The 1,148,413-nt window shown below is 44.0% G+C and overlaps 9 protein-coding genes and 1 pseudogene across 31 annotated transcripts; 5 read left to right on the forward strand and 5 right to left on the reverse strand.

The window, feature by feature from the left end:
• Nucleotides 1-9,093: 9,093 nt before the first annotated feature.
• HIP1R (huntingtin interacting protein 1 related) lies at nucleotides 9,094-252,684 on the reverse strand. The gene is made up of 32 exons (XM_033955047.1): nucleotides 252,452-252,684; nucleotides 149,912-149,975; nucleotides 148,856-148,998; nucleotides 145,094-145,150; nucleotides 144,571-144,651; nucleotides 144,371-144,447; nucleotides 141,483-141,544; nucleotides 140,069-140,209; nucleotides 135,479-135,536; nucleotides 135,286-135,361; nucleotides 134,507-134,644; nucleotides 115,486-115,547; nucleotides 115,328-115,400; nucleotides 113,262-113,445; nucleotides 112,643-112,731; nucleotides 107,619-107,735; nucleotides 104,375-104,476; nucleotides 102,933-103,127; nucleotides 101,152-101,299; nucleotides 92,723-92,809; nucleotides 91,783-91,890; nucleotides 89,440-89,576; nucleotides 83,435-83,545; nucleotides 82,596-82,654; nucleotides 80,864-80,894; nucleotides 80,693-80,755; nucleotides 79,198-79,298; nucleotides 77,726-77,831; nucleotides 46,353-46,476; nucleotides 15,897-15,958; nucleotides 13,832-14,032; nucleotides 9,094-11,725 (listed from the first exon to the last, which is right to left on the reverse strand). Exons 1-32 carry the CDS (start codon nucleotides 252,542-252,544, stop codon nucleotides 11,678-11,680), a joined length of 3,198 nt encoding a protein of 1,065 aa, XP_033810938.1. The 5' UTR covers nucleotides 252,545-252,684; the 3' UTR covers nucleotides 9,094-11,677.
• Nucleotides 163,560-168,082, forward strand: LOC117365099. 3 transcript variants are annotated; one of them, XM_033955048.1, is made up of 3 exons: nucleotides 163,560-163,711; nucleotides 165,874-165,960; nucleotides 166,376-168,082. In XM_033955048.1, the coding sequence occupies exon 3, from the start codon at nucleotides 166,842-166,844 to the stop codon at nucleotides 167,928-167,930; it is 1,089 nt and encodes a 362-aa protein (XP_033810939.1). In that variant the 5' UTR covers nucleotides 163,560-163,711; nucleotides 165,874-165,960; nucleotides 166,376-166,841; the 3' UTR covers nucleotides 167,931-168,082. The 3 variants fall into 3 exon arrangements, with proteins under 3 accessions (XP_033810939.1, XP_033810941.1, XP_033810940.1); XM_033955050.1 differs by having other exon boundaries at nucleotides 163,568-163,711; XM_033955049.1 differs by lacking the exons at nucleotides 163,560-163,711; nucleotides 165,874-165,960 and adding an exon at nucleotides 165,992-166,008.
• Nucleotides 252,685-257,413: 4,729 nt separating the features above from the next.
• On the reverse strand, nucleotides 257,414-352,799 carry CCDC62 (coiled-coil domain containing 62). 3 transcript variants are annotated; one of them, XM_033955727.1, is made up of 13 exons: nucleotides 352,700-352,799; nucleotides 352,141-352,300; nucleotides 344,220-344,412; nucleotides 335,454-335,620; nucleotides 331,964-332,065; nucleotides 329,685-329,856; nucleotides 286,838-286,939; nucleotides 284,632-284,720; nucleotides 283,621-283,721; nucleotides 265,308-265,476; nucleotides 263,914-264,045; nucleotides 262,588-262,671; nucleotides 257,414-259,143 (listed from the first exon to the last, which is right to left on the reverse strand). In XM_033955727.1, the coding sequence occupies exons 2-12, from the start codon at nucleotides 352,171-352,173 to the stop codon at nucleotides 262,594-262,596; spliced, it is 1,338 nt and encodes a 445-aa protein (XP_033811618.1). In that variant the 5' UTR covers nucleotides 352,174-352,300; nucleotides 352,700-352,799; the 3' UTR covers nucleotides 257,414-259,143; nucleotides 262,588-262,593. The 3 variants fall into 3 exon arrangements, with proteins under 3 accessions (XP_033811618.1, XP_033811619.1, XP_033811617.1); XM_033955728.1 differs by having other exon boundaries at nucleotides 352,638-352,727; XM_033955726.1 differs by having other exon boundaries at nucleotides 352,586-352,726.
• Nucleotides 352,800-367,450: 14,651 nt separating this feature from the next.
• Nucleotides 367,451-394,683, reverse strand: DENR (density regulated re-initiation and release factor). Its single transcript, XM_033955894.1, has 7 exons — nucleotides 394,302-394,683; nucleotides 387,909-387,928; nucleotides 386,932-387,016; nucleotides 381,716-381,799; nucleotides 376,429-376,545; nucleotides 368,793-368,932; nucleotides 367,451-367,744 (listed from the first exon to the last, which is right to left on the reverse strand). The coding sequence occupies exons 1-7, from the start codon at nucleotides 394,414-394,416 to the stop codon at nucleotides 367,700-367,702; spliced, it is 606 nt and encodes a 201-aa protein (XP_033811785.1). The 5' UTR covers nucleotides 394,417-394,683; the 3' UTR covers nucleotides 367,451-367,699.
• A 30,883-nt stretch (nucleotides 394,684-425,566) lies between these two features.
• LOC117364850 (hydroxycarboxylic acid receptor 1-like) lies at nucleotides 425,567-632,315 on the forward strand. 7 transcript variants are annotated; one of them, XM_033954533.1, is made up of 5 exons: nucleotides 425,567-426,727; nucleotides 427,569-427,728; nucleotides 531,276-531,355; nucleotides 594,605-594,717; nucleotides 631,605-632,315. In XM_033954533.1, the coding sequence occupies exon 1, from the start codon at nucleotides 425,576-425,578 to the stop codon at nucleotides 426,557-426,559; it is 984 nt and encodes a 327-aa protein (XP_033810424.1). In that variant the 5' UTR covers nucleotides 425,567-425,575; the 3' UTR covers nucleotides 426,560-426,727; nucleotides 427,569-427,728; nucleotides 531,276-531,355; nucleotides 594,605-594,717; nucleotides 631,605-632,315. The 7 variants fall into 7 exon arrangements, with proteins under 7 accessions (XP_033810424.1, XP_033810423.1, XP_033810422.1 ...); XM_033954532.1 differs by lacking the exon at nucleotides 594,605-594,717 and having other exon boundaries at nucleotides 531,276-531,359; XM_033954531.1 differs by lacking the exon at nucleotides 594,605-594,717.
• On the forward strand, nucleotides 506,404-508,720 carry LOC117365517 (annotated as a pseudogene).
• KNTC1 (kinetochore associated 1) lies at nucleotides 516,857-778,903 on the reverse strand. Of its 3 annotated transcripts, none has more exons than XM_033954525.1 (64): nucleotides 778,583-778,903; nucleotides 772,105-772,271; nucleotides 769,764-769,884; nucleotides 767,509-767,624; nucleotides 765,685-765,760; nucleotides 763,499-763,576; nucleotides 743,215-743,249; nucleotides 741,804-741,914; nucleotides 740,397-740,490; nucleotides 737,176-737,228; nucleotides 731,057-731,172; nucleotides 730,866-730,920; nucleotides 721,360-721,458; nucleotides 720,023-720,066; nucleotides 719,863-719,928; nucleotides 719,705-719,780; nucleotides 718,709-718,834; nucleotides 718,392-718,481; nucleotides 716,210-716,275; nucleotides 711,849-711,910; nucleotides 707,097-707,208; nucleotides 691,556-691,699; nucleotides 684,506-684,562; nucleotides 683,509-683,610; nucleotides 672,299-672,415; nucleotides 672,022-672,165; nucleotides 669,529-669,627; nucleotides 668,848-668,951; nucleotides 667,313-667,415; nucleotides 666,871-667,005; nucleotides 666,618-666,725; nucleotides 658,123-658,195; nucleotides 657,965-658,032; nucleotides 655,755-656,038; nucleotides 646,602-646,774; nucleotides 636,623-636,720; nucleotides 635,790-635,934; nucleotides 632,338-632,394; nucleotides 628,560-628,723; nucleotides 626,629-626,733; nucleotides 619,517-619,645; nucleotides 615,316-615,432; nucleotides 614,779-614,888; nucleotides 612,530-612,734; nucleotides 606,064-606,153; nucleotides 602,903-603,074; nucleotides 600,667-600,725; nucleotides 595,300-595,516; nucleotides 593,925-593,998; nucleotides 585,635-585,845; nucleotides 570,900-571,012; nucleotides 565,146-565,195; nucleotides 564,545-564,623; nucleotides 561,224-561,342; nucleotides 560,656-560,791; nucleotides 555,974-556,069; nucleotides 552,100-552,156; nucleotides 533,682-533,736; nucleotides 532,809-532,872; nucleotides 526,909-527,038; nucleotides 526,290-526,379; nucleotides 523,290-523,435; nucleotides 518,224-518,314; nucleotides 516,857-517,807 (listed from the first exon to the last, which is right to left on the reverse strand). In XM_033954525.1, exons 2-64 carry the CDS (start codon nucleotides 772,234-772,236, stop codon nucleotides 517,784-517,786), a joined length of 6,642 nt encoding a protein of 2,213 aa, XP_033810416.1. In that variant the 5' UTR covers nucleotides 772,237-772,271; nucleotides 778,583-778,903; the 3' UTR covers nucleotides 516,857-517,783. The 3 variants fall into 3 exon arrangements, with proteins under 3 accessions (XP_033810416.1, XP_033810417.1, XP_033810418.1); XM_033954526.1 differs by lacking the exon at nucleotides 778,583-778,903 and adding an exon at nucleotides 776,624-776,675; XM_033954527.1 differs by lacking the exons at nucleotides 707,097-707,208; nucleotides 711,849-711,910.
• A 23-nt stretch (nucleotides 778,904-778,926) lies between these two features.
• RSRC2 (arginine and serine rich coiled-coil 2) lies at nucleotides 778,927-964,153 on the forward strand. 3 transcript variants are annotated; one of them, XR_004540325.1, is made up of 11 exons: nucleotides 778,927-779,062; nucleotides 796,207-796,372; nucleotides 816,502-816,545; nucleotides 826,743-826,930; nucleotides 837,975-838,118; nucleotides 871,700-871,825; nucleotides 892,549-892,628; nucleotides 913,276-913,508; nucleotides 930,109-930,198; nucleotides 933,907-934,162; nucleotides 963,427-963,536. XR_004540325.1 is itself a non-coding variant. In XM_033954530.1 (10 exons), the coding sequence occupies exons 1-10, from the start codon at nucleotides 779,057-779,059 to the stop codon at nucleotides 963,604-963,606; spliced, it is 1,254 nt and encodes a 417-aa protein (XP_033810421.1). In that variant the 5' UTR covers nucleotides 778,928-779,056; the 3' UTR covers nucleotides 963,607-964,153. The 3 variants fall into 3 exon arrangements, 2 of the variants coding, with proteins under 2 accessions (XP_033810421.1, XP_033810419.1); XM_033954530.1 differs by lacking the exon at nucleotides 933,907-934,162 and having other exon boundaries at nucleotides 778,928-779,062; nucleotides 913,279-913,508; nucleotides 963,427-964,153; XM_033954528.1 differs by lacking the exon at nucleotides 933,907-934,162 and having other exon boundaries at nucleotides 778,929-779,062; nucleotides 963,427-964,153.
• A 22,869-nt stretch (nucleotides 964,154-987,022) lies between these two features.
• On the reverse strand, nucleotides 987,023-1,016,105 carry LOC117364716. Of its 4 annotated transcripts, none has more exons than XM_033954243.1 (5): nucleotides 1,015,969-1,016,105; nucleotides 1,004,285-1,004,468; nucleotides 1,001,503-1,001,632; nucleotides 998,439-998,572; nucleotides 987,023-987,903 (listed from the first exon to the last, which is right to left on the reverse strand). In XM_033954243.1, the coding sequence occupies exons 2-5, from the start codon at nucleotides 1,004,402-1,004,404 to the stop codon at nucleotides 987,049-987,051; spliced, it is 1,239 nt and encodes a 412-aa protein (XP_033810134.1). In that variant the 5' UTR covers nucleotides 1,004,405-1,004,468; nucleotides 1,015,969-1,016,105; the 3' UTR covers nucleotides 987,023-987,048. The 4 variants fall into 4 exon arrangements, with proteins under 4 accessions (XP_033810134.1, XP_033810136.1, XP_033810133.1 ...); XM_033954245.1 differs by having other exon boundaries at nucleotides 1,015,962-1,016,098; XM_033954242.1 differs by lacking the exon at nucleotides 1,015,969-1,016,105 and adding an exon at nucleotides 1,015,777-1,015,913.
• Nucleotides 1,015,880-1,099,729, forward strand: ZCCHC8 (zinc finger CCHC-type containing 8). 6 transcript variants are annotated; one of them, XM_033954236.1, is made up of 15 exons: nucleotides 1,015,880-1,016,210; nucleotides 1,025,526-1,025,568; nucleotides 1,026,469-1,026,543; nucleotides 1,030,438-1,030,543; nucleotides 1,038,609-1,038,686; nucleotides 1,058,361-1,058,464; nucleotides 1,059,269-1,059,337; nucleotides 1,059,424-1,059,484; nucleotides 1,078,768-1,078,910; nucleotides 1,087,032-1,087,180; nucleotides 1,087,266-1,087,292; nucleotides 1,088,644-1,088,768; nucleotides 1,095,459-1,095,545; nucleotides 1,096,617-1,096,734; nucleotides 1,098,214-1,099,729. In XM_033954236.1, exons 1-15 carry the CDS (start codon nucleotides 1,016,012-1,016,014, stop codon nucleotides 1,099,080-1,099,082), a joined length of 2,253 nt encoding a protein of 750 aa, XP_033810127.1. In that variant the 5' UTR covers nucleotides 1,015,880-1,016,011; the 3' UTR covers nucleotides 1,099,083-1,099,729. The 6 variants fall into 6 exon arrangements, with proteins under 6 accessions (XP_033810127.1, XP_033810129.1, XP_033810128.1 ...); XM_033954238.1 differs by having other exon boundaries at nucleotides 1,098,433-1,099,729; XM_033954240.1 differs by lacking the exon at nucleotides 1,025,526-1,025,568 and adding an exon at nucleotides 1,029,798-1,029,851 and having other exon boundaries at nucleotides 1,016,160-1,016,290.
• Nucleotides 1,099,730-1,148,413: the final 48,684 nt, after the last annotated feature.

The raw sequence follows: 1,148,413 nt of genomic DNA on the forward strand, positions 1-1,148,413 counted from the left end.
AGCGGGAGCGTAAGAACTTCGAGAACCAGTCAAGGACTGTGTTTATGCCTATCTCAGTGAGTTGGTAAATTAGAATATCATGATGGACGACATCAAAAGCTGCAGAGAGGTCGAATTGAAGAAGGATGGCGAACTTGTTGCGAGAATGGAGATATTGAACTTTTGAGATTAAGGAGGTCAGAAGGGATTCGGTGCTGAAATTGGGACGGAAGCCGTATTGGTAGGGTTGAAGAATGGTGAATTTCTCAAGGTAGGAAGATAGTTGAGTGGATATGATGGACTCTAGCATCTTGGTAAGAAGGGGAATGTTAGCTATTGGATGGTAGCTGGATGGTGTAGAGGGGTCAAGCTCAGGTTTTTTCAGTAGTGGGGTTAAGGAAATATGACCCATTTCTGGGGAGAAGAGTCCCGAATGGAGGGCGGAGTTTATGAGAATGGTAAGAGATGAGATGGACTGAGGGGGAGTGTTCTCATAGAGGTAGGAGGGGAAAGGATCCAAGGTACAGTTGCAGGGTTTCAATTTGAGGCAGAGATTATAGACCAGGGATTCGGAAACAAATTCGAAGGAAGACCAGGATCTGTCTGCTGGGATAGGGTAGGAGTATGTTGGGATAGGGTTGGGGTCAATTGGAATCAGAGATTTGTAGGAGATTGCAGGTGGGAAGGAGCGCCTCAAGGTGGAGACCTTATCGTTGAAGAACTTTGCTAGAGAATCGGCTGAGGGGGAGGAAGGAAGTATGGAGTCATTTTTGGAGGTTAAGGAACACCAGATGTTAAATAATGTGCTACTCTGATTGTTGGATTTGGAGATTTTGTCACCGTAGAAGTTTTTCCTTGCTTTTTTTAGAACAGTATTATAGATTTTAATGTTGACCCTCCAGGAGAGTCTGTCTGTAGGGGATTTAGATTTTTCCATTTTCGTTCCAGAGCACGGCATTTCTGTTTCAGTTCTCTGTGGTATGGGAGGTACCAAGGGGCCTTACGGGAGTAGGAAATGGTTTTAGTGGAGAGAGGGGCGAGGGAATGGAAGGTAGACTCGGAGAGGGCGACCCAATTTTGCCAGTTAGATTCTGGTTCTGCAGGTTTAGAGATGGGGAAAATTTGTCGAGAAAATTGATCCAGAACAGATTGCTCGAGATTTTTTTACGGAAGGTAATAGAATTTGAGGTGCGGGATGGGGGCCCGAGATGTGACATGAAAATGGGGAGACAGAAGGCCCCTAGATAGTGGTCGGACCAGGGGACAATTTCCCAGCGAATGTCGTCAGTTGAGGTTTTGTGAGTAGTAAGATCTAGAAAGCTGATGAGGTCTAGTGTGTGGCCTTTTTCGTGGGTTGGGGAGAGTGTGGGGGGGGAAGCCTAAAGCGGAGAGGAAGCTATTAAATTTGGATGTATCCTTGTTGGTGACATTGTCAAGGTGGAGATTGATGTCTCCGATGATAGTAATCTTTGAAATTTGAGGCAGGCATTTGTTATGGTTTCAAAGACAAGTTTGGAGGAATTGTTCCAAGGGGCAGGTGGGCGGTATAGAAGCAGGATACCCAGAGGATGAGGGTGGAATTCGTCATTGACTGAGGCTAACATGTATTCTAATGAAGAGTGGCTGCCCTTTTCAAGGAGTTGGACATCGAAGAATGATTTGAAAAGGAGGGCCAGGCCGCCTCCTCTTTGGTTGGTTCTGGGAGAGAAGAAGCCTTGGTAGTCGTGGGAACAGAGTTTGTTTTGAGTAAATTGGTCATCTTTTGTGATCCAAGATTCTGTGATGAATAGGAATCCGGGGTCAGAATCCTCGAGTAGGTCCTTCAAGATTTGTATCTTATTGCAAGCGGATCTGGCATTGCAATAGAGTGTTGGGACTGGGGTGAGAGAATGTGAGGCAAGGTTGGGAGGAGTGGAAGGGAGGACAGGTTTTAGAGAGGCATGGTTGACTTTGCGAGGGTTTTTGTAGGATGGGTGGTGTTTGGGGCGAATGAGCGTGAGAATTCTGAGGCCAGGGCAGATATTGCGAGCATTTGTAGAGTCGAGGAGGTTGGCAGATCATTTTACAGAACAGGAAAAGAGTTTAGCTAGATTTGCTCAATTCACATTCTTCTCCATCCTGGGAATTGTGTATACAGGTGAGATCTCCTAGACCTAGATCTCATGGCCTTGTCTTGTGATTTAAATCTTCCTAGCTTCTTCAGCAGACACAGGGAGCGGAGTGGCAGTCAAGAGGGGGTAGGAGCGTCGCTTCTTTCTCACTTCTGGTTTCTATTTTATAGGTGTTTTCCCCTGGTCGATGATTGGATGTATTTACCATCTCAAGCTTGCTTTCAGCGCTCAGTGATCAGAGAATCTCCTGATTGGCCGCGCCATCCATTCTATGCGGCTTTGAGTCTGTCAACGGGTGTACTGTGGAGATTCACGGTATCTCTGGTTTCTTTCCCAGGGTCCGATCAACATGGATATTCATCCCACTTTGGTAGTACAGCCTAGCTTTTGAAAAGTCATGGCTGACATATGAGGGTCATGCGAAGCCAGTTATTTCTTCTTTTCTCCAGGCAATACAGATGTTTGCACCTGTGACTTACGCTACTGTTTGGAAGCTTTTCCATTCTTGGGTACTTCTCTACATTTGGCACCCTTCCAGACTTCTCTGTTTTATATTCTTTCTTTCTTTTTTTTTTTTTTTTTAACACGAGCGTGTTGCTGATGGCTTAGCGTTCAATTCCCTTCACCTTCCAGTGGCAATCTTTGCTTGGTTCATGGGCTAGGTATCTCGCTGTTCGCTAACTTCTCAGCTTCATATAGTTTAGTTTCTAAAAGGAGTATGGTATATTCGTGCATCTCTTAAGATGCCCTGTCCAGAGTACACTCTTAAGGTTCTTCTTCGCAGTTTCCAGACGGCTCCGTTTGAACCTGTCTCTAATGAGGCTCTACCAGGATGTAGGGTTGAAGGCGGCGTTTCTTGGGGACATACCTTCAGCTCGCAGGTTGTCTGAGTTGCAGGCCTTGACCTGTAGGTATTCTTTTTTTGTGGATTACAAATTATGGGGTGTCAGTTCAGACAGTACCTGTTTCTTTCTAAGGTGATGTCATCCTTTCTTCTATCACAAAAAATTGCACCCTCCAAAATACAGGACAAGAGAATCACCTTTCCTTACAAAAAGGGAGAAAAGACCTCAGTGTCTAATAGGGGCTCTTTAAGCTTCCCATATAGACAGGCTAGTTTTAAACAGAATTTAATCCTAGCAGACACATCCTTGGTCAAAAAAACCTCCCAATTAGTGCGTGAACTTCTATTCTAATTTTCTTATAGTTTTATGTATTTTCTTATAGTTTTATATATTTTTTTACTTTTCTTCAAACAACAATTGTCAAAAAAAGAAGTCACTTATCTGAGTACTTTGATATTCAGGTGTGGTCCTGGAGTAAAGAAAGCAGGAAAAACTGCTCTATGGAAAAAAAGCTATCAATCAAACATTCTTCCAAAATATCCAACAGGGGCCCCTGTTTCGCAACAAGATGCTTCGTCAGGGATTTGCTGTAAAACATAAAAAACACATTGTAGAAAGTTTTCAAAAAACTTGAAAAACAAGCAAAAAAAGATAGCTATACCCACAGCGATCACACACCCGCTTCCACTCCTGTCATAAAAATGGCCCCTCAGCGTTCTTACTAAATAGGCACCTCACAGCGTCACCACGTCAAAATGTGATGATGTCATATTTATGCAAATCATGCAAAAAACGTGGTGACATCATATTACTGCAAATCTTATTGTTCTCATTGCAGACTATCAAAACCAGGCTTTCCAATCCACCCCACTATTCAAACCCATAGGGGTAAAAGTTTGCAAAGAAAATATCCAGCGTTGTTCCCTTTTCAATAAAATTTGTTTAAAATCACCACCCCGTGCAGACGGTGACACTCTCTCCAAAACCCAGCAGCGCAAATCTTCAAAAACATGTTTACAGTCCATACAGTGCTGTACCATAGGAGCCTCAAGCCTTTCTCGTGCAAGGCATATACGGGCACACAGGAAGGTGAAGGCCTCTGACTGAGCCAGATAGCTAGTGCTATCCCCTAGCTTACTGGGCATGTGGGGGACCCTACTCCTGGAGCTCCCTCCCTTTGAGGTCCAGAAAGCGAGGAAGCATGTAGGAGGCAAAAAAGAAAGAAATAATGGATGCATAGTCAGCAACATACATAGTCATGAAATCACCAAACAACAAAGGTAGGAAAAATGAACATAAGAATTGCTGCTGCTGGGTCAGACCAGTGGTCCATCGTGCCCAGCAGTCCGCTCATGCAGTGGCCGTCTGGTCAAAGACCTGCGCCCTGAGACTAGCTCTTCCTGCATACGTTCTAGTTTAGCAGGAACTTGTCTAACTTTGTCTTGAATCCCTGGAGGGTGTTTTCACCTATGACAGACTCTGGGAGAGTGTACCAGTTTTCTACCACTCTCTGGGTGAAGAAGAACTTCCTTATGTTTGTACGGAATCTATCCCTTTTCAATTTTAGAGAGTGCCTTCTCGTTCTCCCTACCTTGGAGAGGGTGAACATCCTGTCCTTATCTACTAAGTCTGTTCCCTTCAGTACCTTGAATGTTTCGATCATTTCCCCTCTCAATCTCCTCTGTTCGAGGGAGAAAAGGCCCAGTTTCTCTAGTCTTTCACTGTATGGCAACTCCTCCAGCCCCTTAATTATCTTAGTCGCCCTTCTCTGGACTCTTTTGAATAGTACCGTGTCCTTCATGATTTTATTTTAAATTTAGTGATCGAAATGTCAGTTTTGAGAATTTATATCTGCTGTCTATATTTTGTACTATATTTGTCTATTTTTCTATTGCTGTTACTGAAGTGACATTGTATATTTTAAAGTCATCTCTTTGAAGAAAAACCCCCAAACATAGATGATGATTAATATTTTCTCTGTGTACAGTGTGCTTTGTGGTTATCATTTATGTATTATGTTGTGTGTATAAAAAAATGAATGGAAGAAATTGCATTATAATTAGTACTATTATTATGGGGGTGGGGTCAGGGGTACTCAGTTGATATTTGTTAGGGGGTACTTGGCTTGAAGAAGTTGAGATATAGAGGATGTTATGCCTCTAAAACTATGAGAGGGTTTGAAGGAAGTTATACAAAGCCAGTTACTATCTTTGCAGGCATACATGAGGAAATCTCATTTGGAGCAAGAACACCAGCTATGTAACACCTTAACAGAAGCACAACTCAAGAAAAATCAGGCAGAAGTTTCTTCAAAACAGCAACAGTTGGGTAATCATATCTCTCAAGCGGTAACCATAGATGGCTCTCTTGCCAATGTGGAGAGCAAGATATGGAATGCCTTTATACTTTTTTTTTTTCTTCAAAACATTAGACACTCCTGACCAGATGCCCTCTGATGACTATTTAGATCACCTCCTTCATGGACTTAATTTGTCAAGATTGAAGAAAAATGATGCTATGACCTTAGCTCAGGGGTAGGGAACTCTGGTCCTCGAGAGCCGTATTCCAGTTGGGTTTTCAGGATTTCCCCCCAATGAATATTCAGGAGATTATGTGCATGCACTGCTTTCAATGCATAGTCATTGGGGAAATCCTGAAAACCCAACTAGACTATGGCTCTTGAGGACCAGAGTTCCCTACCCCTGCTTTAGATAAATCTATGCTAGTGGCAGAAACCTTGCAAGTCATTAAAGATCTTCCTTTAGAAAAGGCACCCGGAATGGACAGATAACACAAATTTTATTGATGCTTTAGTAAATATATGGCTCCGTCTGGACTGGAATCTTTAACTATACTCCTAGAGGCTAGCTGCAGTGTTCCTTAAGAACATAAGAATTGCTGCTGCTGGGTCAGATCAGTGGTCCATCATGCCCAGCAGTCCACTCACGCAGGAAATTGTCTAACTTTGTCTTGAATCTCTGGAGGGTGTTTTCCCCTATGACAGACTCCAGAAGAGCGTTCCAGTTTTCCACCTCTCTCTGGGTGAAGAACAATCCTTCGCAGTGTGCTTCATATAGGCCAATATCGTGCTAAGACATCACCTACAAGATCTTTACAAAAATAGTTGCAACCAGATTCCAGCAGGTGATACACTATTTAGTGAAAGATGATCAGAACTGAAACAGATGAGCCATCATCTGGTGGAGACAGAATACTGGAGAGCTGTTGTCTGCTATCCTTATATAGAACAGAATTATACTATAACTCTTCATCTCTGACTGCATCCACGATTGACAGATACAACATATCGTGTTGCCTCGAAAATAAGACCTACCCTCAAGATAAGCCCTAGCATGATGTTCAGGGTAGGTCTTAATATAAGCCCTACCCAAAAATAAGCCCTGGTTGCTGGCAACAGCACTCCCCCCCCCCCCCCCCCCACCGACACTTCCATCTCTCCCTCCCATTAGCACGCCATTGACTGTATACCTTTCAAATGGCAGTATTGGCAAAAATCGAATCAGACTGCTTCACAGCCTTCTCCCTCCCAGGTGTTCTGTGTTGCTGATCATTTAAGCCTCTATTTCATTCCACTATCCAATCTGGACATTCAGCTTGGTATGCAAAGCATTATAGTGCCATCCTTTGACCCTCTTTAAAAAAAAAAAAAAAAAAAAACCAACCTATGCTTAAAGATCTCAATTTTTTTTTAAATTTTCTCCTAGCATGTCTTTATTATACAGTTTCAATATTGTAAGCACTCTCTTAGACATTCCTTTTTTCTGATTTACAAAAGCTGGTCTCTCCCTTTCATGTCAGCTTATCATTCTGCCTGTCTTTAAGAAAAACTATTTTGGAGACTAATATAAGTCTTGTATTTGCTTGATGTTCATACTAGAGTGTTGAAAATTACAAATGTATTTTCACAGATTGAACAGGTTATTTGTCCTTTTTTTGGGAAGAATTAAAAAGGTCCATCAGTTTCTACAATTATTATTTCCTATTGGTTAAAAGAGAATCTCATCTATGTTCTCTCAAGTAAGCAGCCTCCCCAAAGGCTTAAGAGTTCATTCTACTAGAGCTGTAAAGAACTAATGGGCTTAACTATTCATGGTATTTTTAGACATTTGAAGGTCACCAGTATTTGCTAAGCTCTATAAATTGAATGTAGCCATGCGAGCAGAATGGGGCACAGGTGTCAAGATGGAAGGAATCCTGGCCCTGCTTGCACGGAATGCAGAGACAAAGAGGAGAGATTGTCTTTCCTGTTAATTTTCTTTGTCTAGATGTCTGAATTTTTTTGTACACTTCAATTTTGATACTACTAAATATATACAGCACTGTACATTAACACATTCAAGAGATGGTCCCTGCTCAGTAGAGCTTATAAGTTTAGACAGAGGGAGTTTAGCAGGGTACTTAGGGTGAGGGGGTTGTGAGTTAAATACAATCTGAAAGAGGTGAGCTTTTAGTCTGAATTTGAATAGGGCCAGGGATAGAGCTCGATGTCTGACTCAGGCAGTTTGTTCCAGGTGTATGGGGCAGCAAGTGCAGGGATGTGGCCTGGAACTAACAATAGAGGAGGAGGGTATAGATAAGAGATTTACCTCAGTTTCCACACAGGCATGGAGGGAGAGAGTAGGAGCAGATACAGTCATATGATAAAATTAGGACACCTCATGAAATATTCAGTTCTTTCTTAAGAAATGTTCACATTGATGTCAAAATTTTTTTTAATTTCTGGAAAAGAAAGTGATATTTAAAAAAAAACTTTATTCATTTTAAAAACCAACAAAAAGTGCAACATATCAAACAATTTACAAAATAAAACAGCACTTAATTAAAGAAAGCAATATAATTACAGGTAAACAACAAAAAGTTTCCTTGATTTACTCAAACACAAGATATCCACAAAAATGTGTATTCTAACTGAGGAATAAGTAGGACACCCTACATCCTTATAGCCAGCATTACCCCCTTTGGCTGAAATAACTGCAGTGAGATGCTTCTTGTAGCCATCTACCAGTCTCTGACATCAGGCTGAGGAACGTTTGACCCACTCCTCAATGCAGAATTCTTTCAGCTGTGAGATGTTTGAGGGGTTTCTTGAATGTACAGCCTATCACTCCATAGCATCTCAATGGGATTAAGATCAGGGCTTTGACTTGGCCACTCCAGGACTCTCCATTTCTTAGTTTTCAGCCAGTCCTTGGCGAATTTACTGGTATGTTTTGGATCATTGTAATGTTGCAGGGTCCAGTTCCACTTCAGTTTAATTTTCTTACAGATGGTCTCGCATGTTCCTCAAGCACCTGATACATGGTAGAATTCATGGTGGATTCTATGATGGTGAGTTGGCCAAGTCCTGCTGCAGCAAAGCATCCCCAAACCATGACACTTCTACCTCCATGCTTCACAGTTGATATGAGGTTCTTTTCCTGGAATTCTGCATTCGGTGTTGACTTTTCAGGTGTCTAAATAATTAAATTTTAGACTTATTTGTCCATAGAACACCTGGTGTTTGTCTACATTCTCTCTGGCAAACTTCAGTCTGGCCTTGATGTTTCTTCTAGAGAACAAAGGTGTCCAGCTTTTACATCTGCAAAGAAAATTAGCAGGCAAGAATTTCTCCATTTGTGATATTTTTCTGAAATCCTCAGGGTCATCTGGCTCATCTTTGACTCTTCACCAGTTTTTCACAGGCCCATTTTTTATATTACATTGGCTGTTGGCAAAATAAAAGAAACCCATCTAAATTTCTTAGTGTTTCTATATTATTCTTGCCAATCCTAAAGATAGGAAATAACTAATGGAAAGTAGATCTACCTATATTTCCCTTCTCATAGTTGGCAGGACTGCAGTATAGAAGTATTCCTATAGATAACCTGGTCTGAAGAGGGCATAAACCCAAGCCTGAAATATTTAGTCCAAAACTCCCACTGCTTCTTTACTGTATTCATGAAACCCCCCCCCCCAAAAAAAAAAAAAAAACCCAAAAACAAAATACTGATCATACAACCAACTGTGAAAAGAAATAGATGGATTATAATGTCTCTAGTATAATTTTTATAGGATGACTAATCTGTGCAAAGTATTCGAGGGCAGTGCAGCTTCAACATTTCACTTTATAAAATAAAATGTCTACACAACCAGAAAAGGAATCTTTATAATTTTTTTTATTACTCAATTGGAAAAAAAAAGGCACCATTTATAATTCTTTTACAAAAAGATGCAAAACCAAAAGCTTCCCTCTTCCTAGAATACAACCAACCAATTTCCATATTAAAAGATAATGACGCATCATGGCATGCTGAATTGACATTGGACCTGTTTTTAAATTTAAAAAAACTAAAACAAATGTTAATCTGAATAAAAACCAAAACAGCAATTTGTTTAAGCTTTAGCATTATGGGGACTGCCACAGTACACTATCCTTAATTCTATGCCTTTGCTGTTTTGTATAAAGGAGTACACATTTCATAGATGTACCTAGTCTCCCTTAAGATATGAACAATGTCTGTTCTGTCCTTAAAAAGAAAAATGGAGATCTATGTATGTTCAATATATTATATTCTCACAAAAGCTCATTTTTGCCTTCTCCATCTGTCCACTGTTGGGGGTTAAATTCATAGTTTGGTTATGTAGACTGCCTGCAGAACCCTTTCCAGCTTAGCCTAAGTATTGTCTCAGATCTGGAACCAAAATGTTTACAATTAAGATTTAATTTTCAAAAGATCAGATCCTAGTCAGTTGTCCTCACTATGGGGTCCTTTTACTAAGGCACAATGACAAATTAGTGTACATTAATTAAGTGCCATACAGCTCATAGGTATAGAATGGGCTGTCCAGAATTTAGCATGTGCTAAATGAGTTATTGCACCTAAGTAAAAAGATCCCTATGTAGTGAAAGGAGAATATTCAAAAGCCTCATCCTGGTCTGAAGGGCGCCTCAAGAGTACAACTGAGTTTTTATGTGTATGAAATTTTAAAAAAAGACCAATACTGTCTGTTTCTCTAGCAAGTCCTAGAGCCAAGAAGTTAAAAATCTAATAAAAATTTCCCATAAAGTTTGGCCCAGTGTTATGTTAGTGAACTATTTCATTTCATCTTGATTCAGTCTAGTCTCACAGGAAGGGAACAGCTCTTATGTTTTAGAACAGGAAAATAAATTCTTGTGCTGCATATAGCACAAGGGGTATATGAAATCAAAGTAATGAGGTGGCAGAGGTAGCCACTGAGGGAAGGTCACTCTAGACCTGTCCTTTTTCTAGATAGAGAGTAGTTTACTGGTTTACTTTAGAACATACAGAAAAAAAACAACTACCATATTTTTTGCTCTATAAGACGCACTTTTTTCCCACCCCAAAATTGGGTGCGTCTTATACAGCGAAGATACAAATTTTTATGACCCCCCCCCCCCTCCGGTACCTTTTAAAAACACTCTTATAGCCTGGTGGTCCAGAGTGATCAGCACGGACAGGAGCCAGCTTTCCACATTGCTGCCTGGTCCTGCCCTGCTTCCTGAATGACTGCCGTCAGTTCTCACGGGAGGATTTAGAAAGGTACTGGAGGCGACAGGGTGCAGAGCCTGACAAGGAGTGAGGGGGGCTGGGTGCAAAGCCTGGGTTCAGAATGGGTTTTTTTTTCTTGTTTTCCTCCTCTAAATCTAGGGTGCGTCTTATGGAGCGAAAAATACGGTAATTACTCTGATGTCTTAATGTAGCACAATGTGGAACATTTATGGTTGAGTTTACAATTTTTTAAAAAAAGGGACTAGGTAAGATACAAAAGGAGGCCTAGGTTAGTTTCTACACTCCGAGTTGAATAATTCTTCTTTCCAAACTGGCTTTTATATTTTCTGCAAATATCAGGAAAACAAATTCTGTAGTCTCACCACTTAAGATACTTAGTCAGTTTCATCAGGAGCTAAGCTGCCTAAACCTTAAAGGTTTATTTACCTGTGTACAACATTCTTTCTTTCCAGACTGAGTCCTAAGTGTTCACAGTGAAATGCCATTAGAAACACACATTGACTAGTGCTTATTCACAAGCTGACATTAAGAAAGAGAACATAAAACACTGCATATGACTGACATCTCACATTATCAATAAATGAAGCTTACAACTATGGATGCTTGTAAAAAGGTAGGTTACTGCCATCACCATATGAAACGTTACTCCAGAGCAGACAGTATTTCTATTTTTCTTAATAAAACAGCTGCTATGAGAGATATACAGCAGAATAGTTCATTTTTACATTAAAGCTGCCGAGTACAGATAAGTTACAGAATCAAATCCTTACAAATGTCCTGGTATTTATTCTACAGCTGTATACATATACAGTATATATATATATTTATTTATTTAACAAAAGATTTTCTCTCTTCAGTAGTCTGTCACCTAACTGCAAAATAAAACATTTCTTTTTTTTTTTGGGGGGGGGGGGAGAATAAGAGAACGTCAGGAAAAAGTGTTTAAAATGTCAATTATCTTCAGGAAATATGCCACAGTGAAGGACAAGGCAACTTGGAAGTGATCTTCTCTAGGGAACCAGAGCACTTTGACCACACGACAACGCCTCAGACCTTCTGTCATGGAAGTAGGTCACTCAGCACAGATCTGGCTCTCATGAGGAGCTCTAGGTGAAGTATGATGTACTACAAGGTACTGGCATGGGGTGGATTCAGACAGTGTATGCTGCTACTCCTCCTCAAGTGTCTGCAGACTCATCCTTTCACCATGCTAAAAGTCTACAAGGTGTGCCTGATACACGCCATCACCTTTATCGATCTGTGAATAAAAAAAGAGAAGCGAGTATTTAAGGAGGAACCCAAATATGAGAGCTTGTAAGGAAAAAATATGTCAGAGATGATAGTGAAGGGAACCAGTACAGGGTCTTTCATTTTCAAAATGTAGACACTGCTGACACACTTTCCCTCTGACCCTGGCTTTTAGAAGGTTATTGTGTTTACTGATTTTTATTCTCAACAACATTCTACAGGCACAATCCATATTGGCCCCTTCCCGCAGTACAATTCCCAATATCCACACATGAGAAATCAAATAGCACGTCATATGTCTGTCAACCAAAACAAATCAACCCTGGGGGTTTTCTAGAAAAACGTGACATCCTTCTCTGCACCAGTTAGCTCCCATTTCTGTTGCAACAAATACTGATGAACTCCCATGAGAACAAACTCCCAGCTCAAGATGAAAGCCTTCTGCATTAGAGACACAAAATAAAAGATTGCCAGCAATCTGAAACTGGTAATTGCTTGGCTGTACAGTCACGAGCTGAGGCTTGAATGCTGGCTCTGTCATCTTAGATCCATGACAAACATTGGCATTATCTGGTATGCAGATATCAAGATGTTACAAGATTATAGAACAGCCTCACGGCATGCTGAAACATCTGAACTGAATGCTTTCCACAAATTCAAGCTTATTTCCTAATGTTCTGGTAGGGTCAAAATATTAAAGATACTCTAAACCAGTGATTCCCAACCCTGTCCTGGAGGAACACCAGGCCAATCGGGTTTTCAGGCTAGCCCTAATGAATATGCATGAGAGAGATTTGCATATGATGGAAGTGATAGGCATGCAAATTTGCTTCATGCATATTCATTAGGGCTAGCCTGAAAACCCAATTGGCCTGGTGTTCCTCCAGGACAGGGTTGGGAACCACTGCTCTAAACCAATGTATCACAAACTGTGTGCCATGGCATGATTCTGGGTGTGCTGCGAGATGCTGCCAAGGAGAAAAGGCGCCAGCTGACAGCTTACAGGACATGCAGCGAGAGGAACATCCTGTAGGCAGTCAGCTGGCACCTCACCTACAGCACCCCCCACCGGTGTAGTAATTGCAGACTCAGGGTCCCATCTGGAGGACCTCCACGCATGTGTGGACGTCAATGTGATGACATCAGACATGTGCATGATGTCATCGCATCAACGTCTGTGGTTTTAAAAAGTTTGCAGGACACTGCCTTAAACACAAAGGAGCAGACTTATGGTTAGAGCAGTGAACTGAGAACCAGGGAATCCAGTGTTCAAGTTTCACTGCTGCTCCTCGTGATCTTGGGGAGTCACTTAACCTTCCATTGCTTCAGGTACAAACTTAGATTATAAGTCCTCAAGGAGCAGGAAAATACCTCTGAATCTCACTGTAACGCCTTGAGCTACAGATGAAAAAAGGGGCAAGTTGAATTTGATATCTCTTCCATTCTCCCTTTATTGGTTGAAATTGCAATCCTTAAGAACATAAGAAGAACATAAGAAGTTGCCTTCACTGGGTCAGACCAGAGGTCCATCGCGCCCAGCGGTCCGCTCCCGCGGCGGCCCATCAGGTCTGTGACCTGTTAAGTGGTTTCTGATCATTTCTATAACCTACCTCTAGTTCTATCTGTACCCCTCAATCCCCTTATCTTTTAGGAACCTATCCAAACCTTCCTTGAACCCCTGTAATGTGCTCTGGCCTATCACATCCTCCGGAAGCGCGTTCCATGTGTCCCCCACCCTCTGGGTAAAAAAGCCTTTTGCTCTCCCAAACAAAGTAAAATGAACAGGAGGTGGTTATCAGGCCCTACAGTGCAGTGCAGATAAGCTGAATTATGCAACCATTTTGATTTAAGGTAATCAGAGTCAAATATCCTGGTGAAATACAGAAAACAAAGAAATTGACAGCCTAACCAGGCTGCCGATCCACACCAACTATTCCAGAGGTGTCAAGCTGCAAATCTTGGAGGACCACAAACCAGTCAGGTTTTAATATACATGAAATGCGTGCATATTTATTAACAGTATCCTAAAAGCCTGACTGGTTTGTAGCATTCCACAATAAGCCACCTTTGAACTATTCAGTTCTGTCGCCTCTTCTTCTCCCCTGTGCAGCAATACCTTGGAGTCCTGCTTTGGTGGAACGATAGGCTTCTGAGCAAGCTGTGGCTTCTTCAAGATGCCAGCCCGTGGCAGAGGGGCTGGTTTCACTACCTCCTCCAGGTCTTCGTACACCCCAGCCAAAGCATAATGCTTCTTCCTCAGCTCTCCCAGGCGCATTCGTTCATTCTCAAGTTTATTCTCCAGCTCCAGCACCTTCACCTACAAACAAATATTCTGATTACCAATAGAAGGGACATCACCACCTTCTAAAGGAGCAAGTAGAGGGTGTCATGCCCACATAAGTGCCAGAGATGAACTACTTGGAAGTATAAAACTGAACTCTGAACAGGGAGAGGTGATCTTGAAATAATTTCTAATTTATTAGACGTTTAAAAACGCACACCTAGAGAGTGATGTAATGGTGCATTTCCTAGCCTTCTTTAGCAGACTTGGGTACGTAGGAAGACATACTAAAAAGTCTCTTGGTAGGATGTAGGCATGTGTTTTACTGGCTGAAGACATTTAACATTTTTCTCCTACCCGTTATGTACTCTCTGCTGCCCCCAGCAGTCCCAGTCCTGCTTGTGTTGTCTCCCCTTTTTGTTTTCACCTTTCCCACCCACCACTTCAACCTCTCACACCCATTTGTCCACTTCTGTCTTCCCTCCCTCCCTCTTACACCCACCCCCACCACTTTGTCCTTTATTTTGCAGCAGGGGGCCCACTTTTTTCTTCTTCTGCTGCTGGGGGCTGGGTACCCTGCAGAAGCCTGCAGAAAATTTTATTTATTCATTTAATTTGTTTTCTATCCCGTTCTCTGCAACAAGCTCCTTTTTAGTTCTGCCACCAGCAGGTTGTCACTAACAGAACACTGAAAATGGAGTTGTTGCAGGTTCTTTTTCATCTTTTTGGTGCCATGGCATTGGCTTCCTGTAGCACAAAAAGTCTTATATTCCTACATGCCTTCAGGTAGCAAGGCCTGACTTCCCCACTACCTTGATGACATTTGTTTCCAGCTCTTGTTCATGCATTTATCAATATGCAAGTACAAACAAATCTATTCATATGGACAAAACAGAAGAACCTCCTCAACAGGTGTTGCATGTAAGGCTGCCTCATTCAGCCGAGGTATGCTCACAAAGAAATCCTTTGGGCAAATCAGAACTACAAGGGTTTCACCTAGAATAAAAGCAAAGCAAACCAGCCATGATACAACATATCATTACCAGCAATTAAGAGCAGGCTAGAACCCAAATTCTGATTCTGCCCACTAACCACGAACAAGAGGAAGCCAACTCAGAGAAAAAGTTTCTCCGCCACAGTTTCATCTACCATCCAAGAATGAGATCCTCCCACACAAAACAATTTCCAGGCAATTTAAACCATTTTGGAAATGTTGAACAGAGTGCTGTAGTTGCTGGATGCTTGAAGTCTCTTGGTAGCCAGCCTGCTCTATAGGCTTGGCTGCAAACCAAATGAAACTAGAACTTTGCTTCTCTCTCTCAACATAGCTTTTACACTGGATTGCCAGGGAGAGAAACATGATGATAGTTGGCTTGTAAGAAATAAACAGCAATACCCTTATTGCTTCACATGTCGGGGGCTTTTGTAAATTTATACAGATATCCTATTACACTCCCCCCCAATTCTCATTCCTTTGGCTTACTCGTGAGAAATAATGGCAGCCATTCAGGAAGCGGCACAGGAACAGGCATGAGCGTGAAAAGCTCGCACTTGCCTTGTGCGCCGCTCTGCCGCAAGAGATGAGGACTCGGAGGGAGGGGCAGGTGTGCGGAAAGCTCCTGCCGATACAGCGCTGGACCGCTGGAATTTTAAAAAAAGGTACAGTGGGGGAGACCCTGCCTGCCTGCCACTAGGCCTGCCTGCCCTGTCCTGGCCTACCACTAGACCATCAGAGGGGGGGACAGGGTACAGGACAGGGAGGTGGGACAAGGTACACTATTTGGTTCAGAATTTTTTGCTTGGTTTTTCCTCCTCTATAGGTAGGTGCGTCTTATAGAGCAAAAAAGAAACAAACAGTGCCCAATTTACCAATCTGTGACTCAGTCAAGTGTGTAGGTACCTGTGTTTCCATTTCTTCTTTCTTTAGCTTAATTAATGACATCCCAGAGAAATCCATTGTATCTGAGGGAAAAACAAATACATGATTTATCAGATCCATATTAAAAAAAAAGTGTAAGTGTGTGTGTGTGGGACTGTGTAATTTTTAATCACAATGTTTTTCATGTTCTACAGTCCAAAAACTACAGGAACCTAAAGTGAGGTATGTGATTTCTGGGGTTAATTGCTCAGTATTGCTTATGCCTTTCAGCGCTATACAAATGATAAATTGTAGTAATAATTTTTATTTATGTGTTCCTTATTTTAAAGATAAATTCCATATCTGAGGCTGAAGTTTGGCAGGATTATACAGTGGATATCTTTATATCATATACTAGCTGATGGCCCGGCGTTGCACGGGTATTTAATTATAGCAATAACACTGTAAATGGATTCAAATAAAGATACTTTATAGTGGTGAATGAAATTATTTTTTAACCGCTTTATAAAAAGTACAATATTCAAATTATAATGTGAAATATTTGACAAAATGAATACAATACAACTAACACAAAACTTGATTATAAACAACATTTTTAGTTTCACCTCCAGGAGCAAGAACATATAAATTCTTGGGTGAACCCACCCTTGAGCAAGCAACATAGAGTTGTCCATGGGAAAAACAGGGGGATCTTAAATCCACTCCACAGTATGTAATAGTCTGTCCCTATGATTTGTTGATTGTGATAGAGAATGCAAGTCTCACTGGAATTTGCAATCTCGTAAACTGAAAAGGAAGATCTGTTGGAATAAGTGGCATCCAAAAGTTTCAGTATTGATTTAAACAACTCAATATGTGGAAACTCAGGTTGAAAAGAAACTCCATGCAGTTTTTTCCCGGTTCAGAATGGAACCTGTGTTCCTAGTTCAGCATATGTGAGTACTCATGCAATGTAATAACATTATGAACTGGGGTGCATGAAGGAAACAGTTACAAACACAGTTAGAACATACAAACTCTATATGTATGGTGTCCGTGGTAGAATAGAAACGATGTCCCTAGTGGTTATAGTGTCATAGAAAGTGTTTTATAGTTGGAATTACTGTGAGAATGGCAGCTTTTTACATTTTTTCCAATGACATGAATGGGTGAAATCTGATTTTATGTTTGTAGCTCCGCCCACGTGTGCAGGCGGGCCGCGAGACCCCCAGAACATATCACCCCAGGTAGTGAGGGATCTGCATACCAAGTTACGTTCAAATAGGTCAAGTCGTTTTTGAATTACTGTGAGAATGGCAGCTTTTTACATTTTTTCCATTGACATGAATGGGTGAAATGTGATTTTCTGTTTGTAGCTCTGCCCACGTGTGCAGGTGGGCCGCGTGACCCCCAGAACATATCACCCCAGGTAGTGAGGGATATGCATACCATGTTTCGTTCAAATCGGTCAAGCCGTTTTTGCGTGATCGCGGCACATACACACACACACACATACATACCTCCGATTTTATATATATAGATATACACACACACAAGACCATGTAGCTCTCACATACGTTATAACAGAAGTTCTTAAACTTGTGCTTGGGGTCCTGTAGGGTTGGAGGTCTGATAAGTTCTGATCCAGGGCAAAAGAACACAGGCAAGGTCAGCACACAGGTAGTTTTCTGAACCAGGCCAGGTCGGCACACTGATCTAGGCCCTGTGTACGGATCTAGGCCCTGAGTAAGAATTATAAGCCCCTGTGAAAGAATTATTAATTATTCCCATTCCTCTCCCTTCTTGCCATGCAGCCATTCTAAGTAAAGGAAAATGCTAGCATCTTGTCACAAGACCCTTGTCACATATTAACCTGACACAGGTTTACCCTTATCCCTTATATGGGCAACAATCAGACGAAAGCACGCCTTTATCGTGCACCTTCGGGAAGCGGCCGCAGAGAAGCCTTCCGACCGCCACAGACATCAGGAGAACCCCGGCATTTCTCCAAACCCAGCGAATCTCCCCTGAATCTCAAACAGTTTAAACTTTAAAGGACCATCTGTAACTGTCAGACGTATGTATACTATAACTGTTAACTGAATGTATAACTGTTAATCGCATGTGCTAATAGCATATGTTAATTGCTTTAATTAGTCGCATGGGTCAGTTGCATGAGTTAGTTGTATAAGTTATCCCAGGACAAGCAGGCATGATATTCTCACATGTGGGTGACGTCATCTACGGAGCCCCGGCGCGGACAGCTTTTCAAGCAAACTTGATTGAAGTTTCAAGTTTGCACACTGCACCACGCATGTGCATGCCTTCTTGCCCACTAGAGGGCGCATCCCACCTCGTGGTCCTCAGTTCAAATTTTTCCGCGGAGCAAGAAAGCCCTGTGGATCTGAGCTCCAGTGTTTTTGCCTTCTAGCTGCCGCGTTTAGTTTGTTTTTCCCTTCGAATTAGTTCGCGGTGCTGTTTTTCCTTTCGTTTCTTTTCAAAAAAAAAAAAAAAAAAAAGTCTTTCGTTTTTCGTCGGGCTCCGGGGGCTCCCGGAAGCCGTGGCCGCGGGACGTCGGTACGTTCCCGGCCTTCTTCTTTTTCTTCGTGGATGTCCCGTCCTGTTACGGGATTCAAAAAGTGCAGCCGGTGTGAGAGGTTGCTTTCCATCACTGACCCTCACCGGTGGTGCATTGTCTGTCTTGGGCCCGAACATCCGACAGACTCGTGTGATCGCTGTGCTACCTTCCAAAACAGGGCCCTCCGTCGCCGTAAGGCAAGAATGGCCGAATTGTTCGCCGTCGACGCGCCGCCTAAGGCCTCGACGTCGGCCTCGGCTTCGGCCCCGGCCTTGACCTCGGCCTCGGCGTCCTCGGGAGCCTCGGTCTCGCCTCGGCCCTCTTCCTCGAAGGCGTCGTCAGTGAAGCAAGCTTCGGGTAAGTCCTCTGTTCCATCCCCTTCAGCAAAGAAGCCATCCTCGAGTCAGGCCAAGGCGGGTGGGTCGACCCCGGCCCCGCATCGGACCTCGACTCCGCACACCCCGAGGGAATACTCGAGACCGAGGTCGCCCTCCAGGGAGTGTGCCCCGGACTCGGAACTCCCCACCTTCGTGGGGATTCCGGCCTTCCAGGATCTCCTCCGAGCTCTGATCTCATCGGAGCTGTCGGGAGCCCTGGAAGTGTTGCAGCGTGCTGCGGTTCCGGCGGCCTTGACCTCGGCCTGGGCGCCTTCGGTCTCGGAGGCCCCGGCCTCGGCTCCCTCGGGAGCCCCGGCCTCGGCGACCCCGGTCTCGGGTACTGTGGCCCCGTTCACCTCGGTCTCGGCCCCGCCCCGGACCTCGACCTCGGGGGAACCCCCTGAGCGGAGTGTAAGGCCCAAAGAAAAGTTGCGCAGAGTGCGCCGTCTTTCCTCCTCTTCCTCCGGGTCTTCCAGACACGCCTCGCCCTCGACGCGACCTCGGACGGGGCGTCGATCGAGGAAGTCTAAGCGGCCCCGAGGCTCGCCTCGGCGCGACCGTTCCTCGTCGTTCGGGGGCGAGGCGCTGCAGGTGTCGGAGTTGCGCCTCGACAACCCGAGGCTCCTCCGCTCACCCCATGGGAAGTCTTCCCGGGCCGCCTCGCCGGGGAAACGGGAGAGTGTCCCACGAACCCCGGGGTCCTCACCCAAGGGTTCTGCGAGGAGGATAACTTCCCCTTCCCCCTCGAGGGCCCTCGAGAGGGGATCCTGGGATTCGGGATCGGTTAGGGATCCTCATTATTCCCATGAGGCCTCCCCCCTCTCCTCGGTGGGGCGGTCGAGAACCCCCTCTCCGCAGGCTAGGCCGTCCTCATTTTCATCCTTCGTTCAGGACATGGCCCAAGCCCTGGGGATTGACCTGATGGTAGGCTCTCGGTATTCCAAAGAATTTTTGGAGGAACAGGACCTCCCCACTCTTCCTAGGGAGGTGCCTAGACTCCCTCTCAACAGTGTCCTTCTGCAAACCTGGCTGAAGAACTTGTCAAACCCCCTTACAGTCATGTCTGTGCCTTCAAAAATGGAATCGAAGTATAGGACGATTCCCCCTAAAGGGTTCGATAAGGCGCAGCTCTCACACCAGTCTCTTCTGGTGGAGTCTGCTCTTAAAAAATCACAGCCCTCACGGATTTCTGCGGCGGTTCCACCAGGCAGGGAGGGGCGGACCCTGGACAAGTTTGGCCGTCGCCTCTATTCAAATTCCCTGATGGCCACCAGGGTTCTAAATTACGCCTTCACCTTTTCCTCCTATTTGCGTGGTATGGTGAAGGACCTTCCTCAATATCGAAACTCGTTACCGGACTCCCAAAGAGCAGGATTCGACAAGTTTATGTCCAACCTGTCTCAATTGCGGTTGTACCTATTCCATGCAGTGTACGACACCTTTGAGCTGGTTTCGAGGGTGTCGGCCCTCGCGGTGGCCATGCGCCGCTTGGCCTGGCTTCGCACCCTCGACATGGACCCAAACCTGCAGGAACGCCTGGCAGACTTGCCTTGTGTGGGGTCCGAGTTATTCGACGAGTCATTGGATGCGGCGACCAAGCGCTTGTCGGAACAGGAACGCTCTCTAGCATCCCTGGTCCGCCCCAAACCTAGGCCCCCGCCGCAGAAACCCTTTCGGCCTCCGCCGCGCCGATACCCTCAGAAGTCGACCCCGGCTTTCTCGAGACCGCCTCCGAGACGTCCGTCTCAGCGAGGCAGAGGGGGACAACCCCAAGCCCCGGCGCAGGGCCCTTCTAAGCCAGCGCCTTCCTTTTGACGGGCTGAGCGGACGGGGCGGGTTCCCCTCCGCACTTTCACAGGAACCCCTTCCTATCGGGGGCCGTCTTCGGTCCTTCCGGGAGGCATGGACCGGGATTACCTCAGACGCTTGGGTGCTCCGGATCGTCTCCGAGGGCTACTCGCTCAACTTTGTGTCCTCGCCGCCGGACAGTCCCCCAAGTTTAGTCCCCTACAACCGTTCGCAGCTACCGACCCTTATAACCGAAGCCAAAGCCCTCTTGAAGCTTCGGGCGGTCGAGCCGGTCCCCAAGGACCAGTGGGGTACGGGATTTTACTCCCGCTACTTTTTGGTCCCAAAAAAGACCGGGGACCTGCGCCCCATACTGGACCTCAGGAAGCTCAACAAATTCCTGGCCCGGGAGAAGTTTCGAATGCTATCTCTCCCGGTTCTGTATCCCCTCTTGGAGGAAGGGGACTGGATGTGCTCCCTCGACCTGAAGGAAGCATACACCCATGTTCCGGTGCACCCCGCCTGTCGAAGATTCTTACGATTCCAGGTGGGGGACCTCCACCTCCAGTACAGGGTACTGCCCTTCGGCCTGGCCGCGTCCCCACGAGTATTCACGAAGTGCATGGTGGTGGTTGCAGCAGCCCTCAGGTCGCGTGGACTCCACGTGTTCCCTTACCTGGACGATTGGCTCATCAAAGCCCCGACCAGGGAGGGGGTTATCTCAGCGACCCGACAGTCTATTGCCTTCCTGCAAACTCTCGGGTTCGAGATAAACTTTCCAAAGTCTCAGTTGAGGCCGTCGCAGTCTCTTCAATTCATAGGTGCGGTGCTGGACACGGTGCGCCTACGCTCCTACCTGCCGACCCAGCGGTTGGAAGCCTTGGTACGGATGAGCCACCAGGTCTCTCAACTGTCGAAGGTGTCGGCCAAGCGCATGATGATGCTGCTGGGCCATATGGCCTCGACGGTACATGTCACGCCGTTTGCGAGGCTACATCTGAGGATCCCTCAGTGGACCCTCGCGTCCCAGTGGCGTCAGGAGTGCGACCCGGTGTCTCGCCTCATTTCGGTGACTCCGCCCTTGCGGAAATCGCTGCGTTGGTGGACAGACTCTTCAAATCTGTCCATGGGGCTATTGTTCCGCACTCCGCCTTTTCGCAAGGTCCTGACCACGGACTCCTCGGAGTACGCGTGGGGAGCCCACCTCGACGGTCTTCGCACGCAGGGCCTGTGGTCGGCAGAAGACCGGCAGTGTCATATCAACGTGCTAGAGCTGCGGGCCATCTTCCTAGCACTTCGAGCCTTCGTTCACATATTGCAGGACCAGGTGGTCCTCGTCCGCACGGACAATCAGGTGGCAATGTATTATGTGAACAAGCAGGGAGGAACGGGGTCATGGCCCCTCTGCTCCGAAGCTCTTCGCCTCTGGGAGTGGGCGGCCTCCCGGAACATCTTCCTCCGGGCGGTCTACATCCAAGGAGAACGGAATTGCCTGGCGGACAAACTGAGTCGACTTCTGCAACCGCACGAGTGGACTCTACACTCAGCAGTTCTACGCGAGGTTTTCGCTCGCTGGGGAACGCCACAGGTGGATCTGTTTGCCTCTCCGGAGACACACAAACTACCACTATATTGTTCTCGGATGTACTCGCAGGACCGTCTGGAAGCGGATGCCTTCCTACTCGACTGGGAAGGGAGGTTCCTGTATGCATTCCCTCCGTTCCCTCTGATCATGCGAACGTTGGTACACCTAAAATCGTCCACGGCCACGATGATTCTCATAGCACCTCGGTGGCCGCGTCAGCACTGGTTCTCCCTGCTGCTCCAGCTCAGTGCCAGGGAGCCTCTTCCCCTGCCTGTCTCTCCTTCTCTGCTATCTCAGAGTCAAGGATCCATGTTACATCCCAATCTGCAGTCATTGCACCTGACAGCCTGGTTTCTTGTTCCCTGACTCCTCCGGACCTGTCTCAATCGGTGAAGGAGGTGTTGGAAGCCTCCCGCAAGATCTCGACGAGGCTTTGCTATGCGCAGAAATGGACCAGGTTTTCCACCTGGTGTTCGTCTTTTCACCTGGATCCGGTATCAGTTCCGGTATCCTCGGTTTTAGAATATTTATTTCATTTGTCGCGCTCCGGCTTGAAAACCACTTCGGTGCGGGTTCATCTCAGTGCGATTTCTGCTTTCCACCAACCTCTGGAGGGACGCCCCCTGTCACTCCACCCCTTGGTGACACGCTTCATGAAAGGGCTACTCAGGGTTTGCCCCCCTCTTAAGCCTCCGTCTGTCGTGTGGAACCTGAATGTAGTTCTGGCTCAACTGATGAAACCCCCTTTTGAGCCACTCAACAAGTCCCTCTTGAAATTTCTGACTTGGAAGGTGGTGTTTCTGATTGCCCTCACCTCCGCCAGGCGGATTGGGGAGTTGCAAGCCTTGGTTGCGGACCCTCCTTTCACTGTCTTTCATCACGACAAGGTGGTTCTCCGCACCCATCCTAAGTTTTTACCTAAAGTTGTTTCTGACTTCCACATCAATCAGTCCATTGTCCTTCCTGTGTTCTTCCCGAAGCCCCACTCCCATCCTGGCGAGACGGCGCTTCACACGCTTGACTGTAAGAGGGCGTTGGCATATTATCTTCAACGCACCAGGTCTCATCGGAAGGTTCCTCAATTGTTTTTGTCCTTCGATCCCAATCGATTAGGGCATCCAGTTTCCAAGCGCACTCTGTCTAACTGGTTGGCCGCTTGCATTTCCTTTTGCTACGCTCAGGCTGGCCTTCCTCCCCCGGGTCGAGTCACGGGGCACAAGGTCCGAGCAATGGCAGCTTCGATAGCCTTTCTCCGATCCACTCCGATGGAGGAAATATGTAAGGCTGCCACTTGGTCTTCGGTTCATACATTCACCTCTCATTACTGTCTGGACACTCTATCCAGGAGTGACGGCCGGTTTGGCCAGTCAGTATTGCAAAATCTGTTTTCCTAAATTGCCATCCTCCCACCTGCCCTGTTTTGGTTAGCTTGGAGGTCACCCACATGTGAGAATATCATGCCTGCTTGTCCTGGGATAAAGCACAGTTACTTACCGTAACAGGTGTTATCCAGGGACAGCAGGCATATATTCTCACAACCCGCCCGCCTCCCCGGGGATGGCTTCCTTGCTAGGTATGGAACTGAGGACCACGAGGTGGGATGCGCCCTCTAGTGGGCGAGAAGGCATGCACATGCGTGGTGCAGTGTGCAAACTTGAAACTTCAATCAAGTTTGCTTGAAAAGCTGTCCGCGCCGGGGCTCCGTAGATGACGTCACCCACATGTGAGAATATATGCCTGCTGTCCCTGGATAACACCTGTTACGGTAAGTAACTGTGCTTTAGTCGCATGTGTAGCTATTAGATGCGTGTGCAATTACATAACTGTTAGTCGCATGTGTAACTGTTAGACGCATATGCAATTAGTTAATCGCATGGGCTAGTAGCATGTGTTAATTGCTTTAATTAGTCGCATGGGTCAGCTGCATGAGTTAGTTGTATAAGTTAGTCGTATGTGTAGCTATTAAATGCGTGTGCAATTATTAGCTGCTTGTACCAGGTCCCAGTGGCGTACCAAGGGGGGGGCGTGGGGGGCGGTCCGCCCCGGGTGCCAAGCCCTGAGGGGGTGCTCGCGGTCCGGTCCGGTTCCCCCCTCCCCCAGCGCCGGGTGTCGCGTCTGTAAACAGCCTGCAGCAAGATCGCAATGCCAGCGTTCTTTGCCTGCTTCGGCTGTTTCCTCTGCAACGGTCCCGCCCCCCCCCTCTGACGTCAGAGGAGGGGCAGGATCGCGGCGGAGGAAACAGCCAAAGCAAGCAAAGATCGTTGGCATCGTACGATCTTGCTGTAGATTGTTTCCCCAGGGAAGTGAAGCGGGGAGGCCGGGGGAATGAGCAGTGCTTCGTGGTGGTGGTGGTGGGGCCGAGCGGTCCTTCGAGGTAGTGGGGGGGGGGCAGCAGGCCTTCAGGGTGGGGCGGGAAGGCAGACCTTGTGAAGGGGGGGAGACAGGCCTTCAGGGGGACAGGCAGGCCTTTGGGGGGGGTGACAGGCCTTCAAGGGAGGGCACAGGCCTTCAAGGGGGGCACAGGCCTTCGAGGGGGGTGTAGGTCTTCGGGGGGGGGTGCAGGTCTTCAAGGGGGGCAGGCCTTCAGGGGGGGGCGGGAAGGCAGACCTTGTGAAGGGGGGGAGACAGGCCTTCAGGGGGACAGGCAGGCCTTTGGGGGGGGGTGACAGGCCTTCAAGGGAGGGCACAGGCCTTCAGGGGGGGGCAGGCCTTCAAGGGGAACAGGCAGGCAGGCCTTCAAGGGGGGGCAGGCCTTCGAGGGGGGTGTAGGCCTTTGGGGGGTGCAGGCCTTCGGGGGGGTGCAGGCCTTCAAGGGGGGAAAGGCCTTCAGGGGGTCAGGCATTCAAGGAGAACAGGCAGGCAGGCCTTCAAGGGGGGACAGGCCTTCGAGGGGGGTGTAGGCCTTTGGGGGGATGCAGGCCTTCGGGGGGGTGCAGGCCTTCAAGGGGGGGACAGGCCTTCGAGGGGGGCAGGCCTTCAAGGGGAGCAGGCAGGCAGGCCTTCAAGGGGGGGACAGGCCTTCAGGGGAGGGGGGGCCCTGGTGTAGAAGTACACGGAGGGAAGGGGGAGGGGTTCAAAGAGACGTGCATATGCCAGACTTTGGGTGGGAAGAAATAATGGGTCTGAAAATAGAGGAGAAAGAGAGAGAGAGGTGATGGACATGGGTTTTAGGGAGGGAAGGAACAGAAAGGGAGAGAAATTGGACACAAGGGATGGTGTGGAGGGGGAGAAAGAGATACTGATTAGGAGGGTAGTTGGGAAAAGAAAGGGAGAGATGGTGGACCCTGGGGTGGTGGGGAAGGAGGGAGAGCTGCTGAATGAAAGGGTAGTTAAGAAAAGGTGGATCTGTGGAGGGAGACAAAAAAAGGAAAGATGCCAGACATCCGGGGGAGGGAAGGGAAACGGAAGGGGAGGACAGAGATGGCAGATGGATGGTTAGCACGGAGAAAGAAGAAAGAAGGAGACCCTGGCAAGCAAGTTATCAGAAGACAACCAGAGCCTTGGACCAACAAGATTTGAAAAATAACCAGACAACAAAAAGGTAGAAAAACTAATTTTATTTTCTGTTTTGTGATTACAATATGTCAGATTTGAAATGTGTATCCTGCCAGAGCTGGTGTTAGACCGCAAACGTGAGCTAGGATTTAACAGAGAGAGGAAAAGTCCTTTTTGTTTCTTTATTTTATTTACACCACAGCACCAGTGTGGTTTGGGAGAAGCCAAAGGGGGGTGAAAAAGCTATAAAATAAACACACCAGGATGTTTGAAAAAAACACCCAATTGGGCAGGAAAATCGAATCGATAAACCAATTCAATAGACTGAATCGAATCGAATTTTTTTTTTCCTGAATCTGGCAGCACTAGTTTGCGCTACTGTCTTAGACTTTAGGACCTGGGATTGGGGAGAGATGGCATCCTCAGTACTTTATAATGCAAGTGAAATGAGGATTTGGTCAGATTTTTGAAGGGTCTGCACTCTGCAGAAGAAAAATATTGTATAGGCCGGGGACATGAGACAGCAGGAAATGGGAACTTTTCTTCCTTCTATTTTTGTGAATGGCAAGGCTGAGGATGTCAGAGAGTTCAGTTAAAATATGTGCTTTATAAGAAAATATAATAATGTGTTTTATAAAGTTTATAACATTGCTGGCCTACCCGGTGAGGTGTTCCTAGTGGTGGTGGTGGTGGCAGCGTGTCAATGTGTTGAGAGGAAGAGGTGATCTGGGAAATTCTGCTGAGCAAACTCCGGGCCCATTTCCACCCCCCAGTTAGTCCACTTCACTCAACTGGTTCACACACTGAGTGGGTCTTTGGGTGTTGTTCCTGGGTAGTTGTTTTGGGATCTCTTCCAGTGGTTTGTCAGTATCTCCTTCTGGTCCAAGGAAGGAAACTTTGTTAACCTTAGCACTGACCTACAGAATATGTTTGTAATAGCGCTGCTTGTGTGGCATTAGTCTATGTAGTGATCGAAAGAAAAAACCAGACCTTTGCATTTTTGCACCATATAGTGGGTGTATGAGGAGATTCACATTTCCTGCACAGCTAAGTCCGTGTGAAGTTACCTTGTGCTGTATTTGACATCTAGCAAAGTCTCTGTTTGGAAGGAAAGATCTCAGCTTAAAAATGAAGTGGCCAGAAGTTATGGTAAAAGCAGATAGCGTAGCTGGTTTTAAGAAAGGTTTGGACAAATTCCTGGAGGAAAAGTCCATGGTCTGTTATTAAGACATGGGGGAAACATCTGCTTGCCCTGGATCGGTAGCATGGAATGTTGCTACTCTTTGGGTTTTGACCAGGTACTAGTGACCTGGATTGGCTTCCATGAGAATGGGTTACTGGGCATGATGGACCATTGGTCTGACCCAGTTAGGCTATTCTTATGTTATGTTCTCATCTGTAGGGGCCTTTGTTTTCACTTCTTATTTTAATTTATTTTTTTTCTGAGAACTTATCAGTGTTTTTTATAATGGGAACAAAATTGGAAGAAAATTAATGTGTGTGGAATGGGGGGGGGGGATTAACTAATTTCTTCAGCTAAATAATTCAATCCACCTCAACCAGACATAGGAGAACTCACGCACCATTCACACACCCTCCAACCAAAAACGTCAAAAGAAAAAAACAGTTCGACAACCTCCTAGCCATTCGAGCTGCAACACTCGACCCCCAACTCTACAACCTATTGACCTCGACCACAAACTACAAAACCTTCAAAAAAGAAATAAAAACCCTTCTATTCAAAAAACACATAAAACCGAACTAACACAATCAGAACTGTCCCAAGCATCACCTGCAACTACTCCATATGTACTTCTGATGTCATGACAATTCAGACATAATTTATGTTATGTTATGGTATGTTTGGAATAATGGTTACATATATGAGGTTCAATAAAAGAAAATTTTCACTGCCTGTTTCTATTATTACATTACATTACATTAGGGATTTCTATTCCGCCATTACCTTGCGGTTCAAGGCGGATTACAAAAGGTTAATTAAAAAAGTAGAGTTACAATGATTAGCTAGAGAGGTAAGTTGTAGATCTTATAAACATTTAACGTGTTGTTGTGGGTGAGGTGGTTTGTAAAAGAATTAATAGGTGGTCGCAGTGGAGGTTCTTTTGTTATTATTAGTGCGGTAATGGGTAGGTCTAATGTCAGTTTTAGAGTTGCTAAGAGGTCGTGATGTTATTGCTGCTTCAGGAATTTCTTGAAAAGTATGGTTTTTATTTCCTTTCTGAACGTCCTATAGTCTGGGGTGGTCATCAGAAGGTTGGAGATCTGGTTGTCCAGTCTTGCGGCTCGAGTGGCTAGGAGGCCGTCGTGTAGTTTTGTTCTTTTGACTTCCTTGATTGGGGGGGGTATGAATGGGGAGTGCGTTTTTCTGTGTCTGGTAGTGGGTGCTTGGATGAGGCGATTGTTCAAGTATGATGGGCTGTCTCCGTGTAGGGTTTTAAATAATATGCAGTAGAATTTGAATTGGATTCTTTCTTGGATTGGAAGCCAATGTGAGTTGATGAAGGCTTCCGTGATGTGATCATGTTTTCTCAATGAATAGATGAGTCTCAAAGCTGTATTTTGGATTGTTTGGAGTTGTCTAATCGTCGTTGCAGGGCAAGGAAGGAAGAGGATGTTGCAGTAGTCCAATATACCTAGTATTAGGGATTGCACTATAAGTTGGAATTGTGTTCTTTCAAAGAATTTTCGGACTTGTCTCAGATTTCTCATGATTGCGAATGATTTCTGAATTGTTTTATTTATTTGCGGTTGCATAGTGCCGCGTCTGTCTATGGTCATGCCAAGCAGTTTTATGGTGGTTTGGATGGGGTATTTGATTGCGTTTATATCTAGGTTGATTGTGGTTTGGACCTTGTCATTTTCGAGAAGGATGAATTTGGTTTTGTCTTGGTTGAGTTTAAGTTTGTGGTTTTTCATCCAGGTTGTGACTGTTTCAAGTGTTTGGTGAAGTTTGTCTGTCATGGTAGGTTTAGAATGATCGTATGGGATGAGGATGGTGATGTCATCGGCATAACTATAGGTGGTTATGCCTAGATTGTCCAGATGTGTTCCTAGAGAAGCAGTGTAGAGGTTGAAGAGGGTAGGGGATAGGGGATATGACCATTTATTCATTTTCATGGTTATTACAAAAAATATTTTTTTACATGGGGGGGGTGTGTCAAAAAATTATGGGCCCCGGGTGCCACATACCCTAGGTACGCCACTACCAGGCCCTCTTAAGAACTACATCCACCAAGATCATCCGGCTAGGACTTCTCGAGATCTATATCCTCCTGGGTCATTTTAAAGAACCATTTCAACCCGCCTAACAGCCACCCAATCTAAATCAATAATCCTAGGGTCTTCCTAACAAACCATTTCATTCCCCTATCAACCTTACAAACCATAAAGCAAGAATTCTAGGGAAACAAATACAATCTCTGCATCAGGAAGAATCACTCTACCCTACAATCATGAATCTCCTGCCGATCTTATTGATCTACCTGATAAGCGGTAGCATCAAAGACGTTAACTCTCTTTTCCCACAATTGCAATCTATCCACTACCCAGCTCTATCCATCATGCACATCACTAACCCACAGGAAGACACAATAAATCATATTAATGTTATCTCAAATAAAAAAACACATCAGCGTACCCTTAAAAAAAGAACAAGAGAACTAAAAGCCATCAGAACCACCACCTCTACAGAAATTACCACATCCACTTCTATCCCCTGTGCATATCTTAATACCAAATCTGTTAGAAATAAGGCATTCCTAATTAATGACTGGATCATTAGCAAGCAAATATCCTGCCTTTTTCTAACCGAAACTTGGTTACTGTCTGAAGATGATCCAATAATAATTGATCTTCTACCAGAAAATTTCAAAATCCTTACGTTAAACCGCACAGGCAAAAAAGGAGGAGGACTATCAATTATTCTTAAAGAAGGATTCGAGTTCGAACTTCTGGATTCCAAAATGACCGACCACCTAGAAATCCTAGCCTGCAAAATCAATAACATCTAACTAGAAGAATCCTTATCCTGTACACTATTCTATGTCCCGCCAAAAAGCTGGCCCAAAGCCAAAGAAGATTTCTGCGAATTCGTCCTACACAATTCAATTGGCCCTAACTACAACATCATTGCAGGGGACATAAACATACACCTGGACGAAGAAAACAATACAGACACAAAAGAGCTTAAAAACTTTCTATCTCTACTCAACTACAACCTCCCCATACCCACACAAACTCACAAAAAAGGCCATCATTTAGATTTGGTTGCCATGTCCACAAAGGAAATCCTTGACCCAATCATCTCTCTGCCTGAAGGCACCTGGTGTCATGACATCTGGTCTGACCACTTCACTTATTATTTTAAATTAATCTGGTCACACTGAAAATCCAAAACATGTACGATAATGGAAAAAGAACATCACACAAGAGGTTATATTAATCCAGAAGAATACTGGTCACAATACAAACTGCAGACAGAGATAGAGGAAGGAGTAGATTTCTGGGACCACTGGATGACAACCAGCACATCCATTTTAGATAAAATTGCCCCTATACATAAAAGCAAAAGCAATGCAAACAAATACAACAAATGGTTCGACACCGAACTACTAAAAACGAAACAACTAACTAGGCGACTAGAAAGAATTTGGAAAAAAACGGAAGAACTGGCAGACTGCAACAAATGGAGAACCAACATAAAAACCTACAAACAACTGATAAAAGACAAACGTAAAGTGTTCTACTCCACCAAAATCAACCTATCCTGCAATGGTTCACAAGGAATCAACACAAAAGAGTTGTTCAACCTAATCACAAATCTATTTGACACCACTTGCTACACCATACCTGTGCACAACACGAAGCTACCCTCTGCGAAAGACCTAGCGCTACATTTTGATTCTAAAATTAAAAACCTAAGAAATAACTGTGTAAGAAATAACTGCGTGGACTTCCGGTGACGTCACGATCCAAGATGGAGGGTTAGGGACTTTGCTCTGACTCTCCCCTCTAGAGTGCATTACTTTCCCGTTGCGGGACGCTGAATTCAGAGTGCCCGAGGTCGGAAGAGTGTGGGGGAAGCCCGGGGCGCTTGAGGGATGCCGTCGAAAAAGCGAGTGGAGCCCGGCAGATCGTCGGAGCGTGGAGGTGAGCAGGGAGGCCTCCGCCACGTGCGCGGGACCTCGGGCTTGTACGCGCACGAGTCGGGAGACAGCGCGTCGGAAGATGAATCAGAGCGCGGTGCTTCCCCGAGGCTACGGCGAGCAGGGTCGGCGGCGGCTGTTACAAAAGCCGACCTGAAACTGTGGGCTACGGAAATTAAAGAGGAGGTGGCGGCTGTAAAAGGCAAAATAAAAGAGGCCATAAAAGAGATAAGGCAGGACTTTGCAGACTTGCTGGGCAGAGTGGAGGACACTGAAAAGCGCTTGGGAGAGCAAGAAGAATCGGTTCAGGGACTCACAACTCAGGTGAAGGCAGTCCAAAAAGATCTTCTAGACTGCTGTGCCCAAGTGGAGGACCTGGAAAATAGGTCCCGACGGAACAATGTTCGGATCCGGGGAGTTCCGGAAACAGCTGAGTATGGGGACGCTGCGGCTGTGGTGCAGGAGCTCAGCCGGTTCCTGCTGGCTGATGGTGGAGCCCCTGATAACACTTCTGGGGGCCTGAGAGTGGACAGGGCGCACCGAACCCTGGGTCCGAAGAATGGGGATTACCCGAGAGATATTATTGCCTACATCCACCATTTCCCTGATAAGGATCGTCTGGTGAAGAAAGCTAGAGACTTGGGCGTTATCACTTGGAAGAATTTGAAAGTGGAGATATTTCAGGATCTCTCGAGCATCACTTTGCAGAAAAGGAGGGAGTTTCGCCCGTTGCTGGAGGTGTTGAAGCAGAACAACTTGAGATATCGCTGGCTGTTCCCGTTTGGTCTATTGGTTACTTTTAATGGAGTGCATAAGCGGGTGACGACCGTGGCGGAGCTGCAGGCGTTGCTTCTGAAGGAGGGTCTGGTGAAAATGGGAGATTCTGTTCTGAGCAAAGTGACGGCGCAGAAGTTGGAGCGGTATCAGTGGAAAGCGGTGCCCCAGAGACGGAGAGGAAGGCAAAGCGCTCGACAGGACGGAGAAGCAGCCGAGCTGAGTGCAGCTGCGGCCCCGGACACCTGAGTGGCTGGCTGAGGGCGGTCGAGATTAACCGCTGCTGGGTCCTGGACCTTGATGCTGATATAGTGTTGACTCTGGGAGTGTGACTGGGCATGTATGGGTGAGGGTCTGGGGATTGCTTGGTGGGGGGTCATGGTGCGTATGAGGTGTGGATGTGGGGACGGGAGGTATCACAAAGGAGACATGGGGGGGTGGTGAAGTCACTTGAAGTCTTGGAGGGAGTGGGGAGAATGGGAGTGTGGGTTAGGTGGGGAGGGGGGTGGGGAGAGTTGGGGAGGAAGGGGGAGGAGGGAGGGAGGGAGGGACGGGGAGGGGGGGGACTGGGTTACGAAGAGAGAAGGTGGGGGGAGGTGCAGGGGTGATGGGTGTGATGTCTTTAGCTGGGGATGGGGGGGGATAATGTACTTAGATTGGGCAGTTTGAATGTTAAGGGGCTTAACATGCCACGTAAACGGCAACTGTTGTTGAAAGAAGTTAAGCGCCTACGTTTTGATATATGTTTTGTTCAAGAAACTCATTTTATAAAGGCTGGGGAAAAGCTTGTACAGTTTCGGGAGTATCCCGTGAGGGTTTGGGCTTCCAATAGGGTGGAGCGGAAAAAGGCGGGGGTGGGGATTTTGTTCTCCCACAAGTTGCGGGTGGTCCCAGATAGGGAATGGAGGGATGAAGGAGGGAGGTGGCTTATCTGGACTGGTACTGTTGATGGAACTCGGGTAACGTTGGTTAATTTGTATGCACCTAACTCTCAACAGGGTCCCTTTTTTGACCTCCTCCTGTCTAAGATCTTGTCGGTTAAGGTGGGGCCGGTGGTGGTGGTGGGGGATTTTAATTTGGTTCTTAACCCAGAATGGGACTCCACGGGCAAGGGGGGTGATAGACTTAAGAAGGATAGAAAATGTCTGGAGAGATTTCTGGAAGTCCTTAATGTGGAGGATGGGTGGCGGGTTCAACATTGGATGGGTCGGGACTACACTTTCTATTCCCCTGTACATGAGGTATACACTCGCATTGATATGGTATGTGTGGATAAAGGGTGGGGGGGTAAAGTGATAGATACCAAGATTGATACCATAGGATGGTCAGACCATGCCCCGCTCTGGGTGGATCTGAAATGGGGAGGACCTCGGGGGGGAGATACGTATTGGAGATTGAACGATGCCCTGCTGGGAGATCCGAAAATAGTGCAAAAGTTGGAAACGGGGATTTATGATTTCCTAGAGTTTAATAAGGTGGATCAGTTCTCCCCCATGACGATCTGGGAAAGTTTAAAAGGGGTGTTAAGGGGGGAATTGATCTCTATAGCAGCCTATAAGAAAAAGTCCCGGCAGCAGGAGGAACTGCAGCTCCGGGAGACGCTCCGCACTTTGGTGGATCAACATAAGAGGGGACAGGGGGGCCCGCAGTTGAGGCTTCGGCTTCAGGAAACCCGAATGGCCCTTGGGAAGTTGGAAGATGAGGTGATTAAGTTTAATCTTGAGAAGTTGAAGCTAAAATATTTTGAATCGGGAAATCGGGCTAGTAAGCTTTTGGCTCATAGGGTCAAATTGCAGCAGTCTAGGAGTAATATTTTGGCTATTAAGGAGCGAGATGGCAAGGTACTTACTGACGATGTAGGCATACAACGGCGGTTTCGGGAGTTTTACCAGGAGCTTTATACCCCAGAGCTTAAGGGCTCGGAGGTGGAGAGCCAAGCCTATTTGAGGGATCTGGGGTTGCCTACCCTATCTAGCTAGGATGCACTGGGGCTGGAGGGGGATATCACGGTGGAGGAGGTGTTACAAGTTATTAGACATTTGAAGCCGGGTAAGTCCCCCGGACTGGACGGGTTTACTGGGCTGTTCTATAAGAAACTTTCTCCCTTGGTTGCACCCTTATTAACTAGATTATTTAATTCCCTGAAAGAGGGAGAGCGCTTGCCTTTCTATATGCGCTTGGCAGGGATTACGATACTCCCTAAGCCAGGGAAAGATCTGTCTTTGTGTGGCAGCTATCGACCTATCTCTCTATTAGGAATTGATACTAAAATCCTGGCCCGCATTCTGGCCGATAGGATGGCGACCCATATGCCGGACCTGATCCACCCGGATCAGGTGGGGTTCATTGGGGGGCGTCAGGCGGCTGATGGTATTAGGCGGGTGCTGAACTTGGTGTGGGCGGCCCGTAGATCAGGGTCTCCTTGGGTGGCGGTTGCGGTGGATGCCGAAAAGGCGTTCGACCGGGTAGATTGGACGTTTATGGAGGCGGTGCTACGCCAGATGGGATTTGGGTCGCGTTTCATTTCTTGGATTCTTACGCTATACCATAACCCGATGGCTTGTGTCAAAGTTAATGGGGTCTATTCCAAGCCCTTTGAATTACATCGAGGGACGAGACAGGGGTGCCCGCTCTTTCCTCTGCTGTTTGCTTTGGTGATTGAGCCTCTGGCTCAAAGCATCCGTCTGTCTCGGCTTGTGAAGGGGGTGCAGGTGCAGGGGGGTGAACATAAACTGTCCCTTTTTGCGGATGATATCTTGGCCATAGTGGAGGGGTCGGAGAGGTCGCTGTTGGCTTTGCGGGATTTGATGCGAGATTATGGGCGGATTTCGGGCTTTAAAGCTAATTTGTCTAAGACGGAGATCTTGAATATTTCGGTACCAGCGGCGGAGGCTCTGGAACTGCAAAAGGGGGTACCCTTCCGTTGGGTGACGGGCCCTATTAAATACCTGGGGATATGGCTTGGGGTGGAGTGGGATACCCTGTTCCGCCTTAACTATCTCCCTTTGGGAGAGACATTGCGAAGGGATCTTGATAGATGGGACCCTCTGTACTTTTCCTGGATGGGCAGAATGGAGGTGGTACGTATGATGGTCCTGCCCAGATTTCTTTTTTTTTAATCAATAAATGTTTATTAAAAGTTTTGTAGTGTGAAAATATACAAACCAGAATATAAATGTCAGGGACAACAAATGTGAAGCAAGCACCTAATAAACACACCAATACACAGAATGCTCCTCCATCAGTACAAATATCAAAAATAGCTCCCAACAGTAGTAACAAGCCCCCAATATTTATCAGTAACCAGAACTCCACAGTACCCCCCCCCACCCCTCCAGCATCAGCACCCTTCAGGAGGGACCCCCTGTTGTTTCTTCAGGTACGTCCCCCTCAAGCACAATCCCCCCCCCCCCCCCCAGAAAGAAGCTCAATGTAAAGATTCGATTTTTTCTAATATTCGTGTCCAAGTCCGGGTGTAAGTATAAAAGTACCCATGACGTTTTGCAATAGACAGTTCCATTTGAGAAATAAACTGAAGCTTTAAAGTCCAATCCAAATGAGTAGGTGCCAGACCCTGTTTCCAATGAGCTGCAATCAAGCATTTAGCGGCCGCCAAACCCCAGCGCCGGAGCTTGGTTTGCCAGGAATATAGACTAACATTGTAAAGGCCTAATAAACATCCCTGAGGAGAAAAAGGCAATAAAATCTGTAACAAGTGTGATAAACATTCCACTACTTTCCTCCAAAAGGGCTTCAAAACTGGACAGTCCCACCATATATGCAAAAAGGTCCCCTTATCCAGCCCACATCTCCAACACAATGCAGAAACAGTGGGAAACATGCGCTGGAGACGGGCAGGCGTATAGTACCAGCGGAGGACTACTTTATAGGCATTTTCCTTAATAAGTGCACAAGAGGAGGCCTTGCCCACTTCCAGGTGAATTCTAGACCACTCCACATCAGAAAAAGTACAGTGCAAGTCCACCTCCCAAGCCCGCTGATAGAGAGCCGGAAAAGAAAAGGAGCCCCGTATATATTGGTAAAGAACAGAGATGGGTTTAGGCATGTTCCTAAGAGTGACCCACATGTGAGCAAAAGGGTCGAGAGATTGAATGGGCCCCCTATCCCACTTCTGAGAATTAAGAAAATGACGTATCTGAGAATAGGCCAGAAAATCTCCCTCGGGCAAGGCAGCACTAATCCGGAAGGTTTCAAAAGACACCAGGACCCCCTTCTGAAGCACATCGCGAAAGGTATATAACCCCAATCGTGCCCACCGCACAAAAACAGAGCTTTCCCCACCGGCCGGGAACATTGGCTCCTCCCGCATCGCACCAGGAATCGATGGGACTACCCCAGCCCCCCAGCGCCTTCTAGTAACACACCACATTTTCAAAAGATGTTCCAAAAACGGGTTCCCTGGAACAGCCAATTTCCTAATACCCATCGAGGAAGACCAAAGCCAATGTTTCAAACAGGGGCGTCCCACAAAATGCTGTTCCAGGCGCACCGCCAACTTAAAATCAGCGATCTCCCAATCTAATAAGAGCCGCAGCTGAGCAGCCCGGTAGTACCACAACAAATTTGGCACCGCACGCCCCCCTCTATCCCTGGCCGCCCACAAAGCAGCTCTAGAAATACGAGGAGGTTTCCCCTGCCAAATAAAACGAAAAAACAAACCATGTAACTGTTTCAGCACCAAATATGGGACTGCAACCGGCAGTGTTTGAAAGAGAAAGAGCAAACGGGGTAAGACATTCATTTTTAAAACTGCAATGCGGCCCCACCAAGACAACCAAAACCCATTCCAGCGTTGAATATCAGTTCGAACTTGGTGAATAATCCTTGCATAGTTAGCTGTATACAATTGGGATAAATCAGTAGGTATACGGATCCCCAGATAGCGAATAACCCCAGGTGCCCAGCGAAAAGGAAACCGATCAGCTAACCGACGTTGATCCTCCACCCCTAAGGTTACACTCAACAATTCAGATTTATCCATATTTACCGTAAATCCCGAAACCTGCCCGTACTCCAAAAAAAGATCAACTAAAATCGGTAGCGAGTCCTCCGGATCCCGGACATACAATAACACATCATCAGCAAAGAGTGCCAACCGATGTTCAATATCCCCCACCGTCACCCCCAATAAGTCACCATGTTCCCGAATACGAGTGGCCAAAGGTTCCATAGAGAGAGCAAACAACAGAGGAGACAAAGGGCAACCCTGTCGGGTGCCTCTCCCTATGGAAAAAAAGTCACTATAAACCCCATTAATACACACTGTGGCTCTTGGAGCAGCATAAAAGGCCTGCACCCAGGTCAAAAAGAAAGCTCCCAACCCCATCCGTGTCATCACCTGCCATAAAAATTCCCAATCAACCTGATCAAAAGCCTTCTCGGCATCAATCGCCAATAAGGCAACTTTAGCAGATGTCCTCTGTGCAGCCCACATAAGGTGTAACGTGCGTCTAATATTATCACAAACTTGTCGTTTTTGAACAAAACCAGATTGATCCAAATGCACCAAAGAAGGCAGTACCCGGCCCAGACGAAGAGCTAAAACTTTAGCTAGAATTTTTGCATCAGTATTCAGCAACGAAATCGGCCGATATGACCCACACCCCAGCGGATCTCTGTTAGGCTTAAGCAAGATCGAAATCCCGGCCTCCCCCATAGTGGAGGGCAACGGGGAACCTTCCCGCACCCCATTTGCAACCCGAACCAACAACGGAGCTAGAACCTCGCGAAATAGTTTATAAAACTGATTAGTATACCCATCCAGGCCGGGCGATTTCCCCAACTTCAAATTAGCAATGACTCCCATGACTTCTCCTAACTCAATAGGCTCATTAAGCAACTCCCTATCCTCGTCGGAAAGTCGAGGCAGCCGCAACTGCGAGAGGTACCTCTCAGTAGCCATGGGATCTCTACCCTGCGAAGTCCCATACAAATCAGAATAAAATTTAAGGAAAACCAACCTAATAGCCGAGTCAGTACGATGCATCATCCCCCCCGCATCTCGTATTGTCGTGATTGCCGCTCTCGCCTGTCTCAGTTTAATTAACCTAGCCAGACGAGACCCAGGTGTATTATTATACTCATAAACCGTTTGCCTCAAGCGGATCCTCAAAAACTCATACTCCTCCGTCTGTAGTAAAGAAAGCTCCGCCCGTACCTTAACAAGTTGCTCATATACTAAGGGGTCCTGGTGTCTCTGATGCAGCCTCCCTAACCGCTCCAATCGTTCATGAAGCGCCAATGAGCGCTGAGCCCGCCGACGCTTATAACGAGCACCCCATTTTATAAAAATACCCCGAACTACCACCTTCAGGGCATCCCATAAAATCGCGTCACTGACCGTATCATTATCATTATTCTTGAGGTACTGATCTACTGTCTCATTCACCTCCCGAACCACAACAGGATCCTTCAATAAAGACTCGTTAAGTCTCCAAAAACGGCGGCCCTCCCCGGCCCAATAACCCGCACAAGTTACCCACACCGGCGCGTGATCAGAGACTTGAATATCTCCAATTTCCGCCCGGCGAATCCCTCCCCACAAATTACGATGGACCCACAGCCCATCTACACGTGCATACGATCTATGTGCATGTGAATAGTGAGTGTAGGTACGCTGCGTGGGGTGCAACAACCTCCAGCAGTCTACCAAGCCCAGAGAAGAAAATAAAGACAGTAAAGCCCGTCTAGCAGCCTTAGACGGTGACCGAGTCCCACCCACAGAGTGATCCAAAATAACATCAGGTGTAACATTAAAATCCCCACCAAGATACACTGACCCCTGCACAAAACCAACCAGGTCTTCTTTAATAGACCCAAAATAACTGGCTTGTCCTGTATTGGGGCCATACAAATTGATAAGGGTGATGGTACGGCCCTGTATAGTAGCCACAAGAGCCAAACATCGCCCCGCACCATCACGATAAACTTGATCAACTACTAGCCCTAGTCCCTTTCGTATCAATATGGCCAAGCCCCCCACTTTCTTCCCTGGTGTCAACCCCTGGTGTGTCCAGATCTGGTCATAAGTGTTGGAGCGTAAAACCGCCACATCACGTGGCCTCAAATGAGTTTCCTGAAGTATACAAACATCCCATTGCATGCGTGCCAATTCCTTATACACAATACTACGCTTACCGGGACTATTAAGTCCATTAACATTCCACGAACCTACAGTAAGAAGCTTCTCATCTGCCCTTGCCCTCCCCTCCCCTCCCCTAACCCCCCCAATCCCCACCCCCCTCCCCCCACCCCTACGCTGCATCGAACCCTGTACATTAGGATTCGCCAGCTTACAGAAAGTGCAATCCTCTCCCAAAGGCATTTATGACCCCTCTCTAAAACATTGAAACAACCAAAGTGCAGATCCACACACATACTCAACGTGCCACTCTTTCTCCCCCCACCTGCACTCAACCCTCAAGCATTTCACCAACTCCCAAACCCCATTCAGACCAGCAAAAAACTCCCCGTGCCCCTCAAAGCCAAACAAGCAAGTAACAATACAACACAACATCACATCTTGTAATAAAGAACTGGGTGTTAAAGAAAGTCACACATCTTTGGGGGTGCCAGTATCCACCAGAGTCCCCAGCACAGCCAAGCCTACTCATAGAGGCTCCCCCGCAGCCAAAAGATCAAATCCGGCTCCGTAAAAGTAGTACAGTATCCGAACCCCAATCAGGTGTGGGGTTTTGCTGATTTCTTGCCAGAGCGCAATGCTGTAGTCCAAGATGCACTCTGCGCTGATGTGGATGCCACAGCTGGAGGCCGTTCTTCCTCCCGTTCGGTCCCACAGCCCAGGGCTCGCATCTCCGCCCAGGCCTCCGACACTGTGCTCACCCTCCGAGATGTCCCATTAACGGTCAGCCACATCCCAAAGGGAAAGAGCCAACGGTATTTATGGCCCCCAGAGCATAAGGCGTAGGTGACATCTTTAAACGCTCTGCGCTTCTGCAAGGTAGACCACGCCAGATCCTGGAATACTCCCACCGCCAAATCCTTCCACTGGAGTGTAGCTTGTCGTCGACCAGCCAATAAGATCCGCTCCTTCACCGTAAACTCCCCAAAGCAAGCAATGATATCACGGGTGCTCTGGGCTCGTGCAGCTCCCAGACTGCGGTGTGCACGCACCAGCACTATAGTATCAGGCAGGTCCGCTCCATCAGCTCTCAACAAATGCTCACAAAAGTCCCGTACCACTGCCTTGCAGTCCCTGTACTCCTCTGTTTCAGGGATGCCTTTAAAGCGCAGGTTGCAGCGCCTAGACCGATTCTCAAGGTCCTCAACTTGGGTTTGGAGGTCCCGGAGTTCGGACGACAGGCGGGCCGAGGTCTCAGAATTAGAGGTCACCACCGTGTGGAGGGTAGCCACGTGGTCTTCCGACGCTGATACTCGGGCTCCCAGCTCACCAACCTCTGACCGCAGCTCCGCAATCGCCGCCCGCACGTCCCCTCGCACCCCAACAATTTCCGCCTTCAGCTCTTTAAACCAGTCCGTGATGGACTTCTGGGGTGCATCACCAACCTCCCCCCGCTGATCGGGGATCCCCTCGTCCTCCGACTCCGATTGAGTCGCCGGTCCGGCCGCCATTTTCTTTTTCTCCCCCACGCTGCCTGCCCCCTCTGGTCCCGATTTCTCCGGCGGATCGCCAAAGAATTTAAATTTATCTAGGCGCTTTCGGGTCGCCATGAAAGAGGGGGTCCGGGCCGTCGTGTTCTGTGGCTAAAAAGACGCACTGTGGAAGCGCCAAGCACAAAAGTCGCAAAAGCCCGACGGAGCTTCTGCTTCACACTGCCATTCGGCAAGATGACGTCACTTCCTTCCCTGCCCAGATTTCTTTATCTCTTTCAAGTGCTTCCGGTTGAAGTCCCTAAAATCTGTTTTACTCGCTGGCATAGGTCTCTTTTGCACTTCATATGGAAGGGTAGGCGTCCTCGGGTGGCGAGATATGCCATGTTCAAATTTAAGGAGGAGGGAGGACTGGGGTTACCCAATTTGGAACTATACTACAGGGCGGCGCAGCTTAGGGCGGTTGTGGATTGGCATGCGGATCCAGCTAAATTGTGGGTTCAGGTGGAACAGGGTCTCTTGGGGGATCCTAGGGGCATACCGGCTTTGTCTTATCTACCGTGGGTGGGCTTGAGGGAGACGGATATTGCTTCTATTTCTAATCCTTTTACACGATGGACGCTACGGGTCTGGAAGGGGGCGTGTAGAAAATTGGTGGGTAGGATGCAGGGCCTACATTTTTTGCCTATTAGGTATGCAGAGGATTTCGTTCCGGGTAGGGAGGGTGGAGTCTTTTGTAGATGGGAGCGAGGTGGGCTGAGATGGTTTGGCCAACTGTTGGAGGGGGAGCGTATTCGTGGGTTTCCTGAGGTCCAAGCCTCTTTCCATTTGGAGCAGCGTGATATATTCCCCTATCTACAGGTGAAGGATTATGTTATGCGCATTAAAGCGGGGGACCCTACAGCATATAAGTGCTCGAGGTTTGAGTTAATGTTGGGGGACCCAGTGCGTCGGGGCTGCATTTCACAATTATATCGCTTACTGCTTGCCGACCCTGATCGGAAGACCTCATATATGCGGGCGTGGGAGGTAGACTTGGGGCTCACCTATACGAATGAGGAATGGGAACAAATAGCATTGCGAATCCATCATGTGGCGGTGGCCCCACAATTGGTAGAAAATGCTCTTAAGCTCCTTGTGAGATGGTATGTTACTCCTGTGGTGCTTGCAAAGATGAATACCTCATGTGCAGGGGAGTGCTGGAGAGGGTGTGGCCTGAGGGGTACATTCATTCATATGTGGTGGGAGTGTCCTCGTCTTGTGGACTATTGGACTCAGGTGTTCCGTTATGTGGGGTGCCTCTTGCAATGTCGATTACCATTTGGAGCGGAGGCGGCCTTGCTGGGGGTACTCCCAGGGACAGTGGAGGCTACGCAGGACAAGTTGGCTAGACTGGCTTTTACAGCTGCTAGACTTGTGCTGGCATCACTTTGGAAGAGCCCCACGATACCTACGGTAGCGATGATGCGAGTGAAATTAGGATGGGTCTGTGAGAAATTTCGGCTTTCGGCTCTACTTACCCGCCAAAGGCGACAGTTCGAGGACCTATGGGGAAGGTTCCTAGAGATGGAGGGAAAATCTGAGTAATTTGTATTACATGCTTAGATGGTGCATCTTCGATGGGGGTCCTCCATTGCCTCTTTAGCATATTAGGATTCTGTTATGTTACTTCTTCCTTTTTGATATTTCATGTGAGGGGGGGGGGGGGATCTAGATGATATCGGGAGATGGGTAATTTAGAGGGTCATGGGGGGGGGTACGTGGGGGGGGAGGGGAGGGGTGGGTTGGGAAGGGGACAGGTCGTGTGGGGTGGAGAGGGGTATTATAATGTATACACTGTATTCCAGAATGTGTGGTTTTGCCATAATGGTGTACCTGCTGTGCTTGTATCGCAGTGTTTAAATAAAGAGTTACAAAAAAAAAAAAAGAAATAACTGCGTAATAAAAATCCGTAGTGATCACCTAATAGCTAACTTACAAGACAATGAAATACCAACAAACATGACCTGGAGTTCCTTTCATGATTTAGAATGGAATAACTATACCAAACTATACAACAAATACTCTAAATCTCACTGCGTCCTGGACATGTGCCCCACGGAGATTATGAAAGCGGCGCCATTAGAATTTAAACTATCACTGCTACACTACCTAGCCCACAACCTAAGAAATGGGAATTTCCTCACTAACAACGGTCACATAATAATAACCCCAATCCCAAAAAACCGAAAAGAATCTTCAGCGCTAATAACCAACTACAGACCTATAGCATCTATCCCATTTATTGTAAAAATCATGGAGGGATTGGTTCACATCCAATTGATGGAATATCTTAATCAATTCTCTCTCCTGCATGAAACTCAATCCGGCTTTAGACCTTTATTCAGTACGGAGACGGCTATTGCTGCTATCTTAGACTATTTGCGCCTATTATTTAGCAAGGGCCACAATGCCTTGATCATGCAATTCGATATGAGCTCTGCATTCGATTTGGTAGACCATGGGAAAATGCTACAATGCCTAGACGCCATTGGAATCAGGGATGAGGTGTTGAACTAGTTTTGTGGCTTCCTTACATCCCGTACCTATCAGGTACGCTTCAACTATGATCACTCCGATACCTGGAGCAACTCATCCGGGGTGCCACAAGGGTCACCGCTTTCCCCATTGCTTTTCAATGTCTACATGTCCTCACTGGGTGTGCGACTAACTCAACTAGGGATAAAACTATTCAGTTACACAGATGATTTTACGATCATCATCCCATTCACTAACTCTATCTCGGAAACCATTCCCAAGGCATCCGATGCCTTAAACGAGATGGAACAATGGATGAACTTAATCCAGAAAAAACAAAATTCTTCGTTGCCTCTCCTCACCCGCTTGACAATAAAACCCCAGTATGCATCAATGAACTCAATTACCCTATTCAGCCCACCATGAAGATACTAGGGGTAACCCAGGATCAATGCCTAACCATGAAAGACCAGGTGGACTCCGTAATCAAAAAGGGTTTTTTCACTCTCTGGAAACTCAGATCCATTAAATCTTATTTCGATACGTCAGCATTCAGAATCCTAGTGCAATCCCTCGTACTACTGCAACATAGCCTATTTAGCAATCTCTCAAAAGAATATGCGACGTCTTCAAATAATGCAAAATGCTGCGGTCAGACTTATCTTCGGACTGAAGAAATTCGATCATGTGACACCTTACTACCGGCAGTTGCACTGGCTGCCGACGGAAGCACGTGTACAGTTTAAATTCGCCTGCCTCTGCTTCAAAGTATTATATGGACTAGCCTCCAAATACATAACAGACCTTTTCTCCTTTTCCACCAACAAACGTAAGAGAAGCACACATTCAAACTTCGTCTCCCCTCCAATCAGAGGTTGCAAACTGAAAAAACACCACGATCACCTTCTCTCACACCAAGCAGCCTTATGGGGTAAAGACCTAGATCAACTGCTTTAGCCCACTACCTACGAGGAATTTAGGAAGCGCCTAAAAACACACCTATTCCTGAAATACCTAAACAACTGACCTACTCTTCTCTCTCTCCCCTCTTAAGTCCGCCTAAAACTCCATGGCTCTATGATATATATAAATTGTTACTGGTATCATATCGTAACTTTTGCTGTATTTTTTGAATTGCACGGCCTTCCCCTAACAGGCCCACTTGGACATTTCTTCCAATCTGTATACCGTATACTCTCGCTCAACAAATTTATATATCTATAATTTTGCTTCCTTAATGTTTATGCACTCGGTATTTCCTCTGACTATCTACACATTGTAACTCGCTGAATGTCCACCACTCTTGATTGTAAACCGCCTAGAAGTCGCAAGATTGTGGCGGTATAGAAGAATAAAGTTATTATTATTTGCCTACGTGCAGGCCCTGAGCTTAAGGCTAATTAAGATAGCTTAAGGAGTATGCATTATAACCTTTGGACTGTCACATGCTTATCTTATTTGAACTGTACTTATTTGGAAAGGACATCAGCTGACAGTCCACGTGTTAATCAGGCCCTTGTCTAAGTGCTGAGTTGGAGGATGATCACGAAGCAAAAGCACGAGGTAAAGGGAGGGTGATCACGATGTATAAGCATGTACCTATCTTTGTATCCACCAATGTAAAAGCATGTACCTTTGTACCCACCAATCATGAGATGTGTAAACGAGGGAGTTACTATGATGTTATTAGCTTAGAAGCATAATAAAAAAGGACATCAGAGAAGGGGCGGGACCGCGATGGAGGAAACAGCTCCAAAGCGGTACTAAGATCGCTAGCACTGCGATCTTGTTTGCAGGCTGTTCCTGGAAGGTAAACAGGGCGGGGAGGCCAGGGGGGAAGCGGAAGGCCAGGGGGGTGGAAGACGAACACCGGGGGGGGGGGGGGAATGAGCACAGTCCTTCGGGGTGGGACAAGCAGGCAGGCCTTCAGGGCGGACAGGCAGGCAGGCCTTCAAAGGGGGGGAACAGGTCTTCAAGGGAGGGGACAGGCCTTTAGGGGGGACAGGCAGGCCTTCATGGGTGGGATAGGCCCTAAAGAGGGGGGACAAGCCTTCAAGGGGGGAGGCAGGCCTTCAAAGGGGGGACAGGTCTTCAAGGTGGGGACAGACAGGCCTTCAGGGGTAGGATAGGCCTTCAAGAGGGGGGGGGGACAAGCCTTCAAGGGGGGAGGCAGGCTTTTAAAGGGGGGACAGGCAGACCTTCAGGGGTGGGATGCAGACCTTTAAGGGGGGGGGGACAAGCCTTCAAGGGGGAAACAGGCCTTCAGGGATGGTGGCACAGGCCTTTAGGGGTGGGGTGCAGGCCTTCAGCGGGGGACACAGACCTTCAAGGGGGGACAGACCTTCAGGGGAGGGGGGCCATGGTATAGAAGTACATGGAGGGAGGGAAGGGGGGGTACAAAGAGATGTGCATATGCCGGACTTTGGGGAGGAAGAAATGGGTCTGAAAATAGAGGAGAGAGATGATGGACAATGGTATTTAGGGAGGGAAGGAACAGAAAGGGAGAGAAGTTGGACGCAAGGGATGGTGTGGAGGGGGGATAGAGATACTGGATAGGAGGGTAGTTGGGAAAAGAAAGGGAGAGATGGTGGACCCTGAGGTGGTGGGGAAGGAAGGAGAGATGCTGGATGAAAGGGTAGTTAAGAAAAGATGGATCTGTGGAGGGAGACGAAAAAAAGGGAAGATGCCAGACCTCCTGGGGAGGGAAGAGAAACGGAATGGAAGGACAGAGATGGAAGATGGATGGTTAGCAGGGAGAAAGAAGAAAGAAGGAAACCCTGGCAAGCAAGTTATCAGAAGACAACCAGAGCTTGAGACCAACAAAATTTGAATAATGATCAGACAACAAAAGGTAGAAAAACTAATTTTATTTTCTGTTTTGTGATTACAATATGTCAAATTTGAAACGTGTATCCTGCCAGAGCTGGTGTTAGACCGCAAACGTGAGCTAGGATTTAACAGAGAGGAAAAGTCTTTTTTGTTTGTTTATTTTGTTTACACCACAGTGCCAGTGTGGTTAGGAGAAGGCAAAGGGGGTGAAGAGGCTGTAAAATAAACCCCCCAGGATGTTTGAAAAAAATAAACAAACCCAAAACACCCAATTGGGCAGGAAACTCGAATCGAATCGAAAAACCAATTCAATAGGCTGAATCAAAATGAAATTTTTTTTCCTGAATCGGGCAGTACTAATCCTCACTAGCACGCCACTAACACTTTCAGAATGCAGGGGTTGGCTGTCTCTGATCTTGTCATGGACATCACAACATCAGCCAATCTGTGAGGTTTGAAAAAGTTCATGGTGACAGGCAGGGATGTGGGTGGCAGAACTTTGTTAAGGATTTCATCAAGGAACCTCCCTCTCCCCCTGCCCAGAAATAGGGCAAAAAGTCCTAATTAGATTGCCTTGAATGGGCTGTTTATTAGTATTTTCTATACTAACATTTATCTCAAGGCCATGAAAGGTCACTGACCTTTGGTAACATGTACAGACCAAAACTTCAAACCTGTCAAAAACAGAACTTTGCAGAGGTGGAAAGAAAATGCAAAAGTGTTGGCTCTTGACGCAACGTGATTCACATCGATGCCTGCGTATTTTCCCCAAAAAAGCATTCAAAATTCACAAGTTACCTCTCTCTTCAACCTGTTCTTGACCCGACTTTGTCGACGCTACGACATTTGCAGCCATCTCATTCACACCACGCGAACACTGTTGCAGCTTGCTCAAGTTCTGGCTGTTCTTATCTGCTTTCACCTGGAAAAAAATAGTAAGAGAGAAATGATGTTTTTCAAGGTCATCAGCGCCTAATAAAGGGAAAGAAATACAAATAAAAATATTCTCCTTTTCTTGCTTTACTCAAAAGCAAAAATGGAAAAAAGGGGCAAAGCAGAAGAATGGCACATACCAACAACTGAACAGCTGTAGCACCATACCAAGCTGGAGTTGTGCCAGGTGTGACATGCCCCCTGGTGCCCCCACCCTATATACTTTCAAATATTCATTGATATATGCAAAAATTCTTATAGTTTCAGAACAAGACTTCAGAAATGTCACTCAAGGCTCAGTTAACCTTTCATTGCCATGCCATGACACCCACCTCCTCACAAGTCATGTATTTAAAAAAAATAATTTTAATATGCCATATTTCCCCATATATAGGCCGCGGCCTACATATGGGTTTTGCAATCCACATAGTGGGTGCGGCTTCCTTATATGGGGCGGCCTATCTAATGACATCGTAGATAAACCGCCCCATTAGTAGATCTCCCGTACCTTTTAAAATAATGTAGCTCCCGCACTGGCCTCCTACCTCCTCCTAAGTCGAGAACAGCAGCACAGGAGAGGAGCTCTGGAGCTACTGCCTTTAATTCTCTTTTGTTTTTAACATTTTTATTATTAAGGGGGTAAATTAATGTATCATTCAAAAACATCATAAAATACAATGAAACGTTTCACAAACCATTTTTTAAGCATACGGTGTTTCCTTTATAATATTTATTGTGCATCCCCTCCTAGATATAAAGATTATTTCCTACTGTTTTAGGTCTTTGCAACATTTTGCCCCCCCCCTCAATCTAATATCAATCAGTCCTGGATCAAAGAATTTAATTAGAGTATTTTCCTTCCTGTTAGTATAAAGGTCCCATACTTTATGATATACATGTAGTTTCAGTATACTGGTCCTGATTGCAGTCAATTTAGACTTGTAGATCAGTGTTTCTCAATTTGGTCCTGGAATACCCCCTTGCCAGTCAGGTTTTCAGGATATCCACAATGAATAAGCATAAAACTGATTTGCATACACAGTCTCTAATATATTCAAATTTCTGTCATGTATATTCATTGTGGATATCCTGAAAACCTGACTGGCAAGGGGGTATTCCAGGACCGAATTGAGAAACACTGATCTACAAGTCTAAAATGACTGCTATCAGGACCAGCAAGGGGGCACCTCCAGGATTGAACTGAGAGACACTGTTGTAGATAGTCTAACACAGAGTAGTCACCACAAGCCATGCTACTGTGAAAACGAATGCTGGAAATTGCTGGAAATTTGTTCTCCCATCTTATGTCCTGGAAGTGGAACATTCCATCATAATTCGTGCTTAGACCACTGCAAGTCGCTACTCTCAGGCTTTCCGCTTAGCCATCTCTCTTCCCTCCAATCCGTCCAGAATTCAGCTGCACAACTCATATTCCGGGAGAGCCGCTTTACTCATATTACTCCTCTCCTAAAGTCACTTCATTGGCTTCCCATCCATTTCCGAATACAATTCAAACTCCTCTTACCTACAAATGCACTCATTCAGCTGCCTCTCACTATCTCTCTTCACTTATCTCCCCTTATGATCCCCCACATTAGCTCCACTCAGCTGGTAACTCCCTCCTATCTGTGCCCTTCTCTTCAACTGCCAACTGCCTTGCTGCTCCATATGCCTGGAACAAGCTGCCTGAATCCCTATGGCGGACTCCGTCTCTGGCAGTGTTCAAGGCCCATTTAAAAGCCCTTCTCTTTAAGAGTGCTTTTGACGCCTAACTCCTCTCACCTTGGGTTCTGCATCCCCTACCCTCTATGTCATGTCATGTCTGTCCAAGTTAAATTGTACGCTCTTCTGAGCAGGACCATCTATAAATGGATTGGCAGGCCATGAAGATGGAGGGTCTGTGCTTCCCTTCTGTGTCCAACAGAAAAGGTACTGAGGGGGGTGTTCTGGGGAGCATTCAGTGGAAGGAAAAAGTGGGCATCCCTCCTGCCTTTTTTTTTTTTTTGAGGGGGACCTCCCTCCTGCCAATTTTCTCTTGTGCAGTGTAGGGTGGGGGGGTCACCATAGCAGGAGGGAGTAGGCATTCCTCCTGCCATTCTCGCTGCCGAGCCAGGGAGGGTGTGTGTGTGCTTTTTTTCTTTTTTTTAATGGGACAGATATTGTGTTTGTGTAACATAGCATCTGTGCCCATAAAAAAAAGAAAAAAAAAAAAGTTTCCTGCTCCAAACAACTGAGTGGCACAGGAGGCTGCTTTCGAGGCTTCCCCTGTCTCTCAGCTGTTCGGGCTTTCCCAGCCATCAGTCGGATGGGAGAGACAGGGATTACAATGAACCTCCGCGTGAATCATTTGCATGCAAACCTTTAAGTGCATCAATAGCTCTTTTTGAATTGGCAAAAAAATTGGATCGGAGAGACCCACACAGTCTTTCCGATCCTCTTTAGTACATCTAGGCCCCAGTGTTTTCTACTGGGTTTCTGGAGTTCTATGCATTCTGCCCTTAAAGAGAAGGTCTTGTTTTTTATAATCTCCTCTCTCACGGTAATCTAACACCCCCTTCCCCCTTTCCAACCCCCCATTCAAGTTCTTAGAAGAGTTGTAGGTTGCACAGCTAGCATTAACCTAGCTCATTAGAAAGTATAATTCTATCAATCATAATTCTTTCAAAATTAAGTTTCTGGTCTTTGCTGAAACAGCCTGAAGATAAGGGTATTATTTTAAATTTAATGCAATACATGACAGGTAATTAGTGTTGTTCCCTCAGTAATGGTCCTACATGGTCAAATCTCTTGACCCATAATAGAGATGCACAGCAACTACATTGAATTAATTGAAGTCTCTTCAGTTGATGTCGAGGGCACCCTATAAGCAATGAGTTACAATAGTTGATCTCACTAATGATAAATGAGTGAAGCAAATTATTTGTGACTCTGGATTTTCTACAGGTAATAGAAGGAATGTTGGATGAATTTAGAGATATTATGGGAAAATGTCAATTTAGGGTTCCAAACACCTAGAAGCAAATCACACTCTGTACAGAAATGGGATGATCATCAATTTTGGGAACAAAACGGGGGACCAACTGTCTCAGAAATCCACAAAGCTCTAAATTTGGAGGGATTCAAGAACAGACCATGATCATCCAACCATCGTGTAATTTGTGTTAGCTTCCAATTCAGAGCCAGGAATACTTGGCTACTACTAGCTGAATGTCAACAGCATAAAAATATGCATGAAAGGGCTAAATCTCAAGGATGCTGAGCTCCAAAGCTTCAAAACCCAGGAGGAGAGCAGATGGCAACAATAAAAACAGCAGCAGCAGTACCATAAAACCTTTGCATATGTATGTCCAGTCTCAGCTATGTCACAAGGCTAGGATGGCAGCAGTAGAGAATGAGGAAACAACTGTAGTGGGGGAGAAACAAGTGTTGGGAGGACAGTGGAAAACAACTAACAACAGCACAGCTCCTGAAAAGAAAGGAACTATATACACTTCTCCTTCCATATTCGCGAGGGCTAGGGGCAGAGCCGGCCCACGAATATGGAAAAATCGCCGACTCTGACCCACCCCCGCCTCCCCTCCTGCGTCTCGGACCTCTCCCAGACCTTACCTCGTGGTCTAGCGGTGACGCGGGGCAGGAGCGATCATCCTACGCTCCTGCCTCGTGCAGAGCCATCATCAAAAATGGCTGCTGCGAGTTCCTGTGGTCTCAGGAGGCTACAACGGGAACTCACGGCAGCCATTTTTGATGATGACTCTGCACGGGGCAGGAGCGTAGGAAGATTGCTCCTGCCCCGCTTCACCACCAAGTAAGGTGTGGGGAGGTCTGGAATGAAGTGTTTCTGCCTTAAAAACCAAGGGGGAGGTCCGGGGCAAAAAAATCACAAATAACTGAATTTGCGGGTACTAAACCTGTGGATTCGGAGGGAGAAGTGTAAGTGGTTCCAGCACAGCTCGAAAAATCCCAGGTGCCAACTCACCACAGCAACTAGAAATTTGCTCCTGGTGCCTGGAATTTTCATGGAGCCGCTAGCTGAATATTTTTGTCAATAGTCTGCAGGTTGCCTGTTCTATTAAGCCTTTTTCTTTCCCTTGGACAAAAATGGGAAATCACATCCTTAGTAAATCAGGTCTTAAAAGAGCTGTGGGGGATTCCCTTCTCCCTTCCCCCAAACCCCAAAAGGGTCTTCAGCTTCAGTGGAGAGAATCCAATAGCCATAGCTAAACTTTGTTGAAAGTTAAAAAAAATAATAATACTGGGAAAAAGTTCTAAGCCAGGTACAGTTCTTTAAAAATCAAAGAAATCAAATTTCAAGCATAAGATAGCAGAAAAATTGTGCCTGAATTAAGACCACCTTGAATATTGCACTCAATTCTGGTTACCATATCTCAAAAAAGATATAGTGGAATTTGTGGTATAAAACTGGTACAAGTAAATCGATTTTTTTAAGCCATCAAAAGTTACAAAGACTAGGAGACATTCGAAGTTACAAGGAAATACTTTTAAAACCAATAGGAGGAAATATTTTTCCACTAAGTGAAGTTACAATCATGTTTAAAAATTAGGACACCCTATAAAATTATTCAGTTCTTTCTTAAGAAATGTTTACATATCAATGTCAAATCTTTTTTTTATTTATCTCTGGAAAAGAAAGTGGTGTAATTGCAGGTAAACAACAAAACCTTTCCTTGATTAACTCATGAAAAAAAAAAAAAGATAACCACAAAAATGTGTATTCTGAGGAAAAAATCAGGACACCCCCACATATCCTCCCAGTTTAAACTGGCTCAAATCACACACAGGTGTATCATATCAGGTGCACATGATTAGAACATTATTACTCAGCATTTTGAAGGAGGCTTGCCCTACTTAAACCTCAGGCATTTACAGCCTCTTTTACAAAACCATGCTAGCGGCTGCCGCAACGGCAACAGCCCCGAAGCCCTTTAAGTCTCTATGGGCCGTAGCTTTGTAAACGAGGCCATTAGTCTGGTGTGCTGCGGTGAGAGTGAACACCATGGTGAGATCAAAAGAGCTGTCTGAGGCCTTCAGAAAGAAGATTGTAGCAGCTTATAAGTCTGGTAAGGGATTTTAAAAGATCGCAAAATAATTTGAATTAGCTATTCTATGGTCTGGAAAATAGTGTCCAAGTGAAGGACTTTCCAAACAACTGCCAACATGCCCAGGTCTGGCTGTCCAAGAAAGATGACCCCTAGAGCAGACCGCAAGATGCTAAAAGAAGTCTCAAAAAACCCTAAAATGTCATCACAGGACCTACAGCAGGCTCTTGCTACTGTTGATGTGAAAGTTCATGCCTCTACAATCAGAAAGAGAATTTAGCTTGCATGGGAGGTGTGTAAGGAGGAAACCTTTGCTTTCTAAGAGAAACATCAAGGCCAGACTGAAGTTTGCCAGAGAGAATGTAGACAAACACCAGAAAAGCGGATATGTTTGGCGTACACCAAATACAGCATTCCAGGAAAAGAACCTCATACTAACTGTGAAGCATGGAGGTGGAAGTGTCATGGTTTGGGATTGCTATGCTGCAGTAGGTCCTGGCCCGCTCACCTTTATAGAATCCACCATGAATTCTACCGTGTATCAGAGGGTGCTTTAGGAACATGTGAGACCATCTGTAAGAAAATTAAAGCTGAAGCGGAACTGGACCTTGCAAAATGACAATGACCCAAAAGTAAACCCACCAAGGACTGGCTGAAAACCAAGAAACTGAGAGTGCTGGAATGGCTAAGTCAAAGCCCTGATCTTAATACCATTGAGATGCTCTGGGGTGATTTGAAACAGGCTGTACATTCAAGAAACCCCTCAAACATCTCACAGCTGAAAGAATTCTGCACTCAGGAGTGGGCCAAACTTTCCTCAGACCGATGTCAGAGACTGGTAGATGGCTACAAAAAGTGTCTCACTGCAGTTTTTTCAGCCAAAGGGGTTAACACTAGCTATTAGAGTGTAGGGGGTCCCAACTTATTCCTCAGTTAGAATACACATCTTTTGTTTCATGAGTAAATCAAGGAAAAGTTTTGTTGTTTACCTGCAATTATATCACTTTCTTTTCCAGAGATAAATAAAAAAAAGATTTAGACATTGATATGTGAACATTTCTTAAGAAAAAACTGAATATTTCATGGGGTGTCCTAATTTTTTCACATGACTGTAAGCTTTGAAACATGTTGCCAGAAGATGGGGTAGCAGCAGTTAACATAGATGGGTTTAAAAAAGGTTTGGATGTGTTCCTGTAGGAAAAGTCCAAAGAGAACATAAGAGTTGCCATACTGGGACAGACAAAGTCCATTAAGTGGCCAACCCAGGTCCCGAGTACCTAGCTAGATCCCAAGCAGTAAAACAGATTTTATACTGCTTATCTTAGGAATAAGCAGTGGGTTTTCCCAAGTCATCTTAATAATGGCTTATGGACTTCTCTTTAGAAAATTATCAAAACCTTTTTAAAATTCTGCTAAGCTAACCACTTTCACTACATTTTCCATCAATGAATTCCAGAGTTTAATTATCCGTTGAGTAAAGAAATATTTTTCGGTTTGTTTTAAATCTACTACTTAGTAGCTTCATTGCATGCTCCCTAGTCCTAGTATTTTTGAAAAGAGTAAACAAGCGATTCGTATCTTCCTTTCCACTCCACGAAATATTTTCTATCATATCACCCCTGAGCCGTCTCTTCTCCAGGCTGAAGAGCCCTAGCCGCTTTAGCCTTTCCTCATAGGGAAGTCATCCCAAACCTTTTATCATTTCCATTGCAATTCTCTGTACCTTTTCTAATTCCGCTATTGAATTCTAGATTGTACCACAAGTTTGAAATGATCCATAATAAAATATTTACATATGGCTCTTAAGGCTTTTCAATAAGAAAACCTTTCTAATCAACCAACTTCGCTGCTGATTGAACAACACTAGCTGCCGGTGGCTAGAAAAATTCAGTTAAAGATTCTTCTTCTAGCACATAAATCCTTTTACTTTGGATGCCCTTTATACCTATTTAGTCTTCTTAAATTATACCAACTGTTAAGGACATTGTGGTCTTTTGATACCAATTGTCTTGTTGTACCATCACCTAGGAAGTTATTCTTCTAGTTCTTGTGCTTTTTTTAGTTGTTAAAACTTATTTGTTGGATATGAAATAATAAATACAATCATAGAATATCACAGTACAACATATCTCACCCTTAGACGGCATAAATAGCAGAGTTCCCCCATAAATCAATCATTTGTTAAACAATAGGAGTCTAACAAATACCAAATTTTTCAAAAATTCTACTGAGGTAGAGGCACTTCTCGAGATTGGAACCGGGTGCTTATGGAACTTTTCCAAGGTCGGCATGACTTGGCTCAATGAAGTTTTGACTTGCCCAATGGGACAGTGTACTGTTCCACCGGGGTCAACGACAGAGCCTCCATCGATGTGACCTTTGGTGTCGTCAATGTGGAGGCCTTCGATGTCGACGTGAGCTCTCTCTCCAGGCTGACACCGAACAATTTGTGCTGCTGCAGAAGATGATTTTTAATAGTTCTTTCTTGTAAAGAGGAGCAGCGCTTACAGGTCTCGACACGGTGCTTGGGACCCAGACACTGGAGACACCAGCTATGTGGGTCTGTGAGGGATATGGCGCGAGCACAGCGACCACACTTCTTAAATCCCATCAATGGGTGTGAGATATGGATGGCAAGACTGCCAAATCGAAAACAATGGCTGAAGTGGTCGGAAGGCCCTGCCAGGCCAAAAACCCGAAGACAAGAAAATAAAATAAAAGATATATATATATATTTTTTAAAAAAATTTTTTTATGTATAATAAAAAGAAAAGAATAGAAAGAAAAAAATATTACCAGAATGTCAAAAAACTGCAAGAACGGGAAGGCAAAAAAAGATACAACAGCCGTTGATCGCAACTTCTTAGCTCTGCGGAAACTAAGAAACAGAGGGAACACGTTTCTGCCCATACGCCGAGAGGTTGGATAGGCTGGGGCTCTTCTCTCTGGAGAAGAGGAGGCTCAGGGGAGATATGATAGAGACCTTCAAGATCATGAGGGGCATAGAGAGGGTGGATAGGGACAGATTCTTCAGACTGAAAGGGACAGCGAATACGAGGGGGCATTCGGAGAAACTGAAGGGAGATAGGTTCAAAACAAATGCAAGGAAGTTTTTTTTCACCAAAGGGTCGTGGACACTTGGAATGCGCTACCGGAGGAAGTGATCAGGCAGAGTACGGTACAGGGATTCAAACAGGGATTGGACGGATTCCTGAGGGATAAAGGGATCGCGGGATACTGAGGGAGGAGCTGGGATGTAACACAAGTATAAAAAGCTAACCAAGTAATGAGTATAGAAACCAAACCAGGTCGTGCATGTGCAAGACCGGAAGGTTAGGACTTCGATAGGAAGACAGGACTTGACCAGTCTGGTCTTGATACAGACAGGTCGTGACCAGTCTGGGCCGCCGTGGGAGCGGACTGCCGGGCAGGATGGACCTATGGTCTGACCCGGCGGAGGCACTGCTTATGTTCTTATGTTCTTACGTGCCTACGTCAGGCAGGAAGGCACTCACACACACAGGCTATCGCAAACTTTCTAAAATCTTAAAGTGGTGATGTGAACATATGCTGCTTGCTTGTCCTGGGATAGATCCTTTTATTTTGGATGCCCTTTATACCTATTTAGTCTTCTTATATTATACCAACTGCTAAGGACATTGTGGTCTTTTGATATCAATCGTCTTGTTGTACAATCACCTAGGAAGTTATTTTTCTAGTTCTTCTGCTTTTTTTGTTGTTAAAGCATATTTATTGGATATGAAATAATAAATACTATCATAGAATATCACAGTACAATATATCTCACCCTTAGAAGGCATAACTAGCCGAGTTCCTCCATAAATCAGTCATTGGTTAAATAAGAGTCTAACAAATACCAAATATTTGAAAAATGCGGTAAGCGACAATGTTTTACTGCTGCAACCTCTTCATATTTCCGTACCAAACATATAGCATTCCACCAAGCACACTCAGGGGTCCTTTTACTAAGGCGCGTTGGTGCGTCTTAGTGCGCTAAATGATAACGCATCCATAGGATATAATGGACGTGTTTGCACACATTAGCATTTAGTGAGCGCTAATTTTTAGTGCACGTTTAGACGCACTAGCACGCCTTAGTACAAGGACCCCTTAGAGTTTAGAACTATTTTTCCAATTAGCTAAAATATGTTGAATTGCCATCCCCATTAACATATGAAATAACCTGGCCTCATACTTATTCAAAATATTAGAAAGGACCAGAGAATGCAAAATAATTTCATATGTAAGTGGAATATGAAAATGAAAGAGATCCTATTTCCTCCCAACTAACTGTCAAAATTGACAAAGGAACAATCAAACAACATATGCTAAATGTCCCAATATCAGTCTGACAAGACCAACAGGTTTTTGAATAGCTTAGAAACCTTATAAGGCACCCAAAGGGCCCTAAAGAGCCACATAAAATAAAGATTGAGTTGACGTAACATTAGAAATTTTTTCTGCCGGGACTGCGTCCACTTGGAGACATCAGGAAAAACGGCTACTTTACTACCAAAAAATTCAACATTCTTGGCTCTGTGAAGAATAGACAAAGAATTGCTTCTTTGTCTTGTAAAATTTCTAATGTTATGTCAATCTGTATTGAGTTTAGGAGCTACCTTTCAGCTGTGCTTTCCTTGTAAATGTTGTATTAACTATCAAGCCAATAGATATGTTTTCTATGAACCTGACCAATTACAATTTTTCCTGGAGGGCAAGGCTGCTTCTGTAGCCCCAGAGATGCCTACTGATATCACTGTCCAGACCGTTTAGTATTATATACAACTGAGTTTGCTCTGTATTTACAAGTATATTGTTACGTTTTCCTTTTTTCTTGAATTCAACTACCCTTGATAATGTTTGATTCTCTCTCCTTAGTTGTGGACTATTTTCATTGTACATTTATGAATATCATATGTATTATTTCCTTACTAGTCATTAATCCTGTTATATTAACGGGTTTTAGAATATGTCTGTCTGTCTTTCTTTCTTTCTGTCTCTCTCCCTCCCGCTGTCTGTCTTTCTAGCTGTCTCTCTCCCTGCCCCCTATGAAAATGCACAAATAATATCGCAATGCCTGGCATTGCCAGAGAGACTTCATACACAGACAATATTGTAAATTAGTTTTGTGTCATTACATTTCTCTTTTAAGTGATTGTCTTTATAGCAAAAAGAAATAAATGGAAAGAGAAAGGAGATCAATACAAAAAAATCGCTATACTCTGCATACTTTCACTTCTGTTAAGGTTCCTAAAGTATTTATAGCATACTATCTATAAAAATAAAATGCTAGGCGCGCATGCGCACTCTCGCCGCATGTTCCCTGAGATCTGATCTGTCGGGATGTGCCGGTGAGAGTGCACATGCACGCTTACTACACAGCCTACACCTTACCATGTCACAGAGGGAGTGAACGCGGAGTCCTGCCGTCTCCTGAGCCTCAAATGTAAGTCTCCTCCTTTGCCCGCATCCAGCCTCTGCCCCTCACCATGCTTCAGTCTGTCGCAGACCCCAGAACTTTTAGCGGCTCCTCTCACGAGCCGCACCTGCGTTGGAGAAGGCTTCCGACGCAGGCGGTGATCGTAAGAGGAGCCGCCATGGCACCTTAAAACTTAAAAATCAACCTTCAGACTCTGGAAAAACTCCTCCGAGGCAATTAGCCATTGAGCTCCACTCCAGCACCAGCAGAAGTTGAGTTTTTCAAAATTGTGAGACCGTGGGAAGGGAAGGGGGGAGGGTGCCAAGGAACTTGATAGCAGGCCTGAACGCAGGAAGGGAAAGGGGGGTAGGGTAAAGAACGTGCTGTGGCTGCTGCACAGAGAGGGGGGGGGACTAAGGAGAAATTAGGTTCTTACCTGCTAATTTACTTTCTTTTAGCTTCTCCAGACCAGTAGAGGTTAACTTTACGAATGGGTATATATCTAATCATGACCAGCAGGTGGAGACTGAAAACAAAACTTTGGGACAGTATATACTATCCTCCCTTCTCTATTTCCCTCAGTCTGCCGAATAGCCAAGCAGAACCAAGAACTGGAAAACAGGAAGAAAACAATACTCCGAACAGGAGTAACAAATAACATACCCAAATGCTGTTGGAAAATGCAGAGGAGAAATACCCGAAGGAAAATGTCCCCACAGCTCGCCAGCTAAGCCAGCCGAGCCACAGCCGCTGTTCTTTAATTCTCCCCGGCCCTAGAAAAATACTAGAACCCGCAGCAAAAAACAAAAACTGCCCGCGAAAACAGCCCCAACAACAACAACAACAACAGACAGGGTGGGGACCTCTACTGGTCTGGAGAAGCTAAAAGAAAGTAAATTAGCAGGTAAGAACCTAATTTCTCCTTCTTTAGCACTCTCCAGACCAGTAGAGGTTAACTTTACGAATGGGACGTACCAAAGCAGTCCCTCTCACGGGCGGGACCCCCGAAGGGCCGATACCAGAACACGCTCACCGAACACCGCGTCCCGACGCGCCTGAACATCTACCCGATAATGTCTAACAAAAGAATACAAGGGGGACCAAACCGCAGCCTTACAAATATCCACCGGAGGCACGAGCGACGACTCAGCCCAAGAAGCCGCCTGACCCCGAGTGGAATGAGCCTTGAGAAACTCCGGAACAGGCTGCTGTTTCAGAAGATAAGCGGAAGCAATCGTCTCCTTGATCCAGCGCGCAATAGTAGCCTTAGAAGCGCCAGCTCCCCGACGAGGACCAGCCAGGAGGACAAAGAGATGATCGGACTTCCGGAATTCCTGGGTCCGCTGCACATCAGAGCGAAGGACCCGACCGACATCCAACTTGCGCAGCTGCCGTTGCTCAGAAGAGCCCTCCCGACCACCCAAGACCGGGAGAACCACCGATTGATTGACATGAAAAGGAGAAACAACCTTCGGCAGAAAGGAAGGAACAGGCCGCAAGACGACCCGCTCCCTAGACAACTCCAAGAAGGGAGCCCTACAAGAGAAAGCCTGCAGCTCAGAAATACGCCTAGCAGAAGTAATGGCCACCAAAAAGACCGCCTTCAAAGTAAGGTCCTTCAAAGAACAGTCGTCCAAGGGCTCGAAAGGCGGGCGCACCAAAACAGAGAGAACCAGATTAAGATCCCAAGAGGGAACCGAGGGCCGTAGGGGAGGCCTAAGCAACTTGGCCGCCCGCAGAAACCGAATCACATCAGGAAGAGCCGATAAACGCTGACCTGACACCAACCCTCGAAAGGTCGACAGGGCCGCAAGATGAACCCGGAGAGAAGACCAAGCCAGGCCTCTATCCAGGCCATCCTGCAAGAACTCTAGAATGTTAGGCAGAGAAGCGCGAAAAGAGGTCACTCCCCGCGCCCGACACCATTCCTCAAAGAGACGCCAAACCCGCACATAAGCCCGAGAGGTAGAAAGCCTCCGGGACCCCAACAGTGTAGCGATCACCTTGTCTGAATATCCCTTCTTGCTAAGGCGACCCCTTTCAAGAGCCACGCCGTAAGACAGAAGAGAGACGGGTCGAACAAGGGAATGGGACCCTGCATCAGAAGGTCGTCCGAGAGAGGCAGAGGAAGAGGAACCGCCACCAGGTGCCTCACCAGATCCGCATACCACGGACGTCGAGGCCAATCCGGAGCCACCAGCACCACCAAACCCGGATGGTGAACAATGCGAAGAAGCACTCTGCCCACCAGCGGCCAAGGAGGGAACACATACAACAGCCCCTCCGTTGGCCACGGCTGGACCAGAGCATCCAGACCCTCGGCCAGCCCTTCCCTGCGACGACTGAAGAAGCGGGGCACTGTGGCGTTGCCACTCGTGGCCATCAGGTCCATCAGGGGCTGCCCCCAATCTTGCACTATCAACCGAAACGCTCCGGCGCCGAGAAACCACTCTCCTGGATCCAGGAAGTGACGACTGAGGAAGTCTGCCTGAACATTTTCTACCCCGGCTATATGAGAAGCCGAGAGGTCCAGAAGATGGGACTCCGCCCAAACCATGAGCCGAGCCGCCTCCTGCGCCACAGGAGTGCTCTTGGTGCCCCCCTGACGATTGACATAAGCCACCGCCGTGGCATTGTCCGACAGGACTCTGACCGACTTGCCCAGCAAAAGGGAGTGGAAAGCTAACAGCGCCAGCCTGACCGCTCTGGTCTCCAACCCGTTGATCGACCAGGAGGCCTCCTCCGCGGACCAGGTGCCCCGAGCTGAGTGGCCCATAAACTGAGCCCCCCAACCGAGGAGACTCGCATCCGTAAGGAGCACCGTCCACTGCGGGAGATCCAGACCCACCCCCTGAACCAGGTGAGGGGTCCGGAGCCACCAGCGCAGACTGCAGCGCGCCAAGCCTCGCAGGGGAACCGGAACATCCAAATCTTGCCTCCGGGGAGACCACCTCCGGAGCAGAGCATACTGAAGAGGACGCATGTGGGCCCGCGCCCACCTCACCACGTCCAGGGACGCCGCCATTGACCCCAGGACTTGGAGGAAATCTCGCGCCCGAGGACCCCGGGACGCCAAAAGCAGGCGAATCTGAGATTGCAATTTGCTCACCCGGGCCTCTGGAAGGAAGACCTTCCCCAAGGAGATGTCGAACATAACCCCAAGGCACTCCAGACGCTGAGCCGGGACCAACCGACTCTTGGAAAGGTTGACCACCCAGCCCAGCGACCGGAGAAACTCCACCACCCGAGCCGTAACCCGGGAGCTCTCCTGCAACGACTTTGCCCGAATCAACCAGTCGTCCAGGTAGGGGTGAACCAGGATGCCCACCGACCGCAAGGCTGCCGCGACGACCACCATTACCGTGGTGAACGTCCGAGGAGCCGTGGCCAGACCAAAGGGAAGCGCACAGAACTGAAAGTGCCGCCCCAAGATCGCAAAGCGAAGGAAGTGCTGATGAGAGGCCCGAATTGGAACCTGCAAGTAGGCCTCCGTCAGATCGAGAGACGAAAGAAACTCCCCCGGCTGAACCGCCAGAATGACCGACCGCAGCGTTTCCATGCGGAAAGACGGAATCTTGAGAGCTCTGTTGACCCCTTTCAAATCCAGGATGGGCCGAAAGGTCCCCTCCTTTATGGCCACCACAAAGTAAATGGAGTACCTGCCGGTGCCCCACTCCGTAGGGGACACCGGCACCACTGCCTCGAGATCTAGCAAACGCTGAAGGGTCTGACGAAAAGCCTGCGTCTTCCATGGAGTCTGACATGGAGAAGCGAGGAAAAGGTCCGGCAGAGAGCGGGTAAACTCCAGAGCGTAACCGTCCCGCACCACCTCAAGGACCCACTGATCGGACGCGATCTCGGCCCATTTGGGGAAAAATTTGCGCAGCCGGGCCCCCACCGGAACCAAAGGGGGCGCCGGCAAGGAGTCATTGCGCAGGACGGGAAGCGGGGGAACCGGCGGAGGGATTCCCTGCCCCCCGACGGGCCCCCCGAAAGGGCTGCATGCGCTGGAAGAACCGACCCCGGGAAAAACCCTGAGCCGGGAAAGAAGCAGCCCCACGCCCCGGGCGATACTTGCGAAATTCCCGCAAACGCCCCCGGGCAGCCCCACACCTAGACGCAGGGCGGGCACGGTCCTCAGGCAGACGGGGCACCTTCGAGTCCGTCAGAGTCTGAATCAACTCATCTAACTCCTCTCCAAACAAAAAGACCCCCTAAAGGGAACTTTAGTAAACTTAGCTTTGGACGCAGAATCCGCCGCCCAAGCGCGCAGCCACAAAATACGCCGCGCGGCCATGCCATAGACTTAGCCGAAATCCGCACCAAGTCATAAAGAGCATCTGAGAGGAACGAGGCAGCCATCGCAATCTTCGCTACCTCCTGATCCACTAGAGACCAGTCATCAGACTCCCGATCCAGGACACGCTCAGCCCACCGAAACACGGCGCGAGCGACTAGCTCCCCACAAACAGCCGCCTGGACCCCAAAGGCAGAGACATCAAAATCATACTTAAGAAGAGTCTCTAACGCACGCGTCTCCGAGACCCTAAGAGCAGAACCGTCCATAACAGGCACGGTATGCCGCTTAGGAAGTGCCGAGACCACCGCGTTCCCCATTGGCGAAATTAAGGTAGCCCTACCTCCCTCCGGGACGGGATACCCAAGAGCCAAGGCGCACACCAAACGAAACTGTGCCCATAGGCCACTGCGCCAACACAAAATCCCGCAAATCCTGACGCACAGGAAAAGAGCGGGAACCAGGACAGACCCCTTGAAGCAGAGGGGCCCCCATACGCGGGGTCTCCGGCGGCGCCACTGCAAAAATGCAGCACCAAGGAGACCTGCTACACAGGTCTAAAAGCTCATCCCTCGGAATAAAAAAGCGCACCACGGACGCATCTGCTCTGGAAGACGGGAAACCCGCCGCCCCGCTGCCAACAGGCGTCCCCTCTAGAGGATCCTGGAAGCCCGCCAAAGCAGCCAGGTCCTCAACCAGGCCAACACGCTCCTCCGCCCACCAATTCGCAATCCAAGCCCCCCCGCGGGCGCTTGGATGAGGGAGGAGGAAGAGGGGACGCCAAACGAAAAGAGGGAGGCAAAGCCATAGGGGGCGCGGAGGGAAACCCCCCCCGAAACCCCCCAGGCGCACGTGGGACCCCCAAAAGTCCGCACAAAGAAAGAAAATAAATTGGGGGCAAAAAACCCCTGGGGGTCCCCAGGGACTCCCTGCCCCAGCAGGGGTCCATGCTGAAACCTGCCCCTGTGTTCGCCATACAGGGGGAAGGTCACCTGAGGTTGCAGACAAAATGGAGGGGCCAGACAAAGAAAATGGCGAAGTTCCCGCCAAAAATGCTCCCTCCATAGCCTGAAGCGGCTGAGAAACCTGAATAGTCTCAGCCGCTAAAGCAGGCAAGCCGGCATCAGCTGTCAAAAAATCAGCTGAGAGGGAACCCTTCGGGGAATCCCTCCGTGGGCGGTTGTGGAAGACCGGGCTTCCCCACTGCTCCAAGCCGACTCGCGAGGCACCATCGGCGGGGAGCTCTGGGCGCCTGCAGCCGCTGCCGACGGAGCTCCACCACCTCACCGACCCAAACCGCCGAGTTCAGGCCGGCCGCGAGTGCCTCGCGGCTGGACTAAAATTGTGGCCTACTCCCCCGGAGAAGGGCACAATTGCTCCATACGCGACCTAGCTATAAAAAAGTGCTGGTTACATGAAAAAATACAGTAAAATACAGTTTTCTTAAAGGGAAACAACCCTTCAGACCAGCACTACCTCAGGATTTTTTTTTTTTTTTTTTACAGAACAGACTCCACAGGCTCTCGAAGCAATATGCCTTGCTTGACTTAGGGGGCAAGGCTTACTGCTGAGGCTCCTCTAAAAAAATGTGGGGAGGTGGAGGAAGTGGGGGGAGGGACCCCGCTCGTGACCCGCCGGGTTTGACACCCCCGAGGTCGGACGGACCCCCAAACAGGGCCCGACCAAGCTCCGTCCGGCCAAAAACAGGGACAATAAACCCCTAAACAAATTCCAACAGCCCTACCAAGAGAGATGGGTACAGATCACTCAACACCTGCTGGAGACTGAAAGAAGACTGAGGGAAATAGAGAAGGGAGGATAGTATATACTGTCCCAAAGTTTTGTTTTCAGTCTCCACCTGCTGGTCATGATTAGATATATACCCATTCGTAAAGTTAACCTCTACTGGTCTGGAGAGTGCTAAAGAAATGCTGTTTTTCACTGTAGATCCAATCAAATTTGTAATTCTGTGCCAAGTCTTGAACTGCTCTGGGAAAAAAAACAACAAAATAGCTTCTGGGTCTGTTTGCTGATGTTTTCACGAGCAGGAGTTGGTTTTGAAAACACCTGATGTGGTTCATGGAATGGGAAAGGGGGGGGGGAGGGGTTGCTGCTGGACAGGGAAGAGGTAAAAGTAAGCGAAAAGGGCTGCTAGCATCCATTAATGTAACTGGCTAAAAAACTAGTATTTCATAAAAGGCAAGTGAAATAATGTCTTAAGGACATTAAGCTCCACTACAGTTTCCAGTGAACACTGCACAAAAGCTTAGCTTGCAGTCTGACTCCAGCTGCAGCAACTGTTTCATTTCCGATTCATCTATAAATCGCTTGCAGTTATATAAAAATTTCACTTAGCGCTGCTTATATAGGGACATATTCTTTAAAGGATAAACATAATCCATCCATTAGGGAGCTGCTCCAGATAGGCTTCACTCCCCCCCCTCAAAGAGCGCAAAGAAAGTTGAAGCACACACGTGCCATGGAATGGGAGAGGAGGGAAAAGGAAAATCAACTAATACCGAGAGGAGAATTGATGAGATACAGAGCGAGCCTGGTCCACTCACAAATCAAGAGGCGCCATAAATCAGAAGAGCTGGCTTTATTGGGTGTATTTGTGAAGCCTCTCAGCTTCCCCATCCCTCTTCAAATAGTGTTGGAGCTATTAGTCACAGAAGGCCCAGTAGCAGTACATCCAGCATACCCAGTTTAATTAAAAAAAGCTTTTGAAATGCAAGGCCATCATTTTGCTGTAGTGTTAAGGAATGCCATCAAAACCAACGGCTTGGAGGTGTACCGGAAAGTGCAGCATCAAAGATACCGTCCACAGCTGGCGAGGTCATATGTCGGGGTGAAGAGTGCTCTGTGCTTGCACTTTGGCCGGTAGTGCCGAGGCGGGCAGGAAGGAGGAGACTGACGGTTGAGGCTCAGGAAGGCGATGGCAGGACTCCGCGTTCGCTCCCTCCGCCGCCTGTGGTAAATAGTCATTTATTACAGAGGAAAAGCATGTGCTGGTATTGTCTTGTAGCAATTCTAAAAGAGACTTTTATTAGGGCAGCCAAGGACATGCCAATCAGCTCGGCGACGCTGGGGCCCGATGCCTTGCGCGCTTTCGCTGCTCCCGCCGGCTTCTTAGCCCTTTTTGGCGTCTGCCCTCCGCCGACAGCCCTTCTCCCGGCAGCCGCCACTCCATGCGTCCTGTAGTCCTGGTGACGTAGTAAGCGCGCATGCGCACTCTTGCCGGCAAAGCGCGACAGAACAGGGATCAGGGAAGAGTGCGCATGCGCGCTTAGCGTTTTATTATTATAGATTGGATGTTATTTTTCCTTTTCAAAGGTGTTTTTCTTTGATATTAAATAAAGATAAATATATAAATAAAAAAAAAAAAAAGATTGAGTTACCAAAGTACTCAATCTTCTGCTTTCAGTTGCATGGCTCTGCCCTTATGGAACCAGCTTAAATCAGATTTACATCTGCACTAAAGACATGGCTGTTTAAAAAGCCTCATTTCTTTTAAAGTTTTATTGTCTATTCTTTATGTGTGCACTCTCTTTATTACATATCTTAGTGTTATTGGCTATATCCGTTGTGCTGTATTTTACTTCCCTTTCTTATGTACTTGTTTTTGTTTTTTTTAAGTATTGCTATTTATTCCAAGGTTATTGTGAACTGAATTGATGATTTTGTGAATTTGCAGTATACAAAATTGTACAAATAAATAAATTGGCACTTAAAACTCTTCTGCTCACATTAGTTTGCTGGATTTTTAAGGAAGGGTGAGGGGAGGGTTTGTACACTTGAAGAGAGGGTAAAATGAATTAAGAAGAATAGTGTTGGGAGGGAGGGTGGGTTATGGGTTTATATATATATACAATTGTTATTGTCTTGATGGATTTATCAAGTGTTGTTTTTGAGCCTATGTATGATTTTTCTTGTACACTTGTTGAATGATTAAAAAGGAATAAAGAATTATTAAAAAAAAAAAAAAAAAGTTTGCTGGATTTTTTATTTGGCACACAAGGAATAAGAGACCAGAATAAGAAAAAGCAGTTCTCTTTCTCTCTCTCTCCTCTTTTTTGCTATGTACACCATTTTGCTTTTATTGCTAAAAATAGTGGTATATTTAACTTAATAAAGTTAATGTTCATATGTCCATCAAAGCTGCTCATATAAATCGTTCTGAATTGACCTCATAGTCATTAGTTAGCGGCATAAAAGCTTTAAATAAACAATACACCATTACCATAAACCACATGTCTCTGCCTGAAAGTAAAATCCCTGAAGCTTTCTGCCACTCATGTGAAATGCCAATTCAGTAACAGATGCTAGTCGGGGCTTGGCATTTAAACATATTTCCCCTCATACTAAATGGGGCACACCCTTCCACAAATCAAACTCTCATGGAAAAATAAAAGCTGCTCATGGAAATGACCACAAGATGTCACTATTACTCCACTTACAAAGCCCTCATAACATTTAAATTTAGTTGAGAACTTTTCATTCTTAGTTCAGTTTGCTCTACATTCAGGTACAACAGGTGTTTTCCTGACCTCAAAATGGGTCATAGTTTAAATTTTATACTTGAGTTAATAGAGGGTGATATGACTTTCCTAATCTTACAAGGGATGTGAGAGATTAAAATCACGGCTTTTCTGGTTCTCAACCTGCTGCTATAACTACTGGGTTAATCCTTCACTAACCTTTCACTGCTCTTCAGAAAAAGGGTAAAAAGAACAAGGACATTAGGCAGCCACACACAGGAAGCATATGACTGTGCCAGCTTGAACCTGCTCCTCTAGTGCAGTGTTTCTCAACTCTGTCCTGGAGTACCCCCTTGCCAGTCCGGTTTTCAGGATATTCACAATGAATATGCATTAAAGAAATTAGCATATAATGCAGGCAGTGTATGCAAATCAAGTTTATGTATATTTGTTTTGGATATCTTTGAAAACCTGGCAAGTGGGTACTCCAGAACCGAGCTGAGAAACACTGCTCTAGTGCTCAGAAAAGTCCGGAAGACTTTTAGAGCAGTGGTCTTAAACTCAAACCCTTTGCAGGGCCACATTTTGGATTTGTAGGTACTTGGAGGGCTGCAGAAAAAATAGTTAATGTCTTATTAAAGAAATTACTAAAAAATTGGCTAAGACACCTTAGACCTGAGGAGGAAAGTCTGGTAAAACAATTATTCCATGGGAGAAAACAGGATTTAAAGTAGTGGACATCAGTATGAGCCCATCATGGATAACGTAAACCTCTGGCTCAGGCTAAATCTCAAAGGTGACCAGCACCAGACATCAGTCTAAATGAGAGTTGCCTCATACATCATATAGTCCATAACAAATTCATCACCTGTGAAAATAATAATACTCCCAAATGAAAAATTCCAGACTTAACACTCAGGAAAAAGGGGAATGAGAGCATACAGACAACATACATCCCCTAAAGACTAAACCAACACAAAAATAAATAATGTAAACTGTGTGGGGTGGGAATGAAAGAGAAAATTGGTAGAATAAATTAATAAATCACACATAATTCTAAGTTTTGATAAATAAATACATTAACATTTGTAAATTAATACATGATACATAATTATCAAATCTTGCTGAATAAATATCAAGTGTATAAAAAGTGTATAAAAAAGCCCTGAGATAATTATTTTACATACTAATAGAAAGTGCAAGTGCAGAAATTCCCATCTTAAACAAATTACCAAAGAACAAAAACAGAACCTAACTTGTCCACTACTTTAAATCCTGTTTTCTCCCATGGAATAATTGTTTTGCCAGACTTTCCTCCTCAGGTCTAAGGTGTTTTAGCCAATTTTTTAGTAGTATCTTTCTTAGGTTTATATTGGCTATATAAAAGGGTTTTTTAATTTTGTTATTAAAGAAATGACAGTTTTGCATGAGGTAAAACACTTTATAGTTTATAAATCTTTCCTTTTGGCTAAATCCTAATAATAATATTGTAATTTATAGCTAAAGAGACATATGATCAAGAAACTGTTTTATTTTTTATTTTACTTTTGTGATTATGATAAACATACCGAGGGCCTCAAAATAGTACATAGAAACATAGAAAGATGACGGCAGAAAAGGGCTATAGCCCATCAAAGTCTGCCCACTCTTCTGACCCACCCCATTAAAATGACCTATTTCCTTAACTCTACCCTCGTAGGGATCCCACGTGTATGTCCCATTTATTCTTAAAGTCAAGTACACTGGTGGCCTTGATCACCTGCATTGGAAGCTTGTTCCAGTGATCTACTACCCTTTCTGTGAAGAAATACTTCCTGGTGTCACCATTAAATTTCCCTCCTCTGAGTTTGAGCGGGTGCCCCCTTGTGACCGAGGGTCCTTTGGGAAAGAATATATCGTCTTCCACCTCGACATGTCCTGTGATGTATTTAAATGTCTCAATCATGTCCCCCCTTTCCCTGCATTTCTCTAGAGTGTAGAGCTGCAATTTGTTTAGTCTTTCTTCGTACGAGAGACCCTTAACCCTTTCAGGACCATAAGGATCGTAGGCCAATTTTTGTGGTTTTGACGACATTTTTATGGTAAAAAGGGCTTGCAGATGCCAAAAAATTGATTTTTTTGGTGAAATATCATTATTTTTATTTTAAAAAATCACACTTCTGGCTTATGGACAGTGTGGCAAGTGAATCTTCTCGTCAATCTAGCAACGACGCTAATGAATGAATGTCGGAACCAGTTTGTTTACATAAAGGCAGTATCATATGGAATCCGTACATATCAAATTTAGAACTGTAGACTATCCCAATCAAAATTTATAGGATTTTAAAGTTATGGGACAAATATGTCCCTTGGTCCTGAAAGGGTTAAGCCCGGAGATCATCCTAGTGGCCATCCGGGTCTAGTGGCCTGCCGGGCCGTGAGTTTGAGACCACTGCTTTTGGAGCATGTGCCAATCAATGTGCATCATCCTAGAGACTGTGACTGATTTCAAAGAAGCCTGGGATAGTCACGTGGGATCTCTTAGAGAGAGGAAGAGATAATGGTTACTGCGGATGGGCAGACTGGATGGGCCATTTGGCCTTTATTTGCCATCGTTACTATGTTTCTATAACCATAAAACTCTATGACCTCACAATGCCTTACCCTACTTTATAGGAAGAGGAGATGCAAATGTTAAGAGCCTTAGCCAATAGGAAGAGTAGGAGATAGTGGATGCTTGGGATGGGCAGACTAGATGGGCCATTTGTCCTTAATCTGCCATTATGTTTCTATAGGTAACTGTCAATCCTGTCAGTCTTTCCCATCTGCTCAACAAGCTAAAATGTTCTCTCTCTTCTCGGTTCAACCTAGTTACCATCCTGTTCCTCAAGGGGGATAAACAAAATAAAAACACAAAAAAGAGAAGGACAATGTAAAAAAGCTGCAGTTCATAAAATGCATGCAGTACTCAAAAAATATGGTCCTTGTCATTTGCTGCCTAGACCTACTGTGGAGACCTGCAGCAAGTATTCAGGGTTGTCTACATCCCTCTTAAAAGAAACTGCTGTCCAAATGCTGCAGGCTCCCAAACCAAGGTATTCCCATCCATTGCTGATGGCACTCACTGGCAGCTGCCTGACCTTCCAGCCTCCTCCACAATGCAATCTACTCTCAGCAACACTGCAACCAGCCCATCACAGAGCTGCAGAATAACCCTAAGGCAAGTGTTCTTTTCCTGCCGTGACCTGATGCGATATAATTTCGATAAAATACGTAAAACTGACTCAAGTACAGTACATTCTATCTGGAAAGAGCTGCAAGATTTTTAGAAGGAAACCTTTACTTTTTCATTGTGGGGCACCATCAGAAGAGCTGCAATCTCATGTACTCATCTCTTCCTCCTCACTGTAAACTTGTTGCTTTGCCTGTGACAGGCAAATGAATGTTGAGAATGAATGCCTGTGAGAATGAATGTTTTTAAATGCTTAGACCAATTATGTCATTCATAAAACATACATCTCCATTGCTTTCAGTCTTGTGAAAACCACCTAAGTAGTTCCCTGCAGTTCAGGAAGAGGAGGATCCAGTGACCCGTAGGGGAGCAGGCAGAACTGACAGAGTACTGTATTTTCCCGTATTATAATGTGCACATTATATGCAATTTTTTTTTTTTTAACAAACCGTGCACACATCCTGCACGCTATATGTGTGGGCATATTAATAATAATTTTATTCTTATATACCGTCAAAGCCATAATAGTTTGAGGCAGTTTACAATAAGAAATACTAGACAATCAGTGAAAAACAATACAAATCATCAGAAATAGATATAGGATAAAAAGTGAGATGGATATCCTGGACATACTGGCTGGCCTCACTTGTGTATGCTGGACACTACAGACATTTTTAACATATATTTTCTCACAGCCTAAACCAGCCTTCCTTACAAGCTAACCAGTTGGAACAGCCTGTACCTTGCTGTCTGTGAACACATGTATCCTTTGAAATGCTAACCCAGCTGGCCTTTGCTGCAAAGTTCTTGTCTCCATTCCCTGCTGGGAGGATATTTCTCCAAGGTTCTGTGGCTATTGTTCATTTGGGCTGAGCCGTTATCAGTGCTGTATGACATATGCAAGGCACCCTGAAAATCCATAAAACATTTATAACAAGCAACAACCCCTGCAGGATGAAGGGGAGAGGAGAGATGTGGGGGCCTGGTACCAAGACAGAAGCTATGAGAACCAGGCACAGCTGGGGTGCTGGAAGGTTACCCTTGCCAACTTTCTGCATAAGACTATCTACAAGGTCGCAATCAAGTCAATTCTGACGTTGGAGAGGACGTTCTGGGCCAGCCAATCGCTGCCTGGCTGGCCCAGAACGTCCTCTCCGTCTTCAGAATTGAGTCGGAAAGACTTCCTGTCGGCTTTAGTAGCTGCAGCATGAGCATGGCGGTAAGAGCAGGGGAAAAGGAAGGAGGCTTTTTTTTTTTTTTTTTTGAGCAGCAGGCTGGCTTTGGCTAGGGAGGGAGAAAGGTAGGTAGGCAGGCAGGATTCGGGGGTGGGGGTGGGACAAAGTGTGGAAGGCAGTGAGAGGGACATAGGAAGGAAGCACTAGGGGCACTAAAGACATGGGAAGGAGGCACTGGGGGCACTAAAGACAGAAAGGGGCACTAAAGACATGGGAAGGAGGCACTGGGGCACTAAAGACAGAAAGGGGCACTAAAGACATGGGAAGGAGGCACTGGGGGCACTAAAGACAGGAAGGGGCACTAAGGACATGGGAAGGAGGCACTGGGGCACTAAAGACATGGGAAGGGGGGAGGAAGTGACGTCAGCTCACAGGATGGCTGCTTAAACAGAGAGCTCCGTGGAGGCACGGGAGAATTATTAAAATTACAGCGTTCTGACCGAAGGAGATATATTCTGTATGCTATTGAGGTGCAACAGCGGAGATGGAGACACGTAAAAAGCTGGACAAATTTCGATTCCCTTTGCCTGAAGGGGAAAAATCGACAACCGCGGGCAGTAGCGGACTGCCGGGGTGTAATAAAAAAAAAATGGCGCCGGCGCACGTGGAATCGGACGAGGAAGAGATTACCATCGAGAGCGCACCAGTCGAAGCGATCACCCCCCAAGTATTGCAAGAGTGGTTTCGGGATCTTAAGCAGGAAATGGTGGGTGTTCGCCAGGATTTAAAAGCTGCAATGACGGAACTGCGGTCTGAGGTGGCCGAGTTGGGAGGTCGGGTGGGAGACACGGAAGATCGCGTTTCAGAGATGACACAAGACCTACTGAATATGCGAGCTGAACTGAATCAAATACCATCCTCCGTCCAGATGTTGCAATCTCAGGTGGAGGATTTGGAAAATAGATCACGCAGATGCAACTTGCGTTTTAAGGGCATTCCAGAGCTGGAGGAGTATAAGGATGGGGCTGCAGTGGTGAAAAAGATCTGTGCTGACTTACTCACTGAAGCACATGGCTCCCTGCCTGATCCAATAGTGCTTGTGAGGGCACACCGCAGTTTGGGTCCTGCACGAAACACAGGACCTAAGGATATTATTGCTTGCTTCCAGGACTTTGGGATTAAAGAAAGCATTCTACAAATAGCGAGGCGCAAGCAGGAATACCGCTGGAATAATATCTCAGTGGGCATCTTTCAAGACTTGGCCTGGTCCACTCTGCAAAAACGTCGGAACTTTCAACAGATAACACAATTGCTGCGAGCTGAGGGCCATCGCTACCGTTGGTTATTTCCCTTTGGAGTATGGATAACGATTGATGGCAAATCCAAACGTGTTGGTGATGTGGATGAGGCGTGGGCAGCCCTGAAGGAAATGGGGTGCAAAAATGTTCCTGAGGTTCCAGTGCCTGTATCTAAGAAGGCGGAGAAGCGACCTACTGGAGTTTGGTCCACTGTTGGACGTGCGGGGAAGCGGCATTTAAAGGATCAGACCTGATGGATTGAGGAGATTATTACCCATTTGTTCTTTGCTTCCTCCCCGTATTTCCTTAGGACGTTTGGTCCTAGTTTAGGGGAGTCTGGCATTTGCCAGGGGTTCTTTAGATTGATTTTGAAATGACTAATTTGATTCTGCATATTCAGAAAGAGGTTATGTATAGAATTTTGTATGAGTTTTCCATGACAAGAATTATTGTCTGTGGAATCCTTATTATTTTACTTATACTGTTACGAAGGTTGTTCATTGTAATGGGCATGTGTGGTTGTTGGGGTATGGATGAGTGACGCTAGTATAAAAGGGCTCAGTTGCCTCCTGTGGGGGGGAGACCTTACTTCTTCTCCTTGGCTGCCCAGACCTTGGGCATGTCAGGGTCATATAGACAGCAGGGGGGGAGGGAGGGGGGGAGTGGGGGTAGGGGGGGTTGGGGTAGGGGGGGTCACTTGAGGAATGATAGTTCTCTTGTCCTAGGCTCGTGGAATGTTAATGGATTAAATAATCCTGGAAAGCGTAGTATAGTTTTTCGTGAACTGCATAGGCTGAAGTGGGATATATGCTTGCTGCAAGAAACTCACTTAAGATCAAGGGACGAGCGGTTGCTGCACACTCAACATTATGATCAAGTGTGGACTCATAGGGCTCGAGGCACACAGAGGGTGGGGGGTCTAGCTGTTTTGGTTCGTAAGGGGATAGGGCTGGAGGTGGATGAGGTTTTCAAAGATAGGGAGGGACGCTGTTTAGCTATACGGGGTAAGATACAGGATAAAATGACTACTATTATTAATATATATGGGCCTAACACTGATCAATCACGTTATTATGCTGGTCTCACAGATGATTTGACTGCTTTCGCAAAGGGAGCGATTTTTTGTGGAGGGGATTTTAATGTGTGCCCAGACCTATCATTGGATCACTCCAAAGGGGGACGAGTGGTTCTCCGACGTCATAGTAAGGCCTTGCTTAGGTTTATGCATCTATTGGGATTGGTGGATTGTTGGAGATTACTACATGGTACTCAGAAGACTTATTCTCATTTCTCTAATGCTACTCAGACTTACACGAGAATAGATGGTATTTGGGTACATAGAAATCTTTGGGGCGGGATTCAAGAGGCGGAGATTGGTAACATTCAGATCTCCGATCACGCTCCTGTCTGGGTGGTATGCAAGGGGCTTAGGATACAATCAGGCAACAGGTTTTGGCGTTTAAATGAATCACTTTTAGGGGACCCTATTGTATTACAAGAAGTGCAGGATTCTATTGTAGACTATCTATATATAAATGACAATGGGGAAGTAAGGGATGGGACACTTTGGGATGCACTGAAAGCTGTTATTCGGGGTATTTTTGTTAAATGGGGGGCCCGTAAAAAACGGGACAAAGCTAAACGCTCTTTGGGATTAAGGGAGCAATTGGTGGATTTAGAAAAACAACATCAATTAGATCCTAGGCCTAGGGTGTATGAGGCCTTGAGTAAAGTTCGATTGGAATTACACCAAATGCAATTGGAGGATTTAGCTTTTAGGAAGACACAATTGAAACAGGCTATGTTTGAGAATGGAAATCGGTCTAGTGCTATGCTTGCCCGCTATTTGCGAGCTCGAAGGATGTCTGCTACTATTCAGAGTATTCGTGGACCTGATGGAGTTCGATATAGGACTGATAAGGATATTCATAACCAGTTTATTACATTTTTTGCAGAGTTGTATCGTGGGGACAACTTGAGTGAGGGATCTAAGATCTCAGATTTCCTAAATATGGTCCCTTTGCCAAAGCTATCGGATTTGGAACAAGAGAGGTTGGATCTCCCCATAACGGAAGGGGAGGTGTCTGGGGTCATACGGGGTTTGAAAGGAGGGAAATCACCGGGATTAGATGGGCTATCGAATGTGTTCTATAAGACCTTTAGAGAGCAGATTGTTTCCTTGTTGGTGAGGGTTGGTAATGGAGTGCGAGATGGGGGCTCTTTGCCATCTACTATGGGAGAAGCAGGGATCACAGTATTGTTGAAACCGGGAAGGGACCCAGAGCAGTGTGGAGCATATCGTCCCATCTCATTGTTAAATGTTGATGCTAAAATTTTGGCGAAGGTGTTGGCATTGAGATTGGGACGAGTGTTACCGGGACTTGTCCATGTTGATCAGGCTGGATTTATCCAGAAGCGTCAAGTGGGAGACAATATACGTAGAACTTTACATTTGATCTGGGAGGCACAGCAACAACATAGTAAAATGGTCCTATTATCCATAGACGCTGAAAAGGCCTTTGATCAGGTCAATTGGAACTTTTTGTGGGCAGTAATGGAACGGATGGGAATTGGGGGAATGTATGAAAAATGGATAAGGAATTTTTATTTGACACCGAGGGCTTGTATTAAAATTAATGGGCTTTATACAGATTTCTTCTCTATTACACGAGGGACCCGACAGGGTTGTCCACTCTCCCCTTTACTGTTTGCTTTGTATTTAGAACCTTTGGCTTGTTATATACGGGAATTGGGGGCAGTTAGAGGAATTCATATAGGAGATCGGGAACATAAATTGGCGCTATTTGCAGATGATATTCTTTTTTATGTGACGGATCCGGAGACTACTCTTCCTGGGTTGTTGGAGGTATTTGGGATATTCAGAGGTCTATCAGGTTTTACGATCAACATGGACAAGTCCGAATTTTTGAATATTTCTTTGGAGGAGGAGGAGGCGCAGAGGTTGGCAGCCATCTTTCCGGTGAGGCGGGTACTGGGGCATCTTAAGTATCTTGGTATTTTGATTCCATCTGATTTATCGTGCCTTTATGATCTCAATTACTCTAGGATAGTGCGTTTCGTGCGGAGAGACTTGCAAGCTTGGAAGGGTTTGTGGTTGTCCTGGTGGGGGCGTATAGCTGTTGTCAAAATGAATATCTTACCCCGTCTATTATTTTTATTCCAAACGCTGCCCATAGCGGTGCCGAGGGGACTTTTGAAGCTATTACATAAGGAATTTCGATATTTTATTTGGCAAGGGAAACATCCCAGGTTGAGTCAACAAGTACTTTGGTCTGCTAGGGAAGATGGGGGACGGGCAGTACCCAATTTGCACTGGTATTACGAGGCTGCACAACTCCGTTTTCTTTTGGATTGGAAGATCGCAGTGTTTAAACCTGGGGTTCAAATAGAACAAAGCTATGTTCCGCATTGTACACTGAATAATTGGCTGTGGATCTCTTCCTCGCTGCCGGAACGATTGCAGGGGCAAGGGAACCCGTTCTTTTGTCATTTAGTACGGATGTGGGGTTCTTTATTTCAAAGGGAAAAGAGTGGTAAGGGAGTCTCTACGTTGGCTCCTATTAAGGGGGAACCGCGGTTTGTGGCAGGATTGGAAAGGGGGGCATTTCGGAGGTGGGAATCTATGGGGATTCTTACATTTCGAGATGTACTAGTTGGGGGATGCTTACCTACTTTTGATGCATTGGTGACTAAGAAGCCTGGGTTAAGAGGCGAATTTTTTGCATACATGCAATTGAGACATTTTATGATCTCGGAAAGTTGGGATAAAGGGAATCCCCAGGGGACTGAATCTTTGGAAAACTTATGGCTTTTGTTGAGTAGAGTGCCGAGACCGATTTCCATTCTTTATAAGTTCTTGCGTGGTAGAGTGGTGATTTCCTTTCCTTTTAAACAACAGTGGGAACGGGACCTCCAGCTGCATCTTTCTGCAGATGATTGGTCACGTATTTGTTTAGAGGTACAGAAAGCATCTCATTGTATAGTGGTCCAAGAAAATGCTTATAAAATTTTAACACGCTGGTACTTCACACCTGCACGGTTACATATTATGTACCCTCAAGTTTCAGACTCTTGCTGGAGATGCGGTAAGAGCCCTGGATCTTTTATGCATATTTGGTGGGACTGTGGGGTGATTCAGAAATTTTGGGTTATTGTTACACGATCTTTGACATTGTGGACTCAGGATACATTGCAACTTTCACCTCAAGTTTGTCTGCTAGGGCTACATAATGTTAGAGAAGTTCCTTGGCAGACAAAATTGGTCAGAATGGGGTTGGCGGCGGCCAAATGTTTAATAGCATTATATTGGAAGAAGTTAGCTGCTCCACCAGAAGAGGAATGGGTAGAGAAATTGCGAAAACTTGCACAGATGGAATGTATAGCTGCTAAGCATTATGGTTATTATGACTTACAGAAGCGAACTTGGGACAAAATATTTCAACACATTTAATTATTTACTCAAGTGGGGTGGGAGGGTGGGATAGAGGGTGAAGGGTAGTGTGGTTCATTGGGAGTCTTTTTGAAGGAACAACGAAAGGACTTCCTCATGGTGTTTATTAGATGGGGGATACTATTGATTATAATTGGTTTACTTTATGTAGGGTGGCGGGATTGAGATACATTTATGTTTGGGAGTTTTTCTCCTTGTTTTTCCTTTTGTTTTATATATGCTCTGTTGAAAGATTGTAACATAACGACTTGGTTTACAAATGGTGTTTGTATTGTTTATCATTATTATAAAACTCTAATAAAAATTGATTAAAACAAAAAAAAAGACATGGGAAGGAAGCACTGGGGGCACTAAAGACAGGAAGGGGCACTAAGGACATGGGAAGGAGGCACTGGGGGCACTAAAGACAGGAAGGGGCACTAAGGACATGGGAAGGAGGCACTGGGGGCACTAAAGACAGGAAGGGGCACTAAGAACATGGGAAGGAGGCACCGGGGGCACTAAGGACATAGGAAGGAAAGAGGGAGGGAATAGAAAGGGACAATTCTTGGGCCTGAGTGCAGAAAGAAAGAAAGGATACACAGACAGAAGGAAATGCAACCAGAAACTCATAAAATCAATTACCAGACAGCAAAGGTAGGAAAAATGATTTTATTTTCAATTTAGTGATCAAAATGTGTCAGTTTTGAGAAGTTATATCTGCTGTCTATATTTTGCACTATATTTGTCTATTTTTCTATAGTTACTGAGGTGACCGAGCTTGCGGAGATGGGGCGGAAACAAGGTTTTAAAATTTTAGTCCTAGTAGTTTGCCGGTCCACAAAATAATTCTTTTATTTCTGCCAGTTCACGGGTATAAAAAGGTTGAAAAACACTGATGTAGAGTATGCCGGCTTTCTTTTTCACCCAGCCGCACGCGTTCAAAAAGCCATGCTTGCGCGGCTACTCGAGTTGATCAATCTTCTCCTTTCTTACAACTTCCTGTTACCGGTTGCATCAGAGGAGAATACTGAACAAATGAGCACCCGCACGTGCGGCTGGGCGAAAAAGAAAGCCGGCATACTCTACATCTAAGGTGAGAAGGCGGGAGAGAGATGGCGGAACACTGCTGTTTTTGTATCACTGCCTGCCTGCACTCACGTTCCAGATCCTCCTGCATTTTTAGGGTGCACAATTTACCTGATTCGAGCTATATGGGGACATGCCATTGCAAGGGAGGACAAGTCAATTGATTTATTTTATGTTCTGTTTTTTACTACAGGGCAGAGGCACTGAAACAGATTCTCAGTGCAGTAGTAGTAGTGGCAGGACTCTCTTCTGTCTTCATGGTGTTTCGCAGTACTGAGGCTTATATGGATGCTGCGGGGACGGTGACGGGGCGGTGAATGGGATGGCAGTGGCGGTGACGGGGCAGTGAAGGGAACAGCAGTGACGGGGCGGTGCAGAGGATGTTGGGCCGGGGACGGTGCAGTGACGGGGACAGATTTTTTTCCCGTGTCATTCTCTAAAACATATGAGGTGAACATATCTTCCAGAGGAGTAGCCTAGTGGTTAAAGCAGCTGCCTCAGCACCCTGAGGTTTTGAGTTTGATTCCCACTGCAGCTCCTTGTGACTCTGGGCAAGTCACTTAATACTTCATTATCTAAAATTTGTAAACCTCTTTAATTGTGTAAATCACAAAGAAAAAGCCCCAGTATCAAACACATCCCATGCTAGTTTCTTGGTCAGTTACTGTAAAAGGATGCATTTGAGAAGAGACCAAATTATGCCTCTGTCCTAGCACATATCTACAAGTGGATGATTTTACCTTTGAAGCGGCTACAAGCTGAGCCGTACTGGCAGCGATTTCATGGGACCCAACAATCAGTTCTTCATATTTGCCCGTGTGCAGCACCACTCTGTCTGCCGATTCCCTGAAGGAACAGTTCATCACATGTTTCAGAAAATCTGAATTATCCAGAAATGTCATAGCCCCTGGGTCTATCAGAACACTACACAGGTCTGCTTTTACTTCCTGAGGGTACGATTGGGGCCAAAGCTGGCATTCAACTGTTCAATTTCACTAAGCTTGGAAACAAAATTGGTGAATCTTCATGTTTCCACTGGTTCTGCTCTGCATCCATCTAATTTTCTGAAATTTTTGTCACTCATTATGAACCCTCCCTGTTACAATGCAGTTTACTTAAGTTTCAAGTTCAAGTTTATTAAAATTTGTTATCCCGCCTTTTCTGTGATCAAAGCGTCTTGACATAATAAAAATTGTAGGGTGCAGGGAACAAATAAACATCAGATACATTACATCATGGAAACATCAAGAGACAAACTTTCAAGACAAACATGACTAACCCTAACTAAACAAACAGGCACATGAGGAAAGGAAAGAACTACAGTCATTGATAGGAGAGAACAAAAATAGGGGAATACGAGCATACAAATGACTTAACCGGGGCATGGCAAAGTGGATGAGACACAGGACTCATACAGAATGGTCTAGCTCTTGTCACATCTCACCGTTAACAACCTTGTTTTGCTTTCTGAGCAATCATTTATATAAATTCCAATGGGCCATGTGTACGGCATTGTGTGCGCTTCAGGTAGCCAGAAATTCAGTGATCAGAACTCTGTTTAGGTTGGGGGAGACAAGAACACGTGACAGAATATTATGTGAGTTTGTACTGGAAGCCGATGGATAGGATTCGCTTTAAGTTATTAACAGTCTATAGGTGCTTGCACAATTTGGCTCCTAAACATCTTGTTGAGGGCATTCTGCCATGTGTTCCGTCTCGTCCACTTTGATCTGCAGAGCAATTAGAGCTGCAGATTCCATCTGTAAAAGAGCCGAGGTTAACAATGTCTAGGGATAGTATATTCCATTGTATAGGGCATAGGGAATGGAACAGTCTCCGAGTACATTCGTCGGCAACAGAACATACAGAATTTTAAAAGACTGCTTAAACGGCATTTTTTTTTTTTTTGCCAGATGAAATACAGGGTATGAGACTGTGCTGTTAATAAGGAAGAGATGATGATAGTAAGGTGCTGGTTACCTATATATTTTATTGTTTGTATTTTTGCATTGTGCTGTTAATAGTGTCTTGTATTGTTTGTGTATTTATTGTCGATTTTGTATGTGATTTTGTAACCTGCCCTGGGTAAGGGCGGGATATAAATAAACAAAACAAAACAAACTCCACACAGAATGAGAATGAAAACGTAAACAAATTTCATTTTTCAATGGTATCTTATCTTACAACACTTGCAAATGCTGTGGATACATACACAAGCTGTGTTGCACCCCATCCAACGGCTTTGGAGGCAGAGATCAATCCTTCTGTCCAGCGCGAGTTCTTCGCGTAAAATTCCTGTGTTGTGGCTGCCCCCTAAAATCAAAACAAAGGTTTACTTTGTTTATACATTAGAACGGAAAAAGAAATTGGCACTCTCTACAAGTTTGAAAACACACCAATCTGCTGAACCAGGACTTGAATGATACCTCTCTTCTCCCATCATATGCACTATAATCTCAAATTAAACATATTTATTTTTATTTACCCATTTGAATTTAGCTCAAGGCATGTTCAATTCAGACCCTCTCTCCCCTAAGGGCTTATAATCCAAGTTTGACCTTGAAGAAAGACGGGCAAAATGAATTACTGAAGGTCACAGGGAGTATGAGAGGGATTTGAACCCAGGCTTCTCTAGTTCTCAGCCTTCTACTCTAACAACTAAGCTACTCTTCCACTCTGTTACAGAGTATTTGGACTCTTTGGTGCATAAAATCATACGTATTTCAAGGGGATGAATATTAGCTTGTGATTAGAAACAGTGATATTCAGGAGTACATGAAAGCAGCAAAAGCCCTGACACATGTCCTTTGATCATCACAAGGGCTGGTAAAGGAACAGCTACATTTAGGGGTTACTTTCATTCTCAGCTTGCTGTGTTATTAAACTTTACTTTGAAAGGCTAATGTTTGCATAGTTAAATAGAGCCCAGGTCCCCTACTCATTCTTCACTGTGTGACCTACAGCAAAGTCCCAATCTTGCTATGTCCAACAAACAGGGCGGGCCACCAAGGCCATGAACTTGCCAATATTTTGCCCCACAGATCATTAGCAACTAGGGAGTTTTATGGTCCTAGATAAAAGTTAGAATGTTTGTTTCTCCACTCCTCTCAACCATCAAGATATTCTGCTGCCCTCTGCAGAGAATTATTTTCTGTTACTGCTGCTATGAGGGCAGGCTAAGGTTAGAAAGGAGATGGAGAGGACCAAGGGAGAGAAAAGGAGGAAGATTAGATAAGGATTCAAGCAGAGGCAGCAATAACCTGATCATGGTTCAGCTGGTTAAGCTAGGATTACCAGATTTTACTTGCATAAAATCCGGACCCATAGATCTGCCCCGTAACGCCCACACCACACTACATCCCAGCCTCGTCCCCCAGCCCTGCCCCTTCAGCCTGTTTTTGTCAGTGGTGAGGGCATTCACATGCGTGACATCACCCATTGTGTCCGTGCATATGCGGTTGCTCCTTCCCGACGTGATCTGAAGAGGAAGCTTTTCAAACCTGGACAAAGTGATGGGTTTTGAAAAGCTGTCTGGGTAAATCCAGACATCTGGTAACCCAAGGTTAAGCTGAAATAGCAGCAGCGATCTCAATGATGGGAAGTTATATACACTACAACTCAATAGTATTACAAAGAGGACACATCATGCAGGGATGCATGCCACATTACTGAACACAATGTGTTTTAGAAGTTGCCATCAAACTCACTCTTCCGCTCTCCACAATCTCCTTCTGCAAATCTGTAGAAGTTAGGACCAGAAGCCGAATGGCCTATGAAACCAAAAAAAAACCCAACACAGCAGTATTAGAGATTGGAAACAGTCCCCTCTAGGGCACTGCAAGATATGTACGTGGTAATTCTAAGAAGAAAATACTCACTTTCATCAGCTCTGTGCAGGACTGCAGAATCCTGTTAAGAGAGAATAGTTTTAAGGTTAGAAAGGGAAAATTGGTTTATTATTTTTCATCATGTACACATTAGAAAACATATCAATTCCTGGGAAATAAAAGAAAACTCTTGGGCACAAAAGAGAAGGTTGAGAAGTAAAAGTGCTTCTCTTTCAGTCTCTTGGCAGTGGCCTGTTATCTTTTCCTAAGCCCCAGTAGTGGAGGAGGTGGACAACTTCTGCTCATGTACTTCCTAGTCACCTCTACAACTTTTGCCCTGATGGTCAGCTAAGGTATGCCTTTTCTCTGCTACCTGTTGCCAAGCCCTGTCCCTACTTGTCTCTTCTCATTTCTCCCCTAACCTTACGGGTGGTCCCTGTGGATTTTTTGTCTCAGGGCAGTCACACTTCTGCTTCCATCTCAAACACAAGGGTCCATCTCTCCCAATAAAGGACCAGTATTTTTACCTGAAGCTATCCAGCCACATGCATGAATAATTAAGCATTTCATCTCTGGAACTTGGAATATCTTACTGTCTATTTTTTCAGCTCTGCCACAAAGCTTCTGTTTCTCATATCTTCACCTTCACCCCCAACTGCAATATTTAGAAACTGCTGACTGAGTACATCTACTATATTTTTTCAATAAAGTATATTTCAGAAAATATTTTGCTTATCTTTGATCTGAAGGATTACCTTTGAAAGCTAATCTAACCATGCTCTAGTTAGTCCAAAAAAAAAGGTATCACTGATACTTTTTGTTTTATTTCTTTTTATTTCTACATATTATCTTACAAAATTATAATTCCCATGTGTTGGTGTACTAAGGTTTAACTCTATGGAATGTATAGCCTATGTCCATTTAGAGAGTCCAGGATTGGGGCAGCACGTTATACGAGTCCAGAAGAGTCAGGCTGTTGAGAAGTAAGTGAATTCAGAAACATGTCCCAACACTGTTGCCAGTATGCCAAGGTGACCCACTATTGCAAGTGCTAAATGTGTTAACAGCCTTGTAAATCTATGTTGAGGTAAAGAAATGTCAAACTATTCAAAACATCTCATTACCTGGGGGGGGGGGGGTTGCTGCATAATAAAGCCAAAAATACCCAAGAGTGCACTTTACTCTCTGCCTCTTTTGCATATCTAATATTGTTCATTAAAGTTCACACCTTTTTTCTTTAAAAAATTTAAGTAAAAATGCATCTTAAAGGGGCAATGTCTTGTGCATACCGTGACAGTAATGAACCTCACTCTTAAGCCAAGGTATCTGGAGTATTTCTCAGTCTCTCAAATATGCTGCTAGTGCCTTAAGGATACCCTGGTGCAGAATCTAAAGGAAAGATAACAACTCTGTCTGTACTGCCCCAGACACCCCTCAAGAACATCCATCCCCTGGCCATCCCATCCTGCCTTATAAACTACTTCTGCAATAATCACCGATGAGATCTCTCGATATCCAAGGCATTTGAGTTTGAAAACGGTGGAGCAGTCTCTGACTAGAAAACTTGTTAGTTGGTCTATTTAGAGGCCTAGGGTGGACCCAAACACTCAGCTTGGTAAGAAAAGGCCAGGTGGAATAGATTATTAATGCCTGATGAAAACAAGAGCCCCTTCCTTGTAGACAGCACCACAGACTGAAGTAGTGGGATGTCCAGTGTTCTGGTCTACAAAATCATGAGTTGCATGCTGCAGTGCATGGAGCAGAAATACAGGACTTCACCAACCTCTCATTTACTTCCAGTTTCACCCCTGAGCTTCCTTGTCTGGCCTGGTTCATCATTTCCTGTTGATAAAACAACATTTTTCAAGCTGGTTCTGTCATTTTGACCCATTTTTTCATCTCTTCTTTTCATACAGCTGAGAAGGAATAAGAGTTAAAAATAGTCCTGATCTGAAAACGTACACACATGAATTTAAAAGGGGCCTGTTGTGGTGAAATGCGATGGCTGATATTTCATGTCATATTGACATTCTAATGAAATGTGATGGCTTAAGAAGGTATCACATCAGCTTACTAAATGATTCCAATTATAATGGCACCACTGGTCCTTTTATCCAACCTTACTTCTTTCTCAATTATTGACTTTTTGTACTCCATCGCTTTTGGTTCCACATAAAACAATCAGCTACTATAAGGATCAGATACTAAATGATCATCTTTACTTTACTATCAAGTTTTCATTTCAGAAGTTGTGAGCACAGACTGGTCAGCTGTGTCGCTCACCATGGAACTTGGGATTTTATAACTTAAGCACCCCCAGCTAACCTCCGGCCACATCTCCAACCACAAAACCCTAGCAAACTGGGAATAGAAATCAATTTAAACCTTAAAAAAATATTTCCCATGCCCTTTGCAGTGTTTCCAAGGAACAAATGATAAATAATAGCCACCAATTAAAAGTCATAGTTTCTTAAATTGTTCAAACATCATCAGGCTTCAGGACGACTTACATTACTTCACCTCTCCCATGTAGAAGATATTTTTGAGGGAAGAAACATGGAGAGGTACACTGGTACCCTAGGTACAGGCAAATCACTGAACTGAAACATTTTCTCAGCTCACCTCAATTCTGCGTACTGCATCCTCAATGGCTGCAGAAGTGGAAGCCATTTCCTTGTCAACCATATCACCAAGCTCTTCCTGCTTAATGTCCAAATTCTTGGGCCTCAGTTCCTAGCAAAAAGATTGTATTCAATCAGACTGGATTTATTCTCCCATAGATCATTTTTAACAGTGTAAACCACTCGGTGTACCTCACAATGGGCAGTATATCAAGCACTGAATAAACTTGAAACCTGACTCAAACACAACAGTAGAAGTCTTAAAAATGTTAGTTAACATTATGGTACATCATAAGCAGTGGAGTAGCCAATTTCTGATAGGCCTGAGCCTAAAGTGGGTGGGCGTCTCTCTCTCTTTCCCTCTTTTCTACCCCCCCAGGCCCATGCAGCCTCTCTTTTTCCCTCCCTTCCACACCCCCCCAGCCTGTGCAGCAACTTCAGATCGCTTGCAGTGGTTCCTACACTCTGCCAGCAGCTGATCTGGAAGCCTTCCCTCCGACACAAAACACAAACACATCAGACTTTTGGGTCAGCCACTGGCAGCATGTAGGAACTGGATATTTCAGATCTCAACTTCTCTGTCACCTCAGATCATGACCACCAGGACCCCTCAGGGAAATCAGGGAAGACACATGGCGCGGTTCCGATCCCGGTGTACCTCCTCAGAACAGCAGCAGCCTGCGCTCTACCCCTTTGCAGAAGAACCAGGAGAGAGATCCCGGTGTACCTCCTCGGAACCGCAGCAGCCTGCGCTCTACCCCTTTGCAGAAGAACCAGGAGAGAGATGGCTCCCGAACCTGTAGACCCGATTCAATCTGCAGGCTGTCCAGAGGGCTTACTGCAGTTTCAGGCTTACAGAGCACCCTCCAGAAGCAGACAAACTTTAAAATGTCTGCGATCTCCCGCCAAAGGATCACTCGCACAGAGTTGACCCGCAGCACGAGGGCAAACCCGAGGTACTGAAGAAAATAAAAGACTAGGAATTGAGAAATAAATTCACGAGCAGAAGAAAACTAGAAGTTCTCAGCTAGGCTGCAGAATCAAACTGAACTTCAAGGGGAGTGGCCACACAGGTGACCTCACAGCCCTGCTTCCCTCCAGCCCATTCAAGGGCTGCCAAAGACTGTGCAAGTGCGATTGGGCTTGTCTCTGCCCACCTCAGCATCCGGCTTCCATTCAGCCTATTGAGGGCCGCCGAAAGTTTTTCTCCTCAGCAACTCTCCACGGCAGAGGAAGGTGGAAGCTTCCTCCATCTTGTCCCTCCTTCCTCCGCCCGACGCAGCTTGAGCAGGAGGGATCGGCCCTGCCTCTGCTCACTTTTTGAGCCCTGCTTCCCTCCAACCCATCCAAGGGCTGCTGAAGACTGTGCAAGTGCAATCGGGCTTGTCTCTGCCCACCTCAGCGTCCGGCTTCTCTAAAGCCCATTGAGGGCCGCCGTTGGCTTCCAGACTGTGCAGTTTTCTCCTTATTTAAGTTTCTCCCTGGTTTAAATTCCTACATGAAAATTGTCAGTTGCTAAATTGTATTCATTGCTAAGGATCTTGCTTAGTGCTCACTTTATGAGCCCCTGCCTCCTTCCAGCCCATTCTCGGGCTGCCGAAGGCTTCCCGACTGTGCAGTTTCTCCTTGTTTAATTTCTCCTGGTCTAAGTTTCTCCTGTTTTAAGTTACTATGTGAAAACTGTTTAGTTGTTAAATTGCATTCACTGCTAAGGCTCTACCTCTGATTAGCTCTCACAAAAAAAAACCAAAACAAAAAAAACTGACGCTTAATTCCCCTTTCTTGTCTTACTTACTCAACTAGATACCATGTTGTCCATGATGATTTAAACCATCTCTCAGAGTTTAAATAAGTCCCTAGCACCCTCCCTGAGCTGACGATAAGCCTCTCCTCTGCTGGAGATTACTTACACGCGAACCAAATAGGTCCTGCCTCCCAGCCGCAAAGGCTTCCCTTAGCCTCACCATGAAGCTACCCCTCTGGCTCCTTCTTCTCCTACTCTGATCTTCTTTCAATACCTCCCTGTGCTTGAAACCTCCCTCTCCCAATCTACTTGACTCCTCAAATGTCAGTAATATCTGCCCCGGCCTCAGAATCCCCACGCTGATGCGCACCAGAAGTCACCCTTTCAAAAAAAAAAAAAAAAAAAAAAACCTCGAAAAGTCAACCATGCTTCTTTAAAGCCTCTGCCCCCTGCTAATCTTCCCAACCATGCCTCTGACTCCCTCACCCCAGTCCCGACACTTTATTGCAACGCCAGATCCGCATGCAACAAGATTCAAATTTTGATGGACCTTCTCGATGATTTTGACCCTGGATTCTTGTGCATCACAAAATCATGAATTGCTAAAGATGACCTATTTACACAAAACAAACTCTGCTCCCATGGTTACTAAGGCCTCTTCTCACCCAGATCTAATCGAAAAGGAGACGGCCTGGCACTCCTCTATAAATCTTTCTTTGATGTCCAGCTCTTTGAAAAGGGCAGCCACGCCTCACTAGAATATATGCTAGCCTCAGTCAACGATGAACTCCGCCTTCACCCACTGGGTATCTTGTTACTATACTGCCCATCTACCCCTTGGATCAATTCCTCCGATTTCGTCCTCGAGACCATAACAAACGCCTTCCTTAAATTTCAAAGATTACTGATCATTGGGGATATTAATCTCCACCTTGACGACATCACCAGCAAGGATGCGATTGAATTTAACAACTTCCTCACCTCTCTAAGTTCCTCCCCCCCTGCTTCCTCTCCAACCTATGAAAAGGGGAACACACTAGACTTCATCAGTTTCCTCAATCTTACCGCTTACAAAACTTCAGCCGATGACACTCGTTGGGAACACGTCCCTTGGTCTGACCACTTCTTAGGGGCTTTCTGTCTCCCCATTTTCATGTCGCATCTTGGGGCCCCATCCCATTCCTCCAATTCCATTACCTTCCACAAAAAAATTACGAGCGATCTGTTCTGGACCAAATTCCTCAATCATTTCTCCTCCGTTCCTAAGCTTGTAGATTCAGAAACCAATTGGCACAACTGGATCGCCCTCTCCGAATCCATCTACCACTCCCTTGCTCCACTATCCACTAAAACCATCTCCTACCCCCGTAAGGCCCCCTGTACCTTACACTTCACAGAGAACTGAAGCAGAAATGTTGAGCTTTGGAGCGCAAATGGAAAAAATCTAAATCCCCTACAGATAAGACAGACCTGGAGGGTCAATATTAAGCTCTACAATACAATATTAAAAAAAGCAAGGAAGAACTTCTACGGTGACAAGATCTCCAGATCCAACAACCAGAATAGTGCATTGTTTAACATATGGCGCTCCTTAACCTCTAAAAACGACTCCACCTTGCTCCCCTCTTCTCCATCAGCCGATGTTCTAGCAAAATTCTTCAATTAAAAGGTTACTACCTTAAGATGCTCCTTCCCGCCTGCAGTCTCCTACAACTCCCTGGTGCCCACCGATTCCAACCCTACCCTACCTGTCTCCAACCCTATCCCAGTCGAAAGATCCTGGACCGCCTTTGAGCTTGTATCCAAATCGCAGGTCTTTAAACTCTGCCTCAAACTGAAAACTTGCAACTGTACCTTGGACCCATTCCCCTCCTATCTATTTGAGAAAATTCCTCACAGGCCATCGCATCTCTTACCAAACTTATAAACTCTGCCCTACTATCGGGCCTATTCTCTTCTTAAATGGGACACATTGCTTTGACCCCACTACTGAAAAGAGCTGACCTAGACCCCTCCACACCATCCAGCTATCGTCCAATAGCAAATATCCCTCTCCTAACCAAGATGCTAGAGTCTATCATATCTACCCACTCTCATCCTACTTAGAAAGATTCTCTATTCTCCTACCTTACCAATATGGCTTTAGACCCAACTTCAGCACCGAATTCCTATTGGCCTCATTAATCTCTAAGGTTCAACAACTTCATTCTCGTAATAAGTTTGCTGTTCTTCTACAATTTGATCTTTCTGCAGCTTTTGACGTTGTCCATCATGATATTCTAGTTTTCCAACTCTCCGAGATAGGCATTAACTCCACAGTTCTAGACTGGTTCTCGAAATTCTTACGTTCCCGCTCTTACACCATTAACATGAATGGCACCTCATCCTCCCCCTGGAAACCGACATGTGGAGTCCCGCAAGGTTCACCTCTATCTCCTATTCGTTTCAACATCTATATGTCCTCTCTGAAACTCCTCCATCTATCCCCCCTAGAAACACTTTACACTTATGCTGATGACATCCTTGTCCTCCTTGAGATCGACTCGAACCTCACTAACCTCTCTGAGAACATATCCTCATGTATAACGAACCTCCAATCCAGGGCCCTCACCGTACAAATGAAACTGAACGAGTCCAAAACAAAAATACTTTGGCTCGGCCCAATATTAGACCAATTACCCACCTCAATCCCATTGTCCTCCGGCTCCACAATACAGCTTGAGTTCTCAAGCAAAGTTCTGGGCATCATCATGGACTCTTCACTATCCTTCAAAGACCACCTCAACTCCTTGGTAAAACAATGCTTTTTTAGCCTTCATATGCTGAGGAAAGCGAGATCCTGCTTCCATCAAAAACACTTTGCCGTCCTTGTACAATCCATCATCCTCTCCAGATTGGACTATTGCAACTCTATCTACTTAAGCCTAACTAAGAAAAGCCTCCATAGACTTCAGCAGATTCAGAATGCTGCAGCTAAGCTTATATTCGCAAAAAGTAAATTTGACCATGCTTCACCACTCCTGTCCAAGCTTCACTGGCTTCCAGTAATCTCCAGAGTCCACTTTAAATGTGCCTGCCTAACTTTCAAGATCCTACACGGCATCCTTCCTCCCGTTATTCCACTATCTTGGAATTTCTCAGATCCTAATTCTACCAGATCCTCCCAAAAATTAAAACTATCCTTCCCTTCTATAAAAGGTATATCCCATGCAGGTAAACTAGGGACATCCCTCCCCTTCAGAATCACTGAGCTCTGGAATAACCTTACATTCCCGCTCCGAAATTCAAGCTCCCTCCAACTTTTCCGTAAACATCTGAAAACATCTGAAACACTTCCCCCCCCTCTGGTACCCTAAACCCCTCTATACCTTCTTTACACTTAATCCTATAACCCTCCATTGGAGTTCCTTTCTATCCCAGCCCTGTAAACCATGCCGAGCTCTACGATTGTGGAAAAGGTGCGGTATACAAACCTAAGGTTTAGTTTAGAAGGGGTTGGTGTTATTTTTAAGCCAAGGCTGAAATGGATGCATTACCCAATAGTTCAGGCTCCAGAGGGATTGTATAAGAACTGCTGTTGGCAGCCTGTGGCTGTTGGGCGGGTGAACATGCCTGAGCCCGAACTCAGCGGGCCAGGTCCAACCAGACTCGCCCCATGGCTACAACCCTCGTTTTGACATCTGCTGGTATCTGATATTCCAAGACATAGTAATGAGGGAGCAAAACAGTAAGACATTTGAAAACAATTACTCTGTTTAAAAACGTCGTCTGAGGGCTAGAACACATATAGAAATCCCATGCTCAATGCAGACTCTGACCTCTAATGCACAGGGTGGTCAGTGAAATTGTGAAGGCTGTCTCAACACCCCTGGAAAAAGGAGTCTTCCCTGTTACACAACAGCAACGCCTAGTGACCAGACATGGGGATGCACATGCATCAGCCTATGTCACTGTGAAAGATCAGCTATGCATTGGGATATGGAATATGGATAGAAATGAAGTTCTTAACATTTGGTCATTAATACTACTCAATACAAATACAGTGCTCCCCCGGTCATTCGCGGTACCAGTTATTCGCAGTATTTTCTGACTGCAAATGACCTGGAATGGAACCCCCGCAAATATTGGGGGGAGTATTGTAGAGGGAATCTAGTCCTGCTCTAGCCATCATACAGCTTGTGGTGAGATCTAGCAAAAGTACAGCAAACAAATTCCTGTTTCCCTTGAGCACTGCACCATCACCGGGGCATCCTTTGCTCTACCTGGCCCAAATGAAGGATGCTCTCCAGGCTCTTCCTCACACCAGCTGGATTCGCGTGTTTCAGTGACTGGCGATCCTTCAGCTCATTCAGATAGTGCAGACTTTGATTCCCACAGTCTCGGCAGCTGTCTGTCAATCCTGAAAGATTTTATTCATTATTTAATTTACCCATTATACTAAAACCAAAAACACTTGGATTTTGGAAGTGCTAAATATTATGAACTCCTATGAAAGGGGCATTACTAGGGGATGTGCTACAAGAATAGGTCCATGGTCCAGTTCTTTTCAATATTTTTAAGTGATATTGTGGAAGGGCTTTCAGGAAAGGTTTACCTTTTTGTACTTAATACTAAAATTTGAAACAGGGACATTAAGATGTAGAATGTGATGGGAGGTATCATGAAACTTGAGGAAGGATCCAACATTTTATAATCTTTTAGTTTTATATTGTGCATATTGGAGTTTTGTTTTTTTTCATATTTTGTGAGAAATAAAAATTGGTACTGTTTACCTGAGAACCAAAAAGGGCCAGGAGAGATCTATTTTGTAGCCTAGAGGTTTTCATTATAGCAAAATATTTGTAAGGCTTATTTGAGGAATGAGGACCCTTCCCCCACTACACTGAAAGTACCAGCTTTGAAGAGAATTTATAACAGTGTAGCCTGGCTAGAGACAGAGTAAAATTCAGCACTGTGATAACATGGTAATTAATGATGGGATCCGTCATCTTTAAATACTTACAGACATTTCACTGACTTTTTCCCAGCTAAGACAAAGAGGTCAAAGAAACTATTTAACCAGGGAGAAGAAGGATTTTTCTTTGAGTAGGGAAGAACAGGTGCATGTTACAAGTCTGTTTTAAGTTTGTGAATTGCTCTACTCCCTCAGAATTTCTTCATATTCATAAGAAGCATTTATGTATTATTTACCCTGAGTTTTAAAGTATTCGGATATATTAAACCAAGGAAAGAAAAGGATAAATTAAAAAATTATTATTGGTGAAATTCTGAGTTTTTCTAAATTCTTGAAGGAGATGAACACTTTTTTATGACCATTAGCAGCATGGTCATATGAAAATATTCACATTTTTATATTGGTATCATCATATTTTGTATGTTATTTTTGTCACATGTTTGTCATATTTATAATATTTTAGATCTCTGAGGAAGACCATTTGACGAAACATGGGCCACATTGGTTCCTCGGTTTCAATAAACTGACTCCATATCCACTTGTAGCTGACTGCACTTCCTTTGGCTTATTAGCTATGATTCAGTGCTAAAAAAAGTCAGGATCATGTATTTGGGATGTAAAAACCCAAGGCAGATGTACAGTGAAGGGCTGAAGTTCTGTGCATAACAGAAGAGCAGGACGTGGGGGTGATTGTATCTGATGACCTTAAGGTGGCCAAACAGATATATGAGAGCAAACGTTAGAAGGGATGCTTGGGTGCAAAGCAAGAAGAATAGCCAGGAAGTAACAGTGCCTTTAAGACGACAGCCTTTCACACAGCAGCGCGGGACCAGGCAGGCGCGTGAGAAGCTTGCACCTGCCTTGTTCGCTGCTCTGCCTCTCGCTGCCGCAGCCGTCCAGCAAGGGAAGCTCTGGGAGTAGAAAAGGGTACCGGGGGGGGGGGGGGGTCAGGAGTACAAAAAAGCACGGGGGGCCCTGCCGGGATTAAAAAAAAAAAAAATATGCTAAGGGAGGGAGTACGTGGGGGAGGGAGAAAAAGAAAAAGTACAGGGGACCCTGCCAGGATTTTTAAAAAGTAAAAATAGTACACGGGGCAGGGGGGAGGGGAGGGAGTACAGAAGGGAGTACAAAAAGGTATGAAGGGCCCTGCAGGATTTTAAAAAGTAAAAAAGGTAGGGGGCTGCCCCTGTCTGCTTGCTACTAGGCCAGCCTGCCCTGTACCTACCTGCATGCCAGCCACTAGGCCAGCCTGCCTTGTGCCCTGTCCCTAACTGCCTGCCAGCCACTAGCCCTGCCTGCCCTGTCCCTGCCTGCTACTAGCCCTGCCTGCCCTGTGCCCTGAGCCTGCCTGCCAGCTACTAGCCCTGCCTGCCTGCCAGCCACTAGGCCTGCCTGCCCTGTCCCTATCTACCTGCCAGCTACTAGGCCTGCCTGCCCTTTGCCCTGTCCCTGCCTAACACTAGAGGGGGGACAGGGTACAGAGCCTGGAAAGGAGAATTTGGTTCAGCATGGGGTTTTTTTTCTTGTTTTCCTCCTCTAAATTTAGGGTGCGTCTTATGGTCAGATGCGTCTTATGGAGCGGATATTATGGTACTTTATTTTTTATTCTCTATGCAGTCAGAGGCCACATTAGGAAGCAGTCAATACTTACTGTCGGCGTGGTCTGTGGGTGCCATGTGGGAAGTGGCACTGCCATTCACGATGGTGTCAGCCGTCAGGTGTGCAAACTGTGCCAGTGATCCTACCAATCTTGCAGCATCTGTCAAGCCAATGAAAATAAAAAGTTGACAAGGCAGTAATGCAATGAAACTTCTAAGGATGAACGCTTTCAAGTCTGCCTCTTCTTCAGGTTAAAAAAACACAAACATTGAGAGACTTAGCTAAACATAGTAACATAGTAAATGACAGCAGATAAAGACCCAAGTGGTACATCCAGTCTGCGCAACCATACATGCTCCATAAATTATTTAGTTTAAATGGTCCTTTTACTTAGATATTTCTGGGTCAGAAACCCAGAGCCCTGTCCAGTAGTGTGCTTAGGTTCCATCTACTGGACTCTCCATCAAAGCTCACTCCAGCCCATCTTAACCATCCCAGCCATCGAAACCCTCCCCAGCCCGTCCTCAACTGAATGTTCATATACGGGACACAGGCCATGCAAGCCTGCCCCGTACTGGCCTTAGTTTCTTCAGTGTATATCCATTATTTTCTGATTAGAGATCCTTTGTTCATCACACACTTGTTTAAACTCTGTCACTGTTTTCTTTGCAATAAATAAAAATGTCTGGTTATCAAAAATCTTTACAAAGTTTTCCCTACAATGCACAAACATCCCACCATGTAGGAGATACGAGGCTTCAATCCTTCCCTCTCCTTTATTTCAGAAACTTTTGGAGTGGAAGGATATCACTCTCTTCACCACCCTCATACAGCTGCCTGAGAGCACATTTTATCTCAAATTATTTTGTAGTTTATTAATTCACTTTGCATACTTTTTAGAAACTAAAGCAGGTCAAATATCTCTGTTTATTACAAAAGTTAACTCACTCCCTTCACTACAGAGCAGTGTGTGCCTCTAAAAAGAGGCTTACCTGTCAGGTTCTGTGTGTACTGTGCATGTCCATTCTCCAGCAAGCTTATAGATTCTAGGGCTGACTGAGCTCTGCTAATGAGATAATCTGTGGAGAAAGCATAAGGATCAGGCAGCAGCATAAGAGACGAACATGCTGAGAGGTCACCACATGTTTCACATAGGGCAGAAGTGCACGCTTGGGCTTCAACAGCCACCTTTGCGTTTCTGTACACAAGCAAATTCAGAATATTGAACACTGTTGATGCACAGATGGCAAGCCCTTATGATAACCCTCTTATGGGAGTGTGCTTCTAGAAGGATCCTGCTCTGAGCAGTGTAGCTGCAAAAAGCAGCACTTCCTAACACAGTCCAGGGGGCACCTGTTGGAAACATTTCAGTACAAGAAATATAGAATTGGTCTTGCAGTCTTTGGCAGTGGCAAGTATGTATAATTACTTAGCTTCCTAGAATCTGCAGAGAGATGCAGGTAAATTACTATATTTTTACTAACCATTCCAATGTGAAAGCTCTCAATCTGCAAATAAACAGATCCATGAAGTTCATTACGGTCCCTAAATACTCTAATTGGGCACAGGCTGTTCTAAGCAGAAAGTGAGCTATTATTTCAGAAGGAAGTAGACTGTCTATTCAGTTCAGATGCAGACATGGTGATACTGAATCATATAAAAGAGTGGAAATGTTTGGCAAGTATGATTCATTCTAGATATTACCATTGTCCACATAAAGATTTGCCATATAAAAAGCACCCATCCTGAAACTGATGGAGATTTTTACCACCAAGTAAACATGTTTGTTGGGAAAGTGCAGATGATTTACCAATTGACTAAAAAAATGCTCTGAAAGCAACACAACAGACAAAGCCAATAGCGTTCAAGCAGTGGTTCATGAAGAAAGTAATCTTATCTACAATAAACCCACAAAATTTTGTCCCCAAATATATATGGAGAAACAACTTTTGGAGGAAACAAAGGTGGGAGAAGAGTTATGACAGAGACATTTAAACACCGTCATAGCTTATGTGAGATGAGAGTCTCTTTCAACTGAAAATAAGCCCTGGAATGAGGGTGCATAAGATGAAGACACGCTTCGGAGTAACCTAAGAGAACACTTTATAAAATGGGTGGTAAATACATGGAATGATCTCCTGGAAGAGGTGGTGGATAAAATCTATCTGAATTCAAGAAATCTTGGAACAAGTGCAAAGGACCTCTAAGGAAGAAGGTATTATGGCATGGGTAGCCACACTGGACAGGCCATGTGGTCTTTGTCTTCATTTTTCTACGTTTCTACAGCCATAATGAATATGCATTCATTATGTCTCAAATGAAGATCTCCTTAATGCATATTCACATCCTGAAATCCAGTGACTAAGATGTGCCTCCAGGACAGGGCTGGGGAAACGCCAAGAGCTTTTAGAAGATGTAATCAAATCTGTTACATTTTCTCCTTTTACATCTGTACTAAGAAAATACTTTTTTACAGAAAGGGTGGTAGATGCATGGAACAGTCTCCCAGAAGAGGTGGTGGAGATGGAGACTGTGTTTGAATTCAAAAGGGCCTGGGATAGGCACGTGGGATCTCTCAGAGAGTGAAAGAGATAATGATTACTGCAGATGGGCAGATTGGATGGGCTGTTTGGCATTTATCTGCCATCATGTTTCTATGTGTGTTTTGCAGATGCTGACATAGGAGAACTATGGACTCTGGATGTGATACACAAAATCCTATCACAGCAGGCTGGCAAGTGCATGGTCTCAAACTCCATCTCTATTTTTCAGGATGACCAAAACAGAACCAGCTATAAATCAGAGCTGCATGCATACAGATGAATATTTCTAAATATTCATAGCAAATAGCCTCCAAACAAGATCCCTTGAATGGTTTGCAGATACTGGATTTTGTCTTCCTTCCAAGTGTGGATTCTGGAAATATAATTTTGGTTTTGTTTTGTTTTTCTTTGTGGTGCTGTGTCAAAACCTTGGCAGCAGGATAAGGCCAGAAGCCTTACAGCCACAGAACCCGAAAGACACAACATAAATTAGCTGATGGGTTTTAGTGGTTTGGAGCAAAAGTAAATCTGCACCTGGCCCTGATGATACTACGCAAGTTTCAGAGCTACAATCTGGTTTCTACAAAATTCAGAGCTGAGCAAACTTCCAAACTTTCAGAGAGAGTTGTATATCCCTCTGAGCTACCCTGAAAAGTGGCACAAGTAAAAATCTCAAAGGCTGAATTTCTCCAAATATTTCAGCCTTGTTACACAGCTCAGGAATTTTGCAGACTAGAAGATCAGAAGACACCCATTGACAAAAGCAACAAAACAGCCTGAGACAAGACCTATAAATACTTTTTACAGATGTTCAGAAAAGCTAACTTCCTAATGCACTTCAGCATCAAGATACACAGGCACTACGATGATATCAGTTTTTAAAAGCCATATAACCTGCTGCTTGGCAGTGTGAAAATTGTTTCCGCCTTTCACCTAGCTAAAAGATGAGTGGGTATCAATAACCCATATGCTCTTAGCCAGGGTGTAATTAAGTGATGGCTTGGGAGGTGAAACATGTAAACCACACTTTTTGAATGAATATAGAAACTCAAAGGACCACATTTGTGAACATTACCTAACAATATGAGAGATCCAGAATTTGAAGGATTTAAAGATAGACTGGAGATATTATTATTTAAGGATGATAACTGATTCTTTTTTAACTATTGATGGCTGACTTAATTAATAAAGGGAGTATGGACCAAGATATAATGTCTTAAGGTTATTAAGAAAGATGGCATACTATACATGTATAAGACGACCCATATATGAAACTATATGTTTGGTATATGTTGACAATTGTCTGTTTTATTGTTGCAGAATGTAACACAGTAACATAGTAAATGACGACAGATAAAGACCTGTCTGCCCTGTAACTACATGAATTACAATTTCATGATTGAATTGTCCTTTTTTTTCTTCGTTTCTTCTGGGCCATAAACCTTAGTACGTAGTTCATCCAGTACTGTCCTTAGGTTTCAACTAATAGAGTTGCCTTTGAAGCTTACTCCAGTCTATCCAAACCATCTCCTTTGCAGGATTCAGACCAAAAATGCTTGCCATTCATATTCTAGTTAGAGATTGTTTGTGTTCATCCCACACTTTTTTGAATGTTTTATGAATTATGTATTTATAATATTACAGATAGTGCGGAAAACACATGTTAAAAGGAATAAGAAAGATAAACCACTCAAGACCCATCTATATCAACGATCCTACAAGCTTCGAAGTGATGCATTCATGAGTCAGCTACAGGTCCAAATGCTTCCTGAAAAAAGTACGTTTCTAACTTCAAACCGTTCCAAGACATTTCCCTGCATAACTCCATAGGGAGCAAGCCTCTGTTTAGTTGCAGGTTTTATTTGAAGAAAAAAGGGCTAATGCCAATGTTAACACTGGAGACACTTATCAAGCCGCGCTAGCGGGGTTAACGCGCGACGTTTCATCACGCATTAACCCCCGCGCTGGCCTAAAAACTACCGCCTGCTCAAGGGAGGCGGTAGCAGCTAGCGTGGCCGGTGGTTTAGCGTGCAGTATTAAGTGCGTTAAACCGCTAGCGCAGCTTGCTATAAGGAGCCCTAAGAGATGAGGCACTAAGCCCTTACCCAACTTTAAGTGGTACTACTATGAGAGGCTGTTGAAAAGTTCTCAGCTCAAGCAACAAAGCTCAGGCAGTCTCCATCGAGGGCTATACACTTAGCCCAGTAATTTTCCACTTTACGGAATGAAAAAAAAGTGAAAAATTGCTGGACTAAGTGTATAGCCCTCGATGGGGATTGCCCCAACTTTGTTGATTGGGCCGAGAAATACTCAGTGACTCCTTGTAGACAGCAGTTATGGATGGCAGTAGGGTTTTTTTTTTTTTTAGTAAGTCAGAGCAATACTGGTATAAATTAGAAAAATCGGTGGGTGCCGCTTTCGTTTTCTTAGGGCATCAGTATTCCGCTCAGGGTAGGGGGACATCATTGTTTAATTTAGGAGTGAATGTTATCTTGTATGCTGCTGTTTGTGTGGGTTAGGTCTATTCTATTTAACAATGGAGTTCTTTTTATTTGGGTTTTTTTTTATTTGATTGTATTTTGTAAACCGCTTGGACCAGTAAAATGAACGAGCAGTATAACAAGATTAATAAACCATAAAGGAGAACATAATTGGGTGCACCCGATGATTGCTCCTGCATTTTGGTTATAGGGGAGAGTGGAAAGCATGAGTAGCTTCTGACGAGGAAGGCACTGACATAGTGGACGCCTAGGCTGTCTATATCAATATTTTCTTGGATTCCATTGAGGCATTTTTTTCCCAGACTACCAAACATTTGTTATCTGCTCTGTTTGTGCATTATTTTATTTAGTATGATGCATGTAAACCAGCATACAAAAATATAGAACAAAACAAAAGCATGTAACTGTACATGTGGGAGAAGCACCTCAGTCGGGAGAGGAAATCAGAACTTCTTGTCAACAGGATGAGCTTAGAGAGTTTTTATAAATAGGTAAACAATTCTGCTGGTGTACCAGTCTAGCACAACATACTTTAGACTACCCATGCCAAGATGTATTTGTGCTAGATTCCAAAAGATGAACCTAAATGAGAAATAAGCCCTATCTTAGCAGGAAAACATATGGCTCTGATTAAGGAATGTCGGTGAACACACTCCCAACATTACTGCAATGGCCGACCTGTTTCACCGGATCATGCTTTCCACCAAGACAGACTAGACTGCTGGTCCCAGTTTTTCAGGGCAGTTTAAGATAGAGACAAACCAAATTTTGATGCTGAAATTTACCCCAAACCTGGATTTGGTCTGGTTTCAGGATGGGCCTAAAATGCAAGGTATTTTCAGCTGAAACTAAAATTGTGCATTGTCTCTGATATTGGTGCAACCTCCATTCCCTTCCTCTTCCCCTCCCCCCCTACTTGAATAGGAGTAGCTCCTTCCGGAGCTGCCCCCCACCTCACTGGACCCCCTTGTGAGACTACCTCCAGAGCATTGGAGTAGCAGTCTAATGGTTAGTGCCGTGGACTGAAATCCTGAGGAACTGGGTTTGATTTCCACTCCAGCACACTGTGATCCTGGCCAAGTCACTTAACCTTCCATTGCCCCAGGTACAAAATCAGAGAAACTACCTGTATATAATGTGTACAGTGCTGAATATTAGAGAATGACACGGGGACAAATTTGTCCCTGTCCCCGCAGGAACTCAATTTCCCCGTCCCTGTGAGTTTTGTCGCTGTCCCTGTCCCATTCCTGTAAACTCTGCCTTAACAGCACAAGCCTCGAACACTTATGATTTTAAAGTGTTTGAGGCTTGTGCAGATGAGGACGGAGCTTGCAGGAATGGGGCAAGGAGAGAAAAAAGAACTCACAGGGACGGGAAAATGAGTTCCCGCGGGGACGGGGAAAAAAATTTGTCCCCGTGTCATTCTCTACTGCATATATCTAGTAGCATATTGAAAAAAAGTCACAGTAATAGTAGGTCATAGCAGCCATGAGACTTTTGCTTTAAGCTGAATCAGCCATTTTGACATCTGAGCTGGCATGGGCAGGAGTGAGTGGCAATTGCTCCCATCCCGACTGCATCACTGGATCACCAATGCTTGTAAGGTGGGGAAGGGGGGAAAAGGAGGAAGAGGGTGCTGATCAGGGGCAGTTGGTTATAGTTCTGGCCAAAACCGAGCAATGACATCGCTCTCAGTCATCCTCTAGTTTAAGGAATTTATTTCAACCTAAATGCAGGACTGAAAGGAATGGTGCCAGTCTCACAGTTTTCGGAGATATTCTGCACAACAGGATACTGAAAAGTAATGCAGGATTCAAAGCTTTTACATTTCAAAAATTGATTTCTTTCAGGGACAATTCAAACCTTCCCAGAGAGCCTGGTAAAAGCATCAGGGTGGCTTAGCTTGCATAATTTGAGTGAATCCCAGAGGTGCACTACAATTCACTGAACAGCCAAAATCACACTACTTATTCCAATCTGGCTTGGGAGCAGCAGCAAGAATAGTGCTTGCAAAGCCTTTGTGTAGGGCTCACATCTTAAACATGGCTTGCAATTTTTTTAAAGAGTTTACTGGAACAGAGTCCCATTCATGTGAAGTTTCTCATCAGTAAATATAGCTTCAACTGAACCGATCTGGATGCAAACTTTCTACTGCTCTGTTTGATCTGTCCAATTATACTGAATGAGCTAAGGAATTTCTCTGTTGAATTACTGACATTAATTATCCCTAATAGAGGCATTCTGTTGAAACACTGCTTGTGTCAGGTCCTCTAATGCAGTGGTTCCCAACCCTGTCCTGGAGGACCACCAGGCCAATCAGGTTTTCAGGATAGCCTTAATGAATATGCATGGAGCAGATTTGCATGCCTGTCACTTCCATTATATGCAAATCTCTCTCATGCATATTCATTAGGGCTAACCTGAAAACCTGATTGGTCTGGTGGTCCTCCAGGACAGGGTTGGGAACCACTGCTTTAATGCATTCATTCTTGAGATCCTCTGCGCTTTTTTTTTTCTGTCGTGCAACATTCTTTGTGCATTTCATTCTCTCTCCTGTTTCCTGCAGTTCTTAATACAAGCTTTTGGTCTTACAATTAATTAAAAGTTATAGATTGTGCAAACAGTTTATGCTCTTATAAGCCCAGATATCCCCCCCCCCCACACCAATCAAAAATATGGGATTATGTTAATTGATCAGTATGAATCCTTTTGTCCTGGAACGCAGCTTCACTCTCTACTTTACAGACTAACAATGGATATAGAGAATGAGACGGGGAAAAAATTTGTCCCTGTCACCGCCCCGTCCCTGTGACCACATCCCCGCCCCGTCTCCGTGACTACTGTCCCCGTAGCATCCATACAAGCCTCAGTACTGCAATATTTAGTTTATTCCTTCCTTAAAAATCAAAGTTCTGGCTGCTGAACTAGAAAAAGAAATGTTCAGCTGGCAGGGCTTTGTTTATAAATTTTTATCAACACAACTAATATACTACTTCATCCTAAAAGAAAAAATAAAATAAAATAAAATAAATAGAAATAGAAATTTTTTTTCTACCTTTGTTGTCTGATTCCTGCTTTCCTCATCTTCACATTCAATTCCTTCCATCCACTGTCTGTCTTCTCTCTGCATCTTCCATTTGCTCTGCTACTGTGCCTCTCCCTTCACTCCCCCCCCAATTGGTCTGGCACCCATCTTCTTCCCTCCGCTCCCTCCATAGTCTGTCATCTGTCTTCTTCCCTTCTTCCCACTCTCTGTCTTCCACATTTCTCTTCAGTGTCTTCTCTCCACTCTGTCTGCCACATTTCCCTTCAGTGTTTGTTCCTCTCTACCCCCCTTCAGCGTCTGTCCCATTCCTTTCCACCATCTCGCCACCACCTTCAGCGTCTGTTCCTTTCTACCGCCCTTCAGCACCCCTCACACAGTCCGACCATCTCCGTCCCTCTTATCTTCGTGGTGCGTTACAACGTAATTTGTGCAAGCCGCCGGAGCCTGGGAGCTCGGTTCCCATCCCAGCCCCACAAACCATCTCGCTTCTGTGTTTCTATTTTCCCCTAATCTAATATCTCCTCCATGTATCTGGCATTGCCTCCCCCTTGTGTTCATATACCATCCCCATGTATGTCCCTTTTATGTCTCTGTCCCTATGCCCCCATGCACATAATTTCCCCTCTGTTTCTGTTACCTTCCTGTGTCCAGATTTCTCCTCTCTTCCTCTTCCCCATCTAGCTTCTTCCCTCTTTCTTCCCCCCCTGCTTCCAGCATCTGGCTCACCTGCCTGTCCTCCCCTTTCTTTCCTGTGTGGGTTTTATTTCTCTCCCTCTTCATCTCCTTGGCCCAGCATCTCTTTCCCTTTCACTCCCTCCTTCCTAGTGTGAGCCGGGAACACAGCCCCCTCCTGCCCGATCGCAGCGTTCCACCATCTCCCTCCACCTCACCTTAGGTGCCGATTTTAATTCTTCTTCTCCCAGCTGCACGTGCGGCTGCTTGAATTGTTGAAACTTCTCCTCTGACGCAACTGGAAACAGGAAGTTGCATCAGAGGAGAAGCATCAACAACTCGAGCAGGCGCTCGCACGGCTTATTGAAAGCGTGCGACTGGGATAAGAAGAATCAACGTCGGCACCTAAGGTGAGGTAGAGGGAAGGAGGGAGATGGCAGGACGCCATGATCGGGTGGGGATGCTGGACCACGCAATCCGTGATTGCTTCACTGCGGAGACAAGACCAGTCACTGCTCCATGGGGCGGTGAATGGCTTGTCCCTGTAGCAACTACTATTTTTTCTCTCCCCTTTTCGGCGGGTTACCGGCGGCTACCTGCGGATAACAACCACCGTGTCATTCTCTAAATGGATACAAAGATTCCTGTGCACATCTTACCTGGTGAACTGGTGCAGCGGATATGGAGAGGGTCATCCAGCTTTGCAAGTGCATCCTGAATGATGTTCTCTGCTTCCTTTACAGTTCCCTGAATGATACTGAATTGATCATCAATAAGTTTCTGCTGAAGGCTCTTCTCTTGGGCTTTCTGTATGTGAAAGAAAGAAGGTTCATATCTTCTTACCATATAAGCGCTCAGTTATCAAAGTATGTGGGTTTCGTCGAATACCAGGATCTTACAGTGTAGTCATATTCCCAATTTCACTGTTGCACAGGCAAATCAAAGGGCCTCCCAAAGCTGGTACTTAATTTCTCTCCCAAACCCTTGTCCTTTTGATATTTTAAACACTTGTTTAAAAATTGAGGCCTGATGGCCATTCAAGTGCTCTGTGATAAAGTTTGTTTGAAAAGTGTTGTCTCTGGCCCAATCTTTGAACTGCGCAGTGTGTCCGATGCAGCTTTCATGAAATTCTAGCTCTAATTGTTCAACAACTCTCAGGCTTTGCCTGGGCCTGAGTTTTTATTTTTTTTTTTTTTTTAATTCTTTATTCATTTTTGCATGTTACAACAAGTGTAGCAGTTAAACTCATATGAACTTAAAGATACACACTTGATTAACTCTCATATATGCATTAAGTATAACATTTCATTACCTGGGCCAGAGTTAATACGATGGAATCTTGGTTTATGAGCATAATTCGTTCCAGAAGCATGCTCGTAAACCAAGTTACTCGTATATCAAAGCGAGTTTCCCCATAGGAATGAATGGAAACTCGCTTTGATCTCTCCGAGATCTCGTTCTCTCCGAGAGAACGAGAGCCAGAAGGCTTTGAGCATGCGTAGATGCTCAAGGCCCAGCCCAGGCAAGAGGCGGGAGCATTCTTTCACTCGCACAAGCAGCAGATAGGGTAAGGAGCATGTTTAGGAGTTAGGGTGGGCGGATGTCGCTTCCAGGACGGGGGTGTGATGCGGTTCTCACGGGGGGGGGGGGGGGGGGAGTTGCGATGCCGGTTCGGAGGGTGCGATGCTGGTTAGAGCGGGGGAGGTGCTTGTGTATCGGAACATGCTCGGTTTGCGAGACAAAAGTTTGCTAAGTGTTTTGCTCGTCTTGCAAAACACTCGCAAATCGGGTTACTCGCAAACCGAGGTTCCACTATATTCTGTTTACAGTTCATAAAATAATTTCTTCCCCAACTTCTGCCTCCATAGTTTACAACAACCAAATAATAATAATAAAAAAACCACAACGAAAAACATTATTTGGGAGACAGATGAAGAGGTAGCCCAATAAATGGTAGGTCCTGCTAAGCATTACTACCTTGGACATTGGGAAGAGGGAAACAAAAATACAAACATAACCTTTGAATATCATGACACCTGCTGTTGATGTATTGCTTTAATATACCATTTAATGTTAGGATTTCAATGTTGAAGAGATCGATTACTCAGTGGCAGAGCTGTGATCTACCATATCTTCCACTCCTTGGACCATCTGGGGGGCTGGGGAATGCTGTTGAGAAATGCTCTCTCCGCACCCTGGGTCAGCAATGACATCTAATGATCAAACTCAAGGTGCATGCTTGAAGGGCTCTGGAAGAAGCCATGATTCCTGGATGAACTTGTATTACATGAGAAAGAAAAAGCATGTGGGCAAGCAGGCATGCACAAAGACTCAAGGCACTGTAGTCTAGCAGGGACTTATTCCAGTAGAGCTGAAGACGCAATAGGAAGAAACTGAAGCATGTACTTTAATGACAATTTGCCCATTCGTTATATGTTACCTTTTCTGAGAGCTGCTCCTGCAGACCCTTGATCTCCTGTGCATTCCTGTGTTTCTCTTGAGTAAGCAAGGCTTCTTTGTCCTCAATCATATTCTGAACAGATAAGAGCTCAGCCTCTTTTGCCATCATGGTCTTCCTCAGGGAATCCTGCTCAGTGTGGAGAGCTTCCATCTGGGAACTGAGCTGAGATCCAGCCTAAAACCAAACCATTGAAAATGTGGCATCTGCAAATCTCACCAATATGAAACCTTAGCCAGCCATGATACCACTGTTCTGGAAAAGTGTCATACAGCACAATTCTAAGATCAGCACTTAATTCCTGCTTATTCTCGAAGACTACAGTCAAATCCAGTTTTACTCAGTGATGTTTAATCACAGTTATATATAGCTTTTTAAACAGTAGTGGGGTGTCTATGCTCTACCATTGATTGCTGAATCTGATGTGCATGGTCTCCAATGTACATAATATTAATAGAATCAATTTATTCCAATAAAGAAGTTCAGTATGAGAGAACTATGGCCAGGATTCACTAAACCTCCAAACCGTGCACGATCCGTTTCCGTTTGCACGCCAGCATACGAATTCAGTAAAGGACTGCATGCAAATAGGGACGATCGTTAGCACACCCCCTACCCACAGCCAGAGCGATCCAAGCTCATGCGCACACCCTGACAGTAGTGACAGGAGAAGCAGCCTCCTGTCACTGCTGTCAGGTCTCAGCCCAGCCCAGATCTCTCTTGCCTGCTCCCAGACTCTCCTGCTCTCTGCCGCCGTTCCCTGCAGTGCAAGCCCGTGGTTTAAAAGCGGGCTGCGGGGTACGGCAGCAGAGAGCAAGAGAGTCTGGGAGCAGACAAGAGAGATCTCGGCTGGGCTGAGCCCTGACAGCAGTGACAGGAGGCTGCCTGATGCCCCCCCGGCCCCGATCTCTCCTACCTGCCCTGCTCCGCTGTGCCCCCCCCAGAGAAAAAAGCAGGAGGGATACCAACTCCCTCCTGCCATCAGCTTTAAAAAAAAAAAAAATATGCTGCTTGCATGTAACACACGCAAAATATCTGTGCCATGGAAAAAAATGAATTAAAAGAGACAGGCAGGCCTGTCAAAAAACCTGCAGACCTGTCGGTAACTCAGTTTCCGACAGGTCTGCAGCAGTCGGATTTGTCAGTAGTAAAACCCGACTCAAAATAGCCAAGCAATTGTTAGTGAATCAATCGCTTGGCTATTTTGCGTGGGGTTTTACTAATTTGCATGGGAGGATTGGGATCGGATCGCTATAGGCCTTAGTGAATAGTGTAGGAGGGAAATTTGGTCGCAAAGGGCTCACAAACTGATCAGTACACGATTGGTTTGCTTAGTACATGTAATATCAAGTACATGCCTCAAGATGTTAAGCTAATTGCTTACAATTGATACCCATTAAATATGAGGCTCTAGATTGACAAACCTGCTCAGACTGGCTCAAATTCTGCTGAATCTGCATGTATTCTTCCTTCTTGGCTTCGAGTGCTTGTTTCAGCTGCTCCATCTGAAAACTCTGATCTTCCAGCTATAACACCAAACAGCACATAATTAGAAAATCAAAGACCTGATTCTAGAGTGAGAACAAATTAGTAATAAAGACAACTTCACATTGATCGCAAAACAGAAAAATGTGATCACTAATAGCAGTGAAGCTAATTTTTGCAGCAAAATATTAAGATATCGTCTTGTTTCTCCAAAACCTAACAATGGTTGCCAAACTCAGCTGGAATCCCTTATACACCATGCTCAAGACTCTGATGTCATATAGAACATCTGCCACATAATCCACCCTCTCCAGCTCTAGCTGAGGGCAGATGTCCTCCTCTGCCTTAACTTGGTGTGGCAGACACATACCACAAACGAGGCTGCTGCTGCAGCTTTGATCTTCAAAGCCAGCTCTTCAAATTGCCTCTTAAGAACCACATTCACCTTGCGATCTTGTGCATCTTTTAATATCACTTCCCCCTCACTAGGGAGGAAGGTACATTTAGTTATGTGAGCCACCGTGGAATCCACCTTCAGCCTACTAAACAGCTGCTGAAACTTCAGAGCCATAGGACAGAGTTTAGAGATAATCTTTGCTACCTTTAGGGAGCCTTCTGGAGTCTCCCACTACTCAGTGACAAGCAAAGTGATATCCGAATGTGCAGGGAAAAAGGTAGTCTGAGCATTTGAGCCACTCATGACCGAGCACTATGGAGTGAATGGTTGCTGGGGCTCCAACTTTAACTCCCTGAGTGCATCCATAATAACATGTGGGACGGTAGCAGACTTAAAAAGCTGCAGAAATGACGGATCATCTCCCTCGTCAAGGGCAACTATCACCTCTTGACTCCTGGTCCCTCACAGGGTACCGGAATCCTCCAGGAAAGCAGCTGAGTCCCGGGACAGTAAAGGCATGGAGTCTGACCGCCAATCCTCTCAGTCATGATCCACTTGGTTACTTAGGCTGGGAGCCAGCTTTCTTTGTGGTGAAGAGGCCTCCAGAAGAGGGATCTCTCCCTGGCTCATTACCAGTGCACCTTCAGGTAGCGCAGCATGTCCCAAACTCTTCAAATAAACTTTTCACAGGAGATTCACAAACTCTGGGGTAAATCCTTGCACAGGTGGCCTCCATAGACCACTGCAGGATCTCAGTCTGGCTTCTCTTAGGCTCCATGTCCTCACACTTGCGTTTCATTCCTTTGCTGTTTGAAGTCTCTGGGAGAGATTTTCTTCCTACCACTTGGACTCCCTGCAGTTCTGCAGCCCTAGAGGACTCGCAGGGGCTAAGCCCAAGGCCTCTACAGCACATGCTATACAGACTTGCATGCCCTACAGACGCTCCACAGCCAGCCATCTAGCCCAAAACAGGTAGAACAATCTAAGGTGTCCATTCCAGTCCAGTCGATTTTGAGCCAAATCAAGGCATTTTGAAGCAGATGGAGGCTTCAGAAAAAAAGATCGTTTAAAATCCAAGATGGCCACCACCAGTGAATTTGCAGCTAAAACAGCCCATGGGGTTCTTCTGAAGTTTAAAAAAAAACTTTTTCCCTTTTGGTGGGAAAATTTGTGCTTCTGCTACAGGTATGAGAGGATGAATGCTGAAATTTAATTTGATTTGGGGCCCACTGACGTCTTTTATTACTTCATTATAATTGTCTTTTAGTTTTCTGTGGAAGTTCACATGCATCCAGGGTAGGGTGAGGGTATATTTTTGCTTTGATATGTTCTATGTTTATGGAAGGGAAAGGAAGGGATTAATTTTTATGTATTATTATTGATAGACTATAAGTGCTTACTGTGATGAACTGATGATTGTATTTATATTATTCTGCACTTTTTGTTGGCTTGAAAAATTAATAAAGTTTTATAAAATCTAAAAAAAACTCAGGAAAAGGGGTTTTGGAGAAGGGGGACCCTAGCTCTGGTCCTAGAAACCCTTAAAATTAACTTTATCAGATCCCCTGATTTTCCCCATAATGGGCTGTACTCACTGTGCTTTGTTGGTGCCTGCCTGTGTCAGCTTTGCTGTAGCTTGACTAAATGGGGAAGACTTTCTGCCTCAAATTCTTGTAGGAAACTGACCACAACTGGAGACCTTCGGGATGCCAGTTGGATAAACGCCAACTGAGGTCTCTATTTATTTATTTATTCATTCATTTGTTCGTTCAAATTTCTACTCTCACAAATCCTCGTGGTGTGACAGGAGGAGATTAAAATGCAGCCAGCTCCCAGAAAACCCAAAGGGATTCTCACAGGTGTCCTACAGCTTGCACTCAAGCCTCTGATAAATCAGAAGGCAAGCTGACTTCAAGGGAAACAGACCCAGAGCCTTGCAGAAGCACAAAGCAGGCTGGCTCAAGAGGTATACCTGGGGGTTGCCCTGTGAGCTGCAGCCCGCCTTTGTGGAGACTGCAGCCTCTCCCAGGCAGAGTAACCTGGAAAAAAAATGCCCCAAAATAATAAAGCCCAAACAGAGCAGATCAAAACACAACTTCTCAGATTGCTAGCAGATCAAAACACAACGTTTCAGTTTGCTTGCAGAAGGAAAAACTGAAGAGGGCACTATACTCCTCTGGTGACGAAGGAGGAGCTGAAAGATGTGATTGACACCCTTCTGCAAACAGTTCGCAATATGGATTGATCACTTAACATACAAGCTCCTGTGTTTATGTAACAAAATAATCTATTCTTCCCTCATATCTGCTACCTACTCTCCCCACCTCCATCATGCCAACAACAAACACTTTAGAATGAGAGCTCACCTCATCACCATCCCAGAGAGCTCTACTTCAACTCTAAAATTGAGAGGTTGGCTAACTTTTTAGATTTATTTTTTGGTTAATACAAAAAGAACATATTGAACATAATCCATACTGCTATAAATAAGGTAATTTCTAATTTAAATTTATATTGGGTTATTTGAATAAAAAAGGCTGCAGATAAAGCAGCTGTTTAATCTATAAAAAATGCACGATACTAATGCATAAGAGTGTCAACAAAATGCAATCTGCCACAGAAAGTGGAGATAAAAACATAAGGTGATTATTACTTAACAAATAGCATAAGATGATCATTACTTATATGCAATTATGTGTGCCCCTGGGCCCTCCAAGGGACATCAACTTTATCTGCAGCGCCAAGGAATATAGATTTCCACCACACAGTGAATCCTCCATCCTCACCTTCATTTCTGATTCACGTTTCACCTGATCCATTTGGAGTTCCAATTGCTCTTTAATGCGGGCCACTTCCTCCCGGTTTTGCTGGGTTACTGTTAGCTGCTTGGCAGTATCTGCATTCTGTGGCAGAAAGGAAAAAAAAACCCAAACAACCCCCAGAAAATCTTAATCAATTACAAAATAGGTGGTCCTTCACAGAGCAAATCAGGATAGAAGGTGTAAAATGTCATCTCAGATAAGAGCTCACAATTTAGTGAATGACATGGGAACAACGTTTGTCTCCATCCCTACCCAATAGGCTCCTTGTGAGCTCTGTCCCCATTTGCACAAGCCTCGAACAGTTATGATTTTTTATTTAAATCTTTTTATTAAACTATAAACTACAAATAGAACTTTCCTTTTCAATCTGACTTTGGTACAACCTTCCCAAAGATTCAGTTGCCAGTGTTTCTATATCATCTAGGAAAATAACTGGATTGTCTTTCAGACAGGTGTAGAAGAGAACAAACTGTGTAATGGATGAACAGGAAAACACATGTCTATTAAATGTTGGAAATGCTTCTTGATGCCAGCAACAATGGATAAATCTTTTGCAGTAACAGTAAGATGCTTGAGCAGATGGGCACATGATGGAAGGACGTTGCATGTGGTAGGAATCTGATCAGCAAACAAGACTCTCACTGTCACATAAAAGGCAGACAAGACACAAATTATGCCATTTAACAGTACAGTCAAACCTTGTTTTATGAGTGCCGCAGGTTGCGAGTGTTTTGCAAGACGAGCAAAACATTCTCACAAATCGTGACTCGCAAACTGAGCATTGACTCAATTTGCGAGTCCCCCCGCCCGCAAACCGGCATGCTCCCCACCCGCAAACGCCGCCCCCCGTAAACCAGCATCGCCCCCATCGCACAAACTGAATGTTTAACCCCAATGTGGCACCGGCACGCAGCACCAACCCACAGGAGGTGCCGGTGCCCGAAGATCATGCCTCTCCCCCAACTGGGCCATGAGCATCTGCACATGCTCAAGGCCTTCTGGCTCCCGCCTTTCTCTGAGATTCTCAGCGAGAACGAGAGCCAGAAGGCCTTGAGCATGCGCAAATGCTCAAGGCCCAGTCGGGGGAAAGGCACGATCTTCGGGCACTGGCACCCTCTGTGGGTTGGTGCTGCGTGCTGGTGCCACATTGGGGGTAAGCATTCAGTTTGGGTGGGCGGGGGATGCCGGTTCATGAGGGGGAGGCGATGCAGAAGCGCACCATCGGCTTCAGGGGTGGGGGGGTCTTTTGGGGATGTGATGGGGTGGAGCAGCGCCGGGGGGGGAGGGAAGGTGGAACCAATCAAGCGAGTTTCCCTTACTTCCTATGGGGAAACTCGCTTTGATATACGAGTATTTTGGTTTACGAGCATGCTTCTGGAACAAATAATGTTCGTAAACCAAGGTTCCACTGTAGTTCATTTAAATTCAAAAACAGCTTCTGCAGCTTTTTTAATCATTGAATTAAGTTGCCAGTTGTCTAAGATGTGCTAAGTTCTACATATTGATACTAGCATTTTATACAGTTAACACAGTAAATGACGGCAGAAAAAGACCCTCATGGTCCATCTAGTCTGCCCAACAAGGTGACCAAAGCCCCGCCCACCAACCTATGCAGGCTTGGACAAAACATATTCATATAGATTAATGCGATTTGGTACACATTATTTAATGTATGCCCCACCATCCTCAGTGAGGCCTATTTAGCTAACTGCAGACCTGAGGCAGCAGTCAAGAACCATCATCAAGGGAGGCAGGATTTAAACAAGGGCTTCCTGGTTCTTGGCTCAATGCGCTAATTAGAGAGTTGCGCGGGGACAGAAATCCCACCCGTCCTCGCCAAAGTCCCATCCGCCCCCACCCGTCCCCGTGAGGAATCCCACCCGTCCCCACCCATCCCCACGAGGAATCACTCCGTCCCCACCCGGAATCCCCCCGTCCCCACCCATCCCCACCCGTCCCCGTGAGGAATCCCTTCCGTCCCCACCCGTCCCCGTGAGGAATCCCCTCTGTCCCTACCTGTCCCTATAAACTACAGAAATAGTTATTTCATTTAACTATGCTACTGAATTAAAGGCTCTGGTAGAAACCCATTTACAAATAAGCAAAAAGACTAATAATTTGGAAATATTAATTGGGAAGAATACATACTTTGTAAACGGGTTTCTACCAGAACCTCTAATGTTTATAAATTTTTATCAACACAACTTTATCCTGAAGCAAAAAAAAAAAAAATAATAATTTTTTTCCTACCTTTATTGCCTGGTTTCTGCTTTCCTCATGTTCTCATTCAATTCCTTCCATCCACTGTCTCTCTTCTCTCTGCGTCTTCCATTTGCTCTGTTAATGTGCCTCTCCCTTTCTCCCCCCTTCCAAATTGATCCGGCGCCCATCTTCTTCCCTCCGCTCCCCCCATAGTCTGGCATCTCTGTCTTCTTCTCTGCCAGCGTCTTCTCCCCACTCTCTCTTCCCCATTTCAGCGTCCTTCTCCCCCCATCTTCCCCATGTTCTGTCAGCATCCTTCTCCCCCCTCTGTCTTCCACATGTGCTTTCAGTGTCCTTCTCCCCCCTGTCCTTCCCATGTCATTTCAGCGTCCTTCTCCCCCCCTGTTTTCCCCATGTCCTTTCAGTGTCCTTCTCCCCCCCGTCTTCCCCATGTCCTTTCAGCGTCCTTTCCCCCCCGTCTTTCCCATGTCCTTTCAGCGTCCTTCTCCCCCCTCAGTTTTACCTTATGCGCCTTTTCCTCTCCACTCCACCTTTCCTCCCTTTCTCCCTCCCTACCCCTTACCTTTGTGGTGCTTACCCACCTGACTGACAACAGAACAGGCCCGGTCCAACAAACCTCCCTGCCTTGTAGCCGCGAATCTAAATTACCTTCTTACAACAGCTGGAGTATTGAAGCTGCTGTAAGAAAGTAATTTAGATTCGCGGCTACAGGGCAGGGAGGTTTGACGGACCGGGCCTATTGTCGGTCGGTCGGGAGACCTGGTAGGCTGTGCTGCACCCGCCCCGGGACCGCCCCCCGCCTTGTACCAATGTCTTTTCCCTGCCTGCCCTGCCGCAGCACACAAACGGAAGTCTTCACGATGTCAGTGCTGACGTCGGAGGGAGGGAGGGCTTTGCTTAAGTCCTCCCTCCGACGTCAGCGCTGACATCAGGAAGACTTCCATTCGGCTGTGTGCGGCAGGGCTGAGGGCAGGTAGTAAGACGAGCCTCGTGGCTGAATACATCCAGCCCCGCAGGAACCCCGCGACCCTAGGGGGCATCCCCACAGGATCCCCGTGACCCAAAGGGGGAACCCACGGGATCCCCGCGGGATTCCCGTCGTTCCCATTCCCGTGCAGCTCTCTAGCGCTAATCACTAGGCTACTCCTCCATTTCCATCAAGTTAGAGAAGCCAGTTTAAGGCTGGTCTCAATCTTTCAGAGAATGACGCTAAGACAAAGTTTGTCCACATCCTGTTAACTGTAGATACCTGTCCCTGTGTCATTCTCTACTCACAATCTGCCTTTCAGGGTGAAAGAGAGGAAGGAGTCTAGTTTTAGGTAAAAAAAAAGATGGCAGCATATCACACAAATTATCAGCATACAAGAACGGAGAAGTAAACCCACTACTACCAAGAAATTAAGAGTCACAGATGAGGACAGGAAACCAATTCCTGGAAAACCCTCCTCTACCATATATCTCAGCCCTTGAGAAAAAAAAATCCAATCTTTTCTTTCATTTGGGTGACCATTCTACGATTTTATATTTAGTCCAACAAAGCCCATTAGAATTGCCACTAGTCCAGTGGTCCATCGTGCCCAGCAGTCCGCTCCCACGATAGCCCCCAGGTCAAAGTCCAGCGCCCTTGGTCAAAATATTGTGCTTCTTGTGTTAAGTTAATTTATATGTGTAGAAATAAAGGTCAAACAACTTATAGGCAATTTATTAGACCAACTCATCACATTTGTTGCACACTTTCAAGAGCTGAAACACTTGATATGTTCAAAGGTTAGTAACAGAAGTATTTATTTAGTCCAATAAATTGTCTTATCTATAACTGCACAGCTGTGGATTCAAAGCTATAATCTTAGAGTTGAGAACAGAACCAACCACCAGAGACAGATGTACTGTAATAAATATGGAAACATTTTGTTTACTGACAAGCAACAGAACATTGAAAACCATCTGTATAGAGATATTACACATCTCTTGCTGTAAACCTGCAGAGGCAGCTATGGAGAATGTCTTCATTCGTTTTATCCTTCCACTTAATTTCATAAAAACTATTCTCGCACATAAATTAACACCAGACCTTTAAATTCCGATTATCACAGAAGTTCATAAAACCAGGTTTCACAAGGAGGCAAAAAAATGGCACTTTCTTATTTTCACCAAGAAAACTTACACAAATACAGTATACACCTGTGAATTTGCGGTTCGCGGACTCAGTCTTTCGTGGTATTTTCCGACCGCCTCTTCCTGGTACTAAAGTCAAGCTACACCTATCAGGAGCTGCTTTGACACGCCAGATAGTGTGTCAAAGCAGTTCCTGATTGGTGTAGCCTGACTTTAGTTGCCGGAAAAGGCGGTCGGAAAATACTAAGAATGATCCCGCACCCGATTTTCAGCACCCACCGGCACCCCAGCTGCCCTCTCCTGCCTCCAATCCGCTCCTAAACCGCATTTGTGGTTTTTTGAAATTCACGGGTGTTCCTCGAATGGAACCCTCTCAAATTCCAGGGGAGTACTGTATTAGAAAACCAAGTGACATCAAAAATGCTATTTGTCAGGCCTGCCAGTCATCCTGTTTCAAGTTTAATAAAATTTGATTAACCACCTTACCAGAAATTCACCAAAAACCTGCTTATCTATCTCTTATTACCAGTAATTATTAGTGGTCTTACCTTTTCTCCACTGAACACAAAGTCCTTTTACTCTATCTAGATAAATAAATTATTATATTCTCTCTTTAAGCCACCTCTTCATTGGTACAAACCACTGCTCACCTTTCTTAGTAGCCCTGCATGGATGTTAACAAGCTCATTGTGTTTTTCTTTGAGTTTCATGTAGCGTGTTTCTGTTGACTGCGCTCTCTCTGTTAAGAGTTAAATTAAAAGTATACTTTTAGTGAAATTTTTTTTTTTTAATCCCTAAATTTTCTCTATATACACCTCCATTAGGTAAAAGTCAATCTCGCTAACAAGTTTAAATGAAAGTGCTAAACCTCTGCATTCATTGTATCTTCAGATTACAGACCAATAGCAATTGGCACATCATTCATGTATGCATAGAAAAGGCCCTCAAGGGCCACATGCAAGTAATGAATTTAAAGGCACTGCTTAGTTAAATGAGCTTGCTGTTGTGCCCAATTATTTTTTAAACTAGCCAATGTAAATGAAAACTAAGCAGGTCAGTGACACTCAATGACCATGCTAACTTGGGCCAATGATGCCAACCTAATTTGCACTTTGTAGTCAGCCACTGCCTCAATTCAGGATCATATATATCTGCAAGATACCGGAAATGTTCTGGGCACTGCCAAAGGCATTAAAATAAAAGCAATGAAAAGGCAGGTCATCATAATTAACTTATGCCAGTGGGCTTCTCTTGTTTTTTAAGGCCTACTTTCTGCTTCATTGCACAAGCCCAAGGCTTTGTCGCTGTCTAGCTGCATCTTCCTCAGTTTGTCCAGTTCATCTCTCAGCTGTTCGTTGTCCACCAAAGCCTTCTGCTTCTCTTTCCGCTGCTCCTCCAGCTCAGACTCTAGACTATTCACCTGTGACTTTAGCTGCGTGATGTATCTCTGAGCCTAAAGAACACAAACAAGGAACAATGAAAAGCATTGGAGGAGGACCACAATGTGCTTCAATTCATTTGTGTTTCTGTTAAGATATACGTCCACCCTTGGCATGCAGACAAAGCAAAATATTCATGGATACACAGAGTGGGATAAAGTATCCTCTAAGCTAGCAGTTTTGAATCCATGCTGGAGGGCATATCCAGTCAGTCAGGTTTTCACGAATGGAAGAGTAAGCGGCCTAGAGGTCAAAGCAATGGGCTTAGGACCAGAGAAGCCTGGGTTCAAACCCTAACAATGTTTCTAAACCCTCAAGTGGAAACTTAGGACTAGATTTTCTAACACACATTAACACATAATATGTAACATAGATCCCATAATTGGCAATGGCATTACTTACTAATAATGCACATAAATTGCATTAATGTGTGTTAATGTGGAACAACATGTTTCACACGTTAGCAGATCTAACCTTTAAGTTGTACATTCTGAGGCGGCAGGGAAATTACCTACCATACCTGCATGTTAACTTGCCTCGAATTACCAACAGAAAAATCATGAGCTAGAGCCAAACAAATAAAATTCCCACGATGAATATGCATGAGATCAATCTGCAAACACTGGATACAATGCATGCTGATCTCTCTCATGTATATTCATCATATATATTCTGAAAACCAGACTGGCTGGGTGTGCTCCAATGACTGGATTAAGATCAGACACTTAAAACAGACATTTCCATTCAGTTGTCCCCGTCCCCTCCCCCCACCCCAAAAAATAAATACCACCTCCAAAATACAGCATGTCAATGGAAAAAAAACCAAAAACCATTGAATGGGTCAGTATGTAAAGATCACAAAATATATCTAGTCTGTCCCAACTCCTCATTAGAAAACCTACATGATTCCTGGTTTCATCATCACATGCCTATTACTAAGGGCTCCTTTTACAAAGGTGCGTTAGGGCCTTAACGCTCGGAATAGTACGTGCTACAATGCCGCATGCGCTAGCCGCTACCGCCTCCTCTTGAGCAGGTGGTAGTTTTTTGGCTAGCGCGCACTAATCCGGTGCGTGCGCTAAAAATGCTAGCGCACCTTTGAAAAAGGAGCCCTAAGTGTCATCTATACTGATCCTCTTTCCTACTATTTCTTGAACTGTCATCCTTCTTTAATAATTTTCACTGCTTGTACTAATAATAATAATTTATTCTTGTATACCGCCAAACCATCAGTTCAAGGTGGTTTACAATAAGAAAAAAGCTGGACATACAGCGAATTACAATGTAAATATCAAATGTTTCTCAGAAAAACACAAATTGCCATTGGATCAAAATATTTCTCAAAGGCGGTTCAAAGTGAGAAGAGGCTGAACATACAATAAATAGCAATCATAAGTATCAGATATTTCTTAAAAAATAGAAAATGCAATTAAGTCAAATATTTTTCAAACAAATAAGTTTAAAAAATTTTTCGGAATAGATAAGATTGAGTTTGGGAAATAAGAACATTCCAATATGAATTCATTGCACTAACCTGAAAGGCCAAGGTTTTTCCTAAGAATCTCTTATTATGACATGCTTTTACTGATGGGAACATAAACCAACAAGATCTTATACTTATTAAAAAAAAACTCTCTCCGGTTCTGCATTCCCAGCAGCCCTCTGATTTCCAGCAGAGCTGATGTGAAAACAGCTCCCGTAGGTGGGACGTCATCAAGGTGTGCCAACGTTTAGCTAAGATGCCTATTATACTCCTATGGGTGTCTTAGCATTTAGCGCAATCTAATTAGCACGTGTTAAATCGGTTAGCACCCCTTGATGAATTCCCTCTTTAATGGTTCTACCAAGCATAACAAAAAATGCCCTGGATTATGCTTCATGCTATAGTTTAATTACCTCCATTTTTATCTTATCCAGTTCTGCCCGGAGTAATTCAATTTCTTTCTTCAGATTCTCAATTTGAAGATCCCTGGAAGTATAGAAGGAGTGACGCTCATTAAGCCTACTATAGGTTCTTCCATTAGGTTTCAGAATAAAAAACGAGTAGTTTGTACCTGTCATCTTTCATTACACCATTCGAAGGACCAAAGGCTTGCTCAAAGATGTCCTCCTCAACCTGAAAAAAGGGAAGAAAAGGAAAGAAAAGGAACTTTTGGGGGTTGGAAAATGAATCAGAGGACTGAAAAGCAATTTGGATTAATGAAAAAGATAAACACCTTTATTAAAAAAAAAAAAAATGCTTTCCACAAGTTATTCAAGCAGCCTCTATAAAGCCCATCTGTAAACCACATTTTTACTAGGTGGGAATTTATCAGATTGCAACCCAAAGATCCAATTAAGAAGACCAAGGGTAGGTGGGTTTAGAGCTGTGGTCTCAAACTCGCGGCCCAGGGGCCGCATGCAGCCCACCAGGTACTATTTTGAGGCCTTCGGTATGTTACCATTGTTCTGGAATGTTGCCCGCCTCACTGCTGTAACCTCACACAAGCGCTTTCCTGCATCTGTATGCGATTGCGAGGTGGACTTCAGACACAGGAAAGTGCTTGTGTGAGGTTACAGCAGTGAGGCAGTGCAGCTGGTGCATGTATATATAATCTCGTGAACTCTTGCGAAATTCGGCACCTCTCCTGGCAGTGACTGCTTGATGTAAGATGGTGGTTGTGTCCGTGTTGGAGGAGGTGAGAGCTTAAGGCGGTTGCAGAAGCGACCACAGGACACTTAAGGCACAAGACAGCTCTACAAAAAAGCCTAGAGCAGTGGTTCTCAACCCTGTCCTGGAGGACCACTAGGCCAATTGGGTTTTCAGGCTAGCCCTAATGAATATGCATGAGAGAGATTTGCATATAATGGAGGTGACAGGCATGCAAATCTGCTCCATGCATATTCATTAGGGCTATCCTGAAAACCCGATTGGCCTGGTGGTCCTCCAGGACAGGGTTGGGAACCACTGGCCTAGAGGACTACACCAAAATCTTGTCTCTTGCAGTTGATACTTTAGAATCTAAATCACAATTTTGCATGAGGTAAAACTCTTTATAGTTTATAAATCTTTCCTTAATTGCTTCTGATAATTTCAGCTATACAAAGCTGAAAGCAGTGCAACATGCAGAAAGTGAAAAACTATCTAAACTTCACTTTCTGCATGTTGCACTGCTTTCAGCTGTGTATAGCTGAAATTATCAGAAGCAATTAAGGAAAGATATATAAACTATAACGAGTTTTTACCTCATGCAAAGTTGTCATTTCTTTAATAAGACATTAACTATTTTTTTCTGCAGCCCTCCAAGTACCTACAAATCCAAAATGTGACCCTGCAAAGGGTTTGAGTTTGAGACCGCTGGTTTAGAGGGTCTGGACTGCAAGTTTGCTGCAGATCTACTCTGTAACACTTCTGGACATGTCCAGAAATCCTCTTCTATAATTCTGAAATCCTCTTCTGTAATCTGCCTTGAACTGCAATGTAATGGCGGAATAAAAATCACTAATGTAATGTAATATTTTCTGGTGATCCCTTTCTCATTCTCACTTGAAACTTGGCTCTAGTCTAGTAAAATACAAACCAAAGATCAAGTTATTGCCAATGCACTGAGGCACAACAGGAACTCTGCCTGAAATGGAGTCAAACAAATTTAAGAGCACACAAAATCTAAGTAGGACAAAAACAAGAAAATGCTATTAAACACCAAACCAAACCCTTATAAAGTAGGGAAAATTGTTTTTAGAAATAGCCCTTTTAAAAATAAGGAGTTGTGGGTGGGAAGAAATATGATCATGTTATACCTTATCTGATTCTGCTTCATTGGTTACAAGAATCAATTTTAAGTACCAAATATCCAGCGCTATGTAGATGGCTAGAAACAGTTCCTGGCCATCTAAATAGAACATAGCCAGCTAGCCACCAATATTCAGTGTAGCTAGCTCTCTCACACTGAACATCCTGGTCTCTGAATTGGCTGATGACTGGCTATGCTGCACGACATAGCCAGCCACAGTGGCCAAATACAACCATCTCAAAGGTTGGAATATCTTTGACCATTGAGATTTAGCTGGTTAGTCACTGAATTTGGCATAGCTGGCTATATTCCAGATGGCCAAAAATAGATGGAAATTCTATGCCGGTAGTCAAATATGGCACTGGCATTGAATTTCCGATATCGCCAGCGATCTCCTGCAGTCTAAATATGAGCCTGTAAGATTTTAACTTTATGTTTAAGGTGTATATGGCCTTAAGCTCAGCTATTTAAAGGATTTTGTGACAGTATATTCCTCTCAAAGAAATATCTGCTTAGTAAATGAAATGAAATTGATTAAACCTTTTAGATCAGGGTTGTCCAATGTCTGTCCTTGAGGGCTGTAATTTATTTGGGTTTTCATGATTTCCCCAATGAATTTGCATGAGATCTATTTGTTTGCACTGCTTCCATTGTATGCAAATAGATCTCATGCATATTCATTTGGAAAATCCTGGAAACCTGACCTGGTGAGGGCTGAGATTGGCTGTTCCTGTTCTAGATATATCTGTTGGATGACAAGTAAAGAAAGCAAAGTTGCTTACCTGTAACAGGTGTTCTCCATAGACAGCAGGGGAATGCAGCAATGCTTGATTGGTGAAGTCTCTGACTGAGCCAATGACATCAATACTCTCTCCCATAGCTATAGTAAGCTTTTGAGCTTACTGAGCATGTGCAGGATTGCCTACTCCTTGAGCCCCCCTCTCCTCCAACTGTCAGTTTATTCTCTAGCAAAAGAGATGAAAGGATGGCGGGCGGGCAAGTGTGGCTGCATTCCCCTGCTGTCTACAGAGAACATCTGTTACAGGTAAGCAACTTTGCTTTCTCCAGAGACAGGCAGGGGATATGCAGCCCCACTTGATTGGCGAGTCCCAAGCTGAAGAAGCATAAGGGAGGCAGAAACAGGTTATAATGCAAAGAGATTACGTAAAACTGATTGTCCAAAGCAAACATCTTGAGCCAAGCCTTGGTCTAAACAGTAATGCTTGGTAAAAGTATGTACAGATGACCAGGTAGCTGCTCTGCAAATGTCCTGGATTGGTATGAACCTCAAGTTTGCAATGGAAGTTGCTGCAGCAGGCAGGCTATGGGCCCCAACGGAATCAGGAGGCTGTAGATGAGTTCTTGTGTAGCAAAAATGTATGCAATGTGAGATCCAAGCTGAAAGTGCTCTCTTAGTTGCAGGATGACCACATGTGGGTGGATTGTAAGACACGAATAATTGAGAGGATTTCCTGAGATGAGAAGTAGCTTTGAAAGCAGTGCTCTTCTGCAATCCAAGGAATTAAGTTTTTCTTCTGCCTCAGAGACATGTGGAGATGGAAAAAATGAAGGCAAAGTGATGGTTTGGTTGAGATGGAAAAATCCAAAATCACTTTAGGTAAGAACTTCAGATGAGTTCGTAATTGTACCTTGTTAGGAAAAAATTGCAAGTACGGATAGTACATAACTAAGGCCTGAAGCTCACTTACTCTTCTGGCTGACATGAGTGCTACCAGGAAGACTGTCTTCCAGGAAAGAAAGGTGAGAGAGGCAGAACCTAGTGGCTAGAAGGGTTCGGACATCAATTGATCTAGCACTACATTGAGGTCCCACGCTGGAATAGGGGCTTTCAATGGAGGTCTAAGATTGTTGAGACCTCTCAGGAAACGTGCCATGAGAGGGTGTTGTGAGATTGGTTTACTGTTGATCAACGAATGGTATGCTGAAATTGCTGATAGACAGACTTCATTTAGTCTGACAGAAGTCTGACAGAGTTTGTCTTGAGCCCTGAATTAGACAAATGCAGGAGATATGTGAAGACATGGTTCAGCGGGTAATGGAGCGGTTGTAAACTATGATCCTGAGACCATACTGAAAAACGTTTCCATTTTGCTGCATATGATTTCTGCATAGTAGGTTGTCGTACTGCAAGAAAAACTGTTTTCACAGATTGGGAAAGCAGGAGATCCGTTAAGAGTGAGCTCTCAATTTCCATGCCATGAGACTCAGACTGCGGATATTGAGATGTAGCAGCTGGCCGTTGTGTTGAGACAGAAGAGATGGATGGTCACCCAAGGGTATTGGTGGTGCATCCAGTAGATCCAGAAGCAGTGGAAACCAGACTTGTCTGGGCCACTTGGGTGCAATGAGAATGAGATGTGCTTTGTCTGCTGAAACCTTCTGAAGCACTCTGGAGATGAGAGGGAATGGTGGGAACGCATAGAGCAGAATGCGATTCCATGCAATTGAAAAGGCATTCCTGGCTAGAACTCGTGGCGCTAGCCGCAAAGGGCAAAAGAGGGTGCACTGTGCATTGAATGGAGAAGCAAAGAGATCCACTTGAGGAGTCCCCCATTGATGGAAAATGGATGTAACTACTGCAGGATTGAGGGCCCATATGTGTGGGTCGAGTTTCCTGCTGAGAGAGTCTGCCAGGATATTTTGATCCCCTGGAATGTAGACTGCTCGAAGATCTATGCTGAGAGTCAGGGCATAGGACCAGAGACGATATGCTTCTCTGCATAGTTTGAGGGATCCGGAACCACTCTGTTTGTTTATTTAGAACATGGTCACTTGATTGTCGGTCTGAATGAGAATGTTCTTGTGACCTATCCAGTGTCGAAAAGCTTGAAGTGCATAGAACACTAATCTGAGTTCTAGATGATTGATGTAAAGGGACTGCTCGGATGGTATACACTGATCCTGCGTGCAAAGATTGTTGAGGTGTACTCTCTACCCCTGAGTGGAAGCATTGGTGGTGATGGTTATAGAAGGTGGTGGGAGCTGAAAAGGACATCCTGCCTGCAGAGAGATGGAATGAATCTACCACAGAAGGGAATCTGATGTTGGACGGCAGGGGATGTTGTGACAGTGGGTGTAGATGCTGGTTCCAGTGCAACTTGAGGTGCCATTGCAATGGACGCATGTGGAGTCTGGCATGAGGCACCAATGAAAATGAGGCTGCCATGTGGCCTAGAAGACATAATATGTCTCGAGTTGGTAAGAGAGTTGGCTGTCTGGCTTGGGTTGCCAATCGTTTGCATGATGTCTTTCTTAAAGCAGATAGGCCCTTGCAGCGGTGGTGTCTAGAAGTGCTCCGATTTAAGTTAGGGTATGCAATGGAGTGAGTTTGGACTTTTTGAAGTTGATGATGAAGCCCAGACTTTGCAAGGTATGTACTGTGGTTTGAATGGCTATTACTAGCTCATTCCAAGGACCATCTTCTTTTCACCAATCGTCCAGGTATGAAAATACTATATGATGTTGTGTTCTTAAATGTGCATTTCGTGAAGACTCGTGGGGCTGACGAGAGGCCGAACAGTAGGACCTTGTATTGGAAATGGCGATTGAGAAATTTGAACCTGAGGAATTTCCAATGGGAAGAATAAATGGGAACATGCGTTTAAGCATCCTTGAGATTTAGGGCAGCTAACCAATTGTGCTGATGAAGGAGAGGCAGAATCAGTGAAAGGGAGAGCATTCTGAACTTTTCCCTTTTGAGGCAGACATTGAGAGATCTGAGGACAAGTTTTGGATGAAGGCCCTGTGTCTTCTTGGGGATCAGGAAAAACTTTGAGTAGAACCCCTGATTGAGTTGAATGGTGGTACTTCTTCTATGGCATTGTTTCAGAGAAGTGAGATTTCTGTTGCCCACTGAGAGACATGTTGAGGAAGAACTGTGGATGGGGGTGGAGCTCTGGAAGGCATGGTATGGGAATGGAAATTTAGTCGATACCCTTGAAGCACAATATTGAGGACCCATTGGTCTGTTGTGATCTGCTGCCAAATTGAGTAAAAATGTGTTAGCCACTCCCCCCCTACTGGAAGATGGTCAAAAACTAGGAGCAAGCTTGAGTGTCAGGAGTTGAGCTGCTTACCGCCCCGAGGACATTGTCTAGGTGCATACTGAGATGACTGCAAAGGAGCTCTGGCATAAGGTGTAAATTGTCTCCTTGGATAATATTGCTGGAAGAACTATTGTAGTTATGTTCTTCTTTAGGGATAATTAGCAGAAGGGCGACAAAATTGGTGAGACTGATCTGAGGGAGTCGCCGAAAGCTCTCAGCAGGCTGAGGAATCCTCTTTCAGTTGAGAAATGGTGTTTTTCACTTTTGCGCCAAAAAGGCTGTCTCCCAAGCAAGGAGCATCCACCAGCCTATCATGATGGTCTTCCCTAAGATTTGATGTCTTCTGCCATGCAGTGCGTCTGGCAGCTATGGCCATAGTTGCTGCCCTAGTGATCATATCATAGGCGTCATAGTTTGTCTTGATTAGATGGTGTGCACCTTTCACATTTCTGAATCTCTTGCACTCTCCTTGTACGCAGAGTACACAGAGTACACAGTCCTCTAAACTGAGGTTTCTGCGCCCTTTTCATCTGGCCTGGCGCTGGTGGCGTGCAGTGCAAACCTGGTCTCCCACTGCTTCTCCTTTTTTACAACTGCAGGGCAACCCCAATTTCCTTCCGGGCCTTGGTCATTCTCCGTTCGTGGGTTGGGCTTCCCAGGGGGCTTCTCTTCTTTTCCATCTGATTGATCGGGAAACAGGGGTTTTTTCTACCTTTCTTCAACTTCAAGATCAGTGGACCATCCTTCGCCATCAATTTTTTGCTTACTTGCAAGCTCGTCATTATTTTCAGAGTATCCAATTACAGCATGGCACGGCGGGGCAGTGTGGCCCTCTTGATGAGCTTCTTCTTAGTGTGCCGGCTTCCCAGAGTTCCCTTTCTGTGTGGTATAGGGTGATTTGTTCCTCTGTCTCTTTGGGGCCCTTAAATTCTCTTCGGGACTTGTGAAATCGGGAACTTGCTGCGTCTTACACCCCTGATACCTTCGTGGAGCTCTTCCATACTTTATATGCTTTTGTGAAATCCGCAGCTTGGCAGGAGACCCAATTCAAGATCCTTCATAGGGCATATATTACTAGGGAAGGGGGTGTACGCATGGGTCTCTGGGACACCGTTCTGTGCTCTAAATGCAAACAGGCCCCTGGGACATTTCTGCATTCCTTTTTGGAGTGTCCGGAACTTACTCTGTGGAATTCTTCCTTTACACAGCTTCAATTGGTATTGCAGCGTGACCTGGAGTGGGATTACAAAACGCTGCTTCTTGATGATCAAACCCTGCTGGAAGCACAAGGCCTCACTTTACCTCAGCGCCATTTTATATAACTCAACCTCCTTATGGTTAAACAATACTGGACAAAGGCCGGGGCTATTTCCCTGGACTGCTGGCTTACTCAGATGTCTGAGCTAGCCCGGTTTGAGTTATGCTATCATGCACGACCCACCAGCTCTGAGGTCCGGGCCTACCTGCAGTTGCCTCTAGTCTCTTGCCTTGGGGAGGGGCGGTAGGGGGGGGTGTTTGTTTGGAGTGGATGTATGGTGTGAGCATGGTTGTGTGATTGGTTTGTGGTGGCTGGTGTGGGTGCTGTATCTTGTGTAGGTGTTTCTTCAGGATAGGTACTATGTTTTTATGACAAAAACTTTCTGGGGTCAAGTGGGGGAACTGGACTGTTCTAGTAGTTGATGTGTTTTGTAAGTGCGGATGGGAGATATCTGCCGCTCCATGTTGCTGATCTCTTGGACTGGGGAGCTGGTTGTGTTCTGTAGCCCCATCCATTTCTTGGTTATTCTAATAGTTTTTTTTGTCTTTTCTGTGCTGTCTCCTCCTTCTTTTGGTTCTGGTTTGGGTTTCTTATGGTATTTTTGGTTCATTAGTTTTTAGACTGAACATCATGTAACCTTTATGCCAGTATTCTGTTCTCTGCTGGTGCGGCTGCTTGTTCTGTATTGTTTTTGTACCCTTCCCAGCCGCTTGTATTTGTTTGCCTTTGTATTTCCCGGTTGCCTTTGTATTTCTTGTATGCGCTTTGTTACTTTGGTTGACCTCAATAAACATGATTAAAAAAAAAAAAAAGATGGTAAGTGGATTCTTGAAGAGCCACTTGTAAATTGGGAATGGACTCCGGTGAAGTTGATTCTAGAGAGCTGCACGGGAACGGGGACGACGGGAATCCCGCGGGACCCGCGGGCATCCTGCGGGTTCCCCCTTCTGGTCACGGGGATCCCGTGGGGACGCCCCCTAGGGTCACGGGAATCCCATGGGGACGCCCCCTAGGGTCACGGGAATCCCGTGGGGACGCCTCCGAGGGTCGCGGGGTTCCTGCGGGGTTGGATGTACTAAGTCGCACGGCTTTTCTCCCTACCTGCTCTGCTTGCAGCACAGAGCCGAACGGAAGTCTTCCCGACGTCAGCGCTGACGTCGGGAAGACTTCCGTTCGGCTCTGTGCTGCAGGCAGGGTAGTTAAGGAGGAGTAGCCTCGCGGCTCGAGTGGCTACCAAGGGAGGGGGGCGGTCCGCCCCGCCCGCAGCACAGCCGGCCAGGTCCCCTTACTTTTGTGGCGCTTTCCCGACCGACCGACAACAGCCCCGGTCTGACAAACCTCCCTGCCCTTAACCGCGAATCTAAATTACCTTCTTACTGCAGCTGTAAGAAGGAAATTTAGATTTGCGGTTAAGGGCAGGGAGGTTTGTCAGACCGGGGCTGTTGTCGATCGGTCGGTCGGGAAAGCGCCACAAAAGTAAGGGGACCTGGCCAGCTGTGCTGCACTCGGGGCGGGAGAGAAGGACGCTGAAAGGCCATGGGGAAGACCGGGGGGAGGGGGGGGAAGGACACTGAAAGCACTTGTGGAAAACAGAAGGGAGAGAAGGATGCTGAAAGGCCATGGGGAAGACGGGGGGAAGACACTGAAAGCATTTGTGGAAGACAGAAGGGGGAGAAGGACGCTGAAAGGACATGGGGAAGACAGGGGGAGAAGGACACTGAAAGGACATGGGGAAGATGGGGGGGGAGAAGGATGCTGAAAGGAAATGGGAAAGAGAGAGTGGGGAGAAGACGCTGGCAGGGAAGAAGACAGAGATGCCAGACTATGGAGGGAGCGGAGGGAAGAAGATAGGTGCCAGACCAATTTGGAAGGGGGGAGAAAGGGAGAGGCACAGTAATAGAGCAAATAGAAGACGCAGAAGGAAGAGAGACAGTGGATGGAAGGAACTGAATGAGAACATGAGGAAAGCAGAAACCAGGCAACAAAGGTAGGAAAAGAATTCTATTTCTTTTTTTTTTTTTTTTTGCTTCAGGATAAAGTAGTATATTAGTTGTGCTGATAAAAATTTATAAACAAAAGAGGCTCTGGTAGAAATCCGTTTACAAAGTATGTATTCTTCCCAATTAATATTTCCAAATTAATAAATTCTTTTTGCTTATTTGTAAATGGGTTTCTACCAGAGCCTTTAATTCAGTAGCATAATTAAATGAAATAACTATTTCTGAAGTTTATAGGGACAGGCGGGGACGGAGGGGATTCCTCACGGGGACGGGCAGGGACAGAGGGGATTCTTCACGGGGACGGGTGGGGACGGAGGGATTCCTCACGGGGACGGGTGGGATTCCTCACGGGGACGGGTGGGGACGGGTGAGACTTTGGTGGGGATGGGTGGGATTTCTGTCCCCGCGCAACTCTCTAGTTGATTCCTGCTGTTGTAGGACTGAGTCTGAAAATGCAAAATTTGGAGCTGGTGGGCCATAATTCTGGCAAGAGCAAAGCACCCTGGTAGACCATGTGGTCTGTTGAATCTAAGAGACAACAGTCCTTACCAGGAGCGGCATTAGTGATGGACCTGGATACCTTGCTCTTTTTAATGGCTGACTCTGAAACCATAGAATGGTGAGGAAGCTGAAGGGAATCGTATCCAGGTATCTTTTGTACTTTATATTTAATTTGAAGTCGCTTGGTTGCCGTGAATACTCACCATGGATTTTGCCAATTATTGAGCTGAAGATCCTGTAGGATTTGATGCACTAGCAAGGCAACAAAATCCTTTACTGGAGACTGGCAGGATTGAAGGATGGTTTGGAAATCCTTACTACCTGAGGGTGTTGTATCTGGAGTTAGACTGAGAAGCGAAGATAACCTTTTGTAAAAACTTTGGGTAAGAGTACTCCTCTGTGACAGCAGGCTGGTCAGGTTCCTCTAAGTCCTCATGCAAAGACTCCTGTTGGTCCGGCCATTCCCTGAGAGATGACAGCCCCTGGGTTGGAAAGGAACACATGGGAGTCCCAGAACTCCAATCTATAAAAGGGGGTATGTGTACCTCAGCTGGTGGGGGGGTAAAAGACACTGTTGAGGCTCCAAAACAGGGACTGGTTGTTGGAAAAGCCCCACACTCTCCTGCATAAACTTCTGAAAAATGGTGAAAATTCTGGCCATGGACTGAAAGGAATGAGTATCAGGAGAAGGAGCAGCTTGTACCAAAGGAGACAGGGCTAATCGCTTAGGAGGTACCTGTGACTGTGCCATGTCCAGCGAAGAAGTGCCCCGTTTGGATTTGGAAATCAGCTTCACCTGCCTTGGTCCAAATACTGTAGGCAAATCTGTGAGGAAAAGCAGGGGGGGAGGACCGCGAAGCCGCAGCTGGGACCGTGGGAATCCCCTTTGATGAACACACTGCTGTGAGGCTGTTCACTGAAGCCTTGTCAGTGGGACGTGTCAGAGCCGTTGCCGATGGTGGAGAGGGAGTGGATTGCTTCTGTACCGCCGGGAGTCCCTTCTTCCCTTTCTCTTTCTTAGTAAACGCCGCCGTGGCTGAACCTTTATGATTCGTCAGCTCTGGCGGGTTTACGCTACCCTTCCCTGCCAGAACTGAAGCGGGGCCCTGAGGGGAGGGAGCCGAAGAAGTCAGCTGCATTGTGGGTATTTTTTCTTTGCTGGCGTGCAGTGTTGTTGAAGGCACAGATACCCTGAAGAGTTTTCGCAATCCTAGCAACCGCAGTGTGAGAACGCAGTTTCCTAACCAGCTGTCACAGAACAAGGAAAAACTTGTTTTATTTTTTTACAGTGGTGAATTGGGGAAGAATAGTACTTGCGGTTTGAAGAAGTAAAGAAATCTTCGTGCCTGCAGAAATAGTGAGTGAATGTTCACTTGTACTGAAGTTTCTCTTCTTTTTTTTTTTTTGGGGGGGGGTTTGAAGAGGGAGAGAGAGAGCCATGACTGTTAAGGAGCAGGTCAGAAAAAAACTGACAGTTGGAGGGGAGGGGGCTCGAGGAGTAGGCAATCCTGCACATGCTCAGTAAGCTCAAAAGCTTACTATAGCTATGAGAGAGTATCAACATTATTGGCTCAGTCAGAGACTTCACCAGTCAAGTGGGGCTGTATATCCCCTGCCTGTCTCTGGAGAACAGAAATTACTGGATAGAAAGGCTGAACTAAAACTCTTCCACATTACACACCTTACACCTAGAATAGACTACCTGAGTCTGTAAATCAAGCTCAGTCTCTGGTAGTATTCAAATCTAGGCTCAAAGCCCACTTTTTCGAGATTGCTTTTAATTCCTAAATCCCACTTGTTTCTATAGCACCCATGCCTCTTTTATCATTCTCTCTCTGAGAAACTCCCTATCCCTTACTTGTCCTGTTTGTCTGCTTGATTATATTGTAAGCTCTAGGATGCTCTCTGGACTTAAGGATCTCCCATATGAAGAACGTCAGAGCAGGCTACGCCTATATTCTCTCGAAGAGCGCAGCGAAAGGGGGGACATGATAGAAACATTCAAATACATGACAGGCCGCATTGAGGTGGAGGAAGAAATCTTTTTTCTTACCGGTTCCACGGTGACAAGAGGGCATCCACTGAAGCTCAGAGGGGGGAGATTTCATGGGGATACCAGGAAATACTTCTTCACCGAAAGGGTAATTGATCAATGGAATGGTCTTCCGTGTCAGGTAGTCGAGGCCAGTAACACGCTTGACTTCAAGGGACGATGAGACAGACAGGTGGGATTGCTCAAGAGGAATACTTAATAGACGGATTCTCAAGGGAAGAAGGGAGGGTTCTTGAGTGGGCAGACTTGGTGGGCCGTCGGCCCTTTTCTGCTGTCATACTCTATGTTTATATGTTTCTATGTTTCTCTATTGAGCAGGGACTGTCCCTTGAATATTTAATGTCCAGCGCTGCATACATCTAGCAGCATTATAGAAATAAGTAGTAGCAATAGTTAAAAGGGAAAGGAGAAATTAGGTTCTTACCTGCTAATTTACTTTCTTTTAGCTTCTCCAGACCAGTAGAGGTTAACTTTACGAATGGGTATATATCTAATCATGACCAGCAGGTGGAGACTGAAAACAAAACTTTGGGACAGTATATCCTAGCCCCTCCTCTCTATTTCCCTCAGTCTGCCGAATAGCCAAGCAGAACCAAGAACTGGAAAACAACAGAGAGAAAAAACAATACTCCGAAAGGAGTAACAAATAACAAAACCCAAAATGCTGTTGGAAAATGCAGAGGAGAAATTCCCGAAGGAAGAATGTCCCCACAGCTCGCCAGCTAAGCCAGCCGAGCCACAGCCGCTGTTCTTCAATTCTCCCCGGCCCTAGAAAAATACTAGAACCCGCAGCAAAAAACCAAAAACTGCCCGCGCAACAGCCCCAACAACAACAACAACAGACAGGGTGGGGACCTCTACTGGTCTGGAGAAGCTAAAAGAAAGTAAATTAGCAGGTAAGAACCTAATTTCTCCTTCTTTAGCACTCTCCAGACCAGTAGAGGTTAACTTTACGAATGGGACGTACCAAAGCAGTCCCTCTCACGGGCGGGACCCCCGAAGGGCCGATACCAGTACACGCTCACCGAACACCGCGTCCCGACGCGCCTGCACATCAACCCGATAATGACGAACAAAGGAATGCAAGGAGGACCAAACCGCAGCCTTACAAATATCCACAGGAGGCACGAGCGACGACTCAGCCCAAGAAGCCGCCTGACCCCGAGTGGAATGAGCCTTGAGAAACTCCGGAACAGGCTGCTGTTTCAGAAGATAAGCGGAAGCAATCGTCTCCTTGATCCAGCGCGCAATAGTAGCCTTAGAAGCGCCAGCTCCCCGACGAGGACCCGCCAGGAGGACAAAGAGACGATCGGACTTCCGGAATTCCTGGGTCCGCTGCACATAAGAGCGAAGGACCCGACCGACATCCAACTTGCGCAGCTGCCGTTGCTCAGAAGAGCCCTCCCGACCACCCAAGACCGGGAGAACCACCGATTGATTGACATGAAAAGGAGAAACAACCTTAGGCAGAAAGGAAGGAACAGGCCGCAAGACGACCCGCTCCCTAGAAAACTCCAAGAAGGGAGTCCTACAAGAGAAAGCCTGCAGCTCAGAAACACGCCTAGCAGAAGTAATGGCCACCAAAAAGACCGCCTTCAAAGTAAGGTCCTTCAAAGAACAGTCGTCCAACGGCTCGAAAGGCGGACGCACCAATACAGAAAGCACCAGATTAAGATCCCAAGAGGGAACCGAGGGCCGTAGGGGAGGCCTAAGCAACTTGGCCGCCCGCAAAAACCTAATCACATCAGGAAGAGCCGATAAACGCTGACCTGACACCAACCCTCGAAAAGCCGACAGGGCCGCAAGATGAACCCGGAGAGAAGACCAAGCCAGGCCTCTATCCAGACCGTCCTGCAAGAACTCCAGAATGTTAGGCAGAGAAGCGCGAAAAGAGGTCACTCCCCGCGCCCGACACCATTCCTCAAAGAGACGCCAAACCCGCACATAAGCCCGAGAGGTAGAAAGCCTCCGGGACCCCAACAGTGTAGAGATCACCTTGTCGGAATATCCCTTCTTGCTAAGGCGACCCCTTTCAAGAGCCACGCCGTAAGACAGAAGGGAGACGGGTCGAACATGGGAATGGGACCCTGCATCAGCAGGTCGTCCGAGAGAGGCAGAGGAAGAGGACCCGCTACCAGGTGCCTCACCAGATCCGCATACCACGGACGGCGAGGCCAATCCGGCGCCACCAGCACCACCAAACCCGGATGGTAAACAATGCGAAGAAGCACTCTGCCCACCAGCGGCCAAGGAGGGAATACATACAACAGCCCCTCCGTTGGCCACTGCTGGACCAGAGCATCCAGACCCTCGGCCAGACCGTCCCTGCGACGACTGAAGAAGCGGGGCACTTTGGCGTTGCCACCCGTGGCCATCAGGTCCATCAGGGGCTGCCCCCAAGCCTGCACTATCAACTGAAACGCCTCGGCGCCGAGACACCACTCTCCTGGATCTAGGAAGTGACGACTGAGGAAGTCTGCCTGAACATTTTCTACTCCGGCTATGTGAGAGGCCGAGAGGTCCAGCAGATGGGATTCCGCCCAAACCATGAGCAGAGCCGCCTCCTGCGCCACCTGAGTGCTCTTGGTGCCCCCCTGACGATTGACATAAGCCACCGCCGTGGCATTGTCCGACAGCACTCTGACCGACTTGCCCCGCAACAGGGAGTGGAAAGCCAACAGCGCCAGACGGACCGCTCTGGTCTCCAACACGTTGATCGACCAGGCGGCCTCCTCCGCGGACCAGGTGCCCTGGGCTGAGTGACCCAAACACTGAGCCCCCCAACCCAGGAGACTCGCATCCGTCAGGAGCACCGTCCACTGCGGGAGATCCAGACCCACCCCCTGAACTAGGTGAGGGGTCTGGAGCCACCAACGCAGACTGCAGCGCGCCAAGCCTCGCAGGGGAACCGGAACATCCATCCCGTGCCTCTGGGGAGACCACCTCCGGAGCAGAGCATACTGGAGAGGACGCATGTGGGCCCGCGCCCACCTCACCACGTCCAGGGACGCCGCCATCGACCCCAAGACCTGGAGGAAATCTCGCGCCCGAGGACACCGGGACGCCAAAAGCAGGCGAATCTGAGATTGCAATTTGCTCACCCGGCCCTCTGGGAGGAAGACCTTCCCCAAGGAGGTGTCGAACAGCACCCCTAGGTACTCCAGACGCTGAGCCGGGACCAACCGACTCTTGGAAAGGTTGACCACCCAGCCCAGCGACCGGAGAAACTCCACCACCCGAGCAGTAACCCGGGAGCTTTCCTGCAACGACTTTGCCCGAATTAACCAGTCGTCCAGGTAGGGGTGTACCAGGATGCCCTCCGACCGCAAGGCTGCCGCGACGACCACCATCACCTTGGTGAACGTCCGAGGAGCCGTGGCCAGCCCAAAGGGAAGCGCACAGAACTGAAAGTGCCGACCCAAGATCGCAAAGCGCAGGAAACGCTGATGAGAGGCCCGAATGGGAACATGCAAGTAGGCCTCCGTCAGATCGAGAGAAGTGAGAAACTCCCCCGGCTGAACCGCCAGAATGACCGACCGCAGAGTTTCCATACGGAAAGAGGGAATCTTGAGAGCCCTGTTGACCCCTTTCAAATCGAGGATGGGCCGAAAAGTCCCCTCCTTCTTGGGCACCACAAAGTAAATGGAGTACCTGCCCGTGCCCCACTCCGGAGGGGGCACCGGAACAACTGCCCTGAGATCTAGCAAGCGCTGAAGGGTCTGGCGAAAAGCCTGCGTCTTCCCCGGAGTCTGACATGGAGAAGCGAGGAAAAAATCCGGTAGAGAGCGGGCGAACTCCAGGGCATAACCGTCCCGCACCACCTCCAGGACCCACTGATCGGACGTGATCTCGGCCCATTTGGGGAAAAATTCGCGCAGCCGGGCCCCCACCGGAACCAAAGGGGGCGCCGGCAAGGCGTCATTGTGCAGGACGGGAAGCGGGGGAACCGGCGGAGGGATTCCCTGCCCCCCGACGGGCCCCCCGAAAGGGCTGCATACGCTGGAAGAACCGACCCCGGGAAAATCCCGGAGACTGGAAAGAAGCAGCCCCACGCCCAGGGCGATACTTGCGAAAATCCCGCAAACGCCCCCGGGCCGCACCCCCCCGAGACGCCGGGCGGGCACGGTCCTCCGGCAGACGGGGAACTTTCGAGTCCGACAGAGTCTGAATCAACTTATCCAAATCCTCTCCAAACAAAAACGACCCCCGAAAGGGAAATTTAGTAAGCTTAGCTTTGGACGCAGCATCCGCCGCCCAAGCGCGCAGCCACAACACACGCCTTGCGGCCACGCCAAAAGCCATAGACTTAGCCGAGATCCGCACCAAGTCATAGAGAGCATCCGAGAGGAATGAGGCCGCCATCTCAATCTTCGCAACCTCCTGATCCACCAGAGACCAGTCGTCAGACTCTCGATCCAAGACCCGCTCCGCCCACCGAAACACGGCGCGAGCGACCAGTCCCCCACAAATAGCCGCCTGGACCCCAAAGCCAGAGACCTGAAAATTTTGCTTAAGGAGGCCCTCCAATTTGCGCTCCTCAGGATCTCGCAAGGCAGAACCGCCCTCAACAGGCACGGTATGCCGCTTGGAAATTGCCGAGACCACCGCATCCACGACCGGCGAAGCTAACGTAGCCCGATCCCCTTCAGGAATGGGATACAGGCGAGCCATGCTGCGCGCCAGCCGAAACGGCGTCTCCGGCGTTTTCCACTGCTCCAGGATAATATCCCGAATATCCTGATGCATAGGAAAAGAGCGGGAAACGGTACGGATCCCCCGCAACAGGGGGTCCCCCACACGCGGAGTCTCCGGCGGCGCGTCCTCAAAACGCAAAACCGAAGAAACCTGTTGAATAAGGTCAGGCAACTCATCTTTCTGAAAAAGACGCACCACAGACGCCTCGTCACTGGAGAACGGGAAATCCGACAACCCGCCGCCAGCTTCCGTCCCCTCCAGAGAGTCCTGGAATTCCTCAGAAGGGTCCAGGTCCTCCTCCAGACCGACCCGTTCCTCCGACCACAAATTCTCGTCCCACGACACCCGCGGACGCTTGGACAAGGGAGGCGGCGGAGGGGACGTCACGCCAGACGAAAGAGGCAAAGCCGCAGGAAGCGCGGAGGAAAAACCACCCCCCGAGACCCCCTGGGCGCAACCGGGACCCCCAGCCGCCTGAAAATAGGCTCTGCATAAAGAAAAGAAAAATTCAGGAGAAAACCCCCCCGAGGGTCCCAAGGGACTCCCTGCCACAGCAGGGGACCCAGCAGAACCTTGCCCCTGCATAGACAAAACAGGGGGAAGGTCACCTGAGGTGGAAGACAAAATGGAGGGGCCAGACAGAGAAGATGGCGTCTTTCCCGCCAAAACAGCTCCCTCCACAGCCTGCAGCGGCTGAGAGACCTGAAAAGTCTCAGCCGCTAAAACAGGCAAGCCGGCATCAGCTGTCAAAATATCAGCTGAGAGGGAATCCTCAAAAACCCGACCGTCGGCGGCTCGGGGAATCCCTCCGTGGGCGGACGGAGAAGACCGGGCTTCTCCTCCGTTCCCTGCCGACTCGCGAGGCACCATCGGCGGGGAGCTCTGGGCGCCTGCAGCCGCTGCCGACGGAGCTCCTCCACCGCACCGGCCTGAACACCGCTTGCACAGGCCGGCCGCGAGTGCCTCGCGTCTGGAGCACAATGAGCACTTTTTCCCTTTAGAAGTGCTCATTGCTCCATACGCGACCTAGCTGTAAAAAAGTGCCGGTTAGTTGAAAAAATACAGTAAAATACAGTTTTCTTAAAGGGATACAACCCTCCAGACCAGCACTACCTCAGGATTTTTTTTTTTTTTTTTTTACAGAACAGACTCCACAGGCTCTCAAAGCAATAGTCTTGCTTGATTTAGGGGGCAAGGCTTATTGCTGAGGCTCCTCTAAAAAAATGTGGGGAGGTGGAGGAAGTGGGGGGAGGGACCCCGCTCGTGACCCGCCGGGTTTGACACCCCCGAGGTCGGACGAACCCCCAAACAGAGTCCGTCCAAGCTCCGTCCGGCTAAAAACAGGGACAATAAACCCCTTAAACAAATTCCAACAGCCCTACCAAGGGAGATGGGTACAGATCACTCAACACCTGCTGGAGACTGAAAGAAGACTGAGGGAAATAGAGAGGAGGGGCTAGGATATACTGTCCCAAAGTTTTGTTTTCAGTCTCCACCTGCTGGTCATGATTAGATATATACCCATTCGTAAAGTTAACCTCTACTGGTCTGGAGAGTGCTAAAGAATTAAGAATTATTCATCGCCATTTAAAAACTTGATGTTTTACTAAATTAAATTGTAAGAACATGCTCTTTGATTGACCAGAAGTGATACAACAGCAACAATGTTATCAGTGGTACAGGATTATCTCCTTCAATGGGTGGTTGATTTTGTAGGAGAAATTGTAGTCTGTCTTCCAGATAACTTAAAATATGGTCCCAAGATGAAAAGGCCACCCATTGAGGAAGAAGATGATAATCCTGTATCACTCCTGGATCCATGGAAAGATGTTATTTTTTCTAGCCAAAAAGCAATTAGAAATGAGCTACATGTGGCTTTCCTATTAGAATACTGTCATCAACAAAGGATTCCACATGGTCTCAGGATTACAAAAGTACCAACTATGTTTCTGGATGACCAGGATTCTTTAGACAAATGGTGCACCATTACTTTAAAAATGTTCATTGGACTTAATGATATTACTCATAGAAACTGCTAAGGATAAAGCCAATGGAATTAGATTGAAATTAGAGGGTTCACACTACATGTTCATCCAGTTCCCATTGCCTTTCATTGTTCTGCATTATATGCATCACGTCACTGGATATACAAATTGTATTACTGACTTTTATTACATTGTGTCTATTAGATACTTTTATATATCCATATTTTTATGTATTTAAATAAACTTCTCCTGCATCATTCAGAGACGACTGTTCCACCCTGTTTGTTGTGGATTCTATACATAGATGGACAATAGACCAGGCTCCTACTTAGGTATGTAACTTACAGAACACTAATTTAGATGTGCCTATGCCACATTTACACTAGTTATGCCAGATCTTTGGCTGGTATAACTTCAGATGCCTAAACATTAGGCACATCGATGCCAAGTTAAGCTAGGCATTCCATTATGGAATCTGGATGCCTAGATGCCATTACAGAATAGGCCCTCACTGTGTAGCATTAGGGCCCCTAAATCAGGAGTGGAGTAGACTAGTGATTAGTGCAGTGGCCTGAGACCCTGGAGAACTGGGTTCAATTCCCACTGCAGCTCCTCGTGACTCTGGGCAAATCACTTAATACTCCATTGCCCTGGGTACAAAATAAGTACCTATATTTCAAGCCCCATCCCCTTTAAAACGACTAGCCCTCCCGTCCTGTCAGCAAGGATGGAACAAAACTCACCACCTGCTCCACTGGCTGGGCTGTACTAATCTCAATCAAATTCTCGGGCTCCTCATCTTCGGGTGCCTCACTGGGTATTACCACCACAGGTTTTACATGTTCTGCCAGCGCTGAGGCACGCATGAAATTAGGTGGGTTCTGAAAAGACAAAAATATATTTAAAAAACCCAAAACAAATTAGAAAAAGAAACACTTAAGGCTAGATGCACTAAAGCCAGTGATCGCCGCTAAACCTGTTTTCACAGCTTTAGCGGCGATCTCTTTTACTGACCCGATTCAAAATACCGCCCACTGCATTTTTTCCCCTCGAGCGCCCATTTAGCAAATTAGCTAAAACCCCATGCAAAATAGCCAAGAAACTGATGCACTAGCATCGCTTGGCTATTCCAAAGGAAAAAAAAAATGGTTTTAGTGATCGGAAAAAAACAACTGGCCAAGCAAGACCTGTTGATAACTGCGTTACCAATAGGTCTGCCGAGGGGTTTTTTTCTTTTTTTTTTTCCAATGGCAGAGATATTTTGCATATGTTACACATGCAAAATATCTGTCCCATTAAAAAAAAATCCCCCACCACCGATGACAGTTCTCTCCGACGAACCCGGAAGAGAGAAAATTGGCAAATCATTTGCATGCAAATTTGGTAGCGTATCGATCGCTGGTTCACAATCAGCTAGAGAATCGGCTAACAGCAATCCAGTCGGTATTACCGACTGACTAATTTAGTACATCTAGCCCTTAGTCTGAGCCAAGAGGATCTAGCATATAGGAGGAATTCTTACATCAGGCAGTCTCGGGATCTGAATAAGCCGTTTGAAGTACAGCATGTCAGACGCTCGCTTGAAGAAAGTTTTCAAACTGCAGGGGAGAGCAGGAAAATAAAACCATGTAAAGCAACCAGAATTTCTCCCTCCCCTATACATGTACTTACATATGCAGGATATTTGCAGGGAAGCAGTGTCTTGTGTATATTACCTGTGGAACTGTTCATGGAATCTGTCTCTGTGGCCCTGTAAGGTATCAGCTGGCAGACCTGCAGTAAAATAGATAAAATTAAGTGATATCAGAAGAAGGTTTATTTATCCACCAATTTCATTTATTTATTTTTTTATAAACTTTACAAGCATACAGCAGTAGCTTTAACCACATGCTTAACTTTTCAATACTTACGTTTCAATAAACTCAGGGAGGGGCACACAAAAACCAGCTCCAAAGAGGTTAGAGGCCAATTAGGTGCACGACACCCAGATACAAGTCAACAATTTTATTTAAAAAGAACAAACAAACTTATAGTTTCTATATGGGGGAAGGACAGTGTTAACACTCCATGTCACAGCACAAAGCAGCTTACGTTTTGGAAATAGAAAGCTTCCCTTGAACAAAACAGTACAGACAACTTAATATGAAATTCGTCAGCCTGTTGAAAAAGTTACTTTATTATTATTTTTTTTTGATGACCTACCTCTTTCTCTGTGAAGATATTTACAGAAAACACAGTCAAGCTTACTAAAGCAGATTTGAATCTGCAGAGTGCAAATATGGAAGGTGCCCATGGCTCAGTTGAATCTCTACCTTAAAGCTACAGACCCGCCAAGTTCACAACTGCTTTCAGTAAATTCTCTTAACTTTTTGTCCAGGTTTAAAATGTGTACTTCAAAAAGGATCTGAACCTAGCTACATGAGAAGCGTGAAAGCAGGTACATGGTGTGGAGGCAGAGGAACCAAATTTTCAAAACGATTGGGGTGCTAAACCCAATATAAATCACCTCACCCTGGAAATAGTCGAGGAGTTTGTTCAACATTGGGGTGCTCACCCACAAAGCTGGCTCCTATGAGCGGAGGGGTAGCCTGATGGTTAGTGCTATGACTTGAGAAAAAGCGGAACTGTGATCAATTCCTACCACAGCTCCTTGTGACTCTGGGCAAGTCATTTAACCCTCCATTGTCTGTATATAATATGTAAGTATACCTGTATATATGTAAGTATCTGTACATAATATATAAAGTGCTTTGATAGTAACCACAAAAAGATAGTATATCAAATCTCATTCCCTTTCTCTCATCTGTTCTAGACTAGAACATTTACGGTTACTCTAAAGAGCAGTAGTTGTCAAAGCTTTTTTTATAATAAACATTTTGCTCCTAACCCTAGAAATCAAATGGACCAGCAAGATATAAGAGCTATTATCTGCACCACTGACAATTTTCAAGTCAATTCAGGTTTTATGTGCAGCCTTGTCACAAATCTTTATATAAGTTCAGGTACGGGAATTCTTTATTTATAAGCATTCGTAGATAATGCTAACTGAAACAAGTTATGCATCATGGTTTACAAATCATAAATTGCATAATATAGCAATAAATCAATTTAGACTCACCCATAAAACCCCCTACTTCCAAAAAGGCTCATCTAAAAACCCTCTGAAATAAATAAGCCTTTAATGTCTTTCTGAAAGACATGCAAAGGTCCATTTTATGTAAAAATGTAGAGATCAGAATTCAGATGTCCAGGTTGGAACATGCTTAATTTCCACAGTACTTTTCAAAGGCCCTGACAAATTCAGTCTTTTACGAGGGTCATTTCATAAATAATGCACACTATTATTATTATTATTTTTTAATTTACATGTTTGTTTGTTTTTTTAAGTATTTCTTTACAATCCCTCAATATAGTCTCCCTGCTTTGCAATGACCGAGTCCCAACGTCCGGGAAGCTTCATTATTCCGTCTAAGACACCGTTTTTGTTCAGTTGCCGAATGGCTCGGGTACCAGTGGAAGAAAGCTTTCCAGAGATGCAAAACGATGTCCACGCATAGGTTGTTTCAGGTCGAAAACTGGTGGACTCATGTCCGGACTGTAGGGAGCATGAGGTAACACCTCCCAGCCGTATTTGCATAGTTTTTCTAATGATGAGTGGAGAGCTCCATTTTCCCCATGACCAAAAAAATTTTGACGAGCTCAATCAAAACGTCAAAAAAATGATGATTCTTGCTTATGATCATGAAGGCATCATCATCACAGACAAAGTTCCATGTAGAAGAAGTATCACAGCAGTGTATTATCATGATTTTTTGCAAAAAATGCACAGAAAAATGTACAAATCCCAACCTCGGTTTCTCTTGGCCAGGCCACTCATTCTTCACGACAACGCTCACCCTGCACATAGGAAATGTCATTGAAAAACTACACGAATACGGCTGGGAAGTATTACCTCATGCTCCCTACAATCCAGATACGAGTCCACCAGACCTCGACCTTTTTCCAAAAGTTGAAACAACCTATGCGTGAACATCGTTTTGCATCTCTGGAAGAACTTTCTTCCGCTGGTACCCGAGCAATTTGGCAACTGAACTAAAACGGTGTCTTGGATGAAATAATGAAGCTTCCCAGACGTTGGGACTTGGTCATTGCAAAGCAGGGGACTATATTGAAGGATTGTAAAGAAATACTTGAAAAAAAACCCAAAAAAACAACATGTAAATTTAAAAAAATAGTGTGCATTATTTATAAAATGACCCTCGTATAAAATACCCTTAAGCACATGCAGGATTGCACACATATTTGCTGGTACACAGAGGAAGGAACCATCATTTTACAACTACACACATGGGAAAATGAAGCAGCACAAACCAGTCAGTGTCCACATGGAAGCAGCAATTTCATTACTTCTACTGTATGTATTTAGTGGTACCGCTTCCATGGGCAGCTGATCAATTTTACAAACCTATACATGCTATCAATTAAGGGAGTCTTTTATTAAAGATCAGCACATTTAACAGAGTCATGTGGCAGATAACATGCACTAACCTTTAGTAAAAAGACCCTCCTATGTAATGCAATTTTTATTTCATTTTGAAGGTGGAAATAAATTAGAAATTAAAGATAATGATGTCTTTAATCTCTTCTATAAAGCTATGTTCAAAATATGCACTTAAAAAAAAAATTCTATACTTGCTTTTTAACAGATGTGAAGCCCAGTAAGAAATTTTTTCCCCATATATTATCTATTCATTTTTATAGCCCATCCTCCCCAGGAGCCCAGATCGGGTTACATACACAAGAGTTTTCAGGAACAGAAGTACGTACGCTACAGAGTCAATAACATGCTACAGGATCAAGACACAAAGCTTTAGAATCAATAACTTACAACTTAGAGAGAATGTGACTAAGAAACACATGCTTTGCAGAGTCTAAAAAAATGAAACCATAGAGTCACAAATGGGCATTAACATATCTGCAGTGAACAGTAGAAGAACTGGTTGGCAGGCTCAGGTGTTCTGAGGTAAGGTACATTGAAGCATGGTCTGTTAAAGTTTGAGACTAGAATTGATCTGGTCCATGTGTATATATGTGTATGCCCTTGTAAAATGGAGCAAAAATGAAACCCTAAAGTAAGGGAGGTAGAAAAATCACAAAACAAGCAAAAACCTCCCAAACCCCAAGAAAGGAAAATGGATAGGGGAAAGAGACAAAGACAAACAAAGAACTCAGCTAGCTTAAATATGAATTATTAAAACGGGAGAGCCCTCAGTCACACAGCCACCACTGGGAATTCCCAGGGGAAAGGCTGTCACGGGCTTACACCCAGAAGAGTGTTAACTGTGAAACATCCCCAGGCTCTCTCCGCGTGAATAAGTAAATAAAGTGCAACAAAACGTGCAGTGTGTGAAAAAATATATGCAATAAATCAAAAAAAACACACTCGGGTAACTAAGTTTGAGTTTGTCTCTGTCCCCTAACCAGGGGGCCAAAAGGAAAAACAAGTCATCATTTGCTAGCCAAGTTTCAACACGAGAATCTGAAGTACTTCAGATTCGTGTTTGAAGCCAGCCTAGCAAATGATGACACTTGTTTTTCCTTTTGGCCCCCTGGTTAGGGGACAGAGACAAACTCAAACTTAGTTACCCGAGTGTGTTTTTTTGATTTATTGCATATATTTTTTCACACACTGCACGTTTTGTTGCACTTTATTTACTTATTCACGCGGAGAGAGCCCGGGGATGTTTCACAGTTAACACTCTTCTGGGTGTAAGCCCGTGACAGCCTTTCCCCTGAGAATTCCCAGTGGTGGCTGTGTGACTGAGGGCTCTCCCGTTTTAATAATTCATATTTAAGTTAGCTGAGTTCTTTGTTTGTCTTTGTCTCTTTCCCCTATCCATTTTCCTTTCTTGGGGTTCGGGAGGTTTTTGCTTGTCTTGTAAAATGGAGAACATACAAGTAGCTTTTTGTTCTACCCAAGTTGCAAACCACACTCCTATCCCACCCCCTTGGTGTGGATCTCTACATCTGGTAAAGTAGCAGCTTCCTAAAATCACTAGTTACACATGTAAGCAATCTACCCATGTAAATGTTGCTATTTACCCACAGAAATGCTTCTAAAATAATTCTCTAGTCAGATTTACAAGTCAGTCCTAAAAGTAAGGTATTTCATGCTTTTACAATACATTTGCTGATACTTGAACATGGAAGAGTGCTATGATTGCTCAAGATGCTACAGAACAGACCATGGTATACCAGTGGCTACCACAACAGTGTGGGGGTTTTGTGGACGAGGTCCTACTTACATGAGTGGAGTTTGAACATCAGCTTGACGGTGTAGTGATACAAGTGGCTGCAGTCCTGGATCACCTGGATGAGAGGAGCCAGCTTGCACTGCCCAGCAGACATCTGAGACACTGCTATGGCTGTGTTGAGCTGCCTAGAAACTAGTCAGAAAGGGCTTCGGTTACTACCACATGGGCTAAAACTTTATATTCCTCACAGAACAGCTTAAAAGACTTACTATGGGTTGCCTACTCCAGGGAGCATAAAGAAACAGATGCTTACTTATACCCCTGGATCCTTGAGTGCTTTCCAGCTCAACATAAATCATTCTTATTGCATACAACACACAAACAAGTTTTCAGTCAAGACAGGGCATAAAGATGTCAGACACTATTTGTTAACAGAAGCCCTATGCAGCTGGGTAGAGATGATATCCTTCTGAGGCTATGTTTAAAGAATACAGCTCTTATGACTACAAAAACACACATTCTCAGCCAAAAGAAAAAAAATTATAAGTGCCAGAAAGAAAATTAGAAGCTTCAGACATTTCAATATTTTCCTCCAGACTATGAATATTTAATGTGCGAGTACAATAAGTCACTGAGGCTTCCAGTCACTGCAAAGAAAAACATCCACCATCAACAACCTTTGCATGGCATATCTTGCTGTTCTTTCTGCCTAAATTAGCTGGGTAATAAGTTTACAGACTTTTGAAACTCAAAGCCTTTGCTCATGAACATTAACCGGGTACAGTTTGACATTTTCCACAAGGAATAAACTAGATCAGCAGATATTTTGATCCCAGAACTGTGTTAACTTACATATATTTGGCTTGTCTAAAAACTAGACTTGGTTAATGGTATAGAACAGGGGTAGGCAATTCCAGTCCTCGTGAGCCGGAGCTAGGTCAGGTTTTCAGGATCTCCACAATAAATATGCATGAGATATATCTGCATCTCAAGGAGGCAGTGCATGCAAATCCATCTCATACATATTCATGGTGAATATCTTGAAAACCTGACCTGGCTCCGGCTCTCGAGGACCAGAATTGCCTACCCCTGGTACAGAAACTTGAATCTGGGATATCTAAATCAAAAAGCCAAGTAAAAGATTGTTGCTTTATGGCATCAGAATATCCCCTGGAATAATCCATCAATCGATACTTCATTGGCTGTGTACAAAGTCAACCAGGACTGTAAGCAAAATTAATCCTCAGCTCTTACTGACACACACAGAAAAAACTGTATACAAAGCATTTCTATCAGTCAGAAAACCATCCAACACTTTCTTCTCATAAAATTTTCAGGGATTTGTTTTGTTGCTAATGCTCGACTCAAACATTTTCTAGCTTTAAATAGCCTATTCTTCGCCCTGACACAGATGACATTTTCTGAGGCCTTAAGTTGAGAAACCATCTACCCACCCAAAACTTACCAGACTCAGAAAGTCTGAGCTCACAATCCATGTAATCAAACATTTCCACTGTCAGTTGAAATCTAAAAAGAAAACACAGATGCAAAGAAAAGTCAGATATGCAGCTAAGTCCACTGAACTGAGCACATGCACAAATAAAAGCTCAGTGAGCCAAGCATACCTGGGGTACGGGCAGGAGACTATTTGGCTTATCTTCAAATAAAACATTATATGAGTGCTCGGGCATGGAATAAGACATCTCCTATTGAGGCTGAAGAACAACTAGAAAAATTATGGGTGACTTTGCAGAAAGTGCCCAGGCCTATTTCAATTATATATCAATATTTAAGGGGGCGAGTAATACCAAATTTTGTTTTCCAACGCCATTGGGAGCAGGACTTGCATTGGACATTTACATTCAAAGAGTGGGATGCCATTTGTGCCGAGGTGGGTAGAGTAACCACCTGTGCATTGATACAGGAAAACACATACAAGGTGTTGAGCCACTGGTACTATACTCCGGAATGGCTGTATAAGATGTATATCCAGTTTTCGGACAGTTGCTGGCAATGTCACAGGGCAGTGGGCACCTTTATTCATATATGATGGGACTGTCCAGTGTTGGTTCCTTGCTGGACAGCAGTGGCTTGGTCTCTGTTGCAGATGCTGGGGGTTACTCCTCAAAGCTGTTTATTGGGGTTGTCTAATAATTGTGGGACCAGATGGCAAACCCGAATATTGAGAATGGGGCTGGCAGTGATCAGATATCTCATAGCAACATATCAGAAACAGTCCCTGGTGCCTGATTTGAGTGAATGGAGAGTGAAATTATCTCTGTTGGGGAAAATGGAACTATATGTGGCTAAACGCAGAGGTTACTATATGCAATCGGTACATACCTGGACTGTTCTTACTCAGAAATTGGCTATTTAGGTGGGAGGAGGGGGGATCTTGATCCTAATGTAACCTACATGCTTTTTTTTTGGGGGGGGAGGGGGGTATTGTTGTGTTGTTTCAGAAGATAATGTTGTTATTGCATTTTGATTAAATTTGGGCAATGGTTTTCAGAAGAGCCATATTGTTACCCATGTTGTGTTTTGGGCTGTTTATGTGTTTGAAAATCCAATAAAAACTTAAATATTAAAAAAAAGCTCAGTGAACCTACAGTATCTGCTGCTCATCCCTGACCACTGTTGTACGCCATCTTTTTAACACCCAGCTCTAAGGAACAAATAAACCCTTTGTGCCAGGAATTACCTAATCAAAACCACATGTAGCTTCTTTTCACCAATTGCTACTGATGCTTCTACAGTCTTTTGAAGAGGGTAGAATGCCCGATTCCACATGACTACTAAACACAGCAGTGCATAACAGATTTATTTAATCGCAAAAAAGATTATGACTCCAGAAAGATATACACTCATGGGTCAATTCTCATCAGGCCTGCAAGCGTGTAAAGAGTACCAACTACAGTGGTACCTCGGTTTACGAGTGCACCGGTTTGCGAGTGTTTTGCAAAACGAGCAAAACATTTGCAAAATCGGTGCCTCGGAAACCGAGCATGGCTCGATTTACGAGCATCCCCCCCCCCGCAATCCGGCACCCCCCCTGCGATCCGGCACCCCCCCTGCCTCGAACCGGTACCCCCCCGCCACGATTGGGCACCCCTGGCCGCTTCTTACCCTCATCTGGGCACTCTTGAAGTTCGGCCTCCTCGTTTGCTGGGCCTTGAGCATCTGAGCATGCTCAAGGCCTGCGAGTTCACGTTCTGAACGTGAACTCGCAGGCCTTGAGCATGCTCAGATGCTCAAGGCCCAGCAGACGAGGAGGCCGATCTTCAAGAGTGCCCAGATGAGGGTAAGAAGCGGCAGGGGGGGGTGCCCAATTGTGTCGGGGGGGATGTCGGATCGTGGCGGGGGGGGGGGGTGCCCAATCATGTCGGGGGGGGGAGGTCGGATCGTGGCGGGGGGGTGCCGGTTCGAGGCAGGGGGGTGCCTGATCGCAGGGGGGGGGCCTTCGAGGGGAGCAATGCTGGTTCTCGGGGGGGGGGGGGGGAATGCATCAAAGCGAGTTTCCATTATTTCCTATGGGGAAACTCGCTTTGATAAACGAGCATTTTGGATTACGAGCATGCTCCTTGAACGGATTATACTTGTAATCCAAGGTACTACTGTATAATAAATGTATCCAGTGTTTGGAGTCTTATTTGTAGTTGTTTTTAGTGCTTGTTTTGTCATTTGTTTTGTTACTTATGTGTGTGTCATGGGCCACCTAGAAATTGATTCATGGAAATAATTCGATTTTTTTTTTTTTTTAACAAAAAAAAATAAATAAATAAACAAACCTGACAAACCAAATATGTAACATATCACTGCTTACAATATAAAACAAAAAAGTTCTCTAACTTTTCCTTCCCCTCCCTCCTCTTAATTCCCCTACCCCATCACTTCTTAAGAAAGGTATACAGGCACTCGAAAATTGAATAGGCCATGGCCACATTCTTCACAGTAAGAGCCAATAAATAATTTTCAGCAAAATTCTTCTAAATCTATCTGGCCAAATTTAGGCCTGCAACCCCGAGCTTGTCTTAGAAATGTATCTAGAGGTGCTAAATGTTGCCACTCAGCAGCATAACATTTTCAGCCTGCAGTAACTAGTTGCCTAACTCCACAGCTAGGCAGCCAAATCCATTTGAAAATCTACACAGTAATGTTTAATATGCAGAGCCTCTTCTGGTTCCATTCACCCAATAAGACAGAAGTCAGAGAGAATAGGATACTGCAGATTTAGAACTTTCAAAACCAAATCTTGCATGCCATTTATGAGTAAGTTTGGTGCATGAATAACCCAGTGAGCAAGTACCAGAAATCATAAGTGCCAAGACAGGTGAAGTACCCCAGGAAACATACATGTCATTTACATCTGTGCCTGCAGCCTTCTCTAGTACATCATCTGATACTTCTAGGTTTGGTGGGAATTCAGGATGCTGGGGAGAGAGAAAGAACATTTATGCAAAAGAAGAAATAGCAACCCTACACCTTGGAATGGGTTTAATCATTAACCTTTCTGGTCTCAATGAAAGAGACAAAATTTAAAAAGCTGCTATTACCTTCAAATGAAAGCTTATTTTATGAAGTAACAGCTTTGCATAGATGTTCACCAGTTGTCCATATCTGTCATGTAAGTGACCCTAAAAATCAACAGTTAAAAATACATCAAAGCTATACCATGTTTTATTTACAGTCACCTAGACTAGAACAGGGAAAGCACATTGAGTAGCCTATGATAAAACACACCTGGTAAATTAAAGCCAGTGTAGAATAAAGATAAAAATGCAAACAAAGCTAAGTTGACCCAAGACAAAGATTTTACAAGCCAGGGGTGCATCTATCATAAAAACTGCAGGCTAGTGATTACCTGTCAATTTTTCTACCTAAAGTTTATGGTGTTTCTTGATATTTGCAGAAATGCTCCTTCCTGGTTCTTACCCTTCATTCCTGATCAGAGGTCTTGTTCCCATCCCCAACAGATAAAAAACAAACTAACCACTAGACCCAGTAGTGCTGATGAAGAAATAAATGCATTTCCAAACACAACTTTTTTTTTTTTTTTTTTAATAACTTAAACCTCACCCATAGGTCTCCTATTTCTCTTATGTTGCTTCTCTGCCGTTGACAGTCTTGAAGAACCTAGGATTGAAGGCAGATAACAGATCAGCATTTGGGAGCCTTTGTGATCTGTGGCAAGAATACAGGTGAGGTGGGAATCACCAGCTTCCATTTCTGTATCTGGCTCTTTTGTCAGCTCAGTGATGATTCCTTCACTCAGCTGAAGAGAAAGATGGTAATGATTCAGACTCAAGAAGAGTTCTGGCTGTCTATTTTTCAATACAAGTAGAAAAGGATATGCTTTCATATTCCATCAATTTACATAAAGTACTTTTAATCCAGCAGTTGTAATGGAAATAATTCTTTATACAAATGTAGATGTTCAGAATTGTGCTGGTAATCTGACAACCCCACAAATAGGAGTTACAAATATTTTTCAAACTTCATATACTGCTGCAAGGCTTGTGTTACCTTTGAAAACTGGTGCAGAGCACTGGATAAAATAAAAGTGTACTCATTTTCACTCAATATTGTTCAAGAAAAAAAAAAAAGTTACCCACAGAGATTTGCATCTTTTTCTGTGTGCATGTTATTATCTGACCAAAGCTTACGTAATCTTGTGTAAACACTACTCATATCATAGTGATCCTTGCTCAAACCCAGAAGGTCTCCAACTGGGGATACAGCAATCCAGTAACTACCAGTGTTCTAACATACAGAACACTGGAATGTTTAACCTCTTCGATAATATAAATGTTTCATAACTAAGAAATTAAGCATATATTAAAAAGAAGGAAAACTAAAACATAAATGTACGAAATCCCTAAAGTGTAAATTTATAAGGCTCAGCCTAGTTAAAAAATAAGTGAATTTAAAACATGCATTAAAGTCAAGTGTCTACTTGCAAAGATACAAAAGATCACATGTAAAAACAGAATACAGGTGGAGGGGTATACTTTATGAAGAGGGAACCAATGGTGCATTGGGTGTGGGCCTCAGGAATCAGTGTGAAGAGCACCAGAGAGTCAAAGAACTTATATCAATTTATTAAACAAATAGGACAAAATATTAAACAAATAGGATAAAATTTCAGATGTCACAATCTAAAAGGACTCAATTAATAGTTTGCAAAGTTGAGTCCTTTAAGATTTGTGACAAGGCTCCATGTCATATTCATCTGTTAACTGTAAGCAGGAGCCCAAAGAGAAACAGCCATCTATACTTGAGGGAATGCTGCTTCAACACTGCAAGAACTGGGCGGAACTCTCTCCTGCACTGCAAGGTGATAGACGAGAGATCCTGAAGACCTCCACCTTACAATTTTTCTACACAATTGTGCCTGCAGCACGGGCAGATTTCAAAAACTGCTCCCGCTCCCGGAAATTATGCATGCAGGCAATAATATCTTGAGGAGACTCTCCCCGCTGGGGGCCCAGAGCACGATGTGTCCGATCAATCTTAGGAACCATCAGCTGACCATGATCTCCATCCTCGGCCCCCTCCAAGCAGGTGGGCATATAAACTTTTCACTACCTGGTCTGCATCTTGATATTCTTCAGTATCCAGGACCCCTCTCAGCCGGATATTATTCCAGTGAGAGCAATTTTCTAAGTCCTCCACCCTAGTGATACACTCCAGAAAGTCCTTCTGTGTCTCAGTAGTCACAGCACGCAACGCCTGTACTTGCTCCTTTTGCTCTATTCTCTGTTCCGCCACCTCCACTCTCTGCACAATCTCCCCCAGATTTTGCCTGATGTCCCGGACAGCCTTCTTTATTTTTCTTTTGAAACCCGCCACTTCTTGTTTGATTTCTGCCACCCACTGCTGCAGGTCTCCTTTAGTAATAGTGGCAGACCATTTGGACGGGGATAAGCGCTGCGGCTCGTCTTGTCCAGATCCCTGCTCCGACTCACTTCCCCCCCTCCCTGAGTCCTGGGCCTCCATTTCTCCATTTTGGAACTCGCTCCTATGCGGTGCAGGACGCTGCCATCCACACCTTCCAGCAGCTGCTTAAAGGAAGCAGTCTTCTTTTTCAGTGGCATAACTTTACTCAGCCGCTCAACCGCAGTCAAGGACCCATAAATTACCCTAGGGGAAGTGAAAAGAGCACCAATTAAGGGGGTTTTGTGCTCGATCGGGTCAGAGCTCATGCTCTAACTGGCCATTCAGGTGGGTGACGTCACCGGAAGTCATCATATCCATCTGTAAAGCTCATTTGTATTTTATATATATGCCTCACAGTGAATCTATTTTTTGGGGGGGGGCCCAGCTTGGCCTGTTTATTTTTTAATAAATTAATGTATAGCTCTTTGATTGACCCTCTGGTGTCGATTTTTTGGGGAGGAAGAAAAAAATAAAAAAAATACCCCATAGTTTAGCCTTCCCCCCAGCGTCCCGGCCTTACCTCGAGAGACTACGGGAACTCACGGCAGCCATTTCCTATTGGCAATCTGCACGGGCAGGAGCGTAGGAAGATCGCTCTTGCTCTGAAAGCCCGCTAGACCACCAGGTAAGGCCGGGATGCCGGGGGGAAGGCGGGAAGGAGGCGGGGGTGGGTTAGAGCTGGACCAGAAGATAAGAACATAAGAAGTTGCCTCTGCTGGGCCAGACCCGAGGTCCATCGTGCCCAGCAGTCCGCACCCACGGCGGCCCATCAGGCCCATGACCTGTAATGTGATCCTTCTCTAATCCCTTTTATCCTTCTATCCATCTAGTATTAAAAAACCCCAGTTTGGAAACCATGATATACATACGACTAATAAATAATAATAATAACAGTTTATATACCGCAGGACCGTGAAGTTCTATGCGGTTTACAATGATTAAAAGATGGAACAACTTGAGTGGAATAAACAGAGTTAAGAGCTAGTGATTAACAGGTATTGATTAACAGTTATTTTGGAGTAAGAATTGTACAGGTCAGCTGCCTAAATACTTCAGGAACAGATTTGTTTTTAGGCGTTTCCTAAATTCCCCAGGCTTGAACAAATGATCTAGATCTTTACCCCATAATGCTGTCTGATGTGAGAAAAGGTGTTGATGATGTCTTTTAAGTTTACATCCTCTAACTGGAAGGGAAACAAAGTGCATTGATTGGAGGGGAAACAAAGTGCATGGGCTCTATTCTCATTCTGCGATGTATTATTTCTGATCACAGTGCCACTCCCGTGGGGTTTGCTGGTGGAAGGCACTGGTTGCAATATCTGTCATTGGCTCATGTTTTTAATTATTTATTGGGATAAAAGATTATGGACAATTCCTGGAGGAAAAGTACATAGTCTGTTATTAAGACATGGGGGAAGCCTCTGCTTACCCTGGATCGGTAGCATGGAATGTTGCTACTCTTTGGGTTTTGGCCAGGTACTAGTGACCTGGATTGGTCACCGTGAGAACGGGTTACTGGGCTTGATGGACCATTGGGTTGACCCAGTAAAGCTATTCTTATGCTCTTATGGGATTTATTAACTGCCTTTTCATGAAGAGATTCATCCAAAGCAGTTTACAGTGCATTGAATAGTAATCAGGTACTCGTAAGTATTTTTCCCTATCTGTCTCGGCAGGCTCACAAACTAACTGTGTGGTACCTGGGGCAATGAAGGGTTAAGTGACTTGCCTAGAGTCACAGGGAGCAGCCTAGGATCGAACTCGCAACCTCAGGGTGCTGAGGCAGCAGCTCTAACCACCATCTCCAGTTCTGCAATGCATTAAAAAAAAAAAAAAAAGGAAATTCTAGTATAAACACCTCTAAATTACTACAATTAGCACACATAAAAAGCAGCTTCTTACATTGGGATGTCCGTCTCTCAAGATCTTGTGCAGCACATGGCAGAACTTCCAGCTAAGGATAGAACTGCTGGGTAAAGGCAGACCAATCGCATAAGACCAGAAGGTGAAGGCCCCCTTCTCATGGTGAGTCCCCAGAATAATTCCTTCCCAAAAGTCAAGGGAAACTGGTCCACAAGGCAGATAAAATGCAAACTTCAGTTTTCATTTATACAAATTCTGAAGGAAATTTAAATATACTGGAACTCACAAACATGAATTCTGACATCTGGAAGAAAATATTAAACACATTGCTGCAGAGGTCTAATAAGTTAAGTTACGGTCTTGTCTCCTTATTTAACACAGCTCATGTTGAAAACAGAACTGGCTCAATCACTCTAGACTGATTAGGTTGCAGCACAGGGTGGCAGCTTCTAGGAGGTGGCAGAGATCTGCTGAAATCAAAGCAACTCAATGGGCCCATACAACCATCAGCATATTCTTTTACCTGCATTGAGAATGGACAGTTTTCAAACAGCTCATTTTAACCTGGGTAATTTTTTTTTTTTTTTTTTTATCATCCTCATTTACCAAATGTATAATTTGAAAGTATAGTGCTCTTAGAGGAGTAGCTTTTGGGTTATCATAATTATCATGACTTATTAAGTCTTAGGGGAAGGGAGGGTGGGCTAAGAGCCTAAAAATCCATTTGAGAAGATTTGAGAATGAAGGTTTTCTTAGATTAGAACAACTAATATACTCTTACACCAGCCCTGTGTGAACAGCTAAGTCACTCGCCTTCCAAAAATTAAACACAATGCAGTTTCCCCTCACACATTATTTGGCTACTATATTGTTTTGCAGTGACTACTGGTGGGGATTACATAACTGGTTTGATATCACAGTTTTGTTTTTAACTCACTCTTCCATTTATGTAATTCATTTCAGGACCCCAGTACAACTCTGCCCAAATCCATATTGTGTATAAGTTTTACTGTCCTAAAACCCAGCCAGCTTCTCACATGCATCTAACAAGAGGTGCCGATAACCATTCAGTACAGTATTTATTTGAAAGGATACTCCGTGCATGCTTCTCTTTCACTGGTGCTTCCTGAGTATTGATTGCTTTGCTGATGCTGATTGCCTGTAAGAGAGAGGAAAATGTGATATTAACATTACTGGCTGGGCTGCAGATCACAGATTCTATATATATATGGCTTCCTTCCTTCACTGATGAAACTCCCCTTATACTTCTGCCCTCATACATTTCCTGTTGTCACCACCACTCCCCTGAATCTGGCTAAACTTTCTCACCCCCAGTTTTTGGTTTATTTATCCTCCCATTCCATAAACAGCATTTCTTCCCATTCTTCTTCAGCCATGATGCAGGCACAGGTTGGTCATCCTCAACAAGCAACACTTAGAAAATCCCCAAGGAACAAAAGATAGGGTGGCATGTCCTCTCTCAACTACATTCTCCAGATCTGGCAACACCGAGTAAGAGAAACCTTTTCCTAATATTATACAGTCACAATTAAAAAAGTGAGGCAGGACTTATAACACAACCACACTTCTACAAATAATGCTGATATAGAAAAACTAAGGCTTACTCTTTTTATTTACATAATTTCCAAATAATGCTTAACACTAATACACCCTTTCCCATAAAAGCTCATACCCAAATTACTACCAGGGACAGTGGAAAATAGTAACTTGCCCAGTGGGGAATATGATATTTGAAACCTGTGCCTATTCTCTAGCCATTACTGTAAACCAGGGATGCCCACACTTTTTTGGCTTGCGAGCTACTTTTAAAATGACCAAGTCAAAATGATCTACTGACAATAAAAATGCTAACCATATATTTATTTATATACTAGTCTTTAAGCCCGTTATATTAACGGGTGCTTGAATAGATGTGTCTGTCTGTCTTTCTTTCTGTCTCTCTCCTTGGCCGATGTCTGTCTGTGTCTCTCCATGGCCCCCCTGTCTGTCTGTCTTTCTTTCTTTCTTTCTCACTCCTTGGCCGCTGGCTGTCTCTCTGGCCCCTGTCTGTTTGTCTTTCTTTCTGTCTCGCTCCCTGGCCCCCTGCCTATCTCTCTGGCTCCCCGAGCAAACCAAGATTGCTGCCTGCCCCCAGCACACCCCTCCCCCCAAAGCAGCCCCTTTTCTCTCTCCCCCTCCTCTTCCCTGTGCAGCAGTAGCAGCTGGATGCCTCGCAGCACCTCAAACGACACTCTCCTGCCGTTGCTCTCACCGCCGCAAATGGAACATGGCACAGAAGCACAAATCACGGCAGCAGGGATCACATCATTTCAACTGCACATGCACGGGTAAAGGTTTTATTATAGAGGATATACCGAGTGTACTTTATTTAAAATATATATGGTTTACCTTGCATATGTATGGCACAATACAATTCTGTGGCATTTGGCACTTGATTGACATACAGTACAGCCAGTCTGAGATCACATCTTTTGTAACTATTACAAAAGACAAGATCTCAGACTGGTTGTACTGTATGTCAATCAAGTGACAGTACAGCCAGTCTGAGATCACATCTTTTGTAACTATTACAAAAGACAAGATCTCAGACTGGTTGTACTGTATGTCAATCAAGTGCCAAATGCCACAGAGGGGATGGATGATAGGCTAATAGCTATTTTTTTTAATAACATGCGATCTACCCACACTATCCGTACTGTAATATATTCTAAGGCTCACGGTTCACTCGTTTTTACATTGCACGGTCTCCTGTGCGCGGTAGACTTTATTTTGAAAGGCTCCACGATTGATGCGTTGGACACCCCTGCTGTAAAACACTAGGACAATCCTTCAGAACTCTTAGCCAGTCCAGACTTCCTTTTACATTGTTTTAGGCATGAAAGATTAAACATGATACAAATATTTGTCTTTTATCAGTGTAAAACAAGGATTGGCACTAGGAGATAAAGCACTAAAAACCATCAAATCCACCTAGATCCTTGGTCTTCACTCCTAGTCCTTGAGGGCTGCCAATAGGCAGGTTTTTAGGATATCCTTGAAGAATCTGAATGAGAGATTTATATGCTTACTCGTGCGTATTTGTTAATATCCTGAAGACCTGACTTACTTGTGGCCCTGAAGCACTAAGAATGTAGACCAAGGACTAAGGCCCTGATTCTCTAAAAGTGCGTCCCGATTTTAGGCAGCTGTAGGCGTCCTACAGCTGTCTAATCAGCCAATCGGGATGCACGTTTTAAAAAAAAAAATGCTCCCCAGGCAGGCCGCCTATATTGAAGGCGAGGCCCGCAAGACACCTAGGCCCTGATTCTGTATAGGACGCCTGGGAGAGGCGTCCTATTCAGAATCGGCCTAAACTAAACCCCGATTCTGTAACCGGCGTCCATGTTACAGACGCGGGTTAGAGAATCGGGTTAGATTAGACACGGCCCGCTACACTTATCGCGGCAAGGGATCTCTCTGCCGCTATAAGTATAGCGGGCCGTGGCCCCCTGACCGATCACTGGCAGGAGGGTGCCCAAACCCTCCTGCCCGAAGACGCACCCCCCTCCCCGACACTACCGACCGCCCCCCCCCGACACTACCGATCGCCCCCCCCCCGACAATATCGATCGCTGGCAGGAGGGTGCCCAATCTTTCCTGCCCGAAGATGCACCCCCCCCCCGACACTACCGACCGCCCCCCCCCGACATTACCGATCCCCCCCCCGACAATATCGGTCGCTGGCAGGAGGGTGCCCAATCCCTCCTGCCCGTAGACGCACCCCCCCCCCCGGCGCTAACAACCCCCACTCCACCAAACCTGTTCTTACAGATGGGTCTTGCACGTCGAGCAAGCAGGCACGCCTCGTCGAAATGACTGGCCAATCAGGCCTTAGATTAAGTGGGGATGGGCGGACCCGCTATGCCTAAGGCCTGATTGGTCCAGGCTTCTAGAGCCTGGGCCAATCAGGCCTTAGGCTTCGGCGGGATGGGCTGGGAAGGGGCGGGCCCGCCTCATTTCGACGAGGCGTGCCTGCTTGCTCGACGTGCAAGACCCATCTGTAAGAACAGGTTTGGTGGAGTGGGGGTTGTTAGCGCCGGGGGGGGGTGCGTCTTCGGGCAGGAGGGATTGGGCACCCTCCTGCCAGCGACCGATATTGTCGGGGGGGGGGGCGATCGGTAGTGTCGGGGAGGGGGGTGCGTCTTCGGGCAGGAGGGTTTGGGCACCCTCCTGCCAGTGATCGGTCAGGGGCCACGGCCCGCTATACTTATAGCGGCAGAGAGATCCCTTGCCGCGATAAGTATAGCGGCCGCGTCTACTTACAATGTAGACCAGCATTTTGCTGGCCTACATTTTTAAGCTTCTCATCTACTAGGGAGACGCGTAGGGCCGCCTAGGTACAGCCTAAGGCCCGCCTAAGGCCCTTAGACGAGCTTAGGCATCTTGCGGGTCTCCCTAGGCTCCCGGAGGCGCCTTCAGGCCTGCCTGGGGAGCATTTTTTTTTTTAAAACGTGCATCCCGATTGGCTGATTAGACAGCTGTAGGACGTCTACAGCTGCCTAAAATCGGGACGCACTTTTAGAGAATCAGGGCCTAAGTGCTAAACTGGGGCCAGCTGGGATTGATGGCCCCCTTCCCCAATCACTTTACTTCCAGGGTCTCCTCCTCCTCCTCTCTCCATGAGTTCAGCATCTCTCCCCACTCCCTAGTCTAGTATCTCTTCTCCCTTCCCTGTAGATCCGGCACTTTTCCCACTCCTCTCTATTCCTACTCCCATAGTCCCCATGGCAGCCATTCAGCAGGGCTGGGCTGGAGCTCAAGAAGCTCGCTCCTGCGTGCCGGAGTGCTACTGGCCACCAGATTGGAGGGCGAGAAGGAGGGGTGCAGGGTGCGTAAAGTTTGCTCCTGCCCATACACCACTGGACCACCAGGGATGGGAGAAGAGGTATGCGAAGGGAGGGGGGTTAAAAAAAATTGTTACAATTGGCCGAGACAGGAGGGATCCCTTCTGTCCCAGCCTACCACTAGACCACCAGAGGCTGGGTTCAGAGCCTGCCAGGGAGGTGGGCTGGCTGCATAGCCTGGTAGGGCAGGGAGAAAAGGGGGCTGGGTGCAGAGCCTGGTAGGGAAGGGGACTGGGTTCAGAGCCTTGCAGGGCAGGGAAGGTAGGGGGCTGGGTGCAGAACCTGGCAGGGAGGGGGGCTGAGTGCAGAGCCTGGCAAGGGAGGGCGTGAAGGAGGGGACACTGGGTGCAGATCCTGACAGGGCATGGCACTTGAATATTAACCCCGTCTTATATTTGAGTCAACCATTCTTCCTCCTTTGGGGGGGGATGGGGGTCTCGACTTATATTCGGATCGACTTATATTCGAGTATATATGGTAAGTAAAATAACACGTATGAAATGAACTTGGAAACCATATTTATTTTAGCTGTGAGCCCAGCCTTACAATCAATATGCACAGGGCATGCACTCAAATATCACATCCTCTGAGAGTGAGGTTACAGAGAAGCAGTATTTTTGCACATAAGCTGATTTTATACATTAAAATGGAACTCAGTTTCTCAAAGCAAACTTTCTCTAGGAATTAAAGCATACAGAAGAAAGCCAAGGTAGGCACAGAAAGAAAATATCCATTAGAACAGTTGGTGATCTACAGCATTTAGAACAGATATACACTATTCCTCTTAAGACAGCATAAGTAAGGGCCTCTCCCTTGAGTAAATCACCAAGGTGATCAGATTACGGTAACTTCTCTGATTCACATGACTGACAAGAAAGCCAATTACACAGAGAAGCAGTCTCGGCCCAGGTAAGAATGCTAATTGAAGGGGTGGACAGACAACAGCTCAAAAATACAAAACTTAGGAGGAGGTAAGAGCTTGCAAGAAATCTCAGTACGCCTGTGCCCCATGAGTTATATTTGCCAACTCTAGGAACATCTTGGTTAGATTCCTGGAAGCTTAGTGTAAATAAAAGAAAGTTTAAGACTAAATGTGAAGTCAGAAGTTTCAGAGTAGAATGAACCTCGAGACAATAACATCACTAATAGCCTCCAAAGCAGCTAAACTGGATAGACAAATCACCACTCTGTTATCTTCGACTACAGACTACAAAGCCTTCAGGAGAGCCATTAAAACCATACTCTTCAAAAAACACAAACCTATCCAGCACAACCAATCCCAACCCAATATCCAACACTCTATTTACCCTTAGATCTCTCTAATACTCTTTTATCTACCAAACGTTATCTAAAACCCATAATTTCACCCTATTCTTATCTCCTAAAGACCTCCACTTCCCTTTGGTAACTCTTTACCCAATATATATTACCTTAAAAATTCTATGTCATCGCTTATTCTATTCCTTCAAATTTTGAATATAATTTTGTTTTAGTTTGGAAGTATTTCCACCTTGAACCGCAAGGTAATGGCGGAATAGAAATCACTAATGTAATGTAATGTAATCACAAAGAAAAATTATAGTTACTCATCTGCAGCAGGTGTTATCCAAGGACAGCAGGCAGAGATATTCTCATATGTGGGTGGCATCATCCATGAAGCCTGGCATGGACAGTGCAAAAATGTACCGTCACTTTAAAAGTCTCAAGACTGCCCTTACTGCACATGCATTAGTGCCTTCCTGACAGATGTTGGCTCGTGGGACCTTCAGTTCAGTAATAAAGATAAGAAGTCAACTAGGGGAGATGGGAGGGTTGTGAATATCTGTCTGCTGTCCTTGGATAACATCTGTTACAGATGAGTAACCATGCTATATCCAAGGACAAGCAGGCAATATATTCTCAAATGAGGAACTCCCTAGCTGCCAGGATCATGCCTCTTAGAAGAGGGTTATTGACAAATACTATGAGCCTGGCAAAATCAAAATGGTTAGAAGAAGTTGGCATCTAAGTAGAGAATAAATTCTGCAGAATTGTTTGGCCAAACCAACTATTCTGCTTGGAATGATTCTCCATACAATAATGGGATGTGAAGGTATAAATTGAGGACCAGGTGGCTGCTTTACAGATGTCCTCAATGGGAGTGTAACGTAGACAAGCTACTGAAGTTGTTATTACTGAACTTTGTGTGTGCAGTGACACAGCCCTCAAGTGTCAGTCCAGACCAAGCATAGCAAAAGGAGACAGAGTCCACTAGCCATGTAGAAATAGTTCTCTTGGTAACAGGTGCTCCAATTTTGTTTGGATCAAAAGACAGGAACAGTTGAGTAGAAGTTTTGGGGAGGCCAAACTTGGAGTATTGTGTTCAGTTTTGGAGGCTGCATCTGGCAAAGGATATAAAAAGACTTGAAGCGGTCCAGATGAAAACGACGAAAATGGTAAGAGGTTGAAGTTTCAAGTTTATTTAAAATTTGATTTGATCGCAATATTGTAATCCAATGTGATTTACAAATAAAAATAGGGTTGTATTAAAAGACACACATACTTTAACATTGTAACGATACATGAAACAGGAGGAAAACTAGTTGAACTACAATGCTTTGAGGAAAGAGAACTTATAGGGTTAGAACAGTAGAATAGGGAATTGTTACCCACTTAATTTTCATTTAAAGGATTTTAGCTCACTGAGGAATATTTGAATTCTATAGAGTTTGAGCTGCTCAATTGAAAGCATCCTTGAAGAGCTAGCTTTTTTAAAGACCTTTGAACTTATTAAGCAATTTTTCTTCCCTATGTATTGGAAGGGAATTCCAAGTTTGTGGTGCCATAATGGAGAAAATTGTGTATGAGAAGAGACTGGAAGATCAAAATATGTATACTCTGGAGGAGAGGGACAGAGGAGATATGATACAGACATTTAAATACTTGAAAGGCAATTAAAATAGAACCAAATATTTTCCAGTGAAGAAAAAATAGTAAAACTAGAGGGCATAATTTGAGATTATAGGGAGAAAGACTTAGGTGCAATGTTAGGAGATTCTTCTTCACGGAGAGGGTTTTAGATGCCTGTTATGTCCTCCCGAGGGAAGTGGTGGAGAGGAAAATGGTGATGGAATTCAAAAAGCGTTGAATAAAAATAATTAGAAAATGAAGGATGTAAATTAAAGAACTAAGGCCGATATTGGACAGACCTGCACGGTCTGTGTCCCATATATGGTGATTCGGTGTAGGGTGGGCTGGGGTGGGCAATGTGAACACCACTAATATGGAACATGAAGACGTTACTGGCCAGGCTTTTCGGTAGATATCCTGCAAACAATGGGATGGTTGGATAGACTGGAGTGAGCTTTGATGGCAACTTCAGCATTTGGAACCTAGGACAATACCAGACTTTAAAGTCTACAGTCCAGAAATATCCAAGAAGAAACAAGTTAATCTAATCATGTATTTTTTAATGGGTATAACTTATGGGCAGACTGGATGGATCGTTCAGGTCTTTATCTGTCATCATTTACTATGTTACCTCCAGACCCCTGCAATTGTAGGCATAAGCTCAAATCATGTCCCCATTGGACAATACCTGGCAATCCGTTGGGCTGTGAACATTGCTTCCACAGTATCCTCACCCAGATGAGGCCCAAAGGGTAAATGCCTCAACTAAAATATAAACATTCTTCCCCATCCCCCAATGGCAGTATGCAGTTTGGCCCATAATTGTTCTCTTGTTACAAGTACGAAGGGTTCTTCAAATATCAACAGGATGCACACTATAAACTTTCTCAGTCATGACCTTATTCTCTTAACTCAATGCTGTTTGTTGCCTATCCTCTCTTGAAAGGATTTCTGTTCATCACTATAAGTACTCCCCTATAAGTAATTTCTGTTCAGCACTATAAGTACTCCCCCAAAATTCACGGGGGTTCCGTTCCAGAAACCCCCCAAATTTAAAAAAACACACAAATGCGGTTTTTCGCCTGTCAAAAGGCAGGGGAGGCAGGAGAGGGCAGCTGGAGAGGCAGGAAAGGGCATCTGGAGTGCAGGCGGGTGAAGAAAATCACTCGCAGTCTGATCCCACCACCTTTTCCTGTAGTAAAGTCGGGCTACACCAATCAGGAGCCGCTTTGACTCGTAGCTCTCGGTTGGTGTAGCCCAACTTTACTACAGGAAGATGCGGTCGGAGCAGACCGCGAATGAGCGAGTCTGCGATTCATGAACTGTGAATTCACGGGGGAACACTGTAATCTTATATGCTCTATACATATGATTATGATAGTAAAATTTCTTCCCATAGGGAGACAAGATGGCGACGGGAGTGGATGTGTGAGTTAAAGCTCCCGCTCTAGCAGTAACATTTTACCTTTGGTAAAGTTTTCTTCAGTTTTTCTTTGATGCCTAAGAGGAGGGGATGGCAGAGGGTTATCCCTCTTCCCTTGGCCGCGACTTCAACTCCGCGTCAAGCTGCGATTACATCCTATGCAGCCCCGATGGCGTTGGGCGGATCCGCAGCTGAGCTCCAGGAGCAGCTCAGCCTGGACGGCGACGCGTCGCTGAGCCCTCTGGGACCTGACCCTCCTCCTCCCCCGAGCAGCGCAACGGAGTTGGGATTTCCTGCAGAGGGATTTCGGCAACAGCCGATCCAGGAGATAACGCCGTTGCAGGCTAACTCGGAGAGAAGAACGGAAGGAGGAGGAGGAGCACTGCAGGCAAGCGGTGGTGAGAGTGGGGGAGGTGAAACCCGGGAAGGAGAGCGGGAACCCGGGCTACCTCATCTCAAGCCGCTTGTGAAACCGGCGGTGGTTACACTGGATTCACTGTGGGGAGCAATTGAAAATCTTCAAACAGTATGTATTGGATTCATTTCCTTGATGGCTGAAGTTTCTACTAAAGTTAAAAAACTGGAAACTGTTTCTCATGATCAAGTAAAACAAATAGGAGATATTGAAAAATCTATAACCGAGATTAAATCCTTTAATAACCAGCATGCAAAGGATAAAGATTTTCTTCTTCGTAAAATTGAAAATCTGGAAAATCAAAATAGGAGTTTAAATTTGAGGATTTTAAATTTTCCTATGTCTAAATTTAAAACTCCTAGGGAATTATTTAAGGATTTCCTGGTTTCCATATTAAAAATTGTGGAAACGAATATACCACCTTTGCAAAAGATTTATTACCTAAAAAGGACAATAAAAGAGCCTGAAACAACTACTGAACAAGATTTAACAATTTTCTTGGAATCATCAAATATTGAAGTGTCCGGACGAGCTACACTGATAGTATCTCTGGTATTTCACCAGGACAAAGAAATGATTCTGAAATTGTATTATGGTCTAAAACAAGTTTCTTTTTTGGGAGAAAGAATATATATTTTTCCGGATGTTTCAAAATGGACTCAGACTAGAAGGAAAGAATTTCTTACATATCGGGGAAAAGTTTTATCATTAGGAGCTTCTTTTCAGTTAAGATTTCCTTGTAAATGTTTTGTTGTATTTCAAAATAATAGATATATTTTTTATGATTCACAGCAGTTACGTTTCTTTTTAGAAGGTAAAGGAGTTTCATTTGTGCCATAGTGATTTTCGGTATAACTCAAGTCTAGCATTATTATAACCATCAGTTGTCACTTAATTTCCTTTAAATATTTAATATGTGATCTTTCCTGGAAGAATTTCTTTTTCTTTGTCTCCTTCTTCTTTTATTGAGGACTATGTTAAAAAGTTTGGGTTTTTTTTCCTTTTTTGTTAATATATTGATCCAATAATGAAAGTTGATTTATTTCTGTATTATTTTTTTGAATTATTATATTTACTAAAAGAAAGATTGGATGTATTAATATCGTATATTGCCTGATAAGCACAATTGTTGTTTATTTGAAAAAATTTAAATAAAGAATTTAAAAAAAAAAATTTATTCCCATGTATCAACCCAAGCAGAAAGATGGTTTAGATATGAATGAACAAAAGAGAAAAGCATAAGAATTCCAGCACACAGCATGTTCAAGGCATGCCACTGAAGTTTGTGGTAGAGGTGAAATTCCAGAAATGTGTGTGGTTGATTAATCGGTTATCGTTCCAGGGTATTTGTCTTTTTCATCATCCCAACCATGGGAATGAACTCTCCAAACATCAAGCCATTTAGCCAGGAGTACAGGATGCACACCTTGAAGATGCTGCAAATGCTTGTGAAGTGGTCTGCAGGAAGGAAAGACCAGGCTTTGCGCAGGGTGGTGAGAGCTAAACATAGTTTTAATTAGAGAATGACACGGGGAAAAAATTTGTCCCCATCAACACCTCGTTCCCGCAACTACCGTCCCTGCGACCACTGTCCCCGCCCCATCCCCATCATCACTGTCCCCGCCCCGTCCCCGCGACTACTATTCCCGCAGCATCCATAAAAGCCTCAGTACTGCAATATTTAGCTTATTCCTTCCTTATAAATCAAAGTTCTGGCTGCTGAACTAGAGAAAGAGATGTTCAGCTGGCAGGGCTTTGTTTATAAATTTTTATAAACACAACTAATATACTACTTTATCCTAAAGAAAAAAAAATGAAAAAAGAAAATAAATAAATAGAATTTTTTTTTTCTACCTTTGTTGTCTGGTTTCTGCTTCCCTCATCTTCTCATTCAATTCCTTCCAGCCACTTTCTGTCTTCTTTCTGCATCTTCCATTTGCTCTGTTACTGTGCCTCTCCCTTCACCCCCCCCCCAATTGGTCTGGCACCCATCTTCTTCCCTCTGCTCCCCCAGTCTGGCATCTCTGTCTTCTTCCCTTCCAGCGTCTTCTCCCCACTCTCTGTTCCCCATTTCCCTTCAGCGTCTTCTACCCACTCTGTCTCCCCCATTTCCCTTCAGCGTCTTCTCCCTAACTCTGTCTTCCCCATTTCCCTTCAGCATCTTCTCCCCACTATCTGTTCCCCATTTCCTTTCAGCGTCTGTTCCTCTCCACTCCCCTTCAGCGTCTGCTCCTTTTCCTTTCCTCCACCACCCTTCCCTCTCGCCACCTCACCGCCCTTCGGCACCCCCCTCCCTCCTTCCTACCTACCCAAATCTAACTATCTATCTCCCTCCCCTTTACCTTTGTGGCGCGTTTTGAGCAACTTCTTCAAAGCTGTCAGAGCCTGCAAGCAGTAGCGTGTGTGTGTGGGCGGAAGCTTCTCTTCTGATGCAATCAGATGTTGCGTCAAGAGAAGCTTCCGCCCACATACGCACGCTACTGCTTGCAGGCTCCAATGGCTTTGTGAAGAAATTACTCAAAACGTGCTGCGAAAATAAGGGGGAGGGAGATAGATAGATTCGGGTAGGTAGAAAGGAGGGAGGGGGCTGCGCGCGATTGGTGACTGCGCGTGTTCCCTCCCTTAACTGCGGGGACAAGGCCATTCACCGCTCCACGGGGCGGTGGATGGCCTTGTTCCCGTACCCGCAGTGAGCACGCACTTTTTCCCCCCTCACCGTTTCAGCGGGTTACCCGCAGCTACCCGCGGGTAACAGCCACTTTGTCATTCTCTAGTTTTACTTTACACTAAGGATTCTGATCAATGCCAAAATGTGATGCTAAGACTATTATTTAGAAATTTTAGCTATATGTTGATACACTACACCTTGGAAATATTTAAGAACTTGGATAAAAAAGATTTAGTCCAACCCTGTAGTTCTCTGTTCCTTAACATCACCACCATGAAACATCAAGATGTCACAAGTCATTTGCTTCATTCCACCTCAGAGCTGAGCACCTCAATCAGGCTTTGGCTGGTCAGATTCACACCCATTCCACTCTGAGACCTCAAAAACTCTCAGAAAATGCAAAACTGTTGGAAAACTGGAGGAATATTGTTTCCCCAATTAAGGGGGTCCTTTTACTAAGTTGTGTTAATGTGGGCTTAGCATAGCAAAAATGGTGTTAACGCAGAATGGGCTCACTTGTCCTGCATTTCTTTAGGAATTTGTATACACCAGTTTCCCACAAACTTTCTCAAGCTGTGGCACGTGAGTGGGCGTCGCACATGTGCCACCACATGCGCAAAGGCCCTTCAGACGGCCCTGAGACACCAGTGGGGGGGGTGCCAACAGGGAAGAGGGCCAGAGAGGAGAGGCGTTGGCTGATTGCCTAAAGGATGTGTCTCTTGCGGCAAGAGGCACATCCTGTAGGCAATCAGCCAGCGCCTCTCCTCCCCCCCCCACCCGTGTGCCACGGCATACCTGAAATCTCAGGAGGCACACAGTCTGCGATACACTGGTGTACACTAAGCACGCAGTAATTTATTTTTTCAGAGGGCGTGTCAGGGGCAGAGAATGGATGGAGAGTTGGCATGGAAGCGGTAAATAGCGTATGCACATTAGAAAATGCTGACTAGCTACTCAGGGTTAAACAGGAGCCTTTATTGCCTCATAAATTGGCGCTGTAAGGGCTCCTCAGTCAAAATTATTATTTTTTTCTTAATAGCTAAACACTAATGGTGACATTAGCACATGGCCAAAAATGAAACACATACAAAAAAAAAGGGATTTTCATGTCCATACAAGAAATGGGCTTAGCACATGGGAAAAACCAACTATTTCTAAGTTCAGCTTAGTAAGGAAGCCTCTAAATGATTAAAACAAAAATTTCTTGCGAATCTTGTGAATGAAATCTGATCAAGATATAGAAGGGTTTTTTTTTCTTGTCTTATTTTTCTTGGAGTATAAACATGTATGTGTTAATTGTAAACTGCGCTGATTTGACCAAAGTTGATATTGTGCAATATATAAATTTTAATAAATACTCTGAATAATAATAATTTTATTTCTTATATACCGCCAAAGCCTTAGTAATTCGAGGTGGTTTACAATAAAGGGCTGGACAATCAGCAGATACAGATACAATTAATATATGTAAGCATGGAACAAGAACAATATAAGGGATCAAATGTAAGGTGAGCGGGAAGGAAGGTAAGAAAAAAAGAGATCTTAAGGGGCAAGGGTCGGGTAAGGGGTCTTAGGCTACAAATCGGTTAAATAGATTAGTTTTTAATAATTTTCTGAAGTTTAGGTAGGATGAGGAACGCAGATAATGTTGCTCAGCCAATTGTTTAGATGACCTGCTTGGAAGGCTAGAGTTCTGTTCAGGTATTTTTTTAGAGTTGGATGGCTGAAGAGATGAGCTCTGCGAGTGGGTCTGGATGGACAATCTAAGGTAAAATGGGGAACCAAGTATAAGGGGGCCGAACCAAGAATGGATTTGAAACAGAGACAGGCAAACTTGAACAGCACTCTTGCTTCCAGAGGCAACCAGAGGAGTTTTTGGTAGTAGGGAGTTGTGTTCCCATTTTTTTAGTCCAAAGATCAGTCGAATTGCAAAATTTTGGATGATACGTAGTCTTTTAATGTTTTTTTTGATGGATCCCAGGTAGATAATGTTGCAGTAGTCGAGTAAGCTCAGGATGGAGTATTGCACCAGTAAGCGGAATGAGGATGCATCAAAGTATTTTCTGATGGTGCTTAGTTTCCATAAGGCGGAGAAGCATTTTCTGACTAGTAAGTGTGATACGTATGGGATATATATGATATGAGAGTTGTTTTTAGTAACAATGGCTGTTTAAGAAACCATCTTCTACTAAAAGGATCCTAATACCAAATAACAACTTTCTTTTTTTAAAAGGGGAACTAGAGTTCAGAAAGATAACTTGCACCTGGCGAGCCAGATTTAGTCAAGACAGGATATGGATGATTCAATCGAGAGAAGGGGGGGGAAAGACAGGATGTGCATAAATGGTTAGTGAACTTGTTTGTGATATGTTCATGTTGGAGCACATACACAAAACCGGATCCTGACCATAATACTTTGAGTAAAAAAGTGCCTAACCGGATCCTGACCATAATCTGGGCATAAAAAGACAGGCAGAACTCAGTGGAATCGGGACTTCTCCACTGCTGAAGAGCCGTGTGATGCTGATATGAGATGAATGCGCTGCCTCCGATGTTTCGCTAGTCCCCCGATATCGGAGTGATGATGCAATATATGGTAATAAATTATTGATTCCTTACTGCATGATTTCATTATTATAAAATTGTATGAATAAACCTATATTATGCTTTCAGTCATCTGTGTATGCTATTAATTTTCCCAGTCAGGGAGCTGGTGAGGGGAAGGGAAAGTGGGATATAGCATTACCCTAAGAATAATAGCAGTACATTAATTGGCGTAGTCGGCAGGATCTCCCTAAATAAGACCGAACAATGTTCCGGCGAAAGGAGAAATCTAAAAAAGAACCTGCAGGGATACCAGGCTGGACCGGGGACCCGTATGAAATAATAGCGGCAGAAATGGCCAATCATGGATTGGCGGAATCATGGGATAAGGAATTAAGGGAATTTGAACCAAAGAATGTGGTACAAGTACTTGAAACAATCCCTGTGAAAACAGGTGAAGCAGTTACCCTGGCTCGAAGGAGTTGGGTGTTGGCCTCTGCATACCGTGGGGTGCACAAGCGGTTGCAGACGGCACTTAAACCAAAGAATGGTGTACAAGTACTTGAAACAATCCCTGTGAAAACAGGTGAAGCAGTTACCCTGGCTCGAAGGAGTTGGGTGTTGGCCTCTGTCTACCGTGGGGTGCACAAGCGGTTGCAGATGGCACTTAATGAGAAAGGGAGAGTAGAACAGAGTAAGTTAGAATTAGAGGGACGGTGTCTGGTGCTGGAATGTAATAGTAAATTATTAAAGGATAAACTGGAACATTATCAGGATGTAGCAGAAAGAGCAGCTGTAAAAGTGGCACAATATAAGTATAAAAAGAAGAGAAGGAGGGAAATTCCACAGTATGGAGATTTTCTTTGTCTGAGCTGCTGAGATATCTTTCAGAAATAGGTATCGATCTTTAAAATGTGCTTAAATATTAACATATGGTGGATTTAAAATGTAGTAACTTGCAATTACCTTGTTAGCAGCAGGAGGATTTTTAGAATGAAAACTTTACGAGCATACACAGGGAAATGTATGCTGTTTGGAGTTCCGATCAGCCGTGGGGAAAAGTTCTTGTTGTTTTTGATGTTGAAGAATAATTAAGGTATTTTAGTAGTTTAGGAGCTGTTTGTCTGAAAGTTCTGTACGAGAATGTAGCCTGAATTTTTCCCTTGTTTATAAGAATGTTGGAAGAACAGAACTGTAGGATCAGAAGGAATCAGGATGTGATATTAAACGAGATGGTTTAGGAAAGAAAAATAAAGGTTTAAAAAGTCTAGCTGGTTTCAAGGCTGGAAATTGAATGCAAAGTATGTTAGAATAAGGAATGTGATTTGAGACAAATAATTTTGTCAAGCCAGATAGTTACGTGTTCTGGCAGTCGTAAGAGTGCCTGCTGGTTTATACAGCACATTTGTTTGAAGGTAAGGTATGTGAAAGCCGGATCTCAGGCATGTTACAGTAAAAGAATACTTTTCTGAAAAGAAGAAAGATTTATTCTAGCAATAGATGCCATGCTTAAAAGAAATATTGTGTTTGTGACGGTGTGCAAAAGAAAAAAGTTTCCTTGCCTTTATCTCAGTGTTTCAAATTAGTTTTGAATATGACTTTTTGTGCCCCTGCATGGTTTATAAAGTATTTTTAAAAATATGCATTGCCCGAAATGTATGATTAGGGAGTAATTAAATTTAAATGCATTTTAAAATTAAATTGGGAAGTTTAAAATAAAAAGATTAACAAAAGTAGAGGTTAAGTACCTATACAATTAAAATAAATGTGAAACAAAAGGCTTGTTAACCTTGTTACCGGAAAAGAATAATTATAATAAACTTTTATGTAAGTGGATGAATTTGGAATTGAAATCTTGCTTACTTTTTACAAGTAAGCTCTTCAGGATAGGAACCTAATAAAGAATATGGATTGAGAATAATTCCCTGATGTTAGGAAAAAGACAGTCTAATTTTACCATGTAGAGAATGTGTCTGCCTGTTTAAATTTTCCTGTGGCCATATTTGGTGCCACAGGACCCTGAAATAAGTCTATTTAATCTGTGTGTTTTGTGTTTCAGGGAAAAAAAAAAAACCTTTTTTGAATCTTTTCAACAATTCAACACAGAGACTGTGACTCTGCGATACAAGAATTAGTCATGTTTGCAGAGGGGAAAACGTGCCATGTGTTTCTTTTCTTTGTTCTTTTATTAATGAACATGTGCTTTCCTTCCAGGATTTACACTACCAGCAGTACCACATTCCACCACTAGAGCTGTGGAGAACACAGAGAAAAATTCCGAAAGAACATTATGGGCAATTGGTAACCAGATCCAGTTATGCCTCAAAAGGAATAACTGTCTTGGGAGGGGTAATTGATGCTGACTATCAAGGGGAGGTTAGGGTAATACTAATTAACTTAGGTGCGGAGGATGTAATAATAGCACAGGGAGAAAGAATTGCACAACTGTTGCTAATTCCTATATATATAGCTCCGGTGAGAGAAACCACAGCCCCTACAGAATTGACGGTTAGGGGGGCAAAAGGGTTTGGATCCACAAATACTGTAAATGTTGGGGCCAAAATATGGATTAGCAACCGAAATGGTCCCCCCTCTCCCGCTGAAGTGATAGCAGTGACCGTACGCTATTGATAATGAGGCCCGGTGTAGAAAAATGGGAATATGTCCCACAGGAGAAATGTTACCTACGGGAGTAATACTGTGTTTAATTTTACAGGAAACCCTAATCGTCCTATGCGTATTCACAGTCCTTGGTATCGTATCTTTGGGTCACGTAGAAGGATGGACTCCGGCTAGGCGTCTGGTTTTGGATGACAATGCTCGATTTCAATGGGGATGGAGAAGTGCTACCAGCAGACGACAACAGGAAAAGTTTAGTTGTGAAAAAGGACAGAGATGTACAATAGCTAACATCACAACTAATGTGGACATATGGAAAGGCCCTCACAATGACAGAAGAGGGTATATCTTTTATGCCCTATATCAGAGTCAAGTAGTGGTAAAAAATTACCTTTCCTCCCTCTAGTCGATGTAGATATAGGAGAGCCTGGTATGATACTATTTTGGGAGGATTTGGAACTATTACCGGGACAATAAACAGTTATGATATAGAATCTTTAGCAAATAGGCTGCATAACGCTGGAAGTAAAATTAATGATGCTTTAACTATACAAGCTAATTGGATGCCTACTATTTGGTACCCAATGACACTAGCAGCTGGCGTGGATAATGATATGTTAGATCTTTTTAATGCTAGTAATTCTCTAACCTTCCTTGTAGATACTAATATTACTCACATAATCAATTGGACTATATGTTCTTTGCAAACATTACAGCAGCAACAACAGAAAAATGTCTTTCAAACACAACTTTTGACAGCAAATGAACAAGTGTGGAGGACCGTCTTTTCTGATGTAATCCGTGCAGGCCATTGGCTACAAATACCTAGTTCGGGGATAAGGTGTGAGAAAACCCTATGTCAGGGATATTTTACCATTTACAATGTAACCAAACAGAGTATAATGTGTAAATACATAGTGATGCCTTTACTAATTGGGTCAGCTCCTAATCAACACTTTTGGACCCCCACCTTTTATGGACAGGTGATAGATATGCATAATCGTACCCATGATTTAACTTTTTGTGATAACACTTTAAGTGGAAAAGTTTGTAAATTACAATCTGCTGTATATGAACCATGTTTATTGCAAAATACTGTAAACAAATGTGAATGGACTATTATGCCAATAACCTATAGGTATATGGTCGAAATAGCACCACAAGTAGTATGTGTAGTAACTGATCAACCAGTGATACCAGGAATGGCAGTGCCTTTTTCGGGATGTATTCATAACATTTCAGTATTGCACTGGGAAAATGACACATTCATATTAACATCCGATGTAGATAAGGATGTAGCTATCATTTGGAATAGCACTAAATGGGATGTTCCAAATTGGGATGTAAATTTGACCAGATTTAAGCAAATATTAACTCAATCAACCAAAATACAGAGTGCCATCCGATACCTAAATCAAAGTATTATGGCTCATCAGCTTACCACCACTATTGCAGCAGACTCGATAGTGACAATAGGGTCAGGAATAGCTGATGCTACTTCACATCATTGGTGGGATATATTTTTAGGATATTCACCTTCAGCCAAAACGACTCTGGATTGGATCATCCATCCTCTGTTAATAGTTGTTATTCTGGTAATAATTTTAATTGTTATGTGGCATATGGCATTTGTTGTAAACAACAAAAAGTGATGATGGTTACATACAACACTCATTGTTAAGGACCGAATGTGATACGTATGGGATATATATGATATGAGAGTTGTTTTTAGTAACAATGGCTGTTTAAGAAACCATCTTCTACTAAAAGGATCCTAATACCAAATAACAACTTTCTTTTTTTAAAAGGGGAACTAGAGTTCAGAAAGATAACTTGCACCTGGCGAGCCAGATTTAGTCAAGACAGGATATGGATGATTCAATCGAGAGAAGGGGGGGAAAGACAGGATGTGCATAAATGGTTAGTGAACTTGTTTGTGATATGTTCATGTTGGAGCACATACACAAAACCGGATCCTGACCATAATACTTTGAGTAAAAAAGTGCCTAACCGGATCCTGACCATAATCTGGGCATAAAAAGACAGGCAGAACTCAGTGGAATCGGGACTTCTCCACTGCTGAAGAGCCGTGTGATGCTGATATGAGATGAATGCGCTGCCTCCGATGTTTCGCTAGTCCCCCGATATCGGAGTGATGATGCAATATATGGTAATAAATTATTGATTCCTTACTGCATGATTTCATTATTATAAAATTGTATGAATAAACCTATATTATGCTTTCAGTCATCTGTGTATGCTATTAATTTTCCCAGTCAGGGAGCTGGTGAGGGGAAGGGAAAGTGGGATATAGCATTACCCTAAGAATAATAGCAGTACAGTAAGTCGGTGTGAGTTTCAAAGGTGAGGTTGCGGTCTAGCGTCACTCCTAGAATTTTTATGGAATCTGTGATGGGAAAGATTTAACCGTTCAAAGAGACTGATGAGTCTTTGATTTTGTTGTTTGGACTAGCCAGGAAGAATTTGGTTTTATCTGAGTTGAGTTTCAATTTGAAGTCGGACATCCATAGTTCGATTTGCTTAAGGATAGATGCCAGGTGACTTTTTGTCTCAGGAGTTACACTGGTTAGGGGAAAGACTATTGTAATGTCATCAGCGTAAATGTAGAATTTGATTTTCAGGCTTTGCAATAGGTTCCCTAGTGCATCCAGGTAGATGTTGAACAGAGTGGGGGACAGGGGAGAGCCCTGCGGGACTCCACAAGCGTTTACCCAGCTGAAGGAATGTGTATTGTCACAGTAAACTTGGTATGATCTTTTACTTAGGAAACCCTGGAACCATTTTAAAACATTGCTTGAGAGACCGATTGACTCCAAACAGTCTAAGACAGGGGTGCCCAATTCGTCGATCGCAATCGACCGGTAGATCGGGAAGGCAACATGAGTCGATCGCGGAGCCCATCCCATGATAGACTCGTGTTGCCGTCCCGATCTACCGGCTGATCAGCTGACAACGCCGGCCATCCAGTTTAGTCTGTTTTTTGTCATTTCGGTGGGGGGGAGGGGGCGGCGGTGGCAGCAGCCTGAAAAAGAAATCAGCCTGGCTGGGGTCGGTATCATGCTCCAGAGCTTCTACAGCCTTCCTATCTGGTCCTCTCCCTTCTATTTGCATCCGGCCACACCCCCTGCTCCGCAGCTCTCTTCGGCAACTCAGCAGCATCGATCGACGCAAGCTTCTGACGTCGAGGCCTACCCTCTGCAAGTCCCGCTTGTTTCAACTTCCTTTTTCTACAAAAGCGGGACTCGCAGAGGGAAGGCCTCGATGTCAGCAGCCTGCCTTGATCACCGTTGCTGAAGAGGGCCGCAGGGCAGGGTGTGTGGCTGGATGCAGGTGGAAGGGAGAGGGCCAGATGCAGGACTCATGGGTGAGGGAGGAGAAGAGAGAGGGGAGGGAAACAAAAGGAAATATTTCATACCGGGTTGGGCCGGAGTGGAGGGAGGGTGGAAAAATTCTGGCTACAAGAAAAGGGCAGAAAGCTAAAAATGGAGAGAGTGACACAAAGAAGAGAAAGGGTAAGCAGGACCTACTGAATAAGAATAGAGATACAGAGGGGACATGAAGAGGAGGTGAAATAGAGACATAGAAGTAATGCTGAAAATGGGGGGAGGGAGATAAAGACATTGAAAGGGCAAATGGTGAACATGGGGTAAAGACAAGGACAGAGACAAATGAAGATTCTGAAAAAGTGGTGAGATAGGGATATAGGTGAGATGGACACAAAGAAGGGTGATGCTGGAAAATAGGTGGAATGGTAATTCTGACAGACATAGAAGGGAAATGCTGGATCAAGGAGAGATGGGGCTCAGGCTGGATGGAATGGGGAGAAATGCCTTGTTGGCCCAGAACTTCCTCTCCTATGTCATAATTGACGTCGGGGAGCAGAATGCTGGTCAGCACAACGCTTTTGAAGGAGAGCATGGGGCGGCGGTGGCTTGGGGGCTGTTCCCTGATGGCGGCAAACCGAGTGGCTTGAGGGGGAGGGGAGGGAGAAGGAAAGAAAGGGGGCAGGCAGGAAGACAGAAAGAAGGGGGAACAGGGAGACAGAAAGAAAGGGAGGCAAGGAAACAGAAAGAAAAAGTTGGGGAAGAGAATGAGGTCTGGAGAAAAGGAAACATACAGGAGGCTGAAAGAAGGGAAGAAAGATTGGATGCACAGTCAGAAGAAGAAAGTGCAACCAGAGACTCATGAAATCACCAAACAACAAAGGTAGGAAAAATGATTTTATTTTCAGTTTAGTGATCAAAATGTGTCCTTTTTGAGAATTTATATCTGCTGTCTATATTTTGCACTATGGCTCCCTTTTACTAAACCACAATAGCGTTTTTTAGCGCAGGGAACCTATGAGCATTGAGAGCAGCGTGGGGCATTCAGCGCAACTCCCTGTGCTAAAAACTGCTAGTGTGGTTCAGTAAAAAGGGAGGGAGTATATTTGTCTATTTTTGTATGGTTGTTACTGAGGTGACATTGCATAGAGTCATCTGCCGTGACATCTTTGAAAAAACCCCGGAATATGAATGATAATTAATATTTTCTCTGCCTTTCAGTGTGCTTTGTGGGGTTTTTAAAAAAAAAATTTCATTATTGGTAGATCATTTTGACTTGGTAATTTTAAAAGTAGCTCGGAAGCCCAAAAAGTGTGGGCACCCCTGGTCTAAGAGGATGGTATGATCAACTAAGTCGAAGGCATTACTTAAGTTGAACTGAAGGACTAGTGCACTTGTGCCCTTGCTGAACAGGGAATGGAGGGAGTCTAGTAGAGAGGCAATAATAGTTTTGGTGCTATGACCGGGTCGGAACCCTGACTGGTTGTCATTTAGAATGTTAAATTTGTCCAGATAGGATACTAAGTCTTGGTTGACCAGACCTTCCATTAACTTTGCAAAGAAGGGGATGTTCGCAATGGGTCTGTAATTTGATGTTAGGTTGATGGGTTCTTTGGGGTTTTTTACAATCGGGGTGATTAGGATCTGGCCTAGGTCCTCAGGAAAAGTGCCCAATTGTAAAAGGGAAGAGAGCCAAGTATGTAACTTGGCTTTGAAGGTGACCAGGGAAACTTTCATTACGTTAGGTGGGCAACAGTCTAGTTTGCAGTGAGAATTGGCGTATTTTGAATAGAGCGAGCAGAATTGTTGCCAGGTTGGGATTGTAAAGTTGTTCCAGAGAAGATCCGCTCTAAGTTCGTCAAAGGGCTGAGCAACTGGGTAGTTCAGATGGTTAGCTGTGACGCCCAATAGGGAGGATCTCAGATTGGAGATTTTGCTGTTGAAAAACTCAGCTAGGGCATTGGCCGGTGGAGGGAATTCTGAGGTAGGACGGGTTAGGGTCTGAATGTCATAAAGGTTGTTGACTATTTTGAAAAGATTTTTGATGTCGGGGTAAGGGGAGCCGATTTTTAGTGCGTAGAAGTTAGTAGGTTTGGAAGTTATAAGTTTTTTGTATTCTTTTAATTTTGTTCTCCAATTTGTTCTCTCTTTACTGTCACCAGACAGTAAACTCTGACTGTCCGGCGAAACTAATAGATACTATGTTTGTTATTGCCCTCATGCATATTCTTAAAAACTGGAAATCAACATCCTTGTTGGACTATACCTTCTGGTGTTACTCATTAAGTCTTTATCGTAAATATGAACATTATGCTACTGAAAAACTTCATCTCTCCAGAACCTCCAGACTCTCCTTCTATACTTCCGTCGTAGTATCACCATGGTTATTTCTTGATAATTTTATACAGTCACAATTACATTCCTGACAACTATCTTTTCTTTTGCATATGTATTGTCATGATGTTAGTATGTACTTTTTCCCCATTTCTTTTCTCTTCTCCTTTTTGCTCTTCTCATATTTTCTTCCTGGTTCTCTTGTTGATGCAGTTCTACTTATGTTGCTGCCATCGTATGAGAAAACAGTTATTTGGTTCTAATTACAAATGGCAGCCTTGCTGTATTGATTTTATTCTGCTTTGTGTTTGTATTATAAAAGTTTTCAATAAAAATTTTGAACTAAAAAAAAAAAAAAAGAAATGGGGCAATAGCTAGCAATTTCTAGGCTTCACCATACAAACATGACCATGCATGAGAAGGGCAGAAGTTATAAAAAACAGAATGAGAAAACTGGAATTCAACATCAAGAAAAGAATTTCTACTGCTGTTTATTTATTACTTCCATAAGACACCACCAAGAGAATGACACCGTAACAGAATTCATCACCGTTCCATTCTCTTCCCCGTGGATAACCACGGAAAACCATCTCCATGTCATTCTTTAAGGAGAAAGGGTTGATTCAGAGTATGAATGGGCACAACCACTGACCCTCAAGCCTTGCATTGAAGAATGCTAGTGTAGAAGGACCAAGGTTGAGACAGATGACACAGGATTGTTATCCGCAGGGACAATATATACAAATTGTGACTTCCTGATTTGCAGGCTCTCTTTAAAGGTCAACTAGCAGCTCTGAAATGGGCTGTTTACTCCCGCAGTTCCCCAAGTCAGTTCTCTAGCCCCTCAACCAGAACTAGTTTCCAAGAGAGCTTAAAACATCCAAACAAACTTAGTTCAGGATATCCACTATGAATATTCATAAGAGATATGCATGCACTGCCTCCATTCAAATCTCTCTCATGCATATTTACTGGGGATATCCTGAAAGCCCAACTGGCTGGGGTGCCTTCTGGACCAAGTTTGGGAACCAGTGCCCTAGACCAGTGTTCTTCAACCGCTGGTCCGCAGACCAGTGCCGGTCCGCAAAAACTTCCTGCTGGTCCGTGAAGGATTAGTGTCCTCTGCAAGCGCTGAGGAAAAAAGGCAGCTTACCGTAAACGCTTCGCGGACTACTTAGGTGAAAACATCAGTGCAGTTGTCTGCTAACATTTCCAGGCAGCACTGGGGCTGCTAATGGGGAGTTCGTGTGAACCTGGCGTGGTGGCTGATGGGTAATTTTGGGTCAAAGGCGCACACCTCGAAAAGAAGGCACGCGAAGTGGGCACCATGTGGTGAGTCTGCCGACTGTACTGTTCGAAGACAGCTGCTGTGGGCGCACAGAAAGTTACCGCTGCTCTGGCTTACACTCTTTTCCCGGTCTTCCTTGGGCTGTCTGTGGAAGGAGCAGGAGATGTGACTTCCCAAGCTTTCAGGTAGGCTGAAGAGGAGAAGCGGATCTTTGTTACTCAATTGCACTTCTCAGGGCTGGAGACTCCTTGGACTGGTGAATGGACCGGTCTGGTGGCAGCACTGATTGGCAGTTATATATTATATTTAGTACTCGGGGTGGGAAGGATAGGGTTTTTTTTCTCTCTGTTCTTTTATTTCATAAAAAAACATTCTTCACGATTCTGTTTGAGGTTTGTCAAGCCTTCAGTGAGTCTTAGGACTACTATTTTAGTAATGAAAGACTAATGCAAAAGGTAAAAAAAAAAAAAAAAGTAGAAAACTTGTACTTTTTTTCTAACCCCAAAATGGACATCCGATCAAAACAACATTTAATTTTCTTGTGACCAATCAGTACTTAGATTTTATTCAAAATTTGCTGAATTTTACGCCATTTGTGGCATGTTTGGAAAATTGCTTTAAAAAAAAATTTATTTGTAGCCTCCTAATAGGAAAAGTTATACATTCTCATTTCCTATGGTAGTTTACTAGTGGCATTTGAGTCTACACCAGTGTTCTTCAACCGGCAGACCAGTGCTGATCCGCAAAATAATTCTTTTATTTCTGCTGGTCCATAGGTGCAAAAAAATTGAAGAACACTGTCCTAAACTAAAATTCAGTTAAGTATGGCTGATGAACGTTTGCTTTGGATACTCAGAAGATCAGATCATGAGTACCGGGCTTGTGAAAATCCCTACCCCAGTTCAGTTTTATTCAAGTAGGTTCCAGAGTACCCCCCTTTCCAGTCTGATTCCAGTGCATGAAAATCTCAGAGGCAGTGCATGAAAATCTCCCTTATGCAAGTTCACTGTAAATACCCAGACTGGCAAGGGGAAGGGGGTGTACGCTGGGACCTATTTGAGAAACACTGGTCTAGTTGCCCAAAGAATAATCCCTCCTCTTAAAAAAGAGACACCCTCATTAATTTATAAATTATTCTTTAGCACTAGGTCTTAGGAATTCCAATGAATCAATGGCACAAGGGACCAATGTATTAAAGGCAAAGCATGTTAAACAACCCCTGAATGGATCTCTTGTGTGTTCCTGTATGGGATAAATGAGGTCGGCGCACAGTAATGATTCTTGACAATCTCAAGTTATCATGCTATCTCTGAGCAAAACTTTAAAACTGGAGCATCTGTCTGACTGCTCAAAAGCATTTTTTCTAGTTTAGAAATGTCAGTTTCCTATTGTCATTCTTACTCTGCTGGACATCTTATGCATTGATTAAAATAATTAACATCCCTCTAATGGGGGGGGGGAGAGAAGAACAGCAACAAAAGGACTCTGTAATTCATCTCTTGAGAACTTCAACCAGATCTGGTTTGAAGGGAGTTTAAGATATTTGATGTAAAAGACCAGGTTAAGCTGCATCTCTTGGTACTTATTTGTATAGTTCTGTACTTTAATTCATTCAAACATACTTGATGAATATGCATTGTGCATCCCTGAAGATCTGATGGGCTCAGATTTGGAAGCATTGCTGTAAAAAATTTAAATCACAGCTATCTTCGTAGGGAGTCACTATGATTTGACAGTAAGGCGGTTCACTAATGTCGTGTCCTGAAAATATAGTCTAAAGTCCTAATGTATTTTTTTGTTTATATTTTATGGTACTGCATATTAATTGGGATGGGGGGAGATCACTTAATGGTTTGTATATATTATCTCAAATCCACATTCTGCAAGAAATGAAAGCACTTGTTTAATGTGGAGTTACATTATTACTCTAATAACGTTTATGAAAAGTAATAAATAGTGAAAGATAAAGTCTAACAAGGTTTTTTGGACTTATAATATTCATACCCCCAGTAGAGACACTGACTGGTTGAAAGTGTCTGGGTGTTTGAGGTCCTTTTTGTATTCTACCATTTTGAGGTTCACATCCTGTATTATTTCTTTGAAGTTCTTGTCTTCATTCTTGACCTGTTCTAGTTTTTCTTCTAATTTACTTGTAATGTTATCTGATTTTTGTTTTGAAGTTTCTATTAGTAAGATCATCAGGTCTAAAGAACATTTGGTGAGAATCCAAAAAATTCTGATCATCACTGAACATCGTTGGTCTTTTCATAATGCATAGGCCATGAGGGATCATTTGCCTCCTGAAATATTCTAACAAGAATGTATAATGGAAGTTCATCCTAATTATTTCTTTGTTAAGTGAGATGATATCTTTCCAATTCTCAAGGGGGGTGCTGTCAACTCGTCTTCTTCAATGGGTGGTACATCTTGTAATAAGTTTCTAAGATGATCCTCTGGGAAACTTAAAATATGGTCCCATGCTGAAAAGGTCATGGTGGGTCAACCAAAGAAGTACAACACAACAAAAAGCAAAAGAAGACCCAATATTCCACAGTGAAAGCAATTCAAACGATGAGAACAAAAAAAACTGTGGATGTAGATGTTCTGAAAAATGATTTATTAGTTACTCTTCACAATAAAAACATATAAATGCAAATATAAATATAGTCCACCCATAAATTGTCCTACTGGACCCTACAAGGTCTGTGTTTCGGTGAACATGCCTTCCTCATTGGTCCTAAAAGAAATGGATGTGTGATGATATGAATGAGAGATTCTGAAATGAATTATAGCATGAAAGTGACTGTGGTGCCAACCTTGTGCATGCTAATGAATGGCTAACCTTGATCGAGATGTGAAAGAAGTGCCAAATAAATGTATGCATGCTGTTTAAAGTGGCTAAAACAAAATCTGCAAAAGACATGGGAGGATGAAGGATATGAGGATATGGATAGATCCAAAGTCAGCCAATGACTCAAACAAACATAGTATTTGTTGCCATGATTGTCTCATTCCAATTGTTTTAAGCCTGGGGCCTTTTGTTGCCAAAATTGACTCATCTTAAAATTATTATTCATTGTTTAAAGTGTTTCTCATGAATGAATAGTTTTCATATTTTAGAAATTGTTTATGATGTGTTTATGTATTACTTTTTGGTCACATATGATTAGTTCAATGAGTGTATAGTTATTATACTTTTGAAATTGTTCATGAGCTTATTATGTGTTTATGTATTCCATTTCCTTATATATGATTTGTTTCCTGTATGACCTATTTTACCTACAGCTCAATCAAAAACAAAGAAAACTGCAGACAGCTGTACAAAGAAGAAGGCCAAATTTATTAAACCAAAATCTTGAATGCGGTTAATGTTACCACCTTGAACCAAACCAAAGGACTCGACACAGTCCGTGTTTCGGTAAACACACCTTCATCAAGGGTCCCAGGTGGATAAGGTATCAGATAAAACCGCAAACAAACAAAAAAAAACCCCAACTCAGCCTGTGTGCGAAAGCAGCAATACTAAGATGATCTCTTGGATACTCCGCCGTAACGAAAAAAGACACAAACACTGTTTTTAATCTACATTTTTATCTCTGATTCCTACACCAACCAATATGTAGATTGTTATTCTTAATATGTCTTAACTGCCATATCATGATAATCACCAGTGCTTGCTTTTAATATTTGTAGTGTGCACATTATGCACCATGGAATTCCGGTCTCTCATTTTTCATTGACTGACTTTAGATCTATCCATATCCTCATATCCTTCATCCTCCCATATCTTTTGCCGATTTGGCACTTTAAACAGCATGCATACATTTGACAACTCTTTCACATCTCAATCAAAGTTAGCCATTAATTTGCATGCACAAGGTTGGCACCACAGACACTTTCATGGTATAATTCATTTCAGAATCTCTCATTCATATCATCACACACCCATTTTTTTTTAGGATCCCTGAGGAAGGTGTGTTCACCGAAACACGGACCATGTAAGGTCCGGTAGGACAATTATGTGAAGACTATAAACTTGGATTTATATTTGTATTCATACGTTTTTATTGTGAAGAGTGACTAATAAATCATCTTTCAGCTACATCCACAGTTTTTTTTGTTCTCATTGCTTGGATTGCTTTCACTGTGGAATATTGAGTCTTTTGCTTTTTGTTGTCTTGCCCTAATAAAGAATGACACAGGGACAAATTTTTCCATCCCCGCAGGAACTTATTTTCCTGTCCCATCCCAGCAAGCTCTATCCTCATCTGCACAAGCCTCAAACACTTTAAAATCATAAGTATTTGAGGCTTGTGCAGTTAAGACTGTGCTTACAGAAATGGGGCAGGGACAGCGACAAAACCCACGTGGACGGGGAGAAATTTGTTCCTGTGTCATTCTCTAGTCCCTAATCAGGTGGGGTATTGGAAAGCTGTAGAGCAGTGGTCTCAAACTCAAACCCTTTCCAAGGCCACATTTTGGATGTGTAGGTACTTGGAGGGCCTCAGAAAATATAGTTAATGTCTTATTAAAGAAATTACAATTTTGCATGAGGTAAAACTCTTTATAGTTTATAAATCTTTCCTTTTGGCTAGGTTTTAATAATAATATTGTAATTTAGAGCTAAAGAGACATATAGAGACATATGATCAAGAAAGCACAGTTACTTACCGTAACAGGTGTTATCCAGGGACAGCAGGCAGCTATTCTCACATATGGGTGACGTCATCAACGGAGCCCGGATGCAGACACCTCACAAGCAGACTTGCTTAAAGAAACTTAAAGTTTCGAGGCACCCACACTGCGCATGCGTGAGTGCCTTCCCGCCCAGCATAGGGGGGGTCTCCTCAGTTCAGATATATATAGCAGAGAAGCCAACCAGGGGAGGTGGGTGGGTTGTGAGAATAGCTGCCTGCTGTACCTGGATAACACCTGTTACGGTAAGTAACTGTGCTTTATCCCAGGACAAGCAGGCAGCCTATTCTCACATATGGCTGACCTCCAAGCTAACCAGAATGGGATGGTGCGAGTGTTGGCAATTTAGAAGAATAAATTTTGAAATACTGTTTGGCAAAACTGTCCATCCCGTCTGGAGAAAGTGTCCAGACAATAGTGAGAAGTGAAGGTATGAACCGAAGACCAAGTAGTAGCTTTACAAATTTCCTCAATAGGTGTAGATCTAAGGAAAGCTACTGAAGCTGCCATAGCTCTAACCTTATGGGCTGTGACTTTACTGTGTTCAGAAGGAGAGTTGCAAACTTGCGTCCATTGAGATGCCAGGGTCCACTGAGGAATTCTGAGGTGAAGTCTGGCAAAAGGAGTCACATGTACTGTGGAGGCCATGTGACCCAGAAGTACCATTATGTGTCTTGCTGAGATGGAAAGGCAGGAAGACACTGTATGAAAGAGTTGAAGAAGACACATGGAACGCGCTTCCGGAGGCTGTGATAGGCCGGAGCACGTTACAAGGCTTCAAAGAAGGTTTGGATAGGTTCCTAGAGGATAAAGGAATTGAAGGGTACAGATAAGAGTAGCGGTAGGTTATAGGGATAGTCTGGGACCATTGCTCAGGCAATGGGCCTGATGGGCCGCCGCGGGAGCGGACCGCTGGGCGAGATGGACCTCTGGTCTGCCTCAGCGGAGGCAACTTCTTATGTTCTTAAGAGCTTCCAGATGTTGTTGTGGAAGGAATGCTCTGAGTTGGACAGTGTCCAGAACAGCTTCAATGAACTGTAGATTCTGTGAGGGCTGAAGTTGAGATTTGGGAAAGTTGATTTCGAATCCCAGACTTTGTAGGAACCAGGTAGTCTGTTGGGTCGCTACAATAACCCCTTCAGATGTGGAATCTTTGATGAGCCAGTCGTCTAGGTAGGGAAATACCTGAAGACCATGATTCTTTAGAGCTGCTGCTACTACTACCAGGCACTTGGTGAACACTCTGGGAGATGATGCCAGGCTGAAGGGTAGTACTCTGTATTGAAAATGCAGATTTCCCACCCGAAATCTGAGGTACTGACGGGAGGCCGGATGAATCGGGATATGAGTATAGGCCTCCTTGAGATCCAGAGAGCATAATCAGTCATTCTGCTCGAGAAGGGGGTAAAGGGATGCCAGGGACAACATTCGAAACTTTTCTTTGACCAGGAATTTGTTGAGAGCCCCGAAATCCAGAATAGGTCACAGATCGCCCATCTTCTTCGGAGCAAGGAAGTAACAGGAGTAAAACCCCCTGTTTTGCTGTTCCAAGGGAACTGGTTTGATGGTATGGAGACGAAGCAGAGCTTGAGCTTCATGAAGAAGAAGGGCGGTCTGGGATGGATTGGAAGGATACTCTCTTGGATGAAGCTCTGGTGGAATCTGAGAGAAATGAAGAGAGTATCCTTCCCTGATGATGGAAAGTACCCAGAGGTCGGATGTAATTATCGTCCATCGGTGGTAAAAATGATGGAGATGACCTCCTATGGGGGAAAATGAGACAGAGTCAGAACAGTGGAGGTTATGCTCTGTTTTAAACAGTCAAAAAGGCTGAGTAGCCTTAGGTGCAGCAGAAGGTTGAGGTTTCTGTTGTTTCTGAGGCTGCTGTTTCTTTAGAGGAGGTCGATTATATGGAGCCGTCCTCAGAGTAAAACGCCACTGATAGATAGGAGCAGGGCGTGCAGGTTTTGCAGGAGCTGGCTTTGGCTTGGGTCTGACAATAGAAGCAAAGGATTTTTCATTGTCAGACAATTTCTTTCATCTAAGAGGTCATTGCCCTCACAAGGTATATTAGTCAAGCGGTCTTGAAGATTAGGGTCCATGTCAATGGTACGAAGCCAAGCAAGACGACGCATAGCCACAGAACAAGCAGCTGCCCGGTCAGACAACTCGAAGGCATCGTAAGATGACTGCAGGAGATGTAATCTGAGTTGGGATAAAGAAGCCAGCACTTCTTGAAATTCAAAATGCTTTTGAGTATCCAGATAAGTCAAAAACTTTGGCACTAGCGAAATAAGGAATTCAAAATAAGTAATGAATTGAAAATTATAATTGAGGACTTTAGAGGACATCATGGCATTTTGATAGATGCGACGTCTGAATTTGTCCATAGTTTTCCCTTCCCTTCCAGGAGGAACAGTGGCATAAACCTTGGAAGGATGGGACCTCTTCAAGGAGGACTCAACAAGCAGGGATTGATGAGATAACTGTGAGTTGTCAAACTCTTTGCGATGCATAGTTTTATACCAAGAGTCCAATTTTCCTGGAATAGCTGGTATGGAAAAAGGTGTTTCCATGCATCGACCAAAAGTCTGATTCAAAAGCTTATGAAGTGGAAGCTTAAGAGACTGCCGGAGGTTGAGGGAGATGCATGACTTCTAGATACTCCTTAAAGTATTTGGAGCCAGTATCTAAGTGAAGATCCAAGTCCACAGCCATCTGACGAAGAAAAGATGAGAAAGATAGCTGATCTGCTAATGCTTTGCCTCGAAAAGGACTTGAGGACGTCGAAGCAGCCTGGGTTGAAGATGAAGCTTCGGCAGGAAAAAAGGCCTCAAAGGAATATGGTGACTTGGACGAGGCAATCAAAACCGGGACATCCTCGAGGTCTGGCATTGGAGACCTCGAACGAGGAGTCGGTTGTCTAGTTGAAGTTGGAGTAGATTGATGCTTAGTGGAGGAAGGTCTTTCTTTAGCAGAAGAACTATGCCTGGAAGGATGCCTCGATGAAGGCCTCGATTATCGATGAGAACTGTGCCTGGAAGCAGATCTTGAAGATCTCCGAGACTTCGCCTCGGAGATGAAAGCAGCCGATGGTATCAATGAATGTATTGGACTGGAGGCTGTAGATCGAAGCTCCAGAGGCTTAGTGGAGGAACCTCGATGTACTCCCAAAAACTCTGCTCCTTGTATAGAGTATTAGGATTCCTTCCGAGGCACTTGCAAAGAATCTACTCCTTGCTGCACGTGCACTGATGCCAGACCAGACACTCGCAGAGACTCTGATCCCTGCAAAGAGTGTGTAAGGTCAGCCTTAGGCAGTGGAAGCGGCTCGACCTTGCAGGAGACTGCTGAATGCCCAGGCTGGATGAGAGGAAGAAGCTTCGGTCCCATATTAGTAAGGAACTGAATGAATTGCTTCTCCAACGTGGTCTGGAAAGAAGCTGGCAAGGATGGATCTGCGTCTGAAACCGGACCACCTGCCTTGGCTGGAGGTTCCTTCGAGATAGTGTGAGTGTGCTTCGACTTGGAAGTCTTAGGCACCTTAATCACTACTGCTGGAACTAACTGCTGAGCTATCTGACCTGAGGAAACAGGGAAAGATACAGCAGATATCTTCGAAGAAAGAGCAAACGACGAAGGTCTGATGAGGCTCAAGGTGGAAGTAGTAGAAGCAGGAGGATCCTCGGTAGGAGTCGAGGCCGAGGCCTTCTTTGAAGTCGAGGGATCAGTAGAAGATTCCATCTCGATGAGCTTGTCCACCAAAATACAACGACGCTTGAAAGCTTGAGGCTGAAGCATAGCACAGTGCTTGCACGATCTAGGATGATATTTCGGCAGCGACGGTGTGGGTCCGTATGAGAGATCGCGCGCTGGCACTCGCTACACTTCTTGAAGCCCGTGACAGGCCGGGACATAGAAGTGAAAATAGTCGCCACAAGATCGAAGCTCTCAGGCTGCGGCCGAGCGGCCTGTCCCGGAAAACGGACGGAAGAGGAAAAAAATTTTTATTTTTTTTTTTAACTGAAAATAAAATAAATAAAAGAACAGCAATTCGTGAGGAAAAAAGTGACAAACCGCGGTTCAGAGAAGGCACAAGTAACGAAGTTAACGCAGAGAGTCAAAGACGGACTTCTCGGCTCCGCGGAAAATTGAGAACTGAGGAGACGCACCCTACGCTGGGCAGGAAGGCACTCACGCATGCGCGGTGCGGGCGACTCGAAACTTTGAGTTTCTTCAAGCAAGTCTGCTTGTGAGGCGTCCGTATCCGGGCTCCATCGATGACGTTACCCATATGTGAGAATAGGCTGCCTGCTTGTCCTGGGATAAACTGTTTAATTTTAATTTTGTGATTATGATAAACATACTGAGGGCCTCAAAATAGTACCTGGCCGGCCGTATGTGGCCCCTGGGCCACGAGTTTGAGACCACTGCTGTAGAGGGAAGGTTCACTGCACCAGTATGTAGTTCAACGAGGACACCTACTGGCCAGATTCAGGATATTGTGTTTTGGAGGGAGCCATGATTCATGGCATGTGGCCAAGGAATGTTACAGCAATGATAGGGTTATGTGAGAGGGGAGGGTCATGGTACTGTGGCTAGACAGGCTTTTGTTCTGAGCTGAAAATTCAAAAGCAGCAAGAGAAAATTGCTGGATCAAAGCACATTTTAGGGTCGTGTTCTTGAATATTATTTACTTATTGAATGCACTTGATTTACCACATCTAGCACAATGAAAAAATAAATTCAGGAAAGTCCATGCTCTTAATATACTGGTTGTTAAGTCTTTTGTTGAAATAGCAGGCCTTGGATTAATATACTGTACAGTAAGCAATGTTACTTACCGTAACAGTTGTTATCCAGGGACAGCAGGCAGCTATTCTCACTAGTGGGTGATGTCATCCGACAGAGCCCCGATACGGACGTCTCACAAGCATGTCTTGCTTGAAGAAACTTAGAAGTTTCGAGATGCCCGCACCACGCATGCGCCAGTGCCTTCCTGCCCGATGGTCCAGGCGTGTCTCCTCAGTTCAGGTAGCTAGCAGAGAAGCCAACCCAGGGGAGGTGGATGGGACGTGAGAATAGCTGCCTGCTGTCCCTGGATAACAACTTTTACGGTAAGTAACATTGCTTTATCCCAGGACAAGCAGGCAAGTATTCTCACTAGTGGGTGACCTCCAAGCTAACCTCAATGGGATGGTGGGAGAGTTGGCAACTTAGGAGAATAAATTTTGTAACACTGTTTGGCCAAACTGTCCATCCCTTCTGGAGAAAGTATCCAGACAATAATGAGAGGTGAATGTATGAACCGAGGACCAAGTGGCAGCCTTACAAATCTCCTCAATCGGTGTCGATCGGAGGAAGGCTACAGAGGCTGCCATCGCTCTGACCCTATGGCCTGTGACCTTACAGGGAAGGGGTAATCCAGCCTGGGCATAGCAGAAAGAGATACAAGCCGCCAACCAGTTGGAGATGGTGCGCTTCGAGACAGGGCGTCCCAACTTGTTTGGATCAAAGGAGACGAATAGTTGAGGAGCAGTTCTGTGTGATTTGGTACAATCCAGGTAGAAAGCCAAAGCACGTTTACAGTCCAGAGTGTGAAGAGCTGATTCTCCAGGATGAGAATGAGGCTTTGGGAAAAACAATGGAAGTACAATGGATTGGTTGAGATGAAATTCAGAAACCACTTTAGGCAGGAATTTAGGATGAGTGCGGAGGACCACCTTGTCATGATGGAATACTGTGAAAGGCGGGTCCGTCACCAAGGCCTGAAGCTCACTGACCCTGCGAGCAGAAGTGAGGGCCACTAGGAAAACCACTTTCCAAGTGAGAAACTTGAGAGGAGCCTTGTTGAGAGGCTCAAAAGGAGGTTTCATAAGCCGAGAAAGGACAACATTGAGATCCCAAACCACTGGAGGCGGTTTGAGAGGAGGATTGACATGAAAAAGTCCTTTCATAAATCTGGAAACCACAGGATGAGCAGAGAGAGGTTTCCCCTTTAGAGGCTGATGGAAAGCCGCAATCGCACTCAGGTGGACTCATATAGAGGTTGACTTGAGACCAGACTGAGACAGGTGTAGAAGATAGTCCAACACAGAGGATAGAGAGGCTCGCCGAGGCTCCGTAGAGTTGGAAATACATCATGAAGAAAATCTAGTCCATTTTTGGGAGTAGCATTGACGAGTAGCAGGCTTCCTGGAAGCCTCCAAGACATCCCTCACCGCCAGGAAAACTGGTGACGGGTTATGTTGAGAGGAACCAAGCTGTCAGGTGGAGAGAGTGCAGGTTGGGATGAAGCAGTGATCCTTGATGTTGAGTAAGCAGTGAAGGAACACTGGAAGAAGGACCGGCTCCCTGCTGCTGAGTTGAAGTAGAAGGGAGAACCAAGGTTGCCTGGGCCACCGAGGAGCTATCAGAATCATGGTGGCATGGTCGGACTTCAGCTTGACCAGAGTCTTTTGAACGAGAGGAAATGGAGGAAACGCATACAGAAAGCGATTCCCCCAATCCAGCAGGAAGGCATCCGCCTCGAGGCGATGAGGAGTGTAAATCCTGGAGCAAAACTGAGGCAGTTTGAAGTTGTGGGGAGCCGCAAAGAGGTCTATCTGAGGCGTCCCCCACTGTGCAAAGATCTGATGAAGGGGGTTGGAATGGAGAGTCAATTCGTGAGGCTGGAGTAGACGACTCAAGTTGTCTGCCAAGACATTGTCCTTCCCCTGAATGTAGACCGCCTTGAGGAAGGCATTGTGGCGAACCGCCCAATCCCAGACTTTGAGAGCTTCCTGGCAGAGGGAGGCCGAGCCCGTGCCCCCCTGCTTGTTGACATAATACATGGCGACCTGATTGTCTGTGCGAATGAGGACCACCATGTCGTGAAGCAGATGTTGAAACGCTTGAAGAGCATTGAAGATGGCTCTGAGCTCCAGATGATTGATTTGATGGAGTCGGTCCGCACTGGTCCAGAATCCCTGAGTGCGAAGACCATCCAGATGAGCTCCCCAGGCATAGGTCGAGGAATCGGTCGTGAGAACCTTCTGGTGGGAGGAGTGTGAAACAGCAAACCTCTGGATAGATTCGAAGAGGTCATCCACCAAAGTAGAGACTGCCGAAGAGCAGGAGTGATGAGGATGTGTCGAGACAATGGATCTGACACCTGAGTCCATTGAGATGCCAGGGTCCACTGCGGGATTCTTAGATGGAGTCTGGCAAACGGCGTCACATGAACTGTAGAGGCCATGTGCCCCAGGAGGACCATCATGTGTCTCGCTGAGATGGACTGGTGAGAAGACACAGACTGGCAGAGATGAAGAATAGCCTCCATGCGCTGAGGAGGAAGGAATGCTCTGAGACGGATGGTATCCAGGACCGCCCCGATGAAGGGGAGCGACTGGGTAGGCTGCAGATGAGATTTGGGAAAGTTGATCTCGAAGTCCAAACTCTGTAGGAAGGAGACAGTGGCCAGGGTCGCAGAGATGACCTCCGGGCCCGAGGGGGCCTTGATGAGCCAGTCGTCGAGGTAGGGAAAAACCTGAAGACCAATGCTCCGGAGTGCCTTGGCCACCACCACTAGGCACTTCGTGAAGACTCTGGGAGACGAGGATAGGCCGAAAGGAAGCACTCGATACTGCAGATGTAGATGTCCCACCCGAAATCTGAGATACTTGCGCGAGGCCGGATGAATGGGAATGTGAGTGTAGGCCTCCTTGAGATCCAGAGAGCACAACCAGTTGTTCTGCTCGAGGAGGGGATAAAGAGAAGCTAGGGTCAGCATGCGAAACCTCTCTTTGACCAAGAACTTGTTGAGGACCCTTAGGTTCAGAATGGGTCGCAGGTCGCCCATCTTCTTCGGAACAAGGAAGTACCGGGAGTAAAACCCCCGGTTGTGTTGGTCCACAGGGACCAGCTCGACGGCACGAAGCCGGAGCAAGGCCTGAGCTTCCTGAAGAAGAAGGGCGGTCTGAGTCAAGTTGGAAAGATACTCTCTTGGAGGGTGGTCCGGAGGGACCCGAAGGAATTGAAGAGAGTACCCTTCCCTGATGATAGTAAGGACCCAGAGGTCGGTTGTTATCGCCTCCCATCGATGACAAAAATGATGGAGCCGCCCCCCGATGGGAAAAACAGGGGGAGGCAGAACGAGACTGTTTATGCTCTCGAAGGGACAGTCAAAAAGGCTGAGGAGCCTTAGGGACAGTGGATGGCTGAGGCTTTTGCTGAGCTTTCTGAGGAGGCTGCCGCTTCGCAGGTTGCCTCGCAGGCGGCGCTTGCCTTGGTTGATAACGCCGTTGATATATTAAAGGCAGTCGAGAGGGTCGAGACTGCTGAGGCTTAGGCTTCGGCCGAAGAATGGACTGAAAGGACTTTTCATGATCAGACAGTTTCTTCGTGACGGTCTCAATGGATTCGTCAAAAAGATCTGCCCCAGCACACGGGACGTTCGCCAGGCGGTCCTGAAGATTCGGGTCCATGTCAATGGTCCGCAACCAGGCCAACCGGCGCATCGCCACAGAGCAGGCCGCCGCCCGGGCCGAGAGCTCGAAGGCATCATAGGAAGATTGCATCAACTGAAGTCGAAGCTGGGACAGCGAAGCAACCACTTCCTCAAACTCAAAACAAGCCTGGGATTCGATGTAGGGCGTAAACCTCCGAAGCACAGGAAGAAAAAATTCCAAATAGGTGGCAAAATGGAAATTTTAATTCAGAACTCGGGACGCCATCATAGAATTCTGATAGATGCGTCGTCCAAACTTATCCATGGTTCTGCCCTCGCAGCCTGGAGGCACCGAAGCATACACCTGGGCCAGATGGGACCGCTTGAGCGAGGATTCGACCAGGAGGGACTGATGTGAAAGCTGAGGTCCCTCGAAGCCCTTATGATGCACCGTGCGGTACCGAGCATCCAATTTCCCAGAGACCGCAGGGATAGAGTAAGGAGACTCAAAACACCTCATGAAGGTCTGGTCGAGGAGCTTGTGCAGCAGCAGGTGTAAGGACTCGGCTGGAGGACGAGGCAAATGCATGGTATCGAGGTACTCCTTGGAGTATCGAGAGCCAGAATCGAGGGTAATGTCCAGGTCATCCGCCATCTGCCTCAGGAACGAGGAAAAAGACAGTTGGTCCGCCAGCGCCGGCCTTCGAGAAGGGCTGGAAGAAGTTGAGGCCTCGGGCTCCCCCGAGGCCTAAGAACAACAGGGTGAGTAAAAAACTTCGGGGTCCTCGAACTCCGGTCCCGGAGGAGGAGACCCAGCCGAAGCAGAGTACCCCATACGAGGCAATTTCTTCTGAGGAGACGGTCGAGTGTCAAGAGGAATGCCTCGAAGAGTGCCTGGATCGATGCCCCTCACGATGTCTGGATAGGGATCGAGCCCGTCTGGTAGAATACTGATCCCCCGAAGCCTCCATAGAGCAGATGGGACTCGAAGCCGTAGATCGGAGAGGCGGAAGATTTGTCGCTTCCCCAGAAGCCACCCAGGCTTGATAGGGGGTTCGGAAGAACTCGTCCTGCTTCCGGCTATGTCCAGGACTGGGAGGCCTCGAAGGAGGACGCCACACCGACTCATGGGGAGGAGTAATAGGCTCCAAAGGAGGTAAGTCACTAAGGGAACCTTTCCTCGAGGGAATAGGCTCTAAGGGAGGCATGTCACTAAAGGAGGCCTTCCTCGAGGCACTAGGCTCCAAGGGGGGCATGGCACTACCCGAGGCCGACCTCGAGGCGCGGGACACTGACCGCCGCTCCTCCTCGCCGAGCAACAAGGTCGAGCGGCGCGGCCCGCCCCTCGGAATCGGAACTGGGAGGTCACCCTGGATCGAGGCAATCAGCCGGGATCCCATGGTGTTCATGAGTTCCACAAACTGAGCCTCCAGAAGAGACCGCAACGAAGCCGGTATGGAGGGATCCGCACCAAAAGGGGGCCCTTCCGCACGGTCTCCGCGCTCCTTCGGTGCCGAGTGCTTCTGCTTGCCAGCCTTCGGCACTTTGAGCACCACCAGTGGAACAGTAGGGGTCGGCGCCTGGTCCGAGGAGACGGAGGAAGGCACCGGCGCCGAGGTCGAAACCGGTGTGAACGATGCCGGCTTCAGAAGACTCGAGACAGCCGGGGAGGCCGAGGGCTTCGTAGATGGAGTCGAAGCACCAGTCGATGTCGAAGCTGTAGGATCCAACGCAGCTTCCATCTTGAACATGGACTCCCACAGAAGACAGCGACGCTTAAACGCTTGCGCTGTCAGAGTGGAGCAAGGCCGGCACGATTTCAGAAAGTGGTCCGGACCCAGACACTGGAGGCAGCGTCGATGCGGGTCCGTGAGCGAAATCACGCACTGGCACTTGCTACACTTTTTAAAACCGGTGATCGGCCGGGACATAGGCCGGAAAAGCTCCGCCGCAAGGTCGAAGGCGTGGGGCCCAAGCCACGCGGCCGACCCAGAGTCGGAAGAAAAAATTTTTTTTTTTTTTTTTTGAAAAAAGAAATCAAAGAAAGAAACAACACACGGCAAGAGTAAAAGGAACTCAATCCGCGGCGATGCAGAAGGCAAAAAATCGAATTCAATGGGCGCAGAAATGAAGTAAACTTCTCAGCTCCGCGGAAGAAAAAGAACTGAGGAGACACGCCCGGACCATCGGGCGGGAAGGCACTGGCGCATGCGCGGTGCGGGCATCTCGAAACTTCTAAGTTTCTTCAAGCAAGACATGCTTGTGAGACGTCCGTATCAGGGCTCTGTCGGATGACATCACCCACTAGTGAGAATACCTGCCTGCTTGTCCTGGGATAAAAACAAATATGAATTCCATAGCAAAAAGATTGATTACCAAAGAAACAGAACAGAATGGCAGTGTCTATCTAGTCAGCCCAGTTTGATTCCTGATTCAATGCCACAAGCTATCAGTTTATCTCCGTCTTTCCCTCTCACTTCATTACAACTCCATGCTTATCCTTTGAATTTTATCACTATTTTTTTCTCACCATGTGCACTGCAAGTCCATTCCACTGCTGGATGATCACCTGCACCAAATGACTCATATGAGGATGCATACAAATTAATAAATACAGTTCAACTGCCAAGTCACTCAGTTTTCAGTGCAAACACAAAACCCTAGAGATTTCCATACCTCATATCAAATACCGTATTTTCACGCATATAACGCGCGCGTTATACGCGTTTTTACCTACCGCGCATACCCCTCGCGCGTTATATGCGTGAGCGCGGTATACGAAAGTTTTCAAACATAGTTCCCACCCCGCCCGACGCCCGATTCACCCCCCCAGCAGGACCAGTCGCACCCCCACCCCGAACGACCACTCGCACGCGCTCCCACCCGCACCCGCATCCACGATCGGAGCAAGAGGGAGCCCAAGCCCTCTTGCCCGGCCGACTCCCCGACGTCCGATACATCCCCCCCCCCCCGGCAGGACCACTCGCACCCCCACCCCGAAGGACCGCCGACTTCCCGACAATATCGGGCCAGAAGGGAGCCCAAACCCTCCTGGCCACGGCGACCCCCTAACCCCCCCCCGCACTACATTACGGGCAGGAGGGATCCCAGGCCCTCCTGCCCTCGACGCAAACCCCCCTCCCCCCCCAACGACCGTCCCCCCCCCCAAGAACCTCCGACCGCCCCCCCAGCCGACCCGCGACCCCCCTGGCCGACCCCCACGACCCCCCCACCTTTGGAAGTTGGCCGGACAGACGGGAGCCAAACCCGCCTGTCCGGCAGGCAGCCAACGAAGGAATGAGGCCGGATTGGCCCATCCGTCCTAAAGCTCCGCCTACTGGTGGGGCCTAAGGCGCGTGGGCCAATCAGAATAGGCCCTGGAGCCTTAGGTCCCACCTGGGGGCGCGGCCTGAGGCACATGGGCCCAACCCGACCATGTGCCTCAGGCCGCGCCCCCAGGTGGGACCTAAGGCTCCAGGGCCTATTCTGATTGGCCCACGCGCCTTAGGCCCCACCAGTAGGCGGAGCTTTAGGACGGATGGGCCAATCCGGCCTCATTCCTTCGTTGGCTGCCTGCCGGACAGGCGGGTTTGGCTCCCGTCTGTCCGGCCAACTTCCAAAGGTACGGGGAAGGGGGGTGGGGGGGTCGTGGGGGTCGGCCAGGGGGGTCGCGGGTCGGCTGGGGGGGCGGTCGGAGGTTCTTGGGGGGGGGGACGGTCGTTGGGGGGGAGGGGGGTTTGCGTCGAGGGCAGGAGGGCCTGGGATCCCTCCTGCCCGTAATGTAGTGCGGGGTGGGGTTAGGGGGTCGCCGTGGCCAGGAGGGTTTGGGCTCCCTTCTGGCCCAACTACCAAAGGTACGGGGAAGGGGGGTGGGGGGGGTCGCCAGGGGGGGTCGCGGGTCGGCTGGGGGGGGCGGTCGGAGGTTCTTGGGGGGGGCGGTCGTTGGGGGGAGGGGGGTTTGCGTCGAGGGCAGGAGGGCCTGGGATCCCTCCTGCCCGTAATGTAGTGCGGGGTGGGGTTAGGGGGTCGCCGTGGCCAGGAGGATTTGGGCTCCCTCCTGGCCCGATATTGTTGGGGAGTCGGCGGTCCTTCGGGGGGAGGGATGTATCGGACGTCGGGGGGGGGCATCAGGCTTTCAGGATGGGGACAGACCTTCAAGGGGGGACAGTGCACGGAAGTCAGGGGGGGGTGAACGGAGAGTCGGGACAGCGCACGGAGAGGCGGGGCAGTGCACGGAAGTCAGGGGGGGGTGAACGGAGAGTCGGGACAGCGCACGGAAAGTCGGGGCAGTGCACGGAAGTCAGGGGGGGTGAACGGAGAGTCGGGACAGCGCACGGAGAGGCGGGGCAGTGCACGGAAGTCAGGGGGGTGAACGGAGAGTCGGGCAGCATGCGCGGTATAATCGTGAGCGCGTTATACCAAAGTTTTTGTGCTTATCATCGTGATTTCTGCGCGCTATACACGTGTGCGCGTTTTATACGGGTGCGTGTTATTTGCGTGAAAATACGGTAAGCCAACAGCACAGCAGTCAGTGGTTTTATCTGCTGACACTAATCCGATCATGGACATACTACAAGTCACAGAGCATCATGGGTAAAATGTACATTGAGCCCCACCTGTAGGCAACCCCCAGCAAGTCTTTCTTGCCACAGTCCTAGGCTCACAAATATTCCCTTTGCGGAAAATGCCAAAACTCTGAAGTCATCTGTTGACAATATCAATAGGTGCTAAGTATATCTCAGAAACAAAAGGGGGCACCATTCCAGTTCTCATCCAAAAAAAAAAAAAAAATGCACAGAAGAGTCCATTCATGCAGGAAGAAAACGCTCTCCCCTCCAACCCCCCTTTCTGTTTGCAATGAAAAAGGGTCATGTGTACACTAAGAAACAGGCAGTCTGTGAAATGTAACACAGCTGAATGCCATGCACATTATACCTTTCCAGAACACACCCAACCACGAACACAGAGCGGCTCTGTTACATGTCACAAGATACTAGGGATTTCAAAATATGCAAAGACCAAAGCAGGGGAAACAAATAGCTTTAAGTCTCAATACAGCTCCTTTATTATTTTCATGTATGGCAGATTTTTTATTTCTTTTACTTTTTATTCTTAGTATTTATAGACCACTTACAGTGGGTCGGGCCGGATTTCCTCTCCGACATCAGAATTGTCAACAGGGGGAAGGCTTATGAACCTGCGATGTGCAACACGCCTGGCCCTTCCCTTCCCGTAGTTGTGGTACCAGCGGGGCTGTAATTAAATGTAGTGGGTGAGTGGCGGCAGGGGGTGAGTGGGCAGGTGGGGAGCAGGCAGTCAGCCTGCATACCCCCAATGAGCGGCCCTCGTACCCCCTGGGGTACACGTACCGCACACTGAGAAACCCTGATGTCCACCACTGTTACTGATCATTGCTGGCAAGCATGTGGAGTGAAGGGCACCCTTCTTCATATTTGGTGGGAATATCCCATACTCCAAAATTTTTAGTATTTGCCTTGATCTTGGAGATCTTACATAAGATTATGCCAAAATCAATGGGGCATACTTTACTTCATATTAAACCAGTGGAGTTACCTGGGAAGCATATGCGGTCGGTGATCTCTATTCTACAGCAAGTCCATCTACTGTTGACAGCTCAGTGGAAGCAAGTGGAAATTCCCACACAAGACCATTTGGTACATGTTGTCTACATCCAATTGATGTATAAATTGACTACTTTGTGTCAGAATAGACTGGTAGCTCATTGGGAACCATATCTGAAGTGGAGAGAACATTAAGTTGTTATGGCTAATGATAAAATTATGTCTTACCTGATAATTTCCTTTTCCTTAGTCACAGCAGATGAATCCAGACACATGGGTTAAGTCTATCCACCAGCAGGCGGAGATAGAGAACCCCAAAACTATGATCCATTACCTCAGATGGCATGCTCCTTGATCCCCAGTATTGTCAATCCAAGCAGAAAAGGAGCAGATATGAATCTAACCCCCTCCTCAGCACTTCTTTACAAGCCAGGACTACCTAACCGTAAATTTGGTTCCCTGTATAATATCAACAGCGGACAAATGAAAAGGAACAAGTACAGATATCACCAGCAGGGCGGGGCTCTGGATTCATCTGCTGTGACTAAGGGAAAGAAAATCATCAGGTAAGACAATTTTACCTTCCTTGTCATTAGCAGATGAATCCAGATGCATGGGATATAGCAAATCAGTCCTCAGATAGGGTGGGCCAACGCTGCGGAAATGACTGACACTCCATAGGAGGAGACTGACCGTACCACCACATCCATTCGATAGTGCCTGACAAATGTATGAACTGATGCTAAGCAGCTGCTCAGCAAATTTCTTCCAAAGAAAAAAGAGTGAGACTCAGCCAAGGACGCTATAAGCGCCCTAGTAGAATGAGCTCACAGGGACAAGGGTGAAGGCTTTGCCATCAAAATATATGCTGCTGAAACGGCCTCCCTAAGCCTTCACACTACCATTGCCTTAGAGGCCATCGCACCTCTGGAAGGGCCACCGAACAGAACAAATAAGTGGTCTGATTGGTGGAACTCATTCATAACCTGTAGCACAGCAAGACTCGAACATCCAACAGGTGCAGCTGCCGAAATCTATCTGTAAAGGCCGGCAGGAACATAAGCTGATTCATTTGAAAGGCGAACATAATCTTAGACAAGAATGACGGAACATTACGGACAGCGACGCTGGTGTCAGAAAAACGCCGAAAAGGATTACGACAGGATAGGACCTGAAGCTCGGACACCCACCATACCAACACTAAGACTATCTTTTTGATGATTTTTTGCATTCAGTAATTTAGCGTATTGACAAATATTAGGTTTTGCGAGGACTTACACTTACAATGTCAACACAATGTGTGCTAAAACATTTTAATAAGCAGCATAGGGTGAAAGCAAAGGAGTATATAGATAGAAGAGATAGAGTAACAGAGGTTAGAAAATAAGAGACTAATTTGAAGAAAGTTGCACATGAGGTCACTCCCTATGTAGATTGGTTAATTCCTTTTATTCTCCCCTCTTTTTCCCCTTTATATTTCCTTTCTAGGTTCCCTTGACCAAGAGTTCTCTATTGCTTTCATCAGCCATCCTTGTTCAAGCATCAACATTTGCGTGATTAAGTCCCTCCGAAGCAGGTTGTATGCTGAGACACATTGGGCACTTGCTCTGGTTATGAACTTTGTTATATACAATATTAATCTACTTGCTGGAAACATTTCATATTTATAAAATCTGTGCAGAGAGGAAACTTGTTGTCCTTTCCAGACATCTTCATTTTGATCTTAAACATGTGACAGGATAATTAATTTATTGAGGAAAAATGGCTTTTCTTGAAGAAACAGGCAGTGAGTTACTGGTAATCTAGACTTGGTGTACACTCATGCACACCCTTTCTTGAGAACACAGAGTGCAATTTGAAAAGACATTTATGTGGAGTGTTCTCAACACTGATAGCTACCACCAAGTTATCCCTACAAAGACTGATGTTGAAATAAAGAATCCTGCTACTATGTATTTTTTAATAATCAGACAGAATAAGCATTTCAAAAATGAATACCTTTTTTCATCCTTTAATACTCCTTAAAGTGTGGCTCCTTTAAAGAAAAAAAGTTTCAATTCTATTTTATTTCGAAACATTAAGCCCTTGTCATGCCAAGAAAAAAAGGGTTCAAGTCTTCCCAACTAAATGTGAATAATAAATAGGTTACTGTAGTTTTTAAAGTATTATTGCACCTACCCTACCATAAAACTAATTTTCTCTGGCCACAGTGGCGACGAATTGCTCGGAAATCAAGGGGTTAAGACAGTGATGCAATCCATCCATCTTCAAGTCAATTATGATACGATTCTATTTGGTATGTCAATGAGAACAAAGAGCCAAATTTCATCAAACAAGAATAAGCTTTTATTGATTATGACAGGAGTCGCCACACATTTGTCCACAAATAATTACAGTTTTTGGTGGAAATCGTTGCGTCACATCTATAATATGGAGAGAACAATAGCCATACAAAAAGGGAATTATAAAAAATTTAAAGAGATATGGGGGCCATTGACAAATTATTTTAATGAATAGATACCATTTTTCCATTATAAGTACAATACAAGTGAAGGGGTGGGGGGGATTCTGAATTTTATTAAATGTTTGGATCAGTAGAAAAGAATATTTTATAGGACATATTTGATTGTATATGTTATGGTAGGGGTGGGAGGGAAGGAGTTAAATTTTATGTATTAATGTTAAATATGATAGAAATTCAAGTGATGTATTTAATTTCAATTGTCAATTATTGATACACTTGTAAGATGTAAAAATGAATAAAGATAAAAAATAAAAAATAGTGTGTTTGTTTTCTTTATGAAACCTCTTGAAGTAAGACAAGAGAAAAGGGAGGGGGAAGTTTGAGAAAGGACAATCTGTTCTAAGGGCTGTATGGAAACCAAACCTGCACAGTGTAAAACCAAAACTGCAAAAAATGTTCATTGCCTTAGAACAGCAGGACTATTTAAAATCTCTTTTATAGTAAACAAAGCGGCCACGATTATTTTCCTTAAATGAAAGCCAACCAGACTGAAGCTATAAAGTATCATCTTACTATACATTCTTTCTTGCTTATTCTTTTGGATTACAAAATGGTTTTTTAAAAACCCAAATAGAATACTGAAGGACAGAATAATTCACTCCTGAAATATCAAAAGCATTGTGGTTATTGTGCTCAAGGTGTATGAATGCAGGAGGCTCGTGTGGTCACTAGCACAGCTGTGACCTGCAACAAGGATAAGTGAATGAGAAATCATCCGCTGGCGTGTCTCAGAAACCCTCTGCCAGCAGCAGATGTATATAACCTCTGGATAACCGAGTAACCAAGATGCGATAGCACAGCTGATGATGTAAAACAGACTCACACAGCAGAGTGGTTCTCTATAGGAACTTGCCAGTCCTGTCTATCAGAAAACTTGCCCTACCATTTCCTGGTAGCATACAACTTGGACATTGCATAAAAGCTTGCTTTGATGTCACAGACCAAGACAATTTTGGCGGTACAAATGAACTGCCAGTGGCGATTCTGCTCATCCCCTCTGCTTACTGCAGGTTTCTACTGTATTTATTAAGCAAGCGATACACAGAAGATTTTAAAATACATGGGCTGATAGTCAAATGCACTTTACCCAATTATCAGCACCTACTAATCAGGTGTTGGCAAGAAGATTCAATGCGCTAATCAGATAGTACAGGTACTGCTAAACATGTCCGCTGACCTCCTCGACGTTTGCTGAAAAGTGCTGGGATGGTCTGTGGGCAGAGCCAGAGGTCAACAGTTAGCAGCCATCTCCAGAATACTAACCACAAAGTTTATCTAGCCATTAGTAGCCAACTTTTCAAAATGATTAGGGTATTAAAAGCAATAGAAACTAGACCTCCCTGGACACAAAGAGTTTGTTCAGTATTGGAGATGCTCAAGCACCCACAGAGTTGGCTGTTAGCAATCTGAATATTGCCATTAACTGGATAGCACTTCCAGGTTGGTACAGAAACCAAATATTTGGCAACAGCCAGTATCTAAAAACTGGCACTGAATAGCCGGTTTCATTTCAACAGACTAAACTAAACTAAACTAAAACTAAGCCTTAAGTTTATATACCGCATCATCTCCACGGACGTGGAGCTCGACACGGTTTACAAAGCTTAAAAATATAGGAAGAGAGGGGAGAAAGGGTTTACAAAAGCATATAAAAAGAGGGGATGTAAACAGGAGAAGAGATGTTATATGCTAGAGAAAAGCCAGGTTTTCAGTTGTTTTCGGAATAGTTGGAGGGAGCCCAGGTTCCGCAGCGGGACAGTGAGATCGTTCCAAAGGCCCGTGATTTTGGAGAGGAGGGATTTTCCCAGTTTACCTGCGTGGAGGATGCCGTGTAGAGAGGGGAAGGATAGTTTATGTCTGTGGGCAGACAGTATTTTGCTCAAACACTGACCTCTGTGGTTAAGTATTGGCCCCACTGTGTTTCAAAGAAACATTTATCACCATCTATATGTGGGGTTTCTGTACTGTATCAATTGTAAATATAATGAATTTGGGTACACTCAAGAGTTTGTTGCACAGACTACAACATAAATCACTGACCAGCATGAAACTATAAACCCAGTATGGTCATGTATTGCCTAGCCATGGGCTGCCTCATGGATAAACAGTCATCAGAACAAATACAAAAACATTAAAAACATTATTACCAGTAAATACTTAGATAATACAACCAAAGAATGAAATCATATAAATAGACTAAAGAACTGCCATGGTAGCAACAATGTCTCCTTCTATTGCAATTTATATATGGTACAATTTGAGAAACTCCTACTTCTGCTTATTCATCACTATGATTTCATTTTACACACAAAGGATAATCTGACAGCTATGTTTAGGCAAAAACTAGTCTTGTTGGTTTTAAAGAGCTGGAATCAAGACAGGCCAGTAATGCTGACCAAGGATCTTGGTTCTACTGGAATACACACACACAAAAAAAAATGGCCGTCACAAGAGTGACTTTTTCCTACAAAAGCTGAAAGCTGGAGAGTAGAACAGACACTTAGGGCCTGATATTGAAATATTGGGAGGCAGTCTCTCCCAAAGTCACTGGCATTGAACATGAGGGTTCGGTAGCTCACACTTAGCTGGCAAAGCTGATATTCATCGACATGGCCAGCTAAGCCACGTGTCTTAGTCAGCCAGCCAAAGAAAACAGGTTGTGACTGGCTTTGTTGAGCAACATAGGCGGTCACTGGGCTAGCTGGCAAGCCATATATTCAGCGAGAGTTAAGTCACTTATTTCCCACTGAATATCATCAGTTGAAGCCGGTCAAATGGGAATTAGCCAGCCGGAAAAGGCTCCCAGTCATCTAAGAAGTCCTGCTGAATATCGGGGATGGGGGGGTGGGTAGTTTTTGGGGATCTTGCCAGGTATTTGTGACATGGATTGGCTACAGCTGGAAATAGGATACTGGGCTTAATGGACCTTCAGTCTGTCCCAGTTTGGCAACACTTATGTAACAAGCTAGAGCCTCTTTTTATAGTGAATAACCATCAGGAAATTGCAGTGTGGTGTTGATTCACTCTTTTTTTTTATTCCTGGCTGTTTATCATTTACTGGTGACCTCGCACAGCAAAGTGTCATCGTCCTCCCCTTCAGCGCTGATACAGTACATTAAAATGCAGAGCAGCTGTTGATTTATTTTACCTGATTGCCAGATCATGTCCCTCGTTTCTTCTCATCGATGATAAATTATATTAAGTGCAATTGTCTCATACCCTAGCATTAACTTTATTATGTGCTTATTAGAAGCCACATGGCCCAAAGCCAACCCGATTGTCACCCTAGAAGCATTAGACTTGAGAGAGATGCTTTTTAAACAGCATGGTGAAAAGCCTGCCAGAAGCAAAGTTGTCTATTCCAGTTTGGGATCAGGGTAGAGACACCTCCACAGAAGCTACAAATCAAGAATACTGAGCCCTTAAAAAAAAGAGCCAAGTAAGAATACTAAAAAGGAGAACAATTTCAGACCAGTGAGCCTGATGTCAGTGTTGGGCAAAAAAGCAGAAATCATTATAAACAAAATTACAACACCTCAGTCATGGTTTGATGGGACAAAGCCAATATGGGATTTAGCCAAGGGAAATCTTGCCTCACCAATCTGCTACATTTTTTCTGAAGGCATGTATAAACATGGATAGAGGAGAGCCAGTTGATATTGTCAGATATAGATTTTTATAAAGTATGTCTTCTCATGAGAGACTCCAGAGTAAACTAAAAAGTCATGGGATAGTAAGCTATGACTTACTGTGGATTAGAGAATTACATTACATTACTGACTTCTATTCCGCCTGTACCTTGCAGTTCTAAGCGGATTACATCAAAAAGATAACTGGACATTTCCAGGAAGAGGATTACAATTAAAGGCGTTGGTGACTAATTCAATTTTGAGGAGAGGTTACAAAGTGGGAAAATGAGGGGAACGTCAGAAGGAGCTGGAAGTATACGAGAAGGTTGCATAGTGGATGCTGGTTATATTGTTGAGTCATAGAGGAATATTACAGATAGGGAGAGGGGGAGGGGAGGATAGTATGGGGGAAAAGAAGGAGGGTTATGACATCTGGATGAATTTTTTGAATAGTAGGGTTTTGATTTCTTTTCGGAAAGCTTTGAGGTCTGTTGTTGCTGTCAGCAGGTTGGTGATGGAGGGGTCCAATTTTGCTGCATGTGTTGCTAGTAGGTTGTCATACATCCTACTAGCAACACATGCAGCAAAATTGGACCCCCTCCATCACCAACCTGCTGACAGCAACAACAGACCTCAAAGCTTTCCGAAAAGAAATCAAAACCCTACTATTCAAAGAATGACACAGGGACACATTTTTCCCTGTTCCCCACGGGAATTCATTTTCCCATCGGGTTCTTTTCTTGTCCCTGCCCGGTTCCTGCAAGCTCTGTCCCCATCTGCACAAGCCTCAAACCCTTTAAAATCATAAGTGTTCGAGGCTTGTGTGGTTGAGGCAGAGATTACAGGAATGGGGCAGGGACAGTAACAAAACTCGCGGGGGACGGAGAAACTGAGTTCCTGTGGGGACGGGGAAAAAAATTGTCCCAGTGTCATTCTCAACTGTGGATCAATAATTGGTTAAAAAAATGTTTATTGTTTATATGCTGCCTTTACCCAAGGCAAGTGGCTCCAACCTTTATCACGTCAAAGACAGCAGCAAAAATATGAGGACCAGCAAGAGAGTATGTCTGCTAAGTGTTTGAAGGCCATAATGGAGGACTTCAGGGGCTGCTTGTCAGAGACCACTGCCCAAGACAGATTAAGAGAGTACACTTCTCCCTCTGTATTCGCTGTGATAGGGGATTAACAAAACTGCAAATACAGAAAAACCGCAAATAACTTTTTCATATGTTATTTGCTGTTTTCTATTAAAAACCATCGTGAATATGGTGAAACCGCGAATAACATGGTGGGCAACTGGCCTGTTCCTGAAGGAGAGGCAAAACACAGTGAAGAAAGTGCTGAGAATTGGCAATTTTCTCTGTAAACGTTTGGAATCAACGATTTTCTCTATGCAAGCTGATGTAATTTGGGGGGAGGAGCCAGCAAGATAAAAACCGTGAATAATCGAAACTGTGAATGCTGAAACCGCGAATACAGAGGGAGAAGTGTATATTAAAAACAAGAATAAAAACCAGTATCCAAATAAAACACAAGTACAGCTAAAGATACAACAACGAAGGCTCAAAGCCACCAGCCTATTCAAGAACTGTTCCATACGCTGAACAGATGACATTTTAACGCTCTCTCAAAAAACATTGAGGTATCTGAACGGCCACAATGCCATGGGTAAACAACTGCACTCCCTTGGCGCAGAATATAGAAAACACAATGGCGTTGGAGATCGAGACAGAAGGCAGGAAATCAGTTGAGGCAGGTATGGGTGATCGGCGGCAAACGAATAATTGTACTGCGCATGCGCACCATGATAGCACAAACCACAGACACATGGAAATTAAAGGGCGCATGCGCGCTAAGGGTTTTATTATGATAGATACAGGTACTTATTTTGCATCTGGGGCAATGGAGTATTACGTGACTTGCCTAGGGTCACAAGGAGCAGTGCTGAAATTCAAATCACACAACCTCAGGGTGCTGTAACAGCTCTACCACTAGGCCACTTCTCACCTCTGGATATCTGCAGTGAATGAGTTACATGAATTAGCATGCATTGCCTCAATACCATGCAACTCATGTATATTCATAGTGGATATCCTAAAAAAAAACTGATGGGACTAGGTATTCCCCAAGGACTGGGTTAGGAATGGGTTTTCTAGACATATATAGGTCGCAGAAAGTTGGACATGGATCCTCTATGTGTGCATAAACTAGTTGGTCAATAAGTGCTAACCACCAATTACTGGTGTTAATATGCCCTTAAATTAGGAGTTACCACACATCTGCCCTTCACCCTCTTCTATAACATGCACACCTAAATTTCATAGTGCACAACTCAAAAGGGGATATTGTCACGAGAAAGGTATAGACATATCAGGGGCTTGCCTAGAAATTAGGCACAAAGTTGTATACTACTTGGGAATTGCACCAGGTTTCAGCAAGCATAAGTCATTGAACCCAAGTTAGGCATGGGAATTCACGCTAAGCGCTATCCTATAAAGATTACTTACTGCCAAGTGACCTTTATAGAACTGGTGCTTAGTATAGATCTACCCATGTTGTTCACTCACATCCCAAGAAGCTGGAACTGAGGCAATGGAAAAATAGCTGGAAAGCGATGACCACAAATGCTCGCAGTCTAAGCAACAAAGTTCATGATCTGCAAGCCCTGATATTAGAGGCAGATCTAGATATTGTTGCTATCACAGAGACATGGTTCAGTGAATCAAATGGATGGGATGCAAACATACCGGGATATAATCTTTTTAGGAAGGACAGAGATGGTCATAAAGGTGGAGGAGTAGCTCTCTATGTAAAGATCAATATCCAAGCGACCGAAATGCAAGGGACCTGGAGAGAGGAAGAAGCGATATGGATTGCTCTGAAAAGAGAAGATGGAACTTCTATCTACGTGGGTGTAGTCTACAGACCTCCGACTCAATCGCAGCAAATTGATAAGGATCCGATTGTGGATATCCAAAAGTTTGGAAGGAAAGAGGAGGTTCTACTGTTGGGAGATTTCAACCTGCCGGATGCGGACTGGAATGTTCCGTCTGCGGAATCGGAAAGAAGTAGGGAGATTGTGGATGCCTTTCAAGAGGCTCTGCTCAGACAAATGGTGACGGAACCCACAAGGGAAAAAGCGATATTGGATCTGGTCCTCACAAATGGAGAGAGTATCTCTAATGTTCGAGTGGGTGCTCACCTGGGTAGTAGCGATCATCAAACGGTTTGGTTTGATATAACGGCTAAAGTGGAGAGCGGCCGCACGATACTTAAAGTCCTAGATTTCAAACGTACGGACTTTAATGCAATGGGAAAGTACCTGAAGAAAGAGCTGTTAGGATGGGAGGACATAAGAGAAGTGGAAAGACAGTGGTCTAAGCTGAAAGGAGCGATAAAAATGGCTACGGACCTTTATGTGAAGAAAATCAATAAAAACAAGAGAAAAAGGAAGCCGATATGGTTCTCCAACCTAGTGGCTGAGAAAATAAAGGCGAAAGAGTTGGCGTTCATGAAATATAAAAAAACCCAAGAAGAAGAGAGCAGAAAGGACTACAGGGTGAAACTGAAAGAAGCCAAGAGAGAAATACGTTTGGCGAAGGCACAGGCGGAAGAACAAATGGCTAAAAATGTAAAAAAGGGAGATAAAAATTTTTTCAGATATATTAGTGAAAGGAGGAAGATAAAAAATGGAATTGCTAGGCTAAAAGATGCTGGGAACAAATATGTGGAGAGTGATGAGGAGAAAGCAAATGTGCTAAACAAATACTTCTGTTCTGTGTTCACAGAAGAAAATCCTGGAGAAGGACCGAGATTGTCCGGCAAAGTTACACGAGAAAATGGAGTAGATTCTGCGCCGTTCACGGAGGAGGGTGTTTATGAGCAACTTGAAAAACTGAAGGTGGACAATGCGATGGGACCAGACGGGATCCATCCCAGAATACTAAGGGAACTCAGAGAGGTTCTGGCGAGTCCTATTAAAGACTTGTTCAACAAATCTCTGGAGACGGGAGTGATTCCTGGGGATTGGAGGAGAGCGGATGTGGTCCCTATTCATAAAAGTGGTCACAGAGATGAAGCAGGAAACTACAGGCCGGTGAGCCTCACTTCAGTTGTTGGAAAAATAATGGAAGTGTTGCTGAAAGAAAGGATAGTGTATTTCCTTGAATCTAATGGGTTACAGGATCCGAGGCAACATGGCTTTACAAAAGGTAAATCGTGCCAAACGAACCTGATTGAATTTTTTGATTGGGTGACCAGAGAGCTGGATCGAGGACATATGCTAGATGTAATTTACTTGGATTTCAGCAAAGCCTTTGATATAGTTCCTCATAGGAGGCTGTTGAACAAACTTGAAGGGCTGAAGTTAGGACCCAAAGTGGTGAACTGGGTCAGAAACTGGCTGTCGGACAGACGCCAGAGGGTGGTGGTTAATGGAAGTCGCTCGAAGGAAGGAAAGGTGACTAGTGGAGTCCCTCAGGGTTCGGTGCTGGGGCCAATCCTGTTCAATATGTATGTAAGTGACATTGCTGAAGGGTTAGAAGGAAAAGTGTGCCTTTTTGCAGATGATACCAAGATTTGTAACAGAGTAGACACCGAAGAGGGAGTGGAAAATATGAAAAAGGATCTGCAAAAGTTAGAGGAATGGTCTAATGCCTGGCAACTAAAATTCAATGCAAAGAAATGCAGAGTAATGCATTTGGGGATTAATAATAGGAAGGAACCGTATATGCTGGGAGGAGAGAAGCTTATATGCACGGACGGGGAGAGGGACCTTGGGGTGATAGTGTCCGAAGATCTAAAGGCGAAAAAACAGTGTGACAAGGCAGTGGCTGCTGCCAGAAGGATTCTGGGCTGTATAAAGAGAGGCGTAGTCAGTAGAAGGAAGAAGGTGTTGATGCCCCTGTACAGGTCATTGGTGAGGCCCCACTTGGAGTATTGTGTTCAGTTTTGGAGACCGTATCTGGCGAAAGACGTGAGAAGACTTGAGGCGGTCCAGAGGAGGGCGACGAAAATGATAGGAGGCTTGCGCCAGAAGACGTATGAGGAGAGACTGGAAGCCCTGAATATGTATACCCTAGAGGAAAGGAGAGACAGGGGAGATATGATTCAGACGTTCAAATACTTAAAGGGTATTAACGTAGAACAAAATCTTTTCCAGAGAAAGGAAAACGGTAAAACCAGAGGACATAATTTGAGGTTGAGGGGTGGTAGATTCAGGGGCAATGTTAGGAAATTCTACTTTACGGAGAGGGTGGTGGATGCCTGGAATGCGCTCCCGAGAGAGGTGGTGGAGAGTAAAACTGTGACTGAGTTCAAAGAAGCGTGGTATGAACACAGAAGATTTAGAATCAGAAAATAATATTAAAGATTGAACTAGGCCAGTTACTGGGCAGACTTGTACGGTCTGTGTCTGTGCATGGCCGTTTGGAGGAGGATGGGCAGGGGAGGGCTTCAATGGCTGGGAGGGTGTAGATGGGCTGGAGTAAGTCTTAACAGAGATTTCGGCAGTTGGAACCCAAGCACAGTACCGGGTAAAGCTTTGGATTCTCGCCCAGAAATAGCTAAGAAGAAAAAAAAAAAAAATTTAAATTGAATCAGGTTGGGCAAACTGGATGGACCATTCGGGTCTTTATCTGCCGTCATCTACTATGTTACTATGTAAGATGTAAACGAAGTTGAGATAAAGTAGCAATAACTTCTTGAAACTCAAAGTGCTTTTGAGAATCCAAATAGCTCATGCACTGTGGAAGTAGAGAAATAAGGAACTCAAAATAAGTAATAAAATGAAAATTATAATTAAGGACTTTAGAAGACATCGTGGCATTTTAATAGAGGCGACGTCCACATTTGTCCATAGTTTTCCCTTCTCTTCCAGGGGGTACGGTGGCATAGACCTTGGAAGGATGGGATCTCTTCAAAGAGGACTCAACAAGAAGGGATTGCGGTGTACAGTTTTATAGCGAGAATCCAATTTTCCTGGAACTGCTGGTAAGGAAAAAGGAGTCTCCATGCACCGACCAAAAGTCTGATTTAAAAGCTTATGAAGAGGAAGCTTAAGTGACTCATCCAGAGATTGAGAAGATGCATGACTTTGGAGATACACCTTGGAGTATTTGGAGCCAGTATCTAATTTAAGATCCAAGTCCACAGCCATCTGACGGAGAAAAAATGAAAAGAGTGTTGATCTGCCAGGGCTTTGCCTCAAGAAGGACTCGAGGACGTCGAGGCAGCCTGTGTCGAAGACGAAACTTCAGCATGTAAAAAGGCATCAGATGAATATGGTGACTTGGACGAGGCAATCGAATGTGGAATATCCTCGAGGTCTGGCATGGGAGACCTCGAATGAGGAGTATGTGGAGTAGAACGAGGCTTAGTGGAAGAGTCATGTCTGGAAGTATGGCTCGATGAAGGCCTCGAGCGATGATGAGAACTGTGTCTGGAAGCAGATCTCAAAGAGCGATGAGACCTCGTCGAAGAATGGAGAGAGGTAGAGGAACCTCGATGCACTCTCAAAGACTCTGCTCCTTGAATAGAGTGTGAGGAATCCTGTCGAGGCACATGCAAAAATTCTGCTCCTTGCTGAACGTGCTTAGATGCCAGATCAGACACTCGCAGAGACTCTGCTCCCTGCAAAGAGTGTGGAGGATCACACTGAGGCAAGGAAAGCAGCTCAACCTAGAGGGAGTCTGCTACATGCCCAGGCTGGATAAGAGGGAGAAGCTTCGGTCCCATGGACGTATGGAACTGAACGATGTGCTTCTCCAACAAGGTCTGGAAGGAAGCCGGCAAAAATGGATCCGTGTCTGAAACCGGTCCACTTGCCTTGCTGGAGGTTCCTTCGGGGTAGTGTGATTGTGCTTCGACTTGGTAGTCTTAGGCATTTTAATCACTACCCCTGGAACAGTCTGCTGAGCTATCTGACCTGAGGAAACAGGGGAAGATACAGCAGATGTCGATGAAGTAAGAGCCGCTGCAAAAGACGAAGGTCTGATGAGGCTCGAGGTGGAAGCAGTAAAGCTGGAGGACCATCGGCCGAAGTCGAAGCCAAAGTCGTCTTCGAAGTCGAGGCCGGGGTCACCTTGGAAGTCGAGGTCATCTTCGAAGTCGAGGGGTCAGAAGAATCCATTTCGAAAAGCTTGTCCACCAGGATACAACGACGCTTAAAAGCACGAGGCTGAAGCGTTTGGCAAGGAAGGCACGTTCTAGGATGATGCTTAGGCCCAAGGCACTTGAGGCAGCGACGGTGAGGGTTTGTAATAGAGATCGCGTGGTGACACTTGCTACACTTCTTGAAGCCCATAGCAGGCCAGGACATAGAAGTGAAAACAACCGCCGCAAGATCGAAGTCGGCAGGCCGCGGCCGAGTGGCCAGCTCCGAAAAACGGCTGGATGAAGAAAAATATATATATATATTTTTTAAATAAAATAAAGAAAGACAAAAACAGTGATTCGTGAAGAAAATAAACACAAGAGAAGGCACAAGTAACAAAGTTAACGCAGAGAGTCGAAGACGGACTTTTCGGCTCCGCGGAAAACTAAGAACTGAGGAGACGGGCCCTGCACTGGGCGGGAAGGCACTCACACATGTGCGGTGCGGGTGACTCGAAACTTCGAGTTTCTTCAAGCAACTCTGCTTGTGAGGCGTCCGCATCCGGGCTCCGTCGGATGACGTCACCCATATGTGAGAATACCTGCCTGCTTGTCCTGGGATAAACATTTCAATGGCCCCTCGAATAGTCCCAGTCTATGGAGGTCTCCACCGTTTTCTCAAGACTAGGAAGGGATTTGTTGTCATATGGTTAGCCTGGTACATTTCAGGAATGAATGCAACAGAGTTCTCTGTGCCCTATGACACCCCCTCCCAGTCCAGAGCCCCATAGAACATCCTCTCTCTCTAGTTATGTATGTTCTGTGAAGTGACTTGTATTGCGTTTCCTGGAGATCGATAGATTTAACCATGATGTAAAGAGTGGAAAAAAAGAGGTCAAGAACTGTGGGCATATAAATTCCAGTACTAGACCTACCAGCAACATTCCTCATGTGTGCTATACATTCATCTCCTACAAACAATCAGGTAAGCAGGAATCTAGTGAAGACTATCTGGCCAAGTCAAAAGCGGTCAAAACAGCAGTCAGAGAGGCCAAATTTCAAATGGAAGAGAATCTAGCGAAGAACATCAAAAAGGGCGATAAATCCTTCTTCAGGTATATTAGTGACAGAAACAGAAATACAGGTGGGATAGTACGCCTTAAGAAATCTGACGGGAACTATGTAGAATCGGACTATGATAAAGCCAAAATCTTAAATGAATACTTCTGCTCAGTCTTCACTTGCGAGGCGTTGGGATCCGGCCCTCAGCTGCAGACAAGGGAAAGCATGGAAGACCCATTTCGAAACTTCGTGTTTACGCCCAGCAGTGTCTACTATGAGCTATCAAGACTCAAAGTGAACAAAGCTCTGGGACCAGACAAACTACACCCCAGGGTGCTCAGGGAGTTGAGTGATGTCCTGGCAGAACCGTTATCCGCACTCTTCAATCTTTCCCTAAGTAATGGAAGAGTCCCATTGGACTGGAAAACGGCTAACGTCATCCCGCTCCACAAAAAGGGATGCAAGACGGAGGCTGCGAACTACAGACCGATGAGTCTAACATCGATAGTGAGCAAACTAATGGAAACTCTAATCAAATGTCAATTGTACACAATCCTGTCCGAGGAGTATCTACGAGATCCCCATCAACACGGATTTACAAAGGGAAGGTCCTGCCAATCCAATCTGATCAGCTTCTTTGACTGGGTAACAAGAAAGCTGGATACGGGGGAATCCCTAGACATAGTGACTTGGACTTCAGCAAAGCATTTGATAGCGTCCCACACCGCAGGTTATTGAACAAGATGAGTTCGATGGGATTAGGCGACACATTAACTGCATGGGTTAAGGACTGGCTTAGTGGTAGACTTCAAAGGGTGGTAGTAAACAGCACCCCCTCAGAAACAACGGAGGTGATCAACGGAGTGCCGCAGGGCTCGGTCTTGGGCCCGATCCTATTCAACATCTTCGTAAGTGACTTAGCTAAGGGTCTTCGAGGTAAAATTACGTTATTCGCCGATGACGCCAAACTATGCAAAATAGTGGGCGAGAGCACAACAGACAAAAGCACAGTGCCTGACAAAGGCTCAATATCCAACAGTATGACACATGATCTGCTCCTAGTGGAGTATTGGTCAAGGACCTGGCAACTAAGTTTCAATGCCCAAAAATGCAAGATCATGCACCTTGGCAGCAAAAATCCATGCATGCCTTACACCCTGAATGGTGAGACCCTAGCAATTACTGTAGCAGAACGAGACTTGGGGGTGATCATTAGTGAAGACATGAAGTCTGCCAATCAAGTGGAGAAAGCTTCATCCAAAGCTAGACAAATCATGGGTTGTATCCATAGGAGCTTCATCAGCCGTAAACCCGAGGTCATAATGCCTTTGTACAGATCCATGGTGAGACCCCATCTGGAATACTGTGTACAATTCTGGAGGCCACATTACCACAAAGATGTGCGGAGAGTTGAGTCGGTTCAGAGAATGGCCACCCGGATGGTCTCAGGACTCAAGGATCTCCCGTATGGGGAACGGCTGGATAAGTTGCATCTATATTCACTCGAGGAACGCAGAGAGAGGGGGGGACATGATTGAGACGTTCAAATATGTCACGGGCCGTATCCAGGTGGAGGAAGATATCTTTTTTCTAAAAGGTCCCATGGCAACAAGAGGGCATCCGTTGAAACTCAGGGGTGGGAAATTTCATGGTGACACCAGAAAATATTTCTTCACCGAAAGAGTGGTTGATCACTGGAATAGTCTTCCACTGGAGGTGATTGAGGCCAGCAGCGTGTCAGATTTTAAGAAAAAATGGGATTGGCACGTGGGATCTCTTCAAGGAGGGAGTTAGGGGGTGGGACATTGGTAGGGGCAGACTAGATGGGCCTTGGCCCTTTTCTGCCGTCAGTTTCTATGTTTCTATGTTACACTGGTTCATAGAATAGCAAATACAGACAACTTTAGCCAAGAATGAAGAAACATTAACACTTTGCAGACAAATTAATTTACTGAAGGTAACATTTTATTTATTTATTTTTTTTTATCTAGGGTCTTTCTGGGAGAGTTCTGAGCTATTCATTCAGTTGTGTCCAACCCTTGACAGGCCAGTCCTCGCCATGCTTCCCTGTTTTCCACCTCTTCTTTCAATTGCTTGATGTTCATTCTCATGTCATTCTTGATGGTATCCAGTCAAAGAGCCTTTGGTCTCCCCTGATTCCTTTTACCACTGACCATTCCAAGTAGCACCTCCTTTTCTAGTGAATTCACTCTCATCACATGTCCAAAATAAATCTGTTTCTGTCTGGTAATCTTGCCTTCCAGGAACAACTCTGGATTTATATGATCTGTCTGGGGGAGTCACGTGATGTGTTGAGCCGAGCAAGACGTGTTTGCTCGAGCTCCGGGGCCCTGGGGCCCTCCATGCCTTGCCTACCTTCGGATCTCCCATGTGAATCTGTGTTTCTCGATCATATGCTGCATGGATTGATACCTCCAGTCTGGTAGCCCTACCATGAGTAGAAAAGGAAACTGCGCTGTTAAGGATCGGGAGTTGAGAGCCTCGCGGGCTGAATTAAAGATGGCGGCGGCAGCAGCAGAGGCGGGTTCCGCGCTCCCCTTGTCGGCGGCACACATCAAGGCGTTGTCCGCCTCGGTGGTGAGGGCTTTGGACGCTCATTTCGATCAGCTCTCCACCCAGCTTACCGCGTTGGAATCCCTCCTAACCGACACCACCCGACGAACCGGGGAGCTGGAGACCCGCGTCGCGCACGTGGAGGAAGCCCACACAGCCTCTGCAGCGGACCTCACCTCTTTGAAGGCACTGCTTCGGCGCCAGGAGGACAAACTCTAGGTCTTGGAGAACCGCTCAAGACGCAATAATCTGCATCTGATCGGTCTGTCTGAGGCGGTTTCGGATTCTCGACTGCTTACCACCTTGGAGTCCTGGCTTCAGGCAGAGTTGCTCCCTGCTGGGATGGGGCCCCTACGGCTGGAGCGTGCTCACCACCTTGGCAGGCGGGCTGAGGATCATACCCGTGCTCGGGTCACTATTTTCAAAGTCCTCAACTCATCGCATAAAGCTGAACTTATGCGACACTATCGGAAGAAATGCAACACACTTACATACGAGGGGGCTCCAATTCGTTTGTTCCAGGACTATTCCCCTGCCTTACAGGAGCGGCGATGGCGGTTTTCCAGGGTTTGCTCTGCCTTGTTTGAGTGCAAACAGCGTTTCCAACTCTCTTATCCTGCACTATTGAGGATTTGGACGGCTACCAGGTGGAAGAGCTACACCTCGGCGGAGGACGTGCAGGCTTACTTGGATGCCCTTCCGGGAAAGTCTGGCCCTTCATCGGCCCCTTGAGGTTCAGGGCATCATTGTTGCTGTTCCCCTCTTGTAGTTGTTTTTTCACTATGGACTGTTGTTGAGGGGGGTCCTCTTTTGGATCCTGACTGTGCGTTGGTCTTTGGCCCTCCTGCCAAAAGGAGTTTTTCCTCTCCCCTGGTGTCTGGGGTGGAGCTGGATGGCAATGGTGTGCTTCAGTGGTCCTGGACATCTCTTGCCGCCATACTGGGCGTACCAGACCCTTGGAGGACTGGGGCTACCTGTGGACTCCATGAGCCCTCATTGCACTGCTTGTTTCCAGAAGTTCTGTTAGGGGTGTTTGTGGTATATTTGGGGGGTTTGATTGTGGCGGGGGGTTGCCTGTTTGGGTTTGTTTGCCTGGGAATGATTTTCTTGAGGGGGGCCCTGTCTGTTGGGGTGAGTGGGGTTCTGCGTCTCATTTTGGGCTGGCGCTGTTGGTCTTAGGCTGGGATAGACTGGTTGGCCCTTGTGTGTGTGGGATATTGTAGGGAGGGAGAGTGAGTGTATTAGTGTTCACTTCTGGCTGGGGTCTTTTGGTTGGATCTCCATGGAGGCATATTAGAGCCGTTGGGCCTTGGTCTCCACCTTTGTGTTGGGAGGTTGGGTGGGGGAGGGCGAGGGGTAGATGGTGAGTGGCGGCATTGGTGTGTGTGCGTGAGTGGGGTTTTTGATTTGCTAAGATCTTTGGGGTGAGCAGGGTGGGGGGAGACTGGGGGCCCTATTCACATCCTTGCGTGACTTCCTCTGCACTCCAAGTCTGCAGGCTGGGGTGTGCGTTTGTGGTTGGGTTTCTGGGGGTTTTGGGGGGCTGGGGGTGGGGGTGGTATTTGGGTTGGGTTTGTGGGGGTGGGGGGCCTCCTTCATTATGTATACTCTGTTTTTTCCATATTTGCATTACTCTTGTTTTCTCTTTCAGGTTTTCCTGCTGGTTTGGCTTTACTGCTCTGGGGGGTGGCTGGGCCCCTGGGGTAGTCTACATATTTTTCTTCTGTCTTTTCTGAGTTGCTCCTATCTTAATTTTCTGACCTGAGTACCCCTTTTAGACTTACCTCTTGAAATGTTGGGGGCATTACGTCACCGATAAAGCGGTCCAAAATATTAGCTGCTTTGCAGCGTTATCGCTCGGATATTGCTTGTTTACAGGAAACTCGTCTGACTGACGCGGAATATCTTAAGTTGGCCCGCTCCTGGGTGGGTGAGGTTTATTTTGCTTCCTCTCAAGGCCGCCATGGCGGCATTGCTGTGTTGGTCCGCAAATCTTCGCCTCTTGGAGTGCAGGTTCTTGATAAAGCTCTAGATGGTAGATCTTTGCTTTTGTGCCTCACCTTGGGTGCTCGATCTTATCTTTTACTTGTGGTCTACGGCCCTAACTCGGGAGAATTGGCTTTTTTGCGAAGGTTGCTTCAGCTTTGCTCTCGTATTTCTGGGGATCCACTTCTCATCTTGGGGGACTTTAATTTGGTATTGCGCTCTGACTTAGATAAGTCTGGAACCTCTCTTGCCTCTTTGGGGGCTAAGGGTCGCCTTCTTTCTGATTTTTGTGATACTCTTTCTGTGGTGGACCCTTGGCGACTTCTCCATCCTGAGGTTCGTGATTATACGCATCTTTCTCAGGCCCATGGTACCTGGTCCCGGATAGACCATATTTTTCTGTCTTCGACGTTGTTCCTTCAGTCCAGTCGGCCGAGATCAGTCCCCTGAATATTTTGGACCATACTCCAATTTGGGTAGATATTTTTCTGGATGCCATGTATCTTCGGACTCCATTTTGGAGGTTTCCATTCTATCTTGCTTATGACAAGGAATTTCAAACCTTTTTGCAGGCCCAATGAGAGGATTACTCTGCTCATAATGCTCCACACATGGATGATCCTATTTTGTTTTGGGAGGCGGGTAAGACAGTGATTCGGGGACATATTATTTCTTTTCTGAGTGCTCGCAACAAGCGTATTCACGGAGGAATCATTAATTTGGAACGGGCTTTACGAGTGGCTAAGTGGTCATTTCAATTGAATCCCTCGAGGGAGGCTCGAGAATGCTATTTGTCGTTACTTCATTCTCATTCCCAACGATGGATGGCTTTTCATAAACACCGTTTTCAACGTTTTGGCAACAAGCCTGGACGCCTCATGGCCCGCATGGTTAAGGTTGAGACTAGTAGGAAACCGATCTTATCTCTTCGGACCCAGAGTGGTGGGGTGGTGACCAATACGTCTGATATCTCCGGGGTTCTTTTTGACTTTTTTAGACGGTTATATGACGCTCCAGATGATGTCTCTTTGGAATTATTGACAGATTATCTTCAGTCTTCTGGACTTCCTCGCCTGCCAGAAGAAGTAGTATCTTCTCTTAATAGCCCATTTCGGGTGGCTGAATTGGAATCTGCAATCAAAGCTCTCCACTCTGATAGGGCCCCGGGTCCAGATGGCTTTTCGGGAGACTTTTACCGACTTCTTTCTTCCAATCTTTGAAGTCCTTTGTTGGCTTACTTTAATGCTGCTATAGCTCAAGGCTTTTTTCCGCGTTATGCTAACGAGGCCCTTATCTCTTTATTGTTGAAGCCTGGTAAGGAGGCTGACTCCCCGGAATCCTATCGTCCCATCTCCTTGATCAACGTGGATCTAAAGCTTTTTGCCCGTATGTTGGCTGATCGTCTTGCTCCGCATCTCTCTGCGCTTATTCATGAGGATCAAGTTGGGTTTGTCTGGGGACGTCAATCAGCTTGTAATGTTCATAAGGTTCTCTTTGCACTCGCCCATTGTCATTTTCATCAGATTCTGGCTCTATTTGTCAGTCTAGATGCTTCTAAGGCATTTGATAAGTGTCCATTGGTCTTTCTTGTTTCGTACCCTAGAACATGTTGGGTTGGGCGGTTTCTACCTTGATGCTATACGCTCTCTTTATTCGAACCCGAGGGCTTCGCTTCTAGTCAATGGGACCTGCACTGATTCTTTCTCCATCCTTCGCGGAACCCGGCAGGGCTGCACCCTTTCCCCCTTGCTGTTTCTTCTTTCTTTGGAATCTTTGCTGTGTACTCTTCGGGGGTTCACAGCAGTGCGGGGCCTTCATGTTGATGGGATTGAGTTAAAGGTTTTGGCATTTGCGGATGATATGTTTTTGATTCTCACTAGGCCTGAAGATTCTTTACCGACGGCATTGGACCTCATTTCTGAATTTGGCTTTTATTCTGGTCTGTCTCTTAATCTGGATAAGTCCTTGGCCTTACCTTTTCCATCTGAGTTACGTGCCAAGTGGAGGGGTATCTTTCCTCTTCGTTGGGCTGACTCTACTTTGAAATATTTGGGGGTCTTTATTCCTCAGGACTTGTCTAGTCTGTATCGCTTCAACGTGGAACCATTGTTCCAGGCCCTTCAGAATAAACTACAGTTATGGGGAACTCTTCCCTTTTCGCTCTTAGGTCAGGTACATCTTTATAACATGCTTATTGTCCCCTATTGGCTATACGTCTTTCAGGTCCTTCCTCTTTATTTGACCTCTCGAGATGAGAGACGACTGGAACGCTTGGTTCAGAGATTTCTTTGGACTGGGAAGCAGCCTCGTCTGCCTTATAAAAGGGCCGCAGCTCCGTGGTACAGGGGTGGATTGGGATTATTGAACCTTCGTTATTTGACTGTTGGTTGTGGCATGCGCCACATTAATGATCTTTTCAGAGGTAATTCAGCGTTCACTAACACTTCTTTGGAACTCTTCTGTTTTTGCTCTACTCACTTTAGTGCATATCTTCATTCTCTTCCTTCTCTAGTGCCTGAATCTCTCTCTGTGAAGATGCTCCACCGTCCCTTGCGGAAGGTTTGGTGCTGGGTCTGTAAATACCATGCTCTTTCTGCTTCTGTAACTCCCTTTCTGCCTATCTGCTTTAATAGCTCCTTCTTACCTGGGATAGATGGGCCGAGTTTTGCTCGGTGGGAAACAAGGGGAATTCACTATGTATTTCATTTGGTTGATGATGATGGCAAAATTAAGCCTTTTGCACAGTTGCAAGAGGAGTTTGGTATCCCCCCCACTGATTATTTTGCTTATATGCAAATTCACCATTACATTTCTTCTTTACTCTCTAGTTCTTTGCAAGCCTTTTGCCACGAGCTGCTGTCTACGGCTTTCACCATTGGCTCTCAACTTCCAGTCCCCCTTAAATTCCATCATCGCCATTTGAAGGATGAGTCCCTCTTGTTTGACCATTCCAAATTTCAGGATGCTTGGGTTTGTGACCTTGCTGTAGAATTGTCGGATGATGTGCTTTTGCAGGCTTTCCGTAGGTTGCCCGCCTTTTGAAAATATACCACCTTTTGGAAACAACACTATAAGTTGATTTTCCGTTTGTATTTCTCTCCAAAGAGGGCTTATTTATCCCGCCTTCGTGAAACTGCTACCTGTCTCTGATGCCATGCTCCGGAAGCGGGCTTGGGACACATGTTTTGGACTTGCCCTAATGTTCAAGCTTTTTGGAATGCTGTTTTTGTCTTTGTGGAGCGCATTTGGAAAATTACCATTTGCCGCACCCCTTTGTTATTGTTTGGAACTGTTCCTCACTATTTCCCTCGTGTTCGGGGAGCTGCTGTTTTCCTTAAATGAACTGTCCTAGTGGCCCTAAAATATTTTGCTGCAATGGCTTGAGGATGCTGCTCCAGATTACTCTCTTTGGCGATGTCGGATGATTACTCTCTTGATGTGGGAAAGGAGGGATGTGCTGGACCTTTCTTCTCTCCTAGGCCGTACCTTTCAACGCACTTGGGAACCATTTTGGACAACTATGACCCCGCTGGCTCGAAGCCACATGCTGAACTGTTGAATCCCTGTATTCTGTTTCCTTTTGTTGCACCTGGTTTGCTTGATTCCTTTTCTGTTTTTCTATGGGTGTGATGTACTTGGAAGGAGGACCCTGGGGGGGGATATTTTGGGAAGGGTTGAGTTGGGGTGGGGGGGTTTATTGGGGGGACGTGATCTGTGGGGGATGGGTTTTGTTATCTAAAATGCTGAGCTTGTTTGTACTTGGTTTGTTTCCTGTTTGATGTTTTTGTTGAGCTCAATAAACCATATGATCTGTCTGGATCAAGCATCCAGACAAGCAGAGGAAGTCTGATGTCAGCGAGATTCCTGTTCAGTATGCAATCGAAGTTAGTAACAGGTTCAACCTGCTCAGGCAGGAAGGAGGGAGCCCAGATGAATTGTGGGCAGAGATCACTGAAACTGCTCAAAAACATCTGCCATACAAGAAGCCAGTAAGTGGTAGGAACTGGTTAACTGAAACCACCCTCCAAATCGCTAATAAGAGGAGAGAGGCAAAGGCTAAGGGCAGGTTGAATGAGGCAAGGCAACTCAATGCTGATTTCCAAAGAGCAGCCAGAAAAGACAAGAACAACTTCCTGAATGCTCAATGAATGAACCTCAAAGAAGCCTATAAGAAGGGTCACACCAGTGTATTATTTGTCATGGTGAAAAAAGTGGAAAAAGTCTCTCTCGGCTCGTCAATCAACCATCAAAGACTGTGATGGGAATGAAATTAGTGACCAGCAGGACATCAAGCAGAGATGGAAAGAATACACAGAGGAATTATACATCAGCACCAGCACTGACTACCCTGAAGAGCTTGGGGGGTCAAGAGGAAGCAGAACCAGACCTATTGGAAAGTAAAGTGTTTTGGGCACTGAGGCAGCTGCCAAACAGCAAAGCACCTGGCATTGACGGAATCAGCTTCCATAAATATTTGCATAAGAATGGCATATTAGTTAGACTATCTTGCTAAGGGCAAAAGAAACATCAGCACTGGGTCAGCCTATGTTTAGTATTACGAGACATGACATTCATATAGGTATGAGTCACACTAACTGAGAAATTCTGCTTCCCAGGTCTTTCTTCCAGTGCCATCCTGTATTACATCAGCAAGGAGATCATAATTAAAAACAAACAAAAAAAATTTCCATAAGGTTCTTGCACAACATGAGGTGCATTTTATAGAGATTCTCACTGAAGGCCTGCTACAGAAAGGATTAAACATCAATGAACAGGAAGGTTTAATGAAACAGGACTTGACTGCAGGAACTGACTGCTCAGGTCTCTCTAACTTTCTTGTTTTGTGGCCACCACCATGGTCAATTTAAAAAGTGCACCAAAAATCTATAGGCAGAAATAAAATTTTCATAGAACAGGAGTTACACCAAACTTCCCTACAAACCACATAATAAAAAAGGAACTGAAAACCTCCAGTCTAACTGGTTAATTAAACAGTTCAGGAATTTTGCTAATTAAATGTAGACCAACGCTTCCCAAACTAACTAAATGGAGGTAACAAAAAACTTGCCTTTGGGGTCACGACCTAGGTGGGCTCTCTAAAGGTGCATCAGTATTCTGCACCTTGGGGCGGGGGAGGGGGGGTCATTAACAATTTTATTTGGTTGCAATCATGGGGTCACAGTCATAAAAAGATTAGAAAGCCCTGCTGTAGACCAATATCCAACAGTGCTAGTGTACCAGAGAAGAGAAATGGGAAGATATAAAGAATGCGGAAAAAATGTTTGTGTTTATTAGCTTCTTCTTATATTATGCTTCTGTACATAATCAATGTGATTTGACAGACTAAAATTATAGTTAGAAAAGAAATAAAATGCGTTCAAGGAAGCAATGAGAGAAAGGAGACAGAAAAAGATGGGGGGATAGACAGAGAGGGAAGGAATCATCATCATCACCAGGATCAAGCTTAATGACTGTCTCAGCTGCAAAACATGGCTGCTTTATATGAAAGGCAATGGACGTTTCCCCCCCCCCTCTCTTTTGGGGAACTACCCTGAACTGCCAGTTAAGGCTCAAGTGAATTCCAGGAAACTTTCTCCACAAGAAACACTTGCATTTCACTGGAGAGCAAGCTATAGACCTAGGGCAGGGGTAGGCAATTCCGGTCCTTGAGAACTAGAGCCAGGTCAGGTTTTCAGGATATCCACAAAGAATATGTACGAGATGGATTTGCATTCACTACCTCCTTGAGATGCAAATCTATCTCATGCATATTTATTGAGGATATCCTGAAAACCTGATCTGGCTCCGGCTCTGGAAGACTGGAATTGCCTATCCCTGACCTAGGGGGTCACGATGTAAGATTCAGTTTAATGGGTTACCCTCAGGACTAACATTCATTAAAAGTACAAATAGTGATGGATGCAAAGAATAGTCACCTAGCACAGTGTTTCTCAAGTCAGTCCTGGAGTACCCCCTTACCAGTCAGGTTTTCAAGATATCTACAATGAATAGGCATGAAAAAAATTTGCTTATAATGGAGGCAGTGTAAGCAAATCAAGTTTATGCAAATTTAATGTGGATATTCTATGTGGATATTCTGAAAACCTGACTAGCAAGGGGGTACTCCAGGACCGACTTGAGATACACTGACCTAGCAGATCAAGTAAATATGGTATCAGAATTCAAGAAAGCCTAGGAAAAGCACAGGAAGATCCTCAATGGGGAAAAGATACCAGGAAAGTCAAAGATCAAATGCAGTTTAAGAAAGCGCAACCAAAATTCAACTGCTTCAAAAGTTATTTTACAGATCTTGGATTTGCATATTTCATTTGGTAATTCTGCCTTTAGAGGAGATTTATTTTTTAAGTAATGGTATTATGCTACAGAGCATGTAACAAACATTGATGTATCTGTTAGCATGAGCAAAAATAATAACGAAAAAGCAGCACTTAAGGTCCTTGAACAAGTTCACATTAGCTCCAGTTTCCAGAATCAGCATTTCTTTGTAAGTGGTCAGAAAAACATTAAGCTTTTATATATATCCTTGTAAATCAATTTCTCATGAAGGTTACTGTTTATTAATGCATTTTAGCATGCATAGGTTTCATTTTATAGGCTTTTTAGAGATACTTACGGGGTTCATGACTCAAAAGGACTTATCTGATTATGAAAGAATGTTAAAAGGACCTATGGTTATTTTAAAAATGGCAAATTGCTGAACGTATTTAAATTAGACAGCCTGACCTGCAGGATATAAGAGGGAGAGATGGCTATTGGAAAATAAGTTACTCCGATACTTCAAAATGCTGCAAAGAGACCTATTAAAAGGGCAAGGCATTCCTTCCAAATTCTGTATTTTAAAAGACGACTCTTAAAATTTCATTCCACTAAAGGTTAATAGTAGATGAGACATATAGGACATAAAAATAAGGAAGCAATTAAGAAAATGCAAAAAAAATTACAGAAAAAAGTAGGGGTCCTTTTAACTAAGGATTAAGTGCATGCTAAGTGCCATGCATCCCATAGTTATACAATAAGCTACATGGCATTTAGCTTGTGCTAAATCTGTTAGTGCACCTTAGTAAAAGAACCCTTTAAACTAAAAGCATTAACACATACAATACCTGAAACTTAGCTTTGAAAACACAATGAATTCCACCCCCCTCCTAACCCCACCCAATAAGAAATGCCTTCCCTTTTGCTCTTTATTTAGATTTCTTTTATACCGCTTCTATTAATTGAAGTGTTTAAACTATAGTATGTTTTTATTTCTTCTCTTTGGGATTATTATGAGACTAGTGTTTTAGCCCATTACATTAACGGGTGCTAGAGACTCCTCTTCCTCCTGCCCTTGTTCTCTGTGTTAGGTGGTGATTTTTTTTTCCACTCAATTTGAATTCAAGATGGAGGATTGTACCGGGAGCCATCGCCGAGATCACCGCTAAAGCTACGGAAGAGCCTCCGCTTGTCTCTGTATAAAGTCCTTTTTTTTTTTTTCGTTGTAGGCATCCTCCCCCTCCCTTTCCCCTTCCCGTCCCACCTTTCGCTTTTTCAACCCCCTTGCATTTCCCTTTGCACGGTCTCCCTCGTGCTGTGATCGTGCTTCATCCGCTCCTTCTCCTGGCCTCACCGTTACTCCCGCACAGAGTGGGGGAGACCTGCAGCGGCGCTGAGTTAACTTCTCCCTTCCTTCCCTGCTTCCCTCCCATTTCATGCCTGCGCTATTCAAGCAGATCGGGCAGCCTTTCCCCACTTTCCCCCTTTCCCACCCCTCTTTCCTGTGCCTGCTCGGAGGGGAGGCTCTTTCCCAGGATCTCGCTGTCACAGGGGAAGGGAGCCGGCAAGACCCAGGGACCATTGTATGCGCACAAGCGCACTCCTGCCGGCCATGGACCTACAGATCACAGATCACGCAGGTAAGAGTGCATATGCGCGCTTAGCATTTTATTATAGTAGATTCCATTGACTAGGATCAATGATATTTCTTAAGAGAAAGACAGCCTCAAATGTTATTTCCCCCCAAAAAAACAAACAAACAAACAAAGAGCAGTTACATGATGACACAAGAGATGTGTATTCAACTCTTTATTTTCTGAATAAAGGAAAATTGACAATTTTATTGACAGAACACTTGCCTTTCACCACTGGTATCACCATTTCTAACAAGGTTTGGAGTAAAAAGTAAAAATAAAGAAAATCTGAAAACCGAAAGAGAAGCAAAGTAAAAAGCAGACTGCCTGTCTCAGCTCAGAGGAAGCCCAAAAAGCAGGAGACACAGTAGCCTTCTATATGGCCTTAAATTGTTGGTCCTGCCTCCAAACTCAGTTAACAATGCTTAGCAAAAGTCACAGGAAGGGCAGCAGTCATAGTGGATGTGTGCTGACCTGTACTGTACTTTATACAGGGGTAAACAGAGCTGCAAATATTTCAGCCTCCTGTCATTTGTTTAACCTTCAATGAGCACGTGTGTTTACTGAAAACCTTCAGGCCTCAATTCTAACCAACCTATTTTTGTACTCCAATCTCAGAACAAAGAAGGAAAACAAGTGCAAATTTTCAGACTTCTTATTGCGGACTTTGCTGTGTCCTTTATGTTGGTTTTCTACTGCACATTAGACAGATCAGATATTGAGAAGAGAGATAGGACATTGGCTTAGATATGATATGAAGTGCGGACCTAGGTTACAGTATGTTGTTCTGTGGCGTATTCTTGGCTGGCTCTTAAAGACATCTTTCATTACAGCTCTTTTACTACCTTTAAACTATTAATAATAATAATAATAATAAGCAAGAGAACTGAGACACGTCAGCGAAGACACAAAATACAGTAGAATTCAGTAGAATACAATACAGTGAAATACAATATGATGCAGTACAATGTAATATAATGTGAAATCATAGCATAAATTTACCAAACAAATAGGTTTTTATCGATTTTCTGAACTCAAGGTAAGATTGGGATTGGGCAATTAGAGGACACAGCCAAGAGTTCATTTTCCCTGCTTGAAAAGCCAGAAACCTCATACACTAGTGTGTCAAACTCATTTCAATGCATGGCCCAAAATGAGGTGCATATAGCACAGTTACTTACCGTAACAGGTGTTATCCAGGGACAGCAGGCATATATTCTCACATGTGGGTGACGTCATCTACGGAGCCCCAGCGCGGACAGCTTTTCAAGCAAACTTGCTAGAAGTTTCAAGTTTGCACACTGCACCACGCATGTGCATGCCTTCTCGCCCACTAGAGGGCGCATCCCACCTCGTGGTCCTCAGTTCCATAACTAGCAGAGAAGCCATCCCCGGGGAGGCGGGCGGGTTGTGAGAATATATGCCTGCTGTCCCTGGATAACACCTGTTACAGTAAGTAACTGTGCTTTATCCCAGGACAAGCAGGCATGATATTCTCACATGTGGGTGACCTCCAAGCCAACCAAAAAAGGGCAGGTGGGAGGATGGCAATTCAGGAAAACAGATTACGCAACACCGACTGGCCAAACCGGCCGTCACTCCTGGATAAAGTGTCCAGACAGTAATGAGAGGTGAACGTATGAACCGAAGACCAAGTGGCAGCTTTACATATTTCCTCCATAGGAGTGGATCGGAGGAAAGCCACCGAAGCTGCCATCGCTCGGACCTTATGCCCCGTGACTCGACCCGGGGGCGGAAGTCCGGCCTGAGAATAGCAAAAAGAAATGCAAGCAGCTAACCAGTTAGACAGAGTGCGCTTGGAAACAGGATGTCCTAATCGATTAGGATCAAAGGACAAAAACAATTGAGGAACCTTCCGATGAGACCTGGTGCGCTGAAGATAATATGCCAACGCCCTCTTACAGTCAAGCGTGTGAAGCGCCGTCTCGCCAGGATGGGAGTGGGGCTTCGGAAAGAACACAGGAAGGACAATGGACTGATTGAGGTGGAAATCAGAAACAACTTTAGGTAAAAACTTAGGATGGGTGCGGAGAACCACCTTGTCATGATGAAAGACAGTGAAAGGAGGGTCCGCAACCAAGGCTTGCAACTCCCCAATCCGCCTAGCGGAGGTGAGGGCAATCAGAAACATCACCTTCCAAGTCAGAAATTTCAAGAGAGACTTGTTGAGTGGCTCAAAAGGGGGTTTCATCAGTTGAGCTAAAACCACATTCAAATCCCACATGACTGAAGGAGGCTTAAGAGGGGGACAAACCCTGAGTAACCCTTTCATGAAGCGTGTCACCAAAGGATGGAGCGACAGGGGACACCCATCCAGATGTTGATGGAAAGCAGAAATAGCACTAAGATGAACCCGCACCGAAGTGGTTTTCAGGCCAGAGTGCGACAGATGAAATAAATAGTCCAAGACCGAGGACACCGGAACCAACACCGGATCCAGGTGAAAAGACGAACACCAGGTGGAAAACCTGGTCCATTTCTGCGAATAACAAAGCCTCGTCGAGAGCTTGCGTGAGGCTTCCAACACCTCCCTCACCGATTGAGACAGACCAGGCGAAATTAGGGAGCAAGAAACCAAGCTGTCAGGTGTAATGACTGAAGATTGGGATGTAACATGGATCCTTGACTCTGAGACAGCAGAGAAGGAAACACAGGCAGAAGAAGAGGCTCCCTGGCACTGAGCTGAAGCAGCAGGGAGAACCAGTGCTGACGCGGCCACCGAGGAGCAATGAGAATCATCGTGGCAGCGGACGATTTGAGATGTACTAACGTTCGCATGATCAGGGGAAAGGGAGGGAACGCATACAGGAACCTCCCTTCCCAATCGAGAAGAAAGGCATCGGCCTCCAGACGGTCCCGGGAGTACATCCGAGAACAATACAGGGGCAGTTTGCGGGTCTCCGGAGAGGCAAACAGATCCACCTGCGGCGTTCCCCAGCGAGCGAAAACCTCGCGCAGAACTCCGGAGTGTAGAGTCCACTCGTGCGGTTGCAGAAGTCGACTGAGTTTGTCCGCCAGACAGTTCAGTTCTCCCTGGATGTAGACCGCCCGAAGGAAGATGTTCCGGGAGACCGCCCACTCCCAAAGGCGAAGAGCCTCCGAGCAGAGGGGCCAAGAACCCGTGCCACCCTGCTTGTTCACATAGTACATCGCCACTTGATTGTCCGTGCGGACGAGGACAACCTGATTCTGCAATATGTGAACGAATGCTCGAAGTGCTAGAAAGATGGCCCGAAGTTCTAGCACGTTGATGTGACACCGACGGTCCTCGGCAGACCACAGGCCCTGCGTGCGAAGACCGTCGAGGTGGGCTCCCCACGCGTACTCCGAGGAGTCTGTGGTCAGAACCTTGCGAAAAGGAGGGGTGAGAAACAGTAAACCCTTGGACAGATTTGAAGAGTCTGTCCACCAACACAGCGATTTCCGCAAAAGCGGAGTCACCGCAACGAGGCGAGACGCCGGATCGTACTCTTGACGCCACTGGGAAGCGAGGGTCCACTGAGGAATCCTCAAGTGCAGCCTTGCAAACGGAGTGACGTGGACCGTCGATGCCATATGACCGAGCAGCATCATCATGCGCTGGGCAGACACCACCGACAGTTGAGAGACCTGACGGCCCATCCGCACCAAGGCTTCCAACCGCTGGGGCGGGAGATAGGAGCGCAGGCGCACCGTGTCCAGCACCGCGCCTATAAATTGAAGAGACTGAGCCGGGCACAACTGTGATTTTGGAAAGTTTATCTCGAACCCGAGGCTCTGCAGGACGGCAATAGACTGTCGGGTCGCTGAGATAACCCCCTCCCTGGTCGGGGCTTTGATGAGCCAATCGTCCAGGTAAGGGAACACATGAAGCCCACGAGACCTCAGGGCTGCCGCAACCACCACCATGCACTTTGTGAAGACTCGTGGGGACGCGGCCAGGCCGAAGGGCAGGACCCTGTACTGGAGGTGCAGGTCCCCCACCTGGAATCGTAAAAATCTTCGGAAGGCGGGATGCACCGGAACATGGGTGTATGCTTCCTTCAAGTCAAGGGAGCACATCCAGTCCCCTTCCTCCAAGAGAGGATATAAAACCGGGAGAGATAGCATTCGAAACTTCTCCCGGACCAGGAATTTGTTGAGCTTCCTGAGGTCCAGTATGGGGCGCAGGTCCCCGGTCTTTTTTGGGACCAAAAAGTAACGGGAGTAAAACCCCGTACCCCGCTGGTCCTTGGGGACCGGTTCGACCGCCCGAAGCACCAATAGGGCCCTGGCCTCGGCCAGAAGGGTCGGCAGCTGCGATCGGTTGCAAGAGGCTAGATTCGGGGGATTGTCCGGTGGCGAGGACACAAAGTTGAGCGAGTAGCCCTCGGAGACGGTCCGGAGCACCCAAGCGTCTGAGGTTATCTCGGTCCATGCCATCCGGAAGAACCGAAGACGCCCCCCGATAGGAAGGGGTTCCTGAGATTTCGCGGAGGGGAACCCGCCCCGTCCGCTCAGCCCGTCAAAAGGAAGGCGCGGGTTTAGAAGGACCCTGCGCCGGGGCTTGGGTTTGTCCCCCTCTGCCTCGCTGAGATGGACGCCTCGGAGGTGGCCTCGAAAAAGCCGGAGTCGATTTCTGAGGATATCGACGCGGCGGAGGACGGAAAGGTTTCTGCGGCGGGGGTCTAGGTTTGGGGCGGACCAGGGATGCTAACGAGCGCTCCTGCTCCGACAACCGCTTGGTCGCCACATCTAAGGACTCGTCAAATAACTCGGACCCCACACAAGGCAAGTCTGCAAGACGTTCCTGCAGGTTTGGGTCCATATCGAGGGTGCGAAGCCAGGCCAGGCGGCGCATGGCCACTGCGAACGCCGACACCCTCGAAACCAGCTCAAATGCGTCGTACACCGCATGAAATAGGTACAACCGCAATTGAGACAGGTTGGACATAAACTTATCAAATCCTGCTCTTAGGGAGTCCGGTAAGGAGTCTCGATATTGAGGAAGGTCCTTCACCATGCCACGCAAATAGGAGGAAAAGGTGAAGGCATAATTTAGAACCCTGGTGGCCATCAGGGAATTTGAATAGAGGCGACGGCCAAACTTATCCAGGGTCCGCCCCTCCCTGCCGGGTGGAACCGCCGCGGAAACCCGTGAGGGCTGTGATTTCTTTAGGGCAGACTCCACCAGAAGAGACTGGTGGGAGAGCTGCGCCTTTTCGAACCCTTTAGGGGGCACCGTCCTATACTTGGCTTCCATTTTAGAAGGCACCGACGTGACTGTAAGAGGGTTCGACAAATTCTTCAACCAGGTCTGCAGAAGGACTCTGTTGAGGGGGAGCCTAGGCACCTCTCTAGGAGGAGTGGGAAGGTCCTGCTCCTCCAAAAATTCTTTGGAATATTGTGAACCGACCATAAGGTCTAACCCCAGGGCTCGGGCCATGTCCTGAACAAAAGTTGAAAATGAGGACGGCCTGGCGGGGGGAGACGGGGTTCTCGACCTCCCCACCGAGGAGAGGGGAGAGGCCTCATGGGAATAATGCGGATCCCTGACCGTCCCCGAGTCCCAGGATCCTCTCTCCAAGGCCCTCGAGGGGGAAGGAGAAGTTCACCGCCTCGCAGAACCCTTGGGTGAGGACCATGTCCGGGGGACACTCTCCCACTTCCTCGGCGAGGCGGCACGGGAAGACTTCCCATGAGGTGATCGGAGGAGCCTCGGATTGTCGAGGCGCAACTCCGACACCTGAAGCGCCTCGCCCCCGAGCGGCGAGGAACGACCGTGCCTCCGAGGCGAGCCGCGCGGGCGCTTTGGCTTCCTCGATCGGCGCCCCGTCCGAGGTCGCGTCGAGGGCGAGGCGTCCCGGGAAGACCCCGAGGAAGAGGAGGAAATACGGCGCACTCTGCGCAACTTTTCCTTGGGCCGCACACTCCGCTCAGGCGGCCCCCCCGAGGTCGAGGTCGAGGGCAGGGCCGGGGCCGAGGTTAAGGGGGCCACAATACCCGAGACCGAGGCCACCGAGGCTGGGGCTCCCGAGGTCGAGGGAGCCGAGGCCGGGACCTCCGAGGGCGAGGGCTCCCCGGCCGAGGCCTGCGAGGTCGAGGCCGCCGGAACCGCAGCTCGCTGCAACACTTCCAGGGCCCCCGACAGCTCTGATGAAATGAGGGCTCGAAGGAGGTCCTGAAAGGCCGGGATCCCCACGAAGGTTGGGAGTTCCGGGTCCGGAGCACACTCCCTGGAGGGCGACCTCGGTCTCGAGTATTCCCTCGGGGTGTGCGAAGTCGAGGTCCGAGGCGGGGCCGGGGTCGACCCACCTGCCTTAGCCGGAGTAGAGGATGGCTTCTTTGCTGAAGGGGATGGAACAGAGGACTTACCCGAAGCCGGCTTTCCTGAGGACGCCTTCGAAGCCGAGGGCCGAGGCGAAGCCGAGGCCCCCGAGGACGCCGAGGCCGAGGTCAAGGCCGGGGCCGAGGCCGACGTCGAGGCCTTAGGCGGCGCGTCCACGGCAAACAATTCCGCCATTCTGGCCTTACGGCGACGGAGGGCTCTGTTTTGAAAAGTAGCGCAGCGATCACACGAAGCTGTCGGATGATCCGGCCCAAGACAAACAATGCACCACCGGTGAGGGTCAGTGATGGAAAGTAACCTCTCACACCGGCTGCACTTTTTGAATCCCGTAACAGGACGGGACATCAACGAAAAAGAAGGCCGGGAACGACCGACGTCCCGCGGCCACGGCTGCCGGGAGCCCCCGGAGCCTAACGAAAAGTAAAATTTTTTTTTTTTTTTTTTTTAACGAAAGAAACAAAAGAAAGGAGCACCGCGAATCGATCAAAATACAAAAACAACGAAACGCGGCAGCTAGAAAGGCAATACAACTGGAGCTCAAATCCACAGGGCTTTCTGGCTCCGCGGAAAAAATTGAACTGAGGACCACGAGGTGGGATGCGCCCTCTAGTGGGCGAGAAGGCATGCACATGCGTGGTGCAGTGTGCAAACTTGAAACTTCTAGCAAGTTTGCTTGAAAAGCTGTCCGCGCTGGGGCTCCGTAGATGACGTCACCCACATGTGAGAATATCATGCCTGCTTGTCCTGGGATAAAGGGAAGGATCAGAGGAACCAGATAGTTAAAATGAGAGAGAAAAAAAAAAAGAAGCCACATCGAACACCCAACCCTCCTAGATTTGCTTCCTGACCACTTTTTGACCACTATTTCTTCCAGGTCAACAGTGGTGGCAGTAGCAGCAACTTTTCTCAATAGATCTGTACTAGTGCTCCTTGCAACCCAGGGCCTACTGAAGTGACAATTCACCTGGCCAACTGCATTGTTCACACAGAAAAACCCACCCTGAATCTCCTCCAAAAATATTTCATGTGTCACCCTTCAATAGTTTTATTATATATATTTACTTTCACACATTAAAGACGTGGAAGATAATCAGTAATTGTTCAATAAATCAAACTTGAAGTCCACCAGGGTTATTTCCTACACCTAATGCACCTAAATAAGGCACATTGTAGGTATACCCTGTATATCATATATACTTCCATGGTATGTGTGAGGGTGTCTACATATAATAAATCAAATGTGAAGAGAATCAAGAAAAAAACAATCACTGAAACTAACTAAATATGTTCAATCAACAAGTTCATAAAATTTAAATAAGGATGGGCTTATCTCAAGAGCGTGAAGGCTGGTTGCCTGACAAGAGTACCCCATTTTGTTTCCTTCATCAGGAGCAATTGCAGACTCCCAAGATCCCTTTGTGGCTTTGACCTTCTACCATCTCCATAAGGCAGCTTAGATTTTTGTCGCATAACAGCGATTCTTAAGACCAGGATATCTGGGATATTTGCCCCAAGGTAAAACTACTTTAATTGGATTTTTTTAAAATGGTGATTATGTTCTAGTAGTTGGTAAGTAACCATAGGGACATTTATCCCCACAATTTGAAGGTAACAAATGGGTATTTTTGTTGGCAATAGAACAATTTTGGATATACTCCTTACAATCTTATCAACCATATGGCATGAATATCACAGCGGGTTTTTCTGTGTAAACTATTGGTATAACCTCCCCGAATATGCAATATTTAAATCAGGCTTGTTGAATTTAGACCAACTGCGGTCTGGACATGCTACCTGCTGCTGTGCTGTACAGCTTGAGCACAGAAATTATATGTGAGTTTTATTTGCAGCTGTGTCCCAGTGAAGGCACATTCCCTCTGCAAGGCACAGCTCAGGGTATTGATTCATAGTGTCTAAGGCTCCTTGGGAGATCACCCGAGACAGTGCCTTTTTTTGGCTAGCACCTTGTTTATGGAATGATTTTGTCTCTTTTGTAAAAGGAGAAGGTCTCCTTGAAAAAAAATCAGTGTTTAAAATGCATATTTTTTTTTCCTTTAGGTTTTTGATGGTGTGTAATAAGGTAGTATTAACAACACTGTAATATGACTGTGTGAGAGATATCCTTATTTCTTGATTTGTCTCTAGTGTTGATGACTGTAGGTCCGATTGTACGTCATTATGAAAACTGCTGTGACCTGTATAGCTAAGTGGTACAGCAAATTTATATTAAACATTTGGTCACTTCACCAAAAATCAAAGAGCTGTAACTGTCAGGATCCATCAGCTCCAACAATCTTCGGGAGACATATACCGAAAAAGGTCGAGGACTAGAGGGGATGTAGGACCTTGGCAGACAATGAATGGGTCATATGTGACACCGTTGAACTCTCTTACATCTGGTGTGAAGTCACATTGGTCTGCAGGATTACATTTCCCAAAGATATTTTTGGTTCCCTACTAACAATCTTTATGAATGTCAAAATTGTGTACCCAGCCATCTGAGCAAAGCCTGGAGTTAAGGTGACAATTAATATTTTAAGAATTGTGAATGCTTATAGAAGGTGCATAATTAGTAGCCAGGGTGACACAGTAAGTGACAAAGACCTGCAGTGTATCCAGTCTGCCCAATAAGGCAACCAGAGCTCCATTATTATGGCTGCAGCATGGTCACATTCAAATTCATAATTATCAATACAGTACATGATTAAACCAATCACCCAACAATTTTGCTAACATAGATAGATGGTTGGTAGAAGCTTTGATTAAACTTGCGTTAATTCATCTCAATTTTGTGTTCAATGTATGCTCAAATTTATTCCGACTTAACATACCATCTTTTAGTCAAGCCAATCAAAGTAGTTGACAAGTAACACAATGTACACAAAAAAGGAAAATAATTCTATCATGGTACAGGACAGCAAAAGAGTGAAGGGGAGAGAGAGATGCAGAGGAAGCAGCTACTCTAGAGCTCAGAAGCAGCCCTTAAAAGGCTGATCCCAAAGACAATCTGTAGACAGGCAGCAGGTATAGAACTACCCATACTGTGCTGGTTTAATTTGCTAAAGTTGCAGGGTATGCACTGGGGGCACACAGAGGGTTCCACCAAAATGTGTTCATTCTGGAGGTCACAGAAAAGCAGGAATCAGCCACCGATGTTTCTAGCTTACCCGCTTCAAGCTGAAATCAACACATGAAGTGTAATTTTTCAGAAATATGAAACAGCTACAGAATATGAATCTAGGCACCAAGCCAGACACATCAAACTCAGAAAGAAAAGAACAGGGATCAGAACATCAAAGGCAGCCTTGTCTGGCAGCAAAAGGAAAGACAGCACAATCTCAGTGAATCATATTATTTGATAGTACTAGCCAAAAAAAAGGGCGATTACTCCTAGCTGAATATATGAGCCCTTGATTACAATGTTCAATTAAAGAGCAGACCCATCTCCAGGCTGGTAGACAGTCGAGGTCTGCATGGGAACAGGGATCATGGGAATCCACCCCCCCCAGGTCCACAGGACTCTCATGGGGATCCCCCTCCCGAGGTCCATGGGACTCCAGGGTTCCCACGGAAATGCTGGCCTATCTTTGTTCCAATATTCTCAACATGTGGTTGACCACCAAGCTAACCAGAATGAGATGGTGAGAGTTTGGCAAATTAGGAGAATAAATGTTGTAAAACTGCCTGGCCAAAATGGCCATCCCGTTTGGAGAAAGTATCCAGACAATAATGAGAGGTGAATGTATGAACCGAGGACCAAGCAGCAGCCTTGCAGATTTCCTCAATAGGAGTTGATCTGAGGAAAGCTACAGACGCTGCAAACCGGATGCCCCAACTTATTGGGATCGAAGGAGAGAAAAAGTTGAGGAGCAGTTCTGTGAGATTGAGTGCGTTGCAAGTAGAAAGCCAAAGCACATTTACAGCCCAGAGTATGAAGAACAGTTTCTCCAGGATGAGAATGAGGCTTTGGGAAAAACATTGGAAGTACAATGGACTGATTAAGATGAAATTCTGAAACCACTTTAGGTAAGAATTTAGGATGAGTACAGAGGACCACCTTGTCATGATGGAATACTGTGAAAGGTGGATCTACCACTAAAGCTTGTAGCTCACTGGCCCGTCTAGCAGAGGTAAGCACAATGAGAAAAACTATTTTCCAAGTGAGATATTTAAGATGAGTCGAAGCCATTGGTTCAAAGGGAGGCTTCATCAATTGAGCAAGAACAACATTGAGATCCTAAACCACAGGAGGCAGCTTGAAAGGTGGTTTGACATTGAAAAGTTCTTTCATAAATCTGGACACCACAGGATGAGCAGCCAGGGGTTTCCCTTCGATAGGCTGATGAAAAGCAGCAATGGCACTGAGGTGGACTCAAATGGATGTGGATTTGAGGCCAGATTGAGATAAGTGCATCATGTAAAACATAACTGAAGACAAGGAGGTAGATTGCGGCTCCTTGTGATTAATGGTACACCAATCAGAGAATCTAGTCCATTTTTGGGTGTAACACTGCCTAGTGGCAAGCTTCCTGGAAGCCTCTAGAATGTCCTGTACAGAATGAGAAAACTGTAGAGCGGCAGTTAGGTTGAGAGGTACCAAGCTGTTAGGTGTAGAGACTGCAGGTTGGGATGAAGCAGAGACCCTCGACTCTGTGTAAGCAGAGAGGGAAATACTGGTAGAAGCAGAGGCTCCCTGGTGCTGAGTTGAAGTAGAAGGGAGTACCATGGTTGTCTGGGCCACCGAGGAGCTATCAACTGAGCAAAAACGTGATGTAGAGGCGAGGAATTGAGTGTCCATTCGATTGGTGGCAGTCTCGTTGAACAGTTCATTACCCTGACAGGGTAGATTGGCTAGGCGATCTTGAAGGTTAGGATCCATGTCCACAATCCATAACCAAGCCAGATGTCGCATTGCCACAGAAAAAGCAGTGACTCGAGATGAAATTTCAAATGCATCATAAGTCGCTTGGAGCATAAACAGACGTATTTGAGATAAAATATGGTGGAGCTGAAAGGTATTAACATAGAACAAAATCTTTTCCAGAGAAAGGAAAATGGTAAAAGCAGAGGGCATAATTTGAGGCTGAGAGGTGGGAGACTCAAGAGCAATGTAAGGAAATTCTTCTTTATGGAAAGGGTGGTGGATGCCTGGAATGCGCTCCCGAGAGAGGTGGTGGAGAGAAAAATGGTGACGGAGTTCAAAAAAGCATGGGATGAACACAGAGGATCTAGACTCAGAAAATAAGAGTAAATATTGAAGAACTAAGGCCAGTACTGGGCAGACTTACACGGTCTGTGTCTATATATGGCCATTTGGGGGAAGATGGGCTGGGGAGGGCTTCAATGGCTGGGAGGGTGTAGATTGGCTGGAGTGAGCTTTGACGGAGATTTCAGTAGTTGGAACCTAAGAACAGTACCGGGAGGAGCTTTAGATCCTTGCCCAGAAATAGCTATGGAGAAGAAGAAAAAAAAACCCCCAACAAATTTTTAGATTGAATCAGGTTGGGCAGACTAGATTGGCCATTTGGGTCTTTATCTGCCGTCATCTACTATGTTACTATGTTATTTCTTTTTCCAGTGCAATAGGTGAAATATTCTAGACAGATGGGCCATACAAAAGTTGTCCCCCAAATAGCTATGGCGGGTTGCTGCGCTGACCCTGAAAACAAGGACCCAAAGACAGAGTCCTATCTTGCTGCCATATTCATTGCTGTAAAACTTGGCAAACGTGTAAAGAGAAGACCACATTGCCGCTCTGCAAACCTCCTCATGGGAGATAGCTCAAGCTGCAACCCACGAAAAAACCATACTCATGGAAGAATGTGCCTTGACTGAAACAGGAGACTTTCCCAAAAAGAATGTAGGCCAACAAAATTGCTCTACAAATCCATCTGGAAATCATGGCCTTGGAAGAGGTAGTGCCACACCCAACTGAATGGGTCAGCACAAAAAAATGGCAGAGAAATGAGACTAATTAGTGACCGCTAGATAACACAGAAGAACTCTGCGCACATCCAGTTTCTTTAGCATTCAGATCATGTGTCCTGAAACCAGTAGGCTGAAAAGCAGGCAAACACACTTCCTGATTAACATGGCAAGCCGAAACCATCTTTGGCAGGAAGGAGGGAACTGTCCTAAGGGAAAACCTAGCCTCCGAAATACAGAGGAATGGTTCTCTACAAGACAGAGCCTGTAGTTCCGACACACATCTCGCTGAAGGAATGGCAACCAAAAAAGTGTTCTGGAGCATCAAGTCCAAGAGGTATGCATCTCGAAAGGGCTGAAAAGGAGCCTTGGTAAGGCTAGACAGCTCTAGGTAAAGGTCCCCAGAAGGGAAAGGGTGCTTAACCGACAGATAGACATGAAGAGTTCCCTTTTAGAAATCTAGTGATAGCAGGATGATATATCAACAAGGACCAATGCTCCTAGGATCTTAAACAAGAGAGCCCGGTCACCTGAAACCGAAAAGAAGCCACAGTGAAGCTTTTATCCAGCCCAGCCCAAAGAAAGGTGAGAATCAGCAATATCAAAGCTGAATAAGGGTCCACCTGGTCCTGAGTGCACCCATGTTGGACGGCCTATCACACCTTAGTGTAAGCCAAAACTATGGACGACTTCTTAAACTTGAGAAGAGATCAAGAACCATAGCAGAATATCCTGTGTGCTCAAGGCTGCGTGCTCAAAAGCCACGCCATAAGAGCAAAGTTATCCGGATCCTCCATGGACACTTGACTCAACAGGAGTCGGTCCAGATGGTTGCTCAGTCGAAGGCTGCAACTACTGCACAGACACATCAGATCTGTGTACCATAGTCCTTAAGGCTAATCTGGAATCACTGGAATGATACAGAACCGTCTTGACCCGGCTGAATATCAGCCAAGGAGGAGAGGCATACAAAAGAATCTCCTAAAGCTACGGCTACCCCAGAGCGTCGAGCCCCTCGCTTCTGGGCTCGGATCCTCGACTGAAGAAGCGATCCGCTTTCTTGTTTCTCGCTGTGGTCATGAGGTTGAAGCGGGACTGACTCCAGCACCTCACTATTGCTCAGAACGCTGCTGTGAACAGGGCTCACTTGCCCAGATTCAGAATCAGTCTGCAGAAGTCTACTTGAACATTGTCTACTCCTGCCAAATGCGCTGCCATCAGCACTAGGAGGTGACATTCCACCTAAAGAAAAAGAAGGTGGGCTTCCTGAGCCAGAGGAGTGCTCTTGGTCCCTCCCTGGCGACCGACTTAGGCTACTGCCTTCGCATTGCCAGAGAAGCCCCGACCGCTTGGCCCACCAGAGTCTTCTGCAATTGTATCAGAGCTAGCTGAATAGCTCTGAGCTCCAACCAGGTGATTGACCATTTTCACTGAGAAAGCATCCAACTCAATGTGTAATTAAACTCTGGATTTTGCTGCCCCAACCTTTTTTAAACCCTGTTAAGCTAAGTTTCTAAAAGAAAATTACAAGGCCATTATTAATATGGACTTATATACTGCTTATTCCTGGGATAAGCAATAGTTTTATTATTTTGGTATTCTGCCAGGTACTTGTAACCTGGACTAGATGCTGTTGGAAACAGGATACTGGGTTTGATTGACTTTTGGTCTGTTCCCAATATGGTGATGCCTATGTACTTAACATTTTCAGAATGACAAATATTTTTGTATGCAAACTTTCAACATTACTCAGATCCTTTAAGGCAGTGTATTTCAAACTGTGTGCCGAGACACACTAGTGTGTCTCCCGAGATTCCTATTGTGCCGCAGCACACTGAGGAGGAAGAGAGGTGCTTGCCAGCTGACTTCCCTATGCGGTATGGCGGCAGCGCTGCCCGATTCGCCAAAAGTCTGCATGTTTCCCCCTTCTCTCTAGCGTCCTCCAACCTCCCCCCGGCCTCCCGGTCTCACCTTTAAAGCTAATTACAGCAGACTGCAGAGGATCACTGAAAGGTAAAATGATTTTATTTTCAATAGTGATTGAAATGTGTCAGTTTTGAGAATTTATATCTGCTGTGTATATTGTGTGTATATGAAAAATGAATGGAAAAAATTGCATTACAATTAGTAAAGGGGACGGGATCTGGGGCAGAGCTTGGGTGGGCCTAGGAAGGTCTGTGGTTGGGATAATCAGTTGATATTTGTTAGACTTAGGGGGTACTTAGCTTGAAGTAGTTGAGAAACACTGCTGTAGGCAATCAGCTGGCACCAATGCCTCTTCTTCTCTCTGACCCTCTTCCCTGCTGGCACCCCCTACAGGCGTCTCAGGCTCATCTGGAGGGCCTCTGCATATGCATAGACATCAACGTGATGATGTCACACATACACGTGATGTCATCGACGTCCGCGCACTTCTGGGTGCCTCAAGCCGTGGCCACTACCTTTAGTGTGCCCCGGCTCGAGAAAGTTTGAGAGACACTACTTTAAGGCAATACTGCTAATGCAGAAATAATGCATTCATGCAATTTAGAGGCAAAAGACTGCAAAGAAGATGAGCACTAGACAAAAGAAGAATTATAGGACTCTGGTGGCTAACCTTGAAGCCATCAGAAAGGGTGATGAGTGAGTAGAGATAGGGAAAGGAGAGCTTGTCTGGAAGCTGTACATTTAATGGGCTACCTAAGTAGAGAGAATTCAGCAGGAAGCTACTAAATCATTGCTGGGTCTGCACCATAAGCTCCGTTACACGCAATTTGTGGTTAAAAAAGGGCACTGGATGCATGGCAGTAAAAGCAATATTGAGAAAGAGTTCATGAAAAACAAACTAAGATCTCTTAGTTGCTGGGAAGCAAGATTAAGGGTTACAGTACATCAGACAAGAAAAGGTACAAAGAAGTTTGACTCATCGCTCACTGATTTTGCAAATTTAAATACCCTTTAAAAATTGTCTCCATCACCTGTGGTAGCTACAAAATCTCTCTCCATATATTGAAAAGATGAGTCTGACCCCAATGGTTCATGCCACAATAACATCAAGACTGAACAAACCAAAAAGACTGCACCAGCTTCAAATAAATCAGAATGTTGCAGCATGACTGACAGAAGGTTGCAAGCATGTGACCACATCATATCGTTCTTGCAAAAACTGCACTGGCTACCAGTACCTTACAGGGCTAAATTTAACACTTGTCTTTGATTTTCAAGGTCCTCAGACAAAATGGGTCAGACTGCTTAAAGCAGGGGTGCCCACACTTTTTGGGCTTGCGAGCTACTTTTAAAATGACCAAGTCAAAATGATCTACCAACAATAAAATTTTTAAAAAACACAAAGCACACTGTATATAGAGAAAATGTGAATTTATATTCTATATTCTATGCAATGTCACCTCAGTAACAACTACACAAAAATAGACAAACATACCCCCTCCCTTTTTACTAAACCGCACTAGCGTTTTTTAGAGCAGGGAGCTGTGCTGAATGCCCCGCGCTGCTCTCAATGCTCATAGGCTCCCTGCACTAAAACCCGCTATTGCGGTTTAGTAAAAGGAGGCCATGCAGCACCTCCTTCTGAAATCCTGACCTGGGTGTTGTCAAGACAAAAGACCAGGACCGGGTGTGCCTGAATCGTAAGTGAAGGACGCTGATTTCTGCAGGATCAGCTGTATTGCTATGAACTATATAAGAACAGAACTCTGCCCCTAACATTAGAATCCTAGACGTCTAAAGGGACAGTCCTTTGGTTCACCCGCCTATCAATTGTAAGGGATTCCCAATTGTGAAGGAGGTCGTTGCATGGGGTCAAGGTGAAGCTATTTTATTCTTATATTTAATTCTTATATATGTATAATAAAGTGTTATTGTTTATGCTTTATATTGTCTGTGTGCTTTTCTGAGTGTCACTGATCATCCCATTTGACAGAAATAAGTGGCAGAACAAATTGGTACCAGAAGTGGGGTTGATCAATGTGGTCAGAAAAGCTAACTAGAAAACAAGGGGTTGAGGAGCAGGCTCCCAATCCCTCCATTCCGAATGGGAATGACAGTATAGGTAAATTAATGGCCACTGAGTGGTCTGTAGAAGCAGGATTAAGTGAATCCTGTACTTTTGGAAGTGGGGATCCACATGAATTATGTGCCTCCTTACAAAAGGTGAAAATCTCAAAAGGAGAAGAGCAAGAAGTAATTTCTAGACAAGGAAGGATGATTTTAGCAGCATGGAGGAAGTTGCATGAAGCTAAACATGAGTTACAATCGAAGTTAGGGGAGCTGGAAAAGAAAATGTGTGAGCAACAGAATGCCATCATAATGCTACAATGTCAAAATAAATTGTTAATGGATAAGGTGGACACCTATCAAAATGTAGCAGAAAAGGCAGCTGTGCGACGTGCACAATATAAATACAAAAAACAGAGGGGGAAAGTGAGTGCCAAAAAGGTTAGAACTTTGCTTTCCCATCCTCCGGATGATTGGGATCCAGACAAATGGGATGGGGATATTTGGGACTCCAATTCTAATACCAGTGAGGAGGATATATATATTGAAGGAAAGCAGGCAGAAAGTTTAGAAGCAGAGCCTGTGAGGAGACAAAGATTACAGGGAAGTCTACAAACAGGAGAAAATCTAACTAGAAATAATGTTATGGAGGATGTTACTCCACATGAAATCATGGATACGATGGCACGCTTTACACAGCAGCCTGGGGAACCACTAATACAATGGGTAATTCGGGTGCAGGAGATGGGCGCAGCAGGGATTATGTGGGATGCCACAGATGCCCCTAAATTTGTTCAAATTAGTCAAGAAGTAGCAGTACAAAATGCGTTACGGGAGGATCCTTATCCTGCAAAAAATGCCCAATGGTCTTTATTAAAGATAATTAGTAGGGGTGTCACGAAGCGATATCCACTTGAATCTGATTGGCCCTCAAATGATAAAATTTGGTATACATTAAAAGATGCTCAAATGAAAATTAAGGAGGAGACTATGAAGGTAGCCTTAGTAATAGGTCACACTGACATATATATGTCATTACCTTTTACTGTGTCCATGAGAAATAAAATTATTAAGTATGCTGCACCAGCATACAAACAGGTAATGATAACTTTGTTGATCAATCAAATAGACAGGACTATTTTGGAAGCCTTAGAAGCGGTCCGACAGTTAGGAGATTGGGGGGGACTGGGGACCTCAAAATACTTTTGATAAAAAGAGAAAAGGACAATCCAATTCAAACAGGGCTAATCGGGTGTCTCGGAGGAATATGTTTTTGAAATTAATAAAAGATGGTGTAGAGGGGGAAGAAATAGATGGGAAGAATACAAGGACATTAGGGGAAATGTACAAAAATAGAGGACTGGGAAAGAAATCTATGTCTCAAGCACAAATGAACAAAGGAGAGAGGGAGGATATTTTGGTGCCAACGGCTCCCCCTGAGGAAACTGCTTCCATTCTTTATCCTGATTTAAAAGGGTGGAAGTGTTGGGAGGATCAATAATGTGATTGCCGAGCCTCAGTGTTTGCCTGGACCAAATTAGAACAGCGTCCGCAGGTAGAGATAAATATTTAGTAGAAATCTGGGGAGCAAAAGGTACAAGCTGTAGTGGACACTGGGGTAGAGGAATATAAATATCAGGATTGGGGGGAAAATTATACAAGCAGGAAGAAAAAAAATTTTTTTTTTACAAATTTTAAACTTGGACAATTACCAATTTGGGAATATACTGTATTAATCTATGGGATTCCTTAAAATATAATAGGGCTAGATATCCAAAAAGGGTTAACATTACAGCTTTCCGATGGAATCTATAGTTTTGGTAAATTGCCAGACATTCCTATGAGATCAGTAGTGGTGGGGAAACCAATAGTAGTACCGATCTCCACAAAAATTGTAAACATGAACCAATGCATTTTTACTATTCCTAGAGTGGAGCAATGTCCAGAACAATTTGCATTCACTTGGCAAGGGATGCAATATACATATACCAGACTACCACAAAAATACTTACATAGTCCCACTTTCTATCACAAGATTACAGCAGAAAGTGGGCAAAAGGATGCCGAGAGGTGATAGAGAAAGTTAAACAGAAAATTGTAAACTTCCCTTCTCCCCAAAGTAAAAAACAGACTTGGGCCTTTTTTGATTCTGGAGGCAACATATTTCACATCTGGGGTAACATATGGGGTAGGTTGGACAATAAAAAAGTAGAAATATTGCTAAGTGACCTTTATAAAGTATAAAGTTTTGTTAGATAGTATAAGGAAGTTGCACTCCAAGTGATTTTACAAATGTGTCTTTTACCTCAAACACTAACATTGTGAACCACTGTACCTGCACGTAAACTTCTCTTGTATGTTTTATAGATGAAAAAGTCCCTGCTTGCATTCTCTTATAATTTTGTGACAGAGCTATGAAATTGAAGAAGATAGAAAGAAGACCAGCTTTCTATAGAGCAATTAACTTAAGTTTCTATCTCTCTTTCTTTTAGAAGCTTAGCATCCAGATATGGTCATGAGAACCACAATTTCACTGTGCTATATTTAAAATACTTCCAGCACTGTGACCTGATAGTGAGAATCCAATGGATACCAAATTTGTTTATGACTCTTTTGATTTATAGTGTGCTTATTTACAGATTAAATTCAACCTTGAATCATTGCCAATGGAAGAAAGCATGCCGGAGCTCTGTGTTTGTCTGTTTCTGTTATGTGTTGTCGTTTTAGCTTATGGGGTACCCCAACAATTCACATTGGCCATTTCCAGAGTTTAGTCCAAATGGTACCATATCCCTTTCCAAGAAAGATTCCCCCACATACAAGAAAATTTCTTATGAAAACCATGCTCACAATGATTTTATGCTATGGCTCATACAGCCCAATGATAATTTAGTTAGGGGTTATATTATAAGAGGACATCTGAAGAGAAAAAAATTAGAAAGCTTTATACCTGGTAAAATGGTGTTTATTGGTATTTGATATTTGCTAAATAAAATAAAAAATGGTCTCTCTTTATTTAACTTACCAGGTATAAACAGTGCAGTGCACATCTCTGACATAAGTTATTTTGGTATTACATTCTGTACGTGTGTCTCTCTTAAATCTTTGTCTCCTCACAGGCTCTGCTTCTAAACTTTCTGCCTGCTTTCCTTCAATATATATATCCTCCTCACTGGTATTAGAATGGTATTACATTCTGCATGGTCTCTCTTAAATGACATAATAATTATGTCCAGCACATAAAAAGGTGTATTTTCTGAATGTCCTACAGAATACCTTTAAGTGCATTAGTGTTGTTTCTCTTATCTCACACAAATACTACCTTACACACAAGTATTGTGTCAAATGTTATCACATTCTGTACGTGTGTATGGTCTCTCTTAAATGACATAATAATTATGTCCAGAACATAAAAAGGTGTATTTTCTGAATGTCCTACAGAATACCTTTAAGTGCATTAGTGTTGTTTCTCTCATCTCACACAAATACTACCTTACACACAAGTATTGTGTCACATGTTATCATCTTCTGTACATAAAGTGGTTTTTCTCCTTTTTCTCTTATCTTCTCTTTTACCACTAGGGGTGTTTATTGTAACTAAAGCATTGAAGCTAAACAGTCATGATGAAATATTTTCCTTGAAAAATCACGTACTGGGAAATGTTATTCCATATAGACTTTCATCCTTTTGTGATAAAATTGGTCAGCTCTGCTCTCTCATTCTGATGATTTGGCTAACATGCTGGGTTAAGAGAAAATTTCACCAGATCGAGAAGATGATGACACGCAACCAGACATACAGTGCCGTGCCATGATGCTATTATGTGGCACCGACTTGGGAATAGAAGTGAGCCTATATCCTGCCACTTCACATTAGGGCTGGTCTCTGGGGGTGGTGCACTTGACTCTTACGTGAGTGAAGGCATGTGAGTGGCATAGCAAGCCTATTGAAACTGGAGCATAGCCAGACCCTAACCAAAGCTGCTAAGAAAAACGGGATACCAGATAACTGCAGTGATCGATGGTGAATATGAAGCTACCCTAATGTATGTAAGCCATGAGTAAGAGCACAAATATAATATTAATAAGATTATTAATTTCCATGATTCCCTATACGTGATACTTTCAAGTAAAATGCCTAATTAGCAAGAAATATTAGGGAATGCAAGAATACCAGGTTTAGAATATAAGGAAATAATTTATGAATGGAAAATTAATTTTTTCATTTTACCTAAATGTAGAATCTGAGGTATAGTAAATACTATTGTTTCTGAAATACTGGCTGGCAAACAAGCATATTTTGGCTCCAGAGTAGCAGATGTATTTAGATGGGAAGGTGAATGGGTGCCAAATGCTGTATCTCATTGATTTAAAACCACATCACATTCTGTACCCTTAGATAGAAAATGGTGTACTTTTGAAATGAAACAATGTGTCCTTTTACGGTGATGCCTTTAACATTGGGACCCCAATTAGGGTTTCCCCTTTATCATGGGCAACAAATGGATGAACAAAATAAAACAAACGTGTCATTCTATGAACTATGTTCTTTACAATTTTTGCCAATGAACCATTCCACCGCAAGGTTATACATTTATACAGGAAATATCACATAAAAATGTCTTTGTTGCTAGCAGTACTGTTAAACTTGTGATTCATGCTATTCAAGCTCCCTTTTCAGTATGTGTATATCAAATATAAATATTAATTTTTCTTTTGCCGATGTATTTTATTGCCATCTATAAAGAAAGCCATGCAAAATATAGCAATCCTAAATAAAGCAAATCAGCAATGTACTTGCATTCTGTGACAGATCACATTGAAGCTACCACTGCACACCCTTGGTGGAATGCTTTTACTAGAGGGAGGGCTACGGCACAAAAGATGTTTCTTCATTCTTTAATCTATATTTGTTTAGCTATCCTTATGTTAACATTTCTTAATTGTGGGTTTACCTATTGTGTATACAAACGGACACTCTCTCCCTTTATTCGGAGGACTTCTTAATTGGGAGGTGCAGACTTGAGTATCCAGGGGTGGAATGTTATACCCAGGGAATAAATGAACTCAGCATAATATGTGACATGTCTCCTCAAGTCTGCTTATCTAACCTCCTTGACCTAAGTGTTGCCAAAACAACATCAAAGGAACTGGCCAGGGGGATGACTGAAACCCAGCATACTGACATGAATCCACAAGTCTGCTTATCTAGCATTCTGACCTCCTTGACCTAGGTGTTGCCAGGACAACATCAAGGGAACTGTGAAACCAGATGGGAAGCCGGTTTTATGCAGCACCTCCTTCTGACATCCTGACCTGGGTGTTGTCAAGACAAAAGACCAGGACCGGGTGTGCCTGAATCGTAAGTGAAGGACGCTGATTTCTGCAGGATCAGCTGTATTGCTATGAACTATATAAGAACAGAACTCTGCCCCTAACAATAGAATCCTAGACGTCTAAAGGGACAGTCCTTTGGTCCACCCGCCTATCAATTGTAAGGGATTCCCAATTGTGAAGGAGGTCGTTGCATGGGGTCAAGGTGAAGCTATTTTATTCTTATATTTAATTCTTATATATGTATAATAAAGTGTTATTGTTTATGCTTTATATTGTCTGTGTGCTTTTCTGAGTGTCACTGATCATCCCATTTGACAGAAATAAGTGGCAGAACAAGACGGCAGATATAAATTCTCAAAACGGACACATTTTGATCACTAAATTGAAAATAAAATCATTTTCCTACCTTTGTTGTCTGGTGATTTCATGAGTCTCTGGTTGCACTTTCTTCTTCTGACTGTGCATCCAATATTTCTTCCCTTGCTGTATGCTTCCAGACCCCATTCCCTCCGCCAACTTTTTCTTCCCCTCTCCCTGCCCCACCTTTCTTTCTGTCTCCCTGCCCCCTTTTCTTTCTTTCTTTCTGTCTCCCTGTCCCCCCTTTCTTTCTATCTCCCTGCCTGCCACCTTTCTTTCTTTCTCCCTGCCCACCCCCAAGCCAATGCCGCTGCCATTAGGGAACAGGCCTCCAAACCACCGCCGCCACAAACTCTCCCTGCTTCCCGAGGCAGAAGCGTCGGGCCGACCAGCATTCCTCTCCCCGACGTCAATTCTGATGTCAGAGAGGAAGTTCTAGGCCAGCCAGGCAGTGATTGTCATTGGCTGGCCCGGAACGTCCTCTCCGACGTCAGAATTGACATTGGGAGGGGAAGGTTGGTCGGCTCGGTGCTTCTGCGTCGGGTAGCAGGTAGGACGTGAAGGCAATGCGTTTGACTCACGTTGCCTTTGTGATCTACTGATCGATCGCGATCGACCTTTTGGGCACCCCTGGCTTAAAGAATAAATTAGCTCTTTGCACACCTGAGACCTCTAAGGTTCTCATCAAAAAAATTTTAAAAATTGCACAATGTGATACTCGTCAACAAGCCTTCTCAGCAGCAGTCTCCATACTCAGGAACTTACTCCCAGAGGAGTTACACCAAACTCGAGACTATATTTCAGGAAGCAGATGAAAAAGCACAGTTACTTACCGTAACAGGTGTTATCCAGGGACAGCAGGCAGATATTCTTAACGTATGGGTGACGTCACCGACGGAGCCCCGGTACGGACCTTTTTAACTAGAAAGTTCTAGTTGGCCGCACCGCGCATGCGCGGGTGCCTTCCCGCCCGACGGAGGAGTGCGTGGTCTCCAGTTAAGATAAGCCAGCTAAGAAGCCAACCCGGGGAGGTGGGTGGGTCGTAAGAATATCTGCCTGCTGTCCCTGGATAACACCTGTTACGGTAAGTAACTGTGCTTTATCCCAGGACAAGCAGGCAGCATATTCTTAACGTATGGGTGACCTCCAAGCTAACAGAGAGGGAGGGGGGATGGTTGGCCATTAGGAAAATAAATTTTGTAACACAGATTGGCCGAAGTGTCCATCCCGTCTGGAGAAGTATCCAGACAGTAGTGAGTAGTGAACGTGTGAACTGAAGACCAAGTGGCCGCCTTGCAGATTTCCTCAATAGGTGTGGAACGGAGGAAAGCCACAGAAGCAGCCATAGCTCTGACCCTATGGGCCGTGACAGGTCCTTCCAGGGACAGGCCGGCCCGAGCATAACAGAACGCAATACAGGCAGCAAGCCAATTGGACAGCGTTCGTTTAGAGACAGGACGACCCAGACGGTTGGGATCGAAGGTCAGAAAAAGTTGAGGAGAGGAACGGTGGGCCCTGGTACGGTCAAGGTAGTAAGCAAGGGCACGTTTACAATCCAGTGTGTGTAACGCCTGTTCTCCAGGATGAGAATGGGTTTTTGGGAAGAAGACAGGCAATACAATCGATTGGTTGAGGTGAAAAGCTGAAACCACCTTAGGAAGGAATTTAGGATGGGTACGCAGAACCACCTTGTCATGGTGAAAAACTGTGAATGGTGGATCGGCGACCAGTGCATGCAGTTCACTGACCCTCCTGGCAGAGGTGATGGCAATGAGGAAAAGCACCTTCCATGTGAGAAGTTTGAGCGAAGTAGTAGCAAGAGGCTCAAAGGGAGGTTTCATGAGGGCTGACAAAACCACATTTAGGTCCCAGACAACAGGAGGAGGCTGTAGAGGTGGTTTGATGTTGAAGAGGCCTCTCATGAAGCGGGAAACCAGAGGGTGAGCCGTGAGAGGTTTTCCGAGGATAGGCTCATGAAAAGCAGTTATGGCACTGAGGTGGACTCTGATTGAGGTAGACTTGAGACCAGCATCGGACAGAGAGAGCAGATAGTCCAGAATGGTCTCTACCGCCAATGAGGTGGGATTGTGATGATGCAAGAGGCACCAAGAGGAAAACCGGGTCCACTTCTGATGGTAACATTGGAGCGTGGAGGGTTTCCTGGAGGCATCCAAAATGCGACGGACAGGCTGAGACAGGGTATCTGGAGAGGTCAGCCCGAGAGAAACCAAGCAGTCAGGTGGAGGGAAGACAGATTGGGGTGCAGTAGAGACTGATGCTGCTGTGTAAGCAGAGTAGAAACACAGGAAGAGGAATGGGCTCCCTGGAGCTGAGCTGGAGCAGGAGGGAGAACCAGTGCTGTCGGGGCCACCGGGGGGCGATGAGAATCATGGTGGCCCTGTCCTTGCGGAGCTTGAACAAGGTCCGCAACATCAGAGGGAGTGGAGGAAAGGCATAGAGGAACCGATCCGTCCAGTCGAGTAGGAATGCATCTGGGGTCAGACGATGCGGAGAGAAGAGTCTGGAACAGAACTGGGGCAGCTGATGGTTGTGAGGAGCTGCAAATAGGTCCACTTGCGGGGTGCCCCAGCGAGCAAAGATGGAGTGGAGAGTAGGAGGGTCCAGGGTCCACTCGTGAGGTTGCAGGATGCGGCTGAGCTGGTCGGCCAGGGAGTTCTGTTCGCCCTGGATATAGACAGCCTTGAGGGAAAGATTGTGGGCTGTGGCTCAGGTCCAGATTCGGAGGGCCTCCTGACAAAGGGGACGAGATCCGGTGCCGCCTTGCTTGTTGATGTAGTACATGGCGACTTGGTTGTCCGTGCACAGGAGAAGAACCTGAGGGTAGAGGAGATGCTGGAAAGCCTTGAGAGCATAAAACATGGCTCTGAGCTCCAGAAAGTTGATGTGATGTTGACGCTCCTGAGGGGTCCAAAGTCCCTGGGTGCGGAGATCGCCCAAGTGGGCCCCCCATGCATAGGGGGAAGCATCCGTGGTTATGACCATGGAATGAGGAGGCGGATGGAAGAGAAGTCCCCTGGAGAGATTTGAGGAGTTCAACCACCATTGAAGAGATTGCTGAAGAGACGATGTCACAGAGATGGGATGAGAAAGAAGATTCGTGGTCTGTGACCATTGGTTGGCAAGGGTCCATTGAGGTATCCTGAGGTGGAGTCGTGCCAGAGGAGTCACATGGACTGTTGAGGCCATGTGGCCTAGAAGGACCATCATCTGGCGAGCAGGGATGGATGGATGAAGGAGCACCTGCCGACAAAGGTGAAGTAGAGTCCGGTGCCGGTCGGCAGGAAGGAACGCCCTCATCTGATTGGTATCGAGAACTGCTCTGATGAACTGCAGGCGCTGCGTAGGAAGCAGATGCGACTTGGGATAATTGATCTCGAACCCCAAGAGATGGAGGAAAGAGATGGTTTGATGAGTGGCTTGCAGCACAAGCGGAGATGTAGTCGCTTTCACCAACCAATCGTCCAAGTATGGGAACACTTGTAGGTTGTGGGACCTGAGAAAAGCCGCTACCACAATCAGGCACTTGGTGAACACCCTGGGTGATGATGCGAGACCAAAGGGCAGCACCTTGTACTGATAGTGGTGATTTTGTATCTGGAATCGGAGGTAGCGACGCGAAGCCTGATGGATTGGAATGTGAGTGTAGGCCTCCTTGAGGTCCAGGGAACATAGCCAGTCGTGTTGAGATAGAAGAGGATAAAGCGTGGCCAGGGAGAGCATTCTGAACTTTTCTTTGACCAAACACTTGTTGAGGTTCCTGAGGTCTAAGATGGGACGAAGATCTCCCGTTTTCTTGGGTACCAGGAAGTAGCGGGAGTAAAATCCCTGACCCCTTTGGTCTGGAGGAACTTCTTCGATGGCATTGAGGAGGAGGAGGGATTGGACCTCCCTGAGGAGGAGTGGAGTTTGGGAGGAGTGAGAAGCAGACTCCACGGGAGGATGGTCGAGAGGGAGAGTCTGGAACCTTAGTGAGTATCCGTGACGGATGATGTTGAGAACCCACAGGTCTGATGTGATGGCCTCCCAGCGTTGGAGAAAAATGGTGAGGCGGCCTCCGATCGGTTGAGGAAGAGGCAACGATGGTTGGAGACTGGCTATGCCCTGGAGAAAGGAGTCAAAAGGGCTGAGGAGGTTTTGTCTGAGGCGGAGGCTTGGTCGCCTGGTGAGACTGAGAACGAGCCTGAGTGTGTTGTTGTTGTTGACGAGGCCGGCGGGATTGCTGGTGAGGAGGATTCAGCGGCCTGGCAGAGAATCGACGTTGATAAGAGGACTGAGGCCTGTATGGTCGTGCAGGTGGAGTTTTCTTTTTGGGCTTAATGAGGGTGTCCCATCCAGTGCTTCCTCTAAGCGGGCGGGTGGTGTGAGCAAAATTTTTTCCCCGTGCGCTAAAAATATCGGGCGCCAGCGCCAACTCGCCCGATTCTCCTCTCGCCGCGGCCTGCCATCTCCGTACGCCGTGCGCTGTGACGTGACATTGTGCGCTGCGAGGCAATATTTTGTGCGCCAGCGCACGCCAGCGCAGCTTAGAGGGAACACTGGTCCCATCTGGTCTCATGAGCCGAAAGTTTTTGTGTTGTGGTATCAAGAGACTCCCCAAAAAGTTCGTCACCAAGACAGGGCGCGTTGGCGAGACGGTCCTGGTGGTTCACATCAAGGTCAGACACCCTCAGCCAGGCTAGGCGTCGCATGGCCACAGCCAGTGCGGAGGCTCGTGAAGTAAGCTCGAAGGAATCGTAAATCGAGCGCACCATAAATTTTCTGAGCTGAAGGAGGTTGGAAATCTGCTGTTGGAAGAGCGGGACCTTACGCTCAGGTACATATTTTTCTAGAGCAGAAAGTTGTTGGACCAGGTGTTTCATATAAAATGAAAAATGAAAGGTGTAATTGTTGGCTCTGTTAGCCAGCATGGCATTCTGGTACAGGCGCTTTCCAAATTTGTCCATTGTTTTTCCCTCTCTGCCAGGAGGGGTGGAGGCATAAACGCTGGAGCCCTGAGATTTTTTGAGAGTGGACTCCACAAGGAGGCTCTCATGGGGCAATTGGGGTTTGTCAAATCCCGGAATAGGGATGACCCGGTATAAACTGTCCAGTTTTTTAGGGGCACCTGGAACAGTAAGTGGAGTCTCCAAATTTTTATAAAATGTTTCCCGGAGGATATCATGTACAGGAAGTTTAAGAAACTCCTTGGGAGGTTGGTCGAAGTCCAAAGCTTCTAAAAAGGCCTGGGACTTCTTAGAGTCGGACTCAAGGGGGATGGAGAGAGCCGCGGACATCTCCCGAAGGAACTTCGTGAAGGAGGATTGCTCGGGCTTAGAAGTGGTTTCAGCCATGGAGGGTTCCTCATCTGTAGAAGAGGCATCCTCCTCGGTACCGAGTGGGGATTGTTCCCATAGGTCTGGGTCCCTGATAGCCGGCTCAGTATGGCGGGTTTTAGAAAGGGACTTGCCAGATCGCATGGACACGGTGCCGGGGGATGAAGACCGGCGTCGATCCCTGTCCCTGGAGGAATGGTGCCGATCCCGATCCCGAGACGACCGGCGTCGATCTGGGGCCTGGGAAGGGTCCTCTGCCGAGCAAGTCTGAAGTGCAGGCTGAGCAGATAAGACCGGCATGGATGTGTTCAACGGTACCGAGGGAGTGGATACCGGTGGAGCGGTGCGAAGCTCGGGCTGGACCGGTACCGGAAGGAGCGGTGCCAGTAAGGCTGGAAGGAGCTGTTGGAGTTGCTTCTGTAGCTGCTCCTGAAGCTTGTCCTGGAGGATGGCCGAGATTCGGTCCTCCAATGGGGGCACCGGTACCGCTTTAGATTTCTTCGGTACCATAGGTGCTGCTCGACGCTCCGGCGATGAGGAGGCCGATGACGAGGCACTCACCGTGATCGGAGCGGAGCGTTTACGGGATCGGCGGGACGTCGGAAGGACCGGGGTCACCGCTGTAGCTGGAGGTCGCTCAAGGGAAGTGGAAGGCTTCTTAGCCGGCTTACCTGGCGCTATCGACCCCGAAGGAGGATCAGGCGGTGTCGATGTGGTCGGTGCCGATTTAGGCGGTGACGTCGGGGCCTGATCCATGGTAGAACCGGTACCGAAAAGAATATTTTGCTGTATTTGCCGGTTCTTAAGAGTGCGTTTCTTGAGAGTAGCACAGCGGGTGCAGGTGTCAGCCCGATGCTCTGGACCCAAACACTGAAGGCACCAGTTGTGTGGAGTTAGAGAGATCGGGCGTGCACACCGCTGGCACTTCTTGAAGCCCGGCTGAGGGGGCATGAAGGGAAACACGGCCTCCGCGAAATCAAACCCGGAGGCTTGGATGATTACAACAGGCCCCGCCGGGGCCGGCTGCAAAAATAAAGAAAAAGACACGAAAAAGAATTTTTTTTTTTTTTTTTTGAAGAATGAAGTCGAGAGACAAAAATAGAACCAAAAGTGGATCAAAAATCGCGAGCGGGAAGGCAAAATGAGAGTTTTCAATGGCCGTTGAAAAGCACATGCGTCTTCTTCGCTCCGCGGAAACGAAGAAACTGGAGACCACGCACTCCTCCGTTGGGCGGGAAGGCACCCGCGCATGCGCGGTGCGGCCAACTAGAACTTTCTAGTTAAAAAGGTCCGTACTGGGGCTCCGTCGGTGACGTCACCCATACGTTAAGAATATGCTGCCTGCTTGTCCTGGGATAAAGTCTGTTACCTTTAATACACATGATAACTGGCTATACACTTTCTGTGCAACTGGAGTAGCTTGCTGTACACCCTGTATCATAGGCCAATTCCTCATATCTTGTTTAACTCTACACCAGTGTCTCGCAAACTTTGCGAAGCTGCAGCACACTAAACTGGTGGCCACGGATTGAGGGCATCTGGAAGTGCGTGGATGTTGACGCGATGTCATGTGCATGTGTGACATCATCATGTCAACATCTACGCATGTGCAAAGACCCTCCAGATAGGGCCCTGACCCGGCAGTGTGTGTGTGTGTGTGTGGGGGGGGGGTGTTGGAAGAGGCGCTGGCACCGGCTGACTGCCTACAGGACGTGCCTCTCGCCACAAGAGGCATGTCCTGTAGACGGTCAGCTGTCGCTAGTAAGTGATCCTTTACTTAAGACATTTTGTCCTGTATAGTACCCCTCTAACTATACCCTTCAATCCCCTTTTCCTTCAGGAACTTATCCAACCCCTTTTTGAAACCCAAAATCGTACTCTGCTCTACCACCTCCTCTGGAAGCGCATTCCAGGCATCCACCACCCTCTGAGTGAAGAAGAACTTCCTAGCATTTATTCTGAATCTGTCTCCCTTCAATTTTCTTGAGTGCACTCTTGTTCTTGTTTCCCCCACCAGTCTGAACAATCTGTCCCTCTCTACATTCTCTATACCCTTTATGATCTTGTAGGCTTCTATCATGTCCCCTCTAAGTCTCCGTTTTTCCAGGGAAAAGAGCCCCAGTTTCTCCAGCCTCTCAGCATATGGCACGATTTCCCATGCCCTTCCACCTCCTCCAGTGTATCTTTTTGAATCCCTGATGGTTCAGCAGTGTACCAGGCAGGAGCGAGCTTTCCACTCTCCTATCCCGTGCTGAGCCCCTCCCTGAATGGCCGCTTTGAGTTCTTGCGGCCCAGCGATATACCGGGCATGAGAGTGCTTTACTTGCTCCTGCCTAGCGCTGAGCTGCTCACTGAATGGTTGCTCCGAGTTCTCATGAGTCCCGCGAGAACTTGGAGCAGCCATTCAGCAAGCATCTCAGCACCAGGCAGGAGCAAGTAAAGCTCTCTCATGCCCAATACAGACCACCAGGGATTCAAAAAGGTACGCGGAGGGAGGTAAAAAAAATTGGCAGAGTTGACCGGGACAGGAGAGATCCCTCCTTTTCCAGCCCACCATTCCCAGTGGAGGCCTACAGGAAACCAGGAGAGAGGGGAGACAGGTATAGGGCAGAGATGGGGAACAGGGTGAAGAGCCTGGCAGGGAGGGAGGGGGGCTAGGTGCGGAGCCTGGCAGGGAAGAGAGTGGGGCAGGGCACACACCTCGTCTCACAACATTTTTTCCTCCTTTTTTTGGGTGGAAAAAGGGTATCTCTTCTTACACTCGGATCGACTTATATTCGAGGATATACGGTATTTCTGTTCTTATGACTGTTCCACAGTACTGTTAAATGTGTGTAATTCTGATATTGTTTTGTGTTAGTCCTATTAACAGGTTTCAATTTGCCATTTCCAAGTTTACCTCATTTATTGTACTTGTTTATATTTGGTCATTTTACGATTGTTCTGCTATTAACAAAATTTACTGTATACAGTATACTCTCATATAAACGGATCCAAATATAAACCGAGGTATCCTTTTTCCCTCCAAAAAGGGGGAAAAAAGGTTGACGAATATAAACTGAGGTTAGAAATTTGGGTTATCATGGTGAGCCAATCTATAACACACTTAAACCTCAAGAAGCTATATGCAGTTCAACACCAGAGAAAGAGAAACAGCACTTGAAAACAGTGCAAATTTACAGTAAAACTGCATTTTCTGTTCATGAAATTAAAAACATTATTTTTTCTACCTTTGTTATCTGGCCATTTTATTCATGTTTATCCCAGTTTCTGCTTTCTTCTGTCTTTTCTTTCCAGGGTCTGCAGTCTATCTGCCTCTTCTCTCTTTCCTGTCTTCACTTCCTCTCCTACATCCATTTATGACTTTAACCTTTTCCTTTCAGTTTTCCTCCATTTATTTTTCTGCATCAACATCTGCTTCTCCAGTTTGGTTTTTTTTTTGCTAACTCTTCCCTTTCTCCCCCTTCCCAGCATCTTCTCCTTCTCCCCTTTATTATTCTCTTGCCCCCTCCATCCAGCATATCCTCTTCCCTCTTTCCTCCAACACCTCATATCTCTCTCGCTCCCCTCCATCTACATCCAAGATCTCTCCCCATCACCTTTTACCCTTTATTTCTTTCAACAGAGTTGTGAGTCAGGAGCAGGCCTGACATGTGAGGCAGGCAGCTGATTTTTCCAGGCGGCGGCTATAGCAGTTCTCCATGCTGTTTGCTGGCTGCCTGGAGGGAGTGATGAGTCAGTGGTGCCTTCGGTCCTGTCTCAGACCCGCTAAACTGGCAGACAATAACGAAGCCAGACACCGCAGGGGCCTTCCCTCTTGCTACATCACTATAGGCTCTGCCGGTCTTGATCTCGCCTCTCAAAAACAGGAAGTAACTTCAGAGGGGGGCGGGATCGAGACCGGCAGAGCCTATAACAATTTAGCAAGAGGGAAATCCCCCATGGCATCTGGCTTCATTACTGTATTGCCAGCCAATTTAGCAGGGCCAAAACAGGACTGATGGCAGGACTGTTCACAATCCGATGTACCGCTGACTCCTCACTACCCCATCCTCCTGGCAGCTGGCAAACAGCATGGAGAGCTGCTATCGGGAGGAATCAGCTGCCTGCCTTGCATGTTGGGCCTACCTCTGAACCGCAACTCCATTCCCCACAGCCTGGTAGGCTTAAATTTGAATATTTTTTTAAACTACGGTAGTAAACTCAAATATAAACCAAGACCCCCATTTTTAGGACATTTTTTGGTCCCAAAATCTTGGTTTATATTCGAGTGAGTATATATGGTACGTTAAACTGTACCTGTGGTACACCACCTTGGGTGAATCTCTTCATAAAGACAGTTAATATAATAGATAAATAAAATTTTAAAAAAGACAGATCAGGTGGGTCACTTTTGGTTTCCATTTTATGACGCTCCTATTTGTGGTTAAAAGGAAATAAGGAGCACTGGGTACTATCAAATTTAGTTTAAGACCCATTACTTTATTATCAAACCTAAAGAGAAATTCCTTCAGACACCACTGTTTGCTTTCAAACCTTCCTGCTAAAAATAAAATGTCTCTATTAAACCCACTGCCCAAAGAAAATTGAATTTGCATCTAGGGATCTGGAATAGAAACATAAGGCACAAAAAAAAGCACTCAGCATCCCAAACTACCTGTTGTTCATGAAAACATAAGAGACAAAATGAAACTGGATTTACAGCCAGCCCTGCCACTGGGCATCCACCACTCTAGCCACTAGCTTAAAGAACTGCGAGTGCTCCATAGGACCATGCTGAAACACTGCTTCATCTCCTCCCTCCCTTGACAAATTTTCTCTTGAAGTGCGAGGGGGGGGGGGGGTGATGTTATAGCACTTCAGCGTAGGCCTGTGCTTACAGCGCCCTAGTAGTATTCAATCTTAAACTTGGCCAGAGCCAGGAGAGAAGAGAGAGAAAGAGAGGGGGAAGAAGAGACACTAAATTATGGAGGGGAGGGATAATGGTCCACCTATGGTCACCAGTCCTAGGGCATCTCATAGCCTTGACCAAATGTTCAATCTGATATGATTTGTACCTAAACTACAGAATTAGCAGGCTGGAATTGTCCTAGATTTGGTGAGCGAAATGATCTCATAGATTAACTGGAGAAAGCTATTGCCCATATACGAACACAACGTTAAAACCTCTCTCACAAAACTTAAATTGTAATATTAAGGCACAGGTGGCATTCGGAGGAACAGAAGGGCACATTAGCAGATAAGATCGAGAAAAGGAAAGTCTATCATTCAGCCCGATGGGAAGAGTGGCGCTCTATCCTCATATACCCAGTGAAAGATCCTCGGTCGACCGACATCAAAGTGAGACACTGAACTGACGAATGCCGACCATAACAGCAAGCGACTGCGGGGAAAAACCAAAATCGCACACAAACTGTTGATAAAATCATTAAACCGCCTCTCTACTTGTTACTTCGTCTGTCATATTACAGAGTTTGCTTTCATTCTGATCAATGAGACCCAGCAATAATTTCTGCAACAGACAGGAAAATGCTAAACCCCCAAAGCGAGCGATTGCTGTTTTATGTACTTTCACTAGTTTTATCTATTTACATCCATAACTTCTTCCCACAAACAAGTGCGATATTCTTCCTAATGATATGAAGACACGACTACAACGGCACAGAATGTTTTTATTTTACACTTTATCTATTCGATAAAGGACAGGGAATATTGGGGGGGGGGGGGGGATAAACATCTCCTGGATGCGAAATGGGTTTTATACAGAGAAGACAAAAACAAACACAAACTGTGGATACAGATGCTCTGGAGATAATTTATTAAACACTGACATATAAAAACATGAAAATTCTATTTAAAAAAGGTACAATGACAAAAAATACAGTGATAAAAATCCAACCGGACCCTACACGGTCCCTGTCTTTATCATTGTACTTTTTAAATTGAATTTTCATGTTTTTATATGTCAGTGTTTAATAAATTATCTCCAGAACATCTGTATCCACAGTTTTTTGTTTTCATCGGTGGATTGTTTTCACTGTGGATTATTGGGTCTCCCCATTTTTCTTTTTTTTACAGAGAAGAACAGTGATCAGATAAACCCAAATTTTATTCTAGCTTTTTCATCATACTCGCCTTGATCTTTCACAACTTAACTACTTGCTCTTGCCTGGCGACCCGGGCTGATTGCCTCAACCAACTAATCTCCAGCCTGGCGCTGCCAAATTACACTCTGCCAGCTGTTTTGTTGTTTTACTACAGGACGGACACAGACGTCGCATTTCCCTTCGACACTAATAAGAGAGCAACCTATTAGTACCACCCGAGAGACAGGTTCACGAACCCAAGCTGGAAACGCTTTTTTATTCCCAGAAGCTGAATGACCGAATACGTGCAAACAGAATTAATTTAAGAAATTCCGAACGGAACCAGAGAACAGACAGGTTCTTTACCTGGTTCCTGTCAAACTGCTCCCGGTCCGCTTCCAGCCCGTGGCCGGCGCGCCGACTCAGCACTCGGGCTGGCACGTTCTTGATCGTGTTCATGTTGCCGGGACTCGCTATGGGGACCTGCCGCGCGCCACCACCGGAGAAGTCGATTCGGCTCGCCTCTGAGCATGCCGGGAAAAAACTCTAGCGGCGCGCGCTCCCAACACAGCTGCTCGCAGCGAACGGCCCTGACCTGCGCGTGCGCCGCCTTCCGCGCAGGCTCCCTTCGATTCCTGGGCGCTTCCTTAGAGCGGTGTAAATGTATATGAAAAAGAATGTTTTGGTTCTGTGTGCAGAGGGGCTAGTGCCATAAGGAAGGTCACGGTGTCAAGCAAGAATACGTGTAAATAAACGGTGCAGGTAGTCACTATAGGGCAGGCAAATAGTTATGAATGAACTATAGAGGTTGGGAACTATGTTTTGTCTCTGATTTACTGTATTATGTATGTTCTCTTGTGAACCGCCAAGAACTTTAGATTGCATGGTATGAAAATAAATAAAGGGTTCTTGGTAGACTATGTGAGGCGGATCATTTTTATCAAAATTCTTTTTAATGATGAATCAAATGTGCAAAAACAGTTCAGCACTCATAAGTGCACAAATCCAACAATACATGGTGCACAAGTGGGTCATATATACATAGTAACATAGTAGATGACGGCAGATAAAGACCCAAATGGTCCATCCAGTCTGCCCAACTTGATTCAATTTAAATTTTTTCTTCTTAGCTATTTCTGGGCAAGAATCCAAAGCTTTACCTGGTACTGTGCTTGGGTTCCAACTGCCGAAATCTCTGTTAAGACTTACTCCAGCCCATCCACATCCTCCCAGCCATTGAAGCCCTCCCCAGCCCATCCTCCACCAAACGGCCATATACAGACACAAACCGTGCAAGTCTGCCCAGTACTGGCCTTAGTTCAATATTTAATATTATTTTCTGATTCTAAATCCTCTGTGTTCATCCCACGCTTCTTTGAACTCAGTCACAGTTTTACTCTCCACCACCTCTCTCGGGAACACATTCCAAGCATCCACTACCTTCTCCGTAAAGTAGAATTTCCTAACATTGCCTTTGAATCTACCACCCCTCAACCTCAAATTATGTCCTCTGGTTTTACCATTTTCCTTTCTCTGGAAAAGATTTTGTTGTACGTTAATACCCTTCAAGTATTTGAACGTCTGAATCATATCTCCCCTGTCTCTCCTTTCCTCTAGTCTAGAGTATACATATTCAGGGCTTCCAGTCTCTCCTCATATGTCTTCCTGTAACCATAAGCAGCAAAACTTATTTTTTTTGTGTGGTGGTGGTGGGGGGGCCCAAAAGCTCTGCCCTAGGCCCGCCTCAGACCTGCCCAAGCTCCTCCCCAGACCTTACCCCCATAATAATAGTATGATACTAATTGTAAACACCATTTCTTCCTTTCATTTTTCATATACACACAATATAAAGTATTAATAATACACAATGGTAACCACAAAATTAAACTACACAAAATGCATTCTTTTTCCCTTCCCCACCACTGTACAGTATTTCTTCTCTCCTCCACCCCCATGTGCAATGGCTTCCTGCAAAGGGAGTGGGGAGAGAGAGAGGGATCCTCTACTGCAGGGGTGTCCAATGTCGGTCCTCGAGGGCCGCAATCCAGTCGGGGTTTCAAGATTTCCCCAATGAATATGCATTGAAAGCAGTGCATGCACATAGATCTCATGCATATTCATTGGGGAAATCCTGAAAACCCGACTGGATTGCAGCCCTCGAGGACCGACATTGGACACCCCTGCTCTACTGCCACATCCAATATTTCTCTCTCTCTTATCCCCCAGACTGTGTGCAGCATCTTTCGCCCCTGCTCACCAGCCCCATGTCCATTTCTGCTACCACCCCTCTCCAGCTCTTCCTCCAATCCCTCCACCACCATGTCCAACATTTCTCCCTCTTGCATCCATTTCCATCTGTCCCACTGTTTCTGCTCCACCACCACATCCAACATTTCTTATCTCTCTCTACCTCATGCCTCTCCCATCACCATGTCCAATAAGTCTCTTTCTTCCTTTCCCCATGTACACCATCTTTCCCTCTCACACTCATGCTTAACACAGTTCTCCCTTTCTATTCCCTCCCCCACCTCAGCATATTTCCCCCATCCTATGTCCCAAGTTCTTGCCCTCTCCCAAGAGTGCGTACCTGTGTTCTGGCTGGCTCTAAAACATCCACTAGGTCTCCTCCACATTCTTTCCAGCTGCACTTCTTTTTTCATAAAGCCACAGGCAGCAGCAGAGTATGGCCAGAGGTCTTAGTGTGCTCCCCAGTATGACATCTCTCACCTCTCTCAGTCCCGTCCATATTGCCTCTGCCTTTTCCTAGCCGTCTTCTCTTCCATCTCTGCTTTCCCCAAGTTGTCCATCTCTCCCTCCCCTCACCCTTCTGTCCCCTCCCCAAATCTCTCTCCCTCGCCCCATCTTGCCCCCTCCACATCCATTTCTCCCTTTCCCCCCTCTGCCTTCCCTCATGTCCATCTCTCCCTTTCTTACTTCCTCTGTCCATCTCTCCCTCCCCCTTTTGTCCCCTCCCTGAATCTCCATCTCCCCATCTTGACCCCTCCACATCAATTTCTCCCTTCCCCCCATGCCTTCTCTCATGTCCATCTCTCCCTCTCTTACTTCCTCTGTCCATATCTCTCCCCTCCCCCAGTCCCATATGCTCCTCCTTTCTACACCTACCTATTGGCCAGCATGCCTGCTAGTCGGCACTCTGTAATTCACCCCTGCCAGCATCTACTCCTCCCATGTTTAACTTCATAGAAAATCGCTGCGCCGCACTAACCTCGGCATCTTCTCTCCACTGCAGCCAGCCCTAGTGGAAACAGGAAGTTATCAGAGAGGGCGGGCTGCATTGGAGAGAAGACGCCGAGGCCAACGGTGCAGCGCTTTTCTAAGAAGTTAAATGCGGCGGGCAGATGAGCAGGAGGGAGGAGGTGGAGAAGTAGGGCGGCAGGGGCACGTTAGAAAGGCACGCTGGACAGTAGCAAGCTCGCAAGAAAGGGGTCCCCCCCCCCCCACACTGGATCACCTACAGGAGGGGAAATTTTTAGGAAGGCCATGGCCGCTGTGCAACCCCCATTCCGACGCCTATGCCTGTAACCCTCCATAATTACTGCCTAGGTTCCTACCCCTTTCCCCTAAAGATACAAATGGCCAGGGTGACAGTGCTCTTAGACACCCCAGCTATATAACAGCAATGGATATCTGTAAATCCATTCAGTATTCAATTTTGTGCTCTCAGTGAAAGAGTTTGTATATAGTTATCCCACACCTGTAAAAACGTTTTTTACAGCAACCATACACCCATAATGCAAAAACTCCAAAATGTGTAGAAGAGACGCATGCAGGGGAACTACCATCTAAGCAGAACACCAGTCCTCAAAGAGGTGCCAAATGAGCACATAAGAACATAATAACCACCTTACTGGATCAGACCAAATAGTCCACCTAGCCCAGTATCCCGTCTTCACGGAGGCCAATCGAAATCACAAGCTCAAGACCACTTTATCTGAATATCCTTTCTTGTAGGTCTTCCCTTTCAAGAGCCAAGACAAAAGGGACCCAGATCAAGCATGGGAATGGAACCTTGAGTCAGATCATTTGAGAGGGGCAGAGGAAGGGGATCTGCCATAAGTAGACAAACCAGATCCCCGTACAATGAGCATCTGGGTCAATCCAGAGCCACCAGGATCACGTGGACTGTGTGACATGCAATGTGAAGAACTCTGCCCACCAACAGCAGAAAGACATACAGCAAGCCATTCGTAGGCCAATCCTGCACAAGCACATCCAGCCCCTCGGCTTGACAATCTTTGCGTCAACTGAAGAACCTCTCTGCCTTGGAGTTGAAATGTGTGACCATGAGATCCATCATTGGCCAACCCCATGACCGAACTATCAAATCGAAGGCTCAGTGATACCACTCGCCAGGATCCAGCACATGACTGAGGAAATCAGCCAGGACATTGTCCACCCCTGCTATATGGGAAGCCGCAATGTCTAGAAGGTACCCTCCCCCATTCCATGAGAAGTGTTTCCCCCTGCACTAACAGATGACTCTCATATGAATATTCATTGTAGATATCCTGAAAACCTGCCTTGCTGGGATTTTCCCCAGGACAGGTTTAGAAACCCTTGAATTAAGTCTAGGCTCCGACTGTGTCACTTTGAGATATTCACTTTCTTCATGCTGAGCCACTCCATTGTTCCTTTTGTTTTGTGGTTGGGATTGTCCTGCTGAAAGGCTAGTTGTCTCCCTAGGTTCAAAGAAGGCCAACTGGTTTTTCCATATTTCCCTCACTTTTCACAAGCCTCATAGTCCCCACTGCTTCAAAACATCCCTTTAGCAGAAGATGCCACCATCATGCTTTATTGAAATTTGGCTTTCATTAAAAGAAACCTATAAACAAACACTGAAAAGCTATAAGTGAACTCTGCAAAAATAGGTGGCTTGTATGGAAATATCTAACAGTCATTGTGGCAGGGGCCTAAATGATCTTCAAATGTATTCTTTGTACTACTGAAGCAGTACAAACTACAATTAGCATGAGCTAAACTGCCTTATCAGTAGATTGTCTGTGTGAACTTTAGTACTAGAAAAAAAAATTAATACAGCTGTTTATATAAAGGTGCAACAAATGGAAGTTCATATCCAGTTTAGGACTGCAATCTTACTTCTCTTGCAAATATGTGTTAACTCATACATTTCTTTTTTTTTCACTATTTTCAAACCTATGGATCATTGCTTATAGCAAGGGTGGGGGAAGGTATTGATATCTACAGCAAACATAAAAACACCAATAATTCACACAAGACATATAATAAGAGACTGAAATGTGCAATGACCATGTTTTATGGTTTACTGGTGCTTAATATGCCACATTTTCTAATGTGGGTCAATGTGGGTTTATATTTCTCTTTTTTTCAGGTACTCTAAAGTATTTTCCCTATCTGTCCCGGAGGGCTCACAATCTAGATATGGTACCTAGGACAACAGAGGGTTAGGTGACTTGCCCAAGGTCACAAGGAGCGATGCTGGGATTGAATTTGCAATCTCAGGATGCTAAGGCAGCAGTTCTAACCACTAGGTCACACCTCCACTTGGTATTGATCATACTGTTTAAAAAAGTTTTTCAAATGTCTTATATTAATACAGGTATGAAACAGGAATTAGATTTTTTTTTTTTTACATGTATTTTATTTACAAAATTATTTTTTCACAGAAATTCAAATTTGAGACAGCATAGGATAACATAAAAAGCTATAATGCCAAAAGAAAGGAAATGAAGCATAATGGGGTAAACCGATTATGGTTGCATCAGGGCTCTAAGAAAGCATGGGGAGGCTAACACTATGAAGGATTTTGAGCTTGACTGGGACACATATGAGAAAAGAGCTGATGCGCTAGATGAAATATATGGACAAGAGGGGAATTGGTTTAGGGCTACAACTGGCAATTTTATATAAACATCTACAACTGGGCAGACTGGATGGGCCCAGTTGCTGACATTTACCCCCTCCTTTACAAAACCGCACTAGCGCTTTTAATGCCGGCCGCCACAGTAACAGCTTGGATGCTCATAGGAATTCTATGAACATCAGAGCTGTTAATGTGGCAGCCAGCGCTAAAAATGCTAGCACGGCTTTGTAAAGGAGGGAGTTAGTAAATTGGTGAATTGAATACACTCCCATTAGAAAATTCTTGGGTTACAGTAAAATTCATTTGTTTATCTTTAAGTGAGCAACCCCAATAATATTTTTGCTAATAAGTAGTATTCCTGTTAATTTCAAGCTTATATATATATATTAGACATAGTATTTTAAAATCAATATTCCTAATATTAAACTTTGTTAAAGAAAAGTGCACAGCTGTTTAATGAACACTTCATCTCTGGGGTGGTAGTTGGGTTGCTGATTCACAGTTCATAATCTTTTGTCTCATTTTTGTGATAGATATAGCCTGACTTCAGCAGCCAGAGATTAATTATTCTTTTACATTTGTAGGCAGTAGCTTAGTAAGGAAAGGGGGGGTGGAGCAAACCAGGCACTGTCTTGATGGCGCTGACAGTACCTCTCCTTCCCATCCCTTCGGCGACTGGGGGTGTGTGTCTCTTTAGTGCACCCCCCCCATACCTGTTTGAGTCTTGTAGTCTTCACTGGCAGTGAGCAACATCGGTCTCAGCCCTCCCACTGATGTCACTTCCTGTATGCAGGACTAGAAGTGACATCAGAGGGAAGTCTCAGCCAATGCAAGCAGCAGATAAGAGACCCTGCTCGCTGCCAGTGAAAACTAGAAAAGATGATGAGATATGGTGGGGGATCGGGGTGGGGGGGTGGGAGAGCATGAATCTAAGAAACTTGTACACATGCTGCCGGAGAGGGGCACATTGCCACAGGCGCAAACTTCCCTCACTATGCCATTGTTTGCAGGGCTTGGTTAACATGCAGCCATATGATCTGTCTGGCACAAGGGTAAAATAATACAGCAGAGGTATCATACAGAAAACAAACCCCAGTATTTTTTTAAGATTGTAGCTTATAAGTAACAGCACTCCAATTTTCAGGTCATGTGTTTTGCAATCGTGTGTTTCATGTCTTGATCACATACTAGTAACCTATTAAATGGAAAAATAAAAGGCCAAGATTACTACCATCTCAGTGTTATTAAAGGACTATTTTAAAATCATTTTTACTAAGTTCAGCATTCTCCCAGCCAGAACAGGAAGAGCAGCACTGCTTTTTGCATATTAAAGGATGTGAAGGTTAAATAACATTTCCATCATTTTTACTGCTTTGGATGCAATAACCAAGTCCCATTATGGACATCAGCAAAGATTCTATCTGTTAAGATTCTTTCCTAACCAGAGAGTTAAAGCTACAAACACAGTTATGGTATTGCACTAAGACAACATGCCACTGCTTTCTAAACTGGAATTAAAGAGCAGAGGCATTAATTCCAGGGTTCATGAACAAAATCAATCTTCCTTATTTTAATTGCAAGGGGGGCTGGCCACTTAGATAGTTGCAGTCATGCATTGTTACTGTTTCAGTAGTCATGTGTTTTCAGAGTAGGGACGAAACAAGATTAATGCCTGCCTATAAACCTTACTGTATTTATTTATTTCTAAAATTTCTTAACTGCCTATAACTAAGTGGTTTACAATTTAAAACATTCACAATGGTTCAGAGGATAATATACATAACAATACTTTCAATACAATAATTCAGAAGACAACAAACAATACTTTCAATAGACTACGTTTAACTCACTAAAAATTGCAAAAAAAAACCTACAATAAAATAAGGTTAATGCCTATAAGGTTAAATACCTGCCTATAAACCTTACTATATCATTCTGGTCATTTGCAGTTTGCCATCTTTTTCATGTCCCTCCTTCTGAGACTTTAGACATGTGGTTCCCATATCTGTCCTGGGTACCTCAGCCAATCAGAATCAGAATTTCAGGCTATCTGCAAAACACATGCATGACAAAAATGTGCATGCAAAACTAACTATTTACTGCAGATAGCATGAAAACTTCCCCCACTATCCCACATTCTAAATTGCATTGTTTTGTCTCCCCAAAACAACTACCTTGCCGAGAGCTACCCTTGTTCTCACTGCTCCCCCCCAAGACAGCTGCCCTTGCCAACACTGCCTTCCCTGGAGAGCTGCCTTGCCGCTGTTGCCACTTGCCTCCACCTGCAGCTGCCTCTGCCACCACCTGACATGGTCAACTATACTCTCCCCATCCTCTCTCTCCTCCCTCCCACTCCTCCATGGTCTGGTTCGGTCAGGTCTCTCTCTTCCCTTTTACAGCTGCCGGCAGTGCTAACAGTTAAAGCAGAACATTGCCTACACGCTAGGCAGCTTCAGTCCCTGCTACACCAGAATGGGAAGTTACATCAGCTGTTCTAGTGTACCAGGGACTAAAGAGATTGTGAGAGACTGCCTAGGTTGCAGGCAGTGCTCTGCTTTTATCTGACCAGGGAGAGGGGGAGAGAGAGAGGGGGGAGAGAGAGAGAGAGAGATCCAATCATGGGGGGAGAGAAATGGAAAGATATCTGACCGGAGGTGGAGGGAGAGGAGCATAGGAAGATTTGCTGGGAGAAAAAGGTGCAGACGGGGGTGAGGTAGGTTGATGTTTGAGATGGCCAGATTCTGGAAATAGGGATGAAAAAAACAAGGGATATGGTGACAGAGGAGGAAAGGAGAGAAATAATGAGCACAGAGTGGTAGGGAGAGAGAGGGGAGGAAAGAAAGATGATGGTGACCAATGTGCCCATGAATAGCAAGGAAAAGAAGAGATGGAAACTAGACATTTGAAAACAAGGAAGAAAATGGAAGAAAGGTTGATCATGAAAGATAGAAATAGAGAGGAAGAGGAGAAAAGAAGAAAGATGAATATACAGCACAGAGAAGCAAAACCAAAAATGTGGAATTAGATGATTAGAAAGATAAAATCACAGACAACAAAGGTAAGATTATTCTATTTTTAGTTTGTTAAGAGGAGTAACTCTATTTTAACTGACTTCATTGTTTATAACTTCTGTTTAAATGACTTCCGGTCAGCTAACTCTGTTTAACTGACTTCCTTACTTCCACGACTTCTTCATTTGTAACTTTGTTTAACTGATGTGAACTGCCTAGAACTCTTTGGGTATGGCGGTATACAAAATAAAAGTTATTATTATTATTATAATGGGATTTGATATACTGCCTTTCTATGGGACAATTGAATTGAAATGTGTCAGTTTTGAGAATTTACGTCTGATATGTATATATTGCACTAAAAGGGAGGAAATGCGAGGGGGCACTTTATGCGATTACTCATGTGATTAAAAATGTTAATCAATGTACAGCCCTAATAGAAAGATATCAGTAAAATAATAATTACAAAATATAATACCAATGATACAATATGTTTCTTAAACAAGCCTCATCGTTTCAAATGCAGTGCTAATACATTTTAAAGTCACTAGGTCCCTTTCAGTGTTAAAAAATTGCTCCCAAAGCAGTACAGGCCACAGAGGTTCTTAAACCTGTCATGGAGAACCCCCAGCTAGTTGGGTTTTCAAACTATATATCCCTAATGAATAAGCATGAGGCAGATTTGCATGCTTGTCACCTCTATTATATGCAAATCTCTCTTATACATATTCATTAGGGATATCTTGAAAACCCAACTGGCTGGGGTTCTCCCAGGACAGGTATAAGAACCAGTGGCACAGGGCATTACCATGTGTAAGGTCCTTCATTCTAAACCTGGAAGTTGTCAATGCTAAGGTCAATGAGGGAATAATATGAAAGAAGCATTCACAGTCACAGGGTGTCATGAGAGTGACCACCAGTGGCCATACTCAGGATTCTGAAAGGAGCCCTGGTGCATGGCCCTAGCCTAGATGTCATCACTGCAATAACTAAACTAGGCATGCATTGTTTGTTTGTTTGTTTGTTTTTGGAGGAGTACTAAGGATAGGAACAGGGGGAAAAACTCTAGGTAGTTATGAATGGAGGCTCAGTGTCAGATCTCAGTCCTGGGTTCAAATAAGCTGAAAGTACAAAAAGGAGGAAGGGGGACAATATACAACTTTTTCCATTCAAAGTGGTGTGCATATTTTAGATAGGTACTTATTTTGTACCTGGAGCAATGAAGTCTTACATGACTTGCACAGAGTCACAAGAAGCTGCAGGGAGAATCAAATTCATAACCTCAGGGTGCTGAGGCAGCTGTTCTAACCACTAGGCTACTCCTCCACTCAAAAAGTAACAGGAAGAAAAAAAAACCCCAAGTGTATTTTTAATGAGAAAAAATGCTAGGGACAAAAGCTGAACAAAATCTGGCAAATAAGAAAAATTTTCAATTAAAATAAAGACCATTAATAGTGATATTCTCAAATCACTTTGTTCTAAAATGACAAAAAGCTGTATATTTTGGTACGAAATGGAACACAGCTACTAGGTAGATTTTACATAGATTCATATCTTAAATGATAAATATTATAAACATATCCTAAACTGTGACTGAGAAAAGAAAGAGTGCTCAACAGATGACATACGTCAGTTCACAATGAAACCGCTAAAGGTCTGGTCTCGTCCTTTCTAACATCTGGCAGCTCTATTTTATTAGAAGCTTCTGGTGTCTATGACATAAACAGAAGAAAAAGAAAAATAACTACACAATTGTCACAATAAAAATATACAATGGCTGTGACTAAAGTCAGACTAAATTACTATTTGTTCACAGACTGAAGAAAATCCATATATTCTGTGATTTTAAATTTTGTCCCATTAGTTCTGGCAGTGATGAAATCCCAAAGTCCTGCTCTAGGAAAGAAAATGCTCTTAGGTGGCCCAGTTCAGTAGCACCTTTATGTTTATTTCTACTTACTGTCTATAAAAATAAAAAAGTGTGATTCTGAAGATTTAAAGACACAAACTTCTTCCTTTACTAGGACTGTCAGAGATGTCAATTATTGAACATTCCAGGGAGTTAAGTACTAGATAAGTTAAGAAGCCCATCAATTTATTCTTGAGACAAGGACAAAACAGTAACAGAGATCTGATTAGCAGCTTTGCTCCAGAAAGCATTTCAACATGTTCCTCCATTACATTACATAGTACAAACATGTGGGATCTCTCGGAGTGAGAAAGAGACAATGGTTACTGCGGGTGGGCAGACTAGATGGGCCATTTGGCCTTTATCTGCTATCATGTTTCTATAACCATAAAGCTCTATGACCTCACAATGCAAGTGTTAAGAGCCTTAGCCAATAGGAAAGAGGAGGAGATAGTGGATGCTGCAGATAGGCAGACTAGATGGGCCATTTGGCTTTTATCTGCCATCATGTTTCTATTCTGGAAGAACCAACAAGTTGTCTGAAGCAGAAATACGAGGAGGAGCGCTGCAGCACTCCTACTCATAGATATTAGCACTTGCTGCATTATTTGTAGCTTTCAAGTATCAACAGCAGCTTGTCAGATTGTTTCTTTGATTGAAGCAGAAATATGACAGAGATGCCAGTAGCACCTTTACAGATTGATTTATTGAAGCATAAGGCATTGAGAATAAGTGGATTTGTTCTCAAAAACTCATGCTTCAATACAACATTTAATCATATAATCATAAATTTTGTCCAGTTTCACTCAAGCAAGGCTTGAGTTAAAGGTTTAAGTTGAGGGAGTACAAGCTGTCATTTGTACAAAAAATGGGAGTGAAGATTATGTTGAACTAAGTAGAACATTTAATCCATGATCTTATGGGTTAAGAATGGTGTCAAACTGAATTATGAGATGTAGTCAGCCAAGTTATCTGTCTGGCAAACTTTTCTAAAGATTCACGATCCTGGATATTTAGATCATAAAGTGTATGAATAATTAAGTACCATTCTATCACCGCTGCCACCGGAACTTCCCCCAGAACCAATGGGCAGTAAGGTGCTAAGCTCCAGGTCAGAAACCATCTGTCGAGACTCAGCCAGCAAACGCTGCAACTTGACTGTTGGTGAACAGGTTTCCTGGGACATTGGAAGGAAAAGAAAGAAAAATTTCATCTTACTCTTACAATGGGCCAAATGAGTAAATTTGATGAAAATAAACACACAGTTTCCTAGATAAAAATCTCTCTTTAAATTTGGATCTTTCAGAACAGATTCGCTACTACCATTCTAATTTCTGCTGAAGTCAGGCTCATTCTTTTCCAAATATTTATCATCATCATTGAAAGACCATTATTTATCACTGGTTTACCTCTTATTAAAAGGGGAAAGGGGGTTTTAGACTTAGCGCATACCTTCCTTAAGTAGTAGCATTCAGGTAACAAGAGATATTCTTGTGCTGTATACATCTGAGAATCCCTATGTTTATCAGGTCACTTTATTCACAAGGTACCTAGTACTTGTATTATCCTGTGCTGAAGAACTCTTAAGCTTAGCACATTCATACCTATAGTGTCACTTTAAGCTTCAAAGAAGCTTCATGATTGTCCACACCAAAAATGTGCGAGTGCCTGCCCAACGTCGGCTTGTGGTACCTCCGTTCTTCTTTCTCCGTGGAGCGAAGAAGTTCTACTTGGACTTAGTCCAAGCGTTTTTTCTGCCTTCCCAGTGCGTTTGCTCTTTAAAACCCGTCGGGTTTACTTTATTTTCTCTAAATACTTTTACAAAACAAGGTTGACCTTCGTTACGTTTTTTTTTTTCTTTTTGCCTCAGTTCGGCCTACCAAGTTTAACAAGAAATTTAATGTTTGTTTGTTACTCTACTTCAAGCACCTACATTCTCGTAACAGCACACAACTCAGCAAGACCGCTACATATTGTCAAAAACACAGCTATGAGAGACACCGATGTACCAAGGTTATGAAACCTTACAGAGTTGTTTGTACATTGCTGCCAACATAATCGCTTGGAAACATGCTTACAAGCAAAATATTATTTTAAAAAACTACTCCCAAACCAAAAAAAAGTCTATATAGATATGAAAGACTCATTAAAATATATTCTAATCAGTTGGAAATCCTGAATTATGATCTACAGGATTATTATTATTTTTTTTATTTTTATTCTTTATTCATTTTATAACTTACATCAAATGCACATTAAGTATCAAACAATTATAATACAACATCACTTGAAAAATCTTCAACATCATACACCAGGATTATGTTACAGGATTATTTTTAAGTAAACATCCTACCGAGATAAATTTAGGCACATGTCAAACATGAAACAAATTACAGTCTGTATATAACACAGATATTTTTGGTTGCACAGAATACTCACTTGGCTAGTGGCAGTCTTGAAGTCTCTGTGTGTGGACTGCATCAGTGGACAAACATTCAGGTCCAAAGAGAAATCTGTACTGTCTTCCTGTTCCTTTTTCTTTTGTAAAGATGAGTTACAACACAAGGGAGCACCTAAACTAAGAGAAGCCAGGTCTAAAGAGTCTGCACTAAAACAAAATCAAAGAAAATACATTAAAAACTGTGAAAAACAATATTTCAAAACGCTTTTCTAATTCATTTTAACTTTTCACCACCTCGCTTCTCACATCATGAGGTAAGAGGTACTTTATTTTCCTGAATTGGTTATTGGAATTATGCTGTTAAATTATCTATGCACTCCCCATGTTAAGCCACCGTCTAAACAACATTTCATTTCCTTTTATTTATTTATTTTTTGTTTCAATACACTTTTAATTAATTTTTTCTGCAAGACAGAACCTACAACTCTGGTCAACTTGCAAAGTTCACCAACATAGTCCAACAGTACATATATTGATATCCTAATTTGTCTTATAAAACTTCTTCCACCACCTTCCCTCTTATTTTTTTACTTACTTATGTAAAACATAGGGCTCCTTTTACAAAAGTGCGCCAGCGGTTTTAGCACACGCACCGGATTAGCACGCGCTAGCCGAAAATCTACTGCCTGCTCAAAAGGAGGCGGTAGCGGCTAGTGCGTGGGGCAATTTAGCGTGCGCTATTCCGCGTGTTAAGGCCCTAGCGCGCCTTTGTAAAAGGAGCCCATAGTTTCAATACTTTTTAGGTGTCAGGTCAAAAGCACGCCGGGACAAAGGCGTGCCCAGACAATTGAGCGCAGCGCGCACCGCCGCTCCGCTCTAAATTACTGTTTTTAGTGCTCCGACGGGGGGGGGGGGCGTGGGTAGACTTCGCGCCGCGTTGTGGGGGCGTTGTGGGGGGTTGTAACCTCCCACATTTTACTGAAAACTTCACTTTTTCCCTGTTTTTAGGGAAAAAGTTCAGTTTACAGTAAAATGTGGAGGGTTACAACCCCCCAAACCCCCCATAACGCCAGCGCAATGTCTATTAAGTAAACTGTGGGGGTTCCCCAACTAAACCCCCCGTCGGAGCACCTAAAAACTGTAATTTAGAGCGGTGCGCGCTGCGCTCAATTGTCGGCGTGCGCTTTTGTCTTTCGCGCCGTTGTCTATGAACCACTTTTTATGTGCTGAAGGTTCTGATGCCTATTTTTAGCCCAGTTCAATAAAACTGAGATGATTCTCAGATGGTAAATTGTTTGTCTTGCACTTTGAGGGGAGGGTAATGGGGTAGTATGTGACCCCTTTCTCTTATAACTTTTTATGATTAGACAGACTAAATCAAACTTTGTAGGGAGTTATATCTGACTTTTCAAAGTTTATAACTTATTGGGGGATAGGAGAATAAATGCATGATTTGACTTAGTGCAAGCTAAACAGCAGAACTGTGCATTTTATTCTAACACTCATTATATTGAAGTAGCATAGGCTACAAATAAGGAGATACAAAGAACACAAAACATTTCAGTATTAAGTAAATCGAGTAACACAGTTGTAACTGAACATTGCAAGCTGTGTTATTTCATGAAAAATAAAGCCAGCTCAAAGCTGGCATTAAATTTTTCCTGCCTAGTGCCAATTGACTTAAGCTTCAATTTTATTATAAGCAACCACAGATTTAGTGGCTCAGAAACTCAGTCGATACAGGAGGCAGCAAAGTTAGCACCTTTTGAAAAGAAGTACATTGGAGGAGTTTGGACCCAGGCTATGTAGAATGTCAAACTTTCTACTTGTTTTATCTTTCAATAACTCAAAGAAAGTTTTCATGTTTGTTTTTGTATTAGATGCTTCTGTACAGGATTTGTTTTTTTTCTTGTTTTTTATATACTAAATCATTTTAAATACAAAATAAAAATTAAATAATTTAAAAATAAATTGGTCAACTATTCTAGATATTTTTAAAATAAATCTGTCCCATATGTGGAATTTAATAACCACATATAGGTAACAGACTTTTAAAATATTACTTATGTAACCCCCCAACTTGGTGATGGAATCTAAGTGGCTGCGTAGTCACAGCCCAGGAAAGTGGGACGAAAGGGCACACAAATAATTTATTTGTTCAGGACCAGAGCTGGGCTCAGGAATATCCTGGCAAGCACAACACTAGATTTAAAGCTCTATGAATAACAGTCCACACCAGTTGTCAACTTGAACCAAACTTTACTTTTGTTCCAATTGATGAAACCAAGAATTTCACTAACAGCTCCTCTAGAAGTGGCCAACTTATGTACATCAGTCCTCTGCTTCTTCTCTCCAATACAAAAATATATGTTATAAAGCAGATTATTCTTTCCTCTTTAAAGATATTATAATTCTGTTTCAGTATCTTGATGGAATAATAGTAGCTAGCAAGATGACAGTCCAGAATAGTCAGGCATTTACATTTTGCAACCTGTTTTTGGCTTACTGGAAAAGGTAAATGAAATTCCCCTCTGCCCAAGACATAACCAGTCCCTTAGCTGGTACAGGGCTGTAGCCTAAATGGTAAACATGGTTCCAACTTATCTTTCTCTCTCTCTCACTCCTTCACATGGATTTATTGGGATGCAGTGGTTCCCAGACCACCACACACTGCCAATCAGCTTTCTAAGTTTTTCTGGCACATATTCTGCTGTCAGAGGATCCGTCCAATAGTGCACCCAATGACGCTTTCATCTGCCTGACTTCCAGATTAATGTGCTAAGGACCCCTGAGGAAGGCATTTTATTGCCGAAACACTGACTGTGTAGGGTCTGTTGATCCTCTCTACATATAGTACAATGTTTATGTTTTATCACTGTTGACATCTGTCTGATTTTTATAATATGTATTATTGACTTATTTTGCTACACCAATACACTCCTGTAAGTCCAGAACCTGCATCCACTTTTTTTTTTTTGCTTCATTCATTGATTTTTGTGGTACCAAGGTCCTATGCTGTGGGTAGTAGGACCGCTACTAGGGCATAGACCACCCCACAGTATCTTTTGTTTATCAGTCGGAAACAAAAGTTCACCAAAAGGCTAATTTGGATGTTCTATGATTGCTTAAAAAATGGAACAAAATGCTTATTGGCTGGAAACCTATATTAGAAAAATGCTGTATAGAAATAGGTCCTTAGGCACAAAACCCAAAACTTGGAACAGCAGGAATAAATTCATACAGCTACTCTACCAAATTTCTCCCAATGTTACACTAAGAATTAGAATTTGGACTGCATTCAAGCGATTTAGCATTCCTATTTACTGCTCACAAGTATTTATGCTATCATTTTAGGATGAACAGTATACCTGGGCCAACAAGGAAAACCCAAATCAAGAGGGCATTTTTTTTAAAAAAATATTAAAAACCAAACCAGGCAGAAGGAAAAACAAAAAAAAAAGACAATACAGAACACAAGGTAGATAGCTGACTTTTCCCTGATCCTATGTGTTTTGCCAATAAACCATCTCTCTACTAAATCAACAAGTAAATCAACAATTTTAAGATAATCTATTGCTCGTTGTCTTAGAAGAGATAAAAACATAAGAACTGCAATACTGGGACAGACCAAAGATCCATCAAGCCCAGTATCCTGTTTCCAACAGTGGCCAACCCAGGTCACAAGTAAATGGCAAGATTCCAAAGAGTTTTAAATCTACTACCATGTTTCCCCAAAAATAAGACCTAGCCCGAAAATAAGCCCTAGTTGAAGCACTAGATTCGCCAGCAGCAGCGCTTCCCCTGCTCCCCCCCACCAGCAGCCGAACCCCCGCTGACCCTTCCATCTCTCCCTCCCATCCAAACCCTGCCGACTGCAATACCAATATACCTTCTTCCAAACGGCAGCGTCAGCAGCAATCTAAACAGGCTGCTTCGTGGCCTTCTCCCGCCGGGGCATTCCTCTGCTCATCACTGATGATGTCATCAGCAATGCGGCACAGAATGCCCCGGCAGGAGAAGGCCATGAAGCAGCCTGTTTAAATTGCTGCCGACGCTGCCGTTTGGAAGGTATATCGGTCGGCGGGGTTCGGACGGGAGGGAAAGATGGAGGGTCAGTGAGGGTTCGGCTGCGCAGCAGGGGGGGAGGATTGGAGGGATAGAAAGATGCTGCAAGGGGGGATGGGAGGGAGGGATAGAAGCTGTGCAAGGGTGCTGCTGCACAAGGGATGGGAGGGGTAGAAAGATATTGTGCAAAGGTTCTGCTGCACGGGGGGATGGGTGGGAAGGATAGAAAGATGCTGTAGAGGGAAGGCATAAGGGGATGGGGGGGGAGGAAAGATGCTGCACATGTGGGGGAGAGAAAGGAAAGATGAAGAATTGGGGTGGAGGAGAGGAAGGGAAAGATGATTATTGTACATGAAAACATAAGACCTAGGGCGTTTTTTGGGCCCAAAATTAATATAAGACAGTGTCTTATTTTCGAGGAAACATGGTACTTAATAGCTTCATCGTCCTAGTATTTTTGGAAAGAGTAAACAAGCGATTCACAGCTACCCTTTTCCATTCCATACTCAGTATTTTATAGACCTTTATCATATCTCCCTTATGCTGTCTCTTCTCCAAGCTGAAGAGCCCTAACTGCTTTAGCATTTCCTCATAGGGAAGTCATCTCATCTTTTAATATTTTTGTCACCCTTCTCTGTACCTTTTCTAATTCTGCTATATCTGTTTTTCCAGATATGGCGACCAGAACTGCACACAGCATTTGAGTTGTGGCTGCACCACAGAGTAAACCAAAGGAATTAAAACATTTTCATCTTTGGTTTCCATTCCTTTCCCGATAATTCCTAACATTCTATTTGCTTTCTTAGTTGCTGCATACTGAACCTAGTGTTTCATCATATCCTCAACAATGACACCTAGAACTTTTTCCTGGGAACTGACTCCTAACGTGGAACCCTGAATCACATAGCTGTAGTTCGGGTTCCTCTTTCCTACATGCATCACTTTGCACTTGCAATTTTTCACAATCCTCTTGCAATTTGACAACTTTATGTCATCAGCAAATTTAGGGAAAGAGAAAGGGAATTGGGATATGTATAGCGCCTATTTGAGGCTTTGGTATTTCAAAATGATGGGCACTGGAGTATTAAGTGACTTGCCCAGGGTCACAAGGAGCAGCACTTGGATTTGATCTCATAACCTCTGGGTGCAAAGGCATCAGCTCTACCAGTGAGCCACACCTTCCCTCACTAGATATTCTCTAGACCTTTGATATGTTAAGGTCCCAGCACAGACCCCTGAGGAACCCCACTATTTACCTTTCACCATTGAGAATACTGACCATTTAACCCTACTCTCTGTTTTATACCTTTTAACCAGTTCCTAATCCATAATAGGACATAGGATGGAGTGGCCTAGTGGTTAGAGCTATACCCTGAGGCTGTGGGTTTAAGCCCAGCGTTGCTCCTTGTGACTCTGGGCAAATTACTTAATCCTCCATTACCCCAGGTATGCTAGTTAAGATTGTGAGCCCACCGGGACAGATGGAAAAAAAATGCTTGAGTACCTAAATGTAAAATTGTTTGGACAACCTCCATTAATAAACTTGAACATTACTTCCTATCCCATGACTTTCTAATTTTTTCAGGAGTCTTTCATAAGGTACTTTATCAAATGCCTTTTGAAAACCCAAATACATAATATCGACCAGCTCACCTTCATCCACGTTTATTCACCCCTTCAAATAAATGTAGTAGATTGATAAGGCAAGATCTCCCTTGACTAAAACTATGATGGCTTTAACTCATTAATCCGTGCTTATGTATATGCTCTGTCATTTTGTTCTTTATAATAGTCTATCATTTTGCCCAGAACCAACGACAGACTCACTGATCTATAATTTCCTAGATCACCTCTGGAACCCATTTAAAAATTAGCAGTAAAGCACCTCACCAGCTAATCTCATTCAGTTCTGTGAAAGCAATAAGAGCTAAGCTCCTAAATTTCTTGAACATTCAACAAACTTACTTTGCTTTCATTTAACATACATTTTGGACAGCTCAGATTCCATTAAGTTGTTCTCCGGTCTGTTTCTTTTCTCGCAAAATAAATTGTTGCCAATATATGCAAGTCTTCTCATAACCCACCTCTAAAATGTCACATTTGCATCCTCTATCTCCAATAGATTTAATTTTCTCTCTTATTTCGACTTCATTAGAAGAAATAGCTTTTGAGCTATCTGTAAAGGCTTGAGTTATGCTAAGCTGACCATCACTAATAAGTATCTGCACATAATGGTTTAAACATGTACCCATCTCTCTCTGAAAAATAGTTAACTAAGCAAAATAAGCTTCTGTATTGATTTTATTTTAGAAATATAGAATAATAATAATGGCAAGGCAGGCAGATTTATATTTTTGGATAAAAGTACACACAGCATTTTTATCATTTTTAACACAGATTAATCCTTTCGTAATATACATTAGAATATCGATTAATAGAATAGCGGCTGGCTCATGGTGAATTATACATTGCTTTAATTTCAGTTTATGGATGACCTTTAAATATGAGAGCCTTGTAAGTCAGTGCAATCTTTAGAATAACCAAAGACATGGGGCAGTGTTTCTCAACTCGGGCCTGGAGTACCCTCTTGCCAGTTAGGTTTCAGAATATCCACAGTGAATATACATGAAAGAAATTTGCATATAATGGAGGCAGTATATGCAAATCAAGTTTATGCATATTCATTGTGGATACCCTGAAAACCTGACTGGCAAAGGGGTACTCCAGGACAGAATTGAGAAAAAAGTAGGGGGGGGGTTGATGAAGACGGCTATTGCGAGCCTAACTGCGCTTACCACAGGGAATATGTACGTCTTACTGGCTGCACAATGCAGAGATGAATTAAGTAGTTAGTTAACTCATGAGGTACACATGGCCACACACTACATTAAAATGAATAGTAATGGAAGAATGAGTTGGGATAAGAATATAAGAATTGCCGCTGCTGGGTCAGACTAGTGTTCCATCGTGCCAAGCAGTCTACTCCTACAGTGGCCCCTAGGTCAAAGACCAGTGCCCTAACTGAGACCAGCCCTACCTTGGTATGTTCCAGTTCAGCAGGAACTTGTCTTTGTCTTGAATCCCTGGAGGGTGTTTTCCCCTATGACAGCCTCCGGAAGAGCGTTCCAGTTTTCCACCACTCTCTGGGTGAAAAAGAACTTCCTTACGTTTATACGCAATCTATGAATAAAGGGGAGAGGTTTTTGGGGGATGACAGGATGGCCATGATTGTTTCTGTAGGGGTTGTAATGGGTGTACAGATATGGGGGATCAGACTTAGATGATTGATAATGTTGCGTCTCTGGCTACTAGAGATGAGTACTTCCTTGGTGCCTTGGGGTAATGGGGGGACAGGGAGGGGGGATTGTATCAGGGGTGGTGATTTTGCAAACTGGAAATGGCAGGGATTACTTTAGTCTCACATAATATCCGGGGGTTCAACTCTCTCCACGTACCACACTATTTAAAGAATTGGTCCGGATTCAGGCATCCATCTGCTTTGTGCAGGAAACCTATCTGCTTTGGGTGCATGAACACTATGTCTAAGACTCACGATACCCTTTCTGCTTACTGGGCATTGAGGGTGGAATCCTCTAAAAAGGGTGGGGTTGACATCCTTTTTGCTAAAAAATTAGGGGTAGAGGTACAGAGGGTAGTGCGCTATCCCCAGGGATGGCATCTCCTATTGGTGGTCACACTCAATGGTGACAAATATACCATTGTAAACATGTATGTGTCCAATGAAAATCAAGAAGAATTTTTAAGGTCCATGGGTCCTATTATTTGTCAGCAGCAGAAGGGTTCTCTTATTATGGGAGAGGATTTCAACTGACTATGTCGCCAAGCATTGATAATTTGGAGAGTAGAATTCTATATGTTCGGCTTAATAGGAGAGCCCTTTGGGATTTTTTTTAAGACTCTTAATGTAGTTGATGGGCGGAGGTGGCTTTATCCTGGAGCTCGGGACTACACCCACTTTTAAGAACATAAGAACATCATCAGTTCATGGTTCCTACTCCAGGATAGATTACCATATATACTGAAATATAAACCGGGATTTTTGGGCCAAAAAATTGGCCCATAAATGGGGGCCCCAGTTTATATTCAGGCTAGAACACCCCCCTCCCAGAATTATTGCAGGCTGCTGCCAAGCTCTGCACCCTGTCCCCCTCCTTGCCCTGTCCTTGTACCTCCTCTGCCAATCCCTGGTGGTTCAGAGGTGCAATGGGCGGAGCGAGCTTTCCACACTCCTGCCCCGCTGCTAATCTGGTCGGTGGTGGCTGCCGCAAGATTGGGTTTCTTCAGCCGCTGTGCAGCACCGCTCCTGCTCGGCGCTGAGCGGCTTCTTGACTGCTCGCCGGCACCCAAATCTGATGAGGATTCCCCTCTGCATCACCCAGAGCACTTTATGCGACGCCAGACACCTCAACCATTCGGAGGGAGCACAATGAATACTTTTTCAATTTCTTTGAAGTGCTCATTGTGAACCACTAGGGAGGAAAACCAAAGTGCCAGATAGCAATAAAAAGCAATTAAAGGCTTCTTTTCAGACCAACACTGCCCCAGGGCTGCTTTTTTCTTTTGTAAAGGGAAAAAAGCTTTACCAAACAAAAGAACAGATACCACTGTCTCTCAAAGCTGTGGTCTTTGCCTTCGGGCAAGGCGTACAGCTGAGGCACCTCTAATAAAAAAATTGAGGAGGTGTGGGTAAGGACTCAAGCCACTGGAGTGTGGCACCCCCGAGGTCAGACAGACCTCCAAAAGGGTCCCCAAGCTCTGTCCAGACAGAAAAAGGGACAATAAAAAGGACATTAATCAGATCCAATAGGTCCTAATTAACAAGAGGAAAGACTGCACAGGCTTACCACCTCCACCTGCTGGAGACTGTAGATGGGACTGCACAGCCCACTTTTACTAGAGAATGGCATGGTGACTGTTACCCGTGCCTAATCTGCTAAAACGGGAAGAAGAAAAAATGGTTGCTGCGGGTATGGGGACAAAGCCATTCACCACCCCGTGGAGCGATAAATGACTTGTCCCCACAGCTAAGTATTTTGCATGCATTGCCTCACATCACCCCTCACGATTGCATGATCCAGCAGTCCCCTCTCTCTGTCCCAATCGCCACAGTCCGGGCATCTCCCTCCCTTCTCCTCACCTTCGCTGGCGATTTTCATTATTATATCTCCAAGCAGCACGAGCATTTTCACAAGTCGCAAATGGGATTGGGAGGAAGGGGCTGCTGGACCACGCGAAGGGTGCTGAAGGGAAGTGGAGAGAGAGGGGGAGGGGAAGGGAGGAACAGACGCTGAAGGGAAATGGGGAGGGGAGGGAGGAGCAGACACTGCCTGTTAGTGGGTAGGCGAGAGAGAGGAGAAGACGCTGAAGGAAAGTGGGGATGGGAGAGAGTGGAACAGACACTGAAGGGAAGTGGGGAGGAGAGAGGGGAGCGCTTACTGGATGGAAGGAGGGGATAAAGAAAAAAGGGCACATGCTGGAATGGGAGACAGATACCAGATCTGAGGGGAGGAAAGGAGGAGAGATGCTAAAAACCACCTGGGGGAGGGGAGGGAAGAAGACAGAGATGTCAGACTATGGGGGGAGCAGAGGGAAGAAGACGGGTGCCAGACCAATTGGGGGGTGATTGAGGGAGAGATGGAAGGGAGAGGCAGACAGTTTCTGGTAGAGGCATACAAATGGAGCAGATGCCATATGGAAGAGGCAGAGAGAAGACAGACAATGGATGGAAGGAACAGAATGATGAGAAAATAAGGACAACAAAGGTAGAAAAATATTTCTATTTCGTGGTTTTTTTTTTAAAGTAGTATTGTAGTTGGGTTGATAAATATTTATAAACAAAGCTCTGCCAGCTGAAGATCTCTTCCTCTAGTTTAGCAGCCAGAACTTTGATTTATAAAATGACAATTGTACAGAATATTATTTCTTTTTATACTTTAATAAAATTATTCGAGGTTTGTGCAGATGTGATCAGATGGTTTGCGAGGACGGGGCAGAGACGGGGACAAATTATTTCCCCATATCATTCTCCAACTTGTACTACTGCCAAAAATCCTCATGTTCTCAGTCTCCACCTGCTGGTAGAGGAGCGTAAACCCATCTTTCTGTGCTGGTCTGGAGGGACGATAAAGGCGGCCATTTTTCTCAATGGAGGAGAGTAAATGGTGGCGTGCCGCAGGGATCTGTACTAGGACCAGTGCTATTTATTTATAAATGATCTTGAAACTGGAACAAAGAGTGAGGTGATTAAATTTGCTAATGACACTAAACATGTTTACAATTGTTAAAACACATGCAGATTGTGAAAAATTGCAGGCAGACCTTAGGAAATTGGAAGACTGTGCATCCAAAAGGCAGATGAAATTTAATGTGAACAAATGCAAAGTGATGTCCATTGGGAAGAATAACCCAAAAGCAATGTTACTTACCGTAACAGTTGTTATCCAGGGACAGCAGGCAGCTATTCTCACTAGTGGGTGATGTCATCCGACAGAGCCCCGATACGGACATCTTGCAAGCATGTCTTGCTTGAAGAAACTCAGAAGTTTCGAGATGCCCGCACCGCGCATGCGCCAGTGCCTTCCCGCCCGATGGTCCGGGCGCGTCTCCTCAGTTCAGGTAGCTAGCAGAGAAGCCAACCCAGGGGAGGTGGGTGGGACGTGAGAATAGCTGCCTGCTGTCCCTGGATAACAACTGTTACGGTAAGTAACATTGCTTTATCCCAGGACAAGCAGGCAGGTATTCTCACTAGTGGGTGACCTCCAAGCTAACCTCAATGGGATGGAGGGAGAGTTGGCAACTTAGGAGAACAAATTTTGTAACACAGTTTGGCCAAACTGCTCATCCCGTCTGGAGAAAGTATCCAGACAATAATGAGAGGTGAATGTATGAACCGAGGACCAAGTGGCAGCCTTACAAATCTCCTCAATCGGTGTCGATTGGAGGAAGGCTACAGAGGCTGCCATCGCTCTGACCCTATGGCCTGTGACCTTACAGGGAAGGGGTAATCCAGCCTGGGCATAGCAGAAAGAGATACAAGCCGCCAACCAGTTGGAGATGGTGTGCTTCGAGACAGGGCGTCCCAACTTGTTTGGATCAAAGGAGACGAAAAGTTGAGGAGCAGTTCTGTGTGGTTTGGTGCGATCCAAGTAGAAAGCCAAAGCACGTTTACAGTCCAGAGTGTGAAGAGCTGATTCTCCAGGATGAGAATGAGGCTTTGGAAAGAACACTGGAAGCACAATGGATTGGTTGAGGTGAAATTCAGAGACCACTTTAGGCAGGAATTTCGGGTGAGTGCGGAGGACCACCTTGTCATGATGGAATACTGTGAAAGGTGGGTCCGCCACCAAGGCCTGAAGCTCACTGACCCTGTGAGCAGATGTGAGGGCCACCAGAAAAACCACTTTCCAAGTGAGAAACTTTAGTGGAGCCTTGCTCAGAGGCTTAAAAGGAGGTTTCATAAGCTGAGAAAGGACAACATTTAGATCCCAAACCACTGGAGGCGGTTTGAGAGGAGGATTGACATGAAAAAGTCCTTTCATAAATCTGGAAACCACAGGATGAGAAGAGAGAGGTTTCCCTTGTAGAGGCTGATGGAAAGCCGCAATAGCACTCAGGTGGACTCATATAGATGTCGACTTGAGACCAGACTGAGACAGATGTAAAAGATAGTCCAAAACAGAGGATAGGGAGGCTCGCTGAGGCTCCTTAGAATTGGAAATACACCATGAAGAAAATCTAGTCCATTTTTGGGAGTAGCATTGACGAGTAGCAGGCTTCCTGGAAGCCTCCAAGACATCCCTCACCACCTGGGAAAACTGGTGCGGAGTTACGTTGAGAGGAACCAAGCTGTCAGGTGGAGAGACTGCAGGTTGGGATGAAGCAGAGACCCCTGATGCTGAGTAAGCAGTGAAGGAAACACTGGAAGTAGGTACGGTTCCCTGCTGCTGAGTTGAAGTAGAAGGGCCACCGAGGAGCTATCAGAATCATGGTGGCATGTTCGGACTTCAGCTTGACCAGAGTCTTTTGAATGAGAGGGAATGGCGGAAACGCATACAGAAAGCGATTCCCCCAATCCAGCAGAAAAGCATCTGCCTCAAGGCGATGAGGAGCGTAGATCCTGGAGCAAAACTGAGGCAGCTTGAAATTGTGGGGAGCCGCAAAGAGGTCTATCTGAGGCGTTCACCACTGAGCAAAGACCAGATGAAGGGGCTTGGAATGGAGTGTCCATTCGTGAGGCTGGAGAAGACGACTCAGTTTGTCCGCCAAGACATTGTCCCTCCCCTGAATGTAGACAGCTTTGAGGAAGGCGTTGTGGCGAACCGCCCAATCCCAGACTCTGAGAGCTTCCTGGCAGAGGGAGGCCGAGCCCGTGCCTCCCTGCTTGTTGACATAATACATGGCGACCTGATTGTCGGTACGAATGAGGACCACCATGTCGTGAAGCAGATGTTGAAAAGCTTGAAGAGCATTGAAGATGGCTCTGAGCTCCAGAAGATTGATTTGATGGAGTCGGTCCGCACAGGTCCAGAATCCCTGAGTGCGAAGCCCATCCAGATGCGCTCCCCAGGCATAGGTCGAGGAATCGGTTGTGAGAACCTTCTGGTGGGGAGGAGAATGAAACAGCAAACCTCTGGATAGATTCGAAGAGGTCATCCACCAGAGTAGAGACTGCCGAAGAGCAGGAGTGACTGTGATGTGTCGAGTCAACGGATCCGACACCTGAGTCCACTGAGATGCCAGGGTCCACTGAGGAATTCTGAGGTGGAGTCTGGCAAACGGCGTCACATGAACTGTAGAGGCCATGTGGCCCAGGAGAACCATCATGTGTCTCGCTGAGATGGTCTGGCGAGAAGACACAGATTGGCAGAGATGAAGGAGAGCATCCATGCACTGAGGAGGAAGGAATGCTCTGAGATGTACAATATCCAGGACAGCCCCGATGAAGGGAAGAGACTGGGTCGGCTGTAGATGAGACTTGGGAAAGTTGATCTCGAATCCCAAACTCTGCAGGAACAGAATCATTGACAGGGTCGCTGAGATGACCCCTGAGGCCGAGGGAGCCTTGATCAGCCAGTCGTCGAGGTAGGGGAATACCTGAAGACCTTGGTTCCGGAGGGCCGCAGCCACCACCACCAGACATTTGGTGAAGACTCTGGGGGACAAAGACAGGCCGAATGGAAGCACTCGATACTGCAGATGGAGATGTCCCACCCGAAATCTGAGGAACTTGCAAGAGGCCGGATGAATGGGAATATGAGTGTAGGCCTCCTTGAGATCCAGAGAGCATAATCAGTCATTCTGCTCGAGGACGGGGTAGAGAGAAGCAAGTGTCAGCATGCGAAACCTCTCTTTGACTAGGAATTTGTTGAGGACCCTGAGGTCCAAAATGGGTCACAGGTCGCCCGTCTTCTTCGGAACAAAGAAGTACCGGGAGTAAAACCCCTGGTTCAGTTGGTCCGTCGGGACCGGCTCTACGGCACGAAGCCGGAGCAAAGCCTGAGCTTCCTGAAGAAGAAGGGCGGTCTGAGTCAAGTTGGAAGGATACTCTCTTGGAGGGTGGTCCGGAGGGACCCGATGGAAATGAAGAGAGTATCCTTCCTTGATGATAGTAAGGACCCAGAGGTTGGTTGTTATGGCCTCCCAGCGATGATAAAAATGATGGAGGCGCCCTCCGATGGGAAAAACAGGGGGAGGCAGAACGAGGTCGGTTATGCCCTCGACGAGATAGTCAAAAAGGCTGAGTGGTCTTAGGGACAGCAGGTGACTGAGACTTAGGCTGACCCTTCTGGGGAGGCTGTCGCTTCGCCGGTTGCCTCGCAGGTGGAGTTTGCCTCGACTGATAACGCCGCTGATAAATCAACGGCGGGCGAGAAGGTCGAGACTGCTGAGGCTTAGGCTTCGGCCGAAGGATAGATTGGAAGGACTTTTCGTGGTCAGACAACTTCTTCGTGACAGTCTTGATGGATTCGTCAAAAAGATCCGCCCCAGCACACGGGACGTTCGCCAGGCGGTCCTGAAGATTCGGGTCCATATCAATGGTCCGCAACCAGGCCAACCGGCGCATCGCCACCAAGCAGGCCGCCGCTCGGGCTGAGAGCTCGAACGCATCATAGGCAGATTGCATTAACTGAAGCCGAAGTTGGGACAGCGAAGCAACCACTTCCTCAAACTCAAACCTAGCCTGGGACTCGATGTAGGGTGTGAACTTCCGAAGCACAGGTAGAAAAAATTCCAAGTAGGCTGCAAAGTGGAAATTGTAATTCAGGACTCGAGACGTCATCATCGAATTCTGATAGATGCGTCGACCAAACTTATCCATGGTTCTGCCCTCGCGGACCGGAGGCACTGAAGCATAGACCTGGCCAGGATGAGACCGCTTGAGCGAGGATTCGACCAGGAGGGACTGGTGAGAAAGCTGAGGACCCTCGAAGCCTTTATGATGCACCGTGCGGTACTGCGCATCCAATTTGCCAGGGACCGCAGGGATAGAGTAAGGAGACTCAAAGCATTGCATGAAGGTCTGGTCGAGGAGCTTGTGCAGGGGAAGCCGCAAGGACTCTGCAGGAGGACGGGGCAAGTGCATGGTATCGAGGTACTCCTTGGAATATCGAGACCCAGCATCGAGAGTAATGTCCATGTCATCTGCCATCTGCCATCTGCCTGAGGAACGATGAAAAGGACAGTTGGTCCGCCGTCGCCGGTCTGCGAGACGGACTAGAAGAAGAAGAGGCTTCAGGCTCCAGAGAGGCCTGCGAGCAACAGGACGAGTAGAAAACCTCGGGGTCCTTGAACTCCGGGCCCGGAGGAGGAGACCCAGTCGAAGCAGCATACCCCAACCGAGGCAATTTCTTCTGAGGCGAGACGGTCGAGTGCCGAGAGGAATGCTTCGAAGAATGTCTGGATCGATGCCCTTCTCGATGCCTGGAAGGGGATCGAGCCCGTCTGTGAGAAACTGTGTCAGACGCCTCCAAGGAGCAGATCGGACTCGATGCCATCGATCGCAGAGGCGGAAGAGTCGGCGCCTCCCCCGACGACACCCAGGCTTGATAGGTGGTTCGGAAGAACTCGTCCTGCTTCCTGCTATGCCCAGGACTGGGTGGCCCCGAAGGTGGACGCCACACTGAGTCATGGGGCGGAGTAATCGGTTCCAAGGGAGGCAGGTCACTAAACGAGGCTTTCCTCGAGGGGATGGGCTCCAAGGGAGGCATATCACTAAGGGAGGCCCTCCTCGAGGGAATCGGTTCCAAAGGAGGCACAGCACTAACGGAGGACCTCCTCGAGGACTCGGACACCACTCGCCACTCCTCCTCGCCGAGCAACGAGGTCGTGCGGCGAGGAGGAGGAGGAGGGGGCGGTCCGCCCCTCGAAGCCGAAGCTGGGAGGTCACCCTGGATGGTGGCAATCAGCCGAGGCCCCATGGTCTGCATGAGCTCCACAAACTGAGCCTCCAGAAGGGACCGCAACGAAGCCGATATGGAGGGATCCGCACCAAAAGGGGGCCCTTCCGCACGGTCTCCGCGCTCCTTCAGTGCTGCGTGCTTCTGCTTGCCAGTCTTCGGCACCTTGAGCACCACCGGTGGAACTGTCGGGGTCGATACCTGCTCCGAGGAGACGGAGGAAGGCACCGGCGCCGAAGCCGGGGCCGAAACCGGTGTGAACGATGCCGGTTTCAGGAGGCCCGAAGCAGCCGGGGAGGCAGAGGGCTTCGCGGAAGGAGTCGAAGCACCCGTCGATGTCGATGTCGAAGCTGCAGGATCCGATGAAGCTTCCATCTTGAACATGGACTCCCACAGCAGACAGCGGCGCTTAAACGCTCTCGCCGTCAGAGTGGAGCAAGGCCGGCACGATTTCGGGAAGTGATCCGGTCCCAGACACTGTAAGCAGCATCGATGAGGGTCCGTGAGCGAAATCGCGCGCTGGCACTTGCTACACTTTTTAAAACCGGTAATCGGCCGGGACATAGGCCGGAAAAGCTCCGCCACAAGGTCGAAGGCGCGGGGGCCCCAGCCACGCGGCCGACCCGGTATCGGAAGGAAAAATTTTTTTTTTTTTTTTTTTAAAGAAATCAAAGAAAGAAATAAATGCACAGGAGAGCCAAAAGAACTCAACCCGCGGCAAAATAGAAGGCAAAAAAGAGATTCAATGGGCGCAAATTGAAGATAGACTTCTCAGCTCCGCGGAAGAAAAAGAAATGAGGAGACGCGCCCGGACCATCGGGCGGGAAGGCACTGGCGCATGCGCGGTGCGGGCATCTCAAAACTTCTGAGTTTCTTCAAGCAAGACATGCTTGCAAGATGTCCGTATCGGGGCTCTGTCGGATGACATCACCCACTAGTGAGAATACCTGCCTGCTTGTCCTGGGATAATCATAGTTACCAGATGCTAGGTTCCACCTTGGGGGTTAGCACCCAAGAAAAAGATCTGGGTGTCATTGTAGACAATAGGATGAACCCTCCGTCCAATGTGTAGCCAAAAAAGCAAACAAGATGCTAGGAATTATTTAAAAAGATAAGGTTAACAAGACTAAGAATGTAATAATGCATCTGTATCACTTTATGGTGTGACCTCACCTGGAGTATTGCTTTCAGTTCTGGTCTCCTTATCTCAAGAAAGATATAGCAGAACTAGAAAAGGTTCAAAGAAAAGCGACCAAGATGATAAAGGGGATGGAACTCCTCTTGTATGAAAGACAAAAAGTTAGGGCTCTTTGGCTTAGAAAAGAGATGGCTGTGGAGACATATGATTGAAGTCTACAAAATCCAGAGTGATGTAGATCCGGTACAAGTGGATTGATTTTTTACTCCGTCAAAAATTACAAAGACTAGAGGACATTCGAAGTTACAAGAAAATACTTTTAAAATCAATAGGAGAAAATATTTTTTCACTCAGAGAATAGTTAAGCTCTGGAACATGTTGACAGAGGTTGTGGTAAGAGCGGTTAACGTAGCTGGTTTTAAAAAAGGTTTAGACAATTTCCTGGAGGAAATGTCCAAAGTCTGCTATTGAGGCAGACATGGGGGAAGCCACTGCTTGCCCTGGATCGGTATCACAGAATGTTGCTACTATTGGGTTTTTGACAGGTACTAGAGACCTGGATTAGCCATCATGAGGACAGGCTACTGAGCTAGATTGACCACTGGTCTGACCCAGTAAGCTATTCTTATGTTCTTATGTACGTGGTAGCTGGAAATGGAGGGAAGTCAAAGAAATCTGGTAGCCTTTGTGTAAGCTGCTGCACTGTCTAAATTGTTGGAACAAAAGAAGAGCACATGAAACTCTGGGGGAGTGGGGGGGAGGGAGACAGAACAATCATCACTTGCACTGGGCAGCAAAAAATGGTAACACTGGCCCTGGTGCTACTGATACAAGTTTAAGGGCCATTGTCTCAGCTTAAGGGTCAGTGTTTCATCTGAACATTAAAAAAAGGAATATAAAACTAAGAGCTTTTGAGTGAGGGTGAGGGGGTGTCTTTCTACAAGAGGCAGAGGGAATCTGGGATCTGCCTATTCCCTTGACACAGTTGCCAGTACATTTGAGGAATAAGGTGAAGAGAGGGAGGGGCACAGTAACACTTGCATGTGTTAGACATTGTTTCATTTCTGATTCTGGTCCTTAGGTAGCTCCCTAACCAGTCCAGTTTCCGGATACTTACAAGAAATAGGCATGAGAGATTTGCATACATACATATTGCGAGTACCTTGAAAACTTGCCTGGCTAGGAGGTATTCCAGGATGTTTGAGAAACACAGGTCTAATGGGCAGGGCCACCTCACTGCCGCAGTACAACCCTATTAGGCCTGCCCACTGCCCAACAAGCACAATGAAGAAATCTTTGTAGTTCTTGTGTACAGACTGTGCTTAACTAGCTAGAATGGCACTGTGAAGTGAACAGCATCTCTGCTCTTTTCTGTAGTGCTATGTAAAGAACATAGACTGGCAATGCTCTTTGCATATAACATATCAGTTAACTTAGCACAGGGGTAGGCAATTCCAGTCCTCGAGAGCCAAAGGCAGGTCAGGTTTTCAGGATATCCACAATGAATATGTATGAGATGGATTTGCATGCACTTCCTCCTTGAGATGCAAATCTATCTCATGCATATTTATCGTGGCTATCCTGAAAACCTGACCTGGCTCCAGCTCTCGAGGACCGGAATTGCCTACTCCCAACTTAGCACATAAGAGAGCTGTCCATCAATCATCCTTATGTTACCCACTAAATATAGCAGCAGTATATTAGATTCTCTTACAATATCTAACAACTCACCTGAGGTCTTGCAATGCTCTTTCATGTTTGTGAATTAATTCCTGGGAACTCTCCAAGTTAAGATGGAGAAACTGCATGTCATGCTGCTGTTTTACATATATCTATTTGGGGATATTAAAAAAGAAATATTAAATTATGACAGTTTGATTTTTATGTACAAGTTCTATTGGCATTTTTGTTTCAATAAAACAGATCCACAATAAAGCTGTAGATAAAACATGAAGTTTTTTGGATTCGTTTTTTTATGTTTATGTTTTATTAACATTTGATATACCACTTAAGCATATTACAGATCTAAGCGGTTTACAATAAAATACAGGTACTTAGAACTTCCCTATCTGTCCCGAAGGCTTACAATCTAGCTAAAGCACCTGAGTAAACAATTATTAAAATAGAAAAGATATAACAAAATTCCAAGAATTGTGAGGGAAAGGTACAATTCAAATAATAAAAAAAAGAATAAAGATTAAAGAATTAAAAAGAATAAAATTAAAATATACAAATAAGTTTAAGAGATTGGAGATTTTTTTTTTGTTTTGTTTTCCTTGAATAAAGACTTTGTTTACTGTGGATATCCTAGAAAGCAGTAATAAAAGACACAACAGACAAGCATGAGAGATTTTTAAGTAAAAAGCTGCTAATGTTGCCTAGAGTGAGTGAGGTTAGCAGCCACAGCTGTGAAAGCTGGGTGACCTAGTCTGAAGATCATGTTCTCAGTCATTTAAGATGCCCAGGTTCAATATTACACTGCAATAGCTTTTGGATATGAACATTAGGATTATGTTGTACAGCAAGGCATACACTAAACGCTATGTACCAGTGGCAGAATATTACTGCCATGGAAAATATTTTCATGTCACTAAATGCAAGTGCCATAAAATCCATTAGTTGATTCCACTGCAATTTTATCATTTTATGTTTATGTTCAATGCAGTTCTCTATCAATTTTTAGAATCTATTTCTCTTTTTTGTCATATACTTGAAGAACAAACATAAAAAGACATAACATACCTTCCGCAAAGCATGCAATTCTGCATCTGTGCGATCTTGCTTGGATTTTGCCAATTCAAGTAATTGATCTTTTCGCTTCTCACTTTCAACTTGTAAAGGATGATGAAATGTTAAATGTCTCAACAGGAATAGATAAATAGATACAGATATAAATGCTCACACAATGCATTTGGGAATGGGAAACATACAAGGACAGACACATTGCAAATGCTGTCAAATAGGAGCAGGTGTGCCAAACAGGCCACAGGAACCGAATGAACCACAGAGTGGGAACCAGAGAGAAAGCGGGCGCTGTCTTGGTGAGGGCACTGGCACCTCTCTGTCCATTTCATGCTCATGCCCCCCACCCCCAATATCTTTTTAATCTTCACCAGCACGAGTACCTTCTCCAGCCTGCTGCTTGTGCCAGCCTGGCTCCTCTCTGAAATCACTTCCTGGTCATAGGGCCAGGAAGTAATGTCAGAGGGAAAGCCAATGCTACGGGGAAAAGGGAGGATGCGAGTGTGGTGTGGGGGGTGGGAAGGAGCAGGAGGTTAGAGAGGAGGGCATGAGGGGCATCGCCACCCCTGGTGCCTCCTATCCTTACTATGCCACTGCATGTGGAGATAAAGGAGAGATAAATGGTACCTTGGTGGGGGAGGGGCATAGGAGGGAGACGAATTAAGAGATGAAAATATGCGCTGGAGTTGGTGGGGGGAGGGGGAGGAGGAAAGAATGTGTGCCTAGGTTATCCTGAGCTGGGCAGGAAACAAGAATGCCAAGGCCTGTGTGTAATTAAGCCTTTATTTTGGGAACATCTAAGTACTTGTAGAAGACAGGATGCTGTGTTTCATGGGCCTTGATCTGACTCAGCATGGCTTATTTTATGTTCTTAAGTAATAAGATGTCATAAAATATTCATCTGTTTAAATAAAAAAAAAGTTCAGGCAGAAAGTTAAAATTATACACAACATACCACTGCATTTACACACTACTAAAAAGTCATCCTGTGAGCATAAAATGTGTGGAGCTACAGGCATGTCCTTAAACTAGGACATCTGGCTGTGAATTAAATTTGTTAGTTTGCTCCAAATTTCTAGGAATAGAAAATCAAATTGTCTTTTCTCTGTTCAGGGTATCATCAAATATGAAGAAATCCTGAGCTATACTACTACTGAGCCCCCTACTTATTGGAAATGGAGAAATCATGTCCATCAGCTCCTTGTTTAGAAGGCATTGGAGGCTCGTAAGTTTCCCAAACGTAGCAAACATTTTCTATTGGTCTGAAATGGCTATATTGAACCCCCAAGGGGAGAAGTCTTATTTTAAAGGACTTAAAATCAAAATTACATTGGTCCCCATTAGTTGATTTTCTCTGGTGTATAATTCTTTGCCTTCATCTTCTCCTCATGTTTGTCTTTAATAACCAGCAACAAGAACAGCACCCACAGTTCCACAGAAAAAAGGGACAACTCAAAACAAAAAGAAAGCACTGTGGAATTGATGTTCTTGATGTGAAACTTTATTGATGCAAAAGATAAAACCTAATAAAGGGCTAAAATACAATAAAAGCAATTGTCTCAAACCAAGCGATGCAAATGATGTAGAATCATTAAACCAGTCATTACGTGATGCAGACTTTAATAATCACCTGAAGGCATAAGAATTCAGAAGGTGACAATTCATTAATGGTGTTTCCTTGAGAGGTTTAGGGGGGTGGAAGCATTACTGTTCGCAGTTGTAATGGACTATTTTTGATAATGGTTTGTTCAATTTCATGATATAAAAACTTAATAAAATTGTTTCAAAGTAAAATTGTGAACATGTTTTAATATTCACAAAGTTTCTATTTGTGTTGTGTTTGTTTCCTGACTAGATAGACATGAGACTATAAACTCTGGAGCAGGGGTTGTCAAGCACTGTGTAAAATAGTAAAAGTAGAAATTAATCTATCAAGAAATTTTGTTATTCAGACAGATGCTGTGTTTGATGTAAAATTTATGTTTTTAGGGAAGATCTGAATATGGCCAGGGAAGCAAAATGACACGCCAACTTAGGAAGGCTGTTCCAAGGATATATTCAGCACAGCAGGGGAAGGTGCAGAAGTCCTTATAAACCCATTATCTTTTCACTGCAGGTGTTAGTAAGGGGCTCAGAAGAGCAAGTGAATTCATGAATACAGGATCACGGAAGGTTAGGGGAAGAGGGACGTGTCATTAACATTTACCCGATAGTTCCAGCTCTCTCTGAATACAGCTGTTTTCTTGTTTCAGACGTATAATTTCTTCACGTTGCTCATTATTTTCTACAGTCTTCTGGCTGAGCTCATCTGTTACAGCAACGACAATAAATACAGAGGATCAGTGTCATATATACCAAGAATATCAAAATATGCAGCTCTTGAAGAAAATTAAAAAACAAACAAAAAGCTGTAGACTAACCAAAAAACACAATGGGTTTAGGATTTTTATTTTTCAGATTCCAGCACTCCACATCTACTTGGACCTTTTTTTTTAATGAGCTAAATAAAAATATGTACAAAACCAGCATAAAGAATCTGTAGCACCGAGTTCCAGGATAACTACGTCAGTCTGAACAACTACTTCCACCTGTATGAGATCTACATGGCACCTGTCACAAGGAACAGTTAACAGTGCTGTTACAAAGTATTTGAAGATAAGAGGCATTACCACAATAAAATCCATCTTTAACAACATGGAGTATATTCAAATAAGATGGTAGTATTTATTATGATAAAGAAGCTTACAAACAAGCTGTCATACTATGAAGGTGGAAGAAGTGAGATAATAGTCTACCAAGAGGGTAATAGATGGGTGGAATGATTTACAGGCAGCAGCAGAAACCAAACAGTTTAAAAAAATGAAAGCATTTTGGTGAATAAAAGAATGTAGTGCTATATTTAAGATGATTGCTGCTGATCCTTTAGGGAGGTGGTTACATGAGCCTGGGAAATATTACACTGGCGCTTTTCCAATGTATATGCACCTAATTTGAACCAATTTGAATTTTTAAAATCTCTACAACCATTGTTGCTACCACTGGCTGCTTCTAATTAATTAATTCTGTTATAAATCCTTTAATGGATAAAAAAAAACCTAGCAGAATTATGAAATCATTAGGATTAGAGATTTTGGTACAAAATTGTGATTTGAAAGATATATGGCGAATATTTCATTTTAATGATCGGGAATTTTCTTTTTGCTCCCATGTCCATAAATCTTTTTCCAGAATAGACTATATATTTGTTTCAGATACATTAGTTCAACAAGTAACACAAGCCTCCATAGATCCAATTATTTTGTCTGATCATGGAGGGATGTGGATTAAAGTTAAAATAAGTGATTAAGATAATAGTAGACCTGTATGGAGATTTGATAATACATTGCTTGCAGAACCAAATTTCATTGAGGAAATTCAGTTAAAAATAAATGATTATTTTCAAATTAATAATACGGAAGATATCTCCATGGAAACTCTTTGGAATGCTTTTAAGGCAACCATGAGAGGCCAAATTATTTCTTTTTCGGCATATATTAAAAAACAAATTAAAAAAACAATTTTCCAGTTTGGAACAAGACATTAGGATTTTAGAATCAAAATTGATTGATAAATGGGAATATTCTACACTACAGGACCTCTTAAAAGCTAAAGGGAAATATAATGAGATTTCTTCTAAACTGATAAGAAAAGATTTATTTTCTCAACAGGCATTGTATTATGGAAATTCAAATAAGGCAGGAAGATTATTAGCAAACTATCTAAAAGCAAAAAAACCAAAACCAAAAATAGTTGCGGTAAAAGATGAAAAAGGGAATACTCATACTCAAATTGGTCCTATTCTAAAACAATTTTTAAAGTTTTATAAAGTTCTATATTCTTCTGAGCCTTATTTAGATAAAGAAAAGGATGGATTAGAATTTTTAAATTCAATTAAGGGACCAAAAATTCCTGAACATATAAAAGAAAGTTTAGAAAAGCCAATATCACTAAAAGAATAGCAAACAGCATTGAAGTCCCTTAGAGTTGGATCCGCTCCAGGTGGAGATGGTTTCACGGTAGAGTTTTATATATCTTTTCAAATTACCTTATTACCATATTTGTTAAATTTATATCAGACTCAGCTTACTAAAGGTTGCATTACAGGTACTATGGCAGAATCATTAATTATAGTTTTGCCAAAGCCAAATAAAGATCCCACATTGGTTTCAAACTACAGGCCTATTTCTTTAATTAATGTAGATGGAAAACTTTTAGCTAAAACTTTGGCTATACGCTTGGCTAAAGCTCTCCCCTCTATTATTAGTATGCATCAAACAGGATTTGTTGTTCAGAGACATTCTTCTAATAACACCAGGTTGGTTTTACATATGTTAAATTTGTCAAAATCCATAAACGATCCAGCCTTTCTAGATCCTTGGATGCAGAGAAGGCCTTTGATCAAGTGGAATGGATCTTCATGTATCAAGCCTTGGAGTGGTTTGGTATAGAGTCAGGATTTATACAAATGATTCAAACATTGTATAGCTCCCCTGTTGCTAGATTATATATTAATAATAATTTCTCAGAGTGTTTTAGTCTGCAAAGAGGGGTTAGACAAGGTTGTCCCTTGTCTCCTTTGCTTTTTGGTATTGTATTAGAACCCTTGTTATTAGCTTTTCAGCAAGCGAAGGAGATACAGGGTATTCCTTATTCAGATCGGGAATATAAAGTCTCTGCTTATGATATTTTGCTTTATTTGAGAAATCCTGAAACAACCATACCATGCTTGCTTGAACTGATAGAGAAATTTGGAAAATTTTCAGGATATAAAATAAAATGGAGCAAATCAGAAGTTCTTCCACTTAATGTCCATTGTACAAAAGGTTCATTTGATTCATTTCCCTTTCTATGGAAAGAGGATGGAATAAAGTACTTAGGCATTTGGATAAAAAATACTCTGAAAGAAACAATGAAGATAAATGAAAAATCTTTATTACAGAAGGTAATGGAAATGTGTGAGCAATGGAATCCTTTATATCTGTTTTGGTGGGGAAGAGTCCAAACTATTAAAATGATGATTATAACAATTTTAAAAAGATTTGGGGGCCATTGACAAATTATTGCAATGATTAGACACCATTATCTACTGAAAGAACTCTCTTACATAGGGAGGAGGGTATAAAGTTATATTAAAGGTTTGATCAATAGATAAGAATACAATATTTATATGACTTTTTGATTATAATATTTGTGGGAAGGATGGGTAAGGAGGGTATAAATTTAAGGTTTTAAGATGATGCTAGAAGAAATACAGTGATGTTTACAAGGTTTAAATGATGTAATATTGTGTTCTTGATGTAAGATGGAAAAAAGAATAAAGAATTTGAAAAAATAAAAAAAAAAAAGATGATTTCCCCTGTAGTTTGTTATCAAATGGGTATGATACCAATTTTTTTTCAGGGGTCCTTCTATAAAAAGTTAATTTTATTCTTACAAAATTTATTTGGCTGGGCAAAAAGGCTAGAATTGCTTTAGTATCTTTACAAAAACCGATTACAGAGGGTAAATTTTCCAAACTTTTATAGGTATCATCAAGCCTATATTATGCGCCAGGGTATGTATTGGATCCTCCCAGAGCCCATTGACAATATCCCAGATTGGTTATGGTTGGAATGGCGACTCCTCTATGATTGTGCCATGTTCTCAGTATCAAAATGCCTAGATTATATAAAGACAATAAAATATTAGTAGATACTTGGAAAACATTAAGATATGTGAGTAATATAACACTTATTCCAATTCACAAATCAAACTATATGGCTGAACTCCAACATTCAAATTGGCGGATTTAAGGTCATCTGGAAGCATTGGATGATTGCAGGAATACGTGTATTAAAAGACATTATTTCCAATGGTAAACTGCTTGAGTTTTCACAGTTGCAACATAAATAAGGCCTTAATAAATCACAAAGTTTTAGATGGATGCAACTGAAGCAGGCCATTCAAGTGGGGTTCCCTGAATGGAAAAAATCTAAATAATCAATATAGTTTGGAGTTCTTATGCTTTCATGTGGATTTCCTAGGACACCAGGCCGCTCAGTGGTACAAATTAATATCTGGATTTATGGATAAAAAACCAAAGACTGGTCTTAGAGACATTGGAGCATTGAGATTAAGCATCAAATTACTGCGTCTCAATGGCCACAAATTTGGTCTTGGAGGATGAGATGTACAATGTCTGCATCTATGAGACAAACATGGTTTTTTCTGTTGCGTAGAGCATTCTGGACCCCTGTTCGTTTACAAAAATTAGATTTCTCTAAGTCTGATAGATGTTGGCATTGTCATCTTGAGGCAGGGACTTTAGATCATTTATTGCTCTATTGCCCATTTATTATGGATTTTTAGAAATCAATTTGGAGCCAAATTAATAGTTTATTAGAAAATCATGTGGCATTATTGTATGATTTGGCATGTCTATGAGGGTTAAGAGCCAAATTTCTTCCAAAAATAATAAACTCTTACTTATTTTAACAGGAGTTGCCATACAACAAATAACATGCAATTGGAAAAATATGAATAGATTAAACTACAGTTTTTGGTGGAATTCAGTGTGTCATATTTATAAAATGGAAAGAACATTAGCTATTCAGAAAGGAAATTTTAATAACTTTTAAGATGTTTGGGGGCCATTAACAAATTATTGCAATGAATAAGTATTATTTTCCCTGATTTGTACAAATGTAAGAATGGGGTGGGAGGAGGGGGGATTTTATTATATGGTATAAGCGTTATGAGATGTTGAAAGGATGGGAGGGAAAGGGATAATTCTATTTAATATGAATAATTGTAGAATTTCAAATGATATATTTAAGTTAAAATGGTTGATACCTTTTAATGCACTTAATGTAAGTTAAAAAAATAAATAAAGAATTACAAAAAAAATAAAAAATAAATAAAAGCATGCTTTTTAAATTAATTTGTTTTATACTCAGCCTCAAACAAGTACACCAGGTGAACTGCACAGGAGTCGCAAGTAATCCTTGCCAGTATTAGGCCTGGAGAAGAGCCACCAGTCAGTCAGCAGGGGTTGGCACATTGCGGCAGCCACCTTCCCTACCTCACTAGGACTGAGGAACATCCAGGCCCAATAAATCTCATCCAGTATAGAATACCAAGTAACAGATGGAAGGAAGACTCAATTGGTCTTGCTTGCCCTACAAGTTATTCTGATCTACACTGCCGAGGATCTGTCCTTACAAAAGTAATTTGCTTTCTTTCTCACCATTCTCTACTATCCTGTATACGTAAACCAGAGTCTCTCAAACTGTGTGCCACGGAACAGTGGTGTACTCCAAGGAGATTCTAGGTGCACCACAAGAAATTCCAGAATTTTACTTTATTTTAAGAAATTCCCTTCGTAAGTATATACTAGAATAGATGATATGTACATTGCTTACATAAGAGTCTGTCAATGTTATGAGCATGTGTGTGTGTAAGGATACAACCGCCCAGACAAGCATCATTCTTTGACATGATTGGTCTTTGAAAACTAACAGCAAGTAATTTTATTTTTTATGCAGTAGAAATACAAACTTGAGCAACAAAGCAATCAAGGCTTTGTTACCGTTTGGATCTTATCTTTACAAACTTGGATTTTCAGCACTGACAGAAATTAAGTCGAAAAAAAGAGAACTGCAAATTGTGGATGATGAAATGCTTGTTGGTTTGTCGATTATCAAGCCACGTTTTGAGTTAATTTACACTCAAAAACAAGCACATCTATCACATTGATTAGCAATTCTATTTTATCTACTTTAGTTTCATCATTGTTACAATTACCCATACATAGCTTAATGAACTTTAAATAACTCTCAAATTTAATTTTTTGCTGGTTTTGCAATTTCATAATTTCAATTTTAATGCGCTGCAAAAAACATTTGCTCCATTTAGTGTGCTACGAAAAACAGTTGTTCCGTTTAGCATGCCAGAGCAAAAAAAAAGTTTGAGACACACTGACAAATATATGATTTGTTATTATTAACCTCCAGTCCCTGACTTCTTACATCAACCTCTGTAATAACACTGCGCAAAAAATTTTAACTTTTTTACTGAGGCAAGAAAATGAGGTTTACTTTATAGAATTTGACCTCCTGTGTATGAAAATAGCCTCAGTTTTCTCCTATCACTTATAGTTTTTGAGCAAATCACAAATATTTATAGCATTAGAAGTCATAAAGTAACACATTGCGCCGATTTAAGAGTTCCTATAAATATTATTTTCTAGAATCGTTTTGCTGTTGAAGTGCGTTTATAAACGAGATTAGGAGCATCTCTAAATAATGTCCAACAATAGTCAGCCAGCATTGATGATTTCCATCTGCCCTGATATCATTTCTCCATTGTTACAAATATCCCGGTGAAACCTTTCCCCGTGCTCATCACTAACACTAATTTGAGGCAAGCTGGGTTTTGTTTTTTTTCCAAATCTTTATTCATTTTCATTTCTTACATCAAGTGTACAATAAAATATCAATTAGATCATACAAATCACTTGAAAATCTAATCAAACATCAGCATAAATATATAAATAAAAACCCCTCCCCCTCCCATCCTTTCCAACAATAGTATTAAATTCATTCAATATTACATAAATTATAAACAAAAATAGGAAAAATTATAACTCTAAATACCCTCCCTCCCTTCTAAGCTGTTTTAATATTTCAGAGATTGTTATAACATTTACTCCAAGCATTAGAAAATATAGCGGGAGGGGCCTTAGGCACCTGAACCAATCAGGTCCTTGGATCCTGTGGGTTGGGCAATGGAAGGGCGGGCCCACCTCATTTGGACAAAGGCGGGCCTGCTGGCTGGACGGTGCGAGGAGCCGTCTAGCCAAATTGGAGGTAAGCCCAAGGAGGGGTTCCGGGGTGGGAGGTTTTGTTGGAGGGGGTCCAGCAAGAGGGGTTGGGTACCCTCCTGCCAGCGATCTTAGGGGGTGCCGTTGGGGGGTCTGGCAGGAGTTGGGCACCCTCCTGCCAGCGATCTTCGGAAGGGGGCCGTTGGGGGGTCCGGCAGGAGGGGTTGGGTAGCCTCCTGCAGGCGATCTTAGGGGGAGGCGGGTTCTGTCGGCAGGAAAAGTTGAGCACCTTCTTGCCGGCGATCGCAGGTTTTGTCGGCAGGAGGGGGTTGGGCACCCTCCTGCCAGCGATCTTTGGGGGGGGCGTTTGGGGGGTCCAGGGAGGAGGTTGGGGCATTTTAAACCTTATTCTGTAACCGGCGTCTGCAACATTGTCGTCTGTTACAGAATCGGGTTAACTTTGGGCGGGTGTAAGCCTGATTCTGTATATAACGCCCGGGACGGGCGTCCTATACAGAATCTGGGCCGTAGAGTCTACATGTGGGCCTAGTGGCACAATCCAGATTAAAATGAGAAACCAAGTCCATAGGGGCCAAACCAAAAACTGATTTGAAACAGACAATTCTGTAAGTTAATCCGTTAGCAAGCATACACACTAGAAGCAAGGAAGATAGTGTTTGCTTTGGAATCTGAATAGATAAGAATGTGTGACTTAACCCTGAAAATACCAGTAATTCTCACATTCAAGGTAGTAGTAGGGGAACGGCATATATTAACAATAGATGGGGAAGAGCTCTCTGTCTAGAATGAAATCCTAACTGGAGAATCCTATGATTTAATTCAGTAATTTTTACCAGTGCTTAGGACCCATTTTGCATATTTGAAAGGAGATTGGCAATTTTTTTGTTTGTGTTGTGCTTAGCAGAAAGGAACAGGGAATTATTTTTCTTTCCCCCCAATTCTTACATCAAGTGTACAATATTACATCAATTGAATCATACACCTCACTTGAAAATCTTTCTATTATCATCTTAAATACATAAATTAACCCTCTCCCCCACCCACCCTTTCCACAAATACTGTAATCAAAAATATCATACATGTGTTATATTCATAAATATTGATTAAACCTATAATATAACTATATATCACCCACCCTCCCATTATTATAATTATACTTTCAGTGTAAAAAGGCATCTAATCATTATAATATGTTATCAATGGCCCCCAAATCTTTTTAAAATTATTATAATTCCCTTTTTGTATGGCAATTGTTCTTTCCATTTTGTATATATGGCACAACAAATTCCACCAGAAGGTGTAATTAAGTCTAGTGTAATTTTTCCAATTTCTGGTGATATGTTGAATGGTAACTCCTGTCATTATTAATAAAAGTTTATTATTGCTTGATGAACTTTGACTTTTTATTCTCATAGACATCCCAAATAGAATTGTATCGTATGATAGAGCTACATGGTTTTCTAATAAACATTTAATTTGAGACCAAATTGATTTCAAAAAGGCCATGATACAGGGACAAAAATATATTAAATGATCTAGAGTCACTGCTTCCAGATTACAGTGCCAGCATCTATTAGACTTAGAGCTATCCAACTTTTGTAATCTAACTGGGGTCCAAAATGCTCTATGTAACAAAAAGAACCAAGTTTGTCTCATAGGTGCAGACACTGTACATCTCATTCTCCAAGACCAAATTCGTGGCCATTGAGATACAGAAATTTGATGCTTAATCTCAATGCTCCAAATGTCTCTAAGACTAGTCTTTGGTTTTTTATTCATATATCCAGATATCAATTTATACCACTGTGCGGCCTGGTGTCCCAAGAAATCCGCCTGAAAGCATAAGAATTCCAGACTATACTGATTGTTAAGATTTTTCCATTCAGGGAACACCTCCTGAATAGCCTGCTTCAACTGCAACCATTTAAAGTTTTGTGATTTGTTTAGACCATATTTATGTTGCAGCAATGAAAAATCAAGCAGTTTACCATTTAAAATAACATCACCTAAAGTCCGTATACCTGCAATAATCCAATGTTTCCATACGATTTTAAAACCGCCAATTTGAATCTTGGCGTTTAGCCATAAAGATTGATTTGTTGATTTGTGTATTGGATTTGGAGTTAAATTGCTGACATAACGCAATGTTTTCCATGTGTCCATCAATATTCTGTTCTTTTTATATTACCTAGGCATCTTAACACTGAGAACATGAGATAAGTTTATAGGAAACATGAGTCGCCATTCCAAATACAATCAATCTGGGATATTTTCCATGAGCTCTGGGAGGACCCAATACATACCCTGGCGTAAAATATAGGCTTGATGATACCTATAAAAGTTTGGAAAATTTACCCTCCGCTTTTGGTTTTTGCAAAGATACTAAGGCAATTCTAGGCATTTTACCCAGCCAAACAAATTTTGTAAGAAAACCATTTAACTTTTTATAAAAGGACCCCTGAAAAAAAAAACTGGTATCATACTCATTTGATAACAAACCACAGGCAATATCATCATTTTTTTTTTTTTGGTATAAACTGTTTATTCACAAGAGCATTGAAAGACACGCATAACATAAGAATCACAATTTTCGGTACATAACCAAATTCCAACACCCAACATGAATCCCTAGAAACATTGAGAGTCCAGGCCTGTGTTCTGCTAGCCTGGGACTCCCCAAATCCCATCCCAAAAGCATCCCGCCCCCCCACCCCAACCCAACCCCCCAAAAAAAAAAAAAAAAATCAATCCACTGGCAACACATGAACTGCTGGCTTCCGCAATCGATTGACCACCTGGCTTTTGATCACTGGGGGCAAAGTATCCAAATAAGAGGCCCAAATGGACAGAAAAAGCTTGCTCCGAGATCTAGAAAACCGAGCGGACATGGACTCCCAGACCATTAAAAGATGAAATTTATTGCGCCAATACCAGATGGTGGGGGGGGAGTCCCGAAGCCAATGATTAAGAATACATTTCTTCCCCACAATATAACCCTTACGAATAAGCAAACTGTCGCCCGCAGACAGCCCTCCCAGGTACCAATCCGCCAAAAAAATAATCCCTTCAACCGACGAAGGGAGTGAATAACCCACCAAAGACTCCAAATAACACCGGACCTCCAACCAAAAGGTAGATATAGATGCACACAACCACACCCCATGCGCCAAAGAGTTAACACCCTGACGACATTTCAGGCAGATAGCGGTAGGGGCACACCCAAAATAATAGGCCCGTTGCTGAGATACATAACCCCGATGAAGAACCCGAAATTGACATTCCTGAAGCTCAGCGCTCTGCACCACCCGAGGAATCAGTCTCACCAAAGGAGCAAAGGACGCCACCCGCAAACGACAGCCCAGGTCCTGGGCCCATAAAGACAAGAGCCGCTGGTAATCCCGCCGAGGCTGCAAAGCCACCAATCTACGATGATATTGTGAAATAGAAAGCCAATCCCACTGAGCATCAAAGAAAAAGTCCTGCAGAGTGACAGCAAACGACTGATTCAAGGAGTCCCTGGGCAAGGAGGCTGCATAGTGAGAAAGTTGCATATAAGCAAACTGATCCGTCGTACCCAAGGACCAGGATGCCTGGAGAGCCAAAAAGGGCACAGCCGTGCCATCCAGCTGCAGAAACTGCTCCAAAGAGCGTAGCCCTTTCCGCGCCCAACGTTTAAAAACAACATTGTCCTGTCCAGGACTAAAGGCCGCATTGCCCACTATGGGCAGCAAAACAGAGCTAAAAGACGAATGGCCCCAAAACTGACAAACACATCTCCAAGCCCGACGAAGCGGCTCCACCAAGCAACTACGGGCCCCAGGGCCCAACCTCACCCTCCCATCCCAATGTAAAAGATAAGGCAGAGCCCACGGAAAAAAATAATCCGCCTCCAACTCCCGATCGGTATACTGAGAGCTAAGAAAAAGCCAATCCCGGACATGCCTAAGCAAACAGGCCAAATTATACAGATGAACCGAAGGAAGACTCAAACCACCCAGTGCCCAGGACCCTTGAAGAAAAGAACGATGCATTTTACCTTTCTTGCCCCCCCAACAAAACGACACCACCATGCTCAGGAGACTCAGGAGATCCTTTTTCAAAAGGAACAAAGGAAGCGTTTGCAAGACATATAACCATTTGGGGAAGATAATCATCCGAAAGAGGTGAACACGTCCCATTAAGGAAAGAGGAAGATTCATCCAGCGACGCAGAAGTCCCTTAGTCTCCTGCAACAAACGATCTATATTCAAACGGTACAACACAGAGACATCCATAGATAGCAGAATACCAAGGTACCGAAAAGAGTGATCCGCCCAGCGCAAAGGAAAATCCGGTCCCCAATCCACCCGCAACGAGTCTGGAAACGCCAAAGCCTCCGACTTCTGCTGATTCAAACGGAACCCAGAAAAATCCCCATACTCGCGAAAACACTCCAGGAGGGCATTAAGGGAGGCTCGAGGATCCGTCAAATAGACCAAAAGGTCATCAGCAAAAGCCGCCAGTTTAAAATGATGAGCCCCCACGACCAGTCCCATGATGTCCGGGTTACCCTGAACATCCCGAATAAGAGGATCTAAGGTCAGTATAAATAACAATGGCGAAAGGGGGCAACCCTGGCGAGTGCCCCTACAGATTGGGAAAGGATCGGAAAGAGTGTCATTAGCCCACACACAGGCCACCGGGTCTGCATAAAGAGTCCGCACCGCCTGAATAAACCAAGGGCCAAGACCATACACTCGCAAGACCTCAAATAAAAAGCCCCAATCCACCTGGTCAAAAGCCTTCTCGGCGTCAAAGCTGATTATCAAAGAAGGCACCTGATCCAGTGTAGTCCGTTCCAGAGCCGCCAAATACGGCGCACATTTTTAGCAATCGCACGGCCCTTCACAAAACCAACCTGCTGATCTGAAATAAGACTCGGGAGTACCAAGGCCAGACGGGTAGCCAAAACTTTAGCGAAAAGCTTAGCCTCAAAGTTCAGCAAAGAAATCGGTCTGTACGACTCGGGTTTACTTGGATCCTTCCCAGGTTTCAACAAAACAATGAGCTGAGCTACATTCAAGTGGCGAGGAAGCGCCCCCAACCCAACCGCCTCATTAAACACCAAAGCCAACAAAGGCGCCACCTCAGCTTGCAAAATCTTATAAAACTCACTACGCAGACCATCCGGGCCGGGAGACTTACCCAGCGCGCTAGACTGGATTGCCCGTTCGATCTCCTCAGCTGTAAACACAGCCTCCAACTGCGCCTGAGATGAAGCTGAAAGAGTCGGGAGATCCCGACCATCTAAATATACCGCCCCATCAAGCGGAGGGTCGGGGGGAGCAGAATATAGGTGCTCAAAAAAATCCCGCAAAACCCTGTTAATGTCCCTATCATTGTGCACTACCTCCGAGTTCCGTGTCCGAAGAGACGCAATACGAGTGCTACCCCTCTGCTGCCGAACCAACTTTGCAAGAAGTTTGCTACTCTTATTTGCAAAACGATAAAGATGAAACCGATAATGCTCCATAGACCGGCTAGCGTGTTGATGTAACAGAGAATTAAGCGAACACTGGGCCTCCAACAATCGAGCACGATCCGGAAGAGCCCCAGTAATGCCATAGCGTCGACGGAGAGAAGAGACCAATCGCTCCAGCCTAAGCAGCTCTCGCTGTCTCGCTTTACGCTGAAAACTGACATAAGAAATAATCTCACCCCGAAGGACAGCCTTCGCTGTTTCCCACGCCAACGAAGGAGTGGCAAAATGAGCCGCATTGGTGTCCTGAAAAAAGCGCCACCGGGCTACCAGATGTGCATGAAAGTTGCTGTCTCGATAAAGATGGCTAGGAAAGCGCCAGCCACGAGGGGTCCCGGGCGTCCGAGATAACTGCCAGACAATCGCCACCCACGCATGGTCACAAGACCTCTATAGGCCCCAACTTAGAATCTACGATCTCCGAAAACAAAGAGCGGGAACAAAGAATATAGTCTATACGGGATAAAGAAGCATGGGCCCGCGAAACATGAGTAAAATCTTTCTCCAGAGGATGCAAAACTCTCCAGGCATCCACCAAGTCGAGGGAGGCACAAAGGATTGCAATTCCAGTAGCAGATTTCCGAGATTCCCTCCCCACCCCAGTCGAGCGATCCCAAAAAGGATCCGCCACCTCGTTGAAATCACCCCCTACCACCAGAGGAACATCGTCATAGACCGACAAAAGATCCGCTAAGTGATGAAAAAATCCCACACCCGGGCTATTGGGGGCATAAAGATTGCAAAGAATATAAGGTTTAGAGTTCAAACTAACCGAGGCAATCACATACCTACCCTCCGGGTCCTTAAGGACATCCTTAACAAGCAACTGAAGATGTTTACCCACAAGAATAGCCACCCCAGCCTTCTTACCCAAAGCAGGAGAGTCCAGGACATCCCCCACCCACCAAGTCCTCAATTTGGCATGTTCCGCAGCTGTCAAATGTGTTTCCTGCAGAAAGGCCACGTCCGCCCGGTTCCTCCGAAGCTGTCGAAGCACCTTCTGTCTCTTTATAGGGGAATGAATGCCCCCCACATTCCAAGATAATAGCTTAAGGGACATAAAAGTGAAACAAAATGAACCAACAAGGAATCAAAAAATTCAAAAGCCCAGGAAGAGGCGTCCCAGCAAGCCCCCCTCCTAAGGCCATACCCATGCGGAAGCCAGTGCCAGCAGTCACCCCGGATCGAGAGAAACAACGCTGCCCCCCCAACCCTCCCCGCCCCCCCAAAACCAGCCCTCCCCCCCCCCCCTCCAAACCAATCCAAACCCTAGACCCCAACCCACCTACTCCAACCCCACCAAGTCCTTCCTGCCCCCCCCCACCCCATCCCTTCCGGTCCCCGAAGGAAACCAATCACTACAGACGCCCCCTCCCCAGAATCCCCCCGAAAACAACAAAATGGACTAGGCAGAACCCCAAAGGGCCAAACAGACAGAATTAGAACCCACACCACAAACCCAGGACACCAGATCGTACCACAATGTCCCAGCTGGACACCACCACCCAGATGACCCCAAACCCAGCACCCACCCACCCCAAGAACAGCCCCCAAAAGATTCGAACAACGAACCCCTAAAACATGAGCTCAACTAGTACCATAGAACCCCATCCCGACACCACCCCTCCTCCCTCCAGCCCAGCACAACACACAAACAGCCTACCACACCTCCCCAAACACGCACATCACGCCTGTCAGCAATCTCAACCACAGCCATTCCAGAAGGCAAACCAGTATCGCCGGCCCTCAGGGGCAACCCTAGCCGTACGGGAATGAAAAGGGACCCTGGGCCATCTCTGGCAGCAGAAAATCCCCACAGTCACAGCTCAAAGCAACAGAGCAGAAGAAAACCACAGTCAAAAAGAGCCGGACAAGTCCCGCCAAGGTCCAAACGGAAATCCAATATAGAGTCCAGGGTCTCAGCTGAGCCCGAAAGAGCGGCCCCAGGGACAGGCACTCATCAGGCCGGACCAGCAGTCGACGAAATCACTCCAGCAGCACTGGTAGAAGGCAGGTCCGCATTCCACGCGTCCAGCAGGTTCTGCGCCTCCGCTGCAGTAGAACAAAACTGAGTAGTACCATTATGATGAACCCGCAACCGCGCGGGGTAGAGAAGGGCGAAGCGAATGTGGCGGGCAGCCAAGGTAGAACACACCGGTGCAAAAGCTCGCCGTTGCTGGGCCACTTTGGTGGAATAATCCTGGAAGCAAAGCACCCTTGCCGTTTTGATAGGTGAGAGCGCGTTCCCCCCGAGCCGCCTGAAGAATAGACTGTTTGTGAGCATAGTTCAAGATCTTCGCTATCACCACTCGCGGCCGGGCCTGATGAGCAGAGCGGAGGCCCAGGCGATGCGCCCTCTCAATGCGAAGAGGGCCCAGATCAGCAGGGAAGATGACGGAGGTAGCCAGCCAGGTTTCCAGCTCGCCCCTCAAGTCCCGCTCCGAAACAGCTTCTGGGAAACCAATAAATCTCAAATTGGACCGGCGAGATCTGTTTTCCAGGTCCTCAATGCGGTCCTCGAGGGCAGAGAGAAGGCGCTGATGTCTGGTCTGGGCATCCTCCACATGCTGCAGCCGATCTTCCACAGCTCCCACCCGCTGCCTGAATGCTATCACCTCCTGGCCCATAGAGTCTAACGAGGCTTGGACCATAGCCAGCTTGTGGTCCAGAGGCAGAAGTTTCTGCTCTAAAACGAGCTCCATCGCCGCTGTTACTCCTGATGTTATTTCGGCGATCCAAGCCTGGCCCCCCCGTAGCGGCTCCAGGACTCGGCGGCGCCGCCATTTTAAGATCCCCTTGCCTGCCGCGGTCCTTATTCTGTCGGGCCGATTTCACTGACATGCCCCCCCCCCGAAAAGACCCGGAACTCGCCCACTGGATCCGGAGGGGTGGAGGCACTCACAGAGCCCAATCCAAAGGCTCGAAGAGCCGAAAAACTCCGGCGAAGAGAGGGGACTCTGAGAAGGGCAGCGGGAGAGACACAGGCTAGCGTCTGTCCCGCGGCATGGCGTCACGTGATTTCATCATCATTTTAATAGTTTGGACTCTCCCTCACCAAGAAATATGTAAAGGATTCCATTGCTCACACATTTCTGTTACTTTTTTTAATAAAAATTTTTCATTCTCTTTCATTGTGTCTTCTAGTGTATTTTTTATTCTAATACCTAAATACTTTAAACCATCTTCTTTCCATACAAATGAGAATGAATCAAATAAGCCTTTAGCACAATGTACATTAAGTGGAAGAATTTCTGACTTGCTCCAATTTATCTTATATCCTGAAAATTTTCCAAATTTCTCTATCAACTCAAGCAAGCATGGCATGGTAATTTCTGGATTTCTCAAATAAAGCAGTATATCATCTGCATATGCAGAGATTTTATATTCCCAATCTGTACGAGGAATACCTATCAAAAAGCAAAGGTAATAATGAACAGCCTTGTCTAACCCCCCTTTGCAAGTTAAAAAACTCTGATAAATTATTATTAATGTATAACCTTGCAGCAGGGGAGCTATACAACGTCTGAATCATTTGTATAAATCCTGAACCTATACCAAACCAATCTAATGCCTGACACATGAAAGTCCATTCAACTCAATCAAAGGCTTTCTCCGCATCTAAAGAGACAGAGAAAGTCGGATCATTCATGCCTTTTGTTAAATTTAACGTATAAAAAGCCAATCTAGTATTGTTAGAAGAATGTCTCTTAGCAACAAATCCTGTTTAGTGCATATCAATAATAAAAGGGAGAGCCTTAGCCAATCGTAAAGCCAATATCTTAGCTAAAAGTTTTCCATCAACATTAATTAACGAGATAGGCCTGTAGTTTGAAACCAAAGTGGGATCTTTGTTTGGCTTTGGCAAAACAATTGTTAATGATTCTGCCATAGTACCTGTAATACAAACTTTAGTCAGTTGAAACTGATATAAATTTAATAAATAAGGTAAAAGGGTACTTTGAAATGATTTATAAAACTCTACTGTAAAACCATCACCAACTGGAGCGAATCCAACTCTAAGAGACTTCAATGCTGTTTCTAATTCTTTTAGTGATATAGGCTCCTCTAAACTTCTTTTTATATGTTCAGGAACCTTCGGTCCAATAATTAGATTTAAAATTTTTAAACCATCTTTTTCGACTTCAATGCTGTTTCTAATTCTTTTAGTGATATAGGCTCCTCTAAACTTCTTTTTATATGTTCAGGAACCTTCGGTCCAATAATTAGATTTAAAATTTTTAAACCATCTTTTTCCCTATCTTCATAAGGCTCAGAAGAATATAGGTCTTTATAAAATTTTAGAAATTGACTTAAAATATTTTCAATATTAGTATGTGTCTCTCCATTTTCATCCTTTATTGCAATAATTTTTTTTCTTCTTTTCTTTGCTTTAAGTTCAAATTCAAGTTCAAGTTTATTAATATTTGATGAATCGCTTATTCGGTTTGCTAAGCGATGTACAAAATTATAAAAAGAAGTAAAATTACAAAAAAGACAAACCAAATGACAAAATTCTTGAGGATAAGACAAACTTGAATTGGGAGGAAAGGAGGGGAAGTTACAATTTTTTTTAGAGGAAATAGACAAAAAAGGAAGAGAACAATAGGGAACGGGAAAGATAAAAATCTGAGAATATTTAACAAATCTAAAATTTAAATGTTAAAAGCGTCTTTAAAAAGATGAGATTTTAAGGATTTTTTAAAGGAAGTGAGATCCTTTTCATTTTTAATATATTGTGGTAATGAGTTCCACCATTGGGGGCCCATTACGGAGAACATATCAGATCTTCTCGTGCCTACTATTTTCAGAGAGGGGATAGATAGGAGATTTTGGAAGGATAGAAACATAGAAATAGACGGCATTTAAGGCCATGGCCCATCTAGTCTGCCTACCCCAATGACCCTCCCCTACCTTTCTCTGTGAATAGATCCCACGTGTCTATCCCATTTGGCCTTAAAATCAGGCATGCTGCTGGCCTCAATAACCTGAAGTGGAAGACTATTCCAGCGATCAACCACCCTTTCAGTGAAAAAGAATTTCCTGGTGTCCCCGTGCAGTTTCCCGCCCCTGATTTTCCACGGATGCCCCCTTGTTGCCGCGGGACCCTTGAAAAAGAAGATATCTTCTTCCACCTCGATGCGGCCCATGAGATACTTGAATGTCTCGATCATGTCACCCCTCTCTCTGCGTTCCTCGAGTGAGTACAGCTGCAACTTATCCAGCCGTTCCTCGTACGGGAGATCCTTGAGTCTCGAGACCATCCGGGTGGCCATTCTCTGGACCGACTCCAGTCTCAGCACATCCTTACGGTAATGCGGCCTCCAGAATTGCACACAGTATTCCAGGTGGGGCCTCACCATGGATCTATACAATGGCATAATGACTTCAAGCTTACGGCTGACGAAACTCCTGCGTATGCAACCTATGATTTGCCTTGCCTTGGATGAAGCTTGCTCCACTTGATTGGCAGTCTTCATGTTCTCACTGTCGATAACCCCTAAGTCTCATTCTGCTTCAGTTCTTGTTAGGATCTCGCCATTAATGGTGTAAGTCTTGCATGGATTTTGGCTGCCCAGGTGCATGACTTTGCATTTTTTGGCATTGAAGCTGAGTTGCCAGGACCTAGACCAGCGCTTCAGTAGGAGTAGGTCGTGCTTCATGTTGTCAGACATTGAATTTATGTCTGTTGTGCTTTTGCCCACTACATTGCTTAGTTTGGTGTCATCGGCGAATAATGTTATTTTACCTCGCAGCTCTTCTGCCAAGTCTCTTATAAAGATGTTGAATAGGATCAGGCCCAGGACCGAGCCCTGCGGCACTCCACTGATTACCTCTGTCATTTCGGAGGGGGTGCCATTCACCACTACCCTCTGAAGCCTACCTCCAATCCAGTTCCCAACCCATTTCGTCAATGTGTCACTCAATCCTATAGAACTCATCTATGCTCAGCAACCTGCGGTGTGGTACGCTATCGAATGCTTTACTGAAGTCCAGGTACACGATGTCCAGGGACTCCCCAACATCCAGCTTCTTAGTCACCCAGTCAAAGAAGCTGATCAGGTTGGATTGGCAGGATCTCCCCTTAGTAAATCCATGTTGACGGGGATCCCTTAGATTCTCCTCATTCAGGATCTTATCCAATTGGTGTTTGATTAGAGTTTCCATTAGTTTGCACACTATTGATGTGAGACTCACCGGTCTGTAGTTTGCTGTCTCCATCTTGGAGCCTTTCTTGTGGAGTGGAATGACGTTAGCCGTCATCCAGTCCAACGGGACGTTACCCGTACTAAGGGAGAGATTGAAGAGCGCGGATAGCGGTTCCGCCAAGACATCACACAACTCCCTGAGCACCCTGGGGTGTAGGTTGTCAGGCCCCATTGCCTTGTTAACCTTAAGCTTTGACAGCTCGCAGTAGACACCGCTGGGTGTAAACTCGAAATTACTAAACGGGTCATCTGCGTCAACCCTTGTCTGTAGCTGAGGGCTGAGTCCTGGCGCCTCACGGGTGAAGACTGAGCAGAAGTGTTCATTTAACGGTTGGGCTTTTTCCGAGTCCGCTTCTACATAGTCTCCGTCTGGTTTCCTAAGACTTACTATCCCGCCTGAGTTCTTATTTCTGTCACTGATATACCTGAAGAAGGATTTATCTCCTTTCTGGATGTTCTTCGCTAGAGACTCCTCCATGCGGAATTTGGCCTCCCTAACTGCTGTTTTGACGGCTTTTGACTTGAGTGGTCGTATAGTGTTATGGGGTATTAACATTCTAGCTATAAACTGAGGTTCATTAAAGGTTAAGGTTTTAAATATTAACAGCATGACCTTAAAGAAAATGCGATGGCTGATTGGGAGCCAATGGGAGTCGATCAATAATGGCGTAATGTGGTCATATTTCTTGGCATTGTGGATTAGTTTAATGGCTGTATTTTGGATAATTTGTAGTCTTCTTTTTTCTTTTTGGGAGATGTTAAGTAATAGTGAGTTACAGTAGTCCATTTTAGCTATAATCAAAGAATGAACCAGAATGTTAATCGATTTGGGCTCAAGAAATTTGGCGATTGATCGTATTGTTTCCTTACGAATTTAGAAGATATCTCATTATATTTACCTTTTGCTTTTATAAAGCCTGTAGGGTATTTTGCTCCCATTTGTCAACTAATTTATTTTCCAAATGTTTAATTTATTTTTCCAAATTATAAAATTGTTTTTTAAGTTGTTTTCTAATATATGCCGAATATGAAATAATACTACCTCTCACGGTAGCCTTAAATGCATCCCATAACATTTCTATGTTAATATCTTCTGAAGTATTAAGTTGAAAGAATTCAATCATTTTTAGTTTAAATTATTCAAAGAAATTTGCATCCACAATCAATGTATTATCAAATCTCCATACAGACTTACAATAATCTTGCTCATCAAACTGAAATTCAATCCATACACCACCATGATCAGATAAAATTATAGGATCAATGGCGGCTTTTGTCACTCTTTGAACTATTTGATTCAAGACAAAAATATAATCTATTCTTGAAAAAGAATTATGGACCTGTGAACAAAAGGAAAATTCCCGATCATTAAAATGAAGTATACGCCATATATCTATTAAATTACAAGATTTTGCCAAATTATCTAACCCTAGTGACTTCATAATTTTACTTGGTTTTTTATCCATTAATGGATCCATTACAGCATTGAAATCTCCAGCCACTATTAAATTAGAAGCAGCTAGTGGAAGTAGTAATTGTGGTAGAGTCTTAAAAAATTCCATTTGATTCGTATTTGGGGCATATACATTAAACAATTCCAGGGTAGAATTTCCCATGCTCATTTTTACATGTACCCACTTACCCAAAGGATCCGAATCAATCAGCTGAAAATTAGCTGTACATTTTTTATTTATTAATATGGCAACCCCAGCTTTCTTGCCAACTGCAAGGGCAAAAAAATTTTGGCGTACCCAACCCCCTTCCAGTTTTCTTAATTCCATCATTGATAGGTGCGTCTCCTGAATAAAATACAAATCAGCATTTTGTTGCTTTAGGAAAGCTAACATTTTTTTCCTTTTTATTTGATGGTTAAGGATATTGACATTCAATGAAAATATTTTAATCTCCATCTATTTCCATATATATAATCCAACAATAATATTTAAATTTATTTAATATGATTAGACACCATTACACAGTTTATAACCACTGAAAAAATAAAATGATCCTCTTCAATCCCTTTATTCCCTATCCTCCCATCCCAGAATTTGAAGAAACCCCTCCCTTTTCCCTCCCCCACCCCCCACATAAATTGATTGCCTTGGAACACACATAGGATTAGTAATCACAATACCCTCCCCCCAGGCAACTTCATCACATCTTTCCTTTTACAATATTTAAAGTAATAGATTTATTCTTTAATACACTATAAATCAAGTAATCCCGCAATAATTTCTTTGCAATAATGTAATCCTAATTATTTATATTAAAGAAGTGTTTCATAAAAACCCATTTTAAACTTTTCCAATTAACTCAAATTTACCAAATTATATCTTACCATTACCATAAATGTTTTACTACCATTTACAATAGAAGAAATGACATATATATGATCCTTGTTATCAAAACAATAGTCTCAATCAGCCCTAAACTTTCAACTAAAAACTATTCCATGTTTTACATGACCATTAATGTATAGCATTGACATTAAATCAATTTATTGCTTGCCATATAATAAAATCTTACTCAATATAATCCAAGTTAGAATTTATAGAACCTTTAAAATCAAAGATAAGAGTCATCTTTCCTATTAAACAATTCATATTTCCAAAATATAGCAGATTTTTTTTTCCTCCTCTAACATCCTATAAATGAAAATTTAGTTAATCATCTCCATACAACTTCATACAACAGAATTCAACTTCTATTAATTAATTCATATTTTCCAAACTTTCTTGTATATCCTTTTAAGTTTTACCATGACCATTCCAAAATGCAGAAATATTGTCACCTTTTTCCCATTTGACTATTATTCCATTGACATCTTCAACACACATTGGTCCATCTTTTCCATTCAATAATATATTCAGAAAACAACAGATATTGCTCAGTTAAAATTGTTGAATCCAATTTCATCATAAAGACTCTTCTTTTGCTTTTTATCATTAAGCATGACTGATGCATTTAAAACAATCTTTTCTTACTGAAGTTGATATTTTCAGAACATGAATATCTTTTCATTAAGGAGCGGACTAGCGATTCTGCTGAATAGGTCTCTCTCTTTTTTTTTTTTTTTTCCTTTCCTCTTTTCATCTTTAGATTGTTAAATATAACTGAATTCATCCATTTTCTTTTGCATCTTATTGTTAGATATTAGTCTTTTCCTTTCTTTATAGACCATTTTCTTCTTTAAGTTAACTTATCTAAAATCCTCAAAAATATTATAAAGTCTAGGTATATTAAGTTAAAACCATTCAAATAGACATTGGCTCAGAATTTGTCAAGAAGTCCTTTAACTTTTCCAATCTTTAAAATATATGGATTTATCTCCATTTGTCACTCACATTTTTTTCGGGATAGTACAAGTCATATGTGAGCCCCTTTTTCTTTCATTTGAGAACTTAACTGGAGGAATTATTTTCGTATGTTCACAGTGTTATTTACGAAATCCGGCAAGAACAGCAACTTTGATTTCTTCTTTTTGAACTCCTCTTGAAATAATGGTGTTTGATGTCTCTAATCTTTCCACTCCATCAATAAAATCAATTCCTTGTATCTTGTGACACAATTTCAAAGAAACAATATTTTATTTCAAGTTGCTTCCAAAAATCATATTCTTTTCCATTTCTCCTTCAAGTCTCCTCCTCCAGATCGAATTCCATGTTCAGAAACCAATAAACATCACTCTGACCATGTTGAATAATCCAATTCTTTTACATAGACATTGGTTCATTGTTTGGCAAAAAATCTTTTAACTTTTCCGGGTCTTCAAAAAATAAGGACTTATTTCCACTTGTCACTCATTTTTGCCGGATAGTATAATCCGTAAGTAAGCCTTTTTTCTCTCATTTGAGGTCTTAACGTGAGGAACTGCTTTCTAATGTTCGCCTTGTTTTTTGCGAAGTCAGGCACAAATAATAACTTGGAGCCCTTATAATTCAGGTTTTTGTCCGCTTTGGCCAAGTTTAATATAGTAATTGCCTGCTGGAAATGCAAAAGTTTGAAAATCAAAGGCCTTGGTCTTGTTTGATTTGCTGACCGTTTGGAATCCGGTGTGCACGGTTCTATTTCTAGGGGTTGTTTAAAATTTAACTGTAGTATCTTAGGTAATAAGTTTTCCAAGAATTGAATAGCATTCCCCCCTTCCAAACCTTCACCTAAGCCAATAATTTTCAAATTCTTTCTTCTTCCTCTATTCTCATATTCTTCTAATTGTCTCTGCATTTCTTTAATAGTTTTACTATCAGCTTTGCATTGGGCTGTGTTCAACTCCATTTGATCCATTTTGTTCTCCAATAGAGACATTCATTGGTTAGCGACTTCCATCTGTCTGTTGATATTTAAGACCTCCTCCTTAACTTCATTTATTTTAATTGCGTTGTCCTGAAGCATTTTTTGTATGTTCCGCAGTTCCGCCATTACCTCTTTTTTATCCAATTCTTCCATTACTTCCTCAGGAAGTGGGGCTTTAGACGGCGTACCATGATAATTTTGACGCATTTCGCCGTCCCTGGAATTGCGAAAGCCATATCAATTTTCACCTGACGCATACTTGCCATCTTCCTATATCAATTGCTACTACTGCAGGGAAGAAATAAAGGCTCCTCTAACCCTTTGCCCGGGTTAGAGGAGCGTCACGATTACACTTCCATCTTGTGCGCGCGCCAAGCCACGCCATCAGAACAGTGAATTATTAGAAAACACTGCTTTGATGCAGTGGCACAATGCTCATGCCGTGTCAGGAATTTGCAAGTCCTTCTCTTAACAATTTTATATTTAGAGGAACTGTTCTTATGTTCTTTTATTCTAACTGTGGTATGCATACTGTCTGCTGTAGAGACCCCTATGGCAAGCATTTCTGGACGTCCTTCTTTTTCTTCTTACAAGAGAGGGGAATATATAGCATACATAGTACTGCTTTTAATCATGAGATGTAACATCTCAACCCTGCCAGTTATGGCAGGCTTGCAGAAGACAATACAATACAATGCAATCTTTATTTGAGTAATTATGGATAATCAATGTTAAATTAGTTTGAATAGAAAAAAAACAACAACAAACAATCTGTGTGATAACTTAGCTAGATAGACCTGTTGTTCTAATTTACATAAACAATTTATGAATAAATAATTTTAGGATATCTTTTGGCTTCAGGAGACATTAAAATTCTTTTATATAACTGTGTGTGTTTCTTTTTGCTAGAACCAGTTTAAGCTGGCAGACCTTTCTGCGTTGGTTATAAGAAATACTGTGCACCGTAATGCACATTTTTATTTAGATTACATTTTGATGTGACAGGAAAAACAAACACTATCGCCCGAATATTAAAAAAAAAAAAAAGAATAGGATTATTGCCAAAAGTTATAGCAATGTGCACATTTTTGAAGTTTGGAGAGGAATAGGAGCCAAGCACATTGTTCTTAGTTTATTATTTTAGGGCTTGCAATGTATTTTGCCTAAAATAAATAAATAAATAAAATAAGGTATGCTAATTAGTAGTGAATTGGTTACAGGCTTTACACAGTCATGCTTGGACTGGATTAACTCTCCTAATCTTATGGTTTAGTGACATTTAGATAAATTCAAAGGAACTTTAAAAAAAACAAAAAAAAGTTTCCTATTTACAGATGCATTCGGCTGTTAAAATTCTCTTTTTATTTTTCCATTGTCTCTCTTTGTTTTTCTTCCATCTATGTTCTCTTTCCTTTACTCCTTGTACTTCTTCCTTTTCTCCTTCTTGTTTCTTATATGTTTAATTCTGTGTTTGTCTACATTTTTGTAATTTTTAATCTTTGTTGTTTTAATTTGTCTTCACCCTTATTTTTATTGTTGTGAAAGACTTAGTATTTGGCTTTTAATCAAATTTTTAATAAACTTGGTAAAAGAAAGAACTGGGGAAACAAGACAAGATACAGAGAAAGAGAAATTGGTGATGTTAAGAAATTACCAGGGGAGAAAGAAAATAATTTGGATTGGAAACATGGAAGGTTGCAGATTCATGATTGCTTTGTGGCTGATGTGAATTTGGTGAAGTAAGGATGCATGATAGTTGCCGCAGGTTGCAGACAGGATAGCATACGTTGATAAACAGGGTATGTGTCGCATGTTTGAAAGTATGTGAATGTATTATGTCCTTATTATAAGGGATATTTTAGTTGGAATAGGCAGATGTGAGCAAAGTTCTAAGTTAGAGAGCTGCACAGGAACGGGGATGACGGGAATCCTGCGGGTTCCCCCCCTCGGGTCGCAGGGATCCTGTGGGGACGCCCCCTCGGGTTGCGGAGATCCCGCAAGGTTCGATGCAACTCGAGTCGCGAGGCTCGTCTTCTTTTCCTACCTGCCCTGATGTCTTCTATTTCCTGCCTGCCCTGCAGCACGTAGTCGACTGGAAGTCTTCCCCGATGTCAGTGCTGACATCGGAGGAAGGGCTTCACATCAGTTACGTGCCAGCATGTAGGGCAACGAGCCCTGCACGCGAATGACGCAAAGCCTTCCATCTAACATCAGCACTGACCACGGGGGAAGAATTCCGGTCAGCTACGTGCTGCAGGGCAGGCAGGAAATAGAAGACATCAGGGCAGGTAGGAAAAGAAGATGAGCCTCGCGGCTTGAGCTACCTCAGAGAAAGTTGCTGAAAGGAAATTTGCTAGAAGATGAGGAGGGCTGGACATGAAAATGGGAGGCAAATGTGGGACAGAAGGGGGTCGAACATGGGAGGCCTACGTGGGACACAAAAGGGGGAGGGAGTGCGTTTTTGGACACAAGGCATGAACTTGGGAGAGGGGAAGGGAGGGGAAAAGATGCTGAGATGGGGGAGGGAGTGCATTTTTGGACACAAGGCATGAACTTGGGAGAAAGGATGGAGGAAGGGAGATAAATAAATGCTGAGGTGGGGGAGGGAATGCGTTTTTGGACACAGAAGACAAACTTGGGAGAGAAAGGGAGGGAAAGAGATGGTTGTGTACACAGGGAATAGAAGAAATGAGAATTTTTGGTCATAGGGAAGGATTGAGGTACAGATGAGAGGGAAGAGAAAGATGAGAGGGAGAAATATTGTGGTGGAAAGGGACCATAACAAGGGCCTATCTAAAATTCCAAAGACTACTGATCATTGGCGACATAAACCTTCACCTAGAGGACAACACCAACAAGGACACAACTGATTTCAAAGACTTCCTCATCTCTTTAGGCTTCACTGCCCCACCACCCACCCCTACCCACGAAAAGGGGCACTCCATCGACATCATCAGCTTTCTTGACCTGACTGAGCACAAAACCTCCACTGTTGAGACCCGTTGGGAATCTGTTCCCTGGTCTGATCACCTCCTAGGCCATTTTTGCCTCCCTGTCTTCATGTCAGTCCTTGGTACCCCTACCCGAACCTCAAACTCCATCACCTACCGCAAAAAAAATCACTAGTGAACTATTCTGGTCCCAGTTCCTCAACAAATTCCCTCCTCTTCCCACTCTCATGGACCCAGACGCATTCTGGCACAACTGGGTGACTCTTTCGGAAACCACGTACCGTGCTCTTGCCCCTCTAGCCACTAAATCCATCTCCTACTCTCACAAGGCCCCCTGGTATCTCCCATACCACAGGGAATTAAAACAGAAATGCCGAGCCCTCGAGCGAAGATGGAAAAAATCGAAATCCCCTTCAGATAGGCAATCCTGGAGAGAAAACATCAAATCCTACAACTCCATACTAAAAAAAGCTAGGAAGATCTTCTATGGAGATAAAATCTCCAGATCAAAAAACCAAAACAGTACACTCTTCCACATCTGGCGAAACCTAACTTCTAAAAACGACTCCTCCCCCTCCCCCACCCTCCCATCTCCAAATGACTTAGCCAATTTTTTCAACGAGAAGATCTCTACCATAAAGAGTTCGTTCCCCCCAGCTATCTCTTACAACTCTCTTCCTCTGAAAGACTCCGACCCTATCCCTGCTGACAGATCATGGACTACTTTCGAACCTGTATCCGAGCCCCAGATCTCTAAACTCTGCCTGAAACTTAAATCCTGCAAGTGCATCCTAGATCCTTTCCCATCCTACCTCTACGAAAACATCCCAGCGCAGGCCACCTCTTCCCTTACAAACCTTATAAACAAAGCTTTACTATCGGGCCTGTTCTCCTCAGAAATGGGCCACATTGCCTTGTCCCCTCTTCTGAAAAAAGCCGATCTTGACCCTTCCTTACCATCGAACTACCGCCCCATAGCCAACATCCCTCTTTTAACAAAACTTCTGGAGACCATAGTCGCTACCCAGTTCTCCTCTTACCTAGAGAGATTCTCCATCCTCCAACACTACCAATTCGGATTTAGGCCCAACTTCAGCACCGAGTCCCTCCTAGTTTCCCTAATCTCAAAGGTGCAACAACTACACGCCCGAAACAAATTTGCTGTTCTCCTACAGTTCGATCTCTCCGCAGCTTTCGACGTCGTGCACCACGACATACTAATCTACCAACTTTCCGAGATAGGAATAGACTCCTTTGTCCTAAAGTGGTTCTCAAACTTCCTTCGCACACGCTCCTACACTGTCAACGCAAACGGCTCCAAATCCACCTCGTGGACACCATCCTGCGGGGTCCCACAGGGCTCTCCCCTATCCCCTATCCTCTTCAACATGTATATGACCTCCCTGAAGCTTCTCAAACTATCCCCCCTTGAAACAATTTACACATATGCAGACGATATCCTTATCCTCCTCGAAACAGACCAGAACCTTACAAACCTCCAAGAGAACATCACCTCATGCATAATGAGACTTCATGCCTGGTCCCTCTCTGTTCAGATGAAATTAAATGAATCAAAGACAAAACTACTCTGGCTCGGCCCAAAGTTAGCACACCTGCCCACCCTCTTCACTCTACCCACAGGTCCCGCTCTTCGCCTTGAGTTCTCAAGCAAGGTCCTCGGCATCATTATCGATTCTTCCCTCTCCCTAAACGATCACCTGAACTCCTTGGCAAAATCATGTTTTTTCAGCCTCCACATGCTTAGGAAAGTTAGATCCTATTTCCACCAAAAACACTTTACCGTCCTGGTACAATCCATCATCTTATCCAAACTCGATTACTGTAATGCCACTTACCTGTGCCTAACAAAAAAAAGTCTTCACAGACTCCAGCTCATCCAGAATACTGCGGCCAAATTGATTTTTGCTAAATGAAAATTTGATCATGTCTCCCCCTTACTTACCAAGCTTCACTGGCTCCCTATACTTTCCAGAATTCACTTCAAATGCTCCTGTCTAGCTTTCAAGATAATTCATGGCATCCTTCCGCCACTAATCCCTCTATCCTTCCTCGCCCAAACGCCTGCTACCACCAGATCCGCCCACAGACATAAACTATCCTTCCCCTCTCTACGTGGCATCCCCCACGCAGGCAAACTGGGAAGATCCCTCCTCTCCAAAATCACGGGCCTTTGGAACGATCTCACTATCCCGCTGCGAAACCTGGGCTCCCTCCAGCTGTTCCGGAAACAACTGAAAACCTGGCTTTTCTCTAATATATAACATCTCCTTCCTACTTCCCCCTTTTCATATGCCCTTGTAAACTCTCTCTCCCCTCTTCTTGTATTTTTAAGCTTTGTAAACCGTGTCGAGCTCCGCTTCCGTGGAGATGATGCGGTATATAAACTTAAGGCTTAGTTTAGTTTAGTTTAGAACAGTGGGACAGATTGAAATGGATGCAAGAGGGAGGAATGTTGGACATAGTGGTGAAGGGAATGGAGGGAGAGATGTGGCATGGTGCTGGAGAGGGGTGATAGAAGGAGAAATGTTGGGCATGGGGCTGGTGGGCAGGGGCGAAAGATGAGAAAGGGATAAATGCTTGACCATAGTAGGAGGAACCAATGGACAGCAACAGAAGAATTTACAGAAGATGGGAAAGCGGAAAAAAGAAACTGGGACCAGCTTTATGGAAAAATAAGTCTCCAGACAACAAAGGTAAAAAACGGAATTTATTGACTAAAATATGTTAGCTTTGGAAAATATATATAGCATATGTCTTTGTATTGTGTTCAAAAGAAAAGGAAATGCATTTCTGGTTTTATTTCTACAGTGCTGAAGTACTTGCTGACCCTTGCTGTGACTGGTGGGGATCCCCAAGCACCACCAGCAGAGGACCTCCTCTAGAGACAGCCAGAACTCCCCTCCATCAAGCACGCAGTCACTGGCACCATCCATGAGCCACTGAAGGGCCAGCATCTGTGACTCAAGGATGCTACTGCTGCCTGCCAAACTTGGCAAAAGGACCCCCGGCCAACTGCAAAGGAAGTCCTTAGCTGACAGCTTGGGGATTCTCATCAGCTGAGTATTTATATTTTATATTTACATTAGAGGCTCTGGTAGAAAACCGTTTACAAAGTATGTATTTTTCCCAATTAATATTTCCAAATTAATAAAGTGTCTTTGCTTATTTGTAAATGGGTCTCTACCAGAGCCTATAATTCAGTAGCATAATTAAATGAAATAACTATTTCTGAAGTTTATAGGGACGGACGGGGACAAAGGGGATTCCTCGCAGGGACGGAGGGATTACTCGCGGGGACGGGTGGGATTTCTGTCCCCACGCAACTCTCTATTCTAAGTTATTTTTGTTTAGGTAAGCTCTTTGAGGTAGGAACCGTATAAAGCAAATATGAATTGACACTAATTCATATGTTCTAGTGGAAAGTGTAATTTAATAGTTTAATCTGTTGAGACTAGTAGATCTGCATTAGCACTGTTGTAGTGTTTCACTTTTTTTTTGGTTTTACAGAACACTGTACAAGTCTCTTTTACAGGACTGGGAGATGCCAATTGTCAGTGGCTGATTTACCACCAGTGTCTGGCAAGGGGCATTTCCCCTATCACTTTTCTTTTTTCTTTACTATGAGTATGTGTTTCCTTATGATGGTGATTTGAAATGTTTCTTCTTCTTTCTCTTAGCAGTCAGTTGGAATACATACATAGCTATCTTGGACCAGTTTTGGCACAAAAAATATTTTGCTATACCAAAAAAAAAAAAGTTGTGCTTCAAGTAACCTTGAAATGACCTTGCACTTTAAGATTTAAAATGTTTATTTTTCCTCTTAGCATTGACACTGCAATACTTCATAATATCTCAGTATCTAACCCTGTACACTGTATCTTGCTTTAACCAGTAAAATCTGCTTATTTCTATAGATTGAAGCACAGCCTAGCAAGTTGTGTCCCTGATTGCATTATCTCTTATGACTGTGTGACTTATGGCTGTGTGAGCCTGGGACTGAAGACATGCCCTATGAATGAAATAGGCATAGCAATGGAGCCAAATGACTAAATTCTTTGTTTTCTCTTTCAGAAGTTCAAGCAGACATTTAGGCTCCAATTCTGTAAACTGCGCCTAACTTTAGGCATGCTTTAGGCGTCCAATTTAAGTGGATAATGAGCGATTTAAGGGTCTTAACAAGCGTTAATTGGGACTTAGATGGAGTTAGGCGTTGATTAGGCGTTCTTAGAACACAGATGTGAGATAGACGCAGGTTGAGAATAGTCACGTCTAAGTTTGTAGACGGGGGCGTAACAGGGGTGTAACATGGGCGTGGTTAAGGATAGGCACCACATAGACGCTTAATACATTAGAGACGTCTATATGATGCATATGTAGCACCTAAGTAATGCTGATTGTCACTTGCGCCACAAGGATGCCTAAAGCATGCAGTTAGGCGCAGTTTACAGAATCGTGGCCTTAGCCTCCAGACCATTTGATTATGCCTTTGCCGATTATTGATTATTGTGGCATGTGTTATATGGAAATTTACTTTGCTAATGTGTGCAAACAAATATGTCTAATGCTATGATGTTGTTTTTCTTCTTCCTTTTACTGTGTGTTTATTTGCAGATTTAAGTTCAGCCCTGAATCCTTGACGGATGAAAAAAAGTTTAAGGCCTACTGGAGCTCTCTGATTGTTTGTGCCATGTAATCTCTGTGTTGTCTGTTTGGTTTGTGAGGTACCCTGGAAAACATAACATTGGCCATTTTTGGAGTTTTTTATCCCCATTTTTTTTCTCCTATCTAAATTGCACAATATCTTTTTAGTTCTTGTTTTCATGGGCTGAGCGCTGCTGAGTTAGGGGTTGTATTATTAAGAAAAAGGTTTTATACAGTGTTTATTCCATGGTGCTCACTGGATATGATCAATTCACACATTTTTGAGCTTATGAGCACATTTAAATATTTAAAAGCCTTTAAATAGTACATGATATTATTTGAGAAACTTGCCCAGGATTGATGAGAGGGGGGATCTTTTGAGTTTTGTTCTATTTTGGAAGAGGAGAGGGAGGAAGAGGATAGCTCCTCCCGCTTCTACTGCTACTTCAATGCCGCGGCAAGGAGAAATTAGGTTCTTACCTGCTAATTTACTTTCTTTTAGCTTCTCCAGACCAGTAGAGGTTAACTTTACGAATGGGTATATATCTAATCATGACCAGCAGGTGGAGACTGAAAACAAAACTTTGGGACAGTATATACTATCCTCCCTTCTCTATTTCCCTCAGTCTGCCGAATAGCCAAGCAGAACCAAGAACTGGCAAACAGGAAGAAAACAATACTCCAAACAGGAGTAACAAATAACATACCCAAATGCTGTTGGAAAATGCAGAGGAGAAATACCCGAAGGAAAATGTCCCCACAGCTCGCCAGCTAAGCCAGCCGAGCCACAGCCGCTGTTCTTTAATTCTCCCCGGCCCTAGAAAAATACTAGAACCCGCAGCAAAAAACAAAAACTGCCCGCGAAAACAGCCCCAACAACAACAACAACAGACAGGGTGGGGACCTCTACTGGTCTGGAGAAGCTAAAAGAAAGTAAATTAGCAGGTAAGAACCTAATTTCTCCTTCTTTAGCACTCTCCAGACCAGTAGAGGTTAACTTTACGAATGGGACGTACCAAAGCAGTCCCTCTCACGGGCGGGACCCCCGAAGGGCCGATACCAGAACACGCTCACCGAACACCGCGTCCCGACGCGCCTGAACATCTACCCGATAATGTCTAACAAATGAATGCAAGGAGGACCAAACCGCAGCCTTACAAATATCCACCGGAGGCACGAGCGACGACTCAGCCCAAGAAGCCGCCTGACCCCGAGTGGAATGAGCCTTGAGAAACTCTGGAACAGGCTGCTGTTTCAGAAGATAAGCGGAAGCAATCGTCTCCTTGATCCAGCGCGCAATAGTAGCCTTAGAAGCGCCAGCTCCCCGACGAGGACCAGCCAGGAGGACAAAGAGATGATCGGACTTCCGGAATTCCTGGGTCCGCTGCACATAAGAGCGAAGGACCTGACCGACATCCAACTTGCGCAGCTGCCGTTGCTCAGAAGAGCCCTCCCGACCACCCAAGACCGGGAGAACCACCGATTGATTGACATGAAAAGGAGAAACAACCTTCGGCAGAAAGGAAGGAACAGGCCGCAAGACGACCCGCTCCCTAGAAAACTCCAAGAAGGAAGCCCTACAAGAGAAAGCCTGCAGCTCAGAAACACGCCTAGCAGAAGTAATGGCCACCAAAAAGACCGCCTTCAAAGTAAGGTCCTTCAAAGAACAGTCGTCCAAGGGCTCGAAAGGCGGGCGCACCAAAACAGAGAGAACCCGATTAAGATCCCAAGAGGGAACCGAGGGCCGTAGGGGAGGCCTAAGCAACTTGGCCGCCCGCAGAAACCGAATCACATCAGGAAGAGCCGATAAACGCTGACCTGACACCAACCCTCGAAAGGCCGACAGGGCCGCAAGATGAACCCGGAGAGAAGACCAAGCCAGGCCTCTATCCAGGCCATCCTGCAAGAACTCTAGAATGTTAGGCAGAGAAGCGCGAAAAGAGGTCACTCCCCGCGCCCGACACCATTCCTCAAAGAGACGCCAAACCCGCACATAAGCCCGAGAGGTAGAAAGCCTCCGGGACCCCAAAAGTGTAGAGATCACCTTGTCTGAATATCCCTTCTTGCTAAGGCGACCCCTTTCAAGAGCCACGCCGTAAGACAGAAGGGAGACGGGTCGAACATGGGAATGGGACCCTGCATCAGAAGGTCGTCCGAGAGAGGCAGAGGAAGAGGAACCGCCACCAGGTGCCTCCCCAGATCCGCATACCACGGACGTCGAGGCCAATCCGGAGCCACCAGCACCACCAAACCCGGATGGTGAACAATGCGAAGAAGCACTCTGCCCACCAGCGGCCAAGGAGGGAACACATACAACAGCCCCTCCGTTGGCCACGGCTGGACCAGAGCATCCAGACCCTCGGCCAGCCCGTCCCTGCGACGACTGAAGAAGCGGGGCACTTTGGCGTTGCCACTCGTGGCCATCAGGTCCATCAGGGGCTGCCCCCAAGCTTGCACTATCAACCGAAACGCTCCGGCGCCGAGAAACCACTCTCCTGGATCCAGGAAGTGACGACTGAGGAAGTCTGCCTGAACATTTTCTACCCCGGCTATATGAGAAGCCGAGAGGTCCAGAAGATGGGACTCCGCCCAAACCATGAGCCGAGCCGCCTCCTGCGCCACAGGAGTGCTCTTGGTGCCCCCCTGACGATTGACATAAGCCACCGCCGTGGCAATGTCCGACAGGACTCTGACCGACTTGCCCAGCAAAAGGGAGTGGAAAGCTAACAGCGCCAGCCCGACCGCTCTGGTCTCCAACACGTTGATCGACCAGGAGGCCTCCTCCGCGGACCAGGTGCCCCGAGCTGAGTGGCCCATAAACTGAGCCCCCCAACCGAAGAGACTCGCATCCGTAAGGAGCACCGTCCACTGCGGGAGATCCAGACCCACCCCCTGAACCAGGTGAGGGGTCCGGAGCCACCAGCGCAGACTGCAGCGCGCCAAGCCTCGCAGGGGAACCGGAACATCCAAATCTTGCCTCCGGGGAGACCACCTCCGGAGCAGAGCATACTGAAGAGGACGCATGTGGGCCCGCGCCCACCTCACCACATCCAGGGACGCCGCCATTGACCCCAGGACTTGGAGGAAATCTCGCGCCCGAGAACCCCGGGACGCCAAAAGCAGGCGAATCTGAGATTGCAATTTGCTCACCCGGGCCTCTGGCCCCCAAGGAGGTGTCGAACATAACCCCAAGGCACTCCAGACGCTGAGCCGGGACCAACCGACTCTTGGAAAGGTTGACCACCCAGCCCAGCGACCGGAGAAACACCACCACCCGAGCCGTAACCCGGGAGCTCTCCTGCAACGACTTTGCCCGAATCAACCAGTCGTCCAGGTAGGGGTGAACCAGGATGCCCACCGACCGCAAGGCTGCCGCGACGACCACCATTACCGTGGTGAGCGTCCGAGGAGCCGTGGCCAGACCAAAGGGAAGCGCACAGAACTGAAAGTGCCGCCCCAAGATCGCAAAGCGAAGGAAGCGCTGATGAGAGGCCCGAATTGGAACCTGCAAGTAGGCCTCCGTCAGATCGAGAGACGTAAGAAACTCCCCCGGATGAACCGCCAGAAAGACCGACCGCAGCGTTTCCATGCGGAAAGACGGAATCTTGAGAGCTCTGTTGACCCCTTTCAAATCCAGGATGGGCCGAAAGGTCCCCTCCTTTATGGCCACCACAAAGTAAATGGAGTACCTGCCGGTGCCCCACTCCGTAGGGGGCACCGGCACCACTGCCTCGAGATCTAGCAAACGCTGAAGGGTCTGACGAAAAACCTGCGTCTTCCATGGAGTCTGACATGGAGAAGCGAGGAAAAGGCCCGGCAGAGAGCGGGTAAACTCCAGAGCGTAACCGTCCCGCACCACCTCAAGGACCCACTGATCGGACGCGATCTCGGCCCATTTGGGGAAAAAATTGCGCAGCCGGACCCCCGCCGGAACCAAAGGGGGCGCCGGCAAGGAGTCATTGCGCAGGACGGGAAGCGGGGGAACCGGCGGAGGGATTCCCTGCCCCCCGACGGGCCCCCCGAAAGGGCTGCATGCGCTGGAAGAACCGACCCTGGGAAAAACCCTGAGCCGGGAAAGAAGCAGCCCCACGCCCCGGGCGTTACTTGCGAAATTCCCGCAAACGCATCCGGGCAGCCCCACACCTAGACGCAGGGCGGGCACGGTCCTCAGGCAGACGGGGCACCTTCGAGTCCGTCAGAGTCTGAATCAACTCATCTAATTCCTCTCCAAACAAAAAGACCCCCTAAAGGGAACTTTAGTAAACTTAGCTTTGGACGCAGAATCCGCCGCCCAAGCGCGCAGCCACAAAATACGCCGCGCGGCCACGCCATAGACTTAGCCGAAATCCGCACCAAGTCATAAAGAGCAGCTGAGAGGAACGAGGCAGCCATCGCAATCTTCGCTACCTCCTGATCCACTAGAGACCAGTCATCAGACTCCCGATCCAGGACACGCTCAGCCCACCGAAACACGGCGCGAGCGACTAGCTCCCCACAAATAGCCGCCTGGACCCCAAAGGCAGAGACATCAAAATCATACTTAAGAAGTGTCTCTAACGCACGCTCCTCCGAGACCCTAAGAGCAGAACCGTCCATAACAGGCACGGTATGCCGCTTAGGAAGTGCCGAGACCACCGCGTTCCCCATTGGCGAAATTAAGGTAGCCCTACCTCCCTCCGGGACGGGATACCCAAGAGCCAAGGCGCACACCAAACGAAACTGCGCCCATAGGCCACTGCGCCAACACAAAATCCCGCAAATTCTGACGCACAGGAAAAAAGCGGGAAACAGGACAGACCCCCTGAAGCAGAGGGGCCCCCATACGCGGGGTCTCCGGCGGCGACACTGCAAAATTGCCGCACCAAGGAGACCTGCTACACAGGTCTAAAAGCTCATCCCTCTGAATAAAAAGCGCACCACGGACGCATCTGCTCTGGAAGACGGGAAACCCGCCGCCCCGCTGCCAACAGGCGTCCCCTCTAGAGGATCCTGGAAGCCCGCCAAAGCAGCCAGGTCCTCAACCAGGCCAACACGCTCCTCCGCCCACCAATTCGCAATCCAAGTCCCCCCGCGGGCGCTTGGATGAGGGAGGAGGAAGAGGGGACGCCAAACGAAAAGAGGGAGGCAAAGCCATAGGGGGCGCGGAGGGAAACCCCCCCCGAAACCCCCCAGGCGCACGTGGGACCCCCAAAAGTCCGCACAAAGAAAGAAAATAAATTGGGGGCAAAAAAAACCCTGGGGGTCCCCAGGGACTCCCTGCCCCAGCAGGGGTCCATGCTGAAACCTGCCCCTGTGTTCGCCATACAGGGGGAAGGTCACCTGAGGTTGCAGACAAAATGGAGGGGCCAGACAAAGAAAATGGCGAAGTTCCCGCCAAAAATGCTCCCTCCATGGCCTTTAGCGGATGAGAAGACTGAACAGTCTCAGCCGCTAAGACAGGCAAGTCGGCATCAGCTGTCAAAAAATCAGCTGAGAGGGAATCCTTCGGGGAATCCCTCCGTGGGCGGTTGTGGAAGACCGGGCTTCCCCACTGCTCCAAGCCGACTCGCGAGGCACCATCGGCGGGGAGCTCTGGGCGCCTGCAGCCGCTGCCGACGGAGCTCCACCACCTCACCGACCCAAACCGCCGAGTTCAGGCCGGCCGCGAGTGCCTCGCGGCTGGACTCAATTGTGTCCTACTCCCCCGGAGAAGGGCACAATTGCTCCATACGCGACCTAGCTATAAAAAAGTGCCGGTTACATGAAAAAATACAGTAAAATACAGTTTTCTTAAAGGGAAACAACCCTTCAGACCAGCACTACCTCAGGATTTTTTTTTTTTTTTTACAGAACAGACTCCACAGGCTCTCGAAGCAATATGCCTTGCTTGACTTAGGGGGCAAGGCTTACTGCTGAGGCTCCTCTAAAAAAATGTGGGGAGGTGGAGGAAGTGGGGGGAGGCAGTGGCGTACTTAGGGTATGTGGCACCCAGGGCCCATCATTTTTTGACACCCCCCCCATCTATATGAAAAATATGATTTTTAGTACCAATCTACATATCGCACCACAAGAGTGTACCTAGGAAAAGGCTGCATCTTAAACACTGCAGTGAGCACTAGAACACCAACACATACATTGTAAAACTAAACAAGCCAGATCCCGCACAGTCAATTGGTCCTGTAGTCAATGCCAACTGAAAACTATGTCTTTTTCATACACACAGAACAGAGATACACCCTCGCCCAAAATGGAATAATCACAAACTAAAAATAGAAATATGTAGACAAAAGTTAAACTGATCCGCCAAGAAACCAGACCCTGGATACAATGCAACACCACAAAAAACAGTAACACATGTCCTCTAATACAGTGCAAAATATAAAGACAGTAGATGTAAATTTGAAAAAACTGATACATAACAATCACCACTTTATAAATTAACAAATAAAAATAAAACAAATAATGAGATATAAAAAAATACAATTTTATTGGACTAATCCCCGTAAGCTCGTTCCCCATCCCCGCAAACCACCTGATTCCATCCACACAAGCCTTGAATTGTTTATATTAAAGTATAAAAAGAAACAATATTCTGTACAATTGTCAATTTATAAATCAGCGTCTTCTCCCCACTCTCTTCCCCATTTCCCTTCAGCATCCTCAGCCCACTCTCTCTCCACTTTCCTTCAGCGCACGCACATAAAAACAAGCAAGTAATTTTATATCATTTTCATTCTATTCATTCATAGAAATTAAAGTCTAGATAATGCCAGTCACATAACAAAACATGATTTTACAAAAATAATTCCCTGCAGTCAAGCCTGCAAGGATTATTAGATGTCTTTCAGCAGTTCCCCTCCCTCCCTCCCCCTTACCTTTGTGGCCAAGTCAAAATGATCTACCAACAATAAAATTTTAAAAACACAAAGCACGCTGTACGCAGAGAAAATGTTAATTATCATTTATATTCTGCGGGTTTTCAAAGAGGTCAAGGCAGATGACTTTATGCAATGTCACCTCAGTAACAACTATACAAAAATAGACAAATATTCCCCCTCCCTTTTTACTAAACTGCGATAGCGGTTTTTAGCGTAGGGAGCTGCGCTGAATGCCCCACGCTGCTCTCGACGCTCATAGGCTCCCTGCGCTAAAAAACTCTATTGCGGTTTAGTAAAAGGGGGCCATAGTGCAAAATATAGACAGCAGATATAAATTTTCAAAACGGACACATTTTGATCACTACCGTATTTTCACGCAAATAACACGCACCCGTATAAAACGCGCACACGGATATAGCGCGCAGAAATCACGATGATTTGCACAAAAACTTTGATATACCGCGCTCACGGGTATACCGCGCATGCTGCCCGACGCTCCTTTCGCCCGCCCTGACTTTCCGTGCGCTGTCCCGACTCTCCGTTCACCCCCCCTGACTTCCGTGCACTGTCCCCCCTTGAAGGTCTGTCCCCATCCTGAAAGCCTGATGCCCCCCCCCCGACGTCCGATACATCCCTCCCCCCCCCCCCGAAGGACCGCCGACTCCCCAACAATATCGGGCCAGGAGGGAGCCCAAATCCTCCTGGCCACGGCGACCCCCTAACCCCACCCCGCACTACATTACGGGCAGGAGGGATCCCAGGCCCTCCTGCCCTCGACGCAAACCCCCCTCCCCCCCAAGAACCTCCGACCGCCCCCCAGCCGACCCGCGATCCCCCTGGCGACCCCCACGACCCCCCCACCCCCCTTCCCCGTACCTTTGGTAGTTGGGCCAGAAGGGAGCCCAAACCCTCCTGGCCACGGCGACCCCCTAACCCCACCCCGCACTACATTACGGGCAGGAGGGATCCCAGGCCCTCCTGCCCTCGACGCAAACCCCCCTCCCCCCCAAGAACCTCCGACCGCCCCCCAGCCGACCCGCGATCCCCCTGGCGACCCCCACGACCCCCCCACCCCCCTTCCCCGTACCTTTAGTAGTTGGCCGGACAGACGGGAGCCAAACCCGCCTGTCCGGCAGGCAGCCAACGAAGGAATGAGGCCGGATTGGCCCATCCATCCTAAAGCTCCGCCTACTGGTGGGACCTAAGGCGCGTGGGCCAATCAGAATAGGCCCTGGAGCCTTAGGTCCCACCTGGGGGCGCGGCCTGAGGCACATGGTCGGGTTGGGCCCATGTGCCTCAGGCCGCGCCCCCAGGTGGGACCTAAGGCTCCAGGGCCTATTCTGATTGGCCCACGCGCCTTAGGCCCCACCAGTAGGCGGAGCTTTAGGATGGATGGGCCAATCCGGCCTCATTCCTTCGTTGGCTGCCTGCCGGACAGGCGGGTTTGGCTCCCGTCTGTCCGGCCAACTACTAAAGGTATGGGGAAGGGGGGTGGGGGTCGCCAGGGGGATCGCGGGTCGGCTGGGGGGCGGTCGGAGGTTCTTGGGGGGGAGGGGGGTTTGCGTCGAGGGCAGGAGGGCCTGGGATCCCTCCTGCCCGTAATGTAGTGCGGGGTGGGGTTAGGGGGTCGCCGTGGCCAGGAGGGTTTGGGCTCCCTTCTGGCCCAACTACCAAAGGTACGGGGAAGGGGGGTGGGGGGGTCGTGGGGGTCGCCAGGGGGATCGCGGGTCGGCTGGGAGGCGGTCGGAGGTTCTTGGGGGGGAGGGGGGTTTGCGTCGAGGGCAGGAGGGCCTGGGATCCCTCCTGCCCGTAATGTAGTGCGGGGTGGGGTTAGGGGGTCGCCGTGGCCAGGAGGGTTTGGGCTCCCTTCTGGCCCGATATTGTCGGGAAGTCGGAGGTCGTTCGGGGTGGGGGTGCGAGTGGTCCTGCCGGGGGGGGGGATGTATCGGACGTCGGGGAGTCGGCCGGGCAAGAGGGCTTGGGCTCCCTCTTGCTCCGATCGTGGATGCGGGTGTGGGTGGGAGCGCGTGAGAGCGGTCGTTCGGGGTGGGGGTGCGAGTGGTCCTGCCGGGGGGGGGGATGTATCGGACGTCGGGGAGTCGGGCGGGCAAGAGGGCTTGGGCTCCCTCTTGCTCCGATCGTGGATGCGGGTGCGGATGGGAGCGCGTGCGAGCGGTCGTTCGGGGTGGGGGTGCGAGCGGTCCTGCTGGGGGGGTGAATCGGGCGTCGGGCGGGGTGGGAACTATGTTTTAAAACTTTGGTATACCGCGCTCACGCATATAACGCGCGAGGGGTATGCGCGGTAGGTAAAAACGCGTATAACGCGCGCGTTATATGCGTGAAAATACGGTAAGTTGAAAATAAAATCATTTTTCCTACTTTTTTGTCTGGTGATTTCATGAGTCTCTGGTCCTTCTTCTGATCCTTCTTCTTTCTCTCTCCCCCTGGCTCCCCTCTTTATTTCTGCCTTTCTTTCTCTCTCCTCCTGGCCCCCCTCTTTCTTTCTGCCTTTCTTTCTCTCCCCCTTGACCCCCCTCTTTATTTCTGCCTTTCTTTCTCTCCCCTTGGTCCCCCTCTTTCTTTCTGCCTTTCTTTCTCTCTCCCCCTGGCCCTCCTCTTTCTTTCTGCCTTTCTTTCTCTCCCCCTTGACCCCCTCTTTATTTCTGCCTTTCTTTCTCTCCCCTTGGTCCCCCTCTTTATTTCTGCCTTTCTTTCTCTCCCCTTGGTCCCCCTCTTTCTTTCTGCCTTTCTTTCTCTCTCCCCCTGGCCCCCCTCTTTATTTTTTCCTTTCTTTCTCTCTCCCCCTAGCCTGCACAAAGCCATCGTGCCGATTTCTCCACTTCCACGATTCTTTCCCTACCCTCACCCCCAAGCCAGCAGCCGATTTCTCCCTGCTCCTTCCCCGATGTCCTGATGTCCTGAACTTCATCGGGCAGCAGCAGCATTCACAATTCACTGATGTTGCCCGCTTCAGGCCTTCCTCTCTGTCGGGTCCTGTCTTCATGAAAACTGGAAGTAGGCAGGACCCGGCAGAGAACAAGGCCTGAAGCCGGCAACAGCAGCGAATTGTAAACGCTGCTGCTGCCCGAAGAAGGTAATGGAGCACCGAGGCAGTCGCTTCTCCCCCCTCCCAGCCGAACCCCCGCTGACCCTCCTATCTCCCCCCCCCCCGTGAACCTTTCCGACCTTCCCAGCGAGAGCAGCAAACCTCCTTCGCGGCTTTCTCCTCCCTCTGCCGCGTTACTGATGACGTCATCAGTGATGCGGCAGAGGGAGGATAAAGCCGACGCTACTGGAGGGAGGTTTGCTGCTTTCGCTGGGAGGGTCAGAAAGGTTCACTTGGGGGGGGAGAGAGATAGGATGGTCAGCGGGGTTTCGGCTGGGAGAGGGGAGAAGCGGTCTGCCTTGGTGCTCCAAGGCCTGGCGCCATTACCTTTTTCGATAATGGCGCCGATGCTGCTTTCGCTGGGAGGGTAGGAGCGCGATAGGGACCGGGCCAGCTGTGCACCCCCCCCTAAGGCGGCACCCGGGATGGACCTCCCCCTCGCCCCCCTTGGTACGCTACTGCCCTGGGGAAACAGCCTGCAACAAGATCGCGCGATGCCAGAGATCTTTGCCTGCTTCGGCTGTTTCCTCCGCCGCGGTCCCGCCCCTCCTCTGACATCAGAGGAGGGGCAGGACCGTGGCGGAGGAAACAGTCGAAGCAGGCAAAGATCTCTGGCATCGCGATCTTGCTGCAGGCTGTTTCCAGACGCGACACCCGGCGCAGGGGGGGGTAACTGGACCGGACCGGGAGCACCCCCTCAGGGCTTGGTACCCGGGGCGGACCGCCCCCCCCTTGGTACGCCACTGGGGGGAGGGACCCCGCTCGTGACCCGCCGGGTTTGACACCCCCGAGGTCGGACGAACCCCCAAACAGGGCCCGACCAAGCTCCGTCCGGCCAAAAACAGGGACAATAAACCCCTAAACAAATTCCAACAGCCCTACCAAGAGAGATGGGTACAGATCACTCAACACCTGCTGGAGACTGAAAGAAGACTGAGGGAAATAGAGAAGGGAGGATAGTATATACTGTCCCAAAGTTTTGTTTTCAGTCTCCACCTGCTGGTCATGATTAGATATATACCCATTCGTAAAGTTAACCTCTACTGGTCTGGAGAGTGCTAAAGAAACAGCAATTACCACCTTTGCTGTGCCTGTTACTTGGGGTGTATCTGCAGCCGGGAGTGGGCAGACCCCGTCTTGGACGATGAGATATCATTGAGCCCGGCGGGACCAGGGATGTAAGGTGATCCAACATTGGAATGTAAGGTGATCCAACATTGCAGCGGGAGGCATTGGGAGTTTCTTCGCCAATGGCACTGCCGGTTTCCCCTATGACCCCGGAAGGATTTGCATCTCAGAGGAGCACCTCGATGGAGACGCTCTCGCATGGAGGATCAGGCACTCAGATGGCACCGGGAGTGGTTGAAGATATACAGAATACGAATTTGACTTCAGCTTCAGGAATTTCCCCTATTCCACCCCTAAAGCCACTTGTGAAGCCTGATGTTGTGGACACGGACGCACGCTGGGGAGCCACTGAAAACTTGCACCAGGTATGCTCCCTGTTCATTGCTCCTCTCATCGACTCCACTAAACACATAAAAACTTTGGAGGAGAAAATACAGCAACATTCAGTTAGAATAGACCAAGTTGAAAAAATAAGTTTCTGAAGTTAAAACTCAATCTGGTCAACATCTAAGAAACAGAAATATACTAATTAGGAAGATAGAAAATTTGGAGAACGCAAATCGAAATCTTAATTTGTGACTCCTTAATTTTCCTGTCTCCAGAATGTATTCTCCAAAGGAAATGTTTCAATTATTTTTTACTTCTGTCCTGAAATATTCAGAGACAAATATGCTGCCACTCCAGAAACTGTATTACCTTAATTTTAGCAAGGAAGAAGCAGTGGCAGAAGAACCAACCGGATTGGATATTGCTGGATTCTTAGAATCCTCCCAAGTAGAAATTACTGTTAGAGTCATGCTATTAGTGACATTTGTCTTTCTCCAAGACAAAGAAGCAATTCTTTGACTATTTTATAAAACTGAAAAAGCTGAGTTTTTTGGCTCTAAAGGTGCAATATTTCCTGATGTTTCTAAATGGACACAATCCCGAAGAAAGAAGTTTTTAACCTTTCGTCAATCAGTTTTGAATTTGGGGGATACTTTCCAACTACGCTTTCCATGTAATTGTTGTATTTCCTATCAAAGTAATCATTATGTCTTTTTTGAACCTGAACAATTACAATTTTTTCCTGGAAGGCAAAGCAGTTTCAAGGAACCTGGATAGTGGAGCCAATGTCCAGCAATCTGGCTGAACATAAATTTGATTAACAGTCTCCGTATTTCCTCTTGTCTTTTCCTTAATTCCAACTTCCCTTGGTTGTGATAGGTTTTTTCTCTCTCTCTCCCTTTTGTGGACTGTAATATAGTATGTAAGATATGAGAAAAATTTTCTTTGAGGATTTGTATTTCTTTTTCAAAGTTTGTGCTTTGATGTAAATAAAAGATAATAAAGAAAAAAAGAAAAACAGAACGGACACTTTGCAATGCATGGAGTATACACTTATCTGATATGCACATAAGTGGAGTGTACTGTACTATACTGTACAAGACAGTAAGGCTATGAAAGTAATAGATTTATTTTTGTGTCCTCACCTTTTAGCTTATTTATTTCACACTTCAGTCCTTTAAGTCTCAAATTCAACTCCTGTAATTCTTTGTTAGCATTGGTTTCTGCCACTCGGGACTCTCGCAGTGCAGCTTCTAACTTCTTAAATCTTGTGGTAAATTCTGTAATGTGATTGGTTGCTTCAATTATATCTTTGTCCTAAGGGAAATCAAAATCACGTCCTAAAAAAAAATTAAGTTTAAATGGCTATAGTATAAGAGCTAAATGCTGTTATCTCTACATGGAGACCTGCAAGATCACATGAGCCAATATAAAGAAACACATCAGATAAACCAGAATTTGTTGATATTCATACACAACAATAAAACATTTATAACACCATTGTTGAAGTCAATTAATTTAAAATATATGAGCAAAACAGCAGCTCAGTGACTAAAAAAAAAGTCAAGAATAAAATCTGCAAACAAAATATCAGGTAAACACAAACAAAAGACTACTGTGACCACCCACCTGGTATCCTATCTCTATTTCTAGATTTCACTTAAAATCAATAAGCTAGACAATTAGTGGAATTTCAGGGTGGCAGCTTTATGTTATTGTAACAATTTAATAGCCTGAATACTGAAGTCAAAGACCAGTTCTGTCACTCAATGTTCCTTCTTGATTAGCTAAGTAATTTACGATTTTAAAGTCCTCAGGCCCATCCATACTGGTAGCCAGGTTGGCTGTCATACTTCGAATCTATGTCACATTCTTTTGATGTAGATGGACCCATTCGTGCCTTAGGCAAACTGCCTAGGCTGCCTAACACACCCGAAGACAGGGGTTCTGTATATGAATTAAGTGGAATATTAACATAGCTACCAAACTACTTGTATCTTAAACCATTGCTTTTTCCACTTCACCCCCCCACCAATTGTGAACTCAATCTCTGGTTTCTGTTTTCCTCATTTTCTCTTAACTCTCTTGCCATATTTTTCTGTCTGTTGTTTTTCTCTCCTTTTCCTTTCAGCTTTCTTCAATTTATTTTCTGCCTCTTCTACATTAAATTCTTATTCAGTCCTCAATTTCCTTCTCTTCACTGTGTCTACCTACTGCTTGCCACCTCTTTCCCTCACCCCCTCAGTATCTAATTCTATCTTCTTACCCCTCATCCAACATATGCCCTTTTTATCCCCCCACTTCCTTCCAGCGCCTACTCCCCTACCCTCTACCTCTTCCCTCCAGCATCTGCTCCCCTCCACTTCCATCCAGCATCTGCTCCCCCTCTCTCCCCCTTCCTCCGCATCCCTCCAGCATCTGCTCCCCTCCCTCCAGCATCTTCTCCCCCTTTCTCCACTTCCAGCCAGCATCTGCTCCCCCTCCCTCCGCTTCCATCCAGCATCTGCTCCCCCCTCCCTTCGCTTCCATCCAGCATCTGCTCCCCCTTCCCTCCGCTTCCAGCTAGCATCTGCTCCCCCTTCGCTTCGCTTCCATCCAGCAACCCTTTCTCCCTCTCCCTCCGCTTCCATCTAGCATCTGCTCCCCCTTTCTCCCTCTGCTTCCATCCAGCATCTGCTCTCCCTTTCTCCCTCTCTCTCCGCTTCTATCTAGCATCTGCTCCCTCTCCCTCCGCTTCCATCTAGCATCTGCTCCCCCTTTTCTCCCTCCGCTTCCATCTAGCATCTGCTCCCCTTTTCTCCCTCTCCCTCCGCTTCCATCCAGCATCTGTTCCTCCTTTCTCCCTCTCCCTCCACTTCCATCCAGCATCTGCTCCCCCTTTCTCCCTCTCTCCTCTACTTCCATCCAGCATCTGCTCCCTTCTCTCCACCCCACATCCATCCAACATCTGCTCCCTTCTCTCCACCCTACTTCCATCCAGCATCTGCTCCCCTCTCTCTCCTCCACCACACTTCCATCAAGCATCTGCTCCCCTCTCTCTCCTCCACCACACTTCCATCCATCTTCCTGCCCCCTTAGCTCCCCACCACAGCTGCTCCTTTCCTGGACCAGCAACAGCAAACTGAAATCCAGCCATTGCAGGACCTTCTGGTATCTACCCATGACTGCTGGCTCTGCTTTGGAACAAAGAAGTGACGTTAGAGGGGATGGACCAGTAGCTGCAGGTAGGTGCAGGAATGTCCTACAATGGTTGGATTTCAGTTTGCTGCCACTGCTAATTTCAGAAAGCAGTAGGGTAGGGAGGGAGATCCAGTGTGCTGGCTAAGTGGTGGGGCTGGGTGGCCATGCAGGCTAGAGGAAACAGTGCACACAAGTAAGCTTCTTACAAACAAACTGATGTGTGAGACTATTCTGTGACTATTACCTTTAGATGCAGCATAGTTCGGAGCTCTTGCTCTCTTGCCTGCAATTGTCCCACTAGGGCAGAAAGTTCTAATGTTGATACACTGAGTGCTTGATTTTTCTCCTAGCAAATAAAGAAAATAAAGAAGACACTCTATATTCTTGCTAGTTTATGGCATATTTAAAATACTTAATAAACCGCCTTTCCAAAATATTAAAGCGGTGTACTGCAATATATATATTTTATCATAATTCCTTCTATTGTCATTTTCAGGGAAATATAGCATAGAGTCAAACATATTGCTATACTGCAGGATTATCAACATTTCATATCCTGTTTTCACAAATGTTAATATGCCAAAATCACAATTTGCAATTAATTTTACTGAAACAGCTGCTATCATAGAATTCAGAAGATATAATGAAATGTTAAACTGATGAACATTCAAATAGGTCCATGAAAATATTAAACTGAACACCATACTCATGCTTGTCAAATCAAATCTCACTTATGTGTGGGAATAACTTTCCTTTTTGTCGGAAAATAATCCATAATGAGAAAAGTATTCTTATACCATCTCATTTTACAATGGTTCTCAAATAGTCAATAAAGATTGCTGTTGTGTCATAAAAAATATTTTGCTCAAAACAGGTTATCTGTTAAATAAAAAGCCATACTTAAACCATATAAATGAAAACCTAAATAAAGTAGTTTTAGGAATAAAGAAAAATAGTTTTGCTCTCTAATGATGACCTGGGATTTGAACCCTAAACCTCTGCACTAAAGGCCAGGACTCTGACCCCTAAGCCAACTTCTCCCAATGTATATGCTCAGTGCTCCAACTAAAAGGTCATATTGTAAAGACCAGTGGATTTGGGAACCATCACTGCATTCCCGGTTATTCATATTTCAACATTAAAGTTGGATAAGGAGAAATTAGGTTTTTACCTGCTAATTTTCTTTCTTTTAGTTCCTCCAGACTGGCACAGAATGAATGGGTTTACACTCCTCTGCCAGCAGGTGGAGACTAAGACACTGACTTTTGGCTGTAGTATAAGTGGGCTGGCTGTGCAGTCCAATCTACAATCAGTTTGATGAATAGCCAAACAGGAACTAAATAACTGTGAACTAGAAACAAACTAACTCCACTCTCATATGGCGAAGGCGAAGTAGGTGCCCAGATTGGACAGGGAAACACTGTTGGATACTGATTAGAACAAGATCCTTCAAAGCATCTCCTCAGTTTGCCAGCTAAGCCAGATGAACCAAAATGCTGCTGCTCTTACCATACTCCCCTCATCCCCCCCAAAAAAAAAACAACAACCCAACAAAAACTCCTAAGACAACAAGAAACTGCTGGAAAAATCGTATTCTTCACAAAAAAACACTGAATAAAACGACAGGTCGGGGTCTGTACCTGTCTAGAAGGACTAAAAGAAAGAAAATTAGCAGGTAAGAATCTAGTTTCTCCTTATTTAGCGTCCCTCCAGACGGGCACAGAATGGATAGGAAGTACCAAAGCAGTACCCATCACTAAACACCGTGTCCCGACGCACCTGAATGTCCACACAGTAGTGGCAAACAAAGGAATGGAGAGAAGAGCAAACCACAGCTTTACAGATATCCACCAGAGGCAGAACAGAACACTCAATCCAAGAGGCTGCCTGCCCTCGAGTGGAATGAGCTTTGAGAAAATCCAGAACAGGCTTCTTCTGAAGAAGGTACGCCAAAACAGTAGCCTCCTTGATCCAGCACGCAATCATAGCTTTAGAAGCACCGTCCCCCTTATGAGGGCTGGCGAGAAATATAAAAAGATGATCTGACTTATGGAACTCCTAGGTCTGCTGAACAGAGGCGCAGAGGACCCTAAGGATGGGATACAGCCGAGTCACTGACTGTGAAAAATTAAAAGATGTTTCTGCTGCCTTCCATTGCGCAAATACTATGTCCCAAATATCCTGATGCATAGGAAAAGAACGGAAGGCCAAACGGATTGCCCAAAGAAGGGGATCCACCACATGTGGGGGCTCCTTTGCATCTTCTTCAAAACACAAAACTAGGCATTGCTTATGTTCTTATGATGAAACCTGAAGAATAAGTTTCTGGAGCTCTTCCTGCATCACTGATGCATCCTCACCAGCCAGAGGCTCCAAAAAACATATGCCAGTGGCATCCGTCCCCCTGAGAGGATCTCTGGGGTCCAACAAGGGGTCCAAGTCCTCAGCAGGAGAAAATATCTCCCCAATTAAAAAATCCTTGTCCTATGGCCTCTTGGACAAAGACAGAGGGGATGGGTCCGGGGAAGACATTGAAGGGGGCCAAACAGGGGTAGACGCAAAAGGCAACAGCACCACCCCACTGAAAAACCCGAGATCCCCGGGGAAAAAACAGGACTCCCAGCCACCTGCAAAAAACCTTTGCACAAGGCTAAAACAAAATCTGGGGAAATTTCCCCTAGCGGCAAAGCAGGACTCACTGCCAAGGCAGGATACCCAGCAGAAACCTGCTCCTGTCTATCTAAGACAGGGGGAAGGTCACCTGTGGCTGCAGACAAGATGGCGGAGCTTCCCGCCAAAACAGGCGAAAAACCCACTGAAGAAGACTCCCCTGAGGCCTACATCGTCAAAGAGGCCTAAACAGACACAGCCGCTAAAGCGGGCAAGCCGACAGCAGCAAAAAGGGAAGCCATCATCAGGTGAGGAAATCCCTGTGTGGGCGGTATCCCCACTTCTCCACTGCTTGCTCTCCTTCGTGCACACGCTGTCCACATAGATTGTGCGCCTGAAGCACGATGAGCACTTTTTCCCTTTAAAAGTGCTCATTGCGAAAACCGCTACAAGAAAAAAAATACAAGTGCCGGTTAGCAATAAAAATCAATTTACCTTAATTGAAGGCATCCCTAATTTCTCCTTATCCAACTTTAATGTTGAAAGATGAATAACTTTGGGAATGCAATAATGGCTCCTGAATCCACTGGTCTTTACTATAGGACCTTTAAATTAGAGCACTGAGCATACTCAAATAAAAACATATTTTTCATATACATTGAAAGAAATTGGCTTAGGGGTCAGAGTCCCGGTCTCTGGTGCAGAGGTTTCAAATCTCAGGCTATCATTAGAGAACAAAAATGTATTTCTTTATTACTAATACCACTTTAGTTAGGTTTTCATTTTCATTGTGCAAGTATGGCTTTATATTGAAAAGACAATAGTTTTGAGCAATTAGATTTAAGGGTATCTGATATACAAATTAATTCTAATTTTTTTTAATTGTTTGCAACACTTAAAATTTTGTTTAACAAATTTAACCCCCCCCCCCTTTTATCAAGCCGCATTCAGAGTTTTTATCATCGGCTGCAGCAGTAAAAGCACCAATGCTCATAGGAATTCTATTGTCAGAGCTTTTACCGATGCACCAGCAAATTAAAAAAAACCCTAACACGGCTTCATAAAAGGGGAGGGGTAAAGAAAAAATATAGAAATAAGACCCTGAATCGATAATGTATCCGTACTTCCAGGTCTTGACGGTGACTAGATGCCTCCAGTTCTTTCTGGGAGAGTTCATGAAGCTGTTGTTGAGTATTTTCAAGTATAGCCTGTCCACCTCGTTGCCGAGATTCGAGTACCTGGATCCTCTTGGTTAGAGTTTTGATTATGTCATCTCTTTTGTGCAGTTCATCTAATAAAAAAACACAAAACCTCCTAGATTTATTTTTTCTGGGGTTCTGCTTGCATTTTGATTTCCCAGAACCTTAAGCTATTATATTACCTTTACCCTTTAAATCACTCACTAAATACTGACTAAGTATCACTTCCTAGTATTAATTTATGGAAACCATTACATCTGTCTTGTTGGGGAAGAGTTCAAACTATCAAAATGATGATATTGCCTGTGGTTTGTTATCAGATGGGAATGTTACCAGTGTTTTTTAAGGGGTCCTTTTATAAAAAATTAAACAGTATTCTTATAAAATTTATTTGGCTGGGCAAAACTCCTAGAATTGCTTTAGTATCTTTACAAAAACCAATTGCGGAGGGTGGGGTAAATTTTCCAAACTTCTATAGGTATCATCAAGCCTATATTTTACGCCAGGGTATGTATTGGGTCCCCCTAGAGCTCACTGATAATACCCCAGATTGGTTATGGTTGGAATGGCGACTCATGTTTCCTCTACGTTTATGTCATGTTCTTAGTATTAAAATGCCTAATTTATATATAGATAATAGAATATTTATGGACACATGGAAAACCCTAAGATATGTCAGCAATTTAACACCTATTCCAATCTATAAATCAACAAATCAAACTATATGTTTAAACTCCAAGATCCAAATTGGCGGATTTAAAGTCATCTGGAAGCATTGGATGATAGCAGGTATATGAATTCAAGGTAATGTTATTTCAAATGGTAAACTGCTTGAATTTTCACAGTTGCAACATAAATTTGGTCTTAATAAATCACAAAGCTATAGATGGTTGCAACTGAAGCAAGCCATTCAGGCAGGGTTCCCTGAATGGAAGATTCTTAATACAAAATATATTTTAGAATTTTTATGCTTTCAGATGGACTTCTTGGGTCACCAAGCCGCACAGTAGAATAAATTGATAAAGCGGATATGTAAATAAAAAACCTAAAAATGGACTTAGGGACATTTTGAGTATTGCGATCAAACATCAAATTGATGTATCTCAATAGCCACGAATTTGGTCTTGAAGGATGAGATGTACAGTGTCCGCATCTATGAGACAAACTTGGTTCTTTTTATTACATAGAGCTTTTTGGACCCCAGTTAGATTACAGAAATTAGATAGCTCTAAGTCTAATAGATGCTGGCATTGTAATCTTGAAGCAGGGACGTTAGATCATTTATTATTTTATTGTCCCTGTATTATGATCTTTTGGAAATCAATTTGGTCCCAAATTAATTGTCTATTAGAAAACCACATAGCATTATCATACGATACAATTTTATTTGGTACATTAATGAGATCAAAGAGCAAAATATCATCAAACAACAAAGCACAGTTACTTACCGTAACAGGTGTTATCCAGGGACAGCAGGCATATATTCTCACATGTGGGTGACGTCATCTACGGAGCCCCGATGCGGAAGCATTTTCAAGCAAACTTGATTGAGGATTTAAGTTTGCTCTGCTGCTCCACGCATGCGTGCCTTCCTGCTCCACTAGGGGGTGCATCCCCTCGTGGTCTCCAGTTCACTTAACTAGCCAAGAAGCCAACCTCGGGGAGGTGGGTGGGTTGTGAGAATATATGCCTGCTGTCCCTGGATAACACCTGTTACGGTAAGTAACTGTGCTTTATCCCAGGACAAGCAGGCATGATATTCTCACATGTGGGTGACCTCCAAGCTTACTGCAGAGGGATGGAGGGAAGTTGGCAATTTAAGCAAATAGATTTCGCAACACCGATTGGCCGAATCGGCCATCGCTTCTGGACAGGGAGTCCAGACAGTAGTGGGAGGTGAAGGTATGAACCGAAGACCATGTGGCAGCCTTGCAGATTTCCTCGATAGGTGTTGACCTGAGGAAGGCTACGGAGGCTGCCATCGCTCGGACTTTGTGTCCCGTTACTCGACCATTCAGCGCGAGACCAGCCTGAGCGTAGCAAAAGGAGATGCAATCGGCCAACCAGTTGGACAAGGTGCGTTTGGAAACTGGGTGACCTAACCGGTTTGGGTCGAAGGACAAAAACAGTTGTGGGACTTTCCGGTGTGGCTGAGTGCGTTGGAGGTAAAAGGCCAACGCTCTTTTGCAGTCAAGAGTGTGGAGCGCCACTTCTCCGGGATGAGAGTGGGGCTTGGGGAAAAACACAGGTAAGACAATGGACTGATTTAGATGGAAATCAGACACTACTTTAGGTAGGAACTTTGGATGGGTGCGGAGTACCACCTTGTCGTGATGGAATACCGTGAAGGGTGGGTCCGCTACCAGGGCTTGTAGCTCACTAACCCGCCGTGCGGACGTGAGTGCAAGTAGGAAAATTACCTTCCAAGTGAGGAATTTTGGATGGCATTTGTCTAGGGGCTCAAATGGAGGTTTCATTAGTTGAGCCAGAACCACGTTAAGGTCCCAAACCACCGGTGGAGGTTTGAGAGGGGGGTGGAAGTTCAGCAGGCCCTTCATGAAGCGAGTGACTAAGGGATGGAGCGAGAGGGCTTTCCCTTCCAGGGGCTGATGAAAGGCCGCAATCGCACTGAGGTGTACTCGAATGGAGTTGGTCTTTAGGCCGGAATGAGATAGTTGAAGTAGATAGTCAAGGACCAGGGGGACGGGGACCGACACCGGGTCCTGGCTGTGGGAGGAGCACCAGGTTGAGAATCTGGTCCACTTTTGGGAGTAGCAGGTTCTCGTCGAGATTTTTCTAGAGGCCTCCAATATCTCCTTGACTGATTGAGACACGGGGAGAGCAGTCAGGGGGAGAGAAACCAAGCATTCAGATGAAGAGATTGAAGATTGGGATGTAACAGTGAACCCTGACCCTGTGACAGTAGAGAGGGAAACAGAGGCAGAGGCAGTGGATCTCTGACACTGAGTTGAAGTAGAAGGGAAAACCACGGCTGGCGTGGCCAGCGAGGGGCAATCAGGATCAGGGTGGCTTGTACCGTTTTCAGGTGGACAAGCGTCCGCAGTATCAGAGGGAACGGCGGGAACGCGTACAGGAACCTTCCCTCCCAATCGAGGAGGAAGGCGTCGGCCTCGAGCCGGTCCGGGGAGTATATCCGGGAGCAGAAGAGAGGCAGCTTGTGGTTGTGAGGGGATGCGAACAGGTCTATTTGAGGCGTCCCCCACCGTTCGAACACTCCTCGTAGGGCCTGAGAGTGTAGTGACCACTCGTGTGGCTGGAGGAGGCGGCTGAGTCTGTCCGCCAGGCAGTTTTGTTCTCCTTGTATGTACACCGCCCGAAGGAAGGTGTTGTTGGAGATTGCCCATTTCCAGAGGCGCAGGGCTTCCCGGCAAAGGGGCCAAGACCCTGTGCCCCCTTGTTTGTTTACGTAGTACATCGCTACTTGATTGACGGTTCGGATGAGAACCACTCGGTCGCGGAGCAGATGTTGGAAGGCTACTGCTGCGAGGTAGATGGCCCGAAGTTCTAGCACGTTGATGTGGCAGCGGCGGTCTTGTGCTGACCACATTCCTTGGGTGCGCAGGCCGTCCAGATGGGCTCCCCAAGCGTACTCCGACGAGTCCGTGGTGAGTACCTTGCTGTGGGGTGGGGTGAGGAAGAGCAAACCTTTGGAAAGATTTGAAGAGTCGGCCCACCAGCGGAGCGATCGTTGCAATGAAGGAGTCACTGTCACTGAGTGGTCGATCGGGTCACGGTCTTGACGCCATTGAGACGCCAGGGTCCATTGAGGGATTCTCAGATGGAGGCGGGCGAAGGGTGTGACATGGACGGTGGAGGCCATGTGGCCCAGGAGGATCATCATCTGTCGGGCTGATACTGAGGTCAGCCGAGAGATCCTTCGGCTCAGACTTACTAACGCCTCCATGCGCGGAGGGGGGAGGAAGGAACGGAGGCGAACCGTGTCCAGCGTGGCCCCGATGAACTGTAGGGATTGTGAGGGGCGTAGTTGAGATTTTGGGAAGTTTATTTCGAACCCCAGACTTTGTAGATAGGTAATAGTCTGTTGGGTCGCTGAGATAGCCCCTTCTTTAGACGGGGCTTTGATTAGCCAGTCGTCCAGGTAGGGGAATACCTGGAGGCCCTGGGAGCGTAAGGTTGCTGCTACCACCACGAGGCACTTGGTGAAGACCCGAGGCGATGATGCTAGTCCGAAGGGGAGGACTCGGTATTGTAGGTGCCAGTCCCCTACTTGGAAACGCAAAAACTTGCGGTGAGCGGGATGCACTGGGACATGTGTGTACGCCTCTTTGAGATCGAGGGAGCAGAGCCAGTCGCCCTCGTCGATCAGGGGGTAGAGTGTTGGTAGTGAGAGCATCCGAAACTTTTCCCGTACCAGGAATTTGTTGAGGCGTCTCAAGTCTAGTATTGGGCGTAGGTCTCCCGTTTTTTTCGGTACCAGAAAGTAACGGGAGTAGAAGCCCTTCCCCCGTTGGTTGGGGGGGACCTTCTCCACTGCTCTCAGGCGAAGCAGGTCTCGAGCTTCGGAGAGGAGTAGAGGTAGCTGAGTCCTGTTGGGAGGGCAATTCCTTGGGGGGTTGTCCGGGGGAATGGCCCGAAAGTTGAGAGAGTACCCTGATGAGATCACGCCAAGGACCCATGCGTCCGTCGTGAGTTGTTCCCAGCGAGGGTAAAAGGCTTTGAGTCGACCTCCGATGGGAAGGTGGTCTGGGACTATGGCGGAGGGGGCCCGCCCCCTTCCGCGTGTCCCGTCAAAAGGACGGGGATGGTTTGGTGGTCGCGGGCGGTTGGGACTTGGGCATGGCCCTGTGATGGGCTTGCGGACGTCTGGGTGGGGGCCGCGAGAAAGCAGGGGTGGACTTTTGTGGGTAGCGGCGCGGAGGGGCCCTGTATGGCCTGGGCGCTGGCGGTTTGGGCTTTTGCCGGACAAGGGAGGCAAATGAGCGTTCATGTTCAGAGAGGCGTTTTGTCGCCGCCTCGATAGTGTCATCGAACAATTCCTTTCCCACGCAGGGGAGGTTTGCTAACCGGTCCTGTAAGTTGGGGTCCATGTCGACCAGGCGCAGCCAAGCTAGTCGGCGCATGGCGATAGCGAAGGCTGCTTCTCTGGAGGAGAGTTCGAAGCCATCGTAGGCCGCGTGGAATAGATGAAGGCGCAGGTTGGAGAGGGACTCTAAAAGCAGGCCGAACGTTTCCTGTCGGGAGGCCGGTAGGTCAGTCTCAAAGGCTCTCAATAGTCCAATGAGGTGTTTGAGGTATGATGTGAAGGTGAAAGTGTAGCTTTGCACCCTAGAGGCCATCATTGCGTTTTGGTATAGTCTCCTGCCGAACTTGTCCAAGGTTCGGCCTTCCCGGCCTGGGGGTACCGCTGCTGAGACACGGGACGGGTGAGCCTTTTTCAAGGAGGATTCCACCAGCAGCGATTGGTGGGAGAGCTGTGGTTGCTCGAATCCCGGATAAGGTACTGTGCGGTACTTGGCCTCCATTTTGGAGGGTACGGCCGTGACCATGTAGGGGGTCTCCAGGTTCCTGAAGAAGGCCTGTTGGAGTACCGGGTTAGGTGGTAAGCGGAGGGACTCTCTGGGCAGTGATGGCATATCCAGCTCTGCCAGGTACTCCTTAGAGTATCTGGAGTCGGACTGGAGATCTAAGTCCAATGCTTGGCCCATGTCTTGGACAAAGCGAGTGAAGGATGGGCGAGATGTCCCCGGAGCCCCGTGCGGGGTCAGGGAACGAGACCTTCGCCGGGTGGAGAAGGATAAGGAGGCTTCCCTCGAGTATCGAGGTTCATGCTCTGACCCATGCTCCGAGGTTGGGGAAGCACTGTGAGAGTGTTCCGGGGTTGTCGATCTTCGGCGTCTCGAGGATCCCCTCGGAGACGATGCCGGGGTTAGGGGTACCGATCGATGTCGGGTTGGTGACCTCGATCCGGACTCCCTCGGAGAATGCGTCCGAGGGGGAGTTCGGAGGATACGTGGGTCGGAGAGTGATAACTCAGCCACTCTTAGTGGTCCTGTACGAGGTGTGGGGGAACAGCCTCGTAGGGTTGGTGAACCTCGGGCCTTCTTGGAGGTACGGCGGTTCGAGGTTTCTGTCGTTCTAGCCCGACGTTTTGCCCCTCGGCGGTCCGCAGAGGGGGAATGTCTCGGGCGTCTCGGCGAGGAGTCCGAGGAGGATGGGATGCGGCGAGGATTGCGCACCTTTCCTCGAGGTTGTTCGGTGTGAGGCTCAGGTTGGTCTGGCGCATTCGAGGTCGAGGCCGATTGAAACTGGGCTATTGCAGCGGACAGCTCCGACGTGATCTTCGCTCGGAGTAGGTCCTGGAAGACGGGCACGGACAGCATCGAAGGCATGTCCCCTGCCTCTGTGCGCTCCACCGGGGGCGACCTCGTATTAGAGTATTCCCGATGGGTGGAGGCACGGCCCGAAGGCTTGGAGGGCTTAGACGGGGCTGTAAGCATGGGGCTTCCGCCATGCGTCGCCGTTGTCCCCGAGGCTGGCTTCTTCGCTGTTACAGAACCTGAAGAGGGAAGAGGGGATTTACCCGGAGCCGAGGCTTTCTGTTGTCCCGAGGACTTCGGGGTCGAGTCTCGAGGCGATGCCGAGGTTTCCGGGGCCGAGGTCAAGGCCGGGGCCTAGGCCAGGGCCGACCTCGAGGCCAAAGTGGGGGGTTGGTCCGGGGTGAAGAGATCCGCCATGCGGGCTTTTCTTCGGCGGAGGGCCCGGTTTTGGAAAATAGCGCACTGGGGGCAGGAGTCGGTTGGATGAGTCGCCCCCAGACAAAGGATGCACCGGCGATGTGGGTCTGTGAGAGAAAGAAGCCGCTCGCACCGGGTGCACTTTTTAAAGCCGGTCAAAGGCCGGGACATTAAATCGAAAGTAGCCGCGGCTCGATTAGCCACGCGGCCACGGGGACCCGGAAGCCTCCGGGTCGTTGGAAACGAAGCAGGAATCAAGTAAAAAGGTAAGGAATTCGCGCACAGCGACTTAATCGTGAAAAAACAAGAAAAAATCGCGGTGCTAGAAGGCAGTTGGGGCAGAGCCTGAAAAACACGTCTTCTAGGCTCGCGGAAAATTTTGAACTGGAGACCACGAGGGGATGCACCCCCTAGTGGAGCAGGAAGGCACGCATGCGTGGAGCAGCAGAGCAAACTTAAATCCTCAATCAAGTTTGCTTGAAAATGCTTCCGCATCGGGGCTCCGTAGATGACGTCACCCACATGTGAGAATATCATGCCTGCTTGTCCTGGGATAATAAGCTTTTACTGATAATTACAGGAGTCGCCATACAACAGATCACAACTAATTGGAAAAACTGGAACAGACTAAATAATTTCTGGTGGAACTCATTATGTCATATTTATAAAATGGAGAGAACAATAGCTATACAAAAGGGGAGTTATAATAAATTTAAAGAGATAAGGGGGCCATTAACTAAATATTGTAATGAATAGATGCCATTCTTACTCTATAAGTACAATTGTGAATGAAGGGATGTGAGGGTTTTTTTTATTTTATTAAATGTTTAGTTTAAAAAAAAAAAAAGGGAACGAATCTTTATATGATATTTTTGATTGAAATCTAGTTGGAGGGGAGGGGAGGGATTAAATTTTATTCAACGCTATAATTGATAGTAATTCAAGTGATGTATTCATTTTCAATTGTTTAATATTTTTTACACTTGTTGAAAGATGAATAAATGAATAAAGAATTAAAAAAAAAAAAATTTATTGTCTTCTAGTTGAAGAAATTTCTTTGTTAAATTAGGTTCCTTTCTGCCTTTGAAAAAAAGAAAAAAAAAACCCAAAGAGGTGGTAAGGAACCACAGCCCCATATTATTTCACTTTTATAGTTTAGTAATATATTTTAAAGTAGAGGCCAGTTTCTTTACTTCTGTAATTCTTTGTAAAAGAAACAGCTGCTGCTGGATTATATTAAAAAAACAAAGAATCCTATTTGCACAATCCATAATTGTGCAATTCGCTCCTCATTGAGCTAAAATCAGAATATACTTACTGTATTTACATTTTTGCAGGTAGCTTAAGCCTTGGCTGTTTAAAAAATTTATTTAATGATTTTTAAATTGTTATTAATTGTCTGATTCTGTTAGACATCTTTAGGCTTATGCCATGCTTTGTTAGCTATCTAGAGTTCTAGGTACCGACAATATATAAAAACGTTATTATTATTAACTATCAATAAGGATTACATTGTATTTCTTTCCTTTAGCTCTTCTGTTTCATATCAGTCGATTATTACCTTGCCTGTAACTGATACTCTTTTTATTTATTTATTTTTTTTTAACTACGCTGTAAACCGTTTAGAAGTTTCTGATAGACGGTATATCAAAAATCAAATAAACTTAAATTTATGCATTTATTCAGTCTCTTTCATTTTAAAGGAAGCTCTGGAATGAAAGGACATACGATAAAGAGGTGATAGGAGTAGTCTCAGGAAATTCTGTAACAAAAGTAAAGGTGGTAGATGCATGGAATAGTCTCCCAGTAGAGGTGGTAGTGGAGACAATGACTGTATTTTAATTCAAAAAAGCATGGGAAAGGCATGTGGGATCTCTTAGGGAAAGGAGGAGATAGTAGATGCTGCAGATGGGCAGACTGAGTGGGCCCTTTGGCCTTTATCTGCCATCATGTTTCTATATTTCTATCTACTCACTTTCCAATCTGCTACTCCGCTCCTCTAAATTAAGTACTTTCTGCCTATCTTCATCCCATGCTACCAGCTGCCTTTGATGCACTGCAACCATATCATTCAACTCCTTATCACGGTCCTTTAGTTCTGCAATTAAGAGCTGTAGTTCCTTCCTCTGTCTCTGAATAGTAGAATTCTCAAAGTCTGTACCAAGATTCTGTAAAACAAAATTGTTTCAAGTTACAAATGAAAATGTTTTTACAGAAAGAAGTAATTAGCTAAGTTGAGAGGGTGGTTGGATTGTCTAGGATTTTAAAGGCATTTCTTAAATTAAACTTTTTGCTTGTATGGAAAGATTAGGTTCTTACCTTAAGAACATAAAAATAGCCTTACTGGGTCAGACCAATTGTATATCAAGCCCAGTAGCCTGTTCTCACGGTGGCCAATCCAGGTCACTAGTACCTGGCCAAAACCCAAGGTGTAACAATATTCCATGCTACCAATAACAGGGCAAGCAATGGCTTCCCCCCCCATGTCTTCCTCAATAACAGACTATGGACCTTTCCTCCAGGAACTTGTCCAAACCTTTCTTAAAACCAGCTACGCTATCCGCTCTTACCACATCCTCTGGAAACGTGTACCAGAACTTAACTATTCTCTGAGTGAAAAAAAAAAAATACCTCCAATTGGTTTTAAAAGGATTTCCCTGTAACTTCATCGAGTGTCCCCTAGTCTTTGTAATTTTTGACGGAGTGAAAAATCGATCCACTTGTACCCATTCTACTCCACTCTGGATTTTGTAGACTTCAATCATATTTCCCCCCTCAGCTGTCTCTTTTCCAAGCTGAAGAGCCCTAACTTTCTAGTAGACATACACTCAGTTCCTGAACCTGTGGGTAGTCAATCTCTTCTCATGAGAACTTTTGAAAGCAGCTTCATTTGCATTCATTTTGCTCCTCCTCCCTTACCTCTGGGCCTTCCTTCAACTCCTCAGTTAGTAACAAAGCAGACAGTCAGCCCTAGAAACAGAAAAGGAAGTATCTCCCCAAGAAACATGTCTGTTCTGTTCATATCATTAAACATATAACGAAGCAGATCCAAGATGGCTGCTGCCTGAGTGATCGGGTATATGCTGCTGACCGAAGCGCTCTTAATTATCTGATTTCTTGCCGGAAGCTGTTGTTTTCAGCCTGGCTGTATTTCTTTTTGAAGCGTGATGCCGAAGAGGAGAGGCAGGAGTGCTGCTGGTGCTTTGCGGCGCTCCGAGGGGCCGTCCCTCGGCAAATCGGGGAACTGCTTCGGAGGATGCAGGAAGCTGTGTCGGTGAGTCCAGTTGCCAGCCCGCTGAGGATCCCGGGCGTGAGCGAGGCTGGCAGGACTCCTCTTGGGCCAGATCCCACCCTTAGCCCGGATGTTAGAGCACCGCCTCCTCCACCACAGTTGACCAGCTCCCCCAGGGGTCAGGAAACCCCGGAAGAAGGGGTGGTACTTTCCCCAGAGGCAGACAACTTAAGATTGGGGATCCTGGAAATGGAGACCCCCGGTTCGGGTAATCTCCCAGGAAGATTCTGTGGGAACCATGACAGCTAGAGGAGGATTGAATCAGAAGGAACAGAAACCAGAACATCCTAAGGAAGGTGAGGGACTCTGCACTTCAATACAAGCTTCCTTTGGGGATAGGCCTGCTGAGGTGACCCTAGAAGCCCTTTGGGACCTGGTAGCAAATTTTGGGAAGATAATTAGTCCTAATATCCAACAGATTGAAAATAAACTTATTTCTCATTCAGAAGAATTAGAAAAATTAAAATTGGATATGACTTATTCTAACAATTTACTTCAAAAGACTCAGCAGGATATGGTTTCAGTAAAACAACTCCAGGAAACTATAATTAAAGATAATTTGAATCTCAGAAGAAAAGAGGAGTCATTAGAGAATCAGGCACGTAACAATAACTTGAGATTGATAAATTACCCAAGAATAACTATGGTTACACCTAGAAATATGCTTAGGAGATATTTACTAGAAGTTTTAGAAATTCCAGAAGGCAATCTTCCACCTTTTTCTCAAGTTTATTATCTCCCTAGTAAAACTCCGCATCAACAGCAACCTGACCCTACTGAAGGACAAGCATTGAATATTACTGAGATTGTGGAGAAGTCAGATAAAGAAGTGGTAACACTTGCAACATTAGTAGCTATATTGGCTCTTTCTATTGATAAATCTTGGTTATTGAGACTATTTCTAAAGAACAAACAGAAGGAATTCCTTAGCTGTAAAATTCAAATGTTTCCTGATGTTTCAAGGGAAACTCAAAAATGTAGACGTGATTTTCTTCTTTTGAAACCGGGGGTCATCTCATTGGGGGCTACTTTTTACTTAAGACATCCTTGTAAGTACATTGTCCGCTATCATTCAATTAAATATGTATTATTTGAGCCCCAACATCTGACTAATTTTCTGGCTATATCCCATCTGGACAAGGAGAAAATTCAAGCTTGAGCTCTAAAAGAAAATTTTAACTCCCTTCCCGATCCATAGGCATGCTACTACTTCTTTTGGTTGTTTTTCTTGTTTTACTCGCAAGTAAATTCTTGGATCTAAAGAGGACTTGAGCTAATTTTACCATAATACTTTTTCTTGTAACTGCTTAATTTGTTAAGTATGGATTTATATGATTGCAATATGCTTGGTTAAAATTGCTTTCTGTACAAGTTTCACTTGATATTATATTGAAATCAATAAAAAAATACTTAAATGTAAAAACAAACAAACAAAAAACATATAACAAAATTCTTTGGAAGGTGTGTGGTTAGAGCTAGTCTCAGCACCCTGAAGTTGTAGGTTCAAATCCCACACTGCTCCTTGTGACCTTGGGCAAGTCACTCAATCCTCCATAGCCCCAGGTACATTAGGTAAATTGTGAGCCCACCGGGACAGATAGGGAAAATGCTGGAGTACCTGATTATAAACTGCTTAGATTGCCTGATAGGCAGTATATAAATATCTAAACTTAGACGCGGCTAAGGCTTTTGATAATGTTTCGTGGCCCTATCTTTTTCATACTCTGGATTATAATGGGATCTCGGGCTTCTATCGTGCCGCCTTTGCCTCGCTGTATAATGGCCCGACTGCGACTCTCGTTGTTAATGGTACCCTTTCAGATACCTTTCCTATTCGACGGGGCACGCGGCAGGGATGCCCCCTTCCCCCCTCATTTTTATTCTTACTTTGGAACCTTTATTATGCACCCTCCATCAATTTGAGGAAGTGCGTGGATTAACCATAGCAGATCAGGTTATTAAAACCTTAAATTTTGCTGACGATTTAATGCTTGTTCTTATGAATTCGGCGCGCTCTCTCGGGGCAGCCCTAGATCTTATTGCAGAATTTGGCTTCTACTCGGGTCTTACCATTAATTTAGACAAATCAGTGGCTTTGCCCTCTCATTCTTCCATTCGTGATTCTTGGCTGGGAGATTTTCCTTTAAAGTGGGCTGATAAAGTTATTAAATATTTGGGTGTTTATATTCCTACTGATCTTTCCACTGTATACTCTTCTAATGTGACTCCAACTGACTAAAAAATGCTTCGCTATTTTATGGAAACTAAAAACCATAGAAAAATATTTTGACAAGGAGTCCTTTAAGATACTATTTCAATCCACCATCCTATCTAACCTTAGACTATTGTAATATCACAAACCTAGGGTCAACAAAGAAAATATTGCTAAGACTTCGCCTGGTTCAAAATGTGGCTGTTCGTCTGATCTTTGGATTAAAATATAGTTTGACCATGTAAGCCCTTTTTACGTGCAACTTCATTGGCTCCCTTTTGAAACTAGGGTTTTTTTTAAAGCACTCTTCGGACTACTACCATCATACTTATCTACCCAACTAAAATTATTCTCATCAAATAAGAACACAAGAAACTCGAGTATGTTTATGTACCCCACTCTGAAAGCCTGTCGTTTTAAAAGTTTCTTAGACAAAACTCTGGCTTTTCAAGCGGGGAAAATGAACTCTTGACTGTGTCCTCTAATTGCCGAATCTCAATCTTACCTTGAGTTCAGAAAATCGATGATAACCTATTTATTTGGTAAATTTATGCGATGATTTCACATTATATTACATTGTACTGCATCATATTGTATTCCACTGAATTCTACTGTATTTTGTGTCTTCGCTATGTCTCAGTTCTCTTGCTGTGAACCGCCCAGAACTTCTGATTGGGCGGTATATAAGAAAATAAATTATTATTATTATTGCATTCTTTGGCTATTAAATTGCGATTGTGGCAGGACTATCCCCTTTCTCTCCTGAGGCGGGTGGTTCTCCTTAATATGATTATACTTCCCACCTGGCTTTACCAATTTCAGATGCTCCCTCTGTATTTGCTCTGTCGGGACGAGAATATCTATATTCACTTGGTTCGCCGTTTTCTATGGAGGGGTTGTCAAGCTCGTTTATCTTATTCGCAGGTGCACCCACAATACAAGGGGGGTCTGGGTTTGCTTAACCTTAGATATCTTAATAAAGGCTGTGGCATGCGTCACATTAATGACTACTTTCGGGATACATCTGCCTTCTCTAATACTCCGCTGGAGCTAGCGTGCTATCAACAGGAGCATTTCAGCACTTACCTTTATTCTGTTCCTCTATCTACTCTTCTGATGTGCGACTCCGGGTGTTTGGTCTCCCCTTACGAAAGGTGTGGAAATGGGTGTGTAAATTTCATGGTTATTAGTGCCTGTGAGTTTCCCCTCTTGCCATTGTGTGGTAATCGAAATTTTTCCCCGGGCATGGGGGTCTCACGATTTAAGCAGTGGGCGGCAAGGGGGTTGATCTTTTTATTTCATCTGGTGCAGGAGGATGGCTCAATTCAATCTTTCCAAACGTTGTGTCAGAAGCATGGTCTTACAGCTGTTGATAGATTTGCCTATATGCAGATTGCGCATTATGTGCCTCTTTGACTAAGACCAACTTGCATCCTGCTTGTCAGGATTTATCGTCATAAGAACATAAGCAATGCCTCTGCTGGATCAGACCAGAGGTCCATCGTGCCCAGCAGACCGCTCACACGGCGGCCCAACAGGTCCAGGACCTGTGCAGTAATCCTCTATCTATACCCCGCTATCCCCTTTTCCAGCAGGAAATTGTCCAATCCTTTCTTGAACCCCAGTACCGTACTCTGCCCTATTAAACTCTCTGGAAGCGCATTCCAAGTGTCCACCACATGTTGGGTAAACCAGTTATTGGAACACTGCTTGTTAGGCTGAATCTTGGTACTTGTGTTTTACCTGCTCTGATAATAATAAAAATTATTTTGCCATAAATACCTAACCAAACATTTGCAATATATAACAAGGTGAAAAACTAACATTGCACCTACTTAACTGCAACCTGCACTAAGAGTGTGGAAGATTTGTACAGATACCCCCTGGATACTTCAACGTGGTAGCCACTGCCTCTATATTTGTCAAGGCTGAACCGAAAAAAAACCAAAGCTTGAATTATCTGGTCTTATTGAGGCAAGAAGCAGATGAATTCACAGCTGACAGGGCAAGAGTCAGGAATACAGTTTATGTTTACTAGAAAGAAGATTATCGAAGTAAGAACCTAATCTTTCTTCTAGTACAATAGACACTCTATTCCTGAATCTGTGGAACATTAACAGAGTAGTCCCTCATGCTTAGGGATAAATGAGCCTGCTGCTAGAATTGAAGATCCAAATGCGGAGTTCTGTTTGACCGCCATGTCCACTCTGTAAACTTCATGAACGTATGCAAACATCATCAAGTTATGGCTATATATATGTATTTCTTCTGAGGAAACTGCAAAGGATTATGTCCACGAGGAGGCAACATCTCTCATGGAATGCACCCTCACAGATATGGGTGAGCATTTTCCATTTCCAACATAGGCAGAAGAAATGGCCATACAGATCCACCTTGAAATTGTTGCTTTCAATGCTGGCCAACCTTTACGGGTTGCTCCAGTCAGCACAAAACAGATGATCTGACAATTGAAATTAATTTGAAACTTCTAGATACCGCAGCAAGTACATGCATATCCAATGATTTTTAATTCCCGATCATGTTGTCTTGAAGAAGAGGGTGTGAAGGCTGGTAAGTGTACTTCCAGCTTGGAAGTGGAAGCTAGAAATCACTTTTGGCAAGAAAGATGGGACTGTGCGCAAGGTCACGTCTGAATCCGTAATCCCAAGAAAAGGATCTCTGCAAGACAAAATCTGGAGTTCTGACATTCTCCAGGCAGAGGTGATCACCACCAAAAACAACATCTTGATGGTAAGATCCATTAATGAAGCTTGGTCAAGAGACTCATAGGGAGGACTTGAAAACACCTGGAGAACCACACCAAGAATCCACATCGGAAAAAGCTTTTGTACTAAAGGGTGGAGTTGTAACACACCCTTCAGAAATCATGATACCTCAGGATGTGTAGCAAGGGTGTTTTTAATGACCCTAGGTCCAAAGCAGGAGAGCCCAGCTACCTGACTCTCAGGGAGCCAACTGCTAGGCCCTTTTCTAGACCTTCCTGGAGAAAGACGAGTATCACTGAGACAGAGGCTGAGCTCGGATCTTTGTTCCTCCGAGTGCACCAAGTAGGGAAGCACTTCCAAGCCTTTGTGTATGCTGCCACAGTCAAATTTTTCCCTCTCCCCAAAATGGTGTAGACCACTTCATCCAAGAGGTGACGGGATAATCGCACGCGAGACACCAGCGCGCCGACAATTCAGCGCAAGACAGAAGCACACCGCCGAAAAACTTATTTTTTAAGAGCTCCGACGGGGGTTGTGGGGGGAACCCCCCACTTTAATGCACAGTGTTCACGCTGCTGTTAGGGCTCTTAAAAAATAAGTTTTTCTACAGCGCGCTTCTGTCTTGCGCTGAATTGTCAGCACGCTGGTGTCTTCTGCGCCACTCACTATGAACCATCCAAGAAGCCTTTGCGCTGCATGCTACAGATCCATACACTGGCCATAAGATCATCCAGGTCTGTCTCAAAAAGGAATTAGCAGTTTACTCAGGGTTACCTTGGAGGATGAATCCCCCTCAGCCCACTATTTGATCCATAGCATCCTGCGGGCAGAAATGGAATAAGCAGATATTTTATTCAAAATTCTGAAAAGGATATAAAGAGCATCAGCCACATGATCCACCCCAGTCAATAAAAACTGGAGATCTTTGTCCACGATAGCATCCAGATCATGGCACAACTTAGAGTGGCAAGCTAGGTCAATGAAAGACGCCACCTCAGCTACTTAAAATCCTGAGGCCATGGCCTCAAAAGCATTTTGTGCACAAAATCTAATATGCATTCCTGGGTATCCTTCAATATCATGCCACCTTCACTAGGAAGAGAGATAAGACTGATAATCTGTGCCACCAGTGAATCTATCTTTGGTGGAACAATAGGCTGGTTAAATGCAGCCTCCATTGGACAGAGCTTTAAAATAGCTTTAGCACCCCAAAAGACCACTCCAGTACCTCCCAAAAATCTGTAAGCAGAAAAGAAAAGCTCCTACTGTCTTGCTTGTAGTAACACAACTGAGGAGTTTAACAGCCCAGAGGTAAGGAAGAAGGAGCAAAAAGAATGCAAATGAAGCTCCCTACAAGAGTTCCTGCTAGAAAAGGTTAACTGTCCTACTTGATCTAGCTTGATCACTTCCTATAGTGAAGTGCATAAACCAACAAAAAAATAAAAAGCTGCACAGCTATGATTTCGTTTATTACACTTTCAAAACATGTACTGTACATGACTAATGGTTTTATGCTGTTTAAAATATTATTTATTTCATTCGTTACTCTCCCGTTCTCCCCAAAGAGCTCAGAACAGACTGTCTTGGAAAACATCAGTGAAGTATAAAAGGTGGAATGCGCAAGGTGTTAATGAACCGTTTTGTCTTTTTTTGTTTTTGCTCTTACCTTGGGTGTAGACGATAGTGGTAATGAGTTCATAGGTATTTCAGATCTGGCTCTTCATGCAGACACAAACAGGGATCTTTTGCTTTCAGCGTTCAATGAGAGATCCTATATGATTCGCTAGTCAAAAATTGAACCGTCCATAAAGTATCCATAACTACCACTGTGGAAAAAAAATAAATAAAAAAGAACAGATTAAAGTACAAACCTAAACACGTGCATTACAAAAAGTGAATGGCTCTAATGGTCTGGTGTGTACACTGGAAACACTACTCCAGTCAAGGTAATGACTTTCGGATTCAAGAGACGGAGCTCTTCTAAAATATTACCAGCATTTAGTAACGTCCTGGTGGCCTATAATCATTACCAAAGACACAAAGCCACACGCCTAGCAGAAAAAGCCACCCCACCCCCTCTAGAGTTTGACATCTCTCCCACCGCTCCTCACCCCCACGCCGGTCCGGAGTCGTTCTCACATTCTCAAGCCCCTCACCCCCTACCCGGTCAAAATGGTTTTCTTTCCTCCTAATATTTACAGTACATTAAACAGACTGCAACTGACCCGCAACTTTCCCACCGGAAACAGGAAGTGTCGTTAGAGTGGGCGACACTAGGCAGGGCGGGAGGGGGGGGGGGTGAGTAGAGGAAGAATCGGGACCGCCCAAATTTGAAGTTAGGACCAGAGAGTTGCGCGGGGACAGAAATCCCACCCATCCCCGCCATTATCCTCTCCGTCCCCGCCAGGATCCTCTCCAGTCCCCACCGGTCCCTGCAAGGAATTACCTCCGTCCCCATAAAAAGCAGCAATTACTTCTGACAGGATCATCAATTCCAGTCTCTTGTGTTTGCGCTGCTGTTTTCCTTGTGGAATCTCTTTGGTGGAACCCTTTTTTTGTTTTCTGTTCAGGTAACTAACTTATAATTTAAACCCCCTCTTTTACTAAGGATGATGTGTCCATTATATTATATGGACGAACCCTGCTTCAAAAGCCTTCCATCCCCGTGGGAGTCCCGTTGGCTAGAGGGGGGTCCCCGTGGGAGTCCCCTGGGCCAGAAGGGGGTCCTCGTGCACGCGATCCCCGTTCCCGTGCAGACCTATAGTTATGCCAATCCTGTTCAATATGTTTGTGAGTGACATTGCTGAAGGGATAGAAGGAAAAGTGTTTTTTGCAGATGATACCAAGATTTGTAACAGAGTAGACACCGAAGAGGGAGTGGAAAATATGAAAAAGGATCTGCAAAAGTTAGAGGAATGGTCTAATGCCTGGCAACTAAAATTCAATGCAAAGAAATGCAGAGTAATGCATTTGGAGATTAATAATAGGAAGGAACCGTATATGCTGGGAGGAGAGAAGCTGATATGCACGGACGGGGAGAGGGACCTTGGGGTGATAGTGTCCGAAGATCTAAAGGTGAAAAAACAGTGTGACAAGGCAGTGGCTGCTGCCAGAAGGATGCTGGGCTGTATAAATTGAGGTGTAGTCAGTAGAAGGAAGAAGGTGTTGATGCCCCTGTACAGGTCATTGGTAAGGCCCCACTTGGAGTTTTGTGTTCAATTTTGGAGACCATATCTGGCGAAGGACGTAAGAAGACTTGAGGTGGTCCAGAGGAGGGCGACGAAAATGATAGGAGGCTTGTACCAGAAGATGTATGAGGAGAGACTGGAAGCCCTGAATATGTATACCCTAGAGGAAAGGAGAGACAGGGGAGATATGATTCAGACGTTCAAATACTTGAAGGGTATTAACGTAGAACAAAATATTTTTCAGAGAAAGGAAAATGGTAAAACCAGAGGACATAATTTGAGGTTGAGGGGTGGTAGATTCAAAGGCAATGTTAGGAAATTCTACTTTATGGAGAGGGTGGTGGATGCCTGGAATGCGCTCCCGAGAGAGGTGGTGGAGAGTAAAACTGTGACTGAGTTCAAAGAAGCATGGGATGAACACAGAGGATCTAGAATCAGAAAATAAGATTAAATATTGAACTAAGGCCAGTACTGGGCAGACTTGGACGGTCTATGTCTGTATATGGCCGTTTGGTGGAGGATGGGCTGGGGAGGGCTTCAATGGCTGGGAGGATGTAGATGGGCTAGAGTAAGTCTTAATAGAGATTTCGGCAGTTGGAACCCAAGCACAGTACAGGGTAAAGCTTTGGATTCTTGCCCAGAAATAGGTAAGAAGAAAAAATTTAAAAATTTAAATTGAATCAGGTTGGGCAGACTGAATGGACCATTCGGGTCTTTATCTGCCGTCATCTACTATGTTAGGACGGGTGTCTGGGGAAAGATACCTGAAAGGGAGCGGGAAGAAGGGGTAGCATTGCCGAAAGGAGATGCAGGGCTTGGAACTGAGAGATGGAAATCTGAGAGGAGTTTGTTACTTATTAAGAAGATGAGCTGGATGAAGGGGAGGGGGTGATACTGGACAAGTTCTTCATTCTCTGCGGGTTACAAGTGTATCTATCCTATTTATATCTCAGTTATGATTCTCTGCAAGTTACAATAAAACTAGTAATTTTAGAGTGGGTTGTATGGGGTAGTTGATTGCATTGATTTCAATGTTGGTTATGGTTGGTATTTTGTTGTTTTCGAGGAGGATGAATTTAGTTTTGTCTGGGTTCAATTTCAGCTTGTGATCTAATCTACAGCCACATAGAGGAGGGAGAGAGGACCGACTGGTGACCTGCCTTCCGGGAGCAAGAACCAAGGACATCGTGGACAAAATTGAAATGATCCTGGAAGGGGCGGAGACAGAAGAGACCGTTATAGTGATCCACATCGGGACGAATGATGTCAGCAGGAGAGACTACAAAAGAAGCACGCTGTTAGAACAATTCAAGATTCTGGGAAGGAAGCTGAGGATGAGGGCCCAGAAGATAATGTTCTCAGAGATCCTACCAGTACCGAGGGCAGATGTGAAAAGGCAGGAGGAACTACAATCAGTAAATACGTGGATGAGGAGATGGTGTGAGGAAGAAGGATTCCACTTCGTGAGGAACTGGACAGCGTTTTGGGGCAAGAGCAAGCTGTACAAGAAAGATGGACTGCACCTGAGCGCGGCAGGAACTAGACTTCTAGCAAACAACGTCAAGAGAGGAATAGAACAGGCTTTAAACTAAGAAGGAGGGGAAAGCCGACAGTTGACCAAGGGTCGACGATTCGGAAGACAGTATCCTGTGAAGATACTGAGGGGAAAAATGGCTGGGAAGAAACAAGGGACAAATTGCAGGAGTCGACTAACCCAGAAGAGGAGGTTACAAGGTCTGCAGCAAAAGAGAAGAAAATAAGGACCGAAACACAGGGAAAGGAAAGGAGGACAGCAAAATACCAGGATCTAAAGTGCATATATGCTAATGCAAGGAGCCTAAGAAACAAAATGGGGGAACTAGAAGCCTTGGCCAACGCAGAAGACATCGACATCATTGGAATCTCTGAAACATGGTGGAATGAGGAAAGCGAATGGGATACAGCACTACCAGGATACAAGCTCTATCGCCAGGACAGATCAGGACAAAAAGGAGGTGGAATAGCCCTATACATAAAAGAAAGCATACAATCCACAAGAATGGACACAGCAGAGATGGCCAACAAGCTGGAATCTCTATGGGTTAAAATACCAGGAAGGAAAGGGCCTGAAATAAAGATGGGCCTATATTATCGCCCACCCGGGCAAACCGGCGATATCGATGAGGAAATGGAAGCCGAGATGAAGCGAGAATGCAAAAGCGGCAACACGGTTATTATGGGAGACTTCAACTACCCTGGGATAGACTGGAGTCTTGGAAGCTCGAAATGCACTAGGGAGACAAAATTCCTGGAAGCTACACAGGATTGCTTCATGGAGCAGCTTGTTAGAGAACCGACGAGAGGAAATGCCACTCTGGATCTAATCCTAAATGGGTTAAGGGGACCTGCAAAGGAAGTAGAAGTAGTGGGACCGTTAGGAAACAGCGATCATAATATGATCAAGTTCAAGGTTGAGGTAGGAGTATCAAAAGGCAAGAGATCCATTGCGACAACCTTTAATTTCAGGAAAGGAAACTACGAAGCAATGAGGGAATTGGTAAGGAAGAAGCTTAGGAACTCTTCCAAAACATGGCTAACGGTAAATCATGCCTGGTCCTTCTTCAGGGAAATGGTGAGCGAGGTGCAAAATCTGTATATCCCCAGATTCAGGAAGGGGTGCAAAAAGAATCGAACAAAAGACCCGGCGTGGATAACCAAAACAGTGAAGGAAGCGATAAGCAATAAGAAAAATTCATTCAAGAAATGGAAAAAGGACAAATCTGAGGGGAACTGGAAAGAGCACAAGAAGCATCAAAAAGAATGCCACCGTGAGGTTCGGAAAGCCAAAAGAGAGTATGAAGAGAGGCTAGCCAGGGAAGCAAGAAATTTCAAACCATTCTTCAGATATGTTAAAGGGAAGCAGCCGGCAAGAGAGGAAGTGGGACCGCTGGACGACGGAGACAGGAAGGGAGTGGTGAAGGAGGAGAAGGTTGTGGCAGAAAGGCTTAACACGTTCTTCTCGTCTGTATTTACTAACGAAAACACGTCCAACATACCTGAGCAATTCTTCAACGGTAGTCAGGCAGAAAAATTAACATCCATAGAAGTGAGCCTTGAGGACATTCGCAGGCAGATAGAAAAACTAAAAACCGACAAATCCCCAGGCCCGGATGGCATACATCCAAGGGTTCTGAAGGAATTAAAGGAGGAGATAGCGGAACTACTGCAGCAAATTTGCAACTTATCCCTGAAAACAGGCGAGATCCCGGAAGATTGGAAGATAGCCAACGTTACGCCCATCTTTAAAAAGGGATCAAGAGGTGACCCGGGAAACTACAGGCCGGTGAGCCTGACTTCGGTTCCGGGGAAAATGGCAGAAGCACTGATAAAAGAAAACATCGATCAACATTTTGAAAAACATGAACTTCTGATAACCAGCCAGCATGGTTTTTGCAAGGGAAGATCGTGCCTAACGAACTTATTGCACTTCTTCGAAGGGATCAACAAACGGATGGACAAAGGAGACCCCATAGACATCATATATCTAGATTTCCAAAAAGCCTTTGACAAGGTGCCCCATGAATGTCTACTCCGGAAACTGAAGAACCATGGGGTGGAAGGAGACGTACATAGATGGATCAGAAACTGGTTGGAGGGTAGAAAACAAAGGGTAGGAGTGAAGGGTCACTACTCCGACTGGAGAAGGGTCACGAGTGGTGTCCCGCAGGGCTCGGTGCTCGGGCTGCTGCTATTTAATATCTTCATAAATGATCTAGAAACAGGGACGAAGTGCGAGATAATAAAATTTGCGGACGACACCAAACTATTTAATGGAGCTCAGACTACAGAGGACTGCGAAGAATTGCAAAGGGACTTGAACAAACTAGAGGAATGGGCGGCGAGATGGCAAATGAAGTTCAACATTGAGAAATGTAAAGTATTACATGTGGGGAGCAGAAACTCGAGGTACAACTATACAATGGGAGGGATGTTATTGAATAAGAGTACACAGGAAAGGGACTTGGGGGTAATGGTGGACATGACAATGAAGCTGTCGGCACAGTGTGCAGCGGCCGCTAAGAGAGCGAATAGAATGCTTGGTATAATCAAAAAGGGTATTACAGCCAGAACGAAAGAAGTTATCCTGCCGTTGTATCGAGCGATGGTGCGCCCGCATTTGGAGTACTGCATCCAATATTGGTTGCCTTACCTTAAGAAGGATATGGCGTTAGTCGAGAGGATTCAGAGGAGAGTGACACGTCTGATAAAAGGTATGGAAAACCTGTCATATACTGAGAGATTGGAGAAGCTGGGTCTCTTTTCCCTGGAGAAGAGGAGACTTAGAGGAGATATGATAGAGACCTATAGGATCATGAAGGGCATAGAGAGAGTAAAGAGGGACAGATTCTTCAAACTTTCTAATAATAAAAGAACAAGAGGGCATTCGGAAAAGTTGATAGGAGACAGATTCAAAACAAATGCTAGGAAGTTCTTCTTTACCCAACGTGTGGTGGACACCTGGAATGCGCTTCCAGAGGACGTAATAGGGCAGAGTACGGTACTGGGGTTCAAGAAAGGATTGGACAAATTCCTACTGGAAAAGGGGATAGAGGGGTATAGATAGAAGATTACTGCACAGGTCCTGGACCTGTTGGGCCACCGCGTGAGCGGACTGCTGGGCACGATGGACCTCGGGTCTGACCCAGCAGAGGCATTTCTTATGTTATGTTTTCTTATGTTCTTATATAATGGACATTTTGTTCAGCCACAAACTATAGCGCTTAGTGTGTTTTGGAGGTGAACAGCGTCTGTCAGGCGTGTCACAATACAAGAAAGGTTGAGAACCACTGTCTTACACTAATACAATTGCATCCAAGTTTACACACACAGAGGGAGACCCAACTGGGGAGGGGGAGGAGGGCAGATATACCCGACCGCAATGGAAGAGAGACAGACCGGACTAATGGGGGAGGAAGGAGGAGAGACCAGACCACAGAGGGAGGGAAGGATAGAGGATCCCTCCCCTGTGGGACATGGACACTCCTTGGCTGGCCATCCAGCACAAACCTGGCATGATACAGGGGTAAAAATGCCTGAGGAGTCCATCCCTTAGGCTCAGCCTCTTGACTCCTCCAGGGTTGGAGTTCTGCAGGAGGTGCATTCCCAATGGAAGATACCTTTTACAGAGCCCTCCAAAACTGTATTGGCCAAACACAGATGCACAGTGAAAAGGCTTAGGTCCCAATTCCTGCCCCATACTTTCTCTGCCATTTGGAAGTCAGGTGCACCTGGGGACATATTGTAGAGGCCAGAAATGATCTCCAAACATGTCCAATTTTATTATGAGATTCACATACCTTTTATATCTTTTACATGAATCAGTGTTGTCAGCATGTGTCAGCATGTGACGTAAACACAAACCATATATGGACACAGGTCACATGAAACTTTAAAGACATCAGCATTTTTTCTATCTGGAGTCTGGAGTCCAAAATGTCAGAAAAACCTTGACCAGCAAAACCTCTTAACTAAATCTGTTTGCAAATACGGCTTATAAAAACAATTGAATTCACTTCACAACAAGTTAAGAACATCTCTGTTCAAACATAAATGTCCTTGTACTCTCTTCAAAGAAGGAAAGACAAACAGGGCCTGGCTTTACAGCTTTAAACAACAAATGCCTAAGGAAAATTACCAAGGTTCATGATACGTGTCCCTTCATACAGTGACCATGGAGCCCAGGAGGACCAGAAGTACAAAGGATTCACCCCAGATTTTGTAAGCCTGATGTGAAATGTCTATTTTAACTGCAAAGGGTCTTCAGCAACTGTGTTCAGCACGACTGAGGCTGTGGCGCAACGATTCTCCCTTCAGCATGCGCCCCAACCAGAAGAGGGCACAGAGCTGGACCAGGAGGATCAGTCTGACGTAGACTGGGAGGATGGAAAGTCCAATTCCATGCCATTATTGTTCCAGGATGCAGTTTCTCTGGTAGAATCTGGTTCTTTGCATGAGAGCAGCAGTTAAGTGGTAGTGGCCCTGGATCAGGGAGATAATCCCACGTTGTGCCGGCTGTTCAGTATTTATTTCTACCTCACTACGAGAATTGAAGCTGGAACTTCCTCCAATCTTCTTGTAGTGCTCAATTATGAGCAGCTCAGTTGCTCCGACAGTGTTCTTTCCCTTGCATCTGGACATCACAAACCACTGGGAGTCACCAAAAGGATCCATGAGAGTGTCTAAGACTATGGCCAATCTTTACCCAATGGCTCCAAATTTCCAGCAGCTGTTGGTTCCGATAAAGGTGGATTCACTGGTGGTGCAGATCACAAAATGAACCTCCTTGCTTAATGGAGGAGGTATGATATTAAAGGATACACAGGATCGTAAAGCAGATGTGGTCCTCAAGAGGCAATTTGAAGCTTTGGCCCTGGGGAATAAGATGGCAGCTGTGGCTTCCTCTGTGGCATGTGCTTGCCATATCCATCTCCCTCAAGTCCTGACCTCAGAGGACAATCCCCAAATACTATTATCTGGGGTGAATTATATAGGAAACGCTCTGTATGATATCAGTTATGAGCTAGAGAATGATACAGGGACAAATTTGTCCCCGGCCACGCAGGAACTCAATTTCCCCTCCCCATGAGTTTTGTCACAATCCCTGTCCCTGCCCTATTCCTGTAAGCTATGCCTTAACCACATAAGCCTCAAACACTTATGATTTTAAAGTGTTTGAGGCTTGTAGAAATGGAGCTGGGACAGGAAAAGAACTCGCCAGGATGGGAAAATGAGTTCCTGCAGGGACGGGGAAAAATTTGTCCCCGTGTCATTCTCTATTATGAGCAAGGTGTCAGCCTATGCTATCTCTGCCCAGTGGATGCTCTGGATCAGACAGTGGGCAGGAGGTTCAGCTTCTAAAGCCACTCTGAGCAGGCTTCCCTTTCAAGGGCAGATGCTATTTGGCAAAGGTCTGGATGACCTGACAGCCAGCATTACAGACAGCAAACCCCAGATAACGCAGGATATGGGACATGGGAATATCTGAGGATCTCAAGATTCTGTCCTTATGCAGGAGGCCAAGCAACTCAGAGATCCTTCTAGGAGTCATGGCAGAGGTTCAGTGGGGGTAGGAGATAGCAAACCTCTTGCTCTTGTCCCCCCTTACCTCCAAGAAAGCACAATGATGCCATGACAGGTGCCAAGGCCCCCCCCCAACAAAAACCAAAGGGTGCAGGCTGTCAGCTTTTTGGTTGGGCTAGGCTCAGATAGGAACAGACTATTGAGCCCTAGAAGTTGTTTGAGAAGATTACAAAATCAAGTCTTGTGCCTCCCTCCCAGAACTCTTTGTAGACTCTCTGGCTGGCTGGCAGGAAAGAGCCCAGGCATTGGTACAAAGGCTACTGGATCTTCGTGCCATAGAACCGGTACCTAAGAATTGGGCTGAGGCATATACTCCAAATACTTGTGAACTGCATAGAACTTAACGGTTTGGAGGTATAAAAGTGAGTAGTTTCTTGCCTTCCTCAATTTGATGGCGGCCTATTTCCATCTTACCGTCCCACAGGAGGCACTTACAGTTTAATTTTCTGGAGAAGCATTTCCAATTCTTGCCACTCCTGTTCGCCTCACAACAGCACCTCACACTTTTCCCAAGGTGACAAGGCGGTGGCAGCAGTGCACCTCCGCAAGGCAGAGATAGAGGTGCATCCATATTTAGACAATTGGCTAATCAGAGCCCCATCCATGGAGGAAGGTGAACTGGCAGTTTCAAGAGTGGTCCAACTCCTCCAGGATTTGGGATAGATCAACTTCCAGAAGAGCCAGCTGGAGCTAACCTAGTGCCTGGAGTATCTGGAAATTCTGACATGGTCTTGGGCCAGGTCTTTTTTCCAGAGCCATGCAAACTGAAGCTCTGGCAACAGATTTTAGACTGCTACAGAGTCTGACTCCCAAGGCGTGGCCTTACCTGCAGGTCTTGGGGTCGATGGCAGCAGCCATACAGGTGGTTCCTTGGGCAAGAGTGCACAAGGCCTTTCCAAGACTCTTATCTCTCAATGATCTCCTCAGATGGACTTGCTTTAGCAACAGCTTCCCTGGTTACTGGAAGTGAAGAGCAGCTGCAGTGGTGGCTAAAGCTGCCTGCCCTCTCAAGGGACATGCCTCTCTGAATTACTTCAAGGGAGATTCTAATGACCAATGCCAACATTTATGGTTGGGAGGGGGTAATTGCACACTGGCTCAGCAAAAGTGGTCCATAAATTGATTAGAACTCAGCCATTTTACTAGCAGTTCAGGTACTGGAGAAGTCTCTGGAAGACATGTTAGTCAGAGTCTTCTCAGAAAATGCAACTGCGGTGGCCTATGTCAACAGGCAAGGAGACACCAGAAGTGCCCCCATTACGCCTAGAAGCTCAACTCCTCATTCAGTAGGCAGAAGCTAATTTGCAGGCCCTCTTTCCACGAACATAGCGGAAGTGGAAAATGAGCAGGCTGACTTTCTCGGGACCCAGGAGAATGATCTGTCCCCTTGTGTCCACTTATGGATCCGATGGCTTTGACTGTAAACACAAAGGCGGTTTGCCGTTACAGCTGACAATAAGTGCCTGAAAGCGTGGGGTTGGATGCATTAGTGGGGTTTGAAAGGTAGGACGGGAACATAGAGAGGGAGATATGTTGGACTACAGGGCTGGGGAGGGAGGCAGAGATGCTGGACCATGTGGGGGAGTAGTGAACAAGGGAGAGATGAAAGTGTTACCTTCTGTGTCAGGGGTCACCAGCTTATTGATCAGCTGCATTTAGAAGCAAAACATGAAGATATTTCCAAACTCATATCCTGGATAGTGTTAAAAAGCCTAATTCATCAGCCTTCAATTTCACTCACTGTGATGGTGAATCACACTCTTTGGGGATGGACCACCCTTTGCTTCTCTGCATTTATTATGCACAGAAAATCACCTTGTATTTTCATTAAAATGGTGGTTTGGAAACAGAAACCCTATTACAGTGTACTGCTATCACAGGATAAGCTGTGTATATGAGTTTACACATCACAGGAACTGAGCAGGTGCTGCAGTAAACCAGTGTCCCTGCTGCAGCCACTTTTTAAATAAATAAAACTTCTATCCTACTACTAGAAACAGGAACCTGCTGGTAACCACCTCGCCCCTAGCAAGTCACATTATTTGAACAATCATACCCTTTCCTCCACCAGGCTGCAGGGCTCTCAGTTTTGTGATATCCCAACCAACCATGCAACTCATGAGATTTCAGCTTCCTGCCCCAGAGAGAGTTGAGGATGGGATCCAGCTTGATCAGAGGTTTGGAAGTTACAGTTCCTTAGGCAGATACAGAATACTAAGAGGTAACAGACTACACTTTAAGCTTAAGTGGTTGTAGTTGCATTCCTTCTACAAGGGTAAATCAAAAAGTAAAGGCAAAATATATTTAACAGTTTTAATAGAACTGTGAGCAATTGAACATATCACTTTTCCACAAAGTCCCCATGCAAGATGATGCATTTGTTGCATCATTCAACTAGTTTCTTCATTCCTGCAGAGAAGATGTTTTTCGGCTGCTCCCAAAGCCAGGTGAACACTGCTTCCTTTACTTCATCATGTTTTGTCTTTTACTCTCCAGGTTACAGTGATGCACCTGTGTCTTGTCGCCAGTGACGATGCTCTTCAGAATACTCAGATCAGTTTCAAACCGTTTCAGGAACTGAGTCACAAAGTCCACACACTGTTGCTTGTGCAGATCAGTAAGCTGTTTGTGAACCCATTGTGCACAGACTTTCCTGCATCCCAAGTCATCATGCATTACAGCAAATGCAGATCCATAGCTGCTTTATAATGTAAAACTTGTAACACATTCTGAGCTCTCCTAGGAGAACAAGATATAAAACCAAATAAATATCCAAATTCGCAGCCAACTGAGACACCATTATCTGTTGGTCTTCTCTATCAAAGCATCCGCCTTGTCAATGTGCTCGTGTGCACGATGTTGATGAGTGACCAGAATGACCTTTGTTGGTTACAACTGTTCTTCCCACTTTAAACCTTTTTACCAACGGATCTGCTACTTGCAGGAGCGGGATTGGCTTTTTTATCACCAGGTCTCACGCTATATTCATTCTTTGGATACCAATACTTTGATTGAGAACATGGCCAACCTGCTTCAGGAAACCCTCACCTTGTCTCAACAAACCAAAGCCAGCTTATCCTTTTACCAGGTTAGCCTGGGCAGTTTCAGTACTCCCTGGGATTATGATGCTTTGGCAGAAGTCTAGAACCAGGATATTTCAACATTGGAGCAGATTACAGGAGATGACTTGTAAGTTATGAAACATCTCAAGCACTTGAGACATTCTGTTCCTTTATAGGAACAGCAGTATAAGTTCCTTCTTTGCCTGTATCTTATCACCTTATCATGCTTATCTTTCTGGTTGTGCTTCTCATGCTGTGTCTTAAGTGTCATTATACTCCTGTTGGTCTGCTCCTGTGAGAGGATACAAACCTTTTGGTCCTGTATAGGATTTTATTTCCAAACAGTATTACGTAAACAGATCCCTCTGAGGGCAGTAACCTGCTGTTTTCTCAAGTATAGTCCTTGGGCTTGTCCAGGGGGGGGAATGTATTCTGTTACAGTGGAGACAATCTGACACTCCTACTCTTACATTATGGAGAAATGAGATGTTTCTACTGTTAAAAATGGAATATTTGGATACTAAACGAGATCCAGAGGTAAGGCAGGTCTCACTAGGGGTGGTTACTGAAATTGGCAATTCCGATATTTGGGGGAAACAAATTGATTCACTGGTGAATTGGGCAGCACTAGTGGATAGAGGCAGAAGGAAAAAAAAAAAAAGTGTCCACCCCATAAACATACCAGGCAGCGTTAGATGCTCAGTATTTCTCTGTCTCCATCTGATGGTGAAGGCAGGCTATACAGCTTCTGCTCCACTTGGAGAACTGGGCATTAGCTGAGCAGAGGGGGTATTGTGCTCGAGGTTTAAAGTTAATAAAAAAGGGGCATAAAGTAAATGACTTGGAGCTGGAGTAGGGCTGATTCTCCTAGTTCTTCATGGCCAACATAAGGGAATGCAGCCCTACTCAACGATGAGATCAGCAGATAGGGCCTTGCGTGCAGAATACTTTCCTAGCTCATGCAAAACAACATGATTCCAGCATTGCCTCCCACTCTCATTAACATCCACAGATGTGCGTACATCTCTCCTCAGCACTTCACAAAATTCACCTCAGTTTTTATCTTTAATGTTGTATTGACCCAAGTTCAGCTTTTTTGTGTTACTGTCTGTGCCTTTGCCTGCCCCTACTCCTATGATGCCCCCTAACCCACCTTTCTTACTTAGTCACTGCATGTAGCATCAGTCACAAAACCAGAAGCACATGGTAGAACCGATGGTAGCATCTGTGGGGAGGGGTAGGGATAGTATACAGCTTGTAGCAGTCAGCAGTTGGGGGGAGGGTTATTGTTTCTTTCAACACACAGCCACCACCAACATACCTGCATATTCAATGCCAGGTCACAGCTGGCTGGTTTTCTGCCCATTTACCTGTGCAAGTGACATGCAGATGCTGGACACCTGAAGGGAAATTCTATAACTGAGCACCCACAATTTTTCAGAATCTATAATTAGCTTCACCCCAATTTAAGAGATTTGGTTAGTATCAAGGTGTAACGGGTCATGGATTCTGATATACCTTTCTGTGGCTACAACCATAGTGGTTTACATATGTAGGTAATTTCTCTGTCCCTATTGAGCCCACATTCAGTTGTACCTGGAGCAATGGAGGGTTAAGCGACTTGCACAGTCACAAGGTGCTATAGGTCGCCTGGTTCTCAGCTCACAGCACTAACTATTAGGCTACTCCCTTCACCGTACCCAGTCATTTTCAAGAAATCACCATGGCTCTGTCTGTAAGAGGCTATTCTCAATGAGAAATTAGATTCCCTCCCAAGTGCATGCTACCAAAAGATTCACACAGTCCTACATTAGCTATCAGAGCAGCCCATTCTCTGCATGCACTCAGAATTCAGCTGGGAGTGCAGGACTAAGAAGCAAAACTAAAGAATATGGAAGCTAAATAAGTTGCTATGCCATGATAGAACCTGTCTATGGAGATTGATCAAAAATTTGGAAGTTGCTCAGAGACATGAAACTCTTCAGGGAAGGCAGTTGAAACCTCCCATATTGGTAGCTGTTTCCAGCAGTGATGAGTTTACATCACCAATTCAAAATAGTTATTTATAGCTTTAAAGGACTCAGTACTTTTACAATTGGGTCTCCTGAAGAAAAACAAAACGGGGCCATGTTGGGACCCCAAACTTTTCATAAAGCTAAGTAATAGCATTATAAGTCACCTATTTTAAGTGATGTTTGCTTTCATGAAACATACAAAGAATGCCATCATTTTTGAAGTAGTTTTAAAAGACTGATATTCTTTAAATTTCCCTGGCTTGGAGCGTGATCATTATTGAAAAAGCTGCAATGACTGGAAGATAAACTCTGTACCCATACTGGGGAGGTATATACCTTCCCTGAAGAGTTCCACGTCCCTGAGCAACTTCCAAATTTTTGATCAATCTCCATAGACAGGTTTTAAGTGAGGTCAGTTTACTTTTTGATACAAGCACTTTCTGACTTCCTTCTGTTTTCAATCGGAAGTTTCCGTGCCATGATAGAAGGCAGAATAAATCAAGTTACCCAGAGACAGAAGAGGAAGGTATGTGGCATAATGTTCCATACTCTCAATGTGTCACTGGTCATTGCTGCATTGGAAAATCAGCAAGGAATACAGAGCAAAGAGTTAAAAGGAGAAACTACAAACCTTGCAGAGGGATCAGACAGCAGCACTCACGGCTTTTCAAACTGAGTTTTAATGGGACTCATTGACTTCTACATAGAGCTACTGTTTAGGAGGAAATATTTTTTCACTCGGAGAATAGTTAAGCTCTGGAACACATTGCCAGGAGGTTTTGGATAGCATAGCTGGTTTTAAGAAGGGTCTGAATTTCTTGGAGGAAAAGTCCAGTCTGTTATTGAGAAATACATGGGGGCAAGCTACTGCTTGTCCTGTATCGGTAGCATGGAATATTGCTACTCCTTGGGTTTTGGCCAGGTACGAGGGACTTATGTTGGCCACTGTGAGAACTTGGGAGACTTTGGGCCCCCCCTCCCATATTTCTGCCATGGGCCCCAGCCTGTCCCAACAGCAGTCCTATCCTCAAATCATTTTTGTTAACATTTCTTTTTAAAGATGCTTTTAATATTTAATTAAATAGTTCTTAATTTGGTGATGTTATTTTACTGCGTTATGCTATGTGTTAATTGATTCCCCTAATGTATTTTTCCTTTGTTTTCCTTTTCTTTATCAATTGTATTTCTAACCCTTATCTTACCCTATGTCTTAAGTATAAAATATTATGTATTAGTTTTTACCCAATGTTATTATTTAAAGTTTGTTTTGTATTGTATTGTCCTTATTAGACTATATTTAACATGTTCATCGCTTAGAATTTGATTAAGCGATTAATCAAGAAAAATAATAAACTTGAAACTTGAAAGGGAAATGCCTACAGATTTTCCAGAGCTTTGACTTCAGGATAACTTTTCTAATAGTTAAACAGCATTTGTCATTTACAAAAACTGATTTTCAGCTGGTCCAGAATGGTTAACTTTTTTTAATGCACATTTCCCAGAGCTTTGCACCAAAAAGATGTAAGCCTCAGATGAGACTTTATACAGTATCCACTAGCTGCTGGCTCTACACCAAAAAGAGAGAAAACTTGTTACTTAATGACCAAAATCAATATTTTATTAATCCAAATACCTCTCTCATGCAACGGCATGATGAAACTCTCATAATTTAGCTTTAGCAATTAAAAAATATCCAAGCAAGCTGCCTTGTACAGAATGGTGAAGTTGCCAAAAGATAAGGCTGGTCTATGGTTGTACTGTACACTTAAAACTATTTTCAAAAGCATTTCTTGCTTTGCATTATTCTTTATATCTTTAAGTCATTAAATACAGGCACGTTATCACTTCTTTACTTCTCCCAAATCTTCAATGCTGTCGTCATCCACCTACAAAAAAAAACAAACAAACCCACATCAAAGCATTTTAATCGCTATAGTTGCTTTTGGTTCATAAATACAATTTTTCACTTAGTGCATAGTTGCTCTAGGCTTCAGGTTGATGCCAAAAAGTAATAATGAAAACCACTAATAAGCAGCACATTTTACAAAAGGTGTCCTTGTCCTGCAGCAATTAGGACTAATTCAAAATGGCTTTTCCCCAGCCTGTGCTGGGGGAAGCTATTTCGCAGGGGGCTCCAAGCTGAAACATCCCCCCAAGCAAGTCAAGCACAAATGAGATCTCCTCAAATGGAAGGAGCAGACTACCCTTTCTGCATCTCATCCAGTGTTTAATCTATCACAGTTTCCGTTATAGCAGTACAGGTCTTCCTTCATATTCACAGGGGTTAGGGGCACAGCTTCCACCCCGACTCCCAGACCCCTCCACAGCTTACCTTTAAAACTCTGGTGGTCTAGCAGTGAAGCGGGACAGGAGTGATCTTCCTTCGCTCCTGCCCTATGTAGATCTGCTATCAAAAATGCCCCACGTTCCAAGTCAGGCTAACGAGACCACAGGAACTCATGAGACCAAATGTGGGCAGCCATTTTTGATAGCAGATCTACATGGGTCAGGAGCTTAGAAAATTGCTCCTGCCCCGCTTCACTACTAGACCACCAGGCTTTAAAATTAAAGTGTGGAACGGTCTGGAAGGCAGGGCGGTAGACTCATGAATAACTGACTTTGTGAATCCTAAACCCATGAATATTGAGGGGGGGGGGGGAGTGTATATTTAACCACCCCCTACTTAGGGGAACATGGAAGCAGTTCCCTTACTTCTTTTCAAACTCCAGAGTAGCAAGAGTGTTCTGCTCTAGCGCCTCTTTTAGAGGCAGCCTGCAGAGGAGGTATGAGCCTGGAACGCAGCAGAGAGCAGTCACCCTGCTTGATCCAGCCCCTAGTCTCCTCTTGCCCCCTCTATCTGCATAGTTCTATTTTTTTTCTCTGCCAATTAAAAAAACTACCCCCCCCTCCACATAGGGCGTATCTGGCAATTACCTCAGGCCACTTTTCCTGAATCACATCAATGATGTCATCTGTAAAATCTCCCTGAATGATGATTTCATCTTCTCCTGTTACTGAAGCCCCACAGGAGAATTTCTGAGCAAATAACCTTTGTGCTTCCTTAAGATCTATTTCTGTTCAAAGAAAACAGCAAGGAGTTAGCTCATTCCAAAACATTTCCTAAATATGACCATATCTTTTATACAGTATAATCATACATAAAAATAAAAAAAGAGTAGCCTAAGGTTTGAGCACCAGGCTGACAACGAAATCCACCACTGCTTCTTGTGAAGGTCACTCAACTCTTCACTGCCTCGGGTATTATTTACTGCCTCAGGCATTATTCCTGGATATTCAATGCTGACCATGTTTTAGGAACCAGCACTGAATATCCAGTTTATGCAGCCAACATCTCTTAAGAACATAAGAAGTTGCCTCCGCTGAGGCAGACCAGAGGTCCATCTCGCCCAGCGGTCCGCTCCCGCGGCGGCCCATCAGGCCCATTGCCTGAGCAATGGTCCCAGACTATCCCTATAACCTACCGCTACTCTTATCTGTACCCTTCAATTCCTTTATCTCTTATGCCAGTGATCTTCACTGCAAGGCCCGCAAGCCAATGGCAGTCCTCCGAGACCTCTGTGGCAATCTGTGGAGCCTGTGCAGAATTTCATCCCCCTCATCAGTATCCAGCAATTTTTGCTTCTAGCTTTCTGTCCCCATGGTTGGAAGGTGAAGCCGAGGGAAAGCTTCCAGGGGTCACAGAAGACAGTGTGTTTACTTCATTCAAGCTGCCCATGGCCCAAAGAGGGCAAGATTGAAGTAGGGAGGAAAGGGGAAGGGCAGAGAGAAAGCGGAGATGGAGCACATGGATGGAGAGGAGGGGAAGACATGGAAAAGTAGACAGATTGAGAAGGAAGCAGAAAAAAAAAAAAAGGAAGAAAGTTGAATGTTATAAAAAAGAAAAAACAAAAAACCCACAATGCCAAAGATGGATGTAGCAAAAAACAGGGATAATACGCTTTCATAGAACGTCAATAAAGTCTAATTATGATAGAAACAAACTGACTATAATGAACACCAATTCCAAGAGAGTGAAATTACTTTGAAGTACGCTCAGAGAAGTGAAACTCTGAAGAGAGACAACCCCCTCTTGGGACAAGAGTTTACCATCCAGTCATTGCATATTTGATAAATCACTCTCTGAGAAATGGTAAACGCTGGTTTATATCTATTTTTCAATATTATCATCATCAAAGATGGTTGTAGGGCAGAAAATGAAGGTGAGAAAAAAAATGGATAAGGTGGTCCTGGAAACAGTCAAGAGCACAGACAGAAGTGCAGTCAGAGCCTAGGAAAAGATGATTTTTTTTTTTGGGGGGGGGTGAAGGAGAAAACAAAAACAAAAAAAAACCCACCAGATAACAAAAGGCAGGAAAAATGATTTTATTTTCAATTCAGTGATTGAAATGTGTCAATTTTGAGAATTTACTTCCACTGTGTATATTTTGCACTGTTCAGGAATAAATGCATTTCTCTCTATTTCTCTGGTGGTGTACTGTATGCAGTCTAGCATCATGGGTTTCAGTTGTCTATATTAGGACTTTTAGTTTGTGGTCCTGTAATTGCATAGGGTTCATTGTGTGATCAAGGCCAGAAGTTCTGGTAGGAATGAATGTCCAAAAGCGCTATTGGCATAAGGGCTCCAAGTAGGAAGATATTTATCGGCTCTCCTTCAGCCCTTTTGAACCCAAAACGGCCCTCGCTTAAAAATTAGCAAGGACCAGAGTCTTATGCAGTTAAGTGCATACATAGACCAGACAGTCTTTTACACGGTCTAATCTAACCACTAATCTTAAGTGGTTAAGTGCCTCTGAATATCGGCAGATAGCTCCAAACATGTGATTTTAACCAGTCAGGAGCTATTTGTAGCTGGTTAAACTGCTTTTGACTATTGACCCCTTAGATTGTAAGTCCTTCAGGGGACAGAGTAATATTTACTGTACCTGAAGGTAACTCTCCTTGAGCTACTATTGAAAAAGTGAGAACTAAAGCCTAAATAAAAAAACAACAACTCCAAAACTAAAAAACATATACAAATATAAAATAGCATTAATGAGACCTTGCTATGCTTCAAATACAAATATGAACCAAATGACTGATTAGAGGCTGACAATTTCAGCTTCAGTTTTGGTTCTGATGCTGAAACCATATTTGTTTTTTGGTGGAGGTTTTTTTTTATAGTTTTAGCCAAGCATGATTTACATTTTTGACAAAATTAGAGCTGTGTCCCTTAGATTCCTTGCTCTATCCAGCAGCCCTTACTCCCCTCTCCCAAAACAGATGTAGCCTCCAATCCCTCCCCTGGGCCTATCTTGCAATCGCTGGCAGTCTACTAGTGTAGCCAGAGCAGGAAAGATCCCTAAATCACTCCTGTCCATGCTGGCTCCAATCTCAAAGTGGTTACTGTGATCTATAGTGGTAGTCTCACGAGACTGCTGCTGGATGTCTGGTCAGCAATTTGACAGCACAGCTTGCATGGGTAGAAGTGACTGGGGATCATTCCTGCCCTATGAACTAGAACCCTGGCAATTGTAAAGTAGGCTTGAGGGGCATAGTGCCAATTAGACTGCTATGAACTCTGTTTCAGTTTCTGGCTGAAACACGAATGAATTTTGGTCACAGATTCAGTTGCCTGGAAAAAACAGTTTTGGTCGCCTTTTAAGGCTGAACCAGAGTACTTTCAGGCACCTTGAAAGATAATTTGTGGTATATGATATACAGAGCCATAAGCTATATTTAAGCTACACCCCTAAACAATTCAAAAGAAAATGTGTACCTGTTACATTAATTGAGATGTTAGTATGAGCACAATTTGACTGACAATTACAACTATATTAAATGAAATTGTTGACCACTATCATAAAAGAATGACTTCATGTGTGGGTGGCTGGGTATGGGGGGAGGGGTGGTGGGGTTCTTTGGGAGTCTCTTTGAAGGACCCACAATGGGACTTCCATATGGTGTTTATTTTGCTGGTGTTTTCTTTTGTTTTTATTGTTTTCTTTCTATTTTATGTTATGATGGGGTGTGGGGCTGGGATATAATAGAGAAGTGTTTACTCTGTATTCTATATTGCGTGGATGTAGTATCCCAGAGTGGTGTACTTGTGGCGATTTTATTGTTTCTGTTTTCATTATAAAATTCTAATAAAAATTGAATAATTTAAAAAAAAAAAATGAATGACTTCCTGACTTACTTCTATCCCAAAGCACATTACAATTTAATGCATTTTGTCAATTTGACAGTCTCAGAATTCCAGTTATGGCAAAACCCGAGGTCACAAAACTATGCTTTGATAGAGAAATTCATACTGTTCACTTCCGATTCTTATATTCTAAACTTACAATTAACATTTAAACATGAAAATACCAGTACATACTGGATCAAGAAGAATTATCATAATCTCCGAGCGACAGGGTAAGTAAGGTACAACTCTCACAAAGACAACAGTGTAGCAGGGATTCTCAACTTATGTCTACCTGCCAAGAATAAGCAGGAGACAGATATGCTCACAAAGGCAACACCTGCAAATCTCTCTCATAGTGCATATACAGAAAATCCAAGGACTGGGCTGAGAACCACTGGTACAGAGTACACAAGACAAACTGGCAGGGAGTGGAATAGAATGCATATTCCCGCTGTCCATGCTCCAAACTAGAAACAGCATCATGTCACATGTGAAGCTAGGATCAAGAATCAGTCCTTGTATTGTTCCCTGTATTGTTCCCTGATGCAGCCCTTAATGGGCTAAACATGACCACATCAGGCATTCTATGTTTGTGAGATCTTAAAGTTGTTTCCTTCAATAAAAGAACCGATCCTTAATTCTAACCTTGTGTAAATGGATGCTATTTCCAGTTTTTGCTCTTCTGCAGATGTCCACTTCTTTGCTCATGCTCTAAAAGGTGTGCATTTAACATCTTAGGAACATACAAAACAATAACACAAAGACCATATGGCCTATCCAGCCTGCTCATCCATACCATCTACTATCCCATCCTTTCCCTTGGAGATTCTCTGTGCTTGTCCCTTGCTTTCTTGCATTTGGTTAGGTGGCTGAAAGCGAGACCAACCCAGAGAAAGTAAAATGGAGAGTGAAACAATGCTACAAAAAGAAGGGTCATGAAGGTACAGATAGTACACATTAAAGAATGATACGGGGACAAATGTTCCCCATTCCTGCAGGAATTCAATTTCCCCATCCCTACAAGTTTTGTCACCGTCCCTGCCCCATTCCTGTAAGCTCTGTCCTAACTTCACAAGCCTCTAACACTTATGATTTTAAAGTGTTTGAGGCTTGTGCAGATGAGGACAGAGTTTGCAGGAATGGGGCAGGGACAAGAAAAGAGCTTAATGCAAAAAGAAAATGAGTTCCCACAGGGACGGGGAAAACATTTGTCCCCGTGTCTAAACTAAACTAAACTAAATCTTAGGTTTGTATACCGCGCCATCTCCGCAAGCGCAGAGCTCGGCACTGTTTACAGAAGTTAAGAGGAAAGGAACTACAATGAAGGGATAAAGGAGAGGGACTAAGAAGATAGAGAGGGACCGGTTGCTAGAGAACGGGAGGTAATTAGATTTTTGAAAAGAGCCGTGTCATTCTCTAGTACACGAGGCCAGCAAATATCTTTGGATGATCCTAATGGATTTACCCAGCCAGCTATCAAAACTCAAACCTGCTTGTGAAAGCATAGCCCAGTCCTGTATGAAGCTCACATACGGTTTGAATATACCAAACAATATAACACAGCAATCACTCAGATTCCTTGGTAGGGGAAAAGGCCTCAGAAAACCATGCTGCAGACCCTTAAATTTTTTGTCAGTGTACTGGTTCCATTTTCATTCATAGGTCCTAAAAACTCCTGTTTTTTGTTTAATTTTATATTAAATTATGTTTGAACACAGACTACACTTCTCCCTCAATATTCGCGGGGGTTAGGGACAGAGCCGGCCCACGAATATTAAAAAAACGCAAATATTTGGGCCGGTTCTGACCCACCCCCTGCCTTCCCCCAGAATCCCAGACCTTACCTTAAGCCCTCCGAGACTCCCTGGAACTGTACCTAGTGGTCTAGTGGGTTTTCGGGGTAGGAGCCTTCCTACACTCCTGCCCATTGCAGATCACTCGTAGTAAATGGCTGCCGTGAGTTCTCTTAGTCTCTTAAGACTATGACGGGAGCTCATGGCATCAAAAATGCACTTATCTTTAGAAAACCACCAAAGGGGTACGTTTTACCCTTCACAATGGGCTTCCTCCGGCTTCTCATATTAAAAGTTCAGTGTAAATTGCAGGTTGCTTCATGGTCACTTTGTTGGCTGTTTTTCTAAAGATAAATATATTTTTGCTGAAATTTGTGAATTGCATGTTTGAATAAAGACTACACCAGGGATGGGCAACTCCGGTCCTAGAGGGCCAGAATCCAGTTGGGTTTTCAGGATTTCTCCAATTAATATTCATTGAAAGCAGTGCATGCAAATAGATCTCGTGCATATTCATTGGGGAAATCCTGAAAACTCAACTGGATTCCGGCCCTCTAGGACCAGAGTTGCCCACCCCTAGACTACACAGACTAAAATTAAACAAAACAAAAACCCCAAAACAACCAGAGGGCTCATAATCGAAAGAGAAAAACGTCCAAAAACCGGCTTAAGTCGGCACTTGGATGAACATTTCTCAAAAACGTCCAAGCGCCGATAATAAACCGGGTTTTGGACGTATTTCTAAACGACCTAGGCCTTCATAGTGCCGTTCAACGTCCAAAGCTAAACGGGGCGTTTCGGGAGGCGTGTTGAGGGCGGGAGTTGGGCGGGATGTGGGCCAGCTTAGACTTAGTTGTACAGCATGTATAACCAAAAGTTTAACAGAGCCTAGATGGAACATGGTCTAAGTCACAAAAATCCACCTAATCTCACCAGATAAGCACTGAAACACATAAATAGACCCCCACACACTACCCCAGTGATCACCAACCCCCTCCCACAAAAATTTTTATTCACAACTTTAAATTTCAGCCTCCAGACCATCATCACCTGGCCGCCTGGCATAGGAAAGCCTAGTCGTCCAGCCCAGAGCAGCTTAAGTCGTCTTGGGGATGGGTTAGGGACCCATAGAGGAAGACCCATGCCCATAAGCCCCTGTAATCACTGCATTGATACTGAAACATGTGCACTGCCCTATACACCCCCAAAACCCTTTTTACTGGCATATAAGTGGCTCATGAAGCCATAAGGGCTATTGGGGTGGTAGATAAGTGGGTCTAGGGGATTCTAGAGGTGGTTTGGGGGGCTCACCGTCACTTATAAGGGAGCTGTAGTGAGGAGAAGCCATGGCACCCTTTTTGTTCACAGCAGTGCCCTGTAAGGTACCCCACTATTTAGGTGGCATGTCTGGGTGTGCAGTCCATCACTTTGCAGACTCCTCCCACGTCCAACAGGGCTTGTTCTAGACGTTTTGGACTTGGACGGAAAGTAGGACGGAAATGTGGTATAAAAATGGGATGATTTAGCGGCTTGGACGATCAGACCAGCAGGACGTATAATTAGACGATTTTTGAAAGTCAAAAAAAGTTGATGCATCTTCGAAAATGTCTTAGGCTCTTTTTAACTTTGGACGACTTGCGAGATGGATGTAAACGGACTTAAGTAAGTCCCTTTCGATTTTGCCCCTCCATGTGAATATGGAACCAGTACGACAGAAAAAATTTGGGTCTGCGGTTTGGTTTCATGAGGTCCCTACCCCTACCGACAGATCACCGAGTATTTGGCTGTGCTGTTCTGAATTGCTGGATTTTTTTCTGCTTGCATGAGAACGTTTTGACCAGCTGCCATTTATACATGTTGAGCCCTGAAACAATACCCAGAGCACAGCAGTGCTAAACAGTTAGTGACCATTATTCTTATTTTCCTTATTAGTACCTTTTCTAATATTACATATTTCAAACAAAATTAAATAAAATGAAACAGTCCACATCAACAAGAGATTATACAAGTATTAAAATTAGAAAAAATAAAAACCCACCCCTTTCTCCAACTAATTTCTATTACTTTACTATGTCCACTACCATTTACCCCTCAACTGAAACTTACCAGAAGAAAACTCCTCCTAAAGATGTTACATTGTCTTTCAATTTTTGAAATTCCTTTCGACGTAGTTGTGTGGTCCTAGCCACATCCAGAAATATCCAAATAGGATGGCCAAAAAACTGAACACCTTTTTTCCAGAAATATTTCTTTAAGATTATTATATTTTTTTCCTGTTTGGTCGAAAAGGTAATTAAAAGGTTGTCTCTTGTTGCAATATCCTCATGACGACATTTGTCATATTTAAAGGTTTCTAAATTAGCTCCCTCTTTTGTGCTCTCCAACCTTCTCAGCTTTTGGAACTGAAATATATCTACAGTCAGAAATAATTAATTCCTCAGTTTTATCCAAAATTAATATCTCCTTGAAATATTTGTGCAACAAAATCTTGAGACAGATGACACATAGGAAAATTTAAAAAACATAATGTATTCCAATTATAAAAAAGCAAGGTGTTAACTATAGCATTTCTAATAAATCCAGAACTTACCAAACGTTCCTAATCCACAAACTCTTGTGACATATTTCTTTTTGGCTCTTGGAATTTTGGCTATTGTTACCTTCTGAGGCACCGTCTTCTTTTTCTGTTTTATTTGACCTCGTCCACCTTAAAAACACAATTAAAGGAACAGCTTGAAGTGTGTGTAAATATCTTCAGTTTATCAAAAACTCAATTTCTAGCACCTGTTTTAGGTTATGCTTCTACACATTTCATTATGTAATTAGTTACCTCGGCTTTCCTATGTCACTTCCTGGTTGTGGGACCAGGATGTCACATCAGAGGAAGAGCAGAGGCCAGCGTGAGCACTAGGTTGTAGATGCTGCTTGCCACCGGTCTAAAGGAGGTGCCAGACCATCCGTTGCTGGAAAATTGGTGTTGTACCTATAGGACCAAGACCAGTCTGGTGCTTCCTTAAGGCAGTACTTTCTGGCTTTGAGCAGTAAAGGGTGGGGCCTGGAGGAAATATCATCCCTAAGCCAAAAAATTGATCTGCAGTGCCCGAGTAGGGCTTCTATATTTGGGAGTCTCCTAACAAGAGATCCTTAATGGATATGCACGAGAAATACAAGCATATGTTGGCTCCAAGAAGCAGACTGTATGTAAATATATCTCATCCATATTCATTAAAGAGAGCCTGCCAAAAAATAAAGATTGCTATAAAGCACTCTGATTTGCATTCTTTAAATTATGAAAATTAAATGCTGCAACCCTTAAGTAAGGGATTTATTTAAATAGACACAGAAAACAGGTACTCCCAAATTTATTTATTTTAAGTTTTCAAAAGTTAAAAAAAAAATAAAATAAATTCCTTTCTTTTGAAACATGTATACAAAGTGCCTCCTGAACCAGAATGTACACAAGTAAGGCTAGTCTCAGTTAGGGCACTGGTCTTTGACCTAAGGGCCGCTGCGTGAGAGGACTGCTGGGCACGATGGACCACTGGTCTGACCCAGCAGCGGCAATTCATATGTTCTTATATACAATTTCTAACTCACCTAGCCTCTAATCTAGGTGGTTAACATATGTTTTAATTCAGTTTTATCAAGCTTTTATGAAAGCTTTCTTAGTACTCCTACTTAAATACTATCCTAAACAAGTGTGCCTTCGACCCTTCCTGAAATGTAAAAAAAGCATTTTCCTTGTTACAAATACAATGGCATTCTTAGAAACATAAACATGACGGCATCCATCCAGTCTGCCCATCCACAGCATTCACTATCTCCTACTCTCCCAAAGAGATCCCATGTGCCTGTCACACATTTTCTTGAATTCAGACAGTATCTCCACTACTTCTACTGGGAGGCATCAACTACACTTTCTGTAAAAAAGTATTTCCTTAGATTACTCCTGAGCCTATCACCTCTTAACCTCATTCTATGCCCCTTCTCTGGAATTTCCTTTCAAAGAGACTCGCCTCGTGTATTTATGCCACATAGGTATTTAAGTGTTTATCACATCTCCTTTCTTCTGCCTTTCCTACAAAGTATACATATTGAAATTTTTAAGTCTGTCCCCATAGGCCTTATGATGTAGACCACCAACCATTTTAGTTGCCTTCCTCTGGACTGACTCCATCCTGTTTGTATCTTTTTGAAAGTGCGGCCTCCAGAATTGTACACAATATTCTAAACGAGGTCTCACTAGAGTCTTACACAGGGCCATCAATATCTCCTTTTTTTTCTACTGGCCATTCCTCTCCCTATGCACCCAAGCATCCTTCTAGCTTTCACTATCACCTTTTCAACCTCTTTGGCCACCTTAAGATCATCACATGCTATCACACCCAAGACCCACTCCTTTTTTATGCACTCCTTTTTCATACCCCCCCTAAACTGTACTATTCCCTTGGGTGTCATGATCTTGTATTTCTTAGCATTAAATCTTAGCTGTTAAAATTTCAGACCATTCCTCAAGATTCACTAGGCCCTTCCTCATGTTTTCCACACCATCAGGGGATGTAAGATGTCTACTCTATTGCAGATTTTGATATCATTCACAAAGAGGCAAATCTTACCAGAGAGTCCTTCAGCATTATCACTTACAATAAATGTTAAAAACAGGCCTAAGAACTGAACCTTGAGGCACAGCACTGGTAATCTCCATTTGTTGGACTCTTGGAGATTTCTCCATCCCAATTAAAGATTATACGCATGTCTCTCAGGCACATGGTACCCAATCCCAAATATATTACCTGCTGCTCTCTTCTTCCCTATCCTCTAGGCCAAATTTGGCGGGTATAGGGCCTTGCTGCGTCGCTGACCATGCATTTGTTTGGCTGGAGATGTGGGTGATGTTACTGGGTCTAGACAATGGAGGTTCCCTATATACCTTAATTTTAATACTAAATTTCATGCTTTCCTTCAGGAGTGCTAGAAATTTTATATGGTTGATAATGGTGCCCAATACAGCACTAAAAAAAGCAAGAAAGAACTTCTATGGTGACAAAATCTCCAGGTCCAACAATCAAAGCAGTATTCAACATTTGGCGCTCCCTAACCTCCAAAAGAGACCCCACCGTGCTCCCCTCCTCTCCCTCAGCCGATGTTCTAGCAAAATTCTTCAACAATAAGGTTTCTTTCCCTCCTTCAGTCTTACAGTGCCCACCGATTCCACTCCCACCCCAATGGTCTCCAACCCTATCCCAGCTGACAGATCCTGGACCACCTTTGAGCGCGTATCTGAATCCCTGGTCCTCAATCTCTGCCTCAAACTGAAATCCTGTAATTGCTCCTTGGACCCATTCCCTTCCTACCTATATGAGAACATTCCCGCTCAGGCTATTTCTTCTATCACCATTCTCAAACTCTGCCCTTCAGTCGGGCCATTTCTCCCCAGAAATGGGTCATATCGCCTTAACCCCACTACTGAAAAAATCTGACCTTGACCCTTCCATACCATCCAGCTATCGCCCAATTGCAAATATCCCTCTCCTAACCAAGATGCTAGAGTTCATCATTTCTTCCCAACTTTCATCATACTTAGAGAGATTCTCTATTCTTTTACCCTATCAATATGGCTTTCATCCTAACTTCAGCACCGAATCCCTACTGTCTTCCCTGATTTCAAGGGTTCAAAAACTTCACTCTCGAAACAAATTCACCGTCCTCCTACAATTTGACCTTTCCGCTGCTTTCGACGTTGTTCACCATGATATTCTTGTTTACCAACTCTCTGAGATAGGCATCAACTCCACAGTCCTAGGTTGGTTCTCTAAATTCCTCCGCTCTCGTTCTTACATTGTTAAGATGAATGGCACCTCATCCTCCCCCTGGAAACCGAATTGTGGAGTCCCGTAATGCTCTCCACTATCCCCTATCTTTTCAACATCTATATGTCCTCCCTAAAACTCCTCCACCTATCCCCCCTTGAAACAATTTACACTTATGCAGACGACATCCTCGTCCTCCTCGAGACCGATTCGAACCTCACCGACCTGTCTAAGAACATATCCTCTTGTATAATGAACCTACAATCCTGGGCCCACACTGTGCAAATGAAATTGAATGAGTCCAAAACAAGACTTCTTTGGCTCGGTCCAAAACTAGATCACCTACCCACCTCCATCCCACTACCCTCTGGCTCCTCTCTGCAGCTTGAGTTCGAGCAAGGTATTAGGCATCATTATTGATTCCACATTGTCCTTCAATGACCACCTCCAATCCTTGGTAAAAAAATGCTTTTTCAGCCTTCACATGCTGAGGAAAGTTAGATCCTGCTTCCATCAAAAACATTTTACCCTCCTTGTCCAATCCATCATCCTCTCCAGATTGGACTATTGCAACTCTACCTACTTAAGCCTAACTAAGAAAAACCTCCACAGACTCCAACGGATTCAGAATGCCGCGGCCAAGCTCATCTTTGCTAAAAGTAAATTTGACCATGTCTCCCCGCTCCTGGCCAAGCTCCACTGGCTTCCGATAATTGCCAGGGTCCACTATAAATGCGCCTGTTTAACTTTCAAAATCCTATATGGTATCCTCCCTCCCTTTATCCCTCTTTCTTGGAATTCCTCAAACCCTAATACCACCAGATCCTCCCACAAATTAAAAACTATCCTTCCCCTCGCTAAAAGGCATTTCCCACACAGGAAAGCTAGGGACCTCCCTCCACTTCAAAATCACTGAGCTCTGGAACAACCTTACCTCCCCTCTTCGGAACTTGAGCTCTCTCCAAGTTTTCCGCAAACATCTGAAAACCTGGCTTTTCTCAAAAAATGTAAGTCTCCCTCCAATTTAGGAATCAAGGAAACTCATCTTGGCATCCCAAGTCCTCTAAATTTTCTTCACACTTCTACCTCTAACCTTCTGTTGTAGTTCTTTCCTATTTCTCCTACTGTAAACCGCGTCGAGCTCTACGAACATGGAGATGATACGGTATACAAACCTAAGGATTAGATTAAAAGATATAACAGGAAATTGTTGTCAAGAGCATACATCCATTTTGATTATTGTTTTAACCTCTGCTCATTATTTTAGTGCCTTTTGCTGCAATAATTGTGAGTGAAAAAATCAGACTAGCTGAATATTTGATATCAATATTCAGCTTCCAGCATCGGAAACAAACTCCCCATTTCAAAATGTTCCTCTACATTCTGAACACGATGTGGCTCTCAAAACAAGCCGATTGCGCTGTGAACTGTACCATCAGCTTTACATACCCTCTTCAAGGTCATCATTGTCTTTTGCAAGGAAGGGAGTTCTTTGTTGTTACCTCAATAGCTGAGCCTACAGCATTAAATCAGTGGTTCCCAACCCTGTCCTGGAGGAACACCAGGCCAATTGGGTTTTCAGGCTAGCCCTAATGAATATGCATGAAGCAAATTTGCATGCCTATCACTTCCATCATATGCAAATCTCTCTCATGCATATTCATTAGGGCTAGCCTGAAAACCCGATTGGCCTGGTGTTCCTCCAGGACAGGGTTGGGAATCACTGCATTAAATAATATCTGGAATTCGTTGCCAGATAATGTAGTGAAAGCAGTTAGCATAACAGGGTTAAAAAAAAAATAAAAAAAAAAAAAGATTTAGATAACTTCCTAAAACTAAAGTCAATAAGCCATTATTAAAGATGGCTTGGGGGAATCCTCGGCTTATCCTAGGATAAACAATATAAAACCTGTTTTACTTCTTAGGATTTTTCCAGGTACTTGTGACCTGGGTTGGCCACTGTTGGAAACAGGATACTTTGCTTGAGGGATCCTCAATCTGTCCCAGTATGGTAACTCATATTCTTAAAATAATGACTGATAATATCCCTATACATTTAGGCATCACCTCTTTTCTGTTTTTTCTTTTCTTCCTCTTCCCCTGCTGCTCCTGGACCTTCTCCAAAACCAGCATCCTGTTTAGGGGAATTCCCTAAATAACAAAACAAGTAAAATAATCTTTAAATACAGGTATCCATCTTGGACTCTGGAAATACAGTGTACTTCCAGAGCTCACTTTACTGGCCTTCTTTCTGTAATTTTAAAATGATAACACTGAATGGTAAGCCTAATATTGTTCACACCGAGAGACAAAGAACTAAACTGGCAGACCTTAGCTCACATGAGCTATTTTACTGAGCAAAAACAGAGTAGGACATGATTATCCAGATTGCTTTGGTGGTCTCAAGTTTATATTTAAGTACCCCCCCTAACCTCATGAGACTGACATTTGAAGTCTCAGCAGTCATTTTCATAGCTGAAAGAGCATGTGCAGGAGTGAGTGGGAAATTGCTCCTGCCCCAGAACGCCACTAAAGCACCAGGGAAACAAGGTAAGCCTGGGATCCTTCCTCTGGGTCCGGGAGGGGGGTTGGTGGTGTCTGTTTGGGGAGAGGGCAATGCTGACTTTTCTTGTTGGTTTTTTTTGTTTTTTGTTTTTGGGGGGGGGCAGCACCACCAATGATTTTTGTTATAAATAAACACTTACATAAAATAAATAAATAATGTCCAATCATCCTAATTTTCCATTATCCAAATTGCTCTCTGCCAAGGTTTGGGGGGAGAGTTTCCCCATAAATGTTTTATTGAAATTTTGAAGACCACCACCTTGCATTGCTGTATCTTTTAAAAAGTTTATAAGCCAGTGTGTATTTTCCCTCATTTAGACAGATTATGCTTGATGCTCTTCCAGTGTGCTCTGGATTCTCTATAGGGCACTGATATCAGTGGCCGCCTAAGAAGTGCCCACCGATTGAATATCAATCATGTGACAGCCCCCTAAAGAAAATTACGCCTCCGTGAAAGATAGGCACTGGAAATGTAAGGGGTGGGGAGCTCAGAACTGTTTAAATGAGTTTATTCAGATACTCAAGTATTTTTCCCTGTCTCTCCCGGTGGGCTCACAATCTCTCTAATGTATTTGGAGCAGGGGGGGGGAAGGGGATTAAGTGATTTGCACAGGATCACAAGGAGCAGCTTGGGTTTGAACCCACAACCTCAGGGTGCCAAGGCTGTAGCTTTAATCACTGTGCCACACTTTCCCCTACCAGCACCTGCAAGTTTAGACACCGGTTCTAGATTTCCCCGGTGTGTTTTATATACTGCAAACTTTCAGAAGGCAGTTGAAAGCTCACCTTTTTTCAGCAAGCTCATTCTCAGCACTCCTACACCACAGTAATGTTTATAAACTAGGACGGAGTTTTCAGTTATTAGTACCGTTATCAACTTGTAGACTGGATGATTTACATATTTTATTATTTTTCTTAAGACTATGTTTGTTGATTTTGTTATCTGCTCAGATTTGGAGATTAAGCAAGTTAAAGCTTTTTTTTTTAAATTTAAAAATATAGGCAAAGTTCATCTGTTAATGTCCTGGAAACGTATGGGCAAGTACGAACAGTGCTAAGATTTCAACTGCATGATCATATAGCCTGTAGAAGCTTAGCAAATTTCGGTTTTGGTGCAAAAGTCAATCCAAAATCTTAATTCAGTCCTGTTTGGTTTCGGCTTAAAATACAAGTGTATTTTAGGCCGAAACCAAAACTCTTGTGCTCCCTCCTCCCCCTCCCCCCAAAAAAGTTTGGAAACCCCCCCCCCCTCAACTCAAAGCTTTCATTAAAAGCACTGGTGGTGCATTGGTGCCAGGAATGATCCATAATCACTCCTGCCAACTCTATTGTCAACATGGCAGCCAGGACTTTTCTAAGCAGCAGTTTCATGAGACAAGCTTAAAGTATCAGCAGCCATGTTGACAATGGAGCTGGTAGAGGCAGTAGTGGATGTGGACGTCTCTTGCCTCAACTGCACCTGCACACCAATGCTTTTAAAGCTAAGCCTGGGGAGGAGGCTCGGGCCTCCGAGGCAAGCTGCTCCTGTTCCAGGACGGAGAGAGGGCTTCAGCACAGTTTTGTTTTCCATTTCAGCCGATACTAAGCAACAAAATTTAGTCACGGGTTCAGTTTCAGCTGGCCTCTAATAAAGTCTGGTGTGAACCCTGCCTTAATTTATTTATTAAAATCCTTCTACTCCACTAACCATAATATTTATAGCAGTTTACAATCCAAAATATCAATGGCAGGAAGCATACAAATCACAATAAAATTAGTTACATAAATGAAAAATTACTAAAATTTCAGAGAGCCCACAATTAGAAGATTTCAAAATCCACACAGCAAAAGTTTGTTTCATTAGAAGAGGCTGCAGCGTTTGCTTTGCTATGCATAATGGCCCACAATCCATAAATGGTGCCTTAACTTAGGTGCTGGTAAGTGCTCTACTGACACCTAAGTGCAAAAACGCTATTTAAAAATTTTTAAAACAAATTTTAAGGCACCTAAAAAAATGGCACCAGGATCATGCCTATGGAGGTTCTTTATAATACCTAACACCACTGGGCCATTCCATGTCAAGGCCTCCCCATTTGACCACCTCAGAAGTTGGTGAAATTTTTACTGACGTACAATAGGACATGCAGTGAATATGTGCAAAGTCAGAGCAGGATCTCGACTTCTTCCAAAGTTAGAGGCCTCGTTATTGGGGCAACTTTTTCATTCCATGGAGATAGTGGGGAAAAAAATGTTAACTTTTAGTTTAGATTGTGGAATGGATATCAGCGAGTCCACAAAGATCTCTGCAGGCTGGCCAAACAGGTCCCAAAGGGATTAATCTGCCAGCTGCAGACCCAAATATGCGTCTCCTCCATGCAAAGAATAGTTCTCAACCAAGCTAAGTGTCATATTTCTAGTACAACTTTTTTATACCGAATCCAAATATACTGATAAAAACAAGACTGGATGAAGATGCTCTGAAAGATAATTTATTATTCGCTCTTCACAATAAAAACAAATAAAATTCTGAGTTTGTAGTACACGTGCGATTGTCCTACCGGACCCTATACGGTCCGTGTTTCGGCAAAACCGCCTTCCTCAGGGTATGTAGAGTACACAGATAAAAAGTATGAACTAAAAACAATGTACGTGTCTTTGAGCAGAAAAACAATGGCTTGAAACAAGTAGAGTGGCGCGTAAAATATACCACTCAGATCATTGGGGCATGCTTTGGTGTATCACTGGGGGACCACAAAGTTGATTAAAAAGTTTTATTGTGGCAAATATTTGACACAACTGTACATCTTCCAATCTCTTTCCTTCTTGAACCATTTTGAAAGAGCAATTTTTTTGGCTACAAAATTCACCAAGCCACATTTTTGACCCGCTATTCTTAATAGGTGGCAAAGTTTAGTTGTGGATTAAAAATTAGTTATTGGATCGAAAACAGAGGGTAGGCTTAAATAGTAATTTTTCTCAATGGAGGAGAATAAACAGTGGAGTGCCAAAAGGTTTGTACTGGGACCGGTGCTATTTATCTTATCTATAAATGATCTGGAAATTGGAACGAGTGAAGTGATTAAATTTGCAGATGACACTAAAAACTGTTCAAAGTTGTTAAAACGCTTGCGGAATGTGAAAAATTGCAGGTGGACCGTAGGAAATTGGAAGACTGGGCACCCAAGTGGCAGATGAAATTTAATGTGGACAAATGCAAAGTGATGCACATTGGAAAAAATAACCCAAATCAGTGTTACCAGATGCTAGGGTCCACCTTGGGGGTTAGCGCCCAAGAAAAGGAGCTGGGTATCATCGTAGACAATACGATGAAACCTTCTACCCAATGTGTGGCGGCAACCAAAAAAACCAAATATGCTAGGAATTATTTAAAAAATGGATGGTTAACAAGACTAAGAATGTTATAATGGCTGTGTATCGCACCATGGTGCAACCTCACCTGGAGTATTGCATTCAATTCTGGTCTCCTTATCTCAAGAAAGATATAGTGGTGCTAGAAAAGGTTCAAAGAAGAGCGACTAAGATGATAAAAGGGATGGAACCCCTCTTGTATAAGAAAAGACTAAAAAGATTAGGGCTCTTTATAATGGAAGAGAGATGGCTGAGGGAAGATATGATTAAAGTCTATAAAATACCACTGCATGTATACGCATGTAAATAATGCATGCATTTGAGACCTTAACTTCTGGCCAAAGTAAGGCTGGGTCAAATATGAAACAGAATGGCTTTTGTAGCAAAAAAAAAAAAAAAAAAAAGATGCTCTTTCAAGCAATATAAAATTAAAAAAAAAAAAATGTACAGTTGAGAAACGGCCAAAATTTGTATAAAACACTAATTTTTTGTGAAATTATCTCTTTGATTTCAATTGGGAAATTTTTCTCTAACCACTGCCTACATTTTACAATATTGGGCATGTATTCACAGTACTAGAAGAGAATGAACAGTTCACAATTAGCAGAAAAGAGAAAAACCACAAAATGATGCCTTGTCAGGAGCAATGAGTAGTCTAAGTAGGCATTAAAATTTCTTTAACAGCAATTTTTGCCTACTTTGCTGGCTCATAAAAGGAGAGGTAAACAAATGTTCCATTCCAAACTTTACACATGAAGTTAGTACCAGGGGTTGTATTAATCCACAAAATTTCAATTCTCTTAGTGGCTGGACAAAGTTGCCATTTTGTGTTGCACACAGCACAGTACTCCCAGAGCTACCTACATGCGACAGCCTCTAGGTCTGGAACCAATAGAGATCCAGCTGAAAAATTTTACATGGTTTCACTTGAGGTTCTAGAGAACATCCACACAAAATTTTATTCAATTTGGAGGTGGTCAAATGGGGATGATTTTCAATATTGTACCACTTGACCTGTAATGACCCCACTGTAGACGTGACTTATACTAGAAGTGGTGTTGACCACTATAAAGCGCCTCCATAGATGCGATTCACGTCAAGGTAGGTGCTGGAAATGTAAATCTTGAAAACCCTGACCTACATACTGGCACCTACCTTTCCCAAAGGAATAATTCTCTAAATGTGTGATCAGTGGTTGTCGACAATTTAGATCTATGCCAAAATGAATAGACAATTATCCATTTTCTCCACATCTAAAAAATTCACCCCTTAAAACATTTTATATGTCTAGAAGGATAGATCAGACAAAAGAAAGGCAGTAAGGAAAGGTGCTGCACATGGGAAGAAAACGAGAATGAAAAGCTTCATACCTACAGTAAGTTTTGCAAATTCATTTGGGAAATTCTTCTCTAACCATTGCCTACATTTTGCAACATCGGGCATGTATTCACAGTACTAGAAGAGAACCAACAGTTCACAATTAGCAGAAAAGAGAAAAACCACAAAATGCCATCTTTTTCCAGGACAAGCATTAAAAAAAAAAAAAAAAAGAGACAAAAAAAAACCTTTCATGCTCAGAATGTAGCTTCAAATAACACCCAAACTCCCCAATTCTAGCATATTTATACAAATTACAGAATTGGTGTATAAGCTATAATGTGCCATTAACTGGCAGTAATTAGTAGTTACACATATACCTTCTCTTAGCTCAGTGGTCTCAAATTTGCAGCCCGCCATGTACTATTTTGAGGCCCTCGGTATGTTTATCATAATCAAAGTAAAATAAAACAGTTTCTTGATCATATGTTGCTTTAACTATAATTTACAATATTAGTATTAAGACTTAGCCAAAAGGAAAGATTTATAAACTATGAAGAGTTTTACCTTATGCAAAATTGTCATTTCTTTAATAAGACATTAACTTTTTTTCCGAGGCCCTCTAAGTACCTACAAATCCAAAATGTGGCCCTGCAAAGGGTTTGAGTTTGAGACCACTGCCTTAGCTGGTATTCAATAAGTTGTGTGCACAGATTTGAGGGGAGCATGGACATGGGAAGGGGAAAGGGTTGGGGGTGTCAGGAAGTTATGCATATAGAACGTCAGCATTTATGCCAGCCAAACTAGTGCACGTGCTCAGGCCTAAAATTAGATGTGTTAAAGCAAACTCCTGTTGCAGAATTTGCACTTAGCATATCTCATCTTGGCACACTTTTGAGAATTTATAGCAAATGGAGGTTAGTGGACAATGATACTTTCATATTGGCATTTAGATTACCTAACACCCCTCCCAACCTTAAAAATGCAAGAACGAAAAAACATTAAAATAAAAAAAAAAGCAAACACTCACCTCTAAAGGCAAAGAACAGACTGTGGAGAAAAAAAAAAGGTTGTTAAAATAATTAATATAGTAAACTGTAGTGCTTTGTGCTGCCATGAAGATCTAGCTTTGATTCCCAAGTTGGATCTCCCAATACCCTGGGTTATAGATACTGCAGAGGCTACTTTCACAGTCCCCATAGGGCAGGGGTGTCAAAGTCCCTCCTCAAAGGCCACAATCCAGTTGGGTTTTCAGGATTTCTCCATTCAATATGCATGAGATCTATTAGCATACAATGAAAGCAGTGCATGCAAATAGATCTCATGCATATTCATTGAGAAAATCCTGAAAACCCGACTGGATTGGGGACCTGGAGGAGGGACTTTGACACCCCTGCCATAGGGGATCCAGCTCAGGGTGTATGCAACCAGATGCAACAGGACTGCTGCAAAGGATGATTACTAAAACAGCTGGTCTGGGTGAGGGTTATAAAACTAGTTGGGGGGGGAACCCAAAACTCCGTATACTTGGGCTAGGATGCCTCATGCCTTCATTCATGCCCAAGGCCCAGCTTTCAGCTGTCTAAACTAAAAAGGAGAAGGAAAAGTGCCAGATCTCAAAACTATACAATATTACACTTATCAGTTTAGAATACTGCAGCAGGCATTCATTGGATAGATTTTGTACAGCTGTAATGAAAAGCAATATGAAAAAAATGTTCAGTGTATGCAGAAACATGCAGGTAACCAATCAAAAGAGCACAAACGGAACTAATGAGAAAAGCTGTTTAGCTTCCTAAGAAATAAACTACCTCAGAAAGTATGTTTCAGTTCTTATTTCCAGGTAATTTTTGCGACTCATGACAATGTCAGCTGAAATTAGCTCGCAGTACACAGCTATGAATTACTCTTAATTTAAGAAATTATTATAATCCTAAGAGCTGCATTAGCCTTGCACGAAAACAAGGGAAATCTGCACAGAACCAAGATTAAAAGTCAGTTAATAAAGATGGCAAGGAGCCGTTTAAGCCATTACCTTTAATTAATGTTATGATTTTATTCTCTCAATTTTCTTAAATTCCCCCCAAAAAACTTGTAATGGGGTCTAAGGAAGAATCTTAAATCTACTATTTTAATTTTTGTTTTCTTTTCCTTTCTTTTGTTTCTTAAAAATTTACATTATGGTGAGATACAATTCTGTTTTTCTGGAACAAGCAGTTGTACTTGTAAAATTTATATAAATGAATAAAAATCAAATTAAAAAGATGGCAAGGGCTAGTTGTTTCAAACAATAACTTCACCAGTTTTGGTTGCTCAACAGTATGGAAGAGGATCTGGGTGTTGGCTGGGTACTGCCTTTGTAGGCCTAGAATGACCTACAGGTAAAGGTGATGCACACCATGGTAGGACCGAAGGTGAAAGAAGTTGGATCGGAGTGAAAGGGACAGCCAATATTGCTATATGTACCTGGGCTGGATAAGAACCAAAAAAAGAAGAATCTTACCTACACAACAGCCTGGTTCTATAACTGGCACCACCTAGCTAATTTCCACATGGAACTCAATTTGTAATTGGCATGGTAATTAACCATGCCACCAACATTAATTTAAAGAGTTCCACATGGAACTTGGGAGCAATGCCTAAATCAAGACACCATCTTGAAAAGTAGATATGGTTACGAGTGGAGAATAGCCAAGACTGACTTAGGCTGGTATATTTTAAGGCAAGGGTTTTCCTAACACAGATACCTAAGTTGACTTATGTGCTGCTAGGCATGATTCTATAAATGGTGCCTAACAACCACACTTAGTAGTACCCAAGCGTTATGTGCTATTTATAGAATCAGGCCCTAAGAATATTAATGCATGCTAAATGTTAATATGAAACACACAAATGCATCTTCAAATTATTTCATACATCATGTAAGTTTGGTTACTTTAATGCATCATAACTTGAACATGTGATATTCATTTTGTTTCATATATTTCATAGACTGAAAACTATTCAGTCCTTGCATAACTATTTCATACCTACCACAGGCTAATATGGGCAGAACCCCCCCCAAACTCCCCCCCCCAAAAAAAACAAAAAACTAGCACACTTAAATTTCTGCCTCAAAGTAATTTTGATCACACACTTTGCCTGGGGATTTACCGTATTTGCCGGCGTATAAGACGACTGGGCGTATAATGTAATGTAATGTAATTTATTTCTTATATACCGCTTCATCCGTTAGGTTCTAAGCGGTTTACAGAAAATATACATTAAGATTAGAAATAAGAAAGGTACTTGAAAAATTCCCTTACTGTCCCGAAGGCTCACAATCTAACTAAAGTACCTGGAGGGTAATAGAGAAGTGAAAAGTAGAGTTAGAGGAAAAATAAAATAAAATAAACATTTTAACAAGACAGCATTGATCTAAATACTTTGGAAGGTAGAAGAGAGGAGAGAAAGGAATAGAAGCAGAAGGGGGAGCCGTTGAACAGTAGAATTCTGGAGAAATTTAAATGATAGAAATAGAACAAAACAAAGACAAAAGGCAAAACAATAGATAAGATTAAAGATAAATCATAAGCTGGAAAGAAAAATAAAATAAAACTTTGTCTTCAATCCACGGTTTCAGCGTCAGTGATGAAGTGGAGCAAGTAAGTTTAGGAGGAGCGATTGACGTTTCCAGAAAGGGCTTCTTCAGGGAAGAGACTTGGCAGACAGTCCCAGGATGGCAGACAGTATAAGACGACCCCCCAACTTTTACAGTTAAAATATAGAGTTTGTTATATACTCGCCGTATAAGACTACCCCTTCTTCCGATTCACGACCCCCCCCCCAAGCCGGCAAAAACAGCTTTGCACCGCAGGCCCAGCCGCCCAAGACGAGTCGGAGGCCCCTACCCGCCGCATCCTACACGTGGGCAGACTCAGCACAAACGCTGCTGATGGCCCCAATCGACACGCTGACCTCCCCGCGCACGCTGACCATCTTCTCTCTGCCTGCACTTTCCCCGCGGCCCTCTTCGGCGACTCAGCAGGGGCAGCGATCAAGACAGGCTGCAAACGTCGGGACCTTCCCTCTCTGAGTCCCGCCTATTTTGTTTCAACTTCCTGTTTCCGCATAGGCGAGACTCACAGAGGGAATGACCGCCTGTCTTGATCGCCCGAGGCTGGGAGGAACAGAAGATTTCTGCAAACACCATCGGGGCAGAAAATTTAATGGGTCCATCTCGCCAGTCCTGTGCGGACCGGCAGGAATTTTCGGCGGACCGGCACCGCGGACCGGCGGTTGAAGAACTGTGATGTAAACAGTACCCGGCGTATAAGACGACCCCCGACTTTTGGGGAGGATTTTAAGGTACTGAAAAGTCGTCTTATACGCCGACAAATACGGTACCTGGAATTATTAACTGTGAAAAAGGCAAAATCACTTTCAGTAAGAACATACACAAAAGTTTCCAGTGTTTGTGAAACAACTGATGAGTCAATTCTGTGCTAGCTTCATTTTAATACTAGTACAGTACCACACTGCTAACTGTAATCTGAAGCAGATGAAATATATATATATATATATATATATATATATATATATATATATATATATATATATAAAATCAGAGGTATGTATGTGTGTATGTATGTGTGTGTGTATGTGCCGCGATCACGCAAAAATGGCTTGACCGATTTGAACAAAACTTGGTATGCAGATCCCTCACTACCTGGGATGATATGTTCTGGGGGTCTCGCGGCCCACCTGCACACATGGGCGGAGCTACAAACAGAAAATCAGATTTCACCCATTCATGTCAATGGAAAAAATGTAAAAAGCTGCCATTCTCACAGTAATTCAAAAACAGCTTGACCGATTTGAACGAAACTTGGTATGCAGATCCCTCACTACCTGGGGTGATATATTCTGGGGGTCTCGCGGCCCACCTGCACACGCGGGCGGAGCTACAAACAGTAAATCAGATTTCACCCATTCATGTCAATGGAAAAAATGTAAAAAGCTGCCATTCCCACTGTAATTCAAAAACGGCTTGACCGATTTGAACGAAACTTGGTATGCAGATCCCTCACTACCTGGGGTGATATGTTCTGGGGGCCTCGCGGCCCACCTGCACACATGGGCGGAGCTACAAACAGAAAATCAGATTTCACCCATTCATGTCAATGGAAAAAATGTAAAAAGCTGCCATTCTCACAGTAATTCATATACGGCTTGACCGATTTGAACGAAACTTGGTATGCAGATCCCTCACTACCTGGGGTGATATGTTCTGGGGGTCTCGCGGCCCACAACTCTATGTTGCTTGCTCAAGGGTGGGTTCACCCAAGAATTTATATGTTCTTGCTCCAGGAGGTGAAACTAAAAATGTTGTTTATAATCACGTTTTGCGTTAGTTGTATTGTATTCATTTTGTCAAATATTTCACATTATAATTTGAATATTGTACTTTTTATTAAGCTGTAAAAAAATAATTTCATTCACCACTATAAAGTATCTTTATTTGAATCCATTTACAGTGTTATTGCTATAATTAAATACCCATGCAACGCCGGGGCATCAGCTAGTAGTACATATATACAAAATGAGTTTTGTATATATTTATTTGAAAACCATGTTCCCTACATTTTGCAGACTAGTAAAATACATACATACATATTTTACTTATCTGCAAGATGTAGGGAACATGAGCAGGGTAAAAATAAATAAAATATGGTTTCAAATAAATATATACAAAACTCATTTTGTAACAAATTTCTCTAGAACTTTTTTGTTTCAGCTCTAAATTCATAACTTAAGGGCAACATTTACTAGGATATGGTAAGTACTAGTGCAGTGTTCTTCAATGCAAGGGCTGGGGGCCAATAGAAGCCCTTAGAGACCTTTGAGGCAGACCTCATTCTGGCTTTTTTATTTTATTTTTTGCTATTCTTTGCCTCTCTAATCATTCATAAGTGAAAAGGGAAAGTGAATGGGAGTAAGAGTCACAAGCTTGAAGGACAAGGCATTTTTCAGCAAATTAAATGAATGTTTTTGCCACATATTGGTCAGCAGCGTCGCATGGAAAGTTTTAGTGGCTCTCCTTCAGCTCATTTGGATCCAAAGTGGCTCAACTTAAAAATTTGTTCTGGCACTATATAGTGCCAGATTACTGAATGAGCCCTCACTGCCTACTGCTCCTGTTGTAAGTGATCCTGCAGTATTTTTTTTTTTTTTTTTTTTTTAATGACTGCATGCTAGTGGCAATAATGCATGATTAATTATTAATAAAATATGGCTATTTTCTAACAGAGCTAACAATAGCCTTAATATGCAGGAAAAGCCACATAAGTGAATGCTAGGGCCATTTTACCATACCTAAGTAACGGGACCTCTTAGACTCACTTTTCAATGTTGGAAGTGGTAAGAAAAGTTTGGAGTCTCGCTTATGTAAAGAAACACAGAAAAAAGTACAACGAATCCCCCATTCCCAAAGAAAAAAAAATGTCAAAAGGTAAGAATTAGAATGCTTGAAACCAGCAGCTCAAATTTAGGGAGTGAAAGGTTACAGAAGAAAAACATAAAAACAGATTTAGTGGCGTTATTACCGAGGCACATAGCTACTCTTTTGAGCAGGGACTGTCTCTGATGTGTTTTGATATACAGCGCTGCGAATGTCTAGTAGCGTTATAGAAATAATAATAATAATTTTATTCTTTTATACCGCTAACACCAGCAGTTCTAGGCGGTTTACATAAAAGAGAGCTGGACAATCGGTGAAAAGATACAATTGTAGAAAAAAAGTGCACAGATACAGCAATACAACCATCTAAATCAAGTAATAAATTTATCAAACCAAGGACGTTTAGGATAGTTATCCTGCAAATAACGGAATAGTGGGAGTGAGCTTAGGGCTCCTTTTAGCGCACGCACCGGATTAGCAAAATCTACCACCTGCTCAAAAGGAGCCGGTAGCGGCTAGCGCGCACTATTCCGCACGTTAAGGCCCTAGCACACCTTCGTAAAAGGAGCCCTTAGATGGCAACTTCGGCAGTTGGAACCTAGGACAATATCAGGTGGACTTTACAGTCTATGGCCCAGAAAAATCCGAGGAGAGACAAGTTAATTTAATCATGTAGAATGGACAGACTGGATGGACCGTTCAGGGCTTTAGCTGCCGTTATTTACTCTGTTACTATTCTGCCTGTCCATCTTGGATTGTAAGCTCTTCCGAGCAGGGAGTCTTCCGATACAGTAGTCGTATATACCCACCCAGCAGGCAATAATTCACTACACTATCTAGCAAACAAGACCATTCTCAAGCCCACATATCTGAACTTGCTGGGCCACTCACGAGGGCTATTTTAACGTAAATGTCTTTTATAAAGGTGATGCTTCCGAACGGTGAATGACCAAGGAGGGCAATCTTCCCATCACGAGTACTTGCCTCCACAGTAAAGGACCTTCATGGGGTACTCGGCGTCTCCTGGTGGCCTGGGAGGCCGCAGGTCTCCTCTGCAGTCCTGAGAGATGGGCTCTGCTCCGGCGTCTGCTGCAGCCATCTCCCCGGTATCCGCAGACAAGCGGGCGACAGCAAGCTCGGTGGCCGTTGCCAGCACACCCCTCCCTGCCGCAAGCCACGGGGAGCGGGAGGGAGACGCCCCTACCGGGAAACACCCTAACGCGCCGTCGCTCCCCCAACGCCCACCGAGACCAGCACTTGTAGGGAGGGGGGGGCAGAACGGCAGCAGGTACACATGCAACTCCCCAAGACCCGCGAGGCGACCGCTTCTCGCGAGAGCTGAGAGCGAGGGCCGCGAGAGCTGGAAACGCATGCGTGGAAAGATGCCCCTATAAAGCTCGGGAGCTGGGCACGTGACTTCATCTTTATGCGCTCAGCGGCCATATTTAATGTGGGCTGCCCTTTGCGTTTAAAACTGGATTGGTCTATTTTTAGGACTTCTCGGATTGGCTTTCAAGACAGAGCTTTGCCCTGATGAGCCAGTTGCTGAGAAAAAGGGAGGGGAGAAGGGATCAAAGTCACGGTTACTAGAAAGGGTCTATTTTTCCCCACCTTCTTTAGTAAGTTCTATATAACAGTATAACAATTGAGGCACAATGTGTTTGGTTGGGTATAGCCCTGCAAAGAGTTAATTCTCTCCCGTTTGTTAAAAAGTGTTCTGTTTTTACCCTTAACCACCTTAAGTATGAATCCAGGAAGTAAACAATAAACAAATATAATTATTAGCTTTTTTTAAAATTTAGTATAACAAGGAAGGAAAAAAAATAAATGTAAAGCTCTAGCAGAAATTGTGTGTATAAGGAGTGCATATTTTTGAAATAATATTTCTTATGTTGAATTTCATTAGAAATGTTCCAAATTAAACTTGCTTATGGGCTGTTGAGATGTGTAATGACTGAGAAAGCTGTGCAGGAGATTTCTAAATTACGTTTGGAGTTATATTTTAAAGGAAAATTAATAAGAAATTTAATGTGGACAAATGCAAAGTGATGCACATTGGAAAGAATAACCTGAATCACAGTTACCGGATGCTAGGATCCACCTTGGAGGTTAGTGCCCAAGAAAAGGATCTGGGTGTCATTGTAGACAATATGGTGAAACCTTCTGGCCAATGTGTGGCGGCAGCCAAAAAAGCAAACAAATGGAAGCAAAGAAATGGAAGATGGATGGTTAGCACGGAGAAAGAAGAAAAACAACAAATGGGCAGGAGACCCTGGCAAGCGAATTATCTGATCTGAATAATGAGCAGCCAACAAAAGGTAGAAAAAAAATTTTATTTTCTGTTTTGTGATTACAATGTGTCACATTTGAGATGTGTATCCTGCCAGAGCGGGTGTTGGACTGCAAATGTGAGCTAGGATTTAATAGAGAGGAAAAATCTTTTTTGTCTCCAAATCATCCAAAACACATCAGTTAAATTAATTCACAATGCAAAAAAATTCGACCATGTCACCCCTTTACTTATTAAATCACATTGGCTCCCTATAACTCATCGAATTACTTTCAAAATTTTATTTTTGGTATACAAAACATTGAGCTTCAATGAACCCCAATTTATAGCTAAAATGATTGTCCCATACAAATCTCCTCGTTCTTTAAGATCTTCCTCATCTCAATTGCTCTCAATCCCTTCACTAAGAACCATAGGCACAAGACGTAATGATATGTTCTCCGTGAAAGCCCCTACATTGTGGAACTCCCTTCCAAATTTTATTAAAAACGAAACAGATCTTGTCTCTTTTAAGAAAATTTTAAAAACATATTTATTTCAAGATGCATTTGATTCATAAAACGCAACATTTCATGGTTCCCGCATTTTTCTTATCTCATCTTAACCCATTACTACCCAATGTGCTTTCCTTTTGATGTTAAATTCTAATACATAACAAAATTGTAACTTTCCCCCCTTCTCTCCACCCCTTCCTGTTTGTCCAAATTTGTCTGTCTTTTGTTTCATATTTGTAAATTAAATGTATTACCACATTCTGATGGTTTTTAAATTGTACATCGCTTAGATATTGTTATAAGCGATTAATCAAATGAATATTAAACTTGAAACTTGAAACTTTACATCACAGCACCAGTGTGGGTAGGAGAGGGCAAAGGGGGTGGGGTGGGTGAAGAGGCTATAAAATAAACCCACCCGGATGTTTTGCTGCCTGATTCAGGAAAAAATATTTTGATTCGATTCAGCCTATTGAATCAATTTTTCAATTCAATTTTCCTGCCCAATTGGGTGTTTGTTTTTTTTCCAAACATCCGGGTGGGTTTATTTTATAGCCTCTTCACCCACCCCACCCCCTTTGCCCTCTCCTACCCACACTGGTGCTGTGATGTAAACAAAACAAACAAACAAAAAAGATTTTTCCTCTCTGTTAAATCCTAGCTCACATTTGCGGTCCAACACCCACTCTGGCAGGATACACATCTCAAATGTGACACATTGTAATCACAAAACAGAAAATAAAATTTTTTTTCTACCTTTTGTTGGCTGCTCATTATTCAGATCAGATAATTCGCTTACCAGGGTCTCCTGCCCATTTGTTGTTTTTCTTCTTTCTCCGTGCTAACCATCCATCTTCCATTTCTGTCCTCCCCTTCCCTTCCCTGGAGGTCTGGCATCTTTCCTTTTTTTCGTCTCCATCCCTGCAGCTGCAGCAATGAATCTCACGATCCTCAGATCCACCATCTCTCCTTTTCTCAACTACCCTTTCATCCAGGATTTCTCCCTCCTTCCCCAACACCCCAGGGTCCACCAGCTCTCTTTTTCTCTTCCCAACTATCCTCCTATCCAGTATCTCTATCCCCCCATACCATCCCTTATGTCCAACTTCTCTCCTTTTCTGTTCCTTCCCTCCCTAAATCCCATTGTCCACCATCTCTCTCCCTCTCCTCTATTTTTAGACCCATTATTTCTTCCCTCCCCCCATCAGGCATATGCATGTCTCTTTGAACCCCCTCCCTCCATGTATTTCTACACCAGAGTCCTCTCCCCCCAAAGGCATGCATGTTCCCCTCTTCTTTGTAGCGTCCTCTGGCTTCCCCCCTGGCCTACAGTCTCTTGCACTACAAAATTGCTTGCCTGAATTTGGAAAGCTGCTGTATTCTGCACACTGCAAAACTCCAGAGGGGTTGGTTTGAAAACCACGAGCATAAGGTGTGGACTGTGAAAACTCATTTTATGGTCACTCCATCATTGTCTAGAAGTGAGGTGATTCCAAATACAATGAATACCTTGGTCAAAACTTGAAGGGGAAACAAGCAGTAGCCTTCCTTACGTTTCACAAAACCAGAAAAGGAAGCCAGGAAAGATCAACCTCATGCAATCCACAAGAGCAACTAAAGAAAACACGACTTGCTTTTTGCACAATCCTATAACTTTGATTAAATCACTCTGGCTCTTGCAACCCACCTTTGTTTCCCAGCTGCTGGGGAATGAGGTTTGAACGGACTCTGCAGCACACACACATTCTCTGTCCCTCTCGAGAAAAAACTTACTCCCCTCCCTATTAGGTGTCTTCCACCCCATCTCTCCACAGAGCAACACTGTCAGAGCATTCTGATTCCTTATGAGGACGAGTTGTTGGTTCAGCGAAGGGAGGGAAGGGAAGTTTACACGTTGCTTTGTAGCCTTTTCTACACCCCACACCTTCGAACCTACAGTTTGGCTCGATCTGATCTGAAACTGCTGTCTTTCGGGTTTGCCAAAAGTGCTGCGCTTTATTGATGTTTAGAAGCTGTGTATTAAAACTAAACTGAAGGCACGGGAAGGTTGGGCCCCGAATTGGTGAGGCCGATTTTTTAAAAATATGAATCGATTTGAATCAATTCACCCAAAGTGAATCGGTGAATCAATTCGAATCACGAATCGGGCAGCACTACTAGGATGGTTAACAAGACTAACCCCCCTCTTTTATGAAACTGCAATAGCAGTTTCTAGCACGGCCACGCTGAATGGTCCGCGCTGCTCCCAACGCTCATAGGAACTCAGTGAGCATCAGGAGCAGTACAGGCCATTCCGTGCAGCTCCCAACACTAGAAACTGCTATCGCAGTTTCGTAAAAGGAGGCCTAAGAATGTTATAATGCCTCTGTATTGTATCATGGTGCAACATCACCTGGAGTATTGCATTCAATTCTGTTCTCCTTATCTCAAGAAAGATATAGCGGCACTAGAAAAGGTTCAAAGAAGAGCGACTAATATGATAAAGTGGATGAAACTCCTCTCATATGAGGAAAGAATAAAATGGTTAGGAATCTTCAGCTTGGAAAATAAACAGCTGAGTGGAGATATGATTGAAGTCTATAAAATCTTGAGTGGAGTAGAACAGGTACAAGTGGATCGATTTTTCACTCCAACAAAAATTACAAAGACTAGGGGACACTCGATGGGAAATAATTTTAAAATCCAACAAATTTTTACTAAAGAAGTGTCAAACCAAACGGATACCCAAAATTTCACTTCTTGAAACACATAAATGTGTACAATAATTTTTTTTGCATTCTCCTTGCTATTTTACGTCATTACGTTCTGACGCTGTACCGCAGCTGATTGAAAGCTCTTTAAATTGTTTAGCGTTGTTTCATACCAGCGCCATTTTTGAGAAAGATATGCTGAAGGTTACATTTGTTCCGTAAGATTACTTACTACTTTAACACATAGTTTTAAAGTTATGTACTATTTAGAGTCAAATACTATATTTAAGATTTAAGATTTAATGTAACTTTTGTTACTTCTTTTAGACACTGTCTATGTCGTTCCCCTGAAGAAGCCACTTAGGTGAAACGGTGGCCCCGTAGGGATTGAAACAGTGTGAACATCGTTTAAGATAAGTGCTTTATCTTGAAAATATGCACTTTCGCTTATATCTCTCATAGTATTTGGTACTTAAGATGTGTATACATCTATTGAAAATTTTGAAAAAATAATATTGTTTGAAAAAATCTTTTTGAAAAAATCTTTGAGACATTGAATGAAAGTATTACAATACTCACAATAGCCACTTGCCAATGATTGAGATTTGAACCGATTTATTCATCTAGCAAGATTTGCTTGAACATTCGGTCTCTGAGGCGTGGCGTTTGGTAAATTATTGTACACATTTATGTGTTTCAAGAAGTGAAATTTTGGGTATCCGTTTGGTTTGACACTTCTTTAGTAAAAATTTGTTGGATTTTGTCCAGTTCTTACTAAAATGACTTCAAGTAACTGGAACACGACCTTTGGATATAATGTAGAACAAACTGAGTCTATACTCAATGTACCATCACAATATGAAATCAGCTCTATGGGTACAGACAGCCCTAATACTGATTGGGGACTTTTTTTCAATTTAAATAAAAAAATAATCAAAACAGAATTAAATAGTGGAATATTAGTAGAGTATTGTAAATGCGAAAGAATACCAAGAGGCTTACGCATTAATAAAGAACCTCAAAATTATAAAGATGACAAAGACTTTTTAATGAAATGGAACATGATTTTGAATAAATGTTCCTTTGACTTGATGTTGCTTATCATAGAAAAGAGTAGACAACAAGTTGATAATTTGAAAGTGGAAGTAGAAAAAACTATTAACACTCTTAAATCTACTCAGACTATTGAAGCATATCAAAATCATTTGACTAAGACTAATGACAACTTAGAAAAATTCAAAGAAAACATCAAAAAATTCAAATTAAAAAAGTTCTATAGAGACGAAAAAGACTATTTAAATAACAGGGTATATCGTTGGATGAATACTAGTGAAACATCAAATAAAGTAGTTGTTACAAATATAACTGATCCTAGTTCATCCTCTAGTAGTCTTAGCTCCTCAGGCAGTTCTAACACATCGAAACCTTTTTTAGGTTCAAGGGGAGGTTTTCAAAACCGAAAAAACAGGCGAGGCAGAAATCAGACCAGAGGCAAACCATGGACGAGATCACAACAACAATCCAGCCAACAGTAACAGTCAATCTTTCCCAACAGAGATTAGAACAGTCAGATATAGAACTACTTAACTACGGTTTATCATTTGTACCCACAGTACTCAATAATGAATTTCAATTCAACATTGATTTTGAAAGGTTCTGTAGGCTCTTGGAAGTAAAATTATTCTTTGCATCCAGAAATGAATCCATAGATAAGACAATTATTGCTCCTAAATCCACGTGGAAACCAATTGGACCCGTGGATCCCACTTTAACTGTGTTTAAAGAATTAGTCCAGCAAGACTCACAAAAAATATTTCAGAATCCCAGAACGTACAAATTTAAATCTAATTTAACGAGAGACCAACATAAATCATTGATTAATCTTCAAAACAATACTAATATTATTATTAAATCAGCAGACAAAGGAGGTGCAATTGTAGTTCAGGACAAGACGATATATACATCAAAGGCACTTGAGCATCTGCATGACACACAGGCCTACGTGGAAATAAAATTAGATCCCACGAAAAGACTTCAGAATAAAATAAGGAAAATTACAGATTTAGCACTCAAGTCAGGATATATCACAAAACGTGATTACCGGTTTTTAAACATAAAACATCCAACAACTGCAAACATATACTTTTTACCAAAAATACATAAAAATCAGGCAGATCCACCTTTTAGACCCATAACATCAACACGAGGGTCAGTATTGGAACCTCTGTCAAGATATGTAGACCAATTTATTAAATATGAAATCCCAAAATGTAAATCATATATAAAGGACTCCAAAGAATTTTTGAAAAAATTGGATGACATTGATTTAAAAGAAGGACCCTATATTATGGCAACATTGGATGTATCATCATTATACACCTCCATCCCACAACAGGATGCTATTGAAGTCATAAAAAATGTAATAGAATCTCAACCTAAACCTCAATCAGTTCCCACAGAATTCATAATTTTTCTAACTTCTTTAGCTATGCAAGAAAATTTTTTCGACTTTGAAGGGACATTATTTAAACAAATACAAGGTGTAGCTATGGGGGCAGCGTTTGCCCCATCTGTGGCCAACCTTTTCATGATAGCATTTGAACAACAATGGATAGAACATTCTCCTTTTGAGCAACTCATATCCATTTGGTGGAGATACATCGATGATGTTTTTCTCCTTTGGAGAGGCTCAGAAAAACAATTGCAAGCATTTGTCGTATGGTTAAATTCATGTAATGACCATATACAATTTACATTTACATATTCAACCATACGAATACAATATTTAGACATTGAAGTCACTTTAGAACATCAAAAATTTACCACACGGACATATGAGAAACCCTCAACCAAAAATACTTTTTTGCATTATACAAGTTGTCACCCGAATCATTTAAAAAATAGTCTTCCATTTTCACAAATGCTCCGATTACGAAGGAATTGCACATTAATATCTGAATTTAAGATCCAAGCCAGGTTATTGAGCAAAAAATTAAAAGCCAGAGGGTATCCTTCACACATTGTCAAAAATGCATATAGACGGGCCAAATACAACAATAGGGATTTGTTGTTAAGTGACCATACTCAAGCAGGCAATATAGAAGATCTGTGTACAACATTTGTTTTGAAACATTCACCTAACAGTCATCAATTAACAAAAATTATTAAAAAACATTGGGCTATTGTACAATCTCTTCCTCATTTTAGGAACAACAGACTACGTTTTGCATATGCAAGGGGAAAAAATCTTAAAAGAATTTTTCACCAGTAATAAAGATCAAACAAAATGCATCATGCCAGGTTTATATGGACATTTTAAGTGCGGACATTGCATGTATTGTGATTTCTCAATCACAACAAAAGAATTTATTAATCCTATCAACAAAAAGAGTTACACAATTAAACATTTTAGCACTTGTCAAACGGATCATGTAGTTTACGTTATTATTTGCCCTTGTTCAAAAATATATGTGGGCATGACTACAAGACCGTTTAAAACAAGACTTGCTGAACATAAATCAAACATCAAGAGAATGCAACTTCAGGAACCATTAGTTCAGCACTGTGTAGATGCTTCTCATTCCTTTAATAATCTCAAAGGCCTGGTCATAGATGTCATTCATAAGAATAGAAGAGGAGGAGATAGAGCTGCAGCACTCAAATGAAGAGAAACATATTGGATATACACGTTACAATCATTATTTCCTGCAGGATTAAATGATCGTATTGACTGGACAGTATATTATTAAATCAAACTAATATTATCTTGACCTAAATTGGTCGAAGATAAAAAAAATTTTTGTGCATTCTCCTTGCTATTTTACGTCATTACGTTCTGACGCTGTACCGCAGCTGATTGAAAGCTCTTTAAATTGTTTAGCGTTGTTTCATACCAGCGCCATTTTTGAGAAAGATATGCTGAAGGTTACATTTGTTCCGTAAGATTACTTACTACTTTAACACATAGTTTTAAAGTTATGTACTATTTAGAGTCAAATACTATATTTAAGATTTAAGATTTAATGTAACTTTTGTTACTTCTTTTAGACACTGTCTATGTCGTTCCCCTGAAGAAGCCACTTAGGTGAAACGGTGGCCCCGTAGGGATTGAAACAGTGTGAACATCGTTTAAGATAAGTGCTTTATCTTGAAAATATGCACTTTCGCTTATATCTCTCATAGTATTTGGTACTTAAGATGTGTATACATCTATTGAAAATTTTGAAAAAATAATATTGTTTGAAAAAATCTTTTTGAAAAAATCTTTGAGACATTGAATGAAAGTATTACAATACTCACAATAGCCACTTGCCAATGATTGAGATTTGAACCGATTTATTCATCTAGCAAGATTTGCTTGAACATTCGGTCTCTGAGGCGTGGCGTTTGGTAAATTATTGTACACATTTATGTGTTTCAAGAAATAATTTTAAAACCAATAGGAGGAAATATTTTTTCACTCAGAGAATAATTAAGCTGTGAAACACATAGCTGGTTTTAAGAAAGGTTTGGACAATTTCCTTGAGGAAAAGTCCATAGTCTGTTATTAAGAAAGACATGGGGGAAGCCACTCCCTGCCCTACATAGTAACATAGTAGATGACGGCAGATAAAGACCCGAATGGTCCATCCAATCTGCCCAACCTGATTCAATTAAAAATTTATTTATTTTTTTTTTTTTCTTCTTAGCTATTTCTGGGCGAGAATCCAAAGCTTTTCCCGGTACTGTGCTTGGGTTCCAACTGCCGAAATCTCTGTTAAGACTTACTCCAGCCCATCTACACCCTCCCAGCCATTGAAGCCCTCCCCTGCCCATCCTCCTCCAAACGGCCATGCACAGACACAGACCGTACAAGTCTGCCCAGTAACTGGCCTAGTTCAATCTTTAATATTATTTTCTGATTCTAAATCTTCTGTGTTCATCCCACGCTTCTTTGAACTCAGTCACAGTTTTACTCTCCACCACCTCTCTCGGGAGCGCATTCCAGGCATCCACCACCCTCTCCATAAAGTAGAATTTCCTAACATTGCCCCTGAATCTACCACCCCTCAACCTCAAATTATGTCCTCTGGTTTTACCATTTTCCTTTCTCTGGAAAATATTTTGTTCTACGTTAATACCCTTTAAGTATTTGAACGTCTGAATCATATCTCCCCTGTCTCTCCTTTCCTCTAGGGTATACATATTCAGGGCTTCCAGTCTCTCCTCATACGTCTTCTGGCGCAAGCCTCCTATCATTTTCGTCGCCCTCCTCTGGACCGCCTCAAGTCTTCTTACGTCTTTCGCCAGATACGGTCTCCAAAACTGAACACAATACTCCAAGTGGGGCCTCACCAATGACCTGTACAGGGGCATCAACACCTTCTTCCTTCTACTGACTACGCCTCTCTTTATACAGCCCAGAATCCTTCTGGCAGCAGCCACTGCCTTGTCACACTGTTTTTTCGCCTTTAGATCTTCGGACACTATCACCCCAAGGTCCCTCTCCCCGTCCGTGCATATCAGCTTCTCTCCTCCCAGCATATACGGTTCCTTCCTATTATTAATCCCCAAATGCATTACTCTGCATTTCTTTGCATTGAATTTTAGTTGCCAGGCATTAGACCATTCCTCTAACTTTTGCAGATCCTTTTTCATATTTTCCACTCCCTCTACGGTGTCTACTCTGTTACAAATCTTGGTATCATCTGCAAAAAGGCACACTTTTCCTTCTAACTCTTCAGCAATGTCACTTACATACATATTGAACAGGATTGGCCCCAGCACCGAACCCTGAGGGACTCCACTAGTCACCTTTCCTTCCTTCGAGCGACTTCCATTAACCACCACCCTCTGGCGTCTGTCCGACAGCCAGTTTCTGACCCAGTTCACCACTTTGGGTCCTAACTTCAGCCCTTCAAGTTTGTTCAACAGCCTCCTATGAGGAACTGTATCAAAGGCTTTGCTGAAATCCAAGTAAATTACATCTAGCATATGTCCTCGATCCAGCTCTCTGGTCACCCAATCAAAAAATTCAATCAGGTTCGTTTGGCACGATTTACCTTTTGTAAAGCCATGTTGCCTCGGATCCTGTAACCCATTAGATTCAAGAAAATATACTATCCTTTCTTTCAGCAACACTTCCATTATTTTTCCAACAACTGAAGTGAGGCTCACCGGCCTGTAGTTTCCTGCTTCATCCTTGTGACCACTTTTATGAATAGGGACCACATCCGCTCTCCTCCAATCCCCAGGAATCACTCCCGTCTCCAGAGATTTGTTGAACAAGTCTTTAATAGGACTCGCCAGAACCTCTCTGAGTTCCCTTAGTATCCTGGGATGGATCCCGTCTGGTCCCATCGCTTTGTCCACCTTCAGTTTTTCAAGTTGCTCATAAACACCCTCCTCCGTGAACGGCGCAGAATCTACTCCATTTTCTTGTGTAACTTTGCCAGACAATCTCGGTCCTTCTCCAGGATTTTCTTCTGTGAACACAGAACAGAAGTATTTGTTTAGCACATTTGCTTTCTCCTCATCACTCTCCACATATTTGTTCCCAGCATCTTTTAGCCTTGCAATTCCATTTTTTATCTTCCTCCTTTCACTAATATATCTGAAAAAATTTTTATCTCCCTTTTTTACATTTTTAGCCATTTGTTCTTCCGCCTGTGCCTTCGCCAAACGTATTTCTCTCTTGGCTTCTTTCAATTTCACCCTGTAGTCCTTTCTGCTCTCCTCTTCTTGGGTATTTTTATATTTCATGAACGCCAACTCTTTCGCCTTTATTTTCTCAGCCACTAGGTTGGAGAACCATATCGGCTTCCTTTTTCTCTTGTTTTTATTGATTTTCTTCACATAAAGGTCCGTAGCCATTTTTATCGCTCCTTTCAGCTTAGACCACTGTCTTTCCCTGAATCGGTAGCATGGAATGTTACTACTCTTTGCCAGGTACTAGTGACCTGGATTGGCCACCGCGAGAACAGGCTACTGGGCTTGATGGACCATTGGCCTAAACCAGTAAGACTATTCTTATGTTAAGAACTTTTAAAGTGTGTTTCAGAATAGAAAGCTGCACGGGAATGGGAATCCTGCGGGTTTCCCACCTGGGTCAATGAAGATCCTGCGGGGATGGAGGCACCTTGAAGGGTTTCCACGTGTTACCTCAGAAGCGCCTCCTTCTTCCTGTCCTCAGCTGTACTTGCCCCTCCACAAAGCTGCATGCAGCACCCTCAGCACATCACCAAAGCCAACCCAGAAGCCTCTCCAACGTCAGAGCTGACATCGGAGGGAAAATTCCATGTCAGCTACGTACAGGAGCCACTGATTGCGGCCCTGAGGAGAATTGCAGCTGAAGGCAAGAAGAAGGAGGCCCACCTGGATGGCCTTGGTGCACATCTGTAAGGGGGGGCACAAACCTGGCCACAGAAGGGAGGGAGCGAGCACATTCAAATGTAGAGAAAAGAAGGGGCATGAATGTGAGACATAGGAAGGAAGAAATAAGGAGGGGGGAAGAAGCATGTTGGGACATGGGAGGGGCACAAACTTGGGACAGGCTGGAAGGAAGGAAGATGGCACAAATTCGGGACAGAACAGAGGGAGAGAGCATTTTTGGACACAGAAGGAAGGGAGGGGGCATGAACTTGGGACATAGGAGGGAGGGAAAAATATGCTGAAGTGGCGGTGGGAATAGAAAGGGATAATTGTTGGACATGTTTGTATGAGTGAGAGGGAAATAGAGAGTGAACATGAGGAAAGGAAACAAGGTGAATTGGGTATAAGGATGGAGAGGAGTGAGGCAGAGATGCATGGGGAAGAGAAAGATGAGAGGAAAGAATATTGGATATAGTGGTGGAGGGAATGGATACGGCATGATGCTGGAGAGGGGTGATGGAGAAATGGGCATTGGGCTGGTGGGCAGGGACAAAAGATCCTGCACATGGTCTGGGGGAGAAATGGATATTGCAGTAGAAGGGGGGAGGAGAGATGCACCCTGGATCATTTCTACCACCCCCTCTCTCTTTCCTCACTCCCTTTACAGCAAGGAGGGAATGAGAGAAAGAGGAGAGAGGAAAAAATGCTGTGCAGGAGTGGAGAGAGGAAAAAGAGGGATAATGATCCAGGATAGAAGGGTGGGGATGCTGTACAATGGGAGGGAGGGAAGAGAGAAATGCTGGACCATGGTAGGAGGAACCAATGGACAGCAACTACTTCAAGAAGAATTTGCAGAAGACAGGAAAGTAGAAAAAGGGTAAACTGGAACCAACTTGATGGAAAAATAAATCTCCAGACCACAAAGGTAAAAAAAGGAATTTATAGGTTTGTATCTATTGGTGTGGTGGGGAGGGGATCAGCCTTCTGTTTGGAATGTGTTTTCCGGTACCAGAACCCACAGTGTACTGGGTCTTTGTTTGTAAACTTTGGGTTGTTTTATGTTTCAATAAAATGTGAGTTTAAAAAAAAAGGAATTTATTGACTGAAATATGTTAGCTTTGGGAAATACATATAGCAGATTTATTTGCATTGTGTTCAACAGAAAAGTTGCCTCAGCTATCAAGTTGAACATCAATGACTTTGATAATCTGTCACTTGATTATCCAAGTGGGATAAGTTTTGCACAGATTTGCTAAACAAATTGGCTCCTACTACAACAAAATTAATATCGGTTAAAAAACAAAAAAACCCTTGGTATACAGCCGAGTTAACATTAATTAAAAATCAATTACGTGCTCTTGAAAGAAAATGGCGTCAGACTAAAACACCTTTGAATTTATCAAAATATCAGGAACAAGCAAACCAATAAGATTAAAATAAATGCTGCAAAGAAAGAGTACTATAAGAAACAAATTGGAAAGGCGAATAACTCTGCCATGTTATTCTCAATATTAAAATAATCAACTATGGGCTCCTTTTACGAAGCCGCATTAGCGGCTTTATCGCATGCAACTTTTTAGCACGCGCTGACCCCTGCGCTAGCCGAAAAACTACCACCTGCTCAAGAGGCGGATGTAGCGGCTAGTGTGGCCGGCAAATTAGTACACGCTATTACGCACGTTAAACCGCTAACACGGCTTCGTAAAAGGAGCCCTATGTTTAAACCCCAAAGTAATACCGATTCTGTTATTACAATCACCGCCCAAGATCTAGCACACTATTTTAAAGAAAAAATCATCAATATCAGAAGCCAATTCAGATCAAAAACTGACCTAGACCCTACAGAACCTGACAATATCTTGCCATTTTCAAAATATGCCTGGTTCAATTTACCATCTATAAGCAACATTCAACGGCTGTTTCAGTCCATAAACCTAAAAAGCAATAACTCTGAAATTATTCCGCCATTTGTCTTAAAACGTCTTTTTAATAAGTTAGGGCCATTTATACATAAAATCATCACCAGCAGCCTAGAAATAGGATTTCTTCCAAAATCCTGGAAACAGACAACAATCTACCCAATTCTCAAAAATCCAAAGGCAAATCTTAATGACATCACAAATTTTTGACCAATACCTAAAATTCCATTCCTAGTACAATTGACTGAAAAGGTAGTATTGAATCAGATATCCATATTTATAGATAAAATGGGAGTATTGCATCCTAATCAAACAGGATTCCAGAAGTACTACTCAACAGAACACTCGATGATAGGTATGACTATAGCTATCCTTTATTTTTTAGATCACCGATCTGTTCTCCTCATATTCATAGACCTTTCTTCCACATTCGACACCATCTCCTTATAAAAAGACTGAAATCCATTGGAATTAGTATTACTGTGCTTCAATGGTTTCAGTCTTATTTTTCAGAAAGATCATCAAATGTTATCTTTAATAATTCCACCTCAGACCTGATATCCACCAACTATGGCATCCCACAGGGGTCGATATTATCCCCCCTACTATTTAACATCTTTTTAGCCCCTCTGCTGACTCTTTGTCAATCTATTGGGTTTACAGTGTTCGCCTACACCAGGGGTGTCCAATGTCGGTCCTCGAGGGCCGCAATCCAGTCGGGTTTTCAGGATTTCCCCAATGAATATGCATGAGATCTATTTGCATGCACTGCTTTCAATGCATATTCATTGGGGAAATCCTGAAAACCCGACGATTGCGGCCCTCGAGGACCGACATTGGACACCCCTGGCCTACACAGATGATCTTCAACTCCTGCTTCCATTAGACTCATATTCCACAGAGGAATTCCAAAATATCAATAAGAAATTAAGTACAATCTCTGACTGGCTTGATGAAAATAAACTAGTAATGAATACAGATAAAACAAAAATAATACACTTCCCTTGGAAAGAAGGACTATAACTCGCCGCCCCAATCAACATAAATAATATCCAATTGCAAGAAGTCACTAAGATTAGGGTTTTAGGGGTTATTCTGGATCAAAAATTGACATATCATAATCAAATTAGTGCAGTAGTAAGAGGTTGTTTTCAGAGGTTACAAATGATCAGATCAATTGCTCCTTTCTTGGACTAATCATCACTGAATATCCTTGTACATTCGCTGATCATTTCAAATTTAGATTATTGCAACTCAATCTATAAAGGAGTAGCTCTTAAAGAAATCTGTCGATTACAACTAATTCAAAACACCGTAATTAAAATTATAACAAACAGGAAATAATTCGATCATGTGATTCCTCTTCTTAAAGAAGCTCATTGGCTTCCAATTGTTCAAAGAATCTCCTATAAAATAGCACTATTAACATTCAAAATATTAACAACTAAAGCCCCATCATTCCTAGAAAGGTACATTATTCCATATATTCCTAGAAGTTTGAGATCAGAGAAAAAAAAACTTTCTAGTAATTCCATCGCTTAGTATAATAAATACAAGACAAGATACGATCTTTGGGGTTACAGCACCCAGAATATGGAACTCCTTACCATCATTTATTAAGGAAGAAAAATCACTAAGTACATTTAAAGGACTGTTAAAATGCTGTTTGTACAAGGATGCTTTTGAGACCTAATCATCGGAGTCTCTTTTGATCCCATTCTCTGCATAAACTCACATGTCCTCTGTCTTAGGCTCTGAGAAATTTTTTTTTTAAAGAAGTTCTTAATTTTCTTTTCAATTTTTATCAATACTTTTCAATTTTTTTACCCTCATTTTGTACTTACCTTTCATGTGTCCTTTACTATGCTTATTGTGGTTCTCCCTATTTCCCTTATGTATCGGTTCGTCATATTCGTGTGTGTTTATTGTAGTTAATAATTAAGACCATGTTTTTAATTGTAAATCGCTTTGAATTCATGATATTGCGATACATCAAAATTTTAATAAAACTTGAAACTTGTTGTCTTGAGATTCTGGGAAGTTCTGTGGTGCACAGCTGTTTCCAGTCAGTATTCCTTATATACAGAACTATCAAGCTTTGTGTGAGGATGCTGCGAAACTGTGAGGTAATTACTGAGGGGTTTCATTATTTCTGAATCAAAAATACTTGCGATATTCAGATAAAGCTTATGTTGTTCAGATATTCTGTGAATGTGTATGTTGAAACGCTGAGCCTATTCCATATCAGAAGCATTTTGGGGGGTTTCCTGGGAGGGTCAGCTTAGGGATAAAATAATTATCTGTTCTTTTGCACATGTAGTTAGAAATACTTGGCATTAGCCTAAGATACTGACTTTAGCCTGCATTCATCCAAGGAGGTTAGGGTTTTGCTTCCTTTCATTTGTTTACAGATGGAATAGTAGAAAACATCCAGATCTTCAGAGAAGCTGCTGGTTTCAGACAGATGATAGGACAACAATTCAGCGGTACCCAGCTCGAGAAACTGGCGGTGAAAAACAGATTTTTAAAAATATTTTTATGTGCATACATATACACATTTTTTATATTTTATTGAACTTTGGGACTGAAAAATACTCTGGTTTTAAAAGAGTCATCTAGTCAAATACTTACCTGTGGTTTTGGATATAGTATCCTGGTATTAAGCTGAAAGGCATGACATGTTTATTTGAGGTTTGAATATTATCACTAACTGTAATAGTGTAATCAATCTAAATTTGATCACACATGAATGGTAAATCAGCTTTGCTGTTAATTTACATTTAAACCACCCATCTAACTTTAGACCTATAGCCTCAATTCCGCTATATGTCAAAATTATAGAAGGCCTAGTAGCCAAACTCCTCACCAATTACATAGATGACCACAACCTACTCCACCCCATGCAATCAGGATTCAGAACAAACTTCAGTACAGAGACACTACTAGGCTCCCTTATGGATACCGTCAGACAACACCTTAGTAAAGGGAAAAAAATGCTGCTCATACAACTGGACCTAACTGCGGCATTCGACTTAGTGGATCACAACATCCTTCTACAGATCTTAGACGCAATAGGCATCTCAGATAAAGTATACTCTTGGTTTGAAGGATTCCTAAAACTCAGAACCTACAGTGTAAAATCTAACAAAGAAAAGTCAGAATCCTGGTCAAACCCTTGCGGCGTACCACAAGGATCTCCACTATCCCCTACCCTCTTCAATCTCTACACTGCTTCTCTAGGAACGCATCTGGACAATCTAGGCATAACCACCTATAGTTATGCCGATGACATCACCATCCTCATCCCATACGATCATTCTAAACCTACCATGACAGACAAACTTCACCAAACACTTGAAACAGTCACAACCTGGATGAAAAACCACAAACTCAAACTCAACCAAGACAAAACCAAATTCATCCTTCTCGAAAATGACAAGGTCCAAACCACAATCAACCTAGATATAAACGCAATCAAATACCCCATCCAAACCACCATAAAACTACTTGGCATGACCATAGACAGACGCGGCACTATGCAACCGCAAATAAATAAAACAATCCAGAAATCATTCGCAATCATGAGAAATCTGAGACAAGTCCGAAAATTCTTTGAAAGAACACAATTCCAACTTATAGTGCAATCCCTAATACTAGGTATATTGGACTACTGCAACATCCTCTTCCTTCCTTGCCCTGCAACGACGATTAGACAACTCCAAACAATCCAAAATACAGCTTTGAGACTCATCTATTCATTGAGAAAACATGATCACATCACTGAAGCCTTCATCAACTCACATTGGCTTCCAATCCAAGAAAGAATCCAATTCAAATTCTACTGCATATTATTTAAAACCCTACACGGAGACAGCCCATCATACTTGAACAATCGCCTCATCCAAGCACCCACTACCAGACACAGAAAAACGCACTCCCCATTCATACCCCCCCCAATCAAGGAAGTCAAAAGAACAAAACTACACGACGGCCTCCTAGCCACTCGAGCCGCAAGACTGGACAACCAAATCTCCAACCTTCTGATGACCACCCCAGACTATAGGACGTTCAGAAAAGAAATAAAAACCATACTTTTCAAGAAATTCCTGAAGCAGCAATAACATCACGACCTCTTAGTAACTCTAATACTGACATTAGATCTACCCATTACCGCACTAATAATAACAAAAGAACCTCCACTGTGACCACCTTTTAATTCTTTTACAAACCACCTCACCCACAACAACACGTTAAATGTTTATAAGATCTACAACTTACCTCTCTAGCTAATCATTGTAACTCTGCTTTTTTAAATTAACCTTTTGTAATCCGCCTTGAACCGCAAGGTAATGGCGGAATAGAAATCCCTAATGTAATGTAATGTAATGTAATGTTTAAACAACATTGTTGGACATACCTATTTAGTTTTCTTTCACCCTCAATTATTATTATTGTTTTTATGTTACAGCAAATAAATTCAAATATTTAAATGTTTAATCTCTTTGTTGGTGTGAATTGAAGGGGAAATCTATTGAAACATCTGTGATTATAATATATCATATTTAATTGTAATAATTTAATTGTAATATAATTGCATCTCTGATTCAACTCCAATTGCCTAATATTATTGGTGTTTAAAGCAAATGTTTATATTTACCCCCCCCCCCCTTATTAGTGCAGGGAGCCGCGCTGAATGCTCCGGAGTTCCTATGAGAGTCGGGAGCTGCGAGGAGCATTCAGTGCGGCCCCCCTGTGCTAATTATCTCTATCACGGTTTAGTAAAAGGGGGGGTTAATTTGGTATTCAGATGTTTTCTGTTGCAGTGTTAGAGTGCATTCCTGCAGGGGGGTTTACATTAGGTCAGTATACTGTATTTATGTCTGACTTGTTGCCTGAGGATGTATAAAAGCGGTTAATGTATTTGGGTTTTAAAAGGTTTTGGATAAGTTCTTGGAGTGAAAGTCCATAAACTGTTAATAAGGTAGGCATGGAGAAAGCCTTGAGGCCAGCAGCATGGACTCTTGCTACTCTTTGGGATTCTGCCAAGTGCTTGTACCTGGATTAGCCATTGTTAGAAGCAGAATTCTGGGCTAGATGGACCATCAGCAAACACGACCCTTAATTATCCCTTCACCCCACATAACACCTGCCCCCCTCCTCCTTCACTAGACCTTCCCTTTTTTCCTACTCTCTACTTCCCTTGTCTAGTTCGATCAAAACTGCTATTTCTGATAAATTGTTGTAAATCTACCCTTCATTGCAGACTGTTGTAAATTGTTGTAATTTATTGTAAATCTGCTTGTAATTTGTTGTAAATCTGCTTGTCAATGCAGGTCATTTGCTAATTGATGTAAACCGCCTAGAACTCGCTGGGTATGGCGGTATATAAGAATAAAGTTATTATTATTATTATTATCCAGTATGGCTATTCTCTCACAATCTGGAACACATCAATTCAATCTTTATTGGACAAGGAAGCCCCAACCATCAGCAAGTCCATTTCTATTCAAAAAACATGTAGTCCTTGGTTCTCTCATGAACTCTTACTTCTGAAACGGCAACTAAGGTGCCTGGAAAGAAGATGGCGGAAAAATAAATCTGACGAAAACCTAAAATCATATAAAGAACATGCATGTCTATACAAGACCAAAATCGATTACACAAAAAACCAATATTATTCCAAAAAAAATCTTAAAAGCAAGAAACCCTTCTATCCTGTATTCCATCCTAAAATCCATTTCCCCCAACTTACAAACAGAGGTCAATACAAACAATTTAACAGCTCAAGATCTCGCTAACTACTTCTGTGAAAAAATCAATATCATATGTAAAACCTTTGATCATCCCATATCTGACGGTCCCACCGATAGCTTAAATAACAGTTATCTCCCGCTTGCAAAATGCTCTGTTTTCAACCTTCCATCTTTAGAGGTTACTGAACGCCTTTTTCTCAAAGTTAACTTAAAGGGCTCCAGTTTAGAAATTATCCCTCCACTAATTCTAAAAAATTTTTTTTCCTGTTTTGGCCCATTCATACACCATTTTGTACTAAAAAGCATTAGCACAGGCTTTGTTCCATCATCTTGGAAATCTGCAGCAATTTTTCCTATACTAAAAGACAGAAAGATAAGCCCAGAGGAAGTCTCAAATTATCGCCCTATCACAAATATCCCTTTCTTGGCAAAATTAACGGAACGAGTAGTCTTTGACCAACTATCTGACTTTGTTGAAGCAAACAATGTGTTGCATCCCAATCAGACAGGGTTTCGGAAAAATCACAATACAGAATATTCGCTGATCGGGCTAACTACAAACATAATTTATCATCTGGATCATCACAATTCTGTTATCCTCTTCTCCTTAGATCTATCGGCCGCATTTGACACCATCGATCACACTTTACTCTTAAACAGGCTAAAATCTATCGGTGTCTGCAACCAAGTTTTACAATGGTTTACTTCTTTCTTGTCAAATCGACAATATACCGTACACTTTAACAATACTACTTCTAAGTCCTTTTCTCTGAATTACGGTATTCCCCAGAGCTCTATACTGTCCCCATTATTGTTCAACATTTTTCTATCACCCCTACTGAGTCTATGTCAATCCATAGGTTTCACAATTTACACCTACGCAGACGATATCCAATTGTCTCATCCGTTAAACCCAGAAAAATTAGAAGAAATAAACCAGATCAACCAAAAATTTGAAATAATCAAAAATTGGCTGAAATCCAACAGATTATCGTTAAATATTAAAAAAACAAAAGCCATGCTCTTCCCACACAAACAAGGAACAAAGTTGTGCTCCCCCTTCAACATTAATAACACTCCTATCAATACAGTTTCATCATTAAAATTACTAGGAGTCATCATCGATGAAAATTTCTCCTATCATGAGCACATAAGTAGCATAGTTAAATTTTGTTTTTATCGCTTACATTTAATCCGTTCCATTTCCAAGTTCTTGGAACCAAAATCTCTGAACATACTCATACATTCACTTATTATCTCTAAGCTAGATTATTGCAATTCACTACTACTAAATATTACTCAAAAAGAAAAGAAACATTTACAGATAATTCAAAATCTTGCCGTTAAACTTATTCACAATGGGAAAAAATATGACCATGTAACCCCCTTTCTGGTTGCCTCACATTGGCTTCCCATTAATCATCGCATTACCTTTAAAATTCTGCTCTTAGTATTTAAAACTTTATCCACAAATGAACCGCAATTTATAAACAGGATACTTATTCCATAGAACTCTTCTCGCCCCCTTCGTTCATCAAACCAAGGTCTTTTTGTAGTCCCTTCCTTAAAAGTGATCGGTACCAGACGACATGATATATTTTCGATTGTAGCCCCTCAAGTCTGGAATTCTCTTCCCCAATATATAAGAGATGAAAAAGACATTAGCCATTTTAAAAGTAATCTAAAAACCTTCCTGTTTAAAGATGCCTTTACCTCCTGTATGGAATAATCACAGTGCAGCAGTCCTTTTATCAAAAATAGATGAAGAAAAAAAGAAAAAAAAAAAAAGATACCATTCCTAATGTTTTCTCCCTTATTGTCTCCCTTTTTTAAAAATGATTAATATTGTAACCTTATCCCCTCATCCCTCCATATCCAGTCATGTCTGTTGGTCTGTAGGTCTCACCCATTTTTTTTGATTTGTTATCATTATTCTTTTGTATCTTAGTGTATGTACAAACTTGGATTTTAATGTAATTCGCTTAGTATTTTATGTATAAGTGATTCATCATATTTCAAATAAACTTGAAACTTCTTAACTCAGGATGTAATATAGCCCCAGGTTGTATACAGTGGCATAGTAAGTGTGTGTGTGGGGGGGCTGCGGTCCGCCCCGGGCGATGTCTTGGTGAGTGAGGATGCATGCACCCGTCCTCCTCGTTGCCCACCCCCCAAGCCATGTGTGTGCGCTTCTTCCCTTGTACCTCTGTAAGGTTCCTGCCACGCGCAGCAACCCCCAAGCTGCTGTTATGCCAGCATTGGCTCTTCCTCTGATGTCACTTCCTGGACCCATGCCTAGGAAGTGACATCAGAGGAAGAGCTAACGCTAGTGCTTGGGAGTTGTTGGTCGCACTAGGAAAGTTACAGAGGTATGGGGGAAGGGAAGCTGTACGTGTGAGCAAGAGGGAGCAGGAAAGGAGCGTGTGGAGGTGGAGGGTGGAGAAGAGGGTGGGGAGGGGCACCACTGCCCCATATGCCTCTCACCCTCACTATGCCACTGGTTGTATACAACAAATTTTTCACCATTCTGCAGCAAGTGTTTGCAAATTTTGCTGGCGGGATTTTCAAAAGTATGTATATTTGCATATATTTGTAAGTTATATAATTTTACATTTTAGTTTTATAAAAAAGACCATTTTTGTGGGCCCGGTTCATTTATTTTGTCCTTTATTGGGAGGAAAACGATCTTAGTGAGCGGTGCTAGGAAAGGAGGAAGGAGATAGGGAATAGGGAAAGGGATCTGGGTGCTGTAAAGGGGAAAGGAATCTTAGAGGTGCGAGGGGATCTCAGCTGGAAGGAACAGAGAGAGAGAGGGTGTGTAGACAGATATTAATACAGGGACTCATGGAACAGAATGGAAGGGAGGAGAAAGAGAGAATCCAGGATTGGAGAGGAGAATTCAGGTTCAAGAGATGGACCCTTTATACCCATTTCTATTCCCTCACACAAAAGAGTCCCTCTAATCTCTGCCTGCCGCCTCTGATCCACACTCGCACCCCACTGCACCTCCTATCTTCTCTCTTCCTGCTTCCTGTTTCATATTTATCCACTTGTCTCCTTCACCCTCTCAAAAACCTCTGGATCACTTCTGTCTCTCCCCCATTCTCTCTCTAATCACTTTACTCAGAATCTGTAGCCCCTTACTCTCTTCTCCTCCTTTCTTCACACAATTCCTCCAATCTCTTTCCTTATTCCCCACATTCCATTAGTATTTCTTTACCTTCCCCAGTCACTGTTTCTCCTCCCTTCACATCATCTCACTCGAGTCTGTTCCTCTTCTATCTCTCTTCTTCATAACTCCTCTTTCTCAAATACACACACTACATCCTTCCTCTTGAACAGTGGTATGGGTAAAGTATTTGATATACTGCCTTTCAGTGCCATTTAAAGCAGTCTGTCCTAGGATGGCAGAGGGAAAGGACATGGCTCAATGGAAAGCAAGGGGGGAGACATTTTAAATGTGTCACCAATCTCTGCTTGCCTGATCCACTTAGTCCATGCCAGGGACTCCCTGGTGATTCTACTAGAATTGCGGAATTACACAGGAAGGCCTGGAGTTTGTAGCCCTTCCCACATTCATGGACTTGTAGTAGACTGAAGGCACTAATAAAAATTAAATTTAAACTGAGAACCTTGGGAACTAAGATTGTTTACAATTTTGTGCTTATGATTAAAAATAAATCTCTTAGAGCTCCTTGTAAAAAGCTGTTATTAGGCTTTTTTTATCGCCGGCAATGGCAGTATTAGTTCCAGCACTCGTAGAATTTCTATGAGCGTCTGAGTTAATACCACCACGGCCTAATGTGGCTTCGTAAAGCGGGGAGCTGTATCTTGAATACTGTGTACAATTCTGGTCTCCACATCTCAAAAAAATATAGTGGAATTAGAAAAGGCACAGAGAAGGGCAATGGAAATGATGTCCCTATGAGGAAAGGCCAAAGCAGCTCGTGCTCTTCAGGCTGGAGAAGATATGGCTCAGGGGAAATATGACAGAGGTCTATAAAACACAGCGTGGTCTATAAAAGAAACAGGTCAATGGGAATCATTTTTTTACTCTTTCCAAAATTACTAAGACTAATGGGGCATGCAATGAAGCTACTAAGTAGTAGATTTAAAACAAACCAGAGAAAATATTTCTTCACTCAACGTGTAGTTAAACTCTATAATTCATTGCCAGAGAATGTGGTGAAAAACAGCTTAACGGGGTTTCAAAAGGGTTTGGGAAAATTCTCAGCTTATTTCTAAGATGTTGTTCTACTCTTTAAGCTCCCCCTCCTCTCGCAACTGACTGTATTCTATATATTGGATCAGGCCAGTTATTGTAAAACAGAGCCAAAACACTTTATTTATTTAAACTTTTTTATGCCATTTAAGAAAACTAAATGGTTTACATCGATAAGAATATGCATAAAATAAAAAACTAAAATCTTAAAAACTCCTAAATGGTAGACCCTACACAGGCCGTGTTTCGGAAGAAACCTGCTTTCATCATTTCAATGAACATAGACCTAAAGTTCTGAAGGACAATGATACTATCCTGAACACAATTCACACTTGACAGCCCTTAGTAGAAACCGTTAACAGCATGGTCTAACATTCATGATTATACTACAGAGTACAAAAGAGAAATCATTGTACCATTTCTGGCATAGACTCAGCATTATCCAAGTTGGTTTTATTTGACATTTTGAGTATAATAAACATTTCCACCAGAAGAAACCTGCATGTCCAGGAACTTCTTGTTCTACCTTATGTTGTGCCCGAAATAAAACTGGCAGCCAGTGTAATTTCTTCAAAATTGGGGTAATATGTATCATCCTGACAACTCCCCAGTACTAGTTTGGCTGCAGCATTTTGTACCAACTGCAACTCTCTCCCTCTTGTTTTAGAAATTCCAAAATAGAGGGCGTTACAATAGTCTAACCTACATAGAACCATCCCTACACAACAGTTTGAAAATCAGAGGGCAAAATCAGTGGTTTCAAGCAATATAGAATGTGAAGTTGGCTAAAATATGGTGTGAAAAAGAGTCACCTAAATAGTTAACTAAACTAAACCTTAAGTTTGTATACCGCATCATCTCCATAAAGACAGAGCTTGGCACGGTTTACAGGAAAATTAAATAAATGAGGGAAGGACATAATAAGAAATTAGAGGTTATGAAGAGGATAGCTAGCTTTACATTTTAAATAGATAGCTTTACGTTTTGGAGAAAAGCCAGGTTTTCAGATGGTTTCGGAATAATTGGAATGAGCCTAGGTTCCTCAGCGGGGCAGGGAGGTTGTTCCAAAGCTCAGTGAATTTGAAGAAAAGGGATTTCCCCAATTTACCTGCATACATGACACCTTTTAACGAGGGGAAAGATAGTTTGAGTTTGTGGGCGGATCTGGTAGTGTCAGGTCTCGAAGAATTCCAGGATAGTGTAATTAGGGGAGGAAGAATGCCATGTAGGATCTTGAATGTTAGGGCATGTCCATTTAAAGTGAATCCTAGAAATCACCGGAAGCCAGTAAAGTTTTGACAGAAGCGGGGAAACATGGTCACATTTGCTTTTTTGCGAAGATCAACCTAACCACAGTGTTCTGGATCCACTGAAGTCTTTGAAGATTTTTATTGGTTAGACTTAGATAGATGGAATTACAATAGTCCAGTCTGGAAAGAATGATTGATTGTACAAAGACAGCAAAATGTTGTTGGGGAAGCAGGATCTTACTTTCCTCAACATGTGAAGACTAAAAAAACATTTTTTTTTACCAGAATTGAGATGATCATTAAAGATAGTACCCATTTTATAGATAAATCTAAGCTGGAAGAAATGGTGAAGGTGTGTCTGAGAAAGTACACTTCTTCCTCCGTATTTGCGGGTGATGCGGGTGGACCATAAGCGCGAATATGGAAAACCCACGAATAACTTTTTAAATGTTATTAGCGGTTTTTAGAAAAAGCCTTCGTTTTTATTATTGAAACTGCGAATAACTTTTCTATTGGGCTTGGAGCAGTAAGCAGTGATTTCTGGGCTTGGATTAGGCAAGCAGCGATTTCTGGGCTTGGAGCAGTGATTTCTGGGCTTGGATTAGGCAAGCATGCTGGGAAGAAGCCTTTCTCTCTATGGATTCTGGGAAGCAGCGTTTTTCTCAGTGCACACTGGGAAGCATGAAAGTAGCAAATTTGTGGCAGAAAGCATGGAAACAGAGATTTTCAGAGTGAATGGTAAGCAATAAACTTTTTATCGGTACAGTAAAAGGAAAAAGAACTTTAGTGATGATGTAATTTTGGGGGGGCAGAGTCAGCATCCGAGAAATCAAAAATAAGCGAATCTGCAGATACGGAAACCGCGAATATGGAGGGAGAAGTGTAGTTTTTACTTACCCTCAGATCAATAATCTTAGGGCTTTGTTGCCAGGATTAAGAAAGTACCTGCAAATGTAAGCTATATTTCTCAGTGTACATTTTTTTGTCATTCCCTCTATAGCCCCTACCCTCTCTGCCTCCTTCTCCTTTTGTATTTTCCTTCATGAGCAGTGTATATTGATTCACCATTTTTGACTGGCGTGTCTTTCATAATTAGATTATAAGCTCTTCTGAGCAGGGACCGTCTCTTGTGTGTTTAATGTACAGTGCTATGTGGTCTGGTAGTGCTATAGAAAAAATAAATAGTAGTAGTAGTGTAATGCCTCCAAATGGGTTAATTTTGCCTACAATATGACAGGAATGAAGCCCACCCTCATGTTCTTAATCTCCCGTGCTCTTTCAAACCTCATAGTATGGACAGTTATTTTAATAAGCTAATTTAGTCATCTATGGAACAATGGATTATCCCCCAGATGTGTGGATTAAAGTAACTAATTACAGAGCTCTTTAAAATAGAACTTAACTAGGACATTGTGTGTGTGTACCTGGCTATAGTGATCAGCACTCAACGCACCACCATTTCAGCATCTTGTCAATGTTAAGAAATCTGCAAAATAAAAGAGATTACTAAGGACAGCCAAAACAAAACAAGCAAGAATGTTTAGTGATTTGAAAAGGCATTATGTGAAACTTTTTTCTGTTCTTATGTGCATTAAAAAAACAAACCATTAAAACAGAGAGTGTAATTTGAAAATTTTATTTTGAAGGAATGATAAACATTTATTAGAAGTTAATATGGTAAATTTAAATGCAATGACTATTTTACTGTATTATATTATTATGTATTTATTGCATTTCTTCAATAAAATGTTATAAAGTAAGACCAGAAAAATAACAAAAAATCCCCAGAGAGTGTAACCAGGGCCAAAAGGTTTTTTTGCTTTGTATTTCACTGTGTAACTTTAAAAGAACTGGGTGGAAACATTTTTATGTTTGACTAAAGAGAGATGATACTAACTAAACTAAACTAAACCTTAGGTTTGTTTACCGCGCCATCTCCGCAAGCGCAGAGCTCGGCACGGTTTACAGAGTTAAGAGGAAAGGAACTACAATGAAAGGATGTAGGAGAGGGACTAAGAAGATAGAGAGGGACAGGATACTAGAGAATGGGAGGTGATTTGATTTTTGAAAAGAGCCAAGTTTTCAAATGTTTGCGGAAGGATTGGAAGGAGCTTGAATTTCTGATCTGTGTTCCGGATTAAACAGAGAGGCACTGCAATCTTGAACTCATGGTACATTAAGGAAGACAACGCCACCACGCTCTAGTTTCTTCATAATGCAACTCAGCTGTGACAGACTGACTTACATAATGGAGCTGACAGACATCGACCACCAAATGATTCAGAGACCAGGGAAATATGGCAGAAATATGCAGATCTCATTCCCTTTGTCCCATGTGCCACCAACCTCATTAGAAAGAATTTCCAAGTTCATCTCCATATACTGTATATCTACAAATGCTTGTGCATCTTTGTTAGCTCCAGAAGGAAACTATTATTGGCGCAACACAGGACACTTACCACTAGTAATGCATTTTTGAGTCGTTGAGATCATGCACCCGAGATACCCTGAGGTTCAGTTCTGCTTAGAGACCCTAATCCTGTCCACTGTGGAATCTCTCAGACAGCACACTCGACATTTACTTGGGTGATGCCCGAAAATTTCAGTTTTGCCTTTGTGGTTGGGGAGAGGGTGCACATTGACCAGAATCCTGCAAACTTTGTCGAGCTATGGAACACTAAACGTAGTGTTCACAGCTCGAGGCATCCGGAAGTGCGCAGACGTCGACGCAATGATGTCACATGCATGCGTGAAGGCCCTCCAGATGGGCCCTGAGCCACCAGTTGGGGGGGGGGGTGCAGCAGGGAAGACGTGTGGAAAGGAGAGGCGCTGGCTGATTGCCTACAGGATGTGCCTCTCACTGTAAGAGGCACGTCCTTTAGACAGTCAGCTGGTGCCTCTCCTCCTCCCCAGCATATCATGGCACACCTGAAATTTCAGGAGGCACACAGTTTGAGATACACTGGATTAGACTGTCTTTTGTGTGTAGTAGTGACCAGTTGTTCAAGCTAACATACGAGGTCTGATAATTCAGTTAGTGAACTCATCCTAGAAAAAGTGCTATATACATCATTGTTGAATACCACTGCGGTCCCTTTGAAGTACTTCCCTTGGAAAGCTATTCACTGATGCCAGCACCTAGTCCACCCTTCAAAGCAATTTTGGAACTCTTTTTCTGGAATGGCCATCTGAGCTGTTGTCGTATTACCCTTGGGTGGTTGATCGCTGGAATAATCTTCCACAACAGGTAATTGAGGCCAGCAGCGTGCCAGATTTTAAGAAAAGATGGGATTGGCATGTGGGATCTCTTCTTGGAGGTAGTTAGGGGGTGGGCCATTAGTGTGGGCAGACTAGATGGGCCTTGGCCCTTTTCTGCCATCATGTTCTATGTTTCTATGATGTCCTGAATATCATCAAAATGTCTTCCTTTCAATATTTTCTTTATCTTTGGGTAAAGAAAAAAGTTATTGGGGGACAGATCAGGTGAGTAGGGAGGGTGTTCCAATACAGTTATTTGTTTACTGGGTAAAAACTCCCTCACAGACAGTGCCATGCGAGCACTGTTGTGATGCAAGAGCCATGAGTCGTTGGCAAAAAGTTCAGGTTGTTTTCATCTAACTTTTTCACGCAGCCTTTTCAGCACTTCAAAATAGTAAACTTGGTTAACTGTTTGTCCAGTTGGTACAAATTCATAATGAATAATCCCTCTTTTAAAAAAAAAAAAGTTAGCAAATTTGTTTTGACTCTTGATTTGGACTGACGGAACTTTTTTGGTTGTGGAGAATTGGCTGACTTTGGTCATGGAGAATTGACCGGGCACTTTGACGTTTTGTTTCAGGGTCGTATTGGTATGCCCATGTTTCATTACCAGTGATAAAATAGCCCAAAACATCATCTTGCCTCGCCAAACGGTCTTGGCAAACTTGAACTCTTCTTTGATTTTGTTCATCGGTGAGCTCCTTCAGGACCATTTTGCACACACACTTTTCTCATGTCAAGATTTTCAGTTAAGATTTTCCTATTTATCAATATTTACTTGGTCTGCTATTCTTCTAACAGTTAGCCAACGATTTTGATGCACAATTCAACAAATTTTGGGGGAAGGGGTAAAACGCAGATCTCACGAATCTAAAACCGCACGTCCTTAAAAATCTGAGGTCCGTGCCACTTGTAGTTAGTTTCTGGCTCTGACAGACCTCGATGACAATTTAACGCCGACGGATCCTAATACTTTTCCCTCCCTATGCTGAGACGGATCCGTCGGTGCTAAATAGTCAGTTTTAGATCCGTGAGGTCCGCGTTTTACCCCTTCCCAAATTTTTGCAAAGTTTTCATTAGTTCTACTCGTTACTGGCTGCCCTGACCTCTCTTCATCAGTGATACTTTATCTCCCCTCATAAAAACGTTTGATCCATCTGTACACTGCCATATTCTTCATGGCATTATCCCCATAAAATTGGATTAACGGCCCTAATTTCACTTCCACTCTTGCCAAGTTTAACAAGAAATTTAATGTTTGTTTGTTGCTCTAATTCAAGCTCCAACATTCTCGCGACGGCAAACAGAAACAATAATGAACGCCACTCATCAAGACCCACAAGTCAACACGAACAGAGCTGTGAGACACTAATAGGTTATGAAACTTTACTGAGCTGCTTGTACAGTGCGGCCAACCTAAGCGAACAGTGGCAAGTTCATGAACTTAATTGTCAGACCTAGTAAATAAGTCCTGGATCCAGGGTACAACTATAGCAGGGGTAGGGAACTCTGGTCCTTGAGAGCAATATTTCAATTGGGTTTTAAGGATTTCCCCAATGAATATGCATTGAAAGCAGTGCATGCAAATAGATCTCATGCATATTCATTGAGGAAATCCTGAAAACCCGACTGGAATACGGCTCTCGAGGACCGGAGTTCCTATCCCTGAACTATAGGAATAATAAGATAAACTGGCTTTGAAAAAAATAAAAAAGTTGAGATTTTTCCAAAGGATCTAAGCATGTTTATAAGTGGCAATACCTTCTCTTTATGAATTCTTTAAAATTAATTTGAGATACCAAACTTTTAAAGTTTAAAAATAACAACATATTTCACCTTCATCTAATCTATAAAATGCAATTTCATATGAGCATCTAAAACGAATGAGCGCCAAAGATGTGACCAGAAGTGTAATTTATATGTTGGCTGAGATTTAAAGGGATATTATTCTTCCTGAGACTCTGAAGCTTACACATTTTATTTCAACCTAGAAGAGAGAAAATAAAGTGAGTCCTATCACAAAATGCATTTAGAGACAGACTTGAGATGTTTTGCGGTGTACTATATCGTTTCGCCTTGAACTTTCAAATGAACTCTGGCAGTAAATGACAATTTTCGAAAGGGCTTTCTGCTGATCATGTGGGCTGCAGTCACACTCCCTCATTTTGCCTGTCTTTTGGTTGTTCTTTTTTTTCCAGTCACCCTTGGTTTGCTCTTCCGATTCTAAGGTGGTTTCCTCCGGAGCACTACACACCTTTGGTGTGACTATCTTAAAAGGCCATTAGTTCATCTGAGTAGAGCATCCCCCAGCTGCTGGGTATTTGAAGCAGCGCGTGAGCGAGTGGCCACTTTTTGCATCTTACCTTATTTTGCCGCTATTTGAGGTAGCGCGTGAGCGAGTGGCCACTTTCTGCATTTTACCCTCTTATGCCGCTGAGTATCTGAGGCAGCGCGGGAATGAGTGGTCACTTTCTGCATTTTACCCTCTTATGCCGCTGAGTATTTGAGGCAGCGCGGGAGTGAGTGGTCACTTTCTGCATTTTACCCTCTTATGCCGCTGAGTATCTGAGGCAGCGCGGGAATGAGTGGTCACTTTCTGCATTTTACCCTCTTATGCAGCTGAGTATTTGAGGCAGCGCGGGAGTGAGTGGCCACTTTTTGCATTTGACCGTCTTTTGCTGCTGCTATTTGAGGCAGCGCGTGAGCGAGTGGATACTTTTTGCATGTTTTTACCCTCTTTTGCCGCTGCTATTTGAGGCAGCGCATGAGCTAGTGGTCACTTTCTGCATTTTACCCTCTTATGCCGCTGAGTATTTGAGGCAGCGCGTGAGCGAATGGCCACTTTTTGCATTTTACCTTTTGCCGCTATTTGAGGCAGTGCGTGAGCGAGTGAACCCTTTTTTTTGGCATTTTACCCTCTTTTGCCGCCGGGTATTCGAGGCAGCGCGAGTGTGGACACTTTTTTTTTTTTTGCATTTTACCCTCTCGTGAGGTTCCCTCCTCCCCCCCAAAAAAACCAACAACCCAAAACCATGAGCAACGGGTCGTGCTGCGTGTTCGAAGGCGACCTCCTGTCCCACTTGCTGCCCCCCTTCCTGATCGTGGAGTTCGTGCTGGGCTCCCTGGGCAACGGCATCGCCCTGTGGGGCTTCGGCTTCCACCTCAAGCCCTGGAAGTCGAGCACGGTGTACCTGTTCAACCTGGCCGTGGCCGACTTCCTGCTGATCATCTGCCTCCCGCTGCGCACCGACTACTACCTGCGGAGGAGCAGCTGGCTGTACGGCGACGTGCCCTGCCGGCTGGTGCTCTTCATGCTGGCCATGAACCGCGCCGGCAGCATCTCCTTCCTGACCCTGGTGGCCGTGGACCGCTACTTCAGGGTCGTGCACCCGCACCACCGGCTGAACTCCGTGTCCAGCCGGGCGGCCGCCGGCGTCGCCTGCCTCATCTGGCTCCTGACCATCGCCGGCACCTCGTACCTGCTGCCCAGCGCCCACCTCGCCGTCGACGGCCAGGGCTCGGTGCACTGCGACAGCTTCACCGTGTGCGCCGAGCAGCTGCTCTGGCACGACCTGCTCTTCCTGCTGGAGTTCTTCCTGCCCCTGGGCGTCGTGCTCTACTGCTCGAGCCGCATCGTCTGGAGGCTGCGGCGGCGGCGGCTGGACGGGCGCGCCGGGGCGCGCACGGCGGTGCGCTTCGTCGCCGTGGTGGCCGTGGTCTTCGTGCTCTGCTTCTCGCCCAGCGTGGCCGCCCGCCTGCACGTGCTGCGGCTGTCGGCGCGCGCCGCGGGCTGCGAGGCCCTGCGCTCCGCCGACTGCGCCTTCTACATCACGGTCAACTTCACGTACATCAACAGCGCGCTGGACCCTCTGGTCTACTACGTCTCGAGCCCTTCCTTCAGGGCTTTTTACCTGAAGATATTTAAGGTCAAGGCGGGCTCGGGGCGGCCGGAGGCGGCCGGGCACCGGAGCGTCAGTGCGGCCGCGGGAGGGGCTCGGTCCACCAGTCGCCTGTGACCAGAAGCTGCCTTGGCGGGAAGAAAGCCACGCACACTTACGGACCTATTCACTGACGAGGACACAGCTCTTCCCGCGCCCACTCGGATTCCCCTCACGGACACTGCTTCCATCTTTTTGCAAAGGCTTTTTGGAGGGACCCTTTTGGAGCTGTGGGCTTCTGGTAGGGTAAGGCACTGGGCATCTTCTTTTACCTCTGTCACTGCTTCCCTGATCGTCTTGTTCCATTGACTAAACCCCCCCTTCCCATTTGTAACTTTGCTCTTCTTTTTTTATGTAAACCACTTTGGCATCCAATGAAAGCTAGAATATCAAGTGGCAATAGACTTAAACGTTTACTTACACATACACTCGCTGGCTCTTTTTGAAAATCGGTAGGTCTAGGTTCCTGGCACTGGTTTGTCCCCGTCCCTGCAAGAACTCAATTTCCCTGGCCCGTCCCCAATGAGTTTTGTCACTGTCCTTCTCTGCCTTAATTGCACAAGCCTCGAACACTTTTAAAAGTGTTTGAGGCTTGTGCAGATGAGGACAGGGCCTCCGGGAGTGGGGCAGAGACGGGAAAATGAGCTCCCGTGGGGATGGGGAAAAATGTGTCCCCCCTGTCATTCTCTATGTGGCAAATAAAACAGCTCATTAATATGCCTATTTCAATGATTAAAATGCCAGGCCAAAGGAAACACTTTTTTTTTTTTTTTAAGAAAGTAAATCCCACTATTCAGGGGTTGTTTTTGTTTGTTTATGCTTTAGTAGTTTGGGCGTGGAATCCTGGTAGGAAGTCCCTAGGTATCAGGAAGTGTCAAACATCTGGAGTTATCAGGTAGGAGGGTATTATAGGGATCAATGGATCTAGTGCTGTATTATCCAGTAGATACAATAGGGATGTGGCTAGCACCCCCCCACCCACACACACACACACATATTTATGACTGTTATATAGGCAGCATTATTGAAAATAAAAATAATACATTCAGCAAACGAACTCATAGATTCTTCCTTTCCTCCATCACAGGTCTCCTTTTATCTAAGAACCCCATGCAAGGAGTAGACTCAAAGCCTATCAGCACCCTAGAGCTCGGAGACTACATGCTGCATTTTTGTGTAGTGCTGCAACAGACCCTCTCTTTCACCTCCTCCCTCTCTTGCCAATTTAGCTTTCATTACCCAACTTGGTAAGTTTTATGTATAGTAATATATAGCATTATTCTATCTTATACAAAAAATAATAAAACTTATCAATATAATTCAGTTTTAAAATGATTTTATTAAAAGAGATTTCTATTGATAAATGTATCCCTTCAAAATTTCAAAAGGTGAATTTTTGAGACTTTTATTCTCATGTTATTTGCAAAAATTGATATTTTGTCAGATTTGTAATTATATAATAAAAACTGTTCCAGTATGATACCATAGGATTTGGGGAGATTTCCTTTGTAGTGTGAATATACGGTATATATGTGTGTGTGTGTGTATGACAAAGAAAATCTCTCAAAATCCTATAGTATGGTTTGTGTGTATTGTGTGTATTGGGGGCCCCACAGAGTCATAATGCACTTCTGAATTAATCTTAATTTTTCATTTGGGGATTGCACCTTTTAAGTTGCAATAAGACTCAGTATCAGAGCCACCTTGGGTGTAATGAAATTTGTCTTAGCTGTGGGACCAACTAAGCCAGCATACATACGTTCTGGCTCTTCATCGGAACTATAGTCATTTCAATTTTGGGAAGAATCAATAGTTGTCTAAGGAGATAAGTACTATAACTGCAGCCTTTGTCTAACAGCTGGATCTGTAAGGAGGGCTTCAGTACAGTAGTAACTTGCTCACATAACTGGTTCTGTTTGGCAGATTACTCAAGGGACCTAGAATTAAATCATCAGTTGGGTCTGTCTGACAAGCTGCTAGTACAGTAATAACTAGAAACCCTGGAAGAAACATAGGCGCTCGCATAATTGGGTCTGTCTGGCAGGTTACACAAGGGATCCAGAATTAAATTATCAATTGGCTCTGTCTGACAGTAGTAGCCCTGAAAGAAGCATACGTGCTAACATATTTGGGTCTGTCTGGTGGGTTACACAAAGGACTCCTTATAGCAAAATTGATGATGAGAGAGAAATGGTTTCCTTTCAGACTAAATATGTTCACTCATCCCTTGTCTTCAATCTTCTTCCAATTTATTCAAATAAATTTTTCCTTTTACAAACCCCTCACGTTGACATTCATATTCGACTGAAAATACATTATAATTAAAATTTCAACTGGGGATAGGATGAAGAAACCTCAAGCGCTCACGGCAGTTTGATTGTTAGAACTAGTCTAAAACATAACTGCCTATTATCCCAGGACAAGCAGGCAGGTATTCTCACTAGTGGGTGATGTCATCCTACAGAGCCCCAATACGGACATCTTGCAAGCATGTCTTGCTTGAAGAAACTCAGAAGTTTCGAGATGCCCGCACCGCGCATGCGCCAGTGCCTTCCCGCCCGATGATCCGGGCGTGTCTCCTCAGTTCATTTTCTTCCGCGGAGCTGAGAAGTCTATCTTCAATTTCGCGCCCATTGAATCTCGTTTTTGCCTTCTGTTTTGCCGCGGGTTGAGTTCTTTTGGCTCTCCTGTGCATTTGTTTCTTTCTTTGATTTCTTTTTCAAAAAAAAAAAAAAAATTTTTTTTCTTCCGACACCGGGTCGGCCGCGTGGCTGAGGCCCCGCGCCTTCGACCTTGCGGCGGAACTTTTCCGGCCTATGTCCCGGCCGATTACAGGTTTTAAAAAGTGTAGCAAGTGCCAGCGCGCGATTTCGCTCACGGACCCTCATCGACGCTGCTTACAGTGTCTGGGACCGGATCACTTCCCGAAATCGTGCCGGCCTTGTTCCACTTTGACGGCGAGAGCGTTTAAGCGCCGCTGTCTGCTGTGGGAGTCCATGTTCAAGATGGAAGCTTCGTTGGATCCTTCAGCTTCGACATCGACTGGTGCTTCGACTCCGTCGGCGAAGCCCGCTGCCTCCCCGGCTGCTTCGGGCCTCCTGAAACCGGCATCGTTCACGCCGGTTTCGGCCTCGACTTCGACACCGGTGCATTCCTCCGTCTCCTCGGAGCAGGTATCAACACCTACAGTTCCACCGGTGGTGCTTAAAGTGCCGAAGGCTGGCAAGCAGAAGCACGCGACACCGAAAGAGCGCGGAGACCGTGCGGAAGGGCCCCCTTTTGGTGCGGATCCCTCCATATCGGCTTCGTTGAAGTCCCTTCTGGAGGCTCAGTTTGTGGAACTCATGCACACCATGGGACCCCGGCTGATTGCCTCGATCCAGGATGACGTTCCGGTTCCGATGGGCGGACCACCCCCTCCTCCTCCGCCGCGTCGCACGACCTCGTTGCTCGGCGAGGAGGAGCGGCGAGCGGTGTCCGGGTCCTCGAGGAGGTCCTCGGTTAGTGCTATACCTCCTTTGGAACCGATTCCCTCGAAGAGGGCCTCCCTTAGTGACATGCCCCCCTTGGAGCCTATCCCCTCGAGGAAAGCCTCGTTTAGCGATTTGCCTCCATTGGAACCTGTTACCCCGCCCCATGACTCAGTGTGGCGTCCACCTTCGAGGCCTCCCAGTCCTGGGCATAGCAGGAAGCAGGACGAGTTCTTCCGAACCCCCTATCAAGCTTGGGCGTTGTCGGGGGAGGCATCGATTCTTCCGCCTCTGCGATCGACAGCATCGAGTCCGATCTGCTCTTTGGAGGCGTCTGACCAGGTTTCTCACAGACGGGCTCGATCCCCTTCCAGGCATCGAGAGGGGCATCGTTCCAGACACTCTTCGAGGCATTCCTCTCGACACTCGACCGTCTTGCCTCAGAAGAAATTGCCTCGGATGGGGTATGCTGCTTCGGCTGGGTCTCCTCCTCCGGGCCCGGAGTTCGAGGACCCCGAGGTTTTCTACTCGCCCTGTTGCTCACAGGCCTCTATGGAGCCCGAAGCCTCGTCTTCTTCTAGTCCTTCTCGTAAACCGGCGAGGGCGGACCAACTGTCTTTTTCCTCATTCCTCAGACAGATGGCGGATGACATGGACATTACCCTCGATGCTGGGTCTCGATACTCCAAGGAGTACCTCGATACCATGCACTTGCCTTGTCCTCCGGCCGAGTCCTTGCGCCTTCCTCTGCACAAGCTCCTCGACCAGACCTTCATGAGGTGCTTTGAGTCTCCTTACTCTATCCCTGCGGTCCCTGGAAAGTTGGATGCCCGGTACCGCACGGTGCATCATAAGGGTTTCGAGGGTCCTCAGCTTTCTCACCAGTCCCTCCTGGTCGAATCCTCGCTCAAGCAGTCTCATCCTGGCCAGGTCTATGCTTCAGTGCCTCCGGGACGCGAGGGCAGAACCATGGATAAGTTTGGTCGCCGCATCTATCAGAATTCGATGATGATGTCCCGAGTCCTGAATTACAATTTCCACTTTGCCGCCTACTTGGAATTTTTTCTGCCTGTGCTTCGGAAATTCACACCATACATCGAGTCCCAGGCTCGGTTTGAGTTTGAGGAAGTGGTTGCTTCACTGTCCCAGCTTCGTCTTCAGTTGATGCAATCTGCCTATGATGCTTTCGAGCTCTCGGCCCGTGCAGCGGCCTGCTCTGTGGCGATGCGCCGGTTGGCCTGGTTGCGGACCATTGACATGGACCCGAATCTTCAGGACCGCCTGGCAAATGTCCCGTGTGCGGGGGCGGATCTTTTTGACGAATCCATCGAGACAGTCACGAAGAAATTGTCTGATCATGAAAAGTCCTTCCAGTCCATTCTTAGGCCGAAGCCCAAGCCTCAACAGTCTCGACCCTCTCGTCCACCGTTGATTTATCAGCGGCGTTATCAACCGAGGCAAACTCCGCCTGCGAGGCAACCGGCGAAGCGACAGCCTCCTCAGAAGGGTCAGCCGAAGTCTCAGTCGCCTGCTGTCCCTAAGGCCTTTTTGACTGTTTCGTCGAGGGCATAACCAACCTCGTTCTGCCTCCCCCTGTTTTTCCCATCGGAGGGCGCCTCCATCATTTTTATCATCGCTTGGAGGCCGTAACATCCGACCTCTGGGTCCTTACTATCATCAGGGAAGGATACTCTCTTCATTTCCATCAGGTCCCTCCGGACCACCCTCCAAGAGAGTATCCTTCCAACTTGACTCAGACCGCCCTTCTTCTTCAGGAAGCTCAGGCTTTGCTCCGGCTTCGGCCGTAGAGCCGGTCCCGACGGACCAATTGAACCAGGGGTTTTACTCCCGGTACTTCCTTGTTCCGAAGAAGACGGGCGACCTGCGACCTATTTTGGACCTCAGGGTCCTCAACAAATTCCTAGTCAAAGAGAGGTTTCGCATGCTGACGCTTGCTTCTCTCTACCCCTTCCTCGAGCAGAACGACTGGTTATGCTCTCTGGATCTCAAGGAGGCCTACACTCACATTCCCATTCATCCGGCCTCTTGCAAGTTCCTCAGATTTCGGGTGGGACATCTCCATCTACAGTATCATAGAAACATAGAAATAGACGGCAGATAAGGGCCCACGGCCCATCTAGTCTGCCCACCTTAATGTCCCTCCCCTACCTTTGCCCTGTGAAGAGATCCCATGTGCCGATCCCATTTGGCCTTAAAATCAGGCATGCTGCTGGCCTCAATCACCTGTAGTGGAAGACTATTCCAGCGATCAACCACTCTTTCAGTGAAAAAGAATTTCCTGGTGTCACCTCGTAGTTTCCCGCCCCTGATTTTCAACGGATGCCCTCTTGTTGTCGTGGGACCCTTGAAAAAGAAGATATCTTCCTCCGCCTCGATGCGGCCCGTAAGATACTTGAACGTCTCGATCATGTCCCCCCTCTCTCTGCGCTCCTCAAGCGAGTATAGCTGTAATTTGTCAAGCCGTTTTTCGTATGGTAGATCCTTGAGTCCCGAGACCATCTGGGTGGCCATTCTTTGCACCGACTCCAGTCTCAGCACATCCTTGCGATAATGCGGCCTCCAGAATTGCACACAGTATTCCAGGTGGGGCCTCACCATGGATCTATACAATGGCATAATGACTTCCGCCTTACGACTGACGAAACCCCTTCGTATGCAGCCCATGATTTGTCTTGCCTTGGACGAAGCCTGCTCCACTTGATTGGCAGACTTCATGTCCTCACTGACGATTACCCCCAAGTCTCGTTCTGCTACCGTTTTTGCTAGGATCTCGCCATTAAGGGTATAAGACTTGCATGGATTCTGGCTGCCCAGGTGCATAACTTTGCATTTTTTGGCATTGAAGTTGAGTTGCCATGTCCTAGACCATCGCTCCAGTAGGAGTAGGTCGTGCATCATGTTGTCGGGCACTGAATCTTCGTCTGTTGTGCATTTGCCCACTACATTACTCAGTTTGGCGTCATCGGCGAATAATGTTATTTTACCTCGAAGCCCTTCTGCCAAGTCTCTTATAAAGATGTTGAATAGGATTGGGCCCAAGACTGAGCCCTGTGGTACTCCACTAATCACATCCGTCATTTCGGAGGGGGTGCCGTTCACCACCACCTTTTGGAGCCTACCTCCAAGCCAGCTCCCAACCCATTTCGTCAATGTGTTACCTAATCCTATAGAACTCATCTTGCTCAGTAACCTGCGGTGTGGTACGCTATCGAATGCTTTGCTAAAGTCCAGGTACACGATGTCCAGGGACTCCCCAATATCCAGCTTCCCTGTCACCCAGTCAAAGAAGCTGATCAGGTTGGATTGGCAGGATCTCCCCTTAGTAAATCCATGTTGTCGGGGATCCCGTAGATTCTCCTCATCCAGGATCTTATCTAATTGGTGTTTGATTAGAGTTTCCATTAGTTTGCTCACTATCGATGTTAGACTCACTGGTCTGTAGTTTGCTGTCTCCATCTTTGAGCCTTTCTTGTGGAGTGGAATGACGTTAGCCGTCCTCCAGTCCAACGGGACGCTGCCTGTACTAAGGGAGAGGTTGAAGAGCACGGACAGTGGCTCCACCAAGACATCACTCAGCTCCCTAAGCACCCTGGGGTGCAGGTTGTCCGGCCCCATTGCTTTATTAACCTTGAGCTTTGACAGCTCACCGTAGACACTACTGGGCGTAAACTCAAAGTTACTAAACGGGTCAACTGAGCCAACCCTTGTCTGTAGCTGAGGGCCGAGCCCTGGCGCTTCTCGGGTGAAGACTGAGCAGAAGTATTCATTTAATAGTTGGGCTTTTTCCGAATCCTTTTCCACATAGTCTCCGTCTGGTTTCCTAAGACGTACAATCCCGCCTGAGTTTTTTCTTCTATCACTGATATACCTGAAGAAGGATTTATCTCCCTTCTGGATGTTCTTTGCTAGAGACTCCTCCATGAGGAATTTAGCCTCCCTGACTGCTGTTTTGACGGCTTTTGATTTGGCCAGGTAGTCTGCTCTAGAGTCCTGCTTCCCTGTATCGAGTGCTTCCATTCGGCCTGTCTTCGTCCCCCAGAGTCTTCACGAAGTGTCTGGTGGTGGTGGCCGCGGCACTCTGGAACCAAGGTCTTCAGGTATTTCCCTACCTCGACGACTGGCTGATCAAGGCTCCCTCAGCCTCAAGGGTCATCTCGGCGACCCTGTCCACGATTCTGTTCCTGCAGAGTTTGGGATTCGAGATCAACTTTTCCAAATCTCATCTACAACCTACCCAGTCTCTCCCCTTCATCGGGGCAGTCCTGGATACCATTCGCCTCAGAGCGTTCCTTCCTCCTCAGCGCATGGATGCTCTTCTTCAACTCTGCCAGTCTGTGTCTTCTCGCCAGTCCATCTCAGCGAGACACATGATGGTCCTCCTGGGCCACATGGCCTCTACAGTTCATGTGACGCCGTTTGCCAGGCTCAATCTCAGAATTCCTCAGTGGACCCTGGCATCTCAATGGACTCAGGTGTCAGATCCGTTGTCTCGACACATCTTCGTCACTCCTGCTCTTCGGCAGTCTGTACTTTGGTGGATGACCTCTTCGAATCTATCCAGAGGTTTGCTGTTTCACACTCCTCCCCACCAGAAGGTTCTCACAACCGATTCCTCGACCTATGCCTGGGGAGCTCATCTGGATGGTCTTCGCACTCAGGGATTCTGGACCAGTGCGGACCGACTGCATCAAATCAATCTTCTGGAGCTCAGAGCCATCTTCAATGCTCTTCAAGCTTTTCAACATCTGCTTCACGACATGGTGGTCCTCATTCGCACCGACAATCAGGTCGCCATGTATTATGTCAACAAGCAGGGGGGCACGGGCTCGGCCTCCCTCTGCCAGGAAGCTCTCAGAGTCTGGGATTGGGCGGTTCGCCACAACGCCTTCCTCAAAGCTGTCTACATTCAGGGGAAGGACAATGTCTTGGCGGACAACCTGAGTTGTCTTCTCCAGCCTCACGAATGGACACTCCATTCCAAGACCCTTCATCAGATCTTCGCTCAGTGGGGGACGCCTCAAATAGACCTCTTTGCGGCTCCCCACAATTTCAAGCTGCCTCAATTTTGCTCCAGGATCTACGATCCTCATCGCCTTGAGGCAGATGCTTTTCTGCTGAATTGGGGGAATCGCTTTCTGTATGCATTTCCTCCGTTTCCTCTCATTCAAAAGACTCTGGTCAAGCTGAAGTCCGACCATGCCACCATGATTCTGATAGCTCCTCGGTGGCCCAGGCAACCTTGGTTCTCCCTTCTCCTTCAACTCAGCAGCAGGGAACCGTGCCTACTTCCAGTGTTTCCTTCACTGCTTACTCAGCATCAGGGGTCTCTGCTTCATCCCAACCTGCAGTCTCTCCACCTGACAGCCTGGTTCCTCTCAACGTAACTCCTCACCAGTTTTCCCAGGCGGTGAGGGATGTCTTGGAGGCTTCACGGAAGCCTGCTACTCGTCAATGCTACTCCCAAAAATGGACTAGATTTTCTTCATGGTGTATTTCCAACTCTACGGAGCCTCGGCGAGCCTCTCTATCCTCTGTGTTGGACTATCTTCTACATCTGTCTCAGTCTGGTCTCAAGTCGACATCTATTCGAGTCCACCTGAGTGCTATTGCGGCTTTCCATCAGCCTCTACAAGGGAAACCTCTCTCTTCTCATCCTGTGGTTTCTAGATTTATGAAAGGACTTTTTCATGTCAATCCTCCTCTCAAACCGCCTCCAGTGGTTTGGGATCTCAATGTTGTCCTTTCTCAGCTTATGAAACCTCCTTTTGAGCCTCTCAACAAGGCTCCACTAAAGTTTCTCACTTGGAAAGAGGTTTTTCTAGTGGCCCTCACGTCTGCTCGCAGGGTCAGTGAGCTTCAGGCCTTAGTGGCGGACCCGCCTTTCACAGTCTTCCATCATGTCAAGGTGGTCCTCCGCACTCATCCGAAATTCCTGCCTAAAGTGGTCTCTGAATTTCATCTCAACCAATCCATTGTGCTTCCAGTGTTTTTTCCTAAGCCTCATTCTCATCCTGGAGAATCAGCTCTTCACACTCTAGACTGTAAACGTGCTTTGGCTTTCTACTTGGATCGCACCAAGCCTCACAGAACTGCTCCTCAACTTTTCGTCTCCTTTGATTCAAACAAGTTGGGACGACCTGTATCAAAGCGCACCATCTCCAACTGGATGGCAGCTTGTATCTCTTTCTGCTATGCCCAGGCTGGATTACCCCTTCCCTGTAAGGTCACAGCCCATAAGGTCAGAGCAATGGCGGCCTCTGTAGCCTTCCTCAGATCGACACCGATTGAGGAGATTTGTAAGGCTGCCACTTGGTCCTCGGTTCATACATTCACCTCTCATTATTGTCTGGATACTTTCTCCAGAAGGGATGGACAGTTTGGCCAAACAGTGTTACAAAATTTGTTCTCCTAAGTTGCCAACTCTCCCACCATCCCATTGAGGTTAGCTTGGAGGTCACCCACTAGTGAGAATACCTGCCTGCTTGTCCTGGGATAAAGCAATGTTACTTACCGTAACAGTTGTTATCCAGGGACAGCAGGCAGCTATTCTCACGTCCCACCCAACTCCCCTGGGTTGGCTTCTCTGCTAGCTACCTGAACTGAGGAGACACGCCCGGACTATTGGGCGGGAAGGCACTGGCGCATGCGCGGTGCGGGCATCTCGAAACTTCTGAGTTTCTTCAAGCAAGACATGCTTGCAAGATGTCCGTATCGGGGCTCTGTCGGATGACATCACCCACTAGTGAGAATAGCTGCCTGCTGTCCCTGGATAACAACTGTTACGGTAAGTAACATTGCTTTCTAGCAAAACCAGAGCTTTACCTATAACGGACACGGTCAGGCAGCGAAAGGAAGGCTGTTCTGAGCACATCTATAAAGAGGAAACGTAACCATAGCAACGAAAATGCATTCACGTGACTTATATTCAAAACACAAAGAGGCAAGGGAACCATCCATACTGATAACATGAACTCAACCCGTGGCAAAACAGAAGGCAAAAACGAGATTCAATGGGCGCGAAATTGAAGATAGACTTCTCAGCTCCGCGGAAGAAAATGAACTGAGGAGACACGCCCGGACCATCGGGCGGGAAGGCACTGGCGCATGCACGGTGCGGGCATCTCGAAACTTCTGAGTTTCTTCAAGCAAGACATGCTTGCAAGATGTCCGTATCGGGGCTCTGTTGGATGACATCACCCACTAGTGAGAATAGCTGCCTGCTGTCCCTGGATAACAACTGTTACGGTAAGTAACATTGCTTTACGAGCTATCACTGGTTTCAACAATCTCCCTGTCAACTAACTACCTATTTATTACTCTCTTATATATAAAATAGTCTTTAAGCCCGTTACATTAATGGGTGCTAGAATATGTGTGTGTGTGTCTGTATTTATTTATTTCTCTCTCTCTCTCCTTAGCCTATTTCTGTATTTCTTTCTTTCTGTCTTTCTTTTTCCTCGGCTGTCCACCACTACCCCTTGCCTGCTCTCCTGTCCATTCTCCCTTCCTTTTTCTTCCCCTGTGTCCACCACCACCCCTTCACTGCTCTCCTTATCCAGCAGCAGTCCTTCCCCCTTTGTTTTAACTCCCCCCTGTCCAGCAGCACCTCTTTCCTGCTCCCCTTGTCCAGCAGTAGGCCTCCCTTCCCTTTTCTGCCACCCCTGTCCATCAGCACCTCTTTTCTACTCCCCCTGTCCAGCAGTAGGCCTCCCTTCCTTTTTCTGCCCCCCCTGTCCAGCAGCATCTCTTTTCTACTCCCCCTGTCCAGCAGTAGGCCTCCCTTCCTTTTTTGCGCCCCACCCGTCCATCAGCACCTCTTCTCCTGTCCAGCAGTACCTCTTTTCTGTTCCCCCTGTCTATCAGTAGGCCTCCCTTCCTTTTTTTGCCCCCCCCCCCCGTCCATCAGCACCTCTTCCCCTGTCCAGCAGCAACCCTTACCTCCACCGACATTCGCCTGAAGCCGACACCGACAACTCTACCCTCCACCGACATCCGCCTGAAGCCGCCGCAGCCTGCAGGCACCGACAGTCTCTGTGGCCTGCTCCGACTCCCTTCTCATCGTCGCTTGCCGTTTCCCCCCCCCCCCCCCCCCGGGGAAGCTTGGTGCATTTTGGCAGCCTCCTGTCTGTGGAACGCCAGTCCCCGGCCCGTTCAAGAGAAGAGCTGCGGCGGACGGGTGAGCAGGCAAGAGGGAAGATGCTGGCAGGTGCGCCTTTTTGACTCTCCGGCTCCATAGAAGCCCGGCTCTGCCCTCTGTCTCCTGCCTGCTCACCCCGATCTTCCAGCCCTGCTTTCTGCCCTGAGCTCCTACTCTCTGCCGCCTTCCCTGCAGTGCGAGCCCACGGGTTTAAAGTGGTGCTGCATGCTGCAGTGCAGCCCCACTTTAAACCCGCGGGCTCGCACTGAAGGGAAGGCGGCAGAAAGCAGGAGAGTCTGGGCGGTAAGATTGCCTGGAAGGGAGGAACAGGAGAGCCAGCCCGTACGAAGGAAAAGTTGTTTTTTTTAAAAGTCGTGGCTGCTCACCCCAACACTACCCTCTCCGGTACTAAAAGTTGGGAACAGGAGGGATGCTCAGTCCGTCCTGCTCCTTAGGCCTCCCTCCTGCCGGCATGGCCCATCCCAGACTGGGCCACCGCACCCCACCGGTCCACCCATGGCTGGGCCTGGCAGGGCTGGCCAGAGCCACCCCCCTCCCTCCCCATACCTTTAAAAATATTGGGAGCAGGAGAGGTGCTCGGTCCCTCCTGCTCCTTGGGCAAGGCTCCCCAACATCTTCGGGAGCAGGCCAATCAGGGACTTCCTTAGACTCCTCCCTAAGGAAGTCCCTGATTTTCTGAGGTGCCCCGGCCCCTCCAAAGGGAGGAACCTGAGGTGCCTCAACCAATCAGTGCCTTAGGCCTCTCCCCGTGCATCAGATGATGCGCTGGGGCGGGGCCTAAGGCCCTATTGAAGTGGCAGCTGGCCGGAGAACAGGAGGAGGAGAACTTTTGATGGTGCGTAGGAGTAGGAGGGACCGAGCATCCCTCCTGCTCCCAACTGGGGTCGGGTTGGGCGTTCTGTGTCGGGGGGGGGGGGCCGTGTTGGTTGGAGGGGGGAGTGCCGCTCTGGTTTTTTTTCTGTTTTAACATTTTTGATGGCAGGAGGGAGTTGGGGGGAGGGGTGGCGCAGCAGAGCAGGGCAGGCAGGAGAGATCACGGCCTGGGGGGTTGTCGGGCAGATCTCTTGCCTGCTCCAGGACTCTCCTGATCTCTGCCGCCGTTCCCCGCAATGCAGGCCCGCTTTAAAACTACAGGCTTGCACTGCAGGGAATGGTGGCAGAGAGCAGGAGAGTCCGGGTGCAGGCAAGAAAGATCTGTGCTGGGCTGAGCCCTGACAGCAGTGACAGGAGGCTGCTTCTCCTGTCACTACTGTCAGGGTGTGCGCATGAGCAGGGATCGCTCTGGCCATGGGTAGAGGGCGTGTAGGGGGCATGCTAATGATAATCTCCATTTGCATGCAGGTCTTTACTGAATCAGTTGGCCGGCATGCAATAGGAAATGAATCGTGCACGATTTGAAGGTTTAGTGAATCCTGCCCATATTTGGGTCTGTTTGGCAAGGTACACAAAAGAAGAAAGAGTACTACTTTAAACAGATCAGCATAGAAGATAATCTTAAAATCAATAAACTGTTCTCAATATTAGATAACAGAACCAACATGAACAAGATCACAAACCCCTCTATTCGAACTGCCCTAGAACTAGCCAACTGTTTTAAAACAAAGGTCCAATCTACACAAGACCAGCTAGCCCCCACCAATCCAGCTAGACCCACTACTACAAAACCACCTATGGAAATACCAGCAGACAGATCCTGGAATGATTTGAAGAGATTATATTCAAAGACCACCAACACCTTCTCCTAAAATACTCCAAAGCATACTGCAGCCTCGACACCTGCCCACCTTACCTGATCAAAGCAGCTACCCCGACAACCATAGGAAAAATAACCCAATGGCTCAGCTATAGCTAAAAACTGTCCTGTTCCCCAAATCAGGAGGAATGATCTTAACTCCTATTCCTAAGAACCCAAAACTTAGTCCCTCTGATGTGACCAATTACCGGCCAGTAGCTTCTATCCCCCTACTCATCAAATGATGGCGGGATAAGTCACAGAACAACTCGAATGCTATTTATAACACTTAAACATTCTCCACCCTTCACAATTGGGATTCAGGAAAAATCACAGCACTACGAGGGTGGTCACAGCCAGTGCTCCCTCTAAGCGGGCGGGTGTTGTGAGCAAACTTTTTTCGCTGTGAGCTAAAAATATCGGGCGCCAGCAAGTTATGAGCCAACTCGCCCGATTCTCCTCTCGCCGCCCTGCCATCTGCCGTACGCCGTGCGCTGTGACGAGAAACTTGTGCGCTGCGATGTAATATTTTGTGCGCCAGCGCACGCCAGCGCAGCTTAGCGGGAACACTGGTCACAGCATATGGCAAAGAACTACTAAGCAAGGGTCACAGCACAATCATAGTCCAATTTGACCTAAGCAGCACATTTGACCTAGTAGATGTCAATCAAATGTCTGAGATGTTCATTGATTTTGGATTTAGTGACCTGGTCCTCTCCTGGTTCCAAGGCTTCCTAACGACTCAGCACTATGCTGTATATAAGGATGGTAAATTATCTGATAGCTGGCACCTTCCCAACGAGGTCCCCCAAGGATCCCCTCTCACCATCGGTGTTCAAACTCCTAATGCAATCCTTGGGAGCTGACCTAGATCTTGCATGAATGAAACATTTCACCTGTGTGGAAAACATATTGATCGTACTACCTATAGCAACTGTGTTAGTCAATGCCGTCACCAAGGTCAACTAATGTGTCCACATTATAGAAAGCTGGACCTCAACCCACCACCTCAAACTAAATAAGAACAAAACCAGATTCCTTTGGCTAGGACCCTCGACTGACACATGCTACACTCCGAGAATTACAGTAGACGACGCAGACTTTCCATTAGAACTAAAATTCCGAATCTTAGGAGTAAAAATTGATTATCACCTATCCATGAAAAGCCATGTACAATCAATAACAAAACAATCTTTCCTTGTGATGAGAAAACTAAGATTCATCAAAAAATACTTTGAAACGGAGGCTTTCCAAATCTTAGTGCAATCCCTAATCCTATCTTAACTAGACTATTTTAATGTAATGCTAGTTTTCTGCTCTAAAACGTTACTATCACAACTTCAACTAGTTCAAAATGCAACAGTAAGACTCATACACGGATAATGGAAATTGGAACACCTACAGCTCTACTATATGAAACTATATTGGTTGCTCATAACCACAAGGATCAAATTTAAATTAGGCATCACTATGTTTAAGATCCTAAGGGAGAATGCCCCTGCCTACCTAACAGAGTTGGCTACCCTACTCCAGGGTGTTCCAACAGATATTCTACCAGAAATCTTTTCCACTTAGAATTCCCAGCATGCAACAATATAAAGTCTGACAAGCAAATTATCTTATCCATCCAATATCAATGAGCAAACTGCTGGAGCCAACTACTGCTTACACTATGATCTTGTGACAATTATCTCAGGTTCAGAAAACTTTTAAAAGCATTTCTGTACCAAGACAAGGAACCAATCCTGAAGTAACTGAAAGGCAATTGTAAAAGCCCATGTGTAAACAGTCTAATGCAACTTCTAGGACAAAACAAAAAGCCAACAATGACCTACTTGTACTTGTAAATGTATTTGTAACTACAACCTAACTGCATTAATAGTTGTACTGATCTACCAGTATTAGAAACGATATTGAATATCTGTGTCAAACTGTCCATTATAACTTCCTGGGTAACTGACCCAACCTCTTGTAATATAATCCACCCTTGAACTGAATAGGTAAATGTGGAATAGAAAACCTGATTAACATAACATCTAGAATTAAATTATCAATGCAGGAGAAGCCAAACACTTAAATAGTTTTGTAGTTCAACATACAGTAGGAAGGCAGAAGAATTAGACATAAACTGGTGGGGGATTTTGTATGCTCATCTATATAAACGAAGGAGCATCATGGAGGAAGATGACAAAATCTGCTGTGGATAGAGAGCGGTGTCATGTGGGCAGTCATGTTTTAGGATTGGCAGCTGGAGTATATCCTTGGAGGTACAGAGTAGAGGTCTGCACGGGAACGGGGATTGCGGGAAATCCGTGGGTCCCGCGGGAATCCCTCCTAACCCATGGGACTCCCACGGGGACCCCCCTCTGGCCCACGGGACTCCCACGGGGACCCCGTTCTAGCCAACGGGACTCCAACGGGGATGGAAGGCTTTGGAACAGGGTTCATCCATATAATATAATGGACACGTCAGTCTTAGTAAAAGAGAGGGTTTATAAGTTAATTACCTGAACAGAAAACAAAAAAAGGGTTCTACCAAAGAGATTCCACAAGGAAAACAGCAGCGCAAACACAAAAGAAACTGTGGAATTGATGATCCTGTCAGAAGTAATTGCTGCTTTTTATGGGGCGGGCGGGGATGGAGGTAATTCCTTGCGGGGATGGGTAGGGACGGAGAGGATCCTGACGGGGACGGGTGGGGACGGAGAGGATCCTGGCGGGGATGGGTGGGGACGGAGAGGATCCTGGTGGGGATGGGTGGGATTTCTGTCCCCGCGCAACTCTCTAGTACAGAGAGAGAGAGAAAGGGAGATACCTGGGCAGGTTATGTGGGGTAAGGGGTACAAGGAGAACACCAAATACTAAAAAACCAATGAGGGAGGGGACTTTCTCTTTTAAAGTATCTCTGCAAGATTTGCCATGTTTTTATGAAGGAACAAAGCCCATGCTTTTCTCCATAGGGTAGCTGGAAATGTTTAGACAAGAGGCGTAGCTAGGTGGGTTGCAAGGAGAACAGTTGCTCTGCTAAATGGATTTGGAATGTAAACTGGGCCTGAAGTCTTACTCCGGCACTTATTTTACTAAAGATCTGCTCCCCCTGACATCAAAACCTGGCTACGTTTCTGGTTCAGACAGTTGATTTAAGAAGGTAAATATCTATTTAACCATGCAAATGACCTTTAAAAATCACTCTCCAAATACAAACTAGATCAAGCATTTGATTGTAATATGCTGACTATAATAGTAATAATAAAAATGCTGTTAGCAAATATTTTTGCCAGAAATAGGTCAGAAGTGAAAAGAATATGTAATGAACAATGTTCAGTGCACAATGCCAGCTGAGTAAAGCTCTTTTCACTGATTACACACAAGAGTAAACATGCCACAATAAAAATCTTTATCCCACTCTGTGACTATGGGGAGCAAGCTTAGTAAATTAGGGCACTATTAGAAAGGATTATTACCCATTTCTGTGCTCATGGAACAAAATTCTTATTAAACAGAGCTCCAGATACCTTCTTTGTGTGTGTGTGTACCTTGTGAGATATGAACAATGAGAACACACGTAGGGGAGGCAGTGTCCATCAATCCAGACTTACACCACCATGCTTCAGTCAGTTTGTACACATGTAAGTGGTGGAAAGGGCCAGTCCAGTCATTAGGCAGGACTAGATCATTGCCTAGGGAAGCAGCTTCAAGGGAGGAAACCAAAGAGTAGCTATAGTAAGAGCAAAACAGTTAAGTCCTGACAGCCACTTAAACTCAAAGAAATAATAGAAGGCATTTTTCCAAGCAGAGAAGGTGGGCAGTTTTAGCGGCACTTTGATGTGACTGTTTTAGAACACTTGCATATATTTTATTTTCTATTAATAAAGAGGGTTTGAAGACCAGGCACGCTCTGTTCCTTCTCTTGGAATAGGATTCTTTTTGTGCAGAGTTGATTGTCTCCTTTGTGGTTGTCAGTTTTCACATAGACCAGTGGTCTCAAACTCAAACCCTTAGTGGGTCCACATTTTGGATTTGTAGGTACTTGGAGGGCCGCAGAAAAAATAGTTAATGTCTTATTAAAGAAATGACAACTTTGCATGAGGTAAAACTTTATAGTTCATAAATCTTCCCTTTCATTACAAATTGGTCTTAAGACTGTATATCTCCCCTAAAAGGGCTTACCTTTAGAGCAACTTCTGCCTGTCTCCGCTGTGCTGCTCCTGAAGCAGGCTTAGGTCATATGTTTTGGTCCTGTCCTGCCATTCAGGCTTTTTGGGAAGCCATTTTTCTTTTTGTGGAAAGGATCTGGCAGATACGCATCCACCGTTCCCCTTTACTCCTATTTGGGGTTCCTCTTCACTTTTCTCCTCGACCAGGAACTGCAGCTTTCCTCCAGTGGACAGTAATGATAGCCTTACAGTGCATCCTGCTTAAATGGCTGGAGGTAGAGTCCTGATTATTCTCTTTGGCGATGTCACCTGATCACCTTGTTGCAGTGGGAACGCAGAGACATAACTGACTTTTCTTCCCTACTTGGACGTATATTTCAGCGGACCTGGGAGCCTTTTTGGAACACCCTGACCCCCAAGGGCTCGTAGTCGCTTATTGAACTGTTGATCTATTGCTCTATTGTCTGGGGCTGCTGTTTACACCTTTTGTTTTCTTTGGGATTTTTTGTATTTCCAACCTGTTTGGTATCTTGGGGTGGACTTGAAGGAGGACCGGGGGTGGAGGGAGTTGGGGGTGTGCACTGGGGTGGGAGTTGATTAGTATTGTTTTACTCATGTGCTTGTCTTCCCTGTTGGAATGTATTCTCTTTTCTTGTTCCTGGTCTGCTCCTTTTGGGGCACATGGTCATGGGACTCTTGGCGTTGGGGTAGGGGTTGCAGGGGTGATCTGATGGGGGGGGGATTTTTCTTCTGACGATAATAATGTAAGCTTGTTCTGTATTTCGTTGTAACTTTGTTTTTCTACTTGTTGAGCTCAATAAAATACATTTAACCATAAATATTTCCTTTAACAGTTAAAGGAAAGATTTATAAACTATAAAGAGTTTTACCTTATGCAAAATTGTCATTAACTATTTTTTCTGCGGCCCTCACATTTAAAGTTTAATATCTTTCCTTTTTCAAAACTGACACATTTCAATCACTATATTGAAAATAAAATAATTTTCCCTATCTTTGTTGGCTGGTGACTTTATTTTTCTGTGCTTTTAACTATGCCTTACATCCATCTTTGGCATTAACTTAATATTCAATTTTTCTGCTTTCTTTTCAAAATCTACGTTTCCATGTCTTACCTTCCCTTCTATCTCTCTCTTCTTCAGTCCCTATTTCCATGGTCTGACATCTCTTTCTTTCCTTTCTCTCCCTCCCAACTTCTTCCTTCCTTTCACCTGGTCTGGCATCTGTCTCCTTCCCTCCCCCAACTTTTTATTTCTTTCACCCTGCCCCCTTCTTTCTTTCTCTCTCTCTCCATGCCCCCTTTCTTTCTATATGTCTGTCTCTCTCTCTCTGTGCCCCCTTTCTTTCTTTTTTTCTTTCTCCATGCCCACCCTTTCTTTCTGTCTTTCTCTCTCCATGCCCCTTTCTGTCTGTGTCCCATCTCCCTTCTTTCTTTCTGTCTCCCCTTTCTTTCTTTATTTCTCCCTACCCTCCCCCAAGCCACCACCATTGGGGAACAGGCCAGCGCCGAGGTCTTAGCTCTCCCTGCTTATCTTCCCCAGCGCGGGCCGACCAATTCTCGCCACTTGACGTCAATTCTAACGTCGGAGAGGAAATTCCAGGCCAGCTAATCGCTGCCTGGCTGGCCCGGAACTTCCTCTTCGACGTTAGAATTGACGTCGGGTGGCGAGAATTGGTCGGCTTTGAGCTGGGGAAGATAAGCAGGGAGAGCTAAGATCTCGGTGCTGGCCTGTTCCCCGATTGCGGTGGCTTGGGGGAGGGCAGTGAGACGGGAAGGAAAGGACAGATTGCGGGCCGCAAAATAGTCCCTGGGGGGCCGCATGCGGCCCATGGGCCACGTTTTTGAGACTGCTGATATAGACCATTTACATAGATTATTCCAGGATGGATGGCAATAGAGTAATCATGATTGTAGGGGGAGGGAATGGGAGGATGGCAATGGACCTAAAAGTAGAGTTACCATATAGCTCCAGAAAAAGGAAGATGGAATGGAAGTAAAACCCAGATGTCTCAATCCGTCCTCCGTTTTCTGGAGCCATGGTAACCCTACCTAAAAGTTAATTGGAAGGGGCACAAGGCTGAAGACTTGCCTAGGTGCCTAGTAACCTGGCCCTGGTGTTGGCACCGTACAGGGCTTTGTGCAACATTCTGTCCATTCCAGATCCTGACACAAGGAACCTCACAATCCGGAACCAGTTTGGAGAAGTAGAATGACCATCATGAGCACATTTGGATCACTTTTTTTTCTTTATAGAGAAGCGTGTCTTCTAGTTTGTCTGGCAGTCAGTGGCTCTTTCACAGGATTGAATGAGAGCCCCTTAGAGGTGTTTTCTCTATAGCATTATATTAATGTGCTAACATTTGTTTTGAACTTTGATACAAAAAGCTTACTGATATGAAGGAATACTGAAATGTGCAAAAAGCAAATGGATCACACTCATCTGTATTCTGACATGTTTCTCTTGGTTTATCAATGGTATTCCTGGCTTCAATAAAGGTCACACATATTGCAATTGTCTTTACTGTATGACTGAGTAATGTAAAATGGATAATTAAAGATGCTGGACTAATTCTTACTGGCTTATAAAACAAGGGTTAGGTATGGTCTGGATCAGACGGAAAACCATTGTGATAACGTAGTAACATACCCACAAACAAGAGAAAACCTTCAACAGAAACTTTTGTAAAATGAATGATTTGTATACACAATGTCTGGATAAAAGCTACCATATGCTGAATATTATCCTGATAAGTGCAATCATTCGGTTTTTTATGTTTAAATCATTTTTATTGAAAATTGTACAATAATCAAAATACAACAATACTGTGCAAGAAAGAATACACTTCTCAAAAATTCACAATTTCACAACCCCCCTCCCATCCACCCTCCCTGGGAGCAGCAGCAGTGGGTAGCTAAACAAAGGAAATCTGTAGGGGTATAATCAAGAGCGCACAAAGGTTAGGTGCCCCAAAGTTGTCGTCTAACATATGATGTGAGTGTGGTGCTGAAGGGTGTCCAACATTGTTAGTACAACCATTCATTTTTAACATTTATGGGGTTGGCATCATTACTCACTGCATAAGTGAATTTGAATGTCAGCCTCAATGTGCCTATGGAACTCATACTATAAACTGAACCGAAGCTCAGGCAAGACCAGTAATGGTTGTACAACTTGTTCAGTGGGGCAGAGGTCCTTCTGGGCCTGAGGGAGAGTGGCCAGGGAGGAAGGAGATGGTTGAGAGGCAGCCAGTGACCCTGAAAGTATGTGCTTTTATCTGATTTTGTAAGAAAATATTCCATTCCTTATATGTTCTTATTCTTTATTAGCTGATAAATATGAAAAAGAGACTAAGATATAAATAGAAGCACATTTCCAAGAACAGATGAAGAGCTCTTGCAGAAGACCATGTTAGACAATCTGCAAAAAGTTCACTTATCTGGGCCCTCATAAATTTAAGAAAGAGTACTGGTACTATCATAGCTTTCATCCTATGTTTATTTTAATGGAGAGCAGCTGAGCTCAGCCTTGACATACTTGTGTAGAGTCCCCTTTGCTCTTCTAGGGAGGGAAGGATTGACATTTAAGGACAGGCCGAGCTGAGTGAGGGGCACCCTTCCTCCTTAGTAATTCACATCCTGCAGAGTTAATTTCTCATAAGTGGATCTCTGAGGAATAAAAGAAAAGGGATTGAGTTCCAAGAGTATATAGGCTAGGGCACTAAGATTATTCCTGCTCTCTTCTGCCCTTATCTGCCGTCTATTTCTATGTTTCTATGTTTCTATCCTATGTGTCTATGTAGTTTGATATTGGTTTTACTGTTTGGTTGTCACAACTAGTAGGTAGAGAATATGTGGACTGGGGATGCACAGGGCAACACTGAGGACCAGGTCAAGCTGGCCCTGGAGGGTATAGGGTGTGATTGGGTTCAGACATGCCTAGTATGGACTTCCTGCTGGCACTAGGCAGAGAATTTGGCTTGGTCTAGCCTGCAGACCAGCGGTCTGGGATTGGACGTCATACTGCAAGGCCTGTTGTAAAACTGATCCAAATTGTTTCACATGTGTTTATATTGCAGTTTTATATCAAAGCTATGACCTTGAAGTCTCACACTTTCTCTATTGTCTCTCTTTCCTTGTACATGGATTTCATGCATAACAGTAGAGGGTGGGGGTTGGGGAACTGGATGGTCCAGCCTAACTGCGTTACTTAAGTTTACATCTTAGACCTGCTCTTTAATGCCTGTTAAAAAAGTACTGTGTACTTTCTGATTTAAATATGAGTTTAACAACACAATTCATTTTCAACTGCTTAAATTAATCAATAAAAGCAAATTTTAACCTTTGCCCCGTGTAAGTGTTATGTGAATTGCATAGTACAAAATTCTAACAGACACTGGGGCAAGCTATGGCTTGCGTTTGCATATACTGTAGGTCAGGGGTCTCAAAGTCCCTCCATGAGGGCCGCAATCCAGTCGGGTTTTCAGGATTTCCCCTGGATTGCGGCCCTCAAGGAGGGACTTTGAGATCCCTGCTACAGGTGAAGTGTTTAATATAATATACAGTATATGAAGTAGCTTTCTTCTGATTACCGCAACAAAAGCCTTTTATTCCATATGCAGAAGTGTGGGGAGGATGTTATAACTGGTTCATAGTCAAATGCGCGCAAGACAACAGCGCACGGACAAACGGGCGAGTAAAATCCACGCAAGACAAATATCCGTTATAGAGCAAGTTATCCCAGGACAAGCAGGCAGGTATTCTCACTAGTGGGTAATGTCATCCGACAGAGCCCCGATACGGACATCTTGCAAGCATGTCTTGCTTGAAGAAACTCAGAAGTTTCGAGATGCCCGCACCACGCATGCGCCAGTGCCTTCCTGCCCGATGGTCCGGGCGTGTCTCCTCAGTTAATTTTCTTCCGCGGAGCTGAGAAGTCTATCTTCAATTTCGCGCCCATTGAATCTCATTTTTGCCTTCTGTTTTGCCGCGGGTTGAGTTCTTTTGGCTCTCCTGTGCATTTGTTTCTTTCTTTGATTTCTTTTTCAAAAAAAAAAAAAAAATTTTTTTTCTTCCGACACCGGGTCGGCCGCGTGGCTAAGGCCCCGCGCCTTCGACCTTGCGGCGGAACTTTTCCGGCCTATGTCCCGGCCGATTACTGGTTTTAAAAAGTGTAGCAAGTGCCAGCGCGCGATTTCGCTCATGGACCCTCATCGACGTTGCTTACAGTGTCTGGGACCGGATCACTTCCCGAAATCGTGCCAGCCTTGCTCCACTTTGACGGCGAGAGCGTTTAAGCGCGCTGTCTGCTGTGGGAGTCCATGTTCAAGATGGAAGCTTCGTTGGATCCTTCAGCTTCAACATCGACTGGTGCTTCGACTCCATCGGCGAAGCCCGCTGCCTCCCCGGCTGCTTCGGGCCTCCTGAAACCGGCATCGTTCACGCCGGTTTCGGCCTCGACTTCGGCGCCGGTGTCTTCCTCCGGAGCAGGTATCGACACCTACAGTTCCACCGGTGGTGCTTAAAGTGCCGAAGGCTGGCAAGCAGAAGCACACGACACCGAAAGAGCGCGGAGACCGTGCGGAAGGGCCCCCTTTTGGTGCGGATCCCTCCATATCGGCTTCGTTGAAGTCCCTTCTGGAGGCTCAGTTTGTGGAACTCATGCACACCATGGGAACCCGGCTGATTGCCTCGATCCAGGGTGACCTCCCAGTTCCGGTTCCGAGGGGCGGACCGCCCCTCCTCCTCCGCCGCGTCGCACGACCTCGTTGCTCGGCGAGGAGGAGCAGCGAGCGGTGTCCGGGTCCTCAAGGAGGTCCTCGGTTAGTGCTATGCCTCCTTTGGAACCGATTCCCTCGAAGAGGGCCTCCCTTAGTGATATGCCCCCCTTGGAGCCTATCCCCTCGAGGAAAGCCTCGTTTAGCGATTTGCCTCCTTTGGAACCTGTTACCCCGCCCCATGACTCAGTGTGGCGTCCACCTTCGAGGCCTCCCAGTCCTGGGCATAGCAGGAAGCAGGACGAGTCCTTCCGAACCCCCTATCAAGCTTGGGCGTCGTCAGGGGAGGCATCGACTCTTCCTAAGCCTCATTCTCATCCTGGAGAATCAGCTCTTCACACTCTAGACTGTAAACGTGCTTTGGCTTTCTACTTGGATCGCACCAAGCCTCACAGAACTGCTCCTCAACTTTTCGTCTCCTTTGATCCAAACAAGTTGGGACGACCTGTATCAAAGCGCACCATCTCCAACTGGATGGCAGCTTGTATCTCTTTCTGCTATGCCCAGGCTGGATTACCCCTTCCCTGTAAGGTCACAGCCCATAAGGTCAGAGCAATGGCGGCCTCTGTAGCCTTCCTCAGATCGACACCGATTGAGGAGATTTGTAAGGCTGCCACTTGGTCCTCGGTTCATACATTCACCTCTCATTATTGTCTGGATACTTTCTCCAGAAGGGATGGACAGTTTGGCCAAACAGTGTTACAAAATTTGTTCTCCTAAGTTGCCAACTCTCCCACCATCCCATTGAGGTTAGCTTGGAGGTCACCCACTAGTGAGAATACCTGCCTGCTTGTCCTGGGATAAAGCAATGTTACTTACCGTAACAGTTGTTATCCAGGGACAGCAGGCAGCTATTCTCACGTCCCACCCACCTCCCCTGGGTTGGCTTCTCTGCTAGCTACCTGAACTGAGGAGACACGCCCGGACCATCGGGCGGGAAGGCACTGGCGTATGCGCGGTGCAGGCCTCTCGAAACTTCTGAGTTTCTTCAAGCAAGACATGCTTGCAAGATGTCCGTATCGGGGCTCTGTCGGATGACATCACCCACTAGTGAGAATAGCTGCCTGCTGTCCCTGGATAACAACTGTTACGGTAAGTAACATTGCTTTCTAGCAAAACCAGAGCTTTACCTATAACTGACACGGTCAGGCAGCGAAAGGAAGGCTGTTCTGAGCACATCTATAAAGAGGAAACGTAACCATAGCAACGAAAATGCATTCACGTGACTTATATTCAAAACACAAAGAGGCAAGGGAACCATCCATACTGATAACATGGTGACGTGATCACGTGTTGACGTGCTGAACGTGCATGTGCCCTTCCTTCGCCACACGCCATTTTGAGGTGCGCTGAATTGTCGTTGCGCTGAGTTATCCTTGCACTCAATTGTCTTGCGCTGAGTTATCCCTGCGCTCAATTGTCTTGCGCTGATTTGTCTTGGTGTTTTTATCTGCGCGCTTTTGTCTTGCGCGCATTTGACCTGTCACCATTATAACTAGCAGAAAAGGCACCAGGAAAATTCTGGGCTAAATTCTATGAATGTCGGAGCATTTATTGCTCCAGGCAGTGATAGAAACCTCTACCACAACTTAGTAAAATAGGGGGAGGGGGGGTGGTAAATTCAATTTGCCATTTGGACACCAAGTCATCCAGTTTCCTAAGGCCTGCCTGCAGTTTTTCACTATCTTCATGCATTTTAACAACTCTGAACAGTACAGTGTCATCTGCATATTTAAATACCTCGCTCGTTGTTCCAAATAGGAAAAATATGAGAGCATAAATGGCATAAGAATTCACTTTGATAGAGATGAGAAACAGCAATTTTTACATGACACTAAAGATTAAAGTGAGCCATTACCTTGCAGACAAGATAATTGTCTTGCATAATACTAAACGGAGATTATTTTTCAGTTAACTGGTTCCTTTTTTACTGCATTGTTCACGACTTGGTACCTTTACCTTTTCACATTTTAAAAGGTGGCTGAGCACAGTGGCGCAGTAAGGGGAGGGGTGGGGGCAGTCTACCGTGGGCGCTATCTTGGTGAGGGCGCTGACATCCCACCTCCTCTCTGCTCCTTCCACCCGCCGTGCGCACACCTTCACTCCCTCCCCCCTCCCACCCCATTGTAACTATCTCTTCGCCAGCACAAGCAGCAGTTCCAACCTGCTGCTCACGCCTGCATCGGCTCTCCATCTTATGTCACTTCTGGATCCCATGCCTGGGAAGTGGCGTCGGCGGGAGAGCCAACATGGGCAGCGAGTTGGCGCTGCTGTTTGTGCTGGGGAAGTTGAAAGAGGTACAGTGTAGGGAAGGGGTGCCTGCGCGCAGCAGGGAGGTTGGGAAGAGGGCGATGGAGAGACATTTAAATACCTATGTGACCCCTATGCCACCCCGGGCGCCTCTCACCCTTGCAACACCGCTGGACGAGCGTAAGGACACAGGGCCAAGTTCTATGAACCAGCATCCTGCAAACTTTTGCCAAGCCGTGGCACACTAAACATAGCGGTCTATGGCTCGAGGCATCCGGAAGTGCGTGGACATCGCTCTGATGACATCACGTCAATGTCCAAGCATGCGCGAAGGCCCTCCAGCTGGGCTCTGAGCTGCCAGTGAGGAGGTCCCAGCAGGGAAGAGGGCCGTAGAGAAGGAGAGGCGCTGGTGCCGGCTGATTGCCTACAGGATGTACCTCTCACTATCCTGTAGGCAGTCAGCCGGCACCGGCGCCTCTCCTTCCCAGTGTGTCACAGCACTCCTGAAATCTCAGGAGGTACACAGTTTGCGATACACTGCTATAAACAGTTGTAGGGTAGGGATACTCCTACGAGGCATCTATGGAAATTGCGCCTACCGCATGTCTTTCAATATTAGGCGCTGTTTTTAGAATCGTGCCTAACATAGAAACATGATGGCAGATAAAGGCCAAATGGCCCATCCAGTCTGCCCATCTGCAGTAATAATTATCTCTTCCTCTCTCTAAGACATCCCACATGCCTATCCCAGGCTTTCTTGAATTCAGACACAGTCTCTGTCTCCACCACCTCTTCCGGGAGACTATTCCACACATCTACCACCCTTTCTGTAAAAAAGTATTTCCTTAGATTACTCCTGAGCCTATCACCTCTTAACTTCATCCTATGCCCTCTCATTTTAGAGCTTCCTTTCAAATGAAAGAGATTCAACTCATGAGCAATTACGTCACATAGGTATTTAAATGTCTCTATCATATCTCCCCTCTCCTGCCTTTCCTCCAAAGCATACATATTGAGATCTTATGATGAAGATCATGCACCATTTTAGTAGCCTTCTGGAACGACTCCATCCTTTTTATATTCTTTTGAAGCTATGGTCTCCATAATTGTACACAATATTCTAAACGAGGTCTCATCAGAGTTTTATACAGAGGCATCAATATTTCATGTTTCCTACTGGCCATACCTCTTCCTATGCACCTTAGCATCTGTTTAGCTTTCACCATCACCTTTTCAACCTGTTTGGCCACCTTAATATCATCACATACAATCACATCCAAGTCCCGCTCTTCTTTTTGTGCACATAGGTTCTTCCCCCCTCCCAGGTTTTTCCCCCTCCACCCAGAAAAGTACCGTTCCTTTGGGTTTTGCAGCCCAAATGCAAAACCTTGCATTTCTTAGCATTAAATTTTAGCTGCCAAATTTCAGACCATTCTTCAAGCTTTGCTAGATTTTTCTTCATGTTATTCACACCATCTGGGATGTCTACTCTATTGCACATTTTGGTATCATCTGCAAAGAGACAAATTTTACCTGACAGCCCTTCAGCAATATCACTTATAAAAATGTTAAAAAGAACAAGCCCAAGAACAGAACCTTGAGGCACACCATTGGTAACATCCCTTTCTTCAGACCAATCTCTGTTGATGACTACCCTCTGTCATCTTCCACTCAACCATGTTCTGACTCAGTCCGTCACTTTGGGGCCCATCCTGAGGGCACTCGGTTTATTTATTAGACGGCTGTATGGAACACTGTCAAAGGCTTTGCTAAAATCTAAATACACCACATCGAGTGCACTCCCTCTATCCAATTCTCTGGTCACCCAGTCAAAGAAATTGATCAGATTTGTCTGACAAGACCTACCTCTAGTGAATCCATGTTGCCTTCGGTCCTGTAATACCGGATTCCAGAAACTTCACCATTCTCTGATTTAAAAACATTTCCATTATAGTGGCCTATAATTCCCTACTTCCTTACTTCCACTTTTGTGTAGAGGGACAACATCTGCCCTTCTACAGTCCTCCGGTACCACTCCCGACTCTAGAGACTCAGGGAAGTTCTGGTGGTTCAACTGACTGACCTTTTCAAAGTTCCTTCAGCACCCTCGGATGTATACCATCCAGCCCCATCGCTTTGTCCACCTTTAATTTACTAGCTCCTCAAGAACACAATCCTCTGAAAATCATTCAGGGTCTACCACTACTCCATCCCTATTCATGTTTGTCTTCTGCGGTCCCACTCCCGGCACTTAAGCCATGAACAGAGAAATATTTGTTAAATGATTCAGCCTTTTCTTTATCAGCTTCTACGTATTTCTTCCTTTCACTTTTGAGTCTCGCAATGTCACTTTTGCACTTCTTCCTATCACTGATATATCTAAAAATGTTTTGTCTCCCTGTGTTACCATATCAGCTATTTTTTTCTTCAATTTGTACGTTTGCTTTCTTGACTACTCAACCAGCCTCTCTTAACTTTTCTAGATATTTTTGCCTGTTTTCCTCTTTCTGCGATCTTTTGTAGTTTATGAAAGCTAACCTCTTATTCCTTACCTTCTCAGCTACTGCTTTTGAGAACCAAAGTGGCCTTCTTTTCCTCTTACTTTTTACTTACTTTCTTCACAAAAAGGTATGTCATTCTTACAATAACTCCTTTCAGTTTTGCCCACTGCATTTCTACTCCTTCCAAATGTTCCCATCCAGACAACAATTCTGACATAATCCCCCCATCCGAATAAAGTTCATTTTTGTAGTTTAGAACCTTTACTTTTGAATGAGCCCTCTCTAAACCCGTTTTAATATTAAACCATACCATGCAGTGATCACTGGATGCCAGATGATCACCCACTGTAACATCAGAAACATTTTCCCCATTTGTAAGCACTAAGTCCAGTATGACCCCCATCTCGCATGGGTTCCATTACTAACTGCTGGAACAGTTCTACTTGTAGAGAATCCAGGATCTCCCTACTTCTAGCGGTGCCTATATTGAATTAAGCTCCAGTAGGCATTCTAATGTTAGGCGCCAGTATATTAGGTGGGGTTTTCTTGGCCTAAATTACCAATGCCTAACTTTATCCATGCACAAATTCTACCCCTAAACACACCTACGTTCAGGTAGACACCTAGATGGTACAGAGAAGGGTGATGAAAATGATAAAAAGTTTGGGATGACTTCCCTATGCGGAGAGGCTAAAGCAGCTAAGGCTCTTCAGCTTGGAGAAGAGACGGCTCAGTGAGGATATGATAGAGGTCTATAAAATACCGAGTGGAGTGGAAAGGGAAGATGTGAATCGCTTGTTCGCACTGAAGCTACTTCGTAGTAGATTTAAAACAACATATAATTAAACTCTGAAATTCGCTGCTGGAGAATGTGGTGAAATCAGTTAGCTTAGCAGGGTTTAAAAAAGGCTTGTGTAATTTCCTAAAAGAGAAGTTCATATTTAATTTATTTATTTAAAACTTTTTTTATACCATTTACAAAAAAAACTAAATGTTTTACATCAATTAAAACATACATACGATAAAAACAAACCATGTCATAAAATCTACATAATTAAACAATTTCTTCTTTTCAAATGTCACCTAATAAATTGCAAGATTATAATAGCAAACATGATTAAACAGATTCTTTTCAAATACCTACCAGTAGATCACAAAAATGCAGTAACAGCTGAGTTTTTAACTGTTTCTTAAACTGAAACCAATTTACACACAGTCGCAATTGGCCCACAGAGCATTCCACATTTTAATACCAACAATGCAGAAAGTCATTGCTCTAGTATTTGCATAATTTCCCTGCGCTATTGGAATTAATAGCTTTTGATTTTTGGATCGTAAAAATCTATTAAGCTTATAGAATGTCTCATCGTCGTACCATGATGTTTGATGGTAGATAGTCTGGTGGACCAGAGAAACAACTTTATGTTGCACCCAAAATACAACTGGTAACCAAAGTAATTGCTTCAGAATTAGCTTAATATGTGCCATCCTGTTAATTCCCATTAATAACCTAGGCCATTATTGAGATGGCTTGTGGAAATCCCCTGCTTATTCCTAGAATAAGCAGCATAAAGTCTGTTTTACTACTTGGGATCTAACTAGGTACTTGAGACCTGGGTTGGCCACTGTTGGAAACAGGATACTGGGCTTGATAGACCTTCAGTTCTTATGAGTTGGGCGCTTACCCCAAAATTACATTAAAAAAAAAGTTTTTAATGGTACTGTTCAAGTAACAGCGCTAATTAAACCAATTAAAAAATAACTCCCCCATCCCCCCTTTTATGAATCCCCGTTAGGCTTTTTTATCACTGGCCACAGCGGTAAAAGCTTCAATGCTCATAGAATTCCTATGAGCGTCAGAGCTAATACACCTGTGGCCGGCGATAAAAAAAAGCCTAACGTGGCTTCATAAAAGGGGGCCTAAGATAGGCACATAGATTCCTAGGGGCAGGCGCTTTTTATAAAACCAGGGCCAAAGAGCACAGGCACAGTCATCTCAGGAGGAAAGGATATTTTTCTGTTACTGTGCCTAGGATTACCTCTTGAATGCCTTCTAAGGATAGTCTGCCAGATTTTTGCTGCTAACCTTACTATTTTTTTTTATGAAGTCACCTTTTACTATTACTATGCTGTGAATACCTGAACTTACTCTGCAAGAGTCACCCTTTAATCACTGGAGCCACATACCAGTTTTCAATGACTCCTCAGTAAATTTGCTGACAGTTGGCAACCGTGACTATCCCTGGCATCAGATTCATTTGATCCGAGGAAAGGCTTCAGACTTCAGTAATGTAGTTCTCATCATTTTTGAAAGCATTGTCCTTGTTCCATAATCAGTAGTGTTTCCATGATTAAATTCTTCATTTGTGATGCATGAGGGAAAAAATTAACATGAACATCCATTCCGTGAGCAAATTAAATTTAAAGCTTTCTGCTGCTGGAACGTATTTGCTTAATAAGCAAGTAATTGAGACAGGGGATATTAACCTTATCTGTGTTGGCAGTACTTAAGTTTGGCAGACATCATCATGTACTAAATGTTTTCTTAACACAGAGTCTTCTCCTATAGTGCCAGAATTTTGTTTTTTAAATTTTAATGAATAGGATTCAAAAGAGGGGAAACCCCCCCCCTCAACTTACTAAGAATTTGTCTAGAACTCAACCTGGAAAGGCAATGCTAATTTTTAACTGAAAAGGAAGAAAAGACAACATTTTAATCTCTTTGCTTAATTTTTATCTCTTTGCTTAATTTTTAAATACATGTCCAGAGAGAGAAAAAAAGATACCAGGAAGTCACTGGACAATTCTCTCCCATTTTACGTTCACCTTGCCTGCAGCTCTGCTGAATTCTCCACTGGTTATGTAATTTTAGTTGAGATCAAGAAAAATAGGGAATAAACAAAACTTGCACCTCACTGGAGTCACTCAAACTAAACCCAATGCACCAAATCACCCTGCTGGGAGGCTCTGGCACCATTGATGGCCAAAAGCAAGCAGTAAAGAAGTCAGGATTTCCTCTGATGAGGACCAGCCAGCATGGCTTCAGCAAAGGAAGATCTTGCTTGACAAACTTGCTGCACTTCTTAGAGGGAGTAAACAGGCGGATAAACAAGGGTGACCCGGTAGACATTGTATATCTGGATTTTCAGAAGGCATTCAACAAGGTTCTGCATGAACGAGTATGAAAAATTGCGAGCCATGGAATCGAGAGTGAGATACATGTATTAAAAACTGGCTGGTGGATAGGAAACAGAGAGTGGGGGTAAATGGACAATACTCGGACTGGAAAAGCGTTACGAGTGGAGTGCTGCAGGGTTCGGTGCTTGGACCTGTGCTCTTCAACATGCAGTCAAATCTCGGTTTACAAGTGCCGCGGTTTGTGAGTGTTTTGCAAGACGAACAAAAGATTCTTGCAAATCGTGACTCAAAAACCGAGCATTGACTCGATTTGCGAGTCCCCTCCCGCAAACCGGCATCGCCCTTCCTTGTGAATGCTCCCCCCCACTCGAACCGGCATCCCCTGCCCAAACTGAATGCTTACCCCCAATGTGGAACCGGCACGCAACACCAACCCATAGGAGGTGCCGGTGCCCGAAGATCGTGCCTCTCCCCCAACTGGGCCTTAAGCATCTGCGCATGCTCAAGGCCTTCTGGCTCCCACTTCTCTCTGATTTCCCCGGACATGTCAGCATGGTTAAACTGTAAGATAAAAGAAGCTATTAGAGTTAAAAGAACGTCTTTCAAAAAAAATGGAAAAAGGATCCAAATTAAGAAAACAATAAACCCTACAAACACTGGCAAATTAGATGCAAAACATTGATAAGGAGAGCTACAGGAGAATAAGAAAAGAAACTGGCTATAGAAACAACCACTCATACTATCTTTTTCAGGTATTTTAGGAGCAAAAAGCCTGTGCAAGAATCAGTGGGACTGTTAGATCATCAAGAAGTGAAGGGGGCACTTAGGGATGATAAGGGCCCGGCGGAGAGACTAAATTCATTCTTTGGCCTTTACTGATGAAGAATCCTAACAAGTACATAATTTTCCCATCACTCTATTTTCATCTCAACTCCCCTACTGTTTCATCCCTCCCTCATCTTCTGTTTTGATACTGTAGTTTTCCCTTCCCCTGCCTTCCTGCTTTAGATAAGTTTTTTTTTTTTTAATTTGTCAATCCAGAAATACTTTCGCTGGGTTTTACTAAACAGCAGCAAGATAAATGCTCCAATGTTCATAGAATTTTTATGAGCGTCGGAGCATTTACCTTGCTTGCGTGCTTTTGAGATCTCTTCCCCCCCTCCCCCCAACTACTATATTTTATGTGAATGGTGTTGTAACAGCCATAGCTTGGTGACCCAACCAAGAGTTACACAAATGCTAACAAGCAGTTTGGGGAGATAGGAGAATAAGCTTTTATTTACACAGAATTAGGGGTCTGTTTTCCTCACATATCTCCCCTCACAGAAACCTGCTGCTTTCCCAAAATACAGTGCCCCTCTCAGTTCAGTTTGGTTAGTTCAGAGTTCTGGGTGACAGTTCTTCGCGTCCAGCCAGGCGCACAATTCATGTAACTCCACCTCTTGAGAGAGAGTTTTAGGATACAGCCTTTTTACTTACTCTTGTGTAAGCAAAAAACCTCAGTTCAGCGGGTTCCTACCTCAGTTGGGAGTAAGTTACAGTTCTCTCCTGGTCCTTCACGTCCTTCCTTCACTCTGGGACCCCCTGGTTCTGATCCTGGCTCTTCCTTTTAAACTCTCCTCCTCTACTTCCTGATTTGGCACTTTCCTCCCTTCCCCCCTCTCCTGAAGCAGTTTCCCTTTCTGAGCTGTCCTTGCCTTTCTTCCAGCTGACCAAGAGGGGGAGTGCTGGAGGCTCCACAAGGAAACCTCTGCACGCATAGACGGCACGGGGACCCAGTGAGAGGAGGCCAGTATCAGCAGACCAGATCTTCCCCACCCGAAGCCATACGCCTGTTGCTATGCCCCTAAACTCCCACGCAGCAGACCTTGGAATCACTTTTAAAATCTTCAGGCGCGAGCGGTGGCTTGCCGCACGCACCCCAACTTCCCAACGCCAAGCGCCCTTTTAAAATCTTCAGGCGCGAGCGGCGGCTTGCCGCACGCACCCTGATCCTCCAAACGCCGCACGTGCCCTGACTTCCAAACCCCCTGCCGCCATCTATTTTTCCTCCTCCTCCCTCTTGCCTGCTCACAGCGTTTAACTGAAAAGTGCTGCACTGTGCTGCCACTGGCCTCACCATCTTCTCTCCACTGCGGCCCGCCCTCTCACAACTTCCTATTTCCGCTAGGGTTGGCCGCACTGTAGAGAAGACACCGAGGCCAGCAACAGCGCGGTGCAGCGCTTTTCTGTGAGGCAAGTAGATTTCTGTGGGGCATATGCACAGGGGGAGCAGGAAAGGAATGCTGCTGGGTGGGGGAAGGGAAAAGGAATCGAACGGGGAGCAGGCAAGGGGTGGGTGCACAGGGAAGGGGGGAATGCTGCTGCTGCACAGGGAAGTGGGGGGAATGCTGCTGCTACACAGGGAAAGGGGGAATGCTGCTGCACAGGGAAGGAGGGAATGCTGCTGCTGTACAGGGAAGTGTGGGGGAATGCTGCTGTACAGGGAAGGGGGGAATTCTGTTTCTGCTACACAGAGAAGGGGGGGAATGCTGCTGTTGCTGCACAGGGAAGTGGGGGGGGGGAAAGGGGGCCAGGGAGCAATCTTGGTTTGCTTTGGGGGGGAGACAAAATGGAGAGAGACAGAAAGATAGGCAGACAACGCACGAGAATGAAAAACAGACAGCAGGCAGGGAGAGAGACAGAAAGAAAGAAACACAGACAGACAAAGGGGGCCAGGGAGAGAGACAGACAGAAAGAAAGACAGACAGTGGGAGGGAGAGAGAGAGACAAAGAAAGGAAGAAAAAGACAGGGGCAGGGAGAGACACAGAAAGAAAGAAAGACAGATAGACATATTCTAGCACCCGTTAATGTAACGGGCTTAATGACTAGTATAAGAATAAAATTATTATTATTTTGCACTATGGTCAACACTTTTACTAAACCGCAATAGCAGTTTTTAGCGCAGGGAGCCTATGAGTGTCGAGAGCAGTGTGGGGCATTCAGTGCAGCTCCCTGCGCTAAAAAACGCTATCGCAGTTTAGTAAAAAGGGAGGGGGTATATTTGTCTATTTTTGTATAGTTGTTACTGAGGTGACATTGCATAAAGTCATCTGCCTTGACCTTTTTGAAAACCTGCAGAATATAAATGATAATTAACATTTTCTCTGCTTACATTGTGCTTTGTGTTTTTAAAATTTTATTGTTGGTAGATCATTTTGACTTGGTCACGAAGGTAAGGGGGAGGGAGGGAGGGGAGCTGCTGAAAGACATCTAGTAATCCTTGCAGGCTTGACTGTGCAGGGAATTATTTTTGTAAAATCATGTTTTGTTATGTGACTGGCATTATTTAGACTTTAATTCCTATGAATTAATAGAATGTAAATGATATAAAATTACTTGCTTGTTTTTATGTGCGTGCGCTGAAGGAAAGTGGAGAGAGAGTGGGCTGAGGACGCTGAAGGGAAATGGGGAAGAGAGAGTGGGGACAAGATGCTGATTTATAAATTGACAATTGTACAGAATATTGTTTCTTGTTATACTTTAATATAATAAGTTCAATATAAAACAATTCAAGGCTTGTGTGGATGGAATCAGATGGTTTGTGGGAATGGGGACCGAGCTTACAGGGATTAGTCCAATAAAATGGTATTTTCTTAATTCTCATTATTTGTTTTATTTTTATTTGTTAATTTGTAAAGTGTTATGTATCAGTTTTTTCAAATTTACATCTACTGTCTTTATATTTTGCACAGTATTAGAGGCTGTACGGGACTGCTACTTGGAACAGCTTGTCAAAGATCCAATGAGAGGGCAGCTACTCTAGATTTAATCCTCAACGGACTGAGAGGACCTGCCCACGAAGTGGAAGTAGTGGGACCATTAGGAGACAGTGATCACAACATGATCCAATTCAAAATGGAAATAGGTAGGCCAAAGGGGAGGAGAACCATTGCAACAACGTTCAACTTCAAGAAAGGGAACTATGATGCCATGAGACAAATGGTAAGGAGAAAGCTCAGGAACAGCCACAGAAAGGTACAGACGGTGGAGCAAGCCTGGACTCTATTCAAGGACACGGTAAACGAAGCGCAAAACCTGTATATACCCAGGTTTAGAAAGGGGCGCAGAAAGAACCAAGTGAGAGACCCAGCATGGTTAACCAATGAAGTTAAGAAGGTGATAGGAGACAAGAAAAAATCCTTCAGGACGTGGAAAAAGGACAAAACCAAGGAACATTGGAAAGAGCACAGGAAGCATCAAAAAGAATGTCACCGCGTGGTCAGAACAGCGAAAAGAGAGTATGAAGAGAGACTTGCCAAGGAGGCACGGAATTTTAAACCATTCTTTCATTATGTGAAAGGAAAACAACCGGCGAGGGAGGAGGTGGGACTCCTGGATAAGGGAGTGGTAAAGGAGGAAAAGGCGGTGGCGGGCAGATTAAACAAGTTCTTCTCGTCGGTATTCACAAAAGAGGACACATCCAACGTGCCGGAACCCGAAAAATTCTTCAAGGGGGACCAAGAGGAAAAATTATTGTGCATGGAGGTAAGCCTTGAGGACATACTCAAGCAGATAGATAGACTAAAAACGGACAAATCTCCAAGCCCAGACGGAATCCACCCGAGAATACTAAAATAGCTTAGAGACGAAATAGCTGAGTTACTACAGCAGATTTGCAACCTATCCTTTAAAACCGGAGTGATCCCGGAGGACTGGAGGATAGCGAATGTTACACCCATCTTCAAGAAAGGATCCAGAGGCGACCCAGGGAATTATAGACCGGTCAGCTTAGCTTCAGTTCTGGGGAAGATGGCCGAATCATTAATCAAGGACAGTATCAATGAGCATATTGAAAAAAATAAGCTGATGAGAACAAGCCAGCATGGTTTCTGTAATGGTAGATCATGCCAGACGAACCTACTGCACTTCTTTGAGGGGATAAGCAAACAATTGGACAAAGGTGACCCCATAGACGTAGTGTACCTTGACTTCCAGAAAGCCTTCGACAAGGTGCCTCACGAGCGCCTACTAAGAAAACTGTGGAACCACGGAGTGGAAGGGGACATACACAGATGGATCAGAAACTGGCTAGCGAACAGGAAACAGAGAGTAGGAGTGAAAGGTTACTATTCTGACTGGAAAGGGGTTACGAGTGGTGTCCCGCAGGGGTCAGTGCTGGGACCGCTCCTGTTCAATATATTTATTAATGACCTGGAACAAGGGACGAAGTGGGAAATTATAAAATTTGCGAACAACACAAAACTCTCCGGTGAGGTTAGCACAGTTGAGGAATGTAGAGAACTCCAAAGGGACCTGAACAAACTGAGTGAGTGGGCTAATAAATGGCAGATGAGCTTCAATGTGGAGAAATGTAAAGTCATGCACATGGGGAAAGGAAACCCGATGTACAATTACACGATGGGGGAGATATCACTGGGGGAGGGCAACCTAGAAAGGGACATGGGGGTTATGGTGGATAAAATAATGAAACCGGCGGCACAATGTGCCGCGGCCTCGAAAAAGGCGAACAGAATGTTGGGCATTATCAAGAAAGGTATCGCTACCAGAAGCGAGGAGGTTATCCTCCCGCTGTATAGGGCAATGGTGCGACCGCATCTGGAGTACTGCATTCAGTACTGGTCGCCGTACCTTAAGAAGGATATGGCGATACTGGAGAGGGTCCAGAGAAGAGCAACAAAAATGATAAAGGGCATGGAGAACCTTTCGTATGCTGAGAGACTGGACAGGCTGGGGCTCTTTTACCTGGAGAAGCGGAGGTTTAGAGGGGATATGATAGAAACTTACAAGATCATGAAAGGTATGGAGAAGGTAGAAAGGGACAGATTCTTTAGACTGGCAGGAGCAACAAAAACTAGAGGGCATTCGGAAAAATTGAAGGGAGACAGATTCAGAACAAATGCCAGGAAGTTCTTCTTCACTCAGAGGGTGGTGGACACCTGAAATGCACTTCTGGAGGAGGTAGTAAAGCAGAGTACGATTTTGGGTTTCAAAATGGGACTGGAGAAATTCCTGAAGGAAAAGGGGATTGAAGGGTATAATTAGAGGGGTACTATACAGTACAAATGCTTTAGAGTAATAGATCACTTACAGGTCATTGACCTAGGGGGCCGCTGCGGGAGCGGACTGCTGGGCATGATGGACCTGTGGTCTGACTCAACAGAAGCTATTCTTATGTTCTTATGTTTTTGTGGTGTTGTGGTGTTGCATTGTATGCAGAGTCTGGTTTCTTGGCAGTTCAGTTTAACTTTTGTCTACATATTTCTATTTTTAGTTTGGATTATTCCATATTGGGCAAGGGTGTATCTTTCTGTGTGTATGAAAGGGACATGGTTTTCTGATAGCATCGACTGTACAGGATCAATTGACTTTGCAGGATCTGGCTTGTTTAGTTTTACAATGTATGTGTTGGTGTTCTAGTGCTCACTGCAGTGTTTAAGATGCTGCCTTTTCCTAGGTACACTCTTGTTGTGCGATATGTGGATTGTTACTAAAAATCATATTTTTCATATAGATGGGGGGGTGTCAAAAAATGATGGACCCTGGGTGTCACATATGCTAGGTACGCCACTGCTCAGCAACTCCCGAATCCCTCACCGACATCCTCCTGGCGCTTTAGTTTTCAATCTTCAGCAGCCGCCATGCAGTGTCCATGAGTAGGCCTGCCCCTGTAAGTAGAATGAAGGGTTCCGGGGCAGGCCTGCTGTTTCACACTGCACAGCAGCTGTCTGAAGATTTAAAGCTTAACACTGGAGGAAGGGTAGATGGGAGGGCTAAAATCAGCAACTGAAAAATTTTGGGGAGGCCTTGGATCCTGTGGCCTCTCCTGTTCTGATGCCTGTGGTGTATTTTTATTTTTCTCAAATTTTACGATGAGCCACAGACAGAATCACACGCTTGAGACACGCTTTTCACAGTACTGGCACCCCTGGACCAGATGGTAATTTTTGATCATCACTTGGGGAATCACCCAGCAATGATAGAGATTTACCCAGAATGCTCCTTTATATATTGATGAGCCCATTTTACTACCACTTTAATATGACCTCATTGTAATATATTTGCATGGCAGAGTTGGAGTCTGCCAGGAATCTCGGAAAAGACCAATGGTGTGCCGTTCTGATAATCAGCTGGTAAAATGCTTCCATGCTAAACCATCTGGATCTAGTTTAGCGACCCTCATTAGAGGCAGGGTAAGTTTTGAGAATCCTCCCCTCAGTCCTATCTGTCAACAAGTAAAATAAACAAAACTCTTCTGTGAGAGCTTTAGTCTCGGCGGCAATCGAAGCTCCATAGTGGTCTGGCATCCTGCTTTCTTGTTTATTCTGCCGCTTGGCGTCATTTTGTTCTGCACTTGGTCTGCTGTAAAGCAACTAAGACACCAGCTCAAAGACAAAAAGGATAAGATCTAAAAGGCGCCAAGTTGGTGACTTGTATTTCCTTTGTCCAGAAAGTAATTACATTACATTACATTAGTAATTTCTATTCCGCCATTACCTTGCGGTTCAAGACGGATTACATAAGAATTGTCATGATATTAAGAAGTTTGAACATTTTCTAATTTACTAAGGAGTAGGTAGTATTGCAAGTGAAGCTTGGGACAGATCTGGTTGTGTTATATTAGTAAAAAAACAAAAGGAATTGACCCCGAAATATCCACAAAGAAGAAAATCCAGAGAAAACCAAAAAAACTCTGTGGAGTGACGATGTTCCTAAATGGACTTTATTTGAAAGTGTCAGAGTTCCAAAGGTACACTGAAATCATCCACATAAAATAATTCCATCCACATAAAAATATATCATCCACATAAGAGCCTTAAAGGACCTAGTCCGCTAGGGATACAGGACCCAACACGGTCCGCGTTTCGACAAAAAGTCTTCTTCAGGAGTCCCTGGGTGTCCTATAATGTGAGTACGTGGGAAACAAGTGTGTGGTGAGCCGGAAGCGAGACATTGCTTGAATTTGTGTTATATTAGTTTTATGTATTTTTTGCTTCTTTTTTGAAGGTTTTGTAGTCTGTGGTCGAAATCAGCAGATTGGTGAGTTGTCTGTCCAGTTTTGCTGCTCTGGTGGCCAGTAGGTTGTCATACAGTTTTCTTTGTTTGACATTTTTGGTTGGCGGGTGTGTGAATAGTGTGTGGGTTCTCCTGTGTCTGGTTGAGGTGGATTGAATTAGTCGATTGTTCCAGTAGGTTAGGTTGTATCTATTTATAGATTTAAATAGTAGGCAGTGGAATTTGAAGTGTACTCTGGCTTGTATTGGGAGCCGGTGTGAGTCGTAGTATGCCTCTGTGATGTGGTCATATTGAAAGAGTCTGGGACTGGTTTTCCTAAGTGTTGAACTAAGTTTTCTCTTTAATAAAATGCTGAATTATGTTTAGCTGCAGACCTAACTTATCTCATGTTCTAGCCTGCCTGCCTTGGGTGTTAGCTGGGGCATTCTAGCTTCTTATGTCTATCTCAGCATAAACGACATGTAACAGAAAGACTGCAGGGCTTAGATAAGTGACCTGCTAATGAACTGCTAGTGTGAGCTTAGCACCAATGATTGTTAAGAAAAGTAACACGTGAAAAGTTTTTTCTAGAATTCAGTTGTATACCCAGAAGAATGTATAAATATCACTGTAACTTCCTGGTTTCTGGACTTCTGAAGCCAGCTTGGAGCTCAGAAGTCGCATATGTATGCTAATAAAACCTGTTGCTTTCTTCAAATCTCTAAGTTTTGTGGCTTCCCAAAGTGACCTTTCAATATTTTTTCAGCGAATAGATAAGTCTTAGGGCTGTGTTTTGTATTGTTTGTAGTTGTTTTATCGTGGTTGCTGGGCAGGGGAGATATAGTATGTTGCAGTAGTCTATTAGGCCTAGGATTAGAGATTGTACCAAGAGTTGGAATTGTTTTCTGTCGAAGAATTTTCACACTTGTCTTAGGTTTCTCATAATTGCGAATGATGTTTTTATTATTTTGTTGATTTGTGGTTGCATGGTACAGCCTCTGTCAATCAGTACTCCAAGAAGTTTTAGCGTGGGTTGAATGGGGTATGAGTAATGTCAGAAGAAGAGCCGACGCAGGCGCAACAGCAGGTTGGGGGTTACTGCTTGCGCCAGAAATGTTACAGAGGTACGGGGGAAAGAAAGTGGTGTGCGTGCATGGCTAGGGGGGGGCAGGGAAGGAGCAAGGGGACAGAGGAGCATGGGTGCCATGCCCCTAAGAAGATGGCACCCGAGGCAGACCCCCCCCTTATTAAGCCACTGATTTCTTCTCATCTCTAGCAGTTTACTTTGGTGCAAAACATTTGAAGTGCCCGGGTTAGTTTTCTCTGTTTCCCTTCCTGTGATTGACTTTAATACCGTGTTTCCCCAAAAATAAGACACTGTCTTATATTAATTTTGGGCCCAAAAAACCCACTAGGTCTTATTTTCGGGGAAACAATGCCCAATCACAAACCCACAGCATCTTTCTATCTCACCCCCCCCCTACCGCGCAGCCAAACCCCCACCGACCCTTCCCATCTCTCCCTCCCCACACCGACTGCGAGATCAACATACCTTTACCTTCTTCCAAACAGCAGCATTCTAAATGGGCTGCTTCGGGCCTTCTACTGCCGGGGCATTGCTGTACCGTGTTGCTGATGACATCATCAGTGATGCGGCAGAGAAATGCCCTGGCGGGAGAAGGCACGAAGCAGCGTGTTTAGATTGCTGCCACGACACGACCATTTGGAAGAAGGTAATGGTATGCCAGTCTCGCGATTGGCGTGGGGAGGGAGAGATGGAAGGGTTGGCGGGGGAGGGGCGGGGGAAGTGCTGCTGCCTGCGAATCCAGCGCTTCAACTAGAGCTTATTTTTGGGGTAGGGCTTATTTGGGGGGAAACATGTTAGTATGCTTAATCCCCTGGTCTTTTATTTTTCAAGACCCACATTTCAAAATATTTTTAAAAATTCATAATATCCCAACCTGTTAAAAAAAATATCTAATATAATAAAACGCTAGGCCGCACATGCGCACTTCCTATGTGTGCGCCGGTTTTCCGTGAGCTGTAGCGACACATAGGAAGTGCGCATGCGTGGCTTACGGTCTGTCCTGCTCCCTGTTGAAAGACGCAGCGGTCGCCGCCTCTCCGCTCTCTCTCTTCCTCCCCCCCCCCGAGGCGGATATCGACCGCGGCAGCCAGACCCGGAAAACATTTTAAGGTAACACTTTTCTTGCAACTTTGCATCCAGAGAGCTACATTCTTCCTTGGACCAAGCTCCTTATGTCGTTACGATCAGGACAGATTAACTGTGCCGCTCACATCAAAAGCCAACCCTTCCGGGTTTTAAATTGGGCACTGCTTCTCCTGCGGCGCGGTGGCCCGAGTCGGATGTCGGCTGCGACGACTGCTGGCTGCGGTGGCTGTCGGCGGCTGCAGGCCGTGGCAGCCAAACCCAGAAAACATTTTAACATAAGTAGGGCATGGAGTTCAGAAGGAATGTATGGGGGGGAGGAAAATACTGCACAGGGAAGTGGAGTGGGAGGGAAATGCTGCAACACACGGAAATGGAGGGCAGAAAAGGGGTTGATGGACAGGGGAAGAGTTGCTGATGAACAGGGAGGGGGGGGGCAGAAAAATAAAGACAGGCCTATTGCTGCACAGGGGGAGCAGGAAGGAGGTGATGATGGACAGGAGGAGGTAAAACAAAGGGAGAAGGGCTTCTGCTGGATAAGGTGAGCAGTGATGGGGTGGTGGAGGACATAGGGGAGGTAAAAGGAAGGGAGAATGGACAGGGGGAGCAGGCAAGGGGTAGTGGTGGACAGCCAAGGAAAATAAAAAAAAAGACAGACAGAAAGTAACTAAGGAGAGAGAAAAAAACAAAACAAAACAGACACACACATATATATTCTAGCACCCGTTAATGTAACGGGCTATAAGACTAGTATATATATAAAATTGGTCAAAGAGTGAGTGCTACACAGCCAAGTAGCTGAGAAGAAAATAACTACCAATCGAGAAGAAAAATATTCTGTAATCACTTTTTTAAAATGACTAAAGAGCCCTTTTACTAATAAGCATTAGGAAATGGACTTGGTGCATTTTTAATAGGGGACTTTCATGTGCATTGTCTGTTTTTAATGCAGCCTAAAAATAAGGCTAATTTCTTTTTATATTTTTGCAGGTTTCAAGCTAATTTTTCCATTAGTGCATGAGACCTGGAAAAATATTAATATGGGAGCTCTTAGGGCCAGATTCTATAAACAGTGCCTAGCGGTGCCTACATTGTCGATCAATCATTAGGCAGAAAAAAAGAAAAAGTGGGGAAGGGGCTGTACACATCTTGAGATAATATACTCTTGTGTGTTAAAATATAAATTTATTGAGACAATAAAACATTGAGTATAAAGCCAGTATTTTAAAAGCTATGAAAAGTCTAGCATTTGTAAAACTAGGTCCTATAGGCATTATAAAGGAGGTCTACTTTTCAGCATAGTTTGCACTTCAGATACGTAATGCAATCTGCTAAATAGCTCTGTGGGTTTTTATTTTTGGTTTATTAAGCTCAAAATACATTAATATATGGATCTGGAATGGCTGAGTTGCGCCCCTGTGGCCCAGCCCACCCCTACTTCCCTTGCCCCCTAAATACCAATGCTTTACCTTGGATATAAACCAGGCCTTAGACAACCTCAGTTATAGTACCTACTATCAATAGACCACAGACACTTTATTGATGGTAAAATCAGGCCGCAGCCTTGTTTATTGGGGTACAATTAAATTAACAACAATTGTTTCACCTCCTGAGCTAGAAACATTGCTCAATTGACCAATAAGGAACTATAACCCCTGATCCCGCCGTATCAGCAAGAGCCCAGGGGGTAGGCATGGATCACCATGCCCCTATTCCAAATCACTTGTCTCAAATAATATTTGCTCCCCTGAGCTCACTTCCCAGGAACCGCTCATCCCCCAATGAGCCTGGGAGTGGACATTGACCTCCAGGCCCCCTTTCGGGATCACCTGACTCGAAGTGTAACCGCTTACCTAAGTTCGCTTTCAAATAACCACTCATCTGATGAGCCAAAAGCTTGTAGCTCGGGATTACCGCAGCTGTGACAGCCCCAAGAACCACCACCCTCACAAACTCGCTCACCACAGGGCTGGTGGGAGGGAAAGTTGCCTCCGAGGAACAGGGGAAGATCCTGTGCGTCGGAGGCTTGTGTCCTTGTACTCTCTCCAATCATTTAAAAGCTATGAAAAGTCTAGCCCCTTTTTCATCCAATCCCTTTTAGTCTTTTCGGCGGGAAGTTGGGTTTCTTCTCGTAATTCCTGCTATCCCTAACCTTACTACCCCTCCCAGCATCCCTGCAGAGCTGACCTCCCATGGCCGACCAACTCGGGCTATCCAGCCCATTGTTAAGGTTGCCCAGCTCTTGTGCTCTTTCTTAATAAGGCACCACTTAAACAAGTCACATCAAAATAGATATATTGCTTTCAAAATTTTCTATTGTTGTGGACAAACAGCAATGTTATTTGCTAATTAGACAAAAACATCCATTAACTGAAGCAGAGCATATGAAAAAAAACACAGCTTTAGGTTTCTTGCTAAAAAGCTACCCTTTTTTCTGACTAAACAGTGCTCCAATTAGCTCATTACTGAAAACAAGGAAAGCACATGAAAAAAATATATAGATTGCATACATAACTTCATTTGCAAAAGCTTAAAAACAAATGGAGGTGTGCAGCTGCACAATGCTGACCTCATTGTGAGATCATCAAGGTGCACCTGCAAGGTAGAATGCCACAATTAAAATATGGGCTGGGATTTGAACCCATTACTTATGGGAATTGAGCATAGGGCTTTTACCCATTGAGCCACAGTTGCTTCCTTTTAGTCACGGGGGTTCCTACTAGTGCTGCCCGATTCACGATTCAAATCGATTCACCGATTCATTTCGGGTGAATCGGTTCAAATTGATTCAAAAGCCAAAAAAATCGGCCTCCCGATTCGGCGTCTGACCCTCCCCCCCCCTTGCCCCCTAAAACAGGATCTGCAGCGCTGCCTCTTGCTGGCCGGCCGCTGTCGCTCCTGCTTTAGAGGGTGAGTGGGGAGTGTTAGTGCTTCTGTCCGGCTTCCCCCCTGGCTTCCCGGCATCGATTTACCTCATTTAATCAGCCTGCATAAGATCGCTAGTGTTAGCGATCTTTGCAAGCTGCCGTTGGGTCTTCCGAGCTGTCTTCTCTCTGCCGCGGTTCCGCCCCTCCTGCGTGCTTGTATGTGGTGAGCGTGTTGTCGGGGCGGCGCCGGCTTGACTCGGGAGTTGAGAGGTCCTGCGCATGCTTCTGCAGGATGGCAGCCAGCTTGAATAAGAAACCGGGAGGCACTGGTGGATGGCAGAGGCATCAGCCGAAGCAGGAGGGCAGCCGCACGGGGACCCCGAGGGAAGGAAACCATCACGCTGAAAGCGCTGCAGCACCCACAGGCAGGTACCCACCCCTAGGCCACCATTGCAAACTTTGGTTGTGGAACAAATCTTCTGAGTTTGCATTATGGCCTATGGGGAATTATGCTTTGATATACGAATGCTTTGGCTTGCGAGCATGTTTCTGGAATGAATTATGCTTGTAAACCAAGGTACCACTGTATCTGTTTTGATGTGTCCTGTTTATGTGTTGACTTATTAAATGTATTTTGAGCTTAATAAAGCAAAAATAAAAACCCACAGAGCTATTTAGCAAATCGCATTAAGGACATCCAAACAGTACCTAAGTTCCTATCGTGTCTATCTGAAACCCAAACTATGCTCAAAAGTAGACCTGATTTTCATTCATCTACAATTTAGGCATGAGATGGGCGCCCTAGATCACTCAGCGTTATGCAAATGAATCGAAGGACGCCCATATTGAAGCCTCCCCCAGACCATGCCCATGCCTATTCCGTTAGGTGTGAGTTTTCCCAATGGGCATTCATGAAATTATGGACACGCCTACAAAGTGACACCCACATCTTTTGGACATCCATGTGCCAAATATCGCTTGTTAAGACTCTTAAATGGCTCATTAAACACATTAAACACTTAGTTTGGACACCTAAGTCCCGCTCAGCATTAGGCGTAATTTAGGCGCCCTTTAAAGAATCGGGGCCTTTGAATTGTACTGCAAAAGAGATAGTGAATAAATTGTTTTGCTTATTCATTTGGAGACCTAATTCTTTCAAGCAGCCTGTTCTACCAACTCCATTGTTGGACAAAATCACTTGGTCCAGAACCCAGTTAGGCTCATGCCTAGCACCAACACCCGGCCACAGTGCTAAGTTCAAATTGTATAACTGCCATTGCATATGCAATTGCTGCTTTAGAATATGAGCGTAAGTTCACAGGTACACACCTAACTTTAGGTATGAACACCTATGCCAGGTCAACGACTGATGTAAACAGTAGCAAAGTAAGGGGGCGGTGGACTACAACAGATGTTGTCTTGGTGGGAGTGCTAGCACCTCTCCTCCTCTCCACCCCATGCTCCTTACCAACCCTCCCCTTCCATGTGAACACCTTCCCTCCCCCCTGTATCTCTAGCTCTTTGCTTGTGCAAGCAGCAACTCCAACCTGCTGCTCGTGCTGGCCTCAGCTCTCCCTCTGATGTCACTTCCTGGTCATGGGACCAGGATGTGATGTTAGAGGGAGAACTGAGGCTTGTATGGGCAGCATGTTAAAGAGGTACAGGGGAAGGGGCATGAATGCACAGTAGGGGGGGAAAGCAGAGAAGAGGGCAGGGCGCTATCACCCCAGGTGCCTCACACCCTTGCTACGCCACTGGATGTAAATACTCACAGCTAACTGTTAAGTAGTGGTCGTATTCTATAACCTGTGTGCACAAATGCTAGCCACGTCCCTGACTCCCCATTTCCTTGCCAGGGCCAACCCCTTGCAGTCACACATTACATATTTTGCATGTGCAAGATGCAGCATCCTGACTAAGCATAGTTACACACAAAACAGATAATTAGCACCATTTAACTCCAATTACATCCAGTAATTGATCATTAATGCCAATTGGAAGCTAATTCTCATATTAAGTTGTATATGTAACTGTTAGTATTCTATAATTTGCGCTTGCAACTTTATATGCTAAGTAGAAACTTGTATGTGCTACGGCAGGGGTGCCCAAATGGTCGATCGCAATCGACCAGTAGATCACATAGGCAACGCGAGTCGATCGCGTTGCCTTTCCGATCTTGTTCTTCCTGCCTCCCTGAGCCAGGCCAGGTGCGTACAAGCACCGGACCCACAAACCTTCACCTCCGACATCAATTCTGACGTCGGAGAGTAAGTTCTGGGCCAGCCAATCGCTGCCTGGCTGGCCTGGAACTTCCTCTCTGATGTTAGAATTGACGTCGGGGTGGGGTGGGAGGGGGGAAGGCCTGGCTCGGGGAAGTGAAGAAATCGGTGCAGTGGCTTGTGGGGGCAGAGGGAGAGAGAAAGAAAGACAGGCAGGCAGGGGGAGAGAGAAAAACAGAAATAAAGAGGGGGGCAGGGGGAGAGAGAAAGAAAGAGAGACAGAAAGAAAAGGGGAGGGGGCAGAAATAAATAAATATTGGCTTTACAGAAGAAGGAAGTGCAACCAGAGACTCATGAAATTACCAAACAAAAAGGTAGGAAAAATGATTTTATTTTCAATTTAGTGATCAAAATGTGTCCGTTTTGAGAATTTATATCTGCTGTCTATATTTTGCATAATGGCCCCCCTTTTACTAAACCATGATAGTGGTTTTTAGCACAGGGAGCCTATGAGCGTCGGGAGCTGCGAGGGGCATTCAATGCAGCTCCCTGCGCTAAAAACCGCTATCGTGGTTTAGTAAAAGGGGAGGGGATATATTTGTCTATTTTTGTATAGTTGTTATTGAGGTGACATTGCATATTTTAAAGTCATCTGCCTTGACCTCTGAAAAAAACCCCAAGTACAAATGATAATTAACATTTTCTCTGCTTTGTGTTTTTTAAATTTTATTTTTGGTAGATCATTTTGACTTGGTCATTTTAAAAGTAGCTCGCAAGCCAAAAAAGTGGGAGCATCCTGTACTAGGGAATTGAGGTTGAGTTCTGAATAGCATGCACAATCTTTGTTATGATAGGCAAACCCTGCCTAGCATCAGGATCTTTCACAAAATAGAGGTTCTGAAAAAAAAACAAACACCTTTTCACATACCTATTCTGTTTACTATATTTTTTGTTTCATTCATTTCACTGGTCCCAGTTCTGTAGACGGTCATTATATACCATATGAAGAGCAAACGGGCAAAAAAACACCTTGCCTTAGGCTATCAACAGTACAAAGTCTTTATTTAATAGTATGGGATGTCTCCCTTGCCTTTCCATGTGAAGACACAGATGAAACCATAAAAGCTTTCATAGACAAGGAGAGAAAATGCCCATTAAGGAGAAGATGCGCTGGCAGATCATTTTAGCCAGATAATGAAGTCCTGGAGCTCTGCCAGTAGATAGGCGACAGGATGGAAAGACAAGAGGAGACACCATGACAAGGAAAACAGAGTACGTAAATCATAAAGCTGGAGGAAAAGTCAGCATGAACAAGTGCATTTATTTGCAAATTTAATCAATAAGAAGAGTGCAGGGGTTGACAGTCTGGAAAATGGAGAGCATGTCATTCATTTGGAAAATATAAAACAAAAACCTTACGTAAATGAACAGGGCTCTTTAGGCATTTGTAAAGTTATTTCGGAGGGGGGAGGGAGGTTTGAGGGACAGGGAAACAGAGTAGCTGTGGGGCTCCTTACAGTTAAATTTGTTGCTCAAATCTTTAACATTTCATCCTTCATCAGCAACATTCGATTTAAAAGTAGAGAAAAACCAGATGAATTTCAGGTTAATAATCAGCGTGCTATTTTAGACTTAATGAGGGGAATTTTCAATAGTGCATCTAAGTACAACTCCTGCTAAATGTTCAAATATCGGGGTGGTGGAGGGGGGGGGAATAACCTATTTGGATGTCTTGGCCTTTAAGACGTCTAACCTTTTTGGCCATTTTCAAATACAAAAACATCCATCTTCAAAACGTCCTAATTCAGACCATTTGGGAGGGGCCAGCATAGTCATGTATTGCCCACATAGATATAAAGAGCAGTGGGGCACCTTAGGGAGCCCCCTAATACCTACTATACCCACCTATGTACCATCCCAATACCTCCTATAGCTGTAGGTGGCCACCTATATGGCAGTATAGTTGGGTTTTGATGGACTCATACTTAATGCCATAGATGTGGTTAGAGTGCCTTTTGGGCCTGGGTCCTCCTCTCGATGGTTCACTAGGCCACCCACCAGGTAATTCTACACACCTAATGCTCTACTAGGCTTCCCCATACCAGATGCTGTAGAACCAGGTATATACCATTTTGTTCTCATTTTTGTGTGGTGGAAGGAGGCCAGTGAGCATTGTGGGGGGTGTCTTACCTTGATACATGCAGTGGTCATCTGGTCAGTTTTGGGCAGCTTTGTGGCACTTAGATGCTTCTAAAATGAGTCTAGCTTTGAATGTCTATGTTCCATCCAGGACAGTCTTCCAAAACATTCAATTATCGCTGCAAGACACCCAAGTCTAACCCACCCTTATCTACGTCCAAAGCCCACCTATAAGATGCCTCCACTGTGCCCATCTTGGATGTCCTGGTGATTAGGAAGTCCAAGTGCTGACTTAGGATGCCTTTTAGACATTTATAGTTTTTGATTATGAGCCCCAATGTGAACCACATTTCAACACATCTTGTATAAGCAGTTAAACCAATTAGAGACTTCTCAGTCTCTGCACCATGAGAAATGGATGAGTCCAGCTTATGCTGCTGGGTTGACTGTTCTTAGTTTCTAAGTCGTTGTGATATATCTTTTGTCTGGGACATTTGTATGTTACTTTCTTTCTATAGATTGCCATAAAAATGTAAAATATCTCTTGGATATATGGAAGATTTTCACAAACAAATAAAATAAACACCAAACCATAATTAAACACCAAACCTAGGTTGAAATATTGTTATACTCAGTGAAAAATGCATAGATTGTCAGAAACCTGTAGCCTGAGGTCAGTCCAGACTACATTTGGCAAAAATACTGCCTGATAGTAAGTGCAACGAGATAAAAATCAACCTGAACTTTTTTTTTATTAAACTGCAGAAGTGGTTTTTAGTGCAGGCTGATGCTCCCGGCACTCATAGAGTTTCTAGGAGCATCTGGAGCAGCTCAGAGCATTCTGCACACCAGCCAGCACTAAGAACCGCTTCTGTGGTTTTGTAAAAGGAGGGGGTAGGGAGTTAGTCATCAGTATGAGTATCTTCTTGTTCACCCTTTGATCAATCACCTCGGAACACTGTGGGGCTCATTTGCAAAGTATTAGTGCTAGTAGAAATTGTTTAGCACACCTCTTAATATTGCTAGGGTATTTACAAAGCAGAAGTGATATTGAACTGATCCAAATTGGTTCAGACCAGACCCGACCATTCTGACTGGTCCAGAATGGTATAAACCAGTCCAGAAACATTCTGACCAGCCCAACCAGTCCAAAGTGGATCAGATAAATCCTGAACAGTCCAAACTAGGCATGACTGGTCCAAAACCACTCCCAACCAGTCCAGACCAGTCAAGACTGGTTCTATTCAGTCCAAGTCACCGAACCGGTTCTGACTGGTCCAAACTATCATGAGCATTCCTGACTAGTTCCAATCTGTCCAAACTGGGTCAAACTGATCTAGACTGGTATAAATCAGTCTCAATAGAATCACCAAAGTAGGACTTGACAAACACCTTCACAAAGGAAATGAAAATCCAAGTACAAAAGTCGTGAGGAAGGGAAGCCACCAACCAGGCACATGTCATCAAATGGAATCTTTATTGAGTCCAGACCCAATCAAGATTCCATTTGATGACATATCCCTGCTTGGTGGTTTCTTTTCCTCATGATTTTTGTACTTGGATAAATCAGTCTTGGCCAGTTCAAAGAATATAAAAACATAAGAATAAGCCTTACTGGGTCAGACCAATGGTCCATTAAACCCAGTAGCCTGTTCTTACGATGGCCAATCCAGGTCACTAGTACCTGGCCAAAACCTAAGGAGTAACAACATTCCATGCTATCAATCCAGGGCAAGCAGTGGCTTCCCCCATGTCTTTCTCAATAACAGAGTAGGGACTTTTCCTCCAGGAATTTGTCCAAACCTTTCTTAAAACCAGCTACGCTATTTGGTCTTACCACAACTTCTGGCAATGTGTTCCAGATCTTAACTATTCTCTGAGTGAAGAAACATTTCCTCCTGTTGGTTTTAAAAGTATTTCCCTGTAACTTCGAGAGTCCCCTAGTCTTTGTCATTTTTGACGGAGTGAAAAATCGATCCATTTGTACCCATTCTACTCCACTCATGATTTTGTAGACTTCAATCATATCTTCCCCTCAGCCGTCTCTTTTCCATGCTGAAGAGCCCTAACCTTTTTAGTCTTTCCTCATACGAGAGGAGTTCCAGACCATACCCAGTGGCCCAGTCCAGAGTGGCCCAAATTAGTATTAGTATAGTTTCATATAATATACTTCATATATTAGTGAAGTTTCATATACTTGTGAACAAAGAATAGGATGTAAAACAGCACTAGAGATTACTCTGAATGTTCTATAGGCAGAAGAAAAAGTGTGCTAAGATGAAGAGCGTGAAGCCTGCTTAAGATCAGTTGGGGAATGCTGGATGGTAGCTTTGCTAGCAAGTATAGTATGAACAATTTTTGAAAAAGTAGGTGTGTTAACTACTTGTTGGCCAAGGAAAGGCTTTGAAACTTCTTTTTAGTGATAAGAAAAAGCAAAAAAAGAAGGACTGTTTTGGTATTTCTCACAATAGTAAACATTTCATAGATTGCTACACAGTGGCTGAATATTGTAATTATTTAAAGTTTTTGGAGCACCAGAGGGGAGGTTTTTATGCTAGTGACTGAGCCAGGGAACTCGGAGAATTTTTCCATACTACTCCCATTGAAAATCTGAGGCTTTTCCTTCCCTCTGGTTTAGCTCTTTAAGCTTCAAAATAGGTACCAAGCCAGGATTAATTTTGTGTCTTAAGATTGTATACTGTTGTATTTAGTAGGTTCTGCTTTTGAGCAGTTCCTTTTTTTTTTTTTTTTGTTACCCTGCCACAATCAGTTGATAGCAAGCTGCGGTCTAGTTTCAGGATCCCCTGGCAAAGATAGGCAGCTGAAATGTAGACCAGTTTTTCTGGGCCTACATTAATCGAGAGGGTTCAGAGGAGAGCGACACGTCTGATAAAAGGTATGGAAAACCTTTCATACGCTGAGAGATTGGAGAAACTGTGACTCTTTTCCCTGGAGAAGAGGAGATTTAGAGGGGATATGATAGAGACTTACAAGATCATGAAAGGCATAGAAAGAGTGAACATAAGAACATAAGAAATGCCTGCACCGGATCAGACCTGGGGTCCATCCAGTCCGGTGATCCGCACACGCGGAGGCTCAGCCAAGTGTACCCTGGCGAATACCTTATTCACTCGTATCCCTCAATATGGAGAGGGATAGATTCTTCAAACTTTCAAAAAATAAAAGAACAAGAGGGTATTCGGAAAAGTTGAAGGGGACAGATTCAAAACGAATGCTAGGAAGTTCTTCTTTACTCAATGTGTGGTGGACACCTGGAATGTGCTTCCAGAGGACATAATAGGGCAGTGTACGGTACTGGGGTTCAAGAAAGGATTGGACAATTTCCTGCTGGAAAAGGGGATAGAGGGGTATAGATAGAGGATTACTGCACAGGTCCGATGGACCTTAGGTCTGACCCAGTGGAGGCATTGCTTATGTTCTTATGTACATTTCAGCCACCTATCTTTGCGTGAATTGCGCCTATGTAAGAGCTTTAGGCCATCTAATGCCACTTCCGGTGTTGGCCACACCTTCTTTGGCGTTCAGCAGCCTGAAGTGCCTACATAGGCATGATTCCGGTGACTTTTATTTAGGTACTGGTAGGCGCCTTGACCTTGCCGTTTTTTGTTGTTTCTAATGGCGTTTTTCAATTAATTTAGGCATCAGCAGGGCGCCTATGCACCAGTTTTAGAATTTTCCTCTAAATTACCAAATGTATTGCCAGACAGCCCCGTTGGGATGACTGAAGCTGCATCCTTTGAGAAGGCAGAAACATCTTTGAGCCTAGTCTCCTGACAAGCTCCACCTCTTTCAAGCATGGCATCTCCAGAGCTGAAACTGCAACTTAGTCTATCACAGGATGTTAGGCCTACTGCTAAAGAGATGTCTAAATGGGGACACAGACACATCTGGAACAACTCCTATGAAGCAGAGGGTTCTCTAATCTCTTTCTTTCCCTTTCCTATTATACTCGTACATTGTAGTTTCTTCTAACCTTTCTCTCTCTCTATTTTTCTCTGTTTAGCTTATTATACACTGCATTGATATCCTTTTTGTTATGCAGTATATCAGATCTAAATAAAACTTGAAAAATTAGGGTTCCAGAAATTGAAGGAAAGAAGGTGGGGAAAATTTTGAGTACACCACATCAGCAGCTTCATTTAAAGCAAAAAAAATTCTGGAACCTTTAATTGAAATATCCTCTTTACAGAAACCAGCACCATTAACTCTGAGCTCCTTGTGGGATGCTTTTACCCTTTTGCATAAATCAATTATAGCTCTGCAGACTGTTGTAGTTGCCAATCAGAAAAATTCCTTAGAAATAACTGTGACATTCTCATATACTCAGGGGAGCTTGGCTAAATTAGAGGGGCAGGTGCCTGAGATGTCTTAATTAAAGATAAGCTACAAGTTCAGAGGAAGCTCGAACATACGTTAGAATCCCAGCGTTGCCTTAATTTATACTTCCTGAACTTTCAAAAACATCTTGTTTTACTTACTGTGGATTTATTTAGAAGAGACGTTGCGAAATACCTAAAGAAGCAATTCCTCTCTTTGCAAAAGTGTATGATGTTCCTCAGAGAAAATCTTCAGGCAGCACCGAGGGAAGCTGTTTTAAAGATGGACGCAGATTTGATGCAGGATAGTTTGGACCAGGGCATAATCATGGGGTGGGGGAGGGGTTTTGAGTCCCACTCTAATTTATGTTCAGGACCCTGGCGTGAGTTTCCCTGTGCCTCACCAGTGGAAGTGCTCCTCCACTCATGCCCACCACTGCCACAACACCAGGTCTCCCCTCACCACTTATGGCCAGTTTTCACAGAAACTGAACAGGCGCTAGGGGGGGGAGGGAGGCATGGCTGCTTTTAATTTTTTTCAGTGTTCCCGCTAAGCTGCGCTGGGGTGCGCAGGCGCACAAAATATTACCTCGCAGCGCACATGTTTCTCGTCACAGCGCACACAGTGTAGAGCACAGTTCTTCAACCGCCGGTCCGCAAACAAAATCTTGCCGGTCCGCGAAGGATTCGGTCCCCGCCGCAACGAAAGGCCGGCGTCAGCTGACTTGCAACTTCCTGTTGCAGTCGCTGTGCCGGGACTCCTGCCTTCGCCGGGACTCCTGCCTTCCACCGCGTTTGCCTCCTGCCTTGTCTCCGCACCTCCAGACCAGCAGCGGCAGCTGTGTATGCTTTTAACTTCGGCACAGAGCTGCCCCTAATCAATAGTTTAGCGCGGTTTCATAAGGCAGCCTCGGGGCCTTTGCTAGGCCGGCCCACATCGCATCATCGAAGCGGGCCGGCTATCAAAGGCCCCGAGGCTGCCTCATGAAACCGCGCTAAACTATTGATTAGGGGCAGCTCTGTGCCGAAGTTAAAAGCATACAGAGCTGCCGCTGCTGGTCTGAACTCTTGGGCCGCTGAAGGAGGGCAAAAAGCAGCTGTCCTGGAGGTTTCCCTTCCTCTCGCCTTTACAGGTTCCTTTTTTCCACCTTTTTTTTTTTCCTTCAAACGGCAACGGGCCCCAGCATCGACATCAATCAAGTAAGTTCCACTGTCAATCAAGCGGTTCTGCTCGGCCAAAGCTTCCCCTGTGACATGAGCCACCCTCAGGGGAAAGAAAGTGACCCACAAAGGTGAGGGGAAGGGGGGCAGATGATGGAAGTTGGGGGGGGGGAGAGAGAGAGAGAGAGAGAAGGGGCAGATGATGGAATGGAGGAGATGAGAGAGAGAGAGAAGGGGACAGATGATGGAAGTGAGAAGAAGGGAGAGAGAGCAGAAGGCAGATGGATGTCAGTTGAGAAGGGAGAGCAGATGCTGAATGGAAGTGGGGAAAGAACACATACTGGATGGAAGGAGGAGATAAATAAAGGGGGAAGAAAATAGTAAGATAATGGAGGGGTGAGGGAAAGGGGTGACAAGCTGTGTGTAGACACAGTGAAAAGAGGGAAACGGGACTAAATAGTAAGAAAGAATTTAATTTAGATGGAGGCAGAAAATAGAGAAGGAAGACCAGAGAAGAAAAGGGAAGAGAGAGCAGAGAATGATCAGATCTGAGTGGAGGAAATGAGAAGAGAGATATGCTAAAAACCACAGGGGGGAGGGAAGGATAGAGATGCCAGACCATGAGGGGAACAGAAGGAAGATGATGGATGCTAGACCAAATTGGGGGGTGGGGGGGGGCAGGAGGAGAGATGGCAGGGAAAGACAGACAGTGAATGGAAGGGGCAGATGCTGGACTGAAGAGACAGAGAAGGTTATCATGCTGCTGTACCGGGCCATGGTACGCCCTCACCTGGAGTACTGCGTCCAGCACTGGTACTTTAAGAAGGACACGGTACTACTCGAAAGGATCCAGAGAAGAGCAACTAAAATGGTTAAGGGGCTGGAGGAGTTGCCGTACAGCGAAAGATTAGAGAAACTGGGCCTCTTCTCCCTTGAGCAGAGGAGATTGAGAGGGGACATGATAGAAACATTCAAGGTACTGAAGGGAATAGACTTAGTAGCTAAGGCAGGGAGAACGAGAGGGCACTCTCTAAAGTTGAAAGGGGATAGATTCCATACAAACGTAAGGAAGTTCTGTGGTAGAAAGCAACATATTTATTTGGCTCATAACTTGCTGGCGCCCGATATTTTTAGCTCACAGTGAAAAAAGTTTGCTCACAACACCCGCCCGCTTAGAGGGAACACTGGCACTGGCAGTGGATGCAGATGGGAGGCGCACTTCTGCTGGTGGGGTTGTAAGCCTAAGACAGGCTGAAATAACTGCAATGCTACCCCATTGGCCATTCAATTTCCTTATTTAAACCCTTCAGACAAGTTACCACCATGAGGAGTTGAAATTTGACGTAGAACTGAGGCCCTGATTCTACAAATGGCGTCTTACTCCTAGGTGCTCTTTGGCGTGCTTGTCAATCAACCACTAGTTGATTGACAAGCATAAGTTCATGTAATCCTTTTTCTTCTTCTCTACCCACTATTTTAAGTTCTTTTAAACCGTGTCGAGCTCCATTCTCATGGAGATGATGCAGTATATAAACTTAAGGTTTAGATTAGATTAGATTTATACAGTTTGAGTTATATTTCCTCTTTTTGGACCTTGTGTCCTTGTACCGTTGGATTTCTGTACTTTCTGTGTTGCCTCTGTTAATAAACATTATTTAAAAAAAAAAAAAAAAAAAAAAAAGAAGAAGTAGAGGAAAAAGCCTCAGATGTAAAGAGCTCAGCACTGTTGAACCCCAATGGGGCATGTAAAACAGGTTGGCTCATCTTTATTCATCAGCTGAAAAATTTCACTGCAATGCATCTCATAGTGAGAGACATTCAATATAATATTACACTTACATAGCTACCTAAGATATATATCTAATAAGTTATAATATAAATGCCAAAAAGCTGCAAAATGCTTCATAAGTCTGTGGTGAGTTGATGAAAGGGTTTTTCATAAATCAGACATTGCCGTTCAAGGACCAACATTAATGGACGCTTCCAGGGACACAACACACAGTCACAAAGTTCAAAAACTGCCCTTCTCTTAGCATGCTTCAGTTGTTCCTCTGGTGGCAAAACAATCAAATTCCCGAGGGGTCTCCCATTTTGCGATTCCCACAGCTACATCAGGAGAAGGTCCAAAAGTGCTTCTCATTTCACTGGCTGCTAACAAACATCCAAACTGTGCCTCAAATCTACTCTGAATGCACCCCTAACTATGCTTACTTGATTTTTAATGGCGCTTTCAATTATCAGCACTGATTAAGCCAATTACAAAATGTAAGTTAGGTGCCTAGATTGGCTAGACGCGCCAATATCTAAATGACTAGCCTGTATTTTGGCACTCATTACTACTTCCTGGGAAACCTCATGGCTGAAATATTGTGTGTTGGCTTGGCTGCATACGTCAGGGCTCAAGGAGCATACCAGTTTTCTCTCCTTGGCATATTGTCTTTATGAACTTCTAACATCAGATCCTATTGTCTGATTGGAATTTATTTCATTTCATTTCATTTATTTTTATTTATTGTTTTCTCAGGTACTTTAGCTAGATTGTGAGCCTTCGGGACAGCTAGGTAAATCCAAAGTACCATTTTTATTTATTTTATTTTAATGTATCTTTAATCTCATTTCATTGTAAACCGCTTTGAACCTCACGGTATATAAGAAATAAAATCAAATATAGATGCTTACCTGTAGGCAGTGACGTCGTAAGGGAGGGTGGGGGAAGGTCCACCCCGGGTGCCATTTTGGTGAGGGTCCAGGCACCTGTCCTCCTCTCCACCCCCCCACCGCCCGCTACACCTGCATGCCGCTTCCTTTTCCCCATACTCTTTTTTATGGATGTCTCCCACATATGTCTTTTATGGATGTCCTCTACACGTGTTCATATGGATGTCTCCCTTATGGGTTCATCCTTTTGGGTGTTTCAACATCCCCCTCGATTCACTGTGTTCCTCACAACCTTTTTGCTTCTCACGATTTATTTTCACTGACAATTATTTTATAGCACTTCTTCCCTCATTTCCATTCTCAGATTCACTTAGTTCACCTTCACTTTCACCTGCGGTTGCCTCCAAATTTGAGTGCACCATCACGTTTGTTCATCTAGCCATTTCTTACGTTTCACTCTTCTTCTTAGGACCCCTGAAGAAGGCTTTTTGCCGAAATACAGACCGTGTAGGGTCTGTATTACATCACACGCCAGTCATTCATAAAGCGGAGATCATTTTATTTTTACATTTTTTATTATTATTATTTAATTTTATTTGTCTTAATAAACGCCTTGTCAAGATCATTGCATTCCACAGTTTTTATTCTTTTTTGTCTAGACTTCCGTTCTTTGACTGTGGAATACCTGGGCCCTTTCTTTGTCCCCGTACTTCTGTAACATTCCTGGCATGAGCAGCGTTGGCTCTTCCTCTGACATCATTTTCTGGACCTGCACCTAGGAAGTGACATCAGAAGAAGAGCCGACGCAGGCACCGACAGCAGCTTGGGGGTTGCTGTTCACACCAGGAATATTGTAGAGGCACAGGGGAAGAGAAGCAGTGCGCGTGGCAGGAGGGAGCAGGGAATGAGTGTGTGGATGTGGGGGTGGGGAGAAGAGGGAAGGGGAGGGGCGCCACCACCCCAGTTGCCTCTCACCCTCGCTATGCCACTGCCTGTAGACTTCTTTTATAGAATCAGGGCTTGAGTGGCTAATGTCATCCACACCCATAAGGAACAGAATCACAAGTATGTACCAAATTGAATAAGAACCAAAAGTTTCAACTAAAATAGTTCCAGAGAAGAGCTGTGCGCATACCAGCTTGTTCTGAGCTGACAGCCTTTCGCAATAAACCCAGAGACACAGTGGAGCAGAGGCAACATCGAGGGAGCCAAGTTCCCAAGTGTGAGTCAGGAACTTTTTGGCATGTGGCTCATATCGCTATCTCACTGTGTATTCTACTATGAAATGATAAGCTTAGCTGCTAAGTTTGGTTTATTGTTTTTGCCATACTAATATGTCTATTCTTTTATCAATAATAATAAAACCCTAAGCGCGCATGAGGACTCCTACCTCCGTGATCCCTGCCTCCGTAATCCATAGCTCCATGGCAGAGAAATGTTAAAGCGTGTGTTGTATGTGCGCATGACGGTTTTCTACAAGTGCACGCATGGCAGTTTCCTGTATCCTGCGGCAGTTATTGTGCGCCAGTTGCCCTTTCCACTGTATACAATATGATTAAAAAAAAGAAAAAGGTAGGTGGGAGAAGGGACACGATAAACAGACAGGCAGTGGGCAGGGACATTGACAGACAGAAATAGAGACACACACACACTGAAAGACAGGTGGGAGTGAAAGACAGGTAGGTGGGAGAAGGGGCATGAGAAATATACAGGCACAGGGTAGGGAGATAGACTGACAGACATAAATAAAGACAACACACAGAAGGCCAGGGGGCCAGGGAGAGAGATAGAAAGAACAAAAAAAAAACCAGCGGACAAGGAGAGAGAGACGGAAAAAAAGACAGACAGACATATAGCGGCCAAGGAGACAGACAGCAAAAAAAGACAGGCAAACATATAGTGGCCAAGGAGAGAGACCGAAATAAAGAAATAGAGACAGCCAAGGAGAGAGAGAGACCGAAATAAAGAGAGACAGACAGCGGCCAAGGAGACAGACATACAGTGGCCAAGGAGACACACAGCAAAAAAAGACATATATACGTATAGTGGCAAGGAGAGAGACCGAAATAAAGAAATACAGACAGGCAGCAGCCAAGGAGAGAGAGACAAAAATAAAGAAAGACAGACAGCGACCAAGGAGAGAGACAGAAATAAAGAAAGACAGACAGACATACAGCGGCCAAGGAGACAGACAGCAAAAAAAGACAAAAAGACATATAGTGGCCAAGGAGAGAGACTGAAATAAAGAAATACAGACAAACAGTGGCCAAGGAGAGAGACAAAAAAAAAAAAAAAAGACAGATGGACATACAGTGGCCAAGGAGAGAGACAGCAGACAGATAGCGACCAAGGAGAGAGACAAAAAAAAAGACGGACAGACAGTGGCCAAGGAGAGAGAGAGAAACAGAAAAAAAGGAAAGCGACAGAAATAAAGACAGACAGACATACAGCATCCAAGGAGACAGACAGCAAAAAAAGACAGACATATAGTGGCCAAGGATAGAGATAGAAATGAAGAAAGACAGACAGACAGCAGTCAAGGAGAGAGAGACAGAAAGAAAGACAGACAGACAGAAAGTGGCCAAGGAGAAAGAAAGAAAGACAGACACATCTAATCTAGTACCCGTTAATGTAACGGGCTTAAAGACTAGTATTATATAAAACCAATAAACTGTAATATATTTCCAGAACGTGGTCCTTGTCTGCCTTTATTAGCAGGGTTACATAGAGTCTAAAGGACGCTTAGGCACAAATCATCCTCTAGACAAGTCAGCTAGCCTATAATAAATAATTTGGGCACTTATTTTTCACATTTGTAACCCGCCTACAACTAAGCAGTGGACAATATAAATACACAGTAAAAGAAAACCAAGAACAGCGCAAATTCATTTTATAATAATAATAATAATAATAATTTTATTCTTATATACAACAGTGATTCTTATATACCGCCATACCCGGAGAGTTCTAGGCGGTTTACATCAGTTACAGTAGTATCTGCGTTGACACGCAGATTTACAAACAGTTTGAACAATATTTAAACAATTTATCAGCAATACACAATTTATCAGATAGAAACAAATGTTAAAGCGGGGTTTACAGCATTTTATCATGTAAAGACAATTTATCCGATATAAATAGTTTATCGGATATAAGCAGTGTTAATCGAACTTAACAGAGGATGACTGGCGGAGGGGAGATAGGGGAGAGGGGAGCAATTAAGGGGAGGAGAAGAGCGGGGGTGGGGTGGGGGGGCGTGTAGTAATGTAAGCGGGGGGGGGGGGGGTTGTTAGGGGTCTTGTTTGCCGAATAGGTAGGTTTTGAGTGATTTTCTGAAGCCGAGGTAAGTGGGGGGCCTCGAGTATCATTTGTGCAAGCCATGGGTTGAGCTTAGCTGCTTGGAAGGCGAAGGTTTTGTCTAGGAATCTTTTAAGGTGGCAGAGTTTTAGAGACGGGAAGGCGAACAACTGAATTCTACGGGATTTCTTGTTTGTGTTGTAGAGGCTAAAGTGAGAATTGATGTAACTTGGTGCTGAACCATTTATCGATTTGTAGCAGAAGCATGCGAATTTAAAGAGGACTCTAGATTCAAATGGCAGCCAGTGAAGTTGGTGGTAGAAGGGGGTGATGTGTTCCCATTTCTTAAGGCCGAAGATGAGACGCACCGCGGTATTTTGGATTATTTTTAGTCTCATGGTGGTTTTCTTTGTGGCGTTGAGGTATATGATGTTGCTGTAGTCAAGGATGCTGAGGATGGAGGATTGTACAAGTAGGCGAAAAGAGGTGTCATCAAAGTATTTTTTTATGGTGCGGAGTTTCCACAGTACGGAGAAGCTTTTCCTGACCATGAGATCGGTGTGGTTTTCTAAGGATAGATTTTTGTCCAGAGTGACTCCCAGTATCTTTAGCGTGGGCTCGAGGGGGAAAGTTTGTCCTTTTAGTTGAATTGAAGTGTCCTTGATTTTGTCCTTGGGGGTGGCTAGGAAGAATTTTGATTTGTCGGGATTGAGTTTCAGTCTAAAAGATAACATCCAGAGTTCGATCTGGTTGAGAATGTTTGTAATGTAGTTGAGTCGTTCTTGTGAGAAATCGGTTAGTGGGATGGCTATTGTGATGTCGTCTGCATAGATGAAAGATTTAAGTTTGAGGTTGTGTAGAAGGTTCCCTAGGGAGGCCAGGTAGATATTGAACAGGGTGGGTGACAGGGGGGAGCCCTGAGGGACCCCGCAGGTATTGTCCCAACTATATGAGAACAAGTTGTTCTTGAGCACCGTGTAGGATCTATTTCTTAGGAACCCCTGGAACCAGTTGAGGACCTGGTCGGAGATGCCGATGTGGGCCAGGCATTCAAGGAGAATGGAGTGGTCGACCAGGTCGAAGGCACTGCTCAGATCAAGTTGTATAATCAGGGCGCTTGAGCCCTGGCTAAAGAGGGTGTGGAGGTGGTCGAGAAGGGAGGCTATGATGGTTTCAGTGCTGTGGTCTGCGCGGAAACCTGATTGATTGTCGCTTAGGATGTTGAATTTTTCAAGATATGCAACGAGTTCCGCCTTTACCATCCCTTCTGCTATTTTGGTAAATAGGGGGATGCTAGCAATTGGTCTATAATTAGCAGGGGAGTTTGATGGTTCTTTCGCGTTTTTTATAATTGGGGTGATCATAATATGACCATGCTCTAACGGGAAGTTTCCTGTGGATAAAAGTGAATTAACCCAGATCATCATGTTTGCTTTGAAATGGGGCGGGGCGGTTTTCATGATGTTTGGTGGGCATGTGTCCAGTTTGCAGAAGGAGTGTGTGTATTTGTTGTAGTAGGTATTAAATGTATGCCAGTCGATTGTTGCGAATTGTTTCCAGCTTAGGTCTGTTCTAGTTCCTGTGTCTGGGTTCGATATGTCCGGGTCCAGGAGAATGGAGAACAACTCGAGTGGGTTGGGCCTGGTAGGTAGTGTTAATCTTAATTTTTGAATCTTGGTGTTGAAGAAGTCTGCAAGGGTGTTGGCGGTTAAAGTTAAGTTACAGCTTAACATATCTTTTGCATAGATTCTACGACCCAAAAGCACCTACATAAGGGATTTTCACCTGTGCTATTTTGTTCTCTTTAGATTAAGTATCCCTACATGATGGGATCTGCCTCAGGATGTGTTTCCTGAATGATCAGATTCATTCTGTGAAATGTATATTGTATGGCATGGCAAACATTTCTGTTGCTTGTAAAAGTAACTCTGTCTATGACAATTCAGAGGTTACAGGAGACTGTAAATCATTGTTGTATAGGAGTAATCTGATAAAACTGGAAATTATCCAGTGAGAATATCAAGCTTCTACAGCACACTAAAATTGTAATTTTTTGTAGCGAGAGCAGGAGGGATTGCAGAGATTGTGACTATGCAAACAGTTGGTTTAAACAGACAATTGCTTGAGCCTTCTTCTGATACTATTACACAGTGTAGAGCACTGTGGCGAGAGATCAGCAATTTGCTATACGCAGAATGTGAAAACGGAATGCTAGTGATTTCATGGTCATAGCAGCTCTATATTGAAATTCACAAATGAAATTGCATATAGCTTCAAGACATGCAATTTCATTTGTGAATTTCAATATAGAGCTGCTGGTTTGGTCATGCTCAATTACAAACAAGAGAGATCTTGATATTAAAAATTTTGATATTCTATCATTATATTTATATATGATTATAATACATATTTAATAAAAAATAAATTCACATAAAAATTAGAATTATACAGGGGTTTTTTGACCAGTGATGAAAACCAACCCCAATTGGTTATGATCTGTTTGATTATAGTCCAGGGGATTTTTGAGGTCTTTTTTTCCTCTGTTTTAAACTTACATTATATGTAAAACTGAGTGCTCCATCTCATTCGTTAATCTTTATATTCTTAAGTTACCATCCCTAAATCATGTATGTTGATATAACCTCTGATTATAAATTTGAAGGTGTTTGTTAAACCTCTACGCCAGTGGTTCTCAACCCTGTCCTGGGGGCCCCCCAGCCAGTCGGGTTTTCAAGATATCCCTATTGAATATGAATGAGAGAGTTTTGCATATAATGGAAGTGACAGGTATGCAAATCTCTCTCATGCATATTCATTAGGGATATCTTGAAAACCCGACTGGCTGGGGGAGTCCCCAGGACAGGGTTGCGAACCACTGCTCTACGCTGTATCTTCAGAATGTGCTTATTGTACCAACTGGAGCCTCGCACTGCTTTCTACACCAGCTCTTTTTGAAATTGACGTGTTGCACTCATTGATCAGCTTTTTCGAGTTTAGTATAGAATTTCATGTAAAACTTCTCATATATTCAATATATTTGATTATTTCAAACTTTATATCACTTAGCAAAAGTCATACAGCGTGCTTTCTATGTGTCAACTGGGGACCAATTCTTCCGATTTCTTGGCAGCATAAGTTCAGATACTCTAAAGTTATGTGAACGGGTGACTCGGGCTGTTTGTTACACTATCTCCGTCCTTTTAAAAGGCGCGCTAGTATTTTTAATGCTGGCCGCCATGGTAACAGCTCCGATGCTCGTAGAATTCCTATGAGCGTCCGAGCCATTCCTGCTGCATCTGGCGCTAAAAACGCTAGTGTGGCTTTGTAAAGGAGGGGGTAAAAAGAGCTATCATGCAAAAACAAACCCTATATCATGCATAGGGGTTGTTTTTGATCGTATTAACTTGTCATCACAGGTTGTGTTTCCAATGTGCTTTTTCCATTGTATGTGTGGATAACACCAATGCATGTGTATTATATTGTGTTCTATTTTGTTAATAAAAAGATATGTTTAAAAAAAAAAATAAAGAGCTACTATAGCACAAACTGAAACTGAGCTTAGCGGTGATGGGTCTAAAGCACGCCAGACAATCGTACGCGGACGAAGGAGCTCAGGCAAATGCGCACAGGACGTCAGTGCGCTGGATTAAAAGTTAAATTTAAAACGCTCCGAGGGTGGGTGTGTTACTTAGAAGTGTTGGCACTGTCATTGGAGAGTGGGTGGGGGGAACACCCCCCTTAAGAGGAAACTAATTTTTCCCTAGAACAAAGAAACATTACACTTTTCTCTGTAATGGGGAGGGGTTCCCCTCGAACCCCCCCAACCGCAGCGCCAACATTTCTAAGTAAACTAAGGGGGTTCCCCCATACCCCCTCAGAGCACTTTAAATGTAACTTTTAATCCGGAGTGCATTTGTCTGAGCTCCTTTGTCCGGGTGTGATTGTCCTACACGCTTTCATCTATATACCAAGCTTAGCAGACAAATTTGAATATTTTGCATATTTGTCATCAGAGCACGGAAGATGATTTGATTTCACAGTTTCAAGTTTCAAGTTTTATTTATATTTGATTAATTGCTTAATTAAAATTATATCTAAGCGAAGTACAGTGTATGAATAAACATAATACTAAAGTAGTAACATGAAATATTATAAAATTAACAATTTATACTAAAATTTGCTAAAATAGTAAATAACATGAAGTACAATAAAAGTTAACAATTTATACATTAAGTAATAATATTAAAAAAAAAAAATGTTAAAAAAAAAAATAGGAAATAACATATGGAATATTATAAAGTTGTAAAATAAAAGTTAAATTGAAAATTTTTCTTAACTATTATATAATAAGCTAAAAGTTTATAAATGATGTAAAAAATGTTTACATGTAAGAGGAGCTCGTAATTAATTTTAAAACTAAACGTTAAAAGCATCCTTGAATAAAAAGCATTTTAAGTTCTTTTTGAAATCGTTTAAGTTATTTATTTCTCTTAAATGTAAAGGTAAAGAATTCCAAAGTTGAGGCGCTGATACTGAGAACATATCCTGACGGCGGGTACCAATCATTTTTAAAGAGGGAATAGTTAAAAGTTTATGGTTATTTGAACGTAAAGAACGTGAGGTATTGTATGGAATAAGTAGTTTATTTATAAATTGAGGTTCATTAGTGTCGAGAGTTTTAAATGTTAATAATAGGATTTTATAAGTAATCCGATGATTAATGGGGAGCCAGTGTGATTTAATCAAAAAGGGAGTAACATGATCGTATTTTTTTCCTTTATAGGTGTTGCACTCTAGGATTGTTGCTTTACAAGCAGCCTATTTAGTCACACCAGTGGCGCAGTGAGGGGTGAGAGGCGCCCCTCCCCCATCCATTCCTTCCTTACCCCCCTCCTGTCACAAGCGCACTCCCTTCCCTTCCCCCGTACCTCTTTAATGCTCCCGGCGCGAGCAGCAACTCCAATGCGCTCCGACGTCACTTCCTAGGCGCGGGTCCAGGAAGTGACGTCGGAGGAAGAGCCGGCGCTGGCACGAGCAGCAGGTTGGGGGTTGCCGCTCGTGCTGGGAACATTAATGAGATACGGTGGAAGGGGGGTGTGCACGCGGTAGTGGGGGAGAGGGCAGAGAGGAGGATGGGTGCCAGCGCCACCACCAAGACGGCGCCTGGGAGGACTGCCCCCCCCCTTGCTACGCCACTGACTCACACTAAAACAGCGAGACCTTTGAAATCCAATGATTTAATGAGTGAAACAGGGCTTAAAGTAATCAGAAACAACGTCTAAAATATTTTGTGGCTGTATGGGAAAGTTCCATTCACTTGCCTATGTCATAAATCATCAATGACCGTTTAATTGTGATCCTGGAAACAGAGCTGTGTTTTTTGACACAGGCATCTTATCTTATCTTGCTTCTCACTAAAGCATCCCAGATGTGAGGGGGTGGGGGGAGTACACCCATTCCTCAGTGTTTAACTTTTGCATAATTCCAGGACAGGTCAAAGATTTTTAAACAACATTAGAATAAGCTTGTTTCCTTTCTTTGAATTGAATATAAATACTGTACATACTCTGTTGCTATTAATTAAGGGTTTAACTTGATTGATTTATTTTTGAAACAAGCTGAATGACTTAGTTACAAAATTCCTTTTCTCATTAACATCCAGAACAGTTTAATAGAGAAATCTGTACTGTTAAACAGAGCCTTTGTTTCATGGGTGTCAAAGTCCTTCCTCGAGGGCCATAATCCAGTCGGGTTTTCAGGATTTCTCCAATTAATATGCATGAGATCTATTAGCATACAATGAAAGCAGTGCATGCAAATAGATCTCATGCATATTCATTGGGGAAATCCTGAAAACCCGACTGGATTGCGGCCCTCGAGGAGGGACTTTGACACCCCCTGCTTTGTTTGTTGAATGCCAGTGTGCAAATAGTTATCAAAATTACGTATCATAGGCAGATTATCTGTGTGGTGCCCATTTCTTCGTCCCCAAAGGCCTGTTGAATCTTGCGGATCATTTCCACTTGGGAATCAACAAACTTTACACAAAATTTAATGAAAATCAGATGGTGCTCACTTACACTTCCTCACTCATCGGCAGTCTGCCAGCGACTGACAGCTTCTGTAGGCAGGAAAAAATTAAAGCATGTGCTTTAGGGTCGCCTATATATATGCACCAAACCACACCTCCCTAGCTTTATTTGTTGACGCAAGAAAATTTAAGGTCTGATACTTTTTGAACAGCCCTCGTAAATGTGTTAGTGTAACTAAGCCCTAACCTTAAGTGAAATAATTGCTAAACTAAAATACATTACAGCATGTGACATAAGTGAAAATTAGTGAATTAATTCAAATCATAAGTATATATAAATTGTACATGATATATTCCTCTCTTTGTGTAACCTAATGTGTATTACCTGAACTCTGAAAGGCTCTCTAGCAATCTGTCTTCATACTATTGCACACCTGAAACCAAAAGAGGTTAAGTACTCAGTGGATAACAAAGGACGCAAAAGTGTTAACTACCCTAGTCTACTTGAACAATACTTAGCAATCAGGAATTGGGCCTAAAACTCCAAGACAATGGCCCAAATTCACTAAGCAAACCAATTGTGTACCTATCGGTTTGCGAGCCCTTAGCGAGCCCGACCTAATTCACTTTCCTCTCTGCCGACCATCCGTGCATGCAAATGAGGGCAATGGCATGCAAAGTAGGCAGGGACCCGATTCACAAAGCAAAACCCTGCAACACCGACTGGACTGGCTGATCACAAACAAGCGACTGCTGAGGACCAGTCGCTGAAGCCCTTTCCGTCTGCCCTGTCAGCCCCGGTTCAGCGTCATGACTAGTAGAGGGATGAAACACTCTATTTTCACAACAGCATTTGTGCAGCTTCTTTCTCCCTATTTGGCGGAACTGAAACTCATAGCTATAAGCTGCCTGCATGCCCCGATTGCCTGCCTGCCTGCCTGCCCCGACTCTCCCATCCTTCCCCTGGGTCCAGCACATGCAATAGTAATTAATGGAGCTCAGCCCAAGAACTTGTTCGCCCTGATCTTCCAGCTCTGCTTTCTGCCCCGAACTCTTACTCTCTGCCGCCTTCCCTGCAGTGTGAGCCCGCGGGTTTAAAGTGGGGATGCACGCCGCAGTGCAGCCCTGCTGTAAACCCGCGGGCTCGCACTGCATGAAAGGCGGCAGAAAGCAGGAGAGTCTGGGCGGCAAGATTGCCTGGAGGGAGGGGGGGAGCAGGAGAGCCAGCCTGCATGAAGGATTAAAAAATAACAACAAAAAGTTGCGGCTGGACAGGCATGCGCAGACCATCTACGGATGGTCTGCGCATGCGCGGGGATCACTTAACCGTGATCCGTGCCTACAGATGGGGGCATTCCTCCAATTGCCCTCATCTACATATTGTGGCTTGAAGAATTCGTCAGACCTGCCCGGATTGGGCCCGATCGTGCAAGTTAGTGAATCCAGGTCAATGACTCTCTTTAAACCTTATTAGGATGTAGCAATCACAAGTTGGGATAAGACAAAAGCCACTGGACATTTCCAGACTAACACTATAAAATCCAATCAAAGCTGCCCAGCTAGGGACCCAAACCAGATGTCATCACCCACCCAGAACAGAAACTAATTTTGAATTATTCCTGACTTGGGTTTGGACCCGACTTCAAGCCCCTAGGGTCCATAAAAAGGGGAGAGTTACCTAAGCTCTTTCTCTTTTGGATTGCCATTGGACATTCTGCAATAGAGAATGACATGGGGACAAATTTTTCCCTGTCCCTGCAGGAACTCATTTTCCTGTCCTTGTCCCATTCCTGCAAGCTCCATCCTCATCTGCACAAGCCTCAAACACTTTAAAATCATAAGTGTTAGAGGCTTGTGCGGTTAAGGCAGAGCTTACAGGAATGGGGCCGGGACAGCAACAAAATTCATCTAGACGGGATCAGGATGGGATGGTAAAATTGAGTTCCTGTCATTCTCTATTCTGCAACGCCTGATTTTAAGGCCTGATTTTAAGGCCAAATGGGATTGTCACATGGGATCTATTCACAGGGCGAAGGTAAGGGAGGGATCTATTCACAGGGCGAAGGTAGGGGAGGGACATTAAGGTGGGCAGACTGGATGGGCCTTGGCCCTTATCTGCCGTCTATTTCTATGTTTCTATTTTGCTGGCTCCATGTGCTCCCAACTATTCTACAACTGGAGAATTCTTCTTCCAGCAAGGGCCTTCATCATGAGTTAATTTTAATCCATCCTAAATTAATCATTCTGTTTCTCTACTGCAATATTTCTCCTCACTTATCTTCCCCCCCCCCCCCATGAACTCTGTTCATTGGGTAAGTCCCTCTTCTCTGTACCCTTCTCTTCCACTGCCAACTCCAGACTCCATCACTTCTTTCTTGCCATGCCGTATGCCTGGAACAGGCTGCCAAAGTCAATACGTCATGCTAGTAGTATTCAAATCCCATTTTTAAGCTGCTTTCAATGTTTAACTCCCAATCACTAACAGACACCTATACCCATTGTATCATTCCTTCTGCCAAAAAACTCCCCAACCCTGAGGTGTCCTGCCGGTCCAAATTAGATTGTAAGCTCTTCTATTGAATGTTAAATGCCTTTCAGCGCTATAGAAAGAAAATAGCAGTAGTAATGTAGAATTGTAGATGCCTTCTTTAAAGGAAGCAATGATATTTTAAAATTGCTGTAAAAAAGGGAGGAGGTGGTGTGAATTCCCACAGCAGCAATTCCCAGGAAGTGCCTTGCTGGTTCATATTTTCCAGTTTGCCAACTACCTCTAATCCACTCTTCATACCATTAGGTTTCTGGATAAATGGAGGTTTCTGAATGTGATTCAGCCTTACTTTCAGAGGCAAATTATAAATTTGTAAGGGATCACTTATACACACATTCCTTCTACCTAAACAATATGAAACTAGAGCTACAGGAGCGTCTGTTACACTGTTAAGCCTGGTGGTTTGGACGCATTCGATATTAGACTGAATTAAGTCACTGCTTGACATTACAGTATTTATTAATTGATCTTGATGAGTGCAGGAATTATTTCCAAAATAAGGTGTTAGTGATTGCTTAAGTATTCTGGCACAACAGCTGCATGTAATAACATCTACTTATTTTGACATGAAATTAGACAGATACAGCAAAGTACCTTACATGGTTTGTTAAGTATAGAATGACAATTATATTCCTAGAAATCAAAAATGCAGAACAGCAAAATAGATCTGTACACCTGTTTCCAAAGACGTTATGAATAGATTTGTGTAGCAAACATGTCATGCAAATATCAATGTTAGGAGAGATGAGAAAAACTTAAGCAATCATAATATTTTCCAACTGTTCAACAGATTGTTTTACAGAAAACCAGGTGGTCACTTTCTTCCTAGCACAACATTTTGGTTTGCTTTATGCTTTAAAAAGCCTCCAAACCAACCCATAATACTCATACATGTCAAAGAAAAAAATAAAAACCATAAAGAACTTATTGCTCTCATTATTGCTTGTATTTTTTAAATAATTTACAGCTCGGTACTTGATCATAACACAGGCATGCTGTTTTTCACTCATTCTACTCCCTGCTTTTATTGTCCCCCACCTCTCCTTTGCACCTTCAAAACCACTTCAATGAGTTTCTTTCAAGCAACACTAGACTCGGTCTCACAAAATACATTTCTACAGTGGAACAAATGGTTCACAGCTCAAAAGAAATATATATATATATATAGTAAAATAGTAACATAGTAGATGACGGCAGATAAAGACCTGAATGGTCCATCCAGTCTGCCCAACCTGATTCAATTTAAATTTGTAAATTTTTTCTTCTTAGCTATTTCTGGGAAAGAATCCAAAGCTCTACCCAGTACTGTGCTTGGGTTCCTACTGCCGAAGTCTCCGTTAAAACCTACTCCAGCCCATCTACACCCTCCCAGCCATTGAAGCCCTCCCCAGCCCATCCTCCACCAAATTGCCATATACAGACACAGACCGTGCAAGTCTGCTCAGTATTGGCCTTAGTTCAATTTTTAATATTTTCTGATTCTAGATCCTCTGTGTTCATCCCACGCTTCTTTGAACTCGGTCACAGTTTTACTCTCCACCACCTCTCTCGGGAGCGCATTCCAGGCATCCACCACCCTCTCCGTAAAGTAGAATTTCCTAACATTGCCTTTGAATCTACCACCCCTCAACCTCAAATTATGTCCTCTGGTTTTACCATTTTCTCTGGAAAAGATTATGTTCTAGGTTAATACCCTTCAAGTATTTGAACATCATTCTGAATCATATCTCCCCTGTCTCTCCTTTCCTCTAGGGTATACATATTCAGGGCTTCCAGTCTCTCCTCATACGTCTTCTGGTGCAAGCCTCCTATCATTTTCGTTGCCCTACTCTGGACCGCTTCAAGTCTTCTTACATCCTTCGCCAGATACGGTCTCCAAAACTGAACACAATACTCCAAGTGGGGCCTTACCAATGACCTATACAGGGGCATCAACACCTTCCTTCTACTTGCTACGCCTCTCTTTATATAGCCCAGCATCCTTCTGGCAGCAGCCACTGCCTTGTCACACTGTTTTTTCACCTTTAGATCTTCGGACACTATCACCACAAGGTCCCTCTCCCCGTCCGTGCATATCAGCTTCTCTCCTCCTAGCATATATGGTTCCTTCCAATTATTAATCCCCAAATGCATTACTCTGCATTTCTTTGCATTGAATTTTAGTTGCCAGGCATTAGACCATTCCTCTAACTTTTGCAGATCCTTTTTCATATTTTCCACTCCCTCTTCGGTGTTTACTCTGTTACAAATCTTGGTATCATCTGCAAAAAGGCACACTTTTCCTTCTAACCCTTCAGCAATGTCACTCACAAACATATTGAACAGGATTGGCCCCAGCACCAAACCCTGAGGGACTCCACTACTCACCTTTCCTTCCTCCAAGCGACTTCCATTAACCATCACCCTCTGGCATCTGTCTGACAGCCAGTTTCTAACCCAGTTCACCACTTTGGGTCCTAACTTCAGCCCTTCAAGTTTGTTCAACAGCCTCCTATGAGGAACTGTATCAAAGGCTTTGCTGAAATCTAAGTAAATTACATCTAGCATATGGCCTCGATCCAGCTCTCTGGTCACCCAATCAAAAAATTCAATCAGGTTCGTTTGGCACGATTTACCTTTTGTAAAGCCATGTTGCCTCGGATCCTGTAACCCATTAGATTCAAGGAAATACACTATCCTTTCTTTCAGCAACACTTCCATTATTTTTCCAACAACTGAAGTGAGGCTCACCGGCCTGTAGTTTCCTGTTTCATCCCTGTGACGATTTTTATGAATAGGGACCACATCTGCTCTCCTCCAATCCACAGGAATCACTCCCGTCTCCAGAGATTTGTTGAACAAGTCTTTAATAGGACTCGCCAGAACCTCTCTGAGTTCCCTTAGTATCCTGGGATGGATCTCGTCTGGTCCCATCGCTTTGTCCACCTTCAGTTTTTCAAGTTGCTCATAAACACTCTCCTCCGTGAACGGCGCAGAATCTACTCCATTTTCTCGTGTAACTTTGCCAGACAATCTCGGTCCTTCTCCAGTATTTTCTTCTGTGAACACAGAACAGAAGTATTTGTTTAGCACATTTGCTTTTTCCTCATCACTCTCCACATATTGGTTCCCAGCATCTTTTAGTTTAGCAATTCCATTTTTCATCTTCCTCCTTTCACTAGTATATCTGAAAAAATGTTTGTCTCCCTTTTTTACATTTTTAACCATTTGTTCTTCCGCCTGTGCTTTCGCCAGACGTATCCCTCTCTTGGCTTCTTTCAGTTTCACCCTGTAGTCCTTTCTGCACTCCTCTTCTTGGTTTTTTTTATATTTCATAAACGCCAACTCTTTCGCCTTTATTTTCTCTGCCACTAGTTTGGAAAACCATATCGGCTTCCTTTTTCTCTTGTTTTTATTGATTTTCTTCACATAAAGGTCTCTAGCCATTTTTATCGCTCCTTTCAGTTTAGACCACTTTCTTTCCACTTCTTTTATGTTCTCCCATCCTAACAGCTCTTTCTTCAGGTACTCTCCCATTGCATTAAAGTCTGTACGTTTGAAATCTAGGACTTTAAGTAATGTGCGGCCGCTCTCCACTTTAGCCGTTATATCAAACCAAACCGTTTGATGATCGCTACTTCCCAGGTGAGCATCCACTCGAACATTAGAGATACTCTCTCCATTTGTGAGGACCAGATCCAATATCGCTTTTTCCCTTGTGGGTTCCATCACCATTTGTCTGAGCAGAGCCTCTTGAAAGGCATCCACAATCTCCCTACTTCTTTCTGATTCCGCTGACAGAACATTACAGTCCGCATTTGGCAGGTTGAAATCTCCCAACAGCAGAACCTCCTTTTTCCTTCCAAACTTTTGGATATCCACAATCAGATCCTTATCAATTTGCTGCGATTGAGTCGGCGGTCTGTAGACTACACCCACGTAGATAGAAGTTCCATCTTCTCTTTTCAGAGCGATCCATATCGCTTCTTCCTTTCCCCAGGTCCCTTGCATTTCGGTCGCTTGGATATTGATCTTTACATATAGAGCTACTCCTCCACCTTTTTGACCATCTCTGTCCTTCCTAAAGAGATTATATCCTGGTATGTTTGCATCCCATCCATGGATCCATGGGATTCACTGAACCATGTCTCTGTGATAGCGACGATATCTAGATCTGCCTCTAACATCAGGGCTTGCAGATCATGAACTTTGTTGCTTAGACTGCGAGCATTTGTGGTCATCGCTTTCCAGCTATTTTTCAACGGTAATCTCCTTTTTCATATGGATTTTTGTTTCGTTTCACTTTCCGTTGCAATACTAAGAAATGAGTTTATATATATATATATGTGTGTGTGTAACTGGAAGAGCACTTAGCTTATAAATTCCAACTATGTCCCGTTTCATATACTGCTTCCTCAGGAGATACCCAAATTTCATTAAAATTTGATAAAATCGCTTATCAGGATTTCTAAGCGAGTTACAATAAAAAGATTTGGGAGTTAAAAAAAATTACAATACGAGTAACAGAGCTAAAATGAAACATTTGACTAACAGGAAATGCAAGGATGAAGGGGTTTGAAGTACAATTGCGAAAGGAAGACGTTCAAGGTGAGGACAAAACGACCGGGGCAAGATTGTGTTTCCTTGATAGTTTGTGGACAGAGTCTAGAAATGAGAGTTGTCATAGTGTAAATGCTTCTTTAAACAAATGACTTTGAAGCAAACCCTTAAAGCAGTCAAGCTCTGTCCAGATGCTAAGTAAAGTTACATTCTCTGAGGCTGTCACATTATTAGAGTCAAGACTCACTCTTGGTTTAAAGGGGATTTCAAGATGGTAGCACCTGTTTGCTCCAGGACTGTGTTATTTGCAGTTGCCATCTTGGTGTGAAGCGCACGGGTAAGCTGCACATTTACCACTTTAACCTGTAGCTACCATTTCCTCTGGATTCTGTGGAAGCTTTTGTGTATGCTGGAGTTCCCAGAATGCTTCATGTGATTTGCTGCTTGTACTGATAGCTTATAGTTTATTATTTATATTCCACCTTTTAACAAGGCAGATTACAACCATACATAATTAAAACAACAAACCAAACCAGACACGTCAAAAGACTTCAGAATTAGTTCCTATAAAAAGCATCAACCCTCATACTTCATTTGGCAAAACGGATGATATGGGCCCACATCATTTTTTGGCTTAGAAACATGATTAAGTCCTGAACTGCAAGCCCCTCTGCCTCCATCAAGAGAGAAATCCTAGCTGGAGGCTCCTGTTGCAGCACCAAGAGAATTATCCATGACAGTGCTTGCAGGATGAGGGATAGGGGCTGGCTGAGAGCACAGCTGTTTCGTTCCAACCTTTGTCTGGAGTCACAGTAGGGTTCAGCAGAGAAGAGAGGATCTTTTGGCTCAACTGCGAGTAAAAGGGATTGGACTGGTCATCTTTGGCCTGTACTATTAAAAATTCAACGCTGATAATTAGAACCCCATTTCAGTTTCTCTTGCCTTGCTCAAGGACTTTGTCCCTTGAGACCATATGGGAAGTGATTCAAGCTCTGGAAATAGCCGTAATTCTTCAAATTAAAGATCTGAATGCCAAAGTTCAACCGTTTGATGCTATTAAGAACTTAGAATATGAATTATCCCAAGTTTAAAAGTGAAGAGAGGCCTGGGAAGATAAGATTCAGAGTATTCAGGCTAGAAATGCTAATGTGGTCAAACATGGTACTGCTTTACATTACAAAATTGAAAGAGAATGAGTTGTAATTTGCTGAGGTCCCAAGATAAGTGCGTTTTGGATGTCCATCAAGTCAGGCTGGAAGAGATTCTGTCCTAATTTTTCTTCTGTTGGAATGCAGTGTCACAGAGCCGAGACAGATTGTTCTGTCAGAGTCTTTTGGAAGCAACTGAAATAATACTTTTCAGGCAGGCCTTTTTCAGAGTTGCAGTATTAATTATGACTAAACAGGCAAACATATCATTTTAAGTGTGTGTGTGTATATGAGGCATTACAGTCTGATAGTCTGAAATTGTGGAGTGGAATGTTATTTTTTTGATGTAATTTGTTGTTTTTATTTAATGTTTCTAGTGTTGATTGTTGTGTTTTACCAATTTTTAACTGGGTAGCTTGTTATCTGCTTAGACTTTTCAGATAATATAGGATATAAATGTATTAAATAAATAAAATAAATGTCTCTAAGTCCACCTATTGTAACATTTATGGATGTGTTCAAAATATATTTATGTGAGTTATGAAGGTTACACCAGACAAAGTACCTATTACTAAGGTATATCATTTGTTTACAAGGAGAACTGCATCAAAGCATCAAGATGATCCTCTTACCATAAAAAAAAAAAAAATTCTTCGATGAATCATCCTTTCGACTACTCGTACAAGCTTCCATCTTGAGTACACTGGACTACTGCAACATCATATTTCTGGGAGCTTACAAAAAATCACTTCACAAACTAAGATTAATCCAAAACACTGCAGTCCGACTCATCTTCGGATTAAAAAAATGGGAACATATCACCCCATACTTCCAAATACTCCACTGGTTGCCAGTAGAATCCAGAATACTCTTCAAGTTTGCCTGCATCAGCTACAAAGCGATCTTCGGGATGCTACCAACTTACCTCGCCTCCCAATTCTTCACCAACTGCCCGAATAAGACCTCTCACAGAGCAATCCTCTTTAATTACCCATCACTGAAATCATGTCACTACAAGAAGTACCTAGACAGAATGCTATCATTCCAGGCAGCTAAACTGAACACATGGCTAGTAAAACCAATACTCGAGGCCACATCATACGCTGACTTCAGAAAATCACTGAAGACCCGTCTCTTTAACGCTTCTTGAGTTATCCCCCTCTGCCAATTTTACCTCCCCGAAAGCCCTTTCCCTGCCATTACCCTTCCCCTTTCGACATATATTGCTGTAACCCTCTCATTCACATTGTAAATATCCTCCTATAAACAGCTTTGATCTCTTGTACCATGTTCTGAACCATTTCGTACTGTAACCTGACCCAAAACTTTTTGCTTCATGTTGCAAACATCATGTATTCTCATTGCATGTATCTTCTTGCAAGCTGCCCTAATCAGATGTATCCTGTTCCAAACATATGTATCTTGTTGTAAACATATGTCTCTTGCTGTAATCACTGCATTCTCTCACTGCACGATTCTCATTGTAAACCGCTTATAGCGGTATATAAGAAATAAAATTATTATTATTAATAGGACACATTGGACAAGAAGGGAATTCTGGAAAGATCTGATGCAGAGACTACAGTATCTGCTACAATGTTAGTGATTTTGGCTGCTCTGAAGTTTGGTTTAAGACGTGATATTTTTTAATTGTTCTATCAGGATTTTCCTTGACATGACTAAGAAGACTGCAGATAGACTTACAGATCTCAATATGTACACTGTGGAAGAAAGTTAGGAGAGGAGAGATATATTAGGGATGTTTAAAAAAGGGATGTTTAACAAGACTAAGAATGTTATAATGCCCCTGTATCGCTCCATGGTGCGACCTCATTTGGAGTATTGCATTCATTTCTGGTCTCCTTATCTCAAGAAAGATATAGTGGTGCTAGAAAAGGTTCAAAGAAGAGCAACCACGATGATAAAGGGGATGGAACTCCTCTCGTATGAGGAAAGAATAAAAAAAGGTTAGGGCTCTTCAGCTTGGAAAAGAGATGGATGAGGGGAGATATGATTGAAGACTACAAAATCCTGAGTGGAGTAGAACGAGTACAAGTGGATCGATTTTTCATTCCATCAAAAATTACAAAGACTAGGGGACAGTCGAAGAAGTTACAGAGAAATACTTTTAAAATCAATAGGAGGAAATTTTTTTCACTCAGAGAATAGTTAAGCTCTAGAACGCGTTGCCAGAGGATGTGGTAAGAGCAGATAGCGTGGCTGGTTTTAAGAAAGGTTTGAACAAGTTCCTGGAGGAAAAGTCCATAGTCTGTTATTGAGAAAGACATGGGGGAAGCCACTGCTTGCCTTGGATCGGTAGCATGGAATGTTGCTGCTTGGGCTTGACGGACCATTGGTCTGATCCAGTAAGGCTATTCGTATGTTCTTATGTTAAATACATGCATGGCATAAATGTACAGGAGACAAGTCTCTCAACTGAAAGGAAGCTCTGGAATAAGGGTGCATAGGATGAAGGTGAAAAGGGACAGACAAAGTGTGGTGAATTTATGGAATGGCCTCCAGTGGAGGTAGTAGAGATAATAAATAAATAAATAAATACTGTTATCTGAATTAATTGGGACAAGTACATAGGATCTCTAGGAGGAGAGGAAGGGATGGAAGATGGCATGGATGGACAGATTGGATAGGCCAAATGGTCTTTATCTGCCTTCATTTTCTATATTCCTAAATGCATCAGCTGGGTGCCCTAATCTATTTAAAATGTTGTTTGTAAATGTATTGTCAATGTTTTTTTTAAACCAACATAGTTGGTTTATTATTAACCAATAAAAGGTTGATGGTTTTCTCTTATGATGAAATAGACTTATACTGGAGGCATATTTTAATCCATTCCTATCAACAGGTGTAGATCAGTGGTCTCAAACTCAAACCCTTTGCAGGGCTACATTTTGGATTTGGAGGGCCTCAGAAAAAATAGTTAATATCTTATTAAAGAAATGACAATTTTGCATGAGGTAAAACTCTTTATAGTTTATAAATCTTTCCTTATGGCTGTCTTAATAATAATATTGTCATTTATAGCTAAAGAGACAAATGATAAAGAAACTGTTTTATTTTACTTTTGTGATTATGATAAATATACCGAGGGCATCAAAATAGTACCTGGCAGGCCGTATTTGGTCCCGGGCTGTGAGTTTGAGACCACTGGTGTAGATGGTTTTGCTTTAATAGCAGTAATTTTCTTTTCTATCTTATATTCCCCACCTCCAATTTGATGGACTTGAATAATGTTGGTAAACTATATTTTTTTTTTTTGGGGGGGGAGGGGGGAATTGCCTAATTTTTATTGAATTAGCATGATTTTCTGTTCATTTTATTTGTTATGTAATGTAAATTTAGCTTAAAATAAAAATTTTTTTAAAAAATGGAGTAAAAACTCAATTGGAAAGATACAAGGACTGAGCCTTTTGTACATAACTCAGTGCTTGAGAGACATTAAAATAGATCCTCATCAGAAAGTCCAAGATTGCTTTAAGGAATACAGACTATGTAACATTATCTTTCAGCTAAATTAGACTATTACTCTATAAAAGATTAGATCATCACATAAACCCTAAATGGAAGAATCTCTTTTTTTTAAAGGTTGCTTAAATTAGACTGTTATATAGTTCATTGAGCCCCGAAGAGATGAAAGTGTGCATTTTAGAATTATATTTAAGGAAATGTATGATATTCACAGATATTCCACAGATCTGAGAAAGAATCTCATTTTTCCATAAAAGAAATGATTTATGGACTGCACTTCTTGTGAACAGAATGTATGCTCCCCTAAATCAAGAAAGCATTTATCAAAAATTTCTCTCTTTTGACTAGCAGTACCCTTCATCTTTGCCACAGGGGGCTTCATTTAACGTTAATCATAACTTCAGAGAAATGGAGTGGCATATGTTTTATAAGGGATGAAGACAGAACACTTCAAACAAGAATTTATTTCATGGTATTGAATTAGAAAAGGAGCCTGGATAAAGTAGGCATATAATCATCGGATACCTAATTTTTGCATACATGCATTTAGAATTATACTTAATTTGTGATTCATTTACATTTGGAAACAAAGGGCTAGATGCACTAAAGTCATTAATCATCACTAAACCAGTTTTCATAGCTTTAGCAACAATTGCTATGCTATTACCGACCTGATTCACAAAACGGCTCACCACATGTTTTTCCTCTCGATCGCCTATTTTCTGATCTGGCCATGCAAATTAGGTAAAACTCCATGCAAAGTAGCCAAGCGACTGATGCACTAACATTGCTTGGCTATGCAAAAAAAAACCAACCCCAAAACAGGGGTTTTAGCTGTCGGACAAAAATGACAGTCTATACCTGGAACTGTTACCGACAGGTCAGCCTCATTTAAAAAAAAAACGGGACAGATATTTTGCATGTGTTACTCATGCAAAATATCTGTCACATAAAAAAAAAAAAGAAGAAAAAAAGCACCCCCACCAGTGACGGCCCTCCCTCCCTGATGAACTGGCACCGCAAAATGACCCCCCCATGTCAGCGAAAATGGCAGGAGGAATGCCCACTTCCTCCTGCCATGCAGAAATCCCCCCCCCCATGAAAGAAAATTGGCAGGAGTGATGCTCACTCCCTCCTGTCAATGTGACTCCCCTCCACAGCAGTGATGCGATAGGAGAGATGCCCACTCCTTTCTGCCAATGTGACTCCCCCCCCCTTCCAGGGCAGCGATAGGATAGGATGGAAGTCCATTCTGTCCTGCCACCAAAGGCCCACTTCCGTGCCAGGTGGCCCCCCCAAACATCCTCTACCCTCCCCCTTCCCTCCCCCCCAAAAAAGCAGAAGGTATACCCACTCCCTCCTGCCACCGGAGGTCCCCTGCCAGCCCCCATACCTTCTCAGAGATGTTGGAGCAGGATGGAAGCTCAGTCAATCCTGCTCGTAGGCTCACCGCTTCTGAATGGCAGGGCTTTCCCTTCCTGGTGCATTATGTGATGCATGGGGAGGGGCCAATCAGGGTCTTAGGATCCTCCCTCTGTATCCTGGGATACAAGGGGAGGAGTCTAAGCCAATCAGGGTAGTGCATTGATCGCTAGTTCAGAAACAGCCTGAGAATTGGCCAACAGCGATCCATTTGGTATTTCCAACTATCTTTAGTGCATTCAGGCCAAAGTGCTGGTAAATAAACTATAAAGTATTACTATGTAACTTAATTGAGTGTCCCCTAGTACAGGGGTAGGCAATTCCTGTCCTCGAGAGCCGGAGCCAGGTCAGGTTTTCAGGATATCCACAATAAATATGCATGAAATAGATTTGCATCTGAAGGAGGCAGTGCATGCAAATCCATCTCGTACATATTCATTGTGGATATCCTGAAAACTTGACCTGGCTCCGGCTCTCGAGGACCGGAATTGCCTAGCCCTAGTACATAGATAACACCTTTGTTTTTCCTAGCCTGTTATGTAATACATGCAAATTTATCCTATTAAGCGCCCTTAGCAAAGTGATCCTAGCAACAAAAGACCAGAGTCCCAGGATGCAGTTGGACTTTTATGGTGAAACACTAATTTGAAAACTATTAAAAACCTATGGACAAAGTTAGCCAAAATGACTTTTAGAAGATATGAATACAGCGTCCATGAGCCTGTCAGTAAATGAAAATCCTTTATAACAAATTGATGCTTTCATTTTTATCAGCCAGTTCGCTGGTTGGCATAATGAACATATTTCAAGCCACTTCTTTACGCAATTGTGCCACCAGTCCTGATCATGGAGCTTGTATTTGGAATGGCTGGTAATGGACTTGATCTGTGGATGTTCTGTTTTTACATGAAAACCCGGTTCAATTTATATGCTCGACTGGGCTGTAGCAGACTTTATTGTGCTCTTTTGCCTTCTATTTAGGAAAGACTACTATCCGAAGGAAAAAAAAAACACCTGGATTTATGGCAATATGCCTTGCTGGTTCCTGTTTTTCATGCTTGCTGCAAACAGAACTGGCATTATCTTTCTCACTGTTGGTAGCCATAGACTGCTACCTCCAAAATGTCCATCCATTTTGGAAAATAAATCAAGTTTCTGGTAGGGATGCCATGATAATTCCATGCCTTCTATGGATCGTAATTTTCAGTATGGCAGTCTATCTTCTGGCCAGACCTCATGTATTTCAATTCCAGAATTCAACCTAGTGTGAGAGCTTTAACATACGCCACGCTTCCCTTTCCTCAGCTCTCTGGCACGATGCTTACTACATTTCACAGTTCCTCATTTCTGTCTGCAATATTGCATATTGCACGCACAGTTTGCATTACTTATCAAAATGGAAAGATTCAGAGAGCAGTTTGATTTGTTGTCACTATGACAATTGTATTTACAAGCTGCTGTTTTCCCAACAATATGGTCCCTGTCCCGGCAGGAACTCAATTTCCCCGTCCCTGCAAGTTTTGTCACTTTCCCTGTCCCATTCCTGTAAGCTCTGCCTTAATGGCACAAGCTTTGAGCACTTATGATTTTAAAGTGTTTGTGGCTTGTGCAGATGAGGACAGAGCTTAGGCATTGGTGGAATGAGGCATTATGACATCACAATCTGAGCTCTAGAATGTTGCTACTTATGATATGAAAGGGTTTGAGGCTTGTGCAGATGAGGACAGAGCTTAGGCATTGGTGGAATGAGGCATTATGACATCACAATCTGAGCTCTAGAATGTTGCTACTTATGATTTTAAAGGGTTTGAGGCTTGTGCAGATGAGGACAGAGCTCAGGCATTGGTGGAATGAGGCATTATGACATCACAATCTGAGATCTAGAATGTTGCTACTTATGATTTTAAAGGGTTTGAGGCTTGTACAGATGAGGACAGAGCTTAGGCATTGGTGGAATGAGGCATTATGACATCACAATCTGAGCTCTAGAATGTTGCTACTTATGATTTTAAAGGGTTTGAGGCTTGTGCAGATGAGGACAGAGCTCAGGCATTGGTGGAATGAGGCATTATGACATCACAATCTGAGATCTAGAATGTTGCTACTTATGATTTTAAAGGGTTTGAGGCTTGTGCAGATGAGGACAGAGCTTAGGCATTGGTGGAATGAGGCATTATGACATCACAATCTGAGCTCTAGAATGTTGCTACTTATGATTTTAAAGGGTTTGAGGCTTGTGCAGATGAGGACAGAGCTCAGGCATTGGTGGAATGAGGCATTATGACATCACAATCTGAGATCTAGAATGTTGCTACTTATGATTTTAAAGGGTTTGAGGCTTGTGCAGATGAGGACAGAGCTTAGGCATTGGTGGAATGAGGCATTATGACATCACAATCTGAGATCTAGAATGTTGCTACTTATGATTTTAAAGTGTGCAGATGAGAACAGAGCTTGCAGGAATGGGACAGGGACAGGAAAAGAATTCGCCAGGACGGGACAGAAAAATGAGTTTCTGGGGGACAGGGAAAAATTTGTTCCCGTGTCATTCTCTAGTCAGAATTAGAGAATGACACGATGACAAAATTCATCACCATTCCTGTCCCCGCGGATAACCGCGGGAAATAATCCCCATGTCATTTTTTAGTGTCTATTTCAGCCTTTGTCCTTCTACACCAGCATTCTTCAAAGCAAAGCTTGAGGGTCAGTGGTTGTGGCCATTCATACTCTGATTCTTCCCTCTCTCCTGAAAGAATGACATGAAGAAGGTTTACCGCGGTTATCCGCGGGGACGGGAACCGTGATGAATTTTGTCACCGTGTCATTCTCTAGTCAGAATCTCTGTGTGGATCAAAAAGCTCCAATACAAAGAAGGATACAAACACTTTAAGATGCTAGTAAGAGCAACATTCTATTTGACTGTCTGTTTCACATATTTTCACAGCACAGCTGTCAAAGGTGTGTTAAGAAATATTTTGCCGAAATTAGCAAAGACTCATGAAGAAACCTCCTTTTCAGCTTCATTATCTGCAGGAAAATGATGCTGGGAACAACCCTTCTCAATATGAAATGTTTATTAAAATACTTCATATAACACTTAGCTAAACAAAAGACCAAAATGGTTTACAAAATAATTAACCTTCAAACAGTATAAATACAGAAAGGAACTCCATTTAAATAGTAAAGATTACCACTCAATCAACCATGTTGTTGTATGTTAATATTAAAGTTATAGTTCATCCATATAAGAATTGTAAACTGACAAAAAAAGTTACTTGTGGATAATTTTTTTTAACTCTAATCACAGAGAAATAGAAGTGAGTAAAGTTGGAAGTGGTTTGGTTGTACTGGACAAACCTACCACATTTCTGCATTAGCGGCATGATGACTTCCTTAAGAAGGGTATCACGACCAGGACGAAGGAAGTCATCATGCCGCTGTATCGTGTAATGGTGCGGCCGCATCTGGAGTACTGTGTCCAGTACTGGTCGCCGTACCTCAAGAAGGACATGGCAGTACTTGAGGGAGTCCAGAGAAGAGCAACTAAACTGATAAAGGGTATGGAAAATCTCCCATATACCGACAGATTGAAGCAGTTAGGACTTTTCTCCCTGGAAAAGCGGAGACTTAGAGGAGACATGATAGAAACCTTCAAGATCCTGAAGGGCATAGAAAGAGTAGACAGGGGCAGATTTTTCAAATTATGGGGGAACACAAGTACAAGGGGGCACTCGGAGAAATTGAAAGGGGACAGGTTTAGAACAAACGCTAGGAAGTTCTTTTTCACTCAGAGGATGGTGGATATATGGAACGCGTTTCCAGAGGATGTGGTAGACAGGAGCACGTTACAGGGCTTCAAAGAAGGTTTGGATAGGTTCCTAGAAGACAAAGGGATTGAGGGGTATAGATAGGTATAGACCACTACTCAGGCAATGGGCCTGATGTGCCGCCGCGGGAGCGGACCGCTGGGCAGGATGGACCTATGGTCTGCCTCAGCGGAGGCAACTTCTTATGTTCTTATCTGATAAATGGATCACAGATCTCCAAAGTTAGCCACAAATGTATTCGGTTAGTCCAGTAACAGTCACTAAAGAGTGCCATTGTGCGATATGTAAAATGCAACCTGCATTGATTAATCCCTCAAATTCCATTAAAAAGTTCTAAAAATTGTGTGCAAATTTGGGCAAGTGCTGATTAACAAATCAATTAACAATGATAATTGGAATCTTAACAAGCAATTATTGGTGCTAATTAGATTTAATTGATATGTAGGCATGTAAATGAAGGCACAGGATTCACACCTAAATTTTATGTCCGAGTCCAACTAGGGGAGCAAAAAAGGGAGGATAATAGGCAGTTTGGGGGTATTTCTCACAGTTACAGACTAAGGGAGGATCCAAGACTATTGTATAAACAGTGTAACTTTGACCACTGTTAAGAGAAGTGGGCTAGGGGTTAGAGCTGCTGCCTCAGCACCCTGAGGTTGTGAGTTCAAGCCCAGCCTGATCCCTGTGACTTTGGGCAAGTCACTTAACCCTCCATTGCCCCAGGAACCACAGTTAGTGTGGGAGCCTGCCAGGATAGACAGGGAAAATACTTAAAGAATACCAGATTACTTTTCAGTGTATTGTAAACCTCCTTGGGTGGACCTCTTCATGAAAAAGGCGGTTAATAAATCCCAATAAATAATATCACTCAATATTTTTTTCTGCGCCATATATAGAATGTAGTCCAATGTGATACGAATGTACCTGCAAAATGACAACATCTCCCCCCCCAAAAAAAAGGGGAGGGGGAAAATTACCTACACCAGTGTTCTTCAACCTTTTGACACCTATGGACCGGCGGAAATAAAATAATTATCTTGTGGACTGGCACCGGTCTGCGGACCAGCAGTTGAAGTCGTGCCCATCTCTGCCCCAGACCCCACCCCCATAATAGTACTAATTGTAACACCATTTTTTCCATCCATTTTTCATATATACACACATACAATATAATCGTATTAACAACACATAATGGTTAACCACAGAATTAAAATACACAAAGCACACTGTTTGCTTTTCAACATTCATTCCCACCAGCAAACAGATAACCCCGTGCAAATACAGGACCAAAAACTAAAAGTACTAATATTCACAATCAAACCCTAAGATGCAAGACTCTGCAAGCAGTACAACCCCCAAAGAAAAACAAACAAATGCATTTCTTCCTGAACAGACAGATAGGACAGAATTAGGGCAGATATAAAATCACTAAATAAAAAAAAATAAAAGCATTTCCTCTATCGTTATTGTTTCTCTCCCTCCATGTGCCTTGCCTTCTGGCCTGCCCCCCGGTGTTAGCTTCAAGCCAGTCCACGGTGCGATCAATGCAGGGTCTTCGGTCCGGCTCCCTGAGTGCTGCATTGCACAAAGCTGTGGGAAGCACGCCTCAGCGTCCCGCGCCTCATCTGGAAGCCTTCCCTCTGATGTTGCCACAGGTATGAGCCTTTTCCCATGGCTTTGTGCACTCCAGCACTCAGGGAGACAGCCCGAAGATGCCGCATTGATCGTACCGAGGACCGGTGGCTACAGAACAATCTCTTGGGCCCGATGGAGGTTCCGGCCCTGTGGACCAGCAGAAAATTTCTGCGGACCGGCACCGGTCCATGAACCGGCAGTTGAAGAACACTGACCTACACCAATAGTCAAAAGGTCACAATGTAAAGTGGGAACCCTCCCTACAATATCCAGATGAACATGCACAATTTTATTGTAGGAACAATTCTTGATTATAGTAAATACTAATCATTTCTCAAATGATAGTGGAGAATGTAATCAGATTATGATGTGTGTGTCCATCCGGAGTCCATGATTTTTTTCTCTCACTTTGATTTCCGACTCCCATCATCTACAACATCTCCACTACCTTTATTTCTGGAAAACTGAAAATGATTGTAAAGATTTTTCACAAGTATTAAAAAAATAAAATTGTTAATAACAAAAAAAAAATCAAAGTCCTTGGTCACAGTTGTGCAGAGCTATAATTGAATCTACACTGGCTATTTCAACTAATACAATCCAAAAATGTGTCTTAACCACTAAAGATAATGTTGCACAAATTGACAGCTTATTTTGTTAAATTGGAGTTAAACAATTTGTAAATGAAAAAGACATTTCAAACTGATGGTCTCATAGTCAGGGGACACATTGCTACAGTCTTGCAAGAACAATTTTAACTTGAAGTTATTTTTCCTCTAGATTTGGAGCTTGGTATGTAACCAGACCATATAAGTTTCCTGCAAGCTCTGCGAGGCTAAGCTTACCTTGTGGCTCCAGAAAAAGGAAAGCAATGGAAGTTAAACCCAGATGCCTCAATCTGTCTTCCTTACTTCCTTTGCTTTCAATGGAAGTAAAACCCAGATGGAGAGGGGGTGGGGTTGCGCTATATGTTAAAGAGGAAATTGAATCAAACAAAATAAACATTCTGCATGACATACAATAGATAGCAGTGTGGAATTCATATGGATAGAAATCCCATGTGTGAAGAGAAGGAATATATGGGTAGGGTTATACTACTTTCCCCCAGGATAGACTGAGCAGACAGGTAAAGAAATGTTTTCAGAGCTTAGGAAAGCTAGCAAATTGGGCTACAGTATAATAATGGGTGATTTAAATTACTGCAACATTGACTGGATGTTACATCAGGGAATGCCAAAAAGGTAAAATTCCTAGACGTCATAAATGACTGCTTCTTGGAGCAACTGGTCCAGGAACCGACAAGAGGGGGGGCTATTTTAGATTTGGTCCTTAGTGGAATGCAGGGCATAGTACAGGAGGTATCTATGTTGGGTCCACTAGGAAACAGTGATCATAATGTGATAAAATTTGAGCTGATATCTGAAGTGATGTCGCTAAAGAAATCTACTGTAGTGGCATTTAATTTTTCGAAAGGGTGACTACAATAAAATGAGGAAAACAGTTACAAAGAAGCTAAAAGGATCAGTGGTAAAGGTTAGGACTGTAAACCAGGCGTGGATGTTATTTAAAAATGCCATCATGGAAGCCCAGATCAGATGTATTTCATATATTAAAGGTGGAAAGAAGAGAAAAAGAATGTCAACATGTTAAGAAGGTGACGTGAAAGAGGCTATTAGTGTAAAAAAAAAAAAAAATAATTTAAATAATGGAAAAAGGATCTAAATGAAGAAAATAAGGAGAGACACAAGCACTGGCAAGTTAGATGCAAAGCACTGATAAAGAAAGACATAGACCTAAAAATCTCTTCCGAGGAAACCGCTGAAGATTCCATCCGCAAGGAAGCAACACCTTGTGTTGAGTGGGTCTTCATTGAAACAGGAGGCCGCTTTCTGGCTATGACATAGATGGAAAAAATGGCCATCCAGATTCATCTGGAAATGGTTGCTTTCAACGCTAGTTTGTCCTTATGGGCTGCTCCAACCAGCATTAACAGATGATCTGACAAACAAAATTTGTTTCTGACTTCCAAGTACCTCAGCAAGTGTCTGCAAATATCCAGAGATTTCAACACCTTGTCATGTTTGCTCGAACCAAAGGGTGTAAAGGCTGGCAACTGCATCTCTTGAGTGATGTGGAAGCTAGAAACCACTTTTGGCAAGAAAGAGGGGATAGTGCACAGGGTAACACTTAAGTCTATAGTCTGAAGAAAGGGATTGCTGCAGGATAAAGCCTGTATTTTGAGACACCTCCCCCCCCCCCGGTATTGACCTTCCAGGCTGTCAGCCTGTTACTCACTGTACCATGCTGTGTGCTGGAAGCTGCAAAAGCTTACAGGGAGATCCTTTGCCTCAAAAAGCCTGGAACCTGGACTGCCTGTGTCTTCCAAACCCCTGACATCCCCTCCCAACATCCAATTGGCAGGTGGGTTGCCCACTCCCTCCTGCAAATGGTCCTATTGATCCCCCGAACAGCCAACACTCCCCTACACCCACCTGACATTACCCAACACATCTCAACATCACCGGACACTCACCCGACATTCCCCAACACTCCCTCACACCCCAACATCCCCCCTGACACCTCCCAAGCCCCCCCATACCTTTAAGAGATGGCTGGCAAGACAGATGCCCACTCCCTCGTGCGGTCATTGTTGAATCCCCGACACTGTCCGCAGCAGGAGGGATGCACATTCCCTCCTGCTGCTGACCCTGTTGATCCCCTGAACTCCTGACACTCCCAACACCCCTCCCCCACATCCAGTTGGCCCCAACACTCCCCAGCACCCAACCGACACGTCAACATACACCGACACCCCCATTCACCCGATATTCCCTAACACCCACCTGACATTCTCCAACACTCTCTGATACTCCCCAACACAACATTCCCCAACACTCCCTCACACCCCAACATACCCTCTGACATCTCCCGTACCCCTCCCAATACTTTTAGGAGATGGTTGGCAAGAGGGATGTCTACTTTCTCCTGCTAGCAGGCCCACCTATTCCAAAATGTCAGGCCTTCTGCTTCCCGGTACATTCTGGGATGCACAGGGAGTGGCCTAAGACTTCGATTGGCCAGACATCAAAGGCCCCTCCCATGGGAGGGGCCTTTGTTATTTAGTTTATTGGGGCCTTAGGCGCCTGAGCCAATTAGAGCCTTAGGCTAGAGAATGACAAGGTGATAAAATTCATCACCGTTCCCGTTCCCGCGGATAACCGCGAGAAATAATCCCATGTCATTTTCTAGTGTCTATTTCAACCTCAGTCCTTCTACACCAGCATTCTTCAAAGCAAAGCTTGTGGGTCAGTGGTTGTGGCCATTCATACTCTGATTCTTCCCTCTCTCTTTAAAGAATGACATGAAGATGATTTCCCACGGTTATCCGCGGGGACGGGAACGGTGATGAATTTTGTCACCGTGTCATTCTCTACCTTAGGCCTCTCCCTGGTGCATCCCAAAATGCACCGGGAAGGGGAAGGCCTGCCATTTTGGAAGAGGTGGGCTTGCCAGCAGGAGGGAATGGGCATCCCTCTTGCCGGCCATCCCCTAAAGTTAAGGAGGTTCAGGAGGTGTCAGGGGGCTGTTGGGGTGTAAGGGAGTGTTGGGGAATGTCAGGTGAGTGTTGGGGAATGTCAGGCGAGTGTCTGGGGGTCCTGGGGAATGTCGGGTGGGTGCTGGGGAGTGTCAGGTGTTCAATGGAGCCAGTAACAGGAGAGAGTGGGTATCCCTCCTGTCAATTGGATGTTGGGTGGGGGTGTCGGGAGTGTGGGGCATTGACGGGGTTGGAAGCAGGAGGGAGTGGGCACTCCTCCTACTGAGGGATGCTTTGGGGGGATAATAGCAGGAAGAATTGGGCACTCCTCCTGTCGCCGACATTGGGGGTGGGGAGGTGGTTCGGGGGTTCCAGCAGGATGGAGTGGGCATCCCACCTGCTGGCCAACTTGTGGGGGGGAGGGAGGGGGATCAGGTGTTCCCTGCTGATGCCGCTCAACTGCCAATCAACTCAGTGGCAATGCAATTCTCTAAACCAGTGTTCTTCAACCTTTTTACACCTATGGACCGGTGGAAATAAAAGAATTATTTTGTGGACTGGCAAACTACTAAGACTGAAATAAAAACCACTACCCTCTGCGTCCATGTCCCTTTGTACCCCTGTGATCAGTATTGCCCTTCTGTGTCTCCATCCCTTCTCCATCCAGCATTCCCCCTCTGTGTCTGTCCCTATTCATCTCTTCTCACAGCATCTCTTCTCTGGGCATCATCTCTCTATTCTTTTCTGCCCGGAGCCCAGGCCCCCCACCCTATGCCTTGTATGCCTTCCTTGCTCTCCCCCTGTTAGCATCTCTCCCTCCTTGAGTCCACTGTTCCACCAATTCACTCTCTCTGTCCCCTTCTCCACTGCCCTCCCCACAGTCCAGCAGCATCTTTCCTTCTCCCTCCCTCCAGGTTCAGTAGCAGCTCTCCCTTTCTTTTCCTCTGTCCAGCAGCAGCTCCCCCTTCCTTATTCTCCATTCCCAGTCCAGTGTGGCAACTCCCCTGACCAGCAGAAGCAGTGCCCCCTTTCCCCCAACCAGCTCTAGCTTTCCTTCCCCCTTTCACCCTACCAGCAACAGCTCCCCTTTCCACCTCCAACCAGTGGCAACAGCACTTTCCCTTAGCCGGACTAGCAGCAGCTCAGTGTTTTAATTTGCCTGCAGCAGTGTCAGTAGCGTCAGCACAACAATTCACTTAGGCAGCCTTGGGTCCTTTGAGGGGGTCGCACCCGCCTCTGAGGAAAGAAGAAGTTGCATCATCAGAGGCGGGTTGCGCTCAGCAAAAGCCCCAAGGCTGCCTAAGTGAATCACTGCGCTGACACTACTGGCACTGCTTCAGGCAAGTTAGAATACTGAAAGCTGCTGAGAGGGGAGGGGAGGAAGCCACTATTAGTCTGAGGCTGGGAAGAGAGCCACTGCTATTCCCGGGGGCGGGGGAGAGGAAAGCAAAATGGCTGCTGCACAGAAGGGAGAGAGACATGCGGGTACCCAGCTCATCGGGCCCCCCTGATCTCCTTGGGCCCCAGGCACATGCAAGCCCTGCAAGGACCGGCAGGAAATATTTGAGGACTGGCACCAGTCTGCGGACCAGTGGTTGAATAACACTGCTCTAAATAACACTGTTCACGGACTCTGGTTAATTGGGGTGGTTAGGCGTCTGTCCATTAGAACAGATGCGATTCTGTATAGGATGCCCATGTTTGATTCACAAAAGCTGCTTATGCGGCTGCTGAGACTGGGCGTCCTATACAGAATCAGGCCCAAAGAGGATTACTTCCTAGCCTCCATATCTAAGAAAGTAATGGATGAAAGAGAAAGAGGAATAGTGGCAAAATACATCTTTTGTGTCAACCATAAGATTTTCTTTGCAATGAAAATAAAGAGTAGAACTGAATAGACAGAAGCTAGTGCACATATTTATGCCAATTTTTACCATATAGTTTCCTCCATCCCTCCTTTGCTCTGAATGTAAGGCTTCGAGACAGGCAAGATCCTATGGAAGATTTTTCATTTGAAGCACACGTCTGATACATGTGATGTATGACAGACTGCAGGAATAACATTTTCAGTTTAGAAAACTGCTAATAGAACAAATATTACTATTAAAAGAGCTTGAAGGATAATGAAGCAGCACACAGATGAGAAAGCCAGTTACACTTTATTCACACGTTATATAAATTATGTATGAAAATTAAATACAGATTACAGAAATGTACAAACATGTGTAATTTTAATATTAAGTAAAAATGGAAAGTATAATAAAAGAATTAGAGATGCTCCAAGGAAGACTCAAGAAAATATATTAAATATCTTAACCTATATTTCATGAGTACTATACTCCCACAAAATTCTCGGGGGTTCCATTCCAGGAGCCTCCGCGAATTTCAATAAACCACAAATGCGGTTTAGGAGAGGATTGGAAGCGGGAGAGGGCTGCAGGGGCGGTGGCGGGTGCTGAAAAACAATAGTTAGGCTGGCAGGAGGCGATGTTGAGACCGGTGCCACTAAGAGCTAAGGTAAAGGTGAATGAATATTCAGGCAGTGAAATGGAGGGATTGATTGGCTGTGGAGAAGGTGGAAATGGAGTGCTGTGCAGGGTCAGGAAAGTAAAGCTGGGGTGCTGGATGGGGTGTCGTCAGGAACCTCCCACCAAAAAAAGTAACCTGTGTAAACTGCTAGCCATTCTTTTCTTGAGCAGGCAAAGAAGGGGGAAAGTTGCTTTTCCATTGGTCAGTCATTCGTGGTATTTTCTGACCGGAAGAGGTGGTCAGAAAATACCACAAATGACTGAATCCACGAACTGCAAATTCGCAGGGGTCTACTGTAGAACTCAGATCTGTATGGATATTTCTAGATTTTTAGACAAAAGTACAGGCAAAAAAATTAAAAAAACCAATGTCCATTAATTTGCCAGAAACATAACAACAGATATTTAGACTCATCTATCCATCAACCAAACTGCGATATGATATATGCTAATATAACATGCTGACAGGTTTAGTAATATCCTGTCTTGTAAAGATAATGAAGTACTGTACTAGAATTTCTGCCTGCAAAAGTGGTGGTTTAATTTTGTCCAGTGAGGAAGGCCTGAAATATAAAACATAAAACAAAGTTATTGTATGTTAACACATTTAATGCAGCCTTACTAAGTTAAGAAGACTAAAAGATGCTTCATCAAGAAGAGTTCTAAAACATGGAATACATTCACAACTTTTCATTTTTATTATTATGAGAATTTTTTAAGGCGGGTAAAAAGCAACAACGAAATAATCCTTCTAGTTGCTTCCGACTCCTAGAGAGAGGAACTTTTCCTTCAAAAGATAATCCAGTAACATTTTTGTTAACGCCACAGAAGGATATTCTTCAAAACAGAAAAAACATACTAATCTAGCACAATTAACTGTGGGATGCACAAGATTAATGCAGGAGTGCTTTGCCACTTTAAAAAAAAAAAAAAGGTAACTGCTAAATTATTCATGCTTCAGGTCTGGTACAAGCATTACCTTCAGGAGGTCAGCAGGAGAGGAACTGCGCTGAGCAGGTTTTCCACAGTGCTTTTGATAATCATCTATGATTCTGGCTGCTTCATCTAGACTGTAAACAACAAGAGATTATTTCATGTTGAAATAAACATTCCTTTCCTTTACATCTAGAAGTCTATTTAGTTAATGTAATGCAAACTATTCTATCAAAAGCCACAGCATATATGATCATTTTCATCATCTTTTAACAGGACTACAATTAACCAGCCAAAGCAGCACAAATGCCCCCCTCAGTGCTCTTGACCGAAGCTATTTTACAATTATCTGTATCAAAGTTCTTAACGAGGAAGGAAGTGAAAATCAAGCACACACAAGAATTTTCCAGAGCTTCCTAATGTATCATTACTGATAAAAACCTCCACTTTATGAGGCTGAAGTCATTTTCAATAGGTGAATTTCAGGCACATGGTTGGCCTTTACCCCAATTTGATCCTGATAGATACAAGCTGAGAATTGTTATTATGCTTCTTGGTGGATGGTGTGAATAGCCACTGTGGCCTGGGATTCTGTAAACAGCGCCGTTTCAGTGGCCGGTTGCATATCAATTATGCAATAGCGCAGTTTGTATAATCATGGCTACATGAAAGATAGGCTCTGGGAATGTAGGCCAGGCTTTTAGAAGCCTATATTTCTGGTGCCTTTCACAAGAATTGCGTCTACGGAGGTGACTTATGACATCTAACGCCACTTCTGGTGTTAACCACGCCTACAATGGCGATATGAATCATAACACACTTGCATAGGTGGGTTAACAGCGGCCTTTATGGAGGTGTCCTTAGGCGCTTCTGTTTTTTAAAATTTTTTATTGATTTTTAATCAGCACAGCCAATTAATGTGCTGATTAAACCAAATAATTGTTGGTTGGGCGCCTATTGCCACCTAACCTCAGGCGCCATTTTTTAGAATCGAGTCCTGTACAATTAAAAGCAATAAAAGCTATATCAGACCAGTAGCTTCTTTGCTGCTGCAGTTAACATCTTGCTGTCTTTTGTTTATAAGAACATAAGAATTGCCATCCTGGGACAGACCGAAGGTCTAGAGCAGGGGTGCCCAAAAGGTCGATTGTGATCGACCAGTAGATCGCGAAGGCAACACGAGTTGATCGCGGAGCCCATACAGGGCTCCATGATAGACTTGTGTTGCCTTCGCATTCTATCTGCATCCTGACACTGTAAACAGGATGCAGAAGCTCCGAGCTAATCAGCCTTCCTCTCCCCGACGTCAATTCTGATGACAGAGAGGAAGTTCCGGGCCAGCCAATTGCTGCCTGGCTGGCCCAGAACTTCCTCTCCGATGTCAGAACTGACGTTGGGGAGAAGAATGCTGGTTGGCCTGACACTTCTGCGTCAGGAAGCAGGGAGAGTTTGGGGCGGCGGTGGCTTGGGGGCCTTTTGCCCGATGGCGGCGTCAGTGGCTTGGGGAAGGGAAGGGAGAAAGAAAGAATGGGGGCAGGCAGGGAGAAAGAAAGAATGGGGGCAGGCAGGGAGACAGAAAGAAAGAAAGGGGGCAGGCAAGGAGACAGAAAGAAAGGGGACATGGAGAGAGAAAGAAAGGGGGGCAGGGAGACAATGACAGACAGAAGGAAAAAAGGAGGGCAGAGAAAAAGAAAGGGGAGGGGGCAGGGAGAGAAGAAGAAAAAGTTGAGGGAGGGAATGAGGTCTGGAGGAGAGAAAGCATACAGTAGGCTGAAAGAAGGGAAGAAATATTGGATGCACATTCAGAAGAAGAAAGTGCAACCAGAGACTCATGAAATCACTAGACAACAAAGGTAGGAAAAATGATTTTATTTTCAATTTAGTTATCAAAATGTGTCCATTTTGAGAATTTATATCTGCTGTCTATATTTTGCACTATGGCCCCCTTTTACTGAACTGCAATAGCATTTTTTAGCGCAGGGAGCCTCTGAGCGTCGAGAGCAGCGTGGGGCATTCAGTGCAGCTCCCTGTGCTAAAACCTGCTATTGTGGTTTAGTAAAAAGGGAGGGGGGTATATTTGTCTATTTTTGTATAGTTGTTACTGAGGTGACATTGCATAGAGTCATCTGCCTTGACCTCTTTGGAAAAAACTCCAGAATATAAATGATAATTAACATTTTCTTTGCGTACAGTGTGCTTTGTGTTTTTAAAAAATTTTATTGTTGGTAGATCTTTTTTTACTTGGTCATTTTAAAAGTAGCTCGCAAGCCAAAAAGTGTGGGCACCCCTGGTCTAGAGAATGACACGGGGACAAATATTTCCCCATCCCTGCAGGAACTCATTTCCCATCCCATCCCCACCAAGCTCCATCCTCATCTGCACAAGCTTCAAACACTTTAAAATCATAAGTGTTTGAGGCTTGTGCGGTTAAGAACATAAGAACTTGCCTCCACCGGGATCAGACCAGAGGTCCATCGCGCCCAGCGGTCCGCACCCGCGGCGGCCCATCAGGTCCATGACCTGTCAAGTGTTCCCTGCCCTAGAAAACCTATCCTTACTTCTATCCGTATCCCTCAATCCCCTTTTCCTTCAGGAATTTATCCAAACCTTCTTTGAATCCTTGTAGTGTCTTCTGCCCCACCACAACCTCCGGGAGTGCGTTCCATGTGTCCACCACTCTTTGGGTGAAGAAGAACTTCCTGGCATTGGTTCTAAACCTATCCCCTTTCAGTTTCTCCGAGTGCCCCCTTATACTTGATGTTAAGGCAGACTTTACAGGAATAGGGTAGGGACAGCGACAAACTCACGGGGACGGGGACAAATTTGTCATCAGTGGCCAACCCAGGTCCCAAGTACCTAGCTAGATCCCAAGTAGTTCAACTTGTTGACATGAATAAATGACAAGACGTGTCACAGGGTATTTTTGCCAAACTGGATACATCACATACTCTACTTTCTAAAACATTCAGGATGAGAGAGTACATTTTCATACAAAGTTTTACTTTGAAAAACTGTGCAGTTAAAATAAAACTAGAAAGTTTGGCTAAGAAGCAGTTTATTTAAGAACATAAGAAATGCCTCTGCTGGGTCAGACCAGAGGTCCATTGCGTCCAGCAATCCACTCACGCGGCAGCTCATCAGGTCCAGGACCTGTACAGTAATTCTCCATCTATACCCTTCAATCCCCTTTTCCTTCAGGAAATCTAATCCCTTCTTGAAACCCAATAGCGTACTTTGTCCTATCACACCCTCTGGAAGCGCATTCCAGGTGTCCACCACCCTTTGGGTGAAGAAGAACTTCCTAGCATTGGTTCTGAATCTGTCCCCTCATAATTTTTCTGAATGCCCTCTCGTTCTTGTAGTTTTCGAGAGTTTGAAGAATCTATCCCTCTTCACTTTCTCTATGCCCTTTATGATCTTGTACGTCTCTATCATGTCCCCTCTAAGCCTCCACTTCTCCATGGAAAAGAGCCCCAGTTTCTCTAATCTTTCAGCATATGAAAGGTTTTCCATACCTTTTATCAATCGCGTCGCTCTTTTCTGAACCCTCTCAAGTATTGCCATATCCTTTTTAAGGTACGGTGACCAATACTGGACGCAGTACTCAAGATGCGGGAGCACCATCGCCCGATATAACGGCAGGATAACATCCTTCGTTCTGGTTGTAATATCTTTCTTGATAATACCTAGCATTCTGTTCGCCTTCTTTGAGGCTGCTGCACACTGTGCCAATGGCTTCATCATCTTATCCACCAGTACCCCTAAGTCCTTCTCTAGGCTACTTTCACCCATTACCAGCCCTCCCATTGTATAGCTGTACATCGGGTTTCTGTTTCCTATATGCAAGACTTTACATTTCTCTACATTAAACTTCATCTGCCATTTATTCGCCCACTCTACCAGTTTGTTCAGGTCCCTTTGTAAATCTTCACAGTCCTCTTTAGTCCTAAGCCCACTAAAAAGTTTTGTGTCATCTGTGAATTTTATAACTTCGCACTTCGTCCCTGTTTCTAGATCATTAATAAATACATTGAACAGCAGCGGTCCAAGTACCGACCCCTGTGGAACACCACTCGTGACCCTTCTCCAGTCTGAGTAGTGGCCCTTCACTCCTACCCTTTGCTTCCTACCCGCCAGCCAATTTTTGATCCATCTATGTACATCTCCTTCTACCCCATGGTTCTTCAGTTTCCGTAGTAGGCGTTCATGGAGTACCTTGTCAAAGGCTTTTTGGAAATCCAAGTATACGATGTCTATGGGGCTCCTTCATCCATTTGTTTAATTCCTTCAAAGAAGTGTAATAAGTTCGTTAGGCACGATTTTCCCTTGCAGAAGCCATGTTGGCTTGTTTTCATCAGTTTATTTCTTTCTAGATGCTCTTTGATGATGTCTTTTATCAGCGCTTACGCCATCTTCCCCGGGACCGATGTCAGACTTACCGGTTTGTAGTTCCCCGGGTCACCTCTCGATCCTTTTTTAAAGATGGGTGTAACATTGGCTATCTTCCATTCCTCTGGGATCACCCCTGTTTTCAGGGATAGATTGTAAAACTACTGTAGTGATTCCGTTATTTCTTCTTTTAGTTCTTTCAAAACCCTAGGGTGGATTCTGTCCGGGCCCGGAGGTTTGTCAGTTTTTAATCTATCTGCTTGAGTACGTCTTCGAGGCTTACCTCTATGGATGTTAATTTTTCTGCTTGATCTCCTTTGAAGATTTTTTCAGGTTCTGGCACGTTGGATGTGTCCTCTCTTGTAAATACTGACGAAAAGAACATGTTTAGTCTATCCGCCACTTCTTTTTCCACCTTCACCACTCCCTTCCTATCTCCTTCATCCAGCGGTCCCACCTCCTCCCTGGTATCTGGTAACTATCATTAAGATGTTATAAATATTGGTCTGAAATTGGATGGTGTATCTGAAATGCAATCTTAACTAAACTAGAGTTGTGTAAATTCATCTTTAAATTAATAAAGTTTTAAATTTATTTTGGCCAATGTTTTTGTATATTATTTTTCTTGAGATTTCAATTGGTAAGGAATTCTTTTTAAAAGGAACTGTCCATGTGCCATGGATTTTTATCATAATTATACACCGATATTGAACACTCACTTACCAACTCTTGTTTACAAGGTAATTTACTAGGTCTTTCACTTGGCTGGTATTAATTGCATGCTGTTTCAACAATATAGAATATTTTGTTGTCATGAACTTTTCAAATTGTTTCTTACTGAAGATGCTATCAAGAATCAAATCTTCGATCTGCAAACACAATAACAGTAACATAAAATATAAATTTTTTAAGTAGCTTGGCAAATACAGTTTGAATACAGAGAAAAAGTGTTATCTAAATTGCTGGTGGGCAATTGGAGGGTTATTATATTAATAATTTCAAGGAAAAAAAAATTTATAAACTCCTCTCCTGAAATCTTAGAACAAACCTGCTAACAGATTTGCTTTTCTCGCATTACATGTCATAAGAATATATAAAATGCAATTACAATGCTTATCAGTTTCTCTGAGCATTCCATCTTGCCTAAAATACAGATCACAGTAGCAACTAGGGATGGAAAATATGTTTAATAAAGCTTGAAGGTTGATATTTATTTACTAAAATCAATTTTAGCAAATTTTGTTGGTAGGTCATGAATCGATTTTGTGTCAAACTTGGTATTTTTAGGGCCTGACTTTATGACAAAATACCTATGTGTTAAATTCAGAAAGGTGCTTATTTAAAAAAATGCCAGCTAATACTAGTTTTCTATGAAAAAAAAATGTGTATAATATATGAGCAAAACACACACAAAAATTGTGATACCGTATATACTTGAATATAAACAAAGATTTCTGGGCCAAAAAATGTCCCAAAAATGGGGTTCTCTGTTTATATTCAAGTCTCCTTTGGATGATGGCAATTTTTTTTCTCCTCTCCCCACCTGATGACCAACAATGCTACTTTCCACCCCTTCAGATGCCTGGCACTATCATCCTCCACCCCCTTCCCATGACTGGCACTGCTATCTCCTTCCCCCCTTTTGATGACCAGTACTGCTATCCCCACTGATGACCATTACTATCTCCCTCCCCCAAGACCGGCACTCCTATCATCCCCCCTGATGACCAGCACTCTTATCCCCCCCACCACCTCGTTGACCAGCACTCCTATCCTTCACTACCCATGCCCCGCTGCCCTAGACTGACATCACACTTATAGTCCCGATGCTCCAGAAGCTGATGCCGATACTGTGTTGGGCCTAAGAGCCTTGAGCGTCTGTGCATGCTCAAGGCCTGCTGGCTCCTGCCCTCTCCGGGATTCTTGAAGGGAGTCCAGCAAGCCTTGAGCATGCACAGATGCTCAAGGCCTTTCAGCCCAGGACACAGCATTGGAGTCGGCTTCTGGAGCATTGGGACTGAAAATGCGATGTTGGTATGAGGCAGGAAGGAGTGGGTAGTGGAGGATAGGAGTACCTAAGATGGTGGCCTCCTCTGTACTTTTCTTTTGCTGGGGTCCACCCCCTCTGAAGCAACTTCCTGTTTCTGCTTGGGTGGATTGCAGCAAAGGAATGGTGCAGGGGAAGCAGCAGGCAGCAAGAGGAAGATGGTGGCACATGAATGGTGGGAAGGGGAAGAAATGGGGCACGGATGGAGGGAAGGGGAAGAGATTGGGCACATGGATGGAGGGAAGTAGAGAATGAGGGAAGAGATGGTGCACATGGATGGGGGAAGAGAGGGAAAAGATGGTACACATGGGCAGAGGGAAGGGGAAGAGTTGGAAGGATAGATTTGAGATGGAGGCAGAAAAATGGAAGAAAACTGAATATGAAAACATGCCAAAGAAGGATGTAGTGCAAAAAGCGGAGGAGAGGAAAGAAACAGCAAATGCATAAGGAGGCCTTGGAAACAGAGTTAAGAGCACAGATGGAACAAGTCCAGAAAAATAAAATTGCCAGATAACAAAGGTAGGAAAATGGTTGTTTTTATATTTTGGACTGTTCAGGAAGAAATGCATTTCTTTCTATTTCTCCTCTGGTGTACTGTGTGCAGTCTGGCATATTAGGGTTTTGTTTGTGTACAATAGTACTTTTAGTTTGTGGGTTTGTATTTGAAAAGGTTGGGGGGGGTTCTGTTTTTTGCATGCCTGACTGAAGCCAGGTGTTCTGGTGGGGATGACAAATGACACTCAAATTTCTACCTCAGTTTATATTCGAGTCAACCTTTTTTTGGGGAAAAAAGTTACCTTGGTTTATATTCAGATCAGTATATATTCGGGTATAAAGGGTAATAGCTCTGTTTTTAAAGTGCAACAGAGGCACCCCAAAACCAGCTCCAGTAGTACACAAGTATTAATGCCCACTGACACCTCCTTTGAAGTTCATGTAAACGTGTGCGTGTACTTCAGTATTTTATAAATGACACATCCCAACTCCGTCCCTGCTTCACCCAAACTATGCACTCAGGAATGTTTATATATGATGCAGATAAGTATGTGCATCTTGATGCTATGTGTTGTGTACCACTATGCAATGTTACAAAAGGCCTTTTCTAGGTACAAAAAATAATGCTTTTAACTGTCTCAGTAAAGACAATTCAAACTTTCCAATTTACAAATCACTCAAGCACCTAGCCATCTACAGTTATGCTTACTGAATAAAACAATTACTAATCAGTAATTCTAACATTCTTTGTCAGGCCTCTGATGGAAAAATCTCATGATTTCCACTACTGGAAATATATTACAATACAGAACAAGAGGCAAATGTGTATGCTTTGGATGCTTTCTGGAATAAGCTATTTTCTAGCCTATATCCCTGAATTAATACAAATTTCAGTGATACTCATCACTCAACTTATCAAAATGTATGCACTGCATTACAGGATAAACACTTGAGAATTGATCTATAACCCTAAGAGGTATTATGGGGATGGGAAGAGTTCAGTCTCTCCCACTGCACCTAAGTCATAGGTTAAATTTGTGCAGACAAAAAAAGGAGCTCTCTTAAATCCAAAGCATACTCTAGGTAAACAATACAGTATATCTTTTTTGAGATGATTAATGAGCAGTAAGTCAACACTGAAAGCTGATTACTAAATAACAAGGTGATTTTATTGGAGTTACCTTGGCTGCAAAGCCTGCTACTTCCCCAGTGTTCATGTAATCAGTTATCTGCTGTAGAACAGTCTCAGCACTGCATGAAGAAATGAAACCCTGGAAAAGTGAAAATGAATTTTAACACATAGCTGAATTAAACAGAAATGTATATCGCAGTATCTTCATATATATTCTGAGCCCAACGTACTGGAGCAAGTAGACATATTTTTCTTTTTTCATTTGGTCTCTCAAAATGATAAAAATCCCTTCAACAATTAAGGGATTACTGCATATTCTAAAACAAGAATATGAGTGTGCCAAAAATATCAAGGAAAAAAAAAATTATCAGCCCATTCTAAAACGAAAATATGCAAGCTTGATCCAGAGTTGGTCTGTAACATGATCAAATTAAGATGTTGTAACATGCACTCGGTTCTATTAACTCTAGTAAAAGTATTTATTTTGGTGTCCGCATTAGTCTATACAGTGCTGAAATAAGAAACTCAGTTCTCTGGCACTTGCCACTTAAGATAAACAAACCATAATATCGTAATCCAGAGGCTATGATGCTTCATTCTCTTATGATCCAATTATGATTCTTTACCAGCAGAAAATAATAATTTACCCGTTAATGTGCTTCAGTTACCTGAATCTGTTGCTGCCTTTTTTCAGAATGGGGAATCAGCAGCAGACATCCTAGTGTGAAAGCCGGCAGGTCTAACTGGGCATACTGTTTTGCAATTCCAACCACATCTAACTCTGGTAAAACAGGACACCTTAAAGAGAAAAATAATATCCAGTAAGAACCTAAGAAGTATCTAGTCTCTAATAAATCATAGTTATGAGTTTACTTATTCCTGCTTCAAGTCACAAAACTAAGGGCTCCTTTTATGAAGCCGCGCTAATTTGCCAGCTGCGCTAGCCGCTACCGCCTCCTCTTGAGCAGGCGGTAGTTTTTTGGCTAGTGCGCGCTAAAAATGTGCTTGCGATAAAGCCGCTAATGCAGCTTCATAAAAGGAGCCCTAAGAATCTTGCACTAGAGGTCTGCACGGGAACGGGGATCGCAGGAATCCCATGGGTCCCGCGGGAATCCCCCCTAACCCACAGGACTCCCACGCGGACCCCCCTCTAGCCAACGGGACTCCCACGGGGATGGAAGGCTTTGGAAGCAGGGTTCGTTTATATAATATAATGAATACGTCAGCCTTAGTAAAAGAGGGGGTTTATAAGTTAATTACCTGAACAGAAAACAAAAAAAGGGTTCCACCAAAGAGATTCCATAAGGAAAACAGCAGCGCAAACACAAAAGAAACTGTGGAATTGATGATCCTGTCAGAAGAAATTGCTGCTTTTTATGGGGACGGGCGGGGATGGAGGTAATTCCTTGCGGGGATGGGTGGGGACGGAGAGGATCCTGACGGGGACGGGTGGGGACGGAGGGGATCCTGATGGGGACGGGTGGGGACAGAGAGGATCCTGGCGGGGACGGGTGGGGACGGAGAGGATCCTGGCGGGGATGGGTGGAATTTCTGTCCCCGTGCAACTATCTATCTTGCACCCTCTTATTTTAATGGTCTAAAACTCTATATGGAAAACATGGAGATAAAGTGTCAGTTTGAATAAAGAAATATTTTATAAGACTGTAGAGAAAAATAAGAATATAAAATGACATCCAGCAGACAAATGTTACAAAACATTCTGTCAGGACTTGTAAAATGAGCAGCACAAATATATGGGGAAATGGAGGGCTTTTTCCTTCTGAGTCAGCTGCTGTTGAGCAGCTGTCTACCAGTGCAACTATCAGTTTTTAGAATATGACACAGCCGATCCTAAAATTTTCAATAAAATAAAGATAGATATTAAGACAATCAAAGGCTAAAAATAAATTCAAGGCAGAACTATATAGGCAGCAGTAGCAGATCAAGATTTAGGTCATACTTTTTCCAATATTGGCTCAAGGCAAGTTACATTCTGGTACAGTAGGTATGTTAAGGATAAGCGTTTAGAAATGTTCAGATTCTCATCTAACTAATCCTGACAGCATTTCCTTATTTATGGGAGAACAAAGGCACTAGTGATGCTCTACAACAGGAAAAGCAAGGCATGTGATTGGAGTTTGGCAGTGCGGGGTGGGTAAGAGAACTTTGGGTGACAACATTTATCCTTTGGACATTAATTCCCTTTTGTTTTTTTCCCCTTCCCCTTTACCACCCTTTTTTATTTATTTTATCTCGATGTATTTTCACTCTTGCCTAGCCCCAGATTCTCCTGTTTCTGTATGACTTTGGGCTAGATTCACTAAGCAAACCTATCGTGTACCGCTTGGTTGGCGCTCAATTTCTGACCCTGGCTCGATTCACTAACCACCCTCCAGACCTCATCTGCACCGTATGCGACCAGCGCATGCAAATGAGTAAAAATGCATGTAAATTTCTTAACGCGTCTATTCATGAAACCATTTCCTCCAAACCGACTGGCCTTTCCGTTCCAAAAAGTTACGACTGCTGAGGATCAGTCGTTTAAATCCTCGCCGGCTATTTCTGCCTAGCAACTGACCCGTGCATGTTAAGAACCCCATCAAAAATATATATATCTACCCCTCCAAAAATCATAAATATATCAAAACTTTTAAATATATGTAAACCTTCATGTACATAAGCGTTAGAAATATATTTTGTTCTTTTTTGGAATGCGAATAGCGAGCGCGGGAGTGAATCTCGTATTTGTAATGCGAATAGCGAGAAAATTGCGGATTAACCCTGTGCTCTCCTTGCGCATTGCACATTTCAAATATCAATTCCAAATAACCAAAAAAACCAAAAATCAAATAAAACTATTTTATGGGTCAGCTATCCTGCCTCCCTTCCTTCCAGCTGAATTGTCGCGTGAATGTCGCATTCGGAGCCCGCTAATGACATCCGCGATTGAACCACACCCCATTTCTACGCAGTGAATTCCTAAATAGCTAGCGCATGCGTTATGAGCTTCAAAACCAACCAGGATACATTGCGCACGTGTTGATCGAGGTTTCAGTGCTAATAGCGGCGTGTTTATGATTGGATCATTTGCATGGACAAGCTGTACTGAATCGTTCGGCTACAATGACTCGGAAATGGATAGGATATGAATAGGATAGATTTTGGGACTTCAGTGAATCCTGCCCTATGTCCAGTCTATACAGTATATATATATATATATATATATATATATATATATATAAAAAACTTTTAAGCTTTTCTTTTTTACCCTTTTAAAATTTTATAGTATTGTAAACCGTCTAGGTCAGTGGTAGGCAATTCCAGTCCTTGAGAACTGGAGTCAGGTCAGGTTTTCAGGATATCCACAATAAATATGCATGAGATAGATTTGCATCGCAAGGAGGCAGTGCATGCAAATCCATCTCATACATATTCATTGTGGATATCCTGAAAACCTGACCTGACTCCGGCTCTCGAGGACTGGAATTGCATACCCCTGATCTAGGTACACGTTGATAAGACAGTATATCAAATTTGGAATAAACTTGGATTCCTTGGACAAGAGGAGCACTTTTAGCAACTACAGAATTAGGACTCAGCCTAAATGCAAAAACTTTCTTTTGAGGGGTTGGGGCAGGAGTTAACCCCACTGTTAATAACAAAGGTTGTAGTGTTCCATCTGTCATCACCTTGGCTGACACTTTACTAGCTTCACACTGAAACAAGAATAGGTTCAAAGTATAGGCATTAATCTACAAGTTCCAACAGGGTATGGGGGTGACAGGACAAAAGTGCGCGAGACTTCAGCGCGCCGACATTGCAGTGCTGACAATTTGGCGCAAGACACCAGCGCGCCACCTAAAAAGTGACTTTTAAAGAGCTCCGACGGGGGGTGCAACCCCCCCCCATTATAGAGAAAACTTAACTTTTTCCTAAAATATCGGGAAAAAGTTAAGTTTACTCTGTAATGGAGGGTTCAAACCCCCCAACCCCCCTCCAATGGCAGCGCAAAGAGTATGAAGCAAACTGGGGGGGGGTTCCCACTCACATCCCGCGTCGGAGCTCTTTAAAAGTCTTTAGGTGCTCTTTAGGTGGCGCGCTGGTGTCTTACGCCCAATTGTCGACGCTGCAATGTCAGCGCGCGAATGACTATGAACCAGGTATGGGTCACTTTCTTTGACACTTAAAAATAAGCTCTTAAACACCTATTCAGCCATTGCACTCCCTGACTAGGAAACAGTTACAGTTATTTTATTTGATATACTGCACTTTTTAACATAAAAGTTAAATCAAAGCGGTTTACAAGAGTAACATCAAGGGCAAAAGTTAAAATTTAATAAAAAAAATAAAACAGACAGTGTAAGGGGACCAAGATAAGGCAACGAACTGAACACAAGTAGGCTAACAGGAGAAGGAAAAGTTTACAAAGCTTGGGAAGTGGAGATCTAAAAATCAATTTCATACAACCCTTAGTTACGCTGTTTCATTCCAATGGAAGAGGCTGGCCTTAGAGATTAAAAATAATTGCTTTTTATTAGGTTTCAAGAGAACTTTAGAATGTGGCTTTTCAATAAGCAATTCTGACTAGAGGTATATAGACCCATTTTAGATACATGGTAGAAATGGATATTGAGACATTCAAGTCAGGGTTTCTGAAGTTTCACCTCTATTTTAGAACAGAAGAAATGGATGTTTATGCCTTGGATGCCTGAGGCATAACATCCATTTTAAAGGGTAAAGGGTTATGGTTTTGATACAACACCTTTCTGTGGGTACAGTCAAAGTGGTTTACATATACTATATACTAGCACTTTTATTTTAGAAAATTAAACGAACAAAAAATTGATGGATTCAAAACTGGCAACATAACTAATTATCTTTGCAACCTTAAAATAAAACTGGTTATTATCCCAACACTATTTTCTTGCCAGTTTGGCATTTGGGGGGCATGACAAAAACCACTGGGGGATTAAGGGGGCAATTCTCTCTCATCCCTTCAGCAGAATGCTACTCAATAGAGCTGTTTTTCAAATAGAGGCTGCAGGAGAGGCGAGGAGAAGGAGCAAAGGTGCTGGCGAGGAGAAGAGGCCCAGGCGCCGGCTGACTGACGTGGCAGTAGGTATAACTCCTAATCTTTTGTCCCCTTCTGAAAAGGGGAATAAATGCCTAGTTCTTGTCCTATCTAAGGCTCACCCAGACTATGCCCCCCTTACCATTTGCATGCACTTGGGTTTGATACAAGTATCTCCCAACGGCATGTAAAATGGGCACAGACATTTATGCAAGATAAATGTTTAAGTGTTGGTTTACGCATTTATCAAATGTGAATATGGCTTGTAAAAATGAAGCCTAGAGTTCACTTAGAAGCCTACAGTCACTGTTGTGACCGTGAGATGTATTTATTTATTTATATGTTGAAAAAGGTGATTATTTTTTGAGAGTTGCAAAAATGAAGGCCATGATGTTTTAGGTGTATACTGGCTGTAGGGAGGGACTGATATTTAAGGTGTTTTAATAATATACTGAGAGCTCCTTTTATCAAATCGCGCTAGTGGGGTTAGTGTGTTGTACATTTCATCACGCGCTAACCCCTGCGGCTGGCTAAAAAACTAACGCCTGCTCAATGCAGGCATTAGCGGCTAGCGCAGCAGGTGGTTTAACGCACGGTATTACGTGCGTCAAACCCCTACCGCAGCTTGATAAAAGGACCCCTGAGACTTCTGCTCTTGAGGATCTTTTAGGAGAGGGATTCTGGGTGCATTGCTTCTTAATTCATTAGGGTCCTATTATAATATTTTATCTTAATGGATATTATTGTGTGCCTTTAGATAAAGAAATCATTATTTATCTCATGTTTTTCTAGCTAGAGATTTCAAAGTGTGGCTGCCTTAGATGTGTTTTTATTCAAAATGTTTAGATACCGTATTTGTTTGCTGTGGGGTCAAAGAGGCTCCTGCCCAGTTAAATCACACTGAGCAAGCTGGGAGCAAATATTCAGTCGACAGTGCTGCTGAATATCCACTTTGACCATTATGGCATTCTCTGGCCAAACTATCCACAAGTCCTCACTGAATTAGAAACAGCCTACGCTTGTTTTGTTATTAAGCACTAAGGTTGGTGATCTGAGCACTTTAAATTCACAACTTTGTATTCTGTTTAAGTTTTACATTTCTAATTCAGTGAGGACTTATGGATAGTTTGAAGTATAGGCAATTGACACAAGCTTTGAAATGATGTTAGACTCTTTATTATAGTGATAGATTCTCTTGTTAATATCACGGTGGTCTGGGGCCAGAGTTAGAGTTGAATGGGCACTGATGCATGTGTACCAAACCAAGTAAGTTGGAGCACAGTTCTAAATTAGCCTGGTTAGCTATTCCAGCAGGTAAGGCACTGAATATCAGCTGTACCTGGATGCTTCTAAAGACCTGGTTATTCAGTGCCAGTGCTTGGAAATGGCCCAACACTGATTATCTGGGTCTAATTTAGATAATTTAGTCAGTGGGGTTTTTTTTAAGTGATGACCATGCTGGCTGAACAGTGATCCCCTACATAAAAATCCTCTTACTTCAGCAGAGCAACAAAACAATTATAGCATTCCTCCATCTGCTTCAGATTCAGTGGACAAGAAGCTGAAAGGCAAATAAAAGAAGGAGGTATTTACTGAAAAGAAAAAGAAAATGTGCTAAACAGTTAGAAACAGAAACATGATAATAATAATAATAATAACAACTTTATTTTGTATACCGCCATACCCAGAGAGTTCTAGGCAGTTCACAGCAATTAAATTAAGATTACAGACATAGTAAAACATTGGAGTTAACAATTTTAGGAATATACAGGTCATTGTAGTTGACAGGAGTATGCAAGAAAGTACAGTAGGGAGTCAAAAATTTTTTTTACAGGAATGTACGGTCATTGAGTTAAGTTGGTTTGGTGGGTACAATAAGAGGGGAAGATGGAGGTTCTCGTGATGGGAGATAAAGGTCAAATGGCCCATCCAGTCTGCCCATCCACAGTAACCATTATCTCTTTCTCTCTCTGAGAGATCCCACGTGCCTATCCCAGACCTTCTTGAATTCAGTCTCTGTCTCCACCACTTCTTCCAGGAGACTGTTCCACACATCTTCCACCCTTTCTATATTTCCTTAGATTACTCCTGAGCCTATCACCTCTTAACTTCACCCTATGCCCTCTCATTCTAGAGCTTCCTTTCAAATGAAAGAGACTCAACTCATGCACATTTACGCCACGCAAATATTTAAACATCTCTATCATATCTCCCTTCTCCTGCCTTTCCTCCAAAGTATACAGATTGAGATCTTTAAGTCTGTCCCTATATGCCTTATGACAAAGACCAAACACTATTTTAGTAGCCTTCCTCTGGACCCACTCCATCCTATTTATATCTTTTTGAAGTTATCAAATAAAGCCTTCTTACCTGAAAGGAGTGGTGTTAGAATTACACTTCGCCAGGCTCGGCTAAAGTTAGGGATCTGATGAAAGTAAATGCATTTAAGTTACAATTTCCTGTATTTAACAGGCCAACAAAAACTGGAGCATATTATAAATGGAAACTTTATTTTAAGAACCTAACAATATTCAGAATGTATACTTCAATGTGATCCAAGTCATATTTCTTTTGTACATTTTTCTGACCTAACTTTTCAAACATCTTTTCATATTTTGCTTATGGTAAAAATTTTCAATACATTTTTACCCCAAATTTACTATAATATTCTGAAATATTTCTACGTTACCATCAAAAATTACATTCATAAATTGGCCTGGTGGCTCTTTGGTATAGCTACACAATCCTAATTCCAACTCTGATTCAGGTCTGCTGGACATGCTGTGAACTAGATACAACAATAAGGAGGAAATAGTAAAAAAGGTTCACAAAGGGGGCGCTCAGGATCAAAACTGTGCACACCACGCAAACCGCGTGAAAACTAACGAGATAATCTCAAATTTTAAGGGTGCTCTCAGTGTGACCAAGCAGCAACAGGAGACAAGCTCCGACACTTCGTGACTCAGGTAGAGGTAATATACCCCCACCCGCACACCATCACTGAGCACCCAGGGTGTGCAATAAATCAAGGTGAAAACGTTCACAAATCAAAAACGAGTGAATCAACTAAAGCGAGTAACAGGTGAGACCTGAGTGACCCCTAAATGAACCCTACCAGCCAAAACTCCAGCAAAAAATCAAAAATCAGAAAAACGATAACTTAACTGAAGAATGAAGAAGAAACTCATCACTAAAACACAAAATTAAAACGCGTCCGGATAACAGGTTCAACCGAGCTGGTTTCAGGGAAGAACCCTTCTTCAGGAACCCAGGAACCCGACGAAGAAAAATGAGGGAGGCTGGAGGGCGGGCTGTGGCAGTAGTTTTTGGAGTGTGTGTTGTGTTTATCTGGACATGCTGTGAAGGCACATTTCAGTACCATGTGGGAGTAGGAGGAATTGGAGTACAACATGGTTACTGCTCTAAGGGTGATGCTTAGTGATCAGATTCAGGACTCAAAATTGCAGTTTTGAAGAGCTTTGTTGTATGGCCTCTAATCCAAAATACAAAGATACTTACTTGGAGCAGGTGTTCTCTGAGGTCAGCATGTGAGTAATGTCATCCACAGAACCCTGTACAGATACTACTAAGTGCATTGTCACTTTAAATCTTTAGGCAGGACCCATACCTATCATAGAATGCATTGAACTGATGTATATTTGAACATTTCTAAAATAAAAAGATATGGCAGTTCCAAGCTTGCAGTGTCAAAAGACAAAATGTTGAATGGATTTTCTAAAAGCTCTGGTCTAATGTAAGTTGAGCGCTAAAGCTCTTTTGAAAACCAAGGTGCGTTAGGTACATTCACCTAGACTATTACATTCCCTGAAGGAAAGATTAGGCTCTTATCTTGCTAATCTTCTTTATTGTAACCAGGACTGATAGGGCCAGATTCACTAAATTTACTGATCCTTTAACAATTGTCACTAAACCGGTTTGACCAGTTTAGCAATGAATCAGATCGGAATCCCTGATGCACAATACTGCCCACCACGTGTTTTCCGATCTGATTCTACTCATGCAAATTAGTAAAACCCCATGCAAAATAGCCAAGTGACTGATGCACAAACATCACTTGGCTTTTTAGCATCGGATTTTACCGATCCTAAAACCCGATTGGCATTTTTTATTGGGGGGGTGCACAGGGAGGGTGCACATCTGTGCTTATAAAACAACCTCCCCAAACAGAAGCCCTAACAGTAGTGACAGGAGGCTGCTTTGCTTGTCACTGCTATTAAGGCTGTGCGCATGTCTCAGTTGCTCACTGAGCGATTGAATCGGTCGGGTTTGCATGCAAATTTGATAGTACATCGATCGCTGTTGGGAGAATCAGACAACAGCGACCAAGTTGCTATCTTGAACAGAGGCCAGGGCCCAGGAGGGGGCTAGAAAACCCAGAGGAAAAGCGGGGATGTGGGGTGGCGGGAATGTGGGGAAGCTGAAAGCTATGAGGGTAAAGGCTGAGGGCAAAGCAGAAGCACAGGGAACAGGAGAGGCGGCCCAGGTAAATGCAGAGGTGGAGGAAAAACGACGGGACCTGCGGTGCTTATACGCAAATGCAAGAAGCCTCATGGCCAAGATGGGTGAACTAGAGGTCGTGGCCAAGGGGGAAGACCTGGATCTAATTGGAATTACAGAAACATGGTGGACAGAGGAGAATCAATGGGATGTGGCGCTGCCGGGGTACAAGCTCCACAGGAGGGACAGGACCCACAAGAAGGGGGGAGGCATAGCACTATATATAAAGGACTCTATCTACTCGGTCGGGATGGATATGGCAACGAAGGCAGAGGGGCTGGAATCGCTATGGGTCAAATTGCCGGGAAACAAGGGTGCAGGCATAAAACTGGGGCTGTACTATCGCCCACCTGGTACGCCGGAAGGAGTCGGACACGACTTGGAAGCTGAACTGAGACAGGAGTGCAGGACTGGAAGTGTAACAGTGATGGGGGACTTCAACTACCCGGGGATAGACTGGAGTACGGGTCACTCCAACTGCACTAGGGAAACAGGATTTGTAGAAGCTGTGAGGGACTGCTTCATGGAGCAACTGGTCAGGGAACCGACGCGAGGGAGTGCTACTCTTGACCTCATCCTGAACGGATTAGGGGGGCCTGCAAGTGGGGTAGAAGTGGGAGGACCACTAGGCAACAGTGACCACAATGCGATCAGATTCACATTAGAAAGGGGGACACCCATAGTAAGGAGGACCGCAACAACTGCGCTCAACTTCAGGAAAGGGAACTATGTTGCTATGAGGGAAATGGTGGGGAGGAGGCTCAGAAACATCTTTAGGATGGAGACTGTAGGAAGCGCCTGGACCCTATTCAGGGACACCCTGCAGGAAGCACAGAGAATATACGTCCCCAGTTTCAGGAAAGGCTGTAAGAACAAGCGGTCAAAGGACCCGGTTTGGATCTCAATAGAAGTAAAGAGGGCAATAAATAACAAAAAAGTATCCTTCCGGAGATGGAAAAAGGACCCAACGGAGGAAAATCACCAGGCGCACAGGAAATGCCAAAAGGAATGCCACCGAGAGGTTAGAAAAGCAAAAGGGAAATATGAAGAGGGGCTGGCCAGGGAGGCAAAAAACTTCAAGGCATTCTTCAGTTACGTAAAGGGGAAGCGATCAGCGAGAGAGGAGGTGGGGCCGTTGGACGATGGGGATAGGAAGGGAGTGATTAAGGAGGATAAAGAGGTAGCTGAGAGGTTGAACACGTTCTTCTCGTCGGTCTTCACGAGAGAAGACACATCTAATATACCGGACTCAGAGGAGCTCATGAGTGGGGAACAGGCTGAAAAATTGGAGCACATAGAGGTAAGTAAGGAGGATGTCCTCAAACAGATAGACAGGTTAAAATGTGGCAAATCACCGGGTCCGGACGGGATCCACCCAAGGGTTCTGAAGGAACTAAGACAAGAAATAGCGAGCACAATCCAGCATGTTTGCAACCTATCCTTGAAAACTGGAGAGGTACCAGAGGACTGGAAATTGGCGAATGTCACACCTATCTTCAAGAAGGGATCGAGGGGTGACCCCGGGAACTACAGGCTGGTGAGCCTGACTTCAATTATAGGGAAGATGGTGGAAGCTATGATCAAGGACGGCATTTGCGAGCACATCGAGAGAAATGGCCTACTGAGAACAAGCCAGCACGGATTCTGTAAGGGAAGGTCGTGCTTAACGAACCTTCTGTACTTCTTTGAGGGAATAAGCAGTCGGGTGGACAATGGGGAACCCATCGACATCATTTACCTCGATTTTCAAAAGACTTTCGACAAGGTGCCACATGAAAGGCTGCTTAGGAAGCTGTGGAACCACGGGGTGGGAAGGGATGTGCACAGATGGATCGAGCACTGGTTGTCGGGTAGACTGCAGAGGGTCGGAGTAAAGGGCCAATATTCTGACTGGCGGGGAGTCACGAGCGGTGTGCCACAAGGATCGGTGCTGGGGCCGTTACTCTTCAACATATTTATCAATGACCTGGAAAAGGAGGCAAAGTGCGAGGTTATAAAATTTGCAGACGATACCAAACTGTGCGGCAGAGTTAGCTCCAGGGAGGAGTGTGAGGACCTGCAAAAGGATCTAGACAAGCTGGAAGACTGGGCAAACAAATGGCAAATGCGCTTTAATGTGGAAAAATGCAAGGTCATGCATATAGGGAAAAAGAACCTATTGTTCAACTACAAATTGGGGGGGGGCATTGTTGGGAGACAGCAGTCTTGAGAGAGACTTGGGTGTGCTGGTGGATGCATCACTTAAGCCATCTGCACAGTGCGCAACAGCCTCGAAAAAAGCCAACAGGATGCTGGGCATCATAAAGAGGGGCATAACAACCAGGACGCGGGAAGTCATCATGCCATTGTATCGAGCGATGGTGCGTCCACATCTGGAATACTGCGTTCAATATTGGTCGCCGTACCTCAAGAAGGACATGGCGGTACTTGAGAGAGTCCAAAGGAGAGCAACGAAACTGGTAAGAGGGCTGGAACACTGCCCATACGCCGAGAGGTTGGATAGGCTGGGGCTCTTCTCTCTGGAAAAAAGGAGGCTCAGGGGTGATATGATAGAGACCTTCAAGATCATGAGGGGCATAGAGAGGGTGGATAGGGACAGATTCTTCAGGCTGAAGGGGACAACAGGTACGAGGGGGCATTCGGAGAAACTGAAGGGAGATAGGTTCAAAACAAATGCAAGGAAGTTTTTTTTCACCCAAAGGGTCATGGACACTTGGAATGCGCTACCGGAGGAAGTGATCAGGCAGAGTACGGTACAAGGATTCAAACAGAGACTGGACGGATTCCTGAGGGATAAAGGGATCGTGGGATACTGAGAAAGCTAACCAGAAAATAAGTAATAGAAACCCAACCAGATCGTGCATGTGCAAGACCGGAGGGTTAGGACTTAGATGGGAAGATAGGACTCAATAGGAAACCAAGGTGGCAAGGGGGCCCCTTCTGGTGATTTAAACAGGTCGTGACCTGTTTGGGCCGCCGCGGGAGCGGACTGCTGGGCAGGATGGACCTATGGTCTGACCCAGCAGAGGCACTGCTTATGTTCTTATGTGAATCTAGCTCTGTTAGTCTTGACCATTGGGTTTTATGCATTTTTCAAGATTTTTCAGCTGCATTGATGGAACAATGCAGGAAATTTACACCTATTTGTAGTAAGCTTCATGTTAATATACCTGGCCATACAAAAAGTGCAATGGAAGCAGTTTGCCACTCTGGTTTCTGCACAGGACTTTTTGAATACGCTGGACGCTCCTAAATGATCTTTGGTAGTTCTACACAGCTTTTAGTATTTTGTGGTTTCTACCCTTGTTTTGAGTCTCACTAAGCTTTTTATTTCTTTTCTTGTTAACGAATTATTCTGTTGTTTTGTTGATGGGATTACATCAGGGAGTTGCAGACATTTATTTGTGCCCTTCGTGTGTCTCTCTAATTTTTAGACACTTTGCACCTTAATATTTCCTGGGAGAGTGAGGAACTACTGCCAAATTGCAAGATTCTTATTTGCACAGTACGTACTAGGGTGGGAGAATTGAGGGTGGGGTATGAATTCCTTAGAATTCCTTCTCAATTTTGTAATTACTTCTTTTTATCTGCAGTACAATTCTCACTGACTGTTGCCTGTCTTACACATAGGTATTAATCACTTGTTGGGGCCTTGTGCGAAATGCTTTGTGAGATTTCGCACTTAGGGGGAGGCTCGGCTTCCAGGGTGTTTCACACACTCTCTTCTTTTGATTTCTACTTTCGCTGTTTGGCCTCCCCATAGTGGGCTCTTCTCTTAGGCTGATCTGGAATGTTGGGGGAATAACTTCCCCTGTCAAGTGCACACTAGAATGGGATTCACTAACCTGCCCGATCGGGCCCGATCCGGTCAGGTCCGATGAATTCAGGAACGAAAAATATGCAGATGGGGGGGCGATCGGAGGAATGCCCCATCTGCCTGCACGGATTGCTCTATAGCGATCCCCGTGCATGCGCAGATCATCTGTATATGGTCTGCGCATGTCCATCTGAGACGCAATCTTTTTTTTAACTTGAAAACTTTTTTTTGTTAGTTTTCAGCCCTGCAAGCCCGTGGTTTTAACCCGCTTTAAACCCGCAGGTTAAAACCATGGGCTCACTGGAGAAGGGCAGGAGAACGGCGAAGCGGCAGGAGAGCTTCAGGGAAGGGCAGGAGAATGGCGGTGCGGCAGGAGAGCTTCAGGGAAGGGCAGGAGAACAGCGATGCGGCAGGAGAGATTTGGGGAAGATCGAGACAGAGCAGGGCAGCATTCGGGGCAAGCAGGCAGGAGAGATTGCAGGGCAGAGAGCAGGGCTTCCAGTCGGAAAGACGTTTTCGACTGGTCCCCAGCAGTCGCTTCTTCAGGTGATCGGCCAGCCCAGTCGGATCGGAAATTTGGTGTTGTGAATCGCATCCTTCATGCGTTTCACCTCATATGCATGCATGGATTCGAAGCGGATCGCAGGAGAGGTAAGTGAATCAGGCTGGATGGAAATTTGATAATAAAGGGGTCGCAAACCGATCGATACACGATCTGTTTGCTTTGTGAATCTAGCCCTAAGATTCTTACAGCACTTAATTGATACAAAGCTGATATTGCTTGCCTGTATTTTGTTAATGTGGCTAGATACTGGAGCTCCCACCATTCAACTCTGGAAGACTCAACTGCTACACTTGGTAGCTTGGGAATGGAGAAATATAACAGACTTCTCATCTGTACATGGAGTTTGCTTCCAGACATCCTGGGAGCCCTTTTGGAATACTCTAACCCAGCTTGCGTGCAGTAGAATCCTTAACTGTTGATGCTTTTTGTTACCTGCAAATGTATCCGGTTATTTGTGTCTCTACGGCTAAGTGGGATGGTATTTTGGGATTGGAACTCTGGGGGGTAGGGGGTAATGGTCAAAATTTGTCTTTATATCAAACTATTGAGCTCTGAAATGGAAGAATGTAACTATCATTACCTTATTTTGTTTCAGCTAAATAAAAATTATTTGAACATAAAACCTTTTGAAAGTATGGAGTGAGTACCATGGAGCTGCTCTATAAATTTTTCAGGGGAAACTACTCTGGACTCTGCCTAGGAGGATGCTATGCTCCTAGTGGAATGTGCTTTTAAGGATACCGGAGGTATAAGCCAATATAAGCTGTTATCCCAGGACAAGCAGGCATGATATTCTCACATGTGGGTGACGTCATCTACGGAGCCCCAACGCGGACAGCTTTTCAAGCAAACTTGCTAGAAGTTTCAAGTTTGCACACTGCACCACGCATGTGTCTGCTTCCTCGCCCACTAGAGGGCGCGTTCCACCTCGTGGTCCTCAGTTCATTTTTTTCCGCGGAGCCAGTAAGCCCTGTGGATTGTGAGCTCCTAATCTTTTTTGTGTCGCTGCTTCCTGACACCGCGTCTGATTATTTCGGTCGCTGTGCTTTTCGATTTTCTGTGTCGTTTTTATTCTGTTCTTTTCTTTTCAAAAAAAAAAAAAAAAATATATTTTTCTTCTCGTTGGGCTCCGGGGGCTCCCGGCAGCCGTGGCCGCGGGACGTCGATCGTTCCCGGCCAGTTTCGTCGTTGATGTCCCGTCCTGTAACGGGTTTCAAAAAGTGCAGCCGGTGCGAGAGGCTGCTCTCTATTACAGACCCCCACCGGTGGTGCATCATTTGTCTGGGCCCGGAACACCCTACCACCTCGTGCGATCGCTGTTCCACCTTTCAGCCCAGGGCTCTCCGTCGCAGGAGGGCCAGAATGGCAGAGTTGTTTACGGCGGACCCCGTGGTGAAGGCCTCGACGTCGGCCTCGGCTTCGGCCCCGGCCTCGACGACCTCGGGGCCCTCGGCCTCTCCTCGCCCTTCGACTTCCAAGTCGACCTCGGGAACGAAGACTACCTCGGGTAAGTCCTCCCTTCCATCCCCTACAGGGTCTGCAAAGAAGCCGTCCTCTGCTTCGACCAAGGCGGGTGGGTCGTCCTCGGCCCCGCCTCGGGCCCCGCCCGTGCAAGCCCCGAGGGAACACTCGAGACCGAGGTCGCCCTCCAGGGAGCATGCCCCGGATTCGGACCTCCCGACTTTCGTCGGGATCCCGGCTTTCCAGGAGCTCCTCAGAGCGCTCATATCAACGGAGCTGTCGGGGGCCCTGGAACAGCTGCAACGGGCTTCGACCCCGGCGGCTGTTGCCTCGGTGGCCTCGGCCTCGGCGACCTCGGCCTCGGGTGCCGGGGCTCCCTCGACCTCGGAGACCGGGGCTCCTCCGACCTCGGTCTCGGCTGTCGAGGCTCCGCCCGCCTCGGCCTCGGCTTCGGTCTTACCATCGACCGCGGGGGATCAGCCGGAGCGTAGCGTGCGGCCCCGGGACAAGATGCGTCGGGTCCGCCGCATTTCCTCGTCGTCGTCCTCGAGGTCCTCCCGGGGGTCTTCGCCCTCGCCTCGGACTCGGTCGAGGCGCCGGCCGAGTAAGCCGAAGCGCTCACGGGGTTCGCCTCGAGGGCGCGGTCGGTCTTCCCCGATCGGGGGCGAGGCGTTGCGGGTGTCGGAGTTGCGCATTGACAATCCGAAGCTTCTCCGCTCCCCGGCGCGTCGGGTGTCCAGTTCTTCCTCGCCGAGGAAACGGGAGGGGGCTCTCGTCCCCCGGACCCCGGGGTCCTCGCCCCGGGCCTCGTCGAGGCGGACTCATTCTCCTACCCCCTCGAGGCCTGTGGAGAGGACATCGTGGGGCTCGGGGTCAGGGAGAGATCCCTTGTATTATTCGCACGAGGCCTCTCCGGTTTCCTCGGCGAAAAAGTCGAGATCTCCTTCCCCGCCTGCTAAACCGTCCTCATTTTCGGTTTTTGTGCAGGACATGGCCAAGGCCCTCGGGTTGGACCTCTCGGTCGGATCCCAATATTCTAAGGAGTTCCTTGAGGAGCAGGACCTTCCAACTCCACCTAGGGAGGCTCCTCGGCTCCCATACAATAAGGTCCTCCTGCAGACTTGGTTAAAAAATTTGTCAAACCCTCTTACGGTCACGTCAGTCCCGTCCAAGATGGAAGGCAAATACAGGACGGTGCCGGCTAAAGGGTTCGACAAGGCGCAGCTCTCCCACCAGTCTTTGCTGGTGGAATCTGCCCTTAAGAAGTCTCAGCCTTCCAGGGTTTCTGCGGCGGTTCCACCTGGTAGGGAGGGCCGAACCCTGGACAAGTTTGGCCGTCGCCTTTATTCCAATTCCCTGATGGCCACCAGGGTGCTAAATTATGCCTTCACTTTTTCCTCCTATCTTCGGGGTATGGTGAAGGACCTCCCTCAGTTTCGTGACTCCCTACCGGACTCCCAGAAGGCAGGTTTTGATACATTCATGTCCAACCTGTCTCAACTGCGGTTGTACCTGTTTCACGCCTTGTACGACGCTTTTGAGCTGGTTTCGAGGGTGTCGGCCTTCGCGGTGGCCATGCGCCGTCTGGCCTGGCTTCGCACCCTCGACATGGACCCAAACCTGCAGGATCGCCTTGCAGATTTGCCTTGTGTGGGGTCCGAACTGTTTGACGAGTCATTAGAGGCGGCGACCAAGCGGTTGTCTGAGCAGGAGCGCTCGTTAGCCTCCTTGGTCCGGCCCAAGCCTAGACCCCCGCAGCAGAAACCCTTCCGCCCTCCCCCGAGGCGGTACCCCCAAAAATCTACTCCCGCCTTTTCCAGACCGCCACCTAGACGCCAGGCTCAGAGGGGCAGAGGGGGACAAACGCAAGCCCCGGCGCAGGGCCCTTCCAAGCCCGCGCCTTCTTTTTGACGGGCTGAGCGGATGGGGCAGGTTCCCCTCCGCGACCGCTCAGAATTCCCTGCCTATAGGGGGGCGTCTTCGGTCCTTTTACCCAGCCTGGACCGAAATTACATCAGACGCCTGGGTGCTCCGGACCGTCTCCGAGGGCTACTCTCTCAATTTCTTGTCTGTGCCACCGGATATGCCTCCGGGACCTTCCACTTTCAATCGGAGCCAGCTTCCCATCCTGCTGGCCGAGGCCCGGGCCCTGTTGAAGCTTCGGGCGGTCGAACCGGTTCCCGCAGATCAGCGGGGGACCGGGTTTTACTCCCGCTACTTTCTGGTCCCGAAAAAGACCGGGGACCTACGCCCTATACTGGACCTCAGGAAGCTCAACAAATTCCTGGTCCGGGAGAAGTTTCGAATGCTGTCTCTCCCGGTTCTATACCCTCTCTTGGAGGAAGGGGACTGGATGTGCTCCCTCGATCTGAAGGAGGCATATACTCATGTTCCGGTGCATCCTGCCTTCCGGAAGTTCTTGAGGTTCCAGGTGGGGGACTTGCACCTTCAGTACAGGGTCCTGCCTTTTGGCCTAGCTTCGTCCCCTCGAGTCTTCACGAAGTGCATGGTCGTGGTCGCGGCGGCCCTGAGAAATCGGGGCCCTCAGGTTTTCCCCTACCTGGACGATTGGCTGATCAAAAGCACGACCAGGGAGGGGGTTATCTCAGCGACCCGACAGTCTATCGCCTTCCTTCAGCGACTGGGGTTCGAGGTGAATTTCCCCAAGTCGCAGTTACAGCCGGCCCAGTCTCTTCAATTTATAGGCGCAGTGCTGGACACTGTGCGCCGACGTGCGTACCTCCCGCAGCCTCGCTTGGCGGCCTTGGTTCGGCTGGGGCGGTGGGTCTCGCAGCTGCAGGTGGTATCGGCCCAGCGCATGATGATGCTTCTGGGCCACATGGCATCGACGGTCCACGTCACCCCATTTGCCAGACTGCACCTGAGAATCTCTCAGTGGACCCTGGCCTCCCAGTGGCGTCAGGATTGCGATCCGGTGTCCCGTCTCATTACGGTCACTCCTTCTTTGAAACGGTCGCTCCGTTGGTGGACCGACTGTTCCAATCTTTCCGGGGGGTTGCTGTTTCTGGCCCCGCCCTTTCGCAAGGTCCTGACCACGGACTCTTCGGAGTATGCGTGGGGGGCCCATCTAGATGGGCTGCGGACCCAGGGTCTGTGGTCGTCGGAGGACCGTCGATGTCACATCAATGTGCTGGAACTTCGAGCCATTTACATGGCGGTTCGTGCGTTCGACCACCTTCTTCGCGATCAGGTAGTCCTAGTTCGCACGGACAACCAGGTAGCGATGTACTATGTCAACAAGCAAGGTGGGACGGGCTCTTGGCCCCTCTGCAGGGAGGCGCTTCGCCTTTGGGAGTGGGCAATCTCCCGAAACATCTTCCTACAGGCGGTCTATATTCAGGGAGACCAAAACTGCTTGGCAGACAAGCTCAGTCGGCTTCTTCAGCCGCACGAGTGGTCTCTCCACTCCAGAGTCCTGCGCGAGGTCTTCGACCGCTGGGGGACTCCGCAAGTGGACCTGTTTGCCTCCTCGGAGACTCGCAAACTGCCCCTATATTGTTCGAGGATGTACTCCCCGGACCGTCTGGAGGCGGATGCCTTCCTTCTGGACTGGGAGGGGAGGTTCCTGTATGCGTTTCCTCCTTTTCCCTTGATCATGAGAACGTTGGTACGTCTCAAGTCATCCACGGCCACGATGATTCTCATTGCGCCTCGGTGGCCTCGTCAGCATTGGTTCTCCCTGCTTCTTCAACTAAGTGTCAGGGAACCTCTGCTTCTGCCTGTGTTTCCCTCTCTGCTATCTCAGAGTCAGGGTTCGCTGTTGCATCCCAATCTTCAGTCCTTGCACCTGACTGCTTGGTTCCTTTCCCCTTCACTTCAATCCAGGTTTCTCAGTCAGTGAGGGAGGTTTTGGAAGCCTCACGCAAGGTCTCGACCAGGCTTTGTTATTCACAGAAGTGGACCAGATTTTCATCTTGGTGTTCCTCGCGTCATCTGAATCCTGATTCTGTCCCGGTGGCTTCGGTTTTAGACTACTTGTTACATTTGTCTAAATCAGGCCTGAAGACGACATCTGTCCGGGTACATCTCAGTGCCATTTCAGCTTTTCACCGGCACTTAGATGGTCGTGCTCTTTCGCTTCACCCTATGGTGCAACGGTTCATGAAGCGGCTAATCAATGTTTGTCCCCCTCTGAAGCCTCCTCCTGTTGTTTGGGATTTGAATGTTGTCCTGGCTCACCTGATGAAACCTCCCTTTGAGCCTATGGACGTATCCCTTCTCAAATTCCTTACTTGGAAGGTGGTTTTTCTGATTGCTCTCACATCGGCTCGAAGAGTTAGTGAGTTTCAAGCTTTGGTTGCGGATCCACCTTTCACGGTGTTCCATCATGACAAGGTGGTTTTGCGCACACATCCGAAATTTTTGCCAAAGATTGTATCGGATTTCCACTTGAATCAGTCCGTTGTCCTTCCTGTGTTTTTTCCTAAGCCCCACTCCCATCCTGGCGAGACGGCGCTCCATTCTCTTGACTGTAAGAGGGCGTTGGCATTTTATCTCCAACGTACCAAGTCTCATCGGAAGGTTCCTCAATTGTTTTTGTCCTTTGATCCTAATCGTCTAGGACATCCGGTTTCCAAGCGCACCTTGTCCAACTGGTTGGCTGCTTGCATTTCTTTTTGCTACGCTCAGGCTGGTCTCCCGCTCTCGGGGCGTGTCACGGGGCATAAGGTCCGAGCGATGGCAGCTTCGGTTGCTTTCCTCCGATCTACTCCCATGGAGGACATTTGTAAAGCTGCCACTTGGTCTTCGGTTCATACGTTCACCTCCCACTATTGCCTGGACACTTTGTCCAGAAGCGATGGCCGGTTTGGCCAGTCGGTGTTACGTAATCTGTTTTCATAAATTGCCATCCTCCCACCTGCCCTTTTTTGGTTGGCTTGGCGGTCACCCACATGTGAGAATATCATGCCTGCTTGTCCTGGGATAAAGCACAGTTACTTACCGTAACAGGTGTTATCCAGGGACAGCAGGCATATATTCTCACAACCCACCCGCCTCCCCGGGGATGGCTTCTTTGCTAGTGATGGAACTGAGGACCACGAGGTGGAACGCGCCCTCTAGTGGGCGAGGAAGCAGACACATGCGTGGTGCAGTGTGCAAACTTGAAACTTCTAGCAAGTTTGCTTGAAAAGCTGTCCGCGTTGGGGCTCCGTAGATGACGTCACCCACATGTGAGAATATATGCCTGCTGTCCCTGGATAACACCTGTTACGGTAAGTAACTGTGCTATATAAGCCAAAGAAATAGCCATACGAATCCATCTAAAAATGGTTGCTTTCAAAGCTGGTTGGTGCCAGTGGCTGGTACCCACCAGCACAAAGAGACAGTCGAAACTCATTCATCACTTCCTGATAACAAAGCAACATCCAGTACCTTCAGAACATCCAGTACCTTCAGAAATTTGTCACTCTTCTTGGACCCCAAGGGTGTGAAGGCAGGAAACCATACTTCTTGGTTGACATGAAAACTTGAGACTTAATTTTGGTAAGAAAAAGGGAACTGTTTGCAGTGATACCCCAGACTCCAAAAATCTAAGAAAGGGTTCTCTGTAGGATAAAGTCTGCAGCTCAGACACTCGCTGTGCTGATGTGTCCGCCACTATAAACACCGTTTTAACTGTCAGATCCATTACTGATGCTTCATACGGCGCTCTAGAGAAAGCCCGCAGAACGAGATTAAGATTCCATGTTGGAAAAGGCTGACTTACTGGAGAATGCAGACATAGTGCTCCCTTCAAGAATCTAGACACATCTGGGTGAGAGGTCAAAGGCCTTCTATTAGGCTGGGGCCTGAAGCACAAAAGGCCTGCTATCTGTACTTTGAGGATTCAAACCACCAGGCCTTTTTCAAGCCCCTCTTGAATGAATGCTCTTCTGTGCACATCAGCCCTGAAAGCACTTCCAAGCCTTCGCATAAGTGGCCAATGCCTGTCTGCTTCTAGGACCTTAAGAGAACGACAATAACCACATCTGAATAGCCTTTGCACGCTAAGGCTGCACACTCAAGAGCCATGCCTTAAGACCAAAGTGCTCTGGATCCTCCAGGGCGTTTGGGCCTTGTGATAGTAATCCGGATGACAGGGTAGTCTGAGACTCTGGTTCCTCTCTAGATGTACCAGATTTGCATATCACAGATGTCTCGGCCAGTCTACTGCAACTAGAACTACCAGCCCCTGGTGCAACATTATTCTCTGCAGGACTCTGCCTATCATGGGCCATGAAGGGAACACATAGAGAAGCTCTATCCGTGGCCATGGCTGCACTAGGGCATCCAAGCTGGCGTTTTCTGGCTCGTATCTTCAGCTGAAAAATCAAGCTGCTTTCCTGTTAGCCGCTGAGGACATGAGATCGAATGTCAGGTGTCCTCAAAGACCCACAATGTTATCGAATGCATTCTGAGATAGAGTCCATTCTGTGGAGTCTAGAGTCTGCCGGCTGAGAAAATCCACTTGCATATTGTCCACTCCTGCTACATGTGCCACCAAGAGAGCCAATAAATGGATCTCTACTCACTGAAACAACATTTGAGCTTCCAAATATAGTAGAACACTCTTGGTGTCTCCATGCCAATTGACAAACGCTACCAACTTTGCACTGTCTGAGAAAACTTGTACCACTTTGCCCTGCAGTGAGCTTCTGAGCTCCTGCAATACCAGGCAAATGGCTCTCAGCTCTAACTGCTTGTTTGACCATTTCCTCTATGAGGGGTTCCAATATCCCTGCACCAGAAACTCCACGCAATGCATTCCCTAGCCATTTAGGCTGGCATCTATTGTCAAAATCACCCATGTGGAGATGCGAAGCAACACTCCACAGGATAGCGATTGCTGCTCCAGCCACCAGTTCAGACAGTGACACGCTTCCGTTGTTCAAAGTAGGGGAATCTGTAATGTATCCATTTGCAGGGACCATCAGGATAAGAGGGCATCCTGGAGAGGGTGTAAATGTGTTCTTGCCCAAGGGACAACATCTATAATTGCTACCATGGACCCCAGCACCTGCAAGTAATGCCAAGCTGTTGGTGCTGGCCTGTTCCAAAACTCCCTGATCTGATGTGTGAGCTTCTCTCTACAGGCTTCTGGGAGAAAAACTGAACTGAATGCCCAGATACTTCAGGAATAGTTGGCTTTTTAGGAAGTTTATAACTCAGCCCAGGCTCTGCAGAAGCTCGATCACACACTCCACTGCTTTCCTTCCTTTGTATTCGGATGGAGCTTGTATCAGCCAATCGTCCAGGTATGGATGCACCAGTATCCCCTCCTTAAGGAGGTGTGCTGCTAGTACGATCATCACCTTGGTGAAGGTGCGTGGTGCTGTGGCCATTCCAAATGGAAGAGCCAAGAACTAGTGCTCTAGAACGTGGAACCTCAAGAACTTCCTATGATCTGGAAAAATGGGGATATGTAGTTAGGCCTCTGTCAAATCCAGTGAGGTGAGAAGTTCCCCCAGTGCCATGAAAGCAATGACCAACCTTACCGTTTCCAAGCAGAGGAATGATATCTTGAGGACAGCACTGCCTGACTTCAGATCCAGAATCGGCCTCCAGTCCTCTAGGTTTCTTTTGGGCACGATAAAGTATATGGTGTATCTGTCTAAGCACAATTCTTTGTCCAGGATGGCTTCTATGACTGCTAAATCTAGTAGCCTCTTTACTGTTGCTCAGACTCCGATTGCTTTCTCTGGCTTTCCTTCTGGAGAATCTATGGCAGTCGCTGAGGCATCCTGAGGTCAGGGGACGCTTGGCACCTCCATATCTCTGTCTCGAGCCTTGAAATGATCTCTGGACAGAGGGTCCTGCTGAGTACTTGTGAAAACATCTAGAACAGGGGTGGGCAACGCCGGTCCTCGAGGACTGGAATCCAGTCGGGTTTTCAGGATTTCCCCAATGAATATGTATGAGATCTATTTGCATGTACTGCTTTCAATGCATATTCATAGCGGAAAACCCGACTGGATTCCAGCCCTCTAGGTCCGGAGTTGCCCATCCCTGGTCTAGAGCCAAGAAAATTAGCTTGATCTGATGCCCTAGGGGCCCTTGGCCTGCTCTTTGGTAAAGACTTTGGTTTGTGATCCTGCACACTAACCATCAGATTGTACAGCCTCTTACCAAAGAGCAACTGACCTTTAAAAGGCAGTTTGCTTAGTGTAGCCTTAGAAGACAACTGTCCCACCCACAGTCTGATCCAAAGCATTCTGTGAGCGGAAATAGCATATGCAGAGACCTTGCTAAGGATTCTGAAGATATCATACAGAACATCTACCACATAATCCACTCCAAACATAAAAAACTGGGAATCCATGCCAGCATCCGCTCCCAGAGCATGACGTAAGCCCGAGTAGCAAGCATGTGAGACATACAATGCCACTACTGCCGCCTTCAACCCCAACACTGCAGCCTCAATTGTCTCTTAAGGACAAAATCCAGCCTGCCATCTTTCAACAGCACTCCCCCTTCACTGGGGAGGGAGGTATGCCTAGTAACCTGTGCCACCAGGAAATCTACCTTTGATGGAATAGCTGATGAAAATCAGCATCCATCAGGCAAAGTTTCATCATGGCATTGGCCACCTGAAGGGGTCTCTCTGAGACCTCCCATCTTAGTAATGTCCGGATGGGAGGGAAAGAATGAGGTCTGAGCTTTAATACTGCTCATAAGCGAGCACTAGACAGTAGAGGTCTGTGGAGGCTTTATCTTTAATTCTTAGAGAGAAATCTCCAAAAGCGCTGTGGGCTTAAACAGCCTGTGCATAGTTGGGTCCTCTCCAAGATCCATGGTTGACACATGGTCGGGACCTGGCCCTCCCAGGAATGATGCAGAATCTCCTAGTACTGAGGAATCAAACTAGGAAAGTAAAGGCATAAAAACAGAACCTACTTCATCCCAAGTCCTCTTCTGATTGTCCCTCCATACCTTGTGCATGGCTCTGAGGAATCAATGTGACCACTGTAATTTAAGTACTGTATGCTTCATACATCTACATCATTCTTATAAATTCTGAAGCAAAAGCTGGACCAGGATGCCCAGATGGCCCTTGCAGGTGTTCCTGTGCTCCACTTTGGGGTTTAACAGCAGAAGTGTGGCTGCTCTTCACTGGGACGCACTTTTACCATTTTCCAGCACCAGCCAAGATTTTTGATCTGGAACTTGAGTCATCTGGGTCCCCATACCACTAGAGGGACTAAGGGAGGTCAAGCCAGTGGCTCCCGCTTCCCTACCCCCCTCACGTGCCACATTGATGGTTCTCGGCCAGCCATCCAGCGCAAATCTGGCATGAATCCTGTGTATCCTGGCCTTAGGAGTCCATCTAAGATGTTTTTGAGCCAAACTAAGTTGTTTTGAAGCAGATAGAGGCTTTTATTCTAAAACTGGCAAATTTAAGATGGCTGCAACAGCAGCGATTTTAGTGCCAAAAACAGCCCATGAGAGATTAATAATGGATCAAAAAAATTAGAGAATAATATTTTAGAGGTGCGGGATCCTGTCCCTAGCCCCAGAAACCTTTAAATACCACTTTTAGAGATAATCTCCCCCCTCCTCCCCCCGATTTCTCTCATAGGCTGTCATAGCCTGTACTCACTGTGACATGCAGATGCTGGGAGATGCTAAGACTGAAACTGCAGCCAGAGAACTTCTGCCTCACAGAAGCCTAGAAACCAGAATAGCTTGCTTTTTCAGACTACTCCTCAGTCCAACCGGCCAGACTGAGATCTCAACCCCTATTGGAACCCAAAAGGGAAGTTGTGGGGAGGAACAGCAGTCAGCAGTTGATCCTGGTGAAAAACTGCAACAGGGCCACTCAGCCTGCGTTCAAGCTCTCTGCAGACAAAACCTGGAGCAAATCTTGCACCCAAGGGAATGGTCCCTGAGCTCCCAAAAGGGTAGTGCAGGTTGGCTAAGCAGGTGCCCTGCAATTAAAGCAGGCTGCCTCTTTGCTACAGACTACTGCCCTCAGAGTCTGTGGTCTCTTACAGTCAGAGATGTCCCGAACTGGGATCCCTGCAGCACTGAAAAGCCTCACGACCAAATAAAAACTTGAAATTAAAGGAAAAATAAACACATGTAGAACAGACAGCCTCCTACTATCTTGCGTGTAAAAAGTAAAACTGAGAAATTACAGGACAGCCCAGAGTGAGGGGAGGTGGAGCAGAAACAAGTAAATTAGACCGTTTACACTAGATTTTGTGATCAGAGGTACACAACTCACAGGTTCAAGAATGATGCGCTTATTGAACTAGAAATCTAAAATAGCAGGAGGAAGCTTTTGGGTCAAAATGTTTAGATTATCAAGTAATTTTCAATATAGTCTATAAAATGTACAGTACATGAAAGCACTTAACAACAACTCTGCAGGGCAAATAATATAAAAAAGACAAAATAAAATGTATCTTTTGTTGCTGTTTACATACCTGCCACAAGGAATGCTCGCCAGTAATGGCTACTAAAACTTTCTGGAGGTACTGAATCTGGAAAATAGTAATACCATTACTGCAGCAAACTGTATTGGAATCATTCAAGAGGAAACAGCCTGAGTTTATAAGATGAAACGTGAAAATTGCAACCACTGTTTAGCAGCAAAGATGCTAAATGAAGCCATGGGACTATCCCACTCTACTGCTGCTTCAGACTTCAAAAGGGTGAAAGTTAAAGGTTGGATGGTCTTCGTGTACAGTAAGAAAATTATGTTCATGTTTCCTTTCTATCAGTGCCCAGCATGCTGTTGAAACTCAGAGGTGGTGATTTGCTTGGTCTGGAGTAGAGAATGACATGGTGACAAAATTCATCACCGTTCCCGTCCCAGCGGATAACTGCGGGAAATAATCCCATGCCATTTTCTAGTGTCTATTTCAACCTCGGTCCTTCTACACCAGCAGTCTTCAAAGCAAAGCTTGCGGGCAGTGGTTGTGCCCAATTATACTCTGATTCTTTCCTCTCTCCTTAAAGAATGACATGAAGATGGTTTCCCACGGGGACGGGAACGGTGAAGAATTTTGTCACAGTGTCATTCTATAGTCTGGAGCAGGGAAGATGACTCTTGATGACAGAGTGGCAACATGTTTAAGTTTATTAGAAACTTTCATTTTAGCATGCAGTCTATAAAGGAACTAGTGTTATTTGAAAAGGCTTCAGAGGAATAAAGAAGGGGGGGGGAAATCAGGGGGGAAAAGGAGATGTGAACATGCCTGTTCCATGGTTTCTTAGTCTTAGACCTGTTCAAGCCAAGGCTGGAGACTTGAACAGAGGGGCAGAAAGAATTTCCAAAATGAGTTCCTACCCCCAATATGATTGGGCAAGGGTTCCTGTTCTGTAATTTCAAATAAATCAGACATAAAGGCTGTATGACCATCAAATTCATGTTTATTAATGGCATTTGTATCTGGGGAGAGAAATATGCATTTTGTCCTACTTCCTTTCTTTCCAAAGGAGAGCTCCAAAACTTAAATATTTATACTTCATCTGACATCATTGTGATAATTAACATATGTTAGAATACAATGGTATAGTTGATCATATGGCCTGTCCTTTCCGGGAATACATTGGAACTACATCCAAACCTTCCTTTGTCCTAGCATCATCACATAACAGCATGTTTTTTTCCCCTCTACCTCTGGGTTGTTGGTTTTTTTCTGTGAACTTCAGCTTACAAAAACTTTTATATTTTTTATTCAGCTTGATTATCTGTCACAGCCAATTAAATTAACCTTTTACAGACTGTTCCCCAGTTTACCTGTGCTATCCACCCAAATAATTTCAAAGTTAATCATTTTGCATGTTTTTATTTTTCAGTTTAATCCATTAGTAACAACCAGGTAATAATAATAATAATAACTTTATTCTTGGATACCGCCACACCACACACCCCTATAAGGTTCACATAACCTCTATAGACCATATATTGCCTTAATAAAAAAGGGCTGGACAAAAATGTTGTTAGGTTCAGATAAGATTAATGGCCTCTTTTACAAAGCTGCGTGGCAACAGCCCCAAAGCCATTTAAATCTCTATGGGCTTCGGGGCCGTTAGCGCAGCGCAGCCGCTAGCACGGCTTTGTAAAAGAGGCCGTAAGTTATAGATCTCTTCAATGAAAAAATGCTATGGGCCTAAAATTCAGCTGGCGGTGTTCAGCGTTTTGCTGACCACTGCCAGCATTATACTTAGAAACTCAATGCTGAGCCATGTCTGGGCTCTGGCATTGAATTTCCAGGGAACTGGCCAAATTATAAGTTTGACATTCGGAACCTAAGCAGCTATAGATAACCGCATAAAGGGACCCTTTAACAAAACTACAGTAGTGAATCCCGGAGAGGCAAATATGATGAAGCCCATAAAAACTGAATGGGCTGTGTCACATTGGCCATGTGGGAGTCGCTGTTGTGGCTTTGTAAAAGGGGCCCAAAGATAGGACTGCCTTTTATGCTCCTCTATTTATGTGGTTAATGTTAATCGATTGAGGAATATTGCATTTAATGTCAACTCTGCCCCTGGAGTGCTCCCAAAGTAGTTGGTTTCAGCTTGAGCGCTAACTGGGCATTTTCAGCAGCACTATCCAGTTAAGTGCCAAGTTAGCACCAGCATCCAGAAAATGCTTGGTTAACCCTGAACAAACAATTTACACTACCAGAAACTTCTCCTGGTCATTTAATCATTTGAATATTGCACCCTACATTCAATACAATCAATCTGCTGAGCCCACTGTATGTCCAATGACCTCCCCATTACATTCATATGGAAAAAAGATTTTTGATAGTTAAGAGGCATCCAATAATTTATCTACCTCAGTAGGAAAGAAAAATTTTCAAAAAAGTTTTGTTTTATTTTTCAGTATAGTCTCCTGATAGCACCTTACACTTCATTCACTTTTCCTGCAATGCCTAACACCTTTGAAAAGAATTATTCTGTTTGACCTTCAAACCAGGACGTCCCAGCTTCCTTGACGTTTTCATTTGAAAACCACTATCTACTAAGAGATTTCTTCAAAACTCAGAACAGGAAATAATCTGAAGGAGCCAGGTCAGGATTGTAGGGTGGATGGTTCAGCTGCTAAAACCCACATTCTGAGATGACAGCCTGTGATTGTTGTGACATATACACCAGCACATTGTCGTGAAGAAACAGTACACCTGCTATGAATTTTCCTTGTCTTTTCTCCTTGATTGACTCCTGCAAAGTGATCATTTTGTTGATGTAACTTTGTGTGGCACGAACTCCAGAAGCAAAAGTCCTTCATCATCCCAGAAGACAGTTAGAATGACTTTGCCTGAAGATTTTTCTGTCTTGAACTTTTTTGGGGTGGGGGATGACTTGTGCTTTCATTGCATTGACTCCATTTTGGTCTCAGGATCTCTGTGATAGACCCAAGTCTCATCTCCAGTCACCAAACGATGAAAAAAATTCACTTGGTCTTCATGGAGCATCTCCAAGTTCTCCTGACAGCAATGGAGCCTCATGACCTTCTGATATGGCATCAGCATTCTCGGAACCCATTTTGCACTAACCTTAGATATGACCAACTGTTCATGAATTATTTTCCAAACTGTACCTGCCAAGATGCCCATTTCTTCAGCTATTCGGGAAATCTTAATTCATCTGTCTAACAAAATTAAATCCTCGACTTTCTTCCACACTTCTGTGGAAGTTGCTTCACAGGCCATCCAGTGTGAGGGTCATCTTCAATGGACTCTCTACCCCACTTAAACTGCTTGCTCAAAAATTTTACTTTGTAGGATGATAGGGCAGACTCACCATAAACTGCAGTCATGAGTTCATGGATCTCTTTTGGGTTTTTTTCTCTCCTTTTGTAAGAAATTTTATCACTGAACAGTAACATATTAAATGACGGCAGATGACGACCTGAATGGTCCATCCAGTCTACTCAACCATACACTCTCTACAGTGTTCCAAATCTAGCAGTTTCTTACTTGACTCGCATTCTCTTGACATCCTGTCTCTTGGAAGGTTAGACTCGCATTGAGCTGCAATTGTGCATGAGTTACCTTGAGTCATGTCACAACATACACAGACTTGTTTCAACACATTTTCTATTTTCTTTCATACTTGGGTAGATAAATTATTGAATGCCCCTTGTACTAGGTTTGGCATGTTAAAAAAAAACCCAAACGCAACCTTCAGAAATACTTTGTTGTGAGATTCTGTGAACCACATCGGGTCCTCATTAGAGGATAGAGGCAGTATACAAATTTGATGAACAAAATGAAATAAAATAGAATACAAAATGGTAATATTTAATTTCAAATTTTTCAGAAATATTTCACAGTATCTTACCATGTTGAAACCAAGTAATTTTTGAATTAAATTATTCCAGAGTTGGGGATCATAAATTTGATATTCTAAACTAAGTTCAGTCACCAGTCTCACGACCTAAAAAGAAGCATAAAAATGAATCACTACATTTATTCAATAGCTTCCTTGATTATGAAAGATTAGGTTCTTACCTGGATTATTTTTCTGTTTATCTTCTCAGGAGTTTGTACGTTAGGTATTCAATCCATTCCCATGAATTGGGCTTTGCAGAAGTGTGTCACTCGCAACTTTCAGCACTTCCCATATTGTCAGTGGAGTGGAGTGCCCCCTTCAGTATGTTCCAAAGCAATCAATCTCCGCTGGAATAAAATACAAAGAAGAAGGGTTACGGGGAACTTCCCCGCAGACATCATACAATTCTGTTCTGCTTTGTAACTTAGAAAAAAGAAGAACAATTATCAATAGGAATTCATAGCATAGCAACAATAATGGACCAACCTACTGTGTGCAACAAGCACTAACATCAAAGGAGCCAGAGGCTGAGCAATTCAATTACTTATACAGGATTTCTTTACACTTAGTCATCTAGCTGACAGGAGAAGAACTCCAGGTCTGGAATCTAGAAATATCTGAGGCAGGCAAAACAGGATATACTAAAGGTGGTCCATATGGACTCCTGAGAAGATTAACAGAAAAAAAATGATCCAGGTAAGAACCTAATCTTTCATTCTGTAACATCTATTCAGGAGTCCATATGTTAGGTGATGTACCAAAGCAATGGATGATGTATAGGGTGGGACAGAAAAGCCTGCCTGCAAGACTGAGGACCCAAAGGTGGTGTCCCCTCAAGCCATCACACCCATTGTATAAAACTTTGTAAAGACATGAAGAGTAGACCAAGTAGCTGCTCTACAAATCTCTGCAGAAGGAACTCCCTGAGACTCCACACATGAAGACTTGACACTCCTGGTTGAGTGTACCTTGAAATAAACTGGCAGCCACAGGTAATGTATGCAAATCCAACTGGCTATAGAGGCTCTGGACATCGGTCTACCACACCTAGACTGGCTGATTAGCATAAACAGATGGTTGGAAAGAAGAAAGCCATTGGTTTTTTCCAAGTAGTGAAGTAAAACTCTTCGCACATCCAGATTCTGCAATATTCTATCCTGCTTGTCCAAGCCTGTGGGTTGAAAAGTAGGCAGACAAACTTGGTTGATGTGAAAATCTGATACAACTTTCGAAAGAAAGGAAGGAAGGAAGCTACACCTGTTTCCGTGATTTTGAGAAAGGGCGCTCTACAAGCGAGAGCTTGCAATTCCGAGAATCATCTTGCCAAGACGACTGCCACCAGGAACACCATCTTGACCATGAGGTCCAATAGGGATGCATCTTTGAGTTGCTTATATGGGGCTTTAGTAAGGCCCTTTAGAATGGTGTTAAGATTCCATGATGGGAAAGGATGCCTTAGTGGAGGCCTCAACCAGACACTCCTCTTAGGAATCTGGCTATCTGGGTGAGCTGGGTGAAACTGTATCACTTTACAACCAGAAGCATGAAAGGCCTGCCACTTGCACCTTGAGGGAAGCTACTAGAACACTTTTTTCCAGACTGGCCTGCAAAAAAGCTTGCAGCAGTTCCACCCAGTCTCTTTCACACCACTGTTGAAACAAGAAGTTACACCAGATGAAAGGATTTTAGCAAAGGGAACACCTAAGCGAGCCTATGTGCGCAAATCAGCAGCAAGGTGAGCTCACATCTCCCTGGATTCTCTTATTCTAAATAGAGTTTTGACTTTTATATTTTACTAGCTGGCTCTGTCTTTTCCGGCATCGATCCTGTCACCAACAGCATTTATCTAATTCCTCCCCCCGCCCCTGCATCTACCTTTAAGTCAGTGCAAAAGTTGTTGCCGAGTGGCGGTGGCGAATGCGATTCATAGAGCTACCCTGCCGCTAGTTCAGGCGTCTTCTCTCCATTGTGGCTGCCCCAGTGGAAACAGGAAGTTGTCACTGAGGGCGGGCTACAGTGGAGAGAAGACGCCATGAGTGGCAGCAGGAGAACTCTTTGGATCGCTAGATTCACTACAGCCATCGGCAACATATTTTACAACAAAACAAAGGCAGATAGGGAGGGGAGATGGACTTGGGGGAGTTGGTGGAGAGGGAGAAATGGAGATGATGGCAGGGAGAGATGGACTTGGTGGAGAGGGGAGATGGACTTAGTAGAGAGGAAGGATATGGACTTGGTGGAGAGGGGGGATGGAGTTGGGGAAGAAGGGGGAGATGGATTTGGGGGAGATGATGGAGAGGGGAGATGGACTTGGTGGAGGAGAGCAAAATGGGGAGAGGGAGAGATGAACAACACAGAGATAGCAGAGGGACCCAAAAGCTAAAGGCAATCTGTTGAAACCTGAATTCATATCAAGCCACAACATTTAGCAATTCAAGGGATTAGGGCAGTGTATCGCAACTGTGTGCCACGGCACAAGTGTGCCTCCTGAGATTTCAGGTTTGCCGCAGCATACTGTGGGGAGGAGGAGGAGAGGCAAATCAAATTGATAAAATCTATTCAACAGGATGAATCGAACTGAAATATTTTTCCCTGAATTGGGCAGCACTAACCTACAAGTGCCTTTACTCTATAGTTTCTGTTTGACCTGATATTGTATAGCACGTGCCATTAGCGATTTAATGATAGGACTACGATGGGGTGCTGAAAAGTTCTCAGGCCAACCAACTTCCTAAATTCTGAGTGTTATTTTGCCACTGTAGCTGAAAAGAGTGTTGTTTTAATTTACAAAGAGCCAATTTGCAGAATTGTAATGCTATGTTTTGAGTGGAACTCCAAGCCATCATGAAATTCCTATTCCTACAGAAGAAAACTCCAAAGGAAATCCATGAATGTATGAGTGACAAATGCCCATCATTCTCCATAGTGAAGAAGTGGTGGGCAAACTTTCAGTGTGAAGATTTCGAGACCAAAGATGCAGCAAGGTCTGGGAGGCCTCAAATGGTGTCAACTCCATAAATCGTTGACCACATCTATGACCTAATTTTGAAAGATGGAATCTAAAACAATTGCTGAAACACTACAGATATCCAGGGAACGTATAATCCATAAGCAGCTAGGTATGCAGAAGCTGTCAGCCAAGTGGGTACCCAAATATTTGATTGCTGATGAGAAATGACGTCGAGTGGACACTTCCAAGTTGATTTCGTAGCATTTTCAGAGAGCTGGTACCAAGTTTTTGGAATGACCAGTTACTGTTGCTGAAACATAGTTACACCACTACAATCCCGAGGCAAAACAACAGTCTTTGCAATGGTGGCACTCAGGTTCTCCAAGGCCAATGAAATTCAAGACCCAAAAGTCAGCAGGAAAGGTCATGGCCACAGAGTTTTGAGATCAGGAAGGTGTTATAATGGTTTGGAAATGGGATTGGGACTTGTATACCACCTTTTTGTAGTTTTACAACCACACACAAAGTGGTTTACATACAGGTACTTGAAACATCTTCCCTATCTGTCCCGGTGGGCTCACAATCTATCAAATATACCTGAGGCAGTGGAGGATTAAGTGTCTTGCCCAGAGTCACAGGGAGCACAGCAGGGTTTGAATCTAGAACCTCAGGATGCTGAGGCTGTAGCTCTAATCACTCGCCACACTCTATGGCTGACTATCTTCCAAGGGGGGGGGGTCAAACGGTTAATGCAGAATACTACTGTAACTTATTGTGCTGATTAAAGGAGGCACTGAAAGAAAAAAGGAGAGGAAAACTGCAGAAAGGAGTTCTCTTTTTGCAAGACAATGCACCTGCTCACAAGGATGGCAAAATGATGAAGGTTTTGATGCAGTTGGGGGTCTAAGTACATACTACTCACCAGATCTTGCTCCATCTGACTATTTTCTGTTTCCAAATCTTAAAAAGAGTTTGAAAGGGTGACAATTCGAGTAATTTGGAGGTGACTGCTGCAGCAGAGCTGTATTTCAGTGACCAGACATCAGTATTTTTTTGGAAGGGTTACAGAAACTTTAGTCACAATGTGCCAAGTTTGTTGAACTTAGGGGTAAATATGTGAAATAACTTGTAAGTTTCATGGCTCAACCTCATTTCCTTCTTGGTTGGGCTGAGAACTTTTTAGTACCACCTTGTACTACAAAATTTAAAATTTTCATATTCTGACCCTCAAATATTCAGTATTATCTACAATTTACTGATGATGCATCAAAACTGTAGAGGATAATGATATGCTGACATTTGAGCACAGGAGAAAAGCGTGCTGCCACTTTGAGGCGTTCTGTTTTATGCTGTGAGAGGGTGTATGTGGGGGAACCTCCTGACTACACTTAGAAGTCATCGCGATCCCGTTGGGGGTGTGGGTGTGTGTGGGGAACCCCCCCCACTACACTTAAAACTCCCGAAGACCAAAAATGGGAAGGAGAACGGGAGTTTTCAGTGTACTGGGGGGTTCCCCCACAAATCCCCCTCCCTTAACGAGAGTGTGAGGACTTCTAAATGTAGTCGGAAGGTTCCCCTACCCCTACTCACAGCGTAAAATGGAACGCCTCAAAGCGGCGGAAGTGGCAGTGCGCTTTCTCCTGCACCCAAATGTTGGCGCATCGATGTCCTCTGGGCTTTTGACAGCGTACCAATTTACTTGTTCAATTCCAGTCATTAATAATCTTCATGGAAAACTCACCCGATGTTCATGGCTATGGTTTTTCCACAGTCCTTTAATCATTCCTTCTTTTGGACTGTTGTGAAATGATTCAAAAGTGTATGGGATGTTTAAGATTTCAAGCTCAGCCAGATAAATACAGCATTTTAGGTAGTATCTGTGAAATAAAGAACTAATCATTAGATTGGCTTAACATACCTACAGAAGACATCTCTGTATAGAGATTAGCAGTACTTTACCGCTTTAAATATGCACCCCTCCCTTATATTATTACCTACCATTATTGTGGTGCATATATCCTTCATCTGGGTGATGTTTACACTGTAATTTTCAATAACACACAAGTGTTTGATATGATACACATTAATATCTCTAATCTCTTGATAAACAGAGGGCATGGCATGTTTTCCATTATCATTCAGGCTGAAAAGCTTTTCCCTATGCTATCCCTCTTAGAGAACATATTTCTTTTTTTTTTTCCCATTCCATGAAGATGTAAATGTCTAAAGGTTCTTTACAGTTTATGAAATGGCTTCTTGAACAACAATATCAGAGTACATACTTCTCAAAATTAGCAAACAAGACTTACCTTATTTCACCAATAGGTTTTTTAACAAGCGAAATCATTGTGTCTGTGTCCACTAAATGAACAAGGCACTGAAGAGCTCGGCTTCTATGAGTAAATGTTAACTGGTTCACTCCAATTGGCTAGAATAAAAAAACAAGTTACTAATTAAAGGAGACATTACCACCCCCACCCCCCTAAATATTCATTCAGCAGTGGTCAGCATTTTTTTCAAACACTGATTATCGCTGGCTAAAATATTCACTAATATTTACTGCTGGGCCATGTGTGGGCAAAGGCACTGAATATTAGTACATAATTTTGAGCAGCCTAGCCACCTGAAGCTTATGCAAGCCCTGACTGAATAATCGGGATGGCCACATAACCTTTTTTTTTTCATTTAATAAAAAAAATCCTGCCCCCTCCCCCAGCCAGTGGTAAAGCTCCCTTTCTCTCCCACCAGTTCCCCTGGACCTACCTAAATACCTGGTGGTCCAGCGGGGAGAGGGTGTGTCATTGGGGGCAGGAATGTGGCCCCATAGCTCCTGCGCCTTGCTGGTACCTGCTAAAATGGCTGCTGCAAGGTCTCAGCAGTCATTTTAGCAGGCACTGGCAAAAGTGTAGGAGCTATGGGGCCACATTCCTGCCCCCAATGACACACCCTATCCCAGCTGGACCACCAGCCATACTCCTGCCCCCCAACAACTCCATTGGCCATTTAAGGTAGGCCCAGGGGGGCTATCTACACATGTGAAGTGGTGGTAGGGGTGGGAGAAAGCTTTGCTGCAAGCTGGGGGAAAGGGAAATTGTTGGTGGGGGATTGGGGGCTCTAGGGAGGGAGCCTTCTTTTTTAAACAAAAATAAAAAGGATTATGCGAATCCTAGCCCGATATTCAGCCAGGACCTGCATAAAGGTAAGTGGGTAAATTTAGGACAGCTTTAGATTATACAGGCTTCAACTGAATATCACCAGGACCTGCATAAATCACTATGAATATTGGACCCATTATATCTTACCTGATAATTTTCTTTCCTTTAGTTCTATCGGACCAGTCCAGAACCTGTGGGTTATGTCCATTTACAAGCAGATGGAGACAGAGAAACAAAGTAGTTCACTCCTTAAGGGCACCATGCAGCCTTAGTGTGACGAGCCGAGCGGTCATTTTGCCATCACATTGCCAGGACTTGCAGTGCTCCGGGTCAGGTTTTCTAACAACCCTCTCTGTATTCATACACATATATACTTCTAGACACTCTTTAGCCAGAAAGGAGCTCGACTCGGTTAACAGTAACTAAAAAATACTTTAAAAAGTAACAATCAGAAAATATTATTATGACTAGTTTCCAAAGTGTTTGGCAAATAAAATAGTTTTTAAAGATTTACAAAAACATTGAAAAGACCAGGAACAATTAAAATAAGAGGAAGTTCGTTCCATAGTTGAGAAAATTTGAGAACAAAGGACTGACTGAAATTTTTGACTCCTTTGATTCCTTTCACTGAAGGAGGTAGAGTTTGAATTGTTGGGTGCCTCTTCCATAGGAGAATCTATAAGAATTCCATAATAAAGGGACAAGAGGGATGAAGGTACCATATAAAATTTTAAAAGAAATACATGCACATTTAAAGTGAATCCTGAGAGAGACCGGAAGCCAATGAAGGTTTAAAAGCAAAGGAGACACATGGTCAAATTTACTTTTTCCCAAAATTAATTTCACAGCGGTATTTTGTATCAGTTGGAGTCTTTGAAGGCAAGTCTTTGTTATGCCATGATAGATAGCGTTACAGTAATCTAGCCGGGATAATATGATAAATTGGACCAGAACAGAGAAGTGTTGTTGGTGGAAAAGGTTTCTGACCTTCCTCAACATTCGAAGGCTAAAAAAGCATTTCTTGGCAAGAGAGTTTATTTGATTCTTAACGGTAAGAGAAGAGTCTATGAGAACTCCCAATATCTTGAAGAGAACTTGATCTGCAGGGAGACCCCAGAATCCAAAGTTCCTCCAACTGTAAGACAGTCCAATTTTGGGCCTAGCCATAAAAGTTTTGTTTTTGCAGCATTTAGCTTCATCTGGACAGATATAGCCCAGGCTAGGAGTTTGAAAATACAATGATTTATTTTAAAGGCTGGGTTGGTGAGATCTGAATCAATCTCAGTCAATATAAAGATGTCATCCGCATAGGTGAACAGTGTTTCCCAAGTTGACAACTTGTAAATACTGTGCATTCTAAGATTGCACGGTACCCTTAAAGGGTGAATCACAAGAATTACCGTACTTTGTTTCGCTGTCTCCTTCTGCTGGTTGATAGACATAACCCACAGGTTCTGGACTACTCTGATCTGGATGCTAAGGAATAGTCCATTTATTAGTTCATGTGGCTACTGATATACCTGCCACATTAGGGATAAGTATTAGACATTTATCAGAATAAATTGCTTATTAAATAAGAGAAAAAGAAAACATATGTATATATTGGACACATATTAATATACACAAAAAGGGGGTGTCTTAGCATGAGATTGAAACTTTTAAGCAATAGTCTTGCTCATCAAGGCTTTAACTCCAATTAAACTCCAATTAAGGAAGTACAAATAGGCTTGCAGAATTTTATTACTATGGAATAGAATTATGACTCAGGAAAGGAAACTCTGTTAGAAAAATGCACTGGATAATATCTATTATTTGAATAGCAAAAATTGCCAGTGAGGAGACAAATACAACCAGTGATATGCTACCAATGTCTTACCAGAGCAGAGATTGTCATCACTATAAAATCTTTGCATGGGGGCTTTGGCTTGTTCCATTCCACTCTGAGAAACAATTGGATAAGGGAGACCCCTCTAGCATACCACTTAGTTTAAAAGTTCTAAACTGTACTTAGTTTGAACAAGAAAGGACTAGCAACTGCATTAGAATGAAAAGCTGAGTTAAAACTGTAAAATATGATGAAGAAATTATCTCCAAATCATCCCCCTCTTTTACAGACGGCCACGGCAGTAACAGCTTGGACGCTCATAGGAATTCTATGAGCATCCAAACTGTTATCATGGCGGCCAGCGCTAAAAATGCTAGCGCAGCTTTGTAAAAGAGGGGGCAAATTCCTTTTCTTAAGGGGAAGAGGAGAATTAAAAAATGATAGTAGCAACAAAATAAAACATATAACAAAAATAACTAGTGTTTAATTTTTGATGACAGTACTCAGGAAACGTTTACGTAATGTCTTTTGTCTCATTTGATTGTATTTACTGTATTTGTTTGCTCATTTATAAAGATTTCTATAATGCCTTTCTGATGCAAACCATCTAAAATTGTTTATTTATAAGTTTTAAATAAAAAAAAACTTACAGATGTGGCAGATGTTGCAATTGCAAAGAGTATTCTTGAGCTATAATCCATGGGATATGATTGAAGTAGGTATATAACTCTGCAAAAAGAGCAGCAGAAATATCATTCCAATATGTATGCTATGAACTTCAGAGTCTAAAACAGGGGAGGGAACTTTATTATGTTATTTGTAGTCATATATCCCACCAAATCCTTCTAAGTGGAGTTTGAGGTGGGCTGCAGGCTGCAACATTACATAATATCAGAAGAGGAAATATACAAAGCTCCACAGATCTTCTGTGATAAATAAAAAAGTAAAAATTCAATAGCCACAGGTTCCCCGCCCTTGGTCTAAAATATCTATATTGTTATTTAAAGAATCTAAAAAGAAAGCCCATTATCAGACTCTGTTCATATTCAACACACATCTCAATTTTGCTTTATTTGGAAGTGGAGAAAAAATAGTTTTGCCAAATGAAAAGTGGGTTATTTACTAAGGTCATGAGATAATTCCATTTTACATCAGGGCCCATTGCATATCATGCGCTAACAGTTAATATATGACTCCCCTAATGAAGCACATAATATTTTACCAAAATTGGTGCCTCAAAAATGGACTTACCTTCTAAGGTCTTCATCCTCTTGAATATCACCAACAAATTCCTGATTTTTCTTTACATAATACAAAGAAAAATGAAATCACTAAAAGCACTAGAAACCTAGAAGTTCAGAAGGAATGATATATACTAGTCAATATGCTGACTGCTCTGAATAGAATTACCCCTTCATATTCAGTGCTGGGCCATTTCTGGGTACCGGCATTGAATATCTGGGGCTAATTCACATTACCCTGGCCGCTGAAGTTTATGCTGGGACATGCATAAGACACTTATGTGGGACCCGGCAGAATATCAGCTGGGACCCATATAAACAATTATTGCCCAGATCCTGATACCCCTTCCATGCTGCCCAGAATAGAAAACATCCCTCCCTGGCTAGATCCCCCTCCACCCCATGAAAATAGAGCAACATCCCAACACTCCCAATCTCCAGGTCTATCATAATGAATCCCTGGAGGTCCACTGGTAAATAGGCAGGAGTTCCTGCCCATGTTGGAGGCCACTTCAAAATGGCTGCCATGACCTTAGAACAGTGGTCTTCATTGCAAGATCTATGAGCCAATGGCGGCTCGCAGAGTCTGTGCAGAATATCATCGTAATCCGCCACTTTTTGTTTCCAGTGCTGCAGTCCTGCATGCTTCAGGCCATGGGCAGCGGGAATGAAGTAAACACGCTGCCTTCAGTGGCCCCAGAAGCTTTCCTTCTGTTACTGCTTCCATGGTAGGAAGCTATAGCAGAGGGAAAGCTTCAGGGGCTGCAGAAGGCAGTGTGTTTAATTCATTCATGCTGCCTGTGGCCCGAAGAGTGCAGAACTGCAGTGCTGGGAAAAAAAGGTGCCAGATCCTGATGGGGAGGATGGGAGGGAAGGAAAGGGGAAGATGATGTTAGACCAATGTGGGAAAAAAGATGGGGAGGAAAGGGGAAGAAGAGGCCAGACCTCTGTGGGATGAAAGATAAGGAAGAAAGGGGAAAGGCAGAAAGAGGGAGGAGATGGTGCACATGGAAGAGGAAGGCAGGGGCAGAGAGGGGGAGGAGATGGTGCACTTGGATGGAGAGCAGGGGAAGACATGGAAATATAGACAGATTGAGAAGGAAGCAGAAAAATTGAAGAAAGTTGAATGCTAAAAGTTAATGCCAAAGATAGATGTAGACAATAATAGGAGACTGACTAATGGTGATAAATACCAGTGAGGAGAAAGCGGCTAACACTCTGAAAAAAATGCTCAGAAAAGTGAAACTCTGAAGAGGGGGTGAAAACCTCCTCTTAAGGGAAGAGTTTACCGTCCAGTCATTGCATTGGTGCGTGAAAAATCACTTTCTGACCACTGGTAAAATGTTGAATTGTTTTTGCAAGCTCAACACGAAATATTCAAAATCTCTTATGCAAAAATATCTCTCAATGGAAGAATGATGCAATGCACACTTATCTCAAAAATCTTAAAGCTCTCAGGGGTCCCAACGCGGCCCCGTTTCGAGTTCTGCTTCAGGAGACCCAAAATCACGTTTTAAACCCTCTGTGCAGACATGATGCTTTTCCAAGAGAAAATCTGAAAAATAATAAATTGATATCAGAAACCACACACCGTAGCAAGCTACTCTAACATGCTACGATGAGGGAAATTATACCATCTTATAGGCAAGGATAAAAGGGAAGGAAGCACTGAACACTCACACATCGTACACTGAATTTGAACATTCCAAACCACGGGGACCGCTACCCGCCTCACTCGATTTATACTGAAGGAAGGGGGAGGGGGAGGGTGACCTCCGTCAAAACGTAGTGACATCAAAAAACGTCAAAAGGTTACTGTGACAGCTGTTGCTATGAATAAAGCCAAATGAAAAATAAAAAAAACTGTGAAAATACCAAAACAGAAAAAAGTTACAGGAAAGCAACCCATTCAATCTCATTGTTTAACCCCTGAGGGTGCAACGTGTTTAATTCAAAAATCCACTGCTGTTCTTTGCGCCAGAGTAGTTTAGATGTATCACCACCTCTAGTAAGAACTGCTAAATCCAGTATAGAAAATTTCAGATCGACTACATTGTGGTGATGTAGAAGCCAGTGCTGAACGAGGGGAGCTTCTTGTATGTGTGCTCATCAGTAGAATTAGATCTGGCATACAAGAAGCTCCCCTCGTTCAGCACTGGCTTCTACATCACCACAATGTAGTCGATCTGAAATTTTCTATACTGGATTTAGCAGTTCTTACTAGAGGTGGTGATACATCTAAACTACTCTGGTGCAAAGAACAGCAGTGGATTTTTGAATTAAACACGTTGCACCCTCACGGGTTAAACAATGAGATTGAATGGGTTGCTTTCCTGTAACTTTTTTCTGTTTTGGTATTTTCACAGTTTTTTTTTATTTTATTTGGCTTTATTCATAGCAACAGCTGTCACAGTAACCTTTTGACGTTTTTTGACGTCACTATGTTTTGACGGAGGTCACCCTCCCCCTCCCCCTTCCTTCAGTATAAATCGAGTGAGGCGGGTAGCGGTCCCCGTGGTTTGGAATGTTCGAATTCAGTGTACGATGTGTGAGTGTTCAGTGCTTCCTTCCCTTTTATCCTTGCCTATAAGATGGTATAATTTCCCTCATCGTAGCATGTTAGAGTAGCTTGCTACGGTGTGTGGTTTCTGATATCAATTTATTATTTTTCAGATTTTCTCTTGGAAAAGCATCATGTCTGCACAGAGGGTTTAAAACGTGATTTTGGGTCTCCTGAAGCAGAACTCGAAACGGGGCCGCGTTGGGACCCCTAAGAGCTTTAAGATTTTTGAGATAAATGTGCATTGCATCATTCTTCCATTGAGAGATATTTTTGCATAAGAGATTTTGAATATTTCGTGTTGAGCTTGCAAAAACAATTCAACATTTTACCAGTGGTCAGAAAGTGATTTTTCACGCACCAATGCAATGACTGGACGATAAACTCTTCCCTTAAGAGGAGGTTTTCACCCCCTCTTCAGAGTTTCACTTTTCTGAGCATTTTTTTCAGAGTGTTAGCCGCTTTCTCCTCACTGGTATTTATCACCATTAGTCAGTCTCCTATTATTGTCATAGCCATTTTTCTGACTAGTATTGATACATTAGTCCCTGTATCTTTTTAAAGATAGATGTAGGGCAGAAAGTAAAGGAGAACAATACAGCAAAAGGATAACAAGGTCCTGGAAACAGTTAAAAGCACAGAGAGAAGGAAGTGCAGTCAGAGCCTGGGAAAAGATGATTAGAAAAATAAAATCACCAGACAGCAAAGATAGGAAAAATGATTTTATTTTCAGTTCAATGATTGAAATATGTTAGTTTTGAGAATTTATATCTGATGTCTATATTTTGCACTGTTGGGGAAGAAATGCATTTCTCTCTATTTCTCTGGTGGTGTACTGTGTGCATAGAGTTTGGCATCATGAGTTTCAGTTGTGAATATTAGGATTTTTAGTTTATGGTTCTGTATTTGTATAGGGTTCATTGTGTGACCAAGGCCAGGTGTTCAGTAGGAATGAATGTCAAGAAGCATTATTGGCATCATGGCCCCAAGTAAGATATTTGTTGGCTCTCCTTCAGCCTTTTTGGACCCAAAACAGCCCTCGCTTAAAAATTAACAAAGACCACTGCCCTAGAAGGAGGGAGTGGACATTCCTCCTGCCGATTATTTTTTCATTGTTCAGGGAAAGGGGAAGAGGTGCATGCCATGGGGCAGGGAGGGGAGGTTCTTGGCAGCAGGAAGAAGTGGGCATCCCTCCTGCTTCTCTTTATTTTTGTTCCGGGGTTTGTTGGAGGGGGAGGGTGCAGCTCAACTTTATTTTTTTTTTTCAAAACACGAGGAGAGGGGAAGGGGAGGGGGTCCTGTCTGTTCTGGGGTGGGGGGGAGTCAGTTCCATATGAAGGGGGCACTGGATGGTAGGAGGAAGTGAGCATCCCGCCTGCCAATTTTTAAAAAAAAATGTTCGGAGTGTTTAGAAGGTGAGGCGGTTCGCAGCATTGTGGAGGGGGGAGAGTGGCGGCAGCAGGAGTGGGCATCCCTCCTGACTCTCTATCTTTGTTCCAGGGATTGTCGGGGGGGGGGGGGGAAGGACAGCTCAATTTTTTTTATGGGGCAGATACTGTGTGTGTGTGTGTGTGTGTAACACACCACATCTGTGCAATTAAAAAAAGAAAACCGAAAAAAAAACTACAGATGAGTGGCAGGATGCTGCTTTGGGGCTTACCCTGCTGCTCTGCCAGCTTTGCGCATGTGTGAAAGTCGGTTTCTAAACAATCGATTGAATGGAATTACGGTCGACCTCCACAAAACTAATTTGCATGGAAAGCCGTTTGAACATCAAACACCGTTATAAAGTCGGCCCCCCAATAAATCAGCCCACAGCGACCCGCACAGTCTTAATGACCGTTTTTAGTGCATCTCGCTCTTAAACATCCAGAAGCCTCTGTCTGCTATGTGTTTGATTACAAAATGAATAAAATAAAGTATTAACGTTACTGGATTAGTCATAAGGCCAAATGTGCTACAAAGCTTTCTGTATAGGGGAAAATTACTTAGACCCTCCACTGATTAACTTTGAAAGATAGTTAGATAAACATTAATGTCTGAAATCTGCTCCTTCCCAAGTTGACTGGTTACATTTTGGCCAGGCAAATCACAGCCCATAAAAACTTTAGCCAGACACAAAAAGGTGGCACTGGAGAAGGGAACTTGCATGATTGGCAAGAGTGGGTGAAAAGGTGCAAACAGTTGGATTGAGATAACTTATAATTGAGCCCTTAGTTCTCTGCAGCTTCTCCAATATATTGCCACTGTAGAAATACCAGAGGGAGCACATAAGAATATCCAGAATTATGCTCTGAAAACCTAATCAGGATACAAAAAGATTTTTAAGCAGCAAGAATATGAGCCAGTATTTGCTGGATTTTTAAGAATTAATTTATTTACTTTCCATTGTATGGGTGGATTTTTAATATTTATATGGAACTATTTTTCATCATAACTTGCTTTAAGATAGATAGGATAATGTAAGAAATCAAATGGAAGTAAATAACACACATGAAGTTGGCATTTTAGTAAAATCTAACTGTTTCTGAAGAATTCTATAAATTGGATTTAACACAAAGGTCAATTTCTTTGTTCCTTTTTTTAACTTTTGTGATAGCTACACTATGGGGGCACCAACAAATTTAGGGCTCCTTTTACTAAGCTGCACTGCATTTCTACGAGTGCTAGACGCTAACATTGAGTTGGTGTTAGTTATTGGCGCGTAGCGCAGGGTTACTGCGTGCGGCAATGCAGAGCATGCTAAAAACGCTAGCACACCTTAGTAAAAGGAGCCGTGTGTGCTAACCACTAAGACACCTATAAGAATATAAAGGGCATCTTAGTATTTAGAGCCCCCTATTAGTAAACATTTCCTCAAGATAAAATTGATCTAAATATTTTCCCTATATGATTTAAGCTTCAAAAGGTCCAATATACTTTCCAAGGAAAGATATTTAAAGAAATTACACTAGGAAAATTAATGCCAGGGAAATTTTTCATTTAAGCTATTTACCTGATAAAACCAAAGCCTTTTAATCAGTTCTCAGTGGATATAAAGCCATCAGGACAAGGGGTATTATGAGGGCGGCAGGCTAAACCAGGGTTTTAATTACACCCACAGATTTGTACTATAGGGAATAACCATTTTTTTTTCTGCTGAAGAGACATATTTTGCTTTGCATAAATATAACATTTGAAATTTCTCACACAAACAATACTCACATTTCCAATAAGTTGTGAATTTGTACATAACCATTTTTCCAGTAGCACATCTCGGATTTTGGACATGTTCAAATTGTTAAGGTCTGCTATCTGTTTGGCTGCAGTATGAATATCTATAGAAAGATTTAAAATGAAAAAACAAAACTTAGCTACCGTATTTTGGGGGTGAGACAAAGAAGAAATTAAGTTCAAATAATAGCTAATTATTTCATTTATTAGTTCATTCACATGCATAAGATTCAAATTAGAAAACAAGGACACATAAATGTTAAGGATTCTATATCAACTTTAATCCACCTCTGTAAAATAGCAAAATTCATAAAAGTGCAAATTCAATTATATAAGACTCTCAACAAGGCCCGCCTTCTTCAGGAGAAGGAACAATCCTTAATATCGAGGCAAAATGTTATAAGAAAAGCACTTAGGTTAACAAATCCAAGTCAGGAAAATAAACTAAGGGTTTCACCCATTACCGCATGATTTGTTGACCTAAATGCTTTTTTCACAACATTTTGTCTTGATAATAAGGATTATTTCTTCTCCTGATGCAGGCGGACCTGCTGGAGACTGAACTCTGAGGACTTTCTTAAGAGATCAGACTCTACAGATGACCCTTGAAGGGAGGAATGCTGGCCTAGTGCCTAACCCTCAGTAAGCCTGGTTCTAAGAGAGAGGTTGTAGAGGATCAGCATTAAAGATAGTTTTCAAAAAACCTGTGAACCTGTGAAAGTTTGCCTCTGCCCGCCCACACACCCTCCCCTGATCAATTTCTTTGACTGGGTGACCAGAGAATTGGATAGAGGGTGTTCGCTAGATGTGGTGTATTTAGATTTTAGCAAAGCACATCTAATAAATAAACTGAGTGCCCTTGGGATGGGTCCCAAAGTGACAGGCTGGGTCAAGAACTGGTTGAGTAGAAGGTGACAGAGGGTAGTGATCAATGGAGATTGCTCTGAGGAAAGGGATGTTACCAGTGGTGTGCCTCAAGGTTCTGTTCTTGGGCCTGTTCTTTTTAACATTTTTATAAACGATATTGCTGAAGGGTTATTGGGTAAGATTTGCCTCTTTGCGGATAATACCAAAATGTGCAATAGAGTAGACACCCAGGATGGTGTGAATAACATGAAGAAAGACCTGGCGAAGCTTGAAGAATGGTCTGAAATTTGGCAGCTAAAATTTAATGCTAAGAAATGCAAGGTCATGCATTTGGGCTGCAAAAACCTGAGGGAAGGATACAGTTTAAGGGGTGAAGAACTTATGTGCATGACAGAAGAGCGGGGCTTGGGTGTGACTGTATGTGATGATCTTAAGGTGGCCAAACAAGTTGAAAAGGTGAAGGTAAAAGCTCAAAGGATGCTAGGTTGCATAGGGAGAGGTATGGCCAGTAGGAAAAAGGAGGTATTGATGCCTCTGTATAAAACACTAGACGCAGTGGAAAAATGGATGGTAGACCACAAACTGAAACTAAACTCAGATAAAACAAAAATCCTTCTGCTCGAAAAGGCCAAAACCCCCACCATCACAGAACTGGAAATTAAGAACACCAAACACCCAATACAGCCCGAACTTAAATTCCTAGGAGTAACGAAAGACAGGTGCTGCACAATGCAGGTCCAAATCAATAAGACAACCCAGAAAGCTTTTTTAATTATGAGAAATCTACGTAAAATAAGAAAATTCTTCAACCCAGAGCAATTCAGGCTAATTGTCCAATCCCTAGTCTTAGGTCTACTGGACTATTGCAATTCCCTCTATCTACCTTGCCCTGTCAACATGCTAAAACAACTTCAGTCTATACAAAACACCACTCTCAGACTGATCTACTCTCTGAGAAAATATGATCACATCACCACTGCCTTCCTAGATTCTCACTGGCTATTAATACAAGCACAAATTCAATTCAAATTCTACTGTCTATTATTCAAAGCATTAAACGGCTCTGCCCCCTCCTACCTAAACAACCGCCTAAATCAGATCTTCACCACAAGATAAAGAAGAAACCTGACCCCATTTACCTACCCTCCGCTCAAAGGCACTCAGCGCGAGAAGATGTTTGACAACCTTCTTGCGACGCAAGCAGCGAAATTTGACCACTCCATCTCCAATCTGCTGACGGCAACGGGTGACCTCAAATCATTTTGAAAAGAAATCAAAACCCTGCTATTCAAAAAATTTATCCAGATACCTTAACCCTCCCCCCTATCCTCCCTGGTAAATTCCCCTCCCAAAGCCTCCACTCTGGTAATCTCTTCCTCCTCAAAATACCAAACAAGAATACAGATCCTTAAAATGTAATGTAATCTTATTTGTAACTTATTTGCAATATTACCTAGAAATGCCCAGTCATTTTATTATCCAATTTGCAAGTTCTCCTGGAAATTATCCAGCTATCTTACCTCTTTTGTAACCAAAAAACAATTGTAACTTTACTGGAAATGTCCAGTTAGCTCTTTTGTAATCCGCCTTGAATTGCAAGGTATAGGCGGAATAGAAGTCACTAATGTAATGTAATGTATAAGACTCTGGTAAGATCTCATTTAGAATATTGAGTACGATTCTGGAGGCTGCACCTTCAAAAAGATATAAAAAGAATGGAGTCTGTCCAGAGAAAGGCTACTAAATTGGTGCATTGTCTTCGTCATAAGGAGTATGGGGGACAGACTTAAAGATCTCAATCTGTATACTTTGGAGGAAAGGCGGGAGAGGGGAGATATGATAGAGACATTTAAATACTTACATAATGTAAATGCGCAATGAGAGGGCATAGGATGAAGTTAAAAGGTGATAGGCTCCGGAGTAATCTAAGGAAATACTTTTTTACAGAAAGGGTGGTAGATGCATGGAACAGTTTCCCAGAAGAGGTGGTGGAGACAGAGACAATGTCTGAATTCAAGAAGGCCTGGGATAGGCACGTGGGATCTCTCGGAGAGAGAAAGAGATAATGGTTACTGCGAATGGGCAGACTAGATGGGCCATTTGGCCTTTATCTGCCATCATTTTTTTATGTTTCTATATAACATGGTCATGTTGAGAGTTATTTATGATTAAATTTGCACTTTTATGAACTCTGCTATTTTACAGTGGTAGATTAAAGTTGATATAGAATCATTAACATTTACATATCCTACTTGGTTTGTTTTCTGCTGTGTGCTACGTGGGACCCTTTTTCTCCTTTTCTGTTTTCTAGGATTCAAATACCCTTGTTTTATTCATAGATTGAAGTAAATATAGATAGCAGTTGCTTGGGTACCAGGTTGATGGATACTAATTCATATGTAAAAAGTAGACTCATGGAAAAAGTTTTCCTATTTTTGTGTGATCCGTGCATAGGTAATCCTGGAGGAGCAGCGAGGGCAAAATGGAGGCAGAGTTGTGACATTCATGTGATTTTAGAAAATATGCAAGCATGCTTGTTGGGGGTATTTGATAAATGCTTTTTCATGGAGAACCTTTCATATGCCGAAAGGTTGGACAAGCTGGGGCTCTTTACCCTGGAAAAGCGGAGACTGAGAGAGTTCATGATAGAGACTTATAAAATCATGAAGGGCATAGAGAAGGTGGAGAGGGACAGATTCTTTAGACTAGCGGGGACAACAAAAACAAGAGGTCATTCAGAAAAACTGAGAGGAGACAGATTCAAAACGAATGCAAGGAAGTTCTTCTTTACTCAGAGGGTGAACACCTGGAACACGCTTCCAAGTGAGGTGATAGGAGAGAGTATAATACTGGGGTTCAAAAAGGGACTGGATGACTACCTAGAAGCGAAGGGGATTACAAGGTACAGATAGAGGGTTACTTACAGGACAATTAAGCGAATAGGGTATGAACGTTTTAGGTTAGGAGCACTTACAGGTCATGGACCTGGGGGGCCGCCGCGGGAGCGGACTGCCGGGCACGATGGAACCCTGGTCTGACTCGGCAGGGGCAATGCTTATGTTCTTATATTATGTGTATATCCCATTATGTGCATGTGAAAATAAATTACCCATGATGAAAAGAAGTGTAGACTTTTATGCAACTCGGATGTAGGCATGTTTGGAGACATAGCAATGTTATAATTTACAGGCGTTATTTATTTTTATTTGTTTATAGTATTTATATACCACTTATAGCCTAAGTGGTTTACATTCAGGCACTCAAGTATTTTTCCCCTATCTGTCCCAGTGGGCTCACATTCTACCTAATGCACCTGGGGCAATGGGGGATTAAGTGGCTTGCCCAGGGTCACACAGAGCAGTGTTGGATTTGAACCCACAACCTCAGGGTGCTGAGGCTGTAGCTCTAACCATTATACCACACATTTCTACCTACTCCTAAGCAACTGCAAATGTAAACAGGTTAATTTTACCAGAGATTTCTGAGGGCATTTTATAAAGATATACCGTATTTTCACATAGATAACGCGCACCCGTGTAAAACGCGCACATGGGTATAGCGCGCAAAAAACACACATTTATGTACAGAAATTTTTATATACCGCGCACACCCGTATACCGCGCATGCTGCCCGACTCTCCCGTCGCCGCCTGACTCTCCTTTCGCCCGCCCCGACTCTTCTCTGGCCACCCCGACTCTCCTTTCGCCCGCCCGACTCTCCTCTCCCCCTTCACCCCCCAGGACCGCTCGCACCCCCACCCCGAAGGACCGCTCGCAGGCACCCGCACCCCCACCCGAAGGACCGCTCGAACGCACTCCCACCCGCACCCGCACCCCCACCCTGAAGGACCGCTCGCACCCCCACAGCCTCCTGACCCCCCCATCATGTAGAAGCTCCTACCGGTGTCCTGCTGCTTCCTCTTAGCGGTCCCGACTCCCCGACACGATCGGGGCAAGAGGGAGCTCAAGCCCTCTTGCCCCAGCCAACCGCGGCACCCCCGACACGATCGGGGCAAGAGGGAGCTCAAGCCCTCTTGCCCCAGCCAACCGCGGCACCCCCGACACGATCGGGGCAAGAGGGAGCTCAAGCCCTCTTGCCCCAGCCAACCGCGGCACCCCCGACACGATCGGGGCAAGAGGGAGCTCAAGCCCTCTTGCCCCCCCCGACTCCCCAACTCCCCGACAATATCGGGCCAGGAGGGAGCCCAAGTCCTCCTGGCTCTTGCGAACCCCCCCCCCCCCCGCTAGTTGTTCGGGCCAGGAGGGAGCCCAAACCCTCCTGGCCACGGCGACCCCCTACCCCTACCCCGCACTACATTACGGGCAGGAGGGATCCCAGGCCCTCCTGCCCTCGACGCAAACCCCCCCTCCCCCCAACGACCGCCCCCCCCCCAAGAACCTCCGACCGCCCCCCCCAGCCGACCCGCGACCCCCCTGGCCGACCCCCACGACCCCCCCACCCCCCTTCCCCGTACCTTTGGTAGTTGGCCGGACAGACGGGAGCAGTGTTCCCTCTAAGCGGGCGGGTGTTGTGAGCAAACTTTTTTCACCGTGAGCCAAAAATATCGGGCGCCAGCAAGTTATGAGCCAACTCGCCCGATTCTCCTCTCGCCGCCCTGCCATCTGCCGTACGCCTCTTCCGATCGTGCGCTGTGACGAGAAACGTGTGCGCTGCGATGTAATATTTTGTGCGCCAGCGCACGCCAGCGCAGCTTAGCGGGAACACTGGTTCAAATGGTTTTATTTATTTCCCCAAATTTATTTTTGTTATACGCATTGAAAATATTTGATATTGCGTTTAAATCAAAATCTCAATAAACTTGAAACGAGTGCCCGTGAGATTGTGGGAGGGTTAAATACTCAAAACTTAGAAGTTTTTGCTACGCCAGCTTTCTGGTATCTTTACATACAGTGGCGTACCTAGCATATGTAACAGCCGGGGCCCATCATTTTTTGGCACCCCCCCCCCATCTGTAAGAAAAACATGATTTTTAGTAACAAACCACACGTCACACATGAGTACCTAGGAAAAGGCAGCATCTTACATATTGCAGTGAGCAGTACATCAATACACCCATTGTAAAACTAAACAAGCCAGACCAGCACAGATCAATCCTACACCGTCAATCCTAACAGAAAACCATGTCTTTCGAACACACAGAACACAGAAAACACCTTCGCCTAGTAAGGAATATGTAATCACAAACTAACCCCTCCCTCTTTTACAAAACTGTAGTGTGGATTTTAGCTACGGAGGTAACAGCTCTGATGCTCATAAAATTCTGAGCATCAGAGCTGCTACCACCAAGGCTGGTGCTAAAAACGCTTCACAGTTTTGTAAAAGGGGGGATAAAATAAAAATACATAGACAAAGGTTAAATTGAACCAGCAAGAAGCTGGACTCTGCATACAATGCTTCACAGAAACAGTGACACATGTCTCCTAAAGCAATAAATAAATAGAAATTTTTTTCTACCTTTGTCTTCTGTGGTTTCTCCTTTCCTCATCTTCTTGTAACTCTCTTCCTTCCATTCACTGTCTGCCGTCTCTCTTCCCCTATATGGCATCTTCTCTCCTTCTATGCCCCTTCCAGAAACTGTATGCCTCCCCCTTCCATCTCTCCTTTCACCCCATTGGTCTGGCATCTCTCTCCTCGCCTTCCCTCTCCCACACCTCTCCTCATAGTCTGGTATCTCCCCTTCCCTGATTCTCTGGCATCTCTCTCCTTTCCTTTTCTTCCATCTTTCGTTCCCCCTCCATGCTCTCACATCTCCCCCTTCCTTTTCCCTTAGACTGGCATACCTTCCTCCTATGCTCCAAGCCCTGGCATCTCCTTTAATTCCCTCCCTCATCTTCCTTCTCCCTCCAGCTGGGTACCGCAACACTCTTCCCTGCAGCTCTGCACTTCCCCACAATTGCCATGCTTCGGTTCCTCTTCTTCCTTCCTTCCTTCCTCCCCCCCCCCCCCGCGGGACCCTGCGGCACCATCAACTCTTACTCCCTCTAATGTCGGCCCTGCAGCTCCAGACTTCCTCGCACCTTCTCCCCTCCCCCTTTGGATCGCTATTATTTTAAATGTTATAGCCGCGGAGCTGTATCCATCAGTGGAGATGTCTAACCTCGGCCTGCCCCGGAACTCTTACTGCAGCAGCCGCCCGTCTAGGCAGGAACAGGAAGTCACTGTTGCAGTAAGAGTTCCGGGGCAGGCCGAGGTTAGACATCTCCACAGATGGATACAGCTCCGCGGCTATAACATTTAAAATAATAGCGATCCAAAGGGGGAGGGGAGAAGGTGCGAGGAAGTCTGGAGCTGCAGGGCCGACATTAGAGGGAGTAAGAGTTGATGGTGCCGCAGGGTCCCGCGGGGGGGGGGGGGGGGGAAGGAAGGAAGAAGAGGAACCGAAGCATGGCAATTGTGGGGAAGTGCAATCCCCCCAATGCGTCCCCTTACCTTACCTCCCCTTACCTTTGCGACGCGTGTGTGCGCTGTGAAGAGAAACTTTGCGCTGCGATGTAATATTTTGTGCGCGCGCGCAGGCCAGCGCACCTTAGCGGGAACACTGGACGGGAGCCAAACCCGCCTGTCCGGCAGGCAGCCAACGAAGGAATGAGGCCGGATTGGCCCATCCGTCCTAAAGCTCCGCCTACTGGTGGGGCCTAAGGCGCGTGGGCCAATCAGAATAGGCCCTGGAGCCTTAGGTCCCACCTGGGGGCGCGGCCTGAGGCACATGGTCGGGTTGGGCCCATGTGCCTCAGGCCGCGCCCCCAGGTGGGACCTAAGGCTCCAGGGCCTATTCTGATTGGCCCACGCGCCTTAGGCCCCACCAGTAGGCGGAGCTTTAGGACGGATGGGCCAATCCGGCCTCATTCCTTCGTTGGCTGCCTGCCGGACAGGCGGGTTTGGCTCCCGTCTGTCCGGCCAACTACCAAAGGTACGGGGAAGGGGGGTGGGGGGTCGTGGGGGTCGGCCAGGGGGGTCGCGGGTCGGCTGGGGGGGCGGTCGGAGGTTCTTGGGGGGGGCGGTCGTTGGGGGGGGAGGGGGTTTGCGTCGAGGGCAGGAGGGCCTGGGATCCCTCCTGCCCGTAATGTAGTGCGGGGTGGGGTTAGGGGGTCGCCGTGGCCAGGAGGGTTTGGGCTCCCTTCTGGCCCGATATTGTCGGGAAGTCGGCGGTCCTTCGGGGTGGGGGTGCGAGTGGTCCTGCCGGGGGGGGGATGTATCGGACGTCGGGGAGTCGGCCGGGCAAGAGGGCTTGGGCTCCCTCTTGCTCCGATCGTGGATGCGGGTGCGGGTGGGAGCGCGTGCGAGCGGTCGTTCGGGGTGGGGGTGCGAGCGGTCCTGCTGGGGGGGTGAATCGGGCGTCGGGCGGGGTGGGAACTATGTTTAAAAACTTTTGTATACCGCGCTCACGCATATAACGCGCGAGGGGTATGCGCGGTAGGTAAAAACGCGTATAACGCGCGCGTTATATGCGTGAAAATACGGTATACAGAAAGTGCCTATGTGTTTTTATAGACTAGGCCCAAAATACTTGCTTACTTGGCCTCCCGATTTAGGCAACTTGTTATAAAGGAGTTTCCATACACATTTACACTATCTTTGGACTACTGAGGCTAGTTCTGGTTCCCTATTTTATAAAGGTGCCTATGTTGCCTTTATGAAATAGGTACCTACTTTCGAAGTTTGACATAAGCATAAAATTATCCCCATTTTAATCTAATCTATTATTTATGGATTACACTATGCCTATACAGGTTCAAGATGATTTACAATAAGAGCCCATGCAGTTCATGGGGAGCTTACATAGCCCTGAGAGCTGGACAAGCAGCAGGAGAGAGTCGGGAGGCAGGAGTAAAGAGGAGGGAACAGAATCAGAGGAGGCAGAAGAGAGTGAGGGGCAGCGGCGAGAGGTATCTCAGACTACCCCCCCCCCCCAACATCAGAAGAGCATGGATCCGGAGCTCTGCCTTAAAAGGAAAGGGGCCAATGGTGCTCAGCCATTCAGCGTGTGTCAACGGCGAGCATTAAAGGCGCTCGCCTTAGCGAGAGCGCCTTTGCGAAGGGCCTTAAGATGAGCAGAGGGCAACCACAGCAGACACAGAGTATACACAAGCAACAAGCAAGCAAGAAGAGCAGAGGGCAAATATAGCAGACACAGAGGACACACTTAAAGCAAGCAAGAAGAGCAGAGGGCAACCACAGCAGACACAGAGGACACACATAAAGCAAGCAAGAAGAGTCCTTTTACAAAAAATTAAATAATATTTTGACAAAATTTGTTTGGCTTGGGAAAAAACCAAGAATTGCTTTAGTATCGTTGCAAAAATCAATTGTGGAGGGTGGGGTAAATTTTCCAAACTTTTATAGGTACCATCAAGCCTATATATTGCGTCAAGGTATGTATTGGATCCTCCCTGAGCTTATTGATCATCAACCAGATTGGTTACATTTGGAACGGAATTTGGTGTCCCCTATGAGACTTCCACATGTATTAAGTATCAGATTTCATAAATATGCTAAGGACAATATAATTTTATTGGATACTTGGAAAACTATTAAATTTATTGATAAATTAACAGAGGTACCAATAATGAAATCTACTTTACAGTCCTTATGGTTAAACTCCAAGATTCAAATAGGCGGTGCTGGAATCGCTTGGAAGAATTGGATGCAGGCAAATATTAGGACATTAGATGATCTTATTTCTAATGGTAATCTGCTTGAGTTTTCACAACTGCAGCATTCATTTGGTATTTCAAACACTCAACAATATAGGTGCTTGCAGTTGAAGCAGGCTATTCAGATGGGGTTCCCTGAATGGAAAAATTTGAAAACTTATTTTAGCTTGCAAATCCTTTGCTACCAAACAGATTTAATAGGACATCAGGCTGCCCAGTGGTATAAATTGATTTCTGGATTTTTAAATAAAAAACCAAAAAATAGTCTTAGAGATATTTGGAGTATCGAGTTAAAACAGCATATTTCTGTTTCTCGTTGGCCACGAATCTGGACTTGGAGATTAAGATGTACAATGTCAGCATCTATGAGACAAACATGGTTGTTTTTATTACATAGAATTTTTTGGACTCCAGTTCAGTTGAATAAAGTAGATAGTTCTAAATCTAATAGATGTTGGCATTGTCATATTGATATTGGGACTTTGGATCATCTTTTATTTTTTTGTCCATTGATACTTGGCTTTTGGAAGTCGATTTGGGGGCAAATTAATAATATTCTTCAATCCTCTATTCCTTTGACATTTGAAGCAATAATTTTTGGAACGATTCTACATGATAAACCCACTTTGGATAGAAATAAGTCGCCTTTTCATGATCTTATCAGGAATAGGGGTTCAAATGATCACATCTAATTGGAAAAATCATGATAGGATTAATTTTAGTTTTTGGTGGGCAACTGTATGTGCAACATATAAATATGAAAAGATTATGGCAGAGCGTTTAGGGTTTGTTAAATCCTTTAAGGGGATTTGGGGTCCATTAACTAATTTTGTCACATTATAATTAAAGTGATTCCTTTTTCTTTATGTTAGATTCCTTTGCACATCCAGGGTGGGTGGGAGGGTGTATTATTTATTTAGAGGTATAAATTTCATAATATTCTATAATATTGATGAGTATAATATAATATCATTACTGTTATAGGTTAAGAAGGGATTTAAAATTTTTATTGTAATATTTCTGATGTTAATAGTGTATTTTCATATAGTTTTTTTTTTCCGATTTTTCAAATGTATACATTGTCAAGTTCAAAATATCAATAAAGAAATAAAAAAATAAAAAAAAAAGAAGAGCAGAGGGCTACCACAGCAGACACAGAGGATACACAAGCAACAAGCAAGCAAGAAGAGCAGAAGGCAAATATAGCAGACACTGAGGACACACATAAAGCAAGCAAGAAGAGCAGAGGGCAAATATAGCAGATCTAGAGGACACACAAGCAACAAGCAAGCAAGAAGAGCAGAAGGCAAATATAGCAGACACCGAGGACACACATAAAGCAAGCAAGCAAGAAGAGCAGAGGGCAAATATAGCAAACCTAGAGGACACACAAGCAACAATCATGCAAGAAGAGCAGAGGGCAAATATAGCAGACACAGAGGACATACAAGCAACAAGCAAGCAAGAGGAGAGGACAAATATAGCAGACAAAGAGGACATACAAGCAACAAGCAAGCAAGAAGAGCAGAGGGCAAATATAGTAGACCTAGAGGACACACAAGCAACAAGTAAGCAAGAGCAGAGGGCAACTATAGCAGACAAAGAGGACACACAAGCAACAAGCAAGAAAGAAGAGCAGAGGGCAAATATAGCAGACACAGAGGACACACAGGCAACAAGCAAGCAAGAAGAGCAGAGGGCAAATATAGCAGACACAGAGGACACACAAGCAACAAGCAAGCAAGAAGAGCAGAGGGCAGACACAGAGTACACACAAGCAAGCAAGGGTAGCAGGTTAAAATCAGATGAGGGACCTCACAGTAACACCAAGGATGCTACATAAGGAAACAGGGAGAAGCCACTTCAGACATCAGACTGGCAAGTGGACAGCAATGGAAGCAGCAGACAGAAGCAGGATGTTGAACTACCCAGTTTTCTGCACTGTTTGCCATATGTGTAACTACTTCCCCTCTGGGAGGCGGTCTTATGTATGCACTCGATGCGAGGAACTGGAGTGCCTGAAGAATCAAGTCAGACTTCTGGAAGGCAGAATACTGGATCTAGAAGTACTTCGAGCAGTGGAGGAGGACAGAGAGGCAGAAAACTTCAAGACAGAGGAAACCATTGAGGAAGAAGTCTGGGAGTTAGAGAAGTTCATTGAGGAGGCATACAGGGAGGATGTGGAAAATCACCAGCAACAGTGGAACTGCCAAGATACACCTACAGTGAGTGAAGACCACCTGGAGGACAACCAAAAGGAAGAAATGGGTGACACAGCAGCAACACCTAGAAACAGCGGAGGGAACCCACAGGAAGACGAGTCCGTAGGGCATTAGAGGGAGATAAAGTGCACATAGGTTGGGAGAATGTCTGTTGTTTGAAGTCGTCAAGGGCAGATGAGGTACGATGCCAACTTTGTAGAGAATGGGCTAAATGTTCGAGGTGCAAAGATGGTGTGAGGGAATGAAGAATATTTGGAGTTGCTGAGATACGTACTGCTGTTGATTATTATTAGATACAATAAGATTTTAGGCACGCCATGGACTGCCAGAAGAACTAATAATTCAATTTTGGAAGAGATCAAACCGGCTATGTCACTCAAAGCCCAAATGATGAAGTTACGACTGTCATATTTTGGTCACACCATTAGAAGAGAGGGATCACTGGACATCATGTTTGGGAAGATTGAAGGAACCAGGCGAAGAGGCAACCTGCAATCAGATGGCTGGTCACATTGAAAATAACCACAGGGATGATGCTGGAGGACCTCTCCGGACTAGCACAAAACCGATTTCTTTGTAGATCTGTAATTCATCAAGTTGCTAGGACTTGGGCACGAGTGAATGGAACCTAACAACAAGAAGAATATGCTAGGTTTTGTTTTAATGATGATTTACTCTGCAATGTGTTTTGCAGTGCACTGCCTTGAATGGCTTGTCCAGGGAAGTAGAAAATAAAACCAAATAAAAAAACAGACATTATTTACTGCATGATACTTATGATTTAGTCAAGATACACAAACAAAACAAGAGAATCTAAAAAAATTTATATAAAAAAAGAATGGTTTATACATAGCTACCAACTTATTACTATTTGCCACTATTTCGGGACTCCCCCCACTGAACTGACCAACTAAATCCTCCCATGCCAGGACCCATCTCCTCTTCCCCATGTTTAAAAAAAAAAAAAAAAGTTGAGCCCCCAGGTACTTGTGACCTGCATTGGCCACTGTGGAAACATGATACTGGGCTAGATAGACTACTGGTCTGATCCAATATAGCTATTATTTATTTATATTCTTACTCAGGTTCCAGTTGGGAGACGTTTATCAGTTTTGGGTAACTTGGTAAATCTGGGTTAAAGTCAAAAAGGCTGTGACCAAGGTTTAAGATGTAAAAGCAATCTAAAAAAAGGAGAAATTAGGTCCTTACCTGCTAATTTTCTTTCTTTTAGTTCCTCCAGACTGGCACAGAAATGGATGAGTTTACGTTTCTCTGCCAGCAGGTGGAGACTGAGGCGCTAATTTTTAGTTACAGTACAAGTGGGCTGTGCAGTCCCTATTACAATCAGTCTTTACAAATAGCCAAGCAGAAATCAACTAGGCTGAACAAGAACATCATCCAGCGCATATTTGGTATGATATAGGGATAGAAAGTTCTGGTGAGTTCATTATAAATGGCTTTAAGCAAAATCAAAGAGTTTTGAGGCAGATAGAGGCTTTTTAAACAAAATCAGGAAATCCAAGATGGCTGCTTTGACAGCATTCTGGTGACAAAAAAAGGGCCTGGAAAAGCTATAGCAAAGTGAAAAATATTCAGGGAAGGGGCTGTTGGAAGTGAGGGGCCCTATATCTAGCCCCAGAAATCACCAAAACTGCCAACCTGAGACTCCCCGATTTTCCTATAGGCTATAATATCCTTTACTCACTGTGCTGTGCTGCAATGGTGCTATATAGCCTGCCTCAGCTCACACTGCAGCTGGATAGTGGATGAAGACTATTGCCTTATACAAGCATATCCTCAGTCCAGGACACTGTGATCTTCAGGCTGCCAGTTGGGCTGAAGCTGGACTAAGACCTCAGACCCCCCACAGACCCACGCATGGCATCGGGAGAAGAAAACATAGGCGGCACCTGTCAAAGTCCTCCCCAACCACTGCGGGGCCAAATAGCCTGTGCTCAAAAGCCTGATAAATCAGAGGCAAGCCTTGCCCCCAGGGGAGCCATCTCTAAGCTCCTTAAATGTTAGTTCTGGTTGGCTAGACAGGTTTCTTGAAAGGGTTGCTCTGTTAGTTGCAGATTGCTACTCAAAGGGTCTGCGTCTTCTCCCAGGCAAAGCTGGCACAGAGCTACTTGGGACCTCTTGAGCACTGAAAAACTCAAAACTTTGATAAAAAACCCAAACATATCAAACTTCTCAGAGCAGATCAGAAAGACACCTTCCAGCTTGCATGCCCAAAGAAAAAACTGAAGAGACAAGAGGCAGTACAGCTCACTGAGGAAGGAGGTAGAACTAAAGAAAAAGTGTACGATTCCTTCTGCACAGCTCGTGGTTAGGGGAAGTTAACCCATTCATATTCCATGTGCTCCAGAACTGTAGTATGAATGCAGAATCCTTCTCACCTCAACAAAAGCAAAAAGAAAGAGAATATTTGAAAGAAAACAAAACCATTTCTCATCATATTATTTCCCTTTAGAGAGATTCATGCATTGGATAAAACATTCCAGGAATAACTATGGAGATAGAGATGCTTTAAAGCACAGTGCACCAAAGATCCCTTGGAACTGTGGAGAGGCACATGGAAGCATTTAATTTGAGTATAAATACAGAGGATGTATATATGTACGTATTTTTAAATTAAGCGTAAACAAGTGAAAGAGATAGGGGAAGCAATGATATTTTTGAAATAGCTAATACTACCAACTATGAACAAAGAATTAAACCCCCACCCATAACGTAGTATTAAGCTTTACAGAGGCCCAGGAGAGCAAAGTTGCTGAAGGTGGGCAGAGTGACTGACAGATATGAAGAAACATGCACAGTACACTCCATTATTATATTAAAATGCAGTTAATATTACCAGCCCCAAGGGTCATTACTATTGAAAACCTGAGGAATTGCACCCTGTCTCCTCCTCCTCCAAAGAGGATATTATTTTTCACTACACCAAAATCTGCATACATACCGGGATAATCTCTGCCAGTTGGCTTTTTAATCCTTTCTCCGATACTGCAGTGTTCATAAAGAGAGATGATGAGACAAGCTGGCTTTCCTATCTGGTTTAAATACTCTTCTGTGTTCAGTTTGTGGGTGATCAGTACATATTCAGTGGATAATCTCTCATACAGCATTCTCAGCTTCTTCAGCAGGATTTTAGCATTTTCATGTGCTTCATCCTTTAAGAGAATATTACTTAAGTTAGAAAAAAAGGATTTCCTTCACTTTTCACTTTATAAAGCTTTTTCCATATGTAAAGGAAGGAAACAGCTCCTCTGGCACAATCAAGTTTTAATCTTACACAAATTCACAAGATAATACTGTAACAAGAGATATCCTAGGACAAGCAGGCAGTATATTCTCACATTTGGGTGATGTCATCCACGGAGTTCGGTATGGACAGTGCAAACGTATACTGTCACTTTAAATTTTTTGCAAGTCTCAAGACTGCCCGTACTGCGCATGCACCAGTGCCTTCCCACCTGGGTCCATCAGTTCTCAGTTTTCTGTGGTGCTGAGAAGCTGTGTATTTTTCTCCTGCAAATCAAACTACTTTTGTAGTGCCTTCCCGTTCAAAATTTACTATAATTTCTTTATTATTTTATTTTTCCTTCACCTTGGTAAATTTTTTTTCGTTTTGGATCTTCAGGCTCACCTCAGCCTGTTTTCAGGCTGGGAGAACACAAGAACATAAGATTTGCAGCTGCTGGGTCAGACCAGTGGTCCATCGTGCCCAGCAGTCCGCTCCTATGGTGGCCCTTAGGTCAAAGACTAGTGCCCTATTTGAGTCTAGCCTTACTTGTGTATGTTCTGTTCCAGTAAGAACTTATCCAACCTTGTCTTGAATCCCTGAAGGGTGCTTGTCCCAATAACAGCCTCCGGAAGAGCGTTCCAGATTTCTACCACTCTCTGGATGAAGAAGAACTTTCTTACGGTTGTACAGAATCTTTTCCCTTCCAACTTTAGCGAGTGCCCTCTCGTTCTCTTCACCTCGGGAGCAATGAGCTTTTTTCGGTATTACATCTACTTGACCTCCCCTGGACAAATGAGTACTTCAATTTAGAATCGGTGGTATTCCCTTCAGTGTCCAAGCCGTCCAATGCACTTGGTACAACAGGACCATTTTGGTTACTGACCCACACAACGGTGTGTCCAGTGCCTAGGTCCTTACCACCGACCTGATTCTTGCCTGCACTTTTCGAAATTGCAGAAGAGGTCACTTAAGGCTCATCAGATCCAATTCCAAAAACCTTTTGGAGAGACTTTGGGAGCATCAAGAATGTCAGTGGACTCTGACACCGGCAGACCATCTACAGCATCGGTACTGGTGCAGGCATTGACATCGCGCTCAACATTGGTGTCATCGGTATTTTGAACTGTTTATTTTTTCTTCTTGAAGTTGGACTGTTTTGAATTTGTGCCTTTTTGCCTCACTTTACTTTATTCATATCATTCTGACCTTTATGTTTGGACCAGTAAAATTGAAATATTTTCATTTATACTCCTTTTGTGTGTTTTGATTTTGGTTCCTGTTTTGGTGTCAGTCCAGTCCTGCAGGGTGACTCCAGGCTGGGTCACACGCTAGTGTTGTTTTTCGTTGTAACCACTGGGAGTGCTGTGGAGTCCCGGTCAGACCACAGTGTGGGTTACACCTCTCCCACCTCAGATCCGCTCCTAAACCGCATCCAATATTCACGGTTTTTCAAAATTCGTAGGTGCTCCTGGAATGGAACCCCCGCGAATTTCAGGGGAATACTATAGATGCCTTTTCGTACTTTCATCTAGATGTCCTAGAAGCATGGAAAAATAAGACATGATCGAGGTCTTAACAGATCAGTAACCGAGACAAATCTTAAATTCATGCCCTAGGGACTTCTCCTGAACCACAATAAAAGCTCTGCCAGACCCTCCTACTCCCCTAGCACTAGATCACTTCAAAATATAATTTTATTTGGAGGAGCAAAGATGATCAAAAAGCTTAAATTTATTTTCAACCAAATTCCAATCCCACATAATCCCACCTCCTCAATCCTGTCTTGTAAAGCACAGTAGAGCTTTTGATTGGTCATAAAGCCTTTTGCAACTGGTTTTCTCCCTTTTATATGAAAATATATTATTGATCAGTGTATGCTCCCTTATAACACTTCAACTATGCTAGTTAATGCAGCGAGGCTCTCCAGAATATATTCATTTCTTTCAACAATCCAATTTCTTCTACCTTTGGAAGATCACATTTAATTAATCTGAAGAAGTTCAGTCCTATTCTTCTCTACCGATTCTATAAGCTATATACTTAGGCAGACTGAGCTGTATCTGGCCAATTTCCTCTTCTGTAGTCACTTCTTAGAATATAAAATGGTTGCACTGGCAGAGGATGGGAACTGGAGTCCAGGAAAGCACAGTTACTTACCATAACAGGTGTTATCCAGGGACAGCAGGCAGATATTCTTGACTAATGGGTGACGGCACCGACGGAGCCCCGGTACGGACAATTTTAGAGTGATTGCATTCTAAACTTAGAAAGTTCTAGGTAGGCCGCACCGCGCGTGCCTTCCCGCCCGACGAAGGCGCGTGGTCCCCAGTTAGTATAAGCCAGCTAAGAAGCCAACCCGGGGAGGGACGCAAGAATATCTGCCTGCTGTCCCTGGATAACACCTGTTACGGTAAGTAACTGTGCTTTATCCCAGGACAAGCAGGCAGCATATTCTTGACTGATGGATGACCTCCAAGCTAACAAAAAGAGGGATGGAGGGAAGGTTGGCCATTAGGAAAATAAATTTTGTAAAACAGATTGACCGAAGTGTCCATCCCATCTGGAGAATGCATCCAGACAATAATGAGATGTAAAAGTATGAACTGAGGACCAAGTAGCAGCCTTGCAGATTTCCTCAATGGAAGTGGAACGGAGGAAAGCTACAGACGCTGCCATAGCTCTAACTTTGTGGCCCGTGACAGAACCTTCCAGTGTCAGGCCCGACTGAGCATAACAGAATGAAACGCAAGCCGCAAGCCAATTGGATAGCGTGCGTTTAGATACAGGATGACCCAACTTGTTAGGATCAAAGGACAAAAACAGTTGAGGAGATGATCTGTGAGGCTTAGTGCGGTCAAGATAGTAAGCCAGAGCACGTTTACAGTCCAAGGTATGCAAAGCCTGTTCACCTGGATGAGAATGAGGCTTTGGAAAAAAACAGGTAGGACTATGGACTGATTAAGATGAAAGTCAGACACAACCTTAGGGAGAAACTTTGGATGTGTACGGAGAACCACCTTATCATGGTAAAAAACAGTGAAAGGTGGATCGGCCACTAGTGCGTGAAGCTCACTGACCCTCCTGGCAGAAGTGAGAGTTATAAGAAAGACCACTTTCCAAGTAAGAAATTTGAAATGCGCTGTGGCCAAAGGTTCGAAAGGAGGCTTCATTAAAGCAGACAGAACCACATTGAGATCCCAGACCACAGGAGGGGGCTTGAGAGGTGGTTTCACATTAAAAAGCCCCTCATGAACCTAGAAACTAAAGGATGAGTCGAGAGGGGTTTTCCATGAATTGGCTCATGAAAAGCAGCAATGGCACTAAGGTGAACTCTGATAGAAGTAGATTTGAGGCCAGAGTCGGACAAGGAAAGAAGATAGTCCAACACCAATCCCACTGCTAGAGACATGGGATTATGGTGATGTAAGAGGCACCAGGAAGAAAACCGAGACCACTTCTGTTGATAACACTGGAGCGTGGCCGGTTTCCTGGAAGCATCAATGATAGAGCGGACAGGTTGAGAAAGAAGTGAGTGAGCCGAAGTCAGCCCGAGAGATACCAAGCTGTCAGGTGCAGAGACTGTAGGTTGGGATGCAGTAGGGTTTGCTGATGCTGAGAAAGCAGAGAAGGAAACAGTGGAAGAATTATAGGTTCCCTGGAACTGAGTTGAAGTAGAAGGGAATACCAATGTTGCCTGGGCCACCGTGGAGCGATGAGAATCATGGTGGCTTGTTCCCTCCGGAGCTTGAACAATGTCCGCAGCATGAGTGGTAGAGGAGGAAATGCATATAGGAAGAGATTGGTCCAATCCAGGAGAAATGCATCGGGAGCCAGACGGTGAGGAGAGTAGAGTCTGGAGCAAAACAGGGGCAGCTGATGATTGTGAGGAGCTGCAAAGAGGTCCACCTGAGGAGTGCCCCATTGAGCGAAAATGGACTGGAGAGTCAAGGGGTCGAGAGTCCATTCGTGAGGTTGGAGAATTCTGCTGAGATTGTCTGCCAAGGAATTCTGCTCCCCTTGAATGTAGACAGCTTTCAGGAATAAATGACGAGCTGTCGCCCAAGACTAAATCCGTTGGGCTTCCTGACACAACAGGCGAGAGCCCGTCCCTCCCTGTTTGTTGATGTAGTACATTGCAACTTGATTGTCTGTGCAAATGAGAAGTTCTTGAGGAAAGAGAAGATGTTGAAAGGCCTTGAGGGCATAAAACATTGCTCGGAGTTCCAAGAAATTGATGTGGTGTTTCTTTTCCTGAGCAGTCCAAAACCCCTGAGTTTGGAATTCGTTCAAGTGAGCTCCCCAGGCATAAGGGGATGCATCTGTGGTGATGACGAGATGATGATGAGGTAAATGGAACAGTAGACCTCCGGATAGATTTGAAGATGTCAACCACCAAAGAAGCGACTGTCGAAGAGACGAGGTCACAGATATGTGTTGTGAGCAAGGATCCGTCGCTTGTGACCACTGAGTCGCTAGGGTCCATTGAGGAGTACGCAGGTGGAGACGTGCGAAGGGGGTGACATGTACTGTGGAAGCCATGTGCCCCAAGAGCACCATCATGTGATTCGCAGAGATTGTAATCTGTTGAAACACCTGCTGACAGAGATGAAGGATGGTCTGAAGGTGGTTGGATGGAAGAAACGCCCTCATCAGAACAGTGTCCAGAATGGCTCCAATGAATTGAAGCCGCTGGGTCGGAATGAGGTGCGACTTGGGTAGTTTGATTTCGAACCCCAACAGTCGAAGGAAGTGAATGGTCTGATTGGTGGCAAGCAGAACCGCCTGAGGTGAATGAGCCTTGATCAGCCAGTCGTCCAGATAAGGGAAGACTTGAAAATTGTGAGAGCGGAGATAGGCCGCTACCACAATCAGACACTTGGTGAACACCCTGGGAGAGGAGGCCAGACCGAAGGGTAGCACCTTGTACTGATAATGATGTTGATTGATGATAAAGCGGAGATATTGCCTGGACGTCAGATGGATAGGAATATGTGTGTAAGCCTCTTTGAGATCGAGGGAGCATAGCCAGTCGCCCTGAGTGAGAAGAGGGTGGCAAGAGAGAGCATTTTGAACCGCTCTTTGACCAAACATTTGTTGAGATCTCTGAGATCTAAGATGGGTCTGAGGTCTCCGGTCTTTTTGGGAACTAGAAAGTACCTGGAGTAAAATCCCTGACCTCGCTGATCCGGAGGAACTTCTTCGATGGCATTGAGAAGAAGGAGGGATTGAACCTCTTGAGCGAGAAGGAGGGACTGAGACTTGCTAGAAGCAGACTCTTTTGGCAGGCCTAACGGCGGAGGAGTCTGAAAATTGAGGGAGTAGCCGTGGGCTATGATCGAGAGCACCCACTGGTTGGTGGTGATTACTTCCCAGCGAGAGTAAAAAATGTTTAATCGACCTCCTATGGGCTGTGGAAGAGGACAGGAGGGAGGAAGACTGGCAATGCCCTGGAGAAGGGAGTCAAAAGGGCTGAGTCGGCTTAGTCTGAGTGACAGGCTTGATGGCAGGCTGCTGTTGCTGACGAGCCTGTTGATGCTGTTGCCGTTGCCTTCGAGGTTGAGGAGGATGAGGCTGAACCGGCCGAGCAGAAAACCGCCTCTGATATGAAGGTTGCTGTCTGAAAGGACGAGGAGGAGGAGGCTTCTTCTTATTTTTCAACAAGGTATCCCACCTCGTCTCATGGGCAGAGAGCTTTTGAGTGGTGGTATCCATAGACTCTCCAAACAGCTTGTCACCCAGGCAGGGAACATTGGCAAGGCGGTCCTAGTGGTTCACATCAAGGTCTGAGACTCGAAGCCATGCTAATCGTCTCATCGCCACAGACATAGCCGTGGCTCGGGATGTGAGTTCAAAAGTATCATAGATGGAACGGACCATAAACTTCCTGAGTTGCAGGAGACTGGAAGTGCATTGTTGAAATGCAGGAAGTTTACGGTCAGGAAGATACTTTTGAAAAGAGGCCACTTGTTGAATCAGATGTTTCAGGTAAAAAGAGAAGTGAAACGTATAATTACCTGAACGGTTGGCCAACATTGCATTTTGGTAAAGCCTTTTGCCAAATTTATCCATGGCCTTGCCCTCTCTACCAGGAGGGACAGAGGCATACACACTAGAGCCTGCCGATTTTTTGAGGGTTGACTCCACCAGCAGAGATTCATGGGGCAGCTGGGGTTTGTCAAACCCTGGAATAGGAATTACTTTATAAAGCTATTCCAGCTTCCTAGGGGCTCCTGGAACGGTTAGAGGGGTTTCTAAATTTTTGTAAAAAGTCTCCCTCAAGATGTCATGGAGGGGCAACTTTAAAAATTCTTTAGGAGGCTGGTCAAAATCCAAAGCATCAAGAAATGCCTTGGATTTTTTAGAGTCAGACTATAGAGGGATGGAGAGGGTGTCTGACATCTCCTTAAGAAACTTGGTGAAGGACGAGTGCTCTGGCTTGCTAGCAGGATCCTGCACTGATGGATCATCCTCATCCGAGGAATAATCTGCCTCGGTACCGAGAGGGTCAGAATCATCCCACAAATCAGGGTCCCTTACCGATGAAAGACGGCCCTGAGAAAGGGGAGTAGAAGGTTCGGTATGCTTGGTCTTGCATACCGATTTACCTGATCGCATGGACACCGTACCGGGTGACTGTACAGCGGTATGGGTGTCAGAGAACGGTACCGGCTCAGAAGTCGAGTAAGCAGTGCGTCGAAGAGACTTCGGTTCCGCCGAAAGAACAGGCATAGAGACAGATTTTTGTGGTGCCGATAACGTCGATGCCGACAGAATAGGCTGTTCGACAATCGGCACCGAAGGCTCAGTAGGTACCGACACTGGAAGGTGTGGAGTTAGTAGAGCCGGGAGCAAGTGTTGTAATTGCTCCTTAAGCTGGACCTGAAGGATGGATGCTATTCTCTCATCCAAAGACGGTCCCGATGGCACTGGTACTGGTTTTTTCTTGCTCGGTAACTGCAGTGCAGCTCGACGCTCAGGCGAAGTCGATGCCGATGAAGAGGCAGTGACTTCAATGGGAGCGGAATGTTTGCGGGACCGGCGCACAGTCTGCAGGACTTGACTCACTGCGTGTTCGACTGGTGGGCCAAGGACAGTAGGGGATGGCTTCTTAGCCGGCTTACCTACAGGGTGCGACACCAGGATGGATCTTGCGGCGTCAAAGTCACCGGTGCCGATTTGGAGGAAGTTTGCGGTATCGATGTCGGGGGAACTTCCATGGCGGCACTGAAAAGAATCTGCTGTTGAATTTGGCGATTCTTTAGAGTTCTCTTTTGAAGAGAACTGCAGCGGGTGCACGTTTCAGCCCTATGGTCCGGACCCAGACACTGAAGGCACCACTTGTGCGGGTCGGAAAGGGAAATAGGATGTGCACACCGCTGACACTTCTTAAAACCCGGTGAAGGGGACATGAAGGGAAAAACGGCCGTAGCAAAATCGAAGCCCGAGGCTTCGATGGTGCCAACAGGCCCCGCTGGGGCCGACCGGAAAAAAGTCGAAAAAAATTGACTTTTTTTTAAAAAAAAAAAAAGAAAGAAAACAATAACGTGAACACTTCACGACAAGAAATAACGCGCGAGCGGGAAGGCGAGAAAAAATTGAAAAAATTTTCCAACAGCCGTTGGAAACATGCGTCTTCTTAGCTCCGCGGAAACTAAGAAACTGGGGACCGCACGCCTTCGTCGGGCGGGAAGGCACTCGCGCACGCGCGGTGTGGCCTACCTAGAACTTTCTAAGTTCTTAGAGTGCAATCACTCTAAAATTGTCCGTACCGGGGCTCCGTCACCCATCAGTCAAGAATATGCTGCCTGCTTGTCCTGGGATAAAAGCAGATACAGTAAATGTTATAAAGGTAGAGATGATCAGGTACCAAAGTCATAATAAAAAGAATCCTAAAATAAATTTTCTAACAATGGATAAATCAAAAAGAAGAGGATAAAAGAAAAAAAAGAAGAAAATAATCAAAATAAAATTGTCAGCATTCATTTGTTTCTCAGAGATGACATACCTGGGGAACTGTACTTTTCAGCCATTTCTCAGCTAAATGTAAACAGAATTTCAGTACTTGAATCTTGTCAGATCCTGAAAAGGGGGGGAAAAAATAAATATGACATATGTTTAAGAATTTCACTGTCTATTAGCTTTATTTACTTTTTTTAAAAATAAAAACAAAAGAAGCTAGTAGCAGATAAATACTACTTGGTGTGCTCAGTTTACAATCTGTGCTTGTTCACTTTGCTGCCACAGATTCTACATGATTTGTGGTTTCCTTGTCCCTCCTCAGCCATTGCCACTTCTGCATGTTTGAAGTCTGCAACTGTTATGGCTTTGAACATCTCTAATGGAAGTTTTCCACTTACAATCCAACCTCTAGATTTAAAAGTATCTTCTGGTGTTCCTTTACATCCCTCCCTCCCTTCATCTTCATATGATGACTCTTGTCCTTGAACAGCTTATTCTGTGGAAGATACCATTACCTGATACCTTATTTAAGCCTGCTACTTAGGAGGACAGTCATATCACATCTCCCCTTTTCTCTAGTGCCTTTTGCCAATATATGAATTGTAATGTAAGCCAAATACTTTTCTCCTGGCCCTCTTTTGACCTTAAAGGTGCACTTTCAAGAATAGGGTAAAGAAGTAATATTGCTTCCCTTTTCCAACCAACAAGCCCTTTTTATATATTCAGGTATACTATCAACTTTCTTAAGTGTGAAGAATATTGGCCTTTCAGGATGGTTGGGGTGATCTTTGTGGAAAAACCATGGCTGAAACCCAAACTTCAATGTGCATGTGGAACCTGTAAGTGAAACCTGTTTTTTGTGGGGTACAAAAGTCTAACTAACTTTATTGACCTTGGGGATTATTATAAAACATGGCAGCAAGACACAGAAGGGGGCCTAGAAGCTGCATTAAATATTGGGGTTGTAAGAATCAAAGTTGAGAATGATAAGCCTAATATGGCCTACCATAGAAGTGATGAAGTCCAAAATTTTTTAAGAACTTTATATTTGTTGAAGGTTTTACAGAAGAAAATCATCAACAGTAATACAAAAGAAGGGCATCCTGCATAATAGTGGAAAAAAACATCAAGGTAGTTCCCTTTTTGTCAAAAAAGAATTTTAGGTAAAAATGGGACTAATGGGAGAATTGAACAAAAAAATTCAGGTAAACAAATGAGGAACATAAATAGCTACTATGGCTACCTTGATTGTTTTGGTGATAATGATACTCCTTATTTATTTCTTGTGTATTCAAAACATACATGTTATCAACCATTTTACAACCTCCTCTACATTTGAAGCTAACTCAGCTGAAATGTCTTTACGAAATGCTTCCCCTAAATCAGAATTGGCACCTAACAACACAAATCAGAATTGATACCTGTTGGGAGTTCCTGTGCAATCCTGTAAGCACTAGCTGCAGCCCATTGTGGATTAGTTATAGACAAAAGGTAGGTCTGAATTGTCTGAACGGTTTTAGCTGTTTCCTTGGTAATCAACGAAGAACATTCAGATTTGGTCTGTTTAAGCACTTTTGGCTTCAAACATTTTTCAAAAATATTACTGATCGCAGTCATGTACAGCTTATCCAAAGAAACCTAAATTAAAAACAAAATCAAATTTAAGTTTTCAAGGTAAAGAGCTAAAGAATTATGATATGTAAATATATATATCAAGAAATGTAAAACACAATTGTGATTGACTCCCTGTGGTAAATACATGAGATTGCCACTAGGGGTTATTGCTTCTATTTTGAATGAAAGCAACTATTGGGTGAGAGCAGAGTAGGGGCTTGCTCCTGTCCCATGCACAAGGGTAAGGGTATGGGAAACTAAGTGAGTCTGTCTCTTGGCTCTCCAGAATACATGCATTTCTTTCAACAATTCAATTTCTTCTACCTTTCGAAGATCACATTTAATTAATCTGAAGAAGTTCCATCCTATTGGGTATTTGAACTGCAAATAGAGGGTTGTTTTTTTTCATTTGGCCTGCTAGAAATCAAAGTACACTTAACAACACTTATTGGCTGCCATGACATTTAGCATGCAGTAACATCCTGCATGCTGCCAATGCTGAACATGCCTATTCTCTGTTGAAAACTGCTTTACATGTTGTGAAGTAGGGCGAGACATCATAGCAGATATTCTCATATATGGGCGACATCATTCACAAAGCCTGGTACGGACCTGGACCAAAATATACTGTCACTTTAAAACTTTATAACACTGTCCATACTGTGCGTGTACGTTCCTGCCCATTGGCTTTCAGGACCTTCAATTCTGTCCAAAAGCTAAGATGCCAGCTAGAAGAGGTGGGTGTGTTGCGATTGCTGTCCTTGGAGAACACCTGCTACAAGTAAGTAAATATGCTTTCTCTGAGGACAAGCAGGCAGTAAATTCTCACATATGGACTTCCAAGCTGTCAGGCTCATGCCTCTAAGAGGGTTAAATATAACTGTCATGAGGCTGGTGATATCCCTGAGAATGGATGGAAGATGTCTTTTAAAGAGAAAATAAGTTTTTGAGAATGAGAACTGCTTGACCAAACTGACTGTCTCGTCTAGAATGTTGATCTACTAGGAGGTGCTGAAAAGTTCTCAGCCTAACCAAGAAGGGAATGAGACTTACACATTGTTTCACATATTCACTCCTAAGTTCAACACGTTGATTCTGTATAGAACGCCCAGGAGAGGTGTCCTATACAGAATCAGGCCTACACTAACCCCGATTCTGTAACCGGCGTCCATGTTACAGACGCCGGTTAGAGAATCGTGTTAGAGTAGATGCGGCCGCTACACTTATCATGGCAAGGGATAAGTATAGCGGCCGCCTGTCCTATCGCCGGCAGGAGGGTGCCCAACCCCTCCTGCCGGAACACCCGCCTCCAAATTCCCAATCGCCAGCAGGAGGGTGCCGAACCCCTCCTGCCGGAACACCCCCCCAAACTCCCAATCGCCGGCAGGAGGGTGCCGAACCCCTCCTACCGGAAAGCTGCCCCCCGAAACTCTTAATCGCCGGCAGGAGGGTGCCCAACCCCTCCTGCCGGAAAGCTGGACCCCCTCCGGACCCCCCATGCTAACGACCTCCCCGATGACTCCCCTAACCTCCCCCCCAACTAACCTCTAAATTGTTGGCCGGCTGGACGGGTCTTGCTTCCGTCCAGCCGACAGGCCTGCCTTGTCAAAATGAGTCGGGCCCGCCCCTTCCCGGCCCATCCCCGCTAAGTCTAAGGCCTGATTGGCCCAGGCTCTAGAAGCCTGGGCCAATCAGGCCTTAGGCATAGCGGGTCCGCCCATCCCCACTAATCCTAAGGCCTGATTGATCCAGATGCCTACGAGCCTGGGTCAATCACACCTTAGGGTTAGTGGGGGTGGGCGGACCTGCTATGCCTAAGGCCTGATCATTTTGCCAGCCTTGTGAGCAGGTGCATTGTCTTGCAAAAAGAGAACTCCTTTCCATAGTTTCCTTCTTTTTTCTTTCAATGCCTCCTTTAATTGGCACAGCAAGTTACAGTAGTATTCTGCATTAACTGTTAGTCAGTTATTACAACATCTTCCTGATCCCAAAACACTGTGGCCATGACCTTTCCTGCTGACATTTGGGTCTTGAATTTCCTTGGCCTTGGAGAAACTGAGTGCCGCCATTACATGGATTGTTGTTTTGTCTCAGAATCATAGTGGTGTAACCATGTTTCATCAACAGTAACTAGTCATTCCAAAAAAGTTGGCACCAGCTCGCTGAAAATGCTACAAAATCACTTTTGAAGTGTCCATTCAATGTTTTTTCTCGTCAGCATTCAAACATTTGGGCACCGTCTTGGCTGACAGCTTCTGCATACTCAACTGCTCGTGGATTATACACCCAACACGTTCCCTGGATATATGTAGTGTCTCAGCAATTGTTTTAGTCAATATTCACTGATCTCCCAAAATCAGGTCATGGATATGGTCAACAATTTCAGGAGATGACACCGTTTGAGGCCTCCCAGATCTTGCTGCATCTTCGGTCTCAAAATCTGGAAGATGAACAGAGCACAGTGGATAACTCATAAATCTAGTACAGGGGTGCCCAATACGTCATTCGCGATTGACCTGTAGATTGGGAATGCAACACGAGTCGATCACGGAGCCCATCCCAGGCTCCGTGATAGACTCATGTTGCTATCCTGATCTACCGGGCGATCAGCCTTCCTCTCCCCGACACCCCCCACCGCTGCCCCAAGCTCTCCCTGCAGAAGCGTTGGACCGACCAGCATTCCTGGCTGGCCTGGAACTTCCTCTCTGACATCAGAATTGACCTGGGGAAGAGGAATGCTGCTCAGCGCGATGCTTCTGTAGGGAGAGCTTGGGGTGGGGGTGGGGGATATCGGGGAGAGGAAGGCTGATTGCCCCGGTAGATCGGGACGGCAACATGAGTGAGCCACGCCGGTTCTTTGTTCTTTTTCCTCTTGGATCCTTTGTTGATACGCGGTATATGTAGATTTTGCACCTCGGTGACTGTGTCTTTAAAAAGGGACCAAGCTTGCTCTAGCGTTTTTACAGTGCTTATCCTCTTCTTAATCTTCTTCCCCACTATGAGTCTCATCCCTTCGTAATTTCCCTTTCAGAAGTTCAGCGCCGTGGCAGTCGTTCTGGACCGATGTTTCTTCCCTGCGTCCAGGTCGAAGTGGATCATATTGTGATTGCTGCTTCCCAGCGTCCCTACTACTTCTACACCTTGTGCCGGTCCTCGCAGTCCTTTTAGAATTAAGTCCAGAATAGCATTTCCTCTTGTATTTTCCCTGACAAGTTGTTCCAGGAAGCAGTCGCCTACAGCATCCAGGAACTTGGTCTCCCATGTTAACTGTGTTACCTCCCTTGCAGTTGCTTTTAATCTCGTCTGTCATTTCTCTATCAATTTCTTCGGACTGCCCTGGGGGTCGATAGTAGATGCCGATCTTCGTTTCCAGTCCATTTATTCCTGGAATTTTGACCCATAGAGATTCTAACTTATCCGTCGGTTGAGGCGTGTTCTCTCCAGTAGATTCAATTCCCTCTTTGACATATATGGCAATGTCCCCACCTTTTTGAGCCACTCTGTCTCTGCGGTATAGTTTGTATCCCGGTAGCACAGTGTCCCAGTTGTTTTCCTCAGTCCACCATGTTTCCGTGATGCCGATGATATCAATGTTATCTTTTTGTGCCATAACTTCTAATTCACCCATCTTATTCCTTAGGATCCTTGCGTTCGTGTATATACACTTGAGTTTGTGGCCTGTTCCTTTCTTGCATTTCCTTCCCTCCTGTGTCCCTTTCGATCTGTCTTACCTGTGATCCCGTGAGTCTTCTCCTCTATCTTCCTGCACGGTATCCTCCGGATATACCGGTTCCCGAACCATCGACTCTCTCTCTCGGTCGACTGTCAGCTTCCCCATCTTCCTAGTTTAAAAACTCTCAACTTCTCTCTTGATGTTGCTTGCCAGAAGCCTCGTTCCGTCTCTGCTGAGGTGGAGTCCGTCCTTGCTGTATAGCTTGCTCTTCCCCCAGAATGTAAGAGGTTAATGTGTACTGCGTCAGGATGCCAATTCCTACTGCAGTAAGACCTTAATCTGGTCCTGCAGGGGAGGTGCCAGTAACCAATGTAGTCAAAGATACAGTCAGCTCAAGTTGAAGCATTGGGGACTTAGAAGGAGGAAGGCGCCTAGTAAGAGAAAGCATCCGGAGTGATGGAAAAAGTTCTGAGTTCTGACCGAAGCCGCCTGAGGCTTTGAAGATGGTGAGGATGTGGAAGTTCATCTGGAAGATGAGTGTCAATGCTTAGACTTTTTCCTGAGATCCTCTGAAGCCTGCTGTGCAGAAAAGCTGGAGCCAGAGGCTGAGCATATGCCAGCATCGATGGAGAAGGCACCTGGGCTGGTAATGGAGACATGGTAGACGTGGACCCAGTTTCTCAAACTAAATTTAGCAAGCCTTTATAACCCTCTTTTGCATATGAGCACAGATATTACAAGAAATGTCCCGATGCTCAGGACCTAGACACTGCACACCCCCCACCCAGTTGTGAGGGTCTGAACCTGAGATGGTCCTTTTACAACAACAGTACTTGTTGAATCCACTAAGCATCAGGGACATCAATGGGAAGACCACTAACGCTAAATCAAAGGGCTCAATTGTAGGGGAGATTGAGTAGAATCAATCCCAAAAAAGTGTTGACATTCCCGGCCTCAACAGAAGTGGGAAGCTGCCTGAAGGCCTGAAAAAAAGAAAATTATTAAAATGAAGAGAAAATGAAAAAATGAGAAAAAAAATGGTACAGGAAGGCAGTCGAAGAAAGAAAAATTTACAACATACAGGAGTGTTAAAAGCCCCTCCAAAGAAAACAAAGAACTGAAGGTCCTGCAAGCTGACAGGTGGGAATGCACACATGCAGTATGGACAGCGCTAATGTTTTAAAGTGATAGTACACTTTGTTACATGTCTGTAACAGCCTCCGTGGATGATGTTGCCTATATGTGAGACTATACTGCCTGCTTGTCCCTGGAGAAATGATTTTAACACAGGACTGTTTTTTTGGGTGGTAATTGTTAGTGTTGGTCAGAGCTCATAGCTACCACACGTCAAAACACACTTTAGTAATTATTTTTGTGTGAAATATATTCAAAAGGTAATATAAAATGGTTTGTTTCTGACCAATTAACCAAGAATCAAATGCATGCTATTTTTTTTTCCAGTAAATTGAAACAAACCCCTTCCTTAGAAAAATCATCTTACCTTCATTAGTTTGGAAATCAGAAGTAGCGTTGGGAAGGACTCCTCACTGAGTTCTGCAGCTGTCAAAAGATAGGTGTCAATCTTTGAATGATGTATCTTATTTGAAAAGCAAGTCAACATGCATTATTTATAAATATGCTTACCCATGCCCAAATACTCATGATTAAAATGCAGCAACAAATGTAAGTAGCATTTCAAAGTATCTATTTCCCAGGCTGTTTCTTTCATCCGGGAAAGGAAATATCTAGCACATCTGAATGTAATTCACCTCAAGCTACTACTAAATCCCAAATATATTATTTATGTAACAAAATTTATAACATGCTAATCACCTCCTTTAAACTGGAATACTGTATCCAGAGATCTTTTTCAATTTTTTTGTTCATGCAGTTTCAGATAAGATACATCAGAAAGAAAAGCATCGATGCCCTTCTACTAAGCTGTATTAAGCACCTAATCAGGGGTTTTCGTTAAAATTAGACTCTTCCTTTCTGAGTGCACTGCCAACCTCATCACCTCACCTAGACTAATGTAACCTGCTTCTTAGTGGCCTTCCGCTAAACCATTTCTTTCCCCTGCTGCACACATCATATTCTGCCAGTGTCGCTATGCCCATATTACTCTTCTCCTCAAGTCACTTCATTGGCTCCCTATCCGTTTCTGTATACAGTTCAAACTCCTCTTACTGACTTACAAGATTATTCACTCAGCAACTCCTCAGTATCTCTCATCTCTCCCCACACTCCCCCCTGGGCACTCTGATCATTTGACCTTTCTCCTTAATAGCCAGCTCCAGACTCTGTCCCTTCTACTTTTCTGAACCATAAGACTGGAACAAACTGCCTGATTCAGTACGTGAAGTTCCATTTCTGGCAGTATTCAAATCCAGACCCAAAGTCTACTTCTTTGAAGATGCTTGCAATTACAAACTCCAACCCACCTTCTAAGCACCAATACATGTCTTATCATTCCCTCTTAATTTCCCCACCTGAGCACTGTGTATTGATACACCTTCTTGTCCAGTTTGTCTGTCTTGACTAGATTGTAAGCTCTTTTGAGCAGGGACTGTCTCGTCTATGTTTTGATGTATAGCACTGTATATGTCTAGTAGCACTATAGAAATGATTAGTAGTAGTAATAAATTAAACCTCTGCTCCCAGAGATTCACTCAATCCAACAAAAATCCGAAGGGCATTCACAGAGGCCTTCTGAACTTGAAAACATTTCTCTGCTGGCTCACCAATTAAACCTGCTAATTAAAACCCTTAAACCAGAAAGAATGTGGTGGAAAATAGTACTAATGTGGAGTGTGGTAAAATGGAGCCCTGTTCCGTGCCAATCAAGGAGCTATGAGCCTGTAGCACTAGAGCAAAATGGTCCCTCTGCTGCCTCGACACTTATTTACCACCACTTGCAAGTGCGCCCCCCTCCCAATGGTCTGGCAGGCTGGCAGCATTAGAAGCCACTACAACCAGATATGCAGTCATCTGCCACGCCAATACCAGCAGCAGACACAAAACCTTTCATTTCACTGGGGCTCCCACATCTTATGCATTCCAATTCTCCTCATGAGCAATAGCCACATGAGAAATTGAGCCCAGTGCTGCAACCTACTCGGCTAATAGAAAATATACCATCGGTTCTTAAAGTGATTCAGCTGTCTCTGAGCTCCCTCAGAGTTGCTGAAAGAAAAAGAGAACAGTCTTGTGACAGAAAAGTAGATAATCTTGCTTGTTTGAGGTATAAGCTGGAATTGCTGTCTCCCTTCAGACAGGTATCCAAAAATTAAATGAAGAAATGGGGGATAAATGGGATGGGAGGTCAGACTCCACTGATGTATCTCTTATGCTTCCAAGTAAATAGAAATATTCATCTTGGAGCTAAATTATTTTAAAAGATCAACCCTCTGCTCTACTGGATTCCAGCTCTCCAACTACTGCAGGAGCTAATTTTAGCAAATGGTTCAAAAGTTGCACAGTCCATCTCACCATCTGCTAGAGACAAAGAAATACTGTACATTCTAAGGGTGCACGGTGTCCATAAGGTTTGAATCATACAGAACTACTTTTTTTCTCTGCCTACATCTGCTAGTTGATAGACATAACCCACAGGTTCTAAACTGGTCTGGTATGAATCTTAAGGAATGCATCTTTTCTTCTGATTTTCAATAGAGTTAATCATTTGTCTATTGTTGTAACTACCACTATGAATATAAAATTTTATATTTTTGACTTACATATGATATGCCAAAAACTCTGAGCAGTTCTGAAGAACAGTAAATGGAAAGGCAGTCTAGTCTGAGCAGCTGGTGATAGGGAAATAGCATGCTCTAAAACATACTGGTATTCTTGCTCCATTGGAGGTGAGATTCTCTTATATGATTTTAGGTGATTCAAAAGACCAAGAGCCTTTAAGAAAAGTAAGGAACATTTTTTTTAAAGCTATATTTAAGATAACCTGAAAGAAAAAAACAGCACAGAGAGACAGGCTTGACTCTTAGATTTACCTATTTATTTATTTCTAAAACTTTATATACAGTATTACAAATCTAAAAAAAGATCAATTCCCTACAGCATACAACAAAGTGTAGTTGCTTCGTTATAATGGAGGCTCACTGAAGACAGCAGGGAAATGCTGCCACTCTGGATGGTTCCATGTGTGGTGCTCTCCTCCAGCTCAGAGCTTCTTAGTTTAAAAAGCTCTTGAGCATTGTGGACTACTCCCAAGCTAATTGTGACTCCTCTCCTTTCATCATGGTCTATGACTTAACAGGGATAAAAAAAAAATAAAGAGAGACAGAGGAAGGAGGGCAGGTAAACTGCTGCTGTATTCCCCTGCTTTCTATGGAAAATCCCCATTACAAGTAAACAATTATGCTTTCTTTCTCTGTTGACAAGGAAGTGAGATGCAGGCACACTTAATTGTGAGTCCAAGGCTGAGGGCCACTCAATTATAATTTATATGGTGGGGTGGACTGGGGAAAGAGTGGTGAAGAAAAGTTAAGTAGCATATGGTATATGTTTTTATTATGGATGTTTCATAGTAAACTGCTTTGGTTAAGGCGGTATGTAAATGTGGCAAATAAATGAATACAGGTTATTGAGTATAGATTGATCTACAATGGAATTGTAGTGAGAAGCTGTATACAGATAATAGTTTTTTGCTAAAGTATGCAATGGATAACCAAGTGCCAGCTTTGCAGATTTCTGCAATGGAGGCAGATTGAGGGGGAGCATTTGAGGCTGCTTTTGCTCAGATATGGTGAGCTGTGACTTTCCCAGAAGAAGCAAGATCACATTTGGACAACAAAAATGGATACAATCTGAAATCCACTGAGATGATTGATACTGGCAATCTTGGACTGTCTGGCTTGAATTCAACAAAAGCTGAGATGAACTGACAGAATGTCCCTAAGGAAAACCCCCACCCCCCTTCCTGAAACCCCCCTGGGCTCACCGAGCAAGTTGGCCGTCTGGCCGGGTCCTCGCACTGTCTGGCCCACCTCCGTCCAAATGAGGTGGGCCCGCCCCTCCCCAACCCACAGGAGCCTAAGGCCTGATTGGCCCAGGCACCTAAGGCCTCTCCTATGGGAAAGGGTGGGCAGTCATTGGACAGGAGGGGTGGGTTGGGCTCTCTCCTGCTGTGATCGTACATGGGGTGGTGGTGGGTGGTCTTCGGACAGGAGGGTTTGGGTTCCCTCCTACTACGATCATACATGGGTGGTCATAGGGCAGGAGGGGTTGGGCTCCCTCCTGCCACGATCATATGGGAGTGGGAGGACTGGCAGCCGCGGCTGCTATACTTATCGTGGCAGGGAGATCCCTTGCTGCAATAAGTATAGCAGCCGCGTCTACAGCAACCTGGTTCTGTAACCAGCGTCTGTAACATGGACGTCGGTTACAGAATCGGGTTCATTTTGGGTGGGCCTAAGTCCGATTCTGTAAAGGATGCCCTTCCCGGGAGTCCTATATAGAATCCGAGTCTTTGTGTGTAAACAGTACGCAAAAATGATTTTATAAAATTATTCCAGGGTTATGCACATAAAACTGTATGTGCGGTGCCAAGGCGACATGTACTTTCACAGAATCTGTGTATAGGGGTGTTTTCAGTGGAGTATGAGTAGAGATGCAATTTATGTATACCATTATACAGAAATATTTATGCCTGTTCCTGAGCATCCATAAATATGTGGCTTCAATCTAGGCATACTTCCTATTGCTTTGATCTCAGTATTTTAAGACACAGAAGTACTTATGGGATTCATTTTTTAAAAAGAAAAATGTCCAGAAAGTGGCATAAAGAGGCAGATGAATGTTTTTCTCGCTAAACCTTCCAAATCGCTATTTTCTAAATTCATTTTGTAGACTGATTTCTATGCTATTTGTTTGCAGTGCATTTAAATTTCAATGTTTTGGGCAAGACTAGGGAAGGCCTACGATTTGGACGTTTTTCTGCAAAAATGGAACATTGCATAGTACATTCAGGGTACAATTTGAATGTTTGAGGCTAGACTTGTTTTATTAACAATTATGTGCCAAAAAGGTCCTCTAACTGACCAGATGACCACTGGAGGAATGAAGGCATGTTCCTACCTTATTCCCCCAATGTTCACTAACCTCAATCCATCTCCCCAAAATATGAATGAAACAGTACATACCTGTCTCTATGACAGTTTCAGATGTTATAGCCAGTCCTATTAGAACAGCAAGCAGGTTTCTGGAATAGCCTGGTGGTTGGGGGTAGTGAACTATAGAGATGGGGACTCAGACCCATATCCCACTCTAACTACTACACTTATGGTCAATTATGTGAGCCTCCCAAACCCCATCTTAATCCCACTGTACCTACATATAGGTGACACCTTCAGGGATAAGGGCTATTGATATGGTGTACAGTTGGGTCCAGTAGTTATTGGGTAGGTTTTGGAGAGCTCACCATACTATATAAAGGGGTTATAGTGAGATGTGTACCTGGAACTTTTTATGTGACATTCTTGGCAATGCCCCTTAAGGTGTGCTACTGCTTTTCTGGAATGTCTGTGTGGCTAGTCTACTAAAAATGCTGGCCCCTCCTACATCCCAATGGCTTGTATTGTGCCATTTTCTTTTGGACTTTTTGCTTTCAAAGATGGTACCAAAAAATCAACACCCTGAGGACAATCACATCTGAAAAATGGTCATTTTTGAAAGAAAAAGATAGACAATTTTCCTGTTTTCAAAATGATCATGTTCGCTAATGGATTTTTGTGCACATTCCATAAAACATCTAAACTTGGAATTAGACATCATACTGAAAAAGCCCCTCCATGTATCTTTATAAAATAGGAGTCTACCTGCCCTTCACATGTAAATGGCTTATTATAAAATTACTCTCCATTTTGTTAATCTTGTCTTATACCTGTTTCAGTTGGATACTTGTATTCTTTTCATCTGCTGCCTGTATAACCATCAAGACTCCTTCAATAGTTTCATAGTCATAAGGATCCAGCTGTTTTATGCACAAAGAAAAAATCTTTCTAAAATTAGTATCTTGCATTAGTTCGTGTGCTATAAAACTGATATAGTTTAGTCTTGCATAGCGTAGTACTGGGCTGTCCCAAAGGCTTTCAGCACTATCAGTTCAATTCACAGTTTGTGTTTTTATCTACACGCTTCATTACTGTACCATGAAAAGCAGTTACTTGTCCAAATACATCAACTACTGCTCCTGGGGGGATTCTGCAAAAAAAATCTTTGAAAATTCTGTGCAGAATATTAAAAATTCTGCATAGTTTATTTGTAGCGGTTTTTTTTTTTTGTGCAGAAGCCCTCATAAGATCTGAAATCCCCTCCTGCTTTTTCCTTCCTTGTTCTCCTCCCAGTTCTCTCTTCCTCTAGTTCCCAGCGAGACCCCTAATGCCATCTGCTCCCAAAGTCATCTCTTGCATGCAATACTGATGTGGCCCTTTGGCTCAAATGAGCCTGGAGGTTGCAGCCTATTAAAAATGGACAGGTATTTGGTGGCATAGGCAAACATGAAATAAAAAAATAGCCACTACACTTTCTTACTATTGTTCAGGATTTTACTAGTTAGGGAAAATATAATATAAGATAAGGACTTAATCCAAGATCAGGTGAGAAAGTTTTATGAGTGGCTATATAAAACCAAAATTGGATAACCAGGATACAGAACCAGATAGACAAAGAGGGGATAAAAATGTTAAGATATTGATATGAAAGAACATGTGCTTTGTGCTGTGGACATTTAAGAGAGGCAGGAGAAGAGTAGGAATTCATCTTAGAGCATTAGAATTGATTGATAAGCTCTGTTGAAAGCTAGAGAAAATACAAACCAGATGCCTGCAGCTTAGGGCTCCTTTTACTAAGGTGCGCTAGCATTTTTAGCGCGCTACATTGCCACGTGTGCTAACCCCGCGCTATGCGCCAAAAACTAACGCCAGCTCAATGGAGGCGTTAGCATCTAGTGTGCGTGGTATTGCAGCGCACGCTAAGTGTGCGCTAAAACTGCTAGCACAGCTTAGTAAAAGGAGCCCTTAGTTTCACAGAGGTTCATTGTTCAATTTGTGCCCAGTCTGGTCTAGGAGGTTTACACTCCAGAGACCCATGGGCAGACACAGATTGGCCTTTGACCTGGTTGCTATAGAGATGGATTTTTCTTCTTACTCTGGGCTACAGGGCTCACATTCCAAGGGGCCCTTCTTTAGCAGAGTAAAGTTAGAAACACTAATTGGACACATATGGGCATGTGTGTGTAAATGCATGTATGATTATCTGTACCAAATTTTAATAAGCTATTACAATACAAGTCAGTACTAAAAATGTAGGAACTTTCATTTAAATGCCTTAGATTAGAATATAGCTACTTCAAAATGTATTTAGATGACTTATATAGGAAAAATTAGAATTCTTTAAAGTAGGTTAGCCATTCCCTTTTTTTCACTGTAAGACAAAGGACTTCTCAGTGCACACTGTTAAATCAATCAGTAACATGGAAGAGAAGCAGTTTGATTTTTAAGGAACACAAGAGAAAGCTGATTTAAAACTATGTGCATGAATATTTTCCTTTGTAAGTATATTATAATATTATAATTGTTTTCTTCAGTATTTTTCTTTATTATTATTTAAGCTAATATTAGAATGTAACTTTTAGGAATTATTTTGTAATGGGGAAAAAACCACCCTCCCCCCATGTGAATGTATAGAAGGGAGCCTTATATGGTATCAAATATTTTTGACCAATTATATGGAGGTAGAAGAATGTTGTCATATATTAGGTATATAAGTAAACGCAAATGCTTTTAAGACCGTTATTCAGAAAAGCTGTATTTACACTTCTGACTGTAATGTGTCTCCATTGTACAAATGCCTTTTGAAACTACTCCACTAATTTTTAATAAACAATATTTGATTGGAAATATTTGTACAATTATCATTATTCCAGTGCATCTAAGGGCAGGGTTAGGAGATAACTGTTCAATACTCCCACTTATGATTCTTCTTCCTCCACAGGGATGTATTTCTACCTCCATCTCCCCTCAGACACACACCATCACCTCTTTCTCTTTACCTCTCTTCCTTGCTCCAGCTTTTAAAATGTAATTTCTTCTATACTGCCTGCAAACCTAAGAGCTATTAAAGCACATCAGACAGGTTCCTCTGCCAGAGTAGACCCAGCTGTTCAAGTGGGCTGTTCATGTGGGCTTCTATATAGCCCTACAGTTCAAATGAATAGGCCAGCAGAGGAGCAGAAAGTAGTCTGATGTGCTGTGGTTCACTTATTGTTTATTTAAACTTGCTATACTGCCTCATTTACCTTACAAATCTATGCACATAACAGTACTACTGCTTCATGCACTCCTCTTGCCATGCAATATCTGTGGGGGAAAGAAAGGGATTCCCACAGGAGTAAAATACAGGTTCTAAGTGTTGACATATTTATTTGTGCAGTAACTGAGCATCTACTAAAGAAAGACTTGAAGAGGTGAAGTGAGTATGGAAAGTATGAGCCTGCTTTTGAGCGACCTGTATGTAGTTTGGTTTGATTTATTATTTATAATCCACCTATATCTAGGAGGAGAACAAAGCAACATATAAATCAATTTAAAACAGATATAAGTCACACAATCAAACCATCTATCATAACAAATCACATTAAAATGAATTTCCAAAAACAAATACTTTCCAACACATTAAATGACAAATTGCTGAAGAATAAATATCTGTCAATAGTTAGGGAATAGTCTCTTGCAATATCTCCTCATATATAACACCCTTCAAGAGTTTAGTGATCCTCAGAAACACCACTTTGTGTTCAATAAGTTTTCATTTCACAAAAGCTTTAAGTGTTGCATCGTCATTGGATCAATAAATATTAATAAGTATTTTTTAATAAATATTTTTTGTTCTTTTATTTTTGTTTTATCTTTAAATATAAATATTTCTTTCATATTCAAAAGATTTCATTCAATATTACAAAAAGTATTAGCTAGTACTTAAAATACCCCACAAATGACGAACCAGGTCTGTATACCATGGACGCTGGCCACCAGAATTACTAGGCTGGGATGACGAACAAAGCGAAGAAGAACTCTGCCCACCAAGGGCCAAGGAGGAAACTCATACAGAAGCACCCCCATCGGCCATGGCTGAACCAGAGCATCTAGCCCCTCAGCCTGACCGACTCTACACTGACTGAAGAAGCGGGGTGTTCTGGCGTTGACACTCGTGGCCATCAGTCCATGAGAGGTGAACCCCAAGCCTGCACTATTAACTGGAAGGCTACGGGACTGAGATTCCACTCTCCAGGATCTAGCACTTGACGACTGAGGAAGTCCACATGAACATTCTCCACTCTTGCTTTGTGGGAAGTTGAGAAGTCCAGAAGATGATACTCTGCCCAGACCATGAGCAGAGCAGCCTCCTGCACCACCAGAGAACTCTTGGTGCCCCCCCTGACAAATGACATAGGCCACCGCTGTGGCATAGTTTGAAAGAACTCTGATCGACTTGCCCATCAAAAAGGAGTGGAAGGCTAACAGCGCCAGATGTACGGCTCTGGTCTCCAGAACATTGATTGACCAGGACACCTCCTCTGTGGACCAGGTGCCCTGAGCTGAGTGAACTAGGTAATGTGCTCCCCAACTGAGGAGACTGGCATCCGTGAGAAGCACCATCCACTGTAGCCGCGCCAGACTTACCCCTTGGACTAAATGGGGGGTCTGGAACCACCAACTAAGACTGCAGCGAGCTAAATCCCAAAGAGGGACAGAGTAGTACAGACTGTGCCTCTGGGGCAACCACCCCCGAAGGACAGCATACTGAAAAGGAAGCATATGGGCTCGAGCTCACCCCACTACGTCTAGGGAAGCCACCATCAAACCCAAGACATGGAGAAAAACCTGCACCAGAGGACACTGAGACGCCATAAGCAGGCGAATCTGAGATTGCAATTTGCTTATCCAGGCCTCTGGGAGGAAGACCTTCCCCAAGGAGGAGTCGAACAGAACCCCAAGGTTCTCCAGGTGCCGAGAGAGGGCCAACCGACTCTTTGAAAGGTTGACAACTTATCCCAGCGACTGCAGGAACTCCACCACCCGAGCCATGACCCAGGTGCTCTCCTGGAATGACTTTGCTCAAATCAACCAGTCATCTGGATAGGGATGAACCAGAATGCCCTCTTTGTACACAGCTGCCGCCACAACCACAATAACCTTGGTGAACATCTGCGGGGCTGTGGCCAGACCAAAGGGAAGATCATAAAACTGATAGTGCTGACCCAAAATCGCAAAGCGAAGGAAGCGCTGATAGGAGGCCCAGATTGGAACATGCAAGGAGGCCTCTATCAGATCTAGAAAAGTCAGATACTCTCCCTGGCTGAACCGCCACAATGACAGACCACAGGGTCTCCATGCGAAAAGATGGAACATGGAGAGCCTTGGTGACCCCTGTCAAATCTAAGATGGGCCGAAAGGTCACCTCTTTTTTGGGCACCACAAAGTAAATCGAATACCTGCCAGTGCAACACTTCTGAGGGGGCACAGAAACCACTGCTTTGAGATCCAGCAATCTTTGAAGGATGTGGCGCAAGGCCTGCTTATTCCATGCCACCTGAGATGGAGAAGTGAGAAAATGATCTGGCAAGGCTCTGGCAAACTCTAGAGCATAACCGTCCCTAATCACCTCCAGGACCCACTGATCGTATGTGATCTCTGCCAACTTTGGAAAGAACTCATGCAGAAAGGCACCCTCTGGAACCAGGGGGTGCCGGCAAGGAGTCATTGGGCAGGGCGGGCAGTGAGGGAAACTGTGGCGGCATTCCCAGCTGCCCGGTGGGCCCCCTGAAAGGACTGCATACGCTGAAACGGCCCCAGGAAGCCCCCAAGGCTGGAAAGGAAGTGGCCCCTCAACCAGGGCGGAGCCTGCGGAAATCACGCATGTGCCCCCGAGCAGTGCCACCTCGCACCAACGGCCTAGCTCTGTCTTCAGGCAAATGAGGCACCTTAGAATCAGTTAGAGTCCAAACCAACCTGTCCAACTCTTCACCAAACAAGAAAGACCCTTAAAGGGAAATCTCAACAGTTTTAGAGCTTTAGAGGCCACATCCACCGACCCTGCCCTAAGCCACAAGGTACAACGGGCGGCCACCCTGAAAACCATAGACTTGGCCGAAGTTCGCAACAGCTCATACAAGGCAACTGAGCTTGAATAGGCCAGCTGCGAATGCCTTGCAGCTGGATTAAAATAAGCACTTTTCTCCTTGCAAAAGTGCTCATTGCTCCAGATGCAACCTAGCTAGAATAAAAGTGTCGATTAGTAGAAAAAGACAATAAAACACAGTAAATTTAAAGGGAAAGAGCCCTTTAGACCGGCACAACCTCAGGATTTTTTTTCTTTTCAGAACAGACTCCACGGATCTCAAAGCTAAAGGCCTGTCTGGTATCGGTGGCCAGGCTGCCAGCTGAGGCACCTCTACAAAAACTTGGGGAGATGGAGGAAAGGGGGGGGGAGGGACCCAGCACTAGATCCGCCGGATTTGACACCCCCCCAAGTTCGGACAGATCTCCAAACAGGACCCATCCAAGCTCCGTCCTGCAAAAGAAAGGGAACCAGGAGTCCTAACACAAATTCCAACAGCCCTAACAGAGGGAGCCAAATTGTCTTACCACACCTGCTGGAGACAGAAAAGACTGGGATGGTAGAGGGAGCCTCAGCTAATTTACTACAACCAAGTTTTGGTCTCAGTCTCCACTTGCTGGTCATAGGGCTCCTTTTACTAAGGTACACTAGCGTTTTTAGCGCACACAGGATTTTAGCGCACGCTAAACCCGTGCTACGCTTCTAGAACTAATGCCAGCTATTCCACGCATTAAGGCCCTAACGCACCTTTGTAAAAGGAGCCCATAGTGAGGTATTACCCATCAGTAAGAACTGTACCGGTCTACCAGGCGACCCAGAAAATGGTATTAAACAAAATAATTCAGCTGACAAATATATGAAGCATATCAGTTTATATATACTACAAACGTACAGTATATTAAATGACATTTGATAATTATTTTAGATGCTTAAAATAAAATCATTACACAACAAAGCAATAAGGTGAGCATGCAAACTTATAAGGACTTGATAGGCTTAAGAGTGAACAACTGGAGCTGTTCCCTGTGACTCTGGGCAAGTCACTTAGCCCTTCATTGCCCCAGGTACAACAGTTAGATTGTGAGTCTCCTGGGACAGATAGGGAAAATACTTAAGAGCACCTGGTTACTATTCAGTATATTGTAAATCACTTTGGGTGAATCTTTTCATGAAAAACAGGGGTTAATAAATCCCAATAAATAATAAATTTTGCCTTGAAAGTTTTCTACCTTGTTCAGAATTCCGCTGAGACCAATGACCAGCTCTTGTGTGTTTTGCAGTAAAGGAATGATTTCTACTGCTTTGGCTAGGAGTCTGGAGTCAGGCAATTGTGCAGCAGAAGAATCACCTTCACCGTGCTTCATCTTAGCTCTTTGGAGCAGAAGAGTCTCAATATATTGCTGGAGAGCTGCATCACTATTCAGTGCATAAGTGCTAAAACAGACAAATGGAATTTTATGAAGCCTGGATACACTATCCAATCTTTTATTATTTGAGTCAATATTGAACACCACCAGCAGTACTAAGCCAAATGCATAAATTTTGGCCAGCCAAATCTAATGCCTGTCCACATTCTATCTTTTTAAAGCAGAAGGTAAGGGACATTTGAGGAGCAGGGACAAATTTATCCATGGAGCAGCAATATTTTGTTTGTATTGTTTTATGTATACTTGTTTTATTATTGCTATAATTATTCTGTAAGCAACTTTAGAACTTTGGCAGTAAATGAAATATCACATTTATTTATTTATTTAAAGAACTTATCTGCTTATCTCCTAAGTGGCTTACAAGTAAACATATGCAGTAAAGGTCGAAGTTTACAATACATTTTACCCTATTTTTCGCTCCATAAGACACACTTTTTTCCCCCCCAAAAAAGTGGGTGGAAATAAGAGTGCATTTTTGGAGTGAATACCTAACCTTATTTTAATTCTGGCACCCTCCCTCGCTGGACGCGGCTGCCTCCGAGTCTTCTCTTGCAGAGAGCGGCGCAAAAGGCTGTATTTTTATTATGCATGTTTACATTGTGATCCACTTTGGGAAAAGCGGGTTATAAATAATAAAACAACAACAACATAGTCCACTCCAGCTAATACCAGCTCTGGCAGGAGTCCAGCCTCCGCCATTCCGGACTTTGTAACCTAGAATGACAGGCACATGTCACGAAGGAGACAACAGCTGCAGTCTTAATTTTTAATGCTAGGGCTTCAAACTGACTCCTGAGGACCGTATCCACTCTGCGGCCCTGTGGATCCTTTAAAACTATGCTATCTTCATTTGGCAGGAAGTGAGTATGGTACTTGGGCCACCAAGGAATCCACCTTTGGCACAGCAAACATCTGCTGGAACTCTTGATCCAAGGGATACAGTTTAACCATGGTTTTAGCAACCTCAGGGAGCTTTCAGGGGAATCTTAGGGCTCTGTGACTAGGATCCTCATGTCCGAGTGTCACAGAAAAGACATGGGCTGAGCCCAGACCCTGCTCAGAAGAAAACTCTGGGAGGATGGGGTTTATGGAGAGTCTGTCTTCAGTTTCCAAAGAGACTTGGTAATGAGCTTCAGCAAAGCGGAGGACTTAAAAAGTCAGCGAACGGTGGGATTGTCTGCCTGGTCAACAGCTGAGATCACCTCCTGGTCCTCCAAATTGGAGGCTGCAACTCCTATCAGGGAAGCCTCACTTTGGGAGCCTCATCCTCTGAATCTAGGATATGCTCTGCTCTCAGGAAAGAAGTGCTTTTGAGGGGCCTGTGCACTGGCCTGTTCGCTAACGGACCCGACCAGCAGAGTTCTGCCTTGCGCAAAAGACTGCCAAAGGAGGTAAAGGCCTGAGAGGGCAATTCTCCTTGCCCCTAAGAGTGAAGAAAATGCATTTTCTTAGGCTGCGAAGCCTCTACGCCCTTAAGGTGCACAGGGATACTGTTCCGGGGCTCCAGAAAGTGTTTCATCTGCACCGATAGGACCATCTACCTTTCTCCAACCCTAGAGGCCTGTGGAGGGTCTAAGATGAAGCTCCCGCTCCTCCATCCTGTGCTGCTTGACATGTGGTATAAGGGCGCTCTTCAGCCACCCATCCAGTGCAAATAAGACATGATTATAGGGGTATTAGGGTCTTAGAACTCCATTCCTATCAGTTTTGAGGAAAAACGAGGTGTTTTAAAGGTTTGAGAACTTAGATAAAAAATCAGGAAATCAAAGATGGCCATGACAGAAGCGTTTTAGTGCCAAAATCTGCTTCAGAGCTGAACAAAAACTTCATAAAATAGGATTTTAGGGAAGGGGGTACCACGGACTTACTGCAAAAAAGTCAAAACATAGTAGTCAGGACCCCCCTCAATTTTCCCCATAGACTGTCACAGCCTGTACTCACAAACCATGTGGTAGGAAAATGGTGCTGCAGCCTGCTTCTGCTCCTTTAAAGTGTATATAAATAAAGATGGAATATAGGAAATACAATCTCTTTTCAGCTTTAAGTATTACCTGCAAAAGTTCAATATATTCTCTGTATCTACATTTGGATTCTGTACAAGAGTTCTGACGAGTTCTTTTTTCCTTCCTGAAGGTTGCCTAAATACAGATTGGAAAGAAATCTAAAAAAAAAAAAAATATAAATCAAAACCAAATTTAACACCACAGATGTTGAGCAGTTTTGCATTCAATCACTACTTTTTTACATGTTCAGAATATTCAAACAGGGATAGTATATTTCAAAGTCATTTACCGAGATAAATGCGTGCTTAGATAAGAGGGAATGGCACAATTCCCAGTGGAATTCGCTAAGAGCCTCTCTTCAGCTTGCCAACAGGTGTCCTTACTAGAGACCACGTACAAGCTATCGTAATTTACTTGGAGAAGTTGGCTTTGCAGCAGTCTAGGCTAGCCTGAAGAGTATGGATTTGAAAGAGAACTTACTGGAGATTTTAATCAGGAATCTAGTTCATATACTGCTATTACTGAACTTTCAGCTAGCTCAAGAAATTGATAAAGTGCTTATTAAAAGAACTGAAAAATACTTACACCAAATTCGCTGAGTCTTATGCCCCATTCTGCATCAGTGATTATATCTCTAAACTTCTGGTTTTCTTCTGCATCACTGTACAGATTGGCTAACTGGGCTCCAACCTTAGCAACCGCCTACAGCAAATGTGTAAATTAGGTACTGATCAATAAACTTTGAAAATCTCTCTCGTCTTTTAAGCCAAAGAATAAATGTCAAACATTTTAAGGATATGTTTCTAGCCTTTTCTCATGATGTATGTTGGTCAAAGAGCTTCCTCATTTGTTTTTTGAAAGCATCTCCTTCAAAATTAATATAAGGACTAGTTCTAGTAAACTGATAATTTTTGGCCTAAATATTCCCCCCCAAACCCCAACAACCCTTACAGAACTGAACACTTAAAGCTTTAAAAAAAAATGTCAAAAGATTATGGGTAAATTTTATCCATCCACTGCACTGGACCTCATCTCACTCACATCCAAACAGATAAATTTATACATATACTCGGAGAAGGGATGAAGTAAGGTCTAGGGGCTGTCCTAAAAAGTAAAATATCAGGTCCAACTCAAATGGATAAGTGGCAGCATACTTAAAGGTATGGCGCTTTTGAATACATGAACAAACTAACGTACCACAGCTCAGTAATCAGGCCTCTTATATCCAAATGTAAAAATCAAAAGTTAGACCAAATAGACAGAAAATATAATTGTTAAAAATGAGATAGCTGCTAGTATTTTATAGGTAAGACTCAATAAAAGAATTAGAAGTTTGTATAAGCTTGATTGGTTCTTTGCTTCAAACAGTCCACAGATATCTTTAACAGAGCATAACAGAAGTGTAAAATGTTACAAGGGTGGGGCAATTACTCATGATTAGCACAGGCTGACATTGTTTATCTTAGGTTATCTGCTACAGGACCATTATATGCAATAGGCTTGTAGTAGATACATGTAAGAATAGCAATAGCATGCACCAACAGTTAGGAAAAGACCCCTAATTAATGATTAAATCTTTCATTTTGTCCATTTAACTGTCTAATATTAGCTAGCAATATCTACTGTAGTAAACCAGGCTTGTGGCTGAAATTGAGCTTTCAGAGGTATAACTTGGTGTAGGGTATGGTGGGGTGGGGGTTGGCATCTCCCATTTATTGCAGGTGATAATGCCAAATTGGTCATCCTATCCCCACTGCCAATATCCTTACCCTTTGCTCCTCTTCCTCAAAGTAATCAGGCATATTGAAAAGAGGATAAAGCAATATATAAGTTTCTCTTCTATCAGAGATAGTCTTTCCATTCATTTCAGGGTGAAAAGACTGGAGAATTCCCTGACGGCAAAGAATTTCTGATATTTAAATTTTTCATGCACTGGGTTTATTATCAACAGAAATTTTACTTTTAAATTATTTTTAAGCAGATGTTAAAAATTTTTTAAATCTGAAGAAATGCATTTTTTCTTTGAATAATTTGTATTATGTACCTTCTAGTGCTTGTTTGGAGAATATAGCCAAGTTTGGATTTGATCCCTTAGATTTGACAAAATTTTGGAGTCTTCCACCGATGACTTTTTTTAGTTACATTCTCCAAAGAGTGATAAAATGAAAATACTAAAATTGTTCTTTTTAAATATCTGTTATTCTGTGGTCCATAGATACAGGTTTTGTTGATATGGCAAGGGCCACCCAAACCACAAGAAAGTCCTTTTGTGTTTGAGAGTCAAAATTTTGGCCAAGGATGGAACCCTTTACCTGAGATTAACATGTAAATACTTTATTTCTTTGAATGGTAATCAATATGTCTTCTTAAAGCCTACTTAGTTAGAAAATTTACTTTTGTCTTAGTGATAGTATTTATTTATTGAGATTTATTAACCACCTTTTCATGAAGAGATTCACCCAAAGTGGTTTACAGGCTCACAATCTAACTATAACTGAGGCAATGGCAAGTTAAGTGACTTACCCAGAGTCACAAAGAGCAGGCTGGGATTGAACTTGTAGCCTCAGTAACTACGTAACTACGGTAACTGTATTTAGATTATTTTGTCCTCGATACTTCGTTTGATCTACCGGTTAATGTTATAGTTTATAAGAATGAACATGTGATTTCTGTTCTTGTTGCTGAATTCATACTCACTAACTCTAGATTAAAAGTTATACGGTTGTTTATAAGAATGAACAGTTTTTTTCTTTTGATGTTTTTGGTTGGAGGGTGTGTGAATGATGCGTGAGTTCTCCTATGTCCATTTTTGTTTCCATTCTAAAAAACACTGATAAGTTCCCAGAAAAAGATACATTAAAATAAGAAGTGAAAACAAAGGCCCCTACAGATGAGAACATAAGAATAGCCTAACTGGGTCAGTCCAATGGTCCATCATGCCCAGTAGCCCATTCTCATGGTAGCCAATCCAGGTCACTAAATACCTGGTCAAAACCCAAAGAATAACAACATTCCATGCTACCGATCCAGGGCAAGCAGACGCTTCCTCCATGTCTTAATAACAGACTATGGACTTTTCCTCCAGGAATTTGTCCAAACCTTTTTAAAACCAGCAACGCTATCTGCTTTTACCATAACATAAATCTTTCATTCCAAACAGAGACCTTGCTAGATGTCAAATACAGAAAGAACAAGGTACCGTAACTTCACAAGGACTTAGCTGTGCAGGAATACCTATACTTATACCATATACCTAGTGCAAAAATGTGCAAAGGTCTGTTTTTTTCTTTCCATCACTACATAGCCTACGGTAATGCCACACAAGCAGCGCTGTTACAAATATATTCTGAAGGTCAATGCTAAGGTTAACAAAGTTTCCTTCCTTGGACCACAAGGAGATACTGACAAACCACTGAAAGAGATCCCAGGAACAACACCCAAAGACCCACTCAGTGTGTGAACCAGTTGAGTGGAGTGGACTAGGGGGGTGGAAATGGACCCGGAGTTTTCTCAGCAGAATTTCCCAGACCACCTCTTCCTCTCAACACATTGACACGCTAGTGGGTTTATTTTATAGCTTTTTCACCCCCTTCGGTCTACCTGTCCCCCTTGAAGGTCTGCCTGTCCCCCCTTGAAGGTCTGCCTGTCCCCCTTTAAGTCCTGTCCCCCCTTGATGTCCTGTCCCCCCTTGAAGGTCTGCCTGTCCCCCTTGAAGTCCTGTCCCCCCTTGAAGTCCTGTCCCCCCTTGAAGGTCTGCCTGTCCCCCTTGAAGTCCTGTCCCCCCTTGAAGTCCTGTCCCCCCTTGAAGGTCTGCCTGTCCCCCTTGAAGTCCTGTCCCCCCTTGAAGTCCTGTCACCCCTTGAAGGTCTGCCTGTCCCCCTTGAAGTCCTGTCCCCCCTTGAAGTCCTGTCCCCCCTTTAAGTCCTGTCCCCATCCTGAAAGCCTGATGCCCCCCCCGAAGCCCGATTCATCACCCGGAAGGACCGCTCGCACCCCCACCCGAAGGACCGCTCGCACCCCCACAGCCTCCCCCCTCCCCCATGGAGAAGCTGTCTACCTTGTTTTCGGATGCCAGCGAGCCCAGCTGTTTCCTCTGCCGGCGGTCCTGCCCCTTCTCTGAGCCCTGCTGCGCTGCTTCCTCTTCCGGCGGTCTCGCCCTTTCTCTGATGTCAGAGAAAGGGCGGGACCGCCGGAAGAGAAAGCAGCGCAGCACAGGGCTCTGAGAAGGGGCAGGACCGCCGGCAGAGGAAGCAGCTGGACTGGCATCCGGAAACAAGGTAGACAGCTTCTCAATGGGGGAGGGTGGAGGCTGTGGGAGTGCGAGAGGTCCTTCGGGTGGGGGTGCGAGCGGTCCTTTGGGGTGGGAGTGCGAGCGCTCCTTCCGGTTGATGAATCGGGCGTCGGGGGGGAAACTATGTAAAAAAAATTTTGTACAACGCGCTCACGCGTATAACACGCAAGGGTATGCGCGGTTCGTAAAAACCACGTATAACGCCCGCGTTATATGCGAGAAAATACGGTATTTGCATGGGCAGGCCCAAGGAATGTGCGGGCATGCCTGAGAAAGGGACTTATATCACTGCACCTTCCTCCTAACTTTTAAATAGTAAGATTTTAAAGGATTTTACATCCCTAGAAGAGCAGCAAAATCAACTGTACATCCAGGCGCAACCGTCTCCAGTGATACTGAAGACTTAACTCAGCCTCCGTGCATTACCTTCTTCTGTACCATGGATATTTTAGATTATCTATCTGTTAAATTGCAGAAAAGTGGCCCCAAACCTACCAGAATTTTTCTATAATTCTGCCATGTGTTGCTTATGATATTCCAAAACTTCTCAAACACATCTTTCTTTGGTAATAGGGTGCAATACCCTAGTGCCAGACCATGATCCACCACACGACAATTAAACATCTGTATAAAATAATGCAACCATAGTTAGTTGTAATGTCTTAGGATAACTTCATATAACAATTAAAATTGTAGGAACATTTTGCATTTGATTTGAATCAACACAGTCTTCTAATTGCATCAAAAACTGCTGTACTGCAAACAGTAAGGCAACCCTAACTGCAGTGGTCTTGCATAGATGCAGGTCAAATTTAAATGAATCAAAGTATCCCAGCAGACCTTCTGTTTACCCTTCTTGTATTTCTTTTTATTACAGAGTTTTCTTCTACTCCTTTCAGTTCTTGATGAATCAAAGCTGGAACTGGGGACTGGCATTGTGAGCTTTCATTTACTACTACTTCCTTCCTTCCTAAGTTATATTCCCTCTTCATTCACTTGTTTAAGTCATTGAAGCCAGCTCTCAGCAGGAGCTATGTACCTCATTTTAGAACCTGATAATTGTGAGCAATATATCCAACAATTAAGTGGTAATTTGATAAAGGATTTTCTGCAGTTATGATCAATTTTACGCAGAAAAGACCTTTTATAATATTTGTCACTGTTTATGCCGGAATTTCATGAGGCATACCGTATTTTCGCGGATATAACGCGCGCGTTATACGTGATTTTACGTACCGCGCATACCCCTCGCGCGTTATATGCCTGAGCGCGGTATACAAAAGTTTTTAAACATAGTTCCCACCCCGCCCGACGCCCGATTCACCCCCCCAGCAGGACCGCTCGCACCCCCACCCCGAACGACCGCTCGCACGCGCTCCCACCCGCACCCGCATCCACGATCGGAGCAAGAGGGAGCCCAAGCCCTCTTGCCCGGCCGACTCCCCGACGTCCGATACATCCCCCCCCCGGCAGGACCACTCGCACCCTCACCCCGAAGGACCGCCGACTCCCCAACAATATCGGGCCAGGAGGGAGCCCAAACCCTCCTGGCCACGGCGACCCCCTAACCCCACCCCGCACTACATTACGGGCAGGAGGGATCCCAGGCCCTCCTGCCCTCGACGCAACCCCCCCTCCCTCCAACGACCGCCCCCCCCCAAGAACCTCCGCCCGTCCCCCAGCCGACCCGCGACCCCCCTGGCCGACCCCCATGACACCCCCACCCGCCTTCCCCGTACCTTTGTGTAGTTGGGCCAGAAGGGAGCCCAAACCCTCCTGGCCACGGCGACCCCCTAACCCCACCCCGCACTACATTACGGGCAGGAGGAATCCCAGGCCCTCCTGCCCTCGACGCAAACCCCCCTCCCCCCCAGCCGACCCGCGACCCCCCCACCCCCCTTCCCCGTACCTTTGGAAGTTGGCCGGACAGACGGGAGCCAAACCCGCCTGTCCGGCAGGCAGCCAACGAAGGAATGAGGCCGGATTGGCCCATCCGTCCTAAAGCTCCGCCTACTGGTGGGGCCTAAGGCGCGTGGGCCAATCAGAATAGGCCCTGGAGCCTTAGGTCCCACCTGGGGGCGCGGCCTGAGGCACATGGGCCAAACCCGACCATGTGTCTCAGGCCGCGCCCCCAGGTGGGACCTAAGGCTCCAGGGCCTATTCTGATTGGCCCACGCGCCTTAGGCCCCACCAGTAGGCGGAGCTTTAGGACGGATGGGCCAATCCGGCCTCATTCCTTCGTTGGCTGCCTGCCGGACAGGCGGGTTTGGCTCCCGTCTGTCCGGCCAACTTCCAAAGGTACGGGGAAGGCGGGTGGGGGGGTCGTGGGGGTCGGCCAGGGGGGTCGCGGGTCGGCTGGGGGGGAGGGGGGTTTGCGTCGAGGGCAGGAGGGCCTGGGATCCCTCCTGCCCGTAATGTAGTGCGGGGTGGGGTTAGGGGGTCGCCGTGGCCAGGAGGGTTTGGGCTCCCTTCTGGCCCAACTACACAAAGGTACGGGGAAGGCGGGTGGGGGTGTCGTGGGGGTCGGCCAGGGGGGTCGCGGGTTGGCTGGGGGACGGGCGGAGGTTCTTGGGGGGGGGCGGTCGTTGGGGGGAGGGGGTTTGCGTCGAGGGCAGGAGGGCCTGGGATCCCTCCTGCCCGTAATGTAGTGCGGGGTGGGGTTAGGGGGTCGCCGTGGCCAGGAGGGTTTGGGCTCCCTCCTGGCCCGATATTGTTGGGGAGTCGGCGGTCCTTCGGGGTGAGGGTGTGAGTGGTCCTGCCGGGGGGGGGGGATGTATCGGACGTCGGGGGGGGCATCAGGCTTTCAGGATGGGGACAGACCTTCAAGGGGGGACAGGACTTCAAGGGAGGACAGTGCACGGAAGTCAGGGGGGGTGAACGGAGAGTCGGGACAGCGCACGGAAAGTCAGGGCGGGCGAAAGGAGAGTCGGGCAGCATGCGCGTTATATGCCTGAGCGCGGTATAGAAAAGTTTTTGTACATATCATCGTGATTTCTGCGCGCTATACCCCTGTGCGCGTTTTACAATGGTGCGCGTTATATCCGCGAAAATACGGTAGTCTGGGTGGAGAAGAGGTGATATACGTGTGTATTTTCTAAAACAAGCATGTGTGAATATACTCACGGTTATGCGGTTTAAAAATCCGCTGTTTTGTTATGTTATACTCTACACACATGTACACTTACATCAACATCAGAGCAAGTGTAAATGCATGCAGCAGCCATATGCATGCTTCTGGTTCTGGGATGCCAATTTTATAAAGGCACCTAAGGGCCTATATTGCCTTTATAAAATAGGCTTAGAAAAGTTCCTTTTGGGACATCTCAAGTAGGCACCATGCTATAAAATTACCCAAGTCAGCCGTATTCATTCGTAATCCTCAAGGGCGACAAATGAATTAGGTTTTCAGGATATCCATGAGACAAATTAGTATGAGTATCACCTCCCTTGTATGCTAGTTCTCTCCTACATATTTCATTAAGAATACATTAAAAACCTGACCCATTTGCAACTGTCAAGGGCTGGGAAGGAATACTACTGTTTTAAGTGTCCCCACTAGAACTCTCATCCCTTCTTTCCCTTCCCCCAGTGATCATGGAAGCCACTTTTGCAGAATTCCAAATCTCCCAGCCCCTGCTGTCCTAGAATGGAGCAAGCCTGAATTTAGAATTGAATCTAGCACTACCACTGAGTCACAGGGTCAGCTCTATCATTTTCTAATCTTGCCCCAAGTATCACATCGGGGTCACTTTTATAGCATGCCATAGTGAGTCATGTATAATTAGAAAGAGTAACAAAGAGCTGACGGACCCTTTTCTTGCATCCCTTTATTTAAAATTTAGTTTGTTTATAATTCTATTACATCTACATATTATTAAACTGTCTGCTACTGTGCAAGAGTAGAAAGTAAACAATATTTTCAATTCCACCAAAACAGCCTTACAATAAAATACAATATAGTTTTTTTAATATTCTGAAGCTATCTTGTATAAATGTTCAACGCAGAGTATATATCTAAGAAACTAGAACATCTCTAAAAATTACAAAGTGAGGGTACAATAAGGTATCACACAGTACATTATATAAACATCTTAACACAAATATTTTGCTCCTTGGTAGTAATTTCCTAATTGCTCATGCTTAAAAAATATAGAAAATGTTGTTTATTTCCATAAAACTTTGCTTTTATGATCAGGATAGTCAAATCTCGCAATTTAACTATTTAAAATGTGCAAATGCTGAATTTTACACAAAGATGACCACAGAAGATTTAGAAGTGAGTAGTTTTTCAAGATTTGCGATTATATTGTTAGTCACTTTCACGAATCAGCTCCCAAATGTAATCTCCCATCATGTTCTCATTATATTGTCCTTGGTAGCAGCATTCGAAGTCCAGTATATCCTGGTGGAAATGCTCACCTTGCTCCTTTCTAAGTATGCTCCCATGTTCTCCTTGAATGTCTCAAGATGAGCATCAAAGACAAGGACTTTGAAAGATATCCTACAGCCCATTTTACTGTAATTCTTCAACAGATTCTCAACCAACTCCACATAGTTTTTGGCCTTGTGATTGCCCAGAAAGCTCCGAACCACTGCAACCAAACTGTTCCAAGCCGCTTTCTTCTTCCTAGTTAGCTAATTGGGAAATTCCTTGCACTCCAGGATCTTCTTTATCTGTGTTCTGACGAAGACACCAGCTTTAACCTTTGCCTCAGACAGATTAGGGAAGATATCTTGAAGGTACTTGAAAGTTGCAGACTCCTTATCTAGAGTTCTGACAAATTGTTTCATTAGGTCCAATTTGATGTGCAGTTGTGGCATCAGCACCTTCCGGGGGTCCACCAGTGGTTCCCATTTGACGTTGTTTCTCCCCACAGAGAAATTGGTTCACTGTAGCCACTCCTGCCTCTGTGTCCCTCCTGTCCCAAAGGCAAAGATAGCAGGGAAACTTGGTAAAACTGCCTTGGAGACCAATTAGGAATGCCACCATTTTTAAGTGTCCGATGACTTCTCAGCCTCACTCATCATACTTCAAGGCGCCTAGTAAGGTCTTGATGCAGTTGTAATCCTCTTTGAGGTGCACTGAGTGAGCCAAAGGAATAGACAGGTTCTTGTTATGGAGAAGCATGGCTTTGATGTTCTTGGATGAACTGTCAATGAAGAGATGCTGCTTTTTTGGTTACAGGCGATTCTAATTGCCTCAAACAGACTGGTCACATTATAGCAGAAGCAAAGCCCATCTTGATGGATGAAGGTAGAAAAAACTTGGTGATGTTTCCTTTGATCTGTGACTTGCACAATTTCATTCAAAATGTTCCGTTGTTTGAATCTAGAAGTCAAAAGCTTGGCAGTGGATTTGGTGAGACTAAGACCTCTAATCAAGTCATTAAGGTCTTTTTGGTTTGGATAGTATGGGTTTCTCTCTTCAGCAGCACCACTAATATTGTAAACTGAATCTACAACATCTCCCTCTCTTGCTACTTTCTTCTGAAGGCAGCTGCTCTCTCTTTGGGGGGAGTGGGTATGGACAGCTCAGGGCAATGTAGCACTGGGGTGATGGATGAAGGAATGTCCGGTTATGTGACTGCAGATGCATGCTCGCCAGTTCAACATTTGGAAGGGTCCACCATGCAGTTGCTTAAGTGGTCAGCGAATTCCTGCCAAATTTTAGGGATAGCAAACTTCCTGGCTCTCTTTTCCCCTCTGTACCATCCTATTGAAGAAGAAAATGAAATTGTGGTAAAGAAAACAACAAAATAATTTTACCTATGACTAATGTATATGAGATTCTTGCAACATATTTCATATATGATATATTTTCGAACAATGAAAATTTGAAATTTAAATATTTTTAAAAATTAAACTAAGAAATTGAATAGCAGAAAATTCCACCATCCTAGTGAGAAACAAAATTGTCTTACCTTCCAGAATTTTTGACAGTGCTCCCATGTAAAGCGAGGTGCCCAAGGTTTGTCTTGATCCTCAACAGGCATGCCAAAATATGCCTTGTATGCATCACACAACTTAGCAGATGCTTTTATGGAGTACTTTTCCTTTGTTTTGATAAATTGGCTGCATACATATCAAAAAGCATCTGCTGGATGTTTGCGTCTTAGTAAAAGGGCTCCTAAGTTTATTCAGCTTGGAATCAATCTGGAATGTTTTACAAAAAAGGCAAATTTCAAAACATCAATGTCCTGTCCTAGTCACAAAAGCAACCCAAACTATAGCTATGTGAGGCTGGGTGCTGTTTTAGGAGTCACGGCCCAAGAAAAGGATCTAGGTGTCATTGTTGAGGATACGTTGAAACCCTCAGCTTAATGTGTGGTGGCAGCTAAGAAAGCAAATAGAATGTTAGGAATTATCAGGAAAGGAATGGAAAACAAAGGTGAAAATTTATAATGTTCTGTGGTACGACCACACTTTGAATACTGTATGCACTTTTATTTGCCGTATCTCAAAAAAGATATAGCGGAATTAGAAAAAGTATAGAGAAGGGCGATGAAAATGATAAAAGGTTTGGGATGACTTTCCTATGAGGAAAGGTTAAATCAGCTAGGGCTCTTTAGCTTGGAGAAGAGATGGCTCAGGGGTGATATGATAGAGATCTATAAAATATAGAGTGCAGTGGAAAGGGTAGATGTGAATCGCTTGTTCACTCTTTCCAAAAATACTAGGACTAGGGGACATGTGATGAAGCTACTACGTAGTAGATTTAAAACAAACCAGAAAAATATTTCTTCATACAACATGTAATTAAACTTTGGAATTCACTGCCGGAGGATGTGGTGAAATTAGTTAGCTTAGTGGGGTTTAAAAAAGGCTTGGATAATTTCCTAAAAGAGAAGGCCATAGGCCATTATTGAAATGGCTTGGGGAAATCCACCGCTTATTCCTAGAATGAAATCTGTTTTACTACTTGAGATCTAGCTAGGTACTTGTGACCTGAGTTGGCCACTGTTGGAAACAGGATACTGAACTTGATGAACCTTTGGTCTATCTCATTATGGCAATTCTTATGTTCTTATGTAACATCAGATATAGTCAATCTTCTCTCCAAACCATGCACCATAATCATATGCTTACGTGAACACAAACCAAGTTATCTATGTCATGAACCCTAATTAAATAATGTAATCCCTGGATATGGCCAGGCTCTTCTAAATTGCAAATCACATTGAACTCCTTCTGGGGCATATTAGCAATCCATAAATACTCATGTAATAATTCAGGGAGGGAAAATGCAATAGTAATCACTTCTGGGAACTTGAGCCTCTGGTAATAAAGTTGAATCAAATATTACTCCCAGAATTCTAAAAGAGATTCTAATAGAAAAACCAGCCCATTTCTCTTCAAACTTTCATAAAGTATCATATCATGTGAGGGTCTTATCCAAAGAATATTTGTCTCATTGATTAATTCCAATCCACTTCCCAAATGCTGAATAAATTCCATTTCTAAATTTATTTTTTTTTTCAAATTAAGAAAATGGGCTTCTTTTAGGTACAAATTTCTGACACACGGAGAATGATACTTTGTTTCAGAGGCCAGTAATCATAAAGCACATCAGAAAATTAATACTTTATTTTATTTTGCAGAGTACATACCTTATCTACTAATGTCACAGCAGTATTTTTAACCAATGAAACCGATTTTTCTTCCAAAGAAAATATAAAGGCTTTACTGTTGTTCACTGTTTTTTCCTCATATATCTATAAGGAAAACATGAAAGTTGTATAAAACTGCACATAAGAATTGTTCAAATAAAGTAGCACATGCATATTCAAGATCATTTAGGGGGGAGGGAATTTGACACTTCCCACTTTGGTACAAAGGGCTACTTTCACTAACCTGCCCGATCGTGACAAATCCATGGCAGGCCGACCAATTCACAACAGGGTAATATTTAAATGGGGGCAATCGGAGGAACGCCCCCCACTGACCACAGGAATCGCTAATGAGCGATCCAGACGCATGCGCATTTCTTTGCCTTTCGATGGTCCCTTGCAGGCAGGAAGAGAGGGAGGCAGGCGGGGGTAGGGGGGGCAATCAGCCAGAACACGCTAGGCCTTAACCCGCCCAACTCTCCTACACTCTGCCGCCTTCCCTGTGGTGCGAGCCCGTGGGTTTAAAGTGGGGCTACACGCCGTAGTGCAGCCCCCTTTAAACCCGCGGGCTCGCACTGCAGGGAATGTGGCAGAGAGTAGGAGCTCAGAACAGAGAGCAGGACATGATCAGGGCAGAAAGCAGGGCTAAAAGATCAGGGCACAGCTCGGGGCAGAGAGCAGAGCAGGGACAGGAGCCGCACGAGGAGGTTGAACGTGTTATTCCCCTCGGTGCTGCAAACCTTTGTTCCTACACAGCAAGATCGGGGCAGAGAGTAGGGCAAGATCAGGGCAGAGTGAGAGCAGGAGAGTTGGCAGAGATGTGTGCGACTGGTCCCCAGCAGTCGCTTCTTCTGTTGATTGGCCAGCCTAATTGGTGTCCCAGATTTGTTTAGTGAATCGCGTCCCTGCCTACTTTGCCCTACTTTGCATGCCGTTTCCCCTCATTTGCATGCACGGATCGGAGGAGAGGTTAGTGAATCGGGTCGGAGGGAAATCAGGTCACAAAGGGCTCACAAACCGATCGGTACACGATCAGTTTGCTTAGTGAATCTAGCCCTAAAGTCTTCAGGTACTTTTAACTGTGGGGAAAGGACATAGCAATCTTTAATCACTGTGGGCAGTTTATTTACTTAAACATTTAGCTCACACATTTTTCAAGATGAGTTACCATTCAGATATTTTCTGTTTCAGTTGTGCAGGTATTATTTTTAAACAATGCATGAAGATTTGAAAATATATCTACATGCATAATTTTATTGAACCCACACAAAAATACACCTTCAGGGGTGCCATGTATGTTTTTAGCTGGATTAAAAGGGAGCAATTCTCAGTCCATAGTCTGCTATTGAGAGAGACATGGGGGAAGCCACTGCTTGCCTTGGATCAGTAGCATGAAATGTTGCTACCATTTAGATTTTTGCTAGGAACTTTTGACCTACATTGGCCACTGTGAAGACAGGATACTTGACTAGATGGCCCATTTGTCTGACCCAGTAAGGCTATTCTTATGTTCTCATGTAAATCATTATTTATCAAAGTAATTGGCTTTGGAAATTGCAATCATGGTATATCCTAAGCAGGGGCCTATGTAACTATAGATACATGCAAAGATTCTTCTTTTTTAATATTATCATTATTTTGTAAGTCCTAGCCTTTCTAAAATCAAATTTCAAATATAGTGATTCAACAAAACTGAGCCAGAGTAAGTAAAATGTTCTCAGAGGGAAGTACTATACCATGTCCAAAGTTACATCTTTCCTTTCCGTAAAGTACATGGGAAACATTGGACCCAATTTAATTATTTTGCTTGCATACTCCTGAGGAAGTGAAAGTTTATAAAAAAACCAAACAAACAAAAAAAAAAACTACCAAGACTAATCTTTTTTAGCCCTGCACTTTGTTTGGTTCCATTCTGTTGACATTAGGTATACCTTTGCACTCAGACACACATCCATGCTGTTTGAAATTACATGAAGAAGACAGGTTCCAAAGGATCTGACTATATGCTTTAAAGCTAGTTCATATTGATTGCATTCTTGCAAGTTTTGCAGAAGTACACCCACAGGAGTTTTGGCAGGCAATAGTAGGTTCTCTCCTATCAAATAAGAAAGATTTACCATATATTAATGGATAAAATCTGAATTCAGCACAACAAATCAAGATATATTTTGAACCCTGAAAACATGAAATAATCTTTGCAATCACTAAGGGAATTGACTGAATGAGGTAAGATCTAAGAAAGCTCAAGTTCTTTGCAGCTACCTTTCAGTATAAGAAAGAAAGGGGAAATTCTACAACTGGCGCCTTAACTCAGGTGCTAGTAGGCGACCTACTGGTGCCTAAGTTAAGTGAAAACACTGTTTTAAACGGAATTTCACACTTTCAAAGTGCCTACTGGCACCTAAATAAAAGAATTGACCTCCGGAGGCACCTATCAGAGCCTAATGCCACTATAGGCATGGCTAATACCAGAAGTGGCATTAGGTGCCTCTGAAGGCGTGATTCACATCAAAGATAGGTGCTGGAAATGTAGGCCTGGAAAACCCTGGCCTACATTTCTGGCGCCCATCTTTGCCGTGGATCCCAACAATTGACAGGAAGACAATTGGTAGGATCTTCCTACCAATTTTTGTCCTACCTTGTCAGAAATGTCAAAAATTATGGTCTTAGGCCCCTTCCAGAGTAATCCAGGGCCTTAGATCCCCCCCCCCCCCAATATGTGCTGGAAGGTGGGGAAAGGACCGCTATTTTGAAGAGGTGGCCCTATTGGCAGGAGAGAGTGGGCATCTCTCCTGTCAATTCTTCATCCAAAGATATGGGGGGGGATATCAGGGGTGTGTGGAGTAAGTGGTGATGGGGGCATAAGGTCCTGAGCCAATTAGGGCCTTAGGTCCCTCCCAGCGCATCCCAGGATGCAAGGTTCTGGGGATGTGGAGGGGTTTCGGGCTCGGAGGCTCTTTTTGGAGGGGGCTGGGAGATCGGCGAGTGGGAAGGAGGGAGAGAGATAGGAATTTGGGTTCTCCCTGTTGGTTCAGCTGATCATGGCAAGGGAATCCCCAATCAGCTGAAGCAGCAGGACTCGCCAAAACCACAGTTTTGGGGAGATCTGCCAGCACAGCTTATCAGAGATTCCCCTGCCACAATCAGCTGATGGCAAGGCATGGACTATTAAGATTTTTAATTTTGACATTTCTGACAGGGTAGGACATTTGGAAGATGTAGGACAATTCGGTATGAAGGTTCTACCAACTGTCATAGACCCCTTTGCCGGAGGTGTGATTCTTTAACTGGTGCTGTCGCAGGTGGGATTCTCTAACCCAGTGTTTTTCAACCGCTGTTCCGCGGCACACTAGTGTGCCGCGAGATGTTGCCTGGTGTGCCGTACGATCAGAGCCGCCATCAGGGCAGTACCACCAGTCTAGGGAGAGGGGCGGTCCGCCCCACGTGGACAGGAGAGAGCTGGACGGGGGACCCGCGGAGTTCAATACATCTTGAGCCGCGAGGCTCGTCTTCTGTTCCTGCCTGCCCTGCAGCTAACATATAGCCGATCGCAAGCGTTCCCCGATGTCAGCGCTGACGTCGGAGGGAGGGCTTAAGCAAAGCCTGCCCTCCGACGTCAGCGCTGACGTCGGAGAATACTTCCGTTCGGCTATTTGTGTGCGGCAGGGCAGGCAGGAAGCAGAAGACAAGCCTCGCGGCTTGAGCTTCGTTTTGCTGAGAAAGTTGCAAAGATGGGCTGGGAGGCAAACACGGAACACAAAAGGGGGGAGGGAGTGCGTTTTGGACACAAGGCATGAACTTGGGAGAGAGGAAGGGAGGGAAAGAGATGCTGAGGTGGGGGAGGGAATGCGTTTTTGGACACAGAAGAAATGGACTTGGGAGAGAGGAAGGGAGGGAAAGAGATGCTGAGGTGGGGGAGGGAATGCCTTTTTGGACACAGAAGAAATGGACTTGGGAGAGAGGAAGAGAGGGAAAGAGATGCTGAGGTGGGGGAGGGAATGCGTTTTTGGACACAGAAGAAATGGACTTGGGAGAGAGGAAGGGAGGGAAAGAGATGCTGAGGTGGGGGAGGGAATGAGTGTTTGGACACAGAAGGCATGGACTTTGGAGAGAGGAAGGGAGGGAAAGAGATGGTTGTGTACACGGGGAATAGAAGAAAGGAGAATTTTTGGTCATAGGGAGGGAGTGAGGTACAGATAGTGGCATACCAGGGTGGGGGGAGGGCGGACTGCCCCACCCCGGGTTTACGTCCCAAGGAGGTGCACAGCTGGCCACCCTCCAGTGTTGTCCCTAGGCTGGCAAACTGCGGCTCTTTAGCCACTTGAGTGCCACCGCCGCCAACGGTGTTGTTGGCGGTGGCAGCATTATAAAATACTTTCTTTGTGTTTATTTGATTCCTATTCAAGAGAATTACTTTATATATAGTCAATATAGGCACAGAGTTAAATTTTTTAACATTTTCTAATGGTGGTGTGCCTCGTGATTTTTTTCATGAAACAAGTGTGCCTTTGCCCAAAAAAGGTTGAAAAACACTGCTCTAACCGACACTGTCGCAGGTGAGATTCTCTAACCGACACTGTCGCAGGTGGGATTCTCTAACCGACGCTGTCACATGATTGACACACGATCAGCGGCCGCTTTTAAGGCAGCCGCCGACATCGGTGCCTGTTAGAGAATCTAGGTCAAAGTGTTGAGCCATACATTTGGGGTATAGAAATCCAAGGGAGCAGCACATAAAAGAGAAGGGTGATACCTACTAGAAGAGAGATATCTCAGGCTGATTTTTTTCTGATTTCAAGATGGCAAAACAGAATTCATAGGAATGTTAGGTTGCACACATATAAAGGGTATTTTAGACATGGAAAAGACCTTTTATAAAATTACCTCACAATATTTGCAAACGTATGTGTAGTGACAAGACAGCAAGTACTTACATTAGGTCTCATGTGCTAATTTTTTTCCTTTACTCCCAACAGATCAGTCCAGAACTATCTACCAACAAGTGGAAATCAAGTATAGAACTTAGCTCTGCCATACAGAACTCTATGAAGCTGCTCCAAATAAAGCAGTGAAATATATTGGATTCGCCAAACAAACATCTCCTTCTGCTTTTAGAAAGCCATGGATAACAGGAAAAACTTCAATGTTCTTACAGCTGAAACAGAGTTTTGTGAATCTTAACAGAGAAGTCTTTAAATACAAAAAGGAACAGAAGATTTCTGAACTGATCTGTTGGGACTAAAGGAAAGAAAATGAGCAGGTTATTCTACTTTAGTAAATGAGATCCTATGTTTTGAGAATGTTTTATGGTGGACTATTACTGATTTATAACCAACAATAATAGGTGGATGTATTGGGTGGTTGAAAACCTCCAGTATTAAATAACTGCATCCAAGGAGGAGTAAGTTGAGTTTAGCACCCCTTATTATTTTGAAAATTTTGCTCTTATGCCAGTAGTCTTCAACTGCTCCAAGGAACCAGAAGTATGAAAATCAAAATAAAAAAAATGTGTTTCCATGAAATATGAATGGAGAATCTCATCACTAAGGGCTGCCACAGAGGGAAGTTAGTGATGGGCAATAAAGTTATTGCACCTGAGTCAAACATCTCTTAAAGCACCCAAGATGATAGGGAACATGTTAAAATAAAAAATACTAAAATTTGCTTTTACTAATAGTTAAGATGCTATAAACCTTATATTTCAATTACCTTTTGCATATGAACAATATGCTAGATTTACACAATCTAAAGGATACACGATTTTACCTGCAAAAGATACATAACATACAATCTTAAAACAATTTTGTAGGAAAGGATAGCAATATCACAAACCCTGCCCAGAATCTGGCTATTTCCCTACAAATGGGGTTCCGCCACACAGAAAACATGGTACAGTATATCAAGTCTCATCCCCCTTTATCCTTTACCCTTTCAGCAATGGTGAACCAAAACCATATTTAAATCCTGCTCTGTGGTTCAACAGCAGTTCTGTGTGTTGTCATGCAGAAGACATAGTTTTGACTCCTGGGCTCAGCTTTTTTGCCTAGGCTAGCCAGAGATGCTTTGAAAGCAGCATTCATAGCCTCTGCTGAAGAGGGAGTGTCAGCCTTTGCTCAATAGTTGCCACCTACAGGTGAGAACAAATGTTTATGGCCTAGATTTACTGTAATTTACTGTAGATCCTATAACAATGGTCGCAAAACCAGTTTTACTGGTTTTGTGATCGTTTGTGTTCTCCGACCCGAATCACTAAACTGCTGTCGGATGAATCTCCTCTCCTCTCTGATCCACCCATGCAAATTAGTAAAACCCCATGCAAAATAGCCAAGCGATTGATTCACTAACAATTGCTTGGCATTTTGAATCAGGTTTTACTATCCTAAAACCCAATTGCTGCAGACCTGTTGGTAACTGTGTTACAGAGAGGTCTGCCTGGTTTTTTCATTTTTTTTTTAATGGCATTGATGTTTTGCATGTATTACACACACAAAACATCTGGCCAATAAAAGAAAAAAGAAAAATCCTCCCCTCCGACAAAGCGCTATATCCCTTCCCCCATCCTTAAACCCCAAAAAATGCCAACTCCCTCCTGCAAATCGGTGCTCCCCCCACCGTGCTAAAAAAAAAATGGCAGGAGGGATGCAGACTCCCTCCTGCCATCATGCTGACTCTTTCCTTCCCTCCCCCCCAAAAACAAATGGCAGGAGAGATGCCCACTCCCTCCTGCCACTGGACACGGATGTCTCGGCCCCCTCCTCGTACCTCTAAAAGTTGGGAGCAGGAGGGGTGCTCAGTCCCTCCTGCTCCTCCAATGAACTGGGGCCTTAGCCCCGTCCCAGTGCATTATGTGATGCATGGGGAGGGGCCTAAGATCCTTATTGGCTCAGGCACCTCGGGCTCCTCCCTTGGGAGGGGCCTGAAGCGCCTGAGCCAATCAGGGTCTTCATTAGGGAGTAGCCTAAGGAAGTCCCTGATTGGCTCAGGCGCCTTAGGTCCCTCCCAAGGGAGAAGCCAGAGGAGCCTGAGTCAATCAAGGCCTTAGGCCCCTCCCCGTGCATCACATGATACACTGGGATGGGCCCAGTTCATCAGAGGAGGCTGAGGAGCAGGAGGAACTGAGCACCCCTCCTGTTCCCAACTTTTAGAGGTATGGGAAGGGGGCCGGGGTATCCGCATCTGGTGGCAGGAGGGAGGCCGGGGTGTCCAGTGGCAGGAGGGAGTCGGTATCCCTCCTGCAGTTTGTTTTGGGGGGGAGGGAAGGAAGGGAGTCGGCCAGATGGCAGGAGGGAGTCGGTATCCCTCCTGCCATATTTTTAAGTGGGTGTTCGGCGGGCAGACGAGTAAGGTGTATTCGGCTAGCCGTGGGCGGGAGAGGGGGGCTGATGGCAGGAGGGACTGGACATCCCTCCTGCCATAAGATCGGCGGCGAGCAAAAGAAGCCCTGACAGCAGTGACAGGAGGCTGCTCCTCCTGTCACTACTGTCAGGGCTCTGCCCTGACTCAATCGCTCACTGAATGATTGAGTCGGAGAGTTTGCATGCAAATGATTTGTACCTCCGTGGAAATCATTTGCATGCAAACTGAATAGTGAACCAATCGCTGTTGGAAAATCAGCCAGAGAATCGTCCAACAGCGATTGAGTCGCTAATGTTAGTGAATCTAGGCCTATGTGTCCTAAAGGCTGCTGCAGTCTATAGCCCCTAGCTAACTGTAATGGAAATGCTAGATTATAGAAATTTTAAAAACTGGAAAAAAACCCCCAGGTAGCTGTTAAGACAGACTCACAGACCTGTAGTCAGGCTTGCTGGTTCTGATTGAGCTGGAGATCCAAAGAAGTGGGCAAAAATATGATAATTTTTTAAAATCCACTATTTTTAAAACAAATTCTTCCAAAATCACAGCACTCAAGGTAGTCATATTTTAACAAAAAATGTGTGTCCATCTTTCAGATTTAGACTTGTACTTTGCCAACGCAGCTAAAATAACCAAGAAGCTCAACAAAGTATAACTACAGTAGTAATTTTTAAAGTCATCTTTCACCAAGCTATACTAAAATTCTGCAGTTACCATGTGTTAATTGCAAAACTTCAGCATTAACAGATAGAGGCATGCCCAGCATCTTCCCATACACTTAGCACAAAGACAAAACACCTATTCAGAAGGTGCTAAATGTCCTGGGTTATCTGTATGGTTAGATGATCTGGGTTATCTGCTGCATTAACAGTTAACACAAATGTACCTTATTGTATAGTAAGCCGACAGCAGCACTTCCCAATTGACCTTCCCCCCCTTCGCCCTCTAAAGCAGGAGCGGCAGCGCTGCTCTTGCTGGCCGGCTGCTGCCGCACCTGTTTTAGAGGGCGAGGGGGGGAAGGTCAATTGGGAAGTGCTGCTGTCGGCTTCCCCCTCCTCGGCGTTCGGCTTCCACCCCCTGATCCCCCGCACTGTTCACCTTCCAGGAACAGCCTGCAAACAAGATTGCGGTGCTAGCGATCTTTGTACTGCTTCAGAGCTGTTTCCTCTGTTGCGGTACCACCCCTCCTCTGATGTCAGAGGAGGGGCGGGACCGTGACAGAGGAAACAGCTCCGAAGCAGTACAAAGATCGCTAGCACCGCAATCTTGTTTGCAGGCTGTTCCTCGAAGGTAAACAGTGCGGGGGGCCAGGGGGTGGAAGCTGAATGCCGGGGGAGGGGGGGAGCTGGACCCCAGTGGGAGGCCAGGGGGAACACGCAGGCCTTCCGGGGGTGGGGGAGTGAGAAGTCCTTTGGGGTGGGGGGTGGAACAGGCCTTCAGGGGGGACAGGCAGGCAGGCCTTCAGGGGTGGGATGCAGGTTTTTAAGGGGGGAGACAGGCCTTCAAGGGGGGAAAGGCCTTCAAGGGGGGACAGACCTTCAGGGGAAATCCTGAAAACATGACTGGATTGCGGCCCTCGAGGATGGACTTTGACACCTCTGCCATACATTAAAAAAATATAAAAAAACACCTTTTTAGTGCTGGGGGCAGGGCAGAGGGTAGGCATACTGTGCACTAATCATTTAACGCAGCTACACTGCTGTGTGCTAACCGATTAAAATGTGAGCCCCTCCCACCTACAAAATAGGTTTCAGTAAAGGTGTGAGGAAGAAAAATAGTTATAATGCAACTAGAGTACAAACGTTTACCACTTGCACTTGGCACCAGGGCAATAGTCATGTCATATGCAACTGGCAGAATAACTAGTGGATCAAGAACTAGTCCATCTTCACTGAAGAAGTTCTCATAGGTCCACTCTTCGTAATCATCTCTGTCTGCTCCAAAAGATGAATTCTAAACCAAAGCATAAAATAAACATCTATTTTTAGCAAACCATTTGCAAACTACCACAGGAAAAAGGCACCTGTGGTATTCTTAACAAATACTGTATTTCACAGGCATTTTTAGAAAGATACATCTAAATGTTCCATTTTAATATCATGCTAATTTTTTAAAGATATGTTTATACTTTGAATCATAATCACATATACTAATATATCACGGTCTGATTTTGAGGTTTTGTACACAGCTCTTGCAATTGAGGGAAATATAGGAACTCTGTTTAGGTCTAGTCCAGCATTACTATCACTACTACTCTTTGAAGGTTCAGTTTTTGTCTTTGCCACCCTCCTACTAACATTTCAAAGGTAGGTTTTACACTAAGATATGAAGATCACAACAATTAAACTCGGAGGGATGTATAACAGAAACAAACTTTTCTATTCTATTTACAGTCCCCAAGATCTTTTTCCTCATTATGCCTAAACACCTATTATCAACAAGAACAATGTTACAGTGACATCTTATGGCTGTTGTGTGTGTAGCTTCAGGGTGTACAAAAAGCATCAATTTCACTCACAGACTGCTTCTGAGATGCTGGGCTGACCTAGCTGTCTCAATTTCAGCTTCATGTACTTTAGGGAATGATTCAAACCTTTGAAAAGGGAATTTTTATAATTATAGAAACCAAAGACCTCATTACTTTTGCTATGAATCCATAATCCTCTATATGGCAGTGTCTATAATACTCCACTGCAGAGTGTGTGTATTTGCATAGCTCCTGGGCATCCAACAAAAGATCTGAAAAAAAAGGATAATGTAGATTACTGTATCTACAATAATTTCAATATGAATATACAGTATATAATATTACTTTAACTTAATACAAACTCCACTCTTTAAGCTGAGAACACTAACCCCCGGAAGAAAAAAGCCTCAGGTTTCAGCTCTGCCTAAAAAGAAAACCTGAGGTTTTTTCTTCCGGGGGTTAGTGTTTTCAGCTTAAAGAGTGGAGTTTGTATTAAGTTAAAGTAATATTTATTACCCACTCACACCACATTAATTACTATAGTATACAGTATATAAGGAATTCTATATTTACAGGCTCAGAAAGTTAATCTCTCTTATAAATCCCAAGCACATGTTTCTGATGCAAGAAGTTTTATATCATACTAAGGGCAAGTTAGTTCTTGAAATATAAGGCATGGGAATATTAAACGAGAATACTTTATTTTAATGCTTTAATAAAAATTATTTTAATAACTTTTTTCCTTTAACTCTTATAGCTAAAATACTGGTTCAACAACATGAAAAATTTGCAAGAACTGAAAAAATGAAAAGTGACATCATCAGTTATTTAAAAAGGTAGCTTTTGTGGGATACGTGAATACACTTGTAGGTCAATAAGAGGAGTTTGAACTGTATGCAGACATGGCTAGGGAGTCAATGAAGTGACTCAAGGAATATAAGGTGTGCAGCAGAAGTCTGAACAGATTGAAGGGGAGAGAGATGGTTTAGCAGAAGACCTGTGAGAAGTTGCTGTACTTTAGGCAAGAGGTGGTGAGTGTGTGGATGAGGGTCTTAGCAGTGTGCTCAGAAAGGTTGGATCTTACCCATATTGTAGAGAAAGAAATGACAGGTTTTGGCAGTCTGTTACATAAGTGAAGAGAAGGAGAGAGATGAGTCAAAGATGACCACAAGGTTGCAAGCTGACAATGAGAGCATTATCCACAGAAATAGAGAATGGAGGCAAATGAGAGAGGTAGGTTAGGAGGAAAGATAAGGAGCTCAGCCTTGGCCATGTTTTATTTTAGATGGCAATGAGACATCCAGGCAGCAATGTCAGACAGGCAGGCGGAGACTCGGGCCTGGATTCCTGTAGAAATTCAGGAGTAGAGAGGTAGATCTCTGAATTGCCAGTATAAAGGTGATACTGAAAGCCAAGGGAGGAGATAAGAGCATCAAGGGAAGAAATATAAATGGAGAATAAAAAGAAGTCCAAGGACATAGCAGGATGGCAGTGGAGGAGGATCCACCAGAGCATATGCTAAAAGTGCGATGGGGAAGATAAGAAGAAAACTATGAGAAAACAGAGCCCTGAAACCCAAGTGAGGACTGTGTAGTGATGAGTAGATAGTGCTTTAGTGTCAAAAGCTGCAGATAGTTCAAGAAGGATGAGAATGGAGTAGAGGCCTTTGGATCTGGTCAGGAACAGGTCACTGCAGACACTAGCAAGGGCAGTTTCTCTAGAATGAAGAAGGTGAAAGCCCAATTGAAGTGGATCAAGAATAACTTGAGACGAAAGAAAGTCAAGACAACGGTGGTGAACAGAATGTTTAAGTAGCTTGGATAGGAAGGGGAGGAGGGAGACAGGGCCATAGTTGGAGGGGCAGGTAGGGTCCAGTGAGGGTTTTTGAGGAGTGTTGTAACTATGGCATGTTTGAAGGCATTGGGCACAGGTACTGTAGACCCTCTCCCCAGAGGGCTTTTTCACTGTAAGGGGCCCTTTTATTAAGTTGCGTTAGATGTTAATGCACACCTGACGCAATATAAAATGGCATACGACAATGTACTCAGGTACCTTGAAATAACTGTCAAATATGTGTATGCTAACTATGCCTTCTCCAAATAATTTTTTGTGCATGTCAGGTGGAAAGAGAGTGGGTGTTCTTGCAATGATAAGTGCAGCTAGGTAACTGGTTAGCACATGGATAGCCCTGAGCCCTTACCGCCTATAAAATGAATAGTATAACTGTACAAGTGGTAATTTTTCAAAGTGGCTGTGTACCAATGGCAACATTAGCAAATGACCATTACTACATAAAATGCTGCGGTTAAAATGGCCTTAATGTGGGGGCAAGACTTGTGTAAGTAAAAGGGCCTCTAAGTCTAACCAAGAAAAATCTTCAAAGACTTCAGCGGATCCAGAACACTGCGGCTAAGTTGATCTTCGCAAAAAGCAAATTCGATCATGTTTCCCTGCTTCTGTCAAAACTTCACTGGCTTCTGGTGATTTCTAAGATTCACTTTAAATGTACCTGCCTAATTTTAAAGATCCTACATGGCATTCTTCCTCCCCTAATCCCACTATCCTGGAATTCTTTGAGACCTGACACTACCAGATCCGCCCACATACTCAAACTATCTTTCCCCTCGTTAAAAGGTGTCATGTATGCGGGTATATTAGGGAAATCCCTTTTCTTCAAATTCACTGAGCTTTGGAATAACCTCCCTGCCCTGCTGCGGAACCTAGGCTCATTCCAATTATTCCGAAAGCATCTGAAAACCTAGCTTTTCTCCAAAACGTATAGCTATCTATTTAAAATGTAAAGCTAGCTATCCTCTTCATAACCTTTAATTTCTTATTATGTCAAGTTTATTAAGTTTCAAGTTTATTAGGATTTTATATACCGCCTATCAAGGTTATCTAAGCGGTTTTACAATCAGGTACTCAAGCATTTTCCCTCTCTGTCCCGGTGGGCTCACAATCTAGCTAACGTACCTGGAGCTATGGAGGACTGAGTGACTTGCCCAGGGTCACAAGGAGCAGCGCGGGGTTTGAACCCACAACCCCAGGGTGCTGAGGCTGTAGATCCAACCACTGCGCCACACACTCCTCCACATGTCCTTCCCTCATTTATTGAATTTACCTGTAAACCGTGCCGAGCTCTATCTTTATGGAGATGATGCGGTATACAAACTTAAGGTTTAGTTTAGTGTAGTTTCTCTACCTCTCTCTCTTTTTTTCCTCTCTCTCTCTCCTTTTTTTCCTCTCTCTCTCTCTCTTTTTTCTCCCTCTCTTCCTCTCTCTTTTTTCTCTATCTCTTCCTCTCTCTTTTTTTTCTGTCTTCTTTTTTCTTTCTTTCTCTTTCTCATTCTCATTAAAGGTGTCATGTATGCAGGTAAATTAAGGAAATCTCTTTTCTTCAAATTCACTGAGCTTTGGAATAACCTCCCTGCCCCGCTGCGGAACCTGGGCTCATTCCAATTATTCCGAAAACATCTGAAAACCTGGCTTTTCTCCAAAATGTAAAGCTATCTATTTAAAATGTAAAGCTAGCTATCCTCTTCATAACCTCTAATTTCTTATTATGTCCTTACCTCATTTATTGAATTACCTGTAAACCGTGGCAAGCTCTATCTTTATGGAGATGATGCGGTATACAAAGTTAAGGTTTAGTTTAGTTTAAGTGGGTAACTAAGACAATGGGATATAAAGTGACTTAAGTAAATATACAAAAAATAAGGATTTCAATAAATTAGTAACTGATATACACTTTTACTTGTTGAAAGTGATTCTTCTCTCTGATTGGAGTTTTCTCAGCAGAAAATGGCCTGCTGTTCCCGCGTGTTCTCTTTATAATTAGGCGTCATTGTCATAAGGATTAGTGCATGGGGTATGTAAGTTTCCCACTGACTGGTAAAAAAAAGATTTGTTGTTGGGGTTTGTTTGCATGGAACTGGACTGATCCCTGGGCATTATATGGAATGATGTTTGTGAGAAGAAAACCGAGGCTAGGACTTCACCAGATAAGTTTGCCTTTTGTGCAGCCTTAATCATAATTGTGAGTGTGTTTCCTATGCTGCAAGATTATGAATATATAGGTTGGAGTTTTTTCCAAGGTTTATTAAAAATCTCTTATAGCGCTCAATCTAAAATTCAAAGTGGTGTACAATAAAATCTATCATCAGCTTACAATAGCACGAAAACAGAAGATTAAAAATAAAACATATCATTACTGGGGATTGGTCAGTAAAAACAAAAATACATACACCAGACAAACAAAGTAAAATAAGAGGGAAAAGGGAGGAACTACAATAAGTAAAGAAAAGAACGATTAAGGGAAGGACAATAAGGAAAGGGATAACCTGAAAAACCACTGATAGTGTTTATTACTGCCACATGATTCTAAGGCTTTTTTCCTCCACCTGGCTGTGTTTGCAGTACTGATGGTTAAACGCTCGCACTGTGGTTTTTTTCCCTTTTAACAAGTAAAAGTGTTTATCAGTAATATAAAGTGACTTGCCAAAAGACTGTCATTGGGAGAAGCCAGATTTCAACCTTGCCTTTCCTAGTTCTCAGCCAGTTACTCTAAATCAAAAGGCCACCTGTCCACTTCATTCAGTCTATATGGTCATCATTGAATATTTGCCAACGTCTGCATACTCAGTTGCATAAGAATCATAGAGGATATCAAAATGAGTGTTTCAGGTTACATACAGTAAGCCGATTAAAACTCTAATTTTAGATGTAGGGTTTCGTTTCTTCCCTAATTACATTCCATACATATGCAAAATCTGGAGAGTAGGGGAGGGCAGTGTCTCCTCCTAAGAGGCTGGTTCAAAAGCTGATCACAACAGCAGCAGCAGCAGTATGTGCCCACTGCTCCCTGGCCTTGCCTTCTCTTGCACTCCATATGGGAGATGGGGCTTGGAAGCAGAGCACATGTGGTTTATTCTCTGGCTTAAATGCCTTAACAGTGAGCTATGAGAAACTGGGTTTCGGACTAACCCCTACTGAAAAGAAAAATTAGCTGTACCTAGAACTTGCCTTGAGTTTAGCCATCCACCTATTTACCCCAATTGACTTTGTACTATCCATCTTGTCCCAGTCTATTTATCTGCAATTGGACCCCTGGCTACATAGTAAGATGTCTCATTGTACTGTAGGAACAACACTAACATTATATCTATATTATTCAAAAGTTCTAATGTGTTCTTATTAGACGATCCATTTATAGTATTTTGACATCATATTATGTCTATCTGTGCTATTTAAATGTTCTTTCATGCTATTATGGCATTGCCAAGTTTCCAGGTTTTAAGATTTGATATCCCGTCTATCAAAAAATGTATAGATGGCTTTTAATAAAAGAATTAACTTAAACAAATATAAAAATAAAAACAAGTCTTGAATGTGAGGGACAAAAGGGAGGAACTACAGTATAAAATAGAAAAGTAGGGAAGGAATACATAAAAGGAAGATCTCTAAGTTCAACTGTTGCGCAGGCCTGATGTAAAAATTTAACCATATGCATCAGTAAACAAGAAAGATTTAAGATCCATTTTAAAAAGTTTAATGAAGTCTGAAATCTAAGATTATTAGGAAGTACATTCCAAAGTTCTGGCCTCTGTACAGAGAAAATAGAACCACACATTGTATCCAAAAACATTTCTCTAAATGTAGAGACTATTAAGCGATTTTGACTGATGAATTTTAAAATTTGTGTAAGAATATAAGATGCCAAATATCTACCGAGATAAGAGGAAGATCAACAGAATGAATTTTAAAAACCAATAATAGTATTGTTTGAACTGGACTGAAATTTATCAACATTTCAATTAAATGATTGTTGTGCAGCGCTGTTAAATGTGTATATTTCTGATACTGTTTCATGTGAGTCTTATTACTAGCTTTCAATTTGCCATTTCCAAATTTACCTCATTGTCCAGACATGTCAAAATCTGGCCTGCGGTGTATTAAATTTGGCCCACCAGACAATTAAAAAATTTAACTTAAGCAGGCCCTCCGGTAGACAGAGTGCGATTCGGGAAGTGCCGCTCTTACTTTCAGCTAATTTCAGCAGCCTGCAGAGAGGATGGCCGGTGCTGTAGTGATCCTTGCAGGCTGTCGTCGTCCTCAGCAGCATGTTCCCTCTGCCGTGATCCTGCCCCTGATGTCAGAGGAGGGGCGGGACCACGGCAGAGGCCGATGGCAGCCTGCAAGGATCGCTACAGCACTAGCGATCCTCTCTGCAGCCTGCTGAAATGAGCTGAAGGTAAGACTTTGACTTTTCACAACCAATGAGGGATGGGCCTTTTTCTACATTAGATATCTCAAGACCCAAAAAGATTTTACAAGTGCAAATTAATGTTCCTCAGGAAGCAAATCAACACTAATTATAGATACTAAAAATAGAGATCTCCAAGAATCTCGGAGAGAGCGTGAACCAGAAGGCCTTGAGCATGCACAGATGCTCAAGGCTCAGGCAAGAGGCATGAACTTCTTTCACCGGCACGTTCTGTGGGCTGCATGCCGATGCCAGATGGGGTAAGGCTGTTCGGGCGGGGGGAGTGGGGGTGGGGGGGGGCGGCGATGCAGGTTCTTGGGGGGTGGAGCAGTGCCGTTGGCCTCAGGGGGAGGGGGTGGGTGGGAACGTTTCAAGCGAGTTTCCCTTACTTCCTATGGGGAAACTCGCTTTGATATACGAGTAATTTGGTTTACGAGCATGCTTCTGGAACGAATTATGCTTGTAAACCAAGGCTCCACTGTATTTTGTTTACATCACAGAGCCGGCATGGGGTTGGAGAGGTTGTAACCCAATACTTCTACTAGCGTGTGCTAAATTGGTTGGAGTACCTTAATAAAAGAACCCCTAAGTATCTTAATAAAAAATTCAGCTCGCGACTGCGTCTATGTTTTAGATTTCGGCCCTTTATGTGATTGAGTTTGACATCCTTATCATTGACTGTATTTATGCTTCTATTTATATTTATATTGTATAGATCCATGGTGAGGCCCCACCTGGAATACTGTGTGCAATTCTGGAGACCACATTATCGCAAAGATGTGCTGAGATTGGAGTCGGTTCAGAGAATGGCCACCTGGATGGTCTCGGGACTCAAAGATCTCCCGTACGAAGAAAGGTTAGACAAACTGCAGCTATACTCGCTTGAGGAGCGCAGAGAGAGGGGGGACATGATCGAGACGTTCAAGTATCTCACGGGCCGCATCGTAGCGGAAGAAGATATCTTCTTTTTCAAGGGACCCACGGCAACAAGAGGGCATCCGTGGAAAATCAGAGGCGGGAAACTACGAGGTGACACCAGGAAAGGGTGGTTGATCGCTGGAATAATCTTCCACTGCAGGTGATTGAGGCCAGCAGCGTGCCTGATTTTAAGGCCAAATGGGATCGACACGTGGGCTCTATTCACTAGGCAAAGGTAGGGGAGGGTCATTAGGGTGGGCAGACTAGATGGGCCGTGGCCCTTATCTGCCGTCTATTTCTATGTTTCTATGTTTATTTGGTCATTTTACTATTTTGGAGGTGCCATCCTTAAGCGAGGTGAGATTATCAGGGAACTGCAAGACCATATTAACAATGTCCGACAGTATGACGTAGGACCTACTCCTACTAGAGAATTGGTCAAAGACTTGGCAACTAAGTTTCAATGCCATGAAATGTAAGGTCATGCACCTTGGCATCAAAAATCCATGCAGGATTTACACCCTAAATGGTGAGACCCTAGCAAGGACTGCAGCAGAACGAGACTTGGGAGTGATCATTAGTGAAGACATGAAGACTACCAACCAAGTGGAGAAAGCTTCATCCAAGGCTAGACAAATCATAGGCTGTATCCATAGAAGCTTCGTCAGCCGTAAGCCCGAGGACATAATGCCGTTGTACAGATCCATGGTAAGACCCCATCTGGAATACCGTGTACAATTCTGGAGGCCACATTACCAAAAAGATGTGCTGAGAGTTGAGTCAGTTCAGCGAATGGCCACCAGGATGGTCTCAGGACTCAAGGATCTCTCATATGAGGAACGGCTGGGTAAGTTGCAGCTATACTCACTCGAGGAATGCAGAGAGAGGGGAGACATGATCGAGATGTTCAAATATGTCACGGGCCATATCGAAGTGGAAGAAGATATCTTTTTTCTTAAAGGGCCCACGGCAACAAGAGGGCATCCGTTGAAAATCAGGGGGGGGGAAATTTCATGGTGACACCAGAAAATATTTCTTCACCGAAAGGGTGGTTGATCGCTGGAATAATCTTCCACTACAGGTAATTGAGACCAGCAGCGTGCCAGATTTTAAGAAAAAATGGGATAGGCATGTGGGATCTCTTCATGGAGGAAGTTAGGGGGTGGGTTATCAGAGTAGGCAGACTAGGTGGGCCGTGGCCCTTTTCTGCCGTCATTTTCTATGTTTCTATGTACTGTTGACTGTACGGTAAGCGTCAAGCCTTTTTCAGTTTAGAAAACAGTTAAAAACTGTGCTATTTGCACATACTTTTGCTGGATGAGCCAGAGTGCCAGTTATCTGTTTGTTTCATCCAGAGAAGATATTTATGCTAATGTTTTATTGTGTGGCCTGTTGATGATTCGACAGTTGGGTTGTTTTAAAAGTATATGTTGATGTTTTAAGAGTTTGTAAGATCACTAATGTGTATTGTTTTGTTTTTTTGTATTGTATTTTCTTGTGTATTTTGTCTCAAGTTGTTTTTAATTATGTGTGTCATATTTTTACCTGCATAGAATTGTTGGATATGCAGTCTATACATTTTTAAATAAATTTTTATGCTGTTAACAAGATTGCACCTGTATACCTCACCTTTGGTAAATCTCTTCATAAAGACAGTTAATACATTCCAGTAAATAAATAAAAAGGTCTATGGAGTAGATCTGGGAACAGAAAATAAATGGTAGGAGGGAAACATTACCCTTTCTTAAAAATAAAACCAACCCCCCTTCCCCCCCCAAAAAAAAAAATGGCGACCCAATACCCAACACATCTCGGTCACTATGTCAGTCCCCCTTCTCCAACTCCTCAGAGGATACTGAGCACAAGAAGGGGGGAGAAGAAAGGAATTAAATGCTCAGCATGCAGCATATATATTTAATCCCTCTGGACTAGATGCACAAAACTCTCCGATCTTGTACCAATGGTCACTAAACCAGTTTGACTGGTTTAGGGACCGATGGAATTTGCCAACCTGATTCTCAAAATGGCTCACCACGTGGTTTTCCATGCGGACATACATTCTCCAATTCTGGCATGCAAATAAGATCATTAATATTAAAACAAACTATCCGACCGATGGCCCTAACATCGCATGCCAGAATCGGATTTGTTATACTGACTTGAAAAAAACCTACAGGTCAATCTGGTTTTTTTCACTTTTTTCTATGGGCCCAATATCGGGCTCATATAAAAAAAACCAACAACAAAAAAAAAGAGCTGCACCCCCCCCCATCTCAAACCAAAAAAAATTGGCAGGAGGGAGTCCCACTCCCTCCTGCCACTGGATGCCCCCCTGAACCTCTAAATTAGGATGACAGCAGGAGGGATGCCCAATCCCTCCTACTGTCATCCTAATTTAGAGGTACAGGGGAGGTTTGGGGGGGGGGGACATCCGGTGGCAGGAGGGAGTGGGCATCCCTCCTGCCTCTAGTTTGGTTATGGAGGTCAGTGGGGGTTACTGTCATTGGGGGAGAGGGCTCACTTTTTCTTTCTTTCTTTTTTTAACAGGGCAGATATTGTGTGTGTGTGTGTGTGTAACACATGCACATCTGTGCCATTAAACAAAAAAAAAGGAAAAAGCCTCAACAGTTAAGTAGCAGGAGGCTGCTTTGGGGCTTCCACTGCCGCTTAGCTTTTCGGGCTTCCCCAAACCGGCTCTGCGAATGTGTCAAAGTCACTCTCACAGTAACCGATCAGATGGGATTACGGTGAACCTCCGCACAAGTTATTTGCATTCAAAATTGTTGGAACATCGATAGCTGTTTCAGAATCGGCCAAAAATCGACCCTTAGCGACTGTGTTTTGTGCATCTAGTCCTCTGTTCCTATTTCTTTTCCTCCCTTCAATTAAGCTGTCATACTCTGCTCATGGTTTCCTTCCCTACTTTGCTTGCTTACCACTTGGTAAATATTTGCAAGAAGAAGAATAAATTACCTGGACTGCACACTGTGGCTGCTTGGCAAGACAACTCGTAAATCACAACAGGAAGGTTCACACCATTTGGAATTACCATTGGGACATTTGCTTCCAGCATGCTACATAGCTTTTGAGTAACCAAAAACAGCAACTGTCCCGTCTGTGCATTACAATGATGTTCAAATAAATCTCTTTGGAAGGAAAACAAAAAATTCATGCTTAACACTTTGAAATACAAGGGAAGGGATTTTAGATTTAGCTTATGCCATTTTCAGTTGTATCTCAAGGTCCCTGGAGAGCTTATGTTCTAAATTTGTACCCGAGGCAATTGTTAAGCAACTTGTCCAAGATCATAAGGAGCCACAATGGATCTGAACTACTGTAGGTTCTCAGCCCATCGTTCTAACCCATTAGGCTATGCCACTTAGTAAATCATTCAGGGCGGTTCCAGATACAAGGAATGCAAGGTTTTTCCATGCTGCAATCACTCTTAACTGAAACGCCACCTTTTTTCATTTCACCACTGTAATTTAACCTGATTCACTTATATGTTGCAGCAAATTCATTTTTAGTTTTGATCTGATGCCAGATTTAAGCCTTTGGATGCCATAAGTAAGATTACACAAGAGATGCCAGAGAGTGGAGGGGAGGGTGGATATCAGAGATGACTGGAGTGCCTATAGAGAACTACCGGAAGGTCAAAGGGTCAACACATGCACTAAAACTAAAGTGGATGGGAATAGGCTCTTCTTTAGTTTGGACATTTTGCCTATGTTGGCTATGCCTAAATCCAGGCCTTATCTGATGAAGGGGGTGTAATTCCTGAAAGATAGTGCACATTTATGTTTGTTCAGCTTTATTTCTATATTGTAGCAAAATCTCCAATGCAGTTCTTGTAGAACATGCCCAATATTCAGCCAACAGTGATTGTGTTTTACTGACCATTGCCTGCGTTATCTACAGAAACTCAATGCCAGGCCATGTCTGGGCTCTGGCATTGAATTTCCAGGTATATGGAACTGGCAAAAACACAGCTAGTTAAGTGCAATATTCAGCACTTAACCAACTATGGTGAAACTGACTTTTATGCAGTCCTATTGATATGGTTATTGGCCCGTTAAGTGCTGAATATCAGCATTCAACCGGCCAGGTGCTGACTCTGCCCAACCACCCACCCAAAATAGACAGTACTGTGTTGGGTTCTAACCAAACATTTTCAGCTGCACTATCCAGTTAAATGTCAAGAATATGATCAGTTAGCCCTGAACAAGAGATTTGACTGGCCAGGAGCAATTTCAGACTGGTTAAATTGCTTTGAACATTGACCCCAATATATATTATTTATTTAATCAAAAGGGATAAAATAGCAGTGTCTCCTAGCTAAGTCACACGCACACAGCTTTCCTCAAGTTAATCATTCTTTATTGTCTATCTATATGTTCCACCTCCTTTTGTCCCCTTTGCAGTCTATTATTAAAATGTTTTAATGTGTTGTGTTGACATAATAGCACAGTATGTTCATTATATCATAGTATGTTACTGATAATGTGTACTGCTATCTATAATAATAAAACCCTAGAGCGCACATGCGCTGTGCAAACTTCGTGATTCCTGGCGCCGTGAGGTGTGCTTCTGTGTCAGTCCTCACGGCACCTGCGCTAGCTGGAGGCACGTGTGCCAGCGACTCCTCTCTCCAAGCTCAACCGTCCTCCCAAGGCGAGAAGGACAAAAAAGTTTCGTCTCCACAGGGGGATTCGGCGCTTGCAACGGGCGGCGAATGGCAGGGGACCGGGGGAAGGAAGTATCGCCAGCAGGTAGGCCAGGCTTGGGCGTAGGAGGGACGCAGGCAGGCTGGCTTCAGGGGAGGGGTGGCACAAAGGCTGAAAGAGGCTTGGGTGCAGGAGGGACGAAGGCAGGTTGGCTTCAGGGGAGGGGTGGGACTAAGGCTGAAAGAGGCTTGGGCACAGGAGGGACGAAGGCAGGCTGGCTTCAGGGGAGGGGTGGGACAAAGGCTGAAAGAGGCTTGGGCCCAGGAGGGACGAAGGCAGGCTGGCTTCAGGGGAAGGGTGGGACAAAGGCTGAAAGACAGTGAGGCACCAGGTACCAGGGCAGGACACTGGGCCTGCTGCACGACGATCTGAGCCAAGAGGACCAGCTCCTTTTGGAGGCATGGAGGGAGGGTAAGAATGGGAGGGGGGTGGAAACGGGAGGGGGCCACGGAGTAGGCCGACATTGAACAACAGGGGACCAGGGGGAGAGGGAAAGGGGGCTGCTTTGGGGGGAAGGGGGGCCACAGAGCACACAGGCATGGTAGAACAGGGGACAGGGAAAGGGGGCTGCTTTGGGGGGAAGGGGGCCACAGAGCACACAGACATGGTAGAACAGGGAAAGGGGGCTGCTTTGGGGGGAAGGGAGCCACAGAGTACGCAGGCATGGCACAAGGGGAGAGGGAAAGGGGGCTGCTGGGGGGCACAAAACAATCATGCTTTGCTCTGGGAAGGGGGGACACAGAAGGGGGCCACGGAGATACAGGCAGGCATGGGGCAACAGAGAAATACAGGTAGGCAGGGGGCCAGGGAGAGACACAGACAGAAGGAATGACAGACAGACAGCGTCCAAAGAGAGCGAGACAAAGAAAAAAACCCAGACAGACAGATATCTCTAGCATCTGTTAATGTAACGGGCTTAAAGACTAGTTTGAACATATTACTATTGTAATTCTTTATTGCCTATGCCTGGCCTACACTTGCTGTAAACCACCTTGGGTAATGGGTAAATTTCTTCAAAAGTCCACAATGCAATGAAATTTAAACTGCTTGGTCACCTCTCTGTCTCCTACTTACCCCCCCCCCCTCCTCCTCTTCCTGTGAAACTATCATTGAAATGCTTTCATGTTTCCCTTATATATTCTTATATTTGTCCACATTTGCTTATTTCTGATCTGAAGAAGGGGTTGCCTTCGAAAGCTAATCATAAAATGTATTGAGTTAGTTCAATAAAAAAAGGTATTACCTTATTTCCTTTGTTTTATTTCTATATATTACCTTCAAAAATCCAAAGTCAATCAAGAGATACAAATGAATTTTACTGTAAATAGTACAAGCCTTATTGCAGTATAGGAAGAGAAACCAGTAAAAGAACATCCTTTGAAAGCTGCTTCTCTCCCCCCAAAATAGTGACTAAAAAAGTATGCACAATTTTATCCACCCACAAAATAAGAGAGTTTGGGAAAGGAAAGGTATGTAGAAGACTCATTTTGAAAGCCCAATGCATGCTTTCATGGTGTTTCTCTTTGAAAATGACCCTGCAAGCACTATGGCCAAATGAAATAGTACTCCATTTTTTACTTAGCTACCAGTTAATTAACTAGTAGCAGCTTATGTCTGCCACTATTTCATCATCTCTGCACTATGCCTCTATTAGTTATTTGAGGGCTTTGAGAACTGGAATCCAAATAATTATAAAGGTCATAAGAAAAGGAGGAGAAAGGAAAGCCTTTAGAAAATGGGGAAAAAAAGTCTTACTTTCTAATTTTCTTTCCTTGAGCCCAACCAGACGGCATGGTCTGTCAGCCAGTAGATGGAGACAGAAACTTCAGAGATTCTATAAAAGGTTCTGCACAAGCACAGCCCACCAGTATAGAAAAACATAGAAAAATGAAGGCAGATAAAGACCATATGGCCTATCTAGTCTGCCTAATCAAGCCATCTACTATCTCTTCTTCTCCCTTAGAGATTCAGTGTACTTGTCCCAGGCTTACATTTTTCGCTTCCACAATCTCCACTGAGAGGCCATTCCAAGCATTTACCACCCTTTCCATGAAAAATATTTTTTGAGGTTACTTCTTAGTCTACCCCATTCACCTTGATCCTATGCCCCCTCATTCCAGAGTTTCCTTTCAATTGAAAGAAACTCACCTCATGTGTATTTGTGCCAATAGGTATTTAAACATCTCTATCATATCTCTCTCTCCTGCCTTTCCTCCAAAGTTTACATATTGAGAACAGAAGAGCTACTCTATTAGGTCAGACCAAAGGTCCAAGTAGTGTAGTATCCTGGTAGCATCCTAAAAAGTAGCAAGATTCTTTGCTACTTAACCCCAGGGATAAGCAGTGTGCTCCCCAAGTCTACCTTAATATGGTTTATTGACTTTTCCTCCAAAAATTTGTCCAAACTTTCTTTAAACACAGCTTCATTAATTGCTTTTACTACTTGCTCCACATGTGCATCTGCCTCAACCTCATTCCTTTTTCTCTCCTTCCAACCTCACCTCTCCCTTTCTCATGATCCCTGTGGAATGTTCATTCTGCCTACAAAAAAACTGTCCTACATTCATGACCTCTTTATCTCCCAGTCCTTCCACTTGCTTGTGCTAACTGAGACGTGGATTTGTCCTGAGGTTCTGCTTCAGCTGCTGCCTTCTTCCATGGGGATTACTACTTTTCCCATATACCATGCCCTATGGCTGAGGCAGAGGTCTTGGGCTTCTTCTCTCACCTTCATGCAGATTTCAACCTCTTCTCCCATCACAATCACACTTTTCTTCATTTGAAATCCACTCTGCCCACCTATTCATGCCTCTACCGCTCCAGATAGTAGCCATTTATTGTCCCCCCCAACAAACCCTTTTCTTCTTTTCTCACCGAGTTCGACTCCTGGCTTTCTGTCTTCCTTGATTCATCTTCTCCCTCCCTCCTTCCTGAAGATTTCAACATTCATGCTGATGATTCCTCTGACACTTATGCCTCTAAGTTTCTTGCCTTAACCTCCTAATTTGATCGCCAGTTATGCTCCACTACCCCTACTCACTGCCATGGCCATTGCCTCAATCTTGTTTTCTTCTCTAAATGTCCCTCCTCTAACTTCTCCACTTCAGTGCTATCAATCTCTGACCATCAACTGATAACCTTCACACTTACCCACCCTCCCCCTCAGTCAAGCCCAGTCATCAGCAACAGGTTTTGAAATCTTCAATCCCTTGATCCTTCCTTGCTCTCCATCACTGTTTTACCTCTCCTCGCCTCCACTATCTTATCCAAGTCTGTCGACAAGGCTGTCTCATCATACAATTCTATTCTATTCTTTGCTCTGGACACCCTTGCTCTCTCTGTTCCCCATTCTGTCAGGTGCACCAGATCCTAGCCTTGGCCGACTTCTAGTATCCGCTACCTACGTTCCTGTACCCACTCTGAAGAGCTCCTCTAGTTTAAATCTCGTACATATGCTGACTTTCTACATTTTAAACTTATGCTGGCCTCCTCTAATTTTGCTCTTACACTAGCCAAGAAAGACTATTACATCCACTTAACTCTCTTTCTTCTAATTCCTGTCATTTCTTTGCCTTGCTGAACTCCCTTCCTCAAAGTGCCCCCCCTCCTTCCCAGATGATGGCTGAAAACTTCCATGACAATGTTCACAATATTGCCTTTGAATTTGCTGTTAAATCACATCCTTCTCTCCTTCCACTCTCCTGACCTTCCGGCTCCCACCATTGCTTCTTTCTTCACCCAAACAACTCATGACAAACCTGCACATCCTCCCTCCTTGCCTGGTCCCTCTCGACTCTCCTTCAACTCCCGCTGACTTTTAATACTGTTAATCACTTCTTATTCCTCGATACACTGTCTTCGTTTGGATTCCATGAATCTGTCCTCTCCTAGTTTTCCTCCTACTTCTCCCATCACACCTTCAGTCCTCAGCCAAGCCCACTACATACCCCTCTGAGTCTATTCCCAACCCCTCTACTTGACCCCCATCACTCATACTATTATCCCTGCTATCTCTCATATCCTAAACTTATCCATTTCCACTGCAACTGTTCCTCATGCTTAGGCTACTGCAATTTACTTCTAACAGGTCTCCCACTGAACTGTCTCTCCCCTCTGCAATCTGTTCAAAACTCTGCTGCACAACTTATCTTCTGCCAACCTCGCTACCTCTCTCTTCAAATCTCTTCAAATTGGCTCTCTATCTGCCTTCACAATCAATTCATATTTGATACTGTTAATCACTGCTTACTCCTCAATACACTGTCTTTGCATGGATTCCATGAATCTGTCCTCTCCTGACTTTCCTCCTACTCCTCCCATCACATCTTCAGTGTATGCATTGGTGGATCCTCCTTTGCTGTCATCCCGCTAGCAGTTGGTGTAACCCAGTTACATAAACAATGCTTGACTCTAGATGAGAAGTGTAATGTCTTCCTGCTCAGATGCGTCCACTGATCACTGAAGCCAGCATAAGCATGCCCTAGACATTAAGGTACTGCATATTACAACTTGAAGACCTAACGATGCTACTTCATATGCTTGCACGTCCTATATTGTAAGCACTGTAATCATTTAAAGCTGTTCACCTTTTACTGGAATAATTGTCTTCTCAGTTATTTCATTCACCAAAACATCAACTCTGAGCAAGTTGAACTGCTGTTTCTCTTCAGGAAAGCGAGGATAAAGCTTACCCATTGCTCTTTCCACTAAATCCTGACTCAGAACTATTTAGTTCTGCATAGATAAGTGCCTGGAAGGCCTGGTGAAGAAAGAAAACTTTAGAAGGTTTATGAATACCTTTTAGGATAGGATCCCTAGAAAAAATGGTCTCTTGCTGGCTTTGTAAAACTTAATGCTTCCAGGGCCTGACAAATTGTTGCTGGAGTTCTTCACTTTTGAAAAGGTGAACCACTGAAGGGCCATTCCCATCAGCATACAGAATCTCTCCTTCCAATAGATCAGCAAGGGAATGTCTACCTAAGGCAGTGTCTGTACTCCATTGGTATGAACCTCTATCCACTGAAGTCACTAAACAAACTTCAGAGTCCTTTTAAATTAGTCGATTGTGGCCACTTTGCTTGAATTGAATTTTCTGTATCAATGCCATCCACAAGGACAGATACATCAAATATAGTCTGCGGGCAACACATAAGAAAAGCCTTATGAATACACAAGATAAATTCTGGAGAAATTACTCTCACATATTTCTGCAAGGAAGCTGTAGCCTTTGTATTCAGAGTCATCTCTTGTAAAGGCAAAGTCTGAAGAGAAGTATGTCGTGCAAAATCTGAGATGTAGATGTAGGGGTTAATAATAACTGTTCAGTACTCTGAAGTAAAATGGCCATGTCTATTGCCACTTTGTGAGGGGTAGAGTAGGTCTTTTTAGCTAAAGGAACATGTGAATGGCACTTAGAGCCATCAACTTTAGCAGATTTTTTTGGTGCTGAAGAAAACGATGAGAAACCCAGTAGTTCCCCAGAGCAGCTGCTGTAGTGATTTCTACACGGGGGTTGGGGGGGGGCACCTGTTGACTGATTCTGATGATGTCTCCATCAAAAGGGTCTGAATGATGCCTCTGCACTCTGACTGGTTCTGTCAACAGTTAAAGAAACCCTTTAGGTAAAGCCTAACTTTCGGTACAAAACAAAACTGTGGTCAATAAATAAATGTCACTCCCAATGCTAAAGTACAAATGGAGGGGTGTTGTTAATTAAAGAGCTCCCTCCTGTCACTGTTCTGCAAAGAAAGAGAACCTTACCTTTTTTTTATACTACTCACATCAGGCAAATTGAAAGACAGAAGAAAAACCAAACTCTTTACATAATTAATAGCAAAGAAAAAGAAGAATGGAGGTCCTGGATTTCTTCAAGTTTACATCTTAATAACTCCTCTCAGATTGGTTACAAGTAGGGCTGCAAGTTAATCACAATTAACATGTTAATTATCAATTGCTATTACAGCCCACTTCCGCCCGTCTTCCTCCTCTTCCCTCTGCATGGTCTGGCATCTATCCCCCCACCCCCTTCCGTGGCTTGATGCCCCCACACTCGGCTTACTGGTAAGCAAGTCGGCCTTGCAACCAGCGACCATCCTATTGAAATGCTGCCTGTTACCTGTACCAGGCCTTTCCCTCTGACTCAGTCCACCCCTTTCTGACATAACTTCCTATTTTCAGAAGGGGGCAAGCTGGGTGAGAGGGAAAGGCTCATGCAAGCTGCAGGCAGCCCTTCAGTGGGTTGTTGCTGACCGAAGGTCCAAAGACTGTCTTGAACGGTAAGCCAAGTGCAAGGGTGCAGGAGGGGGCATCATGCCACAGTGAGGTATGATGCAAGGGGAAGGGAGAGATGTCAGACTATGTGGGGGGAAGGCTAGAAGAGAGGAGAGAGAGAGGGAATCAATACAGTTGGACCTGGGGGGAGGGGAGAGAGAGGGAGAGAATTAAGACAGTTGAACCGAAGGAGGGGGGGAGAGAGAGATAGAATTGGACCTGGGGCTAGGGGAGGGAGGAAGAGAGAGAACTGGACTTGCAGATAGGGAGGGAGAACGAACTGGACCTGCAGCTGTTAAGGGAGAGTTGATCCTGGGGTAGGGAAGGGGGAGAGTTGGACCTGTGAACAGGAGAAATGAATATACTGGAGGCACCTTGGAGAACTAGGCCCCCTCCTTTGGGCTTAGACCCCTCTTCAAAGCTGCAATACCTATTCAATGGTTACTGGGATAGCTGAAGACTCATCAGTCAAAAAAATCTGCTGCTTGGGTCATTCCCTCTTTCCTCATACTGCCTCCAGCCTCCAACACTTGCACTCCCCAAGCATGCTCAGCTAATGCTAGAGGCACCCCACTGACTTACTTAGACTGGAGGCAGAACAAGGAGGTAGCTTTGACTAGAGAGGCTTTGGCATCCCCACAGCAAAAGTATGATGCCTAATGTGAGGAGGAGGGGGAGGTCCCTCAGTCCCCTCCTGTGCCTACCCCAATGGACAACTGGCTATGCCCTGACTTTAATTGCATGATTAAACATTTTAATTGAATTTCAGCCCTCATAGTTACTAGTTCTCCAACTGAGCCAGGAAAAATCCTACAAGCCTACACTTGCAAGGACTGTTCCATTACTAGTGGTCTGTACATGTGCAAAATCTTTTATAGTAGAAAGCTCATAGCTCTTTGTCTCCATCTGCTGGCTGGTAGACACAACCCATGTTTTCAGGTTTGGTATGGTTAGAACAAAAAGGAAATGGTTCCTAGTTCATCCCTTGCTATAGGAAGAACAGTCTTCCATTTCCTGGCAAATCACATTTTGTCATTAGAAGGCTCTTTTTTAAAATATATTTATTTTTAACACACACTAGTGAATGATGACATGCAGTCTCTCTCCAGTCCTAAAGTTTACTACATGTTACCTGCATATCTGCAGAGTCTTTTCAACTTTCCCGGCATCCAATGCTCTTAATGCCAATTGAGCCTGCAGGTCTTGATCTGTCACTTTCAGTAACAAGGCCAGTTTCTGAAGCCTGGATTCAGTATTAGCCTTTTTTGCAATTCCATCTGGACTGTGAATTATTTCCTGATCATTGCTTGATTTTGACATTGACTTTTCGTAGGCTTTTATATGTTTTTCACAGAGTTCAGAAAGCAACAATTGATTTTCATAATCTTCCGGGGAAAGAAAAATATCAAAATCTTCCTGTAATAAACAATAAGCAAGAACCCTATTTTAATAAGTTGTTAAAAATGTCTTCCTCTCAGCTGCTGCTACTACTATGGCAGTCTCTAATGACTACAAATTCATGCTGAGAGTTGTAGGTGCCTTCGATGGGAAAAAAAAAAAAAAGTCTTTCTTACACGTTCAAGAAATTACTTTTGAGTTTTTGTCTCATTTTAGAACTTTATAATGTATTGTTTCTTCATAAGGATAGTATTTTCCTAGGGCGCCCTGGTTGCTTAGTTAATAGAAGTCACTATCATCACAGAGTTGTATGCTGCTCTACAATGCATGTTTTAAAAATATGAAAATAAATTTATTTTTTTATATCTTCTAAAAGATCACTATGTAACAATTTTTTAAAAAAGTAATAAGTGTTCTTTCTTAATTGCCTTTGTCACAAAAGTATAGAAAATGGCTTTCATTCCCCTCAGACTTTGCTTTTGTGACCAGATATTTTGAAATTTACCTTTTTGCAAAACATTTGAGATTGATTCTGAGTAAACTTAGGATGTTTACTAAGGTGCAAACATCCAGCAGATGCATTTTGCCATGTGTGCAGCCAAATTACCAAGACAAGAAGTAGTTGGCTAGGCTATCTTCATCAGGTTGTTGAGTAGAGGGCTCTGTGGTAATATCTTTAGTGGATATTAGTGAATTAAATATTCTGAACTGACATTTAGATGAGTTCCTTGACTGATTAATCAAGGTATAATTAATTATTTTAGCTTCAGCTACTGCCAGTCTGTATTGTTTTATTTTCCTTCTCTAACTGACATAATGTTTCTCTTTTTTATTTTCCCTCCATTCCTTCTCTAGTCTTCTTACCCTTGTCCTTTGGGCTAGTAGTTTCTCTGTGAACTAGGGATTATTTTTCTGTTTCACTTTTACAAGTTTAGTTGGGGCTATTTTGTGAAGGACTGCTGTGGTGAGGTACTGCCAGGAGGTTATGGTCTTATCTACATTATCATTCATGAATTCCAGCTGGTCCATGACTTCATTCCAGAATTCTCTGCTGGTATCTTACTCGGTGTATCCCCATATGCTCCATTTTTGGCTAGTGTTACTTTTGCCTTAGGTATCTTAAGATAGAAGGTTAGGAGATAATGATCTGACCAGATGACTAGTTCCCAAACTATGACCAGGGGAAAGTTATCAAAATTTAGTTGAGTCAGTATAGTCTTGAATGCACAGACTTTAGGGTCATTGTCCTCCTCTAGATACAGATTTAGGTCCCCAAGAATCACCAGCTCTTAGAAGAATGTGGTGCGGTATGAAATCAGGTTAAATATATTTTTCTTCCATTAGGTTCCCACTTGCCAGGTGGTCTGTAGATCAGGGCTATACCCAAGTCTTTTCCACCTTCAGGGTTGTTCAAGCTGCAGACCATATATTCTAATCCTGGATCATTACAGTTATCTATTAGCTTCATAGTGAGAAATGATCTACATAAGAGTAGGCCTCCGCCTAGGACTGTGTATCAGTTTGTATCCAGGTGGGCAGAGATCAGCTAAGATGGGGGAGATAAATAGGTAGATAAATTGCAAAATTTGACTATCCTGGTCACAAAAGCAAAGTTTTATGGAAATAACAGACATTTTCTGTACTTTTTAATCATGATCAATTAGGAAATTACTCTTGCTGTCTAGGAACAAAAATCATGTTACATGTATTCTTAAGGTGTACTAACAGACAACTGGTATTACTAACAGGCCCAACTTAAAATGTGCAGGCTTAACTTATCATTCTGGGAAAACTTCTTCAGGGGATATAGAGACAGATGTTAACTGTCAAAATCTAGACACTTAGCTCAAGGTAGCAGCACAGCATGACACGTAACCACTGAAGTCAGCGTACAGCAGTACACACAATTCAGGAATGATTAAACAGAACATTTCTATTTATTACCTGTAAACTAGCAATCACACTAAACATTTTAAAGTTTTTCTCATACTGTTCATTCTTCAGACGATCTTCTGTAATAAAGCACAATAAGCAAATAATATGCTGAATTATAAGCGTATCTCCCAAAAAGAATAATTCTAAAACACTTAGTTGCACTTTACCATTTAGAGAGCTGACCAGCAGCTTCAGGATCTTAACAAATGTTTTTGCTATTGATACCTGGCTTCCTTTGCTCTACAAAAAACAGAAAGACATGATATGAGTCTGTAAGTTTAAATTAGCTTTTCCTATGTTGCACTGAAATAACAATTTCACTAAGTAAAGTTGGGATAACCCATTTTTCGTCTAATACATCTTCCTTTTCTGCTAAGCAAGCTGTAAAATTTTGAGAGGTAGTCCAGTGTCATATGCTAATTATTTCCCATGCTTGTTGATATCAAACATCTAAACATGATTGTTCAATTAAACCAACACTTTTACTATGATGAAGTTAGACAAAATGCTCTGTGCAAAAAGCAAAATGATCTTAATTCTAATGTATGTCGTCAAAGATTCTTTCGTTATCAGAAACTCTGCCCGTGTACTTCCCCATTTTGTCATGGATGCATTGAAATAAGAATAACTTGGTATTGTGGAGAATGAATGGAAGGCCTCATGAGATTGACACAATTAAAATCACTAGAGAAGAGATTTTGTGAGCATGCAAGAAATGAAGAGTGAGGATATTAGGCTTTGTGATGCTCAGTTCTACTTTAACTTCAGCTTCCACTGTGCCCAATGAATGCGACATTGAGCTAATCAACCATAGTAACATAGTAGATGTCGGCAGATAACAACCCGAATGGTCCATCTAGTTTGCCCAACCTGATTCAATCTAAAATTTGTTGGGTTTTTTTCTTCTTCTTCTTATCTATTTCTGGGCAAAAATCCAAAGCTCTGCCCGGTACTGTTCTTAGGTTCCAACTACTGAAGTCTCCATCAAAGCTCACTCCAGTCCATCTACATCCTCCCAGCTATTGAAGCCCTCCCCAGCCCATCCTCCACCAAATAGCCATATACAGACACAGACCGTGCAAGTCTGTGTAGTACTGGCCTTAGTTCTTCAATATTTACTATTATTTTCTGATTCTAGACCCTCTGGCCCGGATTCTATATAGGACGTCGGTCCCGGGTGTCCTATACAGAATCAGGCCTACACCCGCCCAAAGTTAACCTGATTCTATAACCGACGTCTATGTTGCTCAACCCCCCTCCCCGGACCCTCCCAATAACCCCCTTGCTCAACCCTTCCTGTTGACAGAACCTGCCCCTCCCGACGATCGCTGGCAGGAAGGTGCTCAGCCCTTCCTGCCAACAGAACCTGCCCCTCCGACGATCGTGGCAGGAGGGTACCTAACCCCTCCTGCCGGACCCCCCAACGGCCCTCCCGAAGATCGTGGCAGGAGGGTCCCCATCCCCCCTAGGATCCTGTGGATTGGGCAGGGGAGGGGTGGGCCCGACTCATTTAGATGTAGGCGGGCCTGCTGGCTGGACGTGCAAGGAGCCGTCCAGTCCAACTTGCAGGTAAACCCAAGGGGGGGGGTTCATTGGGGTGGTCCGGCAGGAGGGGTTGGGTATCCTCATAGAAACATATAGAAACATATAAATGACGGCAGATAAGGGCCATAGCCCATCAGGTCTGCCCACTCTACTGACCCACCCCCAAGTCTACTATCCTAGGGATCCCACTCCTGGTGACAGGTTCCCTTGGCTTAACCCTCTAAGGGATCCCACTGGGCATCCCATTTGCTCTTAAATTCTTGCACGCTGTTTGCCTCAATCACCTGCACCGGGAGCTCGTTCCAAGGATCAACCACTCTCTCGGTGAAGAAATATTTCCTGGTGTCGCCATGAAATTTCCCGCCCCTGAGTTTGAGCGGATGCCCTCTTGTGGCTGAGGGTCCTTTGAGAAAGAGAATCTCTTCTTCCATCTCGATACGGCCGGTAATATACTTAAACGTCTCGATCATGTCTCCTCTCTCCCTACGTTCCTCGAGTGAGTACAGCCACAAATTTTTCAGCCTTTCCTCGTACGATAGATCCTTGAGCCCCGAGACCATCCTGGTGGCCATCCGTTGCACCGACTCTACTCTCAGCACATCTTTTCGGTAGTGTGGCCTCCAGAATTGCACACAGTATTCCAAATGAGGTCTCACCATGGTTCTGTATAATGGCATTATGACTTCAGGCTTCCAGCTGACGAAACTCCTGCGGATGCAACTTAACAACTGTCTTGCCTTAGATGAAGCCTTCTCCACATGATCAGCAGTTTTCATGTCTGCGCTGATGATCACTCCCAAGTCTCGTTCTGTTGAAGTTCTAGCTAAGGTCTCACCATTCAAAGTGTAAGTTCTGCACGGATTTCTGCTGCCGAGGTGCATGATCTTGCATTTCTTAGCGTTGAAGCCCAGCTGCCGGTCGAGGACCAAAGCTCCAACAAATGTAGGTCCTGTGTCATACTACCGGGTGAATTGCCATCTCTCACTATATTGCATAGTTTGGCGTCGTCAGTGAATAACGTTATCTTACCTTGAAGCCCCTGAGTTAGGTCCCCTATGAATATGTTGAAAAGGAGCAGGCCCAAGACTGAGCCCTGCGGTACTCCACTGGTCACCTTCGATGTTTTAGAGAGGGTACCATTAACTACCAATCTCTGAAGTCTGCCACTCAGCCAGTCATTGACCCATGTAGTTAGTGTTTCTCCCAGCCCCATTGTTTTCATCTTGCTCAACAGCCTGCGATGTGGGACACTATCGAAAGCTTTGCTGAAGTCTAGGTATACGACGTCCACGGATTCTCCCAAGTCTAGCTGTTTTGTTACCCAGTCAAAGAAGCTGATGAGATTGGATTGGCAGGACCTACCCTTGGTGAATCCGTGTTGACTGGGATCCCGTAGATTCTCCTCATCCAAGATTGCGTCTAATTTACGTTTGATTAGTGTTTCCATGAGTTTGCATACTATTGATGTGAGACTCACCGGTCTGTAGTTTGCAGCCTCTGCCCTGCAACCCTTTTTGTGCAGTGGAACAACGTTAGCTGTTTTCCAGTCTATGGGGACTGGATTGAAGAGTCCTGATAGCGGTTCTGCCAGGACATCACGCAGCTCACTGAGCACCCTGGGGTGTAGATTGTCCGGTCCCATGGCTTTGTTCACCTTGAGTCTTGCCAGTTCGTAGTAATAATAATAATAATAGTAGGCATCGCCAGGTGTGAACTTGAAATTCTGAAACGGGTCTTCCACGCTGGGCCTTGCCTGCAACTGCGGACCGTGCCCCGGTGCCTCGCAGGTGAAGACCGAGCAGAAGTATTCATTCAGTAGTTCTGCTTTATCGGAATCTGATTCTGCGCAGTTCCCATTTGGTTTTCTAAGGCGTACTATCCCGTCTGTGTTCTTTTTCCTATCACTAATATACCTGAAGAAGGATTTGTCCTCTTTCTTCATGTTCTTTGCCAGAGTCTCTTCCACTCGAAGTTTGGCCTCCCTGACTGCCGTTTTGACCGCTGCAGACCTCGCCCTATGTTCTAGTTTAGCTTCCCTAGTCTCCGTTCGTTTGTAGGAAATAAATGCTTTTTTCTTCTCCTTGACGAGGTGCGAGATTTCTGCAGAGTACCATTGGGGTTTGTTGTTTCGCCGCTGTTTGTGTACTGATTTAATGTAGAGGCTTGTCGATTCATGTATGGTAGATTTCAGGGATGACCACATAGCTTCCACATTATTGGTCGTAGCTTGGTTCTGCAGTGTCCGGTGGACGAAATCTCCTATGCGTTCGAAGTCAGTGCCTTGGAAGTTGAGTACTTTTGTTTTCGTGTTTGATCTAGGGCAGGGGTGTCCAATGTCGGTCCTCGAGGGCCGCAATCCAGTCAGGTTTTCAGGATTTCCTCAATGAATATGCATGAGATCTATTTGCATGCACTGCTTTCAATGCATATTCATTGGGGAAATCCTGAAAACCCGACTGGACTGCGGCCCTCGAGGACCGACATTGGACACCCCTGATCTAGGGAAATCTTTCCTGAGGTAGAACCACACCATGTTGTGGTCGCTGGAGGCTAGCATATCTCCTACCGAGACTTTCGAGACGCTATCCCCGTTGGTGAGTACCAGGTCCAGGATCGCCTGGGCCCTAGTGGGTTCCAATACCATTTGTTTGAGTTGTGCTCCCTTTATGGATGTTAACAGTCTCCTGCTGCCGCTGGTTGTTGCTGAGTATGATCTTTGGGAGGGCCATTTGGGGGGGGTCGGCAGGAGGGGTTTGGTACTCTCCTGCTGCGATTGTCGGGGGGGGGGGTGCGAGTTCTGTCAGCAGGAAGGGTTGAGCACCTTCCTGCCAGCAATCGTTGGGGGGGGGGGCGGGTTCTGTTGGCAGGAGGGGTTGGGCACCTTCCTGCCACGATCACTGGGGAGAGGGGAGACTTGCAGCCATAGCTGCGGCTGCTATACTAATCACGGCAGGGAGATGCTTGCCGCGATTAGATACAGCGGCCGCATCTACTTACCATGTAGGCCAGCATTTTGCTAGCCTACATGGTAAGTGTCTCCCGTTCTGCTAGGGAGACGCATAGGGCCGCCTAGGTTCACTTAAGGCTACCGCCTAGCCTTAGGCAAGCTTGTGGGCCTCTCTAGGCTACCTGGAGGCGCCTTCAATATAGGCGGCCTGCCTAGGGAGCATTTTTTTTTTTTTTTAGAAAAAGTGCCTCCCGATTGGCTGATTAGACAGCTGTAGGACGCCCACAGCTGCCTACAATCAGGAGCACTTTGCAGAATCAGAGCCTCTGTGTTCATCCCATGCTTTTTTGAACTCCGTCACTGTTTTCCTCTCCACCACCTCTCTCGGGAGCACATTCCAGTCATCCACCACCTTCTCCATAAAGTAGAATTTCCTTACATTACTCTTGAGTCTACCACCCCTCAACCACAAATTATGTCCTCTGGTTTCTTTGGAAAAGATTTTGTTCTACATTAATACCTTTCAAGTATTTGAACGTTTGAATCATATCTCCCCTGTCCCTCCTTTCCTCTAAGGGATACATATTCAGGGCTTCAAGTATCTCTTAAAAAAGCGTTTAACATTAGGTATATTTTGTCAGTGTTTATTGTTTACATCTTAAAATCAGAAGTCCTAGATATAACTCAGGACATACCAGTAAGCAACCAAAAGGCAGACCAATTTACTTAATTTTGTTGTACGTGCCTGCATTACATTTAGCACTTCTGAGTTTAGGTTGTAACTGATAAACAAAATAAAACATCCTGATGCAAAAAAATTAAAATAAGTGTTTATTACATAAATGCTAACTGCTACTACCAAAATAATAACCAGAAATTCAATGCTAGGCCATGTTCAGGTACCAGCATTAAATATTTGGGTATGTGCAAATTGCTGGCACTTGATTTGATCTATTGATTTGATATACCACTTTCTATTGTAAGTTTTAAAAGCGGTTTACAACAAAAATGACCTTGTATTATTAGAATACATTGGAATTAAAAGAAACATTCATTAAATTCAATTTAAAAATACAATAATAAAACTTTAAACAAGTCGTCAAATTATTCAACTTATAAATTGCTGAAAGCCTTTTCAAAAATCAAAGTTTTCAAAATGTTTCAAAATCCAACCTCACAAAGATCAATCTTGCCAGTTTCAACAAACACCATTGGGAGGACCATATTCAACCCTTTCCCAATCAAGTTAAATTGGCCAAAGACAGGAATGCTATTTATGCAGTCCTATTTGGCCAATGACTTTAACTAGTTAAGGGTTGGATATCAGCACTTAAGTTGGTTAAGTGTCAACTCTGCCCCAGGCTGCCCATACCATAGCTGGTTTCAGCTTTAGTGATTAGATGGGATATTCAGTGGCACTTTCTGGGTAAGTGCCATTGAATATTTCCTCAAGGTCCAGTCAGCATGAGTTAATTGGATAAGAGCCTCACTTTGAATACTGACTCCTAGATTTTAAATTCATAAACACCTAAGAATAGAAGCTGTAATTTTCATCTACATTGCTGAAAGATATGGGCCCCTTTTATCAAGCTGCACTGGAGGATTTTAGCGTGAACCACTACTTCGAAAAACTGCGAGCCATGGAATCAAGGGTGAAATACTCACGTGGGTTAAAAACTGGTTGGCGGGTAGGAAACAGAGAGTGGGGGTAAATGGACAGTACTTGGACTGGAAAAGAGTCACGAGTTGAGTGCCGCAGGGTTTGGTGTTTGGGCCCGTGCTGGAAATTGGTACAATGAGTGATGTGATTAAATTTGCGGCGATACGAAGCTATTCAAAGTAGTGAAGACGCAGAAGGATTGTTAAGACCTGCAACGTAACATAAACACGCTCGAGAAATAGGCCGCATCATGGCAAATGAGGTTTAACGTGGATAAGTGTAAGGTGATGCATGTCGGTAACAAAAATCAGGTACCGATGTCTGATGCGCTACTCGGAGAGACCCCCCAGGAAAGAGACTTGGGAGTACTGGTTGACAAGTTGATGAAGCCATCCGTGCAATGTTAGGAATGATTAAGAAGGGGATCACGAACAGATCGGAGAAGGTGATCATGCCGCTGTAATGGGCCATGGTACGCCCCCACCTGGAATACTGCGTTCAGCACTGGTCGCCATACATGAAGAAGGACATGGTACTACTCAAAAGGGTCCAGAGAAGAGCGACTAAAATGGTTAAGGGGCTGGAGGAGTTGCTGTACAGTGAGAGGTTAGAGAAACTAGGCCTCTTCTCCCTTGAAAAGAGGAGACTGAGAGGGGATATGATCGAAACTCGCTCGAGGAGCGCAGAGAGAGGGGGGACATGATCGAGACGTTCAAGTATCTTACAGGCCGCATCGAGGCGGAGGAAGATATCTTCTTTTTCAAGGGTCCCACGACAACAAGAGGGCATCCGTTGAAAATCAGGGGCGGGAAACTACGAGGTGACACCAGGAAATTCTTTTTCACTGAAAGAGTGGTTGATCGCTGGAATAGTCTTCCACTACAGGTGATTGAGGCCAGCAGCGTGCCTGATTTTAAGGCCAAATGGGATCGGCACATGGGATCTCTTCACAGGGCAAAGGTAGGGGAGGGACATTAAGGTGGGCAGACTAGATGGGCCGTGGGCCCTTATCTGCCGTCTATTTCTATGTTTCTATGAAACATTCAAGATAATGAAGGGAATAGACTTAGTAGATAGAGACAGGTTGTTTAACCTCTCAAAGGAAGAGAGAATGAGAGGGCACTTTCTAAAATTAAAAGGGGATAGATTCTATACAAACGTAAGGAAGTTCTTCTTCACCCAGAGAGTGGTGGAAAACTGGAACACTCTTCCGGAGGCTGTTATAGGGGAAAAAACCCTCCAGGGATTCAAGACAAAGTTAGACAAGTTCCTGCTGAACTGGAACGTACGCAGATAAGGCTAGTCTGTTAGGGCATTGGTCTTTGACCTAAGGGCCACCACGGGAGCGGACTGCTGGGCACGATGGACCATTGGTCTGACCCAGCAGCGACAATTCTTATGTTCTTACTAGTCTTTAAGCCCGTTACATTAACGGGCGCTAGAGCAGATGTCTGTCTGTCTGGGTTTTTTTCTTTGTCTCTCTCTCCTTGGACGCTGTGTCTGTCATTCATTGTGTCTATGTCTCTCCCTGGCCCCCCTGCCTACCTGTATTTCTCTGTTGCGCCATGCCTGCCTATCTCTCCGTGGCCCCCTTGTCTCCCCCCTCCCAGAGCAAAGCATGATTGTTTTCTGCCCCCCCAGCACACCCCTTTCCCTCTCCCTGTTGTGCCATGCCTGCGTGCTCCGTGGCCCTCTTCTGTTCCCCCCTAATGACTGATGTCTGCCCCTAGCACACCCCTCCCCCCACAGCAGCCCCCTTTCCCTCTCCCCCTGGTCCCCTATTGTGCAATGGCTGCCTGCCCTGTGCCTGTTGTGCCATGCCTGCGTGCTCCGTGGCCCCCCTCTGTTCCCCCCTGATGATTGCTGTCTGCCCCCTCCCCCCAAAGCAGTCCCTCTCCCTCTCCCCCTGTTGTGCAATGCCTGCCTGCCCCATGGACCCCTTCCGTTTCCACCCTCCCCCCCTCCCATTCTTACCCTCCCTCCATTCCTCGAACTGGAGCTGGGGCTGCATCGTTCACCTCTCGGCCCAGATCGTCGAGCAGGTTCTCCTGCTTCATGGCGGTGGTAGAAAGACGTGCGTGTGTGGCGGCAGCGGCAACCCCAACTCCTTCTTCAAGCCCATGTCGGGAAGGTGGAGAGCGGCCTGCGAAGTTCGCTACAGGGGCTGGCGATCCTCAGCAGGCCGCTTTGAAGAGGAGCAACAGCGGGAGGGAGGAGTCGCCGGCATCTTCTGCACAGTCACGCGCCTCCAGCTAGCGCAGGCGCCGTGAGGCTGACACAGAAGCACACCTCACGCCACCAGGAATCACAATTTTTGAAAAGCGCATGCGCGCTTAACTTTTTATTATTATGGATGAGTTGGCGCAGTAAATGCTCTGATGCTCATAGAATTCCCATGAACAATGGAGCCTGCCCGCACTAAAAATCACTTGCGCAGCTTGATGAAAGGAAGGGTATATGATACCAACCCAAGCTGAGTTTACATTTTACACAATGAAAATACACAATACTTCTTCAGATTCTCGCAGAGCTAATTTTGCCCAGCAGGTCACACGTTCCACAGTTTCTTCTGCTTCACTAGGAGCCAAAGATCTCAGTAAACTCAGACATTCATCTCCCTGAAAAATATAATTGAAAAACAGATTAAATAAAATGTGGCTATCCCTCTTTGAGTTTTCAAACTGAAGACTAATTATTGAAATGTCCAAGCCAAAAAACAAAGGGGTTGAAAATATCAAAAGCTTATTTTCTCGATGAGCATACCCTCTGTCCATAAATCAGCTGAACAATCCTGAGAATATATACTTCCACAGAAGGTAATAGATGCGCCTTTACTACTTTCAAAGCATCTTCCAAAGATGACGGCATATCCTGTTTTAGGATATACTTTACTAATCCCTGCAACAGAAAAGAGATGTATATTTTAGAAACTATTTTAATTCTGAAACATTAGAGAAACTTAACTTGCAAACTGGTTGCCAGTGTATTTTAGATTCTTAATCGTCCACTAAGAGAACAACTTTTGTTGTTCCCTAAAAATGCATTCCACACAAACACCACTCAAGCATAATTTGAGCACATTTACAACTCATACAATCACTCAGGTACAAATTCTATCACAGGGTAAGAATATCAATATTAAAAATGTTGGTCATGAACTAATTTATAAAATAACAGAAGTCTTATCAATAGGTCATTTACTTACCATTATCTGTTTCTTATTTGTGACATTAAAGTTTCTTATTCCATAACCTCGCAGAAGAGTTTTCATTTCCATTAGTCTGTAGTTTTCTTGAAGTAACTTTACTCTAAAATAAATCAATTAATACAAATAAAAAGAAATATATAGTTCTTATAAATAGCTTTCATAACAAGAGGCAAAAACTATTTTAGCTAAATTGCCGATTTTAAAGTAAGCCTTGAAACCAGATCATCTTTCTTGTTACTTTTGCACATTTGTTCACTATAGTGAACAAATATGGGGATGATATATAGATATTGACAACTTTTGATCCTACCCAATCCCACAAAATCTTAATAATACTGCAGATTGCATCAGATCTCAAAAGCTCAAACGCAACCTAGCACCCCCAAAATCTAACTTGCAACTCTTCCATAATTTGCTGAAACATTTAGAATAAATATATATTTTCTAGCTGACCCAGGGAAGGAGAGACCTGACAGAGTTTTTGGTTTTTTTTGACGTAACTTTTTAATATTATTCAGCAAGATAATTCTGTAAATGTGCAGGCATGAGCTTTCCCTGGAATCTTAATGCATGAATCTGATTGGCTGCACAAGTTAGGAAGCTTGCTGCAAGTTCAGTTAGAGAGTAACTGACACTGTGATGAAGAGTAGAAGCATTTATGGAGAGCTGCTATTTGTTTGAGTGACTGTCTGAATCTAGGCAATTTAGTAAACTTTTATGGTCTACCAAATCAAAAGCACTACTTAAACCCATCTGAAGAATTTGAACATATGAGAGCAATTCAATTGGGACATTATAAAAAAATTTAAGGATGTTTGGGACCCATTGACAAAATTTTGTAAAGATTGATTGGATTTAGCCCTTTGATTATATGCATCCAGGATGGGTGGGGTATGTAATTAATTTATAATTGGATTGCAAGGTTGTTTATCTTGTTCATTTGCATTATATTAAATGTTTTTATACTTTTAGGTAGGATGGGTGGGGATGGGTTATGTATTTATTGTATCATTAGAAGGAATGGAGTGCTGTCTAATGAGTTAATTGATTGATAATATGTTGCATTTTATGCTGGTTTTAAAAATGAATAAAGATTAAAAAAAAAAAAAAAAAAGAATCAGTGCACAAGTCCCCAAACTAAATAGGCCATAAAAATGATCAATCAATGAGGCCAATACAATTTCTGTGCTAAATCCTGAATGGAATCCTGATTGAAAACTATAAAGAACTTCAAATTTATCCAACATTTACTAATCCTTCCATAAGCTTTGTAAATCGTGGAATGGTGGCCTTTAGGACAATCTTCAAATAAGCACAGTATTTCATTTTCTAGATTAATCTGTTGAATATTTCATTTAAGGATATTCGAGCACGGGCCAAGGACATGTTCAAATCTGAGTTGGTCAAGCTTCACACATTTCAACGGGCCATGGGTGACCACTGTGGCGGCAAGGGGACAGTTCAACAACAGTGCAATTTCACCAAAATAAATCAAAAGGCCAAATCTTCCCACTTCAAATTCTCTTACTTACTTTGGATGATTCATTTCCAAATGTTGCTTCACCAGCTGCTCCACTGCTTTACTCCAGGGTACTACAGCACCATACATTATCTGAAGAACTGCATCAAACACAAGCTGTAGACAAATTGACATTAAAATCAAATCTTTGGCAATGCTAACAAGTCTGATCTAAACAAATGTCCTCTTTTGCATGCTTGTAGAGTATTAAAACCAATAAGTTAAGATTACAGCTGTATTTCACAAAAATAGAAAGGTCATTACTTCCTTTTCCTATATATCTTTTATACGCATAAACCAACTAGTCTTCCAAAACACTAGTTTAGGAGTGTAACAGAAAATCTGCACCAGGGTAAAGCAAACCACTATCCAGTTTTTAGCTTTCAATCCATAATACATATAGTCCCCCATTAATCTGATCCTTTCTAGACTAAGAAAGTTGTTTATGCCAGTGCCTGGATCAATTAAGCAAAATGTTTCTTGTCTTAGGGAAAATGCTTTATTGTTTTTGATAAAAGATACATTTACTGACCTTTATTTCCATCTTTTTCAATCAGTGAACAAACTCAACAAATATCACTGAGCAAACTCATATGCATATACCTTATAAATCTACAGAAAGTAAAAGTGTCACCATTTTGCTACATCTCTCTTCAACCAAGGATTTATTTGCTGGGAAAAAAAAAGTACTTACATCTGTATCTGACATACAGCCTAAAACTGCCATAGCTTTTGCCTCCCAAGCAGTTTCAAATAAAGATATAGCACGAGAACTGCAGCGCTCTAGTAGATCCTTAAAACAAATTAAGCAATTGTTATTAAAATGCAGACTGGTCTTAAATTTTCATATTTTTTTCTCCATACATTATTAAGAAACCACTAAGAGAGAGGCTGTTATTTATTAAGGCATAACTTTTTGAAGACACTTCATAAAGATGCAGTAGAGTCTAGCTGTAGAAAGCTTATGTATCTGTAAATTAATCTATATAAGTGTCATCACCCTCTGTATCATTTTTGTTTCAACAGATTGGCGAGAAGGGCTGGTAAAAAGCATTTCACTGTGGCAATATTTCATGGCAGGGAGGAGTCACTAAACTGCACTTCGGAGGAGTGAATGTTTCTATTTTATATTTTTGGGAAAACACTGGAGGGAAGGAGTGTGATTTATACTACTACTGGCCACTTTAAAGGCCTGACTTGTGGGCCTGTTTTTCATCTTTTTTGCAGACAGAAATGTGCAATGTTCCATCTGCAGTAAAGAAAATTTGTCCTCATCTGTTACTTTTCTTTCTTTGAGTCCTATCAGACAAATCCTAAACAAATAGATCATGCCTCCAAACCAGCAGATGGAAACAGAGAATAATAAATTGTGTGTAGCTACCACAGGCGTAGTATCTCTGTGATAAAGCCAATATCCTTAGGCCCTGATTCTGCAAAGTGCGTCTAAAGTTAGGCGCCATTTGGACATCCAAGATAGCCGCCTACAAAGTAACGTCCACATCCTTTGGACATCCATGTGCCAATTATCGCTCGTTAAGACTCTTAAATGGCTCATTAACCACTAAGTTTGGATGCCTAATTCCCGCTCAGCGTTAGACAGGGCTTAGGTGCCCTTTATAGAATCAGGGTCTTAGTGTCCCTCTAGATCAGCCAAAGAACTGATAGATTGTGCACACTAATAAGGACCCTGCACAGCCCCTAATAGAATCAGTGGTCTCATTCTCCAGCAGATGGTGGAAGGTGAGTCTTTCAGTCTCTTAGGTATTTTTTATTCTTATTTCTTCTCTGGGGTTAAAAAAAAAAAAAAAGATAATTTGGTAGTTTCTTTAATTCTTTTTTTTTTTTTTATCTTTATTGATTTTTAATCTAAAATAGTGTCATACAAATGATCAAAACAATAGGTATTACATTAATTACACTAATATCTATACAGGTAACATATATCTTTCAAAATTTTAAGTAATCCTTCATATGATAATAATCTAATATAACATATTATATAATATAAATGAAGAATAAAGTTACCCAAATGTCCCCATCAATATTTATTCCCCTCCCTCCAACCCCCCCCCCATGGATGTGTCAAGGTAAATGAACAAAGGAAAGATAAGATAAATATAAATTATTCTTCTATTTCTATTGCTTCTGCATCTGAACAATTTGTTTTCAGACCTTTTATCACATACTCATGTAAATGATCTCATATAAAATACCAGCTGGTGTAAAAGTATGTACCATAACACGATGCCAATGACCATGCACATGGATGAGTTAACATTTAAATTTTTGTATTGCTGCAACGATTGTCAGCACTTTCTACAGGAAGGTAGGTCTACAGAATCTTGGTATATTAGATGTAAAGATAGGTAGAACAATTGATTTGGTATGAACATATACATACAAGTAGGACAATCGATGTGCCGGTAACATAAGTAGGATGATTGACTGATTTATGCTGATAGTAATAACTCTGTATTGTGACACCGCTACAGAAGCCCCTGTAACTCTGTATAGAGCCCATGTATTATAACACCTCGCAGAAGCTCTTTGTAACTCTGTATTATAACACTTCCACAGAAGTTCAAGTATTGTAACACCTTTTACAGAAGCTCATGCAAACCACTCTGAATTGACATCCCAGTCATTAGTAGCGGTATAGAAGTAAACATTAAAGTCATAATACTAGGGAAAGGTAGAAAAATAATCATTTCATAAAATTGGCTAAAAGAATAACTAAGTATTGATCACAATTTTTATTTCGGTCAAAATGATTTGCATTGCCATCAAACTTTGATAAACAGTTAACACCGAAACTGGCATGACATCCCTGTCTTTTGTTGCTTTACTGACTATGAGGGGGCACTTTCCAGTGCAGAACATGCATGCTTTAAAAAAAAAAAAGGGGATGGGATTTAATATACCATCTGTCTATACAGATACTTATTTTGTACCTGGGGCAATAGAGGGTTAAATGACTTGCACACACTCTTTGCAAAACTGTACAGAGCCTGAAACAGAACCACTTGGTCAGAGGCAGGTAGCAGAATATATGGGCAGGATGGAAGGGGGCCCCGACAGCTCAACTGGTAGGAGGATAAAAAAGAGCAAGAACCTGGTATTGGCCTAGCTAGGCTGGGGATGCAAGCAAGGTTTTTTACAATAGCCTTCAGCTAGGATTCCATGATACCTTAATATACTGCAGAAGCAGTTCTTCTTCCTGTAAATTATGTTGGTGCATGTAAGGTCTTATCACCTTCTCCAAGGTGGATGGAATAAGCTCAGGAGCAAGAACATTATCCAGCATACGGAAAGCTATCGTAGTTGTAGTTTCCTATGAAAAAAAAATTGCTGTAGCAATGAAAACATTCTAACGTTCAAACCATCTCCAAATGGTTTTTCATTACTGTGAGATACATTGGGCAAAGTGACATATTTTTAAAAAACACCAACTACTAGTGGTTTACCTTTTCAAAGTCATTCAGTGCCAACCTGCAGGAATAAGTTCTATACAAATCCACCAACTCCTGCAGGCTAATTACCAGCTCCATCAGTTGGCGCTCTTCACAATCAGCATCCTCCTTCTGAAACAAACCAATAAGTTACTGTTATGTTGTACTTTCACTTTCCTGCTGAAAAACCCAGGATTAAGAGATTGTTCTCTGTGCTTGGGCTTTAGGAATGATTCCGATTCCCGAAGTTTGGTATTCGCAGTTTGCTTATTGGCAGACCCCTGATACAGGTGTTGTATGCCGAAACATGGCTCATGTTGAGTCAATAAAGATAAGTCCCTGTTCACTGAGGCCCTTTGTACTTTATTCGCTGTATTGTTTAGTGTCCTCTGTCCCTCTTTGTGCTGAACTTAACCCTCCCCCAACATAAATAATTCTTTACAGTTTTCAAACAGTACCAGGGAAAAGAAAAAGATAGTATTTGGATGATGGTAGCCTGCCAACATAAGTCTACTGGCCTGAATGGGAGGATCCCCAGATTCCCTCTCCTAGGAGGAGATCTCTAATCCGTGATGGCTCTTTGAGCCTGATTCTCCATGTCCCCAATCCTGACGCAGGGCTAAAAGGTTTTAAGAGCTCTTCACTTCCCAAAGACTCACCTCCCTGAAATCTCCCACTATCTAAAAATAAAGGCCTAATCCATTCTCCTTTTCCCTGACTCACTCCAGGGGATTGAAGCAGGAGCGATCTACTCTCCTATGCTCCAGTGGCTACCTTAATCAAAAAGGCACTGCTACTATTTTCCAAACTGCTTTATATGTTTATATCCCTTCCCGTTGCTTTATCAAAACATTTTTTTAATGTACTCAATAGAAAAGCATTTCATTACAATTGGCAACATAAACCCCCCGAAGTGTTCTCCCTAGGGCCTTTTAGTCAGGCGGTCCGCCCGGGTAATTTAGATGACCGGCCGGCTATCATCCGCTCGTGAATTCTGCTGCTGCCGCCGCTGCTCAACATATTAAAAAAAACAAAAAACTGTCTTGAAGATTTCACGCCTTAGCCCGTAGCAAACTTATGCTCCGGGGCTCTAAAGTGTGTGTGCCGGCTTCCCTTCTCTTCCCTCCGAAACCGGAAGATATGTCCGGGGGGGGGGGGGGAAGAGAAAGGAAGCTGGCACTCACATGTTAGAGCCCCGAAGCATGCGTTCGCTATGGGCTAAGGCGGGAGACAGGTCATTGAAGCTTACAATTTGCTCTTCTTGCTGCTGGGTCCTGCCTACTATCTGTTTCCGCGAAGGCAGGACCCGGCAGCATTTCTCTCAATAGGTCGATCGCGATCTTGGGCTGATCAGCCTTCCTTTCCCTGACGTCAATTCTGCCGTCGGAGAGGAAGTTCTGGCCAGCCAATCGCTGCCTGGCTGGGCCGGAACTTCCTCTCCGACAGCAGAATTGACATCGGGGAGAGGAAGGCTGATCAGCCCAAGATCGCGATCAACCTATTGAGAGAAATGCTGCCGGGTCCTGCCTTCGCGGAAACAGATAGTAGGCAGGACCCAGCAGCAAGAAGAGCAAATTGTAAGCTTCAATGACCTATCTCCCGCCTTAGCCCATAGCGAACACATGCTTCGGGGCTCTAACATGTGAGTGCCAGCTTCATTGCAGAACCTTGCCACAACTTCCTGCGTCTGCTGGCCCACCCCCTCCAATGTCACTTACATCTTCCAGAGGCAGAGGCAACAGAAGCAGTCATCATGGGACCTTGCTGGTTTGGAGGGAGAGAGGAGCATAGAAGGGTGGTGGAGGGAGAAAAAGGAGGTCAGGGTGGTATGGAAGGGTGGTGGAGGGAGAGAAAGGGGGCAGATGCTGATGGAATTGGTGTGCAGGGAAAGGAGAGAGAGACATAAGGGGGAAGGATATTGGATGGAATTGGGTTGGAGGGAAAGAAAGTGGGCAGATGCTGATGGAAGTGGGGGGGAAGGGAGAGGAGAGAGTGAAATGCCAGACCATGGGGGTGTAGGAGAGGGAAGGGAAGAAGAGGAGAGAGATGCCAGACCATTGGAGGAGGGAAGGGAAGAAGATGGATGCCAGAATAATAGGGGTGAAGGGAGAGATGGAAGGGGAATACAAGGAGAGAAAATGCCATATAGAAGGGGCAGAGAGAGGGTAGACAGTGGATGAAAGGAAGAGAGTGACAAGACTATGAGGAAAGCAGAAACCAGAGAAGACAATGTAGAAAATTTATTTATTTATTTATTTTTTTGCTTTAGGGGAGATGCATCGCTTTTTCTGTGGTGTTGCATTGTATGCAGAGTCCAGCTTCTTGGTGGTTCAATTTAACCTTTGTCTACGTTTTTCTATTTTATCCCCCCTTTTACAAAACTGTAGAGTGTTTTTTTAGCACCGGCCATGGTGGTAATTGCTCAGAATTCTATGAGAGTCTGAGCTGTTACCACCATGGCTAAAAACCACATTACTGTTTTGTAAAAGGGAGAGGGGTTAGTTTGTGATTACATATTCCATACTAGGCGAAGTTGTTTTCTGTGTTCGAAAGACATGGTTTTCAGTTAGGATTGATTGTGTAGGATTGATCTGTACTAGTCTGGCTTGTTTAGTTTTACAATGGGTGTATTGATGTACTGCTCACTGCAATATGTAAGATGCTGCTTTTCCTAGGTACACTCTTGTGTGATGTTTGGATTGTTACTAAAAATCATGCTTTCCATACAGATGGGGGAGTGTCAAAAAATTTTGGGCCTCGGGAGTCACATGTGCTAGGTACACCACTGCCTTCATAGTTTATATCTAATCCACAAGCCTGCTTTTAGGACCTACAGGGTATGTATCCCTCTGATTCATGACAATTTCACTTCTCATGTTAACTTATCCATTCTTTTTATTATACAACTGCCCAGATAAGCATCATTCTTTGACGCGATTGGACCTTGAAAACTAACGGCAACAGTGTTCTCCCCAGAAATTTTTTCCAGCCATGAAAAACATTTGCTGCATTTAGTGTGCCACAAAAAAACATTTGCTCCGTTTAGTGTGCCGAAGTTAAAAAAGTTTGAGACGGTGCTCTATACCATTTGAAAGAGGGCAAATATCTAATTATTCACTTCAAGAATTGGATACTTCTTAAATTTAATAAAAAATGATGGAACAAGTGTCAAACCTTAAGAAAGGCAGTTATATTGAGCATTGGAAAATAACTAATAAATAATTAACTAATACAAATAGTACACATTTGGGCTCCTTTTACTAAGCTGGGATAGCGGTTTTACCGCGTGCTTAACTCGCGCAGAATTGCCCCACATGCTAGATGCTAACGCCAGCATTGAGCTGGCGTTAGTTCTGGCCGTGTAGCGCGGCAATTCTGCATGTGCTAAAAACGCTATTGTAGCTTAGTAAAATGAGCCCTTAATTTTCTCCACCAACAAATTTCCCCGTCCTGCCCCACCCGGCTACTTTTTCATACCACCTGGCTGGAAAACTTTTCTGGGGAGAACACTGCCCCCGGATTAATAGATTTACTTTGACTATATCTAGGGTACAGGGTGTTATGGGTGTACTACATTTTCAAAAATATTATAAAGCAACGCAGCTTTGTTACATAGTCTTTTGGTTGCAGAAATCAAATAGAGCGGGGTGCATATAGAACAACACATTATAGAAACAATAGCACTTTGGGTGATACTTTGGTTATCACAGAGAGAGTTCAATTGGCTCCTAGTCAGAGGAAATCCCTATTTGCAAATGGTCCTCATCATATGGAAGCAAACATGCAACATTTTGCTTAAAAGGGCATTGTTACTTTGAATCCTCCTCTATTCGATATGCTAAATGGTTTGGGGGAGGAAGAATAAACTATACTTTTCGGAGATGGGAGTCTTTGGGATTACACACGATGGGCCAATTTATTGAAGATGAGGACATATTAGACTTTACATAGTTGCAGGAGGAATATGGAGTCCCAGCATCAGATTATTTCCATTACCATCAACTAAAGGATTTTCTGTCAAAAAAGGTCCTCAGAAAACTTAAGAATGCAGAGGCACCTATCAAGATAGCAATGAGAGCGGTTATGTACCGAGGAGGAATATATAGAGCATCACTAAAGCAAGGGGCACCTGTTCTGCCCCATGTTATGGAGTAATTTGCTCAGTTTCTTGTCTAAGAACAAGTTAAGTGTTTGCTCTGTGGACTTAAATTCCCAGAGGGCTTTCCTTTCCCAGAGAGCTAGGCTGCTTCCACAGAGCATAAGCTCGCCTCCTTCTTCTCCAGTCTGGGAGAGAGCAGTGGCCATACTGCAGAGCACATGGCTAGATGAGAACCTGTGTGTAACATTATTCTCCCACCAAGTTTTTTCACCCTTTATTTCTAATGATCTAACACAGCTTAGGTTTTTCTCTAAGTATGGAGAACGGTGTCATCTCCACAAGATGGACACTCCCAGCTTAACTCTGATGTGTTGGTGGAGTAAAAATCTGTGACGGGCTTGAACTGCATTGAATCCATCTAATTGTAAGTTGATTTTGCTTCATTATAAAGAAACTGTTCAATCAATTCAGAGTCTGGCTGGTGACACCAAGATTACAGAATTAGGACTTGGCTAAATAGTAACCTCTTACAGTGGCCAATATAACTCAGAGAAGTCCTTGCTTTCAGCATAAAAACCTGAGATCAAGACTACAGTAAGCTGTAGATTTATAGTGTGATTTAGTCAGTTATCAAATATCTGTCACAATGGGAACAAGAAATTGGGTGTCAGTATGAGAATAAAGAAAGGGGAAAAATTTTAATTCCTTATTGAAAATATCTATTTCTAGTTCCTTAGTGGAGAATGGGTATAAGATGTTGTAGAGGTGGTACAGTATTATACCCAAACCGTATTCAAAAAATGTATGGTTCTGGTGATGGATCATATTAGAAACAATGTGGTGGTATAGGCACATCTCATCATATCTAGTGGCAATGCCCCAAAGTACAACTCTTTTGGGACTGGATCTTTGGGTTAGCCATGGAGATCTTAGGTACAGTGGTACACAAAAGAATGGAGTTTTACTGAACATGGGACCACCAGGCTTAAAGACATAAGGAAAAAGACTATTAACCCATATCGTAACGGTGGGAAGACTTGCCTTAGTGGCAGCTTGGAGAGTGTGGCGCAGTGGTTAAAGCTACAGCCTCAGCAATCTGTGGTTGTGGGTTCAAACCCACCCTGCTCCTTGTGACCCTAGGCAAGTCACTTAATCCCCCCATTGCCCCAGGTACATTAGATAGATTGTGAGCCCGCCGGGACAGACAGGGAAAACTGCTTGAGTACCTGAATAAATGCATGTAAACGGTTCTTAGCTTCCCTGGGAGAACGGTATAGAAAATTTAATTTAAAAAAAAGAATAAATACTATCTGAAGCTCACATTCTGTCTAAGCTAAACCACATTTACTTGATGACAAAACTGACAGCCTTACAACATAATTATTTAGTCTTCTTTCTGAAGGTTTGGCAACCATTCCAGAAATGACAATTGGCAAAATGTGGACTTCGAGACTAATTGTTCAGATGGGACTGGTGTATGGTTTATATGGCAATTTCTCAACCATAGTGATGACATTTAGAGGGAGATGGGAAGGAGGGGTGGGAGGGAATTTGGGGATAACTAGATGTACAGGTATGATTTATGTTAATGTTGGTCACATGCTAAAGAACTATAGAATACCTAGTTGAATCTGGCATTTGGATGGTTAATATTGTATTTTGTACTGTGGGATGTTAATAAAGATTTCAAAATAAAAATACAATTCAATACAGTGTCTTATATCCCACAATTCTCTACAAGAAATCTATGCAGTTTACAATAAGAGTTAGATCAAGTTCTTGAAGTTACATTTTTTTAAAGTCACATTTTATGGTTGTTCAAGGGAAGAGGTGAAAGGATAGGAGGCTGGCTATAGAGAGAAGAGATGTCTTTAGAATCTTCCAGAAGTCAAGTTAAGTGGTGGGTTGTCTTTGGTATGTTGACAGTTTGTTCCAGATAAGAGGTCCTTGGTATTCAAAAGTAGCCTCAAACATCTTCTGCTGAACTTGTTGAGGTGATGAGAAAGATAATTTGAAATGCTGCGATGCTTGTGAATTGGAGGAGTGTGGAACTTTAGTAGCAGTTGTTTCACAGTATTTGGCAATCTGACCCTAGCGTTAGTACTAGTAGGAGTCAGCAATAACATTTTGATGAAGGCAGCTGCTGGTGCAGGATCAAGTAGGGATTATTTCTTTCTGCATCACCCCCAGACCCTTTGGAGTAAGTTGGGGTCCTGAGGGGGCTTTTAAAACTTTGCATCCCTATGTCAGGGCTAGAAAGTGGGCATCATGCCCACCAGGGACTGGAGGTTGACCCCAGGGGAGGGGGATTTGGGTAGCTTCCCATTCAGACCAGTGGGCCCTTCAATTCTGACATACCGCAACTGTAAAACCCTACCTTTTTTTACACAAACATAGAAAATGACAGCAAATAAAGGTCATATGGTCCATTCAGTCTGCCCACAATCTCTTCCTTCCCCTAAGACAGGGGTAGGCAATTCCAGTTCTCGAGAGCCGGAGCCAGGTCAGGTTTTCAGGATATCCACAATAAATATGCATGAGATAGATTTGCATCTCAAGGAGGCAGTGCATGCAATCCATCTCACACATATTCATTGTGGATATCCTGAAAACCTGACCTAGCTCCAGCTCTCGAGGACCGGAATTGCCTACCCCTGGCCTAAGAGATCCCATATGCATATCCTGTGCTTTCTTGAATTCAGATACAGTCCTTGTCATCAGCATTAGAGAATGACACGGGGAAAAAATCTGTCCCCGTCACTGCACCGTCCCCGGCCCACCATCCTCTGCACCGCCCCCGTCACCGCCATTCCCTTCACCGCCCCGTCACCGTCACTGCCATCCCTTTCACCGCCCCGTCACCGCCACTGCCATCCCATTCACCGCCCCGTCACCGTTCCCGCAGCATCCATATAAGCCTCAGTACTGCGAAACACCATGAAGACAGAAGAGAGTTCTGCCACTACTACTACTGCACTGAGAATCTGTTTCAGTGCCTCTGCCCTGCAGTAAAAACCGAACATAAAATAAATCAATTAACTTGTCCTCCCTTTCAGTGACGTGTCCCCCATATTCACCTATAGCTCGAATCAGGTCAATTGTGCACACTAAAAATGCAGGACAATCTGGAACGTGAGCGCAGGCAGGCAGTGATACAAAAACAGCAAACACCCGACCGACTGCAGTGTTCCGCCATCTCCCTCCCTCCATCTCACCTTAGATGTAGAGTATGCCGGCTTTCTTTTTCGCCCAGCCGCACGTGCGGGTGCTCATTTGTTCAATATTCTCCTCTGACGCAACCGGAAACAGGAAGTTGTAAAAGAGGAGAAGATTGATCAACTCGGCTGGGCGAAAAAGAAAGCCGGCATACTCTACATCAGTGTTTTTCAACCTTTTTACACCCGTGAACCGGCAGAAATAAAAGAATTATTTTGTGGACTGGCAAACTACTAGGACTAAAATTTTAAAAGCCTGTTTCCGCCCCATCTCCGCAAGCTCGGTCACCTCAGTAACTATAGAAAAATAGACAAATATAGTGCAAAATATAGACAGCAGATATAACTTCTCAAAACTGACACATTTTGATCACTAAATTGAAAATAAAATCATTTTTCCTATCTTTGCTGTCTGGTGATTGATTTCATGAGTCTCTGGTTGCGTTTCCTTCTGTCTGTGTATCCTTTCTTTCATTTCTTTCTTTCTGCACTCAGGCCCAAGAATTGTCCCTTTCTATTCCCTCCCTCTTTCCTTCCTATGTCCTTAGTGCCCCCGGTGCCTCCTTCCCATGTCTTTAGTGCCCCTGGTGCCTCCTTCCCATGTCTTTAGTGCCCCCAGTGCCTCCTTCCCATGTCTTTAGTGCCCCCAGTGCCTCCTTCCCATGTCCTTAGTGCCCCTTCCTGTCTTTAGTGCCCCCAGTGCCTCCTTCCCATGTCCTTAGTGCCTCCTTCCAATCTTTAGTGCCCCCAGTGCCTCCTCCCCATGTCTTTAGTGCCCCAGTGCCTCCTTCCCATGTCCTTAGTGCCCCTTCCTGTCTTTAGTGCCCCCAGTGCCTCCTCCCCATGTCTTTAGTGCCCCAGTGCCTCCTTCCCATGTCCTTAGTGCCCCTTCCTGTCTTTAGTGCCCCCAGTGCCTCCTTCCCATGTCTTTAGTGCCTCAGTGCCTCCTTCCCATGTCCTTAGTGCCCCTTCCTGTCTTTAGTGCCCCCAGTGCCTCCTTCCCATGTCCTTAGTGCCCACAGTGCCTCCTTCCCATGTCTTTAGTGCCCCTTTCTGTCTTTAGTGCCCCCAGTGCCTCCTTCCCATGTCGTGTACCTGGACTTCAGTAAAGCTTTTGACAGTGTCCCACACCGCAGGCTGCTAAGCAAGATGGAATCGATGGGGTTAGGAGAGACACTAACTGCATGGGTCAATGATTGGCTGAGTGGCAGACTTCAGAGGGTGGTGGTTAATGGTACCCTCTCTAAAACATCGGAGGTGACCAGTGGAGTGCCGCAGGGCTCGGTCCTGCGTCCACTCCTTTTCAACATATTCATAGGGGATCTGACTCAAGGGCTTCAAGGTAAAATAACACTATTCGCCGATGACGCCAAACTATGTAATATAGTAAGTGAATGCAGTTTACAGAATTATATGGCGCAGGACCTGCTTACATTGGAAAGTTGGTCCTCAACCTGGCAGCTAGGCTTCAATGCTAAGAAATGTAAGGTCATGCACCTCGAAAGCAGAAATCCATGCAGGACGTACTTCTTGAACGGAGAAACTTTAACTAGGACTTCAGCAGAACGAGATTTAGGAGTAATCATCAGTGCAGACATGAAAACTGCCAATCAAGTGGAGAAGGCTTCATCTAAGGCAAGGCAGATATTGGGTTGTATCAATAGAAGTTTCGTCAGCCGAAAGCCTGAAGTCATAATGCCGTTGTACAGGGCCTCATCTGTGTGCAATTCTGTGTGCAATTCTGGAGGCCACATTACAGTAAAGATGTGCGCAGAATTGAATCGGTTCAACGGACGGCCACCAGGATGATCTCGGGGCTCAAGGGTCTCTCGTACGAAGAGAGACTGAACAAATTGCAGCTCTACACTCTTGAGGAACGTAGGGAGAGGGGAGACATGATCGAAACATTTAAGTACCTCACGGGACGTGTCGAAGTGGAAGATAATATTTTCTTTCTCAAGGGACCCTCGGCCACAAGAGGGCACCCTCTCAAACTCAGGGGCGGAAAATTTCATGGCGACACCAGAAAGTATTTCTTCACAGAGAGAGTGGTTGATCATTGGAACAAGCTTCCAGTGCAGGTGATCGAGGCAGACAGCGTGCCAGACTTTAAGAATAAATGGGATACCCATGTGGGATCCCTACGAGGGTCAAGATAAGGAAATTGGGTCATTAGGGCATAGACAGGGGGTGGGTAAGCAGAGTGGGCAGACTTGATGGGCTGTAGCCCTTTTCTGCCGTCATCTTCTATGTTTCTATGTTTAGTGCCCCTAGGCCTCCTCCCTATGTCCCTCTCACTGCCTTCCACACTTTGTCCCACCCCCACCCCTGAATCCTGCCTGCCTACCTTTCTCCCTCCCTAGCCAAAGCCAGCCTGCTGCCTCCCTGCCGCTCAAAAAAAAAAAAAATAGCCTCCTTCCTTTTCCCCTGCTCTTACCGCCATGCTCATGCTGCAGCTACTAAAGCCGACAGGAAGTCTTTCCGACGTCAATTCTGACGTCGGAGAGGACGTTCTGGGCCAGCCAGGCAGCGATTGGCTGGCCCAGAACGTCCTCTCCGACGTCAGAATTGACGTCGGAAAGACTTCCTGTCGGCTTTAGTAGCTGCAGCATGAGCATGGCGGTAAGAGCAGGGGAAAAGGAAGGAGGCTTTTATTTTTTTTTTTCGCGTGGACCGGCAGAAATTCAACTGGCGGTAAGGAGGGAGGGAGGGAGATGGCGGGGACCGCGCAATCCTTGATTGCCTCACTGCGGGGACAAGTCCATTCACCGCTCCACGGGGCGGTGAATGGCCTTGTCCCCGTTCCGCAGAGGCCACTATTTTTTCTTCCCCGTTTCGGCGGGTCACCCACGGCTAAATGCGGCTAGCCGCGGGTAGCCCGCCACTGTGTCATTCTCTAATCAGCATCTCCCCATGCATCCAACACCCTTTCTGTAAAGAAGTATTTCCTTAGATTACTTGCGTCTAACTCTCTTCAAATTCACTGCATGCCCTCTTGTTCCAGAGCTTCCTTTCAGTTGAAAGAGATCTGCCTTCTATGCATCTATGCAGCAGAAATATTTAAATGACTCAATCATATCTTCTCTCATCTTTCTTTCAAGGTATATATATACTGAGGTCTATGAGCGTCTCATATGTGTTGCCAACCTGGAACACATAAAAGTCCCTGTCAGTGGCAACGTGTAAATTTTCATGCCAGATTTAGCCAATAGATATAAATGAGGCAAGAGCTCATTTGTGTCTCCTAGTTAAATTTTGCAGAAACAACCTGTGAACATTTTTGTAGGTTAATACATAGATCCTAAAATTATCCTTTTATCATGTTTATTGCAAAATTTGACATTGCTATTTATTATTAAATTCCTCTGTTGGATTGGTGGGTCCACTGCTCTGTCATGTGCCTCTCTACAGCACCTTTGCCTCTCAGTGACAAATGAAGTTGTGTCAGAATTAAAAAAGGCATGGGACAAGCACAGAGATTCTTTTTTTTTTTTTAGTTCAAAATATTTTTATTGATTTTATAGATATAAAATAAACAAAATGAAAGCAATGCTGAGTGAGAGGATGCGCATATAGTATGAAACTTATCTGCTGGCATAGTCTGTGTTTCTAAATTAACTAGTGTGAGCACTTACTAAAATCTCATTTTATTCTTTTCACCTGCAAGATATTCATCTAGTTCAAAAAGTAACTAGGGCTTCCTACAGTGTTCACTGTAATATGTATAAAACTTTTCTTCTTTTTTATTTAGCCCCTTGTTTCAAATCTGGTGATAGAAGTGGGTTACAAATCTGATTTTTAATTAAATTAAACCCCTTCAAGTATCACTTACCTCTGCAAGGGAGTTAAACACTAGCCCCAGCAGTCTGAATCAGCCCAAATATACTTTACTTCATAACAAAACTTCATACCAAGGGAATCCAAAGCCAAGATGATGCCAGTCCCAGGTCACTTGGATGTTTAGATGTAAAATACACTTCTGCCATCTCTAGTCCATTTTCTGGCCAATTAACCTGTGTTATAAATATTAAGCATCAAAGAAAATACCATTAACACAAAATAAAAGTAGGATTTTTCAATGACAAAATAAAAAAACAGATAAAAGTATGACTTAGCATGCTTTCAGGATAATTTCATAAAAGAGTTCATAAGTCATTATTAAGATGGCTTGGGGAAATCCACTGCTTATTCCTAGGATAAGCAGCATAAAATCTGTTTTACTACTTGGGATCTAGCTAGGTACTTGGGACCTGGGATGGCCACTGTTGGAAACAGGATACTGGGTCTGTTCCAGTATAGCAATTCTTATGTTAGCAATCAACCACTACAATTCTCCAAAAACCTAGAGCCAATGGTAAAAAGTTGGAGGTGACCAAGTACCATCCAGGAAGATCATGGGACCTAGGAGGCCAGGTGTTCAGAAAGCAGCCTTGCTAGTTTTTGCAGCTGTTTAGACTATTACAAAGCTTGGTTGTAAGACATGAAGGTGTGAGAGTGTTGAAAGCAGACCTCCTTAAAGGTCAAGAAACCCTTCACAAGTTTAAAGTTCACTTGACCAGGGAAATGGTGACTTCTTAGGTAGAGGTTTGTACGACTTGGTCTTCTTTGCATTTATTTTTTATTTTTATAGGTTGGATGTTCAGGCCAGAAAAAAAGGAACAATGTGTATTTTTTCATCCTCTCCTCTGAGATCTTAGATTCATTCTAAGAAGGATTGGTCAACATTGCTTTGTTAAAGAAACACCGAGTACCTGTGGCTGTACAGAACCTATTGTAGGAGAGGACTCAAAGCTCTTTAGTCTGTCTCCATCTACTGGATGATTAACATTACCCTTATTATTTAGGCTAGTCTGGTTGGACTCAAAGAAAGGACATTTGATTTTAATAATTTTTCAGAAATAAAATTACCTTATCAGTCAATTCAAGACTTCGAGCTCTGTGCTCCAGCCATTTTGCAATAACTTTCTGAAATAAAAAATATTCATAATTTCACATCTTACGCAGCCTGACAAAGCATGCAAGAAATCAGATATGAAGAAAAAGTAAAACTCTAAAAGAAAATTACATATAAAAGAATTCAAACAGTCTTAGAATCTGGCAAAATAAGCTGCTTTGACATTCTCAGATTACTGAGCCAAACTGCTAGGCAGAATAAGGGAGAAGGCAATTTTCATGCTTGCAGGCCAATTTTCAAAAAGATATTTCCTGTGGAGTTCTCCTTTGAAAATGCACTATTGAAAGATTTTTTATTTTTTTATTTTGTTAAGTGGCAGTTGTAAAGTATACAGAGTAAAATATGCATAAATATTTCAATTTTTTTGGTACTATACTCTATCCTCAGCTCTGGTGTCTCTCTCTCCTCCCTCCATTTAGCTCATGCCTTTTCGGTAGCTCAAGGTGAATTACATTCATGAAGGAAGGGGAGAGAATTTTCGAAAGATGTTTTCCATGAAAATCAATGTCAAATTTGTTCCTTAAGAGAGTAATTACTACTACTGCTATTTATTATTTCTATAGTGCTACCAGATGCACGCAGCACAGGATATTAAACATGCAAGAGGCGGTCCCTGCTTTAAAGAGCTCACAATCTAAATTATGACAGACACAAAGTACACAGGGTGACTCAATATATGGTGTTCATGAAGGTGTACGCAATATAAAAAAACAACCCAAATATCTAAGCTAGAAACATAGAAACATGACAGCAGATAAAAGCTGAATGGCCCATCCAGTCTGCCCACTATCTCCTCTTCTCCTTAAGAAATCCCACATGATTGTCCTGCTCTATCTTAAATTCAGATACAGTCTTTGTCTCCACTACCTCTACTGGGAGACTATTCCAATGAATCTACCATTCTTTCTGTAAAGAAGTATTTCCATAGATTATTCCTGAGTCTATCACTTCTTAACTTCATTCTATGTCCTCTCCTTCCAGAGCTTTCCTTCCTTTGAAAAAGACTCCCCTTCTGTACATCAACACCACAGAGATATTTAAATGCCTCTCTCCCATCTTTCTTCCAGAATATACATATTAAGGTCTCCAAAGGCTCCTTTTATCAAGGCGCGCTACAGGGGTTAGCGCGTTGGACATTTCATCTCGCGCTAACCCCCGCGGCAGCCTAAAATCCTAACGCCTCGTCAATGGAGGCGTTTAGGTACTAGCACGGCAGGTGGTTTAAAGCGCGGTATTCCGCATGTTATACCGCTACTGCGCCTTTGTAAAAGGACCCCTAAGTCTCTCCCCATACAATTTATGATAAAGACCACTAATCAATTTTGTATTAGCCCTCTGGACCGACTCCATCCTATTTATATCTTTTGAAGGTGAAGTCTCCAAAACTATACACAGTATTCCAAATGGGGCCTCACCAGAGACTTATACAATGGCATTATCACCTCCCTTTTCTTACTGGCTATTCCTCTCTTTATTTATTTAATACATTTCTATACCGCCTTAAGTTTAGGTGGTTTCCAGTATCAAAAGAGTCCTAAAACTCCATAAAATAGACAGACATGACAATCACACATTATCTATATTCCAGTAAGCACATGAACGTGACCATCATTCAGTCTACATATATGCGACAGGCACATGCCCCCAAGTAGAGAATGTATGTCAAAGAATATGTCCAGATTGTATTGCTTTTAAACCTGACGCCTCAGCCCCACCACTCCACCGCAATGTTAAATTCAAAAAGCGGGAGATTTACTGTGGGAGCCTCATCATTGGCTGTCGGGTTTGTATCATTAATTTATTTATTTTGTATTTTTGTATTTTGTATTTTTGTATTTATTTATTTTGTATTTTTGTATTTGTAGTGGAGTCGGATGGCAGCGGCGCCCTCGGGAGACCCTTGATAAAACACAATGCTGTGAAACATGTCGGGTCTGACTCCCTGGGTTTAACGCTGAGATAAGTATCAAGTACTTTTAGAATTATGATACTCATAAATAGAATATTTATTTCTTAAAACTTCTTAAAGTCTAAGTCTAACGACTGAAAAATATATAAAAAACTACTAAAAACTTATTAAAAATACAAAATAAATAAATTAATGATACAAACCCGACAGCCAATGATGAGGCTCCCACAGTAAATCTCCCGCTTTTTGAATTTAACATTGCGGTGGAGTGGTGGGGCTGAGGCGTCAGGTTTAAAATCAATACAATCTGGACATATTCTTTGACATACATATTGATTATTATCTGTCTGGATTATACCAACCTAATTTTTGTGGCCATAGATTTAATGAGCCCAAGTAGAGAATGGCATGGGGACAAATTTTTCTCTGTCCTTGCGGGAACTGATTTTCCTGTCCAATCCCTGCGAGTTCTTTTCCTGTCCCTGCCCCATTCCTGCAAGCTCCATCCTCATCTGCAGAAGCCTCAAATATTTTAAAATCACAAGTGTTCAAGGTTTGTGTGGTTAAGGCAGAGCTTATAGGAGAAGGACAAGGTACTACTCAAAGGGGTCCAGAGCAACTAAAATGGTTAAGGGGCTGGAGGAGTTACTGTACAGCGAGAAATTAGAGAAACTGGGCCTCTTCTCCCTTGAAAAGAGGAGACTGAGAAGGGACATGTTCGAAACATTCAAGATAATGAAGGGAATAGACTTAGTAGATAAAGAAGATTGTTCACTCTCTCCAAGGTAGGGAGAACAAGAGGGCACTCTCTGAAGTTAAAAGGGGATAGATTCCGTACAAACGTAAGGAAGTTCTTCTTCACCCGGAGAGTGGTGGAAAACTGGAACGCTCTTCTGGAGGCTGTTATAGGGGAAAACACCCTCCAGGGATTCAAGACAAAGTTAGACAAGTTCCTTCTGAACCGGAATGTACGCAGATAGGGCTGGTCTCAGTTAGGGCACTGGTCTTTTACCTAGAGACCACCGCGGGAGCGGACTGCTGGGCACGATGGACCACTGGTCTGACCCAGCAGCGGAAATTCTTATGTTCTTATTTCCTAGCCCCAAGCATCTTCCTGGCTTTGACCATCATCTTTTCTACCTGTTTTGCAACCCTTAGATCATCAGAGACAATCACCCCTAAGTCCCGCTCTTCTTCTGTACACAGCAGTACTCATACTTCGCCTCCTATACTAAACCGTTCTTTTGGATATTTGGATATTTGCAGCCCAAGGGAATGCATTATTTAGCATTAAATCTTAATTGCCAGTTACCAGACCATTCTTCAAGTTTTGCCAGATCCCACTTCATGTCATCCACACCGCCCAGGGTGTCTACCCTATTACAGAGTTTGATATCATCTGCAAAAGACAAATTTTGCCAGACGGTCCTTCCGCAATATCACTCACAAAGATGTTAAAGAGAGCCAGCCTAAGGACAGATCCCTGCGGCACTCCACTAACAACATCCTTTTCTTCCAAGCAAACTCTATTTACCACTATCCTTTGTCCCCTTCCACTTAACCAGCTTTTAATCCAGTTTGGGGACCATACCGAACGCACTCAGTTTATTAATGGCCCTTGTGGCACCATGTCAAAAACTTTGCTAAATTCCAAGTATACTATATCTAGCACCCCTCCCATGTCCAAGTGTTTGGTCATCCAATCAAAGCAATCAATCAGATTCATCTGACAAGACCTGCCTCTTATAAAACCATGCTGCCTCGGGTCATGAAGTTCATTTGATTCTAAAGTAATATGAAAAGAAAGAAACCTCTTAGAATGTATATTCAATAACCAAAAAATCCTGCTCTGTACAATGAATGAACATTGAGATAACTGCAGGAAGGATTCTCGTTCATTGACCAAAAACCTCTCCCTCATTCATTTAAGACATTCATATTTTTTGATTTTTTACTCAATAAATAAATAAATGGGAGCAGGATTTCTGAGACCTTTTCCTCTCAACAATGACATAACTTTTAAGTTGTGGTTCAGAAACCTATTTTTTGGTTATTGAATGTTCATTTGATTCTAGAAATCTCACTATCCTCTGTTTAAGAAGCATTTCCATTAGTTTACTCACTACTGAGGTCAGACTAACTGACCTGTAATTCCCAACTTCCTCCTTACTTCCGTTCTTCAGTTCTCCAGGACCACACCAAACTCTAAGGAAGCATTGAAAAGATGAGACAAAGGAGCTGCAGAAACTCTAGATCTGGAATTTTGTTTCTCATATTATTCGCATTGGTGTACAAAGCTTTCCAACCATCCCCTTTTTGTCTAATTTTAATAACTATATTTGATGCCTTATATTCATGAAAGTTATTACCGTATTTTCGCGGATATAACGCGCACCCGTGTAAAACGCGCACACGGGTATAGCGCGCAGAAATCACGATGATATGTACAAAAACTTTTGTATACCGCGCTCACGGGTATACCGCGCATGATGCCCGACGCTCCTTTCGCCCGCCCTGACTTTCCGTGCGCTGTCCCGACTCTCCGTTCACCCCCCCTGACTTCCGTGCACTGCCCTGACTTTCCGTGCGCTGTCCCGACTCTCCGTTCACCCCCCCTGACTTTCCGTGCACTGTCCCCCCTTGAAGTCCTGTCCCCCCTTGAAGGTCTGTCCCCATCCTGAAAGCCTGATGCCCCCCCCCGACGTCCGATACATCCCCCCCCCAGCAGGACCACTCGCACCCCCACCCCGAAGGACCGCCGACTCCCCAACAATATCGGGCCAGGAGGGAGCCCAAACCCTCCTGGCCACAGCGACCCCCTAACCCCACCCCGCACTACATTACGGGCAGGAGGGATCCCAGGCCCTCCTGCCCTCGACGCAAACCCCCTCCCCCCAACGACCGCCCCCCCCAAGAACCTCCGCCCGTCCCCCAGCCGACCCGCGACCCCCCTGGCCGACCCCCACGACACCCCCACCCGCCTTCCCCGTACCTTTGTGTAGTTGGGGGGGTGAATCGGGCGTCGGGCGGGGTGGGAACTATGTTTAAAAACTTTTGTATACCGCGCTCACGCATATAACGCGCGAGGGGTATGCGCGGTACGTAAAAACGCGTATAACGCGCGCGTTATATCCGCGAAAATACGGTAATTACCTTGGGGTATTTTACACCCATCCCCAGTAAATTTAGTTTAAAGCCCACTTCAGTACATTAACCAATCTGTCACTAAAGATACTTTGTCTCTTCTTCAATAGATGGACATCATCTCTGCTGAGCAGGTTTTGGAAAATCATTCCATGATCTAAGAATCCAAAGTGCTCATATCAACACTATCCACGCATTCAGTTGTCCTTTACCTAAGACAGGAAGGATTGATGAGAACACTGACTATGCACCTAATTGCTTCACACTCTGACAAAGTTGAATGAGTTAGACCTGAGTTAAATAATGAACCCTGATGTTGAGACGAGACAAAAGCTAAAAACCAAACATGATCGTGTAGGTGGCATTGGATGTCTCTGTTTAAAGAACTATAAAGAGGCATATAACTTTTCATTAATTGCAAAAAAAAAGTTGCTTTTTACTGAACAGAAGTTATTTGATTGGGATTATCACAAATGATTTTTGTAAAATAAAATAGAATCTATAAAAGGTGGACCTATGATTATACTGTGAACCTCTCTCTGAAAATTAATAAGGAGGCTATTTCGTGTGTATGATAGTCCATATTTTTATATGCTGCTATTGTTTGGGTTTTTGCCAGGTACTTGTCACTTGGCTTGGCCTCCATGAAGACAGGATACTGGGCTAGATGGACCATTGGTCTGACCCAGAATGGCTATTCTTATGTTCTTATGTTTAGAATTAGAGGAAGTACCATATTTTTCGCTCCATAAGATGCACTTTTTCCCCCTAAAAAGTGGGTAGAAAAAAGGGTGCGCCCCATGGAGCAAATACCTCAATTTTCCCCCCCGTTACCTTATTTAAACCGCCCCTCGCCCGCCGCTGCTGTCGCTCGCTGCTGCCGAAAGTAAGGGAAGGGAAAGGCCAGGCAGGTGCAGCGATTGCACGCCACCGGCCCAGAAGCTTTACCCCCAATATAAATTCCGACGTCGGTGAGAAGGTCCACGCCAGCCATTGGCTGGCCCAGACCTTCTCTCTGTCAGAATTGACATCGGGGGAAAGGCTTCTGGGCTGGCGGCATGTAATCGCTGCACCCGCCTGGCACTTCCCAGCAATTCCTTCCATTCCGGTACTGCACTGCTGAGCCAGGAGTCTCCCCCCCCCCACCGCTGCTGCTTCATCAACGTGTCCTCACAGTGGCAGCAGTGGGAGGTAATTAAATCGGGCGAGCAGGCTTGGGGGGAGGGCATAAGAGGACAGTGGCTGGAAGGCAGTGAAGGGAACATAGGAGGGAGGGAGGAAGGGACAATTGTGCCTGAGGAAGTTTCAAGTTTATTAGCATTTTATGAATCGCCTATCGAAATATCTAGGCGATGTACACTCTAAAAGTAAAGAAAGAAAGAAAAAAAAATCACCAGACAACAGGAGAGGAAGAGGAAAAATACTGGAAGGCATTGAGGGGGGGGGGGGGACATAGGAAAGAGGGAGGGAGGAAGGGACAATTGCCTGAGGGAGGAAAGAAAGAAAGAAATCAATTTAGTGATCAAAATGTGTCAGTTTTGAGAATTTATATCTGCTGTCTATATTTTGCACTATATTTGTCTATTTTTCTATAGTTGTTACTGAGGTGGCATTGCATATTTTAAAAAGTCATCTGCTTTGACATCTGTGCCCTGTCCCTGCCCCGGCCTACCACTAAGCCACCAGAAGGTGACAGGGTACAGAACCTGGCAAGGAGTGTGGGGTTGGGTGCAGAACCTGGCAGGGAGAATTTGGTTCAGAATGTTTTTTTTCTTGTTTTCCTCCTCTAAATCTAGGGTGCGTCTTATGGAACGAAAAATATGTTAACTTAGGCATTTTAATGGCCTTTATAAAATAGGCATCTTTAGAAGCTTCTCAAATAAAATCAAACTTACTATTTGCTCAGCACAATGGAAACATTCCTTGCTTATGAACATTTCAGTAATTTTACCTGTCCCTTAGGCAAAGTCCTTTTTACAAATGGAATAAGGACATCTTTAAACCACAGGCACAATTCTTTTGAAGAAATGTTTGCAGGAATTGTGTTAAGTAGACTGTCCAACATTTTTTGATCAAATCTTCTTTCAAATTCTGCCTAGAAACAATAGAAAACACATTGTACAACATTAGAAAATTATCTAAACCTAGTCATATAAATTGGAACAGCTGATAAACTGTATGAAGTGAAATGTCATATTTTAAAGAAAACTCATATCTTCTATATTTTGACATCACAGGACTAGATATATTTAGAACTACAAGAAGTATTTCTAAATATTTGCATTTTAGGAAAGTTTTGAAAACCTGCATATTTCAGGAAAGATATGGACCAGATATATGTTTTTTAAAATCTTTTTTTCTTTACATTTCAAAAGAAGAACTTTTGAGACAACATACTATGTGTTGACTGTGTTTCTTTTATTAGGCTGAGATATGACACAATTGAGGAGAAATTAGGTTCTTACCTGCTAATTTTCTTTCTTTTAGTCCTTTCAGACTGGTACAGAATAGATGGATTACACTCCTCTGCAGTAGTACAAGTGGGCTGTGCAGTCCCATCTACAATCAGCCTGATGAATAGCCAAGCAGAAAGCTAACTAGACTTGAACAAGAAAAATATACCAACTCTACTCTCACATGAAGAAGTCAAATTAATTGTTCAGATAAGACTTGTAAACACTGTTGGATAATGATTACAACAAGAACCTTCTAAAACGTCCTCTCAGTTCGCCCTTTGTGAAAACACACCGAAACACAAGACAGGGCGTGGTCTAAGTCAGGAGGGACTAAAAGAAAGAAAATTAGCAGGTAAGAACCTAATTTCTCCATCTTTAGCATCCCTCCAGACCGGCACAGAATGGATGGGATGTACCAAAGCAGTACCCATCGTGGGTAGGACCCCCCTGAAGGGCCACCACAAGAACATGCTCACCGAACACCACGTCCCGATACACCAGCATGTCTACACGGTAGTGGCGAACAAAGGAATGGAGAGAAGACCAAACTGTAGCTTTACAGATATCCACTGGAGGCACAAGCGAACTCTCAGCCAAGAGGCTGCCTGACTCTGAGTGGAATGAGCTTTGAGGAAATCCCGAACAGGTTTCTTCTGAAGAAGGTATGCCAAAGCGACAGCCTTTTTGATCCAGCATGCAATCGTAGCCTTAGAAGCACCGTCCCCTTTACGAGGGCCAGTGAGAAGTAGAAAGAGACGATCCGACTTACGGAACTCCTATGTCCGTTGAACATAAGCGTGAAGGACCCTAAGGATATCCAATTTGTGCAACTGCCTCGGTTCCAAAGAACCCTCCTGACTACTCAAGACCGGAAAGGCAATGGACTGGTTAACATGAAAAGGCAAAACTACCTTCGGAAGAAAGGAGGGACCCGGCCTAAGTATGACCCACTTCCTGGAGAACTCCAGGAAAGCAGGCCTACATGAAAAGGTCTGCAGTTTGGAGATCTGCCTCACGAAAGTAATGGCCACCAGAAGCACTGTCTTAAGAGTAAGATCTTTCACAATGCAGGAGCTGAGAGGCGAAAAAGGAAGACAAACAAGTACGGAAAGCACCAGATTGAGATTCCAGGCTGGAACAGAAGAACGAACCAGCGGCTGGGAACAATTTTGTCTCTCTCAAGAATTGAATCACATTGGAAGAATCAGCTAAACGCTGACCATGCAACAGACCATGAAAAGATGACAAAGCCGCAATCTGAACCCTGAGGGAGGACCAGGCAAGGCCCTGCTCCAGGCCATCCTGCAAAAACTCCAAGATGTAAGGCAAAGATGCTCGAAGGGGAACCACGCCATGCGTGAAACACCATTCCTCAAAAAGATGCCAAATGCACACATAAGCTCTAGAGGTAGAAAGCCTCTGAGACCCCAAAAGGGTGGAAATCACCTTATCCGAATAGCCTTTCCTACTGAGGCATTCCCATTCAAGACCCAAGCTATAAGACAAAAGGGACCTATATAGAACATGGGAATGGGACCCTGAGTCAGAAGGTCGGGCGATAGGGATGAACCAGAGTTGCGTACCATTGGCGTCTGGGCCAGTCCGGTATTATCAGGATCATGCGGCCTGCATGCCGGGCAATCTGAAGAAGAACTCTGCCCACCATGGGCATGGCCCTTGGCCACTGAGGAAAGACAAACAGCAGGCCATCTGTTGGCCAAACCTGCACCAGAGCATCCAGCCCCTCAGCCTGGAAATCCCTGAACCAACTGAAGAACCTTGGCACTTTGATTTTGACACTCATGGCCATGAGGTCCATGATCAGACGGCCCCATGACTGAACAATCAACTCAACTCGAAGGCTTCCAGCCCAAGACACCACTTGCCAGGATCCTGCATATGATGACTGAGAAAGTCCATCTGGACATTGTCCACGCTCGCTATGTGGGAAGCCGAGATGTCCAGAAGATGAACCTCTGCCCATTTCATGAGAAGAGTTGCCTCCTGCACTACCAGATGACTCTTGGTTCCCCCCGATGATTGACATAAGCCAATGCCATGGCATTATCCGAGAGAACCCGCACTGATTTGCCCTCTATCAACGACTGGAGCTACCAATGCCAGCCGAATGGCTTTGGTCTTCAGAACATTGATCGACCAGGATGCTTTCACTGGTGACCAGCTGCCCTGAGCTGAGTGACCAAGACATTGAGCTCCCTACCCGAGGAAGCACTGACCACAAGGGCTGATCTAAATTCACTCCCTGAGTCAGATTGGAAGATTGTTGCCACTAGCGCAAACTGCGATGAACTAACACCCGAAAAGGGACGGGAGAGTCCAGATCATGAAACTGCGGCGACCACCGTCAAAGAAGAGCATACTGAAGAGGATGCATGTGAGCCCGAGCTGTGTCAAAGAGAACTCCGAGATACTTCAAACGCTGAGACAGAGTCAATCGGCTTTTGGACAGGTTAACCACCCAGTTGTCCCGATAGGGATGAACCAGAATGCCCTCCTTGCGCAAGGCTGCCGCCACCATGACCATAATTTGAAAATCTGCGGAGCCGTGGCCAAACCAAAGGGAAGCCCACAAAATTGATACTGCTTTCACAAAATCGCAAAGCAAAGGAATTGCCTGAATTGGAACATGCAGATAGTCCTCCGTTAAGTCAAGAGAAGTCAGAAATTTCCCATGCTGGACAGCAAGAATTACAGATGTCAGGGTTTCCATACAAAAAGACAGAACCTGGAGATCCCTGTTGACACCTTTCAGATCCAAAATGGGCCGAAAAGACTCCTCTTTCTTGGGCACTATGAAGTAAATGGAATACCTGCCAGTGCGAATCTCCTGATGAGGCAATGGGACCACCACTTTGAGGTCTAACAACCTGAACAGCATTTGACGAAATGCCCGCTTCTTCCAAATTGCCTGAAAAGGAGGAGAGAGGAAATGATCTGGTAAAGGCCAGGAAAATGCTAGAGCATAGCCGTCCCACTGATCCATTGTGATCTCAGTCCACCCCTGGTAAAACTCCTGCATCCGGGGTCCCACTAGAACTGGGGGAAGGACTTGCAGTGAATTATTGGGCTGGACAGGAGGAGGAGGAGCCATCGGTGGAGTCCCACCGTGGCGGGCTCCCCAAAAGGATTGCATGAAAAAGGAGAAAAAGGAGCTGAGCCCCGGCTATGGTAGTACCTATGAAAGTCCCACAAATGCCCATGGGCGGCGCCCCCCCCATGGTGCTTGGTGAGGGCGGTCCTCCAGAAGCCGAGGCACCTTTGAATCACTCAAGGCCTAAACGAGTTTATCCAATTCCTCCCCAAAGAAGAAAGAACCCAAAAAGGAAATTTACTGAGCTTAGACTTAGAGGCTGCATCCACCGACCAACTCTGAAGTCACAGGGTATGGCGAGAAGCTACTCCTAGGGCCATGGACTTGACCAAAGCTCTCAACAGATCATACATGATATCAGAGAGATAAGAATAGCCAAACTCAATCTTTATCACCACCTGATCCATTAAGGACTAGTTAGCCAACTCCTGGTCAAGGACCTGCTCAGACGACTACAAATCGTCAAACCGCTCTCAACTGGCACCCTATGATGACGTGCGATAGCCAAGACCAATGCGTCTACCACAGGAGGCTTAAAGGTATCCCAATCCCCATCAGGAATGGGATAAAGTCTGGCCATGGACCTCGCCAAGCAAAGAGGCATGTCAGGTGTCTTCCACTGGGCATGCACCACACCTCAAATATCCTGATGCATAGGGAAAGAGTGGGATACTGAATGAATCCCCTGAAGCAGAGGACCCACAACTTGAAGGGAGGTCCTTAGCTTCTTCTTCAAAGCGCAAAATTGAAGATACCTGGAGAATAAGCTCCTGCAGCTCCTCCCAGTGAAAAATGCATGCAACCGATGCAGCCTCACCAACTAGCGTCTCCAAGAATCCTTCATCCAAATCTTCCATCCCCCCTAGCAGTTCTTGAAGGTCCACCCCAAAGGCTAAATCCTCATCCGGCGAATCCGGTTCAGCCCCCCCCCCCCAAAAAAAAGTCCTCATCCCAAGACACCCGCGGCCCCTTGGACGATGACTGGGGAGACTGGATGGAGGCAGCCGTTGCCAGAGATTGAATGGGAGCAGCCTTGGAAGGCAAAGACCCCCCAGAAGGCTGCAAGACCCCCAGGACTGAAGCATGACACTCAGCCACCTGTAAATAAACCTTGTACATGGATAAAACAAAAATCAGGGCAAAAAAAACCTCCCAGTGGCCTCACAGAACTCAGTGAAGGTGCAGAAGAAACAGATAGGAACTGTTCCTGTATTTCTAAAACAAGAGGAAGGTCACCTGAGGCCACGGGCAAAATGGCAGTGCATCCTGCCAAAACCGAAGGAAGGCCCACTAACAAACCATCTCCTGAGTACAGAAGTGGCAATGAGGCCTGACTAGACCCCGCCGCTAAATCAGAACCACAAGCAGCAGCAGCAGAAAGGGAATCTCCAACACCCTCAGTGGTCAAAGCCTGAGCTCCCTGACTGTCAACGGTTGGGGAAACCCTAGTGTTGGTGGCAGGGGAAACACGGGCTTCCCCAGCGCTCATCGCCAACGAGAGGTGCACTTGCGAAGGGGAACCCTGCATGCCGGCACCCAAAACCGACGCTAGTTCCCCCTTGAAGCTGCTGGAACATCTCACGCACACACTGGCCATATGAACCGCTCGGCACAAACATAAAACACACTTCTTCTGCTTTTTAAAAGTGCTCATAACGTATGCGCGGGAGATCTATGCACAAAATTGTCGGCTAAAAACGACTGCCTCAGGCCCTTTTTTTTCTCATCTGTTTAATGCTTTTTTAAATTATTATTATTATTTTCAAATCTCACAGCTGCAAAGACTAATAAAGCAGACTCCACCAGCTCTCTAAACTGTAGTCTGTGCCTAAAGGGTGGCCAGGCGTACAGGTGCGGCTCCTCTAAAGAAATAAAAATTGGTAGGTGGGGGATACAGGGGGAGGGTCTCGACCCTTTCAAGTGAGGCACTCCCATGGTCGGTAGGATCCCCAAGAGGGTCCCCGAAGCTCTGTTCGACAGCAAAAATGGAGAAGAGAAGGCCACTAACCAAAACAAAAACTGCAGCTCATGCTTACCACCTACACCTGCTGGAGACTGAGAAAAGACTGATTTAAAACAGTGAAGCTGCACTAAGTCATTTTGGGGTCCTCTTACAAAACTGTGGTTATTGATTAAATGTTAATGTGTGCTTACCACAACTTAAAAGGGTTTTTAAAAAAAAATCTTTATTTATTGGATTATTCATTACAATACCTAAGTAACAAACATTCATGAATGAACACAAAAAATGCAAATGTAAATTCCCTACAAGGAACAACAAAATATATAAGGAAACTAATCAACCATATCCTAGTCCACATTATTGCTGATCGCCAGTATTTTAAAATAAATCATCAAATCAAGTCTTTCTATCTACTATCTAGGAACAGGCAAATGGCTTTTATATATATTACTAGTGTTTAAGCCCGTTAAATTAACGGGTGCTAGAATAGATGTGGAATCTTAATATTTTATAAAATTTGCAGAAAACTTAACATGATAGCTTTAAAATGTTCTACCCTCCCCAAGCAACAATGCATACAAACATGTAGAGCAAAGTTTAAACTATGTAAAAACTCAGTCAACTGAATATAACAGACATACCGGTACTTCCCAGGCAACATAATAAACCCTGAGAAATTAAAGAATGTAAAGTAATGTTTGGTGCTTAGATGTTTATATTTTTGGTGGTAATAGTATATTGTGCATGTGCAGGAATGGATGTTAAAAGTGTGCATGTGTATGTAAGGGTTTTATTGGTATTGTTATTATTAAGAGAATTGTAAGATTTTTTTTTTTTTAAATTGTGTATATCTATAAAATGTCCTTATAAACAATATTTCTTGTGAAAATTCTGTTTGAGTTAGGTAATAGTTTTCCTTGGTTAGGGCCATCTACTATTGTCATCATAATGTCTGAAAAACTTCTAACTCTAGAAAAAGCTACATATAAATGGCCATGGCTGAATACTGGTTCTTGTAAGTAAATGCCCACTTTTTCTAAAGTTTGGCCTTGAGATTTATTGATTGTCATGGCGAAGGCTAATGTGACTGGAAATTGTCGTCTTCGTAATGTAAAGGGCAAATCAGTGGATGTTGGAGCCAAATCAATACGTGGAATAAAAACTAATTCTCCTTCTGCTGAACCGGTTATTACTTGAGCAATGATGAGGTTGTTTTTTAAGTCATTAATGATGAGGCGGGTACCATTGCACAATCCTCTTTTAGTATTTAGATTTCTCAGCAACATAATGATTGCTCCTTTTTTAAGGTTGAGTTTATGTTTTGGCATACCTGTTGGAGTTAGTTCATTAAGGAACTCTATGGGATAATTTTGTATGTCTTCCTGAGTGGAGTCATCAATTGAGGTGGAGCTGAGATATGTTACAGTTTGTCCTTCCAAAATGTTAAGTACCTCTTCATTTATGGAGTTTACATCAGAGTTTTTTGCACAAAGTATAGATTTCTTAGTTAATTTTGGAATATCTGTAATAGTAATTTTTTCTCCAAAAAAGTCTTTGATCATATTTTCCGTGGTTAAAATTTTGGAAGGAATTTCAATAATGTCATCAGGCAAGCCTTCAATGTGTGGTGTGTCACCATTACCAACTTTGATAAGCCAAATGCTGAAATCTGTGTCTATTGATCGAATATTGTTTTTAAGGCTTAGGACTCTGAATTTTGGCCAGAGGTTGTTATTCTTTATACATGCTTCTAAAATTTTTGTCCTGTCTCCATGAGGCACCACAGGAAGTGTTTGACGGAAATCTCCACCAAGTAAGAGAACTTTTCCTCCAAAGGGTTTATTGTTATCCATTATTTCTTGTAGTAGTTTGTCAACCACTGTAAGAGCTATAGAGGGGGCCATAGTACATTCGTCCCAAATGATTAGTTTAGCAGATCTTAAATTGTCAGCATCATTTGAATTTATACGCATATTTGATATTGAGTTTTCAAGTATAGGTACGGGTAATTTGAACTGGGAGTGATATGTTCTCCCACCCTTAAGAAGATTTGCTGCTATACCTGTTGAAGCTACAGGAAGTGCAATGTTACCTTGAGCACGAAATGTACAGAGAAGTGTTGTGTAAAGGTAGGTTTTACCACTACCTCCTGGGCCATCTAGGAAGAAACAACGGTGGGAGAGTTTGTTATTTTTGGTTGCTGACAATATTTCTTGTAAAGCTGTTTTTTGTTCTAAGTTTAAGGTTGTAATCATTTGTTCAGCTGTTTGTTTTTCAAAGTTTTGGTCGTAGTTATTTGTTAGTATGTTAGTATTTTGTAGTGTGTATGGTAATTCAAAATCTTCACATTTTTTTCCATGGAGTATTAAAACGTTGGATATGTGTTTGAGTGCTATGTTACGACATAGAGTGCATTCATTATTGTGAGTGATATGTGTTTGTACTAAATCTTCAATAAGGTATTGTTCATATTTTAGGAAAAGCTCATTCATATTTTGTAGGGAAGCAAATATGCAGATGTATGCAAATAATTCCCTTAGTTGTTTAGGCATGCTGTATTGCACTGCATCTTCCAGAGTGCTGTCCCACACTTTATCATCGTTAATCAGGCCTCTATGTTTTGCAGCCTCTTGGAAAGTGGGGTAGATATTTCCATTTACTGTTCTCAGATGTTCAAAGGATTGTGCACCTGAAACATTGAGCAATAGTAGTCGCAGAGAGTAGCGTTCTGGATCAGATAGTAAGTTCACAGAATACACGCGTCCAATAACTTTTTCAGCACCCCGTTGACGTAATTTCCAAGTGCAATGGTCAGAGTCAAAGACATAGTGTGAAGGAATGTCTGGGTATAATATAGTCCTTGCTTCTTCATGGTCTTGATTTAGTTTGAACCAAGCTGTCAACTGAGTATTGCGTTGTGAAGCTATCTGTGCTGCGGCAGAAATATTATTTGGGTTGAAAAATATACTTTGTTCGTCTGGAAGATGTACTGCTAATCTGTGTATGGTATGTGATTGATAATGCATTTCAAATCCATTCAAACGCCATGCTGCTTCTGGAGCACTCACATATCTTGAATTAATAAAAGTTTTAATTTCATCATGATTTAAACTACCGTGTTCTTGAATGACAACATTTGCACAATCATGACCTTTGTATACATATTTAAAGAGGTATTTGATGCTTTTCACAGAAGCACAGACTTCAACATTAATGTGGCAATTGTACTTTAGGGCTAGATATGGATTATATGGTACAACCCAACTATTATCAATTGTCTTGCCATTAAAATTTGAAATTTGGCCTGTGTTTTGTCTTCTGTATTTGGGATAACCATTAATATTTGCAATAGTTTGATGTTGAAATGGTTTTGGGTAATCCTTAGTGCATTTGCCATTTGTCATACATGGAGAATTAAGATTGTGTACGCCACATGGTCCATGAATCATATGTTTTGTTACAATTGCATATAAGTGAGGATTGTTGGTTATATTTGGAATTTCTGCAGATACAATTTTGTCTATAAGTTCTTCTGTTTTAGGTTTATTTTCATCTTTAAGAATGAGTAGTATATGTGCATGTGGTAATCCCCTTTTTTGAAATTCAATCACATATACAAAGGCTTTTGTTGTGCCAAAAATTTTTTTTTTAAAGATATCATTGATCAGTGCTTTTAGTTTTATGTGAAATACTCTTGAAACTAAATCTGGGCGTGCATCAGCAGTTTGACCATAGTGTAAGTTTTTAACAATTTCTTCCCATTTTGGGTTGCACGTCATTGTAATGAAAAGATCAGGCTTGCCATATTTTCTGACAATTGCCATTGCATCTTGATAATTTTGTAGCATGTTTCTGGGGCTACCTGTAAATGAGGAAGGTAAAATGTAAGTTTTTCCAGGAATTAGGCCTGCATCGTTGGCTTCATTAATTAAATAGTCCATTAATCCTGAGTATTTTTCTACTCTTAATTTTAGTTGATTTTGGCGTGCGTAATTTAGTCTGTTAGCTTCAGTTTTGACATATGCATCTACAATATATTGTTGTGTAAGTCGGCCAGCATGTAAGAAGGGATTAAATTCATCTCTGATGGAAAGACGATACCCATAATATTGCATTTGTGTTACCCTAACTCTAGGATTTCGAGATTGATTTGTTAAGCCTACTAAGGCTTGTGGTCTGTGCTGCAAAGGTATGTCAATGCCCCAGCTTTGATCCCCATATGGGAAGAGTAATGGGTAAACCATGGGTTCCAGATTAGGATCAAGGACACTAATTTTTTGTGTTATCCTTTGTGTTGGGTTGTCGGCATTTGGTTTGCAGTGTATAAGGAGATCTCGTTCAAGTGGTGGTTCTCCATCATTATTTTGAAAAATAAATGCAACTTCATTATGTGTTGGTGCGTTATAGCGTCTTTGATCATTTTTACGATCTTGTACTATTGTCATAGTGACCTCCTTAGTAACATTGCCTGTTGTGATGGTATCATCTTCATATTCTTTTTCAACCTGTTGCAACATTTTACAGGCCTCTGCAAATGGATTGTATTGTGACATAAGTGTGCTTAGTGTGTGCATAAGTTCTGGGTTTATTCCTGAGTTTTGTGAAATGTGCATTCTCTGTTGTGCAGCTTCTGAGGGATCTAAAATATATAATTGTGCATATTGTCTGTTTTGTCCCTCTTGTGGATGCAGTGTGCCTATTCTGTGACAAATGGAACCATGTATGCGGAAACAGTATGGGCCATGGCCAGGAGGTGGAGTAATGTTTGCTCCCATGGAGGCAAATGCTAGGGCACTATTTATAGAGCGTATATTTTCAAAAAAATTTTTACTATAATGATGTTGCCTGGTCATGAGTTGCTGGATGAAAGGATTGGTAGTAATTTGAGGAAGATATACTTTTCCCTTTGAGCAACACTGTGAAAATTTTAAATCTGAAGGTCTTTCTGCTTCAAAATGTTTAGCATTACAAAAGTTGCAGATGTGATCTAAATATCCACATGTGTGTGTTTGAATGTTTTTTTCATAAATATTTTGCATGTCGTTTATAAGTGCAATTGGTTGTATTGCGGTCATTGTATGTTTTATATGGGTTTTTTTTTTATGTGAGATATGTTTTATAATGGGTTTGTATAGGTTGTTTTGTTGCTGACTTTGTGATTGTTGTTCTTCTGAAGTCAGTGTTGCTGTAGTAGATATTTGGGGTTTTTTTTGTTGTTGTGCAATAAATATATTTTTTCGCCTTTTTTTTTCTGTTTTGGCATGTTTATGACGCAGTAATTGATGTTCTTCTGGAGTTAGAGTTGATATTTTAGTTCTTTTTCTTTCTGTGTCTTTTAGACGTTGGTTTTTTTTTTTTTCTATAGATATAATTGTTCGTTTTTGTTTTTCTATTTTGGCATGTTTTATACGCAGTGATTGCTGTTGTTTCGGAGACAGACTGGCTATTTTATTTCTTTTTTGTTCTGTGTTTTTCTGACGTTCTTTTTTTTTTTCTTCAATAGATATACGTGATCGTCTTTGATGTTGTGTTTTTGCAAGTTTCTGACGCAGTGATAGTTTTTCTTCTAGAGTTAGAGTTGCTCTTTTTTTTTTTTTTTGTGCTGCATTTTTTTTTCGTTCATCTTCCTGTTGTTGCACAGTTTTATTTTTTCGTCTTTGTTTTTCTCTTTCTGCCTTTCTCCTCTTTAATTCTACCTGTTGAATTGAGTGTTCTTCCTGTAGATGTCTTTTTTTAAGCATGTTGTATTAATTTTTGAGAATGTTATTTTAATTATGTTTGTTTAATGCGATGATTGTAGTAATGGAATGTTGTTGCTATTGATTTTTTTTGATCCACTAATTGGTTTTTTGTTGCACAATGAGTGCTCACAATGGTTGTATAGGCTAACTGTGGCAGTGGTTGGTTTTGGTACACTGATTGTTGGCAATGATTGTGTAGGTTTTTTAATTTTTTGAACTATTTTTTTAGGCCCCTTCCAACAACACCTTTCCCCTGAAACCAAAGCAAGATCACTACCTATCCCAACCAAGCACACCCCGTTCCTTACCAAACACACCCCTCCCCTAAAAGCAAAGCAAGATTGTTGCCTATTCCCCTTCTCAGCACACTCTGTTTACTAATTGCTTCCCAGAAACAAAAGGTTTTGGCTTATCTGAGAAGTATCCGTTTTTGTGAATCAGCTCTGACAGGGTCCAATGCAGGCTCTTTGTAGCGATATAAAAAATGCCACACGCACACCGCCGTAGGCTTCTTAGTGAGATGTAGGAAACAGCCACACACAAATATCAGCAGGTGCTAGAAGAGATGTGTAGACTTAGACATTGATAAATTTATTTATTTGTGTAAGTCTGTCTTTCTTTCTCTGCTTCCTTTCTTTGTGTATGTGTGTCTCCCTGTTTGTGTGTGGTTTTTTTTCCCTGGGTGTCTCCTTGGCCACTGTCTATCTCTCTCCTTGGTCGCTGTATGTTTTTTTGGTTTTTTTTTTGTCTGTCTGTCTCCTTGGCCTCTGTCTGTTTGTGTCCTTGGTTACTGTCTATTTTGATTTATTTATTTTGTTATTTGTTTGTCTCATTGGCTTCTGTATGTTGATATATGTATTTCTCATTGTCCACTTTTTGTCTCCTTGCCTGTTATTTGATTGTCTATATTTTTTTAGCTGTCTGTCTTGCTGCCCACTGTCTATCTGTCTATCTCCTTGATTGCTGTTTATACGCCTTTGTTTAATTTGGTCTGTCTCTTTTTTTGCTGCCTGTATGTATTTTTTTGCTGTGTGTCTCATTGATCGCTGTATGTGTCTTGTGGTTATTTTATTTATTTTGCCTTGTCCACTGTATGGTTTTTTTGTATTTTTTGCTCTATGTCTCCTTGCACACTGTCTGTCTGTGTATGTCCTTGGTCGCTGTTGTTTGATTGTCAGTATTTTATTGTTCTCTGTGTCCTTGCCCACTGTATTTTTTTTTTTTTTGCTGACTATCTCCTTAACCGTTGTCTATCTGTTTATCTCACTTGGTTGCTGTTTGGTTACTTTTTTCCCTGTGTATGTACTTGTTCGCTGTCTGTCTGTGTGTTTGGTTGCTGTATGTCTGTATATATATTTTTTTACAGTCTAACTCCTTGGTCACTGTATGTGGGGGGGGGGGGGTTCCTGTATTTGTCCTTGGGCAATGTATGTTTTGTAATTTTTTTTCAGTCTTTCACTGCCAACTGTTTGTCTTTCTATGTGCTTGATCGCTGTCTGTGTGTGTTACTTATTTTGGTCTGTGTCATTGGTCGCTGTATGTTTATATTTTTTTGCTTTCTGTCTCTTTAGCCTTTGTTTGTGTGTATTTTGATAGCTGTATGATTGTTTATTGTTTTGCTGACTGTCTGTCTTATTGGCTGCTGTATGTATTTCTCTAACCCCCTGTCCTTATGTGTGTGTGTGTGTGGAGATCTCAGAGGGATGTTAGAGTAATGTAATGTGTGGAGAAGTCAGGGGGCTTTGGTGAGAATATGGAGCTTCTTCCACCTACCTTTTTTTTCTTTATCAGGAAAGTTGAAGAGAGTAACTTCAAAGTTGCACAGAGAAAGTACTAAAAAGTAAATTCTCACAGAGTAAATGTTTAAAAGTCGTAAATTGGCACAGAGTGAATTGTGTAGGTTAAACCGGCACTGAACACTCGTTGTTATGCGAACGTGCGCATGCGGAAAATTGCTTTGACAACCTTGGAACACGCATGCTATTAGCTCGAGGGAAATAGCTTTGACAACCGAACGCGCATGCTATTACCCCGACGGGAGTTTTATATGCAAACTTGCATGGGCTTTGTTTAGGTGAAAGGAAGAACTACATACCTGTTTAGCTCGTGGTTTTAAAGTTAGGCGGCCAGGCCAGGTCTTCAAAGCAGCTGCAGCCGCGGGTTTAAAGTTAGCCGGTCAGGTATTCAGAGCGGCAGGGGGAGGCAACCGGGTAAAGCGCCGTGCCGAGTAGAGGAAGCAAACGCCGTGGCAGGAGAGCAGGGAGTGAGTTTTTCCTTTGCGTTTGTTTGGGGGGGGGGGGGTTTGAACAGGAAGTAGAGCAGAGGCGTGATTGAGCTGTTCAGCTTCCCCTATCTGGGCAAACCGCTCTTGCGAAAATGTAGTGAAGTGCCGCGTGGGGCCGTAGAAAGAGCGGGGCATGCTGCAGTCTTGGCGGCCACGGACATACGGCAGGGGGAGGCAACCTTTTGTAAAGCGCCGTGCCGAGTAGAGGAAGCATTGATTGAGTTTTTCCCTATGTGGAGAAACCGCCGTGGCAGGAGAGCAGGGAGTGAGTTTTTCCTATGCGGTTGTTTGGGGGGGGGGGGGTTCTGAACAGGAAGTCGAGCAGAGGCGGGAGTGAGCTGTTCAGCTTCCCCTATCTTGGCAAACCGCTGTGGCGAAAATGTAGTGAAGTGCCGCGTGGGGCCGTAGAAAGAGCGGGGCATGCTGCAGTCTTGGCGGCCACGGACATACGGATCACGGAAGCACGCTGATAAGACTGCGCATGCGCCGCTTACGGTTTTATTATATAGATACATCATCCTCCAAAAGTAAACTCAATATTAGAAATTAAACTTTCAGCAAAGGTTTCTCTTTAATAAAATCTTCCACCTGGGCTGGATCAAAAAACACATATTTATCACTTCCATTAAATCAAGCATTTACATGGGAATTTCAAAAAGAAAGTAGCTCCGACTGCCAAAACCTTGGGCTTTAGCTGAAGGAACTGTTTCCTCTTGAACTGAGTTTGTCTAGAGACATCTGGAAAAATTATCACCCGTTGACCACAAAACATCTCTTGTTTTTTCAGGAAATATAACTTCAAAATATCTTGTTTTTCAAGCTCTGTCTTAAAGGTCATGAGAAGAGTTGCTCGTTTATCAATTATGTCTTTAGATGACTCCAAAAACTGTGATACATTCAAACTATCAGGTAACACTATTCTATCCATTCCACCTTCATCTACCTTTTCCTTGGAGTCTCTTGAGATGTAATATAGGTTATCAACCTCAAAGGTCTCCACTTTAGTATAATGTAATATCTCCCTCAAATACATTCTCAAGAGCTCCATCGGAGAAAGGTAATGTGTGATTGGAAAATTTAACAGGCGAAGATTTTTAACTCTGATAGCATTTTCCATTTTTTCTAATTTAGCATGTATCATCATACTATACTTAAAAGGGTTTATGGCAGAAAGCACTCGGCATCCTGTACTAAGTCCCAAATGTGCACTAATCGTGCACTAAAAATACATTTTTGGGGGTTGAGCAGGCGTGTCTGCATCAATCAGTTAGGGGGGTCTACATAACAGCTTATTGATTAGTGCAGGATTACCAGATGAGCCCTTACCAACTAGGAAACTTATGGTGTTAAATGCTGATATGATAATTTGCTTTTAATGGCTGTGTAGCACATCCCATGGTAAGCCCTTTTAAGCTGCAATAAGCACACACTAGTACTTATCATAGCTAAGTAAGAGGAGCCTTATGTAAAGCTTCTTCTTAAAAAAAAATACACTCCAGATCACCAGCTGTAAATAGTTTATTTTTATTAAATTAGGGACCACCAATTAGGGGAGGCCATACCCAACGACAATACAGAGCTCATCAGTCATATCTCAAAAGGGTACCATAGTGTTTAAAGAGATGGCACCAAATATTTAATGTTCTATGATTTCTCATTTATTTTACGATTAAATGTCAACCACAACTGACAAGCTACAGATTTGCAACTAACTCAGGAACTATTTCCAATGCTCTTTATTAGGTTGCAGTTGCAGTACTTGGAAGAAGCAAATCAGTGTTGGTGAAATAATGGCATTCACACACAATTGCTCATTTACTTTTTAGCTCAGATGACCTTGGTTAGGATTCTTAATCCAATATAGAACATAAACCTGACAATTAAAGTTAGATGGAAGAACAAGACTTTGAAACTAAATAACGCCACATTCTTATACCTGATGTCTAAGCCAAAGATACTGTGCACAACGTAAATTCATGTCTTCTAGCTGTAACAGGATGTCTCTGAAGACATCATCATTGTTCAAGAATTCTGTCCAAGCAATTCCACTAAAGTTGACATGAGAAGACCAAAACGAAAAAAGAATCATTAGATATACTTCTGGGGTAGCAGGACAATAAAAAATTACATTTTAGAAGGAAAGAGGTAGCCTACTGATTATAACAAAGGGTTGTGTGGGAAGGCCTGATGGTTTAGTAGCAGTGTTGTATATATTAACGTGCAGAAAAGTCATAGGCCAAGGATAGGAAATGTTGCAAAGGCAGCATCTACAACCCCAAGTAAAGAAATTTCAGCAATTATTCACCAATGTCAACTATTGGCCAGAGTCTACATTAACATAACCGGGATTTGAAGGCAGTTAAGTTCATTAAAATCAAATTGAAGACTTAATGGGATGCCTGGGCTGGATTGAGAGGGTATAGTCTATGCAGCTGCAAATGGAAAGTTACAGCACTATATCCCAACAAAGGCAAATTCCAGTTGAGAAGAAAGAAATAAAGAATGGACCAGGAACCAGAAGACTTGGGTTCTATTCTATTCTGGGTCTTATTCTGCTTTGTTCTTTATGGAATCTGAGCAGATTTCAGGTATCAACTGAAATGCTGAGAACCACAAAAAACTATAACAAAAACCAGCTAATTAACAAAAGCTAATTAACTAAACTTTAAAAAATGGAAGGAAAAAAAAATACGATTTTAAAAAGTCACAAAAACGAATGTAAATTTCTATTGCTATATTCTGTATAATATACTTATTGTAGCTCAGGGAAGTCACTTTGGAGCCCTTTTACTAAAGCTTAGCATGCACTAAGACCCAGATTCTGTTAATGGCACCATTTTCGGCGGCCGTCTGAAAAGCAGCCTCTGATTGTGTGTCAATTATGCAACTGCACCATTTACAGAATTGCAACTTTTATCAAAGATAGGCGCCGGAAATATAGGCCAGTGTTTTAAAGGCCTACATTTCCGGAGCCTACCATTTACAAGAATCACATCTATGAAGGTGCCTTAAAATGTCTAAGGTCATTTCTGGCGTTAACCACGTCTGTTCCGACCATAGGCATTTTAAGGTGCCTCTGTAGATGCTATGAAGGTGCCTACATTTTTAAAAAAAGATTTTTTAACTTTTTAAATTGGTTTTACTGATTAAGTTAGGTGCCTAACTTATGGCACTATTTATAGTACATGAGCCTAAGGGCTCCTTTTACTAAGGTGCGCTAGTGTTTTTAGCGCGCACTGTAGATTAGCACGTGCTAACCCCCATGCTATGCGTAAAAACTAATGCTAGCTCAATAGTGGCGTTAGCGTCTAGTGTGCGGGACAATGCAGCGTGCGCTAAAACTGCTAGCGCAGCTTAGTAAAAGGAGCCCTTAGTGCCATGTAGCCCATAGGTATAAAGTAGGATATGGAACATTTAGCACATACTAAAGTCTGTTAGCGAGTGCTAAGCTTTAGTAAAAGGACTCCTTTATTTCCCCATTGCCTTAGGTAGTCACTTATATTGAAAGGATCTGTATAAATGCTGAAATTAATAAAATTAATAAGAAGGTGCTATGGAGGAAGATTTCTGTTCATCCAAAAGATATACAGTGGTACCTCGGTTTACGAGTGCACCGGTTTGCGAGTGTTTTGCAAGACGAGCAAAACATTTGCAAAATCGGTGCCTCGGAAACTGAGCATGGCTCGATTTACGAGCACCCCCCCCCTGCCTCGAACCGATACCCCCCGCCACGATCCGACCCCCCCCCGACACAATTGGGCACCCCCCCCCGCCGCTTCTTACCCTCATCTGGGCACTCTTGAAGATCGGCCCTCGTCTGCTGGGCCTTGAGCATCTGAGCATGCTCAAGGCCCAGCAGACGAGGAGTCTGATCTTCTAGAGTGCCCAGATGAGGGTAAGAAGCGGCGGGGGGTGTGTGTGTGTGCCCAATTGTGTCGGGGGGGGGGGATGTCGGATCGTGTCGGGGGGTGCCCAATCGTGTCGGGGGGGGGGGGGTCGGATCGTGTCGGGGGGAATGCCGGTTCGAGGCAGGGGGGGTGCCGGATCGCAGGGGGGGTGCCTGATCACAGGGGGGGGCCTTCGAGGGAAGCAATGCCGGTTCTCGGGGGGGGGGGGAACACATCAAAGCGAGTTTCCATTATTTCCTATGGGGAAACTCGCTTTGATAAACAAGCATTTTGGATTATGAGCATGCTCCTGGAACAGATTATGCTCGTAATCCAAGGTACTACTGTATATTGTAACTAGCATATAACATTCAGGACCTAAAGTATAATTTATCAACTGCCATCATATGCTGTACCAGGAGAAGCAAGATTTTAAAGGGGTATTTTTAAAGGCTTTTTCATGAGTCTATTTCAGCATACATTTGTAAAATGCTGTTGCCCCCAACCCCTGTAAAAGTATGTGTGATAAGAATGTGCACAGGCATGTTTGGAGATGGAGTTTGGGCATGTTTACAATTTATATGCATTTTTTTAAATACATGGAGGGGAATAATCGAAAGGAACGTCTAAGTCATCCAAAGTAAAAACCAGCTTAAGAAACATTTTCAAAAAATACGTCCATAATTATTCTCCGTTTTGAAAATTGTCTAAGTACATGTCCTGCCAATCTTATCGTCCAAGCTGCTAAATCGTTCATCTTTATACCACATTTTCATCCAACTTTTCGTCCAAGTCAAAAACACCTAGAACAAGCCCTGTTGGACATGGGAGGGGTCTGCAAAGTGATGGACTGAACACCCAGACAAGTTACCTAAATAGTGGGGTACCTTTCAGGGCACTGCTGTGAATGTCACAAAAAGGGTGCCATGTCATCATCTCACTACAGCTCCCTTATAGGTCATGGTGAGCCCCCCAAACCACCTCCAGAATCCCCTAGACCCACTTATCTACTACCCCAATAGCCCATATGGCTACAGAAGCCACTTATATGCCAGTACAAAAGGGTTTTGGGGGTGTATAGGGGAGTGCACATGTTTCAATATCAATGCAGTGATTACAGGGGCTTATGGGCATGGGTCCTCCTCGCCATGGGTCCCTAACTCACCCCCAAGATGACTTAAGATGCCTCTGTGCAGCACAACTTGGCTTTCCTATGCCAGGCTGCCAGGTGATGATGTTCTGGAGGCACAATTTTCAAGTTGTGATTAATATTTTTATAGGGGTGGGGTGGTCGGTGATCACTGGGGTAGTGTGTAGGGGTCTGTAGTTTGTGTCTGCAGTGCTTATCTGGTGACTTTAGGTAGGTTTTTGTGACTTAGACCATGTTTTAAATGGTCTAAGTCACAACGTCCAAGTTCCATCTATGCTGTGCTGTATAACTTTTGGTTATACATACAATACGACTAAGTTTAAGCCTGCCCACATCCCACCCAAATCCCGTCCTCGACACTCCTCCTGAAACGCCCCATTTAGCTATGGTTGTTCAGCAGCACTGTGAAGGCCTAGGTCATTTTTAAATACATCTAAAACCCAGTTTTATTATCGGCACTTGGACATTTTTGACTGATGATCGCAAAGTGCTGACTTAGGCCGGTTTTTGGACATTTCTCTCTTTTGATTATGAGCCCCATAATGTGTACAATTATATTAGCTCCCAAGTAGGTGTGTTTATGACCTCCTTTTAACCACCATTTCTGCAGGTTTGGTGTTGGTATTTTGTAAAAATACAAGTGTCTTTCTTAGGTGACCTTTTATAAAATTAACCTCAAAAATCAATAAACAAAGTTCAGCCTCATTCCCTTGTATAGTGAGTTTTTCTATTGAATCAGTACCTATGATTTGGTACTTAAAATATACTATATTTTTCACTCCATAAGACACACTTTTTCCCCCCCCCAAAAGTGGGTGGAAATAAAAGTGCATCTTATGGAGTGACTATAACCCACCCCTCCCCACCCCCTTACCTTTAAATTCTGGTGGTCCAGCAGTGTATCAGCAGGAGCGAGCTTTCTGTGCTCCTGCCCCTCCCTCGCTGGACGGCTGCCTCCTCATTATGTTGGGGCCAGCGGCGCACAAGGCAGGAGTGAGCTTTTTGTGCTTCAGCTTGGCCCTGCACCGCTCCCTGAATGGCTGCCAACAGTTCTTGCGAGCCCAGTGAGAACTGATGGCAGCCATTCAGGAAGCGGCGTGGGCCCAGGCTGGTGTGTGAAAAGCTCACTCCTGTATTGTGTGTTGCTGGCCCCAACATAATGAAGAGGCAGCCGTCCATAGAGGGAGGGGCAGGAGCGCAGAAAGCTCACTCCTGCTGATACACTGTAGACCACCAGAATTTAAAAGTGCCTGGGGGGGGAGGCTGGTACTGCCTGCCACTTAGACCTTACTACCACTTAGACTGTCCTGACCTACCACCAGAGGGGGGACAGGGCACAGAACCTGGCAGTGAGAGGGGCTGGTTACATAGCCTGGTAGGGCAGGGAGGGAAGGGGGCTGGGTTCAGAGCCTGGCAGGAAAGGGGGCTGGATGCAGAGCCTGGTGGGGAGGGGGGACAGGGTGCAGAGCCTGGCAAGGAGTGTGGGGTTGGGTGCAGAGCCTGGCAGGAAGTAAGGGGGCTGGGTGCAGAGCCTGGTATATATTAGTACACAATTTGGTTTAGAATGTTTTTTTTCTTGTTTCCTCCTCTAAATCTAGGGTGTGTCTTATATTGCAAAAAAATACGGTAACTAAAAAGTGTTTAGTGCAACCTAAATTTTTCTGGTCCAAATGCTCCATAAAACGTAGTTAGTCGTGCTTGAGCTCGTAGTACCTGTATGAACAGAAAGAATAACACTTAAACTATCATTTTTGCAGTATTTTCAGGAAAATTAGATTATCATTTTTTTGTTGGCAACAAATAGAATTAAAACAGAACAAAAAAAACAACCCCTTATTTATTGGACAAAATGCAATACATTTTTGATTAACATTTGAAGGCAATACCATCTTCTTCAGATCAGAAATGAACAAAATGTTGGCAAATGAATCTCACCGGGAAAGTTAGGGGGATCTCTGTTAAGTCCTGTCTGGTGGGTGCCAATATATTTCATTTTAACTTCAAAGATCTTACATTCCTGGACTGTTTGCTCCTTTTGACCTTTAGTTGCTTCTTATATCTTGATCACCACCAGTTTTAGAGAGTTTCTAATGCGGATGGGGGGTTGGGGGGAGTTCAGTTGCTTTGTGGCTCTTAGTTTCTTGGTTCACTTTGATTGAGGGATTCCTGTGGCACCACATTCTTTGTGGGTTCTTCTGTTGGTCAGGCCATTCGTGGGCCAACTTGATCTTGGGTAGTACTGGTCAGGGTAGGGTTCGGGGCAGCTAAGGATTTTTGTCCCCGGAACTGGGAGATTTGCCCGCATTGTTATCTACCTGGTTTCAGTACTTTTGGAGCAATCAGGGGGGAAGGGGGGGAGTTTGGAGATGGACCTCAGGTCTGACCCAGCGGAGGCATTGCTTATGTTCTTATTGATGAAAATGTTTGATGACTTTGATCACTGTTCTTTGATTGTGTAGCCCGGTTGGGCAGCATTGTACGTTATTTTTGTCATCAATAAAAAATGTTTCAACATAAAATGTCCTTTTGGTATTCTCACCATAAAAGTCATTGATGCAGTGCCCTGGTCTTACAAAGTGCTCTCCCACAGTGCTTAGCTTTGTGGTATTTATAGTGTCTGTGCAGGTTGATTCTTCTCTTAAGCATTTGGCCTGTCTCTCCAAAATAGCATCCGTCTTCACAAATTTTGTACTGAATAAAATACACTACATTTGGAGATAAGTTTGTGTAGGATTCCCTAATGTTGAATATTTTTCCCATGTGAGTGACTTTGGGATTTTATTATATGTGTTGGCACAGTTTGCTGCATAGTATATTGTAAGGACGTGTTTCATTCTTTTCTTTTTCAGTTTCTTTTGGGAGTTTGCTCTTCTACTAACTTTTGCTTCACATTCGAGGGTTGTCCGAAGGACAGAACTGGTGATCTGGGAATTCTCTCTTTCAGTAATTCATCTTCCTGGAGTAATGTCTGTAGATCTTTGTTCTTCTCAGTTTTTACAGTTCTGGATTGTATATCACTACAAGAGGTACTCGCTCTTTGGTTTTCTTTTCTTTGTACTGCAATATGGTTTTCCAGGGTTTGAAGGGTAGAGGCAATATTCTCGGAGATTATTTTAGGGTTGTAGCTTTTTTGTTTGAAGGATTCAGTCAGGATTTTTTAGGTGTTTATCACTGTCTCTTAAGTCAGAGCAGATACCATGGTATTGTGTGGTTTAGCTGTGCATAACAGACTTTTTTGAATGTGAAATGTGCAAGCTGGGACTATGTAGGTAACTGCATCTGTCAGGTGGCTTCTCGTAAATAGATGTTTGTATTAGAGAGTTGCACGGGGACAGAAATCCCACCCGTCCCCGTCCAAATCCCACCCGTCCCCGTGAGGAATTCCTCCGTCCCCACCCGTCCCCGCGAAGAATCCCTCCGTCCCCACCCGTCCCCGCGAAGAATCCTCTCCGTCCCCACCTGTCCCTATAAACTTTAGAAATAGTTATTTCATTTAATTATGCTACTGAATTAAAGGCTCTGGTAGAGACCCATTTACAAATAAGCAAAGACAGTTTATTAATTTGGAAATATTAATTGGGAAGAATACATACTTTGTAAATGGGTTTCTACTAGAGCCTCTAATGTAAATATAAAATATAAATACTCAGCTGATGAGGACCCCCAAGCTATGTCAGCTGAGGACTTCCTCTGAAGGTGGCCGGTGCTCCCTTTTGCCAAGCTTGGCAGGCAGCAGTAGTGTCCCTGAGTCACAGATGCTGGCACCTCAGTGGCTCATGGATGCTGCCAGCGGTTGCTGTGCTTGGTGGAGGGGAGTTCTGGCTATCTCTAGAAGAGGTCCTCTGCTCGCATTGCTTGGGGATCACCACCAGGCCACAGCCACAGCCAGGGGTCAGCAAATACTTCAACTACACTGTAGAAATAAAACCAGAAATGCATTTCCTTTTCTTTTGAACACAATACAAAGACACTATATACATGTCCCAAAGCTAACATATTTTAGTCAATACCGTTTTTTACCTTTGTTGTCTGGAGACTTATTTTTCCATCAAGTTGGTCCCAGTTTCTTTTTTCCGCTTTCCCGTCCTCTGCAAATTCTTCTGTTGCTGTCCATTGGTTCCTCCTACCATGGTCCAGCATTTATCCCTTTCTCATCTTTCGCCCCAGCCCACCAGTCCCATGCCCAACATTTCTCCTTCTATCACCCCTCTCCAGCACCATGCCACATCTCTCCCTCCATTCCCTTCACCAATACCGGTGTCGTTTATAGAATCCAGCCCTAAGGGCCAGATTCTATAGATGGCGCCACTTTTTGCAGTTGCCTTTCAAAAAAACAGCGCAGTTTATAGAATCATGCCTAGCAATGCCTATACAGACTTAGGCGTCGCTAGGTGTCCTAGATCTAGGCATCGCTCCAGTAGGTCAGTTTTTCACTTGCCTAATTTGGCGGCACCTATGTCGGACACCTAAAAACAACTATGTCAACCATGCCTACTTTTTAACGTAGGCGTCGTTAGGTGTCCCTAGGCATTGGACGGCGCCTCCACTTAGGCGTTGCTAGGCTTCATAAAAGGTCAGCGTCAAACTCTTAAATTGCTTAATTTATGTTTTGGATTGGCTGAAAACCAGCATGGTCAATTACAATGCCAATTAAAGAAATTAAGTTCTGCGCGGATCCTAAACTTAGGCATCGCTAGGCAGCTGCGATTAAGGCGCCCAACAGCACCTAAATAGGGCGCCATTTATAGAATATGGCCATGAGGGCCTGATTCTATAAAGAGTGCCCTAACCATGGACACCTAGTGATGTCTAATTTAGTTCAGCATTAAACTAAATTGTTTTTAATTGGTTTAAATGACATGGCAATTAACCATACCATTAAAAAACCGATTAAAACAACATTATTTTAATTATCAATTTATATTGTGTGTGGATATCCATGTGGCACCTAGCAAAGTCTAAGTCGAAGCACCCTCCAACGCCTAACTGAAAAGTAGGCGTGGTTAGCGGCGGAGAATAGGCGTGGTTGACTTTGGCATCGCTAGGCACTGTAATTAGGCACCGGTAAATTAGGTAAAACCTGGCCTTATATACCTGCGCCTACCAGAGGAATGGCTAGGCACTGCTAGGCATGATTCTATAAAGTTAGGCACCATTTATAGACTCAAGCCCTAAGGGGGCTAACGTTAGGCACCTAACTTACTCCCCCTTTTGCAACACTGCAATAGCGTTTTTTAGTGCAGGCTGGCGCTGCTCACGACGCTCATAGGCACTCTATGAGTTTCGGGAGCAGTGCAGAGCATTTACTGTGCCGGCCTGTGTTAAAAACTGCTACTGCAGTTTTGTAAAAGGGGGTTAATTAGTAAACTGGCTTCAATTATTAGCTTTAAAAAGCTCTTAACTGAAAAAAAAAATAAAAGTTAAATGGGCAATAGGTACCTATCTTCTTAGGCAAGATTCTAGAAAAGATAGGCACCTAACTCCAAAGTAGGCGTGTTTAGGAGCAGAGAAGGACTTAGGCGCCACTAGGCATGATTCTCTAAAGGACTTAAGCGCCTATAATTTAGGCTTTTAAAACCCTGGCCTACATTGTAGGCACCTAAGTGTGAGTGACAAGAGATAGGCACTTATCTTTTTAGACACCATTTACAGAATTCCCTCCTAAGTGTCCTGCACCTCTTTTGCTGAATTATTAAAAAAACATCAGGCACATAAATCAAAATATCATACATTTTTTGATCTAGAACATGAGCATTCATCATATCATGTTTTAATAGCCACAGAGTAAAAGGATGAATAAGCAGAAGGCAAATAAGTACTGAGCTTGGGATGAAGGTGGGAGAGATTAGAATTCAGTGCCTTATATCATGCTTTTTATGCAAGATGGCTTATTATGGTCTGTAAATTTTTTCGATGTATATTGTCTTAATGCTTTTTGAAGGAATCACTACATCAAATTGAATAAATGAAATAATAAACTCTAATAAGACTGGCATTGGTTTAATAAATCACCTCTATTATGGATAATGGAAACTCATCACTTGTTGTGGTAATCGTTCTGTCTTCTTTTTTCTCAACCTGAAATTGATATTAAAATACATTAGAAATGATAATATTTTGCACACCCTAAGGCAGTGTGCCTTCACAGCACGTGCCCAAGAACACTAAACAACACTGAACTCTGGCTTTTATCCTCCATCCCTTTGATAGCCTACTCCAGCAAGTTTACATATCATGCAGACAGAAAACACATCTATTTCTGCAAAACATGACAGCTTCTTTTCATAGCAGTCATGTACATTTTAATGTGGATGATCCTCCTATTTCACAAGAATGACCATCTCCAAAAGGTAGGATATACTGTGTCTTATAGTCATTCTGAAACCCAATAGGAAGAGACATATTTTTCAACTACAACAAATACTACATAAAACCTTCTGCTGTTCGTCTTTTACCCATCACTAAGAGTGTGCAGAATAAACCCAATCTATTTTATACTTTAACTATTGCTATAGTCACCACTCATCTCCCCCATATAAATTTTATTTTTTTTGCACACTCACTCAAAAGGACCTACAAAACTCAGAGACACTCTGCCAATATATTATTCTGAAAGCAAAGGACAATGTAGGATGTAGTGTAGAATTAGAATGCAGTTATAATTTGAGAGGAAAATTTTCTTTTGGCATTTTTCCAAGCAGTACCCAATGGTAGTTACATCTTCTTTTGTTAAATAGGTATTGCAGAAGGATTCTGCTACCTGTCCTCCTTTTATTTATTTATTTAGATTAGATTTCTATCCCATTCTCCCGGGAACTCAGAACAGGTTACAATTGACATTCACAATAAAATTACAGGACAAAATTTTCTCCCTGCATCAATTATTCAACTTAAAACAGGTGTCTAGAATCTGCCACTGGAATTCTAATTTAACCTATAAAAGTGTTTAGTGCTGGAAAATGGGATTCTAAAAAGGTATGGGTCAATAGTCAAAAGCACTACTACCTGGATAAGTGTTGCTGACCAGAATATTCTCCAAACACTCAAAAAATTCAAAAGTGGGAACTCATGCACTAACTAGCTAGCTAATTAAAAACCCAGTTCCCAACCAAAATATAATGTTAATATTATATGGGGTCCTCAAACTGGAGCACAAAACTCACATATTGTTATTCAAACGAGATATGTTCTTCCAAGTCTATATTTTTGACTGATGGGTTAGGAAGAAACTTATAGAATTATATTTTGACTGACTACAGAACATCAGATCATCATCTGTATATGTTTCACAGTAATATCGGTAACATATTTTTCTTCTAATGATTTAGATAGACTAGATCCTGGACTTTTGTAACAAAGATGGCAAATTGAATTGAAGATTTAAAGGAATTCACTGGGTGCAGTTTGGGACTCTTTATGGATCCAATGATTGACAAGGAAAAGCAGGAAATATTATTGCTTATGATGGAATCTATACTCCAGTCAAATAATGTTAACATTATATTCTTGGTGGGGAGTAGTTTTTGATTTGATTTTTTTTAGAGACCCAGTGCAGTCTCAGAACTTATCAGTCTATTATCCGGATAATTTAAAACAGCATTTTATTTGTCCTAAGTTATTCAGATAATACACTAAGGGGTCCTTTTACTAAGGTGCGCTAGTGCGTCTTAGCGCACGCTAAATGCTAACGCATGTAAACACATCCATAAGATATAATGGACGCATTAGCATGCGTTAGCATTTAGCACATGCCAAGATGCACTAGCGCGCCTTAGTAAAAGGACCCCTAAATATTGCTACTGTTTGGAAACGTTCTAGTGCAGTTTATCATAGCCAGATATTCAGCACCAGCTATTATTACCTGGACAGTGGCATTGAATATCTAAATAATGTTTGACCACCATAGCTGACATTTTAATAATAAGCTGACTGTGGCAGTGAATATTGACCAGGTAGTTCTCAACTAAGAATAGTCATTGCAATGTAAATAGAACACCTAAAAAACAACTTCATTAGAATACTTTACTAAGCTTAAAACAAAAGGAGCTTCTCCGTGTACAAGCAGTATAAGGCAGTCGCACCTGCTCCCTAGAGCAGACTTTTCTGAGCATGTCTGAACATGCTCACAGAACATGTAAAAAACCACCTCATTAAAGTACAGAATTTTGCTACGCTTAAAACAAAAGGAACTTACTCTGCCTCTTGCATAATTTAGCATTTCCTGAGCTGTTTCAAATGATGGCCAGGGTGCATTTATGCAGTATTCCACCACAAAGTGATCATCCTGATAAAAGGAAAAAAAAGTTATACGATCAAGATCTCTCTAAACACTCTCCTTTTAAAGGCTATTGCACCTTGCAACACATCTACTTTATTCCCTTTTATTTCCCCTTTCTTCCTTTACCTACAAAAGCCAATCCTTACAGCGCTCTCACTTAGTCACAAAAAATATACAGCCAAAGGGCTTTCTGAAACAAATTTTAATCATCCAGCATAAGTAGATATGAATACCTTTATCTTTGGTAAGTTTGCTTTTGATTCATCCACCAGCTCTTGCCAAACAATTTGTCCATAACTTCCTATAGAAGCAGAAGCCAGTCTTTCCAAGACCACATTCAGTTTTACTTTGTAGACAAGCTATTGACAAACAATAATTTTTTGCAATTATTACAAGCATCTGTTCAGGATTTATTTTGGGAGACTTAACTGCAAGGCTATAAGTATAGATTAAACTGAAAAGAAAGTACATAGTCCTGTAGTATCTAACTTATACAGGATGACTTCATTGAGATCTCTTCCAACAGAAATGAAACAAAACAAAGTAAAAAGACTTAGGGTCTCTTAACAAGCTGAATAGTGTAAATGCACCGAAGCCCTTAGGGATTGAATGGGTTTTGTTGCATTTGCCACAAGGCACTTGCTACTGCAGATTGATAAGAGAGGCCCTTTTATCTGTTATATGTTTAATGATATGAACAGAACAGACAGGTTTCTTGGGAAGTGTCCCCATATCCCTCCCTCTTCTGTTTCCTCTCCAGGGCTGACTATCTGCTTTGGTAAAAACTGAGAAATTGGAGGACAGCCAATAAGGATGGGAGGCAGAGCGAAAGAATGCTAATGAAGCTCCCTACAAGAATTCTTGTGAGAAGGGATTGACTACCTGCATGTTCAGGAATGGAGTGTCTGTCTACCAGAAAGAAGATTATTGAGGTAAGAACCTAATCTTTCCATCTTTAATTAAGCTTTTGAAACCTTCCATTCTTTATATAATGAATGTATTAACAAGCGTTTCCTGCACCTGGAACAATAGCTTAATGGTAAAAGGAGGCAGGACAGGCGAGGACAGGTCCTTACTGCTGTACCCATCATAATCCCATAGCCCTCAAAGCAAATGAATGGAGTTTTTTGTAATCAGCATCCTTTCTGTTGATCAAAACTTTATCAGAGTTTTGATCTTATCACAGAACTAAATAATCCATTTTTCATAAATCCTCTAATCAATTTTACCTCAACATCCAGTCTAAACAGAACTGCGAATTTCTCAGCATCATCAAATTTGCGCTTGTGAAGTAAGCGACTTAATCTAGAAAAAAAAATACAAGCATTCTAAGGAAAGGTAAACAAACAAGGAGCATTTTATTATTCCCTTTTTCCAAAATAAATACCTGTTTTCTGGTAATGCTTCTGTTAAACATCTCATTACAAGCACAGATGATGTACTTTCCTGTGACCTAAAAATAATCCCAGAAGTAACGCATTCAAATTTTTAAGTTAAGATTTCAGAACTGCACAAAGCCTGAAAGGATGCAAGAATACATTACATACCCTTCTTTATCTTCATCTTTTTCTTCCAGAAGGTATATTGTATCCTGCCAAAAGATTAGCACTTATAAGAGACAATATATCTATAGAAAATCAACTCAAATTTTCTGTTTTGTACACCCTAGATTTTATAATATCTACTGTAGTTTTCTTGTGAGTCAAGTCAACATATCCTTATTTTCAAACCAACCAAGCAAGAAGTCTATAATACAGTAAATATTGGGTTTTATTTGATGTCATGTGTAATTCAGGTCTTTAAATCATCAACTTGACAGGTTTATTTATGAAACATCTATACAAAAGTCATTGTAAATAGGAATATATTACTTGCTGGATCAGAATATTACCGAGTAATATGCCTGTAAGGAAAACAATTGAGCCCTTCAGAGTAGAGGTCTGCACGGGAACGGGGATCGCGGGAGTCCCGCAGGAATCCCACGGGAATCCCCCCATAACCCACGGGACTCCCACGGGGATCTCCCTCTGGCCCACGGGACTCCCACACGGACACCCCTCTAGCCAACGGGATTCCCACGGGGATGGAAGGCTTTGGAGGAAGGGTTCGCCCATATAATATAATGGACATGTCAGCCTTAGTAAAAGAGGGGGTTTATAAGTTAATTACCTGAACAGAAAACAAAAAAAGGGTTCCACCAAAGAGATTCCACAAGGAAAACAGCAAAAGAAACTGTGGAATTGATGATTCCGTCAGAAGTAATTGCTGCTTTTTATGGGGATGGGTGGGAATAGAGGTAATTCCTTGTGGGGATGGGTGGGGGGCGGAGAGGATCCTGACGGGGACGGGTGGGGATGGATAGGATCCTGGCGGGGACGGGTGGGGATGGAGAGGATCCTGATGGGACGGGCGGAGATAGGTGGGATTTCTGTCCCTGTGCAACTCTCTACTTCAGAGCAAAAGTAGGCATGCCTGCTTTTTGCACAGTACATGGACATGGCTCATCCTTGTTCTAGACTATGAAGACAGTAGTGAGAGCATAAAAGAATTGGTTAACTGTGGACATGGTTTGGTTTTTATTTTTTTAGGCCAAAGAGACTATGAATCAATGCAAAGCTGAAATTATGCAAAGTGGGCATGGGATGTTTTTGCTCTGAAAGGTTCAAACAGTATTTTATACCATTAAACCCATGTGGCATTTTTATTCAACTTTATTTATCAGTACTTGGATTAACACTAAGTTTATGATCTTTACTTGCTTTTTAAGTACTGCTTATCATTTGTCCTATCAAAGGCACATTGGTGTAATAAGACAAACAGTATCAATGACTTAATGTAGAGAACAAAAATCACAATTTCCGAATGTGTACCCATAGAAACCTACTGTACTGATTCCAGTCTGAACTAGTGTAGAAACTTTCGATACTTCCACAGAATACAGCAAGGTCATTGTGGGTAATGAATAAACACAGAGGTTTTTCATCTGGGAGGGGAAAAAAAAGTAAAGTAAAAAACTCTGTGGTCTCTTTATAATGTTCATTATCTAAGAGTTTTTAAGAACAGACTTGTAGGTTTACATTCAAACTCAAATTTTTCCCTCAACGTTTTTTGTCGAGGTGAAGGAAGGTGAAATTAGACTTACTTGCTAATTTTCTCTCAGTCCCTCCAAACTGGCACAGATGAATAGGTTGTGCACTTTTACTAGCAGGTGGAGAGTGGAGACTGAGAATTCTTGCCTTTTAAGTTAGCTACTAATAGGCTGTGCCATTTCCTTTAGAGTCAGTCTTCAACTAGACAAGCAGAAAAGCAGTATCAAACCATTAAAAGAAACCGCATTAAATGTCCTCTCAGCATTCCTGGTTCACCAGCTAGCCCAAATGTTACTGCACATGATAGTAACAGCACTCCCTTGTTAAAACTTTTTTTCCCCCCCTAAATGTTAGAAACAAAAACCATGAACAAGTGTATATCCCGCAACAAAAAAATACACCTCTTCTCTTAGAATACTGAGTGTAACCAGGGGTGGGTTCTGTGCAGGTCTGGAAGGACTAAGAGAAAGAAAATTAGCAGGTAAGTCTAAATTTCACTTTCTCTAGCATCTCTCCAGATGGGCACAGATAAATGAGAAGTACCAAATCAGTGACCATTAAGGGTGGGACCCAGTTAGGCCTGACTGCAGCACCAGTGCCCTGAAGGATATGTCCTGTTGAACTTGCACATCCATCCTATAATAATGCATAAAGGAATGCAAAGAGGACAATACCATCAGCTTACACATGTCCACTGGCGGTACTAAAGCACACTCTGCCCATGAAGTTGCCTATTCCCTGGTGGGAAATGTGGCAATGTGGGAAAAGACTTATGCTGTAGCAAATAGACTGAAGCTATAACCTCCTTAATCCAGTGCACAATAGTGGAAGTGGATGAGTTGGCAGCTGAAGAATGTGAACCACCCTTAAGAAATGGATAATGTACAGATGAATAACCAGCCGGCAGCCCTGAATGATACCTCTGAAAGCAGACAAGGCTGCTACTTGGACCCTCAAGGAAGACCAGGAGAGATCTTTCTCCAGACCCTCTTGGAGAAAATCCAAAAAATCCGGGACAGATGCCCGAACAGAAACTAGAGATCAACTACTACACTAGTCCTCAAACACATGCCAAACTCTCACATAAGCCAAGAAGTGGAAAGTTTCCAAGACCCCAAGTGGATGTAAATAACATGGTCCGAGTAAACATTCTTCCTTAGACATGACCTCTCAAGAGCCATGCTGTAAGACAATATGGAGCCAGATCGAAGATGTGAAAGGAACCTCGAGAGAGATTTTCTGAGAGGAAGGCAAAGAGGTGGCACCACCCAAAGGTGAATCTGGTCCCTGAACCACGGGCGACGTGGGCAATTGGACGCTATGAGAACTACCTGGCCAGCATGATGACTGATGCAAAGGAGAATCCTATTAGAAGCTAAGAAGGAAGCACTTACAGGAAACTGTCAATGGGTCAAGGTTGCAGTAGGGCAACCAGTGCTTCTGCCTGATAGTCCCGCAATGACTGAAAAAACAAGGAACCTTGGCACCGAGACATCGCTGTCAGGTTTAGAATCGGCTGACCTCATGTCTTGACTATGATGTCAAAGGCACTAATCCCCAAGGTCCATGCTCCAGGATCTATGAGGTGTCGACTGAGGTAATCTGAATAAATGTTGTATACCCCTGCCACATGAGCTGCCAATAAATCCTAGAGATGGACTTCTGCCTACTCCATCAACAATGCGGTTTCCTATGCCAACAGATGACTTTTGGTGCCCCCCTGCCAATTCATGTATGTCACCATTGTCGCATTGTCCTAGAGAATTCGAACTGCCTTGTCTAGCATCAGATCGCAAAAAGCCAATAGCGTCAACTGAATTGCTCTCATCTCCAAACAATGAACTATGTGGACTCCTCTGGCGATCACTGTCCTTGTGCCAACTGGCCCAGACCTTGTGCCCCCCCAGCCCGACAGGCTGGCATTCGACATCACGACCATCCACTGTGGCTGCTCGAGACTCCTGCCCTGGAATAGATTGGTGGAACACAGCCACCACCGAAGACTGCATCGAGCCAAACCCCTCAGAGGCACCTGAGCCTCCAGTGGATGAATTTGCAGAGACCATCTGGTTAGAAGAGCATATTGTAAGGGTCTCATGTGGGTACAGGTCCACTGAACCACCTCCAATGTTGCTGCCATGGACCCCCAAAACTGAAGGAACTCCTGTGCTGAGAGACATAGAGAATGCAAGAGGGAACAAATTTGATCCTGAAGCTTTGCTATGCGCACCGGAGGGAGAAAAACTCTTGCCAAACTGGTGTTGAAGCAAATGCTGAGGTACTCCAGATGCTGAGTGAGCTCTAGGTGGCTCTTGGGAAAATTGACAACCCAACTCAGCGATTGGAGCAGCTGAACGATGCAGTCCATATCCATCAAACTCTCTTGATGGGATTTTGCTTGAATCAACCAATTGTCCAGATAGGGATGTACCAAAATCTCTTCCTGATGCAATGCAGCGGCAACCACTATAGTGACCTTGCAGAAAGTTTGAGGAGCTGTAGCCAAGCCAAACGGAAGACATGAAAATCATAATGCTTTCCTAAAATCACAAAACAAAGGAAATTGTTGATGAAAAGATCGAATTGGGATGTATCAGATTGAGTGACATGAGAAACTGTTTTGGTTGAACCTCCAGGATGACTGACTTAAGAGTCTCCATATGAAAGGAGGGTACTTGCAATGCTCAGTTGATCCCCTTGAGTTACATCCAAGGAGCATCCAAGTTACATCCAAGGAGCCTTCTTTTTGGACACCACAAAATAGATGGAATATTGACCAAGTTCCACCTCTGCGTGTGGTACAGGCACTATGACCCTGAGTTTGATCAACCTCTGCAGGGTCTGGTGAACTGCCTTTGTCTTGCAGGAGGCCTTACACAGTTACAAAATAAAGGCATCTGACAGAGGCTGAGTGAACTCCAGAGCATAGCTGTTGCAAATGACTTCTTCTAACAGCTGCTGTTCTGAAGTTATTTGGGTCCATCCCAAATAGAACACCCTTAATCTTGCTCCAACTGGCAATTGAGGATGGATCCAAATTCCCTCATTAGGAAGGGCGAGAGGTGGTCAAGGAGAACATAAGAATTGCCATACTAAGACGGACTGAAGGTCCATCAAGCCCAGCATCCTGTTTCCAACAGTGGCCAATCCATTGTCTTGAAAACACTTAATATTTGCAAAATTAAAATGTTCACAGCATAGTCATGTTTTATTCACTTTTCCACCTGTTAAAGGTTGTTCATACAAAAGATATCTTCAACAGCTTTTGTAATTTCAGGCTGCAATTTGGGACAAAGATTTTAGCTGTTTGACAGCCAGCTCTACTTTCTATCAACATTTTAGGAAACTGTTGAAGAACTATTTGCAAAGTTTTTTTAAGCTTAATGTTTTGTATTTTCACTGTGATTATTCAGTTTTTCATCTTTTGCTAACCACATAGAACATCAAGGTACTGCAGTACATAAATATATTTTATATTATGTTTTATGTTATGTTAGGTCAGGTCTAGAGAGCTGCACGGGAACGGAGATGACGGGAATCCCGCGGGTTCCCCCTTCGGGTCACGGGGATCCTATGGGGACGCCCCCTAGGGTCGCGGGGATCCTGTGGGGACGCCTCCGAGGGTCACGGGGTTCCTGCGGGGCTGGATGTACTAAGTCGCGCGGCTTTTCTCCCTACCTGAAAGCATTTGTGGAAGACAGAAGGGGGAGAAGGACGCTGACAGGACATGGGGAAGACGGGGGGTGGGAGAAGGACGCTGAAAGGACATGGGGAGACAGAGGGGGAAGAAGGACACTGAAAGGACATGGGGAAGACAGAGGGGGGAGAAGGACACTGAAAGGACATGGGGAAGACAGAGGGGGAGAAGGACGCTGACAGGACATGGGGGAAGATGGGGGGGAGAAGGACGCTGAAAGGAAATGGAGAAGAGAGAGTGGGGAGAAGACGCTGGCAGGGAAGAAGACAGAGATGCCAGACTATGGGGGGAGCGGAGGGAAGAAGATGGGTGCCAGACCAATTTGGAAGGGGGGGAGAAAGGGAGAGGCACAGTAACAGAGTAAATGGAAGACGCAGAAGGAAGAGAGACAGTGGATGGAAGGAATTGAATGAGAACATGAGGAAAGCAGAAATCAGGCAACAAAGGTAGGAAAAGAATTATATTTCTTTTTTTTTATTTTGCTTCAGGATAAAGTATATTAGTTGTGTTGATAAAAATTTATAAACATTAGAGGCTCTGGTAGAAACCCATTTGCAAAGTATGTATTCTTCCCAATTAATATTTCCAAATTAATAAAGTCTTTTTGCTTATTTGTAAATGGGTTTCTACCAGAGCCTTTAATTCAGTAGCATAATTAAATGAAGTAACTATTTCTGAAGTTTATAGGGATGGGCGGGGACGGAGGGGATTCCTCGCGGGGACGGGTGTGGACGGAGGGATTCCTCACGGGGATGGGTGGGGACGGGTGGGATTCCTCACGGGGACGTGGGGGGGGGACGGGTGAGACTTTGGCAGGGACGGGTGGGATTTCTGTCCCCGCGTAACTCTCTAGTCAGGTCCCAAGTACCTAGCTAGCTAGATCCCAAGTAGTAAAACAGATTTTATGCTGCTTATCCTAAGAACAAGCAGTGGATTTCCCCAAGCCATCTCATTAATGGCCTATGAACTCTGCTAAACTAACTGATTTCACCACATTCTCCTTCAGTGAATTCCAGAGTTTAATTACATGTAGTATGAAGAAATATTTTCTCTGGTTTGTTTTAAATATACTACTTAGTAGCTTCATCGCATGCCTCCTAGTATTCTTGGAAAAAGTAAACAGGTGATTCATATCTACCCTTTCTACTCCACTCAGTATTTTATAGACATCTGTCATATCATCCCCAAGTTGTTTCTTCTCCAAGCTGAAAAACCCTAGCCACTTTAGCCTTTCCCTTTTATCATCGTTTTCGTCACCCTTCTCCACTACATCTTCTTGAGTTACGGCGACCAAAATTGTGCACAGTATTCAAGGTGTGGCATACCATAGAGTGATACAAGGGTATTATAACATTTTCATCTTTGTTTTCCATTCCTTTCCTAATTCCTAACATTCTATTTGCTTTCTTAGCTGCCACTGCACATTGAGCTGAGGGTTTTAACGTATCCTCAATGATGACACCTAGATCCTTTTCCTGGGCAGTGACTCCTAACGTGGAACCCTGCATCACATAACTATAGTTTGGGTTCCTTTTTCCCACATGCATCACTTTGCACTTGCTCACATTAAACGTCATCTGCCATTTTGAATCCACCAGAATCCCGACTGCCCTTGCGAGCCCCTTGAAAGGATCGAGTATGTTGAAAATACCATTCCTGAGACGCTGAACCGACTACCAGGCCTATAACACCCAAACGCATGAAAACAGCCCCTTGTGGAACTACTTTTCCCAACTTGCCTGGGCTTATCCTCCAGAAATCTAGGAACCTTGGACTCTCCTAGACTCTGCACCAGTTTGTCCAAGTCCTCATCAAACATCAAGGATCTCTTGAAAGGGAAACTACTGAGCTTAGATTTATAAGTTGCGTTTGCCGACCAACCCCAAAGCCATAAGTAACTTTGGCCAGCTACAGAAAGCACCATGCTTTTCACTGAAGTCCATAACAAATCGTACATGGCATCCGAAAGGAAGGAGGCTCCCATTTCAGTTTTTAAAAGTTCTTAATCAGCCAGGGCCTAGTCAACATTTTCTCTGTGCAGCACATGCTCAGACCATCTAAAGCAGGCTCAGCAGGTCCGCCACAAATAGCTGCCCGAACTCCCAATGCTGCCACCTCAAAATTATGTTTCAGGAACAACTCCAATCTGCAGTCTTATGAGTCTCTCCAGCGGATGAACCCCCATCCATGGGAATCGTATTCTTTTTCGCCACAGCCGAAACCATCGCATTGACAATAGGCAGTTGTAAGGGTTCCTTGTTCTGATCAGGGATGGGATACAGAGGTGACAGAGTGAGCAATGCAGAAGGGAGCATCTGGAGCCTTCAAATGTGCCCTGATATCCTGATGCAATGGACCGAATGCTCTTGAGCAACAGATCTACAGCCCACAGAGCCTCCTTAAGCTGGTCCTCAAAACACAAAACTACTGACACCTGGTCAATCCCTGAAGCTCATGGTGAAAAATACGCACAATAGAGGAATCTTCCTTTGGTGGGAGATCTTCCAAGCACAATTCAGGGAATCCCTGTTCTTTGGGAGGAAAAGAAAGGGCCCAGTCCTCCTTCGGCAGGACCTCCTCTTCCCAAACCACCGGGGTTGCTTTGCTGATAGAGGGTGCACCTGAGAAGAGGAAGAAGGAGTGGGAGCCAGTAGACCCAACTGGAGCCCTCCTGCCCTATGCAAGCAAAAGGCTCTGTACAACTGCAAAATAAACTCAAAAGGAAAACCTACCACCTGCAAGGGATCTAGATGTTCCATGGGCACCCCCAAAGTGACGTGAAACCCACTGAGCAGGACCATGGGCTCCAAACGCAGAGGGAGAGAAGGCCCAAAAGAGGCTGAATCTGAAGAAGGAATAGTATGGTTCCTGCCAAAACTGGGGCTGGCCCAAAAGAAAAATCTGTCAAGGTTGTGGTCAGCCCAGCATTCAGAGTTACTGCTGAGACCCTAAGCTCTGAATCTGCCTCCAATGTGATTTCTGCCCGAAAGCAGTACTTACAGGAGCTGGCCACATTCACCCCCTCCCTCCCAGCAAGAACATGCCAAACATTTCTTCAGGCATTTACTGTTCAAGCTGCTGCTAAAACAAAAGATAAAACCTTACCGAACGGGGGAAGGAAGCAAAAAATTAACAATGGCTTAAGCAACGGTGGAAATGCTGTAAAGGCTCTTGCTTTTATTTTTTTTTAATACTTTTCTCAACAGGGCAAACCCCACTGGCTCTCAAAGTGGCCATCTGACAGGCAGAGCAAAAAATCACAGAGGAACATCGGGGAGGTGGGGACTGAGGGAGGGACTCTTCACCTAGTGTGGCACCTCCCATGGCTAAAGGGGACTGAAAATCCCTGCCTTTATCCAACATAAAAAAGTTGTGAACGCTGAGAGGTTTCTTTTATTTTTATCTTTTATTGTCTAAATCCGATCCAAATGCCTACAAATATTCAGAACCTCAGGCTGGAGGAAGGGACTGAAGGTCACCTCTACCCTCAGAAAGGACCAAGATGCACTCCAGGGAAGGCAAAGACTTACCACCTCCACTTGGCAGAGATTGAGAATAGGGGATGGTATAGCCTATTAGCATCTAACTAAAAAGTCAAGAATTCCGAGTCTCCACCTGCTAGTAGAGATGCACAATCCATTCATCTATGCCAGTCTGGAGGGACGCCAGAGAATATGCAGAATTTCTCTTATTCCATTACAGCTTTTATCAATGCAGTACAATCAAAGGCATTAAAAAATAAGCCTAGGACAGGTCATAAGTTTTATATGGAAAAGGTATTGAAGTACCAAAGCAGTAACTTACAATGAAGAAGTACAAATAATTCAAACACAAACAATAGGCACTTTAGTACTGATGTTAACCTAGGCATTAGAAGCTCTATGCATGTTTTGGAGGTCTGTCAACCAGCATTTAGACATCCAAATCTTGATTTTATAAAGCCAGGATATGAATGTCTAAAACTGTTGTACATCTATATAGCAAGGGGGCACAATCTGTTGCGTTTTGAGCAGGACTAGGGAGGGGCCAAAAGATAGACATCCAACTCCAACTGTAGAAGAGAAAAGGACGTCCATGACCAAAAAAGATGGACACCCTTATTTGAACCTGGGACTTGGCATGTCCAAGTTACTAAAAGATGTTCTGATTGAGCAGTTCTGTATTAGATGAGGTAAATTAAGTTACAATAGGTATTTTTTCTGTCCCTGAAGGGCTCACAATGAAAAAAAAACAAAATTACAAACAGCTACAGTGGAACTTGAACTGGCAATTTCTGATTCTCTGTCCTGGTTTTCAGCTGGCTTCTCTAACCTTTAAGCTCTTCTTCCACAAGGACATATCTGAGGCCATTTTATAATATGCTACTCAGACACCCAGGACCCTTGTTTTGCCGTGTTCATAGTTTGGACATTTCAATTTGTAACATGGATGTTCATGCTAGACATAGTCAGTATTTGGACATCCATTTCTCATGTATTTTAGAAAAGGCTGTATGTCAGCAGATCCAGTTCATAAATACATGAGAAATGGATGTCCAAATTCTGAATTAGAACAAAAAAACAATATTAAGGAGTGGAAGAAACCTAACACAAACACTAAATTTAAACTTCAATACCAAAATACTATAAATAACCACACACTTATAGCAGAGAAGGAAAAAGCCTCAGCTCATGAAATATAGCAACACCCTTGTGCCTAACCTACATGCTTTTGCAACCCCCCCAAAAAAAAATTTGGTTTGTTTTTTAATACATAATACAGACCCCCTATGGTGGCCAGTGTTTCATGGTCTATGACCACTTCCAACAGAGTATTTGGGACTATATAGATATACAAGCTCTTCCTTTTTTCTTCTTTTGAGGGTTTGCAAAAGCATATGGGTTAAGCACAAGGGGGGTTACAATATTTTATAAGGAGCACTGAAGGTTTTTATGTCCGTGATGTGAGTGTGGTAGAGCCATTGTTGCTGGCACTCCATGATCTGAGGCTTTTTCCCTCTCTGCTATTAGAGAGTGTTCATATTCTGAGTTGGACATCCTATCTAAAATGTTGCTCTTAATCAATAACTCAACAAGTATGGTTTCTACTGGAGAATGACACAGTGACAAAATTCATCACCATTCCCATCCCCATGGATAACCGTGGGAAACCATCTTCATGTCATTCTTTAAGGAGAGAGGGAAGAATAAGAGTATGAATGGGCACAACCACTGACCCTCAAGCTTTGCTTTGAAAAATGCTGGTGTAGAAGAACTGAGGTTGAAATAGACACTAAAAAAATGACATGGGATTATTTCCCGCAGTTATCCGCAGGGACGGAACGATGATGAATTTTGTCACCATGTCATTCTCTAGCTTGTACTGCAAAAGTCAAACACTGAATTAGCCAAATTGTATTAAAAATATACATTTTTAATAGTCATTAAAAATTAGGATAGGTCATAAGTATCCTCTCCAATTGTGCTTTCCTAACATAATTATCCAGGAACTTGCCTTTATTTGAATGCTTTTTGAATAAAGGAAATAGCTGGAAATTTATGTCAGAATAGTAAACCTTAAAATCAAATATCACCATATATTCTTGGGACTTGTAATATGACATACCTGTTTGTTATCAGGAGTCTCCAACACAACTAGTTTAAGGTTTGCATACTCATGTCTGGAAGATAGATAAGGAGAGACAAAATATGACATTTCTGAAATGTGCCTAAAATACACAGGTCTGAAATAAGTAAGTTCATGTTCCAAAATGTAAAGGTTCCAAGATTCCATATTCTTCATTATTATATATTTACTGTGTGACTGAAGAAAGTGAATCATCTTCTGCGGTTAGAAGAAAATCTTCAATGCGAATTGACGAGCAGTCCCAAACCAGTACAAGTGTATAAACATCCCACACACTCAAGACGTCCTAAAAAATGTACAGGCACTTTGTTTAGACATTTTGGGTATCATAAGAACTTGTTTTCAGAGCATGCTAAAATGTACAGGGAAATCATTTTTAAATTGCTCACTCTTCAAATATTTCTATGAATAAAAAATAAAATAGAGTCTAGCTAATATAGTAACATAGTAACATAGTAGATGACGGCAGATAAAGACCCGAATGGTCCATCCAGTCTGCCCAACCTGATTCAATTTAATTTTTTTTTTTTTTCTTCTTAGCTATTTCTGGGCGAGAATCCAAAGCTTTTCCCGGTACTGTGCTTGGGTTCCAACTGCCGAAATCTCTGTTAAGACTTACTCCAGCCCATCTACACCCTCCCAGCCATTGAAGCCCTCCCCTGCCCATCCTCCTCCAAACGGCCATGCACAGACACAGACCGTACAAGTCTGCCCAGTAACTGGCCTAGTTCAATCTTTAATATTATTTTCTGATTCTAAATCTTCTGTGTTCATCCCACGCTTCTTTGAACTCAGTCACAGTTTTACTCTCCACCACCTCTCTCGGGAGCGCATTCCAGGCATCCACCACCCTCTCCGTAAAGTAGAATTTCCTAACATTGCCCCTGAATCTACCACCCCTCAACCTCAAATTATGTCCTCTGGTTTTACCATTTTCCTTTCTCTGGAAAAGATTTTGTTCTACGTTAATACCCTTTAAGTATTTGAACGTCTGAATCATATCTCCCCTGTCTCTCCTTTCCTCTAGGGTATACATATTCAGGGCTTCCAGTCTCTCCTCATACGTCTTCTGGCGCAAGCCTCCTATCATTTTTGTCGCCCTCCTCTGGACCGCCTCAAGTCTTCTTACGTCTTTCGCCAGATACGGTCTCCAAAACTGAACACAATACTCCAAGTGGGGCCTCACCAATGACCTGTACAGGGGCATCAACACCTTCTTCCTTCTACTGACTACGCCTCTCTTTATACAGCCCAGAATCCTTCTGGCAGCAGCCACTGCCTTGTCACACTGTTTTTTCGCCTTTAGATCTTCGGACACTATCACCCCAAGGTCCCTCTCCCCGTCCGTGCATATCAGCTTCTCTCCTCCCAGCATATACGGTTCCTTCCTATTATTAATCCCCAAATGCATTACTCTGCATTTCTTTGCATTGAATTTTAGTTGCCAGGCATTAGACCATTCCTCTAACTTTTGCAGATCCTTTTTCATATTTTCCACTCCCTCTACGGTGTCTACTCTGTTACAAATTTTGGTATCATCTGCAAAAAGGCACACTTTTCCTTCTAACCCTTCAGCAATGTCACTTACATACATATTGAACAGGATTGGCCCCAGCACCGAACCCTGAGGGACTCCACTAGTCACCTTTCCTTCCTTCGAGCGACTTCCATTAACCACCACCCTCTGGCGTCTGTCCGACAGCCAGTTTCTGACCCAGTTCACCACTTTGGGTCCTAACTTCAGCCCTTCAAGTTTGTTCAACAGCCTCCTATGAGGAACTGTATCAAAGGCTTTGCTGAAATCCAAGTAAATTACATCTAGCATATGTCCTCGATCCAGCTCTCTGGTCACCCAATCAAAAAATTCAATCAGGTTCGTTTGGCACGATTTACCTTTTGTAAAGCCATGTTGCCTCGGATCCTGTAACCCATTAGATTCAAGAAAATATACTATCCTTTCTTTCAGCAACACTTCCATTATTTTTCCAACAACTGAAGTGAGGCTCACCGGCCTGTAGTTTCCTGCTTCATCCTTGTGACCACTTTTATGAATAGGGACCACATCCGCTCTCCTCCAATCCCCAGGAATCACTCCCGTCTCCAGAGATTTGTTGAACAAGTCTTTAATAGGACTCGCAGGAACCTCTCTGAGTTCCCTTAGTATCCTGGGATGGATCCCGTCTGGTCCCATCGCTTTGTCCACCTTCAGTTTTTCAAGTTGCTCATAAACACCCTCCTCCGTGAACGGCGCAGAATCTACTCCATTTTCTCGTGTAACTTTGCCGGACAATCTCGGTCCTTCTCCAGGATTTTCTTCTGTGAACACAGAACAGAAGTATTTGTTTAGCACATTTGCTTTCTCCTCATCACTCTCCACATATTTGTTCCCAGCATCTTTTAGCCTAGCAATTCCATTTTTTATCTTCCTCCTTTCACTAATATATCTGAAAAAATTTTTATCTCCCTTTTTTACATTTTTAGCCATTTGTTCTTCCGCCTGTGCCTTCGCCAAACGTATTTCTCTCTTGGCTTCTTTCAATTTCACCCTGTAGTCCTTTCTGCTCTCCTCTTCTTGGGTATTTTTATATTTCATGAACGCCAACTCTTTCGCCTTTATTTTCTCAGCCACTAGGTTGGAGAACCATATCGGCTTCCTTTTTCTCTTGTTTTTATTGATTTTCTTCACATAAAGGTCCGTAGCCATTTTTATCGCTCCTTTCAGCTTAGACCACTGTCTTTCCACTTCTCTTATGTCCTCCCATCCTAACAGCTCTTTCTTCAGGTACTTTCCCATTGCATTAAAGTCCGTACGTTTGAAATCTAGGACTTTAAGTATCGTGCGGCCGCTCTCCACTTTAGCCGTTATATCAAACCAAACCGTTTGATGATCGCTACTACCCAGGTGAGCACCCACTCGAACATTAGAGATACTCTCTCCATTTGTGAGGACCAGATCCAATATCGCTTTTTCCCTTGTGGGTTCCGTCACCATTTGTCTGAGCAGAGCCTCTTGAAAGGCATCCACAATCTCACTACTTCTTTCCGATTCCGCAGACGGAACATTCCAGTCCGCATCCGGCAGGTTGAAATCTCCCAACAGCAGAACCTCCTCTTTCCTTCCAAACTTTTGGATATCCACAATCAGATCCTTATCAATTTGCTGCGATTGAGTCGGAGGTCTGTAGACTACACCCACGTAGATAGAAGTTCCATCTTCTCTTTTCAGAGCAATCCATATCGCTTCTTCCTCTCCCCAGGTCCCTTGCATTTCGGTCGCTTGGATATTGATCTTTACATAGAGAGCTACTCCTCCACCTTTATGACCATCTCTGTCCTTCCTAAAAAGATTATATCCCGGTATGTTTGCATCCCATCCATGTGATTCACTGAACCATGTCTCTGTGATAGCAACAATATCTAGATCTGCCTCTAATATCAGGGCTTGCAGATCATGAACTTTGTTGCTTAGACTGCGAGCATTTGTGGTCATCGCTTTCCAGCTATTTTTCAGCGATAATCTCCTTTTTCGTATGGATTTTTGTGTCGTTTCACTTTCCGTTGCAATACTAAGAAATGAGTTGCTGATATTGCTTATGTTGCAGCCTTTACTACTATCGCATCTTTTCTTTTGCCGGGGGTGGTCTCTATAATTGTCCTTCGTACATACACCACCCCCACCTTCTAGTTTAAATGCCTAGAAAAATATTGTCTAAATTTCTCTGCAAGGTTTCTTTTTCCTGCTGTAGTAATATGTAGCCCATCAGTGCAATATAGCTTCTTGTCCTTCCATGTATTTCCCCATCCTCCTATGTACCTGAAGCCTTCTTGATGACACCAGGCTCTGAGCCATCTATTAAAGTCCTCTGTGTTTTTCATTCTTTGCTCTCCTTTTCCATATGCAGGCAGTATTTCAGAAAAAGCTAAAGTCTTTACAAAAGGTTTCACGCCCTCACCAAGCTCCCGAAAAGCTTTCTGTGCTGCAAGTGTGGAGTTGTTGGCCAGGTCATTTGTTCCCAGATGGATAACAACATCAGTGTTAAAATCCTTAGTTTCTTCCTTAATTATAGTCAGTATTTGCCTGGAACTCCTGGTAGCTGAGGATCCTGGAAGACATTTCACTATTTTGGTCTCCTCGCCCTGTGTTCCAAGGTTAATGCCTCTGATGATGGAATCCCCCAACAGTAATAGTTTTCTGTTTTTGGCTTTTTTATTTGTACTTAGGGTGCTCTTGTTCTCTTGAGTTTCTTTCATTGGTTCCAGTCCCACCTCCCTTCTGTTTTCCTGAGTATCGCAGTGCACTAGTGGAGCGAAGGAATTCTGTAGAGGTAATATTAGTGAAGGTGGATGTTTCAGAATTGTATTCTGCAAGTCGAATGTAATTTTCCTTCAGATGTGTAGATTGTGATAAGGCGGCAATTTTAGCTTTATGTCCCCAATGACAGGCTAACAGTTTCAATGTCATCTCCATTGAGGTTGTGCAACCATAGAGTCACTACACGATACACTTCCCCCTCCCCATTTGCAGTTTTGACACTTGCGGTTTCACATATTTGCAATTTTTTTTTTTGGGGGGGAGGGAAACCCACCACAGTTTCAGACGTTCCGCCTCCCTCCAGCCTTCCTCCCGGCATCCCGGCCTTACCTGGTGGTCTAGCAGGCTTTCGGGGCAGGAGCAATCTTCCTACGCTCATGCCCCATCTCGAGAGACTACGGGAACTCATGGCAGTCATTGCCTATTGGCGATCTGCACGGGGCAGGAACGTAGGAAGATCGCTCTTGCCCCGAAAGCCTACTAGACCACCAGGTAAGGCCAGGATACTGGGGGGAAGGCGGGGGTGGGTCAGAGCCAGACCAGAAGTTATTTGCGGTTTTTCTCCATTCGCAGTCCGGCTCTGCCCCTATCCCCTGCGAATACCGAGGGAGAAGTGTAGAAGAAAAGTACAGATTTCTTTATTGAGATTGTTAACTATGAAAGAAGGGATAAGGATGGATGGATGGATGAATGAATGAATGAATGAATGGGATATCAGAATAGGAACTGTCTAATGCAGTGGTCTCAAACTTAAACCCTTTGCAGGGCCACATTTTGGATTTGTAAGTACTTGGAGGGCCGCAGAAAAAATAGTTAATGTCTTATTAAAGAAATGACAATTTTGCATGAGGTAAAAACTCTTTATAGTTTATAAATCTTTCCTTTTGGCCAAGTCTTAATAATAATATTGTCATTTATAGCTAAAGAGACATATGATCAAGAAACTGTTTTATTTTACTTTTGTGATTATGATAAACAAACCGAGGGCCTCAAAATAGTACCTGGCGGGCCGCATGTGGCTTCCGGGCCGCGAGTTTGAGACCACTGGTCTAATGTATATTTATGATGTCTAATAGTACTATTTTGATTAGGGAAAGAAAGTTATTCTATGCTATTGTTTTAGGAGCCCTTTTACAAAGCAGCGCTAAAAAGTCCCATACACTAAAGGTCATTTTTAGTACTGCAGTAAAATGACTGATATTTTTATTTTTGGCATTAGTATGTGGGCCCTAAATGCCACCTGTTTTGTAGATGGTAAAGACTTGTGCACTAATCCCATGCTAACATGCTGATTAGCATAAATTCACCCAATCTCTGCCCCCCCCAGACACAACCCTCGGAAAAATAAATGTATAATATTTTTAGCATGTGCATATTTGAATCTTACAGTGGGATACCTGTGTGCTCTGTGGTAAGCCATTTTAAGCTGCAGTAAGCACACATTAGTAAAAGATCATCTAAGTTTTCTTAAAGACTGTTCCAGCTCCTGTGTGGAATTCTTATATTGATGAATTAAATATTAATTTTTTTTTCAATATATTTGATTTATTGTTATAATAAGCCTACTCTATGAAGTTCTGGGTATAGAATTTGCCCACAGAAATACTTGAGTAAGCAAATATTACATTATAACAATAGTATTATTTACAGATGTTCCTGACCCAGACCCTATATTACCTAAGTTATATGAATCAAACATCTTGTGTCCTAGCTAAGAATGAAGAGTTTCTAAAAGGAATGATGCCCGAAAGGTACATTCACGATGGTTGTATGTTTTATATAACCCTGAAGCACACCAAATAGAAAATAAAATCAAAAGAATAAGCTACTTTTTCATCAAATAAGCCTGCAAACCACTAAAATTACCTACACAAACTTTGTGCTGATAAAGCTATTTACTCTGCCAATACAAAAAGTAAAATCAACTAATTAAATGTTAAAATAACCAATTAAAATAAAATATTAATCTTATCTTACATCTTCATCTAAAACAAACAGCAGATTTTCTAGAACTTGGAACTTCCTTGCACCTGCAAAACACAAAAGAACTTAATTTGTAATGAAAAGGCACTTCAACTAGCCGATTCAACTTTTCTTCCTTGAAGGGCGGCTACTTATTTTACTTATTACATATAGTTAACGACAGACAAATATTCCTGTTACATATTAAGTAAATAACTTATTTTAAAATACAAATTGCTCATAATCTTGCATGCTCTTCTGTCTAATATGCATATTTTAGCTCTCTTTCTCTTTCTGTAACATTATAATTAAATCAATTCTTGACTAGGTTAGGTTGAAATAGCTTTTTGACTATTACACCAAAAGGAAGCATGAGCTATTGGCAGCCACTCAAACCACAGCACAGCTTAACTTCATATTGCACTCTCAGTGAGCTGCTGTATAAGAAACTTGTGAGGCAATCTTACAGATCAACCTGTGGTTAAAAACAAATCAGAAAAAAAAAAAAAAAATCACTCGGGCTATTATTATGGCCCATAAGATAAACTGCTAAGAACAAGTCACTAAGGGCTCCTTTTACTAAGCTGTGGTAAGCGCTAGTGTGAATTTACTGCAGCTTAAAAGGTCTTACCATGGGACATGCTTAGTCGTCCTACAGTAAAAGCCCAATGTGCACGTGCAAATCATGCACTAAAAAATTTCTCTCTATTTTTCTCAGAGGGCGTGTGTCTGGGGAGTGAGGGTGAATGTGACAGTGCAAATCAGTTAGCATATTACTGTATACTAACTGATCAGCGATGAGCCCATACGACTATAAAATAGATGTTGGTATGTGCTCATGCAATAATTTTTGGTACTGGAGGTGCGTTAATGGCAACATTAACGTATGACCATTAATTTTGAAAAATGGAAAACAAATCGGTCATTTTCTGACTGGTAAAACAGCCTTAGTGTGCAGGAAAAATCTGCAAGAGGGCACAATAAGGCCACTTTTTACTGCAGCTTAGTAAAAGGACCCCTAAATAATGTGACAAGAAAACACATTTTCGTGTTCCTCAGCCTATTATATTCAATATGACTTGCAAGATCATTTTTAAAAGGGTTAGGAAATAATTAAATGTGTATATGGGAATACACAGAAAGTAGGGATTTCAGAAAAACTTAACACTTACACAGATATGCCTGTACAGATTTCAAGAAAACATATATAGTGTAGGCAGACTTCTAAAATATTAGTATATTGCATTTTTTTCTAAAATATCTAGTATATTGCATTTTATAAGGAGAACAAACATGCTTCAAAACATTTCTCCTTTGGCACATCTCCTCCAAATCATGCATAAGTAAGCAAACTGTTCATTTAGACCAGGGGGTTTTGAGTAGTGAGAGGGCAATTGTGCTTATCCCTCAGATCTTAGAAACAGCTCAAAAAGTCAATAATTTTGAGGTTTATAACTCAGACCCAGATTTTCAAAACATTTAATGCGCTCGCTAACCGGTTCTAGTCAATTTAGCGTGCATGTATTTTAGCGGCGAATTATCAAAACGACTTACCGAGGTCTTTTGCGAGCTTTCTAAGAATCTCCAACACTGCCATGCAAATAGGCTCTTGAATATTGAAACGAGCGCTCCAGTGGATTTTGAACATCGCTGAGCCATTCTCCAAGAGTGGCATCGGCTTTTGACAACAAAAATCAGCAACTGGTCCGGTGGTGCTGGTACAGTGCCAACACTGTTAAAAGTGTATCTCCACTCTCTCCCACCGCATACAACACCCCTCCGGCAGCGGGAGAGATGCTCAATCTCTACTGTCGCCCACTAACACACACTCCCAGCAGCAAGAGAGATGCCCACTCTCTCCCGCTGCATACAACACCCCTCCGCTGCATACAACACCCCTCCCCCAGCAACGGGAGAGATGCTCACTCTCACCCACCACAAACACTATGCCCACGGCAGCGGGAGAAATACCCAATCTCTTTTGCCGCCAACCAACATCCCCCCCAGAAGCAGGAGAGATGTCCACTCTCCCCCGCTGCATATAACAGCCCCCTCCCCCACTGTTGTTGGTTATTTTTTTTGGGGGGGGCGTTTATTCTGTGCATGCGCTCATTGCTATAACCAACGATAGGCACATGCAAATTTAATGAATCTTTGTTACTCTCCGCCAACCTCATTTGTATGAGCGATTTTTGGAGAATGACTCGCATTTTTAAAATCATTACCATAATGGCTGCGACTGCAGCCCGTTGGTTTTTTATGCATATTTTTTTTTTTTTTGAGAATCTGGGCCTCAGTTCCTTAACTGGTTCTTTTTATACATGCAGTTTTACAAAACCTGGCACATACTGTACATATATATACTTCACAAATTAGTGCTTACATGAGTAACAACCTGAGTAAGGCACTCTTTTTTTCTATACTGTTATTTTAAAAAATGCCTATTCCAGTTGTTTGTGCCAGCAAATATATCTATACTATAGATATAGATATATACTGCTCGATATTCTGAGCTATTTAACTGGCCAAGAACGATTCCTGGCCGTTTAAATAGCACTTAGTAGCTACTGGATCCATAATCTTTTACAAAAGGTTTTGAATTCAACGCACCTTTCGTAAAATACCCAGAACATTTTGAACATCCTGACTTGGACATCTTAGCTCTAATTCTATAAACGATGCCTAACTCGTAGGCATCGTCAAGTAGCTGCTAGATGCTGTTTATAAAATCATGCCTAGTGGTGGTTAAGCATTCTTAGGCACCAGTAGGTGTTAAAACCTTAAGTACACTGCCATTCAGGCCAGGGTTTTCTTGGACTAAATGAATGCATCTAAGTGAATCCATGACCAAACTCCGCTCCTAACCATGCCTACTTGCTGGTAGGTACCTACCAGCTAATTCAAATTTTTAAATTGTTTAATGGTGCTTTCAATTATCAGTGCCAATTAAATAAATTAAGTTAGGTGCCTAGATCGGCCTGATGCACTGATCTAGGCACCTTACTGTAGAAATATTTTGTAAAATCAGGGCCCTTATGCAGAGCAGGTTTTTGACCTATTCTAAGTTTGCAGTTTTCTAGCAATCCATGACTTTTTGGAGTTTCTTCCCTCCCTGCCCCCAACAGTTATAATATAAGAGCATACTAATCAACCACTTAAAAAGCAGAATGGCACAGTTTCTACTAGGTTTCTCAAATTTCATGCTTAGTGGTTTCTTTTGCACCGTTTTTTCATACCTTGTATCATACTTGAATCTACTAGGGCTTGAACAGCTATTTGCTTTGTCACAGGATCCACCTTCCATTTAGATAGTACATAATCACCTTTACCCTAAAACATAGATATACCAAATTCACCTTGAATATAAAGCAAACAAGTGTAAGAAACTTTAGAAATGAAAATGTAAAGTAATCTGAAGTCAGCTAGAGCAGATCATCTAAATATGTATATTGCAGAATATAATAGTGGAAAAAATGCAAAAAATATGCAGAACTGATAGAAACTGATAAAGATTTAAAAGATATACATGTGGAGGGCCATAATCAAAAGAAATGTCTAAGTCCAATTTAAATGTAGGGTGCTAGTCGCCTAAAGTCAGCAGAAGCAGAATGTCCATTCTCAAAAAGTATGTCCAAAACAATTTTTTTCAAAAATCCATCTAATTCTTCATCCAGCCGTCTGATCGTCCAGACTGCTAGTACATCTGTTTATACCACATTCTCATCCAAAAAATCATCCAAGTCCCAAAAACACCTAGAACAAGACCTTTTGGACGTGGGAGGGGCCAGCAAAATGATGGACTGGCCACCCAGACATGGCAACACAGCAATGGGGCACCTTACAAGGCACTGCTATGAACTTCAAAAAAGGGTGCCACAAACATCTCACCACAACTCCCACATAAGTAATATTGAGCCCCCCAAACACTCCCCCAAAAGCCGCTATACCCACCTGTCTAAAACCAAATAGCCCTTATGGCACCGGATTAGCGTGCGCTAGCTGAAAATCTACCGCCTGCTCAAAAGGTGGTGGTAGCGGATAGCGTGCATGGCAATTTAGAGCGCGCTATACCGTGCGTTAAGGTCCTAATGCGCCTTCGTAAAAGGAGCCCTTACCCTAGTGATTTTCTATTTTTTTCGTTCCATATTTTTCCAATGGTACAAAAAAAAGTGGAAAATCACTGGACTAAGGGCTCCTTTTATGAAGGTGCGCTAGCATTTTTAGTACACGTACTGGATTAGCGCGCACTATAGTACGCGCTAGCTGAAAAACTACCGCCTGCTCAAAAGGAGGCCGTAGCGGCTAGCGAGCGCTGTTCCGCGCGTTAATGCCCTAACGCGCCTTCGTAAAAGGAGCCCTAAGTGTATAGTTCTCAATGGAAACTGCCCCAACTTTGTTTTCAGCGGCCCCTCATAAGTCTATGCACTTTGAAAATAAGCCTCTAAATTACAGAAATATTTGATAGGCATTTTATCATAGTTTTTATTTTTAAAAATATCACATCTATTAATTTGTATAAAAAGGGTAAAATCAAAAACCTTACAGTAAAAGTTGTTCAGTGTTCTATAGTTTTAGAATGTCTCGCTAAACAGAGAAGTTATCTCTCATTCTAGTTGCAATATGCAATATATTAATATACTTACGCCAATTATAATATGGATGTCACTTTTCAAGTCAAAAGTTGCTAAATTTAAGCAATAATTTGTATGATAATCCTTGGTAGAAATAAAGGATACTTTCTTTTGAAAACTCAACTGGAAAAGCAAAGTATCAGTGTTAAAAAAAACAATAGTGCATGATTATTAACATATACCAAAATTAACATGCAATAACTGCAAAGCCTCTGCGTTAACATTTGGGGTGCACTCAGCAATTTCCCATTTGGCTAACACAGAAGTGTCATTTTTGTGCATCGGTTGCATAGCAGATACCACAATGCAGTTAGATATAACTATGAAGGTGATGTTAATACTTTGCATTACCTGCTGTATTAACAGTTAATGCCTGTTAACTACCTCAGGGAGAAGTTATTAAGGTGTGGTAAAAGGTGAGCTTTTACTGCACCTTGATTTACTATGACAGTCACCAAATTGCAGAATAATGGTCCCGTAGATTGCTCCCAACCATGACTGGAACAGAAGATAATAAACAGACCATATGGAGATAAAAGCAAGATTTAATCAAGCTGCTGCCAAGAACAGTGCCCGACGCATTTCACCTGAAAGGCAGACAGTCACAATGGACCCAGGATCCTTGTTTTAGTGTTGGAGTAAGCTGTTTTTGGACACCAGCTAGTTTTTATAGTTAATGGAAGCTGTTTTTAACTCCAGCTTGTTACCTGTCCCTGAGGCAGCCTTACAGGCGAAACACGTTGGGCACTGTTCCTGGGAGCACCTTGATTAAATCTTGCTTTTATCTCCATATGGTCTGTCTTCTGTTCCACATTGGATTCTATAGTGAACAGATTTCCTTGTTGTTTTCTCATCCCCAGCTATGTCTTCCAGGTTTCCCCTTTAATCCCCCCCAATCAAGACCCCCTGAACAAGCTCCCTACCTCCAAAGAATCTCCCCCACCTTACTCCTATGATCCTCTTAATTCCTTGGTAGTATAGTGGTCCTTTGACAGGAGCGATACCCAGATGTTCCTGCCCTTCCAGCATCATTTCTCAAAAATGGTGCCCCCTAGGGGCATTCTCATGTTAGTACCACTAGGGATCATATTTCCTGACTCCTAGCAGTAGTAGCACAAGATTACATGTTTTGCAACTCATTATTATGTAACCCATGGTGACACATATATTGCTGAATTAGGCCAAGACAATCTGCATTAGTGCCCTTTAAGTTGTGTTAAAGGGCAAATAATATGGGCTATTGCCCAAACACACCTCAATAACTTCTCCCCTCTGTTTTAACTATAAGATCCTTACTTGTTCCACATTAACTGTCAGGATAAACTAGTAAGCCAGTTATTTTAATTAGATAATTTAAAACTAATAAACAGAAGTGTTTAGTTTAATTTTTTTTATTAAAACTTGATATATTGCTTGTTCTTACCTCGTCTACTGTTGTAAAGTCCATTCTCTCAATTGCTGTATGAAATACAAAGATTTTATTGATAGCAATACTATGTACAGTACAATTATCTTTATTTATTCATTCAATCAATTTTCTATACCGTTCTCCCAGGGAAGCTCAGAACAGTTTACATGAATATATTCAGGTACTCAAGCATTTTTCCCCGTCTGTCCTGGCGGGCTCACAATCTATCTAATGTACCTGGGGCAATGGGGGGATTAAATGACTTGCCCAAGGTCACAAGGAGCAGCATGGGTTTGAACCCACAACCTCAGAGTGCTGAGGCTCTGGCTTTAACCACTGCGCCACACTCTCACATTTATTAAGGAAATAACAGCTTAATATTTAAAAGACTTAGGCCCTTTTTTTACTAAGGTACCCTAACCAATTAGCATGCGCTAATCGTTTTAGCATGCACTAAATGCTAACGCGTGCATGTTAGTCTATGGACGCATTAGTGTTTATCACACGCTAATCGGTTAGCGCACCTTACTAAAAGAGGGGTTTAGATCTGAATTAAAAGCATCTCTAGTCTCCTTTCCCATATTACAGAGAAGCCAACATTTGGCCCGCAGGTCAAACGCAGCCTGCCAAATCTTGCAATATGGCCTACTTGAGTTCTTTTTATTTTTTTTTACCTATTCTACTAGTACACATGATTTTTCAGAATAGCAGAAAAGATTCACAGATTCTGATGAATATAAATCATTCTAAAATAAGGAAATAGTTAAGACTTGCCTGCTAATTTTCCTTCAGAACTTGTGGATTATGTCATTCTGCTCTATAAAGGCACTGAGTAGCATTAATGTCTTTATTCAAAATACTAAATCAAGCATTCCATATATTTTGCCAATTATAGTTTTATCTCCCCACCTGTCCTCATTTATTTATTTTTCTCTCTTTTCTATTAAAAAAAGAAAACCAGATATGAAATAAACTAATACTGAAACTGCAAGAGAACAGTAAATTGCTAATAGGGCAGTAAATTAGCTGAATAGGGCAGAAATATGGACTGGTCTGGAGAATCTCGAGGAAAGAAAATTAGCAGGCAAGACTTTTAATTTGTCCTTCCTTATCATCTTCAACAGACCAATCCAGAACCTGTGGGATACAGCAAATCAATCCTTAAGATGAAGGGAGTTTACAACCCCAGATCAAAACACCTTTGATCAAAACATAGCTTCTGCTCTCGCAGAAACATCCAATCTGTAGTGCCTAGCAAACCTAAGCAGCAAAGACCATATCACCATCCTGAAAATGTCTTCCAGTATAACCATGCACAGCTCTGCCCATTAAATAGCCATTACCTCGAATAAACTCTCAAACCTTTAAAAGCTTGTTTGCCTTTGAGAATATAAGCCCAATAAATCAGTTCTTTGAGCTACTGGGAAATACAAGTCTTAGAAACTACCCAGTGTTTCCATATTCCTCCAAACAAAACAAATAACCAATCTGAAAATCTAAATTCATCAGTGACTAATAAATATCCCACCAGAACTTTAGCATTCAATGAATGCAAAGTTTGTTTTTTTTTAATTTATTGCAGATTTATCAATTTACATCAACCAAGTAAATGTACAAAAATAAGGAATAAAACAAACTTATGTATACAACTTATATCACAGATAGTCAATAAAGAAATCCCATCAAGCCCACATTTTGGGGAGAGAAAAATCTTAATGAAATAATAAGGAAATCCAAAAAAGGGTATATACCCTCTACTTTAAGAAAGGTTAGCATTTATGAACGCCTAATTTCAGTGAAATATCACAACTTCCAATTCAAGCATCATAACAGAAGAAAAACTCAATGTTCCAATTGAAGCGGATCGAAAAACGCATAATCCTTTTCTCGAGCTGTTACTAAATATTTACATGGATATTTAAAAAAAAAGTGGCTCCAGATTCCACAACCTTAGACTTAAGAGCCAAAAAGGCCTTTCGTCTGAGCTGTGGTTGATCTTGCCACATCTGGAAATATTTGAATTCTAGCGCCGCAGAACATTACTTGCTTATTCTGAAAATATAATTTCATTATTACATTACATTACTGATTTCTATTCCGCCTCAACCTTGCAGTTCTGGGCGGATTACAAAAGAGACATCTGGACATTTCCAGGATGATTACAAAGAGACTTCTGGACTTTTCCAGAAGAGTTACAAGAAGAAGAACATTTCCAGAGGAGTTACAAGAAGAATGGTGTAGTATAGTTTAGGGAATGGGATACGGCAAGGAGGACTGGGCTATTCCAGTGGATATACAGTTCGGGATGCTGTACAAATAGGATATAGTGCAGTTTCAGTATATATGCAGTTAGGGAAGCAGTTGACAAGCTTGGGCTTTGAGGGGAAGGGTAACTGGTGAAGAAGGGAGGATGAGGGAGTTACTGAGGGGAATCCAGGTTGGAGTTATGACGTCTGTATAAATTTTTTTAATGCCTTATCACTTTCATTGATAAATGAAACTAAAAGAGTTGACCTGGTTTGTACTGTGTCCTGTGAGTCTTCCAAAAATTCTGTCAAATTTACATCAATAGAAGCCAATTGGTCTAGTCCTTGTTTCACTGTAATTTTTTCCCTTTTTGGAATATAATGAAGTGATGAAATAGGCATTGATTCTGAATTAGTAATCCCTAATATCTCTCTGAGATACTTCCGAAAAAGGATCTCAGAAGATATCATATGTGTTTCAGGAAAATTAATTAGATGTAAATTCCGTACCCTTGTGGCGTTTTCCATTATTTCTAATTTAACATGAATTGAGTGAGAATCCTTCATAGCGGACATAGAAACTGCCTGTAGGTTAGTAATTTGTTTCTCTACCTTAGTCGTGCGCGCATCTAGAATTTTTATATTTGAGACAACATTTTCCAGTTTCTCGACTACTTCTTTGGAAAAATCCTGAGAATAGGTTATGACTAATTTCACATTTTCTCCATTCTGATATTAATTTGCCACAAATCATTTAAGGCTGCCGTGAGTTCCCGTAGTCTCTCGAGACTACGATAGGAACTCCCCAAAGCCATTTCCTATTGGCGATCTACACGGGGCAGGAGTGTAGGAAGATCGCTCCTGCCCCGAAAGCCCATTAGACAACCAGGTAAGGCCGGGATGCTGGGGGGAAGGCTAAACTGTGTGGGGGGGTCTTTTTTCCCCCTCCCCAAAAAATCGCAAATATGTGAAATCGCGATTGCCGAAACCGCGAATGGGGAGGGGGAAGTGTATCTACAAATCTATATGAAAAGGAGATACTGATATCTTTGAAAGAAAAAAAGTAATTGCCCTGATCAAAACCTTAGCTTCTGTGGAATGAAGAAAAGAATCTCTGCAAGACAGTGCTTTTAACTTAGAAACTCTGCATGCAGAAGACATGGCAAAAAAAAAAAAAAAAAAAAAGAGGATGACTTATAAGTGAGGTCCTTAAGCATCACCTTTGTTTTAATCTGGTGATCGAATAGAATTGACTCCCATGAGAACTGTCAGCAGCCATTCAGGAAGCGGCACGGGCCCAGGCAGCAACGCGGAAAGCTGACTCCTGCTCGTACCGATACATGCTGGTCCACCAGGCTATAAGGGTGTTTTTATATGGTAGGACGGGGTGGGGGTGTTTTAAAAAGGTACGACAGGGCGGTGGGGTTTTTTAATAAAGGTATGACAGGGCAGGGGAGGTGTTTTAAAAAGGTATGACGGGACGGGGGTGTTATAAAAAGGTACGGGGAGCCGGGGATGTTTTTAAAAGGTGCGGGGGATCTAAAAAGGTACAGGAGATCTAAAAAGGTACGGGGTGGACAGGGTGCAGAGCCTGTCAGGAAGGGGAGGACAGGGTGCAGAGCCTGGCAAGGAGTGTGAGGTTGGGTACAGAGTCTGGCGTGGAGAGGGGACAAGGTGCAGAGCCTGGCAAGGAGTGTGGGGTTGGGTGCAGAGCCTGGCAGGGAGTGAGGGGGTGGGGGCTGGGTGCAGAGCCTGGGTTCAGAATGCTTTTTTCTTGTTTTCCTCCTCTAAATCTAGGGTGCGTATTATGGTCAGGTGCAACTTATGGAATGAAAAATACGGTAAGTGCTGATAACTTAAATATACACTATGGAAAGATTAGGGTCTTACATCAAAAATCTTCTTTCTAGTAGACATACACTCCATTCTTGAACCTGTGGGTAGTCAATTCCTTCTCACGAGAATTCTTGTAGGAAACTTCACTTGCATACCTTTTTTGCTCTTCCTCTCTTACCTATGGGAAGCTGGAAATCACTTTCAGTAGGAAAGAGGGAATTGTGCACAAGGTCACTCCTTAATCTGTAATTCTAAGAATTAAGGATCTCTGCAAGACAAAGCCTGAATAGTTTCATAGTTTATTTAAAATTTGATTACACACCTATCAAAATTCTAGGCGAGAATTCTAACACTCTTTAAGCAGAGGTGATCACCACAAAAAACACCATCTTGATGGTAAGGTCCATTAAGGAAGCCTGGTCTAGAAGCTCATATAGGCCTCAAACATCATTGTGATAGGGTGTATGTCCCATAATGTGAGAGAGTGCTTCCTCGATGGAGGAGTACACCAGAGCTTAACTCTCCCAAGGGTTTCCCAAGGGATGGATGATAGGTAACCGGGGTTAAAGAAGGAATAGCTAGGTCAACCAAATTTCTCATAGGGTGGTACTAGTCATTGTAGAAGGCTAGGTGGGTGGTGTTAGGAACAGGCTACCCCTATTTTCCTGGAGTGTTGCTTTCCCTAATAGCAGAGAAAACTGGATGACATTTACATTGGATTTGATGAAAGGGTCTATTAAAAAGGAAAAAAGACTCTTAAAACATAGTAACATAGTAGATGACGGCAGATAAAGACCCGAATGGTTCATCCAGTCTGCCCAACCTGATTCAATTTAATTTTTTTTTTTTTTTCTTCTTAGCTATTTCTGGGCGAGAATCCAAAGCTTTACCCGGTACTGTGCTTGGGTTCCAACTGCCGAAATCTCTGTTAAGACTTACTCCAGCCCATCTACACCCTCCCAGCCATTGAAGCCCTCCCCTGCCCATCCTCCTCCAAACGGCCATACACAGACACAGACCGTACAAGTCTGCCCAGTAACTGGCCTAGTTCAATCTTTAATATTATTTTCTGATTCTAAATCTTCTGTGTTCATCCCACGCTTCTTTGAACTCAGTCACAGTTTTACTCTCCACCACCTCTCTCAGGAGCGCATTCCAGGCATCCACCACCCTCTCCGTAAAGTAGAATTTCCTAACATTGCCCCTGAATCTACCACCCCTCTACCTCAAATTATGTCCTCTGGTTTTACCATTTTCCTTTCTCTGGAAAAGATTTTGTTCTACGTTAATACCCTTTAAGTATTTGAACGTCTGAATCATATCTCCCCTGTCTCTCCTTTCCTCTAGGGTATACATATTCAGGGCTTCCAGTCTCTCCTCATACGTCTTCTGGCGCAAGCCTCCTATCATTTTCGTCGCCCTCCTCTGGACCGCCTCAAGTCTTCTTACGTCTTTCGCCAGATACGGTCTCCAAAACTGAACACAATACTCCAAGTGGGGCCTCACCAATGACCTGTACAGGGGCATCAACACCTTCTTCCTTCTACTGACTACGCCTCTCTTTATACAGCCCAGAATCCTTCTGGCAGCAGCCACTGCCTTGTCACACTGTTTTTTCGCCTTTAGATCTTCGGACACTATCACCCCAAGGTCCCTCTCCCCGTCCGTGCATATCAGCTTCTCTCCTCCCAGCATATACGGTTCCTTCCTATTATTAATCCCCAAATGCATTACTCTGCATTTCTTTGCATTGAATTTTAGTTGCCAGGCATTAGACCATTCCTCTAACTTTTGCAGATCCTTTTTCATATTTTCCACTCCCTCTTCGGTGTCTACTCTGTTACAAATCTTGGTATCATCTGCAAAAAGGCACACTTTTCCTTCTAACCCTTCAGCAATGTCACTTACATACATATTGAACAGGATTGGCCCCAGCACTGAACCCTGAGGGACTCCACTAGTCACCTTTCCTTCCTTCGAGCGACTTCCATTAACCACCACCCTCTGGCGTCTGTCCGACAGCCAGTTTCTGACCCAGTTCACCACTTTGGGTCCTAACTTCAGCCCTTCAAGTTTGTTCAACAGCCTCCTATGAGGAACTGTATCAAAGGCTTTGCTGAAATCCAAGTAAATTACATCTAGCATATGTCCTCGATCCAGCTCTCTGGTCACCCAATCAAAAAATTCAATCAGGTTCGTTTGGCACGATTTACCTTTTGTAAAGCCATGTTGCCTCGGATCCTGTAACCCATTAGATTCAAGGAAATACACAATCCTTTCTTTCAGCAACACTTCCATTATTTTTCCAACAACTGAAGTGAGGCTTACCGGCCTGTAGTTTCCTGCTTCATCCCTGTGACCACTTTTAAAGACTTGAAATGGACTACTGAAAGGGAGCGGAGCTTCAGCTGGGACCCTTTCAGCCATTAGGGGACATTTTGAGGGCGGATCAAGAGGGACCTCACCCTAAACTAAAAAAACAGGGTCTTACAGGCTGATTAATGGACTCCCAGTCCAAACAAGAATAGTTTGGAGTTTGGGGGAACAAGGACTCCCAGGTTGCATCTAGGTTTTGGGTTTTTTTAATTTTGGGAAGACCAGAGCTGATTTCCAGGCTTTAGGGACAAGATTAACAGTGAGACTTTTAGTTACCATTTCCAATAGGAATGGGCCAAAGAGAGGAAAGAATTTCTTGAGAATAGAAGGAGGAATGCTTTCTGTTGGGTTGTTGGGAGCATTTATTGATTGGAAAACTTTGAAGAGGTTTGTTAGAGATGGGAGTCTGAAGTTAGAAAAAGTACTGAAAGATAGAATAGAATCTTGGGGTAGTGTAGGTATGGATTGTCCTCAGTTTGATCTAATTTCCTTAATTTTCTTGTCGAAAAAATATGCAAGTTCAGAAGCATGTAGTTGTTTATTTAGAGGAGGAGGTTTCTTATTGGAATATGGAGATAGTGATCGAACTATACTGAAAAGTGCTGAAGAGTTGTGGGCTGTAGTTACAGATTTTGAATAGTATTCTTTTTTGGCTTGTTGTATAGCGGTTTTGTATTAAGCGGCCTTTTCTTTATGTTGAAGAAGGGAGTTGTTTGACCGGGTTTGACTCCATTTATGCTCGATAGAACGAAGTTGACGGTGGAGGAGGATAAGTTTTTCGTTGTACCATGATTTCTTTTTTGGTTGTAGTTTTGATGATCTTTCCTGGGGGGGAGGGGTGCGAGAAGGTCCATTAGAGATTGTGTTGTAGTATTCCAAAGGGAGGATTGTTCTTCTATTGTAAGATTTGTGAAATCTTGTAATTTCAGATTAAAGGAATCTTTGATAGTGGAAGATGTAATTTTATTGATATTTCTAGTAATATAAGTGTTCTGTAGGGTACTAGATGGTTGAGTGGAGGAATTTAGTTGAAGATTAATAAGAACATGATCTGACCAAGGGAGAGAGTGAGTTTGGAGGTTTTGAAAGAGATGGCTAATAACTATTGGACTACATATCATATCGATAGTATGTCCTGCAGAGTGAATAGGCAGAGAAAATAGTGGAGTTAGAGAGAGGTCAGAAATTAATGTTAAATCTAAATGCAAGCTTCATGATTCAGGAATAAAACCAGAATGCTGAACTAATTCCTGACTTGTACTCAGTTCAGCAACATGTTATTTCTGACAAGATATTATTTATCTAATCTAATCTAGAAATTTATATCTTGCTCAGCAATTAAGCTTAAGGTGGATTACAATACAAAAAGAAACAGACAATCCTCTGAATTATAAAATTCCAAATTACATTTACACCTTTAAACATAGAATTCTAAAGCTAAGACATACTTGAGTAATGAGAAAATAAATAACTCGACTGCTTTCCTGATATGAGAAGATAGCCCAACTTTTGCTTTTGCCTTTCTTTTCTTATTCTGCAATGGAACCACAACCAACAGATCCCAGTTTTCTGGAGTAACAGACCATTATTACCCAATCAATCCATGATACCCCATCCACCTCATTTGACTGAGATTTTACTTAATGAAGTCCCACTGACCGTTCATTCTGGAAATAAATTCAAGCCTCAGAAATTTTTAACTTTTGGTTTAATCAACTCACGATCTATTCGCAATAAACATCATATTCTAAAAGATCTAATTCAACAAAAGTCTCTTGATATTCTCTGTATTATAGAAAACGTGGTTAAGCAATGGCGATGAAGCTTTCTTATCTTTTGTGACCCCTTCTGGTTATTCATACTCATTCAACCATCGTGCTGGGAAAAGGGAAGGTGGCCTAGCTATCATCTATAAATCTACCCTCTCTGTGACTACTATCACTCCTCCTGCAATTATGTCCATTGAATCTATCCACCTCAAAGTTAATACCAACCCAGCTATAGACCTACTGCTACTCTACATTTCTCCACCTATCAGCAAAAATAGCTTGACCCAAATTCAATCCCTAATACTAGATTTTGCCATTCAATCTCAATTTCCCATAGTATTAGGGGACTTCAACATTAATTTGGAAGATGCTAGTTCCTTCTTCACACAAGACTTTCTGCTCCATATGTCTGACCTTAATTTTATCCCTTTATTTTCAGACCCCACTCACTTAAAAGGTCATACTATAGATATGATCTTTATTCCATCATCTTATAAATCCAACTTTTCTAATCCTTTATTACTACCAGTACCCTGTTCTGACCATTATTTTATTTCAACTTCTTTTCTCTCCATAACCAACCAGAATCTACCACCACCTTTAACAATTCACACAAGAAACTTTAGCCAGCTTAAAGAAAAATGAACTTATTCAATATTCCAACTTGACATCAATTCTTTCGATCTGGAAGATCCAGACAAACAACTAGAGATCTGGGACATAGCCTTCCGCTCCCTTCTTGATAAAATTGCCCCAGTCTCAACTCATATCATTTCTTCAAAAGAGCAAAAAAATCCTTGGTATAATTCATCACTTCTTCTTAAATGTCAATTACGTTCTCTAGAACGGAAATGGCGAGCAAATCCCACACTATCCAATCTTTGAAAAATATCATGAACATTCCAAATTTTATAAACAATCAATTAATTTGGAAAAGAAAAAAATATTACAAAAAAATGTATTTCAAAAGCAAAGAACTCCTCAGCCTTATTTTCCAACCTAAAAAATTTGACACATTTCAAACAAAAACAAAACACTAAAAGTGATTCCACACCCACAGCCTGGCAAACTTTTTCCAAGCAAAAATCCAAACCATAAGGAAAAAATAAAAATAATAAATAAATTTCAAAGCTTCCATAATACAGAAGATAATACCATAAACCATCTATGTGCAACATGTTCTCATTTCAATCTTTCTTCTCTAAATGACATTCAGCGCATTATGCACTCTTTAAATCCTAAAGGTTCCAATTCTGATTCCATCCCACCATTTATCTTAAAACACCACTTCTCTATCTTTGGCCCATTTAAACTCAAATTAATTATGAAAAGCCTTACCACTGCAACAATGCCATCTGCCTGGAAACATTCTCAAATTTATCCTATAATTAAAAACAATAAAAATAGCACTTCTGACTGCGCCAACTACAGACCTATATCAAAACTTCCATTTCTTTCAAAATTAACTGAGAAAATAGTATTCAACCAGATATCTGATTTTTTTGACCATACTTATGCTTCATACCCCAATCAAACCGGTTTTCGTAAAAATCATTCAACGGAACATTCTTTAATTGGTCTCACCACTTCCATACAATATCATCTGGATCAACACAAGTCTGTCATTCTTATTTCCTTAGATCTCTCAGCCGCCTTTGATACGATAGATCATTCATTACTATTCTATACTGGTTTTCCTCTTACTTTTCTAATCGTACCTCAGTAATATCCTTTAACAACACATCATCAACCATATTTAAAAATAACTTCAGCGTTCCCCAAGGATCGATACTCTCTCCTCTACTTTTCAATATCTACCTGGCCCCATTGCTTACTTTGGGCTCCTTTTACTAAGCTGTGCTAGTGGTTTTAGCGCGCACTACATTGCTGCGTGCACTACACGCTAATGCCTCCATAGAGCTGGCGTTAGTATTTTACACGTAGTGCAGGGGATAGGGCGCACTAATCTTCAGCACGTGCTAAAAACGCTAGCGCAGCTTAGTAAAAGGAGCCCTTTATGTCAATCATTTGGCCTTACCGCTTACGCCTATGCCGACGATATTCAGATTACCCATCCCATTGACGCATCCAATCCTGTTGACATCAATCTTGTCAACCTAAAACTCAATAAAATCAGCCAATGGCTTTGTGATAACATGCTCTCGCTAAATATCTCTAAAACCAATTGTCTTCTTTTTCCTTGGAAAGAAAATCTTCACTTAACATCCCCAATAACTATCAATAGCACACCAGTAAACGTTATTAGCTCTAGCAAATACCTTGGAGTAATAATTAACAATAAACTGTCCTATCGTTTTCAGATTAGTGCTGTTGTCAAGAATTGTTTTTGGAAACTCAGAATGATTAAATCCTTAGCTAACATCCTTGATCCTCAGTCTCTTAATATTTTAATTCATTCCCTCATAATTTCCAAACTCGATTACTGCAATTCCTTACTTAAAGGAATCTGCCAAAAAGACATTTGATGCTTACAATTAATACAAAACACTGCAATAAAAATTATAATGAAAAAGAAAAAGTTTGATCACTTAACTTCTCTGTTAAAAAATGCACATTGGTTACCAACTCACCACCGAATAACCTATAAAATTGCCTTAATCTCCTTTAAAACTATGAATACCAAAGAACCTGCTTTTTATTCATAAGTATCTTATTCCTCACAAACCTTTGAGAACTTTAAGATCCGCATCACAGCACCTTCTTCTTGTCCCATCCCTAAAAATCATTAGTACCCGTAGGGCCTCTTCATTTGCAACTTTAGCCTCTACAATATGGAATTCATTACCATCATATTTAAAAGCGGAGCAAAATCTAGATAAATTTAAGGGCAACCTTAAAAGCTTCTTATTTAAAGACGCTTACGATTGTTAATCAATCTTAGGCTCCTTTCTTGCCACATTCTGTTTTTACACATATTCAACATCAATATGATTTCTCCTATTTCCCTTTTGTTTTTAACCTTAATTGTACTCTTCTTTTAAAATTGTATTTCTCCCCACTTTCCTGTTTTCAAGTAAGTAAAGTTGTGTCTAAAGTCCGTTGGTTGTTCCCCATTTTAATTTTTATTGTCAAACATTTAGTATTTATGATTAGCGTTTTATCAAATTTTAATAAACTTGAAACTTGAACTATCCAATTATAAACTGTTCCATAACATAGGATCACCAACCAACAAAGATCTATTTCTATTGGACAGTTTGCTGCAGGTAGTTTACTGAAGCCAACATCAATCTAATTTCTTGTGCAGAACGAACTGTCTAGGTGCAGAATATAATTAAATATAGTTTTGAAGGTAGTCTGGAGCTAGGCCATATAATATTTTGAAGTTGAATATTAAAACCTTAAAATGGACCCTTGCTTTAACCTGCAACCAATGTAGCTTCACCAAAAGAAGGGTGGCATGATCAGCATAGTTCCCCCCCTAAGAGTAATTTAGCTGCTGCATGTTGAATTTTTTGGACCTGCCACAGTTTCCAGTCCGGTAGAGCAAGTAAAATAACATTACAATAATCAATTTTACTCACAACAATGGATTGTAAGACTTCTAAATTGAGGCACTTCTAGATAAGTTTAATTTGTCTAAGCAGTTTCAGCTTAAAGAAAGCTTTCCTTACTACCTCATTTAAATATTTTTCCATTCTCAAATTAGAATCTAAGATTACTATCAGAATCTTAATGTCAGACTATAAAGTGACTTCTGCTGAAGCTAGTTTTATTTTAATTTGTGGAAGTTTAGTCTCTTTTTTTCACAACTCAAAGTGTAGTAGTTTTACCAGGGTTTGTCAAACAAACACTGCCCTTATTAACTGTACTATTTCTTGAATATTTTGAGTAACAGAAAACAGTAACGAGATGTCATCTGCATACGAATAATAAAAAAACCTTATATTCTTCCAAAATTGAGAACATTTTGCTTAAATAACCATTAAATAGAACAGAAGACTATAGGGATTATCCCTGCTTTATTTTTTGGAGGTTTCAGGCCTAAACTTAGCTCAATGACCATCTTAATGAAGCATTATGGACTTGTTCACAAGATATGTGTATTCAAAGCCAAGGTCATCTACTAGCTCTGGGCCTCTTTTGCTGTCAGAAGTTGTGGAGGAGAGTGAGTTTTGCAGGGAATGTTATGAACTGTGTCTTGTTCTCTTATCTTGCCAAGACACGCTGGCTGGCCATACCTTCAACAAGAAGCTTATTCACTATTTTTCTGTGTGTCCAAAAATTCCCTTTAGGACTGGTTCTGATTGGTCCCTCTCTGTGCACGGAAACAGTGAACCTGTGCAAACTGGGCTCAGTCAAGTTTGGATTTGGAGAAGTTTGGATCTGAACTTGTAGAGTTCTCTTGTGCTTGACAGGACAAAGCTAGGAATCTTCTGGGTGTTGTTCCTTCTCCATCGATTGGTGGGGCAGAGACTGTCACTGTCTAGACCAGGGGGTCTCAAAGTCCCTCCTTGAGGGCCGCAATCCAGTCGGGTTTTCAGGATTTCTCCAATGAATATGCATGAGATCTATGTGCATGCACTGCTTTCAATGCATTGGGGAAATCCTGAAAACCCAACAGGATTGCGGCCCTCATGGAGGGACTTTGAGATCCCTGGTCTAAGCTCTAATGAACTTTATCTCTGGTCCACGACCTGTTCCCCAAAGACACTGCAGCTGTGTGTTGTGGCTGTTATCTCACTGTGAGACCTTGTACTGAGCTGGGATTCTGCTATCGTACCTGCTGATAAAGCTTGCAGCTCTGAGAAATCCTCTCTACCATCCATTGTTGTCATCAGCTGAACTGACAAAGGACAGAGAATAATGTTTCTACAGTTGGCTAGGGTTAGAATTATTTGGTTTGCTAAGGAAAGTTTTTCCAGCACCCTTGGTAATTGGCTAAGCCATGTATTATAGCTGCTGCTTATATTCTCTTATCAGGAAATCTTAGTTTGTAAGAATATATATGTATTGTGTGAAGTGGCATAGCGAGGGTGAGTGGCGCCCAAGGCGGTAGTGCCCCTCCCCCACCCTCTTATTCACCCCCCCTTCCCCCGTGCCTCTTCAATTTTCCCAGTGCGAGCAGCATCACAAACTTGCTGCCCGCATCGTCGGCTTTCCCTCTGATGTCACTTCCTAGGTGTGGGACCAACAACGACGCCACTGCCAACACCGACGTGGGCAGCAAGTTTGTGATATTGCTTGCACCAGGAAAATTAAAGAAGTAAGAGGGAAGGGAAGGGATGCTTGCATGTAGCGGGGGGGGGGGAGGGGGGAGTCAGGAAGGAGTGGAGGGGGCAGAGAGGAGGACAGGTGCCAGCACCCCCACCAAGATGGCACCCAGGGCAGACCATACCCCGTCCCCCCTTACTACACCATTGACTGTGATGGTGTAGTTAATAATTTTTACTGAGTGCCTTTACATATTTACCAATTGTTTGCTGGCTTATCAGTGGCGTACCTAGGGGGGGGCGGGCCGCCCCGGGTACCAGCTCATTAGGGGTGCTCGAGCCTTGAAATCATGGCCCGGGAACTTCCCTGCTTTGGCCCGACTCCAAGGCTTCCGCGAGTCCCCGAAGTGATCCTGCCTGAGCCCTCTCTCAAATTCCATTCACCCACGGCCACACCCCCCGTCGCCGTCGGAGCTTGGTCAGCAACTTCCGGTTTCCAGCTGGGTGGAAGCAAGAAAGGGAGCCCGAGCCACGTGGGACACTGCAATTAAGGCAGGAACTGAGGATGAGTATCGCTGGGCTGCTTGGTGGTGGTTTTATTGTTATTTTATTTCTGCCCGAATCAATTTTTTAAAAAGCCCAAAATCGGCCTCCCGAATCATCAACTGACCCTCCCCCCCTAAAGCAGGATCGGCAATTTCCTCTTGCTAGCCGGCTCCTGCTTTAGAGGGCGAGGGGGGAGGGTCAGTTGGGAATTGCTGCAATGTCCTGCTTCCCCTCTGGCCTCCTGACCCGTACCTAATTGCATTAGACAGTACTAGATGGGGGGTGTAGGCCTTAAGGGGTGGGGTGTAGGCCTTAAGAGGGAGGTGTAGGCCTTAAGGGGGGGGACAGACCTTTGGGTGGGAGGTAAAGACCTTCGGGGGGGTGTAGGCTTTCAGGGGGGACAGATCTTCGGGTGGGGGGGTGCAGGCCTTCAGGGGGGGTGCAGCCTTCAGTGGGGTGCAGGCCTTCAGGAGGTACAGACCTTCGGGGGGGTTCAGGCCTTCAGGGGGGGTGCAGGCCTTCAGGGGGGTGCAGGCCTTCAGGAGGTACAGACCTTCGGGGGGGGGTGCAGGCCTCCAGGGGGGTGCAGGCCTTCAGGGGGGTGCAGGCCTTCAGGAGGTACAGACCTTCAGGGGGGGTGCAGGCCTCCAGGGGGGTGCAGGCCTTCAGGAGGTACAGACCTTTGGGGGGGGGGGGGTGCAGGCCTTCAGGGGGGGTGCAGGCCTCCAGGGGGATGCAGGCCTTCGGGGGGGGTGCAGGCCTTCGGGGGGGTGCAGGCCTTCAGGGGGGTGCAGGCCCTTCGGGGTGGGTGCAGGCATTCGGGGTGGGTGCAGGCCTTCGGGATGGGTGCAGGCCTTCAGGGGGGGAAAGACCTTCGGGTGGGAGGTACAATCCTTCGGGGAGGGTGCAGGCCTTCAGGGGTGGGGTTTAGGCCTTCAGAGGGGGACAGACCTTTGGGTGGGAGGTAAAGTCCTTCGGGGGGGTGCAGGCCTTCAGGGGTGGGGTGTAGCCCTTCGGAGGGGGGACAGACCTTCAGGGGAGGGGGGTCCTGGTGTAAAAGTACACAGAGGGAGAGAGGGAAGAGGGGGGTTCAAAGATACGTGCATATGCCAGACTTTGGGGGTTAGAAATAATGGGTCTAAAAACAGAGGAGTGGGAGAGAAATGGTGCATAATGGGATTTAGGGAGGGAAGGAACAGAAAGGGAGAGAACTTGGAAACAGGGGATGGTGTGGAGGGGGGATAGAGATACTGGATAGGAGGATAGTTGGGAACAGAAAGGGAGAGATGGTGGATCCTGGGGTGGTGGGGAGTTGAGAAAAGGTGAATCTGTGGATCGAGACAAAAAAAGGAAAGATGCCAGATCTCCGGGAGAGGGAAGGGAAACGGAAGGGGAGGACAGAGATGGCAGACGGATGGTTAGCACGGAGAAAGGAGACCCTGGCAAGCAAGACAACAAGAGCCTGGGAAAACAAGATTTGAATATTGACCAGAAAACAAAAGGTAGAAAAAATAATTTTATTTTCTGTTTTGTGATTACAATATGTTAGATTTGAAAAGTGTACATGAGACAGCTTGAAATGGGAACTTTTCTATTTTTGTGAATGGCAAGGCTAAGTTCAGTTAAAATATATGCTTTATAAGAAAATATAATAATGTGTTTTATAAAGTTTATAAGCATTGCTGGCATACTCGGTGAGGTGTTCCTAGTGTTGCTGGTGGTGGTAGCATGTCAGTGTGTTGAGAGGAAGAGGTAGTCTGGGAAATTCTGCTGAGCAAACTCTGGGCCCATTTCCACCCCCAGTTAGTCCACTCCACTCAACTGGTTCACACACTGAGTGGGTCTTTGGGTGTTATTTCTGGGTAGTTGTTTTAGAATCTCTTCCAGTAGTTTGTCAGTATCTCCTTCTGGTCCAAGGAAGGAAACTTTGTCAACCTTAGCATTGACCTTCAGAATATGTTTGTAACAGCGCTGCTTGTGTGGCATTAGGCTATGTAGTGATCGAAAGAAAAAAAAAGACCTTTGCACATTTTTGCACTATATGGTGGGTGTATGAGGAGATTCATTTCCTGCACAGTTAAGTCCGTGTGAAGTTACCTTGTACTGTATTTGACATCTAGCAAGGTCTCTGTTTGGAAGGAAAGATCTAAGCTTAAAAATGAAGTGGCCAGAAGTTATGTTAAAAGTAGATAGCGTAGCTGGTTTTAAGAAAGGTTTGGACAAATTCCTGGAGGAAAAGTCCATTGTCTGTTATTAAGACATGGGGGAAGCGTCTGCTTGCCCTGGATTGGTGCACTCAGCAGCAACAAATACTAGTTTTGGCTGGCTCTTTCCCCGCATTTCTCCTCTCTTCCCCACGATTTAATATCCAGTTCAGGCAGTAAGTAAATACATCGGCAGGGGGGGGTCTGGTAAGTCTTGGGGGCTGGGGATGGAAGGTGAGAATCAGTTCTGTAGGCTATCAGAAATTTGCTTAATTATCTACTCACACAGAAAAGCAGTAAAGTCAATAGGTTCTCTGAGTGGGAAAAACCTGTTTGATCTTGCACTCTTGTGATTGACCAATTGTTTATTACTGTTTAATTTATCACATTGATTAATTTGAGCACACCTGAGGTGTCCTATGATGGTGTGCACTGCAGGCAGAGGGTGATTAACCTGTGCCTTATTGTGTAAAGCGCTGGAGAATTCTCTCCTCTCGCTTACTTCTCACGCTGAGGTCACCCTGCTTCAGTATAATCATTTATATGATTTATCTTATAAACATTATTACGTGGTCTTTTCCTCAAGTGCTGAGACATCAGGTTGTTCCCACTTGGAGAACCTATTGACTTTTACTGCTTTTCTGTGTGGCTTTAACATTTTTGCTATTCAGTATACCTAAACTATTATTCAGTAGAAAAAATTTGGTTTGTTCAATCAAATCCTGTGTGGACATTGGACTTCTATGAGTGAATTTTCTGCTTGATTGAACAAACTAAATTTTTTCTACTGAATAATAGTCTAGGTACAATGAAAGTAAATAGCAAAAATGTTTGAGTAGATAATTAAGGAAATCTTTTTCATATTGCTTGCTTATGGACTGGGAAAAAAGACTGTTCAAGCAAATGTCTCCAGAACTGCTTTAATGGAAAAATGTGATTTTTTTTTAAGTACTTTGTGAAATTTATTGTTGTTGTGAAATTTATTGTTGTACTTTGTTTAAACTTAAAAAGTGGTGTCATTAACAGTGAATCGAATTGAAAAATCGATTCAACAGGGTGAATCGAATCGAATGAAATATTTTTCTCTGAATCGGGCAGCACTATTGGCTACCATGAGAATGGGCTACTGGGCATGATGGACCATTGGTGTGACCCAGTTAGGCTATTCTTATGTTATGTTCTCATCTGTAGGGGCCTTTGTTTTCACTTCTTATTTTAATGTATTTTTTTCCTGGGAACTTATCAGTGTTTTTTTATAATGGGAACAAAAATGGAAGAGAATTAATGTGTGTGGAATGGGGGGGTAACTAATTTCTTCAGCTAAATAATTCAATCCACTTCAAACAGACATAGGAGAACTTGTGCACCATTCACACACCCTCCAACCAAAAACGTCAAAAGAAAAAAACTGTTCGACAACCTCCTAGCCATTCGAGCTGCAACACTCGACTCCCAACTCTACAACCAATTGATATCAACCACAGACTGCAAAACCTTCAAAAAGAAATAAAAACCCTTCTATTCAAAAAAACACATAAAACCGAACTAACACAATCAGAACTGTCCCAAGCATCACCTGCAACTACTCCATATGTACTTCTAATGTCATGACAATTTAGACATAATTTATGTTATGTTATGTTTGGAATAATGGTTACATATATGAGGTTCAATAAAAGAAAATTTTCACTGCCTTTTTCTATTCTGACCATTTATTCCATTTCATGGTTATTGCAAAAAAAAAAAATAAATAAATAAATTTTTACATGGGGGGGGGGGTGTCAAAAAATGATGGGCCCCGGGTGCCACATACCCTAGGTACGCCACTGTGGCTTATATTTATTCATAATCAGTAGTAAATTGTTTATACAGCTTGCTATATTTTTCTATGACTATTTATTTTTCCAATAAAGCAAGATTCAGTTATATTCTGGCTTCATTTATTTCCCATAAGGTTGCATATTGGTAGGACATTTATTAGGTGTTGTGCTTCCCCTATACATGAGACTAAGATAATTACTGGCTAATTGTCTTTATAAGATTTATTAAACCTAATTACTGCTATAAGACAAGGGTGAACCCTGAGACATGCCCCAGTCCATATACCACACTTTAGTGTGACACCTATTCCAAGCAAGGCTAAGAGTTTCTCCAATAAAGTATTATGACTGATCAGGTCAAAGGCATCTAAGAGATCCAACTGCATCACCAAAGTTGCTAGACCTCTATCTAAGTTAGATTTCAAGGTGGTCATTTGAAGCCGACTGTGATGTCAGAAACTAGACCGCCACCTCTCCAATCTGCTGACTATGATGCCCAACTACAAAACATTCAAGAAAGAACTTAAAACTTTTCTATTCAAGAAATTTGTCAAATGATCTAACTAAACCTGATCGATCCTCCACAGACCCTGACGCATACCACATCTATTAACCATGTAATCTCCCTGGAAATGCCCAGGCTAACTCTTGTAAACCACCTAGAACTGAAAGGTATTGGCGGGATAGAAGACACTAATGTAATGTAATTTAAAGCAAACAGGATTGTTTCTGTGCTGTAATTACAGTGAAATCCCGATTGTCTGGGATGTAACAACTGATGCTGAGAATAATAATAATAATTTATTTATATGCTGCCATACCGGGGAGGTTCTAAGTGGCTCACAACACAAGAAATCATAAATACAATTCCATAAAAATATCCTGGTAAAGGAAGTTATACATACATTTCAATAATGCATCAGAATAAAAACAGACCATACATAAAAATGCAAGTGGTAATAACATAAATTAAGTTAAGAGAGAAGCGTTACGATATCAACTTATTAAATAATTGAGTTTTTAGCAATTTCCTAAAATCTAAAGAAGAAGAAGCTTCTAACATCATTTTACCGAGCCCTGTATTCAATTTGGCAGCTTGAAAAGAAAAGGTTCTATCAAGGAACTTCTTATAATGACAGGATTTTACAGATGGATATGAAACTAGTACTCTCCATGTGTTTTTATTAGAATGACTCCAAGAAAAGTGAGAAAGTAAGTAACCTGGTGACAGACCGAAAGCTACTTTGTAACAGATACATGAAAACTTGAACAGCACTCTAAGCTCCACCGGCAACCAGTGTAGCTTCAGATAGAAAGGGGTGATATGCTCCCATTTTTTTAGACCATAAATGAGGTGGACCGCAGTGTTTTGGACTACTCTCAATCTCTTAAAAATTTTGATAGGAGCCCCTACATATACGATGTTACGATAGTCAAGAATACTTAAGATGGAAGATTGTACCAACAGCCGAAAAGAGGATTTTTCAAAATACTTCTTGATGGTACGAAGCTTCCAGAGCACCGAGAAACATTTCTTAGTCAGTAAACTAGTATGATTTTCCAATGTAAAATGTTTATCCAACGTTACCCCCAGTATTTTTATGGATTGTTCTATCTTGTAACCCAACCCATTCACATGTACCATTGTTTCTTTGAGCTAGCTAGAAAAAAATTTAGTTTTTTCCTTATTTAAGCCATCATCCAAAGCTCAATCTGATTTATAGTGGATGCAAGGAGGTTAATAAATTCAGGAGCAGACTAGTAAGTGGGATGACCATAGTAATATCGTCTGCATAAATAAAAAACTTAAGCTTTAAGTTTTGCAGCAAATTTCCCAATGAAGCTAGATAAATGTTGAACAAAAGTAGGGGAAAGAGGGGAACCCTGAGGAACCCCACAAGAATTTTTCCAACAAAAAGAGAAGATGTCATCCTTAAACACCTGATACGATCTTTTGCCCAGGAAACCATGAAACCAATTCAGAACATTTCCCGAGATTCCAATGGATTCTAGACAGTTCTGCAATTGAACACACTCACCACTGCCTCAACCATTTTTGCCAATAAAAGTAATATTAGCCACTGTTCTATAGTTAATGCACAGAAGACAAGCTCTATTTAATCCTTTTAATGAGGCTGTCAATAAAACTTTAATCCAGCTTACTAGTAAATATTTGCCTGTTTTGCTAAAGGTTTTACAGTGAATGTGTCCTTGTGTTGGAACAGTTTTTTTGAGCATGTATTTGAGTATCTGTACAATATACACCTACATATACATTTTAAAACCAAACAATCTAGATGGAGAATGAATGCATAAATCTCAACCTACCTTCTTGAATTTTTGCAAGCTGGAGGTATGTTATACAATAGAACCCATTATTTGTGAGAATAAACATATCATAGATACCTAATGGAAAAAAAATACACTAAAAGAGTAAACTTGAACTTGTGGATACAGAAATATGCAGTTACGCATTTTTTCCCTAAGTTAAAAACAATTTTCACTTTAAGTATCCAACAGCTGTTACAAACACTCATATTAGACATATTCAGACAGGAGAAAACCTAGAAAAATTGGTCCATACCATAAAATCTGAATATACTCTGTACTTTGGATGAGTAAAGCCAGAAGAGAAGATTAGGTTCTTACCTCAATAACCTTCTTTTCTGTACAGAGGGACAGGAGTATTGACTAATGGGTACTTTCCATCTACTCACGAGGATTGCAAAAGGCATCATCTACATGTTTCAACTCTGCTTCCTTATGTCACTGAGCAGTGCCCCATCTCCTCAGTTCATATCAAAGCAGTTTATCAACCCTAAAAGAGAAATAACAAGGAGGGCACAGGGAACTCCCTGACCAAATCAAGTCTCTTCTGCTCTGCAACAAAAACAATTAATTAAACAGCATGAAACTCAGTACAAAGGTGAACACAAATATGCTACCTACCTGAAAGCAATCAGCACTAACATTTATACAGCTGTTATATGCTCTCCCATGTGCTTTGCCATAGCGATCACATCACATATTTTACTTGTTTGATAGGTACATTGTTCATTCTCTTATCAAGCCACAAATTGGGAGGCAAATTTGCACCCATTGGTACTGATTTCAAATTCTTATTTACATTTTAGGGAATTTCTCAAGACTTATTTGTATGAAACTTGAAAGATTTACATTATCTAATTCTCTGTTAATATACAGATTTCTTTATATTGCTAACCGCATCAAACTGCAAAAGTTTTGTGGGTTATAAATAAAGTTTTTATGTTGTGTTCACAAAAAAATAGCAGCGACAACAAAGAGGCAAACAACAGTTTATTACACAGATTCTAAATGCATATTTGGAAACGTCATAGACTATTGTTCGCCTCTTTGTCCTCTCTACTGTTTGTTGTTTGCTTTTGATTCTGTGGCAGACACGTCTTCTGTTTATGTTATGTTCATACCCACTTGGCTGCCCTAAGGCAAGAATTTGGAAACATACATCCCTGTCTGAGATAGGCAGCAGGCTAACATGACATTTGACAGGGTGACCATCAGGACTCCTGTAACTCCTTACAGGAAATATTATTATTGAGGTAAGAACCTATTCTTCTCTTCCAGGAAGAACAGGAATCCTGACTAATGGGGTGTACCAAAGCAGTCCCCTGAGTCTAGGGCAGAGCAAATGAGCTTGCTATGAGCACCGAGTGTCCAAAGGTGAGGTCTGTTTGTGCTGCCAAATCCACTCTGTAAGGTATGGAAAGTGGACCATGTAGCTGCCCTACAAATCTCATCAGTTGGAACTGCCTGGGACTCTGCCCTTGATGAGACCATGCCTCTAATGGAATACGCCTTCAAAGAAATCAGCGACTGTTTACCACAGCCAATATATACAGAGGCAATAGCATTGCAAACCAATCTGAAAATGGTCGCCTTCAAAGCTGCTGGTGCCAGTAGATGGGGGGAGGGGGGGTCTTTGGGGAGGGTTGTCATTGGAGTGGGGGGAGGCCTATGGCACAGCATTTCTTTTTTAATGGGGCAGATATTCTGCATGTATAACACATGTACATCTGTGCCATTAAAAAAAAAAAAAGATAAAAGCCCTAACAGATGAGGGGCTTCTCCTGTCACTCAGCTGTTAGGGCTTCCCCAAACCAGCTCTGCGCATGTGTCAGTTGCTCTCAGAGTGACTGCTTGGACAGGGATTGCCATGAACCTCTGTGGAAATAATTTGCATGAAGGTTTGTTGGTGCATCAATCGCTGTTCCAGTCGGCCAAAAAATTGGCCAATAGCAATTCACACAGTCTTAACGAACGTGTTTTGTGCATCTAGCCCTTAGATTTTCAGAACAGCACATTTAGAAAAACATCATAAGCTAATTGAAAATGTGTCTTAAAACAAGATGAGAGATTGTCTTCAGGATCAAGCTAGGATACACCAAGAATGACAAAAGAAATAACTGTTGTCTTGTCTCTCTCATATATTCTTCTAATTCATAAAGTTTCTATTGAATTTAAAAATAGCTTACCTCCATCTGTACGATCTCTTTCTATTATAAGATTTAAATAAATTCTTCGGTCTTCATTTGATTCCTGAACCAAAGTCTAATCATAATCAAATATAGCATTATATAACTGTGTTAATAAGGAGAATGAATATTATTTAAATATAAAACAAATTTATATCCTGCCTATAAAACTTATGGGATAGATAAGGACAGTGTGGACAGTAAGGTCCAGATTCTATAAATGTCACCAAATGGCACCTACACTGTAGGCACTGCTCGGCGTGGTTGTCAATCAAAAAAATGACACCATTTATAGAATTGTGCCTAGTAATGCCTAAGTGGACTTTGGACTTGCTTGGCATCCTAGACATAGGCGCTACTCTATTAGGTCAGCTTTTCACTCGCCTAATTTAGCGGCACCTATATCAGACGCATAACAACACCTAAGTCAACCAAGTCTATTCTCTGCCATAACTCCGCCTACATTTTAACATGGGCGTCATTAGATGTCCCTAGGCATTGGATGGCACCTCCACTTAGGTGTCACTAAGAGTCCTAAGAGTTTGGCACCAAACTCTTAAATTGCTTAAATTTTTTTTTTTGATATGCTGAAAACTGTCATAGTCAATTACCATGCCTATTAAGTCAATTAAAAAAAATTAAGTTTGGCGCAGATCCTGAACTTAGGCGTCACTAGACAGTCGAGATTAGGGTGCTGTTTATAGAATATGGTCGTAAATGGATAAAAGCGTACTCTGGAAATATATTAAATAGACAGACTACTAAGGTGAATTGACTAATTGAAATGTCTAACAGTATAACAAAGGTATTTAAACATCTCACTATAGTCTATGTGGCACAAATACACATGAGGCAAGTCTCTTTCAATTGAAAGGAAACTCCAGAGTGAGAGGGCATAGAATGAGGTTAAGAAGTGATAGGCTCAGGAGTACTCTAAAGAAATACAGTAAAACTTTGGTTTGCATGCATAATTCGTTCCGGACACATGCTTATAATCCAAAACACTCATATATCAAAGCGAATTTCCCCATAAGAAATAATGGAAACTCAAGGCAATTCGTTCCACAACCCAAAAACTTTAATACAAAATACTGTACTGTATAAAGTAAAAATATATTAACCTGCACTTTACTTTTGAAAAGAATTGTGGCTGGTGTGAAGGAGATAAGAGAGAGGAGAAGATGAGGGTTATTGTGTAGGACAACTTTCACCATGACGTGACATGCGTATTGCAAGACCTCACTCATTTAGAACAGTCACTACACTCCTGCAGCGTCAAAGAGAGAGAAGAACCATCAGCTCAGTTGTCATACGCATATACTGCACATACTTGTATTGCAAGATCTTGCTCATTTATCAAGTTAAAATTTAATAAAACATTTTGCTCGTCTTGCAAAACACTTGCACACCAAGTTACTCACAATCCAAGGTTTTACTGCACTTTTTTACAGAAAGGGTGGTAGTCTCCCAGTAGAGGTGGTGGAGACAAAGACTATCTGAATTCAAGAAAGCAGGGACAGGCACGTGGGATCTCTTAGGGAAAGGAGGAGATAGTGGATGCTGCAGATGAGCAAACTGGAGGGGCCATTTGGCCTTTATCTGCCATCATGTTTCTATGTTTCTAAGAAATGGCATGCAGATTTGGTAACTACATTAAAAGAACAGCATCCTTTCATTCTTAGAAATCAAAATAGCATAATGGTAAAGGCCATATAATTTATAAGGAGTTATTTTAATTTAAGCACATGAAAAGATGTCATATACTTAATTGTAGACAAAAAGGAGGATAAAACAAGCAGATGAACAAAATTACTAGTTGCTTACATTTGTAAACAATATCTTTCTTGATGGTACATGAATAAGGTGAAAGTTGCCATTCCTCTCTCCAACCATAAGAAATTGGCCTTCTTGACATAAACCAACCACATCCACATTAGAATCTGTTAAATTTCAAACAAAAAAGTACTACGTTAGTATTATGATTTAATGCATTCTCTATAGACAGCATTACCCACCTTATTTATTTATTCAGCAAATATTTATATCCCACTAATTCAAGAAATGCTTTTCTATCTGTAGATAACAATTTTAAATAAATTAAAAAGCAAAAACATATCAATTTATAAAAGAAAAGAAAGTATCAGCAAATCCCTTCAATCAAAGTAGAAGTAAAATAACCTTAAACCAAAACCCTCCTTAAGCTGAGCAGTCACCGGCTTTTTCAGCATCTTCTTATGTCCTGAGATCGCTCAGTCCAGTATTTAACATCTGCTACTAAAAAAAAAAAAAAAAAAGCCTAATACAGGATGGGACATGTTGAACCATCTTAAAAAGAGGTGATAGCTAATAGTGTTTGCCTGCAGATTGCAATGGCTTACAGGGTTCTAGAAGATCCTGTAAATATGAAGGAAGATCACCATGGACTGAAAAATAAGAACCAGCATGTTAAATTTAACATGGGCCTATACTGGTAACCAATGCAGGCTCTTCAGGTAAGGAGAAACACGTGACAGCCATTGAATGCATTAAATCAAGCACTCGCTGCCATATACTGTACTACTTGAAGAGCCTGCATGGAAAACTTTAGAAAATCCAATCAATTCCCATCACAGTTATCCAACCCTGAAAATACAAATCATAAACTCTTTACCAAACTCTGAATCAAAGACAATGTTGAATTGTGGATTAAGAACTAGTTATCGGACAGAAAACAAAGGGTAGGGTTAGGCCATTTTTTTCAATGGAGGAGGGTAAATAGTGGTGTGCCACAGGGATTTGTACTGGGACCGGTGCTATTTAACTTATTTATGAATGATCTGGAAATTGGAACTATAAGTGAGGTGATTAAATTTGCAGATGACACTAAATTGTTGAAAGTCATTACAATGCATGCGGACTGTGAAAAACTGCAAGACCTTAAGAAATTGGAAGACTGGGTGTCCGAATGGCAGATGAAATTTACCCCCTCTTCTACAAAGCCGCGTGGTAACGGCCCCGAAGCCCATAGAGATTTAAAGGGCTTCGGGGCTGTAGCTGTGAGGCTTTGTAGAAGAAGGGGTTAATGTGGACAAATGCAAAGTGATGCACATTGGGAAGAATAATCCAAAACATATGCTAGGGTCCACCTTGGGAGTCAGCACTCATGAAAAAGATCTGGGTTAGAGAGCTGCACGTGAACGGGGACGGCGGGACCCGCGGGCATCCCGCGGGTTCCCTCTTTGGGTCACGGGGATCCCGTGGGGACGCCCCGTAGGGTCGCGGGGATCCCGTGGGGATGCCTCCAAGGGTCACAGGGTTCCTGCGGGGCTGGATGTACTCAGTTGAGCGGCTCTTCTTCTCCCTACCTGCTCTGCTTGCAGCACAGAGCTGAACGGAAGTCTTCCCGACGTCAGCACTGACGTCGGAGGGGAGGGAGGGCTTAAACAAAGCTCTCCCTGCCTCCGATGTCAGCGCTGACGTTGGGAAGACTTTCGTTCGGCTCTGTGCTGCAGGCAGGGCAGGTAAGGAGAAGGAGAATAGCCTCGCGGCTCGAGTGGCTACCAAGGAAGGGGGGCGGTCTGCCCCGGGTGCAGCACAGCCGGCCAGGTCCCCTTACTTTTGTGGCGCTTCCCCGACCGACCGACCGACAACAGCCCCGGTCAGACAAACCTCCCTGCCCTTAACCGCGAATCTAAATTACCTTCTTACAGCAGCAAAATGTGTATTCCTATATTTCATTTACATGTGCATCGGTTTTTTCTATGTGAAATTTTCCCTGGGAAGAGCATTTTGTAATGACCTAGCAGAACGTAAGTTGAATTAAATAAAATAAAATAAAAACATACCATATTTCAGAAGGCTTCCAATATAGCTTTAAATTAATTAAAGACAAATAAAATAAAACTCATTAGAGATTGCAGTCAGCTTCAAGATACACATTTCATATCCTACTAATTAGGAATTTATCCAAGATTTGCCTAACCTCCAGTACGGAAAAATTAAAGAAAAGTATTTTAGGATACACATGACTGCCACTGTTTAAACTAAGTAGAACATTAGTTGCATCTGAAGTCATTTTAGTTATGTCTGAGCAAACTCACCAAACTGGAACTGCAGATGAAGTGATTGACAAATATTGTCAAGAAGGGATACAGATCTGTCCGCTACAACAATACAGCCTTTGCTCAAATTGCATGCATAAATATTTGGACTAAGAAGCACCTTTGGAAGAGAGAGCATAAAAAAAGTTCAGATGTAAAAGTAGTAGTAATAGTAATAGTCTAATATCTTTCTCCATGTTTATTTTTATTGCTTACTTATTTATTAAGATTTATTGCAAAAACTGAAAAAGGTTAATTAATATCTGTTTGAACGCTGAAGCAAAGCTTTTATGTCTAAACAAAAGTATTACCATACAGTGACAGGTTAGCTATAAAAGATGCAGTGTTGCTATTAATTAGAGCTTTATTGAAAAGCATATTTTTCGGTCAAATACCAAATATGAATAATGGGCATTGAACTTTTACATAAATAATAAAAGAAGCAACGTGTAATCAGAGATGTGGAGGGGTATAAGCCCAAAAAATGTTTAAGTCCCCTTTTGGCCTAAGGTCCTAAACGCTGAAAGTAGCAGCAGGGAAAATGTCCATTCTCAAAAAAACGTTCAAAATAAGATTGTTGGTTTTTTTTAAAGAATAGCCTACCTCTACGTTCAGCAGTTTAATCGCCCAGACCACCACTACGTCTAACCTTAGAACACATTATCAACCAAAAAATTGCCCAAGTCCCAAATGCCCAAAACAAGACCTTTTAGGCGAAGGAGGGGCCAGTCCTTCACCTAAAAGCTGGATTCTGTAACCGAAGTCTGTCAAAAACAACACTGGTTATAGAATTCCCCCCCTGCAACAATCGTGGCAGGAGATATGCCTCATCTCCCCTGCCGTGATCGCGATCCCCTCTCGAACTGCTGCGAATTGCGGCAGAAGAGATGCCCAATCTCTCCTGCCGCAGTTTGCAGCAATTTGAGGGGGGTGAGGGCATATCATAATCGAGGCAGGAGAGATGAGGCATCTCTCCTGCCGTGATCACGAACCACCTCCCCCCGAACCCCGACAATACCGGCAGGAGGGAGCCCAACCCCTCCTGCTGGAAGGTGACACCCCCGCGATCCCCCCATACGACAATACCAGCAGGAGAGAGCCCAATCCTTCCTGCCGGAAGGTGACCCCCCCCCCTCAAATACCGGCAGGAGGGAACTCAAGCCTTCCCATCCACAGCACTTCCCCCCAATCAGCCCCCCAAACAGCCCTCCCTAACTCCGCGACACCCCTAACCCCCGACACCCCATATCAAGTTAAGTTGGATGGACGGACGGCTCCCAAGCAAGTACGACCGGCAGGCCGCTCATCCTCTGAATGGCGGACCTAGGGCCTGATTGGGCCAGGAGCCTTAGGCGCCTGAGCCAACCGGAATTGGCCCAGTTGCCTTAGGTCCCTCCTGTGGGTGGGGCTTAGGCACATGGGCTGGATTGTCCTCATGTGCCTAAGGCCCCGCCCCACACGAGGGTCAAACGGCAACTGGGCCAATTCCAGTTGGCCCAGGTGTCTAAGGCCCCTCATATGGGTGGGGCCTTAGGCACATGGCCCAATCAGGCCCTAGGCCTGCCATTCGGAGGATGGCGGGCCTGCCAGTCTGACGGGCTTGGGACCCATCCGTCTGTCTAACTTAAAATAAGTTGGGGTGTCGGGGGTGTCACGGGGTTAGGGAGGGTCATTCTGGGGTGTCAATTGGTGCGGTCGGCGGTGCGCCATCAATACATAGACGGCCCCACTGAGAAGTCCGCAAAGCAGCCTGTGAGTGCTGCTGGGCCGACGCTCCTCTGCAGCAAGGTATTTATGGTCTCAGTCGGCGGGGATCAGTTGGGAGGGAAGGATGGAGGGTCATCAGCGGTTCGGCTGTGCGGTGGGTGCTCAACAGTTCTGCTGCACAGGGGGATGGGAGGGAGGGAAGGATGGAAGCTGGGCAAAGGGTTCTGCTGCACAGGGGGATGGAGGGATAGAAATATACTGCAGAGGAAGGCACAAGGGGATGGGTGAGAGGGGAGGAAAGATTTGCACATGTGGGGAAAGCAAAGAGGAAGAATTGGGGTGAAGAAGAGGAAGGGAGAGATGATCATGTACATGAAAAAAATAAGCCCTACCTGAAAATAAGACCTAGTGCCTTTTTTGGGCCCCAAATGAATATATGACACTCTTATTTTCAGGGAAACACGATAACATGCATTTAAGAGCTTTCTGTATGATGATTGTTTGGGAACACACATAGAAATATGCCCAATAGTTATTGCAAATGCTTTACATTTCCAATGCATTAATTTTTGCATGTAAACATGCAGTAAATGGAATTGAATCTCTTTATAAGCAAAGTAATAGAAAACATCACCTTTTCAGATGAAGTTATTTTAAGCAATGTATCCACTTGATACAGTGCTGTTCCACATTCTTGACGCGATTCTATATTCAGACGACAACTTCCCGTATCATCACTTGTCAAAAATTCAACCTTATCCCACATATTGAAAGGTTTTAATGGTGTTGTTTTTTTTTAACCTGTGATGAATTCAGATAGTTATTTTATATTTTTATTCATAAACTCACACATAACAAGACAAAAATGTACGGTAATATTTAACCAGTATAGTGAAAATACTTCCAGGCTTCATGCAAGTATATAAAACATGTACTTTTAAATTACAGTAACTGAACCCCAGAACGTAATCCCCTCTTCCCTTCTATACAAGCATGCCACCACCAGTGTTGTTTTTTCACCATGGTGACATGAAAAGGCAAAAGTTATATCAATATCGTAAACTTCCCCATCCCAAATGCCCTTTTTTGTGCTCTGTGGGGTACATTTTTCCAAACCGGGGACCAAATTTGTTGATAAAGATGCCAAGCTTTTGGTGATCCCTGCTTAGCATCCAATCTTTCTAGCCCAAGATATCTCAGTTTTTCACTATACCACCATAGGCAAGTCTTGTGCTCTCCAATTATGTAAAATATAGTTTTGACCAACAAAAAAAGTCTTCTTCAAAAATAGGTTAGCACCTGTCTCAATCTTGCTAAGTCAGTGAATAACTATATATCCACTCTAACTGTAACTTTTTGGCACAGGAGATCACTCAGATAATTAGTGCTCAGATACCAATAATCTCTATTATGGGTGGAGCCTGGGTATCAGGCACACCCGTCCATTATCTCCCTGGGAGCGTCAAATACAACCTGCATATTTCACTGTAATGCTTTCCTGTTGCAGTAGGTGGCCTTGTCCACCCGGGAAGGGAGTGGTGGTTGTCGTGGTTCTGAATGCAACGTGTGTGCAGTTGATGTCTATGACCATGGGGAAGCAGATTTATGATGTAGAACTTTGCCATGGTGTTCTGTAGAGCCTGGGGGTGCTGGGGAAGGTAATGTAGGCCAGGGTGTGAGTAAGGAAGGCTTGGAGGAACTGCATGAGGCAGCTGAAGATGGTGGGCTGAGTGAGGCCTGTGTTGGCTGCTAGCACTGACTGGAGACTCCCAGTGCCCAGCAATACGAGGGAAGCGGTAACTTCCTCCACAAGATACTTTACTACAATGTAACCCAGTGTCTCTCAAACTTTCTCAAGCCGGGGCACACTAAAGATAGCGGCCACGGCTTGAGGCACCCAGAAGTGCGTGGACTTTGCCGTAATGACATCATGCGTATGCATGACATCAACATGTAGACGTCTGCGCATGTGCAGAGGCCCTCCAGATGGGCCCTGAGATGCCAGTAGGGGATGCCATCAGGGAAGATGGCCTTAGAGAAGGAGAGGTATTGGCGCCAGCTGATTGCATACAGCAGTGTTTCTCAACTACTTCAAGCTAAGTACCCTTTAAGTCTAATAAATATCAACTGAGTACCCCAACTAGGCCCACCCAAGCTTTGCCCCAGATCCCATCCCCTTTACTAATTGTAATGTAATTTTTTTCCATTCATTTGTCATATACACATAATATACACAACAGATATAAATTCTAAAAACTGACACATTTCAATCACGATATTGAAAATAAAATCATTTTACCTACCGGCGATCCTCTGCAGGATGCTGTAATTAGTTTTAAAGGTGAGACTGGGAGGCCAGGGGGGAAGCCAGAGGAGGCTAGAGAGAAGGGGGAAACATGTAGGCCTTCAGCGAATTGGGCAGCTGTATCGCATAGGGAAGTCAGCTGGCAGGCTCTTCTTCCTCAGTGTGCCAGGGCACACTTGGAATCTCAGGAGGAACACTAGTGTGCCTCGGCACACAGTTTGAGATACACTGATGTAACCCCTCCTGCAACCATATAACTATGTTACTCCCCTGCAACTTTGTAACCCTCCCTTTCGAAACATTGCAACCTCTTCTCTATATTGTATTTTTCCCCTTGATTTTACTTGGGCCTTTTATGTTTATTTAAGATTTGATGTACCGCATTCCTGCATTTTACAGACCTAAGGTTTACAATGTATCAAACTAAATTAAAATAGGTAGCTGAGAAAAACTACCCTATCTGTCCCGAAGGCTCACAATCTAGCTAACTTTTAACCTGTAAATCGCCTTAAACCTGTTCCGGTAAAGAGCGACAAAGAAATCCTGATTAGATTAGAGATGGATAGGTATAGGATTGTTCCTGCGGGTATGGGCCTATGGCAGACATGGGCAATTTCGGTCCTCAAGGGCCATAATCCAATCGGGTTTTCAGGATTTCCACAATGAATATGCATTGAAAGCAGTATATGCAAATAGATCTCATGCATATTCATTGGGGAAGTCCTGAAAACCCGATTGGATTCCGGCCCTCAAGGACTGGAGTTGCCCATGTCTGGCCTAGGTCCTAGAAGAAGGGTTTGAGCTGCTTAGAGAGATCTTGTATGGCAGCCTTATCAAAGCGGTATCTATCTATGCATTCCTGATATGTGAAATCCAGGAAGCAGAAGCAGGGCATGAACACTCTTATACTGGCCCTCCCTGACCATTCTCTTCCACCTACAGCAGTGGTTCCCAACCCTGTCCTGGAGGACCACCAGGCCAGTCGGGGTTTCAGGCTAGCCTTAATGAATATGCATGAGAGAGAGTTGCATATAATGGAAGTGGCAGGCATGCAAATCTGTTTCATGCATATTTATTAGGGCTAGCCTGAAAACCCGACTGGCCTGGTGGTCCTCCAGGATAGGGCTGGGAACCACTGGCATACAGCATAGCTTCCACCAACACCAATGCATTGAGTAAATCCATCACCTACCACCACAGGTGTGTCCCACTATCCCCATAAACACCACTGTATGCACTTACACCTACCACATGTAGACCTCCCCTCCCTAGTCAGTAAACAATGAGGCACTCATTCTCCCAGCCCTGGCACACAGTCCTCAGACACACGCAGCAACAGCAGTACTCACTCAAGCATCCAGCCCCTTACACGTGACAAACATACACAGGTGACACAATCAGCACTCGCTCTCCAGCTCCTAGTACAGAATACAGACATACAGATACAGCACAGTGACATAGAGCATGGTGAAAGACAGAGTGGAGAGGGAGTGTGTGGGTAGAAAGTGTGGGGGTAGGAGGTGGCTGGGGTCTGGAAGGTATGGGTGTGGGATGAGGTGGCAGACGTCCGCTGATTAGGTAAGGGTTCATTCAGACAGGGACACAAACAGACAGGCAGTACAGCACTCAGCAACTCTCCAATAGTTCCAAAGCTCACTTACTGCTTTCCAATTTCCTACATAACCAAATTGTTAGTGGGGCAAAAGACAATTTGTTGCTCATCTTATTCAATTTTAAAGCAGGTCTAAATCTGGGCATGTCTCAAGACACCCAACAAATCCTTTTGCTATCCGTTATCATACCATGATGCAAAACCCCTGATGCTGCCCATGTCACGCCCACTCTGTAGAAATCTTGATTATGGTAAATAGCATTGTGTGATACTTTTTGGTTGGTTTTTCATCATATGCGTTGGACTTTTTGATGATAGGTGGCCATCCATCTCCCCATTATGTTGTTTTTTTGGATCTTTTTTTTTTTTTTTAATGAGTCCCATAGCAACTTAGGAAAAAATACTATTCTGTAAAGAGCAATACAACCTCACAGGCTTTTAGGGGTAGAGTCATCCTAATATTCAGATCTATAGATTTTTGTTAACAATACACTGAAATTAACATGATATGCATCCTTAATATTTTTAGTAAAAAATGTGCCTAAATAGATCAATTTATTATCCTCTTGTTTCAAAGGAAAAAATAGACATCCAGTCAGTAAAATCATATCACCTCTGGCTTGTCAAGGTTAAGATACAGTCCCAATACACTGCTATGTTGCTATATGAGATGGAGCCCCTGCAACAAGTCTAACTGAGGATGTTTCAAAATAAGCAACAAGTTATATGAAAAAGCCAATGAGCAAACTTCCTGGGTCTGTGTCACTATCCCTTCTATCTCTAAGACCCTCTTTTACTAAGGTGCGCTAATCGAATTAGCACACGTTAAATGCTAACGCGTGCATGTTAGTCTATGGACGCGTTAGCGTTTGCTAATCGGTTAGCACACCTTAGTGGGGGTAAGTCCTCTCTAAGCTGCATTAACAAGGGTTCTAAAGAAAGAATAAAACAGTGCTGGGGATAAGGAACACCCTGTCTGGTACTGCTCTCTAAAGAGAAGCACATTTACTTTATTTAACAATATAGCAAAAATGTAAAGTGGTAGGTGGAATCAAAACATTGATTTTGCCTCCTGCTGCTTGCTCTGGCAGAACACTTATTCTGACATTGCATGAGTGTAATTGCCTATCTTCTGGCTGGTTTCTGTGTACCAAATGCTGGGACGGTAGTGGATTTCATGATTTTTAAAACATGCATTCAGGATTGCTAAAATTTGGTGTATATTGTTGTAAATACCTGATTTTTAAAAGGATTTTTGTTGTTGTTCTTTGGTATAGTTCTGTTGTTTATACATTTGAGAGATGCAACCTGATGAAATATATGTAGGTCAGCATAGAACTTAATTCTTCGAGCATTTTTTCAAGAATTAAGATGAATCCAGCTACTATTTTCAAGACAAAATTAAACTTATGTATTAAAAATAAAGGTAGCAGTGTCCCCTTGACAGCATGCAAATAAAGATCAATACATTTGGCTGTGTTTATAAAGATTAACAAATAGACCCCCCTCTTTTACAAAGCCACACTAGCATTTTTAGCGCCGGCCGATGCAACAGCTACGACACTCATAGAATTCTTATGAGTGTTGGAGCTGTTACTGCGGTGGCCGGTGCTAATAATACTAGCGGGCTTTGTAAAGGAGGGAGTGAAATAGAAAACAGAATTAAGTTCATATCTTTTCATTAGACTAATTTTAATACATATTTGACCAACTGTCAGAAGCCATAGCTTTCTTTCTCAGGTTAGGACAGCTCACTGCATTGACCTGGGGAAGGAGGTATTGGCCTCTGAGAGCTACCGGTAACTGAAAAATGTTTTAAGCCCTTTCAATAAAATATCATCTTATTTTCCATTATTTTAATTATTTGTAATTCTTAATTTGTGTTGTACCGTGTGTATAATGCCATCAGAGTAATGTAACAGAACATTTTTGTTGACATCAACTCAGTCCTTTGCTCATGAAAAAAAATGTTTTTGCTCACATGAACTCAGTCCTTAGAGGGAACACTGGTAGCAACATTCCATGCTACCAATCCCAGGACAAACAGTGACTTCTCTATACTTGTCTCAATAGCAGACCATGGACTTTTTCTCCAGGAACTTGTTTAAACCAATCTACACTAACTGTTGTTACTACATCCTTTGGCATTGAGTTCACCAGCTTAACTATTCTGAGTGAAAAAAGATTTCCTCCTATTTGTTCTAAAAGTATTTCCATATAATTTCACTGAATGTCCCCTGGTCTTTGTACTTTTTGGAAAGAGTGAAACATAAATTCACTTTTACCAGTTCACACCACTCAGAATTTTGTAAACCTCAATTACATAGGAGCCAGCTCTGTGGGTGCTTGAACACCCCCAATATTGAACAAATTCATTGACTGTGTCCAAGGTGAAGTAATTTTTGCAGGGTTTAGCACCCTCCAATAATCTTGAAAAGTTGGCTCCTATGTTCAATCCTATCCTCCCCCACACCCCATTCAGCTGTCTCTTTTCCAAGCTGATGTGTCCTAACTTCTTTAGCCTTTCCTCATACAATAGGAGCTCCATCCCCTTTATCATTTTGGTTGCTCTTCTTTGATCTTTTTCTAATTCTGCTAAATCTTTTTTGAGATATGGCAACCAAAATTGAACTGGGAAGTAATCTAGTTCCAGAAGGACATCTTTGTGATCAGTCTTGGTTCTAAACTTACTTCCCAAAGCAGTATGATCTTTGTAGTCCCTGTTTGTAGGCACTGAAATCAGTGCTGCAAATCCCATTATTTATGTCAGGATAGGGTGTCAGAATTCTAGCACTGGTCCGTGTCACCCAAAACCTCCCTTTTGGAATTGGACAAATTAGCAGTTCTTCCGTTCGTGCCATGATTGGCCAGATCAGGATTATGGATCCAACATTTTGCACCAAATATCCAAAATTCAGCCGAGTTTGACACACATACCTGTGTTGCTTTGTAAGCATTAGAAAAAAAACCCCAGCACTTTATATGACAATGAGAGCAAATGCATCTTATGCGTATTCATTAAAGGTATCCGAAAATAAAACTAGTCTGGAGATCTCGAGTCTAGCCTAAAGGAATTGCAGTATGAAGAAACCGTTCAGCCATCCACCAGGCGTTCTATACTGATGACTAGCACCATATCAGTTTTTATTTTATATGTTCTCTGCTTTGGAAATAGAGCATTTCCCGTAACATTACCTTTTAAGATATTCACTTTCTGCAGGAAGGTTCTCCCAAACACGAGAAATATTACACCATAGACTAACGATATGTTGTCAAAGGAGAAACTCTTGTAAACTCCATTTATTTCTAAACCTTGGCCGGAGCATTCACGTATATTCCTAAAGCCAGCGGTCAGCTTCAGCAAAGATCGTCTTGCCGGAAATAATCCTCCATCAGCTATTAGAAATTGGCGGGCTAGAAACCAATTGCTCAGCGCACAGATGACGTAGGCATTGATCGCCACTTCAATCCCACAATGCAACTGGTGGCCCTCTAGCTTTGTTACATCCGGGTAGAAAGGGTTAGTCGCTGTGGATTCTCCGCCTTGATCTCGCGCCGTAGCGAACTTTTTTTTTTTTTTCTCCCGTGTGGTGGCGTTGAAGGGTGCTCTGGCCGAGACTGGAGTTAGAAGAAAAATAAAAGTGGAAGAGCGGCGTAGGTGCTGCAAGAATGACGGTAGGTGATGACCGAACGGTTTAATAGTTGGTTTCTTTGGCTATCTGGAGTGTTTCTGTATCCCAAAATCAAGAGGTTTGTACATTTCTGAGAGAGGCGCTGGTTTGTGGAAGGATAAGAAAATGGCGTCTCGTCCGCCGCCATGATGTCAGAGGGTCTCGCTATTGTTTGCCGGATGTTTTCGTCTAGTTTGTGGTGCGAGCTACCTACTAGGGGAGATCAAAAAGGATCGTTTTATTATTTGTAAGGGGTTGGAAGTGTTTGAGTAATAATCCTCTGGCCTCGGATGTTCCGGATCTTTCATGTTAACGGCTGCTTTTGTTTTCATATCTTACTAGCGAACGTTAAATAATTGTAACGAGAATGTCAGTTCTTTGATATATACGTGTAGGTTGAAGACTTGTTCTTCTGTTACAACGGAAAAAAGCGTGTAGGAATTAACAGATGTCTACAGTAATTATAAAATAAAGATCGTATAGTAACGTGGCGATTTTGTAGAAAGTCTATAATACTGGGATCCAGTAGTTCACAGTAATAACTGATCTTATAACGCTAACTTAACAAAATGTTGTATAGCCCTTTGTAGTTTTTATCAGCGCTAAAGAAATATTAAATAGTAGCAGTAGTAGTAAATGTGCCTTTTTGTATCTTTTCATGTAACTGAAGGGGTGCAGTATAGAAAAATTTTAACTAATCAATGTGCTGCAAAATATCAGATTAGCAAAGACAACCGATGCAGTGCGTTAATGCTTTAGATTCAGAGCAAGGCTTCCTAACACGAGAGTTAAATGTTGTTTGTTTCCCATTGTGGTAACTGAATGTGCGTTAACGAGATCTGTGGGCAAACATCCGGCGCCCAACACCTAAATTTGCATGCACACATCTCTATCTATACGTGTGGTGGTGTTGTGCGACCTATGCATAGAGCCGACTTAACGTGAGGTTTCTACATTGAAGTTTAGTGAGAAAAGAATAGCGGTGTAAGCAAAACCCCAAACTGCAGTTTATTGCCGAAGTGTTCCCCTTTCTGTCAGTAGGCAATTGCTGACTGGCTCATACACTGCATGGGCTTGTTCTTACCGGCTTCCCCTACCTCCAGCCTAAACTTACTGACAAGGTAGTTGACCACCTCCGCCCCCCAGTATTGTAGTCTAGCAGGCTCCATATACAGTACCTTAAAAACCAGGTGGGCAGGAAGGAGCGATTGACTTAGATCATAGCAGTGTACAGAGAAACAAGACGGCAAATAAAGTCCAACTAGCCCTTCCAGTTCGCCTATCTGCAGCATCCATTATCACAGGACAAGCAGGCAGCATATTTCTCACGTATGGATGACATCATCCACTGATCCCCGATGCGGACAGCTGCAAAAGCATTTTGCTTTGAAGAACTTTAGAAAGTTCGTGGTTGACCTCACCATGCGTGCGTGAGTGCCTTCCTGCCCGATGTAGGATGCGCATCTCCTCAGTTCTCATTTTTCCGCGGAGCTGTGAAGTCCTACTTCAGATGTCCTGCATATTTTTTTCAGTGCCTTCTCCAGGGCTGTGGAGTAGGAGACAATTTTGGGTACCTGGAGTCTGTAGATAAAAATGTTCTGACTCCTGATAAATTTAAATTATAATTTTTAAAATACAGCAGGAATCGGTCACGTGATGCAGCCTGCCTGTGCAGATATGTGAGAGAGGAGCTCTGTTCCCACCCCACTTAAATCAGCAATTTTACCTGTTATTTCTATGTGTGTCCCTGGGTTTTTCTGGACTGAGTGCTGGGGAAGGGTTTCTGCCTCTGCCTGGAGCTCTTTTGGATAGCAGCAGCAGTGCCAGGTATGCCTATAAAATCAGCTAGAAGCACCAAAGATAAACAGCCCCAGACCCCACTTAAAATGATGGCGGAGCCAGCCACTTTAACAATTCCTGCTGGGAAATAGATTCAGGACATCACAAAATCAGGCTTGACAGCCCTGACAGACCGGCTTAATAAGATCCAGTCGGCAGTAGACAAAATGAAAAAGAAATTTGATAACCAGAGGATCACCGAAGTGAAGAAGTGGCTGTCTACCCAGGAAGACACATGCTCTGGCCTGGTAATGCAGGAGCTGCGGACACAAGCTGCGGAGCTCACTCACAAGTTGGAGGAATTTGAAAATAGAAGTCACCACAACAACTTATGACTTGTGGGCCTGCCTGAAACGGTGACCTGTACTGCGTTTTCAGCAAGTGGTTACTGGAAAAGCTTGGCCTGTCTGATCTTGCCTCCTGCTTTGAGTGGGCCTCACCGCATTGGCGTCTGACAGTCGGGAGAGGTGAGAGCTTGTAAGGCTATTGCAAAATATAGCAACTGGAGAGGAAAAGAGCTGCTTCTCTGAGCTTTGGACTATGACGGCGCTAAGGTGTTGATCTTCAATGACTGCTCTGTGTGGGTGGTTGCCCAGCACAAACTCATGTCACTGTTTTGCACGGATCTCCACAACAGAGGTATCAAATTTGCGCTGGTATTCCTGGCAAAATTGTGCATGTGGAAGGATGGCAAGTCGGTCACTCTTGCTACTGTGGAGGAGGCCCAGGGTTTTATGGGGCAGCTTCTTTCTTGACTTGAAGTATCAGCCTGTTTCTCTGTGGCCTGATGGCTGTCCTTTGCCTTCGCTTGCTGGGATTCTTGGGTCCCGGCTGGGCACTTTAGACAGGCCTGGGGCTTGAAATTCATGGCTGGACCTATGGCCTCTTTGTTTCTGCATGGATTTCCTGGTTTCTGGCGCCTGCGGGGACTCCTTCTGGCCTGAACTATGGTGTTTTGTGTTGGCATGGGCTTGTCCGGACGGGGGACCCTTTATGGGACTTGCAGGCCTTCTGTTCCCGAGGCCTCAAACTGTGTTCCAGGACCCAATGGAGATGGCCTGTTCTGCCTGAGTTATTGTTTAGTTTTACAATTGGTTTTTGTTGCTTTACTCTGTGGGGGATGTAGATCTGTATTTGTTTGCTGGGGGAGGTCCTCTCTGGGTGGGCGGGGAAGTGCACATGGGTTGGTATGTTGGGGAAAGCATGCTTTTTGGATTGGGTTGGGGGTATGCAGTGTTCTCCCCAGAAATTTTTTCCAGCCGGGTGGCATGAAAAAGTAGCTGGGTGGGGCGGGATGGGGAAATTTGGTGGTGGGGAAAATTAACCCCCTCTTTTACTAAGGTACGCGCAAACCTCTGTGCTATGTGGGAAAACTAACGCCAGCTCAATGCTGGCGTTAGCATCTAGTGCATGTGGCAATTCTCCGCGCACTAAGCGCACGCTAGAACCACTATTGTAACTTAGTAAAAGGAGCCCTAAATGTGTACTATTTTTATTAGTTAATTATTATTATTATTTTCCAATGCTCAATATGACTTCCTTTTTTAAGGTTTGACACTTGTGCCAGAATATTTTTACTAAATTTAAGAAGTTTTTGCCCTCTTTCAAATGGTATAGAGGTTAAAAAAAGGGAAAGGCGTTAATGAAGACATTAGGTTCCATCTAGCCATTTATTTCTGCATGAATTTAAACAACTAAAAAAAAAAAAAAGATAAATATAGCTGATCCAGTCATACAAGAAATGGCTCTACAGCAAGGGTGCCCACACTTTATGGGCTTGTGAGCTACTTTTAAAATGACCAAGTCAAAATGATCTACCAACAATAAAATTTTTAAAAAACCCCACAAAGCACACTGTACGCAGAGAAAATGTTAATTATCATATATATTCCGCAGGTTTTCAAAGCGGTCAAGGCAGATGATTTTATGCAATGTCACCTCAGAAACAACTATACAAAAATAGACAAATATACCCCCTCCCTTTTTACTAAATTGCAATAGCGGTTTTTAGCGCAGGGAGATGCGCTGAATGCTCTGCACTGCTCTCGATGCTCATAGGCTCCCTGTGCTAAAAACCGCTATTGCGATTTAGTAAAAGGGGGCCATAGTGCAAAATATAGACAGCAGATATAAATTCTCAAAACAGACACATTTTGATCACTAAACTGAAAATAAAATCATTTCTCCCACAAGTGGACATGCTTAGTTACGTCAGCTCTATGGCTGCTTTAACTGTAAGGCGCCTGGATCTAAGGCTATATGCTACCATTCTGTAAAGGAACCTGGGAGCCCATTCACTGCTATAGAATAGGCGTTCCCTGAACAGTCTCGGGGTGCATACGAGGAAGAACTCACTTGGAGAATTGCCCCTTATTTTTTTTAAGGATTATAAAAACAGAAGCAATAATGTGAAAAACAAAACCCAGCCTTAAAACAGGCTGAATTAATTTGTGAACCATTATTTACAGGATACTCAGAAAAAATATTGTTTTCCCTTAACTTAAATGAAATAAACATATTCCTATCCATCATTTGACTATAGCTAAGTGCAAAAGAACCTCATAGAGCTGCAGTGAAATAGAAAAGTGATTTTGTTTTACTGTAATTTCTGCATTAAGTGGATTTGCACACCCCAAGCTCCTTAAATCCTGATGCACTTCTAGCTTTTCCTGTATCAGACTTTGCAAGATTAATAAATGGAGCATCCTTCTGCCTGCCAGTTAAAGGATGAAAAACAAATGCCTATAAATTTCAAATCACAGCTTGACTAAACTTGAACTTTCTTGATTTTATTCTTCCTGGCTGACCACTTTATCTTCCACAATAGACACCAAGGTTGCTTGGATTGGAGCTTTAAAAGAGCAAGCAGAATCGGGTCTGATGTCCATACGTTTGTTTTTCTCAAATGGTATACCACTATACTTGCTGCTTTTACTTGCTTCGGGCCTTCCTTGCTGCCGGGTCCTGCCTTCGCGGAAACAGAAAGTAGGCAGGTCCCGGTAACTAGGAAGGCCCGAAGCAAGTAAAAGCATGCTGGCAAAAAAAAAAGGCAGGCGTCAAACAAAATTTTTGGCGGCGAGTCAGCCCGGGAAGGAGCATCGGCGGCAGCAGCATGATTAGCTGGGCGGTCATCTAAATCAGCCGGGCGCAGCGCCCGGCTGTAAGGCCCTGGGGAGAATACTGGGTATGGTTGGAGTGTGTGGGGGGAATGTGTATGTCTGTGAGGTGTTTGGAGGGTGGGTTGAGGTACCCAGGGCATTGTAGCTGATTACTGTTGTGGTGAAGCTTAGCTTGGAGGCTCCGTTCGCACTGCCAAACTTTAGGGTTCTTTGTCCGTTGTTTCCTGGATTTGGAGAATATGGTTGACTTGCTGCTGGAGTGGGGGGGTTTTGCCCCACTGTACAGGGCTGGTGCCTGTCTACTTTGTGCAAATGGCTGACTTGAAGGTGATCACGTTTAATGTTGACGGGTTAAGTCCCCCATTAAGCAGTCCCGGATACTGGCACTGCTTAGGAAGCAGGGGACAGATGTTGCGTACTTCTCGTCTTTCTCAGATTGAACATGTCAAACTTAAGAGGGGATGGGGGGAAGTCTACTTTCTACTTTCAGTGGGAGACAACGGGGAGTTGCTATCTTGCTGCATAAAAGATTTCTGTTTACCTTACATAAAAAAATCCAAAATAAGGAGGGGCGGTTCATTATAGTATTGGGGGAGCTGTGGGGGCTGAAATTATTATTTTGTAGCATATATGTCCCGAATGTTTACTGCCAAATTTTTTTTACGCTGTTCTTATCCATCTCTGGCTATCCAGACTATCAGCAGATTCTAGGGGGGGGCAATCTGAATATTACTGCGGATCCGGGTGTGGATTGTAAACAGCCCCGGCCCCGCACTCAGGATCATGACATGTGATGAATGGGCTTCCTATCCCAGCACCTGGAACTGATGGATGTGTGGCATGCTTTGCACCCCTTTGACATGGATTTTACTTTCTGTTCCCATGCCCATAAGGTGTACGCCAGGTTGGACTGTCTCCTTGATAAGTGGTTGTTTGCCAAGGCTACCAAGACGGAGATATCTGAAGCTACTGCTTCTGATCATGCGTCCTTAATCTGACTGTGGCTTCTACTCAAAAGGCTCCATCTTGGAAATTGTCCCATTTGTATGCTGACCCGGACTTTCAGACTTCTCTGAGAGCTCGATGGGTGGACTATTAGACCAGTGTTCTTCAACCAACGGTCCATGGACCAGTGCCGGTCCACAGAAATTTCCTGCCGGTCCACAGAGCCAGCATGTGCATCAGGCCCCAAACAGTGTTCTTCAACCGCCGGTCCACAGTGCGGTCGATGCGGCGTTATCTTCGAGCCAGCTCCCTCTTCCTAACTGAATCAGTGCACAAAGCCACGGGCAGTGGCTCCTACAGGCATCCTGCGACTGAAACGGAAGCCTTCTCTTTGACGTTGCAACGTCCAGGCTTCCAGATGAGGCATGGGACGTGCAAGGTGCAATTAATACTATTATGGGGGTGGAGATTGGGTAGAGATGGGTGGGGTCTGGCCCATGACTTAGCCCAGTGTTCTTCAACCGCCGGTCCACGGACCAATGCCGGTCCACAAAATAATTCTTTTATTTTTGCCGGTCCATAGGTGTAAAAAGGTTGAAAAACACTGTATTAGACTACAAAAGACACTCCTGATATGGGGCCTGTGACCTTCTGGTTTGCTTTTAAAGCAGTATTATGTGGTCACATAATAGTGTACACTGCTGCTAAAAGGTGGACAAAGGATCGGGAGCTCATTCAGTTGACTTAGCAGTTGCATTCCTTTAAGAGAGCGCATATTGCTACCTTGTCTGCCCTGGATCATTTGGAGTACAAAACTCTCAGAAGTAAAATAGAGGCCTTGCTTAATCAGCGCACGAATCAATCACTCTATTATTAACGATATCATCTTTATCGGTGGGGGAGTAAGATCGGGAAGCTTCTGGCTAATCTAGTCCGCCCCTTTAAAAAGCGTAAAATCATCATGGCTATTCGAGACACCCAGTGGAAGCGCTATGAAGGGGAACAGCAGTTTGCAGAGCAGTTTGTTCGGTACTACAAAACTCTGTATAGTGGTAGATCTTTAGATCGGAACACTCTGGGTGTCTTTTTCCAGGGGCTGGGGGTACCCCATTTGGAGGCTGATCAGGCTGCCTCTTTGAGTGCTCTGATCACGGGACCGGAGATGCTGATAACCATTAAATCTCTCACCTTAGCAAAAGCATCTGGCTCTGATAGCTTGGGCCCGAAATATTACCGATTCCTCCAGGATTTGGTGGCAGAGCCACTTAATGCGATGTGTAATGCCATGGTGGTCGAGGGAGAGGCCTTTCCGGACAATCTAGCTCATGTTATTCTGATACCTAAACCGGGTAAGAATCCAGACTTGGTTGGCTCTTTCAGGCCTATCTCCCTGTTAGACCAGGATATTAAGTTACTGGCTATGACTATGGCGCGCTGCCTGAATTGTTTTCTCCCTGGTCTCATACATACAGATCAGGTGGGCTTCGTGCCTGGGAGATATGCCTCTTTGAACTTGCTGAAAGTCCTGTGAGCCATCTACGATCAGGTCGGTTGGGGAGGTCAATCAGCTGTTGCGGGGCTAGACTTAGAGAAGGCTTTCGACAGTATTGTATCTCCTGGGAATATCTCTTTTGGGCTTTGGAATGCGGCAGCATTCAGGGGCACTGACTGGCTTGAGTAACTGCTCTCTATACTGCGCCCAAAGCTTGGCTCTTGATTAACGGGTGTCTTATGGAAGCTTTTGGGCTACAGAGGGGTACATGGCAGAGCTGTCCTCTTTCCCCACTTCTTTTTCTCTTGGCCATATAACCCCCTTGCTATTAAAATCTGGCAGGCACCAGACATTCAAGGGATTTGGGTGGGGGGTCACCCTGTTTGTCGACGATATCCTGCTGTTTTGGACCAAATTTCAATTCATCTACCTCAATTTCAATTCATCTACCTTGGAGGTGATCTGAGATTTTGGGGATTTGTTTGGGCTTTAAGTGAATTGCGGTAAGCCAGAGCTCTTGCTGCTTTCTGGTTGTCCCCCAGAGCCCTGGCATGCTTTGATGCCTATTTCTCCCTTGACCAAGCCCACGCGCTATTTGGGCATCTATTTAAGCATTAGTAAAACCACCCTCTACATCGCTAATGTTCTCCGTCCCTTCGAGGCGATTGAGAAATTGTGCCTGGCCTAGAAGGAGCTTCGTTTGGGGCTCATGAGCCATGAAGCCCTTTTGAAGATGGTTATCCAAGGACAAGCAGGCAGCCTATTCTCACATATGGGTGACGTCATCCACGGAGCCCAGATGCAGACTTGCTTGTAGAACTTTAGAAAGTTTGCGACTGCTGCACCGCGCATGCCTTCATAGAAACATAGAAATAGACGGCAGATAAGGGCCACGGCCCATCCAGTCTGCCCACCCTAATGACCCTCCCTTGCCTTTACCCTGCGAATAGATCCCACGTGTCGATCCCATTTGGCCTTAAAATCAGGCACGCTGCTGGCCTCAATCACCTGAAGTGGAAGACCATTCCAGCGATCAACACCCTTTCGGTGAAAAAGAATTTCCTGGTGTCATCGCGCAGTTTCCCGCCTCTGATTTTCCACGGATGTCCTCTTGTTGCCGTGGGACCCTTGAAAAAGAAGATATCCTCTGCATCGATGCGGCCCGTGAGATACTTGAACGTTTCGATCATGTCTCCCCTATCTCTGCGCTCTTCGAGCGAGTATAGCTGTAATTTATCTAACCGTTCTTCGTACGGAGATCCTTCAGTCCCGAGACCATCGGGTGGCCATTCTCTGGACTGATTCCAGCCTCAGTACATCCTTACGGTAATGCGGCCTCCAGAATTGCACACAGTATTCCAGGTGGGGTCTCACCATGGATCTTTACAAAGGCATAATGACCTCAGGCTTATGGCTGATGAAACCCCTACGTATGCAACCTATGATTTGTCTTGCCTTGGATGAAGCTTGCTCCACTTGATTGGCAGCCTTCATGTCCTCACTGATGATCACCCCTAAGTCTCATTCTGCTACCGTTCCTGTTAGGATCTCGCCATTAAGGGTATAAGTCCTGCATGGATTTTGGGTACCCAGGTACATAACTTTGCATTTTTTGGCATTGAAGCTGAGCTGCCATGTCTTAGACCAGTTCTCTAGTAAGAGTAGATCGTGCATCATATTGTCGGGCATTGAATTTTTATCCATTGTGCTTTTGCCCACTACATTGCTTAGTTTGGCGTCATCGGCGAATAATGTTATCTTACCTCGGAGCCCTTCTGCCAAGTCCCTTATAAAGATATTGAATAGTATTGGGCCCAAGACCGAGCCCTGGGGCACTCCGCTAATCACCTCCATCATTTCAGAGGGGGTGCCATTCACCATTACCCTTTGAACCCTACCTCTAAGCCAGTTTCCAACCCACTTCGTCGATGTGTCGCCCAATCCTATGGAATTCATCTTGCTTAGCAACCTGCGATGAGGCAATCTATCGAATGCTTTGCTAAAGTTCAGGTATACGATGTCCAGGGACTCTCCAACATCTAGCTTCCCCGTCACCCAGTCAAAGAAGCTGATCAGGTTGGATTGGTAGGATCTCCCCTTAGTAAATCCATGTTGACGGGGATCCCGTAGGTTCTCTTCATTCAGGATCGTATCTAATTGGTGTTTGATTAGAGTTTCCATTAGTTTGCTCACTATTGATGTGAGACTCACTGGTCTGTAGTTTGCTGCTTCTGTCTTGGAGCCTTTCTTGTGGAGTGGAATGACGATAGCCTTCTTCCAGTCCAACGGGACGCTACCTGAACTAAGGGAGAGGTTGAAGAGCACTGACAGCGGCTCCGCCAAGACATCACTCAACTCCCTGAGCACCCTGGGGTGCAGGTTGTCCGGTCTCATTGCCTTGTAAACCTTGAGCTTTGACAGCTCACCGTAGACACTGCTGGGCGTAAATTTGAAATCGCTAAATGGGTCAACTGAGTCAGCCCTTGTCTGTAGCTGAGGGCCATGCCCCGGTGCTTCTCAGGTGAAGACAGCAGAAGTATTCATTTAACAGTTGGGCTTTTCCTGAGTCCTTTTCCACATAGTCTCCGTCTGGTTTCCTAAGACGTTCTATTCCTCCCGAGTTTTTACTTCTGTCACTGATATACCTGAAGAATGATTTATCTCCCTTCTGGATGTTCTTTGCTAGAGATTCCTCCATGTTGAATTTAGCCTCCCTGACTGCTGTTTTGACGGCTTTTGACTTGGTCAGGTATTCTGCTCTGGAGTCCTGTTCCCTTGATTGTTTGTAAGAGATGAATGCTTTTTTTCTTTTCTTTGATGAGGTCTGAGATCTCCGCAGTGAACCACTGTGGTTTATTGTTTCTACGGCGTTTACTTACTAGCTTAACATAACGGTTTGTCGCTTCCTATATGGTGGCTTTCAAAGTCGACCACATTTCTTCCACACTATCGGTTTCTGCTTGGCTTTGTAGCATCTGGTGAACAAAGTCACCCATCTCTTGGAAGTTTGTGTCCTTGTATTTGAGGATCTTGGTCAGTGTGGCAGATTTAGTGAAGCCTTTCCCAAGATTGAACCATATCATGTTGTGGTCTCTACAGGCATTTGTCCTTCCCTCTGGCCAAATTAACCCAAAGGGATTCCCCAGTGTATTGGACATCTGCACTTCCTGCCCAGTGCAGGGCGCGCGTCTCCTCAGTTTTCCGCGGAGCCGACAAGTCCTATTTCGACGCTCTGCGCAAGACTAGGTTTTACTTCGTGCCTTCTCTCACTGTGGCTTGTGTTTTATTTCTTTTCAGGGTCGCTATGTTTTTCTTGTGCGTTTATTTAAAAAAAAAAAAGACTTGCTTTGATTTTTCTTTCTGTCATGGCAGGGCCTGCCTCGCGGCCTCAGCCTACAGGCTTTGACTTAGCTGAGGGTATTTTCACGTTTATGTCCCGGCCGGTCACAGGCTTCAAGAAGTGTAGCTGTTGCTAGCGTGCGATCTCCTTCACAGACCCACATAGGTGATATGTTCAGTGTTTGGGACCTGACCATCATCCGGAGTCATGTGCCCGCTGCGCTATCCTTCAACCTCATGCTCGCAAACGTCATCGAGTTCAGTTGAAAAAACTCTTTGGAGGTATGGATCCACTTGCCCCGGTCTCGACCTCTAATCCGATCACGCTCACAGGGGTTCCACTGTCTCTGCCTCGACCTCGGCTTCAACCTTAATCAAGCCATCCTGGTTTGGCGGGTCCTCGTGCTCGAGCAAATCTGTTAAGTCTTCTCCTGACGAGACACTTGCCTTGCTTCCTCCCTCAGGTCAGGTTCCAGCAATGATTATCAAACTGCCCAAGAAGAATGACTGAGAGGTATTGGCGGGATAGACGGCATCAATTTAATGATGTAATATGGAGGGATGGCAATCATGGATTCAATACCTTGGCAGTTAGTTGCTTGTCTCTCTTTGGGCAGCGCTTTCGATTTTGGCACGTGCCATTTCTCCTATCCAAGGTTCAAGAAAATTTTAGAAAATGTGGCCAGAGGTACTATTTTGGCGCTACCAGGTGATTCACCTAATTTCTTCTTGACTGAATGCTGGATTCGAACGTCTTTCAGTCGGGCCATTTGACTGACACGAACAGGGTGATTTCTTTCCTCAGTTCTTTGGACGTGAATCTTCAAAATTTGCACAGCGCTCTTTTCTCCTGTACTATTTATAGGTATGTCGAGGAGATGTTTTTTTGTTCCTATGGGAGAGACATGTGTTCTTCCCAGAAACTTGGGCGATGGGTCACAGTCTCAGGTTTGCAGGCTTCTTTGGTCACCATGACTCAGAGTATGGAATTCTGTTGTTGACCGCACTGGGAACTTTGGCTTGCTTTCCCATTATAACGCTACAGCAGTCGCCCTTGTTCTGGTGGTGCCCGATTTCTCAGGGCTCCGATTAGTTGATAGGCTCCTCATGCATCGCTCTGTATGTTTTGGTGGTTTAGCGAGATTTCTCTTTTAAAGGCATGCCTCGGTCTTTGCTGGACTAGCTCATGGCCACCATACATCCCGGGCTGTTGGATTGGGGGGACTCGGTGCCTTCCATCCTCAGCTCCAGGAGTCTGGTCTTCAGGGTCGACTCCATACTTGTTCATTCTTCTACTCTTGAGCATGGTCAGGCAACCTTTCTGGAGCTTCAGACCCTTCTTCCGGAATGCCACTGAGGGCCTTTCAGTCGGTATTTTGATGGGGGTATTTCTCTACAGCCTGGGCAGTAGGTGCTGTACTCCATTTCCGGGTACAGTTGTTATTCAACTTCGATGGGTAGACCCTCATCTTCCTCTTCTGTTGGCAGATCATTTTAGGGGTCAAGAAAAGAGTTTGGATAGACTTTCTCTCCATGCAATCTGACCATGACCCATTTCTTGTATGTTACAGTGTTCAGCACTGTGCACGCTCTAGCAAGTGTGCACGTTAGTGATAGTGAAATCTTCTATGTCCTGGATATTGGGAATTTTGGCTCAGGCGTTCCAGCTTTTTTTCTGGACGTGAGATCTCCTGGTACTAGACCTCTTGGTCTCGTCTCACGATTCAATACTTCCTAGCACAGGGAGTGGGAGTTAGAGGGGGGAAACAGCGTGGCTTCTTTCTCACCTCTGGTTTCTCTTTTTCAGTGTTTTCCCCTGGCTGATGATGGCTTGGATTTGCCATCTCAAGCTTGCTTTCCGGGCACTGTATTTGTAGAATTCTAGCTTGGCTATGCCATCCTTGCTATGCGGATCGGATGACTCTTTCGACAGCTGGACTATGACGTTTCCTGGTATCTCCGGATTTGCTCACCTAGGGTCCGATCGACATGGATATTCGTACTACTTTGGTATTACGACCTTGCTTTTGAGAAGTCCTGACTGACGTGTAAGGGTTATGCGCAGCGGGTTGTTTCTTCTCTTATCCTGGCGCTACAGACGTCTTCACCTGTGGATTCTGCTTCCTTTTGGATACTTCTCAACTTTGCACCCTTACATAGTTACTTTTTGGCACAGGGATATTGCCAAGGGCTTAGCGTTCCATTCCCTTCAACTTCAAATGCTATTCTTAGCTGGTTACCGGGGCTAGGTATATTGCTCTTCGATTACTTCTCAGCTTCATGTCGTTCCGTTCCTAAACGGAGCATGGTATATTTGTACACCTCTTAAAAGCCCTGTCTGGAGTGCAATCTTCCGGTTCTTCTTCGCAGTTTCCCATAGGCGTCATTTCCTCCTTGTGCTGTTGACCACGGGGTTTCTTGTGGCTTTGGTTTCGGCTCTGCAGTTTTCCAAGTTGCAGGCCTTGTTCAGCAGGGATTCTTATTTCTGATTTCCATTATCTGGGGTATCAGTTCAGTTGGTACCACAATTCTTTCTAGGGGGTGTCATCCTTTCTTTTATGACTAGCTCACTTTTCCTACCTTCTTCCTGGGAGGAGAAATAGGGAGTCGTGCTTTTATTCATTGCATTTTTTGATAGTGCATAGCTTTCTTCGAGAGCAAGGTTTCTAATGACTTTTGGTTGTTTAGATCACCTGTTTTTGTATTAGTAACGGGACGCCTCAATCTTCTGGCGGGGTCCAAAGCCGCCATCGCTCGATGGGTCCAGGAGGACATTCTGCTTACTTGATGGCAGGAAAGCGATTGGCGAACGAACTTCATGACAATTCCGCCAGTGCGATGGCTACTTCTTGGACTCGGTCCAGAGGTTTTTTCCTTGGAGGAGTTTTGTCTCGCGCCTGCTTGGTTTTCCGAGAGTGTTGTTTCTCAGCATTTCTGGTTGGATGTGGGGACACATGTGGTAGATGTGTTTAGTGCTTTGGTTGTTGCGGAGGCGGCATTTGCTTCCCACCCAGATTGAGGATTGCTTTGCTACATCCCATTGGTCTCTGGATTCATCTGCTGCTGTTGCTAGGGAAGGAAAAATTATGTTCTTACCTGTTAATTTTCTTTCCCTTAGACGCAGCAGATGAATCCAGAGCCCCACCCTTTCTTGTATTGTCTGTCGGTTTTTTCTTGTGCAACTTTCGCGGTTTGTTGTGGTTGATAGTTGTATTCTGTATCATTGCCTTTTGCGATTTGTTCTGGGAAATAAGTTTTTTACATGCTATGCCTATTGCTGGTTACGTGTGCTTGGGCAAGGAGCTATACTGATGAGACAGGAGGAGTGCCAGCCAATAGGACCACCTGTTAATCAGTTTCTCTATCTCCGCCTGCTGGTAGATGTGGGCTATCCCCATTGGTCTCTGGATTCATCTGCTGCGTCTAAGGGAAAGAAAATTAACAGGTAAGAACATAATTTTTCCGTATCTCGCGCTCAAGACAGTCTTTCTTGTGGCTGTTACCTTAGCCCGCAGGGTTTCGGAGCTGCAGGCCCTCTCCTGTAGGGATCTTTTTCTGCGGATTACGGTTTCTATGGTGATGCTGCGTACTAATCCTTCCTTTTTTCTGAAAGTGGTTTCCGCTTTCCATGTGAATCGGGAAGTCTAGCTTCCTGCTTTTGCTTCTTATGGTTCATGGGAGCAGGACAGGGCAGGTTCCCAGAATAAAATATGGATTTATAAGAAAGAAGATTAGCAGAGGTAAGAACCTAATCTTTCTTTCTTGTACAATCCCACTTTATTCCATGACCAGTGGGATGTAACAGAGCCGTCCCAAAAATTCAGGGTGGGACTGATGAGTCAGCTGCCAATACAGTGGCAGCAAAAGCAGCATCCTGCTTGGGGCCATCATAATCAATCCTGTAAAACTTGGTGAATGTATGCAAGGAGGACCAGGTAGTGACTCTGGAAAAAATCATCCAGAGAAACAGCCGACAACTCTGCCCAAGAGGAGGAAAACCAGTTTTGGAGGCCACATTATCAAAAGGAATGGAGAATGGAGTCGATCCAGAGAATGGCCACTAGAATGGTCTCAGGACTTAAAGATATCCCATATGAAGGACGTCTGACCAGATTGCGCTTATATTCTCTCGAGGAGCACAGAGAAAGGGGAGACATGATAGAAACATTCAAATACATCATGGGCCGCATTGAAGTGTTGGAAGAAATCTTTTTTTTCTTAAGGGTCCCACGGCGACAAGAGGGCATCCGCTAAAACTTAAGGGGGGAAGATTTCATAGTGACACCAGGAAATACTTCTTCACCGAAAGGGTGATTGATCGATGGAATGGTCTTCCACGACAGGTGGTAGAGGCCAGTAGCGTGCTCGACTTCAAGAGACGATGGGACAGGCAGGTGGGGTTGCTACAGAGTAATGCTTAAAATGATGGTTTCTCAAGGAAGGGAGGGTTCATGAGTGGGCAGACTTGTTGGGCCGCTGGCCCTTTTCTGCCGTCATACTCTATGTTTCTAACCCTTCTGGTTGAAGGAGCCCGGACCCTAAGGGGGAGCCTCTTTCCAGCCGCCACATAAGCCACGGAAATGGCCATGCGAATTCACCTGGAATTGGTAGCCATAAAAGCCGGCTTCCCTCTGAGGGCAAGACCTGCCAAGACAAATAAGTGGTCCAGAGGCGAAACTTGTTGGTGACCTCCAGATACAGCAATAAACCTCTGCGCTATGTCCAAGGACAGCAACACCCGATACTTGATGATTCGCCGATTGTCTGCCTTTACAAATACTGATTAGCTGCATTTCTGTCCAGTTTTTATTAGAGTGCCATCAGAATGGGGTTAGCACTCAGTTTGGGGGGGTTCCCAGTTAGGGTTCCCTCTTCTGTCAGTGCATTTTGTTTCTACTTCTAGCACTGTTATTGTCATTCAGGTTACTGATGTTTTATCCTGATTTGATTGTTTCCTTGTTGCTGTTTTGCATTTATAATTGTGAGCAGAATATACAGTACTTACTTATCAGGGAGTGTCCCCGTACCCCCTTCTCTCTTGTTCTTATCCTCTACAGAAGTTCCTGGCTGCTTTCAGACTAACTGGTGAGCATTCTCAGTGAGGAGGTATGTAAGAGAAGAGGGAAAAAGCCTCTGAAGGGAGAGTGTGGCGCAGTGGTTAAAGCTACAGCCTCAGCACCCTGAAATTGAGTTCAAAGCCACGTTACTCCTTATGACCCTGGGCAAGTCGCTTAATCCACCCATTACCCCAGGGACATTAGATAGATTGTAAGCCCGCTGGGACAGACAGGGAAAACTGCTTGAGTACCTAAATAAATTCATGTAAACCATTCTGAGCTCCCCTGGGAGGGAAATAAAGTGTGGATTTACAAGAAAGAAGTTTATCCGAGGTAAGAACCTAATGTTTCGTTACCTGTTGCGTGTCCCGAGTTTGAAAAAGGATGCACCCTGGAAGGCTGTTTTTGTTTCTGTTGAAATCACTGTGCTCCACATGGCGAAGTCTCTGTATGAAGCTGAGCATATCCCCTTCTGTAATCCCTCTGGCTGCCCATACAGGGAAATGGGAGCTTTCTCCCAGGCATGTCTTCTGTGGTATTTCACAGATAGGCTTCGGGAGGGTCTCAATATATTTACCAAATTATCACAGATGAAGGACACATAAGAGTTTGCCCATCTTGAAGACTCAATTTCACCACTACAATGTAGATGTTAGCATTTTTCCCGCTGAAACATTATGTAGCCTTACTTCCTTCTTCCATTCTTACTAATAATATATATGACCAATTATCTGAACTGCATTGTTTGGATGCTCAATTATGATGATATTTTAGCAGGACTCCTAAATACTTATTAGAATTGGCAAAGGAATTGGACTATTTCAAGTTGGCCGTGACTTGGAGTACAGAGTTAGAGGTATCACTTTGGGGAGAGCATTTGCAGCACTGTTTGCACTCCCTGCGCAATCTTCTTCCCAAAGTGACCTATTATGAGATGGGGTATGAATTTTTATTTCACATTTACATAGCCCCTAGGCAAGCATTCCTGGCTCATAAATGCCCTAAGTGTAAACAGGCTAAGGCTACCCTGTCTCATTTGTTCTGGGTTTGCCCCTATATTAAAAGTTTGGGGAATTAATCTTTACCCATTAAATGGCACATAAATGATTGGATGTTGACCTGCCCATACTTGTACAATGGCAGGGATGATTCATCTCTTGACAATGGAAAGAATGGGTTTGAATGAATGGGAATCAAAGCAAGACCACTTGTTGACTTATAAAGGAACCACAAGAGCCAACTTTTCAAAATGAACATTATCAAAGAGTTTGTACAGTATTTAAGTAGCTCTTGTAGTCTGAGATCTGTTTTCTTAAATTTTAAATTACTTTAACAGAAATTGCTGTTTTTACAATAGGGCAGTGATACGGAGCAAGATGGCGTCATGTCAGAAAAGGTGTCCCCTGACACAAAAAGAAAGGAATCATCTGATCCTCCTAGATCTCCTAAACCTTCCAAACATCATTATTCAAGATCTCGATCCCGATCTCGATCCCGGTCAAAGGAAAGAAAACGGAAATCTGGTATGAAGAAAGCAAGAATATTTCAGTTGTGTGTTGGATTTGGCTGATTTTGTCACCATTGCACTGTTGTTGTTTTTTTATACATTATGCTATGGCAAGGAGAACTTTTTATAAGCAAAAAATGAATCTTGATATTAGAAAGTAAAGAAAAAAACTGCTTACTTATGATTTGGTTGAGTAATTGGTTTTCCATAGGTAAGTATATTTTTAATCTAGCATTTGGTTTCTTTGAACCCTCTTTGTTACATAGGGTTACCAAATAAACTGCTCATGTTAAATTTTAACTTGAAATTTAATATGCATCATAGTAGTACTGTTTTAAAGGTTGGTAACATGGTAAGCAGGCATTCTGTTATGTCCCTTCCTACTACTACTAATTATTTCTGTAGCGCTACCAGACGTACACAGTGCTGTACAGTCACAAAGAAGAAGAAACAGTCCCTGTTCGAAAGAGCTTACAATGTAAACAGCCAAGACCTTCCGGAGCCAGGTCAGGTTTTCAGTATATCCAGAATGAATATGTATGAGATGGATTTGCATGCACTGCCTCCTTGAGATGCAAATCTATCTCATGCATATTTATTGTGGATATCCTGAAAACCTGACCTGGCTCCGGCTCTCCAGAAATTGCAGAAATCCACAACTTTCCTGAGCACATGCTCCATCCCTTTAGCCTGAGCGTTAGTAAACATATCCAGTTACAATTTCTGCAAATAATCCGTGCAGAAGTCTTTTGCAGTTGCTTTGCTTCTGAAGATCAAGTCTTTCATTTGGTGCTGTTTATGAGGTAGAAAGTCTTTTTTCACCATTCAGTTGCTTTTAAAAACGCTGACAGGCAAAAGGCATTACAGAATTGTGAGTACTGTATTTTTCGCTCCATAAGACAGACTTTTTTCCCACCCAAAAGTGGGTGGAAACCTCAGTGCATCTTACATAGCGAAGGTACAAAAAATTACACACACCCTGTACTGTTTAAAAACACCCCTCCAGCCGCACCTTTTTAAAACACCCCGCCTGCTGTGCCTTTGTAAAACAAGAATTGCCGTTGTTGGGTCAGACCAGTGGTCCATTGTGCCCAGCAGTCTGCTCACGCGGTGGCCCCTAGGTCAAAGACCAGTGCTCTAAATGAGCCCAGCCTTACCTGCGTACTTTCCAGTTGAGTAGGAACTTGTCCAACTTTGTCTTGAATCCCTGGAGGGTGTTTTCCCCTACAACAGACTCCGGAAGAGCGTTCCAGTTTTCTACCACTCTCTGGGTGAAGAAAAACTTCCTTACGTTCGTATGGAATCTATCCCATTCCAACTTTAGAGAGTGCCTTCTCGTTCTCCCTTCCTTGGAGAGGGTGAACAACCTGTCTTTATCTACTAAGTCTAATCCCTAGCATCCGGTAACTGTGATTTGGGTTATTCCCAATGTGCATCACTTTGCATTTATCCACATTAAATTTCATCTGTCACTTGGACTCCCAATCTTCCAATTTCTTAAGGTCGGCCTGCAATGTTTCACAATCCGCATGCGTTTTAACAACTTTGAACAGTTTAGTGTCATCTGGAAATGTAATCACCTCACTTGTCATCCCAATTTCCAGATCATTTATAAATAAGTTAAATAACACTATTTACCCTCCTCCATTGAGAAAAAAATGGCCATTTAACCCTACCCTTTGTTTTCTATCTGATAACCAATTCCTAATCCACAACTGAACTTTGCCACCTATCCCATGACTTTTTAATTTTCTCAGGAGTCTCTCATGAGGAACTTTATCAAAATCTTTTTGAAAATCTAGATGCACTACATCAACCAGCTCACCTTTATCCACATGATTGTTCACACCTTTAAAGAAGTCAAGCAAATTGGTGAGGCAAGATCTCCCTTGGCTGAACCCATGCTGACTCCTCATTAAATCATGTTTGTCTACATGTTCCACAATTTTATTTTTTATAATTGTTTCCACCATTTTGCCCGGCTCCAAGTGGCTGCTCCTTTTCATTTATTGGGGTAAAGTGAAGGGCACCTCCCTGTCTTTTAAAGGGGAGGTGGCCAATTTCTTGAAGGGGATATGGTGATGTGCTCTCATATTTGTCCCTCTTTTCCCTCATGAGACTTCAATCTGGTTCTTTTACTCTGTGCTCAATCTCCATTAAGGACCTCGCTCTTAAAACTCTTGTTTCTGGCCACAATTCACCTTGGTTAGAAAAATTTCTGAGCAGCAAGGTCTCATGTCAGGATCCATATCCTTCTTTTGCTAAGGATTCAATATATCTTTGCATAGTCTCTCCATTCCATGTGACTCAGGAAGTTTGCCCTCCTTTTTAGCAGAAAGCTCTTGGACCTCCAAAGGACACTGCTTCAGTTCCTGAAGGAGACTTGTGAGGTGGATCTAGGCAGCTATTGAGATCACCTATATTTCCAAGAATCATCCGGTGCTTTAGGAATTGAAAGCCTACTCCATACAAACTTAGATTACTTCCTGGGCAGAGCCCTGGCATATTAGCCATGGTGCTCTTGGACTTTAGCAGAGCAGTCATTTTTTGGAGGTCTTGATCTTTTCTTTCCCTCCTACCCCCCACCCCCTCAGTATATCTGCTTTGATACATCCTACTTATGCAGATCAGTGTGGCTAGATGCTAAAGAGAGAAACTTTATACCATATCTGATTCTTTAGCACCTCTCTAGACCGGCACAGTTCACTGATGGGTAATAGCTCACCATGACCAGCAGGTGGAGATAGAGACAAACTTTTGGCTTTAGTACAAGTAGCTATGTTTCCCACTAACAAAACCAGTCTGTTCTCAGTCTGCAGCAGTTGTGGTAAGCTGTTGCAGTCTTCCCTTGGTTAGTGTAGGGCTATTGGAAGTTGTTTATTGGACTTCTTGTCCCCGTCTGGTGCAAGACTGAGCTTGGGGGGATTCTTTCGGGGGTCTGTCCGACCTTGGGGGGTGTCACACTTGACGGGGTCGAGTTCCTCCATTTCCTCCACCTTCAAGTTTCAAGTTTTATTTTAATTTGATGAATCGCTTATTCAAATTTACTAAGCAAGTTACAATAAAAATATAAACATATAGTTTGCGAGTGTTTTGCAAGACGAGCAAAACATTTTCAAAATCGGTGACTCGGAAACCGAGCATGGCTCGATTTACGAGCACCCCCCCCCTGACACGATCCGACATCCCCCCCGACACAATTGGACACCCCCCGCCACTTCTTACCCTCATCTGGGCACTCTTGAAGATCGGCCTACTCGTCTGCTGGGCCTTGAGCATCTGAGCATGCTCAAGGCCTGCGAATTCAGAATGTGCCGGGGGGGGGGGGAGGTGCCGGTTTGAGGCAGGGTGGGTACAGGATCGCAGGGGGGGGGGCCTTCGAGGGGAGCAATGCCAGTTCTCAGGGGGGGGGGAACGCATCAAAGCGAGTTTCCATTATTTCCTATGGGGAAACTCGCTTTGATAAACGAGCATTTTGGATTACGAGCATGCTCCTGGAACGGATTATGCTCGTAATCCAAGGTACCACTGTATTTAGACATACCATTTAAAATTTTGTAGAGGTGCCCCAGTGGTAAGCCTTGCCACTGATACCAGCAAGGCATATGGCTTAGAGAGCCAGTGGAGTCTGTTCTGAAGAAAAAAACAAACCAACCCTGAAGTAATGCCGATCTGAAGGGAGCCTTCAATTGATTGTTGATTTTTTTTTTTATTGTTAAGAGGAACTATTGTTTTAGCTAGGTCGCGTATTGTGCAATGATCACTTTTAAAGGGGAAAAGTGCTCATGCTCCAGACACGAGGTCAAAGCAGCCAGCCTGTGCTTGCCATGTGCCAGCCGCCATGAAGGGGAATCCTCATCGGTTTTGGGTGCTGACGTCCAGGGATCCCCTTCGTGAGTGCCTCGCACGCCTGCAGCTGACAGTGGGGAAGCCCAGGCTTCCCTCGCCACCCACACAGGGATTTCCTCAGCTGACGATGGTCATGGAAATTGTTTCCCTTACCACTAATGCTGCTGAGGACTCCCTTTCAGCTGCTGCCAGCTTGCCTGCTTTAGCGGCTGGATCGGTTCAGGTCTCTCAGCTGCTACAGTCCTCGGGGGAGTTTTGCGCTGATTTTTGTGAGAAGCTCCTCCATCTTGTCCGCAGCCTCAGGTGACCTTCCCCCTGTATTAGAGAGACAGGGGCAGGGTTTTTCCCATGATCTTGTTTTAGCCTTGTGCAAGGCTTATCTTCATGCAGCCAGGGGTCCTGCTTCCGCCCCAGGGGTCTCGGGTGTTTTTATTCCCTCTGTGTCCACTCTGGTATGGCCCCTCTGTGCCAGTTTTGACCCCATCCCCATCTCTTTCGTCCAAGTGGCCGAGGGTCTCTTGGGACGATGATTTTTTCTATGGGGAGCACGATCTATCGCCTGCTTGTATCCCATTCCTGGACGTGGTTCGGTGGGCCCGTGCTCACATGCGGCCGCTTCAGTATGCTCTGCTTCAGCGATGGTTGCCCCAATTGCACAATATGGACGTTCCTGTTCCTCTTCATGGGTTGGTTCGTCACAGTCTCCATTGGTGGGTCCATTCTTCCTGTATGGTGTAGGGAGTGAATTTGGATCAGACCCAGTGGACAGTGTTGCTCACGGACGCCAGTCTCCTCAGCTGGGGAGCTCAGTGTCTTGGTCGCTCAGTTCAGGGCAGCTGGTGTCGGAAGGAGGTGTCGTGGTTGATCAATGTTCTGAATACCAGAGCCATCCGGCTGGCGTTGTCAGCGTTCCAGTCGTTGATGATGAGCAAGTCTTAAGGTTCTCTTGGACAATGCTAAGGCGGCGGCTTATGTCAATCCTCAGGGGGGGGGGGGACCAGGAGTCATCTGATGGCGCAGGAGGCTGATCTGCTCATGGCCTGGGCAGAGACTCATCTTCTGGACATTTTGGCTTCCCACATAGCAGGAGTGGAGAATGTCCAGGCGGACTTCTTCAGTCATCAAGTGCTAGATCCCGGAGAATGGTATCTCGGTACCGCAGCCTTTGAGTTGATAGTGCAGTCTTGGGATCAGCCGGTTATGGACCTGATGGATACGAGTGTCAACGTCAAAGTTCCCCATTTCTTCACTCGGCTCAGGGAAGTTTAAGCTGAGGGGCTCAATGCTCTGGTTCATCCTTGGCCAGCAGCAGGCCTCCTGGATGTGTTTCCTCTGTGGTCGATGGTGGGAAGAGTCCTTCTTCACATTTCTCGGCACCCCTAGTGACTCCGGATTGGCCCAGGCACGTGTGGTACACAGATCTGGTTTGTCATCTCGTGGCAGTCCCTCTTCCGCTACCCTTCTCTGCCTCAGGGCTCCATTTTAATGTTCGATCCAGGTCACTTTTTTCTTACGACTTGGCTCTTGAAAGGGAACGCTTGGATAAGAAAGGTTATTCGGATAAAGTGATCTTCACTCTTTTGGGGTCCTGTTGACTTTCCATTTCTCGGGCTTATGTCATGTGTGGTGTATCTTTGAGGAGTGGTGTGCCGCACAGGGAGTGGTTTCCTATTACGCCTTTTTGCTTCACATCTTGGAGTTCTTGCTGGATGGCCGGATTCAACTTGCAGCTTTGTATTATACAGTTTGCTGCAGGGTAGACATTTAGCTTCTTATCCGGACGTGGTTCACTTTTTGAGGGATGCCAAATTGCTTAGACCTCTAGTTCTGGCCTGGGATTTCAATCTGGTCCTGTCTGTGCTAGTGCTCCCTCCTTATGAGCCCCTGGATTTCTGCTTGTTGGAGGAGCTTACTCTCAAGGCAGTCTTCCTGGTGGGCCATTATTTCTGCGAGATGCGTTTCCAAGCTGCAGGCTTTCTCTTGTAGGCCTCCCTTCCTGGAGTTTTCGAGGGAGCGTGTTGTGCTGTGGCCTGTTCCTTCCTTTCTGCCAAACGTGGTTTTTGCCTTTTCATGTCAGTCATTCCGTGGTCCTCCTGGTCTTGGGTAGTCGGGGGGGCTCTTCAGAGCAGAGGCAGTTGCGCAAGTTGGATGTCTGTTGGGTTAAGAACATAAGAGTTGCCTCCGCTGGGGCAGATCATAGGTCCATCTTGCCCAGCGGTCCGCACCCACGGCGGCCCATCAGGCCTATTGCCTGAAACAGTGTTCCCAGACTAATTTTATAACTTACCTCTACCTCTATTCTTTTCTGTACCCTTCTATCCCTTTGTCCTCCAAGTACCTATCCAAAGCTTCTTTGAGGCCCTGTAGTGTGTTCCTGCTTACTACATCCTCCAGCAGCGCATTCCATGTATCCACCACCCTCTGTGTGAAGAAGAACTTCCTGGCGTTTGATCTAAACCTCTCCCCTTTCAATTTCTCTGAGTGCCCCCTTGTACTTGTGGTTCCCCTTAATTTGAAAAGTCTGTCCCTGTCTATTTTTTCTATACCCTTCATGATCTTGAAGGTTTCTATCATGTCTCCTCTAAGTCTCCGCTTTTCCAGGGAGAAAAGCCCCAACTTTTTCAGACTTGAGAGGTCCTCCATGCCCTTGGATTTCAGCAAGGCGTTTGACAGTGTTCCGCACCGCAGACTATTAAACAAGATGAAGTCGATGGGTCTAGGCGGGAAGCTAACTGCATGGGTGAATGATTGGCTGAGTGGAAGACTTCAGAGGGTGGTGGTCAACGGCACCCTCTCTGAGACATCAGAGGTGACTAGCGGAGTGCCGCAGGGCTCGGTCCTGGGACCATCCCTTTTCAACATATTCATAAGAGACTTGACCCAAGGGCTTCAGGGTAAAGTAACACTGTTCGCCGATGACGCCAAACTGTGTAATATAGTAAGTGAAAACAATCTTAAGGATAGTATGACGCAAGATCTGATCACGTTGGAAAACTGGTCCTCGACATGGCAGCTGGGCTTCAACGCAAAGAAATGTAAGGTCATGCATCTCGGCTGCGGAAACCCATGCAAAACTTACACCTTGAACGGAGAAACACTAGCTAGGACTTCAGAAGAACGGGACTTGGGAGTAATCGTCAGCGCAGACATGAAGGCTACCAAACAAGTGGAGCAGGCCTCATCCAAGGCAAGGCAAATGTTGGGATGTATCAATAGAGGCTTCATCAGCCGCAAACCTGAAGTCATAATGCCGCTCTACAGAACCATGGTAAGACCTCACCTGGAATACTGTGTGCAATTTTGGAGACCACGCTACCAAAAAGATGTGCTTCGAGCTGAATCGGTCCAGCGAATGGCCACTAGAATGGTCTCCGGACTCAAGAGTCTCCCATACGAGGAAAGACTGGATAAACTGCAGCTCTACACTCTTGAGGAGCGTAGAGAAAGGGGAGACATGATTGAGACGTTTAAGTACATCACAGGTCGTGTCGAGGCGGAAAGCGATATATTCTTCCCTAAGGGTCCCTCGGTCACAAGAGGGCACCTGTTCAAACTCAGAGGAGGGAAATTTAATGGTGACACCAGGAAGTATTTCTTTACAGAAAGGGTGGTGGATCATTGGAACAAACTTCCGGTGCAAGTGGTCAAGGCCACCAGTGTACTCGACTTTAAAAACAAATGGGACATCCACGTGGGATCCTTACGGGGGTCGAGCTAGGGAACTGGGTCATTAGCACTCAGACTTGATGGGGTGGGTCAGAAGAGTGGGCAGACTTGATGGGCTGTAGCCCTTTTCTGCCGTCATCTTTCTATGTTTCTATGTTTATTAGTTTAGTTGCTCTTCTCTGGACTTTCTCAAGTACTGCCATGTCCTTCTTGAGGTGCGGCGACCAGTACTGAACACAGTACTCCAGGTGCGGTCGCACCATTGCACGATTCAGTGGCAGGATGACTTTCTTCGTCCTGGTCGTGATACCCTTTTTAATGATACCCAACATTTTGTTTGCTTTCCTTGAGGCTGAGGCGCACTGCGCCGTCGCCTTCAATGTTGTGTCCACCATCACTCCCAGTTCTCTTTCAAGGTCGCTCACCCCTAGCGGTGAACCCCCCATTTTGTAAGTGAACATCGGGTTCTTTTTCCCTATATGCATGACCTTGCATTTCCCTATGTTGAAGCTCATTTGCCACTTTTTGGCCCATTTTTCCAGTGCTGTCAGATCCTTTTGGAGATCTTCGCAGTCCTCCATGTTCTTTGCTCTTATGTTCAGTGGACCCAGAAGTTCCAGAAATTGGATCATCTTTTTATCCTCTTAGCGGGTTCTCATAAGGAGGACGGTGCTTCCAAGGCTACCATTGCCCACTAGATCAAGGAGACTATCGCTTCCGCATACCTTCTTCAGAAGAAGCCTGTTCTGGAATTTTTCAAGTATCATTCCACTCGGGGTCATGCTGCTTCTTGGGCTAAATCTTCTCTGTAAAGCTGCAGTTTGGTCTTCTCTGCATTCCTTTGTGCGATACTACTGTGTGGACATTCAGGTGCGTTGGGACCAGTGTTCCCTCTAAGCGGGCGGGTGTTGTGAGCAAACTTTTTTCACCGTGAGCCAAAAATATCGGGCGCCAGCAAGTTATGAGCCAACTCGCCCGATTCTCCTCTCGCCGCCCTGCCATCTGCCGTACGCCTCTTCCGATCGTGCGCTGTGACGAGAAACGTGTGCGCTGCGATGTAATATTTTGTGCGCCAGCGCACGCCAGCGCAGCTTAGCGGGAACACTGGTTCAAATGGTTTTATTTATTTCCCCAAATTTATTTTTGTTATACGCATTGAAAATATTTGATATTGCGTTTAAATCAAAATCTCAATAAACTTGAAACGAGTGCCCGTGAGATTGTGGGAGGGTTAAATACTCAAAACTTAGAAGTTTTTGCTACGCCAGCTTTCTGGTATCTTTACATACAGTGGTGTACCTAGCATATGTAACATCCGGGGCCCATCATTTTTTGGCACCCCCCCCCATCTGTAAGAAAAACATGATTTTTAGTAACAAACCACACGTCACACATGAGTACCTAGGAAAAGGCAGCATCTTACATATTGCAGTGAGCAGTACATCAATACACCCATTGTAAAACTAAACAAGCCAGACCAGCACAGATCAATCCTACACCGTCAATCCTAACAGAAAACCATGTCTTTCGAACACACAGAACACAGAAAACACCTTCGCCTAGTAAGGAATATGTAATCACAAACTAACCCCTCCCTCTTTTACAAAACTGTAGTGTGGATTTTAGCTACGGAGGTAACAGCTCTGATGCTCATAAAATTCTGAGCATCAGAGCTGCTACCACCAAGGCTGGTGCTAAAAACGCTTCACAGTTTTGTAAAAGGGGGGATAAAATAAAAATACATAGACAAAGGTTAAATTGAACCAGCAAGAAGCTGGACTCTGCATACAATGCTTCACAGAAACAGTGACACATGTCTCCTAAAGCAATAAATAAATAGAAATTTTTTTCTACCTTTGTCTTCTGTGGTTTCTCCTTTCCTCATCTTCTTGTAACTCTCTTCCTTCCATTCACTGTCTGCCGTCTCTCTTCCCCTATATGGCATCTTCTCTCCTTCTATGCCCCTTCCAGAAACTGTATGCCTCCCCCTTCCATCTCTCCTTTCACCCCATTGGTCTGGCATCTCTCTCCTCGCCTTCCCTCTCCCACACCTCTCCTCATAGTCTGGTATCTCCCCTTCCCTGATTCTCTGGCATCTCTCTCCTTTCCTTTTCTTCCATCTTTCGTTCCCCCTCCATGCTCTCACATCTCCCCCTTCCTTTTCCCTTAGACTGGCATACCTTCCTCCTATGCTCCAAGCCCTGGCATCTCCTTTAATTCCCTCCCTCATCTTCCTTCTCCCTCCAGCTGGGTACCGCAACACTCTTCCCTGCAGCTCTGCACTTCCCCACAATTGCCATGCTTCGGTTCCTCTTCTTCCTTCCTTCCTCCCCCCCCCCCCCCCCCGCGGGACCCTGCGGCACCATCAACTCTTACTCCCTCTAATGTCGGCCCTGCAGCTCCAGACTTCCTCGCACCTTCTCCCCTCCCCCTTTGGATCGCTATTATTTTAAATGTTATAGCCGCGGAGCTGTATCCATCAGTGGAGATGTCTAACCTCGGCCTGCCCCGGAACTCTTACTGCAGCAGCCGCCCGTCTAGGCAGGAACAGGAAGTCACTGTTGCAGTAAGAGTTCCGGGGCAGGCCGAGGTTAGACATCTCCACTGATGGATACAGCTCCGCGGCTATAACATTTAAAATAATAGCGATCCAAAGGGGGAGGGGAGAAGGTGCGAGGAAGTCTGGAGCTGCAGGGCCGACATTAGAGGGAGTAAGAGTTGATGGTGCCGCAGGGTCCCGCGGGGGGGGGGGGGGAGGAAGGAAGGAAGAAGAGGAACCGAAGCATGGCAATTGTGGGGAAGTGCAATCCCCCCAATGCGTCCCCTTACCTTACCTCCCCTTACCTTTGCGACGCGTGTGTGCGCTGTGAAGAGAAACTTTGCGCTGCGATGTAATATTTTGTGCGCGCGCGCAGGCCAGCGCACCTTAGCGGGAACACTGGTTGGGACATGGTGTTCATCGTGCGTGTTCTGGTGGCGGCCCTCCAGAGGTCCCACCCATGATGTTGTAACTGCTTTGGTACGTCCCATCAGTGAACTGTGCCAGTCTGGAGAGGTGCTAAAGAAGGAGAAATTAGGTTCTTACCTGCTTAGACTCTCCAGACCTGCACAGTCCCCACCTGTCTGTTCTTTCAGGATTCGCATGAAGTGATTTTTTTTTCTTTTTTTCTGCGAGTTCTAATATTTCTAGGAGGGTCGGGGAGATTTAAAGAACAGCGTAGCTGGCAAGCTGCGAGGATGCTTGCTGAGGGGGCTTCTTCTATGCAATTTCCTACAGTATTGTTCTATGTTAGTTGTTGCTCCTGTTCGGAGTGTTGTTACTGTTATGATTAGCACTTCTTAGTTCTGCTTTGCTATTCAGCAGACTGGTTATGTTAGGGGGAAGCACAGCTACTTGAACAATAGCCAAAAGTTTGTCTCCACTTTATTTATTTAACAATTTATATACTGCGTAAAACTATGCAGTTTACACATTGGCTACATACATATTATCCTGATCGCCCTTTAGTCGCTAAACATTTGAAACAAAACAAAGGGTAAACATAAATTTCCTGTCCCCCAAAGAAAAATAATACTATCTCGAAACAAATATTAACAAATCATAATATCAATACAGGCATTGTCAAATCATAATTTCCACAAAAAATGCAAAAAAGCATTAAATATTAAAGGCAGAAATATTCTTAACACTATTTCTTGAAACTGAAGAGACTACTGAAACATTAGCATAGGTGAGCTATTATCCATCAGTGCCGATCTGGAGAGTCTAAAAGAAAGAAAATTAGCAGGTAAGAACCTAATTTCTCCTTTCTTTCCTTTATTCAATTACACTGTTCCGCAACACACCTTGGAAGATTTGGGCCTGGGACTCTGGGTGTGCTTGGCATTTTATCTCACAATTAAAAAAAAAAAAAAGTGAACTGTTCCGCAACACACCTTGGAAGATTTGGGCCTGGGACTCTGGGTGTGCTTGGCATTTTATCTCACAATTTAAAAAAAAAAAAAAAGTGAACTGTTCCGCAACACACCTTGGAAGATTTGGGCCTGGGACTCTGGGTGTGCTTGGCATTTTATCTCACAATTAAAAAAAAAAAAAAAAGTGAACTGTTCCGCAACACACCTTGGAAGATTTGGGCCTGGGACTCTGGGTGTGCTTGGCATTTTATCTCACAATTTAAAAAAAAAAAAAAAGTGAACTGTTCCGCAACACACCTTGGAAGATTTGGGCCTGGGACTCTGGGTGTGTTTGGCATTTTATCACACAATTTAAAAAAAAAAAAAAAGTGAACTGTTCCGCAACACACCTTGGAAGATTTGGGCCTGGGACTCTGGGTGTGCTTGGCATTTTATCACACAATTTAAAAAAAAAAAAAAAAAAAGTGAACTGTTCCGCAACACACCTTGGAAGATTTGGGCCTGGGACTCTGGGTGTGCTTGGCATTTTATCACACAATTTAAAAAAAAAATAAAAAAAGTGAACTGTTCCGCAACACACCTGGGAAGATTTGGGCTTGGGACTCTGGGTGTGCTTGGCATTTTATCACACAATTTAAAAAAAAAAAAAAAGTGAACTGTTCCGCAACACACCTTGGAAGATTTGGGCCTGGGACTCTGGGTGTGCTCGGCATTTTTATCTCACAGTTTAAAAAATAAAAAGTGAAGAATATTCCTGTGATATTTCTATATCCTGGAATAAGCAGAATAGCAAGTGCCACTCTGAAGTAGAGAATGACACGGTGACAAAATTCATCACCGTTCCCGTCCCCATGGATAACTGCGGGAAACCATCTTCATGTCATTTTTTAAGTAAAGAGGGAAGAATCAGAGTATGAATGGCCACAACCACTGACCCGCAAGCTTTGCTTTGAATAATGCTGGTGTAAAAGGACAGAGGATGAAATAGACACTAGAAAATGACAACATTGGAACGGTTATCCGCGGGGACGGGAACGGTGATGAATTTTATCACCGTGTCATTCTCTACTCTGTAGGTTATACCCTCCTTTTTGATATAGCCTTTCTACTCCCACCAACCCAGCCAGCAGATTAACCATTCCCCTTTAATGTATCCATGGCATCCTATTTGCCTGTCTTGTCTGCATAGATTGTAAGCTCTTTCGAGCAGGGCCTGTCTGTCTTTGTGAATCTGTACAGCGCTGCATATCCCTGGTAGTGCTATAGAAATAAGTAGTAGTAGTGGTTGAGGCATGGGTGCATTACAGTAAGGGAATCTTATGCTGCTTGGATCTTTCCAGAGAGCATCGCTAACTAATACTGGTAAAAGGGTCATTCCATGTCACTTGGTCCCCATTGACCATCTCAGAATGCTATGAAATTTTTGTGTATGAGTAGCTGTGCAAAATATTACTCAGCTATGCATTTGTTCCTGAACTAGAGCAGTGTTTGTTTCTCAACCTTTTCAAGCCAAGTACCCCCTAAACCTAACAAATACCAACTGAATATCCCTGCCCAAACTCAGCCCAAAACACCGCCCCTGACTGTGCCCCAAATTCTGCCCCTAACTCCACACTAGAGAGTTGCGCGGGGACAGAAATCCCACCCGTCCCCGCCAAAGTCCCACCCGTCCCCACCCATCCCCGTGAGGAATCCCACCCGTCCCCGTGAGGAATCCCTCCGTCCCCACCCGTCCCCGCGAGGAATCCCCTCCGTCCCCACAAGGAATCCCCTCCGTCCCCGCCCGTCCCTATAAACTTCAGAAATAGTTATTTCATTTAATTATGCTACTGAATTAAAGGCTCTGGTAGAAACCTATTTACAAATAAGCAAAAAGACTTTATTAATTTGAAAATATTAATTGGGAAGAATACATACTTTGCAAACGGGTTTCTACCAGAGCCTCTAATGTTTATAAATTTTTATCAACACAACTAATATACTACTTTATCCTGAAGCAAAATAAAAAAAAGAAATATAATTCTTTTCCTACCTTTGTTGCCTGATTCCTGCTTTCCTCATGTTCTCATTCAATTCCTTCCATCCACTGTCTCTCTTCCTTTTGCATCTTCCATTTGCTCTGTTACTGTGCCTCTCCCTTTCTTCCCCCTTCCAAATTGGTCTGGCACCCATCTTCTTCTCTCCGCTCCCCCCATAGTCTGGCATCTGTCTTCTTCCCTGCCAGCGTCTTCTCCCTACTCTCTCTTCCCCATTTCCTTTCAGCGTCCTTCTCCCCCCATCTTCCCCATGTCCTGTCAGCGTCCTTCTCCCCCCTCTGTCTTCCACATGGCCTTTCAACGTCCTTCTCCACCCCCCCCCCGTCTTCCCCATGTCCTTTCAGCGTCCTTCTCCACCCCTTTGTCTTCCCCATGTCCTTTCAGCGTCCTTCTCCACCCCTTTGTCTTCCCCATGTGCTTTCAGCATCCTTCTCATCCCTCTGTCTTCCACAAGTGCTTTCAGAGTCCTTCCACCCCCCCCCCCCCGCCCGCCCTTCCCATGGCCTTTCAGCGTCCTTCTCCACCCCTTTGTATTCCCCATGGCCTTTCAGCGTCTTTCTCCCCACTCCTTCTCTACCGCCCCGGGTGCAGCACAGCCGGCCAGGTCCCCTTACTTTTGTGGCACTTCCCCGACCGACTGACAACAGCCCCGGTCCGACAAACCTCCCTGTCCTTAACTGCGAATCTAAATTACCTTATTACAGCTGCTGTAAGAAGATAATTTAGATTCGCGGCTACAGGGCAGGGAGGATTGTCGGACCGGGGCTGTTGTCGGTCGGTTGGGGAAGTGCCACAAAAGTAAGGGGACCTGGCCGGCTGTGCTGCAACCGGGGTGTGGCGTGGCGAACCGCCCCCTCCCTTGGTAGCCACTCGAACCGCAAGGCTATTCTCCTCCTTACCTGCACTGCCTGCAGCACAGAGCCAAACGGAAGTCTTCCCGACGTCAGCGCTGACGTCGGAGGGAGGGAGGGCTTTGTTTAAGCCCTCCCTCCCCTCCGACGTCAGCGCTGACGTCGGGAAGACTTCCGTTCGGCTCTGTGCTGCAAGCAGAGAAGGTAGGGAGAAGAGCTGCGCGACTGAGTACATCCAGCCCCGCAGGAACCCCGCGACCCTCGGAGGCGTCCCCACGGGATCCCCGCGACCCTAGGGGCGTCCCCACGGGATCCCCGTGACCCGAAGGGGGAACCCGCGGGATGCCCGCGGGTCCCGCGGGATTCCCGTCGTCCCCGTTCCCGTGCAGCTCTCTACTCCACACCCATAATAATAATACTAATTGTAATGCAATTTCTTCCATCTGTTTTTCATATACACACAATTAATACATAATGGTAACTACAAAATAAAAAAAACACAAAGTACACTGTATGCATAGAAAATGTTAATTATCATTTATATTTGGATTTTTTTCAAAGATGTCAAGGCAGATGGATTTAAAATATGCAATGTCACCCCAGTAACAGCTATAAAAAATAGACAAATATAGTGCAAATATAGACAACAGATATAAATTCTCAAAACTGACACATTTTGATCACTAAATTTAAAATAATAAAATTTTTCCTACCTTTGTTGCCGGTTGATTTCATGAGTCTCTGGTTGCACTTCTTTCTGACTGTGCATCCAATATTTTTCTTCCTTTCTTTTTTTTCTTTCTCCTCCCTCCCTTGGTCCGCCGCCACAACCTACCCGCTCCATTTAATTATCTCCCGCTGCTGCCGCAACTCCAGGAAGGGCCAGGTGTGTTAAGCGATTGCACGCCGCCGACTCACAAGCCTTCCCCCCCACATCAGTTCTGTCATCGGAGAGAAGGTCTGGGCCAGCCAAGCAGCGATTGGCTGGCCCAGATCTTCTCTCCGACATCAGAATTGGCGTTGAGCCAATCTCTACACTGGCTTGCTCGACGCTGGTGCTTGAGGCCTTCTCTCTGCTGGGCTCCTCCTTATGTCAAAATGTCCTGTCTTTGCATAAAAAAGAAGTTGCGTCAGGCACTGCACCCAGCCCCCACCCAGGCACGGTGCCCTGTCCTCATACCTCCTCTGCCAATCCTTGGTGGTCCAGAGGTGCAGTGGACAGCAGCCAGCTTTCCATGCTCCTGCCCCGCTGCTAATCCGGTTGGTGGTGGCTGCTGTGAGATCGGGTTTCTTCAGCCACTGAGCAGCACCGAGCAGGAGTGCACTTCGGCGCTGAGCAGCTTCTTGACTCCTGCAAGTTCTCGCAAGAATTCGTGGGAGCCTTTCAGCAATCCGCTCAGCGCTGAGCAACGGCGCCAAAGCAAGCTCCTGCTCGGTGCCACTCAGCGGCTGAAGAAACCCAAACTCGTGGCATCCACCACTGACCAGGTTAGCAGTGGGGCAGGAGCGCAGAAAGCTCGATCCTGCACCTCTGGACCACTAGGGATCAGCAGAGAAGGTACGAGGGCAGGGAGGTGGGACAGGGTTCAGAGCCTGGTGGTGGCCTGCAATAATTCTGGCAGGGGGTGCTAGCCCGAATATAAACTGGGACCCCCATTTTTGGGCCAATTTTTTGGACCAAAATCCCGGATTATATTCAAGTATATATGGTAAAAAAAAATTTGTCATTCTTTATTTAAATGTTGCAGAAATACAAACTAACCACTCAAAACTGAACAATACATTCAGCAGGAAAGCATCAACAGCAACAAGAACTCCAGAAGCTAGAAGCAATATCCCTCCAGCCCGAAAACCCCATAGAAACCTCCCCACAGTGAAACTCTCCCTCCCCACCCCTGAGACGGCTGAAAAAGAAACCACAGCCATCGAAAATTCCCTCCCTTCACCCAGAAAAACTAGTAACAATCAAAAAAGAAAACTAACCAATCCCTCCCTCAGACCCTCTGGGCCCAGCAGAGGCCTGCCCTCAACCTCCAGGAACCTTCCCCAAATATGCACAAATTGTTGTCAGTGTTGAGACAATGAGGCAGAGTCTCTATAATGCTCACAAACCCACCCCAGTTTTTCCCTCATGGCACCATAGGACCCTTCCAATAGAAAGCCAGCCCAGCCGAGCCAATTTGTCCTGAGTGTCCTCCACCCCCCTGGAATTACCCCCCCAAAGTGCAGTTTCTGTCCTAATGAGCACCTTGCACTGAAGAAGTTGACCCACATAAGCAAAGACCTGTCCCCAATATTCTGTGATCTGGGGACACCCCCACCACATATGATAGAAAGGTACCCTTCTGACCACAATCTCTCCAACATTTATCAGGGCAGGCACAATTCATTTTGTGCAGCAAAGCTGGCATGATGTACCACTGCACTAACAGCTTAATTGTATTTTCCACTAATTGCGGCGCCACCGCTATATGATGAACTCTCAATACAATCTGCTCCCATTCAGCCCCTGAATAAGTGATTGCCAAGTCCCCCTCCCACACCTCCATATAGGATGTTTTCTGATCCGTGTAAGCATATAGTAATTGATACAAGGTCAAAATACAACCCCTACGCACCGGCACCCCCAACAGCAGTTCAAATGGTGAGCACTGTACTGCCGTAGGCTCAACTGCTGTAGCCCTCATAATAAAATTTTTGATTTGTAAATAGGGAAACAAATCCCCCTGCTCCAATAGAAATTGAGCCTGAACCTCTGGGAATGATTTAATAGAGTCCCTCTCTTAAAGAAGCCCCTGTTCAACTTGCACCCACAATTTAGCAGGAAACGCATGCCAATCTACCAATGCCCGAAGCTGGGCCATCCGATAGTAAACATCCAGTTGAGGAATACCCAATCCCCCCTCCCTCTTAAACTTGAACATCTAATACCTAGCCACTCGGGGATGCTTACCCCCCCCCCCCCCCCCCCCCCGATAAATCTCAGTATAATCCTATGCCAACATTGAAAAAAACACTGTATGGATTTCAATAGGCAAAACTTGAAGCAAATACAAAAATTTGGGAAGCACCATCATCCGCACTACCTCCATTCTACCCATCCAAGAGAGATGCAATTTGTCCCATCGCGCAAAATCCTGCCCCACCAAAGTAACCAACGGAATATAATTATGTCGAAACAGAGCGGTCCAATAAGCTTCCAACTGTATTCCCAAATATCAAATGGGTCCCTTCACCCACCTAAAGGGGACCCTACATTTAATCTCCTGGATGACATCATTTCAAGATTTCCCTTTGTCAGGTTAGCCTTAAATCCTGACAGCTGCCCATACATATTCGGTCATAAGGTCCTGGGAGGTCAGAAGTATGCTCTCTGAACCCTCTATAATAGCTAAAATATCGTCAGCAAATAACGATAATTTTTGCTCAGTCTTCTGAATATGTAATCCCCTCACCTCGCTTGACTGCTGGATCTTTTGTGCCAGCGGCTCAATCGCCAAAGCAAAGGAGAAAGCGGATACCCCTGCCGGGTCCCCTGATGGAGCTCAAAGGGACTAGTATAAGCCCCGTTAATTTTGACACATGTCATTGGGCCATGATACAATGTTAATATCCAGGAGATAAAACACTGTCCCATTCCTATCTGTCTGAGCACCTCCTCCATGAACTTCCAGTCCACACAATCGAAAGCCATCTCGGCAACTACCGCCACCCAAGAAGACCCCGATCTCTTTGCCTGCCACACCAAATTCAAGACCCTCTGGATACCATCTGCTGCCTGACTCCCCCCCCCTAGAAACCCAACATGATCTAGATAAATAAGCTCCAACATATGGGCCGCTAGTCGATCTGCCAAGATACGGGCCAAATTTTTGTGTCTATGCCCAGAAGCGATATGGTCTATAACTGCTGCAATGACTGGGATCCTTCCCCGGTTTTGATAATATTGTGATACCTCATAAAGAAAGGCAATTGCTCACCCTCTTTTAAGGAATTAAAAAGCCTGGTCAATAAGGGAACCACTAATGGGGACAATTTCTTATAAAATAGTCCCGTGAACCCATCCAGCCATGGGGATTTTCCAGGCTTCAGCTGACGAATGACATGCAAAACCTAATCTACTGTAATGTCCTTATCAAACCCCTGAGCATCCAGACCTGACAAACTCTGCAACCCCAAATTTCACAAATACACACTAATATCAGCATCCGATCCCTGCTGCTAGCCACAGCAACAGGTTACCGTGCCATTTTCTATTGTGCAGTCCTCATTAGAACCAGTCTATTCTCAGTCTCCAGCAGGTGGAGGTGGTAAGCCTGTACAGTCCTGTTTGGCCTTTAGGTATGAACTGTTGGGCGGCCGTGGCTTTTCTGGCGCTTTCTTGTCCGGCAGAGTTTGGGTCCCACTGGGGTCCCTTTCTGTCCTCAGGGGTTGCTAAGTAATAAAATTCAGAGCACCCCTTAGATACCCCAGGGGTGGGCAAAATATTTTGACTTGTGGGTCACAATGGGTTCTTAAATTTGACAGAGGGGTCGAACCAATAGCAGATGGATGGAGTGTTTGTGTGAACTAATATAAATTCAATGTAAACATCATAACATAAAAGATTTTGGTCTATAAAAGGTAGCAAAGCATGAAAATGTAAGGCTTATTGTACAAAACGAATGTACATGATCATCTCTCCCTTCCTCTCCTTCACCCCAATTCTTCCTCTTTCCTTTCTCTCCCCCACATGTGCAGCATCTTTCCTCCCCTTTCACCCATCCCCTTGTGCCTTCCCTTTGCAGCATCTTTCCATTCCTCCATTCCTACCATCCCCCTGTGCAGCAGAACCCTTGCCCAGCTTCTGCCCTTCCCTCCCTCCCATCCCCCTGTGCAGCAGAACCCTTGCCCAGCTTCTACTCTTCCCTCCCTCCCATCCCCCCTGTGCAGCAGAACCCTTGCCCAGCTTCTACTCTTACCTCCCTCCCATCCCCCTGTGCAGCAGAACCCTTACCCTTCCCTCCCTCCCATCATTGTGCAGTAGAACCCTTGCCCAGCTTCCATCCTCCCATCCCTTGTGCAGCAGAACCCTTGAGCACCCGCCCCTGCTGCGCAGCTGAACCCCTGCTGACCCTCCATCCTTCCCTCCCATCCGAACCCCGCCGACCGCGAGCCCTACATACTTCCCTCCAAAGCAGCATCGGGCTGGCAGCACTCTAAACAGGCTGCTTTGGGGCCTTCCGTGTGCCGCATTACTGATGGCATCAGTGATGTGGCAGAGGGAATTCCCCAACGAGAGAAGGCTGTGAAGCACCCTATTTAAAGTGCTGCCAGCCTGATGCTATTCTGAAGGGAGGTATGTAGGGCTCAAGGTCAGTGGGGTTCAGATGGTCGGCGGGCCATAGTTTGCCCATGTCTGGTATATCCCCTGCTTGCTGAAAGAGAAAGCAATAATGGAGATTCCCCCAGGATAGCAGGGGAATGCACCCATATCACCCCCCCAAACACACATATACTCTTTCACTCCGTCTCTTCTTATCTGTCCAACTATATTGGGTACCAATGCATCAGGGTTAGTTGCTAGAGCAGGAACACCTGCCCATGCTCAGAAGTTACCACATAAGCTTTCCAGAGCTTCAAAGAGAGTTGTGATAACCAATGGGCCACCAAGGATGATATCCCACATGTGTAGTTGTCTGTGGAGAAACCTCCATTACAGGTAAGCATTATTGCTTATCTATTTCATATATTCCCTGGATTATTTATAAATGTTTATGTAAACGTGTGCTTATATTGTGACTTTATCTACTTGGTGAATAATGTAAATTTATATTTTATCCCCTTAGATAATGAAGGAAAAAAGCACAGAAGTCGGAGCAGGAGCAGAGAGGTAATTTTAATATTTTGTAGTGTTTAGGTAATTTAAAGGTTTTAAATACTTCTAGAAGTATCTGGTAGAAATACATATATGACTGTAAATGGTAAGTACTCAACATTCTGGATATACCCAAAGATATAAGCATCAATTACTGACTGATTTATATAATATCAGAAGAATGCATGATTGGTGCTCAACACTAAGTGCTTTCAGAAACATTTTAATTTTTAGTTTGGAGGAAATTGCTTTTAAATACAGTACTCCACATAGGCTAGGGTTTTCATTTTTACTGCTACTGTATAAATGCTTTCCATGTCTCTAACACAAAGTATAATTATATAGAGGGAGGCTACATCCAGAAGCAGTCTGCTTTTGTTCTTGTTCTTTTTATTTGATGGACAGTATGTCTATCCTGTTCTAAGCTGCCATCTTCCAACACACATTTTGTAACTTTTTTTTTTTCCACCATCTTCTTTTGAGGACTGTTTTCTTACATCCTTTAGAGATGGCCAACATATCTAACATTGGATACTAATGGACATTAATAAAATTAGTATTTGCTGTAATGGGAAATTCACAATGGATTGTTGAAATTGATTGATTGGGATCGGTGGCTGTACAACTGTAAAATGAATAGTTGTGTCTCTGTACATAAAGTTAAATTACCCATATCTCTGCACATGCAGAGCATTAATAATCCTCATTTTTCTGTTTCTGAATGCACTCTACCATATTGTGTGGTCATTCAACATTTCACATGAGGAAGTAATATTTTTGGTGATTATTACAGTTTAACTTAGGAGGAATTTTGTGAAAATTGACTATTTTGCTTAGATCACATGATAACATTTCTATAATAAATCATACTCAGCGTGCTAATGCACGAAGAGACTGAACTGAAGACGCTGCAGACTCAGATAGCAAAAATATAAGCCTACTTCATTTTAAGGTAACTATCAGTCATTCAAACTCCTATTTGCGTTATGAAAATCAATTGTTCTGGGGGGGTTAGTGTTTGTTTTGGAAAGACTTCTTTAGCTTAATATTACACCACACTATTGGTGCATTCAGTAAACTTATGCTTCTAGCAGCTTTTTATATTTAGTTTCAGTGGCTTATTTGAATGAAGTATCGATCAAGACCATGCATAAATGCAATATATATGTGTGTAGAGAGAGAGATGATATAGATATAAGAGTTATTCAGAAAAACCTACAGTTGGATAAACTGTGCAAATTGAAGTGTTTATAGAAACATAGAACATGACGGCAGAAAAGGGCCGATGGTCCAACAAGTCTGCCCACTCAAGAACCCTCCCTCCAACTAATCTGCCTGCTCAAGGACCCTTCTTCCTTGGAGTATCTATTGATTGAGCATAACTCCATGTTTCCCATGAATTTGAAGCTACTGATTACATAAAGCTCAGTTTTCTTAAAATTTGCTATTTTTGCTTAATGGAGCATATTTCTTGGTATTATAATTATAACCTTACATTGATAAAAAGTCATGCAAAAAATCTAGCAGTATTTTATTAAATGAACCTTCAATATCTTCCTTTATTGTGGAAAATAACAAATTTAACATATTTCGCTAATAGCTAAACATGTACACTTTGTAGTTATCTACCAATGGCATTTCAAATATTCAAAGTCGTCTTGAGATAGTTAGGATAAAGCCTTCAATGCCAACTCCTTGCAACAAGGCCTCATGCTGCACTAGGTCTGTGGTGATGCCAGTGGCAGTCAGTTATCAGTTTAACACCTTTGTGTTGACAAACTGTTCAGAAGTATGGAAGTTTATAAAAAGGATTCTGATCATAGTAGAGATTATAATAATAATAATAACAGTTTATATACCGCAATACCGTTAAGTTCTATGCGGTTTACAATAGATTAAGTGAGGTACAAATTGATTGAATTTAAGAGGGGGGAAGAGGAGAGTTAATAGGACCGGAAATGTGTTGTTGAGGAGAAAGAGATTAATAGGACAGAGGAATCACTATGGAGGAGAAAGAAGATGAGTGGGTCAGTTGTCTAGATGATTGTCCTATGATAAGTTTGTACCTGGACCAATTACTTAATTATAGAGAACAGCCAGTGGACAGGTGGTCTGAAGATCCAAACTTCTGTACTGCCGATCAGTTTGTCAACATAGTGAAGGTGGTTAATGACACAGCCAAGTGAGGTGTTAAACTGATAACTGACTGCCACAGACATCACCACAGACCTAGTGCAGTGTGAGGCCTTGTTGCAAGGAGCTGAACAGCATTGCAGGCTTTATCCTATCTTGAGAATGCTTCAGTGTTTGGAACGCCATTGGTAGATGACTACACCAAAGTGTACATGTTTAGCTGTTAGTGAATGAAGTATGTTAAATTTCTGTTTTCCACAATAAAGGCAGATATTGAAGGTTCATTTAATAAAATACTGCTAGATTTTTTTTTGCATTACTTTTTGTCAATGTATCATTGCTGAGTTTGAAAGCATAAAAGTTATAGCTCTAATACCAAGAAATTTGCTCCATTAAAGATAAATAAGCAAATTTTAAGAAAAACAGACCTTTATGTAATTGGTGGTTTTGAGTGACCCCAGGATGGGCTTTAAAAAAAAACCCATTTTAAATTATTTTCTGATCCAAGCACCATCAAATTCATGGGGATAAACTTCAATTTGCAGTTTTTTCCAAACTTTAGGTATTTTTCTGGACAACCCTACATCATAGTTATGCTGTCTATATTTTGTATTTTCAGTGTTAACTTGGGCTGATTTCAAAATATAATATGAACCAGTTCCCACAACATAGTGCATTAAATTAAAAAATATCTGATTTGATATATAATCATAACCAGAAAGTAAACAGTGATATGCATTATAATTAGTATATAGTAGCCTAGTTGACTGGGGCCTTTTCTCTTGTTCAGGTGCCTTGTATGATAAGTGGTTCCTTGAATTACTTTTTCCTTTTTATTTTGTATCTTACAGACAATTTGATATGGATTTGATACGGATCTTTCATTTAACTTTCTGATAAACATATCATTTCCTTGTCAGCAGCAGATGAATCCAGAGACAAGCGAGTTATGACCATCCACCAGCAGGCGGAGATAGAGAATATTGCCTTATCAGGAAACTTAGCATCCTGTACATGACAGAACTCAGCTTTTGTGTTTCTGTCTCCCAGCCGATGGATGGATGGATGGTCGCTCACAAGCTCCTGGTGGTCTTGGCTATTTTACTTCTGTTCTGAGTTTTTCATTTCAGGGAAGCTGGAGGTGTTTAGGCTAAGCAGTGCCTACTTTAGGAGGTACATCTGGTGGTGCCAGATCCCTCCCCTACCAACATCTGTCCAAGCTGCTTCCCCATTCTCCCTTCTCATCAAAAAAAGGAAAGAAAAAGGGCACCTTTTTTGTTTATTTTATTCTTCTATCCTGTTCTCCCCAAAGAGCTCAGAATGGGTTACAGGTTAAACATATATATTATACAGTTAACAGGTTGCGATTTGTCATAATTACAGTACAAGTTTTACGATGCAAGTTTTTATCTTAACTTGACACAGTATACATAATATACAATTTACAGATTACAATTTGCCATAGTTATATTTACAGTGCAATTTTTTTCAATACAAGATTTTATCCTAACTGGACACACACTAGGGATCTAATACCAATATACATAATATATGGTGTATAGGTTAAATTTGCCATAGTTACAGTGCAAGATTTTTCAATACTCGTTTTTATCCTAAACTGACACATTTTGATCTAGTACCAATATACATTTCTTTGTAATCCATCGGTCATGGGCAGGGAAGTTAGGTGAAGTGATATGTTTTTAGTGCTTTTTTTTTTTTTAAATTCTTTATTAATTTTTCCATCTTACAACAAGTGCACAATACTACATCATATTAACTTTTACATATCACTTGATATTCATACAATTATGATTTTACATACATGAATTTATTCCCTCCCCATCCACACTTCCCACAAGTAATTGGTTTGGGATTTTACTGCTTTCTTAAAGTTGAGGAATCCTTCAAGGAATCTGATATGCGGGAGCAGTTGATTCCAGTGGCTCGGTATGAAATGGTGCCCTCAATGGTGAACAGTCCTAGGCTGCAAATAAGTAACCAAGGGAAGGAAAATAGTAGTTGCTTGGGGTCCAACATATATCCCACTTATTATAGCATTATATAGAGATGTTTTGCCTTGACTGCTTCCAAGCCTTGATCAGGATGGTGTGAGGTAGCTAATCTCAATTCAAAATATTCAAATGCTAGAGAGATTTTCATTTGAGTTCAGTGATTCTCTGAAACAGTGTATATGAGGGGTCAGCATGGAAGGATTGGTATGAAGTAGCTTTTGATTCAGGTAAATCAGACACCCAATTTGAACTATTTTGAATGAGTAGAGGCAAAAATAACAGCATTAGTTGCTGGATCACAGCCACAACATTTGAGAGCACTCCCACATCGTTTCAGGATTGTATAACAGTATGTCATCATGACCCTCAGCCCTTGAAGACTGCTTTCTCCAGGGCATCCTCTTTATCTGTGTACTCCAGGTATGATGGGGAATTAATACACTCGTATTGATCGCAGTTACGGACATACTGGAGAAAATCTGGGGATTCAGGATAAATCACATTGTCAGCTAGCAGCACCAAACCTTTTTTTAACAAGCCACACTCTCAAGCATTTTTTTAAATGCTTGCGGCCACAGTTTGGAGGAAGCTGAATTAGTTCAGAGCCACTGTAAACTGTTTCAGGTCTGTCAGCCCTTAACAGTGGTGATTACACCTTTTTAAGTTTTTTTTTTCTATCTCAGCTGGGACTATAAAGTGCTGCTTACGCTGAGATATGAAGACTAGCAGCAGGCATGGTTTCTGATGTCCCTCAGGGTCAGAGCCTTCAGATTTGGCATTGTTGATGGCGAGGCCATTGGATTCCTGCGCAACACAGTCTTGTAGCTCAATCACTAGCACCCATGGCCATTTTGAAACCGGTGTTTCAAGTTCTGCAGGCAAGAGCTGTTTTATCAGCCAGCTAATTTCGGTGCCTGTGCCTCTTTCGCCTATGGACTTGGATACTTGTGCTTTCTAGCTGTCTCAGGGTTTATCTCAGTCATTTTTTTTTTAAGGTCCCCTCTTCCAAGGAGATTCTTGGACTCTTGTTCTTGAGCCAATGTGTTTGCTACTCTTTTCCAGAGCTTTCTGGAGGGGTATGCTGTGATTCCTCTTGGCATTTCTGTTAGGTGATATTCTTCATCTAATTATGCTGCCTGACTAACTCTGGACCAGTGGTTCCCAAACTTGTCCTGGAGGACCCCCAGGCCAGTGGGGTTTTCAGGATAGCCCTAATGAATATGCATGACAGATTTGCATATAATGGAGATGCCAGGAATGCAGATCTGCTCCATGCATATTCATTAGGGCTATCTTGAAAACCCGACGGTCCGCCAGGACAGGTTTGGGAACCACTGCTCTGGACCTTTATAGTAATATGAAACCCCCTACAAAGGGGGGTGGTTTAATTGAAAAATTGGGGAGAGTGGTGATGATGGTCACAATGAGTTTTAAAAGCAGATTTGCTTTATCTGCTTAGTAATGGAAAATAAACAGTGGTTTCTGAGTCATTCCTTCCACTGCAGTAGAATTGTATCCAATTTGAACTGGTTATATTCCTGAGGCCAGTTACTCATCTGGCGAGCTGAATTAATAAATAGACTGGATCAGTATTACTGATCATTTGTATGTCAGTTCTCATATTAACTTCATGTTTGTGCTTTATAGATTGGAGATCTTACACTGTGAAGAATAAAACTACATAAGGCACAATGAAGTTAATATGAAAACTGACATACTGTATATACCATCATATTTATCCATATGTGGACAAAATGAAGACATTTGTTCAATATTGGAGGTGCCAATGTCCCAGGCCAAGAAAGACAGTAATTTGCAGCACAGACATATAGATATGTAGTCTTATTCTTCACAGCATAAGATCTCCTATGTTTGTGCTGCAAATTACTGTCTTTCTTGGCCTGGGACATTGGCGCCTCCAATATTGAGCAAATGTCTTCACTTTGTCCATGTATAGATAAATATGGTGGTTTCAGCACCTTTGATCATAGTAAATTGTTGGCTGATATCAATGTTCTCTCATTTTTGCTGGCACTTGTACACAAGAAAAACATTTTGTGTGCAAGATGCTCAACATGTGAGGCATAGAAAATCATGCGCACAATTGCTAGGCATATGTGCTTCCTTTCTGACCGTGTGCACACATTCATGCACATGGCTTAGAGGGAACATTGGTTCCTATGGCATCCTGATGTATTTCATACAAGAATGCATTGCATGTTTCCTGCTATTATGTGAATATCATCTGAATTTTAGCTGTGGGTTAGACTGACGGCCAGCCCGCAAGACCAGCCCTTTGGATAACCAGTCTCTAGCTTCTTCATTCTATGTTGGTGGTTGTAATATTTAGGTCCATTGGCCCATGGCAGTGTTCTTATACATCTTTTGTGCCACCTTCAGTATAAAGATTTCTCAGCCTTTACTAGATTGAATTCAGGGGATCAGCTTACTTCCCAGAAATTCCTAGATTTTGGGGTTTAACCTTTCTTGCTGTGTCCTGTCTCCAGAAACAGAATGAACAGACTGTCACCAAAGCATTTTTCTTAAACCACATTCCTTTGTTTCTTAACCCTTTAATTGGCAGATGGTGAAAATGGCCGCTTTATTTAACTTGGTGTTGAAGGAGAGCAACAGTCCAAGTAACAGGCATTTGTAGATCCAAATCTCCCATAAGAGCCTTAGAAACACATGTTGTTTCTGAGCATCTATGCCAAATAAAGGGTTAATTCAATATTGCAGTTTGTGCAGCTTCTTGCGTTGGTTTGGAGGTCCAGCTTATGGCTGCTCGGCCCTATCATATTCTTCCTCTGGGGGCACATAGTGTTACTCTGGGGTGCAGGCAACCTAAACAGGAGCTACATTCTTGCTCTGTTGGTCCTTTGGTAAGATCAGCTGTGTTTTAGATGCTGATGCACTTCTGGGGAGGGTTTGAGCACAGTGTACTCTTGTTGGTGTTATAGGCAATTCCATCTCTGAATGGTGGGAGTTGCTCCATTGTGGTGGGGGTTGGGGAAGAATGCTGTTATCCCAGGACAAGCATGCAGCATATTCTCACTGATGAGTGACATCACCGACAGAGCCACGGTACGGATCACTTTAAAAGTGCATCGCCACTTTAAGTCTTTAGAAAGTTCACCGCGCATGTGCAAGTGCCTGCCCGACATAGGCGCACGGTCCCTCGGTTTCTTAGTTTCCGCGGAGCTAAGAAGTCATGTTTTTCAGTGGCCGTTGAAGTTTTTTATTTTCGCTGCCTTCCTGCTCTCACGGTTTGTGACTTTCCAGTCATCATTACCTTCTTTCTTTTGTTTCTTTTAATTCTTTAAAAAAAAAGAACAATTTTTGGTTTTTCTCTCTTGCGGGTTTAGCCTGGCGGGGCCTGTAGTACCACCTTGGCCTCCGATTTCATTCTAGCACAGGAGGTCTTCCCGTCAATGTCCCGCCTGCAGACAGGTTTTAAGAAGTGCGGTTACTGTGCTCGGCCCATATCGGTAACTGACCCGCATCGCTGGTGCCTCCAATGTTTGGGACCTGAGCACCGGCCGGAGACTTGTTCCCGGTGTTCGTCTCTTCAGAAGAGAACATTAAAGAACCGACTTCTTCAACAGAAAATTATTTTCGATGTCGCTATGGAGGGGGAGCCGACATCACTACCAACTTCATTGGCGCCGACCAATACAACACCGCATTCTTTGACACCGGAAGAACCATCTTTGGTGTTGCAACCTTCTGTGGGTAAGCCAGCCTTCCCCTACTTCATCTGGGACTCGGGTCAAAGCAGCAGTGAGGGCAAAGCCATGGATAGATTCGGCAAATGCCTTTATCAAAATGCCATGTTGGCCAACCGCTCTGGAAACTATAATTTCCATTTTTCTTTTTACCTCAAACACCTGATTAAGCAGCTTTCACTTTTCCAGAAATACATCCCAGAACACAAATTTCCTCAAGCTTTACATAAAATTTAATGCAGTAGCGTTCAACTTTTTCTGTCATTTTGTTAAAAATGAAAATCAGACGGTGCTCACTTGCACTTATTCACTCATCGGTGACTGACAGCTTCTGTAGAGGGAAAAAATTCAAGCATACGCATTAGGGTCGCCTACATATGTACACCAAACCACGCCTCTAGCTTTATTTGTTTACGCAAGAAAAATTAAGGCCTGATTCTTTTTGAACGGCCCTTGTCTATGGAGTGTGGCTTTGCCTGATCATGTTACAGACCTCCATCTTTGGATGTAGAGCTCAACTGCCTGTTCAGTATGGTTCCATATACACTTCTCCCTCCGTATTCGCGGTTTCAGCAGTCGCAGTTTTTAGCTTGCTGGCTCCTCCCCCCAAATTATATCAGCTTGCATATAGAAACCGCTGATTCCAAGAGAAAATCGCTGATTCCCAGCACTTCCTTCACCATGTTTTGCCTCCTTCAGGAACAGGCCGGTCTCCCACCATGTTATTTGCGGTTTCACCATATTCACAATGGTTTTTAATTGACAACAGCGAATAATATATGAAAAAGTTATTCGTGGTTTTTTTTGTATTCACGGGTCTGTTAATCCCCTATCACAGCGAATACGGAGTCTGACTGTTTGTTCGGCTCAGCTCCATCTCTGGATGTACAGCATGGCTCCATTGGGCTGGTTGACACAGCTCCATCGCTGGATATAGAACATGGATCCATTTGGCAGTGGCTCCACTGCTGTTGCCATGCTTTGCTCCATCACTATATGTTGCACACTGATTCATCATTTGAGGCCATGTGCAGCTCTAAGCTCAGTCATTGGCTGTCAAGTGCAGCCCCGTTTCCAGCAACCCCTTGTCTGGCTGTTGGGCACAGCCCCAAGTCTCAGGTGCACATTCTTCACTGGCTGTTGGAGACACCACTTTTAGCTGTTGAGTGCATATCCTTGGCGCAGCTCTATACATATTGGGGGGGGGGCGCCCATGTGCATATTTTTCCCTGATGTCTGCCTAGACTTTGTCCACTGCTATAGAGTACGCTTGGGTGCTCTGGCTGCTCGGGTTTGGTTTGTTCAATATTGAACTTTGGCAGGCTTGTCCTAGCAATTTAAATCTTAGCATTGTGTGGAACAGGTCTTGCTCTTTAGAGGCCTATTGTGCGGTTTCTGATAATTCCTTCGGTGGAGCAGATGGTTCCATCTGGGTTAGAGCTCCTTCATTTAGGCGGTCCTTGTGATGTTTCTTGCAGACAGCGGTTCTACTTTGGCCTTTCAATTCCTTAGGGGTTGGCAAACTGATTTTGTATCTTCTCCTTTCTACATTCTGTTTACAGCAGATGAGTCCAGAGTCCCACCCTTTTTTCTTTAGACTCTCCTTTTGCTCCTTTGGGATTGGTCCTGCGGGCTGGCCATGATTGAACTAGTTGTTGCTCTTCATGTTTGTTGTGCTTCTTTTGTTACAAGGAATACTGGCTTGCCATCCTATATAAGGCAGAACTCAGCTTTTGTGTTTCTATCCCCGCCTGCTGGTGGATGGTCATAACGCATTTGTCTCTGAATTCATCTGCTATGACTAAAGGAAATAAATTTATCAGGTAAGACACAATTTTTCCTTTTTTTTTTAAAGCAATAAACATCTGGGCATTTTGTTAAGCTTATCCTATACTACTTTATCATCCATAATGCGGTTCTTTGTGAATAGATGGAAACGGAAAAATATGGCTTATAGCTGACTTCTATTCCCTTTTCAAGGGTCTGGTGCTGAAGTCTCAGATTCATAATATCTGCTCCATATTATCTGTTTTGTAGGTGATATGAATGGAGCAGTTGTCTTTTTTGCAAGTATTTCCTGCTGTGGTGTGATGTTATCTATAGGATGGGAGGGTGCAACAATTTTTTGTGTTCCCTTGAACATTTTAATGATTTTAAAAATCAGTGTGGAGCTTCAGCACTGGATAAATGATGTTGTGAAGCTTGAACAACATTGACGAGTAAGCCTGACTCCTAAGGTTACTAATGTTACTTCACAACATATTTTCATCTCTTGATACCCATACTAACTCTCTTTGTTGCACTATTTTCCTGAAAGAGCCAACTTCTTCTTAAAACAGGCAAGAAGACACGAGTCAAAAGACAAATCCTTCAAAAAACACAGGTCTGAGGACTACAGTGACAAAGAGTATCTTGATAAAGGAAGAGAGAGATTGAACTCATCTGAAAATGGAGAAGACAGACACAGACGAAAGGAGAGAAAATCATCCAGAGGCAGAAGTTATTCACGATCCCGATCCCGTGACCGGTTAGTGTCATCTTCACATTTTCTTATGAGCTACAACCTAATTGGCAGAGTGAAATATTTCTGTAATATTTTAGCAGTTTTTAAATGTAGAGTTATTACTCTGGATGAATATTGTTCCCAGTTTCCTCCTCCTAGCTCATGTATAACAAGAGCAGGGATCTGATGACCCTTTATTTGCAGCTGCATAGAGATTTTGTTCCCCAATACATGACCATCTCTTGGGGGGGGGATGAATTCTATTACAGAAAAACAAAGCTTACAGATGTTAATCATGTAACTCTGATTGGGTGATTTTCATGTAATGGATACATAAACATTCTCAACATTTTTAATCTGCAACTTTAGTCATGTTTACCCAAAGATGGTAATTGCAAGGACAACTCTGAGCTGCTGAGCTATGCACTGGTTTCCTTCTGGAACCTTGCCGTCCATTAAGTATTTGCTCTTTGAATAATCACTGCAGTTCCCACCCACACTCCACCCTTAGTGTCTAGAAAGCCATTTCTGCACTGTTCCCAGCTGACACAATGAGAGGAAAGAATCCACTGCCTCGTGCTTGGTGATACCTGTTTTTTGTTTGATAGCAGGAATATAACTAGGAATAGACCAGACTTTGGAGTCTGTTAAGCATAATGTTATAAATTGATATAGCTAAACATTGGGATGTTGTGCAACTGGTTGTTAGACCACATTGCTGAGAGCAGTTTTGTTCTCAAGATGTGTTCAGTATAATATTGTGTTGGTCCTAAGAGATCAAGATAAAATTACTTTATTTATTATTTATATTTCTGATGTCTTCTCTTACTCCCACAAAAAACTAATTTAAAACTAGATTTTTATTTTTGTTTAAACAATTTTTATTGAACAAATAAAGAGAATACAATGAAGCAAAGTAAGAATCTGAAGTTCAAAAATTTAAAATTTTCAGACCCAACCCCTCTACTGCTGTACCCACTTAAAAACCTCCCCCTCCCCTCCCCAACACTAAAAACAAGATGTCACAGTTATAATTAGCTCTGAAGAACCTGGATTCTTATGATCTCTTGTACTGTTATCAACCTCTTTATATTCTTCACCCCTACCCGAAAACAGTGAACAAAACGGATATCTCTAACACAGATACTAGTAAACTGGCTTGAATAGGAAACATTCTAAGCTATATCTAGATTTTTGTGATTTAAAACAATAATAAAGACCCAGATTCTTAAATCCACTCCAGAGTCACTGCAACAGGTGTTTCATCCCAACCCGTGAACCGAGTGTTGCAGAAATCCAACACTTTTTTTTCTCTCTTCTCCTCCCATTTGGCAGAGGAATACAGAGCCCCCTGCAGTTTTCATCTCTGCAAACAAACCGTGCCAAAGTTTTTCTGATCTGCTTGCTTTCTTATTTTTTTCACTTAAAGTTCATTTATTTGCTGACCCTGCTGTTTGGAGACCCTTTGGAGGGTTCTCTGTCTGGGAAAGGACACAGTTCTTTGACACTGGACTGCTGCTCCACAGGGCAAGCTTTGAGTAGATTTATGGAGCTAGCCTTATGTGTGCCACCTTCTTAGCTCAGGGTCTGTCCCTCTGGGAGCTTGCTTGTCTTCTGACCATGTCAGAGGTTTGTGCAGGCTGGATGCACCCTGTATATCAGCCCTCAAGGTATTGAGGTAAGGCTGCTTTTTCCCACCCCTGGACAGTTATAGAAGTTCCCTAGGGGTGGAGGTTTTGGTCTAGGTCTGTCTGACTTGGAGCCCGAAGATCCTGAACTGTTTGGAGAAAAGCTGAGGTAGAAAATCCTTTCCCTTCACATCAGGTACACAGACAGAGCTGACAGGCAGGCACTGTGGAGACTGTAAATACAGCTCCATTACTTCCTATGGGAGAATCAGAGGGGGTAGATAGAGATCAGGTCTCCCAACCCCCAAAAAACCAAAATCGTCAGTTTTTTGAACTTTTGGGAAGTCTCCACAAGGCATTTTAGTCACAAATTTTCTGGCAGAGTCCATCTTGGGTTTTTAACAATTTAATTTTAAGCTTCAAATTTCTGCCTCACAACCCCTCAATATCATTGTAAATCATTAGGGATAGACTCTTCACCTTTTGTAGATGTGAATTCATGTGTGGATTGTGCAAGATATCCAGTGGAGGAGTGTTCGTGTTTCACATGCTGTGGTGCGCAAGGGGAGAGGGTGGGAGCTTCAAGCCTTGCTTCCTCAGCTTCCACCAGGGCTGGAGAGCCAGGTTGGGTCCAAGATATTGGGCAGAAAATCTTGCCCTATGCCTATTTCTTGCAGCATACAGTGTCCAGGGACCTGATGGCCAGTATGGCAGACCACCGTCCTAAGTTCCTTCTAGATAACAAGTCTCGGCGTGTTTCAGAAGGAGGTCGTGGCAATTTTTGTCCCTCCCTCAAGTTTTGCCAAAGCTCCTTTGGCTCGTCAGGCCAGAGATATTCCCAAAACTACAGATGCTATTCCAACCCTAGACACCAACAAGCTTTGGGTTCTCATGCTAGCACGTACTCTAAGAAGTCAAAATGATGCCAGGGCCTTAGCTGTACTTACTTGCATTGGAGGGTGGTTGATAGCGTTCCTGCAGGAGTGGGAGTGAATCTCCTCGGACCAGTGGGTGCTGGACATTGTACAGGAGGGACATACGATAGACTTCTTCCTTCTCCCTCCAGATCTGTTTCTGGACTGTCCGGCGGGAAGACTGAAGAAAGCGCTGAAAGTTGGGGCGATTAAGAACATAAGAAGTTGCCTCCGCTGAGGCAGACCCTAGGTCCATCCTGCTCAGCAGTCCGCTCCTGCGGCGGCCCATCAGGCCCATTGCCTGAGCAATGGTCTATACCTATCTATACCCCTCAATCCCTTTTTCTTCTAGGAATCTATCCAAACCTTCTTTGAAACCATTTAATGTTTTCTTGTCTACAACAGCCTCTGGAAGCGCGTTCCATGTATCCACCACCCTCTGAGTGAAAAAGAACTTCCTAGCGTTTGTTCTAAACCTGTCCCCTTTCAATTTCTCCGAGTGCCCCCTTGTACTTGTGGCGCCCCTTAATTTGAAAAATCTGCCCCTGTCTACTTTTTCTATGCCCTTCAGGATCTTGAAGGTTTCTATCATGTCTCCTCTAAGTCTTCGCTTCTCCAGGGAGAAAAGTCCCAACTGCTTCAATCTTTCGGTATATGGGAGATTTTCCATTCCCTTTATCAGTCTAGTTGCTCTTCTTTGTACTCCCTCAAGTATCGCCATGTCTTTCTTGAGGTACGGTGACCAGTACTGGACGCAGTACTCCAGATGCGGCCGCACCATTGCACGATACAGCGGCATGATGACTTCTTTCGTCCTGGTTGTAATACCCTTCTTAATGATACCCAACATTCTGTTTGCTTTCCTTGAGGCCGTGGCGCATTGCGCCGATGCCTTCAGTGTTGCATCTACCATCACTCCCAGGTCTCTCTCCAGGTTGCTGACCCCTAGTGTTGTTCCCCCCATTTTGTATGTGAACATCGGGTTCTTTTCCCCCACGTGCATGACCTTGCATTTCCCCACGTTGAAGCTCATCTGCCATTTTTCGGCCCACTTTTCCAGCTGCGTTAGATCCTTTTGAAGATCTTCGCAGTCTTCCCTGGTTTGAGCCCTGCTGTATAGTTTGGTGTCATCTGCAAATTTAATGACCTCACACTTGGTTCCCGCCTCTAGGTCGTTTATGTAGATATTGAACAGGAGCGGTCCCAGCACCGACCCCTGCGGAACTCCGCTTGTCTCTTGGATGTTCAGGCTGCAGAACCAGTTCCTGAAAACAAATCGGGCTAAGGCATTCTCCTTGTACTTCATCATGCCAAAGAGAGGCTCAGAAGACTGGAGACCCATCCTGGATCTCAAGTTGGTCAATGCATTTCTACAAATTCCTGAATTTTGCGTGCAAACAGAACGTTCTGTCATTGCAGCAGTGGCTCCAGGAGAATTTCTGGCTTCACTGGATCTAACAGAAGCCTATCTGCATATTCCTATCTTCCCTGGATACTGGAAGTATGAGATTTTACATTATTCTTCAGTATTTCCAGTTTCCTTCGGGTTGGCAACAGCCCCACACCTTCACCAAAGTGAAGGTGGTAGCAGCGTATCTTTGCAGAATGGAGGTCCTGGTTAATCCATATCTGGGTAATTGGTTGATCAGGGTGCCGACCAGACTGTAGTGCGAGCAGGCAGTGGAGCCTGCTGTATCTCTCCTGCAACATTTGGGCTGGATTGTTAATTTCAGGAAAAGCCTACTAATTCCATCTCAGACTTCGTACTACCTGGGAATTCATTTCAACGAGCTCCAAGGCCATGTTTTTTTTCCCAAGCCATGTAAACAGAAGCTTCACAAACAGATAAGGATCTTCTGGCAATCCCGAGTCCCATGGCTTGGCAATATCTGCAAGTCCTGGGATCCTTGGCGGCCTCCCTGGAGGCTTGGGTGCACATGCGGCTACTACAGCAGTCCCTCCTGTCCCAGTGCTTTTTTGTTTGTTTTTTGAAGTATATTTAGCAGTCTTTTTGGAGAAACTGTATTGTGTTTGATTAGTTCTTTTCTCCATGGATCTTCCAGAGTGGCAGCGTACGCTGTGCTTTTCAGCTGATCAGGTGATGTCATGTATTGTAAAAAATTCACTTTTTCAAGAGGGCATTTCATCTGGCCCTCTGGATTATACAGTCAATAAAAATAAGTGGCTAAGTCTTCAAAGAGAACTTATTAAATTAGAACTACACATTGGTGGAATATATTAAAAATCATTTCATTCCTCATGGTCTGAGGATTCAAAAACTGCCACATAGAGATATTGCTCGCTTCACTAGAAGTGTCCAAATTAAATGTTTTTTTTCTAATAAAGAGGCTAATAGGGATGACTCGTTATTTCATGCTAAATTTCATTGGGTCCCTCCTTGCCTGATGGACCTTTATATTAGGATGTTCTGGTATTTAGTGTTGAGAGATATTGTCCAGTTAGGCACTACCCGGAGTCATCGCAAGTACTCTAACATGACCCGGGCTCAACATATGGCCTTGCAGACACTTCGGACCGATCCCAATTTAATTATCAAGCCTGCTGATAAGGACGGAGCGGTAGTGGTCCAAACTAAAGCTCAATATTTAGCTCAGATTCAATCTCATATTTCCAATGTTACATAGTACACTAAACTCGACGCTAATCCTTCTCTTAACTTACAATCTACTATCATGAATGTGGTCCAAACTGCCCTTTCGGATAATGTGATCACCAAAGGAGAAGCTAAATTCCTTACTCAAAACCCCAGTCATACTCCTACTTTTTACACTGTTCCTAAAATACATAAGACACTTGAAAACCCTCTGGGAAGACTGATTGTGTCCCTTCGGGGCACCATCTTGGAACCCCTTTCTAAGATGGTGTATCATTTTCTTAAGCCAGAAGTAGCTAAAGCCAAGTCTTTTGTCTTGGACACTACTCACTTTTTGAACCTCATTAAACCTGTGGTTGTTCAGCAATCTTACCTTTTGGTCACCCTTGATTTGGAAGCCCTATACAGAGCCATTCCCCAACAGGAAGCTCTGAGAATTGTGGACTGTACTTTATCTTCCCTCCCTAATGATACTCGTATATCTAAAGCTTTTCTAATGACTTTATCCTCCTTGGTTTTGCAAAAAAATTTTCTTTGAAGTTCAGGGTGAGTTTTACTTGCAAACCCATGGAGTTGCTATGGGCACAGCCATGGCCCCTAGTGTTGCAAACCTCTACGTTACAGCTTTTGAGGAAAGGTATTTGTATCCTTCTTCCTGGGCACCCTTTATCACTCTATGGCTGCGGTATATTGATGATGTCTTTTTAATTTGGTCAGGCTCCATTGGGAAGTTTCAAGAGTTTCTAGTATGGCTTAATTCCTTAGACAGTCATTTGAAATTTTCAGCTGTTGTCAACAGTCACGCGGTTACTTACCCTTGATACTGTAGTTACTAAGACATCTCATAAATTAACCACCACAGTCTTTGGGAAACCCAGTGATCGCAACACCTACCTTCATTATTTCAGCTGCCACCCAACCCGCTTAAAACAGTCCTTGCCTGTGAGTCAATTCCTCAGGATTCGACGCATATGTTCTACTACTTCTGAATTCAAAATCCAGGCGAAATTGATGACTCAACGCTTTAAAGCCAGAGGATATCCTGCCTGGGCCATTAAATGTACCTATTGTAGAGCCCTTTATGCCAATCCCGAGTTGTTATTGACTCCTCAAGATGACAAATCCTCTGTTCGCCAAGTCTGTGTCATTTCATTTTTCTGATCAAGCCCAAAAGGTAGCTCACATCATCAGGAAACATTGGCACATTTTGGATTCTCATTCCATCTTTAAGGATCCTCCTCCGATTGCCTTCTCCCTTCCTAAGAACCTGAGCAATTTATTAACTCGTACGTCTCTTAATACTCCTGTTATGCAGGGGAGACACAGTGCGTGTGGCCATTGTAATATGTGCCGCAATACTATTTCCATTTCCAGTTGGCAGCTTCCCCTAACCCATCGTGAATATAAATTAAAGACATCAAACTACCTGTTTGTTGCTGTGGTTGATTTATATAATTACATGTCCATGTAATCTCGTATATGTGGGATGAATGAGCAGAAAAAGACAAGATTGTCAGAACATAAAAGTAGACTCAACACCACTACTTTATCTGCTCCCATGGTCCCCCACTGTTTGGAGAAGGGCCATGATTTTTATGATCTTACATGGTTCGTTTTAGAGCAGTTACCATGGGACTTTAAAGGAGACAAAATGTCCCACATTCAATTGCAGGAACAATTTTGGATTTTTCAATTGAATACTGTGCAGCCAAATGGACTTAATGACAGCTTTGAGTGGAATACCATTGTGTAGTGTTCCTTCTAACTGGCTAGTGCCGCTTAGGCTTATGGTTGCCTGTTTCTTTCCTGGTCTGGTTTAAAGTGCCTCTTGAGCGCCGCTCTGTTAGCTCCGCCCTCCTCTCAGCTGGTTTGGTCTTTCAACTGTTCGCTGGATGTGGCAATGTGTGATTCCTCTCCTCCTTTACTGGCAATTGTTTCCTGACAAAGGGACTGTGAGTCTCTGAAACCGGGCTTGGTTGAACCTGGTTATAAGGTGATGTAGGCATGCTGCCCCCCTTTTTTGACTGCAGACCAACGGACAAATTTTTAAGCTAAGTCTGAGTTTATATTTAGGAGCTGGCTGGGAGGTTTTCAGAGTGGGACTTTCTGTTTTATCTTGCACTTGTGTGATTGATAAATTGGATATCACTGTTTGTTATTACACAATTAATTTGAGCACACGTGAGGAGTCCTATGAAAGTGTGCAGGCAGAGGTTGGTTAACCTGTGCCTTGCTGTGTAAAGCACTGGAGAATCTTCCCCCTTTGCTAACCTCTCACACTGAGGACACCTCTTTTCACAACAATCACGTGGTTTCTCTTTCAAGTGCTGAGATATAAGATTGTACCCTTCAGAGAACCTATTGACTATTACTGCTTTTTTGTGTGTTTTGAAATATCTTTAGCAGTCTTTTTGGAGAAACTGTATTGTGCCAGTGGTCCCCACAGCATCATTCCCTTCAGATGCCTCTTCCCTGGACAGAACCGACGCAGAGCAATCTGCGTTGGTGGTTTCGGAAAACTGCTCTTGACAAGGGCATGCCCCTCAGGATCCAGGAGTGGATCACTCTGACAACAGATGTGAGTCTCTTGGGTTGCAGGGCCCATTGTGGGGGATCATTCCATTCAGGGCAGGTGGTTTCTGTCTCAGAGGCATTTGGTTGTTCATCTGTCTCGAGCTTGGGAGCCATTCGGTTGGCGCTCGGATATCTGTAGAACATCCTGGAGAGAAAAGCAGTAACGGTGTTTTCCAAAAATGCCATGGCAGAGGCATATGTAAATTGTCAGAGGGGGAGGGTCACCAGGAGTGTTCTCGTAAGTCAAGAGGCTCAGATGTTTCTGTTGGGCAAAAGTTCACCTTCTAGCTCTTTCAGTGGTGCATGTTTAGACAATGTTTAGGTAGGCTTTCTCAGTCGCCAAATCCTGGACTCAGGAGCGTGGTCGCTCTTGCAGAGAGCTTTCCACCTCATTGTTAGTTGCTGGAGCAGGCCCTCGATAGACTTGATGGCTTCGGCCAAGAACTCCAAACTCAAGCACTTTTTCAATCAAAGAAAAAACCAGGAAGCTTAGGTCTTGATGTGTGTGTTCAGTCCTGGCCAACTCAGCTCCTTTTATGTCTTTCCGTCTTGGTCCATGGTGGGTCAGGTCATTTGCAGGATTACAACTCATTTGGGCCTAGTGATCCTAGTGGCCCTGGACTGGCCTCGCCATCCAAGGTAGGCGGACCCTGTTCGTCTTCAGCGAAACAAGAAGCTCGGGCTCCCTTGACATCGCTGTTTTCTCAGTCAGGGACCAGTTCATTTTGGAGAACCTCCAGCGATTTGGTCTTACGGCATAGCTGTTGAATGCAAGGCCTTGACTAAAAGGCAATTTTGATGTGGTTATTGCCAAAGCTTGGAAAGTTTTACAGCAGTATTGTGCCAGAGGTCAGGAGGAGCCATTGCGAGCTCCCATTCTGGTGGTCTTAGACTTCTTGCAGGCTAGTAAACAAGGACCTGGCAGCAGCTTCCCTCAAGGTACAGGTGGGAGGCCTTTCCTGCTTCAGAGTGCACAATGGCTCCTTTTCACTTACAGCTCATCCTGATGTGACCAGATTCCTTGGGGGGAGGGGGAACGCTTCGTTGACACCCTCTACATCAGCCCTTTCCTACATGGAATCTCAATATTGTGCTGAAAGGTCTGATTTGAACCTCCCTTTGAACTGCTCAAGGAGGCGTCTATTCTAGACCTTACAGTCAAGACAGTTTTCCTTGTGGCAATTCTTAGCTCAGCGTATTTCAGAACTGCAAGTCCTCTCTTGTAGGGAACCCTTTCTTCAGTTCACAGAGGCGGGAGTATCTCTCTGTATGGTTCCTTTCTTTCTTCCAAAAGTGGTTTCTAGGTTTCATGGGACCCAGGAAGTTGGTTTGCCTACTGTTTTGTTCAACGGGGTCAGAAAAGAAGGATAAGCTTTTGAAGAATCTAGATGTACACAGAGTTTTGTTTCACTATTTGGAGAGAACCAATGACTTCCATCTCTCAGATCATATGTTTGTCCTGACTAGACAGGGCAAGCCATCTTCTAAGACCTCTGTTGCCCAGTGGATCCACATGGCCATATCGTCAACCTACATTGGCTGTAGCAAGCAGCTGCCAGTTTCACTCAAAGCTTACTTGACTAGAGGTGTCGTCACTTCGTGGATAGAGTCTCAAGTGATTTAATCCAGTTGAAATTTGTAAAGGGGCCAGTTGAAATTTTATAGAGTGGTCACTCGGTTATCTCTTCATACCATTGCCAGATTTTACAGAGTGGATGTGGTGGCTCAGTCCGATGCTATACAAAGCAACAGGAGATTCTACCTTATCAAGGCAGATACTCAAAGAAAATGGAGAAGGCGACCAGGTGGTACTCTATCTTTATTCTATGAAGAGTCAACACGTATGTGTTTTTGCCTGAAGGCCTGCCTCAGGAGTAGAGAATGACATGAGGACAAATTTTCCCCATCCCTGCGGGAGCTACAATATTTTTCACTCCATAAGATGCACTTTTTTCCCCAAAAAACTGGGTGAAAATGTCTGTGCGTCTTATGCAGCATAGATAATTTTTTAAACACTCCCGTACTATTTTTAAATTCTGGTAGTCCAGTGCTGTATTGGCAGGAGCTTTCCTGCCCCACCCTCACTGGACGGCAGCCTCCTCATCTCTTGCCGCCAGCGGTTTTTGCAAGTTCTCCAAGAACTGACAGCAGCCATTCAGGGAGTGGTACGGGGACAGGCAGGAGTGCGAAAAGCTTGCATCTGCCTTGTGCTCTGCTGGCGGCAAAAGATGAGGAGTCAGCCATTCAGCGTGCTGATAACAGCACTGGACCACCAGAATTTGAAAAAAGGTACTGGGAGGGGGGCTGCCTGCCTGCCTGCTACTAGGCTGGCCTGCCACTAGACCTGCTCTATACCCTGTCCTGGCCTACCACTAGACCACAAGAGGGGGGGACAGGGTACAGGGCAGGATGGTGGGGGACAGGATTCAGAGCAGGTCTGGGCCTGGTAGGGACAGGGGATGGTGTAGAGCCTGGTAGGGAGTGAGGGGGGGGGGCGGGCTGGATGCAGAGCCTGGTATATTTTATTAAATAGTACACAATTTGGTTCAGAATGTTGTTGAGGTTTTTTTCTTGTTTTCCTCTTCTAAACCTAGGTGTGTCTTATAGTGTGAAAAATACGGTAATTTTCCCGTCCCATCCCCATGAGTTCTTTTCCTTCCCCATCTCCATTCCTGCTAGCTCTGTCTTCATCTGTACAGGCCTCAAATACTTTAAAATCATAAGTGTTTGAGGCTTGTGCTGTTAAGGCAGAGCTTACAGGAATGGGACAGAGACAGTGACAAAACTCACGGGGACGGGATGGGGAAATTGAGTTCCAACGGAGAGAAATTTGTCCTCCATGTCATTCTCTACTCAGGAGTCTTAATGCTTTGATCAATATAGTATATGTTGACTATTCTATCTTATAAATTATAATGATTGAGTCATTCACCGAATATATCAATCAGAATGATCATTAAAAAATTTGTCCACAATGTGAAGATTAACCCAGGTTCCATGGACAAATTGAGAAACACTGGATTAACAGAAGGAAGATTACCAAAGGTAAGAACCTAAACTTCCATTGATTTCTGTAGTTCATTAGATTCTTGTGGTGTACATAAATTAGAATGCTGCAGCTTTTTATCAGTAAGATTTAAGTGGTTTAAGAAGAATTTGCATGTTGTATAGCTTGATGGAAAACTATTGCAGGCTTATGTATTCAGTACTCTATTTTTTATATATGAATGTTTGTTCTTAGAACCCATGGATTTATGTATTGACCTAATTTGATGTTGGTGTGAATGTAAATATAAGGATGTTTTGTTGTTTTTTTTGTTTTTTTATTTTTTTTTCAGACGTCATCGTAGTAGAAGCCGTGACAGAAAGAGATCGCGATCCCGAAGCAGAGAGAGAAAACGCCGTGCAAGGTCTCGATCAAGGTCAAAATCTAGGCATAGGCATAAGACTAGGAGCAAGAGCAAGAGCAGAAGTAGAAGTCGGTAAGGATTAAAGCTGCTTTCTTGTGGGAGCTAAGTATTAAGATATAAATTGGGGGGGGGGGGGGTAACTGGGTGGATGTTTGCCTATTTAATGAAAAATTGTAGATTTTATTTAGTTAATTTCAATTCCTAACCTTTTGCATTGTTTTCACTCATTGATATTCATTATTTACTGTACCTTTCCTCTAAGTTGTACTTGTTCTTACTTGTATTCTCCTAATGTCTGTCCTTTTTGCTTTCAACAGGCCCTCTTGCTTCCCCAAAGGACCGCAGCCGCAAAGCGTCGGCGCCGATGACTCCGCCCACTTTTCATTACCGGTAGCGTCTACTGCAAATTTCCCTGCTTTGCGGCGCATGCCTTCGGCGCGCGCCAAAGGAGCGCATCTAATGAGCAGGTTCTGCTCCTTTATGCGCTCCTTCATGCAGCTCTTTCATATCCTATCCTCTCTACTCCACAATTTCACTTTCACCAAAACTTCGTCTATCTTTCTTTCTCTACATAGAACCCCCCGTTTTATAAATTATCTACTTATCTCCTTTTTTCTATTTCATTACTTCTTTCAATTCACTCCCTCCGTTCCCCTACTTTCCGGTCCAAGTACAATGTCTTCTATCCCCACCATTTGGGGCCGCCGACCTCCTAAGTCCACATTCCATAAAAACCAAACCATAATTCGCCCTAGACACTACATCTCCTTACCAATTCATCCTCTGTCTCAATCAACCTGACTCCCCTTCCAAATTCAATTTAGGTCTAATAAACGTACGTTCCATAAAAAATAAATATCATTTAATCCATGACATCATTACTCAACATAATCTCCAAATCTTATGTGTCACTGAAATCTGGTTAACTCAGGGAGAAGAAGCCTATATCACTCAAGCCTGTCCTCTCAACTACAAAGCAATTTTTCAACCCCGCCCAAACAAAAAAGGAGGCGGTTTAGCCGTTATATATCATTCCTCAATCCCTCTTCAATCAAATACCTCTAATTCATTCTCTTATGCTCCCATTGAAACTCTCCAATTCTCAATAAAACACTCCTCTTCTCTTAACTTTCTACTTATCTACCTATCCCCGCCAGTATCTAAAACCTCACTTTCTTCCCTTATTTCCACCATATCTGATTTTAATATCGCCTATCCTGACTCCATAATCCTCGGAGATTTCAATATTCACTTTAACTCTCCCAATCACTATAATACCTCCGAACTCCTAACCTTGCTCACTGATCTATCACTATCCCCCCTCATTCATATGCCTACACATTCCGCTGGAAATACTCTTGACATGATTCTATGTCCAACTGCTATCAACCATCTTTTTCATAATTTTGATTTTCTTTCTATACCATGGTCAGACCATACCTTGATTACTTGGCAACTAGATCTTCCAACACATTCTAATCATGTCCAACAAACAAATAATGTCCCTTTCACCCGTAACATCAATAATATAACGCTTTCAGCTCTCCAGTCTTCCTTTGACTTAAATCTTAAAGATTTCTCCTCCCTTTCCGTCACTGAACAATTTTCTCTTTGGGAAACATCCACAAAATCCCTATTAAACTCTCTGGCACCCAAATCTGAAAAAAAACCCAAAAAACCCATCTCTAATCAATCCTCAACCCTGGTACAACGAAAATCTGGTCCTTCTCCGCCGACAACTTCGGTCTGCTGAAAACAAATGGCGTAAAACACACCATAACAGCCATCTCCTCCTCTATAAAGAAAAAGCCTGTCTTTATAAAAAAACCATTCAACAGACTAAAAAAGATTATTATTCTAAACTTATCTCTTCCACTCGTAATTCTTCTACTCTCTTCAGTATCGCTCAGTCACTTTCAAAATATTCTAAAAAAAACAAACAAAACCTACCTGTCTCAACCTTACCATCTGCAGATGAATTATCTCAATTCTTCGACGCAAAAATCAAAACTATAAGATCACATCTCGGACCTTCATTACCTATCTTCTCTGCCCAACCTAATAACGAATCTACTCAACTACCTTTCAGCTCCTATACTAATTTCAAAATGCCTTCACTAGCTCATCTATTCCTTATCTTACAATCTTTAAACTCCTCCAATAACCTTTCAGAAAGCATTCCCCAATACTTCTTAAAAAATTTTTCTCCTTCTTCGGCCCATATATATGGGAAATGATTTCCAAATCTTTTTCTGAGAGCGTTGTCCCTGTCGCTTGGAAAACAGCTCTTGTTTTTCCAAAACTCAAACAATACAATACAGATTCCTCTTTAACCAACAACTACCGTCCTATTGCTAATTTACCTCTAATCTCTAAACTTACAGAAAAAATTATTCATTCTCAACTATCAGAATTTTTCGATCAAACTCACGCTTTACATCCATATCAAACCGGCTTTCGTGCTTCACATTCTACAGAATTATCATTACTCGGCCTTATTACAACTATACAATATTATCATGACCACCTAAAATCCGTTTTACTAATTTCTCTCGACCTATCTGCAGCCTTTGATACCATAGGCCACTCTCTTCTACTATCCAGATTAAAAGACTGCGGTATTACAGGTCACGCTCTTACCTGGTTTATATCTTACTTTCATGAACGCAGTTCTAAAATTCACGTAAAAAACGAAACTTCCTTAACCATATCACAAACTTTTGGAGTACCTCAAGGTTCTGTTCTATCTCCGTTATTATTTAATATCTTCCTATCTCCTCTTCTCACTCTAGCCCAATCAATAGGATTTACAATTTTCGCCTATGCAGACGATATACAACTTCTCCATCCAATCAATACTACAAACATCTCAGACGTAAAAGAAATAAACAATAAATTGGATATTATAAGCGACTGACTCTTCTTAAATAAACTTTCACTCAATATCGATAAATCCTGTGGACTCCTTCTTCCTATCAAAACATCCGAATCACTATTAGGAACAATTTCTATTAAATCTCTACCACTACAAATGGAAACTAAAATTAAACTACTTGGCGTTATCTTCGATAGAGAGCTTACTTTCCATGACCACATAAGTTCAGTCGTAAAAATTTGTTTCTTTAAACTACGCATTATTCGTTCACTCAGCTCTATTCTGGATACCGACTCAATCAATATTCTGATTCACTCCTTAGTTATCTCCCATTTAGACTACTTCAACTCTCTCTTTAATGGACTACCCCAAAAAGAACTACGACGATTACAACTTATACAAAACACGGCAATAAAACTTATCCACAAAAAAGGTAAATTCGAGAACGTCACTCCTCTTCTCAAAGAGGCTCATTGGCTCCCTATCACCCACCGCATCATCTACAAAATTATCCTACTCTCCTTTAAAATCAAACTCTCTCACCTGCCTTCATTCCTCGATAAACTTTTAATACCACAGTGTTCCCCCTGCACTCTAAGATCAACGGACCAAAAACTTATTTTCATCCCATCCCTAAAAGAATCCTATTATACTCGGAAAACCAACTTTGCAATAACTGCACCCACATTATGGAACTCTCTTCCACAATATCTCCGTGACGAACAACAATTACCCAAATTTAAGACTAGCCTTAAAACTTTCTTATTTCAAGATGCCTTCGATAGGTCCTAATATTAATTTTCTTTTTTTTTTTTTTTTTTTTTTTAAATATTTTTTTCTTCTTGAACAAATATTTACCTCAACAATGCGTCCCTACCCTTCTCGTCCTATCCCTACCCCTCTTTCTCATTTCATCTAAATTATGTAACTTTTCCCTCCCTCCCCTTCTTATCCTCACTTTCTAGTTTGTCAGTCTGTCATTTATGTTCACTTCATACATTTCTATGCACTTACTATCATTTCTTTCTATTTTTAAATTTTATTTTTAACCGGTCAGACATTTGTTTTATGATCGGGATATTAAAAACTAATAAACTTGGAAACTTAGATAACCCATTGTGGTGTTTTTATTTGCATTTATTTACTACCTTTTTGAATAGCTGTCCTTGGTTACTGGACCTCTGCCACACACTGTAGTCTCTCTGTCTCTGTCTCTCTCTTTCTCTCTCAACACATTTTTAATGACTTATCTTCTACCAACCTCGCTACACTCATGTTACCCCTCTTCTTAAATCACTTTATCCCAGGACAAGCAGGCAGCCTATTCTCACATATGGGTGACGTCATCCACAGAGGCCGGATGCGGACAGCCTCGCAAGCAGCCTTGCTTGTAGAAACGTAGAAGTTTTGAGTTGGCCGCATGCGCGAGTGCCTTCCCGCCCAGCGCAGTGCAAGTCTCCTTAGTTCTTAGCTTTCCGTGGAGCCAAGAAGTCCGTCTTTGACTCTCTGCGTTTAACTTTGTTACTTTGTGCTTTCTCTCACCGCGGTTTGTGTTTATTTTCTTCGTGAATTGCTGTTGTTTTCTTTCCTTCCAGTTTAAAAAAAAAAAGAAGACTTTATTTTTTTCTCAGTTCGACTGGCGGGTCAGGCCGCTCAGCCGCAACCTGCGGGCTTTGACTTAGCTGCGGCTATCTTTCCTCCTATGTCCCGGCCAGCAACGGGCTTCAAGAAGTGTAGCCAGTGCCAGCGTGCGATTTCCCTTACTGACCCACACCGTTGGAGCCTCAAGTACCTTGGGCCGGACCATCAACCGAAGTCGTGCGAGCACTCTGCTACTCTTCAACCTCGAGCCCTTAAACGTTGTCTGATTTTAGTGGAGAAGCTTTTTGGGATGGACTCTTCAGTCACACCCTCGACTTCGAAAGTAGCCTCGGTTCCATCTTCTACCGAGGGTCCTCCGGCTTCCACGACTCCAACCTCGAGCCTCATCAGACCTTCCTCGTTTGGGACGTCTGTTACCTCGAGTAAACCTGCTGTATTTTCCCCTGAATCCTCAGGTCAGATAGCTCAGCAGAAAGTTACGGCAGTGGTCCTCAAGCTTTCCAAGATTACTAAGTCGAAGCACATTTCCACTGCCACTTTAGAGCCTATAGCCTTAGCAAGTGGTCCGGTTTCAGACAAGGATCCATCTTTGCCAGTTTCTTTCCAGACCATGTTAGAGCATTAATTTGTTTAGTTCCTAACCAAAATGGGACCAAAGCTGTCTTCTCTAATCCAGCCTGGGCAATCTGCAGACTCCTGCGAGGTCGAGCCTCTTCCTATGCCTCGAGCTGAACCTTCACACTCTATGCAGGGAGCAGAGTCTTTGCGAGTGTCTGGTCTAGCATCTATGCACTCTTAAGCAAGGAGTAGATTCTTTGCGAGTGCCTTGACAGGAATCCTCACACTCCATACAAGGAGCAGAGTCTTTGAGAGTGCTTTGAGATTCTTCCATCAAGCCTCCTGAGCTTCGATCTACAGCTTCTAGCCCTATCCATTCCCTGGTAGCAATGCCTGCTTCTATCTCTGGGGCGAAGTCTTCTCGACCCTCGAGACCTGCTTCTAAGCACCACTCTCGTCGTCGATCAAGGTCTTCATCAAGGCATACCTCCAGACATAGCTCTTCTTCCAAAGAGCGTCCTTCTTCATCTAAGCCTCGATCCACACCTTCCAGCTCTTCCAGACCACCGACTCCTCGATCGAGGTCTCCACTTCCAGACCTCGAGGACTCAGCTGCTTCTATTGCCTTGTCCAAGTCTCCATATTCTTTTGATGATTATTTCCCTGGTGAGGCTTCACCTCCGACCCAGGCCGCCTCGAGGTCATCAAGTCCCTCTCGAGGCAAGGCCTTGGCGGATCAACTGTCTTTCTCTTCATTTCTTTGCCAGATGGCTGATGACCTGGAACTTCAATTAGATGCTGGTTCTAAATACTCTAAGGAGTATGTCGAGGTCATACATCTTCCTCAACCTCCTGCAGAGTCACTTAAGCTTCCTCTTCACAAGCTTTTGTCTCAGACTTTCACACGCTGCCTGGAGACTCCTTATACCATTCCTGCTGTTCCAGGCAAATTGGACTCCAGGTATAGAACTCTACATTGCAAAGGATTTGAGAATTCACAGTTGTCTCCCTGCTAGTGGAGTCCTCCTTAAAAAGATCCCATCCTTCCAGAGTTTATGCTACCGCTCTTCTTGGAAGGGAAGGGAAAACTATGGACAAGTTTGGACGTCGCCTTTACCTAAATGCTATGATGTCCTCCAAAGTCCTTAATTATAATTTTAAGGGGGAGGATGGAGTTGGGGAGTAATTTTACAAGATATGTTATAATATGGTACATAACATGTGTATATTCTATTTTAGTTGAAAATGTGATGATGGGTGGGGTTATTACACTATTAGATTTTATGTGTTAGATATTATAGTGCTATATTGGAATTACTTGTATGATGTATTTTTGTGCACATGTTGTTTTGATTTGAAAATGAATAAAGAATTAAAAAAAAAATAATAATAATTTGTTACTTATCTCTAGTTCCTCATTGATCTTTCAAATTTCTCAACTATTTGGATACACAAAAGTACTTCGAATTCCAAGAAGTCATCGCTACTCTGTCACAACTCAGATTACATCTTCTCCAGTCTTCTTATGATGCCTTTAAATTGTCAGCCAGATCCACTGCTTTTTCTGTAGCAATGTGCTGCCTGGCCTGGCTTTGCACCATTGACATGGACCTTAATCTTCAGGACCGCTTGGCTAACATTCCTTGTGCAGGCAATGACCTCTTTGATGAATCTATCGAGGCAGCCACAAAGAAATTGAAAATGAAAAGTCCTTTGCTTCTATTGTCAGACCAAAGCCTAAACCAGCTCCTGTAAAGTCTTCACGCCCTCCTCTAATTTTCCAGAGGCATTATGCACCAAGGGCAGCTCCCTACAACGGAGAGCCTCCCTAGAAACAGAAGCAACAAAAACCTCAACCTTCTGCTGCACCTAAGGCTGCACAGCCTTTTTGACTGTTTAAAACAGAGCAAACCTCCATCGTTCTGTCTCCGTCCTCTCTACCCCCATAGGAGGTCACCTCCATCTTTTTTATCACCGATGGGAGACCATTACATCCGACCTCTGGGTGCTGTCAATCATACACTCTTCATGTCACTCAGATGCCACCAGAGCTTCCTCCAAGAGAATATCCTTCCAGTCCATCCCAGACCGCCCTTCTTCTTCAGGAAGCTCAAGTTCTGCTTCGTCTCCGTGTCATCGAGCCAGTTCCTTTGGAACAGCAGAACAGGGGTTTTTACTCCCGTTACTTCCTAGTTCCGAAGAAGACAGGCGATCTGCGACCCATTCTGGATCTCAGGGCTGTCAACAAATTTTTTAGTCAAAGAAAAATTTTGCATGTTATCCCTGGCATCCCTATACCCCCTTCTAGATCAGAACGATTGGTTATGTTCTCTGGATCTCAAGGAGGCGTATACCCATATTCCCATTCATCCAGCCTCCCGTCAGTATCTCAGATTTCAGGTGGGGAATCTGCATTACCAATACAGAGTGCTAACCTTTGGCCTGGCTTCATATCCTAGAGTGTTCACCAAGTGCCTGGTGGTAGCAGCAGCTCTCGGGAACCATGGTCTTCAGGTGTTTCCCTACCTAGACGACTGGCTCATCAAGGATTCCACATCTCAAGGGGTTATTGTAGCGACCCAATGGACTACGTGGTTCCTACAAAGCTTGGGTTTCAAAATCAACTTTCCCAAATCCCAGCTTCAGCCCTCTCAGAATCTACAGTTCATCGGAGCTGTTTTGGACACTATCCAACTCAGAGCATTCCTTCCGCAATAACGTCTGCAGGCTCTTCTTCAACTCTGTCATGCAGTGTCTTCCCGCTCTTCAATCTCAGCGAGACACATGATGGTACTCCTAGGTCAAATGGCCTCCACAGTACACGTGACTCCTTTTGCCAGACTTCACCTCAGAATTCTTCAGTGGACCCTGGCATCTCAGTAGACGCAGGCTTGTGATCCACTCTCTCAACACATTACAGTCACTCCTTCATTGAGACAGTCTCTCCGCTGGTGGATGCTCTCTTCCAATCTCTCCAGAGGCTTGCTGTTTCAAGCGCCTCCTCATCAGAAGGTCCTCACGACAGATTCCTCGACCTATGCTTGGGGGGCTCATCTAGAATGGTCTCCGTACTCGAGGCCACTGGACCAGTACAGATCGTCAGTGTTACATCAATCTGTTGGAACTCAGAGCGATCTTCAATGCTCTCAAAGCTTTTCAGCATCTTCACGACCAGGTAGTCCTCATTCAGACAGACAACCATGTACTATGTCAACAAACAGAGGGGGGCAGGCTCTCCCTCTCTTTGTCAGGAAGCTTTGAAGGTTTGGGACTGAGCAATCCGCCATGACACCTTCCTCAATGCTGTTTTCATCCAAGGAGCGAAAAAATGTTTGGCGGACAACTTGAGTCATCTACTGCAACCTCACGAATGGACACTCAATTCCTCGCCACTTCATCACATTTTTTCGCAGTGGGGAATGCCTCAGATAGATCTCTTTGCAGCTCCCCACAACCACAAACTCCTTCAATTCTGTTTCAGGATCTTTTCTCCTCATCGCCTTGAGGCAGATGCTTTTCTACTGGAATGGACGAATCTTTTTCAATATACTTTCCCTCTCATTCTCAAGACTCTTGTCAAGTTGAAGAACGATCATGCTACCATGATTCTGATAGCTCCTCAGTGGCTGAGACAACCTTGGTACTCCCTTCTACTTCAACTCGGCAGCTGGGAGCCTTACCTTCTACCAGTCTTTCCGTCTCTGCTTACAGAGTCAAGGATCTCTACTTCATCCCAACCTACAGTCTCTAAACCTGACAGCTTGGTACCTCTCAACATAACTCCTCTTCAGTTTTCTTAACCTGTAAGAGACATTTTAGAGGCTTCTAGAAATCCTGCCACTAGAAAATGCTACCACCAAAAATGGACTAGATTTTCTACGTGGTGCATCTTTCATGATAAGGAGCCTCAAGATTCCTCCTTATCTTCTGTTCTACATTATCTTTTGCACTTATCCACCTCTGGCCTCAAGTCTACATCGATTCGAATCCATATCGCTGCAAATGCAGCTTTCCATCAGCCTATTGAAGGGAAACCCCTCTCTGCTTATCCGGTGGTTTCCAGATTCATGAAAGGACTTTTCAATGTCAAATCGCCTCCAGTGGTTTGGGATCTCAATGTTGTTCTTGCTCGATTGATGAAGCCTCCATTTGAACCAATGTCTACGGCTCATCTAAAGTATCTCACTTGGAAAGTGGTGTTTCTCGTTGCCCTCACTTCTGCTCGAAGGGTCAGTGAGCTGCAAGCTTTAGTTGCTGATCCACCTTTCACTGTGTTCCATCATGACAAGGTGGTCCTTTGTACTCATCCTAAATTCCTACCTAAAACCCCCTGTCATGAATCTGGAAATCAGAGGATAAGCAGTAAGAGGTTGACCCTCGACTGACAAATGAAAAAATGCAATAGCACTTAAAAGAAGTCAGAGATAGACTCGAGACTAAAATCAAATAAAAGAAGGATATAATCCATGAGCAATTCCATTCATGTTGGAATGTGGAACATGAAGATAAAGAAGACATCAAGAAGAAAAACCTAGACCACTTGTGATGGAAACATTGTTGAGTGGCTGTTTTCCTGGAGACATCCAGAAGATAAAAAACAGGCTGAGAAAGACGCAGCCCAAGAAAAAACAACTGAGAAGGCAAATCATTGCAGATTGGAATGAATCAGAGACTTCCGAGTCAAAGTCAACTGAGTAGGAAATATCAGAAGAGGGAAGGTGTCCCTGAAACTGAATTGAAGAAGAAGGGAGAACCCATGTTGCCCTGGACCACCATGAAGTAAAGAGAAAATGGTGGCTGCTCCTCTCTTGAGCTTAAATAAAATGCTCAACAGGAGAAGTGGAGGGAATGTATACAGAAAACATGCCCATCCAATCCAGAAGAAAAACATCTGCTGCCAGACGGAGAAGGGAGTAAAGTTTGAAGCAAAACTGGGGCAACTGGTGATTGTGAGGAATCGCAAACAAGTCCACTTGTGTGGTGCCCCATTGATGGACTGGAGAGATGTAGAGTTGAGAATCCATTCGTTGAAGAATTCTGCTGAGGTTGTCTGCTAGGGAATTCTACTCCCCATGAAAGTAGACAGGCAGCAAGAGCAGATTGCAAGTTGTCGCCCAAGTCCAGATATGCTGGGCCTCCTTGCTTGTTGATGTAGTATATTGCTACTTGAATGACAGTGCCAAGGAGAAGGACTTGAGGGCAGAGTAGATGATGAAAAAAACCTTGAGGGCATAAAACATCACTCTGAGTTCTAGGAACTTGATGTGAAATGTTCCGTTTCCTGGCGGTCCAAAGACCCTGAGTCTGCAGATCATGTATATGGGCCCCCATGCGTAAAAATATGCGTCAGTTGTGATGAGCATATAATGAGGGGACAAATAAAAAAGAAGACTTCTGTTTAGAGTAGAGGAGATCATATCAGTGAGAGACGATCCGTCGCTTGAGACCACTGGGAAGCAATAATCCACTGAGGAGTGCAAAAATGTAGTCCTACCCGTGGTAGAACATGACCAGTTGAAACCCTGTGGCTCAGAAAAAATCATCATGTGTCTGGCAAAGATGGTTTGAAAAGGAAGCAACTGCTGACACAGACGGATGAGAGTCTTAACACGAACTGGAGGAAGAAACGCTTTCATGAGAGTAGTGTCTAGGATTGCCCCAATGAATTATAGACATGATTATGGGGAATGTAATTTCAAATGCTAGAACCAGAAGAATAGAGATGGTCTGAGAGGTTGCTCAGACCACTTCCTGAGAAGAAAAGCCTTGATGAACCAGACGTTCAGAAAAAGAAAAAAAACGGAAGGCCATGTAATCAGGTAGAGGCGGCCATCACAATCAGACACGTTGTGAAGACTCTGGGAGAAGATGCCAGACTGAAAAGAAGGACTCTGTACTGGTAATGGCAATGACTGAGTTGAACTCAAAGGTATATTCTGAAAACCGTAGGAATTGGAAAATGTGGAGGCTTCCTTAAGATACAGGAAGCATAGCTAGTAGGTCTGAATGAGGAGAAATGAGTGAAATACCTCCCAACCAGAAAAATGATGAGAGCTCTGAGATCCAGAAAAATTCTCAGTCCTCCAGTGTATTTGGGAATCAAGTAGAAATGGGATTAGAATCCCTGACTCCATGAATCGAAGAGGACCCTTCGATGGCAATCAGCAAAAGAAAAAAGGGAGGACTGTGCAGGATCCAAAACAGACTCTCTTAGAAAAAAGGTCTGAGAGCAGGATGAAAACATTGAGTATAGAAACCTGCCCTATAAAGAAAACCCAGAGAGTTAAGGTGATGAACCCTCAGCAATGCATGAGGAACTTGAAGACAGCCTCCGAATGTAGTACTTGAGTATGCTCTAAATATAGGGAAAAAAGTAACCGCAAATCTTCATTGAGAAGAAGATCGAGATGAAGGTGAAGACAGCTATTTGGTCTTGACCAGACAGTCTCATTTGGTCTAGTAAAACAGACAACTGATGAGTAGGCATGTCCCAGCGGGACAATGGAAGCACCAAAAAGGTGTTCCTCCAAACAAGGCGTATATACTAGCCTGTCCTGTTGGGCAATGTTGAGGTCAGACATGAAAAACACAGCACTGTATGTGGAAGCAGAGAAAAGTGGAACGTGACCTGTAAAAAAAATTTATGCCAAATAAAATGGTTACTGAACCAGTGAGGCAGCATAGGAATCTGAGAAGTCAATTAGCCAATCGATCCCTAGCCTAGCCCACTCTGCCCAGAGAGACAGAGGCCTACACACTAGCCTGTAGAGTTGACTCCCACCAGTAGGGATTTAATGAAACAGCCTCAGTGTTTCTAAAGGTATATCAAAAAATATCCCATAAAATATCAAGAAAGGGAATCAAAAAATCCTTGAGTAGTTAACTATAGGTCAAGGAAAATAAAATTCCTTAGCAAAGGAACGACTTTGCAAAGTTAACTTCCAAGGGAATGGCACAAAGTGCAGATATTTCCCTAAGGATCGTGAAAAAATAAAATGTTAACCCTACTAAAGTGGAAAGAGAAGCATGTAGTGAAAAACATACCGCTTCAGAGATATGGGGTCTTGCTTAAAAAAAAAACAAACCCTCCTCTCAGAGATTCAATCCCAAACTATACAGAATCGATAGCAGGAACTCGGTGTCTAAGGCTGAAGACAGTTTAATGACTGCATGGCCTTCCCATACCGAATCGACACCGACACCGTTAAAGAAGACCAGCATTGCTTTAAACGCAGAAGCCTCCTGTGAAAGTGCTACCGGTATCAAGAACTGAAATCGGATTGGCACCAGAAGTCGACATAAGCATCGGCAGTAACAACTGAAAATACAGTTGAACATGACGGTGTCAACATGAAGGAAATCTGCTAAAGAAGAAAACACCGGTACCGCTGGCTGTATCGCCAGTACCATCGGTATGCAGAAAAAATTTCAGCAGGAAAGAAAAAAACACCAGTATCATCGGTGTCGCTCCACGCTTCCAAGATGAGTAAGCCAATATCGAGGCACTCATCGATATCGAAGCGGAGAAAGAAAGAAAAAACACTGGTACCCTTGGCCTATGAACCGGTACCATCAGTGCCAGAGATGGGGCTGATCGAGGTCGGCATGACTTGACTCACTGCTACAATGACCAAGGTCAGCAGAATTAGACTCACTGCTACAATGACCTGAAGCCCAAAAAAGAAAGTTGTGAGCCAACTTGCCTAGAGAAGATCGGGCCCGTCAATGTCGGTGCAGGCTGTAAGAGCAGTGCCAGAAGTAGGCTGGGCACTGGATTCCTGACGTCGCCGACGGAAAATATATGGAAGGTCTAGTAGCCAAACTCCTCACTGACTATCTAGAACAGTGGTTCCCAACCCTGTCCTGGAGGACCACCAAGCCAATCGGGTTTTCAGGCTAGCCCTAATGAATATGCATGAGAGAGATTTGCATATAATGGAAGTGGCAGGTATGCAAATCTGCTCCATGCATATTCATTAGGGCTATCCTAAAAACCCAATTGGCCTGGTGGTCCTCCAGGACAGGGTTGGGAACCACTGATCTAGAAGATCACAACATACTCCACCATAAACAATCTGGCTTCAGAACCAATTATAGCACTGAAACGTTACTAGGATCCCTCCTGGACACAGCTAGACAACACCTCAGTACAGGAAAAAAAAATACTCCTCATAGATAGAAACAAAGAATATGACTGCAGAAAAGGGCCATCGGCCCAAAAAGTCTGCCCACTCTAAGAACCCTCCCCCCTAAGCACTTCCTCGAAGTGAACCCACATGCTAATCCCATTTTTTTCTTAAAATCAAGCACGTTGCTGGCCTCAATTACCTGAAGTGGAAGATTATTCCAACGATCAACCACCCTTTCGGTGAAGAAATACTTCCTAGTGTCACCATGAAATCTCCCATCCTTGATTTTTAACGGATGCCTTCTTGTTACTGTAGGTCCTATAAGGAAAAAGATGTCTTCTTCCACCTCAATACGACCAGTAACATATTTGAACGTCTCTATTATGTCTCCCCTCTCTCTGCGTTCCTCGAGAGAGTATAGCTGCAACTTACCTAGACGTTCTTCATATGGGAGATCCTTGAGACCTGAGACCATCCTAGTGGCCATTCGCTGAACTAACTCCATTCTCAACACATCCTTTCGATAATGTGGCCTCCAAAATTGAACACAATATTGCAGATGAGGTCTCACCATGGACCTGTACAATGGCATTATAACTTCGGACTTCCGGCTGACAGAATCTACGGATGCAACCCAGCATTTGTCTAGCCTTGGATGATGCTTTCTCTACTTGATTGGCAGTGTTCATATCTTTGCTGATGATTACTCCTAGGTCCTGTTCTGCAACAGTTCTTGCTAAGGTCTCACCATTCAGGGTATAAGTCTAGATCTAACCGCAGCATCTGACCTGGTAGACCATAACATTCTTCTACAAATTCTGGATACAATTGGTATCACAGACAAAGTACACGCATGGTTCCAAGGATTCTTAAAGACAGAGTAAAATCAAGCAATGAAAAGTCAGAACCCTGGTCTAACCCCTGTGGAGTACCTCAGGGATCCCCTTTATCCCCCACACTCTTCAACCTCTTCATCGCATCCCTCGGCACCTGTCTAGATAAATCAAACATAATCTCCTCCAGCTATGAGATGACATCACCATTCTTCTCCCTTTTGACCAACCAAAACCCTCCATGACAGACACTATACACAAAACATTAGAAACAATAACAACCTGGATGAAAGACCACAAACTGAAACTACTCAGACAAAACAATATTCATTCTCCTAGAAAATGATAAGACCCCCATCCATAACAAACCTAGTAATCAACTCAACCACATTCCCCATGCAACCCACCCTAAAACTACTAGGAATAACAATTGACAGGTGCTGTACCATGCAACCACAAATCAATAAAATAATACACAAATCCTTTGCAATAATGAGAAACTTAAGACAAGTGCGAAAATTCTTCGATAAAACACAAATCCGGATCCTAGTCCAGGCCCTAATGCTGGGTCTCCTTGACACTTGTTCCCAACCCTATCCTGGACGACCACCAGGCCAGTCGGGTTTTTGGGATAGCCCTAATGAATGTACATGAGAGAGATTTGCATATAATGGAGGAGACAGGCATGCAAATATGTCTTATGCATATTCATTAGGGATATCTTGAAAACCCAACTGGTTGGGGGTCCCCTAGGATAGGGTTGAGAACCACTGTCCTAGACTACTGCAATATTCTCTATCTCCCCTGCCCCGCATCTAGCTCCAAACAGTCCAGAACACAGTCCCGAGACTCATTTACTCACTGAGGAAACATGACCGCATCACCGAGGCGTTCCTCCGCTCACACTGGCTACCAATTCAAGCAAGAATACAATTCAAGTTCTACTGTCTTCTATTTAAAACCATGAACGGCATCAGCCCAACATACCTAAACAACCGCCTAATCCGAACTACCTCAACCAAACAGAGGAGAACCCACGCTCCATTCACATACCTCCCAATCAGAGAAGTCAAACGGAAAAATCTGTACAGTGGCCTCCTGGCCATACAAGCAGCGAGATTAGACCACCAACTCTCTACTTTGCTGATAACGACCCCAAACTACAGAACATTTAGAAAAGAAATAAAAACCATACTATTTAAAAAAAACCCTGATACCCAACAATCGAAGCCAACCTAAAGCATCTCTACTCTCTAAAACAATCTAACACCACAAGAACCACCTCAACTCTACGAACCAATCTATCTATTCTATATTTCCTCTGGAAATGGCCAGATAGATCCTTTATGTAATCCACCTTGAACCGCAAGATAACAGCGGAATAGAAATCACTAATGTAATGTAATGTAAAACTGCTTTTAAAGAATGAAAATGCGCTGGTGAGGAGTAAAGCAGGGGAAGAAGGAAATGGCAAGGCCAAGGATCCGACATTGCTAGAACCACAGAAGGATGTCTGTGAAGACAATTTCTCCAGCAAAGCAACTGTGCTAATGGAAATGGAACAGGAAAAACCTGAATGGAAAAACAGCCATAAGGTGGGAAGAAAACAGTATGGCGACCCATAAGGCCCCACCAAGCCTAACCGACAATGGTAAAAGAAAAAAAATAAAGAAACTAAAAATGTTTAGTTTTTATAAACTAAAAATGAAAGAAAAGAAAACTGATTAAAAAGTCAGAAAACCGCAAGAGTGGGAGGGCAGCAAAAAGAAAATTTTTCAACAGCCACTGAAACGCGACTTCTTAGCTCCGCAGAAACTAAGAAACTGAAGGATTGCGCATTCTCATCAGGCGGGAAGGCACTTGCGCATGCGCGGTTCGGGCTATCGCAAACTTTCTGAATTCTTAAAGTGGCGATGCACTTTTAAAGTGGTTCGCACCGAGCTCCATCAGTGACGTCACCCATCAGTGAGAATATGCTGCCTGCTTGTCCTGGGATAATATAATTATGCCAATAATTAAAAACATCAAAGAATCCATTTTATTACCATCTAACCATAGACCTATTGCATCCATTCCCTTTTTTGTAAAAATCATGGAGGGTCTTGTTCAAATCCAGCTCACAAAATATCTTGAGCAACATTCCCTACTGCACGATTCTCAATCAGGTTTCAGAACCTATTTTAGTACAGAGACAGTGTTGGCTACATTATTAGACCATTTAAATAGCCTACTGAGCAGGGGTAATAGTGTCCTGGTGCTTCAATTCGACCTAAGTAGTGCCTTTGATTTGGTAGATCATACCAAATTATTGGCTTGTTTGGATGCTTTTGGCCTACAGGGTAATGTTTTCCTATTGTTTAAAGGGTTTTTGGAATCCAGACAATATCAGGTTAAGTTTAATAATCAGTATTCCTTTAACTGGAAAATTCTGAGTGGTGTACCCCAGAGTTCCCCACTTTCACCCACATTATTTAATTTAAGTACATTTATTAAATTTGCGGATGACACCAAACTATGTCGCAAGGTCAATAACATGGAGGACTGCGAAGATCTCCAAAAAGATCTGACATCACTGGAAAAATGGGCTAAAAAGTGGCAAATGAGTTTCAACATAGGGAAATGCAAGGTCATGCATATAGGGAAAAAAACCCCGATGTTCACTTACAAAATGTGGGGATCAGCGCTAGGGGTGAGCGACCTTGAAAGAGACCTGGGAGTGATGGTAGACACAACATTGAAGGTGTCGGCACAGTGTGCCACGGCCTCAAGGAAAGCAAACAGAATGTTGGGTATCATTAAGAAGGGTATCACGACCAGGACAAAGGAAGTCATCCTGCCACTGTATCGTGCTATGGTGCGCCTGCACCTGGAGTACTGTGTTCAGTTCTGGTCGCCTTTCCTCAAGAAGGACATGGAGGTACTTGAGAGGGTCCAGAGAAGAGCAACTAAGCTAATAAATGGCATGGAGGCATTCATTGAGGCGCAGGTCCTTTTTAAGAGACGAGCCTCGCTCATCCAGGCATACCAGCTCTTTGAAGCCTCCAAATTCTTTATTCATTTTTCCATCTTACATCAAGTATACAATATTACATCAGTTAAAACTTGAATACATCACTTGAATTTCTTTCTAATATCATCTTACATACATAAATTTATACCCTCCCCACCCACCCTTCCCACAAATACTTTAATCAAAAATATCGTTTAAATATTATATTCTTATCTTTTGATTAAACCTTTAATAGAATTTTATACCATCCTCCTCCCCCCTATGTATAAGAACATAAGAAGTTGCCTCCGCTGAGGCAGACCAGAGGTCCATCTCGCCCAGCGGTCCGCTCCTGTGGCAGCCCATCAGGCCCACTGCCTGAACATTGGTCTCTGACTAATTTTATAAATTACCTCTAATCCTATCTCTATAACCTTACCTCTACTCTTATCTGTACCCCTCTATCCCTTTGTCCTTCAGGTACCTGTCCAGACCTTCTTTGAAGCCCTGTAGCGTGCTTCTGCTTATCACATCCTCTGGTAGCGCGTTCTATGTATCCACCACCCTCTGGGTGAAAAAGAATTTCCTGGCATTTGTTCTAAACCTCTCCCCTTTCAATTTCTCTGAGTGTCCCCTTGTACTTGTGGTTCCCCATAGTTTGAAAAATCTGTCCCTGTCCACTTTTTCTATGCCCTTCATGATCTTGAAGGTTTCTATCATGTCTCCTCTAAGTCGTCGCTTTTCCAGCGAAAAAACCCCCAGCTTTTTCAGTCTGTCAGTATATGAGAGGTCCCCCATGCCCTTTATTAGCTTAGTTGCTCTTCTCTGGACTCTCTCAAGTACCGCCAGGTCCTTCTTGAGGTACGGCGACCAGTACTGGACACAGTACTCCAGGTGCGGGCGCACCATTGCACGATACAGTGGCAGGATGACTTCCTTCGTCCTGGTCGTGATACCTTTCTTAATGATACCCAACATTTTGTTTGCTTTCCTCGTTAATGCTGTGTATTATCGATTCTTCACTTACATTTATGGACCAACTAAACTTGCTTATTAAAAAGTGTTTTTTCAGCCTCCGTGCTCTGAGAAGAGTGAGAGCAATTTTTCACCAACACTTCTCTATTGGTTCTATCAATTTTTTAAAGGCTGGATTACTGCAATTCAGTGTATTTGGGTCTTTCAAAGGTCAGTCTGCAGAGACTTCAATTAATACAGAACACTGCAGCTAAACTTATTTTCGGTAAGAGAAAATTTGATCACGTAATCCCTCTGCTCAGGAATTACATTGGCTTCCAGTGTATCTCAGAATTCAATTTGTATTGCATTTAAGATCCTATTTGGCATTTTTGCCACTTTGATTCCTTTAGACTGGAATGTTCATAGATCTCATCTTGCCAGAAGTTCTCAAAAATTAAAACTTACATTTCCCTCTCTCATTGGTAAAAACAGAACCTTTAAGAGATTTAGTTATTCTTTTGCTTTTAAATTAACCAAATTCTGGAATGCTTTACCGCTTACATTAAGAAGCTTAGGTTCTTTTACTTTATTCTGGAAAGTTCTGAAATCTTTTTTGTTTGCTAAACATTTTGGAAATTAACTGTTTCAATCTACTCTTTCTTGTCAAATTTATGTACAGTCAAACCTCGGTTTGCGAGTAACCTGGTTTGCGAGTGTTTTGCAAGACGAGCAAAACATTCTCGCAAAACTTGTCTCGCAAACTGAGTGTTAACTCAATTTGCGAGCACCCCCCCCCCCCCCCCCCCCCCCCCCCCCGAGAACCGGCATCGCTCCCCCCCGCTCCAGAGTTCTCAACTATACTTTTCATTTTGCCACTTATTTGGAATTCTTCCTGTCTGTGCTTCGGAAGTTTACACCCTACATCGAGTCTCAGGCTCGATTCGAATTTGAAGAAGTGGTTGCCTCCCTGTCCCAGCTTCGCCTACAGTTGATGCAATCCTCCTACGATGCCTTTGAGCTTTCGGCACGCGCTGCCGCCTGTTCTGTGACTATGCGTCGCTTGGCATGGCTTCGGACAATTGACATGGACCCGAACCTCCAGGACAGACTTGCCAACGTTCCTTGTGCCGGAGCGGATTTGTTTGACGAGTCTATCGAGACCGTGACGAACAAACTGTCTGACCATGAAAAATCTTTTCAATTCATTCTTCGGCCCAAGCCTAAGCCGCAACAGTCTCGACCTTCTAGGCCGCCCTTGATCTATCAGCGGCGTTATACTCCGAGGCAGGCTCCGGCTGCGAGACAACCAGCAAAGAGACAGCCTCTGCAGAAGGCTCAACAGAAGCCTCAGCCTTCTGCTGTCCCCAAGGCTCCTCAGCCTTTTTGACTCTCTCTTAGGGAGCATAACCAACCTCGTTCTGCCTTCCCCTGTTTTTCCCATTGGGGGTCGCCTCCATCATTTCTATCATCGATGGGAGGCTATCACCACCGACCTCTGGGTCCTTACCGTCGTCAGGGAAGGGTACTCTCTTCAGTTCCATCGGGTTCCTCCGGACCACCCTCCAAGAGAGTATCCTTCCAACTTGACACAGACCGCCCTTCTTCTTCAGGAAGCTCAGGCTTTGCTCTGGCTCTGGGCTGTCAAGCCGGTACATGTGGACCAACACAACCGGGGGTTTTACTCCCGGTACTTCCTTGTCCCGAAGAAGACGGGCGACCTGCGGCCTATTCTGGACCTCAGGGTCCTCAACAAGTTCCTGGTCAAGGAGAGGTTTCGCATGCTGACCCTTGCGTCTCTCTACCCCCTCCTCGAGCAGAACGACTGGTTATGCTCTCTGGATCTCAAGGAGGCCTACACTCACATTCCCATTCATCCGGCCTCTCGCAAGTTCCTCAGATTTCGGGTGGGACATCTACATCTGCAGTATCGAGTGCTTCCATTCGGCCTGTCCTCGTCTCCCAGAGTCTTCACGAAGTGTCTGGTGGTGGTGGCCGCTGCACTCCGGAACCAGGGTCTTCAGGTATTTCCCTACCTCGATGACTGGCTCATCAAGGCCCCCTCGGCTCCGAGGGTCATCTCGGCGACCCTGTCCACGATTCGGTTCCTGCAGAGTTTGGGCTTCGAGATCAACTTCCCCAAATCTCATCTACAGCCTACCCAGTCTCTCCCCTTCATCAGGGCGGTTCTGGATACCATTCAGCTCAGAGCATTCCTTCCTCCTCAGCGCCTGGATGCTCTTCTTCACCTCTGCCAGTCAGTGTCTTCTCGCCAGTCCATCTCAGCGAGACACATGATGGTTCTCCTGGGCCACATGGCCTCTACAGTTCATGTGACTCCTTTTGCCAGACTTCACCTCAGAATTCCTCAGTGGACACTGGCTTCTCAATGGACACAGGTGTCTGATCCTTTGACTCGTCACATCATTGTCACTCCTGCTCTTCAGCAGTCTCTACTTTGGTGGATGACCTCTTCGAATCTCTCCAGAGGTTTGCTGTTTCACACTCCTCCCCACCAAAAGGTTCTCACAACAGATTCCTCGACCTATGCATGGGGGGCTCATCTGGATGGGCTTCGCACTCAGGGATTCTGGACCAGTGCGGACCGCCTCCATCAAATCAATCTTCTGGAGCTCAGAGCCATCTTCAATGCTCTTCAGGCATTTCAACATCTGCTTCACGACATGGTGGTCCTCATTCGCACTGACAATCAGGTCGCCATGTATTATGTCAACAAGCAGGGGGGCACGGACTCGGCCTCCCTCTGCGAGGAAGCTCTCAGAGTCTGGGATTGGGCGATTCACCACAACGCCTTCCTCAAAGCTGTCTACATTCAGGGGAAGGACAATGTCTTGGCGGACAACTTAAGTCGTCTCCTCCAGCCTCACGAATGGACCCTCCATTCCAAACCCCTTCATCAGATCTTCTCTCTGTGGGGGACGCCTCAGATAGACCTCTTTGCGGCTCCCCACAACTTCAAACTGCCTCAATTCTGCTCCAGGATCTACACTCCTCATCGTCTCGAGGCAGATGCCTTTCTGCTGGATTGGGGGAATCATTTTCTGTATGCGTTTCCTCCATTTCCACTCATTCAAAAGACTCTAGTCAAATTGAAATCCGACCATGCCACCATGATTCTGATAGCTCCTCGATGGCCCAGGCAACCTTGGTTCTCCCTTCTACTTCAACTCAGCAGCAGGGAGCCGTTCCTTCTTCCAGTGTTTCCTTCACTACTTACTCAACATCAAGGATCACTGCTTCATCCCAACCTGTAGTCTCTCCACCTGATAGCTTGGTTCCTCTCAACGTAACTCCTCACCAGTTTTCCCAGGCGGTGAGGGAAGTATTGGAGGCTTCCCGGAAGCCTGCTGCTCGACAATGCTACTCCCAAAAATGGACTAGATTTTCTTCCTGGTGTGTTTCTAATCGTAAGGAGCCTCAGCGAGCCTCCCTGTCTTCTGTATTGGACTATCTTCTACACCTGTCTCAGTCTGGACTCAAGTCTACATCTATACGAGTCCACCTGAGTGATATTGCGGCTTTCCATCAGCCTCTACAAGGGAAACCTCTATCTGCTCATCCTATGGTTTCCAGATTTATGAAAGGACTTTTCCATGTCAATCCTCCTCTCAAACCTCCTCCAGTGGTTTGGGACCTCAACGTTGTCCTTTCTTGTCTTATGAAACCTCCTTTTGAGCCTCTCAACAAGGCTCCGCTGAAGTTTCTCACTTGGAAAGTGGTTTTCTGGTTGCCCTCACTTCTGCCAGCAGAGTCAGTGAGCTTCAGGCCTTGGTGGCGGATCCACCTTTCACAGTATTCCATCATGACAAGGTGGTCCTTCGCACTCATCCGAAATTCCTGCCTAAAGTGGTCTCTGAATTTCATCTCAACCAATCCATAGTTCTTCCTGTGTTTTTTCCAAAGCCTCGTTCTCATCCTGGAGAATTAGCTCTTCACACTCTGGCTTTCTACCTGGATTGCACCAAACCACACAAAACTGCTCCTCAACTTTTCGTCTTCTTTGATCCGAACAAGTTGAGACGCCCTGTCTTGAAGCGTACCATCTCCAACTGGATGGCGGCTTCCATCTCTTTCTGCTATGCCCAGGCTGGATTACCCCTTCCCTGTAAGGTCACAGCCCATAAGGTCAGAGCAATGGCGGCCTCTGTAGCCTTCCTCAGATCGACACCGATTGAGGAGATTTGTAAGGCTGCCACTTGGTCCTTGGTTCATACATTCACCTCTCATTATTGTCTGGATACTTTCTCCAGAAGGGATGGACAGTTTGGCCAAACAGTGTTACAAAATTTATTCTCCTAAGTTGCCAACTCTCCCACCATCCCATTGAGGTTAGCTTGGAGGTCACCCACTAGTGAGAATACCTGCCTGCTTTTCCTGGGATAAAGCAATGTTACTTATCGTAACAGTTGTTATCCAGGGACAGCAGGCAGCTATTCTCACGTCCCACCCACCTCCCCTGGGTTGGCTTCTCTGCTAGCTACCTGAACTGAGGAGACACGCCCGGACCATCGGGCGGGAAGGCACTGGCGCATGCGCGGTACAGGCATCTCGAAACTTTTGAGTTTCTGCAAGCAAGTATGCTTGTGAGACGTCCGTATCGGGGCTCTGTCAGATGACATCACCCACTAGTGAGAATACCTGCTAGTGAGAATAGCTGCCTGCTGTCCCTGGATAACAACTGTTATGGTAAGTAACATTGCTTTCTTTACATCTAGGCGGTTTTCAGCACATGAGCTCTTTTAAAGGGAAAAAGTGCTCCTTGTGCATTTCTGAAAATGCTACTCTAGAGGATCTGGATTTTAGCTTTCTAACTAAGAGTCTAAATATGGCTTCCAGAATCTCCTTCCCACATTTTCCTGTGTCATACATATGTGCATGTACCAAAACAACCTACTTCATCCTAGCGCTGTCTAAAATCTTATCTATAAGTGACATGCAAGGTAGAGATCTTTTAGCCTCTTCATTGGTTGAAAGACCTATAAATTAAAGATGAGGCCAGTGCTGGGAGCAAATTAAATTAGAGAGAGATTTCCTTTGACTATTAGCTGTGAACTGATGCTATGACAAACTTACAAACAGTACTTTTTTTAAACGCCGACTGGAATTATGAGAGACTTGAAATGCAAAAATTAAGTTTTCAACTACCTTTGCTAAACAAGCAAACTAACTGAAAAATAAGGAGACAGATTTTTTATGTCTTCATTTTTTTACATTTACATGTGAAGTCGCAACAGGTAAAATACTGTCCCATGGCATTCTTTTGCCGTGGAAGTTCACTCACCTCACTTCTTCTGGCCTAAGAACAGTCAAGTTCTGGTGTATATTATTTGATGATTTACACTGCAATCAGTGTGGCAGTAGTATAATTTCTCTTTAATCAGAAGCTGGTTTGATTGACGTAACTGAACCCTTTCACATCTGAAATGCTATCCTTCCTCGAAGATCTTAACTTAACTTCTTTGATATCGTCACCCACACACAGAGCTGCACATACTTTAGATACTGTATTAGTACCTAACACTTCAATATCTAAATTTTCCTTGATGTCTAAAAACCCCGTACCTTGGTCCGACCACTCTCTTTTAACCTTTAATTATCATTGGTCTTCCAATAGACCAAATCAGAACCCCATAACAATATGATACCGAAATTATTCTAATTTAGACACTACCATTATGTCTTCTAATTTTAAATTCAGTCCCGAATCATCCCTCGACATTAACATTGACAATCTTCTTTCAGTATGGAACAACTCAGTACACACTTTCCTTGACAAATTCAAACCCAGCTCATTTCTTGTCGTCATCAAAAAAGTCCTTGGTTCTCTCCTGAATTACTTTTAATTAAAAAACAGCTTCGCTCCATAGATAGAAAATGGAGACATACAAAATCTATCTCTGACCTTCTATAGAGGGACCATGCTTCTCACTATAAAGCTAAAATAGTTAAAAGTAAATCCCTGTATTACACTAAAATCTCCACTGCTAAAAATACTTCAACGCTGTATAAGATTGTACGATCATTAACTACAGACCACTCAAAACACTGCAACTCTTTCGCTTCCATCAACCCTCCGATAACTTATCATCACCTACTCCCTTTGGCTCAGCTACGCAAAATTTCTGCGCACCCCTTTCCAATGTGCTAACTTTAGACTCCCCTCACTTTTGGAACTTCATGGAATAATCAATTCCATGAACACAAAAAAACGCTGGCACTGACTTAATTCCTCCAACTATACTTAAACGATACTTTGCAACATTCGGTCCCCAAATTCTAAAATTAGTTTCTACTAGTTTGACTACTAGCTCTGTTCCAAAATCCTGGAAGGAAGCTCTTATATATCCAATCATAAAATACTCTAAAATTAGCGCTGCCGAATATACTAATTATCATCCTATTTCTAATAACCCATTCTTATCAAAAGTTACTGAAAAGATCGTCTTCAATCAAATATCTGATTTCATGGAAAGCACAAATGCTTTTACACCCAAATCAGACTGGACTTAGAAAACATCATTCAACCGAACTCTCTTTAATAGGTCTTCTCACTAACATTAATTACCACATAGACTACCATAATTCTATTTTACTAATTTCTCTTGACTTATCTTCTGCTTTTGACACAATCGATCATCCTTTGCTAATTCATCAACTAGAAGAAATAGGGATTACTGGCCAAATCTTTAATTGGTTTATTTCATATTTCAAGGAACGCACTTCAAAAGTATCATTCAACGGCCTAAAATCTCACACAGTCACAAACAACTACGGTATACCACAAGGATCCATACTCTCCCCACTTTTTAATATTTTCCTGGCTCCATTAATCACACTAGGACAAGACTTATTCCCCCCCCCCCCAATTTTCCAATTAACCAACACCTCATAAAAATACCTGTAAACAACCTATCTATACCTCTTAACCAATGCCAAAACATACCCATCTCCCCCCTCCCTAGATGTGCATGTTTTCCTCCTTTATATAAATAAATCAATCCTTACACTATTTAGTTAATGGTTCCCAAACTTCCATAAATTTTTTATAATATCCCTTCAGAATGGCCATAAACTTTTCCATAGGGATTCCACCAGAATGAATAATTTAATCTATACCAATTTTTCCAATTTTTTTAAAAATAAGCTGCATGGCAACCCCCGTCATTATAAACAAAAGTTTGTTATTTTTTGCCGAAATTTGACTCTTTGCCCTCATAGATGTTCCAAATAAAAAGGTATCATATGATAGTTCCACTGGATTCTCTAATAAATTATTAACTTGATCCCAAATAGATCTCCAGAATTTTAGTATCAAGGGACAATAGTATAGTAAATGATCCAACGTCTCAACTTCCAGATGAAAATGCCAGCATCTATTAGACTTGGAATTATCTACTCTATGTAAACAAACTGGGGTCCAAAATGCTCTATGTAATAAGAAAAACCATGTTCATCTTATAGATGCAGACATTGTACATCTCATCCTCCAAGACTAAATTAATGGCCATTGAGATGCATTAATTTGATGCTTTATCTCAATGCTCCAAATGTCACGCAGACCAGTTTTTGGTTTCTTATTCAAAAATCCAGATATTAATTTATACCACTGAGTGGCCTGGTGACCCAGGAAGTTCACCTGAAAACATAAGACCAGCAAGCTGTTTTGAACCTTCAAATTATTCCATTCAGGGAACCCTTCAACTGCAACCATCTATACTTTTGTGATTTATTAAGGCCAAATTTGTGTTGCAATCGAAAAAAGTCAAGCATCTTACTATCTAATATGACATCATCCAAAGTACGGATACCTGTCTGCATCCAATGCTTCCAGATGACCTTAAACCCACCAATTTGAATCTTGGAGTTCAGCCAAATAGTCTGACATGTGGATTTATATATTGGAATAGGTGTTAAATTATCTACAAATTTTATAGTTTCCCAAGTATCTAATAAAATTCTATTGTCCTTGTATAATCTAGGCATCTTGATACTCATAACGTGACATAATCTCAGTGGCGACAGGAGTTGCCATTCCAACCATAACCAGTCAGGCAGACTTTCCATGAGTTCAGGGAGGATCCAATACATACCCTGCCGCATAATATAAGCTTGATGATACCTATAGAAATTTGGAAAATTTACCCCACCCTCAGCAATTGATTTTTGTAAAGATACTAGAGCAATTCTCGCTTTTTTCCCCAGCCAAATAAATTTTGTCAGAATACTATTTAACTTTTTATAAAAGGACCTCTGAAAATATACTGGCAACATTCCCATTTGGTAGCAAACCACAGGCAAGATTATCATTTTAACCATTTGGACTCTCCCCCACCAAGACAAATGTAAAGGTTTCCATTGCTCACACATTTCTGTAACCTTCATCAGTAATTATTTTTCATTAATTTTAATTGATTCATCCAACGTATTATGAATCCAAATTCCTAAATACTTAATCCCTTCTTCCTTCCAAAGAAAAGGGAATGACCCAAATAAACCCTTTTGACAATGAACATTTAAAGGAAGAACCTCAGATTTACTCCAATTTATTTTATAGCCAGAAAATTTTCTGATTTTTTTCAATTAAATCTAACAAACTTGGAATAGTAGTCTCAAGATTCCTCAAATGAAGCAAAATATCATCTGCATATGCAAAGACTTTATATTCCCGACCTGTATAAGGAATACCCTGAATTGCCTCTGCCTGTTGAATAGCCAATAATAAGGGTTCCAGTACAATATCAAAAAGCAAAGGAGTTAACGGACATCCTTGTCTAACTCCCCTCTTCAGACAGAAACGAACGATCTAAAAAAGTATTATTTATATATAATCTGGCAGAGTTGGAGCTATACAAGGTTTGAATCATTTGTATAAATCCAGAACCAGTACCAAACCACTCCATTGCTTGATACATGAAGGTCCATTCTACATGATCAAAGGCCTTCTCTGCATCCAAGGACACAGAGAAAGCTGGATCATCTATGGCTTTTGATAAATTTAACATATGGAAAGCCAATCTAGTGTTGTTCGAAGAATGCCTTTGAACCACAAACCCCATTTGATGCATACCAATGATATGAGGGAGAGCCTTACCTAAGTGTAAAGCCAATAACTTAGCCAAAAGTTTACCATCCACATTTATCAAGGAAATAAGCCTCTAATTTGAAACCAACATAGGATCTTTATTTGGCTTTGATAAAACAATAGTTAGAGATTCTGCCATAGTACCTAATATATAACCGTCATTCAGTTGAGTCCAATATAAATTTAATAAATGAGGTAATAGGGAATTTTGAAATGATTTATAGAACTCTACAGTTTATCCATCACCACCTGGAGCGGATCCAACTCTAAGGGACTTCAAAGCTGTTTGTACTTCTTTCAAAGATATAGGCATATCAAGGGACCTTTTAATATGTTCGGGAATTTTAGGACCTTTAATTAATTTTAAAAAGTCTAACCCATCAAGTTCTTTATTTGAATAGAGCTCGGAAGAATATAAAGCCTTATATGTTAAAAATTTATTTAAAATATTTCCAATTTGCAATTGTTACCCCAATCTCATCATTAATAGCCATAATCTTTACTTTCCTTTTTTTTTGCTTTGCTTTGTTAGTCAATACTCTTCCCGCTTTATTCGAATTTCCATAATACAGAGCTTGCTGCACAAACAACTCTTTTTTAGCCAATTTAGAAGAAATCTCATTATAGTTATATTTAGCTTTTAATAGGGCTTGTAAAGTATTTTGTTCCCATTTCACAACCAACTGTGACTCTAAGCTCTTAATAACTTGTTCCAGATTAGAGAATTCCATCTTAAGTTTTCTCCTAATATGAGCCGAATATGAGATTATTTCCCCTCTCATGGTAGCTTTAAAAGCATCCCAAAGCATTTCTAATGAGATTTCCTCTGAAGTATTGAGTTGAAAATACTCATTCATTTTTGTTTGAAATTCTTCCCAAAATTTTTCATCAGTTAGCAATGCATTATCAAACCTCCAAACAGGTCTATAATTTTCTTGATCCTTAAATTTAAATTCAATCCCTATTCAACCATGATCAGATAAAATGATTGGATAAGTAGTGGCTTTCCTAACCTGTTGTACTAATGTATCAGATACAAATACATAATCTATACGTGAAAAGGATTTATGAATATGGGAATAAAAGGAAAATTTCTGAGCATTAAAATGAAGAATCCTCCAAATATCCTTCAATTCACAAGCTTGAGCCAAGTTATCCAAACCTAATGATTTTGATGTCCTATTAGGTTTTTTATCCAACAATGGATCCATTACTGCGTTAAAGTCCCCCGCCACCACTAAATCAGAAGCAGCCAGTGATATAATCAACTGTCGTAGAGCCTTGAAGAATTCAATTTGATTCGAATTAGGGGCATATACATTTATAAGCTTCAGGGTATGATTCCCCATGCTCATGCTTACCTGAACCCATCTACCTAAAGGGTCTGCAGAAACCAATTTAAATGTACCCAAACATTTTTTTATTTACTAAATTGCCATTCCTGCCTTCTTACCTATTGCCGGGGCATAAAAACAATGCTTAACCCATCCTGATTCTAATTTACCAGATTTCACAGCATTTAAATGTGTCTCTTGGAAATAATTTATATCCGCGTTCTGTTGTTTCAGGAAGTTAAGAGTTTGTTTTTAGGGTTTTTTTCTTTACTGAATGATTGAGACCATTAACATACAATGAAAACAGTTTTAAAGACATTTCCAACACTTAAATTTTGATACCATAACATTTATTCCAACACACCTAACCCTTAGTAGCAATTTACAAACAATACACATCCTAAGCTGCCTATACCTACTCCCCATTCCCCTCCCCCTCCCCATAATCATACGATTGCTTGAAAGCACCCATTTAGATCATCCACCGAAACCCCCTACCAAACAACTCATAAATTCCTTATATCAGCCCCTACCTCCCATTCATATTTTTCCACCAATTCATCAAATAATTTAATAAGTTAATAAATCCTCCTAAACTATCATTCATTCAAAAATTAATTAAGTAGCTGCAAAATCATTAAAAAAATCCATAGAACACTTTCACAATTAATAAAAAATTAGATTATTCTATGTAATATATTCTATACATCAATAAAAATTTCCCAAACCCTTGGAAAAATTGCTCCTGCCCACTGCATCTCCAACGAGGATCGTCAGATGAGGTACTTATGAGGCTAGGACAGGGAGGGAGGCGGGGACAGAGCCTAGCGGTGGCGGCCTGAAAAAAATTTCTGGGAGGGGGCATTGACCTGAATATGAACAGGGACCCCCATTTTTGGGCCCAAAAATCCCAGTTTATATTTGAGAATATACGGTAATAGGTGCTAGAAATCATGATTAAGAGATTTAGTTCTTTATCCCCAGATGCTGCCTGATAGGACAAGAGGTGGTGATGGTATTGATGGTGATAATTGTATTATGCAGAATATAAGGGGGGGCCCCATAACTAATATGTATTAGATACATTAATTAAGACCTTAAAAGACATTAACATTATATAAAAGATGTAATTGAATAATAGAAATTCTTCAGAAACTTGTGACACAGCTCAACATGCAGAATACATACTTTTCCTTAATAAAACAAAATATTTTGGTTTAATGTCTGAACAAGATGCTGGAGCCATAATATAGCAGGTCCCTAAAAATAAGCTAAAAGTCACACTAACATATTTGTCGCTTGAAGAGTTAGGGGAAATCATGTGACTATAACCATGTGATTGTAGCCTACAGAAGTGTTGTCTAGCAAATGAGAGAGTTTCTGCAAACTATTCTGCAATAGAATAGAGCATGTCTGCAAGGTCATCATGTCCTATTACTGACAGAGGTGAAACCAATAGCATGTTTATAAGTTAAGCCATTGTTGCTAAGGAAAAGTACTAATGAAATGAAATTAACATGAAACCATGTCTCTTGAATAGAACCAATAGAATATTGTTGAAGTATGCAATTTGTAAATGGATTGTAATTGGAAGATGTACCAACTACATATGAATTAATTCATATCATTATCCCAATAAAAAGGCCAGTCACCTGTATTCGAGAAGCCTTTCTGACGTCCCATTATTCAGAGGAGGACAGAAATGCTTCTCAAGGCCTTGAATATTAACTACACTTTTGTGTTGGAATTCTTTGATCTCCTCTGAGAATTAAGAACCAAGGGGCATGTATGTAGTCTATCCACATAGGTATATAGACCAAACAGTTTCTTTTGAATTTACATGCTCTGACAGATGGAAAGGTAAATGTTGCATTTGAACGCCTAGTGTGTGTACTATTGACGAATGAAAACAAGATAATTTGGTGAAGATAATTTGATGAAAGCCCAAACAAGGTTTTATAACAAATACAGCTAAACTTGAACTGTACCCGAGCCTCTATCGGCAACCAATGCAATTCACGAAAAAAGGGCGTAATGTGATCAAACTTTTTCAACTTAAAAATAAGCCAAACCACAGAGTTCTGAATGATATACAATCTGTGCAAATGTTTGTGTATCTGCCAAATAAACAATATTGCAATAGTCCAATTGACTCAGAACCAGGGACTGTACCAACAGTCTGAATGTTGAAGTGTCAAAGTATGATCTGATAATACGTAGCTTCCATAATGTATGAAATCCTTTCCATATTGGAGCATTTACTTGGTCCTTCATAGTCACTCCGATCCAGAATTACTCCTAGAATCTTAATAATAATAATAACTTTATTCTTATATACCGCCATACCCATCGAGTTCTAGGCGGTTTACAACAATTAACAAATGATCTGCATTGACAAGCTTGTTTACAACATGTTACAAGCAGATTTACAAATAAATTACCTGTGGATTTACAGTAGATTACAACAATTTTCAATTTACAACAGTCAGCAATGAAGTTACCACAATTTACCGTAGTCTGCAATGAAAGGAAGATGTAGAACAGTTTAACTGAAATTGTGGATTAGATCGAACTAGACAAGGGGAGTGGAGAGAGGGTCAATGGGGAATCAGGTGTCGGAGGAATGGGTTGGGGGTGGGGCCGGGGTTATGTGAGGTGAAGGGATTAAATAGGGGTCGTGTTTGTTGAATAGGTAAGTAAATTGGGTAGACTTTCTTGTTTATAGTCAATGATGTTTCTACACTTCCCCCTCCCCATTCGCGGTTTCGACAATTGCGATTTTACATATTCGTGATTTTTTGGTGAGGGGGGGAAAAAAGCCCACAGTCTAGCCTTTCCCCCGGCGTCCCGGCCTTACCTGGTGGTCTAGCGGACTTTCAGGGCAGGAGCGATCTTCCAATAGGAAATGGCTGTGGGGAGTTCCCGTCATAGTCTCGAGAGACTACAGGAACTCACGGCAGCTATTTCCTATTGGCGATCTGCACGGGGCAGGAGTGTAGGAAGATCGCTCCTGCCCCGAAAGCCTGCTAGACCACCAGGTAAGGCCGGGATGCCGGGGGGAAGGCAGGAGGGAGGCGGGGGTGGGTCAGAGCCAGACCAGAAGATATTTGCGGTATTTCACCATTCGTGGTCCGGCTCTGCCCCTATCCCCCGCAAATCTGGAGAAGTGTATTCAATTTTTGCATGGAGATGCATAGAAAGATTATTGGGGGAGGGGAGGGGGTTCTGAAGCAAGTTTTAATTTTGTTTTTCCAGCCTGGAAATTTTTCCAACGGCAGGCTTTTTCTTGTAAAGGACCAATTTTGGTCTTCTAGAAGGTGAGAGTGGGGCTGTGCCCTGTTCCTTCTCTTCACAAGGTGGTTTCTGCCTTCCATGTGAACCAGAATATTTCCCTGCCAATCTTTGGGGAGGATGGCAGTATTAAGGAGCAATGGTTCTTGAACTGTTTTTGATGTCAGACAATTATAGCACAAAAACTCGGATATGGTGAATATCACTAATAATCACAAAAAACACTTTCACCAAAAGGAAATATTGAAGGTATATTGAACAAAAGACACAAGCAAAGACCAGTCTTAACGGAGGAAAAAGCCTCAGACATGGGCCCACCCACCTCCACAATGGTGGAATAACGGTGTTCAGGCAATCACTTCACTGGCATAAAACCTCCTACTGTAATGGTCATAGCAATGTGTCAAAAAATTGCTTTCAGAATTGAGTGATGTAGAAGAAGATAATAATAACTTAACTTTCTCCTTAAGGATCGGAATACCAACGATGGCCAGCGTTTCACTGTCAAGCTGCCTCAGGGTGTAAACAAATCCGATCACACTCTCATACGGACGGGATACTGAGGGAGGAGCTGGGATGTAACACAAGTATAGAAAGCTAATAAGTATAGAAACCCAACCAGGTCGTGCATGCGCAAGACCGGAGGGTTAGGACTTCGATGGGAAGATGGGACTTCAATGGGAAGCCCAGGTGGCAGGGGAGCCCCTTCTGGTGATTCAGACAGGTCGTGACCTGTTTGGGCCGCTGCGGGAGTGGACTGCCGGGCAGGATGGACCTATGGTCTGACCCGGCGGAGGCACTGCTTATGTTCTTATGATGCTAAGGAAGGAGAAATTAGATCTTATCTGCTAATTTCCTTTCCTTCTGTCTCTTGAGACATGCCTAGAACCATCCTGACTTGGTTAAGTTACTTCATCGGTGGTGTTTTCTGCTCAAAGGGTGATGACGGGCATGCCAGAGAATTGACTAGGAGTTGAGGAAAGAGGATATGTATGTATACAAGTATGTATTTTCTCTGTTGCCAGTTCATGTTTGTAATTTAAAAAAAAAAAGGGAAGAGGAGAATGTACTGCAAGAATCAAATGGGAGAAGGTTCCTGGGTTAGTTCATCTGCCTTGGATTTGTTAAACTGACTGGCTGAGGACTGGGTAGGAGGATAGTTAGTGTTCTCAGTAGTTGGTTATTTTTAGTCTCCATCTGCTGATAGGCATCTACGGTGGAACCTTGGTTTACAAGCATAATTTGTTCCAGAAGCATGCTCGTAAACCAAATTGCTCGTATATCAAAGCGAGTTTCCCCATAGGAAGTAAGGGAAACTCGCTTTGATTAGTTCCACCTCCTCCTCCCCCGAGGCTACCGGCGCTGCTCCATCACCCTCTCTCTCCCCTCCCCCCCCAGCGAGAACCACATCACACCCCCATGCTGGAAGCGGCCACCCAAACAAGCTCCTTACCCCATCTGCTACGTGCAGTTAAGGGAAGTGCTAGTTAAGGAAAGATCCCTCCTCTTGCTAGGCTGGGCCTTGAGCATCTGCGCATGCTCAAGGCCTTCTAGCTCTCGTTCTCAGGTAAGGTCTGGGACACAGGAGGGAGGCGGGGGTGGGTCAGAGTCGGCCTAAAAGTTATTCGCAAATTTTCCATATTCACAGGCCGGCTCAGCCCCCTAACCCTTGTGAATACGGAGGGAGGAGTGTATTTCTTCATATTTTCTGATGATACAGAGATGATTCCGCCATTCGTGAAAATTAAGTTTAGAATTATCCTTCCAGTTACATATAATGTGATAATAGCTAAAGCAATCATGATATCAAAAATTATATTCAAAAAAGTATATTTTTTAATGGTAGTAAGCTATGGTTTGTTTCAACTATTTGAAACAAATAGTCTCAAAATGATTCATTGTGCTTGTCTTGGCTTGATGTTTTTGAAGACCTTACAAAACAGTACTGTGATTGAAATTAATAACTGCAGTGTGATTGATTCTAGCGAAAGAAAGAAGCGAATTGAAAAGCCCCGAAGACATAGTAGAAGTCGAAGTAGAACTCCACCTAGCCCACCTCCTTTTAGGGGTCGAAATACAGCAATGGACGCACAAGAAGCATTGGCCAGAAGGTAACTTTTGAATACAAGTATATCATATATAGGATATTGTGCTTGTGTAGCAGTCACTGACCATGTAAGAATACAATGGGCTGGATTCACTAAGGCCACGGATCCTATCTGATTTGTGAGCGATCTGTGACCAGGGGCTGATTCACGAAGCATCCTCATGCAAATGAGGGCGATGGGAATCAGGCACCCAACCGACTACACGGATTGCTCGCCAGTGATCCCGACACATGCACAGATCATCTTCTTTACCTGTAGATCAAGGGTGTCAAAGTCCCTCCTTGAAGGGCGCAATCCAGTCGGGTTTTCAGGATTTCCCCAATGAATATGCATGAGATCTATTAGCCACCAAGGGAGAGTGTGGCGCAGTGGTTAAAGCTACAGCCTCACCCGGGGTTGTGAGTTCAAACCCACGCTGCTCCTTATTAGAGAATGACACGGTGACGGTTTACCCGCGGCCACCGCATTTAAGCCGCGGGTCACCGCCGAAAACGGGGAAGAAAACTAGCAGTCGCTGCGGTGACGGGGACAAGGCCATTCACCGACCGCGGAAACGGTGAACAGGTTTGTCCCCGCGGGCCAATGTACCCCCTTCTAGGAACCGCTATTTACCGCCCGACGCCCGATTCACCCCCCCAGCAGGACCGCTCGCACCCCCACCCCGAACGACCGCTCGCACGCGCTCCCACCCGCACCCGCAATCGGAGCAAGAGGGAGCCCAAGCCCTCTTGCCCGTCCGATACATCCCCCCCCGGCAGGACCACTCGCACCCCCACCCCGAAGGACCGCCGACTTCCCGACAATATCGGGCCAGAAGGGAGCCCAAACCCTCCTGGCCACGGCGACCCCCTAACCCCACCCCGCACTACATTACGGGCAGGAGGGATCCCAGGCCCTCCTGCCCTCGACGCAAACCCCCCTCCCCCCCAACGACCGCCCCCCCCAAGAACCTCCGACCGCCCCCCCAGCCGACCCGCGACCCCCCTGGCGACCCCCACGACCCCCCCACCCCCCTTCCCCGTACCTTTGGTAGTTGGCCGGACAGACGGGAGCCAAACCCGCCTGTCCGGCAGGCAGCCAACGAAGGAATGAGGCCGGATTGGCCCATCCATCCTAAAGCTCCGCCTACTGGTGGGGCCTAAGGCGCGTGGGCCAATCAGAATAGGCCCTGGAGCCTTAGGTCCCACCTGGGGGCGCGGCCTGATGCACATGGGCCCAACCCGACCATGTGCCTTAGGCCGCGCCCCCAGGTGGGACCTAAGGCTCCAGGGCCTATTCTGATTGGCCCACGCGCCTTAGGCCCCACCAGTAGGCGGAGCTTTAGGATGGATGGGCCAATCCGGCATCATTCCTTCGTTGGCTGCCTGCCGGACAGGCGGTTTTGGCTCCCGTCTGTCCGGCCAACTACCAAAGGTACGGGGAAGGGGGGTGGGGGGGTCGTGGGGGTCGCCAGGGGGGTCGCGGGTCGGCTGGGGGGGGCGGTCGTTGGGGGGAGGGGGGTTTGCGTCGAGGGCAGGAGGGCTGCAGTGCAGAACATAAGCCTTTCATTAAGACAATCCTGGTTCGCTTTTCCAAGTTAAAACAATTAGAAAAATATTTCTGGAGTGCTGTAATAAATTAAAATTAATAGTGCTCAGAACCCCCAAGGTAACTTCAGGCATCATTTTGAAGCTGGGGGGGGCGGTCGTTGGGGGGAGGGGGGTTTGCGTCGAGGGCAGGAGGGCCTGGGATCCCTCCTGCCCGTAATGTAGTGCGGGGTGGGGTTAGGGGGGTCGCCGTGGCCAGGAGGATTTGGGCTCCCTCCTGGCCCGATATTGTTGGGGAGTCGGCGGTCCTTCGGGGGGAGGGATGTATCGGACGTCGGGGGGGGGGGGCATCAGGCTTTCAGGATGGGGACAGACCTTCAAGGGGGGACAGTGCAGGGAAGTCAGGGAATTTATATTAATTAATTTTTTCTCTGCGTGTTTTGTTTTTGTATAGTTATTAACTAATATTTAACTAAGTTTTAAAGTTTTAAAGAATGTTTCCTTTATACGTAAATAAAGAAAAGTGAATGGGATTGCAGTGGCGGTGACGGGGCGGTGAATGGGGTGGCAGTGGCGGTGACGGGGCGGTGAAGAGGATGGTGAGACGGGGACGGGGCGGTGACGGGGATGGTGAGACGGGGACGGGGCGGTGACGGGGACCAATTTTTTCACCGTGTCATTCTCTACTCCTTATGACCCTGGGCAAGTCATTTAATCCCCCATTGCTCCAGGTACATTAGATAGATTGTGAGCCCACCAGGATAGATAGCGAATATGCTTGAGTGCCTGAATAAACTCATGTAAACCGTTCTGAGCTCTCCTGGGAGAACGGTATAGAAAATTGAATAATAAATACAAAGAAAGCAGTACATGCAAATAGATCTCATGCATATTCATTGGGGAAATCCTGAAAACCCGACTGCATTGAGGCCCTCGAGGAGGGACTTTGACACCCTTGCTGTAGATGGTCTGCGCATGAGCTGGCCCTCCATGTCTGGCAGAGCTGGGAACTTTAGGCCAGTCAGTGTGTCTTCTTTAGTTTAGTGAATCGTATCCTTCCTACATTTGCATGCGTGGATCGGATCCCAGGATGATCGGCACAGAGGTTAGTGAATCGAGTCAGAGTAAAATCAGGTTGGTATACAATCGGTGAGCTTAGTGAATCTAGCCCTATATATACTTGAATATAAACAGAAATTTTGGTAGGCCTGCGGTGGGGGAGGTGAATGCCGGGCACCACAGAAGAGGAATGGAAGGCTTGAATATAAACCGATAATTCAAGCCTTCCATTCCTCTTCTGTGGTGTCAGGCATTCCCCTCCCCCACCGCAGGCCTACCATACCACCATCGTTCGCTTCTGCTCATACCATCTCCATAGTGAAAATGGCTGCCATGATTTCCAGCTGCAATCTCACTCCTGCAGGTCATGAAACCAGGGTGGTACAGTAGTCCGGAGTGGAGAGGGGCACAGCCGCAGCTTTGTTTATTTTATTTTTTTTTAAAGTAGGAGTGCTTCCAGATTGTGGGGAGGTGCAAAACAGCAGCGGATGAGGGACTCTTTGGGAGAGCAAGGGATGCCCAATTCCTCATGCCGCCAAACAAGGCCCCCCCCCTCCCTCTGTAGCAGAAGAGATGCTCACTCCCACTGCCAAGCAGTGCCCCCCCCCCATTCCTCTGACTGCCCCTTAACTTGTTTATGATGGCTGGCTAGAGGGATTCCTGCTCCCTCAGGCTAGCAGGCCCACCTCTTCAAAATGGTTGGCCTTCCCTCCTTGGTGCATCTTGGGATGCGCCAGGGAGGGGCCTAATCGCTGATTAGCCTAAATGCCATAGGAGGGGCCTTAAATAACCTGGGCCAATCAGTGTCTTAGGCCCCTCCCCAGCACATGCCAGGATGCACTGCGGGGTGAAGGCCTGCCATTTTGAAAAGGCAAGCTGGTAGTAGGCATCCCTCTTGCCAGCCATCATAAAGAAGGTAAGGTGGCAGGAGCGGGGAGCTGTCGGAGGCACAGGGGGTGTTGAGGGCATTGCTTGGTGATGGGAGGGAGTGGCCATCTCCCTCTGGGGGGGGAGGGGTTGCGCTGCTTAGAATGGCTAAAAAACTGGAAATTTCTTTAATTTCAAAACCATATCTAAAAGCAAATTGTTTAGGAGTTCTACACTACCTAGATGCTCCTAAGGAGATTATGGCATTGTGACATTACCATTACATCATGTTCTTCTCAAACTTCATAAATCTATATTGGAGATTCCATATGCTTCTCATCCAGCAAAGAAAAGTCTAGAAATGAAGTATAGAGTATAGAAGATAATGGGACATAGTAAACAATTGCCCAGTCCATTGTAGTTAAATCAGCAATGTGAATTATAAAAGCTCCATTGTTTTCTGTTTACTAGACATTTTAACTTAGAATGTGAGCCCATTTGGGACAGAGGAGGAAGTTTCTAAAAGTGCCTTAACATAATGTAATTTATGAAAACTGTAATCCACTTAGGTTATAAGCGGAATAAAAATGTTAAAAATGAATTCAGACTTTTTTGTGACTAAAGATCAGTTGTTGAATCTCATGGGAGCTTAACACTAGAATTGTACTTCAATTCCACTACACTCAATTCATGTACAAGATTTTGGAGCAGGTTAATACTTGTGTATTTTCTTTATTACAGAATTTGAAGAGAGTTCAAAAAATATGGCAAAGCCACACTTGATTCTTATGATACAACTGTACAACACAGTGGCAGATTCCCTGTGTAATGGAGACAATCTTTTTGGTGGCAGGTAAATCATAGATAACATCAAGAAACACTTTGGATACCTTGGAAGACAATAATATAGAACAGGTTAAATCCTCATACAAGAAAACCATCTTATTACACAAAGAAGCAGTACCCTTTATAACTGGGCCTATAATGCTCAAAAGTATAATTGTCAATAGAAACTGTCAGTTGTATCATACATTCAAAGAGAAGATGCACAAATCTTCCTTGGTGCAACAGAAGTCATAGTAATTTTTTAACGAGCAGACATCAGAAGTAGGGATGGACCATTGGTTCCCTGTCAAAAAGGAGACGGAGGAGCTAGCATGGATTGGTGGTTCCATTTTCAGTCTGTCTCCAAGTATTTACTTCTGTGGATTGCTTCCTGAATGGTGGTAACAACAGATGCCAGTCTCCTGGGTTGGGGAGCCTATTGCAATTCAGGGGCGTTGGACACCCTCTAAGAGGAAATGGTCAATCAGTAGGGTAGAATTGCATGCCATTTGGCTAGCTCTGGTGAAATTGCAGAACACTCAAAGGACAAGCGGCCAGAGTCTTCTTCAACAATGCTACAGTGGTGGCATATGTCAATCGCCAGGAAGGCACCAAGATCGCATCTCTGTCTGGAAGCCCGAATGCTCTTTTACTGGTGGATGGGATTTCACGAGTTTTTATCATGGCTTAATACTCTTGACAACAACTTGAAATTTTCTGCAGTAACAAATATGAACACTGTTACTTACCTTGACACTGTTGTCACTAAATCATCAGGTAAATTAATTACCACTGTTTAGGAAGCCTACTGACCGCAACACATGCTTACATTATTCCAGTTGTCATCCATCTCGACTTAAGCAATCATTGCCAGTAAGCCAATTTTTGAGGATCCGTCGTATATGTTCTACCACGGCAGAATTCAAGGTCCAAGCAAAATTGATGGCTAAACTTTTAAAGCCCGGGGTTACCCCGATTGGACAATAAGATGGGCTTATCTCAGAGCACGGCATGCCAATCCTGAACTTCTTTTGGAACCTGTTCAGAGACCTCTTTCTGATCGTCAAGTTTGTGTTATTTCTTTTTCTGATCAGGCTCAGCAGGTGGCCACGATCATCAAAAAGCATTGGCATGTATTGGAGTTTTATACCATTTTTCAAGATCCTCCCCGTATGATATTTTCTCACCCTAAGAACCTCAAAAATCTATTAACATCTCATACTGTCCGGAATGTGACCCTGCAAACACCAACTGTGAGAGCCAGTGATGGAAATTTGCCTTTGGCACCTGCAGCACTTTTTAAAACCCGTTAACAGCCGGGACATCGACGGAAATAGTGCTTCAGCCAATTCAAACTGAGAAAAAAGGAGGAAAAGTTTCCCCGTTTTTTGTTTTTTTTAATTAAGTAAACTTAAAAATTAAGGAAAAGAAGAATAATGCGCGAGTGGGAAGGCAAAATGCAAAAAATTTGAACAGTGTTCAAAAACAGAACTTAGGTCCGCAGAAAACTAAGAACTGAGGTACTGTGAGTAGAGAATTACACGGTGGCGGTTTACCCGCGGCCACCGCATTTTAGCCACGGGTCACCCGCTGAAAACGGGGAAGAAAACTAGCAGTCGCTGCGGCGACGGGGACAAGGCCATTCACCGCCCGCAGGGCGGTGAATGGTCTTGTCCCCGCAGTGAGGCATGAAGGATCGCGCAGTCCCCGCAGCTCACACCCGCCTGCCCAATCGATTCTAGTGTTTAGCCAGCTCTCTCCCTTCTCCTCACCTTAGTTTGTAGATTTTCTTTTTCGGCGACCCGCATGCTATCAGAGAGCCGCGCACCCGCTGCTGCTCAGTTTCGATCTTCTGCTCTGACGCAACCGGAAACAGGAAGTTGCAGCAGAGCAGAAGATTGAACACTGAGCAGCCGCGCGTGCGCGGCTCTTTGGGAAAGCGTGCAGGTCGCCGAAAAAGAAAACCTATAAACTAAGGTGAGGAGAAGGGAGAGAGCTGGCTAAACACTAGGATCGATTGGGCAGGCAGGTAGTGGCTGCGGGGACCGTGCGATCGCTAGTGTTCCCGGCTCAAATTGGAAGGAGGGAGTGAAAGGGAAAAGGATTCTGGGCCAAGGGGATGAAGTCAGAAAGAAAAACCCACAGCAGGAAAGAAAGGGAAGGACTGGCAGGTGAGCCAGATGCTAGAAGCAGGGGGGGGGGGAAGAAAGAGGGAAAAAAGCTAGATGGGGTTGAAAAGAAGAGACACACTGGTATGGAAGAAGAAGATAGGGGAAATCTGGACACAGGAAGGTAACAGAAAGAGGGGAAATTATGTGCATGGGGCATAGGGACAGAGACATAAAGGGGACATGCCATGGGGATGGTATATGGACACAGGGGGGGCAATGACAGATACATAGGGGAGATATTAGAAATGGAGAAAATAGGAGCACAGAAGCGAGATGGTTTGTGGGGATGGGACAGGGACCGAGCTTGCAGGCTCCAGTGGCTTGCACAAATTACATTGTAACGTGCCATGAAAATAAGAGGAAGGAAGGTAGATAGGCCACGCGAGAGGAGCTGAAGGGTAGTAGAAAGGAACAGATGGTAAAGGAGGGAGGGAAGGGTGGTGGTGGAAAGGAATAGAACAGACATTGAAGGAGGGTGGAGAGGAACAGACCCCCAAGGGAATGTGGAAGACAGAGTGGGAAGAAGACAGATGCCAGACTATGCGGGAGCGGAGGGAAGAAGATGGGTGCTAGACCAATAGGGGGGGGGGGTTAAGGGAGAGGCACAGTAACAGCAAATGGAAGACGCAGAGAGAAGACACACAGTGGATGGAAGGAATTCAATGAGAAAATGTGGAAAGCAGAAACCAGACAACAAAGGTAGAAAAAAAAATTATATTTATTTATTTATTTTTTGCTTTAGGATAAAATAGTATATTAGTTGTGTTGATAAAAATTTATAAACAAAGCCCTGCCAGCTGAACATCTCTTTCTCTAGTTCAGAAGCAGGAACTTTGATTTATAAGAAAGGAATAAGCTAAATATTACAGTACTAAGGCTTATATGGATGCAGCGGGGACGGTGACGGGGCGGTGAATGGGATGGCAGTGGCGGTGACGGGGCGGTGAAAGGGATGGCGGTGACGGGGCGGTGAAGGGAACGGCGGTGACGGGGCGGTGCAGAGGATGGTGGGCCGGTGACGGGGACAGATTTTTTCCCCGTGTCATTCTCTAACTGTGAGCCTACATCGGGCGGGAAGGCATTCATGCATGCGCAGTGCGGGCAGTTCGTGAACTTTCTCAAGTTCTTAGAGGCGATGAACCTTTAAAGCTGTCCATACCGGAACTCTGTGGATGATGTCACCCACATGTGAGTATATGCTAAAATATGTTAAGGTAAGGATATTATCTCTTTTTGGATGTGCAGAATACTGTTCAGAGGCAAAAGTCTTCTCCATGATTTCAGCTGAAGCAGACAGGCACCAGCACCAGTACTGGCTATTGCAGCCTATTGGGGGGTGGGGGAGGATTCTAAAATTTCAATTTTAAGAGTTTCTGGGGATAGAGACATAGAGTCCCTCACCTATTAAAAAAAAATACTTTCCATAATTTTTTTTTGAAGTTTTTAGTGAAGTTTTCCGGGTCGTTTTTTTGGTGTGAAATCGCTCCTATTGTGGCATCTTGAATTTCCTGATTTTATTTTAAAAGCTTCTATCTGCCTCAAAACCCTTCAGGTTTTATTAAAATCGGTTGGCATAGACTCCTCAGGCCTTTCTACTCTTGTATCATGCCAGCTTTGCGCTGGATGACCGGCTGAGGACTGGCTGTGCACCATGTGCTGAGGTGCACATGAGGGGGAGCAGGGCCATGTGCTTAGCTGCCTCAGATACCTCTAGGGTTGGGGAACAGCAGGGGGCTCATTTTTCAGGAAAATGTTTTACTTCTGGAGCCCTTAAACAGTGATTTTGCAGAGTGCAGATGTGTGGTTTCAGTGAGTCCTAAGAGAGCAAGCTGATTTCCTGCAGGGGTCCTCTAGGCCTTCTGGACAGGGCTTTACCTAAGACTTTGTGAGCTTAATGTGGAAAGCCAACTTAAATTGCCAGGGTTCCCCTACACCATCTCAGGCACAATGAGCTGCGCAACAGGCCCTTATAGAGCCATCTCCCCCCCCCCCCCCTTTCTAGGAAAGGAGGTTAATAAGACCCAGAAAGCCAATCAGGCTGTGATGAATAGGGGAGGATGGGATCCAATTCTATGCCTTTTATTGTCTCAGAATGAGCAGTCACTCCTATGGGATTCAGGTTCTCAGTCAGAGACAGTTGTCAAGAGGCAGTTGTGGCCCTTGACCGGGAGGAGGACCCCTTTAAAGTCAGCAGCACTGCTGGATTTTATCATGAATTCACTGTGAAAATTGAAGTTGGGTTCTCTCAGACCCCAGCTACCAGTACTCTGTTATTAGCAGCATGCTGTTAATCTTAGAGCATTGGAACTCCCCAAAGAGTTCTTTATGGGTAGCTAAAACTATGTCGAAGCTTTACCCTACAGCTCCTGACTTTTATAGCTCTTGGTACTGCCTAAAGTGGATTCACTAGTGGCTCAGATTACCAAGTGTTCTTGTAAAGGTAATTATAAAGGCTGTGCAGTATCGCAGGGTAGATGTTTCTTTTAAAAAGCAATTTGAGACCCTGATTCTGGGGATTAAGGCCGCAGCAACGGCCTCCTTTGTGGCATGCACCTGCTATATTAGGTTACGTCTGATTCCAGAAACAGATGACATATGTCCCCAGTTTGTTCTGGCGGGGGTGGATTATATGGTATAGATGTTCTCTATCATTTAGAGTCCTAAGCAAAGCTTCTGCTTACTCAATTTCTGCCTGCAGAATGCTCTGATCAGACAGTGGGCGAGGGATTCAGGTTCTAAAGTGACTTTGAATAGGCTTCCGTTTAAAGATGGATACTCTTTGGTAAGGAACTGGTTGCTCTTATGGCTAGTGTGGCAGATTATCGCTCTAAAGTCTTGCCAGATAGCAGACTTCAGGCCCCTATAGGGTCTGGTCAGGGTAATTTTCAAGGATCAGCGATCTCGTCGGTATTATGGATCAACCTACAGTGAATGAGGACCACCTGGAGGACAACCACAAGAACTGAGTAGGTGACACAGCAGTGAGATCTGGAAACAGCGGAGGGAACCCACAGGAAGATGAGTCTGTTGCAAGCCAACGCCAGGATGAGGGAAGATGGAAGTGCACAGAGGACACGGACCTACGGTTGGAGAGATGGACATATACCAGGGGCAAGGACCTGCAGCTAGAGAGACAGGAGAAGATAGAAAGGACAGCAATCATCGTGGGGGACTCCATCATCAGACAAGCCGACAGCCACATAGTGGAAGGAAGAAAGGATCGGCTGGTGACCTGCCTACCAGGAGCCAAGGTAGAAGATACAGTGAGCCGTATCGACAGGATCATCGACAGCGCGAAAGAAGGAGATACGGTGGTGGTGATCCATGTGGGGACAAACAACGTGAGAAACAGGAACTGCAGCAAGGAAACACTGAAGGACCAGTTCTGGATGCTAGGAAGAAAGCTGAAGACCAGAACGCCAAGGGTAGCGTTCTCAGAGATCCTGCCAGTACCCAGGGCCGACGGGAAGAGGCAGACGGAGCTGCAAGCAGTCAATGCATGGATGAGGCGCTGGCATGAGGAAGAAGGATTCCACATTGTGCACAACTGGACGACGTTCTGGGGGGAAGAGCAAGCTATACATGAAAGATAGACTGCACCTCAGCGGAGACAGAACGAGGCTACTTGCAAGCAACATCAAGTGAGAAATTGAGAAGTTTTTAAACTAGGAGGAAGGGGGAAAGCAGACAGTCGACCAAGAGTCGATGGTTCGGGAAACGGTATACCCAGATGATACCATGCAGGAGGACTGCGGGGAAGACTCACCGGATCATAGGCAAGATAGAAATCCTGATGGTTTGAAAGGGACTCAAGAGGGAAGAAAATACAAGAAAGTAATAGGCCGCAAACTCAAATGTATGTACATGAATGCAAGGAGTAAGATGGTGGAATTGGAAGCTATGGCACAAAAAGATAACCTTGATATCATTGGCATCACGGAAACGTGGTGGCACGAGGAAAACGTCTGGGACACTGTTCTACCGGGATACAAGCTGTACCGCAGAGACAGAGTAGGAGAAAAAGGTGGGGGTATTGCCCTATACATCAAAGAGGGAATCAAGTCTACCGGAGAGAACACACCAGAAACGAAAAATAAGGTAGTCTCTATGGGCCAAAATACCAGGAACAAATGGAACGGAAACGAAGATAGGCATCTACTACTAACCCCCCAGGGCAGTCCGAAGAAACTGATGGAGAAATAACAGACAAGATTAAACACAACTGCAAGGGAGGCAACGCAGTTATCATGGGCGACTTCAATTATCTGGGGACAGACTGGAACCTAGGCACCTCCGGCTGCAGTAGGGAGACCAAGTTCCTGGATGATGTAGGCGATTGCTTCCTAGAACAACTTGTCAAGGAAAATATGAGAGGAAATGCAATTCTGGACTTAATTCTAAATAGACTACAAAGACCGGTGCAAGGTGTAGAAGTAGAAGGGACACTGGGAAGCAGTGATCAAAATATGATCCACTTCAACCTGGACACAGGGGCAAAACATTGACGGTCACAGCACTGAACTTCTGAAAAGGGAATTATGAAGGGTTAGACTCGTGGGGAAGAAGATTAAGAAGAGGATAAGCAATGTTAAAATTATTGCAAAAGTCCTACCTTTACGTTTAGGTAAGTTTCTTCCCCAATTGATACATATGGACCAATCAGGCTTTATACAACGGCAGCAGGTGTGCAATAACATACGGCATACCTTGCATTTGATGTGGCATGTGAGGAAGGGTAGGGAATCGGCGGTTTTGATGGCGGTAGATGCTGAGAAAGCCTTTGACCGGGTTTCTTGGGAATTTCTGTGGGCAGTCATGGCTAAGGTGGGATTGGGGGGTCATTTTAGCACCTGGGTCAGAGCGCTCTATCGTGAGCCTCGAACATGTCTTCGGATTAATCAGACGTATACGGAGTTTTTTTCTATTGCGCGAGGTACTCGACAGGGCTGTCCACTTTCTCCCCATTACTTTTTGCTCTGTCTATAGAACCTTTGCCAGTCCTGATCAGGAATCACCCTCGGTTGCAGGGGATAGTGGTAGATGGCTTTGAACATCATAGAAACATAGAAGATGACGGCAGAAAAGGGCTATAGACCATCAAGTCTGCCCACTCTGCTTACCCACCCCCTGTCTATGCCCTAATGACCCAATTTCCTTATCTTGACCCTCGTAGGGATCCCACATGGGTATCCCATTTATTCTTAAAGTCTGGCATGCTGTCTGCCTCGATCACCTGCACTGGAAGCTTGTTCCAATGATCAACCACTCTCTCTGTGAAGAAATACTTTCTGGTGTTGCCATGAAATTTTCCGCCCCTGAGTTTGAGCGGGTGCCCTCTTGTGGCCGAGGGTCCCTTGAGAAAGAAAATATCATCTTCCACTACGACACGTCCCGTGAGGTACTTAAATGTTTCGATCATTTCTCCCCTCTCCCTACGTTCCTCGAGAGTGTAGAGCTGCAATTTGTTCAGTCTCTCTTCGTACGAGAGACCCTTGAGCCCCGAGATCATCCTGGTGGCCGTCCGCTGAACCGATTCAATTCTGCGCACATCTTTACTGTAATGTGGCCTCCAGAATTGCACACAGTACTCCAGATGAGGTCTCACCTTGGCCCTGTACAACGGCATTATGACTTCAGGCTTTCGTCTGACGAAACTTCTATTGATACAACCCAATATCTGCCTTGCCTTAGATCAGGGGTGTCCAATGTCGGTCCTCGAGGGCCGCAATCCAGTCAGGTTTTCAGGATTTCCCCAATGAATATGCATGAGATCTATTAGCATACAATGAAAGCAGTGCATGCAAATAGACTTCATGTATATTTATTGGGGAAATCCTGAAAATCCGACTGGACTGTGTCCCTCGAGAACCGACATTGGACACCCCTGTCTTAGATGAAGCCTTCTCCACTTGATTGGCAGTTTTCATGTCTGCACTGATGATTACTCCTAAATCCAATTCTGCTGAAGTCCTAGTTCAAGAAGTATGTCCTGCATGGATTTCCGCTTCCGAGGTGCATGACCTTACATTTCTTAGCATTGAAGCCTAGCTGCCAGGTTGAGGACCAACTTTCCAATGTAAACAGGTCCTGCGCCATATAATTCTGTAAACTGCATTCACTTACTATATTACATAGTTTGGCGTCATCGGCGAATAGTGTTATTTTACCTTGAAGCCCTTGAGTCAGATCCCCTATGAATATGTTGAAAAGGAGTGGACCCAGGACCGAGCCCTGCGGCACTCCACTGGTCACCTCCGATGTTTTAGAGAGGGTACCATTAACCACCACCCTCTGAAGTCTGCCACTCAGCCAATCATTGACCCATGCAGTTAGTGTCTCTCCTAACCCCATCGATTCCATCTTGCTTAGCAGCCTGTGGTGTGGAACACTGTCAAAAGCTTTACTGAAGTCCAGGTACACGACGTCCAAAGACTCTCCCAAGTCCAACTTTCTTGATACCCAGTCAAAGAAGCTGATGAGATTGGATTGGGAGGACCTACCCTTGGTGAATCCATGCTGACTGGGATCCCGAAGAATCCCTTCATTCAAGATCGTGTCCAATTTGCTTTTAATTAGTGTTTCCATGAGTTTGCACACTATTGATGTGAGACTCACCGCTCTATAATTAGCAGCCTCTGCCTTGCAACCCTTTTTATGCAGAGGAACGACATTAGCTAATTTCCAGTCCAGGGGAACTTTCCCCTTACTTAGGGAGAGATTGAATAGCTCAGCCAACGGTTTCGCCAGGATATCGCTCAATTCTCTGAGCACTCTTGGGTGCAAATTGTCTGGTCCCATGGCTTTGTTCACCATGAGTCTTGCCAGTTCACTGTAAACTTCACCTGATGTGAACTTAAAATTCTGAAACGGGTCTTCTATGCTTTGTGTTGCCTTCAACTGCGGACCGTGTCCCGGTGCCTCACAGGTGAAGACTGAGCAGAAGTATTCATTCAGTTGTTCGGCTTTATCGGAATCTGCTTCCACGTAACTTCCGTCCGGTCTTCTAAGGCGTACTATCCCGCCTGTGTTCCTTTTTCTGTCACTAATATACCTGAAGAAGGATTTGTCCCCCTTTTTAATGTTTTTTGCCAGAATTTCTTCCACTCGAAGTTTTGCCTCCCTAACTGCCATTTTGACCGCTGTAGACTTGGTCCTATATTCTACCTTTGCCTCTCTTTTCTCCATGCTCTTGTAGGAGAGAGACGCTTTTTTCTTCTCCTTAATGAGGTGCGAGATCTCCGCGGTGAACCATTGGGGTTTATTGTTTCTTTGTCATTTATTTACTGATTTTATGAAGCGGCTAGTTGCTTCATGTATGGTTGATTTCAGTGTTAACCACTTAGCTTCTACATCATCGGTCTCCGCTTGGTCCTGCAGCGTCCGATGGACGAAATCTCCCATGCGTGCGAAGTCTGTGCCCCGGAAATTGAGTACCTTTGTTTTCGTGTTTGATCTAGGGAAGCCTTTCCTAAGGTTGAACCATACTATGTTGTGGTCGCTGGAGGCTAGCGTATCTCCTACTGAGACCTCTGAGACACTTTCCCCGTTGGTGAGTACCAGGTCGAGGATCGCCTGGGCCCTAGTGGGCTCCGTTACCATTTGTTTGAGACGTGCTCTCTTTATGGAGGTTAAGAGCCTCCTGCTACCGCTGGTTGTCGCTGAAAATGAGTTCCAGTCTGCATCAGGCATATTGAAGTCCCCTAGCAGTACAGCTTCTCCTCGTAGAGTGATATTCTCTATGTCTTCAATTAATTCTGCGTCCATGTCTTCCAGTTGTCTTGGGGGTCTGTATACCACATCTAGATACAGGCATTTTTCTCTGCCTCTTGCCAGGTTTACCCAGAGGGACTCCCCGGTGTTCTTGACATCTGTGATCCTGGTGGATTTGATGTCCTCTTTAATGTATAGAGCTACCCCCCTCCTAACCTGCCCTCTCTGTCCTGACGAAGTAGATTGTAGCCCGGTATAGCCATATCCCACCCATGTGAGCCGTGAACCAAGTTTCAGATATTGCCACCACATCTAGGTCGGCATTCCTTATTTCAACCTCTAATTCTAAAATTTTGTTACCTGAACTGTGTGCATTGACATACATGACCCTCCATATCTTGTGTTTGCTAAGTCCCTGTGAGGCGTATCCTACCCGAGTCGGTGTGACTCCTAAAGAACTGTTTGCAATGTGGGTACTTACGTTGGACATGGAAGCGGAGTTTTGACTCACCTCATCAGGATAATTCCTTTCTGCACTAATATGTGAATGGGTACCCTCCCCCGACTTACCTAGTTTAAAGCCCTGTGAAGCAGGCGGGCTAGTCGGTGTCCGAAGACGTTCTTACCCCTACTGGTCAGATAGAGTCTGTCTGGTCCCGGAAGTCCTTGTAGCGCTTCCCCATGGTTTATGAATCCGAAGTTCATATCCTGGCACCATCCCTGTAGCCACTCGTTCGTCCTCAGGATACGTTCATCTCTGGCTCTTCCGTTGCCTCTAACTGGGAGGATCGATGAGAAAACCACCTGCGCTCCTGTCCGCTTCAGCCTCTCACCCAGTGCTCCAAAGTCTCTGGTGATGGTCTCCGGTGTGTTCCTGGCAGTGTCGTTGGTTCCTATGTGGACAAGAAGCATAGGAAAGTGGTCTCGGGGCGTGAGTAGTCTATCCAGACTGGCGGTGACATCTCATATCCTGGCTCCAGGCAGACAGCAGACCTCCCTAGATTGCATATCCGGTCTGCAAATTGGTCCCTCGGTGCCCCTCAGCATGGAATCCCTGATGATATTTACTCTGCGCTTCTTTGGGGGGAGCCGGTCAGTTGCCCTGGAGATGGAGCTGTGTGTTGGGCCTGCTCCTGTTCCTCATCGGCAGTTCCTTCCTGAAGAATCTGGAATCTGTTCCACAGGGTGAGTTGAGGGGTTGATGTATAGCTGCCCTGTTTGTAAGAAGAAGGAGAAAATGAAGAGATTGAAAAAGGGGGGGTCTCCTATGTTTGCCCGTGGAGGAGGTCACCAGCTGCCAGGAGTCAGTGCCGCTAGCCATTTCCTGTATCCCAATTGTTGGTTTCAAAGCTGATGATTTGGGTGTCTCGAGGATGGACTTGTCAGGGGCCTGCTCGGTGATTTGGGACAGCTCCTGGACGACTCCGTTGATGTAGGCCTCATCCTCTTTGATGCTTCTCAGGCGTATCACCTCCTCCCTGAGGCTCCTTAGTTCCTGCATAAGATCTCCATCCAGCTGCGCGGCCTCCTCTGTCTGTGTAAAGACTGTAGTGTAGCGCTGGGGGATGGTCTCAGTCTGCACAGAGACCTCTGTCCACCGTCCTGGGTCCTCCTCCTTCTGCACGCAGTCCGTGGTCGCTTCCTGGTTCCCCATAGTGACTGGAATACTGGTCTTGATTGTAGACTTCGCTCTTCTTGTCCTCCCTGCCATTGCGGAGTTGTAATTGAGGTCTGCCTGTCAGTAAGGTAGAGAATTAGGAAAATTAGAAAAATCTGTCTGTGAGCAGGTGTGAGATTTTGAAAGATTAGGGTGTCTGAGAGTTGGAAGATTGGGGTATCTAGTGCTTGAAAGATGAGGGTTTCTGAGAAACTGAGAGTTTGAGATGTCTGAGAGGGTTGCTGTCTGTGAGTTTAGTATGAGAGCCTGTACGATTAGAGTGAAGGGATAGTGTGTTTGAGAGGTCCGCTTGTTGCCCTAAGGTATCGTTGTCTTGTGTAGTTTGGCTCTTCTTAAGTCTCTTTGCAAAGGCGCTCTCGCTAAGGCGAGCGCTTTTGCCGCTCGCCTTCGCTGCGCGCTGAACGGCTGCGCGCCGTTGGCTCGTCCCCTTTTATGGGGGGAGTTTGGCTGGTGACGTCAGGGGTAGGCGGAGTTAGCTCTCGCCTCTTCCCCTGCTAGCACCGCCTTCTCTGCTCCTCTCTCTGCTTCTTCCTGCTAGCACACTCTCCGCTCACTGTTCTGCCATGTGCTCAGGACTCTTCTACCATGTGCTCAGGACTAGGCAGAGCTCCTACAGTCTCCCTTCGGCTGTCCTTGCTTATTTGCCGATGACATTCTCTTGTATATTGTAGACCCTGACTGAACTGTGAGTCCTTTGTTACGTACTTTGGAGGACTATGAGCTTGTGTCTGGGTTCCAGATTAATTTAGATAAGACCGAGATGATAAATCTAACTCTGGGGAGCCTCAGATTCTTGAAATTCAGTGCCAGTATCCATTTAAATGGGCTTCCAAGGGCCTTAAATACTTAGGTATTTCTTTACCCCTGGATATGGAGCGGTTATATGAATGGCCTTGTCCCCGTCCCCGCAGAGACAACTATTTTTTCTTCCCCGTTTCGGCGGGTTACCCGCGGCTAGCCGCGGGTAACAAACCATCGTGTCATTCTCTATTTTGTATCTCACCATTGCCTGTCATCTATGCTGTGGTGTTCGCAGACGGTTCGTCAGTGGGAGCTGGAGACTGACAACCCTTATATTCTGCATTTGATCAAATTGTGGGATAGCCTTAAGAGGGAGTTTAATAATGGGGTGACCCTCTCTACCTTGGCTTATTTACGGGACGAACCACGCTTCTTGGTGGCCAGAACCAATCCAGTGTTTGAAAGGTGGGCACGCTTTGGGATCCTCAGGTTTTGGGACTTTTTGCGTACCGGGGCAGTGTTTTCGTTTGAGGCTATGCTACGCCTTCCAGGGGTGCGGACGGGGATTATTTGACATTTCTCCAAGTGAAGCATTATATGGGAGCTCAGGGGTGGGATACAACATATCCACTGGCGACTGAACACTTAGAACACCTGTGGGAGACTTTGCAGAGAGTGCCCAGGCCCATTTCCATAATATATCAATATATCAGGGGGAGAGTTGTACCTCACGTGGCTTTCCGACACCACTGGGAGAGCGACTTGAATTACAAATTTACAGATAAAGAGTGGGAACTTATTTGTACTGAGGTGGGTAAAGCATCGGTTTGTGCATTAATACAAGAAAATGCATATAAAGTGTGAGTCACTGGTATTATACTCCAAAACGACTTCATAAAATGTATCCTCAGACGTCTGACAGTTGTTGGCGATATCATACTGCGGTGGGTTTTTTCTATCATATTTGGTGGTCCTGTCCTGTGTTGGCACCCTGTTGGTCTGCAGTAATACGTTCTTTATCTCAATTGCTTGGGGTTCTTGTACCGAGCACGCCTCAATGTTGCTTATTGGGATTCTCCACGGTCTGTGCTACCAGTTGGCAACGCCGCCTAATGCGATTGGGGCTGGCGGCGTTTAAAGGTCTCTTAGCTGCCTATTGGAAGCAGTCCCTGGTACCTGATGTACCTGAATGAAGAGCAAAGTTCTGTTTGATGGGTAGATGGAATTATATGTGGCTAAACGTAGAGGGTATTATCAGAACTCATTACAAACCTGGTCTGTTATTATACAGAAACTAAATATTTAGGGGGGTGCAGAGACTTTGATCCTATTGTGCTTCTTGGCTGGGGGGGGGAACTTAGGTGTTCTTGGGGGGTGACAATTTTGTAAATGTAGGTTCAGTATTTTCAGTATAGCGGCGTTGTGTCGCCGCCAGTTCTTTTGTGATTTTCTGATTGGCTACTTTTGCTCTTCATTTGTTATAAAACTTTTAATAAAAATTTAAATATAAAAAAAAAAAAAGAAGAGGATAAGCACTGTAAAAACGCTAGAGCAAACATGGTCCCTTTTTAACGACACCGTCACCAAAGTGCAAAATCTATATATACCGCATATCAACAAGGGATCCAAGAGGAACAAGGAATTGGCTTGGCTCACTGTAGTGGTGAAGGAAGCCATCAGAGACAAGAAGCCTTCCTTTAAGGAATGGAAAAGGTCAAAAACGGATGAAAACTGGAAAAAGCACAAACAACATCAAAGCAGGTGCCATAAGGCAGTAAGAGGGGCCAAAAGAGACTACGAGGAAAAAATAGCCAAGGAGGCAAAAAACTTCAAGCTGTTCTTTTGATATATTTTGGGGAAACAACCTGCAAAGGAAGCGGTGGGGCCGTTGGATGACCATGGAATAAAGGGAGTACTAAAGGAGGACAAAGCCATCGCCGACAAACTGAACACATTTTTTGTGTCTGTATTTACCAAAGAGGATATATACAACATACCAGAAGCCAACAGGCTATAAGCAGGTAATAAAGACAGGAAACTGACAGGGTTGACGGTCAGTCTAGAAGAGGTATGCAGGTAGATTGATAGGCTTAAAAATGATAAATCCCCGGGACCGGATGGCATCCATCCAAGGGTAATCAAGGAACTAAAAGGGATTATAGCAGAACTGCTCCAACTATTAGCAAATCTGTCGATCAAATCGGGAAGGATTCTGGAAGACTGGAAAGTGGCGAATGTTACGCCGATCTTCAAGAAAGGTTCGAGGGGAGGCCCGGGAAACTACTGACGGGCAAGTCTGACCTCGGTACCGGGAAAGACGGTAGAGGCGCTGATAAAGGACCGCATCATTGATCACCTTGACGGACCCAATCTGATGAGGACCAGCCAGCACGGCTTCAGCAAAGGAAGATATTGCTTGACGAACTTACTGCACTTCTTCGAGGGAGTAAAGAGGCAGATAGACGAGGGTGACCCGGTCGACATTGTATATTTGGATTTTCAAAAGGCGTTCGACAAGGTCCTGCATGAACGATTACTTCAAAAAATTTGCGAGCCATGGAATAGAGGGTGAGATACTCTCGTGGATTAAAAACTGGTTGGCTGATAGGAAACAGAGAATGGAGGTAAATGGACAATATTCGGACTGGAAAAGCGTCATGAATGGAGTGCCACAGGGTTCAGTGCTTGGACCTGTTCTCTTCAACATATTTATAAACAACCTGGAAATTGGTAAGATTAGCGAAGTGATTAAATTTGCGGACGATACAAAGTTATTCAGAGTAGTGATGACACAGAAGGACTGCGAAGACCTGCAACAGGACATAAACACCCTCGAGAAATGGGTCGCTACATGGCAAATGAGGTTTAATGTGGATAAAGTGTAAGGTGATGCATGTCAGTAACAAAAATTTTATACTCAAATGCAGGATGTCCGGTGCAATACTCAGAGAGTCCCCTCAGGAAAGAGACTTGAAAGTATTGGTAGATAAGTCAATGAAGCCATCCACTCAATGCCCGGTGCCAGCAAAAAGGGCAAACAAAAGAAGGGGATCACAAACAGATCGGAGAAGGTTATCATGCCGCTGTACTAAGCCATGGTATGCCTCCACCTGGAATACTGCATCCAGCACTGGTCGCCGTACATGAAGAAGGACACAGTACTACTCGAAAGAGTCCAGAGAAAAGCGACTGAAATGGTTAAGAGGCTGGAGGAATTACCGTACAGTGAGAGATTAGAGAAACTGGGCCTCTTCTTCCTTGAAAAGAGGAGACTGAGAGGGGACATGATCGAATCCTTCAAGATAATGAAGGGAATAGACTTAGTAGATAAAGACAGATTGTTCACCCTCTCCAAGGTAGAGAGAACGAGAGCGCACTCTTTAAAGTTAAAAGGAGATAGATTCCGTACAAACGTTAGGAAGTTCTTCACCCAGAGAGTGGTAGAAATTTGGAACGCTCTTCCAGAGGTTGTTATAGGGGAAAACGTCCTCCAGGATTCAAGACAAAGTTAGAAAAGTTCCTGCTGAACCAGAACATACGCAGGTAAGGCTAGACTCAGGGCACTTTGACATAAGCGCCACCGTGGAAGCGGACTGCTGGGCATGATGGACCACTGGTCTGACCCAGCAGCGGCAATTCTTATGTTCTTAACATTCAATAAAAGTTTCTGATAAGTGGTTCATTAATTTATTTAAAACTTCATTCTGCCACCTCCACAATTTTTCACAGATTTGCAAATAGAACAGAAATACTTTTATATGGTCATGTTTCTTATTGTAACCCTTGGCGTTGCCACTACTACTGCAAGATCCTCTGTCTGTGGAGAAAATAAAGGTGCATACCTATAACAATGGTTTTCCATAGACAAAAGATATTCCAGCCACACAATCCCTCCCTCCCACCCACTCAAAAACGAAGCAAGCTTTGACATCCAACTGATCGGATTCTGTATGGACAGTGAATACCATACAACAGGAACCCATACATATGCACATAAGTCTCGGGCATTTCTGTGCTTGTAATCTACTGGGTCGGATCACCATAATGTTATCGTTTGTGTGGCTAGAAGATCATCTGTTCATGGAGAACCATCATCTATTGTTATATAACTTTTTTGCTTTTGTTTCTAATTCTGTATCTATTTTGCAGGTTGGAAAGAGCAAAGAAATTGCAAGAACAGAGAGAAAAAGAATTAGTTGAGAAACAGAAACAACAGGAAACTACTTCAGGTACTATTTTTCCAATAGTTATGAATTCTGAATGTCATCCTGGTTCAAATCCATAGCATTTTTGTAGTATGAGAAATTTCAGCACAATTTTTAAGATATAAAACAATAGTTTAAAAAATGTAGAAAGTAAGAGTGAGCTAAATACAATTTTTCCTTTATTTTGAAACTTGTTTTTCTATAGAGCAGGGATTCTAAACCCAGTTCTTTAGCGTCCATCCAGACCGGCACAGAAACGGATGGGTTTATGCACCTCTGCCAGCAGGTGGGCTACAGTACTGTGGGCTACAGTACTAGTGGGCTGTGCAGACCCTTTTACAATCAGTCTTTTCTTAGTCTCCAGCAGGTGGAGTGGTAAGCTTGTGCAGTCTGTGCTGAGGTTTGTTTGGTCCTGTTGGATCTGATTTAGGGAATCTTTCTTGTCCCATTTGCTGTCCGGACAGAGCTTGGGGGACCCTCTCGGGGGTCCTACCAACCTTGAGGGTGCCAAACTCGGAAGGGTCTAGTCCCTCCCCATCCCCCAGTTCTCCTACTTTCCCAGGTTTTCTGAATTTAGAGATGTCTCAACTGTATGCCTGGCTACCTGTCCGGCACAGATTACAGTTTAGAGTGCCTGTGGAGTCTACTGTCTTGAGACAGCTGGTGAGCTGTGAGAAGTTGGGGGGAAGGGAAAGACACAAGAAATAAAAGGAGCATACAGTGGTCCTTAGGCCGCCTTTTTTGTACAGCGTTGTTGTACCTGGGTTTTTGGCACATTCATTCAGTATGAGCGCTTTGAGAAGCAGCCCAAGTGCATTTTATGTGGGTGGATGCGGCTGGCGGGTGCATGAAATATTCCGGGGACCCGGCTTTGAGTGTCAGCGTGTTCAGCTTCCCTTCATGTGCACACCACTCGTCGGCAGGAGGCGCTGATGACGCTCAGGCCTCACTTGTCACCCATGCTGGGGTTTCCTCGGCTGCTGGCTGTCTGGCAGATTCGAGTTTGTGGGCCACTGGGGTGGCTGGTGATTGTTAGTGGTGTTTCTGTAGCGGCAGGGTCAAGTTTGGTTCCTGTGCCACGTTTGATTTCAGGGGCCAGTTTAATGAAAGTGCTTCCCTTAGTTTTGGCGGGAAACATGCCAATTTTGACCCTGCCTCAAGTGCCCTTCCTCCTGTCTTAGAGAGACAAGAACAGGTCTTCGAAGGGTCTTCTGCTTAAGCATAAGGTCCGAGCAATGGCGGCATCTGTTGCTTTCCTCCGATCGACTCCAATTGAGGAAATCTGCAAGGCTGCCACTTGGTCCTCGGTTCATACTTTCACCTCTCACTACTGTCTTGATGCTTTCTCCAGGCGTGACAGCCATAAAATCTGTTCTCCTGAATTGTCAACTGTCCCTCCATCCCTTTTGATTAGCTTGGAGGTCAGATCCACAAAAGGTTAATTAACTGAGAGGAAAAAACTTCTAGGGTTAAGTGATTTAGTTACTATAATGATAGAAATAATGAAGGAAAGAATCTCAGAATTGCCACTCCAAGGATCATAATAATATCATCCATATAAGGAATTGTGGCGTGAGTATCTTTCATTGATCCAAAACCTTCACATATTAAATGTAACTTAATCTGTCACTGTTTTAAGAGTATATAGCTATATACTCTTAAAACAGTGACAGATTATTTCTATTCATTATAGTAACTAAATCACTTAACTAGAGGTTTTTTCCTCTCAGTTGATTAACCTTTTATGGATCTGAATATTTGTGGTTAATCTTTTCTTTTTTGTATTATAGCTTGGAGGTCACCCACATGTAGAGAATATGCTGCCTGCTTGTCCTGGGATAAAGCAGTTACTTACTGTAACAGGTGTTATCCAGGGACAACAGGCAGATATTCTCGCAATCCACCCACCTCCCCAGGTTGGCTTCTTTGCTAGCTATCTGAACTGAGGACACGCTGAGGAGACGCATGCATTTACTTTTATGGGGTATTTCCACCACTAGGCTAATAACAATTTTTTTTGCTGATTGTATTTATATTTTGTTATTGCGATTTGGATTCTTGAGAGACATTTAAATACCTACATAATATAAATGTGCATGAGTCGAGTATCTTTCATTTGAAAGGAAACTCTGCAATGAGAGGGCATAGGTTGAAGTTAAGAGGTGATAGGCTCTGGAGTAATCTGAGGAAATACGTTTTTACAGAAAGGGTGGTAGATGTGTGGAACAGTCTCCCAGAAGAGGTGGTGGAAACGGAGACTGTGTCTGAATTCAAGAGGGCCTGGGATAGGCACGTGGGATCTCTCACAGAGAGAAAGAGATAATGGTTACCCAAATTGAAACGAACAAGATCCGTTTCTGTTACTGTGGATGGGCAGACGAGATGGGCCATTTGGCCTTTATCTGCCATCATGTTTCTATGTTTCAACGGTCTTCATTAAAAATCGCTTGCCTTCCTACTATCTTGCTCATTTTTTGTCTTTTTGTGTCTTTCTTCTTTCTATAAAACTAAAAAAGAAAAGAAATTATATATATATATATATATATATATATTTTTTTTTTTTTTTTTTTGCCGTCTGCGAGGTTTCTCCTCTGGGGCCTTCATTCTTGCTTCAGCCATCAAGTTTAATTTGGCTGAGGTGATGTTCCTGTCAATGTCATCCCCACTGACGGGATTTAAAAGTGCAGTCGATATTCTCGCACTATATCATTAACAGACCCTCATAGCTGGAGCCTGCAGTGTTTGGGTCCGGAACAACATGTACAATCTTATAAATGCTGCTTTTCACTTCACTTCAAAAGCATACCATAAAAAATTGCATCCTTCAACAAGAGAAACTTTTTGGTGTCAGCATGGAGGGAGATGCGCCAACGATACCATCTTTGTCAAAGTCATCGACACCACCAGAGGCACCAGCATCGACTCCTCGGGTAAACCAGTTAAGAAGCCATCCCTTTCTCATTCAGGGACACAGGTCACAAAGTCATTGAGCCAATTCATGCCGACCAAGCGCAAGTCCCTGCAACGACTGGTTCCATTGTCGAGGGGTGTTTCATTATCGGAGTCATTCTCTCCGGAACGTGTCACAGCACCTGTGGTACCAGAGACAAAGCCCCATGTACCGGTGTTTACTTTGAGGCAGAAGCTCGATGCTTTGCTTCGAGAGGAGCTAGGGGACCAATTTCAGTTGCTCCCAATACTGACTCCTCCGGTACCGGTCCAACCTGAGCCTAACATTACCAGGACCTCCGGTGCCGACGATACTCCATCAGTGTGTTCCAAGGACTCACAATGTCGATCTAATCCTGCTACTCTGGCATTGAAACATCACTCTTCCAAGCACCGGTCATACATCATCTTACAGACACTCTGACAAGGAGCTCCATAAAGTCCGGGAAGGTGCCCCAAAAATGAAAACATTTGAAGACTCCAATACCGGTCTGGCACCTGTTGAAACACCATTCTCCTTCTTTTTTTTTTTTTAATGCTTTTAATCTTTTAATCTGCTTAATTTATATACTGATGCAGAAAGGAAGAGTTGTGTTAAAAAAAATGCCTTGTTATAACGTCCATATGTCTGTATCTTTGTCTTCAATTTTTCTCAAGGCTGGTCCCCAGTTTGCAGCAGGTTTAGAAGCCTTTACAATACGCTGCCTTAGGGTTCCCTCATTTTGGTGAATATATATTATGGCCACGATGGGTAACCACATGAAGCAGGATATTGTCATAAGCCAGCCTAGTACAATTGACCAGGTAGGATATGAAATTGGACCATATGAAGGTGCAGATAATGTTGCCAAAAACCAAATTAATATCACCAATGAAATCAGAGGAGAAATAAATTGCCAGCACATCTTCCACCACAGCCAGAAGCTCCGGGGCTTTACTCCAATCATCATTTCTATGTTCTGAATAAATCGATTTGTCCCATATACCCAACAGACTCCAACCAGCTCTATTATAGCAGCAAAAAAAATCCATCCACTATAGAATGTATCGATCAAAATAATCCAATATATTCCGGCCTGAGTGACACACGGGAGACCAAGAAGAAATAAAATTGTACAATAACCAGTAGTGATGTAAAATCTGTGGTTTCTCATTAATTTTGGAAAACAATCTTCAATAGATGTTAGGACTGTTTCTACCAATACAAACTGAGAGTCTATGCCCAATGTTACAAGCATAGCGAAAAACAGAAAGGACCAAATATGGGGCACTGGCAGGTGAAGCAACGCCTCTGGATAAGCTATAAATGCCAAACCAAAACCAGAATCTGCTATCTCTGAAACAGGCTTTCCTAATACATGAGCCATGTATCCCAGTACAGAAAAGATAGCAAAGCCAGCAAATAAACTGGTAAGACTGCTTGTAACACAAACAACGATGGAGTCTAAGTAACAGTTGTTGTTGAATTTACTGTAGGAAGACAGAGTAACCAGACCACCAAACGCCGTTGAAACCATTCTCCTTCTGTGCTGCAAGATTCTGATCTACAGGCTGACTCAGATATGTCACCTTCCACTACTGATGCTGTCGATTCTCCTGCATCCAAATCTCTGAGACATTCTCCAGCTAGAGCTTCTTCTTCCACTGAAAAGCTTTCCTTTACTCGATTCATTTGACAAATGGGAAAGGAGCTTTCTGTGAAATTGGAGGCCGATTCCAAATACAGTGAGGAGTTTATCGAAACAGGATTACAGTCGCCCTCCTAAGGACATGCTCAAGCTTCCTTTGCATGGGATTTTGAGAGAGACTTTTTACAAAAATTTGGAATCTCCTCCCTTGGTACCGGTGGCATCCAAAAAGTTGGATTCTCTATACAAGATTATTTCTCTCCCGAGATTTGATAGGCCTCAACTCACCTCATCAATCCCTCGTAGTGGAGTCTACTTTAAAAAACATATATACTCCATCAAAAGTTTATGCGTCTAGAGGCAGATGCGTTTCTGCTGGATCGGACATGCAAGTCTCTCTACGCATTTCCAATGCATTTGGGGATTAATAATCGGAAGGAACCGTATATGCTGAGAGGTGAGAAGCTGATATGCACAGACGAGGAGAGGGACCTTGGGGTGATAGTGTCTGAAGATCTAAAGGCGAAAAAACAGTGTAACAAGGCAGTGGCTGCTGCCAGAAGGATGCTGGGCTGTATAAAGAGAGGCGTAGCCAGTAGAAGGAAGAAGGTGTTGATGCCCCTGTACAGGTCATTGGTGAGGCCCTACTTGGAGTATTGTGTTCAGTTTTGGAGACCGTATCTGGCGAAGGACATAAGAAGACTTGAGGCGGTCCAGAGGAGGGCGATGAAAATGATAGGAGGCTTGCGCCAGAAGACGTATCAGGAGAGACTGGAAACCCTGAATATGTATACCCTAGAGCAGCGATGGCGAACCTATGGCACGCGTGCCAGCTGTGGCACGTGAAGGCCTAGCAGCTGGCATGCGGGAAGGTCCGCAATAGAGAGCTGCATGGGTCGCAGGGATCCCGTGGGGACGCCTCCGAGGGTCGCGGGGTTCCTGCGGGGCAGGATGTACTAAGTCGCGCGGCTTTTCTCCCTACCTGCTCTGCTTGCAGCACAGAGCCGAACGGAAGTCTTCCCAACGTCAGCGCTGACGTCGGTAAACAAAGCCCTCCCTCCCTCCGACGTCTGCGCTGACGTTGGGAAGACTTCCGTTCGGCTCTGTGCTGCAGGCAGGGTAGGTAAGGAGGAGTAGCCTCGCGGCTCGAGTGGCTACCAAGGGAGGGGGGCGGTCCGCCCCGCCCCGTGTGCAGCACAGCCGGCCAGGTCCCCTTACTTTTGTGGAGCTAACCCGACCGACTGACAACAGCCCTGGTCCGACAAACCTCCCTGCCCTTAACCGCGAATCTAAATTACCTTCTTACAGCAGCTGTAAGAAGGAAATTTAGATTCGCGGTTAAGGGCAGGGAGGTTTGTCAGACCGGGGCTGTTGTCGGTCTGTCGGTCGCGGAAGCGCCACAAAAGTAAGGGGACCTGGCCGGCTGTGCTGCACCCGGGGCGGGAGAGAAGGAGGGGGGAGAAGGACGCTGAAAGCACTGGGGAAGACAAAGGGGTGAAGAAGGACGCTGAAAGGACATGGGGAAGACGGGGTGGGGGGGAAGGACACTGAAAGCATTTGTGGAAGACAGAAGGGGGAGAAGGACGCTGACAGGACATGGGGAAGACGGGGGGGAGAGAAGGACGCTGAAAGCACATGGGGAAGACAGGGGTGGAGAAGGACGCTGAAAGGACATGGGGGGGTGGGGTGGAGAAGGACGCTGAAAGGTCATGGGGAAGACGGGGGGGTGGAGAAGGACGCTGACAGGACATGGGGAAGATGGGGGGGGGGGAGAAGGACGCTGAAAGGAAATGGGGAAGAGAGAGTGGGGAGAAAACGCTGGCAAGGAAGAAGACAGAGATGCCAGACTATGGGGGAAGCGGAGGGAAGAAGATGGGTGCCAGACCAATTTGGAAGGGGGGAGAAAGGGAGAGGCACAGTAACAGAGCAAATGGAAGACGCAGAAGGAAGAGAGACAGTGGATGGAAGGAACTGAATGAGAACATGAGGAAAGCAGAAACCAGGCAACAAAGGTAGGAAAAGAATTCTATTTCTTTTTTTCTTTTTTTTTTTTTTTTTTTTTTGCTTCAGGATAAAGTAGTATATTAGTTGTGTTGATAAAAATTTATAAACAAAAGAGGCTCTGGTAGAAACCCGTTTACAAAATGTGTATTCTTCCCAATTAATATTTCCAAATTAATAAAGTCTTTTTGCTTATTTGTAAATGGGTTTCTACCAGAGCCTTTAATTCAGTAGCATAATTAAATGAAATAAATATTTCTGAAGTTTATAGGGACGGAGGGGATTCCTCACGGGGACGGGCGGTGACGGAGGACATTCCTCGCGGGGACGGGTGGGATTCCTCACGGGGACGGGTGGGGACGGGTGGGATTTCTGTCCCCGCGCAACTCTCTAGTCCGCAATTAAGATATGCGGTGCGGCGGGAGGCGAGTGTGCCGTTTTCTGCTTTGCAGCTCACCTGGCAACAGGGCCGGACTGGCCATTGGGAGGACCGGGCATTGTCCCGGTGGGCCACAGCCCATCCTCCTGTGCTGGCTGCAGTCCTGTGAGTGGATGTTTAGCCTGCCTGTCTTCCCCTTAGTATCCTATGAGCCAGGCAGTGTGTGAGGGGGAAGTGGGGGGAGGAAGAGAAGCTTCACACTGAGTCTGTCACAGGAACTCAGTGAGGCTGTAGTGTGACTCCACATGTGACATCTGTAATCAGGAACAGTTCCTAGTGCTCCCATGCTAGAGAGGTGAGGATATGGGGGGAAGTTAATGTGTCTAATAATGTGCTCCTCTGTAAAAACCTCTGTATCTTCCATGGGGGACATGCTAAATTCGAGGAAATAAAAAAGCTGCTTATGATGATTGCATAGAGAAGTTCAGTAAGCTGAGAGGAGGGCTGGGCTCTCTGTGAACAACCAACACACTAATCCTCTGCGCTGTACCTTATGGAAAACTCTATAGCAAAAAACAATAAAGTGTATATGTGGCCCTTCACAGTGCTTTTGTAAACATCATAATAAAATAACAAAGGCTCCAATAATGAAAAATAAAAGTCCTTTTCCCATATACTCAGGTTGCACAAGTCCGGTTTTCACCCGGACAGTATATTTTTTGACCAAAACGGATGTCTACAATTAGTAAAATTCCCCAATCACACATTTTTTTATGGGGACGGATTTGTATACAGCACTTCATTAGATTTTTTTTTATTATACAAATTTTATCTTTTTGTAGACTTGAAGTCTTGAACAAAGAAAATGAGTACAGCAAAAAAAGCAAAAACAGATAGTTGAAGACCATTCCAAGAGGCCTGGACAGAGTACATATGGAGTGATTGAACGCAGTGGGAAAGCATTGTGTATTATGTGTAATGAAAGTGTTGTGTCTCGCACATCAAGTGTCAAACGTCACTTTGAGACCAACCATAACAGTGTTGCTGAACTTGGTTTAGCTCAAAGAAAAGAGTTCCTTGTAGGAAAATTAAAGAAATATCACTCCCAGTCTCTTAGTTTTAGCAACTATCTTTCAAAAACTAATCATCTTACAGTTGCCAGCTTTCAAATTTCACTGTGCATGGCAAAACATGGTAAGCCCCTCTCTGATGGAGATTTTATCAAAAAGGCAATTTTGGCTGGGAGTAATTCACTCTTCCATGATTTCCAAAACAAGGAAAAAATTGTGCAGCGCATCTCTGAGATGCCGCTAAGCAGAAATACTGCAAAAGATAGGGTTCTGCAAATGGCTGCTGATGTTAGTCAACAGCTTACTTGCGACTTACAAAAAGCACCCTTCTACTCCATGTGCTTGGATGAAAGTACAGATATTACTAACCATGCAAGACTAGCGCTCATTTTGCGTTATGCTACTGGTGACATCATGAGAGAAGAGCTGGTAAAACTGCTGTCTTTGCCTGGAAGAACACAAGGGATAGATATCCACAATGCTGTGATGGAGGCTTTTTCATCACTAAACATAAGTCCAGAAAAAGTAGTTTCAGTTACTAGCGATGGAGCACCTAGCATGGTGGGGACAACATCAGGATTCATTCATTTCTTTGCTAAGGAAGCAAAACATCCACTGATTCAATTTCACTGCATAATACGTCAAGAGGCTCTCTGCGCCAAAGAAAGCAGCAAAAAACTTGACGATGTCCTCAAAGATGTAACAAAAATGGTGAACTTCATCATGGCGCGTGCTCTTAATTTTCGACAATTTCAAGCCCTTCTTGATGAGGTTCAGGCACAATATAACACTTTACTGATGTACAATAATGTCCGGTGGCTGAGCAGAGGACGAGTGTTAGAGAGATTTGTGGCCTGCTTGGAAGAAGTTAGGCTATTTATGAACGAAAAGGGGGAAGACTATCCTCAACTCACCAACATGGCCTGGCTTACCAACCTCATGTTCTTTACAGATTTTACTAACCACTTTAATGTACTAAACAAAAAATTACAAGGCATGGGAAAAACAGCAGAAAGCATGTTTAGTGACATCAAAGCTTTTGAGAGAAAATTGCATGTTTTTGAAAAAGACCTTGAGAGTGGACAGCTAAAATATTTTCCCAACCTAAAAATACATTTGGATAATTCTACATTTGTGGACAGTCATAAAAAACACCAGGAAATCCACAAAGCATATTCCACCATTGTAGCCGAAGCAAAGGAGAATTTTAGTAAAAGATTTTCTCAGTTCCGTAAGATGGAGACAACCCTTTCATTTATAACTTCCCCAGAAAAGTCCACATTTGAAGATCTTGATCTTTCCTGCTTACAGTGGTTAGATATTCAAAATTTGGAAATGGAGCTACTGGAATTTCAAGAAAGCTCTATCTGGAAAAGTAAATTCAATGACCTGCGTGCGGCTCTTGAACGTATTGAGTGTGAAAGGGTGACAAATGAAATCACTGCGAGCAGTTCTGAAAATGAAATCCTAAAAGCGTGGAATTCTCTGCCAGACAATTTTAAGTCCATGAAAGCACTTGGGATTGCTCTTCTTACTTTGTTTGGGTCATCCTATGCTTGTGAGCAGCTGTTTTCGGCTTTGAATCATATAAAATCTGATGCTAGAAACAGATTAACGGATGACATGAGTGCTGCATGTGTTGCTCTGAAATTAACGCACTATGAGCCAAGGATTGACAAGTTATCAGCATGCATGCAACAACAAAAATCACATTACTTTTTTTCAGAGCATGCCCAATGCATATGTTTACATGAAGCAGTGTTTTCAGTTTGCAGTTAAGACACTTTCTAAGTTATTTAAATATTATTTAAAGATGTTATTTAAAAAAGGGACTTTACATGGCCCTGTTGTATTCCAATCTGGAATTTCCAATAAAAACGGTTGGTTTAATTGAAAGCTCTTTTGTTTTCTTTACATCATATTATTAGAAATGTAATGATTTAACTATTTTCTAATTTGATTGTAAATTTTACAAAAAAACATGTATAGACTCTTTGGGAATGCACACCGAGTCTTCACACAGTTAACAGTTTTAAGAAGTTTATCTTTTTTTTTACTCAGGATACATTTGACATGTTATGTGAAATACATTTAAAATATATTGTGTAACTGAATCAAATTCTTCCTAAATTCATTAAATTGAATGAAATCATTAAAACATTATAAATTGCCAATAAATTGAAATGAAAACCAAAGGATTGTGAATCAAATTGATTCTCTGACAATACAAAGATTCCAACCTTTAAAAATGATGTTACATAGTTCAGGCAACTTTATAAAGAGTTTTTAGATACTAAAATCTTGTTATTATGGTTTAATTGACGTGCTGGCACTTTGAGGAAATTCTTTGGTTTTGTGCGGCAGTTTGGGCACTCGGGCTCAAAAAGGTTAGCCATCACTGCCCTAGAGGAAAGGAGGGACAGGGGAGATGTGATTCAGACATTCAAATACTTGAAAGGTATTAACGTAGAACAAAATCTTTTCCAGAGAAAGGAAAATGGTAAAACCAGAAGACATAATTTGAGGTTGAGGGGTGGTAGATTCAAAGGCAATGTTAGGAAGTTCTACTTTACGAAGAGGGTGGTGGATGCCTGGAATGCGCTCCCGAGAGAGGTGGTGGAGAGTAAAACTGTGACTGAGTTCAAAGAAGCGTGGGATGAACACAGAGGATCTAGAATCAGAAAATAATAATATTAAATATTGAACTAAGGCCAGTACTGGGCAGACTTGCATGGTCTGTGTCTGTGTCTGGCAGTTTGGTGGGGGATGGGCTGGGAAGGGATTCAGTGGCTGGGAGGGTGTAGATGGGCTGGAGATTTCGGCAGTTGGAACTCAAGCACAGTACCAGGTAGAGTTTTGGATTCTTGCCCAGAAATAGCTAAGAAAAAATTTTTTTTTTAATTTAAATTGAATCAGGTTGGGCAGACTGGATGGACCATTCGGGTCTTTATCTGCTGTCATCTACTATGTTACTATGTTACTCCTCTCATTCTAAAGAGTAGGAGACCACCACCATGATCCTTATAGCTTCTCGGTGGCCCAGGCAGCCTTGGTTCTCCCTTCTACTTCAACTCAGTGTCAAGGAGCCAATACCTCTGCTGATTTTTCCATCTCTTCTTAAGCAGAGTCAAGGTGCACTTCTGCATCCCAACCTTCACTCCCTATACCTGACAGCTTGGTATCTCTCAGGCTGTATACAGCTGATCTTCACGTTTCTCAGCCTGTTCAACTTATTCTAGAAGCCTCCAGGAAACCAGCCACTGAGCAATGCTATCGGCGAAAGTGGACTTGTTTTTCTTCTTGGTATCTTCTTCATCACTATGATCCAAAATCAAGTTTCAATTTCACTAGTCTTGGATTACCTTCATTTGTCTGATTCAGGACTCAAGTCTACATCTATTAGAGTCCATCTCAGTCTATCACAGCTTTTCACCAACCAGTTGAGGGTAAACCTCTCACTGCTCATCGTCTTGTCTCCAGATTTCATGAAAGGGCTTTCAATGTTATGCCACCTCCAGTAGTCTGGGACCTCAATGTGGTGCTTTCCAGATTTATGAAGTCTCCATTTGAACCAATGTCAACGGCTCATCTCGAGTATCTTACCTGGAAAGTTGTTTTTCTCATTTCACTCACTTCTGCCAGGAGAGTGAGTGAACTTCAAGCATAAGTAGCAGATCCACCTTTCATTATATTTCACCATGACAAAGTGGTTCTTCGCACACATCCACAATTTCTGCAGAAAGTCATCACTGAGTTCCATCTCAATCAGTCCATTGCGCTTCCAGTGCTTTTTCCTAAGCCTCATTCTCACTGAGGAGAAACAGCTCTTCATAGTCTGGATTGCAAGCGAGCTTTGGCCTATTATCACACAGGACAAAGGCTCATAGAACATCTCCTCAACTTTTTGTCTCCTTTGATCCTAGCAAAGTGTCCGTGCTGGGGCTCCATGGATGACATCGCCCATTTGTGAGAATATCTGCCTGCTGACTCTGGATAACACCTGTTATGGTAAGTAACTGTGCTGTTCAGACATTCACTGTGACCTGTGTTCCCACATGCAAAAGGTCACTGAAAGCCCAAAACTTCAGTTTGAAAAATTTTTCAGTACCACATCCGTATCAAGCATGGCAGGGGACTCAGAACTCAACACTTAACCAGTTATTACTCAGACATTGACGCCGGGTATATCAACACAACACCCAAAGTTTTGGGCATTGGGCTTCTTACAGAAGTAGGACTCTACACAGAGGTAGGACTCTACTATATCTTTATCTTTGCATAGCACATCAAAGTAAAAAGGAACGTAAGTAAACTAAGTAGTACAAATATTCTCCCCTTCTAGTCATGGCACTGTGTCCTTTCAAACGTCAACTTCCTTGATGCATAGTAAGTGTTGACACACGGAGGATCGCTCTCTTTCCATCCAGCTGATGTCTCCTTGTTGGCATGCCTCTATCAAGGTCTCCCATGCCCTGACATCTGGCAGAGCAGTCTGCTTGCAAGCCAATGTCTCTTCCAGTACCAGCACCATTGATCCTGGAGTAGATCTAATCTATCATCTACTATGCTTTTGGGGCTACCTCAGATTCAGGCTTCACAGGCATTTAAACTTCCATGCCTATCTGAGCCCATCCCAAGGATGCGTCGATCGAGGACAAGGTCACACACCCATTCTCGATGTTGACCATATCAGGGTCAGCATGGACCTTCTCAACGCATTCATCATTATCAGAGTTTTCTTGGGCCAGACCATCAACCTACACCTCATTGTATACTTTATTTAAAAACTGGGAGAACCTGCTCTCCTTGAAAGGAAGAAGACCTGTATGGGGGTAAAATTGAAAAGGTTGCAGATATCAAAAGCATGTGTTGAGCTGTAAGTCTAGATGATGATTAAGAAGGCTGATTGGAATGCCGTTTGGTGATATAGTAACATGAACATCGGATGAGGCAGAATATCTTCTTAGATGACGATCGAGAGGTTTGTGGCTTAGATGAAATTGTCATAGAATATATATATAACGTAAGACTGTTGAAATTAAAATGATTGAAATATTTTGACACATACCATACAGAACTTAACAAAGATCTGGACTTTTATTTCACACCACAAAGACATTTAAAACTGCTTAGTCACTTCTCCTTCTCCTACTTACCCACCCACCCCTCCCTCTTCCAGTGAAACTATCACAGAAATGCTTTCACGTTTTCCTTATATACAAAACTTCTTGTCTTTTTGCAGTGCAACTTGTGGCTAGTGTACAGAGATATGATCATATTACTTCAAGTTTATAGAACCTACACACAAGAATCAGTTTCAAAGTCCTGTGTTTAATTTACAAGATCTTGCATAATGAAGGTCCAATCATTTTAGCAACTACTCTCCAAGTGTATAAACCGCTTCATAATTTACACTCCATTAATAAATTTTTATTAGATGTATCATCTTTTAAAAGTGAAGTTAATTGCTTACAGAGAGACTAATCTTTTTTTTTTTTTAATTCTTTATTCAGTTTTAACTCTTGCAACAAGTGTACAATATTCAATCAGATAATTCGTACAAATCACTTGACATTCTTTTTTTTTTTTTTTTTTTTTGTTTTTTTGTATTATCATATTTATTAGGCAAAGCAAACCATGTACAACAGGTCAGTGGTACATAACAGGGAACAAGAAACACAATGAAAAGGACCAATGCAGTTATACATGAGAAATGTGTGTATCAAGAACAGTTCCACATGGCTTAAACCAGCCCGTTTTCTCCAGGCTATAAAGTGCTAACAGAACTTCGAATCCCCAAACGATTCACCTAATGGATCTTTCATACCAACATCCATACACACACACTGTCATATCCCATTCACACGCAAGCAATGAGAATAAGGTCCAACCATAGAGTTGTACACTGCACTCATGGCTATCTCAGCTGTCATCCGAAAATTACAATAGAAATGGAGAGATCATAATATAAACGGGTGAGTAATCAGCAACCATCTACTACCAGCAATTGAGTATACAGGGAAGAAGACTCAAAGCGGTTCAGTTCAGTTCAGGGGAGAGGCGCTGTCAGGAGCCGTTTCCATAAAGTGCAATAAGCAGCCCACGAGGCCTGTGTTCTGGGAGTGTATGTGTCCAATTCAAATCTGGCTTGCGTCTGCATTCTAGCCAGCCATAAAGGGAAGGTAGGGGCCTCCGCTGTGGTCCATCGCTGCAATACCAGCGATTTGCCTAGAAGAATAGCGTGCAGAATGAATTTCTGGTCTGAGATGTCCAGGCCCTGTTGCGTGAAATCTTGTACATCCCCTAGTAAAAGCGCTGCAGAGTTCCAGACAAAGGTACAGAGGAGAACATGTTCAAGGCATCGATGAATTTGGCCCCAAAACGTGAGAGTCGGGCAGTCGAAGAAGGTATGAAGAAATGTACCCGGTGCGGATGCACAACGGACACAATTGGCGTCAGTCCACAAATGCATGCGTGCTCCACGAATTCTAGTTATGTATGCTCTATGCAGTAACTTGAATTGTATTTCCTGTAAAGAAACTGCCTTCACCAACAAATAATTGTTCTTGAAAAACGCATGTAAATCTTGTACAGTGACTAGTCTTCCCATTTCGTGTGACCATTCCCTGGCCAAAACCACCAGAGCCAACTCGGGTTGATGGTCTCGACAAGCAGAATACCAGCGAGAAATAGAGTTCATGGATGATGGAGTCTCCAGAAGAATGTCGTCAAGGGATCCACTCTCCCAACGGCCATCACAACGGGCAATCTGGGGGGTTACATAATGTTGAAGTTGTAAATAAGTATAAATGTTCCGCGAGGGTAGGCCCCAGGCTGTTTGTACCTGAAGAAAAGAGGGAAAACTCCCCCCCCCAATGTCTATAAGTGCCCCCACTGTAGTGTCCCGCGCTCCCCGAGTTGATAGACCCCCCAGACGTGACATACCAGGAGGAAAGTCAGGGTTTCGAAGTATGGAAAGAAAAGGGGAAAAGTCGGGCGTTCGGGTCTGTTTTTTTCGCCACCAAACCCAGGCCTTTCGAAATGAATTCAAAAAGGGCAATAAGGGTGAGGAAAAGAGGGAAGAGTGAGTACCAGACCGCCCACCCGAGCGTCCATGAAGAAAGGAGGAAAAAGAAATGGGTAGGCAGCATATGTCCAGAAGGTCCGTAGGGGATGGGGACGAAAAGGAATCCGGAGCTAGTTGCGGATGCATCCATCGAAGTAAAGCTGCCACATTATACATGCGGATGTCAGGCAAGTTCAGGCCGCCATGTTGTTTTGCACGTGACAGTTTGGAAAAACTAATGCGGGGCGCCCTGTCTTGCCAGATAAATGATCGAATAGTGGCTATATACGCACGTTCGTCGGAGGGAGATACCCAAACAGGGATGGCTTGAATGGGGTATAGTATTTTGGGAAAAAGTATCATTTTGACCACTGCGACTCTGCCCATGAGAGATAGAGGCAAAGCCCTCCATCGGTGGCACAGAGTTTTGATTTTACCAATAGCACTGGTGATGTTAGCTGTGTATAATCGTTTGGGGTCACAATACAACATGATACCCAGGTATTTAAGTTTCCCAGGGGCCACTCCTACTCCTAAGTTCTCCGTCCAGCGAGGTGTACCCGTCGCCCCTAGAAGTAGTGCCTCCGTCTTGTCAAAGTTTATCTTGAGGCCCGAAAATCGCCCATACAATTGTATAAGAGACATGAGGCGCGGCATGTTGGAGTCCGCATGGTTAATGTAAAGGAGCATGTCGTCTGCAAACAGACTGATGCGGAATTCACGCGTCCCCACGCGGAGGCCCTCAAGGCACGGATCTTGCCGTATGCGCTGTGCTAGGGGTTCCAAGGATAGTAGGAAAAGAAGAGGGGATAATGGGCAACCTTGTCGTGTACCGCGGCCTAGTGGGAAGGACGCCGATAACTCCCCGTTCACCAGAAGCTGCGAGGATGGACGGGTGTAGAGAGCCGTTATCCACCCCACAAAGTCACCAGTGATGCCAAATCTCCCCAGGACCCAAAAAAGATGTTCCCATGAGACCATATCGAAGGCCTTCTCAACGTCCAGGCTGGCAATAAGGGCCCGGGCCTCAGAGGGATGAGAGGCCTGCAAAACCGTTAGGACCTTCAAGAGGTTGAGAGAAGCATGTCGGCCAGGAACAAACCCGACTTGGTCTTCATGTATCAGGTGCGGTAGAAAAACATTCAACCGTTTCGCAAGTATGCTACCCAAGATTTTAACATCCTGGTTGAGGAGTGATATTGGACGATAGGATCCCAATTGGTCCTGCGGGCGGCCCGGTTTGGGTAGGATAATAACATGCGCTCGGTTGTGTGTATCCCCAGGTGGGAGGGCGGATAAGAGTCCGGTATAGTAGGATTGCAGGGCTGGTAATACCGTAGGGGGCAACAGCTTGTAAAACTCCGGCCCCATGCCATCAGGGCCTGGAGTTTTTGCGAGGGTGAGGTTTCCAATGGCCGTCTGGATTTCTTGCCCCGAAATAGGGGAGTTCAATGTGCGCTGTTGTTCCTCAGATAGGGAAGGTAATGAGAGATTTGCGAAGAAGTGTTCTCTGGCTTGGGGGTCGTCTGGTGTTGCCGAGTAGAGGTCCCTATAGAAACTAACAAATTTCTCTGCAATATCCCCGGGATTGGTGTGGAGTCGACCAGCCTTATCTTTAATACTCGTGATGACATGTCTGGCCTTGGGCGGTCTAACCAAGTTGGCTAGCATACGTCCCGTTTTGTTACCCCAAGCATGCAGCTTATATTTGTAGAAATATATGCTTCGTTGAGCTCGTATATCAAGGAGATGATTGATCTTATCCTTTAGTTGTTTTAAAGAGGACCTGATCGAAGGGGTAAGGTTAGATATGTGCACCCGACGCAGCTCCTGAAGCTCGCGAGTGAGAGCAAGGAGCTCTCCCTCGCGGCGCTTTTTCAGAGCGGAGGAGTACGCCAATATGTGTCCGCGCATGACAGCCTTTGCGGCTTCCCAGTAAACGACCGGTCCCACGTCCAACACGGAATTGGTGCAAAGAAAGTCCTCCCATTTTTTTGTGAAAAATTCATGAAAAGTTTTGTCTGCGTATAATTGTGGTGACATACGCCAGATGCGTGCTCCGGAGGACCTCAAGAACTGGAGAGTGATGTGCAGTAGAGAGTGGTCAGATAGGGTCGGTGCGAGCATGGCAGCCGATGCGAACTTGGGGAACCAGAGTTCGGACACAAGGAAGTGATCAAGGCGAGAGTAGGACAGATGAGGATGGGAGTAGAAAGAGTAGTCGCGCTCCTCGGGGTGGAGAGTTCTCCAGACATCTAGTAATCCCAATTCCCTCATAAGGTAATTCACACCCTTATCGAAATGAGCTTTGGGGGCACGTTTCGCTGGATGACAATCCAGAGCGGGATTGACGGTTATGTTGAAGTCTCCCCCCAGCACAATTAAGCTAGATATGTGAGGAGTCAGAAGTGTAACCAAATGTGAGAAAAAATCGGGAGAGTAAGTATTGGGAGCGTAGACATTGCATAATACGGTCTGCTGTCCCCATAAGTCACCTACTAGCATAACATATCTCCCCTCGGGGTCCGCCACCTGGTGTTGCACAGTGAACGGTATTCTTTTGTGTATGAGAATGGCCACTCCCCGTTGTCTAGAGCTATAGGAGGCGAAGCCTATCTGTCCCACCCAATCCCGTTTCAACTTACGGTATTCGTCGTCCATGAAATGTGTTTCCTGGAGAAATGCAATGTCCGTGTGTTCCCTTCTGAGATATGCGAGAAGTTTGGTACGTTTTATGGGAGAGTGGATCCCGTCTACATTAAGCGAAGATATTTTCAAAGAAGACATATCATTACATATGCATTGTAAACAAAGCTTTTAGATACAGAACAAGTCACGGAGCAGGGGACGTCCCAGCCATATCCCCCCTCCACAGTGTATGACAGCAATAGATATTTCCTAGTATTAGTGAGCATCTGGTCCCGGCAGTGATAATCAGCAATCCCATGCAGCACCCATTCATACAGTTTCATGCACACCCCCCATTCACTCCCCCCCCCACAAGCAGAACAAAATAAAACCCCCCTCCCCCCTGAACCATTTAATCTTCCTAAAGCCCCCACCGAGAGTGGGAAAATAAGAACAGTGAACATAAAACAGCCCCGGGCCACGCCCCACATGCAATACAAAATATGAACAAAATAGTGCCCTCTGATATAAACATAAAACACAGTGCAGCTTCATATCAGCGATAAGTAAAGGGAACAAAAAGGGAAATTGGCTTCAGAGTTACAACCTGGAGAGGGACATATAAAGAAATAAAGCAATGAAGAGCCAAACTTGGATATTCAGACCGTTCGTCGTGCTACCAACGCCCAAGTCATCTATTTAGAAGCACGCTGGATCGGGCCGAGTCGTAAGTTCAGAATCCACCTCTGCCATCCGACTCCGACCCGCAGCAGCGTGTCCCAAATGCCAGGGAACGGAGCAGAGACTAAAGCCGTTGCTTGTGGAGGCTCAATGAGGATTACCACGATGAGGAGCGCCCAGCTCATCCAGTGCAGTCAAGCAGAAAACTGGTGTCAAACGGATCCCTCGTACCACCTCCTCAGCGACCCAATGCAGATAGTGCCAAACCGTGGAAGGAGAAGAACAGTGCCTCTGTGAAAAGCTCGTTCAGGGCTCAGTCAGGAGGCACGCCGGTCCCCCGGTGCCATGACAGGGAGAGATTTGAGGAACCCCTCCAGCTCCGCTGGCGAGGTGTAAATAGTGGTAGTATTGTTGTAGGTCACCCTTGCCCTCGCGGGATACAGCAGCGAGAATTTGATATTGCGCTTGAATAGCTCACTGCAATGAGGTGCCATTGCTCGACGCCGCGATGATACTTGAGGCGAGAAATCCTGAAAGATGAGCACCTTGTGTCCCTCCAGTTGCAGGTTAAGATCCCGTCCTCTACGATAATGGGCCAGGACTCTTTCCTTTAGGGCATAATTAAGGAACCGTGCAATCACAGGCCGGGGCCGGGAGTCCTCCTCACGTCGAGCGCCTAACCTGTGAGCTCTTTCTATGGAAAACGGCGCCAAAGGGTCAGGCAGTGCTACAGCTTTAGGCAGCCAGTCCTCCAGCCACTGGCGCAGGTCAACATCCCGTATGCTGGAAGGGATCCCCACAAACCTTAAATTATTACGCCGGCCCCTGTTCTCCTGGTCCTCAAGGCGGTCCTCCATGGCCTTATTCGCCGATTCCAGCGTGCGAATGCGCTCCTCAAAGTTAGCCGAGACATCCTCCTGCTGGGCTATACGATCTTCAGCCCGCTGAATCCTGCCTGCCTGGGAGTCTAAGCTTTCCTTTATACCTTCCATGAAGGTATGTATAGTGGCCAGTTTATCTTCCATGACCAACGTTAGAGAGCGGGTGAGCTCCTGTACCGCCGCCGCCTCCAGCGTGAAAATAGGCGCCTCGTGGTGTTCCGCCATCTTGACTTCGGCTCCCCTGTTCTTGTCCCTCACGGCCCGGGCAGGTTTTGTTGCCATGGAGTCCTTCCCCGTCGGAGCGGAAGCACAGCGGCAGACGCTGCACTGCGAGAGGAATCGGGTCTGCAGTAACGGATTCGCCGCCGGTCAGATTAAAGCCGGGTTATTGAGCAAGAATAGCGGCGCGGCCCGGAGCTGCACGAAGGCACGTCCGGTCACTCTCCCGGCATCACGTGCCCCCCCGACATTCTAACAATTATTGTCAGATGCATATAAAAAAGACCCCTCCTCCACCCATCCCATTCATCAGGAATAAACCCATTTAATCCCATAACATACCTCCCCATCCCCACATTAAATATAGTCCTATGTAATAAAAAGGTGTCCAAGGTGTCTAATCATTAGAATATGCAATCAGTGGCCCCCAAATCTTTTTGAAACTATTATAATTTCCTTGCTGTATAGCAAGCACTCTCTTCAGTTTATAAATATGACAAATTGAATTCCACCAAAAGGTATAATTAAGTTTATTATAGTCCTTCCAATTTCCAGTAATATGTTTAATGGCAACCCCCGTCAGTATTAACAAAAGTTTATTGTTATTTGCTGAAATTTGACTCTTGAATCTCATAGACGTTCCAAATAAAATAGTATTATAGGATAGGGCAACATGATTTTCTAACATTGAGTTAATTTGGGACCATTCTATATTCTATATTGAGGGGACACGATTGTGAAATGTTGCCTGCTGAGTTATGATCTTTGCCTGGTCTTTTACAATTTAGAAAGCAGCTGAAGAGTTTATTTGCTCAACTCATCATTGATAGCATGTAGTATTGAAAATACTTGTTCTGTCTCTTATGTGAAAATGATGATGGCTATGTATGCTTAGAACTAGCAAATAATGAATAATAATTTAAATAAATATGTGGTTTTGGTTTAGTGGTAATTGATTGGCCTATGCTGTCTGTACAGTCACAGACTAGTTCTGTTTATTTTGGGAAAGATGACACTGGCATGAAATTAGTTGTATTTCAGTATCACATGCACACCAACGCTGTAGCAAGGATCAACATTTGAAATAATGATAGACTGAGGTGGAAGAAAAAATTATGTAGGAAGTGACATGGGATTTTATATTAACCTCTGCATTCTGTTTTTCTTAGCAGCTACAACAAGTGGTGGTTCTGTCATAAATGTTGCTGCTTTGCTGGCATCTGGAACTCAAGTTACTCCTCAGATAGCTATGGCAGCTCAAATGGCAGCTCTACAAGCAAAGGCATTGGCTGAGACTGGAATAGCCGTGCCTAGTTATTATAATCCAGCAGCAGTGAATCCAATGAGGTTTGCAGAGCAAGAGAAGAAGCGAAAAATGCTCTGGCAAGGCAAAAAAGAAGGGGTAACACTTTTTTTCTACTACTTATATACTGTTTCATTAAGATTTTAAAATGCAAGTTTTTGAATAAAAATACCTTTGACAAATTAAAAAAGCACAAAACTAGGTATAGTATTCTTCATCAAAGAAATTGCATGTGTTGTGTATGGTGTACTACTAGAGCAGGGGTAGGGAACTCCGGTCCTCGAGAGCCGTATTCCAGTCAGGTTTTCAGAATTTCCCCAATGAATATGCATGAGATCTATTTGCATGCACTGCTTTCAATGCATATTCATTGGGGAAATCCTGAAAACCCGACTGGAATATGGCTCTCGAGGACCGGAGTTCCCTACCCCTGCACTAGAGTATTAAGTGTGCTTTGCCTTTTGCATAGAGTTGCTAGTTCATTTCAGTTGTATCTCTAAAATGTGTCGCAACTCCATTAAAATTCAATGAGATTGCCATGAGCTTTAATTGAAGATTTAAGTTATTCCAGTATAACTGGATAAATGGGATATGCTAGGGCGATAAAAGTTCTACATGCCATTTCTTGTACAACCCCACTCTATTCCTGAACAAGTAGGTTATGCATCCCATCTTGCAAGATCTCTTGGAGCTTCATTTACATATTTTAACCCTCCCCTCTTACCTCAGGACTGCCCTCTGACTTCCAGTTGCTTTTCTACAAGCGAGACAGTAGGAGCTAGTCTTTCTGCTCATGTGTTTTTGAGGCTTTGTGTGTTTGTGCTACAGAGGTTCCCCACAGATTGCAGGCTTTAATGACAAAGTCTGCTTCCAGGGGGTTGGATCAGGGCTCAGGGACTTGGGAGCATTGCTCAGCCGAGGTTCATCTACTGAGGAGCTTGAGTGCAGGCTGCGTAGCTCTGTGGAGGTGTCTGGGATCAGGGCTGACTGCTTTCCTCCACCAGTTTGCATACGTGGCGTTTCTGGGTGTGGTGGAGGTCTCTGGCTTAAAGGGCACAAGAGACAATCGGAAGACCGGCAGTCCAGGTTTTAAGTCTTGTTGAGGCAGAGGATCTCCCTATAAGTTGTTTCAGCTTCATTTTACGGCTCCCAGCACATGGCATGGCACAGTATCGGAGTCCTCACTCCAAAATCATAAAATTGTAGTGTTTTGGGGGTTCTGGTGGTTTTCCCTATCTGAATTAAGTTATTTTCTGCCTCTACAAGCTTCATTTTTTCAAGAAAAAACATCAGATGGACTCCTCGAGGCAGGATATTCAGATTCATGCCCCGTGTATGGCAGATGACTGACAGGCGAGTATCTGTGTTCCACCTGCCATGCGGCACGTGGGAGATGGGGAGGTGGTATTGGCCTTAGCTCCCTCTATCCCTGCAGGGAGGTTCTACTGCGCATTCTATCTGGAGCCAATCGAGAGAGGTGAAAATTGACCCAAGGGATAGCCAAAGCACATCCCCATTGAAACACAGCCACGATTTGGCATCTAAAGCCCACGGATCCAAGAAGAGCTCAGGAAGCAGCCAACCCTCCTAATCAGGGTTTTCTCCAAGAATTTATAAACTTGCTCTTTCAGGCTTATCTAGCCAAGAAAACTTCGCCAAATCCATCAGGGTCTTCTCCTTCACAGGATTCTGGTCCCCAGCAAAGGGGTCCTGTGCAGCCAAGGGACAAATTATCTAGATGATCTGACCATGCCTTTGCTTACTCAGGCAGGTATCTCCACTGTGGGGGATTTGGCTGCGGTCATGGATATTCACGCACCAGACCTTGGAGAGGACCCTACAGTGTGAAGACTTTTTAAGCCCTCCGCTTTGGTAGGGTTAATTTCAGAATCCCTTCAGGAGTTAAAATTGTAGGCTAACCAGTCCTAGGCTACACATGCGCTCTCATGAGTAGCACAAAAGCGCAGTCTTCCTCCTTTCCTGATCATCTGGACATTGCAAAAATGCTTACATATCACTGGGAGGCGCCAGAAGGTCCTTTGCGAGTGGCTCTATCTGATGGCAGAAGCATTTAACCAGCACTTTTTCTCCAAAGGTGTAGATTCTTTAGTGTCACAGGTCACCAGGTGGACTTCCTCCCCAGTGAGGGAGGTGTGGTGCTGAAAGACACACAAGACCATAGGATTGATTTTGTGCTGAAATGAATTTTTGATTCAGCCACCTCTGGTTTGAAAGCAGCTACAGTGGCATCTTTTGTCGCTAGAGCCTGTCACTCTAAGCTCTGCATGATCCTGACACCATATTGAACCTAAGAATAGCCTTACTGGGTCAAACCAATGATCCATCTAGTCCAGTCCTCAGGGTGGCCAATCCAGGTTACTACTACCTGGCCAAAACCCAAAGAGAAGCAACATTCCATGCTACCGATTCAGGATACTATAGCAAAACCTCCCCAACCCCAAGAAAAACAACCGACAAGGGGGAGAGATAAGAGAACTCTGACCACGACCTGAATTAACCTACAATTAATATAATGTGAAACAGGAAAACCCTCAGTAACACAGCCACCCGCTTGGGGAAAGGCTGTCACCGGCTGACACTCAGAAAGAGTGTAAACTGTGAAACATCCCCGGGTTTTTCCTGTTAATTTATGAAAATCAATCAAGTGCACCCCCAAAAAGTGCTACGTGTGAAAAAAGATTAGTAAATCAAAAAAACACACAATATAAATAGTCGAGGAAACTCTTGTCTCTACTCCTTGTCAGGGGGGCCAAACAAGGAAGGAAAGTGTCCAAATTAACAGGAAAAACCCGGGGATGTTTCACAGTTTACACTCTTTCTGAGTGTCAGCCGGTGACAGCCTTTCCCCAAGCGGGTGGCTGTGTTACTGAGGGTTTTCCTGTTTCACATTATATTAATTGTAGGTTAATTCAGGTCGTGGTCAGAGTTCTCTTGTCTCTCCCCCTTGTCGGTTGTTTTTCTTGGGGTTGGGGAGGTTTTGCTATAGTTATATTTTTTCCTCCCTTTATATATTTTTTTGGGTTCGTGTTTTGTATTCACCGATTCAGGATAAGCAGTGGCTTCCTCATGTCTATCTCAATAATATATTATGAACTTTTCCTTCAGGAAATTCTTCAGTAAACCAGCTACACGATCCACTCTTTATCACAACCTCTGGCAAATGTGTTCCAGAGGTTAACTATTCTCCGAGTGAAAAATTATTTCCTCTCTTGGTTTTAAAAGTATTTCCCTATATCTTTGAGTGTCCCCTAGTCTTTGTAATTTTTGATGGAGTAAAAAAATCGATCCACTTGTATCTGTTCTACATTACTTAGGATTTTGTAGACTTCAATCATATCTTCCCTCAGCCATTTTTTTCAACTTGAAGAGCCCTAACCTTTTTAGTCCTTCCTCATACGAGAGGAGTTGTATCCCCTTTATCATCTTGGTCGCTCTTCTTTGATCCTTTTCTAGTTCCACTATATCTTGAGATAATGCAACCAGAATTGAACAAAGTACTCCAGGTGAGGTCGCACCATGGAGCGATACAGAGACATTAAAACATTCTTAGTTTTGTTATCCATCCCTCTTTAAATAATTCCTAGCATCTTGTTTGCTTTTTTAGCCGCCGCCACACATTGAGCGGAAGGTTTCATCATATTGTCTAGAACAGTGTGACTCAAACTGTGCCATGGCACAGTGGTGTGCCCCGAAGAGATTCTGGGTATGCTATGAGAAATTCCAGAATTTAATTACTTTATTTTTAAAAATTCCCTTCATAAATATGCACTAGAATAGATGACATGTACATCATGTACACAAGAGTCTGTCTGTGTTATGAGCGTCTGTGTACATAAGGATACATTCTTTGGCCTGATTGGTCCTTGAATACTAAGTCAAGTGATTTTAGTTAGAATAACTACTGCATAAAAAGATAAAACAAACTTGAGCAACAAAGCAATAAAGGATCCTCTTAGCTTTGCGAACTTGGATTTGCAGCTTTGATAGAAATTTAAATCGAAAAAAAGAGAACGACTGCAGATGGTGGATGATGAAATGCGTGCTTGTTAACTATCGAGCTGCATTTTGAGTTAATTTGCATTCAAAAACAAGCACATCCATCGCATTGATTAGCAATTCTATACTTTTACCATTGTTCCAATTACCCATAAATAGCTTAAAGAACTTTATAAATAACTCTCAAATTTATTTTTTGTTGGTTTTGAAATTTTATAATTTCAGTTATAATATGTTGTGAAAAACATTATGGATCAGGCAGTGGTCCGTTGATTCCTCATTTAAGGCGACCCTCAGTAATTTTCCTTTTAAGGGGCAATTGCTGTTCAGTAAGGTCTGGACGACCTTATTGCTATCGTGCAAGACCATAAACCAATATGGTTCTCCAAACTAGTGGCGGAGAAAATAAAAGCAAAAGAGTTGATGTTCCTGAAATATTAAAAAAACCAAGAAGAGGAGTATAGAAAGTTCCACCGGGTGAAACTGAAAGAAGCAAAGAGAGAGATACATCTAGCGAAAGCACAGGCGGAAGAGCATATCGCTAAAAATGTAAAAAAGGAAGACAAAAATTTTTTCAGATATATTAGTGAAAGGAGGAAGATGAAAAATGGAATTGCTAAACTAAAAGATGCTAGGAACCGATATGTGGGGAGTGAGGAAAAAGCAAATGTGCTAAACAAATACTTCTGTTCTGTGTTCACGGAAGAAAATCCCGGAGAAGGACTGAGATTGCTTGGCAAAGTTGCTCAAGAAAATGGAGTTGATTCTGCGCCATTTTCAGAGGAAAGTGTTTATGAGCAACTTGATAAACTGAAGGTGGACAAAGCAATGGGACCGGACTGGATCCATCCCAGGATACTGAGAGAGCTCAGAGAGGTTCTGGCGGGTCCTATTAAAGACTTGTTCAATAAATCTCTGGAGACGGGAGTGGTTCCTGGGGATTAGAGAAGAGTGGATGTGGTCCCAGAGATGCAGCGGGAAACTACAGGCCCATAAGCCTCACTTCGGTTGTTGGAAAAATAATGGAAGTGTTGCTAAAAGAAAGGATAGTGAACTTCCTAGAAATTAATGGGTTACAGGATCCAAGGCAACATGGCTTTCTTTACTAAAGGTAAATTTTGCCAAACGAACCTGATTGAATTTTTTGATTGGATAACCAGAGAACTGGATCAAAGACATATGCTAGATGTCATTTACTTAGATTTCAGCAAAGCCGTTGACACAGTTCCTCATAGGAAGCTCTTGAACAAATTTGAAGGGCTGAAGTTAAGACCCAAAGTGGTGAACTGGATTAGAAACTGGTTGTCGGACAGACGCCAGAAGGTGGTGGTTAATGGAAGTAGCTCGGAGGAAGGAAAGGTGAGTAGTGGTGTCCCTCAGGGTTTGGTGCTGGGGCCGATCCTTTTTAATATTTTTGTGAGTGACATTGCTGAAGGGATAGAACATGGGTGCCCACACTTTTTGGGCTTGCGAGCTACTTTTAAAATGACCAAGTCAAAATGATCTACCAATAATAAAATTTAAAAAAAACACAACACACACTGTACGCATAGAAAATGTTAATTATCATTCCTATTCCAGGGTTTTTCAAAGAGGTCAAAGCAGATGACTCTATGCACTATCACCTCAGTAACAACCATACAAAAATAGACAAATATACCCCCCTCCCTTTTTACTAAACCACGATAGCAGTTTTTAGAGCGCAGGGAGCTGCGCTGAATGCCCAGCGCTGCTCTCGACGCTCATAAGCTCCCTGCGCTAAAAAACTCTATTGCAGTTTAGTAAAAGGGGACCTTAGTGTAAAATATAGACAGCAGATATAAATTCAGACACATTTTGACCACTAAATTTAAAATAAAATCATTTTTCCTACTTTGTCTGGTGATTTCATGAGTCTCTGGTTGCACTTTCTTCTTCTGACTGTGCATCCAATCTTTCTTCCCTTCTTTTAGCCTGTATGCTTCCTCTCCTCCAGACCTCATTCCCTCCCCCAACTTTTCCTTCCTCTCTCCCTGCCCTTTCTTTCTCTCTGCCTCCCTTTCTTTTTTTCTGTTTCTCTTCTTTCCTTCTGTCTCCCTGCCTGCCTTTTTCTTTCTTTCTCCCTGCCCTCCCCCAAGCCACTGCCATCGGGAACCAATAACAGGCCCGAAAGCTGACGCCAATAACAGGCCCAAAAGCTGACGCTGCCCCAAGCTCTCCCTGCTTCGGCCGACCAGCATTCCTCTCCCCGACGTCAATTCTGCCATCAGGGAGAGGAAGGCTGATCAGCCCAAGATCGCGATCGACCTACTGGGGGAAATGCTGCCGGGTCCTGCCTTTGCAGAAACAGAAAGTAGGCAGGACCCGGCAGCAAGAAGAGCAAATGCTTCACTAACCTGTCTCCCGCCTTAGCCTATAGCAAATGCTTGCTTCAGGGCTCTCAACATGTGCGTGCCGGCTTCCCTTCTCCCCCCCCCTCCCCGGACATAACTTCCGGTTTCGGAGGGAAGAGAAGGGAAGCCGGCACGCTCACGTTAGAGCCACGGAGCATAAGTTCGCTACGGGCTGAAATCCCCAAGCCTGATTTTTTTTAATGTTCAGCAGCAGATGACAGCTGGCCGGACCGCCCAGCTAAAAGGCCCTAGAGATCAGGACGGCAACACGTGTCTATCACGGAGCCCGGGATGGGCTCCGCGATCGACTCGCGTTGCCTTCCTGAGCTACTGGTCGATCGCGATCGATGTGTTGGGCACCCATGGGATAGAAGATAAGGTTTGCCTTTTTGCTGCTGATAACCAAAATTTTTAACAGAGTAGATACCGTGGAGAGAGTGGAAAACATGAAAAAGGATCTGCAAAAGTTAGAGGAATGGTCTAATATCTGGCAACTAAAATTCAATGCAGAATAATGCATGTGGGGATTAATAATCGGAAGGAACCGTATGTGCTGGGAGGTGAGAGGCTAATATGCACGGATGGGGAGAAGGACCTTGGGGTGATAATGTCTGAAGATCTAAAGGTGGAAAAACAGTGTGACAAGGCTGCTGCCAGAAGGATCCTGGGTTGTATAAAGAGAGGCATAAACCAGTAGAAGAACGAAGGTGTTGATGTCCCTGTATAGGTCGTTGGTGAGGCCCCACTTGGAGTATTGTGTTCAGTTTTGGAGACCGTATTGGCGAAGGACATAAAAAGCGGTCTAGAGGAGGGCATCGAAAATGATAGGAGGTTTGCGCCAAAAGACGTATGAGGAGAGTCTGGAAGCCCTGAATATGTATACCCTAGAGCAGTGTTCTTCAACCTTTTTACACCCGTGGACCAGCAGAAATAAAAGAATTATTTTGTGGACCGGCAAACTACTAAGACCGAAATAAAAAAACCACATTTTCGCCCCGTCTCCGCAAGCTCGGTCCCACAAACCATCTGATCCCATCTGCACAAGCCTCAGTTATGATTTTATATTGAACGTATTTTATTAAAGTATAAAAAGAAACAATATTCTGTACAATTGTCAATTTATAAATATAAATATTCAGAGCAATGACCAACAAAACCCCTGTCTCCCCTCCCCTTCACATATATCCCCTCTACTATCAAGAAAACTGAACAAGCCAAATTATTACAGAATGCTACACAGAAATATCATGCTAACAGAATACTGCAGTCACACATGATAGGAATAGTGTTAGGCTTTGCAGTCCCCAGTTATGTCTCTAGCAGGATATATACTTCAAATCTGATATATTGTAATGACAAAATAGAAATAAAATGATTTTTTTCTACCTTTTGTGGTCTCTGCTTTCATCTTCTTTCCACTCTTCCTTCCAGCGTCTGCCCGTTCCATCCACTGTCTGGCCTCTCCCCCTTTCATATGTATCTGACTTCTTTCTATGCCCCTCTCCCCTTTCCATCCAGCCTGTGCCTCCTCTCTCCTTTTTACATCATTCATTCCAGCTTCACTGCTTTCTTCATTTTTATCTCTCCTACACCAGATCTAGCATCTTTATCCCTCTCTCATTTCTCTGCTGACCCCCCTTTCCAGCATCAATCTCTCTCTACTTTCTCATTCCTCTGTCTCTCCCCTTTCCCTCATCTGATCTCTCCATTCCACCCTGACCCCCTTCCCCTCCTATAATCTCCCTGCCAGCTGTTTCTTTCCTTTTTCCCTTCCCTCCTTCCCCCTATCCAACATTAACTCTCTTCCTATCCCTTTCCCTCCTCTCCTCCCAGTAGCATATCTCCTTCTACCTCCCTCCAGGTCCAGTAGCAGCTCTCCCTTTATCCAGCAGCTTCCCAGCCTCCAACAGTGGCTTCCTCTCCTTCCAGCAGCTCTCAGTACTTGCCTGCAGCAGTGATTTCCTTAGGCAGCCTTGGGTCCATTGCTGCCTCTGAGGAAAGGGGAAGTTGCCAAAGTGAATCGCTGCCCTGGTAAGTACAGAACTACTAGGAGAGGAGACAGCCACTGTTGAAGGCTCCCCATGATCTTACTCCTGCTGTGCCCTGCACATTCATGACCTCCCCCCCCCCCCCAATCCGGCAAAAACAGCTTTGCATCGCAGACCCTGCCGCCCAAGACGAGCCGGAGGCCCCTACCCACCGCATCCTGCACGTGGGCAGACTCTCAGCACAAACGCTGCTGATGGCCCCAATCGACACACTGACCTCCCCGCGCACGCTGACCATCTCCTCTCTGCCTGCACTTTCCCCGCAGCCCTCTTCAGCGACTCGGCAGGGGCAGCGATCAAGACAGGCTGCCAACATCGGGACCTTCCCTCTCTGAGTCCCGCCTATTTTGTTTCAACTTTCTGTTTCCGCATAGGCGAGACTCACAGAGGGAATGGCCGACGTTGGCAGCCTCTCTTGATCGCCCAAGGCTGGGAGGAACAGAAGATTTCCGCGAACACTACCGGGGCAGGAAATTTAACAGCGTCCATCTCGCCGGTCCTGCGCGGACCAGCAGGAATTTTCTGCGGACCGGCAGTTGAAGAACTGTGCCCTAGAGGAAAGGAGAGACAGGGGAGATATGATTCAGGCGTTCAAATACTTGAAAGATATTAACGTAGAACAAAATATTTTCCAGAGAAAGGAAAATGATAAAACCAGAGGGCATAATTTGAGGCTGAGGGGTGGGAGACTCAAGAGCTATGTAAGGAAATTCTTCTTTACGGAGAGGGTGGTGAATGCCTGGAATAATAATAATAACAACAGCTTATATACCGCAATACCGTGAAGTTCTATGCGGTTTACAAAAGATTAAGCAAAGGTACAAATTGACTGACTTCAAGAGGGGAAGAAGAAAGAGAAATAATTAGACAGGAAATTCATTGTTGAGGAGAAAAGTGATCAAAAGGACAGTAGGTCGCTATTGAGAGGAAAGAGATAAGTGTATCAGTTGTCAATATGTTTTAGGAACAGGTGTGTTTCCTAAATTCCTCATAAGTAGAGGGCGAAAGTAATTGTTCTAGGTCTTTACCCCATGATGCTGCTTGGTGTGAGAGAAGGAATTCATGGTGTTTTTTCAGTTTGCAACCTCTCACTGGGGGGGAAACGAAGTTGGAATGTGAACTTCTCTTGTGTCTGTTGGTTGAGAAGGAGAAAAGGTCAGTAATGTATTTGGGGGCAAGTCCGTGTAATGCTTTAAAGCAGAAACAGGCAAATTTGAATTTTACGCGTGCTTTCATCGGCAGCCAATGTAGCTGCCGGTAGTAGGGTGTCACGTGGTCAAATTTTTTTAGTCCAAAGATTAGTCTGACTACCGCATTCTGCAACAGTTGTAGGCGTCGCATATTTTTTTGGGAAATTGCCAAATAGGCGATGTTACAGTAGTCAAGCAGGCTTAGTACGAGGGATTGGACTAGGATTCTAAAAACCGATGTAACAAAATAAGCTTTAAGGGATCTGAGTTTCCAGAGAGTGAAAAATCCCTTTCTGATTAAGGAATCTACTTGGTCTTTCATGGTTAGGCATTGATCCAGAGTTGCACCTAGTATCTTTATGGAGGGCTGGATAGGGTAACTAAGGTTATTGATACAGAGGGGTGATTTAATGTCAAGTGGATGTGGTGAAGCAATGAAAAAAGTCGTTTTATCTGAATTAAGTTTGAGCCTAAAGTTTGTCATCCATTGTTCCATCATGTTTATAGCTTCTGGAGCTTTGGGAATAGTTTCGGAGACAGAATTGGTGAATGGGATGATAATCGTAAAATCATCTGCATAACTAAATAGTTTTATCCCCAGCTGGGTTAGCTTCGTGCCCAGTGAGGACATATAGACGTTGAAGAGCAATGGGGATAGTGGAGAGCCTTGGGGCACACTGGATGGATTGCTCCAGGTGTCAGAAAGCTCATAATTAAAACGAACCTGATAGGTGCGGGATATAAGGAAGCCACGGAACCAGTTCAGCACCTTATCCCGGATACCAATGGCATCTAGGCATTGCAGCAGTTTCATGTGGTCCACTAGAATGGGTTCCCAAGAGAGGTGGTGGAGAGGAAAACGGTGACTTGAGTTCAAAAAAGCATGGAATGAACACAAGAGGATCTAGCATCAGAAAATAATAGTAAATATTTAAGAACTAAGACCAGTACTGGGTAGACTTGCACAGTCTGTGTCTGTATATGGCTATTTGGTTGAGGATGGGCTGAGGAGGGCTTCATTGGTTGGGATGGTGTAGATGGGCTGGAGTGAGCCTTGACGGAGACTTCAGTAGTTGGAACCTAAGCACAGTACCAGGCAGAGCTTTGGATTCTTGCCCAGAAATAGCTAAGAAATTTTTTTTTTTAATTGAATCAAGTTGGGCAGACTGGATTCAGGTCTTTATCTTCCATCATCTACTATGTTACTGTATACTATGTTAAACATAAGTCCTTGTCAGATAACAGACCCCAATCCTCTAGGGCAGTGGTCCCCCCAACCCTGTTCTGGACGACCACCAGGCCAGTCGGATTTTCAGGCTAGCCCTAATGAAAATGCATGAGAGAGATTTGCATATAATGGAAGTGACAGGCATGCAAATTTGCTCTGCATATTCATTAGGGCTAGCCTGAAAATCCGATTGGTCTGGTGGTCCTCCAGGACAGGGTTGGGGACCACTGCTCTAGGGGTCCAGGGCATTCTAATTTTTATTCCTCCAGACGATATCATCGGTACTCTGAAGGTTCCTCAAGTCAGAAATCTTATCAGGCAAACAAACCACAGTTGGGTAGCGCTAAGCATCCACAGTCTGCGAGAGTCCGCTCTCCCTCTACCCTTAAGAAGCAGTTATAACGCAGAGTCCTTGACTGACCTTTCACAGATCAGGAGGAGTCTTTGGGCATTCGTGGAGGAATGGAAGACCCTCACCTCAGATCGTTAGATGCTGGACATTCTGCAGGGTGTCTACAAAATCAAGTTTTATTGGTCTTTTCTAGAATTTTTCCTAGATTCATTAGCAGGAAGACCAGACAAAGCGGCTAGGGTTGGTGCCACTGTCCAGAGATTGAGGAACATAGTGACCATAGAGCCCGTTGTAGAGTCTGTCTCGGGCTCCAGCAGATATTCTATATCAGGGATGCACAACTCTGGTCCTCGAGGGCCAAATCCAGTCGGGTGTTCAGGATTTCCCCAGTGATCTATTTGCCTGCACTGCTTCCATTGTATGCGTATTGATCTCATGCATATTCATTTGGGAAATCTTGAAAACCTGGCCTGGTGAGGTTGTGTACTCCTGTTTTATATACTTCATCATGCCAAAGAGAGGCTCTGGAGACAGATCCTGGATCTCAAAACTGTCAATGCAGTCCTCAAAGTTCCCCATTTCAGGATGGAAATGGTTCGGCTGGTGATCGCCTCAGTAGCTCAAGGGGGGGGAGGGCGTAAGTCAAAGGCCGTTAGTGGGTGGGACCTCCAAGATCTTCGTGGGGGAGGGGGAGACGGAGGTTGGAGGCCGCTAGTGGGTGTTTTGCAGAGCTGCCAGCTGGCAAGGATGCGTTGGTGGTGCGCATTTTTCAGCGGGAAGAGCTCAAAGAGCTTATTCAGGTTTTGCGTTTTGAGGAGGATGCAAAGGAGCCCCCGCATGTTGTGGACCCCTGCTTCGGGGGATCTGCTCGTCCTTCCGCTCTTTTCCTATGCATCAGGGTATTCGGGATATAGTGTTCACGCAATGGAAGGCATCAAAAACGCCTTTTCGTTTTGCGCGGTCTATGACCCGCCTGTATCCCATCCCGAAGAGGGATAGGGATACCTTGAAGTCACCTGTCGTGGATGTGGTAGTCTTGGCCATCGCGCTTTGACATGCGGTGCCAGTTGAGGGCGGCTTCGCTTTGCGGGGCTCTAAGGAACAAAGGATAGAATCTCTTCTTAAGCAGAGTTTTGATGTGGCTGCCTTGGTGATCCAAGCGGCGATGTGTGACAGTCTGGTGGCTCGGGCTTGTTTTCGGTGGTTCTTGACCGGGAGTCTGATGACTGGTCCTTAGTGGATCAGGAGGTAGCTAAGATTGAGATGGGCGCTTCTTATTTTGCAGATGCTATGTATGATCTGTTGCGGGCTTCGGCCATGTCCGTGGCTCTCAGCGTGGCAGCGTGTCATATCCTGTGGCTCTGGGGTGGGTTGGTGGACGCTAAGGCTAAGCTTAGAAATTTCCCTTTCGGGGGTCTTTCTTGTTTGGTGAAGATGTGGATAAATTGGTTCAGACATTGACTGATTCTAAGGTGCCCCGTTTTCCCGATGACTGTGCTTGCCCACCTGTGTGGGGTGGTGTTGGTCAGGAGCATTTGCATGATTTTTGCCGTTACTGCCCTGGTTCAGGGGCAGTGGCTTTTCCTTCCACCGGGTCTCCCTGGGGCCATTTCTTTCAGTGCATTCAGTCCTTTCGGGGGGCCCACTTGTGGGGTGGGCATGATTCCTCTGGCGGTCACTCTGCCACCTGCCCAGCCCAATGACTCTTTGCGGGCTCTTCCCCTGGTGCTAGTAGGCACCTGGTTGCGGGAGTTTTACCAGGGGTGGGCCAAGATCACAACAGATCAGTGGGTCCTGGAGGTGATCTGGGATGGATATGCTCTGGAGTTTTCCCGACCCTTGCCAGATCATTTCCTCCCTTCTCCTTGTCAGGCAGCTTGGAAGAAGCGAGCGTTTCATCAGACATTACAAAGGTTGCTAGACCTCAAAGCGGTGGTTCCAGTGCCTTCTTGTGAGTTTTGCACCGGCAGGTATTCCATTTACTTTGTGGTGCCTAAGAGGGGTCTTTTTTGGCACATCTTGGATCTGAGGGAAGTCAACAGGGTGCTCAGAGTTCCGTCTTTTCATATGAAGACCCTGAGATATGTCATTCCGACGGTTCAACTGGGGGAATTCCTGACTTCTCTCAATCTTACAGAGGCCTACCTGAATGTTCCAATTCGTGCCTCCCATCTTGTGCTTCCTTTTGGTCTGGTCACAGCTACGCAGATATTCACCAAGATTATTGTGGTCATGGCGGTGGCCTTGCGCAAGGAGGGCATTCTGTTTCATCCCTGTCTGGATGACTGGTTGATCCGAGCAAAGTCTTTTCTGGAGAGCTCCTGGGTTACAACTCGGGTTGTGGAGTTCCTGCAGTCACTAGGATGAGTGGTCAACTTGTCCAAGAGTCTGTTGACTCCATCTCAGCGCCTGGAGTACCTCAGGGTTCTTTTTGACACCAGCTTGGGGAAGATCTTCTTCCAGAGGCCCGAGTGAACAAATTGCAGGTGCAGATTTGCCACCTCATGTCTTCCCGGTGTTCTTGGGCACAGGATTTTCTACATGTCTTGGGGCTGATGGTGGGCTTGGGCTCACATGTGGCAGCTTAAGTATGATCTGCTTCAGCGGTGGTTGCCTCAGTTGCATGATCTGGACTCTCCTGTTCCTCTTCAGGGGTTGGTTCGTCGCAGACTCTGGTGGTGGCTATAAACTAGAGGTCTGTTTATGTAAAACATTTATAACCATACAATCAGTGATTCTAGGCAGCTTACAAAATCATATATGATCCTTAAAAATAATCACTAACTACAGGGCAATAGTAGTACACTTAGCAGCTATTAAGAAAGCTATATGGTTTTGTCACTGGGCTTTTTACTGTAGGATTTACAACAGAATAAATAATACATCTGAGTCGGAGATAGCCCAGCAGGAGTAGAGATGAAGAATGATTGCAGGCCATGTTCTATGAAATTATTTGCAATTCCTCTTGTGTGAAATGTGTACCTTTTGACCAGGAGAGTGGAGAAGGAAAGAAGTAGTGGAGGAGTGTGTGGCGCAGTGGTTGGATCTACAGCCTCAGCACCCTGGGGTTGTGGATTCAAACCCCACGCTGCTCGTTGTGACCCTGGGCAAGTCACTTAATCCTCCATAGCCCCAGGTACGTTAGATAGATTGTGAGCCCACCAGGACAGATAGGGAAAATGCTTGAGTACCTGATTGTAAAAACCGCTTAGATAACCTTGATAGGCGGTATATAAAATCCTAATAAACTTGAAACTTGAAACTAAAAAGAGCAATTCCCGACCGGGAGGAATACAATAGGGCGGACGCTCTGTAGCTGAGCTCGGCAGGCTCAGCATTTTTTCTTCAGTTTCATAATCTGAATTAGATACTTACTTTTTTCGAAATGCCTCATTCGAAAAGGAAGGGGACTGTGAGAGCGGGACAATTACCGCTGCTCACATCGTCTCCTTCCCAGCAGACAATTCAGCAGTTTTTGCAGCCGCTGAGCCCAGCAGTTGCCCAGATGACCCCGCGGCGGGAGAGTTCCGCGTCGGACCTGAGTGAGGGAGCACTCGGGTCTTTGGAACTAATGACATCACTGTCTCCACCGCAACTCTCTGCGCCCCCATGTCCAGCAGAGGCGCAGAGTGTCGAGCTTGGCCCCGTGGGAGAGGAGTTGGAGACCCCGGAGCAGGCAATGGGAGGAGCTGCTTCCCTGGCTGGAACACTGGGTGGAAAGGTCGTTAAAGGAGAAGGAGTACCAACAAGTACCCCAGCAGTGACACTAGAGACACTATTGGAAGCTATCAAGAAACTAGATCTGAAGGTGGAGAAGACTGCCTCAGATATTGAGGTAATGGTTAAGAAAATGGATAACTTTTCTGAAAGTTTGGTAAAAGTTAAGCAAGAATGCATGGACAAAATACAATCTGAGTCAGCTTCATTGAAAAACTCTATTACCACCATTATTAAAGAACAAAATTCTACTGCCCATAAAATAGAAATGATTGAGAACTTTAACAGAAGATTGAATTTGAGAATCCTAAATTGCCCAAGGATACCGGCATTATCACCTATTGAGATTTTTAAAAAATTTTTGGTAGAATGTTTGAATTATTCGCAAGACCAGGTTCCTCCCCTAAATAAAGCATACTTTTTACCTAATTCAAAAAGAAATCCAGATATATCTAAGGGCGAGAACTTGGTCATTGATAAAGACTTCCAAAATCTTACGGCAATATTAGAGGAATCACTTACGGAAGTTAAAGAAAGAGGAACTTTAATTGTTAACTTTATCTTTGAACAAGATCTTAATGCAGTTATGATATTATTCTTTAAAAAATCTGGATCACTTTTTTGTGGCCAACGTTTGTGGTTATATCATGATGTAGCTAGAATAACCCAGGAAAGACGGAAAATGTTTTTGGGCATGAGAGAAGAGACAAGGAAGCTAGGTGCTACTTTCTTACTAACCTATCCATGCAAATGTGTTATTAAGTTTAGGGGATTGAAATATGTTTATTTTACACCAGATCATCTACGTTCCTTTTTAGATCTCAAGGGTTTATCTAGTGGAGGGATTGTAGCTTAAAGGAATGCTGGGTTGTAGCGTTTAAGCCTTTACTTTTATTTTTTTGTTGTATTATTGTAATATTACTCCCTATAATATCTATGTTTTCTTTTTCCTCCTTCAATTGAGGTCTAAGGAAGAGTTAAGTTTCATATATATTTATTTTAATATTACAATGTGTTATGAAGTTTTTTTCTTTTGGAACATGATTCTGTATTTCTAAATCAAGTAGTTATACTTGTAAAGTATGTTAAATTCAATAAAAATAAAGTTATAAAAAAAAAAAAAGAGCAATTCCCTAACTGTTTGTGTTTATAACAAAAGTTTTAATAGTGCAGAAGCATTAACTATTTTAATCCATAAAAATGCATCAGACCTTATTTTTCTGGAACTCCAGGAACAGTCTGGCCCATTTTCAAGCTGCCTTTTATGGAATTTAATCTTGTTCTGTTATTTTTTTGAGTTATTTTGCCCTTGGACATTCTCAACCCCTTTCTGTATAACTGCTTTCCATAATCTGTTGGATTGGAAGGAAAAGGATTTAGGCAAGTTCTTGTAGAAAATATCCATTAATAGTTTTTAGACTTGATAAAGCCATTACCTCTTTCAGAATGTGAGCAACAAGAAATGAGTCTACTTTTTCAGATACTGCTGTGACCCAGATTGGCCATTGTTTTGGATGCTAGGCCTAGTGGACTTTTGGTCTGGCCCAGCATTTCATGTTTTAAGCATTTCATGTTGGGACTCATTCACTTTCTGCTGAGATGCAGATACTCGAAGTCAAGTTTTCATGGTTTGAATGATATTTTGGTGAGATAAAAATAGACATTCATTCCATTTGTAAATGTATTTGACATATTTTTGTGGTATTGAACACTATCCATTTAATGGTAGTTAATTTTCATCTTGTTTCTAAACATAATTATTATTATTCTTGTAGGATAAGTCACAATCTGCAGAAATATGGGAAAATCTGAATTTTGGAAACAAGGACCAAAATATCAAATTCAGAAAATTGATGGGCATTAAGGTATGCTGTGAGTTTTAAATGTGTGTGTTGCTTCAGCTATCTTTTCCTGTGATTAATTTTATCCTTACTCCCCCCTTTTACAAAACTGCACAAGATGTTTTTAGCGCCAGTGTGCTGAATGTTCTGCGCTGCTCCGACACTCATAGGAACTGTCTGAGCAGCGCAGAGCATTCAGTGTGCCGGCCGGTGCTAAAAAATCTCTTGCATGGTTTTGTAAAAGGTGGGGTAATGTTTTAGCTGTCGGTATTGACTATCAGATTTAAATGATGTAATGTACTTTGAGTAGCAGTTTGAAATATTTCCATTTATACATTGGGTTAATTTAGAGGAGAATTATTTTAAATTAAAATAGGGGTCCCCTAACTTCATCTGAAGGCATTTCAAATTACTTAGTAAGCCAGATGAGTTCCCTGACAAATGCAGTAGGTTATGGGGACAATATCTGGTCCTTTCACTAATTTCATTTGCTAGGAAGGAAGACAGAGGGGCAGGGTTCAGGAGGTACAACAGCAGTTAATCTGGCAAAAAGAATAACACTGCAGGAAAATCTTGTGAGGTAGGTAGAAACATGGGGTGGATATATTTTAGAAAAGATCTACCATTTAAAAATCAATAAATAAATCTTTGTGCAAAAAATGTATTGTATCCAGGAGTGCAATTGACTAAACATCCCTGGTACTTTTATTGCAGTCTTGAAATCAATGTTATGCTTTTTAAGTTTCTGATAATGAGATATCTATAGCGTCCTTCTAGACAGACACAGATGGGTATGTGCAACCCAACCAGCAGGTAGAGACTGAGTTAAAACTAAGCCAAGAATCTTGGCTATATACCAGCTTTGCAGCCAACCAGTTGTTCTCAGTCTCCAGTAGTGGAATTTTTTTTTTTTTTTTTCGTTAACTATATGAACCACAACTTCCCTTTTTGTTCCAAATTTGCACTGGACTAGGGTTGAAGCCCAAGGGGATAACTCTAGGCTTGGGTGGTCAGGTCCCTCCCCCGCTCCATCCCCAAATCCTATCCCTTAGGGCACTGTTCTTCAAACGCTGGTCCGCGGACCGGTGTTGGTCCGCAGAAAATTTCTGCCGGTCCGCACGGGGCCGGCGAGATCAAGTTGGCAGTTAAATTTCCTGCCGACTGCAGTTCCTCTCAGCCTCAGGCGATCAAGACAGGCTGCCGACGTCGGGGCCTTCCCTCTGTGAGTCTCGCCTGTTAGGAAACAGGAATTGAAACAAAATAGGCGGAACTCAGAGAGTGAAGGTCCCGACATTGGTAGCCTGTCTTGATCGCCGCCTCTGCCGAGTTATTGAAGAGGGTCACGGGGAAGTTGCGAGTAGAACGGAGAGAACTGCAGATACAGGTGCAGGTGGAGGGAGATGGTCAGCGTGTGCGAGCAAGATCCTGGGGAGCCTTCACAGTGGCTGTCTCCCTTCCCACCAGCTCTCCTACTTGCCAGGGCAGTGATTTACCGGCAACTTCCTGCAGGCAAGTACTGAGAGCTGCTGGAAGGGGAGGAAGCCACTGTAGGAGGCTGGGAAGCTGCTGGATAAAGGGAGATCTGTTATTGGACTTGGAGGGAATTAGAAGGAGAGATGCTGCTGGGAGGGGAGGAGGGAAAGGGATGGGAGGAGAGTTAATGTTGGATAGAGGGAGGAGGGAAGAGAGAAGAAAAAAAGGACAGAGGAAAGGGAGAAAGAAAAAAGGATTACAGGAGGGGAAGGGGGTCAAGGTGGAATGGAGAGATCAGATGAGGGAAAGGGGAGAGAGGAATGAGAAAGTAGAGAGACATTGATGCTGGATGGGGGTCAGCAGAGAAATGAGAGAGGGATAAAGATGCTAGATCTGGTGTAGGAGAGAAAAATGAAGAAGGCAGTGAAGCTGGAATGAATGATGTAAAAAGGAGAGAGGAGGCACAGGCTGGATGGACAAGGGAGAGGGGCATAGAAAGAAGTCAGATACATATAGAAGGGGGAGAGGGCAGACATTGAATGGAACGCGCAGATGCTGGAGTGAAGAGACAGGGCAGACGCTGGAAGGAAAAGAGTGAAAAGAAGATGAAAGCAGAAACCAGAGACAACAAAAGGTAGAAAAAAATAATTTTATTTCTATTTTGTCATTAAAATATATCAGATTTGAAATATATATTCTACTAGAGACATAACTGGGGACTGCAATATTCTGTTAACATGATATTTCTATGTAGCATTCTATAATAACTTGGCTTGTTCAGTTTTCTTGATAGTAGAGGGGATATATGTGAAGGGGAGGGGAGACAGGGGTTTTGTTGGTCCGTGCTCTGTATATTTGTATTTATAAAATCACAATTGTTCAGAATATTGTTTCTTTTTATACTTTAATAAAATACGTTCAATATAAAATCATAACTGCGGCTTGTGCAGATGGAATCAGATGGTTTGCGGGGTCGAGCTCGCGGAGATGGGGCGTAAATGGGGTTTTTAAATTTTAGTCCTAGTAGTTTGCCGGTCCACAAAATAATTCTTTTATTTCTGCCGGTCCACAGGTATAAAAAGGTTGAAAAACACTGCCTTAGGGAACATTCTTAGTTGCCTTGACTGTGCTTCTTTCATGCTAGGCAGACAGCCAGTCTGGAGAGCCAGTGTTCTTTCCTATTTGAAAATAAATAAAAGCCCAAGGAGGAGGAAGGTTGTTTCCTGGGCAGTGTTGGGAGTTTAGTGACGAGAGCCTGTTTTTGATGGTCCAGATCTGAGGATGATTGGTCCTTTGTGGACCAGGAAGTTGCGAAAATTGAGATGGGCTCCTCCATGGGTAATACACTCTATAATCTTCTTAGAATGTCTGCAAAGTCCTTAAGTGTGGTGGCTAGAAGGTCACTTTGGCTTCAAGGCTGGTCAGCTGATGCAGCCTCTAAGTCAAAACTTATTTAAATTCCCTTTTAAGGGCCCTTTGTTTGGAGAAGAACTGGAAAAGCTGGTCTGGGTCTTAGGTGAAATGAAGATCCTGAGAGTGCCAAAAGATAAGCTGAAGTCGGCATTGCATGGCTCTTCTAGTAGAGAGAGTTTTTGGGAGGCCCATAGATATAGGCTGAATGGGGAACTTCTCAGTGCTGTCGTTTTTTCCTGAGAATGCAGTCTTTGCGGGGTTTGACGCAGAGGCAAAAACTCCGTTCCCTCTTCCTTGAGGTCCAGTCATGCCGCCCAATGAAGGTGTTGGGGGTCAGCCTTCGGTAGCCATTGGAGGAAGGTTGCAGGAGTTCTACCAAGGCTGGACCTTGATTACTGATGATCAATGAATTCAGGTGATTGTCCAAGAAGGTTGTGCCCTGGAGTTTAGTCTGCCTCTGTTGGATGCCTTTATTGACTCTCCTTGGGCTCGCTGGACGATAAGAGCGGTCTGGGTGACCCTAGATCAGCTGATTCAACTTTATGCAGTCGTGCCAGTCCCTTCTAGCGAGATCATGAAAGGAAGAAAGAAGGTTCCTTCCGGCCCATTCTAGATCTCAAAACTATCAATCACGCTCTCATGGTGCCTTCGTTTTGCATGGAGACCTTGTGGTGTAAGACTCTGGGAATTTCTCTTTCCTGGATCTCACAGAGGCATAACTGCACATTCCCATTTGACAGTGATTGGAGATTCCTTCACTTCATTGTTTTGGGGAGGCACTATCGGTTTCTGTGCTTTCTGTTTTATTCTGGCTATAGTGACCCATACCTTTCCTTCCCTTCGCAGTTATGCCACCACCACCACCATCACTTTGGAAATCTTGGTGCATCCATATATGGATGAATATTGCTGATGGCGCTAAATTGTCCTCAGAGGTCTTGGTATGGAGATTTCGTTCATCTGGCAATGGATGGCCTTTTCCACGTTCCTGTGTTGGAGTAGATGCTGGTACAAGGTCCAATTGCAAGGTTGGATCCAGCTCCGTTTTGTCTTATGGCATGTCTCTTGAGAAGGTGCATTTGCTGAAGCAGAGCTATTCAGGGTAATTGGGACTCTTCTATGTTTCCATAAGCATTCTACCTCTCACGTACGTTCAGGTCTGGTGGATTTTTAAGTACTGAGCATTTGCAGACCTGGCCTCCTGAGCTCCACCCCCTGTCAAGTTAGTATTTTCTTTGACCGGTGCCAACAGTTAAATAAAATAATAATAAAGTGACGCAATAAGTAGTTTTTACATTTAGTTAATTATTTTCCTTAGTTTTCTTCAGTATTGTTTTGTTTTTCTTGCTAAAAATATTTGCCACTCGAAAAAAACACAAAAACCACACTAGTTTAGTGTTTTTTTCTTTTGGTCTAGCTTTGCTAGTATTTAATTTTACTCCCATTCACCTGTAAACTTTCCCTTTTTTTTTCCCTTCAACACTAGTCGCTAAGACCGCAAAGATTTTCTCTCAGGATGGACCGTTCCACTTCAACGTCATTGCACACCAGTGACTCAGCTCCTTCACAGATGCTGCTTTCTGTGCTCCTCCCCCTCAGGGTCCAAGTAAGGTACCGCCGGGGGAAGGAAGCCTGTTGCAGCTGCAGTTGTCAGAGTTATTAAACATGGCAACAGTAGCTAAAGACAAGAAAAAGAAGCCAGCTCCGGAGGCAGTCAGCACACCTCCCCCTCCGGTTCTACTGAAGGCAATGCGAGACAGTTTAAGTTTCAAGTTTATTAAAATTTTGATAAAACGCAAATCAAAGACTTCTAAGCATTTTACAATATGTATTAAAAAGGGGGAGACAGGGACCAAGTAAATACACACTAAACAATAATTGACAAATATAAAACAATAAGGAAGTTTGGGAGAACTACAAAATCAAAAGAAAAGAATACATAAAAGGTTAACCACAATAGGATTATTGAACAACTCTGGCTGTATCTAAGTATGTTTAACAATTATATGCATCTTGAAAGAGGTAACACTTTAGGTTTCCCTTAAATTTATCTAAATTTTTTTCCTACCTGATATAAAGTGGTAAAGAATTCCATGTAGTGGGGGCTGTGATAACGAATGAGGTAGCCCAACTTGTACTAATGACTTTCAAGGATGGTGTGTGAGGAAGATCTTAGGAGTCTAGTAGATTCATGAGGAATAAGAAGTTTGTGAATAAAAGCCGGTTCTTTGGTGTTTTGAGACTTGAAAGAGAAAATAGCCATTTTATATATAATACTATGTGGAATTGGTAGCCAGTGAGCATTTTTCAATAGGAGAGTAACATGGTTTTCCTGTTTCTGATTACTTTTATGGCAGTATTTTGTATCAATTGTAATCGACGGATATCTTTTTGGCAAATACCTTTATACAGTGAACATAAGAATTGCTGCTACTGGATCAGACCAATGATACATCATGCGTCTGCTCCCACGGCGGCCCGTAGGTCAAAGACCAGTGCCCTGACTGAGTCTAGCCTTACAAGCGTATGTTCTGGTTCAGCAGGAACTTGTCTAACTTTGTCTTGAATCCCTGGAGGGTGTTTTCTCTTATAACAGCCTCCGGAAGAGTGTTCCAGTTTTCCACCACTCTTTGGGTGAAGAAGAACTTCCTTACGTTTGTACGGAATCTATCCCCTTTCAACTTTAGAGAGTGCCCTCTCGTTCTCTCTACCTTAGAGAGGGTGAACAACCTGTCTTTATCTACTAAATCCATTCCCTTCATTATCTTGAACGTTTCAATCATGTCTCCTCTGTCTCCTCTTTTCAAGGGAGAAGAGGCCCAGTTTCTCTAATCTCTCATTGTACGGCGACTCCTCCAGCCCTTTAACCATTTCAGTCACTCTTCTCTGGACCCTTTCGAGTAGTACCATGTCCTTCTTCATGTACGGCGACCAATGCTGGACGCAGTACTCCAGGTGAGGGCGCACCATGGCCCGGTACAGCGGCATAATAATCTTCTCCAATCTGTTCGTGATCCCCTTCTTTATCATTCTTAGCATTCTGTTCGCCCTTTTTGCCGCCGCCGCACATTACGCGGATGGCTTCATCAATTTGTCGACCAGTACTCCCAAGTCTCTTTCCTCGGGGGGGGGAGGGTCTTCTAGTACTGCACTGGACATCCTGTATTTGTGTATAAAATTCTTGTTACCAACATGCATCACCTTACATTTATCCACGTTAAACCTCATTTGCCATGTCGCAGCCCATTTCTCAAGTTTGTTTATGTCCTGTTGCAAGTTTTCACAATCCTTCTGTGTCTTCAGTACTCTGAATAACTTTGTATCGTCTGCAAATTTAATCACCTCGCTCGTCGTTCCAATTTCCAGGTCGTTTATAAATATGTTGAAAAGCACGGGTCCAAGCATCGAACCCTGTGGCACTCCACTCGTGACGCTTTTCCAGTCCAAGTATTGTCCATTTACCCCCACTCTCTGTTTCCTATCTGCAAACCAGTTTTTAATCCACATGAGTATTTCACCCTCGATTCCATGGCTCGCAATTTTTCAAAGCAGTCGTTCATGCGGAACCTTATCAAATGCCTTCTAAAAGTCCAGATATACAATGTCGACCGGGTCACCCTTGTCTATCTGCCTGTTTACTCCCTCGAAGAAGTGCAACAAGTTCGTCAAGCAAGATCTTCCTTTACTGAAGTTGTGCTGGCTGGTCCTCATCATATCGTGTCCGTCAAGGTGGTCAACGATGCTATCCTTTATCAACGCCTCTACCATCTTTCCTGGTACCGAGGTCAGACTCACCAGTCTGTAGTTTCTTGGTTCTCCCTTCGAACCTTTCTTGAAGACCAGCGTAACATTCTCCACTTTCCAGTCTTCAGGAATCCTTCCCGATTTGATCAACAGATTGGTTATTAGTTGAAGCAGTTCGGCTATAATCCCTTTCAGTTCCTTAATTACCCTCGGATGGATGCTATCCTGTCCAGATTTATTGTTTTTAAGCCTATCAATCTGCCTGCATACCTCTTCTAGACTGACCATCAACTCTTCCATCTTCGTTTCCTGCGTATAGCCTGTCGGCTTCCTGTATATTGTGGATATCCTCTTCGGTAAATATAAACGTAAAGAATGTGTTCCGTTTGTCGGCGATGGCTTTATCCTCCTTTAGCACTCCCTTTATTCCATGGTCATCCAACAGTCCCACCACTTCCTTTACAGGTTGTTTCCCCTTAATATATCGAAAGAACGGCTTGAAGTTTTTCGCCTCCTTGGCTATTTTTTCCTCATAGTCTCTTTTGGCCCCTCTCACCACCTTAAGGCACCTGCTTTGATGTTGCTTGTGCTTTTTCCAGTTTTCATCCGTTTTTGACCTTTTCCATTCCTTAAACAAAGCCGCCTTGTCTCTGATTGCTTCTTTCACCGCTACAGTGAGCCACGCCGGTTCCTTGTTCTTTTTCCTCTTGGATCCCTTGTTGATATGTGGTATATATAGATATTGTGCCTTGGTGACTGTGTCCTTAAAGGTCCATGTTTGCTCCAGTGTTTTTGTAGTGCTTATCCTTTTCTTAATCTTCTTCCCCATCATGAGTGTCATCCATTCGTAATTCCCTTTTCGAAGCTCAGTGCCATGGCCGTTGGTCTGGATCGATGTATTGCCCCCGTGTCCAGGTTGAAGTGGATCATATTGTGATCACTGCTTCCCAGCGTCTCTTCTACTTCTACACCTTGCACCGGTCCTCGTAGTCCATTTAGAATTAAGTCCAGAATTGCATTTCCTCTTGTAATTTCCTTGACAAGTTGTTCCAGGAAGCAATCGCCTACAGCTTCTAGGAACTTGGTCTCCCTACCGCAGCCGGAGGTGCCTAGGTTGCAGTCTATCCCCGGATAATTGAAGTCACCCATGATAACTGCGTTGCCTCCCTTTCAGTTGCGTTTAATCTTCTCTGTCATTTCTCCATTCATTTCTTCAGACTGCCCTGGGGGTCGGTAGTAGATGCCGATCTTCGTTTCCATTCCATTTGTTCCTGGAATTTTGTCCCATAGAGACTCTATCTTATTTTTCGTTTCCAGCGTGTTCTCTCCAGTAGACTCAATTCCCTCTTTGATGTATAGGGCAATATCCCCACCTTTTTGACCCACTCTGTCTCTGCGGTATAGCTTGTATCCTGATAGCACAGTGTCCCAGACGTTTTCCTCGTTCCACCATGTTTCCGTGATGCCGATGATGTCAAGGTTATCTTTTTGTGCCATAGCTTCCAATTCCCCCATCTTATTCCTTAGGCTCCTTGCGTTTGTGTACATACATTTGAGTTTGCGGCCTGTTATTTTCTTCCTTTTCCTCCCCTCTTGTGTCCCTTTCGATCCGTCAGGATTTCTGTCTAGCCCATGATCTGGTGAGTCCTCCCCGCTATCTTCCTGCATGGTATCCTCTGGGTATACCTGATCCCGAACCATCGATTCTCTCTCTCGGTCGACTCTCAGCTTTCCCCTTCTTCCTAGTTTAAAAACTTCTCAACTTCTTTCTTGATGTTGCTTGCAAGTAGCCTTGTTCAGCTCTGCTAAGGTGGAGTCCGTCCTTCCTGAATAGCTTGCTCTTCCCCCAGAACGTCGTACCGTTGCGCACGAAGTGGAATCCTTCTTCCTTACATCTGCGCCTCATCCACGCATTGACTGCTTGCAGCTCCGTCTGCCTCTTCTCGTCAGCCCTGGGTACCAGCAGAATCTCTGAGAACGCTACCCTTGGCATTCTGGTCTTCAGCTTCCTTCTTAACATCCGGAACTAATGCTTCTCGCCTGACTGGAACAGCTCAGAGGCCTCCTGTGGGCACTGCTACTGCCTCACAGTCCACTTCAGGATCTCCTCACGACTATGCAGGTGTACCATCTTTCTCAGCATATCAAAGGAACTAAACGTTTTAATTCTTCAGCAGCTTATAATAATAATAACTTTATTTTGTAAACCACAAATACCACAAGCAGTTCAGAGCGGATTACAGTTGAAGAGACTGTACATATACAGCGATGTTACAGAAAAATATTGTCGAGTATATTAGTAACAAATATCAATTACATTAGAGTGCCAAGATAGGGTTGGTAAGAACCGGAAAAAGGAATTACATTAGAATGCCGAGAGAGGTTTGGTAAAAACGGATAAAGAAAGATGCAGCATGTATTTCAGTAATATAGCAAGGTAGGAAAGAGTCAGAGAAATTTATCAGAGATAGGTTTTAATTGATTTCTTGAAGGATTGGTGGGAGGGATCATTTGAAATGAGGGTGGTCGGGCAATTATTCCATTTGCCAGCTTGGAATGATAGAGTTCTGTCGAGGAATCTTTTGTAGACTCCTTGACGGAACTCTATCATTCCAAGCTGTTAAATGGAATAATTGCCTGACCACCCTCATTTCAAATGCTCCCTCCAACCAATCCTTCAGGAAATCAATCAAAACCTATCTCTTATCTGACAGCCGCATTCCTACTAAACAGTTCTCATTACCTCCATCATTTCCAACACCTCCTTCATTTCCAACGGTCTCCACACAGGAGATATCTTCTGTGAGCAATGTATTAAATTTTTTTCTCTCTTTTACAAGGATTTATGAAAGATAGTTCTGCCCTGTTTCATCAACCTCCCCCTCACCGGCTGAATCTGTAGAAATTCCTCCTGAATGTGTGGACCAACGTCCGTCTGCAGATGACTTAGTCTCAGATCCTTGCTTAAATCCTCCAGATATTGCCTGGTCTCTGTGCACATCTCTCTGCCAGTCACCTCAGCAACACTGGTCTCCCAGTCATGACTGGTGTACTACTTCTATGTCTGTCTCTGTGGCTATAGATTCTCCTTCCCATGGGCATTCCTCAATGCAAGCAGACCAGCCTGAAGAATCCTTGTATCCTAAGTTTTTGCAAAATGTGTCTTCTCCCTCAGTTTCAACCAGTCAGTCATGCTAGCAGATAAAAATGACTTTCAATCTATCCTTCAATCCTGTCAAACTCCTAAGGCAAGGGTGTGTAGCCCGCGGGTCGCTTGCGGCCCCGTGAAATATTCTGTGCGGCCCCGCTCATGATGCAGTGTTTTCCTCTGCCGGCTCCCTCCTCCGTCTTGCTGCAGCGTTTGCTCAAAGCCGCGAGCAATAGATCCTATGTACCTCTTGCGGCTGACCCGGAAGTGTTCCCTCTGACGTTGCGACATCAGAGGGAACGTTTCCAGATCAGCCGCAGGAAGCGCATGGAAAACGCCTGCGGCTTTGAGCAAACACTGCAGGCAGGGCTTTTGCTCCAAGAGCCGCAAGTTCAGCGCTGCCTGTAACTTCAGCCAGATCCTGGTGAGCCCAGAGTGACTGAACATCAACGTGGCCATTGAGGAGGAGCTGATGAGCCGGGCTGGGGCAGCTGCAGGTGGCACATGCGCCCATCGAGCCCTTCCCCGGCGTGCACAAGTGCCGACCTTTGCGCGTGGAACCTATAGTGCTGGTCCATGGACAAGGCCAACAAACCAGTGCTCTGCATGACCCTACTGGAGAACGGGTAAGGGATCAGCGGTATTAAGCAAATGCTTCACTTGGCCAGGAGGGGTAATTTTGGGGTGAATGCTGCACTGCTGATGGGTGTGGGGTGGGAGAAATGCTGCTTCTGCACAGGGAAGGGGGGAAGAGAAATGCTGCTGCTGAACTCAATTGAGGAGAGAGGGAAGGAGGGAGAAGGAAAAGGGAGAAGAATGAGAGATGCCAAGCCCATGGGAGAGAGAGATGCCAGGGCATGTGAGAGGAGAGATGTCAGGCTAGGGGAAGGGAAGGAAGGAAGGAGAGAAAGGAATGGGAGGGGATGCTAGATAATGGAAGGGAAGGGGGGAGAGTTGGAAGGAGAGGAGAGATGCCAGGGCATGGGGGAAGGGAAGGAGATAGAGATGCCTGACCATAGGGTTGAGTGGTTAGGAAGGAAGGAAAGGATAAGAAAGAGATGTCAGAGCATAGGGGAGAGGTGGAGACAGAAAAATGAAGAGGGGGGAAGCTGAAATGAATCATATACAAAGGAGAGAAGGGGGCACAGGATAGACAGTTTATGGAAGGAGCATAGAAAGAAGGAAGATACCATATGGAACGGAGAGAAAGCGGACAGAAAAATGGAAGGGGCAGAGAGAGGGCAGACAGTGGATGGAAGGGGCTGATGCTTCATGGAAGACAGAGAGGGACAGATGCTGTCTAGAAAGAAGAGAGTGAGGATAAGATGATTAAAGCAAGGGGGATTTGTTCACAGATGGGGTTTTTTTGGGGTGGGAGGGTATTAAAAGAAGTGCCAGATTGGGCGTGGGGGGAGGGCTTATGGGACCAGAAACAGAGGACAGAGAGAGATGGTAGACAATGGTCTGAAGGGAGAGAAGTTGGACCTGGGGTAGTGTGGAGGAAGAGGGAAATAGATACTTGAAGGGAAAACTGTTGGGAAGAGAAAGAAAGAAATGGTGGACCTGGAGAAGGGAAGCAGGCAGGCAGGCAGGGGGAGAGATGGGATGGGGGGCAGTTGGGAAGAGAAAGGGAGAGAAGTTGGATCTGGGGATAAGAGGGAAGGAGAAATGTTAGGCCTGTGGATGGAAGGCAGAGAGATGCAGCATCTCTCTCTTTTTTTCCTCTATTTCATTGTTCAGCATCAAGGGGGGAGGGAAGAAGAAAAACAGAAAAGAGAGGGAGCAAAATGTTGGACCATGGAGATAGAGGAGGAGAGATGGAACCATGGGAGGGCAGGAGGGAAGAGAGTTGGGATAAGATGATGTTAAGGGATGGAAAGAAAGGGACAGGGAGTTCTAGCCTGATCAGTGGAGAGAGGGAGGGGGATTCTGAAAGTGGTGAGCCATGTGGATGAGATCAAAATGGAGATGACAAGATGAGTGAGAGAGCAGTGAGTACAGTAGTAGAAATGTGGTAATGGGGAGTAGATAGAAGGGAATAGGAGGCTGGGAAAGAAGTGAGATGGAAAATGGGAGAGCTAGAGACAGAGAAGATGGAGAATTGAGAGATAACTGAACATTTAAAAAGAAGGGTGAGAAAGAAGGCAAGATTTGAGTAGACAGAGGCAGAAAAGAAAAAGTTAAGAAAGCTGAAAGGGAAAAATCAATAGGTTGGAGACAGGCATAAAAAGGAAATGAAACGAGAGAAGAGGAGAAAAAAATGGACAGCAGACACTGGAAAAGAGAATTAGTTGAAGATAGAGAAAAAACAGAAAGAGAAACTGGGACCAAGATGATGGAAAAACAAAACATCCAGACAACATGGTAGAAAAAATGGTTTTATTTTGAATTTATTTAACTGGAATATGTTTTGGGATATGTGCATCACAATTATTTTTATATTCAGTGGCTTAGTCATATACAGCTGATTTGAGGGAGGGACTGGAGCCCAAAATTAGTGGATGGGCACCAAAGTTTTTCCCTGCCTGAGTGCAATTTATAAATACTTGATGTAGTGGGGATTCCCAAGCCCTGCCAACTGAAGACATCTTCCTCCAGTCTGGCAACTAAAACTCTCCAAGCTTTGCAGCCAATGGCAATATCCTCAAGCTGCCCCTGCTTTCATGCATGAAAGCCAAAGTGGGGGGGCAGGGAGGAGGGAAGGCAGCAGCTCTGCAATATTGCTGCCAGCTGAAGAACTTGGGGAGTTGGTGGCTGTCAGTTGGTGTGGCTTGGGGATCCCTACTAGCTACAGCAGGGGAGATATTCATTTTGAGGGAGCCTAAGCTCATAGTGGGAGGCCCAAAAAAGCAGTAATATTTACCCTGATTAAATGATCCTCCTCGTGTGCTGCTGACAGCTAATTCAGCATCCCCACTCTGATGAGGCTCACCTCTGAAGAGACTCACCGTAACTGTAATAGAAGTGAATGGGAGAACCAGGAGCGTGCATCCCTGCTCATCAGAATGGGGATGTGGAAGTCTGTGGCTGCTCCCAGTCTCAGCAGTGTACGTGGAGGATCACTCAGTCAGGGTAAGTATGACTGCTTTTTTGGGTTCCTCTCCACAGTGTCCCTTTAATGAAGGGTTTTTTTTTTATTAGATATGTGCATCTTCTATATTAGTGATTGCAAATTTGGGTCCTGCTCAACCTTTTTTTTGGCTCATCAGCTAGTGTTAGTGTTTGTGCAGCCCCAGAAAAAAAATTTCAGCCAGTGCGGCCTAGGGAAGCCAAAAGGTTGGACACCCTTGTTCTAAGGGCTTTATTTCACTCCCAGTGCATCAAGTGCTTCTAGATCTCCAGCTTGCAAACTGGCAGAAGCCTCAGTTTCAAATGCTTCTAGACCAGTGATTCCCAACCCTGTCCTGGAGGAACACCAGGCCAATCGGGTTTTCAGGCTAGCCCTAATGAATATGCATGAGAGAGATTTGCATATGATGGAAGTGATAGGCATGCAAATTTGCTTCATGCATATTCATTAGGGCTAGCCTGAAAACCCAATTGGCCTGGTGTTCCTCCAGGATAGGGTTGGGAACCACTGTTCTAGATGATTAGAACTCTGATACAGAGTCAACAAAGCACTTGGCCATGATTTACATCAGTTACCCCATCATTCTATGGTATAGTCAGCCATTCAAAATCTAAATCTGCAAAGTCTCAATACCTTTCACCTCCAGGTCAAGATTATCGCTTCCTTGATTCTGTTGAATGTAAAGTCTATCAGGGTTCTATGTTCCCTTCAAAAATTGTAGCTCATCAATTACAAATTCTTCATTTTCAACACTCCATTTTGCAACAATTGGAAACTGCTTCTCCTGAAGATATTCCAAATCTCCATATGGCATTGCAAGAGTCCACTTTTCATTTAATAAAAACTACTTACAATGCATATGATATGAGCTCGAGAACGATGGCAGTAGCTATTGCGGCTCGCCGTACAGCTTGGCTGAAGGCCTCAGATCTCAGATTGGACCTCCATGATAGATTGGAAGATTCTCCATGTGTAGGTGATAGCCTTTTTGGAGATAAGGTGAAAGATACTTTTTCCCAACTCAAGAAGGATTCTACAGCCATGCGGGAGCTTTCAGCATATCCCCAAGATCAGTCACAGTCTTTTTGCAGATCATCCACAGCTTTATCATATCGCAGATCTTACCATCAACAATTTTTTCAACAGTACTACCTTCAGAAGGAGTAAAATTGGAGGTGTTTTTCTCTATATGCTAGAGCTCCTCCTTTGAGATCTCACTCTTTCTCTTTATCCCCTGAAACAGCGTACACGGGACTGCAAACAACAACCAGCTTCTCAGCTCCCTCCACCTAGTTTTTCACCTAGTTTTTCACCTATTTCTAGTAGGGGGGGGGCAGCTAACCCATTTTTTTTTTTCAGTATGGCAAACTATCACCACAGACACCTGGTTTCTAACAATCATTTCTCAAGGCTACACCCTCAACTTCCTTCCTTACCATCCCCTCTCTTTTCCTCCCCCAAAGTCCCTGCTCATCATATTCCTCAGCTGGCAGAAGAAATCTACAGAACAATGCGATCAAGGAGGTTCCCAAGCATCAACACTTCCAAAGATTCTATTCCAGCTTCTTTCTCATCTGCAAAAAAGGCGAAGGGTCTTCGCCCAGTTCTTGACCTTCGTTTCTTAAACAATTATCTAATCTAATCTTTGATTTATTTATTTATTTTTTTTTTTAATACCGATTCATCCCAACAGGATCTCACAGCAGAGAAATTTTGGGTGATTTCCCTTCCAGCAATTCTTCCTTTTCTCAATCAAAATGATTGGTTAGCCGCCTTAGACCTCAAAGATGCATATACTCAGATCCCGATTCACCCTGCCCACTGGAAAGTCCTCAGATTCATGTTCCTCAACAAACATTACCAATACAAAACTCGGCCTTTCGACTCTCAGCTCTTTGTGTTTTCACAAAGTGTTTGGCAGTGGTAGCAGCCGACCTCATGAAAAGACACCACATGGTATTCCCTTTCCTGGACGACTGGCTCCTGGTAGCACACTCAAGGGAGCAGTTGCTAAATACCAATCAAGCCACAGTGCACTCTCTCCAAGTGCTAGGTTTTCTTTTTTTAAATAATTTTCACAACTACATACCAAGTATTAAACACTTGTATAGAAAGGTAGATTAAGACAGTATACTTGAATAAGATCAAACAATGATTTAACAGGAAAAAAGAAAATTGCTTATTCTATCTTAAGTCTTCAATTTAAAGATCCAAGATTAATTAAGAGTGAAAGAAAAAAAGGCTGATAAACCTATCAAGAAATCTACAGTCTACTGCTGAGTGGAATTCTTACTCATTCAGATATATTATTTCTCTCCCAAGGCATTTAAGAGATAAGAAACTGGATAACTGTGATGGTTCCAGGAAAACATACTTTAAAGACTGATATCTAATCACACACTTGCAAGGAAATCTTAAGTGGAAAACACCTCCTATCTCAGTTACTGCTGGTCTCAAAATCAAAACGGCTCCTTTTTTGTGTCTTCCTTGAGACATCAGGAAACATTTGGATTTTATGTCCCAAAAACTCCTTGGATCTGTTCTGAAAAAACATCCTTAAAATCCATTCTTTATCCAGTAAAAGAGCTACCGTCAACAAAAGTGTAGCAGGAGAAGAAAGAGAAGCATCAGATGCTTCCATTAAATTGGAAACATCTAGTGGGGTTTCTTGTTGATTTTCACTTCCAAGTTGTTGCTGATCTTTTTTCTGTGGAAGATAATAAACCCGAACAAAGGGAGGTATGGATTGCTGCTGTACATTTAAGATCTCTCTAAAGTACCTCTAACATTTCTAATGGAGTAACAATAGGAATCTTTGGAAAATTCAATATACATAAATTATTAGCTCTACTTTGGTTTTCCAGTACTTCAATTTCTTTCTTAGGAAAATATCTGTTACCAATGCTTCCTGAATTTTCTTGACTGAAATCACCTCCCTAGAAAATTTTGTAAGTCACTTTTAGTTGTTAAAGCATCTTGTTTTAGGGTAAGGAGTTGTTTTGCCTGTATATTCAATTTCTCCCCTAATTCATTTATTTGTGGTGCAGTCGATTTTCCCAAATTTACCACAAGATCCTAAAGTAACCTTGGGTGGTTTAGTTACTGTTAAAAAAGTTACAAGTGGCAAAGAAACTCTCAATTCCCAGGCATACCTCTTGTCTGCCTTGGTCCGCCTCCGTTGTTGTCCCTTCCTCAGGCAGTCTCTCCGGGGATACCAAAATCCCTTCGGGGTCCATTAACAAGCCCTCACCAGTCTCCCGTGGCTCAAACACTGCCCCCTCAGACATATCAAGCTCACACGGAGAGCTTGTTCTCTGAGGCTGTGGGGGCGGGGCTCTGATGTCGGGGCTCAAGGTGACGTCAAGCCCAGGGAGATCAGCCACGGTGTTTCCGGCGGGCGAAGCCCTGACAATACTGATTCCTATTGTAGGCGCCGCAAGAGTTCATTGATGGAGCTGACTGAAGGTACTGTTGGGCGTTGGGAGGCACTACCGACGCTCTTACCCCTCCTTTTCGGCATAGCTATAGGAAATTCTCACTAGGAGAGAGAAAGATGTAGCAGCGTCTTCCTCAACAGCAGACTGCCGTGGCCATCTTGGATCTGTGGAGTGGTAGGGAAGTGCTGGGTTTTCTAATCAATTTTGAAAAATCAAAAAATTATTCAGTACATTGCCTTGCGTACATGGCGCACGACTCGACCCAATCACTGCAAGGGCCTATCTACTAGAGGAGCATCATCTACTATAATAAAACACTAAGCGTGCATGCGCAGTCCTACCTCCGTGATCCGTAGGTCCGTGGCCGGCAGGAGTGCGCATTCGCACTTAGCTGTGTCAGTGGCCGACAGAGAAATTGAAAAGCGTTGGCCTCCATGCTCTCCACCTCCTCAAGCCATTGAAGCAGCAGTCCTCCATCCAGGAAATATAGCCCTACCGGCCAAAGTTTATTTTTAAGTTAAGTCGCCACCGCGGCTCCTCTCACGAGCCGCACCTGCATCGGCAAAGGCTTCCGACGCAGGCGGGGATCGTGAGAGGAGCCACAGCGCCACCTTTAACCTTAAAAATAAACTCTGGCAAGGGACTAAGGGAGCCGGCCAGACCACGGGAAGGGAAGGAAGGTGGGTAGGGGAAAATGCTGCTGCTGCTGCACAGGGACATGGAGGGGGAGGGAAATACCGCTGCTGCTGCACAGAGAAGTGGAGGGGGAGGGAAATACTACTGCTGCTGCTCAGGGAAGTGGGAGGGAAATGCTGCTGCACAGAGAAATGGAGGGGGAGGGAATGCTGCTGTGGCTGCTGCATAGGGAAGTGGGGGGAGAGAAATGCTGCTGCTTAGGAGGCAGGGAGAGAGACAGATAGAAAGAAAGACAGAGAGACAGTGGGAGGGAGGGAGAAAGAAAGCAAGAAAGACACGTTAATGTAACGGGCTTAAACAGTAGTCAAGAAATAATTGCCCTGGCAAATCAGATGCTCCAGTCTTCTACTCTCCCAGCACGCAGAGTGTTGCACCTCTTAGGTCACATGGCTGCATCCCTTTCTTTAGTGCCACATGCCTCTACAATGGCATCTAAAACTAATTGGAACCAGCGAACTCAGTCGCTAGCTACCTTGGTACATTTACCACCCAAAGTCAAAGCTTCCCTTTCTTGGCAGATTCATTCTCTGTCCCTCAAACAAGGATGTCTATTCCAGTCTCCACCTCCTCACCATTACCACTGGGAGCGCATCTCAATTACCTCCAGACTCAAGGCCAGTGATCAAAACGAGAACTCCATTTTCACATCAATCTGCTGGAACTTTGAGCAATTTACTATGCCCTGGAGCGCTGGTCTAGGTCCTGGCAACTCAGCTTCAGTGCCAAAAAATGCAAAGTCATGCACCTGGGCAGCCAAAATCCATACAAGAATTACACCCTTAATGGCGAGATCCTAACAAGAACTGAAGCAGAACGAGACTTAGGGGTGATTGTTAGTGAGAACATGAAGACTGCCAATCAAGTGGAGCAAGCTTCATCCAAGGCAAGGCAAATCATAGGTTGCATACGCAGGAGTTTCGTCAGCCGTAAGCCTGAAGTCATTATGCCATTGTATAGATCCATGGTGAGGCCCCACCTGGAATACTGTGTGCAATTCTGGAGGCCGCATTACCATAAGGATGTGCTGAGACTGGAGTCGGTCCAGAGAATGGCCATCCGGATGGTCTCGGGACTCAAGGATCTCCCGTACGAGGAACTGCTGGATAAGTTGCAGCTGTACTTACTCGAGGAACGCAGAGAGAGGGGTGACCTGATCGAGACATTCAATATCTCACGGGCCGCATTGAGGTGGAAGAAGATATCTTCTTTTTCAAGGGTCCCACGGCAACAAGGGGGCATCCGTGGAAAATCAGGGTTAGGAAACTGCACGGGGACACCAGGAAATTCTTTTTCACTGAAAGGGTGGTTGATCGCTGGAATAACCACTTCAGGTTATTGAGGCCAGCAGCGTGCCTGATTTTAAGGCCAAATGGGATAGACACGTGGGATCTATTCACAGAGAAAGGTAGCTGAGGGTCATTGGGGTGGGCAGACTAGATGGGCCGTTGCCCTTATCTGCCGTATGTTTCTATGTTTAAACAAACAAGGGGGCTCCTCGTCTATGGACTTTTGCACTCTCTCCACAGAAATGCAAGCGGTGTATGTTCCAGGAACGATGAACATCATTGCAAACTCACGAGTGAACCTTAAATCTGGAAGTAGTATAAGGCATTTTTCAACAATGGGCACTCCTATGATGAATCTCTTTGCTTCCGCAAACAATGCTCAGTGTGCCCAGTATTGCTCTCTACGTCCTGCCCTTCATGCATTGCAAGAGATGCTTTTTCAATCCCATGGACTGTCAATCTACTGTATGCTTTTCCACAGATTCCACTCATTTCCAAGGTTCTTCAGAAGACCATCAGAGACAGAGCTCAACTGATTCTCATTGCGCCTCATTGGCCCAGACAGATCTGGTATCCCATTCTCCTGGACCTTCTAGATGCTCCCCCATCACATTAGGAGATCATCTGTCTTTTCTATTCCAATACAACAGTCACCTGTTACATCCAAACCTTTGCAGCCTCTATCTCAAGGCATGGAAATTGAGCAGTCAATCCTCGCTGATACCCCAATCTCTTCCATCAGTAAAGACGATACTGCTGACAGCAAGAAAGCCATCTATGAGAAAATCTTATCAACTCAAATGGAAACGTTTTTCCATATGGGCATGCTCATAAGCTCAAGACCCATTCTGCTTCCCAATTAGTCACATAAGAACATAAGAAATGCCTGCACCAGATCAGACCTGGGGTCCATCTAGTCCGGTGATCCGCACATGCGGAGGCTCAGCCAGGCGTACCCTGGCAAATACCTTAGTCACTCGTATCCCTCAATGTGTCCTGCAAGAAGATGTGCGTCCAATTTTCCCTTAAATCCTAGAATGGTGGTTTCCTCCACCATCTCTTCCGGGAGAGAGTTCCAGGCGTTCACCACTCGCTGTGTGAAGCAGAACTTTCTGACATTTGTCCTGGCCGTGTCGCCTCTCAGCTTCAGGCCATGACCTCTGGTCCGAGTCTGAGTCACATTTGCCAATGTGAATAATGCTATTTCTTACTCACCATCCTTTCTCCCTGCTGGTGAGTGAGCTTGCTCCATTTTGTCGATTCCTTTTAGTAATTTAAAAGTCTCTTTCAGATCCCCTCTCAGTCTTCTTTTCTCAAGGGTGAATAATCCCAGTTTTCTGGGGCGATCTTTGTAGCTCAAGTTCTCCATACCTTTTACTAACTTTTTCGCTCGCCTCTGCACCCTCTCCAGCAGTGTTATATCCTTCTTCAGGTATGGAGACCAGTGTTGGACACAGTATTCCAAGTGTGGTCTGACCATTGCTCTATATAGCAGCATTAGGACCTCCCTTGATCTACTCGTGATTCCCTTCTTTATCATGCCAAATATCCTGTTAGCTTTCTTTGCCACCGCTGCGCATTGAGCCGACGGCTTCAGGGTCCTGTCTATCAGTACCCCCAGGTCTCTTGTTCGCTCTTCGCCAATGTTATACCTAACAGTTTATACTCATGCTCCTTGTTTTTGCTGCCCAGGTGCATCACTTTGCATTTTTCTACAATAAAACTCATCTGCCAAATTTCTGTCCATCTTTCAAGTTGTTTCAAATCTCTCTGGAGTTCCTCGCTGTCTTTTTGTGACCTGATTGCCCGACATAGCTTTGTGTCATCTGCAAACTTGATAACACTGGTCGTTTCTTCTTCCAGGTCATTTTAACATACTTGCTGCACTTATCAAATTCAGGTCTTAAGTCCAATTCGGTATGTTTTCATCTTTGTCATCTCTGCATACCATCATTTCTAGATGGTAAACCTATTTCACAAAATCCTCCTGGTTGCTCAATTTTTACAAGGTCTCAACAATCTTTGACCTCCAATTCGTTCTCCACCTTTAGCCTGGGATCTCAACATTGTTTTGGACCAGTTGATGAAAGATCCCTTTGAATCCTTGGAGTCTGCTACACTACAATTCTTAACAAGGAAAACAGTTTTGGGGGTTTTTTTTGTTTTTTTTTTTTATTATTTCTTTATAAATTTCATAATACAAATACAAGAATCCTCTTGTTACAGTAACACAGAAAGAAGATAAATAAATTGCATAGTAATAGGTAAAAATCATTCAGAAAGAGAATTTTAAACAATACAAACTCAAACAATATGCAATATAATCCAAAGGTAATGAATGACTCTTTCTTAGATCACTATCCACTGCATAAGACAAGAACCTAAGAGATAAGGAGATTTCCAATAATACATAATTTTTGCAAAGAAAATGGCTTGACATGACTTTTTCCGGTACAATCCTAAATACAGCTCTACATATGAATCAACTTTTTCTCATCCAGAAAACTACTGTTTTTTTTAGTGGCCCTTACTTCGGCCAGGAGAGTTAGTGAATTGCAAGCATTGGTGATCTATGCCCCATATCTTCAATTTTTTCCCCCAAAAGTACTGCTTTGTACTCATCCAAAGTTTCTTCCAAAAGTTGTTTCGGATTTTCATATTAATCAGGCCATAACATTACCAGCATTTTTTCCTCTACAACAGTGGTTCCCAAACCTGTCCTGGGGGACCCCCAGCCAGTCAGGTTTTCAAGATATCCCTAATGAATATGCATGAGAGAGATTTGCATACCTGTCACTTCCATTATATGCAAATCTCTCTCATGCATATTCATTAGGGATATCTTGAAAACCTGACTGGCTGGGGGTCCCCCAAGACAGGTTTGGGAACCACTGCTCTACAACATGATTCTTCAGCAAAGCAAGCTCTACTACACACATTAGACTGCAGAAGGGCATTACTCTTCTACCTGGACAGGACTGCGGCTATCCGCACCACTAATCAATTTTTTGTTTCCTTAAATTCAGCCACTCAAGGAAATGCAATATCTAAACCTACTATATCCTCCTGGGTTGATCATTGAACATCTCTTTGCCTTTTCTCATAAGCTTCTCCCTCATTTCCCCGTAAATGTCCCGTTAATATACCAAGTTCCTCTTTTGAGCACCTGGGCCTAACGGCTTTTCCAGCTCTGTGGTTAGCCTTCTTGTATACTTATGTCCGTGGTTCGTCTTTCCGCTGGTGAAAGTTATCAAGTTGCTTGTCTTTCCTCTAGTGAAAGTTATCATGTTGCTTATGTTTTTCATCAGAATTATTTTTCTCTATAACTACACTTGTTGTTTCTAGGAAGTGTCTTTCACAGAAGTGTCTTTCACAGTTTACGGCTGCTCTCAGAGCTGACAATTTTCTAGTCAGAGAGTCCATTTGCTTTTTCAGCAGCCATTTTAGGTCTTAGCTGTACTGGCCTTGCTTTGGCCTGCTACTGCTGTGACAGGGAAATTCTCGGGGGTCTTCATCTGAGCTTACAGGACTTTCCCCTCCCCCTTCTCATCCCCCTGTTTGAAGATTATGACATCTTCAACTCCAATGTCAAGGTGTGGTTGATGGTCATGAAGGTTCTTGGTCACGGAGCACAGGCATAAGGCCCTGGTACTCAGTAAGTAGGCTTGATATGGATTAAGAGGACAAATAAACTAACCCAACCCAAACTAAACTAATGGCATGTGTCACAGTATAACTCAGCAATTTTATAAGGCCATATATGCAATTATTAGTAGAAAAGAATAATGATGATAGAGTATTAATTTACCGTTTGTCTAAGCAAAGAAGGTGCTATACCAATGACTCTTAATGATTTGTCATATCCTGATCCATATGGCTAATATTGTAGGTGTAGTGAGTCCCTATTTCAACTTTTGAGATAGTTTGAGCAACTAAGCATCTGTGGGGGTTCATAATCTGATCTGGTATGCAGGATGTGGATCAAGTGACAGTAAATATGGGTGACTAACATTTTTAATATACCTTTCTTTTATGGCTTCATCCTGTAATGATCATACTATATCCAAAAGGGATAAAGGGATAAATTATATTATTTCCATGCCTCTCCAAAATAGCTGGGATCAGTGCAGACTTGACTGGGTTACACTCAAGGCCATCAGGTTACACTCAAGGCCAGGGTGGACGTCCAGATAAATCAGCTGGGCTCGTTGCTTCTTCTTCACTGCACTTTCTAGTAACTTAGGAGCAAGAAAGGGGATGGAAAGAATCTAACTGAAATGAAAAACCAGCTAGGGAGCAATGTGGGAGTCAAATCAGGATGAAAATGCATAAAAGACATAATCAAGTAAAACACATGAGTACCAACATGCAAAAATATAGATATATATGCTAATACAGCATGAGTCCATAAAAGAGTTAAAGTGTAAATCAACAAGTCCATAATTAAAGCTGTAGAAGTTCAAGGTCACGAAAGTCGTCACGTTCTTAGTAGCAGTAGTCAAGAAGTCTTCTCTGATAGGTCTTTAGGGATTCCTTCTCTAGTAGCAAGGTTCTTCAGCTGGGGCTCATCCATCATCAGGGTGCCGTGCGGATGAAGATTCTCAGCAATGATGTTTCAAATAGCATTAGTCCATGATTGTGCAAATAAGTCATTAACAAATATCGAAAGGTGCAAACACGAATTTTTCATGTAGCAAACAGCTTCCCTTGATATGGCAATTGTCTGTGAAGTGATCCGCAATTAATAAGGGAGAAATATCTGTACTGTGTATATCATTTAATTTGTTTCCAACTATACCTGAGTAATATTACTAACAGGATTAAAGGATGAAATATGAAAGAAACCAAAAACTTAACTACTTTTATTAAAACAGCCTAAGATCGAATAGTTGGATATGCTGAATTATATTTGTCAGCCTAAGGGAATTAGAGTCAAAGAAAATCAACCTCAAGTGACCGGATGGACATATTAACACATAGGTTATATTGAAATTTTGTTGAAACAAAAATGATACAACCTAAAAAACAAAATAGGATCTATGGGGGAAATTCTATCAAAGCATGGGTGCAATTTCATTTGACTCATAATATATTCTGCTAAGGAACTAAATAAAATAATGCATATAAAACTAGACAAACAATTTCTCTAGCAAGCAGAGAATAGCCTAGTGTCTGTTGAGACACTCAAAGCATTTCTGTTTGTGACTGGGAAGATAAAAAAACAGAAATTAGTTGCTTCCGCTTTGGTCGCTTCGGTATGTGGTAAATTTGGAAAAAAAAACTTTCACTAATAGTCTGAAAAGACTTTCACTAACATTCTGAATTTCAATCAATAGAACTGGACTTTTTCTTCAGTACCTTATTAGAAAAGTTCTTTAAGCAAAGTTAGAAAAGGTTTTTAACTAAAGCTAAACCAGGAAGTGTTAGAAACCAGGGCGTAACCCTGTGTGTACCAGATAACCAGAAAAAGAGGAAGTGCAATTTCATTTCTTTTTGTAAGCGCCAAGAAAAGGCAGAGAACAAGAAACTACTAGAAGTTCAACATATTATGGTAAGTGAAGGAAAAATAGCTTTTTCTTTTATATTGTTAATTATATTGAGTACTCATAAATGGAAATCCACTTGTATTTCCAAAAACATTGAATTTAGACATATAACACAATACAACAGATAGTGACTAACGATAAAATAAGACTGTACTGCTGAAAAAAATGACAGACATTAATTGCTAGCAGATATTAAGAGAAAGCCCTTCTTGTAGCTAAAAAAAATTTGATTCTGTTAAAGTGCACTTGTAGAACACTGCTGTTTTTTGTGTTTTTCCCTGACACTAGGAAATAAATCCTATAAAGACAAAGGGGTTTTAATTTTGCATTGTCGCTTGTCTATTAGTTAAACATACTCATGACATATATTACTGTGCATTATCTTTCTCTGATCTTCAGTAAACTGTTTACAGCTTCCTGTTATTACCATTCTCACTTTCTATTAACTTCCTGTTAACATTCTTTGAAAGCAAAATCTGTCTACAATCAAAAAACTCTCTCTCTCTCTCACAAAGCAGTCTCATAATACAGCCATTCTATATATAGGCTAAAGTATTTTAGGCTATCATTAGGCATTCTAAGGGTGTGATATTCTGCAATGGTTTTTCCTTGCACTAAGCAGTGCCTAGTCTCCGTGTGGTAAAAGTGACAGTTGAGGTGAACAGAACAGGCAATTGAGGTAAACAGTACAGAACCTTTGACAGGACATGTGTGTGTTGCAAAGTGATGTAAGCAGATGACCTTTTTGGATTGGAAATGGTCAGCACTGTTCTGCATTATATTCTGTGTCATGTAAATGTACCACATATTCTCCGGCACTATGCTCATTCCATCCAGAATTCTGACTTGGTTTGAGATTCTGAGCAGGAACCATTCTTTACTGCAGATGAAGGTGATTCTTCAGATTTAGCTTCACCAGAGCATTCTCTTTCTGCTGCTGTTGTACACAGAATTTTCTCAGTTGTTGTTATCTGTTGCACTGCCTCTTCAGACTTTAAATACAGTAAAGAGAGGTTTTGGATTATGAATGACCGCCAAACGGAAATATTGAAGTTTTTATTTCCTCCCTTTTTGAGGGAGATTTTCTACATGGATCTAGAATCTCCGTTGTTTCCACTTGAACTTTCATTAGAGTGGTTCCTATTTCTGCGTTTGATACGCCTCAACTTCTTCATGAGTCTCTAGTGGTAGAGTCTACCTTGAAAAAGTCTTCAGGCACTAGTGTCTATCCATCTGTACCTGCTCCTTCTCAATCTAGGAGGTAAAGGCAACATTCACATCAGTGCATCAGGCTGCTAAATAAAAACTTTTCAGTCTTTTCAACGTGGTCCTCAGGAGCATAGCCTCAACTTGAAACTAAGACTTTCTTTTCGGTGTTAATATGGAAGGAGAACTGACATTGCTGCTGTACACCAAATTAATATTGTCCACAGCATTGTCTTCTGCTGCTTGACTCTGCCTTCTCAGTAATAAGTAGAAACAATGAGCATTGTCTTTTTCTGGGTGGCAGTAACTAACAAGGGTGGAGAGTCTATCAGTTAGTCTTCCCATCCCTACAGTTACTCCTTGGTTTCATTGCAATACAGGATCAACCAGGTGTATTTGTTCTTCACTGGCCTTTCTCTGTTCCACTAATGTTAGAGGATGTCTGCTTCACTGCATCCAGACTATGCCAGAGTCTCCTACATCCTTTTGTACTTTATGCCGGAGGTTTGGAAGTGGCTGTAGGGGAGGAGGAGGCTGCTCAATCCTTTAGGATATTTTTTCTTCTCCTGGTTTCGATCGCAGCATTTTCTTCTTTATCCCTGGACAAGCAGGCAGGTATTCTCACTAATGGGTGACGTGATCCAACGGAGCCCCAATGCAGACGCTTCTTTGAAGAAAACTCGAAGTTTCTAGTGGCTCGCAACACGCATGCGTGAGTGCCTTCCCGCCCGATGCACTGGGCGTGTCTCCTCAGTTCTTATTTTTCCGCGGAGCCGAGAAGTCCGTCTTCGACTCTCTGCGCAAAGTTCCTTCGCTTGTGCCTTCTAAGTCCGTGGTTTTGATTTTAATTGATCGTAATCGCTGATTTTCATCGTGTTTTATTGTTTAAAAAAAAATAAATTATTTGTACCGTTCGACCGGGCAGGCCACGTGATCGCAGCCCCGCGGCTTCGATCTTGCGGCGGAACTTTTTCGGCCTATGTCCTGGCCTGTCACCGGTTTTAAAAAGTGTGACAAGTGCCAGCATGCGATTTCGCTAACGGATCCTCATCGACACTGTGTTCAGTGTCTTGGGCCTGAACACATCCCAAAATCGTGCCGGCCTTGCTCCACACTCACCGCACGTGCTTTCAAGCGCCGTTGCGTCCTGTGGGAATCGCTCTTCATGGAGTCCTCGACAGAGCCGTCGACCTCAAAGGGACCCGCACCTTCGACATCATCCGCAGCCCCACAGTCTTCCACTTCTGCGGCACTGAGTCTCATCAAGCCCGCCTCGTTTGTCCCGGCTCAGACTCCAGCGCCTGCTGCGATGCCTTCCTCAACCTTCTCAGGTCAGGTAGCCCAGCAGCCCATTCCCCCAGTCGTGTTGAAAGTGCCCAAGGCCTCGAAGTCCAAGCACTCACACGCTGTTCGGAGAGAATGCGAGGCCCGCGCACGTGGTCCCATTTCAGATGCGGATCTATCCTTGCCGGCCTCGTTCCAGATCATGCTACAGAAGCACTTCATCGAGCTCTTTACCACGATGGGGCCTCAGCTTCTCTCCCAAATCCTGGGCACACGGAGGCCTCCCGCGAGGTCGAGCCGCCTTCAGTGCCTCAGTGGGGAACATGCTCTCAACAGAGAGTAGAGTCTCTGCGAGTGTCTGGTCTGGCAACAATGCATGCATCGCAAGGAGCAGAGTCTTTGCCCATGCCATCTCTGGAACCGATACACTTGATGCAAGGAGCAGAGTCTTTGCAAATGCCTCCATTGGAACCGATCACCCCGACGGGGTTCGAGCCTCTACGGCAGCAACCCCTGCTTCGATCGACCGCTTCCAGCCCCATCCACTACCTGGGGGCCTCAACGAAGCCTGCCTCACCCCATCCATCGAGGCCAACCTCTCGACACCGATTAAGGCATTCCTCGAGACATTCATCCAGGCACGCCTCGCCTCGGTGGAAACAGGCATACCTGGACTATTCACCTCCACCGATGCCAGAACTCGAGGACACAATGGGATCCTTCTCACCATCTTGCTCCCTGTCCCCAGCGGAACCGGAAGCCTCGACCTCATCGAGCCCATCACGGAGCCAGGCAACGGCAGACCAACTGTCCTCCTCGTTCCTCCGATAGATGGCTGAGGACATGGGCATACCATTGGACACGGGTTCCAAATTCTCAAAGGAATACCTGGAGACTATGCACCTCCCTCAACCACCCGCTGAGTCCCTTAAGCTTCCGTTGCACAAGCTTCTGGACCAGACCTTTGCTCGATGCCTCGAGACACCTTACTCCATCCCTGCTGTCCCGAGTAAACTGGACACCAGGTACCGCACGGTCCAACGCAAAGGGTTCGACAACTCTCAACTCTCTCACCAGTCCCTGTTGGTGGAGTCATCATTGAAGCGATCCCATCCCTCCCAGGTCTACGCCGCCGTCCCGCCTGGCAGAGAAGGAAAAACCATGGACCGATTCGGCAGGAGAGTGTACCAGAACTCCATGATGGCCTCGAGAGTTCTGAACTATAACTTCCACTTCACAACATACTTGGAGTTCCTCCTATCGGTATTCCAGAAGTTTATGCCCTACGTGGACACGAGGGCACACTTCGAGTACCAAGAAGCGCTGGCCTCACTATCCCAGCTCCGGGTACAGTTGATGCAGTCCTCATACGACGCCTTTGAGCTCGCGGCTCGGGCAACAGCGTGCTCAGTGGCCATGCACCGGCTGACATGGCTGAGGACCATCAACATGGATCCCAACCTCCAGGACAGGCTCGCAAATGTTCCCTGCATTGGCACCAACCTCTTCGACGAATCCATCGAGGCGATGACCAAAGCTATCGGACCATGAACAATCCTTCCAGTCCATCCTACGTCCGACACCCAGGCCTGCTCCTCCTCGCCAGCCTTGCCCACCATTGGTATACCAGCGGCGCTACCCTCCAAAACAGGCTCCCCCAGCAGACAGCCTGTGAAGAGACAGCACCTGCAGAAATACCAGCATAAGCCTCAGCCACCGGCTACACCTAAGGCCCCTCAGCCCTTTTGACTGTCTCAAAGAGGACATTTCCTCCATCGTCCTCCCTTTCTCAGTAAATCCACCCATCGGAGGCCGCCTCCTTCATTTCTACCACTGATGGACGACTATCACCACAGACCTCTGGGTTCTCTCCATCATAAAAGAAGGATACTCCCTTCAGTTCCTCCAAGCTCCCCCGGAGCACCCTCCAAGAGAGTATCCTCCAACTTGACCCAGACTGCCCTTCTTCTTCATGAAGCCCAGGCCTTGTTACAGCAGGACAATGGATTGGTTGAGATGAAATTCTGAGACAACCTTAGGGAAGGAATTTCGGGTGTGCGCGGAGAACCACCTTGTCATGATAGAATACTGTAAAAGGCAGGTCCGCAATCAAGGCTTGTAGCTCACTGACTCTTCGAGCAGAAGTGAGGCCAATGAGAAACACCACCTTCCAAGTGAGATACTTCAGGTGAGCCTTGTGAAGAGGTTCAAACGGAGGTTTCATAAGCTGAGAAAGAATCACATTGAGGTACCAAACCACCGGGGGTGGTTTGAGGGGAGGATTGACATGGAAGAGTCCTTTCATGAATCTGTTAACCACCGGGTGAGCAGAGAGAGGTTTCCCTTGAAGAGGCTGATGGAAAGCAGCGATTGCACTAAGATGGACTTGTATCAATGTAGACTTGAGACCAGAGTGGGAAAGGTGCAAAAGATAATCCAAGACTGAAGACAAGGATGAGTGTTGTGGCTCATGATGATGAGAAAAACACCAAGCAGAGAATCTAGTCCACTTTTGGTGGTAGCATTGTCTAGTAGCTGGTTTCCTTGAAGCTTCCAGGACATCTCTCACAGGTTGAGAAAACTGGAGAGGGGTTACGTTGAGAGGAACCAAGCTGTCAGGTGTAGAGACTACTGGTTGGGCTGAAGCAGAGATCCTTGATGCTGTGTAAGCAGAGATGGAAAGACTGGTAGGAGGTATGGCTCCCTGCTGCTGAGTTGAAGTTGAAGGGAGTACCAAGGTTGTCTGGGCCACTGTGGGGCAATCAGGATCATGGTGGCATGGTCTGACTTCAGCTTGACTAGAGTCTTTTGAATGAGAGGAAATGAAGGAAACGCATATAGAAAGCGATTCGTCTAGTCCAGGAGGAATGCATCTGCCTCGAGGCGCTGAGGGGTGTAGATCCTGGAGCAGAAGTGAGGCAGTTTGAAGTTGTGGGGGGGCTGTAAAGAGGTCTATCTGAGGCGTCCCCCACAAAGAGAAGATATGATGCAGGGGCGTGGAGTTGAGGGTCCACTCATGAGGTTGCAGAAGACGGCTCAGGCTGTCTGCTAAGGCATTGTCCACCCCCTGGATGTAGACCGCTCTGAGGAAGGTGTTGTTGCGAGTTGCCCAATCCCACACCTTCAGAGCTTCCTGGCAGAGGGAGGCCGATCCCGTGCCTCCCTGCTTGTTCACGTAATACATGGCGACCTGGTTGTCTGTGCAAATGAGGACACCTGGTCGCGAAGGAGATGTCGAAAGGTCTGGAAAGCGTTGAAGATCGCCCTGAGTTCCAGGAGATTGATGTGGCACTGGCGGTCCGAAGTCACACTCTCACTCTGGAGAATCTGCTCTTCATACTCTGGACTATAAGCGTGCTTTGGCTTTCTACCTAGAACGCACCAAACCTCACAGATCTGCTCCTCAACTTTTCATCTCCTTCGATCCGAACAAGTTGGGACGCCCCGTTTCCAAGCGCACCATCTCATCTCATTCTGCTATGCCCAGGTTGGATTGCCTCTTGACGGAAAAATCACAGCCCGCAAGGTCAGAGCGATGGCAGCTTCTGTAGCCTTCCTCAGATCAACTCCGATTGAGGAGATTTGTAAAGCTGCCACTTGGTCCTCGGTTCATACCTTCACCTCACACTATTGTCTGGATACCTTCTCCAGACTGGATGGACAGTTTGGCCAAACAGTACTACAAAATTTATTCTCCTAAGTTACCAACTCTCCCACCATCCCATTCTGGTTAGTTTGGAGGTCACCCATTAGTGAGAATACCTGCCTGCTTGTCCTGGGATAAAGCAATGTTACTGTAACAGTTGTTATCCAGGGACAGCAGGCAGCTATTCTCACGTCCCACCCACCTCCCCTGGGTTGGCTTCTCTGCTAGCTAGCTGAACTGAGGAGACACGCCCGGTGCATCGGGCAGGAAGGCACTCGTGCATGCGCGGTGTGGGCGACTCAAAAACTTCAAGTTTTCTTTAAAGAAGTGTCCGCATCGGGACTCCGTTGGATCACGTCACCCATTAGTGAGAATAGCTGCCTGCTGTCCCTGGATAACAACTGTTAACGGTAAGTAACATTGCTTTTTGCTCGATCGGGGGGTATTTGTTCATATAGTGCACTTGTGTATATTTTCCTCACATTGCCCTTTTTTTATTTCTGGGGCCCCTTTGGCCTTTAGGATTTTTGGCCGCTGTTCGGCTGTTAATGTCCCTGAGTTCTCAGGGTCTGGAGTTTTCTTCTTCCAAATCACTTGGTTTTCAGCGCCTTTCAGTTATACTGTTTTAGCACCCACGTGCATTCTTTTCAACCTTCTTGAGTCTCAGGGTGGTGGATACATGGAATGCGCTTCTGGAGGCTGTGGTAGGCAGGAGCACGTTACAGGGCTTCAAAGAAGGTTTGGATAGGTTCCTAGAGGACAAAGGGATTGAGGGGTACAGATAGGAGTAGAGGTAGGAGTAGAAGTAGGTTATAGAAATAATCAGGGACCACTGTTCAGGCATCTCGCTGGGCGAGATGGACCTCTGGTCTGCCTCAGTGGAGGCAACTTCTTATGTTCTTAGCTCTCTGGGTTTCATGTCATTCCTTCTGGCTTTTCCACATGTGCTTGCGCTTTTCAGTTACTTAGCGCAGTTTACTCTGTCAGGCTCTTCTTACGGCCTATCATCTTTTTCAATATCTTCTGGGAGTTTTGTGGCATCGACACTCTGTTCTTATAGTCTTCAGGTTTTCTTTTCCTGTATGACTACTGTTATTCAGTTTAGTCAGTGATCCTAATGAAGTTTTCAGTCTTTGGCCTCTACTCTACAGAGAGCATTTCTTCTGGTTTGTCTGCGTGCTCTCCTTTGCCTCTGTATATACATGTTTCAAAGTTAAACATTTTCTGCAAGGCACTTGAAGATTTTCTGAGGCCACATGGTTTCCATATCACATGGACCACTACGAGCAAGACTCAATCTTCGTACTTCTCAGTGGACCCATGCTCCTTAGCAACAGTGTATTTTTCTACCATCCTCTATTCAGCAGTTGCTTCAATGCTGTATGACCTCCTTTGTACTCTTCAGAGGTCTCTTTTTGCATTTTCTTCCTCTTCAACAGGTGATGTCGATAACCCATCTCCTTATACCTAGGAAGCGCAATTGGCTATCCTTTTAAACCATGGTTTTTAGTCCATCAAGAAGCACACTTTTTCCATATCAACTTACTGTGTTCTGAGTGATGTATTATGCTCAATGTGTTTTCAACATTTCTTGAGTCCTGGAGTCCTCTTTTGCACAATCTTCTACCCAAGTACTCTGTAAACACATGGAGCCACAGGGTCTCCCTAGTTATGTCAAGAAGTTCAGAAAATCTGGCTTTGGGCAATTGCCACAGTTCATCTCAAGTTTTTCACTGGAAAGTTGTTTTTTCTTATCTTGCTCACTTCTGCCAGAAGGGTCAGTGAGTTGCAAGGGTTAGTGGAGGATCCACCCTTCATAGTTTTTCTCTATGATAAAGTGATTCTACACACGCACCCACAGTTTCTACTGAAAGTGGTGACAGAAGTTTCATCTAAATTTCATCTAAATCAGTTGATGGTTCTTCCAGGTTTTTTTTTTTTCCCTAAGCCTCATTCTTTTGTAGGAAAAATACATCTTTGCTTTCTGGACTATAAGTTTGTTTTGGCCTTTTACATCACCAGGACAAAGACTTATAGGACTAATCCCCAACTCTTCGTCTTTTGGGGAATCCTGTTTCCAAGTGAACAGTTTCTAACTGTTTGGCTACCTGTATTTCGTTCTTTGCTCAATCTGGCCTGTACCTGGTGAGTCAGGTCTCAGCCCATAAAGTCTGAGCTGTGGTAGCTTCTGTAGTTTTCCTTAGATCTACTCCTATTGCTGAATTCTGTAAAGCTGCCACCTGGTCCTCAGTTCACACATTCACCTCTCATTATTGTCTGGAGGCTTTTTCCAGACGGGATGGGCACTTCAGCCAGTTTGTATTATAAAATTTATTTTCTTAAATGCCAACTCTCCCACCATCCCATTCTGGTTAGCTTGGAGGTCACACACGTGTGAGAATATTCTGCCTGCTTGTCCTGGGATAAAGCACAGTTACTTACCATAATAGGTGTTATCCAGGGACAGCAGACAGATATTCACACAACCCACCCACCTCCCCTGGTTGGCTTCTTAGCTGGCTTATTTTAACTGAGGAGATGCGCACCCTGCATCTGGCGGGGAAGGCACTTACGTCTTAAAGTGGCGATGCATTTTTAAAGTGTCCATACCAGGGGCTCTGTCGGTGATGTCACCATTATGTGAGACTATCTGCCTGCTGTCCCTGGATAACACCTGTTACAGTAAGTAACTGTTATCTACTTGCTAATTTGCTTTCCTGTAATCCCTCTAGACTAGCACAGGACTCGCCCTAATCTGGTTATTTTTTGTGCTGCACGGGATGTTGCAATCCACTATGGGTTTTCGGCAGAAGCATTTAAAGAAGAAAAAAGAAAGAAAAGACCCAAGATGGAAGCCAATCAGGGTTTCAGAAGCATTCCAGAGAGTATATTGGGTCACAGGATGGAGGCATTCTTGGACCTCTTTTGTGGCACCTCTGGAGTTGATGCAAAGCAGCAGTGCATGGCAGGGTGTATTTTGTCAGCTTGCTGCCTTAGGCCCTCGTCAGCTGTTAGAAGGGAAGCATGGCTTGTATTTTCAGTGGGCTGGTTGTATGGCTGTTTAGCTGTTCATGTGCTGGCTGGAAAAGGGACTGTATAGCTGGTATATAGCCAGGATTTTCAGTTTAGTTTTTCTCAGTCTTCACCTGCTAGTCAGAGTGCACATACCCATCTGTGGCGGTCTGGAGGGACTAAACGAAAACAAACTAGCAGATAAGATCTAATTTATCCTTTTTATTTTATATATGTGCTATAGGATAAAAGAATGGAAAGCATACAAATCACATTTTTTTGTGTTCTCAGAGTGAAGAAGAAGCTGGGACTAGTACATTGGATAAGGAAAGTTTTAAAACTATGAAACAGCAAGAGGAAGTATTCAGAAATTTGGATGCACAATATGAAATGGCACGATCACAGACACACACCCAGAGAGGAATGGGATTAGGATTTACATCTTCAATGCGAGGAATGGATGCTGTTTGAAAGAACATGTTTTTAAGTCCTTTTGAGCCAAGGGCTTTGTTCCTGTAACCAAAAAGCTAGCCATCTAGCTTGCATGGGTGTTGCATTGACTTTAATTTATTGAAAAAAAAATTGCTTTTGTAAATATCAGATTAGTGATATTGGTGTTAATGTTGTAATCAAGTAATATCCACTTTCATTCAACTTGACAATAGGAGGATATTTTAGTTAAAAGGTTCTTCTTTTCAAAAATGTAAAACAGGAGAGATGAAATCTTATTCATGGATATTTTCTTGTCATGTCTTGTGTGCTTTTGTACTTAAAATTGTACATTTATATTCATCTCCTGAAACAAAGAATATTGTGACATGTTCTTGAACAATTTGGGCCAACTGACATGTTATCCAGTACAGAAGTTGGATGTTAATAAAGATGTTTTTTTTTTCTATAAGCTGGTTTTGTTCTAGGTTTACTGAAATACTGGTTAACTCCATTAATGCATCCTTTTTTCTTCTAATATAAACTGCCTTTAAAAAAAAAAAAAAAAATCATTATATTGAAATGTTTTCAGCTAAAGATATGGTATAGTAGAACAGGAACTCGATGTGTGTGGAGAAGAAGAAAAAAGTTACTCAATTTATACTGCTGGTGCCTGTGTTCTTGGAATATACATTTTGCTAGCATTGAAAGATATGCTGTGAAACCCTACATTCTACAGTTAAAATAAATACAGGAAACGTTTTAGAAAACATTTTCTGATATGTCTTTTATAAAGATACATTATATAGTTCAATGTGTGTGGTGGTGATATCTTTCCTGTTTTGTTACTTTTTTCAGTTTTGTTTCCATTGGTGTTGAAATCATTTTATTAATTTCAGAGTTTACTTTTGAAAGTTAAAATGTAACTTTAGGCCTAATTTACTAAGAGTTTTCCCATTCTGTTTCTGGAGGAAGGGGTAGGGGGCTTGATTAAATTGTGCCATTTAAATTCTTTTCACAGACCTGCTACATTTTTTATTATAATAGCTTTATGTATTCAAACTTGCTTGGTTAAAAGCATAGACTTTGAAGTCTGTTTACTGAAGCTTATGTTTTCTAAAGCTTAACATATCTTAAAGCAGTGTTTCTCAACTCGGTCCTGGAGTACCTTCTTACCAGTCAGGTTTTCAGGATATCCACTATGAATAGGCATGAAAGAAATGTGCATATAATGGAGGCAGTGTAGGCAAATCAAGTTTATGCGTATTCATTGTGGATATCCTGAAATCCTGATGTAGCAGGGACATACATCAGGACTGGGAGCTAGATGCATTAAAGTCAGCAATCATTGCTAAACCAGTTTTCATTGCTTTAGTGATGATCACATGTGCTGACCCAATGCACAAAATGGCTTACCATGTGTTTTTCCTCTCGATTGCCCATTTCCGATCCGGCCCTGCAAATTAGCTATTTAATATTAAAACACCATGCAAACTAGCTAAATCAGGGGTGTCCAATGTCGGTCCTTGAGGGCCGCAATTTAGTCGGGTTTTCAGGATTTCCCAATGAATATGCATGAGATCTATTTGCATGCACTGCTTTCAATGCATATTCATTGGGGAAATCCTGAAAACCCGACTGGATTGCGGCCCTCGAGGACCGACATTGGACACCCCTGAGTTAAATGATTGATGCACTAATATCACTTGGTGATGCACACAATAAAGTGATGGGTTTTATATAGCCTTCAATCCATAACCCTACTGCCTACCAACCCAGCCAGCAGATTAACCGTTCCCCTTAACTGTATCCATGACATTGTTCAGATTGTAAGCTGTTTCAAGCAGGGACTGTTGTCATCTTTATGACTCTGTACAGCGCTGTGTATGTCTGGTAGTGCTATAGAAATAATGGTTCATAGTCATTCGAGCGTGAGACACAAGCGTGCCGACAGGTGAGCGCAGACAATTTGGCGCAAGACACCAGCGCGCCGTGGGAAAACTTACTTTTAAGGAGATCCAAAGCAGGGTGTGAGTGGGGAAACACCCCCCCCCACACACACATTTTATTTTATACTGTTCGCGATGCCGTTGGGGGCCCCGGGTTAGGGAGTTGGAACCCTCCATTATAGAGAAAACTAAACTTTTTCCGATTTTTTTTCGGGAAAAGTTCAGTTTTCTCTAATGTGGGGGGTTGCACCCCCCCAGTGGCAGCGCAAACAGTATGAAGTAAAGTGGGGGTTCCCCCCACACACCCCCGTCGGAGCTCTTTAAAAGTAAGTTTTCCCGTGGCACGCTGGTGTGTTGCGCCAAATTGTCTGCGCTCGATTGTTGGCGCGCTGGTGTCTCGTGCGTTTTTGTCCCATCACGAGAAATAATAGTAGTAGTTTTAGCTTTCCAAAAGTGACTGGGTACCAGGGACTAATACCTCTCACCCCTGACGAACAGCCCAGGGACTGTCCACTCCCTCCTGCTATGCTGACATCATCCCCCCCAGCACAAGAAACAATTGGTAGGAGGGATCCTCGCACCCTCCTGCCACTGGATACTCCCCCCTTACCTTTGTCAGAAGCAGGAGAAAAGCTTGGTCTCACCTGCACCAAAGCCCACCAATCCAAAATGGTGGGCCTTCCTCTCCCTGGTGTATCATGTGATGCATGGAGAGGGGAGGAGGCCCTGATTGGCTCAGATGCCTAAGGCCCCTCCCCTTGGGATACAGAGGGAGGAGCATAAGGTCCGATTGGTTCAGGCACCTAAGAGCCCTTCCCGTGGGAGGAGTCTTAAGTGTTTGAGCCAGTCAGGGCATCACATGATGTACCAGGGAGAAGGCGGCTCACCATTTTGGATTGGCGGGCCTTGGAGCAGGAGGGGACTGAGTTTCCCCTCCTGCTCCTGACTTCTGACAAAGGTACGGGCGAGTTTGGGGGAGCATCTGGTGGCAGGAGGGAGTGGGCATCCGTCCTGCCAATTTTTGCTGGTGCAGGAAGGGGGGAGGGGGTGCTAGTTCATTGAAAGGTTGGATAGGGCTATCATTGGTTGGGGGCTATTTTCTTTTTTTTTTTAATGAGATATTTTGTGTGTGTAACACATGGACAACATCTGTCCATTAAAAAAAGAAAAAAAAGTTTTCTGCCCCAAACAGCTGAGTGGCAGGAGTCTGCTTTGGGGCTTCTCCTGCAGGCTCTACACATGTATGAGTCATTCTCACAGCAATTCATTGGCAGGATCAGATGGGGATTACAACAAACTTCTACTGAAATCATTTGCATTCAAACTTTTATGCCTCAATAGATCTTTTGGAATCGGCCAAAAATTGGATCAGAGCAGACCCATGTAGTTTAGTGCATCTAGCTCTCAGTTGAGAACAGTGCCCTTAAAGGATATTAGCATGTGCTAATTGCTAAATGACCCATAAGTGTAAAATAGGACATGCAGCCTTTAGAGTGTGCTGTTAGTAAAAGGGCTCCATGATTACTTAATAGATTAAAGACGCACCTTATATATTAGAGCAGTGTATCGCAAACTGTGTGCCGCCGTACATTGGGGAAGAGGCGAGGTGCTGGCGCCGGCTGACTGTCTACAGGACATTCATCTCGTGAAGAGAGGCACATTTTGTAAGCAATCTCCTGACACCAGCAACACTGCTCTCTGCCGTCCCTTCTCTCCAGCGCAGGTCCTTCTCTCAGCGCAAGGCCTGTTTGAAGGGCCTTTGTGCATGCGCTGATGTCAGTGTCGACAACACGCTAATGCCAACGCACATCCGGGTGTCTCAAGCCGGGGACACTAGGTTTAGTGTGCCCCAGCTTGAAAAAGTTTGCGAGACACTATATTAGAGAATGACACTGGGACAAATTTGTCACAGTCCCCACAGTAACTCAAGTTCCCTGTTCCCCATTCCTGTAAGCTCTGCCTTAACTGCACAAGCCTCAGACACTTATGATTTTAAAGTGTTTGTGGTTTGTGCAGATGAGGACAGAGCTTGCAGGAATGGGGCAGGGGCAGGGACAGGAAAAGAACTTGACAGAATGGGAAAATGGTTCCTGCAGGGATGAGGAAAAATTTGTTCCTGTGTCATTCTCATATTATTATAGATCAAAGGTGTAAGTTAAAGTGTATTTGTTGTTGAGTATATGTAAATCACATGCCCTTAGCAAAAGGAGAATGTGGTCAATCATTTTGTACTGCGTACTACATCCCAATTCATTGCTTAGTAGCAGGAATTCAGACTGCTGGTAGTAGAATATTGCAAATAATGCACAAACGTAAATGCTGCTGTATACTTTACTGTTCCAGTTGAATCACAACTGATTGTATTTGTTACAGTTAAATGATTACATAAATAACTAGGATTCTTAACATTTACATTATTGCTTAGACAAAGCAGTGGAGATTAGTTTCTATAGAGTGTAGACCTTAACCAGAAATTCAACATTTAAAAATAACTGTAGTTATGTATAAGCTGCATATTAAAAAAATTTTTGTTAAACATTTGCTGGGTCCTCTGTCACAGGATTGTTGCTACTGCCAGATCAGTTGACTTAGCAGGAATAGTCAAATTACACACAACAGAAATTTTTTTTAAAAATCCCTATAAAACACAACAAAATGTAGCCAAGATAAATTTACAAACAGATGTCAAAGCACAAAAACAATCTTCATCATCCTTCCAGGTAAGTTCTGATGTGTGTTTGTATTTGCTGTCCTAGCAGCAGATGGAGACAGAACTACTGGCTTTGTGACTTCATCTTAGAAGTATCCTATGCAGCTCACAGATAGCCATCATCTTTCTGGCTCCAGCAGATGCTACGTAAGTAATCTTTTGAATTTGGGATCTGGTCTGGTTGGCACTGGAATTATTGTTCTCATAGATAGTGAAGGGAGGGAGACTGAGGGTTAAGGAAGTGTCTAGAACAGGCTGAGCTGCCTTTGTGAGCCTAGTGTATTATATCCGGGTGGTCCAAGGCTTCCTCCTACCACATGTAAAATAGTAACTGCCCTCTTATTCAATCAACCTATTATCAAATTTATCCCCCCCCCCAATTTTACAAAACTATAGCAGTGGTTTTTGACGCAGGCCAGCGTGTGTTGAATGCTGTGTTACTCCTGATGCTCATAGGAACTCTCAGGAGCAGAGCATTCAGTGCACTAGCCTGCGCTAAAAACTACTTTTGTAGCTTTGTAAAAGGGGTTATTTTAATATTTCTATGCTGCTTAAGCGGATTACAATTTATGTAAATTATATTGTCCTAGGAACTTAGAAACTTCCCCCTCTGTCTCAAATGGACTTGCATTCTAATCGAAAGTGCCAAGGAAAATAAAGAACATGAAAAAAGTATTCTATGTATGTACCTATCCATCAAAAAATAAAATAGAAATTAAGGCAATAAAATTATATAGAATTTAACACAGACTAACCCCTCCTTTTACTAAACAATAGCAGTTATTAGCATAGGGGACTGTGCTAAATGCTCTGTGTTATTCTTGACACTCAGAGTTCCTATGAGCATCGGAAGCAGCATGGCTCCTTGCGTTAATAACCGCTATTGCAGTTTAAGAAAAGGGGGGTTAGAATAAGTAAAACAAATATTATAATCCAGTCAGTAAAAACCGAGCTTCACTCCAGACAATTCTCCAACTGCACCGAATGGATGATGGCTGGTTAAAGGCAAATCTTCATTTGTTTTGGCTGGGACTGCACCTGCCAGTGGAGGAGAAATTTATGGCTGTGGCCCAAAGCAGCTGAAAACAGCACCTCACCCAGCAGTCCAAAATAGAAGGGAGCGTCCACTGACGTTGGAGAGGGGCCCAACAGCTGAAGGCAACAACCCAAAAAGAAAAGCCAGTCCATGGCAGGTCCACCACAAGTTACTCAGGCAAGATCCACTGGCGACCATCCTCAGTCCCAGGCCACTGGGTAGTGGCACACAACCATCTCCAAGCTCTGGAGGGAGGGAGCAAATGGCATTACTGATAACCAAATCAAACTGGTTGAACCCAGCTGGGCCTGTTAAATCTAACCCTCATATGTTGAGAACACAGCAGTGGAATAGTGTTTCTATAGCAATTCTATACCATGATTAAAGGAAAGTCTAGAAGAAAAGTAATTGAAATCAGTCTGAAATGGGTTATAAAGCCATTTCTAAAACTCTGGGATGTCATCAAACCACAGTGAGAGCCAGTATTTCCAAATGGAGAATACTTAGAACAATAATGATTCTCTGGTGTGGCTAGCCTGCCAAAATTATTCCCAAGGGTACAAAATATCCAGAGAACTGCAAGCCTCTTTACCATCAGCTAAGGTTGGTGTCAATCACTCCACAATACGATGACAGTGGGCATAAATGTGATTCATGGGACAGTGGGAAAGTAGAAACTGCTTCTGTCTGAGTAATGTCAGTGCTCATCTCACCTTTGCAAAAACATTTGGATGGAACCACAGGGTGGGAGGGGATGTGCACAGATGGATCAAGCACTGGTTGTCGGGTAGACTGCAGAGGGTCGGAGTGAAGGGCCAATATTCTGACTGGCGGGGAGTCACGAGCGGTGTGCCACAGGGATCGGTGCTGGGGCCGTTACTCTTCAAACATATTTATCAATGACCTGGAAAAGGAGGCAAAGTGCGAGGTTATAAAATTTGCAGACGATACCAAACTGTGCGGTAGAGTTAGGTCCAGGGAGGAGTGTGAGGACCTGCAAAGGGACCTGGACAAGCTGGAAGACTGGGCAAACAAATGGCAAATGCGCTTTAATGTGGAAAAATGCAAGGTCATGCATATAGGGAAAAAGAACCCGTTGTTCAACTACAAATTGGGGGGGGCATTGTTGGGAGACAGCAGACTTGAGAGAGACTTGGGTGTGCTGGTGGATGCATCACTGAAGCCATCTGCACAGTGCGCAGCAGCCTCGAAAAAAGCCAACAGGATGCTGGGCATCATAAAGAGGGGCATAACAACCAGGACGCGGGAAGTCATCATGCCATTGTATCGAGCGATGGTGCGTCCACATCTGGAATACTGCGTTCAGTATTGGTCGCCACACCTCAAGAAGGACATGGCGGTACTTGAGAGAGTCCAAAGGAGAGCAACGAAACTGGTAAAAGGGCTGGAACACTGCCCATACGCCGAGAGGTTGGATAGGCTGGGGCTCTTCTCTCTGGAAAAAAGAAGGATCAGGGGAGATATGATAGAGACCTTCAAGATCATGAAGGGCATAGAGAGGGTGGATAGGGGCAGATTCTTCAGACTGAAGGGGACAACAAGTACGAGGGGGTATTCGGAGAAACTGAAGGGAGATAGGTTCAAAACAAATGCAAGGAAGTTTTTTTTCACCCAAAGGGTCATGGACACTTGGAATGCGCTACCGGAGGAAGTGATCAGGCAGAGTACGGTACAGGGATTCAAACAGGGATTGGACGGATTCCTGAGGGATAAAGGGATCATGGGATACTGAGAGAGGTGCTGGGATGTAACACAGGTATAGAAAGCTAACCAGATAATAAGTATAGAAACCCAACAGGTCGTGCATGTGCAAGACCGGAGGGTTAGGACTACGATGGGAAGATAGGACTTCAATGAGAAACCAAGGTGGCAAGGGAGCCCCTTCTGGTGATTCAGACAGGTCGTGACCTGTTTGGGCCGCCGCGGGAGCGGACTGCCGGGCAGGATGGACCTATGGTCTGACCCGGCGGAGGCACTGCTTATGTTCTTATGTTATCCCTGCCCCAATACTTTTGGGATAATATTCTATAGCCAGACTAGTTAAATATTGACATCTTTAAACAATATAGGTCACATTAGGTGTGGTAATAAGTAAATACAGCATGCCACAGTAGGAACATCAAACTAACAAACATGGTGATAGGTGGTAGTGTGATGGTGTTTGAATGCTTTGCTGCCTTTAAGACCTGGAAAACTTACTATTATTGAAGGAAGCAAACCAGAAAATTCTTAAGAATGTTCAGTCATCTGCCTCTAAGCCAAAGCATAATTAAGCTATGCAGCAAGACGAGCAAAAACAGAAAAGTTTACATTTGAGTGGCTGAGGAGAAACAACATTAGTATTGGATTGGTTTACTCCAGTTGTATCCAACCTTTTCCACTGAAAGGGCTTACACATACTATGCAGTTTGTAAACCATCTTGACCTGCTTGTTCACACTAAGTGTTAAACATTAAAAATTGCTTGAGAACCAACTGGAGAAAATGTCTTCACACCAGTGAACAGCAAACAACACAACAAAGGTTACCAATTGGTGCTTAGTCTCTGTAATTGTAATTGATTTTAATTGTAATTTTTAATGTTTGGCTCAACATGATCATGTTTCGGCCCACTAGGGCCTGCCTCAGGAGTCTTGTTATGAAATCATGATAGTTAAGACGTGCAAATTCCCAAAACTTCCCAATCATCTTATGAAACACTGCTGCTCGAAAAACCAGTAGCAAACGCTGGTTTTTCAAGCGGCAGCGTTTCATAAGATAATTGAAAAGTTTTAGGAATTTGCACATCTTAACTGTCATGATTTCACAACAAGAGTCCTGAGGCAGGCCCTTATGGGCTGAAACACGATAATGTCGAGCCAAACATTAAAAATTAACACTAATATTGATCCTATAACGAGGATATATTTTAAAAGCTCACTTTATCTATAAATGAGATACCTGAGTAACGCATGTAAGAGATTGTTTACAAATATTGTATCAATTGGGCAGGATTTAAAGAGAATTTCAACCATTTGAGAACTGCATGCAGCCCTGAGGACACAAGAAGACAACTGACCAAGAACACAAGACTGGTAGGTCCTGCAATGAGCAGTCTATGAACAAAACCTACAAAAAAGTCTAAATTAAAGCATTTCTGCAAGAAAGAGTAGGCTGAGGTTCTTCAAGAATTGATGCAACTAGTTAAGGTTAGGGGGCAGTTTTCACATACATGATATTGGTGTTGAATAATTTTGTGCTCTGAGAACAAGCAGCAGTTTGTTCTCACATATAGGTGATGTAATCTAACAGACCCAGTTTGGATGCTACCTAGCATTCTATCTCTAAAATGCTTTTGTCAGTCCCACTGCACATTGTCAAGTGCCTTCTTACCCAGTGAGCGTATGGTACTCACAGTCCTTTGTTTTTCACAGAGCAGAGTGATTGCATCTGTGAACTCTCTTCAGCGCATCATATGTATTGCTCTATTTTTCCAATCGATGCTTTCCCTTCAGTACCATTCCTAGTTTACCGTATATGTTTCTATTGCTCCTTGCCTTTTAGAGTTTCGTTTTGATTTTTTAAAAAATATTTCAATAAATCTGTTTACTTTGTTTTTCATGGCTCTTGAGGCCCACTTAGGCCCGAGTGATTTTTTTTTTTCTTCTTTGATAAGATTTTTCTTCTCATTTGAGCCTTTTGATTTTGCATCATCTTTTTTTTCCTCTCCCATGTTAAAGTGCTCAGTAGTTTAAAGTGTTGCTCTAGTCTAAAAGCCATCCCTTTATCCTCAGGGGAATCGCTCCAGACCTGGTGGTTTGGTTCCACCTAAGACCTAAGCATCTCCATCTGGGTCCCTGGCTCTGAGAGGTGGCACCTGCTGAGGACCACCAAAAGTGCCTGGAGCCACTAGAGGTTTGAGGGCTACTGCCAGGTAAAGAGGTCGGCCAACAATCTGCCAAGCTGGTCATGCGATTGTCTAGTCCCATTTGGAACAATATTTCACCCTTGAAAGGAAGATGGTTGAGGGTAGCCTTGGAGGAGAAACCTCTAGCCTACTGCCTGATCCAGCAAGCTATTGAAGAAGCCAGAACTTGGTTTGTGACTTTAATGATTTTGTATAGAGCACAGGCTACATCAACCACTCCATCCAATAGTTGCTGGGACAAAGGCTGGTCCTCCGCCAGCTCCGGACTCCACACCCAGGCATGAAGGGTTTGTGTCACACGGAAGCTACCACAGCTGCTTTGATTCACAAGGCTAGTGCTTAAGAATCACATCCACTTTGCAGTCTACATAACCTGTAATACCATGCCTTCCGCACTTGGCAGGGATGCGCACGCTTGGTAACCTGTACTACCAATTGCCGACACCCCTGTGCCATCAAATACTGCAGCGGCAATGTCATGGCTACTGAGATGAACCTTGGCCAGAGCTAATACAACTATACCAGGATGCCAGGAAACGCATAAGATATTACAGATCAGGGAGCATACTGGGAAAGCAAAATTACCTCCCACAACGAATCAGTAAAACATTGAACAGTTGGCTGACCATGGGGGTGTTTCCTTGATTGAGGGCCACCACAGTATCTGGCACACACACACCTGCCTATGATCCTGCAACTCCTAACAGGGAGGGCTTGATCTCCTCTAAGACTCCCTCAGAAAGACCCACCAGAACCTGGCCAGCCTCTGAACTTGAGGCAAACATGCCCTGGGAGTCCCAACCTTGCGCACCTCCTGGTGGCTGCCAGATTCTCCCTGTGGATTTTGGCCATCCTGAAAGGCTCTCCACACCAAACTGACATTCCAGAGAAAATGCCTTATTAGGCAGTGTGGAGTCTCCTTTAGATGACTCCAGCTTGCATCTCTTGGGCTCTGCAGTCTCAGTGTCCCTATATTTGGGGCCACCATTCCGGGGTGTCTGAAGGAACAACTCCAACTAGCAGCCTACCCAGCTGTTTTTTGGCCCTAGAGAGCAAAGTTTCCAAGTTTATTTAAAATTTCTTATACTGCTTAATCATATTTCTAAGCAGTATACAATAATGATAAAATTTATACAACATTCAGCAATCAGAGCAGGGTTAAAACATTATAACTTTACATATCATCAAACAGGGAAAATTAGTAAAAACGAAGACTTGCATTACAGACAAACTGAAAACGAGAGGAAAGAAGGTAGGAACTACAAAATGCAAAAAAAAGAAAACATATATGGAAGGTACAAAAGGTGGGGTAAAACTGTAGGAAAACAGTATGACTTAGCCCTTACAAGGGCCATTATGAGTCATAAGCATCAAGGGAAGGCTAAGCTGTGCAGCACATGATGCAAGGATGCTCTTTGGGTGTCCATCCAGAACAAACCTGCCATGAGTTAGGATTAAAAGAATCGGAGGCCTCCATCCCTGCCAGTTTTGAGGCAAAATATGATTTGAAGCTTCTAGAGAACTTAAAAAAAAAAAAAGTTTTTTTAAAATCAGGAAATCCAAAGTGGCCACAACAGCAGTGTTATGATGCAAAAAAAATCAGCTCCAAAATACTTAAGCAAAAAAACAACAACTAGCAATTATAAGATTTCAGAGGTGGGAGTCTAAAGGAACAGGCAAAAATCTTTAAAAATAAGATTTGCAGACCCCCTTCCCCCCCCACACAAACATTTTTCTCATAAGCTGTAACAGTCTTACTGGGACCTGTGCTGCAGCCTGTCTCAGCCCCAAAGGTAGCTGGATCTGGGAGAAGAAATCACTGCTTCAAAATGTAACATCCAGAACTGAATCTTTGGGCTGATAGTCTGAGCCTTCAACTCTTGTGGACCCATAGACGCGAAAGGGAGGAAGCAAAATGCTATGAGAACCCACTGAGGCTCTTACAGATGCCTAACAGCCTGCGCTCAAGCACCTGCAATGCAGTAGGCAAGCAGTGCTACAAGAGGAACAGATCCTGAGCGCCAAAAAGGCTTCTGCAGGCTGGCCAACAGGTTCCATAATGAATTAGCCTGTCAGCTGCAGACTGTAATCTGCTTCTTCATGCAGGCAGAGCTCTATTCTTGACTAGGGGAGCTCTTAGCACTGAAATCAAGCAAAAAAAAAAAAAAAACCAACACACCAAAACCATGAAAAGACTAACAAAAATAAAGAAATAATCAGATCAGAAAGATTCCTGGCTCATGTGCAGAAAGAAAAACTGAAGGGAGCAGCAGCACCGTCTGATGAAGTAGGAGGGATGCAAAAGCTGGCATGGATACATGCTGCCCAGTTCACGAGCACTGTGATATTACCCGCTTTGCTAGAATGCACTAGAAATATGACTTCTGTTTATTAATAATAATAATAACTTTATTCTTCTATACCGCCACGATCGTGCGACTTCTAGGTGGTTCACATCGAAGAGAGCTGGACAATCATCGAGTTACAATATGCAGATAGTCAACTTGCCTCCTCCTTGTGTATCGGGGTTGCTCCTATTCAGGGCTTGGCAACCATGTGTGGCTGTTGCCGATCCTGCTTATCCATTGAGAAAGTGAATGTCATACACAGGTAACAGATGTTCTCTATGGAAAGCAGGAAACAACAGCCACACAATCCCACCCTATCCATCCCATGGTTGAAGTATGCTATATAAAGATTCTAACTGAAAGGAAGGGATAACTACCACGCATGCTCAAAGACTTTTGTTAAAAGGTTATTCTGAGCTATTTCACAAAGGTTGCTCGGCACTGTCAGCTGTGACTTTACCCATATATGTGGCTGTTGAATTCTGGTGTCCACCTAGAATACCTGTTACAGGTGTGCAACTTTCACTCTACTCATCCTGCAGCCTATTGGCTGAATAATGTCTCAGCATTGGGTTAATAGCAGGGAGCAGAAGAGAGCAACAATGTAGGTCAAAAAAGCTTTCTGCTTTTGGTCTACCACAGAAAGGGGAAATTGTGCTGAGGGAGGTACTGAGAAAGGAATGAGGAAGGAAAGTATAGACACAGGCACTGACAACCGGAAGACAAGAGTTGTGTGGAGAAAAGAGGCTAAGGGAAGGGTAAACATGCTGTTATACAAAGATAATGAGGTGAAGGATGGGCTGAAGAAAGAGATGAGGATAAGGAGAGGAACGGCATGGAAGAGCCTGAGAAAAGGGGTTTGAGCAAAGAGGATCAGGTTTGAGGAAAGAAGCACTAAAGGGTGAGGAAAGTGGCAGGAGGGGTGAGACTAGGAAGACAAAATCAAGAACAAGTAAAGAAAATATAAATTCAAGCCATAAGCACAAAATTTGAAAATTATCAGCCACTCTCTGTAACTGAGCAAGCCCAAGAATCAATGAGTAGGAATTATAATCTTGCTTAATTGGGCTAAATTTTGGGTAGCTGCTGGTTTCTGTTCTTTTCTTCCAATAAGATACAGTATTTCACTAGAAGGATGGGAAAATGGGAGGAGGTTGCGGAAACATGGATTTTCTACAAGGAGAACTGTTCCAGCACACGGGATAGGGTCAAGCTGGACTTAGTGCTTACAAACGGGGAAAGTGTTTCTGATGTTATAGTGGGTGATCATCTGGCATCCAGTGATTGCTGCATGGTACAGTTTAATATTAAGATGGGTATAGAGAGCGCTCATTCAAAAGCAAAGGTTCTAGACTTTAAAAAAACTAACTTTGTTCAGATGAGGGTTTACCTCAAGGAATTATTGTCTGGATGTGAATGTCTGGAAGGAGTGAAAATGCTGTGGGCAAAACGGAAAGGAGCAATTATAAGGGCAACAAATCTTTTTGTGAGGCAAATAAGTAAAAGTAAGAGGAAAAGAAGGACACTTTGGTTTCCAAAAGTAGTAGCTGAGAAGGTAGGGAATAAGAGGTTAGCTTTCATAAACTACAAAAGATCACAGAAAGAGGAAGATAGGCAAAAATATCTGGAAAAGTTGAGAGAGGCTGGTCTTGTAGTCAGGAAAGCAAAGATACAAATGGAAGAAAAAATAGCTGACACGGTAAAACGGGGAGACAACATTTTTTTTAGATATATTAGTGATACAAAGAAGTGCAAAAGTGGCATTGTGAGACTCAGGTGAAGGGGAGGAATATGTAGAAGCTGATAAAAGGCCAAATTGCTTAGCAGATATTTCTGTTCTTTGTTCACGGCTGAAGCGCCAGGAGCGGGACCACAGAAGACAAATGTGAATAGGGATGGAGGAGTACCGTAATAGACCCTGATTGATTTTCAGAGGGTTGTGTTCGTGAGGAGCTAGCTAAAATAAAGGTAGACAAAGCAATGGGGCTGGATGGTGTACATCTTAGGGTGCTGAAAGAACTTAGGGAAGTTCTGGTAGCTCCACTGACCTTTTCAACGAGTCTCTAGATTCAGGACTGGTACCGGAGGACTAGCGAAGGGCAGATGTGGTCCCTCTCCAGAAAACTGGAAGTAAGGAAGAAGTCCCTAATTGGGAAGAATGCATACTTTGTAAACAGGTTTCTACCAGAGCCTCTAATGTAAATATAAAATATAAATACTCAGCTGATGAGAACCCCCAAGCTGTCAGCTGAGGACTTCCTTTGCCGTTGGCTGGGGGTCCCTTTTGCCAAGCTTGGCAGGCAGCAGTAGCGTCCCTGTTGTGCTTAGTAGAGGGGAGTTCTGGCCGTCTCTAGAGGAGGTCCTCTGCTGGCGGTGCTTGGGGATCCCCACCAGTCACAGCAAGGGTCAGCAAGTACTTCAACACTGTAGAAATAAAACCAGAAATGCATCTCCTTTTCTTTTGAACACAATACAAAGACATCTGCTATATACATTTCCCAAAGCTAACATATTTTAGTCAATAAATTGTTTTTTACCTTTGTTGTCTGGAGATTTATTTTTCCATAAAGTTGGTCCCAGTTTCTTTTTTCCGCTTTCCCATCTTCTGTAAATTCTTCAGTTGCTGTCCATTGGTTCCTCCTATCATGGTCCAGCATTTATCCCTTTCTCATCTTTCGTGCCTGCCCACCAGCCCCATGCCCAACATTTCTCCTTCCATCACCCCTCTCCAGCACCATGCCACATCTCTCCCTCCATTCCCTTCACCACTATGTCCAACATTCCTCCCTCTTGCATCCATTTTAATCTGTCCCATTGTTCCCTTTCCACCACAATATTTCTCCCTCTCATCTGTACCTCACTCCCTCCCTATGACCAAAAATTTTCCTTTCTTCCATTCCCGTGTACACAACCATTTCTTTCCCTCCCTTCCTCTCTCCCTAGTTCATGCCTTCTGTGTCCAAAAACGCATTCCCTCCCCCACCTCAGCATCTCTTTCCCTCCCTCCCTCTCACCCAAGTCCATGCCTTCTGTGTCCAAAAACGCATTCCCTCCCTCACCTCAGCATCTCTTTCCCTCCCTTCCTCTCTCCCAAGTTCATGCCTTCTGTGTCCAAAAACGCATTCCCTCCCCCACCTCAACATCTCTTTCCCTCCCTTCTTCCATCCTTTCCCAAGTTCATGCCTTGTGTCCAAAAACGCACTCCCTTCCCCACCTCAGCATCTTTCCCTCCCTTCCTCCATCCTCTCCCAAGTTCATGCCTTGTGTCCAAAAACGCATTCCCTCCCCCACCTCAGCATCTCTTTCCCTCCCTTCCTCCATCCTCTTTTCCAAGTGCATGCCTTGTGTCCAAAATGCACTCCCTCCCCCACCTCTTTCCCTCCCTTCCTCCATCCTCTCTCCCAAGTTCATGCTTTGTGCCAAAAACGCACTCCCTCCTCCCTTTTGTGTTCCGCCTCCCAGCCCTCATCTGCAAGCAAAATGGAGCTCGAGCCGCGAGGCTCGTCTTCTTTTTCCTACCTGCCCTGCTGCAGCACACAGCCAACTGGAAGTCTTCCCAATGTCAGCGCTGACGTCAGAGGGAGGGAGGACTTTGCTTAAGCCCTCCCTCCGACATCAGCACTGACATCGTGGTCGGCTGTATGCTGCAGCAGGGCAGGTAGGAAAAAGATGAGCCTCGCGGCTCGAGTGCATCGAACCCCATAGGATCCCCGCGACCCTAGGGGCGTCCCCACGGGATCTCCGTGACCCGAAGGGGGAACCCGGGGGTCCTGCGGGATTCCTGTCATCCCCATTCCGATGCAGCTCTCTAGACTAGAGGCAACATGGATTCACTAGAGGTAGGTATTGTCAGACAAATCTGATCAATGTCTTTGTTTGGGTGACCAGAGAATTGGATAGAGGATGTGTGGTGTATTTAGATTTTAGCAAAGCTTTTGACAGTGTTCCACACAGACGTCTAATAAATAAACTGAGTGCCCTCGGGATGAGTCCCAAAGTGACGGGCTGGGTCAAGAACTGCTTGAGTTGAAGGCGACAGAGGGTAATGATCAATGGAGATCGCTCTGAGGAAAGAGATGTTACTAGTGGTGAGCCTCAAAGTTCTGTTCTTGAACGTGTTCTTTTTAACATTTTTATAAACCATATTGCTGAAGGGTGGTCAGGTAATATTTGCCTCTTTGCAGATGATACCAAAATCTGCAATAGAGTAGACACGCCAGATGGTGTGAATAACATGAAGAAAGACCTGGTGAAGCTTGAATAATGGTTTGAAATTTGGCAGCTAAAATTTAATGCTAAGAAATGCAAGGTCGGAATGGGGACTACAGGAATCCCACAGGACCCCCGGGTTCCCCCTTCAGGTCACGGGGATCCCGTGGGGACGCCCCTAGGGTTGCGGGGATCCCATGGGGTTCGATGCACTCGAGCCGCGAGGCTCATCTTCTTTTTCCTACCTCCCCGCAAAGCAATGTAAGATTGTTCCTTTTCCCTTACCAAGCACACCCCTCCCCCAAAAGCAAAACAAGATTGCTCCCTGGCCCCTTCCCAGCACACCCTCTTCACCCAAAGCAATTAAAGATTAGTTACTGCTGCCCCAGTACACCTGCTTTCCCCAAACCAAAACAAAATTGCTCCCTGCCCCAAGCACACAGGTTTTGGCTTATCTGAGAAGTGTCTGGTTTTCTGGAGCAGCTCTGGCAGGGTCTAATGCAGGCTTCTTGTAGCGATACAGCCGCAGGCTTCTTGTAGCACACTGCCGCAGGCTCCTTAGTGAGCTGGAGGAAACAGCCTCATACAAATAGTGGCAGGTGCTAGAATAGATGTGTAGATTTAGACATTTTTATAATTTCTAAATTTATTTCTTTGTGTAGGTCTGCCTCCCTATCTGTGTGTTTGGGTTTTTTTTTGCTGTGTGTCTCCTTGGCCACTGTCTGTCTGTCTTTCTTTATTTCGGTCTCTCTCCTTGGCCGCTGTATGTGTCTGTCATTTTTTGGTGTTTCTCTCCTTGGCTTCTGTGTGTCAGACGTTTTTTTACTGTCTGTCTCCTTGGCCGCTGTCTGTCTGTCTCATTGGCTGATGTATGTCTGTCTGTCTGTCTTTTTTTCCGTCTTTCTCCTTGATCACTGTATATCTGTTGGTATTTTTTTATGTCTAACTCTTTGGCTGCTGTTTGGCTGTCTGTCTTTTTTTGCTGTCTGTCTGATTGACCGCTGTCTGTATTTATTAATTTCAGTCTCTGTTTCACCGCTATATGTCTGTCTGTCTTTGTTTTGGTGTCTATCTCCTTGGCTTCTGTATGTGTGTGTCTTTTTTTTCTGCATGTCTCTCTCCTTGTCCACTGATTTTTTTTTTTTTTTCTTTCAATCTGTCTCTCATGCCCCTTGTCCTTCTGTGTGTGTCTTTGACTGCTACCTTCTCTCTATCTCCTTGTTTGCTGTCTCTATTTATTTAGGTTTCTCTCCTTGGCTGCTGTATGTCTGTCTGTCTTTGTTTTGGTGTCTGTGCTCCTTGGCTGCTTTTTTCTGTGTGTCTCTCCTTTTTCTCTTATTAATTTTTTTTTTCTTTCAATCTGTCTCTCTAGCCCCCCTGTTCTTTGTGTGTCTTTGACTGCCATTTACATGTCTTTCAGTGTGTATGACATATTTCTGTCAGTCTGTCAATGTCCCGTTTTGGGGTTTGGTTTTTTTTTTCAATGTCTCTCCCTGGCCCCCGGTCCTTCTATGTGTATTTGGAGATGTCAGGGGGCTGTTGGAAGAATATGACCCTTTTCAAACTTACTTTTTTTTTTTTTAAATAAGCACGCAATTTGCACAGAGTAACTTGAAATAGGCACAGAGTTAGTATTATGAAGTTTTCCGGCACAGAGTAAAGCATAGAAAGTAGTAAATCGGCACAGAGTGTCTTGTGTAAGTTAAACTGCCACTCGACAATCGTTTGTAAGCGAAAGTGCGCTCTCAGAATGTTTGCATGTGACAAATTGTTATGTCAATCGTTACAGGAAACTTGCTTGCACTTTGATGACACCATAGCTTGTGCAATAGCAGGAGGTGGAGGCACATGTGCTGCTGGGTAGCTTTACATCCCCGTTTAAGCATGAGATTTTCTTGGAGCACTTTGAGATTAAAAATGCAAATACAATGGCTCTCTTAGTCCATTGGCAGAGTTATTTGTAAGTTTAAAATTGTGCGGTCTGGCCTGCTCCCTTAGTGCCTTGCCGTAGTGTATTTTTAAGTTCAAAGATGAGGTGGCGGCTTCTCTCTCGATCCCCGCCTGCTTCAGACTTCCAACGCAGGTGGGGATCGTGAGAGGAGCTGCCACCGCGTATTTAAATTTAAAAATACACTACAGCAAGGCACTAAGGGAACAGGCCAGACTGCACAACGCTGCACACCACCACCTTGAGTTCCGTGAGCGTGGGGGTCGTTGTAAGCGTGCATGCGCACTCATGCCAGCCAGGGTCCTACGGATTACGCAGGTATGAGTGCGCATGCGCGCTTAGCGTTTTATTATGTTAGATATTTGTTGTGTATGGGGCCTGCTAAAAACCAGACAACCAAGCAGGGGAACATGCAGATTCCATTCTTGCATAGGTGAACAGCTGCCACAGTGATGCATTTGAAGACCCTGGGAACCAAGGAAAGTCCAAATGAGAGGACACAGGTAAAGGATGAGTTGAAACTGCTATGCTACTATTTGAGAGCATAACATGGAGTTTTTGGAAGACTTTCTTGCCTATATTGTCAAATGTTTTGTGGGGGTGTCTTGAAGTAGGGGATGAGCTTTTGGAGCATTTCATGGCTGATTCAATGATTGACTGGTAAGGCAAATGAGGTCTGTCAAACCTAGGCATTTAGGGCTAGATTATGTAAAGGATGTCTAATGACTTAGGCATCCAAATAAAGTGGATAATAAGTTCAATTAATGACTTTAACAAGCATTAATTGGAACGTAGACATCTAAACACTGGATGCGATTCTACAAATAGATGTCCATCGGAAACGCTGCGCCTATAAGATGGGTGTGGTGTAGGCGTGACATGGGAGTGGCTTTGATTTGGACATCTATTTACAGAATCATATGCCACTGAGCATTTGAACACCTAAAATGTAAGCTTTGCAAAACCAGGTCAACCTTTGCACATGAGCTGGGCATTAGGTGGATGTGACTTAGGCATTTGTTTATAGGTGAACGGGACTTTTATGTTTGGGTTTTAGAGGACTCCAGGTTGATATTAAGCTCAAAATATGCTTAATAATGCATTACTTAAGCAAAACACATCAAAGAAATATATATATTTCATATTAAACTTCTATTTGGGGGGTAAGATGACTCCTATTTGATAATAGAAAAATATGCTTAATAATGCATTACCCAAGCAAAGCACATAAAAAAATATACATATTGCATCCTAACCCTCATTGCCAAAAGGTTAAAAACATAAAAGGAAATACATTGCTCACACAATGGCTGCAGTAGTTCAGAGCTAGTAGATGTGCCTGGTGCACAATCTTGACATCATTGTAACATCATCAACATGCACCTAGATGGCAGACTTGTCACAAAAAAACAAAACATAGGAGCCCTTACATACACGAAAGCACTGGTGGCTCTATGGTTAAAGGCACTTCTATCTGTCAAAGGTCATCAGTTCAAAAAAACAATTCATGAAACAATGGCATAAACAAATTACCCAATCAAATGATAGATGGACTGTATTTGGATGAGTTCCTCTTTCTTATTATTAATATTCCAATCTGATATATTTTTGATATTGGAGAAGGGATATATGCTGACTACTATTTAAAACCTTTAGTAGAAAACAGCGAGTCATTCAAAGACACTAACCATTTTTTTGACATGGTTACAAACAGTGGAAGTGGAGGACAAATCAATAACTATTGCTACATTAGATATGTTATCCTTATATACATCTTTACCTTTGACAGCTTGTCTTGATATAGCACAACAAGCTTTGGATACTCATATCCGACCCCACCAATGTCCCACTGACTTCTTGATGTCTTTAGTAAAAATTACACTTACCGAAAAAAACTTCTTTACAGATGGATAACGGCTGTTCCTTCAAAAAACAGGCGTAGCCATGGGAGCAACATGTGCCCCACCCATAGCATGTCTCTATATGAGACACTTTGAGACATGTTTTTTGCATCACAATATATGGAATCAATCCATCAAAGGATGGAAAAGGTACAATAGACGATATCTTTCTAATTTAGGAGGGATCTGTAGATCAATTATTGTAATTTGTCAATTGGTTGAATATACAAGATAACAACATCAAATTTACAATGAACTACTCAACCAAAGGCATTAATTTTTTGGACACCTGGGTATCCCTAAATTAATGGATTTTTAAACAAAAATATCTCTCAAACCAATTGACACGAACAGTCTACTACAATATGGAAGCTGCCGTTCAACTTCATTGAAAGATAGTTTACCATTGGCACAATTTTTGAGATATTGTAGAATCTGTTCAGAAGATGAGGAATTCAAAAAATCCTATAAGAAACTAGCAAAAAACTTAAAAGCACAAGGATACCCCAAATAAATTGTAAAGAAAGCATACCGACAGGCAAAATTCAACCATAGAGAATAGTTACTTCATCCGACAGATAATGGGACTTCAGAACAAACATATTCACAAGAATCCTCGCATGAAGAAACACACACATGCATCCTTCAGTTAGCACATCCTCTGCAGAAATTATGAAAATAATGAAAAAACATTGGAGAATAGTGCAGATGTCGCCCTGTTTTCAAGATTCCGTGATACAGCTAGCATATTCCAGAACACGGAACCTAAAAGAACATTTAAGCTTAAAACCGGATGGCTTAAAGCCACGTAGACAATACAATGGACGACATTCTAAATATGGTAATTGTAAAATTTGCTCTATTACTATGTCAGGAACATCTTTTGTAAATCCCATTAACCAAAAGGAATACCATCTTCAACATCAAACCAACTGTAAAAGTGATTTTGAGGTTTATATAATAAAATGTCTGTGCCAAAAAGATCTATGTAGGCAAAACTACAAGACAATTTAAAATCCGTATGGCAGAACATAAGTCTTGCCTACATCTGCAACGGAAAGAGGTTCCACTGGTTGTTCGTTGTTTACAACAACAACATACATTCGATCAATTACAATGTCTAATTTTTGATAGAATACAGGAATCTATAAGAGGGGGGGATAGAGGCAAAAAAATTACTCCAGATGGAGCAGCGATGGATTCATTGCCTTCAAAGTTTACAACCGAAGGGTTTAAACATAGCAATTAATTAGCAAACCTTTTTTTAAACTAACGGCCTCTTTTACAAAACCGTGCTAGCAGCTGCACTGCGCTAATGGCCCTGAAGCCCATAGAGATTTAAAGGGCTAAGGGGCTGTTGCCATGCGGCTTTGTAAAAGAGGCCGTAAGCCTTCTGAAGCTATTTTCAAAAAATTAATTCAAAATAATATATTGAAAGAATTTGAGAAAAAGAAAAAAAGTAAAAAGAACAAAATATGACTATGGGCTCCTTTTACTAAGGTGCGCTAGCATGTTTAGCACACGCAGCAGATTAGCACACACTAATCCCACGCTATGCGGCTAGAACTAACACCAGCTCAATGCTGGCGTTAGTGTCTAGCGCGTGTGGCATTGTAGTATGTGCTATTCCGCACGTTAATGCCCTAACGCAGCTCAGTAAAAGGAGTCCCATGTAAAAAGTAACTAATGGTATACCTCAAATCATTGTCTTAAAAATTTTCAAAACTTTTTAAATAGGTAGGTAGTAATTATTTGTTAAATAAATACAAATTTCTTTGTTGAACGCTACTCCAAAAAAACCTACGGACAATTTGTCCTAATACCAGTAGTTCATAAAGTTGGATGCGTCAAAATACGTTATGACGTTTAGATGATTTTCAGTCTCTTAAAAATTTTTTTAAAGCTAATAAGCATTCACATCTGCAAACTTGCAATTATAGATGGCTTTAGGTTATGAATAAAATCTAAATGACTTCCGTTATGCAGTCATGCAAGTTACGTCAGTGACATTAATAGGTTTAAAAATCACAGGATGTTTAAAGACAGAATGCCGACATCCAATTTGATTGCAGATACTGCAGGTCGGTTATGAGTTAGCTAACAGCTAAATGTGATTATACAGGATGCGGGCCAGTAAGTACCTTTAGAATTTTAAAGGGATATTTTCCTCATTTGAATAGGTAGAATTATTTTTACATGGCTTAGACGACGCAATGGATAATCAAGTATTTGAGCAACACAAGTAAATGGTTCAACAAAGAGCTTCTTTTATAGAGAGTAAAGCTATATTACACCGTATTTAACATAAATGTCTAACGTTTCATGAAATTAAAATTAATAAATATTAAAACTAAAACTAATAAGATATTGCAGTCCCGGTTCCTTTCTGATTGAATGTTTTCTTTTCTTTCTTTCATGCAAGCAAATGCGTTTAAGCCAACAGACGCAATTCTCCTGAGGAAGCTCTTAATAAAAGTGAAATGGAGACGCTCCGTCAAGCACTAGAGCACATTAAAGCAAGCACTTGAGCACTTTCTTCTAATTCAACTAGAACACCACATTATCAGTCACTAAGTATAAGATTTAAACTGAAAGTCTGTGTTTACAATGAAGTCTGTTTAGGTTATCATACTGAAAATTAATTCAATTTATTTAAGCATGAATAAGTTTTAAAGAAATTAATTTAAATTACTTGATATCTATAAGTAAAATAACAGATAAAATATCATTATATAACGGAAAATCTAAAGGGACCAATGATAGCTTGTACTAAGGCTGTATTGATAAGACTTGTTCTAACGTCATAACAGCTGCAAGCACTTGAGGTATCCCTTCTTCAATATCAAAAAGATATATCAGATTGGAATATTAATAATAAGAAAGAGGAACTCATCCAAATACAGTCTATCTACCATCTTCTATTTTCTTTAGGGCTGTCCACTAGCCCACTAAAAAAAAAACAACACTACACACCTTCCACTTTCTGGTCTTCAGAGGACCTTCCTTGGCTCTCCAAGCCCCAAGTAAGGATTTGTACCCTCATTCTGAAGACCTGGATGTGGACACAGAAATCTTAAATCTGGCCCTAGCTCACAGGTTACTAGTTGGGCTTTTTAGTGACTTTGAACTACGCCTGTAATTTTTTTCTGTTGCAAATTCCAAATTATAAGCAAAGATTTAATTAACAGCTGAAAAATCTTATGCAGATAGCCCTTGATGCATTAAACAAAGTCAGTTGTTACCCACTCAATTAATAATAAAATGTTCTAGAATCACTACATAGGGCTCCTTTTACTAAGGTGCGCTAGCATTTTTAGCACACGCTAGCCAAAAAATTACCGCCTGCTTAAAAGGAGGCGGTAGCGGCTAGAGCGCCTTTGTAAAAGGAGCCCATAATGTCAGCTAAAAAAAGAAGGCACTAATTGTTCCCTTGTGTTCACCTAGTGGCAATTTTATTTACTTACATATTAAACTAGAATATAAAACATGTGCTACACCAGTTATTAAATTATGATTTGCAAATTCCAGAATTAGAAGCAAAATGGGATATTCACTTTGCAGCTTTTGAAAAGCAGATGATTCAGATAGTCCCATCCAGTTGAGCAACAGGACTTTCATAGCCTCTGGAAATAGAGCAGTGACCAGTTCTTCTGCTGGAGGCAGATCGGTGATGTGATCTATATGTTTTCTTTTAAACTCTTCCACCTGCACACTTATTGCAGCATTCTCAGAAAAGAATCTATTTCCCAGCCAACTGCTAATCTCATACAACAAGCTATTACCATAAAGAGAACTTGAAGAATTGTCTTCTAGTGAAACACGGCACACACAGTCCAGAAATTGTGGAATCAAAGAGGTCAGGTTAGAAACAGATGGGCATCTTTGCATCAGTAAAAGTTCAATAATGTCAAGTAACACTATTATCAAGGATTTGGATTGTTCTACTGGATCTATAAAAGTAGTTTTAGAAATACGTAAGAGGGATTTTATTTTCTGAAAAATTGGATTTTCATTTATGCCCTCAAAATGGTCTGGGTCAGTCAAACTATATTCTACATCATTTGAAAGGCAATAATTATGTTCACTATTAATTATTTTGATCCACTGCCTACCACTTCTGTCCATATTAACAGTTGCAGAATTTGTCCAATTTCTATGTGGAACATCTGAAGTTAATCCATAGAGAATTTCATTTACTTCTGATTTATTTGATGAACTTGACTTTCGCTGAGTAGTTTCCCAAAGCTGTATGTTTCCCAAATCATAAACCTGATCCAGTGGGTCATCTTTAATTCTGCTTTTCCACAGGTCCTGTTAGAATAAAAGTCATCAGTAGCTAAAGGGAGTATATTTCAGATTTCCTCTATATATTTTATTTACCCTATTAAAAAATACTAGGACAAAATTGCATCTGTTCTTATATTTTTATGTCTTGAATATTCTGCTTTAAAAAAATTTCCAGTCAATATTCAGAGTAGTTTACAGTCATAAACCCCAAAATTGCTTAGAATTTCCATGTTAAAATGTTAGAATTTTATCATGAGAGCACATGTTCAACAACAATTACAGCAGAATCAACATGTATGTATTAACTACAAAACTCAAGAGACTTACCCCCTCTTTTACTAAGGTACGCTAATCAATTAGCGCGCGTTAATCAAATTAACATGCGCTAAACGCTAATGCATCCACTGACTAATATCCACGCATTAGCATTTAGCGCAACTTGGGAAAAGAGGGCTTCAATAGTTTGAAAACTGAACTATTTTCATTAATTAATATCAACTAATAGCTAATCTAAACTATCTAATCTAAACTATCTAAAAGACAAAAGGAACTACCTGTTGGCCATTGTACGAGGGTCAATTAAAAAGTTTGTGGCCTGACCAAGAAAACATTGTTGGGAGGAAAATTAAATTTTTCAACAGTCTCCTTTTAACTCAATACATTTGCTCCAACATTTTTCCAGACCTTTCGGGTTAAATTCTATACAGGGCGTCCTGATTGTAGACAGCCAACTGTTGCCTAATCAGCCAATTGGGACACACATTTTTTATTAAAACAAACTTCCTGAGGCAAGCCATCTACATTGTAGGAACTCTGGGAGCCTAGGAAGGCACATAGGCCCGCCTAAGGCTAGGCGTGGGTGTGCCTTGGTCTGGAAGTAGCCTTAGGCAGACCTACGTGCCTCCCTAGGCCTGCGGTAAACGCCTACAATGTAGCTCAGCAAAATGCTGGCCTATATTGTAAGCAGACGCAGCTGCTGAGCTTATCGTAGCAAGGGATCTCCCTGCCGCAATCAAGTTTAACGTCCGCCCGTCCCCACCGAACATCACCAGCAGGAGGAATGTCCAGTCCCTCCTGCCGTAGCCCCCGCCCCCCCCCCCAACATTGCAGGCAGCACCCCCCCTGCACCAGACCACATCAGCTGCCCCGGAATAGAGAGTTGCGCGGGGACAGAAATCCCACCCGTCCCCGCCAAAGTCCCACCCGTCCCCACCCGTCCCCGTGAGGAATCCCACCCGTCCCCACCCGTCCCCGTGAGGATTCCCTCCGTCCCCACCCGTCCCCGCGAGGAATCCCCTCCGTCCCCACCCGTCCCCGCGAGGAATCCCCTCCGTCCCCGCCCGTCCCTATAAACTTCAGAAATAGTTATTTCATTTAATTATGCTACTGAATTAAAGGCTCTGGTAGAAACCCATTTACAAATAAGCAAAAAGACTTTATTAATTAGAAAATATTAATTGGGAAGAAGGAGAAATTAGGTTCTTACCTGCTAATTTACTTTCTTTTAGCTTCTCCAGACCAGTAGAGGTTAACTTTACGAATGGGTATATATCTAATCATGACCAGCAGGTGGAGACTGAAAACAAAACTTTGGGACAGTATATCCTAGCCCCTCCTCTCTATTTCCCTCAGTCTGCCGAATAGCCAAGCAGAACCAAGAACTGGAAAACAACAGAGAGAAAAAAACAATACTCCGAAAGGAGTAACAAATAACATACCCAAAATGCTGTTGGAAAATGCAGAGGAGAAATTCCCGAAGGAAGAATGTCCCCACAGCTCGCCAGCTAAGCCAGCCGAGCCACAGCCGCTGTTCTTCAATTCTCCCCGGCCCTAGAAAAATACTAGAACCCGCAGCAAAAACCAAAAACTGCCCGCGCAACAGCCCCAACAACAACAACAACAGACAGGGTGGGGACCTCTACTGGTCTGGAGAAGCTAAAAGAAAGTAAATTAGCAGGTAAGAACCTAATTTCTCCTTCTTTAGCACTCTCCAGACCAGTAGAGGTTAACTTTACGAATGGGACGTACCAAAGCAGTCCCTCTCACGGGCGGGACCCCCGAAGGGCCGATACCAATACACGCTCACCGAACACCGCGTCCCGACGCGCCTGCACATCAACCCGATAATGACGAACAAAGGAATGCAAGGAAGACCAAACCGCAGCCTTACAAATATCCACTGGAGGCACGAGCGACGACTCAGCCCAAGAAGCCGCCTGACCCCGAGTGGAATGAGCCTTGAGAAACTCCGGAACAGGCTGCTGTTTCAGAAGATAAGCGGAAGCAATCGTCTCCTTGATCCAGCGCGCAATAGTAGCCTTAGAAGCGCCAGCTCCCCGACGAGGACCCGCCAGGAGGACAAAGAGATGATCGGACTTCCGGAATTCCTGGGTCCGCTGCACATAAGAGCGAAGGACCCGACCGACATCCAACTTGCGCAGCTGCCGTTGCTCAGAAGAGCCCTCCCGACCACCCAAGACCGGGAGAACCACCGATTGATTGACATGAAAAGGAGAAACAACCTTCGGCAGAAAGGAAGGAACAGGCCGCAAGACGACCCGCTCCCTAGAAAACTCCAAGAAGGGAGCCCTACAAGAGAAAGCCTGCAGCTCAGAAACACGCCTAGCAGAAGTAATGGCCACCAAAAAGACCGCCTTCAAAGTAAGGTCCTTCAAAGAACAGACGTCCAAGGGCTCGAAAGGCGGACGCACCAAAACAGAGAGAACCAGATTAAGATCCCAAGAGGGAACCGAGGGCCGTAGGGGAGGCCTAAGCAACTTGGCCGCCCGCAAAAACCAAATCACATCAGGAAGAGCCGATAAACGCTGACCTGACACCAACCCTCGAAAAGCCGACAGGGCCGCAAGATGAACCCGGAGAGAAGACCAAGCCAGGCCTCTATCCAGGCCATCCTGCAAGAACTCTAGAATGTTAGGCAGAGAAGCGCGAAAAGAGGTCACTCCCCGCGCCCGACACCATTCCTCAAAGAGACGCCAAACCCGCACATAAGCCCGAGAGGTAGAAAGCCTCCGGGACCCCAACAGTGTAGAGATCACCTTGTCTGAATATCCCTTCTTGCTAAGGCGACCCCTTTCAAGAGCCACGCCGTAAGACAGAAGGGAGACGGGTCGAACATGGGAATGGGACCCTGCATCAGAAGGTCGTCCGAGAGAGGCAGAGGAAGAGGATCCGCTACCAGGTGCCTCACCAGATCCGCATACCACGGACGGCGAGGCCAATCCGGCGCCACCAGCACCACCAAACCCGGATGGTGAACAATGCGAAGAAGCACTCTGCCCACCAGCGGCCAAGGAGGGAACACATACAACAGCCCCTCCGTTGGCCACTGCTGGACCAGAGCATCCAGACCCTCGGCCAGACCGTCCCTGCGACGACTGAAGAAGCGGGGCACTTTGGCGTTGCCACCCGTGGCCATCAGGTCCATCAGGGGCTGCCCCCAAGCCTGCACTATCAACTGAAACGCCTCGGCGCCGAGACACCACTCTCCTGGATCTAGGAAGTGACGACTGAGGAAGTCTGCCTGAACATTTTCTACTCCGGCTATATGAGAGGCCGAGAGGTCCAGCAGATGGGATTCCGCCCAAACCATGAGCAGAGCCGCCTCCTGCGCCACCTGAGTGCTCTTGGTGCCCCCCTGACGATTGACATAAGCCACCGCCGTGGCATTGTCCGACAGCACTCTGACCGACTTGCCCATCAACAGGGAGTGGAAAGCCAACAGCGCCAGACGGACCGCTCTGGTCTCCAACACGTTGATCGACCAGGCGGCCTCCTCCGCGGACCAGGTGCCCTGAGCCGAGTGACCCAAACACTGAGCCCCCCAACCCAAGAGACTCGCATCCGTCAGGAGCACCGTCCACTGCGGGAGATCCAGACCCACCCCCTGAACAAGGTGAGGGGTCTGGAGCCACCAACGCAGACTGCAGCGCGCCAAGCCTCGCAGGGGAACCGGAACATCCATCCCGTGCCTCTGGGGAGACCACCTCCGGAGCAGAGCATACTGGAGAGGACGCATGTGGGCCCGCGCCCACCTCACCACGTCCAGGGACGCCGCCATCGACCCCAAGACCTGGAGGAAATCTCGCGCCCGAGGACACCGGGACGCCAAAAGCAGGCGAATCTGAGATTGCAATTTGCTCACCCGGCCCTCTGGGAGGAAGACCTTCCCCAAGGAGGTGTCGAACAGCACCCCTAGGTACTCCAGACGCTGAGCCGGGACCAACCGACTCTTGGAAAGGTTGACCACCCAGCCCAGCGACCGGAGAAACTCCACCACCCGAGCAGTAACCCGGGAGCTTTCCTGCAACGACTTTGCCCGAATTAACCAGTCGTCCAGGTAGGGGTGTACCAGGATGCCCTCCGACCGCAAGGCTGCCGCGACGACCACCATCACCTTGGTGAACGTCCGAGGAGCCGTGGCCAGCCCAAAGGGAAGCGCACAGAACTGAAAGTGCCGACCCAAGATCGCAAAGCGCAGGAAACGCTGATGAGAGGCCCGAATGGGAACATGCAAGTAGGCCTCCGTCAGATCGAGAGAAGTGAGAAACTCCCCCGGCTGAACCGCCAGAATGACCGACCGCAGAGTTTCCATACGGAAAGAGGGAATCTTGAGAGCCCTGTTGACCCCTTTTAAATCGAGGATGGGCCGAAAGGTCCCCTCCTTTTTGGGCACCACAAAGTAAATGGAGTACCTGCCTGTGCCCCACTCCGGAGGGGGCACCGGAACAACTGCCCTGAGATCTAGCAAGCGCTGAAGGGTCTGGCGAAAAGCCTGCGTCTTCCCCGGAGTCTGACACGGAGAAGCGAGGAAAAAATCCGGCAGAGAGCGGGCGAACTCCAGGGCATAACCGTCCCGCACCACCTCCAGGACCCACCGATCGGACGTGATCTCGGTCCATTTGGGGAAAAATTCGCGCAGCCGAGCCCCCACCGGAACCAAAGGGGGCGCCGGCAAGGCGTCATTGTGCAGGACGGGAAGCGGGGGAACCGGCGGAGGGATTCCCTGCCCCCCGACGGGCCCCCCGAAAGGGCTGCATGCGCTGGAAGAACCGACCCCGGGAAAATCCCGGAGACTGGAAAGAAGCAGCCCCACGCCCAGGGCGATACTTGCGAAAATCCCGCAAACGCCCCCGGGCCGCACCCCCCCGAGACGCCGGGCGGGCACGGTCCTCCGGCAGACGGGGAACTTTCGAGTCCGACAGAGTCTGAATCAACTTATCCAAGTCCTCTCCAAACAAAAACGACCCCCGAAAGGGAAATTTAGTAAGCTTAGCTTTGGACGCAGCATCCGCCGCCCAAGCGCGCAGCCACAACACACGCCTTGCGGCCACGCCAAAAGCCATAGACTTAGCCGATATCCGCACCAAGTCATATAGAGCATCTGAGAGGAATGAGGCCGCCATCTCAATCTTCGCAACCTCCTGATCCACCAGAGACCAGTCGTCAGACTCTCGATCCAAGACCCGCTCCGCCCACCGAAACACGGCGTGAGCGACCAGTCCCCCACAAATAGCCGCCTGGACCCCAAAGGCAGAGACCTGAAAATTTTGCTTAAGGATGCTCTCCAATTTGCGCTCCTCAGGGTCCCGCAAGGCAGAACCGCCCTCAACAGGCACGGTATGCCGCTTGGAAATTGCCGAGACCACCGCATCCACGACTGGCGAAGCTAACGTAGCCCGATCCCCTTCAGGAATGGGATACAGGCGAGCCATGCTGCGCGCCAGCCGAAACGGCGTCTCCGGCGTTTTCCACTGCTCCAGAATAATATCCCGAATATCCTGATGCATAGGAAAAGAGCGGGAAACGGAACGGATCCCCCGTAACAGGGGGTCCCCCACACGCGGAGTCTCCGGCGGCGCGTCCTCAAAACGCAAAACCGAAGAAACCTGTTGAATAAGGTCAGGCAGCTCATCTTTCTGAAAAAGGCGCACCACGGACGCCTCGTCACTGGAGAACGGGAAATCCGACAACCCGCCGCCAGCTTCCGTCCCCTCCAGAGAGTCCTGGAACTCCTCAGAAGGGTCCAGGTCCTCCTCCAGACCGACCCGTTCCTCCGACCACAAATTCTCGTCCCACGACACCCGCGGACGCTTGGACAAGGGAGGCGGCGGAGGGGACGTCACGCCAGACGAAAGAGGCAAAGCCGCAGGGAGCGCGGAGGAAAACCCACCCCCCGAAACCCCCTGGGCGCAACCGGGACCCCCAGCCGCCTGAAAATAGGCTCTGCATAAAGAAAAGAAAAATTCAGGAGAAAAACCCCCCGAGGGTCCCAAGGGACTCCCTGCCACAGCAGGGGACCCAGCAGAACCTTGCCCCTGCATAGTCAAAACAGGGGGAAGGTCACCTGAGGTGGAAGACAAAATGGAGGGGCCAGACAGAGAAGATGGCGGTTTTCCCGCCAAAAAAGCTCCCTCCATAGCCTGAAGCGGCTGAGAAACCTGAATAGTCTCAGCCGCTAAAGCAGGCAAGCCGGCATCAGCTGTCAAAAAATCAGCTGAGAGGGAATCCTTCGGGGAATCCCTCCGTGGGCGGTTGTGGAAGACCGGGCTTCCCCACTGCTCCAAGCCGACTCGCGAGGCACCATCGGCGGGGAGCTCTGGGCGCCTGCAGCCGCTGCCGACGGAGCTCCACCACCTCACCGACCCAAACCGCCGAGTTCAGGCCGGCCGCGAGTGCCTCGCGGCTGGACTAAAATTGTGTCCTACTCCCCCGGAGAAGGGCACAATTGCTCCATACGCGACCTAGCTATAAAAAAGTGCTGGTTACATGAAAAAATACAGTAAAATACAGTTTTCTTAAAGGGAAACAACCCTTCAGACCAGCACTACCTCAGGATTTTTTTTTTTTTTACAGAACAGACTCCACAGGCTCTCGAAGCAATATGCCTTGCTTGACTTAGGGGGCAAGGCTTACTGCTGAGGCTCCTCTAAAAAAATGTGGGGAGGTGGAGGAAGTGGGGGGAGGGACCCCGCTCGTGACCCGCCGGGTTTGACACCCCCGAGGTCGGATGAACCCCCAAACAGAGTCCGTCCAAGCTCCGTCCGGCTAAAAACAGGGACAATAAACCCCCTAAACAAATTCCAACAGCCCTACCAAGGGAGATGGGTACAGATCACTCAACACCTGCTGGAGACTGAAAGAAGACTGAGGGAAATAGAGAGGAGGGGCTAGGATATACTGTCCCAAAGTTTTGTTTTCAGTCTCCACCTGCTGGTCATGATTAGATATATACCCATTCGTAAAGTTAACCTCTACTGGTCTGGAGAGTGCTAAAGAATACATACTTTGCAAATGGGTTTCTACCAGAGCCTCTAATGTTTATAAATTTTTATCAACACAACTAATATACTACTTTATCCTGAAGCAAAATAAAAAAAAAGAAATATAATTCTTTTCCTACCTTTGTTGCCTGGTTTCTGCTTTCCTCATGTTCTCATTCAATTCCTTCCATCCACTGTCTCTCTTCCTTCTGCATCTTCCATTTGCTCTGTTACTGTGCCTCTCCCTTTCTTCCCCCTTCCAAATTGGTCTGGCACCCATCTTCTTCTCTCCGCTCCCCCCATAGTCTGGCATCTTTCTTCCCTGCCAGCGTCTTCTCCCTACTCTCTCTTCCCCATTTCCTTTCAGCGTCCTTCTCCCCCCTCTGTCTTCCACATGTGCTTTCAGTGTCCTTCTCCCCCCTCTGCTTCCCCATGTCCTTTCAGCGTCCTTCTCCCTCTCTGTCTTCCCCATGGCCTTTCAGCGTCCTTCTCCACCCCCCCGTCTTCCCCATGTCCTTTCAGCGTCCTTCTCCACCCCTTTGTCTTCCCCATGTGCTTTCAGCATCCTTCTCCCCCCTCTGTCTTCCACAAGTGCTTTCAGAGTCCTCCCCCCCCCGCCCTTCCCATGGCCTTTCAGAGTCCTCCCCCCCCGCCCTTCCCATGGCCTTTCAGCGTCCTTCTCCACCCCTTTGTATTCCCCATGTGCTTTCAGCGTCCTTCTCCCTCTGTCTTCAAGTGCTTTCAGAGTCCTTCCCCCCCCCTCCCGTCTTCCCCATGGCCTTTCAGCGTCCTTCTCCCCACTCCTTCTCTACCGCCCCGGGTGCAGCACAGCCGGCCAGGTCCCCTTACTTTTGTGGCACTTCCCCGACCGACTGACAACAGCCCCGGTCCGACAAACCTCCCTGCCCTTAACTGCGAATCTAAATTACCTTATTACAGCTGCTGTAAGAAGATAATTTAGATTCGCGGCTACAGGGCAGGGAGGATTGTCGGACCGGGGCTGTTGTCGGTCGGTCGGGGAAATGCCACAAAAGTAAGGGGACCTGGCCGGCTGTGCTGCAACCGGGGCGGGGTGTGGCGGGGCGGACCGCCCCCTCCCTTGGTAGCCACTCGAACCCCGAGGCTACTCTCCTCCTTACCTGCACTGCCTGCAGCACAGAGCCAAACGGAAGTCTTCCCGACGTCAGCGCTGACGTCGGAAGGAGGGAGGGCTTTTAAGCCCTCCCTCCCCTCCGACGTCAGCGCTGACGTCGGGAAGACGTCTGTTCGGCTCTGTGCTGCAAGCAGAGAAGGTAGGGAGAAGAGCCACGCGACTGAGTACATCCAGCCCCGCAGGAACCCCGCGACCCTCGGAGGCGTCCTCACGGGATCCCCGCGACCCTAGGGGGCGTCCCCACGGGATCCCCGCGACCCTAGGGGCGTCCCCACGGGATCCCCGCGACCCAAAGGGGGAACCCGCGGGATGCCCGCGGGTCCCGCGGGATTCCCGTCGTCCCCGTTCCCGTGCAGCTCTCTACCCCGGAACCCTTCCCTACCTTAAAATGTTGTCCAGCCAAAGGCATCGTACCTGTTTCCAGCCGGCTGGCTCACCTTCTCATGAATGGTGGGGAGGGGCCTTAGGCCCCTGGGCCAACCGGAATATTAGTCCCCATTCACTGTGCATTCTGGGAGTAGCCTAAGGGATCTGGCCAATCAGAATCTTAGGCCACTCTCAGTGCATCCCAGAATGCACAGCGAATGGGGCCTAAGAGTCAGTTGGCCCAGGTGCCTAAGACCCCTCCTTCAGGAGGGTCCTTAAGCACCTGGGCCAATCAGGCCCTAAGGCCCCTCCCCGGTGCATCCCACGATGCACTGGAAAGGGGCAGGCTCACGTTTCGTGAGAAAGTGGGCCAGCCTGCCATCGATGTACTGGGAAGGAAGGCATCCCTCCTGCCAGCAATGTACCGGGGAGGGGACAGGATGCCGCAAGAAGCTTAGCAGCAACCCAATTCTAACCGGCGCCTGTGAAATGCACGCCAGTTAGAGAATCGGGTTATTAGGTAGGCTTATACATCAGTCCATGAGGACAGACGCGATTCTTTACAGGTCACCCATGTGCGATTCTCCAAAAGCTGCTTAGGCGGCATCTGAGACCGGGCATCCTATACATAATCCAGCTTTCATGCTTTCAGTAAAATATGAAACGTGTAAACTGGAAAAATAGCTATTTACAGCTTCTATGAACGCAGAATCCTAAGAAAATTTCTTCCCAGCCAGCCATTTTTTCAGATTCAGAAACAGAAAGTCGTGTGGGGTCAAATCCGGAGAGTACAGTGAATGGGGAATTAATTAGAACTGCAATTTTGCCATCACGATTGTTTATGTGTGAGCCAGTGCATTGTCCCGGGGGAAGAGAACTTTCTTCTTGGCCAAATGAGGATGTTTCATTTTGATTATGGCACTTTGATGTTGTAATAAGCCAGTATAGTGTTCACCATTAATGGTTTTTCCCTTTTCCAGTCAAAAGTTATCCCGTTTAAATTCCAAAAGATGGTTGCCATCACCTTCCCAACGGACTGAGCCATTTTCACTTTCTTTAGAGTCGATTAATCTCTTGTCTACTGTTTGGATTGTTGTTATAGTAATGAATCCAAGTCTCATCCACAGATCACAAAACGCCATTTTCAAAATGTTCAGACTCGTTTTTGGTCAATGGTTAGCAAACACGGCACCTATCGTGCACTCAACTTCTTCATGCCTAAATATTTGTGTAGGATAGTGTGTACACATTCTGATGAAATGTCAGCAGCCTCTGCTATCTCATTCAGGGTCAATCAGCAATCTTTTGTCACGATTCAGTGAACTTCATCAACCATTTCATTGGCTGTTGCTGTTTTTGTACGTCTGCAGTGTTCATCAACAATATTTGGCCACATTTAAACTCAGCAGTCCACGCTTTCACCATTCAAAATGAAGGAAATGCATCATCATGCACTGCAGCTAACTCAGATTTAATTTTGGTAGGTGATTTTCCCTTCAAATGAAGGAATTTTATCAAGACACAATACTCAATTTTGTCAATTTTTTATAAAGTGGAGCAGTTGTTCACTTTAAAAGACTAACAACAAAACTAGACGACAAACTGACTTGAAAATCTAACCGTAGACGTTTGTCAATGCCATCTGTCAAACAGCTATAGAATTGTGCTGCTAATCTTGCTCTCTTGGTCAGGCTGAAAACTTTTCAATTGACCCTCTCATATATTACTTTTAGGCATATGAAACATAAAGATAACCTTACCTGTAAACTTTCTAGAACAGCTAGCTGTTCCTCTTTGTCATACATTGTAAAAGCAACTTGAAAAACTCCTTGAATACTATAAAACCACAGGCCGTTAACTCCAGTTGGTAACCTCAGTCGATCAAATCTAAATTCTGAAAGGAGGGAGAAATTAAATGAGTTCTCTGATTGAAACAATTGGAAGTAAAAAAGAGGAGTAAATTTTTTTAGGTACATCAAAAGCACAAACCTGTGAGGGCATTCATGGGACCGTTGGATGATCAAGGAGTATAAGGTGCGCTCAGGGAGGATAAGGCCATAGCGGAGAGACTGAATGAATTCTTTGCTTCGGTCTATACGGAAGATGATGTAAGAAATCTTCCTGAACCGGAAATGGTTTTCACGGGTGATGAGGAGAAGGAATTGAAAGAAATCTTGGTGAACCTGGAAGACATACTACACCAAAACAACAAGTTAAAGAGTGATAAATCACCTAGACTAGATGGTATACACCCCAAGGTACTGAAAGAACTCAAACATGAAATTGCTGATCTGTTGTAAGTGATCTGTAACCTATCGCTAAAATTGTCTGTAGTACCTGAAGATTGGAGGATGGCCAATGTTACAACAATTTTTAAAAAGGGTTCCAGGGTAGATCTGAGGAATTACAGACCAGTAAGCTTGACCTCAGTGCCGGGCAAAACAGTGGAAACAATTATAAAACATAAAATTGTGGAACATGTAGACAAACATGATTTAATGAGATAAAGTCAGCATGGGTTCAGCCTAGGGAGGTCTTGCCTCACCAATTTGTTTGACTTCTTTGAAAGTGTAGATAAAGGCGAGCCAGCTGGTGTAGTGTATCTAGATTTCCAGAAAGCTTTTGACAAAGTTCTTCTTGATAGGCTCCTGAGAAAATTAAGAGTCATGGGATAGGAGGCAATGTTCAATTGTGGATTAAGAATTGGTTATCAGACATGAAACAAAAGGTAGGGTTAAATGGCCATTTTTCTCAATGGAAGAGAGTAAATAGTGATGTGCCGCAGGGATCTGTACTGGGACCAGTGCTATTTATCTTATTTATAAATGATCTGAAAACTGCAACTACGAGTGAGGTAATTTGCAGATAACACTAAACTGTTCAAAGTTGTTAAAACGCATATGGACTATGAAAAACTTCAGATAGATCTTAGGAAATTGGAAGACTGGGCATCCAAATGGCAGATGAAATTTAATGTGGGCAAATGCAAGACTTCCTTTGGCTGAGTCTGTCCCATTAAATCATGTTTGTCTACAAGTTCCTGCTGAACCAGAACGTACGCAGGTAGGGCTAGTCTCAGTTAAGGCTCTGGTCTTTGACCAGAGGGCCGCCGCGTGAGCGGACTGCTGGGAACGATGGACCATGGGTCTGACCCAGCAGCGGCAATTGTTATGTCTATATGTTCTATAATTTTATTCTTTATAATAGTTTCCACTATTTTGCCTGGCACTGAAGTCAGGCTTACTGGTCTGCAATTTCCCAGATCATCCCTAAACCAAACCAAACCTTAAGTTTGTATACCGCATCATCTTCATAAAGATAGAGCTTGGCACGGTTTACAGGTAATTCAATAAATGAGGGAAGGACATAATATAAGAAATTAGAGATTGTGAAGGGGATAGCTAGCTTTATATTTTAAATAGATAGCTTTAGGTTTTGGAGAAAAGCCAGGTTTTCAGATGCTTTCGGAATAATTGGAATGAGCCCAGGTTCCGCAGTGGGACAGGGAGGTTATTCCAAAGCTCTGTGAATTTGAAGAAAAGGGATTTCCCTAATTTACCTGCATACATGATGCCTTTTAATGAGGGGAAAGATAGTTTTGAGTATGTGGGTGGATCCCTGGAACCCTTTTTAAAAATTGGCGTTATATTAGTCACCCTCCAATTTCAGGTACTACAGACAATTTTAATGATAAGTTACAGATCGCTAACAGCAGATCAGCAATTTACCCCCTCTTCTACAAAGTTGCGCTAGCAGCTGCCACATGGTAATGGCTCCAAAGCCCACAGAGATTTAAAGGGCTTCGGGTCTGTTGCCGTGTGGCAGCCGCTAGCACGGCTTTGTAGAAGAGAGGGTTAATGTTTGAATTAGTTCAATACCCCAGAGTGCATGCCATCTGGTCCAGGTGATTTATTGCTCTTTAATTTGTTGATTTGGCTCAGTATATCTTCCAGGTTCACCGAGATTTCTTTCAGTTCCTTGACATTGTCACCTTTTGAAACCCATTTCTAGTATTGGTAGATCTTGTACAACAACAAAAAAAGGGGATCCAAAAAAGATCTGCAGAAAAAATCAGTCAGGAGCAACCAAAACAAAACTGCAGACTGTGTACAAGATGCAGGCAAATTTTAATATGATAAGAACACAATATATAAAACCCTTTTACCAATAAAGGGACCCGACACGGTCCGTGTTTTGGACAAACCTTCGTCAGGGGTCCATGGTAAAATAGGGGGGCTAAAAAATGCCACAAAAAAATGAAGAATCTCGACGGAATGCCTGTGTGTATCAAGTTCGCCAAAAAAGCCAACAGCAAACTCTAGGAATACAGTTGCAAGGAAAGCGTCTAGAGGACGTAATAGGACAGAGTACGGTACTAGAGTTCAAGAAAGGATTGGACAATTTCTTGCTGGAAAAAGGGATAGAGGGGTATAGATAGGGAGCTACTGCGCAGGTCCTGGACCTGTTGGGCCGCCGCGTGAGCGGACTGCTGGGCACGATGGACCTCGGGTCTGACCCAGTGGAGGCATTGCTTATGTTCTTATGTTATGTTCTTATGGCTCCTTTTACTAAGCTGCGATAGCGGTTTTAGCGCACACTGAATTGCCGCACGCACTAGACGCTAACGCCAGCATTGAGCTGGCGTTAGTTCTAGCCGCATAGCGTGGGTTTAGCATGTGCGGCAATTCAGCGCAAGCTAAAAACGCTATCGCAGCTTAGTAAAAGGAGCCCTTAGTATTGCATTTCCCATAAAAGTAGACAATGAGAACTTTATAATTACTATTTTTAAATAGGTCATATAAAAGTAAAATAATATTACTTAACTGTGATCAAAGTTTAGTTTTGTTGCCAAGCCTTTCTTTGCAAACTTTGCATGGACTTTTGGATGGTTCTCTGTTCGAACTCCTGTCTGTGTGACCACATCAGCTCCTAGAAATAGGGGAATCATGTACTCCTAAAGAATAATGCCACATATATATCAAATCAATGTTATGATTACCATAAAGAACTTTTTATTCTACAAGGCATTTGTAAAAGTAAGAAATCTGCTTCTGGACAACTGAATTATTCCATTAGATTTGGTATTATTTACTTTAAAAATATGTTCTATTACTTTACTCCAAAATTAAAATTAAATCACATACACAAAAAGACATTTCAGACTTCTCACTGTAAAGCAATTGGAGGCATTCCTTTTATTTTAATCATATTTAAGACTTTAGTCATATGTGAACAATAAAAAGTACCTTGCCAGTAAGAAACTCTCAGACTCAAAATACTGTGCAATGAGTTTCTTAAAATCTCTCTTACATTGGGGAACTTATTTACTAGAGAATTCTTTTTCTACACTTAAGGAAAATCTCTTGAAATATGGATAACATGGAGAAAATGTTATCAAACTTCTTCCACATTTAAAACATGTTTTACACACATAAAATGGTTTTTAAAATAAAAGTTTCACACATAGACCTGTGTTCCAAAGTACAAGGGTTAAATGAAAAGTAATGCCTCCACCTCCATAACATGGCAGCACCGATGCACTACATCTGTTAACTAGTTCTTTGAAATATCTTCCTTCACCTCATTGGGTAAGAAATGTTGTGCGAAGAGGCTATTTTGCTACTGCTTGTGAAATGGAAGTATGCCTTGAGCACTTGTCAGTGCAAATTTTTTTAGTATAACTTATGGAAAATACATTTTTATTGAGCAACATATCAACAATAGAAATAAAGCATGTTACAACATAGCTCATTTAAATATCCCAAACAAATCATTCCTCCCAATCCCCTCCCCTTTAGAATAACTTAATATTTGTTGAAACTTTCTAAAACATATATAACCAGTCATTAACAATGCACCACCACTTATCCCCCTGAAAACCCGCTAACTCACTCCCTGCCATCAAGACAACCTCTTGGCATTATAGCCATGTCCAAACACAATTGTATTCTAGGTCAGATGAAAGAGGCTGAAGAATTCTGACTCCTGAGAACTGTCAAGTGTGCCATTAATAATACATATTTAAATCTCTGGTACCACCTAGAAGTCGCAAGATTGTTGGCGGTATATAAGAATAAAGTTATTATTATTATTATTATTATCTTGTGGTAGTAAATGAGAATGTAAAAAAAAAAAAAAATCTGCCAGCATGTGATAACTGAAATTCAAGTTGTAAGATATCAAAAGTCCTATGTTCTGTTACCAAAGCTGTGCTCTATCCATCGTGCAGACTTGCTGGTCCCCCAGTTAGGTCTCTGAGGTTGAATATTACATGAACATGGATATTTTCATGCATTGGCCCACAGGAATGGAATCATGTGCCTATGTATATACGACAGCAGAGTAATCTTGGTGTTTTTAAGAAGTTGTTGAAGATACACTTGTTTTGTAATATGAAATATGGGAATTGACGTTTTGTATAGGTATATGCGTTGGTCGCTTGTCTGTTTATGTTTTAAATTTGTACGATTTGTATTGTGTATGTTTTAATTGTGAGCCACTCTAAAAAGTGGGTTATAAGAACATAAGAAGCGCCATCTCCGGAACAGACCCTAGGTCTATTTGTAGACATGTATGTCTACAAATTAGAAATGTTTTTTAAATAAATAAACAAAACTCCTTGAACATTTATTAACTGGTTGGAACTGAGGAAAGCTACTGCTTATCCCTGAGCATAAGCAGCTTCAGATCAAGCCATACGCGTTGGAATTCTGCCAGGTTTTATAACTTGGATTGGCCACTGTTAGAAAAAGGATACTGGGTTTGATTGACCTTTGGTCTGACCTAATATGACAGTTCTTATTTTCTTAGCAAGCAAAACATATAGGTCAGTTTAGTTTTAACATGCAGACTATTTTTCTCTTGAGTTTTCTTCAATGCAGTTAAAGACTACATTTCTGGTAAGCAATTTCATAACAAATGATCTATGTGACATGTCAAAAAAATACCTGTCTTACAAAGGCAACTGCGACATCTTTATAAAATAGGCTCTCAGAACTACCCCTAATAAGGTACACGTTATCTTGCACAAATATACACCTGCACCAAAAGGTGCAAATGTGTGTATGTACTCTGTGCATATTCCCTATGTGTCTTTTATACCGTATATACTCTAATATATACTGAGATTTTGGGGCCAAAACAAATGGCTCAAAAATGGGGGTCTCGTATATTCGGGTCAGCGCCCACTTGCCCCCTTCCCAGACCTGCTGCAGGTCTCCACTCTCCGCTGGGCCTGCCCTAAGTCCTGGTGGTCCAGCGGTGGGCCAGGACAGGAAGGATCCCTTTTGTCTCCTGTCCTGGCAAACTCTAAGAACATTTACCTCCTTCCTGGAGTACCTTTCAAATCCCTGGTAGTCCAGCAGTAAACTGGGGATGAAGTAATCTTCCTTCGCACCTGTCCCATGCAGAGCCAGGTTTAGCAAAGATCACTGACTTTAGTGAATCTAGACCAAACTACACTGGCTACCAGTACCTTACAGGGTTAAATTTAAATTTCTATGTTTGATTTTCATTTTCCATGTGTAAAACATGGCTTATATGCAGAAAATGTTTTATAAAGCTACCCCATCACAAACAGGTACAAAACAATTACGGTAAGTCCTACCTCTGCTTGGTGTTTATGGCAGAGTTTGAAAGAAATAGGAGAGCAGAGATATAAAAATCTTAGCTTCCTGTTACCAACATTCCACTCTGGAAAATATAGGGTTGAAATTTCGAGAGACATAATCTTCCGTTTTTCACAGCTTTACCATGGCAGTAAAAATATCGTTAGTTTATGAAGAGAGGACCTAGAAAAGAATATGATCCAAGATTACTATTCAAGCCAACTTTCAAACAAATGTATTGGAAAAAAAAAAGGGTTTAAAAATCACACGATGTAAATGGATGAAATGAATTAGCTGTTTATTAAAACAGTAGCTCAGTCTTTAATAGCTATGCAACGTCAATGGGTCCATTTACTAAGGGCTCCTTTTACGAAGGCGCATTAGGGCCTTAACGCGCGGAATAGCACGCACTAAAATGCCTTGCGCGCTAGTTGCTACCGCCTCCTATGGAACAGGTGGTAGTTTCTTGGCTATCGCGCGATAATCCGGTGCGAGCGCTAAAAACGCTAGCGCACCTTCGTAAAAGGAGCCCTATAAATTTTTCCTTATTTTGCATATACGTGAAAAATTGCTAAATGAGTAGGGCCAAACTTAGGGTATCCTTACTGCAGTCTTAAGATGATGGCAAAACTTTTATTTATTCTGGGGCCCTTTTACTAAGCAGCGCTAAAAAGTGGCCTTTGCTATTTTTAACGCATGGGTTATCCACATGCTTAGCACAGGATAACAGGGGAAACAAATCCACAAGGAATAAAGCAGCAAAAATGAATTCCACTCATTTTTGCTGTTTTATCCACATGCTTAGGCCATTTTTTAGTGTGACTCTATAATTTCCCCATTTCCCTGTTAACGGCCATGCACCAATTCTGAAATTAGAGCCTGGTCATTACTGCAAGAGCCCTTACTGTCACTTATTTTGTAAGTGGTAAAGGCTCCTGTGCTCATCCTGCATTAATTTGTCAGCATGTGCCATCCCTATGTGATAACTCTCCGCCCCCCAAACACATCCCCTGCATGGTTTATAATGCATGGGTGGCGTGCACTGAGCATGCAGTTAGCATGGCTCCTGAGTACAACCCATTAGTGCTGTTTCCAAGTGGTGGTAAGCAAACATGTTTACTGCTGCTTAGTGAAAGGGCCCCTCAATTTATTTGAATTTATTTACATTTTTTAAGAAATTCACCCAAAGCAGTGTACAGTAAGAATAAGATGGACATAGGCAACAGACAATTACAGCAGTAAAAATGTTTAAATAACTACACATTATGGCATAGTATGCTACTTACAATGCTTCAGTTTAACTAGTAGTCAGTAACAAAATATAGAAGTACCTATTGTGTCTCCAGTAAAAATTCTACATGCCACAAAAAACTATTCATAAAAAAATATAAAATATTTAACCCACTTTATTATTTTTTCAGTTTTCAAATTTACCATATGAATACCTAAACTTATCACATTTCATCCAACTAACACACAAACAGCCCACCAGTCCATCCAACCCATTAAAATTTGAGAACAAACTTATACAGTTCCATTTAGCAGCAGCCAAAAAAATACCTGAAGTTTCCTGGTTGCAAGTCGTTCTGCACTTGGTATTTCCTTGTTGCTAATCCAATTGATCTGTACGGTTCACTAATCCCACAATCTTTTCAAATGCATAGCTCTAGGTCCAATAGATGCTGGCATTGTGGTTTAGAAGCTGGGACATTAGACCATTTGATATTTTTCTGTCCCTATGTAAACGCCTTTTGGAAGTTAATTTGGTCCCAAATTAATCCCACAATCTTTTCAAATTGTGCATTTGAAAAGATTGTGGGATTAGTGAACAGTACAGAACAATTGGATTAGCAACAAGGAAATACCAAGTGCAGAACGACTTGCAACAAGGAAACTTCAGGTATTTTTTGGCTGCTGCTAAATGGAACTGTACAAGTTTGTTTTCAAATTTTAATGGGTTGGATGGACTGGTGGGCTGTTTGTGTGTTAGTTGGATGAAATGTGATAAGTTTAGGTATTTATATGGTAAATTTGAAAACTGAAAAAATAATAAAGTGGTTAAATATTTTATTTTTTTTATGTGAATAGTTTTTTGTGGTATGTACTATTTAATCATTACATTACATTAGTGATTTCTATTCCACCATTACCTTGCGGTTCAAGGCGGATTACATAAGGAGTTATTTGGACATTTAGGAATACATAAGGAGTTATCTGGTATTATGGAATAGAGCAGGTTGCTATTGGGATTAAGATGATTCTTGCTGTGTTAGTTTGTCTTTAAGGATTTCTTGAATAGCCGGGTTTTTATTTCTTTTCTTTTTATTCTTTATTCATTTTTATAACTTACATGAAGTGTAACAAAAAGTAACATCATTTTAACTTAAATATCACTTGAAATTCTATAATTAATCTTACTCAATATATTTTATCCCATTCCCTCCCAACTCTTCAATATATCATAACACATATATCATATAATAAAGACTTTCCTTTCATTCAAAGCACCTAGTGAAAATTCAAAAATATTACCCCCTCCCCATTATTTCATTTGTACTAACCAGGGAAATGATATTTATTCATTGTAATAATTTGTTAAATGGCTCCCACACATCTTGAAATTTATTAAAATTTCCTTTCTGAAGAGCTAATGTTCTTTCCATTTTATAAATATGACACACTGAATTCCACCAAAATAATATCTGCATTTATGAATAAAAAACCAAAGATTGGTCCTCCGGGACATTTGGAGTATTGAGATTAAGTATCAAATTACTGCATCTCAATGGCCACAAATTTGGTCTTAGAGGATGAGATGTACGATGTTTGCATCTATGAGACAAACATGGTTTTTCCTGTTACATAGAGCATTCTGGACCTATGGAGGCTTGTGTTACTTGTTGAATGAATTTGAAACAAATATATAATCTATTCTTGAAAAAAATTTATGAACATGGGAGCAAAACGAAAATTCCCGATCATTAAAATGAAATATTCGCTATATATCTTTCAAATCACAATTCTGTACCAAATTATCTAATCCTATTGACTTCATAACTCTACTAGGTTTTTGTCCATTAAAGGATTTATAACAGTATTAAAATCCCCTGCCACAACTAAATTAGAAGCAGCCAGTAGTAGTAACAATGGTTGTAGAGATTAAAAAAATTCCATTTAGTTTGAATTAGGTGCATATACATTGAAAAGCGCCAGCATAGTATTTCCCAGACTTATGTCGATTTCAAATATTTTTATTAGAATTTTATCAAATAAAACAAAGAGAACAGTAACACAGAAATAATAGGGCCTAAATAGGACCATCCAACAGTACAAAACAGTATAGTGAACAATAATTACCACAATGAATCAAGTAGGTTGTACAAGGTAGTCCCATAAAGGACTGAAGGGCAACCTGGAGAAGGGGGAGAAGAGGAGAAAAGAGAAATATATCATGTATCTAATAGAGAGACATTACTAGTTCATAGCAGGGTGAGCATCTCAATCCAATAAGTAGAATATAAATAAAATAAAATATTGAGTATTGTAGAGTGTCAGGAATATCACAGTTGAAAATTGGAATACTCTAGAGAATTAGAGAATGGAAATTCAGTAGTTATGGAGAGAAATACTGAATAGGATCCCAAATCTTGGATATAACTACCTGTCTATTAGAGAATTCTGCCGCTTTAGTTTCATATAAGTGTATCACGAGTATGGTATTCCACCAAAATGTAATATTGAGTGAATCCGCAGATTTCCAGTTATGTAAAATCATTTGTATCGTTATAGCAATCAAGATATTAAATAGAGATTTCTGAGCGGAAGTGAGAGTATCGACAATAGCTAAAGCTCTAAAAATTAGAATATCAAAAGAGAAATCAGAATGAATCGGTAGAATTAGTTTGATGGTGTGCCAGACCTGTGCCCAAAAGGAGGCAAGGACGGGGCAAGCAAGGATCATGTGTCGAAGATCACCCATATCCGAGTGACAATGCCAGCAGAGATTAGAGTCCCTCAGTCTGGCACGAAACATTTTATTAGGAGTCAAAAAAGTTTTATAGGATAGAAAGTACAAAGACTGAGAAATACTAGAAGAGGCCGTAGGGCAAACAATTTTACTAAAATAATATTCCCAGTCTTTGTCAGTGTCACGCCAGGTCGTGTCTGTAACCCAAACGTCAGTGGATTTCCTGGATCTGGGAAATAAACGAGATCTCAGTTCTTTATAAAACAGGGATATAGTGTGGCCCAAAACTATTCCCAAATGAGATGATGTTAAAAAGACAGAGGTCTGAGGATAGCCAAAAACAGAGGGTGAACATTGTTTTAAGCAATGAGAGAGCTGAAGCCATCGAAAGCATTCAGATGGAGGGAGGGCAAATTTATCCATAAGCTGGGAAAAGGAGAGAAGGGAGTCATTTTCCATAACTTGCTTAAGTGTCCAAATACCTTTATCCATCCAAGTATGCCAGTGGAAAGGGCGATTATCAATTTGGAGGTGGGAGTTGTACCAGATAGGAGAGGATGTGGTGTGCCACCTATTCTTATGAGAAATAGAGTCAAAGTGATTTATCACATGGATAGTGGCACAAATAGTGACGGAATTATTGGATAACATATGCATGGGAATATACGGTAGACAAGAAAGAGGAATAGGATATACCAGATGTTGTTCTATAGAGAACCAGGCACAGAAATGTTCGTTTGAGTTTGAATCACGCATCCAAAAGGAACTGTACCGAAGGAAAGTGGCAATGTCATATAGGAAGAAATCCGGGAAGCCCATCCTTCCATCCTCTTTGGAGGATTTAAATATTTTCAAGGCAATGCGAGGGGGTTTTTTATACCAGAAATAGGCAGATAATTTGCTTTCGATTTATAAAATTCCCTTGGAGCTAGTTTGGGGAGCATGGATAGGTAATAGTTAACAATCGGGGCAATGGTCATTTTTATCGCCTCCATACGTCCCCACCATGAGAGAGACAGGGGGGACCAGTGTCCCAGCAGAGTATCCACTTTGGCAGTTTATGGCAGATAGATTAAGAGACATCATAATATTCCTATCATAGTGAAAAAGAGTCCCAAGATATTTTAGAGATGAATGTGCCCATCGAAACGAGATGGAGCCACAGTCTGAAATAGAGGTGTTATCATTTAAAGGCATAATTTCTGATTTATCCCAATTAATACGATATCCAGAGTAATTTGAGAATTTGGAAACCAGTTGGAGTAGTATAGGAATAGAGGAAGAAGGCTTAGAAAGGAATATGAGTAAATCATCAGCGTATGCCAGTGTTTTAATTTGTAGGGAACCGATAGGAATGCCTGTAATATCCGGGTGTTGACGAATAGCAATGAGAAGAGGCTCAAGTGCTAAATTAAAAAGAAGAGGGGACAATGGGCAGCCCTGACGAGTTCCTCTGTGAAGATGGACAGGCGTGGAAAGAGAATCATTAATTCGTATTCTAGAAAAAGGTTTGATATAGAGCAGTTGGACCCACCTCACGAATTCAGAACTATAGCCAAACCAATGAAGAGTATTAAACAAATGAGTCCATTCCACCATGTCAAAAACCTTTTCCGCGTCGAGAGAGATAGCTACCATCGGGGTGGGAGATGAGTGAGCGACGTCTATTACTGAATTAAAAGTACGTGCATTATCTCCAATAAAGCAGTTTTTCATAAATCCTACTTGATCTGGATGAATAAGAAGGCCTAATATATTGTCCAGTCTAGAAGATAGTATTTTAGCTAAAATTTTACAATCTGTATTGAGAAGCGAGATGGGTCTATAATTCGCTACATTGGTTTCATCTCTACCTGATGATATGAGCTTCCGCAAAACATCCCTGGTCTTCGGGGAAGGAGAACAGATAGTCATAAAGTTGTTTCAGCAGAGGCACAAGTTCAGCGGAGAGAATTTTATAGAGTTCTATTGGGTACCCGTCAGGTCCGGGTGATTTGTGAGAGGATAATGATTTAATTGCTTCCAATATTTCAGACTCCTCTATAGGAGCACCGAGTCTAGATCAGGGGTGCCCAACGCGTCGATCGCGATTGACCAGTAGCTCAGGAAGGCAACGTGAGTCGATCGCAGAGCCCATCCCGGGCTCTGTGATAGACTCGTGTTGCCGTCCCGATCTACCGAGCCTATCAGCCTTTCTCTCCCTGACGTCAAAGACGCCAACGCCGGGCATTAGGCTGTTTTTTGTCATTTCGGGGGGGGGGGGGGCGTGGTGGCGTGGCGTGGCGGCGGCAGCAGCAGCAGCAACAGCCTGAAAAAGAAATCATCCTGTCCCGGGTCAGTGTCATACTCCGGAACTTCTACCTCTTCCAGAAGCCCTCTCCCTTCTACCTGCTTCCTGCCCTGCTCCGCGGCTCTCTTCGGCAACTCAGCAGCAGTGATCGACACAAGCTTCTGACGTCGGGGCCTACCCTCTGCGAGTCCCACTTGTTTCAACTTCCTTTTTCCACAAAGGCGGGACTCGTAGAGGGAAGGCCTCGAGATCGGCAGCTTGTCTTGATCACCGCTGCTGACGAGTTGCTTAAGAGAACCGCGGAGCAGGGGGGGTTTGCCAGGTGCAGGTAGAAGGGAGAGGGCCAGATGCAGGACTCGTGGGTGAGGGAGCAGAAGAGAGAGAGAGAGAGAGAAAGAGAGAGGGGAGGGAAACAAAAGGAAATATTTCATACTGGGCTTGGCCGGAGTGGAGGGAGGGTGGAAAGATTCTGGCTACAGGGTGCATTAACAAAGGAAAAGGGGGGAAAGCTGAAAATGGAGCTAGTGACACAAAGAAGAGAAAGAGTAAGCAGGACCTACTGAATAAGGATAGAGATACAGAGTGGACATGAAGAGGAGGTGAAATAGAGACATAGAAGTAATGCTGAAAAAGTGTGTGGGGAGAGATAAAGACATTGAAAGGGCAAATGGTGAACATGGGGTAAAGACAAGGACAGAGACAAATGAAGATTCTGAAAAAGTGGTGAGATAGGGATATAGGTGAGATGGACACAAAGAAGGGTGATGCTGGAAAATAGGTGGAATGGTAATTCTGACAGACACAGAAGGGAAATGCTGGATCAAGGAGAGATGGGGCTCAGGCTGGATGGAATGAGGAGAAATGCCTTGTTGGCCCGAACTTCCTCTCCTACGTCAGAATTGACATCAGGGAGCGGAATGCTGGTCAGCGCAACGCTTCTGCAGGGAAAGCTTGGGACGGCGGTGGCTTGGGGGCTGTTCCCCGATGGCAGTGGCAGCAAACCGAGTGGCTTGGGGGAGGGCACGGAGAAAGAAAGAAAGGGGGCAGACAGGGAGACAGAAAGAAGGGGGAACAGGGAGACAGAAAGAAAAAATTGGGGGAGAGAATGAGGTCTGGAGGAGAGGAAACATACAGGAGGCTGAAAGAAAGGAAGAAAGATTGGATGCACAGTCAGAAGAAGAAAGTGCAACCAGAGACTCATGAAATCACCAAACAGCAAAGGTAGGAAAAATGATTTTATTTTCAATTTAGTGATCAAAATGTGTCGGTTTTGAGAATTTATATCTGCTGTCTATATTTTGCACTATGGCTCCCTTTTACTAAACCGCAATAGAGTTTTTTAGCGCAGGGAGCCTATGAGCATTGAGAGCAGCACGAGGCATTCAGCGTAACTCCCTGTGCTAAAACCTACTATTGTGGTTTAGTAAAAAGAGAGGGGGTGTATTTGTCTATTTTTGTATTTTGTTACTGAGGTGACATTGCATAGAGTCATCTGCCGTGACCTCTTTGGAAAAACCCGGAATATGAATAATTAACATTTTCTCTGCCTTTCAGTGTGCTTTGTGTTTTTTTTAATTTTATTGTTGGTAGATCATTTTGACTTAGTCATTATAAAAGTAGCTCGCAAGCCCATAAAGTGTGGGCACCCCTGGTCTAGATGCTTGAGACTGCGATAAAGAAGGATGAGAAAAGATCATGAAAGAAATCATCACCGGACAAAGAAGGCGAAGCCGTTGAGGACGAATAGAGTTTCTCATAGAAGGCTGTGAATATTTTGGATATGAAGGAATCATCAGTGACGGAAGCACCGTCCTCCCCAATAAGGGCCGCAACTCTGGAGCGTTGTTTACAGTTAGCTAGGTATCGAGCGAGAAAGTGACCAGATTTATTGGCCGACATATATGCACCAGATTTGGAGATCAGAAAGTCTTGCTGAGCCTTAGTTCGGAATAATTGATTATATTCAACCTTTTTTGTATTAGAAAAGGGGATAGCTGTGGGGCATTGTTTTTAATCTGCTGAGCTTCCAGTAAAGAAATTTCCTGTTCCAACATAGTTAATTTTGAGGATTTGGACTTCTTTTTCAAGGCCATGTAACTAAGAATTTCTCCTCTAAGACTCACTTTGAAAGCTTCCCAGACAGTGTTGTATGAGGATACAGACTTAACGTTATTATGAAAAAAGTCCGAGATGAAGCTGCAAATTTTGTCTAGAAAGGCAGTGTCAGAGAGGAGGGAAGTATTCAACCTCCAATGATGTCTAGGGTGTGTATATTGTAATTCAATATGTAGACCAACAGGAGCATGGTCCGATAAAATAATAGGATGCATCAGGGATGCACGAACCAAAGGGAGTAGAGATTTTGAGATAAGGAAGAATTCTGGAGTACGACCGGTGAGGGGCAGAGTAAAAAGTAAAGGAGCGCTCCTCTGGATGTAAGAGTCTCCAAGGGTCGCAGAGGCCCAAATCTTGGATAACATGATGAAGTTCTGTCCATATTTTAGGGATACAGAACAGAGAAAGGGATTGTCTATCTTTGAAAGCATCAAGTGGAAGGTTAAAGTCGCCACCAATTAAAATAGGAAGGTCAGAAACCTCTAAAAGAGTTTCTCGTAGAGAAGTTATAAAAGAGGGCATGTCAATGTTAGGTGCATAGATGTTCATAATTGATAGCAGTGTAGAGCCCAGCCTAACGGTAGCGACTATCCATCTGCCTTCCAAATCAGAGGATTGGTGAATAATGTGAGCATCGGTAGAATTTTTAAATAGGATAGAACACCCCTTTTCTTGTGTAGAGCAGGAGAGAATAAATGTACATTATACCCGGGCCATTTAAGAAGGGAACAATCTCTGGAGTTGAGATGGGTCTCTTGTAGTAGTATGATGTCGTAATCTTTTAATCTAAGATAGTCCATTATCTTTTTACGTTTAAGGGAATTATTAATACCGTTGACATTCCATGAAGCAAATTTAAGTGATGTCATATTGGAAGAAGAGGGAGTTAACGAGACAGATTCTGTGGTATGAGACGCCCACCCTGCCAGAGGTCAAATCAGGAAAGCAGTAAAGAGTAACATTAGAAATGAAGGGAAGATTGGGGAGCCCTCTCCAGGAAGAGGGGAAGAAAAGAGCACAAACCAGTTTGCCAAACATGTGACTGCAGGGCCTTAGAGACCCACTTCCAGAAAACTAGAAGAGTAAAGTAAATAGAGATATCACTTAGTATGATCAGGGCACAGATTATATATAACAAAGACACATTCTCATATAAACATTGCTTGAAATGTGGTAATATAGTATGATTAAAAAGTCATACTAAAATATGACAAAGTCCAGGGCATCAAGTAAAGTATACAGCGTTGTTCGTACGAACCACTCAAAACACCACAAAGAGTGCAACATAGATAGGTTAATTGCGCTTAATATGAAAATCACTTGAAAGGTGCTCATATCTGATAGAATTGTAGGAATAGGAACACTGACACAACAGGCAGGCCAGGTTTAGTTTGAGTAAGCAATACTTATAGTAAACAGTTGAGTAGGTAAAGAAAACGTAACCGATAAACATGAAAATGCAAGTCATGCAAGCCCAAGTGTTAGGACAAGGTGACACGGTGTGAGCTGCAACATCGAGGATCATCAATCCTCCCTATGATTACAGGATATGAACAATATGATGCATGAGAAGCGCCAAGTGCACACAAATCAGAGGGGGAAGGATTTGAATCATAATAAGAAATACATAAAAAAGGGGTGGGTGGGATAGAAGGGAAGGAGTGTAGAAAAGGACTAAATGGCTAAAGGCACCCATCGGAGGGAGGGGTTGAAAATTCATCATGTTGTTATTCAATTAGAGTTAAATATAAAGGGAGTGAAATAAGGAAGCTAGACAGGGAAGAACTCAAGTAACAGAGGTTGCAAGATGGCAGATTTAACAGTAACTTTAGGAAATTCTTTTTCACAGAGAGGGTGGTTGATGCTTGGAATGCCTTCCTGAGGGAGGTGATGGAGAAGAAAATCGTGACGGAATTCAAAAAAAGCTTGGAATGAACACAGAGGATCTCTAATCAGAAAATAAAGGGTATGCATTGAAGAACTAAGGCTGGGTAGACTTTCACAGTCGGTGTCCTGTATTGGCTATTTGGTTTAAGATGGGCTGGGGAGGGCTTTGACAGGAATGTCAGTAATTTGGAGATGGTTTAGATAGGCTGGAATGAGCTTCCATGACAGCTCCAGTAGTTGAGACCTAAGGACTATACTGGGCAGCCTTCTACGGTCTATAGTCCAGAAATATAAAAGAAAAAAGATAATTTAATCATGAATATATAATGTGTGTCCCTATTGGGCAGCCTTTATCTGCTGTTATTTACTATGTTGTTAGATACCCATGTCCTATCTGGTTTGTGAATACCATCGATTTTGAAAACTGTACTAGTATGCCATGCAGTTCTCCAGCCACTTATCACCTCCCATCACCACCACACAGAATCCTCAAGTAGATTCTATATATATATAGAATTCCTTATCAAGTGGAAGGATCAGAAGTAAAAGTACCACCAATCAGTGGAATAATACATTTCAAAAAGCAAGACAGATAAAAAAAAATTAATCTCCCTCAAAAAATAATGCCCCTCACTTTTAAGATCCGATTGCTTTTCCACTTTTTGTTACATTTACTTCATATTTTTGTGTGGTTTCCACACATTAATCGCACAGCAATAACGGAAACTATAGTTAAAGAAGTACTTATTTAATTTTATTTTTTTAGGTAACTCTGCTCCGCCAAAAAAAATTAATAATAATACTGCCAGCTGAAGGGTCTTTTCTAGAGTCCCCAGTAGACTTAAACTCATGCCAGTCAGTTGCAGCTTGTTTTCATTTGCCGACACCAGGAGCAGCATCATTGACTAACACAGTAAGTAATGGCAGATAAAGGACCCATTCGGCCGAAAAACACAGCCGCCCCATGTAACTAACACCTGATAAAGTTACCCCATTTACGTCTTTTTTTAAAAAAAATTATTATTCTTTATAATTTAAAGTGTGGAAAAGTAAAGTTTTACTGTGAGTAGACGTGTACCATTACCTTTATTCCATTTTCATGCTATATAGGGAACCTTTCTGATATCCTATTTTAGACACCACCACTTCCAGTGGATACCAGGTGCCCGCCACACTCTGCCTACAACTAAGAAACTGCACGCCTAAGAGACGGGATTGATGAAATATTATACCTGTACTACCAAAACTAAACTTCTGGCCCCTGACAGCGTCGCTTCGATTACGAGTTAAGACCCAGGAGAACGTCATTGAGTTGCGACGACTGTAACTGCGAAACGTTCGGACCTTCTTCCGCAAGCCAAGAGCTGGAAAACTGTAACGGGAAACGCGCGTGCGCGTCGGCCCAGTGACGCCTCACCTCTCACCTTTACCCCTTGCGTCTGTGCGTGCCTTCGGTGGGCCTGGAAGATGGCGGGGTTGGACTTCGGGGACAGCGAGCTGTTCGAGCAGCTGGACGACGACACCACCACAGCCGCCACCATCCCCCAACCGGTGCACATCCGCTTCAAGCAGGAAGAAGAGGAGGAAGAAGCGGTGGGGTCCACGGGGGAGCTGCTGGAGAAGCTGCGGCAGTGTGAGGAGACTATCCTGCTGCTGAAAGCGGAAAATATCCTTCCCTTGTGTGCGCTCGGGCCTGTGGCCGCCTGATAGGTTATTGATTGCGGCTGCGACGACAGCGGCCTGCAGGTATTTCGACTAATGGGGAGTCTGCTACTGATTACCAGCTGTAGCCCCCACTTCAAAATTTCAGTTCCTCGGGGTTTACTTATCTCTTTTAGTTTCGTTTCTTTCGAGGTCATTGCTGCTTTCAGCAGCCGGCTCTTGGTTTCCTTATGTGCATCCCACGTCCAATAACAAGAAGTCACGTAGCTGTTTATATTTAATTAAACGGCATATAAGTAGAATTTTTTAATATTTTTTTTGCTCCATCAGTTTTGCTGTGTTATTGACGTGCTGTCACTGTAATTGAAAATTGTACTGTATATGTCTTGTTACATTTGTTGTACATTTCATTGGATACATTTGTTTGCAAATGTGGTATAAATAAAATCTTGATAAATTAAACAACCTGCCAAATCATAAATAAAGTAGATATGTCGGATATTGTATGGTCACACAAATTAAGAAACAGACTGGGATTGCTTATTTTGAGCTTACATTTTAAACGTTGTAGGAGGAATATTGTCATAACTTTTTTTTCATTTGAGAAAATGTTATTTATCCCTATGAAAAAAGATAAACGTTTGTATGGAAATTTGCATTGGCTAGATGTACTTTTTGACTTTTCTAAAAACTGCTATTTTTAAATTATGAAAATTCCCATAAAGGCTTACAGGACCTTTTTTTTTTTTTAATTTCAAATTTTCTTTTTATTAAGAAAAGAAGTATACAAAGAAGTAAACCACAATCCGAATACAAAGAACCAGGAACAAAGTAAAACACCAGACTAGAGGGTCTACCGCGTGGTTTCTCCGCGGAGACAAAAGATACTCAGCAAAAGCCAAGAAGAACCCACCCCCCAAACCCCCCCCCCCCAACCCCACCCCACACACCCCAATTACAGGACCTTTTATTAGAGTACAGTAACGTTTTGCCCTTACTGCATGCCTAACATGCAGTGAGTATATCACACAGCCTGTGCACAAACTGTTGGGATGTTACTCTCAGTATGTTCTTAAACAGTTTACTGCACAGGAAAGCTCTTTAGAGAATGATGTGTGTTTACAGTATGCCCTTACTGCCTTCAAAATAAATCTGTGTTAGCTACAACAGTTCATGCACATTTTGTGCCTCTTAATTTACATGCTAATTGCATGAAATCTATCATGGAAATGCAGTAATAGATACAGTGCTTACACACTGACCGCTTAGCACATTTTAATAAAAGGGCATCGTGATTTACTAAATTTTTGTTTTAGGAGAATCAGGCCTTTAGTATAAACATCTATTAGGTGAGATGCCATTTAACACATAAGCATGACTGTAGATAACGGCTAAATGGACCATCCGCAGCATTCTCTATCTCCTCCTCTCCCTAAGAGAACCCAGCAGGTGCCTGTCCCAAAATACTGGCTTTCAATTACGGTACATTTTTGCTTAGGGAGCATTTTTATTGATGGGGTAAAAAGGCCAATTTTTTGTATTAATGCCCACGTGTTAATTTTCCTATTAGCACATGTTCATTGGTGCATGAGTCCTTAACTGCCTATTTTGTAGATGGGAGGAACTCATCTGTTAAATCTGTTTTAATCAGCGAATAGTAGTGCCCACACTAATCAATTGGCACTGGACACATTCTCACTCTCTGCCCTCAGACCTGCCTCTACTGCTAAAAAATAAATATTTTTTTGCATGTGCACATCCCAAAATTACCTCAGGATGCCTCAGTGTGCTCTTTGGTAAGCTATTTTTTTGCTGTGGTAAGCACGCATTAGTGCTCACCATAGCTTTGTAAAAGGGCCTCTTAGTTTTGCAATTGCATAAATCATTATTTTCAAACATATATTTTGTGCTTTAAACATAGTTGATCAGAAACACATTTGAAAATAGGACCGTGAGCTTGTGCTATTATATTTTTGTCTGTGGCATAGATTCTTGTATGTTTTATTGTGATGATATTGGTAGACATTTTAAAAATCTTACTATTCCACAAGAAAAATGCATTTTAAATTTGAAAGGGCACTTAGAGTTTGTACATTCTGAAAGATCTACAGGATCTTAGTAGTACCTGTGTATTAAATAGTAACATGATGATAGCATATCAATACCAAAGGATCTATCCAGTCTACCCATTTGGGATTTGTCTGAGGATTGCCTTATGCAACTCAGAATTGGCACTTCTATTTTAGGGATACTTTTACTAAGCTGCAGTAAAAAGTGGTCTTGGCATACTCTTATGTGGGTTTTTTCCATACAGTAAGGCCATTTTTAACACAGCTGGAAAATATGCTATTATAGTATTCAAATTTTGCCAACTCACCCCAAAAAAAGGTTCAAAGCGGATTTCAAAAAATCAGTGTACTGTATAACAGATAATGACCACAAAAGTTAATAGCAGAAAATTATTGTAGTAGATATTTTCTAAATATATTTTCAATTCTTTTTCAAAATACCAAGTAGGAAGATAATTTTTAACCCACTTCGTAGATCCTGCCAAATCTTAGCGACCCAGTAAGATATAGATTTCTCAAATATTTTTTTGTATTGCACATCAAAAAAAGAGGGGGGGAAAGTCAATGGTCAATTTTCTATTTTTTTATTAATGACTATGTATGTACTAATGTTGACCATAAGCATATGCCACAGGTCACTAGCAACTTTCTGCCACGCAGATTGATTATGCTCTATTACTCCTTCATATTGGGTAATTTTCATTATAACAACCAGAAAACCATTGATGTTTGACTTTTTATTTTTTTTTTTAAGCATCCTATAAAGGATGTTTGATTCTTGGTAAAGGCAATTCCTGCTGAAACACTGTTGGTGTTGAGTCAACTATTACAGCTATCAATAAATCTATACTGTAAATGCTGAAATTTAAATCCCTATGTCCGCCAAGTCTGTATTTCCCACTAAAGTTTGTTCTTCTTATACTATGAATGTACTCTTGTGACCTGTTCTGGGCTCCTTTGGGAGGATGGGTTAAACAAATGAACGAATAAATAAATAAAGTTTCTCCTTTTTGACCCATTCTTGAACTGATGACATCTCTCCCTTACGACTCCTGTGTTCTATTAGCACACAGCCATTAAAAAAAATTACCACAGGGACACTTACCAATACTTGTTTAATAGACAGTAAGAGTTCATGTGGTAATCCTGCACTAGCTAGTGGAGTCGCTGATTAGCATAGGAGCACCTAATCTCCGCCCTCTCTAAAATAGAATAAAATATATATATATATATATATATTTTTTTTTTTTAAAGTTTTTTTCAAATTACATATATTTTGATCATGTCCCGCAGTAAGCCATTTTAAGCTGCAGTGAGTATCTGCTAACGCTTACTACAGCTTAGTAAAAGGATCCCTTAGTGATGCCTTTTTTTGTTTTTACAGTTATGCTGTTTATTAGGCATAAAATTTGAAAGTTAAATTGCAGTGGCTATTCTTATGTACAGTCTTAGAAAACTGAACTCAGGAAGTTGGGTTAATTCTGATGATAAATTTGTACCTTTGATACTGCACAAAAAAAGAAAGATTAAGGCCTCCTTTTACTATTATAGGATGACTTTACGTGCCTATTACACTCTTACACAGTTAATTTATAGTGGAAGTCTCCTTACACCACTATGTCACAAATGTGTGTCGGGGGTCATACTTTGAGACATGCCTTTTGGTTCTGCCTCATTATTCAACACTTCTGGAGGCGTATAATCTCTTATATGTCAGGGTTAATTGGGAAAGCCTTGCGTATTACCCTAGATCAATTTGTCTTGGATTTGCCCGAGGCTTTTGGTCATTTACCTAGAGGGCATCGAGCTTTGTGTAGGAAGATGAGTTTACTGGCCAGGAAATGTATTCTTCAGTGCCGGACGGTTCCGGACCCTCCGGCATATTGCCATTGGCATAACCAATTGCATCAGTTGGTCATCTGGGAGGCGCGAGATGCTGAAAGGGCTAGGAAGCGAAAGATGTTCTTAAATATCTGGGAGCATTATCAGCAAGTCTTGCATCCCAAAGGCCGCAGTGCGGTCTTAAGGTGGGTGTCCTAATTTGGGCGCTCAATTAGTTGGATAGGGAGAGTAATGGTTAGTACTGGTGGGGTGGGGTGGAGAGTACCATTAGGAGGGGAGGGAGGGTTGAGAAAGGGAAATGGGGGGGTATTGAAAGGTTCTGGCAATTAGTTAAGGATAGGATAAGTGGTTTAGGTGGGGAGAAGGGGTGGTGTGGCATCTTCGGGGCTTATAATAGTCCAGGGCCTTGGAGCGTCTTTCTGCCCTCATTAATTTTGCTTGCCCTATGTAGAGTAGGAAAGGGGGGGGGGAGTTTGGTTTAGAGGTCTGCACGGGAACGGGGATCGCGGGGATCCCGCGGGTCCCGCGGGGATCCCGCGGGTTCCCCCCCTGGCCCACGGGACTCCCACGGGGACGCCCCCTGGCCCACGGGACTCCCACGGGGATGCCCCCCTGACCCACGGGACTCCCACGGGGACGCCCCCTTGCCCACGGGACTCCCACGGGGATGAAAACAACCTACCTAAATTCTGGCGATGCAAGTCTGGCGTCGCGTCGGGAAATAGCCATGTTGAGCAGTGAGCTCAGCACGTACACAGATGAAAGCCTTGCTTGCTGATTGGTCCGGCGGCCCCGCCCCACCGTGCCGCCGGACCAATCAGCAAGCAAGGCTTTCATCTGTGTACGTGCTGCTGAGCTCACTGCTCAGCATGGCTATTTCCCGACGCGGGCATTAGGCTGTTTTTTGTCATTTCGGGTGGGGGATGGCAGCGGCAGCAGCAGCCTGAAAAAGAAATCATCCTGGCCGGGTTCGGTGTCATGCTCCGGAGCTTCTACAGCCTTCCTATCTCCCTCTCCCTTCTACCTGCGGCTCTCTTCGGCAACTTAGCAGCAACGATCGACACAAGCTTCTGGCGTCGGGGCCTACCCTCTGCGAGTCCCGCTTGTTTCAACTTCCTTTTTCCACAAAGGTGGGACTCGTAGAGGGAAGGCCTCGATGTCGGCAGCTTGTCTTGATCACCGCTGCTGACGAGTTGCTTAAGAGAGCCGCGGAGCAGGGGGGTGTTGCCAGGTGCAGGTAGAAGGGAGAGGGCCAGATGCAGGACTCGTGGGTGAGGGAGGAGAAGAGAGAGGGGAGAGAAACAAAAGGAAATATTTCATACTGGGCTGGGCCGGAGTGGAGAGAGGGTGGAAAGATTCTGGCTACAGGGTGCATTAACAAAGGAAAAAGGGGGAAAGCTGAAAATGGAGATAGTGACACAAAGAAGAGAAAGGGTAAGCAGGACCTTCTGAATAAGGATAGAGATACAGAGGGGACATGAAGAGGAGGTGAAATAGAGACATAGAAGTAATGCTGAAAAAGTGTGTGTGTGGGGGGGGAGATAAAGACATTGAAAGGGCAAATGGTGAATATGGGGTAAAGACAAGGACAGAGACAAATGAAGATTCAGAAAAAATGGTGAGATAGGGATATAGGTGAGATGGACACAAAGAAGGGTGATGCTGGAAAATAGGTGGAATGGTAATTCTGACAGACACAGAAGGAAAATGCTGGATCAAGGAGAGATGGGGCTCAGGCTGGATGGAATGAGGAGAAATGCCTTGTTGGCCCGGAACTTCCTCTCTAACGTCAGAATTGACGTCAGGGAGCGGAATGCTGGTCAGCGCGACGCTTCTGCAGGGAAAGCTTGGGACAGCGGTGGCTTGGGGACTATTCCCCGATGGCGGTGGCAGCAAACCGAGTGGCTTGGGGGAGGGCACGGAGAAAGAAAGAAAGGGGGCAGACAGAGAGACAGAAAGAAGGGGGAACAGGGAGACAGAAAGAAAAAGTTGGGGGAGAGAATGAGGTCTGGAGGAGAGGAAACATACAGGAGGCTGAAAGAAAGGAAGAAAGATTGGATGCACAGTCAGAAGAAGAAAGTGCAACCAGAGACTCATGAAATCACCAAACAGCAAAGGTAGGAAAAATGATTTTATTTTCAATTTAGTGATCAAAATGTGTCTGTTTTGAGAATTTATATCTGCTGTCTATATTTTGCACTATGGCTCCCTTTTACTAAACCGCAATATTGTTTTTTAGCGCAGGGAGCCTATGAGCATTGAGAGCAGCGCGAGGCATTCAGCGTAACTCCCTGTGCTAAAACCTACTATTGTGGTTTAGTAAAAAGGGAGGGGGTGTATTTGTCTATTTTTGTATTTTGTTACCGAGGTGACATTGCATAGAGTCATCTGCCTTGGGAAATGTATATGGCAGATATCTTTGTTTTGTGTTCAAAAGAAAAGGAAATGCATTTCTGGTTTTATTTCTACAGTGTTGAAGTACTTGTTGGCCCTTGCTGTGACTGGTGGGGATCCCCAAGCACCGCCAGCAGAGGACCTCCTCTAGAGATGGTCAGAACTCCCCTCCACCAAGCGCAGCAGTCACTGGCAGCATCCATGAGCCACTGAGGTGCCAGCATCTGTGACTCAGGGACGCTACTGCTGCCTGCCAAGCTTGGCAAAAGGGACCCCAGGCCAACTGCAAAGGAAGTCCTCAGCTGACAGTTTGTGGGTTCTCATCAGCTGAGTATTTATATTTTATATTTACATTAGAGGTTCTGGTAGAAACCCATTTACAAAGTATGTATTCTTCCCAATTAATATTTCCAAATTAATAGTCTCTTTGCTTATTTGTAAATGGGTCTCTACCAGAGCCTTTAATTCAGTAGCATAATTAAATAAAATAACTATTTCTGAAGTTTATAGGGAAGGATGGTGACGGAGGGGATTCCTCGCGGGGACGGGTGGGGACGGAGGGGATTCCTCGCGGGGACGGGTGGGGACGGAGGGGATTCCTCGCGGGGACGGGTGGGGACGGAGGGATTCCTCACGGGGACGGGTGGGGACGGAGGGATTCCTCACGGGGACGGGTGGGGATGGGTGGGATTTTGGCGGGGACGGGTGGGGACGGGTGGGATTTCTGTCCCCGCGCAACTCTCTAGTTTGGTTGATGTTTATTCTCTACTGTATATGCTTGTATTATTATTGTATATGATGCATCATTGTTTGCACTGTGTACCTTTGGGGTGCCCTGGTGTTGTATTTGCTGTTATTTGCATCAATAAAAATTGTTTGAACCTAAATGGCGCTAGAGGTTTTTAGCATGGACCGGCAAAGTAAATGCTCTGATGCTTATAGAATTCCTTTAAATTCAATAGAATATGATGGCCTGTGCTAAAAATCTCTAGCGCTATTTAGTAAAACCCAGCATACATTGAACCATGGTTGTGAATTCCTGTCAAACAGGAATATAACTGTTCTTTTAAAGAGAAAAAGAACTGTTTCTTCTTGCCTGTTCAAAGATAAGGACTAAAATGTTAAAAAAAAATCCTTAATATTACAGATAAATAAGAATAGGATTTTTTTTTTTTTTTTAACATTTTAGTATATAAAAAGATTTCCTCAGTTGGATTTGGCTTTTTCTCAAAAATTAAATAGTCCTCTATTGTCACTTTTAATGTTTTTAAATATAATATCCAAGAACAAGCTGACCATTACTTCTGCAGTTAGCGCTGGTTCACTTAGGGGGGAATTCAACAAAGGGCACTAATGTGTTAACCGCTAAAGATGCCCATAAGAATATAATGGGTATCTTTAGCAGTTAGCGCACGCTAATATGTTTAGCGCTTTTTGTTGAACTCCCCCCCTTAGTATCTCCTCAGTAGAAGGAGACGTTAATTGCAACCAGGTTTCTACACACAGTTCTGGTTACCATATCTCAAGAAAAGACATAATCAAATTAGAAAAGGTTCAAAAAAGAGCAACCTCTTGTATAAGAAAAGACTAAAGAGGTTGGGGCTCTTCAGCTTGGAAAATAGACAGGTGAGAGGGGATATGATTGAAGTCTACAAAATTCTTAGTGGTTAAAAGTACTAATCATTTCTATAGCACTACTAGACATATGCAGCGCTATACATCAAACATAGAATACACAGTCTTTGCTCAAAAGACTTTACTATCTACCTAGTTAAGACAGATGAACTGGACAAAAAGGTGCATCTATACAAAGTGCTCAGCTGGAAGAATTACAGAGGGAATAGTAAGACAATATTTGTGCAGATAAGTGAATCAATTTTTTTCATCCTTTCAAAAAGTACCAAAACCAGGGGTCACTCAGTGAAATGACATGGGAATACTTTCAAAACAAACAACAGGGTGCATTTTTTTCTTAAAAAAAAAAAAAAAATAGTTAAATGCTGGAACTCATTTCCCAGAAGATGTGGTTACTGTGCTTAGTGTAGTTGGGTTTAAGAAAGGTTTGAACAAGTTTCTGAAGGAAAAGTCCATAGTCTGCTATTGAAACAGATATGGGAGAAGCCACGCCTTGCCCTGGATTGGTAGCATGGAATGGTGGTACTATTTGGGTTTCTGCCAGGTACTTGTGACCAGGATTGGCCTTGTTGGAAACTGGGTTTGATGGACCATTGGTCTGACCCAGTATGGTTGTTCTTATGTTTATGCTAATGAAGTTTTTGGTGCAGTGATTAGCATGCGCTCCTTGATGTTATTTCCTTTATTGTTCTTCTTTTATTAATGGAGTTCTCTCCCCATTCCTCTTATTTTACATCCCATCCCAGTATGTTAGTAGTTCTGTACTAAGTCATGTTTGTTTTAATATAAATTCTCCCATTTATTTTATTCTATGTTAAGCGTTTAATCAAAATTTTAATAAACTATGAAACTCAGCAACAATTAGTGCACAGTAGAGAATGACACAGGGACAAATTTTTCCCTGTCCCCGCAGGAACTAGTTTTCCTGTCCTGTCCCGGAGAGTTCTTTTTCGGTCCCCCCATTCCTGCAAGCTCCATCCTCATCTGCACAAGCCTCAAACACTTTAAAATCATAAATGTTCAAGGCTTGTGCAGTTAAGACAGAGCTTACAGGAATGGGGCAAGGACGGGACAGTGACAAAGCTTGCGGGGACAGGAAAATTGAGTTCTTGTGGGGTGGGGACAGATTTGTCCCCGTGTCATTCTCTAATGCCCAGTCTTTGCACTTAGCATGCCTTAACAGCTAAAACATAACACACTTTAGTAGAAGACCTCCAAGTGAGCGAAGGAACTTGATTGACCCTGTGTATTTTTATAATGAAATACATTAAACAAAATTTAAAGTCTTTGTCTTATAACTTTTATTTCCAAGTTATTTAAATTTCACTGCTTTTGCTTTGCCTGTATTGCATTTAAATTATTCCTTAACAACAGTTAACATCAAGAACTCCGAAGAAAATTGAACATTTTAACTCGACCCAGGTATATTTTATGGTCCAGTATAGTATTTTTAATGCTGCTTTAGCTTGTCTACAGTGTTCTTTGCTCACACGTTTAAAGATCATAGACTGTTTTCTTTATATGTGCGTTTGCAAACCATTGGACCCCTGAGGAAGGCGTGTTTGCCGGAACATGGACTGTGTAGGGTCCGTTTGGATTTTTATCATTATATTTTTATGGTTTTATATGACAGCGTACAATAAATCAATTCCAGAACATCTGTATACACAGTTTTTTGTTTTTACCAGCATAAAGACCTTCATCATAAAATTATGTTTTGGTTTGGAATTTTCCATGATACTTAATGCAAGATACATAGGTAAAATAACAATAATCAGAGCATCAGATAAAAATATTTAAGCCTTAGTCAAATGAGTAAAAGAGCATAAAATAACCAGAAACTTTTCTCTCACTCTTTTGTAATTGTAGATTGGTTTCTGAGATCTCATTTGTTGATTTGACCAGAATGAGAAAGGAAATTGTATCATTATTTTAGCCTAAAATAAAGGAAATGGGAAAAACACTATAGAAGTGTATGAGTAAAATATTTTTACACAGAATAAGTGTTTTACAGTACTTTTGATGCTAGTGAATGCAATTTTTTATTCATTGAATGTTATTAGATGTAATATAATATAGGACTCCTTTTACAAAGGCATGCGCTAGCCGCTACCGCCTCCTTTTAAGCAGGCGATAATTTTTCAGCTAGTGCACGCTATAGCATGGCTAATCTTGTGCGTGCGCTAAAAACACTAGCACACCTTAGTAAAAGGAGCCCATAATGTAATTAGATGTATGTAATTTTTAATTTGAAACAGTTTCTGCTTTAGTAATAACATAAGCCAAAATCTAGTGTACTAATCTAGTTACTGTATGTTTTAGTGGACTGTCTGTGGATAATCCCAGGCTGGATGGACCTTTGTTAGAGATCTTGTTTCTGAACAACGATATTTCAAAGTAAGTAGTTTTTGTACATGGCTTGATTCTACTTGTGCCTTTTGTATCTTTTTAGCATGACACTCATCCTAGATGGTTCCTGTTTCAAAATACAAAAGATTTTGTTTTCAGTGACATAAATCAGAATGCCTCAGTCTTCCAAGCTGTATAGGTTTAATATTCTAGAGTAGATTTTTGTGAGTGGGCAGTACCATTTTTAGTCTTTAGAAGTCCTAAGTTGGACGCCGGTTACAGAATCGGGCTTAGTGTAGGCCCGATTGGGTATAGGACACCTCTCCCGGGCGTCCTATACAGAATCAGGGCCTAAGTATTTAACAGCTAGAGTTGTGACACAAGGAAATTAATCCCTTTATTCCAGTGATTGGGCAAAAGAGTACATGGTAGCTTACATTCCAATACGGAGTTGGCTGTAATATTGAAATCCTCCCACCAATAATAATAATAAACTGGCCAACAAGTGCCAACAAATTGGAGAAGAAACTATGATCTTACATATTGGGGGTATATACAATACCAACTTGTGTCCCTTTAATTTCCCTACTGTTGCAATCAGGTCTGTATGCTATTTATACATGATCAAATCAACCTCTTTAAAAATTAGAATTGCTACTCCTCATTGTCTACCATTGAAAGCTGATGCCAGCACCTCCCCATCCAATCCTGTCACAATTATTTATGCTCAAACTCCAAAGAGGTGGGTCTTCTGAAGAAAAGACACTGTCATCTTTTGCTCCAAAGTTAGCATTATAGAAAAACTAATATCTACATATGAATGCATCAGGTCAGGGGAGCCTCAGTTCTCAAACTCCCTCCCCCCACACTTCCACCCCAGCCTCTCTTCACCACTAATAGCTTCAAATAACTCTCACTTAGAATCCACTCATTCACTTTCTATCGCATAAATTGCTGTATGTATGCAGTTTCCAATTTTTCTTCTTGGGAAAACAGCAGGCACCTCTGTCTTCCAATCCCCAAAGAAACACCAAAATATTTATTTATTTATTTAATTAACTAACTAACATTTTTATAGCCTACTACATTCACAGTTCTGTGCGGGTTACATAAAAACATTCATAATAACTAACGTCAAATAAATATTTAGCATACAATTAAAACATACTAAAATGTACACTTTTTCTTGTATTTACTTTATATACAGAAACTTATAAAAACAAAACCAGGCTTACCTGCCAAAAAGTGAAGAAAAAAAATCCATACACAACCCAAACGCACATGTGCACACCTTCCCAATCTGGAATCCTAGAGTGGCTACTCCGTTATCCCCAATTAGCATGTTGATTTTCTCCAATAGAACATACTATATATAATTAAAGAAACAAACAAAATAGTCGAACTCCCTTTCCTCTTCCCTCATTACTTCTAAAGAAACATTTTAAAAGAAGCCCTTGGCTCCATCCTTTGCTTAGATATTATGTTAAGCCCACTATAGAATTAAGAATAGTTGCATAACTAACTAAAGCACTCATTGTTAAAAGTTTAGTAGCCCATCATTTAGAAGCTATGTGTGTCTGATGTGATGTTAACCAAACATAATCTGCATATAGTTTTACTGATGAACATCTTAGATTCAAACCACCATCATGAGAGAGAATGCAATCTATGGTACTCTTGTCAGCAATCCTGGCACCAAATGGTATTGAAAACAGAAACGGTAGACTTTTAAGTCTCCTAGCCTTCGTTGATAACAAATCAAGGAGCTGAATAATTCAGTCCAGGCCAAAAAGTCTCAGTATAGTAAAAAAAAATGTTCAGGGGTAAATTCTATAAACAGAGCTGAAAAATTGGTACTGGAAAAAAAAAATAGCATGGAGCATTATTCTATAAACAGTGCACTTGAGTTGAGCACCGTTTTTAGAATAGCACTTAGAGCCTATTCTTTAAAGTTATTTATGTCAGCTAAAACCTAATGTAAATGCTGGTGCCCAACTCTGGTCATTTGGGTGTGGAAATGACGGTATTCTATAATGTGGTTGTTTTTTTTTTAATGTACACTAGTCGATTTGAGTGCCCTGTGTTACAGAATAGTGCATAGGAAAATGCACAGGAAAATTCCAATTATTTCCAGTTAACTGCAATAATATCAATTTATTGCAAGTTAATGGCTCATTAGCTAATTATTTTGCATGTGCAAGTTTTGGCGCACATTTTTCAGCATCATAAATAGAAGCCACGAGTTGGCCATCTTGTATGCAGTTTCAAGGAAGAGGGTGCCAGAGAGAATATTGATCATGCCAAAGTACAGTAGACACCATAAAGCACATCCTGGTAACAGCACCATAAATCAGGGACACAGCAAAAAAGTATTTAGCTCAGCTGCTGTAGAAAAACCTTCCTAGTTCTTGCATGATACATCCGAACATGGACCAGGTATTGCATTGCAAAACTCCCTGGTTAAAAAAAACTACAATAAAGTACAATTTTCATCTAGCAGGCAGTAACATTTGCAGAGAAATCTGAAACAGCTGAATTCTCATACCATGGAATTTTAGACTTTTTAAAATTTTTTTTTAGCATCGTAAGCTTTCATAACTTCTATTTTATCCCCATAGTTTACTACTACAGCTATCCATTCAGTCATATCTAACCCTTGGATACTCTGTAGGCCAGTCTTCCATGCTTCCCCATAGTTTATAGTTTAAGACATGGAAAACCACTGGCTTTGGCCTAGGCCTAACGCTTTGTGACATCAACCGTTCCTCGCTCCACCACCATCTTTTGACACTCTCCCTCTAGCCACTGATTTGGGGAGCCCAGTAAGGTGGAGCCCCTCAATATCTCTCCTCACTTATCTCCCTCATGCTCACCCCGTAAACTCCATTCATTGGGTAAGTCCCTCTTATCTGTACCCTTCTCCACTGTCAACTCCAGACTGTCCCTTCTATCTTGCTGCACCGTTTGCCTGGAACAGACTGCCCTGAGTCAATACATCAAGTTCCATCTCTAGCAGTATTCAAATCCAAGCTAAAAGGTCACTTTTTTTGAGGCTGCTTTCAACTCCTAACTCCCACACACCGTATGACACCTATCATTCTTGCTGCAAGAAACTCCCAATCCCTTTCTGTCCCATTGCTCTGTCTAAAACTGAATGTCCTAATTAGATTGTAAGCTCTAATGAATGTACAGCGCCGAGTACACTTTTAGCGCTATAGAAATGATAAATAGTAGTTGTATTCCGCTGGCTGCAGTTTTTCTGATCGGTTCTTTCCATCAATTCCTGCATTTTTCTTCTGCAGTTGCGCTAATTGCTTGCGCAGTTGATCTGTGGCCAGTTCTTGAGCTTCAATACAGTGAGTATTATCAACAGTCGTCATAGCTTGTGCTGCCATGGAATCCTTCATCTTCTGCAATGTGGTATGTAGTTGAGACAGTTTGGGGCTCATTTTCAAAGTACTTAGACACATATAATACCATAGGATACTATGGTATTATGTGTGTCTTAAGTGCTTTGAAAATGATCTCCTATGTCTTCAATTACCACTTTAACACATTATGGTGTCATGCGCTCTAAGGTTTGTCTCCTCAAATTGGCACTCATTAACAATAGATGAGCCAGAAAACGTCCCTGTACCATCAATGCTCTTCTTACATGCAAAGTATATGGTTAATGTCTACTTAGGTGCAGTATTCAGCATGGGGCAGCAGATTTTATGGAGGGTTCAGAGGAGCTGTTCCGAGGTGAGCTTGCTCATCACATGACTCCTGAGTTCTTGCTTTTCTTTTTATTGGTAATTCAAAAGTGATTACTTTTAACAAATTTATATACTAGTGGTGAGCATAGCTGCCTTCCAAGCAGTACGAAATAACTGACAGGAAATCCCTCAATACAGATCTAGTCTGGCTTTAAGATTCTAATGGCATGTTTATCTTTTACAGGCAGTACCATCAGGAAGTTGAAGACTTTGTTTCATATTTGGTTAAAAAGTATGAAGAACAGAATAATTCAGATCCAGAAAAGACTTCTTTTAATGTCAAACCTCAGGTATTAGAAATGTTATGCATATTACTTTCATCTTTTCATAAGACCTGACACGGGAATATCTAAAAATTGTTGTCTTTCAGGCAGTATTTTTTTATTTTATTAAAGTAGTACATTTATCAAAACACCAGGCATTGCTAATTATCTAATATAATAAAGCCCTAAGCGTGCATGCGCACTCCCACCTGCGTGCTCCTGTTTTCTGTGAGCTGTAGGGACCCGCAGGTAGGAATGCACTTGTGCGCGGCTGCGCGGAGCCTGTCGACCACGGCGGCTCTTGCCGTCTGAAGGATAAAGCCAAGTAAGTTGCAGTATATAGTACTCGCTCCCTCCCTTCCTGTAAGTTTGCCGCCGCCACCCTTCCCCAGAACCCAGGCTCGAAAAACGGTCGATCACCCACTGCGCATGGGAGCACCGCCCCTACCGGCTCCTCCAGACCGACGACGCGCAAAGGCCTAAGTCGGCCAGCCAAAGCAAAGGATCCGATGTTGCAAAAACGGCCGATCCCAAAAGTAGCCCTGCATGCCGCTCCACCTCCGATAGCCCCGATCACCTCCCATGGTGCCCGATGTACAAAATCGGCCCCGGAGGGAATAGAGAGCTGCTGAGACTGAACAGGTTGAATGAGGCAAGAAGGAGTGTGCCTATACCTTTAATAAAGGGGGAGGGAACGCTGCTGCACAGGGAAGTGGGGTGGGGGTAGGTAAATGTTGCTTCACAAGGAAGTGGAGTTGGAGGGCATGATGCTGCTGCACAGGGAGGGGGGAAGACAAAGGGGACCAGGGAGGAAACATGCTTTGCTTTGGGGGGAGGGGTGTGCTGGAGGGCCAGGGAGCAATCTTGCATTGCTTTGGGGAGGATAAAGAAGGGAGCCATAGAGAAAGACAAAGAAAGGCAGGCAGGCAAAGAGCCACAGAGAGATAGAAAGACAGCGGACAGGGAGAGACAGAAAGAAAGAAAGACAGACAAACAGGGGGCCATAGGGAGAAAGACAGACATTGGGAGGGAGAGAGATAGAAATAAAGAAAGAATGAGACAGGGGCAGGGAGAAGCACAGACAGAAAGAAAGACAGACATACATATATTCTAGCACCCGTTAATGTAAAGGGCTTAAACACTAGTATATAGAATGTATGTCTGATAAAAATTTATAGTGAGAGGTTATTAACAAGGACTATCTACATTCATCTGCCAAGTCTAACAAAAACTGATGAGAATCTGGGCAGACATTTTGGCTGACAGACATTTTGCCAATGGACATTTGACTGACTTTTGGTGAAATGTCCCTCAGCCAAATGTCAGCTACTCTTTGAAGAACTTAAGTTTGTAGTGATGAAAGTCTTAGGCTTGAAGGTATATTTATTTTAAGTATTACTCTGTACTGTTTCAGGAAAGTCCAAGAAATACATGGTGTTTGTCAAGATGGGATTTAATATTATGCTAATTCATCAATTTGCCTCTTGTTGCCAGTGATTAATTGGAGACTATGACATTGTAACAGGAAGTAAATAGGGCAGATTAGATGGGTCCTATACTCTTTTTCTGCTTTCAAATTCAATGTTTCAGCAACAGCACTCAGTGCTATATAAAACTTGGTCATTTTTATTTAGGGAGATGATGAATAGAAAAACATTTTTATTAGGCTACAGGTAAATGAGATTATTTGAGTGCACTTCAAAGGAAACAGTTCTCCAAAACAAAAAAAAGGAATCTGCTTCTTGTTTTTTTAATGAGCTTGCCTGCCTAGAGAATTGGAACACTGCATGCTCCTGTGGAAGAAAATCAGTGTTATAATATTAAATCCCCTCTTGACAAGCATCCTGTACTGGTTGGTTTTCCCTGATACAGTGCAGAGTAATAATTAAACATAAATATACCTTCAAGTCCAAGACATTCATCATAACAGACTTTTAAATTCTTCAAAGAGTAGCTGACATTTAGTAAATGGACATTTCAGTGAAATATCCGTTGGCCAAATGTCTGGGAGCCAATAAAGAATAAAAGAGATACTCACGTTTAATTGTTTAGCTAATTTTCACACAGAAAAAGTGCACATTTTGATACAGGGGTCCATGGAATTTTATACAATACTGGGATGGGTGGATAAGAGCAGAAACTTCCACATATGTTCGTAGCAGGAATTCTCAACCTATTTATTCTCAGCTGAGGTTGAATTTGTACTGCATTCCTAAAATATCTCAAACCAAACTGATATTTGTGTATCTGCTGAGCCTTGATCATCTGATGTTTGTGTGAACATCTAAAAATCAAGAAAAACAATTGTTAACCAGTATTCGATGATTCATGTGCTGTTTGGACTGTGCTGAGCTAACCAATGTTTCCTGTGCAAACAGAATACAATTAACATAAGAATTGCCGCTGCTGGGTCAGACTAGTGGTCCATCATGCCCAGCAGTCTGCTCACGCGGTAGCCCTTTGGTCAAAGACCAGCGCCCTAACTGAGACTAGCCCTACCAGCATACATCCTTGTTCAGCAGGAACTTGTCTAACTTTGTCTTGAATCCCTGGAGGGTGTTTTCCCCTATGACAGACTCCGGAAGAGTGTTCTAGTTTTCTACCACTCTCTGGGTAAAGAAGAACTTCCTTATGTTTGTACGGAATCTATCCCCTTTCAACTTTAGAGAGTGCCTCCTTGTCTCCCTGGGAAGTGCCCTCTCTCTTCAGTCTTCAAGCAAGTTGAGAAAGCAAAGTTGTTTACCTGTAACAGGTGTTCTCCGTAGACAGCAGGGGAATTCAGCCACACTTGATTGGTGAAGTATCTGACTGAGCCAATGACGTCGGTACTCTCTCCCAGAGCTGTAGTAAGCTGTTGAGCTTATTGAGCATGTGCAGGATTGCCTACTCCTTGAGCCCCCTCTCCTCCTCCTGTCAGTTTAAGAATATTAAATGTATCATTGTTGATTATTAAGTGATATATTTATGGTTATTTGTATGGATATGTTATCACACTTATTATAAGTTTAAAAATGAATAAAGATTTAAAAAAAAAAAAAGTTTATTATCTAGCGAAAGAGATGAGGGGATGGTAGGCAGGCAAGTGTGGCTGCATTCCCCTGCTGCCTAAGGAGAACAACTGTTACAGGTAAGCAACTTTGCTTTCTCCATAGACAGGCAGGAGATACGCAGCCCCACTTGATTGGTGAGTCCCAAGCTGAAGGAGTATACAGGAGGTGGAATACAGTTTATAATGCGAAGAGGTTACGTAGAATTGATTGTCCAAAGCAAACATCTTGAGCCAACCCTTGGTCTAAGCAGTAATGCTTGGTAAACGTATGTACAGCATACTCAGCAAATGTCCTGGATTGGAATGGACCTCAAGTTTGCAATTGAAGTTGCTGCTGCATGCAATCGATGGGCCCCAATAGTACCAGGGAGCTGTAGATGAGCTCTTGTGTAGCAAAAATGTATGCAACGTGAGATCCAAGCTGAAAGTGCTCTCTTAGTTGCAGGTTGACCACAGGTAGGTGGATTGTAGGACACAAATAATTGAGAGGATTTCCGGAGATGAGAAGTTGCTTTGAGGTAAAAAAGCAGTGTTCTTCTGCAATCCAAGGAAAGAAGATTGGAAAAAGGAAGGCAAAGTGATGGTTTAGTTGAGATGGAAATCCGAAACCACCTTAGACAAGAACTTAGGATGAGTTCGTAGCTGTATCTTGTTAGGAAAATGTAGGTACAGATAGTAATTAATTAACTAAGGCTTGAAGCTCACTTACTCTTCTAGCTGACATGAGCGCTATCAGGAAGACTGTCTTCCAAGAAAGGAAAGTGAGAGAGGCAGAACCTAGTGGTTCAAAGGGTTCTGATATCAATTGATCAAGCGCTACATTGAGGTCCCAAGATGGAGTTGGGGGTTTCAATGGAGGTCTAAGATTGTTGAGACCCCTCAGGAACTGTACCATGAGAGGGTGTTGAGAGATAGGTTTACTGTTAACCAACGAATGGTATGCTGAAATTGCTGATAAATGAAGCCTGACAGAGTTCGTCTTGAGCCCTGAATTGGACAAATGCAGGAGATATGTGAAGACATGGTCCAGCAGGCAATGGTGCCATGATCCTGAGCCAATACTGAAAAACGTTTTCATTTTGCTGCATATGATTTCTGTGTAGCAGGTCATCATGCTGCAAGAGGAGCTGTTTTCACAGATTGAGAAAGTGGGAGATCAGTTAGGAGTGGGCTTTCAATTTCTATGCTGTGAGACTCGGACTGCAGAGATTGGGATGTAGCAGCTAGCCGTTGTGTTGAGACAGAAGAGATGGATGGACCAAAGGGTATTGGGGGTGCATACAGTAGATCCAGAAGCAATGGAAACCAGACTTGTCTGGGCCACTTGGGTGCAATGAGAATGAGATGTGCTTTTCTGATGAAACTTTCTGAAACACTCTGGAGATGAGAGGGAACGGTGGGAATGCATAGAGCAGAATGTGGTTCTATGTAATTGAAAAGGCGTCCCTGGCTAGAGCTCGTGGCACTGGCTACAGGCAGCAAAAGAGGGTGCACTGTGCATTGATTGGAGAGGTGAAGAGATCAACTTGAGGAATCCCCCATTGATGGAAAATGGATGTTACTATTGCAGGATGGAGGGCCCATTCGTTTGGGTCGAGTTTCCTGCTGAGGGAGTCTGTCAGGATATTTTGATCCCCTGGAATGTAGACTGCACGGAGATTGATGCTGAGAGTCAGGGCATAGGACCAGGGGTGATATGCTTCTTTGAGAGATCCTGAACCGCCCTGATTGTTTATATAGAACATGGTCACTTGATTGTCAGTCTGAATGAGAATGTTCTTGTGACCAGTCCAGTGTCAAAAAGCTTGAAACGCATAGAAAACTGCTCTTGAGTTCCAGATGATTGATATGAAGGGACTGCTCAGATGGCGACCAATGTCACTGCGTGCAAAGATTGTTGAAGTGTGCTCCCCACCCCAGATTGGAAGCATCGGTGGTTATGGTTACAGAAGGTGGTGAGAGCTGAAAAGGACATCCTGCTTGATGGGAGGTGGAGTGAATCCACCACAGAAGGGAATCTTTGATGTTGGACGGCAGGGGAATCAGCTGTGACAGTGGGTGTAGACGCTGGTTCCAGTGCAATTTGAGGTGCCACTGCAATGGACGCATGTGGAGTCTGGCATGTGGCAACAATGTAAGCAAGGCTGCCATGTGGCCTAGCAGTCATAAAATCTCTCAAGCTGGTAAGAGAATTGATTGTTTGGCTTGGGTTGCCAATCGTACGATTATATAATGCCGTTCTTGAGGCAGATAGGCCCTTGCAGCAGTAGTGTCTAGAAGTGCTCCGAAGAAAGTTAGGGAATGCACTCGAGTGAGTTTGGACTTTTCGAAGTTGATGATGAAGCCCAGACTTTGTAAGGTTTGCACCATGGTTTGAATGGAGAAAAGAAGACGGTCCTTGGAATGAGCTAGTAATAGCGAGTCGTCCAGGTATGGAAACACTATATGATTTTGTGTTCTTAAATGTTCTGCCATCACTGCCTGGCACTTTGTGAATACTCATGGGGCTGATGAGAGGCCGAACGATAGGATTTTGTATTGGAAATAGTGATTGAGAAATTTAAACCTGAGAAATTTCCAATGGGAAGGATGAATGGGAACATGCGTGTAAGCATCCTTGAGATCTAGGGTGGCTAACCAATCGTGTTGATGAAGTAGAGACAGAATCACCGAAAGGGAGAGCATTCTCAACATTTCCCTTTTGAGGCAGACATTGAGAGGTCTGAGGTCGAGTATTGGATGAAGGCCCTGCGTCTTCTTGGGGATAAGAAAAAACTTTGAGTAGAACCCCAGATTGAACTGAATGGGTGGTACTTCTATGGCATTTTTTTGGAGAAGTAGTGCGATTTCTGCTGCCAACTGAGACACATGTTGAGGATGAACTGTGGATGGAGGTAGAGCTCTGGAAGGCAGGGTACGGGATTGGAAATTTAGTTGATACTCCTGAAGCACAATATTGAGGACCCATTGGTGTGTTGTGATCTGCTGCCAAATTGAGTAAAATTGTGTTAGCCGCCCCCCTACTGGAAGATGGTCAAAAACTAGGAGCAGGCTTGAGTGTTGGGAGTTGAGAGACGGCCTGCTGTTTACTGCCCCGAGGACATTGTCTAGGTGCATACTGAGACGTCTGCGCACGTTGCAAAGGAACTCTTGCATAAGGTGTAAAACGTCTCCTTGAAAAATATTGCTAGAAGAACTATTGTGGTTGATATGTTCTTCTGTAAGGATAATTAGAAGGGCGACAAAATTGGTTAGACTGATCCGACGGAGTAGCCGAAAGTTCTCGGCTGATTTTGGAATCCTCCTTCAGTTGAGAAATGGTGTCTTTTACCTCAAAAGCTTACTATAGCTATGGGAGAGAGTACCAAAGTCATTGGCTCAGTCAGAAACTTCACCAATCAAGTGTTGCTGCATATTCCCTGCTTATCTCCAGAGAAAGTGTCTTTCTCTCCTCTGTACTAGATTTGGGTTTTTTTGGGTATGAATCCAATCTTTTTTGAAGCTTCCCTGTGCTAACAGCTCTGCCTGTTAGAAGGGTCAGACATTAGGATCTGAAGGCAGGAGGACCACACTTTAAAAAAAACTTGCCTAGCCTGCCTGCTTTAACACTTAGAGCTCAGGAATAGGTTCCCTAGGAGCAATGCTCGCTCCTGCGGAGTCTGGCGCTTGAGCGCAGGCTGATTAGACCCCACGACTGGCCAGGAGACTTGGCAAAGGTCAGCTGCATCCTTTGTGTCCTTTGTTTCTCTTTCTTTCTCCAGCCCCATCCCCTTTAGGTCCAGGTCTCTCTCTTTCTTTCTCCAGCCCCATCCTCTTTGGGTCCAGGTCTCTCTCCAGCCCATCCCCTTTGGTTACAGGTCTCTTTCTTTCTTTCTCCAGCCCCAGCCCCTTTGGGTCCAGGTCTCTCTCTCTTTCTTTCTTTCTCCAGCCCCAGCCCCTTTGGGTCCAGGTCTCTCTCTCTTTCTTTCTTTCTCCAGCCCCAGCCCCTTTGGGTCCAGGTCTCTCTCTCTTTCTTTCTTTCTCCAGCCCCAGCCCCTTTGGGTCCAGGTCTCTCTCTCTCTCTTTCTTTCTCCAGCCCCAGCCCCTTTGGGTCCAGGTCGCTCTATCCTTCTTTCTTTCTCCAGCCCCATCCCCTTTGGGTCCAGGTCTCTCTCTCTCTCTTTCTTTCTTTCTCCAGCCCCTTTGGGTCCAGGTCTCTCTCACTTTCTCTCTCTCTTTCTCTCTCTCTCTCTCTTTCTTTTCTCTCCCTCCCTCCCTCCCTCCTCTGTTATGATCTTGCATCTCTCTGTTCTTCCTCAGGGTCTCTCCCCCTCTGTCTGCACCTCGCATAGTCCTGCATCTGCCTCCTGTCTTTCCCCTTTGGTCCAGGCCTTTCTCTCTCTAGTCTTTCTTCTGCTTACAACCACCCCCCTTTCTATGCCTCTTTCTCTCCTTCCTTCCCTCCCTCCTTCCTATGTTCCCCGCTGAAGCCTGGCCTATCACCGATTCAGCCCCTCCCGGACTGGCCCCTGCTGCTGCTTCCTGACCACAGCCGCTGCAACTAAAGGAAAGGAAGGTCCAGGCACTGACCCACAAGCCTTCTTCCCGACGTCAATTCTGATATCGGAGAGGAAGTTCTGGGCCAGCCAATCGCTGCCTGGCTGGCCCGGAACTTCCTTTCCAACGTCAGAATTGACGGGAAAAAGATTTGTGGGCCAGTGCCTGGACCTTTCTTTTCTTCAGTTGCAGCGGGCGGTGAATGACAGGGGGGGGGGGTTGAATTGGCGGTAGGCCAAGCTTCGTCACTGGAGGGAGGGAGGCAGACAGGCAGGCTGGCTTTGGTGTGGCAGGGAGGGAGGGGAAGCGATCACCTGTCCTTTCGGCACAGCATCGGGATGCCGAAATGTCCTGTTTTCAGAGACAGCGTCCCCGAAGCTATGCATGGGGACAGGGGATCTAAAAATAGGACAGTATGGTCACATTAGGTATACAGTAATACAGTCAGGTAATGGTTTTTCAGTTTGTTTCTTAAAACAATATTCTTTTTTGGGTGCTTTTCTTCAGCCGTCCAGTATGTTGATGGAAGAGGATGATAAAGTGAAGACCTCTACAACAGTGAAAAAAATAAAGGACGCCTTCAGCGTAAGTTAATGCACTGTACTGAAGTTAAGCTGAGTTCTGAAATTATATTATGGAAGAAGAGTGACAGTGGTTATGAGCAACGGTTTTGGGAGCTAGGAGACCAGGTTTCAAATCCTGCTGCTGCCACATTTTTAAACATCTTATTTTTAAATATTTAAAGACTTATTCTGAAGCATTAAATGAAGAGAGATCTTCCTTCTGTGTTGTGACTGGCCAAGGTTCTGGAGCAGCCTTACATTTACCATGCATTAGCAGTTGCATTTCAAAATAATATTTGCTCTTGGGGCAGGAGAGGGCATCATACTACCACTGACAAAACAGACTTCCCCTTCCAGCTTCTAGAAGAAACACTGGGATTGAGTTTTCTGGCACTCTACTGGTCATTCTGTTCTTTCTTGAGACAAACTCCATTTCTCAGCACCCACTATTTATCAAGCATTTTATGACCCAGTTTACTGTGGGCTAGATTCACAAAGCAAACCAATCGTGTACCGATCAGTTTGCGAGCCCTTAGCGAGCAGATTTCCTTCCGGCTCGATTCACAAACCTGTCCTGCAATCCGCTTCAAATCTGTGCATGCAAATGAGGGGAAACGCATACAAAGTAGGTAGGGATGCGATTCACTAAATTGTTCTCCAGACACAATGGCTGGCTGGCCGATCAAGAACAAGTGACTAGTGAGGACCAGTTGCTTATGTAAAAAAACCTCCATTCCTCTCTAGACCTGCTCTCTGCCTGCCCAGACTCTCTCTGCCTCCCATGGCTCTCCTGCTCTGTGCCGGGACCTGCTCTCTGCCTGCCCCAACGCTCCTGCTCTCTGCTGCCTTTCCCCACAGTGTGAGCCCGTGGTTTTAAAGCGGGGCTGCACTGCTGGGAAGGGCGGCAGAGAGCAGGAGAATACAAAATTGCCCAAACCCCCCCCCCAGCCCGACACCCCCCCCCCGTACGTAAAAGTTGGGAGCAGGGGGGAGTTGTATCATTACCTGACTGGCACGCAGAGGAGATCCTGATCGCTGCCCCGTGTTCCCGCAGCAGCGGCTGGGCCCGGAGGAGGAATCGGGCAGGCACTAAGGAAGATGGACCCCTGACGTCATCGGGTCTGTTTTTCCTGCTGGTGAATTTCTTTAAATTGGAAACCGCTGCCGCGGTTCTTTGGGAGCTGTATCATTACCTGACTGGGACGCAGAGGAGATCCTGAACGCTGCCTCGTGTTCCCACAGCAGCGGCTGGGCCCGAGGGAGGAATCGGGCAGGCACTAAGGAAGACGGACCCCTGACGTAATCGGGTCCGTCTTTCCTGCTGGTGAATTTCTTTAAATTGGAAACCGCTGCCGCGGTTGTGGCCACAGGGTGTGGCCGAAGGGCTGTGCCCTAAGGGGCAGGTCCTGCCCCTTGGGAGCTCCTTGGAGCAACGAGGAGCCGGGGAGCGGGAGCTCAGGTTGTATAACATTAATTAGTTACTATGGGTAAAAGAAAAATCAAGCCTAAGAGCTCAACACCTGCTGTTTCTGGTCCTATGGACAGACACTTGACATTTTCTACGGAAATTCCATCACGACCTTTGTCTGATATGAATTCTCCCATATCAGGAGCATCGTTGAGCCCCCTCGAAAGGACACCCCCCTTCATCCAGTACCTTTTGGTAGCGGGAACATTATGCCCACTATATCCACTGAATTAGTGGTATCATCTACTCAGACATATAAACTAGACTTTACTGAAATACCTAAACCACTTGTACTTTCAGGTGTAGTAGAAGATCAACCATTAGCAGTGGAAAAACAAGATATTACCCTCAAAGATTTATGGTTAGGTATTTCTAGAGTTGAAGGGTTTCTCAGAGAGTCAGTGAAACAAACAGTTGATTATTCACATTCAGTGTCTCAAAAGTTTGAGAATGTGGATTCTAACTTAAGTTCTTTGGATAAAAGATTAACTGTGGTTGAAACTCAAAGTAATACATTGCAAGCTGTCTCGGTATCTGCAGTTAAGGATTCTACAGTGTTACATTCTAAAATAGAAATGTTGGAAAATATGCATAGAACGAGGAATCTACGCTTGGTTAATTTCCCAGGGACTCATTTATTATCACCAGAAATTTTGCTAAGGAAGTTTTTTAAAGAAATACTGGGATTACTCAATCCGGAGAATTTCCCAATCAATAATTGTTATTATATTCCGCAAAAGAAAATACAATCCGACCAGGAGGTGGATCACCTGGTAACAAGTGAAATAAATCTGACAGAGTTTTTGGAAGATACTCAGGATGTTATTCAGAGTAGATCCACCATGGTAATAACATGCATGAGTGAGAGAGATAAAATGTTAATCATGAAAACTTTATTTTTAAAAATAGGTTGACAAAATTTTGTGGAGATTTAGTTAGAATTTTTCCTGATGTCTCAAGAGCTACGCAACTAAGAAGGAAAGAATTTTTGAAATTAAGAACAAGAGTTTTAGCTCTTGAGGCATCTTTTTACCTAAAATTTCCATGCAAATGTCTTGTTAAATTACAAAACAAGCAAAAACCTCCCAAACCCCAAGAATAAAAAATGGATAGGGGGAAGAGACAAAGACAAACGAAGAACTCAGCTAGCTTTAGTATAAATTATTAGAGCGGGAGAGCCCTCAGTCACACAGCCACCACTGGGAAATCCCAGGGGAAAGGCTGTCACGGGCCCAGAAGAGTGTTAACTGTGAAACATCCCCGGGCTCTCTCCGCGTGAATAAGTAAATAAAGTGCAACAATAACGTGCAATGTGTGAAAAATCAAAAAAACACACTCAGGTAACTAAGTTTGAATTTGTCTCTGTCCCCTAACCAGGGGGCCAAAAGGAAAAACAAGTGTCCAAATCTAGCCAAGCCAAACACAATCTGGAAGTACTTAGCTTCTTCGTGTGAAAACAGCCAGCAAATGATGACTTCGTCCTACGGGACTCCATTTCGGGGGTGCACACCCCCTTCTTCAGGAACAACTTGACTGCACCGAGTCTCTCAATTCCTCCGACACAGCTAGAGAGCAAGGTAGAAAATGGCCAGTTATAAGATAGTGGGATTAAGGGAGGAAGGATGCCGTGAATGATCTTAAGAGCCAGGCAGGAGCATTTGAAATGGATTCTGGAAATCACTGGGAGCCAGTGAAGTTTGGCTAGGAGTGGGGAGACATAGTCAGACTTGCGTTTTGCAAAGATCAACTAACATCAAAAACACTAAGTAAATGTAATCAACTTTTCAGAACACTTCCGTCACCTTTCAAACATCTCCTCAAGATGGCAGGAACGTCTCCATCAAACCTCCATCAAACCAGTCAGAGGTCACAAAAAATAGCATCGGTTTATTCAAACAAGCATCATCCTTTCTAGCCAGGCCATATGGAGTTAAATGTAAGGTTAGCCCCCCCCAATGTAAGGTTGGAGGGGTAATGTTGAGGCGGCCTTACAATCCGCCAGGTCCCAGGTTCAATACCCTCGTAGAGGATTCAGTAGGAAGTAATGACTTCTGGCTGTGCTTGTCATTTGATTTTACATTACATTAGTGATTTCTATTCCGCCATTACCTTGCGGTACAAGGCAGATTACATACGATTGTCAAGATGATACAGAATACATAAAGTGGATTCCATGAAAATTGTCAAGATGATACAGAATACATAAAGTGGATTCCATGAAAATTGTCAAGATATTAGGAGATACATAAGGAGTGGTTTGAACATGTTTGATTTGCTAAGAAGTAGATTGTAACATAGATGATGCTTGGGAGAATCTGTTTTTGTTATATAGGTTTTATGTGTTCATAAAGAATATAATGTAGAAATAAGTTTAATAGTACAGAAAAGTAAGATTCATAAAGATACACCATGCATTACAATTAATGAGAGAAAAAAGACAGTTTATCTGCCTTACAGAGTTCAGAGGAAAGAAAAAAAAGAGGGGAAGGGTGATGTTCCAGGGAGAGAAGCATGATGTTCCAGGGAGAGAGCCGGGGGTGATGTGGAGAGGGGGCTTTTATAGGTTGGAGAAACTATTGTATGTCCCAGTATCTTTTGTATATAATTTGTAAACTGTTTGAAACAATGGTGAATAAGGTGAGTAGGGTGTGAGAGACTAGAGAAGGAGTCAAATGTAATTTCCAGTTTCACTCTGAATGGTTTCTGATTAATCTAACTACTTTGTTAGACCATGCACCTGGACTTATTGTATATCTTAAGCTGTCCATCTTAAGCACCAGACATTAACACATCTTAGCACAGCTTAGATGTCTTTAGCACCTCTTTGCTGTACCAAGGTCCTTTCTTACCTTTAAGCACTGATGTAATTTAGGCTGGGGCAATCTGAGGCTGTTTGCACTGACATACCCTAAGGTTAGACATGAATAATATGATCTCCCATAGGCCTTCACTGACATTGGTAAGGCAAGGCTGACACTAATGTTTAAAAGGAGCTAGAGCAGCTTTTTAAACTGAGATGCGGGTGGAAAGCCAACAGTCACCCGGAAGCGGATGGTTCAGTGTGAGGTATCCTTGAAAGATACTATTGAAACAGGATATTTAGGGAGTCCCAGTAGAGAGATTTCAATAATGGTGAAAGAAAGCCAGGAGGGTTTAAGAAGAAAGCAGAGTAAAAGACTCACATTTTCCCTGTCTTCTCAGCAGCCTGTAGTTGCAAGGAAAAAACACAATTTGAAGTGTCTGGATACAAATGCTAGAAGCCTAAAAAATAAAATAGGAGAGTTAGAGTATTTAACCCTGAATGATGAGGTAGATATAATAGGCATCTCGGAGACCTGGTGCAAGGAGGACGATCAGTGGGTAGAAGCTATATCACAAGGATAAAGTAAATCATATTGGGGGGGGGGTTTGCGCTGTATGTTAAAGAGGGAATTGAATCAAATAAAATAAACATTCTGCATGACATAGATAGCAGTATCCATATGGCATCCATATGGATAGTATCCATATGGCATCCATATGGATAGAAATTCCATGTGTGAAGGGAAGGAATATAAAGGTAGTGTTATACTACCGTCCCCCATGACAAAATTAGCAGACAGACGAAGAAATGTTTTCAGGGATTAGGAAAGCTGGAGAATTGAGCAACAGTTTAATAATGGGAGAATCATGGCATGAATAACAATGATTATTTCAATGACCCCAACATTGACTGTTTAAATGTTTCATTGGGGCGTGCTAGAGAGGTAAAATTCATAAATGACTGCTTCTTGGAGCAAATGGTCCAGGAACTGACAAGAGAGAGAGTTATTTTAGATTTGATCCTTAGTGGAATGCAAGGTATAGTACAAGAGTTAACTATGTCGGGTCCGCTGGGAAACAGTGATCATAATGTGATCAAATTTGAGCTGATGTCGAAAAAGAAATCTACTGTAGAGGCATTTAATTTTCAAAAAGGCGACTGATAAAATGAGGAAAATGGTTTAAAAGAAGCTAAAAGGATCAGTTTCAAAGGTTAGGACTATAAACCAGGCGTAGATGTTATTTAAAAATGCCATCGTGGAAGCCCAGACCAGATGTATTCCAAGTATCAGCAAAGATAGAAAGAAGAGGAAATGAGAGCCGGCATAGTTGAAAGTTAAGGTGAGGTGAAAGAGGCTATTAGAGCCAAAAAAGTATCCTTTAAAGAATGGAAAAAGGATCTGAATGAAGAAAATAAGAGACACAATCACTGGCAAGATAGATGCAAAGCATTGATAAAGAATATGAAGAGAAACTTGCAAAAGAGGCAAAAACTCACAACAATTTTTAGATACATTATATGCAGAAAACCTGTGAGAGAATCCATGGGACCTCTCATTCAAAAAATGCTGGTCAAGCTGAAGTCCGACCATGCCACCATGATTCTGGTTGCTCCTCGGTGGCCCAGACAACCCTGGTACTCCCTTCTACTTCAACTCAGCAGCAGGGAGCCCTACCTTCTACCAGTTTTTCCCTCTCTGCTTACTCAGCATCAGGGATCTCTGCTTCATCCCAACCTCCAGTCTCTACACCTGACAGCTTGGTACCTCTCAACATGACTCCTCTGCAGTTTTCTCAACCTGTCAGAGACATTTTAGAGGCTTCTAGGAAATGTAATGTAATGTAATTTATTTCTTATATACCGCTACATCCGTTAGGTTCTAAGCGGTTTACAGAAAATATACATTAAGATTAGAAATAAGAAAGGTACTTGAAAATTTCCCTTACTGTCCCGAAGGCTCACAATCTAACTAAAGTACCTGGAGGGTAATAGAGAAGTGAAAAGTAGAGTTAGAGGAAAAATAAAAATAAAATAAACATTTTAACAAGACAGCATTGATCTAAATACTTTGGAAGGTAGAAGAGAGGAGAGAAAGGAATAGAAGCAGAAGGGGGAGCCGTTGAACAGTAGAATTCTGGAGAAATTTAAATGATAGAAATAGAACAAAACAAAGACAAAAGGCAAAACAATAGATAAGATTAAAGATAAATCATAAGCTGGAAAGAAAAATAAAATAAAACTTTGTCTTCAATCCACGGCTCAATTTAAACCTTGAGTTGCACAGTATGTAAAAGGAAAATCTAGCATTGATGAAGAAGAAAAGAACAATTTAACTTGGATCGAATAAACCTGGCAGTGTCACACCATATTTTGAAAGGATCATAGTTGATGGTTGGCACAAATGATAGCCCTCTATTAAGGACAGCTTGTTGTTCCAGTTCCTATGTTATCCCTGAAATGTTAGTAACCAGAGCACTTTGGACGTGATGATCTTGTTTAGGATCGGCACAAATGATAGCCCTCTATTGAGGACAGCCTGCGTAGGCGACTCCATTATACGACACGTGGACAGCCACACCGCAGGAGGAAGAGAGGACAGAGTCGTCACCTGTCTGCCTGGAGCAAGAGTAAAGGATGTGACCAACAGGATCTCCAGGATCATAGATGGCGCACGGGGAGTGGACACCGCTGTGCTTATCCACGTAGGAACAAATGATGTGAGCGGGCGGAAGTATGACAGGGAAGAGATGAAGGGCCAGCTCCGCTCACTCGGAAGACAACTGAAGATCAGGGAGGTGAAGGTGGCCTTCTCTGAAATCCTCCCTGTACCAAGAGCAGATGGAAAGAGACAAGGGGAATTGCAAGTGATCAACGCCTGGATGAGACGATGGTGCGAAGACGAAGGCTTCGACTTTGTGCGCAACTGGACGGCGTTCTGGGGAAAAAGCAAGTACTACAGAAGGGATGGACTACACCTCAACAAGGAAGGAGCAAGAGTTTTGGCAGGCAACATGAAGAAAGCAATAGAGAAGGCTTTAAACTGAAGGACAGGGGAAAGCCGACAGTCGACCACCGGTCGATGGCACGGACAACAGGATGCCCCGACGTAGGAACAAAGGACTACTACTCATACACAAGAGAGGTCGACCTCACAACCAACAAAGGAGAACAAGCAGGAAGGGACAACTCAGACACAGGAGGGGATGATCACACAGCAAACATGGGAGATAACACAGGAGCAGTAAAGGATACCGTAAATGAAACTGTAAGGACAGCCAAGAGTAGAAGGTCCAAAAAGGTAACACGAAGGGAACTTAGATGTATGTATACAAATGCTAGAAGTCTAGGAAACAAAATGGGAGAACTAGAGACGATAGCAAGACATGAGAACATGGATATCATTGGCATAACAGAAACATGGTGGAATGAAGAAAACAAATGGGACACAGTACTACAGGGATACAAACTATATAGAAGGGATCGAGAAGGGCAGAAAGGTGGAGGTATTGCCCTATATGTTAAGGAAGGAATAGATTCTGTTGGAATGATTACAACAAACAGGAAAGAGAAGCTGGAATCCCTCTGGATCAAAATTCCTGGTCACAATGGCGCAGATACAAAAATTGGCCTTTACTATCGTCCCCCAGGACAGGCGGAGGTCACTGACTCAGAAATGATGGAGGAAATCAAACAAGTATGCAAGACAGGCAATGTAGTTATATTGGGAGACTTCAATTTCCCAGGAATAGACTGGAAACTAGGAGCCTCCAACTGCGGCAAGGAGGCCAAGTTCCTGGAGGTGCTAGGGGATTGCTTCCTGGAGCAAATGGTAAAAGAGCCGACAAGAGGCGACGCCACCTTGGACTTGGTCCTAAATGGTCTCACCGGACCGATAACAGAAGTAGAAGTCATGGTTCCACTGGGAACGAGTGATCACAATGTAATCAACTTTAAACTTGACATCGGGAAAGGGAAACATGCCAAAACCTTAACCACCACCTTAAACTTTAAAAAGGGTAAATGCGATTGCATGAGAGCCATGGTAACAAAACGACTCGAGAAGATGGTGGACAAACTTGAAACAGTAGATCAGGCATGGTGCCTATTGAAAAATACTATTGCAGAAGCACAAGATCTCTACATTCCAAGGATTTCCAAAGATCGGAGAACTAAAGGCAAAGGAAAACCGGCATGGCTTACCATACAGGTGAAGGAAGCCATAAAAGAAAAGAAGGACTCTTTCAAAAAATGGAAATGCACGAAGACAACCGAAGCCTGGAACAAACATAAAGATGAACAGAAGAAATGTCACAAGGCGGTGAGGGATGCAAAACAGGACTATGAGGAAAAAATAGCCCAGAAGGCCAAAAACTTCAAGCCCTTCTTTAGATACGTGAAAGGGAAAAAACCTGCAAAAGAGGCAGTGGGACCCCTGGACGACAAGGGAAGAAAAGGGTACATCAAGGAAGATAAACAAATCGCAGACAAACTAAATTCCTTCTTTGCGTCCGTCTTTACGAAGGAGGACACCTCAACAATACCTGAAGTGGAGAAACTGTTTACAGGAGAAATAGAGGACAGCCTCACCACAGTTGAAGTGAACTTAGATCAGATATACTACCAGATCGACAAACTTAAAAGTGACAAATCCCCTGGACCGGATGAAATTCACCCGAGAGTCTTGAAGGAATTGAAGGTTGAAATCGGAGAGTTATTGCAAAAACTTGCAAACCTGTCAATCAGAACTGGTCAGATACCAGATGACTGGAGGAAAGCGAACGTCACGCCAATTTTCAAAAAAGGATCGAGAGGAGAACCGGGCAACTATAGACCTGTGAGTCTTACGTCTGTCCCCGGCAAGATGATTGAATCACTGATCAAGGATAGCATAGTTCAGCACTTGGACACACACGACTTGATGAAACCCAGTCAACATGGATTCAGGAAAGGGAAATCGTGTTTGACGAATTTACTCCAATTCTTTGAGACCGTGAACAAGCAAATTGATAGTGGAAAGCCGGTGGACATAATATACTTGGACTTCCAGAAAGCATTTGACAAAGTTCCACACAAAAGACTTCTTAGGAAACTACAAAGCCATGGCATAGAGGGAGATATACAAAGATGGATAGGCAAATGGCTGGAAAACAGGAAGCAGAGAGTGGGCATAAATGGGAAGTTCTCCGACTGGGAGAAAGTGACTAGTGGTGTACCCCAGGGCTCGGTACTTGGGCCGATCCTTTTTAATATTTATATTAATGACCTGGAAAACGGAACATCCAGCGAGATCATCAAGTTTGCAGACGACACAAAACTCTGCCGGGCAATCAGATCGCAGGAGGACAGTGAGGAACTCCAGAGCGATTTGTGTCGGTTAGAAAAATGGGCGGAGAAATGGCAGATGAAGTTCAACGTGGAGAAATGCAAGGTAATGCATTTAGGCAGTAAAAATAAGGAATACGAGTACAGAATGTCAGGTGCAACTCTGGGAAAAAGTGAACAAGAAAGGGATCTGGGTGTACTGATAGATAGGACCCTGAAGCCGTCGGCACAATGCGCGGCAGCGGCAAATAAGGCAAATAGAATGTTGGGCATGATAAAGAAAGGAATCTCGAGTAGATCGGAGAAAGTTATAATGCCGCTTTATAGGGCAATGGTCAGACCCCACTTGGAATACTGCGTCCAACATTGGTCTCCCTACCTAAAGAAGGATATAAAACTGCTGGAGAGGGTGCAGAGATGAGCAACTAAACTAGTGAAGGGTATGGAGAAACTGGAATATGAGGATCGACTTAAAACACTGGGATTGTTCTCCCTTGAGAAAAGGAGACTGCGTGGGGATATGATCGAGACCTTCAAAATACTGAAAGGAATCGACAAAATAGAGCAGAGAAGATTATTTACATTGTCCAATTTGACACGGACAAGAGGACATGAAATGAAGCTAAGGGGGGGGCAAGTTCAGGACTAATATCAGGAAGTTCTGCTTCACACAGAGAGTGGTTGACATCTGGAATACTCTCCCAGGGGAGATTATTGCGGAATCGACAGTCCTAGGCTTCAAAAGCAAACTAGATGCATATCTCCTTGAGAGAGGCATATAAAGATATGGTTGGCTATAAAATAAGCCAGGTGTATACCTAGCAGGGCCTCCACGTGTGCGGATCGCCGGACTTGATGGACCGAAGGTCTGATCTGGAGATGGCGCTTCTTATGTTCTTATGTTCCAGTTTCAATGTTATCCCTGAAATGTTAGTAACCAGGGCACTTTGGATGTGATTGATCTTGTTTGGGGTTGGCTCCACTGGCTGTTCTGTGGATTTGTACGTCCTTGTGCTCTTTTTGGGCATCTGTCTCCCTGTCTTGACTGATTTCCTTGTCCCCATCCTAAAAATGCCCAGTCTCCTGATTGTAATTTAGATCTATAGTCGCTTTCACTACCACTTGTGAATCCCATGTAATCATTAGTGTATGCTTCAAATGGAGCTTTCGTTGGTTGAGTATGTTGATCATCCACTTTTTTCTGTATCCATGGGTATACACTGTCCCTATTCATAATTCATTGTGTCCCTTTTCATTTTTTTAAATTTAATGAGTTTTTATTTTTTTACAAAATTGTTCTAAATTAGCCTTACATTCATTCAGTTAATCTTGAAACTGGGATATATCTGGTTCTGTTTTCAATGATTGATATATTTGGTCTGCTTGTCTAGTGACCTCCTGTACTTTGGCATGAAATAAGCAACAGCTTGTAAACCAGTCTCTATATGGTATCCGCAGGGAATATTGATTCTACCATAGCTTCCTTTTAGAGGTTTGATTTTGAGAGATTTAAAATTTGTATAGGATGATTTGGACATCCCTAAAATGAAGTTTAATTTAACTGAAACTGAGGAGGCAGTGCTACAATCATTGATATTAGGGATGATAAGTTTATTATTTATGATGATAAAGGAGGAGCCTCGGTTGTGCAAACATGCCATAAATATTTGTTAGAAGCATATCACCAACTTTCAGATAAACATTTTTATGAACTGTTATTGAGTGACCCTATGACGGAATTAAAATCTTCTATAAAAAACATTGCTGAAGGCAGCTTTTCATCAAGGAATGCTTACTGGCAAAGAAATGTGTTTTTGATGAATGAGCATCTTAGTACGCCTTATATTTATTTTGTGTTGAAGAATCTGCCTTGGCGGCTGATTGTTTCAACTAGAAAATTCTGTTCTTGAACCATTTTCTCTGTTTTTGCACTGTTTCTTACAAGGACATGTTAATGCTATTCTATCTTATATAAAGGACTCCTCCCACATGATTTGTAAGTTGGAGGAGCTTGGAGAAGTTCACACTACTGCAGGAGGGTGCTTTTTCTGTGATTAAAGATAGAAACATAGAAAGATGACGGCAGAAAAGGGCTATAGCCCATCAAGTCTGCCCACTCCACTGTCCCACCCCATTAAGTCAGAGTGCTGCTCGACCCACGTAGAGATCCCACGTGGATGTCCCATTTAGTCTTAAAGTCGAGCACGCTAGTGGCCTTGATCACCTGCACCGGTAGTTTGTTCCAGTGATCCACCACCCTTTCTGTAAAGAAATACTTCCTGGTGTCACCACCAAATCTCCCTCCTCTGAGTTTGAGTGGGTGCCCCCTTGTGACTGAAGGTCCCTTAGGAAAGAATATGTCGTTTTCCACCTCGACACGACCTGTGACGTACTTAAATGTCTCAATCATGTCACCCCTCTCCCTGCGCTCCTCTAGAGAGTAGAGCTGCAACTTGCCCAGTCTTTCCTCGTATGAGAGACCCTTGAGTCCGGAGACCATCCTAGTGGCCATTCGCTGGACCGACTCAGCTCAAAGTACATCTTTACGGTAATATGGCCTCCAGAATTGCACACAGTACTCCAGATGAGGTCTCACCATGGTTCTGTACAGTGGCATTATGACTTCAGGTTTACGGCTGACGAAGCTTCTATTGATACATCCCATCATCCGCCTTGCCTTGGATGAGGCCTTCTCTACTTGTTTGGCAGCCTTCATGTCTGCACTGATGATTACTCCCAAGTCCCGTTCTTCTGAGGTCGTAGCTAGTGTTTCTCCATTCAAGGTGTATGTTCTGCATGGATTTCTGCTGCCGAGATGCATCACCTTACACTTCTTTGCGTTGAAGCCCAGCTGCCATGTCGAGGACCAGTTTTCCAACTTGATCAGATCCTGCGCCATACCATCCGTGAGATTGCTTTCACCTACTATATTGCACAGTTTGGCGTCGTCGGCAAACAGCGCTACTTTTCCCTGAAGCCCTCGGGTCAAGTCCCTTATGAATATGTTAAAAAGGGATGGTCCCAGGACTGAGCCCTGCGGCACTCCGCTAGTCACCTCCGATGTCTTAGAGAGGGTGCCATTGACCACTACCCTCTGAAGTCTTCCACTCAGCCAATCATTGACCCATGCCGTTAGTTTCTCACCTAACCCCATCGATTTCATCTTGTTTAATAGTCTACGGTGTGGGACACTGTCAAACGCTTTACTGAAATCCAAGTACACTATGTCCAGAGACTCTCCCGAGTCTAGCTTTCCTGTCACCCAGTCAAAGAAGCTGATAAGATTGGATTGGCATGACCTGCCCCTAGTGAATCCATGTTGACAGGGATCCCTCAGATTCCCCTCATCCAATATCGTGTCTAATTTCCCTTTAAGTAGAGTTTCCATGAGTTTACACACTATTGATGTGAGACTTACTGGTCTGTAATTTGCAGCCTCCGCTCTGCAACCCTTTTTGTGCAGAGGAACAACATTGGCAGTTTTCCAGTCCAGGGGGACTCTCCCCGTACTTAGGGAGAGATTGAAGAGCATGGCTAACGGTTCCGCCAAAACATCGCATAGCTCTCTGAGCACTCTTGGGTGCAGATTGTCCGGTCCCATGGCTTTGTTCACCTTGAGTCTTGACAGTTCTTTGTAAACATCAGCTGGTGTGAACTCAAACTTCTGAAATGGGTCATCCATGCTTTGCTTTGCATCCAGCCGAGGCCCGTGCCCTGGTGCCTCGCAGGTAAAGACTGAACAGAAATAATCATTCAGTAGTTTGGCTTTATCGGAGTCAGTTTCCACATAATTCCCATCTGGCGTTCTAAGGCGTACTATCCCGTTTGTGTTCTTTTTCCTGTCGGTAATGTATCTGAAGAAGGATTTGTCCCCTTTCTTGATGTTCTTCGCTAGAGTTTCTTCCATACGAAGTTTGGCCTCCCTGACTGCTGTTTTGACCGCTGCACACTTTGGCCTGTATTCAACGTTTGCTTCTTTTTCCCCCCATGCGTTTGTATGATAGAAATGCTCTTTTCTTCTCCTTGACGAGGTATGATACCTCATCTGTGAACCATTGGGGTTTCCTTTTTCTTTGTTGTTTGGTTACAGATTTTATGTAGCGGATAGTTGCCTCATGAAGGATCGATTTCAAGGTTGTCCACATAGCTTCCACATTATCAGTTACTTCTTGAACCTGCAGCGTCTGGTAGACGAAATCTCCCATGCGTGCAAAGTCAGTGCCCCTGAAATTGAGTACCCTTGTTTTTGTTTGTGATCTAGGGAAGCCTTTCTTAAGGTTAAACCATACCATGTTATGGTCACTGGTGGCTAGCGTCTCTCCCACCGAGACATCCGAGACGCTTTCCCCATTCGTAAGTACCAGGTCCAGGATGGCCTGGGCCCTAGTGGGCTCTAGTACCATTTGTTTGAGCCTTACTCCCTTCATGGATGTTAATATCCTCCTGCTATCACAAGTTGTCGCTGATAGTGTGTTCCAGTCCACATCAGGCATGTTGAAGTCTCCTAATAGAACAGCCTCCCCCCGTAAGGTGATATTCTCAATGTCTTCAATTAATTCTGCGTCCTTTTCCTCCGATTGTCTCGGAGGTCTGTATACCACACCAAGGTACAGGCATTTTTCTCCACCTCTGGCCAAGTTTACCCAGATGGATTCCCCAGTATACTTGACATCTGTGATCCTGGTTGTCTTAATGTTCTCTTTGATGTAAAGTGCTACCCCACCACCTAGCTTACCCTCTCTATCTTGTCTAATCAGGTTGTATCCTGGTATGGTTATATCCCACCCATGAGAGTCTGTGAACCATGTTTCGGATATTGCTACTATGTCTATGTCTGCATTAACTATTTCTGTTTCTAGTTCTAGAAATTTATTCCCTAGGCTGTGTGCGTTAACATACATAGCTCTCCACTCTTTCTGTTTGCTAAGCTCCTGTTGTGAGCCACCCATTTGAGTCAAATTGTCTCCTAGCGATTCGTTTGCAGTAAGGGTACTTACCTCAGACCTAGAAACGTAATGTTGGTTCGCTACATCAGGAATGCTACTTACTGCTCCAGTGTAAAATTGGGTACCCACCCCCGACTTACCTAGTTTAAAGCCCTTCGAAGTAGGCGGGCTAGTCTGTGTCCGAAGACATTCTTACCTCTGTTGGTCAGGTGGAGTCCGTCTGGTCCCTGTAGTCCCTGTAGTGTCTCTCCGTGATTCAGGAATCCGAAGTTCATCTCCTGGCACCATCGTTGTAGCCACTCATTCGTCTTCAGGATGCGTTCGTCCCTGTCCCTTCCTCTGCCCCTAACAGGAAGAATGGAAGAGAATACTACCTGTGCTCCTATCTGCTTCAGCCTCTTTCCCAGAGCTCCGAAGTCTCTCGTTATGTCCTCCAGGGTGTTCTTGGCAGTATCATTCGTTCCGACGTGGATAAGCAGCATGGGGAAGTGGTCCTGGGGCCTGAGAAGTCTATCGAGACAGGTGGTCACGTCTCTTATTCTGGCTCCGGGCAGACAGCAGACTTCCCTCGACTGCATATCCGGTCTGCATATTGGTCCCTCGGTGCCCCTCAACATGGAGTCCCCAATGGCTATTACTCTACGCTTCTTTTGGGGGTGTCGATCCATCGTCCCCGGAGATGGAGAAGTGTGTTGATCATGGTCCACATCAGTAGTCTCTTCCTGCAAGACCTGGAATCTGTTCTTCAGGCTCAGCTGTGGAGTCGATGTGGAGCTGCCCTGGTGAGAGAAAGAGTGAGAAGGTGAGGAGATTGTAAATGGGGGGGGGGGGGATCTCCTACGTTTACCTGTGGAGGAGGTCACTAACTGCCAGGAGTCAATGTCCCCATCCATCTCCTGAACTGCAATAGTTGGTTTCTTTGTCGGCGGCCCTGGAGTCATCATGGGTGATCCGTCACGGGCCCGTTCTGTGATTTGGGATAGTTCCTGCACTATCCCATCGATGTAGGCCTCATCCTCTCTAATGCCTCTCAGACGTTTCACCTCCTCCCTAAGGCTTCTTAGTTCCTGCATGATGTCTTCATCCCACTGACCGACCTCCGCTGTCTGTGTAGAGGCCGTGATGTACTGCTGTGGGATGGCCTCGGTCTGCGCGGAGACGTCCTTTCCCGGGGCTGTGTTCTCCTCCGTCTGTGTGTAGGCCGAGTTCATCTCCCGGATACGTTGCAACAACGGGGAGAGATGGCAGTGAGAATTACTACACAATTTCTGATGGAATTACCTGAATTAGTGATTCAAAATATTTATTATTGAACCAAAAGTAATTTTTATCAACAGACTCGTGGGGGTCACGATGGGAGTTACCTTAGCTCCCTCTGTGTCTTCCTTATATGTGGCGTGTTTTGATTCAGTTGTGGTTTATACCTTCTCTCTTATTCAAATGTGGAAATGCTTCCTTGAATTATATATTTTGTCTATGGACTGGATCATTTGAAGAATTTTTTGAATTTAATATCTGGCTTAACTCCCAGGACCCAAATTTGAAAACTCCCAACTCTCAGCCTACCTGGAAAGATTCTCTGTCCTCCTACCCTATCAATACGGCTTCAGACCCAACTTCAGTACCGAAACCCTCCTGGCCTCCCTAATCTCGAAGATCCAACTATTTCACTCTCACAAAAAATTTGCCGTTCTCCTTCAATTCGACCTCTCTGCTGCCTTTGACGTTGTCCACCATGACATTCTAATCTTCCTACTCTCCGAGATAGGCATTAGTTCTACAGTCCTTGACTGGTTCTCGAACTTCTTACGTTCTCGCTCTTACACCGTCACCAAACATGGTTCCTCTTCCTCCCCATGGAAACCGACTTGTAGAGTCCCACAAGGCTCCCCCCTTTCTCCCATCCTCTTCAACATTTATATGTCCTCCCTGAATCTTCTCCACCTATCCCCCCTAGAAACACTCTACACTTACGCCGACGATATCCTGGTCCTCATCGAGATCGACGCGAACCTCACCAATCTCGCAGCTAACATTTCTTCTTGCATAACCAAACTTCAATCCTGGGCTCACACTGTACAAATGAAATTGAACGAGTCCAAAACTAAACTACTTTGGCTCGGCCCTAAACTTGATCAATTACCCACTTCCATCCCACTGCCCACAGGCTCCTCTCTACAGCTGGAATTCTCTAGCAAAGTTCTGGGCATCACCATAGATTCATCATTATCCTTCAACGACCACCTCAACTCCCTGATAAAAAAATGCTTTTGCAGCCTTCACATGCTGAGGAAAGTGAGATCTTGCTTCCACCAAAAACACTTTGCCGTCCTCGTACAATCCATTATCCTCTCCAGATTGGATTATTGCAATTCCATTTACCTAAGCTTAACAAAGAAAAGCCTCCACAGACTCCAACTAATCCAGAACACCGCGGCCAAACTTATCTTCTCAAAAAGTAAATTTGACCATGTCACACCGCTCCTATCCAAACTCCACTGGCTTCCCGTTATTTCCAGGGTCTACTTTAAATGTGCCTGCCTAACCTTCAAGATCCTCCACGGTATCCTTCCTCCTTTTATCCCTCTATCCTGGAATTCCTCAAATCCAACCTCCACTAGATCCACTCAAAAATTAAAACTATCCTACCCCTCCTTAAAAGGCATCTCCCTTGTTGGTAAACTTGGCTCTTCCCTCCCTTTCAGAATCACTCAGCTCTGGAACAGTCTCCCTTCCCCTCTCCGCAATTTGAGCCCCCTTCTACCATTCCGTAAGCATCTGAAGACCTGGCTCTTCTCCAGAACGTAACCCCGTCCCGCTCCTGGCACTCTCACACCAACCTCTCTTCTCTCATACTTATATAATTCCACTGGAGTTCCGTTCCTTCCCTAACCATGTAAACCGTGTCGAGCTCCATCTGCGGAGATGATGCGGTATATAAACCCAAGATTTAGATTAGATTAGATTAGATTATGTATTATCATCCACAGTGTATAAAATTTTTCAATTTAAAAATCTTCAAGAAAGGATCTTCTTTGTTCACAATTATTTATAGGAAATCGGTGGATAGAAGTAATTTTTAAGATTTCATAGTTTTCATCCCTACCAGTTATTTAATCTATTGGTTTAGTCAATCTTTATATTTGAGAAGAATCTATATCACATTACAGGACTTTTAAGAATCAGTCACGGCTTTTGAAAAAACAATTTTTGTCAAGGGGCTATCCTAAAATGCAATTAGGAGGACCTATGAGGGCTTAGGTTGCTCAAAGACACCTTTTATTGAAATATCAGGATAGGGAAGGGCAGGATAATGTTATCTGTGTTACCTTATTCTTTACTTTGTCAAATCATTTTGCTGCCATTGTCGGAAAACATCATAAGGTTCAACTACATTCATTGTCCCATGACCCCCCCCCCCCCCCCGATAATGACATATCAAAGAGCTAAAAATCTTGGTGAATATTTCAGATGAGTGAACTTGAAAAGGGACGTAGAGCCTATGGAGGTGGGTCATGAGTTGTGGGCATTGTTAATGGTACGGTTATGTACGCCTGGAAAAAAGTGGTGTGATCTACAGACTGGATGAAAGATTATGGCTTTTTGCCATACTATCTGTACTTAGTCAAAAATCACTGTAGGGGTAATAGGCTCAACTAATTAACTGTTGAGTGACTAAGATACAACTGCAAATCTTGAAAAAAGTTTCAAGTTTATTTATTATTTGATTAATCGCTTATTCAAATTCTAAGCGATGTACAAATTGGTAAAATAAATTGTCTAAAATATACATAAAATAGACCATATAATTAACAAGGGGATAAGTCGTAAAACAAACTAATTAAGACAAGAATACAATAGGACAGGTGGGATAGAAATACAATCTCACTCCATTAAGGTTAAAACTGAATTCAACCCGTAATTTACTTTGTTTGCATATCTAGTAGAACTCTGCTCAGAGACATGAAGGCTGAAAAACTCCGCCTCACCACCCAATCATCGCAGTGTTCAATGCAATTTCAAACCGGTGCTCTTAGTAAGAAGAAGTACAAAGTGGTTGGCGAATTTGTAATCGTGTTTAAGTTAGTGAGACTTCACCTCCAGTTTAATTTGCATTTAAACTTAATGTCGGTTCCCTGAAGCAGTATTGAAACGTGGCACGTTGGAACCAGTAAAAAGTCTAATCTAAGTTTCAGAATTTTCAATACACTTTCAAGTTATTTAAAAAGAGATTTTTTTTTTTTTTTTTTTAATAGCTCGTGTAGCTAGTGACAGTATAATGAACTACTAAGAGCACCGGTTTGAAATTGCATTGAACACTGCGATGATTGGATGGTGAGGCGGAGTTTTTCAGCCTTCATGTCTCTGAGCAGAGTTCTAGATATGCAAACAAAGTAAATTACGGGTTGAATTCAGTTTTAATCTTAATGGAGTGACTTTTTTCAAGATTTACACTATCTGTACTAGCTCACGAGTGATATGCACGTGATATACATTATTGTGTGTCACTGTGATCTTGTATATGTAGGTAGGAGTAGTAGACTCATTGAACACAAGTCCCACGTTACAGCAAATACTTTGCAAGCTGCTTTGGTCCAACATTTGTTGAATATGAAACATTCAGTTGAGGATCTTAGCTGGCAGGTGATTGATCAGATTCATGAAGGGTGGGAGGGTGGTCAGTATGAAAGATATTTAAATTATAGAGAGCAGAGGTGGCTTTATAAACTGAATTCTGTGATGCCATACGGATTTGGTGCCAAGCTGGAATGAATGGCACTTGTTTGAATGAACAGGTGTGATTGTTTGTGATCTTTGATTGATTTCAATAATCACATGACTGAATAGGATATAGAGGATTGATTGAGACGCTCCTGTCATCTTGAGGAGATGTTTGAAAGGTGACAGAGGTATTCTGAAAGCTTGGTCACATTTAATTATTGGTTTTTGACTTTTAGAAGCTTGGTATCTGTGTATTGAAGGGCAGAATTAGATGAAAAGCTTTTACTTAGGTTTGAATAAACTCAATATGCCGTAGTTTGCTTGCCCCATTTCAAAAAGGTGGTGTAACTGAACCCTTTTGATTTTGTAAATTGACTTCCAAATGATCAAGCCAGTTCATTCTCATCATTAATCCTATGGTTTGTTTCCATGCAGGTTGTAGGAAGTGTTCTGTATTTTACCAATTTCTGCCTTGATAAGCTTGGGCAGCCTTTACTAAATGAAAACCCTAATCTGACAGATGGATGGGAGATACCTAAGTATCCTATTGGAAAATCAGGTTCTTTTTACTAATATTTGATATAATTAAGCAAATAAACTAAAGGAACTGTGGGTAATGAAGCAATCAAGGCACAGAGTTACCAGGATTTCATTTGGTACAAATAGTTTTATTAGCAAATTCTCTCTATTCCTGTATTGTTACAATCAAAAAAAGGTCATGTGGGGTGGGGAGGAAGGGTGAATAAATGCTTTTCATCAATGCTGGGATTGGGGAATAAATAAATGAGTTGTAATTTAATATCAGCCATTTAAAGAGACCAAAAAATATTGATAAATTTGATAAAAACACTTGCATGTTAAATCTTTTTGCACCCAGCAGTTTCTTTATGCTTCCATCTCATTCTAAAACATCATGAACCTTCATTAACTATTAACTGGAGATTTTCCTCTACATTTGCATTGTCCTCGCATCTGAATTCAGCTCTTGTAGTGAGGGTCCTATAAGCCCTCTCTCTCCAGAATCTAGCTAACACTAGTCATGTCTCAAAAGTGACATAGTGGAAACATTCAGGATCAGATCCTGTTTCCATAATAACTCCAGCCAGAGGCACAGAAGCTAGGTTTAGAAATCAAACCAGGTTATCTGCATGACAATGCGACCATTTTTTTGAATATTTATCAAAAGGAAATAGTTTCTTGTAAAGTAAACAAAATTTAAGAAGCTGTAAAATTTGATAATATATAATTTCTTGCTTGTGTAAAAAATGTAATGAATATCCACATTTGCTAAAATGTTTATAAAGATTTTTTTCCTGAAAATTCCTTAATGGCTTCTTACAAAGATATCAACAAGTTTTTACGCAGATTCTGGCTCTAGAGGGTCAAGATATACTTCAAGTAAAGTCCAAAAGGTTTGTAACTATTTATTTCCTGCATTGAAAAAAAATCAGCTGATTATAAATAATTAAAATGAAAATGTTTGCTTTGTCTTGAATAGGCCGAAAGCTAACTGCTTCAATTGTGGCTCTGAAGAGCATCAGTTAAGAGACTGTCCACAGGTAATGTTTTCTGTGTTTCTCTGTCTTACTGCAAAAGGCATTTGATTCTTGAACCAGTGGGTTATTCACCTCTAATTGTGATTTGTGTAGAAGACATACTTTGTCTCTGAGCTCCTCAGCTCCTCAATTTTACCTTCTACACACGAGTTGAAGGTGTCTGTCTTATCTGCTCTGATTTCAGTTTTGTTATTTTGGGTTTTTTTATCTTGAATTTGAGGCTTCTCAGGCTTCAGAGTTTCCCAGTTTTACTGGGGCAGCTAGAGACTTCCTGTCAGAGGTCTGTAGCTGGGAGGGCACTCTTTTTTACAAGGCACCTATCTAGCTAGCCTGCACTATCACTTTTGGAAGGCTCGAGGACCATTCCCCTAGTAGCATGGCTCACTCCCAGAGCTTAAGCACTGGCTGTGTGACTCCATGTCTGTCCTGAGTTCTCGGGTGTCAGCTGCATTCCCCCTACCCCCCATGACAACATATGAGGAGTTGTGGGAGGTCTGGAAACTCAAGCTATACCTTAGTCTGACTGGCAGCCCCGACGCCCGACGAAGCATGCATTTTGAATCATTTTACATGCTAGTCTGCTGCTGTTTTAGCTGAAGCAGGCACAGCACCACCATAACTGTGAGTACAGACCATTGGGATACTTTGTGGGGGAGTCTTCAACGAAAATATCACTACCATAAGGAGCTCATTCCCTCCAGCAGTCTCTTACAATTCTCTGGCCCCCAACGACTCTAACCCTATTCCAGCAGACAGATCCTGGACTACTTTTGAACTTGTATCCGAACCCTAGATCTCCAAACTCTTGTCTCGAACTGAAATCATGCAAATGTGCCCTGGATCCATTCCCTTCCTACCTGTACAAGAATATTCCCACGCAGGCCATCTCATCCCTCACCAGACTTATAAACTCTGCTTTACTATCGGGCCTATTCTCTGCAGAAATGGGACATATTGCCATTACTGAAAAAAGCTGATCTTGACCCTTCCTCACCTTCTAACTACCGTCCCATAGCAAATATCCCTCTCCTGACTAAAATGCTAGAGGCCATCATCTTCACCCAGTTCTCTTCTTACCTAGAGAGATTCTCCATTCTATTACCTTACCAATATGGTTTCAGACCCAACTTCAGCACTGAATCCCTACTGGTCTCACTAATTTCAAAGGTGCAACAATTACACTCTCGTAATAAGTTTGCTGTCCTATTACAATTCGATCTCTCTGCAGTTTTTGATGTCGTCCATCACAATATTCTTTTTTTTTTTTTATATATATAATTTTTATTTTCAAATTTTACATAAAGTGTACAAAATATTAAAATACAATTGATGAATACACAATATCACTTTTATATCTAATACATCATATTCTAAATATATTTTTATCCCCTCTCCCTCCCCCCACCCTTCTATTACTTTTCATTCATACATTACATATTGTATAACATATTATAGCTTATTATGTAAAAATTATTTTCATTATCCCCCCTCCATGTGTGTTATAAAAAAGATATTGAAAAGAAGAAGAAAAATCCTATTATTTATTCATTGCAATATTTTGTCAATGGCCCCCATATTTTTATAAATTTAGTATATGTCCCTCTTTGTATTGCTATTTCTCTTTCCATTTTGAATATATGACATATTGTATTCCACCAAAATGTATAATTTAAGTTATTATAATTCTTCCAATTGTTGGTTATATGCTGAATGGCAACCCCTGTCATGATTAATAAAAGCTTGTTATTTTCTGGTGAAATTTGACTTTTTTTTCTCATCATCATTCCAAATAACACTGTATCATATGATATTGCTATATGATTTTCCATCAATTTATTAATTTGTGGCCAAATTGCATTCCAAAAACTTTTAATGTAGGGACAATGATACAGTAAGTGATCTAACGTCCCTGGTTCCAGATTACAGTGCCAGCATTTATTGGACTTAGAACTATCTAATTTTTGCAAACGTGTAGGGGTCCAAAAAGCTCTATGTAATAAAAAGAACCAAGTTTGTCTCATAGATGCTGACACTGTACATCTCATTCTCCAAGACCAAATTAGTGGCCATTGAGATGCATTAATTTGATGCTTAATCTCAATGCTCCAAATATCTCTTAGACCATTTTTTGGTTTTTTATTCAAATATCCAGATATTAATTTATACCACAATGCGGCTTGATGTCCTAGGAAGTCTGCTTGAAAACATAAGAACTTTAAACTATATTGATTATTCAATGTTTTCCATTCAGGGAACCCAACCTGAATGGCCTGCTTCAATTGCAACCATTTAAAACTTTGTGTTTTACTAAGACCAAATCTATGTTGCATCTGTGAAAACTCCATCACAATATTCTAACTTATCAACTTTCCGAGACAGGCATCGACTCCACAGTCTTAGAATGATTCTTGAACTTCTTACGTTCCCGCTCCTACACTGTCAACACAAATGGCACCACGTCCGTTCTTTGGAAACTGACTTGGGGAGTCCCGCAGGGATCACCCCTATCCCCTATTCTCTTCAACATCTGCATGTCTTCCTGAAACTCTTCCATCTATCTTCCCTTGAAACAATCTATACATATGCTGATGACATCCTTGTCCTTCTCAAGACAGACTCGAACCGTACCAACCTCTCTGAGAATAAAACGGCTTGCATAATGAAACTCCAATCCTGGTCCCTCTCAGTTCAAATGAAACTGAACGAGTCCAAAACAAAACTACTCTGGCTTGGCCCAAAATTAGAACAGCTGCCTACCCTCTTCGCACTGCCCTCTGGCGCCACACTGCAGCTTGAGTTCTCAAGCAAAGTTCTAGGCATCATTATTGACTCTTCTCTTTCCTTCAACAACCACCTCAACTCCTTGGTAAAATCATGCTTTTTTAGCCTCCAAATGCTGTGGAAAGTGAGATCCTGCTTCCGCCAACATTTTGCCATCCTTGTTCAATCCATCATCCTCTCCAGACTAGACTATTGTAATTCCATCTATCTAAGTCTAACTAAAAAAAGTCTTCAAAGACTTCAACTAATTCAGAACTCTGTGGCCAATTTGATCTTCGCAAAACGCAAATTTGATCATGTTTCTCCACTTCTATCCAAACTCCACTGGCTCCCAGTAATTTCCAGGGTTCATTTTAAATGCGCCTGCCTAGCTTTTAAGATCCTACACAGCATCCTCCCTCCCCTAATCCCACTATCTTGGAACTCCTTGAGACCTGACACCACCAGGCCCACCCAAAAACTTAAACTATCCTCTTCTTCAGAATCACAGGGCTTTGGAATAATCTTACTGCCCCACTACGGAATCAGGGCTCCTTCCAACTATTCCGTAAGCACCTGAAAACTAGGCTTTTAACAAAAATGTAATGCTCTCCTCCCCCCTGTACTCAACTTCCAAACCCATTATGTTATTCCTTCCTATATTAAGCTTTTGTAAACCATGCCAAGCTCTATAATTATGGAGAGGATGCAGTATATAAACTTAAAGTTTAGTTTAGTCTTCTAATTGTCTTTTTGGAGGTTTCTGGGGCTGGGATTTGGGTCCCCTACCTCCAAAAAAAACCTTTCCTGAATTTTTGTGCTTTTATTTAGTTCATCCTGTGGTCACTCAAAGCCACTGATTACATAAAACTCCGTTTTTCTTAAAACTTGCTATTATTTTTGCTTAATGGAGCAAATTTCTCAGTATTATAGCTATAACTTTTTAATGTTTTTGCACTGTAAAAAATCTAGCAGTATTTTACTAAATGAATTTTCAATATCTACACTTTATTGTGGAAAATAACAGAATTTAAAATAGTTAACTAATAGTTAAACACTTAGGGCCTGTTTTACAAAGCCGCGCTAGCAGCTGCAGCGCAGTAACAACCCCGAAGCCCATAGAGATTTAAAGGGCTTCGGGGCTGTTGCTGTGCGGCTTTGTAAAACAGGCCTTTGGGCCTTAAGTCGCTAGTCCCCCAAAGTCGGCAATGTCTAAAGTCCATTCCCAAAAATCTTTGAAAATCGTCTTAAGTATACGTCCAGTCGTTTGGTCGGCCAGACTACTAAGTTGTTTTATCTTTATACCCCATTCTCGTCCAAAAATTCGTCCAAGTCAAAAACGCCTAGAACAAGACCTTTTGGACGTTGGAGGGGCCAGCAAAGTGATGGACTGGACACCCAGACATGGCAACACAGTAGTGGGGGCACCTTATAGGGCACTTCTGTGAACTTTACCAAAAGGGTGCCATATACATATCTCACCACAACTCCCTTAAAGGTCATGGTGAGCCTCTCAAAACCTACTAGACCCACCTGTCTACAACCCCAATAGCCTCAGACTACTTAAGCCACCTCTGTGCAGCTCTACTAGGCTTTCCTGTGCCAGGTGCTGATGTTCTGGAGGCAGATATGTAAAGTTTTTATTATGATTTTTATTTTTTTTTTTTAATCAATAAATGTTTATTGAAAAGTTTTGAAAATATACAAACCATACCATGAATATCATAGACAACAGAACATACAGCCATCAATCAGAGAGCACTGCAATCAATGTACAAATCACAGAAGTACCCCCACCAATACAGTTAAGCCCCTGATACCCAGCAACAACCAGAACTCCACAATTCCCTCCCCTCCACCCCCAAACTTTACCACCAGCAAAGAGGGCCCCCAGTTGGTTCTTCAGGAGAGCCCCCTCAGTCCTCAACCCCCCCCCCCACACAGAAATAAGCTCAAGACAAAGATGTAATTTTATCAAGGATTCGTGTCCAAGACCGGGTATAAGTATAATAATAACCATGACGCTTTGCTATAGACAGTTCCATATTACAAATAAACTGAAGTTTAACAGTCCATTCCAATTGGGTGGGCGCTTGCCCCTGTTTCCAACGAGCAGCTATCAAGCATTTAGCCGCTGCCAGGCCCCAACGTCTGATCTTAGTTTGCCATGAATATAAACATACATTGTAAAGGCCTAGCAAGCACCCCTGCGGAGAAAAAGGTAACAATATTTGTAACAATTGTGATAAACACCCCACCACCTGCCTCCAGAAAGGCTGTAGGATGGGACAGGCCCACCAGATATGCAAAAAGGTCCCCAAGGCCAACCCACATCTCCAACACAAAGCTGAAACCCCGGGATACATACGGTGAAGACGTTCCGGCGTATAGTACCACCTCATAACCACTTTGTAAGCATTTTCCTTAATGAGAGCACACGAGGTGGCCTTGCCTACCTCAGTGGTGATCAGGGCCCACTCCTGAACAGAAAATGTACAATTGAAATCCAACTCCCAAGCTCGCTGATAAAGAGACGGAAAGGAATAGGAGCCTCGAATATATTGGTAAAGAACAGAAATAGGCTTAGGAAGGCTCTTAAGAGTGAACCACATGTGAGCAAAGGGATCAGTAGACTGAAAGGATCCCCGATCCCACTCCCGAGAATGAAGAAAATGACGTATTTGAGAATAGGCTAGAAAGTCTCCTCTGGGCAAGGCAGCACTAAGCCGGAAGGCCTCAAAAGACATCAGGACCCCTTTTTGAAGCACATCCCGAAAAGTATGCATCCCTAAATGTGCCCACCTCACAAATGCAGAACTCTCCCTTCCAACAGGGAACAGGGGCTCCTCCCGCACCGCCCCCAACATCGACGGAACCACCCCCCCCCCCCCAACGGCGACGGGTATCACACCACACTTTCAAAAGGTGTTCCAGAAATGGGTTTCCCGGAACCTCGAACCTCCTAGTACCAATGGAAGATGACCAAAGTAAATGTTTCAAACAGGGGCGCCCCACAAAGTGTTGTTCCAGACGGACCGCCAATTTATAATCTGCAATCTCCCAATCCAATAAAAGTCGCAATTGAGCTGCTCGAAAATACCAAAATAAATTCGGTACCGCCCGCCCCCCACTAGTCCTGGCCGCCCACAGCGCTGCCCTAGAGATACGAGAAGGCCTCCCCTGCCAAATAAAGCGAAAAAACAGAGTATGCAACTGTTTCAAAACTAGAGTAGGGACCGAAATCGGCAATGTTTGGAAAAGAAAAAGCAAGCGGGGCAAAACATTCATTTTAAGAACTGCTATACGACCCCACCATGACAACCAAAACCCATTCCAGCGTTTAATATCGGTCCTAATCTGTTGTATAAGCCGCGCATAATTAACAGTAAACAATTGGGATAAGTCCGCAGGTAACCGAATCCCCAAATAACGAATAACCCCGGGCGCCCAGCGGAAAGGAAACCGAGCAGCCAAACGACGTTGGTCTTCTTCACCCAAGGTAACACTCAACAGTTCAGATTTATCCATATTCACCGTAAATCCCGAAACCCTCCCATACTCCAAGAAAAGGGCAACAAGAATCGGCAATGAAACCTCCGGGTCCCGAACATACAACAACACATCGTCGGCAAACAGTGCTAAACGATGTTCAAGATCTCCCACCTTCACCCCCAATAAATCCCCATGTTCCCGTATGCGAATGGCTAAGGGTTCCATAGAGAGAGCAAACAACAAGGGAGATAAAGGACAGCCCTGTCGAGTGCCTCTCCCTATGGAAAAGAAATCACTATAAATCCCATTAATACGCACAGTAGCCTTAGGAGCCCTATAAAAGGCTTGCACCCAAGCCAAAAAGAAAGAGCCCAGCCCCATCCGATGCATCACCTGCCATAAAAATTCCCACGCCACTTGATCGAAAGCCTTTTCCGCATCAATCGCCAAAAAGACAACTTTTGCCGAAGTCCGTTGTGCCGCCCACAAAAGATGCAACGTTCGTCTAATATTATCACAAACCTGTCTCTTTTGAACAAAACCAGATTGATCCAAATGTACCAGAGAGGGTAGAACCTTTCCCAGACGAAGAGCCAAAACTGTCGCTAAAATTTTTGCATCAGTATTTAATAACGAAATCGGTCTATACGACCCGCACCCAATAGGATCTCTGCCCGGCTTGAGCAAGACCGAAATCCCTGCCTCCCCCATTGAATTGGGCAACGGGGAACCTCCCCGTACTCCATTCGCTACGCGGACCAATAATGGAGCCAAAATCTCCCGAAAAAGTTTATAAAATTGATTAGTATACCCATCTAGCCCAGGCGATTTACCCAACTTCAAATTAGCTATGACTCCCAGAATTTCCCCTAATCCAATAGGCTCATTAAGCAAATCTCTATCAGCGTCCGAAAGCTGCAGCAGCCGCAACTCAGAAAGGTACCCCTCAATGGCAGTGGAATCGTGCCCTCCCGATGGCCGATACAAGTCTGAATAAAAATCGAGGAACACAGCACTAATAGCCGAATCGGTACGATGCTCAGTGCTCGCGGTATCCCTAATCTTTGTAATATTCGCTCTCGCCTGCTTCAGCTTAATAAGTCGAGCTAAGCGAGATCCAGGTGTGTTATTATACTCATAAACAGTGTGGCGTAGGCGCAACCTCAAGAACTCGTACTCCTCCATCTGTAGTAAGGAGAGTTCCGCACGAACCTTAACAAGATGGTCATATACTAAGGGGTCCTGATGTCTCTGATGCAACTTCGTCAATCGCTCCAGCTGTTCATGAAGCGCTAAAGAACGCTGCGCCCGCAAACGCTTTCGGCGAGCACCCCATTTAATAAAAACGCCCCGCACCACCACCTTCAGTGCATCCCACAGAGTCGCATCAGTGACCGTATTGTTATCATTATGTTGAAGGTACTGAGCCACGGTCGCACCCACCTCTCGAATTACAGCTGGATCTTTCAATAAAGACTCATTAAGTTGCCAAAAACGACGTCCCACCCCCTCCCAATAACCCGCGCAGGCTACCCACACTGGCGCGTGATCAGAAATTTGGATAGCTCCAATGTCAGCCTGTCGAATCCCACCCCAGGAATTACGATGAACCCAAACCCCATCAATACGTGCATACGATCTATGCGCATGAGAGTAGTGAGTGTAAGAGCGCTGCGCAGGATGAGACAACCTCCAACTGTCTACCAAGCCCAGAGAAGAAAACAAAGATAGAAGAGCCTTTCTAGCGGTCCTAGTCGGAGAACGAGTCCCTCCCACAGAGTGATCCAGATGAACATCCGGGGTAACATTAAAATCTCCACCCAGATAAACAGAGCCTTTCACAAAACCCACCAATTCAGTTCTAAGGGACCCAAAATATGCTGCTTGACCAGTGTTGGGACCATACAGATTTATAATAGTGATGGAACGGCCCTGTAAGGTAGCCACTAGAGCCAAACATCTCCCTGCCCCATCCCGAAAGACTTGTTGAACCTCTAGACCCAGTCCCTTTCGAACCAAAATGGCCACCCCTCCCACCCTCTTCCCCGGCACCGACCCCTGGTGGGTCCAGATTTGATCAAAATATGGAGATTGTAGGACTGCTACATCTCGAGGCCTTAAATGTGTTTCTTGGAGTAAACAAACATCCCATTGCAAGCGTGTCAACTCTTTAAATACAATACTGCGCTTACCCGGACTATTAAGTCCATTAACATTCCACGAACCTATAATGAAAAGCTTATCGCCCTCCTTCCCTGCCCTTCTTCCCCCCCTAACCCCCCCAGAGCCCTCCCCCCTCCCCCCACCCCTTTGCTGATTCGAATCCCGAGCCTCAGGATTCGCCAGCGTGTAGAAAGTGCAATCCTCCCCCAAAGGCAATCATCACTCATCCATAAAGTCAATGAAACTTCCAGCAAATGAATACCCCCACTGTCACTATATGCCACTCCACCCCTCTCCATCCTGCACTCATCTACCAAGCTCTCCCCCAACCTCACACACCCCATCCATGCAAACACTGAACCCCCCGGATCCCAGACCCCACCAACCAGAGAACCATCCAACTTCAAACTTACACTATGAGAACAGTACATAATAATGAACCACCAAGCCCCATTCAAAGGGAGCAGTGTCAAACCAATGTCTCCAAGTCTCCCCCCCAGTTCCAAGGGCCTGAGCTCAACAGGTCCAGGCAAAGCCTTGCAACGAGGCAGATCAAAATGGTTTTACCAGTGTCCAAACATGTTCAGGTCTGGGATTTCGCAGATTTCTTGCCAGAACGCAACGCTGTTCTCCAAGGCTCACTTTGCGCAGAAGTGGATGCTATGGCCGGAGGTCCGTCCCCTTCCATCGGAATCCCGCAGCCCAGAGCTCTCATCTCCGCCCAAGCTTCTGACACTGTAGTAACTCGACGAAATGTGCCGTTAATGGTCATCCATATGCCAAAGGGGAAGAGCCATCGATATTTATGGCCCCCAGAGCGCAGCGCTTGTGTGACATCTTTAAACGCTCTGCGCTTCTGCAAAGTAGACCACGCCAAATCTTGGAAAACCCCCACTGCCAGATCTTTCCATCGGAGAGCTGCTTGTCTGCGGCCAGCCAATAAAATACGTTCCTTCAATGTAAACTCTCCAAAGCAGGCTATTATATCTCGTGTGCCCTGGGCCCTGGGAGCTCCCAGACTGCGGTGGGCCCGTACCAAAACGATAGACTCAGGAACTTCAGCTCCATCAGCCCTCAATAGATGTGCACAAAAGGCTCTCACCACCTCTTTACTGTCCCGAAATGCTTCCATTTCCGGAATACCTTTGAACCGCAGGTTGCATCTCCGAGAGCGGTTCTCCAAGTCTTCAACTTGTGCCTATAATTCCCGGAGTTCAGATGATAGGCGACCTGTAACATCAGAGGTAGTGGAGACAGTGGTAGTTAGAGCCGCCACGTTGTCTTCGGAAGCCGAAACCCGAGCTCCCAGCTCACTGACCTCCGTACAGAGCTCTGCAATCGCCGCCCGCACATCTCCCCTCACTCCAATTATTTCAGCCTTCAGCTCTGTAAACCAGGCAGCCATGGATTTTTTCGGTGCCTCTCCAGCCTCCCCCCGCTGGTCAAAGATGCCTTCATCCTCCGACTCAGACTGAGTCGCCGGCCCGGCCGCCATCTTTTTTTTCTCTCCCATGCCACTCACCACCTCCGGGCCCGATTTTTCCGGCGGATCGCCGAAAAATTTAAACTTGTCCAGGCGTTTTCGAGTCGCCATCAGCAGGGGAACCCCGGCAGCCAAAAATAGTGGCTAAGAAACAACGCTGTGGAAGCGCCACTCGCAAATTTTCACAAAAGCCCGACGGAGCTTCTGCTTCACGCTGCCATTCAGCGAGGTGACGTCACTCTCTCCTTATGATTTTTATAGTGGTGGGGGGGGGGGGGGTAGTGATCACTGGGGGAGTGTGTGAGGTATTGTACTTTATCTGGTCTCTTTGGATACCTTCTGGGCACTTAGACCTGGTTTTCAATTGCCTAAGTTGCTACGTATAAGTTCAGTCTGGGCAGTCTCATTAAACTTTCGATTATACTTGCAGTACAACTAAGTCTAAGTCAGCCCACGTCCTGCCCAAATCCCGTCCTCACCACTCCTCCTAAAACGCCCCTTTTAGCTCTGGGCATACAGCAGCACTGAAAAAGCCTAAGTCGTTTTAAGATACATCTAAAACCCAGTTTGATTATTAGGACTTAGATGACTTGTCTTACTGATCGTCTAAGTGCCGATTTAGGCAGGTTTTAGACGTATTTCTATTTCGATTATGAGCCCCATACAGTTTGGTGTAGTCATCTACCAATGGTATTCCAAACACTCAAGCATTCAATGTCTTCTTGAGATAAGATAAATCCTGTAATGCTATTCAACTCCTTGCTGCAAGGCGTCACGCAAAGTATATTAAATTTCTGTTGTTTTCCACAATAAAGTCCAGATATTGAAGGTTCATTTAATAAAATACTCATAGATTTTTTGCATAAAATGTTTTTTCTTTAGTAACTCTCCAGACCGGCATACGTTATGTTACAAGTGGGTTATATTTCATCATGACCAACAAGTGGAGACTGAAACAAAACTCTGGAATAGTACATAATAGGTGTCTCTCCCTATTCCTATCAGTCTTCTTTTAGTCTCTAGCAGGCATGGTAGCTTGGTAGGGCTGTTGGAATTTGTTTAAGAACATAAGAATTGCCGCTGCTTGTGGGGAAATACAGGAGTCTCTCTGAAGGAACCACAAAGGGACTTCCATATGGAGTTCATTATGTTTTTTTTTTTTTTTATTTTTGTTGTTCATGTTTTCCTTTATACTACATGATATGATGGGGTGGAGCTGGGATCTGACGGTGAAGTGGCTGCTATGTTATACATATTGTGTTATGTTGTGATTTTCTGCTGTGATGTATCCCAGTGATGTGAGATTGTACCTTTATAAAATTACTAGTCTTATAGCCTGTTACATTAACGGGTGCTAGAATATGTATGTGTGTGTGTGTGTGTCTGTCTTTATTTCTTTTTCTCTCTCCTTAGCCGCTTTCTGTGGTTTTTTTTTGTTTTTTTTTCCTTGGCTGTCCGCAATCACCCCTTGCCTGCTCCCCGTCCATTCTCCCTTCCTTTTACCTCCCCTGTGTCCTCCACCACCCCATCACTGCTCACCTTATCCAGCAGCAACCCTCCTCCCTTTGTTTTACCTCCCCCCATCCATCATCACCTCCTTCCTGCTCCCCCTGTCCAACAGTAGGCCTCCCTTCATTTTTCTGCCCCCCCCTGTCCATTACATGGGCTCAGTTCCATAGAGAGCAATGGAGAAACCATAGCATTCAAAAGCTTCTCCTAACAGGCTGGAACACAATCCCACTACTTTTCAGACTCTGGAGTAGCAGGGGGGTCATCTGCTCCTGCCCCTCCCTTCCAGACAGGAAAAGGGGCAGGAAGGCTATTAATTGGAACAAAAAAGAAAACAGTTTCTAATCCAGCCACTCTTCTTCTGCTGCTTCTGTCCCCTGGCCAAATGGCTGGCTGGCTGGCCTACCCGCCTGGATCGGCATTCTGTGCAGGAGTTGCGGCCATTTTGAAGATCGGTCTGCCCTGCTCCTTGCCGTAGTATATTTTTAAGTTGAAAGACGCACTGGCGACGGCTCCTCTCAAGATCCCCGACTGCATTGGACTTCCGACGCAGGTGGGGATCCTGAGAGGAGCCGCTGCCTCGTCTTTCAGCTTAAAAATATACTAAGGCAAGGAGCAGGGCAGACCGATCTTCAAAATGCCCAACTCCTGCACAGAATGCCGATCCAGGCGAGTAGGCCAGCCAGCCAGCCATTTGGCCAGGGGACAGCCGCTGCGTCCGACATCTGCCTCGGGGGAGGAGATAGAGTGTTTTGCGCGCATGTGCTGCGCACTCCTATCTGCGGTGCCCTACAGCCCACGGAAAATGGAACACACGATGGGAGTGCGCATGCGCGGCTTAGGCTTTTATTATATTAGATAAAATTCCAATAAAAATTTATAAAAAAAAAAAAAGAATTGCCGCTGCTGGGTCAGACCAGTAGTCCATCGTACCCAGCAGTCCGCTCAAAGACCAGCGCCCTAACTGAGACTAGCCCTACCTGAGTACGTTCTGGTTCAGCAGGAACTTGTCTAACTTTGTGTTGAATCCCTGGAGGGTGTTTTCCCCTATGACACACTCCAGAAGAGTGTTCCAGTTTTCTACCACTCTCTGGGTGAAGAAGAACTTCCTTATGTTTGTACGGAATCTATCCCCTTTCAATTTTAGAGAGTGCCCTCTCGTTCTCCCTACCTTGGAGAGGGTGAACGACCTGTCCTTATCTACTAAGTCTATTTAGAGAATGACATGGGGAAAAAATCTGTCCCCATCACTGCACCATCCCTGGCCCACCGTCCCATTCACCGCCCCGTCACCGTCCCCGCAGCATCCTTACAAGCCTCAGTACTGCAATATTTAGCTTATTCCTTCCTTATAAATCAAAGTTTTGGCTGGTGAACTGGAGAAAAATGTTCAGCTGGCAGGGCTTTATTTATAAATTTTTATCAACACAACTAATATACTACTTTATCCTGAAGCAAAAAAAGAAAAAGAAATAGAATTTTTTTTCTACCTTTGTTGTCTGGTTTCTGCTTTCCTCATCTTCTCATTCAATTCCTTCCATCCACTGTCTCTCTTCTCTCTGCGTCTTCCATTTGTTCTGGTACTGTGCCTCTCTCTTTCTACCCCCTTCCAAATTGGTCTGGCACCCTTCTTCCCTCCACTCCTTCCATAGTCTGGCATCTCTGTCTTCTTCCCTGCCTGCTTCTTCTCCCCACTCTCTCTTCCCCATTTTCCTTCAGCGTCTTCTCCCACTCTGTCTTCTCCATGTCCTTTCAGCGTCCTTCTCCCCACTCTCTCTTCCCCATTTCCCTGCAGCGTCCTTCTCCCCACTCTCTCTTCCCCATTTCCCTGCAGCGTCTTCTCCCCACTCTCTTTCCTATTTCCATGCAGCGTCTTCTCCCCACTTTCTTTCCCATTTTCATGAAGCGTCTTCTCCCCACTCTCTCTTCCCCATTTCCCTGCAGCGTCTTCTCTCCACTCTCTCTTCCCCATTTCCCTGCAGCGTCTCTCCCCACTCTCTCTTCCCCATTTCCCTGCAGCGTCTCTCCCCACTCTCTCTTCCCCATTTCCCTGCAGCGTCTTCTCCCCACTCTCTCTTCCCCATTTCCATGCAGCGTCTTCTCCCCACTCTCTCTTCCCCATTTCCCTGCAGCGTCTTCTCCCCACTCTCTCTTCCCCATTTCCATGCAGCGTCTTCCCCCCACTCTCTCTTCCCCATTTCCATGCAGCGTCTTCTCCCCACTCTCTCTTCCCCATTTCCATGCAGCGTCTTCTCCCCACTCTCTCTTCCCCATTTCCATGCAGCGTCTTCTCCCCACTCTCTCTTCCCCATTTCCCTGCAGCGTCTTCTCTCCACTCTCTCTTCCCCATTTCCCTGCAGCGTCTTCTCTCCACTCTCTGTCTTCCCCATTTCCCTGCAGCGTCTTCTCTCCACTCTCTCTTCCCCATTTCCCTGCAGCGTCTTCTCCCCACTCTCTGTCTTCCCCATTTCCCTGCAGCGTCTTCTCCCCCCCTCTGTCTTCCCCATGTGCTTTCAGCGTCCTTCTCCCCACTCTGTTTTACCTATTTCCCTTAAGTGTCTTTTCCTCTCCACCCCACATTTCCTCCTCCCTGCCCCTTACCTTCGTGGCGCTTTCACCCCAGACAACAGGCCCGGTCCGACAAACCTCCCTGTCCTTTACCTGTGGCCGCGATGTCTAAACTGCCTTCTTACAGCAGCTGGAGCGTTGTAGTTGCATATGGCTGCCGTAAAGGTTGTCTCTGATGCAACTTCCGGTTGACCTTTACAGAAGCCACACGCAGCTTAAACGCTCCGACTGCTGTAAGAAGGCAATTTAGACTCACAGCCACGAAGGTAAGGGACAGGGAGGGAAAAAGGGAGCTGTTTCAACTCGGCAGTGGCAGTAAGGAAGGAGGGAGTGCGATAGGTGACTGCGTGCGTTCCCTCCCTTAACTGCAGTGACAAGGCCATTCACCGCTCCACAGGGTGGTGAATGGCCTTGTCCCTGTAGCAACGATGGACACAGGTTTTTCCTCACTGTGTTGGCAGGTTACCCGCGGCTAGCCGCGGGTAACAGCCACCATGTTATTCTCTTAGTCTATTCCCTTCAATACCTTAAATGTTTTGATCATGTCCCCTCTCAATCTCCTCTGTTCGAGGGAGAAAAGGCCCAGTTTATCTAATCTTTCACTGTACGTCAACTCCTCCAGTCCCTTAACCATCTTAGTCAATGTTTTCTGGACCCTTTCGAGTAGTACTGTATCCTTCTTCATGTACGGCGACCAGTGCAGGACGCACTACTCCAGGTGAGGGCGTACCATGGCCTGGTACAGCGGTATGATAACCTTCTCTGTTCGTGATCCCCTTCTTTATCATTTCTAGCATTCTGTTCGCCCTTTTCGCTGCCGCCGCACATTGCGTGGATGGCTTCATCTACTTGTCGATCATAACTCCCATGTCTCTTTCCTGGTAGGTCTCTCCAAGTACTGCCCTGGACATCCTGTATTCGTCCATGAGATTTTTGTTACCTATATGCATCACTTTACACTTATCCACGTTGAATCTCATCTGCCATGTTGATGCCCATTCCTTGAGCCTGATTATGTCACGTTGCAGATCTTCGCAATCCCCCTGTGTCTTCACTACTCTGAATAACTTCGTATTGTCCGCAAATTTAATCACCTCACTCGTCGTACCAATGTCCAGGTCGTTTATAAAGATGTTGAAGAGCACAGGTTCAAGCACCGAGCCCTGCGGCACCCCACTGGTGATGATCTTCCAGTCCGAGTATTGTCCATTTACCCCCACTGTCAGTTTTTAATCCACATATTTCACCCTCGATTCCATGGCTCGCAATTTTCAGAAGTAGTTGTTCATGTGGAACCTTCTGAAAATCCAGATATACAGTGTCGACCGGGTTACCCTTGTCTATCTGTCTGTTTACTCCCTCAAAAAAGTACAGCAAGTTCGTCAAACACGATCTGCCTTTGCTAAAACCATGCTGACTGGTCCTCATCAGCCCATGTCCGTCAACGTGATCAATGATGCGATCCTTTATCAGCGACTCTACCATCCTTCCCGGTACCGAGGTCCCGGTCCCCAACCGGTCTATAGTTTCCCGGATCTCCCCTCAAATCTTTTTTGAAGATCGGTGTAACATTCGCCACCTTCCAGTCTTCCGGAATCTATCCTGATTTGATCGACAGATAGGCTATTAGTTGAAGCAGTTTAGCTATGGTCCCTTTCAGTTGCTTGATGACTCTCGGATGGATGCCATCCGGTCCTGGGGATTTATCGCTCTTAAGCCTATTGATCTGCCTACATACATCCTCTAGACTGACTGTCAATCCTGTCAGCTTTCTGTCTTTGTTTCCAGCATATAGCCTGATGGGTTCCGGTATGCTGTGTAAATCTTCTTCGGTAAATACAGACGCAAAAAAATGTGTTCAGTTTGTCAGCGATTGCTTTGTCCTCCTTTAGCGCTCCCTTTATTCCATGGTCATCCAATGGTCCCACCGCTTCCTTCGGGGATCGTTTCCCTTAAATATATCGAAAGAACGGCTTGAAGTTCTTCGCCTCCTTGGCTATTTTTTTCCTCGTAGTCTCTTTTGGCCCCTTTTACCACCTTATGGCACCTGTGTTGATGTTTGTGCTTGTTCCAGTTTTCGTCCGTTTTTGACCTTTTCCATTCCTTAAACAAAGTTTTCTTGTCTCTGATCGCTTCCTTCACCTCTACAGTGAGCCATGCCGGTTCTTTGTTCTTTTTCCTCTTTGATCCCTTGTTGATATTCGGTGTATATATAGATTTTGCGCCTCGGTGACTGTGTCCTTAAAAAGGGACCAAGCTTGTTCTAGCGTTTTTACAGTGGTTATCCTCTTCTTAATCTCCTAGTCACCGTTTTTGTGCTGGATTGAGCTTGAGTGGGCCCTGTTTTGAGGTCCATCCGACCTTGGGGGTATCGCACTCGGCGGGTCTAATGCTGAGTCCCTCCCCCCTTTTCCTCCACCTCCCCAACATTTTTTTAGAGGTGCCTCAGCAGTAAGCCTTGTCCCTATTTCAGGTAAGGCATGCTGCTTTGAGAGCCAAGTGGAGTCTGTTCTGTGAAAAAAAAAAAATCCTGAGGTAGTGCCAGTCTGAAGGGTTGCTTTCCCTTCAAATTTGCTGTTAATTACTGTATTTTTCATCTAACCAGCACTTTTTCTTTAGTTAAGTCGCGTATGGAGCAATGAGCACTTTACAAGGGAAAAAGTGCTCCTTGTGCTCCAGACGCGAGGCACTTGCAGCTGGCCTGTGCAAGCGGTATACAGGCCAGTGTGGAGGAGGAGCTTCATCAGCAGCAGGTGCCAGTGTCTAGGGCTCCCCACCACTAGTGCCTCGCGAGTCAGCAGCTGTTAGCAGGGAAGCCCAGTCTTCTCCCACCGCCCACGAAGGGATTTCTCAGCCACCAACAGTAAGGGTAAAAAAGGATTCCCTTACCACCAAAGCAGCTGGAAATTCCTTAACAGCTGATGCCAGCTTGCCTGCTTTAGCGGCTGGAACAGTTCAGGCTTCCCAGCCGCTAAATGGCCCTGGAGGAGTTATTTTTGGCGGCAGGCCCCTCCATCTTGTCTGCATCTCAGGTGACCTTCCCCCTGTATTGGAAAGACAGGGGCAGGTTTCTGCTGGGTCTCCTGCTGTGGCAGGGATTCCCATGGGACCCTGATTTAATTTTTGCTTTGTGCAGAGCCTATTTTCAGGCAGCTGGGGGTCCTGCATGCGCCCAGGGGGTTCTGGTGGGGGGGTTCCCTTCATACTCCCTGTGGCTATGCCTCCCTCTACTCCTTTGGTGTCCCCTCTTCCTCCTCCCTCGTCCAAGTGCCCGTGAGTGGCTTGGGACGAGGATTTGTGGTCGGAGGAGTGTGTCGGCCTGGATGAGTACCTGGACCCTTTTGAGGATTTCCAGGATCCTCTCGAGGGGATGGCCACTGGTGACGGGGTGTCTGGTTTCCCAACGAAGAGGCATCCATGGTGCGACTTTTTTAGAGGGATGAGCTGTCAGACCTGATTCAAGAGGTCTCCTCAGTGCTGTGTTTTGGGGAGGCACCACCGGAGGCCCCGCATGTGGGGGACCCTCTTCTTAGGGAGATCCATGCTGCTTCCTGCTTTTTTCCAATGCATCAGAATATTCAGGAGTGGAATACGCAGTGGAATACGCTAAAGGCGCCATTTCGGTTTGCGCGCTCCATGGCTCATTTGTATCCCATCCCAGAGGGGGATAGGGCTATCTTGAAGTCGCCAGTGGTGGACGCGGTGGTTTCAGCGATTGTTAAGCAGCATACCGTGCCTGTCGAGGGCGGTTCTGCCTTACAGGACTCAAAAGAGCATAAGTTGGAGACCATTCTTAAGCAGAATTTTGATGTCTCTGACTTGGGTGTCCAGGTGGCTATTTGAGGGGGAGTGGTAGCTCGTGCCATTTTTCAGTGGGCTGAGTGTGTCCTTGATTGTGAGTTTGATGACTGGTGCTTGGTGGATCAGGAGGTGGCAATGATTGAGATGACTGCCTCGTTTCTCTTGGATGCCCTCTATGACTTAGTGTGGACGTCTGCCAAGTCTATGTCATTTGGAGTGGGCGCGCGTCGTACCTTGTGGCTTCGCGTTTGGTTGGCGGATGCTGCATCCAACACTAAACTCACTAAAGTTCCCTTTTAGGGGTCTTTTTTGTTTGGTGAGGATTTGGATAAGTTGGTTCAGACTCTGACAGACTCTAAAGTGCCCCGCCTGCCTGAGGACCATGCCCGCTTGGCAGTTCGGGGAGGCATCTGCGGGAGTCTCGTAGATACCGCCCTGGGTGTGGGGTTGCTCCTTTCCTGGCTTCGGGGTTTTCCCAGGGTCATTTTTATTAGAGCATGCAGTCCTTTTGGGGGGCCCATTGGGGGGGCTGGGAATCCCTCCGCTGGTTCCCCCATTGCCCATCCTGCCCAATGACTCCTTGCTGGCGTCCCCTCTGGTTCCAGTGGGTGCCCGGCTGCGTGAGTTTTTTTCCAAAGTGGTGCCGAGATCACGTCCGATCAGTGGGTCCTGGAAGTGGTGCGGGACAGATATGCTCTGGAGTTTGCTCGCTCCCTGCCAGATCGTTTTCTAGCTTCTCCATGTCAGGCAGCATGGAAGACGCAGGCTTTTCGCCAGACCCTTCAACACTTGCTAGATCTCAAAGCGGTAGTTTCAGTACCCCCTCTGGAGTGTGGCACCAGCAGGTACTCAATTTACTTTAGGTGCCCCAGAAGGAGGGGACCTTTCGGCCCATCTTAGATTTAAAAGGGGTCACTAGGGCTCTCAAAATTCCATCTTTTCGCATGGAGACATTGAGGTCTGTCATTCTGGTGGTTCAGCTGGGGGAGGCCTACTTGCATGTTCCAATTTGAGCCTCCCATCAGCACTTCCTTCGCTTTGCAATCTTGGGTCAGCACTATCAGTTCTTTGTGTTTCCTTTTGGTCTGGCCTCGGCTTAACGGACGTTTACCAAGATTATGGTGGTCGTCGCGGCAGTCTTGCGCTCCGAGGGCATTCTGGTGCATCCCTACCTGGACAACTGGTTGATTCGAGCAAAGTCGTCTCAGGAGAGCACCCAGGTCACGGGTTGGGTGGTGGAGTTTCTGCAGTCGCTGGGATTGGTGGTCAACCTTTCCAAGGTTTTTCCTGTAACCAAGACTAGGTGCCTGGCACTTTGACTAAATGAGCATGCTCTTGCTAAAGAACAGCTATTTTACTTTAATCCACTGGAGTTTTTAAGTGTGCTGTCTATTGTCCGAATTTGAGACTGCTAAGCAAAGTAAATGTTGTTCGAGGGCTAAATGACACTTGTATACCAAATGAAAAAAAAGGAGATAAAAATGTTTTATTCTGAATCTTTGTCTTTAAGCCACGAGATCTTGTTCGCATTAGTGGGAAAAGAAAGGAGTTCATGGAACTATGTGGTGAAGCGGGTAATCAGAGCTATCAGCAACGTTACCATGCAGAGGAAGTAGAAGAGAGATTTGGGCGATTCAAACCAGGCATCCTTAGGTAAACTTGAAGAGAACTTTTAAAGAATTGCTTTTGCTGTGATTGCATTTGTCATTTTGAGACTAGTCAAAATTAACCTTTTCTCTTTTTAATATGAATTAAAACCATTGCACAGTCCTGCATGAATATTGATAGTGTGGGATTTCAGTAACAAAAGCAGACATCAAGTTAGGAGCACAGCCAAGACAGGTTGCAGTATATAATATGGGGGAGAGAAGCATGCATGTAAGTGTGTTTATATGTATATATTTAATATAACATTTCAAATGTTAAAAATTTATTCACTTTTTTCAGTGTAGTCCTTACATAACTTTTACTGTACTGTTAATTACAGTAGTGCTATAAATGTTTTTAAATATCCTTAGCACTAACGAATTTTACTTTTAATTTTACATTCGCTTCCAATTTTTGGGCAACAGATCACGTGGCGACTATTAGATTATTAAACTTATTTTTTTAACTGTTTTTATTATCTGTTTTTTAAATATTGGTTTTCTTTTTCCTTTTCCAAATTTTATTGTAAACCGCACTGATGTTAAGAGCGGTATATAAATACTAATAAACATAAACATATAGGCCCAGATACTGTATAGGATGCCTGGGACCAGTGTCGGTCCGCAGAAATTTTCATCCGGTCCTCAGGGCACGTCCATCAGGCAAAAGACAGTATTCTTGCCACCGATCCTTGGTGCGATCGGGCCGGCTCCCTGAGTGCTGCAGTGCACAAAGCTGTGGGAAAAGGCTCCTATGCACGTCCTGTGCCTGAACCAGAAGCCTTCTCTCTGATGTCACAATATCAGAGGGAAGGCTTCCAGATGAGGTGCAGTACGCTGCCCACAGCTTTGCGCAATGCAACACTCGGGGAACTGGCCCAAAGATGCTGCATTGATAGCATTGTGGACTGGCCCGAAGATAACACCGGGGGACAGGCCAGAAGGCAAGGCACAGCATGGAGGGAGAGAGACAACAACAGTAGGGGGAATGCTTTTATTTTTTTATTTAGTGATTGATTTACATCTGCTGTCTGTTCAGGATGAAATGCATTTGTTTCTTTTCCTCTGGGGTTGTATTGCTTGCAGAGTCTTGCATCTTAGGGTTTGTTTGTATATATTAGTACTTTTAGTTATCCCAGGACAAGCAGGCATGATATTCTCACATGTGGGTGACGTCATCTATGGAGCCCCGATGCGGAAGCATTTTCAAGCAAACTTGATTGAAGATTTAAGTTTGCTCTGCTGCTCCACGCATGCGTGCCTTCCTGCTCCACTAGGGGGTGCATCCCCTCGTGGTCTCCAGTTCAAAATTTTCCGCTGAGCCTAGAAGTCGTGTTTTTTCAGGCTCTGCCCCAACTGCCTTCTAGCACCGCGATTTCTTGTTTTTTCATCGTTTAAGTCGCTGTGCGCAAAAGTTTTACCTTCTTCAACTTGATTCCTGCTTCGTTTGATCGACCCGGAGGCTTCCGGGTCCCCGTGGCCGCGTGGCTACTCGAGCCACGGCCACTTTCGATTCTATGTCCCGGCCTTTGACCGGCTTTAAAAAGTGCACCCGGTGCAAGCGGCTTCTTTCCATCACAGACCCGCATCGCCGGTGCATCCTCTGCCTGGGGTCGCTCATCCAACTGACTCCTGCCCCCAGTGCGCTACTTTCCAGAACCGGGCCCTCCGTCGAAGGAAAGCCCGCATGGCGGATCTTTTCGCCCCAGACCAACCCTCTACCTTGGCTTCGAGGTCGGCCCCGGCCTCGGCCCCGGCCTTGACCTCGGCCCTGAATACCTCGGCATCGCCCCGAGACTCGACTCCAAAGTCCTCGGGACAACAGAAAGCCTCGGCTCCGGGTAAGTCCCCTCTTCCCTCTTCAGGTTCTGTACCAGTGAAGAAACCAACCTCGGGGACACCGGCGACGCATGGCGGAAGTCCCATGCTTACAGCCCTGACGAAGCCCTCCAAGCCTTCGGGCCGTGCCTCCACCACACGGGAATACTCTGATAAGAGGTCGCCCCCGGTGGAGTGCACCGAGGCAGGGGACATTCCTTCGATGCTGTCCGTGCCCGTCTTCCAGGACCTACTCGGAGCAATGATCTCGTCGGAGCTGTCCGCTGCAATGGCCCATCTACAACCAGCCTCTGCCTCGACCTTGACCCCGCATGTGCCAGACCAGCCTGAGCCTCGCGTCGAGCCATCTCGGGGAAAAGTGCGCAAACTTCGCCGCATCTCATCCTCCTCGGAATCCTCGCCGAGGCACCCGAGGCGCTCTCCCTCCACAGACCGCCACAGGGCAAAACGTAGGGCCAAACCGACAGAAACCTCAAACCGCCGTACCTCTAAGAAGGCCCGGGGTTCTCCCACTCTACGAGGACGTTCACCTACACCTCGTACGGGACCGCTGAGGGTGGCGGAGTTATCACTCTCCAACCCACGCATCCTCCGAACTCCCCCTCGGACCGGGGCTCCGATCCGAGGTCTCGGGCTTTCACCGAGGGAGTCCGGGTCGAGGTCACCGATCCGACATCGATCGGTACCCCGAACCCCGGCATCGTCTTCGAGGGGCTCCTCGAGACGTCGGAGATCCACGACCCCGGAACACTTTCACAGTGCTTCCCCGGCCTCGGAGCTTGGATCGGAGCAGGAACCTCACTACTCGAGGGAAGCCTCCCCTTCCTTCTCCACCCGACGGAGATCTCGTTCACCGACCCCGCACGGGGCCTCGGGAACATCCCAACCATCCTTCTCGCGCTTTGTCCAGGACATGGGCCACGCTTTGAATTTAGACCTCCAGTCACTCTAAAGAATACCTAGTGGAACTGGATATGCCATCACTGCCCAGAGAGTCCCTTTGCTTGCCGCCTAACCCAATACTCCAACAGGCTCTCTTCAGGAACCTGGAGACCCCCTATATGGTCACAGCCGTGCCCTCCAAAATGGAGGCCAAGTACCGCACAGTACCCTTTCCGGGATTTGAACAACCGCAGCTCTCCCACCAGTCGCTGTTAGTAGAATCCTCCCTAAAAAAGGCCCACCCCTCCCGGGTTTCAGCGGCGGTCCCCCCAGGCCGAGAAGGCCGAACCCTAGACAAGTTCGGCAGGAGACTATACCAAAATGCGATGATGGCCTCTAGGGTGCAAAGCTACACTTTCACCTTCACATCCTACCTCAAACACCTCATTGGACTACTGAGAGCCTTTGAGACTGACCTACCGGCCTCCCGCCAAGGAACGTTTAGCCTGCTCTTGGAATCCCTCTCCAACCTACGCCTCCATCTATTCCACGCGGCCTACGATGGCTTCGAACTCTCCTCCAGAGAGGCAGCCTTTACTATCGCCATGCGCCGACTAGCTTGGCTACGCCTGGTCGACATGGACCCCAACTTACAGGACCGGTTGGCTAACCTCCCCTGCGTGGGAAAAGAACTGTTCGATGACACTATCGAGGCGGCTACAAAACGCCTCTCCGAACATGAACGCTCGTTTGCCTCCCTTGTCCGACAAAAGCCCAAACCGCCCACGTCCAGGCCGTATAGGGCCCCTCCGCGCCGCTACCCACAAAAATCCACCCCTGCCTTCTCGCGGCCCCCCACCCAGGCGTCCGCAAGCCCACCACCGGGCCATGCCCAAGTCCCAACCGCCTGCGACTACCAAACCATCCCCGTCCTTTTGACGGGATACGCGGAAGGGGGCTGGCCTCCTCCGCCATAGTCCCAGGCCTCCTTCCCATCGGGGGTCGGCTCAAAGCCTTTTACCCTCGCTGGGAACAAGTCACGTCAGACGCATGGGTCCTTGGCGTGATCTCATCAGGATACTCTCTCAACTTTCGGACCATTCCTCCGGACAACCCCCCAAGGAATTGCCCTCCCAACCGGACACAGCTACCCCTACTCCTCTCCGAAGCTCGAGACCTGCTTCGCCTGAGAGCAGTGGAGGAGGTTCCACCCGACCAACGGGGGAAGGGCTTCTACTCCCGTTACTTCCTGGTACCGAAAAAAACGGGAGACCTACGCCCAATACTAGACTTGAGACGCCTCAACAAATTTCTGGTACGGGAAAAATTTCGGATGCTCTCCCTACCGACACTCTACCCCCTGATCGACGAGGGCGACTGGCTCTGCTCCCTCGATCTCAAGGAGGCGTACACACATGTCCCAGTGCACCCCGCTCACCGCAAGTTCTTGCGTTTTCAGGTAGGGGACTGGCACCTACAATACCTTGTCCTCCCCTTCGGCCTAGCATCGTCACCTCGGGTTTTCACCAAGTGCCTCGTGGTAGTCGCAGCAACCTTACGCTCCCAGGGCCTCCAGGTATTCCCCTACCTGGACGACTGGCTGATCAAAGCCTCGTCCAGGGAAGCGGTTATCTCAGCGACCCAACAGACTATTACCTACCTACAAAGTCTGGGGTTCGAGATAAACTTCCCAAAATCCCAACTACGCCCCTCCCAGTCCCTACAGTTCATCGGGGCCACGCTGGACACGGTTCGCCTCCGTTCCTTCCTCCCCCCTCCGCGTCTAGAGGCGTTAGTAAGTCTGAGTCGAAGGTTTTCCCTGCTGACCTCAGTATCAGCTCGGCAGATGATGACTTTTCTGGGCCACATGGCCTCCACCGTCCACGTCACACCCTTCGCCCGCCTCCATCTGAGAATTCCTCAATGGACCCTGGCCTCTCAATGGCGTCAAGACCGGGACCCGATCGACCGCCCCGTGACAGTGACGCCTTCTTTGCAACGATCGCTCCGCTGGTGGGCCGACTCTTCAAATCTTTCCAAAGGTTTGCTCTTCCTCACCCCACCCCACAGCAAGATACTCACCACGGACTCGTCGGAGTACGCTTGGGGAGCCCATCTAGATGGCCTACGCACCCAAGGATGTGGTCAGCAGAAGACCGTCGCTGCCACATCAACGTGCTAGAGCTTCGGGCCATCTATCTCGCAGCTGTAGCTTTTCAAAATCTGCTCCACGACCGAGTGGTTCTCATCCGAACCGACAACCAGGTAGCAATGTACTACGTAAACAAACAAGGGGGAACAGGGTCCTGGCCCCTTTGCCGGGAAGCCCTGCGCCTCTGGAAATGGGCAATCTCCAACAACACCTTCCTTCGAGCGGTGTACATACAAGGAGAACAGAACTGTCTGGCAGACAGACTCAGCCGCCTCCTCCAGCCACACGAGTGGTCACTATACTCTCAGACTCTACGACAGGTGTTCGAAAAGTGGGGGACGCCTCAAATAGATCTATTCGCATCCCCCCACAACCACAAGCTGCCTCTCTTCTGCTCCCGGATGTACTCCCCGGACCGGCTCGAGGCCGACGCCTTCCTCCTCGACTGGGACGGAAGGTTCCTGTACGCGTTCCCGCCGTTTCCTCTGATACTGCGGATGCTTGTCCACCTGAAAACAGTACAAGCCACCCTGATCCTGATTGCCCCTCGCTGGCCACGCCAGCCATGGTTTTCCCTTCTACTTCAACTCAGTGTCAGAGATCCACTGCCTCTGCCTCTGTTTTCCTCTCTACTATCACAGGGTCAGGGTTTGCTGTTACATCCCAATCTTCAATCTCTTCATCTGAATGCTTGGTTTCTCTCCCCCTGACTGCTCTCCCCGTGTCTCAATCAGTCAAGGAGATATTGGAGGCCTCTAGAAAGACCTCGACGAGAACCTGCTACTCTCAAAAATGGACCAGATTCTCAACCTGGTGCTCCTCCCACAGCCAGGACCCGGTGTCGGTCCCCGTCCCTCTGGTCCTGGACTACTTACTTCAATTATCTCATTCCGGCCTAAAGACCAACTCCATTCGAGTACACCTCAGTGCGATTGCGGCCTTTCATCAGCCCCTGGAAGGGAAAGCCCTCTCGCTTCATGAAGGGTCTTCTGAACGTCCACCCCCCTCTCAAACCTCCCCCGGTGGTTTGGGACCTTAACGTGGTTCTGGCTCAACTAATGAAACCTCCATTTGAGCCCCTAGACAAATGCCATCCAAAATTCTTCACTTGGAAGGTAATTTTCCTACTCGCGCTCACTTCCGCCCGGCGGGTTAGTGAGTTACAAGCTCTGGTAGCGGACCCACCCTTCACGGTATTCCATCACGACAAGGTGGTACTCCACACCCATCCAAAGTTTTTGCCTAAAGTAGTGTCTGATTTCCATCTCAATCAGTCCATTGTCTTGCCTGTGTTTTTTCCCAAGCCCCACTCTCACCCCGGAGAAGTGGCGCTCCACACTCTTGACTGCAAGAGAGCGTTGGCCTTTTACCTCCAACGCACTCAGTCACACCGGAAAGTCCCACAACTGTTTTTGTCCTTCGACCCAAACCGGTTAGGTCACCCAGTTTCCAAACGCATCTTGTCCAACTGGTTGGCCGATTGCATCTCCTTTTGCTACGCTCAGGCTGGTCTCGCGCTGCATGGTCGAGTAACGGGACACAAAGTCCGAGCGATGGCAGCCTCCGTAGCTTTCCTCAGGTCCACACCTATTGAGGAAATCTGCAAGGCTGCCACGTGGTCTTCGGTTCATACCTTCACCTCCCACTACTGTCTGGACTCACTATCCAGGAGCGATGGCCGGTTCGGCCAATCGGTTTTACGAAATCTATTCGCTTAAATTGCCAACTTCCCTCCATCCCTTTTCAGTTAGCTTGGAGGTCACCCACATGTGAGAATATCATGCCTGCTTGTCCTGGGATAAAGCACAGTTACTTACCGTAACAGGTGTTATCCAGGGACAGCAGGCATATATTCTCACAACCTGCCCACCTCCCCGAGGTTGGCTTCTTTGCTAGTTAAGTGAACTGGAGACCACGAGGGGATGCACCCCCTAGTGGAGCAGGAAGGCACGCATGCGTGGAGCAGCAGAGCAAACTTAAATCTTCAATCAAGTTTGCTTGAAAATGCTTCCGCATCGGGGCTCCGTAGATGACGTCACCCACATGTGAGAATATATGCCTGCTGTCCCTGGATAACACCTGTTACGGTAAGTAACTGTGCTTTAGGGTAGTCCATAGGGTAGTCCATAGGGTTTACTTTTCCCAAAAGCAGGCATATTGAACAGTTTTCAAACAATCCCTCTTTGTTCTAAATGTCGGAGCACAGATAGTGCCTATTTTGATGCATTATGGGAATGCCTGGAAATACATGCCTCCTGGGCAGAAATCTTTCATTACCTAGGGAAATTGCTGGGTCAGAGACTTATGCCAGATTTAATGGGCACTATCTTTGGACATCTGGATGTCCTTGGGTTACATGAGGTTGGATTAAAATGGTTTATAAGGCAGTTATAGCTTGGAAGAAATGTATCGTACACTACTGGTGAGAGAAGTCCCTCCTTTGTTTTGATAATGAAGGAACAATTTATATTTGTTGTTGTTGACTGAATTTTAGCATTCTAAGTTAACATTCAAGAGAAGAAATGGTTTCCTACAAACATGAGATAATTATATCAATGTGCTTTCAATGAAAGCCCATAATTTAATATTGAATGGTCTACTTGTTCCCATCTGAATTTGTGAGCATTGATATATTGGGTTTAGGAGGGGATTGGTTAAAGGAATCTATTAATGGAATTAGCACTATTTTTTTTTTTATAAATCTTTATTCATTTTCAAATATTACAACAAGTGTATAATAATCAATCAGAAATATTTTTAACTAATCACTTGACAATCTTATTTATATTCCTCCAAATATATAAATATAAAAGAATCCCACCTCACCCACCCATATATTAATAATTAACAATTAACAATTATTATCATTCATAATCCCACCCCCTATATCTTATCCAATACTAAGGTGTTTAAGATTAGCACTATTATTTTTGAACTTAAAACCTATGTGGTTATAAGAACCAAGGCCACATGGGATGCTAAATGGGATATTGTCTCATCTGTTATTACTACCATAGATCTATGGCCATGTATAAAAGGTAGGGTGGGGGATGAAAACGACTTCTTGTTTTATAGTTCTGTATGTTTATTAATTTGCTAATAAAAAGATTTAAAAGTTTCTCTGTCGGTTTCTCAAGCATTCTTAGATTTGAATGTCCAAAATAAGAGGTTATAAGTCTCTAGCTTTATTAAGAGGTTATAAGACTACTTTATTATGTACATTTTTTAAATTGTAAAATGTCTTTTTCTGTCTAGTGAGGAACTGCGAGATGCACTTGATTTGTCTGAAAATAATCTTCCACCTTTCATATATCGCATGCGACAGTTGGGCTATCCACCAGGGTGGCTGAAAGAAGCTGAATTGGAGAATTCGGGGCTTTCACTTTATGATGGTGACGAAAAAGGTGAAGCTTTTTCCTGGCTTGTGTGAAACTGCTGTGAATACTGGGTGGAAGGAATTAACTCTACACATTCACCTTTTTTATTTAGGTATAGCAAAGCCAAGAACAAGACAAGGTAACATTTCCATAATATAAAGGAAACAACACAATGCATAATAATAAGATAAAACCACTAATAGCCAATATACCCAGGAGCAGAAACACAGGATAATAAATGCTCCAAATGTATAGTAAAGCCCTCTTCCCAACTGTGGGGAGCCAGAAAAAGGTGCCAAGTTGTTTGCCATGTATCCAGGGTCTTGTTTCTCTGGGTATACACAAGATGAATAATCCTCTTAGTCCAGGGATGGAGTCCCCATTTGTTTCAAAGAGGTGGCCAAGTACATGTTCATCTTTTTGACATGGATTGTCACTTTTTGCATCCCTGATAGTATTGCAAAGTTTGTACAATACTCGATTTTGAGTTTGTATATTATGTTTGTATGCGTGTGTCCTTGGAATGGCTGGTTCTGTCCTATCAAGATTTGTAGTTCCTTTCCATTATTTGAAGTTGTAGATTGTGCACTGCTGTGATCTACTACGATAGTTAAAGGTGGTATAGTAAGTTTGAAATAAATAAATACATTTTACCAAAGCTTGTAACCTCTGATATTCCCAAATAGAAGTTCTGATCATATATCTAAATCAAATATCCAAGAAAGAATCAAAAATATGTTGAAGCCTCAATTAATCTTGTTCTTTGCTTCAGCAAAGCTGTTAACTCTTCACATCTTTAGATTATCTCTAGTAGTTTGTTCGTGGGAAACTAGCCTGAACCAAGGTTTACTTCATTCATTTGACCATCACAAAAATCTTACTCCCGTGTCATGCCTTAAAACCAGTACTGTTCAACCTCTCCTGGGGATGTACCTAGTTAGTCTGGTTTTCAGGATTGCTATAATGAATATGCATGAGATAAATCTGCATATATATATTGGATAACTGTTGCATGCAGATGTGTCTCGTGCATGTTCATTTTGGTAACTCTGAAAATCTGACTAGCTAGGTGAGCCACCAGGAAAAGTTTGAGAACCTTTGCTTTAAACCACAGCTATTGGTTTAACTATACCATATTTGAATCCCCCTTTTTTGACCTGGCATTCTCCTCTTTAGTTTTGAACTTCTAGTTCAGTAGGAACCAGCTTTTGTTGGGCGGCAGTGTAATGTGCCTTCCATAATAACTCACTGAGGTTTTTCTCTCCTGTTTTATATTCTTTTCCTAACTAGCCAAGCCCCTTCCCCTCCCATCATGGCAGTAACAATCTTTGACCAGGGAACATACATCAGGACTCTCTCAGGAACCTTGTGGTCATGTGATACATGGACTGGAACTTCCCTGAAACTCTTCACCCTTTCCTAGGCTGTGAAGACTGTAATGCAAATTGATTTTGTGTCTTTGTTCTAATAGATTTGGTGCTTTTCAATAGATACCAGTGATGGTGAACTTGAAGATGAAGAGCCTGGTGGAAAAGCCAGATGTGTGACATATGACATATCCAAATTAGTGAACTATCCTGGCTTTAATATCTCTGCTCCGAGAGGAATTGCAGATGTAAGCATTGTACTCTATTGTGAATGCAGTTATAATTAGATGGGAACTTCTTCACTCTGTATTTTTAGATATACCTCATAATTACTATTTTGAAGTGGTGTGGGACTTTGAATTTTTGAGCTGTTAGGTGAGTAGGCCACCAAAGTCTGTTTGTCAGGTTGTATATTTGCACATATAGAAAATCTAAAATTTGATACTTAGGCCCTGATTCTATAAACATCGCTTGAAGTTAGGCCTATACCAGGGGTGCTCAAAAGGTCGGTCACAATCAACCAGTAGATCGCAAAGGTAACACGAGTTGATCGTGGAGCCCATCCCAGGCTCCGCGATAGACTCATGTTGCCTTTGCATTCTGTTCTCCCTGCTTCCCCAACGCCAGGCCAGGTGAGTACAAGCGCCAGGCCCACAGCCTTCCCGGGCCAGCCAATCGCTTCCTCTCTGACGTCAAGGGGTGGGAGAAGGCTGTTGGCCCAGCGCTTGTATGCACCTGGCCTGGTGTCGGGAAAGCAGGGAGAAATCGGCAGCGGTGGCTTGGGGGGGGCAGGGAGAGAGAAACAGAAAGAAAGAAGAGTCAGGGAGAGAGAAAGAAAGGGGGGGTCAGGGAGAGAGAAAGAAAGAAAGGGGGCAGGGAGAGAGAAGAAAGAGAAAGAAAGGGGCAGGGAGAGAAGAAAGGGGGCAGGGAGAGAGAAAGAAACACAGAAAGAAAGGGGAGGGGATAGGGAGAGAGGAAGAAAAAGTTGGATTCAGAGGGGCAGAGAGAGATGTTGGTTGGGGAATGGAATGAGATCTGGTACATGATCGAAACATTCAAGATAATGAAGGGAATAGACTTAGTAGATAAAGACAGGTTGTTCCTCTCCAAGGTAGAGAGAACGAGAGGTCACACTCCTAAAGTTAAAAAGGAATAGATTCCGTACAAACGTAAGGAAGTTCTTCTTCACCCAGAGAGTGGTGGAAAACTGGAACGCTCTTCCGGAGGCTGTTATAGGGGAAAACACCCTCCAGGAATTCAAGAAAAAGTTAGACAAGTTCCTGCTGAACCAAAACGTGCACAGGTAAGGCTAGACTCAGGGCACTGGTCTTTGACCTAAAGGCCGCCGCGTGAGCAGACTGCTGGGCATGATGGACCACTGGTCTGACCCAGCAGCAGCAATTTGTATGTTCTTATTGAGGAAAGGTAGAAAGAAATTTTGGATTTACAGTCAGAAGAAGGAAGTGCAACCAGAGACTCATGAAATCACCCGAAAGCAAATGTAGGAAAATGATTTTATTTTAAATTTAGTGATCAAAATGTGTCCAAATTTATATCTGCTGTATATATTTTGCACTATGGCCCCCTTTTACCAAACCACAATAGTGGTTTTTAGCGCAGGGAGCCTATGAGTGTCGGGAGCAGCGCGGGGCATTCAGTGCAGCTCCCTGTGCTAAAAACTATCGTGGTTTAGTAAAAGGGGAGGGGGGTATATTTGTCTATTTTTGTATAGTTGTTACTGAGGTGATATTGTATATTTTAAAGTCATCTGCCTTGACCTCTTTGAAAAAACCCCCAAATACAAATGATGATTAACATTTTCTCTGCGTACAGTGTGCTTTGTGGGGTTTTTTTTAAAATTTTATTGTTGGTAGATCATTTTGACCTGGTCATTTTAAAAGTAGCTTGCAAGCCAAAAAAGTGTGGGCACCCCTGGTCTACACCAAGGTGCTTACATGGAAAGTAGGCATGGTTAGGGGTTGGAATTTGGGTGTGGATTGAATTAGGTGATGGTATATGAGGCCAAGAAAACCCTGGTTTAATATACTGGTGCCTAAGTAAATGTAGGCGCCGCTAGGTGCAGTTTTACAAATGGCATCTAACTTTGATTGACATGTGGTAGGTGCCACTTTGCTAGGTGCTTACCTAGTTATGTGCCATTTATAGAATGTGGCCCTTAAGGCATGTTTTCCTGCACTAGTATAAAAGCCCCTGTCTTGCCCATATGTCCGCTTATCCATATGCCTCTAATGCAAAAAATGAATCTCCCAATGTTGGGTGACACTTAGCTTTGTGGATCTGTAATAACTGTTGTCAGCCCATTCCTGTTTTGTTACAGTTATTGGATTAAAAATCTGCTCCAGATGCATTCAGTGAATTTATACTAGGCATGCATTAGCTCACTTATTTCATATGTAAGCGTAGAAAGTTTTTTGTTACAGCACTTCAGCTGTTGTGACAGTAGTCAAGTGATATAGAACTGGTGAATATAATGCTACTGACACATGCTGATGTCCTTGTGGAATATCATCATTCTTTAACGTCCCTCTAGACTGGCACAGAATCGGATGGGTTTACGCTCTTCTGCCAGCAGGTGGAGATTGAGACATTGACTTTTGGCTGTAGTACAAGTGGGCTGTGCAGTCTCATCTACAATCAGTCTGTTTTCAGTCTCCAGCAGGTGGAGTGGTAAGCCTGCACAGTCTTTCCTTGGTTTAGTGTAGGACCTGTTGGATTTGCTTAGTGGCCTTCTTGTCCCTGTTTGTGGGTGCTGGATTGAGCTTGGGAGACCCTTTTGGGGGACTGTCCAACCTCAGGGATGCCTCACTCGACTGGTCGAGTCCCTCTCTCCATTTCCTCCACCTCCCTAAAATATTTTGGCTTAGAGGTGCCTCAACTATAAGCCTTGCCACTGTTCAGGCAAGGTATATAGCTTTGAGAGCTGGTGGGGTCTGCTCACTTGTTAGCTAAAATTATATCGGAAAAATAAAAAAACATCCTGAGGCAGTGCCAGTCTGAAAGGAAGCTTTTTTTTTTTTCCAAATCTTTATTCATTTAAACATCAAGTGTACATTAAAATATGAACACAACATATTACATTATCACTTGATAATTCCATAACAATATATACCTAAAAGATTTATATCCCACCCCCATCTCATATCTATACATGAATAATATAATTCCTATGTATATTAATCAATTAAATTATGCACATATATATTAAATTATCATAACCCACCCATCCCCCATCCCCCCTGAAAGGAAGCTTTAAATTAGCTTTAATTGTCTTTAATTATAATCAGTGGTTTTACGTTCTCTTTTTAGTGGTTCACAATGAGCACTTTAAGAAGCAGAAAAAGTGCTCATTGTGTGCCCTACGAGCGGGGGACGTGGGCCGGCATGTGCATGAAGTGCTCTTGCTGCCGCGAGGGGGAATCCTCGTTGGCTTCAGGTGTCAGCAAGCAGGGTTCTCCTTTGTATGTGCAGGCAGTGGGAAAGCCTGGGCTTCTCCTACTGCCCACACAGGGATCTCCCCAGCTGCTGCCAGTCAAAGAAATAAGGTTTCACTTACTGACAATAGTGCTGGGGACTCCCTAACTGCTACAGCACTGCTGCCAGCAGTTCTGCTTTAGTTGTTGGATCTGTTCAGGCCTCTTTGCTGCTACAGGCATCAGGGGAGATTTTTTTTTGTCGAGCTTTTCCTCAGTTTTAGCGGAAGCTCCTCCATTTTGCCTGTGACCTCCCTCCTTTAGAGAGATAGGAACAGGTTTTAAATGTTTCTCCTGCTTCTGCAGTGAGTGCTTCCTTGCCGCTGACAGTAGTCAAGTGATAAAGAACCGGTGAATATAATGCTACTGACACATGCTGATGTCCTTATGGAATATCATCATTTCTTTCGCTATGAAATGTGTTTGGTCTTCAAAATTGCAAGCCAATCATTCAGCTTTAGGATTTCTGATAAAAATTCTTATTTAAGGGCTCCTTTTACGAAGGTGCGTTAGGGCCTTAACGCACGGAATAGTGTGTGCTAAAATGCCGCAAGTGCTAGCCGCTACCGCCTCCTCTTGAGCAAGCAGTAGTTTTTCGGTGTGCATTAAAAACGCTAGCGCACCTTCGTAAAAGGAGCCCTAAATTTTGCTTTTTTTTTCTGTTAGAAGTATTTTCATGTTCTATAGATGGCATAAACACTGCTTGCTGAGAAATGTTTGCATTTACAAGTTTACATACTGTAGAATTTAATATAAAGTTTGATATCTACCATATATATGCGAATATAAACCCATCTGAATATAAACAGAGGTAACCTTTTCTCCCTCAAAAAAGAAGGAAAAAAGGTTGACTCGAATATAAACCAAGATTGTAAGCTGTAAGTAAGGACTGTCTCTTGAATGTTTTAATGTACTGCGCTATAGAAATTAGTAGTAGTAATAGTAGGTCATGTCAGCTATTTTGAGTAGTGAGGCTCCACAGGAAAGGAGCATAGGAGGATCACTTGTGCCTTGGCTCACCACTGGATCAGCTGGGCTTAAGGTAGGCCCAGGGAGAGGCCTGCAATGGGTCTGAGGGAAAGGAATCGAATATAAACTGAGACCCCAATTTTTGGCCATTTTTTTTTAGCCCCAAAATCTAGGTTTATATTTGAGTACTTACAGTAATTTTGGAGTTTAAGAAATGTGGGCTCTTATTGACTATCTCTGCAGTCATCATTGATTCAAATTTATGATTTTCCAGTTTCACATTTCAAATCTGTAGGTATAAGGGGGAATTCTAAAACCAGCACCTAAGTTAATTGAAGAATGCTGATAGAAACGGCAAAAACTGCAAGGTTGAAGTGTCTACCGGTGCCTAAATAAAAGGTCTAATATGTAGGTGCTTTAGGCTGCTGAACGCCAAAGTAGGTGTGGCCAATACCAAAAGTGGCATTAGGTGGCCTAAAGCGCCTATATAGGTGTGATTCATGCAAAGATAGGCACCAAAAATGTAGGCCCAGCAAACTTTGACCTACATTTCGAGCACCTATCTTTCTTGTAGGTGAGATTCTGAAACAGGTACCAATGTGTGATTGACGTACAATTGGCGGCTACTTTTAAGACAGCCGCCAATATTGGCGCATGTTACAGAATCCGGCCTGCACTGTTTAGTTTAGGATTTGATATACTGCTTATCTATTAGGATCTCAGCAGTGTACAAGAAAAAATAACATTAAAATTGAAAAAGGGAAAGAACTCTAATATAAATAGGAAAGAAAACAAGCATTTGAGCAAATAGATACAAAAACAGAAAAGGAATTGTACATGGAGAAGGAGTCTTTTTAACCCAGAGTTTAGCCTTGAAATACAATTTGCAAAAATGAGCTTTCAAATAGGCGTTGAACCTTTTCAGACTTCCTTCAGAAAGAAGGTTGAGTGGGAATTGGTTCCAGAGATGAGGGACCAGGCAGAAAAAGGAAGAGTCCTCTGTATCAACCCACCAAGCCCTGGAGGGATGCAGGAATACCATCCAGAAATGAGCTGGAGATCAGAATGGTCTATTAGGCTGTGATCAGACCGAGCAGTCATTACCCATCAAACACCTATCCTCAAGCACTTTTAAAACAAAATCAACAAACACAACTTTGTTAATACATGTGACCAGGTTCCTCCAGGCCTTTCCTATTCATCTCTGGATCCTCCCTGACTCTCAATGGCCCGCTGGGTCTTCAGGCAGCTCCCTATACCATTTACCGGTCTCTTTGCTGGTCGCCACAGGCCCCACTGATCACTTTGGCCAGTGTTCTCAAGGTCTGCAGGCTGCTTCCTCTTGGGTCTTCTGGCTACTTCCAGTACCATTTACCGATCTCTGCCAGTTGTGACTGGTCCCTCCACCAGTCACCAACAGCTTCGGACCTCAGACTCCTCCAGCTCTTCCACCAGACCTCTGTTCCCAGTCTTTTGGGTTCCCACAGGTCCTGGACACTCTTCACCGGTCCCTCCACTGATCGTCAAGCTTGAGGCCCCCCCTGCTCTTGGACTCCAAGCTCTACCAGGCCCTCCAGCTACTCCTTCTTCCAGACCTACTCCACACGCCCTGAGGATCTCCCTGAGGACTTCTTACAATTGCTCAGTCTTTCTCTGTGAGGGCTGTCCAATTGCTTAGTCTCTCTCTATGAGGACTCTCACAGTTGTTCATGCTCCTGGTCTCCTTAGGACTCCTTGCTGCTCTCTGTGAGGACTCTCCCAGTTGCCCACTCTTCTGGTCTTTCGCATAACTCCACCAGGGCCTCTGCCGGTCATCAGGCTTGAGCACTCCCCCCCTTGAACTCCAACCTCTACCGGGCAGGCCGGTCTATCAAGCTTTTCAAGGATTAGGCTGAAGCCAGCATTCCTCCACTTGAGGGTCGCCTGGTTCCTGAAGGAGCTCTTGCTTGTCTCATCTCTTTGCTATGGGACTGTCCTTTTCAGCACCTTACTTCACTCAGGGTGAGTGGACAGCTCACAGGTGCCTTTGCAAGATCTCAATGCAAATGAGTTTCACACACCACTGCTCCCTCTGCTGGCTTGTGACAGGAGCTTCACCCTGTCGCATAGGGATATAAGGGGAAGCTAATACTGCTAGGTAACTAGGGACATATCCGTAGTGAGCCTTTTGTGCAAGAAGTAAAACTGTTGTGCCATTTTTAGAATAAATTTTGCTTTGAGATGCTTTTCCCTAAAATATATACTGTATACCTTTGTTATGTGCCTTAATTAATGCATGTCTCTTTCATAACAGCACTTGATTTTGAAGGTTTAATGGCACGTTTTTTGTCTTTCCAAAAAGATTATTTTTATGTTCAGAATTTCCTTTTACTTGTGTCCTTATATAGAAATGCATGTGTTTGCATTTAATTTTTTTAAATATTGTGCAGTGTTTTTCTGCAAAATTGGTCTTATCAGTTCTACCATTTTTCTTTTAAGGATTGGAGACTATTTGGTTCCATTCCAATGCAGTCATATCACCAAAAGGATGTGTTTGCACAATACCTTACTTCTAATTTTCCTTCAGTAAGTATATTTTTAGTTAAACATGGGATTAGTTTTGTATTTAATCACAGAAGGGCTGTGTTAGGACTATAGTAGCTGATTAGTAGGCTTTGATGATACATTGATAATTCTGTTATGTCTGTGTTGATAACTGAACCCACGTTCAGAGATAATAGAACCAGAAGTATAGCAGTCTTGGGCTTCCTTTTTGAGGTTTTCTTCCATCCCCTTCCTCTCAACCCTGCTGAAAATTTCTTGCCTTACTTATGTATCATTTATAGGAATTGTTCATATTTTGCCCCCATCTCTCCCAAACAGCAGATCAATGTCTCTCTTGATAATAAACTGATTAAAAAAAGAGAGAGAATAGTACTAATTAAATCTAAAATTGGAAGAATTTATTACCGTGTCTGAACATTTAAAGTAATCTGACTGCTGTTCGGTATTGGCTTCAATAAGCTTTACTAAACCAAAGGGTTTTCCCTGGAGTATCATAAAAAATTAAAAATAAAATAATAAACTTGTGATCTTCAGGTGAAGACTATTTAACATTACATCCAGATATGGTAATGAGCAGGTAGAAACTGGAGTACACTTAGCAACCAGAACAGAAACTCGTATCTGCTTACCTACTCATTGTGCCCCAAAGCCCTCCTCAGAAGAAAGCTGAAGCAATCTGTGAAATAAATTCCTTCTTTTGTGGAATTCTGAAGATTGAATTTGAGTTCTGCATCTCTAAAAATGGTTAATGTGATCTGAGAATCCCCAGAGATGATTTTGCTGTGAAAAAGTACAGGTCCTGATGATGATGATGATATCAGATGTTCTACCTGCCAAAGTAGGCAGTGTCTGCTGAAGAATGCAGCACATGGGAATGTCTGAAAATACCAACATTCTGAAATATAGGTTAGTCAGGACCCAAATGTTACAGGTCATTTGGTAGGCATTTCACACAACTTCAATAAGGCTGAAAGTCACTTAGTATTGAAGATACATATGCATATTTGTTTTAAATGGTATCAAAGGCAATGTTTAATAGATGAGTCATTAGAGTGCTAGCTAACCTATTGCTTTGTTTTTTCTTTTCTTTAGCCAAAAGTGAGCAATAAAAGAAATTCATCATCTCAGTCCAGCCCCTTTAATGTAAAGAAGCAAAAAACAACTGGAAACAGTACAATTGACCCCCCAGTTGATATGGATATTGATTCTGGTATAACATTCTCAACCTCATTTCCTATTTTAATAATGAGTTCATCTTGACATGGTCAGAAGCTTTTAGTATTAATGTTCTGGATTAATTGATAACGTAATTCTGGAAAGGGAAGCAGATTGGATTTAGCTCACGCCCAATTAGATTCGAGTACTGCTATCCCTGGAGGATCTACAATCTAAGGAATCCTTTTACTAAGCTGCATTAGGTTGTAACATGTGCCTAATGCATCAAAAAATTGGAGGATCACAGCACACACTTGGTCATCCTGTGGTAACTTGGAATTCTGCATGTGCTAAGCACATGTTCAAACTTTTAAATTTTTTTTTGAGGGGGCATGTCAGGGGCAGAGAATGGACATTCCTGCAGTGTCTGCTTTACTGCATGCTGATTGGTTAGCACACAAATACCTCAGGAACCCTTGCCACCTACAAAACAGGTGGTGATGATTGTAATTTTTTTTAAATGACTGCGTACTAATGACAACATTAACATATGGCTATTAATGCAAAAAAATATTTTAAAATGCCTTTTGTATAGCCATGGTAAAAATGGCTTTTTAGAATGTAGGAAAGACCTGTATAAGAGTGTGCTAAAGCTTTTTTTTTTTTTTTTTAACTGCAGCTTAATATAAGGACTCCTAAGTTTGTACCTGAGGCAAAGGAGGGTTAAGTGACTTGCCCCAGATCACAAGGAGCAGCAGTGGGATTGGAACCTAGTGCATTAAATATTTCATTATTATCATATATCCACCAGTAGAATAAACATCATAGGAGTGCACTGTTATTAAATTGGAGGAAACCAGAATCTTCTCAAAATTTCAAGAAAATGCCAGTGGGTTGAGGTTTTCATTTCAATCCAAACTTTACATGATGGTATCCAACCTCAGAAAACACATTTTTACCATTTAAAAATGGAAGTAGGCTGTCATAAGGCTAATGTGTTTTATGCCATCTCGGATTGTGCCTGTTAAAGACACCATATTTTCTTTGGCAAAATGGCAGATTTTTAAAAAACTTCTTTCTACGCATTTTTAAAATGGAGAACATGTTGAAAACTTACAGGTTTACAACCAATGTCCTTTTAAAATGATCTCATTTATGACTAGGACAGCTGAGTCTTCTGGGTAATAGAACCAGAAGCTTTGCCTTCTGATCTTGAACTAGTAGAAAGGACAAAGATATTAGTTACTGACCAATAATTCTGTGAAAAATGGAGCGCACAGAAAACTGATGCCCCCACCATTGTCAACGTCTGTAATTTTGGAGGCAGCATATCATGGTAATGAAGCCTGTAGCACCAGAACTTTAAATTCCGCAGTATTGCTGTGGCATTATCTGTCTAAATCAGATAGTGCAGCTGCAGCTTTTTACTACCAGGAGTTACCAGGGTTTAGTCTGAAAACTCACAGTGAAAAACTGAAAGAATAATAAGGCTTCTGCATTATTAATCAAGCCATTTTATTCTTTTCAATTCTAGATTTGGAAAGTTCTTACAGTACTCAAGGCAATGAAAGTTTTCAGTTTCAGCCACCGCTGCCTCCCGGATCGCCAGTAATTGCAACCCCTCCCCCTTTACCTCAGGGAACACCTCCATCAACTCCTCCCAACTTCACCCCGCCTCTCCCTCCCACACCCACTCCTCCACCACTTCCTAAGGGTACACCACCATTGACACCTTCCCACGATTCTTTTGCAGCATATGAAAAAGGCCGTTTAGTTTCACAAACCACGGCAATGAACTCTGTCGTGGATAATGAAGATACTTTTACACTGGAAGAGCTGGAAGAGCAACAGCGATTGATTTGGGCTGCACTTGAGCAAGCAGAAAGTACAAACAGTGATTCAGACATGCCTGTTGACACACCTCTGACTGGGAACTCCGTGGCATCTTCACCAGGTAGGACAGAATTGGACAATATTCAGGCAGGAAGAAAGTGTGCGATAAAGCAAAGTGTAACTGAACCTGGAGCACCTGATGCTTGTAGGCATACACCTTCAAATGAACTTCCTAAGAGTAATCCTTCCAAGCCAGAGAACACTTTGGTTTGTATAAATGATGAGGAAGCGCTGAGTAGTAATGTGAACCCAAAGGGTACAGAGGATAATGACACTATTGTATCGCATAGTTTCGAAATGAATGGACAAAATGATGACCCATCAGAAATAGCCACTGTTGCTGCATCTTCTCCCAAAAATCCTGATATCCCTGATATGAGTAAGTTTGCTGTTGGAATAACGCCCTTTGAATACGATAACATGTCAGAATCCACTGGAGTTTACCAGAGACTGAGAAGCTTGTTAAAGAACTCGCCAAGAAACGTGCAGAAAGGCAAAAAGAGTTTCTAGGATGAATTGCCCGCATCTGTGTTGTGTTGGTAAACGGGCATATTTCTGTGTCTTTCTCCAGTTTGAAAAGTTTCAATGAGCAACACCAGTGTTGGGAATGTTAACCAATGGAATTAGTCTGAGCAGAGCTTACCATGAGACAGAAAAGAAACCCTCTTAATTTGTTTTGTTCACATCCATTCTTTCTTTGAGTGTATGGCAAATTTTATTCTCATTTATACAAAGAAAAAAAAAATGCTAGGGAAAGGGAGGTTGACTCAAATCCTTGTTGTTTTTGTTTTAATTTTTGTACTATTTTCAATTTGTGAATTTCAGGTGAAGTGGTGTATCTTTTTTTAAACAGAACATTGAGTTACTCTGTATGCATTTACCTAATGATGCTATACATAAGTTAAACGTTTCAGTGTTTTTAAAGTTCAGACATTTTAAACATCTTTAGTTTATATTCCAGCAATCAGAAAGGAATAATCAGGGATTGTCAGTGTTAGCTTAACCATCTTACATATTTTTATAAATGATTCACATCAGTCAGTTTTTAATACCATACCTACTTTTTTGTAATACCATTCCTTGTGTAAACTTACTGTACAGGTCTCTTTTTTGTGTACAGTAGTTTAATAAAGGAGGTTTTTTATGTTTTAACTTTATTAGCGTCTGAATTAAAAGTGAGTGATGAAAGATTGTTACATAGATTACAAGCTTGAGTAACTGTTCCAATTGAACTTACCCATGTTTGCAACGGAAGCATAGAATTGTTCTTTCTTGTGTCTTAGGCACTGTTTAATGCAGTACCGCAGTGGCATCAGGTGCAGAAAAGCTGATTTTGGATGCACAGTCACTTCTTCTAATGAACTACAAGAGAAACAACAAAAATAGCAATAATACTTTATTCTCGGAGCAACACATATGTAATTGCTGCACCCCAAGTATACAGTGCAGGTAGTCAGGCTCTGATTTACATGAAAACTGCTTGTCCTGATCTGATTTATTTTTAAATAGGCTTGTGGGCTACTTGGTTTTGGATAGAGAGATTGAAGTATATTCTTGGCATTCAAATATTTTAGAACCTGATAACAACTTAATGTATCACCATGAAAAATATGTTTATGAAAGGGAAAATCTCAAGTCTGCTTTGAAAATAATGATAGTAACATCAAGATATTTCATTAAAGAGGAACCCAAAGAAGCATTGCACTTTGTTTGAAACACAAGGGGCTTCTTTATGGTAAAGCCTTGTGATTTCTGGTTTTCAATTAATAATGCAAACAAAAACACCTTCCCTTATAAAAATCAAAATAAGATGGAGGAAAAAGACCTCAGTAGAGCGTGATGTGCATAAATCAGTGGTCATGAAAACTTCTGTGTGTGTGTATTATTTATTATATGTTTACAAGTATATAGATAACAGATATTTTGATATTTTTGTGTATATTCTTGATTGGAATGCTATTAGTCACTCGGAAGGGCATTGTTTGCTCAAGGATAGTAAGGAACATCCCAATAAGGTTATGGCAAAGCAGCGACAGATAAAAAGACCCAACACTGGTCCATATTTTGGCGGATAACTGCCTGCTTCAGGGGCCACCAATACTTTGTCAGATGTATTATGCCAAAAGGCATCAAAGAACAAAGTCAGCATTGGATAGTACCCACAGTATTCTAAAAGAAAGGCAAGAAAACCAAACTCAGTCTCACATCCAGTGTTCTAAAGTGTTTTGCAGCACTGGCTCTGAAACTGACAGTTTGGTTTTCTGCCTTTCGTTTTAGAATACTGTGGGTACTAACTAATGTGGACTTAGTTCTTTGACATCTTTTGGCATAATACACCTAAGAGTATTGGTAACCCCTGACCCAAGCGGTTATCCGCCAAAATGCAGCCTCATGTCTGGTCTTTTTATCTGTCGGTGCTTTGCTATAAAATGTGGGTTTTTTTACATTTTATAAATGTTGAACTAGTACAGATGGCTTCAAATAAAAAGCACACAGATATGAATTTTCTCCAAACTGTCTGTATCATCTACTGATATGCAGGTTGCGATTTGAAATAAGAGTACAAATTTTTAAAAAATGTATTTTAAAATATCTGTTTGCAAATATCAGTAATTTAAAAAAATATATAAGATTGGAGAGTTAGAACACGTGGTACTAAAGGATGATATAAGTATCGGAATATAAGTGGAAGAGTAATCATCAATGGGATACTGATACCAGGATAGAAATTATATTGACTTGACAGACAGGGCAGATCACATTGGTGAAGTGGGGTAGCACTGTATGATAACAAAGGTATAAAAAGGATTCTGCCCTCTGGAATCTATGGAGAGAAATTCCAAGAGTGAAAGGTTCAATAGGGTTATGCTACCACTCAAGCTGACCAGAATGAGGAAACCAGACTATAGAACACTTAACTAGCTGACAGTTATGAGGACCAGATGATATTCATGTCAGTGTTCTGAAACAAACATGAAATTATTACCAATAACATATTTTATTATTTAAACTTGTATAGTTTTACAGAGTGGATGTGGCAGCAAGGGAGGACTTTGCTTTTGGGTCCTCAGTGCTACGTGCCAGTGCAGTCATCCCCCACTAGATTTCTGGGATTGCCTTTGTACGACCTGCTTGGCCAGAATGACATAGCTAATGCACTAGAAAAAGAGATTAGGTTCTTAATCTTGCTAATATCTTTTCTAGTAGATAGGTATCTCATTCTGGACCCTCGCCCTGTCATTCATTTCCTGCGCCTGCTTACTGTCTCAGTCAGAATGTTCTTCTCCAAGCCTGTAACTTGGATGCCAGTCAGGCCTTAAATCCATGAAGAGTAGTCCATTACTGGCATAATCTGGGGTACTAATTGAGCTCCTTAATGTTTCTGTTGGCACGTTTATTTCCACGTTAGATTGCTATTGGTTCATATATTTGTTTTTTATCCCAGGACAAGCAGGCAGGTATTCTCACTAGTGGGTGATGTCATCCGACAGAGCCCCGATACGGACATCTTGCAAGCATGTCTTGCTTGAAGAAACTCAGAAGTTTCGAGATGCCCGCACCGCGCATGCGCCAGTGCCTTCCTGCCCGATGCACCGGGCGTGTCTCCTCAATTCTTTTTCTTCCGCGGAGCTGAGAAGTCTATCTTCAATTTGCGCCCATTGAATCTCTTTTTTGCCTTCTTTTTTGCCGCGGGTTGAGTTCTTTTGGCTCTCCTGTGCATTTATTTCTTTCTTTGATTTCTTTTTTCCAAAAAAAAAAATTTTTCCTTCCGATACCGGGTCGGCCGCGTGGCTGGGGCCCCGCGCCTTCGACCTTGCGGCGGAGCTTTTCCGGCCTATGTCCCGGCCGATTACCGGTTTTAAAAAGTGTAGCAAGTGCCAGCGTGCGATTTCGCTCACGGACCCTCATCGACGCTGCTTACAGTGTCTGGGACCGGATCACTTCCCGAAATCGTGGAGGCCTTGCTCCACTCTGACGGCGAGAGCATTTAAGCGTCGCTGTCTGCTATGGGAGTCCATGTTCAAGATGGAAGCTTCATCGGATCCTGCAGCTTCGACATTGACATCGACGGGTGCTTCGACTCCTTTGGCGAAGCCCTCTGCCTCCCCGGCTGCTTCGGGCCTCCTGAAACCGGCATCGTTCACACCGGTTTCGGCCCCGACTTCGGCGCCGGTGCCTTCATCCGTCTCCTCGGAGCAGGTATCGACCCCGACAGTTCCACCAGTGGTGCTCAAGGTGCCGAAGACTGGCAAGCAGAAGCACGCAGCACCCAAGGAGCGCGGAGACCGTGCAGAAGGGCCCCCTTTTGGTGCGGATCCCTCCATATCGGCTTCGTTGCGGTCCATCGTGGAGGCTCAGTTCGTGGAGCTCATGCAGACCATGGGGCCTCGGCTGATTGCCACCATCCAGGGTGACCTTTCGGCTTTCGAGGGGCGGACCGCCCCCTCCTCCTCCTCCTCGCCGAGGAGGAGCGGCGAGCGGTGTCCGGGTCCTCGAGGAGGTCCTCCGTTAGCGCTGTACCTCCTTTGGAACCGATTCCCTCGAGGAGGGCCTCCCTTAGTGATATGCCTCCCTTGGAGCCCATCCCCTCGAGGAAAGCCTAGTTTAGTGGCCTGCCTCCCTTGGAACCGATTACTCCGCCCCATGACTCAGTATGGCGTCCACCTTCGGGGCCACCCAGTCCTGGCCATAGCAGGAAGCAGGACGAGTTCTTCCGAACCCCCTATCAAACCTGTGCGGCGTCGGGGGAGGCGCTGACTCTGCCGCCTCTGCGATCGACGGCATCGAGTCCAATCTGCTCCTTGGAGGCGTCTGACCCAGTTTCTCACAGACGGGCTCGATCCCCTTCCAGGCATCGGGAGGGGCATCGATCCAGACATTCTTCAAAGCATTCCTCTCGACACTCGACCGTCTCGCCTCAGAAGAAATTGCCTCGGTTGGGGTATGCTGCTTCGACTGGGTCTCCTCCTCCGGGCCCGGAGTTTGAGGACACCGAGGTTTTCTACTCGTCCTGTTGCTCGCAGGCCTCTCTGGAGCCTGAAGCCTCTTCTTCTTCTAGTCCGTCTCGCAGACCGGCGACGGCGGACCAACTGTCCTTTTCATCGTTCCTCAGGCAGATGGCGGATGACATGGACATTACTCTGGATGCTGGGTCTCGATATTCCAAGGAGTACCTCGATACCAGGCACTTGCCTCGTCCTCCAGCAGAGTCCTTGCGGCTTCCCCTGCACAAGCTCCTCGACCAGACCTTCATGCGATGCTTCGAGTCTCCTTACTCTATCCCTGCGGTCCCTGGCAAATTGGATGCGCGGTACCGCACGGTGCATCATAAAGGCTTCAAGGGTCCTCAGCTTTCTCACCAGTCCCTCCTGGTCGAATCCTCGCTCAAGCGGTCTCATCCTGGCCAGGTCTATGCTTCAGTGCCTCCGGGCTGCGAGGGCAGAACCACCTGAATTACAATTTCCACTTTGCAGCCTACTTGGAATTTTTTCTACCTGTGCTTCGGAAGTTCACACCATACATCGAATCCCAGGCTAGGTTTGAGTTTGAAGAAGTGGTTGCTTCGCTGTCCCAACTTCGGCTTCAGTTAATGCAATCTGCCTATGATGCGTTTGAGCTCTCCGCCCGAGCGGCGGCCTGCTCGGTGGCGATGCGCCGGTTGGCCTGGTTGCGGACCATTGATATGGACCCGAATCTTCAGGACCGCCTGGCGAACGTCTCGTGTGCTGGGGCGGATCTTTTTGACAAATCCATCGAGACTGTCACGAAGAAGTTGTCTGACCACGAAAAGTCCTTCCAATCTATCCTTCGGCCGAAACCTAACCCTCGGCAGTCTCGACCTTCTCGTCCACCGTTGATCTATCAGAGGCGTTATCAGCCGAGGCAAACTCCACCTGCGAGGCAACCGGTGAAGCGTCAGCCTCCCCAGAAGGGTCAGCCTAAGTCTCAGTCGCCTGCTGTCCTTAAGACCACTCAGTCTTTTTGACTGTCTCGTCGAGGGCATAACCAACCTCGTTCTGCCTCCCCCTCTTTTTCCCATCGGAGGGTGCCTCCATCATTTTTATCATCGGTGGGAGGCCATAACAACCGACCTCTGGGTCCTTACTATCATCAAGGAAGGATACTCTCTTCATTTCCATCGGGTCCCTCCGGACCACCCTCCAAGAGAGTATCCTTCCAACTTGACTCAGACCGCCCTTCTTCTTCAGGAAGCTCAGGCCTTGCTCCGGCTTCGTGCCGTGGAGCCGGTCCCGATGGACCAACTGAACCAGGGGTTTTATTCCCGATACTTCCTTGTTCCGAAGAAGACGGGCGACCTGCGACCCATTTTGGACCTCAGGGTCCTCAACAAATTCCTAGTCAAAGAGAGGTTTCGCATGCTGACTCTTGCTTCTCTCTACCCCCTCCTCTAGCAGAACGACTGGTTATGCTCTCTGGATCTCAAGGAGGCCTACACTCATATTCCCATTCATCCGGCCTCTCGCAAGTTCCTCAGATTTCGGGTGGGACATCTCCATCTGCAGTATCGAGTGCTTCCATTCGGCCTGTCTTCGTCCCCCAGAGTCTTCACCAAGTGTCTGGTGGTAGTGGCTGCGGCCCTCCGGAACCAAGGTCTTCAGGTATTCCCCTACCTCGATGACTGGCTGATCAAGGCTCCCTCGGTCTCAGGGGTCACCTCAGCAACCCTGACAACGATTCTGTTCCTGCAGAGTTTGGGATTCGAGATCAACTTTCCCAAGTCTCATCTGCAGCCGACCCAGTCTCTTCCCTTCATCGGGGCTGTCCTGGATACCGTACGTCTCAGAGCATTCCATCCTCCTCAGCGCATGGATGCTCTCCTTCATCTCTGCCAGTCTGTGTCTTCTCGCCAGACCATCTCAGCGAGACACATGATGGTCTTCCTGGGCCACATGGCCTCTACAGTTCATGTGACGCCGTTTGCCAGACTCCACCTCATAATTCCTCAGTGGACCCTGGCATCTCAGTGGACTCAGGTGTCGGATCCGTTGACTCGACACATCACAGTCACTCCTGCTCTTCGGCACTCTCTACTCTGGTGGATGACCTCTTCGAATCTATCCAGAGGTTTACTGTTTCATTCTCCTCCCCACCAGAAGGTTCTCACAACCGATTCCTCGACCTATGCCTGGGGAGCACATCTGGATGGGCTTCGCACTCAGGGATTCTGGACCTGTGCGGACCGACTCCATCAAATCAATCTTCTGGAGCTCAGAGCCATCTTCAATGCTCTTCAAGCTTTTCAACATCTGCTTCACGACATGGTGGTCCCCATTCGCACCGACAATCAGGTCGCCATGTATTATGTCAACAAGCTGGGGGGCACGGGCTCGGCCTCACTCTGCCAGGAAGCTCTCAGAGTCTGGGATTGGGCGGTTCGCCACAACACCTTCCTCAAAGCTGTCTACATTCAGGGGAGGGACAATGTCTTGGCGGACAAACTGAGTCGTCTTCTCCAGCCTCACGAATGGACCCTTCATTCCAAGCCCCTTCATCAGATCTTTGCTCAGTGGGGAACGCCTCAGATAGACCTCTTTGCGGCTCCCCACAATTTCAAGCTGCCTCAGTTTTGCTCCAGGATCTACGCTCCTTATCGCCTCGAGGCAGATGCTTTTCTGCTGGATTGGGGGAATCGCTTTCTGTATGCGTTTCCGCCGTTCCCTCTCATTCAAAAGACTCTGGTCAAGCTGAAGCCCGACCATGCCACCATGATTCTGATAGCTCCTCGGTGGCCCAGGCAACCTTGTTTCTCCCTTCTACTTCAACTCAGCAGCTGGGAACCGTACCTACTTCCAGTGTTTCCTTCACTGCTTACACAGCATCAGGGGTCTCTGCTTCATCCCAACCTGCAGTCTCTCCACCTGACAGCTTGGTTCCTCTCAACGTAACTCCGCACCAGTTTTCCCAGGCGGTAAGGGATGTCTTGGAGGCTTCCAGGAAGCCTGCTACTCATCAATGCTACTCCCAAAAATGGACTAGATTTTCTTCATGGTGTATTTCCAATTCTAAGGAGCCTCAGCGAGCCTCCCTATCCTCTGTTTTGGACTATCTGTCTCAGTCTGATCTCAAGTCGACATCTATACGAGTCCACCTGAGTGCTATTGCGGCTTTCCATCAGCCTCTACAAGGGAAACCTCTCTCTTCTCATCCTATGGTTTCCAGATTTATGAAAGGACTTTTTCATGTCAATCCTCCTCTCAAACCGCCTCCAGTGGTTTGGGATCTAAATGTTGTCCTTTCTCAGCTTATGAAACCTCCTTTTGAGCCTCTGAGCAAGGCTCCACTCAAGTTTCTCACTTGGGAAGTGGTTTTTCTGGTGGCCCTCACATCTGCTCGCAGGGTCAGTGAGCTTCAGGCCTTGGTGGCGGACCCACCTTTCACAGTATTCCATCATGACAAGGTGGTCCTCCGCACTCACCCGAAATTCCTACCTAAAGTGGTCTCTGAATTTCACCTCAACCAATCCATTGTGCTTCCAGTGTTCTTTCCAAAGCCTCATTCTCATCCTGGAGAATCAGCTCTTCACACTCTGGACTGTAAACGTGCTTTGGCTTTCTACTTGGATCGCACCAAACCACACAGAACTGCTCCTCAACTTTTCGTCTCCTTTGATCCAAACAAGTTGGGGCGACCTGTATCGAAGCGCACCATCTCCAACTGGATGGCGGCTTGTATCTCTTTCTGCTATGCCCAGGCTGGATTACCCCTTCCCTGTAAGGTCACAGCACATAGGGTCAGAGCAATGGCAGCCTCTGTAGCCTTCCTCAGATCGACACCGATTGAGGAGATTTGTAGGGCTGCCACTTGGTCCTCGGTTCATACGTTCACCTCTCATTATTGTCTGGATACTTTCTCCAGACGGGATGGGCAGTTTGGCCAAACTGTGTTACAAAATTTGTTCTCCTAAGTTGCCAACTCTCCCTCCATCCCATTGAGGTTAGCTTGGAGGTCACCCACTAGTGAGAATACCTGCCTGCTTGTCCTGGGATAAAGCAATGTTACTTACCGTTACAGTTGTTATCCAGGGACAGCAGGCAGCTATTCTCACGTCCCACCCACCTCCCCTGGGTTGGCTTCTCTGCTAGCTACCTGAACTGAGGAGACACGCCCGGTGCATCGGGCGGGAAGGCACTGGCGCATGCGCGGTGCGGGCATCTCGAAACTTCTGTGTTTCTTCAAGCAAGACATGCTTGCAAGATGTCCGTATCGGGGCTCTGTCGGATGACATCACCCACTAGTGAGAATAGCTGCCTGCTGTCCCTGGATAACAACTGTTACGGTAAGTAACATTGCTATTTAGAGCAGAACGGACTTGTTAATTCGAAAAGTTTCTCTATACTCCTACTTCACCTACTTTTCGGAGGGGCTCTTGCCTACTTGGGAACTAACTGTAGGTGGCAGTAGAGCCCTTTTTGAAGTAAGAGGGACACAGAAAAAAATCTAGTGGGAACGGGCAGGATTCTGGCGGGGATGGGTGGGATTTATGTCCCTGCGCAACTCTCTAGTGCAGATCAGTAAGCTGTTTGGGAACCCATCATACACAGACTTTCCTGTATCCCAAGTCATCATACATTATGGAAAATGCAGATCCATAGCTGAAATCCAAATTTGCAGCCAATTGAGGCAGTTAATGTCGGTCTTCTCTAATCAAGACATCTGCCCTGTCAATGTGCTCTTGTGTGTGCAATGTTGATGGATGACCAGAACGATCTTTGTCGGTTACATCTGTTCTTCCCGTTTTAAACTTTTTTACCCACTCATAAACCTTTTGTTGATTCATGGTGTTATGTCCATACTAAGTCGATATCCAATGGTGAATTTCCATAGGTTTCATTCCCTCTGCCTAAAGAAAGTGCACTACTGCACGTTGTTCTTTAATGGTGCAATCTTGCAATGGAGCATCCATGTTTCTGACCTTGTGGCTGCCACACAACTAAAGACCAAGCGCTGCGCTGTGCATGGAGAAACTATCCAATAGGCAATGTACGAGTACATTTGTTGCATTTCGCTAGCTCTGTTCCGGTTATCACGTAATTTAACAATTGTCTTTAATTTTTGATTTGCCCTTGCAACTCAGTTTTCCCTAGATTTATTTTCAGCATAATGGTAACCAATCTCTTCTTTTTTTAAATCTCAGCTATAATTCTATTAACACTATCCATGATCTTTTCTTATTCAGTGCTGGAACCAAAGCTTCTAAAAACCAGTAATATGGAATCCTTATGGATAGAAATTCCTTGTGTATAGGGAAAGAGAATACTGGTAGAGATATACTACCATCCACCAGGCCAGAAAGAAGAAACTTAGGGCTCCTTTTACTAAACTGCATAGAGCTTTTTACTGTGGGCCAGTGAAGTAAATGTTCCGATGCTTATTCAATTCCTGTGAGCGTTGGAGCGCCAGTCTGCGGTAAAAAGCTCTACCGCGGTTTAGTAAAAGCCATGAAATGTTAACAGATATAAGAGAAGCTAGCAAACTCAAGAACACTGTAATAAAAGATGATTTCAGTTAACAAAACATCAAATATATCTGCCAAACATGAGCTGAAAGATAAATCGGCATAACCAACAAAATTAAGCAAAATTACAAATATATTTGGAGAGGAACTCAGCATTCCATGTCTTAAACCAGTGGTTTTTAAACATGTCCTGAGGACCCCCAGCCAGTTGGGTTTTCAAGATATCCCTAATGAATATGCATGAAGCAGATTTGCATGCCTGTCACCTCTGTTATATGCAAATCTACCCCATTAGAGATATGAAAACCCAAATGGCTGGGGGTCCCCCCAGGACAGGTTTAAGAACCACTGCCTTAAAAAAATTTGTCAACCAGGGCTCAAAAGGCAAAACCATGGAATCAACCAGTCATCAGCCAACAGCCAACCTTCCAAAATCAATTGAAAGCTTCTTTTTTCATCAATATAAGGAGGAAAAAATTCTTAAATGGCATAAAAAAAAACTTCAACTAAGCATACCACTTGACTTTCAGATCAATAATGTTCAAAAGTTTCACAAATTGCACAGATACTACAATGTAAAAAAATATATACCGAGCAAGGTATTATTTCAAATCATCCCAAACAAGAGATCTAAACTTAATTTCATGCAGTCTGGGCAAATGTTTGCCCAACAAGGGCCACTTGTTTCACTTAGCACTGCTTCAGGGTTGTTGTCAAATGGGACTAATTCCCCCAATATTGATTGGATAAATGTGACATCAGGAAATGCTAGGGAGATAAAGTTCCTAGATTAGATAAATGACTGCTTCATGGATAGTGGAATGCAGGACTTTGTGTGAGCAGTATCGGTTTTAAGGTCGCTTGGCAAAGGTGATTGTAACATGATAAAATTAGAAATAACTAGAGTAAAGACACTAAGGAAATCTACTGCAATAGGATTTAACTTTAAAAGCAAGATGAATAATTTTGAAAAATCTAAAAGGAGTAGCGTTAAAAGTTTAAATCAGGCAGAGATATATTTTTAAAATACTGTCTTGAAAGCCCAGACCAAATGTGTTTCATGCATTAGAAAAAAGGTAGAAGGAAGGCCAAACAGACAGCATGGTTAAAAGATGAGGTGAAAGATGCTATTGTAGTCAAAACAATACATTTTAAAGATGGAAAAAAAACTGAATGAAGATAACAAGCAGCATAAGCACTGAAAAATTAGATACAAGGTATTGATAAAGAAGGTTAAAAGAGCTTAGATCTGTAAATGGGATGAAATTAAGTTTGGAGGGAAGAATGTTGATTATGCATGTTAGGATTGGAGCATCAATGATATCTGTGGCTGGTGTAGAACTATGGAATGCCCTGCCTGGTATCCTACGATTCTGTAATGGAAGGATAAATTTTAAGAAAATACTGAAAACGCAATTATTTGCTAATGCTTTTCTATGCTGATGTTTATTTCATCTGAAAATATCTTCTTCAGAATATTCTGACAGTAATGTATGACTTAAAAAGCTTATTTGCATTTCAGAATTGTTTGAATTTGATTTGTTTTGCATGTACATGCTGATTGGTTTTGTCATCTACCATGGAATGGATTATTTGATCAAATGTTTTTTTTTGTTTTCTTAATTGTTGAAATCTGATTTGACTTGGTATATTGACATTTTATATCGGGGGATGATAATGATGTTGTCTAGTTATATCTATGTTATATGTGGAAATCGCAGGGAATGTAAGATTTTATGTACGTGATATGTAAACCCCATAGTTACATGCGGTATATACATTTTTTAATAAATAAATAAATTTGAAAAGAATGTTGCCATAGAGGCAAAAACTCATAGAAAAAACTTTTTTCAAGTATATTAGAAGCAGAAAGCTTGTGAGGAAGTCAGTTGGACTGTTAGATCATCAAAAAGTAAAAGGAGCACTCAGGGGAGGGCAAGGCCATAGCAAAGAGACTAAGTGAATTCTTTGCTTCAGCCTTTATTGAAAGGGATGTAAAAGAGCTATCTGTGACAGAAATACCATATATACTCTAATATAAACCGAGATGACCTTTCCCCCCCAAAAAGGAGGAAAAAAGGATGACTCGAGTAGTGCTGCCTGATTTGCCAATTCAAATCGATTCACCGATTCACATTGGCGAATCGATTTGAATCAATTCATTTTCTTAAAAAATTGTGCTTTCCGATTCCCTGACCAACCCTCCTCCCTGCATACCTTCAGGCATCCTAAAGCAGTAGCAGTAGCGCTCTGGCAGCGAAAAGCCGAGTCCTAAGCGCTGCCTCTTGCTGGCCATCTACTGCTGCTCCTGCTTTAGGAGGCCCATTGTCGGTCGGGAAGTGCTGCATAGGTGCCATTGCTGTGGGTACCCTCGGCTCCACGGCTTTAGGGTTTTCCCAAAGGGCGGCATGTTTTCCCCTTCTCTCCACCATCGTCCAGCTTCCCCCGGCCTCCCATTCTTACTTTCAAAACTAATTACGGCCTGTAGAGTATTCCCGGTGATGTAGCAATTCTAGCAGGCTGCTGTCAGCCTCCGCTGCATGTTCCCCTCTGCTGTGGTCCATCCCAGACCAAAACAGGACGTGACGTCAGGAAGGACAAGACTGCAGCAGTGGGGAACAAGCAGCAGAGGCCGACGGCAGCCTGCCTGCATCGCTACATAACCGGCGATTCTCTGCAGGCCATAATTAGTTTTGAAAGTGAGACCGGGAGGCCAGGGGGAAGCTGGACAACGGTGGAGAGAAGGGGGAAACATGCCGGCCTTCGCCCCAAAGTACACAGAGGGAGGGGGTCCAAAGAGAGGGGTATATGTCAGACTGAGGGGGGGAGGGGAAGAAATAATGAGTCTTAAAACAGAAGAGAGGGAGAGAGATGGTGGACAATGGAATGGAGGGAGGGAAAAGAAAGGGAGATAAGGGAGGGGATAGAAATACTGGATGGGGGGAAGTGGTCATTAGAGAAATGTTGGACTGCGGGGATGGAGATAAAAAAAAAAGGAGAGGTGCCTGACTTTCACGTGAGGGAAAGGAAACAGAAGGAGAGGACAGAGATAGAAGATGGATGGTAAGCATGGAGAAAGAAGAAAACGTCAAATGGGCAGGAGATCCTGGCAAGCGAGTTAATAGAAGACAAACAGAACCCAGAACCTGGGACCAACATTTGTATAATGACCAGACAACAAAAGGTAGAAAAAATAATTTTATTTTCTGTTTTCTGATTACAATATGTCAGATTTGAAATGTGTATCCCGCCAGAGCTGGTGTTAGGTCCTAGCTCACATTTGCTTTCTAACAGAGAGAGGAAAAATATTTTTTGTTTGTTTATTTTGTTTCCACCACAGCGCCAGTATGGGTTGGAGAGGGCAAAGGGGGTGGGGTGGGTGAAGAGGCTACACAATAAACCCACCAGGACGTTTGAAAAAAACACTCAATTGGGCAGGAAAATCGAATTGAATCAAAAGATCAATTCAATAGGCTGAATCAGATCGAATCAAAATTTTTTTCCCTAAATCGGGTAGCACTAGATTCGAGTATAAACTAAGATAAAAAATTTTGGTGATCCTGATGAGACAGTCTACAAAAACTTGAGAATATCTGCTGCTTTATTCTAGACTAAGCAGCATAAAATATTTTTTTTGTTTGTTTGTTTTTTTGGTGGGGGAGGATCTTCCCAGATCATTCTGAACTGGATTGGCCACTGCTGGAAACAGGATACTGGGCTTGATAGATCTTCAGTCTGTCCCAGTATGGCAACTCTTATGTTTTTAATTAAGAGAATAGGCAACAAGATCTCCCTTCCCTGGTCTTCCTTCTCAATTTATTTTCTGTCTCTGTCTAGATCAGGGGTGTCCAACCTTTTGGCTTCCCTGGGCCACATTGGCCGAAAAAAATGTTTCTGTGGCCCGCAAACACTGCAGCAAGACAGAGGAGGGAGCTGGCAAGACAGTAAACACCCAGGGGTAGCAGAGGAAAACACTGCATCGCCCTCGACTGGGGCCGCACAAAATACTTCACTGAGCCGCAGGTTGGACACCCCTGGTCTAGATTAAATTCTTTCTTACTATCCAATCCTAAATTTCCCTCTTTTCATTGTGTCTACCTACAACTTGTCACCTCTTTCCCTTACCCCTTCCAATATCTCACTAACTATCATTTTTGCCCAATCTAACATGTGCCCCTTTTTCTTTAGCCCCCTCTTTCCATCCAGTATCTCTCTCTCTCCTCTCCACTTCCATCCAGCATCTGCTTCCCTTCTCTCACCCATTCAGTGTCTGCTCCCCTCTTTCTGTACTCTCCACTTCCATTCAGCATCTGTCATCCCCCCTCCCCTTTCTCCACCCAATAAACCTGAAGCGCCACTCAACCTCTTCTTGTCTGGCCATATCCCTCCCTTCCCCTCACCTTCACAGTGCTTTTCAAAACCAAAGTTTTGAGGGTCTCTGATGCGGCAGCCCCAATGCTTCTCAGATGCGAGCTACCCAGGCAGAAACAGAAAGTTAAATCAGAGGGGATGTGTCAAGGCTGCTGTGTCCGGGACCCTCTGAGAGCAAAAACTTTGATTTTGAAAAGCGCTGCAAAGGTGAGGGGAAGGTTGGGAGGGAGATGACATGGACTACGGGCCCCCTGGAGTTTGGGGGCCCAGGGCAGCTGCCCTGTTTGCCCTCCCCTAGCGTCGGCCCTGCCACCAGGGCTGTAATCTTCAGCAGGACAATAATACTACTACTACTAGATACTATTAATTATTTCTAGAATGCTACCAGACGTACACAGCTCTGTATTTGTTATTAAGTTTAGGCCTGGGAAATCCACTGCTTATCCCTGGGATCAAATAACATAGAATCTTTTGGGCATTCTGCCAGATATTTGTGACCTGGACTGGTCACTGCTGGAAGCAGAATGCTGGGCTAGATAGACTAGTTCTGACCCAGTAGGGCAACTCTTAATGTATATCATCATCACAGAATCTGTAAGATACTTGGTGTGTGCAGTAAATTTGCTAAAGGCAACATAAATATAGGTTCTGTTTGTATATAACGGTATGTTTGAACTCTTAGCATAGTAATACTTTGATATTTAAATAATTTAGTCTGTATTATACATCACAACATATTTTTAAAAGTCAGAGACGAAGGAGAATATTCTAAATATCAACATTCAGGGTTCTTGGTTGTATCCATTGATTACATCACTTGGTAGAAACAAGAAAAATAACATTTTCATGCTAGTGTGTTCTCCCTCTCCTCTTCATGTCTGTTTAAATCTGCTGCTGTGCCAAGAAAGTTTGATGCTTCATTTTTATGGAAATATTTATGTCACAGTCCATGAATGTTCTGAAGAGTCATGCTCCTTTCTAACTATAGCAGACAGTATCTGTCTCCTGGCACCCTGCAAGAGGGCATCAGGTCTAGTGCAGAGAGATTTTGATGGCTCAAAAATGCTCACTTTTAAAGTCGTTTTCATAGCTTTTTTTTAAAACATAGTCATTGTTGATCTTTTTTACCTAGTACTGTATTTTGATCAATAAAGTTACATAGTGTATACTGACTAGATTTGAAAATAAATTTCAAATACTGTGAAGTGCTTTTGTCAATAGAGGTGCCTGTTACTAAGGCTATTACAATGAAGCGATGAGCATAGCATTCCTTGTTATCTGCTTAGCTTTCATATAATTCCTCTGGTACAATTATGTCAAAATATCATTCTTTGCTGTTGATTTCTATATGAAACCAGTATGCTACTTGGAATTAGCAGCATGCTTTTTCTAATCTTTTCAATATTAGTAGGCTTAACATCCACTCTTTAAGACATAAAAAAATCACTAACAAGCTGATTTGACTATTGCTGAGCATTTCTCACTTTTCTTTTTGTCAGAAACCCAGCCTGAACCAAGTAAAGAAGGTATTCTTGTACAGGCTTTGTATGGGTAGAGGGTGTGGGGAATTAATTGTTGTTTTTGATCAGCATTTAGGCCTCTCAGTATACTTATATTAGCCAGAAGCCTTATTTTGTTTTCTTGTCCTGTCATTAATTGCTGAATTGTGGGATAAGCTGCTGGTGATTACTCAGTTCACAACTATTTGTACTAAGCTGTATGTGTTAAGATATTTCAATATTCATTTGGCCTTTCCGTCCTCTGCCAGGGATAGAGAATTTCTGTTGTTAATGAAAGTGCTAGACTTCACCCAATGGGGATATGTTCCACACATCAAGCTGGGCGCTCGCTTGACTTATTTACATTAGAAATTAATGCAGATTGTATTTCATCCATCCAAATGCTTCCTTGATCATAGACTGATCATTACTCCATCTTCAGTGTGTTTTCTCTCTCATCAGTAAATATTCTAGGGCCTTAAGTCATTAGACCTTAGTAATCTTGGAAATATCTTTCAGTATAACTTTAGTATCTCTTCTACCAATACAAATCCTATGTCCTCTCAAGTTCCTCCTCATGATTATCACTGGCGACTAAGATGGTTAAGGGGCTGGAGGAGTTGCCATACAGCGAAAGATTAGAGAAACTGGGCCTCTTCTCCCTCGAACAGAGGAGATTGAGAGGGGACTTGATCAAAACATTCAAGGTACTGAAGGGAATAGACTTGGTAGATAAGGACAGGTTGTTCACCCTCTCCAAGGTAGGGAGAAAGAGAGGGCACGCTCTAAAATTGAAAGGGGATAGATTCCGTAAGAACACTGGGGTTCAAGAAAGGATTGGACAATTTCCTGCTGGAAAAAGGGATACAGGGGTATAGATAGAGAATTACTGCACAGGTCCTGGACCTGTTGGGCCGCCGCATGAGCGGACTGCTGGGCACGATGGACCTCAGGTCTGACCCAGTGGAGGCATTGCTCATGTTCTTATGTTAACATAAGGAAGTTCTTCACCCAGAGAGTGGTAGAGAACTGGAACACTCTTCTGGAGTCTGTCATAGGGGAGAACACCCTCCAGGGATTCAAGACAAAGTTAGACAAGTTCCTGCTGAACCAGAACATACGCAGGTAGGGCTAGTCTCAGGGCGCTGGTCTTTGAGCAGAGGGCCACCGCATGAGCGGACTGCTGGCCACGATGGACCACCGATCTGACCCAGCAGCGGCAATTCTTATGATCTGCTTTGGATTTGGTATCTGGTCTTAAATCTTTCATATTTAATCAGCATCCTCCCCTGGTATCATGAGGATTTAAGATTACTTAAGAGGCAAGCTTGTAAGGTTGAACATATTTGACAAAAGATAGATACCAAACCCTCAGGATCATGTTAAAGAGCAACAGAGGCATTATCTATATTCCATTAAGAATACAAAAGGAGTTAATGATCCTTCTAGTACAAAAGGTGTATCATTCTGGACAGTAGGGTATTCTCCCCGTGCTCACAAGTTGTGCAGAAGGAATCCATTCCAGATTTTCAACTCCTCTAGAAGGCTCTGCTGTCCGCTTCAGTTTTTCCTTCTGTGTATGAGCCGGAAGGTGTGTTTCTGATCTGCTCTGTATATTTCTTTATTATTTTCGGTATTTATTTTTGCATTTTTTGTGGCTATCAATGCATCAGAGCTCCCCAGTGAAAGGACAACTCTGCCTGTGTGCAGAAAAAGCAGACTTGGCTGTGCAGCCAGCAAGCTACTCCCTTGGGAACCTGTTTGGCCAGCCTACAGAAACCTTCATGGAGCTTGGAGTTCGTATCCCTAGCAATTTAGCTTGCTTGCGGAATTGCAGGGGCTTGAGTGCATGATGTTAGGCATCCATAGGGAGCTCAATGGGGCTCTTTAGGGTGCTGGGTGCGATTTTGATCCCCCCCTTTCGCGTGCATGGTTCCGTGGGGGTTGAGGATCAGTCCATCTTCAGTCTGATTGGCAGCCCAAAGATCTCTTGTATGTGTTTCCTCCATGGCCCATGATAGGGCAAATACTTCACAGGATAGCAAGCCACCTAGGGAGAGTGGTCCTGGTAGCACCAGATTGGCTATGCAGGCCATGGTACATGGACCTGGTGTGCCTTCAGTCAAAATTATCAGGTTTTTTGGCCAATGACTGGAGCACGGAGCTAAAAAAAAACTACACTGATCACCTCAGTCTATGACAAGACTGCGCGTAGGCTCCAATTCTGAGTTCTTTTCCTGAATAGTAAAGAGTTTATGGTGGATGAATGCTAGATGCACTTCTCCAATTGAGTGGAACATAATATATTGCGCTATATTGATTATTTATACCACTCGGGTTGGCTAACTTTAGGTTGTGCCTTCAAAGGGACCATATTCTCAGACTGCAGGTACAACCTAATCTTCTATTTCAGGGCCACTGGGTAATAGAAGATCCGGATTGCTTTGGTCTTATGACATGGCTCTTGAGTGCATGGCATTAGAGCACAAAGGATACTCAGAGGTAGTCATTGCTACTCTCCTCAGAGCCAAGAAACCTACAATGGACTCTTCTTACACTAAGGCATGGGAAACATTGCAACACTGGTGCACAAAAGAGAACGTGGAGCCGTTTAGTGCTCCGATCATGGTGGTGATAGCTCTCCTCCAAGAACGTCTCGACAAAGGCCTTGCAGTGGCATTACTCAGGGTCCAAGTGGTGGGCCTTTCATGCTGCAGAGTCCATGGATGCAAAGTTCCCCTGGCTTCTCATCCAGACACAGCCAGATTCCTAAAGGTGGACGCTAAGGCTCAGACCACCGGTAAAACAACCGTTTTCATCAAGGAACCTTTATGTGGTTTTGCATGGCCTCAGTCAGGCTCCTTATGAACCTATTCAAGAGGGGTCCTTACTGGATCTTACCACCAAGACCATTTTTATCATGGTCATTATGTCAGGGAGATGAGTCTTGGAGCGGCAGGCCCTGTCATGCAGGGAGCCCTTCCTCGAGATCACAGAGGCGGGAGTTTCCTTGCGCACGGTCCCATCGTTTTTGCCAAAGGTCGTTTCAGCATTTCATATCAAGATTGCCAGCATTCCAGACCACAGGGTCAAAGAAAAAAAAAAAAGACTGGTTTCTGAAAAAGCTGGATGTGAGGAAAGTCCTCTTACATTGTCTGGAGATCACCAATGAGTTCTGACTGTCAGACCATCTATTTGTGCTCACCAGTCAGGCTAGATGCAGTAGACTGCTATCTAAAGCTACCATTTCAAGATGGATACACGTAGCCATCTCCTCAGCATATATTGCCAGCGATAAGCAATTGCAAGTCTTCTTGAAAGTGCATTCCACAAGACTTGTAGCCTCTTCATGGGTGGAAAGTCAGGCAGTTTCACCTGGGCAAATTTGTAGGGCAGCGACCTGGTCCACTCTGCATACATTCTCAAAATTCTATAGAGTGAACATGGCAGAACAGGAAGACACCATCTTTAGGTCCTGTTATGAGCAGGTGCAGAGGTCCCACCCTAGGTTTCTGGGACTGCTTTTGTATGTCCTTACTGTCCAGAATCTAATCTAATCTAATCTAAACCTTAAGTTTATATACCGCATCATCTCCATGAGTATGGAGCTCGACACGGTTTACAAGAACTTAAAATAGTAGGTAGAGAGGAAGAAAAAAAAGGATTACATTAATTTATATGAAGAAGGGAGGGGGAAGGGGTGAAGGATAGAGTTACAATTTGCTGAAAAGCCAGGTTTTCAGTTGTTTGCGGAATAACTGAAGGGAGCTCAAGTTCCACAACGGGGAGGTGAGGTCGTTCCAAAGACCTGTGATTTTGAAGAGAAGGGATTTTCCCAGTTTGCCTGCATAGTGGATTCCGCGTAGGGAGGGGAAGGCTAGTTTATACCTTTGGGCAGTTCTGGAGGAGTCGGGACTGGAGGAGTTGAAAGACAGTGGGATAAGAGGAGGGAGGATGCCATGAATGATCTTAAAAGCCAGGCAGGAACATTTGAAATGGATTCTGGGGATTATTGGGAGCCAGTGAAGTTTGGCAAGGAGTGGGGAGGCATGGTCAGATTTGCGTTTTGAGAAGATCAGTTTGGCTGCAGTATTCTGGATTAGCTGGAGTCTTAGAAGACTTTTTTTTGATAGATTTAAGTAGATGGCGTTGCAGTAATCTAGTTTGGAGAGGATGATGGATTGGACAAGGATGGCAAAGTGTTGTTGGCTGAAGTAGGATCTAGCTTTCCTCAACATGTGGAGGCTGAAAAAGCATGATTTTGCCAAGGAGTTGAGGTGGTCATTGAGGGAGAGGGAGGAATCGATAATGATACCAAGGACCTTGCATGAGAATTCGAGCTGGAGTGTATCGCCTGTGGGTAGTGCGAAAAGGGTGGGCAGGTGTTGGAATTTTGGGCCGAGCCAAAGTAGTTTTGTTTTTGATTCGTTTAGTTTCATCTGTACCGAGAGGGACCAGGCACGGAGTCTCATTATGCAAGCTGTAATGTTTTTGTGGAGGTTTGTGAGGTTCTGGTTAGTCTCAAGGAGGACAAGGATGTCATCTGCGTAAGTGTAGATTGTTTCCAGGGGGGATAGTTGAAAGAGTTTCAGGGAGGACATGTAGATGTTAAAGAGAATAGGGGAAAGGGGTGATCCTTGAGGGACACCGCAAGATGGAGTCCAAGGAGTGGACATGGTGCCATTTGTGTTGACGGTATAGGAGCGGGAGCGTAAGAAGTTTGAGAACCACATTAGGACGGTGGAGTCGATTCCAATCTCGGAAAGTTGGTAAAGTAGTATGTCGTGGTGGACAACATCAAAAGCAGCAGAAAGATCGAATTGTAATAGGACAGCAAATTTGTTACGTGAGTGTAGTTGTTGTACCTTTGAAATTAGGGAAACTAGGAGGGATTCAGAATGACACACCTATTGCATTAGAAAAAGAGATTAGGGTCTTACCTTGCTAATATCTTTTCTAGTAGAAAGGTGTGTCATTCTGGAACTCCGCCCTGTCAGTATTTACTCTGCCTGCCTATTGTCTCTATGAGGAAGTTTGAGTCAAAAACTGATATTTTGATGTCAGGGTATGAATAAGAGTCTAATGTTATAACACAATGGGGGAATGTTTGAGCTCCATGCTTCAGATTGGTATTGTTATTTTGATTGTTCAGTTATAATGTTTAACATATATGTTATACTTTCAGAGCACAAACTGAAGGGGGCAGCAGAGCCCTAAGGAGAAAGAGTTGAAAACCTGGAATGGATTCCTTCTGCATGGCTTGCGAGCATGGGGAGAATACGCTATTGTCCAAAATGACGGACATATCTACTAGATAAGGTGATGGACTCACTGATGGCCTTCTGAAGAGCAGTGAAGACCTTCCTCTTCTGCTAAATCTGCCATCAGCAAACAGACTACATGCGTTAAGTTTCCTTCTGTGTGCTCCTTGTTTGTAACCAGTCATGTCCTAACATTTACTCTGTGAATGTCCTATTGTAACCCATTCTGAGCTTCCAGGACAGGATAGAAATCGAAATAATTTGGATATTAGCAAGGTAAGAACCTAATTTCTTTTTTACTTGTGATCAACCATCCAAAAGTATTTTTTTTAAGTATCTTAATATCAAGTATCTTGACCACACCTCCCACTCAAGCATGTCCTTCAGATTCCAACCCTATAAGAACATAAGAACATAAGCAGTGCCTCTGCTGGATCAGACCATAGGTCCATCGTACACTATGGTGGAGTTATTTGTGCATAAGACCCAATTACTGATCTCTTTAGAGAATCCTACTAATAACTAGCCCCTCTACTACTGAAACAAGATATTCACAAATCTCTTTCAGTATTAACACATTCATGGATTTTGTTTACTCATATCAGTGGAGTGCCACAGGGGTCTGTACTGGGACTGGTGCTATTTAACTTGTTTATAAATGATCTGGAAATTGGAACGACGAGTGAGGTGATTAAATTTACAGATGACACTAAACAGTTCAAAGTTGTTAAAATGCATGAAAAATTGCAGGCAGACCTTAGGAAATTGGAAGACTGGGCGTCCAAGTGGCAGATGAAATTTAATGTGGACAAATGCAAAGTGATGCACATTGGAAAGAATAATTGAGGGTTAGTGCCCAAGAAAAGGATCTGGATATCATTGTAGACAATACGATGAAACCTTCCATCCAATGTGCAGTGGTGGCCAAAAAAGCAAACAGGATGCTGGAAATTATTAAAAAAAGGGATGGTTAACAAGACTAAGAATGTCATAATGTCCCTGTATCGCTCCATGGTACGACCTCATTTGGAGTATTGCATTCAGTTCTGGTCTCCTTATCTCAAGAAAAATATAGTGGCGCTAGAAAAGGTTCAAAGAAGAGCGACCAAGATGGTAAAGGGGATTGGAACTCCTCGTATGAGGAAAGACTAAAACGGTTAGGGCTCTTCAGCTTGGAAAAGAGACGGCTGAGGGGAGATATGATTGAAGTCTACAAAATCCTGAGTGGAGTAGAACAGGTACAAGTGGATTGATTTTTCGCTCCATCAAAAATTACAAAGACTAAAGGACACTCGAAGTTACACGGAAATACTTTTAAAACCAATAGGAGGGTTTTTTTTTCACTCAGAGAGAATAGTTAAGCTCTTGAACGCTTTACCAGAGGATGTGGTAAGAGCAGATAGCATAACTGGTGTTTAGAAAGGTTTGGACAAGTTCCCGGAAGAAAAGTCCATAGTCTGTTATTGAGAAAGACATAAGGGAAGCCATTGCTTGCCATGTATTGGTAGCATGGAATATTGCTACACCTTGGGTTTTGGCCAGGTACTAGTGACCTGGATTGGGCACTGTGAGAACGGGCTACTGGGCTTGATTGACCATTGGTCTGACCCAGTAAGGCTATTCTTATGTTCTTATGAGTATCCAAAGGAAGTTCTGACCCCCTTGTCAGCTTTTTCATTCTTCTTAGATCCTATGCTCCCTTCATCACTGAAAGATTCTACGTTAGGACCAATGTTCCCTCTAAGGATTGATGAGGTGTGTGCAAAAAAAAAATATGCATGAGCGACAAGTTACATACTCCACAAATTTATGAACAGGTGTGGAGGACGCATTTTTAAACAAATGTAGTTTATCCTTGTACTCCTTATGTATTTTTAATCATCTATGGATATGTTTGTATGTTTATTGTTCAAATGGTTTTATTTATTTCCCCAAATTTATTTTTGTTATGCGCATTGAAAATATTTGATATTGCGTTTAAATCAAAATCTCAATAAACTTGAAACGAGTGCCCGTGAGATTGTGGGAGGGTTAAATACTCAAAACTTAGAAGAATAACAATTTACTTAAAGTTTTTGCTTCGCCAGCTTTCTGGTATCTTTACATACAGTGGCGTACCTAGCATATGTAACACCCGGGGCCCATCATTTTTTGGCACCCCCCTATCTGTACGAAAAACATGATTTTTAGTAACAAGCCACACGTCACACATGAGTACCTAGGAAAAGGCAGCATCTTACATATTGCAGTGAGCAGTACATCAATACACCCATTGTAAAACTAAACAAGCCAGACCAGCACAGATCAATCCTACACCATCAATCCTAACAGAAAACACCTTCGCCTAGTATGGAATATGTCATCACAAACTAACCCCTCCCCCTTTCACAAAACTGTAGTGTGGATTTTAGCTACAGTGGTAACAGCCCTGACGCTCATAGAATTCTGAGCATCAGAGCTGCTACCACCACGGCTAGTGCTAAAAAACGCTCCACAGTTTTGTAAAAGGGGGGATAAAATAGAAATACACAGCTTCAACGCTCTAGCTCAGGGGTGCCCAATCTTTTTGGGCTTGCGAGCTACTTTAAAATGACCAAGTCAAAATGATCTACCAACAATAAAATTAAAAAACACAAAGCACACTATACGCTGAGAAAATGTTAATTATCATTCCTATTCTGGGTTTTTTTCAAAGAGGTCAAGGCAGATTACTATGCATTGTCACCTCAGTAACAACCATACAAAAATAGACAAATATACGACCCCCTTCCTTTTTATTAAACCACAATAGCAGTTTTTAGCGCTAAATGCCCAGTGCTGCTTTCGACGCTCATAGGCTCCCTGTGCTAAAAAACACTTGCGGTTTAGTAAAAGGGGGCCATAGTGCAAAATATAGACAGCATATATAAATTCAGACACATTTTGATCACTAAATTTAAAATAAAATCATTTTTCCTATCTTGTCTAGTTATTTCATGAGTCTCTGGTTGCACTTTCATCTTCTGACTGTGCATCCAATCTTTCTTTCCTTCTTTCAGCCTGTATGCTTCCTCTCCTCCAGACTAGAGAGCTGCACGGGAACGGGGACGACGGGAATCCAGCGGGCATCCCGCGGGTTCCCCCTTTGGGTCACGGGGATCCCGTGGGGACACCCCCTAGGGTCGCAGGAATCCCATGGGGACGCCCCCTAGAGTCGCGGGGATCCCGTGGGGACGCCTCCGAGGATCGCAGGGTTCCTGCGGGGCTGGATGTACTAAGTCGCGCGGCTTTTCTCCCTACCTGCTCTGCTTGCAGCACAGAGCCGAACGGAAGTCTTCCTGACGTCAGCGCTGACGTCGGAGGGGAGGGAGGGCTTAAACAAAGCCCTCCCTCCGACGTCAGCGCTGACGTCGGGAAGACTTCCGTTCGGCTCTGTGCTGCAGGCAGGGTAGGTAAGGAGGAGTAGCCTCGCAGCCCGAGTGGCTACCAAGGGAGGAGGGCGGTCCGCCCCGCCCTGGGTGCAGCACAGCCGGCCAGGTCTCCTTACTTTTATGGCGCTTCCCCGACCGACTGACAACAGCCCTAGTCCGACAAACCTCCCTGCCCTTAACCGCGAATCTAAATTACCTTCTTACAGCAGCTGTAAGAAGGAAATTTAGATTTGCAGTTAAGGACAGGGAGGTTTATCAGACCGGGGCTGTTGTCGGTCGGTCGGTCGGGGAAGCGCCATAAAAGTAAGGGGACCTGGCCGGCTGTGCTGCACCCGGGGCGAGAGAGAAGGATGCTGAAAGCACTGGGGAAGACAAAGGGGTGGAGAAGGACGCTGAAAGGCCATGGGAAAGACGGGGGGGGGGGGGAGGAAGGACACTGAAAGCATTTGTGGAAGACAAAGGGGTGGAGAAGGACGCTGAAAGGACATGGGGAAGACGGTGGGGGTGGAGAAGGACGCTGAAAGGCCATGGGGAAGACGGGGGTGGTGGAGAAGGACGCTGAAGGCCATGGGGAAGACAGAGAGGGAGAAGGACGCTGAAAGGACATGGGGAAGACAGAGGGGGGAGAAGGACACTGAATGAAAGGACATGGGGAAGACAGAGAGGGGAGAAGGACACTGAAAGGACATGGGGAAGACAGAGGGGGGAGAAGGACGCTGACAGGACATAGGGAAGATGGGGAGGGGAGAAGGACGCTGAAAGGAAATGGGGAAGAGAGAGTGGGGAGAAGACGCTGGCAGGGAAGAAGACAGAGATGCCAGACTATGGGGGGAGCGGAGGGAAGAAGATGGGTGCCAGACCAATTTGGAAGGGGGGAGAAAGGCACAGTAACAGAGTAAATGGAAGACGCAGAAGGAAGAGAGACAGTGGATGGAAGGAACTGAATAAGAACATGAGGTAAGCAGAAACCAGGCAACAAAGGTAGGAAAAGAATCTTTCTTTTTTTTTTTTTTTTTGCTTCAGGATAAAGTAGTATATTAGTTGTGTTGATAAAAATTTATAAACAAAAGAGGCTCTGGTAGAAACCCGTTTACAAAGTATGTATTCTTCCCAATTAATATTTCCAAATTAATAAAGTCTTTTTGCTTATTTGTAAATGGGTTTCTACCAGAGCCTTTAATTCAGTAGCATAATTAAATGAAATAACTATTTCTGAAGTTTATAGGGACGGGCAGGGACGGAGGGGATTCCTCGCGGGGACGGAGGGATTCCTCACGGGGACGGGTGGGATTCCTCAGGGGGACGGGTGAGACTTTGGCGGGGACGGGTGGGATTTCTGTCCCCGCGCAACTCTCTACTCCAGACCTCATTCCCTCCCCTAACTTTTTCTTCCTCTTTCCCTGCCCTTTCTTTCTTTTTTCTCTTGATGCCCCCTTTCTTTTTTTCTGTTTCCCTTCTGTCTCCCTGCCCCCTTTCTTTCTTTCTCCCTACCCTCCACAAAGCCACTGCTCCACCATCGGGGGAAACAGGCCCCAAAGCCACCGCCATGGCTGCCCCAAGCTCTCTCTGCTTCCCACTGTCAGCCGACCAGCATTCCCCCGACGTCAATTCTGCCGTCGGAGAGGAAGTTCCGCCCAGCCAGGCAGCGATTGGCTGGCCCGAACATCCTCTCTGACAGCAGCCTTAGGGGGGGTGCACAGCCGGCCAGATCCGGACCTGGCTGGCTGTGCACCCCCCTAAGGCTGCACCCGGGGCGGACCTCCCCCTCCCCCCCGGTACGCCACTGAAGATGTGGCAGCGGCTCCTCTTACGAATCCCCACCTGCGTCGGAAGTCCGATGCAGTCGGGGATCTTGAGAGGAGTCGCCACTGCATCTTTCCACTTAAAATACACCAAGGTGAGCCGGGCAGGCCGCTTCCTCTCACCTTCGCCTGCGAAACGAGCTGAGCGACACGAGAAAATGTATGAGTGATGCCACTGAAAATAGTGAGCAATCGCTCATGCGCTCAGCTTAGGGGGAACATTGGTTAGGACTGTCAGATTCTATTCTCTGTTTAATTAATATCAGTCTATGTGCAGGACATTTTCCCAGTAGTTAGAAACAGGCTGTTGTTTGTCCTTTAATTAAAGAGACACACCTTGATTCTTCTGATCCTGCTAATTATCACCCAGTCTCAGATCTTGTATTTTTCTCTAAGATTGTGAAAATATTAGTGTCAATACAGTTTAATTCTTTCCTGGCAAACACTAGCTGACTCCATCCACGTCTCTGTGGCATAGAGACCTGTCTTTAATAAATGAAGTTAGAAGGCATCTGGATTCAGGTAAATATGCATTACTAGTATCACCTGATCTCTCTGAGGTATTTGACCTAGGCAGTCTAGACAAAAAAAGCCTCATTCTTTTTACTGAAATGGTACACTTCTTCACTGAATCCACTTGCACCTGGAAGATCAATCCAATAGGGTTATTATCAAGGATGCTTTGAGTTGTTACAGGGAGTTTTATAGGGCCCAGTGTTAACTCCTTTACTATTCAACCTGTTCCTCAGCCCACTCGCTTCCCTTATACAAGTGTGGAGGAGTAGCCTAATGGTTAGCACAGTGGCTTGAGAACCAGGTTTGCTTCCCATTTCAGCTTCTTGTGACTTGGGCAAGTCACATAATCTTCTATTGCCCCAGGTGCAAAACTTATATTGTGAACTCATTAGAGACAGAGAATGTACCTGCATATATGTGTAAATTCCTTTTGTTGTACCACAGATAGGTGGAATACAAACTTTAGGGTTTAGCCCATTCTTCTTTGCAGATATACAATTACTTGCTTCTCTAGATCACAGCTTTCTTGATCTTATTCAATTTCATGAATGTCTTACTAAGATAATAATTTATTTCTTATATACCGCTATACCGTGAAGTTCGAAGCGGTTTACAATAAAGATAAATTTGACAGTACATGGGAAAGAAACGGTTTACAATAAATATATGTTTAGTCAGTACATGGGATGCAAGTGGTTTACATTAAAGATTCATTTTGTCAGTACATGGGATACAAGTGGGTTACAGTAAAGGTATATTTTGTCAGTACATAGGATGCAAGTGGGTTACAATACAAGTGGTTTACTATCAAGGTGCATTTTGTCAGTGTATGGGATACAGGTGGGTTACCATAAAGATACATTTAGTCAGTACATGGGTTACAATAAAGATACGTTTTGTCAGTACATGGGGTACAGATAGCTTACAATAAAGATACATTATGTCAGTACATGAGATTCAAGGTGGAAAGTATAATTAGTTTCGGGCCTTGGAATTAGGGGGTGAGGTGGAAGGGTCATGGCGAGGAAGAGTTGGGTATGGGAATTTAGAATTTGTTAAACAGATATCTGATTAGTTCATTCATCACCAAATGATAATTCAGAAATGTCAGGTAATATGGATTTTGGGATTCACAATTGCTCCACCTATATTTCATCTACTGTTAGGAAGCCTGAGTGCCCTGATCAATGCCCTCAAAACACTTGGGACCACTTTGGACTGAACTCTTCTTTGAACAGCATATTGCTTAAACCATGAAGACTTACTTTCTTGCACTTCAAAAAAATTAGAACCGTGCTAGTATTACTATTAAAGGATAATTTTCATAGTCTTGTAACCAGCTCTATTTACTGCTGTATTTCACTATTCTGGTACATCCCTTCTGGATTCTATACTTGAGGAATTCATTAAGTATCCGCGATCCAGTACGTAGAATACATATGTTCAGCCACCCTTCAATAAAAACCTGTCAACACAAAAGATTCCTTAACAGAACGCTAGCCCTCCAACATGGCTAGGCAACATAATCAAACACTCCTCATCCTACCTTAACTTCAGAAAACTAGTTATAACCAACCTGTTCAACCGATTTGTAACCAAGAACTGTTAAACCTTCCACTGTACCCCTATCACATATTCTTGATTTCCCCACATTGTGACTTTATGTAACCAAAGTCTTCATTGTTGTGTTTTTTTCGCTAACTGTCCAGCTCTTCTTGTTGTAAACCACCTCGAACTACTATGGCTTTGGCGGTATATAAAAATAAAATTATTATTATTATTTGCAGAAATCCAATACTTTTCTAACCATGTGACAGAGTCACCTACAGTTTCAATTTCTGCATATGATCCATGCAGAAGTCTTTCTGCTTCTTTTTCTTATTTTTTCCAATTTCCAGTTAGTTTTCAGTGGCTTAGGTGTCATGTGATCCCTTGTGGGGTCCTTTGCCAGAAGAAAGATGACAGTTCAGCTTCACGGAGAATCTTTGGGGGACCTGTGGAGCTGCTGTGTACCACCTTTTCGGCCATTCCCCTGGGAGCTAGCTTACCTCCTGACCCTGTCAGAGGTTTAAGCACAGGCTGTATGTATCCTGAGTAACAGCCCTCGGAGAATCAGGGTGCAGGCTGCGTTTTCCCACTCCTGGTCATGTGTAGAGGTTCCATTCAGGTGGAGGTCTCAGTCAGAGTCCATCCGACTGCCAGTCGGAAGATCTAGAATTTGGGTCACTTTGGAGCTTTTCTGAGGCAGAAAATCCTTTTCCTCCATTCAGCTGCAGTGAAAAGAGCTGGCAGGCAACGCACGTCAGTGGCTACGAGTATACTTCCATTATTTCCTATGGAAGAATTGGAGATGGTCTGTAAAGTTTAATTTTAAGGGTTTCTGAGGGTAGGATTCAGAACTCCTTCCTCCCCAAACCCAAAATTGCTGTTTTTTTTTTATTTTCAGATTACAGCCCTAGCCACCTCACAAGCTCCTTTACTTGCTCCTTTACTTGTTCCTTCAGTGGCCTTTGCTTGGTCGAGTCATCCACAGGATAGCATCGCATCTGGGATTGGTGATCCTAGTAGCTCCAGACTGGCCTCACCATCCATATTATGTGGATCTGGTCTGTCTTCAACGAGACAGGATACTCAAGCTTCCCCTTCATCTTGACCTATTCATAGAAACATAGAAACATGACGGCAGAAAAGGGCTATAGCCCATCAAGTCTGCCCACTCTACTGACCCACCCCATTAAGTCTGAGTACTAACGACCTAGTTCCTTAACTCGACTCTCGTAAGGATCCTACTAGGGCATCCCATTTATTCTTAAAGTCACTAACGCTGGTGGCCTTGATCACCTGCTCTGGAAGCTTGTTCCAGTGATCTACAACCCTTTCTGTGAAGAAATACTTCCTTATGTCACTATTGAATTTCCCTCCTCTGAGTTTGAACGGATGCCCCCTTGTGACCGAGGGTCCCTTGAGAAAGAAGATGTCTTCTTCCACTTCGACACGTCCCATGATGTATTTAAATGTCTCAATCATGTCCCCCCTCTCCCTGCGCTCCTCTAGAGTGTAGAGCTGCAATTTGTTTAGTCTTTCTTCGTACGAGAGACCCTTGAGCCCCGAGATCATCCTAGTGGCCATCCGCTGAACCGACTCAACTCTAAGCTCGTCTTTACGGTAATGTGGCCTCCAGAATTGTACACAGTACTCCAGATGAGGTCTCACCATGGTTCTGTACAGTGGCATTATGACTTCAGATTTGCGGCTAACGAAGCTTCTGTTGATACATCCCATAAGTTGCCTTGCTTTGGATGAGGCCTTCTCTACTTGTTTGGCGGCCTTCATGTCTGCACTGATGATTACTCCCAAGTCCCTTTCTTCTGAAGTCCTAGCTAGTGTTTCTCCATTTAAGGTGTAAGGTTTGCATGGATTTCTGCTACCGAGATGCATAACCTTACATTTCTTAGCGTTGAAGCCCAGCTGCCATGTCGAGGACCAGTTTTCCAACGTAAGCAGATCCTGCGTCATACTATCCTGCAGATTGCTTTCACTTACTATATTACATAGTTTGGCGTCATCAGCGAATAGAGTTACTTTACCCTGAAGCCCTTGGGTCAAGTCCCTTATGAATATGTTAAAAAGGAGTGGACCCAGGACCGAGCCCTGTGGCACTCCGCTGGTCACCTCCGATGTCTCAGAGAGGGTGCCGTTGACCACCACCCTCTGACGTCTTCCACTTAGCCAATCATTGACCCACCTAACCCCATCGATTTCATCTTGTTTAATAGTCTACGGTGTGGGACGCTGTCGAAAGCCTTACTGAAATCCAAGTACACTATGTCTAGAGACTCTCCCGAGTCTAGCTTTCCTGTTACCCAATCAAAGAAGCTGATAAGATTGGATTGGCATGACCTACCCTTAGTGAATCCATGTTGACTAGGATCCCTTAGATTCCCCTCATCCAAAATTGTATCTAATTTGCATTTAAGTAATGTTTCCATGAGTTTACACACTATTGATGTGAGACTCACTGGTCTGTAATTCGCAGCCTCCGCTCTGCAACCCTTTTTGTGCAGAGGAACGACGTTAGCTGTCTTCCAGTCCAGGGGGACTCTTCCCATACTTAGGGAGAGATTGAAGAGCATGGTTAACGGTTCCGCCAGGACATCGCACAGCTCCCTGAGCACTCGTGGGTGCAATTCGTCTGGTCCCATGGCTTTGCTCACCTTGAGTCTTGACAGTTCGCTGTAAACATCAGCTGGTGAGAACCCAAAATTCTGAAATGGGTCTTCCTTGCTTGGCTTTGCTTCCAGCTGTGGCCCGTGTCCAGGTGCCTCGCAGGTAAAGACTGAGCAGAAGTAATCGTTCAGTAGTTTGGCTTTTTTCGGAATCTGTTTCCACATAATTCCCGTCTGCTGTTCTGAGGTGTACTATCCCGTTTGTGTTCTTCTGCCTGTCACTAATATACCTGAAGAAGGATTTGTCCCCTTTCTTAATGTTCTTTGCTAGAGTTTCTTCCACTCGAAGTTTGGCCTCCCTGACTGCTGTTTTGACCGCTGCAGACCTTGTCTTGTATTCAATGTTAGCTTCTTTCTCCCCGGTGCGTTTGTATGAAAGAAATGCTCTTTTCTTGTCCTTGACTAGGTGTGAGACCTCATCAGTGAACCAACGGGGTTTCCTCTTTCTTTGTTGTTTGTTTACCGATTTTATGTAGCGGTTAGTTGCTTCGTGTAGTGTCTTTTTCAGTGTTGACCACATAGCTTCCACATCATCCGTTATTTCTTGAGCCTGTAGCGTCTGATGGACGAAATCACCCATGCTTGCGAAGTCAGTGCCCCGGAAATTGAGTACCTTTGTTTTTGTTTGTGATCTAGGGAAGCCCTTTCTAAGGTTGAACCATACCATGTTATGGTCACTGGTTGCCAGCGTTTCTCCCACCGAGACTTCCGTGACGCTTTCCCCGTTCGTAAGTACCAGGTCCAGGATGGCCTGGGCCCTAGTGGGCTCTAGCACCATTTGTTTGAGCTGTACTCCCTTCATGGATGTTAATATCCTCCTGCTACTACAAGTTGTTGCTGAGAATGTGTTCCAGTCTACATCAGGCATGTTGAAGTCCCCTAGCAGGACAACGTCCCCCCGTAAGGTGATATTCTCAATGTCTTCAATTAATTCTGTGTCCTTGTCCTCCGATTGTCTTGGAGGTCTGTATACCACACCAAGGTATAGGCATTTCTCTCCGCCTCTGTCCAGGTTTACCCAGATGGATTCCCCAGTGTACTTGACATCTGTGATCCTAGTTGTCTTGATGTTCTCTTTGATGTAAAGTGCTACCCCACCTCCCAACTTACCCTCTCTATCTTGGCGAAGCAGGTTGTATCCTGGTATAGTTATATCCCACCCATGAGAGTCTGCGAACCATGTTTCGGATATTGCTACCACGTCTAGGTCTGCATTTACTATTTCTGTTTCTAGTTCTAGAAATTTATTCCCCAGGCTGTGTGCATTTACATACATAGCTCTCCACTCTTTGTGTCTACTAAACTCCTTTAGAGAGTTACCCATCTGAGTTAGAGTTTCTCCTAGCGAATCTTTTTCAGCAAGGGTGCTTACCTCTGACTTAGAAGTGGAGTTTTGGTTTACCTCATCAGGATTGTTACTTACTGCTCCGGTATATAAATGGGTACCCTCCCCCAACTTACCTAGTTTAAAGCCCTTCGAAGCAGGCGTTCTTACCTCTGTTGGTCAGGTGGAGTCCGTCTGATCCCTGGAGTCCCTGTAGTGCCTCTCCGTGATTCAGGAATCCGAAGTTCATTTCCCAGCACCATCGTTGTAGCCACTCATTTGTCTTCAGAATACGTTCGTCCCTGTCTCTTCCCTTGCCCCTAACAGGAAGAATTGAAGAGAATACTACCTGTGCTCCTGTCTGCTTCAGCCTCTCCCCCAGAGCTCCGAAGTCTCTAGCTATGCCCTCCAGAGTGTCAGGGTCCAGTTCCCATGGAGACCCACGGCACTTTGGGCTTTCGGCATGGCTCTTGAGCGCACAGCCTTGCTGAAGTGGGGGTATTCTGATGTCATCTCAACGCTTCTGAAGTCCAAGAAACCCTCTACTATGGCTTCTTATGCCAATGCCTGGAAAGTTTTTCAGCAGTGGTGTGCCTGAGACCAGGTGGAGTCAGTGAGGTTTTTGACTTTTCTTCAGGCAGGTTTGAATAAAGGTTTGGCGGTGGCCTTCTTTAAATTTCAAGTGGGTAGTCTTTTGTGTTTTCGAGCTCACAGTGGTTCCAGTTCGCTGACGGCCCATCCAGATGTGACCAGATTTCTCAGGGGGGCACTTCACTTGTGTCATCCTTTACATCAACCTTTTCCTACGTGGATTCTTAATATTGTTCTGCAGGGTATTATGGAAGCCCCGTTCGAGCCACAGAAGGCTGCTATACTTTTGAATTTGACGATCAAGACTATCTTTCTAGTGGCTATTATTTTTGCACGGTGTATTTCAGATCTTCAGGCTCTTTTGTGTAGGAAGCCTTTTCTGTGCATAACAGACTCGGAGGCTGTTCTCCATGCAGTCCCTTCTTTTCTGCCAAAAGTGGTTTCCAATTTTCATGTCAACCAGGAGGTTCGTTTACCTGCTTTACGCTCCATGAGATTGGCACAAAAGGATCAGATCTTACACAAATTGGATGTGCAGAGAGTCGTCCTCCACTATTTGGAGAAAACTAATGATTTTCGCCTTGCAGATAATCTTTTGTCCTGATGGCCCAGCCTTGTCGAGGCAGGCCAGCACCTAAGGCTTCTATTGCCTGTAGGATCCGTATGGCCATTTTGTCGACTTTCATCACCCGTGGCAAGCAACCGTCAGTTTCTCTCAAGGCCCACTCCACTAGGAGCATCATGGGCAGAGACTTGAGTTCCGCCAGATGAAATTAGTAGGATAGTTACTTGGTCTTCTCTTCATACCTTTACCAGGTTTTACCAAGTGGATGTGGTGACACGCTCCAATGCCACTTTTGGGACCTCGGTGTTGAGAGCAGGCTCTTCTGTCCCTCCCTAGACAATGCCATTGCGTTGGTACATCACCTTGAGTATAGAATCTGGAAGGGACGTACCAAAATGAAAGATTAGGTTCTTACCTTTGGTAATCTTCTTTCTGGTAGTCCTTGGATGATTCTATATGACCTCACCTTCTCAGTATAGGCTAAGTTTTTTCTGAATCACCTACCTTCTTCTGCCTTCTTTTTCTCATTTACAGGCTGAAGTATCTTCCAGCCAGTAGTTAGGCCCTGTGGGAGATTTCACTCTTATGTGAGTACAATTGTTACTAATGACAGGTTTCCAGTGGGCGCTTGTTGCACATGGCGGGTTAGTTCTACATTGTTCATACATGTTTTCTGTGTTACCTGTTGGCTGTTTATTAATGATGTTTTTTATGTCTTACAGAACAGACCTTAAGTTTCTGGGGAGATTTCCCCGTGTCGCTTCCTTTTGTTGCTGCCTTGTTCCAGTGTGGTTACTTGGGTTTTTGACAAAACTGTAGGTGGCTCTATCTCTCTCTCAGTAGTAGGAGGAGCACATGATGAGAAAAGTGTTGGATTTCTGCAAACACTGGATCATGGCTACGGATTGAATACCTCGAGTATAGAATCGTCCAGGGATTACCAGAAAGAAGATTACCAAAGGTAAGAACCTAATCTTTCATTCAATGGGATATGGCAAACTATGTTAAAAAGATTACAATTTGTACAGAACACAGCTATTTTCCTACTTGGTACCAATTACAATGATCATGACATTCCACTCTCTCTTGACTGCTCCCAGTAGCTTATAGAATAAAATTTAAGATCCTTGTTTTTGCATTTAAGTCCTTTCATAAAGGTTATCTCACCCGTTTGATGCCTGTATCTCATTAACCTCTGTTCATAATTTGCTTTCCTCCACCCTCACAAGCACATTGCGCCACTACTAGGGGACTCTGCATATTACAAATTTGTTCTGTTGTGGAATTTGCTTCCTAAATCCATTCAGCTAGAATTTCACTACTGAAGTTTAAAGCTTCTCTTACAAAATAAGCAAGACTTATCTGTAAAGGCTGATGTGCTTTATTGAGGATGGGGTAATACTCAATTCATAGTTTGATTTTTTTTTTTTAACTCGTATTTCTTTTTCATCTGTTAAAATGCTGACACTTTGATATCTTATGAAACATAGAAACATGAAGGCAGATAAAGGCCAAATGGTGGCCTTTATCTGCCTTCATGTTAATAATAAACATAAACATCAAAAGAATTCAATACTTACTCTCATTTTTCTCTTACTACTGGAGATTTTAGATAGATAATGGAGCACTTTGTTTTCCCTGCTCTTTCGTCTGAAAATCTATCTTTCTAGTACAATGTGTTTAGTGGTTCTGAACACTAAGGTTTTGCATCTGAACCCACAAGTTGCTTGCAGAATGCTGTCAATCATCTTTTGAACTCCACCTCCTTCCCAGGGAGTTGCTTTTGTCCCCTCAGTTTTTTTCTGCAAGTTGCTCAAAAGTGTTTCTACTCTGCTCTGTGGTTTTATTTTCGGGTATTTTTTTTCTAAGTGTTTGGTCGGAGGCTCAGTGCCCAGAGTTCCCACTTGTTTTATTTGAGAGACAGAGAATTTTCCAAAGTCGGACTGATCTTAAGGTAGAAGGCAGGCAAAGCCCACTGACCGGGCAGGACTTCATGACCACTAGACAAATCTGGACCCATCAGATAAAGCTCGGCCATAGTCAGCCACTCTCAGGGACCCTTCTGGTGAATCTCAGTGGTCCGTGATCAGCTTTGTGATGTCTGGATGCAAGAACATGGTCGGAGCAACTGAACCACTCATAATTGAACACTGCGATGAGCAGGTTGGAGGAACTTTAATGTAAAGTTTGGGTTAAGTTTCTGCTCGATAGTAAGACATGCATGTAGTTAAAAGCTCTCTATAAGACTAGTGCTGGTTGCACAGGTTTTCTGTCTGTTTTGATTAGTTACTTGAATGTCATAATGTTCATGGATATGTTTGTTACAGAGCAGAATAGAATTGTAGTGTCAGGGATTTTATCATTTCCCTCCTTCCGGTTATGTCTGTTGTTACAGTGCTACTTGATTGCTTTTGTACAAACTGAGGGGGCAGGAGCAGCTCCCTGGGAAGGAGGCAGAGTTCAAAAGATGATTGATAGTTTTCTGCAAGCAACTTGCAGGTTTAGATGCAAAACCCTAGCGTTCAGGACCACTAGACACATCTACAAGAGAGAAGATTATTGAGGTATGAACATAATCTTTAGCTGGACTTCACCATTCCACCCTCAGTCTTGATGAAGTAGGCAAGGAGGACTACACTAAAATTTTGCTCCTGTTGCTACTTGGACAGTTACTTCATGTCTCATTTTCATGTAGATTATTGACTGACATTGGGTCATATTCAGATTATTTGGAATAGAGCTGTTGACTGATATCAGTAAGTGAGTGAACTGTATTTCCTACAGAAGGGACTACCCTGCATTTTAGGGCCTGATTGATCAGGGTTATTTTTCTGAGATACAGAATGAAAGAAAGCCTTACTGAATCAGAACCTTAGTAAGTATCTGAGAAGATTTTGTTAGGGGTTTGGTTACCCATCAGGAAAGGAAAAATATAAATCTACCTGTTTTAGAGGAAAAATTCTGTCCCTTATTTTTCAGTTGTTTTAAATATAGACCCATCTTTGGAGCAAGTCTGTTAAGGACCATGTGTGCTACATACACAAAAACAACAGCCTTTCCTTTTTCTTTTACAGCAAGAACTATCAAATGGTAATTATGAGGAAGCTGAACCTAGGTTTGGGGTGTGGTACAATTGGGAGGATGAGAGTTCTTGATTGTCTTGTTTTTAGGTGTGACTGATGCAGAATTGGGTGGTGTTACAGTGAAATTATTTTATGTCAGCAAATAATTTAAAAAAAAATTCATTAAACTTTGAATTACTTATATCTGCAATTTGCTCAGTTTATAATATAATCCACCTCACTTCTTTTGCTGTGTTCTCTGTGTTTGCAGAACAAAAATTGTGAATAAATAAACTTGCTAATACTTCATCTTGAGCAGAGGGAAAACACAGGAAGGATGACTGTTTATAAATGTATGGATGGACACATAGCAGCCAGGACCCAAAGAATGGATTTGTAGTTTATTTTTAGGTGGAATACAAATGGAAGCTGTTAACATATTCCAAATTTTCATAATAAAAATGGGAAGAGGTTTGAATTCTGCTTCCACAGAACATAAATGTTAATTCTATATGGAATATACAAACTATGCCTTAGGCTTTGAGGTAAAAAGGAACCTCCACTTGACAAGAAATCTGTGCACTTCAGGGCCAGCAAACTAGTCCTTGAGGGTCCACCACTAGGACTCAGTGGGGGATCAACCTATGCACATTCAAGTAAGTGTATGCAATATAACTTTGGAATATTTATTGTGAACATCCTAAAAACTGGGCCTGTTCTAGCTCTTGACAAATAGTGATATACATTTTTAAATTTTGAATGGTTATAGGAATACTCTAATGCACACTCATTGTTTCACTTTCCCACCACTTTCTTAAAATTAAGTTCTAAGAGTATCCTTTATGCTTGTGCTTCATAGAAGCAAAAATGGCAGCAAAGAAGTAACCTAACCACATGAATCTATCCAGTCTGCCCAAATGCCCAAACTGCTCTGCCATGATGAAAAGAGCTAGAATAAGGACTGATCTCTGTTAACACCCCCTTTGCTTGGAGGGGAACTCCATTTAATTCTACTCTTTGTTGTGTCCTACTGAACCAGTTTCCAACCTAGTCAGTTACTAAGGGTGCTTGGCTTATTTATAGGTCACCTATGTGGCACTGTGTCAAAGGTTTTGAGAATGTAAGTACATTATGGGACTCATTTTCAAAACAAAAAACATCCAAAAAATGGCACAAAGCAGCAGATACTTTTTCTTATGGAAAAATATCCAAATTGCTATTTTGGAAACTAATTTTAAGATGTCTTTATCTGTAGTTCATCTAAATCTCAAGGCGATGGTGCTGGAGGTGTGCTTTGATAGGATTAGAATAAGCTTAAAATTTAGGTCATTTTTCTGTGATAATGGAACATTGTAAAAACATGCAGAGCAAAAAAAATATAGGGACATTTAGGGCTAGGATCTGTTCAGTAACAACTAAGGGCTCCTTTTACTAAAGGTGCGCTAGTGTTTTTAGCGTGCGCTGCATTGCGTGCACACTAACCCTGTGCTACGCGCCAAGAACTAACACCAGCTCAATGCTGGCGTTAGCGTCTAGTGTGCGCAAAAACCGCTAGTGCAGCTTAGTAAAAGGAGCCCTAAGTGTCAGAAGTCTCCAAATTAACCAGATGACCACTAGAGAGATATCAAGTTTCAAGTTTTATTATAATTTGTTATACCACCTATAATAACTTTAGGCGGTTTACAATAATAAAATTATTTTTAAAAAAAAAGGTAAACGAACATTGCGACTTACAGGACAGACAGCAGACAGAAGAACATTGCTTGTGTCATATACATTTGATTACAAGGAGTTGAGGGTGAGAACTACAATTCTGAATAGGAAAGAAAGACATTTAAGGTAAATACACTAGGGAAAGGGAAGATTGTTTGTGTTGAACAGATGAAGATATAAGCATGAGCCCCCACCCGCACCCCAGGAGGTGAAAGAATACATACCAGGCTCTATGACAGCTGCAGATTAGTGCTGCCTGATTCACGATTCGAATAGGTTTACCGATTCGAATCAGGTGAATCGATTTGAATCGGTTCATTTTGGTAAAAAAACGGACTCACCGATTCAGCCCCGATTCAAGTTAATTCTTTTTTTCACCACCGGCCGCCGGACGCGTTATCATTTAATGTAACTTCCGGTTTTGTGAAACCGGAAGTTACATCAGAAGAAACAAAAGGATGTGGGAGCGTCGAGGGGGGGAGCGAGCAGACCTTGGAAGCAAAGAGTAACCGGCAGGAGGGCTGAGAATCGGCGGCGGGGGGGGCTGGAGAATTGGCAGGAGGGCTGGGGATGGAAGCTGGGAATCGGCAGGGGGGGCTGGTGAGTCTTGGGGGCTGGGGATGGAAACTGAGAATCGGGCAGTGGGGCTGGGGATGGAAGCTGAGAATCGAGCAGAGGGGCTGGGGAAGCTGAGAATCGGGCAGGGAGGCTGGGGAAGCTGAGAATCGGGCTGCCCGATTCACGATTCGAATCGATTTACCACAACAAAAAAATCGGCCTCTCCGATTCGTTGACTCACCCTCGCCCCTAAAGCAGGAGCGGCAGCGCTGCCTCTTGCTGGCCTGCCGCTCCTGCTTTAGAGGGCGAGTGGGGAGAGTCAGTCAGGGAAGTGGCTTCCCCGCATCAATTTACCTAATTTCAGTAGCCTGCCCTGCAGAAGATCACTGGCTCTAGTGATCTTTGCAAGCTGCCATACGTTGTTCGAGAGTTGTCTTCTCTCTGCCGCGGTCCCGCCCCTTCTCTGATGTCAGAGGAGGGGCGGGACCGCGGCAGAGTGAAGATAACTCGGACGATGTATGGCAACTTGCAAAGATCGCTAGAGCCAATGATCTTCTGCAGTGCAGGCTGCTGAAATTAGGTAAATTGAATACGCAGGCCTTCAGGGGGGTGCAGACGTTCAGGGGAGGGGGCCCTGGTGTAGAAGTACACAGAGGGAGGGAGGGAGGGAAGGGGGTTCAAAGAGACGTACATATGCCGGACATTGGGGGGAAGAAATAAGGGGTCTAAAAACAGAGGAGAGGGAGAGAGATGGTGGACAATGGGATTTAGGGATGAAAGTTACAGAAAGGGTGATGGATGAAAGGGTAGTTGAGAAAAGGTGGATCTGTAGATAGAGATGAAAAAAAGGAAAGATGCCAGACCTCCAGGGGAGGGAAGGGAAACGGAAAAGGAGGACAGAGATGGCAGATGGATGGTTAGCATGGAGAAAGAAGAAAGAAGGAGACCCTTCAAGCAAGCTATCAGAAGACAACCAGAGCCTGAGACCAACAAGATTTGAACAATGACCAGACAACAAAAGGTAGAAAAAATAATTTTATTTTCTGTTTTATGATTACAATATGTCAGATTTGAAATGTGTATCCTGCCAGAGCTGGTGTTCGACCACAAACGTGAGCTAGGATTTAGTAGAGAGAGGAAAAGTCTTTTTTTTTTTATTTTGTTTACACCACAGAGCCAGTGTGGTTAGGAGAAGGCAAAGGGGGTGAAGAGACTATAAAATAAACCCACCAGGATGTTTGAAAAAAACACCCAATTCAGTAGGCTGAATCGAATTGAATTGAAATTTTTTTTTCCTGAATCGGGCAGCACTACTGCAGATATAATGGCCATTCCTCTTAGAGCAGCAAGCAGGTCCCTGGAGTAGCCTAGTATTCAGAACAGTGGACTGTACAACAATAATTTATTATTTCTATAGCGCTTCCAGGCACACGCAACATTGTACATGCAAGAGACGTTCCCTGCTCAGAAGATCTTACAATCTAATTATGATAGACACAGAGAGGGGACTAAAAGTTGGTAGGGGACTATTAAAGGAATGACAGATAGATATGTTGGTTAGGTGAGTAATTAAAAGCAGCTTCAAATAAGTAGGTTTTTAGTCTGGCTTTGAATAATGCCAGAGACGGAGCTTGATGTACTGAGCCAGGCAGGTTGTTCCAAGCAGCAGCAAGGTAGAAGGGATGGAGATGGGAGTTGGCAGTAGAGGAAAAGGATACAGAGAAGGAAGGACTTGTCTGACAAGCGAAGTTCCCGGAGGGGAGTACAGGGGTTAATAAGAGAAGATATACACCAAGGAGCCACAGAGCGAGTACATTTGAACATCAGCAAGAGGAGTTTGAATCATATGCGGAGACGGACTGGGAGCCAGTGAAGCGACCTGAGGTGAGGAGTAATGTGGGTATAACGGCCCTAGGGGAATATGAGATGTGCAGCAGCATTCTGAACAGATTGAAATGGAGTGATATGGCAAAGGGATAGACAGGTGAGAAGCACATTGCAGTAATCCAGATGAGAGGTGATGAGGGCATGGATGAGGGTTTGGGCAGCGTGCTTAGAAAGGAAAGAACGGATTTTAGCAATATTATATAGAGACAAACAACAAGTTTTGACAATCTGTTGGAAGGAGGATGAGAATGATGAGTCAAAGATAACCCAGAGGGAGAATGAGGGTGTTATCCACTGCTATAGAAGAGTACGGGGAAGGGGAGAGGTGGGTTTAGGAGGAAAGATAAGTTCAGTCTTGCTCATGTTTAATTTTAGATGGCAGCAAGACATCCACATAACAATGTCAGAAAGGCAGGCCGGGACTTGAGCCTGGATTCCCGTAGAAATTTCAGGCTTGGAGAGGTAGATTTGCAAGTCATCAGTATAGAGGTGGTACTGGAAACTGTGGGATGAAATTAGAGTCGGGTACAGGCAAGGTGAAGAGTGATAGGTTGAGGGATATGGCAGATAGGGGGGTTGACAGTTTGGGGAGATGGTGATCAGCAGATGATTGGGAATGGGATCAGAGGAACAGGTAGTGAGTTTGGTGGAGGAAAGAAGATGGACAGTTTCCTCTTCAGTGATTTACGGGAAGGAGGAAAAGGAGGCAGGGGACGATGGAGGGTCAGCAGGGCAGACCAGAGGAGGGAGAAACTCAGGCGGATCTGTCGAGAACTTAAAGAGTAATTTTGTGGAATATTGTCATGGAAGTACTCGGCTATGGTGTGGGGAGAAAGCAAAGTAGGAGTCGGATGTGAGGGCACCTTTAATAGAGAGTTGAGCGTGGCAAAGAGGCGGTGAGGGTCGGATTTGAGGAACTCAATTAAATGGGTGTAATAGTTTTCCTTTGCAAGCGAAAGGGCAGCTTGGAAGGAGATCAGCATGAATTTGAAGTGTATGAAGTGAGCGTAGGATTTCAGCCAGTGGCATTCCGCAGACCAGGCACAGGAACTTAAGTGGCAGATGTCAGAGGTCATCCAGGGTTGGGGTTTGGCACGTCCCACAAGGTGTGACACAGGAGTGAGGGTGTCCATAGTGGAGGAGAGAATAGTATTATAGGAAGAGAGTGCTTCATCGACAGATTTACATAGTGTAGTGTTTGAGATGTGGGTTGAGACCGTGGCAGAGAAGGGGACCCAGACCCATATCCCACTCTAACTGGTACACCTGTGGTGGAAAGTGTGAGTGTCTTGAAAACCACAAAACACCTACTGAACTCATATAACATATTGTAGTGGTGGACAGTGGGTACAGTACATTTTTTGCTATTTCTGGAGGGCTCACTGTGTGATATAAGGCACCATTTATAGAACTGAGTCCTAGTTATGTTATGCTTCTTTAAAGTTCACTCACCAAATCACAGCTCTTAACTGCTTGTATTTAAAATTATACATAAATATATTTCTAAAGTGCTCAGACCCGTAACCAAATTAATCTGTGATAACAACAGACTATGGTTATTATGGGACCATCATCGCCCTTTACAGTCCCAAGCCACTCGCTATAAACAAACTTTAAAAGATGTAATAAATTCACTTATCTGGTGTAGCGAGTGGTCGATAGAAGATGTTGAAAATAACCATAGTATTCAATAAAGTGCCAGTGCTCTAATGTGCGCTAATGATAATCATTAGCCATATTAAAATTGATGACCCCCGACTTGAGTTTCAAAGACTCTTCCTCAGGAGGGGACACTGTTGGTTAAAATAACAACTTAATCTTAGTATATCTGAATCGCTGTTTCAATTCAAAATTGTTATCACACATAATTATTGCAATTCTTCAATCTATATTTAAATAACTTACTACTTCAATTCAATACCTAATCACCTACCCGCTAAAGGCTAGTACCAACTCGGATAGCAAGGGAATCAAGACTGAAAGAGGGGCGCTATTTGTACCTACTCTTTTTATAATGCTCCACAAGAACCACCCACCGTAAGTGACATCATCTAAGGATCTGATACTGACTATGCGAACTTTGCTAGTGATCATAATTGGAACCAATCTCCATATTTAAACCATATGGAGCTAAGGTTTGCCAATTAAAAATATTTGTGTTCTTTAATAAAAACTTGGATAAATCCCCTGAATATTCCCTGGCATGATATAGGACAGTATATCTCAGGGAGTCTAAGGAATGAGCTTGTTCCTACCAGTGGGTGGCTAGTCTGCCTCGCCGTATATTGCTGAGATGTTCAGTGATACAAACTTTGATTTTCCAGTCAGGTTTTCAGGATTTACCCAATGAATATGCATTGAAAGCAGTGCATGCACATAGATCTCATGCATATTCATTGGGGAAATCCTGAAAACCCGACTGGATTGCAGCCCTCAAGGAGGGACTTTGAGACCCCTGCCCTAGAGGAAAGGAGGGACAGGGGAGATATGATTCAGACGTTCAAATACTTGAAGGGTATTAACTTAGAACAAAATCTTTTCCTGAGAAAGGAAAATGGTAAAACCAGAGGACTTAATTTGAGGTTTGAGGGGTGGTAGATTCAAGAGCAATATTAGGAAATTCTACTTTACAGAGAGGGTGGTGGAGAGGAAAACAGTGACAGTTCAAAGAAGCATGGGATGAACACAGAGGATCTAGAAACACAAAATAATATTAAATATTGAACTAAGGCCAGTACTGGACAGACTTGCACGGTCTGTATCTGTATATGGCTGTTTGGGGGAGGATGGGATGGAGAGGGCTTCAATGGCTTGGAGGGTTTAGATGGGCTGGAGTAGGTTTTAACAGAGATTTCAGCAGTTGGATCCCAAGCACAGTACCGGGTAGAGCTTTGGATCTTTGCCCAGAAATAGCTAAGAAGAAAAAATTAAATTGAATAAGGTTGGGCAGACTGCATGGACCATTTGGGTCTTTATCTGCCATCATCTACTATGTTACTATGTAAAGGGCAATGAAGGTCCCATAATAACCATAGTCTGTTGTTATCACAGATTAATTTAGTTACAGGTCTGAGCACTTTACAAATATATTTATGTATAATTTTAAATTACAAGCAGTTAGAGCTGTGATTTGGTGAGTGAACTGTAAGTAATCATCACAGATTACAAATAGTATTTCCCTATTAAGATTGGATATATGCTTCTTTAAGGGCCAGATTTACAAAAGCTTTTCAAGTTTCAAGTTTATTTATTCTTGATGAATCGCCTATATATCCCATGCTGTTTCAAATCTATATAAACCTGTTAAATTTTATCTTTATTTCTTAAGCTTAATTCAAATAAGCTTTTTTATTTTAATTTTAAAATATTCTGGCACCTATTACAGTAGCCAGCAGCACACCTTTTAGCAGTACTGGGTGCCCTCACTTCTGTTTTATTTGAGGGGAGATACAGAGAAACAATTTCCAAGGCAGACATTTAATTATGCAGTTATTTGTAGCTATAAATAATTATTTTGCACTCAGTGTAACTGGATAGGCAAAATACAAGTGTTTTAAATCTGTTATTTATTTAATAGTTTAGAATCATATTTGTAAACCACTTTTTAAAATTAAATGGTGGTTACAGAAGATATGAATAGTGACTGCAAAGAGAAGCAGCAAGCTAGACAAACCCTAAAATAATAAATATCTCCTAGTTGTAAGTGCCCTGGACTCATAATTTATTTATTTATTCAATTTTCTATACCATTCTCCCAGGGGAGCTCAGAATGGTTTTACATGAATTTATTCAGGTACTCAAAGCGTTTTTTCCTGTCTGTCCCTGCAGGCTCACAATCTACCTAATGTACCTGGGGCAGTGGGGGATTACATGACTTGCCCAGGGTCACAAGGAGTAGCCTGGGTTTGAATCCACAACTTCAGCTGTAGCTTTAACCACTGTCAATCAAGAGATCATTAATTGGGAGACTCTCATTAAATAAGATCCCAATTTAAACCAATTACTACCCCAAACAAGATCTTTTTTTTTTTTCCAAATCTCAAACATATAAATGTATAATGAATATAGTTCTCAGTTAAAGTAACGCCAAAACCGCTAGCAACAGTGTTAAGCACATCATAGCATTCCCTGCCTATTCCCCATATATCAATTTCAGAAAGATTTTGTATTTACTGTACATTGATATGTTTGAGATTTTAATAAAAGAGATGTTTGGGGTAGTAATTGCTTTAACCATTGTGCCACACTCTCTCCCCTTCAAGAATGACCCAATGATTGATCTTTATTAATATACTATTTTCCATGAGGATTTACTAATATGCCACTTTTTTCAACCATCTTTATTTTCTCTTCTTTATTAATTTCCAGATACTTTAGTTAGATTGTGAGCCTTCGGGACAGTAAGGGAATTTTTTAAGTACCTTCTTACTTCTCATTTATAATCTTAATGTATATTTTCTTCAAACCGCTTAGAACCTAATGGATGTAGTGGTATATAAGAAATAAATTACATTACATTACATTACATTACATTACTTTTTTCTGGTTCTTTAGACATGAGAAGTTAACATTGTGGTTCTTTATACCATATTCTGCATTAATAAACAATTTACTTTAGAAGGTCAAAAGACTGCCTCAACGCTATTGTGTATTGTTTTCTAAACACCTTTTTTTACTAAGCCTTATAGCATGGGCCAATGTGTTAAATGCTCCAATGTCCATATGGATTGAATGGGCATCAGAGCATTTGCTGCTCAACACTTGCTTCCATGGCTTAGTAAAATTTTTTATTTACATTTAATAATACACAGCAAGATAAAGAAAAAATAAAAGCTTAGTACATCCATATAATTATAGAAGAAAATATTTTAAGAAGAGAAAAAAATGTTATTGTAACACAAATACTCAAAGGGTAGCGCCAAGATACATAACTACATGAAGAATAGAAAACAAGAAAAAGAGAGAAAAATAAAATATTCAATAACCTTAGGGTCAGTCAAAGTGGAATTCAAATCTTAGTTGCTTGGAGCCTTCCTCTGCACCAGCTAGAAAATTGTGTAACTGTGGGAGAGGAGATTGATAAAAAAAATAAGAATATTGATTTTCAAAATTTCTGCACATAGTATTTATAGAAACAGTGCAGAACCAACCTAGTTTCCATCCTCTGTCTTCTCTATACATCAAGCAGTGCTTATAACTAGAGCTCCCATGAACAACACATTTTGGTTATGAAAAATATAAATACACATGTAATTTAGTTCTCTAAACATCCTCCCATCACCTCCGAAAAATGTGATTTGTTAAAGCTAAAATTGAATATGCCAGCAAGGGGATTATGATGCACCAACTAAGGGAAAATTTTGTTTAGACATATGGTTGTAGCAAGTGGAAAGAATGGAGTCAGGAGAAGAGCAACTCACTGTGGATGTATGGAGTTCACAAGGAAGGGTGAGGGAGAGAGAAGATAAACGAGCTGCAGAGTAGATGTATTTTTAAGTAAGAGAAACCATAACTACTTCCAGAATTAGACAGAGCCAGTGTAATGACTTAAGAGGATTATATAATCATCATAATGCAACAGGACGATAAGTTTTGCAGCTGAATTATGAATAGATCATAATGGAAAGAAATGATTCAGTGTACCTCCAGAACAAAGAGTTTCCAGTAATCTAAGTGGGACGTGTTGAGTAGCATGTTCAGAAGAGAAGGATCATATTCAATACAAAATGTTGTTAAATTATGTCCGATATTGATAGCTAGCCTATGGAGGGTGATCAAAAAGGTGTTTATAAAAAAACTCAGAGAATTTAAACTCTAAAGGGAAGGCTATAAAACCTCCCTTGGGAAAAGAGTTTACCTTCCAGACATTGATATTTTATAAAGAAATTTTGATCAGGTTGTGATCAAAATTTCTTTATAAAATATCAATGACTGGAAGGTAAACTCTTTTCCCAAGGGAGGTTTTATAGCCTTCCCTTTAGAGTTTAAATTCTCTGAGTTTTTTTATAAACACCTTTTTGATCACCCTCCATAGGCTAGCTATCAATATAGGCCAGTTCGTTTTTGTATCTGTCATAGCTCTTTTTGGCCTTTTGTCTACATACCTTATATCCCTGAATGCACTCTGTTAAATTATGTCCAGCTTATTCTTGATGTACATCACCTTGCATGAATTCTACTAAAGAAAGAAACAAAAACCTTTTAGCAGACCTTTAGATGTGTGTAGAGAAAAGTATCAAAGATGCCCCTGAGATTATGGACCAAGGGAACTGGAATTAATTGTGACCAGAGTAGAAGCTATTGATATCAGAGTTCTGGAAGGAATGCTGTGGCATGCTCCCTCAATAAAGGTTATGGCTGCAATGACTGGGTCAAAGAAATTGGGAGGTGATATAAATTAGTGGAGAAATCCCTGGGTAATTGTGAACAAAAAGCTCATGGCATCAGATTCCATGCCTGATACCAGATAAACAGGAACCCAAAGAAGCAGGGGAAACAACTGACTAAAAAAAAAAAAGAGACCAGATAAAATCCTCTAATGCCTTTGCTTTTCAAATATGAAATCTTGTGTTTTCGACAGTATGATTTGCTTTTTCTACAAAATTATGTTCTTAGTGCCCTTTAATCAAGGAGACATTTCATTCTGATTACATATGAAGACTATCTTTAGTGATTCAGAGAAAGTAACACATAGGCCCTCTTTTATAAAGCTTCAGTAGCGAGTGCTGCACAGCAAATGCACCAAAGCCCATTCAGTCCCTATGGGTTTCAGTGTACATACCACACCGGCCTGTTCAATTCAGCATAATAAAAGAGGCCCTTAGGGCCTGATTCTGTATAGGATGCCGATATTGGTGGCCACCAATTGCTTATCAATCACGCATTGGCGTCCTATTCAGAATCATGTCTACACTCCTGGACAGATGCTTAAATGTAGGCCAGCATTTTAGGCATCTGTTTCATGTCTATGGAGATGCATACCAATCCTTAAGCCCACACAAGGCCACTTCCAGATGAAACTATGTCCACGCCCTACCTTGGGAATGCTTAAGTGTGGGTACACATCTCTGTAGACATGCTACAGAGGCCTACAATGTAGGTGTCCTGCCTCAGACACTTTTTTTTTTAAAGTGCATCCCAAGCAGGACGCCTACTGCCGCCTGCAATTGGGATGCGCATTTTGAGAAACAGGCCCCTAAAATATAATTTCCTAGAACATGTTTTCCATATAGAAAATATAAACTGTAGGTACCAAAGTAAAGTAATAATTTAGATCATTTTGTTTATTTTATAATAAACCTTACAGTTCCTTTAAATGAAGAAAAATGTGGTTTTGCAAACTAGTCCTTTGGTATCAATCATTTTAATTATTACCATTTCTGTTTAATAGACGGCTATTAAATAACCTGAAAGCACCTGGTCAGTCCTTAAAAGTGAGAAAAGAATGGTGTCCTGTCTATTTTGATTTAAATAGTATTTGTACAGTAATGTTTTGCTTCCTGTTAACCTCAATCACTTGCATTTGAACAAACTCATCTAGTGTATTTAATAGTGTAAACAAGGTCATAATGAAGAAAAGATGACTGCTTAAAGTAGAGACTTTATGAAAGAAGGATGTTAATTTATGTTATACCTCTGCCTTCTCAAAAGTAGTCTCCTTATGACATACTAGTAATGCTATTGATTACAGGCTGTGAAACTACCAGGCTATATCTGTTTCTCGCTTGTTTCATTTTTTCTCATACCGTATTTTAAATATCTGTTGCTGTATAGTGATAGGTCATCTCTAAGCAGCATCACTATACAGATATATGCATCACTATACAGCATCACTATACAGATATATATGCTACTAAGCTGGCATAGAGAAAACAAGGTTTTTGTGTTTTTTTTTTCAAATGGTGGTGAACTTGGACAAAGTCCAACTAGACTATGAGTAGGAAGAAGTGGTGCTTATGGTTAAAGCATCAGATTTTAGCTAGAATTTGAACTGAGGAGTTGATGTAGAAACCCCACAGTAGAGCTGTCTGAATTCCCACTTTTTAAAGCTGCTTTCAACCCTTAACACCCATTGCGCTGTAAGATATCTATACCTACTGTATCATTCTTTCTACCAGAATCTCCCCAGCACTAAGGGCTCCTTTTACTAAGCTGCGATAGCGTTTTTAGCGCATGCAGAATTTTAGCGTGCACTAAACCTGTGCTTTGCGGTTAGAACTAACATCAGCTCAATGCTGGCGTTAAGGTCTAGTGTGTGTGGCAATTCAGCGCACGCTTAGCGTGTGCTAAAACCGTTATCGCAACTTAGTAAAAGGAGCCCTAAGATGTCCTGTCTGTTCAGATTAGATTGTAAGCTCTTCTGAGCAGGAACCATCTATCGAATGTTAAATGTACAGCGCTGTGTTTGCCATTCAGCGCTATAGAAATGATAAATAGTAGTAGTAGTAGTAGTGAATGTAGGGCTTTTACTATGAGCTCAGTGAGAAAATGTACTAACGTGTTGCAGTAAACTAATTAAATGCAAAATTCAAAAGGATACAGAACTTGTGTGCTAAGCAGGTAAAGCCTGCTGGATAAAT

Source organism: Geotrypetes seraphini, chromosome 8 (genome assembly GCF_902459505.1).
Source record: "Geotrypetes seraphini chromosome 8, aGeoSer1.1, whole genome shotgun sequence".
NCBI lineage: Eukaryota > Metazoa > Chordata > Amphibia > Gymnophiona > Dermophiidae > Geotrypetes > Geotrypetes seraphini.

Bases quoted from the DNA above. Each gene is read 5' to 3' on its own strand.
- DENR (XM_033955894.1), bottom strand. From the start codon at position 394,416: ATGGCTGCAGCAGACGCCGGAGCAGAGCCCATCTCTCAGGACTGCAGA. The intron at 387,017-387,908 runs GTGAGTGTTTGC...GTTCTCTTCTAG, and splicing joins TCTGTTCTTTGCCTTTAGAG to TACTGTGAATACATGCCCGA. The intron at 368,933-376,428 runs GTAAGTTCTGGA...TTCTTTGAACAG, and splicing joins TTGTGGATTAGGAACGTTTG to AAATAGATCTTAAGGAAGCA.
- LOC117364716 (XM_033954243.1), bottom strand. From the start codon at position 1,004,404: ATGTCTCTCGAAATTTCAACCCTATATTTTCCAGAGTGGAATGTTGGT. The intron at 1,001,633-1,004,284 runs GTAGGACTTACC...ATTATTCTTTAG, and splicing joins GCCATAAACACCAAGCAGAG to GAGTACATGATTCCCCTATT. The intron at 987,904-998,438 runs GTAAGGTTATCT...TTATTCTAACAG, and splicing joins CTGTTCTAGAAAGTTTACAG to GACCTGTGGAAAAGCAGAAT.
- ZCCHC8 (XM_033954236.1), top strand. From the start codon at position 1,016,012: ATGGCGGGGTTGGACTTCGGGGACAGCGAGCTGTTCGAGCAGCTGGAC. The intron at 1,088,769-1,095,458 runs GTAAGCATTGTA...TTTTCTTTTAAG, and splicing joins CTCCGAGAGGAATTGCAGAT to GATTGGAGACTATTTGGTTC. The intron at 1,095,546-1,096,616 runs GTAAGTATATTT...TCTTTTCTTTAG, and splicing joins TTACTTCTAATTTTCCTTCA to CCAAAAGTGAGCAATAAAAG.
- LOC117365099 (XM_033955048.1), top strand. From the start codon at position 166,842: ATGCCTACTATTTGGTACCCAATGACACTAGCAGCTGGCGTGGATAAT.
- LOC117364850 (XM_033954532.1), top strand. From the start codon at position 425,576: ATGAGCAACGGGTCGTGCTGCGTGTTCGAAGGCGACCTCCTGTCCCAC.
- KNTC1 (XM_033954525.1), bottom strand. From the start codon at position 772,236: ATGTGGGATAAGGTTGAATTTTTGACAAGTGATGATACGGGAAGTTGT. The intron at 672,166-672,298 runs GTAAACCACTAG...TTTTTTTCATAG, and splicing joins CACTGAATGACTTTGAAAAG to GAAACTACAACTACGATAGC. The intron at 523,436-526,289 runs GTAACTCCAATA...TTGTGTTTGCAG, and splicing joins TAGCAGGCTTTGCAGCCAAG to ATCGAAGATTTGATTCTTGA.
- CCDC62 (XM_033955727.1), bottom strand. From the start codon at position 352,173: ATGAACTCATTACCACTATCGTCTACACCCAAG. The intron at 329,857-331,963 runs GTAATAGTCACA...GATTTCCCTTAG, and splicing joins GAACTATGCTGCATCTAAAG to GACAAAGATATAATTGAAGC. The intron at 264,046-265,307 runs GTGAGTATTCTG...CCAATGTCCCAG, and splicing joins TCAAGACTGCCACTAGCCAA to GAAACCTGTTCACCAACAGT.
- HIP1R (XM_033955047.1), bottom strand. From the start codon at position 252,544: ATGAACACGATCAAGAACGTGCCAGCCCGAGTGCTGAGTCGGCGCGCC. The intron at 115,401-115,485 runs GTACAAACTACT...CTATACTTCCAG, and splicing joins GGTGTAATGAAAGATGACAG to GGATCTTCAAATTGAGAATC. The intron at 104,477-107,618 runs GTGAGGATGGAG...TTGGTGTTATAG, and splicing joins AACGTGAATCAGAAATGAAG to CTGGAAGATCAGAGTTTTCA.
- RSRC2 (XM_033954528.1), top strand. The intron at 816,546-826,742 runs GTAATTTTAATA...TTCTTAAAACAG, and splicing joins GTCGGAGCAGGAGCAGAGAG to GCAAGAAGACACGAGTCAAA. The intron at 913,509-930,108 runs GTAACACTTTTT...TTATTCTTGTAG, and splicing joins GGCAAGGCAAAAAAGAAGGG to GATAAGTCACAATCTGCAGA.